The 1,153,433-nt window shown below is 43.1% G+C and overlaps 13 protein-coding genes, 1 long non-coding RNA gene, 3 other non-coding genes and 4 pseudogenes across 62 annotated transcripts; 7 read left to right on the top strand and 14 right to left on the bottom strand.

Moving 5' to 3' along the window:
* Positions 1-170,278: 170,278 nt before the first annotated feature.
* On the bottom strand, positions 170,279-171,335 carry LOC128931818 (modulator of apoptosis 1-like; annotated as a pseudogene).
* A 107,412-nt stretch (positions 171,336-278,747) lies between these two features.
* LOC118144904 (phosphoinositide 3-kinase regulatory subunit 6-like) lies at positions 278,748-312,074 on the top strand. The gene is given in 18 exon segments (XM_078345427.1): positions 278,748-278,823; positions 286,563-286,646; positions 287,588-287,679; positions 288,403-288,471; positions 289,305-289,434; positions 289,595-289,667; positions 290,770-290,953; positions 292,989-293,145; positions 296,285-296,371; positions 296,877-297,300; positions 297,674-297,760; positions 298,718-298,844; positions 307,405-307,485; positions 307,487-307,516; positions 307,847-307,937; positions 308,285-308,355; positions 309,011-309,101; positions 311,944-312,074. Coding segments are annotated over 18 exon segments (2,085 nt in total).
* A 14,149-nt stretch (positions 312,075-326,223) lies between these two features.
* LOC100402581 (major facilitator superfamily domain-containing protein 6-like) lies at positions 326,224-328,438 on the top strand. Its single transcript, XM_035291749.3, is given in 1 exon segment — positions 326,224-328,438. A coding segment is annotated over 1 exon segment (1,758 nt). The 5' UTR covers positions 326,224-326,480; the 3' UTR covers positions 328,239-328,438.
* A 70,389-nt stretch (positions 328,439-398,827) lies between these two features.
* On the top strand, positions 398,828-399,536 carry LOC100408948 (heat shock protein beta-1 pseudogene; annotated as a pseudogene).
* A 3,960-nt stretch (positions 399,537-403,496) lies between these two features.
* Positions 403,497-404,740, top strand: LOC100409305 (CCR4-NOT transcription complex subunit 7 pseudogene; annotated as a pseudogene).
* Positions 404,741-424,707: 19,967 nt separating this feature from the next.
* On the bottom strand, positions 424,708-508,861 carry IARS1 (isoleucyl-tRNA synthetase 1). 8 transcript variants are annotated; one of them, XM_078365977.1, is made up of 35 exons: positions 508,793-508,861; positions 506,338-506,385; positions 503,950-504,075; positions 502,296-502,452; positions 501,967-502,086; positions 499,964-500,046; positions 499,154-499,271; positions 496,904-497,051; positions 494,079-494,166; positions 493,743-493,803; positions 490,089-490,184; positions 486,896-487,018; positions 486,367-486,458; positions 484,443-484,541; positions 482,809-482,935; positions 479,915-479,988; positions 479,363-479,557; positions 476,977-477,063; positions 473,972-474,055; positions 472,693-472,837; positions 470,539-470,659; positions 467,010-467,101; positions 465,474-465,551; positions 464,403-464,524; positions 463,836-463,938; positions 463,505-463,588; positions 461,092-461,266; positions 458,732-458,844; positions 456,317-456,412; positions 449,781-449,957; positions 448,602-448,707; positions 437,607-437,732; positions 431,874-432,017; positions 431,046-431,198; positions 424,708-425,542 (listed from the first exon to the last, which is right to left on the bottom strand). In XM_078365977.1, the coding sequence occupies exons 2-35, from the start codon at positions 506,358-506,360 to the stop codon at positions 425,460-425,462; spliced, it is 3,819 nt and encodes a 1,272-aa protein (XP_078222103.1). In that variant the 5' UTR covers positions 506,361-506,385; positions 508,793-508,861; the 3' UTR covers positions 424,708-425,459. The 8 variants fall into 8 exon arrangements, with proteins under 8 accessions (XP_078222103.1, XP_078222106.1, XP_035157156.2 ...); XM_078365980.1 differs by having other exon boundaries at positions 508,811-508,861; XM_035301265.3 differs by lacking the exon at positions 490,089-490,184.
* Positions 504,423-504,529, bottom strand: LOC118148061 (U6 spliceosomal RNA). The gene has a single exon (XR_004734842.1). It is a non-coding gene; the product is annotated as a U6 spliceosomal RNA (small nuclear RNA).
* On the bottom strand, positions 507,660-507,792 carry LOC118148520 (small nucleolar RNA SNORA84). Its single transcript, XR_004735353.1, has one exon. It is a non-coding gene; the product is annotated as a small nucleolar RNA SNORA84 (small nucleolar RNA).
* Positions 508,862-510,458: 1,597 nt separating the features above from the next.
* Positions 510,459-538,210, bottom strand: NOL8 (nucleolar protein 8). Of its 14 annotated transcripts, none has more exons than XM_035301289.3 (17): positions 538,079-538,210; positions 536,879-537,064; positions 536,306-536,368; positions 534,549-534,627; positions 531,489-531,624; positions 530,861-530,929; positions 526,714-528,594; positions 524,476-524,589; positions 523,884-524,006; positions 523,520-523,610; positions 519,526-519,664; positions 517,935-518,012; positions 516,344-516,615; positions 514,429-514,555; positions 513,145-513,215; positions 512,324-512,406; positions 510,459-511,933 (listed from the first exon to the last, which is right to left on the bottom strand). In XM_035301289.3, the coding sequence occupies exons 2-17, from the start codon at positions 537,015-537,017 to the stop codon at positions 511,883-511,885; spliced, it is 3,516 nt and encodes a 1,171-aa protein (XP_035157180.1). In that variant the 5' UTR covers positions 537,018-537,064; positions 538,079-538,210; the 3' UTR covers positions 510,459-511,882. The 14 variants fall into 14 exon arrangements, with proteins under 14 accessions (XP_035157180.1, XP_078222120.1, XP_035157174.1 ...); XM_078365994.1 differs by having other exon boundaries at positions 512,324-512,403; XM_035301283.3 differs by having other exon boundaries at positions 538,167-538,210.
* A 562-nt stretch (positions 538,211-538,772) lies between these two features.
* CENPP (centromere protein P) lies at positions 538,773-825,849 on the top strand. Of its 4 annotated transcripts, none has more exons than XM_035301385.3 (8): positions 538,773-538,947; positions 544,725-544,906; positions 550,584-550,672; positions 560,673-560,761; positions 604,931-605,027; positions 823,863-823,942; positions 825,044-825,135; positions 825,535-825,849. In XM_035301385.3, the coding sequence occupies exons 1-8, from the start codon at positions 538,841-538,843 to the stop codon at positions 825,663-825,665; spliced, it is 867 nt and encodes a 288-aa protein (XP_035157276.1). In that variant the 5' UTR covers positions 538,773-538,840; the 3' UTR covers positions 825,666-825,849. The 4 variants fall into 4 exon arrangements, with proteins under 4 accessions (XP_035157276.1, XP_035157307.1, XP_035157285.1 ...); XM_035301404.3 differs by lacking the exon at positions 538,773-538,947 and adding an exon at positions 539,077-539,215; XM_035301416.3 differs by lacking the exon at positions 544,725-544,906.
* LOC100412056 (protein mago nashi homolog 2 pseudogene) lies at positions 573,460-573,882 on the bottom strand (annotated as a pseudogene).
* Positions 585,398-585,515, bottom strand: LOC118147970 (U5 spliceosomal RNA). The gene has a single exon (XR_004734700.1). It is a non-coding gene; the product is annotated as a U5 spliceosomal RNA (small nuclear RNA).
* OGN (osteoglycin) lies at positions 610,525-630,215 on the bottom strand. Its single transcript, XM_002742718.7, has 6 exons — positions 629,959-630,215; positions 627,822-627,915; positions 618,408-618,566; positions 614,896-615,098; positions 611,452-611,547; positions 610,525-611,037 (listed from the first exon to the last, which is right to left on the bottom strand). Exons 1-6 carry the CDS (start codon positions 630,130-630,132, stop codon positions 610,867-610,869), a joined length of 897 nt encoding a protein of 298 aa, XP_002742764.2. The 5' UTR covers positions 630,133-630,215; the 3' UTR covers positions 610,525-610,866.
* On the bottom strand, positions 638,684-649,574 carry OMD (osteomodulin). Of its 2 annotated transcripts, XM_054254371.2 has the most exons (4): positions 649,432-649,574; positions 648,320-648,417; positions 643,746-644,716; positions 638,684-642,845 (listed from the first exon to the last, which is right to left on the bottom strand). In XM_054254371.2, the coding sequence occupies exons 3-4, from the start codon at positions 644,692-644,694 to the stop codon at positions 642,508-642,510; spliced, it is 1,287 nt and encodes a 428-aa protein (XP_054110346.1). In that variant the 5' UTR covers positions 644,695-644,716; positions 648,320-648,417; positions 649,432-649,574; the 3' UTR covers positions 638,684-642,507. The 2 variants fall into 2 exon arrangements, with proteins under 2 accessions (XP_054110346.1, XP_002742767.1); XM_002742721.7 differs by lacking the exon at positions 648,320-648,417.
* On the bottom strand, positions 675,271-704,582 carry ASPN (asporin). The gene is made up of 8 exons (XM_002742719.7): positions 704,368-704,582; positions 696,373-696,649; positions 691,930-692,042; positions 687,314-687,527; positions 685,561-685,671; positions 680,560-680,653; positions 679,999-680,137; positions 675,271-676,879 (listed from the first exon to the last, which is right to left on the bottom strand). Exons 2-8 carry the CDS (start codon positions 696,623-696,625, stop codon positions 676,682-676,684), a joined length of 1,122 nt encoding a protein of 373 aa, XP_002742765.1. The 5' UTR covers positions 696,626-696,649; positions 704,368-704,582; the 3' UTR covers positions 675,271-676,681.
* On the bottom strand, positions 717,545-757,791 carry ECM2 (extracellular matrix protein 2). 11 transcript variants are annotated; one of them, XM_078366007.1, is made up of 12 exons: positions 757,734-757,791; positions 744,880-744,930; positions 743,745-744,059; positions 739,175-739,363; positions 736,118-736,687; positions 733,499-733,614; positions 731,341-731,476; positions 727,221-727,378; positions 724,564-724,703; positions 722,791-723,117; positions 720,659-720,810; positions 717,545-718,721 (listed from the first exon to the last, which is right to left on the bottom strand). In XM_078366007.1, the coding sequence occupies exons 3-11, from the start codon at positions 744,031-744,033 to the stop codon at positions 720,708-720,710; spliced, it is 2,028 nt and encodes a 675-aa protein (XP_078222133.1). In that variant the 5' UTR covers positions 744,034-744,059; positions 744,880-744,930; positions 757,734-757,791; the 3' UTR covers positions 717,545-718,721; positions 720,659-720,707. The 11 variants fall into 11 exon arrangements, with proteins under 11 accessions (XP_078222133.1, XP_078222134.1, XP_008991188.1 ...); XM_078366008.1 differs by having other exon boundaries at positions 736,118-736,621; XM_008992940.6 differs by lacking the exon at positions 720,659-720,810.
* LOC108591630 (small nuclear ribonucleoprotein G) lies at positions 762,443-762,947 on the bottom strand. The gene has a single exon (XM_035301433.3). The coding sequence runs from the start codon at positions 762,919-762,921 to the stop codon at positions 762,691-762,693; it is 231 nt and encodes a 76-aa protein (XP_035157324.1). The 5' UTR covers positions 762,922-762,947; the 3' UTR covers positions 762,443-762,690.
* A 1,456-nt stretch (positions 825,850-827,305) lies between the features above and the next one.
* On the bottom strand, positions 827,306-885,745 carry IPPK (inositol-pentakisphosphate 2-kinase). Of its 3 annotated transcripts, none has more exons than XR_013532729.1 (13): positions 885,521-885,745; positions 875,347-875,394; positions 873,197-873,292; positions 869,835-869,901; positions 867,376-867,497; positions 865,989-866,078; positions 858,003-858,061; positions 855,981-856,053; positions 853,270-853,549; positions 850,114-850,264; positions 849,336-849,438; positions 830,398-832,230; positions 827,306-828,772 (listed from the first exon to the last, which is right to left on the bottom strand). XR_013532729.1 is itself a non-coding variant. In XM_035301225.3 (13 exons), exons 1-13 carry the CDS (start codon positions 885,599-885,601, stop codon positions 828,547-828,549), a joined length of 1,476 nt encoding a protein of 491 aa, XP_035157116.1. In that variant the 5' UTR covers positions 885,602-885,745; the 3' UTR covers positions 827,306-828,546. The 3 variants fall into 3 exon arrangements, 2 of the variants coding, with proteins under 2 accessions (XP_035157116.1, XP_035157127.1); XM_035301225.3 differs by having other exon boundaries at positions 832,151-832,230; XM_035301236.3 differs by lacking the exon at positions 885,521-885,745 and adding an exon at positions 884,899-885,147 and having other exon boundaries at positions 832,151-832,230.
* Positions 885,746-953,252: 67,507 nt separating this feature from the next.
* On the bottom strand, positions 953,253-1,004,741 carry BICD2 (BICD cargo adaptor 2). 3 transcript variants are annotated; one of them, XM_035301210.3, is made up of 8 exons: positions 1,004,399-1,004,741; positions 971,149-971,361; positions 964,984-965,136; positions 962,650-963,105; positions 960,897-961,937; positions 960,167-960,318; positions 957,151-957,361; positions 953,253-955,803 (listed from the first exon to the last, which is right to left on the bottom strand). In XM_035301210.3, exons 1-8 carry the CDS (start codon positions 1,004,636-1,004,638, stop codon positions 955,762-955,764), a joined length of 2,508 nt encoding a protein of 835 aa, XP_035157101.1. In that variant the 5' UTR covers positions 1,004,639-1,004,741; the 3' UTR covers positions 953,253-955,761. The 3 variants fall into 3 exon arrangements, with proteins under 3 accessions (XP_035157101.1, XP_017827434.1, XP_035157097.1); XM_017971945.4 differs by having other exon boundaries at positions 953,253-955,341; XM_035301206.3 differs by lacking the exon at positions 953,253-955,803 and having other exon boundaries at positions 956,911-957,361.
* Positions 1,004,742-1,021,261: 16,520 nt separating this feature from the next.
* On the top strand, positions 1,021,262-1,025,243 carry LOC144579190 (uncharacterized). The gene is made up of 2 exons (XR_013526173.1): positions 1,021,262-1,021,510; positions 1,023,854-1,025,243. It is a non-coding gene; the product is annotated as an uncharacterized LOC144579190 (long non-coding RNA).
* A 47,520-nt stretch (positions 1,025,244-1,072,763) lies between these two features.
* Positions 1,072,764-1,152,633, top strand: FGD3 (FYVE, RhoGEF and PH domain containing 3). Of its 8 annotated transcripts, none has more exons than XM_078348512.1 (18): positions 1,072,764-1,072,968; positions 1,097,082-1,097,260; positions 1,098,257-1,098,758; positions 1,119,129-1,119,218; positions 1,120,227-1,120,363; positions 1,122,235-1,122,391; positions 1,126,817-1,126,955; positions 1,127,687-1,127,745; positions 1,129,415-1,129,561; positions 1,131,274-1,131,366; positions 1,133,718-1,133,797; positions 1,136,076-1,136,106; positions 1,136,550-1,136,657; positions 1,138,562-1,138,624; positions 1,144,862-1,144,984; positions 1,149,047-1,149,187; positions 1,150,975-1,151,112; positions 1,151,749-1,152,633. In XM_078348512.1, exons 3-18 carry the CDS (start codon positions 1,098,306-1,098,308, stop codon positions 1,151,998-1,152,000), a joined length of 2,211 nt encoding a protein of 736 aa, XP_078204638.1. In that variant the 5' UTR covers positions 1,072,764-1,072,968; positions 1,097,082-1,097,260; positions 1,098,257-1,098,305; the 3' UTR covers positions 1,152,001-1,152,633. The 8 variants fall into 8 exon arrangements, with proteins under 8 accessions (XP_078204638.1, XP_078204620.1, XP_035157054.1 ...); XM_078348494.1 differs by having other exon boundaries at positions 1,150,972-1,151,112; XM_078348505.1 differs by lacking the exon at positions 1,072,764-1,072,968 and adding an exon at positions 1,089,223-1,089,283 and having other exon boundaries at positions 1,150,972-1,151,112.
* The last annotated feature ends 800 nt before the right edge of the window (positions 1,152,634-1,153,433 follow it).

The following is a 1,153,433-nucleotide window of genomic DNA, read 5'->3' as shown; positions in this document are numbered from 1 at the left end:
AGTACATTTCAGGGAGAAACAGGGAAGAAGAGTCTGGGAACGCAATTCCAGGCAACTCTAGCCAAGGCATCTTCAGGCCATTCCAATCAAGGCAATTTCAGGCAAGGCTTTTCCAAGCAATTTCAATCAAGGCAATTTTGAACAAAAAGAAAAGAAAATTTCAGGTAGGGGGTTCCTTGGCAAGGCAATTCAAGGCAATTTTACACAAGGCCATTCCAGAAGAGGCTATTTCTTAGAATGTCAGGGAGGCTAATCCACGCTATGCAAACTTAGGCATTTCCAGGCAAGGCAATTCCAGGAAAGGAAAATTTCTGGAAATGGAACTAGAATAAAGGACATTTCAGGGAATAGCAGGCAATAATGGCTTAGGCGGATCAATTCCAGGCAACTCGAAACAAGGCAATTCGAGCCAGTACAACTTCAGGCAATTCCAAGCGAGGAAATTTCAGGCAAGGCTTTTCAAGGCCATTTTAATCAAGGCCATTTTAAACAAAGATACTTTAGGAAATACAAGGCAAGTCAATTCTAGGCAAGGCAATTTAAGGCAATTTCAGGCGATGAAATTTCAGAAAATTTTAGGCAAGGCAATTCCATGCAAGGCTACTTCAAACAATTCCAGGAATGAATATTCCTGGCAAGGCCAATCCAGGTAAATTCCGGCAAGGCAGTTTCAGGCAAGGGAATTCCAACAATTTCTAGGCAAGGCAATTTCAGGTAGAGCCATTCCAGGAAATTCCAGAAAAGGCCATTCCAGCGAGGAAATGATATAGAAGGTAATTCCAGGCAAGGCAATTCCGGGCACTACGAGGCAAAACAATTTCAGGTAAGAAAATGCCAGGCAACTCCAGGCAAGGTAATTTTAGGCAAGGCAATTCCATGCAATTCAAGTCAAAATAATTTTAGGTTAGGCTATTCCAGTAAACAGAAGGACAGGCAATTTTATGAAAGGCAATCCCTGGAAAGGAAAATTCAGAGAATTCCAGGAAAAGCAGATTCAGACAAGGCATTTCCAGGCATTTCTAAGCAAGGCACTTCCAGGTATGGCAATTCCAGGCAATTCCAGGAAAGGCAATTTCAGCAAGGCACTTATAAAAAGGGCAATTCCAAACAAGGCAATTTCAGGAAATCACATGCAATGCAATTACAGGAACAAGTATTTTAGGCAATCCAAGGCATAGCAATTTCACACATGGCAATTGAAGGCAATTCCAGCCAAGGCAATTTCAGGATATTCCAGGCAAGGAAATTTCAGGCAATTCCAGACAAAGAGATACGATATAAGAATATTTCAGACAATTCCAGGCCAGAAATTTTGAACAAGGCATTTCCAAGCAACTCCTGCCAAGGCAATTCCAGCCACTTCGAGCAGAGACAACTCCAGGCATGGAAGTTACGGGCAATTTCAGAGAACACAATTTCTGGCTAGGTCATTCCACGCATGTCCAAATAAAATAATTTCTGCAAAGTCAACAGCAGGCAATTCCAGGTAAGGCAAACCCAGGAAACACAATGTTAGGCAAAACAATTCCAGGCAATAACAGGAAATGGTATTCCGAAAAAGATAATTTTTAGGCGATTTCATTAAAGGCAGTTACAGAGAACGCAACTAAGGCAATTCCAGGCAAGGAATTTCGAGTCGAAAGACTTCCAGGAAATTCCAGGTAAAAAAATTCCAGGCAGGGCAATTCCAGGCAACTCCAGCCAAGGCAACTTCAGGCAATTCCAATCAAGGCAATTACAGGCAAGGCTTCTCCAGGAAATTTCAATCAAGGCAATTTTAAACAAGGAAACAAAAACATTCCAGGCAGGGCGATCTCAGGCTAGTCAATTCGAGGCAATTTCAGACGAGGCAATTCCAGAAGAGGCTATTTCATGGAACGTCAGGCAGGCAAATTCAAGCAATGCAACTTTAGGCATTTCCAGGCAAGGCGATTCCAGGCAAGGCATATCCAGGCAAAACAATTCCAGGCAAGGCAATTCCGGGATACTCCAGGCAAGGCAATTCAAGGCAAAGCAACTCCACACAATTTCAGGCAATGCAATACCAGGTAAGGAAATGTCAGGCAATTTTAAACAAGGCAATTTTAGGAAAGGCCATTGCAGTCAAGGAAATTCCAGGCAATATCAGGCAAGGCAATTCCTGATAAGGCACCTCAAGAAAATTCCCGGAAACGGAACTAGAATCAAGAACATTTCAGAAAATAACAGGCATGAAAAATTTAGGCAGGTCAATTCCAGGCAACTCCAACCAAGGCAATTCGAGGCAATTCAACATCAGGCAATTCCAAGGGAGAGAATTTCAGCAAGGCTTTTCAATGCCGCTTTAATCCAGGCAGTTTTAAACACGGAAACTTTAGTAAATACAAGGCAAGGCTATTCCAGGCAAAGAAATTTCAGGCGATTCCAGGCAAGGCAATTGCAGGCAAGGCAACTCTAGAAAATTATAAGCAAAGCAATTTCAAACAACTCCAGGCAAGACAAATCCTGGCAAGGCAAATCCAGGGAACTTCAGCCAATGCCTTTTCAGTAAGGGCAATTTAAGCAATTTCTACGCGAGGCAATTTCAGGTAGAGCAATTCCAGGCCATTCCAGGAAAGGCCATTCCAGCAAGGCAATAATATAGAAGGCAATTCCAGGCAAAGCACATCCAGGCAATACCAGGCAAAACCATTTCAGGTAAGAAAATTTCAGGCAACTCGAGGCAAGATAATTTTAGGCAAGGCAATTCCATGCAATTCAAGTCAAAACAATTTTAGGTAATGCAATTTCAGTCAACTCCAGGACAGGCAATTTCATGCAAATCAATTCCTGGCAAGGCAAATCCAGGGAATTCCAGGAAAAGCAGATTTAGACAAGGCATTTTCATGCATTTCTACGCAAGGCACTTCCAGGAATGGCAATTCAAGGCAATTCCAGGAAAGGCAATTTCAGGCAATTACATGCAATGCAATTCCAGGAACGGGTATAATAGGCAGTCCATGGCAAAGCAATTGCAGGCAATTTCAGCCAAGGCAATTCCACTATATTTTAGACAAGGCAATTTCCGGCTATTCCCAGCAAAGAGATTCGATATAAGGAAATTCCACATAATTCCAGGCAGGAAATTTTAGGCAAGGCATTTCCAAGCAACTCCAGCCATGGGAATTCCAGCCAGTACTAGGCAAGACAGTTCCAGGAAACGACGTTACGGGCAATTCCAGAGAATACAATCCCTGGCTAGGTCATTCCACGCCTGTACAAATAAAACAATTTCTGGAAACTCAACAGCAGGCAATTCCACGAAAGGCAAATCCAGGAAACACAATTTTGGGCAATACATTCCCGGCAATTAAAGGAAATGAAATTCAAAAAAAAAAATCATTAGCCAATTTCAGGAAAGGCAACTACAGACAGCGCAACTACAGGCACTTCCAGGCAAGTAAATTCGAGTCGAAAAACTTCCAAAAAATTCCCGGTAAGGACACATCAGGCAAAGTACTTGTAGGCAATTCCCGCCAAGGCAACTGCAGGCAATTCCAATCAAGGCAATTTCAGGCAAGGCTGTTCCGGGCAATTTCAATCAAGGCGCATTAAACAAGGACAAAAGAAAATTCCAGGCAGGCGATCTAAGGCTAGGCAATTAGAGGCAATTTCAGACAAGGCCATTCCAGAAGAGGCTATTTCATGGAATGTCAGGCAGGCAAATCCAGGCAATGCAAATTTAGGCATTTCAAGGCAAGACATATTCAGGCAAGGCATATTCAGGCGAAACAATTCTAGGCAAGGCAATTCCAGGATACTCCAGGCAAGGCAATTCAAGGCAAAGCAATTCCACACAATTACAGCCAATGCAATCCCAGGTAAGGACATTTCAGGAAATTCCAAACAAGGCAATTTGAGGCAATTCCAATAAAGGCCATTGCAGTAAAAGAAATGCCAGGCAATATCACGCAAGTCAATTCCAGATAAGGCCACTCCAGGACATTTCTGGAAATGGAACTAGAATCAAGAACATTTCAGGGAAAAACAGGCAAGAAGAGTGTAGGCAGGGCAATTCCAGGCAACTCTAGCCAAGGCATCTTCAGGCCATTCCAATCAAGGCAATTTCAGGCAAGGCTCTTCCAGGCAATTTCAATCAAGGCAATTTTGAACAAAGAAACAAGAAAACTCCAGGCAGGGCATTCCATGGAAAGGCAATTCAAGGCAATTTTAGACAAGGCAATTCCGGAAGAGGCTATTTCTTAGAATGTCAGGGAGGCTAATCCAGGCTATGCAACTTCAGGCATTTCCAGGCAAGGCAATTCCAGGAAAGGAATATCCAGTCAAAACAATTTCAGGCAAGGCAATTCCAGGATACTCCAGGCAAGGATATTGAAGGCAAAGCAACTCTACAAAATTACAGGCAATGCAATCCCAGGTATGGAAATTTCAGGCAATTCCAAACAAGGCAATTCCAGGCAATACCAGGAAAGGCCATTGCCATCAAGGAAATTTCAGGCAGTATCAGGAAAGGCAATTCCAGATAAGGCAACTTTAAGAAATTCCCGAAAATAGAACTAAAATCAAGAACATTTCAGGGAATAACAGGCCAAAAAATTTAGGCAGGGCCATTCCAGGCAACTTCAGCCTAGGCAATTTGAGCCAATACAACTTCAGGCAATTCCAAGCAAGGAAATTTCAGGCTAGGCTTTTCAAGGCCATTTTGATCCAGGCAATATTAAACAAGAAAACTTTAGGAAATACAAGGCAAGGCCATTCTAGGCAAGGCAATTTCAGGAAATTCCAGGCAAGGCAATTCCAGGAAATTATAGGCAAGACAATTCCAGGCAATGCAACTTCAAACAATTCCAGGCAAGACCATTCCAGGCAAGGCCATTTCAGGCAACTTCAGGCAAGGCAGTTTCAGGCAAGGCAATTTGAGCAATTTCTAGGCAAGGCACTTTCAGGTAGAGCAATTCCAGGCAATTCAAAGAAAGGCAATTCTAGGAAGGAAATTATATAGAAGGCTATTCCAGGCAAGGCAATTCCGGGTCACACAAGGCAAAACGATTTCAGGTAAGAAAATCTCAGGCAGGAGGGGACTCAAGATGGCGCTGTGAGAACAACCCAGGATTGGAGCCCGCGTTGAATTCGCAAACGGTGAGTCAGTGCTGCATTTCCAGACTGATCTTTGTTGCCCACAGAACGGGGAAACTCCCAAGTATAAAAAGGCACGGGACGCCAGGCAGTAGGTCTGCCTGGCGAAGCCAGCAGCCGGGGCGGCGGCGGCCTGCCCTACCCAGCAATCCCCACAGGGCGCGCTTGTCCGGGTGCCTTGTTGAACCGGCAATCTGAGACTTGAGAGGGCTTGAGACTGAACGAGACTTGCACGTTAGCCCAGCCCAGGGGATTGCAGGGACAGATCGGTTGGGATACCCAGTGGGACGAACAAAACCGCGATTTCAAACTATCCCGGGCAGACAGTCCGAGAGGCTCTGTGGGGGAGGGGCGTCCACCACTATGGAGGCAAACCGCCCCAACTGAGATACACGCCCCCTGCTGACGCAGCCTGCCATTGCTGAGGCAACACGCTACAACGAAGAGACTCCGCCGCAGGGCGTGGCGGAGACCACAGCACAGCCGGCAGGAACAGCGCGAATCACACAACAGCAGGGCGGAGCCTCGGCAGCCAAACAGTGGCTAGTCTGCCTTCGAGCTGGGCAGGACACCTGATCGGACATCCAAAAATTAAGCCCAAACCCCTCAACACAGAGCATTTGAGAAAAAAAAAAGGGTTGTTTAATGAGCTGTGTTGCAGCAGAATCAAACATAGCAGCCTAACAGCCCTGAATGAACAACAGAGTGCACAGCTCAGCAATTAAACCCCTATACAGTACAAACTGTCTCCTCAAGCAGCTCCCTGACCCCTCTATATCCAAAAGACTGTCATTAGGCTGGCATCATCCTGGGACAAAGAGAGCAGAAAAAGAAACTGGTAGCATCCCTCACTGTGCCACTGCTACTAGAGGTGCACCCCAGAGAAGCAGGGTCTGGAGCGGACCTCAACAGTCGTACAGCGAAGGGGCTAGACTGGTAGAAGGAAAACCAAGCAACAGAAATACTTCATCATCAACATTCTGGGTGTCCACTCAGAGACCCAAACGAAAAGTCAGCAACTACGCAGACGACCAGCGGACAAATCCACAAAGATGGGAAGAAACCAGCGCAAAAAGGAGGAAAACACCCGAAACCAGAACACATCGCCTCCTAGAAAGGACCAAAACTCCTCACCAGCAAGGGAACAAAGCTGGATGGAGAATGACTGTGAAGAAATGACGGAATTAGACTTCAGAAGGTGGATAATGAGAAACTTTTTTGAGCTAAAAGATCATGTATTAAATCAATGCAAAGAAACTAAGAACCTTGAAAAAAGATTTGAAAAAAGATTCGAGGAAATGATAACAAGAATGGATACCTTAGAGAGGAATATGAATGAATTAAAGGAGCTGAAAAACACAATACGAGAACTTCGCGAAGCAAACGCAAGTTTCAATAGCCGAATTGACCAAGCAGAAGAAAGAATATCTGAAGTCGAAGACCAACTCAATGAAATACAACGAGAAACCAAGATCAGAGAAAAAAGCGCAAAAAGGAATGAACGAAGTCTCCAAGAAATGTGGGACTATGTGAAAAGACCTAACCTACGTTTGATAGGTGTACCAGAAGGGGACGAAGAAAATGAATCCCAGCTGGAAAATACTCTTCAGGACATCATCCAGGAAAATTTCCCCCACCTAGCAAGACAGGCCAACACTCAATTGCAGGAAATACAGAGAACACCACAAAGATATTCCGCAAGAAGAGCAACCCCAAGGCACATAATCGTCAGATTCAACAGGGTTGAAATAAAGGAGAGAATACTAAGGGCAGCCAGAGAGAAAGGTCGGGTCACCCACAAAGGGAAGCCCATCAGACTCACAGCAGATCTCTCGGCAGAAACACTACAAGCCAGAAGAGAGTGGGGGCCAATATTCAACATCCTTAAAGAAAAGAACTTTCAACCCAGAATTTCATATCCAGCCAAACTGAGCTTCAGAAGTGAAGGAAGAATAAAATCCTTTGCGAACAAGCAAGTACTCAGAGATTTTGTCACCACCAGGCCTGCTTTACAAGAGCTCCTAAAAGAGGCACTACACATAGAAAGAATCAATCAGTACCAGCCATTCCAAAATCACACTGAATGCTAAAGAGCTTCAACATAATGAAGAATCTACCACAACTAACAGGCAAAACAGCCACTTAGCATCAAAATGGCAGTATCAAATTCACACATAACAATATTAACCCTAAATGTAAATGGACTAAATGCACCAATCAAAAGACACAGACTGGCAAATTGGATAAAAATCCAAAACCCATCAGTGTACTGTATCCAGGAAACCCATCTCACATGCAAGGATACACAAAGGCTAAAAATAAACGGATGGAGGAAGATTTACCAAGCTAATGGAAAGCAAAAAAAAGCAGGAGTTGCAATTCTCATCTCTGATAAAATAGACTTTAAAGCAACAAAGATCAAAAGAGACAAAGAAGGCCATTACATAATGGTAAAATGATCGATACAACAAGAAGAGCTAACGATCCTAAACATATATGGTCCCAACACAGGAACACCCAGATACATAAGGCAAGTTCTTAATGACTTACAGAAGGACTTAGACTCCCACACAATAATAGTGGGAGACTTTAACACTCCACTGTCAATACTAGACAGATCAACCAGACAGAAAATCAACAAGGATACCCAGGGCTTGAACTCAGACCTGGAGCAAGCAAACCTGGTGGACATTTACAGAACTCTCCACCCCAAATCCACAGAATACACATTCTTCTCAGCACCACATCACACCTACTCTAAAATTGACCACATAATTGGAAGTAAAGCAATGCTCAGCAAATGCAAAACAACTGAAATCATAACAAAAAGCCTCTCAGACCATAGTGCAATCAAGTTAGAACTCAGAATTCAGAAACCGACCCAGAACCGCACAGCTTCATGGAAACTGAACAACTGGCTCTTGAATGTTGACTGGGTAAACAACGAAATGAAGGCAGAAATAAAAAAGTTCTTCGAAACCAATGAGAATGAAGACACAACGTGCCAGAACCTCTGGGACACATTTAAAGCAGTCTCTAGAGGAAAGTATATAGCAATAAGTGCCCATATGAGGAGAATGGAGAGATCCAAAATTGACACCCTATCGTCAAAATTGAAAGAGCTAGAGGAGCAAGATCAAAAAAACTCAAAACCCAGCAGAAGACAAGAAATTACTAAGATCAGAGCTGAGCTGAAGGAGATTGAGACACGAAAAACCCTTCAAAAAATCAATAAATCCAAGAGCTGGTTTTTTGAAAAGATCAACAAAATAGACAGACCACTAGCCAGATTGATTAAAAATAAAAGAGAGAACAACCAAATAGATGCAATAAAAAATGATAAAGGGGAAATCACCACAGATTCCACAGAAATTCAAACCATCATCAGAGAATATTACAAACAACTCTATGCACATAAACTAGTAAACCTGGAAGAAATGGATAAATTCCTGGACTCCTGTGTCCTCCCAAGCCTAAACCAGGAGGAAGCTGAAACTATGAATAGACCAATAACAAGGTCTGAAGTTGAGGCAGCAATTAAGAGCCTACCTCACAAAAAAAGCCCAGGTCCACATGGGTTCACAGCCGAATTCTACCAGACACACAAGGAGGAGCTGGTACCATTCCTTCTAAAACTATTTCAAACAATCCAAAAAGAGGGAATCCTTCCCAAATCATTTTATGAGACCAACATCATCCTGATACCAAAACCCGGCAGAGACCCAACGAGAAAAGAAAACTTCAGGCCAATATCCATGATGAACATAGATGCAAAAATCTTCAATAAAATATTGGCAAGCCGATTGCAACAGCAAATCAAAAAACTTATTCATCATGATCAAGTAGGATTCATCCCAGGGATGCAAGGCTGGTTCAACATACGCAAGTCTATAAACGTAATTCACCACATAAACAGAACCAAAAACAAAAACCACATGATTATCTCAATTGACGCAGAGAAGGCATTTGACAAAATTCAACAGCCCTTTATGCTAAAAACCCTCAATAAACACGGTATCGATGGAACGTATCTCAAAGTAATAAAAGCTATTTATGACAAACCAACAGCCAATATCATACTGAATGGGCAAAAACTGGAAGCATTCCCTTTGAAATCTGGTACTAGACAAGGATGCCCTCTCTCACCACTCCTATTCAATATAGTACTGGAAGTTCTAGCCAGAGCAATCAGGCAAGAAAAAGAAATAAAGGGTATTCAAATAGGAAAGGTGGAAGCCAAATTGTCTCTATTTGCAGACGACATGATAGTATACCTAGAAGACCCCTGGAGACAACATCTGGAGACAACAGATGCTGGAGAGGATGTGGAGAAAAAGGAACACTTTTACACTGTTGGTGGGAGTGTAAATTAGTTCAACCATTGTGGAAGACAGTGTGGCGATTCCTCAAGGCCTTAGAAATAGAAATTCCATTTGACCCAGCAATCCCATTACTGGGTATATATCCAAAAGACTATAAATCGTTCTACTATAAGGACACATGTACACGAATGTTCATTGCAGCACTGTTTACAATAGCAAAGACCTGGAATCAACCCAAATGCCCATTGATAATAGACTGGATTGGAAAAATGTGGCACATATACACCATAGAATATTATGCAGCAACCAGAAATGATGAGTTCGTGTCGTTTGTAGGGACATGGATGAATCTGGAAAACATCATCCTCAGCAAACTGACACAAGAACAGAAAATGAAACACCGCATATTCTCACTCAAAGGTGGGTGATGAAAAATGAGAACACATGGACACAGAAAGGGGAGTACTAAACACTGGGGTCTATTGGGGGGAAAAGGGGAGGGCCAGTGGGAGGGGGAGGTGGGGAGGAATAGCCTGGGGAGAAATGCCAAATGTGGGTGAAGGGGAGAAGAAAAGCAAAGCACACTGCCATGTGTGTACATACGCAACTGTCTTGCATGCTCTGCTCATGTACCCCAAAACCTATAATCCAATAAAAAAAAAAAAAAAAAAAAAAAAAAGAAAATCTCAGGCAACTCGAGGCCAGGTAATTTTAGGCAAGGCAATTCCATGCAATTCAAGTCAAAATGATTTTAGGTAAAGCAATGCAAGTCAATTCCAGGACAGGCAATTTCATGCAAAGCAATTCCTGGCAGGACATATCCAGGGAATTCCAGGAAAAGCAGATTTACACAAGGCATTTCCCGGCATTTCTAAAAAAGGCACTTCCAGGTATGGCAATTCCACCAATTCCAGGAAAGGCAATTTCAGCAAGGCAATTATTAAGAAGGCAATTCCAGGCAAGGCAATTGCAGGCAATTACATGCAATGCAATTCCAGGCACGGGTATTTTAGGCAATCCAAGTAAAAACAATTCGAGGTATGGCAATTGCAGGCAATTCCAGCCCAGGCAATTCCAGGATATTCCAAGCAAAACAATTTCAGGCAATTGCAGGCAAAGCGATTCGATATAAAAAAATTCCAGACAATTCCAGGCAAATCATTTTAGGCAAGGCATTTCCAAGCAACTCGAGCCACGGCAATTCCCGAAGGTTTGAGGCAAGACAGTTCCAGGCAGGAGAGTTACAGGCAAATCCAGAGAACACAATTCCTGGCTTGGTCATTCCACGCATGTTCAAATCAACAAATTTCTGGAAAGTCAACAGCAGGCAATTCCAGGCTAGGCAAATCTGGGAAACACAATGTAAGGAAAAACAATTCCAGGCAATTACAGGAAATAAAATTCCAAAGAACAAATTATTAGGCAATTTCAGGAAAGGCAATTACAGACAACGCAACTACAGGCAATTGCAGTCAAGGAAATTCAACTCAAAAAGCTTCCAGAAAATTCCAAGTAAGGAAACGCCAGGCAGGGCAATTGTAACCTACTCCAGCCAAGGCAACTTCAGGCAGTTCCAATCAAGGCAATTTCAGGCAAGGCTCTTCAAGGCAATTTCAATCAACGCAATTTTAAACAAGGAAACAAGAGATTTTCAGGCTGGGCGATCCCAGGCAAGGCAATTCGAGGCAATGTCAGACAAGGCAATTCCAGAAGAGGCTATTTCATGGAATGTCAGGCAGGCAAATTCAGGCAATGCAACTTTAGGCATTTCCAGGCGAGGCAATTCCAGGCCAGGCATATCCAGGCAAAACAATTAAAGGATACTCCAGGCAAGGCAATTCAAGGCAAAGCAACTCCACACCATTACAGGCAATGCAATCCCAGGTAAGGAAATTTCAGGCAATTCCAGGAAAGGCGATTGCAGTCACGGAAATTCCAGGCAATATCAGGCAAGGCAATTCCAGATAAGGCAACTCCAGGAAATTTCTGGAAATGGAACTAGAATCAAGGACATTTCAGGGAATAACAGGCAAAACAAGTTTAGGCAGAGCAATTCCAGGCAACTCCAGCCAAGGCAATTCGAGACAATACGACCTCAGGCAATTCCAAGCGAGGAAATTTCAGGCAAGGCTTTTCAAGGCCATTTGAATCAAGACAATTGTAAACAAAGAAACTTTAGGAAATACAAGGCAAGTCAATTCTAGGCAAGGCAATTTAAGGCAATTCCAGGCGAAGAAACTTCAGAAAATTTTAGGCAAGGCAATCCCACGCAAGGCTATTTCAAACAATTCCAGGCAAGAATATTCCTGGCAAGGCAAATCAAGGTAAATTCCGGCAAGGCAGTTTCAGGCAAGGCAATTCCAACAATTTCTAGGCAAGGCAATTTCGGGTAGAACAATTCCCGGCAATTGCAAAAAAGGCCATTCCAGCAAGGCAATGATATAGAAGGTAATTCCAGGCAAGGCAATTCCGGCCAATACCAGGCAAAACAATTTCAGGTAAGAAAATTCCAGGCAACTCGAGGCAAGGTAATTTTAGGCAAGGCAATTCCATGCAATTCAAGTCAAAATAATTTTAGGTTAGGCAATTCCAGTCAACCCAAGGACAGGCAATTTTATGCAAGGCAATTCCTGGCAAGGCAAATTCAGAGAATTCCAGGAAAAGCAGATTCAGACAAGGCATTTCCAGGCATTTCTAAGCAAGGCACTTCCAGGTATGGCTATTCTAGGCAACTCCAGGAAAGGCAATTTCAGCAAGGCAATTAGAAAAAGGCAGTACCAGGCAAAGCAATTTCAGGCAATTACATGCAATGCAATTACAGGAACGAGTGTTTTAGGCAATCTAAGGCATAGCAATTCCACACATGGCAATTGAAGGCAATTCCAGCCAAGGCAATTTCAGAATATTCCAGGCAAGGAAATTTCAGGCAATTCCAGGCAAAGAGATTCGACGTAAGGAAATTCCAGACCATTTCAGGCCAGAAATTTTAGACAAGGCATTTCCAAGCAACTCCTGCCAAGGCAATTCTGGCCTCTTCGATGCAAGACAATTCCAGGCATGGAAGTTACGGGAAATTTCAGAGAACACAATTTCTGGCTAGGTCATTCCACGCATGTCCAAATAAAATAATTTCTGCAAAGTCAACAGCAGGCAATTCCAGGTAAGGCAAACCCAGGAAACACAATGTTAGGCAAAACAATTCCAGGCAATAACAGGAAATGATATTCCGAAAAAGATAATTTTTAGGCGATTTCATTAAAGGCAGTTACAGAGAACGCAACTAAGGCAATTCCAGGCAAGGAAATTCGAGTCGAAAGACGTCCAGGAAATTCCAGGTAAGGAAATTCCAGGCAGGGCAATTCCAGGCAACTCCAGCCAAGGCAACTTCAGGCAATTCCAATCAAGGCAATTACAGGCAAGGCTTCTCCAGGAAATTTCAATCAAGGCAATTTTAAACAAGGAAACAAAAACATTCCAGGCAGGGCGATCTCAGGCTAGTCAATTCGAGGCAATTTCAGACGAGGCAATTCCAGAAGAGGCTATTTCATGGAACGTCAGGCAGGCAAATTCAAGCAATGCAACTTTAGGCATTTCCAGGCAAGGCGATTCCAGGCAAGGCATATCCAGGCAAAACAATTCCAGGCAAGGCAATTCCGGGATACTCCAGGCAAGGCAATTCAAGGCAAAGCAACTCCACACAATTTCAGGCAATGCAATACCAGGTAAGGAAATGTCAGGCAATTTTAAACAAGGCAATTTTAGGAAAGGCCATTGCAGTCAAGGAAATTCCAGGCAATATCAGGCAAGGCAATTCCTGATAAGGCACCTCAAGAAAATTCCCGGAAACGGAACTAGAATCAAGAACATTTCAGAAAATAACAGGCATGAAAAATTTAGGCAGGTCAATTCCAGGCAACTCCAACCAAGGCAATTCGAGGCAATTCAACATCAGGCAATTCCAAGGGAGAGAATTTCAGCAAGGCTTTTCAATGCCGCTTTAATCCAGGCAGTTTTAAACACGGAAACTTTAGTAAATACAAGGCAAGGCTATTCCAGGCAAAGAAATTTCAGGCGATTCCAGGCAAGGCAATTGCAGGCAAGGCAACTCTAGAAAATTATAAGCAAAGCAATTTCAAACAACTCCAGGCAAGACAAATCCTGGCAAGGCAAATCCAGGGAACTTCAGCCAATGCCTTTTCAGTAAGGGCAATTTAAGCAATTTCTACGCGAGGCAATTTCAGGTAGAGCAATTCCAGGCCATTCCAGGAAAGGCCATTCCAGCAAGGCAATAATATAGAAGGCAATTCCAGGCAAAGCACATCCAGGCAATACCAGGCAAAACCATTTCAGGTAAGAAAATTTCAGGCAACTCGAGGCAAGATAATTTTAGGCAAGGCAATTCCATGCAATTCAAGTCAAAACAATTTTAGGTAATGCAATTTCAGTCAACTCCAGGACAGGCAATTTCATGCAAATCAATTCCTGGCAAGGCAAATCCAGGGAATTCCAGGAAAAGCAGATTTAGACAAGGCATTTTCATGCATTTCTACGCAAGGCACTTCCAGGAATGGCAATTCAAGGCAATTCCAGGAAAGGCAATTTCAGGCAATTACATGCAATGCAATTCCAGGAACGGGTATAATAGGCAGTCCATGGCAAAGCAATTGCAGGCAATTTCAGCCAAGGCAATTCCACTATATTTCAGACAAGGCAATTTCCGGCTATTCCCAGCAAAGAGATTTGATATAAGGAAATGCCACATAATTCCAGGCAGGAAATTTTAGGCAAGGCATTTCCAAGCAACTCCAGCCATGGGAATTCCAGCCAGTACGAGGCAAGACAATCCCAGGAAAGGACGTTACGGGCAATTCCAGAGAATACAATCCCTGGCTAGGTCATTCCACGCCTGTACAAATAAAAGAATTTCTGGAAACTCAACAGCAGGCAATTCCACGAAAGGCAAATCCAGGAAACACAATTTTGGGCAATACATTCCCGGCAATTAAAGGAAATGAAATTCCAAAAAAAGAAAATCATTAGCCAATTTCAGGAAAGGCAACTACAGACAGTGCAACTACAGGCACTTCCAGGCAAGTAAATTCGAGTCGAAAAACTTCCAAAAAATTCCCGGTAAGGACACATCAGGCAAAGTAATTGTAGGCAACTCCAGCCAAGGCAACTTCAGGCAATTCCAATCAAGGCCATTTCAGGCAAGGCTGTTCCGGGCAATTTCAATCAAGGCACTTTTAAAAAAGGACAAAAGAAAATTCCAGGCAGGCGATCTAAGGCTAGGCAATTAAGGCAATTTCAGACAAGGCCATTCCAGAAGAGGCTATTTCATGGAATGTCAGGCAGGCAAATCCAGGCAATGCAAATTTAGGCATTTCAAGGCAAGACATATTCAGGCAAGGCATATTCAGGCAAAACAATTCCAGGCAAGGCAATTCCAGGATACTCCAGGCAAGGCAATTCAAGGCAAAGCAATTCCACACAATTACAGCCAATGCAATCCCAGGTAAGGACATTTCAGGAAATTCCAAACAAGGCAATTTGAGGCAATTCCAATAAAGGCCATTGCAGTAAAAGAAATGCCAGGCAATATCACGCAAGTCAATTCCAGATAAGGCCACTCCAGGACATTTCTGGAAATGGAACTAGAATCAAGAACATTTCAGGGAAGAACAGGCAAGAAGAGTGTAGGCAGGGCAATTCCAGGAAACTCAAGCCAAGGCATCTTCAGGCCATTCCAATCAAGGCAATTTCAGGCAAGGCTTTTCCAGGCAATTTCAATCAAGGCAATTTTGAACAAGGAAACAAGAAAATTCCAGGCAGGGCGTTCCGTGGCAAGGCAATTCAAGGCCATTTTAGACAAGGCAATTCTGGAAGAGGCTATTTCTTAGAATGTCAGGGAGGCTAATCCAGGCTATGCAACTTTAGGCATTTCCAGGCAAGGCAATTCCAGGCGAGGAATATCCAGTCAAAACAATTTCAGGCAAGGCAATTCCAGGATACTCCAGGCAAGGATATTGAAGGCAAAGCAACTCTACAAAATTACAGGCAATGCAATCCCAGGTATGGAAATTTCGGGCAATTCCAAACAAGGCAATTCCAGGCAATACCAGGAAAGGCCATTGCCGTCAAGGAAATTTCAGGCAGTATCAGGAAAGGCAATTCCAGATAAGGCAACTTTAAGAAATTCCCGAAAATAGAACTAAAATCAAGAACATTTCAGGGAATAACAGGCCAAAAAATTTAGGCAGGGCAATTCCAGGAAACTTCAGCCTAGGCAATTTGAGCCAATACATCTTCAGGCAATTCCAAGCAAGGAAATTTCAGGCTAGGCTTTTCAAGGCCATTTTAATCCAGGCAATATTAAACAAGAAAACTTCAGGAAATACAAGGCAAGGCCATTCTAGGCAAGGCAATTTCAGGAAATTCCAGGCAAGGCAATTCCAGGAAATTATAGGCAAGACAATTCCAGGCAATGCAACTTCAAACAATTCCAGGCAAGACCATTCCAGGCAAGGCCATTTCAGGCAACTTCAGGCAAGGCAGTTTCAGGCAAGGCAATTTGAGCAATTTCTAGGCAAGGCACTTTCAGGTAGAGCAATTCCAGGCAATTCAAAGAAAGGCAATTCTAGGAAGGAAATTATATAGAAGGCAATTCCAGGCAAGGCAATTCCGGGTCACACAAGGCAAAACAATTTCAGGTAAGAAAATCTCAGGCAACTCGAGGCCAGGTAATTTTAGGCAAGGCAATTCCATGCAATTCAAGTCAAAATGATTTTAGGTAAAGCAATGCCAGTCAACTCCAGGACAGGAAATTTCATGCAAAGCAATTCCTGGCAGGACATATCCAGGGAATTCCAGGAAAAGCAGATTTACACAAGGCATTTCCCGGCATTTCTAAAAAAGGCACTTCCAGGTATGGCAATTCCACCAATTCCAGGAAAGGCAATTTCAGCAAGGCAATTATAAAGAAGGCAATTCCAGGCAAGGCAATTGCAGGCAATTACATGCAATGCAATTCCAGGCACGGGTATTTTAGGCAATCCAAGGAAAAACAATTCGAGACATGGCAATTGCAGGCAATTCCAGCCAACGGAATTCGAGGATATTCCAGCAAAGCAATTTCAGGCAATTCCAGGCAAAGCGATTCGATATAAAAAAATTCCAGACAATTCCAGGCAAGACATTCTAGGGAAGGCATTTCCAAGCAACTCCAGCCACGGCAATTCCCGCATAGGGCTTCTTTATATGCTGGAGCTGGAGCTTTGAAGATGAAAGCAGCAGTGTCCTGAGGATGCATCCCCACAGTTCCAGCTTCAACTCCAGCATATAAAGAAGCTTCAGTATATAAATTTCTGAGGTCTTCCTGAATTTTCCCCTTTAAATGGGGTACTGTGTTATTGTTTCATAGCCAACCTGCCATGAAGATAGCTGAAAAATAGAAGCAGGTTCAGAAGTGTGTAGCAAACAGAAATTGGGAGGGTGTGGAGGGATTAGAGAATAACAGAAAGATGAAGACCTGATGGGAATAATTTAATCATGGATGGGGGGATGGAAGAAAAATTGGGGGTAGGATGGGGAAAAGTAGGTTAAAAGTAGGGTGGTGGGAGGGTGGGGTGTAGTGGGAGTGGAGAGTAGCCCGCTGCAGAAGCACAGCATCATGGAAAAATTCTACTAGGACAGGGCACCTGTGGTTTTGCAGGTTTTAGACCCCACAGCTGCTCTATGGACTGGGCTAGTGTTGAGGGCCTGTAGCTTTTTCACATTGAGGTGCAAGCTGTTGGTGGGTCTATGAATCAGGGGTCTGGAGTGTGGTGGCTTCCTCTGTGGGGGCTCCAAGCCCATATTTTTCTTCTGTACTTCCCTAGGAGAGGTTTCCCATAAGGCTCTGCCTCTGCAGCAGGCTTCTGCCTGGAAACAGTGGGAGATGGGGTGAGGGTGGGGTGGATCCTTCACCCATGGTTAAGCACCATCTTCGTGAGATGCTGTCCTCCTGATAGTGAGTGCTTATGAGATCTGCTTGCATAACCGGCTGTGGCACCCTTCTCCTCTCTCAGTCTTGCTACTACTCCTGCCATATGAAACATCTCCTTTCCCCTTGACCTTCCAGTATGATTGGGAGGCTTCCTGATTTCTCCCCCAGAAGCCGCTATGCATTTATTACAGCTGGCAGAACCATGAGTGTATTCAACCTCTAATGATCATGCAGAAAATTAGTACTGTGAAGTGGAGCTATGAAATGCCTTCTAGGCCTTTTCCCCATTGTCTTGGCAACCAAAACTCAGCTTCTTTTCATGCAAATATCTGAAGCCTTCATGAATGTTCCCCCTGAAAATGAACTTTTCTTCTTTTACCTGTAACAAAGATAGCTGAAAATGTAGAAGCAGGTTCAGAAGTGGATAAAAGAGGTTGGGAGAGTTGGGAAATCTTAAAAGATGGCAAGATGAGGAAATATGTGGACCACTGTAGAGAATTGTTAAATATTGCTGACAAGGATAGACAGTGAGGGCCAGACTTAAAAGGTCTTAGATGAAAATGAAAAATTTCCTGTGAACAGGAGCCAAGGATACAATTGATTGGCCTTAGCAAAAAGTTTGGCTGCACCATTACCCTGCCCTGGAGATCAGTGAAACTATGAACTTGGGAGTGATGATTTAGGATGTATCTGCTGGAATGAACATCTAGGCAGAAGCATAGCTCTGGAGATGCCCTGTCTGCTTGGAACAGCCTGTATTTTTATGTATGACCTAAAAAATGAACTCAAGTTAAACTTCTATTTAAAAGAGAAGCAAAGCTTAAAAGTTTAGAAAATTTGCAGCCTGGTCAAGTGGTCAAAAAGAAAAACTTATTTTCATGAGAAAAATTGAAGAAAATGTAGTTTATTTGCATAAAAAGGAGCCCACCACTCCAAATAGCCAAGACAATGGGAAAAGGCCTTGAAGGCATTTAAGAGACTTTGCACCAGCCCTTGTAGTCACAGGCCCTGGGGTCTAAAAGAGAAGAATGGTTTCCTGGGCCAGCTCCATGGCCCTGCTGCTGAATGCATCCTCAGGACACTGCTGCCTGCATCACCACAGCTCCAGCTCCAGCTCCAGCCATAGCTGAAAGACACCCAGGTAAATCGTGGGTCACTGCTTCACAGGTGGCTCCAAGCCTTGATGGCTTCCACATAGCGTTAAGCCAGGGGGTGCACAGAGCAAGAGACTGGAGGCTTTTGGGAGCCTCCATCTAGACTCCAGAGGATATACAGAAAAATCTGGGTGTCCAGCTAAAAGCTTTTCCAAGAGGCAGAGCCTCATGGGAAACCTCTACTAGGCCAGCAAAAAGGGACATATAGGGTTGAAGCTATCATAAATGGAAAGACTTTTCTCCAAACCCCAGATCTATAGATCCACCAACAGCTTGCATTCTCAGTGAGGAAAAGCTACAGGCACTCAACACCAGCCCACTGCATGAGTGCACCCACGGGAGCTGAGCACTGCAACCCACAGGTGCAGATCTTCCCACGGCCTTGAGAGCCCAGCCATCACACCCCGGCACCATGGATGCAGGACAGGTATTCAAAACTGATAATTTTGTAGCTGTAGAATTGAATGACTGTTCTGCTGAGTTTTCAACTTTCATGTATCCTGTGAGTCCCAGTGTGTTTTGTTCTTCTTTCTGGCAAGTTTCTTTCTATTAACTGAGAATGCATACCCATTGCCTGTGCAATCATTGTACTTTAAAAGTAGTTAACTTCCTTTTAATTCTGAGACTTATGGGTAGAAGGGACTATAGCCTTGTGTCAGATGAAACTTTGGTCTTTGGATGTTTGAGTAAATGCTGGAATCAATTAAGATTTGAGGGACTGTAGGGAAGGAATCATTGTATTTTGCAATGTGAGAAAGACATGAGATTTGGGGGCCAGGAGCAGAATAATATGTTTTGGTTTTGTGTCTCTACCAAAACTCATGTGGAATTGTAATGGGAAATGTTAAAGATGGGGGCTGATGGAAGGTGATTTAATCGTGGTGGAGAGTGACTTTTTCCCAGCATCTTGTCTACTAGCACTGGGCTTCTTTTTTATGTGAATATCGAAGGCTTCTTGAAGTTTCCTCCTGAAAATTGAGTTTTTCTCTTTTACTACATTGCCAGGCTGTAACAAACAGCTGAAAATGTAACATCAGGTTCAGAAGTGGCTAGAAGCCAGAGGTTAGAGAGTTGGGAGGGCTTGGAAGAAGACAGGAACAAGTATGTACAATGTTCCAAACTTTCCCTTTTCATCCAAGGGGAATAGTTGTGATTAAAAGGCTGACAGAAGAATGGACAGTGAAGGCCAGGCTTAGGAGGTCCCAGATGAAAATGAGGAACTCACTAAAAACAGGAGCCAAGTTTACTTCTGTTGTGCTGTGGCAAAGAACAAGCTTGGAGTGTGGTCTTGCCCTGGAGATCTGTGAAACTTTAAACTTAAGGGTGATGATTTAGGATGTGTCTGGTGGAATGAACTTATAGGGAGTAAATCTCAAGAGGTGTCTCATCCGGGTCAAACAGCCTGTGGTCTTCTGTGTGACTGAGGAAATGAGCTTAAGTTGGAACTTTTATTTAAATGTCAAGCAGAGCTCAAAAGTTAGAAAAGTTTGCAGCCTAGCCAAGTGGTCAAAAAGACAAGCTGAATTTCAGGGGGAAAATTCATGAAGGCTCCAGAAATTTGCATTAAATAAAGCCCAGTGCTAATAGCCAAGACAATGGGGTAAAAAGCCTTGATGGCATTTAAGAGATGTTTCTAGCAGCCCTTGCTCTCACAGGCCCTGGGGCCTAGGAGAGAATAGTTTCTTGGGCCAGCCCCATGGCCTGCTGCTCTGTGCAGCCTAAGGACACTGCTGCCTGCATCCCTGCAGCTCCAGCTACTGCTCTGGCCTTGGCTCACAGATGCACAGGTACAGCTTGAGTCACTGCTTGAGAGGGTGCAAGCTATAAGCCTTGGTGGCTTTCACATAGTGGTAAGCCAGAGGGTGCACAGAGCACTTGTCCAGAAGTTTTAAATCCTTCATATCGATTTTGAAAATGCCTGGGTGTTCAGACAGAAGGCTGCCAAAAAGGCAGAGCCTTATGGGAAACCTCTACTGTGGCAGTGCAGAGGAAAAATATGGGGTTGGAGCCCTCACACTAGAGGCCGCCATTCTCCAGACCCCGAATTCATAGACTCACCAAGAGCTTTGTACCCTCAGGAGGTTAAAAACTACCAGCACTCAACATTATCACAGCCCATGAGAGCATCTGCCAGGGCTGAATGCTGCTAATTAACAGGTGTGGATCTGTCCAAGGCCTTGAAATCCCTGTGCTGACAGCTCTGTGCCCTGGATGTGGGACAAGGACTAAATAAGAATGACTTTGGAGTCATAGGTTTGAACAACTGGCCTGCTGTGTTTTGGACTTTCATGGGACCTTAAGTCCCAATTGTGTTTTTTTCTTTTCTCTGGCAAAAATCTTCCTTTTGGCTGGGAATTCTTATACTATGCCTGGGCAATCATTGTACCTTGGAAGTAGTTAAACTTGCTTTTATATTTCAGAGGCTCAGGGGCAGAAGGAACTTCAGCTTTGTCTCAGATATGACTTTGGGCTTGGGACACTTCAGTAAATGCTGGAATGAGTTAAGTCTCATTGGAGGACTGTAGAGAAGACATCATTGTATTTTGCAAAGTGAGAAGGATTTGGAATATGAGATTTGGGAAGGCAGGGACAGAGTAACAAGATTTGGCTGCATGTCTTTATAGAAACTCATGTGAAATTGTAATCAAAAAGGTAAAATATGGAGTCAGGTAGAAGGTGACTTAATCATGGGGGGCAGTGGGTGTTGGAAGGTGGGGGTTGTGGAAAATGGGGGATTATGGTGGAAGTGAAGGGTGGAAGGTGAATGTGAAGGAGGATCTTCACAAATGGTTAAACACCAACTTTTTAATGCTTCCCTCATGGTGGTGAGTTCTCATGATGATTTTGGAGCTGTGAGATTGAATGAATACTGTCCTGCAGTGTTTTAGATGTGCATTTGGCCTGTGGTCCCATTTGTTTTATTTTCCTGGGAAATCTCTCCCCTGTGGATTGAGAAAGCTTACCAATACCTGAACCTTCCATGTACCCTGAAAGAAAAGAAGTTCCTTTTAAATTCAGGAACTCATAGGCAAAAGGGACTGTATGCTTGACTTACAAAAGACATTGAACTTTTTACATTTGAGTTAATGCTGGAATGAGGTAATAATTTTGGCAACTTTTTAAAGGGCATAATTGTCATTCTTATATATTGATTTATGTGAATAACATCATTGATATATTGATAGGAATCACACTGAATTTGTCAATTACTTTGAATAATGTGGTCATTTCAACAATATTAATTCTTTCAATTCATGAGCATGGAATATCTCTCCATTTTTAAGTTTCAGTTACATTTATGTATGTTCTAATCTGTATTATTTCCTTCTACTAATTTGAGGTTTGGTTCCTTTTTTCTTTTCTAGTTCCTTGAGATGCAACATTAGTTTGTTTATTTGAAGTCTTTCTACTTTTTTTGATAGAAACTTCCTATTGTATAAATTTCCCTTTTAGTACTGCTTTTGCCATATCCCATAGATTTTGGTATTTGCTTCAAGAAATTTTTTAATTTTCTTTTTTTTTTTAATTTTTTATTGGATTTTAGGTTTTGGGGTACATGAGCAGAGCATATAAGACAGTTGCGTAGGAACACACATGGCAGTGTGCTTTTCTTTCCTTCTCCCCTTCACCCACATTTGGCATTTCTCCCCAGGCTATCCCTCCCCACCTCCCCCTCCCACTGGCCCTCCCATTTTCCCCCCAATAGACCCCAGTGTTTAGTACTCCCCTTTCTGTGTCCATGTGTTCTCATTTTTCATCACCCACCTATGAGTGAGAATATGCGGTGTTTCATTTTCTTAATTTCTTCATTGACCCATTGGTTGCTTAGGAGCATGTTGTTTAATTTCTATGTGTTTGTGTATTTTACAAGGTTCCTCTTGTTATTGATTTCTAGTTTTATTTTACTGTGGTTAGAAAAGATCCTTGACATAATTTCTATTTTTTAAAATTCATTTAGACTTGTTTTGTGGCCTAAGATATGATGTATTCTGGAGAATACTTAATGTGCTAATGAAAAGAATGTGTCTTCTGCAGTAATTGGCTGAAATGTTTTATAAATATCAGGCCTATTAGATATAGTGTGTAGTTTAACTCTGATTTGTTTGTTGTTGTTGATTTTCCATCTGGATCATCTGTCCATTACTGATGGTGGAATGTTAAAGTCTCCTACTAATATTGCATTGCAGTCTATCTCTCCCTTTAGATTTATTACGTGTGCTTTATATACATCAGAGCTTCAATTTTGGGTGCATAGATACTTGCAATTGTAATATCCTTTTCCTAAGTTGACCGCTTTATCATTATACAGTGATCTTTTTTGTCTCTTTTTAAAATCTTACATTTGTACTCTATTTTATCTGATAAAAGTATAGCTTCTCCTGCACTTTTTCGGCTTCCAGTTGCATGGAATATCTTTTTCCACACCCTCACTTTCAGGCTATGTGTGTTTTTATAGGTGAAATAAGTCTCCTGAAGGCAACATATAGTTGGGTGTTATTTCTTTATCCATTCAGCCACTCTGTGCCTTTTAATTGGAGAATTAAGACCATTTACATTCAGTAATATTATTGTTCAGTAAGGAGTTACTACTGGCATTTTGTTGCCTATTTTCTGGTTGTTTTGAGACTCCTCTCTTTATTTCTTACTGTCTACCTTTGTGGTTAAGTGATTTCTCTGGTAGTATGTTTTAATTTGTTGCTTTTAATTTTTAGTGAATCTATTATAGATTCACTATAGTACCATTGTTGTCATGAGGCCTACACAAAATTGTATATATATATATAACAAGTTATTTGAACAATACAACTTATATCACAAATAAAAGAATAGGCACAACTGAAAGCAAAACCCACAAAATTTCTACACTTTAACTCCACCTCCTCCTCATTTTGCTAAGGATGGGGGAAGTGAAGCCAGCTTGCTTCTATACCACCATGTTAAGACCAGAAATCATTATTCTTTAGTTACAGAGGAAACAAACTGGTTCATAAAGTTAGAGAGTCTTGCCAAGAGCCACTTCTTCCTCTGTGAAAGTGTTTTCAGCATTTCTTCCACACATCACCCACTTCAGTAGGATCCTGCACACAAACCACCTGCTCCCAATGCATGTGTCCATGTCTAGCATTATAAATATATAACCCATATATTGTCTGGATCAGCTGAGCTCATGTCCAATTCTGTCCCCAGAGATATTGCAGCTTCATGCTAGATGAAGATTGGTCCATGCAGTCACATGGTTTGTCCCTTAGTTGCTACTCTTATCACAACACTCAGTGCTTTCCATGACCTGATCCTGAATACCTTTCCATTCTCAGCCCCCTTCACTCTTGCATTTGCAATTATTATTGACATTGGCTTTGATGTAATCTAGAACACATATGAATTTCAGTCATGGCCCTGACACTTAAGTCACTCTGCCATTAAGCTTCAGTTTCTTCATCTGCAAAATAACAATAACCTTACCTACTTTGTAAGTTTCAGGGAGGATTAGTAAGCTAATAAATCTAAAACTCCTAACTCTCAGCTGGGCATGGTGGCTCACTCCTGTGATCACAGTAATTTGGGAGGCTGAGGCGGGTGGATGACCTGAGGTCAGGAGTTCAAGACCAGCCTGACCAACATGGAAAAACCCCATCTCTACTAAAAATACAAAATTAGCCAGGCATGGTGGTGCAAGCCTGTAATCCCAGCTACTTGGGAGGCTAAGGCAGGAGAATCGCTTGAACCCAAAAGGTAGAGGTTGTGGTGAGTCAATATCGTGCAATTGAACTCCAGCCTGGGCAACAAGAGTGAAACTCTTTCTCAAAAAAAAGAAAAAAATTTGCATTCAAAACTCCTAATTCTCAGTATCTGGCCCACAGGCTACGCTAAATAAATGGTTCTTAATATGTGTCACCTATCTCTGTATCATTGGCACCGGGGAGGTCATGAGACAGGCACTCAGTAAATGTGTGTAAGATGGAAATAGAAAAAAATCTTGCAAAAGGCTGGAAGAGTAAAATGTGGGAAATTACCCACCAAATGGAATCTATGACCAATGACTTTCTGTTTTGGTTCATTTTCTTTTTTTCCAGACTTTTGTTTGTCTTAAGAAAAGATGTAGGTTGATGGAGGAAACCCTAGGTAATGAGCAATTTAAGTACATATTTGTAACAAGGAATATCGAATATTTAACCCTCTAGAGTGAGTAACTGTAGCTGAGGGAGAGAGGAGTCATGAGGAGCTGAATTAGCTGGGGCTTCCTTTTATTGCTTTCATTCTTCCAGTCCAAATAAATGGCAATGTAAATGTAACATTGTCCCTAATAGCTTACCTCCTAGGATTAGGAATAAATTTATCTGTGGGGCCTAAGAATCTCAATGTACACATTGAGATAGGACTGCCTCATATTACATTACATGAAACTAATGGAGAAGGTAGGAGGTTTTTTTTTAATGTACATAAAGTATTTTTTTTATAATTTTTTATTGCATTTTAGGTTTTGGGGTACATGTGCAGAACATGCAAGACAGTTGCATAGGTACACATATGGCAGTGTGTTTTGCTCCCTTTCTCCCCTTCACCCACATTTGCAATTTCTCCCCAGGCTATCCCACACCAGCTCCCACCCACGCTGGCCCTTTCCTTTTCCCCCCAATAAACCCCATTGTTTAGTACTACACTCCCTGTGTCTATGTGTTCTCATTTTTCATCACCCGCCTATGAGTGAGAATATGTGGTATTTCATTTTCTGTTCATGTGTCAGTTTGCTGAAAATGATGTTCTCCAGATTCACCCATGTCCCTACAAACGACACAAACTCATCATTTCTGATTACTGCATAATATTCCATGGTGTATACGTGCCACATTTCCCCAATCTAGTCTATCATCAATGGGCATTTGGGTTGATTCCAGGTCTTTGCTATTGTAAACAGTGCTGCAATAAACATTCGTGTGCATGTGTCCTTATAGTAGAATGATTTATAGTCCTTTGGATATATACCCAGTAATGAGATTGCTGGGTCAAATGGAATTCCTATTTCTGAGGCCTTGAGGAATCGCCACACTGTCTTCCACAATGGTTGAACTAATTTACACTCCCACCAACAGTGTAAAAGTGTCCCTATTTCTCCACATCCTCTCCAGCACCTGTTGTCTCCAGATTTTTTAATGATCGCCATTCTAACTGGCGTGAGATGGTATCTCAATGTGGTTTTGATTTGCATCTCTCTAATGACCAGTGATGATGAGCATTTTTCTTATATGTTTGTTGGCCTCATGTATGTCTTCTTTTGAAAAGTATCTGTTCATATCCTTTGCCCATTTTTGAATGGGCTTGTTTGTTTTTTCCTGTAAATTTGTTTGAGTTCTTTGTAAATTCTGGATATCAGCCCTTTGTCAGATGGGTAAACTGCAAAAATTTTTTCCCATTCTGTTGGTTGCCGATTCACTCTAGTGACTGTTTCTTTTGCCATGCAGAAGCTGTGGAGTTTGATTAGGTCCCATTTGTCTATTTTTGTTTTTGTTGCCAATGCTTTTAGTGTTTTGGTCATGAAGTCCTTGCCTACTCCTATGTCCTAAATGGTTTTGCCTAGATTCTCTTCTAGGGTTTTTATGGTGCCAGGTCTTATATGGTCCCTTTGTGGGTGACCCGACCTTTTTCTCTGACTGCCCTTAGTATTTTCTCCTTCATTTCAACCCTGTTGAATCTGACGATTATGTGCCTTGGGGTTGCTCTTCCTGCGGAATATCTTTGTGGTGTTATCTGTATTTCCTGAACTTTAGTATTGGCCTGGATTGCTAGGTTGGTGATATTCTTCTGGATAATATACTGAAGAGTATTTTAATCCATCTGGAGTTAATTTTAGTGTAAGGTGTCAGGAAGGGGCCCAGTTTCTGCTTTCTGCATATGGTTAGCCATTATCCCAAAACCATTTATTAAACAGGGAGTCCTTTCCCATTGCTTGTTTTGTCAGGTTTATTAAATATTGTATGGTTGTAGATATGCTGTGTTGCCTCCGATTCCTCTGTTCTGTTCCATTGGTCTATATCTCTGTTTTGGTACCAGTACCATGCTGTTTTGATTACTGTAGCCTTGTAGTATTGTTTGAAATCCGGTAGTGTGATGCCCCCGCTGTGTTCTTTTTGCTTAGAATTCACCTGGCTATGCGGGCTCTTTTTTGGTTCCATATGAAGTTCATGGTGGTTTTTTCCAGTTCTGTGAAGAAAGTCAATGGTAGCTTGATGGGGATAGCATTAATTCTGTAAATTACTTTGGGCAGTATACCCATTTTCATGATATTGATTCTTCGTAACGATGAACATGGAATGTTTCTCCATTTGTTTGTGTCCTCTCTGATTTCGTTGAGCAGTGGTTTGCAGTTTTCCTTGAAGAGATCTCCTACGTTCCTTGTAAGTTTTATTCCTAGGTATTTTATTCTTTTTGTAGCAGTTGTTAATGGCAGTTCACCCTTGATTTGGCTCTCTTGAAGTCTGTTGTTGGTCTATAGAAATGCTTGTGATTTTTTGCACATTGATTTTATATCCTGAGACTTTGCTGAAGTTGCTTATCAGTTTCAGGAGTTTTTGGGCTGAGTCAATGGGGTCTTCTAGGTATACTATCATGTCGTCTGCAAATAGAGACAATTTGGCTTCCTCCTTTTCTATTTGAATACGCTTTATTTCTTTTTCTTGCCTGATTGCTCTGGGTAGAGCTTCCAGTATATATTGAATAGGAGTGGTGAAAGAGGGCATTCTTGTCTAGTGCCAGATTTCAAAGGGAATACTTCCAGTTTTTGCCCATTCAGTATGATATTGGCTGTTGGTTTGTCATAAATAGCTTTTATTACTTTGAGATACGTTTTGTCAATACCGAGTTCATTGAGGGTTTTTAGCATAAAGGGCAGTTGAATTTTGTCAAAGGCCTTCTCTGCGTCAATTGAGATAATCATGTGGTTTTTGTTTTTGGTTCTGTTTATGTGATACATTACGTTTCTAGACTTGTGTATGTTGAACCAGCCTTGCATCCCTGAGATGAATCCTACTTGATCATGGTGGATAAGCTTTTTGATGTACTGTTGCAATCGGCATGCTGGTATTTTATTGAAAATTTTGGTGTTTATGTTCATCATGGATATTGGCCTGAAGTTTTCTTTTCATGTTGGGTCTCTGCTGGGTTTTGGTAACAGCATGATGTTGGTCTCATAAAATGATATGGGAAGAATTCCCTCTTTTTGGATGATTTGGAATAGTTTCAGAAGGAATGGTACCAGCTCCTCTTTGTGTGTCTGGTAGAATTTGGCTGTGAACCTATCCGGACCTGGGCTTTTTTTGTGTGGTAGGCTCTTAATTGCTGCCTAGACTTCAGACCTTGTTATTGGTCTAGTCATAGTTTCAGCTTCCTCCTGGTTTAGGCTTAGGAGGACACAGGTGTCCAGGAATTTATGCATTTCTTCCAGGTTTACTAGTTTATGTTCATAGAGTTGTTTGTAATATTCTCCGATGATGGTTTGAATTTCTGTGGAATCTGTGGTGATTTCCCCTTTATCAATTTTTGTTGCATCTATTTGGTTGTTTCCTCTTTTCTTTTTTATAAGTCTGGCTAGTGGTCTGTCTATTTTGTTGATCCTTGCAAAAAACTGGTCTTGGATTTATTGATATTTTGAAGGGTTTTTTGTTTCCCTATCTCCTTCAGTTCTGCTCTGATGTTAGTTATTTCTTGCCTTCTGCTAGGTTTTGAGTTTTTTTTATCTTGCTCCTCTAGCTCTTTCAATTTTGATGATAAGGGGTTAATTTTGGATCTCTCCACTCTTCTCATATGGGCACTTATTGCTATGTATTTTCCTCTGGAGACTGCTTTAAATGAGTCCCAGAGATTTTGGTATGTTGTGTCTTTGTTCTCGTTGGTTTTGAAGAACTTCTTTATTTCTGCCTTCATTTCATTGTTTATCCAGTCAACATTCAAGATCCAGTTGTTCAGTTTCCATGAAGCTGTGCAATTCTGAGTTAGTTTTTGAATTCTGAGTTCTAATTTGATTGCATTATGGTCTGAAAGACTGTTTGTTATTATGTCAGATACTTTGCATTTGCTGAGGAGTGCTTTACTTCCCATTATCTGGTCAATTTTAGAGTAGGTGTGATGTGGTGCTGAGAAGAATGTATATTCTGTGGATTTCAGGTGGAGAGTTCTGTAAATGTCTATCAGGTTTGCTTGCTCTAGGTCTGATTTCAAGCCCTGAATTTTCTTGTTAATTTTCTGTCTGGTTGATCTGTTGAATATTGACAGTGGAGTGTTAAAGTCTGCCACTATTGTTGTGTGGGAGTCTAAGTCTCTTGGTAGATCATTAAGAACTTGCCATATATATCTTGGTGCTCCTGTATTGGGTCCCTATATATTTAGGATCGTTAGCTCTTCTTGTTGTATCAATTCTTTTACCATTCTGTAATGACCTTCTTTGTCTCTTTTGATCTTTGTTACTTTAAAGTTTATTATATCAGAGACAAGAATTGCAACTCCTGCTTTTTTTTTGCTCTCCATTTGCTTGGTAAATCTTCCTCCATCCCTTTATTTTGAGCCTTTGTGTATTTTTACGTGTGAGGTGGGTTTCCTAAATACAGCATACTGATGGGTTTTGGATTTTTATCCAATTTGCCAGTCTGTGTCTTTTGATTGGTGCATTTAGTCCATTTACATTTAGGGTTAATATTGTTATGTGTGAATTTGATACTGCCATTTTGATGCTAGCTGGCTGTTTTGCTCGTTAGTTGGTGCAGATTATTCTTTTTTTAAATGATCTTTAGCATTTGTTATGTTTTTGGAATGGCTGGTACTGGTTGTTCTTTTCTATGTGTAGTGCCTTCTTCAGGAGGTCTTGTAAAGCAGGCCTGGTGATGACAAAATCTCTGAGTACTTGCTTGTTTGCAAAGGATTTTATTTTTCCTTCACTAATGAAGCTAAGTTTGGCTGTATATGAAATTCTGGGTTGAAAGTTTTTTTCTCTAAGGATGTTGAATATTGGCCCCCACTCTCTCCTGGCTTTTAGAGTTTCTGCTGAGAGGCTGACGGGCTTCCCTTTGTGGGTGACCCGACCTTTTTCTCTGGCTGCTTTTAGTATTTTCTCCTTCATTTCAATTCTGTTGAATCTGAAGATTATGTGCCTTGGGGCTGCTCTTCTCGCTGAATATGTTTGTGGTGCTCTCTGTATTATATGGGCTTGAGTATTGGCCTGGATTTCTAGGTTTGGGAAATTTTCTTGGGTAATATCCTGAAGAGTATTTTCTAGCTTGAATTCATTCTCTTCATCACATTCTGGTTCACCTATCAAAAATAGGTTAGGTCTCTTCACATAATCTCACATATCTTGGAGACTTTGTTCATTCCTTTATGCGCTTTTTTCTCCAATCTTGGTTTCTCGTTTTATTTCATTGAATTGATCTTCGACTTCTGATATTCTTTCTTCTGCTTGGTCAATTCAGCTGTTGAAGCTTGTGCATGCTTCACGATGTTCTCATGTTGTTTTTTTCTGCTCCTTCAATTTGTTTATATTCTGCTCTATGTTTACCATTCTTGTTATCATTTCTTCGAATATTTTTTCAAGGTTCTTAGTTTCTTTGCATTGATTTAGAACATGTTCTTTTAGCTCATGGAAGTTTCTCATTATCCACCTTCTTAAGTCTGATTCTGTCATTTCATCACCCTCATTCTCCATCCAGCTTTGTTCTTTTGCTGGTGAGGAGTTTCAGTCCTTTGTAGGAGGCGAGGTGTTTTGGTTCCAGGTGTTTTTCTTTTTTTTTGTGCTGGTTTCTTCCCATCTTTGTGGGTTTATCCTCCTGTGGTCTGAGTAGTTGCTGACTTTTCAGTTGGTTCTCTGAGTGGATGCCCAGATTGTTGATGGTGAAGTATTTCTGTTGCTTAGTTTTTATTCTAACAGTCTAAACCCTTTTCTGTATGACTGCTGAGGTCCACTCCAGGCCCTGCTTGTCTGGGGTACACCTGTAGCAGCTGTGTAACAGTGAGGGATGCTACCAGTTTTTTCTTCTGCTATCTTTGTCCCAGAATGATGCCCACCAAATGTCAGTCTGATCAGTCCTTTTTGAGGTGACTCTTTGGATATTCAGGGGTCAGGGAGCTGCTTGAGGAGACAGTCTGTACTTTATAGGAGCTCGAGTGCTGAGCTGTGAGCTCCGTTGTTCATTGAGGACTCTTTGGCAGATACTTTTACGTCTGCTGCAGCAGAACTCATAAAACCCCTTTTTTCCTCAGATGCTCTGTCTCGGGGTGTTAGGGCTTTCTTTATGAGTATCCGTTACACTTTCTCGCCCAGCTAGGGGACAGTCTAGTCACTAGTTGCCTGCTGAGGCTCCGCCCAGTTGGCATTGGCTCCACCCTACTGTGGTGGGCTGTGCTGTGTTGCCTTGGGCTTTGCCTTGTTTCTGAGGGCTCTTCCTTGCTGTCCTGTGCTCCACCTCTGTTGCCTCTGTATTGGCAGAGTCTCTCTGTTATGGCGGGTCACCTCGGCAACTGCAGTCTGTGACAGCAATGAAAGTATGCTTCCGTAGGGACAGATTGCCTCAGCAATGGGGGACGCTTCTCCCCCACAGAGCTGCATCATCCCAGACTCAGTTGCATCCACAGTGAAACTCTCAACCCTGGGCATATGGAATTGCCACCCTGCTTCTCCCTGTGGGCGTGGGACCTGCCGAGCCTGGTCACCTGGCTCGCTGCCTCAGAGCCCTTCTTTTTACCTTTCCTAAGTTGAAAGGTTGACTCTCTTCCAGGTATTTCAGTCGCCTGCTGATTGGGGACCGGAATCCGTGCAATTTCTGGTGCAGCAACCCACTGCACTGGCTCAAATATTGCCTCCCGGGAATCTCCTGGTCTGGGTCACTATCCAAGTCCCATTCAATCAGATGGATATGCCAATCTGCCCTCCCAAATCTCAGATTGCTGGTTTAACAGGGCATCCAGACCAGTGTGCCTTGTGCGGAGTGCCACTGTGCTGCTGCGCCAGCTGCAATGGCAGTGCCAGCCAAAACAGCCGTGGTGGCGCTCCATGTCTCTCCTCCACCTGGGAATCCCTCCGTTCTGTGGGCAACAAAGATTCATCTGAAAATGCGGCTTGAACTCACTCTCTGAGCCTTCACTGAGTGCTGCAACCCCGAACTGCTGCAACCCCGACATCTTGAAGAGTTTCCAAGGTGTGATATTTCACATGCAAAGAAAATAATAAATAAGTTGCATCCTCCAGCATAAATGGGTTAAGGAAGTCTAATCCCTGGTTTCTGTGGGGGTTTTTTTGTTGTTAATTTAAAGGTGAATTTTTCCAGGTCAGGCACGGTGGCTCACGCCTGTAATCCCAGAACTTTGGGAAGCCAATGCAAGTGAATCACAAGGTCAGGAATTCGAGACCCGCCTGACAAGCATGTTAACCCTGTCTCTACTAAAAATGAAAAAATAAGCCGGGCTTGGTGGCTCCACCGGTTATCCAGCTACTGAGGAGGCTGGGGCAGGAGAATCGCTTTAACTTTGGAGGTGGAGGTTGCAGTAAGCTGAGATGGCGAGATGGTGCCACTCCAGCCTGGGTAACAAAGAGAGACTCCCTCTTCAAAAAAGGTTAATCTTTCCAACTAGATTTTCAAAGATGAGGATTTTTTTTTTATATTCTCGAGTTTATTCCCAGGGCTTGGAACTGAGCCTGACATATACTAGGCACTCAACAAATATTTGTTGGATGACTGTAATGAGTAACACCCACTTTTGCAGCTCTTTGTCTTCTGAGCCTAGGGCAGAGCTCATTGCTGAAGAGGGGAGATTGTCAAAATGTGGGAGTCTGCAGGTACTTTAAGACTTAAATGTTTAAAAAGTAGGTGCTAATTCTTTAACAAACTTACTTTTGTGAAATTAAAAGTGTAAAATGTGGTGGTGGAGGGTTGGAATATATGTAATTTGAGCCAATTAGTTCCAAATAAAAAAGTTTTACCGTCTATTACTACCATCTACAAATCTAATTCAGTAAAGATAATCAGTGTAAGGTGGCTGGAAGGAACCTTGAGGAGAAAGGCTTATTCAAGTATTTGCTCAGGACCACATCTAAAACTCTCGAAACGTTGAGATTCTGGTTTTTTTGTTGTGTTTTGTTTTTAAGCACCAGAGACCCAACTTGAAGAATTGGTTATAAAATAACTGGCTTGTACTCTTACACACATTAAAGCCATCAAAGACAAAGACTGAAGAAGAACTTTTGGCTATTAAAGGAGTTTTAAGAGACATGATTATGAACCAGAAAAAAAAAAACAATAAAAAATGTCTGATAGACTAAATAATAGTTTGATGTCCATGTTAATTTCCCATTTTTGTAATATTGCTGTGGTTGGGCAGGAGAGTGTATTTGTTTGGGGGAAGTATCTGCTGAAGTATTTAGGAGTAAAGAGAAATCATGTCTATAACTTACTCTCAATAGCTTCAGACAAAATATATAGAGGAAATGATAAAGCAAATGCAATAAAATGTTAACATTGGGAAATATGTATAAGGGAATTCTTTATGTTTCATAACTTTTCTGTAAGTCTAAAATTATTTCAAATTAAAAAAAAATTTAAGCATCAGAGGATCTTTTGCTCCTACCACCTTGCTGGTGGTTCACAAGGCTCTGTGTCATGACTTTTTTTTCTGTTAACTACTTGTACAGTAGAATTAACCCATTTTCTTTGCTTTTTCCTTAGTGAATGAAAGAAGGTGAAAGAAAAGGTCACCATTTTCTGTATAGTAATCCTTTCCTATACTTTAAGGTTGCTCTTAACTAACATTTCCAAGAGTAGTAACGCCAAACTCTTTAAATTTTTCATTGTGAATCTTACTTTCTTTATCTTTAATCATCTGCATTACCCTCCTTTGACCCTTTTTCTCATCACTTTTAGAGAGCAGCTCTTGAACTGGACAGAATACAAATGTGTCTGTTGGGGCTTGGCCTTTGACACAGTGGTACCTATATATCATAATCTTATTTTTTTTGAAATTCAATTATCTTTATTCTAAAGATATAGGTAAAAATGTGAAGCCAGGTGCAATGGCTCACTCCTGTAATCCCAGCACGTTGGGAGGCCTAGGCAGGCATATCACCTGAGGTGGAGAGTTGTAGACCAGCCTGGCCAACATGGTGAAACCTCATCTCTACTTAAAATACAGAAAAAATTAGCTAGGTGTGGTGGTGTGAACCTGTAGTCCCAGCTACTTGAGGAGGCTGAGGCAAGAGAATCATTTGAACCCAGGAGGCAAAGGTTTCAGTGAACCAAAATCAGGGCACTGCTCTCCAGTCTGGGTGACAGAGGGAGACTCCATCTCAAAAAAGTGAACAGATATATTGACATAAAATTCATAAAGCATGAATGTATTAAAAACCAGAAAGTTTGCCTTTGAAGATAAGAATTGAGGACCTATGTGTCAAGAATACTTTTCACCGTTTATACTATTGCAGTATTTGAATTTACTTCTTGTATATGTGTAACTTTTTTAAAAATGAGAAATACTATACAAGTGCAACTACTTTTACTATAAATCTTTATTTCCATAAAATTATAAGTAAGTGTGTGGTCAATAGATCCTATTATATAGCTATGATATCCCTTGAATTTCTTTACCTGGTAACAGTAGCTCATGTTTGTAAATCCTTTGGAATTCTTAAAATAATTTTACATACATTACTTAATTTATAAGATTCCTTTAGCTTTTCTGGTTTCCTTGTCTTAATATGTGATTATCATATTGAACTGCAGGGTTTTTTTCCCCATGATGTCACATATAAAAAATAGGAAACCAGTAGTTGTAATTTTCTTCAGCAGTTCTTAATGGAATTTACTTAATAGTTTAGCACTTCTCTTTCTTAAGGATTATACCAAGCCATAATGGAATTGTAAGACTCATGCTTTCAGAACAGAGCCTTCTATTACTCGTGTGTTTATCTTGCTTTATATGACCATGTAAAGTTCCACGATATATGTCATAATCTTATTACTTGCAATGCAGTTCCCCTTGTAAAACTACATAGCAGCACGACACACTGACTCCAGGTTCATTTGAGATCTCTAGATCTTTCTTAGTGTTATTAGTTGCACGTACTTAGTTGTTCTCTTGTACTTATAAGAAAATCTTGCAGGCTGGGTGTAGTGGCTCATACCTACAATCCCAGCACTTTGGGAGGCTAAGGTGGGCAGATTATTTGAGGTCAGGAGTTCGAGACCAGGCTGGCCAATATGGTGAAACCCCATCTCTACTGAAAACACAAAAATTAGCTGGAAGTGGTTGCAGATGCCTGTAATTCCAGCTACTCGGGAGGCTGAGGCATGATAATCACTTGAACCTGGGAGGCAGAGGTTGCAGTGAGCCGAGTTTGGGCCACAGCACTCTAGTCTGAGCAACAGAGTGAGACTTCATCTCACAAAAAAAATCTACAGTGAATCAAAGTGTGAGAAAATGTTCTCAAATTATATAGTGGTAATGCTTGCACAAATCTAGATGTACTAAAAACCACTGAATTTTATACTTTGAAAGGGTGAATATTATGGAATATAAATTATATTTCAATTTTTAAAAAGCAAATCAAAATAGAAACCAAGAGCCCCTGATATTTCTTAGTTATTCATACTAGATGCCTTTGTAAAACACACCACATTTTATACTGCCTGAACAAGTCCAGCCTCTGAAGTGGAGGGGAAGGGAAATTGATGGTCAAGATAAAGTGATTTTCCATTACTCTGTGCATTACACATTTAAACAAATTACTGGCCTGAACCTTTATTATAGCGATTATTACAGACCATGAAAAAAGTACGGGTTTAATAGTTGATCCTGCCATTTGCTATCTTGCAGCCTTGGGCATGTATCTTAACGTCACAAGGACTCAGTTTCCACTGTAAAGATGGAGATGTTGATGATGTACACTTCACAGGTTTTAAGGGGAGAGATTTTGTGTGGAAAATCTTCCCTAAGGAAAACAAACCTGAGAACCAGAAAGTTTGTTTACTACTGCAGAGGACTCTCCAAGTGAGGAACGGTCTTTTGAGACAACCACAAAGGCTGATGATTCTCTAGCCTTAGCGTAGACAAATGACGCCATTGAGGCATTTGAGCAGGACTTTACTGATTGCTATTTCAGAGGGAAATACACAGAAAAATACAGATAGGGAAATGCACCATTAATCTGCACAGCATACTTATAAGATCCACCTGATCTTTGGGGATCACAGAGCTGATCCCATTTAACTGGGCATCCAGGTAAAAGAGATGCCACCAAGAGAATTCCTCCCTCCTTAGTCCTGGCCTTTGTCATCAAGGTATCAGTTACTCCCACCCGCCCCCAGACCCTTACCCGGGAAAATGTCCCTGCCTCTTCCAAAACCCAGAGAGAGGAAAGCACAGTTGCATGCCTTATCTTTTAAGTCAAGGTGGGGTTGACAGGGGTGGATATTTAAAGAAGAAAATGACTTTAAGTCTGTACAAACTGTCAGACCTTGTGGGTATACTCGTTTATTTAACAAATACCTATTGGCACCATACTATGTGCCAGGAAAGGTTTTCAGCACTGGAAATACAAAATGGTCCTTGCCGTTAGTGAGTAGGGAGACAACTAGTCACAAAAACAAAGGTGTCTTTACAAATAGTGGTGAGCGTTCTAAAGATTCACCGTGCTCTGTGATTGCACAACAGAGGGACATAAACTCTACTAGAGAGGCAAGAAAGGGTTCACTGAGAAGTAACACTTGAGTTACAATCCACAAGTAGGGGTGAAATAACCAAAGAGGTAGGAACAGGTAGGGAAGAAGCAAAGAGCCTTCTTGGCAGCACTGTGTGCAAAGATCAGTGGTGGGAGGGCATGTGGCAGAAAACAAGGGAAAAGGCCCAGGGATGGAAGATGCTGGAGGAGGTGAGACCTTGGGAGTCGCTCTTGACTTCTCCCTGTGTCTCATTGGTCACCAAGTCCCAGAAAATTGTCCCAATGATACATATTTCCCAGAACGGTGGAATCTTTTACCTAAGCTGCTACAACTATCCTACACGGTATGCACTAATCTTTCCCAAGTGTACAGTGGTTCTTAGATTTTAATCTTTAATTTTACAAAGAGAAACTTTTTTTTAAATTACAATTTACTGTCCATTTCATAAAAGAAATGCTATTTTTAACACACACACACACACACACACACACACACACACACACACACGATTAATTTGAGGCCGGGCATGGTGGCTCACATCTGTAATCCCAGCACTTTGGAAGACTGAGGTGGGTGAATTCCTTGCGCTCGGGAGTTGGAGACCAGCCTGCAGAATATGGAGAATCCCCGTGAACAAATAATACAAAAATTGGCCAGGCGTGGTGGCTCACGCCTGTAATCCCAGCACTTTGGAAGGCTGAGGCAGGTGGATCACAAGTTCAGGAGATTGAGGTCATCCTGGCTAACATGGTGAAACCCCGTTTCCCTGAAAGATACAAAAAAATTAGTCAGGTGTGGTGGCAGGTGCCTGTAGTCCCAGCTACATGAGAGCCTGAGTCAGGCAGGCAGGAGAATCACTTGAACCCAGGAGGCAGAGGTTGCAGTGATCTGAGATCTCGCCACTGCACTCCAGCCTGGGTGACAGAGTGAGACTCTCTTAAAAAAAGAAAAAAAAGCCAGGTGTGGCAGCACATACCTGTAGTCCCAGCTACTAGGGAGGATGAGTTGAGGAGATCACTTGAACCCAGGAGGTGGAGGCTGCAGTCAGCTGTGATCATGCCACTGTAATCCAGCCTGGGCAGCAGAGTGAGAAGCTATCTCAACAAAAAAAAAAGAAAAAGAAAAAGAAAAAATATCATGTTAGGATTTTATCACCACTACCTTAATTTCCTGTGAAAATAACCAATGCATTAATTTTCCTACAGTTCATTTCTGTTTTTCAAATTATAAAAATCAAAATATGTCTATATAGTTCTACATGGTTTATAATGAAAATTGCAGTTTGCTACCTCTCCTTTCCCCAAACTGATTCTTGCTTCCCAGAGACAGTTATTACTCGCTTTCAGTTGTTATTCTTCTATTTACCTCCTCATTTGTAAATAATGCACTTACTATTAAATTTTTTTTTAGCTTGGTGCAGTGGCTAACACCTGTACTCCCAGCACTTTGGGAGGCTAAGGCAGGTGGATCAGTTGAGATCAGGAGTTCAAGACCAGCCTGGCCAACATGAAGAAACCCTGCCTCTGCTAAAAGTACAAAAAACTAGTCGGGTGTGGTGGCGGGTGCCTGTAATGCCAACTATGCAGGAGGCTGAGGCAGGAGAATTGCTTGAACCTGGGAGGCGAAGGTTGCAGTGAGACGAGATTGTGCCACTGCACTCCAGCCTGGGCAACAGAGTGAGACTTCATTTTAAAGAAAAGCAAATCTTTTTTAAAAATTTAAAAGCCTACTTTAACTTTGTTATCTCCTGTTCATATGAAGTTATGGCGCAAAATATACACCCTTGGCTGGGTACGATGGATCACATCTGTAATCCCAGCACTATGGGAGGCCGATAGGGATGGATCACGAGGTTAAGAGTTCAAGACCAGCGTAGCCAAAATGGTGAAAACCTGTCTCTACTAAAAAATACAAAAATTAGCTGGGAGGCTGAGGTGAACTGCTTGAACCTGGGAGATGGAAGTTGCAGTGAGCCTGGGTGACAGAGCAAGGCTCCGTCTCAAATATATATATATGTATTTCAAATATATAAAATATATAAATATGTGTGTGTATATATATACACATTATATGTATATATATATGGATATACATATATACATATACATATATATGTATATACATATATATACATACACATTATATGTATGTATATATATTATATATATATGTATATGTATATATATATACATATAATGTGCATATATATACATTATATATATAATATATATATACATATAATGTGTATATATATAATGCATATATATATAAAATGTATATATATAATTTTTTTTATTTTTATTTTTTATTGCATTTTAGGTTTTGGGGTACATGTGCAGAGCATGCAATACAGGTGCATAGGTATACACATGGCAGTGTGTTTTGTTTGCTTTCTCCCCTTCACCCACATTTGGCATTTCTCCCCAGGCTATCCCTCCCCACCTCCCCCTCCCACTGGCCCTCCCCTTTTCTGCACAACAGACCCCAGTGTTTAGTACTCCCCTCTCTGTGTCCATGTGTTCTCATTTTTCATCACCCGCCTATGAGTGAGAATATGCGGTCTTTCATTTTCTGTTCTTGTTTCAGTTTGCTGAGAATGATGTTCTCCAGATTCATCCATGTCCTTACAAACGACACGAACTAATCATTTCTGATTGCTGCATAATATTCCATGGTGTATATGTGCCACATTTTCCCAATCCAGTCTATCATCGATGGGCATTTGGGTTGATTCCAGGTCTTTGCTATTGTAAACAGTGCTGCAATGAACATTCGTGTGCATGTGTCCTATTAGTAGAACGATTTATAGTCCTTTGGGTATATACCCAGTAATGGGATTGCTGGGTCAAATAGGATTTCTATTTCTAAGGCCTTGAAGAATCACCACACTGTCTTCCACAATGGGTGGACTAATCTACACTCCCACCAACAGTGTAAGTGTTCCTTTTTCTCCACATCCTCTCCAACGTCTGTTGTCTTCAAATATTTTAATGATCTCCATTCTAACTGGCGTGAGATGGTATCTCAATGTGGTTTTGATTTGCATCTCACTGATGACCAGTGACGATGAGCATTCTTTCATATGATTGTTGGCCTCATGTATGTCTTCTTTCATAAAGTGTCTGTTCATATCCTTTGCCCACTTTTGAATGGGCTTGTTTGTTTATTTCCTGTAAATCTGTTTGAGTTCTTTGTAAATTCTGGATATCAGCCCTTTGTCAGATGGGTAAACTGCAAACATTTTTTCTCATTCTGTTGGTTGCCGATCCACTCTAGTGACTATTTCTTTTGCCGTGTAGAAGCTGTGGAGTTTCATTAGGTCCCATTTGCCTATTTTGGCTTTTGTTGCCAATGCTTTTGGTGTTTTGTTCATGAAGTCCTTGCCTACTCCTATGTCCTGAATAGTTTTGCCTAGATTTCGTTCTAGGGTTTTTATCGTGCCAGGTCTTATGTTTAAGTCTTTAATCCATCTGGAGTTAATTTTAGTGTAAGGTGTCAGGAAGGTGTCCAGTTTCTGCTTTCTGCACATGGCTACCCAGTTTTCCCAACACCATTTGTTAAAGAGGGAATCCTTTCCCCATTTCTTGTTTTTGTCAGGTTTATCAAAGATTGTATAGTTGTAGATAAGTTGTGTTGCCTCCGGTGCCTCTGTTTTGTTCCATTGGTCTATATCTCTGTTTTGGTACCAGTACCATGCTGTTTTGATCACTGTAGCCTTGTAGTATAGTTTGAAATCCGGTAGTGTGATGCCCCCGCTGTGTTCTTTTTGCTTAGAATTGATTTGGCTATGTGGGCTCTCTTTTGGTTCCATAAGAAGTTCTTGGTGGTTTTTTCCAGTTCTGTGAAAAAAGTCAATGGTAACTTGATGGGGATTGCGTTGATTCTGTAAATTACTTTGGGCAGTATAGCCATTTTCACGATATTAATTCTTCCTAACCATGAACATGGAATGTTTCTCCATCTGTTTGTGTCCTCTCTGATTTCGTTGAGCAGTGGCTTGCAGTTCTCCGTGAAGAGGTCTCTTATGTTCCTTGTGAGTTGTATTCCAAGGTATTTTATTCTTTTTGTAGCAATTGTGAATGGCAGTTCGTTCTTGATTTGGCTTTCGATAAGTCTGTTATTGGTGTAGATGAATGCTTGTGATTTTTGCACATTGATTTTTATCCTGAGACTTTGCTGAAGTTGCTTATCAGTTTCAGGAGTTTTTGGGCTCAGGCGATGGGGTCTTCTAGGTATACTATCATGTCATCTGCAAATACACACAATTTGGCTTCCACCTTTCCTATTTGAATACGCTTTATTTCTTTTTCTTGCCTGATTGCTCTGGCTAGAACTTCCAGTACTATATTGAATAGGAGTGGTGAGAGAGGGCATCCTTGTCTAGTGCCGGATTTCAAAGGGAATGCTTCCAGTTTTTGCCCATTTAGTATGATATTGGCTGTTGGTTTGTCATAAATAGCTTTTATTACTTTGAGATACCTTCCATCGATACTGAGTTTACTGAGGGTTTTTAGCATAAAGGGCTGTTGAATTTTGTCAAATGCCTTCTCTGCATCAATTGAGATAATCATGTGGTTTTTGTTTTTGGTTCTGTTTATGAGGTGGATTACATTTATAGACTTGCATATGTTGAACCAGCCTTGCATCCCCGGGATGAATCCTACTTGATCATGATGAATAAGTTATTTGATTTGCTGTTGCAATCGGCTTGCCAATATTTTATTGAAGATTTTTGCATCTATGTTCATCATGGATATTGGCCCGAAGTTTCCTTTTCTTGTTGGGTCTCTGCTGGGTTTTGGTATCAGGATGATGTTGGTCTCATAAAATGATTTTGGAAGGATTCCCTCTTTTTGGATTATTTGCAATAGGTTTAGAAGGAATGGTACCAGCTCCTCTTTGTGTGTCTGGTAGAATTCGGCTGTGAACCCGTCTGGACCTGGACTTTTTTTGTGTGGTAGACTCTTAATTGCTGCTTCGACTTCTGACCTTGTTATTAGTCTATTCATAGTTTCAGCTTCCTCCTGGTTTAGGCTTGGGAGGACACAGGAATCCAGGAATTTATCCATTTCTTCCAGGTTTACTGGTTTATGTGCAAAGTTGTTTGTAATATTCTCTGATGATGGTTTGAATTTCTGTGGAGTCTGTGGTGATTTGCCCTTAATCATTTTTTATTGCATGTTTTTGGTTGTTCTCTCTTTTATTTATAATCAGTCCGGCTAGTGGTCTGTCTATTTTGTTGATCTTTTCAAAAAACCGGCTCTTGGATTCATTGAGTTTTTGAAGGCATTTTCGTGTCTCAATCTTCTTCAGTTCAGCTCCGATCTTAGTTATTCCTTGTCTTCTGCTGGGTTTTGAGTTTTTTTGATCTTGCTCCTCTAGCTCTTTCAATTTTGACGATAGGGTGTCAATTTTGGATCTCTCCATTCTCCTCATATCGGCACTTATTGCTATATACTTTCCTCTAGAGACTACTTTAAATGTGTCCCAGAGATTCTGGCATGTTGTGTCCTCGTTCTCATTGGTTTTGAAGAACTTCTTTATTTCTGCCTTCATTTCATTGTTTACCCAGTCAACATTCAAGAGCCAGTTGTTCAGTTTCCATGAAGCTGTGCGGTTCTGGGTCGGTTTCTGAATTCTGAGTTCTAACTTGATTGCACTATGGTCTGAGAGGCTGTTTGTTATGATTTCAGTTGTTTTGCATTTGCCGAGCAGTGCTTTACTTCCAATTATGTGGTCAATTTTAGAGTAGGTGTGATGTGGTGCTGAGAAGAATGTATATTCTGTGGATTTGGTGTGGAGAGTTCTGTAAATGTCTATCAGGTTTGCTTGCTCTAGGTCTGAGTTCAAGCCCTGGATATCCTTGTTGATTTTCTGTCTGGTTGATCTGTCTAGTATTGACAGTGGAGTGTTAAAGTCTCCCACTATTAGTGTGTGGGAGTCTAAGTCCTTTTGTAAGTCATTAAGAACTTGCCTTATGTATCTGGATGCTCCTGTGTTGGGTCCATATATGTTTAGGATCGTTAGCTCTTCTTGTTGTATCGATCCTTTTACCATTATGTAATGGCCTTCTTTGTCTCTTTTGATCTTTGTTGCTTTAAAGTCTATTTTATCAGAGATGAGAATTGCAACTCCTGCTTTTTTTGCTTTCCATTAGCTTGGTAAATCTTCCTCCATCCCTTTATTTTGAGCCTTTGTGTATCCTTGCATGTGAGATGGGTTTCCTGTATACAGCACACTGATGGGTTTTGGATTTTTGTCCAATTTGCCAGTCTGTGTCTTTTGATTGGTGCATTTAGTCCATTTACATTTAGGGTTAATATTGTTATGTGTGAATTTGATACTGCCATTTTGATGCTAAGTGGCTGTTTTGCCTGTTAGTTGTTGTAGATTCTTCATTATGTTGAAGCTCTTTAGCATTCAGTGTGATTTTGGAATGGCTGGTACAGATTGATCCTTTCTATGTGTAGTGCCTCTTTTAGGAGCTCTTGTAAAGCAGGCCTGGTGGTGACAAAATCTCTGAGTACTTGCTTGTTCGCAAAGGATTTTATTCTTCCTTCACTTCTGAAGCTCAGTTTGGCTGGATATGAAATTCTGGGTTGAAAGTTCTTTTATTTAAGGATGTTGAATATTGGCCCCCACTCTCTTCTGGCTTGTAGTGCTTCTGCCGAGAGATCTGCTGTGAGTCTGATGGGCTTTTCTTTGTGGGTGACCGGACGTTTCTCTCTGGCTGCCCTTAGTATTTTCTCCTTCATTTCAACCTTGTTGAATCTGACGATTATGTGCCTTGGGGTTGCTCTTCTTGCAGAATATCTTTGTGGTGTTCTCTGTATTTCCTGCATTTGAGTGTTGACCTGTCTTGCTAGGTGGGGGAAATTTTGCTGGATGATATCCTGAAGAGTATTTTCCAGCTTGGATTCATTCTCTTCGTCCCCTTCTGGTACACCTCTGAAACGTAGGTTAGGTCTTTTCACATAGTCTCACATTTCTTGGAGACTTTGTTCATTCCTTTTTGCGCTTTTTTCTCTGATCTTGGTTTCTCATTTTACTTCATTGAGTTGATCTTCGACTTCAGATATTCTTTCTCCTACTTGGTCAATTCGGCTACTGAAACTTGTGCATGCTTCGCGAAGTTCTCGTATTGTGTTTTTCAGCTCCTTTAATTCATTCATATTCCTCTCTAAATTATCCATTTTTTTATCATTTTCTCTAATCTTGTTTCTTATCTTTTTTCAAGTTCCTTAGTTTCTTTGCATTGATTTAATCCATGTTCTTTTAGCTCAAAAAAGTTTCTCATTATCCACCTTCTGAAGTCGAATTCCATCATTTCATCACAGTCATTCTCCGTCCAGCTTTGTTCCCTTGCTGGTGAGGAGTTTTGGTCCTTTTGAGGAGGCGAGGTGTTCTGGTTTCGGGTGTTTTCCTCTTTTGCGCTGGTTTCTTCCCATATTTGTGGATTTATCCACTTTTCGTCTGCGTAGTTGCTTACTTTTCGATCGGGTCTCTTAGTGGACACCCAGATTGTTGGTGATGAAGTATTTCTGTTACTTAGTTTTTCTTTTACCAGTCTAACCCCTTCGCTGTATGACTGCTGAGGTCCACTTCAGGCCCTGCTTGTCTGGGGTGCACCTATAGCAGCTGTGGAACAGTGAGGGATGCTACCAGTTTCTTTTTCTGCTATCTTTGTCCCAGGATGATGCCTGCCAAATGTCAGTCTTTTGGATATAGAGGGGTCAGGGAGCTGCTTGAGGAGACAGTCTGTACTTTATATGAGCTCAATTGCTGAGCTGTGAGCTCTGTTGTTCATTCAGGGCTGTTAGGCTGCTATGTTTGATTCTGCGGCAACAAAGCTCATTAAAAAACCATTTTTTTCTCAAATGCTGTCTTGAGGGGTTGGGGCTTTGTTTTTGGATGTCTGCTGAGGTGTCCTGCCCAGCTAGGAGGCAGTCTAATCACTATTTGACTGCCGAGGCTCCACTCTGCTGTTGTGAGTTTCGCCCTGTTGCTGCAGGCTCTTGCTCTTCTGCTCCGGTCTCTGCCATGGGCTATGCCCTCGGCGGAATCTCTCTGTTGTAGTGGTTGCCTCGGCAACAGCAGGCTGCGTCAGCAGTGGGCGTGTGTCTCAGTCGGGGCGGGTTGCCTCGGTAATGGTGGATGCCCTCCCCCATGGAGCGTCTCACGGACCGTCTCTATGGCGCGCGTTTGGAATCGCCATTTTTCTGTCCCACTGCGCTATCCCAAACGCTGTGTCCCTGCAATCCCCTGGGCTTTCTCATTGCCCAAGTCCCTTTCAGTCTCAAGTTCAGTCCTCTCAAGTCTCAGGTTGCCATTTCAACAGGGCACCCGTACAAGCATGCCCTGTGGGGAGCACTGGGTAGGGCTGGCTGCCACCACCCCGGCTGCTGGCTTCTCCCGGCAGAGCTTCTGCCTGGTGTCCCGTGTCTCCTTTATACTTGGGAATTTCCCCGTTCTGTGGGCAACAATGATCAGTCTGAAAATGCAGCTCTGACTCACCTCTCCGCAGATTAACCTAGACCTTCAATCCTGAGTTTTTCTCACAGCGCCATCTTGAGTTCCTCCACCTGTATATATATTCTTTAGCTCAAATCTAAATCCATTTGTGAAGTTTTCCACGGAGAAGCCCTCAGTGATTACCACCTTAGATAGACTATATTACTTACAGTGAATGCTACTTTGCATTATTTCTTTCAAGTTGGCAATGATTTTCTTTTCTTAAAATTCTAGACTCCACCAATTAACAGTCATGTTTCTCATTGCCTGTTTCATGCTGATGATTAAATTCTTCTCTTTACATATCCAACATTAGAACTTGCTCCTGCTTAGAACTTAGTGGAAAGGGGGTTTGCTTGGGGTTTCCATCAATTCTGCTGACCTCAGAGGAAAGAGTAAACACTTCTGAAATCACAGAACTGCTCCCAGTAATAGCACATTTCCTTCTTGTCCAAATGTGTATCCTTACTTTAGCTAGTTGAGAAAGTATCTGATTTTAACCAGAATTCATTTCTGCAAATAATATTTTGAGTCAGGCCAACATTCTAGAGGGCAATATAAAAAGCAATTGTACTGATTCTCTCTGAGGAGTGGGCCCATGGAGTTGTTGGGAATCAGCAGAAAGGAGAAGGAGATTCTTACATACCAAAAAAATAAGATTGCTTTTATTTGTTGAGCTGACACTGTGTACCAAGCACCATTCTAAACCCTTAACTCATTTAATTCTCACAGCCAAATGAAGCAGAGGTAGCTTTCTTCCACACGTGCAATGGAGAAAATCAGAAGTTAAAAATAACTTGGTCAGGCTGGGCATGGTGGCTCATGCCTATCCTAGCACTTTGGGAGGCTGAGGTGGGTGGATCACCTGAGGTCAGGAGTTTGAGACCAGCCTGGCCGATATGATGGAACCCCTTCTCTACTAAAAATACAAAAATTAGTTGGGTGTGGTGGCACACACCTGTAGTCCCATCCAGTCAGGACGCTAAGGAAGGAGAATCACTTGAACCCAGGAGGTGGAGGTTGTAGTGAGCAGAGATCGTGCCACGGCACTCCAGCCTGTGTGACAGGAGCAAGACTCCATCTCAAAAATAAAAAATAAAAAACTAATAACTTGGTCAGCCTGGTCAACATAGTGACATTCAGTCGCTGCCAAAAATAAAAACACTTAGCAAGGCATGGTGATGCATGCTTGTAGTCCCAGCTATTCAGGAGGTTGAGATAGGAGGATCACTTGAGCCCAGGAACTTGAGGCTTCATTAAGCCATGATTACACCACTGCACTCCAGCCTGGGCAACAGGGGGTGAGGCCGTCACAGGATGAGGCCCCAACACAATGGAAAGAAAAATTGGCATAGATGCTAACAGAACTGTGATTCCTAGCTAAGGAGTCTGACTCCAAAGACTGCTTTTTAGCTAACATGTCATGCTGAATATGAACCCCTTATATACTTTGGAAAATATTACTTATAGGCTGGGTGCAGTGGCTCACACCTGTAATCCCAGCACTTTGGGAGGCTGAGAAGGGTGGATCATGAAGTCAGGAGTTCAAGGCCAGCCTGGCCAAGATAGTGAAACCATCTAAAAATACAAAAACAATACAAAAAAAAAGCTGGGCACGGTGGTGGGCACCCATAATCTCAGCTACTTGGGAGGCTGAGGCAGAGAATTGCTTGAACCCAGGAGACAGAGGTTGCAGTGAGTGGAGATAGCACCACTATACTCCAGCCCAGGTGACAGCACGAGATTCCATCTCAAAAAAGAGAAGAAAATCTTACTTAAAAATAAGACAGGGAGGACTCAAGATGGCGCTGTGAGAACAACCCAGGATTGGAGCTCTTCTCATTGAATCCGCAAACGGTGAGTCAGAGCGGCATTTCCAGACTGATCTTTTTTGCCCACAGAACGGGGAAACTCCCAAGTATAAAAAAGACACGGGACGCCAGGCAGGAGGTCTGCCTGGCGAAGCCAGCAGCCGGGACGGTGGCGGCCGGCCCTACCCAACCATCCCCACAGGGCGCGCTGGTCTGGGTGCCCTGTTGAACCGGCAACCTGAGACTTGAGAGGGCTGGACTTGAGAATGAACGAGACATGGACAGTAGGCCAGCCCAGGGGATTGCAGGGATTGGGATACTCAGTGGGACGAACAAAACCGCGATTTCAAACTATCCCGAGCAGACGGTCCGAGACACTCTGTGGGGGAGGGGCGTCAACCACTACCGAGGCAACCCGCCCCAACTGAGATACACGCCCACTGCTGACGCAGCCAGCCGTTGCCGAGGCAACCCGCCCCAACTGAGATACACACCCACTGCTGACGAAGCCAGCCGTTGCCGAGGCAACCCGCCCCAACTGAGATACACACCCACTGCTGACGAAGCCAGCCGTTGCCGAGGCAACCCGCCCCAACTGAGATACACACCCACTGTTGACGAAGCCAGCCGTTGCCGAGGCAACCCGTCACTACTGAGATACACGCCCACTGCTGATGCAGCCTGCCGTTACTGAGGCAACATGCTACAATGAAGAGACTCCGCCACAGGGCGTGGCGGACACCACAGCAGAGCCGGCAGGAACAGCACGAACCACACAACAGCAGGACAGAGCCTCGGCAGCCAAACAGTGGCTAGTCTGCCTTCTACCTGGGCAGGACACCTGATCGGACATCCAAAAATAAAGCCCAAACCCCTCAACACAGAGCATTTGAGAAAAAAAAAGGGTTTTTTAATGAGCTCTGTTGCAGCAGAATAAAACATAGCAGCCTAACAGCCCTGAATGAACAACAGAGTGCACAGCTCAGCAATTAAACCCCTATAAAGTACAAACTGTCTCCTCAAGCAGCTCCCTGAACCCTATATATCCAAAAGACTTACATTAGGCAGGCATCATCCTGAGACAAAGAGAGCAGAAAAAGAAACTGGTAGCATCCCTCGCTGTGCCACAGCTACTAGAGGTGCACCCCAGACAAGCAGGGTCTGGAGCGGACCTCAGCAGTCGTACAGCGAAGGGGCTAGACTGGTAGAAGGAAAACCAAGCAACAGAAATACTTCATCATCAACATTCTGGGTGTCCACTCAGAGACCCAAACGAAAAGTCAGCAACTACGCAGACGACCAGCGGACAAATCCACAAAGATGGGAAGAAACCAGCGCAAAAAGGAGGAAAACACCCGAAACCAGAACACCTCGCCTCCTAGAAAGGACCAAAACTCCTCACCAGCAAGGGAGCAAAGCTGGACGGAGAATGACTGTGACGAAATGACGGAATTAGACTTCAGAAGATGGATAATAAGAAACTTTTGTGAGCTAAAAGATCATGTATTAAATCAATGCAAAGAAACTAAGAACCTTGAAAAAAGATTTAAAAAAAGATTCGAGGAAATGATAACAAGAATGGATAACTTAGAGAGGAATATGAATGAATTAAAGGAGCTGAAAAACACAATACGAGAACTTCGCGGAGCAAACACAAGTTTCAATAGCCGAATTGACCAAGTAGAAGAAAGAATATCTGAAGTCGAAGACCAACTCAATGAAATAAAACGAGAAACCAAGATCAGAGAACAAAGCGTAAAAAGGAATGAACAAAGTCTCCAAGAAATGTGGGACTATGTGAAAAGACCTAACCTACGTTTCAGAGGTGTACCAGAAGGGGACGAAGAGAATGAATCCAAGCTGGGAAATACTCTTCAGGACATCATCCAGGAAAATTTCCCCCACCTAGCAAGACAGGCCAACACTCAATTGTAGGAAATACAGAGAACACCACAAAGATATTCTGCAAGAAGAGCAACCCCAAGGCACATAATCGTCAGATTCAACAGGGTTGAAATAAAGGAGAGAATACTAAGGGCAGCCAGAGAGAAAGGTCGGGTCACCCACAAAGGGAAGCCCATCAGACTCACAGCAGATCTCTCGGCAGAAACACTACAAGCCAGAAGAGAGTGGGGGCCAATATTCAACATCCTTAAAGAAAAGAACTTTCAACCCAGAATTTCATATCCAGCCAAACTGAGCTTCAGAAGTGAAGGAAAAATAAAATCCTTTGTGAACAAGCAAGTACTCAGAGATTTTGTCACCACCAGGCCTGCTTTACAAGAGCTCATAAAAGAGGCACAACACATAGAAAAGATCAACCAGTACCAGCCATTCCAAAATCACACTGAATGCTAAAGAGCTTCAACATAATGAAGAATCTACAACAACTAACAGGCAAAACAGCCACTTAGCATCAAAATGGCAGTATCAAATTCACACATAACAATATTAACCCTAAATGTAAATGGACTAAATGCACCAATCAAAAGACACAGACTGGCAAATTGGATAAAAATCCAAAACCCATCAGTGTGCTGTATCCAGGAAACCCATCTCACATGCAAGGATACACAAAGGCTAAAAATAAACGGATGGAGGAAGATTTACCAAGCTAATGGAAAGCAAAAAAAAAGCAGGAGTTGCAATTCTCATCTCTGATAAAATAGACTTTAAAGCAACAAAGATCAAAAGAGACAAAGAAGGCCATTGCATAATGGTAAAAGGATCGATACAACAAGAAGAGCTAACGATCCTAAACATATATGGACCCAACACAGGAGCACCCAGATACATAAGGCAAGTTCTTCATGACTTACAAAAGGACTTAGACTTCCACACAATAATAGTGGGAGACGTTAACACTCCACTGTCAATACTAGACAGATCAACCAGACAGAAAATCAACAAGGATACCCAGGGCTTGAACTCAGACCTGGAGCAAGCAAAACTGGTGGACATTTACAGAACTCTCCACCCCAAATCCACAGAATACACATTCTTCTCAGCACCACATCACACCTACTCTAAAATTGACCACATAATTGGAAGTAAAGCACTGCTCAACAAATGCAAAACAACTGAAATCATAACAGCCTCTCAGACCATAGGGAAATCAAGTTAGAACTCAGAATTCAGAAACCAACCCAGAACCGCACAGCTTCATGCAAACTGAACAACTGGCTCTTGAATGTTGACTGGGCAAACAACAAAATGAAGGCAGACATAAAGAAGTTCTTCAAAACCAATGAGAACGAAGACACAACGTGCCAGAACCTCTGGGACACATTTAAAGCAGTCTCTAGAGGAAAGTATATAGCAATAAATGCCCATATGAGGAGAATGGAGAGATCCAAAATTGACACCCTATCGTCAAAATTGAAACAGCTAGAGGAGCAAGATCAAAAAAACTCAAAACCCAGCAGAAGACAAGAAATTACTAAGATCAGAGCTGAGCTGAAGGAGATTGAGACACGAAAAACCCTTCAAAAAATCAATAAATCCAAGAGCTGGGTTTTTGAAAAGATCAACAAAATAGACAGACCACTAGCCAGATTGATTTAAAAGAAAAGAGAGAACAACCAAATAGATGCAATAAAAAATGATAAAGGGGAAATCACCACACATTCCACAGAAATTCAAACCATCATCAGAGAATATTACAAACAACTCTATGCGCATAAACTAGTAAACCTGGAAGAAATGGATAAATTCCTGGACTCCTGTGTCCTCCCAAGCCTAAACCAGGAGGAAGCTGAAACTATGAATAGACCAATAACAAGGTCTGAAGTTGAGGCAGCAATTAAGAGCCTACCACACAAAAAAAGCCCAGGTCCAGACGGGTTCACAGCCGAATTCTACCAGACACACAAAGAGGAGCTGGTACCATTCCTTCTAAAACTATTTCAAACAATCCAAAAAGAGGGAATCCTTACCAAATCATTTTATGAGACCAACATCATCCTGATACCAAAACCCGGCAGAGACCCAACGAGAAAAGAAAAGTTCAGGCCAATATCCATGATGAACATAGATGCAAAAATCTTCAATAAAATATTGGCAAGCCGATTGCAACAGCAAATCAAAAAACTTATTCATCATGATCAAGTAGGATTCATCCCGGGGATGCAAGGCTGGTTCAACATACGCAAGTCTATCAACATAATTCACCACACAAACAGAACCACAAACAAAAACCACATGATTATCTCAATTGACGCAGAGAAGGCATTTGACAAAATTCAACTGCCCTTTATGCTAAAACGCTCAATAAACTCGGTATCGATGGAACGTATCTCAAAGTAATAAAAGCTATTTATGACAAACCAACAGCCAATATCATACTGAATGGACAAAAACTGGAAGCATTCCCTTTGAAATCTGGCACTAGACAAGGATGCCCTCTCTCACTACTCCTATTCAATATAGTACTGGAAGTTCTAGCCAGAGCAATCAGGCAAGAAAAGGAAATAAAGCGTATTCAAATAGGAAAGGTGGAAGCCAAATTGTCTCTATTTGCAGACGACATAATAGTATACCTAGAAGACCCCATTGCCTCAGCCCAAAAACTCCTGAAACTGATAAGCAACTTCAGCAACGTCTCAGGATATAAAATCAATGTGCAAAAATCACAAACATTCGTCTACACCAATAACAGACTTAAAGAAATCCAAATCAAGAATGAACGGCCATTCGCAATTGCTACAAAAAGAATAAAATACCTTGGAATACAACTCACAAGGAACGTAAGAGACCTCTTCAAGGAGAACTACAAACCACTGCTCAACGAAATCAGAGAGGACACAAACAGATGGAGAAACATTCCATTTTTATAGTTAGGAAGAATTAATATCGTGACAATGGCTATACTGCCCAAAGTAATTTACAGAATCAACGCTATCCCCATCAAGCTACCATTGACTTTCTTCACAGAACTGGAAAAAAGCACCATGAACTTCATATGGAACCAAAAGAGAGCCCGCATAGCCAAGTCAATTCTAAGCAAAAAGAACACAGCGGGGGGCATCACACTACCGGATTTCAAACTATACTACAAGGCTACAGTAATCAAAACAGCATGGTACTGGTACCAAAACAGAGATATAGACCAATGGAACAAAACAGAGGCACCGGAGGCAACACAACATACATACAACTATACAATCTTTGATAAACCTGACAAAAACAAGCAATGGGGCAAGGATTCCATGTTTAACAAATGGTGTTGGGAAAACTGGCTAGCCATGTGCAGAAAGCAGAAACTGGACCCCTTCCTGACACATTACACTAAAATTGACTCCAGATGGATTAAAGACTTAAACATAAGACCTGGCACCATAAAAACCCTAGAAGGAAATCTAGGCAAAACTACCCAGGACATAGGAGTAGGCAAGGACTTCATGAGGAAAACACCAAAGCAGTGGCAACAAAAGCCAAAATCGACAAATGGGACCTAATGAAACTCCACAGCTTCTGCACGGCAAAAGAAACAGTCACTAGAGTGGATCGGCAACCAACAGAATGGGAAAAAATTTTCCCAGTCTACCCATCTGACAAAGGGCTGATATCCAGAATTTACAAAGAACTCAAACAGATTTACAGGAAAACAAACAAGCCCATTCAAAAGTGGGCAAAGGATATGAACAGATACTTTACGAAAGAATACATGTATGAGGCCAATAATCATATGAAAAAATGCTCATCGTCACTGGTCATCAGAGAGATGACCACATTGAGATACCATCTCACGCCAGTTAGAATGGCGATCATTAAAAAATCTGGAGACAACAGATGCTGGAGAGGATGTGGAGAAAAAGGAACACTTTTACATTGTTGGTGGGATTGTAAATTAGTTCAACCATTGTGGAAGACAGTGTGGCGATTCCTCAAGGCCTTAGAAATACAAATTCCATTTGACCCAGCAATCCCATTACTGGGTATATATCCAAAAGACTATAAATCGTTCTACTATAAGGACACATGTACACGAATGTTCATTGCAGCACTGTTTACAACAGCAAAGACCTGGAATCAACCCAAATGCCCATTGATAATAGAATGGAGTGGAAAAATATGGCACATATACACCATGGAATATTATGCAGCAATCAGAAATGATGAGTTTGTGTCATTTGTAGGGACATGGATGAATCTGGAGAACATCATCCTCAGCAATCTGACACAAGAACAGAAAATGAAACACTGCATATTCTCACTCATAGGTGGGTGATGAAAAAAGAGAACACATGGACACAGAAAGGGGAGTACTAAACACTGGGGTCTATTGGGGGGAAAAGGGGAGGGCCAGTGGGAGGGGGAGGTGGGGAGGGATAGCCTGGGGAGAAATGCCAAATGTGGGTGAAGGGGAGAAGAATAGCAAAGCACACTTCGCAACTGTATTGCATGCTCTGCCCATGTACCCCAAAACCTAAAATCCCATAAAAAAATTAAAAAAAAAAAACAAAGATAGCAGAAAAAAAAACTGGTAGCATCCTTCACTGTTCTGCAGCTGCTATAGGTGCACCCCAGACAAGCAGGGCCTGAAGTGGACCTCGGCAGTCATACAGTGGTGGGGCTAGACTGATAGAAGGAAAACCATGTAAAAGAAAAACTTCATCATAAACAGTCTGGGCATCCACTCAGAGACCCAATAGAAAAGTCAGCAACTACTCAGACCACGGGTGTATAAATCCACAAAGATGGGAAGAAACTAGCGCAGAAAGGAGGAAAACACACAAAACCAGAACACCTCACCAGCTAGAAAGGACCAAAACTCCTCACCAGTAAGGGAACAAAGCTGGATGGAGAATGACTGTGACGAAAAGATGTAATTAGACTTCAGAAAGTGGATAATGAGAAACTTTTGTGAGCTAAAAGAACATGTTTTAAATCAAAACGAAGAAACTAAGAACATGGAAAGAAGATTCGAGGAAATGATAACAAAAGTGGATAACTTAGAGAGGAATATGAATGAATTGAAGGAGCTGAAAAACACAATACGAGAACTTCACGAAGCATGCACAAGTTTCAACAGCCGAATTCACCAAGCACAAGAAAGAATATTAGAATTGGAAGATCAACTCAATGAAATAAAATGAGAAACCAAGATCAGAGAAAAAAGCGCAAAAAGGAATGAAGAAAGTCTCCAAGAAATGTGGGACTATGTGAAGAGACCTAATCTACGTTTGATAGGTGTACCAGAATGTGAGGAAGAGAATGAATCCAAGCTGGAAAATACTCTTCAGGATATTATCCAGGAAAATTACTGCAACCTAGGAAGGCAGGCCAATATTCAAGTTCAGGAAATACAGAGAACACCACAAAGATATACCGCAAGAAGAGCAACCCCAAGAAACATAATCACCAGATCACCAGGGTTGAAATGAAAGATAAAATAGTAAGGGCAACCAGAGAGAAGGGTTGGGTAACCCACAAAGAAAATCCCATCAGACTCACAGCAGATCTCGCAGCAGAAACTCTACAAGCCAGGAGAGAGTAGGGGCCAATATTCAACATCCTTAAAGAAAAGAACTTTCAACCCAAAATTTCATATCCAGCCAAACTGAGCTTCATAAGTGAAGGAAAAATAAAATCCTTTGAGAACAAGCAAGTACTAAGAAATTTTGTCACCACCAGCCTGCTTTACAAGAGCTCCTGAAAGAGGCACTACACATAGAAAGGAAAAACAAGAGATTTAAAGAAGATAACGCGGTGAGAACAACCCAGGATTGAAGCTCACGGTCAATGCGCAAAGAGGGTGAGTCACGGCCGCATTTCCAGATGAATCTTGGTTGCCCACAGAACGAAAAAATCCTAGGTATAGAGGAGACGCAGGACGCCAGGCAGAGGTTTTCGCTGGCACAGTCAGTGGCCGGTGTGGCGGCGGCTTACACTGTGGCGGCGCTTCACAGCGTTCTGCACAAAGCCCGCTCATCTGGGTGCCCTGTTAGGCCGGCAACCTGAGACTTGGGAGGGCTGAACTTGAGACTGAACGGGACTTGGACAGTGAGCCAGCCCAGGCAATTCCAGGGTAACAGCGTTTGGGGTAGCACAGTGGGACAAACAAACGGTGATTCCAAATGCTCCCCGTGGAGGGGTTCCCTAAGGCTGCAGCTCCGAGGGGGAGGGGATTCCGCCATTACTGAGGCAAACCGCCCCTACTAAGGTACACGCCCATTGCTGACACAGCTTGCCATTGCCGAGGCAACCCACTACAACAGAGAGACTCCACAGCAAGGCGTAGCCTGTGGCAGCAGGGCGGAAACTGCTGCAGAAGGGCAGAGCCTGTAGCAACAGGGAGAACCTCACACCAGCAGGCCGGAGCCTCGGCAGGCAAATAGTGACTAGACTGTCTCCTAGCTGGGCAGGACAGTGCAGTGGACACACAGAAGGAAAACCCCAACCTTCCCGAGACAGAGCATCTGAGGAAAAAATGGTTTTTTTTATGAGTTCTGTTGCAGCAGAATTAAACATAACAGCCTAACAGCCCTGAATGAACAACAGAGCTCACAGCTCAGCACTTGAGCTCCTATAAAGTACAGACTGTCTCCTCAAGGAGCCCCTGACCCCTCTATACCCAAAAGACTGACATTTGGCAGGAATCATTCTGGGACATAGATAGCAAAAAAAACTGGCAGCATCCCTTATGGTTCTTCAGCTGCTATAGGTGCACCCCAAACAAGCAGGGCCTAGAGTGGACCTCAGCAGTCGTACAGTGAAGAAGCTAGACTGGTAGAAGAAAAACCAAGTAACAGAAATACTTCATCATCAACAATCTGGGTGTCCACTCAGAAACCCAATCGAAAAGTCAGCCACTACCCAGACGGCAGGTGGATGAATCGACAAAGATGGAAAGAAACCAGCGCAAAAAGAAGGAAAACACCTGAAACCAGAACACCTCGCCTCCTAGAAAGGACCAAAACTCCTCACCAGTAAGGGAACAAAGCGGATGGAGAATGACTGTGACGAAATGACGGAATTATTCAGAAGGTGGATAATGAGAAACCTTTGTGAGCTAAAAGAACATGTTTTAGATCAATGCAAAAAAACAAAAAACCTTGAAAAAGATATGAAAAAAGATTCGAGAAAATGATAACAAGAATGGATAACTTAGAGAGAAATATGAATGAATTGAAGGAGCTGAAAAACAAAATACGAGAATTTCGCGAAGCATGCACAAGTTTCAGGAGCCGAATTGACCAAGCAGAAGAAAGAATATCTGAAGTCGAAGATCAACTCAATGAAATAGAACAAGAAACCAAGATCACAGAAAAAAGCGCAAAAAGAAATGAACAAAGTCTCCAAGAAATGTGGGACTATGTACAGAGACCTAACCTACGCTTGATAGGGGTTCAGAATGTGATGAAGAGAATGAATCCAAAATGGAAAATACTCTTCAGGACATCATCCAGGAAAATCTTCCCCACCTCGAAAGACAGGCCAACACTCAATTGCAGGAAATACAGAGAACACCACAAAGATATTCTGCAAGAAGAGCAACCCCAAGGCACATAATCGTCAGATTCAAGAAGGTGGAAATAAATAAAAAAAATTCTAAAAGCAGCCAGAGAGAAAGGTCGGGTTACCCACAAAAGGAAGCCAATCAGACTCACAGAAGATCTCTCGGCAGAAACACTAGAAGCCAGAAGAGAGTGGGGGCCAATATTCAACAACCTTTAAGAAAAGAACTTAAAATTTGGTATTTCAAATCCAGCCAAACTGAGCTTCACAAGAGAAAGAAAAATAAAATCCTTTGGGAACAGGCATGTAATCAGAGATTTTGTCACCACCAGGCCTGCTTTACAAGAGCTCCTGAAAGAGGCACTACACATAGAAAGGAACAACCAGTACCAGCCATTCCAAAATCACACTAAATGCTAAAGAGCATCAACATAATGAAGAATCTACACAACTAACGGGCAAAACAGCCAGCTAGCATCAACATGTCAGCATCAAATTCACACATAACAATATTAACCCTAAATGTAAATGGACTAAATGCACCAATCAAAAAACACAGACTGGCAAATTGGATAAAAATCCAAAACCCATCAGTGTGCTGTATCCAGGAAACCCATCTCACATGCAAAATTACACAAAGGCTCAAAATAAATGGATAGAGGAAGATTTACCAAGCAAATGGAGAGCAAAAAAAAGCAGGAGTTGCAATTCTCATCTCTGATAAAATAGACTTTAAAGCAACAAAGATCAAAAGAGACAAAGAAGGCCATTACATAATGGTAAAAGGACTGATAAAACAAGAAGAGCTAACGATCCTAAACATAAATGGACCCAATACAGCAGCATCCAGATACATAAGGCAAGTTCTTAATGACTTACAAAGAGACTTAGACTCCCACACAATAATAGCAGAAGACATTAACACTCCACTGTCAATATTAGACAGATCAACAAAACAGAAAATCAACAAGGATATCCAGGGCTTGAACTCAGACATGGAGCAAGGAAAACTAATAGATATTTACATAACTCTCCACCCGAAATTCACAGAATATACATTCTTCTCAGCACCACATCACACCTACTCTAAAACTGACCACATAATTGGAAGTAAAGCACTGCTCAGCAAATGCAAAACAACTGAAATCATAACAAACAGCCTCTCACACCATAGTGCAATCAAGTTAGAACTCAGAATTCAGAAACCAACCCAGAAACACACAGCTTCATGGAAACTGAACAACTGTCTCTTGAATGTTGGTTGGATAAACAATAAAATGAAGACAGAAATAAAAAAGTTATTCGAAACCAATGAGAACGAAAACAAAACATCCCAGAATCTCTATGACACATTTAAAGCAGTCTCCAGAGGAAAGTATATAGCAATAAGTGCCCACATGAGAAGAATGGAGAGATCCAAAATTCACACCCTATCGTCAAAATTGAAAGAGCTAGAGAAGCAACATCAAAAAAACTCAAAACCCAGCAGAAGACAAAAAATAACTAAGATCAGAGCTGAACTGAAAAAGATTCAGAAAAAAATAACCCTCCAAAAAATCAATAAATCCAAGAGATGGTTTTTTGAAAAGATCAACAAAATAGACAGACCGCTAGCCAGGTTGATTAAAAATAAAAGAGAAAACTGCGTTTTGATATGCCAGAGTGAGATGCAATTAAAAAATGATAAAGGGGAAATCACCACAGATTCCACAGAAATTCAAACCATCATCAGAGAATATTACAAACAACTATATGCGCATAAACCAGTAAACCTGGAAGAAATGGATAAATTCCTGGACTCCTGTGTCCTCCCAAGCCTAAACCAGGAGGAAGCTGAAACTATGAATAGACTAATGACAAGGTCAGAAGTCGAGGCAGCAATAAAGAGCCTACCACACAAAAAAAGCCCGGGTCCAGACAAATTCACAGCCGAATTCTACCAGACACACGAAAAGGAGCTGGCACCATTTCTACTGAAACTATTTCAAATTATCCAAAAAGAAGAAATCCTTCCCAAGTCATTCTATGAGACCATCACCCTGATACCAAAATCAGGCAAATACCCAACAAGCAAAGAAAACTTCAGGCCAATAGCCATGATGAACATAGATGCAAAAATCCTGAATATAATATTGGCAAGCCGATTGCAACAACAAATCATAAAACTTATTCATCATGATCAAGTAGGATTCATCCCGGGAATGCAAGGCTGGTTCAACATACGCAAGTCTATAAAGGTAATTCACCACATAAACAGAACCAAAAACAAAACCACATGATTATCTCAATTGATGCAGAGAAGGCATTTGACAAAATTCAACAGTGCTTTATGCTAAAAACTCTCAATAAACTCGGTATCAATGGAACGTATCTCAAAGTAATAAAAGCTATTTATGACAAACCAACAGCCAATATCATACTGAATGGACAAAAACTGGAAGCATTTTCTTTGAAATCCAGCCCTAGAAAAGAATGCCCTCTTTCACCACTCCTATTCAATATAGTACTGGAATTCTAACCAGAGCAATCAGGCAAGAAAAAGAAATAAAGGGTATTCAAATAGGAAAGGTGGAAGCCAAATTGTCTCTATTTGCAGACGACATGATAGTATACGTAAAAGACCCCATTGCCTCAGCCCAAAAATTTCTGAAAATGATAAGCAAATTCAGCAAAGTCTCAGGATATAAAATCAATGTGAAAAAATTACAAGCATTCCTCTACACCAATAACAGACTTAAAGAAAGCCAAATCAAGAGCGAACTGCCATTCACAATTGCTACAAAACAATAAAATACCTAGGAATACAACTCAAAAGGAATGTAAGGGACTTCTTCAAAAAGCTACAAACCACTGCTCAACGAACTCAAAGAGGACACAAACAGATGAAGAAACATTCCATGTTCATGGTTAGGAGAATTAATATCGTAAAAATGGCTATACAACCCAAAGTAATTTACAGAATCAATGCTATACCCATCAAGCTACCATGGACTTTCTTCAAAGAACTGGAAAAAACCACCATGAACTTCATATGGAACCAAAAGAGAGCCCTCATAGCCAAGTCAATTCTAAGCAAAAAGAACACAGCGGGGGGCATCACACTACCGGATTTCTAACTATACTACAAGGCTACAGTAATTAAAACAGCATGGTACTTGTACCAAAACAGATAGAGACCAATGAAAAAAAACAGAGGCATCGGAGGCAACACAACACATCTAAAATTATACAATCTTTGAGAAACCCAACAAAAACAAGCAATGGGAAAAGAATTCCCTCTTTAATAAATGGTGTTGGGAAAACTGGCTAGCCATGTGCAGAAAGCAGAAACTGGACCTCTTCCTGACACCTTACACTAAAATTAACTTCAGATGGATTAAACACTTAAACATAAGACCTGGCACCATAAAAACCCTAGAAGGAAATCTAGGGACAACCATCCAGGACATAGGAGTAGGCAAAAACTTCATGAACAAAACACCAAAAGCATTGGCAACAAATGCCAAAATAAACAAATGGGACCTAATGAAATGCCACAGCTTCTGCACAGCAAAAGAAACAGTCACTAGAGTGAATCGGCAACCAACAGAATGGGAAAACATTTTTGCAGTTTACCCATCTGACAAAGAGCTGATATCCAGAATATACAAAAAACTCAAATAGATTTACAGGAAAAAAATGAACAAGCCCATTCAAAAGTGGGCAAAGGATATGAACAGACACTTTACGAAAGAAGACATATATAATCATATGAAAAATGCTCATCATCACTGGTCATCAGAGAGATGCAAATCAAAACCACATTGAGATACCATCTCACACCAGTTAGAATGGCGATCATTCAAAAACCTGGAGACAACAGATGCTGGAGAGGACGTGGAGAAATAGGAACATTTTTACACTGTTGGTGGGAGTGTAAATTAGTTCATCCATTGTGAAAGACAGTGTGGCGATTCCTCAAGGCCTTAGAAATAGAAATTCCATTTGACCCAGAAATCCCATTACTGGGTATATATCCAAACGACAATAAATCTTTCTATTATAAGGACACATGAACACGAATGTTTATTGCAGCACTGTTTACAATAGCAAAGACCTGAAATCAACCAAAATGCCCATCAATGATAGACTGGATTGGGAAAATGTGGCACATATACGCTATGGAATATTATGCAGCAATCAGAAATGATGAGTTTGTGTCGTTTGTAGGGACATGGAGGAATCTGCAGAACATAATTCTTAGCAAACTGACACAAGAACAGAAAATGAAACACCGCATATTCTCACTCATAGGCGGGTGATGATAAATGAGAACACATGGACACACGGAGGGGAGTACTAAACACTGGGGTCTATTGAAAAAAAAGGAGAGGGCCAGTGGGAGGGGGAGGTGGGGACGAATAGCCTGGGGAGAAATGCCAAATGTGGGTGCAGCGAAGAAAAAAAGCAAAACACACTGCCATGTGAGAACCTATGCAACTGTCTTGCATGTTCTGCACATGTACTCCCAAACCTGAAATGCAAAAAAAATTAAAAAAAAAATAAAGAAAGGAACAACCAATACCATCCACTCCAAAATCACACTAAATGCTAAAGAGCATCAACATAATGAAGAATCTACATAAACTAACGGGTAAAACAGCCAGCTAGCATCAAAATGGCAGTATCAAATTCACACATAACAATACTAACCCTAAATGTAAATGGACTAAATGTACCAATCAAAAGACACAGACTGACAAATTGGATAAAAATCCAAAACCCATCAGTGTGCTGTATCCAGGAAACCCATCTCACATGTAAGGATACACAAAGGCTCAAAATAAAGGGATGGAGAAAGATTTACGAAGCAAATCGACAGCAAAAAGAAGCAGGAGTTGCAATTCTCATCTCTGATAAAATAGACTTTAAAGCAACAAAGATCAAGAGAGACAAAGAAGGCCATTACATAATGGTAGAAATATCGATACTACAAGAAGAGCTAACAATTCTGTATATAAATGGACCCAGTACAAGAGCACCCAGATACATAAGGCAAGTTCTTAATGACTTACAAAGAGACTTAGACTCCCACACAATAATACTGGGTGACTAACACTCCACTGTCAATATTAGACAGATCAACGAGACAGTAAATCAACAAGGATATCCAGTGCTTGAACTCAGACCTGGAGCAAGCAAACCTGATAGACATTTACAGAACTCTCCACCCCAAATCCAGAGAATATACATTCTTCTCAGCACCCCATCACACCTACTCTAAATTGACCACATAATTAAAAGTAAAGCACTCCTCAGCAAATGCAAAACAACTGAAATCATAACAAACAGTCTCTCAGACCATAGTGCCATCAACTTAGAACTCAGAATTCAGAAATCAATTCAGAACTACACAGCTTCATGGAAACTGAAAAACTGGCTTTTGAATGTTGACTGGATAAACAATGAAATGAAGGCAGAAATAAAGACGTTCTTCAAAACCAATGAAAACAAACACACAACATGCCAGAATCTCTGGGACACATTTAAGCAGTCTCTAGAGGAAAATATATACCAATAAGTGCCCATATGAGGATAATGGAGAGATCCAAAATTGACACCCTATCGTGAAAATTGAAAGAGCTAGAGGAGCAAGATCAAAAAAATCTCAAAAACTAGCAGAAGACAAGAAATAACTAAGATCAGAGAGGAATTGAAGGAGATGCAATAATATGTGATAAAGGGGAAATCACCAGAGATTCCACAGAAATTCAAACCATCATCAGAGAATATTACAAACAAATCCATGCACGTAAACTAGTAAACCTGGAAGAAATGGATAAATTCCTGGACTCCTGTGTCCTCCCAAGCCTAAACCAGGAGGAAGCTGAAACTATGAATAGACCAATAACAAGGTCAGAAGTTGAGCAGCAATTAAGAGCCTACCACACAAAAAAGCCTAGGTCCAGATGGGTTCACAGCTGAATTCTACCAGACACACAAGGAGGAGCTGGTACCATTCCTTCTGAAACTATTCCAAATAATCCAAAACGAGGGAATCCTTCCCAAATCATTTTATGAGACCAATATCATCCTGATACCAAAACCAGGCAGAGACCCAACAGGAAAAGGAAACTTCAGGACAATATCCATGATGAACATAGATGCAAAAATCTTCAATAAAATATTGGCAAGCCAATTGCAACAGCAAATCAATAAACTTATCCATCGTGATCAAGTAGGATTCATCCTGGGAATGCAAGGCTGGGTCAATATACGCAAGTCTGTAAACGTAATTCACCACATAAACGGAACCAAAAACAAAAACCACATGATTATCTCAATTGACGCAGAGAAGGCATTCGACAAAATTACACAGCCCTTTATGCTAAAAACCCTCAATAAACTCGGTATCAGTACAACGTATCTCAAAGTAATAAAAGCTATTTATGACAAACCAACAGCCAATATCGTACTGAATGGGCAAAAACTGGAAGCATTTTCTTTGAAATCCAGCCCTAGAAAAGGATGCCCTCAGGCGAGGACTCAAGATGGTGCTGTGAGAACAACCCAGGATTGGAGCTCTCGTTGAATCTGCAAACAGGTGAGTCGGAGCTGCATTTCCAGACTGATCTTTGTTGCCCACAGAACGGGGAAACTCCCAAGTATAAAAAACACATGGGACGCCAGGCAGTAGGTCTGCCTGGCGAAGCCAGCAGCCGGGGTGGCGGCGGCCGGCTCTACCCAGCAATCCCCACAGGGCGCGCTTGTCCAGGTGCCCTGTTGAACCGGCAACCTGAGACTTGAGAGGGCTGGACTTGAGACTGAACAAGACTTGGACAGTAGGCCAGCCCAGGGGATTGCAGGGACAGATCGTTTGGGATACCCAGTGGGACAAACAAAACCGCGATTTCAAACTATCCCGAGCAGACGGTCCGAGACGCTCTGTGGGGAGGGGCGTCCACCACTACCGAGGCAACCCGCCCCAACTGAGATACACGCCCACTGCTGACGCAGCCAGCCGTTGCCAAGGCAACCCATCCCTACGGAGATACACGCCCACTGCTGATGCAGCCTTCCATTGCCGAGGCAACCCGTCCCTACTGAGATACACGCCCACTGTTGACACAGCCTGCCCTTGCCGAGGCAACACGCTACAACGAAGAGACTCCACCACAGGGCGTGGAGGAGACCACATCAGAGCCTGCAGGAACAGGGCGAATCACACAACAGCAGGGCGGAGCCTCGGCAGCCAAACAGTGGCTAGTCTGCCTTCTAGCTGGGCAGGACACCTCAACGGACATCGAAAAATAAAGCCTGAATCCCCCAACACAGAACATTTGAGAAAAAACGGTTTTTTTTAATGAGCTCTGTTGCAGCAGAATCAAACATAGCAGCCTAACAGCCCTGAATGAACAACAGAGCTCACAGCTCAGCAATTGAGCTCCAAAAAAGTGCAGAATGTCTCCTCAAGCAGCTCCCTGAACGCTCTATATCCAAAAGACTGACACTTGGCAGGCATCATCCTGGGACAAAGATAGCAGAAAAAGAAAGGGGTAGCATCCCTCGCTGTGCCACAGCTGCTAGAGGTGCACCCGAGACAAGCAGGGCCTGGAGTGGACCTCAGCAGTCGTACAGTGAAGGGGCTAGGCTGGTAGAAGGAAAACCAAGTAACAGAAATACTTCATCATCAACAATCTGGGTGTCCACTCAGAGACCCAATCGAAAAGTCAGCAACTACGCAGACGACAAGCGGATAAACCCACAAAGATGGGAAGAAACCAGCGCAAAAAGGAGGAAAACACCTGAAACCAGAACACCTCGCCTCCTAGAAAGGACCAAAACTCTTCACCAGCAAGGGAGCAAAGTTGGACGGATAATGACTGTGACGAAATGACAAAATTGGACTTCAGAAGGTGGATAATGAGAAACTTTTGTGAGCTAAAAGAACCTGTATTGAATCAATGCAAAAAAACAAGGGAACTTAAAAAAAGATATGAGGAAATGATAACAAGAATGGATAACTTAGAGAGAAATATGAATGAATTAAAGGAGCTGAAAAACACAATACGAGAACTTCGCGAAGCATGCACAAGTTTCAATAGCCGAATTGACCAATCAGAAGAAAGAATATCGGAAGTCGAAGACCAACTCAATCAAATAAAATGAGAAACCAAGATTAGAGAAAAAAAGCACAAAAAGGACTGAACAACGTCTCCAGGAAATGTGGGACTATGGGAAAAGACCTAACCTACGTTTGATAGGTGTACCAGAAGGGGACGAAGAGAATGAATCCAAGCTGGAAAATACTCTTCAGGACATCATCCAGAAAAACTTCCCCCACCTAGCAAGACAGGCCAACACTCAAATGAAGGAAATACAGAGAACACCACAAAGATATTCTGCAAGAAGAGCAACCCCAAGGCACATAATCGTCAGATTCAACAAGGTTGAAATAAAGGAGAAAATACTAAGGGCAGCCAGAGAGAAAGGTCGAGTTACCCACAAAGGGAAGCCCATCAGACTCACAGCAGATCTCTCGGCAGAAACACTACAAGCCAGAAGAGAGTGGGGGCCAATATTCAACATTCTTATAAAAAACAACTTTCAACCCAGAATTTCATATCCAGCCAAACTGAGCTTCAGAAGTGAAGGAAAAATAAAATCCTTTGTGAACAAGAAAGTACTCAGAGATTTTGTCACCACCAGGCCTGCTTAATTGGAAGTAAAGCACTGCTCAGCAAATGCAAAACAACTGACATCATAACAAACAGGCTCTCAGACCATAGTGCAATCAAGTTAGAACTCAGAATTCAGAAACCGACCCAGAACCGCACAGCTTCATGGAAACTGAACAACTGGCTCTTGAATGTTGACTGGGTAAAAAATGAAATGATGTCAGAAATAAAGAGGTTCTTCGAAACCAATGAGAACGAAGACACAACGTGCCAGAACCTCTGGAACACATTTAAAGCAGTCTCTAGAGAAAAGTATATAGCAATAAGTGCCCATATGAGGAGAATGGAGAGATCCAAAATTGACACCCTATCATCAAAATTGAAAGCTAGAGGAGCAAGATCAAAAAAACTCAAAACCCAGAAGAAGACAAGAAATAACTAAGATCAGAGCTGTACTGAAGGAGATTGAGACACGAAAAACCCTTCAAAAAATCAATAAATCCAAGAGCTGGTTTTTTGAAAAGATCAACAAAATAGACAGACCACTAGCCAGATTGATTAAAAATAAAAGAGAGAACAACCAAATAGATGCAATAAAAAATGATAAAGGTGAAATCACCACAGATTCCACAGAAATTCAAACCATCATCAGAGAATATTACAAACAACTCTATGCGCATAAACTAGTAAACCTGGAAGAAATGGATAAATTCCTGGACTCCTGTGTCCTCCCAAGCCTAAACCAGGAGGAAGCCGAAACTATGAATAGACCAATAACAAGGGCAGAAGTCGAGGCAGCAATTAAGAGCCTACCACACAAAAAAAGCCCAGGTCCAGACGGGTTCACAGCCGAATTCTACCAGACACACAAAGAGGAGCTGGTACCATTCCTTCTAAAACTATTTCAAACAATCCAAAAAGAGGGAATACTTCCCAAATCATTTTACAAGACCAACATCATCCTGATACCAAAACCCGGCAGAGACCCAACAAGAAAAGGAAACTTCAGGCCAATATCCATGATAAACATAGATGCAAAAATCTTCAATAAAATTTTGGCAAGCCAAATGCAACAGCCAATCAATAAACTTATCCATCGTGATCAAGTAGGATTCATCCCGGGGATGCAAGGCTGGTTCAACATACACAAGTCTATCAACGTAATTCACCACATAAACAGAACCAAAAACAAAAACCACATGATTATCTCAATTGACGCAGAGAAGAAATTTGACAAAATTCAACAGCCCTTTATGCTAAAAACCCTCAATAAACTCGGTATCGATGGAACGTATCTCAAAGTAATAAAAGCTATTTATGACAAACCAACAGCCAATATCATAGTGAATGGGCAAAAACTGGAAGCATTCCCTTTGAAATCTGGCACTAGACAAGGATGCCGTCTTTCACCACTCATATTCAATATAGTTCTGGAAGTTCTAGCCAGAGCAATCAGGCAAGAAAAAGAAATAAAGGGTATTCAAATAGGAAAGGTGGAAGACAAATTGTCTCTATTTGAAGACGACATGATAGTATACCTAGAAGACCCCATCGCCTCAGCCCAAAAACTCCTGAAACTGATAAGCAACTTCAGCAAAATCTCAGGATATAAAATTAATGTGCAAAAATCACAAGCATTCGTCTACACCAATAACAGACTGAAAGAAAGCCAAATCAAGAATGAACTGCCATTCACAATTGCTACAAAAAGAATAAAATACCTTGGAATACAACTCACAAGGAATGTAAGGGACCTCTTCAAGAACTACAAATCACTGCTCAACGAAATCAGAGAGGACACAAACAGATGGAGAAACATTTCAATGTTCATGGTTAGGAAGAATTAATATCGTGAAAATGGCTATACTGCCCAAAGTAATTTACAGAATCAACGCTATCCCCATCAAGCTACCATTGACTTTCTTCACAGAACTGGAAAAAAGCACCATGAACTTCATATGGAACCAAAAGAGAGCCCGCATAGCCAAGTCAATTCTAAGCAAAAAGAACACAGTGGGGGGCATCACACTACCGGATTTCAAACTATACTACAAGGCTACAGTAATCAAAACAGCATGGTACTGGTACCAAAACAGAGATATAGACCAATGGAACAAAACAGAGGCACCGGAGGCAACACAACATATCTACAACTATACAATCTTTGATAAACCTGCCAAAACCAGCAAGGGGGAAAGGATTCCCTGTTTAACAAATGGTGTTGGGAAAACTGGCTAGCCATGTGCAGAAAGCAGAAACTGGACCCCTTCCTGACACCTTACACTAAAATTAACTTCAGATGGATTAAACACTTAAACATAAGACCTGGCACCATAAAAACCCTAGAAGGAAATCTAGGCAAAATCATCCAGGACATAGGAGTAGGGAAGGACTTCATGAACAAAACACCAAAAGCATTGGCAACAGAAGCCAAAATAGACAAATGGGACCTAATGAAACTGTACAGCTTCTGCACGGCAAAAGAAACAGTCACTAAAGTGAATCGGGAACCAACAGAATGGGAAAACATTTTTGCAGTTTACACATTTGACAAAGGGCTGATAACCAGAATTTACAAAGAACTCAAACAGACTTACAGGAAAAAACCAAACAAGCCCATTCAAAAATGAGCAAAGGATATGAACACTTTTCAGAAGAAGACATATATGAGGCCAACAATCATATGAAAAAATGCTCATCATTACTGGTATTTAGAGAGATGCAAATCAAAACCACATTGAGATACCATCTCACGCCAGTTAGAATGGCGATCATTAAAAAATATGGAGACAACAGATGCTGGAGAGGATGTGGAGAAAAAGGAACACTTTTACACTGTTGGTGGGAGTGTAAATTAGTTCAACAATTGTGGAATACAGTGTGGCGATTCCTCAAGGCCTTAGAAAAAGAAATTCCATTTGACCCAGCAATCCCATCACTGGGTATATATCCAAAGGACTATAAATCTTTCTACTATAAGGACACATGCACACGAATGTTCATCGTAGCACTGTTTACAATAGCAAAGACCTGGAACCAACCCAAATGCCTATTTATGATAGACTGGATTGGGAAAATGTGGCACATACACACCATGGAATATTATGCAGCAATCAGAAATGATGAGTTCATGTCTTTTGTAGGGACATGGATGAATCTGGAGAACATCATTCTTATGGAAACTGACACAAGAACAGAAAATGAAATACCGCATATTCTCACTCATAGGCGGGTGATGATAAATGAGAACACATAGACACAGGGAGGGGAGTACTAAACACTGGGGTCTATTGGGGATAACAAGGGAGGGCCAGCCGGGGGCGAGCTGGGGAGGGATAGCCTGGGGAGATATGCCAAATGTGGGTGAAGGGGAGAAAGGAAGCAAAACACACTGCCATGTGTGTACCTATGCAACTGTCTTGCATGTTCTGCACATGTTTCCCAAAACCTAAAATGCAATAAAATATTTTTATAAAATAAATAAATAAATAAAAATTAATATTATCCTGTGTTTCCTTGGCACATACCAAAGCATTTAGCAGTAGAGTTAATTTTGGAAAATATGTATTCCATGATAGGGTATTGCATTCGTATGTGCTATTTGACGTGATTACGATTGCCATTTCACTAGGGCAGATTTCCATTATTGGGGAAAAAAATCACTAATGTGCTCATGCCTACCCATTCAAAGGTTCTTAGGGTATGTATGTTTCATCACTTCTTGGGGGATGTAAAAGATTTGTGTGTGTGTGCACATATATGGGCTCTATTATCACTTTGTGACATTAGCCTGTTTTTCCTATAGGTTACAATTGGGGATAATATAGTGGTTAAGAACATAAGCACTGGAGGCAATTTATTTCACTCTTCAGCCTCAGTTTTCCCATCTTAAAATGGGTAAGACTATTGTATAAGAAATAATGAGATAGTGTATGCTGCCACTTAGCTGGTGGCTGGCCTGCCCCACACTTTGCAATGCTGACTGATCGTGTAGACCCCACCAGGTTTTCGGGTGTCTCAGAACAGGCAAAACAGCTGCCAAGGGACTTTGAAAAGTTCTTATTGATTCAAAACCTTATATAATCTATTTTACACATAGTTTATTTTTTTTGAGCTGGAGTTTCGCTCTTGTTCCCCAGGCTGGATTGCAATTGTGCAATCTCGGCTCAACGCGCCCTCCACCTCCTGGGTTCAGGCAATTCTTCTGCCACAGCCTCCTGAGTAGCTGGGATTACAGGCATGCGCCACCATGCCCAGCTAGTTTTTTGTATTTTTAGTAGAGAAAGTGTTTCACCATGTTGACCAGGATAGTCTTGATCTCTTGACCTCGTGATCCACCCACCTTGGCCTCCCAAAGTGCTGGGATTACAGGCTTGAGCCACCGCACCCGGCCCACATAGTTTTTTTTAACCTTACATGAAACTAGATAAAGACCTTTCAAAGCATCAGCCACTTGTTAATACAGGTAAACTTGAAGGTTAGGAGTTTATTTCTAACAGTGAAATGAGCTGGGCCTTTATAATTGTACAGACCTTCACTGCCCTGCTCTAAAGGTGAAGGGAAACTCTGACTCCTCCTTGATGCTTTTCTGCATATTAAAGGGATTTTAATGCATATATTTTATCAAGTATATTACTGGTTAAGCTGAGCCAGTAGTTGACCTTGTTAGCTGGAGGGGGAAGAAATTATCTCTGGCATCACATTGGAGTGTCATGAGCCAAATCAGCAAGGACACTGGCCTGTCATCTGCAGTGACTGAAGTGACTAGAAATACTACATATTCCTTTCCAGCCCTCATGCTGATATTAATTATGTGTGGTTCGTTTTAATTATAAAATACTTTGGCCCAGTGCACTGACTCACACTTGTAATCCAGCACTTCGGGCTGCCAATGTGGGTAGATCACCTGAGGTCAGGAGTTAGAGACCAGCCTGGCCAACATGGCAAAACCCTGTCTCTGCTAAAAATACAAGTATTAGCTGGGTATGGTGGCCGGTACCTATAATTCCAGCTACTCAGGAGAATCCCTTGAACCTGGGCAGAGGAAGTTGCAGTGAGCTATGATTACACCACTGCACTCGAGAGTAGGTGACAGAGCAAGACTCTGCCTCAAAAAAATAAAATAACATACTTTACTTTTAAAATATGAGTGTGTAAATTCCAAGGTAATCCTTTTGTTTTAAAAAAAAACTTCAAGTCCTGTTATCAAGGAGTCTCGTTTTCCTAATTTGTTTATCCCAAATAAATGTTTTTTTTCTAATGTAAAGTTTTTCATCTCCTTTGTTGAATGAGATCCTACCTATCTCTTATTTCTTCTAGGGTATAACTGACTTGCTAGGTTTGTTGGAAATCCTTCTGCATGACTCTTCAGTACAATAATATCTCCAAGGAGTAATATTTGTTAGATAGCGATCTTACTTTTTACCCTTTAAGAGTAAGAGTCTGGGTGCAGTGGTTCATGCCTGTAATCCCAACACTTTGAGAGGCTAAGGCAAGAGGATCCAAGACCAGCCTAGGCAACATAGGGAGACCTTGTCTCTACAAAAAAGAAATCTAAAACTTAGCTACGTATGGAAGCACATTCCTGTGGTCCCAGCTACTTGGGAGGCTGAAACGGGAGGATCACTTACGCCTAGGATGTCAAGGCTATAGTTAATCACACCACTGCATTTTCAAGCCTGAAAATCCTGCCTCAAAAGAATAAGCCATGAATTAAGGTTTAAAACTAAGGCTGTATTCAACCTGAGAAAGCTGGTTGGGAGAAGACAAAACTAGGGTTTTAGGTATGTGTGTATCTGTGTCTGTGAAATTTTTTTTGTTTTGTTTTGTTGTTTTGTTTTTGATACAATCTCACCCTGTTTCCCATGCTGGGGTACAGTGGCGTGATCTCAGCTCATTGCAACCACAGCCTCCTTGGTTCAGAGGATTCTCATGCCTCAGCCTCCCAGGTAGCTGGATGACAAGATGTGCATCACCATACCCAGCTAATTTTTTTCTTTTAGTAGAGACAAGGTTTCACCATGTCGACCAGGCTGGTCTTGAACTCCTTGCATCAAGTTATCAGCCCGCCTTGGCCTCCCAAAGTACCGGGATTACAGGTATGAGCCACCACAGCTGGCTGCTCTTTTTTTTTTTTAATTTTTATGTTATTCACTCCTCTCAGGTCATACCTAGGTTTTAGAATTTTTCCCCCCAGCATTTTTATTGCTGGTGTTAAATAGTTTTGGTTGTCTCAGCTTCTCGTTATATTTTCTTATGGTAACATTTTTTGTTTCTTTCAAAGCTCACTTTAAAATATATCAAATTATATGTAGAACTTACATTTCAAATTATGCAACCAGACCAGGCACGCTGGCTCAGGCCTATAATCCCAGAATTTTGTGAGGCTAAGGTGGGCAGGTCACTTGAGCCCAGAAGTTAGAGACCAGCCTGGCCATCATGACAAAACCCTGTCTCTACAAAAAAACACCAAAATTAGCCAGGCATGGTGGCATGCATCTGTAATTCCAGCTTCTGAGGAAGTTGAGGTAGAAAAATCATTTAAACCTGGGGAGCGGAGGTTACAGTGAGCAGAGATCACACTACTGCACTCCAGCGTGGGTGACAGAGTGAGACACTGTCTTAAAAAAAATTGTGCAACCAGCCGGGTTTGGTGGCACACTCTTGAAATCCCAGCTACTCCAGAGGCTGAAGCAGGAGTTTAGCTTGAACCCCAGGAGTTCTGACCTGTGGTGCAGTATGCCTATCTCCTATCCACAGTAACTTTATCATCAATATGACAACCTCTGGGAGTAGAATGGAGGGCTGCCTAAGGTGGGGTGAACTGTCCCAGAAACAGGGCAGGTTAAAACTCATGCACTCATTAATAGTGGGATTGTGCCTATGAATAGACACTGCTCTCCAGCCTAGGGATCATAACAGGACCCCAGTCGCAAAAAAAAAAAAAAAAAGAAAAAGGAACTTTTTTTTTTTGCGACAGAGTTTCGCTCTTGTTACCCAGGCTGGAGTGCAATGGTGCGATCTCGGCTCACTGCAACCTCTACCTTCTGGGTTCAGGCAATTCTCCTGCCTCAGCCTCCTGAGTAACCGGGATTACAGGCACGCACCACTATGCCTGGCTAATTCTTTGTATTTTTAGTAGAGACGGGGTTTCACCATGTTGACCAGGATAGTCTCGATCTGTTGACCTCGTGATCCACCCATTTTGGCCTCCCAAAGTGCTGGGATTACAGGCATGAGCCACCGTGCCCGGCCAAAAAAGGAACTTTTTAAGGGTAACGTCTCTTTCTATCACATAGTTTTAGAAAATGTAGTTCTTAGATGAAAGACTAATCAACGTTTTTCTCTTGCTGTGTTTCCTAAGCTATTCATTTGTTTGCTAACATAGCTGTTATATGTCTGACAACATGAAATTGTGTTACTATACAATACGTAAAAGTAAACAGTAGGAATGGAAGTAACAAATGTCTTGTGAGGGGTCTATGGCAGGGAAAAATGACTTTCAGATGAAACTTTGAATTGGAGTAATTATAAAATATTAAACTTGTCAGAGTGAATGTATTACCTTATTAAAAACTTAGTTTAAAAAGATATTATTTACAAGTAAAAATTCGGTGTTCCAAAACCAGATGTGTCCACTTTTAGGTAGCTGGTAAAGAGAACTTTTTAAAGTAGATAAGCTGCTATTGATAAAGTTAATAAAATTTCTCTCTGAATACTATCTTCAGCTAATGTAAGTGTGGGTTAAATCCTCAAGCTTGTCTTACTAGATAAACCTAATAAAATTTCTCTCTGAATTCTGTCTTCAGCTAATGTAAGTGTGGGTTAAATCCTCAAGCTTGTCTTACCAGATAAACTTAATGAAATTTCTCTCTGAATTCTGTCTTCAGCTAACGTAAGTGTGGGTTAAATCCTCAAGCCTCTCTCACCAGTGGTGGTCTTAAGGAAAGTGTCCCTCCTGTTGTTATATAGACCAAGTCTCTCTAGACTCCTCTAAGTTGCATGTAAAGTAGTACTTCCTCAATTGGCGCCTGAAATGATACTGCCTCTGCCTGTACCCTTCCTCATTGCCTTGAGGCATTTCTCATTTGTAAAGCTGGCTGAGCCTGTTTGTACTCTTGCGGCAGAATGAGTAAGTTGCACAAGGAGCCATAAATCAGGAGGCACAGACTCATCTTTCCGTCCCTCAAGATCAGACTGTGGAGCAAATTAATTCAATATATACTTATACATTGACGGGAAATAATGGGTTCTAAAACTTTTTCCTTATTCTTCTATTACTCCTTTTCAATAGTGCTAAGGATTATAGATTGAAGAAACTGGTCTATTGAGGTGCAGGGTGTGTGTGTGTGTGTGTGTGTATGTGTGTGTGTCTGTCTATCTGTCTCTCTCTGTGTCTCTGTCTCTCTCTGTGTCTCTGTAGATGGTTTGGGCATGCAGGAGGTTGGGTGACTTTTACAAGTTAACAGCTTAGCGCTGCTGATTCTGGTGTGTGACAGCTCAAACGGAGACATGTTGGGACGTGTTATATGACACCAAGGTAGCCAAATGTAAAGAACATATTAGTTAAAAAGTAGAGTTTATTAAAATGATTCTTCAGATGCAAATCTATTTTTAACCAGGCATGAATACTTTACATTTTTACTTTTGATCTCTATCTTCTTCAGTTGACTTTTATCTGTGAATTTTAAAGCTTCTCACAAAGTATTGCTCAATAGTTAAATCAGAGCTGTCATGTAATCCACCTCTATTACCTATCAGCCAGGTGACTGGGTGAGCTACTGAACATCACTAAATCTCAGTGATTTTTGTTTGTTTTTCTGAGATGGAGTCTTGCTCTGTCACCCAGGCTGGAGTGCAGTGGACACAGTCTCGGGTCACTGCAAACTCCGCCTCCCAGGTTAAAGTGATTCTTGTGCCTCAGCCTCCTTAGTAGCTGGGATTACAGGTGCCTGCCAGCACATTCGGCTAATTTTTGTATTTTTAATAGAAATGAGGTTTGACCATGTTGACTAGGCTGATCTGGAACTCCTGACTTCCAACTGATCCACCCATCTCAGCCTCCCAAAGTACTGGGATTACAAACCTGAGCCACTGTCCCCAGCTTCACTAAATCCTAGTTTCTACCACTGTTTGGTTTTGCTATAATCTATCTGGCAGGGTTATGATGAGAATTGGAAGAAATAAGCAGTGATTGGCAAAAAAATGGTGTCTAATAAATGCCACCATTAAAGTCAATAGATTCTTGGAAGCTATAGAGATGGTGATAGATGGAAAGAGAACAGAGGAAGATAGGGACCTACACCTGAGAAAGGTTAATACCATAAGGAAGATAGTGTAACATAGGAATAGTATCTAATGAATTCTTAAATTGATGGTTGTGACCTAGAACAGTTATGTTGGGTCAATTATGGCCTACTTTGGTTCAGAGATTAAGATGAGAGTGCTTTTCTTATGGGATGGTACCTGAACAATGTTGAAAAGGCTAGGTAATCCTGCCATTAATAGATGACAGGAATGCTTAATTTGAATGGAATGTACTTTTATACCCATATTCTTTCAAATTTGAATTTTTTCTATATTCTGAGATTGATTGCAGACATTCCTGTGGCATCCTTTGTATTTGGCCATCCTTTTGCAATCTCCATTCTTCTGTAATAGGTCAGAGGTTAATAACCTTCTGCTATAAAGGGCTAGAAAGTCAGTATTAGGTTTTGTGGGCCACATTAGGGCTCTCCTTGTTATAGTGTGCTTCACTTTATTGTGCTTCAGAGTTGTTGTATTTTGTCTTTTTTTTACTTTTATTTTTGAAACAAGATCTTGCTCTGTCACCCAGCCTGGAGTGAAGTGGTGTGCTCCTCAACCTCATGGATAGCTGCAATGACAGGCTGAATTTTTATTTTGTAGAGATGGGGACTCACTATGTTTCTCAGGCTGGTCTAAAACTCCTGGGGTCAACTGATCCTTTCACTTTGCCCTCCCAAAGTGTTGTGATTACAGGCATGAGCCACCGTGTCTGGACAGTTTTGTTATGTTTAAAAAAAAAAAGGTGAAACTCAAGATGGCGCTGTGAGAACAACCCAGGAATGAAGGTCTTGGTTAATCCGCAGAAAGGTGAGTCGGAGCTGCATTTTCAGACTGATCTTTGTTGCCCACAGAATGGGGAAATTCCGAAGTATAAAGGAGACGCGGGACACCAGGCAGAGGCTCTGCCTGGAGAAGCCGGCAGCTGGGGTGGCGGCGGCCGGCCCTACCCAGCGATCCCCACAGGGCGTGCTTGTACGGGTGCCCTGTTGAAACGGCAACCTGAGACTTGAGAGGGCTGAACTCGAGACTGAAGGGAACTTGGGCAGTGGGCCAGCCCAGGAGATTGTAAGGACACAGCGTGTGGGATACCGCAGTGGGACAGACAAAACAACAATTCCAAATGGTCTCACTGTGGAGACCGTCCCTGAGGCGCTCCGTGGGGGACGAACATCCACCATTACCGAGGCAACCCCCCCGATTGAGACACACGCCCACTGCTGACGCAGCCTGCAGTTGCCGAGGCAACCCGCCCCTACTGAGATACACGCCCACTGCTGACGCACCCTGCTGTTGCAGAGGCAACCGGCCACAACAGAGAGACTCCGCTGCAGGGCGGCAGAACAGCAAGAGCCTGTAGCAACAGGGCAAGCCTCACAACAGCAGGGCGGAGCCTCGGCAGTCAAATAGTGATTAGACTGCCTCCTAGCTTGGCAGGACACCTCAACAGACATCCAAAAGCAAAGCCCCAACCACCCAAGACAGAGCATTTGAGAAAAAAAGGGGTTTTTTAATGAGCTCTGTTGCAGCAGAATCAAACATAGTAGCCTAACAGCCCTGAATGAACAATAAAGCTCACAGCTCATCAATTGAGCTCCTATAAAGTACAGACTGTCTCCTCAAGCAGCTCCCTGACCACTCTATAGCCAAAAAACTGACGTTTGGCAGGCATCATCCTGGGACAAAGATAGCAGAAAAAGAAACTGGTAGCATCCCTCACTGTTCCGCAGCTGATATTGGTGTACCCCAGAGAAGCAGGGCCTGGAGTGGACCTCAGCAGTCGTACAGCAAAGGGGCTAGACTGGTAGAAAAAAAATCAAGTAACAGAAATACTTCATCACCAACAATCTGGGTGTCCACTAAGAGACCCAATCGAAAAGTCAGCAACTATGCAGACGACAAGTGGATAAATCCACAAATATGAAAAGAAATCATCGCAAAAAAAGAAAAAACACCCAAAACCAGAAGACCTCGCCTCTTAGAAAGGATCAAAACTCCTCACCAGCAAGGGAGCAAAGCTGGATGGAGAATGACAGTGATGAAATGACACAATTAGACTTCAGAACATGGATAATGAGAAACATCCATGAGCTAAAAGAACATGTTCTAAATCAATGCAAAGAAACTAAGAACCCTGGAAAAAGATTTCTGGAAATGATGACAAGAATGGATAACTTAGAGAGCAATATGAATGAACTAAAGGAGCTGAAAAACGAAATAGGAGACCTTAGCGAAGCATGCACAAGTTTCAATAACCGAATTGACCAAGCAGAAGGAAGAATATCTGAAGTCGAAGATCAACTTAATGAAATTAAACGAGAAACAAAGATTAGAGAAAAAAGCAAAAAAGGAATGAACAAAGTCTCCAAGAAATGTGGGATTATGTGAAAAGTCCTAACCTACGTTTGATAGGTGTACCAGAAGGGGACGAAGAGAATGAATCCAAGGTGGAAAATACTCTTCAGGACATCATCCAGGAAAATTACCCCCACCTAGCAAGACAGGTCAACACTCAAATGCAGGGAATACAGAGAACACCACAAAGATATTCCACAAGAAGAGCAACCCCAAAAAACATAATCGTCAGATTCAACAAGGTTGCAATGAAGGAGAAAATACTAAGGGTAGCCAGAGAGAAAGGTCGGGTTACCCACAAAGAAAAGCCCATCAGACTCACAGCAGATCTCTCGGCAGAAAAACTACAAGCCAGAAGAGAGTGGGGGCCAATATTCAACATGCTTAAAGAAAAGAACTTTCAACCCAGAATTTCATATCCAGCCTAACTGAGCTTCAGAAGGGAAGGAAAAATAAAATCCTTTGCGAACAAGCAAGTACTCAGAGATATTGTCACCACCAGGCCTGCTTTACAAGAGCTCCTGAAAGAGGCACTACACACAGAAACGAACAAACAGTACCAGCAATTCCAAAATCATACTGAATGCTAAAGAACATCAACACAATGAAGAACCTACAACAACTAAAGGGCAAAACAGCCACTTAGCATCAAAATGGCAGTATCAAATTCACACATAACAATATTAACCCTAAATGTAAATGGACTAAATGCACCAATCAAAAGACACAGACTGGCAAATCGGATAAAAATCCAAAACCCATCAGTGTGCTGTATTCACGAAACCCATCTCACATGCAAGGATACACAAAGACTCAAAATAAAGGGATGTAAGAAGATTTCCCAAGCAAATGGAGAGCAAAAAAAAGCAGGAGTTGCAATTCTCATCTCTGATAAAATAGACTTTAAAGCAACAAAGATCAAAAGAGACAAAGAAGGCCATTACATAATGGTAAAAGGATCGATACAACAAGAAGAGCTAACGATCTTAAACATATATGGACCCAATACAGGAGCACCCAGATCCATAAGGCAAGTTCTTAATGACTTACAAAGAGACTTAGACTCCCACACAATAATAGTGGGAGACTTTAACACTCCACTGTCAATATTAGACAGATCAACCAGACAGAAAATCAACAAGGATATCCAGGGCTTGAACTCAGACCTAGAGCAAGCAAACCTGATAGACATTTACAGAACTCTCCACCCCAAATCCACAGAATATACATTCTTCTCAGCACCACATCACACCTAATCTAAAATTGACCACATAATTGGAAGTAAAGCACTGCTCAGCAAATGCAAAAGAACTGACATCATAACAAACAGGCTCCCGGACCATAGTGCAATCAAGTTAGAACTCAGAATTCAGAAACCGACCCAGAACCGCACAGCTTCATGGAAACTGAACAACTGGCTCTTGAATGTTGACTGGGTAAACAATGAAATGAGGGCAGAAATAAAGAAGTTCTTCGAAACCAATGAGAACGAAGACACAACATGCCAGAATCTCTGGGACACATTTAAACCAGTCCCTAGAGGAAAGTATATAGCAATAAGTGCCCATATGAGGAGAATGGAGAGATCCAAAATTGACACCCTATCGTCAAAATTGAAAGAGCTAGAGGAGCAAGATCAAAAAACCTCAAAACCCAGCAGAAGACAAGAAATAACTAAGATCAGAGCTGAACGGAAGGAGATAGAGACACGAAAAACCCTTCAAAGAATCAATAAATCCAAGAGCTGGTTTTTTCAAAAGATCAACAAAATAGACTGACCACTAGCCAGTTTGATTAAAAATAAAAGAGAGATTGCAGCACTGTTTACAATAGCAAAGACCTGGAATCAACCAAAATGCCCATTGATAATAGACTGGATTGGAAAAATGTGGCACATATACACCATGGAATATTATGCAGCAATCAGAAATGATAAGTTTGTGTCGTTTGTAGGGACATGGATGAATCTGGAGAACGTCATCCTCAGCAAACTGACACAAGGAGAGAAAATGAAACACCGCATATTCTCACTCATAGGTGGGTAATGAAAAATGAGAACACATGGACACAGAAAGGGGAGTACTAAACACTGGGGTCTATTGGGGGGAAAAGGGGAGGGCCAGTGGGAGGTGTGGTGGGGAGGGATAGCCTGGGGAGAAATGCCAAATGTGGGTGAAGGGGAGAAGGAAAGAAAAGCACACTGCCATGTGTGTTCCTACGCAACTGTCTTACATGCTCTGCTCATGTACCCCAAAACCTAAAATCCAATAAAAAAATTAAAAAAAATAAAATAAAAGAGAGAACAACCAAATAAATGCAATAAAAAATGATAAAGGGGAAATCACCAGAGACTCCACAAAAATTCAAACCATCATCAGAGAATATTACAAACAACTCTATGCACATAAACTAGTAAACCTGGAAGAAATGGATAAATTCCTTGCCTCCTGTGTCCTCCCAAGCCTAAACCAGGAGGAAGCCGAAACTATGAATAGACCAATAACAAGGTCAGAAGTCAAGGCAGCAATTAAGAGTTTACCACAAAAAAAAAAGCCCCGATCCAGATGGGTTCACAGACGAATTCTACCAGACACACAAAGAGGAGCTGGTACCATTCCTTCTAAAACTATTTCAAACAATCCAAAAAGAGGGAATTCTTCCCAAATCATTTTATGAGACCAACATCATCCTGATACCAAAACCCGGCAGTGAACCAACAAGAAAAGAAAACTTCCAGCCAATATCCATGATGAACGTAGATGCAAAAATCTTCAATAAAATTTTGGCAAGCCGATTGCAACAGCAAATCAAAAACTTATTCATCACGATCAAGTAGGATTCATTCCGGGGATGCAAGGCGGGTTCAACATAGGCAAGTCTATAAACGTAATTCACCACATAAACTGAACCAAAAACGAAAACCACATGATTATCTCAATTGACGCAGAGAAGGCATTTGACAAAATACAACAGCCCTTTATGCTAAAAACCCTCAATAAACTCGGTATCGATGGAACGTATCTCAAAGTAATAAAAGCTATTTATGACAAACCGACAGCCAATATCATACTGAATGCGCAAAAACTGGAAGCATTCCCTTTGAAATCCGGCATTAGACAAGGATGCCCTCTCTCACCACTCCTATTCAATATAGTACTGGAAGTTCTAGCCTGAGCAATCAGGCAAGAAAAAGAAATAAAGGGTATCCAAATAGGAAAGGTGGAAGCCAAATTGTCTCTATTTGCAGACGACATGATAGTACACCTACAAGACCCCATCGACTCAGTCCAAAAACTCCTGAAACTGATAAGCAACTTCAGCAAAGTCTCAAGATATAAAATCAATGTGCAAAAATCACAAACATTCGTCTACACCAATAACAGACTTAAAGAAAGCCAAATCAAGAACAAACTGCCATTCACAATTGCTACAAAAAGAATAAAATACCTTGGAATACAACTCACAAGGAACATAAGAGACCTCTTCAAGGAGAACTACAAGCCACTGCTCAACGAAATCAGAGAGGACACAAACAGATGGAGAAACATTCCATGTTCATGGTTAGGAAGAATTAATATCGTGAAAATGGCTATACTGCCCAAAGTAATTTACGGAATCAATGCTATCCCCATCAAGCTACCACTGACTTTCTTCACAGAACTGGAAAAAGCCACCATGAACTTATATGGAACCAAAAGAGAGCCCGCATAGCCAAATCAATTCTAAGCAAAAAGAACACAGCGGGCGGCATCACAGTACCGGATTTCAAACTATACTACAAGGCTACAGTAATAAAAACAGCATGGTACTGGTATCAAAACAGAGATATAGACCAATGGAACAAAACAGTGGCAACAGAGGAAACACAGCGTATCTACAACTATACAACCTTTGATAAACCTGACAAAAACAAGCAATGGGGAAAGGATTTTCTATTTAACAAATGGTGTTGGGAAAACTGGCTAGCCATGTGCAGAAAGCAGAAACTGGACCCCTTCCTGACACCTTACACTAAAATTAACTCCAGATGGATTAAAGACTTAAACATAAGACCTGGCACAATAAAAACCCTAGAAGAAAATCTAGGCAAAACTATCCAGGATATAGGAGTAGGCAAGGACTTCATGAACAAAACACCAAAAGCATTGGGAACAAAAGCCAAAATAGACAAATGGGACCTAATGAAACTCCACAGCTTCTGCACGGCAAAAGAAACAGTCACTAGAGTGAATCAGCAACCAACAGAATGGGAAAAACTTTTGCAGTTTACCCATCTGACAAAGGGCTTATATCCAGAATTTACAAAGAACTCAAACAGATTTACAAAAACAAAACAAACAAGCCCATTCAAAAGTGGGCAAAGTATATGAACTGACACTTTACGAAAGAAGACATATATGAAGCCAACAGTCATATGAAAAAATGCTTATCGTCACTGGTCATTAGAGAGATGCAAATCAAAACCACATTGAGATACCATCTCACACCAGTTAGAATGGCGATTATTAAAAAATCTGGAGACAACAGATGCTGGAGAGGATGTGGAGAAAAAGGAACACTTTTACACTGTTGGTGGCAGTGTAAATTAGTCCAACCATTGTGGAAGACGGTGTGGCGATTCCTCAAGGCCTTAGAAATAGAAATTCCATTTGACCCAGCAATCCGATTACTGGGTATATACCCAAAGGACTATAAATCGTTCTACTATAAGGACACATGCACACGAATGCTTATTGCAGCACTGTTTACAGTAGCAAAGACCTGGAGTCAACCAAAATGCCCATTGATGATAGACTGGATTGGGAAAATGTGGCACATATACACCATGGAATATTATGCAGCAATCAAAAATGATGAGTTCATGTCGTTTGTAGGGACATGGATAGATCTGGAGAACATCATTCTCAGCAAACTGACACAAGAACAGAAAATGAAACACCGCATATTCTCACTCATAGGCGGGTAATGAAAAATGAGAACACATGGACACAGAGAGGGCAGTACTAAACACTGGGGTCTATTGGGGGGAAAAGGGGAGGGCCAGTGGGTGGGGAGGTGAGGAGGGATAGCCTGGGGAGAAACACCAAATGTGGGGGAAGGGGTGAAAGCAAACAGAACGCACTGCCATGTGTGTACCTATGCAACTGTATTGTATGCTCTGCACATGTACCCCAAAACATAGAATGCAATAAGAAAAAAGAAAAAAAAAGGGGTGTGGGGGGACTCAAGATGGCACTGTGAGAACAACCCAGAATTGAAGCTCTCAGTTAATCTGCGGAGAGGTGAGTCAGAGCTGCATTTTCAGACTGATCTTTGTTGCCCACAAGATGGGGAAATTCCCAAGTATAAAGGAGATGCGGGACACCAGGCAGAGGCTCTGCCTGGAGAAGCCGACAGCCGGGTTGGCGGCGGCTGGCCATACCCAGCGCTCTCCACAGGGCGCGCGTGTCCAGGTGCCCTGTTGAACTGGCAAACTGAGACTTGAGAGGGCTGAACTTGAGACTAAAACAGATAGGGACAGTGGGCCAGCCCAGGGGATTGCAGGGACACAGCGTTAGCGGTAGCGCCGTGGGACAGACAAAACGGCGATTCCAAACGCTCACCATGGATACGTTCCCTGAGATGCTCCATGGGGGAGGGACGTCCACCATTACCGAGGCAACCCGCCCCTACTGAGATACACGCCCACTGCTGATGCAGCCTGCCGTTGCTGAGGCAACCCACTACAACAGAGAGACTTCGCCGCAGGGCGTAGCCCATGGTGTAGACCGCAGCAGAAGAGCAAGAGCCTGCAGCAACAGGGCGAACCTCACAAGAGCAGGGTGGAGCCTCGGCAGTCAAAAAGTGATTAGACTGCCTCCTAGCTGGGCAGGACACCTCACGGACATCTAAAAACAAATCCCCAACCCCCTGAGACAAAGCATTTGAGAAAAAAAGGGTGTTTTAATGACCTCTGTTGCAGAAGCATCAAACATAGCAGCCTAACAGCCCTGAATGAACAACAGAGCTCACAGCTCAGCACTTGAGCTCCTATAAAGTACAGACTGTCTCCCCCAGCAGCTCCCTGACCCCGCTATATCCAAAAGGCTGACATTTGGCAGGCATCATTATGGGACAAAGATAGTAGAAAAAGAAACTGGTAGCATCCCTCACTGTTCTGCAGCTGCTATAGGTGCAACCCAGACAAGCAGGGCCTGGAGGGGACCTCAGCAGTCATACAGCGAAGGGGCTAGGCTGGTAGAAGGAAAACCAAGTAACAGAAATACTTCATCACCAACAATCCGGGTGTCCACTAAGAGACCCAATCGAAAAGTCAGCAACTACGCAGACGAGAAGTGGATAAATCCAGAAATATGGGAAGAAACCAGCGCAAAAAAAGAGAAAAACGCCTGAAACCAGGACACCTCGCCTCCTAGAAAGGACCAAAACTCCTCACCAGTAAGGGAAAAAAGCTGGACAGACAATGATTGTAACGAAAGGATGGAATTAGACTTCAGAAGGTGGATAATGAGAAACTTTTGTGAGCTAAAAGAACATGTATTAAATCCATGCAAAGAAACTAAGAACCTTGAAAAAAGATATGAAAAAAGATTTGAGGAAATGATAACAAGAATGTATAACTTAGAGAGGAATATGAATGAATTAAAGGAGGTAAAAAACACAATACAAGAACTTCGCGAAGCATGCACAAGTTTCAATAGCCGAATTGACCAAGCAGAAGAAAGAATATCTGAAGTCGAAGATCAACTCAACGAAATAAAAGGAGAAACCAAGATCAGAAAAAAAGCGCAAAAAGAAATGAACAAAGTCTCCAAGAAATGTGGGACTATGTGAAAAGACGCAACCTACGTTTGATAGGTATACCACAAGGGGACGAAGAGAATGAATCCAAGGTGGAAAATACTCTTCAGGACATCATCCAGGAAAATTTCCCCCACCTAGCAAGACAGGCCAACACTCAAATGCAGGAAATACAGTGAACACCACAAAGATATTTCGCAAGGAGGGCAGCCCCAAGGCACATAATCGTCACATTCAACAAGGTTGAAATGAAGGCGAAGATACTAAGGGCAGCCAGAGAGAAAGATCGGGTTACCCACACAGGGAAGCCCATCAGACTCACAGCAGATCTCTCGGCAGAAACACTACAAGCCAGAAGAGAGTGGGGGCCAATATTCAACATTCTTAAAGAAAAGAACTTTCAACCCAGAATTTCATATCCAGCCAAACTGAGCTTCAGAAGTGAAGGAAAAATAAAATCCTTTCCGAACAAGCAAGCACTCAGAGATTTTGTCACCACCAGGCCTGCTTTACAAGAGCTCCTAAAAGAGGCACTACACATAGAAAGGAACAACCAGTACCAGCCATTCCAAAATCACACTAAAAGTTAAAGAGCATCAACATAATGAAGATTCTACAACAACTAACAGGCAAAACAGCCACTTAGCATCAAAATGGCAGTATCAAATTCACACATAACAATATTAACCCTAAATGTAAATGGACTAAATGCACCAATCAAAAGACACAGACTGGCAAATTGGATAAAAATCCAAAACCCATCAGTGTGCTGTATCCAGGAAACCCATCTCACATGCAAGGATACACAAAGGCTCAAAATAAAGGGATGGAGGAAGATTTACCAAGCAAATGGAGAGCAAAAAAAAGCAGGAGTTGCAATTCTCATCTCTGATAAAATAGTCTTTAAAGCAACAAAGATCAAAAGAGACAAAGAAGGCCATTACATACTGGTAAAAGGATCGATAAAACAAGAAGATCTTACGATCCTAAACATATATGGACCCAATGCAGGAGCACCCAGATACAGAAGGCAAGTTCTTAATGACTTAGAAAGAGACTTAGACTCCCACACAATAATAGTGGGAGACTTTAACACTACACTGTCAATATTAGACAGATCACCCAGACAGAAAATCAACAAGCATATCCAGGGCTTGAACTCAGAACTGGAGCAAGCAAACCTGATAGACATTTACAGAACTCTCCACACCAAATCCACAGAATACACATTCTTCTCAGCACCACATCACACCTACTCTAAAATTGACCACATAATTGGAAGGAAAGCACTGCTCAACAAATGCAAAACAACTGAAATCATAACAAACAGCCTCTCAGACCATAGTGCAATCAAGTTAGAACTCAGAATTCAGAAACCAACCCAGAACCGCACAGCTTCATGGAAACTGATCAACTGGCTCTTGAATGTTGACTGGGTAAACAATGAAATGAAGGCAGAAATAAAGAAGTTCTTCGAAACCAATGAGAACGAAGACACAACATGCCAGAATCTCTGGGACACATTTAAAGCAGTCTCTATAGAAAAGTACATAGCAATAAGTGCCCATATGAGGAGAATGCAGAGATCCAAAATTGACACCCTATCATCAAAATTGAAAGCATTAGAGGAGCAAGATGAAAAAAACTCAAAACCTAGCAGAAGACAAGAAATAACTAAGATCAGAGCTGAGCTGAAGGAGACTGAGACACGAAAATTCCTTCAAAAAATCAATAAATCCAAGAGCTGGTTTTTTGAAAAGATCAACAAAATAGACAGACCACTAGCCAGATTGATTAAAAAGAAAAGAGAGAACAACCAAATAGATGCAGTAAAAAATGATAAAGGGGAAATCACCACAGACTCCACAGAAATTCAAACCATCATCAGAGAATATAACAAACAACTCTATGTACATAAACTAGTAAACCTGGAAGAAATGGATAAATTCCTGGACTCCTTTGCCCTCCCAAGCCTAAACCAGGAGGAAGCAGAAATTATGAATAGACCAATAACAAGGTCAGAAGTCGAGGCAGCAATTAAGAGTTTACCACACAAAAAAACCCAGGTCCACGTGGGTTCACTGCCGAATTCTACCAGACACACAAATAGGAGCTGGTACCAATTTTCTAAAACTATACCAAATAATCCAAAAAGAGGGAATCCTTCCCAAATCATTTTACAAAACCAACATCATCCTGATACCAAAACCCGGCAGAGACCCAACAAGAAAAGAAAACTTCAGGCCAATATCCATGATGAACATAGATGCAAAAATCTTCAATAAAATATTGGCAAGCTGATTGCAACAGCAAATCAAAAAACTTATTCATCATGATCAAGTAGGATTCATCCCGGGGATACAAGGCTGGTTCAACATACACAAGTCTATAAACATAATTCACCACATAAACAGAACCAAAAACAAAAACCACATGATTATCTCAATTGACGCAGAGAAGAAATTTGACAAAATTCAACAGCCCTTTATGCTAAAAACCCTCAATAAACTCGGTATCGATGGAAAGTATCTCAAAGTAATAAAAGCTATTTATGACAAACCAACAGCCAATATCATACTGAATGGGCAAAAACTGGAAGCATTCCCTTTGAAATCCGGCACTATACAAGGATGCCCTCTCTCACCACTCCTATTCAATATAGTACTGGAAGTTCTAACCAGAGCAATAAGGCAAGAAAAAGAAATAAAGGGTATTCAAATAGAAAAGGTGGAAGCCAAATTGTCTCTATTTGCAGAGGACATGATAGTATACCTAGAAGACCCCATCACCTGAGCCCAAAAACTCCTGAAACTGATAAGCAACTTCAGCAAAGTCTCAGGATATAAAATCAACGTGCAAAAATCACAAGCATTCGTCTACACCAATAACAGACTTAAAGAAAGCCAAATCAAGAACGAACTGCCATTTACAATTGCTGCAAAAAGAATAAAATATCTTGGAATACAACTCACAGGGAACATAAGAGACCTCTTCATGGAGAACTACAAACCACTGCTCAACGAAATCAGAGAGGACACAAACAGATGGAGAAATATTCCATGTTCATGGTTAGGAAGAATTAATATCGTGAAAATGGCTATACTGCCCAAAGTAATTTACAGAATCAACGCTATCCCCATCAAGCTACCACTGACTTTCTTCACAGAACTGGATAAAACCACCATGAACTTCATGTGGAACCAAAAGAGAGCCCGCATAGCCAAGTCAATTCTAAGCAAAAAGAACACAGCAAGCGGCATCACACTACCGGATTTCGAACTATACTACAAGGCTACAGTAATCAAAACAGCATGGTACTGGTACCAAAACAGAGATATAGACCAATGGAACAAAACAGAGGCACCGGAGGCAACACAACATATCTACAACCATACAATCTTTGATAAACCTGACAAAAACAAGCAATGAAGAAAGGATTTTCTATTTAAAAAATGGTGTTGGGAAAACTGGCTAGCCATGTGCAGAAAGCAGAAACTGGACCCCTTCCTGACACCTTACACTAAAATTAACTCCAGATGGATTAAAGACTTTAGCATAAGACCTGGCACGATAAAAACCCTAGAAGGAAATCTAGGCAAAACCATCCAGGACATAGGAGTAGGCAAAGACTTCATGAACAAAACACCAAAAGCATTGGCAACAAAAGCCAAAGTAGACAAATGGGACCTAATGAAACTCCATAGCTTCTGCACGGCAAAAGAAACAGTCACTAGAGTGGATCGGCAACCAACAGAATGGGAAAAACTTTTTGCAGTTTACCCATCTGACAAAGGGCTTATATCCAGAATTTACAAAGAACTCAAACAGATGGACAGGAAAAAACAAACAAGCCCATTCAAAAGTGGGCAAAGGATATGAACAGACACTTTATGAAAAAAGACATATATGAGGCCAACAATAAGATGAAAAAATGCTCACCGTCACTGGTCATCAGAGAGATGCTTATCAAAACCACATTGAGATACCATCTCACGCCAGTTAGAATGGTGATCATTAAAAAATCTGGAGACAACAGATGCTGGAGAGGATGTGGAGAAAAAGGAACACTTTTACACTGTTGGTGGGAGTGTAAATTAGTCTAACCATTGTGGAAGACGGTGTGGCGATTCCTCAAGGCCTTTGAAATAGAAATTCCATTTGACCCAATAATCTCATTACTGGGTATATACCCAAAGGACTATAAATCGTTCTACTATAAGGACACATGCACACGAATGTTTATTGCAGCACTGTTTACAATAGCAAAGACCTGGAATCAACCCAAATGCCCATTGATGATAGACTGGATTGGGAAAATGTGGCACATATACACCATGGAATATTATGCAGCAATCAGAAATGATTAGTTTGTGTCGTTTGTAGGGACATGGATGAATCTGGAGAACATCATTCTCAGCAAACTGACAGAAGAACAGAAAATGAAACACCTCATATTCTCACTCATAAGCCGGTGATGAATAATGAGAACACGTGGACACAGAGAGGGCAGTACTAAACACTGGGGTCTATTGGGGGGAAAAGGGGAGGGCCAGTGGGAGGGGGAGTTGGGGAGGGATAGCCTGGGGAGAAATGCCAAATGTGGGTGAGTGGGAGAAAGCTAACAAAACACACTGTCATGTGTGTACCTATGCAATTTTATTGCATGCTCTGCACATGTACCCCAAAACCTAAAATACAATTAAAAAAATGAAAGATGTGTAGCAACTCCACATTCAGCAAGTCTATTGACAGAATTTTTCCAACAGCATGTGTGCACTTCTTGTCTCTGTCACATTTCAAGCTTTTCATTATTATTCTGTTGTGGCGATCTGTAGTCAGTGATCTTTGTTATTGTTTTAATTGTTTTGGATCACCATAAACCAGGCCCATATGAGATGGCAAACTTCATTTGTCAATGTTATGTGTATTCTGGCTGCTCCAACATCTAGTGGTTACCCCATCTCTCTCCCTGTGTTTGGGACTCCATATTCCCTGAAATTAAGCCAATTAATAACTTTACAATAGCATCTAAGCATTCAAGTGAAAATAAGAGTTGTATATCTCTTACTTTAAATCAAATGCTACACATGACCGAGCTTACGAAGGCATGTCAAAAGCTAAGTTAGGCCAAAAGCCAGGCCTTTTGCACCAAATGATTTGCCAAGGAAAATTTCCTTTGCAATGATTTTCAAAGGAAAATTGCTTGAATATTCTAATGTGAATACATGAATGATAAGAAAGCAAAACATAGGGTGTTACCCGAGCAAAGATGAGAAGGCTGGGTAACACTTGTCATTTATACGAGAGTGGAAAGCAATGGAATATACTTATTGCTACAATATGGAGAAAGTTTGAGTGGTCTGGGTAGATCAAACCAGCTACAACATTGCCTTAAGCCAAAGCACAATTTAGAGCAAAGCCCTAAGTCTCTTCAGTTCTGTGAAGGCTGAGATAAGTGAGGAAGGTACAGAAGAAAAGCTAGCAGAGGTTGGTTCATGAGATTAAAGGAATGAAGTCATCTCTATGATATAATAATTCAAAGTGAAGCAGGAAGTGCTTATGGAGAAGTTGCGGTGAGCTATCCAGAAGATCTAGCTAACGGATGAAGGTGGCTACACTAAATAGATTTTCAGTGTACTGGAAACAGCCTTCTGTTAGAAGATGATGCCATCCTGAACTAATATAGCTAGAGAGGATAAATCAATGCTTGCTTCAAAGGCTGATTCTCTTGTTATAGGCTATTGTAGCTGGTGACTTTAAGTTGAAGCCACTGCTCATTAACCATTGTAAAAATCAGCGTTCTGAAGAATTATGCTAAATTTGCTGGGCTCAGTGGCTCATGCCTGTAATCACAGCATTTTGGAAGACCAACATGGGTAGATCGCTTGAGGTCAGGAGTTTGAGACCAGCCTGGCCAACATGGTGAAACCCCATCTCTATTTTTAAAAAAACCCAGAAACCAAAATTAGCTGGGTATGGTGGCACATGCCTATAATCCCACCTACTCAGGAGGCTGAGGCAGGAGTTTGCAGTAAGCTGAGATTGCGCCACTGCACTCCAGCCTGGGTGATAGAGTGATACTCTGTCTCAGAAAAAAAAAAAGAATTACACTAAGTAAACTCTGCCTGAGCCCTCAAACAGCATCACAGGCTATCAAGGAATCTTTCATGAAAGGAAAAGTCAGTTGATGTGGCAAACTTTGTTGTTGTCTTGTTTTCAGAAATTGACACAGCTACCCCAATGTTTATCAACCATCATCCTGATCCATCAGCAGCCATTAGCATCAAGTAAGATCCTCTACCAGCAAAAGGCTCAGATGATTAACATGTTTTAGCAAGAAAGCTTTTTTGGGGGGGAAACAGTATAGCTTTTGCATGGGCTGGAGTACAGTGACATGATCTTGGACTCATTGCAGCCTCTGGGTTCAAGAGATTCTCTTGCTTCAGCCTCTTGAGTAGCTGGGATTACAGGCATGCACAACCATGCCTGGCTTGTTTTTGTATTTTTAGTAGAGCCGGGGTTTTACCATATTGGCCAGGCTTGGTCTCAAACTCCTAGCCTCAAATGATCCTGCTGCCTTGGACTCCCAAAGTGCTGGGATTACAGGTGTGAGCCACTGCAACAAAGTATTTTTGAATTAAGGCATATACACTTTTTTTAAAATTTTTTATTGCATTTTAGGTTTGCGGGTACATGTGCAGAACATGCAAGACAGTTGCATAGGTACACACATGGCAGTGTGTTTTGCTTTCTTTCTCCCCTTCACCCACATTTGGCATTTCTCCCCAGGCTATCCCTCCCCACCTGCCCCTCCCACTGGCCCTCCCCATTTCCCCCCAATAGACCCCAGTGTTTAGTACTCTTCTCTCTGTGTCCATGCGTTCTCATTTTTCATCACCCACCTATGAGTGAGAATATGCGGTGTTTCGTTTTCTGTTCTTGTGTCAGTTTGCTGAGGCACTTTTTTTAAAGACATAATGCTGTTGAATACTTAACAGAGTCTACAGCTGTACCACCCTGAATGCTCCTGATCTTGTCTGAATACTTAATAGAATACAGTACAGTCTAAGCATAACTTTATATGTAGTGGGAAACCCCCAAAATTGTGTGACTTGCTTTATTGTGATATTCACTATAATGCCATGGTCTAGAACCAAGCCCACCATATTTTCAAGGTATGCCTCTATTTGATGAAAATACATTCTTATTTTAGAGAGATTCATAAAATTTCATGTGAATTCCTGGTTTCGCCCTCAAACCAAGTTTGAGCTGTGTTTCAAAGAGTATACTTTTGGTAAAGAACCACGTAGGTCTGTGTTGCCTTTGAGTGCTTGAATTGTTTCCAAAATTTGCTCTCTGGAACTAGCATTTGCTGTCATCAAAGGTGGGATATCCTGTAGGATTCCAAAAGTGTTCTAGAATGGAAGTTCTAAGCAAAAGTGGCATTGTGGTAGTAATGTCACATCAATAATCCGTGGTGTCCATTTCAAACATTAGGCCAAAAAAGTCATTTAATATCTTGTAGTGCTGATAATGTCATCATATTTTTAAGTTGGCATGGTCTTGCCTTGTGTGTGTTAAAAAGATTCAGAGGATGAAATATTCTAATTTGTTCCATACTTTATGAATTGAACGCAGATGCTCAGTATTTATGCATTTGCTGCCACTCGGTAAACAAAAGTTGTATTCCTGGTAATATCTCAAGACTGGATTGATTTGGCTCTTTTACCCAAAAGGGCAGTTGGAGACTAAGTTGAATGAAGCCCTGACTAATGGGAGGCAGCCATTCTGAGATTTCTAAAGGAAGCTTGACTAGATCCATTTTACCCCTTGGCTTGGCATAGGTTTAATTTTGTTTTAGAAGTAACCTGATTTTATCTTTCCAAAGTGTTTCCTTAACTTAATCTCACAAATTTAAATTTTGGGAAGAATAGTTCAGCCTCTCAATATGGAGCCTCTCAAGTTGAAGATATGGGTAATATAATTTTAGCAATGATTTCAGAGTCTTATAGTAAGTATTGCTTTTATATCAGTGCAGTCCTAGAATTTGCACTATTTGTCTCTTACCTATAGTCAAAGTTCCTTGTTCAGCTTTGTCTCCCTAATAGCTAAAACAATGACTTGTATGTTCTCATTTTTAGATCACAGGTTTTCAGATCCAGAGAGAGTGAATTACAAATTTGAAAGTGGGACTTGGTAAGTGCTCGAGTACTGTTTGTTTGAGCTTTTCAACTTGTTTTTGTTTCTATGTGTCACTTAATTTTTGTTATATTTTAGAAACTTTACTAATCTGTTTAGCCATCCTTTCTTGCTATTAGGTCACCTACAAAAGAAAGCTGTATTACTTCAAGCTTGGGTATTGGGATTAAAATCTAATGGCTTATTGGCATCTTTAGTCACACTGACCTCAAGCATATTATATGCTCACATCTGTGATAGTTAATTTGGTCTGCAAAACTATCCAGTCTTTTACTTGGAACACTTCCAAACAATAAATCAAAGGCTTTAATAGAGTTCACAGTTTTTACTGAGATAATTTTATGTATGTTCTATAAGTATATATTTATTTATTTATGAGACAGTCTTGTTCTGTTGCCCAGGCTGGAATGTCATGGTGTGATCTCAGCTCACTGCAACCTCTACCTCCCAGGTTCAAGCAATTCTTGTGCCTCAGCCTCCCCAGTAGCTGACAGATGTGGCACCACCACACCTGGCTAAGTTTTGTATTTTTAGTAGAAATAGGGTTTTGCCATGTTGACCAGGCTGGTCTCTAACTCCTAGCCTCATGTGATCTGCCTTTCTCATCCTCCCAAAGTGCTGGCATAACAGGTATGAGCCACTGTGCTTGGCTATGTAGGGTTCTACTTTAAAGTAAAGGCAGTAGTTGCGGAGATGTATGAAGGGGTATTCATTAGTGATCACAAGTAGAACTGTTGGTTTGTAAATCACTTAAATGAATTGAGTGTTTGCCTGGTGTCTGAAGTGAATAGAAACTTCTGACAGCTCTGCCCATAGAAAGAGACTTTGAGGCCTATTTAGTTATGAAGAGAGTGACTCATTAAGAAAATGTCCTAGGAGAACTGGAAATGTCGACGTGGGAGGGATAAGACATTAAAAGGTATCAAAATATATCATAGGTGATTTGCAAATGAGTTATTAAAGTATGGACACTACCAGGCATTTCTGGTTATTCTCTGGGATGGCCTCCTGGTTTGATCTGGGGGATATTTTAATGGCAGACATCCTACCATACACACACATTCCTGATGTGGGTTGTCGGCTTTATTCTGATCCTAAATTTGGCTTCTAAATGAGATTTAAACCCCACATGTATGCTGGCTAGATTTGAGAGTGAATTCAAACTTATCTTTTAGGGTTCTAGGAACTTTCAGGACATGAGGGAACACTTTCAGGACATTAGATGAGACTCCATCTCAAAAAAAAAAGCTGAAAAAATGTTGCCTGGACTGTAGTGCAGTGGTGCAATCTTGGCTCACTGCAGCCTCTACCTCCCAAGTTCAAGTGATTCTCCTGCCTCAGCCTCCCAAGTAGCTGGGATTACAAGTGTACACCACCATGGCCCAGCTAATTTTTGTGTTTTTAGTTGAAACAAGGTTTCACCCTGTTGGCCAGGTTGGTCTCAAACTCCTGACCTCAGGGGATCTGCCTTCCTCAGCCTCCCAAAGTGCTGGGATTACAGGTGTGAGTCACCGTGCCTTCCTCAGCTTTGAAAACAGATGGTTTGCTAAGTGAGCTAGCTGTTTTGGGCCTGCCCAGGCAACCATCTTTCTATAATGAACCACCTAAGCAGTACTTTGAGCTGTACTCACATAATTTTTGAGTTTATAAGGAAAATCAACTAGCATCGCTAGTGTGTCTGAACACCAAATAATACATCATGTGGAACTGGATGGTTGTCTTGCAGGGGGGTAATAGGTGCCTGACTTGCTAGCGTTTATCATGCAACCTGAAGTTTTGCTTCATCCACAGCAGCAAGATGGAATTTATTGATGATAACACCGTAGTGAAGGCAAGAGGTTTACCATGGCAATCTTCAGATCAAGATATTTCAAGATTCTTCAAAGGACTCAATATTGCCAAGTTGGTTTTCTTCAATCTCTATTTTACTTAACAATCCCAAAGGGATAATGGATTTTCTATCATTATTTTTCCTCACGGTATTTTTTTTTCTACCTGCCATCTGTTTTATTACTCTCAAAGGGGAGGTGCAGCACTTTGAATGCTCAGGGTCGATGGAACGGAGAAGCTCTGGTTAGGTTTGTAAATGAGGAGCACCGAGACCTGGCACCTAATTTCATTAAACATGAGCATAGGCATACATTTGAATTTATGAAGGATTGTTTTGTACATACCAAAGAATCTGGATTTACTACCAACAGATTGTAGATGATCAAAAAGAAGATAAAGAGAAATAAGAGTTTGTGCCATGCAGGGAGTATGCCATGTTCTTTGTGTTACGCCTCTAAATATCTGTAACCAGTTCACAATGACAGAAGTAGCATCTACTAGAAATTAAATCAATACATTACTTTTTCTTTTAATAACTGTTCCTACAAAAATATGTTTGCTGAATAAATTAGCAAGCTTATTAACATACATGATTTGCATTCAGTGGCAGAAGTTTATGGACCAAACCCTCAGCCCCACTGAACATATGAATAAATGCTCATCATCACTGGTCATTAGAGAGATGCAAATCAAAACCACATTGAGATACCATCTCATACCAGTTAGAATGGCTATCATTAAAAAATCTGGAGACAACAAATGCTGGGGAGGATGTGGAGAAATAACACTTTTACACTGTTGGTGGGAGTGTAAATTAGTTCAATTATTGTGGAAGACAGTGTGGCGATTCCTCAAGGCCTTAGAAATAGAAATTCCATTTGACCCAGCAATCCCATTACTGGATATATATCCAAAGGACCATAAATCGGTCTACTATAAAAACACATGCACACAAATGTTCATTGCAGCCCTGTTTACAATAGCAAAGACCTGGAATCAACCCAAATGCCCATCGGTGATAGACTGGACTGGGAAAATGTGGCATATATACACCATAGAATATTAGGCAGCAATCCAAAATGATGAGTTCATGTCATTTGTAGGGACATGGATGAATCTGGAGAACATCATTCTCAGCAAACTGACACAAGAACAGAAAATGAAATACCGTATATTCTCACTCATAGGCGGGTGATGAAAAACGAGAATACATGGACACAGGGAAGGGAGTACTACACACTGGGCTCTATTGAAAGGAATAGGGGAAGGACAGTGGTGGGGGGAGCTGGGGAGGGATAGCCTGGGGAGAAACACCAAATGTGGGTGAAGGGGAGGAAGGCAGCAAAACACACTGCCATGTGTGTACCTATGCAACTATCTTGCATGTTCTGCACATGTACCCGAAAACCTAAAATGCAATAAAAAAAAGAATGATTTGACAGTTAAGTATCCTTGGAAAAGTTCGGCTCTAGGTCTCAGGAAGTGATCAGGTTGGTCATGACATTCAGTGTGTAGGCATAATACAACTGCGTATTCATAATGTACATTAGATACTTTATGCACTCTGCAAATATTTTCTCATTTGATCATTAAATACATGCATGAGATACAAAATAGACTTGGATTTAATTGCTCCATTAAGGTCAAAGACCAAAAACTTCATTACAGTGCCAATGTAAGAGATTCCTCTTCCAATTAAAATAAACTTACCAAAGAGTATTGCTCCTGCCATAATGAGAAGCCACTGAATGAGCTTTAAAACAAAAACAAAAATATTCCTTTGTTTAAGCCATCAAAAAACTGTGGGCCTAAAGTTTCAATGGAGTAAATTTCAGAGCACAACAAGCCCTTCCTAGGTGGTCACAGATTAGCAGCAGAGCCCATTCCTGAGGACATTTGCTGAATCTGGGGCATTGGGTAGGCAGAACAAACCTACGATGTGCAGAAAAACAGCTGGAACATTGGGAATAAACAAAATATTTAATCTACAGGGAACTGAAACAGGGGCTGAAATCTAGAAATATCATGTGGTCTCCTGGCACTTACTTATTTTCACTTAAAAGACAAATGTCTCATGCTGTCACCCAGGCTATAGTGCAGCAGAGTGACCATGGCTTTTTGCAGCCTCAAACTCCTGGCTGCAGGGGATCCTCCTGCCTCAGCCTCTCCAGTAGATGAAACTATAGGCACACAACATCCTGTTTGGCTAAGTTATAATTTTTGTTGTAGACACAAAAACACACTGTGTTGCCAAGGCTGGTCTGGAACTCTCGGCCTCAAGTGTTCTTCCTGCCTTGGCACCCCCAAAGCACTGGGATTGCAGATGTAAGCCACCACACCTGGCCTCCCCTAGCATTTAGATACTAAACTCTGTATTAATTTTAGTATTTTCTACCAGTCCACCCATGGGGTTGTTTAGCATATCTTATTACCTCATATAGAAGACCATTCCTCCATCAAAGTATGCAAGATAAGAATTTAAAATTTAACTTTTGCCCTGCAATAATCTCTATGCTAAAGCTCATTGTTTGATTTTGACAGTCTCTGTTTTCATATCACAATTGCAGAAAATTAATCACATTCTTTGCTTCTGAGACATTATCATTATTTTTTCCTACAAGTTTCTTTCTGGTTTTACTCATTTAATTTTTAAAATTCCTTGTCATAGACAAGTACTCTAATGTGTTTGATGTAGGCTCTTTACTCTTAAACAAATATTACAAAATAAAACACTTGTTCTCTGAGTGTATGTGTATGTACATGACTGTATACATTTTTATTAAAGAGTATTGTGCTATAAATCTAACTTTATTGCTATTTGTTTTTCCACAAAGCATAACATTCTTTATATATTCCCACATGGCTGTAGGTTATTTCAGGTTTTTTATTCCCCTATGGCTGCTGCATAGTTTTCAAGAAAATGAACCACCCACATTTTTCCTATCCAATTTTGCAGTGGAATTCACACACATATCCCACCAACAAGAGATTCACGTTCATAAATAGCATCCTTAGGGAGACAATTTTTGGTCATGTATCACAATGTCAGGGGTTGTGTTAGTCCATTTGTATTGCTATGAAGAAACACTCAAGGCTGAGCAATTTATTTTAATTTAAAAAAAGGTTTATCTTGGCTCAGGCCTCTGCAGGCTGTACAGGAAGCATGGCAATGGTATCTGCTCTGGGTGAGGCCACAAGAAGCTTACAGTGATGGCAGAAGGTGAAGGGGAGCCAGTGTGTCACATGGTCAGAGAGGGAGTAGGAGAGAGAAGGGGTTGTCCTAGGCTGTTTAAAACAATCAGATCACTCATGAACTCATTGAGCAAGAATCCAGTTATCACCAAGAAAATGGTGCTAAGCCAAGCTTGTCCAGCCTGTAGCCTGCGGGCCAAATGCAGGCCAGAACAGCTTTGAATGTGGCCCAAGACTAATTTGCAAACTTTTTCAAAACATATTTGTGTGTGAATTTTTTAGCTCATCACATAGTGTTATGTGTGGCCAAAACACATAACATCACGTTTTGTTAGTATTTTATGTGTGGCCAAAACACATAACATCACGTACTGTTAGTATTTTATGTGTGGCCAAAACAATTCTTCTTCCAATATGGTCCAGGAAAGTCAAAAGATTGGAAATTCCTGTGCTAAACTATTCATAAGGGATCCACTCCATGATCCAACACTTCTCACTGGGCTCCTCTTCCAATGCTGGGGATCACATTTCAGCATGAGATTTGGAGTGGACACACATCCAAAATGTATCAGGGATATATACCCATTATTCTGATACGTTCTAGTGTATGCATAGTTTTAAATGGGTCCTGCCATGTTATTTTCCAAAAGGTTTGCAACCATTTGATTTTCCTTCCATTGCCCATAAAAATTGTTTCTCATCATATCCTTATCACACGTTATCTAAGATTCTTACATTTTCTAAGCAAGTGGTGAAAATACAGATCTCATTTTATTTGTGCACATTTGCATTTTTCAGATTGCTAATAATGTATTGGAATTTTTTGACCCATTTTTCTATTGAGTTCACTGTCCTCTTTGCTGATTTGAATATTAATAATATTCACTTTGCCCTATCTAGGCAGTGTCAACAGTTTCTATTACTCTGTCACATATCTGATAACTTTGTATGCCAGCCTTTGTTGAAACGAGTCTTCATGATTTTTATACTTCTTCTAGAGTTTATGTATTTAATTAAATTTTTTGGTTTAGTAATTCTTGTATTAAAGCATAACAACAGACCCAAATCTTTGTTTTATGGGTTCATTCAGAGTTAGAATTTGGATAACGTTTTGATGGATAAATTCTTTTATCATAAAAAATAATGGCTATTGTAATGCAATATGATTATTTCTGCTAAAGCTTATTGTTTTGTAGTCTACTTTGTTTATGTGGGCAGGAGGACAAGACCTTAATGGCCTTGACAAACTCAGCTTTCTCTACCTCGTAGTTCTTAGAATAATTGTAGAATGTTCCAAGAAGACAATATCCTGAGATGAAGAGAAAAACTGTCTGGAACAGTCTGTGCTCTGTTCCTGTTCCTCCTGTAACTGGATATTCCTGCAACTTTTAAACTCAGAGAGCCAAGTTGCACATGGGATATAAAACTTACAGTGGAGAACTTAGGGGATCCTCAGCTGCAGCATAAATAGTACAATGTGGGGCATGTACAGAGCAGACTCTTTCAACCCTTGACAACTTCTCTGACCTCAAACGTAAGGCTTGTCACACAAATTAGGCTTTTTCTGATTCTTCCTGCCCCTCTTTGAGTAATAAATTTGGTTTGTCTGACTTACTGTGTGAGCATTCTTCTGTTTCTGGAAGCTTTGTTTATAGAAAACCTCCTGCTAGATTTAGGAATCTTTGCAATGTGGAAGTGCCATAGAGGTAAATAAGAGGCGACTTAACTGAGTTGAAAATTAGCATGTATGACATGGGGCTACTGTAGCAAGGGGCAAAATGATTGTGCCAGAAAGGCTACATATGACCATTTCAGAGACATACTAGAAAAAGAAGGTTGCTGAAGCTCAGAGACAACTGAAGATCTTATTCAAGCCAACAGGAGGCCAATAAAGCAAGGGAATTCCCCTGTACTCTGATTCTCAGAGAAGAGCAATGCAATGGCTCCAGTGATCAGACCAGAGAGACCATCTGCCACAAGGAAAGCAGAGGTTTAGAGAACAGCATGAAGACGACAAAAGACTTCAGACTCACTTTCCCTTTTCCTTGAGGCCACAGAAAGCCCAAAGCATCTGAACATCTTCTTGGAGGCATTTACCTAAAAAAGAGCTATTGAAACTTGAAGAAAAATGTGAACCAAGAAAATACATTTAAAGATACATTATTGTCTCCAACTCTGGAGTCTAGTGAGATAAAGCATATCATTTATACAAAATACAAAATGCCAAAGTTATGTGTTTTTTATGTGAGCATAAATACTTTCAAATTTTACTCAATAAATGTGTTTGTTTTACTACTAGAAATAGTAACTTTCACTTGTCCTTGTTTTATTTCATAATTATCTCTATTTAAATTTTGTATCAGCCCACTACTGGGTATCTGCATAGAGGAAAAGAAGTCATATGAAAAAGACACTTGTGCACACACTTATAGCAGCACAATTTGCAGTTGTGAATATATGAAACCAGGTTAAATGCCTATCAGCCAATGAGTGGACAAAAAATGTGGTATCTATATACCATAGAGTACTACTCAGCCCTAAAAGAGAACCAAATAATGGCATTTGCAGTAACGTAGATGAAGTTAGAGATGAGTATTCTAAGTGAAGTAACTCAAGAATAACAAAACAAATATTGTTAAGTTCTCACTTATAAGTGGGAGCTAAGCTATGAGGGTGCAAAGACATAAGAATGACATAATAGAGTTTGGGGACTCAGAGGGAAAGTTGGGGGGTGAGTGATAAAAGACTACACATTGAGTAGAGTGTATACTGCTTGAGTCATGAGTACATCAAAATCTCAGAAATCACCACTAAAGAACTTTTCCATGTAACCAAAAACACCTGTTTCCCAAAAACCATTGAAATAAAATAGTATTAGGCTGGGCGCAGTGGCTCAAGCCTGTAATCCCAGCACTTTGGGAGGCCGAGGCGGGTAGATCACGAGGTCAAGAGATCGAGACCATCCTGGTCAACATGGTGAAACCCCGTCTCTACTAAAAATACAAAAAAATTAGCTGGGCATGGTGGCACGTGCCTGTAATCCCAGCTACTCAGGAGGCTGAGGCAGGAGAATTGCCTGAACCCAGAAGGCAGAGGTTGCGGTGAGCCGAGATGGTGCCATTGCACTCCAGCCTGGGTAAGAAGAGCAAAACTCCGTCATAAAAAAAAGAAAGAAAGAAAATAGTACATATGAAAACAATGAATGTGATGGTCTTCAGGTAAGACATTTACTGGGTTTCATATTGTAGAAAAACAGAGGTAAAATCAAACACATGGACAGGTAGTCAGAAAATTTACTAATTATACATGGTAAAATTAGTACATGGGCAAAGATTCATAAGTGGGGTCAGTTTGGAATAGCCTGCAGTGACGATGTATGTCTTCAGGCACGCATAACTCAAGTTAGGGAGAAAATGTATAATTTTACTCAACGTGAAAACATCTTCAGAAATAACTTAATCCATGCTGTGCAGATGCCATCCTGTACTGTACAGACAAAGAATAAGAATCATCAAAGTGGAAAGACTTCTGCCCCTGCTCCAAATTCTGGTTCACACAGGAGAAGTACTGCTGGAGAGAAAAGCCATACATGTCCCAAATGTGGGAAAGCCTTTACTTAGCAGTCGTTTCTTATGAGACATATGAAAATTCACACTGGAGAGAAACCTTATGAAAGTTTAAAAGTGGAAAAGGCTTCAGATGTTCCCTACACTTTAATAAACATTTAAGAAAGAACATTGTGGTGGAATCGGTGCCACGCCTTCTGCTGAATCTTCAAGATCTGCGGTCTGGGGTCTGGTTGAAAGATGGTGGCCCTCGCTACTCTGTTTAAGCATATTGATGAAAATCAGGATCGCTACATTAAGAAACTTGCAAAATGGGTGTCTATCCAGTGCGTGTCCGCGTGGCCCGAGAAGAGGCGAAATCAGGAAGATGATGGAGGCTGCCGCTGCAGACGTCAGGCAGTTGGGCGAACATCAGAAAACAAAAGCTCCATGATGGCTTGGAGATCCTGCTCCCTCTTATTCTGCTCGGCAGTCTGGGCTCCGACCCACAGAAGAAGATGGTGTGCATTTACAGGCACCTGGACGTGCAGACTGTGGCCCTGGAGGGCGGCTGGAACAGCGAGCCCTTCATTCTGGTGGAGCGACATGGGAAGCTGTATGGGAGAGGTTCAACGATGATAAGGGCCCCGTGGCCAGCTGGATGAATGCCCTGGAAGCATGTCAGAAAACAGACCAGGAGATTCCTGTCGACGTGCGGTTCATTTCCTGCATGAGTTCTGCTTTTCAGGCAGGCTATTTTGAGAGAGCAGCAAAAATGGCCCTATAAAGTTCCTATCAGTTATTTCCTTGCGAGTATTTAATCCAATAAAAAGAAAGCACTTTGATCCCAGTAGTTTCATCAAAGGTTCAGGGATGACTTCCATGAGACCAGCTTGCATCACATGCTCATTCCTGAATTAATTTCCCTGCTGAGCTGATTGCCCAGGATGGGTTAGCCCTTTCCAAATCACATGAGTTAGAGATGGAGGAGTGGTCCTCCCATGAAAAAAAAAAATGGAAGGATAGTGGCAAAGGAATATAGGTGGCATGGCTTCATCTCTATATAAAAAGTATGAGCTTATTTGTGTTCTATTATACACTCATTTACATAGTCACTGGGAAAAAGAAAAACCCACACGTGACTTCTACATGCCTCTATGCTTTGTTTTCAACAATGACCTGTGATAAATTTAATTATTAAAACAAAACTTTGAAAATAAATAATGATTTGGGACAATGGGAACACTTCTCTGATGCAACACAGGTGAGCTGTTCTTTTGTGCCACGAAGACACAATTCCCAGCAGCCCACCTGGGGTCTCCTAGAACAAGCATGTGGGCTGCCCACTGGCTGCAGTTCCACCGTTCCTTTCCTGGACCATTAGAGAGAAATAAGTTCTGAATTCAATTGAACTAAGTTCAAGTTCAGGTTCTGTGACTCATTGACTCTATAATTCTGGGGAAGTCACTTGCTCCCCTTGACTTCCATATCCTCCTTGATTAAATAGAGAGGTAGAGTTATTGTTAGGTTTTGAATGCAAGGTGAGGGGTAAAGAAAGACAGAGACAGTTGGTGGCTTCAACAGCAACACTTTTATTGCTAGCAAACCCTGCAGAGAAGGAAACTGGCTTAGTGCCAGCACCCACTGCTGCTCACAGGCTGGGGTAATTATGGGACTGGAGGGAGTGGTTTGGGTGGTACAGCTTGCTGCACATCAGGATATAGCAAGGATGTTCCTGCAGTCACATTTGCCCAGCAAAATGTGATAAGGATGTTTCTGCAGTCAGGTGGTTAGGAAGGCTGTTTCTCACAGCCCGAGTTCCCCTGGAATGTTTCACTCTGACCAGGGTCTACAATATGATTGGGGGTTTACAAATTGGTGCAGCTTAAACTAACAGTAACATCTCCGAGGCAGACAGTTCTTCAAAGTCAACTGCCCTTGAGCATCTACACTGTACCAGACACAGTGCTAGGACCCAGGCCACAGGAGGAACAGGATAGATGAGGCCCCTGCCATCCTGGTGCTCATGTCTGATGAAGGAAGCTAACAGGTCATAAGACCAGGTCAGATGATGGTGGTAATGCTAGAAAGAAACTGAGGGAGCTGTTCCAAAAACAGTGAGAGGCAGAGACCCCTCCAAGAGGTGACTTTTGAGCAGAAACATGAGAGATGTGGAGAGGGCATATAAAGAAGAACCTGCCCCTGAAGCCATTCCAGAAGTAAAGTCCTAGCACCAGGTGGGCAATAAAATGGCCTGGCCTGTGTGTTCTTTATGCTTCCTTCCACAGTGGTGCCCAAACAAACATGGGGCAATTCTGTGCAGGGTCCACGGAGGAAGCAGGAAGCAGGCACAATGCAGAGTCACGATGGGGATGAAATCAGGCCCAACAGTGAAGCTAGGAGCAGGAGCTGCTTACACTGACTGCAACACAGGTCAAGAAGCATAACCAGCCCTGGAAGACATGTCCAGCACCAGACAAGCTCGCCAGGCTGCCAGCATCTTAGTAGAGATTCCAGAAGATCAGATGACTTGTTTGGAGGCAGGGGAGAAAAAAACTTCAGAAAATTGCAGAGGACCCATGACACTTAGCATGAACTTCCCCGAATGGGACTTGTTTGGCACTTCTGGTTCTAAAGAGTTGTTCCCACCCCCCCCACCTGCCCACTGTCCAACCAGGAGAAATCTTCCCTAACACAGAAACAATTCCAGTGGAAGGAAAAGCATGCTTGTCATCCAAAATCAAGGGAGAACACCCACCAAACAAGGTGGAGCAAGCATCCACCATGGGGCCAGACAGCCCATGGTCAGAGTTGAACTCCACCACTGTTCAGCTGTGTGACTTTGGGCAAGTGACTTTCCCTCTCTGATCTTCACGTTCCTTTTTGGTAAAAACACCACAATGACAGGTCAATGGGGATTGGAGATGCAAACAGAAAATTGCGTCTTAGTTTGAGTTTCCTGGAAGTAGATGCTGAGGCAAAGATTAAAATACAAAAATTTTCTGTGGAGATGAGTGTCAGACAGTAATTCTACGGTCAGTTCTTCCTCAGGGTGCTGATCCCAGGAGACATCAGCAGACTGGGGGAGCTGAGACGGGAAACGAATGCCGCAGTTACAGGGATCTTTATCAGGAAACTTTCTGCTGTGGCAGCCAGGACTTAGCCCTGCTGGGTACTTCTGAGAGAAAGCATAGAACATGTGCCTCAGAGTCATCCCACCCAGATCAAGAGAGCTGGGGTATTTACCCACTGCTACCCACTAGTCACTCCTCAGGGCTCCTTCCAAGGGCCTGATTCCTTTAGAATGGCCTGGCTGCACTGCAAGGGTAGGACCTGGGGTGGAGACAAGGGGCCCTGACAGCACCCCCAGCAATGAACAGGAGCACCACCTGGTGTGGAGAAATTTAGTCACTCAGTGACTCCAACACACACACACACACACACACACACACACACACACACACTCATACCACACTGCAGCTCCAACACAGTGCATACATACATACACATACGTGCATACATGACTGTAACCCTCTTAGATCCTGGTGAATCCATTGAGTAGATGATAAGGTGGGAATCGGGGAATAAAAAAATTAAGGGGAGTGAAGGAAGTTCTTGGGAATAAAATGCAAATTTAGGCAGAAAATCAAGGGGGAAGACAAGTGGTCTGGACACCAAATGCCTGCTGGGTGGCACCTGCTCTACACACACTGTCGCCAATTCTTCAAGCAGCCTCATGGGATAGAAGAAATTCCCCTCAATTTACAGATGGCAGAAATGCAGTTCAGAAAAAAAAAACCTGATTTTACTAATGTCTCAGCAAGTTCATGGGTGATAGATATGGACTCCCAGATCTTTCTGTCCACAGAGCCTAAAAATTCTCCCTTGTTAGGTAGGCTGGATACCAGATAGTGCTTCTGGGCTCTGCTCCTTTTCCTGCTAGGAAATAATGGCAGAATTGACAAAAACGTTTTCCACCTTCACTAACTGGAGAGGCAATGAGAGGGGCTGGGGAACAGGCCATGAGGCCCTGCACCCACCACTCAATGTCTTCCGGATTGTGGGCCCTCGGAGCTCTTGCACCACATGCTGGCAGCACTCCTGGTGTCTCGGTGTCTTGTGAGGTTGTACAGGGCCCAGTAGAGGTCACTGGTTGTGCTATCATATCCTGAGGCAGCCAGACAGGTTTGGGTCTCTTGGCTGCTTCAGCACCAGAGGATGGACAGCGCCCATGCACGGAGGCCCTGGGAAAAATGGGAGGAGAAAAGGAAAGGGCGGAATGGAGTGATGTAGGGTCCATCCACTATATCCCTGGATGGAGAGACCCCTGTTCCAACAGTAGTCCCACACCAAGACCACCACCGACACTCATGAAGATGCCAGCCTCCATTTATATGTCCTTGTCTGACACCTTCTTCCCATTTTCATCCTGGAAGCAAGACCTCTGAACACACAAGCTCTGATGGCACCTGAGTGTAACCTGACAGAGTCCCTGAAGACCTTTCTCCCAAGCAGGATCCCTCCCTTGCCATCTCCAGACCTGCCCTATAAGATCCCCCCTGGTCTCCTGGCTCTTGTTCACTCCTTTCAGGCAGCCTTCTACAGTCATCTCTAAAATGTGTCTGACTGTCCCTCCTTTTTCCAGAACCTTCCATGGCTCCCTAGAGCCCTCCAGATCAAGTTCAAGTTCCTTGATAAGACACTTGATCTCAGGCTCCATCCTACCTCCTAAATTAAGTTCCTAGAGAAGCATGCTTTGCTCAGCATAAATGCATCAATGAAGTACGAAGGCTTGAACATGGCCTTGGCCTTGAGGAAGTATCAACAGCCTGGCTAGTGAGGGTGCAGTGCTGCTCCAGGATGATAGTATCTAAAGTTGTGCTCCAAGTCATAGGCCCTGCAGAAGCCTCGCCCCCAGGAGTGAGGTAGTAGAGGAAGTCCATGCACAGGCAGATCTGCTGGTGCTGACACACTATGAGGGCACTGACCTCCAAGGTGGCAGCAATATATTCACTGGAATTCCTGCAGGGAGTGGAAGCAGCTCCATAACACATAAGAAACCCTGAAAGCACTTCCCAACCAGAACCTCAGGACCATCTTACATCCAGAAATGGGCATCCTCTGAGCCAAATTATCTCTCTGCCCCCACTCTGAGCTGCCTCCTGGCCTTACATGCCCCAGCCTGGCCCAGGGCCCGGAGCCCAGCAGTTGTTTAGTCAATGGTGTTGACTGCTCCCTGGGCCAGGAGAGCCCTTGGTGGCTCTGAGACTCCTGCTGAAGAAGCACTCCCTCTGCCTTGAGACCTCCCAATTCCCATGGGAAGCCCCCATGGCTATGGATTGCCCCACCTGCCATGGGATCTGCCAGCCCCATGGCCTTACTTGTTGCCTTAGCCCTCCCAGACCATGACATGTTTCTCAGAATGTGGCTTATGTCCAGGGTCATCTGTGGGTGTTTTCTGGGGACCTCTTGCTGTTCTTTATGGTCTGTCTGTAGGGCAGAGCCAAGAGAAAAAACCAGCACACACAACCTCAGAAAAGACAAAAGATTCACTGCCACAAACTGCAACCACCAAATAGTCTGCAGTGCTTCTGGAAGAAAAGTAGATTTTATTCTGCAGAAAGCTCCTTGTTTGGCTTCTTTCCGAAACTGGGGGGAGGGTGGTACCAAGCCCAGCTTACCTGTAGTGGCTACATTACCATCTGTGCCTAGGATGTGCGGTGGGTCCCTGCTCCCACTGCAGGATTGAAGTTCCCTTCAGCTGGAGGCCTGGGCTCCTGACACCGCCTGGCCTGTTTGTCCTGCTCTGGATGAGCACGGAAAGGCTGTACCTGGTATTTCCTTAGGTCCTTGCTTTCCACATTCTAGACATCCAGCAGGAGTGACCATGCCGAGCCCCAAATCTGAAAGGGGACTCCCTTGTAAAGCAGCTGAGACATCTGCAGATGGAAGAGTGCTCAGTGACACAGGCCACAGGGATCCCCTGGGAGAATCAGTGTCAGAGGATTTTGGAGGTTTTTAGCCTTGGGCTCTGTGGTTCCTCAAAGAGGTTAGTTTTACCTACTACCAGGCCTCTCTTCCCATGATTCAAAGAGCAGATGAGAGATCAGTGTCAGGAACTCTGATCTGGACCTATTTTTTAATTTAGGTCACCAAGAGACAACCTCAACTCCTGAGCTAGAAGTGGTCCAGGCCCTGGCAAGAGATTTTCTTTAGCAATGTGATGCTTGCAGGGACAGGTAGAAAAGGTGGTGACCAGACCTGCTGTCCTCTGGGTAAGGACAGTATGCCACCCACCGTCTGAGAGGCAGGTGCTGTCAGGCCACAGCACTGAGTGCCTGTATCCCTGGCTCTGAAGACACTGGTCATGGAAGTCCCACCCTCTACACATTACCTTCTTGCTGCTCCTAGATTTCTTCTAGTCATTAAGCACTAGGAGCCATTTTTCTGTGCATTCAATTTGACATTTTTGCTCTCAGATAAAACATGATAAAGCTGAGTCACCAGGATTCCTGGAGGAGACCTTGGATGCTGGGTCTTGGGCTCCAGGGCCCTAATGAGACTGAGCCATAAGAAGCCAGGGAAGGACAAACACGGGCTGAGCCCCTCTGGCCAATGGTCAGTGTGGTTTGGCCTTATGGCTCCAAGACATGCCGTCCTCAGGCCACAGGAACCATGGGCTTTGTTCAGGTCCCAGCCTCCCAGTAGTGTACTGGCACTAGCAGGACACCCTGAGCCACAATTGCAGTTCTTGGTTTTGGTGTGGAAAACCCCCTCTAGGACAGAGTTCTGGGATTGGGTTTGGCAGAAACAAGGGGCCTCCCAGGGATGGTGTGTCACTCCTACTTGCCACCAAATATGCATACAGGCTGAAAGTCCAGTCCCGAGATGGGACAGTGCTGCCCAGGGTGGGTGGCCGGGGCCTGACAACAGTCCCCCAGGGAGTGACCACATCACCCAGCCAGGGTCTAGGAAGCCTGGGCTGAGACCTGCCCAGTGTAATGAGGGTGCACCTGGAGCCCACCCCACCTGGTGCCCCAAGAGCCTTCACAGGGTCTGACCTCCCAGCATGCACCTGCCTCTCCCTGCACCCCAGCTGCCCACGCTGCTTGTTCCCTGACTTCCTCCATTCTGTTCAGCCCATAGACTGTGACCATCTCTCCGGCCACTCTGGCTCTTTCTTCACCTCTGTCCTTTCAGAATCTTTGAGCAAGATCTCCCAAGTCCATCCAAATGCCTGCTTTGTCTAATTTTGACTGGGCTATTGGACACCACTGGGCCATCTCAGCTGTGCAAAGGGCCCTCCATAATGCACACTGCACCTGGCATCTCCCAGCATGCTCAGCAGCCCCCACTGACCAGGTCCTTGCTGACCAGGCCTCACCGAGCAGGACCTTCCTGACCAGTCCTCATTAACCAGATCCTTACTAATAAGGCCTCACTGATCAGGTTCCAGCAATCAAGGCCTTATTGTCTGGCCCCACAGATGAGGCCCCACTGACCAGGCCTCCAGGGAACAGGCTGCCACTGACAAGGCTCCTACTGACCAGGCCGGAGGTGACCAGATGCCCCTGACCTGGACCCTAGAGAGCAGGCCACACTAAACAGGCACCCACTGCTCAGATCCCCACTGACCAGGTCACCACCGATTAGACAAGTGACTCAAAATCCACCACTGACCAAGTCCTCCTTGATCAGGCAATATGATCATGACTGGTGGAACCCTATCAGTGAGGCCTTATCAGTAAGGACCTGCTCAGGGAGGCCTGGTCAACAGGGACCTGGTCAGTGAGGCCTGGTCAGCAGGGACCTGGTCAGTGAGACCTGGTCAGCACGGACCTGGTCAGTGGGGGCTGCTGAGCATGCTGGGAGATGCCAGGTGCAATGCACATTATGGAGGGCCCTGTGGACAGCTGGGATGGCCCAGTCAAAAGTGGACAAAGCAGGTATTTGGATGGACCTTGGAGATCTTGCTCAGAGATTCTGACAGGAATCATTCCCCCACTAATTAAGTTCCACTGCCCAGGATGCCCTGATCGGGTCCCACTGACAAGGACCTCACTGATGAGGACATGCCCACCAGGCTCTGCTGACTAGGTCCCATGTGACCAGGCCTCCAATGAGAAGCACCTTTTGACCTGGTCACTAGTGACCCAGCCTGTGCTGACGAGGCCACCACTATGCTCCATATGATCAGGTCTTCACAGACCAAGCCTCTGCAGCCCAGGTTTCTACTGACCAGACACCAAATAACTGGCTGTCACTAGGTCCCCACTCACCCAGACCTTCACTACTAGATCCCCCTAATGATACCCTCTCAAATCACACCCCTGCTGACCACACCCCCATTAAATAGGCCTCACTGACCAAGTCCCAACTGGCTAGGTCCACTGAGAAGGGCCACACTGATCAGGCCCCTGTGACCAAGCCCCCACTGGCAAGGCCAAAGTGACCAGGTACTCACTGGCCATGTATCAAGTGACTAACCCCACTGAGTAGGCTTTCACTGACTAGGCCCCTGCTCCACAGGAGCTCACTCATCAGGCCCCCACTGACCCAGGTTTTCATTAGCCAGGTCCCCAGTGACCAGGCTCCCACTGACCAGGTTGCCACTGACCAGAACCTTGCTGCTTAGGCGACAGCCAAACCATAGTATTCTGCCCCAACCCCTCAATCTCATATTCTTCTCACATTACAAAATACAATCGTGCCTTCCCAATAGTCTCCCAAAGTCTTAACTCATTCCAGCATTAACACAAAGGTCTCATATGAGACTAGGCTAGACTTCCACTCAGCTATGAGACTGTAAAATAAAAAATAAGTTGGTTACTCCCAAGATATAGTGAGGGTACAGGCCATGGTTAAACATTCCCAATCCAAAAGGAAAAAATTTCCTGAAATCGCATACACACACACACACACCCATTCAGCCTCCATGAAGGCTGAATCTTAGCAGGGCAGTCAAAATGTTGAAGCTCCAAAGTAATCTTGACTGCATCTCTCAAACTGAGGGCACACTGTTGTGAGCAGTGGGCTCCCAAGGGCTCTGCTCCTGTGGCTTAGCAGGGTTCCATCACCACATCCACTCTAACAGGATGAGAGGCATTAAGTGCCAGTGGCTTTTCCACTTTCAGGGTGCAGGTTGTCATGGAGCTACCATTCTGGGATCTGGAGGATGGTGGCCCCCTTCTCACAGAATCACTAGGTGGTGCCCCAGTGGAAATTCTGAGTGGGGTGTTCAACCCCACATGTTCCTTCTGCATGGCCCCAGCAGAGATTCATCATGACAGCCCACCCCTGCAGCAGGTTCTCCCCTGCACACTCAGTCTTTTGCATACATCCTCTGAAATTTAGGTGGAGGCTCTGGTGGAGACTCCAAGCCTTTCCTCCTGTACTGGGTACACCTGAAGGCTTAAAACTACATAGAGAGCACCAAGGCTTCTGGCTTTATACCTCTGAAGATGTAAGCTGAGCTGCACCTAGACCCCTTTCAGACATATCTAGAGCTGGAGAGAAAGCAGAAGAAATGCAAGAAGCAGTCTTCTGAGGCTGTGCAGGGATATGATGGCCTAAGCCTGGCCCATGAAACCATTTTTTCCTCCTAGGCCTCAGAACCTGCGATGAATGGAAATGCTTCAAAGCTCCCTGAAATGCCTTAGAGACCTTTCCCCACATTGTCTTGGCTACTACCACTTGGCTCCTTTTTACTTAAGCCAATTTCTGCAGTCTTCCAAAATTACTCCCCTAAAAATGGGCTTTCTGTTCCACCACATGGCCAGACTACATATATTCCAAACTTTTCATCTCTGCTTTTCCTTTAATTCTAAGTTCAAACTTTAGGTCATTTCTGTGCTAACTCATATGAAGACAGGCAATTAGAAGCAGACGCACTGCCTCTTTGATGCTTTACTGCTTATACATTGATGATGCTAGATACCCTAAATCATCACACTTAGGTTCAAAGGTTTAAAGATCCCTAGAAAATGGGCACCAAGCAGCCACATTATTGGCTAAGGCAAAAAAAAGTGACCTTTGTTTCAGTTCCCACTAACTTCCTCATTTCCCTTTAAGGCCACTTAACCTGGCCTTCACTGTCAGTACTTCTGTCAACATTTTTGTCACAACCACTTAAAAAATTTCCTCAAATATGTGTCAAACTTCCCCTTAAATTCCCCTCTCCTACTGAGCATGCCAAACTCTATCCTCTGCCCACTGCCCAGACCCAAACCTGTTCCCACATTGTCAAATGTCTTTAGCCAAATGCTCCATTTCTCAGCACCAATGTACACTGTTATCCTATGAAAACAAGTGTTAACTGCCTCACAATTATGTAGACTCTACACAAAGAATAGTAGGTTTTCCCTCTGAGAAGCCTCACAGAACTTCAACTCATAAGAGAGGGCAATAAAAGACTGAGACATCTCATATAACAAACACAGAAACAAAGCAAAAAAAGAAAGGCACGAAGCACTTATAAACAACCAGATCTCATGAAAATTCACCCACTTTCAGGAAAGACACATCAAGGAGATGTTGCTAAGCAGTTTATTAATAACATACCCACATGACTCAAGCAACACCTACCTGTCCACACTTGATCATTAAAAATGAAAATTTGACATCAGTTTTGGCAGGGACATGAAACAAACCATATGATTCTGCCCCAGTCCCCCTAAACCTTTGTGCTTCTCAAAATGCATAATTTGAGAAAAAAAGTCTGCAAATTTACCAAACTTTTAAGCTCTGCTTTTCTTTTAAATACAAGTTCCCACTTCAAATCATTTTTGGTCACCTATAAGAGAACAGGTTGTTTGATGCGGGCAGGACACCTCTTCAGTTTTGCTGCTTAGAAGCTCATTCCACCAGATATACCCTAAATCATCACCCTCAGGTTCAAAGTTTCATAGATTTGCAGGGCAGGTCCACCATGCAGCCACTTTGTTTGCTAAAGCCAAGCAAAAGTAACCTTGGCTCCTGTTCCCAGTAAGTTCCTGATTTCTATCTGAGACCTCAGCCTGACCTTCCTTTTTCATCCTTCTGTCAACCTTTTCATCATAGCTATTTTACAAGACTTTGCAATTGTCAAAACTCTCTTTTATATTTCTGTCTTTTTTTAAGCCTTCCAAACACTCAGACTCCATCACCCACTTCTAAACCTGATTCTACATTTTAAGGTATCTTTGCCAAAGCCAGGCAATGTGGTAAAAGAAAAAAGTCTGTATTCAGGGGGAAGATTCAAGAAGGCTACAGATATATGCACAGAACAAAACCTCAGTGCTAATATCCAAGACAATGGAAAAGGGGCTTTGAAGGCATTTTAGAGCTCTACTCCCCCGTATTAATTTTCTTTATGATCATAAAAAAAAAAGGTTTAATTGGTTTACAGTTCTGCATTCTGTAAAGGAGGCAGAGTGAGTTCTGTCTCTCAGAGGACTTGGGAAGCCTCCCAATTATATCAAGGAGCAAAGAGATGTCTCATATGGCCAAAGTAAGAGCAAGACAGAAAGAGGAAAGGGGGCCACACATTGTAGAAAACTAGATCTCATGAGAACTCAGTATCATGAGAACAGCATCAAGGAGATAGTACTAAGCATTCACGAATGACCCGTCTCCCACCCCTACCCCCTCAGAATAGACAATATCCCTCTCTCCAAATAAACCACAAAGGTCCCCGCTGCAAACTCTGAACACTGCCCCCACCTTTCACCCCTCAAACCAAGGCATCTATGATTAAATCACCTGCCTCCAGGCCCAATCACCAACATGAAATATTACAATTGACATCTGTTTTAGTAGGAAAACACACAAATTATATTATTCTGTTCCTGGTTCCCCAAAATTACACACTCTGAAGCAGTGAACCAAGTTGTATCTGTACACAGCAGTGACCAGAGGCTGCACACAGCAGTGAGGCCATGGGGTGGCCCAGGAAATCATTCTACTCTCCTAGGTTCCAGGGTCAATGACATCAAGGGCTGCTGCAAAGTTCCCTGAAATGGCTTGAAGGTCTTATCCTTTTTGTTGGGCTATTAGAACTGGGTTCCATTTTATGCAAATTTCTGAAGACATCTTGAATTTTCCTCCTGAAAATCAGATTTTCTATTGGAGCATTGGGCCAGCCAGGCTGCAAATTTTCCAAATTTTGGAGCTCCACTTCTCATTTAAATGTTTCAACTTGACGTGATTTCTTTGGTCACACACAAGAGTACAGGCTGTTCAATGTGGGTAAAATGCCTCTTGAGCTTTGCTGCTTAGAAGCTTGCTTTACCACATACTACTGGAATCATCACTCTCAAGTTCAAAGTTACACAAGTCTCCACAGCAGATGCACCATGCAGCCATGTTCTTTGTCATGGCAAAACAAAAGTAATCTTTCCCAGGAAGTTCTTCATTTTCATCTGAGACCTTCTAAGCCTGTCCTTCACTGTACATTCTTAAGTCTGTCAATTACAACTATTTACCATGTTTACAATGATCCAAACTTTCCCTCATTTTACTGTCTTCTAAGTCCTTTAAACTCTCTGACCTCTGGCCCTTACCAACTTCTGAACCTGCTTCTACATTTTCAGCTATCTTTGTCCCAGCCCAGCAATGTGACAAAAAAAAAATTGAAAAATCCACTTTTGGGGGAAAATTCAAGAAGGCTTCAGATATTTGCATATAGAAGAAGCCAGTTGCTAATAGTCAAGAAATGAGTAAAAAACCCTTGAGGACATTTTAGAGCTCCACTCTACAGTATCAATTTTCTGTAATATTATTCTAAAAACAGTTTAATTGGCTCATGGTTCTGCAGGCTGTAAAGGAAGCGTAATGGCTTCTGCTTCCCAGAGGAGTCAGGAAGCCTCCTAACCAAACAAGTAGGTGAAGCGGCAATGAAATGTTTTATGTGGCAAGAGTAGGAGCAAGACAGAGAGAAACAGGAGCCACGGGCTGTTATACAACAGATCTCATGAGAACTCACTGTCAAGAGATCAGCATCAAGACGATTAACCATTGGTGAAGGATCTGCCACCCATACTACTGCCCACTGTTTCCAGACAGAAGCCTCCTGCAGAGGCAGAGCCTCTTGGAAATCCTTTACTGTGCCAGTGCAGATGGAAAATATGAGCTTGGGGCTTCAACACAAGAAGGCACCATCCTCCAGACCCCAGATTAACAAACCACCGACAGCTGACATTCTCAGTGTGGAAAAGCTACAGGCACACAACATTAGCCCAGTCCATGAGAGCAGCCATGGGGGCTGAAGCCTGCAAAGCCACAGGTGCCCTGCCCTAGCAGAGGTTTTCCATGAGCCTCTGCCTTTGCAGAAGGCTACTCCTTCTTGCTACTACACACCACCCTCACACTTCCTCCTGCCAATGTGTTCCTCCCCACCATCGTCACCCCTTTTTTTCCCACCCCAAACCCTTCTCGTCCATGATTAAATAACCTTTCACGAGGCCCCATCTCCAATATTCAGTTTTACAATTCACATGAGTTTTAGTAGGGAAGCACAGCCAAGCCAGAGTATTCTGACCCTGGTTCCCCAGAATCACATGGCCTTCTCACAGAGCAAAATACAAGCATGCCTTTTCAAAAGTTGCCAAAAGTCTTAACTCATTCCAGCATTAAGTCAGATATAAAAAGTTCAACATCTCATCTGAGACAAGGCTACAGTCCCTTTTGCCGGTCAGTCCCTGATTTTAAAAGGGACTTCTTTTCTTTCTAGATGGGATGATGGTACAGGCATTGGGTATGCTTTGTCAATCCAAAGGGAAGAAACTTCCCAGAAAAATAACACAAATAGGACCACAGGCCCAGTGCAAGTCCAAAACCCAAGAGTCCAAAATCTGCTCAATCCCACACTTCCAAAATTATGAAGAGAACCCATTATCAAATCGACAGCAATAAGTAGATGGTGTTTAATCATTTGTGAAGTATCCACACTGCACCACCACCTTTTACCCCTCACCCCCACCATAATCCCCTATGCTCCCTCCCGCACCCACACACTTTCCAAAACCCACTCTCCACCAGGCTCCATCTTTAACATTCCTGATTACAATTTTACATGAATCTTGGTAGAGACACAGAGATAAATTTTATTATTCTGTCCATGGCTCCCCAATTCTCATGTCCTTCTCACATTGAAAAATACAAGGATGCCTTCCCTACAGTTCCCCAAAGTTATATATCATAGCAGCATTTATACAAATGCCCAAAGCTTAAGGTCTCATTTGACACAAGGGTACAGTCCCTTAGTCCCATGAGCTGCTGGCCAATGCCAACTCCTGAGGCTGCTAGCTTGTTTGCAGCCTGGCAATGTGGTCAAAGAAGAAAAGTGAATTTTCAGAGAAAAGTTTATGAAGGCTTCAGACACGTCAATAGACAGGAAATGAGGGTTGGTTGCCAGTACAATGAGGAAAATCTCTTAAAGACATTTCAAAGCTTCCCTTCGCAGAAACAATTTTTTAAAAAATTTTTATTGCATTTTAGGTTTTGGGGTACATGTGCAGAACATGCAAGACAGTTGCATAGGTACACACATGGCAGTGTGCTTTGCTTCCTTTCTCCCCTTCAACCACATTTGGCATTTCTGCCCAGGCTATCCCTCCCCAGCACTCCCCCACCGCTGGCCCTCCCCTTTTCCCCCCAATAGACCCCAGTGTTTAGTACTCCCCTCCCTGTGTCCCTGTGTTCCCATTTCTCATAACCCACCTATGAGTGACAATATGCGATATTTCATTTTCTGTCCTTGTGTCAGTTTGCTGAGGATGATGTTCTCCAGATTCATCCATGTTCCTACAAACGACACAAACTCATCATTTCTGATTGCTGCATAATATTCCATGGTGTATATGTGCCACGTTTTCCCAATCCAGTCTATCATCAATGGGCATTTGGGTTGGTTCCAGGTCTTTGCTATTGTAAACAGGACTGCAATGAACATTCGTGTGCATGTGTCCGTATAGTAGAACGGTTTATACTCCTTTGGATATATACGCAGTAATGGGATTGCAGGGTCAAATGGAATTCCTATTTCTAAGGCCTTGAGGAATCGCCACACTGTCTTCCACAATGGTTGAACTAATTTACACTCCCACCAACAGTGTAAAAGTGTTCCTTTTTCTCCACATCCTCTCCAGCATCTGTTGTCTCCAGATTTTTTAATGATCACCATTCTAACTGGCGTGAGATGATATCTCAATGTGGTTTTGATTTGCATCTCTCTGATGACCAGTGACGATGAGCATTTTTTCATATGATTGTTAGCCTCATACATGTCTTTTTTCATAAAGTGTCTGTTCATATCCTTTGCCCACTTTTGAATGGGCTTGTTTGTTTTTTTCCTGTAAATCTGTTTGAGTTCTTTGTAAATTCTGGATATCAGCCCTTTGTCAGATGGGTAAACTGCAAAAATGTTTTCCCATTCTGTTGGTTGCCGATTCACTCTAGTGACTGTTTCTTTTGCCGTGCAGAAGCTGTGGAGTTTCATTATGTCCTATTTGTCTATTTTGGCTTTTGCTGCCAATGCTTTTGATGTTTTGTTCATGAAGTCCTTGCCTACTCTTATGTCCTGGATGGTTTTGCCTAGATTTCCTTCCAGGGTTTTTATGGTGCCAGGTCTTATGTTTAAGTCTTTAATCCATCTGGAGTTAATTTTAGTGTAAGGTGTCAGGAAGGGGTCCAGTTTCTGCTTTGTGCACATGGCTAGCCAGTTTTCTCAGCACCATTTTTTAAACAGAAAATCCGTTCCCCATTGCTTGTTTTTGTCAGGTTTATCAAAGAGTGTATGGTTGTAGATATGTTGTGTTGCCTCCACTACCTCTGTTTTGTTCCATTGGTCTATATCTCTGTTTTGGTACCAGTACCATGCTGTTTTGATTACTGTAGCCTTGTAGTATAGTTTGAAATCCGGTAGTGTGATGCCCCCCGCTGTGTTCTTTTTGCTTAGAATTGACGTGGCTATGCGGGCTCTCTTTTGATTCCATATGAAGTTCATGGTGGTTTTTTCCAGTTCTGTGAAGAAAGTCAATGGTAGCTGGATGGGGATAGTGTTGAGTCTGTAAATTACTTTGGGTAGTATAGCCATTTTCACAATATTAATTCTTCCAAACCATGAATATGGCATGTTTCTTCATTTGTTTGTGTCATCTCTTATTTGGTCGAGCAGTGGTTTGTAGTTTTTCTTGAAGAGGTCCCTTACGTTCCTGGTGAGTTGTATTCCTAGGTATTTTATTCTTTTTGTAGCAATTGTGAATGCCAGTTCACCCTTGATTTGGCTCTCTTTAAGTCTGCTATTGGACGATAGAAAGGCTTGTAATTTTTTGCACATTGATTTTATATTCTGAGACTTTGCTAAAGTTGCTGATCTGTTTCGGGAGTTTTTGGGCTGAGGTGATGGGGTCTTCTAGGTATACTATCATGTCGTCTGCAAATAGAGACAATTTGACTTCCATCTTTTCTATTTGAATACCCTTTATTTGTATTTCTTGTGTGATTCCTCTGGCTAGAACTTCCAGTACTATATTGAATAAAAGTGGTGAAAGAGGGCATGCTTGTCTAGTGCCAGATTTCAAAGGGAATGCTTCCAGTTTTTGCCCATTCAGTATGACATTGGCTGCTGGTTTGTCGTAAATAGCTTTTATTACTTTGAGATATGTTCCATCCATACAGAGTTTATTGAGGGTTTTTAGCACAAAGGGCTGTTGAATTTTGTCAAATGCCTTCTCGGCGTCAATTGAAATAATCATGTGGTTTTGTTTTTGGTTCTGTTTATGTGGTGAATTACGTTTATAGACTTGCGTATGTTGAACCAGCCTTGCATCCCCTGGATAAATCCTACTTGATCATGATGGATAAGTTTTTTGATTTGCTGTTGCAATCGGCTTGCCAATAGTTTCTTGAAGATTTTTGCATCTATGTTTATCATGGATATTGACCTGACGTTTTTTTTCTTGTTGGGTCTTTGCCGGGTTTTGGTATCAGGATGATATTGGTCTCATCAAATGATTTGGGAAGGATTCCCTCTTTGTGGATCATTTAGAATAGTTTCCGAAGAAATGGTAATACTTACTCTTTGTGTGTCAGGTAGAATTCGGCTGTGAATCCATCTGGACCTGGGCTTTTTTTGTGTGGAATGCTCCTAATTGCTGCGGCGACTTCTGACCTTGTTATTGGTCTATTCATAGTTTCAGCTTCCTCCTGGTTTAGGCTTGGGAGGACACAGGAGTCCAGGAATTTATCCATTTCTTCCAGGTTTACTAGCTTATGTGCATAGAGTTGTTTGTAATATTCTCTGATGATGGTTTGGATTTCTGTGGAATCTGTGGTGATTTCACCTTTATCATTTTTTATTGCATCTATTTGGTTGTTCTCTCTTTTCTTGTTAATCAATCCGGCTAGTGGTCTGACTATTTTGTTGATCTTTTCAAAAAACCAGCTCTTGGATTTATTGATTTTTTGAAGGGTTTTTCGTGTCTCTATCTCCTTCAGTTCAGCTCTGATATTAGTTATTTCTTGTCTTCTACTTGGTTTTGAGGTTTTTTGATATTGCTTCTCTAGCTCTTTTAATTTTGATGATAGGGTGTCAATTTTGGATCTCTCCATTCTCCTCATATGGGCACTTATTGCTATATACTTTCCTCTAGAGACTGCTTTAAATGTGTCCGAGAGATTCTGGTATGTTGTGTCTTCGTTCTCATTGGTTTTGAAGAACTTCTTTATTTCTGCCCTCATTTCATTGTTCATCCAGTCAACATTCAAGAGCCAGTTGTTCAGTTTCCATGAAGCTGTGCGGTTCTGGGTCGGTTTCTGAATTCTGAGTTCTAACTTGATTGCACTATGGTCTGAGAGGCTGTTTGTTATGATTTCAGTTGTTTTGCATTTGTTGAGCAGTGCTTTACTTCCAATTATGTGGTCAATTTTAGAGTAGGTGTGATGTGGTGCTGAGAAGAATGTATATTCTGGGGATTTGGGGTGGAGAGTTCTGTAACTGTCTATCAGGATTGCTTGCTCCGGGTCTGAGTTCAAGCCCTGGATATCCTTGTTGATTTTCTGTCTGGGTGATCTGTCTAATATTGACAGTGGAGTGTTAAAGTCTCCCACTATTACTGTGTGGGAGTCTAAGTCTCTTTGTAAGTCATTAAGAACTCGCCTTATGTATCTGGGTGCTCCTGTATTGGGTCCATATATGTTTAGGATCGTTAGCTCTTCTTGTTGTATCGATCATTTTACCATTATGTAATGGCCTTCTTTGTCTCTTTTGATCTTTGTTGCTTTAAAGCCTATCATGTCAGACATGAGAATTGCAACTCCTGTTTTTTTTTTGCTCTCCATTTGCTTGGTAAATCTTCCTCCATCCCTTTATTTTGAGTCTTTGTGTGCCCTTGCATGTGAGAGGGGTTTCCTGGATACAGCACACCGATGGGTTTTGGCTTTTTATCCAATTTGCCAGTCTGTGTCTTTTGATTGGTGCATTTAGTCCATTTACATTTAGGGTTAATATTGTTATGTGTGAATTTGATACTGCCATTTTGATGCTAGCTGGCTGTTTTGCCCGTTAGTTGTTGTAGATTCTTCATTATGTTGATGCTCTTTAGCATTTAGTGTGATTTTGGAATGGCTGGTACTGGTTGTTCCTTTCTATGTGTAGTGCCTCTTTCAGGAGCTCTTGTAAAGCAGGCCTGGTGGTGACAAAATCTCTGAGTACTTGCTTGTTCACAAAGGATTTTATTTTTCCTTCACTTCTGAAGCTCAGTTTGGCTGGATATGAAATTCTGGGTTGAAAGTTCTTTTCTTTAAGGATGTTGAATATTGGCCCCTACTCTCTTCTGGCTTGTAGTGTTTCTGCCGAGAGATCTGCTGTGAATCTGATGGGCTTTGCTTTGTGGGTGACCTGACCTTTCTTTCTCACTTCCCTTAGTATTTTCTCCTTTATTTCAACCCTGGTCAATCTGACGATTTTGTGCCTTGGTGTTGCTCTTCTTGCAGAATATGTTTATGGTGTTCTCTGTATTTCCTGCATTTGAGTTTTGGCCTGTCTTGCTAGGTGGGGGAAATTTTCCTGGATAATGTCCTGAAGAGTATTTTCCAGCTTGGATTCATTCTCTTTGTCACATTCTGGTACATGTATCAAACATAGGTTAGGTCTCTTCACATAGTTTCACATTTCTTGGAGACTTTGTTCATTCCTTTTTGCACTTTTTTCTCTGATCTTTGTTTCTCATTTTATTTCATTGAGTTGATCTTCGACTTCTGATATTCTTTCTTGTGCTTGGTCAATTCGGCTGTTGAAACTTGTGCATGCTTTGAGAAGTTCTCGTATTGTGTTTTTCAGCTCTTTCAATTTATTCATTTTCCTCTCTAAGTTATTTATTCTTGTTATCATTTCCTCGAATGTTTTTTCAAATCTATTTTCAAGGTTCTTAGTTTCTTTGCATTGATTTAAAACATGTTCTTTTAGCTCACAAAAGTTTCTCATTATCCACCTACTGAAGTCTAATTCCGTCATTTCATCACACTCATTCTCTGTCCAGCTTTGTTCCCTTACTGGTGAGGAGTTTTGGTCCTTTCTAGGAGGCGAAGTGTTCTGGTTTCGGGTGTTTTTTTCCTTTTTGCGCTGGCTTCTTTCCATCTTTGTGGATTTATCCACCTGTCGTCTATGTAGTTGCTGACATTTTGATTGGGTCTCTGAGTGGATGCCCTGATTGTTGATGATGAAGTATTTCTTTTACTTGGTTTTTCTTCTACCTGTCTAGCCCCTCTCCTGTATGACTGCTGAGGTCCACTCCCGGCCCTGCTTGTCTGGGTTGCACCTATAGCAGCTGCAGAACAGTGAGGGATGCTACCAGTTTTTTTCTGCTATCTTTGTCCCAGAATGATGCCTGCCAAATGTCAGTCTTTTGGATATAGAGTGATCAGGGAGCTGCTTGAGGAGACAGTCTGTGCTTAATAGGAGCTCAAGTGCTGAGCTGTGAGCTCTGTTGTTCGTTCAGAGCTGTTAGGCTGCTACGTTTAATTCTGCTGCAGCAGAACTCATAAAAAACCCTTTTTTTCTCAGAGGCTCTGTCTCGGGGGGTCGGGGCTTTCTTTGTGAGTGTCTGTTGTGCTGTCCTGCCCAGCTAGGAGGCAGTCTAGTCACTATTTGCCTGCCAAGGCTCCACCCTGCTGGTGTGAGGTTCGCCCTGTTGCTGCAGGCTCTTCCCTGCTGCTGCGGTCCCTGCCCTGCTGCCAAGGGCTACGCCCTGCGGCGGAGTCTCTCCGTTGTAGCGGGTTGCCTTGGCAACCGCAGGCTGCGTCAGCAATGGGCGTGTACCTCAGTCGGGGCGGATTTCCTCGATAATAGCAGATGCCTCTCCCCCACGGAGATGCACCATCCTGGGTTCAGCTGTGCCTGCACCCAGAGCGTTTGGAATTGCCGTTTTGTTTTTCCTACTGTGCTACCCCAAACGCCATTTCTCTGCAATATCCTGGCCTGGCTCACTGCCCAAGTTTCATTCAGTCTCAAGTTCAGCCCTCTCAAGTCTCAGATTGCCAGTTCAACAGTGCACCCGGACCAGTGCGCTTTGTTCAGAGTGCTGTGTAGTGCCACTGCACTACAGCACCGGCCACCGGCTGCACCGGCTTCTGGCTGCACCAGCCAAAACCTCTGTTTGGCATTCTGCGCCTCTTTTATACCTGGGAATTTCCCCGTTCTGTGGGCAACAAAGATCCGTCTGGAAATTCGGCCCTGACTTACCCTCTCCACGCATTCACCAAGAGCTTCAATCCTGGGTTGTTCTCACCACGCCATCCTGAGTCCCTCTCTCCGCAGAAACAATTTTTCATATAATCATAAAGAAAAGAAGTGTAATTGGCTGAGGGTTTGACAGGCTGTAAAAGAAGCATAGAGGCTTCTGCTTCTGGGAGGACTCAGGAAGCCCCCAAACATATCAAAAGACCAAGCAGCAGAAGGATGTTTCATATGGCAGAAGTAGAAGCAAGACAGAAAGTAAAGAGGTGCCACACACTGGTACACAACCAGATCTCGTGAGAACTCCCTATCACAAGGTTAGTAACGAGAAAATGGTGCTTAACCACTGGTGAAAGGTCCACTCCCAACCATCCTTTTACCCACCACCATTTCTAGAGAGAAGCCTGTTGCAGAGGCAGAAACTTTTGGACAACCTCTAATAGGGCAATTCAGAAGGAATATATGGGCTTGGAGTCCCATGCAGGAGGTTACCATCATCCAGATCCCAGATTCATAGACCCACCAACAGCTTGAACTCTCAGTGTGGAAAAGTTATGGCACTCAACCCCAGCTCAGCCCAGGAGAGCAGCCATGAGGTATAAACCCTGGAAAGCCACAAGTGCACCAACCTAGTAGAGGTTGTCCATAACACTCTGCCTCTGCAGCAGGATAGTCCCCCTTCTTACAAACCACCACCCTCTCACTGCCCTAGCCGACCTACCTCTCTTCTCTCTCCGCATTCTTTTTTCCTCCCCGCCACCATCATCCCATTCATGATTAAATCACATCCCACCAGGCCCCACCTCCAACATTTGGGAAAACAATTCCACATGAGTTTTTACAGAAAAACACAGCCAAACCAATTTTCTGGACCTGGACACTCCCTGAATCTCATGTCCTTTTCAAAGAACAAAATACAAATAAGACTTTTCAAGAGTTTCCAAAAGTCAGCAGTAACTCAAATATAAAAAGTTCAACGAGACTTGGACAGTAGTCCAGCCCAGGGGATTGCAGGGACTGGGATACCCAGTGGGACGAACAAAACCGCGATTTCAAACTATCCCGAGCAGACGGTCCGAGACGCTCTGTGGGGGAGGGGCGTCCACCACTACCGAGGCAACCCGCCCCAACTGAGATACACGCCCACTGCTGACGCAGCCAGCCTTTGCCGAGGCAACCCGCCCCAACTGAGATACACGCCCATTGCTGACACAGCCAGCCATTGCCGAGGCAACCCGTCCCTACTGAGATACGCGCCCACTGCTGACGCAGCCTGCCATTGCTGAGGCAACACATTACAATGAAGAGACCCCGCTGCAGGGCGTGGCGGAGACCACAGCAGAGCTGGCAGGAACAGCGGGAATCACACAACAGCAGGGCAGAGCCTCGGCAGCCAATCTGTGGCTAGTCTGCCTTCTAGCTGGGCAGGACACCTGATCGGACATCCAAAAATAAAGCCCAAACCCTCAACACAGAGCATTTGAGAAAAAAAAAGGGTTTTTTAATGAGCTCTGTTGCAGCAGAATAAAACATAGCAGCCTAACAGCCCTGAATGAACAACAGAATGCACAGCTCAGCAATTAAACCCCTATAAAGTACAAACAGTCTCCTCAAGCAGCTCCCTGAACCCTCTATATCCAAAAGACTGACATTAGGCAGGCATCATCCTGGGAAAAAGAGAGTAGAAAAAGAAACTGGTAGCATCCCTCGCTGTGCCACAGGTACTAGAGGTGCACCCCAGACAAGCAGGGTCTGGAGCGGACATCAGCAGTCCTACAGCGAAGGGCCTAGACTGGTAGAAGGAAAACCAAGCAACAGAAATACATCATCAACATTCTGGGTGTCCACTCAGAGACCCAAACGAAAAGTCAGCAACTACGCAGACGACCAGCGGACAAATCCACAAAGATGGGAAGAAACCAGCGCAAAAAGGAGGAAAACACCCGAAACCAGAACACCTCGCCTCCTAGAAAGGAACAAAACTCCTCACCAGTAAGGGAACAAAGCTGGACGGAGAATGACTGTGACGAAATGACGGAATTAGACTTCAGAAGATGGATAATGAGAAACTTTTGTGAGCTAAAAGATCATGTATTAAATCAATGCAAAGAAACTAAGAACCTTGAAAAAAGATTTGAAAAAAGATTCGAGGAAATGATAACAAGAATGGATACCTTAGAGAGGAATATGAATGAATTAAAGGAGCTGAAAAGCACAATACGAGAAATTCGCGAAGCAAACACAAGTTTCAATAGCCGAATTGACCAAGCAGAAGAAAGAATATCTGAAGTTGAAGACCAACTCAATGAAATAAAACGAGAAACCAAGATCAGAGATAAAAGCGCAAAAAGGAATGAACAAAGTCTCCAAGAAATGTGGGACTATGTGAAAAGACCTAACCTACGTTTCAGAGGTGTACCACAAGGGGACGAAGAGAATGAATCCCAGCTGGAAAATACTCTTCAGGACATCATCCAGGAAAATTTCCCCCACCTAGCAAGACAAGCCAACACTCAATTGCAGGAAATACAGAGAACACCACAAAGATATTCCGCAAGAAGAGCAACCCCAAGGCACATAATCGTCAGATTCAACAGGATTGAAATGAAGGAGAGAATACTAAGGGCAGCCAGAGAGAAAGGTCGGGTCACCCACAAAGGGAAGCCCATCAGACTCACAGCAGATCTCTCGGCAGAAACACTACAAGCCAGAAGAGAGTGGGGGCCAATATTCAACATTCTTAAAGAAAAGAACTTTCAGCCCAGAATTTCACATCCAGCCAAACTGAGCTTCAGAAGTGAAGGAAGAATAAAATCCTTTGCGAACAAGCAAGTACTCAGAGATTTTGTCACCACCAGGCCTGCTTTACAAGAGCTCCTAAAAGAGGCACTACACATAGAAAGGATCAATCTGTACCAGCCATTCCAAAATCACACTGAATGCTAAAGAGCTTCAACATAATGAAGAATCTACAACAACTAACAGGCAAAACAGCCACTTAGAATCAAAATGGCAGTATCAAATTCACACATAACAATATTAACCCTAAATGTAAATGGACTAAATGCACCAATCAAAAGACACAGACTGGCAAATTGGACAAAAATCGAAAACCCATCAGTGTGCTGTATCCAGGAAACCCATCTCACATGCAAGGATACACAAAGGCTCAAAATAAAGGGATGGAGGAAGATTTACCAAGCTAATGGAAAGCAAAAAAAAGCAGGAGTTGCAATTCTCATCTCTGATAAAATAGACTTTAAAGCAACAAAGATCAAAAGAGACAAAGAAGGCCATTACATATTGGTAAAAGGATCGATACAACAAGAAGAGCTAACGATCCTAAACATATATGGACCCAACACAGGAGCACCCAGATACATAAGGCAAGTTCTTAATGACTTACAAAAGGACTTAGACTCCCACACACTAATAGTGGGAGACTTTAACACTCCACTGTCAATACTAGACAGATCAACCAGACAGAAAATCAACAAGGATATCCAGGGCTTGAACTCAGACCTGGAGCAAGCAAACCTGGTGGACATTTACAGAACTCTCCACCCCAAATCCACAGAATATACATTCTTCTCAGCACCACATCACACCTATTCTAAAATTGACCACATAATTGGAAGTAAAGCACTGCTCAACAAATGCAAAACAACTGAAATCATAACAAACAGCCTCTCAGACCATAGTGCAATCAAGTTAGAACTCAGAATTCAGAAACCGACCCAGAACCGCACAGCTTCATGGAAACTGAACAACTGGCTCTTGAATGTTGACTGGGTAAACAACGAAATGAAGGCAGAAATAAAGAAGTTATTCGAAACCAATGAGAACGAAGACACAACGTGCCAGAACCCCTGGGACACATTTAAAGCAGTCTCTAGAGGAAAGTATATAGCAATAAGTGCCCATATGAGGAGAATGGAGAGATGCGAAATTGACACCCTATCGTCAAAATTGAAAGAGCTAGAGGAGCAAGATCAAAAAAACTCAAAACCCAGCAGAAGACAAGAAATAACTAAGATCAGAGCTGAGCTGAAGGAGATTGAGACACGAAAAACCCTTCAAAAAATCAATAAATCCAAGAGCTGGTTTTTTGAAAAGATCAACAAAATAGACAGACCACTAGCCAGATTGATTAAAAATAAAAGAGAGAACAACCAAATAGATGCAATAAAAAATGATAAAGGGGAAATCATCACAGATTTCACAGAAATTCAAACCATCATCAGAGAATACTACAAACAACTATATGCGCATAAACTAGTAAACCTGGAAGAAATGGATAAATTCCTGGACTCCTGTGTCCTCCCAAGCCTAAACCAGGAGGAAGCTGAAACTATGAATAGACCAATAACAAGGTCTGAAGTTGAGGCAGCAATTAAGAGCCTACCTCACAAAAAAAAGCCCAGGTCCAGACGGGTTCGCAGCCGAATTCTACCAGACACACAAGGAGGAGCTGGTACCATTCCTTCTAAAACTATTTCAAACAATCCAAAAAGAGGGAATCCTTCCCAAATCATTTTATGAGACCAACATCATCCTGATACCAAAACCCAGCAGAGACCCAACGAGAAAATAAAACTTCAGGCCAATATCCATGATGAACATAGATGCAAAAATCTTCAATAAAATACTGGCAAGCCGATTGCAACAGCAAATCAAAAAACTTATTCATCATGATCAAGTAGGATTCATCCCGGGGATGCAAGGCTGGTTCAACATACACAAGTCTATAAACATAATTCACCACATAAACAGAACCAAAAACAAAAACCACATGGTTATCTCAATTGACGCAGAGAAGGCATTTGACAAAATTCAACAGCCCTTTATGCTAAAAACCCTCAATAAACTCGGTATCGATGGAACGTATCTCAAAGTAATAAAAGCTATTTATGACAAACCAACAGCCAATATCATACTGAATGGGCAAAAACTGGAAGCATTCCCTTTGAAATCTGGCACTAGACAAGGATGCCCTCTCTCACCACTCCTATTCAATATCGTACTGGAAGTTCTAGCCAGAGCAATCAGGCAAGAAAAAGAAATAAAGGGTATTCAAATAGGAAAGGTGGAAGCCAAATTGTCTCTATTTGCAGACGACATGATAGTATACCTAGAAGACCCCATCGCCTCAGCCCAAAAACTCCTGAAACTGATAAACAACTTCAGCAAAGTCTCAGGATATAAAATCAATGTGCAAAAATCACAAGCATTCGTCTACACCAATAACAGACTTAAAGAAAGCCAAATCAAGAGCGAACTGCCATTCGCAATTGCTACAAAAAGAATAAAATACCTTGGAATACAACTCACAAGGAACGTAAGGGACCTCTTCAAAAAGAACTACAAACCACTGCTCCACGAAATCAGAGAGGACACAAACAGATGGAGAAACATTCCATGTTCATGGTTAGGAAGAATTAATATCATGAAAATGGCTATACTGCCCAAAGTAATTTACAGAATCAACGCTATCCCCATCAAGCTACCATTGACTTTCTTCACAGAACTGGAAAAATCCACCATGAACTTCATATGGAACCAAAAGAGAGCCCGCATAGCCAAGTCAATTCTAAGCAAAAAGAACACAGCGGGGGGCATCACACTACCGGATTTTAAACTATACTACAAGGCTACAGTAATCAAAACAGCATGGTACTGGTACCAAAACAGAGATATAGACCAATGGAACAAAACAGAGGCACCGGAGGCAACACAACATACATACAACTGTACAGTCCTTGATAAACCTGACAAAAACAAGCAATGGGGAAAGGATTTTCTATTTAACAAATGGTGTTGGGAAAACTGGCTAGCCATGTGCAGAAAGCAGAAACTGGACCCCTTCCTGACACCTTACACTAAAATTAACTCCAGATGGATTAAAGACTTAAACGTAAGACCTGGCACCATAAAAACCCTAGAAGGAAATCTAGGCAAAACTATCCAGGACATAGGAGTAGGCAAGGACTTCATGAACAAAACACCAAGAGCATTGGCAACAAAAGACAAAATAGACAAATGGGACCTAATGAAACTCCACAGCTTCTGCACGGCAAAAGAAACAGTCACTAGAGTGGATCGGCAACCAACAGAATGGGAAAAAATTTTCGCAGTCTACCCATCTGACAAAGGGCTGATATCCAGAATTTACAAACAACTCAAGCAGATTTACAGGAAAAAAACAAACAAGCCCATTCAAAAGTGGGCAAAGGATATGAACAGATACTTTATGAAAGAAGAAATATATGACGCCAACAATCATTAAAAAAATGCTCGTCGTCACTGGTCATCAGAGAGATGCAAATCAAAACCACATTGAGATACCATCTCACGCCAGTTAGAATGGCGATCATTAAAAAATCTGGAGACAACAGATGCTGGAGAGGATGTGGAGAAAAAGGAACACTTTTACACTGTTGGTGGGAGTGGAAATTAGTTCAACCATTGTGGAAGACAGTGTGGCGATTCCTCAAGGCCTTAGAAATAGAAATTCCATTTGACCCAGCAATCCCATTACTGGGTATATATCCAAAAGACTATAAATCGTTCTACTATAAGGACACATGTACACGAATGTTCATTGCAGCACTGTTTACAATAGCAAAGACCTGGAATCAACCCAAATGCCCATTGATAATAGATTGGATTGGAAAAATGTGGCACATATACACCATGGAATATTATGCAGCAATCAGAAATGATGAGTTCGTGTCGTTTGTAGGGACATGGATGAATCTGGAGAACGTCATCCTCAGCAAACTGACACAAGAACAGAAAATGAAACACCGCATATTCTCACTCATAGGTGGGTGATGAAAAATGAGAACACATGGACACAGAAAGGGGAGTACTAAACACTGGGGTCTATTGGGGGGAAAAGGGGAGGGCCAGTGGGAGGGGGAGGTGGGGAGGGATAGCCTGGGGAGAAATGCCAAATGTGGGTGAAGGGGAGAAGAAAAGCAAAGCACACTGCCATGTGTGTACCTATGCAACTGTCTTGCATGCTCTGCTCATGTACCCCAAAACCTATAATCCAATAAAAAATTAAAAAGAAATAAAATTAAATTAGAAAAAAAAGAGAATATAAATCATAGTATAAGTAAAAAAAAAAGAAAAAAACGCTATTTGCATTGACTTGGCACATGTTTATGGCTCAATAAATAGAAGTTGTGATTAAAAAAAAAAAATTCAAAGTCTCAATCAACACGAGGATACACTCCCTCTGCCTTTGAGTTTCTGAATGTAAAAAGGAGTTTTTTACTTTTAAAATACAATGATCGTGCACCCATTGTGTAAGATTTCTCAGTTCAATGGTAAGAAATTTTTCAGGAATATAACATAATTGGGACACAGGCTTAATGCAAGGCCACAACCCAGCAGGACAATATTCATTCATGAGAACTCACTATCACACAGATAATATTAAGGACGTAGGGTTTAACCATTTGTGAGGAATCTGGCCCCACCCCCATCTTTTATTCCCAACCCCAGCATAAAGCCCTGAAACTCCCAAACCCTCAATTCCAACCCCCACTGTCCACCATGATTGAATTGCCTTCCACCAAGCCCCAACTTTGACATTCCCCATTAGAATTCCACATGAGTTCTGGTTGAAACACAGAGTCAAGTCATATTATTCTGCACCGTGCCCCCAAATCTCATGTTTCTCTCACACTGCAAAATACAATGATGCCTTCTCTACAGTCCCCCAATGTCTTAACTCATTCCAGCATTTACTCAAATGTACAAAGCCCAAAGCCTCATCTGAGGTATGGCTACAATCCATTCTGCCCCTGAATCTCGGAAATAAAAAGCAAGTTAACTACTTCCAAGGTACAGTGGTTGTACAGGCATTGGGTAAGTATTCCCAGCCAAAAGGAAGAAATTTGCCAGAAAGAAGCACAAAACACAGATGGGACTTACACACCCCATGCAAGTCAAAAACCCAGCAAGCCAGTCTTTCAATCCTACAGCTCCAAATCATCTTTTTTGAATCTACATCCCATATACAGAGAACAAGGGGGTGTGATGACTGGGGTCCCAAGGCCTTGGGCAGCTCTGCACCTGTGGCTTTGCACATTTTAGCCCCCACAGCTGTCCTCATGAGCTGAGCTGGTGTTGAGGGCCTATAGCTTTTCAACACTGAAAATGCAAGCTGTTGGTGGGTCTTTGAATCTGGAATCTGAATAACGATGCCTCCCTGTGTGGGGGCTCAAACACAATGTGTTCTTTCTGTACTGCCCCAGTAGAGGTTTCCCATGAAGCTCTGCCTCTTGGAAAAGCTTCTGTCTGGAAACCCAGGTTTTTCTGTACATACTCTGCAGTCTACACAAAGGCTCCCAAGACTCTAGTCTTGTGCTCTGTGCACCTGCTGGCTTTAAACTATGTGGAAATCACCAAGGTTTGAAGCTTGCCTCCTCTGAAGCAGTAATCCAAGCTGTACCTGTGCAACATTCAGCCATGGCTGGAGCTGGAGCTGTAGGGATGCAGGCATCAGTGCTCTGAGGCTGCACACAGCAGGGGGGCCATGGGGCTGGTCAAGAAAACCATTCTTCTGCCTTAGGCCTCAGGGCCTGCAACAGCAAGGGCTGCTGCCGAGGTCTCTGAGATGCCTTCAAGGCCTTTTTCCCATTGTCTTGGCTATTAGCACTGGGTTCCATTTTATGCAAATTTCTGAAACTATTTTAAAATTTCCCACTGAAAATCAGCTTTTCTCTTTGACCACTTGGCAAGGCTGCAAATTTTCCAAACTTTTAAGCATATATTTCTCCTTTAAGTATAAGTTTCAACTTAAAGTCATTTATTTGGTCACACCTATCAGGCATACAGGACACCTCTTGAGTTTTGCTGCTTAGTTAATTCCACCAGATACACCCTCAATTAACACCCTCAGGTTCAAAGTTTCACAAGTCTCCATGGCAGGGGCACCAAGCTGCTGCATTCTTCCCTAAGGCAAAATGAAAGTAATCTTGACTTCTGTTCCCAGTAAGTTTCTCATTTTCATCTGAGACCTTCTAAGTCTGGCCTTCCCTGTCCATCCTTCTGTCACCTGTTTTATTATAACTATTTAACAAGTCTCTACAACAGTCAAACTTTTCCCTCATTTTCCTGTCTTTTTCCAAGCCTTCCAAACTCTCTAACCTCTGGCCGATTCAACATTTCTGAATCTGCTTTGACTTTTTCTGAACCTGCTCTGACACTTTCAGCTATCTTTGTTGCAGTCTGGCAATGTGGAGAAAGAGTAAGAGTCCATTTTCAGTGGGAAAATTCACACAGGCTTCCGATATTTACATAAAAAGAAACTGTGTGATTATTACCAAGACAAGGAGGAAAAGGCCTTGAAGACATTTCATGACTCCACTTCACAGCACTAATTTTCCATATGGTCATTCAAAAAGAGGTTGAACCGGCTCATGGTTCTGTAGGCGCTAAAGGAATTATAGAGGCTTTTGCTTCTGAGAGGACTCAGGAAACCTCCCAGTCATACCAGAAGACCAAGCGGCAAAAAGATGCTTTATATGGCAGAATTAAGAGTAAGACAGAGAGAGAAAAGAGATGCCACACCCTGTAATACAACCAGATCTCATGAGAACTCCCTATTGCAAGGTAAGCAGCAAGAAGATGGTGCTTAACCATTGGTGAAATATCCACCCCCCTCCTCCCACCGCCCCCAACTGTTTCCAGGAAAAAGCCTGTTGCAGAAGCTGAGCCTCTTGAAAAACCTCTATTAGGGCAGTCCAGAAAAAAAATATGGGCTTGGAGCCCCCATGCATAGGCCACCATCCTCCAGATCACAGATTCATAGACTGACCAACAGCTTGTACTCTCAGTGTGGAAAGCTACAGGCAGGCAACACCAGCGCAGCCCATGAGAGCAGCCATGGGGACTAAGCCCTGGAAAGCCACAGGTGCACCGCCCTAATAGAGGTTTTCCATGAGGCTTTGCCTCTGCAGCAGGGTAGTCCCCCTTCCTACCATCCAGCACCCTCTCACCACCCTACAGCCAGCCTACTCCTCCTTACACTCCCCACATTTTTCCTTCCACTCCCACCACCATCCATTCAATGATTAAATCACCTCCCACCAGACCCCACCTCCAACCTTCAGGAATACAATTCCACATGAGTTTTCATTGGAAAACACAGCCAAATCGTATTATTCTGACCCTGACACCCCCACATCTCACGTTCTTCTCACAGGGCAAAATAAAAACAAGCCTTTTCAAAAATTTCCAAAAGTCTTAACTCACCCAGCAGAAACTGAAATGTAAAAGATTCAAAGTCTCATACAGGACAAGAATACAGTCCCTTTGGCCTGTGAGTCCCTAAGTTTAAACAGGAGTTCTTTTCTTTCAGGATACAGCAATGATATAGGCATTGGGTAAGCTTTCTCAATCCAAAGGGAAGATTTTTCCAAAAAAAAAAAACAAAATTGGTGTAATGGTTACTGCCAAGCTTAAAATGAGGAAACTGAAGCCAGTATAAGAACAATCAGATGCCAATTTATTTATCTCCTGTGTGAGGTTCCGTGGTCCTAAGGAAAGGGGGCCAGAGAAGTCGTGCTTGACTTCTCAGGGCAGGGGGTTTTATGGTGGTTAGAGAGGCGCTGGCCTAGGATGCATGGGGTGGGCTGCCATTGGGTAAGGCGTGGCGGGATTTCTTCAATTTTCCAAGGTTCAGCTGTATAGTTTAGTGCTGAGAGTGCACAGTTTAGTGCTGAGGTTCAAATGCATAGCTTGGTGCTGAGAGTGCATAGTCTAGTGCTGAATATGGACCTGGGGGCAGAATGCAGGAGTGGGTGAGGGAAACCCGCATGAAGGAGCCAGATGCTGAGTAATGTGTTCTGCCTGATAAACTGTTATCAGGCATAGAGAGGGGTGGGTGTTGTTCATCCAGCTCTTAGCAAGGCTATCGGACTTACAATTGGGACACAGACCCAATGCAAGTCCAAACCCCAGCAGGATGGTATTCATTTATTACGAGAACTCACTATCACAGAGACAGCATTAAGTTGATAGTGTGTAACCGCTTGAAAAGGATCTGTGCCCCAGCCCCATGTTTCACCACCACCTCCACCATGAACTCCATTTCTTGCCATACCCCCACTTCCAGGCCTCACTGTCTACCATGATTAAATCACCTTCCACCAAGCCCCAACTTTGACATTCCCCATTACAATTCCACATGAGTTTTGGTTGGGACACAAACCCAAATCATATTATTCTTCCCCTGGCCCCCCAAAGCTCTTGTCCCTCTCACACTGCAAAATACAATGATGCCTTCTCTACAGTCCCCCAGTGTCTTAACTCATTCCAGCATTTACTCAAATGTCCAAAGCCCAATGCCTCATCTGAGGTAAGGCTACAATCCATTCTGCCCCGGAATCTCTGAAATACAAAGCAAGTTAACTAATTCCAAGGTACAGTGATTGTACAGGCATTGGGTTGGCATTCCCAACCAAAAGGAAGAAATTTGCCAGAAAGAAGCACAAAACATAGATGGGACTTACATGCCCCATGCAAGTAAAAAACCCAGCAGGCCAGTTATTTAATTCTACAGCTCCAAATCCTCTTTTTTGAATCTGTGTCCCACACCCAGAGCACAAGTGAGTGTGATGGCTGGGGGTCCCAAGGCCTCGGGAAGCTCTGCAGAGTTTAACCCCCACAGCTGCTCTCATGGCTAGACTGGTGTTGAGTGCCTGTAGCTTCTCAACACTAAGGGTGAAAGCTGTTGGTGGTTCTATAAACCTGGGGTATGGATAAATCTGAAGCCTCCTGTATGGGGTTCCAACTCTATCTGTTTTTTTTTTTTGTACTGCCTGAGATTTACCATGAGGCTCTGCTCTTGGAAAAGCTTTTCCTGTACACTGAGGCTTTCCCATACATCCTCTGGAGTCTAGACAAAGGCTCAGAAGTCTCTAATTTAGTGCTCTATGCACCTGCTCCATAAGGCTTGGGGCACCCTCTGAAGCAGTGACCTTAGCTGTAACTGCACATTCTTTAGCCCCTGTAGCTGGAGCTGTAGGGATGAAGGCAGCAGTGTCCTGAGGCTTCACACAGAAGTGGGGCCATGGGGCTGGCCCAGGAAATCATTCTTTTCTCTTCAGTCCCAGGGCCAGTGACAGCAAGAGCTGCTACATAGGTGTCTAAAATGCCTTCATAATCTTTTTCCCTTTGTCTTGAATTACTAGCACCGGGCTCCGTATTATGCAAGTATCCGAAGCTTTCTTGAATTTTCCTTTGAAAATCAGCTTTTCTTTTTGAACACTTGGCCAGTTTGCAAATTTTCCAAAGGTTTACACTCTTCTTCTCATTTAAGTTTAAGTTCCAACTTGAGGTCATTTCTTTGGTCACACATAAGAGTAGGGGCTGTTCGACATAGGCCGGACAACTCTTGAGCTTTGCCACTGAGAAGTTTATTCAACCAGATGTATACTAAATCATCACTCTCAAGTTCAAAGCTTCACAGATCTTCAGAACAGGGTCATTGTGCAGCCAAGTTCTTTGCTACAGCAAAACAAAAGTAACTGGGCTCCTGTTCCCAGTAAGTTTCTCATTTTTACTGAGACATTCTAAGCCTGGCCTTCACTGACCATCCTTCTGTCAGCCTTTTAATCACAAGTATTTAACAAAGTCTCTACAATGTTTCAAACTTTCAATCATCTTCAAGTCTTCTTCCAGGTCCACTAAACTTTCTAACGTCTGGCCAATACCCAGGTCCGAACCTGCTTCTACATTTTCAGCTATCTTTGTCACAGCCTTGCAATGTGGTAAAAGAAGAAAAGTTTGCTTTCAGGGGGAAACTTCAAGAAGGCTTCAGATATTTGCATTAAAAATAGCACAGTGCTAATAGCCAAGAGATTGGCATAAAGGCCTTGAAGGCATTTCATAGTTTCACTTCACAGCATTAATTTTCTGTCTGTTCTGTATGTTCATAAAGAAAGAGGTTTAATTTGACTCACAGTTCTGCAGGCTGTAAAGGGAGCATTGTGAATTCTGCTTCTAAGGGGATTCAGGAAGTCTTCCAATCATTCCAGAAGGCCAAGTGATAATGCAATGTTTCATATGGCAGGAGCAAGACAGAGAGAGAAAAGAGCTGCCACACCCTGGTATACAACCAGATCTCATGAGAACTCACTCTCATGAGGACAGCATCAATAAGATGGTGCTTACCCATTGGTGAAAAATCCATTACCCCCACTGTTTCCAGGCAGAAGCCTGCCGCAGAGGCTGACCCTCTTGGAAAACCTGTACTAGGGTAGTGCTGAAGGAAAATAGGGGCTTGGTTCACCCACAGAGGACAGTACCATCCTCCAGACCCCAGATTTATAGACCCACCAACAGCTCCCACCCTCAGTATGGAAAAGCTGAATGACTCTTCAAGATGGCGGGGTAGGAGCAGCTCGGGGTTGCAGCAGCTCGGTGTTGTGGCTCTCAGTGAAGGCTCAGAGAATGAGTTCAAGCCACATTTTCAGATGGATCTTTGTTGCCCACAGAACGGGGGGATTCTCAAGTGGAGGAGAGACATGGAGTGCCACCATGGCTGTTTTGGCTGGCATTGCCATTGTGGCTGGCACAGCAGCACAGTGGAACTTTGCACAAGGCGCACTGGTCTGGATGCCCTGCTAAACCGGCAATCTGAGATTTGGGAGGGCATATTGGCATATCCATCTGATTGAACAGGACTTGGACAGTGACCCAGACCAGGAGATTCCTGGGAGGCAACATTTGAGCTGGCGTGGTGGGTTGCTGCATGGAAAATCACACGGATCTTGGTCCCCAATCAGCAGGCGACTGAAATACCTGGGAGAGAGTCAACCTTTCAACTTAAGAAAGGGAAAAAGAGGGGCTCTGAGGTAGCGAGCCAGGTGACCAGGCTCAGCAGGTCCCACCCCCACAGGGACAAGCAGGGTGGCGATTCCATATGCCCAGGGTTGAGAGTTTCACTGCGGACACAACTGAGCCTGGGATGGTGCAGTTCAGTGACGGAGCGGTGTCCCCCATTGCTGAGGCAATCTTCCCCTACGGAAGTATACTCCCATTGCTGTCGCAGCCTGCCATTGCTGAGACAACCCGCCATAACAGAGAGACTCTGCCAATACAGAGGCAACAGAGTGAAGCACACGACAGCAGCAACAGGGCGAAGCCCAAGGCAACAGAGCAGAGCCCGCCACAGTAGGGCAGAGCCAACGCCAACAAGGCGGAGCCTCGGCAGGCAAATAGTGACTAGACTGCCCCACAGCTGGGCAGGAAAGCGCAACAGATACTCATAAAGAAAGCCCTAACGCCCTGAGACAGAGCATCTGAGAAAAAAAAAAAGAATTTTACAAGTTCTGCTGCAGCAGACTTAAAAGTATCTGCCAAACAATCCTCAATGAACAACGGAGCTCACAGCTCAGCACTTGAGCTTTTATAAAGTACAGACCATCTTCTCAAGCAGCTCCCTGAACCCTGAATATCAAAAGAGTCAACTCAAAAAAGGCTGATCAGACTGACATTTGGTGGGCATCATTCTGGGACAAAGATAGCAGAAGAAGAAACTGGTAGCATCCCTCACTGTTCTGCAGCTGCTACAAGTGTACCCCAGACAAGCAGGGCCTAAAGTGGACCTCAGCAGTCGTAAAGCAGAGGGGTTAGACTGTTAGAAGAAAAACTAAGAAACAGAAATAATTCACCATCAACAACCTGGGCGTCCACTCAGAGAACCAACTGAAAAGTCGGCAACTACTCAGACCACAGGAGGATAAACCCACAAAGATGGGAAGAAACCAGCGCAATAAGGAGGAAAACACCTGAAACCAAAACACCTCACCTCCTACAAATAACCAAAACTTTTTGCCAGCAAGAGAACAAAGCTGGACGAAGAATGAGGGTGATGAAATGATGGAATCAGACTTCAGAAAGTGGATAATGAGAAACTTCCGTGAGCTAAAAGAACATGTTCTAAATCAATGCAAAGAAACTAAGAAACTTGAAAAAAGATTTGAAAAAGCATTCGAGGAAATGATAACAAGAATGGACAACTTAGAGAGGAATATAAACGAATTGAAGGAGCTGAAAAATACAACACGAGAACGTCTCAAAGCATGCACAAGCTTCAACAGCCGAATTGACCAAGCAGAAGAAAGAATATCAGAAGTCGAAGATCAACTCAATGAAATAAAATGAGAGACCAAGATTAGAGAAAAAAAGCGCAAAAAGGAATGAACAAGGTCTCCAAGAAATGTGGGATTATGTGAAGAGACCTAACCTACGTTTGAAAAGTGTACCAGAATGTGATGAAGAGAATGAATTCAAGCTGGAAAATACTCTTCAGGATATTATCCGGGAATATTCCCCCAACTTAGCAAGCCAGGCCAATACTCAAGTCCAGGAACTACAGAGAACACCACAAAGATATTCCGCCAGAAGAGCAACCCCAAGGCAAAAAATCATCAGATTCAACAGGGTTGAAATGAAAGAGAAAATACTAAGGGCAGCCAGAGAAAAAGAATGGGTCACCCACAACAGAAGCCCATCAGACTCACAGCAGATCTCTCAGCAGAAACTCTACAAGCCAGGAGACAGTGAGGGCAAATATTCAACATCCTTAAAGAAAAGAACTTTCAACCCAGAATTTCATATCCAGCCAAACTGAGCTTCATAAGTGAAGAAAAAATAAAATCCTTTGGAATGAGCAAGTACTCAGAGATTTTGTCGCCACCAGGCCTGCTTTACAAAAGCTCCTGAAAGAGGCACTACACAAAGAAAGAAACAACCAGAACCAGCCATTCCAAAAACATACCAAATGTTAAAGAGCATCAATAAAAAAAGTATAATCTGCACCAACTAACAGGCAAAACAGCCAACTAAGATCAAAACGGCAGTATCAAATTCAAACATAACAATATTAACCCTAAATGTAAATGGGCTAAATGCACCAATCAAAAGACACAAACTGGCAAATTGGATAAAAGACCAAAACATCGCTGGGCTGTATCCAGGAAACCCATCTCACACGCAAAAATACACAAAGGCTCAAAATAAAGGGATGGAGGAAGAATTACCAAGCAAATGGAGAGCAAATAAAAGCAGGAGTTGCAATTCTTGTCTCTGATAAAATAGACTTTAAAGCAAAAAAAATCAAAAGAGACAAAGAATGTCATTACATAATGATAAAAGGATCGATACAATGAGAAGAGATAATGATCCTAAATATATATGGACCCAATACAGAACCACCGAGATATATATGGCAAGTTCTTAACAATCTATAAAGAGACTTAGACTCCCACACAATAATAATGGGAAACTTCAACACTCCACTGTCAATATTCAACAGATCAACCAGACAGAAAATTAACAAGGATATCCAGGGCTTGAACTCAGACCTGGAACAAGCAAACCTGATAGACAGTTACAGAACTCTCCACCCCAAATCCACAGAATATACATACTTCTCAGCACCACATAACAGCTACTCTAAAATTGACCACATAATTGGAAGTAAAGCACTCCTCAGCTAATGCAAAGCACCTAACATAATAACAAACAGTTTCTCAGACCATAGTGCAATCAAGTTAGAACTCAGAATTCAGAAACTAACTCAAAACCACACAGCTTCATGGAAAAAGAACCACTGGCTCTTGAATGTTGACTGGATAAACAAACAAATGAAGGCAGAAATAAAGAAGTTCTTCAAAATCAATGAGAACGAAGACACATCCCAGAATCTCTGTGACACATTTAAGGCAGTCTCTAGAGGAAAATATACAGCTATAAGTGCCCACATAAGAAAAGTGAAGAGATCCAAAATTCACACCCTATTATCAAAATTGAAAGAGCTGGAGGAGCAAGATCAAAAAACTCAAAACCTAACAGAAGACAAGAAATAACTAAGATCAGAGCAGGACTGAAGAAGATATAGACACGAAAAACCCTTCAAAAAATCAATAAATCCAAGAGGCGGTTTTTTGAAAAGATCAACAAAATAGACCACTAGCCAGACTAATAAAAAATAAAAGAGAAAAAAATCAAATAGATGCAATAAAAAATGATACAGGAAATCACCACAGATTCCACAGAAATTCAAACCATTATCATAGAATATTACAAACAACTCTATGCCCATAAACTAGTAAACCTGGAAGAAATGGATAAATTCCTGGACACTTGTGTCCTCCCAAGCCTAAACCAGGAGTAATCTGAAACTATGAGTAGCCCAATAAGAAGGTCTGAAGATGAGGCAGCAATAATGGTGGCCTCCAGTGTGAGGGTTCCAACCCCATATTTTTGCTCTGCACTGACACAGTACAGGTTTTCCATGAGGCTCTGCCTCTTTGGCAGCCTACTGTCTGAACACCAAGGCATTTTCTTTTTTTTTTTTTAATGCATTTTAGGATTTGGGGTACGTGTGCAGAGCATGCAATACAGTTGCATAGGTACACACATGGCAGTGTGTTTGGTTTGCTTTCTCCCCTTCACCCACATTTGGTACTTCTCCCCTGGCAATCCCTCCACACCTCCCCTTCCCACTAGCCCTCCCCTTTTCCCCATGTAGACCCCAGTGTTTAGTACTCCCCTCTCTGTGTCCATGTGTTCTCATTTTTCATCACCCGCCTATGAGAATATGTGGTGTTTCATTTTCTGTTCTTGTGTCAGTTTGCTGAGGATGATGTTCTCCAGATTCATCCATGTCCCTACAAACGACACAAACTCATCATTTCTGATTGCTGCATAATATACCATGGTGTATATTTGCCACATTTTTCCAATCCAGTCTATCATCGATGGGCATTTGGGTTGATTCCAGGTCTTTGCTATTGTAAACAGTGCTGCAATGAACATTCGTGTGCATGTGTCCTTGTAGTAGAACGATTTATAGTCCCTTGGATATATACCCAGTAATGGGATTGCTGGGTCAAATGGAATTTCTATTTCTAAGGCCTTGAGGAATCGCCACACCATCTTCCACAATGGTTGGACTAATTTACACTCCCACCAACAGTGTAAAAGTGTTCCTTTTTCTCCACATCCTCTCCAGCATCTGTTGTCTCCAGATTTTTTTAATGATCGCCATTCTAACTGGCGTGAGATGGTATCTCAATGTGGTTTTGATTTGCATCTCTCTGATGAGCAGCGACGATGAGCATTTCTTCATATGATTGTTGGCTTCATATATGTCTTCTTTCGTAAAGTGTCTGTTCATATCCTTTGCCCACTTTTGAATGGGCTTGGTTGTTTTTTTCCTGTAAATCTGTTTGAGTTCTTTGTAAATTCTGGATATCAACCCTTTGTCAGATGTGTAAACTGCAAAATTTTTTCCCATTCTGTTGGTTGCTGATTCATTCTAGTGACTGTTTCTTTTGCCGTGCAAAAGCTGTGGAGTTTCATTAGGTCCCATTTGTCTATTTTGGCTTTTGTTGCCAATGCTTTTGGTGTTTTGTTCATGAAGTCCTTGCCTACTCCTATGTCCTGAATGGTTTTTGGGCTGAGGCGATGGGTTCTTCTAGGTATACTATCATGTCGTCTGCAAATAGAGACAATTTGGCTTCCACCTTTCCTATTTGAATACCCTTTATTTCTTTTTCTTGCCTAATTGCTCTGGCTAGAACGTCCAGTACTATATTGAATAGGAGTGATGAAAGAGGGCATCCTTGTCTAGTGCAGGATTTCAAAGGGAATGCTTCCAGTTTTTGCCCATTCAGTATGATATTGGCTGTTGGTTTGTCATAAATAGCTTTTATTACTTTGAGATACGTTCCATCCATACCGAGTTTATTGAGGGTTTTTAGCATAAAGAGCTGTTGAATTTTGTCAAATTTCTTCTCTGCATCAATTGAGATAATCATGTGGTTTTGGTTTTGGTTCTGTTTATGTGGTGAACTATGTTTATAGACTTGCATATGTTGAACCAGCCTTGCATCCCCGGGATGAATCCTACTTGATCATGATGGATAAGTTTTTTGATTTGCTGTTGCAATCGGCTTGCCAATATTTTACTGAAGAGTTTTGCATCTATATTCATCATGGATATTGGCCTGAAGTTTTCTTTTCTTGTTGGGTCTCTGCTGGGTTTTGGTATCAGGATGATGTTGGTCTCATAAAATGATTTGGGAAGGATTTCCTCTTTTTGGATTATCCGCAATAGTTTTAGAAGGAATGGTACCAGCTCCTCTTGGTGTGTCTGGTAGAATTCGGCTGTGAACCCGTCTGGACCTGGGCTTTTCTTGTGTGGTAGGCTCTTAATTGCTGTCTCGACTTCTGCCCTTGTTATTGGTCTATTCATAATTTCAGCTTCCTCCTGGTTTAGGCTTGGGAGGACACAGGGGTCCAGGAATTTGTCCATTTCTTCCAGGTTTACTAGTTTATGCGCATAGAGTTGTTTGTAATATTCTCTGATGATGGTTTGAATTTCTGTGGAATCTGTGGTGATTTCCCCTTTATCATTTTATATTGCATCTATTTGGTTGTTCTCTCTTTTATTTTTAATCAATCTGGTTAGCGGTCTGTCTATTTTGTTGATCTTTTCAAAAAACCAGCTCTTGGATTTATTGATTTTTTGGAGGGTTTTCCGTGTCTCAATCTTCTTCAGTTCAGCTCTGATCTTAGTTATTTTTTGTCTTCTGCTGGGTTTTGAGTTTCTTTGATCTTGCTGCTCTAGCTCTTTCAATTTTGACGATAGGGTGTCAATTTTGGATCTCTCCATTCTCCTCATATGGGCACTTATGGCTGTATACTTTCCTCTAGAGACTGCTTTAAATGTGTCCCAGAGATTCTGGCGTGTTGTGTCTTCATTCTCAATGGTTTCGAAGAACTTCTTTCTTTCTGTCTTCATTTCGTTGTTTATCCAGTCAACATTCAGAAGCCAATTGTTCAGTTTCCATGAAGCTGTGCGGTTCTGGGTCGGTTTCTGAATTCTGAGTTCTAACTTGATTGCACTATGGTCTGAGAGGCTGTTTGTTATGATTTCAGTTGTTTTGCATTTGCTGAGCAGTGCTTTAATTCCAATTATGTGGTCAATTTTAGAGTAGGTGTGATGCGGTGCTGAGAAGAATGTATATTCTGTGGATTTGGTGTGGAGAGTTCTGTAAACTCTCTATCAGGTTTGCTTGCTCCAGGTCTGAGTTCAAGCCCTGGATATCCTTGTTGATTTTCTGTCTGGTTGATCTGTCTAATATTGACAGTGGAGTGTTAAAGTCTCCCGCTGTTACTGTGTGGCAGCCTAAGTCTCTTTGTAAGTCGTTAAGAACTTGCCTTATGTATCTGGGTGCTCCTGTATTGGGTCCATATATGTTTAGGATCGTTAGCTCTTCTTGTTGTATGGATCATTTTACCACTATGTAATGGTCTTCTTTGTCTCTTTTGATCTTTGTTGCTTTAAAGTCTATTTTATCAGAGATGAGGATTGCAACTCCTGCTTTTTTTTGCTCTCCATTTGTTTGGGAAATCTTCCTCCATCCCTTTATTTTGAGCCTTTGTGTATCCTTGCATGTGAGATGGGATTTCTGGAAACAGCACACTGCTGGGTTTGGATTTTTATCAAATTTGCCAGTCTGTGTCTTTTGATTGGTGCATTTAGTCCATTTACATTTAGGGTTAGTATTGTTATGTGTGAATTTGTTGCTGCCATTTTGATACTAGCTGGCTGTTTTGCCCGTTGGTTGTTGTAGATTCTTCATTATGTTGATGCTCTTTAGCATTTAGTGTGATTTTGGAATGGCTGGTACTGGTTGTTCCTTTCTATGTGTAGTGCCTCTTTCAGGAGCTCTTGTAAAGCAGGCCTGGTGGTGACAAAATCTCTGAGTACTGGCTTGTTCGCAAAGGATTTTATTTTTCCTTCATTTCTGAAGCTCAGTTTGGCTGGATATGAAATTCTGGGTTGAAAGTTCTTTTCTTTAAGAATGTTGAATATTGGCCCCCACTCTCTTCTGGCTTGTAGTGTTTCTGCCCAGAGATCTACTGTGAGTCTGATGGGCTTCCCTTTGTGGGTGACCTGACCTTTCTCTCTGGCTGCCCTTACTATTTTCTCGTTTATTTCAACCTTGTTCAATCTGACGATTATGTGCCTCGGGGTTGCTCTTCTTGCAGAATATCTTTGTGGTGTTCTCTTTATTTCCTGCAATAGTGTGTTGGCCTGTCTTGCTAGGTGGGGGAAATTTTCCTGGATAATGTCCTGAAGAGTATTTTCCAGCTTTGATTCATTCTCTTCATCACATTCTGGTACTCCTATAAAACATAGGTTAGGCCTCTTCACATAGTCCCACATTTCTTGGAGATTTTGTTCATTCCTTTTTGCGCTTTTTTCTCTGATCTCGGTTTCTCATTTTATTTCATTACGTTGATCCTCGACTTCTGATATTCTTTCTTCTGCTTGGTCAATTCGGCTATTGAAAGTTGTGCATGTTTCGTGAAGTTCTCGTATTGTGTTTTTCAGCTCCTTTACTTCATTCATATTCCTCTCTAAGGTATCCATTCTTGTTATCATTTCCTCAGATCTTTTTTCGAGGTTCTTAGTTTCTTTGCGTTGATTTAAAACATGTTCTTTTAGCTCACCAAAGTTTCTCATTATCCACCTTCTGAAGTCTAATTCTGTCATTTCATCACAGTCATTCTCCGTCCAGCTTTGTTCCCTTGATGGTGAGGAGTTCTGCTCCTTTCTAGGTGGCGAGGTGTTCTGGTTTCGGGTGTTTTCCTCCTTTTTGCGCTGGTTTCTTCCCATCTTTGTGGATTTATCCATCTGTCGTCTGTGTAGTTGCTGACTTTTCGATTGGATCTCTAAGTGGACACCCAGATTGTTGATTATGGAGTATTTCTGTTACTTCGTTTTTCTTCTACCAGTCTAGCCCCTTCGCTGTACGACTGCTGAGGTCCACTCCAGGCCCTGCTTGTCTGGGGTGCACCTGTAGCGGCTGCGGAACAGCAAGGGATGCTACCAGTTGCTTTTTCAGCTATCTTTGTCCCAGGATGATGTCTGCCAAATGTCAGTCTTATGGATATAGAGGGGTCAGGGAGCTGCTTGAGGAGACAGTTTGTACTTTGTAGGAGCTCAAGTGCTGAGCTGTGAGCTCTGTTGTTCATTCAGGGCTGCTAGGCTGCTATGTTTAGTTCTGCTGCAACCTAACTCGTAAGAGAACCCCTTTTTTTCCTCAGATGCTCTGTCTGGGGAGGGGTTGGGGCTTTCCTTGTGAGTGTCCGCCTCACTGTCCTGCCCAGCTAGGAGGCAGTCTAGTCACTTTTTGCCTGCCGAGGATCCACCCAGCTGGTGTGAGGTTCACCCTTTTGCTGCAGGCTCTGCCCTTCTGCTGTGGTCTCTGCCCTGTTGCCATGGGCTATGCCCTGAGGCAGAGTCTCTCTGTTTTACCGGGTTACCTCGGCAATGGCAGGCTGCGTCAGCAATGGGCGTGTACCTCAGTAGGGGCTGTTTGTCTCGGTAATGGCTGACGCTTCTCCCCCACAGAGCTGCGCTTTAAAAAAACCTATTCACCGGGAGCGTTTGGAATCGCCATTTTGTTTGTCACACTGCGCTCCCCCAAACGCTGAGTCCCTGGGATTTCCTGGGCTGGGTCACAGTTCAAGACCCATTCAGTCTCAAGTTCAGCCCTCTCGGGTCTCAGTTTGCTGGTTCAACAGGGCTCTAGTCACTTTTTGCCTGCTGAAGCTCCGCCTTGCTGGTGTAAGGTTCGCCCTTTTGCTGCAGGCTCTGCCCTTCTGCTGTGGTCTCCACCCTGTTGCCATGGGCTATGCCCTGCGGCAGATTCTCTCTGTTGTACCGGGTTACCTCGGCAACGGCAGGCTGCGTCAGCAATGGGCGTGTACCTCAGTAGGGGCTGATTGCCTCGGTAATGGCTGATGCCCCTCCCCTGCGGAGCTGCGCTTTAAAAAACTTTTCACCAGGAGCGTTTGGAATCGCCGTTTTGTTTGTCGCACTGCGCTCCCCCAAACACTGAGTCCCTGGGATTTCCTGGGCTGGGTCACAGTTCCAGACCCGTTCAGTCTCAAGTTCAGCCCTCTTGGGTCTTAGTTTGCCGGTTCAACAGGGCACCCGTAACAGTGTGCTTTTGTATGGAGCACTGTGGAGCGCCTCTGTGCTCTGGTGCGGGCTGGAGCCGCACCGGCTGCCGGCTACGCCAGCAGAGACCTCTGCCTGGTGTCCCGCATCTCTTTTATACCTGGGAATTTCCCCGTTCTGTGGGCAACTAAGATCCGTCTGGAAATGCTTCCCCAACTCACCCTCTCCGTGCATCCAGTGAGAGCTTCAATCCTGGGTTGTTCTCACAGCGCCATCTTGAGTCCTCTCCACCAAGGCATTTTCAAAATCCATATGAAGGCTTTCAAACTTCTGGACAAGTGCTCTGTGCACCCTCTGGCTTACCACTATGTGAAAGCCATCAAGGCTTATAGCTGCACCCTCTCCAGCAGTGACCAGGCTGCAGTGTCCTGAGGCTGCACAGAGCAGCATGCCATGGGGCTGGCCCAAGAAAATATTCTCTCCTAGGCCCCAGGGCCTGTGAGAGCAAGGGCTGTTAGAAATGTCTCCAAAATGCCTTCAAGGCTTTTTCCCCCATTTTCTTGGCTATTAGCCATTTAATACAAATTTAATGCAAATTTTTGAAGCATTCATGAATTTCCCCCCTGAAATTCAGCTTTTCTTTTTGACCATTTGGCCAGGCTGCAAACTTTTCTAAATTTTGAGCTCTGCTTGACATTTAAATAAAAGTTCCAACTTAAGCTCATTTCCTCAGTCACACATAAGACCACAGGCTGTTTGACCCAGATGAGACACCTCTTGATATTTACTGCCTATAAGTTCATTCCACCAGACACATCCTAAATCATCACCCTCAAGTTTAAAGTTTCACAGATCTCCAGGGCAAGGTCACAATCCAAGTTTGTTCTTTTCCACAGCAAAACAAAAGTAACCTTGGCTCCTGTTCTTAGTGAGTTCCTCATTTTCATCTGGGACCTCCTAAGCCTGGCCTTCACTGTCCATCCTATGTCAGCCTTTTAATCACAACTATTTCCCTTGGATGAAGAGGGAAAGTTTGGAACATTGTGCATACTTGTTCCTGTCTTCTTCCAACCCCTCTGAACTCTCTAACCTCTGGCTTCTAGCCACTTCTGAAACCACTGTCATATTTTCAGCTGTTTGTCACAGCCTGGCAATGTAGTGATAGTGAAAGAGAAAAATTCAATCTTCAGGAGAAAACTTCAAGAAGCCTTCAATATTTACATAAAAAAGAAGCCCAGTGCTAGTAGACAGGATGCTGGGGAAAAGTCACTGAAGGCGTTACACAGCTTCACTTTAAAGAAGTAATTTTCTGTATGATCAGAATTATAGGGCTTTACTTGGATCACAGTTCTACATGCTGTAAAGGAAGCATAGTGGCTTTTGCTTCTGGGAGGACTCAGAATGCCTCCCAATCATACCAGAAAGACAAGTGGTAATTAAATGTTTTATGTGAAAAGAGCATGAAGCAAGACAGAGAGAAGAAGAGGTGCCACACCCTGTAATACAAACAGATCTCATGAGAACTCACTATCATGAGGACAGCAACAAGAAAATGGGGGTTGAATGTTGGTGAAGGTTTTAGCCCCAATCCTCATCCTCCACCCTACCCACGCCTTTTCCCTTATACCCCCACCTTCTTCCAGTTTATAATTAAATAATCTCCCACCATGTCCCACCTCCAACATTTGGGATTACAACTCCACATGAGTTTTGGTAGGAAAACACAGCAAAACCATGTTATTCTCACTTTTACCCCTGAAATGTCATGTCTTTCTCACAGAATAAAATACAATTATGCCTTTTCAAAGGTTTCCAAAACCTTTAACTCATTCCAGTGTTAACTCAAATGTAAAAAGTTCGAAGTCTCATCTGAGACAAGGCTAAAGTCTCCTGCGTATGAGTCCCTGAATTTAAAAGGGAGTTCTCTTTCAAGGTACAATGACGGTATAGGCATTGGGTAACCTTTCTCAGTCCCAAGAAAAGAAATTTCGCAGGAAAATAACAAAAATAGGACAACAGGCCCAAAGCAAGTCCAAACTCCAGCAGGCCAGTATTCATTCAATCTCACAGCTCCAAAATCATGAAGAGAACTCACTATCACAAGGGCAGCATTAGGGATATGGTGTTGAACCGATTGTGAAGTATCCACCCCTGACTCCTGCCCTTCACTCCCACCCCTCACTACAATTCCCTTAAATTCTCCCCATGACCGCCACCTTCCAATCTCCACTATCCACCACAATTAAATCACCTTCTATCAGCCCCCACCTTTAACGTTTCCCATTAAAATTCCACATGAGTTTTGGTAGGGACAAAAAACCAAAACATATTATTCTGCTCCTGGCCCCCAAATCTCATGTCTTTCTCACATTGCAAAATACAATGATTCCTTCCCTACAGTCCCTCAAATCTTAATTGATTCCAGCATTTACTCAAACATCCAAAGACCAAAGTTTCATCTGACACAAGGCTATAGTCCCTTCTACCCATAAGTCTCTGAATTAAAAGGAAGTTAACTACTTTTAAAGTACAATGATTGCAAAGGCAATGGGTATGCATTCTCAGTTAATAGAAAGAAGCTTGCCAGAAAGAAGAACAAAACACACTGGGACTCACAGGATACATGAAAGTCCAAAACCCAGCCAGACAGTCATTCAATCCTACAGCTCCAAAATTATCCTTTTTGAATCCCTGTCCTGCATCCATGGTGCCAGGGTGTGAGGGTTGGGCTCCCAAGGCCTCGGGCAGATCTGCACCTGTGGGTTGCAGTGTTCAGCTCCTGTGGGTGCACTCATGCAGTGGGCTGGTGTTGAGTACCTGTAGCTTTTCCTCTCTGAGAATGCTGTTGATGGATCGATGAATCTGGGGTTTGGAGAAATGTGCTTCCATTTATGAGGGCTTCAACCCTATATGTCCCTTTTTGCTGGCCTAGTAGAAGTTTCCCATGAGGCTCTGCTTCTTGGAAAAGCTTCTAGCTGGACACCCAGGTTTTTCTGTATATCCTCTGGAGTCTAGATGGAAGCTCCCAAAAGCCTCTAGTCTCTTGCTCTGTGCACCCACTGGCTTAACGCTATGTGGAAGCCATCAAGGCTTGGAGCCACCTGTGAAGCAGTGACCCACGATTTACCTGGGTGTCTTTCAGCTATGGCTGGAGCTGGAGCTGGAGCTGTGGTGATGCAGGCAGCAGTGTCCTGAGGATGCACTCAGCAGCAGGGTCATGGAGCTGGCCCAGGAAACCATTCTTCTCTCCTAGACCCCAGGGCCTGTGACTACAAGGGCTGCTGCAAAGTCTCTTGAATGTCTTCAAGGCCTTTTCCCATTGTCTTGGCTATTTGGAGTGGTGGGCTCCTTTTTATGCAAATACCCTACATTTTCTTGAATTTTTCTCAGGAAAATAAGTTTTTCTTTTTGACCACTTGACCAGGCTGCAAATTTTCCAAACTTTTGAGCTTTGCTTCTCTTTTAAATAAACGTTTTAACTTGAGGTTATTTTTTAGGTCATACGTAAGAATACAGGCTGTTCCACGCAGACAGGACATCTCTAGAGCTATGCTTCTGCCTAGATGTTCATTCCAGCAGATACATCCTAAATCATCACTCCCAAGTTCACAGTTTCACAAATCTCCAGGGCAGGGTTATGGTGCAGCCACGTTTTTTGCTAAGGCCAATCAGTTATATCCTTGGCTCCTGTTCACAGGAAATTTTTCATTTTCATCTAAGACCTTTTAAGTCTGGCCCTCACTGTCTATCCTCTGTCAGCAAGTATTTAACAATTCTCTACAGTGGTCAAAACATTTCCTCATCTTGCCATCTGTTAAGATTTACCAACTCTCCCAACCTCTTTTATTCACTTCTGAACCCTCTTCAACCTTTTCAGCTATCTTTGTTAGAGGGAAAAGAAGAAAAGTTCATTTTCAGGGGCGGCATTCATGAAGGCTTCAAATATTTTCATGAAAAGAAGCTGAGTGCTGGTTGCCAAGACAATGGGGAAAAGGCCTAGAAGGCATATCATAGCTTCACTTAATAGTACTAATTTTCTGCATGATCATAAGAGATTGAATAGCCTCATGGTTCTGCAAGCTGTCAAAAATGCATAGTGGCTTCTGATTTGGGGAGGAATCAGGAAGTCTCCCAATCATACCGGAAGGTCAAGGGGCAAGGAGATGTTTCATATGGCAAAACTACGAGCAAGTCCGAGAGAGGAAAGAGGTGCCACACCCTGTTATACAAGCATATCTCATGAGCACTCACTATCAGGACAGCATCTCAAGAAGATGGTGCTTAACCATGGGTGAAGAATCCACTTCAACCCTCACCCCACCTCCCACAGTTTCCAGGCAGAAGCCTGATTCAGAGGCAGAGCCTTATGGGAAACCTCTCCTAGTGCAGTACAGAAGGAAAATATGGGCTTGGAGCCCTCACACAGGAAGCCACCGCCCTCCAGACCTTTGATTCATAGACCTACCAACAGCTTGCACTTCAATGTGAAAAAGTTACAGGCAATCAACACTAGCCCAGTCCATGAGAGCAGCTATAAGGGCTAAAACCTGCAATACCACAGGCGTGCTGTCCTAGGAGAGGTTTTCCATGATGCTGTGCCTCTGCAGTGGGCTATTCCCCACTCCCATTACACCCCACCCTCCCATTACCCTACTTTTAACCTACTCCTCCCCACCCTATCCCCCATTTTTTTTCCACCTCCCCATTCATGATTAAATCATTCCAGAAAGTCTTCATCTTTCTGTTATTCTCTAATCCCCCCACACCCTCCCAATATCTGCTTGCTATCCAATTCTGAACCTGCTTCTACTTTTTCAGCTATCTTTATGGCTGATTGGCTATGTAGCAATAACACAGAACCCCATTTAAAAGGGAAAATTCAGGAAGACCTCAGGAATTTATATGCTGAAGCTTCTTTATATGCTAGAGTTGGAGTTGGAGCTGTGGGGATGCATCCTCAGGACACTGCTGCTTTCATCTTCACAGCTCCAGCTCCAGCATATAAAGAAGCCCTATGCTAATAGCCAAGACAAAGGAAAAAAGGCATTGAGGACTTTTCACAGCTCCACTCTGCAGTTCTAATTTCCTGTATTATTGTAAATAAAAGAGGTTTCATTGACTCAGGGTTATGCAGGTTGTGAAGAAAGCATAGTGTCTTCTGTTTTGGGGAGGAGTCAGGAAGCCTCCTCCTTATACCAGAGGGCCAAGGGAAAATGAATTATTTCCTAAGGCAGAAGTAGGAGCCAAACAGAGTGAGGAAAGAGTTTTCACAGCCTTATAAACAAGCAGATCTCCTGAGAACTCACTCACTCTCAGATAGCATCAAGCGGATGGTGCTTTGTTGTTCATGAAGGATCTACCTGCACCCTTTCAGGACTAAATTTTTTTCCACCCAGGCCCCACTCCTAACGTTAGGAAATGTAATTCCACATGAGTTTTGATAAAGACATAGAGACAAATGATGTTTTTTTCTCTCTCTGATCCCACGAATCTCATCTTTCTCACATTGCAAAAGACATTCATGTCTTGCCAGCGGCAGTCTTTCAAAGTCTAAACTCAGTTCAGCATTAACTCAAAGTTACAAAGTCCAAAGTCTCATGTGAGTCAAGGCTACAGTTTCTTTTGCCTATAAGCCTCTGAAATATAAAGCAAGTTCACTGCTTGTATTGTATAATAATGATACAGGCATTGTGTAATATTTGCGTATCCAAAAGAAAGACATTTTTCAGAATCTTTTTCATTTTTATCTGAGACCTCCTCAGCCTGGCCTTCACTGTTCATGTTTCTGTCAGCATTTTTTGTCACAACCATTTAACCAGTCTCTAAGATGGTCCAAAAATGTTCTCATCTATCTGTCTTCTTTTCAGCCCTCCAAACTCTTCCAACCTCTGCCCATTTCCTAATTCCAAAGCTGCTTTCACATTTTTTCAGTTATCTTTATAGCAATGCTCCAATCCTCATTTGCCATTTTCTGTATGATTGATTTTGAAAAAGAAGTTTAATTGGCTCCTGGTTCTACAGGGTGGGCAGGAAGCACAGTGGCTTCTGCCTCCAGGAGGCCTCATAAATCTTTCAATCATCCTGGAAGGCAAAGGGTGAATTGTCTCACACAGTAAGAGAAAAACATGAAGAGTAGGGAGGTGACATAGAGTTTTCAATGACAAGATCTCATGCAAAGTCACTCCTGATTGTGAGAACAGTAGCAAGGTGATGGTGCTAAACCATTCATGAGAAATCTGCCCTCATGATTCAATCACATCACACCAGGTTTCACCTTCAACATGAGATTTAGTGAAAACATATATTCACATTGCATCATCAATGTTTGAGTATAAGGATATCTACAGCAGGTTTTATCCAGCCAGCTTCTTTGAGACTCTTCATGGGGTTTGAGGCCTACAGCATAAACACTAAAATATTCATACTTCAAAAAGTAATAAAGTAAGTGGCATTATTATTCTTCCAGAAATTACAATGGTAATATAGGTGCTCATAGTATAACTTAGTTACTGTTTGCTACTTCCGTCACCATATTAATTATTTTCTACACAATTGTATACTCAGCTGGGTTTCCTTTGAGCACAAAACCACCTTGTAGTACCATGGATAGCTGGCACTAGCTCTTTAATAGTGTTATTTATTCTGCTGCAGAAAGTATTCTTGCACAGGAGAAAGTCCACAATCCAATACCTAGTCATTCAACCCTATCAATTCCCGGGTAACTTTTTGGGAAAAAAATAGTATCTTTTGTTGCAATAAATGCTATATCTGTGATTTCAAGTCTCTCAATAGAATTGGATTGAAGCAGTAAATTTCAGCCAACGTGGCCAAAGAAATCCTGTTTCTGTGATCCTGACGTCATCAGCCTCTGCACCTCTGTATTTCCTTCTGCCACATGTTGCCTGCTCTCTGTGACTTTGGTAAGAGCTTCCTGTGTTTGTGGATGATGTCCAGAATGTTGACCTGGTGTCCCTGAAAAGAACTAACAGATCCATGACTGGGTCCAAGTCCTGCCTGTGTTGACTGGTAAATTTATCATTGATGGTGATGAGGTCATCTTTAGTGAAGCGGATGGGCTTATCCAGCTCTAGGGCCTGGCTGAGGCTGAAGAACTAGCCACCTTCTGATGCTCTTTTGTAAAGCCTTCACCGTCATCTGTTTGCATGTCAACTCATTGGCTGTGAAGTTGAGCTGAGTGCCCTGTCGTCCATCTTCTTTGTGAAGCACTCAAAGTCATCAATCTTGCTCTCCCACTCCTAAAGATTGAGGGCCACCCTGAGGGTGGACTCAGGGTCAAGAAGAAGTTGGCACTCACCATCTCATCATTCTCAGCCTTCCTCTTGCCCTGTTTCTAGGCTGTATCTTCAGTGCTGCTGGGGCACATCAGGAAGCAATGAATAATGTGGAACTGTGCCTGCACCCAGAAGCTGGCCATGTGGTTCATCCACCAGACTGGGCCCTTTCTGCACTTGGACATAAAGTTCTCCTCAAGATGGCCTGTGGTACCCAAGAAGCCCACAGTGCTGTAAGAGCCCTTATGCATTGACTGGTGCCCCAAAGGCAGTGCATATCCTGCTTCTGAGCCTGCTGCTCATGCCCTCAATGTGGCTCCATTTATAGCACAGTTGTTGCACTCAGGTCAGTGAATGCCAGCCAAAACCGAGATGGCTCAAAGAGCAACCAACCACCTCTGCAAGGGTGTGCCAGGAGCAGGACTAGCCACCAACTTCACTCACTGCCAGTCAGGCTAAATCAGTTATTCTGCCATAGAGGTAGGGCCCCAGTGCCATTTCTTTTCCCTGGGCCTCTGCTCCTTTTTCCATGTTATGCTGGTCACTACCCACCAAGGGAGCTGAGATGCAGGCACCATGCAGGGCAGTTGTCACTGGACCTGAGACTTGGTTTTCAAGGAACTGGACTGGGCCTGGTGTCAGAGCCCTAATGAGGTTGTCCTGGGTGGTCCGGGGGTGTCCTAAGGAGATGCAGAATGGAATTGCTGCAAGGATGAATGAGATGAGTGTCAGCACAGAACAGGCACTTGATGAGTGCTCAGGGATTACCCTCAGTAGTTGCCCCGAGGACAAAACCGCCCACCTGGTAGTGACCGTTCCCAAGGTAGGGGGAAGGGAAAAGAGCAAGTCCCACTCTTCTGAGCCTGATCAGTCAGCTGTGCTGAGATTTGCTTCTCACCAAGAAAATGGCCCTGCGTGTAGACACTGACTGTGTGCCTCTAAATGCTCCACAACACAGAAGTGGTGGGGACTCAGTGACAGTGATATTATGGAGTGACACAACCCATCACAATGGGAGCCTGCTTGGGTCAATAAGGCCCACAGTCAGTGTCCTCTGTCCCTGAACTGACATGTGTGTGCATGCAATGTGTTTGTGCATGTGTGTTTGTCTGTGTATACATCTATGTGTGTTTGTGTTGCTTCTCTGACCAGGCCTAGCTGCTCCACTCATTGGTGCACCCAGGTTCTGAACATTGTCACCACTGAAGCCCAGGTCCAGCATTAGAGCCTCCACAGGTGCTCCCCAATCTCTGCCCTCCCCAACCAGGGTGGTCCTGGTCCTGGGAATGCAGACAGAGGAGGGGCACTGGGCAGAGCAGAGAGGGCTGGCGCCCACTTTAGGAGGAACCCAGGTTTTGTGTAATATTCTAGGTCTGCCAAGCAGGCTGGATTCAACACATCTTCTCACACTCTCTATCCAGCCACTCTCCAGGGTGCCCTGATTCATCCTCCTTACAGATGGAGGCAAGGAGGCTCCACAGACAAATCTCTTGCCTGAGGTCACACAGTGGCCAACTGGCCAGGTTCCTACTGACCAGGTGCCTCTGATCAGGTCCCCACTGACTCAGCTTCCAATGACTAGGTTGCCAGGTCCCCACTGATGGGGCCTTCACTGAGAAAGCCACCACTAACCCGGTCCCTGCTGATCAGGTTCCAGCTGACTAGGTTCTGATGACCAGGTAATCTCTTACCATGGCTCACTGACCAGACCCCTGAGCAGCGATGCTCAAAGTCTCATTCCAATGTCTTCCTCAACCCACAGACCCTCCCTCCCTGTATGTGTACCCAGAGGTCAAGGCCTGGGGGTTTTCTTAAGCTAAGGCCTCTCCTCCAAGATGCAGGGAGGAACAGTCAGCCTCAGGTTCCAGGTGCCCAGCTCCACACTCACCCCCATAGACCCTCTGGGCCCATCTCAAAGGAAACAGTGAGGTGGCTGGGCACTGCCTAGACACATTATCTAGGCTATTACTGAATGTCAGAGTGAGAGGAAGGGAGGGGCATTTGGCAGATGAGACACCCTGTGCTCCTGGGTCTCCCAGGGCCCTTCCTGGAGAGCCCCGATCTAGAGACAAAGCACAGAGGCTGCAGGGAGATGAATCCAGAACCTTCTAGGCTGAACCAGAAACCACATAAGAACTGCCCCCAGATAGCTAGAAGGCCCTTTGCTAGTTTCTTGGTACCTCAGTGGATGCAGCAACAGTTCTTCTGTTGGGAACAGTGAGCACGTGCTGGAAAGGGTTCGCCTGTGCTTCCTCGGTGGCTCCACCTCTTCTAAAAAAAATCACTCATTCCAGGGCTGGAGCAGAGAAAATACAAGATTGGCTTAGAACACCTTGCCCCAGAAAATTAAAAAGTGCTGACAGAGTAACGGGGATAGATCAAAAAACATAAAGTCAGCTTGAAATGTCTACCACTGGCCTAATCTTGGGGAATTGGAGGACCAGAATCATGAGCTTTCCTTTCTCCCTTATTTATTCATTTTATTTCTCGGTGTAGAACAAAGGAGAAATAAGAAAATAATTATCTGGCAACCATCACAGTAATAATTATTCAAACACAAGTCATCCATGAAATGCTAAATCTGGTGGATTTTGAGGAGTAACCAGATATTTACAGAGCCTCAAAGTATCACCACACAAAATACTGTTGAACTACAAAAAGGAAATCATAACATTCCCATGGACAAACCTGGCAGGTACTCCTTAATTCTCCTACTATATAGAGTAACAAAAAGTGTAAAAGGCAAATAAGCCTTCAATGACATTTACTAAAGTATCAAGGATGACTTGGTTATTTGGCTGTTTCAACAGTTGACATTTGGGTAATTTGAGTATGTCAAACTCAGTCATACTGGTTTTCATTTGCAGGGTCCACTTAAAACTTAAGGAGGCAGAAAAACATTATTTAAAATACTATGTAAATTTTCATCATACATGTGATATTAAAATATTCTACTTTAGCAAAGATTGTGATGTTATATATTTCATGAGAAAAAATTAAAATGTTATCTAAACATCCCAGTAATAAAGTTTTATGATCTGTTAAATCTTAAAATTTTTACTTACAGTTTTATGGTTTAGATACTGTCTTCATTAGATGTGGTTTACCAGTGGATAATAGAGAAGAAGGGAGATGGGAGCAAGTGTCCATCACAGCAGCAACTGGAAAAATAAATAAAGAATTATGTTCATTACCCAAAACATTTCAGTTAACTAAATGTAAGTTTAAAAACTAAAGAGTTGAGAACTTTGTCAGAGTTAATAAGAATGAGAAATGTGTATGTACAATTATAATACAAAATTACCATTAAATAATTTAAATATGGCATTAATTATGTTTGTGGTTCAATATCAGAGCTTCTTTATTCTTTATTCATGTACTCAGCAGTCACTTGTTAAGGTACTAAAACCAGCACTGAAATTACAAGATGAAGATGGTAATGGTCCACCTCTCAAAAAACCTATACTATAACCTAAAAAAAAAAAAAAAAAAAAAAACAGACAGGCAATGTCCATATAGAGTCATAGACACTATGACAGGTATACAACTAGGCACTACTGGAACACACAGAAGGGATATCTAGCCCAGTTTTGTGTCAATATCATAGGCTTTCTGGTGGAGGAGATATGTAGGTTGATACCTGAAGGACAAGGATAGAGGGAAGAAATGAAGGCAGAGAACTTGTGGTGAAGAAGAACCCTGCGGAATTCTACTCTATACAATTTGGTGCTAGAGCAAAAACCAGAGTGCAATAAGTGGCAAGACAGGGCTGAATAACTTCACAAAAATCTTGTTGACCTGGGTGTTTTTATTTTATGGTGAAAAATTTGGAACTTTTCCTGGAAACAAAAGTCAGCCAAGGACTTTTTAAATGTTTCCATAAGCAGTCAAAGAACTACTTATGAATGGTTATTGCTTAGCTAAGTATTTCTAAATGAGTCTGAGGTCTGTTGGCCTTCAGTCTCTACCAAAACCCTGAGCAGCTAATGATGCCTCTGCTTTCTGTGAATCATTTCAGTGTGCTGGTTGATGGTTCCATGAGGATGGCAAAAGTGAAGAAAGTATACAGTCAGTAAAAAAAAATGCATAGACTTCTTGGGAACTTTTAAAGCTGTGAAACATGATGAATTAATGGTGCATAAGTATCTGCTTCACGGTGAAAGTTTTTGTTTTCACGTCTTTCATTAAATGTAACAAAAAATACTTAACGTAGTATTGACCAACCCCAACAATGAAAAGAAATGCCATTTTCTATTTATGCTTTATGTCTGAAATAAACCTATATTTGACTAATAAATTTTGGCAGCATACTTCTCTTTATTTAACTATTTGTGGTATACAGTCCAGCTCCATCTAAAATAAGTAAAAAAAAAAAAGTTTAAGTTAAACAAGAGACATTATCATCAGAATAAGATATCACTTACAAAATGTGGCCTTTAATAATTATAATGGCTAGACATAACTTGAAGTTCGCTTAAATAGAAAAATAATCATATAAATAAAGTAAAATTTCTACTTATTTTCAGCTAAGATAACAGAAAATGTATCTGTGTAATGCTGTTTAAATTTATCTGAGAAAAATACAGTTAATATTGGTCTATTGCATACATGTAATTTTAGAAAGGTGGTGTTTTGTTAGCACAAAGGTTAAACAATTAAAGTTATATTTTGCAATGAATGCATTGCTTTAAAATTCTTAGTAAAATGCTGCCCTTTATAAAAGTTTAATACATTCTTTTACTTCAATAAATTTTTTCTTATATAGAAATTTCTGTTTTCTACTTATAGTAAACTTTTTTATAGTAAATGTTTCTGGTTACTTTTTTATTTCTCTCATTTGTATTCTAAATTAAGGTGTTACCTGTTTAGGTTTCTTCCAAATGTATATTGAGGGATGTTGAGGTTTGGAGTACAATTGAACCCATCACACAGGAAGCTAGTGTAAGATCCAAAAAGTAGTTTTTCAACCCTGGCTCACTCGGTCTCTCCCCGTTCTTATTTCCCAGTTTCTATTGTTTCCATGTTTATGACAATGTGCACCCAGTGTGTAGCTCCCACATATGAGTGAAACATCAAATATTTGGTTTCTGTTTCTGCATTAGTTTGCTTGGAATAGTGGCTTCCATCTATATCCATGTTCTGCAAAGGACATGATTTTGTTCTTTGTATGGCTACATGGTATTCCATGGTACATGAAATTTTCTAATCTACCTGAATTTTCAATCTACCTTAGATGTGCCTGGGTTGACTCCATGTTTTTGCTATTGTGAATAGTGCTGCAGTGAACATACATGTGCATTATCTCTTTGTTACAATAATTTATTTTCCTTTAGGTATACCCCTAGTATAGTAATGGTGTGGTTGCATCCAATGATCATTCTTAGTTCCTAATTTCCAAACTCATCTTCATAGTAGCTGAACTAATTTACATTGCCACCATAGTGTGTGTTTCCTTTTCTCCATAGCTTCCCCAGAATGTGTTTTTTGTTTTGTTTTGTTTTGTTTTTGACTTTTTAACAAAAGTCATTCTGACTGGTGTGAGATGGTTTCTCATTGATGTTTTATTCGGCATTTCTCTGATGATTAGCAATGGTAAGCATTTGTTAATATGTTTGTTGGCCACTTACATGTGTTCTTTTGAGAAGTGTCTGTTCATGTTATTTGCCCATTTTTAATGAAGTTATTTATTTTGTGCTTGTTGATTTGCTTAGGTTGCTTATGGATTCTGGATAATAGGCCTCTGTATGCATAGTTTGTGAGTATTTCTTTCTGTTACTTAGGCTGTCTGTTTAATCTTTTGACAGTTTCTCATGCTGTGCAGAAGCTCTTCAGCTTAATTAGATCACAGTTGTCAGTTTTTGTTATCTTTGCAATTGTGTTTGAGGACTTAGCCATAAATTAATTCAAAGTGTGATGTCCAGAATAGTGTTTCCTAGGTTTTATTCTAGGATTTTTGTAGTCATTGAATATACTGTTATGCAAGAAAAGCACAAAGCTTTTTTTTTTTTAAGATGGAGTTTCCCTTTGTCACACAGGTTGTAGTGCAGTGGTGTGATCTTGGTGGCTCACTGTAACCTCTGTCTCCTAGGGTTCAAGTGATTCTCCTGCTGCAGACTCCCAAGTAGCTGGCATTACAGGTGCCTGCCACCATGCCCAGATAATTTTTATATTTTCAGTAGAGATGAGGTTTCATCATGTTGGGAAACTGGTCTCAAACTCCTGACCTTAGGTGACCTGCCCACCTAGGCCTTACAAAATGCTGGGATTATAGGTGTGAACCCCTGTGCCTGGCCAAGCACAAAGCTTTTAACATAAAAATGGGAATGAACATTTTAGACTTTTATTTAATTTATAAAATGCACTTATTTTGGATTCTATAAAATAATAAACATCCATGGGTGGTTAAGTGTTTCAATGCCAATCATTCATGCGTGATAATAAGTGGAAAGAGGTGAGATCGTGCAATGAAACTTTAAAAGTGGTATGAGCTGGGTGCAGTGGTTCCCACCTGTAATCCCAGCACTTTGGGAGAACGAGGCTGGCAGATCACAGGGTCAGGAGTTCGAGACAAGCCTGGCTGATTTGGTAAAATTCCATCTCTAGTACAAATACAAAAATTAACCAGGCATGGTGGCAGGAACCTGTAGTCTCAGCTACTCAGGAGGCTGAGGTAGGAGAATCACTTGAACCCAGGAGGCAGAAGTTGCAAAGAGCTGTGATTGCACCATTGCACTCCAGCCTGGGGACAGAGTGAGGCTCTGTCTCAGAAAAGAAAAAAAAGCAGTATGAACCACAGCCAAACTGCAATCAACTAGAGAGTAAGCCAAAGCATTTCAAAGCATACCTTCAGTTATTAGGCAATAAAAGCCAAAGCATTTCAAAGCATACCTTCAGTTATTAGGCAATAACATGCAGTTTCTAAAATCAAACTTAAATGCAGCTTTTAAAGAAATTTTAAATGTGTCAGTTCAGTTACATTTATTGAATAATGTTAATAAATGTGTATCTCTTGAGAATGACAGCTCCAGGGTATTAAAACATGTAAAGTTCACATTTTCTTTCTGTTTCAACATGGCTAATTCACATGCATAAGTCAACAGAAAAACTCAGTATTTCACCAAACTAAAAATAAGAATTATATTAGAGAAATGAAACAAAAAAGAAAAGGTAATATAACTAACTTCAGTCAAGTCGTTCTTGCAGTTATTTGAAGTCTGTGGGTGTGAAGTAGGAATTCTTATGAGTGTTTCAGGAATATATTTTCTGTTGCATCCTATACTATTAAGATTTTCAACATAAGGTGACTCTGGGTCTGGCCTCATAGGGAGAGTGCTGAGACAAGATTTCGTCCTCTCTTTCTCCATAAAGAGCTTGGTGCTTAACACTGCCATCTTCTTCTATCTGAAAAGAAAGAAAAGACACATCCTTAGTATTTCCTTTTTTCTTTAATAATTTGGAATGACTTGCATTTCTTTTTAAAGTTACCCTGAGAGTAAACCAAATTACCTACTACATAGTGTTTTAACACCAAAAATGTGTGAGAGCATACCTGTTGTAAACAATTATAATGTGTAATAATTGTTCTAAAAGAGTACATGTGTTTCTAAGGTGATTTCTGCTGAACAAGCAGTGCAAACAAAGTAGACAGTGAAGATAAATGGCGGTCAGTGATGTTCAGCTCAACAGGTGAAACAGTTGCTGCCTTCTAAAATGGCTCTCCTTGTAAGATTCTAAAGATTCTATTAGAAATACTTGTATTTAAAAAGGAACTATCTGGGAAAGTGGATATGTTAATTTGCTTAACTATAAGAACCACTTCACTATAAATAATTATATCAAAACATCATGCTCTACTCCTCAAATAATGTGGATTAAGAAAACTAACACGAACAAACAAAATAGCTAGAAATACTTGTGTTTAGTATAACAGCTTCAGGTTTCACTCTTGTACGTTTCACCCATTATCTGGTAACAATTAATCATTTGGCACTGAGAAATATTTCAGAGCAACAACTCCTGGGGGAGAACTAGATGGCTGGATCGGTGATCAAAAAGAACGAAAGCATTTCTGAAGTCAATTAACCCCTAACACTGTGACCAAGGTCCTGTACCTTGGGGCTTGTTCTTTCTGCCTTCCACACACACCTTCAGGCTGAACAAGGTGTTATTTTTCAACCACTTTGTGAATTACACTTCTTTTCATTCCTATAATAATTATTCCCTATTTCACAAGAATGCTTTTCTGTAACATCTTGAAAATGTTACACAAATAGTCTGTCTTGAGGCACCCTCTAGTAATAATACTAGAGATCACAATCAAAAACAGTCCAGTGCCTCAGTGCCACTTTGGGTTTAGGTTACCATTTACCAAAAAGTAAGTTATGCTCATTAATATTTCTATTTAGAGAAATTCTGACAAGTAATTTTATAACAAGATCACTTTATAAATTACAAAGCTTCAAAAATACTTAGTGAAAAAAACTAATAGATCAGGTTAACTACATGAGACATTTCAGGGGAAAAAAGACATACAAAAACCAAAAAAGAAAGGAAAGAAAATATCCTTGACTAACATTTTAAAGGTAAGATTATTTACTAACATTATTTTCTGAAATTACATTATGCAATTAGCATTCATTTTCTGCTAATCTCCTGAAGTCACCTCACTAAAAAGTATGCTTTTAAAACAATGGGCTTAATTCATCTTCTGTGAGTGTATGTTTTGACTTACTTCATGTATTTCTTTGACATGGAATTGTTAGCTTTTAATGTTATTGCAAAGGCTTCCTTATATTCTTCTAATTCAGTTGTAACCTCTTCATAAGCAGTTTTTATTTTGGAGAGTTTACATTTCGCATCTTTAGTCTTGAGTTCCATCTCATTTTGTGAAGCTGTATTCTTCTTTTTAGCTGCTCTAATTGTTTTTTATAATCTGCTTGTTTCTAAAACAAATGAAAAGAATACATTTTAAAACAAGTATAATATAATTACCATACATTTGTTGCTTTTCAAGTCAGTGATTTAAAGAGCAATTTTGAAGATGTTAAAAATGAGACTGAAGCTTAAAATATTTATCAGCAATATCAACAAAGCTAATAACTGAATCCAGATAAGTATAATTTATAAAAACTTGAAATCCTTATTAGGTTAGTATTAATGTAATCTGGTCATATTGAAAGTAATAAAATTCGAGAGGGGACTCAAGATGGCGCTGTGAGAACAACCCAGGATTGGAGCCCGCGTTGAATTCGCAAACGGTGAGTCAGTGCTGCATTTCCAGACTGATCTTTGTTGCCCACAGAACGGGGAAACTCCCAAGTATAAAAAGACACGGGACGCCAGGCAGTAGGTCTGCCTGGCGAAGCCGGCAGCCGGGGCAGCGGCGGCCGGCCCTACCCAGCAATCCCCACAGGGCGCGCTTGTCCGGGTGCCTTGTTGAACCGGCAACCTGAGACTTGAGAGGGCTGGACTTGAGACTGAACGAGACTTGCACAGTAGCCCAGCCCAGGGGATTGCAGGGACAGATCGCTTGGGATACCCAGTGGGACGAACAAAACCGCAATTTCAAACTATCCCGGGCAGACGGTCCGAAAGGCTCTGTGGGGGAGGGGCGTCCACCACTACGGAGGCAACCTACGCCAACTGATATACACGCCCACTGCTGAGGCAGCCAGCCGTTGCCGAGGCAACCCGCCCCAACTGAGATACACGCCCACTGCTGACGCAGCCAGCCGTTGCCGAGGCAACCCGTCCCTACTGAGATACACGCCCACTGCTGACTCAGCCTGCCATTGCTGAGGCAACACGCTACAACGAAGAGACTCCACCGCAGGGCGTGGCGGAGACCACAGCAGAGCCAACAGGAACAGCGCGAATCACACAACAGCAGGGCGGAGCCTCGGCAGCCAAACAGTGGCTAGTCTGCCTTTGAGCTGGGCAGGACACCTGATCAGACATCCAAAAATTAAGCCCAAACCCCTCAACACAGAGCATTTGAGAAAAAAAAAAGTGTTGTTTAATGAGCTGTGTTGCAGCAGAATCAAACATAGCAGCCTAACAGCCCTGAATGAACAACAGAGTGCACAGCTCAGCAATTAAACCCCTATAAAGTACAAACTGTCTCCTCAAGCAGCTCCCTGACCCCTCTATATCCAAAAGACTGTCATTAGGCAGGCATCATCCTGGGACAAAGAGAGCAGAAAAAGAAACTGGTAGCATCCCTCGCTGTGCCACGGCTACTAGAGGTGCACCCCAGACAAGCAGGGTCTGGAGCGGACCTCAACAGTCGTACAGCGAAGGGGCTAGACTGGTAGAAGGAAAACCAAGCAACAGAAATACTTCATCATCAACATTCTGGGTGTCCACTCAGAGACCCAAACGAAAAGTCAGCAACTACGCAGATGACCAGCGGACAAATCCACAAAGATGGGAAGAAACCAGCGCAAAAAGGAGGAAAACACCCGAAACCAGAACACATCGCCTCCTAGAAAGGACCAAAACTCCTCACCAGCAAGGGAACAAAGCTGGACGGAGAATGACTGTGACGAAATGACGGAATTAGACTTCAGAAGATGGCTAATGAGAAACTTTTGTGAGCTTAAAGATCATGTATTAAATCAATGCAAAGAAACTAAGAACCTTGGAAAAAGATTTGAAAAAAGATTCGAGGAAATGATAACAAGAATGGATACCTTAGAGAGGAATATGAATGAATTAAAGGAGCTGAAAAACACAATACGAGAACTTCGCGAAGCAAACGCAAGTTTCAATAGCCGAATTGACCAAGCAGAAGAAAGAATATCTGAAGTCGAAGACCAACTCAATGAAATAAAACGAGAAACCAAGATCAGAGAAAAAAGCGCACAAAGGAATGAACAAAGTCTCCAAGAAATGTGGGACTATGTGAAAAGACCTAACCTACGTTTGATAGGTGTACCAGAAGGGGACGAAGAGAATGAATCCCAGCTGGAAAATACTCTTCAGGACATCATCCAGGAAAATTTCCCCCACCTAGCAAGACAAGCCAACACTCAATTGCAGGAAATACAGAGAACACCACAAAGATATTCCGCAAGAAGAGCAACCCCAAGGCACATAATCGTCAGGTTCAACAGGGTTGAAATAAAGGAGAGAATACTAAGGGCAGCCAGAGAGAAAGGTCGGGTCACCCACAAAGGGAAGCCCATCAGACTCACAGCAGATCTCTCGGCAGAAACACTACAAGCCAGAAGAGAGTGGGGGCCAATATTCAACATTCTTAAAGAAAACAACTTTCAACCCAGAATTTCATATCCAGCCAAACTGAGCTTCAGAAGTGAAGGAAGAATAAAACCCTTTGCGAACAAGCAAGTACTCAGAGATTTTGTCACCACCAGGCCTGCTTTACAAGAGCTCCTAAAAGAAGCACTACACATAGAAAGGATCAATCAGTACCAGCCATTCCAAAATCACACTGAATGCTAAAGAGCTTCAACATAATGAAGAATCTACAACAACTAACAGGCAAAACAGCCACTTAGAATCAAAATGGCAGTATCAAATTCACACATAACAATATTAACCGTAAATGTAAATGGACTAAATGCACCAATCAAAAGACACAGACTGGCAAATTGGATAAAAATCCAAAACCCATCAGTGTGCTGTATCCAGGAAACCCATCTCACATGCAAGGATACACAAAGGCTCAAAATAAAGGGATGGAGGAAGATTTACCAAGCTAATGGAAAGCAAAAAAAAGCAGGAGTTGCAATTCTCATCTCTGATAAAATAGACTTTAAAGCAACAAAGATCAAAAGAGACAAAGAAGGCCATTACATAATGGTAAAAGGATCGATACAACAAGAAGAGCTAACGATCCTAAACATATATGGACCCAACACAGGAGCACCCAGATACATAAGGCAAGTTCTTAATGACTTACAGAAGGACTTAGACTCCCACACAATAATAGTGGGAGACTTTAACACTCCACTGTCAATACTAGACAGATCAACCAGACAGAAAATCAACAAGGATACCCAGGGCTTGAACTCAGACCTGGAGCAAGCAAACCTGGTGGACATTTACAGAACTCTCCACCTCAGATCCACAGAATACACATTCTTCTCAGCACCACATCACACCTACTCTAAAATTGACCACATAATTGGAAGTAAAGCACTGCTCAACAAATGCAAAACAACTGAAATCATAACAAACAGCCTCTCAGACCATAGTGCAATCAAGTTAGAACTCAGAATTCAGAAACCGACCCAGAACCGCACAGCTTCATGGAAACTGAACAACTGGCTCTTGAATGTTGACTGGCTAAACAACGAAATGAAGGCAGAAATAAAGAAGTTCTTCGAAAACAATGAGAACGAAGACACAAGGTGCCAGAAACTCTGGGACACATTTAAAGCAGTCTCTAGAGGAAAGTATATAGCAATAAGTGCCCATATGAGGAGAATGGAGAGATGCGAAATTGACACCCTATCATCAAAATTAAAAGAGCTAGAGGAGCAAGATCAGAAAAACCCAAAACCCAGCAGAAGACAAGAAATTACTAAGAACAGAGCTGAGCTGAAGGAGATTGAGACACGAAAAACCCTTCAAAAATCAATAAATCCAAGAGCTGGTTTTTTGAAAAGATCAACAAAATAGACAGACCACTAGCCAGATTGATTAAAAATAAAAGAGAGAACAACCAAATAGATGCAATAAAAAATGATAAAGGGGAAATCACCACAGATTCCACAGAAATTCAAACCATCATCAGAGAATATTACAAACAACTCTATGCACATAAACTAGTAAACCTGGAAGAAGTGGATAAATTCCTGGACTCCTGTGTCCTCCCAAGCCTAAACCAGGAGGAAGCTGAAACTATGAATAGACCAATAACAAGGTCTGAAGTTGAGGCAGCAATTAAGAGCCTACCTCACAAAAAAAGCCCAGGTCCAGATGGGTTCACAGCCGAATTCTACCAGACACACAAGGAGGAGCTGGTACCATTCCTTCTAAAACTATTTCAAACAATCCAAAAAGAGGGAATACTTCCCAAATCATTTTATGAGACCAACATCATCCTGATACCAAAACCCGGCAGAGACCCAACGAGGAAAGAAAACTTCAGGCCAATATCCATGATGAACATAGATGCAAAAATCTTCAATGAAATATTGGCAAGCCGATTGCAACAGCAAATCAAAAAACTTATTCATCATGATCAAGTAGGATTCATCTCGGGGATGCAAGGCTGGTTCAACATACGCAAGTCTATCAACGTAATTCACCACATAAACAGAACGAAAAACAAAAACCACATGATTATCTCAATTGACGCAGAGAAGGCATTTGACAAAATTCAACAGCCCTTTATGCTAAAAACCCTCAATAAACTAGGTATCGATGGAACGTATCTCAAAGTAATAAAAGCTATTTATGACAAACCAACAGCGAATATCATACTGAATGGGCAAAAACTGGAAGCATTCCCTTTGAAATCTGGTACTAGACAAGGATGCCCTCTCTCACCACTCCTATTCAATATAGTACTGGAAGTTCTAGCCAGAGCAATCAGGCAAGAAAAAGAAATAAAGGGTATTCAAATAGGAAAGGTGGAAGCCAAATTGTCTCTATTTGCAGACGACATGATAGTATACCTAGAAGACCCCATCGCCTCAGCCCAAAAACTCCTGAAACTGATAAACAACTTCAGCAAAGTCTCAGGATATAAAATCAATGTGCAAAAATCACAAGCATTCGTCTACACCAATAACAGACTTAAAGAAAGCCAAATCAAGAGCGAACTGCCATTCGCAATTGCTACAAAAAGAATAAAATACCTTGGAATACAACTCACAAGGAACGTAAGGGACCTCTTCAAGGAGAACTACAAACCACTGCTCAACGAAATCAGAGAGGACACAAACAGATGGAGAAACATTCCATGTTCATGGTTAGGAAGAATTAATATTGTGAAAATGGCTATACTGCCCAAAGTAATTTACAGAATCAACGCTATCCCCATCAAGCTACCATTGACTTTCTTCACAGAACTGGAAAAAACCACCATGAACTTCATATGGAACCAAAAGAGAGCCTGCATAGCCAAGTCAATTCTAAGCAAAAAGAACACAGCGGGGGGCATCACACTACCGGATTTCAAACTATACTACAAGGCTACAGTAATCAAAACATCATGGTACTGGTACCAAAACAGAGATATAGACCAATGGAACAAAACAGAGGCACCGGAGGCAACACAACATACATACAACTATACAATCTTTGATAAACCTGACAAAAACAAGCAATGGGGCAAGGATTCCATGTTTAACAAATGGTGTTGGGAAAACTGGCTAGCCATGTGCAGAAAGCAGAAACTGGACCCCTTCCTGACACCTTACACTAAAATTAACTCCAGATGGATTAAAGACTTAAACATAAGACCTGGCACCATAAAAACCCTAGAAGGAAATCTAGGCAAAACTATCCAGGACATAGGAGTAGGCAAGGACTTCATGAACAAAACACCAAGAGCATTGGCAACAAAAGCCAAAATAGACAAATGGGACCTAATGAAACTCCACAGCTTCTGCACAGCAAAAGAAACAGTCACTAGACTGGATCGGCAACCAACAGAATGGGAAAAAATTTTCGCAGTCTACCCATCTGACAAAGGGCTGATATCCAGAATTTACAAACAACTCAAGCAGATTTACAGGAAAAAAAAAAACAAGCCCATTCAAAAGTGGACAAAGGATATGAACAGATACTTTACGAAAGAAGACATATATGAGGCCAACAATCATATGAAAAAATGCTCATCGTCACTGGTCATCAGAGAGATGCAAATCAAAACCACATTGAGATACCATCTCACGCCAGTTAGAGTGGCGATCATTAAAAAATCTGGAGACAACAGATGCTGGAGAGGATGTGGAGAAAAAGGAACACTTTTACACTGTTGGTGGGAGTGTAAATTAGTTCAACCATTGTGGAAGACAGTGTGGCGATTCCTCAAGGCCTTAGAAATAGAAATTCCATTTGACCCAGCAATCCCATTACTGGGTATATATCCAAAAGACGATAAATCGTTCTACTATAAGGACACATGTACACGAATATTCATTGCAGCACTGTTTACAATAGCAAAGACCTGGAATCAACCGAAATGCCCATTGATAATAGACTGGATTGGAAAAATGTGGCACATATACACCATGGAATATTATGCAGCAATCAGAAATGATGAGTTCGTGTCGTTTGTAGGGACATGGATGAATCTGGAGAACATCATCCTCAGCAAACTGACACAAGAACAGAAAATGAAACACCGCATATCCTCACTCATAGGTGGGTGATGAAAAATGAGAACACATGGACACAGAAAGGGGAGTACTAAACACTGCGGTCTATTGGGGGGAAAAGGGGAGGGCCAGTGGGAGGGGGAGGTGGGGAGGGATAGCCTGGGGAGAAATGCCAAATGTGGGTGAAGGGGAGAAGAAAAGCAAAGCACACTGCCATGTGTGTACCTACGCAACTGTCTTGCACGCTCTGCTCCTGTACCCCAAAACCCATAATCCAATAAAAAATTTCAAAAAAATATCTGGAGACAACAGATGCTGGAGAGGATGTGGAGAAAAAGGAACACTTTTACACTGTTTGTGGGAGTGTAAATTAGTTCAACCATTGTGGAAGACAGTGTGGCGATTCCTCAAGGCCTTAGAAATAGAAATTCCACTTGAGCCAGCAATCTCATTACTGGGTATATATCCAAAGGACTATAAATCGTTCTACTAATAGGACACATGCACACGAATGTTCATTGCAGCACTGTTTACAATAGCAAAGACCTGGAATCAACCCAAATGCCCATTGATGATAGACTGGATTGGGCAAATGTGGCACATATACACCATGGAATATTATGCAGCAATCAGAAATGATGAGTTCGTGTCGTTTTTAGGAACATGGATGAATCTGGAGAACATCATCGTCAGCAAACTGACACAAGAACAGAAAATGAAACACCACATATTCTCACTGTTAGGCGGGTGATGATAAATGAGAACACCTGGACACAGGGAGCGGAGTACTAAACACTGTGGTCCATTGGGGGAAAAGGAGAGGGCCAGTGGGAGGGGGAGGTGGGGACGGATAGCCTTGGGAGAAATGCCAAATGTGGGTGAAGGGGAGAAAGGAAGCAAAACACACTGCCATGTGTGTACCTATGCTACTGTCTTGCATGTTCTGCACATGTACCCCAAAATCTAAAATGCAATAAAAAGTTAAAAAAATTAAACAAACCAAAAAAAATAAAAATAAAAAAAATAAACCTGCATGTTTACAGTCAATTGATTTTATACAAGATTAACAAAAGAACAAAATGGGAGAAGAATAGTCTTTTCAACAAATGGTGCTAGGACGACTGGGCATCCATATGCAAAAAAAATAAATAAATAAATTTGGACGCTCACCAAATAACCATATTTAAAATTAACCTAAAATAAAACAGTTAACCATTACTGCTAAAACTAAAAGACCCTCAAAAGAAAACATTGACATAACTCTTTGTGACTGCATTTGGCAGTGATTTTTTAGCTATGACTTCACAGAAAAAATTGATTCAATGGACTTCAAAATTGAAAACTTCTGTGCCTGAGAAGACAGTATCAAGAAGGTTAAAAGGCAAGCCACTGAGTAGAAGAAAATACTCAAGAAGCCTATATCTGATAAAGGACTTATAGCTGCGATATACAAGGAACGTTTGCAATTTATAAATAACAAGATAACCCAATTTAAAAAATGGGCAAAGATTTTAAATAGATATTTCTGCACAGAAGATATAAATATGGATATAAGCACATTAATAGATGCTTAATGTAATTAGTCATTAGGAAAGTTTGAATTGAAACCACCATGTGGTATCACTTCATACCACAGAATGAAATATTTCTTCACCAATAAAGAGAAAATAAGTGTTAGCAAAAATGTGAAGACGTTAAAATCCTTATACAATGCTGGCGGCAATGTAAAGTGGTGCAGCCTCTTTGGAAAACAAACTGGCAGCTCCTCAAAACGTTAAGCATGAAGTTACCATGTGACCCAGAAATTCCAGTCCTAAGTATATACTCAAGAAAAATACTAAGTATATACACAAACACAAAAACTCATACATAAATATTTACAGCAGTATTATTAAGAGTCAAACACTGGAAAGAACTCAAAGGTCTGTCACCTGATGAATGGATAAATAAGATGTCTGATGTATCCATACAATGGAATATTACTCAGCAATAAGAAGAAATTAAGTACTGATACTGATAGGAGCAGGAGACAGCAAAATGCCTAGGCAGATATGGAAGGGTCCCCAGAGACTCTCCAACCAGCCCTGCAAGCATTTACACCAGATGTTTTGTGCAGATAAGGGAACATGCACAGTGTCTTGCCTGGACATTTCTGCAGCGGGCTGGAGGCCCACATACACTGGGGAAATGGAGTAGAGCCACCAGGAATTAACACCTTATGCAGGGGAGGAACCTGGCCTCTTCAGCTCATGTGTGGGGGCCCCGGTATTCAATTGTAAGGTGAAAACCTGTTTGCAAGACTCCTTTTTTGCTGTGAGCCTTTTACTTAATAAATTCTGTCTTCCTCACCCTTCAATGTGTCTCTGTGCCCAATTTTTCCTGATCATGAGAGAAGAACCCAGATTTAGCTAAACTAAGGAGCAAAAGCCCTGCATCAATACTTGCTGCAACACAGATACAGCATGAAAAACTATGCTAAGTGAAATATGCCAGTCACACTTGCTTTTTATTTCAGAGGCTTATAGGCAAATCTATACAAAGAAGGCAGGTGGTTCCCTAGGGCTGGGAGAGGAAGAAGAAACCAGTGAAGATGGCTAAATGATATGGGGGTCCTTTATAGGGTGACAAAAATGTTCTAAAATTGACTGTAATGATTATTGCATAACTCCCTGGAAATGCTAAAAGCCAATGAACTGTATATGTTAAATAAGTGAATTGCATGGTGTGTTTATTATCTCTCAATAAACCTCTTGGCTCGCAAAATTTATTTGGTACTAGTGATCTGGAGACATGTACTGCTTGGTTTCAGATCACTGGCCAGGGTTCAAGACTAAGAGAATCAACAGCATGTCCTTTTTATAGAAAAAATATGATATACATTTTAAAAACTATCCTTTTCATTAGTATCAAGTTGGGAAAATTAAAGGAAAAAAATCTTTCTTTCATTGCTGAAAGCACTGAGAGATTTATGTCGAGAAATAAGAGCTTGTTTTCTTTTGCCCCAATTTCTATATAAAGGGTCTGGAGAATCACACCCTTCAAACTATAAAATCAGATGGGTATTATTATTATTAGCATTCTTTTATTTTAGAAGTTCACACCTATAATTTCATAACAATTGTGAAAATGATACTCAGAACCAGATGTTTTGAAAACACATAGCAGAAATCTGTGGTTAAAGATGGTCACTGCAAACTTAAATCAGCATTCAATTCTGCCTTTTGTTTTTGTGCAGAATCAATATAATTCTGATTCAGACAGATAATAACTTACTATCTTAATTTTCACTCATAATCTTCACCATAAATCTAGGTAAGCACATACCTAAAAATTGTTAATGATCCAACATGGTGACAAGTGACATGGCACACTTAAACTTGGTACCAAACAAGCTGACAGTTCAATGAGATCTGATCAGCATATGCACCTGAACCTTGTCTGTTCCCTCAGAGCACTGAACACAGGTAGTTAAAGAACTTTTGTACAATAAGAAATTCACAGGGATGAGGCCAGGCACAGTGGCTCACACCTATAATTTCAGCATTTTTGGAGGCCGAGGCAGGTGGATCACTTAAGGTCAGGAGTTCGAAACCAGCCTGGCCAACATGGTGAAACCCCATTTCTACTGAAAATACAAAAATTAGCTGGGTGTGGCGGCACACACCTGTAGTCCCAGCTACTCAGGAGACTGGGGCAGGAGAATCACTTAAACCCGAGAAGTGGAGGGTGCAGTGGGTCAAGATCATGTCACTGCATTCCAGCCTGGGCAACAGAGCAAGACTCGGTCTCAACGACAACAAACAAGATATTCACAGGGATGAATTTCAATAGGTAAATGGCAGTGTAGAACTACATCCTTCCTAGTCAATGACACCTTTAGATCTTAAACAGGCACAGAAGTAACAAAGGGCTTATACTGACAACTGCACTAAAACAAGTAACTTGGCAGCACAAGGTAGGGATTTTATGTGTCACAAGAGTATAGACTGTTCTACTTTCATGCTCTGCTCATTGCTATATCCTTTTGTGATTCCCTGAGATTCAGGTGAAATGCCCATCTAATACTGCCTAAAGAAGGGCCTCCTCCTCCTCAGCTGCTTCATAATCCTTTGTTACTACCAATAACTGCAATGAACTAGGAGCTGGGCCATCCTTTGGCAGATTAAGCTCTGTGTACTGTTCTGTGGACTGTCCCAGCAATGACTTGGTCTAGACAGGCCTGATTCACAGCATCTCTCTCAATTGCTCCTTTCTGTATCAGCTTCTGCAACAAAGGCTCCGGTCTTAGTACGTAATCTGACAACTTTTATTCCTCCTTCTGGTAAGTGGTTAGAAATTTGTCATGCAACTCTCTAGGACTATATGTAACCCCAAATATCTGCTCAAAAGCCTGCAGGCATTTATCGACAGTAATTAAATGATTGTTTACCTTGAGAACACAAATAACATCAAGTGCTGGGCCTCGAAGGCTCTCTAGCATTCGCCTTCTCTTCTCTGCATCTGACACCTCCCTCATGTTTAACATCTGAGTAACATGAAACAGCCAGTGTTCAACTTCTTCTTCTTCCGGTTCTGGAGAATCACTGCCTGAGAACACACTCAGCTTTTTATAGTGGAAGTACGGCAGGGCAGGCTCAAGAGCCTCATTTAATGCCTGTGCCAACATAGGGGCCCACATTTCTGGGATCATGCCCTGCCCTAGGTCTAAGGAGCCATTTTCATATCTAAGAGCTCTGGTCAACTCACTCATTGTCATGCCCTCTCCCTCTAAAAATTTCTTTAATCTGCTTAGAAAATTATTATCTGGGTTGGGGGTCTTAAAGATTACTCTCCAGATACCCCCTTTTCCTGGTATCTCCTTAGGGACCAGTGCATGACTAGTCACCGCAGCAAGCACTACTAGGGCTACTTTGCAGTTCTCATCCCTCCTGAACATGCTTCCAAGCAGTCTGTACTCCCCTAGGCGAGCTACACTGGCCTGCAGAGCCTCCTCGATTTCTGCCACACTGCAGCTCTTGGAAAGGCCGGCAATCAACAGCGCTTTCAGAGAGCTCATGTCCATCCCCCTGCACCAGTCTTCTAAAAGCCTCAAAGTCATGGTGCCCGAAATAATAGACTTAAGTTATAAACATTCCAGATCACAGGCAGCCACCACAATTCAAAGTAATCCTCCGCGGAACCCCAGAGAAATCTCATCAACGTGGTGAGGTCCAGCAGTCGTGATCTAGTGCTCCGTGCTCGCGTCTGTGCACCCACGGGCAAGGTGCCTGGCCAGGCCCATAGAAGGCGCAAAAGGGCGGCCTGCCCTCAGCTCGGACGGACACTCAGGGACTAAAGCGATTAATGCCAGTCCTCCAAGTCCCTGCGATGCTCTCCGCAGCAAGGAGTGATGGGGCGATAACAGTCGGCAGTGGGCAACAGAGGGCAGAGATGAGAAGTGCTGAGTCGCCAGGCCCAGACAACCACCCATCTGAAGGGACACGCTGCCACCTGCAATGCCAGAGCCAAAAATCCAGCCCCAATTCCGGCCGATTTGTTCTCGCTCAGAGAAGCTGCGTGGTGGGCAGGGCCAGGTGAATATTATTAATTCTTATAATGTGACTTACTTTCTAACCTGATTCTGGTACAGCATCACAGATAGCAGAAACTGAAGGAAATCAAAGTATTTTACCCAAAAATGGCTGCCACAGGGCCAAGAGATAAAAATGGTTAACACAGGACCAAGAGGTAAAAATGGCCCTATGAAGCTGTCTTCTGTGGGGGAAATTGCATCTATAATAAGTCTTCATTAATGTAGCTAGATCTCTCCCTTTCTACATCATTCCAGATCTAGGGAAGATTGACTAAAATTCTTATGTATTTCACATCTGAAAAGATATTTTTACCCTCTATTTTCTCTGAGGGCTGCAAGCTATGAGGCTTCATCTACATAATAAGAACCTTGGCCTCCATAATCACCTTATCTTAAGGCATTCCTTTCTACTAGTTTCAAATTTTAAACAACAGCTTAACTTTCTTTACCAATTATCACCTAAAGAATCTCTAAAACCTACCTATGACTTGTTAACCTCTCCTTTTTGATGGTCCACTTTCAGGCCAAACCAATGAATGCCTTTCCTCATATTGATTTATGATTTTCCCTACAATTTCTGTCCACTGGAAATGCATAAAACCAAATTGTAATGTGACTGTCTCACAAAACATTCTCAGGATCTCTTGAGATTGTGTAACCCAGGGCCACAGTCACCACATTGGCTCAGAATAAAGCTTAAACATACTTTGGCAGAATTGGGGTTTTTCCATCATTAATATTTCCCCAAATTATGTGATTTTTAATTCTAAAAGTAATTTAAAATGATGTTGTGTTGGAACATAAGTTATTCTATATAAAGATACATGCATTTGTATGTTCATTGCAGCACTATTCGCAATAGTAAAGATGTGGAATCAATCCAGATGTCCATCAGTGATAAAATGATATAAAGAAAATGTTTCATATATACACCATAGAATACTATGGAGCCATGAAAATGAATGAGATCATGCTCTTTGCAGAGACATGGAGGAACCTGAAGCTGTTATCCTCAGAAAACTAACCCCAAAACAATAACTAAACACTGAATGTTCTCACTTATAAGTGGGAGCTGAACGATGAGAACACATGGACTTGGGGAAGGGAACAACAAACCCTGGGGCCTGTTGTGGTCAGGAGGGAGAGCATCAAGATCAATAGCAAATGCATGTGGGGCTTAATATCTAGGTGATGAATTGATAGATGCAGCAAACCATCATGGTAGATATTTACCTGTGTAACAAACCTGCACATCACACACATGTAATTCAGACCTTAAGATATAATAAAATTTCTTTAAGCATTACCTTCTGTTTTATCTTCTTAATCAGAATATCCATTTTCAGTTGATCTGTTTCTAAGTCTCCATGGAAACTGAAGTCTTCATTTCAAAATACATTTAACATATTTATTGTCATTTCTAGGACTTTCTTATATCTGGAGAAATGCACGGAACTAGGAAGTCAAGTATTTTTAAGAGTAAATATTTGAGAGCACCCCCGAAGATGGCGCTGTGAGAACAACCCAGGATTGAAGCTCTTGGTGAATGCGTGGAGAGGTGAGTCAGAGCTGCATTTCCAGACTGATCTTTGTTGCCCACAGAACGGGGAAATTCCCAGGTAAAAAGGAGATGCGAAACGCCAGGGAGAGGTTTTGTCTGGTGACAGCCTTGGTGGTGGAGTCTGGCCCTACACAGCGATCTGCACAGGGCGCGCTTGTCCGGGTGCCCTGTTGAACTGGCAACCTGAGACGCGAGAGGGCTGAACTTGAGACTGAACAGGACTTGGACAGTGGGACAGCCCAGGGGATTGCAGGGACACAGCGTTTGGGGTAGCACAGTGGGATGGACAAAACGGCAATTCCAAACACTCCTGGTAAAGCCGTTCCCTGAGACGCTCCGTGGGGGAGGGGCGTCCACAATTACCAAGGGAATCCGCCCCTACTGAGATACATGCCCACTGCTGACGCAACCTGCCGTTGCCGAGGCAACCCGATACAACAGAGAGATTCTGCCAAGGGGCGTAGCCTGTGGCAGCAGGGCAGAGACCGCAGCAAAAGAGCAGAGCTTGCAGCAACAGGGCAAACCTCACAAAAGCAGGGCGAAGCCTCGGCAAGCAAATACTGACTAGACTGCCTCCTAGCAGGGCAGGACACCTCAACAGACATCCAAAAATAAAGGCCCAACCCACCAAGACAGAGCATCTGAAAAAAAAGGGTTTTTTAAAGAGCTCTGTTGCAGCAGAATTAAACATAGCAGACTAACAGCCCTGAATGAACAGCAGAGCTCACAGCTCAGCAATTGAACTCCTAAAAAGTACAGACTGTCTCCTCAAACAGCTCCCTGACCCCTCTATATCCAAAAGACTGACATTTGGCAGGCATCATCCTAGGACAAAGATAGCAGAACAAGAAACTGGTAGCATCCCTCACTGTTCTGCAGCTGCTATAGGTGCACCCCAGACAAGCAGGACCTGGAGTGGACCTCAGCAGTCGTACACTGAAGGGGCTAGAGTGGTAGAAGGAAAACCAAGTAACAGAAGTACTTCATCACCAAAAATCTGGGTCTCCACTGAGAGACCCAATCGAAAAGTCAGCAACTACGCAGACAACAGGTGGATAAATCCACAAAGATGGGAAGAAACCAGCGAAAAAAGGAGAAAAACAACTGAAAACAGAACACCTAACCTCCAAGAAGGAACCAAAACTCCTCACCAGCAAGGGAACAAAGCTGGGCAGAGAATGACTGTGATGAAATGATGGAATTAGACTTCAGAAGGTGGATGATGAGAAACTTTTGTGAGCTAAAAGAACATGTTTTAAATCAATGCAAAGAAACTAAGAACCTTGAAAAAAGATATGAAAAAATATTCTAGGAAATGATAACAAGTATGGATAACTTAGAGAGGAATATGAATGAATTAAAGGAGCTGACCAACACAATACGAGAATTTCGCGAAGCATGCACAAGTTTCAATAGCCGAATTGGCCAAGCAGAAGAAAGAAGATCTGAAGTCAAAGATCAACTCAATGAAACAAAACGAGAAACAAAGATCAGAGAAAAAAAGTGCAAAAAGAAATGAACAAAGTCTCCAATAAATGTGAAACTATGTGAAAAGACCTAACCTACGTTTGATAGGTGTACCAGAAGGGGACGAAGAGAATGAATCCAAGCTGGAAAATACTCTCCAGGACATTATCCAGGAAAATTTTCCACACCTTGCAAGACAGGCCAACACTCAAATGCAGGAAACACAGAGAACACCACAAAAATATTCTGCAAGAAGACCAACCCCAAGGAACATAATCGTCAGATTCAACAAGGCTGAAATAAAGGAGAAAATTCTAAGGGCAGCCAGAGAGAAAGGTCGGGCCACCCACAAAGAAAAGCCCATCAGACTCACAGCAGATCTCTCGGCAGAAACACTACAAGCCAGAAGAGAGTGGGGGCCAATATTCAACATCCTTAAAGAAAAGAACTTTCAACCCAGAATTTCATATCCAGCCAAACTGAGCTTCAGAAGTGAAGGAAAAATAAAATCCTGTGCCAACAAGCAAATACTCAGAGACTTTGTCACCACAAGGCCTGCTTTACAAGAGGTCCTGAAAGAGGCACTACACACAGAAAGGAACAACCAGTACCAGCCATTCGAAAATCACACCAAATGCTACAGAGCATCAACATAATGAAGAATCTACAACAACTAACGGGCAAAACAGCCAGATACCATCAAAATGGCAGCATCCAATTCACACATAACAATATTAACCCTAAATGTAAATGGACTAAATGCACCAATCAAAAGACACAGACTGGCAAATTGGATAAAAATACAAAACCCATCAGTGTGCTGTGTCCAGAAAACCCATCTCAAGTGCAAGGATACACAAAGGCTCAAAATAAAGGGATGGAGAAAGATTTACCAAGCAAATGGAGAGCAAAAACAAAGCAAGAGCTGCAATTCTCATCTCTGATAAAACAGACTTGAAAGCAGCAAAGATCAAAAGAGACAAAGAAGGCCATTATATAATGGTAAAAGGATCGATACAACAAGAAGAACTAACGATCCTAAACATATATGGACCCAATGCAGGAGCACCCAGATATATAAGGCAAGTTCTTAACGATTTACAAAGAGACTTAGACTTCCACACAATAATAGTGGGAGACTTTAACACTCCACTGTCAATATTAGACAGATCAACCAGACAGAAAATTAACAAGGATATCCAGGGCTTGAACTCAGACTAGGAGCAAGCAAACCTGATAGACATTTACAAAACTCTCCACCCCAAATCCACAGAATATACATTCTTCTCAGCACCACATCACACCTACTCTAAAATTGACCACATAATTAGAAGTAAAGCACTGCTCAGCAAATGCAAAACAACTGAAATCACAACAAACAGCCTTTCAGACCATAGTGCAATCAAGTTAGAACTCAGAATTCAGAAACCAACCCAGAACCACACAGCTTCATGGAAACTGAACAACTGGCTTTGAATGTTGACTGGGTAAACAATGAAATGAAGGCAGAAATAAAGAAGTTTTTCGAAACCAATGAGAACGAAGACAAAAGATGCCAGAATCACTGGGACACATTTAAAGCAGTCTCTAGAGGAAAGCATATAGCAATTAGTGCACAAAAGAGGAGAATGGAGAAATCAAAAATTGACACCCTATCGTCAAAATTGAAAGAGCTAGAGAAGCAAGATCAAAAAACTCAAAACCCAGCAGAAGACAAGAAATAACTAAGATCAGAGTTGAACTGAAGGAGATTGAGACACGAAAAACCCTTCGAAAAGTCAATAAATCCAAGAGCTGGTTTTTTGAGAAGATCAACAAAATAGACCGACGACTAGCCAGATTGATTAAAAATAAAAGAGATAACAACCAAATAGATGCAATAAAAAATGATAAAGAGGAAATCACCACAGACTCGACAGAAATTCAAACCATCATCAGAGAATATTACAGAAAACTCTTTGCACATAAACTAGTAAACCTGGAAGAAATGGATAAATTCCTGGACTCCTGTGTCCTCCCAAGCCTAAACCAGGAGGAAGCTGAAACTATGAATAGACCAATAACAAGGTGAGAAGTCGAGGCAGCAATTAAGAGTCTACCACTCAAAAAAAGCCCAGGTCCAGAAGGATTCACAGCCGAATTCTACCAGGTACACAAAGTGGAGCTGGTACCATTCCTTTTGAAACCATTTCAAACAATCCAAAAAGAGGGCATCCTTCCAAAATCATTTTATGAGACCAACATCATTCTGATACCAAAACCCGGCAGAGACCCAACAAGAAAAGAAAACTTCAGGCCAATATGCATGATGAACATAAATGCAAAAACCTTCAATAAAATATTGGCAAGCCGATTGCAACAGCAAATCAAAAAACTTATTCATCATGATCAAGTAAGATTCATCCCGGGGATGCAAGGCTGGTTCAACATAGGCAAGTCTATCAATGTAATTCACCACATAAACAGAACCCAAAACAAAAACCACATGATTATCTCAATTGAGGCAGAGATGGCATTTGACAAAATTCAACAGCCCTTTATGCTGAAAACCCTCAATAAACTCCGTATCGATGGAACGTATCTCAAAGTAATAAAAGCTATTTATGACAAACCAACAGCCAATATCATACTGAATGGGCAAAAACTGGAAGCATTTCCTTTGAAATCTGGCACTAGACAAGATGCCCTCTTTCACCACTCCTATTCAATATAGTACCGGAAATTCTAGCCAGAGCAATCAGGCAAGAAAAAGAAATAAAGGGTATTCAAATAGGAAAGGTGGAAACCAAAATGTCTCTATTTGCAGACGACATGATAGTATATCTAGAAGACCCCAACGCCTCAGCCCAAAAACTCCTGAAACTGATAAGCAGCTTCAGCAAAGTCTCAGGATATAAAATCAATGTGAAAAAATCACAAGCATTCGTCTACACCAATAACAGACTTAAAGAAAGCCAAATCAAGAACGAACTGCCATTCACAATTGCTACAAAAAGAATAAAATACCTTGGAATACAACTCACAAGGGATGTAAGGGACCTCGTCAAGGAGAACTACAAACCACTGCTCAACGAAATCAGAGAGGACACAAACAGATGGAGAAACATTCCATGTTCATGGTTAGAAAGAATTAATATTGTGAAAATGGCTATACTGCCCAAAGTAATTTACAGAATCAACGCTATCCCCAACAAGCTACTATTGACTTTCTTCACAGAACTGGAAAAACCACCATGAACTTCATATGGAACCAAAAGAGAGCCCGCATAGCCAAGTTAATTCTAAGCAAAAAGAACACAGCGGGGGGCATCACACTACCAGATTTCAAACTATACTACAAGGCTACAGTAATCAAAACAGCATGGCACTGGTACCAAAACAGAGATATAGACCAATGGAATAAAACAGAGACACCGGAGGCAACACAACATATCTACAACTATACAGTATTTGATAAACCTGACAAAAACAAGCAATGGGAAAAGGATTCCCTGTTCAACAAATGTTGTTGGGAAAACTGGCTAGTCATGTGCAGAAAGCAGAAACTGGACCCCTTCCTGACACATTACACTAAAGTTAACTCCAGATGGATTAAAGACTTAAACATAAGACCTGGCACAATAAAAACCCTAGAAGGAAATCTAGGCAAAACTATCCAGGACATAGGAGTAGGCAAGGACTTCATGAACAAAACACCAAAAGCATTGGCAACAAAAGCCAAAATAGACAAATGGGACCTAATGAAACTCCACAGCTTCTGCACGGCAAAAGAAACAGTCACTAGACTGGATCGGCAACCAACAGAATGGGAAAAAATTTTTGCAGTTTACCCATCTGACAAAGGGCTGATATCCAGAATTTACAAAGAACTCAAACAGATTTACAGGAAAAAAACAAACAAGCCCATTCAAAAGTGGGCAAAGGATATGAACAGACACTTTATGAAAGAAGACATATATGAGGCCAACAATCATATGAAAAAATGCTCATCATCACTGGTCATCAGAGAGAAGCAAATTAAAACAACACTGAGATACCATCTCACGCCAGTTAGAATGGCGATCATTAAAAAATCTGGAGACAACAGATGCTGGAGAGGATGTGGAGAAAAAGGAACACTTTTACACTGTTTTTGGGAGTGTAAATTAGTTCAACCATTGTGGAAGACAGTGTGGCGATTCCTCAAGGCCTTAGAAATGGAAATTCCATTTGACCCAGCAATCCCATTACTGGGTATATATCCAAAAGACTATAAGTCATTCTTCTATAAGGACACATGTACACGAATGTTCATTGCAGCACTGTTTACAATAGCAAAGACCTGGAACCAACCCAAATGCCCATTGATAATAGACTGGATTGGGAAAATGTGGCACATATACACCATGGAATATTATGCAGCAATCAGAAATGATGAGTTCGTGTCGTTTGTAGGGACATGGATGAATCTGGAGAACGTCATCCTCAGCAAACTGACACAAGAACAGAAAATGAAACACCGCATATTCTCACTCATAGGTGGGTGATGAAAAATGAGAACACATGGACACAGAAAGGGGAGTACTAAACACTGGGGTCTATTGGGGGGAAAATGGGAGGGCCAGTGGGAGTGGGAGGAGGGGAGGGATAGCCTGGGGAGAAATGCCAAATGTGGGTGAAGGGGAGAAGCAAAGCAAAGCACACTGCCATGTGTGTACCTACGCAACTGTCTTGCATGCTCTGCTCATGTACCCCAAAACCTAAAATCCAATAAAAAATTTTTTTTAAAAATGTAAAAAAAAAAAAAGTTGAAAACTTTTCCTCAAAGATCAGGAACAAAACAATGAAGCCAACTAATGCCAGTTCTCAGTATTATACCCAGAAGTCATAGCCAGAGCAAGTAGGCCAGAAAAAGACATATGAGGCAGGTCGGGCTCAGTGGTTCATGCCTGTAATCCCAGCACTTTGGGAGGCCGAGGCAGGTGGATCACGAGGTCAAGAGATCAAGGCCATCCTGGTCAACATGGTGAAACCCGTCTCTACTAAAAATACAAAAAGATTAGGTGGGCATGGTGGCGCATGCCTGTAATCCCAGCTACTCGGTAGGCTGAGGCATGAGAATTGCCTAAACCCAGGAGGCGGAGGTTGCGGTGAGCCGAGATTGCGCCACTGCACTCCAGCCTGGGTAACAAGAACGAAACTCTGTCTCAAAAAAAAGACACATATGAGGTATGCAAATCAGAAATAAAAAAAGTAAAATTATCCATTTGCAGATAACATACTCTTATATATAGAAAACCCTAACAACTCCATCAAAAACTACTAAAACTAATAAATTCTGTAAGGTACAAGGTACAAAATCAACATACAAAAATGGGTTGTGTTTCTATATACACAATGAACTATCCACAAAGGAAATTAAGAAAACAATCCCATTTACAATTGCATCCAAACATAAAATACTAAGGAACAAATTTAACCAAGGAGGTAAAACTTCAGCAAATTAAAATCTATAAAACATTAATGGGAAAAAAAAACTAAAGTTACAAATAAATGAAAAAATATTCTGTGTGAAGCAATGCTGACCAGCTCTTATAATCGGCTGGCTGATTATTCTACTTCTAGCTTTTCCTTAAAAAAATTAAATTTCAGACACACATAGAAGAGAAAAAATTCTCCAAATTATCTGTGTCTACTTCTGAGTAAGAGTCACAAACTTTACAATTAGAACATATACATTAAGTTCCATTAAGCTTTTCCATTAGTATACATAGATTGTTTCATTTTTCATTAAACATAGGTATAGTTATTCCTAAAACAACAACTATATTAAATGCAATTTTAAATGGAAACACAGCAATATTTATGTTTTGGGTAGTCCTCTTCTAATTAATCAAATAGTGGTTAAATCTCCAATTGCATTGTGCCCAGGTCTTAACTTACAAAGGTGACTGAGGGATAACACGGAGAGTCTGATGCCATTAAGAGATTTTTAATATTCAGAGTTGCTGAAGAAACAAGATGCACATCATGCCACACAGGGCCTCATGGGAAAGACACTAAGGTTGTCAGGAGGCAGAAGACAAGAGCAAGAACGTTTAGGCCACTGCATTTATTTAGGGTTCTATAGGGGCAAGATTGGGATTGGCTAGCTTGAACAATTTTAGCAGGCGTTGGGCTAGTTGCCTGGCTCGTGCCTCTGGGATGATTCAAGCACAGGAATATTGCCTCTTGGTATATCTGGACCAGTTATGGGAGGTATGACTAATGGTTAAGTTTAACTGTTAAAGAGAGACAGCTCTTCTCTCCCTAGGAAATAACCTTTCAAAGAGAGTAAAAATCTTCATTACCATAGTTGACCTAAAAGCAGCCACCAATTAAGAAAGCGTTCAAGATCAACATTTACGTATCTCGATTCTATTCACTTTACTGAAGCCCTAACATCACATTGGACTAATCTATTAATAGAGGCAACAATGTTAGTATAACATTGTTATACTAAAGCATTCTCTCCTGCATAAGCTTATATCAGACTGGAATAACTACTGCCAGTTAACAGCCCAATTATAATAACTTATATTCTAAACACCTTATTAAACGGTTAACCTGACTCAGGCATGTCCTTAAGGAAAGATTTTAAAAGTAAAAGGAACTCGGCAAACCTTACCACCACCTGTTTACCAAATACATCACCTCAAGCATTGCCAGTATTAGAGGCACTGCCTGCCTAGTGACACGTTTAATGGTTGTGGTACCCTGACTGTGTAAAGGTGGCATAATCACTTGTTCCCCAAATAGGGACCTGTATGAATGGCCACACGAGGGTCTAACTGTCTCTTACTTTTCATCAGTGAAACCGATCTATCCCTTAAGAGGATGATATGAACAAATAAGATGAGAAGATCCTATGGAGCTTCAATTTCCCAATACAAATCATACTCTAAACACTTACAGGCATTAACTCATCATCCATGCATTAAAAATTTTGGTTGGGGTGACCTGGGTGTACGATATAACCTCCAAACAACATAAACTAAGACCACACTAGTCTAACTAAATTAACACACACTGGCCCAATAACTTGATCAATGGACCAAGTTACCCTGTGGATAACAGCAAAATCCTGTTCTAGAGTTCATATCGACAACATTACCACCTCAATGTTCGATCAGGATATCCCAATGGTGCAGCCACTATTAAAGGTTCATTTTTTCAATGATTTAAGTACCACATGATCTGAGTTCAGACCAGAGACATCCAGGTCGGTTTTTATCTATTCAATATTTCTCCCAGTACAAATGAACAAGAGAAATGGAGCCTACTTCACGAAGTGCCCTAACCCAACAGATGATATTATCTCATTCTAACAAAGAATTTTCCCTGCCTGAGAACAGGGCTCGTTAAGATGGCAGAGCCCGGTACCAACATAAGACTCAAAGCTTTATAATCAGAGGCTCAATTCTTCCTAACAGCATGTTCATGATTAACCTCCTCCTACTAATTATTCCTGCCTTAATCAGCATTTCTAACACTCAACGAACAAAAAATTCTAGGCTATATACAACTATGTAAAGGGCCCAACATCATAGGTCCCTATGCAATACTTCAACCATTCTCCAACACAATAAAACTTTTCATAAAAGAATCCTTATGACCCTCCACATCCAGTATAACACTTTACATAACCATTCCAACTGTAGCCCTTTCCATTGCCCTCCTCCTATGAGCTCCTCTCCCCATACCAGATCCCCCAATCAATTTCAACTTAGGCCTTCTATTTATATTAACCACATCAAGCCTGGCCATTTGTTCCATTCTATGATCCAGATGAGCACCCAATTCAAACTGTGCACCAATTTGTGCATTACCAACTGTAGCCTAATTTCACATTAAGTCACCCTCGCCATCATTCCATTATCAGTCCTACTAATCAGCAGCTCATTTAATTTATATACACTCATTACAACACAAGAACATTTCTGACTTCTACCACCATGACTCCTAGCCATAATGATTTATCTCCACATTAGCAGAAACCCACCGAGCTCCTTTCGACCTAACAGAAGGAGAATCAGAATTAGTCTCAGGTTTCAACACTGAATATGCCGCAGGTTCATTCACTCTCCTTTATAGCAGAATACATAAATATTATTATAATAAAAGCCTTAACTACAAATATTTTTCTAGGAGCACTCCACACCATAACTTCACCAGAACTTTACACAATAAATTCAATCACTGAAACCCTTCTCTTAACCACCCTATTTTTATGAATTCGAATGAATCCTCAATTCTCCTATGACCAACTAATACGTTTACTATGAAAAAAAAATTTTATCACTTACACTAGCACCATGCATATGATATATATCTCAATACCTATTCTAACGTCCAGCATCCCACCCCAAACACAAGAAATATGTCTGAAAAAAAAGAGCTACTTTGATAGAGTATATTATAGTTTTAAATCCTCTTATCTTTAAGGCTATAGAAATTGAATCCACACCGGAGAATTCAAAACTTTCCATGGTATGTATTAATGATACACTAAAGTAAGGTCAGCTAAACAAGCTATTGGGCCCATACCCCAAAAATTAACCCACTAGCTCAACTCACCATCTCCCTTATTATCTTTACAGGAACTTTCATTACAATATTATGCTCACACTGATTCCTCATCTGAGCAGGTTTAGAAATAAATTTATTAGTCATCATGCCAATCCTAATAAAAAACATAAGCCACCACTCCACAGAAGCAGCCACCAAATACTTCCTAACACAAGCAAGCAAATCCATAATTCTTATAATAGCTATTCTTTCTAACAACCTGCTTTCCAGACAATGAACCATTACTCCTCACATTAACCACCTTTCATCCATAATAATAATAGCTCCAGCAATAAAACAAGATAGCCCCCTTTCACTTTTGACTCCCAGAGGTAAGCCAAGAAACCCCCCTAATACCTGCCATACTTCTCCTCACATGACAAAAACTACCTCCCATCTCACATAACTTCAAATCTTTCCATCAATCAACACAAACAACCTCCTATTAATTTCAATTTTAACCATTATAATTGGCAGGTGAGGAGGACTTAATCAAACACCACTACATAAAATCATAGCCTATGCTTCAATTACCCATATAGGATAAATAATAACAATATTAACCTATGACCCAAACATCACCATCCTAAATTTACTTATCTACTATATTCTAACAACTTCTATATCCGTAATACTTAACTTAAACTTGAATACTAAAACTCTATCACTATCTCACACCTGAAATAAACTAACATGATTAATACCTATTATTCCACTAATTCTATTACCCCTAGGAGGCCTACCACCATTAATAGGATTCTCTCCTAAATGAGCAATCTAACCAGAGTTTACAGAAACAATAACCCAATTATTCCAATTACTATAGTGATAACTCTACTAAATTTATACTTTTACATATGCCTAATTTACTCTATTTCAATAACAATATTTCCTACATCCAACAACATAAAAATAGAATGACAATTTAAAAACATAAAACCCATACTCTTCCTTCCTCCATTTATTTTTTCCACTCTCCTTCTACATATAACCCTGTCAATATTAATCACAACCAAGAGTCTTCAAAGCCCTCAGGAAGTAAATTATACTTAATTTCTGTATCAATTCTATGGACTGCAAAACTTTACTCTGCATCAGTTGAACACAAATCAACTACTTTCATTAAACTAAGCCCTTCCTAGATTGATGGGACTTTAACCCACAAATATTTACCAATCTAATTCTGCCATAAAAAAAAAAGGCAGGAGAAGCCCCAGCAGGACTGAAGCTGCTCCTTTGAATTTGCAATTCAATATGATAGTATCTCCTCAGGACTGGTAAAAAGAGGCCTATTCCCCTGTCTTTAGATTTACAGTCTAAAGCTTCCTCAGCCATTTTTCCTTTTTCTACCTATGTTCCTCAACTGCTGATTATTTTCAACTAATCATAAAGATATCAGAACATTACATCTATTATTCAGTGCATGAGCAGGAATAGTAGGCACAGCCCTAAGCCTCCTAATTCCAGCAGAATTAGGCCAGCCAGCAACCCTACTAGGAGACGACCATATCTATAATGTTATTGTCACCACTCACACATTTATTATAATTTTCTTCATAGTTAATACCAATCACGATCAGAGGCTTCAGCAACTGACTTCTCCCGCTAATAATTGGTGCCCCTGATATAGCATTCCTTCAAATAAATAGGAAGCTTCTGACTTCTCCCCACAACCCTTCTACTCCTACTTGTGTCCTCAGTACTAGAAGCTGGTGCTGGAACCGGCTGAACAATCTATCCTCCCCTAGCAGGAAGCTTGGCACATGCAGGAGCCTCTGTAGATTTAACTATCTTCTCACTCCACCTAGGAGGTATTTGTTCTATCCTAGGAACCATAAATTTTATTACCATAATTATTAATATAAAACCTCCAGCCATGACCCAATACCAAACACCTCTTTTTGTCTGATCCATCCTTATTACATCAGTTCTTCTACTTCTTTCTATCCCTGTTCCAACCACTGATATTACTGTATTACTAACTAACTGTAACCTTAATACTACCTTTTTTGATTCTGCTGGCAGAGGTGACCCTATTCTATACCAACATTTATTTTGATTCTTTGGGCACCCCGAAGTCTAAATCCTTATCCTACCAGGTTTTGGAATGATTTCTCTTATCGTAACATACTACTCCAGCAAAAAAGAACCATTTGGGTATAGGTATAATATGAGCCATAATATCAGTTGGTTTCCTAGGCTTTATTGTATGGGATCACCACATATTTACAGTAGGAATCGATATTAGATACACAAGCATACTTTCCCTCCACCAATATAAGCATCATTATCCCTACCAGAGTAAAAGTCTTTAGCTGATTGGCCACATGACACAGCGGCAACATTAAATGACATCCCGCAATACTCTGAGCTCTAGGTTTTATCTGTCTCTTCACAGTAGGTGGCTTAACAGAATTGTATTAGCCAATTCATCATTAGACATTATTTTACATGCGACACATGATATATTAGCCCATTTCCACAGTGTCCTATCAATAGGGGCAGTGTTTGCCATTATAGCAGGCTTTGTCCACTGGTTCCCTCTATTTTCAGGCTACACACTTAACCAAACCTATGCTAAAAATTACTTCACCATTATATTTGTAGGTGTAAACTGAACTTTCTTCCCACAACATTTTCTCGGCCTATCTGGGATATCTCAATGATACTCCAATTACCCCAATGCATCACTGCATGAGATATTATTTTTTTTAAATTTATTATTGCATTTTAGGTTTGGGGATACATGTGCAGAACATGCAAGACAGTTGCATAGGTACACACATGGCAGGGTGTTTTGCTTCCTTCCTCCCCTTCACCCACATTTGGCATTTCTCCCGAGGCTATGCCTCCCAAACTCCCCCTCCCACTGGCCTCACCATGTCCCCCCAATAGACCCCAGTGTTTAGTACTCTTCCCTCTGTGTCCATGCGTTCTCATTTTTCATCACCCACCTATCAGTGAGAATCAGCGGTGTTTCGTTTTCTGTTCTTTGTCAGTTTGCTGAGGATGAGTTCTCCAGATTCATCCATGTCCCTACAAATGACACAAACTCATCATTTCTGATTGCTGCATAATATTCCATGGTGTATATGTGCAACATTTTTCCAATCCAGTCTATCATCAGTGGGCATTTGGGTTGATTCCAAGTCTTTGCTATTGTAAACAGTGCTGCAATGAACATTCGTGTACATGTGTCCTTATAGTAGAAAGACTTATAGACTTTTGATTATATACCCAGTAATGGGATTGCTGGGTCAAATGGAATTTCTATTTCTAAGGCCTTGAGGAATCGCCACACTGTCTTCCACAATGGTTGAACTAATTTACACTCCCACCAACAGTGTAAAAGTGTTCCTTTTTCTCCACATCCTCTCCAGCATCTGTTGTCTCCAGATTTTTTAATGATCGCCATTCTAACTGGTGTGAGATGGTATCTCAATGTGGTTTTGATTTGCATCTCTCTGATGACCAGTGACGATGAGCATTTTTTCATGATTGTTGGCCTCATATATGTCTTCTTTCATAAAGTGTCTGTTCATATCCTTTGCCCACTTTTGAATGGGCTTGTTTGTTTTTTTCCTGTAAATCAGTTTGAGTTCTTTGTAAATTCTGGATAGCAGCCCTTTGTCAGACGGGTAAACTGCAAAAATTTTTTCCCATTCTGTTGGTTGCCGATCCACTCTAGTGACTGTTTCTTTTGCCGTGCAGAAGCTGTGGAGTTTGATTAGGTCCCATTTGTCTATTTTGACTTTTGTTGCCAATGCTTTTGGTGTTTTGTTCAGGAAGTCCTTGCCTACTCCCATGTCCTGGATAGTTTTGCCTAGATTTCCTTCTAGGGTTTTTATCGTGCCAGGTCTTATGTTTAAGTCTTTAATCCATCTGGAGTTAATTTTAGTGTAATGTGTCAGGAAGGGGTCCAGTTTCTGCTTTCTGCACATGGCTAGCCAGTTTTCCAAACACCATTTGTTGAACAGGGAATTCTTTCCCCATTGCTTGTTTTTGACAGGTTTATCAAAGATTGTGTGGTTGTAGAAATGTTGTGTTGCCTCTATTGCCTCTGTTCTGTTCCATTGGTCTACATCTCTGTTTTGGTACCAGTACCATGCTGCTTTGATTACTGTAGCCTTGTAGTATAGTTTGAAATCCGGTAGTGTGATGCCCCCCGCTGTGTTCTTTTTGCTTAGAATTGACTTGGCTATGCGGGCTCTCTTTTGGTTCCATATGAAGTTCATGGTGGTTTTCTCCAGTTCTGTGAAAAAAGTCAATAGTAGCTTGATGGGGACAGCATTTATTCTGTAAATTACTTTGGGCAGTATAACCATTTTTATGATATTAATTCTTCCTAACCACGAACATGGAATGTTTCTCCATCTGTTTGTGTCCTCTCTGACTTCGTTGAGCAGTGGTTTGTAGTTGTCCTTGAAGAGGTCCCTTACATTCCTTATGAGTTGTATTCCAAGGTATTTTATTCTTTTTGTAGCAATTGTGAATGGCAGTTCGTTCTTGATTTGGCTTTCTTTAAGTCTGTTATTGGTGTAGATGAATGCTTGTGATTTTTGCACATTGATTTTATATCCTGAGACTTTGCTGAAGCTGCTTATCAGTTTCAGGAGGTTTTGGGCTGAGGCAATGGGGTCTTCCAGGTATACTATCATGTCGTCGGCAAATAGAGACAATTTGGCTTCCTCCTTTCCTATTTGAATACCCTTTATTTCTTTTTCTTGCCTGATTGCTATGGCTAGAACTTCCAGTACTATATTGAATAGGAGTGGTGAAAGAGGGCATCCTTGTCTAGTGCTGGATTTAAAAGGGAATGCTTCCAGTTTTTGCCCATTAAGTATGATATTGGCTGTTGGTTTGTCATAAATAGCTTTTATTACTTTGAGATACGTTCCATCGATCCCGAGTTTATTGAGGGTTTTTAGCATAAAGGGCTGTTGAATTCTGTCTAATGCCTTCTCTGCGTCAATTGAGATAATTATGTGGTTTTTGTTTATGGTTCTGTTTATGTGCTGAATTACGTTTATAGACATGCATATGTTGAACCAGCCTTGCATCCCCGGGATGAATCCTACTTGATCATGATGGATAACTTTCTTGATTTTCTGTTGCAATCGGCTTGCCAATATTTTATTGAAGATTTTTGCATCTATGTTCATCATGGATATTGGCCTGAAGTTTACTTTTCTTGTCGGGTCTCTGCCGGGATGTGGTATTAGGATGATATTGGTCTCATAGAATGTTTTGGGAAGGATTCCTTCTTTTTGGATTATTTTGGATAGTTTCAGAAGGAATGGTACCAGCTCCTCATTGTGTGCCGGTAGAATTCGGCTGTGAACCCATCTGGACCTGGGCTTTTTTTGTGAGGTAGGCTCTTAATTGCTGCCTCGACTTCTGACCTTGTTATTGGTCTATTCATAGTTTCAGCTTCCTCCTGGTTTAGGCTTGGGAGGACACAGGAGTCCAGGAATTTATCCATTTCTTCCAGGTTTGCTAGCTTATGTGCGTAGAGTTGTTTGTAATATTCTCTGATGATGGTTTGAATTTCTGTGGAGTCTGTGGTGATTTCCCCTTTATCATTTTTTATTGCATCTATTTGGTTGTTCTCTCTTTTCTTTTTAATCAATCTAGCTAGTGGTCTGTCTATTTTGTTGATCTTTTCCAAAAACCAGCTCTTGGATTTATTAAATTTTTGAAGGAATTTTCGTGTCTAAATCTCCTTCAGTTCCGATCTGATCTTAGTTATTTCTTGTCTTCTGCTGGGTTTTGAGATTTTTTGATCTTGCTTCTCTAGCTCTTTCAATTTTGACGATAGGGTGTCAATTTTGGATCTCTCCATTCTCCTCATATGGGCACTTATTGCTATATACTTTCCTCTAGAGACTGCTTTAAATGTGTCCCAGAGGTTCTGGCATGTTGTGTCTTCGTTCTCGTTGGTTCCGAAGAACTTCTTTATTTCTGCCTTGATTTTGTTGTTTATCCAGTCAACATTCAAGGGCCAGTTGTTCAGTTTCCATGAAGCTGTGCGGTTCTGGGTCGGTTTCTGAATTCTGAGTTCTAACTTGATTGCACTATGGTCTGAGAGGCTGTTTGTTATAATTTCAGTTGTTTTGCATTTGCTGAGCAGTGCTTTACTTCCAATTATGTTGTCAATTTTAGAGTAGGTGTGATGTGGTGCTGAGAAGAATGTATATTCTGTGGAATAGGGTTGGAGAGTTCTGTAGATGATTGTTAGGTTTGCTTGCTCCAGGTCTGAGTTCAAGCCCTGAATATCCTTGTTGATTTTCTGTCTGGTTGATCTGCCTAATATTGACAGTGGGGTGTTAAAGTCTCCCACTATAATTGTGTGGGAGTCTAAGTCTCTTTGTAACACTTTAAGAACTTGCCTTATGTATCTGGGTGCTCCTGTGTTGGGTCCATATATGTTTAGGATCGTTAGGTCTTCTTGTTGTATCGATTCTTTTACCATTATGTAATGGCCTTCTTTGTCTCTTTTGATCTTTGTTGCTTTAAAGTCTATTTTACCAGAGATGAGAATTGCAACTCCTGCTTTTTTTTGTTTGTTTGTTTGTTTCTTCTTCTTTTTTTTTTAATTTTTTATTGGATTATAGGTTTTGGGGTACATGAGCAGAGCATGCAAGACAGTTGCGTAGCTACACACATGGCAGTGTGCTTTGCTTTTCTTCTCCCCTTCACCCACATTTGGCATTTCTCCCCAGGCTATCCCTCCCCACCTCCCCCTCCCACTGGCCATCCCCTTTTCCCCCCAATAGACCCCAGTGTTTAGTACTCCCCTTTCTGTGTCCATGTGTTCTCATTTTCATCACCCACCTATGAGTGAGAATACGCGGTGTTTCATTTTCTGTTCTTGTGTCAGTTTGCTGAGGATGACGTTCTCCAGATTTATCCATGTCCCTACAAACGACACGAACTCATCATTTCTGATTGCTGCATAATATTCCATGGTGTATATGTGCCACATTTTTCCAATCCAGTCTATTATCAATGGGCATTTGGGTTGATTCCAGGTCTTTGCTATTGTAAACAGTGCTGCAATGAACATTCGTGTACCTGTGTCCTTATAGTAGAACGATTTATCGTCTTTTGGATATATACCCAGTAATGGGATTGCTGGGTCAAATGGAATTTCTATTTCTAAGGCCTTGAGGAATCGCCACACTGTCTTCCACAATGGTTGAACTAATTTACACTCCCACCAACAGTGTAAAAGTGTTCCTTTTTCTCCACATCCTCTCCAGCATCTGTTGTCTCCAGATTTTTTAATGATCGCCATTCTAACTGGCGTGAGATGGTATCTCAATGTGGTTTTGATTTGCATCTCTCTGATGACCAGTGACGATGAGCATTTTTTCATATGATTGTTGGCCTCATATATGTCTTCTTTCGTAAAGTATCTGTTCATATCCTTTGCCCACTTTTGAATGGGCTTGTTTGTTTTTTTCCTGTAAATCTGTTTGAGTTGTTTGTAAATTCTGGATATCAGCCCTTTGTCAGATGGGTAGACTGCGAAAATTTTTCCCATTCTGTTGGTTGCCGATCCAGTCTAGTGACTGTTTCTTTTGCCGTGTAGAAGCTGTGGAGTTTCATTAGGTCCCATTTGTCTATTTTGGCTTTTGTTGCCAATGCTTTTGGTGTTTTGTTCATGAAGTCCTTCCCTACTCCTATGTCCTGGATAGTTTTGCCTAGATTTCCTTCTAGGGTTTTTATGGTGCCAGGTCTTATGTTTAAGTCTTTAATCCATCTGGAGTTAATTTTAGTGTAATGTGTCAGGAAGGGGTCCAGGTACTGCTTTCAGCACATGGCTAGCCAGTTTTTCCAACACCATTTGTTAAACATGGAATCCTTGCCCCATTGCTTGTTTTTGTCAGGTTTATCAAAGATTGTATAGTTGTATGTATGTTGTGTTGCCTCCAGTGCCTCTGTTTTGTTCCATTGGTCTATATCTCTGTTTTGGTACCAGTACCATGCTGTTTTGATTACTTTAGCCTTGTAGTATAGTTTGAAATCCGGTAGTGTGATGCCCCCGGCTGTGTTCTTTTTGCTTAGAATTGACTTGGCTATGCGGGCTCTCTTTTGGTTCCATATGAAGTTCATGGTGGATTTTTCCAGTTCTGTGAAGAAAGTCAATGGTAGCTTGATGGGGATAGCGTTGATTCTGTAAATTACTTTAGGCAGTATAGCCATTTTCACGATATTAATCCTTCCTAACCATGAACATGGAATGTTTCTCCATCTGTTTGTGTCCTCTCTGATTTCGTTGAGCAGTGGTTTGTAGTTCTTTTTGAAGAGGTCTCTTACGTTCCTTGTGAGTTGTATTCCAAGGTATTTTATTCTTTTTGTAGCAATTGCGAATGGCAGTTCGCTCTTGATTTGGCTTTCTTTAAGTCTGTTATTGGTGTAGACGAATGCTTGTGATTTTTGCACATTGATTTTATATCCTGAGACTTTGCTGAAGTTGCTTATCAGTTTCAGGAGTTTTTGGGCTGAGGCGATGGGGTCTTCTAGGTATACTATCATGTCGTCTGCAAATAGAGACAATTTGGCTTCCACCTTTCCTATTTGAATACCCTTTATTTCTTTTTCTTGCCTGATTGCTCTGGCTAGAACTTCCAGTACTATATTGAATAAAAGTGGTGAGAGAGGGCATCCTTGTCTAGTGCCAGATTTAAAAGGGAATGCTTCCAGTTTTTGCCCATTCAGTATGATATTGGCTGTTGGTTTGTCATAAATAGCTTTTATTACTTTGAGATACGTTCCATCGATACCGAGTTTATTGAGTGTTTTTAGCATAAAGGGCTGCTGAATTTTGTCAAATGCCTTCTCTGCGTCAATTGAGATAATCATGTAGTTTTTGTTTTTGGTTCTATTTATGTGGTGAATTACGTTGATAGACTTGCGTATGTTGAACCAGCCTTGCATCCCCGGGATGAATCCTACTTGATCATGATGAATAAGTTTTTTGATTTGCTGTTGCAATCGGCTTGCCAATATTTTATTGAAGATTTTTGCATCTATGTTCATCATGGATATTGGCCTGAAGTTTTCTTTTCTCGTTGGGTCTCTGCCGGGTTTTGGTATCAGGATGATGTTGGTCTCATAAAATGATTTGGGAAGGATTCCCTCTTTTTGGATTGTTTGAAATAGTTTTAGAAGGAATGGTACCAGCTCCTCCTTGTGTGTCTGGTAGAATTCGGCTGTGAACCCATCTGGACCTGGGCTTTTTTTGTGAGGTAGGCTCTTAATTGCTGCCTCAACTTCAGACCTTGTTATTGGTCTATTCATAGTTTCAGCTTCCTCCTGGCTTAGGCTTGGGAGGACACAGGAGTCCAGGAATTTATCCGTTTCTTCCAGGTTTACTAGTTTATTTGCATAGAGTTGTTTGTAATATTCTCTGATGATGGTTTGAATTTCTGTGGAATCTGTGGTGATTTCCCCTTTATCATTTATTATTGCATCTATTTGGTTGTTCTCTCTTTTATTTTTAATCAATCTGGCTAGGGGTCTGTCTATTTTGTTGATCTTTTCAAAAAACCAGCTCTTGGATTTATTGATTTTTTGAAGGGTTTTTCGTGTCTCAATCTCCTTCAGCTCAGCTCTGATCTTAGTAATTTCTTGTCTTCTGCTGGGTTTTGAGTTTTTTTGATCTTGCTCCTCTAGCTCTTTCAATTTTGACGATAGGGTGTCAATTTTGGATCTCTCCATTCTCCTCATATGGGCACTTACTGCTATATACTTTCCTCTAGAGACTGCTTTAACTGTGTCCCAGAGGTTCTGGCACGTTGTGTCTTCGTTCTCATTGGTTTCGAAGAACTTCTTTATTTCTGCCTTCATTTCGTTGTTTACCCAGTCAACATTCAAGAGCCAGTTGTTCAGTTTCCATGAAGCTGTGCGGTTCTGGGTCGGTTTCTGAATTCTGAGTTCTAACTTGATTGCACTATGGTCTGAGAGGCTGTTTGTTATGATTTCAGTTGTTTTGCATTTGTTGAGCAGTGCTTTACTTCCAATTATGTGGTCAATTTTAGAGTAGGTGTGATGTGGTGCTGAGAAGAATGTATATTCTTTGGATTTGGGGTGGAGAGTTCTGTAAATGTCCACCAGGTTTGCTTGCTCCAGGTCTGAGTTCAAGCCCTGGGTATCCTTGTTGATTTTCTGTCTGGTTGATCTGTCTAGTATTGACAGTGGAGTGTTAAAGTCTCCCACTATTATTGTGTGGGAGTCTAAGTCCTTCTGTAAGTCATTAAGAACTTGCCTTATGTATGTGGGTGCTCCTGTGTTGGGTCCATATGTGTTTAGGATCGTTAGCTCTTCTTGTTGTATCGATCCTTTTACCATTATGTAATGGCCTTCTTTGTCTCTTTTGATCTTTGTTGCTTTAAAGTCTACTTTATCAGAGATGAGAATTGCAACTCCTGCTTTTTTTTGCTTTCCATTAGCTTGGTAAATCTTCCTCCATCCCTTTATTTTGAGCCTTTGTGTATCCTTGCATGTGAGATGGGTTTCCTGGATACAGCACACTGATGGGTTTTGGATTTTTATCCAATTTGCCAGTCTGTGTCTTTTGATTGGTGCATTTAGTCCATTTACATTTAGGGTTAATATTGTTATGTGTGAATTTGATACTGCCATTTTGATGCTAAGTGGCTGTTTTGCCCGTTAGTTGTTGTAGATTCTTCATTATGTTGAAGCTCTTTAGCATTCAGTGTGATTTTGGAATGGCTGGTACAGATTGATCCTTTCTATGTGTAGTGCCTCTTTTAGGAGCTCTTGTAAAGCAGGCCTGGTGGTGACGAAATCTCTGAGTACCTGCTTGTTCGCAAAGGATTTTATTCTTTCTTCACTTCTGAAGCTCAGTTTGGCTGGATATGAAATTCTGGGTTGAAAGGTCTTTTCTTTAAGAATGTTGAGGAGAGGGACTCAAGATGGCGCTGTGAGAACAACCCAGGATTAAAGCCCGCGTTGAATTCGCAAACGGTGAGTCAGTTCTGCATTTCCAGACTGATCTTTGTTGCCCTCAGAACGGGAGAACTCCCAAGTATAAAAAGACACGGGACGCCAGGCAGTAGGTCTTCCTGGCGAAGCCAACAGCTGGGGCGGCCTCGGCCGGCCCTACCCAGCAATCCCCACAGGGCGCGCTTGTCCGGGTGCCTTGTTGAACTGGCAACCTGAGACGTGAGAGGGCTGGACTTGAGACTGAACGAGACTTGCACAGTAGCCCAGCCCAGGGGATTGCAGGGACAGATTGTTTGGGATACCCAGTGCGACGAACAAAACCGCGATTTCAAATTATCCCGGGCAGACGGTCTGAGACGCTCTGTGGAAGAGGGGCGTCCACCACTACGGAGGCCACCTGCCCCAACTGATATACACGCCCACTGCTGAGGCACCCAGCCATTGCCGAGGCAACCCGCCCCAACTGAGATACACGCCCACTGCTGACGCAGCCAGCCGTTGCCGAGGCAACCCGTCCCTACTGAGATACACGCCCACTGCTGACGCAGCCTGCCATTGCTGAGGCAACACGCTACAACGCAGAGACTCCGCCGCAGAGCGTGGCGGAGACCACAGCAGAGCCGGCAGGAACAGCGTGAATCACACAACAGCAGGGCACAGCCTCGGCAGCCAAACAGTGGCTAGTCTGCCTTTGAGCTGGGCAGGACACCTGATCGGACATCCAAAAATAATGCCCAAACCCCTCAACACAGAGCATTTGCGGAAAAAAAAGGGTTGTTTAATGAGCTGTGTTGCAGCAGAATCAAACATAGCAGCCTAACAGCCCTGAATGAACAACAGAGTGCACAGCTCAGCAATTAAACCCCTATAAAGTACAAACTGTCTCCTCAAGCAGCTCCCTGACCCCTCTATATCCAAAAGACTGTCATTAGGCAGGCATCATCCTGGGACAAAGAGAGCAGAAAAAGAAACTGGTAGCATCCCTCACTGTGCCACGGCTACTAGAGGTGCACCCCAGACAAGCAGCGTCTGGAGCGGACCTCAACAGTCGTACAGCGAAGGGGCTAGACTGGTAGAAGGAAAACCAAGCAACAGAAATACTTCATCATCAACATTCTGGGTGTCCACTCAGAGACCCAAACGAAAAGTCAGCAACTACGCAGACGACCAGCGGACAAATCCACAAAGATGGGAAGAAACCAGCGCAAAAAGGAGGAAAACACCCGAAACCAGAACACATCGCCTCCTAGAAAGGACCAAAACTCCTCACCAGCTAGGGAACAAAGCTGGACGGAGAATGACTGTGACGAAATGACGGAATTAGACTTCAGAAGATGGATAATGAGAAACTTCTGTGAGCTAAAAGATCATGTATTAAATCAATGCAAAGAAACTAAGAACCTTGAAAAAAGATTTGAAAAAAGATTCGAGGAAATGATAACAAGAATGGATACCTTAGAGAGGAATATGAATGAATTAAAGGAGCTGAAAAACACAATACGAGAACTTCGCGAAGCAAACGCAAGTTTCAATAGCCGAATTGACCAAGCAGAAGAAAGAATATCTGAAGTCGAAGACCAACTCAATGAAATAAAATGAGAAACCAAGATCAGAGAAACAAGCGCAAAATGGAATGAACAAAGTCTCCAAGAAATGTGGGACTATGTGAAAAGACCTAACCTACGTTTCAGAGGTGTACCACAAGGGGACGAAGAGAATGAATCCCAGCTGGAAAATACTCTTCAGGACATCATCCAGGAAAATTTCCCCCACCTAGCAAGACAAGCCAACACTCAATTGCAGGAAATACAGAGAACACCACAAAGATATTCTGAAAGAAGAGCAACCCCAAGGCACATAATCGTCAGATTCAACAGGGTTGAAATAAAGGAGAGAATACTAAGGGCAGCGAGAGAGAAAGGTCGGGTCACCCACAAAGGGAAGCCCATCAGATTCACAGCAGATCTCTTGGCAGAAACACTACAAGCCAGAAGAGAATGGGGGCCAATATTCAACATTCTTAAAGAAAACAACTTTCAACCCAGAATTTCATATCCAGCCAAACTGAGCTTCAGAAGTGAAGGAAGAATAAAATCCTTTGCGAACAAGCAAGTACTCAGAGATTTTGTCACCACCAGGCCTGCTTTACAAGAGCTCCTAAAAGAGGCACTACACATAGAAAGGATCAATCAGTACCAGCCATTCCAAAATCACACTGAATGCTAAAGAGCTTCAACATAATGAAGAATCTACAACAACTAACAGGCAAAACAGCCACTTAGAATCAAAATGGCAGTATCAAATTCACACATAACAATATTAACCCTAAATGTAAATGGACTAAATGCACCAATCAAAAGACACAGACTGGCAAATTGGATAAAAATCCAAAACCCATCAGTGTGCTGTATCCAGGAAACCCATCTCACATGCAAGGATACACAAAGGCTCAAAATAAAGGGATGGAGGAAGATTTACCAAGCTAATGGAAAGCAAAAAAAAGCAGGAGTTGCAATTCTCATCTCTGATAAAGTAGACTTTAAAGCAACAAAGATCAAAAGAGACAAAGAAGGCCATTACATAATGGTAAAAGGATCGATACAACAAGAAGAGCTAACGATCCTAAACACATATGGACCCAACACAGGAGCACCCACATACATAAGGCAAGTTCTTAATGACTTACAGAAGGACTTAGACTCCCACACAATAATAGTGGGAGACTTTAACACTCCACTGTCAATACTAGACAGATCAACCAGACAGAAAATCAACAAGGATACCCAGGGCTTGAACTCAGACCTGGAGCAAGCAAACCTGGTGGACATTTACAGAACTCTCCACCCCAAATCCACAGAATATACATTCTTCTCAGCACCACATCACACCTACTCTAAAATTGACCACATAATTGGAAGTAAAGCACTGCTCAACAAATGCAAAACAACTGAAATCATAACAAACAGCCTCTCAGACCATAGTGCAATCAAGTTAGAACTCAGAATTCAGAAACCGACCCAGAACCGCACAGCTTCATGGAAACTGAACAACTGGCTCTTGAATGTTGACTGGGTAAACAACGAAATGAAGGCAGAAATAAAGAAGTTCTTCGAAACCAATGAGAACGAAGACACAACGTGCCAGAACCTCTGGGACACAGTTAAAGCAGTCTCTAGAGGAAAGTATATAGCAGTAAGTGCCCATATGAGGAGAATGGAGAGATCCAAAATTGACACCCTATCGTCAAAATTGAAAGAGCTAGAGGAGCAAGATCAAAAAAACTCAAAACCCAGCAGAAGACAAGAAATTACTAAGATCAGAGCTGAGCTGAAGGAGATTGAGACACGAAAAACCCTTCAAAAAATCAATAAATCCAAGAGCTGGTTTTTTGAAAAGATCAACAAAATAGACAGACCCCTAGCCAGATTGATTAAAAATAAAAGAGAGAACAACCAAATAGATGCAATAATAAATGATAAAGGGGAAATCACCACAGATTCCACAGAAATTCAAACCATCATCAGAGAATATTACAAACAACTCTATGCACATAAACTAGTAAACCTGGAAGAAACGGATAAATTCCTGGACTCCTGTGTCCTCCCAAGCCTAAGCCAGGAGGAAGCTGAAACTATGAATAGACCAATAACAAGGTCTGAAGTTGAGGCAGCAATTAAGAGCCTACCTCACAAAAAAAGCCCAGGTCCAGATGGGTTCACAGCCGAATTCTACCAGACACACAAGGAGGAGCTGGTACCATTCCTTCTAAAACTATTTCAAACAATCCAAAAAGAGGGAATCCTTCCCAAATCATTTTATGAGACCAACATCATCCTGATACCAAAACCCGGCAGAGACCCAACGAGAAAAGAAAACTTCAGGCCAATATCCATGATGAACATAGATGCAAAAATCTTCAATAAAATATTGGCAAACCGATTGCAACAGCAAATCAAAAAACTTATTCATCATGATCAAGTAGGATTCATCCCAGGGATGCAAGGCTGGTTCAACATACGCAAGTCTATCAACGTAATTCACCACATAAACAGAACCAAAAACAAAAACCACATGATTATCTCAATTGACGCAGAGAAGACATTTGACTAAATTCAACATCCCTTTATGCTAAAAACCCTCAATAAACTCGGTATCGATGGAACGTATCTCAAAGTAATAAAAGCTATTTATGACAAACCAACAGCCAATATCATACTGAATGGGCAAAACTGGAAGCATTCCCTTTGAAATCTGGTACTAGACAAGGATGCCCTCTCTCACCACTCCTATTCAATATAGTACTGGAAGTTCTAGCCAGAGCAATCAGGCAAGAAAAAGAAATAAAGGGTATTCAAATAGGAAAGGTGGAAGCCAAATTGTCTCTATTTGCAGACGACATGATAGTATACCTAGAAGACCCCATCGCCTCAGCCCAAAAACTCCTGAAATTGATAAACAACTTCAGCAAAGTCTCAGGATATAAAATCAATGTGCAAAAATCACAAGCATTCGTCTACACCAATAACAGACTTAAAGAAAGCCAAATCAAGAGCGAACTGCCATTCGCAATTGCTACAAAAAGAATAAAATACCTTGGAATACAACTCACAAGGAACGTAAGGGACCACTTCAAGGAGAACTACAAACCACTGCTCAACGAAATCAGAGAGGACACAAACAGATGGAGAAACATTCCATGTTCATGGTTAGGAAGAATTAATATCGTGAAAATGGCTATACTGCCCAAAGTAATTTACAGAATCAACGCTATCCCCATCAAGCTACCATTGACTTTCTTCACAGAACTGGAAAAAACCACCATGAACTTCATATGGAACCAAAAGAGAGCCCGCATAGCCAAGTCAATTCTAAGCAAAAAGAACACAGCGGGGGGCATCACACTACCGGATTTCAAACTATACTACAAGGATACAGTAATCAAAACAGCATGGTACTGGTACCAAAACAGAGATATAGACCAATGGAACAAAACAGAGGCACCGGAGGCAACACAACATACATACAACTATACAATCTTTGATAAACCTGACAAAAACAAGCAATGGGGCAAGGATTCCCTGTTTAACAAATGGTGTTGGGAAAACTGGCTAGCCATGTGCCGAAAGCAGAAACTGGACCCCTTCCTGACACCTTACACTAAAATTAACTCCAGATGGATTAAAGACTTAAACATAAGACCTGGCACCATAAAAACCCTAGAAGGAAATCTAGGCAAAACTATCCAGGACATAAGAGTAGGCAAGGACTTCATGAACAAAACACCAAGAGCATTGGCAACAAAAGCCAAAATAGACAAATGGGACCTAATGAAACTCCACAGCTTCTGCACGGCAAAAGAAACAGTCACTAGAGTGGATCGGCAACCAACAGAATGGGAAAAAATTTTCGCAGTCTACCCATCTGACAAAGGGCTGATATCCAGAATTTACAAACAACTCAAGCAGATTTACAGGAAAAAAACAAACAAGCCCATTCAAAAGTGGGCAAAGGATATGAACAGATACTTTACGAAAGAAGACATATATGAGGCCAACAATCATATGAAAAAATGCTCATCGTCACTGGTCATCAGAGAGATGCAAATCAAAACCACATTGAGATACCATCTCACGCCAGTTAGAATGGCGATCATCAAAAAATCTGGAGACAACAGATGCTGGAGAGGATGTGGAGAAAAAGGAACACTTTTACACTGTTGGTGGGAGTGTAAATTAGTTCAACCATTGTGGAAGACAGTGTGGCGATTCCTCAAGGCCTTAGAAATAGAAATTCCATTTGACCCAGCAATCCCATTACTGGGTATATATCCAAAAGACGATAAATCGTTCTACTATAAGGACACATGTACACGAATGTTCATTGCAGCACTGTTTACAATAGCAAAGACCTGGAATCAACCCAAATGCCCATTGATAATAGACTGGATTGGAAAAATGTGGCACATATACACCATGGAATATTATGCAGCAATCAGAAATGATGAGTTCGTGTCATTTGTAGGGACATGGATGAATCTGGAAAACATCATCCTCAGCAAACTGACACAAGAACAGAAAATGAAACACCGCATATTCTCACTCATAGGTGGGTGATGAAAAATGAGAACACATGGACACAGAAAGGGGAGTACTAAACACTGGGGTCTATTGGGGGGAAAAGGGGAGGGCCAGTGGGAGGGGGAGGTGGGGAGGGATAGCCTGGGGAGAAATGCCAAATGTGGGTGAAGGGGAGAAGAAAAGCAAAGCACACTGCCATGTGTGTACCTACGCAACTGTCTTGCATGCTCTGCTCATGTACCCCAAAACCTATAATCCAATAAAAAATTAAAAAAAAAAAAGAATGTTGAATATTGGCCCCCACTCTCTTCTGACTTGTAGTGTTTCTGCCGAGAGATTTGCTGTGAGTCTGATGGGCTTCCCTTTGTGGGTGACCCGACCTTTCTCTCTGGCTGCCCTTAGTATTCTCTCCTTTATTTCATCCCTGTTGAATCTGACGATTTTGTGCCTTGAGGTTGCTCTTCTTGCGGAATATCTTTGTGGTGTTCTCTGTATTTCCTGCAATTGAGTGTTGGTCTGTCTTGCTAGGTGGGGGAAGTTTTCCTGGATGATGTCCTGAAGAGTATTTTCCAGCTTGGATTCATTCTCTTCGTCCCCTTGTGGTACACCTCTGAAACGTAGGTTAGGTCTTTTCACATAGTCCAACATTTCTTGGAGACTTTGTTCATTCCTTTTTGCGCTTTTATCTCTGATCTTGGTTTCTCGTTTTATTTCATTGAGTTGGTCTTCGACTTCAGATATTCTTTCTTCTGCTTGGTCAATTCGGCTATTGAAACTTGTGTTTGCTTCGCGAAGTTCTCGTATTGTGTTTTTCAGCTCCGTTAATTCATTCATATTCCTCTCTAAGGTATCCATTCTTGTTATCATTTCCTCGAATCTTCTTTCAAATCTTTTTTTAAGGTTCTTAGTTTCTTTGCATTGATTTGATACATGATCTTTTAGCTCACAAAAGTTTCTCATTATCCATCTTCTGAAGTCTTATTCCATCATTTCGTCACAGTCATTCTCCGTCCAGCTTTGCTCCCTTGCTGGTGAGGAGTTTTGGTCCTTTCTAGGAGGCGAGGTGTTCTGGTTTTGGGTGTTTTCCTCCTCTTTACGCTGGTTTCTTCCCATCTTTGTGGATTTGTCCGCTGGTCGTCTGCGTAGTTGCTGACTTCTCGTTTGGGTCTCTGAGTGGACACCCAGAATGTTGATGATGAATTATTTCTGTTGCTTGGTTTTCCTTCTACCAGTCTAGCCCCTTCGCTGTACGACTGCTGAGGTCTGCTCCAGACCCTGCTTGTCTGGGGTGCACCTCTAGTAGCTGTGGCACAGCGAGGGATGCTACCAGTTTCTTTTTCTGCTCTCTTTGTCCCAGGATGATGCCTGCCTAATTACAGTCTTTTGGATATAGAGGGATCAGGGAGCTGCTTGAGGAGACAGTTTGTACTTTATAGGGGTTTAATTGCTGAGCTGTGCACTCTGTTGTTCATTCAGGGCTGTTAGGCTCCTATGTTTTATTCTGCTGCATCAGAGCTCAGTAAAAAACTCCTTTTTTTTCTCAAATGCTCTGTGTTGAGGGATTTGGGCTTTATTTTTCGATGTCCGATCAGGTATCCTGCCCAGCTAGAAGGCAGACTAGCCACTGTTTGGCTGTCGAGGCTCCGTTCTGCTGTTGTGTGATTCGCGCTGTTCCTGCCGGCTCTGCTGTGGTCTCCACCACGCCCTGCGGTGGAGTCTCTTCGTTGTAGCGTGTTGCCTCAGCAATGGCAGGCTGTGTCAGCAGTGGGCGTGTATCTCAGTAGGGACGGGTTGCCTTGGCAATGGCTGGCTGCGTCAGCAATGGGCGTGTATCTCAGTTGGGGTGGGTTGCCTCGGCAACGGCTGGCTGAGTCAGCAGTGGGCGTGTATCTCAGTTGGGGTGGGTTTCCTCGGCAACGGCTGGCTGCGTCAGCAGTGGGCGTGTATCTCAGTTTGGGCAGGTTGCCTCGGCAACGGCTGGCTGAGTCAGCAGTGGGCGTGTATCTCAGTTGGGGCGGGTTTTCTCGGCAACGGCTGGCTGCGTCAGCAGTGGGCGTGTATCTCAGTTGGGGCGGGTTGCCTCCGTAGTGGTGGACGCCCCTCCCCCACAGAGCGTCTCGGACCCTCTGCTTGGGATAGTTTGAAATCGCGGTTTTGTTCGTCCCACTGGGTATCCCAATCCCTGCAATCCCCTATGCTGGCCTACTGTCCAAGTCTCGTTCAGTCTCAAGACCAGCCCTCTCAAGTCTCAGGTTGCCGGTTCAACAGGGCACCCGGACAAGCGTGCCCTATGGGGATTGCTGGGTAGGGCCGGCCGCCACCGCCCCGGCTGCCGGCTTCGCCAGGCAGACCTACTGCCTGGCGTCCCGTGTCTTTTTTATACTTGGGAGTTTCCCCATTCTGTGGGCAACAAAGATCAGTCTGGAAATGCCGCTCTGACTCACCGTTTGCGGATTCAACGAGAAGAGCTCCAATCCTGAGTTGTTCTCACAGCGCCATCTTGAGTCCTCCCAACTCCTGCTTTTTTTTTTGCTCTCCATTTGCTTGGGAAATCTTCCTCCATCCCTTTATTTTGAGCCTTTGTGTATCCTTGCATGTGAGATGGGTTTTCTGGAAACAGCACACTGCTGGGTTTTGGCTTTTTATCCAATTTGCCAGTCTGTGTCTTTTGATTGGTGCATTTAGTCCATTTACATTTAGGGTTAGTATTGTTATGTGTGAATTTGTTGCTGCCATTTTGATGCTAGCTGGCTGTTTTGCCCGTTGGTTGTTGTAGATTCTTCATTATGTTGGTGCTCTTTAGCATTTAGTGTGATTTTGGAATGGCTGGTACTGGTTGTTCCTTTCTATGTGTAGTGCCTCTTTCAGGAGCTCTTGTAAAGCAGGCCTGGTGGTGACAAAATCTCTGAGTACTTGCTTGTTCACAAAGGATTTTATTTTTCCTTCACGTCTGAAGCTCAGTTTGGCTGGATATGAAATTCTGGGTTGAAAGTTGTTTTTTTTAAGAATGTTGAATATTGGCCCCCACTCTCTTCTGGCTTGTAGTGTTTCTGCCGAGAGATCTGCTGTGAGTCTGATGGGCTTCCCTTTGTGGGTGACCCGACCTTTCTCTCTGGCTGCCCTTAGTATTCTCTCCTTTATTTCAACCTTGTTGAATCTGACGATTATGTGCCTTGGGGTTGCTCTTCTTGTGGAATATCTTTGTGGTGTTCTCTGTATTTCCTGCATTTGAGTGTTGGTCTGTCTTGCTAGGTGGGGGAAATTTTCCTGGATAATATCCTGAAGAGTATTTTCCAGCTTTGATTCATTCTCTTCATCACATTCTGGTACACCTATCAAACATAGGTTAGGTCTCTTCACATAGTCCCACATTTCTTGGAGACTTTGTTCATTCCTTTTTGCACTTTTTTCTCTGATCTCGGTTTCTCGTTTTATTTTATTGAGTTGATCTTCCACTTCTGAAATTCTTTCCTCTGCCCTGTCAATTCAGCAATTGAAACTTGTGCATGCTTCACGAAGTTCTCATAGTGTGTTTTTCATCTCCTTTAATTTATTCATATTCCTCTCTACGTTATCCATTATTGTTATCATTTCCTCTAATCTTTTTTCAAGGTTCTTAGTTTCTTTGCATTGATTTGAAACATGTTCTTTTAGCTCACAAAAGTTTCTCATTATCCACCTTCTGAAGTCTAATTCCGTCATTTTGTCACAGTCATTCTCTGTCCAGCTTTGTTCCCTTGCTGGTGAGGAGTTTTGGTCCTTTCTAGGAGGCGAGGTGTTCTGGTTTCGGGTGTTTTCCTCCTTTTTACGCTGGTTTCTTCCCATCTTTATGGATTTATCCACCTGTCGTCTGTGTAGTTGCTGACTTTTCGATTGGGTCTCTGGCTGGACCCACAGGTTGTTGATGATGAAGTATTTCTGTTACTTGGTTTTCCTTCTACCAGTCTAGCCCCTTCGCTGTATGACTGCAGAGGTCCACTCCAGGCCCTGCTTGTCTGGGGTACACCTATAGCAGCTGCGGAACAGTAGGGATGCTGCCAGTTTCTTTTTCTGCTATCTTTGTCCCAGAATGATGCCTGCCAAATGTCAGTCTTTTGGACATAGAGGGGTCAGGGAGCTGCTTGAGGAGACAGTCTGTACTTTATAGAAGCTCAAGTGCTGAGCTGTGAGCTCTGATTTTCATTCTGGGCTGTTAGGCTGCTATGTTTAATTCTGCTGCAACAGAACTCAAAGAAAAGCCCTTTTTTTCCCAGCTGCTCTTGCTGAAGGGGTTGGGGCTTTATTTTTGAGTGTCTGCTGGGTTGTCCTGCCCAGTTAGGAGGCAGTCTTGTCCTGCCGAGGCTCTGCCCTGCTGGTGTGAGGTTCACCCTGTTTCTGCAGGCTCCACCCTGCAGCCGCGGGCTCCGCCCTGTGGCGGAGTCTCTCTGTTGTACCAGGTTGCCTCGGCAATGGCAGGCTGCGTCAGCAATGGGCGTGTACCTCAGTAGGGGCTGATTGCCTCGGTAATGGCGGACAACCCTCCCGCACGGAGCTGCGCCTTAAGGTAACCTCCTAACAGCGAGTGATTGGAATCCCATTTTGTTTGTCACACTGTGCTACCCCTAACGCTTTGTCCTGGGCTGGCTCACTGTTCAAGTCCCATTCAGTCTCAAGTTCAGCCCTTTCAGGTCTCAGGTTGCCAGTTCAACAGGGCACCCGGAACAGTGCGCTTTTGTGTTGACCTCTGTGGAGCGCCTCTGCACTCCAGCGTGGGCTGCAGCTGCACCGGCTGCTGGCTACACCAGTCAAGATGTCTGGCTGGCATCCCACGTTTGTTTTATATCTGGGAATTTTCGCGTTCTGTGGGCAACAAAGGTCCCTCTGGAAATGCGTCCCTGACTCACCTTCTCCGCGCATCCAGCGAGAGCCTCAATCCTGTGTTGTTTTCACAGCGCCATCTTGAGTCGTCTCCCGAGATATTATTTCATCTGCAAGCTCATTCAACTCATTAACTTCAGAAGTTCTGATAGCCTTTATAGTCTGAGAAGCCTTTCTCAGAATGAAAGTTTTTCCCATTGAACAATTAAAATAACTTAGAATGACTTTATAGCTGTCCCCCTTTTTATTACACATTCAAAGTATCAGCCTATGTAAAATCTTAAACGAAAAAGGAAGGATTCAAATCTCCAGAAACTGGTTTCAAGCCAATCCCATAAACCCCACAACTCTTTCAAGAATATACGAGTAAAATAATTACATAACTTTGTCCAAGTTAAATTATAGAGCAAACTCTGTATATCTAAATGGCCCACCCAGCCCAGCTAGGACTCCAAAATGCCACATCCTCTATTATAGAAGAACAAATCATTTTTCATTTGTGTGCATCCTGCCCTGATACACGGTTCTGGCCCTAACCCCATACATGGCCCTGTCTACTAGCCTGGCCCCAACCCTATTGCTGCTCCTGCCATGGCCCTTGCCCTGCTCTGGCTTTCTCTTGGTCCTGACATTGCCCTTCCCTGATCCTGGTCCCAGTCTTGTCCCTGCCCCTGCATTTCTCTGGCACTGGTCTGGACCCTGGTCCTGCATTGGACCTGCCCTGCCTTTGTTCTGCCTTTGCTCCGTGCTATCCTGCACTGGCTCTGCCCTGTGCCAGTGCTGACCTAGCCCTGCCTTGTCCTAGTACTCCCATTGCTGTCCCCAACCCTATACTGGCCCTGAACCCTCCTTGTCCAGGCCAAAGCACTGTATTGGATCAAACCCGACTCAGCCAAGGACATTCCCTGAGCCTGCCTCAGCCCTTGCACTTGGCTCAGTGTCACTCAGTCCTGGCACTACCTGGCCCTGTCTTGGTACTTGCCCTGCCATCTCTGGTCTGGTTCTGGTCCTGCCCTGCCCTGACACAACCCTGGTCCTGATCCTGCCATATTCCTGGCTCTGACCCTACTCCTGGCCCAGATCTTCCATGGCTCTTCCCTCCGTGTCCTGGTCTTTACCTCACCCTGCATTGGCCTTGAACTGGTCCTGAATTACCCTAGCTCTGTCTTGCCCTGGCGCTGCCCTGTACTGACACCTGACCTACAATGTCCATTACATGACCGTGGTCCTGCCCTGCCCTCCTCTGCCCTGGCCCTGCCATGTGCTGGGCCCAGTGCTTCCCTGGTCCTGTTCCTAGTCCTGCCCCTGCTATGCCTCTGCCCGGCTGTTGGCTATGCTCTGTGCTACCTTAGTCATGCTCTGCCCTAGTCCTACTCTGCCCTGGCCCAGCCTTTGACATTTCCTAGTCCTGGTTCTGTGCTGGCTGTGCCATTGCTGTGAACTCTCACTGGGCCCACCTTGGTCTGGTGCTACACTGGCTCTGGCAATGTCCTGGCCCTATATTGACACAGGACCCACCCTAGGCCTGCCTTTGCCCTGGCCCCTCTTGACCCTGCATTGTTACTGGACCTACATTGGCTATGGCACAGCACTCACCCTGCCCTGCCCATGTAACAGACCTGACCATGCTCTGCCCTAGCACTACCATGCCCTGGTTCTGCCCTGGACCTGTGTTATCCTAGTCCTGCCCCACCCCTGACCTTGTTCAGACCCTACCATGGCCTGCAATGTCCCTCCCTACCCTGGTCTTGCCCTGCCCTGGCACTCCCTTTTGTCTGCCCTGGCTCTAGTTCTGACCTATTCTTGCTCTTGACTTGGTCACTCCCTGGCCCTGCCTTTTCCCTGGCACTTCTCTGGACTTGCCCTTGTCCTGGCCTCTTTCTGGCCTTGCTTTATTGTGGGACCTTCAATGTCCCTGCATTGCCATCCCCTGGCCCTGTTCTTACTCTACACTGGCCCTGTTGTGCCTTGGCTATCAGCTACCCTACCCCTACCCTTCCCTGGTCCTGTACTCGTCATGCCATATCTCTGCCCTGATCCTGGGTCTGCTCCTGGAATTGGTCTTCTCACGTCCCTGGACTGTGACCTTACCCCTGGTTTTTCCCTGGCCATGATCCAGCCCCAGTCCTATCCTGTCTCTGGCCCTGCTCTTCATCAGCCCAGAATGGGCACTGCACTACCCATTACTCTGGCCCTGCCCTGCCCGGCTCTACACTCCCCATGTCAGGGTCTTTCCCTGGGCCTAGCCCTGACTTGGTCATGGCCCTTACCCTGCCACTCGTCTTGCCATATCCCTGACCCTTACTTGACCCTGGTTCTGCCCTGGCTCTGGCCCTGGCACTGCCTTTGCCCAGGCCCTACCCAGACCCCTAGCTACCCTTGATTTCCTGTGGCCCTCTGCTATGCTGTCCCTGCCATTCCCTTGCCCTGCCTCTGTTCTGGCCCTGCTCTGAGCATGCCCTTGGCATTTGGCCTGGCTCTGCATTTTCCTGCCCTGGCCCATCCTACTGTTACCTGCTCTATCCCAGCCCTTAACAAAGCCTTGACCCTGAAGCTTCTCTTGCCCTTCCCTTGCTCTTCCATGTCCTGGTCTTGCCGTCACCCTGTATTCCTGCACTGGCCCTCTCTGCCTTCACATGACCTTGTTCTTGTCTTCTCAATGGTCTTGCCCTGGCCCTGGCCCTAGTCTATCATCCTATATGTTGGCACCATACTGGACCCACCACAACCTGGCCTACTTCTTACCCTGGTCCCGTTCCTAGCCCTGCCATGGTTATGGCTCTTCCCTGCTTTTGGCCATGCCCTGCGCTATCCTAGCCCTGTACTGCACTGTCCCTGTCCCTAACGTGGTCTTCTCCTGCCCTGTCCCTACCTTTCCTTTGTTCTGGTTTTGGTTCTGCCCAGGCCCTGACATTGCTCTGGACCTTTTCTTGTCCTGCCTTCTCCATGGCCCTGCCCTCTCCATGGCCCTGCCCTCGCATTGGCTCTGTCCTTGGACCAGTCTTGGTCTCCCCTTTTCCCTGGCCCTTCTCTGGTCTTGTCCTTGCTTTGGACCCTTTCTGACCCTGCCTTGTTGTGGGACCTCCTCTGTCCATGACAAGGGCATGACCCCTGGCTGTGCACTGCTGGCCTAGCCCTGTGCTATTCTAGTCCTGTCTTGACCTTGATCTTTCCCTGTTCCTGCTCTTGCCCTTTTTCCCTGACCCTGCCTCTTGGCCCTCACTCTGTCCCTAGCCAAGAGCTGGCCCCAGCTCTGACCTTTGACTGCCACTGCCCTTGGTCCTGACCATGGTTCTTCCATGGATCTTCCCCTTCCCTGGTCCTGGCACAAGCCCTGGCACTGACCCTTCCTTGCTTAAGTCCTTACCCTGACTCTAGCCTGGCCCCGACACTGTCCTGGGTCTGATTTGCCTGGGCCCTACCCTGGTACACTTCTCTGGTCTTAGCCCTGACACTGCCATTGTCACTGTCCTGGTCCTAGCCCTCCTGTGGCGTAATTTGGTCTTGACATTTCCCTTTTCTGGTCCTGGTCCTGACCCTAGCCCTACCTCTGCCCCTGCCCCAGTGCTACTCTCACCCTGGTCTGGACCCTAGCCCTACACTGGAACTGCCCTGTCTTTTCCCTGTACTATCCTGGCCTGTCTCTGCTCTGTGCTGGCAATGACCTGGCCCTGTCATGACCTGGTTCTTCCATCGCATTGCCCAACCCTGCCCTGGGTTTGTTGTGGTCTTTCCATGTCTCTGACCCCTCCCTGATCCTGCCCTAACCCTGTCCTGGATCTAACCCTCACTTAGCCCTGGACCTTCCCTGGCCCTTCCTCAGCCTTTGCTCCATGTAACTCAGCCCTATTACAACGTGAAATGACTGTGGCACTTGTCCCACTTGTCCTGCCATAGCCCTGAACCTGAATTGGCCCTGTACTGGCCTCACCATACGGTCTCTATGACTTGGCTCTAAGCCATGCTCTACCCCTGCCTTTGCCCTACCCTAGCACAGCCCTGGATCTTGCACTTGTCCTGCCATATTTGAGGCCCTGTCCCTACCCTCGTCCTGGTACTGACATACCATGAACTTTCCCTTCTGAGCCCTAGCCTTGCCCTCACCCTGAATTGTTCTTGCACTATTCCTGCTCTACCCTGGCACTACCTTGGTTCAGGCCCTGCCTTCTCTGGGCCTGGACATGTCTGGTCTTGCCCTGTCCCTGCGCTGGGACTACTCTGTCCATCTCATGACCCTGTCACTGCTGTGCCCTCATCTGCTCTGGAGCTGCCATACCCTGGGCCCAGTGTTTGCCAAGCCCTGTTCCTAGTCCTGCCCCTGCTATGGTCCTGTCCTTCCTTCGGCCAGACCCTGTGCTATCTTAGACAGGCTCTGCTCTGACCCTACTCTGGCTGTACCCTGCCCTGGACAAGCCTTTACACTATACAGGTCCTGGTTCTGCCCTAGACCTGCCCTTACCCTGGACCCTCCTTAACACTGCCCTTGATGTGGCCCTATCCCTGAACCAACATGGCCCAGCTCTACACTGGCCATGGAAACATCCTGACCATGCACCAGGCATGCAAAGGCACTTGACCAACCCTATACCTGCCCTTTCTCTGACCCCTCCTTGGCCCTGCATTGTCCCAGGACCTGTCCTGGCTATATCACAGTGCTGACCCTGCTCTGTCCATGCAAAAGACCTAACCCTGCTCTGCCATATCCTGATTCTGCCTTGACCCTGCCCTTCTCCAGCAATCCCGTGGCTCTGTATCATCACTGTCCTATGTCGGCCCTTAACTTACCCTGACCCTACCCTGGACTTCCATGACCCTCCCTACTCTGGTCTTGGTCTGTCTTTTGGTCTTCCCTGGTGCTGTCCTTGCCTTGGACCCTACGTGGCCCTGCCTTTTCATTGGATTTTCTCTGGCTTTGCTCTTGCCCTGGCCCCTCTCTGGCCCTGCCTTGTTGTAAGCAATGTTCCGTTCATGTTCTGTCCCTGCTCTTCCCTGTCCATGCCTTGCCATCACCTGGTCCTGTCCTTGCTCTACACTGGCTGTGCTCTGCCATGGCCCTGACATTTCCCCAGCCCGAGCCCATGGCCCTGCCATGTGCCTGCCCTGGCTATGGTTCTACCCTGTTTCTGGTACCTCCCTGGCCTTGTTCCTGTCATATCCCTGGCCCTACCTGCACGTGACCAGGCCCTAACACTGTCTTTGCCCTGGCCTGGATGGGCTCTAACCTGCCCTACCTTGCCATCTTCCTGCCCTGGTCCAGCCTGGACCTTCCCTTCATCTTCACTGCACTGGCATTGCCCTCACCCTGCAATGACCCTGCACTGGCCCTTTCTGACTTGGCACAGCCTTGACACTAGCCCTGCCTTCCCCCTAGCCTTCAGCTGGCCTTGGCCCTGACCTGGACCTACCATGTACATAACATGCCCCTTGCCCTGTCCTGTCCTCCTCTGTCCTGGCCCTGAACTGGCCCCATCAGACCCTTGCCCAGTGCTTTCCCTGGCCCTGTTCCCAGGCTATGGCTCTGTCCTGATTTCGACCACACCCTGTGCTATGGTAGCTCTGTCCTGGCCCTAACCTACCATTGCCCTGCCTTTGCTTTGTCCTTGTTCTAGTTATGTTTTGCCTCACCCCTTACTCTGTACCTGGCCCTGGCCCTGCATTGGTCCAGAACTTGCCCTGGTCCTACACTATCCTAGTCCTTCCATGGCCCTGACCTCACCCTGAACCTAGACTTGACCCCACTCTGACGTGCTGTTCGGGCCCTAGCCTCCACCCTGGATCTGTTACTTTCCCAGCCCTAGCCCGGTTGCTGGTCTTGCTATGGCCCTGGTGCTGCTCTCTCTTTGCCTTGACCTTGTCCCTTCAGTGTACCAGCCCTGCCTTTGTCCTGTGCTATCCTGTCCTGGCTCTGCCTTGTCCCAGCACTGACCTGGCCCTGCCATGGGCTGACCCTTCCACTGCCCTGCCTGACCCTACCTTAGTTGTTCCCTGGCCCTGAATATCCTTGGTCCTTCCTTAGCTTTGTCTATGATGCGACCCTGCCTCACACCTAACACTTAGGATTGACTGTCACTCAACCCTGGAGCTACCTGGCCCTGCCCTGGCACTTGCTCTGCCCTCTCTGTGGCCTGGCTCTGGTTCTTCCCTGGCTATGGTCCTGCAATATTCCTGGGCTTGGCCCTAACCTTATACAGGCCCTGACCCATCATGGCCATGACCCCTTCGGTGCTCTGGCCTCCCATTCACGCTGCATTGGTCTTGTACTGGTCCTGTTCTAGCATGGCTCTGTCTTGACCCTGGCCCTGTCTTGTTCTTGAACTTGCCCTGGTTTTGCCCTGGGCTGACCCCAGGACTACTCTGCTCATGACCTGGTCCTTGTCCTGACCTCCTCTGCCTTGTCCCTGCCACACAGTATGCCCTCTGTTTGGCCTAACCCTGTTCCTCGTCCCGCCACTGCTATGGCCCTCCCCTGATTTTAGCCATACCCTATGCTATCTTAGTCCTGCTCTGGCCTAGCCCTATGCTGGTGATGTTTTGTCTTGGCCCTAACTTTGCCTTGTCCTGGTCCTTTCCTGGGCCTGCCCTTAGCCTGGAACCTTCCTGGCACTGCCCTTTGTCTGTCTCTATCCCTGACCCAGCCATGGCCTGGCTGATGGTGGCCCTGGCAATGCCCAGGCACCCACTGGCTGTGCCTTGGCACTGGACCCATCCTATACTTGCTTGGTCCTGGCCTCTCTTGGCCCAGGATTGTCCTTGGATCTGCCCTGGCTATGACATGGTGCTGACCATACCCTGTCCATTCCATGGATTTGAACCTGCTCTGCCTTGGTTTTGCCCTGGCAATACCCTGGCGCTACCCTTCCCTCAACTGTCTTAGCCCTATGTATCCTAGACCTCCTGCCTTGGAACTTACCTTTCTGTGACCTTACCCTGATCTTCCTTACCCTGGTCTTGCCTGGCTCTAGCCCTACCTTTATCCTGTGCTGGCTCTGGTTCTGACCTAGCCCTCCTCTTGCCTTGACTCCCGACCCTTCTCTGGCCTTGACCTTGTCCTGGCCCATTTCTGGCACCATCTTTTCATGGGCCCTGCTCTGTCCATATCATGACTCTAGGCTTCCATGTGCCTGACCTGCAATAACCTGGGCTTTCCTGGTACTGCTCTGGCACCAGCCCAACCCTATCTTGGCTCTGTGCTAATCTAGCCTTGCTCTGCCCTGACTTTGTGCTGGTACTGACCTTAACCTGTGAGTCCTTGTCCTGCATTGTCCCTGCCCGGGCCCTTATTCTTCCCTGCTTCTAACTTTTTCCTGGTCCTGTTCTTGGTCCTGTCATGACACTGGCTATGACTCTGCCTCCCGTTTCTCCCTAGCCATGACCAAGCTCAGGTACTGTCCAGGCTCCAGCCCAATCTCAGTCCTGGTTTGGCCCTGGTCGATACATGACTGGGCACTGCATCCTACTATCCAGTATCCTGGCCCTGACTTGACCGCAGCCCTTACTCTGCCACTTGTCTTGCCATGTTCCTGACCCTCTCTTGGCCCTGTACCTCCCCAGGCTCTGATCTTGCCCTGCTTCTGGCCCTGGCACTGCCATAACCCTGACGTTTCCATGGCCCTTTCCTGCCATGGCCTTTCCTTGGCCCTCTGCTATGCTGTACTTGTTCCTGCCATGAACCAGTTATGCTATTGACCTGTCTTAACCTGCATGGTTTGTGCCCTGTCCCTGACCCTCCTTAGCACCTTTTGGACCTGCCCTGACCCTATCTTGACTTTCACCCTGACTTGATCTGGTCCTCTCATATCCCTGGCCCTAGCCCACCCTTTTCCAGGCCATGACCCTGACCCTGCCCTGCCCTGGACCATGGCCCTGTCCTAAACCTTCCCTACCCTTTCATTCCCTGGTCTTGCTCTCACCCTGAAATGACCCTGCACTGGCACTCTCTGCCTTGGCACAGCCTTGGCCCTGCCCCTTCCTTCTTCTTTATCCTGGCCTTGCACTGTCAGCATCTGTTATGGGCCTGTAATGGCCCCAAAATACACTGGCCCTGTTTCTAGTGGTACCCCAACTATGACCCAGGCTCGCTTTTGCTATGCCTTGCACTATCCTAGCCCTTCCCTGTTTTGGACCTGGCCCTTGCCTGGCCTTGTGCTGCCCTTTCCCTGCTTTTGCTTTGTGCTGGTTCTGGTTCTGCTTTGATCTTGCCCTCCTCTGGACCCTCCATATTCCTGCCTTCTCCTTGGCTCTGCATTTGCTCTGGCCCTGGCCCTGGCCCTGGCCCTGGCCTAGACTTGAACACAGTGTCTTGGACCATGACCATGCATTGCTTTCTGTCTGGGTCTGACCCTGCACAATCATAGTTCTATCCTGGCCTTAACCTCACCCTAGTCCTGGTCTTGCCCCTTTGGTCTGGCCCTGCCTTACCTTGGCCCTCACTATGACCCTAGTACAGACCTTACCCAAGCCCTGACCTTGACAACTGGCCCCTGCTTCTAACCCTGGCCCTGTCATCGTCATGCCCCAGCCTTGTCCTAGACCTGGACATGGCACTAACCCTTCCCTGTCATCCTCTAACCTGGCCCTGTACTGCCCTGTTCAAGCCATGGACATGACCATGCCCTGGGTCTGCCCTGGTGATGCCGTACCTTTGCCCTTCACTGGCCCTGCCTTAACCCTGTGCTATCCCAATCCTGCCTTAGATTTGACCTTACTCTGGCCCTACTATGACCTTCTGTGGCCCTCCCTTCCCTTGTCTTGCTCTTGCCCCGACTCTGGTTCTCACATGGTCCTGTCCTTGCCTTGGCTCCTCCGTGACCCTGTCTTTTCCATGTCACTACAGTGGTCTTGCCCTTGTCCTGGCCCCTTTCTGGCTGTGCCTTGTTGTGGGCCCTGCCTGGTCCATGCTCTTAGCATGGTCTTCTGTGCCCCTACTCTTGCCATCGTCTGGCCCTGTCCTTGCTCTAAACTGGCCCTATCCTTCCTTTGCTCTGCACAACACTAGCCCTGCTCCTCCTTGTGCTGGTTCTGAACTTTCCCTGTCCCAAGCCCTAGCCCTGCCATGTTCCTGCCTGGTCCTATTCCTACCCCGTTTCTGGTTCAGTCCTGACCCGCATCTTGGTCCTGTCATGTCCCTGGCTGTGACCTTCCCTTGATTTTTTTCTGGCCATGACCCAGCCCTCATCCTGTTCTTGCTCTGGTTCTGACCCAGTCCTGGTTCTGCCCTGGCATAGTCCTGACTGGGAACTGCCATTTTCCTTGCCCTGCATTGCCAATACGAGGATCCTGACCTGGCCCTGGTTCTGTCATGGCCCCCACTTAGCCATGATCCTGATCCTATCCACTCCTCCAGCCATAGTCCTGACCTGGACATGGCCTTTGTTCTGCCCTGCCTCCGGTCTTGCAATGCTTCTGGCCTGGTCAGTGCTTACACCCTGGCCCTGTGCTGACCCCTTCGCTGCTCTGGTCTTTCCTTGGCCATCTGCTTCAATGGCCCTGATTCATCCTTGGACCTACTGTGAGCATGGCTTTGGCATTTGACCAGGCCCTGCCCCTGCCCTGTAACTGTCCCTGCAGTGCCCTTCCCTGCTCTGGTCACACCATCATCCTGTCTTTGCAATGTGCTACCCTACCCCTTCCCTGAACCTGCATTGGCCCTGACCTGCCCCTCTTCCTGACTCTGGTCCTACCATAGCCTTGGCCTGCCAACGGTCACGGTGCTGGTCCTGTTCTGGCCTTGAACTGGACTTGCACATGTCCAGGGTCTAATTTGTCACTGTCATGCCTTGTCCTGTCCTTGCCCTGACCCGGCCAAGGCCCTGCTTGTTCTGCCCTTTCCTGGCACTGCCATGGCCTAGTCATACCATTATCCTGTCTTATTTGCACTGGAGGTTCCCTGGTTCTGGTCTGCCCTAGACCCTTCCTGGATTTGCCCTGACTCTGACTTGGCTTTTGTCTTGCCCTCTCTATGGTCATGCTCTGGCTCTGCCCAGCACTGCCATGGCCCTGCCCTGGACCAGTGGGGCTTTAGCCCTACCCTTATCCAGGCCCTGAACCTGCTTTGGCCTGGACCCTGGCCCTGCACTGGCCCTTCTCTTGCTCTTCCACGTCCTGGTCTTGCCCTCTTCCTGCACTGACCCTTAATCAGCCCTCTCTGCATTGGCATGACCTTTTCCCTGGTCCTTCCTTCTCCCTGGCCTGGCCATGGTCTGACCTGTCATCCTCTAACCTGGCCCTGTACTGGCCACACCATACCCTAGCCCAGTGTTTGCCCTGGCCCTGATCCTAGGCCTTCCCCTGCTATGGCCCTACCCTACTTTTGACCAGGTCCTGTGCTACCTTAGTCCTACTCTGCCCTAACCCTACCCTATCCTGGCCCTCCTTTGGTTTCCCCAAGTCCTGGCTCTGCCCTTGCCCTGGACCCTGACTGGCCCTGACACATTCTGGCCCTGTCCTAGGCCCAACCTTGACCTGGCCCTAAACTGGCCCTGGCAAAGTACTCACACTACAATTGCTGTGCTTTGACTCTGGCCCCTCCTTGGCTCTGCATTTACCTGTCCTGCCCATAGCATGGTGCTGACACTGCCCATGCCATTGAATTGACCCTGACATGGCCCTGTCATTCTCTGGTTCTGCCCTGGCACTATCACTGCCTTGGTCTTGTGCTATTTTAGACCTATCTTGTCCCTGATCTTACGCTGGCCCTACCCTGGCTTGCTATGTCCCTCCCTACACTGGCCTTGCTCTGTCCTGGTCCTGCCTTTGTCCTCTCCTGACTCAGGTTCTGAACTGGAGGTTCCTGCCTTGGACCCTCCCTTGCTTTTTCTCTGGCCCTTCTCTGGTCTTGCCCTTTCCCTTGGCCTCCCTGTCCCTGCTTTGTCATGGTTCTTGTCTTTCCCTGACCCCTATCTGCCTGCCCTTTCCTTCTCCCTGTACTACAATGGCCTTAGCATACCCTACCCCTTCCTTGGACCTGGGCTGGCCATGCCTTCACTATGAACCTACCTTTGGTCCTGACCCTGGTCCTGACATGATCCCAGGGTTGCCAATGGTCATGGTCCTGGTGCTGTTCTGTGACCTGCACTTGGACATGTCATGGGCCTGATTGGTCCCATCCTTGCCTTGACCCTTCCCTGCCCTGTCTCCACCATGGCCTTGCCTGTTCTGCTCTCTCTCAGGACTGACCGGGCCCTGTCATGGCCCAGTAGTGTCATTGTCCTAGCCTATCCTACCCTGGCTGTGCCCTGGTCCTGGTCCCTCCCTGGATCTGTCCTAACCCTTTTTCTCTACCTTCTGTATGTTCTAGGTCTAAATCTGCCCTATCCCTGCCATATCACTGACTGTAACCTTGCTCTTATCCTGCCAAGGACCTGCCCTAACTCTGCCATGGCCCTGATTCTGCTCTGTACTGGTATAGACCTTGTCTTGAACCACCCTTCCCTGCCATACCCTGGCTTTGTCTTCACCCTGCCCTGGACCTACCCTTGGCCTAATCTTGCTTAGACACTGACCTGTCCCTACCTTGGTCCTTAATCTAGCTTTGACTAGGCCCTGTGCTGGACCTGACCCTAGCCCAGACCTGTCCCTGGTCCTATACTTTGTCTTGCAATAGACCTGAACCTGCCACAGTCCTGAACTGAACTTGGAGGTATCCTGACGTTGAATTGACCAGGCCAAGCATTGGCTTGTCCCTGTCCTGGCCCTACCATCATCTTTCCCTGTTCTTCCCTCTCTTGGAATTGACATGACACTGCAACATCCTAGTCGTATCAATGCCCTGACCTACAGTACCTTGGCGGTGCCCTGGCCCTGGTCCCACCCTCGATATTCACTGACCCTGCCTCAGCCCTGTCCCTACTTTAGCATTTGCCCTGCCTTCTCTATGAATCAGTTCTGGCCATGCCCTGCCATTACCCTACCTTGTCACAGACTTGTCCCTACCCCCACCCTGGTCCTGCTCCTGATCCTTATCCTACTCAGGCCCTGCCTTGGCATTGCCCCTCTGTTATGGCCCAGCCCTGGTACTAACTTAATCCTGGTCCTGGCCCTGCCCCGCTTGAGGCCTCACCCTGCTTCTTCCCTGGTCCTGGTCATGTCTGACCCTGAAATGCCTGGCATTACCCTGGCCTTGCACTGCTCTGGCCCTGACTCTGGCTCTGTTACTGTCCTAGCCACAGCCCAGTTGCTGATGACTCTATGACCCTGACCCTGTCCCTGGACCGTGGCCATCCCATGAACCTGCACTATCCTTGCCCTTGTCCTGTGCCTACCCTGGTCATTCTGTTTTTAGTCTGGTCTTGATACCACCCTGGTCCGGCCCCTTCCTTAGCCCTACCTTAGGTTTGACCCTATCCTGGCCATCACTCTAGATTTGGCTGGGCCCTGTCTTGGACCTGACCATAGCACAGACCCAGCATGTTGGGAGGCCAAGACAGGCAGATCACCTGAGGTCAGGAATTCAAGACCAGCCTGAACAACACGGTGAAACTCTATCTTTACCAAAAATATAAAATGTAGCTGGGCATGGTGGCAGGCATCTGTAATCCCAGCTACTCAGGAGGCTAGCACAAGAGAACTGCTTGAACCCGGGAGGCAGAGGTTGTAGTCAGCGAAGATTGTGCCATGGGACTCCAGCCAGGGTGACAAGAGCAAGACTCCATCTCAGAAACATAAAAAGATTAATGGGAAAAATAGTTCCAGGTTTCTAAAGTTGAGTGTTCTGAGCAGTAAGCTTTCATTCCTGAAAAATTTACTTACCAGAACATTCTTCAGTGATGTCCAAGAAGTGAGGTGGTCTGCTCTGCAGAGATGAGTCAGGAGTAGTCAAGAAGCAGGTGGCTTGCCAAATCTGCCACACCAGAAATGATGCTCAGCAGGGCTTAGCAACAGAAGTCTCCTCTCTGAACCCACAAGGTAAAGTCTAGGAGGAAACAAGAGGGGTGTTAGCCATGTTACAGAGGAACTGCTGAGGTTGGGAGACCCCACAGGAAGAAAAATGCCAGGAAGATAGAAGCTTCTGGCCACAGTGTTTCCACGTGGATTGTAATTAAAAAGTAGCTTTGGCAGCCATCCCAGAGCAAGCTCATAAGGAGAGATGGGGTCAAAGAGCTGCCTGGAAGTTCTAGAGTTAAGCCAGCCCTGAAGAAGCTGAAGTCCAGGGGGGCACCTGCATCTGCATGGCAGGAATCAAGTCCATCATTTATTCTCCTCTTCCCTCCAAACTGTCATTGTAAGATCCTGCTCTGCCACTTACTAGCTGTGTGACCTTAGGCAAGTTACTTTAAGTTTATGAACCTCAGTAAATGGCAGACAATATTGTTTATTGTTATCAAAAGTGGTAAAAATTTTATAGGGTCATGCAAAACCATTATCAGTTAGCACTGGGAAAGGCAAACATTCCTTCTGATGCATTAGATGGTAAATATTTAGACACTGTAAGCCAAGAAGCATTACATATATATATGCATATATAGTTCATACATAGCTACAGGCACTCAGACACTGGCCCTTTCACCAACGGCAATGGCTTTCTGGCCAAGACTGAATTGATCAGTGGTTCTTCTCATGCCACATTTTCATGTGAAGTGTCAAAGTCTGCTGCCTTCTCTGTCCTGTCACTACACAACATTGAGTGAGCCCACTCTGGCCCCACTCCTGAAACCTCATGACTGGGACCAGGAAGTGAGAGATCAGGAGCCTCTCTTGCCCTGAAGTTCTAGCTACAGCCCCAGCTCTAGGCTCACCCAGGGGCCCTGTGTTTGTGCATTCCCAAGCCAGGACAGGCTACACTCTGCCCCCCTTAGAACACCTGGGGATGCTGAAATGAACCAGATGAGTCAGTGGCCAGAGAGAAAGACAGCAGCTAGTGTGGCCACATACTGGGGCCTCCCCTGCAAACCTGGGCTGGTGTGGATAGAATGACAGAAAGATAAGAAACCTAAACAGAGGAGGACTCAAGATGGAGCTGTGAGAACAATCCAGGATAGAAGCTCTCACTGGATGCGTGGAGAGGGTGAGTCGGGGACGCATTTCCAGACGGATCTTAGTTGCCCACACAATGGGGAAATTCCCAGGTATAAAAAAGACGCGGGATGCCAGGCAGAGGTATCGGCTGGTGTAGCCGGCAGCCGGTGCAGCTCCGGCCCACGCCAGAGCACAGAGGCGCTCCACAGCGCTCCACACGAAAGCGCACTATTACAGGTGCCCTGTTGAACCAGCAAACTGAGACCTGAGAGGGCTGAACTTGAGACTGAATGGGACTTGGGCAGTGAGCCAGCCCAGGAAATCCCAGAAACAAAGCGTTTGGGATAGCACAGTGCAACAAACAAAACGGCGATTCCAAACACTCCCGGTGAGGAGGTTTTCTTAAAGTGCAGCTCCACGGAGAAGGGGAGACCGCCATTACCGAGGCAATCAGCCCCCACTGAGGTACACGCCCATTGCTGACATAGCCTGCTGTTGCCGAAGCAACCGGGTGTAACAGAGAGACTCTGCTGAAGGGCGTAGCCCCTGGCAACAGGGTGGAGACTTCAGCAGAAGGGCAGAACCTGCAGCAACAGGGAGAAATTCACACCACCAGGGCGGAGCCTCAGCAGGCAAATAGCGAATTGACTGCCTCCTAGCTGGGCAGGACAGCAAGGCAGACACTCACAAGGAAATCCTCAACCCCCCGCCCCAGACAGAGCATCTGAGAAAAATAGGGTTTTCTTCAGCCTAACAGCCCTGAATGAACAACAGAGCTCACAGCTCAGCACTTGAGCTTCTACAAAGTACAGACTGTCTCATCAAGCAGCTCCCTGACCCCTCTATATCCAAAAGACTGACATTTGGCAGCCATCATTCTGGGACAGAGATAGCAGAAAAAAAAACTGGTAGCATCCCTCGCATTTCCGCAGCTGCTATAGGTGCACAGCAGAAAAGCAGGGCCTGGAGTGGACCTCAGCAGTCATATAGTGAAGGGGCTAGACTGGTAGAAAAAAAAACAAGTAACAGAAATACTTCATCACGAAAAATCTGGGTGTCCACTCAGAGACCCAATCGAACAGTCAGAAACTACACAGACGACAAGTGGATAAATCCACTAAGATGGGAAGAAACCAGCTCAAAAAGAAGGAAAAGACCCGAAACCAGAACAACTCGCCTCCTAGAAAAAAACAAAACTCCACACCAGCAAGGGAACAAAGCTGGACAGAGAATGACTGTGACGAAATGACAAAATTAGACTTCAGAAGGTGGATAATGAGAAACTTTTGTGAGCTAAAAGAACATGTATTAAATCAATGCAAAGAAACTAAGAACCTTGAAAAAAGATATGAAAAAAGATTTGAGGAAATGATAACAAGAATGGATAACTTAGAGAGGAATATGAATGAATGAATAAAGCTGAAAAACACAATACGAGAACATCGCGAAGCATGCACAAGTTTCAATAGCTGAACTGACCAAGCAGAAGAAACTATATCTGAAGTCAAAGATCAATTCAATGAAATAAAACGAGAAACCGAGATCAGAAAAAAAAGCGCAAAAAGGAATGAACAAAGTCTCCAAGAAAGGTGAAATTATGTGAAAAGACCTAACCTACGTTTGATAGGTGTACCAGAAGGGGACGAAGAGAATGAATCCAAGCTGGAAAATACTCTTCAGGACATCATCCAGGAAAACTTCCCCCACCTAGCAAGACAGGCCAACACTCAAATGCAGGAAATACAGAGAACACCACAAAGATATTCTGCAAGAGAGCAACCCCAAGGCACATAATCGTCAGATTCAACAAGGTTTAAATAAAGGAGAAAATACTAAGAACAGCCAGAGAGAAAGATCGCATAACCCACAAAGGGAAGCCCATCAGACACACAGCAGATCTCTCCGCAGAAACACTACAAGCCAGAAGAGAGTGGGGGCCAATATTTAACATTCTTAAAGAAAAGAACTTTCGACCCAGAATTTCATATCCAGACAAACTGAGCTTCAGAAGTGAAGGAAAAATAAAATACTTTGTGAACAAGCAAGTACTCAGAGATTTTGTCACCACCAGGCCTGCTTTACAAGAGCTCCTGAAAGAGGCACTACACATAGAAAGGAACAACCAGCACCAGCCATTCAAAAATCACACTAAATGCTAAAGAGCATCAACATAATGAAGAATCTACAACAACTAATGGGCAAAACAGCCACTTAGCATCAAAATGGCAGTATCAAATTCACACATAACAATATTAACCCTAAATGTAAACGGACTAAATGCACCAATCAAAGGACACAGACTGGCAAATTGGATAAGAATCCAAAACCTATCAGTGTGATGATTCCAGAAAACTCATTTCACATGCAAGGATACACAAAGGCTCAAAACAAAGGGATGGAGGAAGATTTACCAAGCAAATGAAGAGCAAAAAAAAGCAGGAGTTGCAATTCTCATCGCTGATAAAATAGACTTTAAAGCAACAAAGATCAAAAGAGACAAAGAAGGCCATTACATAATGCTAAAAAAATCGATACAGCAAGAAGAGCTAACGATCCTAAACATATATGGGCCCAATGCAGGACCACCCAGATATATAAGGAAAGTTCTTAATGACTTACAAAGAGACATAGACTCCCACACAATAATAGTGGGAGACTTTAACACTCCACTCTCAATATTAGACACATCAACCAGACAGAAAATCAAAAAGGATATCCAGGGCTTGAACTCATACCTGGAGCAAGCAAACCTGATAGACATTTACAGAACTCTCCACACAAATCCACAGAATACACATTCTTCTCAGCACCACATCACACCTACTCTAAAATTGACCACATAATTGGAAGTAAAGCACTGCTCAGCAAATGCAAAACAACTGAAATTATAACAAACAGCCTCTCAGACCATAGTGAAATCAAGTTAGAACTCACAATTCAGAAACCAGCACAGAACCGCACAGCTTCATGGAAACTGAACAACTGGCTTTTGAATGTTGACTGGGTAAATAATGAAATGAAAGCAGAAATAAAGAAGTTCTTCGAAACCAATGAGAACGAAGACACAACATGCCAGAACCTCTGCGACACATTTAAAGCGTCTCTAGAGGAAAGTATAGAGCAATAAGTGCCATATGAGGAGAATGCAGAGATCCAAAATTGACACCCTATCGTCAAAATTGAAAGAGCTAGAGGAGCAAGATCAAAAACTCAAAACCCAGCAGAAGACAAGAAATAACTAAGATCAGAGCTGAACTGAAGGAGATTGAGACACGAAAAACCCTTCAAAAAATCAATAAATCCAAGAGTTGGTTTGTCGAAAAGATCAACAAAATAGACAGACCACTAGCCAGATTGATTAAAAATAAAAGAAATAAACACCAAACAGATGCAATAAAAAATGATGAAGGAAAAATCGAGACAGATTCCACAGAAATTCAAATCATCATCAGAGAATATTACAAACAACTCTATGCACATAAACTAGTAAACCTGGAAGAAACGGATAAATTCCTGGACTCCTGTGTCCTCCCAAGCCTAAACCAGAAGGAAGCTGAAACTATGAATAGACCAATAACAAGGTCAGAAGTCGAGGCAGCATTTAAGAGCCTACCACACAAAAACAGCCCAGCTCCAGACGGGTTCACAGCCCAATTCTACCAGACACACAAAGAGGAGCTGGTACCATTCCTTCTAAAACTATTCCAGATAATACGAAAAAAGGGAATCCTTCCCATATCATTTTATGAGACCAACATTATCCTGATACAAAAACCCGGCTGAGACCCAACAAGAAAAGAAAACTTCAGGCCAATATCCAAGATGAACATAGATGCAAAAATCTTCAATAAAATATTGGCAAGCTGATTGCAACAGCAAATCAAAAATCTTATTATCATGATCAAGTAGGATTCATCCCAGGGATGCAAGGCTGGTTCAACATATGCAAGTCTATAAACGTAATTCACTACCTAAACAGAACGAAAAACAAAAACCACATGATTATCTCAATTGACTCACAGAAGGCATTTGACAAAATTCAACAGCCCTTTATGCTAAAAACCCTCAATTAACTCGGTATCGATGGAAGGTATCTCAAAGTAATAAAAGATATTTATGACAAACCGACAGCCAATATCATACTGAATGGGCAAAAACTGGAAGCATTCCCTTTGAAATCCGGCACTAGACAAGGATGCCCTCTTTCACCACTCCTATTCAATATAGTACTGGAAGTTCTAGCCAGAGCAATCAGGCAAGAAAAAGAAATAAAGGGTATTCAAATAGGAAAGGTGGAAGCCAAATTGTCTCTATTTGCAGACGACATGATAGTATACCTAGAAGACCCCATCGACTCAGCCCAAAAACTCCTGAAACTGATAAGCAACTTCAGCAAAGTCTCAGGATATAAAATCAATGTGCAAAAATCACAAGCATTCGTCTACACCAATAACAGACTTAAAGAAAGCCAAATCAAGAATGAACGGCCATTCACAATTGCTACAAAAAGAATAAAATACCTTGGAATACAACTTACAAGGAACGTAAGGGACCTCTTCAAAAAGAACTACAAACCACTGCTCAACGAAATCAGAGAGGACACAAACAGATGGAGAAACATTCCATGTTCATGGTTAGGAAGAATTAATATCGTGAAAATGGCTATACTGCCCAAAGTAATTTACAGAATCAACGCTATCCCCATCAAGCTACCATTGACTTTCTTCACAGAACTGGGGAAAACCACCATGAACTTCATATGGAACCAAAACAGAGCCCGCATAGCCAAGTCAATTCTAAGCAAAAAGAACACAGCCAGAGCATCACACTACAGGATTTCGAACTATATTACAAGGCTACAGTAATAAAAACAGCATGGTACTGGTACCAAAACAGAGATTCAGACCAATGGAACAAAACAGAGGCAACGGAGGCAACACAACATATCTACAAGTATACAATCTTTGATAAAACTGACAAAAGCAATGGGGAAAAAATTTCCTGTTTAACAAATGGTGTTGGGAAAACTGGCTAGCCATGTGCCGAAAGAAGAAACTGGACCCCTTCCTGACACCTTACACTAAAATTAACTCCAGATGGATTAAAGACTTAAACATAGGACCTGGCACCATAAGAACCCTAGAAGGAAATCTAGGCAAAACTATCCAAGACATAGGAGTAGGCAAGGACTTCATGAACAAAACACCAAAAGCATTGGCAACAAAAGCCAAAATAGACAAATGGGACCTAATGAAAGTCCACAGCTTCTGCACGGCAAAAGAAACAGTCACTAGAGTGAATCAGCAACCAACAGAATAGAAAAAAATTTTTGCAGTTTACCCATCTGACAAAGGGCTGATATCCAGAATTTACAAAGAACTCAAGCAGATTTACAGAAAAAAACAAACAAGCCCATTCAAAAGTGGGCAAAGGATATGAACAGACACTTTACGAAAGAAGACATATATGAGGCCAACAATCATATGAAAAAATGCTCATCGTCACTGCTGATCAGAGAGATGCAAATCAAAACCACATTGAGATACCATCTCACGCCAGTTAGAATGGCGATCATTAAAAAATCTGGAGACAACAGATGCTGGAGAGGATGTGGAGAAAAAGGAACACTTTTACACTGCTGGTGGGAGTGTAAATTAGTTCAACCATTGTGGAAGACAGTGTGGCAATTCCTCAAGGCCTTAGAAATAGAAATTCCATTTGACCCAGCAATCCCATTACTGGGTATATATCCAAAGGACTATAAATCGTTCTACTATAAGGACACATGTACACGAATGTTCATTGCAGCACTGTTTACAATAGCAAAGACCTGGAATCAACCCAAATGCCCACTGATAATAGACTGGATTGGAAAAATGTGGCACAGATACACTATGGAATATTATGCAGCAATCAGAAATGATGAGTTCGTGTCGTTTGTAGGGACATGGATGAATCTGGAGAACATCATCCTCAGCAAACTGACCCAAAAACAGAAAATGAAACACCGCATATTCTCACTCATAGGTGGGTGATGAAAAATGAGAACACATGGACACAGAAAGGGGAGTACTAAACACTGGGGTCACTTGGGGGAAAAACAGAGGGCCAGCGGGAGGGGAAGCTGGGGAGAAATAGCCTGGGGAGAAATGCCAAAATGGGTGAAGGGGAGAAAGGAAGTAAAACACACTGCCATGTGTGTGCCTATGCAACTGTCTTGCATGTTCTGCACATGTACCCCGAAACCTAAAATACAATAAAAAAATTTTTTAAAAAGGAAGAAAGAGGGGACTCACGGGAAGATGGCACTGTGAGAACAACCCAGGATTGGAGCTCTCGTTGAATCCGCGGAGGGGTGAGTCGGAGCTGCATTTCCGGACTGATCTTTGTTGTCCACGGAACGGGGAAAATCCCAAGTATAGAGGAGACGGGGGACGCCAGGCAGTGCCTCTGCCTCGAGAGGCCGGCAGCCAGGGTGGCAGCGGCCAGCCACCACAGCGCTCCCCACAGGGCGTGCTTGTCTGGGTGCCCTGTTGAACCGGTGGCCTGAAACTTGAGAGGGCTGGATTTGAGACTGAACGAGATTTGGACAGGGGGCCAGCCCGGGGGATTGCAGGGACAGAGCGTTCGGGGTAGCCCAGTGGGACAAACAAAACCGCGATTTCAAATGATCCCCAAGCGGGCGGTCCGAGATGCTCTGTGGGGAAGGGGCGTCCACCATTACTGAGGCAACCCGCCCCAACTGAGATATACGCCCACTGCCGACGCAGCCAGCCGTTGCCGAGGCAACCCGTCCCTACTGAGATGCACGCCCACTGCTGACGCAGCCTGCCATTGCCAAGGCAACCCGCTACAACGAAGAGACTCCACTGCAGGGCGTAGCAGAGATTACAGCACCACAGCAGGGCCTGCAGCATCAGGGAGAAACACACAAAAGCAGGGCGGAGCCTCGGCAGCCAAACAGTGGCTAGTCTGCCTTCTAGCTGGGCAGAACACCACAGCAGACATTCAAAAAAAAGCCCGAACCCCCCAACACAGAGCATTTGAGAAAAAAAGGGGTTTTCTTAATGAGCTCTGTTGCAGCAGAATCAGACATAGCAGCCTAACAGCCCTGAATGAACAACAGAGCTCACAGCTCAGCAATTGAGCTGCTACAAAGTAAAGACTGTCTCCACAAGCAGCTCCCTGACCCCTCTAAATCTAAAAAACTGACATTGAGCAAGCATCATCCTGGGACAAAGATAGCAGAAAAAGAAACTGGTAGCATCCCTCACTGTGCCACTGCTGCTAGAGGTGAACCCCAGACAAGCAGGACCTGGAGTGGACCTCAGCAGTCATACAGCGAAGGGGCTAGACTGGTAGAAGGAAAACCAAGTAACAGAAATACTTCATCATCAACAATCTGGGTGTCAACTCAGAGACCCAATAAAAAGTCAGCAACTACGCAGACGACAAGTGGATAAATCCACAAAGATAGGAAGAAACCAGCAAAAAAAAAAAAGGAAAACACCCGAAACCAGAACACCTCGCCTCCTAGAAAGGACCAAAACTCCTCACCAGCAAGGGAACAAAGCTGGATGGAGAATGACTGTGATGAAATGATGGAATTAGACTTCAGAAGGTGGATAATGAGAAACATTTGTGAGCTAAAAGAACATGTATTAAATCAATGCAAAGAAACTAAGGAACTTGAAAAAAGATATGGGGAAATGATAACAAGAATGGATAACTTAGAGAGGAATATGAATGAATTAAAGGAGCTGAAAAACACAACACGAGAACTCCGCAAAGCATGCACAAGTTTCAATAGCCGAATTGACCAAGCAGAAGAAACTATATCTGAAGTCAAAGACCAACTCAATGAAATAAAATGGGAAACCAAGATTGAGAAAAAAGCACAAAAAGGAATGAACAAAGTCTCCAAGAAATGTGGGACTATGTGAAAAGACCTAACCTACGTTTGATAGGTGTACCAGAAGGGGACGAAGAGAATGAATCCAAGCTGGAAAATACTCTTCAGGACATCATCCAGGAGAACATCCCCCACCTAGCAAGACAGGCCAACACTCAAATGCAGGAAATACAGAGAACACCACAAAGATATTCCGCAAGAAGAGCAACCCCAAGGCACATAATCGTCACATTCAACAAGGTTGAAATGAAGGAGAAAATACTAAGGGCAGCCAGAGAGAAAGGTCGGGTCACCCACAAAGGAAAGCCCATCAGACTCACAGCAGATCTCTTGGCAGAAACACTACAAGCCAGAAGAGAGTGGGGGCCAATATTCAACATTCTTAAAGAAAAGAACTTTCAACCCAGAATTTCATATCCAGCCAAACTGAGCTTCAGAAGTGAAGGAAAAATAAAATCCTTTGCGAACAAGCAAGTACTCAGAGATTTTGTCACCACCAGGCCTGCTTTACAAGAGCTCCTAAAAGAGGCACTACACATAGAAAGGAACAACCAGTACGAGCCATTCCAAAATCACACTAAATGCTAAAGAGCATCAACATAATGAAGAATCTACAACAACTAACAGGCAAAACAGCCACTTAGCATCAAAATGGCAGTATCAAATTCACTCATAACAATATTAACCGTAAATGTAAATGGACTAAATGCACCAATCAAAAGACACAGACTGGCAAATTGGATAAAAATTCAAAACCCGTCAGTGTGCTGTATCCAGGAAACCCATCTCACATGCAAGGATACACAAAGGCTCAAAATAAAGGGATGGAGGAAGATTTACCAAGCAAATGAAGAGCAAAAAAAAGAGCAGGAGTTGCAATTCTCATCGCTGATAAAATAGACTTTAAAGCAACAAAGATCAAAAGAGACAAAGAAGGCCATTACATAATGGTAAAAGGATCGATACAACAAGAAGAGCTAACGATCCTAAACATATATGGACCCAATGCAGGAGCACCCAGATACATAAGGCAAGTTCTTAATGACTTACAAGGAGACTTAGACTCCCACACAGTAATAGTGGGAGCCTTTAACACTCCACTGTCAATATTAGGCACATCAACCAGACGGAAAATCAACAAGGATATCCAGGGCTTCAACTCAGACCTGGAGCAAGCAAACCTGATAGACATTTACAGAACTCTCCACACCAAATCCACAGAATATACATTCTTCTCAGCACCACATCACACCTACTCTAAAATTGACCACATAATTGGAAGTAAAGCACTGCTCAGCAAATGCAAAACAACTGAAATCATAACAAACAGCCTCTCAGACCATAGTGCAATCAAGTTAGAACTCAGAATTCAGAAACCGACCCAGAACCGCACAGCTTCATGGAAACTGAACAACTGGCTCTTGAATGTTGACTGGGTAAATAATGAAATGAAGACAGAAATAAAGAAGTTCCTTGAAACCAATGAGAATGAAGACACAACATGCCAGAACCTCTGGGACACATTTAAAGCAGTCTCTAGAGGAAAGTATATAGCAATAAGTGCCCATATGAGGAAAATGGAGAGATCCAAAATTGACACCCTATCGTCAAAATTGAAAAACCTAGAGGAGCAAGATCAAAATCTCAAAACCCAGCAGAAGAGAAGAAATAACTAAGATTAGAGCTGAACTGAAGGAGATTGAGACACAAAAAACCCTTAAAAAAATCAATAAATCCAAGAGCTGGTTTGTCGAAAAGATCAACAAAATAGACAGACCACTAGCCAGACTTATTAAAAAGAAAAGAGAGAACAACCAAATAGATGCAATAAAAAATGATAAAGGGGAAATCACCACAGATTCCACAGAAATTCAAACCATCATCAGAGAATATTACAAACAACTCTATGCACATAAACTAGTAAACCTGGAGGAAATGGATAAATTCCTGGACTCCTGTGTCTTCCCAAGCCTAAACCAGGAGGAAGCTGAAATTATGAATAGACCAATAACAAGGTCAAAAGTCGAGGCAGCAATTACGAGCCTACCACACAAAAAAAGCCCAGGTCCAGATGGGTTCACAGCCTAATTCTACCAGACACACAAAGAGAAGCTGGTACCATTCCTTCTAAAACTATTTCAAACAATCCAAAAAGAGGGAATCCTTCCCAAATCATTTACGAGACCAACATCATCCTGATACCAAAACCCAGCAGAGACCCAACCAGAAAAGAAATCTTCAGGCCGATATTCATGATGAGCATAGATGCAAAAATCTTCAAAAAAATATTGGCAAGCCGAATGCAACAGCAAATCAAAAAACTTATTCATCATGATCAAGTAGGATTCATCCCGGGGATGCAAGGCTGGTTCAACATAAGCAAGTCTATCAATGTAATTCACCACATAAACAGAACAAAAAACAAAAACCACATGATTATCTCAATCGATGCAGAGAAGGCATTTGACAAAATTCAACAGCCCTTTATGCTAAAAACCCTCAATAAACTCGGTATCGATGGAACGTATCTCAAAGTAATAAAAGCTATTTATGACAAATCAACAGCCAATATCATACTGAATGGGCAAAAACTGGAAGCATTCCCTTTGAAATCTGGCAGTAGACAAGGATGCCCTCTTTCACCACTCCTATTCAATATAGTACTGGAAGTTCTAGCCAGAGCAATCAGGCAAGAAAAAGAAATAAAGGGTATTCAAATAGGAAAGGTGGAAGCCAAATTGTCTCTCTTTGCAGATGACCTGATAGTATACCTAGAAGACCCCATCGCCTCAGCCCAAAAACTCCTGAAACTGATAAGCAACTTCAGCAAAGTCTCAGGATATAAAATTAATGTGCAAAAATCACAAGCATTCGTCTACACCAATAACAGACTTAAAGAAAGTCAAATCAAGAACGAACTGCCATTCACAATTGCTACAAAAAGAATAAAATACCTTGGAATACAACTCACAAGGAACGTAAGGGACCTCTTCAAGGATAACTACAAACCACTCCTCAACGAAATCAGAGAGGACACAAACAGATGGAGAAACATTCCATGTTCATGGTTAGGAAGAATTAATATCGTGAAAATGGCTATACTGCCCAAAGTAATTTACAGAATCAATGCTATCCCCATCAAGCTACCACTGACTTTCTTCACAGAACTGGAAAAAACCACCATGAACTTCATATGGAACCAAAAGAGAGCCCGCATAGCCAAGTCAATTCTAAGCAGAAGGAACACAGCGGGGGGCATCACACTACCGGATTTCAAACTATACTGCAAGGCTACAGTAATCAAAACAGCATGGTACTGGTACCAAAACAGAGATTCAGACCAATGGAACAAAACAGAGGCACCGGAGGCAACACAACATATCTACAGCTATACAATCTTTGATAAACCTGACAAAAACAAGCAAGGGGGAAAGGATTCCCTGTTTAACAAATGGTGTTGGGAAAACTGGCTAGCCATGTGCCGAAAGCAGAAACTGGACCCCTTCCTGACACCTCACACTAAAATTAACTCCAGATGGATTAAAGACTTAAACATACGACCTGGCATGATAAAAACCCTAGAAGGAAATCTAGGCAAAACTATCCAGGACATAGGAGTAGGCAAGGACTTCATGAACAAAACACCAAAAGCATTGGCAACAAAAGCCAAAATAGACAAATGGGACCTAATCAAACTCCACAGCTTCTGCACGGCAAAAGAAACAGTCACTAGAGTGGATCGGCAACCAACAGAATGGGAAAAAATTTTTGCAGTTTACCCATCTGACAAAGGGCTGATATCCAGAATTTACAAAGAACTCAAACTGATTTACAGGAAAAAAACAAACAAGCCCATTCAAAAGTGGGCAAAGGATATGAATAGACACTTTACGAAAGAAGACATATATGAGGCCAACAATCATATGAAAAAATGTTCATCGTCACTGGTCATCAGAGAGATGCAAATCAAAACCACATTGAGATACCATCTCACGCCAGTTAGAATGGCGATCATTAAAAAATCTGGAGACGACAGATACTGGAGAGGATGTGGAGAAAAAGGAACACTTTCACACTGTTGGTGGGAGTGTAAATTAGTTCAACCATTGTGGAAGACAGTGTGGCGATTCCTCAAGGCCTTAGAAATAGAAATTCCATTTGACCCAGCAATCCCATTACTGGGTATATATCCAAAAGACTATAAATCGTTCTACTATAAGGACACATGTACACAAATGTTCATTGCAGCACTGTTTACAGTACCAAAGACCTGGAATCAACCCAAATACCCATTGATAGTAGACTGGATTGGAAAAATGTGGCACATATACACCATGGAATATTATGCAGCAATCAGAAATGATGAGTTTGTGTCGTTTGTAGGGACATGGATGAATCTGGAGAATGTCATCCTCAGCAAACTGACACAAGAACAGAAAATGAAACACCGCATATTCTCACTCATAGGTGGGTGATGAAAAATGAGAACACATGGACACAGAAAGGGAAGTAGTAAACACTGGGGTCTATTATGGGGAAAAGGGGAGGGCCAGTGGGAGGGGGAGGTGGGGAGGGATGGCCTGGGGAGAAATACCAAATGTGGGTGAAGGGGAAAAGGAAAGCAAAGCACACTGCCATGTGTGTGCCTACGCAACTGTCTTGCATGCTCTGCTCATGTACCCCAAAACCTAAAATCCAATAAAAAAGTTAAAAAATATAAAGAAATAAAAAAATTTTTTAAAAGGAAGAAAGAAAATAACAAATTAGCAAGCGTGTCACCATCTAGTTGATTCACTTCTCCAAGCAACTCTACTGTCCCTGCACAGCAGTGCTCTCTCCTAATTGCTAAGGACAGCAGATGCTTTTTCATTCTCTTCACCTGTGTCCTTGCTACAGTCATTGACGTCGTTGGCCATCGTCTCCTCCTTTGCACTCTGTCTTCTGCCAGCCTCCCTGGCACTCCATTTTCCTCCTGCCTCTTAGCCTTGTTTCTTGTTTTTCTCAGATAAATAACGAGTGACAAGAGGTGAGCCAGGAGAAGAATTGGGAAGAGATTCCTACAGCCTGGATCTTTAAGAGACATCAGTACTTCTGGGAGGGGCTGGAGTGAGGGGATAAAGCATTATGTTGGAGATTAGGGAGTGACCAGATAAAAAAGGGTCTGGCAAGTCACACTAAGGAGTTTGGCCATTCTCCTTAAAGTAATAAAGAGCCATTGAAGGTTATAGCAGGAGTGTAACATGAACAGATTTGTGCTTCACTCTTAGAAAGAGATCTTTTGCTGTGGGGTGAAGGCAGGATTAGAGGGAGACCTCTGGCTATTGAAGCATTTCAGGAGGAAGACCACGGTAGTCAGAGGAAGAAGTGACAGCCTCAGGGATGGAAGAAAGTGGAGGATTCATGAGATATTGACAGGACTTGGTGCAGTTGAGATGTAACAGGTGAGGGAGAGGGAGGTGTTAGGATGACAGCGAGGTTGCTGATTCTGAGGCGAGAAACAGAGAAGTGGGCTTAAATGGGGGAATGATGAGCTTGGTTTGTACCTGTGGAAATGGAGGTGCTTGAGGGACATCTGGCTAGCCATGTTCAGGGGTGGGGGATGGTTGGTGAGTTTGAAGGTCAAGAGAGAGGTCAGGGCTCTCTGCATCAGTCCTTCCCCAATCAACACCAGAGGGGGTCTCTTGGCAGGTGAGACCTCAAAAACTGATCAAATACGATTAGAATAAAGGATCTCCAGTGACTGTGGGTGACCACAGATGCTTCTTTAGAAAGCAGTCTCACAGCAGGATGCATTCTGGGAGGAACTCTGAGGGCCACAGGGAAGGGGAAGGAAGAGGAGGGGACAGAGCTGTGAGACTCCGAGCTTTTCTCTGCAGATCTGAAGAGCGCAGTCAAAACCACAGACACCCGTGGAGGCTCCCCTAAGATATCTGGTTCTCTGGGACTGGGATCCTCGCACAGGACCACAGGGAGTTGACTGAAGGACTCGGGTAGCCCAGGAGCTGCCAACAAACCAAGGTAGGTGCTTGCTCAGATGGAGCTCCCCAGGGAGGCAGATCTGAGCAGAGCAGATGACAGGGTGGAAAGGAGGGAGCTGGAACGGGAAACCCTGAAGGGGCTGAATCACCCCTGCCTCTTTTTTACCCAAGTTCAGGGCTGCCAGGGCCAGCCTTTCTGAGAAGTGTTACCTCAGACACTGCCGGGTAACTCTGCCAAGTTAAGATTGTCCATTTTCACAGGATGAAAGGACATGGGACCCTGGGAGAAGGGCTCTCCTTTCTTCTGGAATCCTGTACATACCGTTAATAATAGGATTAATTATTCATGCCTGGTGCTGTGGACTACACCCATTTTCCCATTTGATTCTCACTGACATTTAGAGGTTGACTGGATAAAGGTTTTTTATAGGAGAGAAAACTGAGGCTTAAGGAGATGAAGCAACTTGTCAAAGCTTGCAGAGTGGGTTAGCAAGGAGCAGGACTCAACAGGAAATGTCTGGGTCCCAGTCTGTGCCCTTTCTGGGACATCATCTATCCATCACTCTCCTGGGGAATTTGGTGAAAGTCATGCTGATCTAGCTGATTTTCTCCCTATGCACAAATCGGGGATTTTCTATGTGCCAGAGTCTGACCGAGGCCTGGTCTCTGTCCTGAAGGAGCTGACTGCTGCCTGCCCTGAGGCTCTGGACACAGCTGCAAGTGACTGACCCAGAAAGTAACACATGCCACGGTCCTCAGTAAACTGGTGAACTGGATGGTGTGAGGTACATGCAGGGTGGGAGAGAGAGACTGCCAGGTGTGGGCTCAAGGAAGGTTCCATGGAAGGTGGCACCTGGCTAAGGTTCAAGGGAGGACCTGGTGTGCAGAGAGGACACAAGAGGCACCCCAGCGGTGGGGAGTAAATTGTGTAAACCCCCAGAGGCAGGAAAGCAGGTACAAAAGTCAGGTGTAGGGCAAAGTACAGCTAGAGGTGGTGTGTGACTGCTACCGGGGAGTGTGCAGAGCACTCGCAGGCGTGGACCTGTTCCATTTATTCATTTAGCTCTAAGTGGTTTTCAAATATCATGTCATTTAGTCTCATGACAAGCCTATGAGGTAGGCATTATTGTCAGGTCCCCTTTAGGAGACACAGAGGTTTTAAGCAGCAGCCCAAGTTGCCCTATGGACAGAGAGGATTGGAATGCCATCTGTCTGGCCACCGTGCCCCGCTGCCTCTCACTAGAACCTGCTGCTGGCTCCTACACTGTCTCCACGAGAGCACCTCCACTGACATGGTGGCTGCAGATGCCGGGGGCTGCAGTCGCTGCCATCTGGTCCCTTGCATTCAGGCCCCATCACATCCCACCAGGCTTCCATGACCTGGGAACAATGCTCCCCCAGCCCCACCCCACTGGCTCTTTCATACCCAGGTGTTTCCTTCCAGCCAGAAGCAGACACAGCTGAGGAAACCAGCCTGTCCCTGTCCAGGGGGGCCAGCCCAGACAGCAGGATCCTCACCTCCCGGCCCCTCAGGAATCTGAAAAATGGACCTCGTGGGAGCAAGGGCTAAGGATTGATGGGGATCCATCAGGACCCCTCAGGACCCAAAGCTCTGCCCTCTTCCTTACTTCCTGTGAGCGAGCTCACCACAGTGATCTGAGAAAAGGCCCACAGCTGTGCTGTCTGGCAAGCTGAGCTGCCCCTGGAGGCAGCTCTGGCAGGAAAAGAGAGGAGGCGACAGAAGCAGGAGACCCAGGCTCTGCAGGTCCCCTCTCTCTGTGCCACAGGAGCAGGTGGAGGACAGGAGGCAGGGCTGAGTGTGGCCATAGGACTTTTCTGCCCAGGTTAGTCCTGTAGGTGTGGTATAGGGAGGCCTGGGTGGTGGGTTCTTTTATCTGAACAGCTTGCCCCAGGAGCAAGCAATGGAGTGACAGGGTGACAGGGTGCCAGAGGACTATTAGATCTGGATTCTTCATGACAGAAACACTGACCCTAAGCCAGTCTTCTTCAGATCCTCCTCCATGCCCTCTTGCTTCAATATTCTCTAGCCAGGCAATCGCCCCCACTTTATGTCACCCTAATGACAGGGAGAAGCAGCTGTGAACAGGTGGCCCCATTCACTTCTTTCTGCCATGTACATAGAACACTTCTATGGTTCTGTGGTCGGTCCTTGGACTTGTTGTACCCCAAGGTAGTGATGTGTGTGCACCTGGCCTGAGACTTGTTCATTGCAGATGTTCTGTGTTTAAGAAGAATGCTCTCTGAATCCCAATTCACTCATCCCTTTGTTCATTCATCCATTCTTTGTCTCTGATCTCATTCCTCTGTCAAGAATTGTGAAGGACCTGAGTTGTAAGTTAGAAGTATCTGTTAGTTGTAAGTTAACTTATAACGAACAAGTTAGCCTACCACAGTTTCATGGTCACCAGCAGAAGATACGAGACTCCAGAGGCAGAGACAAATAATTCTATCACTCACAGCACAACTAGCATCATGAGCGTCATGTTTATAGGTTCCCCTTGCCCCCAAGTCCCAGGGGCAAAGCAAGGAAGCCAATCCAAGCAGACTCTGTGCATCGCACCCCATGAACCCTGAGCCTAGGACACCCCAAGTTTCATGACGAGCTGCAAACAACCTGCCCAACTTTTACCCTGAAAGGACACATTATCTCTATTGTATTGACAGCAAATAAATCTGCTTTTTGTCCTAGAAGGGACAGTATCTTCCAAGGCTATTTGCTGTACAAACATATTTGAAAAGATGATGTAGAAGAATTCTCACCAGGCATGCACAAACAGAAACTATGGAGAATTGTCTCCCAGCATCTTCCTAGTGTCCCCAATCATTACGCCCCAACCACGCTGACCCTTAAAAACACTGGGCACCCTTGCAACTCAAGACTTTGCTATTCTCTTTGCTTAGAGCAGTCTTCCTGTAGACACCACATAGCTTGCTGCCAGGGCCTCTTTCAGGTTCCTACTCAAATGGCACCTCCTCAGGAGATCTCCCTCATCATCCTTTTAAAAACCACACACAAGGCTGGGTGCAGTGTAATCGTAGCAATTTGGGAGGCCAAGGTGGGCAGATCACAAGGTCAGGCGATCAAGACCACCCTGGATAACACGGTGAAACCCTGTCTCTATGTAAAATACAAAAAATTAACTTGGCATGGTGGCATGCACCTGTAGTCCCAGCTACTCAGGGGGCTGAGGCAGGAGAATTGCTTGAACCCAGGAGGCAGAGGTTTCAGTGAGCCGAGACTGAGTCACTGCACTCCAGTCTGTGTGACAGAGTGAGACTCTGTCTCAAAAACAAAACAACACACACACACACACACATGGGAGTTTGGCAGCAATAGGGAGATGCTGGTCAAAGGGTAGTTTGAAGTTTCTGTTAGAAGGAATAACGTTTCTGAGATCCATTGCACAGCAGAGTCACTATAGTTAATAATGGTGTATATTTCACAATCACTAAGATTACTAAGAGAGTAAATATTTCAAATGTTTTCACCACGAAAATGATAGGTATTCAATGGATATGTTAATTAGCCTTATTTCATCACTCCACATTATATATGTCTATCATATCACTTTGTCCCCATAAATATGTGCAATTATAATTTATCAATTCATAATAAAATTTACAAGTTTGAATTTAAATCAATATTTAAATATCTACATAGCCATAAATCTATATCTATACACTGCACACCCCTCCCCAACTCTAGAACCCCTCCCTCCTCTTCCCAACTTTATTTTCATAGCACTTATCTTCATCTAATATACAATTTAATTATTTGCTTGATTTTCTGTCCCCTACACACCCATTAGAGTGCAAACTTTCTAAGAGCGGGCATTTTGTCTATTTTATCTTATTGCCATATCCCCAGGACCTGGAACAGTGTCTGACACATGGAAGTTTGCTCAGGAAGCAGGTGTGGTGGCTCATACCTGTAATCCCAGCACTTTGGGAGGCCTAGGTGAGCATATCACAAGGTCAAGAGATTGAGACCATCCTAGCCAACATGGCGAAACCCTACCTCTATTAAAACTACAAAAATAAGCTGGGCATGCTACTCGGGAGGCTGAGGCAGGAGAACCGCTTGAACCTGGGAGGTGGAGGTTGCAGTGAGCCGAGCTCATGCCACTGCATTCTAGCCTGGTGACAGCAAGATTCTGTCTCAAAAAAAAAAAAAACAAACAAATTTGCTCAGGAACTACGGAATAAGTGAAACAATGAGTGAGTGCTGGGGGAAGTTTAAGTGAGAGGCCACAGCGGAGGGGACCACAGGGCATCTCCCAGGTTGCTGGGATTTGTCCCATGGCCACTTTCCCACTGTGTATTTTAGCTGCCAGGAGTCTTGCTGACTGTGGGTGGAGGCTGGTGCATTGCTCTCCTGTAATAACGTATTCTTGCTCTATGGGGTGGGGGGCGGGTAGAGAGGAAATTCGAGATGAGCCCTGACGTGCTGCTTGATTGGTCAGTACCTTGCACATGGCCCTTCAGACACAAGAGCAACCAACATTGAAGCCTCAGCTGTCCATGATAGGGCCTGAGACAGCTCAGCCACCCACAGGTGACAGAGGGAGCTGCAAGGTCAGTGTGGCACAATGTCCTTGTCACCATTGTGTCTGTCTTCACATTTCCTATGAGACTGCTGTCTTCTTTGCAGTATTCTGACCATCAAGCTAATCTCTTTTTCCTGTGTCATTCATTGTGGCAACCATGCCCAACAGACTCGTTTCTTCCCTCTAGCCCAACAGTAGCTTTGAGACAGTGACCCTGTCTTGTATTCATATGAGCCCCTGGCATTCACTCATTCGAGCATATTTATCAAGGGCCTTCCATGTGGTATAAACAGTGTCAGGTAATGGGGACCCAACAGTGAGAAAAATGGAGCTCCTGGCCATGGGGAGCTTACATTTTAGTGGAGGCAGCCAGATGATAAACAAACACAATAGCATAGTCCCCTTACTGTAGGGGACACACTCTGAGACCCCCAGGGGATGCCTAAAGCCTCCACTACTACTGAATCTGACTGCTGTCAATCAGAACACATTTCTGCTCAGGTCTTGCACACAAAAATTTAATTGCTCTCTCCATCTTAATGAAGCACTTATCATATACTGTGGCCATAACTTTCCCATTTCAGATGACCTGGCAAAACTAGCCAACGTTTCTTTCACAAGTTCATGGCTAGAAGATTTGCTCTTACCATAGATCTTAGCAACTTCAGCATACAATTTTCTTTCCTTGTTAAGATGAGAACTTTCACCTTTTCACTGAAAGGAAGCACTTTACAGCTTCTCGTTGGCATATCTGAATTGCCAGCATCACTTCTCTTGCACCTTGGGGCCACTCGTAAGTAAAATAAGGATAACTTGGGCTCAAGCACTGGGATACCACTACAGTTCATTTGATAACCATGATGGCTAGCAATTGGCTTACAGTTGGGTAGCCCACACCGTGTACATCAGTTGAACAAAGGGATGATTCACATTTCGAGTGGGACAGAGCAGAATGGTGAGAGGCTTCATCATGCTACTCAGAACAGTATGCAATTTAAAATTTAGGAATCGTGTATTTCTAGAATTTTTCATTTAATATTTTTGGTTGACTTTGAGCAACTGAAATTACAGAAAGCGAAACTGCAGATAAGGGAGGATTACTACTGTGTAAGGCATCAGGTACTAGGGAGAAGTACAGAGATGTGCTGTGTTTGTTGAAAGACTTCTATGGGCACTGTGTGGCAACCCTAATGCCCAGCAAACTTCAGACATTCTGCAGTTAACTTTTCTCTTTGTGCACTATAACATGAACCACAATATAGAAGATGATTGCCAATGTGTCTGCTTTCACAAGCCCAATAGGTAGCATAAATGATGATGTGGACAGGCTGATAGTACTGGTGTGGTGTCCCTGGCACTGCCCCAAGGTTTTGTATTGTGGACTCAGTGGGGACACTGAGGCCCTGGGGAGCACGTAGCCCTTCTACAGGGGAGCTGCATATCAACTCCAGCTAATTGTTGCCATGCAGGATCGTGGGTCTGGCGTTGTTAGATCTTCCAGTTACTTCAATCAAAGCGGGAAGTCTAGATTTTTATATGAAATCTGACTTCTAAATGTTAACCACATATTCAAATTTCCAAAAACTGTGGCTTCTTTTGGGGAAGGAAATTGATGAGCCATAGCAGCGGTCCCCAACCTTTTTGGCATCAAGAACCAGTTTCATGGAAGGCAATTTTTCCATGCATGGAGTTTGGTGGTGGGAAGGGGTTTGGTGGATGGGGCTGGGGGTGGGGATGGATTCCCGATGAAACTGCTCCACCTCAGATCATCAGGTATTAGATTCTCTTAAGAAACAGGTATCCTAGATCCCTCGCATGTGCATGCACAGTTCACAGTAGGGTTTGTGCTCCTATGACAATCTTATGCCTTATGCACCTCCTGCCCCCCAATGCTGATCTGAGAGAAGGCGGAGCTCAGGCAGTCCTGCCGGCTCACCAGCCACTCACCTCCTGCTGTGTGCCCAGTTCCTAGCAGGCCATGGATCAGTACCGGTCCACAGCCTGGGGTTTGGGGACCCTTGGGCCAGAGGATAGGTAAGAAGGATGCTGGTTTTTCACTGTATAGCTATCTGTGCCTTTTAGAGTTTTATCATATGCATGGTTTTTTATGTGAAAAGTGAATTTTAAAAATATACCAGACAGAGCACAGTCTCTGAGATTCCCTTATATGAAACTGAAATGGTTAGTCTTCTTAAGCATTGTATTAGTCAGGGCACAACTGACAGGATAGAGAGACTAAAGGGAGGGGTGGGGGGAGAAAACAAAAGTGGGGAATGGCTCCCATGACTGTGGAGGCTGAGAAGTCCATAATCTGTGGTCTGTAAGCTGGAGGCCCAGGAAAGCCAATGGTGTAATTCCAGTGTGAGCCCAAAGGCCTGAGAACCAGGGACAATGATGGTGTCAGTCTCAATCCAAGTTCAAAGGCTGGAGAATCAGGAGCGCTGATTTTGTCCAAGGGCAGGATGGCTGCCCCAGCTCAAGCAGAGAGAGCACATTTGCCCTTCATCCTCCCTTTTGTCCTATTTAGGCACTCAGCAGATGGTGCAATGTCCACCCACATGGCTGAGGGCAGATCTTGACTCTCTCTCTCCAATCCGATGCTCATCTCTCCTGGAACACCCCCCAACCACAGATACCTCCAGAAATAATGCTTCATCAGCCATCTGGGCTTCCCTTGGCCTGGTCGAGTTGACATGTAAAATAAACCATCACAAACATGTTGCATGCTTGGGATGGTGAGGAGGTGACATTGGCAATGAGACCTGAATGTTGAGGAGGAGCCAGCTGTGGGGAAAGCTAGGGGAAGGATGTCCCAGGCAGGAGCATGCAAAGGTCCTGAGGTATGATCAAGTTTGGCAGGAAAAGATGCAGCTGGAGAGGTGTGCTGGGGCAAGACAAAGTGAGCTTGTTGGCAGCGTGGAGTTTATTAGATCAAGAAGCCATCGGAGAGCTTGAATCAGAGAATGAGTTTCAGTTCCTAACAGGCCATGGATCAGTACCATGTTCCAGGGATCTTGGGCAAGTACAGCCACCCTGTGGTCATTACAAGGTTACAGATTGGTAGCCCATGCAGCCCCTGGGGCAAGGATTGTGTCTTACTTATTCATCTCTAACCTCTCAGGCCTTATGCAATTTTTGCCCCATGGATTATGTTCTGAAGAGGGTCTTTGATTTATTCAGCAACCTCACACACCCAAATATTTCCAGGAACTCAGGAGACAGCCAGAGGGCCCTCTGGGCAGCCCAAATAGAAGATCCAAGTCTATGGATGGAAGTTCAGTGCTCTTTTCATTGATCAGTTCTCAGGCTTTGTTTTTTGCATTTTATGTACAAGACAATTGCATATGCTTAACTGGCATCCCAGCCTTCAGCAAATTGGGAGTTGGGTGGAGGAGCAGACACAGCTTAGGCAGGGCTGCAGCCAGTACAGAAGGCACCCTTTGAGCAGACAAATTACAGCAAGTTTCTCTCTGGATAAATTGCAAAACCACACCCTCCCTGCCCTGGTAAATTACAAAATGGTCAGCAGAGCAGTGGGTTGGACTGCACCTTCTATTCACCTACTAAGTGCAGGAAACAGTGAAGCCTTGCTGAAATGAGGAATCATACATGAGAAGTGAAACAGGAACAGCCACTTGGTGCAGGGTGGGGCTGCCCTCACCTACTGATAGCTCCTGCCATCATCACTGTTTTGTGGCATGGTACATACAATCAGCTTCCATCAAGATTAATTGAGAAAACAGCTGGGTGCAGTGGCTCACACCTGTAATCCCAGCACTTTAAGAGGCTGAAGTGAGTGGATCACCTGAAGTCAAGAGTTTGAGATCAGCCTGGCTAACATGGTGAAACCCTGTCTCTATGAAAAATACAAAAAATTAGCCTGGTGTGGTGGTGGGTACCTGTAATCCCAGATACTTGGGAGGCTAAGGCAGGAGAATTGCTTGAACCTGGGAGATGGAGGTTGCAGTGAGCCGAGATTGTGCCATTACACTCCAGCCTGGGCAACAAGAGCAAAACTCCGTCTCAAAAAAATAAAATAAAACAAGATTAATTGAGAAAATGTGCAGAGGCATGGTTTGGTGCTGGAAATGGCAAGCTTTATTTCCTAAAAAATTTGTCTCATTCCTGAAGCAAAGACATATGAGATGTTGATGCATTTTGAGAATGAGCTGCTTCCGTTTCCATTTCCTGCCTAAGTGCAAGCTTGTCCCCTGAGGGCTTTCCCCCCACACTGGTGTAATCAGCAGCCCCAAAGGACAGCAAATAGACCACAAAGGTCCCTGTGGGAGGAGCAAGGGAGCAGCACCTGCATTAATACGTGACAATGCTGAATAAACGTTTAATGAGTGAATCTGTGGGTGAATGAAGGAATGAACAAATGAATAGGCACCCTGACAGTTATTGGTGTAAGTTTCTTAGAATTTTACTTTCCATTAAAAATCAGCCCAGAAACACTCTTCATTTGCCACAAAAACTCCTGGGATCTACACTTTCTGTTTTAGTCTTTATCTGTAAGATTTCTTTTCTTTCAAGGCTGCCCCATGTTCAAGAGATGATGGTGGCTTGGACCTGGTGGGGTGGTTCAAGTGGAGGTTAGAATGATCATTCTCCACATCTACACAGGTCATAGAGGGGACTTGGGAACCCTAGCCTACTGCATCCCATCTGGAAGGCTCTTCTTGGCTTCCCTCCACCACTAGATTTGGGGTCAGGACCCGAATCTGCCCCATGCCCACCTGCCTGTCCACCACATGCCGTGGCTCTGCTCACACTGTCTTGCCATTTTCAGCTCCTCCCCCTTAGACTGGAAATGCCTCAGACTCAGCCAGAGTCTCATTTTCATAAAATAACATTTCAGGAAGTTTGAGTTTTCGTGTTTGAATTTTCATCATTCATTCCGATTTTGATGCCTAATTTTATTCATAATAACATGCCAGGGAGCATTTTTTAGGCAGAACAGCATGGATGGTTGACATGTTCTTCACTGTACAGGGGTTTTGGGTACCTGACCTCCATGCCCAGCCCTTTATCTACAGGGTGTTGTTCAATAGTCTGACATGCTACCCGGTGCTTCTGGGTGCATGATCTCACAAGGAGGTGGCTAAGGCTCAGAGAGACCAGAAATGGGCCACACAGGCCAATGGTGGGAGAGCCAGACTCGAACCCAATTATTCTGAGTCCAGTCAGTCATGCCCACCCCACAGGATGGATCAGCCTCTTAGTGCAGCAGTTCCTGGAGCCCAGGGAGAGGTGAATGGGGTGATTAATAGTTTTTTTTTTTAAGTTAAACCCACAGCACAATGTTCTTAAATTGACTGGGGAGCTCCCAAATGCTCATGTCATTATTATGTTTCTGAACATAATATGTTAGCTTTTTTGTTTATGTGTGCCATCTGTTACACCATAAAATACAAAGTCAATTGTACTTAATATTAAGACATCAGAAAATGTAGAAATGTATTGAAAGAAAAATTACCTGTGACCCCACCGTTTATGGGTAAGTAATAACACTTTTTTTGTAGTTTAGTCTGTATCCTTAAAAGGTAAGAGACTGACACACACACATAAGTACAGGTAAAACTGGGGGAATCTGAATAAAATGTATTGACATCAATATCCTAGGGTTTTTTGTTTTTGTTTTTGAGACTGAGTTTCACTCTTCTTGCCCAGGCTGGAGTGCAGTGGTGTGATCTCAGCTCACTGCAACCTCCGTCTCCCAGATTCAAGCAATTCTCTTGCCTCAGTGTCCTGAGTAGCTGGGATTACAAGCACCTGCCACCAAGCCTGGCTAATTTTTGTACTTTTAGTAGATAACTAAAAGTTGTTAGCCAGGCTGGTCTTGAACTCCTGACCTCAGGTGATTCACCTACCTCAGCCTCCCCAAGTGCTGGGATTACAGGCATGAACCACTTTGCCCAATCAATATCTTGGTTTTGATACAGTAATATTGTTTTGCAAGATGTTATCACTGGGGGGAAACTGGGTAAAGGGCACCTGAGAACTCCCTGTGTTATTTCTTGTCACTTCATGGGAATTTACAGTTATCTCAAAATTAGAAGTTTGACTTAAAAAAGAGATAAAGACTCCTTTTTTCAAACATAACTAACAATACTTTTTATTGTCTGCTCCAAAAATGTTTGTAGTGTTCAGATATCTAATTGCCTCTAATGTAACGAGGCAATTAGAATTATTTGCTATGGTTTGAGCTGGGATCCAAACAAGGTTGACATATTGTAATTGGTTGATAATGTTTCTTAAGGTCCCTTTAAGCTAGAGGCTCCCACTCCCTCCACTAACTTCCCCATCTCCCTTTACTACCACTGCCTCTGTCTTCCTTCTGCTTCACTCTTTTTTTTTGAGATGAATTTTCATTCTTGCTGCCCAGGCTGGAGTGCAGTGGCACGATCTCAGCTCCCTGCAACCTCCACCTCCCGGGTTCAGGCAATTTTCCTGCCTCAGCCTCCCGAGTAGCTGGGATTACAGGCATGCACCACCGTGCCAGACTAATTTTGTGTTTTTAGTAGAGACAGGGTTTCTCCATGTTGGTCAGGCTGGTCTCGAACTCCTGACCTCAGGTGGTCCATCTGCCTCGGCTTCCCAATGTGCTGGGATAACAGGAGTGAGTCACCTTGCCCAGCCTTGGCTTCACTCTTTAACATCTCAGAATCTGCATCTTGAAGATGGCATCCTGCTCATGCACCTCAACACATTCTGGATTTCTAATAAGTTGGTTATTGGATTAGAGGCTTTTAGAATATATAAAACACACACAGGGAAAAAAATTAAATGGTGAAACAAGAGTGGATACTGCAAAGCCAATCACCTTCCCACCCCTGTGCCTCAGGTGTCTTTCCAGAGGCAGCTTTGTCTTCGGTGTAAATGATCTGGTTTAATAAAGCTGAGAGCACCATAGAACATACTAAAGCAGTCTTTCAATTTTGGAAAGCCATTGCCCTCCCGCCTTTTTTAAGGGAGTAAATTCTAGAATTAGTACAACCTATGCAAGTATATAAGCAGGTAGTAGTGCCAGTTACAAATTAAGGTGTGGGCTGTTCCTTGAACACTTTACTTTTTTTATGTTTTAATTACATGTAGGAAGACCAGGAGCAGTGGCTCACGCCTGTAATCCTGGCATTTTGGGAGGCTGAGGCAGGTGGATTACCTGAGGTCAGGAGTTCAAGACCAGCTGGGTAACATGGTGAAAACCTGTCTCTATTAAAAATACAAAAATTAGCTGGGCATGGTGGGGGGCACCTGTAATCCTGGCTACTCAGGAGGCTGAGGCAGGAGAATTGCTTGAACCCAGGAGGCAGAGGTTGCAGTGAGCAGAGATCATGCCATAGCACTCAAGCCTGAGCAACAGAGAAAAAACTCCATCTTAAAATAATAATGATGATATAATTTGCATACAGGAAATTGACTATGTTTTGCTTTATAGTTCTGAGTTTTAACACGTGTAGATTTATGTGACCATCACCACGATCAGGACCCAGAGCTGTTTCATCACCCCAAAAAGTTCCTCTGTAGTCAACCCCTCTCCCTACCCTTCCCTATCATAACACTGACCTATTTTCTGATCCTGTATTTTTTTTTCTTTTCTAGAATGCCATATAAACGGAAGCATACAGCACACAGGCTTTAGAGCCTGGCTGCCTTTACTCAGCATAAAGTCTCTGAGATTCACAAATGTTGCTGCACATAGTTCTCTTTTAAATGCGGAGTATTCCACTGTGTGGGTGTATCACAGTTTGCTCAACTGCGCAACCACTGAAGGCATTTGGGTTGTTTCCAGTTTGGGGAAATTCTGAATAGAGCTGCTATACACATCCACGAGCAGGTGTTTGTGTAAACATAAGTTCTTATTCCTCTAGAGGAAATAGCTAGGCATGGGATTAGAGGATCATACTGTAAGTGATGCGTAACTTTATGAAAACAAACTGTTTTCTGGAATGGCTGTGCCATTTTGCATTCTCACCAATAACATATGAGAATTCCAGTTCCTCCATGTGCTCTGCAGCACTTCCGATTGCCCATTTTAAAATCTTAGTCATTCTAATAGGCATAGAGTGATATCTCATGGTTTTCATCTGCCTTTCCCAAACTGCTGATAGCATTGAGCATTTTTTCATGTGTTTATTTGCCACCCACATATCTTTTTTAGTAAAGTATTTATTTAGATCTTTTGCCCATTTGGGGAGTATTATTTGCTTTCTTACTGTTGAGTTTTGAGAGTTATTTATTTATCCTAGACATGTTGTCAGATGTGATTTGCAAATATTTTCTCTAAGTCTATACTTTGTTTTTGTTTTTTTATTTTCTTTTTTTCTTTTTTGAGATGGGGTCTCGCTCTGTCACCCGGGCTGGAGTACAGTGACACGATCTCGGCTCACTGCAACCTCTGCTGCCTGAGTTCAAGTAATTCTCCTGGTTCAGCCTCGTAAGTAGCTGGGATTACAGGCATGCGCCACCACACCTAGTGAATTTTTGTATTTTTATTAGAGTAGAGATGGGGTTTCACTATATTGGCCAGGTCTCGAACTCCTTCCTGATCTCAAGTGATCCACCCACCTTGGCCTCCCAAAATGCTGGGATTACAGGTGTGAGCCACTGCACCTGGCCTGTTTTTTCATTTTGTTAAAGGCATCTGTCATAAAACCAAAGTTTTACATTTTGATAAAGTCTAATTTGTCATTTTTTTCCTCTTATGGATCATGCTTTGGTATTATATCTAATAACTTTTTCCTTAACATAAGGTTGGAAGGGTTTTCTCCTGTGCTTTCTTCTAAAAGTTTATTGCTTTGCATTTTACATTTAAATCTATGTCCATTTTTAGTTCATTTCTGTGTAAGGTGTGGTGTTTACCTCAAGGTTTTGCTTCTTGTTTTGCATACTGATGATCAACTGTTCCATCACCATGTGTTGAAAAGACTCTTTTCTCTGTTGACTCACTTTTACAACTCTGTCAAAAATCAATTAGCCATATTAGTGTGGGCCTACTTCCAAACTCTCTGTTCTGTTCCATTGATTTATGTCTCTAGCCCTTCACTAATTACTTCATAGTAATTCTCAAAATAAGGAGTGTGAGTCCTCAGGCATTATTCATTTTAAAAATTGTTTGGCTATTTCAATTCCTCTGCCTTTCCCTACGAACTTTAGAATTGACTTATATATACCTACAAAAAAATAATACGGCTGGTGTTTTTATTGGAATTACCTTAAATATATAAATCACTTTGGAGAGAACTGACATTTTAACTACACTGGGTCTTCCAAACAATGAACACAGTTTCTCTCCATTTATATAGATCTTCTATGATTTACCTAATCAGCATTTTGTAGTTTTCATCATACAGATCCTGCACGTTTTGCTAAATTTATCTTTAAGTGTTTATTTTTAAGAAAATATTTAGAGCTGTTGTAATTGATATTGTATCTTCCAAATTCAGCAAAAATAGATGTACACAATTTTATAACTGCATAGTATTTTATTGCACAAATTAATTTATTTACTTGGTACTCTATAATTGTACCTTTATGTTTTTTCTGGTTTTTCTGTTTTTGTTTGTTTGTTTTTTGAGACGGAATCTCGCTCTGTCACCCAGGCTGGAGTGTAGTGACATGATCTTGGCTCACTGCAACTTCCACCTCCAAGCGATTCTCCTACCTCAGCCTCCAGAGTAGCTGGGATTGTAGGCACCCATCACCATGCCTAGCTAATTTTTGTATTTTTAGAAGAGACAGTGTTTTACCATATTGGTCAGGCTGGTCTCAAACTCCTGACCTCATGCGATCTGCCTGCCTCAGCCTCCAAAAGTGCTGGGATTACAGGTGTCAGCCACTGCACCTGGCCTTCTCTATTGTTAACAATGTTTTAATGAATACTGTTGTGCATATCTTTTATCCATTTGTCCAATAATTCCTTCGGATAGGTTTCTACAAGTGGAATTGCTTGGACAAAAGAGTATGAACATTTTGAATGTTGATACTTATTGTCCAGTGATCCCCGAGAAAAGCTACACTAATTTCTCTTCTCACCAATTATGTATGACTGGAAATTTCCTCATATCCTATCCTTGCCAATACTGAATGTCATTATCTTTTGGCATACTCTTTGCCACTCTCATTTTAATATTTATTTCTATGATTGTCAGTAGGCTGAAATTGTAATACATTATAATTACAATACATTGCTGAATTCAATTGATATCCAACTTTTTTTTTGAGACGGAGTCTCACTCTGTCACCCAGGCTGGAGTGCAGTGGCGTGATCTCAACTCACTGCAACCTCTGCCTCCCGGATTCAAGCGATTCTCCTGCTTCAGCCTCCCAAAATGCTGGGATTACAGGTATGAGCCACCACGCCCAGCCAGTTGATATCTATTTTTCAATATTATATCAATATTTATAGGTGAGCATGGCCTATTTTTCTATTTTTGTAAAATATAGATAATATAACATCTTAACCATTTTTAAGTATATAATTCAGTGGCATAAGTACATTCACAATGCTGTGTAACCATTACCGCTATCCATTTCCAGAACTTTCCTATCATTCCAAATAGAGACTCTGTACCCATTAAACAATAATTCTCCTTTCATCCCTTCCCCAGTCCCTGGTAACCTCTGTCATACTTGCTGTCTCTGTCTCTGTGAATTTGCCTATTCTAGGTATCTCACTTAAGTGGAATCACACAATATTTGTCCTTTTATGACTGACTTATTTCATGCAACGTAATGTTTTCAAGGTTCATCCAGGATGTAGCATATCTCTAAATGTGTTCCTTTTTAAGGCTGAATAACTTTCCACTATACGTATACAACATATTTTTTTATCCATTCATTGCTTCTCTGTTGATGTACATTTTAGTTGCTTCTACCATTTTGCTGTTTCGAATAATGCTTCTATTAATACTGGTGTGCAAGTGTCTGTTTGAGTTCCTGTTTTCAACTCTTTTGGGTAGTTACCTAGAAGTGAAATTGATAGATCATGTGATAATTCTTTGCTTGACTTTTTGAGGAACATGCCATACTATTTTCCACAGCAGCGATGACATTTTGAATTCCCACCCAGCAATGCACCACATCCTCCCAGAGCCTGCACCCCAGAGCAATGACTAGAAAGCAGGAGAACTCCAAACAAATCCAATTTCTCCACATCCTTGCCCATGTTTGTTGTTTTCTGGATTTATTTTCCCCCAACATATATAAAATGTTCATTCCAGTGGGTGTGAAGTGTATGATCTATTTTTTAACTATCTTTATTAGATTTTGGTATTAAGGTTAAGCTGAATTTGTCCAATAAACTGAGAATCTTTCCTTCTTTCTCCATGTTTTGGAGCAGATTAAATAACAGAGACATTTTCTTTGTAGGTTTGAAAAACTTAACAGAAAAACCATCTGAGCCAGACATCACTTTCTCAGAGCTAGTTCTTTGACAACTGCCTTTATTTCCTCACTGGTTACTAATATAAGCAGTTTTTCTAACTCTTCTAGAGCCCTTTGAGTCATTTTTATTTTCCTAGAAAACCATGTGTGACACAGGGGACTCAGGTTTTCTTTTCTTCTCTAAATAAATATATATGACATTTATCATTTCTAATATTGTCTCTTTGTCATCTCTTTTTAGATTAGCTTTCCAAATTATATGTTTGTTTGTTTGCTTGCTTTCTCTCCAAAAAACAAGCTCTTGGATTTGTTTGGAGTTTCTCAGCTTCATAGTCATTGGGTTTGTTGCTCTGGGGAGAAGACTCTGGGAGGAGCTTCCATTGGGGTCACAGTGGGACAGCCAGAGGTCATGCTTAAGGGCAGGGCTGTAGAGCCAGATGGTCTGAGATCAAGTCCTCATTCCTTACTCACCAGCTATTTGACTTTGAATAGTTATTTAACCTCTCTGTGTTTCAGTATCCCCATCTATAGAACTGGGGAGGGATGAGAGATAGAACCTGCCTCATAAACTTAATATCAATATTAAAACGTTGGTATTTTCTAAGCACTTAGAAAAGTGATGCCTGGCACATAGTAAGCATTATATAAGTTTCATTTCATTTACCTCCCTCCCTCTCTCTCTTTTTCTTTCTTTCTTTCTTTCTTTCTTTCATTTCTTTCTTCTTTTTATGATGGAGTCTTGCTCTGTTGCCCAGGCTGGAGTGCAATGGTGTGATCTCAGCTCACTGCAACCTCTGCCTCTCAGGTTCAGGTGATTCTTCTGCCTCAGCCTCCCAAGTAGCTGGGATTACAGGCATCTGCCACCGTACCCAGCTAATTTTTTGTATTTTCGGTTGAGACGGGGTTTCACCATGTTGTCCAGACTGGTCTTGAACTCCCAACTTCAATGATCCACCCTCCTCGGCCTCCCAAAGTGCCAGGATTACAGACATGAACCATTGCACCTGGCTATAAGTTTTCTTAAATACATGTAGACTTCTCCCCAGTGTGCTAGAAGCCTAGGTCCCCTAAGAGCTTTTCCACTGCTTTCTGCACCTTTCCACTGCTTTCACTAATTAACTGCCTCTTATTTTGCAGATCCACCTCTGTGCAGAAAAACAATGAATTTCTTTTCCATTCTGCTGCCTGAGACAACCACATCCTCTTCCCACACCCGACAGGCTCCCATGGAAAGCTCAGGTCAGTATGTTGAGGGAAAGGGGTCTAGTAAGCCTGCTACCGATTGGGGAAGGCTCTTCTTATCAGTGAGGATGCCTCCAGGGCCGGCAGGACACCCTACACATAGACAGGCTGCAAGACCCCCAATTCAGGGATCCTGTCTAAATGTGAGATCATCTTGAGAGTTGGACATCTACACACTTGTATGAGGTCCCAGCTGCTTTCTGGACACTGAGCTTGACAATGGGAATGATGATAAGGGTAGCCAAGATTTATTGTCAAATACTTGTGACTATTTAACAAAAGCCTATATAGCACTTACAATGGATTGAGGAGGGATAAAAGCTCTTGACAAATATTAACTCATTTAGTCTTTGTTAATCTCCTAAGATAGGTATTATTGCTCTCATTTTACAGAAGGGGTTTCCCTTCTGAGGCATGCCAAGGGCAGGTACTTTTGCCCCAGTCACATAGCTACTGAGTGGTCAAATCAGGAGTGAAACCCAGCAATCTAGCTCCCATGTCTGGGCTTAATGATTTCATGACAGATTGCCTCACACAAATGCCAGAAGGATTCTGTGAGGTAGGGCCAGCACTATGATTATCCTCGTTTTTCTGAAAGGGAAACTGAGGCTCAGAGAGGTTATATAATTTGCTCAAATCACACAGCTAGTAAGTGGTGAGGCCAGAACTGGAGCCTAGTCTGTCTGACTCCAAAGCCTGAACTCTTCACCCTATGTCAACTTGGGACAACAGGGAAAGATGACCAGCCCCCACCAAGATGTTCATCATCTAATGGTCACTGGGAAAGCCAAAGATCACACCTTAGGCCACCAAGCAGAGACACAAATTCCCCTAAAGATCCCTGCCCTGGGGAGGGGAAGGGCAACCCCTAGGCAGGGTCAGTGTCTCAGTTGTTAATATTCCTGTGACATAAATTCTTTTGACATCCATCCATCCATCCATCCTCAGAGAGCCTCATCCAATCAGAAGCAGCTCGATGGAGTCAGGCAACCTAGTGAATCCTGGTGTTACAATATTCTGGGTCATCTTTAACCAGCTGGGGTTTGTGGTTAGAGGCTTGCAATGGGGAAGCACCATGAAAATTGAAATACAGTCAGGCACTGCATATGCCAATGTTTTGGTCAATTACAAACCTTACAAACAGCAGAGGTCCCATAGGAGAGTACCATATTTTTACTGTAACTTTTCTATGTTTAATACATTTAGACACACAAGTACCACTGTGTTACAATTGCCTACAGTACTTAGTGCAGTAACATGCTGTGTCAGTTTGTAGCCTAGGTGTGTAGTAGGCTATGCTATCTAGGTTTCTGTAAGTGCACTCTATGATGGTCATACAATGACGAAATTGCCACAAGACATATTTCTCAGGACATATCCTTGTAGTTAATTGACACATGAAGGTATTTCAAAACCAACTTACTTTGCACTAATTTTATAATAGCAATACATGCCATACTGTCTTTTAGGAAAAGAGGTGTATCATATATAAGCAATAAAAACTGATGTGGCCTAGAATGGCGATCATTAAAAAATCTGGAGACAACAGATGCTGGAGAGGATGTGGAGAAATAGGAACACTTTTACACTGCTGGTGGGAGTGTAAATTAGTTCAACCATTGTGAAAGACAGTGTGGCGATTCCTCAAGGCCTTAGAAATAGAGATTCCATTTGACCCAGCAATCCCATTACTGGGTATATACCCAAAGGACTATAAATCATTCTACTATAAGGACACATGCACACGAATGTTCATTGCAGCACTGTTTACAATAGCAAAGACCTGGAATCAACCCAAATGCCCATCGATAATAGACTGGACTGGGAATATGTGGCACATATACACCATGGAATATTATGCAGCAATCAAAAATGATGAGTTCGTGTCCTTTGTAGGGACATGGATGAATCTGGAGAACATCATTCTCAGCAAACTGACACAAGAACAGAAAATGAAACACCGGATATTCTCACTCATAGGTGGGTGATGAACAATGAGAACACAAGGACACAGTGAAGGGAGTACTACACACTGGGGTCTATTGGGGGGAATAGGGGAGGGACAGCAGCGGGGGAGCTGGGGAGGGATAGCATGGGGAGAAATGCCAAATGTGGGTGAAGGGGCGGAAGGCAGCAAAACACACTGCCATGTGTGTACCTATGCAACTATCTTACATGTTCTGCACATGTACCCCAAAACCTAAAACGCAATAAAAAATAAAAAATAAATAAAAAACTGATGTGGCCATTTTAATTTTTTTTAAATGTGGCCAAGCATCAAAGGAAAAGCTGAAGCACCAGACACAAGAAAGGGCAGGGGATGGCAGCCTTGCCACCAGGACAGAGAAAGATAGACAATGTCCTTGGAAGGCACACCAGGTGTCCTTCCCTCCTGGGCATTCTCTGCACAAGGCTATCAGAGAAACAGAGACAGAGAATGTCAGTCCATGGGCAACTTGGTCCTGTGCCCACACCAAGGCTAAAGCAAAGTAGGGCACCTGGGTCACCGTCCCACCAAGACTGCAATGAGCTGGGAGGGACACTGGGCAGGTGAAACTACTGACTTCCCCCTCCAAAGATATGGCAGATGACTCCCAAATCCAATGAGTAAAAGGAAACATCCCCAAATTAGGATGATTGCCCTGGCAACTCAGAAGGGGAGCTCTCCCACCATGACCAGATAGCTTCCCACATTATGATTTTTTTTTTGAGACAGAGTGTTCACTCTTGTTGCCCAGGCTGGAGTGCAATGGCACTATCTCGGCTCACTGCAACCTCCACCTCCCAGGTTCAAGTGATCCTCCTGCGTCAGCCTCCTGAGTGGCTGGGATTACAGGCACTACCAGGCCCGGCTAATTTTTTGTATTTCTGGTAGAGGCAGGGTGTCACTATGTTGCCCAGGCTGGTCTCGATCTCCTGACCTCGTGATGCACCTGCCTTGGTTTCCAAAGTGCTGGGCTTATGATTGTTTTTAACACTCCCCACCTTCCCACAGCTCTTGGAGTTCTCCCATCCTACAGTTAAGAAAAGAGGTACCTGAGAAGTAAAATATTTATTTTGGGGTATACAGAAGAGCAATATTCCACAGGCACCAAGGCTATGGTTATTTTACCATGCCTGCAAAAAGGGGTAAGACTGCAAAGGTTTTCCAAACAATCTGAGCCTTTATACAGGATAGGGGTAAGGAGAATCAGGTGTAGGTTGGAAGAGGTGCATCTGTGTGCTAGGGGCCCTCTAGGTGTGACTTTCTATGGTTGGAGAGGCAATATGTGACAAAGGTAAGGGCTCTAGGTCTGGAATCTATCAATCAGGGAGAACAGTATTTGTCCTGCCAAACTCACAGGGTACTTGTCAGAATCAAGTGAGATAAGACATTGAAAAACACTTTGCATATCCATGAGTCAGCCAGAGAATAGTAGTTGCTTTAACAAATGGGCCCAAATGTCAGGATTAACACAACACATGCTTATTCTCCCTCTCCCCACAGTCCATTGTGGGCTTCAAGCAGGCACTGAGACTTATTCCCTCTTGTGGCACCATTACCTTCAACATGTGTCCCTCATGGTCACTGTGGAATGTGAAGAGGAGTATGGAGGACAGTGCAGGGAGCACCCACCTGCAAGTGACTTACATCACTTCCACCACATTTCATTGGCCAGAATGTAGTCACATGGTTTTTCTCTAATTGCAGGGGAGTTTGGGAAATGTAGTCTTGCTGTCTCTAGGTGACAAAAATGAACTTGGTTTGGTAAGCACATAGCATCACCTTGCCACATTTGTGGAAGACTCTCTGTGTGTACACTTTTCAAGTGCTGTTTAAATGTTAGGTATTCAAGGAGGTGAAAGATCTTTACAAGAAGAGCTACAAAACACTGCTAAAAAGAAATTATAGATGACATGAACAAATGGAAAACCATTCCAATGCTCATGAATTGGAAGAATCAATATTATTAAAATGTCCATACTGCCCATAGCAATCTACAGAGTCAATGCTATTTCTATCAAACTACCAATGTCATTTTTCACACTAGAAAAAAACTATTCTAAAATTCATATGGAACCAAAAAAAGGCCCAAATAGGCAAAACAATCCTAAGTAAAAAGAACCAAGCTTGAGGCATCACATTACCTAACTTCAAACTATACTACAAGGCCACAGTAACCAAAACAGCATGGCATGAGTATAAAAAGGCATATAAACAATGGAACAGAATAGAGAACCCAGAAATAAAGGTACATACCTACAGCCGTCTGATCTTTAACAAAGTTGGCAAAAATAAGCAATGGGGAAAGGACCCTCTATTCAATAAACAGTGCTGGGATGACTGGCTAGCCATATGCAGAAGAATGAAACTGAACCACTACCCTTCCCCATATACAATAATTAACTCAAGATAGATTAAATATTTAAATGTAAGACCTCAAACTATACGAATCCTAGGAAACACCATTCTAGACATCAACCTTGGGAAATAATTTATGACTAAGTCCTCAAAAGCAATTGCAACAAAAACAAAAATTGACAATTGACTATTACTAGTAATAATACTCCTCACAGTACCTACGTGATGTGATCATCCATACTACAAACCTCAGTATCAATTAGTATACCCAGGTAACAAACCTGTGTATGTAACTCCTGAACCTAAAAGTTAAAATTTATTTTAAATAAATAAATAATTAATATTAATAATAATAATACCTAATTAGTAATACCCCACATCCCTAAATGCAGAGGAGGATCATAATAATGGATGCCATTTATCTAATTGACTGTTCGGAGTCATCAAGGATGTTAGACCTGCATATCATATATGAACAATGCTGAGTCACTTGAGACACAAGAAATATCCCATTTCTTTCTTTCATTTAATCAAATGAAAACCAGCTTCAACCTCTCATTTTCCAAGGAGAAATTCTAGCATCATTCTCTTGGAGTGCTTCCCCTTCATGGGAGTTTGTGAGAAGCTTAGGGTTTATAAAATCTGTGTAGTGGGAAAAGGCTGTGGTCTCCAGTCCACGGTGGCTGCAGCCAACAGAACTGCTTGTCCAGGCTTGCAAGGTCCAGAGGGAGATAGAGCCTGCTTTGGGGGACATTCTCATGCTCTAGTGAAGATGGCCAGGCAGACCTTTGCTGTGACATCAGAGGCACGGGGTTCAGTGCTTAGCCGTCCTTATCTGATCTTTGCCACCACTGGTAAGCTCTGTCCCAGCAGGTCTGATTTTCCTCATTCCCTGGAACCCTATATAACCCTTGTGCCCTCACAGTTTTAGGGAATCCAGCCTCCACCCTTGGGCTGGACCACTCTCCTCTTTAAAACTATCAGCCTTCCTCTGCACCTTTTAGACAATCCGTCTTGATTGGCTCAATCAGCTTGCCATGAACCTCAAATTCAGGTGCTTCCAGGGGCCAGGAAGAGGATGTACATGAGAGAAACTGAGGCATGGGGAACTGCAAAGACCTAGGGAAACTGTGTGATTCCACCCTCTATGGTTGTCACATGTGAGAAGAATGCAGGCCCAGTGTTCAAGAGAACAGATTACCAGATTTTCAAGAGATGCCAGAAAACCAAACTGTTATGCAAAATCCCCCGACTTGTCAATGTTGGCAGCTAATTCATTGGTTTTTTTTTTAGGTTTTTATTTTTTTATTTTTTTAAATTTTTTATTGGATTTTAGGTTTTGGGGTACATGAGCAGAGCATGCAAGACAGTTGTGTAGGAACACACATGGCAGTGTGCTTTGCTTTCCTTCTCCCCTTCACCCACATTTGGCATTTCTCCCCAGGCTATCCCTCCCAACCTCCCCCTCCCACTGGCCCTCCTCTTTTCCCCCAATATACCCCAGTGTTTAGTACTCCCCTTTCTGTGTCCATGTGTTCTCATTTTTCATCACCCACCTATGAGTGAGAATATGCGGTGTTTCATTTTCTGTTCTTGTGTCAGTTTGCTGAGGATGACGTTCTCCAGATTCATCCATGTCCCTACAAACGACACGAACTCATCATTTCTGATTGCTGCATAATATTCCATGGTGTATATGTGCCACATTTTTCCAATCCAGTCTATTATCAATGGGCATTTGGGTTGATTCCAGGTCTTTGCTATTGTAAACAGGGCTGCAATGAACATTCGTGTACATGTGTCCTTATAGTAGAACGATTTATAGTCTTTTGGATATATACCCAGTAATGGGGTTGCTGGGTCAAATGGAATTTCTATTTCTAAGGCCTTGAGGAATCGCCACACTGTCTTCCACAATGGTTGAACTAATTTACACTCCCACCAACAGTGTAAAAGTGTTCCTTTTTCTCCACATCCTCTCCAGCATCTGTTGTCTCCAGATTTTTGAATGATTGCCATTCTAACTGGCGTGAGATGGTATCTCAATGTGGTTTTGATTTGCATCTCTCTGATGACCAGTGACGATGAGCATTTTTTCATATGATTGTTGGCCTCATATATGTCTTCTTTCGTAAAGTGTCTGTTCATATCCTTTGCCCACTTTTGAATGGGCTTGTTTGTTTTTTTCCTGTAAATCTGTTTGAGTTCTTTGTAAATTCTGGATATCAGCCCTTTGTCAGATGGGTAGACTGCAAAAATTTTTTCCCATTCTGTTGGTTGCTGATCCACTCTAGTGACTGTTTCTTTTGCCGTGTAGAAGCTGTGGAGTTTGATTAGGTCCCATTTGTCTATTTTGGCTTTTGTTGCCAATGCTTTTGGTGTTTTGTTCATAAAGTCCTTGCCTACTCCTATGTCCCGGATAGTTTTGCCTAGATTTCCTTCTAGGGTTTTTATGGTACCAGGTCTTATGTTTAAGTCTTTAATCCATCTGGAGTTAATTTTAGTGTAAGGTGTCAGGAAGGGGTCCAGTTTCTTCTTTCTGCACATGGCTAGCCAGTTTTCCAAACACGATGTGTTAAACAGGGAATCATTTCACCCTTGCTTGTTTTTGTCAGGTTTATCAAAGTTTGTATGGTTGTAGATATGTTGTGTTGCCTCCGGTGCCTCTGTTTTTTTCCATTGGTCTATATCTCTGTTTTGGTACCAGTACCATGCTGTTTTGATTACTGTAGCCTTGTAGTATAGTTTGAAATTCGGTAGTGTGATGCACCCCGCTGTGTTCTTTTTGCTTAGAATTGACTTGTCTATGCGGGCTCTCTTTTGGTTCCATATGAAGTTCATGGTGGTTTTTTCCAGTTCTGTGAAGAAAGTCAATGGTAGCTTGATGGGGATAGCGTTGATTCTGTAAATTACTTTGGGCAGTATAGCCATTTTCACGATATTAATTCTTCCTAACCATGAACATGGAATGTTTCTCCATCTGTTTGTGTCCTCTCTGATTTCGTTGAGCAGTGGTTTGTAGTTCTCCTTGAAGAGGTCCCTTACGTTCCTTGTGAGTTGTATTCCTAGGTATTTTATTCTTTTTGTAGCAATTGTGAATGACCATTCGTTCTTGATTTGGCTTTCTTTGAGTCTGTTATTGGTGTAGACGAATGCTTTGATTTTTGCACATTGATTTTATATCCTGAGATTTTGCTGAAGTTGCTTATCAGTTTCAGGAGTTTTTGGGCTGAGGCGATGGGGTCTTCTAGTTATACTATCATGTCGTCTGCAAATAGAGACAATGTGGCTTCCACCTTTCCTATTTGAATACCCTTTATTTCTTTTTCTTGCCTGATTGCTCTGGCTAGAACTTCCAGAACTATGTTGAATAACAGTGGTGAAAGAGGGCATCCTTGTGTAGTGCCAGATTTCAAAGGGAATGCTTCCAGTTTTTGCCCATTCAGTATGATATTGGCTGTTGGTTTGTCATAAATAGCTTTTATTACTTTGAGATACGTTACATCGATACCGAGTTTATTGAGGGTTTTTAGCACAAAGGGCTGTTGAATTTTGTCAAATGCCTTCACTGCGTCAATTGAGATAATCATGTGGTTTTTGTTTGGGGTTCTGTTTATATGGTGAATTACGTTGATAGACTTGCGTATGTTGAACCAGCCTTACATCCCCGGGATGAATCCTACTTGATCATGGTGAATAAGTTTTTTGATTTCCTGTTGCAATCGGCTTGCCAATATTTTATTGAAGACTTTTGCATCTATGTTCATCATGGATATTGGCCTGAAGTTTTCTTTTCTTGTTGGGTCTCTGCCTGGTTTTGGTATCAGGATGATGTTGGTCTCCTAAAAATATTTTGGAAGTATTCCCTCTTTTTGGATTGTTTGAAATAGTTTTAGAAGGAATGGTACCAGCTCCTCTTTGTGTGTCTGGTAGAATTTGGCTGTGAACCCGTCTGGATCTGGGCTTTTTTTGTGTGGTAGGCTCTTAATTGCTGCCTCGACTTCTGACCTTGTTATTGGTCTATTCATAGTTTCAGGTTCCTCCTGGTTTAGGCTTGAAAGGACACAGGAGTCCAGGAATTTATCCACTTCTTCCAGGTTTACTAGTTTATGTGCATAGAGTTGTTTGTAATATTCTCTGATGATGGTTTGAATTTCTGTGGAATCTGTGGTGATTTCCCCTTTATCATTTTTTATTGCATCTGTTTGGTTGTTGTTTCTTTTATTTTTAATCAATCTGGCTAGTGGTCTGTCTATTTTGTTGATCTTTTCAAAAAACCAGTTCTTTGATTTATTGATTTTTTGAAGGGTTTTTCGTATCTCAATCTCCTTCAGTTCAGCTCTGATCTTAGTTATTTCTTGTCTTCTGCTGGGTTTTGAGTTTTGTTGATCTTGCTCCTCTAGCTCTTTCAATTTTGACGATAGAGTTTCAATTTTGGATCTCTCCATTCTCCTCATATGGGCACTTATTGCTATATACTTTCCTCTAGAGACTGCTTTAAATGTGTCCCAGAGGTTCTGGCATTTTGTGTATTCGTTCTCATTGGTTTCGAAGAACTTGTTTATTTCCGCCTTCATTTCGTTGTTTACCCAGTCAACATTCAAGAGCCAGTTGTTCAGTTTCCATGAAGCTGTGCGGTTCTGGGTCGGTTTCTGAATTCTGAGTTCTAACTTGATTGCACTATGGTCTGAGAGGCTGTTTGTTATGATTTCAGTTGTTTTGCATTTGTTGAGCAGTGCTTTACTTCCAATTATGTGGTCAATTTTAGAGTAGGTGTGATGTGGTGCTGAGAAGAATGTGTATTTTGTGGATTTGGGGTGGAGAGTTCTGTAAATGTCCACCAGGTTTGCTTGCTCCAGGTCTGAGTTCAAGCCCTGGATATCCTTGTTGATTTTCTGTCTGGCTGATCTGTCTAATATTGACAGTGGAGTGTTAAAGTCTCCCACTATTAGTGTGTGGGAGTCTAAGTCTCTTTGTAAGTCATTAAGAACTTGCCTTATGTATCTGGGTGCTCCTGCATTGGGTCAATATATGTTTAGGATCGTTAGCTCTTTTTGTTGTATCGATCCTTTTACCATTATGTAATGGCCTTCTTTGTCTCTTTTGATCTTTGTTGCTTTAAAGTCTATTTTATCAGAGATGAGAATTGCTACTCCTGCGTTTTTTTTCTCTCCATTTGCTTGGGAAATCTTCCTCCATCCCTTTATTTTAAGCCTTTTTGTATCCTTGCATGTGAGATGGGTTTCCTGGATACAGCACACCGATGGGTTTTGGATTTTTATCCAATTTTTCAGTCTGTGTCTTTTGATTGGTGCATTTAGTCCATTTACATTTAGGGTTAATATTGTTATGTGTGAATTTGATACTGCCATTTTGATGCTAAGTGGCTGTTTTGCCTGTTAGTTGTTGTAGAATCTTCATTATGTTGATGCTCTGTAACTTTTAGTGTGATTTTGGAATGGCTCGTACTGATTGTTCCTTTCTATGTGTAGTGCCTCTTTTAGGAGCTCTTGTAAAGCTGGCCTGGTGGTGACAAAATCTCTGAGTACTTGCTTGTTCGCAAAGGATTTTATTTTTCCTTCACTTCTGAAGCTCAGTTTGGCTGGATATGAAATTCTGGGTTGAAAGTTCTTCTCTTTAAGAATGTTGAAAGGAGAGGGACTCAAGATGGCGCTGTGAGAACAACCCAGGATTGGAGCCCGCGTTGAATTCGCAAACGGTGAGTCAGTGCTGCATTTCCAGACTGATCTTTGTTGCCCACAGAACGGGGAAACTCCCAAGTATAAAAAGACACGGGACGCCAGGCAGTAGGTCTGCCTGGCGAAGCCGGCAGCCGGGGCGGCGGCGGCCGGCCCTACCCAGCAATCCCCACAGGGCGCGCTTGTCCGGGTGCCTTGTTGAACCAGCAGCCTGAGACTTGAGAGGCCTGGACTTGAGACTGAACGAGACTTGCACAGTAGCCCAGCCCAGGGGATTGCAGGGACAGATCGTTTGGGATACCCAGTGGGATGAACAAAACCGCGATTTCAAACTATCCCGGGCAGACGGTCCGAGACGCTCTGTGGGGGAAGGGCATCCACCACTACGAAGGCAACCTGCCCCAACTGATATACACGCCCACTGCTGAGGCAGCCAGCCGTTGCCGAGGCAACCCGCCCCAACTGAGATACACGCCCACTGCTGACGCAGCCAGCCGTTGCCGAGGCAACCCATCCCTACTGAGATACACACCCACTGCTGACGCAGCCTGCCGTTGCTGAGGCAACATGCTACAATGAAGAGACTCGGCCGCAGGGCGTGGCGGAGACCACAGCAGAGCCGGCAGGAACAGCGCGAATCACACAACAGCAGGGCAGAGCCTCGGCAGCCAAACAGTGGCTAGTCTGCCTTTGAGCTGGGCAGGACACCTGATCGGACATCCAAAAATAAAGCCCAAACCCCTCAACACAGAGCATTTGAGAAAAAAAAAGGGTTGTTTAATGAGCTGTGTTGCAGCAGAATCAAACATAGCAGCCTAACAGCCCTGAATGAACAACAGAGTGCACAGCTCAGCAATTAAACCCCTATAAAGTACAAACTGTCTCCTCAAGCAGCTCCCTGACCCCTCTATATCCAAAAGACTGTCATTAGGCAGGCATCATCCTGGGACAAAGAGAGCAGAAAAAAAAACTGGTAGCATCCCTCGCTGTGCCACGGCTACTAGAGGTGCACCCCAGACAAGCAGGGTCTGGAGCGGACCTCAACAGTCGTACAGCGAAAAGGCTAGACTGGTAGAAGGAAAACCAAGCAACAGAAATACTTCTTCATCAACATTCTAGGTGTCCACTCAGAGACCCAAACGAAAAGTCAGCAACTACGCAGACGACCAGCGGACAAATCCACAAAGATGGGAAGAAACCAGCGCAAAAAGGAGGAAAACACCCGAAACCAGAACACATCGCCTCCTAGAAAGGACCAAAACTCCTCACCAGCTAGGGAACAAAGCTGGACGGAGAATGACTGTGACGAAATGACGGAATTAGACTTCAGAAGATGGATAATGTGAAACTTTTGTGAGCTAAAAGATCATGTATTAAATCAATGCAAAGAAACTAAGAACCTCGAAAAAAGATTTGAAAAAAGATTCGAGGAAATGATAACAAGAATGGATAACTTAGAGAGGAATATGAATGAATTAAAGGAGCTGAAAAACACAATACGAGAACTTCGCAAAGCAAACGCAAGTTTCAATAGCCGAATTGACCAAGCAGAAGAAAGAATATCTGAAGTCGAAGACCAACTCAATGAAATAAAATGAGAAACCAAGATCAGAGAAAAAAGCGCAAAAAGGAATGAACGAAGTCTCCAAGACATGTGGGACTATGTGAAAAGACCTAACCTACGTTTGATAGGTGTACCAGAAGGGGACAAAGAGAATGAATCCCAGCTGGAAAATACTCTTCACGACATCATCCAGGAAAATTTCCCCCACCTAGCAAGACAAGCCAACACTCAACTGCAGGAAATACAGAGAACACCACAAAGATATTCTGCAAGAAGAGCAACCCCAAGGCACATAATCGTCAGATTCAACAGGGTTGAAATAAAGGAGAGAATACTAAGGGCAGCCAGAGAGAAAGGTCGGGTCACCCACAAAGGGAAGCCCATCAGACTCACAGCAGATCTCTCGGCAGAAACACTACAAGCCAGAAGAGAGTGGGGGCCAATATTCAACATTCTTAAAGAAAAGAACTTTCAACCCAGAATTTCATATCCAGCCAAACTGAGCTTCAGAAGTGAAGGCAGAATAAAATCCTTTGCGAACAAGCAAGTACTCAGAAATTTTGTCACCACCAGGCCTGCTTTACAAGAGCTCCTAAAAGAGGCACTACACATAGAAAGGATCAATCAGTAACAGCCATTCCAAAATCACACTGAATGCTAAAGAGCTTCACCATAATGAAGAATCTACAACAACTAACAGGCAAAACAGCCACTTAGAATCAAAATGGCAGTATCAAATTAACACATAAAAATATTAACCCTAAATGTAAATGGACTAAATGCACCAATCAAAAGACACAGACTGGCAAATTGGATAAAAATCCAAAACCCATCAGTGTGCTGTATCCAGGAAACCCATCTCACATGCAAGGATACACAAAGGCTCAAAATAAAGGGATGGAGAAAGATTTACCAAGCTAATGGAAAGCAAAAAAAAGCAGGAGTTGCAATTCTCATCTCTGATAAAATAGACTTTAAAGCAACAAAGATCAAAAGAGACAAAGAAGGCCATTACATAATGGTAAAAGAATCGATACAACAAGAAGAGCTAACGATCCTAAACATATATGGACTCAACACAGGAGCACCCAGATACATAAGGCAAGTTCTTAATGACTTACAGAAGGACTTAGACTCCCACACAATAATAGTGGGAGACTTTAACACTCCACTGTCAATACTAGACAGATCAACCAGACAGAAAATCAACAAGGATACCCAGGGCTTGAACTCAGACCTGGAGCAAGCAAACCTGGTGGACATTTACAGAACTCTCCACCCCAAATCCACAGAATACACATTCTTCTCAGCACCACATCACACCTACTCTAAAATTGACCACATAATTGGAAGTAAAGCACTGCTCAACAAATGCAAAACAACTGAAATCATAACAAACAGCCTCTCAGACCATAGTGCAATCAAGTTAGAACTCAGAATTCAGAAACCGACCCAGAACCGCACAGCTTCATGGAAACTGAACAACTGGCTCTTGAATGTTGACTGGGTAAACAACGAAATGAAGGCAGAAATAAAGAAGTTCTTCGAAACCAATGAGAATGAAGACACAACGTGCCAGAACCTCTGGGACCCATTTAAAGCAGTCTCTAGAGGAAAGTATATAGCAGTAAGTGCCCATATGAGGAGAATGGAGAGATCCAAAATTGACACCCTATCGTCAAAATTGAAAGAGCTAGAGGAGCAAGATCAACAAAACTCAAAACCCAGCAGAAGACAAGAAATTACTAAGATCAGAGCTGAGCTGAAGGAGATTGAGACACGAAAAACCCTTCAAAAAATCAATAAATCCAAGAGCTGGTTTTTTGAAAAGATCAACAAAATAGACAGACCACTAGCCAGACTTATTAAAAAGAAAAGAGAGAACAACCAAATAGATGCAATAAAAAATGATAAAGGGGAAATCACCACAGATTCCACAGAAATTCAAACCATCATCAGAGAATATTACAAACAACTCTATGCACATAAACTAGTAAACCTGGAAGAAATGGATAAATTCCTGGACTCCTGTGTCCTCCCAAGCCTAAACCAGGAGGAAGCTGAAACTATGAATAGACCAATAACAAGGTCTGAAGTTGAGGCAGCAATTAAGAGCCTACCTCACAAAAAAAGCCCAGGTCCAGATGGGTTCACAGCCGAATTCTACCAGACACACAAGGAGGAGCTGGTACCATTCCTTCTAAAACTATTTCAAACAATCCAAAAAGAGGGAATCCTTCCCAAATCATTTTATGAGACCAACATCATCCTGATACCAAAACCCGGCAGAGACCCAACGAGAAAAGAAAACTTCAGGCCAATATCCATGATGAACATAGATGCAAAAGTCTTCAATAAAATATTGGCAAGCCGATTGCAACAACAAATCAAAAAACTTATTCATCCTGATCAAGTAGGATTCATCCCAGGGATGCAAGGCTGGTTCAACATACGCAAGTCTATCAACGTAATTCACCACATAAACAGAACGAAAAACAAAAACCACATGATTATCTCAATTGACGCAGAGAAGGCATTTGACAAAATTCAACAGCCCTTTATGCTAAAAACCCTCAATAAACTCGGTATCGATGGAACGTATCTCAAAGTAATAAAAGCTATTTATGACAAACCAACAGCCAATATCATACTGAATGGGCAAAAACTGGAAGCATTCCCTTTGAAATCTGGTACTAGACAAGGATGCCCTCTCTCACCACTCCTATTCAATATAGTACTGGAAGTTCTAGCCAGAGCAATCAGGCAAGAAAAAGAAATAAAGGGTATTAAAATAGGAAAGGTGGAAGCCAAATTGTCTCTATTTGCAGACGACATGATAGTATACCTAGAAGACCCCATCGCCTCAGCCCAAAAACTCCTGAAACTGATAAACAACTTCAGCAAAGTCTCAGGATATAAAATCAATGTGCAAAAATCACAAGCATTCGTCTACACCAATAACAGACTTAAAGAAAGCCAAATCAAGAATGAACTGCCATTCACAATTGCTACAAAAAGAATAAAATACCTTGGAATACAACTCACAAGGAACGTAAGGGACCTCTTCAAGGAGAACTACAAACCACTGCTCAACGAAATCAGAGAGGACACAAACAGATGGAGAAACATTCCATGTTCATGGTTAGGAAGAATTAATATCGTGAAAATGGCTATACTGCCCAAAGTAATTTACAGAATCAACGCTATCCCCATCAAGATACCATTGACTTTCTTCACAGAACTGGAAAAAACCACCATGAACTTCGTATGGAACCAAAAGAGAGCCCGCATAGCCAAGTCAATTCTAAGCAAAAAGAACACAGCGGGGGGCATCACACTACCGGATTTCAAACTATACTACAAGGCTACAGTAATCAAAACATCATGGTACTGGTACCAAAACAGAGATATAGACCAATGGAACAAAACAGAGGCACCAGAGGCAACACAACATACATACAACTATACAATCTTTGATAAACCTGACAAAAACAAGCAATGGGGCAAGGATTCCATGTTTAACAAATGGTGTTGGGAAAACTGGCTAGCCATGTGCAGAAAGCAGAAACTGGACCCCTTCCTGACACCTTACACTACAATTAACTCCAGATGGATTAAAGACTTAAACATAAGACCTGGCACCATAAAAACCCTAGAAGGAAATCTAGGCAAAACTATCCAGGACATAGGAGTAGGCAAGGACTTCATGAACAAAACACCAAGAGCATTGGCAACAAAAGCCAAAATAGACAAATGGGACCTAATGAAACTCCACAGCTTCTGCACGGCAAAAGAAACAGTCACTAGAGTGGATCGGCAACCAACAGAATGGGAAAAAATTTTCGCAGTCTACCCATCTGACAAAGGGCTGATATCCAGAATTTACAAACAACTCAAGCAGATTTACAGGAAAAAAACAAACAAGCCCATTCAAAAGTGGGCAAAGGATATGAACAGATACTTTACGAAAGAAGACATATATGAGGCCAACAATCATATGAAAAAATGCTCATCGTCACTGGTCATCAGAGAGATGCAAATCAAAACCACATTGAGATACCATCTCACGCCAGTTAGAATGGCGATCATTAAAAAATCTGGAGACAACAGATGCTGGAGAGGATGTGGAGAAAAAGGAACACTTTTACACTGTTGGTGGGAGTGTAAATTAGTTCAACCATTGTGGAAGACAGTGTGGCGATTCCTCAAGGCCTTAGAAATAGAAATTCCATTTGACCTAGCAATCCCATTAGTGGGTATATATCCAAAAGACTATAAATCATTCTACTACAAGGACACATGTACACGAATGTTCATTGCAGCACTGTTTACAATAGCAAAGACCTGGAATCAACCCAAATGCCCATTGATAATAGACTGGATTGGAAAAATGTGGCACATATACACCATGGACTATTATGCAGCAATCAGAAATGATGAGTTCGTGTCGTTTGTATGGACATGGATGAATCTGGATAACATCATCCTCAGCAAACTGACACAAGAACAGAAAATGAAACACCGCATATTCTCACTCATAGGTGGGTGATGAAAAATGAGAACACATGGACACAGAAAGGGGAGTACTAAACACTGGGGTCTATTGGGGGGAAAAGGGGAGGGCCAGTGGGAGGGGGAGGTGGGGAGGGATAGCCTGGGGAGAAATGCCAAATGTGGGTGAAGGGGAGAAGAAAAGCAAAGCACACTGCCATGTGTGTACCTACGCAACTGTCTTGCATGCTCTGCTCATGTACCCCAAAACCTATAATCCAATAAAAAATTAAAAAAAAAAAAAAAAAAGAATGTTGAATATTGGCCCCCAATCTCTTCTGGCTTGTAGTGTTTCTGCTGAGAGATCTGCTGTGAGTCTGATGGGCTTCCCTTTGTGGTTAACTCGACCTTTCTCTCTGGCTGCCCTTAGTATTTTCTCCTTTATTTCAACCTTGTTGAATCTGACGATTATGTGCCTTGGGGTTGCTCTTCTTGCAGAATATCTTGTTGTGTTCTCTGTATTTCCTTCATTTGAGTGTTGGCCTGTCTTGCTAGGTGGGGGAAGTTTTCCTGGATGATGTCCTGAAGAGTATTTTCCCGCTTGGATTCATTCTCTTCGTCCTCTTCTGGTACACCTATCAAACGTAGGTTAGGTCTTTACACATAGTCCCACATTTCTTGGAGACTTTGTTCATTCCTTTTTGCGCTTTTTTCTCTAATCTTGGTTTCTCGTTTAATTTCATTGAGTTGATCTTTGACTTCAGATATTCTTTCTTCTGCTTGGTCAATTCGGCTATTGAAACTTGTGCATGCTTCGTGAAGTTCTCATATTGTGTTTTTCATCTCCTTTAATTCATTCATATTCCTCTCTAAGTTATCCATTCTTGTTATCATTTCCTCGTATCTTTTTTTAAGTTCCTTAGTTTCTTTGCATTGATTTAATCCAGGTTCTTTTAGCTCACAAAAGTTTCTCATTATCCACCTTCTGAAGTCTAATTCCATCATTTTGTCACAGTCATTCTCCGTCCAGCTTTGCTCCCTTGCTGGTGAGGAGTTTTGGTCCTTTCTAGGAGGCGAGGTGTTCTGGTTTCAGGTGTTTTCCTTCTTTTTTCGCTGGTTTCTTCCCATCTTTGTGGGTTTATCCGCTGGCGTCTGCGTAGTTGCTGACTTTTTGATTGGGTCTCTGAGTGGACACCCAGATTGTTGATGATGAAGTATTTCTGTTACTTGGTTTTCCTTCTACCAGCCTAGCCCCTTCACTGTACGACTGCTGAGGTCCACTCCAGGCCCTGCTTGTCTGGGGTGCACCTCTAGCAGCTGTGGCACAGTGAGGGATGCTACCCCTTTCTATTTCTGCTCTCTTTGTCCCAGGATGATGCCTGCCAAATGTCAGTCTTTTGGATATAGAGGGGTCAGGGAGCTGCTTGAGGAGACAGTCTGTACTTTTTTGGAGCTCAATTGCTGAGCTGTGAGCTCTGTTGTTCATTCAGGGCTGTTAGGCTGCTATGTTTGATTCTGCTGTAACAGAGCTCATTAAGAAAAACCCTTTTTTTCTCAAATGCTCTGTGTTGGGGGTTCGGGCTTTATTTTTCGATGTCCGATGAGGTGTCCTGCCCAGCTAGAAGGCAGACTGGCCGAGGCTCCGCCCTGCTGTTGTGTGATTGGCCCTGTTCCTGCAGTCTCTGCTGTGGTTTCCACCACACCCTGCGGCAGTGTCTTTTCGTTGTAGCGTGTTGCCTCAGCAACGGCAGGCTGCGTCAGCAGTGGGCATGTATCTCAGTAGGGACGGGTTGCCTCGGCAATGGCTGGCTGCGTCAGCAGTGGGCGTGTATCTCAGTTGGGGTGGGTTGCCTCGGTAGTGGTGGATGCCCCTCCCTTACAGAGCGTCTAGGACCGTCTGCTTGGGATAGTTTGAAATCGCGGTTTTGTTCGTCCCACTGGGTGTCCAAAACGATCTGTCCCTGCAATCCCCTGGGCTGGCCTACTGTCCAAGTCTCGTTCAGTCTCAAGTCCAGCCCTCTCAAGTCTCAGGTTGCTGGTTCAACAGGGCACCCAGACAAGCGTGCCCTGTGGGGATTGCTGGGTAGGGCCGGCTGCCACCGCCCAGGCTGCCGGCTTCGCCAGGCAGACCTACTGCCTGGCGTCCCGTGTCTTTTTATACTTGGGAGTTTCCTTGTTCTGTGGGCAACAAAGATCAGTCTGGAAATGCAGCTCTGACTCACGGTTTGCGGATTCAACGAGAGCTCCAATCCTGGGTTGTTCTCACAGCGCCATCTTGAGTCCTCCCCCCTGTTTTTTGTTTTTAAGACACACGATACAAGCCCAAACAAAATACACAGCAAGCCAGATGTGGACTCAAGCCTGAGAGTTTGTTTTAGCTACCCAGACATTCAAAAACAAAATTTATTTGAAGTGGTCTCCCAGGGCTACTGGCAACCTCCCTATTTTTCTGTGAAACATAAAAACCCAACTTCCCTTGCAAAGCAAGGGGACTTGGGGCTCAGAAGACAAAGGCTTGACAGTGCTTCTGATGAAGGGAAAGGGAGGAAATCACATTTGTCACAGTTTTCAGTCTTTCTGAGCAGTATATGGTGGAAGAGAGAAAAGAAAGAGAAGGAAGGAAGGGAAAGAGAGAGGGAGGAAGAAAAAGAAGACTTAGCACCAGCTAATTTTCTAATAACTCATTCTGCATTTACTCATTCAATCTTCATGCAAGGTGGAAATTCATAGATGGAGGAAAGACTGACCAACGTTCTTGCCAAGCTAAATGATTTCCTTGACAGTTTGGGGAGATGTTGCTCTGCCCAACAGAGGGATTGGATGCTTAGATGCAGCTGTGACACCCTGTCCACACTCAGCCTGGAGAAGATTCAGGATCAGGCCTTGCCAGGGACAAGTGTCCCACGGGGGACATGTGAGAGCCAGGAAAAAAGTGGGGGCTTCAGGGATATGGCCCCCATGGGCTTTGCATGGGTCTGAGGAAGGACCAGACCATGAACACCAACACATATGGTGGCTTGGCCTAAAGAAGTGTTCAAGCTGAGCTGAAGGAGATTGAGACACGAAAAACCCTTCAAAAAATCAATAAATCCAAGAGCTGGTTTTTTGAAAAGATCAACAAAATAGACAGACCACTAGCCAGATTGATTAAAAAGAAAAGAGAGAACAACCAAATAGATGCAATAAAAAATGATAAAGGGGAAATCACCACAGATTCCACAGAAATTCAAACCATCATCAGAGAATATTACAAACAACTCTATGCACATAAACTAGTAAACCTGGAAGAAATGGATAAATTCCTGGACTCCTGTGTCCTCCCAAGCCTAAACCAGGAGGAAGCTGAAACTATGAATAGACCAATAACAAGGTCTGAAGTTGAGGCAGCAATTAAGAGCCTACCTCATAAAAAAAGCCCAGGTCCAGATGGGTTCACAGCCGAATTCTACCAGACACACAAGGAGGAGCTGGTACCATTCCTTCTAAAACTATTTCAAACAATCCAAAAAGAGGGAATCCTTCCCAAATCATTTTATGAGACCAACATCATCCTGATACCAAAACCCGGCAGAGACCCAACGAGAAAAGAAAACTTCAGGCCAATATCCATGATGAACATAGATGCAAAAGTCTTCAATAAAATATTGGCAAGCCGATTGCAACAGGAAATCAAAAAACTTATTCATCATGATCAAGTAGGATTCATCCCAGGGATGCAAGGCTGGTTCAACATACGCAAGTCTATCAACGTAATTCACCACATAAACAGAACCAAAAACAAAAACCACATGATTATCTCAATTGACGCAGAGAAGGCATTTGACAAAATTCAACAGCCCTTTATGCTAAAAACCCTCAATAAACTCGGTATCGATGGAACGTATCTCAAAGTAATAAAAGCTATTTATGACAAACCAACAGCCAATATCATACTGAATGGGCAAAAACTGGAAGCATTCCCTTTGAAATCTGGCACTAGACAAGGATGCCCTCTCTCACCACTCCTATTCAATATAGTACTGGAAGTTCTAGCCAGAGCAATCAGGCAAGAAAAAGAAATAAAGGGTATTCAAATAGGAAAGGTGGAAGCCAAATTGTCTCTATTTGCAGACGACATGATAGTATACCTAGAAGACCCCATTGCCTCAGCCCAAAAACTCCTGAAACTGATAAACAACTTCAGCAAAGTCTCAGGATATAAAATCAATGTGCAAAAATCACAAGCATTCGTCTACACCAATAACAGACTTAAAGAAAGCCAAATCAAGAGCGAACTGCCATTCGCAATTGCTACAAAAAGAATAAAATACCTTGGAATACAACTCACAAGGAACGTAAGGGACCTCTTCAAGGAGAACTACAAACCACTGCTCAACGAAATCAGAGAGGACACAAACAGATGGAGAAACATTCCATGTTCATGGTTAGGAAGAATTAATATCGTAAAAATGGCTATACTGCCCAAAGTAATTTACAGAATCAACGCTATCCCCATCAAGCTACCATTGACTTTTTTCACAGAACTGGAAAAAACCACGATTAACTTCATATGGAACCAAAAGAGAGCCCGCATAGCCAAGTCAATTCTAAGCAAAAAGAACACAGCGGGGGGCATCACACTGCCGGATTTCAAACTATACTACAAGGCTACAGTAATCAAAACATCATGGTACTGGTACCAAAACAGAGATATAGACCAATGGAACAAAACAGAGGCACCGGAGGCAACACAACATACATACAACTATACAATCTTTGATAAACCTGACAAAAACAAGCAATGGGGCAAGGATTCCATGTTTAACAAATGGTGTTGGGAAAACTGGCTAGCCATGTGCAGAAAGCAGAAACTGGACCCCTTCCTGACACCTTACACTACAATTAACTCCAGATGGATTAAAGACTTAAACATAAGACCTGGCACCATAAAAACCCTAGAAGGAAATCTAGGCAAAACTATCCAGGACATAGGAGTAGGCAAGGACTTCATGAACAAAACACCAAGAGCATTGGCAACAAAAGCCAAAATAGACAAATGGGACCTAATGAAACTCCACAGCTTCTGCACGGCAAAAGAAACAGTCACTAGAGTGGATCGGCAACCAACAGAATGGGAAAAAATTTTCGCAGTCTACCCATCTGACAAAGGGCTGATATCCAGAATTTACAAACAACTCAAGCAGATTTACAGGAAAAAAACAAACAAGCCCATTCAAAAGTGGGCAAAGGATATGAACAGATACTTTACGAAAGAAGACATATATGAGGCCAACAATCATATGAAAAAATGCTCATCGTCACTGGTCATCAGAGAGATGCAAATCAAAACCACATTGAGATACCATCTCACGCCAGTTAGAATGGCGATCATTAAAAAATCTGGAGACAACAGATGCTGGAGAGGATGTGGAGAAAAAGGAACACTTTTACACTGTTGGTGGGAGTGTAAATTAGTTCAACCATTGTGGAAGACAGTGTGGCGATTCCTCAAGGCCTTAGAAATAGAAATTCCATTTGACCTAGCAATCCCATTAGTGGGTATATATCCAAAAGACTATAAATCATTCTACTACAAGGACACATGTACACGAATGTTCATTGCAGCACTGTTTACAATAGCAAAGACCTGGAATCAACCCAAATGCCCATTGATAATAGACTGGATTGGAAAAATGTGGCACATATACACCATGGACTATTATGCAGCAATCAGAAATGATGAGTTCGTGTCGTTTGTATGGACATGGATGAATCTGGATAACATCATCCTCAGCAAACTGACACAAGAACAGAAAATGAAACACCGCATATTCTCACTCATAGGTGGGTGATGAAAAATGAGAACACATGGACACAGAAAGGGGAGTACTAAACACTGGGGTCTATTGGGGGGAAAAGGGGAGGGCCAGTGGGAGGGGGAGGTGGGGAGGGATAGCCTGGGGAGAAATGCCAAATGTGGGTGAAGGGGAGAAGAAAAGCAAAGCACACTGCCATGTGTGTACCTACGCAACTGTCTTGCATGCTCTGCTCATGTACCCCAAAACCTATAATCCAATAAAAAATTAAAAAAAAAAAAAAAAAAGAATGTTGAATATTGGCCCCCAATCTCTTCTGGCTTGTAGTGTTTCTGCTGAGAGATCTGCTGTGAGTCTGATGGGCTTCCCTTTGTGGTTAACTCGACCTTTCTCTCTGGCTGCCCTTAGTATTTTCTCCTTTATTTCAACCTTGTTGAATCTGACGATTATGTGCCTTGGGGTTGCTCTTCTTGCAGAATATCTTGTTGTGTTCTCTGTATTTCCTTCATTTGAGTGTTGGCCTGTCTTGCTAGGTGGGGGAAGTTTTCCTGGATGATGTCCTGAAGAGTATTTTCCCGCTTGGATTCATTCTCTTCGTCCTCTTCTGGTACACCTATCAAACGTAGGTTAGGTCTTTACACATAGTCCCACATTTCTTGGAGACTTTGTTCATTCCTTTTTGCGCTTTTTTCTCTAATCTTGGTTTCTCGTTTAATTTCATTGAGTTGATCTTTGACTTCAGATATTCTTTCTTCTGCTTGGTCAATTCGGCTATTGAAACTTGTGCATGCTTCGTGAAGTTCTCATATTGTGTTTTTCATCTCCTTTAATTCATTCATATTCCTCTCTAAGTTATCCATTCTTGTTATCATTTCCTCGTATCTTTTTTTAAGTTCCTTAGTTTCTTTGCATTGATTTAATCCAGGTTCTTTTAGCTCACAAAAGTTTCTCATTATCCACCTTCTGAAGTCTAATTCCATCATTTTGTCACAGTCATTCTCCGTCCAGCTTTGCTCCCTTGCTGGTGAGGAGTTTTGGTCCTTTCTAGGAGGCGAGGTGTTCTGGTTTCAGGTGTTTTCCTTCTTTTTTCGCTGGTTTCTTCCCATCTTTGTGGGTTTATCCGCTGGCGTCTGCGTAGTTGCTGACTTTTTGATTGGGTCTCTGAGTGGACACCCAGATTGTTGATGATGAAGTATTTCTGTTACTTGGTTTTCCTTCTACCAGCCTAGCCCCTTCACTGTACGACTGCTGAGGTCCACTCCAGGCCCTGCTTGTCTGGGGTGCACCTCTAGCAGCTGTGGCACAGTGAGGGATGCTACCCCTTTCTATTTCTGCTCTCTTTGTCCCAGGATGATGCCTGCCAAATGTCAGTCTTTTGGATATAGAGGGGTCAGGGAGCTGCTTGAGGAGACAGTCTGTACTTTTTTGGAGCTCAATTGCTGAGCTGTGAGCTCTGTTGTTCATTCAGGGCTGTTAGGCTGCTATGTTTGATTCTGCTGTAACAGAGCTCATTAAGAAAAACCCTTTTTTTCTCAAATGCTCTGTGTTGGGGGTTCGGGCTTTATTTTTCGATGTCCGATGAGGTGTCCTGCCCAGCTAGAAGGCAGACTGGCCGAGGCTCCGCCCTGCTGTTGTGTGATTGGCCCTGTTCCTGCAGTCTCTGCTGTGGTTTCCACCACACCCTGCGGCAGTGTCTTTTCGTTGTAGCGTGTTGCCTCAGCAACGGCAGGCTGCGTCAGCAGTGGGCATGTATCTCAGTAGGGACGGGTTGCCTCGGCAATGGCTGGCTGCGTCAGCAGTGGGCGTGTATCTCAGTTGGGGTGGGTTGCCTCGGTAGTGGTGGATGCCCCTCCCTTACAGAGCGTCTAGGACCGTCTGCTTGGGATAGTTTGAAATCGCGGTTTTGTTCGTCCCACTGGGTGTCCAAAACGATCTGTCCCTGCAATCCCCTGGGCTGGCCTACTGTCCAAGTCTCATTCAGTCTCAAGTCCAGCCCTCTCAAGTCTCAGGTTGCTGGTTCAACAGGGCACCCAGACAAGCGTGCCCTGTGGGGATTGCTGGGTAGGGCCGGCTGCCACCGCCCAGGCTGCCGGCTTCGCCAGGCAGACCTACTGCCTGGCGTCCCGTGTCTTTTTATACTTGGGAGTTTCCTTGTTCTGTGGGCAACAAAGATCAGTCTGGAAATGCAGCTCTGACTCACGGTTTGCGGATTCAACGAGAGCTCCAATCCTGGGTTGTTCTCACAGCGCCATCTTGAGTCCTCCCCCCTGTTTTTTGTTTTTAAGACACACGATACAAGCCCAAACAAAATACACAGCAAGCCAGATGTGGACTCAAGCCTGAGAGTTTGTTTTAGCTACCCAGACATTCAAAAACAAAATTTATTTGAAGTGGTCTCCCAGGGCTACTGGCAACCTCCCTATTTTTCTGTGAAACATAAAAACCCAACTTCCCTTGCAAAGCAAGGGGACTTGGGGCTCAGAAGACAAAGGCTTGACAGTGCTTCTGATGAAGGGAAAGGGAGGAAATCACATTTGTCACAGTTTTCAGTCTTTCTGAGCAGTATATGGTGGAAGAGAGAAAAGAAAGAGAAGGAAGGAAGGGAAAGAGAGAGGGAGGAAGAAAAAGAAGACTTAGCACCAGCTAATTTTCTAATAACTCATTCTGCATTTACTCATTCAATCTTCATGCAAGGTGGAAATTCATAGATGGAGGAAAGACTGACCAACGTTCTTGCCAAGCTAAATGATTTCCTTGACAGTTTGGGGAGATGTTGCTCTGCCCAACAGAGGGATTGGATGCTTAGATGCAGCTGTGACACCCTGTCCACACTCAGCCTGGAGAAGATTCAGGATCAGGCCTTGCCAGGGACAAGTGTCCCACGGGGGACATGTGAGAGCCAGGAAAAAAGTGGGGGCTTCAGGGATATGGCCCCCATGGGCTTTGCATGGGTCTGAGGAAGGACCAGACCATGAACACCAACACATATGGTGGCTTGGCCTAAAGAAGTGTTCAAGCTGAGCTGAAGGAGATTGAGACACGAAAAACCCTTCAAAAAATCAATAAATCCAAGAGCTGGTTTTTTTTAAAAGATCAACAAAATAGACAGACCACTAGCCAGATTGATTAAAAAGAAAAGAGAGAACAACCAAATAGATGCAATAAAAAATGATAAAGGGGAAATCACCACAGATTCCACAGAAATTCAAACCATCATCAGAGAATATTACAAACAACTCTATGCACATAAACTAGTAAACCTGGAAGAAATGGATAAATTCCTGGACTCCTGTGTCCTCCCAAGCCTAAACCAGGAGGAAGCTGAAACTATGAATAGACCAATAACAAGGTCTGAAGTTGAGGCAGCAATTAAGAGCCTACCTCATAAAAAAAGCCCAGGTCCAGATGGGTTCACAGCCGAATTCTACCAGACACACAAGGAGGAGCTGGTACCATTCCTTCTAAAACTATTTCAAACAATCCAAAAAGAGGGAATCCTTCCCAAATCATTTTATGAGACCAACATCATCCTGATACCAAAACCCGGCAGAGACCCAACGAGAAAAGAAAACTTCAGGCCAATATCCATGATGAACATAGATGCAAAAGTCTTCAATAAAATATTGGCAAGCCGATTGCAACAGGAAATCAAAAAACTTATTCATCATGATCAAGTAGGATTCATCCCAGGGATGCAAGGCTGGTTCAACATACGCAAGTCTATCAACGTAATTCACCACATAAACAGAACCAAAAACAAAAACCACATGATTATCTCAATTGACGCAGAGAAGGCATTTGACAAAATTCAACAGCCCTTTATGCTAAAAACCCTCAATAAACTCGGTATCGATGGAACGTATCTCAAAGTAATAAAAGCTATTTATGACAAACCAACAGCCAATATCATACTGAATGGGCAAAAACTGGAAGCATTCCCTTTGAAATCTGGCACTAGACAAGGATGCCCTCTCTCACCACTCCTATTCAATATAGTACTGGAAGTTCTAGCCAGAGCAATCAGGCAAGAAAAAGAAATAAAGGGTATTCAAATAGGAAAGGTGGAAGCCAAATTGTCTCTATTTGCAGACGACATGATAGTATACCTAGAAGACCCCATTGCCTCAGCCCAAAAACTCCTGAAACTGATAAACAACTTCAGCAAAGTCTCAGGATATAAAATCAATGTGCAAAAATCACAAGCATTCGTCTACACCAATAACAGACTTAAAGAAAGCCAAATCAAGAGCGAACTGCCATTCGCAATTGCTACAAAAAGAATAAAATACCTTGGAATACAACTCACAAGGAACGTAAGGGACCTCTTCAAGGAGAACTACAAACCACTGCTCAACGAAATCAGAGAGGACACAAACAGATGGAGAAACATTCCATGTTCATGGTTAGGAAGAATTAATATCGTAAAAATGGCTATACTGCCCAAAGTAATTTACAGAATCAACGCTATCCCCATCAAGCTACCATTGACTTTTTTCACAGAACTGGAAAAAACCACGATTAACTTCATATGGAACCAAAAGAGAGCCCGCATAGCCAAGTCAATTCTAAGCAAAAAGAACACAGCGGGGGGCATCACACTGCCGGATTTCAAACTATACTACAAGGCTACAGTAATCAAAACATCATGGTACTGGTACCAAAACAGAGATATAGACCAATGGAACAAAACAGAGGCACCGGAGGCAACACAACATACATACAACTATACAATCTTTGATAAACCTGACAAAAACAAGCAATGGGGCAAGGATTCCATGTTTAACAAATGGTGTTGGGAAAACTGGCTAGCCATGTGCCGAAAGCAGAAACTGGACCCCTTCCTGACACCTTGCACTAAAATTAACTCCAGATGGATTAAAGACTTAAACATAAGACCTGGCACGATAAAAACCCTAGAAGGAAATCTAGGCAAAACTATCCAGGACATAGGAGTAGGCAAGAACTTCATGAACAAAACACCAAGAGCATTGGCAACAAAAGCCAAAATAGACAAATGGGACCTAATCAAACTCCGCAGCTTCTGCACGGCAAAAGAAACAGTCACTAGAGTGGATCGGCAACCAACAGAATGGGTTAAAATTTTCGCAGTCTACCCATCTGACAAAGGGCTGATATCCAGAATTTACAAACAACTCAAACAGATTTACAGGAAAAAAACAAACAAGCCCATTCAAAAGTGGGCAAAGGATATGAACAGATACTTTACGAAAGAAGACATATATGAGGCCAACAATCATATGAAAAAATGCTCATCGTCACTGGTCATCAGAGAGATGCAAATCAAAACCACATTGAGATACCATCTCACGCCAGTTAGAATGGCGATCATTAAAAAATCTGGAGACAACAGATGCTGGAGAGGATGTGGAGAAAAAGGAACACTTTTACACTTTTGGTGGGAGTGTAAATTAGTTCAACCATTGTGGAAGACAGTGTGGCGATTCCTCAAGGCCTTAGAAATAGAAATTCCATTTGACCCAGCAATCCCATTACTGGGTATATATCCAAAAGACTATAAATCCTTCTACTATAAGGACACATGTACACGAATGTTCATTGCAGCCCTGTTTACAATAGCAAAGACCTGGAATCAACCCAAATGCCCATTGATAATAGACTGGATTGGAAAAATATGGCACATATACACCATGGAATATTATGCAGCAATCAGAAATGATGAGTTCGTGTCGTTTGTAGGGACATGGATGAATCTGGAAAACATCATCCTCAGCAAACTGACACAAGAACAGAAAATGAAACACCGCATATTCTCACTCATAGGTGGGTGATGAAAAATGAGAACACATGGACACAGAAAGGGGAGTACTAAACACTGGGGTATATTGGGGGAAAAGGGGAGGGCCAGTGGGAGGGGGAGGTGGGGAGGGATAGCCTGGGGAGAAATGCCAAATGTGGGTGAAGGGGAGAAGAAAAGCAAAGCGCACTGCCATGTGTGTACCTACGCAACTGTCTTGCATGCTCTGCTCATGTACCCCAAAACCTATAATCCAATAAAAAATTAAAAAAAAAAAAAGAATTGTTCAACTCTTGGACTGCAATCTGCTGATTTTTATATTTGTTATTACCATTCTACTTACTTCCAAAAGAATCTGAGGCATTTCAGATATAGACTAAATAGAACACAAAGCAGGAGCACCAAAAAGGAGCCCAAAAGAGAGATCTCTGTCACTTGAGAGGAGCTAATTTTTGAGGCTGGGCCCCAAATATGACTGTAAGTTTTCTGATAGCCAAGTCAAAGAGGAACCCTTGCAGCACACGGTTTGTGTTGTCTGACAACTAGAGAATCCACAGTCACCTATAATGGCAAATTCTTAGTGGGAGCTAATTGCAAAGAGGAATTTATAGTGTTAGGAGTGTTTTCTATACTTCCCATCTGAGTCCGGGTCTGCCAAGAAACAGACACCAAGTTCAAGAATTTACCTGGGGAAACACTTATGTGATAGAAATGGAGAGGGATCTCGGGGAGCAGCTCTCAGACCCTGGTACAAATTTGACTCCAAATGAAGGAGAAAAGGAAGAAGGTCAGTGGAAATGCCTTGGACTGATAAGAGTCCAAGAAGAACTCAGCAGGGAAATTGGAGAAGCTTGAGTGTCTCTTGGGGAGGGCCCTGCTTTGAAACCCCTGCTGTTCTCTGTATTGGCTGGGAAGTGTGGCTCAGCAGAAAGTGACGGATTTCACAGCTGTCTTAGTCTGTTTCCGTTGCTATAATATAAAAAGAATACCTGCCAGGTGCAGTGGCTCACACCTGTAATCCCAGCACTTTGGGGGGCTGAGGCAGGCGGATCACCAGTCAGGAGTTTGGGACCAGCCTGGTCAACATAGTGAATCCCCACCTCTACAAAAATACAAAAAAAATTAGCCAGGCATTGTAGCAGGCACCTGTAGTCCCAGATACTTTGGAGGCTGAGGCAGGAGAATCATTTGAACCCAGAGGCAGAGGTTGCAGTGAGCAGGGACCATACCATTACACTCCAGCCTAGGTGATAAAATGAGACTCTGTCTCAAAAGAAAAAAAAACTTGCAGCTGGGTAATTTAAAAAGAAAAGAGGTTTATTTGGCTTGCTGTTCTATACAAGAAGCAGGGTTCCAGCATCTGCTTCTGATAAGGGGGCTCAGGAAGCTTCCACTCCTGGTGGAAGGGGAGCGAGTATGGGCAAATCACATGCTGAGAGAGGAAGCAAGGGGAAGGGGAAGGTGCCAGGCTCTTTTTAACAACCAGTTCTCAGGGTAATGAATAGAACAAGAATTCACTACTGCGAGGATGGCATTTATGAGGCATCCACCTCCATAACCCAAACACTTCCCTTTAGGCCCCACCTCCAACACTGGGGACCAAATTTCAACATGAGATTTGGAGGATCAAATATCCAAACCACAGCAACAGCACAGTGGCTGCAGACCTGGGTCCATTACAGCAGGAGATCAGCAAGGTACATTCTCACAGTTACCACAATTCCCAAATGTCAGGTGCTTATTCTTGTACCACTTTTCTGGTTTTTTTTTTCCATGGTAAAGAAAAATTTATTCTGACACTTATTAAAATGGTAAGGAAGACTTATCCAACACTATTGCCATAGGAAAGAGAGTCGTCTCAACCTGGAATAAGGAAAAGTAGCCCACGGGCAGAGTGAGGGGATCAGTGGATGGAAAATTCCTAAGAGGAGACATCAAGCGTTGGGATATTCTTACTAAATTGAGCTAACAGGATTCATGCTAGAGGAGAGTCAAGTTCTTTTTTTGTGTTTTGTTTTGTTTTGTTTTTGAGAGGGAGTCTCGTTCTGTTGCCAGACTAGAGTGCTGTAGCTCGATCTCGGCTCACTGCTGCCTCCACCTCCCGGGTTCAAGTGATTCTCCTGCCTCAGTCTCCCAAGTAGCCAGGACTACAAGTGAGTGCCACCACATCCAGCTAATTTTTGTATTTTTAGTAGAGTTGGGGTTTCACCATGTTGGCCAGGATGGTCTCCATCTCTTGACCTCATGATCCACCCACCTCAGCCTCTTAAAGTGCTGGGATTACAGGCATGAGCCACTATGCCAGGCTGATGTGGGTCAAATTCTTTTATATCAAAGGTGAGGGATAAAGGGCTTCAGCAGATATCAACAGTGATGGATTCCAACCTAAACTCATCTGGCAGGATTCTTGCTAAAACTGGGATAGGCAGGCCAAAGACAGGACAGGAGCCAAAGTTGAGGCCTAATCAAGAAGAGGGCTAAAAGGAGCCTGAGGAAGGTCTGGTCAAGGAGAGAGTCTTTGTTACCACTCATTCTGGTATGTAACTGATACATTTCTTTAAGTGGACTTTAAGATTTTAGATTTATACGTGAGTGGGAGACTACCAGAAAAGACAGCGTTCTGTAGGATTCAGAAAATAAATGAATAAAATAAGTTTTAGCTTCTTGCATGGATTGAGAAACTATTAAAAATAATGGCAGGGGGAGGAACTCAAGATGGCACTGTGACAACAACCCAGGATTTAAGCTCTCGGTTAATCCGCAGAGAGGTGAGTCAAAGCTGCATTTTCAGACTGATCTTTGCTGCCCACAAAATGGGGAAATTCCAAAGTATAAAGGAGACACGGGACACCAGGCAGAGGCTAGACTGGTAGAAGGAAAACAAAGTAACAGGAATACTTCATCACCAACAATCTGGGTGTCCACTAAGAGACCCAATCGAAAAGTCAGTAACTACACAGATGACAGGTGGATAAATCCACAAAGATGGGAAGAAACCAGCGCAAAAAGGAGGAAAATACCCGAAACCAGAGACCTCGCCTCCTAGAAAGGACCAAAACTCCTCACCAGCAAGGGAACAAAGCTGGACAAAGAATGACTGTGATGAAAGGACAGAATTAGACTTCAGAAAATGGATAATGAGAAACTTTTGTGAGCTAAAAGAACATGTATTAAATCAATGCAAAGAAACTAAGAACCTTGAAAAAAGATATAAAAAAAGATTTGAGGAAATGATAAAAAAAAAAAGAATAACTTAGAGAGGAATATGAATGAACTAAAGGAGCTGAAAAACACAATACGAGAACTTCGTGAAGCATGCACAAGTTTCAATAGCTGAATTGACCAAGCAGAAGAAAGAATATCTGAAGTCGAAGATCAACTCAATGAAATAAAACGAGAAACCAAGATCAGAGAAAAAAGTGCAAAAAGGAATGAACAAAGTCTCCAAGAAATGTGGGACTATGTGAAAAGACCTAACCTACGTTTGATAGGTGTACCAGAAGGGGACGAAGAGAACGAATCCAAGCTGGAAAATACTCTTCAGGACATCATCCAGGAAAATGTCCCCAACCTAGCGAGACAGGCCAACACTCAACTGCAGGAAATACAGAGAACACCACAAAGATATTCCACAAGAAGAGCAACCCCAAGGCACATAATCGTCAGATTCAACAAGGTTGAAATGAAGGAGAAAATACTAAGGGCAGCCAGAGAGAAAGGTCGGGTCACCCACAAAGGGAAGCCCATCAGACACACAGCAGATCTCTCGGCAGAAATACTACAAGCCAGAAGAGAGTGGGGGCCAATATTCAACATTCTTAAAGAAAAGAACTTTCAACACAGAATTTCATATCCAGCCAAACTGAACTTCAGAAGTGAAGGAAAAATAAAATCCTTTGCGAACAAGCAAGTACTCAGAGATTTTGTCACCACCAGGCCTGCTTTACAAGAGCTCCTAAAAGAGGCACTACACATAGAAAAGAACAACCAGTACCAGCCATTCCAAAATCACACTAAATGTTAAGAGCATCAACATAATGAAGAATCTACAAAAACTAACGGGCAAAACAGCCACTTAGCATCAAAATGGCAGTATCAAATTCACACATAACAATATTAACTCTAAATGTAAATAGACTAAATGCACCAATCAAAAGACACAGACTGGCAAATTGGATAAAAATCCAAAACCCATCAGTGTGCTGTATCCAGGAAACCCATCTCACATGCAAGGATACACAAAGACTCAAAATAAAGGGATGGAGGAAGATTTACCAAGCAAATGGAGAGCAAAAAAAAGCAGGAGGTGCAATTCTCATCTCTGATAAAATAGACTTTAAAGCAACAAAGATCAAAAGAGACAAAGAAGGCCATTACATAATGGTAAAAGGATCGATACAACAAGAAGAGCTAATGATCCTAAACATATATGGACCCAATACAGGAGCACCCAGATACATAAGGCAAGTTCTTAAAGACTTAGAAAGAGACTTAGATTCCCACACAATAATAGTGGGAGACTTTAACACTCCACTGTCAATATTAGACAGATCAGCCAGACAGAAAATCAACAAGGATATCCAGGGCTTGAACTCAGACCCGGAGCAAGCAAACCTGATAGACATTTACAGAACTCTCCACACCAAATCCACAGAATATACATTCTTCTCAGCACCACATCACACCTACTCTAAAATTGACCACATAATTGGAAGTAAAGCACTGCTCAGCAAATGCAAAACAACTGAAATCATAACAAGCAGCCTCTCAGACCATAGTGCGATCAAGTTAGAACTCAGAATTCAGAAACCGACCCAGAACCGCACAGCTTCATGGAAACTGAACAACTGGCTCTTGAATGTTGACTGGGTAAACAACGAAATGAAGGCAGAAATAAAGAAGTTCTTCGAAACCAATGAGAACGAAGACACAACATGCCAGAATCTCTGGGACACATTTAAAGCATTCTCTAGAGAAAAGTATATAGCAATAAGTGCCCATATGAGGAGAATGGAGAGATCCAAAATTGACACTCTATCATGAAAATTGAAAGAGCTAGGGGAGCAAGATCAAAAAAACTCAAAACCTAGCGGAAGACAAGAAATAACTAAGATCAGAGCAGAACTGAAGGAGATTGAGAAACGAAAACCCCTTCAAAAAATCAATAAATCCAAGAGCTGGTTTTTCAAAAAGATCAACAAAATAGACAGACCACTAGCCAGATTGATTAAAAAGAAAAGAGAGAACAACCAAATAGATGCAATAAAAAATGATAAAGGGGAAATCACCACAGACTCCACAGAAATCCAAATCATCATCAGAGAATATTACAAACAACTCTATGCACATAAACTAGTAAACCTGGAAGAAATGGATAAATTCCTGGACTCCTGTGTCCTCCCAAGCCTAAACCAGGAGGAAGCTGAAACTATGAATAGACCAATAACAAGGTCAGAAGTCGAGGCAGCAATTAAGAGCCTACCACACAAAAAAAGCCCAGGTCCAGATGGGTTCACAGCCGAATTCTACCAGACACACAAAGAGGAGCTGGTACCATTCCTTCTAAAATTATTCCAAATAATCCAAAAAGAGGGAATACTTCCCAAATCATTTTATGAGACCAATATCATCCTGATACCAAAACCCGGCAGAGACCCAACAAGAAAATAAAACTTCAGGCCAATATCCATGATGAACATAGATGCAAAAATGTTCAATAAAATATTGGCAAGCCGATTTCAAAAGCAAATCAAAAAACTTATTCATCACGATCAAGTAGGATTCATCCTGGGGATGCAAGGCTGGTTCAACATACGCAAGTCTATAAACATAATTCACCACATAAACAGAACCAGAAACAAAAACCACATGATTATCTCAATTGACACAGAGAAGGAATTTGACAAAATACAACAGCCCTTTATGTTAAAAACCCTCAATAAATTCGGTATTGATGGAACGTATCTCACAGTAATAAAAGCTATTTATGAAAACCAACAGCCAATATCATACTGAATGGGCAAAAACTGGAAGCATTCCCTTTTAAATCTGGCACTAGACAAGGATGCCCTCTTTCACTACTCCTATTCAATATAGTACTGGAAGTTCTAGCCAGAGCAATCAGGCAAGAAAAAGAAATAAAGGGTATTCAAATAGGAAAGGTGGAAGCCAAATTGTCTCTATTTGCAGATGACATGATAGTATACCTAGAAGACCCAATCGCCTCAGCCCAAAAACTCCTGAAACTGATAAGCAACTTCAGCAAAGTCTCAGGATATAAAATCAATGTGCAAAAATCACAAGCATTCGTCTACACCAATGACAGACTTAAACCCAAATCAAGAACAAATTGCCATTCACAATTGCTACCAAAAGAATAAAATACCTTGGAATACAACTCACAAGGAACGTAAGAGACCTCTTCAAGGAGAACCACAAGCCACTGCTCAACGAAATCAGAGAGGACACAAACAGATGGAGAAACATTCCATGTTCATGGTTAGGAAGAATTAATATCGTGAAAATGGCTATACTGCCCAAAGTAATTTACAGAATCAATGCTATCCCCATCAAGCTACCACTGACTTTCTTCACAGAACTGGAAAAAACCACCATGAACTTTATATGGAACCAAAAGAGAGCCCGCATAGCCAAATCAATTCTAAGCAAAAAGAACACAGCGGGGGGCATCACACTACCGGATTTCAAACTATGCTACAAGGCTACAGTAATCAAAACAGCATGGTACTGGTACCAAAACAGAGATATAGACCAATGGAACAAAACAGAGACACCGGAGGCAACACAACATATCTACAACTATACAATCTTTGATAAACCTGACAAAAACAAGCAATGGGGAAAGGATTCCCTGTTTAACAAATGGTGTTTGGAAAACTGGCTAGCCATGTGCAGAAAGCAGAAACTGGACCCCTTCCTGACACCTTACACTAAAATTAACTCCAGATGGATTAAAGACTTAACCATAAGACCTGGTACCATAAAAACCCTAGAAGTAAATCTAGGCAAAACTATCCAGGACATAGGAGTAGGCAAGGACTTCATGAACAAAACATCAAAAGCATTGGCAACAAAAGCCAAAATAGACAAATGGGACCTAATGAAACTCCACAGCTTCTGCACGGCAAAAGAAACAGTCACTAGAGTGGATCGGCAACCAACAGAATGGGAAAAAATTTTTGCAGTTTACCCATCTGACAAAGGGCTGATATCCAGAATTACAAAGAACTCAAACAGATTTACAGAAAAAAAACAAACAAGCCCATTCAAAAGTGGGCAAAGGATATGAACAGACACTTTACGAAAGAAGACATATCATATGAAAAATGCTCATTGTCACTGGTCATCTGAGAGATGCAAATCAAAACCACATTGAGATACCATCTCACGCCAGTTAGAATGGTGATCATTAAAAAATCTGGAGACAACAGATGCTGGAGAGGATGTGGAGAAAAAGGAACACTTTTACACTATTGGTGGGAGTGTAAATTAGTCCAACCATTGTGGAAGACAGTGTGGCGATTCCTCAAGGCCTTAGAAATAGAGATTCCATTTGACCCAGCAATCCCATTACTGGGTATATACCCAAAGGACTATAAATCATTCTACTATAAGGACACATGCACACGAATGTTCATTGCAGCACTGTTTACAATAGCAAAGGCCTGGAATCAACCCAAATGCCCATTGATGATAGACTGGATTGGGAAAATGTGGCACATATACACCATGGAATATTATGCAGCAATCAGAAATGATGAGTTTGTGTCATTTGTAGGGACATGGATGAATCTGGAGAACATCATCCTCAGCAAACTGACACAAGAACAGAAAATGAAACACCGCATATTCTCACTCATAGGCGGGTGATGAAAAATGAGAACACATGGACACAGAGAGGGGAGTACTAAACACTGGGGTATATTGGGGGGAAAAGGGGAGGGCCAGTGGGAGGGGGAGGTGGGGAGGGATAGCCTGGGGAGAAACGCCAAATGTGGGTGAAGGGGTGAAAGCAAACAGAACACACTGCCATGTGTGTACCTATGCAACTGTATTGCATGCTCTGCACATGTACCCCAAAACCTAAAATGCAATAAAAAATAAGAAAAAAATAATAATAAAAATAATGGCAAAAACTGCAATGACTTTTGCACCAACCTAATAGTTTATATATATATATATATGTATGTATGTATTTTCTAACATGCATTAAAATAAATGCATCATAACTCTTCAGATTCTAAGGTGTCTGTATACCACCTAAAATTGTCCTGCACAGCACCAATGGTACACACACTGCACTTGGGGAAATGCTGGTTTTACAAAGCACACAGAAACGTGGAAGGAAAGGCTGTATTCCAGCCCTGGCTGCAAACTCTAAGTCAATTACTTCAGGCACCTCTTGAGGCTCAGAGAAGTGGCTAAAGACATTCTCAGGAGGAATGGAGGTAGGACCAGGGTGAGGCTCAGTGGATTGAGTTTCCTCCCACCCCTACCACTACCCAGATGTGGAGCTGGACATTCAGAGGAACCTGCAGGCTGTGCTCCCTGGGCTAAGCACCCTGGCCCCTGCCCTGCAAAGCAACCAAGGTAAGAGCCAGCTAGCGGCAACAGCTGCTCCCCCTGACCTCCACCCCACCCCAGCCAGCTCCACACACACAACCAGGAAAGGGCCCCGGCCCGGAGCTCATGGGGCGAGGGTCTTCTAGCAAAACCTCTTTCCTGCTGGAACACCTAGAGCCTAAAGGACTGAGAAGACTTCTTTGCTCCCTAGTTCAGCCCTCCCAGCAACTGCCACAGAGCACACAGGATCTGCCACCCTCTTTTACCCCTTTTTGTTTGTTTATTTTGGGGATGGAGTCTCATTCTGTTGCCCAGGCTGGAGTGCAGTGGCTCAAACTTGGCTCACCGCAGACTCTGCCTCCCGAGTCCTAGTGATTCTCCTGCCTCAGCCTCTTGAGTAGCTGGGATTATGGGAGTGCACCATCACACCCGGCTAATTTTTGTATTTTTAGTACAGACTGTGCTTTGCCATGTTTGCCAGGCTGGTTTTGAACTCCTGACTTCAAGTGCTCTACCTGTCTCTGCCTCCCAAAGTGCTGGGATTATAGCCACCACGCCCCACCTGCCACCTTCTTTCTTAACTACCTTTCCTAGGTCCACTTCCAAACCTAATTCCCCTTGGCACTCCAGGCCTGCAGGACTTCCAGCATGTGGCTGGGGACACACCTGCAAGCACTGCTGCTCTGTGCCACATGACATCTTGCATGTCACCTGCCCCCACTTGCATCCCACCTGCCCTCATTTCTTCCCTGGGAGCTCACTGTCCAACAAGGGCTGCAGATCAGAACTCCCCCCATGGAAGGAGCCCATGCAGGCACACCTGGACCAAGTACTGGTGGTGGAGTCAGACCTGTGGCTGGTCAGAGCTGCAGCTGGGGCTCCAGGGCTCAGGGTCCCACTCAGAGGGGTCTCCTCTAAGAGCCCCCTGCCCACCTGGCCATGCTGGGCTCCCCTTTCTCCTGGCCCAGGCATGTGGAGGTGGTCCCTGCACAAGAAGGTCGAGCGAGATCCTAGTAAGAGCCCAGCACTGGTCCACATTCTGCTCAGAGAACTGGAGAAGGTGAGTTCCTAGACCTCCAGGAGGAAAACGGAGATGAAAGGAAGAGAGGGGCCAGTTGGGCAGGGACCCAGTCCTGGCAGCTCTGTGTCTCCCAAGCTTTGGTAGCCTGCATGATTTTTACCATGTGCATCTCCCTCCTGTACTTTTACATAAGCAATATTTTCTTTACATTGATTCCTACTGTTTTACTTGAATAAACATATTTCAAAAAGAAGCACCATAACACAACCACAAAAGGAAAACCTGTATCACTTGTCAGAAACAGAAGGTACCTATAAACATAAATATATGACTATTGACATTTCTCAAAATTATCCTCGGACCACATAGATTATCCTCCACACTACCCCATAAATATATGACTATTGACATTTCTCAAAATTATCCTCAGACCACATAGATTATCCTCCACACTACCCAATGTTCTGCTTGCAACTGTTTGGGAAACACTGCACTCCAAGCTGGGGCTTGTTTATTGCTTTGCTGTGGCTCCTTCCCTGATGGAATTTGGCCCATCCCCTGCAGACCTCTCTGAGGCCCCTCATGCTCCCACACCCTCCCTGAGGGGCTCCCACACCTGTCTGCCTTCCGCTCCCTGCTCTCTATCCAGAGCAGATGATGGCCCTTTGCTCTCCTCCTGCCCACCACCAGCCTAGACTACCTCCTGCTAGGAGTGGGGAGTCCCCCAGCCCAATACCTGTCATGTGATCTCCTGTTTTCCAGGTGGAAAGTGAGGGCCTCCAGCATGTCATCATTCCCTTGCTGCACACTGTAATGTACGTGCTTACCAAGGTGAGCTGGGGGCTGAGGTTAATGTGGTAGTGGTGACCTGCATGTGGCTGAGCCGGACACTGTCCTTTCTCCTTAGAGGGCAGGATGAGCCTAGAAAATCCCTTGGACTGCCTGCCTTAAAATGGCTTCTAAGCACTAGCCACCCCCTTTTCCTCCTATGTGGAGAGAGAACTTTGAAGAGTGGCCTTGAATGGCAGGATGAGGTCTTTGGGTTTGCTCATGTGTGCAATGCAACAGGAGACATTACTGATCCCTACACAGAGAAGAGACACGATACAGACGTGGTTAATGTCTCAGGACGAGTCATTGGGAGCTGGTTATTGTTGCAGGGGTGGGAGTGGTGGTGAAGGAAGGCAGGAAAGGCAAGTCTGGGGTTGCTGGAGGGTCCATGGTCAAGATGTGGCTTGGCTCCGGCAGAGGCAGAGGGCACACTGAGGTGGGGAGGGCGGACTCTAGGGTACTGCAGAGCATCTCAGGCCTGTGGGATGTAAGGATGAGCAAAGGAGGCTGAAGAAGTGCCTCCAAGGTTCTGAGCCTGGAGGACCACAATAATGTGCTTCTCTGATGGAGCAGTAGGGCGACGAGGGTGGGTGGATGGAGTTGATTTGCTTGCAGAACTTGTTGCAATGAATTTTTATCTTGGTAAGTTGGAACGCGGAGACAAAGGGATGTCTTACAGGTACTGGGGAAGAAGCTGGAAGGTGTGGGTTTGGGAGAGAGCTGTGAGCCCAGGTCTGGCTGTCAGGTCTGACCTTCTACCCCTTCTCCTAAGCCCTTCCCCAGAAACTCCCACATCACCCTTCACCTCTCCCTCCTTCCCCGCTCTCATTCAGGCCACAGGAATCACAGAGGAGCTCTCCCAGAGAACCTATGCCTTTTGAACAAGATTGCTGACCCTGCCCACCCCTTACTGCACAGTCGCCTTGGACTGCATGACAAGGCTGAAAACGGAGACGGCCGTCCCAGATAAGAGCCATTGGGCATGTTTGTCTCCAACACTGCCCAAGGTCTTACCTTTTTCTCCAGGATACCAGGGAGCTCAAAAGCCTCCACACCTTCTGTAAGAAGGGGGAGAATGGGAATAAGAGACTTGGAGGCTGGTTGACCAAAGTGGTCTGGTTTGCAGGGACACTGTACCAAAGGATGGTCATTGCCAAACAGAACTTGATGAATGAACCATATCCCTACCAGGAGAGGTGAGTGGCCCCAGAAAAACTGCTACCTTCAGCCTCCTAAAAGTTCCATGGCTTTAGTGACTCCTCCCTGGCAGGAGGACAAAGGGGGAGGCTGGATTAAGCAGAGCCCTAGCAGACCTTCCCAGCCATGACATTTGTCCAGCAGTGGAGTGCATTTGCAATTCAAGATTGGTGTGCCATATTGTATTCTGGACACCACTGACAGCAGGATAGGTCTTTCTTCTCAGGTTGGATTTGAAGCTACCCTGCTCACATGCAGAATGTGGACATGGCCTTGTGGCCAAACTGGAGCTCTGATCCACCTCCATCCTGCCCTTGGCAGGATCCAGCATCCTTCCAGCCAGGCAGCTGGAGGAGACTCCAGAATAGCCAGAGTGGAGGGGCTCAGGTGCAACTGCACAATGAAGCCTGAGGGCTTCCATGGGGGACGTCCAGCCCCTTAGATAAGACTCTGCACAGGAAGTGTCCCCTGATCCTGTTGGGGACAGGGGTGATGAAATTGGGAGTGGCACCTCCCTTTTCTTCAGGCACCTCCACTAACTTTGCTCTGAAAGGCACAGCTTGAGCTTGGGGTGTGAGGTGCTGTGTTCATGAAGGATGTATGGAAGCCCAGAGCACCCAGAGGACTTAGCATGGGAGAGGTGGGGAGACATCCTGGGAGAGAAGGAGGGAGTAGGGGAGATCAGTTCTCTGGTGTGATAAGGGTGATGAGAGAAGGTGGGATTCCCTCAGGGTTCAGAGGTCCAATTCTGGCAGGAAAGATTTAGGGTCCCTCCTAGAAGGTGACCTGGTCACTGGGCCAGGATGCTGAGAGGGGGAGCAGAATTGAGGCTAGAACTTTCTTAGACACGGGACTAGGCCTGCTTTCCTCTGAGGACAGTGGATTAGAGCTGCCCCCTCAAGAAGGGCTGTGCGTGCTCATTTGTCACAGTCCTTACCACTCCCCATTGTCATCCCCCCAGAGACTTCTGAATTGAAGACTCCTCTTTTTAGCAGAATTAAATTATTGGGGGTGCTTCACAGCTCTGAGCGTGCCCATCTGGTGACCCCTCTCCCATTAGTTACTATCAATCCCACTCCTCTCCTCTGCCTCTGCTCTCAGAGTGTTCCTCTTCGTGGATCCTGAGCTGGTGTCTGCCTCTGTGTGCAGTGCTCTGCTACTGGAGATGAAGGCAGCACAGGTGCAGCAGAGGCCAGAGGCCTGCATGTGGCACGTGGTCTCCCATGCCCTGCAGGTGGCTCTGGGGGAGGCCTGCCATGAAGGTGTTCTGCACAGGAAGCTGCAGGTAGTGGCCCTGCCTGTAGCCCCTTGTCAGGTCCAACCCTGATCCCTGCACACCCATACCAGTCACTCACCCTGCTCTTCCTCCTTCTCCTGTTTCACATCACATTTTTCCCCAAATCAAAAATTAATACATTTTGGCTGGGCACGGTGGGCTCACAGCTGTAATCCTAGCATTTTGCGAGGCCGAGTTGGGTGTATCACCTGAAGTCAGGAGTTTGACACCAGCCTGACCAACATGGTGAAACCTTGTCTCCACTAAAAATAGAAAAATTAGCTGGGTGTGGTGGCACACATCTATAATCATAGCTACTCAGGAGGCTGATGCAGGAGAATCTTTGAACCCTGGAGGTAGAGGTTGCAGTGAGCCAAGATCGTGCCACTGCACTCCAGCCTGAGCGATACAGCGAGACTACACTTCAAAATAATAATAAGAAGAAAAAGATATCAGGCAATGTCAGTATTCCTAGCAGCAGGGTGAATGAGTGTCTCAGTCCCAAAAGCAGGAATCTGTGTCACCACAACAGTGGCTACTACATCATCTCACTCGGAGTTAAAGCCAGTCACTGCAATGACCTATAAAAGCCTGGTGCAGTAGCCCATGCCTATAATCCCAGGCACTTGAGAGGGCAAGGTAGGAGGATTGCTTGAGGCCAGGAGTTTGAGACCAGCCTGGGCAACATAGCAAAACCCCATTTCTACACATGATAATAATTTTTAAAAAGCCAGGTGTAGTGACATGTGTTTGTAGTCCCAGCTACTCAGAAGGCAAGAGGATCACTTGAGCCAAGTTCAAGGCTGCAGTGAGCTTTGATTGTACTCTAGCCTGGGTGACAGAGAGGCACCCCATCTCTAAAAACCAAAATAAACTGTCTCCAAGAACCTCATCTTGAGGGCCTTGACCTGTCCCCACTTCGCTACATTTTCTCTCTGGCCTGTCTCCTAACTTTCCCTTTCATTTCCTCTGCTCCAGCTATACAAGCCTCCTCATTTTTCTCCCAACATGCGCAGGCCTGACACTTGCACCCAGGACCTTTGCGTGTGCTGCTCCCTGTGCTTGGAATGTTCTCTCGGATACCTGTGTGGCTCACTCTTTTGCTTCCTTTACGTCTTTCCTTAAAAGTCACTCAGGGAGGCTTCCCAGATGACAAAATCTAAATAATTTAGCCCCTCCCTCAAATTCCACATCCTCCTTCTCTGCTTTATTTTGTCTTTGGTGCTATTGTTGTTATTTATTATACCATAAATTTTTCTTATCTTGTTGATTGCCTGCTCTTTCTGCCATATACATACTGTAATAGGAGCTCCCATTTTTTTTCTCTGAGATGGAGTCTCACTCTCTCACCCAGGCTGGAGTGCGATGGAGTGATCTCAGCTCACTGCATCCTCCACCTCCTGTGTTCAAGCGATTCTCCTGCCTCAGCCTCCTGAGTAGCTGGGATTATAGGCACACCCCACCACACCCAGGTAATTTTTGTATTTTTAGCAGAGACAGGGTTTCACCATGTTGGTCAAGCTGGTCTTGAACTCCTGACCTCAAGTGATCTACCCTCCTTGGCCTCCCAAAGTGCTGGGATTACAGGCATGAGCCACCGTGCCTGGCCCCCAAATTTTTGTCCATTTTGTTTGCTGCTATATCCCAGCTCCTAGAACAAGCCTGGTGCAGTAAGCTGTACTAAGTTAAGTGCTGGAGATGCAGCTGTGAACAAAACAGCCAAAACTCCCTGCCTTCCTGAAGTTGAGTCTAGTGGTGATCCAAGTGCTGGGTGACACTTTCAGGTGGTGGGCATCAGCGGCCACCTCTACCCCTCTGGGTAACAGATGTCGCAGACCTGCAGTCTCCCCATAATAGGGAATGAGAGGCAGGCTTGGGGCCCTGGACGTGAGATCCAGAAGCCTTTGGGGGAAGCTCCTGCCGGTCCCCCAGGGAAAGCAGGGAGGTGTCACCTTGGGCTACCAGAGCCCTTCGGACTTGGCTTAGCAGCTGGGGTTTGTAGGCGCTGAGCCAAGGCCCAGGCTCTGACGCCCCTCCCCAACAGGCCAGCTCCCCCCATACCCTGGAGCACTATTTCCATGCCATGGTGGCTGCTGTGGAACAGATGGCCAGCGAGGCCAGCCGGAGCCTGACAGGACATGTGGAGAGGCTGGAGGAGATTTACTGCTCGCTGCTGGGGCCAACTGTGGGGCACTGCTGCGGTAAGCAATGGGATGATGGGGGACCCTGCCAAGGGCCCCACAGGGGTAGATCACTGCACCAAAGGGGGAACCAGAGAGCAGCGCTGGACCTGCCTCTGTCTGCGTGCTTGGCCAACTCCTAAGAGCCTGAGGACTGGGGACAGCCCAGGGATTTGACAGGACCAGGACTAAGAAGCCAGGTAATTAGGCTGGGTGCAGTGGCTCACGCCGGTAATCCCAACACTTTGGGAGGCTGAGGCAGGCAGATCACCTGAGGTCAGAAGTTCAAGACCAGCCTAACCAACTTGGTGGTTCAAGACCAGCCTAACTCCGTCTCTACTTAAAGTGAAAAAAAAATCAGCCAGGAGTGGTGGTGGGTGCCTGTAATCCCAGCTACTTTGGAGGCTGAGGCAGGAGCATCACTTGAACCTGGGAGGCAGAGGTTGCAGTGAGCCAAGATAGCACCTCTGCACTCTAGCCTGGGTGACAAAGTGAGACTCCATCTCAAACAAAAAAAAGGAAGGTGTGTAATTTAGTCATGATAACAGCTGACACCCCCAGAGCCCCTACTATATATACCCCAGCTGCTGTTCTAGTCAGTTTATATATATTTAAATATATTGCCCATACTGTATTAAATCAATGAAACCTCAAAGGCAACTTATGAGACAGAAACGATTATTATCCCCACCTTACAGCAGATGAAACTGAGTTACAAAGAGGTTAAATATCTTATCCAAGATCACCCAAGGCAGTAAGTGGCAAAGCCAGACTGTCTAGTTCACCACTCTGCTGTAGTAATCAAGAGTTGATCATACAAAGACCAAAGCATCTAAAAGAGCAGAGGAGTCAACATCGTTTATATCTGGTATCATAGATTTTTATTCCTCACACTTCCTATTTGCACATTTATAAGATATCGCCTTATCTTATGCAAGGTGATATCTTATAAATGTGCAAATAGGTAAGATAATGCCTACCCTGACACAAGCCCCATGTAGATGGGGACATCTGAAATAGACTAGAGAAACGTCCCAAATGTGTGTTTCCTGGCTGTTGTAGGGTGGTTCTGATTTGGGTCCTGTTTCATGGTCACCCAAAATATCACGGAATGTGTCAGCCTGCATGTCCCAGATATGTATGGTCACTGATCGTGCACCTGTAGTTGTGCCCAGGAGGTCAAGGCTGCAGTGAGCCATGATCACACCACTGCATAAGGCATGGGGTTAAGGACTGGGATCCACTGGAAGAGGTTAGTGGGCCAGGCCCTGGGTTTGAATTTGGCAGCCCAGGTTGGGTGGAGGCCACAGACGTTGGGTGAGGTGGGCAGGATAAAAACTGCCTAAAGACTCCATCTTCCCAGTTTTCCACTCTTTCGCTTTAACATTCTGCACTGCCTCCAATCCCACATGTAAAAGGCTGTTCCCCCCTTCTCTAGAAGCTGGGACACACTCTGGGGCCAATCTGCCTTTGCTCCTCTATGGCCCCTTGCTGACATTCACCAGTGATTGCCTGGATCAGGCAAGACCATCTGGGCTGCCCCCAAGCCACATCCAGGGACACCTGTCTCCTGCCTAACCTGCCCTGTGCATTTTTGTTTTGTTTTGTTTGTTTTGTTTTGAGATTGGGTCTCACTCTGTCATCCAGGCTGGAGTGCAGTGGCTCCATAATGGCTCACTGCAGCCTTGACCTCCTGGGCTCAAGCAATCCTCCCACCTCAGCTTTCTGAACAGCTAGGACCACAGGCACGTGCCACCACACCTGGCTAAGCCCTGTGCATCTTAATGACCAGGCAGCACCCCCATCAAGCCCATGGCTGTAGGGGGAAGTATGGAGCAGTGGTTATAAGCACAGTGTTGTGGGTAAGAGCAGAGACTCTGGAGCTGAGCTGCTCAAGTCTTCACTCTGCTGTTTACTATGTGATCTTGGGCCAGTTTTCAACCTCTTCATGTCCTGGCTCCTTCCCTGTAAACTGAGGAGAAAAATGTCACCTGTCACCAGGGCCATTGGCAAGATCCAGAGAAATGATTACAGTGTGTGCCAGGTGAGTAAAACGAGGCCTGGCAGGCAGTAGTAGGTGCTCAGTGAACACCAGCTGTTCTCCCCTAAGAAGCTTGCAGCCTCATGGAGAAACCACAGCAACATAGAAATGAAATGGGAATACAGAGCCAAATCCTAAGACCACATGTGAGGTCCAGTGTGCAGACAAAGTTTACTCAGAGGGAATGACCACCGTGGGCCTCTGGAGTGGTCAGAAAAGATTCTAGAAAGAGGAGCAGGAAGACAGGCTGGCCTTGGTCTCTCCCTTGGACTACCCAGGGTTCCTGCTGCCCCCAGACTTTGCTGATGAGATCTCTTTAGCATCACTGACAGCAGCAAATGTTAATTGAGTGTCTACTGCATACAAGATATTGGAAGCAGCCCTGAGAAGGGCTGAGGTCTTTTCTGCCTTGTCTGGATGCAGGCAAGGCATTTTAAGAACAGCAGGAGGCTGGTCATGGTAGCTCACACCTGTAATCCCAGCACTTTGGGAGGCAAAGGCAAGTGGATCACCTGAGGTGAGGAGTTTGAGACCAGCCTGGCCAACATGGCGAAACCTAGTCTCTACTAAAAAATGCAAAAATTAGCTGGGTTTGGTAGCAGGTGCCTGTAATCCCAGCTATTCTGGAGGCTGAACCCTCTGCCTCCCAGGTTCAGGAGAATTGATTAAACTCAGGAGGCAGAGGTTGCAGTGAGATGAGATTGCACCATTGCACTCCAGCCTGGGAGACAGAGCAAGACTCTGTCTCAAAAAAGAAGAAAAAAAGAAAACAATAGTGTGAAAGCCAGTCTGGTGGTTGCACAGGGCTGAAGGCATGGCCAGCATAGGAGAATAGGTTGGAAAAGGCCTTGTGAGCTGGTTTCTAAAGACCCCTAAGGGCTGAGTTAGGTTTGTAGGAAACATAGCTGCTAAGCATTGTTGGACAGGGAGGGAACACCTGCACTGTTGGGCCCTGGATAGGCAGGTGGTGGCAGAAATGGAAAGGCAGACCAGATGTGAAGGGGAGAGTCCCTGCCACCCTTCTAAGAACCTGCACAGGAGCTGGGCAGGGTAGGGAGGGCAGAGGAGGCTCCCACACCCCTCTCCTCCATGGCCTCCATAGCCTGCTCCTTTCTGCAGGTGACCCTGTCCAAGAGTGGCCACCAAGCATTCCCCTGCCCAGCCTTTCCATAACCTTCCACCTGTGGACTGGCAAGGAGCAGCTCTGTACGTACCCATGCAGCTGGCTGGAAACAGTGGTATACGTCTGTGTCCATGTGTATATATGCATGCATGTGTGTGTGTCTGTGTCTGTGTCTGTGTGTGCATGTGTGTCTGTCTATAGATGTGTGTATGCATCTATAAGTGTGTCTGTGTGTGATGTGTATTGTCTGTGTGTCTCTGTGTTCATGTGTGTGTCTGTGTGTGGGCATGTGTGTGTATGTCTGTGTCTGTAGATGTGTGTATGCATCTGTATGTCTTTGTGTGCATGTGTCTATGTGTGCATGTCTATGTGTGTGCATGCATGTGTCTATGTTTGCATGTGTGTCTGTGTCTGTAGATGTGTGTATGCATCTGTGTGTATGTGTGTGAGTGTGGATGTGTGTCCTCATGTATCTCTGTGTGTGTCTGTGTTTCTGTGTGTGTGTATCCTCTGAGGAGGACTGACTGAAATCAGAAATGTAAGCTGCCAGCCTCACATGTCTTCACCGCCCTTGTTCCACCATCCCAGGGAAGGAACTGGTTCTCTTTCTCCACCCAAGATCTCAGCTGCACCTCAGTACTGACTTGGAGATCTTGAATCTGCAGGGCCTCCGGCCAGACCAGGAGTTGGCCTGGGTGTCCGTGTTGTCCACCGACAGTGGCATCAAGTGGGACCTTCCCCTGGGTGCTGATGAGCTACCTGCACCCAGCAGCCCCGAGATGGAGCAAGCTGGGCTGCAGTGCAAAGGAGGCATTAAGAAGCATGTGTGGCCCCTGGACTTCTTGATGCCTGGAAGCTGGGATGGGCCCCCAGGTCTGCACCGGAGAACAGGCAGGCCCAGTGGGGATGGGGAAGTGCTTCCTGGTGTCTCTCAGCTGCACACAGTCTGGGTACTTGTGCTGGGAGATGACAGAATGCTGGGGCACCTGGCCTAGGCCTACCATAGACTCAGGTGGGGCCCTGAGGTGAGGGTAGGGGAGTGGGTGCTGGCCAGGGCACAGGTGGGCCTTGCATGGGCTGGTGAAGGATCACAGGGTGGCAAGAGAGGGACAGGAGGCACAGGCCAGGGTGGGACAGAGAAGGATGCCATGCAGTGCTGCACAGCCATCACAGAGCACCCAATCACTGCTTTACATTCATTAGCACCATGAACCCTCACCAGCCTTCGAGGAAGACATTACTGTACTCATTTTATAGATGAGAAAGCAGATGCTCAGAAAGATGACACAGATTGCCCAAGGTCAAGAGATAACACATAGCAGAGCCAAGTCTGTTAGAAGCCAAGCCCTGCCCCTAACCTCCTCTGCTTTGCTGCTCATTGCTAGGAAACAGGAGACCCAGAAGTTCTGCCTCACTCCCAAACTCAGCCTGCAGCTCTACTACATCCCAGTGCTGGCACCTGAGGTGACTGGACTGCGGGGAGGCAGTGGTGGGGCAGAGACAGGGCAGGCTGGGCAGGGACACAACTGCATCCTCCCATCCCCCATATCCCCACCTCAGGGACTAGAATCAGCATCCTTAGAATGTGGAGGCGGGAGAGGCCAGCCGGGCAACATGGTGAAACCCCGTCTCTATTAAAAATACACAAAATTAGCTGGTGTGTATTAGCTGGTGGGATTAGATGGTGGGCACCTGTAATCCCAGCTACTCGGGAGGCTGAGGCAGGAGAATTGCTTGAACCTGGAAGGTGGAGGTTGCAGTGAGTCAATATCACACCACTGCACTCCAGCCTGAGTGACAAGAGCAGAACTCCGTGTTAAAAAAAAAAAAAAGAAAGAAAGAAAAAAGAAGGTAGAGGTGGGAGAGGTGTCACCAGTCTTCTATTTCAGAGGCTGCAGATGGTGCTCTGGGGGCTGAATGCCCAGAGATTGGGTCTCTCTCTTGTTGGCAGCCTGCTTGCTGCTGCTATTTGTTTTGCTTTTGTATGTAATGGCATTAGTTGCAAACTTTTCAAACACAGGACTCTCTCTCTCCCTCTCTGTTTCTCTCTTTCTCTCTCCTTCTCTCCCCTCTCTCATATACACACATACATACATACCCCACACTTTCTGGTCCAACACAAAAGGAAATTTCAGGCAGTGAAGTCCATTAATCCAGTTGTGGGGACGCAGGTCTTACTTCCTACTGCACGTTGTCTCTCCCCGTTTAAGGTTGATCATTTTTCAATGTCCCTGGTGAGTGGACCTCAGCAAAAGATATTCTAGCTTCATCTGAGTTTATAAGACAGAACAACAATTCATCTTCACATGCAGAAATTGAGGCCCCAAGAGATTAAATGACTTGGCCATATTCACACAGCCTAGGCTGATGGCAGCTGGAAGGCAGAGCCGGAAGGGAGGGCCTGATATGTCTGCCCCATCTCCTTTCTCCCAGAAGCCTGCAGCATCCAGGCAGCCAGAGCTGGGAGAGCTGGCTGCGTTCCTGGGCCACGTAGATCCATGGTACCAGAGCACCGTCAATACACTGTGCCCCGCCATCCACAAGCTGGCTGAGATGGTAGGGGAGGGTGAGGTACCAGGGAGGGAAAGAGGGAGGGATATGGAGTCTGGGCAGAGGGGAGGATGGAAGAGCCCAGAGAGGGTGGGATGGGGGTGAGAGCAGGCTATCTTTTCGCTGCTGCACTTGACCCTTGACCTCAAGAGTCCAGTGAGATGAGGCAGGAAGGAAATGCGAGAGGGGCCCTAACCAGCTAGTGGCTTTGAACTGACTCATAAAACACTTACCAGATGCTTACTCTGGATTGGACCACTGTGGAAAAGACTAAGTAAAATATTCTTTAATAAGTGTGTAGGGCAATTATATTTCTTCTTGTACGAGCTTCCTGTGATCCTTTTTCTTTATCATTTTTTTATTTTACTTTAAGTTCTGGGGCACATGTGCAAAACGTGCAGGTTTGTTACCCAGGTATACATGTGCCATGGTACTTTGCTGCACCTATCAACCAGTTATCTAGGTTTTAAGCCCTGCATGCATTAGATATTTGTCCTAATGCTCTCCCTCCCCTTGCCCCTGACCCCTGACAGGCCCTGGTGTGTGATGTTCCCCTCCTTGTGTCCCTGTGTTCTCATTGTTCAACTCCTACTTATGAGTGAGAACATGCAACATTTGGTTTTCTGTTCCTGTGTTAGTTTGTGAGAATGATGGTTTCTGGCTTTGCCCATGTCCCTGCAAAGGACATGAACTTATTCTTTTTTATGGCTGCATGGTAGTTCATGGATCATATGTGCCACAATTTCTTTATCCAGTCTATCATTGATGGGCATTTGGGTTGGTCCCAAGTCTTCTTTATCATAAATAGTGCTGCAATAAACATACATGTGCATGTGTCTTTATAGAAGAATGGATCCTAATAGCTAATGTTTCCAGAGCACTTATGCTCTATTGGGCACTGTTCTAAACACTTACACACAGGGCAGCTTATTTAATTCCCACAGCAGCCCAGAGGCAGCTACCCCTGTTGGTAGGTACTATTGTCATGATAGCTCCATTTTACAGATCAAGCAGCTGAGACACAAAGAGATTAGGTATCCTGCCTGAAGTCACAAAATGAGTGCTAGAGCACCACTTGGAGCTAGGCACCTTGACTCCAGAGCACACTCTCCTAACCACAAACCCATACTGCCACACTCCCTCCGTGGCTGGCGGTGGGGTGGGAACTCATCTTTTGCCGATTTGAAAGGGCTTTTATATAGTAAGAGAATTTTACCATTTTTGTCGTCCATATGTTACAGATTTTTTTTCCCATGGTTGTAACTTACCTATCCATTTTCTGACTTGCAGAACTTTAACACTTGTATGCAGTCAGACATAGCACTTTCATTCTTTACAGTTTCTGCCTTTGGAGTGGTACTTTCAAAAGCTTAAATAGATATTCACTGATAATATACTCTAACACTTTCCACGTCTCAATTTTTACATTTAACTAATTGCCTATCTGCAATTAATTTTAGTGTTTAATGTGAAGTATGTCACTTTATCTTTTCCGAACAGATTTTGTCCACTTCTCACTAAATTTATAACTTACGTGTGATAGTGTTTCTTCCTATTGCAAATGGTATCATTATCCCATTATATTGGGTAGTACCTGCTGCTAATATAAAAGGAAGCTGTTGATTTATACGTATTTATTTTAGTTTTAAAAACTATGTAAAAATGTAACATAAATTTACCACTTTTCCATGTCTATTTTTTAACTTGCACTTTGAAAGTTATCAAAAGGTTAATTTGTACAGAATGCACTTTGTAAGTTAAAAAATAGACATGTAAAAGTGGTAAATTTATGTTACATTTTTACCGTACTTTTTTTTTAATTTTTTATTGCATTTTAGGCTTTGGGGTACATGTGCAGAGCATGCAAGACAGTTGCATAGGTACACACATGGCAGTGTGTTTTGCTTCCTTTCTCCCCTTCACCCACATTTGGCATTTCTCCCCAGGCTATCCCTCCCCAGCTCCCCCGCCTCTGCTAGCCCTCCCCTTTTCTGCCCAACAGACCCCAGTGTTTAACACTCCCCTCCCTGTGTCCATGTGTTCTCATTTTTGATCACCCGCCTATGAGTGAGAATATGCGGTATTTCATTTTCTGTTCTTGTGTCAGTTTGCTGAGAATGATGTTCTCCAGATTCACCCATGTCCCTACAAACGACACGAACTCATCATTTCTGATTGCTGCATAATATTCCATGGTGTATATCTGCCACATTTTCCCAATCCAGTCTGTCATCAATGGGCATTTGGGTTGATTCCAGGTCTTTGCTATTGTAAACAGTGCTAATGTAAACAGTGCTGCAATGAACATTGGTGTGCATCTGTCCTTATAGTAGAACGATTTATACTCCTTTGGATATATACCCAGTAATGGGATTGCTGGGTCAAATGGAATTTCTATTTCTAAGGCCTTGAGGAATCGCCACACTGTCTTCCACAATGGTTGAACTAATTTACACTCCCACCAACAGTGTAAAAGTGTTCCTTTTCCTCCACATCTTCTCCAGCATCTGTTGTCTCCAGATTTTTTTTTTTAATTTTTTATTGGATTATAGGTTTTGGGGTACATGAGCAGAGCATGCAAGACAGTTGCGTAGGTACACACATGGCAGTGTGCTTTGCTTTTCTTCTCCCCTTCACCCACATTTGGCATTTCTCCCCAGGCTATCCCTCCCCACCTCCCCCTCCCACTGGCCCTCCCCTTTTCCCCCCAATAGACCCCAGTGTTTAGTACTCCCCTTTCTGTGTCCATGTGTTCTCATTTTTCATCACCCACCTATGAGTGAGAATATGCGGTGTTTCATTTTCTGTTCTTGTGTCAGTTTGCTGAGGATGATGTTTTCCAGATTCATCCATGTCCCTACAAACGACACGAACTCATCATTTCTGATTGCTGCATAATATTCCATGGTGTATATGTGCCACATTTTTCCAATCCAGTCTATTATCAATGGGCATTTGGGTTGATTCCAGGTCTTTGCTATTGTAAACAGTGCTGCAATGAACATTCGTGTACATGTGTCCTTATAGTAGAACGATTTATAGTCTTTTGGATATATACCCAGTAATGGGATTGCTGGGTCAAATGGAATTTCTATTTCTAAGGCCTTGAGGAATCGCCACACTGTCTTCCACAATGGTTGAACTAATTTACACTCCCACCAACAGTGTAAAAGTGTTCCTTTTTCTCCACATCCTCTCCAGCATCTGTTGTCTCCAGATTTTTTAATGATTGCCATTCTAACTGGCGTGAGATGGTATCTCAATGTGGTTTTGATTTGCATCTCTCAGATGACCAGTGATGAGCATTTTTTCATATGATATGTCTTCTTTTGTAAATTGTCTGTTCATATCCTTTACCCATTTTTTCCTGTAAATCTGTTTGAGTTCTTTGTAAATTCTGGATAGCAGCCCTTTGTAACATGGGTAAACTGCAAAAATTTTTTCCCATTCTGTTGGTTGCCGATCCACTCTAGTGACTGTTTCTTTTGCCGTGCAGAAGCTGTGGAGTTTCATTAGGTTTCATTTGTCTATTTTAGCTTTTGTTGCCAATGCTTTTGGTGTTTTGTTCATGAAGTCCTTGCCTACTCCTATGTCCTGGATAGTTTTGCCTAGATTTCCTTCTAGGGTTTTTATGGTGCCAGGTCTTATGTTTAAGTCTTTAATCCATCTGGAGTTAATTTTAGTGTAAGGTGTCAGGAAGGGGTCCAGTTTCTGCTTTCTGCACATGGCTAGCCAGTTTTCCAAACACCATTTATTAAACAGGGAATCCTTTCCCCATTGCTTGTCTTTGTCAAGTTTATCAAAGACTGTATGGTTGTAGATATGTTGTGTTGCCTCTGGTGTCTCTGTTTTGTTCCATTGGTCTATATCTCTGTTTTGGTACCAGTACCCTGCTGTTTTGATTACTGTAGCCTTGTAGTATAGTTTGAAATCCGGTAGTGTGATGCCCCCCGCTGTGTTCTTTTTGCTTAGAATTGACTTGGCTATGCAGGCTCTCTTTTGGTTCCATATTAAGTTCATGTTGGGTTTTTCCACGTCTGTGAAGAAAGTCAATGGTAGCTTGATGGGGATAGCATTGATTCTGTAAATTACTTTGGGCAGTATAGCCATTTTCACGATATTAATTCTTCCTAACCATGAACATGGAATGTTTCTCCATCTGTTTGTGTCCTCTCTTATTTTGTTGAGCAGTGCTTTGTAGTTTTCCTTGAAGAGGTCCCTTACATTCCTTGTGAGTTGTATTCCTAGGTATTTTATTCTTTTTGTAGCAATTGTGAATGGCCGTTCGTTCTTGATTTGGCTTTCTTTAAGTCTGTTATTGGTGTAGACGAATGCTTGTGATTTTTGCACATTGATTTTATATCCTGAGACTTTGCTGAAGTTGCTTATCAGTTTCAGGAGTTTTTGGGCTGAGGTGATGGGGTCTTCTAGGTATACTATCATGTCGTCTGCAAATAGAGACAATTTGGCTTCCACCTTTCCTATTTGAATACCCTTTATTTCTTTTTCTTGCCTGATTGCTCTGGCTAGAACTTCCAGTACTATATTGAATAGGAGTGGTGAAAGAGGGCATCCTTGTCTAGTGCCGGATTTCAAAGGGAATGCTTCCAGTTTTTGCCCATTCAGTATGATATTGGCTGTTGGTTTGTCATAAATAGCTTTTATTACTTTGAGATACATTCCATCGATACCGAGTTTATTGAGGGTTTTCAGCATAAAAGGCTGTTGAATTTTGTTGAATGCCTTCTCTTCGTCAATTGAGATAATCATGTGGTTTTTGTTTTTGGTTCTGTTTATGTGGTGAATTGCGTTTATAGACTTCTGTATGTTGAACCAGCCTTGCATCCCCGGGATGAATCCTACTTGATCGTGATGGATAAGATTTTTGATGTGCTGTTGCAATCGGCTTGCCAATATTTTATTGAAGATTTTTGCATCTATGTTCATCATGGATATTGGCCTGAAGTTTTCTTTTCTTGTTGGGTCTCTGCCAGGTTTTGATATCAGGATGATATTGGTCTCATAAAATGATTTGGGAAGTATTCCCTCTTTTTGGATTATTTGGAAGTTTCAGAAGGAATGGTACCAGCTCCTCTTTGTGTGTCTGGTAGAATTCGGCTGTGAACCCATCTGGACATGGGCTTTTTTTGTGTGGTAGGCTCTTAATTGCTGCCTCGACTTCTGACCTTGTTATTGGTCTATTCATAGTTTCAGCTTCCTCCTGGTTTAGGCTTGGGAGGACACAGGAGTCCAGGAATTTATCCATTTCTTCCAGGTTTACTAGTTTATGTACATAGAGTTGTTTGTAATATTCTCTGATGATGGTTTGAATTTCTGTGGAATCTGTGGTGATTTCCCCTTCATCATTTTTTATTGCATCTATTTGGTTGTTCTCTCTTTTCTTTTTAATCAATCTGGCTAGTGGTCTATTTTGTTGATCTTTTCAGAAAACTAGCTCTTGGATTTATTGATTTTTTGAAGGGTTTTTCGTTTCTCTATCACATTCAGTTCAGCTCTGATCTTAGTTATTTCTTGTCTTCTGCTGGGTTTTGAGTTTTTTTGATCTTGCTCCTCTAGCTCTTTCAATTTTGACGATAGGGTGTCAATTTTGGATCTCTCCATTCTCCTCATATGGGCACTTATTGCTATATGTTTTCCTCTAGAGACTGCTTTAAATGTGTCCCAGAGATTCTGGCATGTTGTGTCTTCGTTCTCATTGGTTTCGAAGAACTTCTTTATTTCTGTCTTCATTTCATTGTTTACCCAGTCAACATTCAAGAGCCAGTTGTTCAGTTTCCATGAAGCTGTGCAGTTCTGGATTGGTTTCTGAATTCTGAGTTCTAACTTGATTGCACTATGGTCTGAGAAACTGTTTGTTATGATTTCCGTTGTTTTACATTTGCTGAGGAGTGCTTTACTTCCAATTATGTGGTCAATTTTAGAGTAGGTGTGATGTGGTGCTGAGAAGAATGTATATTCTGTGGATTTGCGGTGGAGAGTTCTGTAAATGTCTATCAGGTTTGCTTGCTCCAGGTCTGAGTTCAAGCCCTGGATATCCTTGTTGATTTTCTGTCTGGTTGATCTGTCTAATATTGAGAGTGGAGTGTTAAAGCCTCCCACTATTATTGTGTGGGAGTCTAAGTCTCTTTGTAAGTCATTAAGAACTTGCCTTATATATCTTGGTGCTCCTGTATTTGGCCCATATATGTTTAGGATCGTTAGCTCTTCTTGTTGTATCGATCCTTTTACCATTATGTAATGGTCTTCTTTGTCTCTTTTGATCTTTTTTGCTTTAAAGTCTATTTTATCAGAGATGAGAATTGCAACTCCTGCTTTTTTTTGCTCTCCATTTACTTGGTAAATCTTCCTCCATCCCTTTATTTTGAGTCTTTGTGTATTCTTGCATGTGAGATGGGTTTCCTGGATACAGCACACTGATGGGTTTTGGATTTTTATCCAATTTGCCAGTCTGTGTGTTTTGATTGGTGCATTTAGTCCCTTTGCATTTAGGGTTAATATTGTATGTGTGAATTTGATACTGCTGTTTTGATGCTAGCTGGCTGTTTTGCCCATTCGTTGTTGTCGATTTTTCATTATGTTGATGTTCCTTAGCATTTAGTGTGATTTTGGAATGGCTGGTACTGGTTGTTCCTTTCTATGTGTAGTGCCTCTTTAAGGAGCTCTTGTAAAGCAGGCCTGGTGGTGACAAACTCTCTGAGTACTTGCTTGTTTGCAAAGGATTTTATTTTTCCTTCACTTATGAAGCTCAGTTTGGCTGGATTTGAAATTCTGGGTTGAAAGCTCTTTTCCTTAAGGATGTTGAATATTGGCCCCCACTCTCTTCTGGCTTGTAGTGTTTCTGCCGAGAGATCTGCTGTGAGTCTGATGGGCTTTCCTTTGTGGGTGACCCGACCTTTCTCTCTGGCTGCCCTTACTATTTTCTCCTTCATTTCAACCTTTTTGAATCTGACAATTATGTGCCTTGGGGTTGCTCTTCTTGTGGAATATCTTTGTGGTGTTCTCTGTATTTCCTGCATTTGAGTGTTGGCCTGTCTTGCTAGGTGGGGTAAATTTTCCTGGATAATATCCTGGAGTATTTTCCAGCTTGAATTCATTCTCTTCATCACATTCTGGTACACCTATCAAACGTAGGTTTGGTCTCTTCACATAGTCCCACATTTCTTGGAGACTTTGTTCATTCCTTTTTGTGCTTTTTTCTCTGAATTTGGTTTCTCATTTTATTTCATTCAGTTGATCTTCGACTTCTGATATTCTTTCTTCTGCTTGGTCAATTCAGCTGTTGAAACTTGTGCATGCTTTTCGAAGTTCTCGTATTGTGTTTTTCAGCTCCTACCATAGTTTTTAAAACTAAAATAAATATGTATAAATCATACATATTTATGTATGATTTATGAATCAAATCTTCCTTTTATATTAGCAGCAGGTACTACCCAAGAGCTCTACATTTTGCTTTATCATTTGATTGATGTGGTTTATTCAAATAAGGATATTTAGGGGTACACATTTTCTGGATTATACCTGATCTGAAAATGTCTCTGCATACACACAAAAGACCATTTAGCTGGGTATTAGAATGCTTTTTCCTTGAAACTTGGAGGATATTACAGTAAAACATTTGATGCAGGCCCCATTTGTGCTCCTTTGCTGGTAGCTATTTTTCTCTTCCAGGACACTGTAAGATTCTGGTTTTCCTCTTCTTCTTGTAACTACCAATTTGAATGACCCTATGCTTACTCCAAAAGCAGTTTCCACATGAAGAGACCAGAAACATTGTGAACAATGACAGCATTATTAGAATAAATTCATAGCTTCTCAGTGTGACCCTTTCAAAAGGAACATATTTTAGTACACCAGATGTGAAAGTCAAAAGAGATCTCACAGGATCAAATATGAGTTGAATAAAATCAACTCTGAGCTTTCTTCCAACCCTGACATCATTATCACTTTCTGTGCAGAGATTCTGAAAACACAGTCACTATGCTTTATCATCATATGGGACTGGGGAAGGACTGGAAAACAAGATGCATAGGTCATTCCCAATAACACGCATACCTTAATTAACCTATTAACAGATGCAGAGACCTCCAGAGCTGAACAAGACATCAGATCATCTGGTCCAACCTCTCATTTTCTCTAGAAGGAAATTCAGGCCTCAGAGAGTTTGAATAACTTGCCCACGGCTGCCTGCCCAATGGCAAGTCGCCCATCCAAGCTTGGAACCCAGTCTTGGCTCTCTCTTATTAGGTTCACTCTCGAGCATCCTGTCTCCCCAGTCACTTAGCACAGTGCCTCACACATAGCAGTGCTCAGTATTCTCTGTAGAATTGAAATGAGTCAGATTCCCTAAGGAGGTGGGGCTCTGGAAAGGAATATTTTGATTGGGAGTGTAAATCGGGTGGTGGGAAAGGCTTGGAATGTGTTGAAAGACACACTGGGTTAGTGCATTCCAGAGATGTAGGGGCTTGGTGTTTCTTTTTGAAGAAAATGGCATCTCCCACAGTGGCCTGGGGGGAGACGGTGAAAACGTTACCTGCCTCCCTCACAGCCTCCTTCCCTGGACACATCCCGGATTGTGGACCACTTCATCCTAGATGTCCTCACCTACTATGTCCACATGGGCACCCAAACCCATTTACTTCCAGATCTATACAGTCAAGGTAAGCACCCCACTGGAGACTCCAAGTGTACTTGTCAGGCTGCTGGACCCCAGGACCCCACAGATTAAATACCCAGGCTCTGGGGAAACACTGGTCACCAGGCCACAAATTATGAACATACCCAGACATTCTTGGTTGTTAACATTATCTTCTTCATCTCTGAATGAACCATGTCATTATTAACTTCAAGACCTCAAATCCAAGAAATAGATCTTCTTTATGTGGAAGGGTTCTCCCTGGTCCCGGATCCCCAGAAATCAGAGAGAGAGAGAGAGAGTGAGAGAGAGATTTGGAAATCACACCAGGAAATATCACCCTCCCTCTCTCCAGATCTTCTTCAGTGACCTGAGCCAAGACCCTGCTGAGGACATTTTCCTCATTGAGCTCAAGGTGAAGATCCAAGATTCTAAATTCCCCAAAGGTAAACATCTGCTTCCCTTTTCCCAAAGGTCACAAAAGCCACCCCAACTCATCTTCTCCAAACTCTCATACTCCCGCCTCTCACCTGATGATGTCTGCACCCCCACAACCTCAGTGCTGCCCCTGCTCTGTTCCCTGCTTCTGCTGAATACCAGGGCTGCCCTTGATTCCCTCCAATGCCTCCCCAAGACTGAAAGGCAGCTTGGCTCCCTGACGCGTTGCCTTTCCATCCGGGGAGATGGATGGATGGGTAAACCCAGCAGCTCAGTTCCTGTTTTCAGAGAGGTGGGAAGTCAGGGTGAGAGGGCTGGGAATCTCCACACCAAGTCTCTTCTCATCTCCCTGCATATGGCTTTTCACCCAGGAGGAGAAGCGTGGCCAAGGGCCCAGGGGCAGAGCTCTCCCTGTGTTACCAGAAGGTCAGTGTGCATGGGCATAGTCAGCAGGTGGCTAAGACGTACAGCTGGAGAGAACAGGCCTCAGGGACAAACAGTGAAGCAGACAGAGCCAAAGGAGTCTTCTGCCCTTTTCTTGAAGCTGCCTGCAGAGTTCCCCAGCCTTCAGGGAGTTTTACAGGGATGAGTGGTATTAAGTTGGCCTTACATATAGACAAAGAGGTGATCTAATTTAAGGAACAAGGGGGCTGACCCCTTGCTGAAAAATATTTTCCTTGCTAGCTGACCAGACACTTGAACTGATTTCACTAGAGATTTATTCTTTGGGATCTGGAAAGCTGAATATACTCTCTAGGGCTAGCAGTGCTACAAGCCTTTATCTGCTGGCCCTTATGGGACCTCAGTGACATAGACAAAACAGGGCCTGGCACAGTGGCTCATGCCTGTAATCCCAGTGTTTTGGGAGGCTGAGGTGAAAGGATTCCTTGTGGTCAGGAGTTGAAGACTGGGGTGGGCAACATAATGAAACCCCTGGCTCAAAAACACAATAATAATAACAAAAAGACTCTCACAGTGGAGTTGGCAAACAGGGGAGAGAGGCAGAACTGTGGATGTGGGGATGCGTGGGGAAGGGGTATGTCCTGAAGACCCCACCTGTTCCTCAATACCCCTCCCCCAGGCCTTGCTCAGCCACTGGCCCCGAGAGGTCACTGTTTCCCTGTGGCCCACTGGGCTGGTCCTGAAGGCCATTCCAGCCAGCAACACAGAAGGTGAGGAACAGGGAATGCAGAGCAAAGAAAGAGAGAAGAGTTGAGAAGGGCGATGCTGGGGAGAGGACATAGTGACAGAAGGGGAAGCCCTCCTGGTCATGGAATTGGAGCTAGGTCCAGGGCTTGGTGACTGCCTTCAGGTTGCTTGCCATGGGGTCACCCAGACTCTAGCACTGGCCTCTGGACTGAGCCTCAGCAGCCCGGTGAGACAAAGCTGGAAGGTGGAGGGACTCCAGGGAGGAGTTGTAGTTGGCCTCCTGCCTCAGAATTGAGCCCATGGGGCTAATTGTATTCTGTTTGGAAATTCTGGACTTTGAATGTCATTCCAAAAGAAATAGAGACAATAGAAAATGCCAATTTATGTGCATATAGTAAATTATAAATATTAGTTCATATTATGAGCTCCCTGGTCTCCTGGAATAATGCAAAGGATGGCAATACAGGTCCCTAACATTGCAAACATGCACCAGGACCCAAACAGTGAAGCATGTGAACCCTAGGAGATAGATATTATTAGTCTCAGCAACTTTTTACTAGAGAGAAAACTGAAGGAAAGAGAATAATTCACCCAACATCACCTCTGTGAGGAAGACCCAAAACTGAAATTCAAACCCAGGTATTCTCATGCAAGAGTTTATGTTCCTTACCACTGCCCCCCAGAATTGCCAAATCTCAACAGGCTAGACTTGGGGATGTTATTGGGTGATGCTTGGAAAAGATCATTTCAGAGCAAACAAGAAAGTTCATCCGGGCAGAATTATATCTTGTTCACCATCTATTGCCTTTGTCCATGACATATCCTGGCATGTAGTAGATACTTTACCAATACTGTGTAATACATGAAATGCTATTTTACATTAAAAAATTTGTTTTAAAAATAAATGATCACATTTAGAATATTCCAGAAGAAATGTGGAATGAAAATACACATGAGCCAGGTTGGAATGCTTATGAGGAAGCCAACTCTGATCCCTCCTCTCCTATGCAACTGCGAGTATTTACTTAGTCTCTGAAGTCACTGTGGCTTTGCTAGCATTCCAATTATGACACCTTTCTGACAAAAATGCATTTGTGTTCATCATCACAATATTGATCAAGTATCTACTACATTCCAGGATATGTCATGGACAAAGGGAATAGATGGTGAACAAGATATAATTCTGCCCGGGTGAACTTTCTTGTTTGCTCTGAAATGATCTTCTCCAGGCATCACCCGGTAACATCCCCTAAATCTAGTCTGTTGAAATGTAGGCATCATAGTGTCACAATTTTCTCAGCAGCTAGCACAAAGAAGGAACTCAAGAAATTATATCACTTCCCCCTTTTTTTTTTTTGTGAGACAGAGTCTCACTCCATCACCCAGGCAGAAGTGCAGTGGTATGATCTTGGATCACTGCAACCTCTGCCTCCCAGGTTCGAGCAATTCTCCTATCTTAGCTTCCTGAGTAGCAGGGATTACAGGTGCATGCCACTATGCCTGGCTAATTTTTCTATTTTTAGTAGAGACAGAGTTTCACCATGTTGGTCAGGCTAGTCTCAAACCCCTGACCTTGTGATCCATCCACCTCGGCCTCCCAAAGTGCTGTGATTACAGGCATGAATCACTGTGCCTGGCCATCATTTCCTAGTAAAATTGCCTCCAGGCAAGTTGAATTTGTGGATGAAACATGAAACTCCATCACAGCAAGACACTCTTTACCCACAGTTCTTTAACACCATGAAGGAGACAGGTAATTGAGGCAGCAGCTCTTAACCTAGAGGTGGCTCAGGAGCAGGCAGTCAAGGGCACGGGTCCAGAGCCAGATGGGCAGGGCTCACACCCCAGCTTTGCCACTATCTGTGTGACCTTAGGTGTGTGACTTGTATCCACTCCACCTGCTTTGTTTCCCCCATTTCTAAAATGGAGATAATAAATAGCTAATTTGTATGCATACAGCAAATGATAATGGTTAGCTCTTATTGTTCAAATTGTATTCTTTCCATTTCTCTCACAGACTGTCCCCCCTCCCAGCCCTAGTCTAGACCCTATCAGAACCCATCTGATGATGCCAGCAGCCTCCATACAGCACAGACTTCTATGAACCCTCTATAGTTGGCAGGGAGGAACTAAGCCTGGCAGCAGGCACACAGTAATGATTTTTGACACATTATACATTATTAAGCAACCCTGTCTCTACTAGAAATACACAAAAGAAGATTAGGCAGGTGTGGCAGTGCACATCTGTAATCCCAGCCACTCAGGAGGCTGAGGCAGGAGAGTCGCTTGAACCTGGGAGGCAGAGGTTGCAGTGACCGAGATCATGCCACTGCACTCCAGCCTGGGTGACAGAGTGAGACTTTGTCCCAAAAATAAATAAATAAATAAACCTATAATTAAAAAAAAGAAAGTCAGAGAAACACTCAACCTGTTGGCACTAATGCCCTCCTCACCCACTTGGTGCCTCTGTCCTGCACAACCTCCCTAGCTAGGTGCTTTGTATATTGTTAGCATGCCCAAGAGCTACAGAAGTTCAAGAGAACTTCTAGAACTTTATTCCTTTTTAAAAGGGGTGCAGGAGGAAATAATGAAAGGGTACTGGGTGGTGATTTAGCTTGGCGATGGCTGGTGACCTGAGGATACAGAAACTTGTGGATTCTTCAGGGAAGGAAGATGGACGATTGAGAAGGAGGTCCAACTTGGCTAGGACCAAGCAGATCCGGGAAGTGGGAGCCCAGGGAGGAGTGAGAGGGCTCGGGGTGTCAAGATGGGTTCATGGAGATCTTGAGACCTAGAATCTTAAACTCCTCTACTTTCCATGAGGTCCATTTACAGCCGCCCCCTGCCCCCACCAATCTCATTCAGTTTCAGGATCTCCTCATTGCCGCCTGCCTGCTGCTCCTGTCACAGACCACACGTGTCTGAATGTTAGCGTGACAGAGGTCGTCAAGTCCTCCAACTTGGTGGAAAGGTCCTTCTCTGTAAGTACTAAGTAGACTGGGAAAGGGAGACAGCCAGCTGGAACAGTGGCAGGTGGCTGGGAGCCCAGAGGGGAGGGTATTCAAAGAAGGAACTGACTTCCCAGCCTTCTGAGCCTTTGCTATTGGATCGGACCTTCTTGTTGGAAGGAATCTGCTTTTCAAGCAGTCTGTTTGAAGTGCAGAGTGCCCACTGGTATAAGGAAAGCCCTTTAAAAGTCAAAGCCCTAATCTCCATCTGCTGACCATTTGAGGACCCAAGACATACCCAGATTACTGCAAAATGCACCTAGGTTCTGTTATCCTAGGTGCCACAGCACAGCCAGACTCCCAAACAACAACAGCCCAACCTTTGACCATTTCAAACCAGCTCTTTCAATACCCTTGCCCTTTGCCCTTTTTCCTTTGCCCATATCAATACTTTTTTTCTTCTTGAGATGGAGTTTCACTTTGTCACCCAGGCTGGAGTGCAGTGGTGCAATCTTGGCTCACTGCAACGACCACCTCACAGGTTCAAGCGATTCTCCTGCCTCAGCCTCTCGAGTAGCTGTGATTATAGGCGCACATCACCACACCTGGCTAATTTTTTGTAATTTTAGTAGTGACAGGGTTTCGCCATGTTGACCAAGCTGTTCTCAAACTTCTGAACTAAGGTGATTCACCTGCCTCAGCCTCCCAAAGCACTGGGATTACAGGTGTGAGCCACCATGCCCAGTCAGTACTTACTGATACAGACTATCCATTTTCTCTCTACCTATGGCCTCTCTGGACTTCACCTTCCCTCAGCTTGGCTTTGGCACCCCATGATTGTGCCTGAACCACGTTCTCACTGATGTCCTCCCCTCCATGCCTCATCCATCAGTCTGACACTCTGATTTAGGTCAAGCCACCTACTTAGTCTGTATGCCCAGGTGGCCAAGTGCTTCTGGAATAACCCCTGCATCCCCATTGATCAGATCTGCAGCAAACTCATGACCTCCCTCTCACCCAGATCCTTGGGATCACTCAGCCCTTTCCTCACCCATCCCCTCCTGGCTCTTCTCTATCTGTTTGCAGTTCTCTTTCCCCTAGCTTTGACCTCTTCCTCTCCACTGCTCCTTCTGCTTAGCCTATACCTACTCAGGTCTTTTCCATCATAAAAGAAAAAAAAAGGGCAAAAAATCCCAACTCTCTCATGACCCAACTACCTCTCTAGCTACCCACTGCATCCCCTTCCTTCCCTTCTCAGTCAAGCTCCTTGAAAGATACAGCTCGAAGAGTATCCAACTCCTTATCAATGACTTCTACCCATGACCATCTGCTTACACAGGTCCCACTGTGGCAAAGTCGCCTCCATGTTGCCAAAACCAGTGGTCACTTTTTGGCCCTTATATTTCTTTATTTCTTAAGATAATGCTTCATTTTGTTTGTTTTTTTAGACAAAATGTCACTTTTTTGCCAAGTTGGAGGGCAGTGGCACAATCTTGGCTCACTGCAACCTCCAACTCCCTGGTTCAAGCAGTTCTCCTGCCTCAGCCTCCCGAGTACCTGGGATTACAGGCACACACCACTACAACCAGTTAATTTTTTTTTTAGTAGAGATGGGGTTTCACCATGTTGGCCAGGATGATCTCCATCTGCTGACCTTGTGATCTGCCCACCTCAGCCTCCCTTACAGGCATGAGGCACCATGCCCGACCAAGACAATGTTTTAACCTATACACAAAAGTTTCATTATTTATTTTGGAAAATACGGAAAAGCACAAAAAAAATACATTCACTAGTATTCTCAATCCCTGAAGAGGATGACTATTAACATTTTCAAGTGTAAACACCAAACCTTTTTTTCTAGATATTTTAAGATAATTGATAGCTACACTACATACTGGTCTGTACCTTGGTGTTTTTGCTCAAAAATATATTAAAACCTTGTAAATAGATCTTGATGGGACCTTGCTTTGGTCATTAAATATGTTTTGTATCATTAAGTACATGTCAGTATTTATTATACAATAGTTGCCTATACCTGTATAATTATGTAAATAAATTATAAGAAGACATTTAAGTTAGTTCTCATTTTTCACCATTACAAGCATAATGTGAGAAATTTTGTTAGGGGTAAATATGTGCTAAAAATCAGGTTATGTCTTTTTAGAAAAGTGCCTAGAAGTGAAATCATTCAGTTGGGTTGCATCATTTTTATATATTTTGCCAAACTTCTCTCCAGAAATTCTACACCAAGTTCCAATCTGATTGTAGTGTTTGAGTGACAGTTTTGCAGTACAATTCACATATTGATTGATTTTTTTCATCTTCCCAAATTTGATTTTCCAACTTTTCATTATTTTGTTTCTTTTATTACCGTTAGTGAAGTTGAATACTTTCTTGTATTTCTATTTCTTCATTCACGTAATTCCTGTTTATATTCTCATCCCATACTAATATCCTGTTGTATAGTGTGAGGACATTAACCCCTTATTTGTCATACATTTTGGAAATACTTTTCCCTGTTTATCTTTTGATGCTTTTTTAACCTAAAAGAACTTTATATTGTGATGTAGCAAAATCTACCAATCATTTTTCTTTAATGATTACTGACTCTGATATGATTAAAATTACATATATCTAAAGACCATATCTCCCTGAATTTAAGGCATACCATAATTTTACATATTACTAAGAAAGAAACAATGCTTTCTAAACTATGGGCAATGCTTTCTTATCACATTGGATGCAAAATACACCCTAATTTTAGCGATGCTAAAATGTGTTTTAGAATCAAAATGTCGTGCCTGTTTAGTAGTAGTATGCTGTTCCTTCCTTGTGGTTTTATTCTTTTATTTCTTTACTCATTCTAAACATTTTTAATTTTATGTAGAAAATAAAAAGTTCCTCTTCAAAGTTTTCCTTCTTATTAAAGAATAATAGTACTAAATGTCAGAAATAATAGTTTACTAACTTTCTTACAACGACTTCTTGCTTTTTGCTAATAACTTTGTTATGCCCTATCCACGTAGTACGTTCTATGTCCTTGTACTTTAACCAAGATATCTGTACTGGATGTGTTAACAAGCATGTCCCAGCTTGCAGCCTATGCCCCTTTGACTTCCTCTTTTCCTTTGTTCTCCATTGCCTTTACCTATTTATAAAAGTTTTCAGTTGTTAACTAATCAGGTTCAGTTTAGATTGTGCTAGCTCCAACCAACAGAGATCAGACACAGCAGTAAGGACTGAACGTGTAAGGAATAAATATGCCTGCCTTTCCTTTGTTCATTGTATGCTTGTGGCAAGATGGCTAACAAGTGGTACCCTTTCTGCAGAAAGTAAAATTGCCTTGCTGAGAAAAGTTTTTGTCTGAATGCTAATTTTTCTTTGTGGTACTTAGGAACAAGGATTCTGTCTCTAACATTTTATAATCTGATCTATGTAATTACATTATCTGTAATTACTGGGAGTCTAATCCTTCTGTTTACTGGGTTCACTGAACCCCTGCCCATGGTAGCTTAATTCCGTATTTTTCAGTTATGAGTTCATATTTCTTGGGGATTTGTCTGTGGGAAAACTGGTTGGAAAAATTGTTCTTCTAGCGAAATTCTGAATTTGTTTTTGCTAACTGTCTCAGAGATGTTATCAGCTCAGGACCATATTTTGGCTGAGAAATTTCCAGAGCGTGAAGATAATGTACATTTATACCTCAAATTCACATCAGGATGGGCTTGTAGCTAAGAATTTCCAGGAAAGGCTTGCCTTCCTTACTCATAGCACAAGCCAAAGTGGGTCGGCTTTTCCTCTGTGGTCTTCCCTATTTCTGTTTTTGTTTTTTCATTTGTTTCTTTTGTTTTATTTTGCTTTCTAGTCTTTCACTCAGAATGTAGCCTTCAAGAATACCTGCTTCATTCAGGCACACAGCATTGTCTACCATCTCACATGGCTATTTAAACCCAAGTCCTTTGATTCCTGATTATTAACAAACGTTCCTAGGACAGCCAAAGCATCTGACTTAGTAATTTCAACTTCTTTGGAATTTATTGACATTTTATTCATTGCCTGGTACATGATCAACTTTTTAATATTCAGTGGCAACTAAAAATATATGTTTGCTTTCTATACATAAAATATATGAAATATGATCTTTAGTTATTAAATCAAAAATATTATATTACTATAATCTGCAAATTTAAAATATTTTTTTGTCTACTTTATCTGGTCAAAACTGAAAGAGGTTTGTGGAGTTCCTGCTATGGTTTTGATTTTGTCAATTCTATCTGGATTTCTTTGAATGTGAACTTTCTTCTAGTTTTGATGCTGCTGTTATATAATATGATGCCTTCTTATGCCTAGTCTTTGTATGAGACTGTTTTTTTTTTCCTCTCTCTCTCTCTGGAAACCTTAGATAGTTTATTTCAGAGAAGATATCACAGGAATACACCTTGGTGGGATCTTTTTTCATTCATCATTTTGGACCTTTGATGGACATTCTCACTCTGGAGACTTGTATCTTTCAGTTACCAGATGCTTTCTAATACAATCTTTAAAATAATTTCCTTCCCTTTATTTCTTTGGTTTCTCTTCCTACTATAATTAGTAGGATGCTTGACCTCCTAGATTAATGCTTTAAGTGTCTCATCTTTTCTTTCCCATGGTCCTTCTCTTTGTCATTTCTTCAACTTTGGGGGAGTTTTCTTCAAATTCATTTACTGGTTATTTAAACTATTTAGAAACTCTTTGCTTCTGGTTATTCATTTTTAATAGCATTCTAGCTTCATGGATGTATCTCTGAAGATATTATTTATTTCAAATTTTATTCTGCTCTCTGAATTGTGTCTGTTTTCTTGGAATTCTTGTTTTCTGTTTGCTTGTTGTAGTATCTCTTAATGTTAGGTCTCTCTTAGTATGTTCTCTCGACTCGGCATGGTGGCTCACACCTGTAATCCCAGCACTTTGGGAGGCCAAGGAGGGTGGATAATGAGGTCAGGAGTTTGAGACCAGCCTGGCCAACATGGTGAAGCCCTGTCTCTACAAAAATACAAAACTTAGCTGGGCATGGTGTTGGGTGCCTATAATCCCAGCTACTCGGGAGGCTGAGGCAGAAGAATCATTTGAACCCAGGAGGTGGAGGTTGTAGTGAGCCAAGATCACACCATTGCACTTCAGCCTGGGTGACAGGGCAAGACTTCATCTCAAAAAAAATGGCCTCTCTCTTAACTCAAGAGTGGGGCACTAAAAATCGGATTCAATGGTGGGCTTCTCAGTGTGCAGTCAGAAGGCCATGGTCCTTTCCATGGGGGGAACCCAGATGGCAGTATCTGCAAGTCTCTTTGCTAGAACAGTTTTGATTTTCCAGAAATGAGTACTTTGGGCTCCTGCCTCAGTGAGTAAAGGGGGACAGGAATGAGGAGTGGATAAGCCTGAATATGCTTGTCACTCTGGAGCTGAGCTGGGAAAGGGGACGGGTCTCACCATTCAGTCAGCAAACTTCCATGTAACCCATCTCTTTGGAATACAGGACTTCACTCCATCCTCCTCCATTTGTGGTGGTCTCCAAGCCCAGAGTCTCTCTGGTTCTGTTTCTATGGTTTCTGTGGCAAGGGTAGGGTTCATTGCTTCACTGAGTAGAAGATTAGCAATCCAGCTGCTCCTCAAGCCAGCTTTCACTCATTTCTCCTTTGTCAGGCTCCTACTGATCCCTACCATCTGTGGATCCTGGTACCTCCAGCTCATACACCTTACCAGAGTTTTGAATCTTTCCCAAAGCTTCCTTATGCTTGACCTTCCTCTTCCATGATAAGTAACCCAAGCCATTTCTCTATCCTTTCTCTGCACTTCATTATAGTCTAGCACTTGAGTTGTCTTCTAGTTCAATTAAAGGTGTACCTACTTGTTTTAAGGTGAATCACAAGGTGGGGGGGATGAGAAAATGCATACTCTGCCATTGTGAAACCAGAAGTTCTTGTATCTTTATTTATTTATTTATTTTATTTATTTTGAAATGGTGTCTTACCCTGCCACCAGGCTGGAGTACAGAGGCCCAATCTCGGCTCACTGCAACCTCCACCTCCCAGGTTCAAGTGGTTCTCCTGCCTCAGCCTCCTGAGTAGCTGGGCCTACAGGCATGTACCACCATGTGCCTGGCTAATTTTTGTATTTTTAGGAGAGATGAGGTTTTACCATGTTGGCCAGGATGGTCTTGATCTCTTGACCTCGTGATCTGCTCTCCTCAGCCTCCTAAAGTACAGGAATTACAGGAATGAGCCGCTGTGCCCAGCCATCTTTTTATTTTTAAGATATTTTTCTTTTATTTTAGATATGCCTCTTGTAAAGAGCATGTGATTGGATTTTGTTCTGACTCAGTCTGAAAGTCTTTGTGTTTCTTTTTAATATAGTAAAAAACACATAACATAAAATTTATCATCTTACCATGTTTTAAGTGTCCAGTTCAGTGGTGTTAAGTACATTCTCATTGTCGTGAAACATATTTGTTTTTGTTTTTGACAAATGATAATTTAATCCATTGACACTAACTTTATGTGCTATTTGGTATGACTCTGCTGTCATGTTGTGTTTTCTGATTTTTTAAGTGCTTTTTTGCCATATTTTTATGTTTCTTTTTGCTATATTGCTCAGGTTTTGTTTCCTCATTTCCTCCCTCTGATTATATGGAAGTTATATGTCCCTCCCTCCCTCCCTCCCTTCCTTCCTCCCTTCCTTCCTTCATCACATTCTTGCTCTGTCACCAGGCTGGAGTGCATGGAGACATCTCAGGTCATGGCAATCTCTGCTTCCCAGGTTCAAGCCATTCCCCAACCTCAGCCTCCAAAGTAGCTGGGATTACAGGCATGGGCCACCACACCCAGGTAATTTTCATATTTTTAGTAGAGACGGGGTTTCACCATGTTGGCCAGGATGGTCTTGATCGCCAGACCTCATGATACACCTGCATTGGCCTCCCAAAGTGTTGGGATTACAGGCATGACCCACTGCGCCTGGCCATAGGTACTCCTTTTCTGTGAGTGTTTACCTATAAATTAAAAATATTTTCACTTGGAGGACTCAAGATGGCGCTGTGAGAACAACCCAGGATTGGAGCTCTCATTGAATCTGCAAACAGGTGAGTTGGAGCTGCATTTCCAGACTGATCTTTGTTGCCCACAGAACGGGGAAACTCCCAAGTATAAAAAAGACACGGGACGCCAGGCAGTAGGTCTGCCTGGCGAAGCCGCAGCTGGGGTGGCGGCAGCCGGCCCTACCCAGCAATCCCAACAGGGCGCACTTGTCCAAGTGCCCTGTTGAACCGGCAACCTGAGACTTGAGAGGGCTGGACTTGAGACTGAACGAGACTTGGACAGTAGGCCAGCCCAGGGGATTGCAGGGACAGATCGTTTGGGATACCCAGTGGGACGAACAAAACGCAGTTTCAAACTATCCCGAGCAGACGGTACGAGACGCTCTGTGGGGGAGTGCGTCCACCACTACCAAGGCAACCCGCCCCAACTGAGATACACGCCCACTGCTGAAGCAGCCAGCCATTGCCGAGGCAACCCGTCCCTACTGAGATACATGCCCACAGCTGACACAGCCTTCCGTTGGCAAGGCAACCCGTCCCTACTGAGATACACACCCACTGCTGACGCAGCCTGCCATTGCCAAGACAACACACTACAACAAATATACTCCACCGCAGGGTGTGGCAGAGACCACAGCAGAGCCTGCAGGAACATGGCAAATCACACAACAGCAGGGCGGAGCCTCGGCAGCCAAACAGTGGCTAGTCTGCCTTCTAGCTGGGCAGGACACCTCAACGGACATCGAAAAATAAAGCCCGAACCCCCCAACACAGAGCATTTGAGAAAAAAAGCGTTTTTTTAATGAGCTCTGTTGCAACAGAATCAGACGTAGCAGCCTAACAGCCCTGAATGAACAACAGAGCTCACAGCTCAGCAATTGAGCTCCAAAAAAGTACAGACTGTCTCCTCAGGCAGCTCCCTGACCCCTCTATATACAAAAGACTGACATTTGGCAGGCATCATCCTGGGACAAAGATAGCAGAAAAAGAAACGGGGAGCATCCCTCACTGTGCCACAGCTACTAGAGGTGCACCCCAGACAAGCAGGGCCTGGAGTGGACCTCAGCAGTTGTACAGCGAAGGGGCTAGGCTGGTAGAAGGAAAACCAAGTAACATAAAAACTTCATCATCAACAATCTGGGTGTCCACTCAGAGACCCAATCAAAAAGTCAGCAACTACGCAGACGACAAGCAGATAAACCCAAAAAGATGGGAAGAAACCAGCGAAAAAAGAAGGAAAACACCCGAAACCAGAACACCTCGCCTCCTAGAAAGGACCAAAACTCCTCACCAGCAAGGGAGCAAAGCTGGACGGGAATGACTGTGACGAAATGACGGAATTAGACTTCAGAAGGTGGATAATGAGAAACTTTTGTGAGCTAAAAGAACATGTATTAAATCAATGCAAAGAAACTAAGAACCTTGAAAAAAGATTTGAAAAAAGATTCGAGGAAATGATAACAAGAATGGATAACTTAGAGAGGAATATGAATGAATTAAAGGAGCTGAAAAACACAATACGAGAACTTTGCGAAGCAAACACAAGTTTCAATAGCCGAATTGACCAAGCAGAAGAAACAATATCTGAAGTCGAAGACCAACTCAATGAAATAAAACGAGAAACCAAGATCAGAGAAAGAAGCGCAGAAAGGAATGAACAAAGTCTCCAAGAAATGTGGGACTATGTGAAAAGACCTAACCTACGTTTGACAGGTGTACCAGAAGGGGACGAAGAGAATGAATCCAAGCTGGAAAATACTCTTCAGGACATCATCCAGGAAAATTTCCCCCACCTAGCAAGACAGGCCAACACTCAATTGCAGGAAATACAGAGAACACCACAAAGATATTCCGCAAGAAGAGCAACCCCAAGGCACATAATCGTCAGATTCAACAGGGTTGAAATAAAGGAGAGAATACTAAGGGCAGCCAGAGAGAAAGGTCAGGTCACCAACAAAGGGAAGCCCATCAGACTCACAGCAGATCTCTCGGCAGAAACACTACAAGCCAGAAGAGAGTGGGGGCCAATATTCAACATTCTTAAAGAAAAGAACTTTCAACCCAGAATTTCATATCCAGCCAAACTGAGCTTCAGAAGTGAAGGAAAAATAAAATCCTTTGTGAACAAGCAAGTACTCAGAGATTTTCTCACCACCAGGCCTGCTTTACAAGAGCTCCTGAAAGAGGCACTACACATAGAAAGGATCAATCAGTACCAGCCATTCCAAAATCACACTTAATGCTAAAGAGCTTCAACATAATGAAGAATCTACAACAACTAACAGGCAAAACAGCCACTTCGCATCAAAATGGCAGTATCAAATTCACACATAACAATATTAACCCTAAATGTAAATGGACTAAATGCACCAATCAAAAGACACAGACTGGCAAATTGGATAAAAATCCAAAACCCATCAGTGTGCTGTATCCAGGAAACCCATCTCACATGCAAGGATACACAAAGGCTCAAAATAAAGGGATGGAGGAAGATTTACCAAGCTAATGGAAAGAAAAAAAAAGCAGGAGGTGCAATTCTCATCTCAGATAAAATAGACTAAAGCAACAAAGATCAAAAGAGACAAAGAGGGCCATTACATAATGGTAAAAGGATCGATACAACAAGAAGAGCTAACGATCCTGAACATATATGGACCCAATGAAGGAGCACCCAGATACATAAGGCAAGTTCTTAATGACTTACAGAAGGACTTAGACTCCCACACACTAATAGTGGGAGACTTTAACACTCCACTGTCAATACTAGACAGATCAACCAGACAGAAAATCAACAAGGATATCCAGGGCTTGAACTCAGACCTGGAGCAAGCAAACCTGATAGACATTTACAGAACTCTCCACACCAAATCCACAGAATACACATTCTTCTCAGCACCACATCACACCTACTCTAAAAATGACCACATAATTGGAAGTAAAGCACTGCTCAACAAATGCAAAACAACTGAAATCATAACAAACAGCCTCTCAGACCATAGTGCAATCAAGTTAGAACTCAGAATTCAGAAACCAACCCAGAACCGCACAGCTTCATGGAAACTGAACAACTGGCTCTTGAATGTTGACTGGGTAAACAACGAAATGAAGGCAGAAATAAAGAAGTTCTTCGAAACCAATGAGAACGAAGACACAACATGCCAGAACCTCTGGGACACATTTAAAGCAGTCTCTAGAGGAAAGTATATAGCAATAAGTGCCCATATGAGGAGAATGGAGAGATCCAAAATTGACACCCTATCATCAAAATTGAAAGAGCTAGAGGAGCAAGATCAACAAAACTCAAAACCCAGCAGAAGACAAGAAATAACTAAGATCAGAGCTGAGCTGAAGGAGATTGAGACACGAAAAACCCTTCAAAAAATCAATAAATCCAAGAGCTGGTTTTTTGAAAAGATCAACAAAATAGACAGACCACTAGCCAGATTGATTAAAAATAAAAGAGAGAACAACCAAATAGATGCAATAAAAAATGATAAAGGGGAAATCACCACAGATTCCACAGAAATTCAAACCATCATCAGAGAATATTACAAACAACTCTATGCGCATAAACTAGTAAACCTGGAAGAAATGGATAAATTCCTGGACTCCTGTGTCCTCCCAAGCCTAAACCAGGAGGAAGCTGAAACTATGAATAGACCAATAACAAGGTCTGAAGTGGAGGCAGCAATTAAGAGCCTACCACACAAAAAAAGCCCAGGTCCAGACAGGTTCACAGCCGAATTCTACCAGACACACAAGGAGGAGCTGGTACCATTCCTTCTAAAACTATTTCAAACAATCCAAAAAGAGGGAATCCTTCCCAAATCATTTTATGAGACCAACATCATCCTGATACCAAAACCCGGCAGAGACCCAACGAGAAAAGAAAACTTCAGACCAATATCCATGATGAACATAGATGCAAAAATTTTCAATAAAATATTGGCAAGCCGATTGCAACAGCAAATCAAAAAACTTATTCATCATGATCAAGTAGGATTCATCCCAGGTATGCAAGGCTTGTTCAACATACGCAAGTCTATCAACGTAATTCACCACATAAACAGAACCAAAAACAAAAACCACATGATTATCTCAATTGATGCAGAGAAGGCATTTGACAAAATTCAACAGCCCTTTATGCTAAAAACCCTCAATAAACTCTATTGATGGAACGTATCTCAAAGTAATAAAAGCTATTTATGACAAACCAACAGCCAATATCATACTGAATGGGCAGAAACTGGAAGCATTCCCTTTAAATTCTGGCACTAGACAAGGATGCCCTCTCTCACCACTCCTATTCAATATAGTACTGGAAGTTCTAGCCAGAGCAATCAGGCAAGAAAAAGAAATAAAGGGTATTCAAATAGGACAGGTGGAAGCCAAATTGTCTCTATTTGCAGACGACATGATAGTATACCTAGAAGACCCCGTTGCCTCAGCCCAGAAACTCCTGAAACTGATAAGCAACTTCAGCAAAGTCTCAGGATATAAAATCAATGTGCAAAAATCACAAGCATTCGTCTACACCAATAACAGACTTAAAGAAAACCAAATCAAGAGCGAACTGCCATTCGCAATTGCTACAAAAGGAATAAAATACCTTGGAATACAACTCACAAGGAACGTAAGGGACCTCTTCAAGGAGAACTACAAACCACTGCTCAACGAAATCAGAGAGGACACAAACAGATGGAGAAACATTCCATGTTCATGGTTAGGAAGAATTAATATCGTGAAAATGGCTATACTGCCCAAAGTAATTTACAGAATCAACGCTATCCCCATCAAGCTACCATTGACTTTCTTCACAGAACTGGAAAAAACCACCATGAACTTCATATGGAACCAAAAGAGAGCCCGCATAGCCAAGTCAATTCTAAGCAAAAAGAACACAGCTGGGGGCATCACATTACCGGATTTCAAACTATACTACAAGGCTACAGTAATCAAAACAGCATGGTACTGGTACCAAAACAGAGATATAGATCAATGGAACAAAACAGAGGCACCGGAGGCAACACAACATACATACAACTATACAATCTTTGATAAACCCGACAAAAACAAGTAATGGGGAAAGGATTCCATGTTTAACAAATGGTGTTGGGAAAACTGGCTAGCCATGTGCAGAAAGCAGAAACTGGACCCCTTCCTGACACCTTACACTAAAATTAACTCCAGATGGATTAAACACTTAAACATAAGACCTGGCATCATAAAAACCCTAGAAGGAAATCTAGGCAAAACCATCCAGGACATAGGAGTAGGCAAGGACTTCATGAACAAAACACCAAAAGCATTGGCAACAAAAGCCAAAATAGACAAATGGGACCTAATCAAACTCCACAGCTTCTGCACGGCAAAAGAAACTGTCACTAGAGTGGATCGGCAACCAACAGAATGGGAAAAAATTTTCGCAGTCTACCCATCTGACAAAGGGCTGATATCCAGAATTTACAAAGAACTCAAACAGATCTACAGGAAAAAAACAAACAAGCCCATTCAAAAGTGGGCAAAGGATATGAACAGATACTTTACGAAAGAAGACATATATGAGGCCAACAATCATATGAAAAAATGCTCATCGTCACTGGTCATCAGAGAGATGCAAATCAAAACCACATTGAGATACCATCTCACACCAGTTAGAATGGCGATCATTAAAAAATCTGGAGACAACAGATGTTGGAGAGGATGTCGAGAAAAAGGAACACTTTTACACTGTTGGTGGGAGTGTAAATTAGTTCAACCATTGTGGAAGACAGTGTGGCGATTCCTCAAGGCCTTAGAAATAGAAATTCCATTTGACCCAGCAATCCCATTACTGGGTATATATCCAAAGTACTATAAATCATTCTACTATAAGGACACATGCACACGAATGTTCATTGCAGCACTGTTCACAATAGCAAAGACCTGGAATCAACCCAAATGCCCATTGATAATAGACTGGATTGGAACAATGTGGCACATATACACCATGGAATATTATGCAGCAATCAGAAATGATGAGTTCGTGTCGTTTGTAGGGACATGGATGAATCTGGAGAACATCATCCTCAGCAAATTGACACAAGAACAGAAAATGAAACACCGCATATTCTCACTCATAGGTGGGTGATGAAAAATGAGAACACATGGACACAGAAAGGGGAGTACTAAACACTGGGGTCTATTGGGGGGAAAAGGGGAGGGCCATTGGGAGGGGGAGGTGGGAAGGGATAGCCTGGGGAGAAATGCCAAATGTGGGTGAAGGGGAGAAGAAAAGCAAAGCACACTGCCATGTGTGTACCTACGCAACTGTCTTGCATGCTCTGCTCATCTACCCCAAAACCTATAATCCAATAAAAAAAAAAAAATGATGAAGTGCTTGTCTTAGCTATCTCTGTCTCTTTGATGAAACGCTAGCTAACCACCTCAGCTGTGTGTACTCTCATACAGGGCACCTGAGCACCCTTAGATGTAGATTAAAACTAAGCAGCACATACATAGTGTTCTGGGGCTGCCATGTGCTGGCAGACCGGCTGCAAGGAGTGTCCCTGGATGACTGCCATCAGCTGTCAGCCCTCCTTAGGGATTTTCCCAGCTGGAGACAACCGTGTCACCCAAGGTCATGCCACTTCCGAGGGCAGCACGCATCCAGTGAAACCATTCTAGGCCCTGGGATCAAAAATACCTGCCTTCCTGGGGCTTGGATTCTGGTGAAGACAGACAATAAACAAGGTCAACACATAAACTAATAACCTGTAGTGCCTTGGACAGTGATTAAGTGCTAGAGAGAACACAAAGTAGGGAAGGGGAGTGGGATTCTTGGGGGCAGGGTGGGGACAGGGTTATGGGATTTGCGGTGTCAGCTGTTGGTTACTGATGGGGTAAAGACCTGAAGAAGATGAGGGAGAGAGCCTGGTGGATGCCATGCATTCCATTCTGGCTCCCCGCAGGCCGACTCTGACGGTTTTACTTGCCTAAAGCAGTACAGGTGTTTAGCCCAAGCTCCTAGGGTACGGTGGCCAGTGGCAGCCAGAAGAGCCTGGCTGCCGGGGCTCAGAGCGCTCCTTGCAGGCCCCGGGACGCGCCCCTTGCGCACCTGCGAACTTGCGGGCGGGTAGCCCGCGGTGGCGGCTCGCGGGACGCCGGCCCTACCCACACACCCCCGCCCCCACCGCTTCTCTCCCTCCGGGCGGGAGGACCTGAGGGCGTTGGCTGGGGGCGGGCGTTAATCTGGTGACCGTGGCACTGCCCCAGACCCGGGCCGCAGTCCCACTCGCTCGGAGCCCCGACCCCTGAGCCTCCTTCCCGGGAACAAGGGGCCGCGCCCGCCCTGCGTCCAGCTCCGCCCTCTGTCGGCCCAGGCCTGAAGGAGCCGGGCAGCCATGAGCGCCAACCCGCGATGGGACATCAGCAGGGCGCTGGGGGTGGCCAAGCTCTTTCACCTGCTGTGCGGGGTCCGGGAAGCCTGCGTGACCCCGTTCCTGACCCTCTACCTGAGGCAGCTGGGCTTGGCCGCGCCCTGGGTGGGCATCCTAATGGGAAGCAAGCACCTGATCGCTGCCTTCTGGGCTCCCGTCTGTGCCATCCTGGCCAAAAGCTACCGGAAACTGAGAACACTTCTGATAGGCTCCCTGCTGGGCTCGGTGGGGGCCAGCCTGCTGATGGTCCTGGTTCCACTGGCAGACAGAAATCGGGTGCACCTCCCTTGTAATGGAAGCAGCAGTGTGACTAGCACAGATGCACTACTGGGGGTCACACTACCTGTGAACATCACCTCGGCCCAAGAGCCTGCCTCTAGCCACCCAGCCAAGAGGACTGGAGAGGTGGAGGTACCTAGCTTCAGAAAGCCACCTGGTGAAAGTGACCAAGAAACTTTAGGTGTTCTTCACAGCTACTTAGCACTCTCTGTAGAAGGACCTAGGACCACATCCCAAGTTCTCCTCCATCCTGACACTTCAGGGCTGAAAGGTCATCCCTGAGAAGTTACTTTTGAGGTGGCCAGGACTGCCCTCCCCTTGCTTCCTGCAGGGAAAGGGCCTGGAAATCCAGCCAATTTATCAGGGACCCAGGGGAAACCCTGGGCTTTTGACTTGTCCTTGGAAGGGTTGCAGTGGACTTTCATCCTCTCCTTGGGGTCCATGACATTCTGGGAGCTGCTGACAGCACCTCTGCAGCAGGTGGCAGATGACAGCCTTTATGAGTACCTTGATTTTGTTGATGCCACTGACCGATACAGAAGCTTGTCGGTCTGGAGGTTGCTGGGCATGTTGGCAGGTGTGTGTGGCATCACAGCCTTGGTGAGGCAGCTGGACTGCTTCCTGATGACCAGTGGTCCCCGGGGTGTGGTCCACTTCTATGGCTACTCGGTGGTCAGCATCCTGACCTTATTGGTGAGCATTGCCTTTCCCATTCCCATCTATCGGCCATGGGAGCCCAGCTACAAAAGCTCCAAGATACTGTCTATTGTGGGGGACGACCCCTGCCTCATTCTCCTCGCCTCCACCATTGTTTTGATAGGAACCATCATCAGTACTGTCCAGAACTTTTTCTTCTGGCACATGAAGGACCATGGGAGCAGCGAGCTGGTCATGGGTTTCTCGGTTGCCCTCAGCTTGCTGGGGGAAATTCTGCTTCATCTGTTCGAAATGACATTGCTTAGGAAACTGTCCAGGGCAGGCCTGGTGGGGCTGGGGCTGGGCTGCCTCACTGGGCAGCTGCTCTACTTCTATTTCCTCTGGAGCTGGTGGTCTGTCCTCCCTGTCCAAATCTTGAGTGCCATTAGCAACAGAGCTCTGTGGTGGGCTGTGGAGGCCTCAGTAGAGGACCTGACCACTCCCCGCATGGAGAGGGCTCTGAGTGCCTTGTTCTGAGGCCACTTTTATGGGAGTGGCTGTAGCCTGGGCAGCTTCGTTGGGGGCTTCGTGGTGATGCACTTCAGCCTGGCTGTGCTCTACCAGGCCTGCTGTGTGGTCCTGTTGCTCTGGTTGGCCTTTTTCCTGTCCATACAGCGGAGGCTGCCCCAAGAGCAGAAAATCAAGTACTCAAAGCTGCTGTCTATGGAGGTGAGTGACACCAGTGACTCTGAGCAGGGGACAGAACGGGACTGGCTTGTGAAGGCCATGAGGGAAGAACCAGACTGAAAGGGCTGAGAAATCCAGAGTGTTATGATCTAGGAAGGAACAAGGGGACTGAATAAAGCTCAGCCTGCCAAGGACAGAAACCTGCCCTGGACTGCAGGGAGCCTTGGGGAAGAAAGGGGAGGGTGTCTATGCTGAAGGCCCAACAGGATTGTCTCATTGCATGATTTTCCTTACTTTTGTAGTAAAAGGAGATTTAAAGTTTTGCCATTCAATCTTTTTTTTTTAATAATGGAGGAAGAATACATTTGCTTTTAAAATCTTTCCCTTTGTAGTCACTATATTTTGAAGTGTAAGGTTTGCAAGAGTCCTGACTCAGGTGCTGTTGAATTCAGCAATGGTGGAAGGGATCAAACTGTCAGTGACAGGAAGACCATGGGGACCTGCAGGATTCAGTTGGCAGAGAGGGCAGCTGATGTGGGTGAATCACGGCATTCCCATGGGTCATAAATGCATTAGCCTGCTCCTAAAAAAGCCATACTGTGGCAGGTAAGAATGGTCATGAAAACAAACTCCTTTCTGTCCCCAGTGATATACAAGTGCCCACACTCACACTCAAGTACTTCCAACAGGAGAAAATAATGGAAAATATTTATGTGTCGGGGAGGAGGGAGTGGGAGGTTAATAGGTTTCATTCTTACCTTCACACAAATGTGTGTCCCACTTAGAATCATCGTCTACATTTACTTCAGAGCAAGGGCAATTTTATGTCTTTTGAACTCACTTTTGCTTGCTCCACCTCACAAGAGCACATGAATTTTTTTTTCTTTTTTCTTTCTTTCTTTGTTTTTTTTTAGAGACAGTCTTTCTCTGTTGCCCAGGCTGGAGTGCAGTGGTGCAATCTTGGCTCACTGCAACCTCTGCCTCCCGGGTTCAAGCAGTTCTCCACCTCAGCCTCCCAAGTAGCTGGGATTACAGGCGCCCACCACCACACCTGGCTAATTTTTGTATTTTTAGTAGAGATGGGGTTTCACCATGTTGACCAGGATGGTCTCCATCTCCTGACCTCGTGATCCACCCGCCTTGGCCTCCCAAAGTGCTGGGATTACAGGTATAAGCCACCACGCCTGGCCTAAGATTTTAACATCTGATTTTATTGAGGTGCAGACGTCTCCATAGGTAAGGGTGCTATAGGTTCTCCACACTGTAGAGGCACTTGGTGGGATTTTGGGAGTGACAGACTAGTGCTACTGCCTTCCCAAACTCCCCCAGGGAAGGGCCTGAAATAAAGGACCCTTTATTCCAAAGGCCAGTCCCCAAGGGCCCAATCGGCCTACCTAATCATCAGTTTAAAATAAGGTATTGAATTTAGAAGAAGTCTCACTGCACAAATGCAGAAAATGTCTCATAGCCAGAGAAGGTGAAACAGATATATGAATGTCCACAGGGTCAGACATGGTACTAGGATCTTTTTTTTTTTATTCTCCCTAAGAAGCTTTAGGGTACAAATAATCAACAAAAAACTACCTCCACCTTAAACAATTAGAGATTTGTCTCGTATATATAAGAAATTTGGGGTGGGCAGTGCAGAGGTGGTGCCTGCCACTGCTGGATGACACCACTGGGGATCTAGAATCTTTTCATCTTCTCATACTGTCATACTCAGCCTGTGGGCAACCCTCCCAGATTTGTACTCTCATAGGAACAAGATGGCTGCTGCTCCTCCACACCTTTCATCCATGTTCCAGGCAGTAAGAAAAGGGAAAGACAAGAGGGCAAAAAGAAACAGGAACAAGTGTCTATATCAAGAAAATAGGCTGCATGGTGGCTCATGCCTATAATCTCAGCACTTTGGGAGGCTGAGGCAGGAGGATTGCTTGAGCCCAGGAGTTGGAGACAAGCCTGGGAAACATGGTGAGGCCTTTTCTCTACAAAAAAAAAAAAATTAGCCAGGTGTGGTGGTATGCAACTGTAGTCTCAGCTACTCAGGAGGCTGAGGTAGGAGGATTGCTTAAGCCCAGAAGTTTAAGGCTACAGCAAGTCGTATTTATGCCAATGCACTCCAGCCTGGTTAACAGAGCAAGACCCTGTCTCCAAAACAAAAAAGATTAAAAAAAAAAAAAAAAAGGAAAGACAAGCCTCCCCAGAAAATCCTCAGCTGAGTGAACTGTATCCCATGGCCACCCTAGCCACAAGGAAGTCTGGGAGGAAGTATTTTAAGCTAGGCACAGTTGCACACCAAGCAAAATCAGGTATGCATTAGTAAAAGGAGGCTGGACATGGAATTGGCAACTAGCAACATCTGCAGCAGCCTCCACAATGGAACTCACAGCCAGGTCCAGCTTACTGCAAAGCCTGTGTTTCTTTCACCCCAGTAAGCCAGCTTCCCCAAAGAGATGACTTCAGCAATGTGACCCCCACAACTACTCTATGAACACATCAAATTTGTTTTCTGCATTTTACACATGAGAAAATGGAGTCTCAGAAGTCACACATTGGGTCACTGGCAGAAACACCACCAGAGTCCTGGATCTCCTTACTCCAAATCTGGGGCATTTTCTTCTGTGCCAATAGTTCCCCAGCCTGGCTGTCGATCCAAGTCTGAGGAGCAGATGCAAAAAGCCAGGTTCCTGGGTTCCATCAGAATCTCACAGATGGGCTCAGAAATCTGCATTTTTAGAGCAACCTCCAAGTGATTCTGATGTGGTTAACCAAGCACTGTCCACTCCATTGCCCTTTCCAGCTCTATCTATCGCAACACTTCTTGCCAAATGTTTCTATTTGCAGTGAAACAAATAACAACTACTGAGTGGTCACTTTAGGCCAGACACTGTTCTAAATAAAGTACACGGTGTACTCCTACTAGTTATCAAGCAGTCATAGAATGTAAACACTATTAGCATCTCCAGTTTACAGATGGCAGAACTGAAGATTCAGTAACTTGCCTGAGGTCATGCAGTTAGTAAGTGGCAGAGCTGGTATTCAGATCCAGGTGGCTCCTGGGTCTGAGAGTTATTAATCACTGTGCTCTATGGCTTTGAAATTGAGGGGAAAGGGGAGAAATTAAATATTAAGATTTACAGCAGCCATCACTTGAAACTGATTGGATAGCAATTTTACTATTTAGACAAAACACACAATAATACCAAAATACAAACACTTATATGTCCTCTTAAACAAAAGGATCAGAAACAGGAACTGGCTTAAGAAAAGAGTTAAGTAAGTATGATTTAGCCTCAAGAGGAGGAAGAAGGAAGAGAAAAAGAAGTGTGAGTTGGGGGGAGGGGTTGTAGAGAGGGAGAAGACGGAAGACTGAGGGAGGTGACGACTGATGGATCCAAAAGATTTTATGGGAAGGATGGGAGGCTGAGAAGTTTGTTTGGGCTATTTAATGTTTGACTACCTTCCATTCTTAAAGAGGCTGGGAGCCCAGGCGGGGTGGGGCGGGGCAGGGTGGGGCAGGGCAGCCCAGCCCAGCAAAGAAGTTCGCACTGGTATGGCCCCGCCCCGCCCTGCCTGCCGACCTAGTCCCAACCCCTCCCCGCTGGCCCCGCCCCAGCCGGCCTGGCCCACCCCCGCCCCGCCTCCCTGGAGTGTTTTGGCTCACTGCAACCTCTGCCTCCTGGGTTCAAGCGATTCTCCTGCCCCAGCCTCCCGAGTAGCTGGGACTACAGGCACCCACCACCACACCCAGCTAATTTTTGTATTTTAAGTAGAGACAGGGTTTCACCATACTGGCCAGGCTGATCTTGAACTCTTGACCATTCAATCCACCCATCTCACCCTCCCAAAGTACTGGGATTTCAGGTGTGAGCCACCATACCCAGCCATGTTTAACTTTTAAAGAACTGCTAATAGTTTCCCAAAGTGGTTGTGACATTTTATATTCCCACCAGCAGTGCATAGAAGTTTCAGCTTCTCTACACCTTCACAAACAGTAAAATCAATCTCTTTAATTTTAGCCATTCTAATAGGCATGTAGTAGTAGTTTCTTGGTATCCTTGGGGAATTGATTCCAAGACCCTACCCCCTCACAGATGTCAAAATCCAAGGAGGCTCAAGTCCCTTGTATATAATGGCATAGCATTTGCATATAACCTAAGCACATCATCCCATATACTTTAAATTATTTCTAGATTAGGCTATGTAAATAGTTGTTATTCCCTATTTTTGCATTTGTATTTTGTTGTTGTTGTTGTTGTTTGGATTATTTTTGATCCATGGTTGGTTGAATCAGCAGGTACAGAGGCCACAGATGCAGAAGGCAGACTGTATCTCATTGTGATTTAAATTCACTTGTCCCTAGTTACTAATGACATTGAGCATCCTTTCTCTGTACTGTGCTTTTGAAAATTAATCAGCATCATAGAAGTACACAAGAACAAAAACAACCTCGGTTTACTATAAGAGCACATTACCTATCAGAATAGTAAATGCTTCAAAGCAGTGGTCTTTGTTCCTCGAGTGCTTTAATGGGGAAAAAGAACAAAACAAAAAGACTTGATAACTTTGTGTCATGGATAGTTTTACATACTCACAAGCCTAAAGATATAGAATCAAGCCAGAGGATCTCTAGGCCATATCCCCACGCATACATTAGAATTAGAATTATTCTCAAAAAGTCTTTATTAGCATTGCTAATAAAAAATGTAAAAAAAAAAAAGAATTCTCAAACCTCAAAGCAATGCTTTTGGAGAAAGACCCTAAAGGTTTGAGCTTTTATTTTTCTTTTACATTTTTTGTTAGCAATGTTTTTGGAGAAAGACCCTTTGAGAAGGATTCTAATGCATGCATGGGAATATGGCCTTTGTAGGAAAATGCTGAGACCACTGACTACTTTCAAAGTTTATAAAAATTTGGAAGATGATGTGAGATGTCAGTCACCACCTGCAGAGGTCTGGCCTACAGACCCTGACTCAAAGACGGATGAATGAATACACTCTCATGCCATGACAGTGATACAAGTGGGCTAGGGATAGCCACTGGCTGCTTTCCGAAGGCAAAATGCAACCAATTGACCAAGACCCCATGTACATCCACATATTTATTCATAACAGAGGTTCTAAGTCAACACACTTGTGGATAATTAACATGGTTAAAAGACTGACAGTGGTTTTCCTAATGATATAAGCTTTAGGTTCCAGCCCAGAGTAAATACTATTAACAGGTAATTACCCTTTGATCTCCCCCTGAGAGGATTATCCAGCACAAAGTTTACATGAGTAAACAGAATAGAGACAAAAGGATGTGGGGTAGACAGACTTAACTGGGAAAGCCTCATTCCTATCTTCTCCCTAACTTAATGGACTGTTGAGAAATGTTAAGTTGTTTAAAAATGCTAAGTTTATGAATATTGAGAAATGCTGAGTGTATGATAGAATATATTGTTTGCTAAAAAGAACGATGGCGAGGAAAACCTAGCTGGCCCTCCCCCATCAAGTAGAAAACTACTTGGGCATTCCATAATGGCAGGACAATATATAAATATCATACACAGGTTGAAACAATTCTTTAAGCCATCTGATCCTGTCCCTGTGGTTCCCTCATGGAGAATACTTTTTAGTTTGTCTGTGATCAGTGGTAAGCAGGCACAAGCTGCCTACTTGGCATATTTTGTTATGAGAAAATACCAAACATCTGTTTGTTGATAATGATCACCTATTCAGAGAGAAAAATTGCATGGGTCAGAGTCTACTCAGGGACCTTCAGCCTGGAATGCTGTCAGTCCCTGAGACTCTTAGCTCCGAAGGCTGCTGGCCCCCCAGATAGACCCACTTTGCCATTCTATCTGGGTGTCTGCCTCTCAATTCCTTCAGCGCTGCCTTGGTGAAAGTCTTTACAGCTGAGCTGGCTCTCGGTAATCGACCAGCTGGTGTCTTCGGCCTACCCCAGTACAATCTTTTGGCCTTCCAAAAGGTTCGAGACTAATCTATAACTTTTCCTAATATGTCTTTAATATTTTGCCAGCCACCCCAAGTGAATACCAACAATGATCTTCAGTGAAAATTAATTATTTTAAACAAAGTCTGTCCCTGCCACTCCATTTGCCACATGGGTCTCCAGCATGCGGGGTGGAAACAGTAGTCTTTCTGACAAGTACATCATTATAGAAAGCCTTTCCTGACAAATACGTACTTTTTTATTTCTGCTAACGTTGGTTTACCATCCCCCCTCTGACCTTGTTTCAAAGAAGTGGCTTTTCACATTTTAGGACATATAGTTTCCTTTAATAATCTGATGAATGTCACAGGTGCTCTACCCTGAAATATGCATATCAAATTTTCCATGCTGGTCACATTTCATGGATAAAACAACACCCACAACAAAATATTCAATGGCCTCAGACTAATTAAACAGATTCACCTGCTTGAGGCAGATTTTCTGCCAAATACCTTCCCAATGGCCCAAATTAGGAAAGCTCCTTCCTAATTTTGTCTTCCCTTTACCCCATGACCAGTGACTTTGCTATCACAAGCTTCCCAAATTCTCTTCACTTTGCTGCTTCTCCTTGTTCAGCCCTGCAGGCTTCTGTCTTTATGCAGGTGGCACCCTGGGTGAGGTGTGCAGAGTCAGAGGCTGTGATAGAGGAAATTGGGCTCAGAGTGAAGGCCCTGAGGAGGTTCTTCAGAAAACACAAGAATGCCAGGGCTCAAGCTTTCTTCAAGTCACCCTTCCTTCCTTCCTAAGTATGTACTTAGCAAGACTGGGATCCTTCAGGGTACTGGGTGAGTCTTTAGGAATGCATCCATCACTTCCTCCTGCATAACATCACCAGACACCTCACACACCTTCCTGGGGTAACTAGTGTCACCTCCCAATGGCTTTATGCCATTTTTTACATTTTGTTCTCAGGGCTACAATCATTGTTTGGGGATGTGCATATGAACTACCCTGTCCAATCAGAGTAACACTCAGTGGACTCTCTCCCTTGGATATGGAGCCAATGTTAACCACCCTGTCTACTTGTGCAGAGGTGAAACCTTGAACTGCATTTTGCTTCTATGACAAAGCCTGCTTGGGAATGATATTGACAAAATCAGAAGGAAAGGCCTAACCACAAAAGTATGTCCACAAACAGAATGGGCCAGGACAAGGTAAATGTTAAGTGAGAAGTTCAAATAGTGAGCATTTCCCTCTGGGCAGGTGAGACAGCTGAGTGCAGGGACCTTCTGAAAAGACCCTCATGGAGTTTATGAAATAAGCCTGCATATGAAGGAAGGACTGGGTCACAAAGACTCAGACTTCAGGTTCTAACTTTCACTCTGTTACCTACTTTACCAATAGGTCAGTTAAGCTTTACAGAATCAAAAATAAACACAATTCTTAGCTCTCAGTCTAGTAGCTATTAACAATATTGAGTCTGACACTCTGAGATGTCTTGGTTCCAGCTAAGAAGAAAGTAAATATTGAATGAACCATTAACTATTATACTAGGGTTTACTTAAACCATTATTTCCCAAGTGAGTTTGTAAAACATGCAATCCTAGTGGGTGGAGGGTTGGGGAGAACATTACATAAGGATTCTTTCTGTGGCCAAGCAACTTTGAAAAATGACGTTAATTATTGTCATCTTTTAGAAACTTGCAATGCCTATTAGCAATTGAAGACTCTCAAAAGCCTGCAGTCAACAAACTTGTTTCTCTCTCTTTGACCTGTAATTCCTCTTATTTGGTGACACAGCAAATGTCTTCCCATGTAACTCTAATCACAATCTTTCACAACTAGTGTTCCCTAGGAGACCCTTTGAAAAATGCCATTTGTAGTTTCCTGGATGATCTTTTCAACTCAATAGAGTTGGTGCCAGGGACAAATCTGGGCTCCCACACCCAGACTCGCAGAAATATTGTACATCATGCCCATAGGAGCTGGACAAAGCTTATCTCATCAAGTCAGAGCATCACATTTATGAAGTAAGATAATAGTATGGCCTCATTTTGCAGGTGAGGTGACTAAAATTCAGAATGGTTAAAATTCAAAACTAGGTCTATCTGACCACAGAGTCCATCTTCCCAACTGCTATGTTCAACAAACTCAGGCAGGTCGAGAGGCTCTTCCTAGCAGGGTAGCAATGATCACAGGTAGGAGCATAGTAGAGATTAGACACCAGATTTATGTGTAGATTTCATAGGGGATTTATGGAAAACAAAGTTGGAAGGATGTGTTGGAACAGATTGTGAACCTCTTAAGCCTCAATCTAAGGGAAACAGAACTCACACTGGTTGAAATTTGCTTCTGCTCTCTATGCCTCATACCTGCATACAGCAGTACTCATAATTCCCACACTAATCTCAATTTACAGTACAGGAAAACAAGGTTCAGAAAAGTTAACTTGTCTGGACACTACAAATCCATGGTTCTTCCTCTGAAGACTATGGGGCCTCTAGAAGAGAAGATTTGACTAGCCTGTGGAGAGAACTGAAAGATTCTTATGAGACCAAGTTTTACTCTTGTTGCCCTGGCTGGAGTGCAAAGACACGATCTTGGCTCACTGTAACCTCCACCTCCCTGGTTCAAGTGATTCTCCTGACTCAGCCTCCTGAGTAGCTGGGATTATGGGCATGTGCCACCATGCCCAGCTAATTTTTTGTATTTTTAGTAGAGATGCAGTTTCTCCATGTTGGTCAGGCTGGTCTTGAACTCCTGACCTCAGGTGATCCGCCCACCTCAGCCTTTCAAAGTGCTGGGACTACAGGTGTGAGCCACCGCACCCTGGCCAAAAACTTAACTCTTGCCTGTTGCGAGGTGAATAATGAGTCTGAGTTGATGGAGATTTTGGGTGCTGAGACATTTGTTTTGAACAGGCCACTGCAATTTTCCAGGCAAGAAGCGGCTGCATCCCAAAAGATATGAGAAACAAGTGACAACATAATATATGCGATGGAATTTCAGAAGTGGCATCAACAATCCAGCCCTTGGCTGTTAATTGGATAATGGGACTGGGGATGAAGGAAGAAGGAGATCAAGGATGGTGGATGATTTTATAATTTTGAACCCATGTGATTGGGGGGAATTCCTCAGAAATTGCAGAGGCTGGGACCCCCAAAGTCATCCATCCAAAACCTGAAACTGAAGCCCAGATCATAAGAATTATAGACAACATGTCAAAAATTCCTCATCTGCTAGCTTCCTTCTACAATTGCTGACTGCCTGAGACCAGAAGCCCCGCCACTTGGTGATATGTGTGATGTGGGGCAAAGCAGAAGGCATACCTAGCATACAGTGGCTTTCCACAGCCGTGTTCATGATACATTTATCTTTTTGCAAACCTGGCTGTGAAATGGCTTGGAGACATGAGGCTATGCTGGACTGAGGTTCTTTTCAATCCTGGGAACCTGTGGTCTGCAATAGAAATGTGACTGGTGAGGTGTTGCTTTCGTTTGAATATGTGTCCCCACCAAAACTCATGTTGAAATGTAATCCTCAAGAACGATCCAAGATGGCTGATCACTAACAACTCAGGATTGCAGCTCCCAGTGAAAGCTCAGAGAATGAGAGGACGCCACACTTTCAGACAAATTTTTGTCGCTCACAGAGAAGAAGATTCCCAGTGGAGGAGCTGCATGGGTCAGCAGCATGACTCTTGTGGCCTGTGCAGCGGTTTTGCCAGCACCTCGGCGCAGCAGCTCTTGATGCAGAGTAAACGGGACTGGTTCCCCTCCTGACGGACGTTTGGAGCCCCAGGAAGGCAGAGTCACCTATTACGAACTCAAGAAGGAAGCCAGACTGGAGATTCCTGGGCAGAAAAGCACCATCAGTCTTAACGCTGCTGATTTGGCCGGTGCCATGGGTTGCTCATATTTTAGCCCTGGGAATTAACAACTTGGACGTCCACTCAGAGACCTAATTTGAAAGTTGGTAATTACAAAGATAACAGGTGGATAAATTTACAATGATGGGAAGAAACCAGCATAAAAAGGCTGAGAATACTCAAAATCAGAATGCCTCTCCCTCTAAAGAGGATCACAGGGAACAAGGCTTAATGGGGAATGAGCGCATCCCATTAACAGAATCAGCCTTCAGAAGATGGATAATAAGAAACTTCTGTGAGTTAAAAGAACATGTTGTAGCCCAATATAAAGAAATTAAGAACTTTGAAAAAAGGTTTGATGAAATCCTAATGAGAATAGACAACTTAGAGAGGAATATAAGTGAATTAACAGAACTGAAGATTACAATATGGGAACTCTGAGAAGTATGCACAGGTTTTTTTTTTTTCTCATATCTGATAAAATAGATCTTTTTTTTTTTTTTCTTTTCCTTGGGTCTTTTTTTTTTAAATTTTCTTATTGGATTATAGGTTTTGGGGTACATGAGCATAGCATGCAAGACAGTTGCGTAGGTACACACATGGCAGTGTGCTTTGCTTTTCTTCGCCCCTTCACCCACATTTGGCATTTCTCCCCAGGCTATCCCTCCCCACCTCCCCCTCCCACTGGCCCTCCCCTTTTCCCCCCAATAGACCCCAGTGTTTAGTACTCCCCTCCCTGTGTCCATGTGTTCTCATTTTTCATCACCCACCTATGAGTGAGAATATGCGGTGTTTCATTTTCTGTTCTTGTGTCAGTTTGCTGAGGATGATGTTTTCCAGATTCATCCATGTCCCTACAAACGACACGAACTCATCATTTCTGATTGCTGCATAATATTCCATGGTGTATATGTGCCACATTTTTCCAATCCAGTCTATTATCAATGGGCATTTGGGTTGATTCCAGGTCTTTGCTATTGTAAACAGTGCTGCAATGAACATTCGTGTACATGTGTCCTTATAGTAGAACGATTTATAGTCTTTTGGATATATACCCAGTAATGGGATTGCTGGGCCAAATGGAATTTCTATTTCTAAGGCCTTGAGGAATCGCCACACTGTCTTCCACAATGGTTGAACTAATTTACACTCCCGCCAACAGTGTAAAAGTGTTCCTTTTTCTCCACATCCTCTCCAGCATCTGTTGTCTCCAGATTTTTTAATGATCGCCATTCCAACCGGCGTGAGATGGTATCTCAATGTGGTTTTGATTTGCATCTCTCTGATGACCAGTGACGATGAGCATTTTTTCATATGATTGTTGGCCTCATATATGTCTTCTTTCGTAAAGTATCTGTTCATATCCTTTGCCCACTTTTGAATGGGCTTGTTTGTTTTTTTCCTGTAAATCTGTTTGAGTTGTTTGTAAATTCTGGATATCAGCCCTTTGTCAGATGGGTAGACTGCGAAAATTTTTTCCCATTCTGTTGGTTGCCGATCCACTCTAGTGACTGTTTCTTTTGCCGTGCAGAAGCTGTGGAGTTTCATTAGGTCCCATTTGTCTATTTTGGCTTTTGTTGCCAATGCTCTTGGTGTTTTGTTCATGAAGTCCTTGCCTACTCCCATGTCCTGGATAGTTCTGCCTAGATTTCCTTCTAGAATTTTTATGGTGCCAGGTCCTATGCTTAAGTCTTTAATCCATCTGGAGATAATTTTAGTGTAAGGTGTCAGGAAGGGGTCCAGTTTCTGCTCTCTGCACATGGCTAGCCAGTTTACCCAACACCATTTGTTAAACATGGAATCCTTTCCCCATTGCTTGTTTTTGTCAGGTTTATCAAAGATTGTATAGTTGTATGTATGTTGTGTTGCCTCCGGTGCCTCTGTTTTGTTCCATTGGTCTATATCTCTGTTTTGGTACCAGTACCATGCTGTTTTGATTACTGTAGCCTTGTAGTATAGTTTGAAATCCGGCAGTGTGATGCCCCCCGCTGTGTTCTTTTTGCTTAGAACTGACTTGGCTATGCGGGCTCTCTTTTGGTTCCATATGAAGTTCATGGTGGTTTTTTCCAGTTCTGTGAAGAAAGTCAATGGTAGCTTGATGGGGATAGCGTTGATTCTGTAAATTACTTTGGGCAGTATAGCCATTTTCACGATATTAATTCTTCCTAACCATGAACATGGAATGTTTCTCCATCTGTTTGTGTCCTCTCTGATTTCGTTGAGCAGTGGTTTGTAGTTCTCCTTGAAGAGGTCCCTTACGTTCCTTGTGAGATGTATTCCAAGGTATTTTATTCTTTTTGTAGCAATTGCGAATGGCAGTTCGCTCTTGATTTGGCTTTCTTTAAGTCTGTTATTGGTGTAGACGAATGCTTGTGATTTTTGCACATTGATTTTATATCCTGAGACTTTGCTGAAGTTGTTTATCAGTTTCAGGAGTTTTTGGGCTGAGGCGATGGGGTCTTCTAGGTATACTATCATGTCGTCTGCAAATAGAGACAATTTGGCTTCCACCTTTCCTATTTGAATACCCTTTATTTCTTTTTCTTGCCTGATTGCTCTGGCTAGAACTTCCAGTACGATATTGAATAGGAGTGGTGAGAGAGGGCATCCTTGTCTAGTACCAGATTTCAAAGGGAATGCTTCCAGTTTTTGCCCATTCAGTATGATATTGGCTGTTGGTTTGTCATAAATAGCTTTTATTACTTTGAGATACGTTCCATCGATACCGAGTTTATTGAGGGTTTTTAGCATAAAGGGCTGTTGAATTTTGTCAAATGCCTTCTCTGCGTCAATTGAGATAATCATGTGGTTTTTGTTTTTGGTTCTGTTTATGTGGTGAATTACGTTGATAGACTTGCGTATGTTGAAACAGCCTTGCATCCCCGGGATGAATCCTACTTGATCATGATGAATAAGTATTTTGATTTGCTGTTGCAATCGGCTTGCCAATATTTTATTGAAGATTTTTGCATCTATGTTCATCATGGATATTGGCCTGAAGTTTTCTTTTCTCGTTGGGTCTCTGCCGGGTTTTGGTATCAGGATGATGTTGGTCTCATAAAATGATTTGGGAAGGATTCCCTCTTTTTGGATTGTTTGAAATAGTTTTAGAAGGAATGGTACCAGCTCCTCCTTGTGTGTCTGGTAGGATTCGGCTGTGAACCCATCTGGACCTGGGCTTTTTTTTGTGAGGTAGGCTCTTAATTGCTGCCTCAACTTCAGACCTTGTTATTGGTCTATTCATAGTTTCAGCTTCCTCCTGGTTTAGGCTTGGGAGGACACAGGAGTCCAGGAATTTATCCATTTCTTCCAGGTTGACTAGTTTATGTGCATAGAGTTGTTTGTAATATTCTCTGAGGATGGTTTGAATTTCTGTGGAATCTGTGGTGATTTCCCCTTTATAATTTTTTATTGCATCTATTTGGTTGTTCTCTCTTTTATTTTTAATCAATCTGGCTAGTGGTCTGTCTAGTTTGTTGATCTTTTCAAAAAACCAGCTCTTGGATTTATTGATTTTTTGAAGGGTTTTTCGTGTCTCAATCTCCTTCAGCTCAGCTCTGATCTTAGTTATTTCTTGTCTTCTGCTGGGTTTTGAGTTTTTTTGATCTTGCTCCTCTAGCTCTTTCAATTTTGACGATAGGGTGTCAATTTTGGATCTCTCCATTCTCCTCATATGGGCACTTATTGCTATATACTTTCCTCTAGAGACTGCTTTAAATGTGTCCCAGAGGTTCTGGCACGTTGTGTCTTCATTCTCATTGGTTTCGAAGAACTTCTTTATTTCTGCCTTCATTTCGTTGTTTACCCAGTCAACATTCAAGAGCCAGTTGTTCAGTTTCCATGAAGCTGTGCGGTTCTGGGTCGGTTTCTGAATTCTGAGTTCTAACTTGATTGCACTATGGTCTGAGAGGCTGTTTGTTATGATTTCAGTTGTTTTGCATTTGTTGAGCAGTGCTTTACTTCCAATTATGTGGTCAATTTTAGAGTAGGTGTGATGTGGTGCTGAGAAGAATGTGTATTCTGTGTATTTGGGGTGGAGAGTTCTGTAAATGCCCACCAGGTTTGCTTGCTCCAGGTCTGAGTTCAAGCCCTGGATATCCTTGTTGATTTTCTGTCTGGTTGATCTGTCTAGTATTGACAGTGGAGTGTTAAAGTCTCCCACTATTATTGTGTGGGAGTCTAAGTCCTTCTGTAAGTCATTAAGAACTTGCCTTATGTATCTGGGTGCTCCTGTGTTGGGTCCATATATGTTTAGGATCGTTATCTCTTCTTGTTGTATCGATCCTTTTACCATTATGTAATGGCCTTCTTTGTCTCTTTTGATCTTTGTTGCTTTAAAGTCTATTTTATCAGAGATGAGAATTGCAACTCCTGCTTTTTTTTGCTTTCCATTAGCTTGGTAAATCTTCCTCCATCCCTTTATTTTGAGCCTTTGTGTATCCTTGCATGTGAGATGGGTTTCCTGGATACAGCACACTGATGGGTTTTGGATTTTTATCCAATTTGCCAGTCTGTGTCTTTTGATTGGTGCATTTAGTCCATTTACATTTAGGGTTAATATTGTTATGTGTGAATTTGATACTGCCATTTTGATTCTAAGTGGCTGTTTTGCCTGTTAGTTGTTGTAGATTCTTCATTATGTTGAAGCTCTTTAGCATTCAGTGTGATTTTGGAATGGCTGGTACTGATTGATCCTTTCTATGTGTAGTGCCTCTTTTAGGAGCTCTTGTAAAGCAGGCCTGGTGGTGACAAAATCTCTGAGTACTTGCTTGTTCGCAAAGGATTTTATTCTGCCTTCACTTCTGAAGCTCAGTTTGGCTGGATATGAAATTCTGGGTTGAAAGTTCTTTTCTTTAAGAATGTTGAATATTGGCCCCGACTCTCTTCTGGCTTGTAGTGTTTCTGCCGAGAGATCTGCTGTGAGTCTGATGGGCTTCCCTTTGTGGGTGACCCGACCTTTCTCTCTGGCTGCCCTTAGTATTCTCTCCTTTGTTTCAACCCTGTTGAATCTGACGATTATGTGCCTTGGGGTTGCTCTTCTTGCGGAATATCTTTGTGGTGTTCTCTGTATTTCCTGCAATTGAGTGTTGGCTTGTCTTGCTAGGTGGGGGAAATTTTCCTGGATGATGTCCTGAAGAGTATTTTCCAGCTGGGATTCATTCTCTTCGTCCCCTTCTGGTACACCTATCAAACGTAGGTTAGGTCTTTTCACATAGTCCCACATTTCTTGGAGACTTTGTTCATTCCATTTTGCGCTTGTTTCTCTGATCTTGGTTTCTCGTTTTATTTCATTGAGTTGGTCTTCGACTTCAGATATTCTTTCTTCTGCTTGGTCAATTCGGCTATTGAAACTTGCGCTTGCTTCGCGAAGTTCTCGTATTGTGTTTTCCAGCTCCTTTAATTCATTCATATTCCTCTCTAAGGTATCCATTCTTGTTATCATTTCCTCGAATCTTTTTTCAAATCTTTTTTCAAGGTTCTTAGTTTCTTTGCATTGATTTAATACATGATCTTTTAGCTCACAAAAGTTTCTCATTATCCATCTTCTGAAGTCTAGTTCCGTCATTTCGTCACAGTCATTCTCCGTCCAGCTTTGTTCCCTTGCTGGTGAGGAGTTTTGGTCCTTTCTAGGAGGCGATGTGTTCTGGTTTTGGGTGTTTTCCTCCTTTTTGCGCTGGTTTCTTCCCATCTTTGTGGATTTGTCCGCTGGTCGTCTGCGTAGTTGCTGACTTTTCGTTTGGGTCTCTGAGTGGACACCCAGAATGTTGATGATGAAGTATTTCTGTTGCTTGGTTTTCCTTCTACCAATCTAGCCCCTTCGCTGTACGACTGTTGAGGTCCGCTCCAGACCCTGCTTGTCTGGGGTGCACCTCTAGTAGCAGTGGCACAGCGAGAGATGCTACCAGTTTCTTTTTCTGCTCTCTTTGTCCCAGGATGATGCCTGCCTAATGACAGTCTTTTGGATATAGAGGGGTCAGGGAGCTGCTTGAGGAGACAGTTTGTACTTTATAGGGGTTTAATTGCTGAGCTGTGCACTCTGTTGTTCATTCAGGGCTGTTGGGCTGCTATGTTTGATTCTGCTGCAACACAGCTCATTAAACAACCCTTTTTTTTTTTCTCAAATGCTCTGTGTTGAGGGGTTTGGGCATTATTTTTGGATGTCCGATCAGGTGTCCTGCCCAGCTCAAGGCAGACTAGCCACTGTTTGGCTGCCGAGGCTCCGCCCTGCTGTTGTGTGATTCGCGCTGTTCCTGCTGGCTCTGCTGTGGTCTCCGCCACGCCCTGCGGCGGAGTCTCTTCGTTGTAGAGTGTTGCCTCAGCAACGGCAGGCTGCGTCAGCAGTGGGCATGTATCTCAGTAGGGACGGGTTGCCTCGGCAACGGCTGGCTGCGTCAGCAGTGGGCGTGTATCTCAGTTGGGGCGGGTTGCCTCGGCAACGGCTGGCTGCCTCAGCAGTGGGCGTGTATATCAGTTGGGGCAGGTTGCCTCCGTAGTGGTGGACGCCCCTCCCCCACAGAGCGTCTCGGACCATGTGCCCGGGATAGTTTGAAATCGCGGTTTTGTTCGTCCCACTGGGTATCCCAAACGATCTGTCCCTGCAATCCCCTGGGCTGGGCTACTGTGCAAGTCTCGTTCAGTCTCAAGTCCAGCCCTCTCAAGTCTCAGGTTGCCGGTTCAACAAGGCACCCGGACAAGCGCGCCCTGTGGGGATTGCTGGGTAGGGCCGGCCGCCGCCGCCCCGGCTGCCGGCTTCGCCAGGCAGACCTACTGCCTGGCGTCCCGTGTCTTTTTATACTTGGGAGTTTCCCCGTTCTGTGGGCAACAAAGATCAGTCTGGAAATGCAGCACTGAATCACCATTTGCGAATTCAACGCGGGCTCCAATCCTGGGTTGTTCTCACAGAGCCATCTTGAGTCCCTTCTTTTTTTTTTTTTAATTTTTTATTGGATTATAGGTTTTGGGGTACATGAGCAGAGCATGCAAGACGGTTGCATAGGTACACACATGGCAGTGTGCTTTCTTTTCTTCTCCCCTTCACCCACATTTGGCTTTTCTCCCCAGGCTATCCCTCCCCACCTCCCCCTCCCACTGGCCCTCCCCTTTTCCCCCCAATAGACCCCAGTGTTTAGTACACCCCTTTCTCTGTCCATGTGTTCTCATTTTTCATCACTCACCTATGAGTGAGAATATGCGGTGTTTCATTTTCTGTTCTTGTGTCAGTTTGCTGAGGATGATGTTGTCCAGATTCATCCATGTTCCTACAAACGACACGAACTCATCATTTCTGATTGCTGCATAATATTCCATGGTGTATATGTGCCACATTTTTCCAATCCAGTCTATTATCAATGGGCATTTGGGTTGATTCCAGGTCTTTGCTATTGTGAACAGTGCTGCAATGAACATTCGTGTACATGTGTCCTTATAGTAGAAGGATTTATAGACTTTTGGATATATACCCAGTAATGGGATTGCTGGGTCAAATGGAATTTCTATTTCTAAGGCCTTGAGGAATCGCCACACTGTCTTCCACAATGGTTGAACTAATTTACACTCCCACCAACAGTGTAAAAGTGTTCCTTTTTCTCCACATCCTCTCCAACATCTGTTGTCTCCAGAATTTTTAATGATCGCCATTCTAACTGGCGTGAGATGGTATCTCAATGTGGTTTTGATTTGCATCTCTCTGATGATCAGTGACGATGAGCATTTTTTCTTTTTTTTTTTTATGTTTTATTTTTATTTATTTTTATTTTTTATTTATTTATTTATTTTTTTTTTTTAATTTTTTATTCGATTATAGGTTTTGGGGTACATGAGCAGAGCATGCAAGACAGTTGCGTAGGTACACACATGGCAGTGTGCTTTGCTTTTCTTCTCCCTTCACCCACATTTGGCATTTCTCCCCAGGCTATCCCTCCCCACCTCCCCCTCCCACTGGCCCTCCCCTTTTCCCCCCAATAGACCCCAGTGTTTAGTACTCCCCTCCCTGTGTCCATGTGTTCTCATTTTTCATCACCCACCTATGAGTGAGAATATGCGGTGTTTCATTTTCTGTTCTTGTGTCAGATTGCTGAGGATGATGTCTTCCAGATTCATCCATGTCCCTACAAACGACAGGAACTCATCATTTCTGATTGCTGCATAATATTCCATGGTGTATATGTGCCACATTTTTCCAATCCAGTTCATTATCAATGGGCATTTGGGTTGATTCCAGGTCTTTGCTATTGTAAACAGTGCTGCAATGAACATTCGTGTACATGTGTCCTTATAGTAGAACGATTTATAGTCTTTTGGATATATACCCAGTAATGGGATTGCTGGGCCAAATGGAATTTCTATTTCTAAGGCCTTGAGGAATCGCCACACTGTCTTCCACAATGGTTGAACTAATTTACACTCCCACCAACAGTGTAAAAGTGTTCCTTTTTCTCCACATCCTCTCCAGCATCTGTTGTCTCCAGATTTTTTAATGATCGCCATTCTAACTGGCGTGAGATGGTATCTCAATGTGGTTTTGATTTGCATCTCTCTGATGACCAGTGACGATGAGCATTTTTTCATATGATTGTTGGCCTCATATATGTCTTCTTTCGTAAAGTATCTGTTCATATCCTTTGCCCACTTTTGAATGGGCTTGTTTGTTTTTTTCCTGTAGATCTGTTTGAGTTGTTTGTAAATTCTGGATATCTGCCCTTTGTCAGATGGGTAAACTGCAAAAATTTTTTCCCATTCTGTTGGTTGCCGATCCACTCTAGTGACTGTTTCTTTTGCCGTGCAGAAGCTGTTGAGGTTCATTAGGTCCCATTTGTCTATTTTGGCTTTTGTTGCCAATGCTTTTGGTGTTTTGTTCATGAAGTCCTTGCCTACTCCTATGTCCTGGATAGTTTTGCCTAGATTTCCTTCTAGGGTTTTTATGGTGCCAGGTCTTATGTTTAAGTCTTTAATCCATCTGGAGTTAATTTTAGTGTAAGGTGTCGGGAAGGGGTCCAGTTTCTGCTTTCTGCACATGGCTAGCCAGTTTTCCCAACACCATTTGTTAAACAGGGAATCCTTTCTTCATTGCTTGTTTTTGTCAGGTTTATCAACGATTGTATAGTTGTATTTATGTTGTGTTGCCTCCGGTGCCTCTGTTTTGTTCCATTGGTCTATATCTCTGTTTTGGTACCAGTACCATGCTGTTTTGATTACTGTAGCCTTGTAGTATAGTTTGAAATCCGGTAGTGTGATGCCCCCCGCTGTGTTCTTTTTGCTTAGAATTGACTTGGCTGTGTGGGCTCTCTTTTGGTTCCATATGAAGTTCATGGTGGTTTTTTCCAGTTCTGTGAAGAAAGTCAATGGTAGCTTGATGGGGATAGCGTTGATTCTGTAAATTACTTTTGGCAGTATAGCCATTTTCACGATATTAATTCTTCCTAACCATGAACATGGAATGTTTCTCCATCTGTTTGTGTCCTCTCTGATTTCGTTGAGCAGTGGTTTGTAGTTCTCCTTGAAGAGGTCTCTTACGTTCCTTGTGAGTTGTATTCCAAGGTATTTTATTCTTTTTGTAGCAATTGCGAATGGCAGTTCGCTCTTGATTTGGCTTTCTTTAAGTCTGTTATTGGTGTAGACGAATGCTTGTGATTTTTGCACATTGATTTTATATCCTGAGACTTTGCTGAAGTTGTTTATCAGTTTCAGGAGTTTTTGGGCTGAGGCAATGGGGTCTTCTAGGTATACTATCATGTCATCTGCAAATAGAGACAATTTGGCTTCCACCTTTCCTATTTGAATACCCTTTATTTCTTTTTCTTGCCTGATTGCTCTGGCTAGAACTTCCAGTACTATATTGAATAGGAGTGGTGAAAGAGGGCATCCTTGTCTAGTGCCAGATTTCAAAGGGAATGCTTCCAGTTTTTGCACATTCAGTATGATATTGGCTGTTGGTTTGTCATAAATAGCTTTTATTACTTTGAGATACGTTCCATCGATACCGAGTTTATTGAGGGTTTTTAGCATAAAGGGCTGTTGAATTTTGTCAAATGCCTTCTCTGCGTCAATTGAGATAATCATGTGGTTTTTGTTTTTGGTTCTGTTTATGTGGTGAATTACATTTATAGACTTGCCTATGTTGAACCAGCCTTGCATCCCCGGGATGAATCCTACTTGATCATGATGAATAAGTTTTTTGATTTGCTGTTGCAATCGGCTTGCCAATATTTTATTGAAGATTTTTGCATCTATGTTCATCATGGATATTGGCCTGAAGTTTTCTTTTCTCGTTGGGTCTCTGCCAGGTTTTGGTATCAGAATGATGTTGGTCTCATAAAATAATTTGGGAAGGATTCCCTCTGTTTGGATTGTTTGAAATAGTTTCAGAAGAAATGGTGCCAGCTCCTCCTTGTGTGTCTGGTAGAATTCGGCTGTGAACCCGTCTGGACCTGGGCTTTTTTTGTGTGGTAGGTTCTTAATTGCTGCCTCAACTTCAGACCTTGTTATTGGTCTATTCATAGTTTCAGCTTCCTCCTGGTTTAGGCTTGGGAGGACACAGGAATTCAGGAATTTGTCCATTTTTTCCAGGTTTACTAGTTTATGCGCATAGAGTTGTTTGTAATATTCTCTGATGATGGTTTGAATTTCTGTGGAATCTGTGGTGATTTTCCCTTTATCATTTTTTATTGCATCTATTTGGTAGTTCTCTCTTTTCTTTTTCATCAATCTGGCTAGTGGTCTGTCTATTTTGTTGATCTTTTCAAAAAACCAGCTCTTGGATTTATTGATTTTTTGAAGGGTTTTTCGTGTCTCAATCTCCTTCAGCTCAGCTCTGATCTTAGTTATTTCTTGTCTTCTGCTGGGTTTTGAGTTTTTTTGGTCTTGGTCCTCTAGCTCTTTCAATTTTGACGATAGGGTGTCAATTTTGAATCTCTCCATTCTCCTCATATGGGCACTTATTGCTATATACTTTCCTCTAGAGACTGCTTTAAATGTGTCCCAGAGGTTCTAGCACATTGTGTTTTTGTTCTCATTGGTTTTGAAGAACTTCTTTATTTCTGCCTTCATTTCATTGTTTACCCAGTCAACATTCAAGAGCCAGTTGTTCAGTTTCCTTGAAGCTGTGCGGTTCTGGGTCGGTTTCTGAATTCTGAGTTCTAACTTGATTGCACTATGGTCTGAGAGGCTGTTTGTTATAATTTCAGTTGTTTTGCATTTGTTGAGCAGTGCTTTACTTCCAATTATGTGGTCAATTTTAGAGTAGGTGTGATGTGGTGCTGAGAAGAATGTGTATTCTGTGGATTTGTGGTGGAGAGTTCTGAAAATGTCTATCAGGTTTGCTTGCTCCAGGTCTGAGTTCAAGCCCTGGATATCCTTGTTGATTTTCTGTCTGGTAGATCTGTCTAGTATTGACAGTGGAGTGTTGAAGTCTCCCACTGTTATTTTGTGAGAGTCTAAGTCCTTTTGTAAGTCCTTAAGAACTTGCCTTATGTATCTGGGTGCTCCTGCATTGGGTCCATATATGTTTAGGATCGTTAGCCCTTCTTGTTGTATCGATCCTTTTACCATTATGTAATGGCCTTCTTTGTCTCTTTTGATCTTTGTTGCTTTAAAGTCTATTCTATCGGAGATGAGAATTGCAACTCCTGCTTTTTTTTGCTCTCCATTTGCTTGGTAAATCTTCCTCCATCCCTTTATTTTGAGCCTTTGTGTATCCTTGCATGTGAGATGGGTTTCCTGTATACAGCACACTGATGGGTTTTGGCTTTTTATCTAATTTTCCAGTCTGTGTCTTTTGATTGGTGCATTTAGTCCATTTACATTTAGGGTTAATATTGTTATGTGTGAATTTGATACTGCCATTTTGATGCTAAGTGGCCTTTTTGCCTGTTAGTTGTTGTAGATTCTTCATTATGTTGATGCTCTTTAGCATTCAGTGTGATTTTGGAATGGCTGGTACTGGTTGATCCTTTCTATGTGTAGTGCCTCTTTTAGGAGCTCTTGTAAAGCAGGCCTGGTGGTGACAAAATCTCTGAGTACTTGCTTGTTCGCAAAGGATTTTATTTTTCCTTCACTTCTGAAGCTCAGTTTGGCTGGATATGAAATTCTGGGTTGAAAGTTCTTTTTTTTAAGGATGTTGAATATTGGCCCCCACTCTCTTCTGGCTTGTAGTGTTTCTGCCGAGAGATCTGCTGTGAGTCTGATGGGCTTCCCTTTGTGGGTGACCCGACCTTTTTCTCTGGCTGCCCTTAGTATTCTCTCCTTTATTTCAACCCTATTGAATCTGACGATTATGTGCCTTGGGGTTGCTCTTCTTGCGGAATATCTTTGTGGTGTTCTCTGAATTTCCTGCAATTGAGTGTTGGCCTGTCTTGCTAGGTGGGGGAAATTTTCCTGGATGATGTCCTGAAGGGTATTTTCCAGCTTGGATTCATTCTCTTCGTCCCCTTCTGGTACACCTATCAAACGTAGGTTAGATCTTTTTACATAGTCCCACATTTCTTAGAGACTTTGTTCATTCCTTTTTGCGTTTTTTTCTCTAATCTTTGTTTCTCATTTTATTTCATTGAGTTGGTCTTCGACTTCAGATATTCTTTCTACTGCTTGGTCAATTCGGCTATTGAAACTTGTGCATGCTTCGCGAAGTTCTCGTATTGTGTTTCTCAGCTCCTTTAATTCATTTATATTCCTCTCTAAGTTATCCATTCTTATCATTTCCTCAAATCTTTTTTCAAATGTTTTCTCAAGGTTCTTAGTTTCTTTGCATTGATTTAATACATGATCTTTTAGCTCACCAAAGTTTCTCATTATCCATCTTCTGAAGTCTAATTCGGTCATTTCGTCACAGTCATTCTCCGTCCAGCTTCGTTCCTTTGCTGGTGAGGAGTTTTGGTCCTTTCTAGGAGGCGAGGTGTTCTGGTTTCGGGGGGTGTTTTCCTCCTTTTTGCGCTGGTTTCTTCCCATCTTTGCGGATTTGTCCGCTGGTCGTCTGCGTAGTTGCTGACTTTTCGATTGGGTCTCTGAGTGGACACCCTGAATGTTGATGATGAAGTATTTCTGTTGCTTGGTTTTCCTTCTACCAGTCTAGCCCCTTCGCTGTACGAGTGCTGAGGTCCGCTCCAGACCCTGCTTGTCTGGGGTGCACCTCTAGCAGCTGTGGCACAGCGAGGGATGCTACCAGTTTCTTTTTCTGCTCTCTTTGTCCCAGGATGGTGCCTGCCTAATGTCAGTCTTTTAGATATAGAGGGGTCAGGGAGCTGCTTGAGGAGACAGTTTGTACTTTATAGGGGTTTAATTGCTGAGCTGTGAGCTGTGTTGTTCATTCAGGGCTGTTAGGCTGCTATGTTTGATTCTGCTGCAACAGAGCTCATTAAAAAAACCCTTTTTTTTCTCAAATGCTGTGTTGAGGTGTTTGGGCTTTATTTTTGGAAGTCCGTTGAGGTCCTGCCCAGCTAGGATGCAGACTAGCCACTGTTTGCCTGCCGAGGCTCCGCCCTGCTGTTGTGAGGCTCGCCCTGGCTCCGCTGTTCTGCTGTTCTCCGCCACGCCCTGCGGCGGAGTCTCTCTGTTGTAGCGGGTTGCCTCGGCGACGGCAGGCTGCTTCAGCAGTGGGCGTGTATCTCAGTAGGGACGGGTTGCCTCGGCAATGGCTGGCTGCGTCAGCAGTGGGCGTGTATCTCAGTAGGGACGGGTTGCCTCGGCAACGGCTGGCTGCGTCAGCAATGGGCATGTATCTCAATTGGGGCGGGTTACCTCGGTAATGGTGGCACCCCTCCCCCTCAGAGCATCTCGGGCCATCTGAACGGGGCTTGTTTGAAATCGCGGTTTTGTTCGTCCCATTGGGCCAATCCTAACGCTCTGTTCCTGCAATCCCCTGGGCTGGCCCACTGTTCAAGTCTAGCTCAGTCTCAAGTCCAGCCCTCTCACGTCTCCAGTTGCCGGTTCAACGGGGCACCCGGACAAGTGCGCCCTGTGGGGAGTGCTGGGTAAGGCTGGCCGCCGCCAACCTGGCTGCCGGCTTTGCCAGGCGTAATATCTGCCTGGCGTCCCGCGTCTCCTCTTCACTTGGGAATTTCCCCATTCCGTGAGCAACAAAGATCAGTCTGGAAATGCAGCTCAGACTCACCTCTCCGCAGACACAACGAGAACTCCAATCCTGGGTTGTTCTCACAGCGCCATCTTGAGTCCTCCCCCCATGCACAGGTTTAAACACTCGAATTGTTCAAGCAGAAGAAAGGATATCAGAGGTCGAAGTCCAACTTAATGAAATAAAACGAGAAGACAAGATTAGAGAAAAAAGAATAAAAAGGAATGAGCAAAGTCTCCAAGAAATGTGGGACTATGTGAAAAGACCAAATTTACGTTTGATAGGTGTACCTGAATGCAACAGAGAGGATGAATCCAAGCTGGAAAATATTCTTCAGGATATTATTCAGGAAAATTTTCCTAACCTAGCAAAGCAGGACAATATTCAATTCCAGGTAATACAGAGAACACCACAAAGATATTCCTCAAGAAGAGCAACCCCAAGGCACATAATCGTCAGATTCACCAGGGTTGAAATGAAGGAGAAAATACTAAGGGCAGCCAGAGAGAAAGGTCAGGTTACCCACAAAGGGAAGCCTATCAGATTTACAGCAGATCTCTCAGCAGAAACTCTACAAGCCAGAAGAGAGTGGGGGCCAATATTCAACATCCTTAAAGAACAGAACTTTCAGCCCAGAATTTTATATCCAGCCATACTAAGATTCATAACTGAAGGAAAAATAAAATATTTTATGAACAAGCAAGTACTCAGAGATTTTATTACCACCAGGCCTGCTTTACAAGAGCTTCTGAAAGAAGCATTACACATAGAAAGAAACAACCAGGATTAGCCTTTCTCAAAATATACCAAAAAGTAAAGAGCATCAACATAAAGAAGAATTTACATCAATGAATGGATAAAACAGCCAGTTAACATCAAATGACAGTAATCCTAAATTTACATTGACTGAATCCCCCAATCAAAAGGTACAGCCAAAACCCAACAGTATGCTACATCCAGACCCATTTCACATGCAAGGATACACAAAGACTCAAAACAAAGGGATGGAGAAAGATTTACCAACCAAATGGAGAGCATAAATAAATAAATAAATAAATAAATAAATAAATAAAAAGCAGGAGTTGCAATTCTCATATCTGATAAAATAGATTTTAAAGCAACAAAGATATAGTGGTGAAAGGATCAATGCAACAATAAGAGCTAATGATCCTAACAGCCAGATACATAGAGACTTAGACTCAATGAGACAGAAAATTAATAAGGATATCCAGGACTCTCAGATCCAGAACAAGTAAACTTAATAAATATTTATAGAGCTCTCCACTTTAAATACACAAAATATACATTCTTGTCAATACCACATCACACCTACTCATAGGTTTAAATGAAATAGTGATTGGCCATTATTAATACTCATTTTTTAGAATAAAGCAACATTTCCATTCTCTCTCCCTCTTTTTCTTCCTCTTTCTTCCTCTCCTTCACTCCTTTTTTTTCTTTCCTTTCCTCAAAAAAATAAAAATAAATAAATAAATAAACTAGTTGCATTCTTCCAGAGGCAGAGCCTGTCTCAAGATTCACCTCTGGAAGAAGCTACATGAAGGATGTCCAATCCTTTGGCTTATCTGGGCCACTCTGGAAGAAGGACTGTCTCAGATCACACATAAAATATACTAACAAGAGCTGATAAGCTAAAAAAAAATGTAATCCTCAGTGTGGCAGTATTGAGAGGTGGGACCTTGAAGAGGTGATTGGTTCATGATGATGCTGCCATCATGGATAAGTTAACAGGCTAATGAATTAATGGATTATTATAGGAGTGAGACAGGTGGTTTTACAAAGAGAGAGACCTGAGCTAGCATGCTCAGTCCCTTTGCCAAGTGACATCCCATAATGCTTTGGGACTCTGCAGAGAGTCCTCCCCAGGCTGAAGGCCCTCACCAAATGCATCCCCTTCACCTTGGACTTCTCAGCCTCCATAACTTAAATAAACAAATTCCTTTTCTTTCTAAATTACCCAGTTTCAGGTATTCTGTTATAAGCAACAGAAAGCGGACTAAGAGTTGTCATCTGCTACAGAAGTAAAACTTAAAATATGATCCCTGGGCAAGTCACTTATCCCACTGGGTCTCAGCTCCCATGTCTGAAAAATGAAGGCCTTGGTCTCTCTGACCTTCTAAATTTGTGCCTCTTGGCCTTGACATGATTCCCTTCTTTGAGCCAAGGTCACACCGGCCCTTCTCACTCTGCAGAACAGCATAGCATTCTGGAACCCAAGAGATGCTGGGACCTGGAATGAATGTTCATCTCCTTTCCCAAAACCTGGCAGTAAGTTCCTGGCCTACGTGCAGAGGGACCACGTTGAGCCCAAGGCACCAGCTCTATAGGCCAACCTATCTGCCTTCAAAGCCAGAATCCAGAGTGGTGGGATGAGCCAGAGGGCATGTGAGAAGTAAAAAAGTTCCTTTTAAAAGTCTCCTTTCTTGTTAAAGAATAAGTGTGCTAATAATTTTGTTCAGCCCTATCCTATGCAGCTGTCAGACATTCCATGCTTACAGGCACAGAGTACATTTCTACATCTTTGTACTTTAACCAATATGTCTGTGCTGGACGTGCTCACAGGCATGTCCCAGATCTCCAATGCTTTTACCTATTTAGAAAAGTTTTAAGTTGTTAGCCAATCCGGTTTTAGTTCAGATTGTTGATATCTGGCTCCAGCCAACGGAGATCAGACACACCAGTAAGAAAGACCCCAAATGCGTCAGGGATAAATCTGTGTGTTTTCCTTTGTTTATTGTATTCTTGTGGCACAATGGCTAGCAAGAGTACCCTTCCTGCCGTCCAGGAAGTAAAAATCGCGTTTCTGAAAGATCCTTTGTCTCAGTGCTAATTTTTCTTTGCGGCACCAAGCATCTATTTCCATATTCTATTTCCAACAGGGGCAATCCGTGGTGACTGGAACTTGTTGTCTGTGGCTGAGGGCTCCAACATGGGGGGCTATTGCAGAAGGAGGAAATCTGGGCAGGTACCTTCAGTGCAGGGGCACCTTCCTTCTTGGCACTCGCTGTTCCCTTCAGGTTTGTTCATGTCGACCCCCACAGGCTGCAGTTTTGGACATCGCCCTTTGCAAGGGGCGGAGAGCTATTTTTCTGCATCCACAAGGTGGTGGAATGGCTGTAAACGGGACTGAAGAGGGCTTCTGAAAGCAAACCAAGACAGGAAGGGAACGGATTCGACCAGGGGTTCCGAAGCTCTCCACCAGGGGCGCCAAACACATGGGAAAACCAGTGTCCATCTTCCTTGGGCAAACCCGGTCCTTGTGCCCTTCCAAAAGCAGCAGCTCAGGATGAGGTAAGCAACCTGGAGACATTTTCGTTCTTGGAGCTTGGAACTACAGAAAACCCCGAGGACCAGGTGCTGTTGCTGAGCTGGCTTTGTGAGAGACAGAAGGTGAGTCCTGGGTCTGGGTTAAGTGAAAGCCTGCAATGGCTTCCAGTGGAATTGGCAGATCAGCCCGGCCAGCCCAGAGCAGCCCCTGGAAGCCCTGCCTGAGAATATAAACTACCCTGATGTTACTTTCATCTTAATCAGTGTAAATATGAAGAAACAGGAGAAACCGTTGCATGTACTTCTTGAGTTTCCTCGGGCTGATGAGGGACCACCTCAGGTCACAGTCACAATAATAAATCCAATTTCACAGGCCCTCACCTCCTGCTCCTCAGCCCCTTCACCTTTCAAGCCTGGCTTCCCAGATCTCATCAGTTTATATCCCAGTACCTGCAGAGAGAGCCTCACAAGCATTTACAAATAAGTCCTATATCATCAGGCATTCATTGGATCTCCCTCACTGTGGTAAAGATGAGAAGATTTGTCCTTGGAAGCTTTCAAGAAAATCCCAACACCCTCCTCTATCCACATGTGACAATCTTCTTCTTTCAAGAAGCATATGGCCTCAAGAAACAATGCCTCTTCCTATAGTTCTTGGCAAATTACAGCAAAATCTGTGTCACCCAGAAAACAGATGACATTTCCCGGAAGGACAGAATATACCACGTGCTTTTGGCTTGTGACTAAAGCCTCTCTTCTCCGAGGTTGTACTAATTTGCTTTTTCTTATATTTTCTTTTCTTTTTTCCTTTTTTTTTTTTTTTTTTTTTGAGACGGAGTCTTGCTCTGTCACCCAGGCTGGAGTGCAGTGGTGGGATCTTGGTTCACTGCAATCTCTAGCTTCCTGGTTCAAGCAATTCCCCTGCCTCAGCCTCCCAAGTAGCTGGGATTACAGGTGCATGCCACCACAACCAGCTAATTTTTTTTGTATTATTTTTATTGCATTTTAGGTTTTGGGGTACATGTGCAGAACATGCAAGATAGTTGCATAGGTACACACATGGCAGTGTGATTCACTGCCTTCCTCCCCTCCACCCCCATCTGGCATTTCTCCCCATGCTATCCCTCCCCAGCTCCCCCCCACGCTGTCCCTCCCCTATTCCCCCCAATAGACCCCAGTGTGTAGTGCTCCCCTCCCTGTGTCCATGTGTTCTCATTGTTCATCACCCACCTATGAATGAGAATATGTGGTATTTCATTTTCTGTTTTTGTGACAGTTTTCTGAGAATGATGTTTTCCAGATTCATCCATGTCCCTACAAAGGGCATGAACTCATCGTTCTTTATTCCTGCATAATATTCCATGGTGTATAGGTGCCACATTTTCCCAGTCCAGTCTATCATTGATGGGCATTTGGGTTGGTTCCAGGTCTTTGTAAACAGTACTGCAATGAACATTCGTGTGCATGTGTCCTTATAGTAGAACGATTTATAGTCCTTTGGATATATACCCAGTAATGGGATTGCTGGGTCAAAGGGAATTTCTATTTCTAGGTCCTTGAGGAATCCCACACTGTCTTCCACAATGGTTGAACTAATTTACACTCCCACCAACAGAGTAAAAGTGTTCCTATTTCTCCACATCTTCTCCAGCATCTGTAGTCTTCAGATTTTTTAATGATCGCCATTCTAACTGGCATGAGATGGTATCTTAATGTAGTTTTGATTTGCATTTCTCTGATGACCAGTGATGATGAGTATTTTTTCATGTTTGCTGGCCTCTTCGATGTCTTCTTTTGTAAAGTGTCTGTTCATATCCTTTGCCAATTTTTGAATGGGCTTGTTTGTCTTTTCCTTGTCAATCTGTTTGAGTTCTTTGTAAATTCTGGATATCAGCCCTTCGTCAAATGGGTAAGCTGCAAAAATTTCTTCCCATTCTGTTGGTTGCCGATTCACTCTAGTGACTGTTTCTTTTGCTGTGCAGAAGCTGTGGAGTTTCATTAGGTCCCATTTGTCTATTTTGGCTTTTGTTGCCAATGCTTTTGGTGTTTTGTTCAAGAAGTCCTTGCCTACTCCTATGTCCTGAATGGTTTTGCCTAGATTTCCTTCTAGGGTTTTTATGGTGCCAGGTTTTATGTTTAAGTCTTTAATCCATCTGGAGTTAATTTTAGTGTAAGGTGTCAGGAAGGGGTCCAGTTTCTGCTTTCTGCACATGGCTGGCCAGTTTTCCCAACACCACTTATTAAACAGGGACTCCTTTCCCCACTGCTTGTTTTTGTCAGCTTTATCAAAGAGTGTATGGTTGTAGATATGTTGTGTTGTCTCCAATGCCTCTGTTCTGTTCCATTGGTCTATATCTCTGTTTTGGTACTAGTACCATGCTATTTTGATTACTGTAGCCTTGTAGTATAATTTGAAGTCAGGTAGTGTGATGCCTCCTGCTGTGTTCTTTTTGCTTAGAATTGACTTGGATATGCGGGCTCTCTTTTGGTTCCATATGAAGTTCCTGGTGGTTTTTTCCAGTTCTGTGAAGAAAGTCAATGATAGCTTGATGGGGATAGCATTGAGTCTGTAAATTACTTTGGGCAGTATGGTCATTTTCATGATATTGATTCTTCCTAATCATGAACATGGAATGTTTCTCCATCTGTTTGTGTCCTCTCTTATTTCGTTGAGGAGTGGTTTGTAGTTCTCCTTGAAGAGGTCCCTTACGTTCCTTGTAAGTTGTATTCCTAGATATTTTATTCTCTTTCTAGCAATGGTGAATGGCAGTTTGTTCTTGATTTGGCTCTCTTTAAGTCTGTTATTGGTGTAGAGGAATGCTTGTGATTTTTGCACATTGATTTCATATTCTGAGACTTTGCTGAAGTTGATTATCAGTTTCAGGAGTTTTGGGGCTGAGACGATGGTGTTTTCTAGATATACTATCAGGTCATCTGCAAATAGAGACAATTTGGCTTCCACCTTTCCTATTTGAATACCCTTTATTTCTTTTTCTTGCCTGATTGCTCTGGCTAGAACTTCCAGTACTATATTGAATAGGAGTGGTGAAAGAGGGCATCCTTGTCTAGTGCCAGATTTCAAAGGGAATGCTTCCCGTTTTTGCCCATTCAGTATGATATTGGCTGTTAGTTTGTCATAAGGAGCTTTTATTATTTTGAGATACGTTTCATCGATACCGAGTTTATTGAGGGTTTTTAGCATAAAGGGCTGTTGAATTTTGTCAAATGCCTTCTCTGCATCAATTGAGATAATCATGTGGTTTTTGTTTTTGGTTCTGTTTATGTGGTGAATTACGTTTATAGACTTGCGTATGTTGAACCAGCCTTGCATCCCCGGGATGAATCCTACTTGATCATGGTGGATAAGCTTTTTGATGTGCTGTTGCAGTCGGCTTGCCAGTATTTTATTGAAGATTTTTGCATCTATGTTCATCATGGATATTGGCCTGAAGTTTTCTTTTATTGTTGAGTCTCTGCTGGGTTTTGGTATCAGGATGATGTTGGTCTCATAAAATGATTTGGGAAGCATTCCCTCTTTTTTGAATTATTTGGAATCGTTTCAGAAGGAATGGTACCAGCTCCTTTTTGTGTGTCTGGTAGAATTCGGCTGTGAACCCATCTGGACCTGGGGTTTTTTGTGTGGTAGGCTCTTAATTGCTGCCTCAACTTCAGACCTTGTTATTGGTCTATTCATAGTTTTGGCTTCCTCCTGGTTTAGGCTTGGGAGGACACAAGTGTCCAGGAATTTATCCATTTCTTCCAGGTTTACTAGTTTATGTGCATAGAGTTGTTTGTAATATTCTCTGATGATGGTTTGAATTTCTGTGGAATCTGTGGTGATTTCCTTTATTGTTTTTTATTGCATCTATTTGGTTATTCTCTCTTTTCTTTTTTATCAGCCTGGATAGTGGTCTGTCTATGTTGTTGATCTTTTCATAAAACCAGCTCTTGGATTTATTGATTTTTTGAAGGGTTTTTGTGTCTCTATCTCCTTCAGTTCTGCTCTGATCTTAGTTATTTCTTGTTTTTCGCTAGGTTTTGAGTTTTTTTGATCTTGCTCCTCTAGCTCTTTCAATTTTGATGATAGGGTTTCAATTTTTGATGTCTCCAGTCTTCTCATGTGGGCACTTATTGCTATATATTTTCCTCTAGAGACTGCTTTAAATGTGTCCCAGAGATTCTGGCATGTTGTGTCTTCGTTCTCATTGGTTTCAAAGAACTTCTTTATTTCTGCCTTCATTTCATTGTTTACCCAGTCAACATTCAAGAGCCAGTTGTTCAGTTTCCATGAAGCTGTGCGATTCTGGGTTGGTTTCTGTATTCTGAGTTCTAACTTGATTGCACTATGGTCTGAGAGGCTGTTTGTTATGATTTCAGTTGTTTTGCATTTGCTGAGCAGTGCTTTACTTCCTATTATGTGGTCAATTTTAGAGTAGGCGTGATGTGGTGCTGAGAAGAATGTGTATTCTGTGGATTTGGGGTGGAGAGTTCTGTAAATGTCTATCAGGTTTGCTTGCTCCAGGTCTGAGTTCAAGCCCTGGATATCCTTGTTAATTTTCTGTCTGGTTGATCTGTCGAATATAGACAGTGGAGTGTTAAAGCCTCCCACTATTATTGTGTGGGAGTCTAAGTCTCTTTGTAAGTCATTAAGAACTTGCCTTATGTATCTGGGTGGTCCTGTATTGGGTCCATATATATTTAGGATTGCTAGCTCTTCTTGTTGTATCGATCCTCTTACCATTATGTAATGTCCTTCTTTGTCTCTTTTGATCTTTGTTGCTTTAAAGTCTATTTTATCAGAGATGAGAATCGCAATTCCTGCTTTTTTTTGCTCTCCATTTGCTTGGTAAATCTTCTTCCATCCCTTTATTTTGAGCCTTTGTGTATCTTTGCATGTGAGATGGGTTTTCTGGATACAGCACACCAATGGGTTTTGGCTTTTTATTCAATTTGCCAGTCTGTGTCTTTTGATTGGTGCATTTAGCCCATTTACATTTAGGGTTAATATTGTTATGTGTGAATTTGATACTGCCATTTTGATGCTAGCTGGCTGTTTTGCCCATTAGTTGATGCAGATTTTTCATTTTGTTGATGTTCTTTAGCATTTGGTATGTTTCTGGAATGGCTGGTACTAGTTGTTCCTCCTGGTTTCTATGTGTAGTGCCTCTTTCAGGAGCTCTTGTAAAGCAGGCCTGGTGGGGACAGAATCTCTAAGTACTTGCTTGTTCACAAAGGATTTTATTTTTCCTTCACTTATGAAGCTCAGTGTGGCTGGATATGAAATTCTGGGTTCAAAGTTCTTTTCTTTAAGGATGTTGAATATTGGCCCCCACTCTCTTCTGGCTTGTAGTATTTCTGCTGAGAGATCTGCTGTGAGTCTGATGGGCTTCCCTTTGTGGGTAACCTGACCTTTCTCTCTGGCTGCTCTTAGCATTTTCTCCTTCATTTGAACCCTGGTGAATCTGACGATTATGTGCCTTGGGGTTGCTCTCTTGCGGAATATCTTTGTGGTGTTCTCTGTATTTCCTGGACTTGAATCTTGGTCTGCCTTGCTAGGTGGGGGAAATTTTCCTGGATAATATCCTGAAGAGTATTTTTCAGCTTGGATTCATTCTCTTCGTCACATTCTGGTACACCTATCAAACGTAGATTAGGTCTCTTCACATAGTCCCACATTTCTTGGAGACTTTATCCGTTCATTTTTGTGCTTTTTTCTCTAATCTTGGCTTCTCATTTTATTTCATTGAGTTGATCTTCGACTTCTGATATCCTTTCTTCTGCTTGGTCAATTCGGCTGTTGAAATTTGTGCATGCTTCATGAAATTCTTTTGTTGTGTTTTTCAGCTCCTTTAATTCATTCATATTCCTCTCTAAGTTGTCCATTCTTGTTATCATTTCCTCAAATCTTTTTTCAAATCTTTTTTCAAGGTTCTTAGTTTCTTTGCATTGATTTAGAACATGTTCTTTTAGCTCACAGAAGTTTCTCATTATCCACCTTCTGAAGTCTGATTCCGTCATTTCGTCACACTCATTCTCCATCCAGCTTTGTTCCCTTGCTGGTGAGGAGTTTTGGTCCTTTGTAGGAGGTGAGTTGTTTGGTTTCAGGTGTTTTACTCCTTTTTGCGCTGGTTTCTTCCCATCTTTGTGGATTTATCCACCTGTTATCTGAGTAGTTGCTGACTTTTTGATTGGGTCTCTGAGTGGACACCCAGATTGTTGATGATGAAGTATTTCTGTTACTTAGTTTTCCTTCTAACAGTCTAGCCCCTCTGCTGTATGACTGCTGAGGTCCACTCCAGGCCCTGCTTGTCTGGGGTACACCTGTAGCAGCTGTGGAACAGTGAGGGCTGTTACCAGTTTCTTCTTCTGCTATCTTTGTCCCAGAATGATGCCCGCCGAATGTCAGTCTGATCAGTCCTTTTTGAGTTGAATCTTTGGGATCAAGCAGCTGCTTGAGGAGATGGTCTGTACTTTATAGGAGCTCAAGTGCTGAGCTGTGAACTCCATTGTTCATTCAGGGCTATTAGGCAGGTGCGTTTAAGTCTGCTGCAGCAGAACTTATAAAACCCCTTTTTTTTCCTCAGATTCTCTGTCTTCAAGAGTTAGGGCTTTCTTTATGAGTATCCGTTGCACTGTCCTGCCCAGCTAGGAGGCAGTCTAGTCACTATTTGCCTGCCGAGGCTCTGCCCTGCTACCACAGGGTTTGCCGTGTTGTCATGGGCTTTGCCCTGCTGCTGTGGGCTCTGCCCTGCTGCCATGGGCTCTGCCCTGCTGCCATGGGTTCTGCCCTGTTGCTGTGGGCTCCGCTCTTCTATTGTGGGCTCTGCCCTGTTGGCAGAGTCTCTCTGTTATGGCAGGTTGCCTCGGCAATGGCAGGCTGCATCAGCAATGGGAGTGTACCTCAGGAGGGGCAGAATGCCTCAGTAATGGCGGACGCCTCTCCCCCACCAAGCTGCACTCTCCTGGATTCAGCTGTGCCCGCAGTGAAACTCTCAACCCCAAGCATTTTGAATCACCGTTTTGTTTGTCCCTGTCGGAGTGGGACCTGCCGAGTCTGATCACCTGGCTGCCTGCCTCAGAGCCCTTTTTTTTTTTTTTTAAGTTGAATGGTTGACTCTCTCCCAGGTGTTTCAGTCACCTGCTGATAGGGCACTGGGATCTGTGTGATTTCCTGTGCAGCGACCCACTGCACCGGCTCAAATGTCACTTCCCGGGAATCTCCTGGTCTGGCTCACTGTCCAAGTCCTGTTTAATCAGATGGATATGCTAATCTGCCCTCCCAAATCTCAGATTGCCAGTTTAACAGGGCACCCAGACCAGTGCATTTTGTGCAGAGTGCCACTGTGCTGTGGCACCGGCTGAAATGGCCCTGCCAGCTGAAAGGGCTGTGCTGGCATCCCGTGTCTCTCCTACACCCGGGAATTTCACCATTCTGTGGGCAACAAAGATCCGTCTGGAAATGCGGCTTGGACTCACCCTCTGCACCTTCCCTGGGAGCTGCAGTCCTGAGTTGCTCCTGCCGCACCATCTTCTTTTTCCCCCAAGAATGTCTACTTTTACCACTTCTATTAACCCTCATACTGAAGGTCCCAGAAGTGAAAAAAGGAAGAAAAAGAAGTAAAAAGCATTCTTACTGGAAAGAAAAAAAACTGGTCTTTATTCATAATCATCAGAATTATTTACATGGAAGATCTTGAGGGACTACAAAAAAGCTACTTAAACAGCAACTTGGCAAAGTTCACAGGATAAACAAAAAATATAAAAAATCAATCGTATTTCTATAAATTGCAAGAAACAACTGGAAAATAAAATTTTTAAAATCCATGAATAATAACATGAACTACTTATGAGTAAATCTGATAAAACATGTGCAAGACCTGTACACTCACAACTACAAAACACTGCTAAAAGAAATTAAGGAAGATGAAAATAGATAGAGGGAGATTCCATGCTCACTGGTCAAGAGACCAAATATTATCACAATGTATTTTTCCCAAATTAATCTAAGGAGTATACAATTCCAGTCAAAATCCAAGCAGGCTTTCTACAGAAACTGACAAACTGATCTTAAGTATATGTGAAAATGCAAAGGATCTGGAACTGACACTACAATTTTGAAAATGAAGCAAAATTGTCATGCCACCTGACTTCAGGATTTACTACAGAGACAGTGTGGCACTGGGACCTATGAAGAATAAGCCATAATGGAACAGAACAGAACAGAATCCGGAAACAAAGGCACACAGATATGGTCAATTACTTTACAAACAGTACCAACATAATTTACTGCAGAAAGAATAGGCTTCTTGTTGTTTGTTTTAAAACAAATGGTGTTGGAACAACTGGACGTCCACAAGCAAAACAATGAACCTCAATCCTTCGTCCTTTCCATTAAAAATTAACTCAAAAATGGCAGATTTTTTTTTGAGGCTCACTCTGTTGCCCTGGCTGGAGTGCAGCAGCGCAATCTTGGCTCACTGCAACTTCCATCTCCCATGTTTAAGTGATTCTCCTGCCTCAGACTCCCAAGTAGCTGGGACTACAGAAATGCAAGAATGATTTAACATTCAGTATCTGGGAGTAAAGATGTGCACCACCACATCCGGCTAATTTTTGTATTTTTAGTAAAGCCAGGGTTTCACCATGTTGGCCAGGCCAGTCTCAAACTCCTGACCTCAGATGATCCACCCGCCTCAGCTCCCTAAAGTGTTGGGATTACAGGTATGAGCCACGATGTCCAGTCAAAATGGATTGCAGACCTAAACGCAAAAGCTACCATTACCATGTTTTCAGAAGAGAATATAGAAAGTCTTTATCACTATGGGTTAGACAAAGATTTCTTAAATAGGGCACAAAAACAAACCATTAAAACCATTAAAACAACTAAAACCAGAAAGTCTGCCCACTGACAGATATAACTAATAAAATAAAAGGGCAAGCCATAGACTGAGAGAAAATATTTGCAATACAAATATTTGAATCAAGAACATGTAAAGAACACTTATAACTTACATATAAGAAGACATAACCCAATTAAAAAGTAATCAAAGGATCTAAACAGACACTTCACAAAAGAATATACACAAATAGCTAATAAGCACATGAAAAGATGCTCAACCAAAACAGCACAGATATAGCACTACCACATTTCCACTAGAATAACTAAAATTAAAAAGACTGACAACAGCAAGTGTTGGCACAGATGTGAACCAACTGCAACTCTCATACGTTAGCAGTGGGAACATAAAATGATACAACTGCTTTGGAAAGCAGTTTGCCAGTTTTTACATCAAGTTAAACATCTACTTACCATGAAACCCTGTAATTCCACTTGTAGGTAGTTACACAGGACAAATAAAAACATATGTCCATGCTAAGATTTGCCTATGAATGCTCATAGCATTTCTCGTATCATCTTTTATTGTGGTAAAATACTCATGAGATAAAATTTACCATACTAAAGAGTATAATCCAGTAGCATTTAGTACATTCAAAATGTTATGTAACCATCACCACTATATCTCGTTCCAGGACCTCAGAAGGAACCCCCATGCATATTAAGTCTTCATTTTCCATTCCCCCACCTCCCCAGCCCCTGAAATGTGCTTTCTGTCTAGAAAGATTTGCCTATTCTGAACATTTCATATAAATGGAATAATATAATATATTATATTAACCACTAATATGTTTTCTGCCTGGAAAGATTTGCCTATCCTGAACATTTCATATAAATAGAATAACACAACACGCAGCTATTAATCTGTGCCTGTCTACCTTCACTTAGAATAATGTTTTTGAGTTTAATCCACATTGCAGTATGTATCAGTGCTTCATTCCTTTTTATGGCTGAATCATATGCCATGGATGAATACACCACATTTAGCTTACCCATTCAACCACTACTGGACGTCTGGGTTTTCTGTCTTTAGGCTAGTGGACAGCCACATTTAAGTTTCTATGAGTCCCTGCTTTCAATTCCTTTAGGTATACACCTAGCAGTGGGACTGCTAGGTCATATGGTAATTTTGTAACTTTTTGAGGAATCTCCAAATTTTTTCCAAAACAGCTACACCATTTTACATTTCTATCTGGAATCTTTGAGGGTTCTAATTTCTCCATCACCTCACCTACACTTGTTAACCGCCCCCTTTTTTAAATTAACACCATTCTAGTAGGGTTCGAGGTGGTACCTCACAGTGGCTTTGATTCACATTTCCCTAACAACTAATGATGTTAAGCACCTTCTCACAGGTTTATTGTCCATTTGTCTATCACTGTTGCTGATACAGTTACCCATGTTTTAACCAGCTGTCTTTGTTGTTGAGTTGTAGCTCATAGCACTTTTATTCACAATAACCCAGAAGAGGAAACAATCTAAACGTCCACCAACTATTCAGCAATAAAAAGACATGAAGTGCTGGCATGCACAGCAACATGTAAGAACCTCAAAAACATTGTGCAGAGTGAAAGGAGCTGGACACAAAGAATATGCAGATGGTCCGCCATTCACAATGGTCTCATTTATGATTTTTCAACTTTACAGTGGTGTGAGAGCCATTTGAATCCAGTAGAAACAGTACTGCAAGTATCCACACAACCATTCTGTTTTTCACTGTCAGTGCAGCCTTCAATAAATTATATAAGATATTGAACACTTTATTATAAAAAAGGCTTTGTGTTAGATGACCCTGCCCAACTGTAGGCTAATGTCAGTGTTCAGTGCACGCTGAAGATGGGCTAGCATAAGCTATGCTGTTGGACAGGTCAGGTAGGCTAATGTCAGTGTTTGGTCCATGCTGAAGGTGGGCTAGCCTAAGCTACGCTGTTGGACAGGTCAGGTAGGCTAATGTCGGTGTTCGGTGCACGCTGAAGGTGGGCTAGCCTAAGCTACGCTGTTGGACAGGTCAGGTAGGCTAATGTCGGTGTTCGGTGCACGCTGAAGGTGGGCTAGCCTAAGCTACGCTGTTGGACAGGTCAGGTAGGCTAATGTCAGTGTTCAGTGCATGCTGAAGATGGGCTAGCCTAAGCTATGCTGTTGGACAGGTCAGGTGTGTCAAACACATTTTTGACTTAGGAGGATATCTTCAACTTAATGACGGGTTTATTATTAGGATGTAATCCCATCATAAGTCTAGGAGCAACTGTCAAATATATCCTCCTACTTTGAAAGTACTGAAGAAATAAATCCAAGCTATAATAATGTAATCTGTGCAGGTCAGTGACTGCCAGGAAGAGGCGGTTGAAAAGGGGCAACAGGGAAATTTGGGGGGTTCTCAGGGCCTTTTGGTCTCTGTGGCAACTGCTCACCTCTGCTGCGATAGCATAAAAGCAGTCACAGATGATTCCAAAATAAATGGGCCCAGAGCACTTGATCTGCAGGGCCAAAGCTTAGCAAATCCTGGTCTATATCCTGATTATGGTGTCAGTTGCAGGCTACACACGTTTCAAAACTCAGTTAACTGTGCACTTCAAGGGAATATATTTTGTCATAAGTCATGCCAATAAAACTGAGTAAAACAACATAGCTTCTAGTGGGACTCCATGTGGAAAGCACCCCAAGCCTAAGGTGCATCCAACCTGGGGACCACCATTGTCTCCCCATGGGCCTGTCCCACCCACTCCCAAGTGCAGGTCTTCATCTTAGGGTAGCAATTCAGAAGCCCCTGGGAAGCCTGTTAAAACAAGATGGTGGGTCCCACCCCACAGTTCCAGATGCTAGGGAGACTCTGCATTTCCCAGGGGTGCAATGCCACTGGTGCAGGGACCACTCTCAGAGAAGCACTCTCCCATTCTTCCAGTATTCAATACACGTGGAAGTGAGAGTCAGTGTTGCAGGCAAAATGCAGGCCATCCCTACTTGGAGACGATGTCACTGCTCAGGAAGGTCATGAGGAAAATGCTCACAGTCCACCAGTGACAGGACAGCCTCATGCTTCTGTGCATCCTGGGCCAAGAGGAGGCACGGCACACACTGAGAGTCAACAGCAGCTCGTGGGGATCCTTCACCTATGGGGTGGTCCGAGCCAGCCTATGTCCCTCCTGCCCACCTTAGGGCTTCCTCCAGCTCTGCTCCATCCTTCCCCTCAGAATGCAAACCTTCCAAGCAGGCCTCCCTCAGCTCCATTTGCCCATGACCCCCTCCACTTCCCCACTCCCCTTCACGGCAGCAAAATTCTCAAAAAAGCTACAAGCTCCTGCTGTCCCAAACTCCCCTCCTTCCTTCTCTCAGAAACTCACCCTATATTTCAGCCCACCACCCTGGACCACCTGGATAAACCCCAGGTTGTCCTCGGTCCTCATTTTTGTGACCTCCGCTGTCACCCTCCCTCTCACACAGCTGCATGTGGCCTCCAGGACGCCCCCAGGTCCCTCTGGTTCTTCCCCTACCTGGCTGGCTGCACCTTCTTGGTTTCTTGTCCCAGGATCAGTCCTCGGACTTCTCTTCTCCATCTGCCGTGACTCTCTAGTGGTCTCATCCAAACTCCCAGCTTTCAAAATGTCACCTCTACAGCTACAATATATTGCCAAGATTAGCGTCCCAGCCCAGAGCTCTCCTCCAAACTCTAGACCCCTCTGTCCAACTTCCTCCTCACCTGCACTGGGACACTTCAGTAGGATTCTCATCTGTACTACCTTGAGAACCACACCATCCCTCTGAATCCTCACAACTGCTCCCATGAAGACCCCAGTCTCAGGGTGACGGCAACTTCACCCTTCCAATGCCCAATCCAGAACCCTTGGGTCATCCTGGACCCCTCTCTTGAGCCCTCATTGAACCCATCACAGTCCTGTTGGCAGAACGCCTGGAATCAGCCTGCCTCCCACCTTGAGCAGGCTGCCAAGCTCCTGCAAGGCCCACCCGCACCGCCCTCCTGCCATTGCTCATGTGTGCCGAAGTGTCCCCTCACCATTCCTTACCTCCCCCACATCTAGGGCTCAGCAGGGCACGGGGGCCATCAGATTTTAAATAACAACCCCCCCTCAACAAACCGCTAGCCCCTTGAGCGCCTAGACCTGGAACTATCTCTCCCCTCCCATAAGCCTCCCATCTCCCTCCACCTGACCGTATCCCCAGCAGCCCCCAGCCATCACTGGCATTCAATACATGTTTTCTGGGGAAGCAGTGAAACTTCCTGAAGTGGACAGGTTCAAGAGCTGGGAGGGCCCTGAAACATAAGCAGTTCCTTCACATCTGGAACCTAAGGCACAGTAGCGTCACCTGCCAGGGCCCAGAGGTGCCAGCACTGTGACTCCCCCCAGATGCCTCAGCTCTTTGTGGGCCCTCAGAAGGACGGGACTGTACAGGACAAGTGTGATTCAGGTGGGAGGAAAGAATGTGCATCCATCCATGGGGTGGTTCTGTGCAGGTGAGAAGGCAGGCGGCTCCCGGCAGCACGACGATGAACATGTGCCAGGACCCTCAGCCCGCAAGGATGGGCCAGGGCTCACAGCCCCGCCACAGCCCAGCTGTGGCACCCAGCTGTGCCCTCACAGCACATGGGACACGCCTGTCAGAAACAACAACAACAAACTAAAGCTCCCAAACTCCCAGTGAGAACCAAATGGACCAACTGCAGGCCTAACGGGAAACTTTCTGTCCTTCCAAACAAAATCAAAACACACATACAAATCAGAGGTCCCAACAAACACCCAAACTCTACATCAAGGCAGATCACGTGCTAGCTGCTCAAGCAATTCTAGTTTCTTGCAACAGACCAGGAAAATACAATAACTATCAGAATTCTAAGCAACTTGTACTTCCCACTTTGTAGACTTTTTTTTTTTTTCTGAGATGGAGTTTCGCTCTTGTTACCCAGGCTGGAGTGCAATGGGGCGATCTCGGCTCACCGCCACCTCCAACTCCTGGGTTCAGGCAATTCTCCTGCCTCAGCCTCCTGAGTAGCTGGGATTACAGGCACGCGCCATCATGCCCAGCTAATTTTTTATATTTTTAGTAGAGATGGGGTTTCACCATGTTGACCAGGATGATCTCGATCTGTTGACCTCGTGATCCACCCGCCTCGACCTCCCAAAGTGCTGGGATTACAGGCTTGAGCCACCACGCCCCACTTTGTAGACTTCTCTGCAGCACGCACCACTTGTATGTTTTTGCTATAGCTATAGGTTACTTAACATATCCTCCACTAAATGTAAAGAGAAAACAAAGGCACCGCAGAAAATGCCTGAACAAGCTCCAGGTCCAGGTTAGCCAATCGGCAATGGGGACCCACCAGGCGCCGGCTCCCGACTAGACTCAAACTTTGTTTCAGTAATGAGGGTAAGGCTGACCCTTCTGTCACTGGACCTTACTAATATTAATCGTCAGGGTCTTCATCTTGTCTCCCCTAATGCAGATAGTAGTAGTGTATTGGTTTCTATCCTTCATAGCCCACAAAGCACATACTCAGAGGGTTAACAACTACTGATTCACTGACTGCCTCATGGAAGCCAATTCATCTGTTCCTAAGATGTGTAGAAACATCAGTTCCCACAAATCAAATTCTATTTAAAATGCCAGAGGAAAGTATATGACCTAAGGAAGACCACTTTTTAAAAATTCATTTTGTAATTACAAAAAAATTCTTTTGTAACAGAAACAAACCATACATAAGTACGAGAGGAAAGTATAGGTTCCCTCTTCCTCTTCCCTCTCCTCCCCCAACACACTCCCACTGCACACTTACATGCACACACACACACTTACATGCACACACACACACACACACTCACATGCACACAAGCCCCACCCTTTGCTAACTATGGAGTGCCGCCTTCAGTCGGGGCTGTGTCCCTAGAGCCTGGAGCAGCATCTGGCACCCAGGTCCACACAGGCGGCTCCATGATGATCTGCTGAATAACAGGTGTGTGTCCTTCCAGATGGGCTTCCGTGCTAAGCGCCCACATCGGTGCATGAAAAGGACACATTCTCTACAGTCTACACTAAGGAACAATGTTTCCACCTAATATATTGGCACATTTTTTAAAGTAAACCTTTGAATAGTGTCATCATGAAGTAAAAGATCCAATGGCATGTTTTAAGAGGGGAATTGGAGATCTCTGATCATTATTAACTTTTTATGATGGGGAATTTTGAAAGTGCATGGAAGTAGCCAGAACAAAACGAAGAATCCAGGTACTCTCATCCAGACCCCAAACTGTCCACTCAGACAATCCCATCCCTCCTCATCCCCTCTGCTTCCCCACCCCACACTAATCTGAGGCAGATCCTAAACATCATTTCATCTACCAACACTCAGTATCTATGGCTAAAGGGTAAAGATTGTTCTAACATAATCACAATGCTGTAATTAAGGAATTCCTTAAAATTGTCATTCACTCCACAAATGTCCAGGAGACACATCAATAGCCTCATTTTCAAAGGAGTGATTCTTGGATCAAGTGCTGATCCAAGTGAAAGCTCTGGGTCAGGCTTTCATCAAAGCCAGAAATCTTGGGGTGCCACTTAGATGCAATACAGGACAGGGATGCAGTCATTGATTTCATGGGCAGCAGCTGAAACTTCTGGACCAAATAACAGGACTCTGCCTGCACCCCACAGAGTGGCACAATGATGATGCCCTGATTGTTGTTTTGACAGTTGGTGTCTGTATATATCATGTCTTAGTAGTCGTCAGCCAGGGTATTCCCTGCATACCCACCAGGGAAGCTGGGTTGGGAGGGTGAGGGATGCACTGGCCTGTTTCTGTGGGCAAAGACTGCCTTCCCAGAAGTCCAGACCTTCAGACTGAGAAAATTGTACCTGGTACACTCAGTAAGTCAAACAAAGAAATAAAAACAAATCACAGCAGCCCTGTGGTCCCAGGAGGGTGGGCTGCTTAGGAGTTGGTAGACAGAGGAACTCAGTGGCTGTATTTCAGAGTGCAGATAGGCAAAGGCCATCATGGGGAGGCAGAACCCCAGCTGCCACGCCAGCCCAAGCTCTTGCAGCACAGTGAAAGGGAGTCCATGGGAGGGGGCCCACCTTCTGACAGGCACACCCAGAGTCTGCTGAAAATGCAGCCTTGCACATACCCCTTCCTGAGCACCTGGGGTCCTGGGCAATGGCTTGTCCTGGGCTGAAATGTGGAGTGCAAGACCAGTGACCATGTTGCACTTGCTGCCCAGTGGATCTGGGGCCAGGGAGGTGTCCTTGGTGACATCATCCACTTGTGGACAGTCCTCCCCGTGTGGACCGCTGGAGGCAGATGCTCTCTAGAGCTGCCTTCCCCACACCAAGCAGTGTGTCTAGGCCAAAGCTTGGGAGTGCATGCTAATAGCTGGCTTTGAGGGAGGAGGGACCATGCGCTGCTGCCAGCACAGCAGCAAAATCAGTAATGCATTGCGAAGATCAATGGTTTTCTCTATCTTCTGTGCTTCTGGATTGAGCCTGTGCAGGCTTCTGCCTCTCGTGGTTCTATTTCTGGTGGGGAGGGAGCAATGGTTGGGTCTAGGAGGGTGGTTGCAGATTCTCCTCCTGACCCCCTAGAGCCAGAGCTCCGGGGGAGGACCCATGGAGATGACACTTGCTGTGAAATATAGAAATAAACCTGCCATTGGCCGACCATCGAACTTAGTTGCTGAGAGAAAGGCTGCTCTCTGTTGTTCCCAACAGGGGCAATGATTTCTTCCCCGAACTTGGACAATTCCAGGAAGAAGACTCACAGGTGAGAAGGGAAGAGGCAGAGGCACCTGGGGTGGGTCCTCTCTTCCCTGGGCCAGGGTCCGCCCTGGCTTGGCAGGTATAGCATCCACAGCCCTGTCTATGGCATCCCCATCGCTGTGACCATTGCCATACAGTGTCTAAGGCTGTCCTGGATGTCTCAGGTGTCACCCAAGAGCTGAGCTTGTAGAGCCAAGATTTCTGGCTTTGATGAAAGCCTGACCCAGAGCTTTCACTTGGATCAGCACTTGATCCAAGAATCACTCCTTTGAAAATGAGGCTATTGGTGTGTCTCCAGGGTAGGAGGCGACCCGGGAGGGGTCCGGGGGGATCCAGGAAGGAGTCCAGGGATCTGGGGAGTCCCGGAAAGGGGCTCCTGCAGGGGTTCAGGGAGGGCTCCAAGGGTCCGGGGAGGATGCTAGGGGCGTTGAGTGGGGGCACCGCGGAGTGTACAGGCCGTCCCCAGCGCACCTGCCGGGCCCCGCGCGCCCTGCCTCCAGCACAGCCCGGCCGCTTACCTGGAGCGCACGTCCTGCCCGGGGCTGCTCCAGGCCGGGCGAGCTAGGGCTCCAGGAATGGCGGCGGCGGAGGCGGCGGCGGGAGGCGGCTAGGCCGGGGAGGGGGCGGCGAGGAGGCCCGGCGGCAGCGTTGGTGGTGGGGATGCTGCGGCGCGCGAGGGCGCGGAGGCCGGCGCGGGAACAGAGGGCTCTGACTCTGAGGCTGTTTTCCTGCTGAGCACTAGCTCTGAGAGCTAGAGTTTACAAAGGAAGCCAGTCCCAGGTCCAGCAATCACAGAGTTCCCTTCAGGGGCCTCCTGTGGTTCCTGTGGTTTACTGCCCGGGCTCTGAGAATAGGGCTTGGGTGAAGCAAAGGCTAAGATGACAAAGCTGGTGTCAAGCAGGGTGGGGTGGAGCACACACCCCTCCTCCCTCTGCTGCGTGGCAGCCACTACCCTCCTTCTGAAGAGTCGGGACCTGGAATCTGATAGACTCCCTTGACTCAGAGCTCTGTAGTTTCCAAGGTAACCTTGGGCCTCATCCCTTCGTATCCGGAAACATGAGGACGGCGTGGTTTTCCTGGAGGGTTTGGGGAGCACAGAGAGAGAATGGCAGCTAAAGCCTGCGGCACTGTGTGCTCAGGTTTAGTGCAGGCGACTATTACAGGAAAAAAACTAGAGGAGATGCCTTTTCCAAGCTCTTTTCCAAATGTAGGGGTCCACAAATCCATGTTCCACACCTCATTTGGATTGAAACATAACGGGAACAGATTAGAACAGAACTGGGTTGACAGCATTCTATGCCCAAGGAGGGATGCACACTTGGGAGCTATACATGCCAGCATTGCCCAGATGGTGGGGACTCTCCTTATTCCTCACTAGTCAGACACATCTAGAATTCCGTGCCATTGCCTGGTGTCTAAGGCAGCCAGCAGTAGCCTGTGGGAGGGGAGTTGACGCACTGGTAGTCTTCAGCCTAGAAAATCAATGTGTGGAGCACAAGTCAGCAGAACCCCAATATCTGCAAAACTGTCCAGGGAGGAAGGATTATTCTGTGGTGTTATGAAGAGCAGAATGAGGACAGGTGGGTGGAAATTAGATCAGAAAGTGGATTTCTGCCCACCGTGGATGCTTTCTGACAGACCTCCCTGCAGAGGAGCCGGCTGCCCCTACAGGAGCGTGCCCTTCAGGGCCAGCGTCTAGACAGGCCTGGGGCCACCTTGGGAACACCTTGCAGGGAGGGGACCAAGAGGGGTGTGCTTCTCAACAACTGCTGAAGCCTCTCCTGGGTTTTAGACCCACATGCTCAGAAGCTGATAGAGGGCAGCCCAGGGCAAAGAAGAAACTTGGCATGGCTGTCCTGGAGCCCACACTTCTGGCGTGGTGACCTTCCAGAATCCTGTTGTCTCTAGCCTGTTTCCTAATGCGTACAGAAGGATGTGAGAGAATTCAGTAAAACTCTGAAAAGCTTTCTACAGTGCCCAGGCTACAAACCCAAGAGCTTCTTGGAGTAGTGCTTGTATAAAATTGTCCTCAAACACGTTTATTGCATTAATGAAGGAGACGGCACTCTTGGTTGTAAGCGATAGAACTTCAGCTTGTACTGTTGGCTCACTTGCATCTAAAGGTGCTTTGGGTACTGTTAAAACGAGGGACTTGCATGCCATCATTAGGTCTTCCTCTTCCCTCCTCCCTCTGACCCTCTTCCCTGTTCCCTTCTCTCAACATGATTGTTCATGTCTCCCAAAGTAACCAAGCTTGCCTTTTTACTGTTTTTTTTTTTTTTACACTTTCTCATAGATAAGCTTGCCCCTTGGGAGCTCCATGGAGGGTCCAGACTGCCCCCAGCGCACCTGCCTGGCCTGTTTTAAACATGCATATAAAAGTAGCAGCCCGGGTATGGTGGCTCATGCCTGTAATCCCAGCACTTTGGGAGGCAAGATGGGCAGATCACCTGAGGTCAGAAGTTCAAGACCAGCCTCGCCAACATAGCAAAACACTGTTTTGTTTTGTTTTTTTCACTACTTTAAGTACAAAATTAGCTGGGCCTGGTGGTGCACGCCTGTAATCATGCTACTCAGGAGGTTGAGGCAGGAGACTCGCTTTAACCTGGGAGGCAGAGGTAGCAGTGAGCCAAGATGGCACCACTGCACTCCAGCTTCTGCAACAGAGAGAAACTCCATCTCAAAAAATAAAAATAAAAGTAGCTAAATGAACTCCAATCTTGCCTTATCTCTCACCCTCTTACTTCCCCCCCATACTAATTTCAAGCATATCAAAGATCATGTTAACCAATCTATTTTCTAGTTTCCTCAGAAACACCAAGTGTGTGGATACTGAGGCCATGCTTTGGAAAGTTTCTCTGCATTCATTTCCCAGCCAGAACGTTGACACCATCTATATGCAGATGAGCATGGTAACTGGATAGATAATAGTTAAGTCTCATATGAGAAAGAAAGTCAAGTATGGCAGCACAAATAATACTCAGCTTCCAACACAGCCAGGTGGATATAAGTAGAGGCTTCTCTGCTTCTGCTTCTGCTTCTCAATGTGGTGGTGGTGGGGTGGGAACAGGCACATAGTGGGCTGAGAGTCATTTTCCAGATCACCCAGGGTGGAGCCTTAGGCAGTGCAGGAGATGTCTTCAGAAAGAGCCAGTCTCCTGCCTCTCACCTGTAGTGGTGGGTGGAGTGTCCAGGCTGAGCCTAGAGAGTCAGCACAGCAAGCAGAGAAATGGGGTCCTCTGAGGGGCTTTGGGAGGTTAGGTCTAGGACCTGCCAGCAGCTTCTGGAAAAGTCTTGAGATGTCCTTTGAATGTGACCATACTCTGCAGAGACGTGGTGGGCACACCTCCACTGTTACCATGTAGTGGCCTCTGAGACCATGCTGTGACCCCTACCCCATCTCTGTCCCTTCCCCCATCCCAGAAATTTCCTGGCCAGCCTCTCCAAAACAGAGAGTCCACACAAGTCTCTGTCAGGCCCCCTGGGTTGTTAGAACACGTCCTCCAGCTGGAAGAAAGAAGCTGAAAGAGATTTTGAAGGCTCTGAGACCCCCAGCTGCCTCCGATGAGTGCTAAGCAAACAGAAACAACATCTGCCCAGGTGTGTTCAAGCCAGAGGCAAATGAGTAATCACAGAGTGTTTATTTGGATATACAATTCCCTGCTATGATAAAAATCCAATGGTTTGATCAAGACAGAAGTTTATTTGCTTCTTTTTTTTTTTTTAAGACAAAGACTAGCACTGTCACCAGGCTGGAGTTCAGTAGCATGATCTCAGCTCACTGCAACCTCCACTTCCCGGGTTTAAGTGATTCTCCTGCCTCAGCCTCCCGAGTAGCTGGCATTACCAGCACATGCCACTACACTCGGCTAGTTTCTGTATGTTTTTAATAGAGACAGGGTTTCACCATGTTAGACAGGATGGTCTTGATCTCCTGACCTTGCAATCCACTCATCTTGGCCTCCCAAAGTGTTGGGATTACAGGTGTGAGCCACTGCGCCCCGCCCACTTCTGACATAACATTATCAGAGGTAGATGTGTGGACCAGGACTGGTGGGCAGCTTTGCTGTCACCCATTTGGATGTTACCATTCATCTAGCTGGAAAGACAAAGAGTATGATCAGTAGATTTCAGTGCAATACCAGGAAGTAGTACACATCACGTCTGTCACATACCATTGATCAGAACTTAGTCTGGGGCCCACATGTAGCTGCAAGGGGGAGTTGGAAACATAGCTGCTAGCTGAGTGACTATGTAACCAGCTAAAAGTCTATAATAATTAATATGTTAAGGTATGGAAAAATAGATATTCATGAACAACTAGGAGACTGCCATACTCATTGTAGTAATTAGTGCTATTATAAATTAAAGTGGAAAATTGCTCACCTACTACAATGTCTAAAATTGAAAATAGCATGTGATGGCCAGGATGTGGAGTGGCTAGAATTCTCATTCATCTTCACTGGAGTGTAAAATAGTATGGCCACTTTTTTATGGAAAATACAGAGCAGTACCACTAAATCTAAATACTCATATGCTCTGTAACCCAGCAATTCCTCTTCTGGAAAGAATGCACAAAGTTAAGTGCATATGTTTACCAGTACACATATATAAGAATACTCATCTAAAAACACCTCAAGTGTCCATCAGTGGTAGAAAGACATAAATGGTGTTATAGTCACCCTACGGAATACTACACAGTAATGAAAAGGGAAAGAACTTCGCATAGCAAAATGGGTGAGTCTCTTAGACAGAATCCTGAAAGAAGTCAGACATATGCAAAAGACCCCTACTATATACTTCTGTCCATAAGAAGCTCTAGAACAGGCAAATATAATAAAGGGATCGATGTCAGCATAGCAGTTACCCCCCGGGTAGGTTCTGATTAGAGAAGGCACAGTGGGAGGCTGAAAGTGCTGAGTGTCTGGAGCTGGGTGGTGGTTACCTGAGTGTATTCCTACATCAAAATTCATTGAACTCTGCACTTTAATGTTTAGAATTTATCCTCAATAGAAAATTACAAAAATGCAAAGAAGTAAAGGGAAGTATCTGTAATTAAAAATGATGGTGTGTTCAACTTTCAAGAGGGGCCCTGCTCCGGCTTGGGAGAGCCAACCCCAATCCCACTCTCTACACTGTGTATCAAATATAGCAAAAGTCCTGGTGGAGCATTCCTGAGGGGCAGATGCTGCCTGCAGGCTGAGTTCTGTCATTGACAACACCAGAGTTTGAGTTTCCTATAGAAATATGCAAGGCAGGCCACGCTGTCCTCATTTCACAGAGGAGGACAGGGGGCAGGTCAGTTAAGTTTATTCTTCACTGGCTTCTCCTTTCTGGGCACGATTTTGACCTCGTGTTTGGACTTTCCAATAGAGTCTCCACACACATTTTAATGCATGTTACAACTTCCAGCAGGCAGTTAAGAGGCCATTGATGCTGTGCACAGACTAGGCAGTGAGGCTGAGCAGGCAGAGAAGTGGCTCCCACCTGAGGAACTGCAGGCCAGCCCCTCGGAAGGGCAAGGGCAACTCACACTTGCTCCCCCACCCAGTTATTTGTTGTCAGGAAAGGTGCTGTGAACCTGGGCATGGGAGAACTCAATGGTCCTCATTCCATTTGATTCTTCGGGAATTTGGAGAGTACAAAGAACTGGATTTTTCAAAGAGAAACATTAAGACCCTCATTGCTATTCCTATGAACCCATGGTTTTCTCCTTTCTCTGCCTGTGACTGTCAGGTGACTGACAGCCATCTCCTCGTGGCACCGAGCTTTGCCTACTTGCTGTTCCCACAAGTCTCTGCATCGACCTTCTCCTTCACTTGGGACCCTTCATCATATTGGATTGGAGGCACTGACTGGACACAGAGTGCCCTCATGCTGTGTTTTTCCCTGGCACAGAGAAGGAAATTGTAGGCTTTGAATGAAGGCACCACCTGCCTGCAAACAACAATAGCCCCACCTGGTTAGCATTCAGTTTGGAAAAGCCATTGTAGGGAGCAGCCAAATGGAAAGACTCTGCTGTAAGAACTCTGGACTTGCCAGCAGAAATTAAAAGTACGTTCAAATCAGGCCATTGTCCAAGCATTATCAGACACTCAGAACTGCTGCTTTCCTGCCCATGCCTCCACAGCCAGACAGCCCTCTTCAAGGCCAGCATGTCATGCCTGCCTGGGAAACACTCAACTGTTAGCTTTATTCAACAGAACCTGAATCCTTTGGGAAGAGAGTATGTTTGCAAAGATTGAGTTGTAACCAAAATAAAGGTAGAATTTTCTATGATTGAGGCAAAATTTAAGAGTAAAAATAAGATATTAGAAAAATAGTAGATATTAGTGAAAACCTTAGTTTCAACAGAAAGCATTCTGCAAGGTGGACATTTATCAGTTTGTGTCACATATCCAAAGTAACCACATAAAACAGAAGTAAACAAAAGAAAATATGACAATCGTCTTCTTTCCCCACTTCTGGGATATTCAGTCCTAGTGTTTGATATGCTTTATTCCCAGCCGTGTGCCCCTCAAACACAAATATGCATGTACTCTCTTTTTTTCTTTTTGTTTTTTATTTTTTCTCCCCAGCCCCTCACTTGCATGTACTCTCTTAAAAGGTCTGGCAGCAATCACTCAGTCTGTCTCTCTTTCTCTCTCTGATATTTATTTTATTTATTTTATTTTTTTTTGTGTTCACTTTTTAAACTTTATTTACACATCGAATGTTATGCACATATTTTAGATGTTAATAACATTCAGGCTCTTATCCTTTCATCAGCCTCCATTTCATCAATTTAAGTGAAAAGTAAAGAAAATGGACCCAAGAACAGACCTCTGGGGCTGTCTCCACGCCCAGGAGCCGTAACTTCCCATCCACAATTCAAACATCTCAGGAAAGCTTTATGGTACTAGCTTCAGCTCCTGGCTTCATTTCCCCATCAGACACAGGCTTCTGAGGTGCAGCAAATGTCAAAACAGCTCTTCCCACCATCTCGCTGGTAACAGTCATAGCCATTGCTTTTTAAAAGGCTGGTCTTGAAACTTTTGTTTTGCACCATTCAACCAGCTGATTCACCTCCTAGGTAGACTGCTGTCTCGTGGTTAGCTATTAGGTCGTAGCTGATTTTCAGGCACCATCAAGGAGGTCCCCGTGTGGTCATGAAGAAGGCCTCCACATCTGAAAGTGAAAGTTTCCACCGGACACCAATGGGCATACCAACAGCTGTTCACATTTTTTCTTAATGGTTCTCTCATCAGCTTGGTTTTGTCAGTTCTGAACACAGGGTCTTGCTTTGCCATTTTCAAGGTCTCTTTCAAACCCTGGATCACAGCTGGTGCTTCAATCAGGAGTTCCCACCGTGAAGAAGCTAGCAGTTGATCCCCTACCAACTCAATGCCTAGTGAGACACCACCGCAACTCTCGTAATTCCCCTGGAGACTCTCCACCGCCATCACCATCACCATCCCTTCTCTATGTCTTTGCCCAGTAGTGGATATAAAGCTGCATTTCTTGGCAGAAAATGGCCACACAGAGGAAATGAACTTTAAGGGTTATGACACTTCTCCAGCCCCCACACTGCATGCCAAAAATGTTGCAGGACTTCTCCTTGGTTTAGCTAAAGATGGGGTTCTTGTCTGTCCCACTGCCATGAAAATTTAGGCATGCAGACAGCTTACAGGGTGAGTAAAGCAGGGTATTATTGGGCGAAAAGGGAAAAAAAGGGGGGTGGACGGAGAAACCGGGATCTTAGACAAGGCCAGAGTGCCCTCTGTTATTTATTTTAAAAGTGTGCACAATTTAAACTTTGATTTGCAATCTCAGGAACACCTTTTTGTATGGATCTATACAGCTCTACTTCATTCATTTAAAGACAATTCAAAGCTATTATCGAAGTAATACATGCACAAAGACAAATCCAACAGTCTAGAAGTACATTAAACATTTATTTCCCACCCTGTCTCCTATTCCAATCTTAGGAGAAAGCATTTTTTGATTCTGGTGATTACCTCTGTAACTCTAAAATAAGATACTCTGTTTCCTGATTTATCAGGAGTAAATATTAGCTAACAACTTATTAGGCTGAGAGATGGGGATTTGGCATTCACTTGGCCCCACATCTCCTGGTTTCTTTGTGAACCCAAAATATCTGAAACAGGTCTCAGTCAATTTAGAAAGTTTATTTTGCCAAGGTTAAGGATGTGCTCACGTGACACAGCCTTAGGAGGTTCTGACAACATGTGCCCAAGGTGGTTAAGCCATAGCTTGATTTCATACATTTTAGGGAGACATAATACCACAATCAATACATGTAAGATGTACATTGGTTCCATCTGGAAGGGCGGGACAACTTGAAGTGGGAGTAGGGGCTTCCAGGTCATGGGTAGATTTAAACATATTCTGATTGGCAATTGGATGAAAAAGTTATTTCAATAGAAAGAAATGTGTGGGTTAAGATAAGGGGTTGTAGAGACCAGGGTTCTTATTATACAGATGAGACCTTCAGGTAGCAGACTTCAGAAAAAACAGACTGTAAATGTTTCTTATCAGACTTAAGGTCTGTGTTGATGTTGATGCTGGAGGGGTATAATGAGGCACATCCAACCCCTGCTTCCTGTCATGGCCTGAACCAGTCTTTCGGGTTAAATTTTGGGGTGCCCTGGCAGAGGAGGAAGTTCATTCAGATGATTGCAGGGGGAGGGGTCTGTTGAGTTTTATTTTTGGTTTATACCTTCTAAATACTTGAAAATACTAATATACTTATCCTTTGCTATTCATGGGGGATGGGACTCCTGCGTATGACAAAAATCCACACACACTCAAGTCCAGAACTCAGCCCACAGAACTCACATGTAGAAAAAGTCGACCCCTCTCTGTATTATGGTTTTTCATTCAGTGAATACCATATTTTCCATCTGTGTTTGGTTGAAAAAACTCCATGTGTAGATGGGGCCACACAGTTCAAACCCTTGTTGTTCAAGGGTCAACTGTACTATTACTAGGTTTCCTGTTGGTCTCCTATATATTGTCAAACACTAAGCTTGAGGGTTGGTTTTTCCCACTCACTGTAGGCAGTTTTAGGCAGTTCCATTTGACTCCCCACTGTATTAGTGATCTCCAGAGAACAGAACAAACAGGTGATGTGTCTCTATATCAATCTATCAACCTAAGTACCTTCATATAGAGAGATTCATGGTAAGGGATTGGCTTCAGTAATTATAGAGGCAGAGAAGTCCCATAGTCTGCTTTCTGCAAGCTGGAGACCCAGAAAAGCAAGTGGTGTAATTCATTCTAATCTTAATACCTGAGAACCAGGGGATGCAATGTGGTAAATCCCAGTCCAAGGGCAAGAGAAGGCCAATGCCCCAACACAAGTAGGCAGGCAGGAAGGGGACGCATCCTCCCTTCTTCCTCTGTTTGGTCTATTCTGGCCCTTGATGGGTTGGAGGAGGCCCACGCACGTTGGGGAGGGGAATTGCATTACTGAGTCCACCAATTAATGATCCCAGTCTGCTCCAGAAGCTCCCTCACAGATACACCCGAGAGAATGTTCAATCTGGGCATCCCAAGGCCCACTCAAGTGAACACGTGGAGTTACCCTCACACTCCCTTAGTGAGAAGAGAAACACGTGCTTTGTGCATCCTGCCATTCGTTCCACTAGTATTCTACCTTCCTTTTTCCTTTATCCATCTGTCGTGGGATTCTTTTTTTTACAATTTTGAGTTTTCTATATTGTACTCCATATAGATTGATTTTAAATACAGAGCAACCCCAAAGAATATTTGCATGCTTATAATTTCATCACTAGCATTCCCTGTAGAATGAAAGATGTGACTGAACCAGGTCTTAGGGAAGAACCTGGCATTCTGAGTCACTGACTTGCTGCCCTTTAAGGAGAACGCTCCCTGTGCCAAAGACAAGCGGACTCTGCTCTTATCATTTATCAGTTCCCCCAAATCATGCCACCTCTTAGTTTGCTTTGCTGTTGGGCCACAGCTTTGCTGTTTTCGTGTTTGTTTTCTTGAGACTTCTAATGCATTTTCCTTAGCCCTCACCTTCACTGTAACACTGAGGTTTTCTGTCCTGTTAGTTTGATGCTGTTCATGGCTTGTAGCCCATTTCTTCTTGAAGATGTGCTTCTTGGAGCTGACTGCCTTCCTGCTCCATTCAGACAGCGGGGCGGGACCCTGAGGCCTGTTATCCTCCTATTTGCATCCCCACTTCCTCTTCTGCTTAGATGCCCTGTTCTCTACATCTACATCTTGCCCTTCCTAGATGACACCATCATTTTGATGGGGCACATCTCTCACTGGCCTCCAACAAGGTCCACGGTCCAAGTAGGACTCCAGGTTGGCTGTGCGGAAGGCATGGCTTCCCTTTCTGACAGTGCCACTGTTGAGAGGCCATGGCCATTCTGATTCTCAGACCTGTTTTTCTCTATGGAACTTTTGAAATCTTCTCTTCATCTCTGATGTACTAAAGTTTCATGATATACCTTGGTGTGGGTGTTTTTTAATCATTGTTTCTTTTCTCTAAGAAAACTTTAATAATTTTCTTTTTTCTGATTTTTTTTCTTTCTATACCTCCTGATATTCAGATGTTAGTCTTTGTGAATTGATGTTTTAATTTTCTTAACTTTTTTTCTTAGCTGCTATCTATCTTTTGTTTTGTTTTGTTTTAGACCGGGTCTCACTCTGTTGCCCAGGCTGGAGTAGTGGTGCAATCACATCTCACAGCAGCCTTGAGCTCTGAGGCTCAAGCAATCCTCCCACCTCAGCCTCCCAAGTAGCTGGGACTACAGATGGGTGCCACCTTGCCCAGTTAGTTTTTCAATTTTTGTAGAGATGGGGTCTTGCTATGTTGCCCAGGCTGGTATTGAACTCCTGGACTCAATACCATGGTGGTATTGAACTCTTGTCTTAGCTTCCCAAAGTGTTGGGAATGAGCCACAGCACCTGGCCTTTTTGGTAATCTTCTTCTACTTTTAGAATCCGACCACTTTCTCTGCTAATTCCATAACCTTTTTTATTTCTGCAATCTAAATCTCAATTTCCAAGAGCTCCTTTTTATTTTAAAAAGGTTACTTTTTGGTAGTATGCTGCTTTTATTTCATGGGAACAATGTTATCTGTTCTCACTGAGGATCTTAATTTTAATTTGGGGGGGAATGTTGAATTCTCTTCCAACTCCTCTGCTTCCTTTGAGTTCCTTCTCCTGGGTGGGTTGATGTGTCCATTTCTTGCTTCTGGTAGTGAGGCTTCTCCCATGGTGATCCTGGCTGCACACTCAAAAGCAAGTAGGAGCTGCTGATTATTGATCAGTTATTGAGAACTTCACTGCAGTGTTTGGGCAGGGAACGGATACTTCTTTGGCACCTGACCTTCTATATCAATAGAACTCTTCTCCTTGACTGTACATTTCCCTGGGAAAGAATCCTCCACTCTCCTGCCTAGAGATGGGTGAGGATCTGCCTGGCTGCCTTGTTCTCAGGCTGAATTAAGCATGGGGCTGTAAGGTTTCCTCGTCTACTGTGATAGATTTTCACTGCCAGGCCCCTGCCCTCCCCTGCTCCTGGCATCTCTGAGGACAGAAAGTAATGGTTTATACCTGGTTGGACACAATGGGAAATGGACAAAGAAGTCTCTTTGCTGCTTGGCTTTTCGCCCAGTTTTCTCCCTTTTGGTCACCACCTCATGTCAACCTTCAGAGACCTCCAGTTCCTGAGCCTTCCCTGAGTCCTGCACAAGACTGTCTGGCTTCTTGGCTCTTGCCCTCCAGGCTCTTAGCTCTCTCTAGTCTACTAAGTCAGAACCACACATCCATCTGCTCTTTAGCTTCCAAAATTGCACTGATGTCTTTCAACTACCGTCATCTCTTCTCTCATTCCTGAGTGCTCATTTCCCTCCCGACACATTTTACTGGGGAAATTCCCAAAATGAAATTTTGGTGCAACAATTGGATGGTGAATGCTTGGATACCCACCACTAATTCCCTGATTAGCAGGTGGCTACACTTGCTTTATCCCACATCTGTGCACCTGGGGATCCGTGCACCCAGCCATTAATCCACCTCATTTTAAGAACTACAGTCTGACTGCAGACATCAGGACACTTCTCCTTTAAGACTGAATACTTTAACTAGCATTGGTTCTCTTTGTGGTTTCTACGCCTTCCCTGATGCCTGAGAAAACTAGTTGGAATTATATGACATTCTCTTCTGTCCCTGCAGTTATTGAGAGTTCCTTCCTGGTCAGCTATTCCTGCCTCTTTGGTAAGTTCCTCTCTCTTATTGTGTTTTCCCAAGTGTCCAGTAATTCTTGGTTATCTGTTGATGTTTAACAATGAAGACCTGGGTTCGCTGGTTTAGGTGGCTGGCTTGGCCTATGCTATGATCTGAAAATGTCCCCCCAAATTCACATGTTGAAACTTTGCTGCCAGTGTTGTGGTATTAAAAGTGGGGCCTTTAGGAGATGATGAAGTCATCAGGGCGGAGCCTGCTTGAATGGGACTAGGGCCCTTCTAAAAGGGCTTGAGGGAGTGGGTTTGCCCTCTTCCATCTCTCTGCCATGTGAGGACAAGCACTCCTCCCTTTTGCCTTTGTGAGGATGCAGCAGTGATGCACCCTCTGGAAAGCAGAGAACGACCCTCACAGATGCCCAGTCTGCCAGCACCTCGATCTGGGATTTCCTGCCTCCAGAAGTTTGAGAAATAAATTTCTATTCTTTTTTTTTCTTTTTCTTTTTTTTTTTTTTGAGACAGAGTTTCGCTTTTGTTACCCAGACTGGAGTGCAATGGCACAATCTCAGCTCACCGCAACCTCGGCCTCCTGGGTTCAGGCAATTCTCCTGCCTCAGCCTCCTGAGTAGCTGGGATTACAGGCACATGCCACCATGCCCAGCTAGTTTTTTGTATTTTTAGTAGAGATGGCGTTTCACCATGTTGACCAGGATGGTATCGATCTCTGGACCTCGTGATCCACCCACCTCGGCCTCCCAAAGTGCTGGGATTACAGGCATGAGCCACCGCGCCCGGCCCAAATTTCTATTCTTTATACATTCCCCAGTCTCAGGTGTTTTGTTATGGCAGCAGAAATGGTCCAAGACAGCCTCCCTCAGCCTTTGGGCCTGTAGGTCTGTTCACCATAGGAAACAGCTCCTGAACCTAGTCGTCTGAGGGAGTGTGGCGCAGTTGACAGCTGTGAGTTGGGTGCGGGTGTGGGGGTGGGTTAGGGGTGATGGCTCTTGGGCTGGGCACCAGCATGTTGTGGAATAGAATGATTTGGTGGACTGCTGTGGTGTCAGCTTAGCGAAGCTTCCCCGCATTGTTCAGAGTTAACATGGACCATGCTATTTGGAAGGCAGAAGAGAAGCATAGAAATGTTTCTCTTACATTTGGAAGGCAGTTTCACAGTTTCTGTGTATTCTTCTTTAGACATAATATAGATGGTGTCATTGTGTTTATAATTAAGTTAAATATACCTAATCCTGCTTAATGACTGGAAGCATTTGCCTGCCAGGTGAAAATGGAGATCTATTTGTTTAGTTATAATAGTTACCACCCTCCATCATACTTTAAAAATAGGAGTCTTGGGCTCCAAGCTCATATGAGTCAAGAGATTTCTGTACATGGAGACATTCTCCCTTTGTGCCTTTGGGAGCATCTCAGCTCCTTCCTTCTCCCAGCTCAGCCCTGTCCAAGCTCAGTCCAGATCCTGGAGCCATGGGCACTGAAACAATGTCTTCCTAAGAGTCCAGAAGAGTTTAGGCAGCCTCAAACAGCCATTCATTTATGGGTTACCAGGATGATCATCTCACCACATACACCTAACGATGTCTAAAGACACATTGTCCCAACCTTGTGCTTACTGTGGGCCCTACACTGGGTTAAACACTGTATTTAAATATTAAAACTTTGTCATGCTGTGTTGAACAGAACTGAAAATGAATACAGCAAACCCCTCTCTGAAGGACAGAGATAACCAGCACTGAGCAGCCTCCTGCAGCCCCCACCAGCTCAGCCTCCGTGCTCACCATGACAGGCTACAGCACAAGGGTGGGAATTTCTCAGTCTTTTGCATTACTGTGTCATCATTGTAACCACACATGTATGTACCTTGAGGCATTTCCCTGCCTCATTTTACAGACTTTAATGTTACAAAATGGTAAATATACCCAGCTCAAGGATTTCTTGGGAACCAAAGGGTTGCAAAGTCTTTTTTTTTTTTTTTTTTTTTGAGACATAGTTTCACTCTTGTTGCCCAGGCTGGAGTGCAATGGCACAATCTCAGCTCACTGCAACCTCCACCTCCTGGGTTCAAGCGATTTTCCTGCCTCAGCCTCCTGAGTAGCTGGAATTACAGGTGCATGTTGCCATGCCTGGCTGATTTTTTTTATATATATTTTTTAGTAGAGACAGCGTATCACTATGTTGGCCAGGCTGGTCTTGAACTCCTGACCTCGTGATCTGCCCGCCTCGGCCTCCCAAAGTGTTCGGATTACAGGTGTGAGCCACCTCGCCCAGCTTAGTAAACAATCTTCCAGAAAGACAGCACAGCCTTGGAAATAGGTGTTTTCTCTATTTCAGAATCCTTTTTTCACGCCCTTTTATAGGCGTTTCTTTTTTCCTTCCTATTCTGTATTTAAACCTCTTTTGACCTATAGCAAATCTCACTGTGCCGGGCATAGGAATAGCAGGAGAGCAGGGGCTCTGGGTGGCCTGGCCTGGGGCTCCCACTCAGCTCTGGGTCTTCATCTCCACCCTCATCCCAGCCCTGGGGCTGCTCTCAGCTTCTCTGGACCAAATGCCCTAACAGGCTTTGACACTTTCAGGGATGAAGAATGGGATGAGGAGAGGAGAGAGAGGCTGTGGTAGTGGGATAAGTCACCCTGAGAAGGGCCAGGGAGTAAGCCCAGAGCAGACGGCGCCTGTAGGCATGGCCCCTCACCTAGAACTGTCTTCCCCACAGGAACCCTGAGCACTGGAAGAAAGCCCAGTCAATGAGGCGAAGCCTTGGTTAAGGAATAGTGTCCCTGGAGGTCCACTAGATGCATACTTGTTATCTGAGATATATTTTCCTTTCTATTTTTTTTAATTTTAATTTGTTATTTTTTAAAGTTTTAGTTTAAATTGACTTGTTTCTTTCCAATTTTTATTTTATTTTAGGGGATACATGTGCGGGTTTGTTACATGGGTAAATTACATGTCATGAGGGTTTGGTGTATGGATTATCTTGTCACCCAGATAATAAGCATGGTACCAGGTAGGTAGCTTTTCAGTCCTCACCCTCCTTCTACCCTCCACCTTTAAATAGGCCTCAGTGTCTATTGTTCCCTTCTTTGTGGCCATGTGTACTCAATGGTTAGTTTCTATTTATTTATTTATTTATTTATCGAGGCAGGGTCTGGCTCTGTTGCCCAGGATAAAGTGCAGTGGCATAATCTTGACTCTGCAACCTCCACCTCGCAGGTTCAAGCCATCCTCTCACTGCAGCCTCTTGAGTATCTAGAACTACAGGAGCAGGCCATCAAGCCTGGCTCATTTTTGTATTTTTTGTGGAGACAGCATTTTTCCATGTTGCCCAGGCTGGTCTTGAACTTGTGAGCTCAAGCAATCTGCCTACCTTGGCCTATCAAAATACTCGGATTACAGCTATGAGCTGATGTGCCTGCCCCCGCTTATAAGCGAGAACATGTGGTATTTGATTTTCTGTTTCTGTGTTAATTTGCTTGGGATGATGGCCTCCAGTTCTATCCATGTTGCTATGTAATATGATGTTTACAGCTGTGTAGTGTGATGTATATATACCACATTTGCTTTATCGAATCCAACTGATGAGCATTTAGGTTGATTCCAGGCCTTTGTTATTGTGAATAGTGCTGCAATGAACATAGATGCGCATGTGTCTTCATGGTAGAACCATTTATGGTTCTTTGAATATATACTCAGTGGCTGGGTGCGGTGGCTCACGCCTGTAATCCCAGCACTTTGGGAGTCCGAGGCGGGTGGATCACGAGGTCCAGAGATCGAGACCATCCTGGTCAACATGGTGAAACCCTGTCTCTACTAAAAATATTAAAAAATTAGCTGGGAATGGTGGCATGTGCCTGTAGTCCCAGCTACTTGGGAAACTGAGGCAGGAGAATTGCTTGAACCCAGGAGGTGGAGGTTGCGGTGAGCCAAGATTGTGCCATTGCACTCCAGCCTGGGTAACAAGAGTGAAACTCCGTCTCAGAAAAAAAAAAAAAAAGAATATATACTCAGTAATGGATTTGCTGGGTCAAGTGATAATTCTATTGCAGATTCTTTTTTTTTGTTTGTTTGTTTTTAATGGATTAGAGGTTTCAGTGGGACAGGAGAATCAGAAGGAATCAGGTGTTCAGAGGAATGTATTGAGTAGAGGTGAGGAACTAGGATGTTGAAAAGTAAAAAAAAGGAGAGAAGGAGAGGAAGAAAGAGAAAGAAAAAGAGGGAGAGAGAACAGGGATATTGCTTCATTCTAAAAATGGGTATTAATAATGGCCGATCAATATTTTGTGTATTTAAAATGGAGAACTCTATAAATATTTATTGAGTTTACTTGTTCCAGATCTGAGTTGAAGTCCTGGATATCCTTATTAATTTTCTGTCTCGTTGAGTCTACATCTTGTTGTGGGTCTTATGTATCTGGGTATCAAGATCTCTCATTGTTGCATTGATCCTTTTACCACTGTATCTTTGTTGCTTTGAAATCTATTTTATCAAATGTGAAAATTGCAACTCCTGCTTTTTGTTTATTTATTTATTTTTGCTCTCCATTTGGTTGGTAAAATTTTCTCCAACCCTTTGTTTTGAGTCTTTGTGTATCTTTGGATATACCGTTAGGTTTTGGCTGTATCTTTTGATTGGGGGATTTAGTTGATTTAAATTTAGGGTTACTGCCATTTGATGTTAACTGGCTATTTTATGTAAATTCTTCTTTATGTTGATGCTCTTTACTTTTTGGTATATTTTTAGAAAGGCTTATACTGGTTGTTCCTTTCTATGTATAATGCTTCTTTCAGAAGTTCTTGTAAAGCAGGTTCTATTGCAGATTCTTTGAGAATGCTCCAGACTGCTTTCCACAGTGGCTGGACTAATTTACAATCCTAATAGCAGTGTGTAAGCCTTTCCTTTTCTCCACAACCTCACCAGTATCTGTTATTTTCTGACTTTTTAATAATAATCATTCTGACTGGTGTGAGATGGTATCTCATTGTGGTTTTTGATTTGCATTTTCTTAATGATTAGTGATATTGAGCATCTTTTCATATTCTTGGGGGCCACATGTACGTCTTTAAGCCTTTTTCAGCCAGTCTTTTTTTTTTTTCTATAAACAAAAGCGTATGTGTGTTCTAACATCTAAAATAAGCAAAGTAGACCATCTCCATGAACAGAAGGTTGGAGGCCTGAAGTCTGTCTCTTTGTCCTGGGCAGGAACAGCAGCCTACACACCTCACAGGGCTGCTGTCTGTGGTCCCAGTGCACTTGATACCCCAGGGGCGGCTGCAGACAAATCACCATGTTAACAGACTGTGCTCAAGGTGCTGAAGCTTTCCTGCTGTCCATTAAGGGCCTTTAGCCTCCATGCCTGTTGTCAGGTGCCTGGGAAGGAAGCCTGAAGAGGGGCAGGGAGGGTTGGGGAGGTCAAGGACTGGCTCCATGCCACTCAGGTAAGGGCAAGCCACCTGCCACAGGCTTGGAGGAAGGAGAGATGGATGTATCCTGGATCTTCTGCCTCCTGGATACTAGCCCTTGGAATAGTGTATTTTTGCCATAGACAGCAGAAAATGCTACCTGTTTCTGACAGGCACATAGTTAATCTTTGCATATCTGCTGCTAGACCTTTGGAAAATAAGTGTGACTCTCAGTTTGAGAAGACTTCAAGAAAGCCTGGTGACCCCTGCCCAGAGGGTGACAGGTGAGGCCTAAGTACATCTGTCCCTAGCATGAGGCACAACCACTCTCTCAGCCCTGATTGTCCAGACATGAGGGGGGCGCCTGGAGCTGGGAGATGGCACAGCCTGGCACCTGAGTGAGACCTCTTACAGAGAAATCACTTCCTTTTTGTGCTTTGTTGAGTCTTGGTAAATCTTAACCCAAATCCTTTCTGGGGAGTGGGAAGGAAGGAGTCCCCACATTGTCAGATGCACAGAAATAACTGAAAGCCCTTGGTGTTAAATCCAGCCTTGAGTCTGGTTTTAGAAGGAGTTGGCCTTCTTGGAAACTATAGCCTCGGGGATGCAGAGAAACTAGGTCAGAACAGGAACTTGGGCAGATAGTGAGTTTTCTTCCCTTCACCAGACCTGGGAGGGCTCAACTGTGTGGTCTGCAGCTGGTCAAGAAGCAAAATCTAGAAGCCCCTGCCCTCCTAGACTGAAATCTTTACTTCTCACTAGCAAATGTTCCAGTCCTCACGCAGCCAGGGCATGTCCCAGGAAGCCCCCAGGGTGGCATGAGAAGCAAAAGGAGGTTTTCAGACTACTTTAACCAAGAGTACCAAGCCAACTAAGAGTACAACCAAATGGTGCCTGTGACTAAGGCCAGGTGGTAAAATGCTGGCAGCTCCCTCCTGCTGGGCTTGCTAAAACCCTTTCAGCTTTGGATTCTCGAGGATCTGAACAACCAAATAAGAAGCCTGAGCCTTCTCAGACCACCATGCTGTGGGAAGCCCAGGCTACAGCAAGAGGCTACATGGAGAGGTTCCATTCAACAACCCCTGGGCTACCAGCTGGCAGCCAGCATAAGTGTCCAGCCAGGTTGGTGAGTCACCTGATGGTTGGCTCAGTCAACCTTCCGATGACTCCAGCCCTGCTGATATCTGCCTATCACCACATGAGAGACCCCATACAGCAATTCACACACCTGAGTCCTCCCCACGTTCCTGACCCTACATTTGTGAAATGTCATATGATACAATGGTGTTGTCTTAAGCTACTAGCTTGGGGTAATTTGCAAAGCATGCATAAGGCTGTGCACATGCTCAGAGGTGTGTGCAGGCTCAGGAAAGACCTAATAAGGCCCTGAGCTGTCACCTCTGGCTGACCTTGAGGCCCTGTGCCAGCAGGAAGTGAAAGTCAAAGCAGAGTTGGCAATTAACTGGCTGGCGGAGTGTTGAAGGCATGCCAGACACACATACACAGAGCCCTGTGGCAAAGACCAGGGGACATACTGGATTTGGGCTGCATTAGTCAGGATTTTCCAGAGAAACAGAACCAATAGGATGGATGGATGGATGGATGGATAGATAGAAAGACAGACAGATAGATAGATGTAGAGGATTATTATGATGGATTGGTTCACCCGATTATGAGGCTAAAAAGTTTCATAATCTATTGTCTGCAAGCTGGAGAGCCAACCAGTGGTGTGCTTCCACGGCATCATTCAGTCCAAATCCAAAGGCCTGAGAACCCAGGGAGCTGGTGCTGTTAATTTTCCAAGCCCACAGTTTTAAGAACTGGGGGCCAGGAGCAGTGGCTCAAGCCTGTAATCCTAGCATTCTGGGAGGCCAAGGCGGGTGGATCACGAGGTCAAGAGATCAAGACCATGCTGGCCAACATGGTGAAAAACCGTCTCTATTAAAAATACAAAAAATTCGCTGGGTGTGGTGTGTGTGCACCTGTGGTTCCAGCTACCCGGGAGGCTGAGGCAGGAGAATTGCTTGAACCTGGGAGGCAGAGGTTGCAGTGAGCCGAGATCATGCCACTGCACTCTAGCCTGGTGCCTGGCGACAGAGCGAGCCTCTGTCTCAAAAAAAAAAAAAAAAGAACTAGGAGTGCTGATGTTTGAAGGCAGGAAAAGATGGATATCTTAGCTCATGCAGAGGGAGCAAATTTACCCTTCCTCACTTTTTTGTTCTATCTGGACAAAATTCACCGTCAGTGGATTAGATGGTGCCCACACACATTGATGAGGGCTTGTCTTAGTCTGTTTTGTGCTCTTATACAACAGACTACCTGCAACTAAGCAATTTATAAAGAACAGACATTTGTTTCCTACAGTTCTGGAGACTGGGAAGTTCAGGGCCAAGGGGCCCACCTGTGGTGAGGGTCTTCCTGTTGTGTCATCCCATGCCAGAGCGCAGAATGGCAAGAGCAGCCAAGAGAGAGAGGGGAGGGGGCTACACTCATCCTTTTATCAGGACTTCCTCCTATGGTAATCACGTTAATCTATCCCTGAGAACAGTCCTCATGGCCTAATCACCCTGTAAAGGTCCCACCTCTCAACACTGTTACCCTGGGCTTAAACATCCTACATATACTTTTGTGGGGACGCATTTAAACCACGGCAGAACTGAACTTCTTTACTCAGTCTATCTGAGATATCTGAGCAAATTTTTCCTGGAAATGTCCTCAGAGACACACCCAGAAACAGTGTTTTACCAGCTTTTTGGGCTAGTTTTACCAACTAGCCTGGTCAAGTTGTTACAGAAAACCATCATACAGGCATTTAAGGAAGTAAATCTCTGTCCAATTGTTCACTGACCATTGTGCTAACTGAGCAGAAACTTCAGTGGCCGCACATGACTAAGAGTGCAGGCTTCACATAATTAACTTGGAAAGATCTCTGAACAAATAACAACAACTACAAACCCTGGGGAGCTGGAGAATCTGATTTGCAAAGTTGCCACATTTTATGATTTAAAATGCCAGTTTTCAGCAAAAAAGTTAACAAATATGCAAAGAAGAAAGGATGACCGTTGTCAGACACAGGAATAAAGAAGAAAAGCAGACAGTAGAAACTGTTCCTGAGGAAGCCCAGGTATGGCCAAACTTCCTAGACAAACTTTTTAGGTCAGCTTAAACATGTTTACTGTAATCCCATCACTTTGGGAAGCTGAGGCAGGAGGATTGTTTAAGCCCAGGAGTTCAAGATCTGCCTAAGCAACATAGCAAGATTCCATCTCTACAAAATACAACAGACTACCTGCAACTAAGCAATTTATAATGAGCCAGGTGTGGTGTGTGCCTGTAGTCTCAGCTACTCGGGAGGCTGAGGCAGGAGAGTTGCTTGAAGCTGGGAGGGGGAGGTTGCAGTGAGCCGAGATCGCGCCACTGCACTCCAGCCTGGCTGACAGAGCAAAACTCCATCTCAAAATAAAAAAATAAAAAATAATAAAAAGTAAATTTTGTTTTAAAAAAGAAAGGACTCTTGGGCATGGCACGATTTTTTTGTAGATGGAGAGTGTTCTAGCTGGGGAGATATCTAGGAAATAGGACAGAGTCAGGAAACACTAGTCCAAGTAAGAGCTGAAGAACAAATCCCTTTCTTTTAAGGAAGGAATGGGGAATTTGAGCACTGGGATGAAGGAGGAATGGGGTGGCTGGCATGCTGGAATGAGCACTTAGACCTTAGTGCAAACTGGGGCCCTTGAACCAGTAATCCACTCTAAGGGAGCCTTACAAAAACAGAGGCTCTGTTATAGCAAAAGGGCATATGTTGGTAGGGAGAGGGAAAAAAAGGCATATTGATGATGGGAAGACTCTTTCTCTGAAAGAGCCGAAACGGCAGTGAGATGTTCAGAAAGAGACAGTGAGATATATGTTGTGTTACACTGATCAATTTTACTCCTGGGATGCAAGTGCAAGGACATCAGACCCATGATTGGGGATAGTCTGAGGTATAGAACACACTGCCTTTATAAGAAAAGTCACGTCGCTGCTCCCAGAGTTCCTGGAGCTCCACCCCTCGGCTTGGCGGCTGAAGATTGTTGCTGCCCAAGCATCTCAGAAGCCCCCTGGACCATCATGGACACCGAGCTTTGGGTAACTCTTAGAGTGGAGGGTAAGTCCATCCCCTTCTTAATCAGCATGGAGGCACCCACCCCACTGCCTTCTTTTCAAGGACCTGTCTCCTTGGCCTCTGTAACTGTTGTGGGAATTGATGGCAAGTCCTTCAGGCCTCTCAAAACTCCCCAAGTCTGGTGTCAATTAGGCCTGCACTCCTTTCCACATTCTTTCTTAATCATCCCCACTTGTCTAGTTCCCCTGTTAGGCTGAGATATCTGAGCAAAATCGTCTGCCTCCTTAACTGTTCTTGGGCCACAGCCACACCTCATTGCCGCCCTCCTCCCTGAACCCATACCTCCCTCAATAGCCTCCTTTATGTCCCCCTACCTTAACCCTAGGCTGTGGGACACCACCTCCCCATCAGTTGCTACAAGTCACTCACTCCTCATCATCCCCTTAAAACCTAACCCTTCTTACCCTGCCCAGCACCAGTAGCCCATCCCACAACAGGCTTTAAAAGGTGTAAATCATGTTATCCCATCTGTTGCAACTTGACCTTTTTTTTTTTTGAGACGGAGTTTCGCTCTTGTTACCCAGGCTGGAGTGCAATGGCGCCATCTCGGCTCACCGCAACCTCCGCCTCCTGGGTTCAGGCAATTCTCCTGCCTCAGCCTCCTGAGCAGCTGGGATTACAGGTATGCACCACCATGCCCAGCTAATTTTTTGTATTTTTAGTAGGGACGGGGTTTCACCATGTTAACCAGGATGGTCTCGATCTCTTGACCTCGTGATCCACCCGCCTCGGCCTCCCAAAGTGCTGGGATTACAGGCTTGAGCCACCATGCCCGGCCGCAACTTGACCTTTTAATTCATCCTCCTGCTTCTTCAGCAACTATACTCAAAAGGGTATCATGTATCCCCTTCCAATGCCCAAATTTCTTCCCTATTCTGGCTGTCCAAAAAACCAGACAAACTCTCCAGACTAGTCCAAGGCCTCTGCCTCCTCAGTCAGATCACACCTCTCATCCACCTGGTTGTACCAAACTCCATACCCTCCTGCCTTCCATAACCCCTTCCACAACTCACTCCTCTGTTCTTCACCTCAAAGATGCTTTTCTTAAGGCCCAAATTTCTTCCACATCTGTTATAATCTTTCACCAGCATACATGTGCTCTCCCTGCCAACCATATCCAGTTAATTTCCCAAACCCCAGCCCCATCCACAAAACAGCTTCTGTCCTTCCTAGGCATTGTAGGATACTTTTGCCTCTGGATACCAGGGTTTTGCCACCATAAGCAAGCCACTTTATAAACCTGTAAAAGGAAACTTGGCTAACCCTATAAACCAAAAATTCTTCCCCCATTCTTCCTGTAAAACCAACTCTTATTTCATCACCCTTCAGTAATACCCTTTTCAGCCTTAGCCCGCCTGCACCCAGGTGAATAAACAGCCATGTTGCTCACACAAAGGCTGTTTGGCGGGTTTCTTCATTCAAAGTGCTCATTTTAACAAAAACTTCAAATTTGCTTTCTGGTCTTACTTCAAAATTATTTGCATAATTTTTTTGTAGCCTAACCAGTTTGTTCATTATATTCTAAGTACAAGTCTCTATAAAAGCTTTTAAATTATGTTTATCAGTAGGATTCAATCAATCTAAAATCTCCTCTTTTCTGTCAATCCAAAGTCTGCCCTTCTGGCCTGGCATGATGGCTTACACTTGTAATCCCAGTACCTTGGGAGGCCAAGGCTGTTGGATCACTTGCGCCCAGGAGTTCAAGACCAGCCTGGGCAATAAAGCAAGACCTAGTCTCTACAAAAAATTAGGAGGGCCTGCTGGCCTACACCTGTTGACCCAGCTATGCAGGAAGCTGAGTGGGGAGGATCTCTTGAGCACAAGAGGTCAAGGCAGCAGTGAGCAGTGATCGCACCACTGTCCAGCCTAGGCAACAGAGCAAATTGTAAAAAAAAAAAATTTGGTCAGGCATGGTGGCTTATGCCTGTAATCCTAGCACTTTGAGAGGTGAAGGGTGGAGAATTGCTTGAGCCCAGGAGTTCAAGAACAACCTGGGCAAAGCAGTGAACCCACCCCCCCAGTCTCTTAAAATAATTTTTTTTAAAAAAAAATTCTATGCTTCTCTTAGAATCCAGCTCAAATCCTACCTCAGCTGAAATTCTTTCCTTCAGCCTGAAATGCTATCATGTCTGTTGTTACCTTAAACTGTTAAACAGTTGTATTTTTATTTAATTATGTTATTTTTAGTTTTTATTTTTACTTTTTTTTGAGATGGAGTCTTGCTCTCTTGCCTAGGCCGGAGTGCAGTGGTGCAATCTTGGCTCACTGCAACCTCCACCTCCTGGGGTCAAGCTATTCTCCTACCTCAGCCTCCTGAGTAGCTGGGATTACAGGCGCGAACCACCATGCTCAGCTAATTTTTATATTTTTAGTAGAGACAGGGTTTCACCATGCTTGCCAGGCAGGTCTTGAACTCCCGACCTCGTAATCTGCCTGCCTCAGCCTCCCAAAGTGCTAGGATTACAGGTGTGAGCCATGGCCCTGGCCTAAGCTGTGTCTTTATAGCATGAAAGAATAGTTACAATTTATTAAGCTCTTGAGACTTAGGAATTCTCAAAAAAAATTGATTAAGCTCAGGAACCTTATATCCATATCTCATTTAATTCTCACAACAGCCGGAAATATTAAACTGTGGTGTGCATGTTTTGTAAAACAGTGGTGATGCTGGAGTTTGATGTCAAGACTTGTTCTCAACCATTTATGTACCCATCTTCTTTGGGAGTCTATATTGGAGTCACTTGTCCTTCCTGCCTCCACCCTACATGCCCTTATAGTGGTGCTGTTATTTTTTCTGTTTGTCCCACGTCCCTTCATTGCCATCCATTTTCCCTGGGATACTGAACTTTCTCTTTAATATCTTTTTTTTGAGACAGAGTCTTGCTCTGTTGCCCAGGCTGGTGCGCAATGGTGCAATCTTGGCTCACTGTAACCTCTGCTTCTTGGGTTCAAGCCATTTTCTTGCTTCAGCCTCCCAAGTAGCTGGGACTACAGCCATGGAACACCACGCCTGGCTAATTTCTGTATTTTTAGTAGAGACGAGTTTCACCATATTGGCCAGGCTTGTCTCAAACTCCTGACCTCGAGTGATCCACCCGCCTTGGCCTTCCAAAGTGCTGGGATTATAGGCCTGAGCCACCACGCCCAGCCTTTAGTATCTTTTTATTTTTTTTAAGAGTCTTGCTCTGTCACTCACTGCAGCCTTGACTTCACTGGCTCAAGGGATCCTCTAGCTTTAGCTTCTCGAGTAGCTGGGACCACAGATATGACCTACCATGCCACACTAATTTTTAGAAAATTTTTGTAGAGAGGGGTTTTTGCCATGTTGCCCAAGCTGGTCTAAACCGGCCTCAAGCAATTCTGCTACTGCCTTGGCCTCCTAAAGAGCTGGGATTACAGGTGTGAGCCATGCATGCAGCCTGCCTTTGGTATCTTTAAATCCTTCCTGACTTAGTAAGTAGTCCAGTGCACCGTGATGTTTCACAATGACCAAATCACATAATAACGCATTTCTCAGACTTGTCCTCCTCATTAAGTGGCTCTTGGCTGTACATTAAAATGACTCTTGAAAAGTCCCAGCTTGTAATCCCAGCACTTTGGGAGGCTGAGGCGGGTGGATCACAAGGTCTAGAGATTGAGACCATCCTGGTCAACATGGTGAAACCCCGTCTCTACTAAGAATGCAAAAAATTAGCTGGGCATGGTGGCGTGCGCCTGTAATCCCAGCTATGTGGGAGGCTGAGGCAGGAGAATTGCCTGAACCCAGGAGGTGCAGGTTGCGGTGAGCCGAGATGGCGCCATTGCACTCCAGCCTGGGTAACAAGAGCAAAACTCCGTCTCAAAAAAAAAAAAAAAAAAAGTCCCAGCTAAGGCTGGGCACAGTGGCTCACACCTGTAATCCCAGCACTTTGGGAGGCCAAGGTGGTAGGTTACAAGGTCAGGAGATCAAGACCATCCTGGCCAACATGGCGAGACCCTGTTTCTACTAAAAATACAAAAAAATAGCCGGGCATGGTGGCCTGCACCTGTAGTCCCAGCTACTCAGGAGGCTGAGGCAGGAGAATCACTTGAACCCAGGAGGTGGAGGTTGCAGTGAGCTGAGATTGTGCCATTGCACTCCAACCTGGGCAATGAGAATGAAACTCCATCTCAAAAAATAAAATATAACTCCTCCTGAGGGTGTCTTCTGCGTCTGCTGGAATTCTCATCGTCTTCACTTTCTTACCTTTTGCTTTCTCCTAGTTCTGATTTAGTGAAGCCAGCACCCCAGCACTTCACTGAAAGGTCACCAGTCTCCATCTGTTCCATACAATGTCGAATTCTCAGTTCTTTTTTTTTTTTTGAAGACGGGGTTTCACCATGTTGGTCAGGCTGGTCTTGAACTCCCAACCTCAGGTGATCCGCCCACCTTGGCCTCCAGTGCTTGGATTACAGGTGTGAGCCACCACGCCCGGCCCTTTCCTTACTTTTAATCTGCTGGCAGCTTTCAATGCTCTCCTCTTGTGGCACTTCCTTTACCAGGTTTCCCAGTGGTTGTCCTTGTACCTTCTACTCCTGACCTCATCACGGTGCCGTTTCCCAGTGTTCAAGTCACAAACTGCTCTGTCGCTACTCTCTTCCCATTCATCTCATCCACCTCCACACTGACAACTCCCCAGTCTATGTTTCTAGTTCCAACCTATCCCCAGAGTTTCAGAATCTTACATTTAGCTGCCTACTTGACGTGGCAAAACTAATAGACCTTATTCCTTCCCTAACCCTACATACTATCATCGGAGTCAAAGGCATCACTATTTGCCCAGCTGTTCAGCTCGAAAGCCTTGGAGCTTTCTTTGAGTTCTCACTTCTCAATTCCCAAAATCCAATCCCTCAGCAATTCCTGTGGATTCTTCTTTAAAATACATCCAGGATTTAGGCTGGTTTGGTGGCTTACACCTGTAATCCCAGCACTTTGGGATGCCAAGGCAAGAGAATTACTTGAGCCCAGGAGTTCGAGACTGCAGTGAGCTATGATCATACCGCTGCCCTCCAGCCTGGGTGATAGAGCAAGAACCCTGTCTCTAAAAAAATTTAAAAATTAAAAAATGGTTTGGCACTTCTCCGAGCAGACGTCCCGAGCAGAGCCAGCCAGCATGACCGAGGGCCGCGTCCCCTTCTCGCTCCTGCGGAGTCCCAGCTGAGATCCCTTCTGCGACTGGTACCCGCACAGCCGTCTCTTCGACGAGGCCTTTGGGATGCCCCGGCTGCTGGAGGAGTGGTCGCAGTGGTTCGGCACCAGCAGCTGGCCGGGCTACGTGCGCCCCATGCCCCCCGCCGCGGTCGAGGGTCCCGCGGTGGCCGCGCCTTCCTACAGCCGCGCGCTCAGCCGGCAGCTCAGCAGCTGGGGCTCAGAGATCCGGCTCACGGCGGACCGCTGGCGCGTGTCCCTGGAAGTCAACCACTTCGCCCCCTAGGAGCTGACGGTCAAGACCAAGGATGGCGTGGTGGAGATCACCGGCAAGTACAAGGAGCGGCAGGATGAGCACGGATTCATCTCCCGCTGCTTCACCCAGAAATACATGCTGCCCCCTGGTGTGGACCCCACCCAGGTCTCCTCCTCCCTGTCCCCTGAAGGCACACTGACCGTGGAGGCCCCCATGCCCAAACCAGCCACACAGTCAAACGAGATCACCATCCCCGTCACCTTCGAGTCGCCAGCCCAGCTTGGGGGCCCAGAAGCTGCGAGATCCGACCAGTCTGCAGCCAAGTAAAAGCCTTAGCCCGGATGCCCACCCGTGCCGCTGCCACTGGCCATGCCCCCCACCCCCCGCCGCCCCCTGTGTGTTCTTTTGATACGTTTATCTGTTTTTCTCAAATAAAGTTTGAAGCAACCCAAACAAAAATTAAAAATTGAAACATACATCCCGGATCTCAACAACTTTCCCCATCCACTGCTGCCACCTAAATCCAGGCAAGCAATAGCTTTTCTGACTGTTCTTATTGCTTAAGCTCTTCCCCCGTCCAGTCTATTTTCCATACCCCTGCATACCAGTAACTTAAAATGTGAATTACAGGGCTGGCAGAGTGGCTCATGCTTGTAATTTCAGCAGTTTGGGAGGCCAAGGTGGGCAGATCACTTGAGATTCGGAGTTTAAGACCAGCCTGACCAATATGGTGAAATGATGTCTCTACTAAAATACAAAAATTAGCTAGGTGTGGTGGCAGTTGCCTCTAGTCCCAACTACTTAGGAGGCTGAGGCATGATAATAGCTTGAACCTGGGAGGCAAAGGGTGCAGTGAGCTGAGATCACACCATTGCACTCCAGCCTTGGCTACAAACCAAAACTCTGTCTCAAAAAAAAAAAAAAAAAGATTCAACTGAAAACTGAAACTGGGTAATTTATAAACAAAGAAGGTTTAATTGACTCACTGTTCCACCTAGCTGGGAGGCCTCAGGAAACTTACAATCATGGCAGAAGGGGAAACAGGCATGTCTTACATGGCAGCAGGAGAGACAGTGTGTAAGAGTGCAGGAAATACTACCATTTATAAAACCATCAGATATAGTGAGAATTCACTCACTATTACGAGAACAGCATGGGGGAAACTGCCCCATGATCCAATCACCTCCCACCAGGTCTCTCCCTCAACACATGGGGATTACAATTCAAGATGAGATTTTGTGGGGACACAAAGCCTGACCATATCATTTTCCATTTCACCTACTAGAAGGCAAGCTTTGTGGGAGCAAGGACATGTAGGCACCCAGTAAATATTTATTGGTTAGATTAATGAGTGAGTATCACTTTCTTTTCTGTCTCCACACACCGCAAGTGCTTGGTATGTGTTTGCCCAGTGGAGACCCCTGGAATCTGGCTTTGATTCTGAAAGGAGGGCGGGTCACCTTGCCTTGAGGGTGGAAGGTGTGTAAACTCAGTGAGATTCCCCAAGGGCTCTGCATACCCCTCTTGAGGTGTTGTGGGGTTGAGGCTTCAGGGGCTGGTCAGCAAGTCTTACTATGGAGGCCACAGCCATTTCTTGGCCTAACCCCACATTTTTGTCCTTTACTGCAGTCCTACATACATCCCAGCGTCCTCTACTGGCCCAGCTGTTGGGAGGCAGACCCAAGGAAGCTTCGCTGTGCAGAACTCATGGCAAGGAGAGGTCTAAGGTAGCTGTCACAGAGGCAAGGGGACCAAGTGCACAACCAAGACCACACAGCCAGCCCATGTGGTTCCAATGCACTGATCTGAACCTTCCTGACCTTGGACCTGCTGCCTCGCCTTAACCTAGAAATACTCCCTCAGAATGAACAGATTGGGCCTTCCATCCTCCAACCCAGCTTCAGATATTCTGGAAATCCCTGCTGTCAGGAGCAACTTCTGAACTGAGAGTTAAAATTGTTTCAAGATTTGTTTGTATCCAAGGAGAGTGACCTGTGGGTTCTGGCACCATACAAGATGACCCTCCAGGTGACCCCTCCTCTGGTGGTCTTGGCTCTCAGGCACATACAGCAATGCAGCCGAGTTGTAATGGGGAGACAGGAAAGATTGCTTTTTTCCATGGTGACTGTAGTTGCTCATTCAGTCACATGTCATTAAAAATATATTGAGCTTTCTGGGTGTGGTGGCTCACACCTGTAATCCAAGCACTTTGGAGGACAAGGCGGGCAGATCACCTGAGGTCGGGAGTTCAAGACCAGCCTGACCAACATGGTGAAACCCCGTCTTAAAAAAAATTAAAAATTAAAAACATTTTTTTTGAGACAGAGTTTCGCTGTTGTTACCCAGACTGGAGTGCAATGGCACAATCTTGGCTTACCGCAACCTCCACCTTCTGGGTTCAAGCAATTCTGCCTCAGCCTCCCAAGTAGCTGGGACTACAGGAGTGCACCACCATGCCCAGCTAATTTTTGTGTTTTTAGTAGATACAGGGTTTCACCTTGTTGACCAGGATAGTCTAGATCTCTTGACCTCGTGATCCACCAGCCTTGGCCTCCCAAAGTGCTGGGATTATAGGCATGAGCCACCGCGCCCGACCTAAAAATTAAAAATTTTTAAAAAAAAGAAAAAGAAAAAATATATTGAGCTCTTGGCTGGGTGCAGTGGCTCACACCTGTAATCCGAGCACCTTGGGAGGCCAAGGTGGTTAGATCACCTGAGGTCAGGAGTTTGAGACCAGCCCGGCTGACATGGCGAAACGCTGTCTCTGCTAAAAATACAAAAAATTAGCTGAGGGTGGTGGCTGGAGCCTGTAATCCCAGCTACTCAGAGGCTGAGGCAGGAGAATCGCTTGAACCTGGGAGGCTGAGGTGATGCCACTGTACTCTAACCTGGGCAACAAGAGCAAAACTTCATCTCAAAAAAAAATATATATATCACCTCCCTGGCTCTGGTGATCCTCCCGCCTCAGCTTCCCAAGTAGCTGGGACTATGGGAGTCTAACAGCATGCCCTGCTAATTTTTGTATTTTTTGTAGATACCAGGTTTCACCATGTTTCCCAGGTTGGAGAGTAAATCTTAAAAGTTTTCACCATACACACAAAAAATAACTATGTAAGGTGGTGGATATGTTAATTAGTTTGATCATGGTAATCATTTTACAATGTATACATATATCTAACATGTTGAATACTGTAAATATGTATACATTTTGTCAAGTATGCTTCAATAAAGCTAGAAAAATGCATTGACTATGTGTGGTGGGATAAAATTTTTTGAGACGTAACAATACTCCTTTCTTTGTGTAGGTTATCACCTTCTCCTCAATTCATCCTCCTTATCCCCATCACTAACTCTATTCAAGGTGCTGCCTTTTACTTTTCCCTTATTTGATTTATTTTTTTGAGATAGAGTCTCACTCTGTTGCCCAGGCTGGAGTGCAGTGGCATGATCTCAGCCTACTGCAACCTCTGCCTCTGGGGTTCAAGCAATTCTTCTGCCTCAGCCTCCCAAATAGCTGGGATTACAGGTGAGTACAACCATACCTGGCTAATTTTTGTATTTTTAGTAGAGATGGGGTTTCACTATGTTGGCCAGGCTCATCTTGAACTCCTGAGTTGAGGCTGAGACAGGAGAATTGCTTGAGTCAGGGAGGCAAAGGTTGCAGTGAGCCAAGATTGCACCCTTGCACTCCAGCCAGGGTGACAGAGGAAGACTCTGTCTCAAAAAGAGTCAAAAAACAAAACTGGCCAGGCGCTGTGGTTCACGCCTATAATCCCAGCACTTTGGGAGGCCGAGGCGGGTGGATCACAAGGTCAAGAGATCGAGACCATCCTGGTCAACAAGGTGAAACCCCGTCTCTACTAAAAATACAAAAATTAGCTGGGCATGGTGGCGCATGCCTGTAATTTCAACTACTCAGGAGGCTGAGGCAGGGGAATTGCTTGAACTCAGGAGGCGGAGGTTGCGGTGAGCCGAAATCGCACCATTGCACTCCAGCCTGGGTAACAACAGTGAAACTCCGTCTCAAAAAAACAAAACAAAACAAAACAAAATTTAGCTGGGTGTGGTGGTGGGCACCTGTAATCCCAGCTACCTGGGGGAAGGCAGTTGCTGAGGCAGGAGAATTGCTTGAACCCAGGAGGCAGAGGTTGCAGTGAGCCGAGATCCCACCGTTATGCTCCAACCAGAACAACAGAGCAAAAACTCCACCTCAAAAAGAAAGAAAGAGAAAGAAAGAAAGAAGGAAGGAAGGAAGGAAGGAAGGAAGGAAGGAAGGAAGGAAGGAAGGAAGGAAAGAAAGAAAGAAGGCAAAAAGCGATGGCGCAGCACGGTGCTGCGCAGCTCCGGCTCGCCTTTCCCCCTTGCTGGGCGAGAGGTGTCTACGGGGCACCCGCTGCCGCCGCCGCTACCACCACCGTCACCGCCACCAGGTGCTGTCTCTATGGCGAGGAGGAGGAGGAGGAGGAGCGCGAGCTCAGCGACACAAGTACATAAATAAAGAATATAATATTTTATGAAACAAATCTTCAATCAAGTATAACATTTTGATGCTTGGTATCTAGACTCCTTTGTGCCCTCACTATGCCAGCAGCAACTGTAGATCATAGCCAAAGAATTTGTGAAGTTTGGGCTTGCAACTTGGATGAAGAGATGAAGAAAATTCGTCAAGTTATCCGAAAATATAATTACGTTGCTATGGACACCCAATTTCCGGGTGTGGTTGCAAGACCCATTGGAGAATTCAGAAGCAATGCTGACTATCAGTACCAACTACTGCGGTGTAATGTAGACTTGTTAAAGATAATTCAGCTAGGATTGACATTTATGAATGAGCAAGGAGAATACCCTCCAGGAACTTCAACATCGCAGTTTAATTTTAAATTTAATTTTACAGAGGACATGTAGGCCCAGGACTCTATAGAGCTACTAACAACACCTGGTATCCTATAAAAAACATGAGGAAGAAGGAATTGAGACCCAGGACTTCGCAGAACTTCCCGTGACTTCAGGAGTGGTCCTCTGTGAAGGGGTCAGACGGTTGTCATTTCATAGCGGTTACGACTTTGGCTATTTAATCAAAATCCTGACCAACTCTAACTTGCCTGAAGAAGAACTTGACTTCTTTGAGATCCTTTGATTGTTTTTTCCTGTCATTTATGATGTGAAGTACCTCATGAAGAGCTGAAAAACTCTCAAAGGTGGATTACAGGAGGTGGCAGAACAGTTAGACCTGGAACGGATAGGACCACATCAGGCAGGATCTGATGCATTGCTCACAGGAATGGCCTTTTTCAAAATGAGAGAAATGTTCTTTGAAGATCATAATGATGATGCCAAATATTGTGGTCATTTGTACGGCCTTGGTTCTGGTTCATCCTATGAACAGAATGGCACAGGGAATGCATATGAGGAGGAAGCCAACAAGCAGTCATGACATGAAATAGTCCTTTTATTTTTATTTTGAGCTACACACATGCTTGTATATAGGTTTTATCTCTGGTTGAATCCCTTGAACAATAGACAGTACCTTTCCCCTGCCCCTTTCATGGCCCAGTTTATTGTCTACCTTTCAGTACTAAGTATGACCTTTCCTATCTCAGATCTTTATTTAAAAAATGCATTCAGTTTAAATTTGGCCTTAATATACTTGTTAGCAAGCGTGTGTGACAGAGAGTGGGGAAAGCTACATCACTGAATATTCTGATAAACTTTACCTACTTGAGTTGGGTTTATTTTTCCTTTTTCCTAAATTAACTAGCACTGACTATAATTTATTTCCCTGTTTCATGTCTCTCCCTTCCATTCTGCAGGAGTTTTAGCTATTTGAGATTGTGGACCATCAATTTTGCACTTCAGAGAGTGATTCTGACTCAACTTGCCAGCAGCCACACCTGGCTGCCAATGGCAGCTCGCCTCGTCCGTGACCAGTCCCTTCATAACCAATGAGACTACCTCCGCTTTGTTTCCCCCGCAGCCAATCAACTACCTCCACCCCCTACAACCCCACGTTCTAAGAAGAGAAGAGCGACTTCTCTGGCCCCTTTCCTGGACCATAGAACCTCGCCCAGGAGCTGACTAAATTGGCTGTTATTTTAAAAAAAAATTTTTTGTTTTTTCTTGATCTTAGCTGGAAAAATGACCATCTGCCAACTTTACACAGTATTTACTTGGTTTTGACCCACAGACTGTAGCACATTCATTGTGCTGTCAGGTCAGCAAAACTAAAAAAAAAAAAAAAAAAAAGATTAACTACTGAGGAGCTTAGTAACTGCTGTTTCTGTACATAGTGTTTAATCTTCCAAGCACATCTCGTGTCTGTCAGTTTCTAATTGGCATGTGTAGGCTGCTCTGTGACTGAAGAATTTTCAAACCAGCTTTACATCCTTCAGGAAGAATCCCTTGTGATTGGATGTTTAGTATCTGCCAGGAAATTGGTACTCAGGATGTTGAAGTTACAGTTATTTTATGATAGCACACTTCCCTCGATCTGCTTATTTTTATTCCGTCACTGTTTACCCTTATTTTTTTTTTATTTTGTAGCCATACTTATGATACTATTGATTTGTTGGTTACACAAATCAATTTTATTAAACTCCAAAGATAACAAGTCTTTAAGTACATTTTGTACCAAATTAAATTAGAAAACAAAAATCATGCTTGCTACAGAAGTAAATAATGGAGAGATTTGGTACAAAACAACAAAAAACAACAACACAATATATATTCTCATATCTATCTATCTATCTATCTATCTATCTATCTATATAGCTGATAAAATTACCTGAGGAGTGTAATGTTATTTTTTTGTGTATATCTTTGCAATCTATTTTATATATATTGACAAAAGAGACTGTGAAATATGTAGTCATGCAGAATATGTGACCAGACCAGAGCATGTGTAGCAAGACTTTTCAGTAATCATTACCTCTACCTTGAAATGATGGACTACAAGTTATAATGTGTGTTACCTACACTTACGATCAGTAATATTAGCAAATCTCCAAATGTTACATTGGTTTGTCTCCCTTGTACATTCTTTATTCATGATATTACAGTGCTGTAACTGGGTGGTCCTTTTTAAACAAAACATTATTTGCAAAACAGAGGGTATTATTTGTTTTTAAAGCTTTTGTAAATAAAGGCTTCAAAAATGTTTTCTTATAAAAAAAAAAGAAAGAAGAAAGTAAAAGAAAAACAAAGGAAAAGTAAGGCCGGGGGTGGAAGCTCACACCTGTTAATCTCAGCACTTTCGGAGGCTGAGACTGGCAGATCACTTTGAGGTCAGGAGTTTGAGATCAGCCTGACCAACAAGACGACACCCTGTCTCTACTAAAAATACAAAAATTAGTGGGATGTGGTGGTACACCTGTGATTCCAGCTACAAGGGAGGCTGAGGCATGAGAATTGCTTGAACCCAGGAAGTGGAGGTTGCAGTGAGCCAAGAAAAGACCAAGGAGAAATAATGGAAATAGAGACCTTGGTAGTACATGGAGGGACAAGCCTTGCTTTCTGGACAGTGTCCCCAGGAACAAAGCTGAAGCTTGGTGATTTCTTTACCCCAAGGAAGAACAGCCTGATTCCCACACTCTTAGATGTGGCACAGATCTCATGAGGCTTGAGAAAAAAAAACAAAACAAAAACACATAAATAAATAAATAAATGTGGCACAGAGGGGAAGAGAGAGAGATTCTGGGCTGGAGAGGTCCTACTGTCAGTATGAGAGAAATAGCAGGAACCACTGGCCTGGGCTAATGCCCAAAGGCCAGATGCACACCTCCAACATCTTTATACTAGAAAAGCCAGGCTGGGTGTGGTGGCTCATGCCTGTAATCCAAGCACTTTGGAGGCCAAGGCAGGCGGATCACCTGAGGTCGGTAGTTCAAAACCAGCCGGACCAACATGGTGAAACCCCATATTTATTTAAAAAAAAAAAAATAGAAAAGCCTGCAGAGCTTAGGTTTAATGTTGTCGGGGAGAACTATGGGGTGGACTCCAGAAAGCAGAGATTAAGTTTCTGCTCCTTGGGCAGAAGGGGAATTCCAGCTCAAACTGAAGCTGGGTTTTTTTGGTTGTCTTTTTTTTCTTTATTATTATTTTTTTCTTAACACCACCAGCCACTGAAGCTGGGTTTTTACCCATACAAGCCACATTTCACAAAGAAAGTTTATTGCGCTTTGGCAATAAACTGTCAGTCACACAGACACAGTCTCTGGCCTCTAGGGTTAAGAGTCTTGTTTGGAGGCTGAGAGCGGTGGCTCACACCTGTAATCCCAGCACTTTGGGAGGCTGAGGTGGGCGGATCATGAGGTGAAGAGATTGAGATCATCCTGGCTAACACGGTGAAACCCCATCTCTACTAAAAATACAAAAATTAAAGTCTTGGTGCGATGGCTCATGCCTGCAATCCCAGCACTTTGGGAGGCCAAGGAGGGCGGATCACAAGGTCAGGAGTTTGAGCCCCGCCTGGCCAATATGGTGAAACCCTGTCTCTACTAAAAATACAAAAAAATTGGCCAGATGTGGTGGTGCCTGCCTGTAATCCCAGCTACTTGGGAGGCTGAGGCAAAAGAATCATTTGAATCTGGGAGGTGGAGGCTGCAGTGAGGCAAGATCATGCCATGGCACCCCAGCCTGGGTGACAGAGCAAGACTCCATCTCAAAAAAAAAAATCTTGTTTGGGGGACCAATGTTGAACTAACTGGCCATGCACCATGCACCTTGCTGCTAAGTGGACCACTGGAGGGTGTATGTGAAGCTGTAGGATCACAGAGGTGAAGTATGCACTCTCCTAAGACCTACATCTCAGGCTTTGCAGATTCAGAAGATGCTGATTTTGGGGTGCTCACAGCAGTCATGACACTCCTAGAGCTTGTCAATTAAGTCACATGAGAATGACAGACCTTTCGGGGCTGGCTGCTGTCAACTCCCAGAAGGCTGCTTGCTGTAGAGAGCGCAGAGCAGGGCAAGGTGCAGGGATGTTGTCTCATCCTTCCCCTCAGGCCCTGAAAGGGCTCAGACCTGGGGAATTGTCCTTGTGGCACCCTGATGCTCAATCTCTCCTCCAGTAACAAGTCCTTTACCAAAGGGACTGAACCCACAGTGCTCCTTTCTTAAAGTTGATCCTTTTTTCCTCTGGGCTTCATGCAGTTCCCTTTCCTTCTCCACTTTTGTTACTAGCAATTTGCAGTTTCCTGGATTCTCACTTTATAGTTTCCTGCATTCTCTGATAACTGTGTTACTGGAAAGGGGTCCTGATGCAGACCCCAAGAGAGGATTCTTGGATCTCACGCAAGAAAGAATTCAGGGAGAGTCGACAGAGTAAGTGAAAGTGAGTTTATTAGGAAAGTAAAGGAATGAAAGAATGCCTACTCCACAGACAGAGCAGCCCTGAGGGTGGCTGGTTGCCCATTTTAATGGTTATTTCTTGATTATATGCTAAACAAGGGATATATTAATTCATTCCTCCTTTTTTAGACCATATGTGGTAACTTCCTGACATTGCAATGACATTTCTGACAGTTGGCACAGCAAAGTGTCATGGTGCTGGTAGGATTGTACCAGTCAGGACACCCAGAGTTCACTCTTATCACCATCTTGGTTTTGGTGGGTTTTAGCCCGCTTCTTGACTGCAACTTGTTTTATCAGCAAGGTCTTTAAGATCTGTGTCTTCCATTGACCTATCTCATTCTGTGACTTAGAAGGCCTTAACCTTCTGGGAATGCAACCCAGTAGGTTTCAGCTTTATTTAACCCAGCTCTATTCAAGATGGAGTTGCTCTAGTTCAAACGCCCTGACAATTATGCCTTCTTAGTTACGTGCTTTCTATTCTCTTGGTTAAGGTTTGTTCGTTTGTTTTTGAGACAGGTTCTCACTCTGTTGCGCAGGCTAAAGTGCAGTGGCGTGCTGTTGACTCACTGCAAGCTCCGCCTCCCGGGTTCAAGTTGTTCTCATGCCTCAGCCTCCGACTAGCTGGAATTACAGGCACCTACCCCCATGCCTGGCTAATTTTTGCAGTTTTAGTAGAGACAAGATTTCATCATGTTTGCTAGGCTGTTCTCAAACTCCTGGCCTCATGTGATCCACTTGCTTCGGGCTCTCAAAGTGCTGGTATTACAGGCATGAGCCACCCTGCCCTGCCTTGGTTAAGGTTTGAAGGTGTCACAGGGTAAACTCCAGAACTGGGATTCAGCCTGGGAGGTCCCGTGGCCTCTTGGCTTCACAAGAAGGAATTCACAGTCTGGCCAACATGGTGAAATATTGCCTTTACAAAAATATAAAAATTAGCTGGTGTGGTGGCACATGCCTGTAATCCCAGCTACTCTGGAGGCTGAGGCAGGAGAATCACTTGAACACAGGAGATGGGGTTACAATGAGCCAAGCTCACACCACTGCACTCCGGCCTGGGTGACAGAGTGAGACTATTTTTTAAAAAAATAAATAAATAGCCAGACACAATGGCTCACGACTGTAATCCCAGGCCGAGGCAGGTGGATCACGAGGTCAGGAGTTCAGGACCAGCCTGACCAACATGGTGAAACCCCGTTTCTACCAAAAATTCAAAAATTAGCCTGGCGAGGTGGCATGCCTATAATCTCAGCTACTCAAGAGAATTGCTTGAACCCGGAAGTACAGTGAGCCAAGATCACACCACTACACTTCCAGCCTGGGTGACAGAGTGAGACTCCATCTAAAAAATAAATAAACAAATAAATAAATAAAATAAATAAATAAATAACAAATAGGCTGGGTACAGTGCCTCACACCTGTAATCCTAGCACTTTGGGTGGTTGAGGTGGGCAAATCATCTGAGGTCAGGAGTTCGAGAGCAGCCTAACATGGTGAAACCCCATCTCTACTACAAACACAAAACTTAAGCAGGGGTGGTGGCATGAACCTATAATCCCAGCTATCTGGGGTGGTGGCACTGAGGCAGGAGAATCGCTTGAACCCAGGAGATGGAGGTTGCAGTAAGCCGAGATCATGCCACTGCACTCCAGCCTGGGCAATAGAGGAGACTCTGTCTCAACGACAACAACAACAACAACAAATAAATTGCAAAAATTTGTTGGGCGTGGTAGTGCACACCTGTAATCCCAGGTACTCAGGAGGCTGAAGCAGGAGAATAGCTTGAACCCTGGAGGTGGAGGTTGCAATGAGACAAGATTGTGCCGCTGCACTACACCCTGGGTGACAGAGTGAGACTCTGTCTCCAAGAAGAAAAAAAAGCCATCCTGGCTGAGTGCAGTGGCTGACACCTACTGACACCTATAATACCAAAATTTTGGGAGGCCAAGATGGGAGGATCACTTGAGCTCAGGAGTTTGAGAACAGCCTGAGCAGCCTAGCAAGACCCCTGTGTCTACGAAAACAAAAATTTTTAAAAATTAGCCAGGCGTGGACCAGGCGCGGTGGCTCATGCCTATAATCCCAGCACTTTGGGAGGCTGAGGCAGGTGGATCACAAGGTTAGGAGTTCAAGACCAGCTTGGCCAACATGGTAAAAACCCCATCTCTACTTTAAAAAAAAAATACAAAAATTACCTGGGTATGGTGGTGTGCACCTGTAATCCCAGCTGCTGGGAAGGCTGAGGCAGGAGAATTGCTTGAACCCGGGAGGCGGAGGTTGCAGTGAGCCAAGATTGCGCTCCTGTACTCTAGCCTGGGTGACAGAGGAAGACTCAGTTTCAAAAAAAAAAAATTAGCCAGGTGTGTTGGTGCAGGTGACTGTAGTCCCAGCTACAGGTGGGAGGCTGAGGTGGGAGGATAGCTTGAGTGCAGGAGGTCGAGACTGTAATGAATTGTGATCCTGCCACTGCACTCCAGACTGGGTGACTCAAAAAAGAAAGGAAAACAAAGAAGTAATCATGCCTGCTGAAAAAACTAAAAAGTGCATATAGGCCTTTCTTTTTTAAAATAATTCTGTTGTGAAAAGGTAATAACAAGTTTAGCATAGAGTTCAAAAGGTATGAAGACAAACTGCTGAAAAAGAGGTATCTTCCTTTCTTTTCTCTAGCCAACCAGTTGCCCTAGCCAGGGGCAATCTCAGCTACCAGGTTGTTTAATGTGTGCGTCCTTCAAGAAGTATTCATCTTATACATTTACAGACATGCATGTTTGTTTTCTCTTCACATAAATTGTAAAATACTATACATACTATTCTGTGATTTGATTTTCCCCTCCTCCATTTAATGAGAATCCCTAATACTTACATATACTTAGCATATGCCAGGCACTGGTCTAAGCAGTAACTTATTAGTAACCCTTTGGGGTAGATTATATTTCAGGAAACTCAGGCTAGGATTTTAGCCCAGGCACACCAGCACCAGATGCCTTTTTTTTTTTTTTCTTTGAGACAGAGTCTCATTCTATCACCCAGGCTGGAATGCAATGGTGTGGTCTTGGCTGACTACAACCTCTGCTTCCCAGGATCAAGCAATTTTCCTGCCTCAGACTCCTGAGTAGCTGGGACTACAGGTGTCCACCACCACGACTGGATAATTTTTGTAGTTTAAGCAGAGATGGGTTTTTACCATGTTGGACAGGCTGGTCTCTAACTCCTTACCTCGTGATCCACCCATTTTGGCCTCCCAAAGTGCTGGGATCACAGGAGTGAGCCACTGCGCCCAGCCTATCAGATGCCACTGTTAATTAGTATAGAAGGCCCTCATTTTCCACATCAGCTGCTTATACTTCCTTTGATTGGATGCACCACAGTTTAGTTAAAACTAGTCCCTTATTGGTGGACATTTTAATTGTTTTTATTTTATCCTGTACAAAAGGTAATGCTATAATAAATATTCTTGTAATTTATCATTATGTACATGGACAAGTATATTTGTACAAGAAATAATTGTAGGGGGGAGGACTCAACATGGCGCTGTGAGAACAACCCAGGATTGAAGCTCTCGTTGAATCCGCAAAGAGGTGAGTCGGAGCTGCATTTCCAGACTGATATTTGTTGCCCGCAGAACGGGGAAATTCCCAAGTATAAAAAAGACGCGGGACGCCAGGCAGTACCTCTGCCTGGCGAAGCCGGCAGCTGAGGAGGCGGCGACCGGCCCTACCCAGCGCTCCCCACAGGGCGTGCCTTTCCAGGTACCCTGATGAACCGGCAACTGGAGACGTGAGAGGGCTGGACTTGAGACTGAATGAGACTTGGAGAGTGGGCCAGCCCAGGGGATTGCAGGGACAGAGCGTTTGGGGTAGCCCAGTGGGACGGAAAAAATCGCAATTCCAAACGATCCCCGTGCAGACGGTCTGACATGCTCTGTGGGGGAGGGGCGTCCACCATTACCGAGGCAACCCACCCCAACTGAGATACACGCCCACTGCTGACGCAGCCAGCCATTGCAGAGGCAACCGGTCCCTACTGAGATACACGCCCACTGCTGATGCATCCTGCCGTTGCCGAGGCAACCCACTACAAAAGAGAGACTCCGCCGCAGGGCGTAGCCCCGTAGCCCGTGGCGGAGACCGCAGCAGAAGAGCAGAGCCTGCAGCAACAGGGCGAACCACAAAACAGCAAGGCGGAGCCTCGGCAGGCAAACAGTGACTAGACTGCCTCCTAGCTGGGCAGGACACTGCAACGGACATCCAAAAATAAAGCCCGAACCCCCCAACACAGAGCATTGAGAAAAAAAGGGTTTTTTAAATGAGCTCTGTTGCAGCAGAATCAAACATAGCACCCTAACAGCCCTGAATGAACAACAGAGCTCACAGCTCAGCAATTGAGCTCCTATAAAGTACAGACTGTCTCCCCAAGCAGCTCCCTGACCCCTCTATATCCGAAAGACTGACATTTGGCAGGCATCATCCTGGGACAAAGATAGCAGAAAAAGAAACTGGTAGCATCCCTCACTGTGCCAGAGCTGCTATAGGTGCACCCCAGACAAGCAGGGCCTGAAGTGGACCTCAGCAGTCATACAGCGAAGGGGCTAGACTGGTAGAAGGAAAACCAAGTAACAGAAATACTTCATCATCAACAATCTGGGTGTCCACTGAGAGACCCAATCGAAAAGTCAGCAACTATGCAGACGACAAGCGGATAAATCCACAAAGATGGGAAGAAACCAGCGAGAAAAAAAAGGAAAACACCCGAAACCAGAACACCTCGCCTCCTAGAAAGGACCAAAACTCCTCACCAGCAAGGGAACAATGCTGGACGGAGAATGACTGTGACAAAATGATGGAATTAGACTTCAGAAGGTGGATAATGAGAAACTTTTGTGAGCTAAAAGATCATGTATTAAATCAATGCAAAGAAACTAAGGAACTTGAAAAAAGATATGAAAAAAGATTTGAGGAAATGATAACAAGAATGCATAACTTAAAGAGGAATATGAATGAATTAAAGGAGCTGAAAAACACAATACGAGAACCTTGTGAAGCATGCACAAGTTTCAATAGCCGAATTGACCAAGCAGAAGAAACAATATCTGAAGTCGAAGACCAACTCAATGAAATAAAATGAGAAACCAAGATTAGAGAAAAAAAGCGCAAAAAGGAATGAACAAAGTCTCCAAGAAATGTGGGACTATGTGAATAGACCTAACCTACATTTGATAGGTGTACCAGAAGGGGACGAAGAGAATGAATCCAAGCTGGAAAATACTCTTCAGGACATCATCCAAGAAAACTTCCCCCACCTAGCAAGACAGGCCAACACTCAAATGCAGGAAATACAGAGAACACCACAAAGATATTCTGCAAGAGAGCAACCCCAAGGCACATAATCGTCAGATTCAACAGGGTTGAAATAAAGGAGAATATACTAAGGGCAGCCAGAGAGAAAGGTCGGGTCACCCACAAAGGGAAGCCCATGAGACACACAGCAGAACTCTTGGCAGAAACACTACAAGCCAGAAGAGAGTGGGGGCCAATATTCAACATTCTTAAAGAAAAGAACTTTCAACCCAGAATTTCATATCCAGCCAAACTGAGCTTCAGAAGTGAAGGAAAAATAAAATCCTTTGCGAACAAGCCAGTACTCAGAGATTTTGTCACCACCAGGCCTGCTTTACAAGAGCTCCTGAAAGAGGCACTACACATAGAAAATAACAACCAGTACCAGCCATTCCAAAATCACACTAAATGCTAAAGAGCATCAACATAATGAAGAATCTACAACAACTAACGGGCAAAACAGCCACTTAGCATCAAAATGGCAGTATCAAATTCACACATAACAATATTAACCCTAAATGTAAATGGACTAAATGCACCAATCAAAAGACACAGACTGGCAAATTGGATAAAAATCCAAAACCCGTCAGTGTGCTGTATCCAGGAAACCCATCTCACATGCAAGGATACACAAAGGCTCAAAATAAAGGGATGGAGGAAGATTTACCGAGCAAATGGAGAGCAAAAAAAAGCAGGAGTTGCAATTCTCATCTCTGATAAAATAGACTTTAAAGCAACAAAGATCAAAAGAGACAAAGAAGGCCATTACATAATGGTAAAAGGATCAGTACAACAAGAAGAGCTAATGATCCTGAACATATATGGACCCAATGCAGGAGCACCCAGATACATAAGGCAAATTCTTAATGACTTACAAAGAGACTTAGACTCCCACACAATAATAGTGGGAGACTTTAACACTCCACTGTCAATATTAGACAGATCAACCAGACAGAAAATCAACAAGGATATCCAAGGCTTGAACTCAGACCTGGAGCAAGCAAACCTGATAGACATTTACAGAACTCACCACCCCAAATCCACAGAATACACATTCTTCTCAGCACCACATCACACCTACTCTAAAATTGACCACATAATTGGAAGTAAAGCACTGCTCAACAAATGCAAAACAACTGAAATCATAACAAACAGCCTCTCAGACCATAGTGCAATCAAGTTAGAACTCAGAATTCAGAAACCAACCCAGAACTGCACAGCTTCATGGAAACTGAACAACTGGCTCTTGAATGTTGACTGGGTAAACAATGAAATGAAGACAGAAATAAAGAAGTTCTTTGAAACCAATGAGAACGAAGACACAACATGCCAGAACCTCTGGGAAACATTTAAAACAGTCTCTAGAGGAAAGTATATAGCAATAAGTGCCCATATGAGGAGAATGGAGAGATCCAAAATTGACACCCTATCGTCAAAATTGAATGAGCTAGAGGAGCAAGATCAAAAAAACTCAAAACCCAGCAGAAGACAAGAAATAACTAAGATCAGAGCTGAACTGAAGGAGATTGAGACACAAAAACCCTTCAAAAAATCAATAAATCTAAGAGCTGGTTTTTTGAAAAGATCCACGAAATAGACAGACCACTAGCCAGATTGATTAAAAATAAAAGAGAGAACAACCAAATAGATGCAATAAAAAATGATAAAGGGGAAATCACCACAGACTCCACAGAAATTCAAACCATCATCAGAGAATATTACAAACAACTCTATGCGCATAAACTAGTAAACCTGGAAGAAATGGATAAATTCCTGGATTCCTGTGTCCTCCCAAGCCTATACCAAGAGGAAGCTGAAACTATGAATAGACCAATAACAAGGTCAGAAGTCGAGGCAGCAATTAAGAGCCTACCACTCAAAAAAAGCCCAGGTCCAGATGGATTCACAGCCGAATTCTACCAGACACACAAAGAGGAGCTGGTACCATTCCTTCTAAAACTATTTCAAACAATCCAAAAAGAGGGAAGCCTTCCCAAATCATTTTACGAGACCAACATCATTCTGATACCAAAACCCGGCAGAGACCCAAGAAGAAAAGAAAACTTCAGGCCAATATCCATGATGAACATAGATGCAAAAATCTTCAATGAAATATTGGCAAGCTGACTGCAACAGCAAATCAAAAAACTTATTCATCATGATCAAGAAGGATTCATCCCAGGGATGCAAGGCTGGTTCAACATACGCAAGTCTATAAATGTAATTCACCACATAAACAGAACCAAAAACAAAAACCACATGATTATCTCAATTGATGCAGAGAAGGCATTTGACAAAATTCAACAGCCCTTTATGCTAAAAACCCTCAATAAACTCGGTATCGATGGTACGTATCTCAAAGTAATAAAAGCTATTTATGACAAACCAACAGCCAATATCATACTGAATGGGCAAAAACTGGAAACATTCCCTTTGAAATCTGGCAGTAGACAAGGATGCCCTCTTTCACCACTCCTATTTAATATAGTGCTGAAAGTTCTAGCCAGAGCAATCAGGCAAGAAAAAGAAATAAAGGGTATTCAAATAGGAAAGGTGGAAGCCAAATTGTCTCTATTTTCAGACGACATGATAGTATACCTAGAAGACCCCATCGCCTCAGCCCAAAAACTTCTGAAACTGATAAGCAACTTCAGCAAAGTCTCAGGATATAAAATCAATGTGCAAAAATCACAAGCATTCGTCTACACCAATAACAGACTTAAAGAAAGCCAAATCAAGAACGAACTGCCATTCACAGTTGCTACAAAAAGAATAAAATACCTTGGAATACAACTCACAAGGAACGTAAAGGACCTATTCAAGGAGAACTACAAACCACTGCTCAACGAAATCAGAGAGGACACAAACAGATGGAGAAACATTCCATGTTCATGGTTAGGAAGAATTAATATCGTGAAAATGGCTATACTGCCCAAAGTAATTTACAGAATCAACGCTATCCCCATCAAGCTACCATTGACTTTCTTCACAGAACTGGAAAAAACCACCATGAACTTCATATGGAACCAAAAGAGAGCCCGCATAGCCAAGTCAATTCTAAGCAAAAAGAACACAGCGGGGGGCATCACACTACCGGATTTCAAACTATACTACAAGGCTACAGTAATCAAAACAGCATGGTACTGGTACCAAAACAGAGATATAGACCAATGGAATAAAACAGAGACACCGGAGGCAACACAACATATCTACAACTATACAATCTTTGATAAACCTGACAAAAACAAGCAATGGGGAAAGGATTCCCTGTTTAACAAATGGTGTTGGGAAAACTGGCTAGCCATGTGCAGAAAGCAGAAACTGGACCCCTTCCCGACACCTTACACTAAAATTAACTCCAGATGGATTAAAGACTTAAACATAAGACCTGGTACCATAAAAACCCTAGAAGGAAATCTAGGCAAAACTATCCAGGACATAGGAGTAGGCAAGGACTTCATGAACAAAACACCAAAAGTATTGGCAACAAAAGCCAAAATAGACAAATGGGACCTAATCAAACTCCACAGCTTCTGCACAGCAAAAGAAAGAGTCACTAGAGTGAATGGGCAACCAACAGAATGGGAAAAAATTTTTGCAGTTTACCCATCTGACAAAGGGCTGATATCCAGAATTTACAAAGAACTCAAACAGATTTACAGGAAAAAAACAAACAAGCCCATTCAAAAGTGGGCAAAGGATATGAACAGACACTTTACGAAAGAAGACATATATGAGGCCAACAATCATACGAAAAAATGCTCATCGTCACTGGTCATCGGAGAGATGCAAATCAAAACCACACTGAGATACCATCTCACGCCAGTTAGAATGGCGATCATTAAAAAATCTGGAGACAACAGATGCTGGAGAGGATGTGGAGAAAAAGGAACACTTTTACACTGTTGGTGGGAGTGTAAATTAGTTCAACCATTGTGGAAGACAGTGTGGTGATTCCTCAAGGCCTTAGAAATAGAAATTCCATTTGACCCAGCAATCCCATTACTGGGTATATATCCAAAAGACTATAAATCGTTCTACTATAAGGACACATGTACACGAATGTTCATTGCAGCACTGTTTACAACAGCAAAGACCTGGAATCAACCCAAATGCCCATTGATAATAGACTGGATTGGAAAAATATGGCACATATACACCATGGAATATTATGCAGCAATCAGAAATGATGAGTTTGTGTCGTTTGTAGGGACATGGATGAATCTGGAGAACATCATCCTCAGCAAACTGACACAAGAACAGAAAATAAAACACTGCATATTCTCACTCATAGGTGGGTGATGAAAAATGAGAACACCTCGACTCAGAAAGGGGAGTACTAAACACTGGGGTCTATTGCGGGGGAAAGGGGAGGGCCAGTGGGAGGGGGAGGTGGGGAGGGATAGCCTGGGGAGAAATGCCAAATGTGGGTGAAGGGGAGAAGCAAAGAAAGCACACTGCCATGTGCGTACCTGTGCAACGGTCTTGCACGCTCTGCTCATGTACCCCAAAACCTAAAATCCAATAAAAAATAAAAAAAAAAAAAAGAATCATTTGGTTTTACTGTCTGTTCATATCTTTTCTCTATTATTATTCTTGGTTGTTAGTTTTTTTTATTGAGTTAGTTTTCCTTATTGATTTGGAGAAAGTATGTATTGAAGAAGCTAGCTCCTTGTCCATACACACAAGTGGTAAATCTTTCCCACTTTTTGTTTGCTTTTGAATTTATTTGTATTTTGACTACGTTGATGCCTTAACATTTTTGTGTAATTGTGATAGTTAATTTTAGATGTTGCCTTGACTGGATTGAGGAATACCTAGATAACTAGTAAAGCATTGTTTCTAGATGTATCTGTGAGGATATTTCCTCACAGTCAGTTAACTGAGAAGGGAAGATTCACTCTCAGTGTGAGTGGGCTAGGGACACAATAGAACAAAAAAGGAAAGGATTTCCTCTTCCTCCCTCTTCACTCCCCTGAACCCCTGAGCAGGAATATTCTCCTCCTCTTGCCCTAGGAAATCAGAATTTCAGGCTTTCCAGACTTGGAATTCCAGGGCTTACAATCATCCCCTCACCCCAATTGATCATCCCCCCCCGAAGTTGATGGTAGAATCGTACCATCAACTCTACAGGCTTTTGAACTTGGACTGACCCATAATACTGGCATTCTGAGGTCTCCAGATTGCAGATGGCCCGTTGTATCTCCCCTAATCACAGGAGCCAATTCTCCTAATTAATCCTCTCTCATATATTTGTATCTTTTAAGGCTCATGTCTATCTGGAGAACCCTAACACAATAGTCTATTATTTTTTTTGTAGAAAATTTTGTTTAAAAATACATGTATAGTTGGGTCCCGGCAGTGGCTGCAGTGCTCTCTTCTTCTTTTTGTTTTATTTTATGTTTTTTGAGATGGAGTTTCGCTCTTGTTACCCAGGCTGGAGTGCAATGGCGCGATCTTGGCTCACCACAACCTCCGCCTCGTGAATTCAAGCAATTCTCCTTCCTACCTCAGCCTCGCGAGTAGCTGGGACTACAGGAGAGCACCACTATGCCCAGCTAATTTTTGTATTTTTAGTAGAGACGGGGTTTCACCTTGTTGACCAGGATGGTCTCGATCTCTTGACCTCGTGATCCACCTGCCTCGACCTCCCAAAATGCTGCGATTATAGGCGTGAGCCACCGCGCCCGGCCCGAGTTTTGGATTTCTTTCTTCTTTTTTTTTTTTTGAGATGCAGTTTCACTCTTGTTACCCAGGCTGGAGTGCAATGGCGCGATCTCGGCTCACTGCAACTTCCACCTCCCAGGGTCAAGAAATTCTCCTGCCTCAGCCTCCCGAGTAGCTGGGATTACAGGCCTGTGTCACCATGCCTGGCAAATTTTTGTATTTTCAGTAGAGACAGAGTTTCACCATATTAGTCAGGATGGCCTCAATCTCCTGATTTTGCAATCCTCCCGACTCGGGCTCCCAAAGTGCTGGGATTACAGGCGTGAACCATCAAACCCAACCAAGTTTTGAATTTCTTTATGGTTCAACCTTGGTAGGTTGTATATGTCTAAAAATGTATCCATTTCTAATATGCTTTCCAATTTATTGGCATAGAGCTTCTTATAGCAGTCTCTAATGATCTTTGAATTCCTGGAGTATTCATTGAAATGTCTCTGTTTTCTCTCATTTTATTTGGATCTTCTCTCTTTTTTTTTCTTAATCTGGCTAAAGGTTTGTAGATTTTGTTTTCAAAAATCCAACTTTTCATTTTTGTGATCTTGTGTATTTTTTTGGTCTCAATTTTATTTCTGCTCTGATCTTTATTTCTTTTCTTCTACTAATTTTGGGTTTGGTTTGCTCTTTACTTTTCTAGTTATTTGACAGAGTCTCACTCTGTCACCCAGCCTGTAGTGGCACAATGTCAGCTTACTGCAACCTCTACCTCCCAGGTTCAAGTGATCTTCCCACCTCAGCCTCCCAAGTAGCTGAGACTACAGGTGGGCACCACCATGCCCGGCAGCTAATTTTTGTAGAGACGGGGTTTCACCATGTTGCCCAGGCTGGTCTCAAACTCCTGAGTTCAAGCAATTCAGCCCAACCATGGCCTCCCAGTGTTGGAATCACAGGCATGAGCCACCAGCCCCAGCCATGCTTTTCTTTAAGATGTTAGGTTAAGTTTTTCTCTTTTTTTGATGCAAGCATTTATTGCAATACTTTTTTCTTAGTACTTCTTTTGTTGTATACCATAGGTTTTGTTCCGTTGTGTTTTCATTTTCATTTGTTTCAAGAAATTTTGTAATTTTCTTCTTAATTTCTTCATTGACCCAATGGTTGTTCAGGGGAATGTTGTCAAATTTCCATGTGTTTCTATAGCTTTTCTTTTTTTTAGATGGGTCTCCCTCTGTTGCCCAGCCTGGAGTGCAGTGGGATGATCTTGGCCATGATCTAGCCACTGCACTCCAGCCTGGACCCTGTCTTAAAAAAAAAAAAAAAAAAAAAAAAGTTGGGCATGGTGATTCATGCCTGTAATCACAGCAATTTGGGAGGCCAAGGTGGGTGGATCATGAGGTCAGGAGTTCGAGACCAGCCTGGCCAACATGGTGAAACCCTGTCTCTACTAAAAACACAAAAATTAGCCCCCTGTGGTGGCACGTGTCTGTAATCCCAGCTACTCAGGAGGCTGAGGCAGGAGAATCACTTGAAACCGGAAGGCAGAGATTGCAGTGAGCCAAGACCGTGTCACTGCACTCCAGCCTGGGCAACAGTGCCATACTTCATCTCAAAAAAAAAAAAGGAACAGCAACACCAATTACTCTAGCTGGAGATCTTGGAAACGTCTCAAATCTTTTCTAGGGATGTGTCTTTTCTGGATTTGTCTGTGTAATTTTGTAAAGAGATTTGCCCCTGTTTCTTTTTAAGGACCTCATAATTTCTTCCTCCTCTTGTTATGTTTATGATACCAGACCCTACAGTGCTATAACAAGCCTACCGCTCTCACATTTGTTCCAGCCGCCCCTAGTCATCCAAAGTATGACAGTGTTCCTGTCAGTGCTCTAGTCACATGAACAGAAATCAGTCCCTCGGGCAGCACCACTGTAAGCCAGAACATTGGACATATATTCCACTCTACTCTTTCCTTCTTGAGAGAGAAGGCGCAAGTAGCTTTTTCCAGATTGTGCTGCACTGTGCTTGGTTCTGGGAGAACCTATGGTATGCAAATGTAATAGACTTTCTCACCTGCTTCAAATCAGCTCTTCTTGCTTTTACATTCATCTAGGGAACTGCGACTTTTTAACTGATTTCTGAAAAATCGCCAGAGGCAATTTGGTCCCTATATTGTTAAGTCAGTGTCTCTATGAGAGAATGAGGGCCTGGGGCTTACTATTTTTTTATGTTATTTTTGAGACGGAATCTTGTTCTGTTGCTCAGGCTGGAGTGCAGTGGCGTGACCGCAGCTCACTGCAACTTCCACCTCCCAGGCTCAAGCAATTCTCCTGCCTCAGCCTCCTGAGTAGCTGGGATTACAGGCACACACCCCCATACTGGGCTTATTTTTGTATTTTTAGTAGAGACCGGGTTTCACCATGTTGGGCAGGCTGGTCTCAAACTCCTGACTTCATGGTCTCCCCACCTTGGCCTTCCAAAGCATTGGGATTGCAGCCATGAGCCACCCATCATGCCCGGCAGGGCTTCGTATTAATATTTTCCCATCTTGCTGATGTCACTCACCACTGTTTTTCGATCACTTTACTTTCTGGTACTACAAGATGTTCCAGATTCATCTTGTACATTCCCAGCTCCAGCTCTAGAATCAGCCATTTTCTCCAGAGAAACCTAGTTCCATTCATGGGAGAATGGTTTTAGAAACCAAGATCTCAGTGGGGTTACTGTAGCTTGGTAGAATGCATTTCCCAGTAACTCACTGAGAAAGAGTACATGGGAGATAATTTTGAGACCTAACTCATGTCTGAAAATGTCTTTATTCTACCTTTATACTTGTTTGATAATTTGGTTGGGTAGAATTTTAGTTAGAAAACTTTCCCCAAAGAATTGGGGAGATTCTCTTCTTGCTGTGTTGCTGTTCAGAAATCAAATCCTTACTAAATTGTTCTGTGCTCGCAGAGGTTGAAAAGAAAAATCCTTAATTGCTAATCTTTTCTACATTCCTTTTGCTTTTTTCTTTCTAGAAACTTAGTCTTCTCTTTACGTTCTGAAATTTCTGTTATGTGCCTTGGGAATGAGTCTATTTTCATGCATTGTGCTAGATATTTGAAGATATCTTTCAATCTGGTTATGTCATTAAGTGCTGCAAAATTTGTTTAATTTTCTGATCTTATTTTTCTTCTTTCTGGAACTCCTACATTTTGGATATTGGAACTCCTGGAGTCTAACTTATGTACAGTATCTCTTTTTTCCCACCTTATATATTTATTGTTAATCTTTCTAGCATTTGGAAAATTTCAACACTTTTCCAATGATTGTTTTTTCATTTCTAGTCTGTCTTATATTAATAGGAACTTTTTTCTCCTCTGAGATTTTCATTTTTTGCAGCATCCTGCTATTTTATAGATGTAGTGTCTTACATCTCTAAGGATATTAACCCATTTGGCAAGGGTAATTGTCTTCTCACTGCATCAATTGATCCCTGAAAATTGCTTTTGTTTTGGTGTTGGACTAGAGGCTTTCATTAGATTCTAGGTGGGAGTCTCATGAATAAGAGATGGGGCCTAAAACACTGACCTGAGTATGGGTGGGACTTCTCATCTTTGAAGTTAATTGCTGGAATGAGCCCTTTTCCCCTGCAATACTTGGTGTCAATCTTTTATATTCCTTTTATATAGTGGACAGTATATATAAAGCTTGTTCCTAGCAAAGTACTGTGTAGAAAGGAATTTGGCCTTGCCCTTGGGATGTTATGCTACATAGGCATGCCTTTGTTTACCTGGGATCTTGGGATATAATGAATAGCCTTGACAATATGATTTATGGCTGGGGTGGGACAAATCTATACAGTCTTATGGTAGTGGGGTACAACACACCAGAAATACCAATAATGTAATTTAGGGTGGAGGTTTTGGGTCATGCACTATCAGCTGACCTGGAGACTGTGATTAACCACATGGACAATTAATCATGCATATGTAAAGCAGCCCCAATAAACACTGGGTTCCAAGGCTTGAATGAGCTTCCCTGGCTGGCAATACTCTGCACACTGTCACACATCAATGCCAGTAAAATAATGCTTTCTGAGCCCATGGAGACAGGACAAGAGCTGTGTTTGGTACTTCTGAGCTCTACCCTCTCCATCTCTTCCTCTGGCTGATTTTGATCTTTAACATTTCCCTGTAATAACTAACCATGAATACAATAGTTTTCTTTTGAGTTCGGTGAGTCCTTCCAGAAAATTATCTAACCTGAGGGTTGGTATTAGAAATCCTCCAGACTTGCAAGTACTCGTCTTCCATTCAGTCTGAGTTCTACCAGTTACTTTTTACCCTCCAGATGCCATCTGCGGGGGTGGGGTGGGGGGGGATAAAGAGAGCTGCTTAGCAATGTAGAAATGAGAGACACCATAAGCCTTCCCAGTATTCATGCCATCTTCCCTCTTTCTGTACCTTTTCTACCCTTCATCCCAGAGGTAACTGGTGCTGTGAATTCTGTGTTTATTAGTTTCTCCATTTAGAACTGGGGTTTCTTGGGTCTACCAAGTTAGTTAACACTGTTTATCTGCTTTCCAATTCCCCAAATTCTGGTTGTTTCCTCTATTTTCTCCAACCTGAGGGTTTCTGTGTGAATGCATCTTCTGTAGCAGCCATAAAGGTGTACCATTCAGATCTCCCTTCGAAAGAATCTGAGGTGAGGACTGTAACTGGTACTTTCAGATCCATCAAGGCATTTGTGCCTAGGCATGCTCCCCTCGGCCTCCTCCCAGACACTGACTTGAGCAAGTCAGAGGCACAAAGCCAGGTTATTTCTGCCCAACTCTGAACTCTACTAAAAGGAATCCTTGCCTGGGAACTCTCCATCGGCCTGACTAAGACTTCATCTCAGAGTTGCACTGCAGTTTGTTTTTGCTAATCAACCTTCGTTTTCCTTTTTACAGTGTCAGATCTATACCACAGTCTGAGGCTCTCTCAACCTACGCTTGGTACATCCGTTTGTCCTTCATTTACGTTTCCTCTAATAAATTCTTGCACATCTAATTTTATCATGTCATCTGCTTCTTTGAGGACTCAAATTATCATCCAGGATTTTGGAAAGGTTTTATCAGATGTTTAGTCCGCTGTCTTAATACAGAAACCACCATGAAGTTTTTATGTTCTTCAAGGATTACACATTTCAAGTTTCATTTAACTGGGGAAGAATGAATTACTTTCAACACATTTATATCTGAGTTTATTGTTCTGATTTACTGAAACTTAAAATATTCCATCAAATTATCCAGAAAAATCCAAGTGGCAGAAATATATAATATGTCCATTTCATCAGGCGGTCTCAAATAAATTTTAAAAGGCCAGAAAATGATATATATGCTATACCATTTAAATTGCTTCTACCTTCTTTACTTAGAACTCAAGTATAGGCCAGGCACGGTGGCTCACACCTATAATCCCAGCACTTTGGGAGGCTGAGGCGGGTGGATCACGAGGTCAAGAGATCGAGACCATCCTGGTCAACGAGGTGAAACCCCGTCTCTACTAAAAATACAAAAATTAGCTGGGCATGGTGGGGCGCGTGTGTAGTCCAAGCTACTTGGGAGGCTGAGGCAGGAGAATTGCTTGAACCCAGAAGGAGGAGGTTGCAGTGAGCCGAGATCGTGCCATTGCACTCCAGTCTAGGTAACAACAGCGAAACTCCATCTCAAAAAAAAAAAAAAAAAACCTTCTTTGTTTAACTGTGGTGGTGCTGCTCCCAACATGACTGCATAGGTGTCTAAGGTTAAGTGTGAAGATTACTGTGAGGTCTCAAGTTACTTGATTGATCAAGTCCATTTGAATTTCAATCAAGCAGCATATTTTACATGCACCTGAAGGAAATATCTTCAGTGTGTTCATGTGTGTGTCTATGTGCACATATGCATGGGGATGGGTGTAAGCAGGGCAAGGCTGACTGAACACTGCTAAGTGCATGCTAGAAGTCTGCTGTTGTTTGTAATACAGAAACATACACAGTCTTCATATTCAAAGTCTTCATGGGGATGTCTTCTGTAATTTCTAGAACAAAAAGAAAAAGTTGAAATAAAAATCAGTATTTTACCTATTGTGGGTGAATATTTTCTAAAATGTTAACTGCTTGTGTAGTAAGGAATTTGGCCCTATACTAAGAGTTCTGCCCTCTGTCCCAGCTCCTGAGAGGAATCTCTAAATCCTTGGAATTTCCTAGTAGAAGAGTCTTTGGTTCTCATGGTGGGCATGTTCACCAAACCTGACAGTTGTTGCTAATGAGATGATTCACGGTAGTGCTGGCCAAGACATAAAGACCAAGTATATGATTTAGAATGGGGACTTTGGGTCACATGGTATTAGCTGAGAAAGGCAGCAATCATACCTACAGAATGAAACCTCAATAGAAACTGGACAGCAAGGCTCAAGTGAGCTTCCCTGGCTGGTAATATAGTCCCTGTGTTGTCAGATATAAGGGATGGGAGGAGGAAACATTATCCATGACTCCAGGGAGAGATGATGACCTGGTGATCCTTGCTTGAATCCCTCCGTGATTCTAATCTATCTATCTATCTATCTATCTATCTATCTATCTATCTATGATCAATCCTACTGAATTGCCTAGTAAAGGCAATCAGATGACCAGTGCCTAAGGAATTCACTTATGGAGCATACATATATATGTAGATGTGCGCGCACACTCTCTCTCTCTCTCTCGTGCGCTCGCGCTCTCTCTCTCTCTCTCCCCCCGACCCCCCGCTCTCATTGGTTCTAATGTGTATCCTTTTCCTATAGTAAATGAAACCATGAGTTTACCACCTTTCAGTGAGTCTGAGTCCTCCTAGCAGGTTACTGAACCTGAGGGTGGTCTAGGAAAACCCCTGAAATTTGCAGTTGGTGCCAGCAGTGATGCGGGTCTTGTGTGGATTCTTTCCTGAGTTCACAGTAGAAGCCTAACTCCTTGCAGGTGGAGTTAGATTTTAGACAGACTCCTGGAGCCTTCTGGAGGACTATGCCATCACTTCACAGTCTGGCTAACTCTGGGTACTACACCAAGATGGTTATTTTTCCTCATAAACATATACTTCCTGTGTCTACAAAAAGGCCTAGAAGCTGAGCCAACTCAGTATCCCAGACATGTGATTTCAAAATATGATTCTCTACAATTTGAAGAACAGCTATTTTCTAGGTCTGGAGAAGTAAGAGTACATAATAAGCCGAGGACGTGTTGTTATGTGAGAAAGCAAGAATTTACCGAAGACAAAGGATCATGTCAAAGAACACAGGATTCAATATGATGAATGATGAAAACTCTTAGCATCCAAAAGTATAACACAAATGTAATTAATTAAAATGTATTGAATATACAACTCGAAAAGAAAAAAAAATTAAAGTTATCCATCTACTGTAGAACATTTTACTCCTGTCAGATCTGAATTTAAACAGATGAACTTTCTTTACATATAGCTAGTCAGGCAAAGAGCAGTGGCTCACACCTAAATCCCAGCACTTTGGGAGGCCAAGGCGGGCAGATCACTTAAGGTTGTGAGTTCAAGACCAGTCTGACCAAAATGAAGAAACCCCATCTCTACTAAAAATACAAAATTAGCCGGGTATGGTGGCATGTGCCTGTAATACCAGTACCCAGGAGGCTGAGACAGGAGAACTGCTTCAATTGAATTTTTTTTTTTTGAGACAGTCTCGCTGTTGTTACCCAGACTGGAGTGCAATGGCACGATCTCGGCTCACCGCAACCTCCGCCTCCTGGGTTCAAGCAATTCTCCTGCCTCCGCCTCCTGAGTAGCTGGGACTACAGGCACGCACCACCATGCCCAGCTACTTTTTGTATTTTTAGTAGAGACGGGGTTTCATCTTGTTGACCTGGACGGTCTCGATCACTTGACCTAGTGATCCACCTGCCTCGGCCTCCCAAAGTGCTGGGATTAAAGGCGTGAGCCACCTCGCCCGGACTGAATTGAATTGCTTTAATTGAACCCAGGAGGTGGAGGTCACGGTGACCTCAGATTATGTGATTGCACTGGGCAACAAGAACAAAACTCAGTCTCAAAAAAAAAAAAAACCTCTTATCATAGCAGGCAAACCCAGATGTGAAAATACTCTTAAAGCTACTTCCTTAATAGAAAATCACAAGACCTGGAGATGATGTTTAGGGTTTAGTGGAGCATGCAAGAAGACATCTACGAGTTTTTTTTTCTTGTGGGGAGACAGAATCTTGCCCTGTCACCCAGGCTGGAGTATAATGGCATGATCTCAGCTCACTGCAACCTCTGCCTCCTGGGTTCAAGTGATTCTTTTGCCCAGTCTCTCGAGTAACTGGGATTACAGGTGCCTGCCACCATGCTCGGCTAATTTTTGTATTTTTAGTAGAGACAGGTTTTTGCCAAGTTGTCCAGGCTGGTCAGGAACTCCTGACCTCAAGCGATCACCTGCCTCGGCCTCCCAAAGTGCTGGGATTACAGGCATGAGTCACTGTGCCCAGCCACATCTAGGAGTTTCTAAAATGGTCAATATTTTGTGGCCCTTCTAATTCACTAAGTTATTGATACTTTATGAAAGACAATTCTGAGAGAAAAAGCATAATGAAAAGGAAGCTACAGATAATAGATTAAAAAGACATTAAATTAGAAAAAGTCCCGACTATGCAATATTAGGTGAATCACTAAATCTTTAAAAGCTCTCAGCTGGGTGCCGTGGCTCATGCCTTTAATCCTAGCACTTTGGGAGGCTGAGGCGGGCCAATCACTTGAGGTTAGGAGTTCAAGACCAGCCAACATGGTGGAACCCTATCTCTAATAAAAATAAAAAAATTAGCTATGCGTGGTGGTGGGCACCTGTAATTCCAGTTACTCAGGAGGCTGAGACAGAAGAATCGCTTGAACCCAGGAGGTAGAGGTTGCAGTGAGCTGAGATCGTGCCACTACACTACAGCCTGGGCAACGAAGAGTGAAACTCTGTCTCAAAAAAGAAAAAAGCTCTCACCTACTAAACTTTCGCCTAGCTAACATCACAGAATAAAGAGAATGCAGGAAGGCACCATAGCTAAAACTAGTTACGTGAATGGCAGGTAGTATTATAAAAACATAATTCACAGACACGATTCTACCCTGACCAGCTTCAATCATGGCACCACATTCAATTGCACAGAACAAGCGAGAGATAAATGTCTTCTTCAGCTCCAATGCACAACTTGGTGACCAATGGATTTGAGGGAGAAGAAAAGAGTTAAGAATGTTGCTGAAGTTTTATATAAGCTTATCAAAATAGGAAGCTACATTTATAGATGGTCTTTACTACCATACCACAATGAAAGAGCCAAGTGTGTTGGAAGGAGAGTGAAAAAAGCCTTTGACAGAGTGAAAGAATCAGGGACAGAATCAGAAAGACAGAACAGGAAGGATCTTGTGTGGAAGTGAAGATTCTGAAGTGTAAGAGAATGGGAGCCTTGGGGGCTCTAAGCAGGGGAACAACATCAAGGCAGGAATGTACATGAAGTGTACAGTCTGCAGACTGGTGACTTTCATGGATGATGAGGCCCTAAACTAGATGGGAGGGAAAAAGAAAAATAAACCTAGGTAGGGAAGGAGAAACCTATGTAGAAATAAAGCTTTAGTGTTTAACATTATGACAGGAAATTTAAAAGTATAATATGCAACCAAATTAAAAAAAATAGCTGGACAGAAAGAAATTGGGAGAATTCCACAGAGGCCAAAAATAATGACTCCATGGGGTCTGGTGGCTTAATGCTTTTGGCTCTAAAGAGCTCTGAAAGCAGGGAAAGAAAAGCCTCTGGTCTATACAACCTGGAAGTCCAAAACTCTGCTGAAGAAACTGGAACTTCAAATAAGAAACCCGGAGCAAAAGGGTTAATTTGAGTAAGTTCCTTCACCACAGTGAAAAAAGTGAAGATAATGTAAGGGGTTAATAATGGCCTTCCAAAGATATGCCCAGATTCTAAATCCCCAGGAGCTGTGAATGTAACTTTATTTGGAAAAAGAGGAAACAGACAGAGGAGGAGGCAAAGTGATCACGGAGCCAGAGACTGAAGTGATGCGGCCACAAGTCAAGGGATGCCGGGCACCTCCAGCAGCTAAAAGAAGTAAACAAGGAATTCTCCCATAGAGCCTTCAGAGAGACTGCAGCCTTGCTGACACCCTAATTTCAGATGTCTGGCGTCCAGAGCTGTGAGAGAATAAACCTGTTGACTTGAATCACCCCATTTGTGAAAATTTGTTGCAGAAGTCACAGAAACCAATACAGAAAGAATCACCTCACTTAGCTTTGTTTTGGAGTAGGGATAGGCAGATTCTGTCACCATTACAACTCCTGGCCTTTGTGTATGACTGGGAAAGTCATAGCTTTTTTTTGAGACAGAGTTTCACCTGTCACCCAGGCTGGAGAGCAGTGGTGCAATCTCAGCTCACTGCAACCTCCGCCTCCAAGGTTCAATCAATTCTCCTGCCTCAGTCTTCCAAGTAGCTGGGATTTCACCATATAGGCCAGGCTGGTCTCCTAACCTCAGGTGATCGTCCCGTCTCAGCCTCCCAAAGTGCTGGGATTATAAGTGTGAGGCACCGCGTCTAACCAGTCACAGTTTTCTTAACTGTGGTCCAAAATAATTGAGTTTCAAGTGGATCTGGGTTTACAGTGTCTCCAAGGAACCAGACATATGCTGCTGCTTCTTTTTTTTTTTTTTTTTTTTTTTGAGATGGAGTTTCGCTCTTGTTAACCAGGCTGAAGTGCAAAGGCGCAATCTCGGCTCACCACAACCTCCACCTCCTGGGTTCAGGCAATTCTCCTGCCTCAGCCTCCTGAGTAGCTGGGATTACAGGCACGCACCACCATGCCCAGCTAATTTTTTGTATTCTTAGTAGAGACGGGGTTTCACCACGTTGACCAGGATGGTCTCGATCTCTTGATCTCATGATCCACCCGCCTCGGCCTCCCAAAGAGCTGGGATTACAGGCTTGAGCCACTGCGCCCAGCCGACATATGCTTCTTAAAACTGGGCTTCAACAGAAACATAGAAAACAAGCAGAGCAAATGGGCAATGTAACAGAAAGATGGAAACTCTAAGAATACAATGGACTGGGTGCAGTGGCTCACGCCTGTAATCCCAACACTTTGGGAGGCCAAGGTGGGTGGATCACCTGAGGTCAGGAGTTTGAGACCAGCCTGGGCAACATGGTGAAACCCTGTCTCTACTAAAAATACAAAAATGAGCTGAGCGTGGTGGTGGGTGCCTGTATTCCCAGCTACTCAGGAGGCTGTGGCAGGAGAATCACTTGAAGCCAGGAGGCAGTGGAGGTTGCAGTTAGCCGAGACTGTGCCACTGCACTCCAGCCTGGGAGACAGAACAAGATTCCACCTCAAAAAAAAAAAAGAAAAAAAGAAAATTATATTATGGTAAATTTCTGGGGAAGGAATAAAAAAAAGAATAACAGTACTATCTTACACATGTATGCTACAAATGGTTAATGGCATCAAAATCTACTTTCAACAAAAATAAAAAACCTATGGTCCATAATCCCCTTACCTTGCGTTTGGGTCTCATTCAGAAATAGCTTTAGCTTTCTGCTCCGAAGGCCAAACACCTTGGCTGCTTCATATAGAAGGCCTTTGTGGGTGAGTCCATTCTGCCCAAGTGGGTTTTCAAGGAGTAGAGTACCCACTGTCCCCATTAAACACTCTATGGAAGAAAGAATAAACTGGATTATATCTTGAGTTCACCGTCTATCTCCAACACAGGTGGCCACTGTGGACAGCTCTAACAGGCAGTGCTGAGACCCAGCAGTGGATCCAGAAGCATGAGTGTGACTGTGGGAGATGCAGTCCTTGCAGAAACAGCCTTGAAGATTTCATAGAGGTGAAGGGGAAGGGGAAAAAGAAAAAAAAAAAAAAAAAAAAAACCTTATATAAAAGCCCAGAAGCTTGGGGAACAGATACTTAGTACACAGTCAAGTGAAGACCCCCAAAGACTTCAGTGCAAATGTGCACAATGTAGATCCTAAATTATCAGGAAAAAAATCGCTAAAATCTAGTCTGTTGAATCAGGCATGGAGGTACACAAGTTTTCAGAACATTTTCCCCCAGAAAAAAGTAAAATTAGAAATTAAAATGTTTTGGCACTTAAACAATTTGGTTGTAATTTTTGCCTCACCAATTTTTTCATTTCCTAACCACGCCAGATAGTTGAGGGTGTTTAAGCAAACACACCAAAAGAAAAGTCTGTGGATGCTCCCTAAAGCCGCGAGGGAGCCCACACTTTAAAGCAATACTTGGAAGCCTACTAGAAACATACACGTATATACAGAACCTTAATGCCCAGCACCCCACACTCTGCCTGCTGTGAGGAGGCACATACCTTGTGGCTCTGCATTCAGGAGCTGCAGGTTGACATACTGACAAAGAAGAGTACTGGAACTGTTGATCGGAGAGGGAGCCAATCCTGCAGTCACACACAGTGTTTTTCCACTAAGACCCAGTAAGTCGGTTTGGTTTTGTATTTCTAAAAAATAACAATGACAACAATTCTTTCAGGGTTAATGAAAGTTCAAAACTGAAGTCATTTAATTTTTCCTATTTATCATGTATCGTTTTACAGCAATGCTTTCCACTTAATTTCTGTTTATCAAAAGATATTGCCTTTTCTATAAAACCAGCCGTTAATGACATGTACTGGTAGGAAATCTTAATGTTGCAGAATAAACATCATAATATTCATAATCTGAAATACAGGGCTAATTGTTTTTTCTATTTTAGTATTTTCTCTTTATAATACAGGTCTTCTTAAAATTTCCTCCTATATCAGAATCTCAAGCTTCACCATGAAAAGCTTATATTAAAAAATGATAATTAGCTGGGCGCGATGGCTCACGCCTATAATCCCAGCACTTCGGGAGGCCCAGGTGGGTGGATCACGAGGTCAAGAGATAGAGACCATCCTGGTCAACATGGTGAAACCCCGTCTCTACTAAAAATACAAAAAATTAGCTGGGCATGGTGGTGCGTGCCTGTAATCCCAGCTACTCAGGAAGCTGAGGCAGGAGAATTGCCTGAACCCAGGAGGCGGAGGTTACGGTGAGCCAAGATCGCGCCATTGCACTCCAGCCTAGGTAACAAGAGCGAAACTCCGTCTCAAAAAAAAAAAAAAGATAATTACAGTCAGATGTTATTTGACTCAGGAACAGAAGTGGAAACAAGCAAGATGCACAGAACACATGCAGTATAATCTCGTTTACAGAACACTACACATTGCTTGGGGATGCAGGTACATGTAGATGATTGGTAATGGCTGTGATATAGGACAGACTCCAACTACTGAGCGGAAATGGCAGGTATGAAAGTAGGCTGAGGCATTTGCTCAAGGAACGAGGAACTTGCTGCAGCAGTGGCTACATGCTCATGCTCAGCCTAGGCCCACATGGTCTCTTCTCTCAACCACAGGTGTGGCCTTGTAGGAAGTCTTCCAGGACTGGCTGACAGAGAAAGAAAACATTTTAGGGCTTGCTGTGTAGGGCTTTACTGCACAACACGCTGTGCCATCCAAAGCAGACAAATACAGTCTTACAGCCCTGTTCTGACTGTGGGTAGCCCTGAAGAATAGTGATGGATGGAAATCCTCCCAATGGGAACAACTTCATTCAGTGCAGTTGGCTGGTCATTTTTCTCAGAAGGAGAAATAGCTAGGAGTAGATCTACACTGATTTGTGGACACTGGTCAATAGCTGGACTAAACAAGAGCAGCCAGGGGTTCAAAGAACAGAATTAGAAAACCGGTGACATGGAAGTTAAGAGGTATGTGGACAGATCTCTAAAAATGGGCAGACTATGAATGAGCATCTAAAAATGAGTGGGGCTGGGCACCGTGGCTTACACCTTGAATCCCAGCACTCTGGGAGGCAGAAAGGGGAGGACTGCTTAAGGCCAGGAGATTGAGACCAGCCTGGGCAACACAGCAAGACCTCTTCTCTATAAAAAAGAAAAGAATTAGTCAGGTATAGTGGTGTGTATCTGTAGTCCTAGCTACTTTGGAGGCTGAGGCAGGAGGATTGATTGGGCCCAGAAGTTTGAGGTTACACTGGGCTATGATTGAGCCACTGTACTCCAGCTTGAGTGACAGAGTGAGACCCTGTCTCAAAAAAAAAAAAAAAAAAAAAAAAAAATCGGTGGACATGACCTATTCACTTGCTGGCTACTTCTGCCCTTGTCCAGTGGATTGATGAACAAAGGGGCCACGAGGTTGGGAGGAATAATAACCATGGGCTCAGCAACATTACTTCCGCTCCCCAAGGCTGATTTTGCTACAGCTGCTACTGCGTATTCCACTTACCAACAGCAGGAATCATTACTGAGCTTTCAATATAGTGTTACTGTCAGGAAAGAGGAGCCAGACCTCTGATGGCAGCTTGGTTGTACTGGACCGTTAACATCATGAGAAAAGGCAGTGCTTTGGTCTTAATGGAACACACACTCCCTTTGGACAAGAATTTGCCATTGTCACCCAGAACCCAAACCCACCATCCATGAACATAGAGAGAATGTTTCATTTGCTCAATTTGTTCCTTGAGCAAATGCCCCAGCCTAGCATTGCTTCTAACAAGAGAACTCATGTTTTAGCAAACAAGTGTGGCATTATGTATTAACATATATTAGTCAATTCTTATTTTTCCACTCTCTTACTTCCTTACCATATAACAAAATATTTTAACAGGTTAACCTTATATCTCAGTAAAGTTAAAGAATAGTAAAGGGAGGAGGTATGACTCAGCTAGAAGAAAAATCAAATTACCCAAAGAAGGAAAAGGTAACTTTCTATCTTGTTTTGGGTAACGAAGCCAGCATCTTTGAAGTTGTACAAGAAAGAGTTAAAAGCATGATTTTTAATGTATTAGGGTCTTTATTTGGAAGTTAAATATGGTTTAAAGAGGTATGTATAGATGTCAAGATCACAATGGGGTGAACTATGGTGGTTTCATCCTGTATCAATGCAGCTAAGCTATAACTACTTCTCAGGTTCTCTGTCTGGCCTGGTTCTGAGTAACAGCTTCATCACAGAGAAATCTGCATAGGATTTAGAAGGCAGAAGTTTATTAATAGTCATTATGCTCACAGGCTGATAGGGGGCCTGGCACCGCTTTCTCAGGTTGCTGTGGATCTGCAGACTTGTTGGGTTAAGTGGGACAGTGCACAGCCCACGTTCCTGCCTCTACTCTTTCAGCTTCCAGGCCAGGAATGTGTGCAACTCTCTGGCAAAGTGTACCAGCAGTTTCTTCTGTAAGACACCTGCCTGTCAGTGTCAGATGTGGTTAGACAGATTTGCACTCCAGCCTGTTTTTGCTTTTCACTACTTCTTATCCTACAGTGACTTTAGGGAGAGACCTAGCTTTCCTCTGACTTACCCACCACCTTGGTGGAACCCGGTTAGAGATTTTTCTCAGACTTCCACTTGCTCTCTTTTCAGTTTCTCCCACATTGTTTTGCGTCTCCTAGCCCAACTTTAATGGATACAATAGCAAACAGTTTCCAGTGACTCCAACAATTCATAAACCAGCAGTCAATGAGAGTTCCTATTATGTAATATCCCTGACAACATTTGATTCTGTCAGATTCTTCTCGTTTTTTGCCAATCTGGTGGCAGTTAATAGTACCTCACTGTGGTGCTACCTTGCAAGTTCCTGATTACCCTTCAGATGCACCAGTTGTTACTTAGTTGGCCATTTGCATTTCTTCTTTTAAGTTATTTAAAAGTTTCTGGGCCGGGTGTGATGGCTCATGCCTGTAATCCCAGCACGTTGGGAAGCTAAGGTGGGCGGATCACCTGAGGTCAGGAGATTGAGACCAGCCTGACCAATATGGAGAAACCTCGACTCTATTAAAAATACAAAATTAGCCAGGCATGGAGGTGCATATCTGTATCCCAGCTACTTGGGAGGCTGAGGCAGGAGAATCACTTGAACCTGGGAGGCGGAGGTTGCAGTGAGCCAAGATTGCATCACTGCACTCCAGCCTGGGCAACAGAGACTCTGTCTCAAAAATTTTTTCAAAAAGTTTCTGAAAATAAGCATTCAGATTTGTAAAGTATTAGTTTTCTGAGGCTGTCATAATAAAGTCCCACAAACAGGGGGTGTGAGGGGGTGGGAAGAGCCAGGGAATAAAAATAGAAATTTACTATCTTAAAGTTCTGGAGGTCAGAAGTCCGAAATCAAAGTGTTGTCAGATGTGCTCCCTCCGAAACCTGTAGGCAAATCTTTTTTTGCCTCTTTCTAGCTTCTGGAGGCTCCTGACAATCTTTGCTGTTTCTTGACCTGTAGCTGTGTATAACTCCAATCTCTGCCTTTGTCACCACAGGGCACTTTCTCTGTGTGTCTCCATGTCTTCATATAGCCACCTTCTTATAAAAACAATAGTTGTCCTGGATTAGGGCCCATGCTACTCCAATATGACCTCACCCTAATGAATTATATCTGCAATAATCCTATTTCCAAAGGCCACATTCAGAGGTACAAGGGGTTACAACCTATCTTTTTTATCAGAGTTCACAATTCCATATATAACAGTGGGAGAATCCATCTATAATTCTTCTTCTTCTTCTTCTTCTTTTTTTTGGTGTTCTTTCTCCTTTGTTTCTTTTTTTCTTTCTTTTTTTTTTTAATTTCATTTTAGGTTTGGGGTACATGTGAAGAAGATGCAAGATTGTTGCCTAGGTATACACATGGCAGTGTGATTTGCTGCCTTCCTCCCCATCCATCACCTATATCTGGCATTTCTCCCCATGCTATCGCTCCCCAGCTCTCCACTCCGCACTGTCCCTCCCCTATATATCTATAATTCTTTTTTTTTTTTTTTTTTTGAGACAGAGTTTTGCTGTTGTTACCCAGACTGGAGTGCAATGGCACGATCTTGGCCCACCGCAACCTCCGCCTCCTGGGTTCAAGCAATTCTCCTGCCTCAGCCTCCCGAGTAGCTGGGACTACAGGTGCGCACCACCACGCCCAGCTAATTTTCGTATCTTTAGTAGAGACGGGGTTTCACCTTGTTGACCAGGATGGTCTCGATCTATTGACCTCGTGATCCACCCGCCTCGGCCTCCCAAAGTGCTGGGATTATAGGCGTGAGCCACCGTGCCCGGCCTACATCTGTAATTCTTTAAAATATTTTTCAGGTTTGCTTTATTGAGAATCCAAAGATTCTGGATTTTAGTGAGATCCAGGCATTATGTTTAATAAAGTTAAAACAAAATTCCAGGTGGCTCACACCTGGAATCTCAGCACTTTGGGAGGCCAAAGCAGTGGGACTGCTTAAGGCCCTGGGTTCAAGACCAGACTTGGCAATATAGTGTGACTTGGTCTCTCCAAAAAAATATTAAATAAAATTGGCTGGGCGCGATGGCTCAAGCCTGTAATCCCAGCACTTTGGGAGGCCCAGGTGGGTGGATCATGAGGTCAAGAGATCGAGACCACCCTGGTCAACATGGTGAAACCCCGTCTCTACTAAAAATACAAAAAATTAGCTGGGCACGGTGGCATGTGCCTGTAATCCCAGCTACTCGGGAGGCTGAGGCAGGAGAATCGCCTGAACCCAGGAGGCGGAGGTTGCGGTGAGCCGAGATCGCACCATTACACTCCAGCCTGGGTAACAAGAACAAAACTCCGTCTCAAATAAATAAATAAATAAATAAAATTAGCCACGCATGGTGGTGGATGCCGGTAGTCTCAGTTACTTGGAAGGTCAAGGCAGGAGGATTACTTGAGCCCAGGAGGTTTGGGCTGCAGTGAGCTATGATTGCATCGCTGTCCTGCAGCATGGGTGACAGAGTGACACCCTGTCTCAAAAACAAAAACCTCACCAGGGAGGACTCTGAAGCCTGAAGTCCACCAGCTGGTAAACAGGTGAGGGGGAGGATTAGAGCCATCAAGTCCGGGATTTTCAGTCACATCACACTGTGAGGAAGCATGGACACTGCAGGCAGGCCCTGCTGAAGAGCTGGGCCCTAACTCAAGATTAGGAAAAATGCAAAAGGTGTGTAGTACAACTGACAGCAAATTAAGACCTTCGCCTCAAGTCAAAACACAGGCTCCTCTCACTTTCCACATACCTGTTTCATTATGGAAGACAGCCAGGTCTGTTTTTCTCACACCAAAAATGCTACTGACGACACTCTTCAGTTTTAAAAGGTCCAACCTATTATCACCTTTTGGATTTTCCAGAAGCAATACTCCGCCTAAAAAGTCACAAAAATAACACATCAGACAAGTAAAACTAAAAAGAAAATGTTAAATTTGGAGGAAAAAGGATACAAAGGGGTTAATGTCCTCATTTTTTTCTAAATATATACTATATATTTTTCCAAATATATACTATATATATCTATATATATATCTCTCTATCTCCACACTTGGTATGTTTTGACAATCCTTGGTCGATATGGTCTTGTCTTTTTCTAGGTACAAATCTTTGTATTTATGATTCTCATTTTTCTTTTTTGAGATGGAGTTTCACTCTCGTTACCCAGGCTGGAGTGCAATGGCACGATCTCGGCTCACCGCACCCTCCGTCTCCTGTGTTCAAGCAATTCTCCTTCCTCAGCCTCCCGAGTAGCTGGGACTACAGGCGCTCACCACCATGCCCAGCTAATTTTTGTATTTTTAATAGAGGCGGGGTTTCACCTTGTTGACCAGTAGGGTCTCGATCTCTTGACCTCATGATCTACCTGCCTCAGCCTCCCAAAATACTGGGATTATAGGTGTGAGCCACCGTGCCCGTCCCAATTCTCATTTTTCATTTTGTGCCCATTGTAAATCCCCATGGGTTAGGTTGGTTAAAAATACCATCTGGCCCCTGCTGTTGATTTATTCTGCACCTTAGATTCATGTACAGATATTTACTTTATTAATATGTTTGGACATTTTGAGTTAATTGTATAGCCAAATGCATGTAGAGAGATATCCTGGGGCCCTTTGCCCAATTTCCCCCAATAGCGACATTTTACAAAACTACAGTATATATCACAAACAGCACACTGACACTGATGCAATCCACCAATCCTATTCAGATCACCTCAGTTTTACTTTTACTCACTGGGGCATGTGTACATGTGGGTATGTTTAGTTCTATGCAATTTTATCACTCTTATAAAATCCTGTACCCATCACCATCATTAAGATACACAGCAGTTCTGTAGCCACAAGAATCTTTGTGCTGCCTTTTTTTTTTTTTTTTTGAGACAGAGTTTTGCTGTTGTTACCCATACTGGAGTGCAATGGCACGATCTCAGCTCACCGCAAACTCCGCCTTCTGGGTTCAAGCAATTCAGTTACTCAGCCTCCCGAGTAACTGGGACTACAGGCACACACCACCATGCCCAGCTAATTTTTGTATTTTTAGTAGAGACGGGGTTTCACCTTGTTGACCAGGATAATCTTGATCTCTTGACCTTGTGATCCACCCGCCTCGGCCTCCCAAAGTGCTGGGATTATAGGTGTGAGCCACCGCGCCCGGCCCTGTGCTGCCTTTTAATATCCACACCCAATGCCCTTTCAGGCCCATTCCCTCCTTAACCCCTGGCAAATAAGTCTCCATTTCTATAATTTTATCATTTAAAACATGTTATATAACTGCGATCATAAAGTATGGAATGTCTTGGGACTTTTTTCAGTTGGCATCAATTTCTTTTCTTTTTGAGATGGAGTTTAGCTCTGTAACTCACTGCAACCTCTGCCTCCCAGATTCAAGCAATTCTCATGTCTTGGCCTCCCATGTAGCTGGGATTACAGGTACCCACCAACACACCTGGCTAATTTTTGCATTTTTTCAGTAGAGATGGGGTTTCACCATTGTTGGCCAGGCTGATCGTCCTGACCTCAGCTGGCACCAATTTATACATATTAAAATAAGTTGCTGTGCTAATAGTTGTTCCTTTTTATTATTACTGTGTTATGTGCTATGATATGGCTATACCAGTTTGTTTGACCATTTACCTGCTGAAGAATATCTGGGTTGTCTACATTTTGGAGATAATATGAATACAAGTACTATATACATTCATGTGGCATGAACGTAAGTTTTCAGTAGTCTCTGGGATAAACACATAGGAGTGCAACTGTTGAGTCATTTAGAAAGCACATATTTAGTTTCCTGACAATGTCAAACTATTTTCCAGAGTGGCCACGCTGTTCTATATTCCTACCAGCAATGTATGAGAGGCAGCATTTGGTGCTGTCACTATTTTTAATTTTAGTCATTCTGAGGTGTCTAGTAAGACTACAATGTGATTTCAGCTTGCATTTTCCTAATGGCTAATGACATTAAATATTGTCATGTACATTTCTGTCATTTATATATTCCCTTTGGTAAATGTCTGTTCATATCTCTACCCTATTTTCTAATTTGATTTTTCTTCACTGTTGAGATTTAAAGATCTTTATATATTCTAGATACGCCCTTTGTCAATTATTTATAAAGATTTTCTCCCAGCCTATAGCTTGTTTTTCATCCTTTTACAGGATATTTAGAGCAAAACCTAAATTTTCATTTAGTTCCACATATCACTTCCCTTTTATGTTCAGTGCTTTTGTGTCAAGGCTTTAAAACTCTGTTTAATGTTGAAATGAAAAATCTTAAGACTTTTCCAAAAATACTAGTGTGTTTTATATTATAGTACCTGGTACATGGCTAGTTTTCTAATGAAAGCTATGAAGTCTGCTTGTCTGTGTTTATATATGCCTGTGCATGTAGGTATGTCACATATGTGTTAATTTTCTACTTCCAGATGGTACTGTCAAAAGTTAATTCATGAAATATTTCTATTTAATTGGTTTAAAGAAAAATAAGCACTTAACATAAATTAAGTATTCTCTCAGCAATATGGAAACTAACAGAAATTATTTTCAAGTTCACGTGACTTGGGTAAGAATATATAATGTAGATATATACAACTTTAAAATCCTACCAGGGTTTACTATCAAATAAGTTTATGTTACCTCCACTAGAAGTTTATGAACAAATGTGCATGTGGATGGCAGTATCCATTACTTTATGTTTATTGAGCACAACAATAAAACAAAAAATCTCAACTACTTTTTAGGATTCTTGTTTTTGTAAAGACTGCTGAACATACACATGCTGTAAAAGTAGCTAACAGAGAAATCACTTGATAGCTAGCTTTGTTTTGTGTTATGTCTACTTAAAAATTAGCTCCCCACTGGCAATTTACATCCTTGGTGTTTTGCTAATTTAGATGACTATTCATTGGATATGCAGGTATTATCCAAATAAGAGAAAATACTGAAGCGTTAATAGCTGAACATAAATTATGCTATGAGGAAGCATATGTTCCTACTAATTTGATTCATAGATTTGCCAATCTATAGAATGCTGATGTGACAGTTCAAACTAGAGAAAGAGAAATGACTCTATATGTGAGGAAAAAATATGGTTTTGGTAAGGTGAATCTATTACGTATGAAGGATGTATGTTCATTAAGAGAAAAAGACTAATTTTTGTCTTAAAGCAGAATGACTTGTTTCACAATAAGAGGAAGGAGGAATTTAATCCAAAACAGAATGGATATAAGAAAGCTATAGTAGGTTTGTGGAAGAGAAATCTTGGAAAAGGAATTTAATGAATTTCTAAGTTATCAAAATAATGAGCCTTAATATCAAAGGTCTTTGATATTTTTTACTAACTTCCCAAAATCAAACTCTAAATTTAAGTCTCCCTCGAGCTAACTTTGGGAGCTTCCAGAGGGCCCCTAAAATATCTCAAAACAATTTTCTTTCATCATGAAGAGAAACAATAAATAAGTTACACTTATTTGATTATGTTACATCTGCATGGGAAGAACTGCCAAATAAGAAATAATGCTTAACCTTCTTTGAGTTATATTTGTACAGATGTATTACTAATGTGTTCCAGAAACTGTGTGAAACTCCTAGAAATGATAGGTCTAATGTTATCAGTCACAATTCTAGTTACCTTAAAATGGTATACACCACAGAACTCAACTTCCTTGTCAATAGCAACACTACTATAGTGAACTCTCATCAGATATTTAACCATGGCCATTTAAAATCTTGTCATCCACAAATATTTGTTTTACTCTGATACTTTCCTGAAAGTCATTGTAAGCAACTACAAATCTGAAGTGTTTCATCTTTGAGGACACGCAATGGAAAGGACTCTGACAAGTACAGGTTTATGTTAAGATCACACCACTGGATTGGGTAAGAATTCCCAGAACTCTAGTGAAGTAATTAACTAATTCATAATGCTGTCACAATGGCAATGACATTTCAACCTGAGTTTTGGAGGGTATACTCAAACCACAACAGGATAGAAAAGACATTTTTACTGTATTGAATCTTCCAATCCATAAACACATCTCTCTACTTATTTAGATTTTGTCTGAATTTTTTCGTCACTGTTTTGTAGTTTTTGGTATACAAGTCCTAACATATTTTATTTAGTTTTCATTTTTTTTGGAGACAAGGTCTCACTCTCTGGCCCAGGCTGGAGTACAGTGGCATGATCATGGCTCACTGCCGCCTGTATCTCCCAGGCTCAAGTGATCTTCCCACCTCAGCATCCCAAGCAGCTGAGACTAAAGGTAACCACCACCACACTTGGCTGGTTTATTTCTTGTAGAGATGGGGTCTCACTTTGTTGCCCAGGCTAGTCTTGAACTCCTGGATTAAAGTAATCCTCCCGCCTAAACCTTCTAAAGTGCTGGGATTACAAGCATGAACCACCACACCTGGCCTGGCATATTTTTTTAAGTGACTATAAATGAAACCATATTTTAAATGTCACTGTCCACTTGTTCACTGCTAGTACGGATTGCTAGTATGAAATAAAAATCATTTTTGTATGTTTATCTTTTATCCTGTGACTCTAAGTTCTTTTGCTTTTTTATAAGCAGTATCATTTATATTCAATTACTTTGGAAACCCAATTAAAGGGTACAGAAAAAGGCCAAACATTTAAAAATAACAGATTTAAAGATGATTTGTAGTTTTCCCTCATAATATGAATGTTTTCAGTAGTACAGTAAATTGCAAAACATATCAAATCATATTAAGGCAGAGGACCAAGCTGTGGCTGCATTTAAAGGTATTCCTAGGAAAATAATCTAGGAGTTGGGAGCCCTTCTTCCCAAGTATCTGGTCAACTGACCCAGGAATGGGCAGTCCTGGAGTCACCAGATGGGAGAATAGGCCCTTACCTATCTTATCATCATGCTGCGGGCCCTCTGTGAATAGAATACTGACCTTGTTTACATTACTGACACACACTCGGTGACTATCTCACTGATTCCTTCTACAGGGCCACCTGAGACAGCCAGGATGTTGGCAGTGATGGACCAGCTCAATGCCATACAACATCACTGAAGTTGCACAGCAGTACAGGGAACCATGTACTGTCTGAGACATCATCACAGGTCTAAATAAATACACAATCACCATGGGAGCAGCTGGCATGGGAAGACCAATATGGTGATCCCAGGTTGCATCAGTTTCAAGAAAACAAAAAAAGTAAGCTCATATTGACTGAAACCTTTTTTTTTTTTGAGACAGAGTTTCATTCTTGTTGCTAGAGTACAGTGGCGTAATCTCGTCTCACTGCAACCTCCACCTCCCAGGTTCAAGTCATTCTCCCGCCTTAGCCACCCAAGTAGCTGCGATTGCAGGTGCCCACCACTATGCCTAATTTTTTGTATTTGTTAGTAGATGGGGATTCACCATGCTGGCCAGGCTAGGCTGGTCTCAAATTCCTGACCTCAAGTTTTCTGCCCGCCTCTGCTCCCAGAGTGCTGGGATTTCAGGCATGAGTCACTGTGCCTGGCCTATTTATTTGCGTGTCTGTATGTAGATTCCTTATGATTTCCCATTGGGGCAGCTTTATTCCTTTATCTGTATGCCTTTTATTTCCTTTTCTTGCCTTGGTCCACTGGCTAGAACTTCCAGTACAATGTCGAATATGAGTTGTGATTGCCTTGTTCCTGATTTTAGTAGAAAGAATTCAGGCTTTCCCCATTAGGTATAATGGTAGCTATAGGATTTCTGTAAAATGCTGATTTATCCAGTCTACAAAGGTCTCCTCTCTTCCCATTTTTGTGAGGATTTTCATCACAAATGGGTGTTGAATTTCATCAAATGCTTTTTCTGAATCAACTGCTGTAGTCATGCAATCTTTTAGTTTGATAAAATGATAATTACATTGATTTTTAAATATTGTATCAGCCTTGCATCCCTGGAATAAATCCCACTTGGTGTTGATGCATAATTCTTTGTACATATAGCTCAATTCTACCTAATAATTTATTGGTAAGAATTTTATATTTACGTTCACAAGGAATATCTGTTTTTTCTTTTTTGTTTTTGAGATGGAGTCTTCCTGTTGTTGACCTAGGTTGGAGTGCAATGGCACAATATTGGGCTCACTGCAACTTCTCACGCCTAGGTTCCAGCAATTCTCCCGCCTCAGCCTCCTGAGTAGCTGAGATTATAGGCGCCCCCCACCCAACATCCTGCTAATTTTTGTATTTTTAGTACAGATGAGGTTTCACCATGTTGGTCAGGCTGGTCTTGAACTCCTGACCTCAGGTGATCCACCTGCCTCAGCCTCCCAAAGTGCTGCGATCACAGGTGTGAGCCATGGTGCTTGACCTATCATTTTCTTAACACTGTCTTTATCTGGTTTTGATACTGGGGTAATAACCACATAAAATGAGTAACATGTTCCTTCCTCTTATATTTTCTGGATGAATCTATGTAGAACTGGTGTTAATTCTGGTAAGAATTCTCCAGTGAAACTGGGCATGGACATTAATTTAGAGATTTAAAATTATGAATTCAGTCTCCTTAATAATTACAGGGCCATTAAAATAATCTATTGCATATCATGTGAGTTGTAGTAGTTTGTGCTTTTTAAAAACAGGGTTCATTTCAGGCCAGGCACAGCGGCTCACACCTGTAATCCCAGCACCTTGGGAGGCGAAGAATGGCAGATCACTTGAGGCCAGGAGTTTGAGACGGGCGTGGCCAACAGGGTGAAACCCTATCTCTACAAAAAACACAAAAATTAACCAGGTATGGTGTCGCACACCTGTAATTCTAGCTACTTGGGAGGCTGATGCACGAGAATTGCTTGAACCCAGGAGGTGGAGGTTGCAGTGAGCTGAGATTGCACCACTCTGCACGCCAGCCTGGGAGACAAAGTGAGACCCTGTCTGAAAAAAAAAAAAAAATTGGGTCACTTCAAGTTGTCAGACTTACATATGCAGATTTATTCACAGTATTTGCATATCTCTTTGATTTCTGCAGTCTGTATTGATCATTTTTTTTATTCCTGATATGCAACTGTGTCTTCTTTCTCTTTATTAGTCTCACTACAGATTAATTTTGACGAATTTTTTGGTAAGAACCAGATTTTTGTATCATTTTCTCTTGTTTTCCTATTTTTTCTGTTGAGACGGAATTTTGCTCTTCTTACCCAGGCTGGAGTGCAATGGCGCAATCTCAGCTCACCGCAACCTCCACCTCCTGGGTTCAGGCAATTCTCCTGCCTTAGCCTCCTGTGTAGCTGGGATTACAGGCATGCGCCACCATGCCCAGCTAATTTTTTGTATTTTTAGTAGAGACAGGGTTTCACCATGTTGACCAGGATGGTCTCGCTCTCTCGACCTTGTGATCCAACCACCTCGGCCTCCCAAAGTGCTGGGATTACAGGCTTGAGCCACCGTGCCCGGCCCTCATTTTCCTATTTTCAATTGCACTGATTTATTCTCTTATTTTTATGTCTTTCCTTCTTACTTTGCATTTATTTTATTTTATTTTTTTCTGATCTAGTTTCTTGAGTTTAGACATTATGATTTAAAACCATATTTCTTACAGTTTTTAGTGCAACAGATTTCCCTCGTAGGACTGCTTTAGCCACATGCCACATACTTTGATGTCGTATCTTCCTTTTCACTCAGTTCTATGTTTTTTTCCTCTTGAGACTTCTTCCCTAATCACAGATAATGTATGTTGTTTATTCCTGAGAGTGTGGAGATTTTCCTTTTATTGTTCTACTACTAATTGTTTGATTCTACTGTTATCAGGGAGCACACTCTGATTTCAACTCTACTAACTGGTCGAGGTTTGTTTTATGGCCCAGGTTATACTGTATCTAAGTTCTGTGAGAGCTTGAAAATAATTTATATTCTGCTATTTTTGGGTGAGGTGTTCTAAGTGGTCTATCAATTACTGAAAAAGGTATGCTGAAGTCTCCAACTATAGTTGTGGATTTGTCTATTTCTTCTTTAATGTCTGTATCTTTTTATTTCATGTATTTTGTAGCTCCTTTGTTAGATGCATATAAGTTTAGGATCACTCTGTTTTCTTTGTGTATTGACATGTCTATCATTATTTAATGCCCCTGGTTATTTTCTCTGTTCTGAAGTCTGTTTCATCTAATACAAACATGACCAGCCCTGCTTCTTTTCATTAATGTTTGCATAGTATATATTTTTCTAACCTTTTACTTTCAACTCACTTGTATTATTATATTTGAAGTTTCTTACAGACAGCATATATTTGGCTAATGTGTTTTTAATAACTCTGCTCATCTTTTGTTTGTTCTGAAACAGTGTCTCGCACTCCGTCACCCAGGCTGGAGGGCAGTATTGCCTCACCACAACCTCAACCTCCTAGGTTCAGGTGGTTGTCCTCCCTCAGCCTCCCAAGTAGCTGGGTCTACAGGCACCTGACACCATGCCTGGCTAATCTTTTTATTTTTAGTAGAGGTGGGGTTTCATCATGTTGGCCAGGCTTGTCTTGAACTCCTGACCTCAGTTGATCTGCCCATCTTGGCCTCCCAAACTGCTGGAATTACAGGCATGAGCCACTGCATCTGGTGTATTTGTTCTGATTGTTCTCTCCTAGCTTCTTGTGGGTTGCTGATATAGTTTGGATGTTTGTCCCCTCCAAATCAATGTTGAAAAGTGGCGCTTAGTAGGAGGTGTTTGGGTCACTGGGGCAGATCCTTCATGAATGGCTTGGTGGCCTTGCTGCAGTAATGAGTTCTCACTCTGTTCATGTGATAGCTGGTTGTTTCAAAGAGCCTGGCTTCTATCTTGCTCCCTCTCTCATCATGTGATATACTTGCTCCCACTTCACCTTCTGTAAAGCAGAGTAAAAGCTTCTTGAGGTCCCTACCAGAAGCAGATGCTGGTGCCATGCTTCTTGTACATCCTGCAGAACTGTGAGCCAAATAAACTTTTCTTCTTTACAAACTATCCAGCCTCAGGTATTCCTTTATAGCAATGAAAAATGGACTAGCCCAGTTAAACATTTTAGAATTCAATTTTCCATTTTTCTAGGGTTTTATATGTATCCTGTGGTATAGTCTTTTCTTACTGGTAACTCCAAGTAGTACCTAATATAAACATAACTTCCTAAGGTTCATTGGTCTCAGTATTTTACCAGTTTGTGATAAATGTAGAAACCTGGTCTCCTTTGTAACTGTCTTAACTATTACTTGTTCAGTAAGTCCTTACTTAATGTTGCTGGTAGGTTCTTGGAAACATGACTTTAAGCAGAATGATGTACTGTATAATAAACCAACTTTACCACAGGAGTTACATTCCCATGGCACACAGTACATCCTCTCACTTAAAATTGCAGGACCCAAGAACCCACTGATGATGTTGAAGCCTCAGTGTACATACACAGAGAAACACATCAAAAAATGATACAGTGCTTGGTGCACCCATGAGAGGACTGAAAGTCTATTGAACTACCCTCTAATTTGATTTCCCATTATTCCTTCCTGGTGTGTCTAAATTCCCACTTTTATTATTTCCTTTCTGTGTTAAGAACTTCCTGTAGCTACTCTTTTAGGACTGGTCTGCTGGCAACAAATTCTTAGTTTTCTTTCATTTGAGAATGTCTTGATTTTCCCATCATCCTGAAAGATATGTCTGATTGATACAGAATTCTTGGTAGACAATACTTATCTTTCAGCACTTGAAAAATGCCACCTTTTCATTTTCTGGCCTCTGTAGTTCCTAATGATAAACCCAGTATCATTTGAATTGTTCTTCCCCTCTAAATTAGGTGTTATATCTCTTTCACTGCATATAAGACATTTTTTTTGTCTTCGGTTTTCAGAAGTTTGATTATGATGTATGTTGACATGGATTCTTTTGGGTTTACCCTGTTTGGGTTTCACGCATACCTTTACTGACACTGCAAAGGAGGTGCTGGTAGTATGTGGCCTCATTGCTGCCATGCATTTGTGAATGGGAGGGATGCCTTGTTACTGCCCAAAGGGGATAGAAATTCAGGCCTCCCATGTGGCCTCAACTGATACCACTGGGCAGAGGGGCTCATTACTGTTCCACTAGGATGACCCAGCTCCCTACTTGGTCTTCTCTGATACCCCTGTGACAGCGGAGAGGTCTTCAGCTTGTCAATAGTGAAGTCCAGGCTCCCTACTTGGCTTTTGCTGGTATGGGTGGTGGTGGGACCATAGTTTTTTCTATGGTGTCTGCCTAGAGTAGAGCAGTTATTGTCTAAAAATATTTCGGCTCACTGTGATCTCCACATCCCAGGTTCAAGCAATTCTCATGCCTCAGCCTCCCAGGTAGCTGAGATTACAGGTGCCCGGCACCACACCTGGTTACTTATTGTATTTTTAGTAGAGATGGGCTTTTACCATGTTGGTCAGGCTGGTCTCGAACTCCTGACCTCAAGTAATCTACCCGCCTTGGCCTCCCAAAATGCTGGGATTACAGGCATGAGTCACGGAACTTGGCCTTCATTTTTTTTTTTTAAATTGAGGCAGGGTCTTATCATGTTGGCCAGTTTAGTCTTGAACTCTTGGCCTCAAGTAATCCTCTCACCTCGGCTTCCAAAAGTGGTAGGATTACAGGAATGAGCCACTGCATCTCACCTAGTGAATTCATTTTGATGATAATTAAGAGGAAAAAGTTATCTATTAAATACTTTTTCCAATTCCCTTAAAAACATCCAAAATTTTTTTTGGTTGTTTTTTCACATCCACAGGTTTAACTAAGAAACAGTCATACAAAGCATGGATTTACACTTACCTTGTTCACTGCCATTTGCACAAATGTTAAGATTGACATAAGCACAAGCAGGACCAGGAAGGGAAGATCCTCTGGTAAGTGTAATTTCCAGTTCAGATCCCTTCAACTGAGCACAGGAGAACATATGGCTGAGTAACTGCGGCACCTGACTGCCATGTGCCACACCATCATGTAACACAGTGACTTCTCAATAACAACAAAGGCTGTATACAACTGAGAACAAATTCAATCTCATTATTCAAAGAGTCAAAAGCTACAATGTATATCCCATTTTTTCTCCTTTAATTCTGCTCTCTTAAAAATATATGCTCACTTAAAAAAAAAGTAAAAAAAGTAACACATTATACAAAACAGAAAATGAAACTACACTATAACTCGCCTCACTGAAAAGATAAACAGCCATGGTCAGCCCCTTCTTGTCTTGTCCTACTTGTCCCATAGAAAGAATGAGACAGGAGAAAATAATTAAATAAGTGACTGAGACATATTTTAAATGAACTACCTTTTTTTTTTTTTTTTTCCGGAGACAGGGTCTTGCTCTGTCATCTAGGCAGTGATGTGATCTTGGCTCATTGCAAACCCCACCTCCTGTGTTCAAATGATTCTCCTGCCTCAGCCTGCCCAGTAGCTGTGATTACAGGCATGAGCCACTGTGCCTGGCCTAAATGATCTACTTATAAGTTATAAGCCAGTATCTGCCCTACCTTAATATGTGACTTTCAGAAGTATATCTAAAATTCCTAGATATAACAATAGAAAATGCTATTGTGATTTTTCTTTTTTTGTATTTTAATTTTATGGAGAACCCACTACCAGAAGAATTAAATGTTTTTCAAGCCAACTGCTGTTTACTTTTAATGATAATTACCAGAATCCACACACTGACTTTGCCAGTTTTAGAAAAACAGGCCCACATAGCCATTTTATTTCTGGGCAAAGCTCATCTACTCTCCTGGCTACCTTCCTCAAGAGAAAAGTTGTGAGAACAGTTCTGCCTCCTATCCCCCCTCCATCTTGTCTCAGCTTCCACTCTCTAGCTCTATCCACTACTGTCCAGAGCAATACTTCAAGACTGAGTGCTGTGCCAACCTCTACTGGGGGAAAGAATATCAACATGTGAGTACATAAAATAAACCTAATCAGAAATATTTTAGCAGTTCAGCGGAGCTCAGTACTCACCTGTGTTTTTTCTTGAATAAGGATTTCATCTGGTGGAGGAACTGGATATGGTTTTAAGGGAGCCTTTATGGTGGCAAATATGAACTCTGTGTGGCTTTCAATAATGTTATTCAGATATCTTCCTTCAGACTTCGCGTTGTAATACACTGTGATTTCATCAGTTGGAACCAGATGGCACTGAAAGCACACACAGAAAATTTTAAAAGGAAAGTACATTCTACTAATCAGAACTTAAAGATGGTACCGTTAAATAAGGCTACAGATCCCATACTGAATCATCATGGAAGGGCAATCACCGGTCCCTCCCTGCTGGGTGATCTATGAGACTAACTGCACTGCAGTACAGGATTACCTTTGTGTCCTTTCCCCAACTCTTTGGGGATAGGGCATGTTTCTTTTCCTGCCACAATCAGTGCCTCATGAATGTTGAAACCAAGAAATAACTCAGAACACACTTAACACATTTCTGAACTGATTCCCAGTGGGACGGACAAAACCACGATTCCAAACGCTCCCCGTGCAGATGGTCCCTGAGACCCTCTGTGGGGGAGAGACGTCCACCATTACCGAGGCAACCCGCCCCTACTGAGATACACGCCCACTGCTGACGCAGCCTGCCATTGCCGAGGCAACGCGCTACAACAGAGAGACTCCGCCGCAGGGCGTAGCCCCGTAGCCCGTGGCGGAGACTGCAGCAGAAGAGCAGAGCCTGCAGCAACAGGGCGAACCACAAAACAGCAGGGCGGAGCCTCGGCAGGCAAACAGTGACTAGACTGCCTCCTAGCTGGGCAGGACACTGCAACGGACATCCAAAAATAAAGCCCGAACCCCCCAACACAGAGCATTTGAGAAAAAAAGGGTTTTTTTATGAGCTCTGTTGCAGCAGAATCAAACATAGCAGCCTAACAGCCCTGAATGAACAACAGAGCTCACAGCTCAGCAATTGAGCTCCTATAAAGTACAGACTCTCCTCAAGCAGCTCCCTGACCCCTCTTCATCCAAAAGACTGACATTTGGCAGGCATCATCCTGGGACAAAGATAGCAGAAAAAGAAACTGGTAGCATCCCTCACTGTGCCAGAGCTGCTATAGGTGCACCCCAGACAAGCAGGGCCTGAAGTGGACCTCAGCAGCCATACAGCGAAGGGGCTAGACCGGTAGAAGGAAAACCAAGTAACAGAAATACTTCATCATCAACAATCTGGGTGTCCCCTCAGAGACCCAATCGAAAAGTCAGCAACGACCCAGACGACAGGTGGATAAATCCACAAAGATGGGAAGAAACCAGTGCAAAAAGGAGGAAAACACCCGACACCAGAACACCTCGCCTCCTAGAAAGGACCAAAACTTCTCACCAGCAAGTTCCCTAGCTGTGACGAAATGACGGAATTAGACTTCAGAAGGTAGATAATGAGACACTTTTGTGAGCTAAAAGAACATGTATTAAATCAATGCAAAGAAACTAAGAACCTTGAAAAAAGATTTGAAAAAAGATTTGAGGAAATGATAACAAGAATGGATAACTTAGAGAGGAATATGAATGAATTAAAGGAGCTGAAAAACACAATACGAGAACTTCGCGAAGCATGCACAAGTTTCAATAGCCGAATTGACCAAGCAGAAGAAACAATATCTGAAGTCGAAGACCAACTCAATGAAATAAAATGAGAAACCAAGATTAGAGAAAAAAAGCGCAAAAAGGAATGAACAAAGTCTCCAAGAAATGTGGGACTATGTGAAAAGACCTAACCTACGTTTGATAGGTGTACCAGAAGGGGACGAAGAGAATGAATCCAAGCTGGAAAATACTCTTCAGGACATCATCCAGGAAAATTTCCCCCACCTAGCAAGACAGGCCAACACTCAAATGCAGGAAATACAGAGAACACCACAAAGATATTCCGCAAGAAGAGCAACCCCAAGGCACATAATCGTCAGATTCAACAAGGTTGAAATAAAGGAGAATATACTAAGGGCAGCCAGAGAGAAAGGTCGGGTCACCCACAAAGGGAAGTCCATCAGACTCACAGCAGATCTCTCGGCAGAAACACTACAAGCCAGAAGAGAGTGGGGACCAATATTCAACATTCTTAAAGAAAAGAACTTTCAACCCAGAATTTCATATCCAGCCAAAATGAGCTTCAGAAGTGAAGGAAAAATAAAATCCTTTGCAAACAAGCCAGTACTCAGAGATTTTGTCACCACCAGGCCTGCTTTACAAGAGCTCCTGAAAGAGGCACTACACATAGAAAATAACAACCAGTACCAGCCATTCCAAAATCACACTAAATGCTAAAGAGCATCAACATAATGAAGAATCTACAACAACTAACGGGCAAAACAGCCACTTAGCATCAAAATGGCAGTATCAAATTCACACATAACAATATTAACCCTAAATGTAAATGGACTAAATGCACCAATCAAAAGACACAGACTGGCACATTGGATAAAAATCCAAAACCCATCAGTGTGCTGTATCCAGGAAACCCATCTCACATGCAAGAATACACAAAGGCTCAAAATAAAGGGATGGAGGAAGATGTACCAAGCAAATGGAGAGCAAAAAAAAGCAGGAGTTGCAATTCTCATCTCTGATAAAATAGACTTTAAAGCAACAAAGATCAAAAGAGACAAAGAAGGCCATTACATAATGTTAAACGGATCGGTACAACAAGAAGAGCTAACGATCCTGAACATATATGGCCCTAATGCAGGAGTACCCAGATACATAAGGCAAGTTCTTAATGACTTACAAAGAGACTTAGACTCCCACACAATAATAGTGGGAGACTTTAACACTCCACTGTCAATATTAGACAGATCAACCAGACAGAAATCAACAAGGATATCCAGGGCTTGAACTAGGACATGGAGCAAGCAAACCTGATAGACATTTACAGAACTCTCCACCCCAAATCCACAGAATACACATTCTTCTCAGCACCACATCACACATACTCTAAAATTGACCACATAGTTGGAAGTAAAGCACTGCTCAGCAAATGCAAAACAACTGAAATCATAACAAACAGCCTCTCAGACCATAGTGCAATCAAGATAGAACTCAGAATTCAGAAACCAACCCAGAACCGCACAGCTTCATGGAAACTGAACAACTGGCTCTTGAATGTTGACTGGGTAAACAATGAAATGAAGACAGAAATAAAGAAGTTCTTCAAAACCAATGAGGACAAAGACACAACATGCCAGAATCTCTGGGACACATTTAAAGCAGTCTCTAGAGGAAAATATATAGCAATAAGTGCCCATATGAGGAGAATGGAGAGATCCAAAATTGACACCCTATCGTCAAAATTGAAAGAGCTAGAGGAGCAAGATCAAAAAAACTCAAAACCTAGCAGAAGACAAGAAATAACTAAGATCAGAGCTGAACTGAAGGAGATTGAGACATGAAAAACCCTTCAAAAAATCAATAAACCAAGAGCTGGTTTTTGGAAAAGATCAACGAAATAGACAGACCACTAGCCAGATTGATTAAAAATAAAGAGAGAACAACCAAATAGATGCAATAAAAAATGATAAAGGGGAAATCACCACAGATTCCACAGAAATTCAAACCATCATCAGAGAATATTACAAACAACTCTATGCACATAAACTAGTAAACCTGGAAGAAATGGATAAATTCCTGGACTCCTGTGTCCTCCCAAGCCTAAACCAGGAGGAAGCTGAAACTATGAATAGACCAATAACAAGGTCTGAAGTCGAGGCAGCAATTAAGAGCCTACCACACAAAAAAAGCCCAGGTCCAGACGGGTTCACAGCTGAATTCTACCAGACACACAAAGAGGAGCAGGTACCATTCCTTCTAAAACGATTCCAAATAATCCAAAAAGAGGGAAGCCTTCCCAAATCATTTTACAAGACCAACATCATCCTGATACCAAAACCCGGCAGAGACCCAACAAGAAAAGAAAACTTCAGGCCAATATCCATGATGAACATAGATGCAAAAATCTTCAATGAAATATTGGCAAGCCGACTGCAACAGCACATCAAAAAGCTTATCCACCATGATCAAGTAGGATTCATCCCGGGGATGCAAGGCTGGTTCAACATACGCAAGTCTATAAACGTAATTCACCACATAAACAGAACGAAAAACAAAAACCACATGATTATCTCAATTGATGCAGCCAATATCATACTGAATGGGCAAAAACTGGAAGCATTCCCTTTAAATTCTGGCACTAGACAACGATGCCCTCTCTCACCACTCCTATTCAATATAGTACTGGAAGTTCTAGCCAGAGCAATCAGGCAAGAAAAAGAAATAAAGGGTATTCAAATAGGAAAGGTGGAAGCCAAATTGTCTCTATTTGCAGACGACATGATAGTATACCTAGAAGACCCCGTTGCCTCAGCCCAAAAACTCCTGAAACTGATAAGCAACTTCAGCAAAGTCTCAGGATATAAAATCAATGTGCAAAAATCACAAGCATTCGTCTATACCAATAACAGACTTAAAGAAAGCCAAATCAAGAACGAACTGCCATTCACAATTGCTACAAAAAGAATAAAATACCTTGGAATACAACTTACAAGGAACGTAAGGGACCTCTTCAAGGAGAACTACAAACCACTGCTCAACGAAATCAGAGAGGACACAAACAGATGGAGAAACATTCCATGTTCATGGTTAGGAAGAATTAATATCGTGAAAATGGCTATACTGCCCAAAGTAATTTACAGAATCAACGCTATCCCCATCAAGCTACCATTGACTTTCTTCACAGAACTGGAAAAAACCACCATGAACTTCATATGGAACCAAAAGAGAGCCCGCATAGCCAAGTCAATTCTAAGTAAAAAGAACACAGCGGGGGGCATCACACTACCGGATTTCAAACTATACTACAAGGCTACAGTAATAAAAACAGCATGGTACTGGTACCAAAACAGAGATATAGACCAATGGAACAAAACAGAGGCACCGGAGGCAACACAACATATCTACAACTATACCATCTTTGATAAACCTGACAAAAACAAGCAATGGGGAAAGGATTCCCTGTTTAACAAATGATGTGGGGAAAACTGGCTAGCCATGTGCAGAAAGCAGAAACTGGACCCCTTCCTGACACCTTACACTAAAATTAACTCCAGATGGATTAAAGACTTAAACACAAGACCTGGCACCATAAAAACCCTAGAAGGAAATCTAGGCAAAACTATCCAGGACATAGGAGTAGGCAAGGACTTCATGACCAAAACACCAAAAGCATTGGCAACAAAAGCCAAAATAGACAAATGGGACCTAATCAAACTCCACAGCTTCTGCACAGCAAAAGAAACAGTCACTAAAGTGAATCGGCAACCAACAGAATGGGAAAAAATTTTTGCAGTTTACCCATCTGACAAAGGGCTGATATCCAGAATTTACAAAGAACTCAAACAGATTTATAGGAAAAAAACAAACAAGCCCATTCAAAAGTGGGGAAAGGATATGAACGGACACTTTACGAAAGAAGACATATATGAGGCCAACAATCATATGAAAAAATGCTCGTCACTGGTCATCAGAGAGATGCAAATCAAACACACATTGAGATACCATCTCACGCCAGTTAGAATGGCGATCATTAAAAAATCTGGAGACAACAGATGCTGGAGAGGATGTGGAGAAAAAGGAACACTTTTACACTGTTGGTGGGAGTGTAAATTAGTTCAACCATTGTGGAAGACAGTGTGGCGATTCCTCAAGGCCTTAGAAATAGAAATTCCATTTGACCCAGCAATCCCATTACTGGGTATATATCCAAAAGACTATAAATCGTTCTACTATAAGGACACATGTACACGAATGTTCATTGCAGCACTGTTTACAATAGCAAAGACCTGGAATCAACCCAAATGCCCATTGATAATAGACTGGATTGGAAAAATGTGGCACATATACACCATGGAATATTATGCAGCAATCAAAAATGGTGAGTTGCTGTCCTTTGTAGGGACATGGATGAATCTGGAGAACATCATCCTCAGCAAACTGACACAAGAACAGAAAATGAAACACCGCATATTCTCACTCATAGGCAGGTGATGAAAAATGAGAACACATGGACACAGGGAGGGGAGTACTAAACACTGGGGTCTACTGGGGGGAAAAGGGTAGGGCCAGTGGGAGGGGGAGGTGGGGAGGGATAACCTGGGGAGAAATGCCAAATGTGGGTGAAGGGGAGATAGGAAGCAAAACACACTGCCATGTGTGTACCTACGCAACTGTCTTGCATGCTCTGTTCATGTACCCCAAAACCTAAAATGCAATAAAAAATTAAAAAAAAAAAAAAGGATGGGAAAAAGCACAGGCTGACTGAAAGCTACAGCTTGGGAGTGAACATATGGGGAGGGGAAGAGGAGTGACTTTCCCGCAGAATACAATCCAAATAGACTGTAGATCAGTGACTGTCATGCACTGATCACTATGGTTTATATTACCTGCCTCTCCTATCTTCCCCCTACAACCAAAATAAAATGCCAAAACAGTAGCTCATTCTTAACTGACAAACTAACCTTTTTGCGAAGTTTCTGTATGCGATTGATGACTTCCCGAGCCATTCCTTCATCCACCATTGACTGGTCAGGAGTGACATCTAAGAGGACCAAAGCCTGTGGGAATGAACAGTGCAGACCATAGCATGACAATCAAATAAGGAGAAACACTTCTTCCCAACTCAGCAAAATGCCATTTAAAACTTAACCTGGAGACTCTTTAATGCAGCACTGTTTGTTCACACAAATCAGCAAAAGCAATAAAATTAATCTAGTTTATTATTCAGGTACTTCTTCATAACCCACCAGTCCTCTATCTCTGGAGAAAGGTGTGCAGCTTTTTGTTTCTTCTTGTTTTGTAGAGTGCTGCTCACAGAAGATGCCCTGAAGCCACCTCTTGAATCCCTCACATGACTCTGCTTTTCGGCCATCTAAGAAGTAATATTAACTCTTCTAATAAATAAGATCAATAATCATGAAGCCCTTGGAACAACACAGCTTTTCAGGCCACAACAGGTGGGTCAAAGGCCTCACAGCAGTCAACTCTGACTTTCTTATACCACGACCCCTATGATCTTCAGGTTTGTCAGAATGACTAAAGACTAATTCTACAACGAACCACAAAACATTCTGACTTAATTTAAACTGCCATATTTTTGCTAAGGTTAATGTTTCTATCTCATCTATTCTGAAGGTTGTTGATTATAATGCAGCAATATGACACCATCACTTCTGTTACACAGCACACTGCAGAGTAGAATACACTTTACAAAACTTGTAAATTAGGCATCATCTCATTTACCTTTGAGCAAAAAGAGAAGTTAAGAAATGAATCATGCATGCCACATCCACTCTAGTCCATGGATTCTAACTTAGGGCCAAAAAAAAAAAAAGAAATGACTCATGGCTGGGTGCAATGGCTGACACTTGTAATCCCAGCACTTTGGGAGGCCAAGGCGGGTGGGTCACAAGGTCAGAAGTTCAAAACTATCCTGGCCAAGATGGTGAAACCCCATCTATACTAATACAAAAATTAGCCAGCCACAGCAGCAGATGCCTGTAATCCCAGCTACTTGGAAGGCTGAGGCAGGAGAATTCCTTGAACCCAGGTGGCAGAGGTTGCAGTGAACCAAGATCGTGCCATTGCACTCCAGCCTGGGTGACAGAGTGGAACTCCGCCTCAAAAAAAGAAATGACTCACTTCACAAAGGCATCAGAGGTAATGAAGTGGATGATAAGATCAAAACTCCAGTAAGTGCAGGGCCACCAAGCCCACTACAATATCTAAGCCATGTCAAGAAACTCAGAAGCATCACGTGATGACAAGTTTGTAAGTGTGAACAACTTTTCAGGTCCCAAACGTTTGTTGTAACGAGGAAGACTGCCCACTGTCAGTGTTTACAAACCTCCTCCCCGCCTTCCCCCCACCTTCTTTCCAGGCTACGATACCTCTGACTCCTTGCCACTGTCTGCCCATGTGGAATTCTGTACACATCTAACTTAAGCGCCTGGATAAAGGACTGAGGAGGTGGACCTTCTTTCATGGAGGTCTACCTTCCTCTGCAAATGGTATGCTAAGCACAGATATCCCTAAAACCACACATGAGATCTTACAACTATGCCAACTGCAGATGTCTGGTTAGGACTGCAAAGAGTTAGTCCCTTCTCCAACATGGCAAAAAATACTGAAACCAGAATCAAAAACAGCCTGTACAGTTTCTTCAGTGTTTCCTGACCACTTTCACCTCTACGCCAATTTTTGGATAAGAGCCCTCTGTGTACTTATTTCTACCAGATAACTTATCAGGTAGAATACTAAGCAATGGCTTAATTTCATGTGTCCTTGACTAACACATTCCTTGAGGAGTTCATTTTTTTCTTTTTTTGAGATGGAGTCTCTCTCTGTTGCCCAGGCTAGAGTTCAGTGGTGCAATTTCGGCTCACTGCAACCTCCACATCCTGGGTTCAAGCGATCCTCCTGCCTCAGCCTCCAAACTAGCGGGGACTACAGGCACGTGTCACTACGCCTGGCTAATGTTTTGTATTTTTAGTACATACTGGGTTTCACCATCTTAGCCAGGCTGGTCTCAATCTTCTGACCTCATGATCTGCCTGCCTCAGCCTCTGAAAGTGCTGGAATTACAAGCGTGAGCTGCTGCACCCAGCCTGGAGGGTTCATTTGTGTGCAACCCCACACTTGGGACAATTACTCACATGAAGAAATTGCAAGATACTTATTTATATATTTATTAAACAAATGCATATGTTAAGGGCATAATGATATATTACTTTAACAAAGCCAATCTAAACCAAGTAACTGGTTTATTTCACCCTGAGACAAATTGTCAACATCATCAGGAAAGGCATAGGCAAATGCTTTCTCCTCTTATGCTCTCACCTCTTGGTAAAGAAATGTTTTAGGAAACAGAAAAATACCTGAGCATCTGAGTGTGCTTCAAATTGTGCAGTCCCACCTGTGGCCTGATCAAAGGTGTACATGAGGCGGATGTCTTCATCATGCAATTCGTGGCCTTCCACAACAATGGTCCCTATGGAGAAGCAGATACACTGTTAATCAGCTTCCCTTCTTCTTCAAGCTGTGCCACTACCCGTGTATTATGCCCTTCTTCATTAAAATTTCACAACAGCAAAGCCACAGAGGTTTCAAGAGAACATTTCCCTCTGACTCATGTCATGGTTGTAGCCAAAATATGACAAACTTTCTTTGGACTACACTACACTACCTTGAAGACAGTTAAGTTATCACCAATACCTATTTTGACATAAACTCTCAGGTCCACAGACATGACAAAGCTAAGGGAAGGCACCTAAAGGCAACAAATGTTCACCATAAACACAGAGCAGCAGGATGTAATGAAGGAAACACAGTCTTTAGAGAGAAAGTGAACTTAGGTCCACTATTAGCTGGTTCATGACATGCTGAGCAAGGTGTGGTGAGGCTAAAACAAGACAGGCAGTGTATGGTACTGAGCATCATGCCCGCTCAGGGGAGGCAGAAATGTGCAAAGCTGCTGACGACAACACCCCCCGGCAACAGGGAGGCCCACTGTTGTCATCGATAATGACTTTTTTGGGCTCTGAGCACTAGGGTGTTATGTTTATGTTTACTTAATCACTGTGTTCCAAAAAACGATTTTGTTTTCGTCAGTGCAGAACAGTTTACTCAGAAACTAAAATTTAGAAACTAGGCTTTCAATTTCAAATAAGGTTGATTTCAGAAATTTTTGATGCTGTGGCTATCTGGTGAAATAATTTAGATTTGTGACTTCAAGGTTTGTAATACTTTTCTATTTTAATATTTTGAGTTGATTAGTAATTAGTAAGTAATAACTTGAGTTTTAGCTGCTAATATCTTATGTTTTTATTAATTCTATCTAAATATTTGGGGAATCTTAGGTACATTTTCCCCAATTTCCTTAGCTGCTCATTTTATTTATGAATCCTTAAATCTCTCTTCTCATGATATCTCCTGGCTTATGATTTTCAACTTCAGAGGAAGCCCTAATAATAAATAGTTTGTGCCACAGGACAGCTAAAGGATGTGAGACAGCCACACTGAAACCACGTATGATTCTAATCACAGCAGAGCTGCAAATTTTTGGGCACCCTGAAATGCTCTGTAGAGGGGTGGCGAGATGGGGCTAATTTCCCTTTCCCAATCCCATCATTTGGTTAGGTACCCCGATACATGTTTTTATTATTACCCTGTATTTTCCCTTTATAGCATTTATCAAAACCATAATTATTTTCCCAAATCTTTAATGTCGGCAAGCACCATGAATAAGGACAAAAATTATCCTAGGCTGTAGGGATCCTCCCACCTCAGCCTCTCAGAATAACTGGAATAGCAGGTGCATATCACCACACCTGACTAACTGTCGTAATATGCACCTGTAGTAATCTCAAGTGGTCTGCCCACCTGGGCCTCCCAAAGTACTGGGATTACAGGTGTGAGGCACTGTACCTAGCTATTTTCTTTCTAAATTATAAAAATTATTTATGGCCAGGCACAGTGGCTCACACCTGTAATCCCAGCACTTTGGGAGGCCGAGGCGGGTGGATCATGAGGTCAAGAGTTTGAGACCAGCCTGGCCAACATAGCGAAACCCTGACTCTACTAAAAAAATACAAATAAATAAATAAGTAAAATGGCTGGGCAAGGTGGCAGGCGCCTGTAATCCCAGCTACTTGGGAGGCTCAGGTTGCAGTGAGCTGAGATCATGCCACTGCACTCCAGCCCTGGTGACAGTGCGAGACTCCATCTCAAAAATAATAATAATAATAAAAATAAAAAACATTTTTATGAACAGAAAAAAAGTTTTATTTAAGAAAATGATGGCCAGGTGTGGTGGCTCACACATGTAATCCCAGAACTTTGGGAGGGTAAGGTGGCAGATCACCTAAGGTCAGGAGTTCGAGACCAGCCTGGCAAAAATGGCAAAATCCTGTTTCTACTAAAAATACAAAAATTAGCCAGGTGTGGGGGTAGGCACCTGTAATCCCAGTTACTCTAGAGGCTGAGGCAGGAAAACTGCTTGAACCTGGGAGGCAGAGGTTGCAGTGAGCTGAGATTGTGCAACTGTACTCCAGGCCAGGTGACAGAGTGGGCTTCCATCTCGAAAAAGAAGAGAAAAGAAAAAAGAGAAAGGAAAAGAAAAAGAAAAAGAAAAAGAAAGAAAGGATGTGTGATATTAAAGTCAAACAGTAACCTAAATACAAAATAACCCTCAGCCTGAGGAGATGAAAGGTTCACCCTTCTCTGTGTAGATACCTACCAGTCTTTTGGAACTGCTCCAGCTCCTCACTGCTCAGCTGCTTGATGGACGTCATCACTGCCTTAAAGGCTCCCTTCAGACGCTTCCCCAGGACCATGTGATCTGGTTCTGCCCTTAGCCGAATGCCATACTTGTTTTTATCTGTAGACAGTGTAACTTTTCGAACATTTAATTCCTATAGTTAGTGCACAAGAGGAAACAAAAATGAAAACATATGTTCACACAAAAACATATGTCCACAGCAACATCAGCCAGAAAGTAAGAACAGCTCAAATGTCCATCAACAGTGAATGGATAAAATAATACTGCAGACACATGCAATGAAATATTTAGCAATATGAAGGACTGAAGCACTCACACATGCTAAAACATAAATTAATGTAAAACATTATGCTAGCTGAAATATGCCAGACATAAAAATTACAAATTGTACGATTCCACTAATATGAAATGTCCAGAGAAGGCAAACCCAGAGACAGCAAATAGGTTCGTAGATGCCGGGAAATGGTCGGGTATCAAGGGGAAAATGGTGTCTGAATGCTAATGAATACTGGGTTTCTTTCTGGGATAATGAAAATGTTCTAAAACTGTGGTGATGGTTGTACAATTCTATAAATATGCCTAAAAACCAGTGACTTGTATGGAAAGAAAAAAATGCTTCTTATGAAGATCTACCAAGACATGTTGAGCATAACAGAAAAAGGACTCTAGAACCAGAAATATAAATTTCATCCCTCAGAGGTAACCTTTGTGCAAGCAATTTCAGAGTACCACAAGGTTAACTATCAACCAAGCAGATGAATCAGTTAAACAGAACATTTCATGCTTCAGTCATGCTACTGAGGATTACTGATGCAGCAGGGATGGTGATGGCACAGTAGACGGGAAAATGAGATCTCATGAGAACAATAGTTTGAAGCAAATACTATGGAATGTTTAGTTTTGCCATTGTATTTAGCTAATTAATTTATCTCATTTTAAGTGACTGATGTAATTTATTTAAAATGTTTTCAGCTGGGCACAGTGGTGCACACCTGTAATCCTAGCACTTCAGGAGGCCAAGGTGGGAGGATTGCTTGAGCTCAGAAGTTAAGAGACTGGACTGGGTAACATGGTCAAACCACATCTGTACAAAAGCCTGTACTACTATGCCTAATCTTAGTTATCTGGGAGACAGGTGGGAGGATTGCCCGAGCCCAGGAGATGGAGGTTATAGTGAGCCAAGATTACATCACTGCACTCCAGCCTCGGTGACAGAACGAGATCCTGTCTCAAGAAAAACAAAAAAAAGTTCTATTTTATGCATAACCACAGGCACTAATTTCAGAATTTACAGTCTAATTTTCAGTTTCTAATATTTCTCTGGAATTCTCAAGCAACTGAAAACAATATAGAAATTAATATTTTCTACAATAACGATTTTAAATATTACCTGTGAAAAGAATAAACAATGAAATTTTAAAAAATATTTATTTTCTAGCACCACAAAGAAGTTGAGGTAAACATATTTATTTTTTAAAAAATCATGAAATAAAGAGGTTTAGAAAGCCAACTGACACTATAAACTTTGACCCCCAAACTCCACTTCTGGTATCTACCCAATATCCCTACAGTGATATATGCATATATGTACATACATAGCTTTTGTTTGTAATCAGAAACCTAAATTCAAACAACAGGAGAGTAATTATATAAATTATGAAGCAGCCAGGAAGTGAGACTCCAGGAGAGATGGATTGGAAAGAGGCTTACTATGCTAGTGCCTTGACTATTTATAACCAATGGGAGGGCACTCGTCACTTGAATAATTTAGAGGAACAAAGTTTCTTTGGCAGTTATTAAAAAGTACTTCAGAAGGCCAGGCGAAGTGGGGCTCATGCCTATAATCCCAGCACTTTGGGAAGCCAAGGCGAGCAAATCACTTGAGATCAGGAGTTTTAAGACCAGACTGGCTAACATGGTGAAAGTCCGCCTCTACTAAAAATACAAACATTAGCCGGGTGCAGTGGCAGTGCTTGTAGTTCCAGATACTCGGTAGGCTGAGGCAGGAGAATCGCTTGAACTTGGGAGGTGGAGGTTGTGGTAATTCATCACTGCACTCTAGCCTCGGTGACAGAGTGAGACTCTGTCACAAAAAAAAGAAAAGTACTTCAACACAGAAGAGAAGCAAATGAAGATGACAGGTGATAGGTAAAAAAATTCATTGATCTTGAAATATTTTTAAAAGAATTATAATAAATTTATGCTGATCCCAAGCAGAGTGTAAAATATGATGGATTGTTGAATTTTTTATGAATATACTAATAAAAATAAATTATACAGTCAATGTGTACTTTATTAAAGATTATTCATCGAAATAATGTTCTCAAGAAAAGTCTATTTGTACCCAAAACAGACAAGTCATCCATCTTACCTCAATGACATACTTCTCCAAAGACTTGATATCTTTAAGAGCTTCTGGATCTTGATGGATAACCACAATTTCTTTCAAAGGATACTAGGAGGAAAAGAGAGGGGAAAGGTCACTCAACAGCCAGTCCTGTAAACTGCAGAAAAATGAATATTAAATGTTTATTTGAACCTCAAGCTCTAGACTAGTCAGGCTGGACTAGTACTAAGTCATTCACACTCTCACTGCAGAAAAGAAAAAAGGCCATTTCTGGAAGCTCTCTATATTAAGAAAACATTCCAAAGACTTAAATGTTTAGGTCGGTGCCATGTAAAATAGAAGTAAAATTTCAAACCTTTATGGGAATAGTTTTGCGGTCTCTGATCACTCGTCCAAGTTCAATCACAGACTGCATCCGAGATATTGCACTCTCTATTTTCTTATCAATCAATTCTTCTCTGAGTGGTAAAGGTAGGAATATGAAAAAGATTAGATTTAAAAGGAAAATTCAAGACCTCAGGCATGCTTACTCGAGGAAGAGGGTTAGGCTACAGAAGTGTGGCCAGGCCCTCCTGATGAGGCACCGGGGGAAGGGCAGCACAGTGCCCGCCTGGGGGACAGAGAAGGAGGCAGCAGCCTGAGCCTGCCTCAGCACCCGGCACCTCCCCAAGGGGCCCCCATGGGGCATGCCCACACCCCACATGCTGCAGCTCTACAACAGGGTTCCATACCAATCATCCCTGCTACCATGTACCAATGTGGGCCCCACCATGCAACCTGAGGAGGGGTTCATGTCAGCTGGGGGCTAGGGTGGGAGGCAGGGCACAGAGGGAGCTGGAACAGAAAAATGCCTCCTGTTTCCCACATGCTTGAGCAACTCTCCCTCCTTGGCACAGGTGAGACATTACTATTTGATTCCTACCGAACACGGGGCAGCATGAGGTAGTGGATGCTGAGTGTGTCCTTGTCTTGAACAGAAACAGGGTCGATCAGCACCTTTAGATTCTGGTACATCAATTCAGTGAGAAAAGGTATGTAGGGAGCCTATATGAAGACACAGGACATCATGTCAGTCACATGCAGTTATCAACAACTGACCTCATTTATACTGAGAAACAACTAAACATGTTAGCAACACAGTAATATGCACTGAAATGGGCATGAGGTTACAAAACACGCCCTATGAATGAGAAATGGCCTCACAGGCCTGAAGCATAGCTGTAGGACTGTAGCCAGGAAAACCCAAAGCATTTCCAGAATTCTGAAGGATGTCTAAAATAGAAACAGGAGCACCTAATGATATATCAGCCAAGTCAATATGCACAGAGGACTGACTGTACCAAACCGCAGAAACCTCATCTGTAAACTGGGGAAAACAGCCCCTGCTTCATGGGATGAAGGTGATGAGATCAGGTATGGAGAGGATCAGGCACAGGACCTTGTACAAAACAGATTTTCCTTCAGTTAAGGAATAAATAGGAGCCTTGTAATATATGGAGTAGCAGAAACAGGATAAAAAGCAAGTTGGAGCCTTTCTACTTTATTATTATTTAACTAATATTTGAACTGATAGGAACATATATCAATTACTTGCATGTTTTCCTCTCAATGCTAAGTCAAAGTATGTTTTATGATATATTTGCTAGGACAGGTATTAGCTGAAGAACTTCCCCATTATTCACACTTATGCCTATCCACATTAAGAGGAGGTGTGTCTTACTGTAGATCCTCCTTCTCGAGCCAAGGGCCCTGACATACACTATACTACCAGAGATTGGAAGAAAAAAATCCAGTATTTCTTAGTCCTTACTTAACATGTATAAGCTAATAAGATTTCGGAAAAGAAACTATAGCTATAAGCTGTTATAAAACGTCTATTTCTGTTTTTTGGTGGAATAACAGACAATAGATATAAAAGGAGGACGCTGCAGCAAGTGGGAACCGAACGCAGCACACAGGGCAAAGGGTACTAGAAAGAAGCCAGCCATCTTACCATAAGTCTGCAAAGAGAAAGCAGAACACTAAACAAGGTTTCTAGGGCCGTGACACAATCTTCCACCCCGTTTTCACCCTAATGAATAAAAAGGAAACATAAAGTTAAACTTTAAACTGCTAAAATAAATGTTTAACATTTAAATAAAAAGTTGATTAAAAAGAGGCAACCCTCAAACAGCATGTAGCACAGACAGGACACGAGGCAGAGTAGGAAGAAAGGGCCATGACCACAGGCTGTCTAGGGTGGCCCTGCAAGGCAGTGCAGGAAGCTTGGCCAGGATGTGCAGCTGCTGTCCCTCTACCCCAACCTGAGGTGAGCTGATAGGAAAGTAAAGCCTAACTGTAGGACCAAAAGGCTGAGGGCAGAATGGATCTACCCACAACAGACAGAAACAGCTGCTAACTGAAAATTTTAAGTGCCTTTAAATAAGATATTTTATGTTAAAAAAGCATATACTGTGTATTAAAAAAAACTAATTCATTGTAGGAAAAATGAAGATAATGAAAAAATTTCAACCATGAATAACTTATCCAGAGATAACTACTGTACACATCTTAGCATATGTCCTGAATATGTGTGTGTGAGATACACCTGCACAAAAACGAAATTATAGTTGTGTTGCAGGGTTTTATTATTAATGTATTTTAAGCCATGACTGGCTGCGTGCGGCAGGTCACGCCTGCAATATCAGTGCTTTGAGATGCTAAGGAAGGTGGATCACATAAAGTCAGGAGTTCAAGGCCAGCCTCACCAAAATGGTGAAACCTGTCTCTACTAAAAATACAAAAATTAGCTGGGCGTGGTGGCACACATCTGTAATCTCAGCTCCTCAGGGGACTGAGGCAGGAGAATCACTTGAACCCGGGAGGTAGAGGTTGCAGTGAGTCGAGATCCTGTCATTGCACTCCAGCCCGGGTGACAAGAGTGAAACTCTGTCTGAAAAAATAAATTAATTAATAAATAAAAAGACACGACTAATGGGTGGTGGGAGCCTTTACTGGGCCTAAGGTAAAGAGACTTCACTCTCCCTGTTATACATCATTGTTATTTATGTACCTTGTTAAGTCCTGAGACCAGGACCTATGCTTTATTCATCCTAAACCCACAACAGCTACACAGGAGTTCTGTCCATAGCCAAATAACCAACTCCCTTGTGGTAAAAGGAAGGCGGTATTCCTCTCAATATTAAAGCCATACCTACCAATATTTTTATAAAATATTTGCATGACTTTATTTCAAATATTAAGAGGTCTGCTCAGTTTAGTCCTGTTGGTGCCCTGACATTCTCCCTCCAATATATTATATGTACGTAATTGTTGTGAAAAAAAATGCAAAATGACTTTTAGAACTTATAGATCCCTATGCCTCAAATGACAAATATAGTTAAAATGCAATGTAAAAGGAGAAGAAAAACATGGCTTCAAATACTGAGAGCATCTGAAAATGTTCCTTTCCCTTTGGGCTATTCCCAGATTTCTTCTACTCTCAAACTTCATGTGCTTTTTGCTTTTGGCAACAGCAATCTGCACTTACCTTTAATCTTCTGCGGTTCATTCGAACATACCAATTGGTGAGAGTATCTACAAACTTGACAAGGCGAGGCACCACAGTGTAAAGCCTATAAGCTAAAAGTAAGACAAGTCAATCAGGCAGCAAGTGAGTACCAGGCACCTGGGGTGGGGAGAGGGCTGATACAACAAAGAACGGGCCAGGCCGCCTCTTCTATCCAAGGGCCTCCACTTACTAAGATACAAAATGAAGCAATCATGTAACGACCATTTGCTGAGGATGTGCTACATGGCAGTCAAGGTATTTCGAGATGCACACAAAAAACCATCCTGAGCCACCTGAGAATTCCCACTGGTCAGTGAAAAAAGCCAAAAACTCCAACATGTGTGGATCAAAGTCCAAGGCTGCCCAATACACAAGTATAGGAAATACCATTTACAGGGAGCTGTGCAATTTGACAGCATAAAAAATGCCCAACTCCTTTCTATTGCAGTACATGGTACTGCAACTAAAAGACATACAAAAAGCTCAAATCAGATGCTAAAAGGCACAGCATAGGCCAGTGATTCTCAAACAAAAGCCATTTGCCCTGCGAGGAACATGTGTCAATGTTTTAAAAAACAGTTTGCTTGCCACAACTTGGTGGGTAGCATGGTGCTACTGGAATCTAATGGGTAGACCCCAGAGATGGTGTTCAATATCTTATCATGCACAGCATAGCCCCACCACAGAGGATGACCTGGCACTTGCTTTCTAAGTATTAAAACAGTCAAGTGAAAACAGCAAAAGAGGTAATGAAAGTCGTTGAGGAATTAGGAGGATTTGAAGGGTTCCCTGAAAAACTCAGAGGTCAGGCAGGAAAGAGTGTTTAGCCAGTCGTGTCTGAGGCAAGGCTTATTTTAAGGATTCTCACTCACCTCCCCTTTAAATTAATACTCTGTTGCATAAAAACAAACACCAAAAAACCAACACTTAGAAACAAACACAATTTATGATCATGAAAAGAATCCAGGGAGTTTTAATGAGGCTTCTGGTCTAAGCTAAAGAGATGAGAAGTTGCAACGGGCAGAGCTGCTCTCTGCTGCTGTTCACAAAGACCAGAACTCGGGTGCCAGTGGGCTGAGCCCCAGGCCAGAGTTGTGAGCTAATCACACTTTCCTCAACAGGTGATTTCAGTGACTGAGGTCTGTCTAAATGATTTCTAGGGTTCACACCACTTTTTACCTTCCAGGAACCTCAGGTTTTCTATATTCTGGTTTCAACTCTGTGGGAATAATAAACTCCACATGCAATGAATCAACTTAGAACACACGGGGGCAGCAGCAGCCACTACCCAGGCCACTGTGACCCTGTGAGCCAGGTCCTCTCACACCCACAGTGCTGCTGAGGGAATGGAGGGCATGAAGCTGACAGGCTGGCAGAGCTGGGACTTAAATATGACCCACACAACGTGGCTGCTGATCTTTAGTTTCCAGGCAGATGAGGCTCCAGTCAGGATGCACACTCTCCAGACCCACCTTCACCAGGTTGTGGCAGCTGCTCCAAGCAACAATCTCCACATTTCCCACCCACTCGTATCACTCAGGATGGAAAAGCAGACACAGCTGTGAGCAGTCTGGGCAGAATGTGCTGGACTCCTAGTGTTGCCCTCCTCAGGGCAGGAATCAGCCTCACACTCACTTCCATCTTCATCCATGTCCATCTGAGCAACAGCTGGACTGTCATGATCCTTCTACATGTTTAACAAGGTGGACAAATCCTTTAGGGTGACTGATTAACAATCTTTTTGTGCTACGTGGGGCAGTACTGCCTTTTCCAGGGAGTGGCATGTGCCAGTATATAGGCTAATGGTGAATCCCAGGTCTCTGGCAGCCGCTGCTATGCCCAGCAGCAGCAGGATCTGCAGGGTCCTGTGAGGATGGATTTGCCTTGCCCTCTTTCATCCTCACTGTGACCCAGGGCCTCTGCCTGCCCACTATAACTGATTGTCTGAGGTGTCCCAGATGTCTCACCTGGACCTATGGTTGTAACTATCTGAAACCCTGAGGAACTCAACAAAATGTAGTTTTGAATCTGTAAAATTACCTAACAAACTTACTGTTGTTAGTTAATAGAAATATAGCAAAATGTCCATTTCATTACTGCTCTTCTGACTTTTCTGATTTTCCTGGAAAAGATGTGGACTATTCAGTAATAAAAATAGACCTAAAAATAAGTTATAAATGTAATAACTTATTTTATTATAATAACAAGTATTTTTTATTGACTACCTATTATCTGCCAGCTACTTCATGTAAATCGTCTCTACTTAAGCCTTACAAACACTAATAGGCATTGTGCAGATAAAGACAAAGAAAGTGAAGATAGATTGAATGAGTAGTATCTGATGGCACAATGGGGTGATTACAGTCAACATTTAAAAACAACTAAAAGGGTATAATTTGGATGTTTGCAACACAAAGATACAATAAATGCTTGAGGTGACGGGTACCACATTTACCCTGATGTGATTATTACACATTGTATGCCTGTCTAAAAATATGTCATATACCCCATAAATATATACATCTGTGTACCCATTAAAAAAAAAAAAAAAGAAAGAAACTGATGGTCAGACTTCAGGCAACTCTCTGGATTGGGAACAAGTGGTAGAGCTGGGCTTTGAACCTACAGCTGTCAAGCTCCAAATCTCTTCTGTGGAGGGTTGAGCTCACCAAGACACCCATTAAAGACAGAATTCCCCAGGGTTGCTGCCTCTTCTTTTTTTTTTTTTTTTTTAAAGATGGAGTTTCATTCTTGTCACCCAGGCAGTGGTGCAATCTCGACTCACTGCACCCTCTGCCTCCCAGGTTCAAGCGATTCTCCTGACTCAGCCTTCTGAGTAGCTGGGATTACACGTGCCCACCTCCATGGAAAGCTAATTTTTTCTTTAATATATTTTTAGATGCCGGGAGTGGTGGCTCATGCCTGTAATCCCAGCACTTTGGGAGGCCAAGGCGGGTGGATCACGAGGTCAAGAGATCGAGACCATCCTGGTCAACATGGTGAAACCCCGTCTCTACTCAAAATACAAAAAATTAGCTGGGCATGGTGGTGCGTGCCTGTAGTCCCAGCTACTGGGGAGGCTGAGGCAAGAGAATTGCCTGAACCCAGGAGGGGGAGATTGTGGTGAGCCGAGATCATGCCATTGCATTCCAGCCTGGGTAACAACAAGAGCAAAACTCCGTCTCAAAAAAAAAAAAAAAACCGAGGTTTCACCAATGTTTGCCTAGTCTGGAACTCCTAACCTCAGATGATCTACCTGCCTCGGCCTTCCAAAATGCTGGGAATTATGGGTGTGAGCCACCACGCCAGGTCAGAATTCCCCAGGGCCTTGAAACAAAGACATCTCAACAATTAACAAGCCTTAACAAAACTACATGAGAGGTGAAAGGAAGTAATTATTTAATTTTCTTTATCTCTCACTATTTGCAGTATGTTTATAGACAGATACATACCAAAAGGGCAGTTACAAAGAGAGTAGTTCTGGGAGGACAGACCAAGAGAGACTCACCTGCCATTTCAGTCGCAAAGAAGTCAATGAGAGACTGCATGAAGGACAGGATCCACTGGTCTGTAACGTTGGGGCTTTTTCTAACTGTGTTCTCATTGTAGAGAAATTCTATTTCTTCTTCCTAGGAATGAACAATTAATAAAACACTTGCACACTGGGGGAAGCTACTACAGGGAAATAAACTTTTTAAATCACTTAAACAAAACCAAAACCAAAAATCCCAAAGCCCACTGGCAATATGAATTTCTGATTTTCAGCAGTATTTTCAAGATAAGCACCAATGTGAGACCTTAAGTCCTTCCTGTATTAATTATGTTTTTGAGTGAACTGAAAAGAGTTTAGAAAAACATTACTTCTCTGCACCGAAGAGTAATTATGAATTGAGAGATATTTTAAAACCTTGTCAGAAAGTGTAGGGTTTAGTTACTTTAAACCTCAGGAAGGAAGGACAGTAAAACTGTCTAGGACTGAATGATTGTCTGCAAACTGAAAATGAGTACTGGGAAGTAATTGCCATGTTAAAGCTGCTCATTTTACCCAGAATGTTCTATCTCACTCTTTTTGCTTTGCAAAATCATCCTTGATCTTAAGTCCCTGCTCCACACACAGAACTCATGTCCTGCTTTGTTTCTCTGGCAGCACCACAACCAGGCTGGCAGGGCAGTGATAATGTGACTCTTCCTCTAGGTTTAAGCATTTGATTGTGGCGTCTGCATCTTGCTGGTATGCTCAGATGGCCCCTTGCTGTGGAGAGCTTTGACCCAGCCTGCATTTCTGGGTCCCATTCCAGTGGAGGCCTGCAGCGTGCACCTGCGCAAAAATTGTTGGCCCTATTAGGCACAGTACCATATGCAGGAAAGGTAACAGGGCTGCAGAGAGGAAGAACGCTGGGAGCCTGGGGAGGACAACTACCTTTATCAATTCCTGCGGAAAGTCTACTCTGAGAGCCTCAGATGAACATGATGTGTCCTCATTAGCAGGACGACCAGAGCCCAAGGGGAGCAGAAGAGTGAGATGACAAGAGTTCATTTCTTCAACCAGCTTTTTGAACTGCTAAAGCAGGAATAACATCTCATGTTCATTCAACAGTAACTTACAAGCAATTTTACTTGTAAGCTGCTGGAGATAAGATGTGCAATACTGGATCCCTGACCCCCAATCAGGTCTTGAAAGTCCACACAGGAAGATGTGCAATGAAGGTGATGGACCCTGACAGTGGTCAGTTGTGGGGCATGGAAGGTGGCCCCAGAGCAAGGGCTTCTCAGGTGAGAGAGTAACTCCTGGGTGTGGAGGTAACTGCCCTTGAAGTACACTTTCACATATATCACAATTGTTATTTGTCATCCTAACAACCCACTGAAAACTCCATGAAGAATTACTATCACTCTTAGATTAGCCCAAATGCCACCCCACTGAGGGGCGCTCTCTGACCACCCACCTCAAGCACCCACCCATAGCTAGCTTCTGTGACTCTGTCTTCACTGGGTGTTCTCTCTAAAAGTAGCTGACTCTTTACTATCTCTCCCAATTCCCTCTCCACTGGTTCCATAGCCGGGAGGGGTGTCTCACTCAACATGGCATTTCTGGTACCAAGAACTGGCTGATTAGGCCGGGCGCAGTGGCTCATGCCTGTAATCCCAGCACTTTGGGAGGCCAAGGTGGGTGGATCAACTGAGGTCAGGAGTTTGAGACCAGCCTGGCCAACATGGTGAAACCCCATCTCCAATAAAAATAGAAAAAAATTAGCTGGGCATGGCGGTGGGCTCCTGTAATCCCAGCTACTGGGGAGGCTGTGGCAGAAGAATTGCTCGAACCCAGGAGGCAGAGGTTGAAGTGAGCCAAGATTGCACTTTTGCACTCCAGTCTGGGTGACAAGACTGAGAATCCTCCCCTCCCCCCACCCCCCCAAAAAAGAACTGGCTGACTAAACAACTATATAACACAACCCTTCTGCAGGTGAGGCCCCCATGGTCCTGGCACAGCCCAGACCCCAGATACCTTCCCCACCTGAGTATATGGCCTCCCAATGACTCTAAGTTACCAGCAACAGGCAGCAGAGAACAGCAGCCCTACAGTCACACACACAGCTCCACCACACAGCTTGGTGAAGGGAGCACTGTGGAGACGTGGCTGGCAGCCCCCTGCAGCCCATACCTTCTGAAGCCTCACAATGTTCTGGATGAAGAAGCGGTAGGCATTGTACCATGGGAGCAGTACGTCCTTAAGGACGTCCCGCACACCCTCCTCTTTAAAGCGGAGGTTTTCTGCTCTCACCACAGGGGAGTTAATCAGATACAATCTGGAAGAGGGAGAAAAATTAGACAAAAAAGATGCTTAGATAATAAACCAATTATTACTACTTGACATATTGAGAGAGCAAGATGAAAATCAGCCTACTTTCTATGAAAGGGGGAAACTATGAATACTCTTTGAGCGGTCAATTCAAAACTTACAAAACTCACTCTCGCTTTGTGTAAGAGACCTAGCAAATTATAAATAGCATATATCATCTGATAACAAAATATGGCACCAAAATGCATCTTATGCCAGTCTCAATGCAGGACCAATGTGGTACACTAGTACCAAGAGTAAGGCTGGCCTGGTCCTTGTTAAGAGCCACCATGGACACGACCTGCACATCTGCTGCTTGCAGTCAGAGGAACTCATAAGGAGCAGCCTTCACAGAACAGAGTCTTGACATTTGGTGGGCAGAGGTCAGGGATGCTGCTAAACATCCTACAAAAAATTACTACCACAAAGAATTACCCAGCCCAAATGGCCAGCCGTGCCAAGGGTGAGTCTAAGAGACAGCGGAGAGTTGCGGGGAGAGCCCCACACTAATGGCTCCTGGGCAACACAGGTACTATATGAAGGTGCTCTGTCACAGGCCTGGGCATTGGTCTCATGTCCAGGACAAAAAGATGCTGAACAAGATCTCTGGGTCCCTTTCAACTTGAACGTTGTGTGATTTTGTGATTCCAACTACCTCAAGCAGTGGCTCAAATTTCCCCAAAAGCTTTTCAATATTAGTTTTTTATTAGCTCTAGCATAGATGTATCTCATATCGCTCTCTAAGTACAAAATTAAAATAAATGATGAAAGAGAATTCGAATACCAACAGGACAGGGAACCTAGAAAGGAAGTAATGCAGAGGCAATCCGCATCTAGCCTGGGGAGGACTTGGACAGCTCAACAACACCCAACAGAGGTGCTCTTCCCCAAACAGACCTCTGGGTTTAAAAATGCCTTTATTATCTAGAAAACTATTTGGGGAGTTGAAGATCAACAAGTATACCAACATAACACCCAAATTATAACAGATAGGTTGTTAAAAACCTAACTATAAACCAAATCTAAGAATTCTGACTAATAGTATAGGAGACGCTTACATAAAAAACAATAAATACACACAAGGCAAAGTACCGGTTTGTACCTGAGCGCATCAGCACCATACTTCTGGATAATGGAAACTGGATCTGGATAATTCTTTTTCCGTTTGCTCATTTTTTGGCCATCACTTGTAAAACAAAAGAGAGATGCCAATTAAGTAAGTCAATATCACAGACGATCTTGATATAAGGATACAAAGCATTTGCAAATAGGAATACAAAAGAGGAAATGGGAAAGAGTAACTTAGAAGTTAGTGTTAATAGGCCAGTCACAGTGCCTCATTATATTAATCCTAGAACTTTGGGAGGGCAAGGCAGGTGGACCACCTAAGGTCAGGAGTTCAAGACCAGCCTGGCCAACACCATGAAACCCTGTCTCTTACTAAAAATATGAAAATTAGCCAGGCGTGGTGGTACACACCTGTGATCCCCACTACTGGGGAGGTTAAGGCAGGAGAATTGCCTGAGCCTGGGAGGCAGAAGTTGCAGTGAGCTGAGATTACACCACTACACTCTAGTCTGGGCAGCAGAGCAAGACTCCATCTCAAACAAGAAACGGAAAGTGTTAAGATACAACAGTAAGATATTTTAATATTTGCAAACTTCTTCTTGAATAGCATAGTGAGGAAGTTTCAGGGTAGACTGAAACAGGAAGCCGTGTCAGAATATGTCCCAGAGAAATGAAAATTTACATTATCATAAAAACCTTTAAAACAATTGTTCACAGCAGCTTTATTCACAATTGGCAAACATTAGAAGCAACCCAGATGTCCTTCAAGAGGTAGATGGTCAAACAAACCATGGCATACCCATAATACAGAATGCTACTTAACCATAGAAAGGAATGAACTATTGGTATGTGCAGCCATCTGAAATCTCAATGGAATTATGTGGATTGAAAAAAAGTCAGCTGGGTGCTGTGGCTCAAGCCTGTAATCCCAGCACTTTGGGAGGCTGAGGCAGATGGATAACCTGAGCTCAGGAGCTCAAAACCAGCCTGGCCAACATGGTAAAACCCTTTCTCTACCAAAAATACAAAATATGAGCTTGGAGGCGCATGCCTGTGGTCCCCGCTACTCAGGAGGTTGAGATGGGAGAATCGCTTGAGCCTAGGAGGTGGAGGTTGCGGTGAGCCGAGATTGAGCCACTGCACTCCAGCCTGGGTGACACAGTGAGATTTCGTCTCAAAAAAAACAGAAAAAGAAAAAAAGCCAATGCCCCCAAATTAGTTACTGTATGATTCTATTTATATAACATTCCTGAAATGACAAAATTATAGAGATGGAGAAAAACCCAGTGGTTGCCACGGATTAGGGATGACAGTGGGAAGGTCAGTGGCGAATGAATGTAGTTATTAAAGGGAAATGCAGGAGGGAGCCTTTGGCGTTGAAATCATCCAGTATCTTGACTGTGCTGGTGAATACAAAACCCTACACATATGATAGTTGTGTATAAGTAAATGCATATAAGGAAATAAATATCTATAAAACTAGGGAAATCTGAATAAGACTGGCGGGCACGGTGGCTCAAGCCTGTAATCACAGCACTTTGGGAGGCCGAGGCGGGTGGATCACGAGGTCAAGAGATCGAGACCATCCTGGTCAACATGGTGAAACCCCGTCTCTACTCAAAATACAAAAAATTAGCTGGGCATGGTGGCGCGTGCCTGTAATCCCAGCTACTCAGGAGGCTGAGGCAGGAGAATTTCTTGAACTCAGGAGGCGGGGGTTGCAGTGAGCCAAGATCGCGCCTTTGTACTCCAGCCTGGGTAACAAGAGCGAAACTCCGTCTCAAAAAAAAAAAAAGATTGGTGGACTGTATCAATATTCTGGTTGTGATACATACTGTGATTGTGCAAAATGTGACCACTGAGGGAAACTGAGCAAAGAATATAAGGGCTCTCTATTATTTTTCAAGATTGCATGCAAATCTACAATGATTTCATTACAATTTTCCTTTATTTTTTGAGATGGGGCCTCACTCTATCACCCAGATTAGAGTACAGTGATCTTTGCTCACTCCGACTTCTACCTCTCAGGTTCAAGAGATTCTTGTGCCTCAGCCTCCCAAGTAGCTGGGATTACAGGTGTGCACCACTGCACTTGCTATGTTTGTATTTTTAGTAGAGATGGGATTTCACCAAGGCCAGGCTGGTCTCAAATTCCTGAACTCAGGTGATCCACCTACCTCAGCCTCCCAAAGTGCTGGGATTACATGCATGAGCCACAGCACCAAGCTCTTAATACAATTCTCAATTTAAAAAAAAAAAGGCAGTACACATACCACAGAGGCAGACTGCCTGAGTTCAAACTTCCATTTATCACTCATTTGCTGTGTGATCTTTTCCTGTCCCTCAGATTCCTCAAAGGTCAAAATGGGGTAATTATAGGACCCATCTCAAATGGTTCCGAGGATTAAATGAGTTAAGACGTGAAAATGCACACAATGGGGCCTAGCAAAACAAAATATGCAAAAAATGTTAGGTGACATCCTCTTCCTCCTCACACAGCATATAAAGCAGGATTTGTGTGTGGGTAAATATTTCATTTAAATTTTTGTTTATGTTTACTTTTATCCTTAATGACTAGAGGTAATAAATGAAAAATGAGACTCCTTTAAAATATTAAAAAGCAGGAAGTAACACCCACTGGGAGGAAGTTTTAGATGAGGGGGAGAATGGGATCTGGTGGCAGAGCACCTGGGTTGAACGTGGTGTGGCTGTCACTAGCTTCGATCCTGGGCACCTGTGGTCTCTAGGACCCACAACTTCCTCATGTGTTAAAAAAAAGGACAACAAAATCTACATGAAAGGACTGATGTACAGATGAAATAAAATGTATAAGCAAAAGTACTTCATAAAATGCTAACTTTAGTAAATGCTATTTTATTACTAGTAATATCACTAAGTAGCATTATGTTACTAGTAGTAGCACAGTCTGAAAGTCCTCCCCTTCCTCCACCTCCATCAGGCTTAGCTCTCACGCACTTCTTCTTGAGAAACAGTGGAGACAAAGCTCCATCTATCACTACAACAAAGGAGTTGACCTACCTTGCCAGGACGAGCCCATTCACAATTACATTCTTGAAAGGCGGTTGTCCGAAGAGGGCTGTGGCCAGCACCAGCAGGGTATAAAACCTGAAAAAACCCCAACAGTCCAACAGTTCAATAAAAATAGAAATGAAGTCCAAGTATAAGAAAGAAACTATATTTATTCATTGAACTAAATTTCTTTTTCTTTTTTTTTTTTTTGAGACGGAGTTTTGCTCTTGTTACCCAGGCTGGAGTGCAATGGCACAATCTCGGCTTACCGCAACCTCCACCTCCTGGGTTCAGGCAATTCTCCTGCCTCAGCTTCCCGAGTAGCTGGGACTACAGGCGTGCACCACCATACCCAGCTAATTTTTTATATTTTTAGTAGAGATGGGGTTTCACCTTGTTGACCAGGATGGTCTCGATCTCTTGACCTCGTGATCCACCCACCTCGGCCTCCCAAAGTGCTGGGATTACAGGCTTGAGCCACTGCGCCCAGCCTGAACTAAATTTCTATTTTTGATAAATCATACTATTTGATAGTGACTTAAAGCAATGATTCTTAATCCTGGTTACCGGAAGAAAACAACAACAAAAAAAAAAACAGAGACACAGGACCTACCAGAGACCAGTCAAATTACAGTCTATGATAAAAAAAAAAAAAAAAACAAACATGAAATAAAGGTCCGGAGTGATTTACTGACCACTTCTCTGCTACCAGGTCTCCCAGGAAGCCAATGTGGAAAGCCACAAGGCAGCACTGGGTGGCCTTTTAGGACAACCCAGAAGTGCCTGGCTAAAAATGAGGGGTGGCCCAAGATCATATGGCACAGACAATCTGATGACAAAAGATGCAAAATGCACTCTCATCTAAAGTGATAAGGCAGACTAGAAAATGCTTTTATTCTGTAAAATGTTGTGTACCTCATTTATATGCTAGCTTGTTCCCCAAACGAACTCTATCATATCCCTGCTCTGTCCTGGGGGTGATGCTCTCCTGCTTCCCTGACCTAGTCCAGCACTCCTGGAACATCAAGCGACATGAGCTGAGGAGACCAGACCCCATGGTTAACATAAACACTTGTCCAGATATTGCCCACTCCAGTTCTAAAGGAATTGGGAGGAGCCCTGGTGCCCAGGAGAGGCAGCCCAGACCTCAGGGATGGAGAAGGAGGCAGGCAGCAAGAACCCGGGACCCATATGAGGACTGTTACCATCTAACAGACGTTGTTACTCCTCAAAGGAACAAGCTCACTGGTAAGGCATCCAGCCCTTTCTAAAATAGAATTTTTTTTCTGGGTAGCTGTTCCTATAGACAAAAAGGAATGGAATCTGAAAATAGCACATTCCAGAACATGAAGACTTGAATTCAATGATTACCCAAAGTTGTCAAAGGAGAAAATGATATCAACAATTCCTCAAACAAACCCCTGCAGAAACATTACTCTGAATGTATAATTAAAATCTGGGGTGGGTGAAGTGGCTCACATCTGTAATCCCAGTACTTTGGGAGGCCGAGGCAGGCAGGTCACTTGACGTCAGGAGTTCAAGACCAGCCTGGCCAACATGATGAAAACCCCATCTCTACTAAAAACACAAAAATTAGCTGGATATGGTGGTGGGTACCTGTAGACCCAGCTACTTGGGAGGGTGAGGCACAAGAATTATTTGAACCCAGGAGGCGGAGGTTGCAGTGAGCCGAGATCACACCACTGCATTTCAGTTTGGGCAGCAGAGCAAGACTCCATCTTAAAAAATAAAAATAAATTATGAGAAAACACTGAATATCTGTTAATAAAAATAAATAAATTTTAAAAAATAAAATAAAATAAAACCTGAGTCAGCAAAGCCCATCCATGGAAAGAAAGTAATTCACCTTTTTCCAATTAAGAAGAACTGCTTTACTAAAGCACCAGATAAATCAATGCTCAAATCCTCCCCCTATATTATTAAAAATCTGGATTTTTTTAGAATGTTGATTTATAAGGCTAGCCTCAATATCTAAGCAAATTTCCAACTATTCCTCAAATGTCTAGCAGCCAACCTACTGTCTTTTATGCAAATACTCATTATACATTTGATTAAATGATCTCAAGTGAGTAAGCTAAGAACATATATTGATTTTTATTATTTAAACTTCCAGTATAACATATAGATATATTCTAAAATGCCAGTGAGATAATTCAAATTGTAAGACTATAGCCCTACTATAGTGGGAGATTCCTATTCAAAAGGCACTTTAATGTCCATGCTTGGTGGTAGGTGACAGAGGGCAGGAATGAAGCTTGTCTTATTTGCCACAATCTCCCCAGCACCAAGTAGATAAATGGCAGGGACTTAGTAAAATATTCCCTAAATAAAATAAAATCAATAAAAAAAGTGATGAAAGAACAAGGGGGCATACCATCCTCTGGTTTGGTCGATGCCCTCAGCAATGAAGTCTGCAGGAAAAGCATCCTCAAACTCCCTCTTGTTTTCAAATGGATAATGAACCTGAGCATAGGGCATGCTGCCACTCTCAAACCAACAGTCAAACACTTCAGAGATGCGGTGCAAGGATCCCTTCCCACAGCGTGAAGGAATGGTCAGGTGGTCAACGCTGACAAACAGAAAAGTAGCCATTTCTATTAAATATAAGCATAACAGAACTTGAAGTTTAACTGCCAATAGGAAACACAAAACTCTGACAAGATATAATACACATTTGCAAACAGAAACATCAACAATTCTCAAAGGCTCTCCGAGAGCACCATGAATCCCTTCATCTGAAAGTTTATGCATCATTCACCTCACATTTCACAAGGACAGAGGCCACAATACCACAATATGACATGAGTCATCAACAAAGTACTTCAGCAAACTAGTCACTTCCATGTATAGCTCTGTAATCTGCTAGAGACCAGGTCTTAACAGGAGAATGATAAAACTGAAGTGTATCAAACACTTGGAAACTGACCTCTCTCTGTGGAGATCTGAGATCTTTGCTCCCGAGAGTTCTTCAAGTTCTGCCATTGACCCAATGCATACTACCTGTCAAAAACAAAGTTCAACAGCAGGAGCTCCTTAGAGTCAAGCAGAGCAGAGACTGAGTTCATTTACATAGTAAGCATGTTTAGTTTGAGAGAGAGACTGATGATTTTCTTTCCTTTTTTTTTTTTTGAGACGGAGTTTCACTGTTGCGCTCGTTACTCAGTCTGGAGTGCAATGGCACAATCTCGGCTCACCACAACCTCCGCCTTCTGGGTTCAAGCAATTCTCCTGCCTCAGCCTCCCGAGTAGCTGGGACTACAGGCACGCACCACCATGCCCAGCTAATTTTTGTATTTTTAGTTGAGACAGGGTTTCGCCTTGTTGACCAGGATGGTCTCAATCTCTTGACCTCATGATCCACCCACCTCGGCCTCCCAAAGTGCTGGGATTATAAGCGTGAGCCACCACGCCCAGCCTTCTTTCCTTTTTTTTAAGACAGGTTCTCACGCCCATTGCCCAGGTTGGAGTGCAGTGGCACAATCACAGCTTCCTGGGCTCAGGTGATCCTCTCACCTCAGCTCTCAAGTAGCTGGGTACCAACCAGCCCAGCTAATTTCTTTTGTATTTTTAGTAGAGACAGGGTTTCGCCACAATGCCTTGGTCTCAAACTCTTGGACTTGAGTGATTAGCCGGCCTCAGCCTCCCAAGTGTTGGGATTACAGGCATGAACCACTGCGCCAGGCCTAAGACTGATTTTTTCTTTAAAGGCACATTAAGCACATTAACACACCAATGGGGCTAAAGCATAGTATTTGCTAACGTGGCTTCTCTCATAAAAGACACAGCTTAGTCTCTGAAGAGGCCAGTGCTGACACTGCTCCTTTGTTTCCATGCCAATACCAGAGGGAGTCCCTACCTAGAGAAAATCTTAAACATTCATAGCCATACTCTCAACCGGTATTAAGCCTTTATTAAGCGCAGATCATCAAAGTAACCGGCATAAGTGAAACATCTTACATTATTGCTCTAAGCCATCTCAGTTTCTTCCTGGCACCTGAATGTCGCTCATTAATCTAGAATCTTCCCAAGAAAAAGCTAGAACTAAATTATGGTCATACAGTGCTTAATGACAAGAATACATTCTGAGAAATGCATAGTTAGGGTGATTTCGTTACACAAACATCACAGAACAACTTACACAAACCTAGATGGGATGGCCTAAAACATACCCTAGGCTCTACGGTGGAACCTATTACTTCTAGGCTACAAACCTGTACAGCAGGTGACTGTACAGAATTCTGCAGGCAACTGTAACACAATGGCAAATGCTATGTTTTTCATATGGTTTATCTGTCCCCAGTAAATCTCATGTTGAAATTTAATCCCCAGTGTGGTAGTATTGACAGATGGGGCCCAAGGGGAGGTGTCTGGGTCACAGGGTGGATCCCTTGTGAACAGACTATGCTCTCCTTCTGCAGAAGTTAGTTCTCACTCTATTAGTTCCTGTGAGAGCTGACAGTTAAAAAGAGCCTGCCCCCACCCCACCTCCCCTGCTTCTTCCCTTGCCATGTGATCTCTGCATACTCTGGCTCCTGTCCAGCCTTCCGTCATAAGTGGATGCAGCCTGAGGTCCTCCCCAGATGCACATGTCTAGTCTCAAACTTCCAGTCGTTCAGAATCATAAGCCAAATAGACTATTCTTTCTAAATTACCCAGCTTCAGATATTCCTTTGTAGCAACACTAAAACAGCAAGTATTTGAGTTTCCTTTTTTCATTTTTTAAATTTTTATTTTTTTAATTCGAGTATTTGAGTTTCTAAACATTATGAAACACAGAAAAGAAACAGTAACAATATGGTATCATAACCTTGTGAGACCACAGTGAGGGACGGGGCTAGCTGGGATACTCAGAATGGAGGGATCATCTGACAAGGGCCACACCAGTAAGAGCTGCTGTGGGTTCTCATCCAACGAGCTTCTGCTCCTAATGAACACTGGTAGCCTCTTTCTCTGCCCTTCCTACTCAGTCTTGAAATCTTCTGATTCAGCTACTTCACTGTTGCCTTTCAGGTCCCTATGGGAGATTCACCAAGGTCCCTAGGGTGCCACTGCTTGTCACTGCTACAATGCTGTCAGCATTGGACAGAAGGCCATACAGAGATCTATCTGTGTAGTAAATTCTTACCTAACATCATTGAGAGGTCTCAGTAGCAGGGTCTAACTGGCGTGTACCACCATGCGTGGCTAATTTAATAAACAGTTTTGTAGAGATGGCACCCCACTATGTTGCCTAGGCTGGTCTCAAATTTCTGGCCTCAAGTGATTCTCCTGCCTTGGCCTCCCTAAGTACTGAGATTACATGTGTGAGCCATCACACCTGGCCTAAAGTCACAGTTATCAAGAACCTCTGTATGACATTAAGTGAGGACATAGTATAGACACATACATCTATATATCCACACATACCCTCTTACTCACTTGATTCTAGAAGTTAAAGGTCTGCAATGCTTTGATAAATTTCTTTTCAAGTTTTCATTTTTCATTATCTATAAAGTCAGTTTAACCATAAGCTAATGATACAACTTAATGCAGGGGGAAGAAAAGACATCAGAGAAACACAAGAAAAAACGTTTGAAGTGTGGATTTCCCTGATAAAACTATATCCTTTTATTTTTTACAGAGGAAATTCTATAAATTGTATTTAATTCAAGGAAAAAGAAGTTAAAAACCCTAAAAATGATTATTGTATGTCATGATTCTAGGAAGGAATAGAGGAAAAAAGATGAAATAAGAGTGGCGAAGAAAAAAGAAACCCGATTCTTTTTCAGGAATAAAATGCTTTAGTAAAAATCAACACAAGGGAATACTGCCCTGCCTCACCTCCATAAAGTCATCGCTGACCCACAGTGGGATAGGGGTGCCCCAGTATCTGTTTCTGGAAATTGCCCAGTCACGTGCATCTTTCAGCCAATTTCCAAATCGTTTTTCTCGCACAAACTCTGGGACCCTGCAATAAACAGATCACGTAACCAGTCACATAAGAATATTAGTAATTACAAATTGTAAATTATATCCATGTAAGCCTTTGTGTAACACTTTGTGGAGCAAACACTCTGGAAATGTGGAGCTCACGTCAAAGAGTGCGTATTCTAAATGCACAGCATAGCACACGCAACAGTCTGTGCTGCGATCAATGACCTACATCCAATAGATAACCACTGCAGCACACAGGCCTCCCATGTCCTCCTCTTCAACTGTAGTATGGCTGCCACGTACCTCTAACCAGTCACCCTTACTCTAGCCAGCCTCACCCCATGCAACTCTAGTCTTTACATTATCCTTACCACAGCAATTTTACTGAACTCCTTAAGCAAAGGCTCCAAACAGGCCAGGCGATTGGTAGCCGTTCTAGTAGCCCCCCACTATAATCTCCTTTCTGATCATCCTTGGTGTTGAATTTCAGGCTCTAACAATGAGGCAAGTTCCCTAGAATCTTTCTCACTTAACTGCCTTTGCCCATGCCTGCCCTGTGTTATGCAGCCTTCCTCCCCTCTGCAACCATCCTCTTGCATCCCTCCCACTCCCAATGTTCTTTATTCCTTGAGGTTCAGCATTGCAGAAATCCTTTCCAAGCACAAGGCTCAGTCAGGGTAGGCTACCAAACTTTCCCTTCTTCTCTTGGGCACTACAGTTACTGCCCTGTACTTCAAGGATCAGTTTATATGCCTGCACCCCCTCGAGGTTATCTTATTAATATTCTATATCTAGTAATTAGGGGAACTAATTAGCATATTGGCTCTAAAAATGAAAAGCTGTCTTTTGATAAATCAGGATTACTCTGCTAAGAAATATTAGAAAGCTACAGTTTATAAGCATTTTCCTTATTGTCCTGAGATTCTCCCCATTCTCCTAAACACAAATACAGTTTTCTAATCTAGTTGGGTCTTTGTGAAATGAAGTGGTGATAACCTTTAAAACTCGTAGTGAAAAACATTATTCTGAAATACATAGGTTCAATCAAGCCTTGTTTCATTTTGTACCCATAGGCTGAAATGATACCTCTTGGGTTATCACCTGCAGGACACATATCAGCTGAGGAAAGCAAAGGTTTCTGCTTGGAGCTTACCCATAAAGCCAAGCACAAGGGACATTGTTCACTACAGGACCGACAACAGTTAAGTACACATGGCATTTGCAGGTATATCTGAAAATGATTATTACTGAAGGCTAGCACAGCCACATTTTTCCAAAGTCACTTCATTCCATAAATCAAATAAATGTGAGTTTCTCATTTCTAGAGTTTAAAAAGAAAAATACTCTCATATATACTTTATCACAAGAAAGATATTACTTCTGTTCTGTAACATTATTTGAATTACTTTGTGTTCCTAAACACACAGAATAAAAGATAGCTATTATAATACACAATAGAAAATGGATTTCAGGGAAGTGTAAAACACACTTAGCAACGACATGACAAAAGACACTATGAAGAAACACATTTTACTGCTCACCAGTAAGACAGGTCATTGTTCCTTAGGAGCTGGTCCACCATGTTCTCCACTCGCACAAACCAGCTGGGCACCGCTTTGTAAATGAGGGGAGTGTCTGATCTAGGGAAGCAAAACACAGACATAGCTGCTCAGGCTGGGACTAGCAGGCACCAGGGGAAGACCTACTTTTCATGTTTTATTGACAGCATCATCACCTACTTGGCCTTCTGCTAATATTTATTTTTGTTATAGATAAAAGCTTTTGATATAGATAACAAAAAGGATATTTTTGTTATAACTAAGTCTTCGAAATTGGTCATCTCTTTCCACAATAGTAAGAAAGGCGAAAACTAATATAAGAACACGACCAGAAAAAAAATATAGTTCTGCTGATGACAATTGTCTAAGAAACAATGTCAACTTCAACTTCAGCACAGAAGAGGCAATGTGAAAACCAAATATGATGCAACCGAACATTTCACGTTTCCCCACGCCTTTATAGCATGGGCTTACATTAAATGTTAAAATCACATTAAATTTTTCATTAAATTCCATGACAAAATTTTAGAGATGTTTCTCATCCTAAAAAAATGTGGCTACAACACAAAACAGATTTGTACAGATCTATTTTTCTCACACAGTTCCTTAGGAAGTAAGAATTTTAAGGCCGGGCATCGTGGCTCACGTCTGTATTCCCAGCACTTTGGGAGGCCGAGGCGGGTAGACCACGAGTTTAGGAGATTGAGACCATCTTGGCTAACACAGTGAAACCCTGTCTCTACTAAAAATACAAAAATAATTAGCCAGGGGTAGTGGCATGCATCTGTAGTCCCAGCTACTCAGGAGGCTGAGGCAAAAGAATAGCTTGAACCTGAGAAATGGAAGTTGCAGTGAGCCAAGATTGCATCACTAGACTCCAGTCTGGGTGACAGAGCAAGACTCTGTCTCAAAAAAAAAAAAAAAAAAAAAAAAAGGAAAGAATGAATTTTGGCCATTCAGAAAACTCTCCTAGACCAGGCATTGTGGCTGGCTCATGTCTATATGTCTATAATCTTAGCAATTTGGGAGGCCAAGGTGGGAGGATCATTTGAGCCCAGGAGTTTGAGATCAGCCTGGACAACATGGCAAAACCCCCTTTCTAAAAGAAATGCAAAAACTAGCCAGGTGTGATGGCACCACCTACATAGTCCCAGCTTCTCCAGAAGCTGAGGTGGGTGGATTGCTTAAGCTGGGGAGGTGAAGGGCGCAGTGAGCCATGAATGCAGCACTGCATTCCAGCATGGGCAACAGATTGAGATGCTATCTCAAAATAACAACAAAAAACCCAACTGTCCTAAAAATGAAGTAAGATGGCAGGTTCCCAAACCGACTCTAAATGATACAAATGAGATGAACACCATAAATATGGAACAGGCAAACATAGAAAGTGTAAGCACAGATTAGAAGCTCTAGCTACAACACAGTCTTTGTTTCTTCTTGTTGAGATTCACTCGGGGTGGATGGCAAAATATTATAGCAATATTAGGAAAGGTTGCTGTGCATGGTGGCTCACACCTGTAATCCCAGCACTTTGGGAGGCCAAGCTAGACAGATCACGAGGCCAGGAGATTGAGATCAGTCTGGCTAGCATGGTGAAACCCCGTCTGTACTAAAAATACAAAAAATTAGCCAGGCATGGTGGCACATGCCTGTAGTCCCAGCTACTTGGGAGGCTGAGGCAGGAGGATCGCTTGACCCTGGGAGGCAGAGGTTGCAGTGAGCCAAGATGGCGCCACTGAACTCCAACCTGGGTGGCTGGGTGAGACTGTCTCAAGAAAACGAAAGAAACAAACACACATGCAAAAAATATGAGCAAAGGTTATAGGTTTTAGATTAATCTATAACCTTTCCTAATATTTCTATGATATTCTGCCAGCCACCCCAAGTGAATCTCAACACTTCTGACCTCCAGCAAAAAGGGTAGCTGTGAGTGAAGGTGGTGGCAACCAGAAGTCGGCCTTGTTCCTTCAAAGTCCTGATGATACTTTTGTCAGCATCCTGTTAAAAAAAATTAAATTTAGCCATTAAAATATACTGTAATATTTAGGAACAATGTATTACTAGAAACTGATATTCTGTCATGAATAAAAGGCACAAATAACAAATATTAATTATTTTTAGTCTCTAACTTTAAGTCCAGTACATTCCACAACATTTAAGGTCATAAAGTTTTCTTTCTGAAATGATTACCCCAAGGTCACAAAGTTGTTTCATGAGGCATAAACTGGAGCAGTTTTTCTGATCTCTCCCTGTGAAATTACAGCATGCTTCCTCTAAAGATATGAGACCCTCTGAACGTAACTGATCACATCTTTACTGATTTTATGTGACAACAAAACTAAATAAAAACAACTTCCTAGAAGACTTACAATTATAAACCATAATACAGTAATCAAAAGTAAAAGACACCCTTCTATGCCACATGGATTACAGACCTTCACATACTGTCCTGCAAAATGTGTCACCTCTGCTGTGAAGCAGCCTGATGCATCCACAGGGCAAACGGGGAGTGAGTCTTTCCGAATAATGTTGAAGTCCATACAGACCCGATAGTCATCCTGAGAAAAGGCAAAAAGGAGAGAAGAATAAAACAATCTAAGTATGGGTGTGGGGAACAAACATGAGGTAATAGAGTCCCAAGATAATTGTTCTATATTATAACATATACATGTCATTAACTTTATCCTGTTAACTGAAGGTAACTCAAGACCATTAGGAGAATCAGAGCCTCACAGTTGGACAGGGATTAGATCACCCAGTCCAGTCTTCTCAAATATTATTTCCCAGACCTCTGTATGTACCTGAGTATCCACTAAATGAGAAGATAGATGACATACATGATTTTTTTTTAAGTGAAAGGAAGTTGATTAACAAAGTAAAGGAATGAAGAATGGCTACTCCATAGGAAGAGCAGCCACGCATGAATGTTTTAAAACTAAATCAAATTTGGTTTATAACAGTAGCACACACAAAAACCAAAATACACACAAGTATAAGGCATGGCCTGTTAGTATTACATGGTGCTTGATGTACATTTGGATTTGCACCCTCTCAAGGAAGACCCCAAAGGATGGCAACACTGACCTAAAAATCCAAAGTATTTACTTTTCAAATAAGCAAACTGGCATAGCTTATACCATGAAGCTTCAGGAATATATTTTGAAGACTGTTAACAATAGAGCAAATGCTTAGCAAAGTGCTATGTGAGACAGTATTCTAAGAACTTTACACATGCTCACTTACCCCTCAAAATGCTCTCAGACAAAGTGGCAGGAAAACAAAACAAAACACCTCCCAATGATCCTACAAAGAAGGCTTTCACCAGGTGCTCCCCTTATACAAATTAGCAGTCATTTCTACTTTACAGATAGGAAAGTCAAGGTACCAAGAAATAACTCAGCTATGAAGCAGCAACACTAGGCTCCAGAGCTTCACCGCTGTGCTTCGATGCCTAAATATAAAATTAAAGAGACTGCCTTATGTTAGTGAAACTACACTCTGGGTTGACTCCAAGACAAGCTGGAAAGTGGACATGTTTCCACCTAGATCTGTGTTCACCTCTCCCTGTGCTGAGGCTGACTGGTGTGGTGTCATGTGGGTGAACAGGAAAAGCCCCTCAGTGCAGCAATTTGAACTACTGAGTGTGGAGCAAGTAACACTACCCAGTGCATTAAGCTAAGAGCAGCTTTCCTAAATGCATACAGAACAAGTGATGTTCAACATGATGATGCACAAGTGCACAGACTCCACAGAGATCAAACACTACCTTGCCTAGCAAAAGAAGGACTCTCAGAAAATGTTTACCAAGGTGGGGCACGGTAGCTTACACCTGTAATCCCAGCACTTTGGGAGGCCAAGGTGTGTGGATCACCTGAGGTCAGGAGTTTGAGACCAGCCTGGCCAACACTGGTGAAATCCCATCTCTTCTGAAAGTACAAAAAATTAGCCAGGTGAGGTGGTGGGTACCCGTAACCCCAGCTACTTGGGAGGCTGAGGCAGGAGAATCGCTTGAAACAAGGAGGCAGAGATTGCAGCAAGCCAAGATCGTGCCATTGCACTCCAGCCTGGGCGACAGAGGAAGACTCTGTCTCAGATAAAAAAAAAAAAGAAAGAAAATGTTTACCAATTGGGGTTAAAGGCTATAGTTTAAAGAATAAATCTTCCATGACATTAACCTGCATGGCGTTCTCAATCTTCTGTAATGTTAATGTGCATGGCACTCAGAGTGACATGAGATATAATTCTAGAGTTAATGACAAATACCTACACTTAAAAAGAAAACCTAAACTACAATTCAAAACCAAGAAGTTACCTTTTTAATTATCTACTATCAGTGGGGTAACCATACTCGTTGACCCTAAAATAATTATAAACAGTATGTGACTAGTTCCTAAAACTCTTAAGTAGTATTATCAAGAATACTTCCTTCTACCAAAATTGAATACGAACCAGGTATTGGGTGATTATTAAGGAATTGCTGACTTTATTGGATATAAATAATAATGGCACAGTAGTGAAGATAAAAGTCCTTATTAGTCAGAGATGCAGCTAGAATTACTGATACATGAAAGACATGATGTTGAGGATTTGCTTCTGAATCCTCTAGTCAAAATAAAAGCTGTGGTACTATATGGAGGAAGAAAACAAGAGAGATTACCAAAATGTTGAGAACGCAGCTGGATGATGTGACAAAAAGAATTATATTTTCTTCTGTGTATGTTTCAAGATTTCCAGAATAAAACTTCAAGTGATGGTTACATTAAAAGCCCATATTTTACCACTACAAATCAATGTAAAAAAAGTACCTGTACCCCCTATATCTATAATAAATAAAATTAAATCCCAGAGATTAAACATAAAAGCAAAATGGTAAATAAAGACGGACTACTCTCACTGCCTTTTAGAACAAAGTCGCATTTCCAATGCCTCTCACCAACAAAATGATCAAGCCTAGAGGAATGTGTAGGTGCTACACCATGCTACAGAGGAGGCAAAGGAAACCCAGATAGGCCAAGTAACAGCCTGGAACTGCCCGTTAGTGGCAGCACCATGATTTAAGGTGAGAGGTGGTTTACTGCAAAGTATGTGCCTTTATGTCATTCTGTTTTTATTTATACACAAAGTACATGAAAGGGAAACTGTTTTTAGAAAAATTATTTGGGGCAAAATATAAAATTAACTGGAGTACGGTTTGGTGGGGGAGAAGTCAAATTCCCCCTTCTGATCATGTAGCATTTAATTAAGAACACAGCAGAGCTGATGGGAATGGTGTGTATTTTGGTGACTGAGGCACCTGCACATCTCTAGATGCCTGTCAAAACTCACAGACCTGTATACCAGAAAGAGTTTACTGCATGAACGAATAAATAAAGACACAGCAAGGCACTGTGGGCCTTTTAGAAAGATTAAACGCCTGGAAGTGGCCCTGAATTTGACCCACTCTTTCCAGAAATTAGCTTAGGATGAAAGGGAATTGGAGATGCAAATTTTATAAGCCATCTTGTGGGCAGTGAGTCAGAAAAGACGCCAACCTGGTGGCCCAACATGATGAGACACATGACTCAACATCTACAAAAAGTGGCCACCAACATACTTTTCAAATACATTTGCCAGATTTATACTACTCACAGCACCAAAGTAAGGAGCTTGGTGGACAACCCCTGTGCCTTCTTCTTCCTTCACATAGTTGTCTACGAGTACAGTGAAAGCGCCATTCTCTTTACACTGGAAAAAAAGGGCAGCAGGCTTCAGGGATGAAACATTACTATATTACAATGCTAACTTCGTAACAGTTTTTCTTAAGAACGTGAAACACTTTCAACATGTAAAATTATTTCCAGAAATATTAAAGAAAGAAAAATTGAAGTTGGGAAGAAACATGCTAATTCAATACGTTTTTCCCATAAATAAAAAGTTACTACTTAGAAATCAAATTATCTGGAGACTGGCAGATAAAAATTTCTAATTTCCTTGGTTACAAACTGATGGGTTTTTTGTTTTTTGTTTTATTTTTTCCTGAGAAGGAGTCTTGCTGTCACATAGGCTAGAGTGCAGTAGTATAATCTTGGCTGACTGCAAATTCCACCTCCCAGGTGCAAGCAGTTCTGCAGCCTCAGCCTCCTGAGTAGCTGGGATTACAGGTGCCCACCACCACGTTCAGCTAATTTTTTTTGTATTTTTAGCGAAGACGGGGTTTCACTATCTTGGCCAGGCTGCTCTTGAGCTCCTGACCTTGTAATCCACCTGCCTCGGCCTCCCAAAGTGCTGGGATTACAGGTGTGAGCCACGGCGTCCAGCCCAAACTGATGTTTTTCATTAGTTCTCCCTCCCCCCATTTTTGCTCCTAGTATGCAGTTTAGGATATTCACTTACTGGTACATTTTTAATCACTGTATATGTTTTGCTTCTCTTTTTCCTTTCAACTCAGCTCAAGTTATTATTATAAAGGCAAGTCTCGAAAGGAACAGGTGGGAGCCACAAGTAGTAAGTTCTATTTACAGGTACTCCACCACCTTAAGACTCAGGGGAAATGTGTTCAATTTTATTTTCTTTGCAACAGCAATATCATCACGTTAATACATATAATGCTAATAGACCTACTGTTTCTATTTTCATCTCTACATTTCTTTCCACAAACCATTGTTTCTGCCAAACTGGCCCTTCGATGTCCTTCCTTTTTGCATTGGTTAAAAAGTATTTTCACATTTAACTCCTAAAATCCTGGAAAAAGCTATTAGTATCCCATGTCTTAAAAACATTCTGACTGTAGTTGCATTTCACAGATAAGCAAATTCAGAACAAAGATTAGTCTTTATCCAAATCACACAACAGTGATGAAACCATAACCTGAATGAAACAAGTCTTCTGGTTGCAAATACAATGTTATTTCAACTTCATCACAGCACTCTGTCTCTTTGGAACTTAAAACTAAACTTGAAATATAACCATAAAATTTCATTGCTGTAACCCAAATCCCCTTGAAACATTTTAGAAGTTATGGTATGACAGGTGCTAAAATTTTGATAGTTTAAACAGAAAGAATACATGGGTCCTTAGAATTACATGGATACTTAATCACATGTTCTACACTTAGAACCAGTATAGACTAAGTCACTGCATCTCATCTCTCAGGGTCCACCTGGGGACTATCCAGGCCATGGCTGGGCTGCTTCCACCCAGGTCAGCAGATACCAACCACCAGGAGCGGCAGTGCTACTCCATAGACGATGTCTGCTGACACAGCTTCCTTTGGTATTGTAGAACAGGTATACGTCAGCGAACATCAGACAAATTCTGTCCTGGGTCAAACGACTTACAGTACTCGTCTAAAGTCACTGAAGGTCTCAAGTAGTTTAAGAAGTTTATTTAATGGGTAGGTGTTATTCAACTGGATATGTACCGAGTGCACATTCCAGACAGACCTCTATTTAACCTAAAGTTCCTATCTAGTCTGTCCAAGTCCATTTTTTCAGAGAGTTGAGCTTTCTTTGGGTTCTCAATAGGGTTTGTGATTCAGAAAGGTGAAGCGTCACTGATCCAGTGGAAGAGATTTTAGGTAATAAAAAAATACAACATAAAGTATGTTAAGATATATGATAGGAGAATAAAGTAAAGACATTTCTCCAAGGGAGAAACGAAAGATGCATTTCAGAAAACTTTCAGATGACATCTGAGTTCAGACTTGAAGGGTGAGTTAACTCAGCATATCTACACATGAAAAAAAGATAAAGACTTTTAAAATGGTAGGAAAAAAGGCAGGGAAGCAGGAAAGGAAAGAGCCAGTTTGACCGAATAAAGGATATATCTAAAGTAGCATGGAAGGATGTGGTCAGGAAACAAGTCTGCTACACAGCGACTGGGGAGGGCATGTCCCTAATACTGGGAAATAACTACTGCTTGTAGGAAGGAATGGGACGAAGGCAGAGCATATGGAAATCCACTGGGCAGTAACGTGGGAGGAAGAAGGCCATTATGCAGGAGGAAGAAGGCAAGAAGAAATGTAGAAAAACAAGCACAAAAGCGAAGAGGCAGGTAACAGACACACTGTGGATAGGGCCCAAACCAAATAACATCATGCAGACATGCAGGCACTTTTCATATTTCCCTAATTGCCTTTTGATTTTCTTTTAAGCCTGTTTGAATCATCATCTGAATGAAGCACACGTTATTGTGATAGGTTAACATGTCTGTTAAGTCTCCTTTAAAGTAAAAGTTTCCCCTCCTTTTCTCTTTTTGCTTGCTCTGTGTGTGTGTGTGTGTGTGTGTGAGGTCTCCTGAATCAACCAGACTGAGGGAGACTACAAGGAACAGAAACAGAGGGTTCAGCAAATGGTTTTTTTTTTTGGGATGGGATGTAAGTGATACGTCCAGTTGATTATTATTTCCACATAACCAATAAAGCCAGGCCTCCTTATTATCTCATTTCAAGACCTTTAAATAAGGATGGAGGAATTCCTGCTTGACAACACTCTTTTAGTGAGGGAGTGTGAGTGACAGGGTTTGCAACTGCAGCTGTGGATTCTCCGCTCTTGGAAAATAAAACCACATAAAACAACTTTGACTCTGAAGAAATTAAGGTGCTAAATGTATGAGCCCTGTCATGTACCTAGATTTAAAACCTGCCTCATTAACCTCCTCGATATAAAATTGTGTTTACTTTTACACACAATGTTTTATTCTGATGACTATCTTAAATTTGTCAAAAAAAAAAAAAAAAAAAAGCCGTAAATAAATGCCCTGGGTGATACGTAGACTACATGTAATACAAATATACACATAAAAATCCAATAAAATGTAAAGTGATTATTCATATAATTTGAGAAAAATATATATTAAAAAAATCATGGCCAGGTGCAGAGGCTCAAGCTTGTAATCCCAGGAGTTCAAGACCAACCTGGGCAACATAGTGAGATTCTGTCTCTACAAAAAATAAAAAACTTGGCCAGATGTGGTGGTGGTGTATGCTAGTAGTCCCAGCTACCTGGGACAGGGGGGCATCACTTTAGCCCAAGAGGTTGAGGCTGGAGTGAGCCATGATTGTGCCACTGTACTCAAGCCCAAGGGGGTGGAGGAGATCCTGTTTCAAAAAAAAAAAAATCCTCTAAAACAAGAAAGCAACAAAAAAGACTTAATTTGTTAGCACTAAAGCAGACTTTCTGGATTCAGGTACACTCATACAAGCAATATAACAGTAAGGTAATGTGAATTCCACTTATCACCTCATCCCAGCTATCAGATAATCAGATTGTGGAGAGCCCCCACAGTAGCAGTCCCTAAGCTTACCTTCACAAAATAGTCAAACAAGGGCCTGTACTTCTTGCCTTTAAGATAGGTACCAGGAAATCTAGAAAAGGAGAAAGGCAAACTCACAATTAAATTAGAATCAAATATGAGGCTACAGCCCCATCAAGCCAAGCCACCACTCGCCTCTGCTTTGCTGGCTCCTTAGCCATTAATGCTATAATGTGTGACTGTAAAGTACTTAGTATTAGTACTTAAAACTAAATTTGAATAATGCAGCTTTTGGATAATAAAGATTTTTTCTTTTTAAAACTAAAGGCACACCCAGACACATATACCCCACCCCCACCCCCACAGAGCAACTATTTGAATATTTACCTTTCAAGGATCTCATAGTCACTCTCCAATTTATAGAGGGCTGACAATCTGGCTTCCATTAAAATGAGCAATTTTCCTCTGGCAACATCTATGAGAACAAGGAAGAACATGGACATGGGTGATATTCTGAATTTGGCTGATTCTAAAGACATGCATCAAGCATACTTTTTTCCCGAGGAACCCCTATATCATGTGCCTCTAGTGTGCCCAACACTCACAGAGAAATACTGCAAACTAAGGTATACTGCTTTCCAAAAACATCAAATGCACTTAGGCAGTTGGTAGTTATTATTTATCACTCCAATATCCATTTTAAGTAAATTATTCTTTATTTTCTCCTTCATAAGGTAAATATATGAATGTTTAAAAATAACATTGACAAAGTAGCTCACAAAGTAAGTGCCATGTAATATCACCCCCTCTCAGACATTCTCATTTGGGCATCTATTGATCCAGATATTTTTCTATGTATATACTAACAAACACATATGCAAATATGTACATTCCTTTTATTTTTTAATTAAGGTAATATCCTATCTGGTTTTACAATGTTTCACTTAATATACTGTCAACATTCTTCCAAATATTAGCACATACAGACTTTTCTCCCTCTTTGAAAGAACTCCATGGGACTCCATTTTACATGATTATGAGTTATTTCTAACAAGCTGTCAGACATTTAAATTCCTTTCAAATTTTCACTACTATGAACACTGGGATAATAATGTCCTTGATGTATCTGTGTACCCCTATTATAAATGTTTCTAGAGGATACCTACGGCATCCTAGAAAAAGAAACGCTAAAGCAAATGTACAAACCATTAAAACTTAAGAGAAAATTTGGGCCAATTTAAATTCCCACTCGTAAGTTATGATATTACATATCTGAAATTTACTAGAGCCTATGTCATGTACTTAGTTCACTATAAGAAAAATGGGTATCTATGGGGCACTGCAAAAGCCAGGCCTCTCTGTGGCCAACAGTTCTTTCCAGTAGGTCAACTCTTGGTCCCCCAGGAAAGAATAAATAAAAAACTCCCTCTGTACCTGTTTTCTGACAATTAATATTTTCCCATTCCTTTCTCACTATTTTTCCTTGCCAGCACAATCTACTGTTCAATCAAGTCGACTGTTTTAATACAACTATTTAAAAAGATCATTGCGGACGGGCGCGGTGGCTCACACCTGTAATCCCAGCACTTTGGGAGGCCGAGGCGGGTGGATCACAAGGTCAAGAGATTGAGACCATCCTGGTCAACATGGTGAAACCCTGTCTCTACTAAAAAAACAAAAAATTAGCTGGGCATGGTGACGCGTGCCTGTAATCCCAGCTACTCGGGAGGCTGAGGCAGGAGAATTGCCTGAACCCAGGAGGCGGAGGTTGTGGTGAGCCAAGATCCCGCCATTGCACTTCAGCCTCGGTAACAAGAGCAAAACTCCGTCTCCAAAAAAAAAGATCATTGCAACCATTATTAAACAGCATTAAACACATCTACACTGTTGTGTAATCATTACTACTATCAATACCCAAACCTTTGCATTTTCCTATACTGAAACTCTGCACCCATCAAACAACTCCCCTTTCCTTTCCAGTCTCTGTCAACCACCATTCTACTACTTTTTGCTCTCTGAATTTCACTTCTTGATACCTCATATATGAATAATGTAGTATCTGCACTTTGGCGACTGGCTCATTTTAATTAGCATAATGTAATACGGGTTCATCCAAGGCATAGCCTATATCAGAATTTCCTTCCTTTTTTAGGCCAAGTAATATTCCATTGTATGTAAATACCCTATTTGGTTTATTCATTTATCCAACGATAGACACTTGGGTTCCTTCTATATTTTGACTATTGTGAATAATGCTACACGAATATGGGTGTAGAAGTATCTGTTCAAAACTGCTTTCAATTCTTTGGGGAAAACACCCAGAAATGAAATTGCTGGCCCACAGTGTAATTCTGTTCAGCTTTTTGAAGAAATGCCCCTATTTTCCACAGCAGCTGCACCACAGCTTTTTTATTGGCAATAAGATTTTCTTTTCTTCTCTTTTCGCCTCCACAAAACTATCCAAACCTGAAAGTATATTTGTGTTCACAAAGTACCAATCTTCTTTGCAAATCTCTATGGAAAGGCCCTCATTGAAACTGGTAACTCTCTACAAGGGAACGTTTGAAAGGCAAAAGTTCTCAAGTTCTGGTACCAATTACTAGTAATAATGTAATGCCACATATCTGAATCTTAGATTCTTCATCTGTCATAGGTGCATGGTGTAGAAAAATATATTATAAACTGGAAATTATAAGAACATTTTATGTTCTACTTTTTACATTTCTATATGATTTTAGATGTTGTGTTGGTTTTCAATTAGAAATGAAAACAGGCTGGGCGTGGTGGCTCACTCCTGTAATCCCAGCACTTTGGGGAGGCCAAGGCAGGCGGATCATGAAGTCAAGAGATCAAGCCCATCCTGGCCAACATGGTAAAACCCCATCTCTACTAAAAATACAAAAATTAGCTGGGTGCGGTGGTGGATGCCTATAGCTACTTGGGAGGCTGAGGCAGGAGAATCGCTTGAACCTGAAAGGCAGAGGTTGCAATGAGCCGAGTTCGCACCACTACACTCAAGCCTGGCGATAGAGTGAGACTGTCTCAAAAAAAAAAAAAACAGAAAAAAAGAAAAATAATTTTTCTAAGTAAGTCAGATTCTTTTCAAATAATTCTATTCTTCATGCAAAAAGAAAGGTAAGCCTTCATATTTTCCAAAATATAAAATTAACATATACATATTAATCATAAATAACCAGCATCCTCCCACTTACCTTTAATCTTCACGTATTGCATTTCTGGATTAACACAGACGGCAAGGTTACTAGGTAGAGTCCAGGGAGTGGTTGTCCAAGCAACTAAAGATACAGTTTCATCTTCTTCCAAAGGGAAAGTTACAAATACTGAAGGGTCTTGAACATCCTGAAATAAATTGAGGTAAAGTATTGTTTTACAAATCCACAATGACAGACACCTAAGAAAAAGGAACTGATCCTAAAGATAAATCTTCAGGATAAACTGAAGAATCACTTGTCAGACTTATAAAAATAAAATAGCAAGAAATTCCAAGTAAAAAATTTTTTAAATATTTTAAAAATTATTTTTAAAAGCATATTTAGTTGTCACAAATTAAATATTTTAAGACACCTGGTGACTGGTTTTTTTTTTTTTTTTTTGACATGGAGTCTTCCTCTATCACCTAGGCTAAAGGTGGTATCATCTTGGTTCACTGAAGCCTTCGCCTCCTGGGTTCAAGTGATTCCTGTGCCTCAGCCGCCCAAGTACCTGAAATTACAGGCACATGCCACCACACTTAGCTAATTTTTATATTTTTAGTAGGGATGGGGTTTTTCTATGTTAGTCAGGCTGGTCTCAAACTCCTGACCTCAGGTGATCCACCTGCCACAACCTCCCATAGTGCTGTGATTGCAGGCATGGGTCACCATGTCTGGCCTCTGGTAACTTTTTAAGTAATTTCTAAAGAGGAACATACAATGGAGGTTTCAGTATTATGATTATTTATTTTGTAAGTCCATGAAGAGTTAGGTCAAAAAGATCCTACTAAAGCAACACATACTTAAAATTGTAATAAACCCATATAAATTCAGCTCATTAAATAAAAAAACAAGATTGTCTCCAGCTCTCGGGCAATGTTTCAACATGAAAATATCAAAGATTTAAATATAAACAGCTCTAAAAAAATCAGTCCCCAACAAAAACCAACTGCAATTTAAATAAAGTGACACAAGAGCTGTTGGTCACACAAGAAAAAACCTGAAATAAGGGACACTACTATTTTTTTTTTCATTGTATTTTAGGTTTTGGGGTACATGTGAAGAACATGCAAGATTATTGCATAGGTTAACACATCGCAGTGTGATTTGCTGCCTTCCTCCCCTTCACCTATATCTGGCATTTCTCCCCATGCTCTCTCTCCCCAACTCCCCACCCCCCGCTGTCCCTCACCTATTTCCCCTGCAACAGACCCCAGTGTGTAGTGCTCCCCACTGTGTCCATGTGTTCTCATTGTTCAACACCCACCTATGAATGAGAACATGCAGTGTTTGATTTTCTGTTCTTGTGTCAGTTTGCTGAGAATGATGGCTTCCAGGTTCATCCATGTCCCTACAAAGGACACGAACTCATCGTTTTTGATGGCTGCATAATATTCCATGGTGTATATGTGCCACATTTTCCCTGTCCAGTCTATCATCAATGGGCATTTGGGTTGGTTCCAGGTCTTTGCTATTGTAAACTGTGCTGCAATGAACACTCGTGTGCATGGGGACACTACTATTGGCCTGTACCTCCTCAAATATGTCAGTATTACGAAGCATAAAGAGACTAAAGAGCTGTTTGAGACTAAAGGCTGGAGACATATCACTGCCGGAAGTACAAAATGTAGGTCTTTTTTGTTTTTCTTTTGTTTCTTTTCCTTTTTCTTTTTAAACTATAAAGGACACTGCTGAGACAAGCAGAACCTGAATAAGATCTATACATGAGGTAATAGAGTATCAATGTTAATTTTCTAACTTTAGTTATTTAAACCAATGTTATTGATTTTAGGAAATATGTAGTTTTCATAGGAAAAGGGCCATAATTCTTGCAAGTTACTTTCAAAGGGTACTGTACCCCACTTCTATAAAAAGAGAGACGGATAAAGCAAATGTGGCAAAAGGTTAACATTTAGGGAATCTAGTTGAAGGAGATAAAGAACTCTCTCCACTTTTCTGCAAGTTTGAAAATATGTCAAAATTAAATATTTTTTCTTGGTCAAAAAAAGCAAAACCTATTACATTAAGATACATCATAAATCCAATGTAGAAAACAAATCCTTCATCTTAACAGAGCTTTAGTATAGTAACTGGCAATATTTTCAGCACTCAGTAAAAAGTGGTCAAAGTGACTGACGGTGTGAGCGACATTCCACACCGGGTCTACTTGGGAATAACTACTGTGATCACAACCATTCAACTTCTACCTACAAAACTCAATGCTGAATAAAGTCTCTACATTTCACGTACCTTATAATTCTGGTGTGACTCAAAGTTGGAAAGTGGAGTGTTACATGCAGTAGAGAAGGGCATGACTTTCACACCTCTATAAACAAGGCCTTTATCATAGAGTTGTTTGAAGACCCACCTGATAAGAGATGGAGTTTCACAATTACATAACCAAAATTCTATTTCTTAAAATGGAAACATTTATGTCATTTTCTGTTTAGAGTGTCTGTCTGCCAAGTAAGGGAAAAAACAATGTCCTTCATTGGAAGACTAGCTGGTAAATTAATCAATATAGTAAGACATTAGGCAGACATTACAATGTTAATATCTACTAACATTGAATGATGTTTAAAACATGTTGATTAAGAAAAGCAACTGGCAGGCCAGGCGCAGCAGCTCACACCTGTAATTCCAGCACTCCTGGAGGCCAAGGCAGGTGGCTCACCTAGGTTAGGAGCTCAAGACCAGCCTGGCCAACATGGTGACACCCCATCTCTACTAAATATATAAAGATTTGCCGGGCGTGGGGGTGCCTATAATCCTAGCTACTCAGGAGATTGAGGGAGGAGATTCACTTGAACCCGGGAGGCGGAGGTTGCAGTGAGCCGTGATCATGCCATTGCACTCCAGTCTGGGCAACAGAGCCAGACTCTGTCTCAAAAAAATAAAAGAAAAGTCCTACATTCAACAACAAACCTATTCCCAAAGATTTCGGAGAAATAACGATGGACTCAAAAATAAACTGATTCATGCTAGTGTACTTTTCCAATAACCAATACAACAGAATATTCATAGAATATTTATCATATTTACAATTTTAAATAAACCTACCAGACACTTTCCATGAATTCTGGATAAAGAGTTTTGTAGTCATTGTCAAAGTCAATCCACCGGCCAAGTCTGGTAACGGTAGACTTTAAAATATTAATATAGAACAGTATTAGACAATATTTATAATTGTACATCAATGTGTACTTACCTCTACTGTCACCACATAACGGAAATTTCGGGAAAACAGAATAATCAACGGTATGAGTAAATATATATTGCAAACAACATTCTATGTAAGGTAAACAACCAGTTTTCTTGGCACTCATTCTACGTGCACAAAATGTTATTTGTAAGTATAAATATTCATTTATACGAGGCTACCAAAACCACCACTTGGCAAATACCACAGGCATAATTATTGCTGGCACAAATCATTCATGGATGTTAACATTAATGAGTGAATGTATGACAAGAAAAAGAATATTTGGGGCCAGGCGTGGTGGCTCATGCCTGTAATCCAAAGCACTTTGGAGGCCAAGGTGGGTGGATCACCTGAGGTGGGGAGTTCCACACCAGCATGGTGAAACCCCATCTTTAAAAAAAAAAAAAAAAAAAAAAAAGAATATTTGGAAAGAATCTCCCCATAAGATACTTATTAATTACAAAGGAAAAACTACAACTTTACAAAGCAGAAGGTTGATAGATAGCACCTCTATCAAGTGAACAAAGTTATCACCATCAATGGACATAGCAACAACACATGCCACCTGATACAATGCACTGAGAAGGGCATGGCATCACTTCTGTGGCATTCTCACCAAAAATGTATAACCTAAATTACATCAGGAAACCTCAGACATTGAGAGACATTCTATTTTTTTTTTTTTGAGACAGAGTTTCGCTCTTGTTACCCAGGCTGGAGTGCAATGGCGCAATCTCGGCTCACTGTGACCTCCACCTCCTGGGTTCAGGCAATTCTCCTGCCTCAGCCTCCTGAGTAGCTGGGATTACAGGCACGCGCCACCATGCCCAGCTAATTTTTTGTATTCTTAGTAGAGACGGGGTTTCACCATGTTGACCAGGATGGTCTCGATCTCATGACCTCGTGATCCACCCACCTCGGCCTCCCAAAGTGCTGGGATTACAGGTGTGAGCCACCACGCCCGGCGTGAGAGACATTCTATAAAATGCTGCTCTGCAATCTTCAGAAATGAGAAGGCCATGAAAGACAAAGAAGGACTGAATAAAATGTCCCATACTTAAGAAGACTAAGAAATCATGACAACTAAATGAAATATGTGATTGGTCCAAATAAAAATTAATGGGGCAATTGCTTTTGAAAATTTGATTAATATTGCCGGGTGTGGTGGCTCATGCCTGTAATCCCAGCTCTTTGGGAGGCTGAGGCAGGTGGATCACGAGGTCAAGAGATCGAGACCATCCTGGTCAACAAGGTGAAACCCCGTCTCTACTAAAAATACAAAAAATTAGCTGGGCATGGTGGCGCATGCCTGTAGTCCCAGCTACTCAGGAGGCTGAGGGAGGAGAATTGCCTGAACCCAGGAGGCAAAGGTTGAGGTGAGCCGAGATTGCGCCATTGCACTCCAGCCTGGGTAACAAGAGCGAAACTCTGTCTCAAAAAAAAAAAAAAAAAAAGGAAAAAAGAAAATTCGATTAATACTATGGTTATTGAAGATGTTAGCAGTTGGGAAAGAAGAATGAAAGATATAGGGGAATTAATTTTATTTTTGTAATTGTTTACTAATTTTATTTTGAAATTATTTCAAATAAAAAGTTAAAAAATTTTTAAAAGTATTTGAGAAAAAAAGAAGAGGCCCATATCCATGTTATGCTTATCAGAATTTTTCCCTATTGGTGATTAGTTAAGAAAGGTAGACCAAGTTCAGCACATGGAAGTCAGAAAATGGTTCAGTTTAAGCTAACAGTTTTTCTACAAAGAAAAAAATTAATAAATAAAAAAAGCACAAGGGACCATAAACCATCTCAATGCCCATTTAATAACTACAGTTTCTGTTCATTCTACTGACAATAACCCTACATACCTTCCACTCAGTAGAATATCTCATCACAATTGCTCGGCACTGACTGTTATACTCTGCAATCCCCATTTTGGCCACATCCTCTGGTCCTCTGATTCCTAGTGTCTTATCAATTTCATATTCCTGAAAATTTGTGATAACATTGTTACCATGTGCCTCATGAAACAACTGCAACTATGCAACTCTAGAAAATAAAACAAATCGAACTACAAATATAGAAATGAAGTAGAAGAAAAGGTCTACAGTCAACATTCGTATTTAACATATTATATGATGAAATCTAATGCTTATAAAAAAATCATAACATTATAAAGCTGGACACTCAAACATACCACAGGTAAGCCATGACAATCCCATCCAAATCTTCTGTCAACATGAAACCCACTCTGGTGAGCATATCTTGTAACTATATCTTTAATTGTCCCTGCAAGTATATGTCCATAATGAGGCAGTCCAGTTGCAAAAGGAGGACCATCATAGAAAGTAAATCTAAGAGGTAATAAAAATATATCAAGTCACTTAAAAAAAGCAAAAATTTAAAGCATTTTTCTATAGATAGCTTTTGTCATAGTGAAGTCTTTTTGGAAGGAGAAAACCAGCAAGATCAGAAAATTGGCAAATATAATTGATTAGATATTTACTGGTGGACCTGCCTTCAGAAAGGCTACAATTGTGGTAGAGCTGGCAGAGACCTCCATTTGATTAGCCATTTTTCATTTATTAGTTCCATGACGTAAGGCAAGTTATTTATTCTGATCTTGAGTTATCTCATCAGTAAAATAGAGCAATAAACCCCTATCTCATAAAGTTTTTTACCAGAGGAGAAATATAATGAAAACAGTGATTGGCCGGGCACGGTGGCTCACGCCTATAATCCCAGCACTTTGGGAGGCCAAGGGTGGATCACGAGGTCAAGAGATCGAGACCATCCTGGTCAACAAGGTGAAACCCCGTCTCTACTAATACAAAAATTAGCTGGGCATGGTGGTGAACGCCTGTAGTCCCAGCTACTCAGGAGGCTGAGGCAGGAGAATTGCTTGATCCCAGAAGGCGGAGGTTGCGGTGAGCCGAGATGGCGCCATTGCACTCCAGTCTGGGTAACGACAAAACTCCATCTCAAAAAAAAAAAGAAAACAGTGATTAAAGGGCTAGTCTTTTAGGTAAATGAGAACTAAAGGCAGAAGGCACTACAGTAGCCTTCTACAGGGTACTTACTCATTCAATGTATGTATCTACTACTGAATACCCACTATATAGAGGGCTGGAGGATTCTGGGAATACAAAGATGAAGAGAGTATCTACTTTAGGCCGCGAGTGGTAGATAACGCCTGTAATCCCAGCACTTTGAGAGGCCGAGGCAGATGGATCACTTGAGGTCAGGAATTCAAGACCAGCCTGGACAACATGGTGAAACTCTGTTTCTACTAAAAATACAATTGGCTGGGCATGGTGGCGGATACCTGTAATCTCAGCTACTTGGGAGGCTGAGGCAGGAGAACCACTTGCATCCAGAGGTGGAGGTTACAGTGAGTAGAGATCACACCACTGCACTCCAGCCTGGGCAGCAGAGCAAGACTCCATCTCAAAGAAAAAAAAAAAAGAGTATCTGTTTTAATGGGATTCAGTTTAAGAAATAACTTTTTTTTTTTTTTTTCAGATGGAGTCTTGCTCGTCACCAAGCTAAAGTGCAGTGGCGCAATCTCGGCTCACTGCAACCTCCGCCTCCTGGGTTCAAGCGTTTCTTCCGCCTCAGCCTCCCGAGTAGCTGGGACCACAGGCACGTGCCACCACGCCCGGCTAATTTTTTTGTATTTTTAGTAGAGACAGGGTTTCACCGTGTTGGTCAGGATGGTCTCAATCTCTTGACCTCGTGATCCACCCGCCTTGACCTCCGAAAGTGCTGGGATTACAGACGTGAGCCACTGTGCCCAGCCCAAGAAATAACTATTCTTAAGGACATTCCCTTTACCTAAGAAATTCACATACTTTGGTTTATGTTTCGATTGCTTTAAGCATTCCTGAAAACAATTAAATTTAGTCCAAAACTCCAAGATTTTTTCTTCTTCAGCAGGAAAATTTATGTTTTCTGGAACTTGTTGAACCATTTTGTTGCTGTAAAAGAAATCAAATTTGTTACTGTCAAAAGCGAAATCTAGGAATAACAGTGTACCATATTATTAACATGGGTGTATGTATATGACACTATCCATACTTTAAAAAAATTATAGCTTTATTGATGTACAATTTACATACTGTAATGTACAGTGTACAATTCAGTGGCTTTTTAGCATATTTACAAGGTAGTATAATTATTATCTAATTTCCTTTTTTGATGTTCATTATATTATTTATTGTAGTGAAAATGTGTCAAAAATTAATTGTCCAACAATAAGAGAACAGTTAAATACATGATACTTTTATATTTCAAAGAGAAGTTAACAAAATTGAAAAAATTCATCAAAAATATGGAACACTTCACAAATATGTGTGTCACCCTTGTGCCGGGGCCATGCTAATCTTCTCTGTATCATTCCAATTTTAGTATATGTGCTGCTGAAGCGAATACTACTACTATGTAATTTCAAAATGTTTTCAACCTCCCCTCCCCACCAAAGTGCTCCATGACCATTAGCAGTCACTCCCCATTCTTTCTTCTCCATAGCCAGTAGCAACAACTTATCTTCTTTCTGCTTCTATAGATTTACCTATCCTGGACATTTCATATAAATGGAAAAATTTACATAAATCATCTAAATGTGGCCTACTGTAACTGGTTCCCTTTCTCCAGCACATTTTCAAGGTTCATCCACAATGTAACATGTATTCATACTTTATTACTTTTGATAGCTTAGTAGTATACCATTTCATGAATATGCCACATTTTGTTTGTCTATTCATCATTTCTTGGACACCTGTATTGTTTCTACTTTTTGGTTATTGTGAATAATGCTGCTAGGAACACTCATGTACAAAATTTTGTGTGGATCTACATTTCATTTCTCTTGGGTATGTAACTAGGGGCAGAATTTCTGGGTCACATAATTCTGTATTTAACTTTTTGAGAAAATGCCAAAATGTTTTCCAAGGTGACTGTACTATTTTACATTCCCTCAGCAGTGAATAAGGATTCTAATGTCTTTATATGCTACCTAACACATCTTATTGTTCATCTTTGGATTACAGTCATCCTGGGAGATGTTAAATAGTATCTTGTAGTTTTGATTTGCATTTCCCTAAAGACTAATGATGCCGAGCATCTTTCCATGTGCTTATTGGCCATTTGCGTATCCACTTTGGATAGATATTTATTTATTTATCCTTAGCCTAGTTTCTAATTAGGCTTTTTTATGGTTGAGTTTTAAGGGTTATTTATCCATTCTGGATACAAATCCTTTAGCAGATATATGATTTGTAAAAAGCTTCTCTTGTTCTGTGGGCTGTCTTTTTATTTTAGTGATGGTATTTTTGAAACACAAAAATTTTTAATTTTAATGATGCCCAATTTGTCTATTTTTGGTTTTGTTGCTTAAGCTTTTGGTGTCATCTAATAAACCATTACCTAAACAAGGTTACAGACTTTTAGCTTACATTTAGACCAAGAATCATATTGAGTTATTTTTGTATATGGTGAGGGAAAGGTACTCGGTATGACTTAATATTCAGTAATGGTAGACAATATTTCCAAAAGCAAGAAAATCCTGGAAATTCTATCTGACGGTGCAAAAACTCATTAATAATCTGAAGTAAAAAATCTCAAAGTAACCTCTCTAAAAATCTCAATAAATCTCTTAAGAATTTTCTTACCCACACTCACATGACAGAAATCAGTTCTCTTGAAATAACTTCATCTTCTCTTTGAGGAAAACTGGTATAGTTTTAATCTCACATTCGAATATAGATTCCAATTTTCCATTTTACCCTTTTTATTTCTTATTCATGATTTTTATGAAGGATAAGTTTAGTCTCTAGTGAGAAGTCTTAAAGTGTCTTTTAAACGTTTTGCTAATAACCTCATTCAGAGACACTTGATATATCTGTGATTGAAGTATCTAGTGAGCTGACCTAAGCATCTAGAGAGCATCCTTGAGACCTTTCCTTCCCAAAATCTATTTTTCATTAACAATTCTAACAAGGTGGGTGCAAGATTTCCAAGTCAACAGTGGATTACAAGGGAATACAATTGCTAATAAGAGAACAACAGAGAAGATAAAAAAAAACCTTAAGTACTCAAGAACCACAACAGTCCAGGGTAATTAACTCTACAAAAAAAGACACATATATCAAACAGTTCTCAAAGCATCAAAAGCATCATAGTCTAAGCAAGTTATTGATTCAAGTTATCAAAAAAAAAAAAAAGGCTGTGACAAGTAGTACCTTTCATTTTCTTTCACCTTCATTAAATTTTCAGATGTGTGAGTGCTTCTGAGTTTAAGAAAAAACAGGATAAGAACAGTTGGGCTGTTTAATTAACTGAAATAGCTATTTCTGATCACAGTATACCATCAATAAGTATTAAACAGAAATTGCAAGGTTTTAGATGTTCAACTCTTATTACAACCTCTAGCCTTTCAAGGATCAAAAGAAGTGTTTGTGCAATTACTGATTTATTTAGGTACATTGGGTACCTTATCAGAGGCCAACTGAAACTTATGAGATTGTTATCTGAAGACTAACAGACCTTTAGATATCAACACATTCGTTCATCACTTCTAAGACCTTTGTCACTTCTTCAAGGCTGGTCCTACAATGGCCCACATCTATGGGAGCTTTTCTCTTTTAGACAGAGTCTTGCTCTGTTGCCCAAGCTGGAGTACAGTGGTGCAATTTCGGCTTGCTGCAACCACTGCCTCCTGGGTTCAAGCAATTTTCCTGCCTCAGCTTCCTGCCTCAGATTACAGGTGCACGCCACCATGCCCAGCTAATTTTTGTATTATTTTAGTAGAGACAGGGTTTCACCATGTTGACCAGGCTGGTCTGGAACTCCTGACCTTGCGATCTGCTTGCCTCGGCCTCAAAGGGCTGGGATTATGGGTGTGAGCCACTGTGCCCAGCCTATGGGAACTTATTACAGATGGAGACTTACCAGCCTTACCTCGCACCTAGGAGTCAGAACCTGCATTTTAACAAGATCCCTAGGGAATGAAAATTCACATCAAAGTTTGAACATCACCACTCTTGCACTGTTCTGACAACTATTCAGGAATGTCTATCTGAATTTTTGTTTTTGAGAAAATAATATTTAAGCTTTCTGAGAAGAAGGACATACTTTTTTTTTCCCCAGTGTCTCACTCTGTCACCCAGGCAGGAGTACAGTGGTACAATCACGGCTCACTGCAGCCTTGACCTCCCTGGGCTTGGGTGATCCTCCCAGCTTAGTCTCCCTAGTAGCTAAGACTTCAGGTGCGCACCACCTCACCCAGTTTTTTGTGTGTGTTTGTTCATTTTGTATTCTTTGTAGAGACAGGGTTTTGCCATGTTGCACAGCTGGTCTTCAGTTCCTGGGCTTAAGTGATCCTCTTGCCTCGGGCTTCCCAATGTGCTGGGGTTACAGGCATGAGGCACTGTGCCTGGCCAGCTCACTCAGTTTTTACAGTGTTTTTTAGGGAATCTCTGCTTTCCCTCCGAAATTAAAAATCACTGCACTATTATGCCAAGCATAAAGACTCAGTATAACAGGATTGACTATTCAGGAAGAACCATGTTCCAGTGACCGGGCTATGGCGGCTGCTGAGGAAAAGCAGCCTCCATGCATAAATCACAGGATTGCTATGGCCCATCGTATCCACTGGAGAGCTGCACATACACCACAGCATCCAGCAACCACAGGGCAGGGGACAGGGTAGGTTAACCTTGCCAGGTTGTGCAGAGGGATGCCATCCCCTTTGTTTTGTTCTTATAATCCAGGCCCTTCATTCTTCCCTGTTCCACAACTCCTTCAGGCCACCTTAACCTCAACTTCCCGTTCGGCAATTTCGAGACCACTCTCCTTAACATCCCCTTCAAATTATTCACATTCTCTTCATAATATTTCGCCTCGATATATTTCGGAAACGCAAACTAAAACCATTGTTTTGTTTAAAATTTCATAATCTTTCTTTCCACAGTTGCTCCCGTTTTTAACTCTACCGTATTAGCGGTTCCAATATTCTTCTCATTACCTAGGCAATGCATTTCTGAGTTATCCTGATACTAATCAGAAGACAGACACATCCAATTAATCATCGAGTCATATGGATTCTACCTAGAAGTCTATTTCTTTTCCATTCTCCTCTAAATCCATTTCTGTTTTCCCTTTTTATTCTCAGGGCTTCATAATTATGTCAAATGTAACCTCAAGGAGGGACCATTTCAAACCTTTCCTCAATTTAGTTATATCCTATGAACATGTGCTCCACAGGTATACTCACGCAAATGTACAAAATACGTATGCAGTGACATTCACTGAATAATTGTTTCTACAGGCAAATAACTGAAAACAATTTAAATATTCACAGTGAAAAGCAAATTACGGTACATCAATAAAATAATCATGCAGCCCTTAATGATAATAAACTAAGACATACAAAAATACGTATTACCTACACATAAAGTCACAGCCGTACCAACTGATACTATGTATAATGTATCCTTTTCAAAAGATTTTACTCATTTCAAACACCGCCTCATTAAAAAAAGGCGACCATAAACTCAGCCTGGAAATGAACGAGAGGAAAGACCTGAAGAAACACGTTCTTTTAAAAATTAAGTCTAGTGCTACTGTTTTGGGGTTGTAACGCGTGCGTGCCCCTCGCCTTTGAGGGCCGGATCCTGCAGGGAAGAATGGGCGTACCTGAGGGTCCCCGCGTACCTGGATAGCCGCGCGGGCCAGCAAGTCTAGCAGCAATTCTGCCGGCAAGAGAGCTATGAGCCGGCGCGCGGAGGTGATGCAACGCGCTGACAACGCGAGATCGAGGGAAGAAGCCTAGCTCCTCACCGGCCAATCAATACGCGCTGCCTGACACCTACCAACAAGCCAGGCGGCTATTCGTTGCACCGGACTTGACTACGCCCTCTCGTCCGGATGGTGCCGCAGTTGTACTTGCTGGTTTTGCGGCTCCACAAGGAATAGGAACCCTCGCTGAGCGCAGGGCTGGGCTGCCGTGTTCGTGCTGCTGGTATCTGTTCCATTATTGTAGACCGAGGTCGCACTCGGGTTGTGGGCAACTCTGAGTAGGTAAAGGCCCACAGGGAAGCAGCAGCTAGGTCGGGGCTCATGTTATCTTATTTACATTTGTCGGTATTTATCTGACTGGACTCTTCTTACCTGAAATTCATATCGACAGACAGCAACCTCGAGAGGTGACTTCAATAATTATGCTTTTGGGGCCTGAGCTGGTGACCCCAAAGTCGCTTCTCAGATCGTAAATGGCCATTTGAAGTGATAAAACAAAAGAGAAGAAAGAGCCTGACAACCAGATTTAAAAGTTTTATTGCAGGCCAGGCGCGGTGGCTCACACCTGTAATCTCAGCACTTTTGGGAGGCCGAGGCAGTGCAGTGGCACGGTCTCGGCTTACTGCAGCCTCAACACTCCCTGGGGTCAGATGATCCTTGCACCTCATCCGGGACCAACTGGCTAGAACTACAGGCTAGCACCACCACGCCCGGCTAATTTTTCTATTTTCTGTAGTAATGGAGTCTTGCTATGTTGCCTAGGCTGCTCTCAAACTCGTGGGCTCAAGCAATCTGCCTGCCTCAGCCTCCCTAAATGTGACTACAGGCATGAGCCACTGCGCCTGGCCTGCATATTTATTATCATTGCAGTAAGTCTGCATAAATACTAGATAAATTAAATTGCTGGAGGTAGAAACATGGAGACAAACGCTAGAGAAATTAAATTTAAGGTGGTTTTATCTGGGGAGCAGGAACTGAGGATAGGTAAGGCTGCTTGATGTTACTTATTTGTTGGCTTGTGGAGCATGTGCTGGATTCAAATTATGGCCACACATTCTGACACTCCCCCACTGAGAAGTGAGGATCTGTGTCCCCTCCCTTTCATTCTGTTTGGGCTGTCAGTTTAAACCTGTAGAATACAGTGAAGTGACTGAGCCAGTTTCTGGCCCAGGTCTTAAGAGACTGACAGCATCTGCTTCCTGCCTCTGAGAACACTTGCTCCTAGAGCTTTGTTGCTCTGCTGTAAGAAGCCCATGAACAGGCAGACTGGGCCATCTTAGAAGCAGATCCTGTAGCCTTGGCTGAACCACCCCAATGAAAGCACAGGGAGCACAGATGAACAGTCCCTAGTGAGTCTTGACCAAATTGCATTATTTGTGAGTAAAAAAAATGAATGTTACTGAGATAATTTGCTATGCAGCAATAGAAAATAAGGTATACATGTTATCTATATCAGGAGAAGGTGGAACGTGTAAATTATTTATCTTGCTGCGTAGTTGTCCCCACTCTCCTTGAAGTCTGAAGTTTTGGAAACCTAGGAATCCAGAATGACTCTTGAAGCGACTTAGTTCCTTGGACCTTTATTAAAAAAAACACATATACTGAGCACCCACTATGTACAGGACACAGTTGTAAGCACTGGGGACATAATGGTTAACATACCAGATGAAATCCCAACAGTTAAGAGTTTATGGCCAGGTGCAGTGTCTCAAAAAAAAAAAAAGAGTTTATATTCTGCAGAGGTAAATCAATAAATACTAATTTTAGGTACACACATCATGGCTCAATGATACCACCCTGGAACTATGTAATACTATTTTTTTTTTTTTTAAGGGAGTCTCACTCTGTTGCCTAGGCTGGAGTGCAGTGATGCAATCTTGGCTCACTGCAACCCCTGCCTCCTGGGTTCAAGGGATTCACCTCACAATTTATCCCCTACCAAGTCTCAATCTCCCTGTCTCAAGCTCCTGAGTAGCTGGGATTACAGGTGTGACCCATCATGCCCAGCTAATTTTTTTATTTTTAGTAGCGATGGGGTTTCACCATGTTGGCCAGGCTGCTCTTGAACTCCTGACCTCAAGTGATCCACCTACCTTAGCCTCCCAAAGCACTGGGATTACTGGCATGAGCCTCCGTGCCTAGCCTATGTAATATTATTTCATACAGAGCCCATTTTGATAGGAGACATATGTGTTGAATTCTAGGTAGGTTGGTTTATTTAATATAATATTAAATGTTTCCCTATTTGGGCTCAGGGAGAGTTCTGACTCCTAATTGTGACTACCCATCTTTCAGACACTTAGTATTTTTCATAAGCTTTTGGTCTAACTAGAATTTTGGGATGGCCTGCATCTAGCTGTTGTTCCCTAATTCCTAGAGGTCAATGACAAGATAACTCTGTATGTGGCTTCCTCTCCTGTTCCTTACAGAACTCTTACATGATGTAGGCCTGAATGTCCTATATTTCAGTTAGCTATTCACCAAAACACAAGTATAAAACTCAATGTTGACTTGTAATTAATCAGTTTAAACAAAAATGACAAAATGGAAGGTGTATTTGACATAATCAGAAATAAACATTTCAAATAGCCTATAATTCACACAAAGCCTAGGCTGGAAACTACAAGTGCTTTGACCCATTTATTTAAAAAGGCTTAACAAAAAAAAGGCTTCATGTAACCTTGATGAGAAGATAACCATTAATTACTCAGAATAGAGGGCAAAGAGATTATATACAGGAACTATTTTCAAGGTCTGTCTTGTGCTTCCTTTTTAAGAAGTTGAATTTAAGTTTTTGAAGTAATTACTTAAGAAGAAATTCAGAGGAGTTCCATAGAAAAAGATGATAACCAGAATGATATTCCATCGAGATTTTTAAACTTCCTTCACTCTGAAATTTCTTCTTTTGTCAGCTAAAACTATTTTCTGGGTCAGTTTTCTTAGGTGAGCCTTGTTCACATTCAGTATTAAAATCAATGCTGACATTTATTATTTTGGTTTCACTTTCCTTTTTGCATCTTTATGTTTCTTCCGACAATCCTAGAATATCCAAAAAAATAAAAGACTTTGTTAACAATAAACTTAAGTTGTTTTTAAGATGTTCAGCAGATACAAGTAAAACTTAGGTTATTCTCATTGTTAGGGTTGTGGAAATCTATTTTGAAAGTGCTCTCTTGAAATGAAGAAGGGATATTGGCATTTTTGGCATTATGTATTTATAATGGGAAGTACAATTCAGTCTTTAAAAATCTGATGCTTTCCTGTTACTTAATAGGCTTGGCTGGACTCTGGGACCAGTCATTCAGTTGAGCCAGTCTGCAGTCTCTCACCTGTACCATTCATGAGTTCCCTTCCAGCACTGTAATTCTAGATAGATAACAACATGTCTATTTTTTATGAAATAATCCATATAGAGAAACAATTACTCACCATACGAAGGTTGTTTGTTCTGACCTCCCAAGAGTTACTACTAATATAACTTCCTACTCCTCTCCAGAATAAGTCAGAACCTACTAGGGTAAAAACAAGAAACATGAAGCAGCAAACTACTTCTAAAATGGGTAATATTCTAAGTATTGGCATTATCAAAGTCTCCAATTCTAGTTAAGATCACTCTTTTCCCTAAAGTTTTAACTATTTTCAAAAATTAGTATTTTTTGGCTGGGCGTGGTGGCTCACGCCTATAATCCCAGCACTTTGGGAGGCCAAGGTGGGCGGATCACGAGGTCAAGAGATCGAGACCATCCTGGTCAACATGGTGAAACCCCGTCTCTACTAAAAATACAGAAAATTAGCTGGGCATGGTGGTGCGTGCCTGTAATCCCAGCTACTCAGGAGGCTAAGGCGGAAGAATTGCCTGAACCCAGGAGGCGGAGGTTGCGGTGAGCTGAGATCGTGCCATTGCACTCCAGCCTGGGTAACAAGAGCGAAACTCGGTCTCAAAAAAAAAAGAAATTAGTTCACCAATAGCCTGAGTTTTCAAATGGACTTTTATGGCACTAAAACCTTACGGGTTTTGTATGCCTAACATCTAAGCATTCCCTGGAACAATACAAGCCTTTGTTGATGAGAACGAGTGGGCAAAGAAAGTGGTGAGTGGGGAACTCTCAGTCCTTGACAGCATCGAAAGTTAACATTCATCAGTGTGAACAAACAGGGTTAAACCACATGACATTACCAAGGGTCAGAATTTCTCGATATGTATTACCTGTTATATGTTTGTAATTTGATGAAAAAAAAAATGGACTGACCTTGAAGTCTTTCATCATTCTTAGAGAAAAAGAAAAATCTAGTGGTCACTTTCTCAGTAAATGATGCTTCTCTGAAAAGAAAGAGGAAAAAGGGAAAGAGAGAGAGAGAAATAGGTATGGGTTGGCTTAATTTCAATATTTAAGAAGAAATATTTACATTCAAAACATAAATACACGGCCGGGCGCGGTGGCTCAAGCCTGTAATCCCAGCACTTTGTGAGGTCGAGGCGGGTGGATCACAAGGTCAAGAGATCAAGGCCATCCTGGTCAACATGGTGAAACCCCGTCTCTACTAAAAATACAAAAAATTAGCTGGGCATGGTGGCACGTGCCTGTAATCCCAGCTACTCAGGAGGCTGAGGCGGGAGAATTGCTTGAACCCAGGAGGTGGAGGTTGTGGTGAGCCGAGATTGCACCATTGCACTCCAGCCTGGGTAATGAGCAAAACTCCATCTCAAAAATAAATAAATAAATAAATAAATACACTATTTCTTAAATATATCTTTTTTCTATTCTCTCTAGAATTCAGGTGAATGGGACTCTAAAATACATCTGTTTGTATTTTGTCCTAAGTTAAAATACCCTCTCTCCAATATTCTTCTATCTAAAGCTTTGGTAATGAAGACTTGTTTAAGAAAGAACTTCCATCTTTCCTGTGTTGGTTGCTGATGCTCTCACTCCCACCATTGCCACCCCATCTGCCAGTGCCTCCTAGGGGTTGGCACCCAGTCAACTGCAGCATTCTGTTTCCAGACCAGTGACTTCACCCTTTTTCTATGCACTTCTTATCTTCCTTTTAGTGCTATCCAAATCTCAAGGAAAAGAAAACATACTCTCCATTGTAAGACTAGAAAATGCTTTAAAGAAGCTGAGATGGCCAGGTGTGGTGGCTCACACCTATAATCCTAGCATTTTGGGAGGCTGAGGCAGGCAGATAACTTGAAGTCAGGAGTCTGAAACCAGCCTGGCCAACATGGTGAAACCTCATCTCTACAAAAAATATAAACATTGGCCAGGCATGGTGGTGGACACCTGTAATCCAGGCTACTTGGGAGGCTGAGACAGGAGAATTGCTTGAACCTGGGAGGTGGAGGTTGCAGTGAGCCAAGATCATGCCACTGCACTCCAGCCTGGGCAACAGAGTGAGACCCTGACTGAAAAAAAAAAAAAAGCTGAGATAAGACAATTTAGTTGTCGTGAAGAGAAGCTAAAATATTTCTAAAGCATGTCTAATTCAGATTTTATAAATTATGAACTATGCCTGCAAAGAAACAAATTGCTTACCCAGGACTGGACTTTTTGTGATCTGTTTCTTTAGTAACATCTTCCTCTTCTGAACTGCTGTCTTGGAAACGAGGGTCTTCCTGCCAGACAATCTTTCCAGGTTTCACTGTTTCAACTCTGTAGGTCTCTGCATCAATTATGACATCAAAAGATGATGGTATTGTAACATTTCTGAACACATTCATTTGATTATTTTTACCATGTAGACATATCTAAAGTTCCAGTGTATTAATCATTAATTTAAAATAGGTAATATTAAAAAAATGGGTTAGTATCATCTTTTTAGATTTTTCAAATATTTTCAGAAGTTACGATAATTTTGGTGTCACTAGAATGATCTGATAAGGACAGCAGTAATATAAAAAAGGTATGAACACTCAAGTTTCTAATAAGCTATATAATTTTTTAAAATGACAGATAAAATAACCATGGCATCTGTACTAGCTTGAGAAGCCTCAAATATAACATGATACAGGGAAATCAGGTTTCCCTCTTGTCTATTTATAAATGAGAAAAGGAATATATCTTTACATATTTAATACCCAAAAATTTTTGCTAGAACTGCTGAAAAAAACTACTGCTTTAATATCAGGACAATCACCTCATAAATCTTCAACACTTCCCAAGTACTTTAAAAAACATCTTTCAAGTTGATGGCATCTTTAGGACTCATTTCAAGGTCAATTTCTCACCTTTTGCTCTCAAAGTTACAAAAATTAAAATCTACATCATGCCAACTCTACTAAATAGTTTATAAAGACAAGAAAATGAAGTTTTATTTACAATAATTTTTGAACAACTAGATTGTTGTACTTTCTTTTTTTTTTGAGATGGAGTTTCACTCTTGTTACCCAGGCTGGAGTGACACAATCTCGGCTCACCGCAACCTCTGCCTCCTGGATTCAGGCATTTCTCCTGCCTCAGCCTCCTGAGTAGCTGGAATTACAGGCACACACCACCATGCCCAGCTAATTTTTTGTATTTTTAGTAGAGACGGGGTTTCACCATGTTGACCAGGATGGTCTCGATCTCTTGACCTCGTGATCCACCCGCCTCGGCCTCCCAAAGTGCTGGGATTACAGGCGTGAGCCACCGTGCCCAGCCTGTACTTCCTTTTAAAGTACCACAGAGTTGGTATTATTTGCTAGTGAACCAAGATTGTGCCACTGCACTCCAGTCTGGGTGACAGTCCGTCTCAAAAAAAAATTTTATCTACTAAACACATGTATTTAAAGTAGAATCACTGTAGTTAGGTATGTGTGTATTCTTCTGTATAGGTATTACTTGCTATTACAGTGAACTTCCAGAAAGGTGCACATATATTTTGAATCCTGGGTGAGGAACAGGTCAGCTGTTTTTTAACCTGTGGCCCATGTTGGCCTTTAGAGGTAAACCTCTTGAAATGGAATGTAAAACTGTATGTACTAGTGTTTATACTTCTCTCTAGGTTCTGGCAAATTTTCAAAGATGAACTTTACAATAATTGGCATATTGATGACATGGCATATTTGTATAAAACCAGGAAGGTTACCTATTTCTTCTTTTAATCTTATTATATACAGCACTAGTTTTCCATAAGTCATTGCATCTTCTGCTTCATTTAAGATACAAAGCTGTTTAAATATATGATTTACTATACTTCTTCGTAACTTATTACTTAACAGAAGAGATGCTGTACATTATTCTCTGGCTTCCCTTCATATGGCAGCTAGTAGAGGTTTGCTCCCTTAAATGCAAACGTAGTTTTTTTCACAGCTTAGGACATCGTGTTTATGCTTCTGTGACACTAAATCTCGAATCACCTAGGTCGAAGAATGCTTTCTTCAGCTAACATTAAATCTGTTACACTTAATGCAGATTCAGTTGATTAAGTTCAAACTGATTAAAATAAAAAAGCAGATAAAAAAAAAAGTACCTTCCTTTATGTCTTTAGTGTCTGAATCAAAAAAGGAGAATGTGAATCCACTGGGCTGCTCAGCCCCACTAGTCAGAGCTGCAGGGTCCTGGATTTCCTCAGGTTTCTCTTTACCACAGTCCTCATTCGAGGGTGTGTCCTCTTCATTTTCACTGGTATATTTTGTAGTTTGGAATATTTCTTTCAGATCCATAGCAATGTTATAATACATTTCTTTAGATACCTCAGGTAGCTTCTCAGCTTCCTCCCTTTTCTTCTTTCGTTTTGCTTTACTGAAATGACATATGTAGAAATGTGCATCACAAAGAAGTAAGTTTTGGAAAATTTTCAGAAATCAGGAAAAGAAAAAATCTTGGACAACTTTAATTGTATCCCTTCAACAAGCAGGATATAAAACTCTACTAATAAATAGAGAAATACAATAAATAAAACTCTACATATAAAACTTTTTAAAAGAATCCTTTAATTTTGGAACAATTTTAGATTTACAGAAAGTTACAAAATGGTAGAGTTCCTAAATAGCCTTCACTTTGTGTTCCCTAATGTAATAGGTATGTATGTATGTAACTATGTAATTGTATATAACTATGATATGTGTCAAAATTAAATAACATTGATAGATCACTGCTAACTAAACTCAGACATTGTTTTGATTTCAACAGTTTCTCCACAAATTGTCTTTTTTGTTTCAAGATTGAATTCAAGATACCACATTGCCTTTTGTGATTTTCGTGGCTGTTAACAGTTGGAAAATGAAGCATTTAAACCAAGCTGTTACTGGTTACTCTATATATTTGCCATATTTATCCAACTGACTGCATATCTTTAAGAAACAGAAGCTCCTACCACACTCGATGGCTGAATGGTTGTCCCCCAAAAAGCTATGTCCATGTCCTAATTCCTGAAACCTGTGAATATTAACATTATTTAGATAAGGAGTCTTGCAGAGATATTCAGTTAAGGGTCCTGAGATGAAGAGACCATCCAGGATTATCCAAGTGGGTGCTGGATGCTATCACAAGTGTCCTTATAAGAGGCACAAAGAGGAGAGACATACAGAAAAGAGGAGACGGCCATGTGAAGATAGAGGCAGAAATGAGAGGAATGTGGTCTTAAGCCAAGGAACACCAAGGATTGGTGGCAGTCACTAGAAACTAAGAGAGGCATAACGAAATTAAGAGAGGCTTTGTTTCCCCAAACCTCTAGAGGAATACAGTCTGTTCACTGCCTTAATTTGGGACATCTAGGCTCCACAACTGCAAGGAAATACATTTTTGTGATTTTAAGTAACCAAGTTTATGGTAGTTACCGAGGTCACAAGAAACTAATAGGAATAGACAAACAGAAGGCATCATACTAGAGTAGGAGGACATATCATTTATAGTTTCCTCTGTCAAAAGGCAAGACTTCCTCCACCACATCAATAATTCCTCTCTTCCTCTACCTGCACTACCCCTATCCCCACCAATCTTAAACTAAATACAGTGTGACCGACCAATGAGCAGGATCTTGGTTCCTACCTACATTTTTAATTGTCTGAAATGAAATCAATTTACATGACTCAATTGCTAAAAGAAGTAGCTCTATTTACCTTTCTTTTGGTTTATCATCTCTTTTTCTTTCATAAGTGGCATGGTCTTGCTTCGTTGGATCATAATGTATGATGTCCCTATGTAAAAAGAGGGGAGGTTGGAAGAGATCAAACAGAACACTAATATGAAAAATAAGTAGCAGATTATAAATCAGCACTAGGAAGATTCTAATTTTGCAGCAAGAAGAAGCCATATGACATCAAAGAAGATAACTAGGATCTTACTAGAAATAATATATATATATAATTTTGGAGATGGAGTCTTGCTTTATTGCCCAGGGTGTAGCACAATGGTGATCTCAGTTCACTGCAACCTCTGCCTTCCGGGTACAAGTGATTCTCCTGCCTCAGCCTCCCAAGTAGCTGGGATTACAGGCATGTGCCACCATGCCCAGCTAGTTTCTGTATTTTTTTTATTGGAGTTTCACTCTTGTTGCCCAGGCCGGAATGCAATGGTGGGATCTCGGCTCACCGCAACCTCTGCCTACTGGGTTCAGGCAATTCTCCTGCCTCAGCCTCCCAAGTAGCTCGGATTACAGGCATGCACCACCATGCCCAGCTAATTTTTTGTATTTTTAGTAGAGATGCGGTTTCACCATGTTGACCAGGATGGTCTTGATCTCTTGATCTCGTGATCCACCCGCCTCGGCCTCCCAAAGTGCTGGGATTACATGCGTGAGCCACCACACCTGGCCAAAATAATACTTTAAACAGCCTACTTTTGAGATTTCCTGGATTTTTTTTAGCTTTTTGGGTTTTCTTTCTCTCTTTTTTTTTTTTTTTTTTTTGAGATGGAGTCTTGCTCTGTCAACCAGGCTGGAGCACAGCAGCACAGTCTCGGCTCACTTCAACTTCCGCTTCCAGGGTTGAAGCAATTCTTCTGCTTCAGCCTCCCAAGTAGCTGGGAATACAAGCGGGTGCCAAACGCCCACCTAATTTTTGTAGTTTTAGTAGAGACGGGGTTTCACCAGGTTGGCCAGGATGGTCCTGATTTCTTGACCTCGTGATACACCTGCCTTGGCCTCCCAAAGTGCTGCGACTACAGGGCGTGAGCAACTGCGCCTAGCTTTTTAGCTTTTTAAGTGATTTTAAACATACTAAAATACAGATAAAATGATACACTACCTGGGATTTGTACAAAGTATTTCATTGTGTAAACCAGGGGTTGGATAAAGGTATAGAAGAGAACGCTGGTCACATGTTGGTGACTAAAGGCTAGGTGATGGTGTATAAGGCTTTTATTACATTATTCTCTAAATTGCAAGCCTGAAAATTTCCATACATTTATATAGATTAATAGTTTTAGTTACATTTATATAGATTAATAGTTTTACAGTTACTATTTAAACTGTTTTCCAGTTGTTTCATTAATGGAAGTGACGCTGCTATGACATCTAAGTGTATAAATACAGAAACAATTTAAGATTAGATCTTTAAGTGAATACTGGGTAAGTATATTTTTAATGGTCTGATACATATCGTCAGCTGCTTTCCCCCAGGTCGTTAAAAGTGGCCTAGTTTTAAATTGAGTTCAAGAAGACATTTATGGCAAAGGATGATATGGTAGAATGGGACAGAACATAAAACATACTTAAATTTCTTAGCAGCTACCGATCCTTTGTTTGTAGAATTGCTTAAGTTGATTTGCAAAACACTTTGCACAACATTCAGGGCTTTCCTTTTTTCTTCAGCAAGCTCTTCTTCCTCAGCAGTTTTCTTTTCATTTACCTCTTTGAGGGAAAGGGATAATTAATAATCTCTTGGAAAACACAGACTGAAAATTCTCAATCCAGTATTTACTAAGTACCTAAACATGTACAAAGTCCATTAAGACAGGAAGAAGAAAAGTGTAACCTCATTTCACTAACCTCCATATCCCAAGATCCTCAGCCATAGCAAACTCAGAAAGTCTGCATGACCAGACAATGAAAAGTCCTACTTCTATTACTAATTATAAAACAATCTGAATTTAATGGCTTTCAGTAGCAATTCTAAAACTTTTAAGGTAAAGACTGACAAATGTAACAGAGCAAGATATTAATTATAGAACTACATTGATTTTTTTTAACATTGTAAACATGTAATCTAAAGTATATATAAATCTAAAAATGATAAAGACAGTCAAAAATGGTAATGGTATATCTGAAAATGGTATATCTGACATTTTTCAGATGGTATCATCTGAAAAATGGTATGTCTGACAATATAAGATATTAGTGGTTAGTTGTTTTAGTCTTTGATTCAATAACAAGTATTGTGGGGAAAAAACCATATCCCTTACACGTACAAAGGCATCATGGAACTTTACAGGCTACCATCCTCAACTACTACAAGCAGACAAAATATCAGAGAATAAAGTTAAATAGCTAGTTTGGATTACAGAAATACAAAAGTAGTATAAGCCTGTATGACTCAACTTACTGCAGGATATAAATAGCCAACAAACAGAAATAGAATAAAATGCTGATTTAAGTACTTTATAGGGATGCCCCCAAAGTTTCTAAGGGTTCAAAAGAAACAAGTTGGCCAGGTATGGTGGCTCACCCCTGTAATCCCAGCACTTTGGGAGGCCGAGGCGAGTGGATCACGAGGTCAAGAGATCAAGACCATCCTGGTCAACATGGTGAAACCCCGTCTCCACTAAAAATACAAAAAATTAGCTGAGCATGGTGGTGCCTGCCTGTAATCCCAGCTACTTCAGGAAGCTGAGGCAAGAGAATTGCCCGAATCCAGGAGGCGGAGGTTGCGGTGAGCCGAGATCGCGCCATTGCACTCCAGCCTGGGTAACAAGAGCGAAACTCCGTCTCAAAAAAAATAAATAAATAAACAAGTTGTTTATAGCTTTGAGATAATGTTTAACTGAATCAAAAGATGCTTTATAAACTAGGTAGAGTTATGAGGTAACAAAGACAAAGTTGAATCTCTAAGAGGTGGTAGGAAAGCATGCCAGGTGTTTGTTGGAAACAAAATGAACACATATATTGAAATAATAAAGTGCAAAAAGTTTATACTGCATTAGGTTGAAACATGAAACTGCTAATTTCAACAACTTTTGACAATCAAAAACATCAATTTAAATTTTAATCTAATAATAACCATTAGGGAAGTAGAATATAATGCTGAAAAGAGCTCAATGTGATATAGGCTGGCTGTGCTGCTTACTTGAGACAAAACACTGTGCCTCAAAATTTGGGAAGGGGTCGGGTGCAGTGGCTCCATTCTATAATCTCAGCACTTTGGGAAGCTGAGGCAGAAGGATCACTTGAGGCCAAGAGTTTGAGACCAGCCTGGGCAACATAGCGAGACCTTTCTGTATGAAAATACAAAAATTAGCTGGATATGGTGCCACGGGCCTGTAGTCCTAGCTACTAGAGAGACTGAAGCAGGAGGATCACTTGAAACCAGGAGTTTGAGGTTACAGTAAGCTATGACTGTGCCATTGCACTCCAGCCTGAGGAACACAATGAGAGCCTTTCTCAAAAAAATAAAAATAAAAATAAATAAAACATGTTGAGAAGGAAAGAAAACAACAGAGGTTCTAGGAATGAACATGACATCAGCACAGAGAGAAGGGTTTAGAAGAGCTGGTTTGGACTTGCTGAGTTTTAACATAAACTCAGGAAAGCCTGCAGAAAATATCCAACAGGCAATGAAGACCAGTTGGGAGCTCAGCAGAACAGCAAGGAAAAAAGAATACACAAATTTCAAAAATACTCATGTGCAAGTGAAAGCTAAAGCTACAGGGACTTACCCAAATTGGGAAGAACCCCTATTTGGAGGCAAAAGAAAAATTAGGAACCAAGCGTCAAGAAAATCAGGAAGTTATGATGTAATGGAAGCAAAGTGAACATTTCAAGAAAGGATGATCAACAGTGACATATGCTCTAGGTTAGCTGAAGAGGGTGTCATTGGAGACAATGCCACTGCACTTGAGAACAAGTTGTTTATGGCTTTGAGGGAACACATACCCAAAGAGTTGTAAGGAAACAGACGAAATTGGCAAAAGTTAAGAAAATAACCTCTCTATGCACCTTCTAAATGAAGGTTAATCTCCAGGTTCTATTTATTTTTGTGTTTTCAACATGGAGTTTTGAATTAGAAAGTCAAGTAAAATATAATGCTGCAAAGGGTTCAAGGTGATGGGAGCTGGCTGTGCTGCTTCTCGAAGAATAGACAAACATTGTGCTTTCAAAAGTTGGAAAGGGGGCCAGGTATAGTGGCTCATACCTATAATCTCAGCACTGAAACAGAGTTTGAGAGGACCATGGAGAATTCATTTTAAACCTCTTTGAATCTTGGTTTCCTGAAACAGTCTCAGTACTGTTAATAATGACCTCAAATAATTAAGAAGATCAAATCACAGACTGTTTCCAATAAAAAGCCAACTGCTACTGAATTAGCTGTAATTTACTTTTTCACTTCAAAGTTAGAACTAAAAGAGAGATGGAGTAGGGCCAGGCGCGGTGGCTGAAGCCTGTAATCCCAGCACTTTGGGAGGCCGAGGTGGGTGGATCACGAGGTCAAGAGATCGAGACCATCCTGGTCAACATGGTGAAACCCCGTCTCTACTAAAAATACAAAAAATTAGCTGGGCATGGTGGCGCGTGCCTGTAATCCCAGCTACTTGGGAGGCTGAGGCAGGAGAATTACCTGCAGTGACCCGAGATCCCACCATTGCACTCCAGCCTGGGTAACAAGAGCGAAACTCCGTCTCAAAAAAAAAAAAAAAGAGATGGAGTAGAAACTTGAAAACTGGCATGGTTAGAGGAAAGGCTTTTTTGGGACCCACAAGTCCCGATTATGTCTATATAAAGAGGAAGAAGCTAGAAGAGGAAGAGTGAAAATGCAAGTGATGAAAGGTAACAGGAAGTAGGAATGGCGAGGATTAAAAAGCAGATTAGATTAACTCAGGAAGGAGAAAAAAAACAAGAAGGTAAGGGCAGAGAAGTTCTGAGATTGGGAGAGGGAATTAGGGAGTTCATTTAAGCCAGCCACATAGGAGGTACGGCCTTTCTACAGTGTAAGAGGAGGTCTTGTAGATTAGAAAAGATTAGAACTACTGCTGTGAAAATCCTATAGTAAGTGAAAAGAAGTACAATTAGATGCTTCTGATAGTATCATTACTCTTAGATACATTCAAATAGGGATAAATTCAAGTAGAATGGCATTCAGTGATACACAGCTTTAAAAAATAATCTGCACCAGGTATGCACATTGGAGGATGATGAACACTCTTTGTTTTAGAAAGCCAGGAGTGACTTAATCGTTTTCCATGGCTTCATGCAGAACCTGCTGATCAACTGACATCGCCTGCCAGGTAGGAAACTCAACTTCTCATGCCAAGGATGGGATACAGGAAAATGGTACCTTTGGTGGATGCTATTTCATTCTTTCCTTTCTGGCAGCTCTAAGTAATTAAATTTTCCTAAATTACTATGTACAAACAAACTTAGTATAACTGTAAATTTGTTTATAAATTGCCTTAATCCAATGTCTTGGGACGCAGAGTTTTTTCATGTGTTAAACAAAGGAGGCACACTCGGTGATTTCTATGACATCAAGACTCTTGACAATGAAACATTTACCTTCCTGTTCCTCTTCACTGTCACTTTCTAGAAATCGAGAGTCCATGCGGAATCTGTCATCAGCACCAAAGTGAGACTGTAAATCCATGAGCTACACAGACAAAAAACATACACAATCAATAGCCACATTCCGAAGAAATTGCTTCTAATGAAGACTATCAATATACACCTCCCCACACACTGAAATTCACTACATTAAGATGTGTGCCTACCGCCATCTACCTATGAACCAATCAGAGAGGATCACAGAAGACTCCCTCCCCAAATAAGTGGGTTAAGGCCTGCCTGCCTTTACCCAGATTTAAGGACTATGTCAAAAAATAAGGACATGTTGCAAGTTTAATTCTTTTCAGTCTTCACTAACCTTCTGTCCAGCTCTGCCCTCAAACTGAGGTTTAATTTTGAACCTGTTACTGTCATCTTCAGAAACAGATTCCTCATCATCACTGCTATCAAACAGCTTCCCCGATGTTTTACCCATAGACTCCTGTGAAGAAACACAAACGTTTATTAATAGCTGAGGCAAGCAAGTAGCATTTCCTTCATAGTAATCTTCTCCCTCACATTGGAAGCCAATACCCCAACTCATCTACCAGGAATGAGTAAATGGCGGGTCAGGTGGAAATTCCTGACTCAGTGATATCTAACTGGCCTCTGGGATCACTCATCCAGAGGCTTTCCAATGAAGCCTGGATTTGGGGAAGTAGTTATTACATGCAAGAACAGTTTTTGTAGTATTTCACTAATATTGATGTCATGCTGCAGATTTTGTGGAGAATATAGGTTCATATGGGAGAAAATTTCCAAGACCCCTATAGTCTCAATGTGTGGTGACCTGGCAAGCCCTGGGTCTCATTGCAGCTCTTGGGAGGGTTTTATGTTGATATTGGTAGTTGTTTGTGGAGTGGATCTGCAAAAGTAGATGAATGCCCACAGGGACATCCTGAAGTTCTTACTTTCACCCACTCCTTTCCCGGATGGCTCTGCTCCTGAGTTGATGTCTCCTCTGTTTCACATTCACTGTCAGAACTGAAGATGATGTGCGTTGGCTTATCCTCTAGATGACTATCCTAGGGAGGCCATCAAAAGTACTGCATCTTAAAAAGATTTTATGACGAAGAATCCAAAAGCAATTGCAGCAAAATCCAAAATTGGTAAGTGGGATCTGATTAAGCTAAAGAGCTTCTGCACAGCAAAAGAAACTATCAACAAAGTAAACAGACAACCTACAGAACGGGAGAAAATATTTGCAAATTATGCATCTGACAAAGGTCTAATATCCAGAATCTATAAGGAACTGAAATCAACAAGCAAAAAAACAACCCCAGTAAAAATGGGCAAAGGACACAACAGATACTTCTCAAAAGACATACATGTGGCAAACAAGCTTAAGAAAAAATGCTCAACGTCACTGGTCATTGGAATACAAATCAAAACCACAATGAGATATCATCTCACACCAGTCAGAATAGCTATTACTAAAAAGTCAAAATATAAAAGATGTGCCCGGGCATGCTGGCTCACACCTATAATCCCATCACTTTGCGAGGCCGAGGCAGGTGGATCATCTGAGGTCAGGAGTTTGAGACCAGCCAGGCCAACATGGCGAAACCCCATCTCTACCACAAATATAAAAATTAGCTGGGTGTGGCACTGGGTGCCTGTAATCCCAGCTACTCAGGAGGCTGAGGCAGGAGAATTGCTTGAACCCGAGAAGAAGCGGTTGTGGTAAGCCGAAATCATGCCACTGCACTCCAGCCTGGGCGACAAGAGCAAAACTCTATCTTAAAAAAAAAAAGGAAAGAAAAGAAAAACCACCTATTGGGTACTTCGCTGATTATCTGGGTGATGAAATAAGCTGTACATTAAACCTCCGAGACACACAGTTTACCCATGTAACAAACCTGCACATGTACCCCCAGAACCTAAAATAAATATTGGAAGAAAAAAAAAACACTGCATCTTAAAACAACCCAATCTCAAGGTGAACATGTCTAAACCTATCTCCCCTTCCCCTGCCAAATCTAATTCCTGCCCGTTTTCCTTATCTAGTGAATGCTGTCACCATCTGCTTATTTGCTTAAGACAGAAATTTACAATTCCTTTCCATATCTAGTTATCACTAAGTGCTATGAATTAAACCTTCTTGGTATCAATTCAATCTATTCCTATTGACATTGTCATGGTTTTGGTTTTCCACCCCCCCAAAGATTCCCCTTGGTTCCAGTTAAAGCTGGACCCATTCGATTTGTTTTCATCATGGTCTGAAGGATCTTTCCCGAACAATCGTTGACAAACTTTTCTGTAAAAGGCCAGAGTAAATATTTTAGGCTTTGCAGGCCACATATGGTCTTTGTTCTGTATTCAAAAACTATTTTTAGCTTGAAGGCAGTACATAAATAGGCCATGGGCTGGATGGCCTTTCAGCTGTAGTTAAATTAATCTTCCCTTCTTTGATTAAAATTCTTCACTGTATTTTTACTTTATGAACAAAGTCAAGCCACTAGCCTCATTTCTTGCTATATCATGCTATAAAAATTTTAGTTACACTGAGTGAAAATATTCACCTTTGTATAAACTGTTCCTTTTTCCTAAAATGAATGCTTTTCCTCTCCCTTCCCACCCTTTCACCTGTGCCTGACCAGTTCCCACTTATCCTTTCCTACTATTCAGCTCAGACTATAGAAGCTCCCAGCTGACATGGTATGTCTCCTGCGTGCTGCCAGGGCAAAGGGACACACCCCACTCCTAGCCCCATGTAACTGAACTGTGACTGTTAGCATGCCATACCATGAGCCAAAAACTGCATAAAGGCAAGATCACCATCTTCATACTACAAAATCTGGCACTTATTATAAAAGTGTACTTAACAATTGTTAGAAGAATGAACAAAAGCCCATTATAGTAAATCTTGGCAAGACTTGGCAAGGTATAAATCACTTAACAAGTGATTTATAGGTAAATTCAGACACATTAGAATACATAACTATACCAGGTATAGCTTCTAAATGAAAGAAAATTATAAAGAAAATTTCAGATACACCAGATGAAAAAGCTAACTCAAGGACCAAAACATGAAACTGCTGAACACCAAGACAGACAATCAACTCTATAGGGGCATACCTAACTTCATGGGAAGGAAAAGCTGGACTTCATGAGTTCTTGTTAAATCCATACATTGAAAATACACTCACCAAATTTGCCAGAGCATTATGCACCAGCTTCTTTTGCACTTCTTTTGCTTTTTGCCTAGCTTCCAAGGCTGCCAAACGCTTCTCATTGTCTTCAGAATGCTTATCCTTAGCACTCAGATCTGATGAATTACTAGTAGAAAGTGAGAAATCAGTTTTAATTTCCTGAGTGCCCTTGGATGAGGCCTTGGGTGGTTTCTCAAGAGAGGTGAGGCTGCTTGAATCAGATCTCTCTTCCTCTAAAGCTTCTGTCTTTGTGTTACTATGACAGCTGTCTTTGTCAAAGCCCATGTTAGAAGTCTTTGCACTAAGACTTAAGGACTTCCTACCTTTTAATGGCAATAAACTAGAAATAGGATTCTTACTTCTCTTTTCAGAACCACTAGGGGACACTGTCTTGCGATTCTGGCTCTCAAAAGTAGTCTGTCTTTTTTGAGGCTGAATATTGTCTGGGCCATTTGCCTTCTTTGCATGTTGGCATGGAGTCAGTTCACCTGATAAGCCATTAACATGTGGGGGCCCATCTTCCATGGATATGATACTGGGATCCTCATGTTTCATGAACTTCTGATCTTTATTAATATTGTTAGAGGCAACATTGTCTTTTAAGGATTTTTTCATTGATTCCTTTTCATATAGACAGCCTACTCCCTTGAAAGCCTGGAATTTTGGCTTTAAGTTGTTTTCCTTTGGTTTCTGTTTGCCAGGAGTATTCTCCTCTCCTTCCAACAGGGAAGCCAAAATCTCCTCAGGATGAATACACTGTCGGCCTCTACGGAGGCCAGTGGGAGCCTTGGGGATCTTGGAGACTCTGTCAAACTTGCCTTGGGTGGTTTCTGGTCCATCACTCTCAGTATCTTCATTTGGAACCTTCAGATCACTGCCAGCCAATTGTTCTAAATCAGCTAAAGTGAGATTCACGCGAAGGCAGTTTTTCATCATTGCATTGTACTCCTTGTCTCCTTCAGAGTCAGCTAATTCTGATGCAGAATCAGCACCTTCACTGCTACTGGAGTGAGAGGGAGATTTACGATTAGGAAGCTTTAATCCATGACTGAGGGCTGACTCTACATTGCTTTTTCTTTTTTGTACTTTAATACAGTAACCAGAAAGCTCACAGTTTTCTCCATTTTTGAAATAAGTTTTCTTGTCTGTAGATTTTTCCATTTGTGAAAATTCTGTACTACTTTTGACCTTAGCAACATTTTTTTTCATCACAATGATTTCATCTGTATCTCCTGAGTCATACTCACAATCATCTCTCATATCATTATCACTAACATGGCAAGAGACATTATTTTTGATACCTAAACCTATTAAAGAATGCAGTTTGTGAACACTTGATTTGAAATCATCCCTTACCACTTCAAAAGGATCATTTTCAGATTCATTTATTGAGGGCTGTGTCGTTATCTGCAAGTTTTCCTCTTTTGCAATCATCATTCTTAATTCATCTTCTGAATCAGTATCATCATCAGAAATGCTATTTCTCTTCTTGGCAGTTTCCAAGCCAGAAGTCTTAAAAGGTAGATTTTTAAGTTTCTGGGTATCAGAAACAGGTATAGGAGATGATTTAGAAGGAGTAATGGAATCACAAGTTCTTTTTTGTGCAGCCTGTTGCTGTGTTAAGGGTAGTCTCTCTATTACCCACCTGGGTCTTGGACTCATGGTCAGAGACCCAGTGGAACTCTCATCCTTCTGCACTTTTATCATCTTCTTGGGAGGGCCATGAAAGTCAGAGAACTCTCCTCGCCGCTTCTTACTCATTGGGTCATTTCCTCCTTCCAATTCCCATGTCAGGCTGGATATAGGAATGGTGTTTGTAAAATCCTCCCCTATCTTCTTTAGGTTGTGACAGTATTTTGAGGGATCATATTTTATGATGTTATCCAAGTCAAGAAACAAAACTAAAGCACTTGGTTTTAGGAAAACCTATTTATTGAAACAAACGATATTGCTTAATCTCAAATAAGTCATTTACCTCTTCTTATTTTCAGTTCGTTGTAAAACAAAATAAGGAGTTAACTAGGTTACCTTTCAGGGTCTAAGAAACTGAGCTTTCTATGACATTTTCTGAGTAAAGTCTAGTACCACCACTATTAGTTGGCAGAAATTACTCGGACTGTAGATAGATATTATAGCAAACCTATTCAGATTATATTATAGGTACACAGGTCCCAGGGCTATTTTCTGTAAATCACTGAAATCCATCCATTGAGCTGATACAGTAAAGCAAAGTTCTGGGTTCAGGAGAACCCAGAGGACATGGCTACCTGTGTGTCCTTTTACTCTCAAACTCTTTTGGCCATTTCTGTCTTCTCAGTTCTGACTCATCCTAACTCTGATTCTCCTAGCTCAATGACATCCACTTCACATTGACTCACTCTCTGCAACACTTTCAGGTCTTTATTAGAAAGCTGGGCTGGGCACGGTGGCTCATCCCTGTAATCCCAGCACTTTCGGAGGCCAAGGTGGGCAGATTACATGGGTCCAGGAGTTCGAGACCAGCCTGGGCAACACGGCGAAACCCTGTCTTAAAAATTAAAAATTAAAAAAAAAATCTTAATCTTTACCAGGACAATTTTGTTGACATTATCCAGGAAAGATTCTAGTTAATATCAGTGTGTTGTAATGATGGCTATCATTTGCTTATTCCCTATAGCATATGAATGGGCAAGAATTAAGGTGTTTTAAGCGATTATTCTTTTTTGTTTTGAGATGGTCTCACTGCTGCCCAGGCTGGAGTGCGATGGCATGACTGTGGCTCAATACAGCTTAAACTTTCCAGGCTCAAGTGATCTTCCCAACTCAGTCTCCCCAGTAGCAGGGATCACAGGCACGTGCCACCATGCCTGGCTGATTTTTCTTTTATTAATATTTTTGTAGAGTTAGAGTCTCACTATGTTGCCTAGACTGGTCTCAAATACCTGGGCTCAAGGATCCTCCAGTAGCCTCCCAAAGTACTGGGATTACAGGTGTGAGCCTCTGCACCCCACCTTAAGCGATTACTCTTGAAAGTCCCTTTGTTCAGTAACTATGTCCAGTACAACTAGGGCCTGGATTCAGGTAGTAGCCTCAGTGGCACAGTGGCCTGACTATGAGGCCTGCTTTTCTAGTCCCAAAGGGGTAGTGGTTTCCCGCAGTTATCAATCAGTGGGCAATCTGACCATTGGCTTTTGGTCCTCTAGTACTTTTAAACTAATTGTATATAATACATTCCCTCTGTCTGAAACACCTGCTACTGCTTCCCTTACTGACTGACACCAGGGAAGAATACATCAAGACACACTGCTCAGAATTCCATACCAGGTCTTCAAGGTCTTAGATAATCTGACCTCATTGAATAGGCATTAGAATTTGCTCACACTGGGCTCCCAACTGTTTTTCAAACCACCATCCTCCTGCTTGTCCACATATTTTTATCTACTATTTCTTTTCTTTTCTCTTCTTTTTTTTTTTTTTTTTTGAGATGGAGTCTTGCTCTGTCACCCAGGCTGGAGTACAGTGGCATGGTGGCATGATCTCGGCTCACTGCAACCTCTTCCTCCCAGATTCAAGCGATTCTCCTGCGTTGGCCTTCTGAGTAACTGGGATTACAGGCGTATGCCACCACACCTGGCTAATTTTTGTATTTTAGTAGAGAGGGGGTTTTACCATGTTGGTCAGGCTGGTCTCGAACTCCGGACCTCATAATCCGCCTGCCTCGGACTCCCAAAGAGCTGGGATTATAGGTGTGAGCCTCCATGCCCGGCCTATCTACTATTTCTATTCCCAGGACTACTTCCCATCACTTTTCCATTAATTCAAAACCTACCTCAGTTCTTAAGCCTTTTTAAATGATGGGCTCTTGTTCTCTCACCCCTCTTTAGCTCCTTTAGCAATGGCTTCAAATCCATGTATGACAATATGAATAAATTAATAAACCAACCTGCTGCTTAGGCACTCAGAATTTGAATTACTTAATTATATAAAACCTATTTTTCTCATGATTCTCTAATTGTTTCATACATGTAGGTGAGTATCAAGAAACTGGGAATATGCAAACAAATACCTAAAGATTTATTGATAGAGACAGTGAAATGCTAAAGGTATTTTACAAGTATCCATCACTGGTAAATAATTACAGTGAGAGGCCAATCACAAAGGATATTTTATGTTTATGTTGATTTTTAAGGTGAAGAACAGGTAAGACTCTTCCAAATTTGCTCACAACCCAATTCTAAAAGAAAAAAAAAAGAATTTATTTACTATATGTGACACAAATGTAAAACATTTAATAACAACATCACGTAAATACAATTAAAAAATCAGTGGGGTATCATTACTCTTGGGTTAGTTTTCTGACAATGAAATAAGAGTTCCCAAACAGAAAAATTGTGAGAGGGAAGTAAAAAAAAAAAAAAAAGCATGAGGGTTGAGGGGGTGAGATTTGGAGAGGCTATCAATTCCAAGTAAACCATGTAGCAATGTAGGATGGTTTACAAAAAACACCAACTGCTAATTTAAATAGGCAAACTTGGGACCTGCCTGTATTCCTGGCTATCTATGTCCCTTGAAAGTCCACCTCGGCTTGGATTTTTATTTCTTTCTCTGTAAAATGGCAGAGAACTATGCTTACCCAAGAGCTGATGCACCTTGAAAATCATAAAATCCTATGTTAATTACCTCAAAAAAAGGCGAAAAAGAAACCGGTCTTAGATATGACACCCACGATCACATGATCTCAGGCATCAGTTCCCAAAACCATGTGATTGGCTCAGGCTACAGAGGAGACTCACCTTATGTCCTGGCACTTCTGTCCCTGGCACAGCTTTCATATGGAAATCCACTCCTCCTATCTTTTCTAACAAATTGGTATTACCAGTTGTTGATTTTTCTTTCTTAGCTTTTGCTTCTTCTCTCTCTTGGGCCAATCTGAATAAAAAAGAAAATACAATTTCTGAGGAGAAATTCATAATTAAAAAAAAAAGAAAATACAAACAAGAGTCAAAAAAACCATTTAAAATGACTATTTCACTTCAGTTGAGCCTAAGTGAGCACTAGAAACTAAACAGCTTTTGTAATCCCAGCACTTTGGGAGGCCGAGGCGGGTGGATCACGAGGTCAACAGATCAAGACCATCTTGGTCAACATGGTGAAACCCCGTCTCTACTAAAATTACAAAAAATTAGCTGGACACGGTGGTGCGTGCCTGTAATCCCAGCTGCTCAGGAGACTGAGGCAGGAGAATTGCCTGAACCCAGGAGGCGGAGATTGCGGTGAGCCGGGATCGCGCCATTGCACTCCAGCCTGGGTAAGAAGAGCGAAACTCCGTCTCAAAAAAAAAAAAAAGAAACTAAACAGCTTTGTAGTATTAAAAACTAAAATGAAACAAAAATGCTTTGTTAGTAGCATAATAGCATACATACTTATCTGAACATACAATATGTTTTTATTGTAGAACATTGGAAGGCAGACTGTGAAGAAAACAAAACATATTCCTTATCCCTCAACCTGTTGTTAGTATTTTGTCTACTTAGGTCATCTTTGTTTTATATGTAAATATAAATTTTATAACATTATCCAAATATCATAAGCACAGTTGGGTACACTTCATTTATCAACTTATCATTATATTCTTTAAAAACATCACTATGATTGCTGCACAACATGCCTTTTTATCAATCTATCATAGTTTTTTAACCAGTCCTCTACCACCAGCGACTGAGCAATACAGGGTTAGACAGCAGTGAGAAGCTGTGCTGTCAGGGCTGTCCCTCCAGAGCACAAGGGTTCTCTCTTCCTAGCCCAGTCACTACAGTCAGTCTCCTGAATCTCTGATGTGCAGGCTCACACCTGTGCTCTGCTCCAGCGGATGTCCCAGTTCCCCTAAATGGAAGACCAAGACCATAGATCACAAGTTCTCTCAATTTTCCCCTTTCACTTTATATACTTTCAGCATTTTATATTACATTCTCTCCCTTCACTCTTCCCCATGAGGAAGGTATCTTTCAGAGCCCAATTTGTTAGGTCTTGATTATCTGTACTCTCCTAATGAAGAGAATGCCACCTCTTCCGATTCAAATCATTGCCACCTTCTTCAGGCCTGGACAACTGCACTGAGCAGTCCGCTCTAGCCTCTTTGCCTCTGGTCTGTCTCCTTTATGTCCCACCTCCCAGAACAACCATCGCCCTATGCTTCTCAAGCATATCCATGCAGATATTCCAAGCAGCAGCACTGTGTGCTCAACTTGTGCAGCATGGGGCCCCAGTGCCTGCACACAGTAGGCTGGCAACTGCTGCTGAATGAAAGGTATATAACCACCCTGTTAACAGTCAGAGGCTCCAGCTGAAGTACAAAATTAAATTCTCAACTTTCCCGTAAGACCAGTCCCCCAAAACATGCCTCAAAGTAGGTTGCTTGCTGCTTGTTTTAGAATATATCTGTTCTTGTCACATCTCATTGGTCTGGAACATTCTTATCAACTCTCCTGGTCATTCTATCTGTATATTCTTAAATTGTTTCCTATTTTGAAAACCCCCAACTAACAATACCTTTTCTTCCTAAAAATACCTTTAGGATTTTAAAAGCTTTAATAGTTTTTATAAAACATTGTCTTGATATATATATATATATATATATATATACACACACACACATACGTATATATATATACATATATATACACACATACATACATATATATACACATACATACATACATATATATACACACATATATACATATATATATAGTTTAAGTTCTGAGGTACAAGTGCAGAATGTGCAGGTTTATTTCATAAGTATACATGTGCCATGGTGGTTTGCTGCACCCATCAATCTGTGATCTACATTAGATATTTCTCCTAAGGGTATCCCTCTCCTAGCTCCCCCCTCAACAGGCCAGTGTCTGATGTTCCCCTCCCCATGTCCATGTGGTCCTTACGTTGTCTTACTCTTTTTTTTTTTTTTTTTTTTTAATTTTTTATTGGATTATAGGTTTTGGGGTACATGAGCAGAGCATGCAAGACAGCTGCGTAGGTACACACGTGGCAGTGTGCTTTGCTTTTCTTCTCCCCTTCACCCACATTTGGCATTTCTCCCCAGGCTATCCCTCCCCACCTCCCCCTCCCACTGGCCCTCCCCTTTTCCCCCCAATAGACCCCAGTGTTTAGTACTCCCCTTTCTGTGGCCATGTGTTCTCATTTTTCATCACCCACCTATGAGTGAGAATATGCAGTGTACGTTGTCTTACTCTTAAATCACTTGCACAATCACTCTTATGCCTGCCATACAGTGATCTCCTATTTCCTTTATATTTTTGTATGACACTAGCATTAGTAGTCAAAATCAACATAAACAATTCAGTAGTCTATTAAAATTTAAATGTAGACAATGCTAAGATTCAGTAACTCCATTTTTTGATATAAACCCATGGAAACACCTGCATATACACAGGATACATGCTCCAAGATCATCTATGACCGTAAAAAAGTAGCAACAGTCATCAGTGGGAAGGGACCACTACACTGTGGTATAACCATTTTCTGAAATAGTACTAACAATTGTTATAAAGGGAGGAGATCTACATTGCCACAAAAGGGTGTGTTAACAAAGAGAAAATGAGTACATATATACTTTTATAGCTTATTATATACATATATAAATATACCAAATTATCCTTTTTGTTGGTATCTGGGGTAAAGGGGATTCAGAGTTGAAAGGGATTTCAGCTCTACTTGTAATATTTGAATTTGTTAAGAATACTATATTACTTGAAAATTTGAAATAAGTAAATATATAAAACCTCTTACAATATAAAAAAATAGTGTTTAAATCCAAGTGGTGCAAAACATACCTGTGCAAAAAGCTTTCTTTTGCTAGTTGAATTTGTAATGTTCCACCTTTCCATTTTGTTTTATTCAAAACAGACATACCTATAAAGTAAAGAATTCTTACTCAAGTACACAGCAATGCAAAAATGTATTTCAGCTTGTGCTTTTTCTAATTATTTAATATCAAGAAAAGCAGACTTGTTTATCACAAAGAGACCCAGGGGAAGTGGAAGAAAAGAAATGAGACCTGGAGAGAGGGAGCCTAGGCTCTTGTCTCATCTTGACAACTTACCAAAAGGGTCTTTACACTCCCTCTTTCACAGAGTTACTAGACTGAAATGAGGCAAATGTGTAAGAAGTAAAGCAAAATTTATTTGCAATTTGTTTATAAACAAATGTCAGAAACCCCTGAATAACTGACATTTAATGTATATTTTACTGTTATTTCCTATATTGTGATTATGAAACAATAATCTTTTCAGGTGAATCAGAGGACACTTTGGAACCCTACAGCACCTTATTTTATCACCTCATACTAATTATCACTGTAGAACTTGTAGATGAATTAACTGTGAGTAACTGAACTGTGTTTGAATTGCTATGCCCTAGAAATTGATTTCTCTGAATATCTGCTGTAAGCTTCCTTAATAATACCATTAACAGAATTTTGTAGGTGATAGGCATATACTAAGTACAAACATATCTTTTTTTTTTTTTTTTTGAGACAGAGTGTCCCTCTGTTGCCCAGGCTGGAGTGCAGTGGCACGATCTTGGCTCACTGCAACCTCTGCCTCCCAGGTTCAAGCAATTCTCCTGCCTCAGCCTCCCAAGTAGCTGGGATTACTTGTGCCTGTGACCACATCCAGTTAATTTTTGTATATTTAGTAAAGATAGGGCTTCACTATGTTGGCCAGGCTGGTCTCCAAATTCCTGACCTTGAGTGATCCACCTGCCTTAGCTTCCCAAAGTATTGCAAATGTGTCATTTAATTTAATTCTCACAGAATTATTATAAGGCAAACACTATCTTTTGTCATTCATCACATAAGCAATCTGGAGCTGAAAACTTTAAATAAATCGCCACAGGTTACAAAGCCTAGTTAATATATTCTTATCCACAACTTCACATTTGTCACATATATTCCTAAATGAAAAATAGAATAAAGCAATCTTTTTCCAAATGAAATTACAAAAGACTGATTGTCCTCTTCCTCTATTAGCATGTTCCCTTTACTTATTTTCTGTGTCTTTTTCACTTTTTGGCCTCCGAATAACTAGAATACGTTACTGTGGCAGTTTGGATTATCTCTTGTTCTTCATTGAAGGCCACTGTTTTGCCCTTGGCTTTACTAATCAACAAGAGATTTCACAATTTCAAGGATATGGTCCTACAAGGGTGTATTGTAAAGCCCCCTCCTTAAGAGTGTTTAGTGACACGGATTAGCTGTCAAAGAAATGATCAGACCGAGGGGGGATGTGGCACGACATTCAGTGGGATATATGTAACAGACGGTTTCCATGAAAGTTTGGTCCCTTATCCAAAACATTTGAGAATAGCAGTTTTAAATAAACCCATTAGCAATGTGCTACCATGTCTGCTGATGCTAAATGGGATGGACCTAAATCTGCTGATTTATAAGATATTGGAATTCTCTCGATCACAGCTGTCCCTCTGGATAACTTAAAAGTGCCTGTGGAGGTTTAGATTTACAACCAAGTTATTCCAAGTTACAAAGTGATACAAACTGGCAAATAGCATAGAAAATATATGATGGTCTTACATTTTTTCAGGTCTGCTTCTGCTACACTAATGTTGATATATGCAAAGACTTTCTGTGGGTTTCCTAAAAAAAAAAAAAAAAAAAAAAATTATTTGAATTCTTATCCAGAAAGCAATGTAAAAAAAGTTGTTTCCAAATTAAAAAAAAAAATAGTTCTTGAAAACTTATTCATTCAAAGATAAACCTTGTTTATGTTTTATTGGATACAAAAATAAACAGGATTATCAAAATATTCCCAAAGAAGTAGAAAATGTCCAGTAGTCAGTTAAGAAAACATTTTTATTGTATGCCAGTGATATTCTATTTAAAGGGACACTTAATCAATGTTAGTATGTTAGCTGTGAAAACTGAAAGTTAATATGTTTCTGAAATCAGATGTTTTAGAATTTAGAATTTTTTCTGATTTCAGAAACGAATTCTGGGCAAGTTCCACATCATACATTATAACCCCAAAACATCACTTCAAACTTTTGCTATTCAGAATTAACATTTATGTTGGGGTGGTTTTATTATCTAGTACTTAACCTGAGTTATGTCTGCCTTTAACTACCCAGGGAAGAACCATAAATTTACCTTGGTCATCTTTCCGTGTGATGATGTCCACATCCGAAACGTCTCCAAATCTGCTGAACTGATTTTGTAGGTCTGCCTCAGAAATGTCCTGGCTAAGGCCACCCACATAAAGGCGCTTCGTTTCTCTATTTACTTTCATGAAGGCTGGGCATATACTCAGTGTGTTTTAGTGCCAAAAGTAATTTTCTGTATATAAAGAAGAGTTCTTTCCCTTAGTTCTTCTCTAATCTAACAAAACAACTACTTCTCCTGAACCTTCTGTACCAAATCCATCTCCTGGATCTGTATTTCACTTCCTATTGTATTGCTTCCAAATTTTAGTCCCAGAGCTTTTGCCCAATCCCTGTATCCACATTCTTCATGAATGCACTTTGGAACAGCAAACCCCATACGTATATAGACACAGGTACAGACAGAGGTTTTTTTTCCCTCCAAACGGTCATAATATTACACTCTACCCTTCTTAATTTACATATTCTCGTTTTTAGATGTTTTTCCTTGACTCATTTATACATTCATTTATTGTCTTAAACAAAGGCTGACAGAAATAGGATGTGGCAGGTAACATACTAAAAGATAAAAACAGCTAGTCTACCTTTTCCTAATAGTCTCCGCCCCCAACCTAACCACCCCAGCCTTCTTCCTCTGAGAAAGTGAATAGAGAGTCTAGGAGCTCCTGGAACTCCTCATAGTCACAAACGAATTAAACAAATGGTGCAATATTATGTCACAAGAAAAGTGCTGCAAGGTGGGGTTTAGACACAAAGATTAACTGACACAGCGAATACAGACTTGTGTTTCTGCTATGTGCCTGCATGCACTGTATAAAGTAGTTTGCATGCTTCCCATTTTCCAGAAAAGCAGAAGAGGTTAAGTCACGTTCCCAATGCCATATCGAAATTAGTGAATCCAGGATTACAATGGCCTAACTTCAGAACTTGGAATTCTTAACACTATACTGTGAAGGTGGATCACAGAGGACTTGGGAAAACTTTTCCAGAGCTACTAGGGCTCTGGAAATAATATCAATCATTTCGTTTAGCCCCCGGCAGGCGCTCAGCTCTCACCCTGCCCCTGTCCAAGAGCTGACAGACTCTTCCCAAATGAGACTCCCAACCAGCGTCCACCACATGGCATGTATTATTCTAAGCAGAGCTCCGGCCTACCTATCCCAATAGTGTCCGCCCCCAACCCACCCACCTCAGCCTTCTTTCTCCGAGAAGACCCAGAGAAGAGAGAGGCTAGGGAACAGCCCTGTGATTTCTCAGGCCCCAAACCCACTCCTCACCACGTCTTCACCTACAGCCAGCGCCTCCGCGGCACCTAATTTCTGGTCACATGTCCCAACGGAGCATCTTCTCTTCCTTCCTACTCGATTTCCAAACCAGCCGCCTAACGTTCCGTTACCACAATTCAGTTCCCAAGAGCCCTTAATTTCCTTTGCCGTCCTCCCACCTTCCCTGACGCCTCCGTCACTTCCCCCTCAACGACCACAAAAAAGCCCAAACCAAAAATCCACTAGTTTATATTGAACACTATCGCTGTACCAATTCCTGGACTGGGTCGGCGGAAGTGAGGAAGAAGGTGAAAAAAAATAAAGAGGCACTCCCCTCCACGTGATCCCAGCTCTGCCTCTTCAATGACGCACGCGGCTGATCCCAAGGCTGCTGGCGTGGGTGGGCAGCGGAGCGCTTAGGCTTGGAGGAGCCAAGAACGCGCTCTCCCGAAAGCGTAGGCACTGCTTAGACGGCCAGAAAAAAGTGTGCAGGGACGTAGAGGACCCGGGCTCTCGTGCGAGAGCGGAGTTGGACGCGCAGGGCCGCGGGAGTCACGCGTGGCTCTCCCGCCTCCCCTCTGCGTGAGCTTTGGGATGGTCCGCGCCGGGAGCGCGCGGGAGACTTGAAGCGCAAGTGAAACGCGCGGGTCGGAGTGACAGCGGCTCAGCCCGGTCAACAACGCGCCATGGACGCCGAGCTGGCCGAGGTGCGCGCCTTGCAAGCTGAGATCGCGGCCCTGCGGCGAGCGTGTGAGGACCAGCCAGCGCCCTGGGAAGAGAAGTCCCGAGTCCAGTACGTGGCCCCGCAAGTCCCCCAGGGTCCGCCGGCCAGGGTTCCCAGGCCAGGCCGGTGAATCTCCACAGACATCCCGGGTCTCCTACTCCCAACCCCAGAATGTGGGCATGAACTGGCATTGATCCTGTCGTGACGATGGCCTGGAGTTGGGAGCAGCGCGTACGGCGTCCTGTTGTAAACGCATTGCAGAGTATTAACTCGTTTAATTGCAGTCGTCTGTGTGGACGACTGACAAGGAGAAAGTCTTGACTATGTCTCTAGCTAGGTAATCCCGCCTCCAGTATCCAGAGGTATCTCTAGTTGGGATTTAATAACTCCGTTTGGTTTCATGGCATTTGTTTTTATGGGTCAGCTAATGATGACAAGTGATACTTTTTGTTTACGATGATGCCATAAAAATTCCTTTAAAAATAACTTGGTAAAATAGTAAGTTGATACAAAGAAAAATAGCTGATATAGTCTGTAGGAGAATTTGACATTCCTCTGAGGTAGGTGCTATTGTTAGTCATGTTTTATAGTTGAAGAAACTGAGGCACAGAGAAGTTAGGTAGCTCGTCCAAGGTTCCAGAGAAAGGAATTGTCAGAGATGGATTGGGACCCAAAAATCGAACTCCAAAGTCCAGGCAGTTTTCGTTTATTGAAGGAGAGGGAGAGAAAAGCTCTGCAACCGAAATTATGTGTCATCATCTCAAACATGGAATTTACTCGAAATTAACTGTCTTCATGTTTTGAGTCAAGACTAATTTGACATTCATGCAGAGAGAATGAGATTTTCCTGAGCTAACTGGAGAAGAATTGATAGAAAATAGGGAGGAGGAGGAGAAGATCTACAGAAAATGTCGGCATTCCGTCATGAAAGTAGATAGAGGAAGCTGTGACTGGTAAAAGGGAGAGGAAACAGGTGAACAGGGCACACACCTCCACCTCCACAAATGAGAGTAAATGTATTAGAGACCCTTGCTGATTGAGGTGTGCTCCACAGATGGGGAGGCTTTAGCATCACCTGGTAGTTTATTAGAGCGACATCCTGTCCTGCTGAATCAGAGTCTGCATTTAAAAATGATACCGTGCCCTGACAGATTATTTGTTTGCACACTTTGAAGTTTAACAACGGGAGAAAAGTGGTTTCTTTACTGGTGATAAGATTTTGTTAGTCCATGTGGTAGAGTAGTGTAAACTGAAAGATCATGAGATCTGCAAATTTAAAGAGATTATTTCTTATAAAGGGTTACAGCCTGCAAAAAAAAGTGGCCATCCTGACAACCTGGGAAGCGTAGCCTCAGCCAAAGCAGAAAGGCAGGCACTTTGAAGGAGGTGGGGTTGGGGCAGGGATTTATGCTGGATGAGTGGGCTGAGTATACATATTCAACAGGTCATAGGAGGAGCTATGAATATTCATGAAGGGAGATGTGCTTGCGTGTACTGAATAAACATGCATGTTACATGCATCTCATGTTCATTTTGGGGAGCAGACTTAACATTTAAATGCATTACAGTTAGGCCCTGTACGTCGAAAGGTGAAGGAGGGAAGCAAAGGTACTTATGCACACAGCCTTTGTAAACGAGTTAGAGTCCATGGTTGGTGATCTTAGAAGAAGAAAATTTTGGAAGTCTCTTGTCCTATCAAAGCTGTGGAACAGAGGAGTCAGTTAGCATCTGGTTGTGGATGAACTGCAATTATTTTTATATTGCTTATCTGGAAGCCAGTGCTTATTTAGCCACTAGAGGAAAAAAAAAAACTGCTGTGGCAGTTAGAACATAGTTCAGTCTTATCAGTGGAGGGGGTGTGTGACTTAACCTGTGCCTGGCATGGCCTAGGTCTTGTTTATCATTTGGTGGCTTATAGCCACAGAGTCTGTTCTGCAACTCTTACTATCTCTATTTTAACATTAATGCTGGTCAGTCGTGTCTAAACCCCAAAGGAGAAGGGGTATAACGAGGTGTGTCTGACCTCCCATCCTATCTTGGTTGAGAACTGAGTTTTTAAAGTTTCTTTGGGGTTTGCCTTGGCCAAGAAGGAGTCGGTTTGGTTGACTGTGGGGATGGGGTAGGATTTTATTTATATAATCTGGGACTTCTCAGTGGTTATGTTGAAAAGAGTCCAGATTGTGGGAGACGTTAAATGTCAGTCCAGGGTGTTTGGATTTAACATGAGGTTTCTTTTCACCATAGCGGAGAAGGAAAATTGGGACCTATGTACTAAGCTATTTTTTAGAGTGATTATAAGTGGTTGGATGGACTGGAGGTAGGAAAATTGGAGATAAATTATTCAGCTATATCCATGTGTCCACACTGTGGAGCCAAGTTGCCTGCCTTCAAATCCTGTTTCTGCTGTTGGCTGAGTGATCTTGGTTAAATGAGCTTCCCTTTTCGATCTTCAGTTTCCTCCTTGGCAAAATTATACCCAAGTTTTTGGGTTGCTGTGAGGACTAATTGAGTTAATATATGTAGTTCATTTAGAAGAGTACTTGCCTTATAATAGTAACTAGCACTGATTAGTAGACTATTGACCTTGAAACTCAGGTATAAATTCTTTTTAAAGGAGAAAAGTTTCTTGTGAACTCCTAATTTTTACAAATTATTTTTATGCTACTAAGACAAACTTAGAAATAATAAAACCACAAAATGAATAAAATTCAAACAAACCCAAATTAACTCAAACTAACATCATTAGTTGAAATACACCGATATTTTGCGCAAGCTAAATAGCTGCTATGAATAAGAGTATGCAGTTTCTTTTTGTGGCAAAATAAAAATAAAATTTACTTTTTTTTTTTTTGAGATGGAGTCTTGCTCTGTGGCCCAGGCTAGAGTGCAGTGGTGTGATCTCTGCTTACTGCAACCTTTGCCTTCCAGGTTCAAGCAATTCTCTTACCTCAGCCTCCTGAGTAGCTGGGATTACAAGCACACACCACCAAACCCAGCTAATTTTTGTATTTTTAGTAGAGATAGGGTTTCATCATGTTGGTCAGGGTGGTCTTGAACTTCTGACCTCGTGATCCACCTGCCTCAGCCTCCCAAAATACTGGAATTACAGGTGTGAGCCACCGAGCCTGGCCTATTTTAATCATTTTTAAGTGTATAGCTCAGTGGCATTAAACACATGCACATTGTTGTGCAACCATCACCACTGCCCATCTTTAGAACTTTTTCATCATCCCAAACTGAAACACCATATGTATTAAACACTAAGTCCCTACTGGCCACTCTGACAACTGCAGGTTCTTTTTTGAGTTCTGCATATCTATCCTTTAATGATGATTTGGTTCTCTTACCACTTTGCTCTATTAGAAATACCCTGAAATTTTCATTCATAGCTTGCTGTGACATTTGGTGTTCACTTGACAAGAGCTCATCATTTATGTATGAAGATTGTTTCTGTTCTTTTTTCTCTTTTCTATTCCTTCCCTCCCTTCCTCCCTCTTTCCCTCCCTTCCTTCTCTTTCTCTCTCTCTCTTTCTTTTTTGAGACAGGGTCTCACTCTGTTGCCCAGGCTGAAATGCAGTGGCATGATCATGACTCACTGCAACCTCTGCCTCCCATGCTAAAGCAATCGTCCTGCCTCAGTGACCCTCCAACAGCCAAGTAGTTGGCCCTAAGAGATGGCACCTGCTACTATACCCGGCTAATTTTTTTTTTTTTTTTTTTTGGTAGACATGGGGTTTTGCCATGTTGTTCAGATTGGTCTCAAACTCCTGGGCTGCCTCAGCCTCCCAAAGTGCTGGGATTACAGGAGTGAGTTACTGTGCCCAGTCTGTTCTTTTTTCTTTGACTTCTACGTTTAAAGTAATTTGTGGGGGCATCAGTCTATGATGACAAATGCAAAAGAGGCTGTGGTAGTTTCATGATACAGAATACACTTACATTAACATTTTAAATTAGCATTAAAACAAAATTTGAAAAAATTTTACAGACTTTATTAAGTCTTGGATTCTCAGTGTGAAAAATATGGAGTTAGATTATTCCCTATAGACATGTTATAAGGTCCTAACAGCATAAGAGCATTGGCTAATGTAGTAGAATTAGAAAGAGGAAAGAAAGAATAGTTATGTGAGGGAGCAGAAAGGATGACAGTCTAAGTCCAGATGTCAGGCAAGCGAAGGAGCCAAGGATAACTTTGAAGTTATAGAGCCTGACATACCAAGGGAAAGATTTTATTATTAACAAATGTAGGGTGATTTTGAGGAAAAGGAGATTCCAAGAGAAACCATTTGGTGTGATATCAAGCAGCATGTACCTTGCAGGAAGAAGAAATATATGGTTAGAGGTATATTTTAAGAGTTACCCACATAGAGGGGCTAAGGCTAATCATTTAGTGTTCCTGCAGAATGAAAGAATACATATTTAGTACAGCAGAGGTAAGAGTGTTAGGGTTTTCCTCTAATGTTGGAGACAAGAAACCGACCCAAGATATCAAATGAGAATTGGGAAAACTGTGCCCAAAAATCCAAGGAAGGGATGTTTTAAGCTGGCAGGAAAAGTCAACAGTGTAGAATGTAGCAGAGTGTTTAAAGGAAATAATGGATGGCAAAAAATAAGATACCATCTAGTGCAATTATTAACTAAAATTTCTTTTTAAAAAAATTTTTTTAATTTTTCTTTTTTTTTTGAGACGAAGTCTTACTTTGTTGCCCAGGCTGGAGTGCAGTGGTGTGATCTCTGCTCACTGCAACCTCTGCCTCCCAGATTCAAGCAATTCTCCTGTTTCAACCTCCCAGGTAACTGGGATTACAGGCGCCTACCACAACATCAGGCTAATTTTTTGTATTTTTAGTAGAAACAGGGTTTCACCATGTTGGCCAGGCTGGTCTTGAACTCCTGACCTCAAGTGATCCACCTGCCTTGGCCTCCCAAAGTGCTGGGATTATAGGCAGGAGCCACTGTGCCCAGCCAACTAAAATTTCATTCTTTTTCTCAAGGAAAATAGATTTATATGTTTTCAATGAAGAATGTCTGGTTATAGTGCTGTTTAAAGAGATTTGTTATTTCTTTTTTCTGAGAAATCTCTTTCTTAGTATAAAGTGTTCTATGATATTTACTTTTAGAAAATAAAGTTAGCTAATTGATTTTATTTTTTTATTTCAAGACAGCTTTTAAAATAATTTGAGAGGTCTTGGTATATCAGACATTCAGGTTGGAATTTCATGGGTTAGAACTTGCATTGTAATTTTGCAAAGTACTCCTATTATAATTTAAAGGTGTTTCTAATATGTGGAAATTTTGAAGTATAGTTTGGTTATGTATGTTTTTTGTTGAATTTAAAGATTTTGGGCTAGGCTTGGTGGCTTACACCTGTAATCCAACACATTGGGAGGCTGACGGAGGAGGATTATCGAAGCCAGGCGTTCAATACCAGCCTGGATAATAAAGCAAGACCCTGTCTCTACAAAAAGGAAAAAAAATTAGCTAGGCACAGTGGCACACCTGTGGTCCCAGCTACTCGGGAGGATTCTTTGAGCCCAGGAGTTCAAGGCTGCAGTGCACTGTGTTGCACCACTATACTTCAGCCTGGGTGACAATGTGAGATCCCATCTCTTTAAAAAAAGAAAAAAATGATTGTGGTGGTTAAAAAAAAAAAAAGGAAAAAAAGAAAGATTGTGGCTTTCTCAAAGCCACAATAGTTTTGAGAAAATCCTTTTTTTTTTTTTTTTTTTAATGGGGGAAGGTGACTTAATGGGAAGAGAGTAAGAGGGACAAATTGAGAAAAATTGGGGTATTAGATATATGAAACATGTTAGTAATTGGAGTGATTATTTTTGATATTTGCTTTTTAGAAAATCTTTTCAAGCAATACACCAATTTAGTTCGAAAGGATGGAAGTCTTCAAAAGATCTGAAAAGTCAGCTTGGACATTTAGAATCAGAACTTTCATTTCTAAGTACGCTTACTGGCATCAATATAAGAAATTACTCCAAGCAGACCGAAGACCTAACAGGCACTGAGATGACAGAAAAGAGTAAGCATTTTTAAAAATCAATTTAAACATAGTGTTGAAGCTTACCTTATTATGCATAAGATATTGGTTGTCATAATATTGAATTAAAATTCTACAAGGTAAGTATTTGAAAGTATGGTTGTGGTAAACCTGTTTGCTCACATATCTTTTGAACATCACAGTGTTCAAAAGCTGCTTGGGCTGGGCCTCATGACTCATGCCTGTAATCTCAGCTTTTGGGAGACCAAGGTGGGCAGATCACCTGAGGTCAGAAGTTCGAGACCAGCCTGGCCAACATGGCAAAGCTCTGTCTCTACTAAAAATACGAAAATTAGCTGGATGTGGTGGTGGGCACCTGTAATCTGAACGACTTGGGTGGCTGACCCAGGAGAATTGGTTGAACCTGGGAGGTAGAAGTTGAAGTGAGCTGAGATTGTGCCATGGACGGCACTCCAGCCTAGGGCACAGAGCAAGACTCCGTCTCAAAAAAAAAAAAAAAAAAGCTGTCTGAGATAAATAGTAAAGAACAGGCACAATTTCTTTTCTTTCTTTGTTTTTAACCTCCTTCCTGATGGACAAGAAAAGACAGTTTCTATGAATTAAGTACCTTAATAGTCAAGTAAATAGTGATAAATGAATAATGATTATAAGAACAACAGCACCATTAATTTATATATCTTAGGAGTTGTTCAGCACTGACATTAAAGCTGCCAAGATAAATGTTTTAGCAGATGGACCTTTTGCCAGAAGGAAAATTTCTGGTCCCAATGACTAGTTTTATTGCCAAAGATCTGTGATGCACTAAGAGATAAGGGGAAGCTACTTCGGCTGTACAAGTGGATGTCAAGAACTTTGGTTGGTCAAGAATAACATTCCCCAAAGCAGAAATCATTTTTGCTGTGCTTCCTGACTTTTCCACTGAAAATAACCCTCATGACAGGGGAGAGGAAGAATAACCTTAGAGTGTCTTTGGCAGCCACTATAGGGTAATGGAATTATATATAGAAACAGAGTGATGAAATTTGGAGACTTAAATTACTTGAAGGAAAGAGATGGAATGCAGAGAGAATAGAGATTAGGATAGGCCAGGTATAAGACTTTTACTAGCTTAAAAGTCTCAACATGAAGATTAGGCCTAGAGTCTTGACAAAGCTAATGTGCTTTGAATGGGAGATTTCAGACAGGGACATCACAAGAATTAAAATGCTTTTTTTCTGTCTGTGAGTCATATGTGCTCATTTTAGAAAACTTAGAAAAATATAAAAATTATAAACAAGAAATATCATTTTAAAGCCAGAAATCTATGTGATTGTAGGAATTTCTTGAAATGAATTGTGAAGTAGTTTGGCAAGAGTAATGGTACTGGAAGAAAAATACTTTGTTTTTTATATTTTTGTTCCTTTTTCTTCACTTTTGTTTGTTTTTTGAGATGGAGTTTTGCTCTGCCAGGCTGGAGTGCAGTGGCATGATCTCAGCTCCCTGCCACCTCCACCTCTTGGGTTCAAGCGATTCTCCTGCCTCAGCCTCCTCAGTAGCTGGGATTACAGGCATGCGCCACCACGCCTGGGTAATTTTTATATTTTTAATAAAAATAGGGTTTCACCATGTTGGCCAGGCCGGTCTCGAACTCCTGACCTCAGGTGATCTGCCATCCTTGGCCTCCCAAAATGCTGGGATTACAGACGTGAGCCACTGTGCCCAGTCTAAGAAAAATATTTTGAACAGGAAAATAATAATAAAGACTGACAGTAGCAGTCATATGTAATGTAATCTATACATGAAAGGGTCCTGTCAGAATAAGCCATTTGACAATGCAGTGCTGGTGTCACTGGTTTTCAGATGTTTCTTGTTCTCTTTTTCACAAGAATTGTATAATTTCATAAAGAAATTAAACTTAAAAATGCTTGAAATCCTTGTCATCGAAGACTATTTTCTTATGTCACAATATCTGTTTGTTTTAACACAGAAAAAAAGTTACCAGGCAAAAGTGAATAGTTGTTCCAAACAGAAGTGATACAGCATTGTTCCAATGATATTTCTAATAATAATAATAATACTATATTTTGACATATTTTTAATCTATTAAACTGGGAACAATACAGTTTGATTTAGTGGATGTGTTTGGTGATACATGATGCCATCACATCTTTAATTAATCAAATAATGACTGTGTCTGGCCTGGATACTTGGCCAGGTGCTATTGGAAAGACAAAGAGCTATTTCAAGTCATTATCTTTTGCCATAGCTATTACTTGGGCAGACACAGTTTCTGTGGCATATTAATGAATATAGCCGAAGCTGGGTAATCAAATGATCTTGATTTCCATCATTCCAAAGTATTATTTATCATTATTTAGTCATAAATAATACTTTATTGCAGCTATGCTTTTATTTCTCCATACAATTTTAGATCTCTTTTTTTTTAGAATTTGCCTTAGTGTTTATCATGATTCTTTTAAATATTCTCCATTTTGATTCCAAAAGAGTCAGTTTACAAATTAAGTAATGGAGTTTGGAGTCCCAATTAAGTGTTACTGCAAAGTAATGAGAATAGTTTTTTAATTTATAATTTTTATTCTTGTCTTTTGATTAGCTTTAAATGCATATTGTTAAAAATATGTGAATGGGCTTGATACGTGGATTGATTGTTTTGAAGGACTAATCCTCTTCTGCTATCTGTAAACTTTGTTAAAAATACACCCTTACTCATTATTTTAAAATAAAAATCAGACCAGGTATGGTGGTTCATGCCTGTAATCCAACCCTTTGGGAGGCCCGGGTAGATGGATCACTTGAGGTCAGGAACAGCCTGGCTAACATGGTAAAACCTTGTCTCTACTAAAAATAAAAAAAGTAGCTGGGCGTGGTGGTGCGTACCTGTAGTCCCAGCTGCTTGGGAGGCTGTAGCAGGAGAATGGCTTGAAGCTGGGAGGTTGAGGTTACAGTGACCTGAGACTGTACCATTGGGCTGTAGCCTTGATGACAAAATGAGACCCTGTCTCAAAAAAATAAAATAAAATAATAATAAGCTGGGCGTGTTGGCTCACACCTGTGGTCCCAGCACTTTGGGAAGCAAAGGCAGGCGGATCACTTGAGATCAGGAGTTTGAGTCCAGCCTGGCCAATGTGGTAAAACCCTGTCCCTACCAAAAATACAAAAATTAGTGTGGTGGGGGACACCTGTATTCCCAGCTGCTCAGGAGGCTGAGGCAGGAAAATCGCTTGAACCCGGAAGGCAGAGGTTGCGGTGAGCAGAGATGGCGCCACAGCACTCCAGCCTGGGCGACAGAGCGAGACTCCATCTCAAAGATAAAATAAAAATCAGTGTGTTCAAGTTAAAAAATACTGAACTGAAAATTTTTCATGCTATATATTTGCATGCAATTTATATATGCATAGTGTTCATCCATAAAGAAAAAATAAAGCCCAGACATAAAGAAAAAATAAAGTCTGGACATTGAACAGAATAATAAGTCTCTCTGGGCCTGATTTCTTGTGTGCAAAATAAAGTGATTGCTCTATATTATTTCCAGGATTCCATTTGCATTTTTTCTTTACTGCATTTTTGGCACATTTATTTTTATGGACAAAGCCCAAGGTCATCTAGATTTTCTCCTATATTATCATCTAGGAGTTTTATAGTTTTGTATTTTATATTTAGATCTGTCATATATTTTGAGTTAATTTTTGCGAAAGTTATTAAGTCAGTGTCTAGATTCTTTTTTTGTTTGTTTGTTTTGATGGGGATGTTCAGTTGTTCCAGCCCCTTTTGTTGAAAAGACTGTCCTTCTCCATTGAATTGTCTTTGCTCCTTTGTCAAAGATCATTTGACTATATCTGTGTGACCCTGTTTCTGGACTTTTTCTTCTGTTCTGTTGACCTATTTGTCTACTCTTTCACTAATACCACACTGTCTTGATTACTGTAGCTTTATAGTAAGTCTCTAAATCAGATCATTTAAGTTCATAAATTTTATTTTTCTTGAAGATTGTTCTGGCTTTTCTGAGTTTTTGCTCTTCCACATAAATTTGATAATCACTTTGTCAATATCCAGAAACTAACTTGCTGGAATTTTGATTGCGTTGCATTGAATGTGTAGATCAAGTTGGGAAGAACTGATAACTTAACAATTGTGAGTCTTCCTTAGCCATTTATTTAAAAAATTCCACATCTAATCCATGATTAGGCATTGCACCTAGCTGTCATGTCTCTTTAGTCTCATTAACCTGGTCAGCATCCTCTGCCTTTTATGACATTGACATCTTCAAAGACCACTTGTATTATACATTCATTGTTCTTCAATCTCTTTTTATTTCTGATGGTTTCCTCTTAATGACATTCCTGTGCAATTTTGACAGGAAAACTATGAAAGTGATGTTTTGTTCTTATGGGTACATCTAATTAGGAGGCAAATAATGTCAGTTTGTTCCATTCTGTCCTTTTTTTCCTAACTACTTATTGAACAAATCTTTAACCAGCCTTCCTAATTTGAGCCCCAGATCCACCTCCCATAAAGGTACTTGATGCCGCTAATTCCTAATACTCTTCTGGTATTCTGCTATGTAAATGGGCTTGCTTCTGGGTTTCCCCATTTGCTGGCTTGAGTTTCCGTTTTTCTAGCTCTACCAGTTCACTTTTACTTGTCCATGTGCTATCTATAGTTCATCTGTCTGATTTCCAGCTTCCCAAATCAGATTTCTCTTATCTTTCCTGTTCCCTTTATCCTTATAGAATCATGCCCTTGTAAAAATAACGTCATTAGCAAAAGTAGATGACTACATAAAGTCAGGATAGTGCTTACTTACTTCTTGTGGGTAGGGAATACCCTGGGAAAGGACGTGAGGGAACCTTACAGGTTCTATAAAATTCCTGTATCATTACCTGAGTGGTAGTTACCTGGACAACCACATGTGTAAAAAAAAATATTGAGCTGTATACTTAAGAACAGGGCATTTTATGCATTCAAATGTATGCATGTCATATCTCAAAAATATCATTTATCACTGTCATTTTAATGAAGTTTTGAGAGATAGCAGAGGTAAACACATGGATTCAATTTACTGCCTTTAAGAACTAGATAGTGTTTAAAAAATAACCATTGAACAGTTAACATGATTCAAATTTATGTAGGGCTATACTAGCACATTTCTACTTTTTTTTTTTTTTTTGAGACAGAGTCTCATTTTGTTGCCAGGTGCCAGGCTGGAGTGCAGTGACGCAATCTCGGTTCACTGCAACCTCCTCCTCCCGGGTTCAAGCAATTCTCTTGCCTCAGCCTCCTGAGTAGCTGGGACTACAGGTGCATGCCACCATGCCCAGCTAATTTTTGTATTTTTAGTAGAGACGGGGTTTCACCATGTTGGCCAGTCTGGTCTCGATCTCTTGATCTCGTGATCTGCCCACCGTGGCCTCCCAAAAGTGCTGGAATTACAGGCATGAGCCACCGCGCCCGGCCGCATTTCTGCTGCTTACCATAATTTTTGGTATAGTTGAAAACTAGAATTAGAAGTTGTCATTAATTTTATTTTCCAAAGATAATCAATTTGGTGTACATCTTTCCAGAGTTTTTCAATGTAATTACTCATGCATACTTTCACACATATACCCAATGTATTATAGATATTCACACAAAATTAAATAATAGGCATTTGAAGAAAATGGTGATTTACAAACAAAATATTTGTTTTTCTGGTTTACAGGTATAAGAAAAGTTCTACAGAGACACCGATTATCAGGAAATTGCCACATGGTTACATTTCAACTTGAATTTCAGATTCTGGAAATTCAGGTAAGTTAAGGAGCATGTTGTGATAACAGAGATACTTCTGCTACGAGATAAACAATTCCCACAGCCTTCAACAGTGGTGGAGCTGAAGAGGAGTTCATGAGCCAGGGCCCCCTCATAGTACTTTTGTGCAAAGTGGTACATTTTCAAAATTTCAAGTATTAATAGCCCAGCAACTGCATACGGCAGGATTGTTATGAAAACCATAGGTGCTTTATTGAAGGACAGGTAGCAAGATGCTCCTGGGCTCCCAGTGCAATCCCATGAGGTTGTAGGAATAGTCCTGGGTAGTTAGGTGATATGCCAGCCATCTAACATCTGTTGCTGCTTAACCAATCTCCATAACATTTAGCATTTTAATCCACAATAGGCCAAACATGATGGCTTTCACCTGTAATCTCAGCATTTTGGGAGGCTAAAACAGGAGGATTGCTTGCGCCCAGGAGTTTGAGACCAGCCTGGGCAACGTAGTGACACCCTGTCTCTCCAAAAAGTAAAAAATTAGCCAGGCATGGTGGTACACACCTGTGCTCCCAGCTACTCGAGGCAGAGGTGGAAGGATTGCTTGAGCCTAGGAGGTCAAGGCTACAGTGAGCTGTGATTACACCACTGTACTCGAGCCTAGGTAACAGAGTGAGATCCTGTCACACACACAAAAAAATCACCAAAAATGTATCTGTGAGCGATTGGTTCCAGGACCCCCTACAATACCAAAATCCACGATACTCAAGTTCCTTATATAAAATGATGTAGTATTTGCCTATAATGTACACACATCCTTTTTTTTGAGACAGTTTCACTCTTGTTGCTCAGGTTGGAGTGCAGTGCGCAATCTCGGCTCACTGCAACCTCCGCCTCCAGGGTTCAGGCAATTCTCCTGCCTCAGCCTCCTGAGTAGCTGGGATTACAGGCACGCGCCACCATGGCCAGCTAATTTTTTGTATTTTTAGTAGAGACGGGGTTTCACCATGTTGACCAGGATGGTCTCGATCTCTTGACCTTGTGATCCGCCCACCTTGGCCTCCCAAAGTGCTGGGATTACAGGCGTGAGCCACCACGCCCGGCCACCATCCTTATTTATGCTTTAAATCATCTTTAGATTACTTCTAATACCCAATACAATGTAAATGCTATGAAATAGTTATTATAGTATATTGTTTAGGGAATAATGATGAGAAAAACAATTTGTACGTGTTCAGTACAGATGTAATCATCTACATCTATATTTTTTTGTTTTGTTTTTTTTTCCCAAATATTTTTGGTCTGCAGTTGGTCAGTCTATGGATGTAGAACCACAGATAGGGAGGAATGACTATATTTATTAATTATCTCACCTATTTTCTGTGGGTCAGGAATTTTGGATACCTTCAGTTGGGTGTCCTTGCTGAGGGCCTCTCATGAGGTTGTGGCCATCTGGGACCACAGCCACCTGAATGCTCCTCAGGGCTGGATGATCTTGCATGTTGTACTGGACTGCTGAGACATCACAGAGGGAGAAAGATCCCTTTGGCTAAGACCTTCACATAATATCAGGAAACAGGAAAGCAAAAGCAGACAGAATAATAAGTAGCCCCACTGGACAGGGTGCAGCAGAACAGGGCTCAGCCACCTTCAAAGGCTGACTCCAAGAAAAGCTGAAAGCCAGAGAAAACAATTGAAAGAGGAGAAAGCAGTTTCATCTAGTTGGTTTTGCCAGTTGGGCCAAAAGGGAATGTGTGCAAAGAGGAGGAACAGAACAGGGAAGGACAGTCATGTTACCTTGGCCTCAGCTCATCAGATAACTAAAGTGGTGTAGAGTAGTTGTTGTAACTGAGTCCTAAGGATAAGCTGCCTGCTATATTCAGGGTCATGTGCCAGGATTCCTTATCCTTGTTATCAGTGTCCTTAGCCACAAAAACAGTCCCAAGTTTCCCATTTTGTATAAGACAGGAGTTGGTCATGGAGTCAGGACTTTACCTTCTTCTGTGTCAGATATCCACTCCCTAACTAGTCCCAAGGATTTGGTACAGTTATCTGGGTTTGGAGGTTTTGCTTCTCTTGCAGTCCAAATCTCAGGCTGAGGATGGGCTGGTGGTTATATAGACCCCCTCATTTGATGGCAGAGCTCCCATCTTGTACTCATCTTAGAGTATCTCTTACACTGCCAAAGTGACCAAGAAAAGGTGCAATGTAGCATTGCCAAGGCCAGTTGAGCAGGATACAAAACACATTTCACCATGTTCATGTGTCAGGGGCATGGGTGGTAAGTGGCTCTAGTGAACTGATATTGTTCCCAGATGGGCACCAGGCCTTGGGGATGTACAAGATCACCAAGGTGATATCACATGACCACAAAGATCATTTGCTAAAGACTAAAGCAGAGAATGGACCAAAATGGACTGGTATCATTTAGGCTGGACAACCTGTGCCAGCACCCCAGCCTTTTCCTTTAGGTGGCGCAGGGATTCCTGGATGTTGTCCCATTGCAGAAGATTTTGTAGTCTGACCAACTATATTTTCTTTCTTTGTGGTTGATGTGAACTTGATCTGAGAGTGGTAATCTACTGAATGTACTTCTGTATGCCAGCATCCATTAATGGGCCAGCCCTGCAACCCATGGCAGGTTGGTAGAATCATAATCCAGTGGTCCAGTTCCATCTCTGCAAACATCTACACTCTAGCATATATGTCCAGGCAACTGCTCAGGGGAATCCTAGCAGCCTTGGGATCTTGCAGCTGAGTTCATCTCTATCACAGGTGCATTGTGGGTTATGTGGAGAGAAGCTCAGCTGTAGGCAAAATTAGTTTGTCCTTGGGAGGCTTGTCCACAAATGCAAGTGAAAAGGGAAAGATTATCCTCTGACGTTGAGGTGAATGAGCTGCTTAGTGGAGTTGTACCTTCCAGGATGAGTTGTACCCTAAGATTGATTGGTGTGTTCCTTAGTGGGGCTATGGCCTGAGAAGACTACAGTATCCAACATAGACTGCAGTATCTTCACTTCACTTTATTTAAGTTGCATACTTCAGTCACCTTAAACCTCTGATGGAAAGTATCAATTCGTAATTTAATGCCATCCTGAGTCAAATAAGGATGAGATCATGGTGTAGAAGACATTTTTGATAATGTAATATGCTCCTGAAGAATGACTGCTGCCTGATCAGAGTCATTCCCAGCATGAACTACCACATGGTTTGGCCTCCTGGGCCTGGGTAGCTGTCCCAGGGCAGCACAGACAGGATAGAAGCCAAGCAGTAGATGTCCTGCCACTTAGGTCCTGCTACCCCTGCTGCTGTCTGCTTCCCACCAGACAGTGTTGGCACTGACCCAGACCTCAACAGTATTTTAAGCAAATATTCTTATGCTCATGCCACCAAAGCATGATTGAAAATTTTGTGACTGTTTGGTAATAGCCTGAGATTATACTGTTAGCTCACATGCTGAATGAATTTGAATCATTTGAGCTGTGCCTGAAAGAAAACTTAAAAATAAAGGTACTAGAAGTATATTTCTCTATTACTTAAGTAAACTTGTATGTTTTCAAGGGCCAATATGGTGGGTTTATTATAATCAGATTCTACCGTCAACCACACATGGCTTCAAGTCATAGCTCAATGATCACATTACCATTTCAGGTATCAGGAAGAGGTTGGGCAAACAAAGGCTCACCTATTCTTTTAAAGGACACTTTCTGGAAGTTGTACACTCATCATTTTCACTTACAGTCCATTGACCAACAAATTGATGCAAAAGATGCTGGAAATTTAGTCTTCATTAGACTTGGCCATATGGCTAGTGAAAAACTGGAGGAAGAAAAAAGTATAAATAGAGGGGACTACTAGGAGTTTCTGTCCTACATGCTTTAGGGGATGCAGGAGGAAAAAAAATCTGAAGAGAGGAACTGTTGATATATTCTTTGAAAGATATAGAACCAGGCCGGACCCAGTGGCTCATGTCTGTAATCCCAGCACTTTGGGAGGCTGAGGCAGATGGATCAGGAGTTCAGGACCAGCCTGGCCAACATGGTGAAACCCCTTCTCTACTAAAAATACAAAAAATTAGCTGGGAGTGGTGGTGGGCATCTGTAATCCCAGCTGCTATGGACCCTGAGGCAGGAGAATTGCTTGAACCCCTCGAGACAGAGGTTGCAGTGAGCCCAGATTGCACCACTGTACTCCAGCCTGGGTGACAGAGTGAGACACTCTGTCTCACACACACACACACACAAAAGACATAGTAATTGCTGAATCTCTAAAGAGACATGAGTTGTCATTGTTCATGTTTAAAAGTATGTAGATGTTTTGGGACTGCTTGGTTTTGCTAACAATGTGCTACAGAGTGTGTTCTCCCTGGCTGTGTTAAGAATTCTTTCTCTCTAAGCCTTTTAGATTTTATGATGCTTCTTGAAGACCAGACTGGTAAATAAGGTGTTGGAAGAAATTACAGACACGTTTGGAATTAACATGGTTTTTGGAATCAGTTATATAGGAGAGCACCAAGAGTTCTTACTTGGGGAGGAAAAAACAAATAACTATCTTATTTTTCTTTATTGCTTACAATTCTGATGTAATAAGGTGATAAAAAATTTTTGAAATTTTTATTATTTAATGGCAAATTCTAGCATATTCTTTACCAACTTGTGTATGTAGAAACATACCTAGTAGAATTGCTAGTCAAAGGAAATATCCTTTTAAATTCTGATAGTGGCAAATTGCCTTCTAAAATAGTTTTACCATTTTACATACTGAGCACATACATGTTTACTGTTAAGGCTAATAGAAAAAAACAACACAGCAACCTTGTGTGTTCTAAAACATTTTAAAAAAATAAAATTTCCACTAGAGGGAGAGGTTTAGCTATCTGAAAATTAAAAAGTAATCTAAATAGTAAAATCCTCAATTTATAGAATATTGTTTTAATAAAGTTATATTAATAAAATATTTGAACTAAACATGACCTCAAATCATATTAATAGAATGTTAGAATAAAATGATAACTTATAGTTTGTCTAGGTCGACCCTATTATTTTATTGTATTTATTTATTTATTTATTTTGAGACAGAGTTTCGCTCTTGTTACCCTGGCTGGAGTGCAATGGCACGATCTCAGCTCACCACAACCTCCGCCTCCTGGGTTCAGGCAATTCTCGCCCCTCAGCCTCCTGAGTAGCTGGGATTACAGGCACACACCACCATGCCCAGCTAATTTTTTGTATTTTTAGTAGAGACGGGGTTTCACCATGTTGACCAGGATGGTCTCAATCTCTTGACCTCGTGATCCACCCGCCTCGGCCTCCCAAAGTGCTGGGATTACAGGCGTGAGCCACCACGCCCGGCCGAGCCTATTATTTTATTAGTAAATGGATCCACAGAATTTGGATGAGTACACATATTTGTGCAATTATTATTGTCCAACGTGGTTGGGACATAGAGCTCTGCTGTCCAGATTTGCTTTCTGGTGTTCTCAGCACTGTGTTTGTAAAGAGTTGTAAGACCATCAGAATTAACATTTATCAGCCTTCCAGAATCCAAGCAACATAATCAGTTAGATGGATAGGAGTTTGTGGGGAAAGTGGCAGGTTAAGTTTGTTTCTGTAACTTCTGTCCCAATGAAATGAACAAAATTATTCAAAAATAAGCAATATTTTTAAATAGAAGAAGATACAGCCTCTCTGATATTAATGATATTTGATTCTAAACACTGAAATCCAATACAAGGTAGTTCATGAGAGGTTTATAAGTTTTACAAAGTTAGGCTGCGTGTGGTGCTCACACCTGTAATCCCAGCACTGAGGGAAGTCAAGGCAGGAAGATAGCTTGAGAATTAGAATTAGAGGCCAGCCTGGGCAACATAGTGTGACCCTGTCTTTTTTTTTTAAATTAAAAATTAGCCAGGCCTGGTGGCTCACACATATAGTTCTAGCCACTTGGGAGGCTGAGGCAGGAGGAATGCTTGAGCCCACAAATTCAAGGTTACAATGAGCAGTGACTGAACCACTGCATTCTAGCCTGGGCAATAGAGCAAAACCCTGTCTCAAAAAAAAAAAAAGTACCAACTTAATGGCACCCTTTTCCTAAACACTTCTACCCATAATCCTTCAGTTGTAGAGGAGAATGAAAACCGTGGGCTTAAATGAAATGGACCATTGTAGAAAGGCATGTGCTGCTGAGACTCATGTAGGGGCTTGAGGTCAGATTGTTTATAAGGTCTCTTCTCTTATTTACCAACTGAGGAGAATTGACCTAGTTAGCAGTACCACAAGCAGGGGAGAGATGGAAAAACAATATTTTCAAGTCAGCTTTCAAGTTGTTAAACAAGATTCTATAAACCAACAAAAAAATTTTTTTTTAAAGAGGCCAATAAATCATAGACTTTGCATTGAAGGGTTACTTGCCTATTCTAATGGGTTAAAAAGCTGAAATCTAACATGTGTCTACACATACCTGACCGGAGACCAGATGTGCCCCTGAGATTTTTGTTTTCCTTTTCCTTTCTTTCCTTTTATTTTTCTCATAACAGTTCCATTGAGATATAATTCAAATATCATGTAACTTAACCAATTTAAAGTATATAGTTCGATAGTTCTTTTCAATTATAATTTATTCAGAATCCAAGCTTTGTTTCACAGGTTTATTATTGTTTATTATTGTTATTCTTTTTGAGACTGAGTCTTGCTTTGTTGCCCAGGCTGCAGTGCAGTGGTGCGATCTTCGTTCACTGCAACCTCTGCCTCCTGGGTTCAAGTGATTCTCCTGCCTTGGCCTCTGGATTAGCTGTGTTCCACCATGCCCAGCTAATTTCTGAATTTTTAGTAGAGACGGGGTTTCACCATGTTGGCCAGGCTGATCTCAAACTCCTTACCTCAAGTGATCCACTTGCCGCGGCCTCCCAAAGTGCTGGGATTACAGGTGTGAACCACTGCACCTGGCCTAAAGCTTTTAATATATTCAGAGTTTTGCAGTCATTGCCACAGTAAATTTTTTTTACCTCAAAAAGAAACCCCATGTTCTTTAACTGTCGTCCTTCAACTCCCCCTCTCCTTTTACCCAATTCCAAAGAACCAGTTTTCTCTGTACAGATTTGCTTGTTTTGGACATTTCATGTAAATAGAAGCATATAATATGTGGTGTGTGTTGTCTGGCTTCTTTCACTTAGCATAATGTTTTCAAGGCCCATCCATGCTGTAGCATTTATCATTGTAGAGATGGGGTCTCACCGTGTTGGCCAGGCTGGTCTTGAACTTCTGGTCTCAAGCAGTCCTTCTGCCACAGCCTCTCAAAGTGTTGGGATTAGAAACATGAGTCACTATGTTCAGCCTTATGTGCAAGTTTTTAAGTGGACTTAAGTTCCACTTAAGTGGAAATGTATAACCAGAAGTGGAATTATCAGGTCAATTGGAACAATTTGATGATGACTAATGATGTTGAGCATCTTTTCATGTGCTTATTGGCCATTCGTACATCATCTTTGGAGAGATCTGTTCAGATCTTTTGCCCAGTTTTAAATTGGTTTATCTTTTTAAAAAACTGAGTTGTAAGAGTGCTTCTGGAACTTATGTTTTGATTAGAAATGGTGGTAGATGCCCACAGAGAGCTTATTGAACTGCATTTATTCCTAGTAATTCCTACCCTTCCCTCAAGCAGATGAAAAACTAAGCAAAGATTTCAAACCATCAGTATTTCTTTCTCCAACAGTTCAGAATATTAAGGGACAGTCAGATAGTATCCAGATAAATGGGAGAGTCAAGGAGTTTCCACTCACTGTAGTCTTAGGAAATAGCAAAAATTGCTGAATTTACTGCTGTTCATAACAAATAGGAGCCATAGAGTTCAGGAATTCAGAGCACAAAGATGGAACAGAGTTCTTTCATCACCATATTGGGCAATGTGATTTAAAATCAGGGCAAAAATACTGACATAAAAAGAAAGGAAGTTAAGAAAATACAGACAAATTCACTTTAAATAGTTAAGCCAGGAAGTAAAAGAGCATGCTATATAAAAGCTGCTCTGACTCTCAAAGCATGAAGAAAATTGAATAAGAGAAAAAGAAAAGAAGAATAAAATGATTATAGTACTGAAAACTACATTATCAGTATAAGAGAATAGAATATGGAGGATATGCCTGAGAAAAATCACCTGTGAAAGCAATTGAAACAAACATAATAAATCTAGAAGACAGACAATGGAGAGCCAATATATGATTTTTCCAAAAACAGGAGTAGCAAAAAAAGTAAAGAGAAATTATAGCAAATACATAACAAGAAATTTTACTAAAGTAAAAGGAAAAACCTGAATCTGCAGATCAAAACAGTTTAATAGCCCCCATCATTGAGTATATAGTTGTTTTTGTTTTCTGTGATAAGTAGTACTGTTATGAATATATTTGTTCATAAGTCTTTGTCTTTGTTTCTCATTATAGTACTTAAGGACAGTTTCTTAGAAGTTAAATTAGTGGGACAGAAGATTAAGAATATTTTAAGTTATGCATTGTCAAAATAATATTTAAAAGGGTTATGCTAGGTTTCAGTATATTTCTAGGATTGACACATTTTTTAATAATTACTCATTTTATAGGTAAAAATGGCATCTTATTGTTTTAATTTACAATTATTACTCGCGAGATTGAACTTTTTATTTATTTATTTTTTTTTGGAGACAGAGTCTTGCTCTTTTGCCCAGGTTGGAGTGCGGTGGTATGATCTCAGGTCACTGCAACCACTGTCTCCTGGGTTCAAGCAATTCTCCTACCTCAGCCTCCAGAGTAGCTGGGATTACAGGTGCCCACCACCAAGCCCGGCTAATTTTTATTAATTTTTAGTAGAGACGGGATTTTATCACATCAGCCAGGCTGATCTCAAACTCCTGACCTCAGGTGATCCACCCACCTCAGCCTCCTAAAGTACTGGGATTACAGGTGTAAGCCACTGTGCCCAGATGAGATTGAACATTTTTGTACGTGTAAATTGTTTTTTACTTCTGAATTTTTAGTTAATATCCTTTGCCGTTTTTTTTCTTTTCAGCTTTTTAGTGTCCCTTTGTCATGTTTATGGTAAATATTTAGCTCAGTTTATTGCTTCTCTTTTATTATAAGGTCATTGTTTTTTTTTTTTTTTTTTTTTGAGTTGGAGTTTAACTCTTGTTACCCAGGCTGGAGTGCAATGACGCGATCTTGGCTCACCACAACCTCCGCCTCCTCGGTTCAAGCAATTGTCCTGCGTGCGCCACCATGCCCAGCTAATTTTTGTATTTTTTTAGTAGAGATGGGGTTTCACCTTGTTGACCAGGACGGTCTCCATCTCTTGACCTTGTGATCCACCCGCCTCAGCCTCCCAAAGTGCTGGGATTATAGGCGCAAGCCACTGCGCCCGGCCTTAGGTCATTTCTTTACTTAGATATATTGTGTTTTTATTTAATCATATTTGCTAATTTTTGTCTATTTAAAGTCTTTCCTCAAGGATAAATTAAAAGTTTAAATTTTCGGGCCGGGCGCGGTGGCTCACGCCTGTAATCCCAACACTTTGGGAGGCCAAGGTGGGTGGATCACAAGGTCAAGAGATCGAGACCGTCCTGGTCAACATGGTGAAACCCCGTCTCTCCTAAAATACAAAAATTAGCTGGGTATGGTGGCGTGCGCCTGTAGTCCCAGCTACTCGGGAGGCTGAAGCAGGAGAATTGCCTGAACCCAGGAGGCAGAGGTTGCAGTGAGCCGAGATCGCGCCATTGCACTCCAGCCTGGGTAACAAAAGCGAAATTCCGTCTCAAAAAAAAAAAAAAAATTTAAATTTTCTTCTTATATTTTATTGTTTCAGTGTTCCATTTACATAAGTAATTCGTCTGGAATTCCTTTTGGTTTTTGGTATAGAGTAAGGATCTGAATTCATTCTTTTAACAAATAACCAATGTTTTTGGTATTATTTCTTGATTACTCTTTTATTTGGTGATAGTTCATTTTGCATATTTCAAAAGTATTTTTATCTTTTTGAAGTTTGCCGTGCTTTGATACGTAAACTTTTTATCTTTGTTTTAGAATAAGGAGAGATTATCTTCTGCTGTTACTGACCTCAACATAATAATGGAGCCCACAGAATGTTCAGAATTAAGTGAATTTGTGTCTAGGTAAGCTATTTTACAAGTTTACTTTTTTAGACAAAAAAAGTAAATTTACACTTTACAGTTTTAAGTTTACCTTTTCCTTTTCTTAGTAAATAAATAGGTCTCTGAAAATATAACACCACTACTGTGGCTTTTATTTAAGCCCATATTCTCTATATCTATTATTCTTTCATTTAGTTTATTGAACATTCACTATGTGCTGGGTGTTAAAATTAGAATGTGAGCCAGAAAAGATCTAATCCTCAGTCCTCATGGAATTGACAGTCTAGTGGAGAAGTCAGATATTAATAAAATAATGGCAGAGGTAAATCTTAAATTATGACTATGTTAAATGCTACAAAGGAGAGTTACATACTGCTGTTGAAGTATATATAAGGAATTTTTGTTTTTTATTATTTTTGTATTTTATTTTTAAATTAGAGTTGGGATCTCACTATGTTGACCAGGCTGCTCAAGCAATCCTCCTGCCTTAGCCTCCCAAAATGTGTATCAGGAATTTGACTAGCAGAAAGAACATGAAATCATTTCCTGAAGGTTGAGCTGACATCTGAAAAATGAGTAGGTGTGAACTAACAAAGAGGAAATAGCTTTACTGTGCACTGTGCTAGCAGGGAGCATGACGTCTGTGAGCAGTTGACACAGGGCCAGAGTGACCGGTAGAGGCAAGAGCCTAGGAGAATGGTGTAAGTTGAGGCTAGTAAATTAGGTAAGATTCATACTACAGGGAATTTGGTATAAAGAGTTTTATCATAGTCCTAGGACCAAGTGACACATTAAAATGTTTTGATCAGGGCCTGAGGAAAACAGAAGTGTGGCATCCTAGAAAGAATTATTCTGGATGCTATGGAGAATTGGATTGAAGGGGTACAATCATTGATACAGGTGAGTCAATAATGAGTCTTTTAAAACAGTTCAGGCAAGAGAAGTTTGTAGTTTGGACTGAAATGATGGTACTTAGCTAGATGGATTTTGGGGATACTTAGGAAGCAAAAATGAGTGGGCAATGGGATTGCTTGAATAAAAGGAATTAGAGGTCATTCACAGGTGATAACTCTTCGATTATGGTGGGCCTGTTTGCTGATAAGGGAAGGTTGGAAGAGGACCATTGTAAGGTGAGATTATGACTATTTTGGACATATGAGACTTGAGTGCCTTTGAAAACTCTGAAATAAAAATGTGAAAGAGGCAGCACAGAAAAGGTGGGGTGAGAGATAGAACACTGAAATTATTTTCTGTTCAGTAGGAATTAAAGCCTTGAGCAGGAATGAGATTGCCTAGGAAGGAATATAGAGTGAAACTAGAAAAGGGCCTAAGGAAGCCCTTTTCTAAGCCTTGAGGAATTCTTAACTATACTGGCTGAATAGAAGGCAAGGATCCTGCAAAGGAATTACAAAAGGAACTGTTTGAGAGGTAGGCAGAACACCAAGAATGTGTTGTGTCATGGCAGAGATCACATACTTCCTTTTGTTCAGACCATGGTTTGGAAGTAGCATCTGCTATTTGGAAATTACAAAAGGAAGAATATTGAGATATCTTGTAATAATGAACATATTATAGTCACTTAATATTTAATCTCAGCCTTTTGGGTAATTTTTTTTAGACCGTGTTCCCATTTGTGGAGAGTTACTGGTATTTTAGAAAGAGTGTTGAACATAGGTCAGAAGACCTGGATTTTAGTCCAAATTCAATGACCTAGTGCAAATTAATTCTCCTTTTAAGTTTCTTTCTTCTTTATCTCTGCTGTTATGCAGTTTAAATATTATGTGCCTAAATATGAATTTATTTTTAGTTTTTCATTATAGATCTGTAGTTTTCAGACAGGATTGATATCTTTAATTTTGGAAAATTTTAGTCATTATTTTATTGACTCTTGCTTCTACCTTCATCATCCCTTATCACAGTCTACCTTCACTTTAAATAGTAAAAATTTCACATGTACTGTAAGAACAACAGTATACTTTCCATTTTTTCCTCAACCATTGTATTATTATTGTCATACAATTGTCATATACTTTTACATGTTCCTGATGCCTCAGGGCATTGTTACTATTTTTGTCTTAGACTCAGTTTTTTAAAGCAATTAGAAATAAGACAAAACTTGCTTTGTTTTGTTTTTTTGAGATGGAGTCTTACTTACTCTGTTGCCCAGGCTGGAGTACGGTGGCATGATCTTGGCTCACTGCAACCTCTGCTTCCCAGGTTCAAGCAATTCTACCTCAGCCTCCTGAGTAGCTGGAATCACAGGCATCCAGCTACCATGTCCAGCTAATTTTTTTTTTCTTGGTAGAGACAGGGTTTCACCATGTGGGCCAGGCTGGTCTTGAACTCCTGATCTCAAATGATCCACCAGCTACGGCCTCCCAAAGTCCTGAGATTCCAGGCATGAGCCATCGCACCTGACCAACAAAACATGTTTTGTATATTTATCTTCATTTTTTCATTTACAACATTCTTCATTTCTTTACGTTGATTCAGATTTCTAACTTATATGCTCCTTCTTCCATAAGAACTTCCTTTAGCTTTTTTTTTTTTTGAGATGGAGTTTTGTTCTTTTTGCCTGGGTTGGAGTGCAATGGCATAATCTCAGCTCACTGCAACCTTGCCTCCTGGGTTCAAGTGAATCTCCTGTCTCAGCCTCCCAAGGAGCTGGGACTATAGGTATACACCACCATGCCCGGCTAATTTTGTGTTTTCAGTAGAGGCAGGGTTTCACAATGCTGGTCAGGCTGGACTCAAACTCCTGACCTCAGGTGATCCACCCACCTCAACCTCCCAAAGTTCTGGGATTACAGGCATGAGCCACCACATCTGGCCCTTTAACATTTCTTACTGTGCTGGTCTGTTGACCATAATATCTATCCGCTTTTCTTTCTCTAGAAAAGTCTTAATTTTCCTTCATTTTTTGAAAGATATTTTTGCTGACCATAGAATTCTAAGTAGACAGGTTTTTTTAAAAATATATATCTTTAAACATATTCTTTCATGATCTGGATTGCATAGGTTGTGACAAAAAGTCTGCTATGATTGTTACCTTTATTTTTCTGTATTAGTGTGTGCTCCGGGCTGCCTTAAATCTTTCTCTTCATTTTGCTTTTCTGTAGTTTGTGCTATGTTTAGGGTATATTTGTGTGAAAATTATCAACCATATCTTTTAAAGTATTTATTTTGCCCTGTATCACTCTAATGACACATATGTTAGACTATCCGACATATTGTCCTAGCATTTGGATGCTCTGTTCTATTCCTTTCATACCTTTTTGTGTGTGTGTTTGAGTTTGGATAATTTCTATTAACCTATCTGCAACTTTCACAGATTCTTTCCTCTGTTGAAGTACTGTCTGCCTGTGGGCCCATTTAAAGGGTTGTTGGCCTCACTTGTAATGCGTTTTATTTCTTTTTATTTTCATATTCCCTTGTATGGATGTACTAGAGTTTTATTCAATTACCCATTGAAGAACATTTGGGTTATTTTCAGTTTTTGGTGAATATAGCGTATTATAGTAATACATACATTTACGTAGCGTATTATAGTGTATAATATATATAATGTAAAGATATCTTTATGTGTGTGTATGTATATATACATGTGCACATGCATTCATGCCTTTACAAACATTCATATGCTATAAATATGTATATTACACACACAAACATACATGTATATGCTAGAGATTTTTGTGTGAATGTAAGTTTTCTTTTCTCTAAGGTAAATAACCAGAAGTGGAATTGCTGAGTCATATACGAGTATGTTTAAATTCATAATAAACTGCCAAACTGTTTTCCAGAACAATCATACTATTTTGTATTCTCACCAGTAATGTGTGAGAATGACTTAATATTTTTGTGAATTAATTTCTGATGGTCACCTAATTTTAGATGTAATAGTCCCAGAAATTTATTGTTAGAATAAAATTTTTAAATTTTTAACCTAAATTTCTCTTTATGTTTGCTTTATACTTGAGAGGAGACATTTGGAATTATTTTTGTTTTTTTCTACTTTAGTTGAAATTGAAATGTGTTACTGCCAACATATTATGAAAGAAATTCATGACATCTGTTTTACATTTAGTGAAGTTTGGACTTTGCTTAGGAAAAATAGATAAATTACAATCATTATTACAGCTGTGAGAGCCAACACCCACACCGACACACAAAATTTCTTTCTATATGGAAAACTTACGTGCTATAGTACGGTATCCTTTATGAAGATGCAAATGGAAGAATGAAGGAATTGTTACTCTTTTAAAGTTCATTATAAAAGAACAGTCTTTTCCTCAGTGTGTGTTTAAACTTGAGTCATCATAGCTTTTAAGATTATTTTCATGGCTTACTCCCTCATCACATGATTAAGAGTTTATTTTTTGCTCCCTTGTTTGATGGAGAACGAAATATCATGTCACTTTGGCCTTTAAGCTCTAGTGAACAAACTTCTGCTCTTTATTGGCCCATATTCTTTGGAAAACAATTTTTTTCAGATGCTAAAATTTTTTTAAAATAGTTATTAGACTGACTTTTAATATATAATCTGCAGTGTTCCCCATAAAGTACATGCCTATGCAGCTTTGTGTTAATTCAGCTATTCTTTTTTGATCTTTGTTTGCTGTGAATCTATTTGGTTTTTTTGTTCTTCTACTGCCCTTTCTTGCCTTCTTTTAGATTATTTAACTTGTTTTCCTATGTTTTTATTGTGGCAGAATACTTATAAAATCTACTAACTCAACCATGTTGAAGAGTACAATTCAATGGTAGTAAACATTCATTATGTTGTACAACCATCACTACTAACCATCAACGTAACTCTTTTCTCTTTTAAAACAGAAACTTCAGCCGGGCATGGTGGTTCACGCCTGTAATCCCAGCACTTTGGGAGGCTGAGGCAGGCAGATCATCAGGTCAGGAGTTCGAAACCAGCCTGGCCAGCATGGTGAAACCCGGTCTCTACTAAAAATACAAAAATTAGCTTGGCATGGTGGCTTGTGCCTGTAGTCCCAGCTCCTCAGGAGGTTGAGGCAGGAGAATTGCTTGAACCAGGGAGGCAGAGGTTGTGGTGAGCCAAGACCATGCCACTGCACTTGAGCCTGGGTGACAGAGCAAGACTCTGTCTCAAAAAACTCAGAAACTTTGTACCCATAAACAGTAACTCTCCCTTCTTCCCGCTCCTCATCCTCTAGCAAGCAACATTTTACTTTTTGTCTGTATGATTTTGATTACCTCATGTAAGTGGAATCATATAATATTTGCCTTTTTAAATTTTAGGTGGAATCTCACTCTATTGCCCAGGCTGGAGTGCAGTGGCGTGATCTTGGCTCACTGTAACCTCTACCTCCCTCCCAATTCATAGTTGAGTTAAAGGGATTCTCCTGTCTCAGCCTCCCAAGAAGCTAGGATTACAGGCATGTGTCACCACGCCCAGCTAATTTCTGTATTTTTAGTAGAGATGGGGTTTTGCCATGTTGGCCAGGCTGGTCTTGAACTCCGGTCTTGATCTATCTGTCTTGGCCTCCCAAAGTGCTGGGATTACAGGCATGAGGCACTATGCCTGGCCAGTATATGCCTTAGTTTTTACTGACTTATTTCACTGAGTGTAATGTTGTCAAGGTTGATCCATGGAGTTTTAAGTCAGAATTTCTCTCTCTCTTTCTTTCTTTCTTTTTCTTTTTCCTTTCTCTCTCTCTCTTTTTTTCTTTCCTTTCCTTTTCTTTTTTCTGTACCACACAAGCTTTAATTGCATCATTTATGTAAGATAGTCCTGGCCAGGTGCAATGGCTCACACCTGCAATCTCAGCACATTGGAAGGCCAAGGTAGGCAGATCACCTGAGGTCAAAAGTTGGAGACAAGCCTAATTAACATGGAGAAACCCCATTTCTACTAAAAATACAAAAAATTAGCTGAGCGTGGTGGCAGGCACCTGTAACCTAGATACTCTGGAGGCTGAGGCAGGAGAATCCCTTGAACTCGTGAGGCAGAGGTTGCAGTAAGCCAAGATCATGCTACTGCACTCCTCTAGGTGACAGAGCAAGACACCATCTCAAAAATCAAAACCAAAACAAAACAACAAAAAAAAAACCATAAGATAGTTCTGTGAATCTGTCCCGCTGAGAGAAGACAGGGCCTTTTCTCTCGTGCCTATTGCTTAAATATAAATAATCACAATTACAAATCAAATTTACAAATGTTGACTAAATAATGACTTTGCTCCTATTTTAGTTATGATTATCAGCATAAAAAGCCTTTTTCCAATCCACACAGCTATAGCCTCCTCAGTGGTACTGCATCACCCTAGAAAATATGCCTTCAGGCTCCTTCCCATCCCCCAAGGCAGCAGCCAATCCTTGTTGCCTCCTTTTGGCCAAAGCAGCCCAGCTTTTAAAAGTCTTTGGTTCAGATGGCTAGATCTGAAAATACTTTCACATTGCGCTCCATCTGGCACTTAATTAAATTGACAGTGAACACTGGGTACTTAAGGCTGTGTTCCTGGGGGTCACCTTTAATTTAATTTGGTTAATACGGAATATTCTCGTATTTCTCTTCCTCAGTCTTTTGGCTTTAGTGCATGTATTAGGGCTTTCTAGAGAGACAGAATATATATATAATGGATGTATATATTTATATTTATATAAAATAATGGATATATATATTATATTTATATAAAATAATGGATATATATATTTAGGACTCCTATGTATATATGTCATATGTATGTTTATGTATAGAGCAATAATATATATACTCCTATATATAAATATATTATACATATAATAATAATAAATATATATACTCCTATGTATTACTATATAAACATATAGGAGTATATAATAATTACTACAGTAATATTACTATAATAATATATATACTATATATTTATGTACATTTCTATATATAAATATATATTATAAAAATATATAAGATAGCTATAATAATTATGTAAGAAACATATTTAATAAAATATATAAACACATATTGGACTTGCATATATAGGAGTATATATAGAAGCATGTATATATAGGACTCCTATATATAGCTATAAATTATAATTGTGTAAATGCATATATAATTTATTATATAAATAATATATAGGACTCTTACATATATGAGTCCTATATATACTTATAATAGTAAATTATAATTATTATATATTATTACATTAGTTATATATAGTATTTTATATATATATAGGAGTTTATTAAGTATTAACTCACATGATCAGGAGGTCCCACAATAGGCCATTTGCAGGCTGAGGAGCAAGGAGAGCCAGGCCGAGTTCCAAAACTGAAAATCTTGGAGTCCAATGTTTGAGGGCAGGTAGCATCCAGCACAGGAGAAAGATGTAGACTGGGAGGCTAGGCCAGTCTAACCTTTTCACATGTTTCTGCCTGCATTATATTCACTGGAGGCTGATTAGATGGTGCCCATCCAGATTGAGGGTGAATCTGTCTTCTCCAACTCACTGTCTCAGACGTTAAGCTCCTTTGGCGGCACCCTCACAGACACACCCAGGATTAATGCTTTGCATCCTTCAATCCAATCAAGCTGATACTCAGTATTAACCATCACAAGTCCACCTTGTTAACATAAACCCATACACATCTCCTAAGATCATACATAATCCTCAAAGACAACAATAATTGTAATTACACCTAACATAATATACTTATCCTTCATGCAACTGGAAACGCACTGATCTCCAACCCAAATACTATTACATAAAGTTAATTTGTAAATGCTGATATGAAGTCAATAAATCATTGGTCAGATGAGAAAGGGAAATGTAAATAAAATGAAGATATTTTCTTAGTACAAGTGTATATATGCACAAACGTTTTTTTTTTGAGACGGAGTTTCACTCTTGTTACCCAGGCTGGAGTGCAATGGCGCGATCTCGGCTCACCGCAACCTCCGCCTCCTGGGTTCAGGCAATTCTCCTGCCTCAGCCTCCTGAGTAGCTGGGATTACAGGCATGCACCACTATGCCCAGCTAATTTTTTGTATTTTTAGTAGAGACGGGGTTTCACCATGTTGACCAGATGGTCTCAATCTCTTGACCTTGTGATCCACCCACCTCGGTCTCCCAAAGTGCTGGGATTACAGGCTTGAGCCACCGCGCCCGGCCCCACAAACGTTTTTAACAAAAGAAGGAGGAAATACTCATGACAATTACAGTCCCAGTTTCTGCAGCTGATCATGTGGTTGTGGCTGGTATTGAAGACTACCTTCTTCTACTACCCATTCTGTATTCCTTTTGCCTTCAGCAAGCACCTCAGCAGGTTGTGTTTTTTTTTCCTGGTGGAGTGACCCAAACCTTCATTCCTGAAGGTCTGAGCCATTTGTAGTCCTGCCTGGATTGGGCTAATGTAGTTTCCCATTAACCTTAAACACAGGGCATGGTAATACTAAGAGATGTTCTAATGGATTTCTTGTATTCCATCCATAATCTTCCTTACCTCCATTGTGGAGTAGTAGACTGATTTCATCTTGATAATCTGGATGAGTCATCCCAGCTGACACTGTAACTCCCTTCTTAGCCTGTTGACTTAAAGGTAAGAGGAGCCCAAAGTGTCCAGGTGGCAATCTTAACTTCCAGTTTAATGGGATCATTGTTGTGGCTCCTGGTAGCAGTGTTCCTCCCTCTGGATCTAAGACACAAATGCTACTGCGTATGACCCACTTTATGGCTAGGTGGGTCAGAAAGCACCCCAGTTCATGATAGGCAGTTCAGGTTGCATGGTGACTTGATGACTCTTAGTCAAATGTTCAGTTTCCACCAAAGCCTAGTAACAGTCCAAGAGCCATCTCTCGAAAGGATAATAATTATCTGCAAAAGTTGGCCAATAATTCTAGTGTGTTTACTACTTCTTGCTCACTGGATCCAATTAGCATAATGTCGTCAATGTAATGGACCAGTGTGATATCTTATGGAAGTGAAAAGCAATCCAGGTCTCTCTGAATAAGATTATGACACAAAGCCAGAGAGTTGATGTACTCCTGAGGTAGGACAGTAAAGGTATATTGCTGGCCTTGTCAGCTGAAGGCAAATTGCTTCCAGTGGGCCTTATGAACAGGAATGGAGAAAAAGGCATTTGCCAAGTCAATAACTGCATACCAAGTACCAGGAGATGTGTTTATTTGCTCAAGCAATGAAACTACACCGGGTATGGCAGCTGCAATTGCAGTCACCACTTGGTTAAGCTTATGATAATCCACTGTCATTCTCCAAGATCCATAGTCTTCTGCACAGGCCAAATGGGAGAGTCGACCAGGGTTGTAGTGGGAATCACCACCCTGTGTCTTTCAAGTCCTTGATGGTTTCACTAATCACAATTTCTCCAGAGATGTGATATTGTTTTTGATTTACTATTTTTCTAGGTAGAGGCAGCTTTAATGGCTTCCATTTGGCCTTTCCCACCATAGTAGCCCTCACCCTACCAGTCAGGGAGCCAAGATGGGGGTTCTGTCAGCTGCTAAGTATGTTTATGCCAATTATGCATTCTGGCACTGGGGAAATGACCACAGGATGAGTCTGGGCACCCACTGGACCTACTGTAAGTTGGACCTGAGCTAAAACTCCATTAACCTGACCTCCATAAGCCCTTACTTTAATTGGAGGACCACAGTGACGTTTTGGGTCCTCTGTAATCAATGTCAACTCAGAGCCAGTGTCCAGTAGTTCCTGAAATGTCTGATCATTTTCCTTTCTCCAGTGCCCAGTTACCCTGGTAAAAGGATGGAGGTCCTGATTAGAAGTTGCAGGGTCCCATTGTTTTCCAATCAATGCCCTCACTTTAACTGTAGACACGTGGCGAAGCTGTGCATGCACCTTTCATTGCAGGACAGCCACTCACATGATATGAGCTTGTGTCTGTTTTTCCACAGGAGGTAAAGACTCTCACTCAGGGCAATCTTAGCAGATTTGAGGCTCCGTATCTGCTCCTGAAGCCAGGAGACAGAATCCCTGAGTTCATCATTTTCTTTCACTACTTTTTCCTCTGAACTTAGGAGCAACCAGTCAGCTTCATTATGTTTTGACACTTGGGTTGTTTCCATGTTCTAACCAGTATTAATAGTGCTGCTGTGAACATGAGTGTACAAGTATCTCTTTGAAACTCCACTTTCAAATCTTTTGAGCATATGCCTGTAAGTGAAATTGCTGAATCATATGGTCATTCTGTGTTAAATTTTTTGGAGAACTACCATGGTGTTTTCCACATCTGCTATCTGTTTTTTGCATCGAATGTTCCATATATATCTGTTAGATGTAATAGTTGATTTATTGTGTTGTTTAAGTCCTCTGGTTGTTCTATTCATTATTGAGATTAAGACATTGAAGTCTCCAATTGCTACTGTACAACTTTCTATTTCTTCCTTTAATTCAGTTAGTTTATGCTTCATGTATTTTGATGGTCTGTTTATTAAGTGTATAGATGCTTATAAGTGTTATATCTTTTCGATATATGGAAGCTTGTATTAATACAGACATATCTTGGATATATTGTGGGTTTGGTTCCAGACCACCATATATGGAAATATTGCAATAATGTGAATCACATGAATTTTTTTTTGGTTGAGCAGTGCATATAATAGTCATGTTTACATTATACTACAGTATATTAAGTGTACAATGTCATTATATCTGAAAAATGCCATTTTTTATATGGGAGTGGTTCATGGTACCCCAAAACAATTCCCATAATAACAGCAAAGATTATGGATCACAGATTACTATAACAGACAATAATAATGAAAAATTTTGAAATATTGGGAGAATTACCAAAATATGACAGACATGAAGTGAGCACATGTTGTTGGGAAAATGGCACGAATAGACTTGCTTGACATGGGATTTCCACAATCTACAGTTTTGAAAAATACAATATCTGCAAAGCATAATAAAGCAAAGCACAATAAAACAAGGTGTACCTGTATATAGTGTTCTTGTCTCTTGTAACCTTTTTTTGATTTAAAGTCTATTTAATTCGATGTTAGTATAGCTGCTCTTGCTGTCTTTTTTGGTTATTATGTGCATGTAATATCTTTTTCTGTCCTTTTACTTTCAACCTATTGGTCTTTAGATCTAAAATGAGACTCTTGTAGACAGCATGCAGTTGGATCATATATCTATCCAGTCTCTGCTTTTTGATTGGAGGGTTTAAGCCACTTACATTTTTATTTTGCTTTGCTATCTGTTTCCTGTGCTTTATGGTTTTTATTCCTTGTCTTCTTTACTGTCTTTTGTGTTTCATTGATTTTTGTTTGTGTTGAAATGTTTATGTTCCATTCTCATTTTCTTTTTGTGTATTCTAGAACTGATTTTTTGTTTTTCACAGGAATTATATTTAACATTCTAAGATTGTAACACTGTTTTATTTTATTTTTATTTTTTTAGACACAGGGTCTCACTGTGTTGCCCCAGTTGGAGTTCAGTGGTGCAATCATAGCTCACTGTAACCTCAAACTCTCAGGCTCAAGTGATCCTCCTGCATTATCCTCCTGACTAGCTAGGAATACAGGTGGTCACCACTGATCACAGCTAATTTTTAAAGTTTTCATAGAAATGGGGTCTCACTGTGTTGCCCAGGCTGGTCTTGAACTCCTGGACTCTTGCTATTCTCCTGCCTTGTCCTCCCAAAGTGCTGGGATTACAGGCGTGAGTCACCACACATGTTCCTGCAATTTCATTTTATGCCACTTTAACTTAAAAAAAATTTAGAAGACCTATGTTGCTTTACAGCTCTATCCCCAGCCTTTTCAATTATTGACATTACAAATTTATATGTTGTTCACCCCAAAATGTAAACTAATAATTCTTTAAAATGCATTGGTTTCTTAAATTACATAGAAAATATGTGGGGTCACAAATGAAAATTATAATAATAGCTTTTAGACTAATTTTTAAAAAACTTATTAGTCTATAAAATCATGTAGGAAACAGTCACATACTAATTATTGCAAAAATACTAGCTTTTATAATTTCACATGTATTTGCCTTTATTGAGTCTTTTTGTTGTTGTTGTTTAATTTCTTTTTTTTTTTTTTTTTGCCTTTTTCCATATGTTCTAAGAGTCTTTATTTTTTAACATGTCTTCAGGTTACTGTCTAGTGTACTTTCATTCTACAGAATTCCCTTGACCATTTTTTACAGAGAAAGTTTAATGATAACCAACTCCCTCAGCTTTTGTTTACCTGAGAATGTTGTAATTTCTCTCTCACTTTTTTTATTTTTTAATTTTTGTTTTATTTTAATTTTCTCCAGCTACATCCCTTTGATCATCTCCCTCACTTTTAAAGGACGGTTTTGCAGGATATAAAATTCTTGGTTGACTGATTTTTTTTCTTTTCTTTCTTTTTTTTCAGGATTTGGTATGTTTTATTAAGCAAATTTTTAGAAAAGATGGCTTTTATCTACAGAATTTAATAAAAAAGGCTTAATGGTTATCCTTGAGTCCATGTGGTTTGGGGACTGTCCAAACCACATGGACTCAAGGATAACCATTAAGCCTGTTAATGTATTTTCTTATTTTCAGTTTACATACAAAGTGTTTTTTTTTTTTTTTTTTGCTTCACATTTATAAAAACTCCAATATTGTAAATGACAAACCCTCCTGTCCCTTAATGAAATATACAAACATCTTGATAAACATGAAATTTAAATTGGTTTAATCTTGAAGTGTAATCCAATGAGACTGAAAACTAAACATTTCAAGTCTTATGTGATATAGAAAAATACTTGAAGACCTTCAGGATCCTTTGACTGATTTACATCAATAAGAGAACCTATTTTTAATGTGGCAAAAGATATGTGTTTATCTCCAATGACAATTTCAAGCTCCTGTCGGCCAACCCTGTCAGGGGGAGGCCACAAAGCCTCATCTTCTTTTATAATTTCACTGTCATCAATAATTCTTTTCAGTTCTTCCATTACAATCTTGTGCACATTAGCCTCTTTTCGGATGATGACATCCTTTTTGTAATTGCTGTTGTTGGCATATCTAAGCTTTACATCTGGCTGAAATTCGAACTCCAGAAACTCATGCCCAAACTTGCCCTTGTGCTCTACATAGTAGTGCAGGTAGAAATTGCCAGCCATAGACATTTTTGTTCCTGGTAAGCCTGCCAAAAACCCAGCCCTTTTTTCTTTTCTTTTATCACTTTGACTATAATCTGCTCACTGACTTCTGGCCTCCACACTCTGGTGAAAAATCTGCTGATCATTTTATTGAATATCCCTTGTATGTGACCAGTCACTTTTCTTTGCTGCTTTCAAGATATTCTCTCTTTCTTTGTCTTTTTACAGCTTGGTTATAATGTTTCTCTATGTGGATCTCTGAGTTCATCTTGGAGTTCTTTGAACTTCTTGGATTTTTTTTTTTTAAGATGGAGCTTTGCTCTTTGCTCAGGCTGGAGTGCAATGGGGCGATCTCAGCTCACTGCAACCTCTGTCTCCCGGATTCAAGCGATTCTCCTACCTCAGCCTCCCAAGTAGCTGAGATTACAGGCATGTGCCACCATGCCTGGCTAATTTTTTACATTTAGTAGATACAAGGTTTCACCATGTTGGTCAGACCAGTCTCGAGCTCCTGACCTCAGGTGATCCACCTACCTTGGCCTCCCAAAGTGCTGGGATTATGGGCATGCACCACTGCACCTGGTCACTTCTTGGATGTTTTATACTCATGTCTTTCATCAAATGTGGGATGTTTTAACACTTTATTCCTTCAAATATTCTCTCTACTTCTTTCTCTCTTTTGCTATTGACAGTGTCCCACAGTTTCCTTACATTTTTTTGTTGTTGTTGAAATGGAGTCTCCCTCTGTCACACGGGCTGGACTGCAGTGGCACAATCTTGGCTCAGTGCAACCTCCACCTCCAGGTTCAGGCAGTTCTCCTGCCTCAGCCTCCTGAATAGCTGGGATTACAGGCACCCACCACAATGCCCAGCTAATTTTTTTATTTTTAGTAGAGACAGGGTTTCACCATGTTGGCCAGGCTGGTCTTGAACTCTTGATCTCAAGTGATCCACTTGCCTTGGCCTCCCAAAGTGCTGGGATTACAGGCATGAGCCATCATGCTCAGTTAGTTTCATTACATTCTGTTCACTTTTCTCAATCATTTTTCTTTTTATTTCTCAGACTTGATAATTTCTATTGTCCTATATCCAAGTTTGCTGATTTTTCTCTCTGCCTACTCAAATCTGCCTTTGAATTCCTCTAGTGAATTTTTCACTTTAATTTTTGTACTTTTCACTTCTAGAATTCATTTTCGGTTTTCTTTTAGGCTTATTTCTTTTTATTAATATTTCTATTGTGTTCATGTGTCATTTTGTTGACTTTCTCCACATCTTTCTTTAGCATTTTTAAGATAATGTTTGGAAAGTCTGTATAGTACTTCTACCCTCAGATTTTATTTTCAAGGATAGTGTCTATTGATTATTTTTTATTTCACTAGGCCATTCTATTTTTCTTGTATGCTTTGTGCTCATTTGAACCTAATAATGTAGTAACCACCAAAGTCAGATTCTCCCTCTACCCCAGGGTTTGCAGGCTTTTTTGTTATTGTTTATTTATTTATTTATTCATATTTTTGTAGGCTATCTCTGTTCCAGGGATCAACTTGAGGTATAAACTTAAGGTCTTCTCAGTTTGTTTCTGGGTCTGAAGCTTTCTATGGATATATGCAGTCTCTTCCAGAATTTCCCCTTATATGCAGTTATTGGTCAATATCTAGTCTTGATTGTCTGGCTCTTAGAAAGGGGAAATGGAGAAAATAAAGGTGGGGATAAAAGGGGCTCTGGCTTTTTAAATCCCCTGGAAATCACTTCAACTGGAGGAAGCAGGGTTTTCAAAAGCATATGCATGTGTAACTACAGTGGCTGCCTGACTCTTTGTCTACGCTCTGTCATAAGCAGCAGCAATCAGTGATCAACACACAGATCCCTTATGGTTGGAAGACATAGTCCTGTTTTTTGCTCTCTCTGGCTTCCATAAGCTGTGTAAGCTGCTCTGGTTTTATACTCACATGACTGCCTGCCAGGGGATTGCAGGTGAAGGAATGGGTAGCTGCTGCTACATTAAGAGCTGAAATTTACTAAAATTAATCACAGTTTACCATCAAAGTCCTTCTCCAAGCCTTTCTCTGGATTTGCCAGCCTTCTTTAGACTCAGAGTTTCAAAATAGTTATATCAGAGAGATTCTGCCAGTGAAATTGTTATATAAGTGGAGAGATGGAATTTTGGTACTTCCTATTCTGTCATCGTCTCAAAACCCTCTCCTTTAAATATATTTTAATATTCCCTTTTAATTTATTTCATTCATGTTTTGTTATATTTGTGTTATTTTTTATTGTCTGTTCTATGGATTGTAACATACATAACCTAACTTTTTTTTTTTTTCCTGTGACTTGCCTTGGAAACATAACATAACTTTTAACAGTCTATTTTAGATTTGGTACTTTACACTGCAATTATAGTCTCATAGTCCTATAACCACATGGATCACTTCCCCTCCCTGCTATATGTGGTAGTTTTCTTGTGAATTGTATTCACATGTATGTGCTGAAAAACTCCCTTAGTCCAGTCTGGGCAACAAAGGAAGAAGACCCTATGTCTACAAAAACAATAACAAAATTAGCTTATTGTTGTGGGTGTACGTGTAATCTCAGATACTTGGGAGGCTGAGGTAGGAGAATTATTTGAGCCCAGGAGTTTGAGGGTACAATGAGCCATGATTGTGCTATTGCACTCTAACATGGGAGACTGAGCAAAACCCTGTCTCAAAAATAATAATAATAATAACCCCATTAGATAATGTTATAATTTTTTATTTCAATCGTCATACATACTTTAAACAACTTAAGAAAAGGCTAATAGTTTGCCATATATATCCAGATTTTTAATGTTTCTGTTGCTCTTCTTGATATGGAGCCTTTTTAGGACATGTAGCATATATCATGGCTCATTTCCCATAAGTACTGAAACGTACATTTTTATTTTATTTTACTTATTTTTTATTTTATTTTATTTTTTTGAGACAGAGTCTCACTCTGTCATCCAGGCTGGAGTGGAGTGGCGAGATCTTGGCTCACTGCAACCTCCGCTTCCCAGGTTCAAGTGATTCTCCAGCCTCAGCCTCCCTAGTTGCTGGGACTATAGGCATGTGCCACCATTCCTGGATACTTTTTGTAGTTTTAGTAGAGACAGGGTTTTGCCATGTTGGCCAGGCTGGTCTCAAACTCCTGACCTGAAGTGATCTGCCCACTTCAGCCTTCCAAAGTGTTGGGATTACAGGCATAAGCCACCAGCCTGGCCTTATTTTATTTATTTTGAGATGGAGTCTTGCTCTGTCACCCAGGCTGGAGTGCAGTGGTACAATCTCAGCTCACTTCAGCCTCTGCCCCCTGGGTTCAAGTGATTCTCCTGCCTCAACCTCCTGAGTAGCTGGGATTACAGGTGTGTACCACCACACCCAGCTAATTTTTTTGTATTTTTAGTAGAGATGGGGTTTCACGATGTTGACCAGGCTGACCTCGAACTCCTGACCTCAAGTGATCCACCCACCTTGGTTTCCCAAATTGCTGGGATTATAGACATGAGCCACTGCACCTGGCTCAAATGTGCATTTTTAAGTTTAGAGATATTCCCTTATATAATTATAGTGTGGTGATCGACTTCATAAATTAACATTGATATGATACTTTTATCTAATAGGCTTTTCATATGCCAGTTTTCTTAGTTGATCTCATAATAGATTGCATTTTCTTCCTCCCTGAATTACATAATCCATTCTAAAGTCAAATGTTGCATTTAGTTGTCATGTCTCTTTAGTTTCATTTAATCTGGAGTTACTCCCTAGCCTTTCTTGGCCAATTTTCACTGTGTCATCTTTTAAAAAGCTTTTCCTGCAACCAGCCTGAGCCTGAATTACATAATCCATTCTAAAGTCAAATGTTGCATTTAGTTGTCATGTCTCTTTAGTTTCATTTAATCTGGAGTTACTCCCTAGCCTTTCTTGGCCAATTTTCACTGTGTCATCTTTTAAAAAGCTTTTCCTGCAACCAGCCTGAGCAACAGAACAAGACTCCATCTCTGCAAAAAGTTTAAAAAAAAAAAGTTAGCCTGGCATAGTGGTGTATGCCTATACTTTCTAGCTACCTGGGGGACTGAGGCAAGAGGATCATTTGAGGCTGCAGTGAGCTGTGATCATGCTGCTGCATTCCAGCCTGGGCCATAGGGCAAGACTTATCTCTTACAAAAAAAAAAAAAGTTATTTCCACTTTTTTGTTTGTTTCATTTTTTTCTTTCTACTTTTTTTCCCAATAAAATGTTTTTTATTTTGTCTTTGATCTTCTATTGTGATCAGTTGATTCTATGCCTTCTTAGACAAATTCTGTATAGATATTTTGTCCTTCTCTTCATAGCTGTCCCCCATAGGTGATATTAAGTTTGTTCACTCAGTGAAACTGTTGTATTTCTCCACTATATGATAACTGTTTTTCCTTGCATCTAACACACAGTCTGTGGGGACACACTTGATGACTACACACTTATTACTCTTTATTAATATTTCTTCCTCTATTTAGCATCTACTAATGATTCTTGCCTTATCTACTCTCTACTATGATGTTTGTAAAATGATGATTTTTCAACTCTAGCACTTCCTCCACATTTCTCAGAAGGTATTTGGCATTATGCTTAAGAAACAGATCACCATTCTTTTTGTATGTATATGTATACATATTTATTATATGTATGGATTCATTCATTTTTTTTCCCAATGATTTATAATTTTTGACTCTTTTTATTTATTTTGGTGCTCAGAGTATCCCAGATATGATCAGAGGGAATCTCTTTAAGCTGGCTCCTGAATCCATGTGTTAATTCCTCATTATATTTTTGAGCACTTTGTTATATTCTGGCATTAGAAGATTTTCCAAGCTCACAATATACCTGTCCTCCTTAGGTGTAGATTCAGTAACTTACCTGAGGAACCATTTTCTTTTAGTGGGAAGTGGTATTAGAGACAGATCTGACACTAGGTCTGCTCATTGCTGTTGGAGTGTCTTTGCTTCTTCTTGGTTCTTTCAACAAACAGTATTAGAAAATATGTATTTCTACATATTTATACATTTATATATGTATTTATACATATTTATACACACCCACAAACCTGTATATAAGAAATCATGATTCATATAATATGCACGTGCATGTATAGTCATGTGCTGTGTAACTACTTTTTGATCAGTGACAGACTGCATATACAAAGGTGATCTCATGATTGCATTACTGTATTTTACTGTACCTTTTCTATGTTTAGATATGTTATATGCACAAATGCTCAACACTTTTACAGTTGGCTACGGTATTTAGTACAATAATACTGTATGGGTTTATAGCCTAGAAGCAATAGGCCACACCGTATAGCCTAGGTTTGCAGTAGGCTGTACCATTTAGGTCTGTGTAAGTACACTGTATAATGTTCCCACAGTGAAGAAATCATCTGACAATGCATTTCTCGGAATGTATCCCTGTCGTTAAGCTACACATGACTATAAATATTTACAAAATCATGAGTGTACACCATGACCTTCAGTTCTACTCCAATTTATCCCCAGTTTATAGTATGTATGTGTTTATATACATACTACCATTTCACATTTCTATGTTCTTTCTTCCATATTGAGAAACTTGACTCCTAGCAATATCAACAAATTCATTCATTTGCCCAGTCCTATTGGGTTTTTTTTTGTTTCTTTGTTTGTTTGTTTTGAGATGAGACCTTACTCTGTCACCCAGGTGGAGTGCAGTAGTGCAAACTCGGCTCACTGCCACCCCTGCCTCCCAGGCTCAAGTGATTCTCCCACCTCAGCCTCCTGAACAGCTGGAACCACAGGCACGCATCACCACGCCTGGCTAATTTTTTGTATTTTTGGTAGAGATGGGGCAACCAGATGTTACCCAGGCTGGTCTTGAACTCCTGTGCTCAGGTGATCTATCCACGTTGGCCTCTCAAAGTGCTGGGATTATAGGCATCAGCCACTGTACTCAGCCAGTTTTTTATTTTTTATTTTTATTTTTTGTAGCGAGGCCTGCTGTTTTTTTGTTTTTTTTTAATTAGAAAAAAAATTTTAAGAGATAGGGGTCTCTATGTGACCCAGGCTGGTCTAACACTCCTGGACTCAAGCAATCCTCCTGCCTTGGCCTCCCAAAGTGCTGGGATTACAGGTATGAGCTACTGTGCCTGGCCTGATAGTCTGCTTTTAATGGATTTTTTAAAGCTTTTTCTATGATTTTGGTCTTGAAAGTCTTTATTTCATCTTTGGTTTTGAAAGATATCATCCTGGATATAGAATCCTTGGTTGACTGTTTTGATTCTTTGGGTTTTTTTTCTCCTGAGTATTGTAGAGGTATTTTTCTGTTGTCTTATGGCTTAACAGTAAACTTGCTGTGATTCTTCTTTATATTCCCCTGTATGGATGGAACTGGTTGTTGCGTTGGATACACAACTCTATTCATTTGGCCAATATCATCAAACTAAATAACAATAAGAGTGAATTTTACTGTATCTAAAATTTTTTAAATAAATACATATATGTTAAAAGCATATTATGTACTTTGCATTATATTAGTCTCTAAGAATACAGTTGAACAAAAGTTTCAATTTTACAAAGCTTGCAACCTAGTATATGCACAGAATTTTCAATGATACATGGTAATTGATGATAGAGTACATGCGATGGGAATATAAGTACATAAAGTGTCTACTCTAGGGGAGAGTGAGGGATGGTATTAGCCCCAGGTCACCTAGGAGAGTGCCATGTACATGGTTGGTGTTCAAACAGTTGTTGAGTGAATCATCTAACAAACACTTGAAAATATAAGACTGAAGTTAAGCAGAGATTAGACAGACAAGTCAGTGGTATTCCTTCATTTATTCGGCAGTTATGTGTTGCCTATTCTACAGCGAAGTATTGTCATTTGTGCTTAATATGTAGCAATGAAAGAAAGAAAGACCTGAACCCTGGAATTCCACTGCACCTGGCCTATAACCACTCTTATCCTAGTGTAAATTATAAATTTGTGATAATAAGGATAACGTACCTTGATGTATTTTATTTCTTTTTTTTTTTTCTTAAATTAATGACTAATAGCATTGAATTAGAAAAGTTGTATAATCTCTGTGGAGTTCTTTATCTGCAAAATGAAAGAACTGGATAGAATTATTTCCAGGGTTCTGTCCCATTTTAAAAACTTATACATTTATTCATTAAGAAATAAAAAATATCTGAGAAATGATGGAATTTACGGAAATTGAAATGATAGAGCTGTAGAAGAACATCTACAACTTAGATCTCTCCCTTACAACATGGGATGATTGCCAGTACTTGGGGAATCTTTCTTGGCAAAACCAGATCTACAAAACACTATTTCTTTGGGCCACCTACTAGGCATGGAATTACTTCATTTTACAGATTGCTTATTGTTTGGTATTACTTGTGGCACAGATTCCTCCAGTAAGTATATATGCCCACCACCATTTACAGATTACTCAACTGATCTAGTTAGGAAGAGTCCTCAATAGGCCTGGCACGGTGGCTCATGCCTTAGTCCCAGCACTCTGGGAGGCCGAGGCAGCCGGATCACGAGGTCAGGAAATTGAGACCAACCTGGCCAACATGGTGAAACCCCATCTCTACTAAAAATACAAAAGTTACCTGGGTGTAGTGGTGCACACTTGTAATTCTAGCTGTTCAGGAGGCTGAGGCACAAGAATTGCTTGAACCCGGAAGACAGAGGTTGCAGTGAGCTGAGATCCCACCACTGCACTCCAGCCTGGTGACAGAGTGAGACTCCGTCTCAAAAAAAAAAAAAAGAAAACAAGAAAGGGTTCTCAATAATAATGATTTAAAAAAGAAAAAAAAGAAAATGGAAAAAGAAAGAAAGAAAAAAAGAATGAAAAAGAAAGAGGGAGAGAGAACGGGAGTCTTGCTTTATTACCCAGACTAGAATGCAGTCTAAAAATGGGTATTGAAAACATCTTTTATGCCAATAATTGTGCTTAACAATGGAGACAGGAAGGAATAAGGGAGGAAAATAACAAACAAGCAGCCGACCAGTATTTCATTTAAACCTGTGAAATGCTATGCAATTACTGAGGAGTGATTTCACCATGTTGACCAGGATGGTATCAATCTCTTGACCTAGTGATCCACCCGCCTCGTCCTCCCAAAGTGCTGGGTTTTGACTTTTTATCCAACCCGGGAAGTGGAGGTTGCAGTGAGCCAAGCTGGTGCCACTGCTCTCCAGCCTGGGCAACAAAGCAAGACTCCATCTCAAACAAAAAGAAAAAAAAGAAAAACTCACTCAAGGACAAATTGTTGATTATCTCTAGAGACTGGCTCGGACTGCATTGAACTGTGCGATTGCTTTAGACAATATGGCCATTTTAATAGTATTAATTCTTCCAAGCAATGAGCATGGGATGTGCATGAGATGACACATTTGTAACTGATGTATAGAAACACTACTGATTTTTGTACATTGATTTTGTCCTGCAACTTAACTGAATTCATTTATCAAATCTAATAATTTCTTGTTGGAAGTCTAAGTTTTTCTAGATATAAGATTATGTAGGCAAAGAGAGACAATTTCACCTTCCTCTCATCCAACTGGAAGGCCTTTTATTTCTTTCTTTTGCCAGATTGCTCTGGCTAAGACTTCGAGTCCTATGTTGAATAGGAGTGGTGGAAGTCTTGTTCTAGTTGTTCTAGTTGTTAGGGGAAAGCCTTTCAACTTTCCCCTGTTCAGTATGGTGTTAGCTGTGGGTTTTTTGTATGTAACCTGTGCTATTTTGAGGTATATGCCCTCTATACTTAGTTTGTTGAGTGTTTGAATCCTGGAAGGATGTTGAATTTTATCAAATGCTTTTTCTGCATCGATCGAGATTGTTTTTTTCTATATTTTGTTGATGTGCTATATTAAATTTATTGATTTCTATATGTCTAATCATCCTTGCATCCATGGTATAAATCACAACTGATCATGGTATATTATCTTTTAGATGTGCTATTGGATTTGGTTTGCTAGTTATTTTGTCGAAGATTTTTATTTTTTTTTAATTTTTAATTTTTTTTTTTAAATTTTTTATTTTTTAAGTCTACTCACAAGTTTCAGAGTTGAAGACTTTTGCATCTGTGTTCCTCAGAAATATGGGCCTGTAGTTTTCTTTTGTGTGTGTGTTTGTCCTTAACTGGTTTTAGTATCAGGGTAATGCTGGCTTCTTGCAGTGAGTTACAGAGAATTCTTTCCTCTTTGATGATTTAGGAAGAGTTTCAAGAGGATTAATATCAGTTCTTCTATGTATGTTTGATAGAATTCGGCTGTTACTCTGTCCAGTCCTGGTCGTTTCTATGTTAGGAGACTTTATATTGTTTTTGTTTGTTTGTTTGTTTGTTTTTGTTTTTGTTTTCTTGAGACAGAGTCTCACTCAGTCTCCCAGGCTGGAGTGCAGTAGTGTCATCTCGACTCACTGCAACCTCCATTTCCCAAGTTCAAGTAATTCTCCTGCCTCAGCCTCCAAAAGCTGGGATTATAGGCATGTACCACCAAGCCTGGCTAATTTTTCATATTTTTCGTAGAGATGAGGTTTCACCATGGTGGCCAGGCTGGTCTGATACTCCTGGCCTCAGGTGATCCGCCTGCCTCAGCCTCCCAAAGTGCTGGGATTACAGTTGTGAGCCACCATGCCAGACCTAGGAGACAAAAGTAGTGATTTCTCACTACTCATTATTGGTCTGTTCAAGTTTTCTGTTTATTTCTGATTCAGTCTTGTATGTTGTATGTTTCCATTTCCTCTAGGTTTTACAGTTTGTCATTATAAGTTGTTGATAATAGTTTCTCCTCTTTTTTATTTCTGTCCCCTCATTTTCATTTAATTTGTTTGGGTCTTCTTTTCTTGGTTAGTCTAGCTAGTGGTTTATCAATCTTGTTTATCTTTTCTTTTTTTTTTTTAATTGCATTTTAGGTTTAGGGGGTACATGTGAAGAGCATGCAAGATTGTTACATAGGTACACACATGGCAGTGTGATTTGCTGCCTTCCTCCCCATCACCTATATCTGACATTTCTCCCATGCTATCTCTCCCCAACTCCCCACCCCCCGCTGTCCCTCCACTATTTCTCCCCAACAGACCCCAGTGTGTGATGCTCCCCTTTCTGTGTCCATGTGTTCTCATTGTTCAACACCCACCTATGAGTGAGAACATGCAGTGTTTGATTTTCTGTTCTCACATCAGTTTGATGAGAATTATGGTTTCCAGGTTCATCCATGTCCCTACAAAGGACACTAACTCATCATTTTTGATGGCTGCATAGTATCCCATGGTATATATGTGCCACATTTTCCCTGTCCAGTCTATCATCGATGGGCATTTGGGGTGGTTCCAGGTCTTTGCTATTGTAAACTGTGCTGCAATGAACATTTGTGTGCATGCGTCCTTATAGTAGAACGATTTATAATCCTTTGGATATATACCCAGTAATGGGATTGCTGAGTCAAATCGAATTTCTGTTTCTAGGTCCTTGAGGAATCGCCAGACTCTCTTCCACAATGGTTGAACTAGTTTACACTCTGACCAACAATGTAAAAGTGTTCCTATTTCTCCACATCCTCTCCAGCATCTGTCTCCAGATTTTTTAATGATTGCCATTCTAACTGGTGTGAGATGGTATCTCAGTGTAGTTTTGATTTGCATTTCTCTAATGACCAGTGATGATGAGCATTTTTTCATATGTTTCTTGGTCTCATGTATGTCTTCTTTTGTAAAGTGTCTGTTCATATCCTTTGGCCACCTTTGAATGGGCTTATTTGTTTTTTTCTTGTAAATCTGTTTTAGTTCTTTGTAGATTCTGGATATTAGCCCTTTGTCTGATTGGTAGATTGCAAAAATTTCCTTTGACAAACCTGACAAAAACAAACAATGGGGAAAGGAGTCCCTGTTTAATGAATGGTGTTGGGAAAACTGGCTAGCAATGTGCAGAAAGCAGAAACTGGACCCCTTCCTGACACCTTATGCTAAAATTAACTCCAGATGGATTAAATACTTAAACATAAAACCTAACACCATAAAAACCCTAGAAGAAAACCTAGGCAAAACCATTCTGGACATAGGTGTAGGCAAGGACTTCATGACCAAAACACCAAAAGCATTGGCAACAAAAACCAAAATAGACAAATGGGACCTAATCAAACTCCACAGCTTCTGCACAGCAAAAGAAACAGTCATTAAAGTGAATCGGCAACCAACAGAATGTGAAAAAATTTTTGTTTATCTTTTCAAATAACCAACTTTTTGCTTTGTTGGTCCTTAGCATTATTTTTGTTTGTTTGTTGTACTGTGTATTTCATTTAGTTCTGCTTTGACCTTTTGTATTTCTTTTCTTCTGCTATTTTTCTTCTTGGTTTGTTCTTGCTCTGTTCCTTGAGGTGCATTGTTAGATTGTTAGTTTATAACTTTTTACCTTTTGGATGTCAGAATTATTGCTATAAATTTCCCTCTTAGCACCGTTTTTGCTATATCCCGCTGATTTTGATATGGTGTATTTCCATGTTTACTTATTTCAAGGAATATTTTGATTTTTTTTTCTTTAAGTCTTGCTAAAAAGCAAGGCCTCTTAAAAATTAGCTTAAAACTAAGAGTTTTTCCTCTTCACAGAAATCTTTAGTAAAAGGCGAAAGATTTATACGATCTGAAGGGAAACCAGAGTATGGGAATATTTTGATTTCTGTCTTAATTGTTTTGTTCACCCAGTGGTCATTCAGGAACATGGTGTTTAATTTCCATGTATTTGTATAGCTTCCAGAGTTCCTTTCAGTGTTGATTTCTAGTTGTATTATAGTGTGTTCTGAGAAGACACATGCTATGATTTTGATTTTTAAAAATGTTGAGACTTGTTTTGTGTCCTAACATGTGGTCTTTCCTGGCGAATGTTCCACATTCTGATGAAGAGAATGTATATTCTGCAATCATTGGGCAGAATGTTCTGTAAATGTCTTATAGGTCCAGTTGGTCCTAATTTAAATCTAATGTTTTTTGTTTGTTTGTTTGTTTGTTTTTCAGGTGATCTGTCTAATGCTGCAATTGGGGTGTTGATATCTCCCATTATTATTGTATTGCAATCTAGCTCTCTCTTTAGATTTGGTAATATTTGATTTATGAATCTGGATGCTCCTATATTGGGTGTATATACATTTAGAATTGGTACATATTTTTTCTGAATTGATTCATCTATCATTATATAATAACCTACCTGTGGGGTTTTTTTTTTTGAGATGGGATGTTGTTCTGTCGCCCAGGCTGGAGTGCAGTGGCACAATCTTGGCTCACTGCAACCTTCTGTCTCATGAGTTCAAGTGATTCTCCTGCCTCAGCCTCGTGAGTAGCTGGGACTACAGGTGTGCACCACCACACTGGGCTATTTTTTTTTTTTTAAGTAGAGAAGAGGTTTTACCCTATTGGCCAGGATGGTCTCAAACTCCTGACCTCTTGCCAAAGTGCTGAGATTAAAGGCAAGAGCCACTGCGCCTAGCCACGTTTTTTTTTTTTTTTTTTTTTTTTTTTTTTGACTAATTTTGACTTAAAGTTCATTTTAGCTGATAGGGCCACTACTTGCTTTTGGATTTTGTTTGCATAGAATGTCTTTTCCTGTTCCTTTATTTGCGGTATATATTTGTCTTTAGTGAGTTTCTTGTAAGCAGCATCTCGTTGAATAATATGTTTGAATCCATTCAACCTTTCTATATCTTTTAAGAAGAGACTTTTATCCGTTTATGTTCTGGGTTATTGATATGTGAGGCTTTGTTCCTGTCATACTGTTTTTTTCTGTTGTTTTATATATTCTTTGTTCCTTTTTCTCTTATAGTTTGTCATTGTGGTTTGGTAGATTTTTGTAGTGGTACTATTTGAGTTCTTTATTTTCCTGCTTTGTATGTTTGCTTTACAGTGAGTTTTATATTTTCATGTGATTTCATGATGGTAAATGTCATCCTTTCGCCTCCAAGTTTAGGATTTCCTTGAGCATTTCTTCTAGGGATTGTCTAGTAGTAACAAATTCTCTCAGCATTTGTGTTGGAGTAACTTTATTTCTCTTTCATTTATGCCTGAGAATTTATTTGACTGCATTAGTTTCCAGTTTTTTCCTTCACATACTTGGAATATATCATCCCATTCTCTTCTGGCCTGTGAGTTTTCTCCTGAGAAATCCACCGTTAGTTCGACTGGGATTTTTGTTTTGTTTTGTTTTTTGGTAGGTGACTAGACTCCTTTCTCTTGCTGTTTATATGATTTGCTCTTTAAATTTGACTTTAGACAGTCTGATTGTAATGTGCTGTGAGGAAGATCTTTTTGCATTGCATTTGCTATGAGGTCATTGAACATCCTGTTTCTGTATGTCTAAATCTCGTTAGACTTAGGAAGTTTTCATCTGTTATTTTATTAAATAGTTTTTCTAATTCTTTCTCTGTTTCTTTGCCCTTGAGTACACCACTGATTTGTAAATTTGGTCACTTCATGTTGTCCCAAATGTCTCAAAGTCTTTTTTGTTTTTTTATTTGGCCAAACACGGGGGCTCATGCCTATAATCCTAACACTTTGGGAGTCTGAGGTAGGAGGATCACTTGAGGCTAGGAGTTTGAGATCAACCTCTTCAACATAGTGAGACCCCATCTCTCTCTCTCTCTCTCTCTCTCTCTCTCTCTCTCTCTCTCCATATATATATATATATATATATATTTTTAGAGAGAGAATCCAGTCAGAAATATATATATTTTTATATATAAAGCTATTTATGTAAAATATATGTATGTATTTATATATATAAATATATTTATAATGGTCTTTTGGTTTTATAAATATATTTTAAAAACCTATATATATATATATATATATATATAAACGGTCTTTTGGTTATTTATTTATTTATTTACTTCTGACTGGATTATACCAAAAGACCTGTTTTCGGGTTTTGGGAGTCTTTCTTCTGTCTGATCTGGTTTATTTTTGAAGCTTTCAAATGTATTTTATATTTCCTTCAGTGATTTCTTTAGCTCCTGAATTTGTTTGGTTTTTTAAAAAATATCTCTTTGTTAAATTTCTCATTCATATCCTGAATTATTTTCCTGATTTCTTCGTATTGTTTTTCAGAATTCTCTTGTATCTCACTGAGGTTCTTTAACAATCAGTGTTTTGAGGCCAGGTGCAGTGGCTCATGCCTGTAATCCCAGCACTTTGGGAGGTCAAGGCAGGCGGATCACAAGGTCAAGAGATTGAGACCATCCTGGCCAACATGGTGAAACCCTTTCTGTACTAAAACTACAAAACTTAGCTGGGTGTGGTGGTGCACACCTGTAGTCCCAGCTATTCAGTAGGCTGAGGCAGGAGAATTGCTTGAACCCAGGAGGTGGAGGTTGCAGTGAACTGAGATCACGCCACTGCACTCCATCCTGGCGACAGAGCGAGACTCTGTCCAAAAACATAATAATAATGTTTTGAATTTTTTACCTGGGATTTCTGAAATTTCTTTTTGATTATCTATTGCTAGATAATTATTGTTTCTTTGTAGGTGTCATATTTTCTTGCTTTTTCATGTACCTGTTCCCTTATGTTGATGTCTGCACATAAGCTGTAGCAGGCACTTCTTTCTTTTTTTTGCATTTACTTTTGTAAGGGAGGACTTTTTCCTTAAAATGTATCTATGGTGTTGGTTAGGTCTACTCCCCGCTGCCGGATTGCTACTGGCTTGTTTTCCTATTCTAGCAGTGATAGCACAGGTTTCTATAATGTCCAGTCCTGATGTTGGGTTTTGTGACAGCAGTTTGCCAGAGGCTAAAAGTTTAAAAGTGTCATCTTGTAGCTTCTAAGGCCTTAAAAACAGTGCAGGACTCAGCATGAGCTCCTTCCCTGGAGTAGTTTCATCCTGGAAGGTTCTTATGTTAATTTCAGGGTTTGGGATGATTGAGAGGTTCTCCCATGGCCAGTATTGCATGATTCTGTGGTGGGGATTCTGGATGCTCTTGTTCTCCCCTTTTCTGCATTGTGAAGCCACTCCTCTATTTTTACTTGTTAATTGACACATTATAATTGTACATATTTATGGGATACAATTTGATGTTTGATACATGTATACATTGTGCAGTGATTAAATCCGGTTAGAGTGTATCCCTCACCTCATGTATTTATCATTTCTTTGTAGTGAAACATTCAAAGACTTTCTTCTAGCTGTTTTGTAGTATATATTCAGTTCTGGTGTTCTACTACACAGTAAGGTGATTCAGATCTTGTTATTGGTCTTTTCAGGGCTTCGACTTCTTCTGTGAAGTAGGGCTTCTACTACACAGTAAGGTGATTCACCTTACTGTGTAGTAGAACACCAGAACTTATTTCTTCTATCCAATTTTAACTTTGTACCTACTGACTAAAGTCTCTTCATCTCCTTCCTCCCCTCCAAAAAAAGTTGATCTCACAGAAGTAGAGAATAGAACAGTGGTTACCATATGAATTTTAGGATTCGCTTTTACATTTCTGTAAAAAATTATTGTTGGGATTTTGATAAAGATTGCATTGTATCTGTAGACTACTTTGGAATATATTCCCATCTTAACAATATTAAGTTTATGAACATACACAGATATCTTTCCAATTTATTTAGCTCTACTTTAATTTCTTTCAGCAGTGTTTTATAGTTTTCTACATACAAGTGTGTACCTCCATGGTAGGTTTTCTCCTATCTGTTTTATTCTTTTGTGGTATTATAAAAGAAGTTGTTTTAGTTTCACGTTGTTTATTGCTACTTTGTAAATAGGTAAGTGATTATTGTCTGATGTTCTGTCTTACAACTTTTCTGAACTTGTTTCTTAGTTTTAACAGGTTTTTTTGTAAGTTCTTTATGATTTTCTCTGTACAGTATCTTGGCATCTGTGAGTAGATATCATTTTCCTTCTACCTTTTCAATTTGGATATACTTTATTTGTTTTGCTTGCCTGATTTCTCTGACTAGAATTTTCAGTACATTGTTGAATAGAAAGGGCAAGAGTGAGCATTCTTGTCTTGTTCATAGGAGAAAAGCTGTCAGCCTTTCATTATTGAAAATAATTAATACCTTTGGATTTTTCATGATGTTAACTGTGAGCTTTTTATATATGCCCTGAATTAGAGCCTTCTTGTAATGCTATGAATACCTGATAATTTATAAAGAAAAGAGATTTAATTGGCTCACATTTCTGCAGGCTTTACAGGAAGCATGGTGCTAGCATCTGCTCAGCTTTTAGGAAGGCCTCAGAAAGCCTATAGCCATAGTGGAAGTTGGAGGGAGAGCAAGCATGTCACATGGTGAAAATGAGAGCAAGCAAGATATGGGCAGGGAAGGTGCCATACATTGTTAGTGGACCAGCTCTCGCAAGAATTCACTATCACAAAGACAGCATCAGGCCATGAGGGATCTACCCCCATAATCCAAACACCTCCCATCAGGCCCCTCCAGCACTGGGGATTACAACCCAAATCTCATGTTGAATTATAATCCCCAGTGCTATAACCTCCAGCACTGGGGATTACAATTCAACATGAGATTTGGGCTGAGACAAATATCCAAACTATTTCATGCCTCTTATCATTTTGAAGAAGTTATCTTTTATTCCTTATGTATGGAGAGTTTTTATCATGAAAAGGTATTGGATTTTGTCATGTGTGTTTTCTTCATTAATCAAAGAGATCATATGGTCTCTTTCCTTCATTGTATTAATATTGTTATTACATTGATTGATTTTCTTAAGTTGAACCACGATTGTATTCCTGGGATAAATCTTACTTTGTCATGATCTATAACCTTTTAAACATGTTCTTGAATTTATCTGCTGTCTTTTAAACACATTCTTGAATTTATGATGTATGATCTTTTAAATATGTTCTTATATATGACCTAATATATGGTCTGTCCCAGAGAAGGTATCATGTGCATTTGAGAACAGTATGTATTCTGTTGTTGTTGGATGGCATGTTTTATATATGTCTGTTAGGTCTAATGGCTTATATAGTGTTATTCAAGTCCTCTATTTGCTTATATGTGTTCTATTCATTATTAAAAGTGGGGCATTGAAGTGTTCAACTGTGCTATTGAACTGTCTGTTCCTTCCTTTAATTCTTTCAAATTATGCTTCATGTATTTTGATACCTGTTGCTAGGTGTGTTTATGTTTATAATTGTTATCTATTCTTGGTGAATTGATTTCTTTTATCAGTACATAATGTAATTATTTGCCTCTTATGAATGTTTTGATTTAAAGCCTTTTTTTGTCTGATGATAGGATAGACACCCTAGATCTCTTTTGGTTACTATATTTATGTAGAATATTTTTTCAGTTCTTTTATTTTTAACCTCTTTGTATATATGACTCTGAAGTGAGCTTCTTGCATACAACATATAGATTATTAAAAAAATTATTCTGCCAATCTCTGCCATTTGATGGTGAGTTTAATCCACTTACATTTAAACCAATTCCTGATAAGGAAGTATTTACTTCTGCTATTTTGCTATTTGCTATTTGCTGTGTGTGTGTGTGTGTGTGTGTGTGTGTGTGTGTGTGTGTGTATTTTGAGATGGAGTCTTGCTCTGTTGCCCAGGCTGGAGTGCAGTGTTGTCACCTTGGCTCACTGCAACCTCTGTCTCCCAAGTTCAAGTGATTCTCCTGTCTCAGCCTCCTGAGTAGCCAGGATTACAGGCATTTGCCACCATGCCCAGCATATTTTTTTAATTTTTAATTTTTAGTAGAGACAGGTTTCACCATTTTGGCCAGGCTGGTCTCAATCTCTTGACCTCAAGTGATCCGCCTGCCTTGACCTCCCAAAGTACTAGGATTACAGGCATGAGCCACAATGCTATTTGTTTTCTGTATATTTTTAAAATTTTATTCTTCCATTACTGCCTTCTTTTGTGTTTAATTGATTTTTGTAGCATAGCATTTTGATTCTCTTCTCCTTTCCTTATCTATGTATTCTTTAGTTATTTTCTTAGTGGCTACCTTGAGGATTACTGGTAATATCTTAAACTTATAACAACCTAGTTTAAATTAATACTAAACTAGATTGGTATTAATACCTTTAATAATATGCAAAAACTCTGCTTCTTATATCTGTATTTCTCCCCCTTACATTGTGATTATCACGGATTACATCTTTATACATTGTTTGGCCATTAACATAGATTTGCAATTTTTTTTCCTCCTGTTTTTTTTTTTTTTTTTGAGATGGAGTTTCGCTCTTGTTACCCAGGCTGGAGTGCAATGGCGCGATCTCAGCTCACTGCAACCTCCGCCTCCTGGGTTCAGGCAATTCTCCTGCCTCAACCTCCTGAGTAGCTGGGATTACAGGCATGCACCACTGTACCCAGCTAACTTTTTGTATTTTTAGTAGAGACGGGGTTTCACCATGTTGACCAGGATGGTCTCGATCTCTTGACCTCGTGATCCACCCGCCTTGGCCTCCCAAAGTGCTGTCATTACAGGCGTGAGCCCCCGCGCCCGGCCCTTCCTCCTGTTTTTAAACCAAGATTTACAATTTTTGTTTTATGCATTTGTCTTTATTTATTTTATTATTATTTTTTAAGATGGGGTTTCACCATGTTAGTCAGGCTGGTCTTGAACTCCTGACCTCAGGTGATCCTCCCGCCTTGGCCTCCTTAGTGCTTGGATTACAGGCATGAACCACCATGCCCGGCCACATTTGTCTTTAAATAATATGGGAAAAAGAAGGCTTATTAATTAAAATACAATGGTGCTTTCTTTGTTATTTACCTATGTAACCAGTGTTCATTATTTCTATGTATGGCTTTCAGTTACCGTCCAGTGTTTTTTCCTTTCAGCCTGAAGAATTCTCATTAGCATTTTTATAGGTCAAGTCTACAAGTAACAGACCTTAGCTTTCTTTAATTAGGGAATGTCTTAATTTCCATTTCACTTGTGAAAGATAGTTTTACTGGACATCAAATTTTTGGTTGGCAATTCTTTTCTTTCAGCTCTTTAAACGTCATTGCATTACCTTCTGGCCTCCATGGTTTCTGATAATAAATCAGATGTTAATCTTGTAATATTGAGTTTCAGGGGTTCAGGGTGCCCTCAGCTCCCCTGAGAGGACATTTCCAGGTTCTTGGTCTCCTGCCCTCTCAAGAATGAGAGAGGGGACTATGGCACAATGCGTAGTAGATGCCAGAATCAAAAGTGTTTGTAGAAAGTGATTTATTTAAAGAGAGAGAGAAAAATAGGACGAGAGAGAAAGAAACAGCTAACTCTCACACTGAGTGAGAGCATCCAGAAAGATGGAATCCAGGAGAGGAAAGCAGCTTCCACGACAGTGTTAGGGAATAGAGAGAGTTGGAGTTTAGGAGAAGACAGCCTTCCATGAGAAAGTGTGGAAGGGGACTCCAGAGGGAAAAACCAGTATAGAGAAAAACAGCTTTCATGAAGGGAGTGTTCGTTGAAGGGGATCCAAACGTGGAGTCCGAAGGGGTGTGGAAGAAGGGTACTTTTAACCTGAGAGGAACCCCCACCTTCTCTAAGACCACAGGCCAGTGAAAGGAGTTCCTTAGAACTTCTGCTGGAGTGATTGACTCTTAGTTTCTTCCTGAGCCCACAAAATTCAAACATAAACCGTTAAATCTCCTCGTGGGAGAGAGATGGGAGGGGGGCGTGGCACTAGGAAGTTCTTGCCCTTAAAAGTACGCCCCCTTGTGGACCTGGAAAGAGGACACATTCCCTCAATCTTACTGATGATTTCTGCCTGACAATGTATTTCTCTCTTGCCAGTCTCAGGATTCTCTCTCTTTGGAGCTCAACATATTTACTATAATGTGTTTTGATGTGAATCTCTTTGAGTTTATTTGCAGTTTATGCACTTCTTGGATCTGTATATTAACTTTTTATCCAGAGGAATTTGACCGTTATTTCTCAAGATATAATTTCAGTTCCCATTTTTCTCAGCTTTCCTTCTTTGACCTTCATTATATGTATGTTAGTACTTTTCTGGTTCTCACACAAGTCTCTTAGGCTCCATTTTTTATTTTTATTTTTTTCTTATCTTTCTTAGACTAGATAATTTCACTTGGCCTATATTCATTTTTCACTGATTCTTATGCACATTCAAATCTGCTGTTGAGTCCCTTTAGTGAATTTTTCATTTGTTGTACTTTTTAGTTCCAAAGTTTCTATTTCTTTTTTAAATAATTTCTCTCTTTATTGACATTCCCTGTTTGTTGCATGCCTTGTTCTCTTGGTTTTCTTGAGTTCTCTAAACACATTTAAGACAGGTGATTTGAAGTCATGGCCTAGTAATTTCACTAGTCATTCAACAAGGTAAGTTCCTGTTAACTCCTTTTTTTTTTTTCTATGACTGGGCCATATTTTCTTGCTTCTTTGCATGCTTAGTTTTTTGTTATTGTCATTAAATACTGTACATTTTGAGTATTATGATAGGCAAAAATGAAAAAAAAAGAAAAAATATATCATCTCCAGGTCTATGTATTTCATTTCCATATTGGGACACTACTTCAGTGCTTATCCAGGTCTTTTACAACCCTGCCTTAGTCTCATCCTTAGCCTAGAGATTAGCCAGAGGTTGAAGTTATGCTCCTCTCAGATCTCTTCTAAGCATGCATTCTGCCCTGAGCATTCATGTGGCTTCCTAGTTCCCTGATATACCCAAGCACTTTTTCCAAGACTTTATTCCCCAGAGATTCTCATTCCCCACCTTTTCTTCCCTTAGCTTTTGGCATATCTGTTGTTTGTCTCAAGTGTTCTTTTGCCCTTCACAGCAGCGACTTGTTAATTTGCCTTTTAGTATTTTTGAAAAACATCCCCTATGTAGTTAGGTGTTTATTGTGAAATGGGATTGTTGTCTGGGGTAATACCCAAGGTTTGTTGTCCCACGGCCACAGAAAACCAGGACATAAACACACCAGTACGAGGTTAAGAGTGGATATTTAATAGGCGGAAGAAGGAGAAATGCCGCTCTCTCCACAGAGAGGGGTCCCAAAGAAAGTGGACTGTGGCTTCCACAGTCAAATGCAGGTTTTACAGATGATTTTGAGGAGGCAGTGTCTGATTTACATAGGATACGAAAGATTGGTGGGACCAGGTGTCTCATTTGCATTGGATGTGGAGCTGACTGCCCCACCCTAATCTTTTATTATGCAGAAGGGTTCTCTACTGGGCCAGGCCAATAGCAAAAAAATATTATATATATATAAAACATATGTTACATGTGTATGTTACGTATATAATATATTTTTTGAGATGGAGTTTCACTCTTGTTGCCCAGGCCGGAGTGTAATGGCGCGATCTTGGCTCACTGCAACCTACGCCTCCAGGTTCAAGTGATTCTCCTGCCACAGCCTCCCAAGTAGCTGGGATTACAGGCATGCGCCACCACTCCTGACTAATTTTGTATTTTTAGTAGAAATGGGGTTTTCCATGTTGGTCAGGTTGGTCTCAAACTCCTGACCTCAGGTGATCTGCCTGCCTTGGCCTCCCAAAGTGCTGGATTATAGGCATGAGCCGCTGTGGTCAGCTATTGCCTGCTTTTTTACTGTACACGTGGTGACAAAGAAAAGGGAAGATGGAGGCTGGGCACAGTGGCTCACACCTGTAATCCCAGCATTTTGGGAGGCTGAGGTGGGTGGATCATTTGAGGTTAGGAGTTCAAGACCAGCCTGGCCAACATGGTGAAACCCATCTCTACTAAAAATACACAAAAATACACAAAAAAAATTAGCTAGGGATCATGGCATACTTTATCCTAGCTACTTTGGAGGCTGAGGCAGGAGAATCACTTGAACACAGGAAGCGGAGGTTGTGGTGAACCAAGATCGTGCCACTGCACTCCAGGCTGGGCAACAGAGTAAGACTTCATCTCAAAAAAAAAAAGGAGAAAGAAAGAAAAGAGGAGATGCATCCTTCATGTTTAACATACTTGGCTTCCAGGTGGTAGCCCTTTTTTCTTGGCACAGCTACTGGCATTTACCTGTGCAAGCTTCCATCTTTTGTTTGCAGCTCTATTTTTCAGGCTGCTCTCTGTTAGAAAATAAATTATTTTGGGGTGGCTCTTTATTGAAAGGGAAGCCTTGCTAAAGTCTTCTTTACCCTCACTATCTGCCTAAATAATTTTTTTCTTGCTCCTGTATCAATTGCAAGAAAGTTCTGACTTAGCTGAAACTAAGTGAGACCCCTTGAGTCCAAAGAATTCCTTGGAAATGAGGTCTCTTTTACTTGGAGACCACATCAAGACAAGAAAATTTCTTGGGAGCAAGATCCTTTCACTATTGTCAGGATTAGGTTCTTACGCTAGTAAAGTGGCATGCTATCTTTAAGAGTGTTACTGTGGCCAGGTAGGGAATGTGGCAGGGGTATGTTGAAATACTCCAAAACTCTCTTATCCTGTTTCAGTTGCCCTTTTCCTGGTTGTTTTCTCAGTCATAAGCTTTTTACTCTCTTCCCAAATTCCAATAAAAGTGATTCTGACAGCTATGCAGTAGTTTTCAGTGTTTCTGAGACAGGATGACCCCTACCCCTTCCTATTTTGCCATTTTTACTTTTGTTCTTATTGATGCATTTCTTTTCTTTTTTTTTCTGTATTTTTTTAAATTATTTTTTATCACATTTTTGGTTTTGGGGTACATGTGCAGAACATGCAAGACAGTTGCATAGGTACACACATGACAATGTGTTTTGCTACCTTTCTCCCCTTCACCCACATTTGGCATTTCTCCCCAGGCTATCCCTCCCCAGCTCCCCCCCCGGCCCTCCCCTTTTCCCCCCAGTAGACCCCAGTGTTTAGTACTCCCCTCCCTGTGTCCATGTGTTCTCATTTTTCATCATCCGCCTATGAGTGAGAATATGCGGTATTTCATTTTCTGTTCTTGGGTCAGTTTGCTGAGAATGATGTTCTCCAGATTCATCCATGTCCCTACAAACGACACGAACTCATCATTTCTGATTGCTGCATAATATTCCATGGTGTATATGTGCCACATTTTCCCAATCCAGTCTATCATCGATGGGCATTTGGGTTGGTCCAGGTCTTTGCTATTGTAAACAGTGCTGCAATGAACATTCGTGTGCATGTGTCCTTATAGTAGACCGATTTATAGTCCTTTAGATATATACCCAGTAATGGGATTGCTGGGTCAAATGGAATTTCTATTTCTAAGGCCTTGAGGAATCACCACACTGTCTTCCACAATGGTTGAACTAATTTACACTCCCACCAACAGTGTAAAAGTGTTCCTTTTTCTCCACATCCTCTCCAGCATCTGTTGTCTCCAGATTTTTTAATGATTGCCATTCTAACTCGCGTGAGATGGTATCTCAATGCGGTTTTGATTTGCATTTCTCTGATGACCAGTGATGATGTGCATTTTTTCATATGATTGTTGGCCTCATATATGTCTTCTTTCGTAAAGTGTCTGTTCATATCCTTTGCCCATTTATGAATGGGCTTGCTTGTTTTTCTCCTGTAAATCCGTTTGAGTTCTTTGTAAATTCTGGATATCAGCCCTTTGTCAGATGGGTAAACTGCAAAAATTGTTTCCCATTCTGTTGGTCGTCGATTCACTCTAGTGACTGTTTCTTTTGCTGTGCAGAAGCTGTGGAGTTTGATTAGGTCCCATTTGTCTATTTTGGCTTTTGTTGCCAATGCTTTTGGTGTTTTGTTCATGAAGTCCTTGCCTACTCCTATGTCCTGGATGGTTTTGGCTAGATTTCCTTCTAGGGTTTTTATGGTGCCAGGTCTTATGTTTAAGTCTTTAATCCATCTGGAGTTAATTTTAGTGTAAGGTGTCGGGAAGGGGTCCAGTTTCTGCTTTCTGCACATGGCTAGCCAGTTTTCCCAACACCATTTATTAAACAGGGAATCCTTTCCCCATTGCTTGTTTTTGTCAGGTTTATCAAAGATTGTATGGTTGTAGATATGTTGTGTTGTCTCCGATGCCTCTGCTTTGTTCCATTGGTCTATAACTCTGTTTTGGTACCAGTACCATGCTGTTTTGATTACTGTAGCCTTGTAGTATAGTTTGAAATCCGGTAGTGTGATGCCCCCTGGTGTGTTCTTTTTGCTTAGAATTGACTTGGCTATGCGGGCTCTCTTTTGGTTCCATATGAAGTTCATGATGGTTTTTTCCAGTTCTGTGAAGAAAGTCAATGGTAGCTTGATGGGGATAGCGTTGATTCTGTAAATTACTTTGGGCAGTATAGCCATTTTCACGATATTAATTCTTCCTAACCATGAACATGGAATGTTTCTCCATCTGTTTGTGTCCTCTCTTATTTCATTGAGCAGTGGTTTGTAGTTTTCCTTGAAGAGGTCCCTTACTTTCCTTGTGAGTTGTATTCCTAGGTATTTTATTCTTTTTGTAGCAATTGTGAATGGCAGTTCGTTCTTGATTTGGCTTTCTTTAAGTCTGTTATTGGTGTAGAGGAATGCTTGTGACTTTTGCACATTGATTTTATATCCTGAGACTTTGCTGAAGTTGCTTATCAGTTTCAGGAGTTTTTGGGCTGAGGTGACGGTGTCTTCTAGGTATACTATCATGTCATCTGCAAATAGAGACAATTTGGCTTCCACCTTTCCTATTTGAATACCCTTTATTTCTTTTTCTTGCCTGATTGCTCTGGCTAGAACTTCCAGTACTATATTGAATAGGGGTGGTGAAAGAGGGCATCCTTGTCTAGTGCCGGATTTCAAAGGGAATGCTTCCAGTTTTTGCCCATTCAGTATGATATTGGCTGTTCGTTTGTCGTAAATAGCTTTTATTACTTTGAGATACGTTCCATCGATACCGAGTTTATTGAGGGTTTTTAGCATAAAGGGCTGCTGAATTTTGTTAAATGCCTTCTCTGCGTCAATTGAGATAATCATGTGGTTTTTGTTTTTGGTTCTGTTTATGTGGTGAATTACATTGATAGACTTGTGTTTGTTGAACAAGCCTTGCATCTCCGGATTGAATCCTACTTGATCATGATGGATAAGTTTTTTGATTTGCTGTTGCAATTGCCTTGCCAATATTTCATTGAAGATTTTTGCATCTATGTTCATCATGGATATTGGCCTGAAGTTTTCTTTTCTTGTTGGGTCTCTGCCGGGTTTTGGTATCAGGATGATGTTGGTCTCATAAAATGATTTGGGAAGGATTCCCTCTTTTTGGATTATTTGGAATAGTTTCAGAAGGAATGGTACTAGCTCCTCTTTGTGTGTCTGGTAGAATTTGGCTGTGAACCCATCTGGACCTGGGCTTTTTTTGTGTGGTAGGCTCTTAATTGCTGCCTCGACTTCTGACCTTGTTATTGGTCTATTCATAGTTTCAGCTTCCTCCTGGTTTAGGCTTGGGAGGACACAGGAGTCCAGGAATTTATCCATTTCTTCCAGGTTTACTAGTTTATGTGCATAGAGTTGTTTTTAATATTCTCTGATGATGGTTTGAATTTCTGTGGAATCTGTGGTGATTTCCCCTTTATCATTTTTTATTGCATCTATTTGGTTGTTCTCTCTTTTCTTTTTAATCAATTTGGCTAGTGGTCTGTCTATTTTGTTGATCTTTTCAAAAACCAGCTCTTGGATTTATTGATTTTTTGAAGGGTTTTTCATGTCTCAATCTCCTTCAGTTCAGCTCTGATCTTAGTTATTTCTTGTCTTCTGCTAGGTTTTGAGTTTTTTTGATCTTGCTCCTCTAGCTCTTTCAATTTTGACGATAGGGTGTCAATTTTGGATCTCTCCATTCTCCTCATAAAGGCACTTATTGGTATATATTTTCCTCTAGAGACTGCTTTACATGTGTCCCAGAGGTTCTGGCATGTTGTGTCTTCGTTCTCACTGGTTTCGAAGAACTTCTTTATTTCTATCTTCATTTCATTGTTTATCCAGTCAACATTCAAGAGCCAGTTGTTCACTTTCCATGAAGGTGTGCAGTTCTGGGTTGGTTTCTGAATTCTGAGTTCTAACTTGATTGCACTATGGTCTGAGAGACTGTTTGTTATGATTTCAGTTGTTTTGCATTTGCTGAGGAGTGCTTTACTTCCAATTATGTAGTCAATTTTAGAGTAGGTGTGATATGGTGCTAAGAAGAATGTATAATCTGTGGATTTGGGGTGGAGAGTTTTTAGATGTGTATCAGGTTTGCTTGTTCCAGGTCTGAGTTCAAGCCCTGGATATCCTTGTTGATTTTCTGTCTGGTTGATCTGTCTAATATTGATAGTGGAGTGTTAAAGTCTCCCACTATTATTGTGTGGGAGTCTAAGTCTCTTTGTAAGTCATTAAGAACTTGCCTTATGTATCTGGGTGCTCCTGTATTGGGTCCATATATGTTTAGGATCGTTAGCTCTTCTTGTTGTATCGATCCTTTTACCATTATGTAATGGCCTTCTTTGTCTCTTTTGGTCTTTGTTGCTTTAAAGTCTATTTTATCAGAGATGAGAATTGCAACTCCTGCTTTTTTTTACTCTCCATTTGCTTTGTAAATCTTCCTCCATCCCTTTATTTTGAGCCTTTGTGTATCCTTGCATGTGAGATGGGTTTCCTGGATACAGCACACTGATGGGTTTTGGTTTTTTATCCAATTTGCGAGTCTATGTCTTCTAGACTAATTGGTGCATTTAGTCCATTTAAATTTAGGGTTAATATTGTTGTGTTTGCATTCGATACTGCCATTTTGAGGCTAGCTGGCTGTTTTGCCCGTTAGTTGATATAGATTCTTCATTATGTTGATGCTCTTTAGCATTTAGTGTGATTTTGGAATGGCTGGTACTGGTTGTTCCTTTCTATGTGTAGTGCCTCTTTCAGGAGCTCTTGTAAAGCAGGCCTGGTGGTGACAAACTCTGAATACTTGCTTGTTCACAAAGGATTTTATTTTTTTTTTTTCACTTATGCAGCTCAGTTTGGTTGGATATGAAATTCTTGGTTGAAAGTTCTTTTCTTTAAGGATGTTGAAAATTGGCCCCACTCTCTTCTGGCTTGTAGAGTTTCTGCCGAGAGATCTGCTGTGAGTCTGATGGGCTTCCCTTTGTGGGTGACCCGACCTTTCTCTCTGGCTGCCCTTTGTATTTTCTCCTTCATTTCAAACCTGGTGAATCTGACGATTATGTGCCTTGGGGTTGCTCTTCTTGCGGAATATGTTTGTGGTGTTCTCTGTATTTCCTGCATTTGAGTGTTGGCCTGTCTTGCTAGGTGGCGGAAATTTTCCTGGATAATATCCTGAAGAGTATTTTCCAGCTTGGATGTATTCTCTTTGTCACATTCTGGTATGCCTATCAAACGTAGGTTAGGTCTCTTCACATAGTCCCACATTTCTTGGAGACTTTGTTCATTCCTTTTTGTGCTTTTTTCTCTGATCTTGATTTCTCATTTTATTTCATTGAGTTGATCTTCGACTTCTGATATTCTTTCTTGTGCTTGGTCAATTTGGCTGTTGAAACTTGTGCATGCTTTGCAAAGTTCTCGTATTGTGTTTTTCAGCTCCTTCAATTCATTCGTATTCCTCTCTAAGTTATCCATTCTTGTTATCATTTCCTCGAATCTTTTTTCAAGGTTCTTAGTTTCTTTGCATTGATTTAAAACATGTTCTTTTAGCTCACAAATGTTTTTCATTATCCACTTTCTGAAGTCTAATTTCATCATGTTGTCACAGTCATTCTCCGTCCAACTTAGTTCCCTTGCTGGTGAGGAGTTTTGGTCCTTTGTAGGAGGCGAGGTGTTCTGGTTTCGGGTGTTTTCCTCCTTTTTGCGCTGGTTTCTTCCCATCTTTGTGGATTTATCCACCTGTCGTCTGAGTAGTTGCTGACTTTTCAATTGGGTCCCTGAGTGGACACCCAGATTGTTGATGATGAAGTATTTCTGTTACTTGGTTTTCCTTCTACCAGTCTAGCCCCTCCACTGTATGACTGCTGAGGTCCACTCCAGGCCCTGCTTGTCTGGGGTGCACCTATAGCAGCTGCGGAACAGTGAGGGATGCTACCAGTTTTTTTTTCTGGTATGTTTGTCCCAGAATGATGCCTGCCGAATGCCAGTCTTCTGGATATAGAGGGGTCAGGAAGCTGCTTGAGGAGACAGTCTGTACTTTATAGGAGCTCAAGTGCTGAGCTGTGAGCTCTGTTGTTCATTCAGGACTGTTAGGCTGCTATGTTTAATTCTGCTGCAGCAGAACTCATCAAAGAAAAACCCTTTTTTTCTCAGATGCTCTGCCTCGGGTGGTTGGGGTTTCTTTATGAGTGTCCGTTGCGCTGTCCTGCCCAGCTAGGAGGCAGTCTAGGCACTATTTGCCTGCTGCTGCGGTCTCCACCCTGCTGCCACGGGCTACGCCCTGGGTCAGAGTCTCTCTGTTGTGGCGGGTTGCCTTGGCAACGGCAGGCTGCGTCAGCAATGGGCGTGTACCTCAGTAGGGGCAGGTTGCCTCGGTAATGGCGGACACCCCTCCCCCACCTAGCTGTACCATCCTGGGTTCAGCTGTGCCCTCAGTGAGACTCTCCACCGGAGCTTTTGGAATCGTTGTTTTGTTTGTCCCACTGCGCTGGCCCAAATGCTGTTTCCCTGGAATCTCCTGTCCTGGCTCACTGTCCAAGTCCCATTCAATCAGATGGATATGCCAATCTGCCCTCTCAAGTCTCAGATTGCCGGTTCAACAGGGCACCTGGACCCATGCACTTTGTGCGGAGCACTGTGGAGTGCCACTGCACTGTAGCACCGGCCACTGGCTGCACCAGCCAAAACCTCTTCGCTGGTGCCCCGCGTCTCTTTTATACCTGGGAATTTTCCCGTTCTGTGGGCAACAAAGATCCGTCTGGAAATGCGGCCCGGACTCACCTTCCACGCGTTCACCGAGAGCTTCAATCCTGGGTTGTGTGCACCATCTTGAGTCCGTCCCTATTGATGCATTTCTAATTCAAAAGCGCACCCTAGCTCAGTTTATAGTCTGTAGTTCAGTATCTTATTGTGGTCTCCCCTACTCATGTACTACCCAAGGCCAGTGTGAATTTTGGAAATTATTACACACTATAATTCAGTTCTCAGTATTTTTTTCTGTGTTGATTCTAGTTCTTCTTATATCTGGGTTATTTAGAACTTCATAAACCGATGTAAAAGATTCTCTTCTGAAGACTCCTCCTCTCTGATTCTCCCTTATCTCTTCTTGGGATCACTTAAGTGCAGAGTGTGGAAAGTTAACAGAGCATCCCACTGTGTGTGCAGCTACCATGCTGGTTGAGAACAGGAATGGCATCCTTTCTTTGCTTATGTTTGCTTGGTGTCAGGTGAGGTCTCTGCTTTGCCTGCTTTTGCTTATTGTTGGCGGTGATAGTTGACAGGCTTCACACCTCAGCCTCTGTGGCTAAAGTGTCTGATTTGGAGCGAAAGGGGTATAGCTTCTCTTTGGCACTAGGGCTCCCTTCTGCCAGTCCTGTTTCTTCTCATCTTGCATGATCTTCATTGGCCTAGAGGGAATGGTTTTCCTGAGGCCTTTTGGGTTGTTGTTGTTAATGTACCGCATGCTGCTCCTTTGTGCAGACTGGGATATACAGGAGGCAAAAATAAATCCCAAGGAATTCATTTTCAGGTCCTCGCTTGATTCCTGAAGACTCTACCTGTTCTTTTTTCTTTCCACATTTCAGAGTTTCTGATGTTTGCTTTATGTGTTATGGCCATGGTTTTAAATTGTATTTAATGGAAGCATTGGGGTGGAATATGCTTATTTCTATCATGACTAGTACAAGAACTCAACTCCCACAATCATTTATCAAATGAATAATTAAATGATAGATGGTTCTTGCTTTCAAGTTACTTGTGTTTGTAGCTTACATTATTAAAATAGGTGTAATATTAAGAGAATTAAGACTCATTCCTGTGAGAGCTCTCAGGGAAAGGAATGCAATTATTTCTAGCTGTTAGGGAATGGTATATGTGGTGTGGTGGTGTGGTGATTGTTCTGACAATGGTTCTCTGTCACCAACTGGATGTCCTGCAGCTCAGTTCAATTCTCACACTAACACCCCACAGGTTATAGGCAGAGGTCTCCATCAAGAGTGTCTTCACTTCACACACCAGCTGCAAGTGTCAAGGTCCACCTGCAGTTATGACCAACTGGTTATAAATTCTGGAGTTCCCACAAATCTCTCAGGTTTAATAATTTGCTAGAACCACTCACAGAACTTACTGAAAACACTATACTTATAATTACCATTTTATTATGAAGGATAGAACCCAGACACAGCTAAATGGAAGTAATGCATAGATGAAGGTTTGGGTGCTGGGGAGACAGAGATTCCTTGTGAAATCCAGGCACGTTATCCTCCCAGTCAGTACCTCAGTGTATTCACCAACCAGGAAGCTCTGCTGTGTTCCTTGTTAGCCCTCTAATGTGTTTGGTTTTCCTGGTGAACAGCCCCCAGTCTGCAATATGTAGGAGCCACTGTGAGGCATCTCATTAGCATAACAAAGATACATCTGTCACTCAGGAAGTTCCAAAAGTTGTAAAGCACCCTGCCAGAAGACTTTTGTATTGTCTATTCTTCATTATTCTTTGTTATACTGTAGTCATCAAATAAGATTTCAGGGAACGTGGCATTTGAGTGATTTGAATGATAGATTTAAACATTTGAAAATGGGAAAGTGGGCCTGAGTGGTGGCTCACACCTATAATCCCAGTGGGTGGATCAGGAGGTCAAAAGATCGAGACCATCCTGGTCAACAAGGTGAAACCCCATCTCTACTAAAACTGCAAAAATTAGCTGGGCATGGTGTTGTGCGCCTGTAGTCCCAGCTACTCAGGAGGCTGAGGCAGGAGAATTGCTTGAACCCGGAAGGCGGAGGTTGAGGTGAGCCGAGATTGTGCCATTGCACTCCAGTCTGGGTAACAACAGCGAAACTCCGTCTCAAAAAAAAAAAAAAGAAAAAGAAAATGGGGAAGTGACATTCTAGGCTGAAAAGGTAGAAGTAGCAGTCACACTGGAGGAACACACAGGAATGCAGGAATTGATATGTAGAACTACGTCCAAGTAGTTTTTTGTTTTAGTATGGGATACATGAAAAGGAAAAATAAATAAAGCTAGATTTGTTCTATCATTTAATGATGTTTATTAATCAGAGAATCATTTATTCCTACAGAGCAGAAGAGAGAAAAGATCTGTTTATGTTTTTCCGAAGCCTGCATTTTTTTGTGGAGTGGTTTGAATATCGTAAGCACGCATTTAAACATTTCAAGGTAAAGTCTAAAGTCTTTGAATTTAAACATATATGGAAGATAAAGCTGATATTAATTGAGAATTCATCCATAACATTCTTTTCTTAAAAGCTTTCAAACAATTGAAAATATTGTCATTGACTTTTGGGATTTGCAATTATTTGGAATAAGTGGAGGAGGATTACTTCTGTATAGATAAGTGAATGGTTTATATGGTAGAATGTCCTGAAAGAAGTGTGGTTACATTCAAATTTATTTAAAATGCACGTTGTGAAAAATCATCCTTTTAAGAGTACTTGAAGTAAAACAACAAATGTTAATAAAGAATATCATCACAGCAGGCTTATCATGTAGTGGTAGACGGCTAACTGCTTGAGCCAGACTCTGTGTTTTCAGCTTCTCAATTGTACATTTTGAGTTTAAATATCAAAGGCTGATTCTTGTGAAATAATGCTTTCTAAAGTCTGATATGGGTACTTTATAATACTTCTTTTTATTTCCTTTCTTTGTTTTCGGGCATAACTGCAATTATGTTTGGTTGTACTGTCATACCTCAAGTCCTACTCATTTGGATAGCATCAAATTAGTGACAGCATTAATCCACACAGAAACCAGTTATGAAAGTCAACTTAAATACTATTTCAAGGTTCATATTCCTTCAAAAGCCTAACCAGGTCATGACTTTGTTTTTAGGATTTATACTAACTTTCCTTTATTTGGGGTTCTATTGTTTATTATTATTATTTATTCTATTTGGTTGAGCTAATAAAATCTGTCAGGTGTAGGATTTTTTCCAAAAAGAAACCTGGGCAGTTCTGTACTACAGTACCTTGAGGCAGTCTCATGATTTTGTTATATTTTATCATAGGTAGTCTTGTGCCAGAAAAATTAAATATTTCTGCTTCACAAGTGGTAAAATACAATAATGACTGTGGAGTGTGCTGGCAGTTATGATAATAAATGAATCACCTAATGTTGCCGTTTCCTTATGCATTTGAATGGGTGATGGAAAATGAGATCACTAGTCTCTATTTCCAAAGGTGATTTGACTCTAGGTGCCTTCCAGGCAGTTAGGAAAGTATAATTTGTGTATTTTTCCTATGGAGGGTAGAGAGCTTCTAGGGAGCTGGTCTTTGTTAGTTATAACATTACACCAGGATGGAAAAAACCAATCACATTGTTCTGTAATCATCACCACTATCCTTCTCCAGAAGTTTTTCATCATCTAAAACTGAAACATACCCATTAAACATTAACTCCTGATTCCTGCCTTCTCTTAGCGCTTGCTACCACTGTTCTGCTTTCTCTTTCTATGAATTTGACTATTCTAGGTGCCTCATATATGTAGAGTGTCCTTTTTGTCTGACTTATTTCACTTAGCATAATGTCCTCAAAATTTATCCATGTTGTAGCATGTGTCAGATTTCCCCTTTTTTTTTTTTTTTTTTGAGACAGGGTCTCACTCTGTTGCCCAGGCTGGAGTGCAATGGTTCAGTCACGGCTCATGGCAACTTTGTCCCTGGCTCAGGTGATCCTCCCACCTTAGCCTCCCAGGTAGCTGGGCCTACAGGCACACACTACCATGTCAGCTAAGTTTTGTATTTTTTGTAGAGATGCGGTTTTTGCCCTGTTGCCCAGGCTGGTCTTGAACTACTGGGCTCAAGCAATTCACCTACCTTGGCCTCTCAAGCCCCACTGCCCACCCCATGCCTTTTTTTGAGGCTGGATCATATTCCATTAAATGTATATACATTTTGTTTATCCATTCATTTGTTGGTGGACACTGGTTGTTTTTACTTTTGGCTATTTTGAATTATCCTGCTGTGAACATTAGTGTACTGTTACCTGTTTGCATCCCTCTCAATTCTTTTAAGTGTAATTGTATATCTGGAAATAGAGTTGCGGGGTCATATGGTAATTCTGTTTTTAATTATTTGAAGAACGTCATAGTCTTTTCCATAGTGCTTGTATCATTTTATGCCAGCAAAGCACAAGTACTTCAATTTCTCTACAACTACTTTAATAGTTGTTATTTTCTGCTTTTTGGGGGCGCGATGGGCTGTAGTCAACCTGATGTGTAGGAAGTGATATCTCACTGTGGTTTTGATTTGCACCTTCCTAATGATTAGTGATGTTAAACATATTTTTATGTGTTGCTTGGCCATTTGTATATCGTTGAGGAAATGTCTCTGTAAGTCCTTGGCCCATTTTTGAATTGGTTTGTTTTTTTGGTTGAATTGTAGAGTTTTTAAAATATATTCTGGATATTAACTTCTTATCAAATATGTGATTTCAAAATACTTCCTGTGGGTTGTCTTTTGACTCTTGATAGTGTCCTTTGATGAGCAGAAGTTTTTAACTTTTAAAATTTATTTTTCATTAATTTTTAATCAACAAAATAGTTATTTTACATATTCATGGGTACATAGTGATAATTCAATGTATATAATGTATAGTGATCAGATCAGGGTAATTAGCATTTCCATCAGCTCAAATATTTATCATTTCTTGATGTTGGGAACAATTAGGATTTTCTAGCTATTTGAAACTATATATTATCTTTAACTATGGTTGTCTTACAATGGTATAGAACTTATTCCTCCTATCTAGCTGTAATTTTGTTACCTTTAACAAATCTGTCTCAAAAATTTTAAATTTTGCTGGAGACCCGTTTATTTTTTTTTTTAACCTGTGTTTTTGGTGTCAATTCCAAGAAATTCCATGCCGAATTCAATTTCATAAAAGTTTTCCTCTAAGAGTTTTATAATTAGCTCTTAAGTTTATGTCTTTGAGTTCATTTTTTAATATTATATAAGGTAGGGGTCCAACTTTATCCTTTTGTATATGGATATCCAGCTTTCCCAGCACCACTGCTGAAGAGACGCGTTCTCCACTGAATGGTCTTTGTACTTTTGTTGGAAAGCATCTGATCCTATTTGCAAGGGTTTATTTCTGGGCTGTTTAATGTATTCTATTGGTCTCTATGTCTGTACTTAAACTAGTATCATACTGTTTTCCCCCTCCCCTCCTCTTTCCTCCTCTCCCCTCCCCTCCCTTCATTTTCTTTTCTTTTCTTTTCTTCTTGAGATGAAATCTTGTTCTGTTGTGCAAGCTAGAGTGCAGTGGTGCAATCTTGGCTCACTGCAACCTCTGCCTCCTGGCTGAGCGATTCTTCTGCCTGAGTGATTCTCCTGCCTCAGTCTCCCAGTAGCTGGGATTACAGGCGCCCGCCACCACATCCAGCTAATTTTTTTGAATTTTTGGTAGAGACGGGGTTTCACCATGTTGGCCAGGCTGGTCTTGAACTCCTGACCTCAAGTGATTTACCCGCCTCAGCCTCGCAAAGTGGTAGGATTATAGGCATGAGCCACTGCACTCAGCTACATACTGTTTTCATTACTGTATCTGTTGTAAATTTGAAGTTAGGAAATGTGAGTTTTCTATCTTTATTCTTCTTTTCAAGATTCTTCGGTGTATTTGGAGGTGTTTTGAAGTTCCATATGAATTTTAAGGTGAATTTTTTTATTTGTGTGAAAGCATTATTGAGATTTAGATGGCAGCTGTGTTCAGTCTGCATATTGTATTGGGTAGTATTGTTGTCTTAACAACATTAAAGCTTCCCATCCATAAACATAAGATATCTTTCCATTTATGTAGATCTTTAGTTTCTTTCAGCAATGTTAGTAAGAAGTAAATTATTTAAAAGTTTAAAACCTCTATTTCTTTAATTATTAGTGTTAAGAATGAAACATTATTAATATAATGGAGACAGCATATTTTTACATTCACTAATTATTTCCTCTGATATCTTTTGGATCTTTGTGGTATAATTTATATTGTTTATTTTGTTTGTGATTTAAGGTTGTGTCTGTGAAGGTGTAAGGTATGCATGTTTATATCCTCTTATCTAGAAATCCCCCCCAAAAAAAGAAATCCCCAAATTATTTCTTTAATTCTATAATTCATATCTTTTACCAATCCTCTTTCTCCCTTATCATCGTCTTATCTAAAACTACTGACTTTTGTATTTTTTCTTAATTTGAGAGTATTTTATGGTGTTTTCCTCCATAGGTTTTATCATAAAAAGAATATAGAAATACATTGTTTTTCTGAACACTAGAAAGATGACAGGCATTCAAGATTATGATAGTTTAAAGATTCAATTTTTCCAAATAAAACAGAACCTTTCTATTTAATGGATTTTATTTTGCAATATTTATTGTATATTCAATTCAAATGTGCTCACTATTGTGCTAGCACTTTGAAAGTATAAAGTATAAAGCTGCATTTAGTGCTTGTAGTGAGCTTTAAGTCACAGGAAAATGAGGCATGCACACAAAATAATGAGAAAACATTATAATAATTATGATCATTAGTTATCAAAATAAGTGAATGAGCTAATAATCATTGTTAGAATAGTAATTGTGGTCTTAGATCTCAGATGCTTTAATCAAAAATTTTATCTTGAGGTCAGCTTTGACAAACAAGGGGATAGTTGAAAAACATGTGACATCATTGTAGGTAGGGAAAAAAACAGAAGCAAATGCTTAAAAATGGGAATAAGTATGTATTCTGGGAATAGTGCACAGAGACAACTTGATTTCAATACATACTTCATGATGGAAATAACGTTTTTACTTTTATTTATTTAGTCCAGACTTACGTTTCTAAAACACTGATAATTTTGTTTAACTTCAATGCAAAGTGTAGACTAAGACTTTTAGTGAGGTACAAGCAAGAGGAAAGTTATTTTGGAAACTTTACTCTGGCAGCACTGAGTCATCAAAAACTATTATTCTTAGATTGAAGATTAGATTCTTGCAGTTAGCCATATCAGTTTATCATAAATAATCAGAAAGTGTTACTTAGAAGCTTTATTGTGAATATTCAGTTTGTTACAGTGAACATGGATGTGTATGGGTGGGAAAGTAGTGTGCACTAGCACCACAGAATATTCTGTTTTCATCTTATGTTTGAACTAATTTATTGATGAGATTCTCATTTCTAAATAAAAGGAAAATGTTTTGCAGTTATCTCATATTTGAAAGCCTTTACCATAGAGAACTTAATGGTTATGATGGACTTTTCATGTTTTCTATTTTTTTGGCTATAGCCACTATAAGCACACTGGTTTTGGCCTGCTTGACTTTAAAAGCTTTTTCTGGGTAGTCTTAGAATGTTAATCTTTAGATAAATAAAAATATTTTACTGAAGACATTAACTGTGTGAACAGAAAGTGAAATAACTTGAACATTTCTGTATTAGCTCTTTATCAGAGAATAACATTTATTTTATTTGGAAAGTTTGCCTACATATGAGACTATGCCCTATTTCTCAGACTAAGTGAAAATTTAATAAAATAGCTGCCTTGATAGGAAAACAAAGTTCTAACTTTATAAGGAATAATGTATGAATCATAAAAGAAGAATGGGTGATCATGGGAAACATTTAACTTTTCAAGGTTTTTGGAACATGTACCTTAAATGCTTTTGGGATCCAGTAAAGACCAGGAAAGACAAAGAGTTGAAAATTTATTGGATTTATACTCTTACATACATCATTAGTAACAGAATTAATGCATCTCAAATTTGGGCACTTATATAAAAACATGTTTTTTAAATGGTAGTCTGGTATAAACTAGGATTTTATAATGCTGTTTAAATATTTTCACATTACTTTGTTTTGACTATAGATATTCAATCTTACTTTTTACTTACTATGTGAGATTTTGAACATCCTTGCTTAAAATATCAAATTCCTTCAAAGTTAATATTAAACCAATACTTAGGTTCCTTTACACATTGTTGAGACAGACTATAAGTGTAGATGTACTTTAGTTTATATGTTGTACTGACAGAGGTTAAGAGTATGACCCTATAGGTAATCTTTTTAAGCAAATAAAACTGTTTGGATGCTTTCCCAGGATGACTGGATTGCCCTCCAGGCGTATCTCTTCAATGCGGTCCCGGATGTAACTGGTGTCATTAGCTTTGCAGAATGTGTCATCTGTAATTGAAGCTATGTTGTTAAACTGAAAAAAAAAAAAGAGGAAAAAATTGTTCAGAAATCTGAAATCACCCTTTCATATGCTATGTAATGGGAGAAGGAAACATAAACTAGAGGTCCGAGTGCCCCCTCACTTCACATCCTTGTGTCAGATTAGTTAGGAAATACCAAATATACACCTGGAGACAAATGCAATCAAGAACAGACTTCACACCTACTGTGCTGGTCCACTTGTTATGATCTGGACGGAATCTGGACTTTGGGACAGAAAAGTTCATCGGCCTAGCATTAATACTTTTGATGGGCAGGCATTTAAGCTATCATACTACTATAGTGATCTAACCAAAATGTGTATGTAAGTAAGTGAGATTCCCAGTCAGACATAAGATTTTGACCCAGAGGTAATTAGAGTCAGATATTGTGAAAGGAAACATCATACCTGAAGATGAATTACACGTAGACTTTCTGGCAAATTAAGAGGTACGGATTCCAGGGCATTGTGGTCCAAGTAGAGGAAGGTGAGGTTATTCAGTTTCTGTAAGGAAAATTTCATGTGAGTGCTATTGAGGTTCCATGCATTCTTTCACAGGATTCAAACATTATATATGTGCATATGAGTATGTGTCTGTATACCGACTTGCATATTGACATAAGTACATCAATAGTATCAATTATTCATATGGTAGTTTCTTCTTTGTTTTTTTTCTGGCTTCACAGTTTGGTCCTTTATGACAGCTAGTGGAATTCTGCTATATATCCCGCATTTCTGTCCATTCATCTATCTGATCTTTGAGTATCCTTGCTTAAAATATCAAATTTCTTCAAAGTTAATATTAAACCAATACTTAGGTTTCTTACACATTGTTGATACAGACTATAAGTGTATGTGTACTTTAGTTTATATGTTGTACTGATAGAGGTTAAGAGTATGACCCTATAGGTAATCTTTTTAAGCAAATAAAACTGTTTCTTCTAATGCCAGATTCTGGGGCCCTTTGAGTTTGTCTTGATAGGAGCTAATGAGATGAGTCTCTACATGGGACTGAATTTTGACCCTGGTACTGCCATAACCTCTCCTGTACCTCTGGAGCTTCCCATCTTAGCTCCACCAATTTCTAGCTAAGTGGTTACTCCTTAGAAATGTGTGTTTTCCAAAGCAGTTTATTAAACAGTTAGCTTGGTGTGTTTTTTTCCTAAGGGCTTCATGTTAGATTACTCTTCAGGATCAGTAACCCATTATTGTGTATAATTGTAGTTTCCCCTGCTAGCAAAATTAGCACAGGATGTGTATTGAAGACTAAGTACAATTTATCAGTTCTTTTCTATGCTGTTATTTTAATACTTTCTTCCACCATATGGGCATCAAGCTCTGGTCTTCCCAGTGAGTCTCATTTACATGGGTTAAAATAACCTAATTCTACTAGTGACTGTAGAGGCCTAAGACATTAAATAAAACTATAGGGCAGCTGAGTATTATTTTCTTTTCTTTTTTTTTTAGAGGCAGAGTCTCACTCTGTTGCCTAGGGTGGAGTACAGTGGAACAATCTCGGCTCACTGCAACCTCTGCCTCCCAGGTTCAAGCAATTCCCCTGCCTCAGCCTCCCGAGTAGCTGGGACTACAGGGGCACATCGCCACGCCTGGCTAATTTTTTGTATTTTCTTAGAGACAGGGTTTCACCATGTTGCTCAGGCTGGTCTCAAACTCCTGAGTTCAGGCAATTTGCCCGCTTTGGCCTCCCAAAGTGCTAGGATTACATGTATCAGTCACCGTGCCCGGCTGAGTTTATTATTTTCATACCAACTTGTCATAAATCCCTTCTATAATGTTTGTGTAAACCCCAAAATATGCAAACATTGTTTTTGTGAAACGTTGATCAGCTTTTTTTTTTCACTGGACTGAGTCTTTCTCTATCGCCCAGGCAGGAGTGCAGTGGTGCGATCTCAGCTCACTGCAACTTCTGGCTCCTGGGTTCTAGTGATTCTTGTGCCTCAGCCTCCCAAGTAGCTGGGATTACAGGCACCCACCACCATGCATGGCTAGTTTTTGTATTTTTAGTAGAGATGGGGTTTCACCATGTTGGCCAGGCTGGTCTCAAACTCCTAACCTCAAGTAATCTGCCCGCCTCAGCTTCCCAAAGTGTTGGGATTACAGGTGTGAGCCACTGAACCTGGACTGATTAGCTCTTATAGGTCTTTAACATGTCAATTATTCAAAGACTGAGCAATTCAAATTAATTTTTTCAAATTACAACTTTAAAAAAGCCGACATGGTGGCTCATGCTTGCAATCCCAGCACTTTGGGAGGCTAAGGTGGGCGGTTTACCTAAGGTCAGGAGTTTGAGACCAGCCTGGCCAACATGGTGAGACACTGTGTCTACTAAAAATACAAAAATTAGCCGGGCATGGTGGCATGTGCCTGTAGCCTCAGCTACTTGGGAGGCTGAGGAAAAAGAATCGCTCAAACCTGGGAGGCAGAGGTTGCAGTGAGCCAAGATCACACTACTGCACTCCAGCCTGGGCAAAAGAGTGAGACTCCATCTCAAAAAAAAAAAAAAAAGTGTGTCTGCTTTTAAAAAGTCCTCTAAGAGTCCCTTAACTTCTGAGTTCCTTACAAGAAACATCAGATGAACTCTGATGTAACTTTAAAATGTCCCTTGTAGGTGAAAAAAGATACCTTAATTGTAAAGAAAAATAAAAGGAAAAAATGGACTATTTCTTTACTTTCTAACAGACTGTTTATTTTTGGACAGATTCTACCTTTGTATGATTATCATAAACTTTATGATAATGAATATTTGCTAAGCTTTAGGTCCTATCTGAAGTCACCTTTAGAAGCAAGAAACCTTGCCTTTTGAATGAGGTTATGTCTGTTACCAGCAGTGGCATGATCATCTCCTCATTTTATCTGGGGAATGGTTACATCAGAGCTTTGGAAGTCCTGGGCTAAAGTGATTACTTTTGTAGAGCATGCATTTTGAGGCAAATAGTTTACCTAAATGGAAGTAGATTACCTTCCCTTTTTCCTACACAGTATTTGCTTGAATTGTTAAATTGAGAAATATATTTCTTACTTCATATAAAATTTTATTTTACATGCTATCATGAAATTCAAAGGAAAATCTCCCTATAGAATTTCACAGTCTAAAAGTTTTAAATATTAAAAGTCAAATTCAGTATTTACTTTTTGGACCTTTATTTTTGTCTGGTATTTATAATTTGCTAACATTGCAAGGAAAAAGTAACACAGGAAAGGTCCCATTTTGAGCTTTCGTAGACTATAAGTGCCACGAAGGGGTCAACCATGTTTGTCTAAATAAATATTTGCTGTAGGAACAAGTAGAAAAATGAGAAACAATATAGTCCCATGAAATAAGATAAAGGTTATGTATTTTAACTGAGATATAGGTATAAGCTAGGCCGAATGAGCCTTATAGGATGGTTACTTATTATGTAAATAATGTCTTCATTTATTAAATAGAAATAGTTTGCAAGTGTACCCAATTCTAGACCCAAATTTCTCTTTATTTTTTTCTGTTTTTGAGATGGAATTTCGCTCTTCTTGACCAGGCTGGAGTGCAATGGGGCGATGTTGGCTCACTACAACCTCCACTTCCTGGTTTCAAGCAATTCCCCTGCCTTAGCCTCTGAGTAACTGGGATTGCAGGCATGTGCCACCATGCCCAGCTAATTTTCTATTTCTGGTAGAGATGGGGTTTCTCCTGTTTGTCAGGCTGGTCTTGAACTTCCTACCTCAGGTGATCCGCCTGCCTTGGCCTCCCAAAGTGCCGGGATTACAGGCGTGAGCCACCGCATCTGGCCAGTTTCTCTTTTATCTATCATATTATCACTCGTACTAAGCTTAGTTTTACTATAAAATACTTACTTTGAATGCATTTGCTTTGATTCCTCTGCTCTTGATTTTGTTGTATTTTGCATTAAATAAAGTGAGCTTGGGAGGAAGAACTGGAAGTTTTAGTAGTTGATTTTCAGCAAGTGAAAGTTCTTCTAACAGAGAAAGTTTTGAGAAAGTACCATCTTCTATATCTTCTATCAAATTTCCCGTAAAATCAAGTCTTCTTAAGTTAGCTTGAGGGAAAAATATACAAAAAATAACTAAATAAGTAAAATTCTTATTGTATGGACTGAAGAAAAGCATTTTTTTTTAACAGATCACTCAAGTCTTTCATTGTTAGTGCTGGGTAGAGTATCTGCAATTCATAGCCCAGTAAAGTTTTGTCAAATAATCACTGAGCACCTCTTCATGCCTGAAACTCCTGCCCTTTCTGACTGGAGTCCTAGAATCTCAGGTTTGAAAGTGATCTTAAGGCTGGGCACAGTGGCTCATGCCTGTAATCCCAGCACTTTGGGAAGCCAAAGCAGGAGGATCACCTGAGGTCAGTTGTTCAAGACCAGCCTGGCCAACATGGTGAAACCCCATCTCTACTAAAAATACAAACATTAGCCGGGTGTGGTGGCGTGTGCCTGAGATCCCAGCTGCTTGGGAAGCTGAGGCAGGGAATGGCTTGAACCCAGAAGATGGAGGTTGCAGTGAGCCAAGATCGCGCCACTGTACTCCGGCCTGGGTGGCAGAGCAAGACTCCGTTTCAAAAAAAAGAAAAAGAAAGAAAGTGATCTTAAAGTTAATCAAGTCTTTTAATCTTTCTCTGTTCAAATTCCTCAGGATGGCCAGGCAGTTAGAAAGAAATTATTGTTTCAAATCATGGAAAGTAAGCATTACATTTTATTGGAATCATGTAATATTTTTAGATATTTTGCTGGCATGTTGCCTTGTAAATCTGAGTATGTTATCTTAATATCTCTATGCCTTATTACTTAACAACGACAAAGACAAAGATGTTCCCTGATTTGCTAAAGTGACACAGATTGAGAGAGAGAGAAATTCAGGTGTGTGTGTGTGTGTGTGTGTGTGTGTATACTGTGTGTGCATCACTCATATCTGGGATAATTAGGAAATACAATTGCTTCTTATTCACAGGAGTTATGTTCTAGAAAATTACCACAAGGGCTGAATTTGTGAATATTAAACCATTATTCCTAGGAGAAATATAGGGTTACGTCCCTGTGAGCCTCTGGACACACATTTCCATCAACTAATTAGTACATAACTTTATGTGTTTTTGCTTAAAGATAACTTGCTTAATATGTATTGTTGAATCATTAATATTACCCTATAACTCATACCTGAACAGACCTTATCTAACATATTTTCTCTGTAGGCATGTCACACCCTTTTTGTACTTAGGGATGTTAGACATCACTTCAGCATCATGTGTTGGGTCAGATGTGGTGGCTTATGCCTGTAATTTCAGCACTTTGAGAGGCCAAGGTGGGCAGATCACTTAAGGTCAGGAGGTCAAGACCAGCCTGGCCAACACAGCGCAATCCTGTCTATACTAAAATTACGGAAAAAAAAAAATTGCCGGTGTGGTGGTGCATGCCTGTAGTCCCAGCTACTTGGGAGGTTGAGGTATGAGAATCCCTTGAACCCAGGAGACAGAGGCTGCTGTGAGCCTAGATTGTGCCTCTGCACTCCAGACTGGTGACAAAACAAGACCTTGTCTCAAAAACAAACAAAAACCAAAATCAATAAACAGCAAAAGTATAAACAAAAAGCAAAAAATGTGAAAAACATGTCATTAAATAGGCTGTGAACCGGGCATTTATTTACAGTATGAGAACTGGAACCATAAGACAGTGTTACTGTGTTCAACATGGATTGGGAATGTGCATGTCAAGTAACTCAAATTTTTTTACCACTTTGAGCATGTCTGAGAATGACCATGAAAGTATCATGTGTATTAATTTTGGAGTTATAAATAAATTTTAGCATGTGGGTTAATTCACAAATATGGAATCCACAAATAACAAGGATCAGCTATACTTAAATCCACATTTGGATCTATCAGTGGCAGCATGGATCTGGTTATGGTTACTCTCATAAATGTGTAGTGGGGCCAGTATGCATTTCTTGGTGTGATTTTCTTCAGAACTCTTGACAGTATTAGGAGTCTAGAAAAGTGACAAGAAATTAATGATCTAGAACTGGGATTTGATACTGCATAAATGGAGGATTCTGGTATGCTTATGGCAACACTCCAGTTGAGTTAAGGTTTGCTAGAGGTTCAAGATTGATAATGACCTGATAAAGAATTAAATACCACTGTTCTCAACACTATTTCCATATTAGAATCATCCAAGGAGTTTGTTTGTTTTTAATGATGTTGCCTGGGCCCTAATCCACATCTGAATTACAACCCTTAGAAAGTAGGACCTGGTTTCAGTATTTAAAAAATACTTCCCTGCCTGGCACGGTGGCTCACACTTATAATCCCAGCAATTTGGGAGGCCAAGGCGGGCAGATCACAAGGTCAGGAGTTCAAGACCAGCCAACATGGTGAAACCCCGTCTCTACTAAAAATACAAATATTAGCCAGGCATGGTGGCAGGCACCTGTAATCCCAACTACTTGGGAGGCTGAGGCAAGAGAATGGCTTGAACCCAGGAGGCAGAGGTGGCAGTGAGCCAAGATCATGCCATTGCACTCCAGCCTGGGTGACAGTACAAGACTCTGTCTTGGAAAAAGAAAGAAAGAAAAAAAAAAAGCTTCCCAAAATGATATTTTAATATCCAGCCAGGTTTAAGAGCCATTAGTTAAAGTAAGAAAAAGCTGTGTGTGTGTGTGTGTGTGTGTGTGTGTGTGTGTGTGTGTGTGTGTGTTTTGTGAGACAGAGTCTTGCTCTGTCGCCAGGCTGGAGTGCAGTGGCACAATCTTGGGTCACTGCACCCTCTACCTCCTGGGTTCAAGCGATTCTTTTGCCTCAGCCTCCCAAGTAGCTGGGACCACAGGCACATATCACCACACCTGGCTAATTTTTGTATTTTTAGTAGAGACGGGGTTTCACCATGTTGGCCAGGATGGTCTAGATCTCTTGACCTCGTGATTGACCCACCTTGGCCTCCCAAAGTGCTGGGATTACAGGTGTGAGCCACTGCGCCCCACCAGTTTCTGTGTTTTTATAGTGCAGGTAGATAATAAAACATTGTGGTTGGAAAAGCATCCCAGTTATATTGGTGTTACTCAGTGTCTAAAGCAAGAGATCCTGAAGTATTGGAATGGACAAGATATAGTTGCTGTATGTTAGATGGGCTGTCAACATAGACACTGAAGTCACCAGTAAAGAAAGATCACAGGATCTGTCTGAATGGAAAGATGATTCACCAACAAATGAATGGACTTTTGTGAAACGTGTTAGATACTTATGTACTCCAAGTGACAAACCTATATGTGACAGGCAGCAACTATATAGAAACGTGTTTATATGAGTTAAATACTAATATGAGTTAATACTAATATCATATTTCAGCTTAACTTACGTATGTCTGCAAAATCTTTGGCAGTCAGCTTTTTAATTTTGTTGAATCGTGCGTAAAGGTAGGCTGATTCCTTTGGCAAGGGCGGTACAGCATCAATGTCAACTTCTTCACAGTATACAGAGCCACTTAAACAAACACACAGCAGACACGTGGGCATTTCTAAATTGGAAAATAAAATCATAAAAAGATAAACAATAGTTTGAAAATATTTGGCCTCTAGTAGTAAAATTATTGCTGTTATGAATGCTATTACTAATTTGAAGAGATGTTTTACAGAATCATAAGAAATCATACTCATATTAAATTTGATGTGTGAGAAACATATTTCAGATTGGTGAGAGTAGCTAGACTTTAGTAACCACTAGTTAAATAAACCAACCATTAACTTGAAAATTAGAGTAATTTTAGGTACTGTTTGGATCCCATAGCACCCCAACTCATCCATTGCATTTACTTGTCATGCCTCTTGGAACATTCCTTAGTCTTTGTTTTTTCCACCATAGAAACCATTGTCGAAGTAACCACTGAGCTAAAGTCGGCCCAGTCTTTGTTTTTTATACCTTTTCCTGTTTTTGAAGAGTGTAGGGCTTTTTTTTTTTCACTTTAGTTTATTTTTCAGGGCATTCATTTTGCAGAATGTCTTTCAGTTGGCAGAGATTTCTCATTTTTGGCAGGAGTACCATGGATCCTCAGTGCTGTGTATCCAAAAGCACGTGATATCTGTTTATGCTATTCCTAATAATATCTTTGGTCACTTGGTTCAAGTAGTATTCATCATGTTTCTCACTGAGTAAAGGTAATCTTTTTTACTTCATAACTAATAAGTAATTCTGGAGAAGTACTTTGAGAATCTAAATGTCTGATGTGACATTGTACTTTCACATACTAGTTTTAAGATCCATTGCCGGGCGCGGTGGCTCAAGCCTGTAATCCCAGCACTTTGGGAGGCCGAGGCGGGTGGATCACAAGGTCAAGAGATCAAGACCATCCTGGTCAACATGGTGAAACCCCGTCTCTACTAAAAAAAAATACAAAAAAATTAGCTGGGCATGGTGGTGCGTGCCTGTAATCCCAGCTACTCGGGAGGCTGAGGCAGGAGAATGGCCTGAACCCAGTAGGCAGAGGTTGCGGTGAGCCGAGATCACGCCATTGCACTCCAGCCTGGGTAACAAGAGCGAAACTCCATCTCAAAAAAAAAAAAATCCATTGATGATTCTTACCTGAATCGTTTGTGACTAACCAAATAGTGATTTTCTAATTCATTATTCCTTCTACATTTGTTAGTTGGTATTCTCTTCTTATTTTTTATGTCAATATGTACTTATTTTATATATTTTAATTTATTATTTAGTTGCTTATTTATTTTTGAGATAGAGTCTTGCTTTGTTGCCCAGGCTAGAGTTTAGTGGTGTGATCTTGGCTCACTGCAACCTCCACCTCCCTGGTTCAGGTGATTCTCCTGCCTCAGCCTTCCTAGTAGCTGGGATTACTGGCACATGCCACCATACCTGGCTAATTTTTTTTTTTTTTTAGTACAGACAGGGTTTCACCATGTTGGCCAGGCTGCCCTCGAACACCACCTCAAGTGATTTGCCTGCCTCAGTCTTCCAGAGTGCTGAGATTACAGACATGAGCCACTGCACCTGACCTATTTTGATATATTTTAAATATATCAAATAAACATGTCAATTTTTATTTTTTGAATTTTTTTTGTTGTTGTTGTTTGTTTTGGGATAGAATCTCGCTCTGTTGCTCAGGCTAGAGTGCAGTGGTGCAATCTTGGCTCACTTCAGTCTCTGCCTCCTAGGTTCAAGCAATTCTCCTGCTTCAGACTCCCAAGTAGCTGGGATTATAGGCATGTGCACCACACCCAGCTAATTTTTTTGCATTTTTAGTAGAGACTGGGTTTCACCGTGTTGGCCAGGCTGGTTTTGAACTCCTGACCTCAGGTGATCTGCCTACTTTGGCCTCCCAAAGTGCTAGGATTACAGGCATGAGCCACCATGCCCAGCCTATTTTTTGAAATTTTCATTGATATTTTTATATCAATATGAACTGTGTCTTGTGAATTATAACCCATGTTTAACAATCAAATTGTCACAAATTAGCCAGTGAGTGCCCTTTCAAGCTTTTTTTCCTGCTACAGCTTTTTGTGGTTAGTTGACATGCAATTAATTGCACATATTTAAATAATACAATTTATAAAGATTTTTACATAGGTATGCCCCCATGAAACCTTCACTACAATTGAATTAATTAACATACCTATCACTCCAAAAAGTTTCCTCCTGCCCTTTGGTAATCTCTCCCTTTCACTCTTGTCCTCAAGCAATGACTGACCTGCTTTTGGTAATATACATCAGTTTGCATTTAGGAGAATTTTATATTAAAAGAATTGTGTAGTATCTACTCTATTTTCTGGCTTCTTTCGCTCAGTATTACTATTTTGAGTTTCAATCTGTATCAGTAGTTCATTTTTCTTTATTACTCAGTAGTATTTCATTGTCTCATTGTATACAATTTACATGGTCATTTTGTATGGACATTAGGTTATTTCCAGGTTTCACTATTTCAAAGAAACTTATGTATAAGTTTCTGTGGACTTAATGCTTTCATTTCTCTTGGGTGAATACCTAAGGAATGGAATGGCTGGGTCTTATTATAAATGTATGTTTTATCTTTTGAAGAAAGTATCAAACAGTTTCCAAAGGACTGTGCCATTTCACAGTCCTAACAACAGCATATGAGAGTTCCAGCTGTTCCACATCCTTGCCAACATTTGGAATGGTCAGTCTGTTTAATTGTAGTGATTGAAATGTAGAGCATGTTACAGTATCTCATTGTGTTTTAATTTACATTCTCTGATAACTAATGATGTAGCATCTTTTTATGTGTTTGTTTGCCATTCATATATTTTCTTTGATGACTTGTCTTTTTTTTTCTCTTATCAATGTCTTTTGGAATTGAAACATTTTAAGTTTTAATGAAGAACAGTTGATTCCTTTATAATTCATGGTTTCTGTGTTGTATTTAAGAAATGTTTACTGGCTGGGCGCGGTGGCTCAAGCCTGTAATCCCAGCACTTTGGGAGGCCGAGGCGGGTGGATCACGAGGTCAACAGATCGAGACCATCTTCGTCAACTTGGTGAAACCCCGTCTCTACTAAAATTACAAAAAATTAGCTGGGCACGGTGGTGCGTGCCTGTAATCCCAGCTGCTCGGGAGGCTGAGGCAGGAGAATTGCCTGAACCCAGGAGGCGGAGATTGCGGTGAGCCGAGATTGCGCCATTGCACTCCAGCCTGGGTAACGAGCGAAACTCCGTCTCAAAAAAAAAAAAAAAAAGAAAGAAATGTTTACTAACCACTAAGATTTGACACTTTGCTTTCTTCTAGAAAGTTGTATACTTTAAGCTCTTTACCTTTAGGTATGGGGTATACTTTGGGCTAATTTTTTGTATGGTACCAGGAAGGGTTAAGATTTTTTTTGAAAAATTTTTACAGTTACCTGGTTCTTTCAGCACCATTTTTGAGAACGACTATCCTTTTCCATAGAATAGTGTTGTCACATTGTCAAGAACTAGTTGTTTACTTCATGTTAGCCTGTTTCTGGATGCTGTTTTGTTCTGTTGATCTACTCTAATATTTTTATGCCAATACTGCAGTGTCTTGATTCCTGTGCCTTTATAATAGTCTTCCTATTATAAATCCTACAACTTTGTTGTTCTTCGATGTTGTTTTTTCTAGGTCCTTTACATTTTTATATATATTTTAGAATCAGCTTGTTAATTAAATAAAAAAAACCTATTAGGATTTCGATTGGGATTGTGTTGGGGAAAACTGACATCTTAATGATATTGAGTCTTCCAGACCTTGAACATAATACGTTTCTCCTTATATGCTTATATGTAGATCTTCTTTAATTTCTCTTAGCAGCAGATTTTAGTGTATAAGTCTTACAGACTTTTTTTTTTTTTGCGACAGGATCTCACTTTGTCACCCAGGGTGGAGTACAGTGGCATGATCATGGTTCACTGCAACCTTGACCTCCCTGGCTCAAGCAATCCTCCTGCCTCAACCTCCCAAGTAGCTGGGACTACAGATTTGTGCCACCACGCCTGGCTCTTTGTTAGCTAAATTTTTTGTAGAGACATGGTATTACTATGTTGTCCAAGCTAGTCTCAAACTCTTGAAGTCAAGCAATCCTCTCACCTCAGCCTTCCCATATACATCTTTTGTATCTATTTCTTTCATATATTTTGATGGATTTAAACACATTTTGTCGGGAGGCTAGGTGCAGTGGCTCATGTACGTAATCCTGGCACTTTTGGAGGCTAAGGAAGGTGGGTCATTTGAGTATAGGAGTTTAAGACCAGCCTGCCCAACATGGTGAAACCTCATCTCTACAAAAAAAATACAAAAATTAGTGAGGTGTGGTGGCACATACCTATAATCCCAACTACTTAGGAGGCAGAGGCAGGAGGATTGCTGGTGCCCAGGAGGTCAAGACTGCAGTAAGCTGTGACCATACCACTGTACTCCAGCCTGGGTAACAGAGCAAGATCGTATCTCTCTCTGTCTCTCTCTCTCTCTCTCACACACACACACACGCACACACACTAAATAAAAATTTAAAAAATTAATGTCCCCATTATTCTTTGAGAACTTCCTTCTTTTTTCTTTTTCTTTTTTTTTTTTTTTTTTTTTTGAGACAGAGTCTCCCTTTGTCACCCAGGCTGGAGTGCAGTGACATGATGTCAGCTCACTGCAACCTCCGTCCCCGAGGTCCAAGCAATTCTCCTGCCTCAGCCTCCCAAGTAGCTGGGATTACAGGTGCCTGCCACTGTGTCCAGCTAATTTTTATATTTTTAGTAGAGACAGGGTTTCACCATGTTGGCCAGGCTGGTCTTAAACTCCTGACCTTGTGATCTACCCGCCTTGGCCTCCCAAAGTTCTGGGATTACAGGTGTGAGCCACTGCACCCGTCCAGAGAACTTCCTTATTTTCTAACATTGCAAGATGTCCCAAACAAACCTTGCATTTTTCCTGCTCCAACCCTGAAATCAGCTATCACTTAAGGAAGTATTGGGGTTTTTTGTGTTTGTTCATTTGTTTGATTTTGAGACAGAGTCTCACTCTTTTGCTCAGGCTGGAATGCAGTGGCGCAATCTCGTCCCACTGCTACTCTGCCTCCTGAGTTCAAGCAATTCTCCTGACTCAGCCTCCTGAGTAGCTGGGATTACAGACATGTGCCACCACGACAGGCTAATTTTGTGTGTGTGTTTTTAGCAGAGATGGGCTTTTGCCATGTTGGCCAGGCTTGTCTGAAACTCCTGACCTCAGGTGATCCACCCACCTTGGCCTCCCAAAGTGCTGAGATTACAGGCATGAGCAACCACACTCGGCCAGCATTGGTTTCTTTTAGTGGAGAATGGTATTAGAAACCAAGATGTAGCTGCTAGGGTGATCATTGCCATTGAGATTATGTTGTTTCCGGGCCCTTTCAGCAGAGAGAGCTAGGAAATAAATGTGTGTGTATATTTCTTTCTCTGTAGACAATACACATACATGCAATATATATATGGATATAAACATATATAATATACATGCATATATATATCCTATACTCATATGTATACATAAGAACACACAGAGATAAACAGAGATAAGCATGTCTATATTTCTGTATCTCTTTATATGTACAAACCGTGAGTTAATACTGGTATACTCTATTCCAAACCAACTCCACAGTGTTCTTTCTAGCCTTCCACATTTCCAGATTTGTAATGTTTCTCTTACAGTGTGGAACCTGGCTCTCATTATTTACAGTATATTTACTTAGTTCTGGCACACACATTAAATAGTTCCAGTATTGCTAAGTCATAACACTGTGCATAACAAACCTACTCACTGGAATTTAATATTTGTTTGCAGTTCTTTTTTGCCCTTAGCCCGAAGGTATGTTGCCAAAATACTATGTTTAACGGTTACTTAAATTAGATTTTATTCTTACATTAGGGTGTTATTAATTTGAAATACAATTAAGTTTATGTTTTTATGTTTGTATTCCAATTTGGGTTCTTTTTACTTTGTTCTTGTTGATTTCATTTATATATGTATTATTGGTTTTTTGACTACGAAACAGCATTGTTCTAAAAATTAAATGTACATTAAAAAGTGTATACTCAGAGAACTGCCATCCCCTTTCCCACAATTTCTTTTTATCCTGTATTTATTTTCATAGAAATAAGCAGATACATATATATTTTCTTATGTCCCTTTCTTTCTTACATGAAAGACAGCATATTATAGATACTCTTTTGCACTTTGCTTTTTTTCACATAGTATATCCTGGAAATCACTCCATTTTAGTTCTTAGAGATCTTCCTCATTCATTTTTACACCTGCATAGTGTTCTGTTCTGTTGGATCTACCCTTGTTTATTCAACTACTCTTCAGTGTTTGAGCAGTTAAATTATTTCTGATATTTTGCAATTGCAAGCAATGCTTTAGTGATTTTGCATTTGTATTTATTTTGGAGTATATCATAAAGATAAATTTCTCAAAGTTGGCTGGGTGTGGTGGCTCATGCCTGTAATCCCAGCACTTTGAGAAGCCAAGGCAGGGTGATCACTTGAGGTCAGGAGTTCAAGACCAGCCTGACCAACATGGTGAAACTCATCTCTACTAAAAAAACAGAAATTAGCCTGGCCTAGTGGTGCACACCTATAATTCCAGCTACTCAGGAGGCTGAGGCAGGAGAATCGCTTGAACCCAGATGGCAGAGGTTGCAGTGAGCTGAGATTGCATTGCTGCACACCAGGCTCAGCAACAGAGCTAGAGACTCTGTCTCCAAAAAAAAAAAAAAAAATTCTCAAATTTGATTCTTATGTCAAAAAGTAAATGCATTTTTGATTTTGCTGGGTATTGCCAAATTCCTGTCTAAAAGCATTGTGCTGATTTGCCCTTCCTGCTGCAGTGTATGACTGTCTTACCCCATAGCCTTGTTCATGGAAAATATTAATGTGTTGTCATACTTCAAGTTTTTTCAGTCATATAGGTTAGAAATGGTACCTCAATATATTTTTAATTTGTATGTCTCTGTATGAGATTGAACATTTATTTGAGTCAAATCATTTAAAACATCTTGTGAATTGTCATTTTTCTAATGGACTTTTGTTTAATCTCTTTTCCTTGATTTTTAAAAGTTCTTTATAAATTAGAGATACTAGCTCTTTATCTAGTTATTTATTTGTAGTATATGTTGCAAATATTCATCCCAGTTTTTTTTTGAGACGGAGTTTTGCTCTTGTTACCCAGGCTGGAATGCAATGGCATGATCTCGGCTCAAAGCAACCTCCGCCTCCTGGGTTCAGACAATTCTCCTGCCTCAGCCTCCTGAGTAGCTGGGATTACAGGCACGCGCCACCAGGCCCAACTAATTTTTTTCTGTATTTTTAGTAGCGATGGGGTTTCACCATGTTGACCAGGATGTTCTCGATCTCTTGACCTTGTTATCCACCCGCCTCGGCCTCCCAAAGTGCTGGAATTACAGGCATGAGCCACCGTGCTCGGCCCCTTCCCTGTTTTTAGTTGTGTAAGACTTTGTCACATGAATTTGTGGGGTCAAATTTATTCTTTTCTATTATTGCCTCTGGATTTTGAGGCACCCTGTACCCAGATTCTTTTCTAGTACTTGTATGGTTTTGTTTTATACATACAGATAGCTAATCTAAAATAATATAGGAGCTTATTTTTGTGTGTAAATGGCCATTTCTCCCAGCACCACTTTTTAAAAACCCCATCCTGCTTCAGTGATTTGAGTTGGTACCTTTATTATGTACTAAATTTTCATGTGTATTTTTGTCTGTTTTTGGACTTTCTATTCTATTTCATTGATCTTTTTGTCTATTCATATACTAGTATCGTACTTTTTAAAGTATAGAGTTTTTATAATATATTTTAATGTGTAGTGCATCTGATTCCTATATATATTTGTCATTGTTCATTGTTTCCCTTGCTATTTGTTACATGTTGTGTCATATGAATTCTAGAATACATTTCTCCAGCTTTATAAAAAAAAATTATTGGTGATTTTAGTTGGATTGTTTAAAATTAGAAATTTAGAAAGAACTGACATCTTTATGATTTTGAGTCATTCTATCCAAGAACAAGGGATGTCTTTAAATTTATTCAAATTTAATTTTACTTTCGTACTTCTCATTTTTTAAGCATTATTTTATGGTTCATTTTCATTTTATTGTAGCAATGTAGAAATCAGTTAGGCGTGGTGGCTCACACCTGTAATCTCAGCACTTTGGGAGGCTGAGCTGGGTGGATCACGAGGTCAAGAATTCAAGACCAGCCTGACCAATATGGTGAAATCCCATCTCTACTAAAAATACAAAATTAGCTGGGCATGGTGGTACACGCCTGTAATCCCAGCTACTCGGGAGGTTAAGGCAGAAGAATCACTTGAACCCGGAAGGTGGAGGTTGCAGTGAGCTGAGATTGCGCCACTGCACACCAGACAGAGTGAGACTCCATCTCAAAAAAAAAAAAAAGAAAGAAAGAAATGTGTGTTGGCCAGGTGTGGTGGCTCACACCTGTAATCACAGCACTTTGGGAGGCTGAGATGGGTGGATCATGAGGTCAGGAGTGCTAGACCATTCTGGCCAACTTGGGGAAACCGTGTGTCTACTAAAAATACAAAAGATTAGCCGGGCTTGGTAGTACATGCCTATAATCCCAGCTACTCAGGAGGCTGAGACAGGAGAATCGTTTTAACTCAGGAGGCGGAGGTTGCAGTGAGCTGAGATCATCCCTTTGCACTCCACTCTGGGTAACATAGTGAGACTGTTCCCCCCACCCCAAAAATAAAAATAATTAATATGTGGGTCTTTTTCATGTTTTCATGTAAAATAATGTTCTGTGATAGAGCAAGAGTGAACCAAGTACAGAGGTATTATTAAGCAGGACTTGTAATTTGTTATTTCATGACAAGTTTTCTAAAATTGAAATGTACATGATAGCTATTTATGTATATATCTGTTTCTGTTCTGTGAGTTTCTTAAAGGCAATAATTATATTTACCACATTCTGAGGCTCTACATTATATTTGGCAAATTATCAGTGTTTAAGTATTTCTTGAATTGATTTTATATGGACAGTAACCACAGTTTATGGAGGCTAGGCTTGCCCAAGCTTTGGTTATTCTCAAATGTTCTTGTTTCACATTTCTCACTCATGATGTGCGATGGCAAATGGTGTGCACTCCTAGTATACCCATCTGATTTTATCATTGGAAATAAAACTCCACTGTTTGTATTTACTATATTTTTGATTACCACAAGGAGTAAAGTCCATTATAGCTATTGTTAAAATATTCTTTTTGAAAAATATTTAGGTAATACTTACCATCATTTTCTTTCTTGGGAGGTAATGGTGTTATTGTCTCATCATTTTGTAATTGAAGACTTTTCTCATTGGGTATTCTCACAGTTTCTTTTTCCTATTGGAAAAATAAAAGTTTGTTACCTGCGTTAAGTCTATGTTTGACTGTAAAACTGAGGGATCACAGACACCACCTTCTCATTGTTACAATTAGTGGCATTTTATTTGTGCTTCATTAGGCTTTCATACCTATTTCCATTTTATTATTTATTAAATTACAATATAAATGTTTTTTAGCTTGACTTTATTTTAGACTATGAGCTCCTTGAGTAAAAGAATTGGGTGTTTTTATTTTATATCTTCAGTGGCTGAACTCAGTGCTTAATAAATATTGAATATGTTGAAATTCCAAATGAGAGCTAGGTGAGAATTCCCTCAATTGGAATGAAAGCTTTTGTGAGGTGAAACTATTCCTCAGAGGTCTTATCTGAACTGAGTTTCTCATTCAGATTCTGCCATTTTGAACAAGGCTAGATCTCCAGCCATGTCACAAGTGTAAACTCCTGATTAAGGTCTTTTGGTCTCTTCTTGTGGTTAACCTTTACTTAGCTATTCCTCCATTAAGCCCTGGCTCTTGGAACCCTTTTATTCCAGCCTACCTACCCTGCTTAGGCCACTAGTATAAGCCATTAATTCTGGGGAAATTGGAGTCAATATAATTTAATCTCTCTTTTTCTTGTTCTTGGTGGGTACATTTTCTGCCATTAGATTACAGTGTATTATGTAGTATCCTACTCTTTATGTCCTTTGTAAGCATGTTTCATTTTAGTCTCGGTCATGACTCACGACTCTGCCCTTCACCTTCATTCTCCCATCTGTGTGGTGGTTGAACTTCCTCCCTTTACTCTGTGTTTGCACATCAAGTCCTGTTGAATTCTACTCTACTCCACAAGTATCTTAGTCCCTGCATTTATGTTAAGATAAACTTCTAAAGCCCTGTAAAGAGAAGAAGCAGAGAGAAAAATCATCTCTAAACTCTTTAGGAACCAGGGAATCTTGAAAGTGTTTTTAATAGATTCAAGTCATCCAAGTGAACCACTAGCTTATGTTATGATGGGCCTTTTTTTATCTTTATTTGAAGCTATAATTAGTAATACCTATCCTTTGTGTTTTATTGATGGGCAAAAATAATGCTATCATATTAAAAGCATTACTTGAAAGAAACTGTGGTGTTAACATTTGCTCATTGTTTATCCCTGCAAAAAAGAAAAGAGAAAGTAGTAATTGTAACTGGTCAATCTTATAATCATTATCATCCAATTTAAAGTGGAGAAGAACTTCTGAAACAATATTGCTGAATTTCTCATTTTCCTCTGTGTGTGTGTGTGTGTGTGTGTGTGTGTGTGTGTCATACACAGTGGGCAACAGATACCGATGTGCTGTATTAAATTTTTCCTTACCCAGCATTCATTTCTGTGTGCCAAGAAAAACTACAATTAATTACTTTGCCCATAAAGGTAGGGAATGAATGATGTGGTATAATGTAATCCCCAGAGTGTTAACTCAATGACAGTTACAGTTTCTTGGTACAAATTGATAGAGGATCTAAACTGTTAAAATTGATTTAAAAATAAAGCCCTATACTGAGTAGGTTTTCGGTTTTGGGGACTGTATGTAGATGGCATATATAAAATAATGTGAGATGCTATTTATATGAAAATAACCAGTACTCTTCTATTTATATTCTTAAATTTTTTTCTGTAATAATAACCTTAAGCTGATAATTCATATTTATTTCTCCAAATATACATTTCCACTAATTTATTTTTGAGGCAGAACAACATTGCAAATATAGGGCATTGTGTAATATTACTTAATATATAAATTGCAACTAGTCAGGGATCATCTTAAAGTCTAGTTTTCCTTAAGTTTTATTTTTTCATTACTATAGATACTGTTTGGATACGACAGGTACTGTTTATTAGTTTGGAAAGCATGGATACTCTAAAAATATAATCTTAGGGACAATTATGAATTTGTTTGAATCATTTAAAGTGACTTTCCCTTCCCCTTACCTTATCAGACACATTCAGAAAAAACAAAAACATGCATTTAAATGGGCAGTATTTTAGTAACTAAATTTAGAGTAGAAATAAAGTACCTTGATATTTTTTCCATCCAGGTATTTATCCTCATAATCTTGGCTATATATGGATTCTTCAAAATTATCTGTTCCATAATCATAGATAATGCGTGAGTCCTGCTGAGTTGGTGGTGCTGGCTTTATCAGAGGCACAAACAGTAACAGGAGAAGTGTAGACTGCAGAGTCTTCATTTTAGCAAAAATCAAGGTGACTGGAAGTTAATAAACTAGTGGCCTGCTGACTGTGGGACAAAACTCTCTTTTTCCCTGGAAATAAAAATTCAGACCATCGAAGCAATATTTAAAAGCTTAGAGGATGTTTTGGCAGGGTGTGCGCAGTAAGGGCCAGAGAACAGTGTTTAACCCTTAGTGATCTTTAATTAGATGCTAGCAGTTTTTATGTATCAGTGAGCGTTATGAAAAATAGTTTCAGAAAATAGTTTTATTTCTTCTCTATCAGAAATTCAAGAAAGATTGATGATTTAAGTTTCTTAATAATTAAGTGCCTGGGACAGACATACAAATATTTAATTGAAATATTCTTAGGATACCTGTAGTATAAATAGTTAAAATGAAGTCCCAAGATCCTGTCTCATGTGAGTTAAAAATATCATATTTCAACTTAGCTACTTTATAAGAACTCTTGATTTGTACTGGTATGAACAGAAACAAGTTCCAAGAAAAGTTTTAAAACTTAAATCTTAAATTTAACATTATGAAAAGTAGTCATTAACACTTACCTTTAGGTGGTACAGAATATAGGAAAAGCCATATGTTTTTAATTTTCGTAGTTTTGTAATTTTAATAAGTGATCACAGTTTTTAGTTAATAATATTGTATTTTTAATTTAAACTATGAAAATTGAAAGAATAGTATTGCAGGCTGGAGGAAATACCAGACTTTAATCAAGGAACTCTGAGGAATGTAATAGAAAGGGTTCCTTTAGACTCATCAATGGATTTTATCTGGTGGGTACACATTTCAGACTTTTTCTTAAGTAACTTCAAGCAGAATCACTCACAGTTGCTGATGCTGCATTATAGATGCCAGTTTGTCAAAAATCCAGAGGTTGAAAATGAAGAATAAAATGGATTTGTGACTTTTGCAGCACCCTATTCTTGCCTGCGTGGATGTTAAAATTATGCAATGATATACATAAGTACTTGTTAAAAATTAATTGTTTGAGGTAACTGAAACAAACCGGAGATGGTCTTTACATTTATTAAGACTATTAGATGAGTCACACTTTAACAAACGATATTTAAAATAATATGTGAAAAGTAAGCCTACCGTTTTAGCTGTTTTGAAGTTTTTTGTGGTTTTCCTCAATAGATGTTCTTGTCTGTGCATTAGCCCCAAGTGGGAGGGTGAATGAGAAAAGCTATGGCTTGATTTCAAACTGCTGAATAAAATTTCAGGGCCCAGCAGCTTAAGGGCAGTTTCCATGTGGTAGAGATCTTTGCCAGCATTTTTTCTCTAGGGTGAAATGCAGTGTGTTGTACTGGAGAACTGTACTTAAGATATTTGTTATAACTGCCACACTCACTCTGCTTCGACTAATTGACTGTAAACTTGTGTCATTTTATTATTGTGTAATAAATACTCATGTTTTGATGAAATGAGTTTATGAAAATGATATAGTTATAAAGTCATGCTTTTCATTTTGGTGATTTCCCAGATTAAACATCTGCTTTTTGAATGAAATAGAACACCAAATAAAAACATAGTCCATGTTGTTAATTTTGTGAGAATTAAAAATACTGCCCTAGGACCATAATTAATATATAGCCAAGAAAATTCAAGTGTAAAAATTAGTTTTAGCACAAATTATTTTATAGTTTTGTCATTTGGGTTTTTTTCTCCCCATTATTTGAGTTACATATAAGAAAAACTCATGCATAAAAATTAGCTTTTTAAAAGTAAATTTGATTTATAGTTTTTAAGATTGATAGTAAAAGAGACTTTTCTTTGCTGAATAAAGGAAACTTTATAAAATTACTTTAATATTGGGCCGGGCGCGGTGGCTCAAGCCTGTAATGCCAGCACTTTGGGAGGCCAAGGCGGGTGGATCACGAGGTCAAGAGATCAAGACCATCCCGGTCAACATGGTGAAACCCCGTCTCTACTAAAAATACAAAAAATTAGCTGGGCATGGTGGCGCGTGCCTGTAATCCCAGCTACTCGGGAGGCTGAGGCAGGAGAATTGCCTAAACCCAGGAGGCGGAGGTTGCTGTGAGCCGAGATCATGCCATTACACTCCAGCCTGGATAACAAGAGTAAAACTACGTCTCAAAAAACAACAACAAAAAAAACTTTAATGTTAAAATTGAGTTTAAAAAGTTAAAGTGGCATTATAGATACCATACAAGCAACTTTAAAGATTTTTTTTTTTAAAGATTCACTTTTTAAAAATTTCTCTTTGGTGTTTTTAACAATCAAAGTAACATTTTCTCCTTTAAGGTAAAAATGTAACAAATATGGATACCTATTTTATTAAAATAAAAATGAAAGAATACCCATTTGTTTTCTTCTCTAGAAAATTGGTTTTAGAACCTTTCAAATCAAAGCTTAAATAAACTAAGACTTGAATACTGAAGTGTTTATTTGAATGTGAATTGTCTTAAATTTAGTTGTCGTATTGTCTAGCTCGAGTTGGTATAAATTGTCAGTTTTATGACTTCAAGCATAGGATAAAATGTTTTAAAGATTTTGAAATATATAATAATGAAACAACAGACATTGATTTGTTTTGTATTGTGTGGCAAGTTAACAAGATGTTGAGAAGTAAACTGGATAGATATCATATGTCCAAATAGAGAATCTTAGAGATTCATAGTTTCATTAATTGTACACTTTGATACTTTGTACTACAGAAAATTATTTTGTGGATAACAACTTTCCTTGAAAAATTATGACCAGTGAATACAATGTTATTAGCATTCACTCATTTAATAAAAGTTTATTGAGCACCAGTTCTATGCCAGAACTTCAGACCCATAAACTCAGTTAAACAAACTTCAGTTTCTTCCCTCAAGGAACATTTATTGCCTCTAACTTCAGTAAGAAAAGCAGCAAAGAAGCAAGTAGAATATAATGGTAGGGCTTGCTACACAGAAATGTACAGAGTTCTGTGATAACCTGGGAGAAGCCACAAGCTGACTTTTATAGAAAGGTTAAGGGAGGAGGGTAAGTGATGGGATAGGTGGGAAGGTTAGGTGATGGGGTAAGTGATGAGAGATGTTCTAGGCAAGGGAAGAATCATGTGAGCAGAAGGGATGGGGGTAGATCATTTAGAAAATTTATATATATATTTTGCATACTACTGGAGCTTTGAGGGAGAGAGAGAAGTCAGGGGAATGGACCGTATTAAGAGATGCGCCTAGAGAGCGGGAATAGAGGTTGGATTAAGGGGAGTATTTTATATCCTGCTAAAGTATTTGGACTTTAGTTTGTAGTCAGTGAGAGACCATGGAGAGATTTTTTTTAAGCCAGTGATGGCTTAAATATGATCCTGTTTGCATTTTAGAAGCATTCCTCTAATGTTGCATTGTTGAAGAATACCACTGTTCATCTATTATAGTGGTTATATATTACTATGTAAAAAACTACCACAAAGGAATGGCTTAGTTAAAATAACACACATTTATTATATCACAGTTTCTGTGGGTCAGGAATTCAGCATGGCTTTGCTTGATTGTCTGCTTCAGGATCTGCATTTGAAGTACATCTGGCATTGCAGCCTCACTTCAGTGGTTGAATAGGGAAGGATCCAGTTTTGAGCCCATGTGGTTGTTGGCGGCATTCAGTTCCTTGCAGAATGTGAGACTGTGGACCTAAGTTTCTTGCTAGCTGTTGACTGAAGGCTTCCCTCAGTTTCTTCCCATGTGACATCCTCCATAGGGCAGCTTACAACATTGTAGCCCGCTTCTTCACAGATGGAGAAGGAAATAGTCTCCAAATAATCCCAAGATGGGCATTACCTGCACTTCTGCTACCAACAACAAGTTCAGGGGATTCCCAAAACCACTCTTATTACATTTGATATTTCCCTAGGAGAATTCTCAGAACTCACTTAAGACCGTTATACTCATGGTTATGGTTTATATAGAGAAAGGATATCCCTAAAAATCAGCCAGGGAAGAGATGCATAGGGCAGAGTATAGAGGGCTCCAAACTTGAAGCTTCCATTGTTCTCTGGATGCATTGCTTTCCTGGCGTTGATATGTGGCAGTGTACATGGCTTATTGCCAACAAGGCAAGTTTATTAGCAGTGTTCAGAGTTCTTATTGCGGTTTTATTAATAGGTTTGATTGATTGATTGATTGATTGAATTCAGCCTCCTGGTCCACTGATAATGCATAACCCAAATCCCTTATCCTATATCACATGGTTAGTCTTTCTGGCATGGCCACCTCAACCTTAAGACTATCAGGTGTGGCTGATCTCACCCTAAACAAAAACACTCCTATCGAAAATAACATAGATCAACTCTTAGAAGCCAAGGCAAAACCCAGACTTCTCTTTAGGCAAAGCCAAAACCTTTACTACATAGTACTCAAAGAAAATGCTTGAAACAGATGGTTTTCTATTCCAGAAAGAAATGAATGCTGATAGAAAGCTATTTAGCTTTCACTCCACAGGAGTGAAAGATGAAATCTGCCTCATATTCAAGAGCAGGCATTGCATCCAAAGATGAAAAAGTCTTCTTTATGGAGTTCTTTTTTTGGAGACAGGGTCTTCTCTGTTGCCCAAGCTGGAGTGCAGTGACACAGTCATAACTCACTGCAGCCTCAACTTCATGGGCCCAAATGATCCTCCCATTTCAGCCTTCTGAGTAACTGGGACTTGATGCATGCACCACCATGCCTGGCTAATTAAAAAAGATTTTTTTTTTTTGGCTGGGCGCGGTGGCTCAAGCCTGTAATCCCAGTACTTTGGGAGGCCGAAGTGGGTGGATCATGAGGTCAAGGGATCGAGACCATCCTGGTCAACATGGTGAAACCCTGTCTCTACTAAAAATACAAAAAATGAGCTGGGCATGGTGGCGTGTGCCTGTAATCCCAGCTATTCAGGAGGCTGAGGCGGGAGAATTGCCTGAACCCAGGAAGCAGAGGTTGCAGTGAGCCGAGATCATGCCATTGCACTCCAGCCTGGGTAACAAGAGCGAAACTCCATCTCAAAAATAAATTTTTTTATAAGGGATCTCCTTATGTTACCCAGACTTGTCTGGAACTTTTGGCCTTAGTGATCTTCCCACCTTGGCTTCTGTGGAGTCCTTTTAGGTGACCCTATTGCATTATCTTTGGTGCCTTATAGGGGTTTTATTTCCTTGAAAGCGTATCATTGGTCTGTTGGCAATGAAAAAAATGTGTTGAATGGAATGGACTTTCGGAAACGAGTTTTCAGGGAAAAAGTCGTTTTGGGAAGTGGTTTAATTCTGATAGAGACCATATAACCTCCACATGGATTAGCTTTCAATAAATGCTACAAACTGGAACAGTCTTTTCCCTATTTTCATCTTCATTCTCTAACTTTGTAGGAAATCATTTGGTTAAGTAGTCAGAACACCCGAGTTCTAGTTTTGTTTTGTTTTTTTTTTTTTGGAACGGAGTTTCGCTCTTGTTACCCAGGCTGGAGTGCAATGGCGCGATCTCGGCTCACCGCAACCTCCGCCTCCTGGGTTCAGGCAATTCTCCTGCCTCAGCCTCCTGAGTAGCTGGGATTACAGGCACGCACCACCATGCCCAGCTAATTTTTTGTATTTTTAGTAGAGATGGGGTTTCACCATGTTGACCGGGATGGTCTCGATCTCTTGACCTCGTGATCCACCCACCTTGGCCTCCCAAAGTGCTGGGAATACAGGCGTGAGCCACCGCGCCCGGCCTAGTTTTGTTTTTTGTTTTGTTTTTTGAAACAGAGTCTTGCTCTGTCGCCAGGCTGGAGTACAATGGTGTGATCTCTGCTGATTGCAACCTCTGCTTCCTGGGTTCAAGTGATTTTCCTGTCTCAGCCTCTGGAGTAGTTGGGACTACAGGCGTGCGCCCACCATGCCCAGATAATTTTTGTATTTTTAGTAGAGACAGAGTTTCTCCATGTTGGAATGGCTGGTCTCGAACTTCCCACCTCAGGTGGTCTGCCTGCCTAGGCCTTCCAAAGTGCTGAGATTATAGGCGTGAGCCACTGTGCCCAGCCCAGCCGAGTTCTAGTTCTGATTCGTCATGAATCTTCCCCTGATTGTGGGCAAGTTCTTTAACATTTTAGGCCACAGTTTCTTTATCTATTGAACTAGAATCTGGTTACTACAGAGTTCTTCAGCCTCTGCACTACTGACATTTTGGGCTTGATAGTTCTCTTTTGTGGGGGCTAGCCTGTGTGCACTGTAGGATGTTTAGCAGCACTTCTGCCCTCTACACACTAGATGCTAGTAGTGGTACTCCACTGTGCAATGACCAAAAATGTCTCCAGACATTGCCAGTTGTCCACGGTGGGTGGGAGTTAGGGGAGCAAAATCATTCCTATTGAGAACTGCTGAGTTACTAGATACTCGTGCACCCTTTTTAATCCAGCAATCTTGATTTTGTGGAAAGTCTGTGGTTTGGCTCTCCATCTTAAATCTCATACTTATGCTTGAGGCCTAGTTCGAACAAGAAATATGAGAACCCATGTATTCTACTTCCTAAACTAAAGGGTCAAATTTATATGGAGAGGAATTATGACTCAATGTAAGGAAGAGCTCATGGTAAAATTGTATCTTATTTGTGAATTTACTTTTTCTCAGTAGTACATAAATCTCTGTATAGTGAATTCATAACCTAAACATGTAAAGTGATGCAAGATGTGTCCATGATGTTATGATATTTATAACTAGGCAGATTTATAACTTGGCATAGTTATATCTATTTAGGAAATTGGAACATATAAGAAACTTCAGATGTTTAGCTGTTATGATTTAATTTTGTTTCCAGCTGCTCTTATACTTTATTTCCAAGATGTAGAAGAAATAGACTTAGAATCAGGAAACCAGGTCTTTAGGTCTAGCCATCCTTGGGGACATATGAATTCTTAAAACAGAAAAATTATATAGAACAGACAAGGTTTATTTCTTCTATTTTCTTTTTTACCTCATGGAGCTGGTTAAGTGTGTTATATAACATGCATACATCTGTATTTTAGTTTAGTGGTCCCAAACTTGAGAAATAGGGTGAAAATGTGTAGTGTTTCAGGTAATACTTAAACACTGGCTAAACATTCTCAACCAGTATTATCATGAACAAATTTTTGAAGTATCCTTTTTAAAATTTCCTTTCTAAAAGTTAAATGTATGTTCATTATACATTTATATTTGTTAATTAACCTTGGGTTTATGGTACAATTTGGACTTATTTGTTAATAGTTACAGTTTAGCCTATTAGCTAACATAACTAAATACTTGGTGGTATAATGAAAAAAATAATAAATGAATTTTTACATTTTTCTTTCCTGCTATAAATATCAAATCATCTGGTTTAGTTTGTAGCTCTGATAGGTAACTGCAGTCTTAATGTACTACTTAAAGAAAATTCTTTATTCTTCATTGTCTCCCAGGGAAAGCACTGAAGTTTTTCTTTGTTTTGTTTTTAATGAGAAATACTTGGGCAGGTTTGAGTTAAGGCATTTTCAAGTACCAAAAAATGATTGTTAATCTGCCTCCCCATTGGATCTTGAGCTAGAGGACATGGGATGCATTTACTTATATGCACTTTTAGAGGGAGGAGCCCGCGCAGAGTTGAACTGTTCTTACTAATAAACAGAAAGAGTTTGACCACACTCTGGGTCAGAGAAGCTAGCATCCCAGTGCCTTGTGAGTGGATGGAGGGAACCCTGCCATCCTCACCCTGGTGGGCCATTCAGATAGTGCTTTGAAAAGCTGCACAGTCCAATAGTGATTGTAAAGTAGTTATGAGATATGTGATTTAAGCACCCTAGTGAAACCCTTAGTAGTCTCTCTTGTCTACTACTCTTTTGTATGAGTGGAATGTTTGAAGGAACCCAAAAAGATGCTGACTGTTTTGTGTGCCAGGAAAAATAGTGTGAGCACCTAGGAGTGTGCAGCATCCAGATCTGTGGGCTGCTGGGCCAGATGTGCTGCAGTGAGCCTTACTGTTCCTGCAACTCATGTGCACTTTATGTGCTTTATTATATCTATTATTTGTCTTTATCCTTATGACAACCTTATGGAAACCATCTTTTTTTGAAAACAAAGAAAGAGACACTTAGAGAAACTAAATAACTAATTGAGAGTCATCTAGCTTAGAAGTGTCATGTCAGGCTTTATACCCACATAGCTCTTATATCAGATTCCTTGTTTTGAATTGCTAAATTTGCTTTTATTTTTTGAAACAGGATCTCACTCTGACACTCAGACTGAAGTGCGGTGGCATGATCTCAGTTCACTGCAATGTCTACTTTCTAGGCTCAGATGATCCTCCCACCTCAGCCTTGCCTGGCTAATTTTTCTATTTTTAGTAGAGATGGAGTTTCACCATGCTGCTCTGACTGGTCTAGAACTCTTGAGCTTAAACAATCTGCCTGCCTCAGCCTCCCAAAGCGCTGGTATTATAGGCGTAAGCCACCATGCCAGCCAGAATTGCTAAATTTGAATTGCAATTTTTATTATTTGCTAAGGCTGTTCTTTGAGAATCAAATGTATTTTCTTTTATTCATTGAGGAGGAGATACAAATTGAAACTCCAGAGTTCTGAAAATGAAGGTTTTCAATTTTTTTAATTGTGCAAGAAGTAGAACAAGTAATTGATTACCATGTCTTTATGTTAACCCCACTCAGGAGCTTGTTCTCTCCACTTTTGCCAGTCAATTCCTGCTGCACATTTATTACTTTTTTCTGGGAGCCTTCAACTACTTCTCCAGGTCCTCGCCAGATGTGAAAGTTATGGTATCTGTGCTTATACAGTTTTTCATAGTTATTGCCACATTAACATTTTATTTCATCCTTGTGTTACAGTGAGTTGTTTGATCTTCTCTTTATTAAATTCTTCAAATAACTGCTTTATTGAGATAAGTCACATTCAATACAATTCATCCTTTTAAAGTATATAATTTATTTTGGGTTTTTTTTTTTTTAGAGATGGGGTCTCATTCTGTTGCCAGGCTGGAGTGCAGAGACGCGATCACGGCTCACTGCAACCTTGATCTCTGGGGCTTATGCAGTCTTTCTGCTTCAGCCTCTCAAATAGCTAAGACCGCAGGCACGTGCCACCATGCCTGGATAATTTTTAAATTTTTTGTAGAGACAGGGTCTCACTGTGTTGCCTAAGCCAGTCTCGAACTTCTGGCCTCAAACAATTCTCCCACCTTGGTCTCCCAAAGCACTAGGATTACAGATATGAGCCACTGCACCCAGACTGAAGTATACAATTTAATAGACGTTAGTGATTTTGGATTTGTACAACCATTACCACAGTCAATTTTGGGACATTTTCATTACCCCAAAAAAGAAACTGTATACCCATTAGCAGTTACTTCTCACTTTCCCCCATTCCGGTGATCCCCTGCTCTAGGCAACCAGTGACCTTTGTCTCCATAGATTTCCCAGTTCAAAGTTTATCCATGTTATAGCATATGTCAATGCTTTATTACTTTTTATTGCTGAATAATATTCCACTGTATGGATATACCACATTTTGTGGATCTATTGATGGACATTTGGGTGGTTTGTATCTTATGGATAATGCTGCTATGGACATTTGTATGCAAATTTTGGTGTGAACATGCATGTTCAGTTCTCTTGGGTATATAGTTAGGAATGGAATTGCTGGGTTATATGTAACTAACTTTTTTTTTTTGCTGGAGTGAGTGGTATGATCTCGGCTCACTACAACCTCAGCCTCCTGGGTTTAAGCAATTCTTTGCCTCATCCTCCCGAGTAGCTGGGATTACAGGCACGTGCCACCACATCCAGCTAATTTTTATATTTTTAGTAGACAGGGTTTCACCATCTCGGCCAGCCTGGTCTTGAATTCCTGACCTCCGTGATTCCTGGCCTCAGCCTCCCAAAGTGCCAGGATTACATGGCACCTGGCCATGTAACTAACTTTTTAAGGAACTTCCATACTACTTTCCACGGCAGCTGCAGCATTTACACTCCTTTTCAGTGGTGTATGAAAGCTCCAGTTTTTCCACTTTCTTGACAACACTTATTTGTCTCCTTTTGATTTCAGCCATCCTAATGAGCATGAAGTGGTATCTCATCATGATTTTTATTTACATTTCCCTAATGGCTCATAAATTTTAAATCGCTCTAGGTTAGAAATTGTCTTATCTTGGCGGGACATGGTGGTTCATACCTGTAATCCCAGCACTTTGGGAGGCCGAGGCTGGTGGATCATTAGGTCAAGAGATCCAGACCATCCTGGCCAACATGGTGAAACCCCGTCTCTACTAAAATACAAAAATTAGCTGGGCATAGTGGCATGTGCCTGGGTCCCAGCTACTTGGGAGGCTGAGGCAGGAGAATTGCCTGAACCCAGGAGGTGAGGTGCAGTGAGCCGAGATCGTGCCACTGCACTCCAGCCTGGCACCTGGCAACAGAGCGAGACATTGTCTCAAAAAAAAAAAAGGAAATTCTCTTATCTTTGTTATTTTCTAAAACACCCATAGTACTTTCCACGTATTAACTCGTGATGTTTGAATTTATACCCTGTTTTTAAAAATTGCAAGAAAAGGGAGGTCAGCCTTAAGATTTTTTGTTTCAACTCTGTTGAAAATGTGCTTTGCCCATATCATGGCATCATAGTTACACATTGTACTTTGTTTATTTATCCCTTATTATCAAGCCCTATATAAGAAAGGACTTGATGAACATTGATTAGATGAATGAATGGAGTTTTGTTTATTTTCATCCTGTATTCTTGAGGTTGTCCCTGGGAACAGGTGAGTGTTCTGGTTCTGATAATGCTGATAATCTCCTCAAAGATATAAAGGGCATTAAAGACTTTATTTAAACTGATATTTCCAGGGGGAAAAAAAAGACTTGCAAGCTGGAAAACTACTTCTGAAATATAGTTCGACTTGTCTGTTGGGTATTGTCAGAATTGTTATTATTTGTTTTGGGGTCCCTTGTATAGATAGCCCCAGATTGGTATTTTTCCCTTATCTGAAGAATTCAGTGAAACATTAACATGGTATGTCAAGAGAGTTTATCACAGCAGTTAGATAATCTGCATTGTGAGGCATACTTAAAATACTTAAACATGATACATTAATGAAAGAGTTATTTTTAAGGCTTTAAAGATGTCAAAACCTGTTATCTGGTCATTCAAATTTTAAAGGAACTGTATTTAATTTTAGCTTATGTAGATATTGGCTGATAAGCACACAGTGTTTTGTTTTTGTTTTTTCTTTTTTGAGATGGAGTCTCGCTCTGTCGCCCAGGCTGGAGTCAGTAGTGCATCTTGGTTCACTGCAACCTCTGCCTCCCAGGTTCAAGTGATTCTCCTGCATCAGCCTCCTGAGTAGCTGGGACTACAGGCACGTGCCACCATGCTGGGCTCTTTTTTGTATTTTTGGTAGAGGCGGGGTTTTACCATATTGGTCAGGCTGGTCTCAAACTCCTGATCTCATGATTTGCCCGTCTCAGCCTCCCAAAGTGTTGGGATTACAGTAGTGAGCCACTGGCACCTAGCCAAGTGTTTAGTAATATCATTAACTTTATTTTGCCAACTTTAACTTAACCTTGTGAACAAAGCAATTATTTCTTTGCAAATCATTTTGTAACAAATAAACCTTTCTGTGGTTGTATTTATTACAAAAACATTTATCTCAGTTAAAATGGAACACAATAACATTGTTTTGGACAGTTACTGAAATTTGCTAACATACAAATTGCAATGAGAGCGTTTGATGTTTTTTAGTTCTCCAAATACAGTATTTATAATTTTGTTGTTTTGGTACTCTGAGGAAAAAAGATTAGTTCATTTTGTGAATCTGTATGCTTTGGGTACTTAGTAGGATGGCCTCTTACAAATCAAAAATATTATTTTATGCACTACATGGTGGGCTAGGGGGATGGATGTCATAATGATGAGATCACAAATTCCAGTGTGAAAGCTTATCTGAAGCAGTCAAAGAAAATGGGCTATTCCTTAATTAAATGCTTGTTACATTAATATGCCCTCCTGTTGTTTGAATATTGTCCTCAGAGTGATCAAAAAGGTCATAACTTCTGGGTCTTTACTGCTAAATGCTACTTCCTTCCTCATTTTTAGAAAAATTACTGTTATTAGAAATAATACACTCACTTTTTTAAACATGTTATTTCTATATTTATAAAGAGCATAAGAAACAACATTTAGTTTATGATTCCCACTTGTCATTCTAATTTATATTTTTAAAGATTTGCATTATTTTGAGTAAGTTCTAATCCTATAAAATGATGCAGATGTCACCAACAACTTAAATTTAATTCTGACCTTATACTAATACATAATTCTAAATATATTACTTTGAGTAATACATGTTTACTTAGATTTACTATATTAAGTATAAGTTTTGTGAAGTCATAATTGTATACCTATATAGTTTCTCGCCATTCTTGAATTTCATAATAATGAGGGTAAAAGTGCCCTTCTGCTCCTTCTTGTTCTGGGCCCTCATGGGCATGGTCAGGATCATCGTGATCTTCACTGTCATCATCATCTTGAAATCTCCTGAAAACTTGTGTCTTCAGTTGTATTGTTTGACCATTAGTACTTCTTTGTTCACCATAATAAATAGTGTGTATATGAGGGAAGCAGAAGAAGATGTATGAGCTTATTGGTTCTTTTAGTTTATTTTGGTCCACACGAATGTATGTTAAATGGTGGTGATGTAGTGGGTCAATAGAAGGACACATCACTGTAAGATTCATCTCTGAAAGAAATAAATTAAAAATTAATCCTGCATTATAGTATAATCCATAATTATAGCCATAATTCTATGTTGGATTTTATGTTGTATGGAATATAATTCTGTTAATTAAAATAATTATAAATTGAAGTAGGTTTAGTTTGTTTTATATTAAATAACACAATGAAGAAAATTAAATTGTAAATGAGTTTTATATTACCAAAATATAAATGACTTCATTTTTTCTGATCAATAATTTCCTATAGAACAATTTCAAAAAAAATTATCTACAATTCCACTGCTTAGGATACTCATATTTCTTGATATGCTCTATTATCTCTCTCTCTATATATATATATATAATGTGTGTGTGTGTGTGTGTGTGTGTGTGTGTGTGTGTGTGTATGTATAATTTATTTTTTTTTTTTTAGACAGACTTTTGCTCTATCACCCAGGCTGGAATGCAGTGGCACGATCTCAGCTCACTGCAACCTCCGACATCTGGGTTCAATCAATTCTCATGTCTCAGCCTCCCAAGTAGCTGGGAGTACAGGCGTACACCACCATGCCTGGCTAATTTTTGTATTTTTAGTAGAGATGGGAGTTCACCATATTGACCAGGCTGGCCGTGAACTCTTGGCCTCAAGTGATCCATGCGCCTCAGTCTCCCAAAGTACTCTGATTACAGGCATAAGCCATTTCGCCCAGCCCATGTCTCAATATTTAAGACAATTAAATTTAATAGGAAGGACTATAAACTGAATAGCACACCTTTCTCTGAGGCAAATTTCTGCCATTCCCTTAGCCAACTTTAGAACAACCATTTTCAGCCATGTCTAAAGCATAGCTTATTAAAGATTTTTTTCTTTAAAAGGTCAGATTTCCATTCTTTCTCTCCTTAAAACACAATAAAAGTCTACATACTTTCTATTTCATTGTTTTGTAGGTATAGGTGTTCCAAATTTCTTGGAATATAAAATGCTTGCTTCAATTTGTTGTGTCCAACACTGAGTTCTACAAGATTGGGAAGATTAAAAATATTATATGGGATGTCTTGTAGTTTGTTGTGTGACATTCTTAGAGCATGAAGTTTTGGAAGTTTGTCGAAGTATTTTTCAGGTATAGAAGAAATTGAATTATTTTCTAAAGACAGATACATAAGTGAAGAAGGCAAACCAGGAGGCATTGATTCTAATCTGTTATTGCAGAGGTTGAGCTGCATTAGTTTTTCCATTTTGGCAAAGATTTTGTCTTTTAGCAGAGAATCATGAAGGTGATTATAGCAGAGATCAAGCATGGTCAAGTTTACTAGCCCATCCATGGCATTTGCCTGCAGTTTGGAGATTTCATTGTAACCAAGAAGGAGTCTTTCCAGAGATTTAGGAAGGGGAAATGGAAATTCTTCTAAATTGTTATGTTCTAGATGAAGTTGTAGTAGATTTGGAAGCTTAGCAAACACACCATAATCAATCTTTTGAGATTTAATTTTGTTGTAGCTGAGGTTAATTTCTTTAAGATGAGTTGCATTAATGAATGAGTTTGCAGTCACAGCTTCAATTTCATTGAACTGAAGGTAGAGTTGCTGAATGTGCATTGGAATATTTGGGATAGTCTTGAGTTTGCGATTTTCACAGTACATTGATGATGGAAAGTTAGTTGGACAGAAGCATTCAGTGACACAGCCTAAAGTATATCCATGAAAAGGGACTCCATATTCTACATTTTGATGAAATGGGAATCCTGTTTGGTAATCATCATCTGGCTCTTGGTCATAGTCTTCATCCCACTGATAAGTTTCATATTGGCAATGCACTTTGACTCCAAAAAAGAAGAAAAGAATATATATTGGACTTAAGAAGCTCATCATCATCATCTTCTTCTTCTTGTTTTTTGTCCTATTGCAAGGAGAAAAGGAAACATTGTGGAGAATAGTGTGTTAACTCAGAATACGCTTTGTATAAATTGACAGCTACCTATGTCTGTATATAAAAGAATATCCAGAAAGAATGGGCAGTGCTCAAACTAATTTCTTTTTTTTTTCTTGTGACAGTCTTCTCTGTTACCCAGACTGGAGTGCAGTGGCACAATCCCAACTCACTGCAGCTTCTGCCTCACGGGTTCAAGCAATTCTCATGCCTCAGCCACCCAAGTAGCTGGGACTATAGGCACATGCCAACACACCTGACTTATTTTTGTATTTTTTAGTAGAGATAGGGTTTCACTATGTTTCCCAGGCTGGTCTCAAACTCCTGACCTCAAGGCATCTACTCACCTCAGTCTCCCAAAGTGCTGGGATTACAGACATGAGCCACCGAGCTTGACCTCAAACCAAAATTAAATTAAATGTTTAAGTACCAGTGAGTTGAGATTTTATATGTATGTGTATATATATATACATACACATATATATATATATATATATATATATTTTTTTTTTTTTTTTTTTTGAGACAGTCTTGCTGTCACCCAGGCTGGAGTGCAGTGATGTAATCTTGGCTCACTGCAACCTCTTCCTCCTGGGTTCAAGCAATTCTTCTGCCTCAGCCTCCCAAATAGGTGGGACTACAGGTACGTGCCACCACACCCAGCTAATTTTTGTATTTTTAGTAGAGACAGGGTTTTGTCATGTTGGCCATGCTGGTCTTGAACTCCTGACCTCAGGTGATCCTCCCGCCTTGGCCTCCGGAAGTGCTGGGATTACAGGCGTGAGCCACCATGCCCAGCTGAGATTTTTTTTTTTAAGTCAGGTATTACACTGAACTAGAGTCAAAAGTGGTATAGTAGACTTTCTACTGAGTAACCATCTTTTTTTTTTTTTTTTGAGACGGAGTTTTGCTGTTGTTGCCCAGGCTGAAGTGCAATGGCACAATCTCAGCTCACTGCAACTTCCACCTCCTGGGTTCAAGCAATTCTCCTGAGTCAGCCTCCTAAGTAGCTGGGATTACAGGCACGTGCCATCACACCTGGCTAACTTTTTGTGTGTGTTTTTAGTAGAGATGGGGTTTTACCATGCTGCCCAGGCTGGTCTTGATCACCTAACCTCAGGTGATCCACCCACTTTGTCCTCCCAAAGTGCTGGGATTACAGGCATGAGCCACTGCGCCTGGCCTTTGTTTGTTTTTTTTGTTTTGTTTTGTTTTGAGAAAGAGTCTTACTCTTTCAGCCAGGGTGGACTGCAGTGGCACAATGTCAGCTCACTGCAACCTCTGCTTCCCGGATTCAAGCAATTCTCCTGCCTCAGCCTCCCCAGTAGCTGGGATTACAGGTGCACTCCACCACACCCAGCTAATTTTTGAATTTTTAGTAAAGACTGGGTTTTACCATGTTGGCCAGGCTGGTCTCAAACTCTTGACCTCATGAGCCACCCACCTTGGCCTCCCAAAGTGCTGAGATTACAGGTGTGAGTCACTGTAACCGGCCTCCTTGTGTCTTATATTTTGCCTACTTATGCCACCTGGTCATTGTTAGCATTGTATGAGCTATGCATGTAAAAATACTTTGCAAATTGAAAACTCTCTCCAGATGAAATGAATGTATCATTTAGGAAAAAGATTATTAAAAATCCTACCTCTTTTATTCTGAGACCTTTCTGTCTACTTTTCCCATCAAGGGTTTCAAGAAAGAATGAAATGACTTAGGCTGGGCACGGTGGCTCAAGCCTGTAATCCCATCACTTTGGGAGGCCGAGGCGGGTGGATCACAAGGTCAAGAGATCGAGACCATCCTGGTCAACATGGTGAAATCCCGTCTCTACTAAAAATACAAAAAAAAAAATTAGCTGGGCGTGGTGGCTTTCTGTGAGATCCATGGAAGATGTGGCATTTGACCTAGACTTTGAAGGAATGTTGAGATTCTCACAGAGGGAGGTGAGGAAGATCTCCAGATACAAGAGATGAGCAAAACATAGGAGCAACAAATGGTGATGTGTTTGGGAAATGTAGTTGGTTAACTGTTGACGAAGCAAAATAAGACTATTAAATCCAGCTCTGAAGGCCGGACGCAGTGGCTCATGCCTGTAATCCCAGCACTTTGGGAGGCTGAGGTAGGTGGATTACAAGGTCAGGAGTCTACCACCAGCCTTGCCAAGATGGCGAAACCCCGTCTCTACTAAAAATACAAAAATTAGGTGGGCACAGTGGCACGAGCCTATAATCCCAGCTACTTGGGAGGCTGGGGCAGGAGAATCGCTTGAACCCGGGGGGCAGAGGGTGCAATAAGCCAAGATCATGCCACTACATTCCAGCCTGGGCCACAGAGCCAAGACTCCATCTCAAAAAAAAAAAAAATCCGGATCTGAAGGGGCAACCTTTTTTTCTTTTTTTGAGACGGAGTCTCGCTCTGTCACCCAGGCTGGAGTTGAGTGGCATGATCTTGGCTCACTGCAACATCTACCTCCCGGGCTCAAGTGATTCTTGTGCCTCAGTCTCCTGAGTAGTTAGGATTACAGACGTGTACCACCGTGACTGGCTAAATTTTTTTGTATTTTTAGTAGAGATGGGGTTTCGCAATGTTGGCCAGGCTGGTTTCCAACTCCTGACCTCAGGTGATCTGCCCACCTCAGCCTCCCAAAGTGGTGAAATTACTGGTGTGAGCCACTGTGACTGGCTAATTGTTTTTGTATTTTTAGTAGGGACTGGGTTTTGCCATATTGGCCTGGCTTGTCTCAAATTCCTGACCTCAGGCAATCCACCCACCTCAGCTTCCCAAAGTGCTGAGATTACAGGTGTAAGCCACCACGCCTGGCCAAAAACTCAGCTTGAATTTTATCCTCGTGTTGACAGCATTAGCAATCATCAATTGGCAACCCTACATTTGACAGTTAGACTCTGTTGTTCAACAGGTATGAAAAATTGTACAGAAAAAAGAAGGCAGCCTAGAATCAAGACATCATGACTAGGGCATCTCTGAAAATAAAGAGGTTCTTAATGTTGTCTGCTTTTGGTCTGTTGTGAGTACCCAAGAAGAAAGTCTTTCCCTGAGGAACAATTTCTCTTCTAAACCTGAACTTACCTTAAACATCCTTGTCCTCCTCCCTCCACATTCCTAACCATGTAGTACAGTCTTGTTCTACTCCCTTTGACTAAGTGCAGTGTTCTCATCTGAAATCCATTCTGTTTTCATCTAATGCCCATTATTTTCTATGCCTCTTGCTCTTTCCCCATGATAATTTCCTCTGTTACAACAATCTCTTATTTTATCCACATTTTTCATTCCCCAACTAATCTCTTCTCAGTTATTTGCTAAGCATATTTTTGTTACCTCTTCTTTTCATACTCTACAATCTATGCCTTGTTCTGTATAGAATAACTCACAGCAATATTGTAATCATTGTCAATCATGTAATTTCCTGATATCTAATATTTTATAGAATGTAATACAATGCGGTGTTATAAGTTCTCAAAGATTTGTTGGATGAATAAGTTAATAAATTATAGATTAAGTCTTGTTAGCAGTGCTTCTCTCTACTAATGTTGATTATTTCTAGACATTTATTTTACCATGGTGATTTCTTCAAATGGACATATTCATGAGAGCTTGACTGTTCCTTTTTCTGTTGAATATTTCTCCATCACAGTACACTGCATTCCTCACTTTCCTAGTATATTGTGTAATAGGAAAATAACAAATGTGAAAAAGAATGTTTGGAGCAAAGTAAAATATATATATTACCAGTTTTCAATTTGAATTTTTTATATTATAGCAATACAAGCATCTGTGTCATAACATTTCTCTTGGAGTAAAGTACTTATGCATTCATCAAGAAAAGTTTTAATTGAAATTATTAATAAAAATGAGGTATAATTTACTTGTTCAGGAAAAGTTTAAAGTAAAAGATTCATAATATTTTATTACGTTAAAGGCATAATTGTTTTTATTGGTATGCCATAGAAACTAGCATATAAGAAACCAAATATTAGCATATAATTCAGATTTTTCCAAAAAAGTTCTAAATTTTAATTTGTAAAATTCTTTTGCTATGAAAAATACAACTGCCTCAATTATTTTTAGCCACAATACATTTAAATCTTAATTAACTAAAACCCAAAGTAACTAGATCCTTCAATAGACTGGCTAGAACATCTGTATCTTCCCTTTGAGAAAGAGATAAATGAAAAGAAAAACATTCTCTATCAGGGATTTAGTCAGTAGTGAAATTTGGAGAAAGTTTTGAGTGAAATTTGCACAAATGCCCATCAACCCCCCAACTGGAACCACTAGCATTGCTCAGATGTCTGCCTCAAAGGCATTAGCTGGTTCTTTTTTACTTAAAATTCAGAGAGAAAAAGAGAGCTAAGAAAGAGAAAGAGATTGATTCCTTTAACCTGAGAATCTCTCCTTTCATTTAAAGTTAAAATAAAAATCTAAACAAAGATTGTTTATTGGGTAAATCTTAAATGAGAAAGAGTTAAACTCATTATACTATTTCTTTACTTGAACATTTTGCCTAATCAAAAGTTTAATGTAACTTTTTTACCAGATTTTGCTTCCAAAAATTGTGCTTTCATAATAGATTCAGTCTATTTTAATATTAAACAAATCCAGTATACTTTTTCAATTTTAATAGTAGGAATACATTCTTTAAAAAATGAAAATTATTTTATCATCATACCTGTTGAATTTGCTTTAGTTTTCAGGGGTTGATGAATTTGTAAATCCTTTAAATGAATCAGAAATTCCTAAATTCTTTAACTGAGTCTCTTAAAAATCCACAGTAACTGTGTGTCCAGACAGGGCTGTCTCTTGAATTACTGTAGCAATTTAAGCAAATACAATCTTCTTGGAAAACACTTGGGTTGAATTAAAAGTATGTATTTCTTTTCATTACATGAAACTTTGTGGATTCAAATTAAGATGCTTGTGTTCTTGGTCAGATTTATGTGGCTTACTTCTTTCTTTTCCCCTTAATTTTGGTTTGGGGTGTGGCAAGAATTTCCTCTAATGTGAAAGGCAAACAAAACTAAATGAAACAGAATGTACTGATTACTGTTTTTATTTTCATTTTTATGCCAAAGAATTCTTCAAATTAAGGTCCACTGTGACAATGGAACTCCAGTGTCTCAGCAACTTAAAGTGGAACTCAAAATTTTTTTTTTTTTAGATAGAGTCTCTCTGTCACCCAGGCTGGAGTACAGTGGCTCAATCTTGGCTCACTGCAACCTCTACAACTCAGGTTGAAGTAATTCTCCTGCTTCAGCCTTCCCAGTAGCTAGGATTACAGGCATGAACCACCATACCTCACTAATTTTTTGTGTTTTTAGTGGAGACAGTGTTTCGCCATGTTGGCCAGGCTGGTCTCAAACTCCTGACTTCAGGTGATCCTCCTGCCTCAGCCTCCCAAAGTGCTGGGATTACAGGCATGAGCCAGCGTGCCCAGCCTGAAACTCAGAATTTCTTTAGTCCCTTGGTTGTTCAACACCTAGGTTCACATCAGTACTTCTCTTTGTTAAAATAAGGAATCGGGATTAGAAACATGTAACATTTCACCTTTAGTTTATTTTTAAAATGCACTCAATTATCATTGGTTACACAGATTAAATATATGACTTTTCTGTACAAAGGCTTACACCTTCATTTTTATCAGCTATCTCTTTTCTCCTCTTGCTTGCAAATGTACCCATTAGAATGACTTCTAATATCCTTTGAGATAAAAATTAATCAGTTGGTTGCACTCTAAAGGTGTATCTCCAATTTGCCTGTTTTAGTATTGTACAAAGTAATCATTTTTGTAATATTGAATAAAATGGAATCATAAGCTTATGTTGCTCAATAACTATTGCCTTTATTTTGTAAATTTAGAAAATTTCTTCATTTCATAGAGCTATCTCTCCCGAATAGTAACAGTTAACTGTTTTCAATGTTTAATTTTTACACTGTTTTCATATTCTAAACAGAGTTGACTGGGTCTTTTGGCAGTGGACTTGGAGTTCATTTTGGGGGGGAATTCTTTTAAGCTTTTACAAACCAGTAAGATAAAGTGAATCCTGGAGTTCATTTTTGTTTCTTCAAAAAAGTGTTTTCCACTAGCTTTTTACAAAGAACTCACAAGATTTATTTTGTTAAACCTTGCATTTAAGGAAAGTATACAGTGTTTCAAGTGATGCTTTGGCAGTTGTAAAAACGCAGTCTATTATTTGAGACATTGGTATGTAAAACGTGGCAGACCACATTTGAGCCAAGATTCCATCTTGTTACTGATCTTTTCCATATGTTTTCTGTTAGTGTCTCTGTTCTTAAAACTCAGGCTTCCACTAAGGAAAAGAGAGCAAATCTGTGTACTTTTTTCAAAAATTGCTTTATATGCCTTCAGAGTCCTTTTGGAAGATTAACTTAAAATCAACAGCCTAATGTTTATATAACTTCTCATTAACTCTGTGATTTGAATTTATGATATTGATTATGTTACTCATGTTTTATCAAATGAGAAAAACATTATCAATAAATAGAGCAGACAGAATCAAAAATTTCTAGAAAATTTAAACTGGTTGGCAATGTCTATCTAGGAGATAGGTATCAAGGGATGGGAATGGGGGGAGGGGGTGGTTACTTACAGTCAGGACTTAAAGGAAAAAATAGGGTATGTGAGTTTGTAATAGTTCACTGTTTTAGTTTGGTGGTTATAATCGTAGCAGTTGGGGAGATAAGGAGTTGAATTGATGAAAAGTTTAAATTATATGCTATGATTACAATTTGATTGAAATAGATTCAGTATCTCAAAGCTGAGTGACATAGGACTGGCTAGGAAAGGACCTCCTGAGACCTGCTTTATTAACATAGTAAGCATTTCAATTTTCTGGTCATTTGTTCCACTTTATTTATCGGGCACCTACTCTGTGCAAACTTTAGGTGCTTGGGACTCAACAGTGAAAGTCTCTGTTGTTATAGAGAAGGAAAACAGAAAACAAACTTAAATAAGCATAAAATGCAGAATATAAACAATGTAGAGTGCGATAGAAGAGAATAAAGCAAGGTAAAGGGATAAAATTGAATGAGGCATGGGGGTACAGGTCAGCAGTTAAGGCACTGATGTACATGGTGACTGGAATAGAACAATTAAGTTATTGTATGGCAGATGGTGAGAGACAGATGTCTCACTCTTGAAGTGGAAGTTACAGATAAGTGAAGCAAGGTGGTGACAGTGATCCATGTGGTAATAGATTAAAGTTGAAGACATCAGTATGACCTCATATTTAGCTTAATATAGATACAGCTGGTTAAAAGGGAAATGTAGTTATTTTATATATACATGGTACACACATAGACCTCCTTGCTCTGTTGGCTAAGAGGGCCTACAAGCAGGGGCACTGTAAGCAGCAACAAACACAGAACCCGATCTTGGTTTCTAATATCATTTTCCAATAAAAGGAACCAGGGCTGCTCCTTGAAAAAATGGCTGATTCCAGGAGGACTGGAGCAAGGAAAGTAGTAGATGGGCCTGGAGCATCTACTGTACTTTTTGTACAGTACCAGAAAAAGGAAATACTCAGCAAAAAAAGGGATCTGGGGAGTCTCTGTTCTTCCACTTCGTGTTGCTATGAACCTAAAACTGCTCTAAAAAATAATGTCTTAAATTTTTTTTTTTTTTTGAGACAGAGTCTCACTTTGTCACCCAGGCTGGAGTGCAGTGGCACCATCTCGGCTTACTGCAACCTCTGCCTCCTGGGTTCAAGTGATTCTCCTGCCTCAGCCTCCTGAGTAGCTGGGATTACAGGCATGAGCCGTCACACCCAGCTAATTTTTGTATTTAATAGAGACGGGGTTTCGCCATGTTGGACAGTCTGGTCTTGAACTCCCCACCACAGGTGATCCACCTGCCTCGGCCTCCCAAAGTGCTGGGATTACAGGCATGAACCACAGCGCCCAGCTATTAATCTTTATTTTATTTTATTTTAGACAGAGTTTCGCTCTTATTGCCCAGGCTGGAGTGCAATGGCATGATCTTGGCTTACCGCAACCTCCATCTCCTGGGTTCAAGTGATTCTCCTTCCTCAGCTTCCTGGGTTTGAGAAATTCTCCTGCTTCAGCCTCCTGAAGTAGCTGAGATTACAGGCATGCGCCACCATGCATGGCTAATTTTGTATTTTTAGTAGAGACAGGGTTTCTCCATGTTGGTCAGGCTGATCTGGAACTCCCGACCTCAGGTGACCTGCACACCTTGGCCTCCCAAAGTGCTGGGATTGCAGGCATGAGCCACCATGCCCAGCCTATTAATCTTTTAAAAAAGGCATGCATACACTATTTTAGATAGTTTAGATATTTAGAACTGAATATGGTGATGGGGCTAGCCAAGTTGGTATCAGAGTTGTGACAGGCCAGCTTGACTGATGCCTAGTGATCTAGGAGGAAGGAGTAGGTGGTACTCTCACAGATAGCCAGTATCTGAGTCAAGGCAGATGTGTGCTTGGAAGTAACGGCCTCTCAGCATTCTAAATGGAATCAGTTTTGAGACAGACATGACACTTAGCTGATGAACTACTTCTATCAGAAAGGCCACTTGGGCAGCCCCACAGGAATAGTCCAAACATTAAAGGCAGTCAGCCTCTTGCTCTGTCTGTCCCCAGGGGACTATGAGAAGCAGAGGCTCCTGAATTCATGGCTCATACTCACAAGCTTTCTTGGCTGTCATCATTCACATTTTCTGTAAATTGTGCCTCCATTCCAACCCTGACCACTGTCTTGTGTAAGCCAGAAGTTTGGGAGTCCTTTAAATTAGTACTTTCTCAAGTGCAGTAGGAGGCCCATCAGTATCAGAATTACCAGAGCTGCATATTAAAAATTCAGGTTCCAGCATCTTTATCCCCTAGTTCTACAAAATTGGAACCTCTGAGCATGGGCCCAGGAATGCCCATTTTAAACAAGTATCCTAGGTCCCACTAAATCTTGAGAATGAACCACTGATCTAAATACTTCTCCCTGACTTTCAAATTGAATCTCTTGCTGAATCTTTTGTGTTCTACACCCAGATATCTTTTTGGTCTGTCTGTGTCTCACACCATGACCGTCATCACCTCAAACTCGGGTGTTCTGTGTAGGGTCTCTTCTCCAAGCAATTTTCTTTTTGTTCTGCATAGAAATCAGACTGCACACTGTTTCTACTTAAACGTCCTTGTTTCTAATGAAGCATCATCCAATGCAATAAAAAAAATAAATTCCAGGATGGGCACAGTGGCTCACACCTATAATCCCAGCACTTTGGGAGGCCAAGGCAGGTGGATCACGAGGTCAAGAGATCAAGACCATCCTGGTGTGGTGGCGCACACCTGTAGCCCCGGCTACTTGGGAAGCTGAGGCAGGAAGATCACTTGAACCCGGGAGGCAGAGATTACAGTGGGCTGAGATAGCACCACTACACTCCAGCTTGGTGAGACTCCATCTCAAAAAATAAAAATAAACAAATTCCAAAAATTGATCTTCATGGTTAGGGATGATCTGACCTTGGCCTACCACTTACCCATTCTTGGAATGTTTGGTTTGTACCACTGCTGGTTTCTAGGCACATTGCCATGTTTCTGTCTCACTATGACCTTTGAATGAGCTTCTCTCTGTCTTGAGGATGGTAGGCCTCTGTACCTTTCAATCTTGTTGCTAACTAACTTATCTTTCAGACATCAGCTTATCCCAGTTGCATTTGTTAGGAGAAATCAGGGAACCAGAGAGACCAATGAGGTTATAGGAGGATTTATTTAAGGTATACACCAGCTCAGTGGATTCACATCCAAAGGTCTGAGCCCCAGACAGAGAAAGCAAGGGCTTTTTATGCATCTTAGGGTACGAAAAGAAGCCAGTTTACAGATGCAAGAACAAAAGCAGTTAATCAGTACAGTGACAGTTTTACACATGCCTGTTGGTATGTAGCCCAAGTGGCCTTACCAGTTCAGACCAGTCCTGCAGGGCTCCGCATTAATCTCTTTCTTTGATGTTTGCAGCACTATCCTGTTTGGACATTCCTCATGGCCTTTACCGTGTTATTTAGATACAAAACAGGGGAGCAATACGTGAGTAACAGTTATCTATAAATTCTTAGGTTTACTCATACTATGAGGGTACAGATCAGGGAGAACATTTATGTTTTACTCCAGATGGTGAGGGAGTATTGGGAAAGTTCTCAGAGCACATTCTTTTGAGCTCTGGCTTCCTTCCAGAGCCAAGTTTCCTTCCAGAGCCTGAGCTAATTGACTGTCTTAAATCTAACACAGAGAACGTGTCTGTCTCCTTTGTATGATTTTATTTTTTCTTTCCTTAATTTCTGCCTCTTTCCTCCATTTGATGCTCCTATGAGTTAAAACTCAATAGAAAGCATCATTATCATTTAGTTCTTCACAGTGGAGCAGGTCTTTTGTTGTCAGTAAAGACTGATACTTTGTTAGAGCCATCAGTCAGGTAGTGGTTGTTCTGTCTACTAAAACTTCTATAGTAGACTGAATGCTTTTTAATAATAAGGGGCAAGAGACAAGGGAGTATTAAGCAACTCCTTAATATAGCCAGCACCACTCCTATTAATGTTTTAAAACCAAATGATGAAAACCATCCTCCGAAAAGGGAATCTGGAGACCATCCCGGTTTCCAAGTTTGAACTGGAGACTTGTTACAAAGAACAAGTAGAAACAAGGAAGTTTAAGTAGAAACAGTGTGCAGTCTGATGTTTATGCAGAACAAGAAGAAACAAACTGAGCTAGCTTTTGCATCTTTGAGGCTATTTTGTCCTTTCCATTGTCATCAATTTCTAGGCAACAGTTAAGCTCAACTTTCCACACACTCCTCCGTCTTGGGCTAGAAGGTAGACTAGAGCTAGCCTATTCTAGTAAATAGCGTTTCTCGTCTTCGTGGATTGTTGGGCTAACAGATCTAAAATATTTGCTGTTTCATCAGTGATGATTTCAAGTACTGCTTGTAACTTAATGATGCGGTTAAGCATGTTAAATTGGGGTATGGTATCCCCATGATCCATCCTATGCCCAGCTGGCTGGCCCATAATATTGGGTTTTTCTCTCATTAGGCCAATTAGTGTCCTTCCCGTCTCCTATTTTTATGTCTCTTTTGATGTCTACATCTCTTTTGTCTCTTTGATTTCATCATAAATGGGGTACCGTAGAGTTTCCCTTTGTTGCAGTGGGAGCAGGAAAAAAGATAGTCTAACTGTCCCTAGTATGTCCTCTTTATATATAGTCCCGTGAGTATGCGGGATGGCAAAGGCATACTTAGAGTCAGCATAAATGTTGATTATTTTTCTTTTTCCTAGCAGTAAAGCTCTAGTCAGCTCTTTACAATTCAGCTCTATTAATTCTGCCTTCTGAGCTGAGGTCCCAGCAGGTAGAGGTGAAGCCTCTACCATAGAGTCCCATTTTACTACTGCATATCCAGCCCGCCACATCCTTTCTGTTATAAAACTGCTCCTATCTGTAAAGTACTCTTCGGCTGGGTTCCCCAAGGGCTCGTCTGTTAGGTCCTTTCGACTAGAGTAGACTTCATCTACTATATCCATGCAGTTATGTTGTGGAAGGGGGTCTTTTGGCTCTTCTATGGGTAGCAGAGTGGCTGGGTTTAGGGTATTGACAGTTTCTAAAATTATGTGAGGATTCTCACATAAGAGCCCTTGATACCTGATCATTCTCAGGTTAGACAACCAATGCCCTCTCTGGTCCATGAGACTAATAACTGTGTGTGGCACCCTAATGATCAGTTTCTGTCCCGAGGTCAATTTGTTGGCTTCTTGTGCTAGCAGGGCTGTGGCTGCTACTGCTTTAAAACAAGGGGGCCAACCTAGTGCCATGGGGTCCAGTTGCTTTGAAAGGTATGCTACCGGTTGATGCCATGATCCTAACATCTGGGTCATGACTCTTACTGCTATTCTTTTCTGCTCATGGGCATATAGGAAGAAAGGCTTAGTTTGGTCTGGTCGTCCTAATACTGGGGCCTGAATCAAGGTCTTTTTAATTTCTTTAAAGGCTGTCTCTTTATCAGCTCCCCATAGGAGGAGCTCCTTTCACCCCGCTTTGTGTCTTCATATAGGGGTTTTGCCATGAGTGAGAAATTTGGAATCCAGATGTGGCAGAAACCTGCTGCCCCTAGGAATTCCCTTATTTGATGCTGACTGGTTGGAGTGGGAAGTGTATGTACTTCCTGCTTTCTCTCACTGCCAAGCTCATGCCTCCCTTGGCTTACTAGGAAGCCTAGATATTTAACTTTTGGTAAACAGATCTGAGCGTTTTTCTTAGATACCTTGTATCTTGCTTTCCGCAAAAGACGGAGGAGATCCTCAGTGCCTTCTAGGCAGTCCTGCCAAGTAGGAGCTGCAAATAGAAGGACACCTATATACTGGAGCAGGATATAATAGTTATTTGGTAGGACAAAAGCTATGAGATCTGAGGCCAGTGCAAAAATTGTGGGTGAGTTTTTTGAAAACTTGAGGGAGTCTTGTCCAAGTATACTGGGTTTCTACCCAGTGAAATGCAAAGATGGGCTGACTTACAGTCGCCAGCAAGAGAAAAAAGAATGCGTCCTTTAGATCTAAGCAAGTAAACCAGGCAGCACTTGCTGGAATTAGTCCCATTAAAGTATATGGGTTAGACACACCAGGTGGATAGTCTCTGTGACTTGGTTTACAGCACTTAAATCTTGCACCGGCCTGTATTCACCAGATGGTTTTCTTACTGGCAGAAGAGGGGTATTCCGTGGTGACTTATATTTCTCTATAATGCCGTGCTTAAAGAGCTGGGTCTATGTGCTTTTCGATACCTCAGTAAATAATGAGTATTGGTGAACCTGCACTGGAGAGGCTCCGGGTTTTAGTTCTACTAATACTGGTGCCTGATTTACAGCTAACCCGGGTGGGTTATCTTCTGCCCACACTCTGGAAATTTTGATAGGCAATTCAAACATCTCAAGAATCCCTGGCTTACATGGGGGTCTATCTGTGTACAGTCTCCATTCCTTAGCCTCTGGGAGGATGAGGGTTAATAACATAGCCTTGGATTAACTTAGATCTAAAGTCATGTTTCCTTGTGGCCCAAAGGTAATTTGTGCCTGTAACTTTTGGAGTAAGTCTCTTCCTAGCAAGGAACCTAGGCAGTTTGGGATGTATAAGACTTCATGCTGGGGCCAGGTGTGGTGGCTCACACCCTTAATCCCAGCATTTTGGGAGGCCAAGGCAGGCAGATCACAATGTCAGGAGTTTGAGACCAGCCTGGCCAACATGGTGAAACCCCGTCTCTATTAAAACTACAGAATTAGCTGGGCATGGTGGTGTGTGCCTGAAATCCCAGCTACTTGGGAGGCTGACACAGGAGAATCACTTGAACCCAGGAGGCAGAGATTGCAGTGAGCCGAGATTGGCCATTGCATACCATCCTGGGAGACAGAGCGAGACTCCATATCAAAAAAAAAAATTAATGCTGAACTTCTTGTCCTCCAGTAACACACCTCTTTGTCCAGCAAAATGGCCTTTTCTCTGAAACTTCAGTTGCCCCAACAATAGTTGCATAGTTTTTGGACAATGGCCCAATGGGCTGAGTCACTACTGAGTGTTTTGTGCTGGTGTCTACCATGAAGTCCATCTGTTGCCCCCAGTTTCCACTGTGATCTTGGGCTCCTTGGGGCCTAAAGGGAGAGACCCCAGTCTGTCTCAGTCCTCATAGCTTTCTGCCTCTGCCCAGATGATCAAGCCAATATCCTGCTTTTCCATAGTGTGGCGATTTGCTGTCAGAGGCTGTGGCCAGACTTCCCAGCAACAGCTACTGCCCTCATCCTTCTCTGGGCATTCATTCATCCTTCCAATGTTCTTTCTTTGTGCACCATGCACACTGATCCTTCACAAACCTTGGCCGGCTCTCAAATCCTTGTCTGCCCTGACCTCCTCCATGACCACGACCATGTCCATGCCCATGTCCTCGCACTACACCAGTCTCTGTCTCAACAAGGGCAGCCACCAGAAATTCAGCCCATTTTGTAAGCCTCCATTTAACCTTTTTCTCTTCTTCTTGCTCTCGGTTGACATACACCATAGTATATTAGCTGGGTGGCATTCATGCCTTCTATCTTCTGTAGCTTTTGCTTAATGTCTCCCTGTGCCTGACTAACAAATAATGTATTTATCATAAGCTGATGCTCAGCAGCCTCTGGGTCAAATGGTGTACAAAGCCAGTATACCTTGCAAAGCCTTTCGTAGAACTGACTCAGGCTCTCATCAGCTTTCTGGAGCACTTCTGAAACCTTTCCTATATTCATTGCCTTTTTTCTGCCAGGCTCTATTCCATTTAGGAGTGCCTTCTTGTACCTCTGCAGGCGCTGCAGCTCTCCTGCCTCATTTGGGTCCCACTCAGGATCTGTTTCTGGAAATTGCTTCTTGGTGTACGCCTGATGTCATTTGTGCCTTCAGGCGCATTGCTCTCTAGCCATTGGAGGGCCACCTGAGTCCCTCTCCGATGCTTAGCTTAGCCAAGATTGAAGTCAGTATACAAAAATCAATTTTATTTCTATATACTAGAATGAATAATTGGAGATCAAAATATTTAGTTAACATCTAATAAGATTTGTGTAAGAATTGCATGCTGAAAACTGCAAAACATGAGGAAGAACTAAATAAATGTAAGTATTGGCAAAAGGATAGACTCATGAGCAGTGGAATAGAGAAAGTTCAGATATAGGCTTACGAATTTCTGATTAATTTATTTTTACCAGAGTTAAGTCAAGGGAGAAGGGATCATCTTTTTAACAAATATTGGGATAAAATCTCATTCAGAAAAGTAAAACTGAAAAAAAAAAAAAAGAAATTGCTAAATTTGGAGGAAAACATCCAGAGATATAAGATGATTTAAACCCTAGTTTTTAAAAGAGTATACTGGGCCGGGCACAGTGGCTCACGCCTGTAATCCTGGCACTTTGGGAAGCTGAGGCAGGCAGATCACCTTAGGTCAGGAGTTGAAGACCAGTCTGGCCAACATGGAGATACCCTGTCTCTACTAAAATTAGAAAAATTCGCCAGACATAGTAATGTGCACCTGTAATCCCAGCGACTCAGGAGGCTGAGGCAGGAGAATTGCTTGAACCTGGGAGATGGAGGTTGCAATGAGCCGAAATTGCAACACTGTACTCCAGCCTGGGCCACAGAGCGAGACTCTGTCTCAAAAATAAAATAAAATATCTGTACACTGTGTACAAACTTAGATGTGTTTTGGCAGTGCTTGGTAGACACAGTCCAGGAACGAAACTCTTTTCAGGCAATCTGTAGTCATCTTTTCAAGATTCAGATGTTTGTCTTTATGACCTTCATTTTTCATTTTGTTTTATTTATAAACCCCCAAGGTTCAGAGTGATTAAAAATATTGTCTGGCCATTTTATAAAACCATTCTCAAGTGGGCCTTTCTGTTGATTTCTCCTATTACCTTAGATTCTACTGTAATCATTTACTTTTCAATTAAAATTTTTATTTTGATATCATTATTGAGGCACATGCAGTTATAAGAAATAATACGGAAAGATCCCATGTACCCCTTACCCAGTTTCCCCTAGTGATAACATCTTCCAAAGCTATGGCACAGTATTACAATCAAGATATTGAGGTTGAAATAGTAGAATTACAGAACTTTTTTATCCCTACAAGAGTTTCACATGTTGCCCTTTTGTAGCTACATAAATTTCTTGCCCTTTCCCCTTCATCCCTAACTCCTGGCAACCACTAATCTCTTCTCAATTTTTACAGTTTTGTTATTTCATGAATGTTAAAGAAATGGAATCATACAGTATATAACCTTTTGGAAATGTCTCCTGTCACTAAACATAATTCTCTGGGGATTCATTTGAGGTGCTGCATGTATCACTGGTTTATTCCTTTTGATTACTGATACTCCATGAAATAGATGTATCAGAGTTGGTTTGGTTTAACTATTTGTCCACTGAAGACCATTTGGGCTGCCTCCAGTTTGAGCTAATACTAATAAAGTTGTTCTAAACATTCATGTACAGGTTTTGGTGTCTACATGAGTCTTCATTTCTCTGGGTTAGATGCCCAGAGTGTAATTGCTGGGTTGTATAGTAAGTTCATGTGTTTAGTTTTTAAAAACCTGCCGAACTATCTTCCACAAGAACTGTACCATTTTACATTCCCATGAACAATGTATGAGTGATTCACTTTCTCTACATCCTCACTAGCATTTGATATTGTAACATATTTTTATTTTAGCCATTCTGATAGGTGTATAGTAATATATTACTGTGGTTTTAATTTGCATTTCCTAAATAGCTAATGATGTTCAGAATTATATCATGTACTTATTTGCTCTCTGTGTATTCGCTTTAGTGAAATGTATGTTCATGTCCTTTGCCCATTTTCCCATTGAATTGTTTATTTGCTGTTGAGTTTTACGAGTTCTAGATACTAGAACTAGGAGTACTTTTGTTGGATATGTAGTTTGCAAAGATTTTCTCCATTCTGTTGCTTGCCTTTTTATCTTCTTGTCAGCATCTTTCACAGACCAAAAGTTTTAAATTTTGGTGAAGTTCAGTTTAATGAATTTTTTTCTTTTATGGATCATGCTTTTGGTGTCATACCTAAGAACTCTTTACAAAGCCTTAGGTCTCAAAGATTTTCATCTATGTTATTTTCTAAAAGTATAGCTTGACATTTTGCTTTTATGATTCATTTTGAGTTAATTTTTATATAAGGTTTGAGAGGTTTTTTTTGCCAATGGATATTCAATTGTTCTAGTACCATTTGTTTAAAAGACTGTCTTTCCTTCAGTAATTGCTTTGATGCCTATGTCAAAAATCAGTTGTCTGCACATAGACATATTTCTGGCTTTTCTTTTTCAGTTCTATTTATTTATTTATCTGTCTTCCTGACAACATCACCTCATCTTGATTATTGTAGTTATATCATAAGTCTTGAAATCAAGTAGGATGATTTTTCTCACTCTATTCTTTTTCAGAATTGTTTTGGCTATTCTAGTTCTACATAAATTTTAGAATGATCTTGTTTATATCTGTAAGAAATCCTGCTGGGATTTTGGTAGGATTACATCAAAACTATATCAATTTGCCCTTACTTAATTGAATTTTTGTCTTATTACACATTATAAGGGTTCTTTATATATTCTGATTATAAGTCCTTTATCAAATATATAGTTTGTAATATTTTTCTTCTAGTGTTCAATTAGTGTTTTTTCCTTCCTTCCTTCCTTCCTTCCTTCCTTCCTTCCTTCCTTCCTTCCTTCCTTCCTTCCTTCCTCTTTTCTCTCCTTTTCCCTTTTTTTTTTTTTTTTTTTTCAGCGACAGAGTCTAGCTTTGTTACCCAGGCTGTAGTGTAATAGTAGGTTCTTGGCTCAATGAAACTTCCACCTGCTGGGCTCAAGTAATCCTCCCACCTCAGCCTCAGCCTCCTGAGTAAGCTGAGACCACAGGCATGTGCCACCACACCTGGCTAATTTTTGTATTTTTTGTAGAGACAGAGTTTTGCCGTGTTGCCTAAACTGATCTCGAATTCCTGTGCTCAAGCAATCCACTCTGACTCCCAAAGTGTTGGGATTACAGGCATGAGCCATTGTGCCCAGCCTTTTCGTTTTCTTTTTTTCTTTTTTCTTTTTTCTTTTTTGTCTGTCGCCAGGTTGGAGTGCAGTGGTGCGATCTTGGCTCACTGCAACCTCCAACTCTCTGATTCAAGCTATTCCCCTGCCTGAGCCTCCAGAGGAGCTGGGATTACAGGTGCCTGCCACCACACCCAACTAATCTTTGTATTTTTTAGTAGAGACGAGGTTTCACCATGTTGACCAGTATGGTCTCGATCTCCTGACTTTATGATCCTCCCGCCTTGGCCTCCCAAAGTGCTGGGATTACAGGTGTGAGCCACCACACCCAGCCAGCCTTTTCATTTTCTTAATAGCCTTTTGACACATAAATATTAATTTTGTAAAGTCCAATTTATAAAGTATTTTGGGGAGACATGGTCACACTCTGTTGCCCAGGTTTGAGTGCACTGGCTCAATCACAACTTACTGCAACCTTAACCTCCCAGGCTCAAGCGATCCTCCCACCTCAGTCTCCAGTGATCCTCCCTCCTCAGCCTCTCAAATAGCTGAGACCACAGGCATATGCCTCCACACCTGGCTTATTTTTTTTTATTGTTTGCAGAGATGAGGTCTCCCTATGTTGCCAAGGCTAGTCGTGAACTCTTAGGCTCAAGTGATTCTCCCACGTCAGCTTCCCATAGTGCTAGGATTATAGGCATGAGCCACTGCGCTGGGACTAATTTATGAATTTTTACCTTTTATTATTCATGCTTTTGCTGTCAAGTCTAAGAACTATTTGCCTAAGGTCTTAAATATTTTTTCCTATTTCTTCCAGAATTTTATAAGTTTTATCTTTTATGTTTAGGTCTATGATATGTTTTGGTTTAATTTGTATGTGTGGTATGAGGTTAGAGTCTAAGTTCACTTTTTTGCATGTGAATAGCCAGTTGTATCAGCACTGTTGAAAAGACAATTATTTCCCCATTGTAATTTCTTAATTTCTTTGTCAAAAATTAGTTAACCATAAATGTTCAGCTTTGTTTCTGGATTCTCAGTTCTGTTCTATTGATCTATGTGTCTGTCTTATACCAATCTCATGCTCTCCTAATTAGGGTGGTTTTACAGTAAGTTTTGCCATTGGGAGTATACATCCTCTAATTTTGTTGTTCTTTTTCCAAATCGTTTTCACTTTTGTAAGTTCTTTGCATTTTCTTATAATTTTTGATATTGTTGTGTCTATGTCTACCATCATAAGATTTCACGATGATTGAGTACTTGATATTTAAATATTGCATTTAAACTGCTTCACTTGTGGCTGGGCGTGGTGGTTCACGCCTGGATTCCCAGCACTTTGGGAGACCAAGGCAGGTGGATCACTTGAAGCCGGGAGTTCAAGGCCAGCCTTGCCAACATGGTAAAACCCCATCCCTACTAAAAACACAAAAATTAACCAGGCATGGTGGCATGTGCCTATAATCCTAGCTGCTTGGGAGCCTGAGGCAGGAGAATCTCCTAACCTTGGAGGCAGAGGTTGCAGTGAGCTGAGACTGTGTTACTGCACTCCAGCCTACGCAGCAGAGCAAGACTCCATCTCAAAAAATAAAAATAAAAATAAATAAATAAACTGCTTCATTTGTTATTGCTACCTATGGCCTTAGTAAATGCTTGATGCTGTTCTTTTGTTCTTATTAAGATTTTCTAGTATGGTGAAGTGACTTAGATACTTGCATATAGGAAGCACAATTCTACTTGTCCTAGTTTTCAAATATTTCATTTTTTTGCCTTCCTAAGTATTTTTATTAGTCAGATTACATGTTATTATTTTTGCTTCTAATTAGATGTCATTGTCTAAATTTTAAAAATATAATAATAGTGTTTTAAGACAATTTTGAAGTAGACCTGGCTTTGATATCTTTGTTTTCAGACTTCTACGGCTTATTAGAATAAGACTGCCCTCCCATGGTGACAATTAGGTAATTTTTTTCAGTAAATTTAATGGGCTTATTTTTGGAAAAAATAATTCAAAATGTATATATTTTAAAAAATATGTGGGAAATAAGTGATAAGCTATTCTGTGTTTCCAAGTAAACAGAGATTGTAGAACCCCCCTCCCCACTCCAGCTCCCACTACCTATTAAATCACAGTGGCTGACCAGCATGGGAGGCCCTGGCCACAGCCTTTCATGAGTTGGTGGTCTTAAGTCACCTGTCTCTCTAGAGAATCAGTTTTATTATTTTAAAATGAAGGGGTTTCAATGAGGCTGCTCTACATTTAAACATGTGTGGCTCCTTTGGTTTTCTATGCCACCTTCTCTGTCTTCCTATTATTTTTATGGAGTATCACTTTATATCTAGTCCTCTTCCTCAATCCGATGTTAAAATTCTTGGAATGCCCTTGAGTCTTATTGGTCTGATCTCCTCTGTATTTTCTGTAGAATTATGTAATATTACTACAAGTACCATTTGGGTGAAAGGAAATTTTTTTGGTCTTCCAAGTATTGAAATGATTGTAAGTTTGGGTAAGAGTGGTGAATATAGAGACCCAGGAACCAGAATTTCTGTTACTTATGTTTACTCAGGTAAATAGTTACAGTGGCCTCCCCTTATCCACAGTTTTGCTCCCCCATTTGAGTTACCCATGGTCAACCATGGTCCAAAAATATTAAATGGAAAATTCCAGAAAGAAATAATTCTAAGTTTCAAATTGCATGATATTTTGAGTAGCATGATGAAGTCCTGTGCTCTATCTAGCCCAGGACATGAATCATCCTTTTGCTAAACATATCCACGCTATAAACACTCACCTCCCGGTAGTCACATAGGGTTATCCGATCACCTGTCATGGCATCCCAGTGCTTATATTCTAGTAACCTTTTTGTCAAAGAGAATCTATAATGGGGGTGCCCAGTCTTTTGGCTTTCCTGGACCACATTGGAAGAATAAGTATTGTCATGGGACACACATAAAACACACTAACACTAACGATAGCTGATGAGTTAAAATAAATAAATAATTCACCAAAAATCTCATAACATTTTAAGAAATTTTATGAGTTTGTATTGGGCCACATTCAAAGCCATTTTGGGCTGCATGTGGCCCCTGGCCATGGGTTCGAAAAGCTTAATCTATAAAGTGCTTCCCTTAAGTGAAAAGGTAAAAGTTCTCAATTTAATAAGGAAAGAAAAAGAATGGCATCGTGGGAGTGCTAAGATCTGTAGTAAGACCAGATCTCGCCACAACACTCCAGCCTGGCGTCAGAGTGAGACTCCATCTCAAAAAAAAAAAAAAATGTGTAAGACTTTTATCAGAATACTATAAAACAATGCCAAGAAGGGAATTAAAGAATAGCTAGCTCATTAATTGAAAGACTCTATTGCTAAGATGCCAATTCTCCAAAATGATCCAATCCAGAGATTCACTGCAATCTCAATAATAATCTCTGTGTGGTTTTTGTGTGATTTTACATGCTAATTCTGAAATTAATATGGAAATGCAAAGGACCTAGAATAACCAAGACAATCCTGAGATGAAACAACAAAGTTGGAGAGCACTTGGTATGTTTCAAAATGTTAACCTATAGATCCATGGGACAAAAATTCAGGCTTAGAAGTAGATGTCAAGCTCAGAAATAAGTAGACATATATGATTGCTTGATTTGTGATACATACACACTGCAGGTCAATGAGGATCAGTCAATAAATAAATTATAAACTTTTACAGCTGGTCCTTGGTCACTCAACTTTGAGATACTGAATCTATTTCAATCAAATTATAATCATAGCATACAATTTACATTTTATACTGAGAGTATGAAATGAGGTGTCCCATTATGGTGTTGATTTCTGTTTCCCTGATGATTAGTGATGCTATCTTTTCATGTGTTTATTTGGCCATTTCTTTGGAGAAATGTCAATTTATATCCTTCACCCATTTTTAAATTGGGGTTTTTAAATATTATTGAGTTTTAAGAATTTTATTTTAGATACAAGTTCCTTACCAATATATGATTTGCAAAATTCTTCTGTTCTATGGGGTGTTTTTTTTTTTTTTTCACTTTTTTGATCATATCCTTTGACAGAAAAAATGTTTTAATTTTGGTGATGTCCAGTTTATCTATGTCTTCTTTTTGCTTGTGATTTTGGTGTCACATCTAAGAAGTCATCGCCTAATCCAAACTCATGAGTATTTATGTCTGTTTTAAGAGTTTAATAGTTTTAGCTCTTTCACTTATATCTCTGTCCCATTTTAAGCTCAGCATGCGGTGTGTTGTGAACATATTGTTGTCCCAGCACCATTTGTTCATGTGCTCTGTTAAAGTAATGTTGAGGGTGGCTGTGGGTGAGTGTCTGCAGGCAAAGCAGCATGGGGGAGGTTGCAGTGGGGAGAGGGCATGTGCAGGCTGGTACATGTCAGCAGTGGCCTCTCTGCTGGAGCACTCTGCTAGTCAGGTGAGGTCTGCCACCACAGGAGCTGATACGGGCCCCCAGGAGGTACCTAGCAGCTGTACTGCCAGCAGGTGTGGCCAGGCTGGGGCCCTCAGAGATACCAACAAACTAGGCGTCACTCTGGTTGGACCAGCCCTGTCTCATGGAGTTAAGGTCCAGCAGTTCCGCTAGGGCTGATGTCTCCTCTGGGAGCAAGTGGAGCCTAGAGGGGTGAGTGTCCCTGTCCATGTTCCACTGCAGATGCTCCTGCACTAAACTCTCTGGGTTCCTCACCATATGGAGTTCTGTGCCTACCACTTCCCTAAGCAGCTTTCTTTGCCAACTTAAATGTGTGTGGTGGTCACAGTGTCTCATCCAGTGGACTTCCAGAGGCCTGTGGTGAAAGTGGGTTGCTCTTTGTCCTTTCAGTCACCCCTTCTTCAAGTGTCATTGGGGTCCAGCAATGAGACCTGGTGTGCAGTAGCCCCATGCAGGGTTCCCTGCTTCCTTCCCCTTGAGCCTACATCTGTGTCTTCCCTTATCTACTCTTAATGCCTTCCCTCTGAAGATCTGCTAGGAGTGTGCCAGTCTTCCTGATGTCCTGGTCCCTCTGTTGGAGATGTTCCCTCTGGCTACATCTAGTTATCCATCTTGGAGACTGACAAGAATGTTTTAAAATTGACTGTAGTGATGGTTGCACAACCCTGAGTATAAACATAAATGAATAGTGTACTTTAAAGGGTTGAATTATATGGTATATGAATTGTATCTCAATGAAGCTGCTATTGGCTGGGCGTGGTAGCTTACATCTGTAATCCCAACACTTTGGGAGGCTGACGTGGACCGATCACCTGAGGTCAGGAGTTCAAGACCAGCCTGACCAACATGGTGAAGCCCTGTCTCTACTAAAAATACAAAAATTAGCTAGGCATGATGGCAGGGTACCTGTAATCCCAGCTACTTGAGAAGCTGAGGCAGGAGAATTGCTTGAACCCTAGAAGTGGAGGTTGCAGTGACCTGAGCTGTACCACTACACTCCAGCCTGGGTGAAAGAACAAGACTCTGTCTCAAAAAAAAAGGCTACTATTAAGAAAATAATAGGGATGGAAGTATAAATGAAATTATTAGTTATAAATTAATAATTTTTGAAACTGAGTGAGAAGTGCACAGAAATATATTATTCCTTTTACTTTTGTTTCTGTCGTAAATTCTCCTTGGTAAGAACGTAAAAGAATAGGGTCAAGTGCAGCGGCTCACTCACACCTGTAGTTCCAGCACTTTGGGAGGTCAAGGCGGGCAGATCACGAGGTCAGGAGATTGAGATCATCCTGGCCAACACGGTGAAAGCCTGTCTCTTCTAAAAATACAAAAAGTTAGCCAGGAGTCGTGGCAGGTGCCTGTAATCCCAGCTACTCCAGAGGCTAAGGCAGGAGAATCACTTGAACTCAGGAGACGGAGGTCGCAGTGAGCCGTGATCACGCCACTGCACTCCAGCCTGGGTGACGGAGCAAGGCTCTGCCTAAAATAAAAAACAAAATGTAAAGAATACAAGTTGCTAACACTCTAGAAAAAAAAGAGTCTCTATCACTGGAAGTCTTAATACCAGAACATTATACAAATGATTGTGCCTTGACTATAAAGCCAATGACTGGCATGTGCTTTTGTGCCTTAGCCTGAGTTATCCCAGTGTTTCTGCCTCTTCATGCCCTTTAACATTTTATTCTTTTTCTATATTTGGGTTCATTTTGAAGCAGCTCTTTAATTTTTTATTATTTCTCCAAGAGAGATATAACCTGCTGGAAATGTTTTCCTTGTTACTGGTCAGAGATGATTGGGTGGGAAAATCAGTTCCAGAGTTCCTCAGAGCCTATGATAGAAACTATAATGAATGCCTCCAATAATAAATACTTAATAAAAGTGCATTGGAGAAAAATACCATTTGTCCTACCTCTGTATAATGTAGAATATAACACTACACCTCCAAATAATAACTGTAGTCTCTTGTAGAGCTACAAGGTAAGGTGAGCTACTAGAGTGAAAGAAGATATGTCAGATAAAAACGTATTGTATGGCCAGGTGTGGTGGCTCACGCCTGTAATCTCAGCACTTTGGGAGGCCTAAGCAGGCATATCACCTGAGATCTGGAGTTCGAGACCAGTCCAACCAACATGGAGAAACCCTATCTCAACTAAAAATACAAAATTAGATGGGCATGGTAGCACATGCCTGTAATCGCAGCTACACGGGAGGCTGAGGCTGAGGCAGGAGAATCGCTTGAACTGGGGAGGCGGAGGTAGTGGTGAGCCAAGATTCTGTCATTGCACTCCAGCCTGGGCAACAAGAGCGAAACTTCATATCACACACACACACACACACACACATGCACATACACACAGTGTTCCTAGGGTGTGAATAAATTTTTTTTCTTTTCCTTCGCTACTAAGCATCCTTCAGTGATTTCATTCAGAAATATATACTGAACCAAGGCAGCATGTTTTCTTTGGTGAGGGAGAGAGAGGATGCAAAGATGACTAACGCATAGTCCTTGCAACCAAGGTGTCTGATATCCTCTGGAGAATAGAAAAGACAAGACCAAGCTGGGCAATGGAGTGGGACTCTGTCTTTTCAGTAAAAGAAAAACAAAGAGAGAGAGAGAGAAAGAGGAAGGGGGAGAGAAAGCAAAAAAGGAAGGAAGAGAAGGGAAGGAGGGAAGGCTGGAGGAATAGTTAACTATGTATTCTTCTCAGCTCAGTAAATCAGCACTTTACCTAAGATAAACAGAGGACCTACCTGTGGGGATACCTGGCCTTCTAAATGTTTCTAAACAAAGGAGTGAGTTTCTTGCATGGCTCAGCTTTCAGCTTAACTTTTCTTCTTTAACATAGTGCAGTGGACTTCAAACCTTTTGGTCCCCAAACCAGGGACCAGTTTTGTGGAATACAATTTTTCCACAGATAGGTGTGAGAGGAGGGAATGGTCTCAGGGTGATTCAGTCGCATTACATTTATTATACACTTTATTTCTATTATTATTACATTGTAATACATAATGAAATAATTACATAAATCACCATAATGTAGAATCAGTAGGAACCCAGAGCTTGTTTTCTTGCAACTAAATGGTCCCATCTGGGGGTGATGAGAGACTGTGACAGATCATCAAACAGTAGATTCTCTTTTTTTTTGAGACGGAGTTTCGCTGTTGTTACCCAGACTGAAGTGCAATGGCACGATCTCGAGTCACCGCAACCTCCGCCTTCTGGGTTCAAGCAATTCTCCTGCCTCAGCCTCCCGAGTAGCTGGGACTACAGGCGCGCACCACCATGCCCAGCTAATTTTTGTATTTTTAGTAGAGACGTGGTTTCACCTTGTTGACCGGGATGGGCTCCTCTCTTGACCTCGTAATCCACCTGCCTCGGCCTCCCAAAGTGCTGGGATTACAGGCGCGAGCCAACGTGCCCGGCCAGACAGTAGATTCTCATAAGGAATGCACAACCTAGATCCCTCGCATGTGCAGTTCATTATAGAGTTTGTGCTCCAATGAGAATCTAATGCTGAGGGACTGTGTTAAAGAAACGTCTCTTCCCAGTTCCCTTAGGAGAGGGTTTCAAGTGCAGGAATTTTCCGGCTCCTCCCCTCAGGCGGCTGGAGCTCTTTGAGCACCTCCTCCACACCTTCCTCTGGAAACCAGAGGGGTTTCAAATGCAGGAATTTTCCTGGCTCCCCGCCTCAGGGTGCTGGGGCTCTTTGAGCACCTCCACGCAGACCAGGTAAAATTCTTTGTCTCATCTTACCTGGCTGAAAGCCAGGTAGGGCTCTTTGGTCCCAAATTCCTGCCAAAAGCTCTGGGAGGAGGGGCCTCTGTTACTCAGGGTTATAAAACAAGTAGCCAATCCGGTATCATAGTCAAAGATCAATCAATCCAGAGGAAGTTTGAAAGAACTCCTATCACTGGATGAGAACATGAATGGGGAGAGAATAACTCAAGGGTTAAAACTTCAACTGCTCCTACCTGAATGGATTTCCCTCTCTGGGTTCCCCTCCCACCACAACAGCGTGGGAGGGCCCCCCACCCCCGTCTGTCTCTCTGTTTGATAAATTACTGTTCCACAAAACTCTTTGGGTCCAGGATTTTATTTGGATGGAAAATTCACCACGCTTCCCGGGCCTCTTTCCCCATTCTTCGGGATTAGAGTGACCAAGAACGTACAAGCTGGATACTCCTCCAGTAACAGTGCCATTGCTGATCTGACAGGAAGTGGAGCTCAGGTAGTAACACAAGCAAAGGGGAGTGGCTATAAATACAGATGAAGCTTTGCTCACTTGCCCACTGCTCACCTCCTGCTCTGTGTTCCAGTTCATACTAGTTGTGGTCTGTGGCCCTAGGGTTGGGACCCCTAGCATAGTGAATTTAGGGCCCTGAGATTTTACTTTCCTTTCACGTATTTCAACAATAATGTGATTGTGATACAGTGACTGAGGATTAAAAGGAAGGAATGGATGTAAGAAGCATGAGAAAGTATGGCAGGACTTGGCACCTGGTTTTTTGTAGAGATGCCAGAAGGTTAGAAATCAGCTGAGCAACTCCTAGAAGTTTAGAACTGCACAGCTGGGAGGAAAAACAGAGTCAAGAGGGACCTTATGAGTTTGAAGGAAATTGTTTATGAAGTTCATTTTGATTGAGTTTTGTGGCACCAGATGTTTAAGTTTGCTACTTATCAAAAAGGTCAGCATTTGAGATGTGGGGGATTTTGAAGGACTCACCTTAAAGATGACTAAAATGAATGAAATTGTTAGGGAATAGAGAGAAGAGACCAAATGAAGAATATTGGGGAAGACTAGCCACTAAAGGACAACCAGAAAGGCATAATGTGAGTTAGCAAAGTTGCAACCACTTTTGGGTTTCTTCCTGCTTGCTGCACAAATGAAGACCACAGTATCGTAGTAAAGAAAGAATTTAACAGACACAGGCTTGTCATGCCACATGGGAGATGTAGTTAGTACTCAAATCATCTTGTGGGTTAGGGGTTTTCTTTTTTTGAGACAGAGTCTTGCTCTGGCACCCAGGAAGCTGGAGTGCAGTGGCACAATCTGTGCTCATTGCAACCTTCACCTCCCAGGTTCAAACAATTCTCCTGCCTTAGCCTCCCAAGTAGCTGGGATTACAGGTGTCCACAACCATGCCCAGCTAATTTTTTGTATTTTTGGTAGAGATGGGTTTCACCATTTTGGCCAGGCTGGTCTCAAACTCCTGAGGATTCAGGGTTTTTCAAAGGCCATTTTGGCGAAGTGGTTGGGGAGGCAAGGCTTGCTGCTGATTGGTTGGAGCAGAGATGAAATCATAGGGGGTGTAAACTATCCTCCGATGGGCTCAGTTGCTTCTGGATGGGACCACAGAAGTGGGTTTGGAAGATCTAGGTGAAGTCAGCAATGGAAAAAAAATCTGAAAACATATCTCAAAAAGCCAGTCTATAATAGTTATATTATTTGCAGGAATGGCTGACAATCTATGTCTATACCTTCGCAGAATCAGGCTCCTGTCTTCCCCCAGTTCAAGGCCTTTCATTAGCTTTACAAAAGCAGTTGAGTTTTGGGCAAGGCCTATTGTCATTTAAACTATAGCCTAAATGTCTTCCAAAGTTAGCTCAGCCCAATAGCCTGGTAATAATTAAAGGAAAGGAAAGATGGAGGATGTGTTAGCTCAGATGTTTTTTGCTGTCATAATTTTCTCATTGATATATTTGCAAAGTGAACAGAGATTTTCATGAAAAATAGTGTACCATCATAGTTAAAAGCATGGAGCTAGACTGCTATGTTCAAATCCCAGATCTGCCACAAGTGATTTAATTTCCTAGGCTCCTACACCTAAAAAAAACAGTTATAAGTAAAAGTACTTCATGGGGTTATTGTGAGGATTAAAAGTAAGGCATTTAGAAGAGTCTCTGAAATGTTCTTTGAACATCAGTAATATGGTTCAGATCCATATCCCAAATCTCATGTCAAATTTTAATCCCCAGTGTTGGAGGTATGGCCTGATGGGAGGTAGTTGGATCATGGGGACAGATTGTTCCCTTGGAGCAGTTTCCTGATAGTGAGTTCTCCTGCTGGTCATTTAAAAGTGTGTGGCACCTCCCCTTTCTCCAGCCATGTGAAATATTGCTCCCCCCTCCCCTTCTGCCATGACTGGAAGTTTCCTGAGGCTTCCCCAGAAGCAGACTCTGCCATGCTTCCTATACAGCCTGCAGAAATATGAGCCAATTAAACATCATTTCTTTATAAATTACCCAGTCTCAGGTATTTCTTTATAACAGTGCAAGAATGGACTGATACAATCAGCTATTGTTTAATGTTATTTGTTTAAGATAATTTTGGGAAAATAGATTCAGGAGAATTGTTAGGTCAGCTGCAACAGATTAAGGTCCATGTGAGTAGAAGCCTAATACAGACTGAGGTAAGGCAATTCTTTCAAAATGTGATGGAATTATGAACGAAAGAGAAATAGTATGGTAGCTTAAGAAGGGAAACAAAATTGAATTTTTTTAAATAAAGCTTTTGGAATGCTGGATGTGGCGGCTCATGCCTGTAATCCCAGCTACTCTGGAGTTTAAGGTAGGGAGATCATTTAAGCCCAAGAGTTTGAGACCAGCCTGGGCAATTTCTGGGGAGACCTCATCTCAGAAAAAAAAAAGATTTTGTTTTAGTGACTTCTGAATACCCCATAATACTTAAAGAAAATCATTTCAGTAATTTAGTCCTTAATAAACCCAGTAAATATTAAGTCACTTATTTTCAACCTTTAGTGGATTTTTCCAGTGGGTAGTATTTTGTATTCACCATAAAATGTGTTTGCAACAGTAAATGTTAATTGCAGTTTTGGTTGTTTATGATTTTTATTAGTGATTTGTTTCTTGCAAACTTAAAATCAAAAATGACTAACAGCTGTAAGATGGAAATACAAACATAAACCACAGTGAATTAATTGCAGGAATTTCAAAAATCATTTCCAGTATTTAAAATTTGGGGTTTTGTTTTTTCTTTTTATAAAAAGATGTACCTACTTTAAACTCCACTATTTAGATCATAGATAAATCTGTTTAGATAATCTAACCTTAGTATTTACCTTATGAGTTTAATGATGAATTTCAAGATGTTGGTATTTTTCAATGTCAATAAACATTTTTGACTTTTCCATATGTTCTTATAAGTGCCATGATATCACAATTTTATTTTTGTTAAATTGTAGAAAAATTTTGTTTATTAAAACAGTTGGAACTTTAGAATATTTTAGTTTTGAATGATTATTATTTTCTTTTATCTTTAAGGACTTCATGATCTTTGATTTTCCTTTGTAAATGTTTCTGGTTTACAAAGCATTGCATGTATATTTTTATCATTCAATCTTCATAGCACCCTTGTCAGTGTTGTCACCCCTCCCCTTTATAGGTGAGGAAGCAGGCTCAAAGAGGTGGTGACTTGCCCAAGACTATAAATGGAACTGGGTTTCCAAGTCAAAGTTCTAAGACCACTGATGGTTAACCCTTATTATTAAAATCATTCTGTCATCCTCTCTCTACTCATACTATGATCTTCCCTCTTTTTGTGCTCAAAAAAGTAGCAATTTTGCTTTAGGTTTCCAGATGTGTCATTTTAGAAATTGACTAACTTTCCCGTAAAGCCCTTGTTTGCAACCTGCTGAGATCTTCTACCTTCCACCACTCCTCAAAGGGACATTTGTCAGTTTCTGGAGAAACCGTTGACTGTCAAAACTGTAGGAGTGGAGGGGAGGCTGGGCATAGTGGCTCACGCCTGTAATCCTAATACTTTGGGAGGCTAAGCCTTGGAGGATTACTTGAAGCCAGGAGTTCAGTATTAGCCTGGGCAAAAAAGTGAGACCCTGTCTCTACAAAAAATTAGCTGAGCACAGTGGTATGTGTCTGCAGTCCCAGGTACGTGGAAACCTGAAGCAGGAGAATTGCTTCAGCCCAGGAGTCTGTGGCTACAGTAAGCTATGATCATGCTGCTGCATTGCAGCCTGGGCAACAGAGCAAGACCTTGTCTCTTCACAAAATAAAAAAGTAACAAAAACCTGTAGGGGGCAAGGGATGCAGGTGTTACTGACAACTAGTGTGTAGAGACCAGGGCGCTACTAAAAGATGTACAGGGCAGCCCCTACCACAAAGAATGACCTGGCCCACAATGCGAAGGGAGCCAAAGTTGAGTAATTCCACTGTGAAGAGTAAGACTTTATTTACCCATTCTTAACCTTGAAATCCAAACTCTCCATTTCTTCTTGTATATCTGTAACGTTATTCTTTCCCCCTTGCCCCCCAAATTATTTAAAATCTTGTTTTTGAGGTATTTTAATGTAAAGGTGATTATCTTTCATAGCCTAGGAATTACATGGTATATTTTGGTATTGTTGTTAAAAATTTACATTAATACTGCTTTAAAAATGTTATGGATAGAGTTTTCTGAAGAATAGTTTATGTGGCTGGCTGGGAGAAGAAAAATAAGATCAAAGCACAAATATTTCATTTCAAACCAACATTTTTAATGAAATTTTCCCTGTTTTCTAATTATACTTATGTTGAATGCCAATAAAAAAATACATAAAGAACTCTGAACTTTTATGTAGAGCTTTCAGTTTCTGTCTGTTTAATTTGATGCTCTGCTTATTCGGCTATACTAGATGTGTTTCTCAGAGTTATCCAGTCCATATGTATTTGAAGAGACAATTTGGTGTAGAATTGATAGTGTCAGGCTCTTTCAAGCAAGGTCTTCCAAAGGAATATCTCAAAAATATTCCTTAGAGTTGAGGTGGTAATGTTATATAGCCTAACAATTGACATGCTATTAAAAGCTTATAATAACTGGTCATTAAAATGCAAGTTACAGATTTTACATAAACACTACACATTTTTACAGAGGTTTTATAATCAGGTAATAATTAAAAAACAAAAAAAAAAAAAGCATATGCTATAGCCCACACCAGCCCTTAAGAGTAGCATCTGTCAAGTTGGTAATGAACATTTACTGAAGGCTTTAAGAAGTTACTTTTAAACATTAAAGACAGATTCTAAGACATGATAAGGTAATTTCAATAATATTATATCATACTTCAAGATGATTACAAATATTACAGTACTACCCAAGTTATTAAAGAAATAATAAGAATAGTATAATGTACTCTTCACATTACTGTCTTTATTTTTTTTGTTAATTTTGATTTTTATTTTTGAAAGGGAGTCTTGCTCTGTCACCCAGGCTGGAGTGCAGTGGCACAATCTTGGCTCACTGCAACCTCTGCCTCCTGGGTTCAAGTGATTGTCCTGCCTGAGCCTCCCAAGTAGCTGGGATTACTACCCGCCACCACACCCAGCTAATTTTTTTTGTATTTTTAGTAGAGATGGGGTTTCACCATGTTGACTATGATGGCATGATGGTCTTGATCTCTTGACCTCATGATCTGCCCGCCTCAGCCTCCCAAAGTGCTGGGATTACAGACATGAGCCACCATGTCCGGCTTCTGTCTTTATTAATTATGTTTTTCTAACAGCAAATGAAAGAGCACAAATTTTGCCAAGTCAGGCATTCCATTTACAGTACAGTTCTTTTTAAAATATGCTTGATAACAAAGTGTTAAATACTGAATGTCTTTTTAGTTATGAAGAAAAGAATGGTCAAGCATGAGATTTATGTAAGATCATTTGTACAAAAAAAAGAAACTGCAATAGATGCTTGTTTCTCTTAATCCTTTTGTATCAATAGTTTGGCAAAATTCTGTTGAAATTTCTTGTCATAAAGTAAGTCAGTGGACTTACCACATGAGAATAGATATTTGCTTGTATATATAATACTACCATTATTAATAGAGTTCAAGTATTCCAAATGTAAGGATTTTTGAATCTTATATTAAATGGGCATTACCAGTTACTGATTATTACATTCCAAAGTTCCCAAGTTGAACACTCATTCTGCTCAAAACACAGCGAAATGTTGCAGGTTGCATTTCCCAGTATTTCACTGGGTTGTTGAATAAACTTATTGCACTGTATAAAGATTTCTTCATCTTTGGCACTGTTGGACAGAAGTCATTTACTCCCACTCTTGAAATTGAATTAGAATGAAGGAAGATTATCTGTTGTAGTAGGAAAAAAGAAAAGGTTAAAAATACCCAGTAAATGTTAATGGAAGATACTCTGTAGTCGCCATTTGTTTGTGGGTTTATTCATCTGTTTATTTTACATTGGCTTGAATGTATTTTCAGGTAAAGTAGATGTACTCACTTATGCATGTTAAATATCTATTATAACAACTCAAGCTCATGTGTTGTACATGAAAGTGTTGGGGAAGGTCTTCTGCCAAAGCCCGGAGCATAATGCCTGGTCAGTTGGATCTCTCGGTTCCCCTCTCTCTCTCTCTCTCTCTCTTTCTCTCTCTCTCTCTCTCTCTCTCTCTCCCCCCTCCCTCCCTTCCTCTCGATAGATAGATAGATATAATGTTTACTTTTATATATACACATATATACATGTTTTTACATATACATATTTATGTGTATATATACATGTACATTAGTGCCATATTTATAATAATGCATATAAAACATTAGAAATGATCAGAACACTGAAATGTAATGCTCCAAGAGTTAGGCTCACAATATGATTGTGAGGAATTATTAGCCGGCATTTTCTGTGACCAAGGCAAAGAAGAGTAGAACTAAATTTTTGTAAGTTGTTGCTTTTTTTTTTTGAGACAGAGTTTCGCTCGTTACCCAGGCTGGAGTGCAATGGCGCGATCTCGGCTCACCGCAACCGCCGCCTCCTGGGTTCAGACAATTCTTCTGCCTCAGCCTCCCAAGTAGCTGAGACTACAGGCGTGTGTCACCATGCCCAGCTAATTGTTTGTATTTTTAGTAGAGATGGGGTTTCACCATGTTGACCAAGATGGTCTTGATCTCTTGACCTCATGATCCACCAGCCTTGGCCTCCCAAAGTGTTGGGATTATAGGCATGAGCCACTGCACCCAGCTGTAAGTTGTTTTATAGAAAGATCTATCAACATCTTATATGCATATTTGTAATACAGCATCAATAGTTGAAATCACTTAATTTTATGTACACCAATGGACAAGTCACAATTTTATAGGCTGTGTGCATGTCTTTTTAAATTAAATTCTTACTAAAAAAGTATGATAAATAGAGGGACTTTGCTTAATTCCCTTTAACAGCCCTTCTAATTCCTTCTTTGGCCTTTTTTGGTAACAGTGAGATTTCTGGGAAATAAAAGCAGTCTACTTAACTGACAGCATTTTGGCATGCTGAAGAGCAGAAGCCTTTAGCTGGCCAAAGTGGGATATTCTCTCTGGCTGTTGTTACTTCTAGATTCTGCCTTTGTATCTTAGTAAGACTGATATGAGTCCAATCAAGAAAATTCTAGGCATTGCTAAAACATTTAAGTTTGTGTTGAGTCCCCAGCTGCTCAATAGCAGTTCAAGGTATCGTTTGCCACAGCACCTATCTCACTGGGAATGAAAACCTGCTGGACATCAGTGTATTTACTTTGTGGACATTCATTGAACTGTATGCTTATGACTGTGTTCTTCTGTTTGTGTTATAATTCTCTTCATTTAATTAATGCTAGCAAGAGTAGAGGTAGATTTTAGAGAGACCAGAAGCTGGAAGCAGAGTTGTAGAGCAAATTAAGCAGAAATGACATCAGGGATGGGACAGCTTGAGAGAGGACAGACTCAAGTTGTATTCACTGGCTAAACAGACATTCAAATGCAGCATTTGGAAAAGTCAAAGCAAAAGTTGTCATCTTGAGATTAGCACCTGCCTATATTACATTCATTTTGATGGCTTGTATCTCAAAGAAGTACAGTGAACGAACCTTGTTTAAAGATCAGAAAGAAATATGGAAGAGGCAAAGTGGCTTGATGCCCAGTTTTGTTCTCAAGCTCCTTGGAAGATAAAAACTTTTGTTCTTGGAATCTTGGCGAATTGAAAATCTTTATTTGATTCGCCAAGGAATCTATGACCCCTCCCAGACAGTTAAGAGTTGTCAAATTAGGCCAGGCACGGTGGCTCAGGCCTGTAATCCCAGCGCTTTGGGAGGCTGAGGTGGACTGATCACCTGAGGTCGGGAGTTCAAGACCAGCCTAACCAATATGGAGAAACCTCATCTCTACTAACAATACAGAAAAAAAAACACTAGCCGGGTGTGGCGGTGCATGCCTGTAATCCCAAATACTCGGGAGTCTGAGGCAGGAGAATCGCTTGAACCCGGGAGGCAGAGGTTGCTGTGAGCCGAGATGGTGCCATTGCACTCCAGCCTGGGTAACAAGAGTGAAACTCTGTCTCAAAAAAAAAAAAAGAGTTGTCAAATTAGAAGGAAAATATTTCTGGCCGGGCGAGGTGGCTCATACCTGTAATCCTAGCACTTTGGGAGACCTAGGCGGGTGGGTCACCTGAGGTCAGGAGTTCAAGACCAGCCTGGCCAACATGGCGAAACCCCATCTCCACTAAAAATACAAAAATTAGCTAGGTGTGATGGCAGATGCCTGCAATCCCGGCTACTCGGGAGGCTGAGGCAGGAGAATCACTAGAACCCAGGAGGTGGAAGTTGCAGTGAGCCGAGATCGCGCCATTGCACTCCAACCCAAGGAAAAAGAGTGAAATTTTGTCTCAAATAAAAGAAAAAAAGGAAAAGATTTCTGATCATTAATAACAACAAATGACAAAATGGGAACTCATGATGCTCCAGATGGTGACTTTTAATTGTTTATATACTGTATTCTTGTTGGAATGCTTAAAAAATATATACATATCTATCCTAGCACCACACCGATAGCGAAAAAACTGGGAGCCTAATCCTCTTGGCTTTGCTTTGAGAAATGTTTCCAGAACAAAAGGATATATGACCCTGCTCGATGTCCTCCTAACTAGTCCTGCCTCTGCATAGCCACTACTACCCTAGAAATCTGAAATTACTGTGCCAGTGGCTTTGCCACAATGTCCTCAGCAGTTTCAACAGGAGAAACCAAAAGATGGAAATGGATCCTGAGCTTTCAGGTGACATCAATGTAGAAACCATTCTTCTAAAGCTCTCCTACTTCTTACAACTCCTCATGCAACCTGGAAAGTCGCTATGTTTGAATCACTGCTGCTTACTTTATCTTTGCTTTGAGATATGCTAAAGAGTGTTATAAAAACTAAAGAAAAGTGCTAATATCTCCTGAACACAAGTAGAATGTTTTACCTGGAGGTATTTCAACTCTGGTAATCCTGAAGGGATTTTTTTTAGTTTATTGTTTTCCAAATGTATTTCTCTCACACGTGGTATGTTAGCAAGACTCCCATTTTCAATATCTGTGATTTTGTTGTTTCCTAGGCCCAGCCTATAAATGATATAAAATGCATCAAATCTTATATAGATGGTTAAGTGTGATAAAGTTAGCTGAACACACCACAAACTAGTGAGAATATTAATGCCTGTCCTATTTTTATATATGTTCACACAAAGATATTTAGTAACCTATTAATAATCTATTTCAGTACATAACAACCATCTCCCAGTTTTGTCAGAAAATTCTTTAACCTAAATTTAACAAAGGAGAAATTTGAAAAGTCATTTTCTTCTTTTCACTTGGTTTACCCCTCCCATCAGTAGAGGCCATAATAATGGTGGTTCTTTCTAGTTTTCTTTTCACACTCTCCAGTTGTAATAGCAACTGGCTTAACAGACAGTGATATCTACTAGGGTCCCTATGCACATTCTCCAGGAGGTATCGTTCTAAGTTAAAATTTTGGGAACTTTTACCTTTGCAGTTCTTTGTATCGTTTAAAATCCTCAAGTTCCACTGTTGAAATTTTATTATAATCTAAATGAAGCTCCAGTAAAGTTGATGGTAAGCCTAATAAGAAGAGAAAGATATATGTTGTCAAGTATAACCAAGCCCCCCATTTGTTTACTTTTCAAGTTTCAGACTATGGATTTCAGCAACATTTTAGGTACCTACTTTTTTTTTTTGAGACAGAGTTTCACTCTTGTTGCCCAGGCTGGAGTGCAGTGGTATGATCTCAGCTCACTGCAACCTTTGTCTCCTTAGTTAAAGGGATTCTCCAGCCTCAGCCTCCTGAGTAGCTGGGATTACAGGTATGCACTACCATACTCGGCTAATTTTTTGTATTTTTAGTAGAGACAGGGTTTCACCGTGTTGGCCAGGCTGGTCTCAAACTCCTGACCTCAGGTGATCCACCTACTTTGGTCTCCCAAAGTTCTGGGATTACAGGCATGAGCCACCGTGCCCGGCCTGGTACCTACTTTTTATTAACTTCTTATTATAGGAAAATTGTAGCCATTCATAAAAATAGAAACTAGTATTATGAACCATCATGCTCAGCTTCAACAGTTATCTCCATTTTTCCTATCTTTCATCTACTCTATTATTTATTGACCTTTTATCTGTTTTTATTTTGCCTTTTTTTTTTGCTGGAGTAAAGTCTAATCGTATACAAATCATCATTTCATGTATAAATTCTTCAACTAGAAGTCTCTAACTGATAAGGTCATCTTTCTTTCTTTTTTTGGTTTTGTTTTATATGACCACTCTGTTAATATCACATCTAACAAAAATTAATTCTTTACTATCATCTAATATAATAAAGTTACCCCCGTTGTCTCAAATGTCATTTTACAGTTGATTTGTTCGAGTCAAGATTAAATGAAGTTTAAAGAATATATTTGATTCTCTCTCTTGAAATCTCTCTCTTTTTTTTTTTTTTTTTTTTTTTGAGACCAAGTCTCGCTCTGTCACCCATGCTGGAGTGCAGTGGCGTGATTGAGGCTCACCATAACCTCCCCCTCCTGGGTTCAAGTGATTCTCCTGCCTCAGTCTCCTGGGTATCTGGGATTCCAGGCATCTGCCACTGTGCCCAGCTAATTTTGGTCTTTTTAGTAGAGACAGAGTTTTACCATGTTGGTCAGGCTAGTCTCGAACTCCTGACCTCATGATCTGCTTACCTCGGCCTTCCAAATTTCTGGTATTACAAGCGTGAGGCCCTGGGCCCAGCCTGAAATCTCTCTTAATGTATAACATACTCCCTCCTTTTATCTTCCTCTTCTTTGATTTATTTCCATAATAATTTGTTTGAGACACTCATTTTGTGGATTTGGCTGACAGCTTCCATATGATATCATTTATCAGGATCCTTTAACTTCTTCCTATGACCTGGTAGTCTCATCCAAAGATGCATACAGATAGAAGTAATCAGCCTCCTAGGGGTCTTAGCATTCATGCATGATTGCTGCCTAGATCCAATCTCCCATTAGAAATTGTAAAATAATGACTTCCTGGTATCATTCTTTATGGATGTATTAGCTGGAATTCTTCTTTAAATAATTTTCTTTCATTATTTAGTTACTATGTAAGATTATTTTCATAGAAAAGGTAGCAAAACTTGATTCTTTCAAGTAATGAATTTGCACAGTGCCCAAAGGTGACCAGTTAAAGTTTTGTGTGTGTGTGTGTGTGTGTGTGTGTGTGTGTGTGTGTGTGTTTTAAACACCATTATAGGCTGGGCATGGTGGCTTACGCCTTTAATCCAAGCACTTTGGAGGCAAAGGTGGGCGGATCACCTGAGGTCGGGAGTTCAAGACCAGCCTGACCAACATGGTGAAACTGTCTTTATTTTATTAAAAGAAAGAAAAAAGTAAACACCATTATAAACACACAGATTTTTACTCTGTTTGATATGTTCAGGTCATTGCAGTACTTATTCTTTCTTTTTTTCTGTGGCATAGTCTGTCTGTCACCCAGGCTGGAGTGTAGAACTGCTGTCTTGGCTCACTGCAGCCTCGAGTTCAAGCGATTGTCTTGCCTCAGCCTCCCAAGTAATTGGGACTACAGGTGTGCACCACCATGCCCAGCTAATTTTTGCGTTTTTGGTAGAGATGGGGTTTCACCATGTTTGTCAGAGTGGTCTTGTGCTCCTGACCTCAAGCAATCTGCCTGCATTGGCCTCCCAAAATGCTGGGATTACAGATGTGAGCCACCATGCCTGGCTCTGTCCTTTCAATTAGCAGTAGTTTGTGTAAACTAAGAAGTGTATCTTCAGTACCCCCGCACATGGCAGGTGCCCAGTGAATTCCTTCTCTTCTCACGGGGACATATCCTGATCTCCACCCTCCCCAGATGAACTGAAGTTGGAATGAAAGGGACTGACCAGAACATTCCATCAAGCCTCATTTTGTTAGCCCTATATACAAAGTATTATTTGTCAACTAAACTATCTGGTTAGCTAGCTGGGAAATGGTTTCCTTTTTTCAACTCTCACTGAAATATTTCCTTTCTATATTAGTGATAAAGACTGATGAAAATAATTGAACTATCCTTATGAATAGCAATAATAATCTTCATGGCTGAATTTATTTTGATAACAGAATCTACTTTGAGTTTTGAAATAAACTAGTGAGCAGAAAAATAATTCTTCTAAACTGAGAAGGTTCTAATTTCTTGAATTGTGATTAATTGAGCTTAATTGTATTTATGGAATGATTATATGGACCCTCCAGTATGTAAGGTAAAGGTTCTGTCCTCAAAGACATTATATTCTAATTGAGCAGATCCATCATTTATACAAAAATCACTAGAAAAATAGCTGGTTTAATGTGCCACCTATTCTGGAGTAGGTTGTACAAGTCAGAAGGGAGAAATATCTGGGAGAGCACTTACAGAAGTTGAGTAAACTGTTGTGTCCCTTAGGAAATGAGGAAGGTGGGTAACCAGAGAGAATAGTGAAGTGCAGCCTCTAGGATAAACAAGCAGAGGTGTGAATTTGGCAGAAATTCAGTAACTGCTGACAAATGTTAGCACACTTTCGTACTGGAATTTTTTCCTGACAGAATTAAGCCACAGTTTTTTTTACCACACTGAGAATAAACACTAAGAATTAATGAACTTGTAATTTTCCTTGTTTTTCCTGTCATTTAGTAATTTATACCTGTCATTCTGTGAAGTACCTTCCCACCCTCTTCCCCACACAGTATCATTATGCAGGAGAACTTCCTGAATGAAAAGGAAAAAAGACATTTTCTTCCTCTCTGCATGATAACTTGTTGGGTCTGGTGAGGACCTTCAGGATATCTGTATCCTTTCATCTTGCCAGGTGCGGGGTGTGGCGGGGTGCGGGGGCAGGAAATACTGACTGGATTATGCCACACAGGCAGTCAGCTTTCACAGATTAGTGAATTCTGAATGTCAAAGGGATCTTAAGAAATAGTTATTTAAGTTGAGAGATTTGATTCCAATTTAAATTTCTAAAGATTTCTTTTGGCTTTGAAAGCATCTTGAAAACTTTCTGAGAAGCTAAACCTTCACTTTAAAGATACACTGTGAAATTTAAGGAGAATTTTGCAGTGTAGGAAAGACTTCTGGTATGAATATAAAGAATGGCCATGCCAGGAGGGAGCTGCTGCACCCTCCTTTAGTCCTGTTGGTCTCACCTCTCCTCCCTCTACCTTCTTCTCCTTGTCTTCACTCTCCTTTATTGAATGTCAGCTTCCAGCATATGAAAGGGATTTTATGTGTTTAACTTATTGGGTAGTATTTGCATTTTTTTGTTGTTTTTCTAAAATGGGAAGGTAAATGCAGCATTTTTTGTTTCTTGTAGAAAAACATTCACTTCCTTTAAAGCTAGACTAAGGTAGTTTTTTTTTTTTTTAATTTGTGTAGTTCTGAATTAAACTGTTGCCTTCCTGGATGGAAAAATTATCTTTCCCCTTTTACTTTAGATGATCTTTAGGTGACCTTAGTGAAAGGTCACCTCTTGATTAATAAAAACAGCTTTACTGTGTCTTTTAAATTATCTGTATATGTTTGTTTTGTTAATCTTCTGGATCAGGTGAGTAGATTAGAGAGGATTATGATGAAGTTGTAGCTTTAACTGGTGGATACTGAAAGACAGCTGTTGGAAAGTGAAAATATGTTTTCAATCATAGGGGTTATTTTTGACCCAGTTAGTCATCAAAGCAAAGAGAGCAGATGCCCTTGTTGGGAATAAGGAAAGCAAGACTTTGAGCATGAGTTCCAAGAAGGGCAATCCTATGCAGCTAATCATCAGACAGGGAGCTTGGAAGTAATGGGTTAGAACACTGGTCATCTGGCAGACTGAAGGAGCATTCTACTTGAGGTGCTAGCCTCAGGTCACACAAAGCCATGATAAAGAGCACAATGCTCATCTTGGTAATTATTATATCACAAGCGATCACTTCCTATGTGCTGGATGTTGTCCCCAAACCTTTCTATGTATTTGTCCATTAATCTTCACATTACACCTGGGAAGAAGCTGGGTACAAAATACCTTGTCTTAAATGGCATATCCATTCCTGCCAGCACCAGGGACTGCCCAGTCTGGCCACATAGGCTCCACCTCAAACTGTGGCTAAATGCCTGGAGACAGAGTCTCTTGTCCCATCTATCTTTCTTTGCTTTCTTCTGTACAGAATTTGCCACCTCTAACAGGTACTTCACAGAATGACATGTATAAATGAGTAAATGTCAAGAAAGAGAAGGAAAATTAAAAGTTCATTATTTCTTTGTGTTTATTTTTAGTGGAGTAAAAATAAGTGGATGGTTTAATTCTGTCAGGAAAAAAAGCACTACATATGGCATTTTCTGTGTGTGTGGGCTATATTGACCAGATTTACTGTTACAGGATTTCTAGTTGCAGTGTATACTTCACAGTTTACGATATTACATTTAATCGTTATTGAAAGGTGACAATTTAAAAATACCATATCTTAAATAAAGTAAGTACAAACCTTTAGGAACTGAGGTCAGTTTTGCTTCTGCAATTCTGATATGGAACACCGTCACCCCTTCAAATGCCCCTGGCTCTATCCCATTATTATCAAGAGGGTTTGCACTCATTTCTGTCGGGGGAGAATGACATGACTTAGCACACATAGGTTGTATATAAAGGAAACTCACAGTGCAGAAAGGTACATGCCAAGAATGAATACCCCAGGAAGCACGAGCTTCATCCTTTAGGCTCTTCTTTTTTGAGACAGAGTTTTGCTCTTGTTACCCAGACTGGAGTGCAATGGCACGATCTCGGCTCACCGCAACCTCCGCCTTCTGGGTTCAAGCAATCCTCCTGCCTCAGCCTCCCGAGTAGCTGGGACTACAGGCGCACACCACCATGCCCAGCTAATTTTTGTATTTTTAGTAGAGACGGAGTTTCACCATGTTGACCAGGATGGTCTCGATCTCTTGACCTCGTGATCCACCTGCCTCAGCCTCCCAAAGTACTGGGATTATAGGCATGAGCCACCATGCCCAGCTGACTTTAGGCTCATTTTTACTCAGTATATCTGCTTCTGTCTATCTGCTGTCCTTTCTGTCAGCATCAGAAAAATACTTCTTTGTATAATGTAAACTGCAATATATGAGAAGTTAACTATTATTTGCTTTGAATTACCAAATCAGTGACATTTTCACTCTCCTCCAACCATGAGCACAATTAAGATTTAGTTATAGTAGTATGGCATTAGAAAAAAAAATCATCCTTCATATACTCCAAAATGTTTATATTTTTCTGTGTACATTTTTTGTCTTAAACTTTTTAAAAATTATAAGTCAATTAGAAATTGTTATTTTGTTAGCAGAAATATAACTTCGAAGAAATGCCAGTAAGTGCAGTCAGACACTTGATTGAATTAAATGAATAAATGAATGAGAATCTTGGTTAAGAATTTTGAATGGAGAGTATAGGGAAATGGCATGGTTATATGATGGGTGTTAGAAATAAAATCAGGTAGAGTTTTAAATAGAAGATGAAAAACTCCTCACATCAATAATCTTAAAGCAGATAACCAAACATTAGGTACACATTCCAAATAATATCCAAACTAATTTTGTAAATTATATTTGAGTAGCTTATGTAACACATTAAAATACTACCTTTAAATTAAATAAGAATAATGTAGATTTTATTAATCAGGATCTGGTCAGAAACAGAAACCAAGCTAAGTGTTTCTAAGGAGATTTGTGTGTGTGTGTGTGTGTGATTGAGTCTCACTCTGTTGCCCAGGCTGGAGTGCAGTGGCACAATCTTGGCTCACTGCAGCCTCCGCCTCCTGAGTTCAAGCAATTCTCCTGCCTTACCGCCCCGAGTATCTGAGATTACAGGCACTCGTCACCAGGCCCAGCTACTTTTTGTATTTTTGGTAGAGACGGGGTTTTACCATGTTGGTCAGCCTGGTCTCAAACTCCTGACCTCTGGTGATCCATTCACCTTGGCCTCCCAAAGTGCTGGGGTTGCAGGCATGAGCTACCACGCCCAGCCTCAAAGGAGGTTCTTGAGGGAGAGAGAGACAGTATTACAAAGGTCATATTTTCTTTAAGTGCTGAAAATTTTGTTGGGCATTTTAATTGGTTTATAAATGGCTTATCTAGGCAAAGATTAATATATTCAAAAATTAATTTTGGAAATTATTCTTAATAATGATAAAGTGTTCTACATCTGCTTGCTTATTATAATTTCAAGATGTCCCATTCATTTGAAAAACTTACCTAAAACGTGTAAAGCATTCATTCCTTTGAATGTGTCCTTTTGTATTTTCTTAACTTTATTTTCATGAATTCTGAGTTCTGCTAATGATTTGGGAAGATTAAGTGGTATTTCACTTAGTTGATTGTGGGATAAATATAGCCTTCGCAACTTCTTTGTGGTTAGAAAGGCTTTGGGGTGAATCTTTGTTAGCTTGTTGTTGTTCAGGATCAGACCCTTGATCAAGCATAGAAAGTTACACAATATTAGGAAGTGAATTTGGTTTACCAGTATTCTACAGAGATTAGCCAATCATGGAAATCAGTACATTTTATATCGTTCATGTACTAGATCACCCATGTAAAAAATTTCCCAGCCCAATCTAAACTTAAAAAATTTTTTTACTGCTGACTTAGAAAAGTGCAGAGCTGTAAGAGTTGAGGTTGTGCCTTTGGTTTAGATAGAGGTGCCTCTTTTTTATCTTTATAAAAGATAATACATTCATATGGTTAAGGCTTTAACCTCTACTCAGCCTCCTATTTCCCTTCAGGGAAGTGACCAAGGATATTATCTTTATCTTATCTTAAAATCTACGCTGCAAAACTATGTTTAGTGCTCACCAAATATATTTTTGAATGATTTTCTTCTATTTTGAAAACCTTACTTCTTGCATATTTACTAGTGTTTAGCATTTGTCTCAGAACAGAGACCTGTAAGGAAAAAACTCCTACCATGTGCCCTCACCATTCTGGCATATTTTAGATGTTGGGGAGATAGTAATGGATCCTGAGGAATGGCTCAATCTCTTACCGGTTTTTTGGATATTTCTCAGGGCGATAAGACAGCATCTTCCAGTGGGGGTCTAATTACTCCAGAGAGCAAAAGAGCTTGTACTAGCGTGAGTGTGCTTTCTGCTGTCAAGTCCTTTGCGACCTGTCCAAGGGTGCATGACTACTTGGGTGACCAGCCATCTCAGTCTGCCCAGATCATGAGATTATGGGATGTGGAGATTTCAGCACCAAAACTGTGAATGTCCTAGACAACCTGGTACATGTTGGTAACTCTGATAACTATTTTCATTGCAAAATGAACATAGCTCAGTTCTTTACTCATTGCCAGATTGTTCAGAGATAATTTTCTGTGTTTACTAAGAATGATGACAGGCCACTGAGCGTCTTCAGGATGTTTTAGTCCCTCTTTACCAACTCAGGTCATCTGATTTTCTCAAGGAGCAGCTCTAGATTCATTCATTATATGATTTTATTCTCAAACTCATTTCACAGAAATCTCCCTTTGTTTCCATACTGGTTTCATATGCCTCACTGGCACTGCTCACATTGTTGTTGTTTTTCCATGGCAGAAATACACATTTTGGTTGCTCAGTAAACTCCTTTTTTCTGCACATTTCCTCATCTTACTCTTGGCCCTTGTACTTTCCTTTACCCACCCTCCAGAAATTCCAAATATAACACTATTGCTAAAAGCTTCACCAAGAAAGGATAAGTCTAGTCAAAGAGGTGAAACTACGTTTTGTTACCAACTGGTAAAATACCCTAGTTTCTGAGTGTGTGATGCCAACCAAAAGTGTCTTTTCTCTTCCTTTGGTTACACTGAAAAATGAGGTGAGGGGAATTTAAAAACTTGGTGGATCATCAAGATGATTTGTGAATTCTCTCTTAACTCCATGAGGTAAATTTTGCAGGAATTATTACCCTCTGTTAGTGATAAGAAAAGGCGTAAAGTGAAGAAAGGTGACTGTCCTACAGTCACCCAACAAGTGAGGGTTAGCCTGGCCTGACCCCAAAGTGAACCTGTGCATCAGTGAGATCCAGGCTTTTGTTAGTTTGTTTTTCCTGGTTAAAACATGCAGTTGTTGGAACTGCTTAAAAGGAAGGAAAAGTAATACAAAACTATGTAAGAGGTTTTATGCAGCACTATTAATAGCTGCCCTGCATGGTGAGCTGGCTGAGTGATCCAGTTAAACAGCACTCTCAATGCTGGCTTGGTCATCACAGAGCCCCCAATTCATAATTAACAAACAATGTAAGGACAGAAGATGAGAAGAGCATAGGCATTCAGTAATAGGACAGTGATTCATGACTAATGTATCTGATAATGGCTGAAGTGAGCTAGGAGATCTATGATTTTGCTCTCACTGTATTATCCTTTGTGTAAGAACCCGAGTGCCAAACAAGCAGCTAAAATGTAACTTTGTAGACTATCTAAAAAATAAGCTGATTATCTTAAAAGACAGGTACCGTATTAGGTGATATTATAATTACATAAATTTTTTTTAATATATGGTATACCCACAATTCAGTATAAAGCATGTACTTTAAAAAGTGATTTCTATTAATACACCGGGTCAGACTGCTAATAGTAGCTTAGCAGTATTACTACTTAACAGTTGGGGGCTTCCCCACCATTGCTCTATACCTGACATGCATTTCTCAACAAAAAAAAATCAAGTAGGTCTAAGAAAGCTCCTGATACCTTTTAGATTCTCTTTTCCCAGTGAATAATAGGAGTACATATGGACTAAGTCCCTGGAATGCTCCTAAAATGTGATAAAATAATGATATGACAAATTTAAACCATTTATGGCCCCAGTATTAAGTATGTCATTAGTTATTCTTGTGGTTATGTAAGCTGAAAAGGGATTGAAGAAGTGGTAAATGCATGAATAGGCTATATTTCCAACTTCTGAAGGTAGAATAATGGCCTTGCCATTCTCTAAAAGATTCTGTGGCCTAAAGTTAGTGGGGTGGACTCAGTGGATCCTCAGTGGAATCCATTGTGTTATTTCTGACTGTCTTAATGTTTCAGTGAGACCTAACTTATAAATATATGCTCTTCTAGTTCTTCTTTTAGATGTATATATATAAGGCTTCAAGCCTTACCATATCTGAACTGTCTGCACACTTTGAAAGTGAAAAGGGCAGACAAGGTGCTGGCTACCTGGCAGTGCAATGTGAGTGCTAGATTTTGCAGGGAGGCTTGATGTGATGATTGAGCCTCCCTCAGTCTGCCTCACTCTGGGATTGAGGACATGCATGCTGGGAGGAAGCATGACTGGGAGGAAGAGATGGGCCAGCAGAATCCACTGCACTGACCCTATGCTGACAGGGAGGCATGGTGACCTCACATCTCTCAGATACACGAATAGAGCCAGGCTTGTGTGGTAGCAAGGGGCCAGTATGGTTATGGTATTTTCTACCCTGTTATCTTAGTTTTTTATCTTACCTACAGATGACAGACTTTAAATTTGCTTTCTCCAGCACAGCCTGAGAGTGTAGGGAAATGGCCTGGACTAGCCAGGTGTGGCTTACCACCTCAGATGATACAGAACCAGAGCTCTTCCTCTTAACACTATGCCAGAATCAGCAAGGCAAGGAACTGTGCTGAGGGGAGGTAGTGGTACTTCCACAGCTGTGGCAGGTGGATATGAGGTTCTCTTACAAACCCAATTTCAGACTAAATCAGAAATTTTACTTGCAAAAATTTAGAGACTTCAAAATGATTTCTTGGTTTGCTTTTGTTTTTGAGACAGGGTCTCACTGTGTCACCCAGGCTGGAGTGCCGTGGCATAGTCACAGCTCATTGCAATCTCCACCTCTCAGCTGAGACTACATGCACCGCCACCATAAAAATCAGCTGATTTTTGTATTTTTTTGTAGAGGTGGAGTCTTGTTATGTTGCCCAGGCTGATCTCAAACTCCTAGGCTTAAGTGATCTGCCCGCCTCGGCCTCCCAAAGTGCTGGGATTATAGGTGTGAGCCACCGCACTCAGTCCAAAATGTTAAACATTGAAGTAGTAATCTTTTAAATTCTAGACTTTTTTTTTTTTCCTGAAATGGAGTTTCACTTAGGCACCCAGGCTGGAGTGCTGTGGCATGATCTCAGCTCACTGCAACCTCCGCCTCTTGGGTTCAAGTGATTCTCCTGCCTCAGCCTCCTGAGTAGCTGGGATTAGAGGCGCACACCACCATGTCTGCTAATTTTTCGTATTTGTAGTACAGACGTGGTTTCACCATGTTGGCCAGGCTAGTCTCTAACTCCTGGCCTTGAGTGATCTGCCCACTTTGGCCTAAGTGCTGGAATTACAGGCATGAGCCATTGCGCCCAGCCTAAATCCTAGAATATTAAAATGATACTAATATAATAAAGAAAAAAATTATTTTCCTTTTTAAAGATCCAATAAAGAAGCCATACATGTATATATTAATCAAATATATTCTGTGTTCTGCTATTAGAGATTTGTGGTGTTTTAAGATAACACATTTGGATAGAGATTTCTTACACTGTTTGCTAATGATTGCTGTAAATAATTGTTTTCTTGTTCATTTTAATATATAGTGACTGTTATTACCTGAAGAGATTGTAAGCTTATTTGAATACCATTAAACTCAGCCCACTGCCTTTTACCTGGCTATTATTTAATAAACATCCATTGAATTAAACTATTAATTGAATTAAATCTATAATTTTTAATTGACTAGAACCCTGCTGAATGCAGGGACTTTTGTCATTCTTTACATACGTAAAAGTAAGACTTGTTTATACTAACATAGTAAAATTATTATTGCAAAGATATAGAGTTTTCACTTAAATCTTTGAAAGTATGATGATATATTCTTACATAAAGTGAAGTGAGTCCTTTAAAATCATTTTCTTTGATTTCCTTAATTTTATTGTTTTGAAGATCAAGCATTCGAGTATCAAATGGAATGTTGGTTGGAACTGAGGTCAAACCTGAAAAAGAAACAAACATATTATATAGTAGAGAATCATGCTTATCATCACCTTACAGATGACTTAACAGTTATAACAGATGACAAAAACATTGTTTTGAGGGAAGACCTCAGGACCTTTTTTTTTTAGTAAGTTATTAATTTTTATAAGGTTTCTAGATTGATCTAGCTGTCACCACTCATCCCTCTAAGGTGGAATAAAAGGAGATAAATTGGAGCTGCCCTGGTGCCTGTGAGGAGGTGACCAACCACTGAGGTGCAGCTTCTGTTAATGTTCTTTTGGCTAAGGAATATGAACTTTCTTTGCTAATTTTGAGGGTGTTATAGTGCTAAATTGGAGCATATGGGTCTTGATCATTTTAGTAAGCCTTAGAAAGTTGTGTTTAGAAAATAGAAAAATTACATGTTTTTTGTGTATATTACCAAAAACTACCACCCATTTCCTTTAAGTAATTAACTCATCTAATTAGTTGTAAATTCTTGATTTCCAAATACTGGTTCATACATAATTCTTTTCTTCTTTTCTTGAGACAGTCTTGCTCTGTTACCCAGGCTGGAGTACAGCGGTGCCATTTCTACTCACTGCAACTTCTGCCTTCTAGGTTCTAGTGACTCTCCTGCCTTAGCGTCCCAAGTAGCTAGGATGTGTACCACCATGCCTAGCTAATTTTCGTATTTTTAATAGAGGCAGTGTTTTGCCATGTTGGCCAGGCTAGTCTCGAACACCTAGACTCAAGTGATCCGCCTGCTTCAGCCTAGATGTCAGTAGACTTGATAGAACTGTCTTCACTCCTGAATAGTAGTCATATATTTAATAGCCACAAATTGAAGAATTGAAAAACTAATATTTGAATATCAACATTCTATCCTACAGCCCTACATACTTTTCCTTTCTATACTTTAAAATTAGGCCAGGCACACTGGCTTATACCTGTAATCCCAGCACTTTGGGAGGCCAAGGTGGGTGGATCACCTGAGGTCAGGAGTTTGAGACCAGCCTGGCAGGAGTTTGAGACCAGCCTGGCCAACATGGTGAAACCCCATCTCTACTAAAAATACAAAAATTAGCTGGGCATGATGGCGCGTGCCTGTAGTCCCAGCTACTTGGGAAGCTGAGGCAGGAGAATTGCTTAAACTCAGGAGGCTGAGGTTGCAGTGAGCCAAGATAGTGCCACTGCACTCCACCCTGGTGACAGAGTGAGACTTTGTCTCTAAAAAAATTAAATTGAGACTCTCTTAAGAAATTTAACTATAGGAAGAAGAAAGGGGGTAACTTGATGAATTAGCAAGGTAGAAGGGCAGTTTTGTTTGTTAGAATAGATTTTTTTTTTTTTTCCGGAGACAGAGTCTTGCTCTGTCACCTAGGCTGGAGTGCAGTGGCATGGTCTCGGCTCACTACAACCTCTGCCTCCTGAGTTCAAGCAGTTCTCCTGCCTCAGCCTCCTGGAAGCTGGGACTACAGGCACATGCCCTCATGTCTGACTAATATTTTGTATTTTTAGTAGAGACAGGGTTTCACCATGTTGCCCAGGCTGGTCTCAAACTTCTAAACTCATGATTTGCCTGCCTTGGCCTCCCAAAGTGCTAGGATTACAGGTGTGAGCCATGGCACCTGGCCCCTAATTTTGCCATTTTTATGAACACAGGAGATTATTTTGGTTTTAGAAAATGAAGTGGAAGTCTTGTAGGAACCTGGAGGTTCTGCAGAAGGGATCCTCCTGGTAGCATAGATTTTGACAAACCTACTCTTGCCCTGCCCCTGATGAAACTGAAGCTCTGAAAAAAGTTTCATCTCCTGAGGGAGGAAGAGTGATAAGTGCCCAGACTCTTTTCATGGTCATGTTGTGGGGAGGTAGGGTGGGTGCAGCAGCATGCTGATGGCATGTCTGACTGTCACAGATATCCTTAGATGGATTTTGTTTCTAGAGTTTTTTCAAAGCTGAATGTTTGGGAGACTGTGATGGGACCACCAGCTGCCTGCCATGAAGTAGCTTGGGTTTCTCAGGTCTTTGGTGACAAGTGTGTACTGGAGCAGTTTTATGCAATGTCTCATCCAGGGTCTTCATGTTGGAAGCATATGACTGCTCTGCTGTGGCACATGTGGAGGCCAGCATGTGGGAGTGGTCTGCACTAAAGGTAAATGTGTCCTTATTCACCTTCTTACCCCCGAACCAACCCAGTTTACATCCAGTGAGGTCACAGTGGATACACATATTTTTATCTGGAATTTTGACTTACAAAGTGCTTTAACATGCACCCACTCTGCAAAGTGCTAGTAGGTAATGTTTTTTCTTGTCTGGGATGCAGTTTAGTACAATAGTACATTCTGATATTCCCCAACTAATCTCTTCTCTCATTCAGCATCTGTCTTAGCTTCTGCATTTCTCGTTCCTGCTGCTCTTTCCACAGTCATTCTGCATAAACAAGTTTTCTCAAACAGTGCTTGTATCTTAAACTCTTTCTTATGAGAATTTCACAGGTAAAGCTTAAGATTCATTTTTTTCCTAGCTCATCTCCTTCCTTCCTTCCTTCCTTCCTTCCTTCCTTCCTTCCTTCCTTCCTTCCTTCCTTCCTTCTTTCCTTCCTTCTTTCCTTCCTTCCTTCCTTCTTTCTTTTTTCTTTTATTCTTTTCTTTTCTTTCTTTTGAGATGAGGTTTCACCTTGTTGATCAGGCTGGTCTTGAACTCCTGACCTCAGGTGATCCACCCGCCTTGGCCTCCCAAAGTGCTGGCATTACAGGTGTGAGCTACCATGTCCAGCCTCCTAGCCCATCTATTTCATTAGACTTCCCTCGTAAGTCTAGCTTGTATCAGTCTCCTCTTTTTCTGAATGCTTTATGTTTATCTCTCATTTTGTCATATAATGACAAACTTCATTAAGGTCTCTAGAGTAGATTATTATAAGCTATGACTCTTGCCATGAATGCTATGGCAGTAGGAAGCAAGTCTAATGCTTTTCAAGACATCTGATCATACAGATGCATGAGGTGACCCTGATGGGCCATCAGCCCCTGAGTGGGAGTTGTGTGCAGATCTTGGTCTCCATAGTAGGACCTGGGACCAGTCTCAGCTGTCCCTTCTTGGAAAAAGCTGAGGGCAACAACTCTTGATATGCATTCCTATCATGTCCCCTTCCTGAGCAGGATATGGGTGTGCTCTTGAGTGCTCCTTCGTTAGAAGTATTAAAGAAATAAAATACTCAGCAAAGAATTATAAATTTGAGAGAGACCTTATCTACTTTTTTCTTAGGCAGTTTTAAACCCAAATTGTTAAAAGGCAAGTAAAGCATTATTTTAAAAGGTCTAGATCAGAGATTTCACAAGCTTTCTATAACTCATTTCATTGTTCTGGACACGCAGCTTATTTTGTTATCATGGAGTTTTACTGAAAAGTACAGTCTCAACCTGCTAACACTTGAGATAGAACTGTAAGTGGTGTCCATTCTCTCTGAAGGGAATTAAAATGAAGTGCTTTGATTTAACTTGGGAAGAGGAAATGTTCTGTGTACAACATTCCCATAGTATTCCTCTGATTTTCTGAATTTTAAAAATAAATTTAAGGGCCAGGCGTGGTGGTGCACACCTGTAATCCCAGCACTTTGAGAGGCGAGGCGGGCGGATCACAAGGTCAAGAGATGGAGACCATCCTGGCCAACACGGTGAAACCCTGCCTCTACTAAAAATGTAAAAATTCGCTGGGCATGGTGGCGTGCACCTTTAAGTCCCAGCTACTCAGGAGGCTGAGGCAGGAGAATCACTTGAACCTGGAAGGCCAAGGTTTCAGTGAGCTGAGATCGTACCACTGAACTCTAACCTGGCAACAGAGCAAGACTCCATCTCAAAATAAATAAGGCCTGGCACGGTGGCTCACGCCTGTAATCCCAACACTTTGGGAGGCTGAGGAGAGTGGATCACAAGGTCAGGAGTTGAATACCAGCCTGACCAATATGGTGAAACCTCGTCTCTTCTAAAAATACAAAAATTAGCTGGGCATGGTGGCAGGTGCATGTAATCCAAGCTGCTAGGGGTGCTGAGGCAGGCAAATTGCTTGAACCTGGGTGGCAGAGGTTGCAGTGAGCTGAGATTGTGCCACTACAACCCAGCCTGGGCAACAGAGCAAGACTCTGCCTCAAAATAAATACATAAATTAATTAATTAAATAATTTGGATGTACTTTGGGATTTCGTATACTTTCCACCTAAGAACTTAAATGAAAAAAATCTTGTAAAAGCAATGAGATTATTTTTGAAATTTCAGTGAAGCCTTTTTCTGTCTTTTAAATTGTCAGAATAGCATTATTGTTCTTCAAAACAAAATTGGCTTATGTTCTTACCTAGATCTGAACAATGTACAACTCGTGAATAGCACTGACATCCAAATGGACACATTGGAAACAGATCAAACGGAAAAAAGGGGATTCTTGGCTCTCTTGTTGGAAAAAGAGAGTTGTCCTCATCATGATCATCGTCATTATCTGTGTCTTCCATATCCTTCAGCATCATATTCTTTAATGCGATGTGTGATGGGCTAAAGAAGGGTTTGGCAGAGCACAAAGCCAGGAATAATAGGAGCACATATTCCTTCATGTTATCTTAGTGTAGAAGACGAGTCTAGAACCAAACAGACATTGGATATTAAGTTAAAGTTTAAATGGATATAGTTCCTCCATGTCTACATTTCTCAGTTCTGGGAAGAGTACAATGAAATGGTATTTTTATCCATTGCTAGCTAATGTGAGAGTAAATTTATAAAGATTTTTGGAAAACAATTCAGCAGTGTGCACTGGAAACTATAAAAATATCTCTGTTTTTCAGATAGTGATTCTACTTTTTGCAATCTAGTCTCAGGAAACATTTCTAAAGTGCACAAATATGTTCATCACAGAATTATAATAGCAAAAGTATTTCAGACAATCATAATTGTTAAAGGGGAATTATAAAATAAAATAGGGTATATTTATTCCATGAAATATTTTGGAACCCACAAAATGCTTGCAAAGACATTTTAAAATATGGGATATTATCTTTTGTGAAATTATAAAAAAAAAGGGAAATACACAAAATCCACACACAGGATACTTACAAACACTCAGAAACAAACAAAAGCAAACCTGGCAGGAATATACCTGATTCATGATAAACTCTGGGCACCAGAACCATAGATGACTTGTGTTTTTCGTTTTCCTTTAATTTTCATAATGAGCAATGAGTATTACCTTTGTAATGAAAAGCTAATAAACATTTTTAAAAAACAGAACAGATTATCTTACCTAAGTCTGCATTCCCAAAATCCTTCCATTGCATTAATGTCTTCATTGTCCCTGAAGGAGGAATGTCTTCATTGTCTCCTTAGACAACATCTGGAATTTTTTCTTACCTGATTTCTCTCCACCTTTCCCAACCTCACCCTCATAGTTGGTCACTTCTTCCACAATTGAGATCTTTTTCCTTCTAATCTGTTCCATTGTCTAATACTTAATCCAAACTGTCTGATGTTCAGACTGTTCGTTCTTACCCTTCTTTCCCCTGAGTTTGTTTGTTTGTTTGTTTGTTTTCAGATGCTTTTTTATTTTTCAGATGGAGTCTCACTCTGTTGCCCAGGCTGGAGTGCAGTGGCACTATTTCAGTTCACTGCAGCCTCCACTTCCCAGGTTCAAGCGATTCTTCTGCCTCAGCCTCCTGAGTAGCTGGTACTACAGGTGTTCGCCACCACGCCCAGCTAATTTTTTGTATTCTTAGTAGAGGCGGGGCTTTACCATGTTAGGTTAGCCAGGATGGTCTTGATCTCCTGACCTCGTGATCTGCCCGCCTAAGCCTCCCAAAGTCCTGGATTACAGGCGTGAGCCACTGAGCCCAGCCTTTTTCAGTTGCATTTTTAAAATGCACACAAAATGAAAATACACAAATGAGAATCCTCAGAGCATAGATTTATTGCCATATTTACATATCATAATTTTTAAATTGTCACCTGTGAAATGTGTATGTTCTTTGAAAATTTCAAAAATTAAAAACATTATGAAATAATTCAAAATAGATGCATTCCAGAGATGCTCATTGGTGAAACCGAGTCCGGGCAGGAGGTTTCACTCACCACCACAGCAGGGGGCTCTGCAGACCCTAATAGTTCCAGGCTACAGTCAACAGACCTGTCATTGCCTGAGTGCCAGAGAGCAGCTGAGCTGTAGAAGATTTGCCCAGCCTCAGGAAGACTTACCCCTCCAAATCCCAACTGGTTACAATTTCTCAGAACCAAAAAATCAGCTTTAACATCTCCACACAGGCTTGCTTTTTCCTGGATTTAAGAATCAAGAATGAGTTCATTAACTTAAGTAATATCTTCATTTATATATGATATATCTTTTTAAATGACCAGATGAGGGCTAGAATATCCTACTGTCATTAGTTATTAACCTGATAATTTCTCATATGCTTTAAAAACCTAAATGAGTGGCATGAAATTTGCCCACTGGGTAGCTGGATGGCACCAGTCAGGTATGTGTAATATTCCTGTGATAATCCACACTAAGCTATGCTAGGAAGGAGATTACAGGACAGATCTGAAAATGAAAATGGCAAGAGCTTTTTATATTTTAATAATCCTATTCTGAATCCCATTTCAAAACTAGCACTAGGCTCCCATCTGTACACTACTTTGTGGAGGTGTCAATTTAGATGTTATTCTAGACTCATCCTGATATTAAATAGGAGGAAATGAGACATAAAGAGCTTAAGTGACTTGCCGAAAGTCACCTACCAAATATAAATGGAGCCAGAGCTAGGGCTCATGTGTCCCAACTTCCTGTTCTGTGCTGCCTTCTGCTCCAGCTCATGTGGGGAGACTCAGTTGTCTTATCTAGAAATCTCATGGCTTCAAGGGCATACTCTGTCATTTCTTCTTATCCAACCAGTATACAAATTCCTGATCTTTATGTATCTGTACATAAGCACTTGTGTAGCTTGGATTGGAAGGGTAGAGAATAGAATGATTGGGTGGTCAGATTTGTGCAGTACAGGGTGAGAGATTGTGCTGGCAACACATGGTCCAGTGGCTTCTGTTGGAGAGCCCCAAGTGGAAATCACCAACTGTGGCCGTCTACTGTTCTGTGGCAGACATGGGGTGTCTCTGCAGAGAGGCAGGTTTATGTTTCGTTTTCCAGTCATCCTCCCATATGGGGTCTTGGTAAAGGTTTCTGGGGGCTTCCTTTTCAGTATCACTTTGTCCCTGGCACATTGTCTCTGTGCCTTGGCTATCTAAATTTGACTCACTCTGTGTTTTGACTTAAGGCTGTTGTGTGATTCCTGGCTCCTTAAGGTTTAGTGCCCAGCTTTGCCTCAACCTTCAAAATACTCATTCCCTAGGAAATTTCAACTCTTGGTCCTCAGCTAAATCAAAGCTGGCTCCTGATTCCAATTTATTCTGTAACATTCTTGCATCACAGCTCTGTCTTCTAGGTGCACAGCTGCCCTTGACCTTGTCTGACCCTGGCAACAAGAAGCTATAGAATTATAATGTCATTTCAGGTACTGTTTCTGGCTTTTTTTGAGGTTGCTGGAGTTATTCTGTGAGCATTTACCAAGCACCCACTGTACCCCAGGCAGTGTCACTTGTCAGAATGCTTAATCTCTTAAAGTAGAGCACACTTTCCTCCCCATCCTCTTCTCTCCCACACTTCCCTACTCAAAAATAAAAAACCCACAACTCCTAATCAACTACTGTCAGGTAAACATGAAATTGTAAACTTAACACTTGAGTGTCAGGTGCATTAATAGGAAAACTAAAAAATAAAATACCTAGGTTAGTAAATAGACAATGTCAATTGTATATACTGTGACTTATGGGGTAGGAATAGAGGTGTGGGACTTTAACACTAGATATGTGGTACCCAGAACTCTGAAAGTAAAATTCTTCACCATGTCTGTCTATTCATAACCCTCAGTTTACTGTTTGAGAAAAATAGATCTAAAGACATCTGTGAAAACATATATTTACATGAAAAAAAAGATGGAAATAGAATGTATAAACCTTGTAAGAGGGATAATGGGATTATAAGCAAAGCTTTGTTTTTCTTCCTATGCGTAGTTTTTTAATTATGTTGCTTTTAAAAATTTTTAAATGTCAGTCTGCAAACAGAATTTTCTTTGCTTGTTTCTACATGTACTGCTGTCTTTTCCTACCACTTTTTGTAGGAATTGTTATAATCAAAGGTTTCCCATACATACTATTCTCATCTATCTCTACCCAAAAGCCAAGCAATAGCACCTACTTGGCAAATTGTTTGGAGGTTCACAATTTCTTGAGGCTTAATCCTATTTGTTCTGGTCTTGGGGAAATGAAGATTTTGATAAAGTTATTTTTTACGTTGGTTGGGGTTTTTTTGTTTTTTTGTTTTTGTTTTTGTTTGTTTGAGGTGGAATCTCACTCTGTCGCCCAGGCTAGAGCACAGTTGAGTGATACTGACTCACTGCAACCTCCACATTCTGGGTTCAAGTGATCCTCCCACCTAAGCCTTCCAAGTAGCTGGGATTACAGGCATGTGCCATCACATCTGGCTAATTTTTTATATTTTTGTGCAGACAGGGTTTTACCATGTTTGCCAGGCAGGTCTTGAACTCCTGACCTTAAGCAATTCACCCATCTTGGTTGCCCAAAGTGCTGCGATTATAGGTGTGAGCCACAGCACCTGGCCTGATTGTTTTAAGTGTTTTCCCATAGAATCATTGAACTATGTGGACTTTAAGTTCCCAGTCTGGACCAGAAAAACCTATTTAACAGAAAATATATCCAAAATGTAGAAACCAAAAAACTATGGAACTTAAAAAAATATATGTAAAACACCAGGAATGTGTTAGAAATCCAAAGTAGGGTGCCAGGAACACATCGTGGTGTTCCTTGTGGCCTGGCAGCAGGAATGGGGACTGGCCTCAGCTCCTTTGCACACCACATGATGGTTTCCCAGATGCCTTCAGCCTCATGCCACTGTCAAGAGAGGCTTTCCCAGTACTGGGTTGAGGTTTGAGATGAGGAACAGGATCAGGTATGAGGAGCAGAACTGAGAGTTGAGAGATGAAGGAGAAGGTACACAGGGCAGGGAAGGCAGGGAGCAGAACATTGGTGGGCCTGCTTCTTTCTACATCCCCACCTCAGGGCTGCTGACCAGCCCCCGACTGGCATCAGGAGAAGCATCAGCCAGGGACGCTTTCTTTGTCTCTCTACTTTTTAGACTGATAAGTTACAGGAGACCCTCCCTGCCTTTAATCAAAACTGAGGTAACGTGAAACTATGAAATGGAGTCTTCTGCCTCCTAGTTTTAGGCAGTAGCATTATCTGTAGTCGTTGGGAAGCATTCCAGTTGTGAGCTGTGGAGGCAAGCACTTATATATGGTAATTGGACCCTTTCCTAGTGAGTAAGAGATGGAGCCCTGCGGAAGCTCCTTCTGGTGGTGAAGATTCTAGATCATTCTTGACCAGGGAGCATGTCCACCCTGGTTGTATAGCTCCAGGGAGAGGATACTACCTGAAGGCATCATCCGCAGTTGCTCATCCATTGCACTTAGGAAAGTCTTTATATGGAAATGAAAAATGCTTTCTGGAAAATTCATTTCTCTGTGCTAGTTCTGTCTTCTGTTAGTCTTATACAATTAAGCTAATCTTTTTGCATTCTCTTATCCAAGTTGCTTGCAAAGAAAAATGTTAAGCCAACCTTGATTCCATGAGGAATTCATTATTTACACTCTTCACCTGAGTCTCTTGCTGGGTCTCTTCCACCACTTTGTTAATAAGTACAAGTTAAGTATAGGTCCTAAACCTCCCCCTAGTCCAGTGTGCAACTATTTACCAATAGAAAAATAATGGAATGTGTAGGAGGGAACCCTAGATAGCAGTATTTTTTCTTATTCTCGAAGAATATAGAGAATATTATATCTCATTTAAAATGATACAACATTTGGTTGGTTGGTTTATTTTCAATTTATTAATGTGCTACAACCTTTGTTTCATTAGTTTTGGCAGTAGTTAGATTATGCTATTTTTAAAACCTCTAAAAATATTAAACCTCAGGAATACTCAGTATTTCCCTGATTTAGACCAGGTTTGCCAGTGTTTTCTACCCATGGAAAGCTTTGGATTTTGGTTTTCAAGTCTCTCTTAATCAGAATACTATTTGGAGTATTCTTCCAGTGCTACCGCTGTTACTAATAAATCATAGCAGCATAGACCTAAGAGAGGCCTTTGAGACTTTCCCCCTAGGGCCCTCTTTTACTGAGAAAAAGCTGAGGCAAGGAGTATCCAGAACTGGCTGGAGGAGGTGGAGCTGAGGGCTGGCCTCCTCACTGATTGTCCGTTGTGCTTTCCACTGGATTGCATGTCCTCCTAAATGGATTTTAATCTCATAGTTACTTCAGACAGTGAACAGACTTTTGCCTGGAAAAGCCTATGTAAGGAGTTTTGGCCAAGCTCTCAAAACAGTTCATAACAGAACTGGAAATATAGCTTAAGAAGCACATAAGCTCTCATTTTTCCACTTAACTGGTCTTAAACTTAGAATGAAAAGTTTGTGAGGGTAATGGTATTTCCTCTCAGACAGTATTATTAAGTAAATAAGTCACTTTACTTTTAAATCTCATGTTTAAAGGCCCGCTTGAACTTTTCCCCTTGGTTTAAGTATGCCTATCAGTTCACAGGTACCAGTAGCAAATTTCAGTATATAAATGTGATATAACATACCCCACATATCTCACAGAAGAAATCCAAACCAAATTCAGATATAATCAAGGCACAGCTTTGTAAGCTAACACATAAAAGTCCAAGCATGCATTTGGAAACTTTTCCACAGTACCATTTGTTCATGGATGCTGATATGTTTAAAGATAGCACTTTCTTTAAAAAGTTAATTCCTTAAAATTAACTAATTTTAGCTTAGAAGTAAAACTGTCATTCTGACTAAGCATTCTGGCTTTTTCCTTTTATACTAATGTTGCCCTTCATCAATTTTTCCATATCTCTAGCAACCAAGCTACTGTCTTAAAAAACAAAATCTCCTCCCTCTCCATTTTTGTGATGTTTCCCCCAGCACCTCAAGACTTGTGCTTGTAAAGTTAATCGTGTTTGTCTCAAACCTTGGATCAGTTATTGGAATATTTGTTTTTAATTGAGCAGTTAGTTGTAACAGAAGACTATATATCCTCTATTCTTTCTACTACTACACTGTACTCCTTAATGCCAAAAAAAAAAACTTAAAAACATCAGGATCCTTTTATGTGTGGGGGGTTTGTGATCTATCTATTTATCAATCTATCTTTCTTTCTTTCCTTCCTTCCTTCCTTTTTTCTTTCCTTCCTTCCTTCTTTCTTTTTTTTTTAACAACTTGGTGATTCTTGGAGGGATTAAAGAAAAAAACCTTCATTTTGAGGGAAATATAACCCCCTCAGGTTCTTTATGACTCAGTCTCTACACCATGTGGCCACTGTTTCTTGGCTGTCACAACTCTGAATAGATTAACATGAAAGAATGCTACACTCTATTTAGATTACTAAGGAGTAGAATATTGAATACATTGCTTAATTTTTTTAATCTACAATTTTAATCAGAAATTTACTTTGAGACAAAGGAAATCTTTGAAAGTGTTAAATTCTGACTGTACACGTGCTGTGAAAATTTCCTAATCTTTCATATTGAATATGGTGTTAGTTAAATTATTGCTGATAAGTATTCTTTCTTAGAATTGTATAGATTTCCATTTTAACTTTTCAGTGCCATTTCATTATAATAAGGAAGACATTTATCAAGGAAAAATATGAATATTCAAATGTATAAGTAAAAATGACATTTCATTAGTTCACACATTCAAAATACACATTAGAAAATATCATTTTAAATGCTGAAAAACATATTTACGATTTCATTTTTTTATTTCAGCAGAACTGCCAGAAGATATATTTACTGTTTCATTTAATATAGCTGTGATATCCCCAAACTTCATTAATTATTATAGCAATGTTATTTTCCTAGATGAACATAAAAGATATTTATTTAAATGATTCTTAAAATCAATCATGTTAACATTTATGGTGAAGCATAATGACAGGTTTTCACTTAGCTGAAAAAAAGTCACATAATTATAGTTAACATAAATTCATTATAGATAAAACTAGAACAATTTTAGGTACAAATTTAGGTTTGTATTTAAATGCTGATTTTTAAGAAATTATAGAAATAAGCTTTGGACTTTATCATATTATTTATAAGCATTTGTTTATAACATTAATGACTCCTTAGGATTGACTATAAAGTAATTATACATTGGTACATGTAAGATAGACATGAAACATACCTGTCAGAAGAGAGTAGTCCTCTTAAAAGTAGAAGTTATCCACCATGTACTAGTTATCTATAATGTAAATGTTCTCAGGAACTGTGTAAGAAGAAAAGATGAGGAGATATTACGTTTAAAAGAAAAAAACACCTTTCAACACAGTCCTGGTATAGCTGTACCCTGGGTGATACTAGAATAAACTGCTTCCACAGATTAGTCCATGTTAGTACTGTGGAGCGAGATTAAAACTTGTTACTGCTCATGTGTTTTCCATCACTGTTTGTATCGTAGCCAAGACTTCTAGCTAAACTCTAGACGTCTACTGGAAGATTCTGAAGAAAAAAAAAAGAAAGTTTAATAATGCATGGCAACTGGCCATTGAAAGTGCAGTCAGAATCATTCAAGAAATACCTAGTTTTAAAAATACTTTATAAGAATCTTAAGTGAATGAATATTTATAAATTACGATTTCAAAAATTACTCAATCTGGATAGACTAATAAAATATTTATCGATCTGAGTAAAGGATACCAACATTACTGAAGTATATACCCAGACTCCGGATGTACCTGACAAAGAACCATGCCTTTATTTTCTTCTAATGACTGTAGCTATTGCATTATGCATACTTCTTCAGACTTTTTTTTAAAGCTTTTAGCACTGCTATAGGCTTGTCAGGGAAACTACAGACCAGGCTCCATGAACTGCTCCCTGGACTCAACATATATGATACAATGCAGACACACATGCATGTCATGTAACACCCTCTTAGGATGCATACAACTTTCCTTTTTCAAGAAAATATTAGCCGTGGCCTCACTGACATTTAGGGAGACTTAGAGCAGAAAAGATGCTATTCGCTGAAAAGAATTATTAGTACCCCTTTTTCCACTCATCCCCAAAAGATGATTGGCCAATTCTACATCAACTAAAACCTTCAAGAAAGGACAGTTTTCTAACCCTAGTGGCAAAGCCTCACTGTTGTAAGTGACCCCAATGGATCTTCCCAACTCTTGTGTAGATTTGGAGACCACCAAAGAGCTCTTCCATTGGTTAGCAGAGTTGTTCTCTCCTGTCATCAAGAATTTGACCATGGTTTGTTCCCTTTCTCCAGAGAAATGGCACACATTGTTAAGCAAAGCAGCTATATAGTCCTAAAGAATACATTTGCCTCAGATGTGCATAGCAGCTGGCCATGTGTGTTCCGCCTCCCCTCACTTAAATAAAATACTCCTCCTTGGACCTCTAGGCTGACAGTCCCAGGCAGCTCAGTAGTCCCATTAGTGGCCATCAGTATAGTTCAGGCCTCATCCTATCCCTGCAGCACCTGAGGGAATGACAGCCCTCCTGTTTGGTTTAGAATGCTCATATTCTCATTTATTCAAGTATATTTTCATTGCAAATGTATTTGTTAATTGTATGAATTGGGAACATAATGAAAATATGAACTGGATTTTTAAAATCTTTGTATCCAGAGCATCTAGTGTTTGCCTAAATTCCTTCAGAACACAGTCATAAACAGGAAGCCCTTGGGTCAAATTCAGTTTGTCCTGCACAATGGTTTGTTTTTGAACTGTTTATTGAAGTGTATGTTACCAAAAAAAAAACCCCATATCATAATGGTACAACTCAATTAATTTTTACAAAATGACCCCAATTAAGGAATTCCAGCACTCCAAAATCCCTCCTCGTACTCCAAATCACAGCCTGAGGTCAGCACCATAGCTTATTTCCTGAACATTATGTAAATGGCATTCTGTGCATTCTGTTTTGTGTCTGGCTTTTTTCATTCAGTGACATGGTTTTGAGATCCATCCATGTCATTGTGGTACATGGTAGTTCATTCTCATTACTGTATAGTATTCTCATATATGAATAAGCCATGAATTGTTTATATATTCAACTAGGTTAAATACCTTTTGGAGAGCAATTATGAATGTTCCTCAATCTATCATTTGGGGGTCATATGTATGTATTTTTGTTAGATGAAACTGTTATATTTAAAAATCATAAGATTTCAACTTCTTTTAAAAAAAATCAGTCTTTGCCAGTCTGTGATTTCTAGTTTTACATGGCAACTGTTGTGTTTGGGACATATGTTTTTCAATTATCTGCTCACAAGATGTTGTCCACGTCACCTACCCAGGACACTCCTCAGTTGAGTTGCCTGCATGGCCTTTCTGGGTGCAGTTTGCTACCTATGTCTAGAGAGATGGGAAGCAGTTCCTATAAGATTATGTTTCTAGGCTGAGCGCGGTGGCTCAAGACTGTAATCCCAGCACTTTGGGAGGCCGAGGCGGGTGGATCACGAGGTCAAGAGATCAAGACCATCCTGGTCAACATGGTGAAACCCCGTCTCTACTAAAAATATAAAAAATTGGCTGGGCATGGTGGCACGTGCCTGTAATCCCAGCTACTCGGGAGGCTGAGGCGGGAGAATTGCCTGAATCCAGGAGGAAGAGGTTGCGGTGAGCCGAGATCGCGCCATTGCACTCCAGCCTGGGTAACAAGAGTGAAACTCTGTCTCAAAAAAAAAAAAAAAAGATTGTGTTTCTGAAGATATGTTACAGCTACTTTCCTTCTCCCCACTGTGAGACTTAAGCTAGTTTTCCTCTGATATTTTGCTTTGATCTTTGGTCAGAGGGCCTAGGGAAAGAAATAGGCCCTGGAATAAGATGCTGAGGTTAAGGGTAGTATATTTGGCTTATTCATTCTGTTCTGCAGATAATGTGATAGAGGTGCGGACCTCAGGCCCAACCCTCCACAGTCTTGGGGCTGTGGCATGGAAAGCTTTGCCTCATATTTGCCAGAGATGGTGCAGCAAGCATGAACACATCATCTTGGAAGAAACTGGAGTTTATCCCCACCCTTTTCCAGGTTATTATTCCAAACAAAACAGTACACCTCTTCTTCCCTTAAGTATTATGAGGAGAAAAATCTTCCATTGTTGTTTCTTAAAGGGATCCTATGGAGGGGACCTAGTTCTTTTCTCCATGCTTTTTTGTTGTTTGTTATTTTTATTGTTTGATTTTTGCCTTATTGAGCCTTGGTCTAAATATTGAAGAAATAGTTGCATTATAACAATATCTTTAAAAATCACAAATAATCTATACTATGTTGCAAACACAAATTACAAAACTGAAAAAGTAATATTCTCGGTACTGATAGTTTATGAATAAAAATATTGATTGCCATAAAAGGAACTTCAGTGCAAATTTATTTTCCTTTGGACTTATATAATTTTTTTTTGTTGTTGTTGTTAATCAATGAGCGCTTGTAACGTTGCTCAGGTTGGCCTTGAACTCATGGCCTCGCCTCCTCAAGTGCCAGGACAACTGGCTGGAGCAACCGCGTTCCCCATAGACTTATATAATTCTAACCATTGTGAAAATAAAAATAAATAGCCTAATCTAAGCCCTCATATAATTTCTTACAATCTTTCCAGAACTTCTCCTGGTCTAAATATGGACAGCAGTGGTCAAAGTCCAAACACAAATAAGAACAGGAGAGGACCTTGGAAACTGTCTCATGCAAATAAAAGATTAATTGACAGACTCTCACTCTGTCACCCAGGCTTAAGTGCAGTGGTACAATCATAGCTCAAACTCCTGGGCTCAAGCGATTCTCCTACCTCGACCTCCCAAAGTTCTGAGATTACAAGTGTGAACCACCTGCACGCAGCCCAGATGAAAAGGTTTGATAGGTGAGGCAGGAGTTATAGGTGCAGTGTGTGTCGGGGATACATTGTGGGGCACACACACACCTGCCAAAACATAGGCAGTTTGAATTTTCTGATGTTCTTTTGCCAGTCTTTGGTGTCCTTCACATTCTAAATGAATTGGAATAAATCGTACAATGTTCTCTTGCAGTAATAGCTACAAGGAAGGCTGTCCACCCATCAATTCATTCAACAAATAGTGTAAGTGCTATGGAGAGAAGCAGGATGGGGGTGGGGGCTGTAAGGGAGTTAGCTGTGCCATGCAAACACCCACTTTAAGAATATTCTAGGCCATTGAATTCTAGGACGTAAGTATGCATAATACAGGGTTTTTCATAGAGTAGATGCTTAGAAAAGCTTCTTTGAAGGGATAGATGATTAAGATTTCATGGGTTTTAATGTTCGAATGTCCCTCATGGTAGACTAGGCACTTTGATTTCTAATGAATTTATTTTATACTGTACATTGTGACCCATGGGCAGTATTCAGCCTGCAGATTTTTCAAAGTGTATAGTATTTTATAAAACCAGGAAATTTGATGTCAAAATCCAAATTTACCATGTGTTTTGAAAAATATGAGCTGGAAAAGCTAACCCTAACATCCTGTGTGGCAGCAATTTGCTGAGCATGTAGGCCCTTCATAGTTCTCTGCTGCCCTGACCTTCTCTTAGCCTCTCTTCACAGCCCTTCTGTGCAGGGACTGGCTTCTGCTATGTCATGTGGTTGAGCTCACTCTGTCATCATGCTTGAAGTTTCTAGTTCTGAAAAATGAATTGTTACAAATTGTCACTGAGCATTCATTCAGTTGAATTTATGAAAAATGAAGGACTTACACAATTTCATTTATTATATTTTATGTGTCGATTTTTTTTTTTTTTTTTTTTTGAGACAGAGTCTTGCTATGTAGCCCAGGCTAGAGTGCAGTGGCACAATCTTGGCTCATTGCAACCTCCACCTCCTGGCTAATTTTTGTATTTTTAGTAGAGATGGGGTTTCACCATGTTAGCCAGGCTGGTCTAAAACTCCTGACCTCAGGTGATCCACCTGCTGCAGCCTCTCAAAGTGCTAGGATTACAGACGTGAGACACCGTGCCCTACTGTGTCAAATATTTTTAACAAATGTCTGAAGTCAGTTTGCTTTGAGCAATCTGTACAAGTAATGGTTTTGTTCTAAATAAATTTCTTGCTTCTTTCCAATGAGCAGACCTGAGAGCAGTAAGCACATCTAGCTTCCAGATCTCTGTTTCTAAATACTGTTTCCCAATAAGGGAACCAGGACTCCTGGGAGAAATGGCCCATAACAAGTCTGGGCCAGAGAAATATAAGGTGTCTGAAAAAGCTTCTTGTACCAGTAAGTGTGAAAGTGTGGAGAGTTTACCAAGGACTCAGGAAAGGACCATAGAAACCACCACGAAGGGGCAGTTTGATGATCCAAAGAATAAATGACAGTGAATTATAACACATACGATACTAAATCCTTTTTATAATAACAGAAAAGTGAGTTAAAAGGATCAGAGTTTTTTCTTACAGAAGAATGTCAACTAATGAATGCAAAAGGAATAACAGAAAATCACCAGAGTGAAACCTCGAGTATAATAATTGATTTAAGAAAAGATAATCAAGGGAAGCTAAAACAATTAAGTTATCCTGGGCAACACAGTGAGATCCTGTCTCTACAAAAAATAAAATAGGCCAGAAGCAGTGGCACATGCCTATGGTCCCAGCTACTAGGGAGGCTGAGGTGGGAGAATCACTTGAGGCTGGGAGGTCGAGGCTGCAGTGAGCCATGGTCACACCATTGTACTCCAGCCTGGGTGACAAAGTGAGACCCTGTCTCAATAAATAAATAAATAAATCCGTTAGGTAAAAATTTACTGGATTGAAAGAAACTGTACTTTGAGTACCCATACAACTATTGTGTTTTTCACTTTCAGTACAGCATTCAGTAAATTACTTAAGCTAGTCAGTGCTTTGTTATAAAATCGGCTTTGCGTTAGATGATTTTGCTAACTGAAGAATAAGTATTCTGAGCAAATGTATGTAGCTTAGGCTGAGCTATGACATTAGATGAAGGTTAGGTGTATTAAATGCATTTTGACCTATAATATTTTCAACTTATGGTGGGTTTATCAGGATGTAATCCATCATAAGTAATGGGGCATCTGTGTTATTCATTAGTGAATATAGGTGAAGTGTATGTAGATGTTCACGGTGTACTTAAATTTTCTGTGGCTTGAAGATATTACCAAATAAAGAAGGAATAAATGCTAAATAATTGGAGCAAATAAAGCAGTTTACCTTAAATTAACTTTAACTCTCTGATTTATCCTTCACTCTAGTGAAATATTTATAGCAAAATTTATTTTAAGTTAATTAAAATGTTACCCTAGACAGGGATTCTTAACTTGGATATATTGGGTATATGAATACCTAGGTGGAAAGAATTTATGAGCCTTTTGATACATGTAAAGTGTTTTTATATATGTATTTTTCTGCACAGATGATCCATTATAGCTTTCACCATATTTTCAAAGGGGTCCATCCTTCAAATAGTTAAGAACTGCTGCCCTAGAATAGGTTTATAGTTTATAATGTATTCTTTATTCTGAATACAATACTAGTTAAATTACCTTTCCAAATGCTTCACATATAAATTTGATGTTTGTGAATGTAATTCCCAGTTTAGGCAAAACAAATGAACCTTCAGCAGATTCCAACGTATAAAAAGATTTGCTTATATTCGATGATAGTTTAATGTAAGTTTATTTGACCACAGAGATTCTGTTACTTAGAAACACACCAGGACATTTTAATAACATGATGTATTCCTTTTCTTTTCCAAACTAATACGTATTTAGTGTAATCACATGTTATTTTTAATACAGCCCTACTTTTCCCTTGTGTGGACTCACATTCCTCACATTTTATACAAAGGAAAAAATATGCTGGACTGTAAGTTTTGATTTTATCCATTTTCATATAGAAAAGGGAACATAACTTCACAGAAGAAATGATCATGCCTTTACGATTTAGATGTATGACCACTAAAGTTTACTTACTGAGTTAGAACATTTATTCCTTTGCAAATAACAGTATGTGACAGACTGAATTCCAGCAGGGCTTACAGTCTCAAATGTTCCTGTTCTGTTTCTGGCAGCTACTAGCAAAAGAAAAAAGAAATTGAAAAAAAAAAAAAGTTCCTGTTCAATTTGTAATAAAAGACATGTAATAAGCTGAAGCCTTATTTAAGACATGTAGAATCAAAACATGGACTAATTCAGGATTACACAGTTTGCAGTAGATTTTCCTCTGAAAACCTTTTACAAATGCTTCTGATTCTGTTGGACTAGGTTCAGTTGAGCTGATGGTCATTGGGTCAGAAATGAATAGGAAAGGGACAACTTGCCAGGGAAGCCTCTGCCCAAAGTTTGCTACATGGGCTACAGATTGAAAGGCCTGGGTTTGCCAGTGCAGACTGTCTTGCTATACCATTGGAGACTCATTCAGGGGTTATTTCTAAGGGAAAAAACCATTTATAGGAGAGGCTTATTGATCAGATACTTTGTAGTTTGGCTGACTGTTTTAAATACATTTTCCCCCCATTTTAGGTATTTTAAGTAATCACAGTGAATCACACTCACAGATTGAATCACAGATCAAACTTAATTTTTTTTCCTTTGGTCAGGATTTTTTTTAATCTTATGACAAGAAGTCATTTGCACTCTTTGAGTTCCAGTTTCCTCATCCTCTTGGGCCCCTCAGCCTGGAGATCCTGCTCAGATGTTCTTTTGTACCATGGTTCACTCTGTTCCGTGCCATGGACATGATCATATAGTAACACAGTAGAAAGGCAGTCGAACTCAGGTTTTGTTGTTAATCTCCCACCTTCTCCTCAGGAGACCCATGCTGTTGCCAAAGCTGCAGGGTCCCTGCTGGACCCACACTGATCCACAGAGCCCAAGGGGTTTACTTCTGGCCCTTTACAGAGCATGTATTCTGAGCCCTGCTGTAGTGTACTAGGCCCACTCCCTTTTCCACTATATTTCATACCTATCTAAGGAATTAATTATTTTTAAAAATTAATATTCACCATACTCAGAGGCCTGGAAGCCTTGAGCAAGTTAAGTAACTTCCTGCTGACCAGTTTCTTGTAGTCTGTCCTTGGAATCATTGACACTCACCTTTATTATGTCTACACTGTGCACAGCACCTCCACAGAATATCAGCTTGTTTAGTCTTCCCATCAGCCCTGGGAGGCAGATGTTTCCTGATTTTGTGCACTAAGAAACTAGAATTCTGAGTCTAAGTTACTTGACCAGGTCCATGGCTAGTACTGATTCTAGTTCAGAGCCAAGATACTTAATGTTTTTTTAAATACAAGAGATGAATCTCCATTTTTCACAGACTTTGGGGGTTTAAGGCCTGTAATGGTCATCTGATGTTAAGTTAGAGCTGGGCAGAAACTTCTTTTCATGGGTACTTTTAATATTTTTGAATTTTAAGTCTATCGAAGATCTGAATTTACGTTCAACCATGGACAGATAAATAGTTCAGTCATCTCTCAGTCTGTAAATATTTCTGCCATGAGGACATTTTCTACCCTTTTTCTAAATAAGGGAAAGAGGTGGAATCTGTATTATAAAGGGTTTTACTCCACCCTTTGAAGTTTCACTTCAATAGCAGAATTTGAGTATTTCATTCTTGTAAGTCAGCATCTTAGGAACATGGTAATTTATGGTATGTTTAAATGACGGCTTTGGAAGGCATAGTCAATGTTGCCATTATGCAGAGCAATCAGATTGATTACTAAGTATTACCAGTTGTCAAAGCATAACTTAATTGTTTAAAAAATATACTTAGCTTTCTGAGGTCCATGTCAGGAAATATTAATAAGAGAAATGATTCCCCATTAATTTTGTGACCCTGTATAAATCTTTTTCTGCTCAGTTTCTAAGTTTTTCTGTGAAAATCCTTAAATTTTGGATCTTCCTTTCATTTTTATTTAGGAATAATGTCAATTTTGGGTAATATCACCTCTTTGGGTAATATAACTCAAAAGTTGATCCAGTTTAGACTGAGAGATAAAGGAGATGGAACTCTTTATTCAAGAGCCATTTTAGCACCTACTTTGCACAGAATTCCGGGGTTTAAGAAATGAGTTGTCTATCTTCTGTTAAGTTTTAGTCTTTTTGGAGAAACAAACTCCTCAACCCAGCTACTGTGCAACACCCACATACGCAAAGAGGTAATGAATGCCTAACTAATAATTCCAGATAATCATCATGTAGGACCTAACTAATAACACTAAATAGATCATCACTACAGACGTACCTAATAATACCAGGTCTGTCCTGGGCAGAAGCACAGGTACCGAATGGCAGAGCTAGGCTTTTAGCTGCAGCTCATCCTGTGCTTAGAAGCTGGCTCTGAAAGGTGAAAGGCTCAAGTCAGATGGAGGCTGCAGTGAACTTGGCTTCTGTGTCCCTCCCTTGAAATTGAGGGTCAACACCCATCAGGGATTGGCTCAACTGCCCTTCTCTTGTCAGGCCCCTTCAGGTGTACGTTCTTGCCTGTGAATTCAGCTCTGACCCCATGCCTTCCCATTTTTACTATCCTCCTGTTGTCTTGCCTGACCCCATGGTGATACCCCAAGCTCGGCATTGTCTCACAGATGGCCTCTTTCTCTGAACTTCTCAGCAGCATTGTGAGATTCAGAGCAGTTTTCTCTTTGGTCACTTCTTTTCTGTCTGTCCCTTATCTGGCAAGATACCTATTCACTGAATTTCTTTTGGTGTCTCTCTCCTACCTGTGCTGTGAAGGCTTTCATTCACTCTATTTCTAGATTTTTGCAGTGGGTATTTCTTTTTCCTTAAACTGTTGCTTTCACAGAACACTTCCTGCTTCAGCATTTTTCAGTGGTATGTGCATTTCTCATTGTCTTGAATCTGGTCTAATTCCTGGCCTGAGCTCTCCTTTCCTGCCATGGGGAGCCCAGACATGAGCCCCTCCATCTCCTTCTCTCACTGATTCGCGTTTCTGTTTCAAGGCCCATTGATCTTTCTCCTCTGAACTATGCTTATGTGTTGTATGGTTTAATGTTAATTATGTTTTGTATTATATCACAGGCATCTTTCATTACTCCCCATTTAAATTAGTCAAATTAGAGAAACCATTTTTGCCTACAACATGTTAACACAAATATGCTACCAAAAATTTGGGGTTTTATTCTTTAGCAATATACCTGTAATTTGTGGCTTAAATTTTCATGTAGTCTAAAATAATCTTAAAACATTCTCAGAATTTGTTAACATTTCCAAGTCAATTTAAATATTTACGCTACATATTATAAAACAGTTACTGGAATAATTATGCGTAAATGGGAATAATCATCTTGTCTTGATGACCCCTCGAGTTGTCCAAGACAACTAGAGGATGCTGCATATTTCAACTGTACAACATTGTGGGTGGTGTTTTCTGTTTTAATAAAAGCAGTCATCTTAAGGAGTAATTAACTTGGACTTAGCAAGAATGGCTTCTAAGGAGATGTACTTGGAGCCATTTGTTTTTTTTTTTTTTTTTGGCAATCAGTTTGAGCTTATGAGGTTGCTCAGGTTAGCCTTGAACTGATGACCTCGCCTTCGCGAGCGCCATGACCTCCGGCGGGAGCCACTTTGGACCCCGGAGCCATTTGATGATGCCATTTCAAGGCAAGGTGATTTGAGTGTCTTCCTCCCCCCATTGGCAACACCTGCCATACCACATGCCCTGTGCCCTCCAGTTGAGCATCAGCCACCCAGGTTCGGACCTTTTTAGGCAGCCTGCCACTCTTGGGTCCCCTAGACTTTCCATCCAAACTCTAAGAGAGAGAGAGCTTGGTTCAGCAGGAGGAGAACCAACCTCAGAGTCAGAAAATGCAGGGGAAGTCCAGACTTAGTCACATATTCCCTGTCGTTCTCATGTGCCACCTGCCCTCACTGAACCCCAACATTGTCACCTGCCCTACAAGGAGGTTGGTGAACCTGCAGTACTGTGCTCTCTCCTACAGAAGCTTGTCAACTAGATATTTTAAGGCAGTCAGGGGCCCAGCAGTCTGCTCAGGGCTAATCTCACCCACTGCACTGGTGCTTAGAAGGAAAAACAGGTGGCCTCTTCCTCAGGCCAACCTTCTTCAGCTTGGATGCTCTGGGAACATAGGTGGAGCTAGGGAAAGGGAAGAGAAGGCTGCATATTCTTGTTGGATTTTAAAACCTAGTGTGTCATTTAGATAGTACCTAGTCTGTTGGTTGTAAGAAGAAAAGGGGGTGGGTGTCAACCCTTTCTGATGAGAGCAGAGCTGCTTTGTTTGAAGCAATTTAAATTCCTGTTAAATTGCCTGTTCACTTCCTTATCGGTGACATGAAACCCCTAATGAACCATGTCTGAAAACCACGGATCTGTTCCAAACATTATTTTATAATTGAATCAAGTGAATCCCAAAGAAGTAAAATGACTGCATGATTATTGAAGAACAAGATGGGCTCCCAAGTCTCTTGGTTCCTGGTGTAGTTATTTTCTTATACCAGGCTCTGTATGTCTTTCATTAATCATTTCTTTAGTGCTGCTTATAATATTCTTAGTGATAAGCCAAATCTCAAAATTATAGTGTTCCTTCTGTGTGTGTATATATATATATATATATATATATATATATAGACAAGACACACCATTAATATTTTTAGATCATGGCTAGGCCAGAACTTTTTTAGTTTATGTGTGTGTTAGTAATTATAGTGTAATTTTTGAAGCCAAACAGAACATCTGTTTTTTAGTGCCTTATACTGTGAAGAGTATTTGCTATAAAGACATTTGTCACTTTTTTATGGAATTAAAACTTCCCATACAGAACATCATGAAATTTCAAGACTGAACAAGTTACTAAGATGTATTTTAAAAATTATAAAATCAGTTGAAATAAGTACAGCTTCCAAATTAAGAATAAAGCTTCAATCAGTCATTCTGATTTTTTGTTGTTGTTGTTGTTGAGACCAAGCCTTACTCTGTTGCCCAGGCTGTGCAGTGGCATGTTAATCGGCTTACTGCAACCTCCACCTCCCAGGTTCAAGCAGTTCTTCAAGCCTCCTGAGTAGCTGGAATTACAGGTGCATGCCACCATGCCCGGCTAATTGTTTGTATTTTTAGTAGAGATGAGGTTTCACCATGTTGGCCAGGCTGGTCTCGAACTCCTGACCTCCCAAAGTGCTGGGATTACAGGTGTGAGCCACCACGCAGAGCCGGTCATTCTGATTTTCATCTTTCTTTGGGATTCTGTTACCAAGGCAGAGTTGGGAAAAGACAGGCACAGCAAGGCCACAGTGTGACTGCTTCACAGGCACGGGTCTGGAGCTGCGCTTACTCCAGGTTTTTGGGAGTGGCCCTAGTCTCCTGGCGACCCTCAGGTCCTAGTGTGCTCAGGCCCCAGTGTGCTTATTGCATTGTCACTTGTTTTTCTGATTGGCCAGCACTTGCCTACTTACTTAATCATCTGCTTGATTTCCTGCTTATTGCCCCTATCAGAGAGGAGAGGCCTCATCTGATCTGTTTGTCATTGTCTTTCTTTAGAACAGCATTTGAAACACAGCTGAAAAAAGTCAGTAAGAAATGAGTGAAAGAATGGTTCAGTATCTGTCTCTGTGTCATCCCAAGATGCTAATTCTGCTGACTCACATTATTCAATTTGAGTCCCCTTTAATACTAATTTTGTTTACAGCTTAGATTGCCTTAAACCATTTATGTCAATGCGTTTATATTCGTACATCAAGAATTGCACAAGGATTCCTGTTAAATTGATGTGTAACCTTACCTTCCTTTTTTTACCTCTTAAATTCAACTTGGCCAATTTAAAATTAGTAATGCTCCTTCATTCCTAAACTAATTACGAAGCTCAACTTTTGTTCCATAAAATTCCATTTTTGTTACTAACACACAACCTGTTACAAGTTGTTAACCCTTGAGTATAACAGTTATCTTCATATTATTATTGTTGTTCATGTTATAATCTCTGAATTTTGCATATGAAGGAAGGGTTTAGAAAGTAAGGCTTAGAAGTAATGTTATTCAAACTTTTCACACTCATTAAATTGAAAGTAACCCATGAAATTATCAAGTGTGGTTGGCTATGCTGGTTCCTCTCAGTTTTATATGAGATATTGGTAATAATAACTGCATTCATCATCCACACCATACTTTCCAAAATGCTTTACATTTTTTTCTGGTTCTTATAACAGCCTTGTGAAGTGGGGACGGAAGGTTCCTAGAGTGGTGAGAGAACTATTAAATGATTAAATAACTAAAGCTTAAAAAATTAGAGAAACGTATGCAATGGTGCCAAGACTGGCATGTAAGTTCCTAGCAAAGACGTAAAACAGAGTGACAAAAGACGTCAACATAGTTTCTATATGTGTCTTGTAAATTACTTTAGCAACACAAACATAAAAGATCATTATGTTATAAAAATTTAATATGTGGTTTTGGTAGGGCCAGTACATAATAAAGACATGACTTTATGTTCAATTGAACTGAATAAAATGATATATTTCAGTAAATTAAGGCAAAGGAGATAGATGCTATGACCAGTGGTGCAAAAATTTTCAAAAATTTATATATTAGATTTACCTTTACAAGGTTATAGTCAAGAATAATTAAGGTATATTTTAAGCAAACTCTACTGCTTTCCAAAGTTTTTTAATCTTGAGTGAAGAATAGTGAAGGTGATCTTAATATATTGTTTTAACTTTAAAAAATAATTTTAGAATTATAGAAAAGTTTCAAAAATAGTATAGAATTTATGTGCACCCTTATGCCAGCTTCCCATAATGTTAACAATGTACATAACCATAATACAATTTTAAAAAGCAGGAATTTAACATTATAATAGTGTTTTAATTTCACACAAGTAATTAATAGAAGAAATTAAAACTACCCCAATATTTAGTTATATTTATAACAGTAGCATAAGGTCTTATAGGAAATTAATAAATTATTGTTTTAACAGAATAATAAAAAACTATTCATAAATTCTGCCTGTTTTTTTTTCTTGCCATTATGCTTCTTAATCTTGAACCATAAGACAGATAATTTTTCAAGGGATTTACAGAGTTCTCAGCTAATACCAGTACTCAAGCTGATTATAAAGGATGTGTTTATTTTGTTCCAGACTCTTCTGGTCTAGCTCAATATGCATAATATCCTATTCTAGTGAGATGGCCTCTTTCTAGAGGTGGGAAACTGAGAGATTTTACCTTTACTATTAATAAAACTCTTAGAAGACTACACCTTTTAGGTATATTTTGCTTGTTCATCTGTGGGTTGGTGAATCAGGTTGACTAGCATATAATGATACTGAGTATAGCAGGAGGAGCATGTCTCTCTTATTAAAGACACAATAAGACAAATGCAGCTACTACAAATATATGAGTAAAGTTTATAGATGGCAAAGGAAAACTTGGAATCACTTGATGTTTTGCGGTTTAAGAACAATACTTGAATATGATCTTATGCATGAAAATGTGTACGATGGTATTTCTCTAATTTTGATATAATTGTTTTCAAGATGAAGATGTTCCAGATTTGAGTCATCATCCTCTTCAGCATTGCAAATTTGTTCTGGAAGAATATTCCTAAGGAAAAATAGACATGCAAGTCACACATGGTCCAAGTAATAATCTGCCTTCATTTAGGAGTTAAGTTTAACATTTGTTAAAAAAATTATTTTGTTCCTAAAATAAAGTTGGATCTTTATATTAGACACCAGAATAAATTCCAACTACGTCAAAGATCCAAATGTGAAAGATGAAGCCATTGAAGCACTAGAACGGACTGCGGTCACACCGTCTGACTCAGTAGATTCTTCCTATATGTGATTTGAAAACCAGAAGCACTGAAAAGAAAGATTTTAAATTTACTGCAAGTTTTTAAAAGAAAGCACAAAGTTAAACAACATGAAAAAGGAGAAAGTAACTTATGTTACAGATGAAAGGCAAATATACAAAGACTTCCTAAGAGTCTAGGAGGAAAATGGAAAATGCTCTATTACATTCATAAGAAAAATGCAAATCAAAACCTTACTGGCATACCACTTTTTACTTGTAAGATTTGCAAAAAAAAAAAAAATCCAGAAGCTCATTAACATATTCTAACTGTGAGCCTGGACTGATCAAATAACACCGAAGGGAATGCAAAATGGTGCACCCCCTCTGGAGAGGAATTTGACTATATCCAGCAAAATTATGTATGCACTTTACTCTGCACTCACTCAGCATTCCCACTCCTAGGATTTTATCCCAAAGTTAAACTGGAAAAAAAACAAAATGACATTTACACAAACTTATCTGTTGTGGCATTATTTTTAGTAGTAAGAGTGGAAACAGTCAAATGTCAATGAGGAACTGATTGAATAAAATATAGTATATCCACATAATATTCATTTATAAAAAGGAATTAAGAAATTTTCTACATACTGATGTGGAGTGATATACTGATACTTTTAAAAAGCAAAGAGTAGAAAAATATACATACCCCATACATACAGTTTGGTTTGTTTGACCCCTCCAAAGCTCATGTTGAAATCTGATCCCCAGTGTTGGAGGTGGGGCTTAATGGGAGGTGTTTCGGTCATGGGGGCAGACCACTCATGAATATCCTCTTTAGGATCAGGGGACTGAGTTCTTGTTCTATTAATTCTTAGAAGAACTGGTTGTTTAAAAAAAAAAAAAAAAAAAAAAAAAAGGCTGGCACCAGCCATGCATGGTAGCTCACGCCTGTAATCCCAGCACTTTGGGAGGCCGAGGTAGGAAGATCACGAGGTCAGGACCAGCACTTTGGGAGGTCGAGGCAGAAAGATCACGAGGTCAGGAGTTTCAGACCATCCTGACCAACATGGTGAAACCCCATCTCTATTAAAAACACAAAAATTAGCTGGGTGTGGTGGTGTGCACCTGTAATCTCAGCTACTCGGAGCTGAGGCAGGAGAATCGCTTGAACCCAGGAGGTGGAGGTTGCAGTGAGCGAAGATCGCACCACTACACTCCAGTCTAGGTGACAGCACAAGACCCCACCTCAAAAAAAAAAAAAAAAGGCTGCCAGGTGCGGTGGCTCACTGGCTCACACCTGTAATCCCAGCACTTTGGGAGGCCGAGGCAGGTGGATCACAAGGTCAGGAATTCGAGACCAGCCTGGCTAAGATGGCGAAATCCTGTCTCTACTAAAAATACAAAAATTAGCTGGGCACATTGGCAGGCACTTGTAATGTCAGCTACTCAGGAGGCTGAGGTAGGAGAATCGCTTGAACCCGGGAGGCAGAGGTTGCAGTGAGCCAAGATTGCGCCACTGCACTCTAGCCTGGGCAACAGGGCAAGACGTCATCTAAAAAAAAAAGCTTTTTTTTTTTAGCAATAATAGTGATGTCATTTCAGAACAATTTTTTACATATTGTAAGATTATCCAAGTTAGTATTGTTAGGAACCCAGATTTTCAGTGTAAGAGAAACAAGTTTTAATAAAAGAAATTAATTTTTGATGATGTTAACTTTGATTTCAGAATGTCAGTCTGAACTTACTTATTTTCTTTTTAAAATACAAAATTTCCTGGCAGTCCACTGAAAGACCTCAAAACAATAGCAACACAATTGAAAGGAGCACATCTGGTTCCCACTTGAGGCTTCTCAATACTATTCCCCGAAGAAAGGGACCAGGCTCTTTGGAGGAAGGTCTGCAGTAAGGAATGCAGAAAGTAAGCCTGAGGCTCACGTGTACCCAAAAACAAGTGAGCAGACACAAGAGCAAGTTTGAAGGGCGACCATCGTCCAGAATCAGGACACTTTAAGAATAATGACTGCAAGTGATTGAAACATACGGCTTATATGAAAGCCTAAGTATATATTGATACACCAGAAAAACAACCCTAAAACAAAATAAAGCAAAAACATTTAGGCTCCAACTTCTTACTCCTATTGGTGGTATAAAGGAAAAAACAGCTTTTTTCTTGCCTTTCAGAGTAACAAAGCAGCCTTAGTTGATGAGCAAAAATGTTTTTACAAAGGAATTCCAGCTAAAAAACATGAGAAGCATGACAAAAATGAAATTCATTATTCTGTTATCCCAATGAAATAATAATTCAAACAATGTTCATCTGTGAGTGAAACCATTGGTTCAATGATGGAGGAGTAAGTTTGTTTTAAGAGATACCAGACTGTGACCACCTCAACCCACTGATCAATTTTAGAATCACAAAAAGTGGGACAAACTTTAGACGCCTTCTGATGCAATGCACTATGAAGCATATGGCACAACCTATGAAGTATTTTTGCCAAAAAATTCTCAAACTTAATTTTACAAAGACTTCCCAAACCCCATCTCTTCCTCTAGTACTTTAAAAAACTCAAACTTTTCTGTTTTTGTTTTTGTTTTGTAGGCATTTCGTTTATTTGGACTTTTAGAGAAGAGTAAAGACTAAGAGGCATAATTCTCAGGGACAGAACAACAAGGTTATTGCCTCCCTCACTGCCAGTGATAAAGACCCTACTAACAAAGTGTTCTGGATTAATTCTCAAGACACTTATGCCATCCAGGCAGGAGTGATGTCTCAGTGTGTAAGCTCAACACACGCAGGAAAATGTGTTCCTAAAACTAGGGAAAGTGAGTTTCAATAAATTTATTCAGAAATTTGCCTTCAGAAAAATCTACATAGAAGCAATTTTAATTTTTTTTTTTTCTTGAGACGGAGTTTCGCTCTGTCACCCAGGCTGGAGGGCAATGGTGCAATTTCGGCTCACTGCAACCTCCCCCTCTTGGGTTCAAGCTATTCTCCTGCCTCAGCCTCCTGAGTAGCTGACATTACAGGGACCCACCACCACGCCCAGATAAGTTTTGTATATTTAGTAGAGACAGGGTTTCACCATGTTGACCAAGCTGGTCTTGAACTCCTGAGACCTCAGGTGATCCACCCGCCTTGGCATCCCAAAGTGCTGGTCTTACAGGTGTGAGCCACCTCGCCCAGCCCGAAGCAGTTTTAATTTTAACATATATTTAGGTTTTATGCTCTACAGATTAGTTTTATTTATTTACATATGGAGGTGGGAATAATAACATAATCTATTGCTTTGAAGAGTTATTTGAACCTGTCTCTAAAGCCTAAGTGTTATAAAAAGTTAATTAATTAATTAATTTTGAGACAGAATCTAACTCAGTCACCCAGTCTGTAATGCAGTGGCACGATCCCTGCTCACTACAACCTCTGCCTCCCAGGTTAAAGCGATTCTCCCACCTCAGCCTCCCAAGTAGCTGGGATTACAGGCATTTGCCACCATGCCTCTCTAATTTTTATATTTTTAGTAGAAACAGTGTTTCATCATGTTGGCCAGGCTAGTCTAGAACTCCTGACCTCAAGTGATCTGCCCACCTTGGCCTCCCAAAGTGCTGGAATTACAGGAGTGAGCCACCACACCTGGCCAAAAAAATGTTTCAACTGTGGAAATTTACAAACATGCAAAAGTAGGAAAATTTTATAATGAATCCTCACATGTCTGTCATCCACCTTCAGTGATTACTAAAATTTGCCAATCTTGTATATTCCAACCCCTTAGCACCGTTTTTTTTCTTAACATAAATCCCAGAAATCATGCCATGATTGTTTTATCATATATTTTGTCAATCAAAATTTAATCAGATGCTTGAAAAAGCCAGAATTTACCGTATCTTGTTGTTGTTCAGCCTCAGAAAATATAGTGCTTGCATTTCTTGTATCCCAGGTGGTATCGATTTTAGGTTATTGTAATCCAGAAATAATTCCCTCAGGGAATGATATGCTCCATAGAAGGACACACGGTCCATGCCATCATCATCAAGTTTGTTAAATGACAGGTACAAGTATTCCAGACCTGGTTCCATGTGGCCAAACACATAGCCAGGGATCCGTTCAATCTGGTTCCCAAGGAGCACAAGGTGCAGCAAGGACTTGGGTAGATAGGAGGGGACATGATAGAGCTTGTTGTAGGAGAGATCAATGGATTCTAGATTTCTGCAGCAAAGAAAAAGTAAACAGGGTAGGGACATCAGGATGGTGATTATCAGCTCTAAATTTTGACGAGGCCAGTCTTCATGCTGGTCCATTTTCCTGTAAGTACCATTTTGTAGTGATGATTCCAAATAGGAACTTTTCCAGTGTAGCCAGCCCTGGTTTCTTGCATCAAGGTGCATGTCCTTACTAGTGTGCCATACTGCCTCCCAGCTATGTGAGTCCATTCAAGGGGAGCATCAAAGTCCAGGAGGGAAAAACTAATATACCTGGGGGTAATACTAAGGCCTAAAGACTTAAATACCTGTAAGGTTGATCTGTTGAATCCAAAATGAAATCCCATGAGTCCCAACATACATCAAAATGCCTATCTGTAAAGTCTCTGGTTCCAGCAAGGAAGTTTGGTTTGTTTGGCTTGTTTTGGTTCCCCTTCCCCTACATTTTCATTCCACATTTGATTTGATGACCTGGCACACCTGGGACTTGAGGCAAGCCTGAGGGATCTAGAAAATGCTGTTAATCATCTACAAGATCTGGGAAATGTGATAAACTCACTGGCTTGTTTCAGGAACTCCACCTGAGTCTCCTAAGGTTTCTGCTCCATACCCTCTTTTCACTTGATGAAGACTTCTCTGCCCACAGTGGACTCAGTGCCACATGCTGCTGAGCCCAGTTGGTCTCTCCATCCTGCTTCGGAATGACACATGTTCCAGTCTGCGCTACTTAGGCACATAGTTCCCAGGACCCGCAATTCTAGATCCCAGTTGTCTGCTGGATTTGCTGCAGGGCTTGCTTCTAACTCCCTACCCCTTCACTGAGAACCACAGCCAGAGGCTGCTGATTCTTGTCCAGGAAGATGGAGTCTACTTTTGGCCTCTACTGTCAGGTCAAGCATCCTTCAATCTATTTTGTAAGACTTGAGGTGAAGAAATAGTTTGGAGAAAAGAAGGCTGTGTAGTGTAGGAGAACAGGCCTGGGCTCTAGAGCCTGGTGCTTTCATCTAATGATGAAGAAGAGAAGGAATATGGCATATTTATTTCTCACTGTGTGCAAGGGATTATCTCATTTCAACCTCCTGACAACCTGTGAAGTAGGCAGAGCTAAAGTGGCATTTGACCACTAGTGGGCAGACCTCAGATCAGACAGCTGGTACCCAGTTCTTGCTGGCTCAGCACTTGTCATATGGTAGGGTGTCCAGTATGCAGTATGGTGACAATGGCAGTAGTAACTGTAGTAATCCTAACACCAATCATACAATGCACAGGTTGGAAACTACATGAAGTAGCCCAGTTTGGGTATAAGGTAAGGGTTCACTAGGAAACAATTCTGTCTCCAAGCCCTTCAGTCATCACCTCCCTCACTTGTCCCATTCCCAGTTTTCATACTCTGTTTAATAATGGCAAGAGGAAGAAATTGTTCAATAAAATTTAAATTGTAGCATATACTTACTCTTGATTTATCCAGGCTAAAGGAGCAATCCTATTTTCTTCAATTTTGTTATAACGTAGTACAATGACATTGATCTTTCTGGTATGATTGAAACAAATTTCAGTTATTTCTTCAATTTGATTATTTTCTAGATATAATTCCTATAATTAAAAGACAAAACTATTACTTTTTGTGTGTTAGCTGATAAGTATGATCAATTGCATGGAGACTAAAATAATAACATAGACTATTGTCATTAGTATTATCTAAAGAGTCTTTTACTGCTCTTTCATGTGAACTCATATTGTTAAGTTGTCTTTTTATATTTTGAGACAGGGTCTCACTTTGTTGAACAGGCTGGTGTGCAGTGGCACAAACACGGCTCACTGCAGCCTCAACCTCCCAGACTCAAGTGATCCTATTGCCTCAGCCCTACAAATGACTGAGTCTGCAGGTATGCGGCACAAACCCTGGCTAATTTTTGTAGAGGCAGGCTATGTTGCTCAGGCTAGTCTCGAACTCTAAACTCAAGTGATCTACCTGCCTTATCTTGGTCTCCCAAAGTGCTGGAATTATAAGAAAGTTGTCAAATTTTATAACTAATTAGTAAAACAAAATACACTGTCTGTAATGGTTATAGAATCAAATGAATTTTATTTAAAATGTGTTAGCCATAATATGTTGCAAGAAATGGCATACCACAATATTTATATGAGGCTCTCTGCTTTACAATACTTATTCACAATTTTATCTCATTTGGGCTTAAAAACTCTGAAAAGTAGATAGAAATTATTATCTCTACTTAACTTTTTGCTTTTACCTGCATATGTATTTAGAGGGTGAGCTAGATCAGTAAAAAACTAAATAAATCCTGGCATACCTGTTTGTATGTTGAAAACTCTGTAGCTGTAGAAAAGAATGACGTGACACAGCCTAGAGGCTGTATGGTTAAGTGAGGCAGGTGTGCAGCAGTGACTTTAGAAGGATTTATAGTGTGTGCCAGGCATTTGTGCACTTGTCCGCCCAGTACTTTCCAGACTGGTAGGAGTAGATATTTTTGGAGAGAAAGAAGCCAGGATGGGCACATTGCCCTTTTGTATTATCCTTATCGTGTATGTATGTGTCCTTATTGTGAATGTATGTGTTTTAACATGTGTATGCATTATCTATTTATATTTCTATTTTTTTAAAAATTATTTATTTCTGGCCCTGCCCCCAAAAGAATCTGACTTAGCATGTCTGGGATAGGTCCAGGAATCTGTGTTTCTTAAGAACCCGGTTGATTCTAATGGAGAGCCAAGGTACTGATAAACGTCAGTGTTATATAACTGTCTCTTAATCTGAAAATTGGAAGAAGAGCAAGGGTGGTAGCCATGGTAGCTGCATAATATCACAATAGATGACCCTCTTTTCTGGCTTGTTGGGGCTGCAACTGGGGGATGCTCTGTCCTAACTTCTGGCTGAGATCATGCGGTATAGGACAAACGAGCTTAGTAAGAAAACCTGAGTTCCCATGGAGTCTGCCAGTATGTAGAGACTCTCTGGACCTCAGTGTTCTTTTATGGGAGTGGGGGGTTTGTAGAGACAGGGTCTCTCTGTGTTGCCCAGGCTGCAGTGTAATAGTACAATCCTAGTTTACCACAGCCTCAAACTCTTGGGCTCAAGTAATCCTCCATCTCAGCCTCCCAAGCAGCTACAATTACAGGTTGCACCACCATGCCTGGCTAATTTTTTTTTAAATATGCTTTTTAGAGACAAGGTCTCTAAAAAGACCTGTTGCCCAGGCTAGTCTCAAACTCCTGGCCTCAAGCCATCTTCCTGCCTCAGCCTTCCAGAGTGCTGGGATTACCGGCGTGAGCCATGTTAAAACACATACATACACAATAAGGATAATACAAAAAAGCAGTGTGCACCACTCCGAGCCTGAGCTTCCCATCCTGGCTTCTTTCTCTCCAAAGAAACCCACTCCTACCAGTCTGGAAAGCACCTCAGTGTTTTTAATGCAGGAAATGAGGGGTGTTGACATTCATCAGCCAAAGACCCCCAGGAGCACATCCTGTAGCAAAGAGATCACACACCTGGGGACCTATGGAGCATCTCTAGAGGATAATGAAGCAAGGCTGGGATTTGGGGCCTGGAGTTAGTCACAGGACAGTTTTGGTAGGAGTTGGGTTGAAACTTGTAAGCTACAGAGTTGCTAGAACAGTCAAAGGCCTTCTTTGTATAACACTTGTATTCATGCAGAGTTACTGTTAAGTCAGGGTGTCTGTGGTTTTGCCTGGAATTTGTGAGTGGACACTCTCTGTTATGGTAAATACCTGTTTGAGCTTCTGTGATAAGCATCACAGTTCTGGATTGAGATAGTTTACATTATGAGTAGTAAACTTATGGAAATTATGGTTTCACTTAAATTCTCAATTCCTCTCTCCCATTTCCCCCAAGAGCTGTCAGCAGTACCATTTTTCACTTTATCAGGTGTCTCCACTAGTAATTATAATTTCAATTCAGAATTTCGTATTGTTTGAAGAAAAAACAATGCTCAAATTATAGGACAGTCTGTATACAGCCCTGAAACTGGAGTTTAATTTACATCACAATAGTCTTAAAATATATTTGGTTGTAGTATACGATATTTAAAATACAATACATTTAAAACATCAGAAGAAAGATGTTCTTACCTCAATAGAAGCAGGAAGACCCTGCGGTATAATTCTAAATTTATTTTTTCCCAGACGCAAGTAGGATAGGCTCTTCAAAGGTTTGAAAGCTAAAGGATTGACATTGGCCTCACTGAGATTGTTTGCTTCCAATTCTAAGGTGACCAAGTGATTTAAGTCTATGAAAAATAGAAGTATTAGAATAGTAGGATAATTGAAAAAACATGCAATTTTTGAAACCTTTTGAAATGTCATGTGAAATGTCCAGTTTATTTGGAGGGCACATACAGTTTTTAAAAAATCTCTGTATCCTCCTATAAAGCCTTTTCCCAAGTAACTTCGCACATCCCAGGTGCTCAGTTCAACCAGGAATAAATGCATGGTCCAGTAGAGAGGCAGCCCTGAAAAATATCATTGAAATGCCAGGTGCTAACAATATGTGTAAGGAACAGAAGCAAAAGAGAAGAGGAAGACAGGAAAGAGAGGCAGAGGAGTTGCCATAGAAACTGTGATGGCTGAACAGGGATTTGGAATTCAGATAGGAAAGGAGTAGAAACTTGTGGATAGTCATTGGAAACATTGCAAAGATATAGATGTATGAAGTGGCAGCACAACAGGCAATGGAGCAGATGGAAGTTTAATGCAATGAGTGATTTCTTCCAGGACACAGAAAAGAACACTTTCCCTGGCACACCCTCAGTCTCTCAACAAGGGTGTTAGAAGTAAAGCAGAGCAGTGAATTCCCATCATAGTTATTCACTTGTTGGCACAGAGTGCAGCCAAATGGAAGCTTTGAAAAAATGGTGATCAAAAATTCTCCATGTATTCAGATAGAACTAACAAGAAAGGCCTTCATACAAATAAGTTTTTTCTACTTTGTTTCTACTGGCCTCAGGAGTGGTATTATCCAGGTCAAATGGAAGCTCCATGCTGCAAAATGGACAGCTCAACAATGATAATATCCAGAGGCATTTGAATCAGAGGTTCAGGGTGTGGCCAAGATTCCCAGATTAGGGGATGTTTTCTGTTCAACCCCCTTCATGTGCATTGCACCGAATGCCATGTGGGACTCAGTTCTGCTTTTAGGCAACAGCAAAGACAGTTGTATCAGGAATAGAAATAATAAATGCTAGAAGATTAGAAGAGAAAAAGCAATGTAGATGTGAGTGGTATGAAAATGCTAGGCTCCTTACAGATATAAAGATGTAGAAGTAGGAGGAACTTCCAGGCCGAAATAGCCAGCCGAGCACATGTAGGAGAAAGACCCATGTGGGTTTGCTCAGGGGAAGAGGAGACTAGCCCCAGAGTGGCTGTGCACAGTGGAGTGAAGGTTGGTGGTCAGAGAGAAGTGCACTGGGAGGGCCTTTGTACCCTAGACAACAATGTCTGGCTCTCATTCTCTAGGCAGCAAGATGGGGATGGCAGGACAAAGGCCACATTTTACAAAGGTTAATCTGGTTGTGGTGCTTAGTATTAGTGGAAGTGCTGAGTAACAGAATTAGCCAGGCCAGCCAGTAAACTGTGATAAGTGGTCATATTTCCTCATATTCTCCTTTATTTCCAAAACTAAAGGTACTGAGAATCTGACATCTTTCTCTAGTATGTAGGTGAAGTTTTTAAATGCAGTGGAAGTTTCCCATTGAAAAATAGATAATAGAAGTGAACTAATGGTCATCTCATGACTGAGAGAAAAAGAGAAAAACAGTGCAAATTCAGGACACTCTGTTTTCTTTTGCAGCTATTCTCTGGCATGTATAGGAAATCGGAGGTAACAGGAAATAGGATGAAGTTAGAGAAAGTTTCTTGTAGGTGAGACTTGAGGTAGATGTTGAAAGGATTCATGGACAGTGAACAGGAAGTCCTCCATGGTCGGTGGTACCATGACAGGTGGTGGACATGGCAGGTGCCTCGATGTTCCTGGCAGGCAGCATCACATGGTCATCCACTAGAGCAGCCTCCAGGGCTTCTAGCTGAGGTTGTTTCAGTCATTAGTGACAACAAAAATGCTTTTAAAGTATGCCTGGTTTTCCTCTGCTGTCCCTCCCTCCACCTTTCACATCTCTTTCTCAATTGTAAGTCCTTCCCTTTCTCCATAACACATGTGCACATCTCAGGTGGACTCTGCTTCTCCTGCAGGTAAACTCCCCACCCTTCAGCACAGTGTATGCAGCCCCTCGTGCTGCTCTTTGCCTGCCTTTCACACTTTACCATGCCTGCTTGCAGCGTCCACAGTGTCGAAAACTGTCTCATTTCTTTGCACTTTTGTGCTGTTTTCTCTCCCTGGAGTGCCCTCCTTCCACCTCTCTGGAGGTATAATCTGAAAGGTCATGAATAACGAGCCGCCCTGAGAGAGATGATAGGAGAGCAGTGGGCCACCTGCTTCCACATAGAAGCAGGGTGGCCTCACAGCACTCCTGGCAGCCAGCCTGACCATCCACAGCATCAGGACTGCCAGCCAGGGGGAGCCCAGCACCCAATGGGCTGGCACTGCAGTACCTCTTAGAACTCAGCCCACCCAGGGAGTACAAGAGGACTCTCTGGGCCAGAGGACAGAAAGTGCTGCTGGCATAAGGCTAAGGCTCCTTGGTGTTCAGACCATGGAGAAAGGCAGGCAGACAGCCTGTTCACTCTGGCTTCCCATCATCACTCTAGTAATCTAGAAGCATTTGTACTTCAGGGAGAAGAGTATTCTGGAAGGCAATTCCAAGGGTGTGTGAAAGCACCTTCACAATCAGGAGTGCATGTTTTATAACATCTCATTTTGATAACACAACTAAAAGTGTAACTGACTTATAGTTCATACACAGCCTGTTAGTATAGTTGTTCTAAATTGCTAACACCCTTTGGTCTTCCGCAGTTAAAAATTGAAGTTTCTATCTTTCCCATTTGGCAGTCTCCATCGAAATTTGTGTTTATTGATGTTTTTCTGTGTGTCCTGAAATCCATCTGGAAATTGAGTATTTCCATAACTATCTAATCCTCAGATTTGGCAATTCTCATTATTATTGTTCTTTTCTCAATACCAGAAGTGTTTTGTTCCTATGAAGTTTTTTGGGAGCTACAGGAAATGATTGAATTATTTTATTCCTTTAAAGGCTTTGTTTATCAGCATTTACATAATAAATATGTTTCAAATAAAGTAAACAGTGTTGAACACCATACCTCAAGAGCTATGCTAGACTGTTAGGAAGATAAAAGAAAATGTAGACAGTCTTTGTCTCAAAAAAGCACACACTATAATCAAAGGCATTAGCTAGAATTCATGAAAAGTAAAATGTAATGAAGCCTCTTCTGTACAGGATCACAATATGAAAACTCACCTATCTAGCACAGTCCAGAAACAAGCAGAAGAGGAGCCGGTTCCAGCAATATCAAGTGCACAGAACGTGGGGCACCCTCACTAAAGTCTGTCAGAAAGCTAGGCCATGGTGAGAGCTGCTCATCCACATGCCATGGGGTGTGAGTTAGCAGGACTTCAGTGACACACGAGTACCAGAAGTTCCAGCCCAAGCCCTCTCAGGCACAAAACTGGCAAAGCCAAAGTTAATACCATGAAGAGCATACACTTTCTTTGTCGGACAGCATCTCAGCCTCATATGCAGTGCCTATTTGTTCATATTTCATGCATAATTCCCATATGCTTAGTTTTGTTTTTAGGTTCCAACCCATGATAAATGAAAATAGCAAGGTGATTGGAGGCAGCAAGAATTGGTGGGGTGTATTGACTGTCAGAGTGATAAAGGAGATCCAATCAACAAACCATGGCACTGGTTAGTTGCTAACTAAGAACCAACAAAATTGTTGATCCAAAACGCAAAACACATGATGGTGTAGGGAATACTGAATGTAATTCTTCAGATATTTTGGATTTGTAGTAAAGTTATTGTCTTGTGAATAATGAGAACTGGAATCATTGAGAAACAGTGTTATTTATGGGTAAGGTACAAAGGCAGCAGGCAGTTTAAAATTCATTAAACGTTTTACCAGTCAGTAGTTAAAAGAAGTTTTATCAACTCATATGGTTAAGTGACTAAAAATATTTACTATTTATTCTCTTGGCAATACTGTAAATAAAATTTCTATAAGACTATATAAGAAAGGTTATAAGGAAGCATATCATTGAAAAACAAATATTAAATACCTGATAAACTTTCTTCATCAATAGCCTGAAGATTGTTCTCATTGATTTTAAGTTCTTCTAATGTAGAAGGTAATTCTGAAGGAATCTGTACCAAATTATTTCCATCCATATTCAAACGCATTAACTTCTTCAGAAGCTTAAAAAGCAAATCTCAAAGTTACCTTTTTATCTGGTCATGCTGTGCAGTCACATTTAACGTCATAGTCTTTTTGAAGCACTGACTAAAAGTCTCACAAACCTGTCCTTTCTTAGGCTTAAACAGTAATGTCCAGGCCACACAGCAAACCCTATATTCCCCCTCCAGGTTGATATTGATCCTAGTAATAGCATTGATTCTCAGGGATTTTCAGCAGACTACATTTGATGATTTTGTAGCCTATTCATCATGCTTACGTTGCATCTTTAGAAAGTGAGAGAAAGCTGCTATAACTACTGGATTGATCATTCTTGCTAGATCTTAGGTTTCCACCTTTACAGAAATAGATGGAAATTTCATGAAATCATGCAGTAATCTGAATCTGTCATAGATGCTAACAAGATAGCAATCAATCCTTTTAATATACTTGCAACTCAGTTTATTATCTATTCTGGAAAGGTCATAAAATAACACTAATTACTATGGAAATTTTTCAAAACTAAGGACTACAAATATCACAAGCTATTATTCCTATATGGCATCCAAACAGGTGACTGTCTGGAAAAATGTCTTTTCACATTTGTAGTTGTGTGTTCATTGGTCAAACCTAGCCCATACCACCAAAAGTGGGGAACTGTGGTTGGGTAGATTTTAATGAAGTCCCATGGAATGATTCACTTCTCCAGTGATCATATTCAAATTTCAACAGTTTTAGAATGGGACAGAGAATTCCAAAGCAAGAAAAGGAGGTAATCTCCTACAATGTTTTTCTCTTGGTCAAATATAAGAAAAGGACTCCCTAATGCTAGCCATTTTCTAGGAGAAGCTTGGATAACATGAAGTAGGTCTAGGATGTGAATGTGCAACCCTCTTATTGCCTGCCTGGATTCCAGATAAGAACCAGGAACTGAGAATATAAGAGGCCAGTGATTTGTCTGAAGAATGGGTGGAAGACCCAGAAGACTGCCCAAGGGAGTAACAGTTTCACTTAGTAGAATGTAGTGTGTTTTATTTTTGGCTTTTCAAACACACACTTTTATGACTTTTTGTTTACAAACATAAACCCCTTCTCTCTTGGCTTTTTGTTTCTCCTGAAATTCCTTGACTCCTCTCCTCTTTTCTCACCATGGGTTTTTGTTTGTTTGTTTGTTTGTTTGTTTGTTGTTTGTTTGTTTGAGACAGGGTCTTGCTCTATCACCCAGGCTGGAGTGCAGTGGTACGATCTCAGCTCACTGTTCAAAAGATTCTCCTGCCTTAGCCTCTCAGCCTCCCCAGTAGCTGGGATTACAGGCATGTACCCCCACGCCCGGCTAATTTTGTATTTTAGTAGAGACGGGATTTCTCCATGTTGGTCAGGCTGGTCTTGAACTCCCGATCTGAGGTGATCTATCTGCCTTGGCCTCCCAAAGTATTGGGATTACGGGCATGAGCCACCTCACTCAGCCCCCTTAAAAAAAATTAATACAATTTATATCTTTCAAGGGTTTATCCTATGCTGTTTCCTGTTCTCTCTTTCCCTCTTCTTTCCCAGGCTATCCCTAATTTTTATCTGAGCCTGTTTCTTTTTCCAGAACCTTTTCTGCCCAAGTATCCTCCATCAGGTTTTGTTCATTGCACAGAAAATAAGGAAACCGTGTCTTGCAGGCCTGAAAAATGTTCGTAGAGGTTCCAGATAGGCTTATGTTATTTCCAGAAAATACTTCATATGCTAAGAGACCAGATTTTAGCATGTGTTTAGTTACTTGGGGAGAAACTACTCCATATATTAAAATTGTTAGTTTTGTTACTGATGCTATTGTTGGTGCCCTTACAGCAAAGCTAAAAGTATATAAAACAATAAACTGTATGCAAAAGAAAACTTGAATGCAGTTTAGGGACATCAGAGAGGAAACTTTCTTAGAAGAAAACTACCAATTAGAAACATTTTTCTTTTCTTCCCTTTTCCATCTCCAACCAACGCAAGTCATAGTGAAGCCATTTGTCCAAATAGATTATTATGTACAAATCAGAGCATGTATTTACCTTGAATGCTTTTGAACCTATGCCTGAAGAAGTAATATTATTTTTGCTCAGATCAAGCCTTTCCAAATTTGGTAATCCATTAAATGCTTCATCTGGGATGGAGGCGATGGAATTGCCTAGGACACATAGCAGTTATGTTTTAGGCATGTGTGCATATACATACATGTACACACATGTATGGGTCTGTGTGTACATAGATGTCAAGAGAGAGCTTTATCTGGAGGAGAAAGCAATACTCAGAACAAGGACAGAATATATATTATACAAGCAAATGCATATTCATAAAAATAACAGGCTGGAACTAGATGGCTTAACATAGTTGACATTTTCTCTCTAAGGATTCATCAGGGTGTAAGTATTATCATGGTTTAGATGAAGATACTAACACAGCCAGAATGTGGTCTGCTGGAGAGTACTGGTAGCATTGTACATTTATAACAAAGATGTGGAAGGTTATAGAGAAGCTGATTTTTATTCTTTATATTTTCCCATAGCCATTTTCTTAGACTAGAAACATGCCACTGTTTTTGTCCATGAATGCTCATGCAAGTCACTCACCTCTTCTGAGCCTGTCTCCATATCTGTATAAGAAGCTTGGGGAGATCATCTCCCAACTTTCTCAGATCTAATTTTATGCCCTACAGCTTCAATCTAGAAAAGTTTTTACATGCTATAATTTTATGGGTTTTAACATTTAAGTTCAGTAGTCAATTTTTAAACCCAGTAAGTGAGCATAACAGTAGTACATACCATAAAAGCCACGTGGTGACCTTCTCATAAAACCAGAACAGTGTAGCTCAGTGTGGGTGATTTGTCTTTTCCAAGACTTTAGACTTTCACAAATTGGGTTTTCTTAGGGCAGAGCATATGTGGTGCACAGGCCACAGGAAGCAGGGGCTTTGCTGAGCATGAGAGGAATTCCTTAAGTTCATATGAAAGTGGATGAAATCCTTTGTCTTTATGGCTTTCTAGAGAAGCCATAGAAGCTTCTAGTATATTTGACACTGGCAATGTCCTGTCACAGATGGCCATTCCTGCACAAATGTGTTGACCTTTTCAGCTCTCCTCATCCCAGCATCTCCAGGGCCATCCCTGGCATGGTGGCCTCATTACTGAGATGAATGCTCCTGCCACTCATAGCACCCAAAGTGTCCCTACCAGCCAGCCTCTCACACCTGGTCCTGCTGTTCCTCCACTCAGGAGCCCTCCCAGGTGGTCCTATGGAAACATGGGCAAAAGGTCTAGACAACCACATTCCCACTAAATGTCTAAAACAAGGGGAAAAAACAACTGACAGTACCAAGTGCTGGCAGGCTTCAGAGAGGCAGGAGCTCCCCAGAGTGCAGGTGGGAAAGGAACTGCCACTTTAGAGAACTGTCGAGCAGTTTCTTATAAACTTAAATATGTATTTACTATATCACTCAGCAGTCCCACTCCTGGGCATTGCCCTAGAGAAGTGAAGACTTAGGTCTACACAAACATCTGTATGTGGATCTTTACAGCAACTTTATACATAATCGCCCCAAACTGGAAACAACTCAGTTGACCTTCAGCTGGTAGGAAACCATGGCTCGTCCACGTGATGGAACACTACTTGGCAGTAGAGAAGAATGAACTACTGATACACAAAACAAAATGAGTGGCTCTTAAAAACATTAGAAGCCAGACTGAAAGGGCTTTGTATTGTATGATTCCATTTATGTGACACTCTGGGAAAGGCAAAACTAGAGAGACAGAAAACAGATCAGTGTTCTGTGGTGGCTAGTGACTGGTGGAGGGGGAAACAAGGAATTTTGGGGAGTGATGGAATATTCTATATCTTAATTTTAATGGTGGTTACATGACTGTATGCATCTGTTAAAACTCAGAACTATATACTAAAAATAAGTTTTACTGTATATAAATTATACCTCCTTAAAGCTGACTTTTAACAGACATCAGTAGAAAATAGTCATTTGATTTGGAGTTTGCTTTATACCTAACTGCTATTCTGCAGTAAACAGCTATCTCTTTGTTTATTTATCTACTTGAAGATTATGAAATTACTCTATTCAGGATCAATTTTTAGGATGAAATTAAAATACAATCCTCATAGAGCAATGAGAAAATGAGAATTGTTCACTTTTTTTTTTTTTTTTAAACAAGACAAGGTCTTGCTATGTTGCCTACACTGGTCTCAAACTACTGGGCTGATGCCATTCCCCCACCTCAGCCTCCTGAGTAGCTGGGATTACAGATGTATACCACTGCACCTGGCTAAGAGTCATTTACTTTTGTTTTTTGAGATGGAGTCTTGCTCTACTGCCCAGACTGGAGTACAGTGACATGATCTCAGCTCACTGCAACCTCTACCTCCTGGGTTCAAATGATTCTCCTGCCTCAGCCTCCCAAGTAGCTGAGTTTACAGGCATGTGCCACCATGCCCAGCTAACTGTTGTATTTTTAGTAGAGATAGGGTTTCACCATGTTGCCCAGGCTGGTCTCAAACCCCTGACCTCAGGTGATCCTGCCACCTTGGCCTCTCAAAGTGCTAGGATTTCAGGCGTGAGCCACCGCACCTGGCTGCTAAGTCATTTACTTTTAAAGCACAAAATAAAAGCAGAAGTCAACATCTCTTACCAGAAAGCTCCAGATTTTTTATCTGTGGTGCTGTCAGCGGTGGTATCTGAGTGAGCATGGCATTGATGCAGCTGATGGTCCTATAGGACAGAGAGCACCCACTTGGCAGGCGCAGTGTGCCTCTGGGAGGAGCAGGAAGTGGGGATCGAGAAGGCATTCGGAACATATCTCCTCTTACTGGGTCCTCCTCATCCTCCTCGTCTTCCTCACCCTCCTCACCCTCCACCTCCTCCTCCTCCTCCTCCTCCTCCCTTCCTTGGCGTTGTTGCTGGTGTGCCAGCCTCCTCTCCTCTTCAGGCTTCTGCTTTCTGTCTCCTCTGCTGTCCCCCTTACTATGAAGTTGCCCCTGGTTTCTAGATCCAGGGGTCTGTCTCTTTTGCTCTGTATCTTCTTTCATTTCTTCATCCTCCTCAGATAGAAGTGCTTCTTTTCTTAATATTTGGTCCATTCCCACCTGATGAGGTGGCAGTTGCTTATGAAGTAAATTGGTAGGTTCTCTTTGTTCTGAAGAATCACCAGAAAATTCAGTTCTATCATTTAACAGTATACCACCGAGTGGAGAATAGGAGACTAATGACCACGCAAGAAGAAGGTAGCAGAGACAAGTTGATGATATTAATAGAAGGAAAAATCATAATGAAAATGAGATTAGTAAATATTATTCCCTCCAAGTATTTGAGTGCAATTTAAAGATGAAATGCACCTTGAAATTTTTGCTTAAAAAAGTTTTAATAGTCTTTATTTTAAAGTCTTTAAAAAAGTTTTAATAGTTTTTGTTTTATAAGATCTGTTACAGATTTTTTTTTCACTTGTAGGCCATAATAGTAATTTTTGTATTAAATAACTTCATACTTATTTTAGCTAAAATATCTTGCTACCTGGTGACTAAGGAGGGAATAATATTGCGACATGAGGCAAAATGGTAAGCACTCTTATTGTGAGATTGTGTTATAATCAGATGTGATACCTTTATAATAGATACTGTTCTGTTCACTGGGGCTATTGCTAATGAATGTAAAGAATTTACAGACTGCTTACCAGACATTTAAAAAGTGAAACAGGTGTATGTTTAACTTGCTTATAGCAGTGAAACCACCTGTCGTTTATAGACTGGTCGTTATTTTTTTCTATGGCACCTAACGCCGTCCTCTGAAATTCAGAATTATATAGAGAAAGTTTTCCTCCTTCTCTCTCCACACTGTATACTTAAATCATTTTTACTACCTGAGACTTACAAATGACATTCTGGACTTAAGTGATGTTGCTTTAACTTAGACATATGCACAGGAGTGCTGTTTATCCTTCCATAATGGTAGGAGTAGAATAGATGATAGTAGAAAGTTAATCTACATTTATATTTCGTTGTTATATCTTTAGCAGAAAGTGGGGAAGATATGACAAAGATTCAGATTCACTCTCTGAGTAAACAGTTCTAGGAAGAACCGAGTTCACAGTGCATACATTTTCTTTTCTTTTTTTTTCCCCCTCGAGACAGAGTCTTGCTTTGTTGCCCAGGCTGGATTGCAGTGGCATGATCTCAGCTCACTGCCACCTCCACCTCCCAGGTTCAAGTGATTCTCCTGCGTCGGCCTCCCGAGTAGCTGGGATTATAGGCGCCCACCACCACATCTGGCTAATTTTTGTATTTTTAGCAGAGACCGCATTTCACCATGTTGGCCAGGCTGGTGTCAAACACCTGACCTTGTGATCCTCCCACTTTGATATCCCAAAGTGCTGGGATTACAGGCTGAGCTACTGAGCCCAGCCAGAGCACATACGTTTTCTTTTATCAAGATTTATAAATTTACTTAATCATCTGCCTACTTTTATTTACTACTATGTATGAACTACTCCCAAAAAGAACTTGGGAAATATAATTATTTGGAGAAATTACTTGAGATATCAATTCAGTATATATTATAAAGTTTGTGAGTTATTTTTTTCACATCTCTAGCAAAACATGCAGAAGGAGAATAGGAAAAAGTTAGTAAAAGGAAACTAACGCTACCATATTGAAGCATTTAAAATCCTTCCTGTATATCCAAGTTTATTTTTCCAAAATAACTACATTTCGAGAATACTCCAAGTCCTTTGAAAGAATGTCTGAGAATTTGTGACTCTTACTTTGTAAACTTTGTATTTATTTTACTCCAAGGAGTCTTTTTTTAACACTAGTCAAATATTTGGTAATATTAAGCAAAACACAATTTCTAAACAGTCAAAAGTTTTTTTTGGCAGGAGACTTTTGTAGACACCTACCCTGTGATTATCTGTGTGCACAGGAACAATCTACCTCGGTATAGACAAGAGAAAATGTCCCTATCCCTTCCCATCCAATTATTTAACAAGTATTTATTTGCTTATTTTCATAACGTGTTGGTTAGGCTTTTCTTGGCGGAGACTGGGCCTCCCTCCAAAGGGTCTTCCATTCAGTCAGGTATGAGACTCATTGAAGAAGGGGTCTGTGGGCAGCCAGCAAAACCCATGCTGTGATCTCCTGCACACAGAAGTGCCACATGAGAAAATCATGCTTCAGGCCACACTTCTGCATTTTCCTGGGATTATCCAAGCAGTGATGTGGGTTCCTGTGCTGCCTTCAAATGGTTGAGTATAGCCAGAGGGTTGGGGCTTTGTTCTCTCTATATGCAAATCACTCTTCCTTTGTTTAACCTGACTTCAAGGTGATATAGCCCTGTTGCATTGGATTAAGTGAGATAACACATACAGACCAAAGCAGAGCCCTTGACTCAGAACTAGGATTTGTTAGTTGTAGAAATTCTGTTACCATATCTCTAAATCTGAGAGTCAAATGTGAAATGTAATCTCATCCAACCTTACTGAATCTGATAGAGCTAGAACTATAAAGCCACAGTCTATTATTTGTATCCCCTACCGTACACTTCCCCAGATATTTTCTATCTTAATCAGCATTTTGCCAATATTTTAAGTACTCAGATGACTAAAGTATCATCATTTTAAACTAAAATCAGTAACAAAAATAAATAGAAGTTAAAGATTAATTGCACACTGATATTTTGTTTAGCTAAATCTCTGTACCAGTAGCAGAGCAGACTGGGCAGCATCCCCCTTCAGGTATAACTGTTTGGGGGCATCTCTGGGGATGGCACATGGTTTCATCACAAAGCACTCTTCCATCTGAGCAGAGGCAGGTAGTACAGGGCTCAGGTGACCACACAGCTTTGTTGTACATGGTTATGCCCTTTACCAAACAGTGTCCCTTCTTTCCTAGAAGAAAATAAAAGCACAAATTTAAATTCCTTACGTGGTTACCAGCAAAACTGTGAATGGAAGTGAACAGAGTGTGAAATAAAACTGCTCTAATCACACAAGAGTAGACTTCTCTGTGCATCCATATATAGGGTAAAAATTTCTTATAGCCATGAGAAATGCTGAAATGCTTTTCTCAGGCTCTCCTTCACTTCCACTCTGAGAGTGAACGCCTCATGGTAACTTGGAGCTGAATTGTGCTTTCATTTTATATCCATCAAGACAGATTAAATTATATGACAGCAACAAACAATCCCCAAATCAGTTATTTTTTATTTATACTTTGTGTCTAATGTGGGTACACAGGGGCTCAGCTCATCATACTCACTCAGGATTCATCTATAAGCAGGCTGTCCTGATCACTGCAGTAATGGGAATGTGAGGTTGAAAATCACACATGAGCTCTAAAAGTGTCTAATTATACTGACCAAAGCAAATTGTATGGCTACTCCTAACTTCTCAAGCCACCTGGCAGTGGAGTTCCATCATGTGATCAGAGAGCTGATCACACAGCCCACCCTTGATATGCAAATGGGAACAGGTAAAACCAGACAGCATGCTTCTGTGATGCTTCTCAATGAGACATTGTAGCTATCTCTTTTATGGCTTATTAGGCTATTGAAATATAATTCACATACTCTAATGTTCACCCTTTTAAAGTGCTTAATAGCAGCTGGGTGCGGAAGCTCATGCCTGTAATCCCAGCACTTTGGGAGGCTGAGTCAGGTGGATCACTTGAGGCCAACAGTTTGAGACCAGCCTGGGCAACATGGTGAAACCCCATCTCCTCTAAAAATACAAGAATTAGCTGAGTGTTGTGGCACATGCCTGTAGTTCCAGCTACTCGGGAAACTGAGGCATGAGAATCACTTGAAGCTGGGAGGTAGAGGTTGCAGTGAGCCACGATCATTCCACTGCACTCTGGCCCGGGTGACGGAGCAAGACTGTCTCTAAATAAATAAACAAATAAAATGCACGATGCAGTGGTTTTAATACATTCATTTCCCTAACATACAAGATTGTAGATATGTAGAAAAGTGTATCAGCTAAGCAGGCCTTTAGAAAGCTGAGGAAAGCATTAGAGGGGATGTTTTCCTTTCACTGCTGGTGTCATTCCAGATAACTTTCTTCCATCTGAGCCACTGTCCCCAAGTTCCACCTCCAAATGAGCCTCTCACATTAGTCCCCTTCTTTCCCTGACCTCTAACTCAGCCCAATTCAGGCCCTACCCATCTCTCATTTAGATACTTGGAATAGGCTAATCTCACCTACCCAATTCCTCCACTGAACAAAAATACCATATGAGTTTCTTCCTGGTTATTAAAAGCACTACACCCTATAAAAATTTCCATGGTCTTTTTTTACAGAAATGGAAAAGCTGATCCTTAAATTCACGTGGAATTATAGGGGATTCGAAATAACCAAAACAGTTTTGAGAAAAAAGAACAAAGTTGGATCGCTCTTTGAGATTTCAAAAAGCTCAGTATAAAGATAGGATAATCAGCTTTTGTCAGTGTGTGATACTAGTATAAGGATAGATGTATAGACCAATGGAACACTGAAAGTCAGGCATACATCTATGAACAATTGATTTTCAAAAAGGGTGTCAAGACAATTCGGTAGAGGAAAGAACAATCTTCAACAACTGGTGCTGGGACAACGCCAGCAGGTGAATGAATGTGAGTCCCTACCTTTCACCAAATACAAAATTACCTCAAAATGGATCTAAGACTGAATATATCTTTATATTTAGACCTTCCCTCTAAATATAAGAGCTAAGACTATAAAACTCTTTGAAAAATCCACAGGGGCAAATCTTTATTACCTCCTATTTGGCAGTGGATTCTTAGATATGACACCTGAAGAAAAAGATAAAACAGACTTCATCAAAATTAAAAATTTTGTGCATCAAAGGATGTTGTTTAAGAAGGTTAAAGGACAGTGTACACAATGAGAGAGAATATGTGAAGGCATATATCCAATAAGGGCCTGATATCCAGAATATACGTAAAGAACTCTTAGAACTCACCTGTGGAAAGACAATGCAATTAAAAAATGGGCAAAACTTGCCCAATACAGTAGCTCTTGCCTGTAATCTCAGCACTTTGGGAGATCAAGGAGGGAAGATTTCTTGAGGCCAGGAATTTGAGACCAGCCTGGACAACATAATGGGACCCTGTCTCTACAAAAAAGTTAAAAAGTTAGCCACATGTGGTGGTGCATTCCTATAGTTTCAGCTACTTGGGAGGCTGAGGCAGAGGATCACAGAAGCTAAGACTTGCGGTGAGTTCAAGACTGCAGTTCAGGACTGCAGTGAGCTATGATTATACCACTGTACTCCAGCCTAGACAGCAGAGCAAGACCCCATCTCTTGAAACAAATAGGAATAGAGCATGAATAGCTACTTCTCCAAGGAAGATAGACAGAGAGACAACAAGCACATAAAAAGGTGCTTAACATCATTAGTTGTTGGGGAAATGCAAATCAAAAGCACAATGAGATACCACTATATACAAGAATGGCTATAATTAAAAATAAATAACAATTGTCAGCAGGAATGTAGAGAAACTAGAATCCTCTTCCATTACTGGTGGGAATATAACAGTGTAGCCATTTTCAAAAATATTTGGCAGTTAATCAATAAATTAAATATAGAATTACTGAATGGCCCAACAGTTGCACTAAGTATATACCCAAAAGAATTGAAAATAGGTGTTGAAATAAAACTTATATTAATGTTCATAGCTGTGCTATTCATGATACCCAAAAGGTGGAAGCAGCCCAAATGTTCATCAACTGATAAACAATATGGATAAACAAATATGGTATAGCCATACAATGGAATATTATTCAGCCACAAAAAGCAATGAGGTTCTGATACAGTGATACAGGCTAATCATGGGTGAACTTTAAAAACATTGTATGAAGTAAAGAAGTCAGATACACAAGGACACACATTATATGATTCCATTTACATGAAATTTCCAGAGCAAATTCATAGACACAGACAAAATAGATTGGTGGTTGCCAAGCCCTGTGAGTAGGGAGGAATGAGGAATTTAGTTACAGAGTTTCCTTTTGGTGGGATGAAAATGTTCAGAAACAAGATAGTGGTGATGGTTTTACAATATTGTGAATGTACTAAATGCTATTGAATTGTACACTTTAAAATGGGTGAAAGAGAATTTTGTGTGATACAATCAAAAAGTACTATAAAATCACTGGAAAACATTTTTGGACAATTTGGAAATGTTTAATATATATCTTCTACACTTTTATGCATACCACCCTTTAGTACATATGAAAACATTTTTTAAACAAGTTTGAGATCACGTTATGAATACTTCTTTCTTGGCCCTTTTATTTTCCATTATTATAGCTTAGCTGTCTTTCCACTTAACTAAAAAAAAATTGACCTCATCATTCTTTAGCAGTTATGGGTACACTATTATTACAAGTTTTTAAAGTTGATTCTCTTCCTTTCTTTTCCTAATCACATCGTAAGTGTGGACTAATTTGCTTATTTTCAGGATAATTGTATATTATTTCTGTTAACTTCATGGAAATAATCATGAAGTAGCACTTAGCTGTATTGAGACAATATATGCAATAGCCACAGAAAATTACATGGTTATGTTTTCTGGTATTTTTAAAAAGTTTTATTTAATGGTAACATGTCTGTAATTACTTTTTTCTTTTAAATTTGGGAAAATGTGAACCATTTAATACTAGTTTTTAAAAATGCTAGTTGAAATCTTTAGCAGAATTTTAGTCTTTTCAGGCTTTAAAAAGTCAGCCGCTTAACCTATAAAAATGAATTCAGTGACTTTAATTATATTCGTGGTTGAAAAATTTTGGTTGAAAATATATAATAGCTGTATGTTCACAGAATTATCTGAATAATTTATTTATGTATTCTAGGTTATCTAGTGTCATAAATGGAAAGACAGTTTATAAGTTTTTATATATATTATTTGTGTTAGCAATACAACTGTTTAAAATACATGCATAGTAAACATACTGGAAATAAATAAACCAAAATGATAACTATGATTTTGTAAATATAGTGGTAGAATAATTTTTGTCTAATAATTTTGCATTACAAATATGTTCCTTAAATTACTTTTTAAATTATTTAAAATTATTTAAAAATGTATGTTTGTAGAAACAAACCAAAAGGTAATACAATAACCTGGATTTTTCTTTGGAAAATTATCTTCATGGAGATGTTCTCTCTCTCTCTCTCTCTCTCTCTCTCTCTCCCCCACTCTCTTTCTCTTTCTGCACACCATCTCTCAACCTCTTCCCTCCTTCCCTCTTTCTCATACAGTTCTCTTACCTGGTAACACATTATAACTTGATTCTACTCCAGGAAAACTCGAAAAGGATTCAAACTTTTCCTCCATGCTATAATCAAAGTTAACAATAGGAAATCTTGCTACTGGTGTAAGAATTGTTGTTTGTGGAATTCCAAGCTGTCTGTTTGATCTGTGCTTGGGTGAGGTTGAGCTTTTCCTCAACCTTCTGTGATGTATCTTCCTTCTTTGCTTCCTAGGAATTTCTTCATTTTGTCCAAAGTCAGTTTGAAAAATGATAAGCAGAAAACAAAACAAAACTGCAAACTTCATGTTTGACTTTTTTCACCAGCCAATTTCTAGAATGAAACAATATTTCAAAGTTAGTGGTGACTGAATTTTTACCTCTGAAAATTAGCTTATATATTTGCTTGTATGCCTTAGTAGGCAAATCTTTCAGAACTTTCACTTATGATATATGGGCTATATGCTGTGGCATTACTGCCATATCATAATTTGGAATTCTTCTATCAAAATCAAAAACTTTTTTTTTTTTTTTAATAGAGATGGGTCTCACTCCATCGCCCAGGCCTGAGTGTAATGGTTCAGTTATAACTCACTGCAACCTCGAACTCCTGAGCTCATGCAGTCCTCCTGCCATTGGCCTCCCAAAGTGCTGGGATTATAGCATGAGTCACCCCACCTGGCCAGACCTTTTTTGTATCTTATCTTTATCTTTAGACCAGGAATTAGAAAACTTTTTCTATAAAGGGCCAGATAGTAAATATTTAAGGTGTCACAGGCTTCACGTCCTCCGTCCTAACTATTCAGCTCTGTCATTGTAGCATGAAAGCAGTCATAGACAATATGTAAACAAATGAGCATGGCTGTGTTCCAGGAAAACTCTCACTACCACTAAAGGTGGTGGATCAGACATGGTCCCCTCTCTGGGCCCTACTGTTCTGCAGGTTTTCAAAGATTACTTGGGAGATTGCTCTCCACCAGTTTGCTAAGATGTTCTGTGACTAATGTAATCCACAACCCATTTTCCCAGCCATTCTGTTTTGTGCTTTTATTCTGTAGCTTTATAATTGTCTAGGGGGAAGGGCATGATTGTACCATATAAAAATAACAGTCAACTAGCATCAATTATAATGAGGTAAGTGTCAGAAAACTAACCCTTTAATTAGCTGGTCTCAGAGGCAGTACAGGGTCTTGCACATGATAAAGCTGAAAAACATTTAAGAAATGAATATTTGGGCACTCTTGATACAGTAGTAGCATTATGGTCAGACAGACTGGTGCAATTCCTTTGAAATCTGGTAGTCAGGGACAAGAGAAGCCTCCACTAAGCTGCTGCAGCACCTGTCATCAAAAGATTCACTCAGCCAATCTTTCTTGGCCTTAAGTTAGTCCTACAAAGGAAGGTTGGCAGTTTTGACTGCCTCTCAGAATTCTACAGCTGAGAAACACACACATACACACACACACACAAACACACACACACACACACACACACACAGCCCTACCTACGCCCCTTGCAGCTTTCTTCCAGCTCTCTCCTCAGGTCCATTCACTGTCAGTATTCCCTGAGATGAAGAGCCCTCTTTACACAGCCAACATGGAGGAGAAACTAAAACCCCAGAAATCCTAACAATGCAAATCACAACAGATTTGCTGCTGTTATCTTTTTAATGGGAATTTAAAGTATGTGGTGATTCTAGAAGGTTAAAGTAACTAGCTTGCTCAATGATGAAATTTATTTCAGTTTTCATAGGCATGCCTTGGTCTTCTTTGCCAACCAGAACAAATCTGTGAAGGCAAGGAATGGTAAAACATTCAAGGTGATGTTACATACAGAGAGTAATACCCTAAGCTGCAAAGGAGAAGCATTGAAGGATTAAGGGATAGCAAGTGGCCATAGACTGACTGCTGACGCAGTCGTCTTGTTGGAACCTTAGAAAATACCTGAGAGGCCAGGCACTGTGCCTCACACCTGTAATCCCAGCACTATGGGAGGCTGAAAGCAAGGTTGGAGGATTGCTTGAGGCCAGGACTTTAAAAACAGAGTGAGGAACATAGCAAGACCTTGTCTCAACAAAAAAATAAAAAATTAGCTGGGCATGGTGGTGCATGCCTGTAGTCCTAGCTACTCAGGAGGCTGAGGCAGGAGCCTCACTTGAACTCAGAAGTTCAAGGTTTTAGTGAGCTATAATTGCAGCCTGGGTAACACAGCAAGACTTTCAAAACAAAAACCAAAAATCTGAGAGACCCTGCAAGCATTTGACTCAATCTTTCTGTCTGACCATTTAACCAAAGAAAGTACAATCATGTATCACATAATGACTTTTTTGTCAGTGACAGATTGCATAATACCATGATGGTCCCATAAGATTATAATGGAGCTGACAAACTCTTATTTCCTAGAGATGTCATAACGTCATAGCATAACGCATTACTCATGTGTTTGTGGTAGTGCTGGTGAAACAAACCTACTGCACTGCCAGTCGTATAAAAGTACAGCACGTAGAATTATATATAGTACATAATACTTCAATAACAGGTTTGAAGTACGTGTTACAGGTTACAGGTTTATGTATTTATTATACTATACTTTTTGTCATTATTTTAGAGTATACTCTTTCTACCTATTAAAAAAAGATAGCTAACTATACAGCAGCCTGAGGTGGGTCCTTGAGGAGGTATTTCAGAAGAAGGCATTGTTATCATGAGTATTATTTCCCATGAAGACCTTCTAGCGGGACAAGATGTGGAGGTAGAATACAGTGATATTGATGATCCTGACCCAGTGGAGGCCTAGGCCAATGCGTGTTTGTCTCAGTTTTTCACAAAAATGTTTGAAAAGTTAAAAAACAAATAGGAAAAAGCTTAGAGAATTAGGCTATAAAGAAAGAAAATATTTTTGTACAACTGTACAATGTATTTGTGTTTCAAGCCAAGTGTTACTAAGAAGGAAATTTTTGAAATTCTTGAAACACTTGAAAATGAAAACATAGCACACCAAAACCTATAGGATACAGCAAAAGCAGTATTAAGAGAGAAGTTTATAGTAATAAACACCTACATTAACAAGTCAAAATACTTCATATAAACAACCTAATAATGCATCTTAAAGAGCTAGAAAACCAAGAGCAAACCAAACCCAAAATTAGTGGAAAAAATGAAACGATAAAGATCAGAGCAGAAATTAAAATATATATATATATATAAAAGATGAATGAAATGAAAAGTTAGTTTTTTGAAAAGATTTAAAACACCAAGAAGACTTTAGACAAAGAAAAAAAAAAAAGAGGAATGTTATTACAAAAGTCAAGTTTTTTTAAAAAAGTAAAAAGTATATATAGTTGAATTACAATAAACTAAGGCTAATTCATTATTGAAGAAATAAAAAAATGCTTTTTTATAAATCTAGTGTAGTCTTACTACACTTCACACACACTAGTGTACAGTATTTATAAAATGTATAGTAATGTGTAGTAATGTCGTGGGCTTTCACACTCACTCACTGCCTCACTCAGAGCAACTTCCAGTCCTACAAGCTCCATTCATGGTAAGTACCCTATACAGTATACCATATTTTTATTCTTCTAGACTATATTCTTACCGTACCTTTCCTATATGTAGATATGTTTATTTTTTAATTTATTTAGAGACAAGTCTGAATCTGTCACCCAGGCTGGAGTGCAGTGGAGTCATCTCAGCGCACTGCAACTTCTACCTCGTGGGCTCAAGCCAACTTGGCACCTCTGCCTCCCAAGTAGCTAGGATTACAGGTGCATGCCACCATGCCCAGCTAATTCTTATATTTTTTATAGAGACAAGATCCCACTGTGTTGCCCAGGCTAGTCTCAAACTTCTGAGCTCAGGTGATTCACCCACCATAGCCTTCCATAGGATTACAGGCATGAGCCCCCATGCCTGGCTTTAGATATGTTTAGATACACAAATACCACTGTTTGCCAGTTGCCTATAATTTTCAGTACAGTCACATGCTGTACAGGTTTGTAGCCTAGGAGCAATAGGCTCTACCATATAGCCTAGGTGTATATAAGTTGTCCCATCTAGGTTTGTGTAAGTACACTTTATCATGTAACACAAAATCATCTAACATCACATTTCTCAGAATGCATCCCTCTTGCTAAGTGACATATGACTGAATCTATTGATATCCAGATGCTACTATCTTAGAAGTCTGCTTCACAACATATGACAGGCTGTGGGAAATTTAATGGTATCTAAATTGAAAACCATGAGCATGAGCTCAGGGTAATGCATGCCTCAAGCCACGGTGTCTGTCTATTCCCTAAATGTTTAGGAAATGCAGGATGATCAGTGCTACGTCTTGGCAAATATTGTGATTATTTCTTAGCAGAAACCTATGTTGGTAGTAGCAAACATATGGTTGCTACCCTGGGTTCTTGGCCTAGGTACAAATGTCACTAACTGACCTATTTTTGACATTCCGCAAACCGTATATCACCTGGAGGCCAAGAAAATGAGCATGGTTTTATGGAAATCACCTTACCTGTATTGCCATAACAATATTCCTACTAGTTTGACAACTAGTAACCAGAGTGGTTCTATGAAGTAGAATGATTCTCTAGGATGTGACCATTATGTAACTGAACAGACTTGTGGAGAGTCTGTGAAGTCACATCATGGTCACATCCTAGAGAATCATTCAGCCATTACACCAATATTATGACAAAGCTTATCAAATCTGACTCCTACCCAACATGGAGTAGCAGGAACCACATATACCTTCCCACCTGAAATAACTTAAAAATAGGACCATATATATGAAGCATTTTCCAAACATTAAACAAAGAACAGTTCAGGACAGTGATCCCTGTGGGAGATGCAACTCAAATACCCAAAGAGACCTGTGATTGACCTGCTTACTCCATAGAGGGGGTTTCCAGGCAGGGAAGGGAACCTAGGCAGAGTCCAGCAGTCTCCTTGAGTTGAAAAGACAGCTGGGAATCTGAAGACACCAAAAAGACTGGTGTTCTTAGAGCAGAGTACAGAGAGGTGAGAGCTAACCCAGAAAACCCCTTCCAGAGATGTGAAGTCTATTGAGCACTGGATAGCACATGTGTGTAAGTAAACTATTAATACTTCAGAATGGGAGGAAAAACTAACCTAAGAAACAAAGGAACAACAACAACAACAAAAATCTCTGGAACTTAAAAAACACCAGAAGAGTTTGTGTTCCACCAGTCAGACTGGAAAACCTTACAATTCACAGCACATCTGGTAGAGTACTCAGAAGAGCATTAACTCAGTAGAGGAAAATAATTAGCCCTAGGCTAAAGGCTGCTGTGATCCATTTAATAAAGCTTAAAAGCAAGCCTTTCTGGAAAAAAAAAAAACTGTGTACAGTAACTTGACAGTATCTCAGAAAACCCAACAAATGTTTTACGATCTAATGTAAATTTACCAGGCACACAAAGAAACAGGAAATATTGACCCATAATGAGAAAAATCAATTTATTGAAACCAATTCAGAAATGACATTGCTGATATACTAATTAAGTAGGTGTTTAAAAATTATTATACCTATATTTCTATATGTTCAAGAAGTTAGAGGAAAGATTAACCATGTAATGTCAAAACATAGAAGATATCTTTTAAAAACCCAAATCAAACATTTTTTTTTTTTTTGAGATGGAGTCTTGCTCTATGGCCCAGGCGGAAGTACAGTGGCATGATCTCGGCTCACTGCAACCTCCCCCTTCCGGGTTCAAGCAATTCTTCTGCCTCAGCCTCCCGAGTAGCTGGGACTACAGGCGCTCACCACCATGCCGGACTAATTTTTTGTATTTTAGTAGAGACGGAGTTTCACTGTGTTACCCAGGCAGTTTGTGAACTCCCGAGCTCAGGCAATTTGACTGCCTTGGCCTCGCAAGGTGTTGGAATTACAGGCATGAGCCCCTATGCCTGGCCCCAAATCAGACTTTAAAAATTGAAAACTGCAATGTGAGAGAGAAAAAATACATGACAAGGGATGGATAACAGACTAGACATTACCAAAAATAATTGGTGAACTTCTTTTCAAAAACTGCAAAAAGAAATAGACGAATCCACAATTATCATCCAAAATTTCAACAATTCTATCCCAAATATTCGTTTCAAAAATAGTAGATTGCAAATTAAAATGAGATTCCTCTAATTACATATTAAATGTCTAAAATCCAAAACACTGACAACACCCAGTACTGCTGAGTGTGGGAAGCAACTATAAGTCTCATTCAATATTGGTGGGAATGCAAATGGTACAGCCACATTAGAAGATATTTTGGCAGTTGCTTATAAAACTAAGCATACTCTTCCCATACAAGCCAGCAATCATGCCCCTTGGTATTTACCCAAATGAGATGAAAATCTGTGTCCACACAAAAACCTGCACAGAGATATGTATAGCAGCTTTATTCATAATTGCCAAACTTAGAAGCAACAAAGATGTTCTTCAATAGGTGATTGGATAAACAAACTATGGTACATTCAGAAAATGGAATATTATTCCATCGTCTGAATTAGTAGCACCAAAAAGAAATGAACAGTCAAGCCATGAAAAAACATGGAGAAACCTTAAATGCGTATAACATATAGCTAAATGAAAGAAGCCAACCTGAGATGGCATATGTATGATTTTGACTCTATGACATTCTAGAAAGAGCAAAACTATGCAAGCTATTAAAGAATAGTTGTTGCCAGGATTTGGGGTGGGAAGGGATGAACAGGTGGAACACAGAGGATTTTTAGGGCAGTGAAACTCTTCTGATACAGTACAGTCAGCCCTTTATATCACAGGTTATGCATCTGTGGATTCAACCGTGAGTGAAAAATGTAGGTAGGCCTATGTTGCATTTGTGCTGAACATATACAGACATTTTTTTCTTGTTATTTTTTCCTAAATAATAGAGTATAACAACTGTTTACATACCCTTTACAATGTATTAGGTGTAAGTAATCTAGAGATGCTTAAAATATACAGGAGGATATGTGTGTATTATATGCAAATACTAAATCATTTTATATAAGGGACTTCGGCAGCGTCAGATTTTGGTATCCTTGAGGGATCCTGGAACCAGTCCCCCAAGGATACCAAGGGATGACAGTACTATAAAGGTGGGTACATATCATTAAAAAATTGTCAAAACCCAGTAATACTGAGTAACAAGAGTGAATCCTAATGTGAACTATGGACCTTGGGTGATAATGATACGTCAGCATGGTGTGAGATTTTGATGCAGGGGAAGCATATATGAGAACTCTGCACTTTCTATTCAATTTGTTCTGAATCTAAAACTGCTCTGAAAAAAAAGTCTAAAAAGTAGTAGTCATTTTATGCCAAGAAAAAGTAATTTTTTAATTAGTAGAAAGAATATCAATAAGGATTTTAAAGACTTTAATACTATCAACCTATTTGTCCTAATTGTCCTAATAATTTGCCTTGTTTGTCCTAATAATTTGCCTTGTTTGTCCTAATGATTGTAGGTATGTACAAATTTCCAGTCATTATATCTTTCTCATACATATATCATAGGTAGATACTTTCAGTGTCACTGGGAGTGCTTTGCCATAAGATCTAGTTTGTCTAATATTAACGTAGTTGCTTTTTAATTTTTTTCTTTATTTGACTTTTTAAATTCAGAAGGGTTTTAGGAAGTTTGTTACCTGAGTATATTGTGTGATGCTGGAGTTTGGGTTATGAATGATCCCTTCACTCAGATACTGAGCATAGTACCCAACACTTAATTTTTTAACCCTTGTTCCTCTCCCTGCCTTCCTCTCATGTCTATTGTTGCCATCTTTATGTCTATGAGTACACAATGTTTCGCTCCTACTTATAAGTGAGAACATGTGGTCTTTGGTTTTCTGCTCCTTCGTGTAGTCACTTTCTTTTGGTTAATGTTCTTTTGGTAGATATATGTTTTGCTTTCAGCCTTTCTATATCTTTATATTTTCAGTATACTTTATATTAGTGGCATATCATAGAGTTTTTTAATGCGTTTAATAGTTTTTGTCTTTTAATTGAAATATTTAGGCTGTTTATATTTAATGTAAAATTTGATATGTTTGAGTTTAAATCTACTTTTCTATTTGCTTTTTATTTGTCCTACATGTTCTGTGTTCCTTTTTCTGTTTTCTTTTTAATTGGTTGCTTGGTTTTTATTATTTCATTAATAATTATATACTTGTTGCCATTTTCTTCTTTGTAGAGATTACCACATACATCCTTGACTTATCAAAGGCCTAATATAAATTAGTACCTTTACCCCTTCCTGGACAATATAAGAACCAGGATGAACTTCAACTCTGTTTACCTCATTTCAGTATATATTCTGTTTCAGTCCTGTGTTTTAATTATATATATTTTTTATTTTAAAAAAATAGATTATTTATTAAAATTGATTTAAAATCACATCTCCTTGAATTAATTTATACATATATTTTTAAACTCTCAAAAGATTATTATCATTTTGTCAAAATTCATTTAGATCAGACTTTTTCATCATCACTTTTAATGTTTTGGGCCAGATAATTCTGTTTTTTTATGGGGAGCAGCCCTGTATATTATAAGCTATTTATCAGCAATCTGTGGCCTCTACTCACTAGATGCCATTAGTACCTTCCTCCTAGCCGTGACAACCAAAAATGTTTCCAGGAATTACCAAATGTAACCTGCCCTTCAGTTGAGAACCACTTGTTTAGATTTACCTAAGTGGTTATCATTTTTGTTTCCTTCATTCCTGTTTCTCCATTCTTCTATTAGGATTATTTTCCTTTTGATTGAAGAACACCTTTCAATAATTCTTTTTTTGCAGGTGGGTTGATCATTTTTTTTGTTTACCTGAAAATGTTTATATATTACTTTCAATCTGAAATGATATATTTGTTAGATATATATTCTGGGTTGACAAGTGTTTTCTTTTAGCGTTTTAAAGATACAATTTATTTTTTCCCTACACTCTCATTTGCTTCCTAGCTTCCAATATTTTATTGTTGCCTTCTTCCCACCTACTTTTCTTCTTTATTTTTTTGAGATGGAGTCTCACTCTGTGGCCCAGGCTGGAGTGCAGTGGTGCCATCTCCACTCGAGGCTCCCAAGTAGCTGGGATTGCAGGTGCCTGCCACACCTGGCTAATTTTGTATTTTTAGTAGAGACAGGGTTTCACCATGTTAGCCAGACTGATCTCAAACTCCTGACCTCAGGTGATCCGCCTGCTTCCGCCTTTTTTTTGTTGTTGAGATGGGGTCTCATTATGTTGCCTAGGCTGGCCTTGAACTCCCTGGGCTAAAGTGATCCTCCTGGATCAGCATTTTGAGTGGCTGGGATTATAGGTGTGAACTACCATACCTGACTTGAAGATACAATTTTTGTCTTCTTTTTATTATTGTTTCTTTTGAGAAATCATCTCTCAATCTAATTATTTCTCCTTTAAAAGTAATTTTTTTTCCTTGCTGTTTTTTTCTTTTTAAAGACAGAGTCTTGCTCTGTCACCATGCACCAGGCTGGAATGCAATGGCACCATCTCGGCTCACTGCAACCTCTGCCTCCTGGGTTCAAGCAATTCTCCTGCCTCAGTTTCCCGAGTACTGGGACTACATGTGTGCGCCACCATGCCCAGCTAGTTTTTGTATATTTTTAGTAGAGACAGGGTTTCACCATGTTGGCCAGTATGGTCTTGATCTCTTGACCTCGTGATCCGCCTGCCTTGGCCTCTGAAAGTGCTACTTGCTGTTTTTAAGATGTTTTCATTGTCTTTGGTTTTCAGCTGTTTCACTCTGTGTACAAAGATATAATTTTCTTGTTTTTATCCTGTTTGGAATTCATGGCACTTCTTGAATTTTTTTTTTTTTTTTTTTGAGACGGAGTTTCGCTCTTGTTGCCCAGGCTGGAGTGCAATGGCGTGATCTCGGCTTACCGCAACCTCCGCCTCCTGGATTCAGGCAATTCTCCTGCCTCAGCCTTCTGAGTAGCTGGGATTACAGGCACACGCCACCATGCCCAGCTAATTTTTTGTATTTTTAGTAGAGACGGGGTTTCACCATGTTGACCAGGATGGTCTCGATCTCTTGACCTCATGATCCACCTGCCTCGGCCTCCCAAAGTGCTGGGATTACAGGCGTGAGCCACCGAGCCTGGCCGACTTCTTGAATTTCTGACCTGATGTCATTTGTCCCACTTGGAAACTTCTCAGCCCTTAACTATACAAATAGTACATTCTCTTCCCTTTTTTCATTCTTTGTATAACTACAGATACTTGCATATTAGCTTTCTCATTTTGTCGTTAATGTCACTTTCCCCTCATTTGTGTTTTTTGTTCTTCTATCACTTCTATGATTCATCCTGGTTATTCTCTGAACTGATCTTTTAGTTCATTAATACTCTCTTCACCTGTGGTTATCTGCTATTAAACTTATCCATTGACTTATTTGTTCTTTTATTGTATTTTTTTAGTTTTCAAGTTTTCAGTGTGTTCTGTTTCCAATTCCTTGTTGAAAATATTAATCTCATCTTTTATATTTTTGAACATATTAAAAAGATTTGTTTTAAAGTCTGTGTCTGGCCAGGCACGGTGGCTCTCACACCTATAATCCCAGCACTTTTGGAGGCTGAGGCAGGTGGATCACGAGGTCAAGAGATCGAGATCATCTTGGTCAACAAGGTGAAACCCCGTCTCTACTAAAAATACAAAAATTAGCTGGGCATGGTGGTACGCACCTGTAGTCCCAGCTACTCGGGAGGCTGAGGCAGAAGAATTGCTTGAACCTAGGAGGTGGAGGTTGTGGTGAGCCAAGATCGTGCCATTGCACTCCAGTCTGGGTAACAACAGTGAAACTCGGTCTCAAAAAAAAAATAAAAATAAAGTCAATGTCTGAAGACTAGGTTTTCTGGATCCTCTATGTGTCTATTTCTGTTGTCAGTTATTTCTTTAGGTTTTAGCCATGTTTTGTCTCTTCATATACCTGATGATTTTTGATGGAGTGCCAGATATCACATATGAAAATACTTGTGGATTTGCATCTGTTTCACACATAAGGTTAAGGACATTATGAATCAAAGATTGAGTGACTTGAGGCTGGACTTCATCATATCCAGTTAATAATTATGCTTTGGGTCCAACCCAAAGCCTGCTAACTTTACCCACTTCACTTTTCCTTACCACCCCCCCACTGCTTGCTTGGCTCCATTTTTTTTGTTTGTTTCTCTCTGTTGTCCTGAGACTATTTTAAAGCTCTGCTAATCTTCTCAACCACCTCTTCTGGAATCCAGATGCTTCTAGAAGAAAAACTGTTCTAAACCTCTCTGGGTTGGCCCTGTTGTTTTTCTTACCTTTTCTATTTATTCTCAGCAGGTCTAAATATCTGACTTGCCTTGTCTGCCATTATCAGAAGGAGAAGCTCCCTCAGATTCCTTTTATTTCTTGAATAAAAATATCCTCCTTTTCTCATAGAATGTTGTAAGTTGTAGTTTTGTGCTCTTAATAAAGATCTGAAAGTATCATTGTTTAATTGGAAACAGAATTATGGTTTCAAAATCATTCTAATCATTTTTCTTTAATACTTCACAGATGTTCGTCCATTATTTTCTTATATTTAGTGTTGCTGATGAGAAATTTGACTTGAATCTGATTCTTACCTTTTTGTAAGAAATCTTTTTTTCCTATAGAAATTTTTTTCAAATTTTCAACATATCTTTGATATTCAGAAGTTTTATATCAGTAAAGAATGTACCTTAGTATAGGTTGTTATTCTTTAATGTATCCTTTTTGGGATATTTTGGGGGGTGGGGTTGGTTGGTTTTTTTTGTTTTTTTTTTTGAGACAGGGCTTCACTCTTATTGCCCAGGTGGGAATGCAATGGCACGATCTTGGCTCACTGCAACCTCTGCCTCCTGGGTTCAAGCGATTCTCCTGCGTAAGCCTCCCAAGTAGCTGGAGTGATGGGTGCCCACCACCACAGCTGGCTAATTTTTGTATTTTTAGTAGAGACAGGGTTTCACCATGTTGACCAGGCTGGTCTTACACTCCTGACCTCAAGTGACCCACCCACTTTGGCCTCCCAAAGTGCTGGGATTACCGGTGTGAGCCATCACTCCTAGCCACCCAGATCTTTTAAACTAAAAACTTCTTTTTTTTCTATACGAGCTCTCTTTACTCTGTTTTCTTTCATGACTGTTCAAGGGTACATTTTCCCTCTTTAAATTTATTCCTATCTTTCCTTTGTGAAAGACTCCTCAGAGTGTCTGTCCCACCAGGAGCTCCCCTTTTTATTTCCCAGTGTAGCTGTATATTCATGTATTTATTTGTTTGTAATATAACTTGTATTATTTCAAGGGATTTAGTGAGAAGGGGAGAGGGTAAAATGTCTGCTCAGTTTGCCCTTTTGAATTTCAGTAGTTCTTTTTATAACTTCATCTGCCAGAATCATCTTCCTCTAGTCAGATTTCATTTGGTTCGTAGTCTGACTTGCCACATCACCTTTGTTCAACAAATGGCATTCTCCAAAGTATCTTCATGTCAGCATAGAAACCTTTCTTCTACACACACACACACACACACACACACACACACACACACACAGATTAATTGCTGCAGTCATTTGAAAACCATTACTATAGGTCATTGAAATGAAACTATATTTGAATAATCTTTTGCAATCTTTAGTTTTAGAAAAATTAACATGCAGCATGTAAAGAGGGAGCAAATCCATTAGCTGATTGGCACCTGAAATCATAAAAGTCAATTCAGAGAGCAAAGTAGTATGTTGGAAGGTAATAACAATAACAGCAGGGGAAAGCATTATGAAAACCTGAACTGAGAGACAAGGTGAAACTAGAATTTGCTGAGTTGCAGGGCAGGTGGGCTCCAAAGGATATTGTAAGTACTGTGCGATGCATGAAATGTATACATTGAAATTGTTTTGCTATAATAATCCTATGTGCAGACCTCCATCCTGCTGTGAGGAGTCAGGGCCTAGACCTCAGGGCTCTAGAGTTAAACTCTTATGAGGCTCTCAGGCATCCTGCTTTCCTGGGTCCTCCTGTAAGCACTCACTTAGGGGTCATTGCCTAATTGAGTGCTTAGGAGTATATGTGCCAGCTGTGGCTAGGCTGAGCATACCCCTCTCTCCCAGTACCCTCATGCTAGAAACCACTTCTCTTTCTTTTTTCTCCCCAGATACAGTCACTTTTACTTACCTAGAAATCTAAACAGATATGTACATAAATAAATTTACAGAGATATTTTAATTTTGACAAGATCAGTATTTGAACAGTCTCACTACAGTGTTTAAAATGGTCTCTCAGTTACTAATTTTACTATTAATGCTTAGGCCTTCATTATTTTTATTGATTTACAAAATTTTGCTTTGCACTTAATATTTGCTTTCATAAACAACTTTATAATTGAGTATATGTCTTCCTAGAGGTGAATTTTCTGGGATTCCAATCATAGTATCATTTTTATCAAGTAATTCTTTTTTCCTTCTAGCACTTACTGTGTTTATCCCAACATTAAATATTATTTATAAACCTTGATTAACTTATTTTTCTTCCTTTAAAAATTTTCAACAGTTGTCTTAAGTAAACTTTAAAAATATTAATTTATAATTTTAAACATCTACATGAAGCCATGAGATGTCTATTATCTCTTTTCACTTCATTCAACAGGTTTAAAATGAAAAATATTTTTAATTATTTATGTTCTTTTAGGACTTAAAAAATAACAATGAAATTTTCAAACCAATTTATACTTCTGTTGAACACATAATTCTACCTAAACATATAAAAATAATTTAATGCTAAGTCTACAAAGTTTGAAATACTTGGGAAGTGCATCCTGAAAAAAAAACAAACAGAATAATGCATACTTTGAACTTTAAAAATCTATTAGTAACAAGCTGATTTACTCAAGAGTTAAACATATTTGCGAAATAAAATACCCAAATATTAAAACCATTCCACATGCTAAGTAGAAACTTAAAATTTAAAACTTTTTTACCTGCAAATCTAAACTAAGTAGGCTTTGCTTGGTGTCATTTAAGTCTCCAGCTGAAAATGAAACAAAATCAGAGCTTACTTTAAAACAAAGAAAGGACAGAAGGGAATGTTGAAAAATGTTTGCTGACTTCTTAGTAAAATCTAAAAATAACTGCCTCCCTTGGGGATAAATGCCTTTCAGTTCTTTGTGCAGAAAATCAGCCAAGAAAGTAACCAGGGAAAATGGTTACCAAGGGAAATATATTTTTTTTTTAATCATAAGAAAAGTGGAAAACAGCAGTGGGTGTGGGGGAAGAGCATTTTGTTTGTAGACTGAAAAAGCAGAGTTGGAAGCATAAAACTGAGCTTGATTAAGAAATCTGTGGTTTTCATAGGCTATTTGCATTAAAAATGTTAAAGTTTATACTAGCCAGCATGATGTCACTTGAGCTTTATCAGACTGTAGGGATGCTATCCTTGTCGGCTAGAGGCTGTATATATCTGTATGTGGTCTCTTTTAAATTGGGTTAATAATATCTAACTCTCTCATCTGCCCACCCACCTCGATCTCACACACAATATTAACAAAACAACAAAAAAAACGGTTACATATTAATGTCAGTGGAAATTATGTAACTTCCTACCGTGAAATAATAAAAAGAAAATGTGAAAGGGAGCTGTGCGGCTCCTAATTACCTGTTACTCTGGCAAATTAGTTATGTACTTTGGCCTCAGTTTCTTCATCTGCAAATGAGAAGTTAGAGAGAGATCAGGATTCCAAGCACAATCCTGCTGCTTATGAGGGATCTTCAGTAAGTTACTTCATGTTTCTGATTAAAGTTTACTATTCTGTTAAACTAGGGTGATACCTTTCAAATTTTTCTGAAAATAAAAGTAATAACATATATGAAGGACCTAAGTCAATACATTTTCTAGACTAGGTAATTTTGGATCTATTTTTCAAATTCTTTTTTTTTTTTGAGACAGAGTTTTTGCTGTTTCCCAGGCTGGAGTGCAATAGGGCGATCTTGGCTCACTTTATCTCCTTGTTTCAAGTGATTCTCCTGCCTCAGCCTCCAGACTAGCTGGGATTACAGGGGCCTGCTTGTTTCAAGTGATTCTCCTGCCTTAGCCTCCCAGCTAGCTGGGATTATAGGGGCTTGCCACCACGCCAGACTAATTTTTGTATTTTTTTTTTCTTTTTAGTAGAGATGAGATTTCACCATGTTGACCAGGCTGATCTCAAACTCTTGACTTAAGGTGATCCACCCACCTCGGTCTCCCAAAGCACTGGGATTACACATTCGGCCTTAAATTCTTATGGCCTTATTTCAGGGGTTTAAATTATTTGGCAAACAGGAGCTAAATATTTGTTTAAATGACCTGGCTAGATTGAATCAGGATTTTGTAAAATGACCTAGATAGACTGAATCAAGATAAGGGACTAAATATATGAGCCACTCAACTTCCTAAAAATAAAGGAAATGATATTTATTTTTAAAAATGTAAAACTGGCCAGGCACAGTGTCTCACACCAGAAATCCCAGCATTTGGGATGCTGAGATAGGTGGATCACCTGAGGTCAGGAATTTAAGACCAGCCTGGCCAACATGGCCATCTCTACTAAAAATACAAAAATTAGCTGATCATAGTGGTGCATGCCTATAGTCCCAGTTCATCAGGAGGCTGAGGTAGGAGAATCACTTCAACCCAGGAGTTGGAGATTGCAGTGAGCCGAGATCACACTATTGCACTCCAGTCTGGACAACAGAGCAAGACTCTGTCTCAAAGAAAAGGCTGGGGGAGAAAAGAAGAGAAGATTCAAGGAATTTCAGAGAAACAAAGAGCCAAGAGACAAGGGGTTTATGTTTGTAAACAAAAACTCATAAATGTGTGTGTTTGAAAAACCAAAAATAAAACACACCACATTCCACTACGTGAAACTGTTACCCCCTTGGGCAGTCTTCTGGGTCTTGCACCCACTAATCAGACAAATCACTGGCTCCTTCTGAAGGAAGACACCACAGCTGAAAACATGTGGGAGACAATAGCCCTTTGGTTGTTCCAAGTTTGGAAGTCACAGATCCTGGGAACAGTAAGTTTGGTTGGGAAAGCATGCAAAAGTAGTAGGGAAGATGACCCCAATCCTACCATTGTTTCCATGATTCTAAATATCTAATATTAACAAAACACGTTAGAACCTGTTTGTCCACTTGGCCTAGAGTAGCTGGACAATGAGGTGGGTGGAGCCACGGTAGAATCCAAACTAGCTGATAATGTAACCCAGCTACAAGCACAAACTTGAGAATCTCCACCCTTATGTTCAGAGCTTTTAGTCAATGTTTTAATCCCATTTTCTTTTCTTTTTTTTCTGAGACAGAATCTTGATCTGTCGCCCATGCTGGAGTGCAGTGGCTCAATCTCAGCTCACTGCAACTTCCACCTCCCCGAGTTCAAATGATTCTTGCGCTTCAGTCTCCTGAATAGCCGGGATTATAAGCATGCACCACCATACCCAGCTACTTTTTGTATTGTTACCAGAGATGGGGTTTCACAATGTTGACCAGGCTAGTTTCGAATTCCTGACCTCAGGTGATCTGCCCATTTCAGCCTCCCAAAGTGCTGGGATTACAGGCATAAGCCTCTGTACCCAGCCAAATCGCATATTCTTAATTATGAGCAAATAGCTCAGGATCAACAAACATATGGGAAGATTCTAACATTAAAATTAGGAAACCCTCCCCTCCAAAACGCATATGCACATCAGAAAAGAAAAGAACTTTGGAGAATAAAAACTATAATAAGCGAAAGAAACTCACCAATCATATTAAGAAATAAAATTAAGGAAGTCTTCTAAAAAAATAAGGCTAAAAGGCAAAGAGGTAGATGGAAAACAGAACATGGATTTTCAACACGAAAGGGCTGAAATTAGACTGATATCAAGGCACTTAATTTGGAAAAGTAAGAATACTGGGGCCGGGCGTGGTGGCTCATGCCTGTAATCCAAGCCCTTTGGAGGCCAAAGCAGGTGGATCACCTGAGGTTGGGAGTTCAAGACCAGCCTGACCAACATGGTGAAACCCCGTCTTTAAAAAAAAAAAAAAAAAAAAGAATACTGGGAACAAAGAGAAGATCCTGTATACTTGCAGAGACAAAAATAAATGAGCGGATCTGGATTAAAATGACTTCAGACTGTTGACAGCAAATGTAGAAACAAGAATATAATGGATAAATGTCTCTAAAATTCTGAAAGAAATTAATTTTTCTCAAAGGATCATTACAGATAAGAAAAAAATGAGTACACCAATGGACAAATACCATTAAAGAGTCAGTGTAGAGAAGAGGAAATGTCAGTGGTTGATAAACAGAAGAAAGTAATTTCTCAACCTCAGTAATAAGAAAAATAAATCAAAACAGGAAGGTTATTTTTTCATTATCATAGTGAAATGTTGATGACAAAACTTTGGGGGTAGAAAAATTGCCCAAATAATAATGTCAGTGCTCAGTCAAGCTTGAAGACCACTACTAATCAAAAATCATGGCCTGATTTGAAATACATACACTGGTTTTATGGGGGGATAGTGTTGATGATATGCTGTGTTGGCCAGTGTGTAGGGAAAACAGAAGCTCTCTTATTCCTTGAGGACAGCTGAACAGTAGCTATACTGTCTGTCCCAGCATTTCACTTTTAGGAACCCATTGTAGAAACACCTCTTTCTATACAAAAGTATGCCTTCAAGGAAATACTCTGAAGAATTGTAACCATAGATTAAAAAAAAGTATTAACCCAGTTGTGTATTGATAGAGTACAATGTAGACTGACCATAAAGCTATTTGGAGAAACAGAAGTTAACTCCATTAATACCACTCTGCATAGTTGTCCACACTACACCAGGAATAAAGAGATTTTCAAAACTATATGTATTATGATATTACCTTCTTTTGAGGTATGTAATTTAGCATTTTACTACAGAACAAATTGGAAGGAATAAACAACAAAATATTAACAATTATGGGAAGACTTTTACTATGTAGTTTTATATTTTTATAGTGTTTTGAGCTTTATATAATCACATCAGAAAATAATAACTTTTAAAAAGAATACAATCAAAAAAAGAAGTAACTCTCAAAGTAACAACACTAAGGAATACCAGTAATTACCATAAGGAGATTAACATGGTTGCAGAAAACCAAATTTTATAATTTCTGAGGTTCCTGCTCTAAAATTTTGTTGTTTAATGGACTGTTACATGAGTCCTTTTGCAGAAACTATTTTAACCGCACTAACACATGGAAAATGCTGGTATTATGGTTTATCCTACCCCCTTTATTACTGCAGACATGAGTATGTCCTGAAACTTGGCTCTGACAACACTCTGCAGGAATGTGGTACTGGTCACCAAACAACATGAGCAGAGTGAGCATTACCCATGCCACAGGTCATCTGCCTATGAAGATTTAGACTCTAGTATGTTTCTTTCAGGTGACATTTGTTTTAAATAAAGTCACCTTTTCAGTATTTTCCCTGATGGTCTAGAGTACCAGTAAATTGTTTTTTCTTTTAAGGATCCAATTGCTTACCATATGACAACTTTGTAGATATTAATACCCAAATAAAGCTAAATTTTGGAAATTTTAATTGGGGCCATACTCAGAAATTAGTCTTACCTTGCTTCAGTTTGTTCCAGGACTGACACTCTCTTTTTTTTTTTTTTTTTTTTTTTTTTCACATTTAACAACATTCATCTACTTTAATGCATAAAACCCTTTTAAATCAGTGTCAACCAGGAAAATTCATGTCAGAAAAAATGGAATGAGAGCAAATATTCTATATTCAGAACATCTGAGAAACATTTCTGACTGTTACAAAAGTTTATTTAACAAAAAGTCTAATAGGAAAATGTACATGACCTAATTTTTACATCATAGTAAAACAGGCCCTATGGAGAGAGGACGTGGGTTTCTCCGCTGAACAGCCATTATACTCGTTCCAAGGCTTCTAACATGATGATACTATTTCCTCGTATTACCACCATTCCAATATTGTTCTGTTGTCCACTAGTCGCCATCTCCACACATTCATCTATCACAAGATTCATAAAGGGATCAAATCCCCGCAATATTCCTTGGACATGTCTGCCACCATTTAATTTCAATGATAACTTCTTGTCCATAAATTTTTTCAACTCGGGAGGGTGAGCTTTGCTCATGATGTCTACTCCGCGGGCACACAGAGGCCTTCGACACTCTCTTTCTTGGCCCATTATTCAAATGCCTTTTAAACTAAGTTGTGACAGTTGCTTCATTTACTTTAGCTGAAGTCATTTTCCCCATGGAATATTTGCGTTTAAGTGGAATAATGATGTATAAGTATGCCACAACTCATTCAATCATTCCCCTATTGATGCTCATTTGGTTCCCCTTTCCCTCCTCAAATAGAATGGGCTTTTTGAGTTTGGGTACACATTTCCAGGTTGCTTTCCAAAAAGATTGTAGTAAGTAACGTATACTCTCACCAGAAATATAATTTGCCCATTTCCACTTTATTAAAAAAAAAAAAAAGAATGAAAGAGAGAAAGAAAGAGGAGGGAGAGAGAATGGGAGTGTTGCTTTATTGCCCAGGCTAGAACGCAGTCTATAAATGGGTATTGAAAACCTCTTTTATGCCAATAATTGTGCTTAACAATGGAGACAGGAAGAAATAAGGGAGGAAAATAACAAACAAGCACCCAACCAATATTTCATTTAAACCTGTGAAATGTTATGCAATTACTGAGGAGTGATTTATTTCCAATTATGTAGTCACTTTTAGAGTAGGTATGATGTGGTACTGATAAGAATGTATGTTTTGTGTATTCGGGGTGGAGAGTTCTATAAATGTTTATTAAGTTTACTTGTTCCGGGTCTGAGTTCAAGTCCTGGATATCCTTGTTAGTTTTCTGTCTCATTGATCTGTCTAATATTGACAATGTGATGTCATTAAAGTCTCCCACTATTATTGTGTGGGAGTCTAAGTCTCTTTATAAGTCATTAAGAACTTCTCTTAAGTAACTGGGTGCTCCTGTATTGGGTGTGTATATATTTCAGATCGTTAGCTCTTCTTGTTGCATCGATTCTTTTACCATTATGTAATGTCCTTCTTTGCCTCTTTTGATATTTGTTGCTTTAAAGTCTATTTTATCAGAGGTGAGAATTGAAACTCCTGCTTATTTATTTATTTATTTGTTTATTTATTTTTGCTCTCCATTTGGTTGGTAAATCTTCCTTCATCCCTTTGTTTTGAGTGTTTGTGTATCCTTGCATGTGAGATGGGTCTGGATGCAGCATACCAATGGGTTTTGACTTTCCATCCAATCTGCTTGTCTGTGTCTTTTGATTGGGGGATTTTCTATTTAAATTTAGGATTAATAATAATATATATGAATTTAATACTGCCATTTGGTTCTAGCTGGCTGTTTTGCCCATTAGTTGATGTAAATTCTTCAATATGTTCATGCTCTTTACTTTTTGGTATATTTTTGGAAAGGCTGATACTGGTTGTTTTTTTCTGTGTAGTGCTTCTTTCAGAAGCTCTTGTAAAGCAGGCCTGGTGACAAAATCTCTAAGTACTTGCTTGTTCACAAAAGATTTTATTTTTCCTTCGCTTGTGAAGCTTAGTTTGGCTGAATATGAAATTCTGGGTTGAAAGTTCTTTTCTTTAAGGATGTTTAATATTGGCCCCCACTCTCTTCTGGCTTGTAGGGTTTTGCTGAGAGATCTGCCATGAGTTTGATAGGCTTCCCTTTGTGGGTAACCTGACCTTTCTCTCTGGCTGCCCTTAGCATTTTCTCCTTCATTTCAATCCTGGTGAATCTGACGATTATGTGCCTTGGGGTTGCTCTTCTTGAGGAATATCTTTGTGGTATTCTCTTTGTTACCTGGAGTTGAATATTGTCATGCCTAGCTAGGTTGGGAAAGTTTTCCTGAATGATATCCTGAAAAGTATTTTCCAGCTTGGATTCATTCTCTTCATGACATTCACGTACACCTACCAAATGTAGATTAGGTCTTTTCACATAGTCCCATATTTCTTGGAGACTTTGCTCATTCCTTTTTATCCTTTTTTCACTAATCTTGTCTTCTTGTTTTATTTCATTGAGTTGGTCTTCGACCTCTGATATCCTTTCTTCTGCTTGATCAATTCAACTGTTAAAACGTCTGCATACTTCACGAAGTTCTTGTGTTGTTTTTCAGCTCCATTAATTCACTTATATTCCTCTCTAAATTGTCTATTCTTGTTAGCATTTCGTCAAACCTTTTTTCAAGGTTCTTAGTTTCTTTGCATTGGGTTAGAACGTATTCTTTTAGCTCACTGAAGTTTCTTATTATCCACCTTCTGAAGCCTGATCCTGACAATTGATCACACTCGTTCTCCATCAGGCCTTGTTCCCTTGCTGATGAGGAGCTACGATTCCCTGAGGAGGAGAGGCATTCTGATTTCAGATGTTTTCAGCCGTTTTGTGCTAGTTTCTTCCCATGTTTCTGGTTTTATCCACCTGTCATCTTTGTAATTGCTGACTTTCAGATTGGGTCTCTGAGTGGACATCCAGATTGTTGGTGGTGATGTTATTTCTGTTTCTTTGTTTTCCTTTGGCGGATGTCCCTCCCCCACAGAGCTGGACCTTCCCAGGTTCAGCTGTGCTTGCTGTGAAACTCTCAACCGTCAGATTTTCCAATTGCTGTTTTTTTGTGGGGGTGGGACCAGCCAAACCTGATCACCTGGCTACCCACCTCGGAGCCCCCTTTTTTTCTTTTCCTAAGTGAACGGTCAGTTCTCTTCCAGGTGCCCCAGTCACCATGCAATTTCCCTTGTGGCGACTGCACCGGCTGAAACAGCGGTGCTGAGATTCATGGCGCTTTTCTGCCAGGGAATCTCCTGGTCTGGCTCCCAGCTTCAGTCCCCCTCCCAATCAGCTGAATGGGTGATTCTGCCTTCTCCGAGCTCCAAACGCTAACTAAAAGGGCATCCAGTCCCTCATACTCCACATTGAGAACCCCCACGCCGGGATGCTGGCAAAACAGCCGCGCCAGCCAGAAGAGTTGCGCTGGTGACCTGTGGGATTCCTCTGCTGGGAATCTCCTGGTCCATAAGCAATAAAAATTCATCTGGAAGTCTGGTGTCCACTCAGTCCCTGCACCTTCACTGGGAGCTGAAACTGTGAGCTGCTGCTAGATGGCCATCTTGAAACTCTCTTGGACTTTATTTTTTAAATAGTTTTCACATTTTTGAATGGGCAATAACATGTAAGTGGCATAAATTTTTAAAGTACACAGTTAAAATTTCAATTTTTTATATCCAATACTGATAGATTGGCACCAACCTTCTTATTGAAGTAATTAAGAGATGAGATCTTGGGAGGCCAAGGCAAGTGAATCACTTGAGGTCGGGAGTTTTGAGACCAGCCTGACCAACATGGAGAAACCCTGTCTCTACTAAAAATACAAAATTAGCCAGGCATGGTGGCGCATGCCTGTAATTCCACCTACTCAGGAGGCTGAGGCAGGAGAATCACTTGAACCCTGGAGGCGGAGGTTGTGGTGAGCCGAAATTGTGCCATTGCACTCCAGCCTGGGCAACAAGAGTGAAACTCAGTCTCAAAAAAAAGAAATGAGATCGCATATAATAACATCTTAAAGTCATTAATGAATTGAGAAGGTACTGAGGGATTGCTGGGCCTAGATCCGAAGATAACTGTGAGCAGCCTTTTGCCCCGCAAGTGTTTGCTAAAAATATTAAAGAGGAAAAATATCAATAAATAAAAAACACATGAAGGAGAAAAGATTGAGAAAGCCAAAAGTTGGGGATTTTTTCTTTCTTTCTTTCTTTTTTAAGAGATGGAGTTTTGCTCTTCTTGCCCAGGCTGGAGTGCAATGGCACGATCTTGGTTCACCACAACCTCCACCTCCTGGGTTCAAGCAATTCTCCTGCCTCAACCTCCCTAGTAGCTGGGATTACTGGCATGCCACCATGCCCGGCTAATTTTGTATTTCTAGTAGAGAGTTTCTCCATGTTCGTCAGGCTGGTCTCAAACTCCCAACCTCAGTTGATCCGCTCGCACCCACCTCCCAAAGTGGTGAGATTAAAGGCATGAGCCACTGCACCCAGCCAGATTTTTTCTTTTTTAAAAAATTTATTGGCTAGGAGCAGTGGCATACGCCTGTAATTTCAGCACTTTGGGAGTCCAAGGTGCACTCCTGAGGTCAGGAATTCAAGACCAACCTGCCAATATGGTGAAACCCCCATCTCTACTAAAAATACAAAAATTAGCCAGGCATGGTGGCAGGTGCCTGTAGTCCCAGCTACTCAGGAGGCTGAGGCAGAAAACTTGCTTGAACCCAGGAGGTGGAGGTTGCAGTGAGCCAAGATTATGCCACTGCACTCCAGCCTGGGTGACAGAGCAAGACTCCATCTTAAGAAAAAATTATCATCTTAAATACTTATCATTTATTCCTCCTGTCTAAAACATTGTACCCTTTGACTAATATCTCCCCATTCCTCCAGTCCCTAGCCTCTGGTAACCACTATTCTACTCTGTTTCTGAGTCAGATTTTTTTTTTTTTTTTTCAGACAGAGTCTCACTCTGTCACCCAGGCTGCAGAACAATGGGGCCATCTTGGCTCAGTGCAACCTCTGCCTCCCAGGTTTAAGGAATTTTCCTGCCTCAGCCTTCTGAGTAGCTGGGATTACAGGTGCCAGCCACCATGCCTGGCTAATTTGAGTCAGATATTTTTAAGATTCCATATATAAGTGAAATCATGCAGTATTTGTCTTTCTGTGCCTGGCTTATTTCACTTAACATAATATCCTTCAGGTTCATCCATGTTGTCAAAAATAACAGAATTTGCTTCCTTTTATATATACATTTTCTTTATTCATTTGCTGATGGACACTTAGGTTGATTCCATATCCTGGCTCTTGTGAATAATGCTGCAGTAAACATGAGAGTTCAGTTGTCTCTTCAATGTAGTGATTTTATTTCCTTTTTTTTTTTTTGGAAATGGAATCTTGCTCTGTTGTTCAGGCTAGAGTGCAGTGGCACAATCTTGGCTCACTACAACCTCTGTCTCCTGGGTTCAAGCAATTCTCCTGCCTCAGCCTCCCAAGTAGCTGGGACTACAGACACCCACCATGCCCGGCTAATTTTTGTATTTATAGTAAAGACTGGGTTTCACCATCTTGGCCAGACTGGTCTCAAACTCCTGACCTCATAATCCACCCACCTGGCCTCCCAAAGTGCTGGGATTACAGGCGTGAGCCACTGCACCGAGGCTCTGATTGTATTTCCTTTGGGATTAGTGGAATTACTAGATCATCTGGTAGTTCTATTTTTTTAATTTTTGAGAACTCTCCATACAGTTTTCTATAATATCTGTACTATTTACATTCTCACCAACAGTGTACAGAGGTTCTCTTCTCCACATCCTCACTAACACCTATTATTTTTTGTCTTTTTGATAATACTCATTTTAACAGTTATAAGGTAATACCTTATTGTGGTTTTCATTTTCATTTTCCTGAAGATTAGTTATATTGAGCATTTTTTCATGTACATCTCCCTTTCAAAAAGGAAGATGTATTCTCAGGTCTTTTGCCAATTTTTTGATTGGGTTGTTTCATTGCTATTGAGTTGAGTTTCTTATATATTTTGGATATTATCTCCTTATCAGATATATAGTTTGCAAATATTTTCTCCCATCTCATAGGTTGTCCCTTAACTCTGTTGATTGTTTCCTTTGTTGTGTAGTTGTTTCTTAATTTGATGTAATCCCATTTTTCTATTTTTAAATGCTTTTGTTAGCTGTGCTTTTGGGATTATACTCAAAAAATAATTTCCTAATCCAATACCATGGAGCATTTCCCCTATATTTTCTTCTAGTAGTTTTATTATTTATAGATCTTATATTTAATTCATTAATCTATTTTGAGTTTATTTTTGTTTATGGTGTCAGATAAGGATCTAACTTCATTGTTTTATATGTGCATATCCAGTTTTCTCACCACCATTTATTAAAGAAACTGTCCTTTCCCCATTGTGTCTCTTAGCACCTTTGTCAAAAACCGATTCGCTGTAAATGCATGGATTTGTTTCTTGGCTGTCTAGTCTGTTCCATTGGTGTCTGTTTTTATGCTAGTACTATGCTGTTTTGGTTACTATAGCTTTGTAGTATCTTTTGATGTCAGGTGGTATAATGCCTCCAACTTCATTTTGTTTAATCAAGATGGCATTGGTGCTGGCACAGTGGCTCACACCTGTAATCCAGGCACTTTGGGAGGCCAAGGCAGGTGGATCACTTGAGGTCAGGAGTTTAAAGCCAGCCAGGCCAACATGGTGAAACCCCATCTTTATTTTAAAAATGCAAAAATTAACTGGGTGTGGTGGCACACACCTTTAGTCTCAGCCTTGGGAGGTGAGGTGGGAGGATCACTTGAATCTGGGAGGTGGAGGTTGCAGTGAGCCTAGATCTCACCACTGCACCCCAGCCTGGGTGACAAGTGAAACCCTGTCTCAAAAAAAAAAACAACCAGACACAGAGTAAGCAAACAGAGCAACAATAAAAAAGCTAAAATAATATAACTTGATCAAGACAGTTGAAGGTGAGCAGAAAAAAAAACAAGAAAAAAGAGAGATTGCATTGGCTATTCAGGGTTTTTTGTGACTCCTTATGAATTTTATGTTTATTTTTCTGTTTCTGTTAAGAATTTCACTGGAAGAAAAATGTCATTGAAATTTTGATAGGAATTACAAAAAATCTGTAGAATGCTTTGGGTAGAATAGTCATTCTAACAATATTAATGCTTCTAATACATGAACAAGGTATATATTTTTATTTACTTATGTCTTCAGTTTCTTTCATCAGTGATTTATATAACTTTCAGTGTAGAGATCTATCACCTTTTTGATAATATTTATTCCCAAGTATTTTGTTATTATGTACCTATCATAAATTTTCTCGATTTTTAGTTAGCATATAGAAAAGCTACTGATTTTTGTATGTTGATTTTGTACCTTGCAAACTTGAATTTGTTTACCAGTTCTAACAGTTTGGTGGAGTGGTTAGAATTTTCTCTATATAAGGTGATGTCATCTGCAAACAGAAAAAATTTAACTTTATCCCTTCCATTTTGGGTATTTTTTCTTTCTTTCTCCTACCTAATTGCTCTGGCTAGAACTTCCACTTTTATATTGAACAGAAGTTGCACGAGTCAGCATTGTTGTCTTATTCCTGATCTTAGATGAAAAGCGAAAAGCTTTTCCTCATTAAGGATGATGATAACTGTGAGCTTGTCTTAAATGACCTTTGTTAGGCTGGGCACAGTGGCTGACACCTGTAATCCCTGAACTTTGAGAGGCTGAGGCAGGTGGATCACTTGAGGTCAAGAGTTCAAGGCTACTGTGACTAACATGACAGAACCCCATCTCTACTAAAAATATAAAAATTAGCTGGGCATGGTGGCACATGCCTATCATCCCAGCTATTCAGGAGGCCGAGGCACGAATGTCGCTTGAACCTTGGAGACAGAGGTTGCAGTGAGCTGAGAACAAACCAAGATCATTGCCTGGGGAACAGAGTGAGACTTTCGTCTCAAAAAAATAAATAAATGGCCTTTGTTATGTAGAGGTACATTCTTTCTATAGTTAATTTGTTGAGGTGTTTTTTTTTTTAATCATGAAAGGGTGTTGAATTTTGTCAAATACATTTTCTGCATTCCAAAGTTGTTTTTTAAAATACAAAACTAATAAAAGCTGTAGCAAGACTGATGCAAGAAAAAAGGGAGGAAGCATGGCTCACCAATGTGAGGACTAGAAAAATTGCTATCACTACAAATTCTTAAACCATTTAAAAGAAAGTAAGAACATATTCTGAAAAATTTTATGCCAGTAAATTGATATATTTAGATTACATGAATAATTGCTAGAAAAAAAAATACAACTTAACAAAATTGTCACAAGAAGAGTCAGAAAATCTAAATTCTCTATAACTATTGAGGACATTGAATCCATAATTTCAAACCTTCCCACAAAAAATACCACAGGTCTCTGTATTCTTCACAAGTGAATTCTACCAGTTTTTTAAGACAGCATAACTAACTGCAAACTGATGGGGACATTACAAGAAAGGAGAATTTTGCAGGTCAGTCTCTCTAATGAACATAGATTTTAAAATATGTAGATATTAGCAGACCAAATCCAGCAATTTATAAATAATATATATCATGACTAAACTGGGTTTATTCAAGAACTCGTGGCTTAATTTAAGGGTAAAAGTCAAAATACTTTGTGATCATCTTAACAGTTGCAAAAAAAAAAGTTTGATAAAATTCAACATCCATTAGTGTTTTAAAAAGAATAAAGAAAGAAAGCAGGGCCGGGCGCGATGGCTCAAGCCTGTAATCCCAGCACTTTGGGAGGCCGAGGCGGGTGGATCACGAGGTCAAGAGATCCAGACCATCCTGGTCAACAAGGTGAAACCCCGTCTCTACTAAAAATACAAAAAATTAGCTGGGCACGGTGGCGCATGCCTGTAATCCCAGCTACTCAGGAGGCTGAGGCAGGAGAATTGCCTGAACCCAGGAGGCGGAGGTTGCGGTGAGCCGAGATCGCGCCATTGCACTCCAGCCTGGGTAACAACAGCGAAACTCCGTCTCAAAAAAAAAAGAAAGCAACTGTTTACCATACCAGGAATAGAAGGGCATGTCTTTAGTCTGACAGATTATCTAAAAAAAACAACATTCTTCAACTACTAGCTGTATCTCCAAGAGAAGGGAAAACATATATATGTGCACATTTAGAAACAACCTAAATGTTTATGAACTGATGAATGAATAATCAAAATGCTGCATATTCATACAAGGGAATATTATTTAGTAATAAAAAGGACCGTCATAGTGACACATGCTGAATGTGTCACATGGATGAACCTCAAAAACATATGCAGTGAAAGAAGTCAGTCTCAAAAGACCACATATTGAATGATTTCATTCATATGAAATGTCCAAAGTAGACAAATCCATAGAGAGAGAAAGTAAATTAATGGTTTCCTGAAGTGAAGTGTGTAAGAGGATAGGAAATGACTGTTAATTGGTACAGGGTTTCTTTATGGATTGACTAAAATATTCTAAAAATAGCTAGTGGTGATGGCCCTAATGAGGAATATACTAAAAACCACTGAATTGCCTATTTTAAAGTGTGCATTTTATGGTGCGTAAATTATATCTCAAGAAAGCTGTTATTTTTTAAATGGTGAAATATTGACAGTTTTCCCTTTCTGGGAACAAAACAATGATGCCCATTGAAGGCCCTGGCTGGGAAAGCAAGAAAAATAGGAGAAACAGTTTTTCCTTCATTTCCTGATGGGAAAAAAGAAGTGAAGAAAGGGAAAACTGTTACTATTCCCAGATCATGTGGATGTGTATGTAAAAAATCTGAAAGAATTTTCAGATAAATTATTAAAATTATCTTTTGAGTTTTACAGACACACAATTAATATATAAAAATAAATAGTGTTTTGGCATCCCAGAGGCCCAGAATGCTGCTGCATGTGTGTCACTAGGAGGGTTCATGGTTCTCCTTTGCTCCTGTGTAATCCACCATGCCTATGGTTCTGCTTTGTGGGGTCTTTCACTGCTTTGGTATCATGAAAGCTCTCTTGCTGGTACTCTCTCTGCTCAATGGAGTTCTACTTCAAAGAAGATCAGACAGTAAATTAATGTGAAAATTGATGCCTGTCAAATTCATTAGGATTAAGACAAAAACTATTATTTCAGCTCAGCAAATGGAACCAAAGGATATCTGAAATATGAGAGTCCTAGTTAGAGGCCTGTCCCTTCATACTTGCCAGGAAAAAACATTTTATTACTGCATGTGATCACTGATGTTGGGCAAAACTTTTCCACAACACAAATATAGTGCAACAGCTATCAGATTGGAAATATATATTAATAAAAACAAGTTATACTGCCTAAAAATTTAAAAATAATTGTGTCTTTATACAGTAAGATAATGAAGTTAAGGAAAAGATGTGGTGTAAATATCAAGTGTATTTAAAATGTTTTAAGTGAAGAATAAAAGTAATAGAAAATAAGCAAGATATCCTCAGAGAAAATCATAAAATTTTCAGAGAAATTAAAGCTTAAATATGGGAATTGGAAGATACCATACTCAGGGAGTAGAACATTCAGTGTTGCAAAGATAGCATTTGTCCTTACACTGATCTTACAGTTGATGCAATTCAAATCAAAATCCTAGCAGGTCACTTTCTCTCTCTCTCTCTCTCTCTCTCTCTCTCTCTGTGTGTGTGTGTGTGTGTGTGTGTGTGTAGAACTTGACAAATTCTAAACTCTATAGGGAAATGTAAAGGCCAAAGAAAAGCCAAGGCATTTCTGAAGAAGAACAAGGTTATAGGACTTTCTGTCTCAAATATCAACACTGATTATAATAAGCTACAGTAAATAAAGCTATTTGGTAGTGATAGAATGATAAACAATAGATGGTGGCACAGATAAAGCAAAATCCTCATTCACATGTAGCTATTTGATTTGTGAGGGAATAACACTGCCAAGTAGTTGGGGTGGGGGGTGTCTTGTCTCATGTGGATGGTTTTAAGGAACTGTGGAGGGAGACAGAGAAGAGACCAAACAGACTACTCATAGGAAAACACGTTATGGACTTGTTCTGTCGAGCTCCATAGACCAGAACTAGAATCAATGGACAGAAACTATAAGCAGGATGATTTGGGCTTAAGTAGGAAAAGAGCAAACTTTCTTATAATCAAAAGTGTCTAGCTGAGCTACTTGATTAGGTGCCAGGGCCACAGGATGAGAATGATTTGAGTAAAAACTTGACAAGGCTGGGTGCGGTGGCTCATGCCTGTAATCCCAGCAGTTTGGGAGGCTGAGGCAGGTGGATCACCTGAGATTAGGAATTTGAGACTAGCCCGGCCAATGTGGTGAAGCCCTGTCTCTACTAAAAATACAAAAAGTAGTTGGGTGTGGTGGTGCATGCCTATAATCCCAGCTATTCGGGGGGCTGAGGCAGGAGAATCTCTTGAACCCAGGAGGCGCAGGTTGCACTGAGCCAAGATCGCGCCACTGCACTCCAGCCTGGATGACAGAACTGACTCTGTCTCAAAACAAAAAAAAACTAGGTGACATTCTATCGAGAATTTTGCCAAAAGAATTTCCCAGACACTTGACTAGATGATGTCATTTTATTGATAGGGTCTGTGCTTCCTTGATTCTGCCTCCCTAAAATAGTTTTGTTAGGCAGTGGAGAACATAGATGTACATTCTGTCTCTGAGCACTTCTCTTACTTCCTGAGCAAAGTTTGTTGAGAAGTCAGGCTTGGTAATAATGGCCAATGTGGAAAAAGGACAGTACAGTTAGAGGCTGGGTTGTAGGTCTGGTTCCTCCATCCATAGTTCCTCCAGGCCACTAGAGTCTGGAGCCTTCCCTTGAAGTCACAGGGGACTAAAACACTGAATCTCTGTACTCAACTTGATATCAGAGACAGGAGACATTGGTGGATTCCCCTGTGTATACGCTAGATGTGGAAACAAACTCATTTGAACACATGGTATCATTGGGCTTGGTGCGGTGGTTCACGCCTATAATTGCAGCATTTTGGGAGGCCGAGGCCAGCAGATCATGAGGTCAGGAAATCGAGACCATCCTGGCTAACATGGTGAAAACCCATCTCTACTAAAAATACAAAAAATTAATTGGGCGTGGTGGCAGGTGCCTGTAGTCCCAGCTACTCAGGAGGCTGAGGCAGGAGAATCGCTTGAACCCGAGAGACGACGGTTGAAGCGAGTTGAGAGTGCCCCACTGCACTCCAGCCAGCCTTGGTGACAGAACAAGACTCCATCCCCGCCCCTCAAAAAAATGGTGTCATTGGAGGATCCTCGGTGCTAAAGTCTTGGTAAGAGGGAATAATGAAATCATTCCATTTCTTTTGTTTTTGAGAATTGAATGAACTGTAAGATACGACATTTGGTATAACAAGTTATCTTGAGACCTGTTATTTTTTATTTAGACTTTCTTTGATTTCCTGTCCTGCTGTAGTAATATTCAGTCCAGGAGGCTGGAAGTATTTCTAGTTAGTTATGCATGTGAAGGGATGTAAAGATTGAGGCAAGAGTACAGATGAAAGTTCACATATGATATTCTTAATCTGTAAAAGTTATACCACAAGGCAGCAAGCAGTTAAATTAATTCTGTTTATTCTTATCTTGAAAAGTATTTTTCATAACAATCTGGAAAGCCAGGTTCCAATTTAGAATCCTGAACTCCTCAGAATCCACTTACACCAGAACATGGTGGTTTAGAAAGGAGCCAGTATACAGCCTGCCATGCTTTTCTACCCTATGCCATGACCTACCTGTTCCTCTAGGCTAATTCCCTAGCTCCATAGGAGCAGCTACCCTCTGGCCCTGGGGTTGCTTGCACTAGCAGTATGGTCTGTCTTCAGGGTGATAGAGCCAGGGAAGAGGAATGCATCAGCCTTGGAAACAAAGTTATTTGGGCAGGGAATTTCAGGCCACCAGATACTCAGAGCATTTCCTGGGGAGGTGGCTGCAAGAGAGCACATAGATATCTTGCCTAGTGACCAAGCAGGGCCCATGTCGAGGTTTAAGTGTGATGCTGGGATTAGAAGCCAGGAATTACCATGAGTGGAAGCCATGGTTTCAGGCAAGAAAATTTGGGTGAAAAATATATAGTACTGTTATATAGTAAGGAGTTAGGTGTAGAAGGCTTACTGTGATATAGCATACTTCCCCAAAATGATGTGTTATGCTTTTTGTTTTGTTTTGTTTCTTGAGACAGGATCTCATTCTGTCACCCAAGCTGGACTGTGGTGGCACAACCACAGCTTACTGTAGCCTCAACCTCCCAGGCTCAAGCGATCCTCCCACCTTAGCCTGCCAAATATCTGGGACTACAGGTGCAAACCACCACACCTGGCTAATTTATTTTATTTTTTTATAAGTTATTGGGGTACAGATGGTATTTGGTTACATGAGTAAGTTCTTTAGTGGTGGTTTGTAAGCTTTTGGTGCACCCATCACCCAAGCAGTATACACTGCACCCTATTTGTAGTCTTTTATCCCTCACCCCTTCCCAGTCTTCACCCCAAGTACCCAAAGTCCATTGTATCATTCTTATGCCTTTGCATCATCATAGCTTAGCTCCCACATATCAGTGAGAGTAATTTGACTTAGAATAATAGTCTACAATCTCATCCAGGTCAATGCAAATGCTGTTAATGAATTCCTTTTTATGGCTGCATAGTATTTCATTATATATATATCTCTCTCACCTGGCCTTCGGTTAACTAGTATTTTGTTAAGGATTTTAGCATCTATGTCCATCAAGTATATTGGTCTGTAGTTTTTTGTGCATGTTTTTTGTTTGTTTTTGGGTTGTGTCCTTTACTGGTTTTGATATTAAGGTGATGCTGGCTTCATAGGATGAGTTAGGGAAGGTTCCTTCTTTCTCGGTCTTGTGGAATGGTGTCAAAAGGATTGGTACAAATTCTTTTGAATGTCTGGTAGAATTCTGCTGTGAATCCCTCTTGTCTTGGACTTTTTTGTTATTGTTGGTAATTTTTAAATTACCATTTCAGTCTTGCTGCTTGTTATTGGTCTGTTCAGGGTATCTAGTTCTTCCTGATTTAAGCTATGAAGTTTGCACTTTCCCAGGAATTTCTTCATCTCTTCTAGGTTTTCTAGTGTATGTGTGTTAAGGTGTTCATAGTAACCTTGAGTGAACTTTTCTATTTTATTGATATTGGTTGTATATCTCCTGTTTTGTTTCTTAATGAAGTTATTTGGATTTTATCTCTTCTTTTCTTGGTTAATCTTGCTAATGACCTATCAATTTTATTTATTTTTTCAAATAACCAACTTTTTGTTTCATTTATCTTTTGTATTTTTTTGTTTGTTTAATCTGATCTTGGTTATTTTCTTTCTTCAGATCTTGGTTATTTTCTTTCTTCTGCTGGGTTTAAGTTTAGTTTGTTATTGTTTCTCTAGTTTCTTGAGGTATGACCTTAGATTGTCTGTTTTTGCTCTTTCAGACTTTTTGATGTAGGCATTTAGGGCTATGAACTTTTCTCTTAGCATTGCCTTTGCCATATCCCAGAGGTTTTGATAGGTTGTGTCATTATTGTCATTCAGTTTGAAGAATTTTTAAATTTCTGTCTTGATTTCATTTTTGACCCAGTGCTCATTCAAAAGCAGGTTATTTAATTTCCATGTGTTTCCATAGTTTTGAAGTTTCCTTTTAGAGTTGATTTCCAGTTTTATTCCACTGTAGTCTCAGAGAGTGCTTCATATAATTTCAATTTTCTTAAATTTATTGGGGGTCATTTTATGGCCTATCACATGGTCTATCTTGAAGAAAGTTCCATGTGCTCTTGAATAGAATGTGTATTCTGTGGTTGTTGGATGAAATGTTCTGTATATATCTGTTAATTCCATTTGTTCCAACATGTAGTTTAAATCTGTTGTTTCTTTGTTGACTCTGTCTTGATGGCCTGTCTAGTACTGGCAGTGGAGTACTGAAGGCTCCCATTATTACTGTGTTGCTGTCCATCACATTTCTTAAGTCTGTTAGTAATTGTTTTATAAATTTAGGTGTGCCAGTGTTAGGTGCATATATATTTAGGACTGTGATATTTTCCTGTTGGACACAGCCTTTTACCATTATATAATGTTCCTCTTTGTCTCTTTTAACCACTGTTGATTTAAAGTTTGTTTTGTCTGATATAAGAATAGATATCCCTGCTTGTTTTTGGTGTCCATTTGCACGAAATGCCTTTTTCTACCCCGTATGTGAGTCCTTATGTATTAAATGAGTCTCCTGAAGGCAGCAGATAGTTGGCTGGTGAGTTCTTATCTATTCTGCTGTTCTGTATATTTTAAGTGGAGCATTAGGCCATTTACACTCAATTCAGTACTAACATTGAGTGTAAATGGCCTAATGCTCAAGTGCACCTTGCAGTCATCATGCTCTTTGTTGCCTGAGTACTTTGTGGTGTTTTTTTATTTTGTTATTTGCTTTTGCTTTTTGGCTTGTATTTTTGTTTTATAGGTCCTGTGCGATTTATCCTTTAAAGAGATTCTGTTTTGATATGTTTCCAGGATTTGTTTCAAGATTTAGAGCTCCTTTTAATGGTTCATATAGGAGTGGCTTAGTAATAGCCAATTCTCTCAGCATTTGTTTGTTTGAAAACAACTATATCTTTCCTTCATATATGATGCTGAGTTTTGCTGAATACAAAATTCTTGGCCAATAATTGTTTGTTTCAGGAGTAGGGCCCCGATCCCTTCTTGCTTTTAGGGTTTCTGCTGAGAAATCTGCTGTTAATCTGATAGGTTTTCTTTTATAGGTTACCTGGTGCTTCTGTCTCATAGCTCTTAAGATTCTTTCCTTTGTCTTAACCTTGGATAACCTGATGACAGTGTGCGTAGGTGAAGATCTTTTTGTGATGAATTTCCCAGGTGTTCTTTGTGCTTTTTGTATTTGGATGTCTGGCTCTCTAGCTAGGCTGGGGATGTTTTCCTTGATTATTCCCCCAAATATGTTTTACAAGCTTTTATAATTCTCTTCTTCCTCAGGAACACCAATTATTCTTAGTCCTTTTACATAATCCCAGACTTCTTGGAGGCTTTGTTCATATTTTCTTATTCTTTTTTCTTTGTCTTTGTTGGACTGGGTTAATTCAAAGACCTTGTCTTCGAGCTCTGAATTTCTTTCTTCTACTTGTTCCTTTCTACTGTTGAGACTTTCCAGAGCATTTTGCATTTCTAAAAGTGTCTCTGAAGTTTCCTGAATTTTTGACTATTTTTTCTTTAAGCTATCTATTTCATTGAATATTTCTCCCTTTATTTCTTGTATCTTTTTTTTTTTTTTTTTTTTTTTTTTTGATTTCTTTACTTTGGGCTTCACTTTTCTCTGGTCCCTTCTGATTAGCTTAAAAACTAACCTCCTGAATTCTATTTCAGGTAAACCAGGGATTCCTTCTTGGTGTGAATCCATTGCTGGAAAACTAGTGTGATTTTTTGGGGGTGTGTTGAAGAGCCTTGTTTTGTCATATTACCAGTGTTGGTTTTCTGGTTCCTTCTCATTGGGGTAGGCTCTATCAGAGGAAAGGTCTAGGGCTGAAGGCTGTTGTTCAGATTCTTTTCTCCCATAGGGTGTTCCCATAACGGAGTACTCTCCCTTTTTTCCTATGGATGGGCCTTCCTGTGAGCCAAACTACAGTGATTATTGTCTTCTGGGTCTAGCCACCCAGTGAGTCTACCTGGCTCTGGGCTGGTAGTGGGAATTGTCTGCACAGAGTCTTGTGATGTGAACCATCTATGGGTCTCTCAGCCATGGATACCAGCGCCTGTTTTGGGTGGAGGTGGTGGAGGGTGCAAAGGACTCCATGAGGGTCCTTAGCTTTGGTGGTTTAATGCTCTATTTTTGTGGGGGTTGGCCTCCTGCCAGGAGGTGGTACTTCCCAGAAAGCATCAGCTGTAGTAGTGTAGAGAGGGACCTGCAGTGAGTGAGATCCTAGAACTCTCAAGATTATAGGACGTTTGTCTTCAGCTACCAGGGTGGATAGGAAAGGACCATCAGATAGGGACAGGACCAGGTATGTCTGAGCTCAGACTCTTCTGGGGCGAGTCTTGCTGCAGCTGCTGTAGGGGATGGAGAGAGATTTCCAGGTCACTGGAGTTGTGTACCTAGGAGGATTATGGCTTCCTGTGCTGAGTCATGCAGGTTCTCAGGGAAGTGGGGGAAAAACGGCAGTCACAGGTCTCACCCAGCTCCCACACAAACTGAAGTTCCAGTTTCCCACTGTGCTTCCGCCGCCCAACAGCCCCAAGTCTATTTCTAGGCAGAGGGTGAGAAGAGCTTGAAAAACTTGCCCGAGGCTGTCCACCTCCCAGCTGCCAAAGAAAAGGGCTTTAGTTATTCCCCGGCCTGTGAAGTCTCCACACCAGATTCGTGCCTTCCCGCCAAGTTCTGGCCAGGAGGTTTCTTGCCCCATTCAAATTGTTACAAAGTTCAGCTAGAGAATTCCTTCTCCTTGTGGAGTTTTCCCCCTGCTCCTCTGGCCACCCTCCCAATGGATCCCTATGGTGTCAGGCAGGAATGGGCTGCTTGGGGACCCAGTGAGCTCCCAGGACCTTTCTGCTGCTTCCTCTACCCCTGTATTTCACTCAGCTCTCTATCTTGACTCAGCTCCAGGTAAAGTCGGAATCTTCTCCTGCAAACAGACCTTCAGCTTCTCTAGTGGGGGTATGTGTTTGGGAGAGGAGGGTCTCCCTTTCCCTTTCCCACTTCTGCAGTTGGGCCACTCACAGTAGTTGGGGTGTCTCCTGGGTCCTGCAGGAGAAGTCCGCTTCCTTCAAAGGGTCTGTGGGTCCTCTCGAATTTCTGGTTTGTTCTTACAGTCAATCTGGAGCTAAAATTCACAATGCAAGCCTCTGCATGCTGCTTTATCTGGAGCTGCAATCTAGTCCTGCCTCCCATCTGCCATGATCCCTTCCATCTTCTTATTTTTTTTATTTTTTATTTTTTGTAGAGATGGGTTCAAGCTATCCTCCTGCTCACGCTCCCAAAGTTTTGAGATTACAGATATGAGCCACCATGCCTGCTGCATCCTGTTTTTAAATGTATTCTGCTGATGAAATAAGGGAAGCTCTACCATAAATGTAACACAAACAAGAAACCAGTCTGGGCCTGGTGCAATGGCTTAAGCCTGTAATCCTAGCACTTTGGAAGGCCAAAACACAAGGGTCACTTGAGCAACAAAGCAAGACCCCATCTCTGCAAAACATTTAGAAGTTGGCTGGGCAAGGTAGCATATATGTCTGTAGTCCCTGCTACTTGGGAGGCTGAGGTGGAAGGATCACTTGAGCCCAGGAGTTTGAGGCTGCAGTGAGCTATGATTATGCCATTGCACTCCAGCCTGGGTGACACAGCAAGACCCTGTCTCTAAAAGAAATGAAACAAAAAGAAAGAGAAGAAAATAAAGAAAAAAAAATCTGTCATAGTCTAGTTTGGAGGGAACAAAAAACAAACTAGATAAACATGTGAGTGGCCAGTAGGTTCTCATATCATGACTGAAGAGAGCATTATCATGAACTTGTCCATGACAGCAAAAGGTCATATGTTAATGTTAAAAGGTGAGAAATGTGGTCACCAGTACCTTGGTGTTGCATCATGAAGTTTGCCATTTAGTTTTGTGTATGAACCCATACATCCCCAGCTTCCATCCTTTTGGACATGATCCAAAGCTGATTGCAGTCTTAAGTAGGCTAAACTATCTAGCATTACATTACAGCCTAAGTGTTCAGTGATGGACAGTGACAATGTCCAAGTGGGGTCACAGTGGAGCCTATCTGACAGCACCCTTGAATCAGGAGCATGGCAGTTTGTGTAATCTTAATCTGTTCTTAGCCTACTTAAGCATCTATCAGCCAAAAATAATCTTCCTATATCTCGTTTGGCTGTCCTGAAACTGCCTTTATTCCTTCATCCCATTCTCTGCTCCATTTCTTTAAAAAGTAATCTACAGGAAATGCCTCCATGTATTCACCTTCCATTTATTTCTTATTCTACCACATTCTGCTCCTGCATTTATGGCTCTTAGAAAATTCCAGTCTCAAAAGTCCCAGTGGCACCAAACATATCTCCTAGCCTTCTTTTTTCTCGTCTCTTTTTTTTTTAATTGGTTACCCAACTCTTGGAAATCAATCTGCTCTTCTGCTTTTCTGACTTTTTTTCTCAATACCTTGTACTGGTTTCCCTCCACCACAACCTTTGTCCATGATGCTCCCAGGTTTCCTCTTGGCCCTCTTATCTTACCATTCTTGCTCTCCCTTACGATCTGTTTCATTTGTTAAATAAGCATAAATGAGCACCTCTATTATTCACATTGCTTTACTATATGCTAATGAGTTACATATCTGTTTTAAGTTCTGAGCTCTTTCCTGAGCTTCACACTCAGCTTAAATTGCCAGCTTCCATTTGGTCACCTTGCTTTGATTTCTCCCAAGCACTGACTGCCTCAGCACATCTACAAGAGCAAAACATACTATTGTCTCTGTTCCTCCCCCTGACCCTAAAACTTGTAATTCCTCCAGTATGAACTGCAGAAATGAAAGATTTACCTAACAATTGGTTTTAGGTCTGGATTTTAATATTTAGCTTTTTGTAAGTTTGGGCTTGGATGGATATAGTGAGTTTATACTATGTCCCTATAGCAGGAAATTGTTTTTGCTTATCTAAACCAACCTATTTTAACACTTGTAATATTCTGGCAAGAGTTCAGGAAGAGTTTAAATTATAGGACAAACTTTGTACAAAGAAAACCACATTTGGTATTTATAGTTTAATTTCCCTTTTTAAAAACTACATTAAGTCATTTTTTACCACAAGGGTATGCAGTCAAAACTAAAAATGCTATTTATGTTATTCAGCATTGAAGTTGTTTTGTGGAGTTTTAAGGTAACCTACGAGTAGACATTTTTGGTTTGCTCATTGGCAGAATTAGATTCTTACCTGTTCCTACATACAGTATACCTGACAGGTGATAAGAAGAGCCAGATGGGAGAGAAACAAAGAAGCCACCATGAATCAGCATCTACTGGCTGCCAGATGCCTGGTTCTTTGGTAGGCACTGTTCACGTGAAATCTCAAGAAATTCTTCAACCCACTGATGTGTGCTCTTATCCTCCAGTTTGCAGAGGAGGAAAACTAAAGTGTCACAGAAGCTAAATACCTTTCCAGGCTAACTGAAAAGTCACTGGTCAGTGCTTCTTTTCCCCACAATAGACACTCAAAGACACATATTCACATGCCTTTGAGATGAAAACTAGATGGCTCGAGTACCCAAATTTGCTGACAGATCACTGCAAAAGAGTCAGAACTAGAGTTCAGACCTGAGCTAGGCCACTTGCCTCACAGTGAGGATTGCATAAGTCACATTTCCCTTCTGGAACTCAGTGTTCTTATCTTTTTATTTATTTATTTTTTTTGGAGACGGAGTTTTTCTCTTGTCGCCCAGGCTGGAGTGTAATGGCGTGATCTTGGCTTGCTGCAACCTCCGCCTCCCGGGTTCAAGCAATTCTCCTGCCTCTGCCTCCCAAGTAACTGGGATTACAGGCACCCACCACCATGCCCAGCTAATTTTTATATTTTTAGTAGAGATGGGATTTCAGTGTTGGCCCAGGCTGGTCTTCAACTCCTGACCTCAGGTGATTGCCTGCCTCAGCCTCCCAAAGTGCTGGGATTACAGCCATGAGCCACCAGACCCCAAGGTTTTTATCTTTAAAATGAGATAAATTCGAGATTTTGTAGGTTGTTTCTCTTTCATACTGTAGGGTGTGGTGTTCTGGGCTTGGAAAACAGGCAGCCATAGCCACTGCTCCAGAACTGTTCTTTTCCCTACAGTTTTCCTTCCTGAAGGAAAGGAAAAAAACCCTGAAACCCATGCTTAACTTGAGGTTTGTTAGAAAATTACACATATGGTAGTTTTAACATTTTCTGGGAATGGGGATTCTTTTCCACTGATATACCGTCTGAAGGATATGGCTGTAAACCAGAGTGACCACAGTATTTACAAAAGTATTTATTGAAATAGATGACTTTGGCAACTTATGTAACCCATCACTCATGTGGGGAATAAAGAGAAGTTCACTTGAGGTTTAATAAATCAAAACATAGTGTTTGTCCACAGCTTCATTTTTTCCCCATTACTGGAAGATGATATCATAATTTTCATTTCCATTAGAATAGTGTCCAAGAGGATGAAAAATTAATATTAGCTGTTTTTATTGTGCTGTTTTTGTTTTTAAAGAAAATTTTAGTTTCAATTCTGCCAGATGTGTGAATGGGGTTTTCAAACTATACCCAAGGATTCATGGCATTTTTATTAAGAACTGTATTGTGGAAATGACTGACTTTTCTTTTATGTATACAAGGAGTATTCTTTTAAAGCCTCAAGCCCCCACTTTTTGATAACCTTCTCTTTCCCTCAATCCCTAACTTAAATATCATGTGTTCCAAGAAGCATTCTCCAGCTTCATGGTACTCCCATAGCACCCCACTTACTCTGCTATGCCAGGACTCATTTCTCTCTGCTTTATGTTATGAATGGCAGTTACCATCTGTTTTCCCCAACAGTACCTGAATTCCTTGAGGACTTACACATATGTGTATCAGTGTATCATTTTTATTGAGTGCATGCTGAGTATAATAATAAAACATAGCTCTTAACAGACTATTAGAGTTGACAGTCAATAGGAAGGGATCAAATTACTATCTCTATGTAAAACAGTGTGATCATTTCTGTGATTGCAGAAATGTGAAGTTATTTTGGAAATCTGCAGGAGATACACTTCTGGCATTGTTAAAGAATTAGAAAATGGTTTAGCAGCATTCAACACAGATGATCTTCCTTCAAACAATTATTTTGGTTTTTACTGAAAGAATTGGTAAGAGAGTGAGACTCCCACTCTCTTGCGTCTCCCTTCTTAATCTCTTTGGCTGGTTCCTCCTCCTCCTTCTCCCTCCTCCTCCCCTCTCCCCTCCTCTTCCTCACATGGGGTGGTGTGAACATGATTGTGAGGCTGAAGGGTTGAGTGCAGGAGGGGAATGGCCAGATCACAACAGGCTTTGGAAATGACAGTGAAGGTTTGGGACCCAAAGCCTATAGGAGAGGAACATAACCAGGTCTGCATGGTGAGTGGGAATTATTTATTTGTGTATTTATTCACTTAGTTACATACCAACAGGTCTGCATTTTAGAAATATCATTGATTGTAATATGGTATATGAAGTGAATGGAAGGATCAACTCTAGCGGCAGGGCACCACTTAAAGGTTACTATACTTGCCTGGGCACAGTGGCTTACTCCTGTAATCTCAGCACTTTGGCAGGCCAAGGCAGGCAAATCACTTGATGCTAGGAGTTCAAGACCAGTCTGACCCACATGGAACTACCCGGTCTCTACTAAAAGTACAAAAATTTAACTGGCTATGATGGTGCATGCCTGTAATCCCAGCTACTCGGGAGGCCGAGGCACAAGAATCTCTTCAGTCTGGAGGCAGAGGTTGCAGTGAGCCAAGATCACACCACTGTATTCCAGCCTGGGCAACAGTACAAGACTCTATCTCAAAAAAATTAAATAAATAAAGGTTACTGCAATAATCCAAGAGAAAGAGATTTCCTTACCAAGGTAGGGGGAATTCAAGATATCATTAGGAAGTAAAATCAACAGGACTTAAGATTTAGTTGGATGTAGGGAAAAGGAAGGAAGAGTAATCGAATATATGAAGCACAGGTTTTTGGCATGAGCAAAGACGGTAGGATAGCTATTTCCTCAGGTAAACACAGGTTTATAAAGAAAGATAATGTAATCTATTCTGTAGATCAAAAGAGAAATGTGAGCTGGATATATGAGATCTCTCGGAATGTGTATGACTGGTACTGAAGCCAAAAAACTGAATGAGATCAGTAAACAGACCATCTGGCAAGGTTTACAGAAATTACAGGAACTAAAAGAAGAGAACTGTAAAGCTCTCCAAAATAAGCAGTTTCACACATTGTTGATAGAAATGCAAACTGATAGACTCTTTATGTAGGTCATTTGATCAGCCTTTACTAAATGTTAAACCATTCTACTTCTAGGAGTCTGTACTACAAAAATTTTTGTACAAATGTACAAAAATCTCATATGTGGGTATTCACTTATAGTGTATAAAATAGTAAAAAAAAAAATTATAAATAACCCAAATGATTATCAATAAAAGATTGGTTAAATTACAGTATATTAGAGGATCTGGAAAGATGGCAGAGTAGGAAGTACCAGGAATCTATCTCCCTACCTCAACAACAGTTGCATTGGCAGAATCCATCTGATGTAACTCTTTTGGAATTCTGGAATCTATTCAAGGCTTGCAACTTCTACAGTAGGGTTGTTGAAAGTTTTGGCTTCCCTGCCTGGACTACATTGGAAGAAGAACTGTCTTGGGCCACACATAAAATATGCTAGCACTAATGATAGCTTATGAGCTTAAAAAAAACTCATTATGTTTTAAGAAAGTTTATGAATTTTGTGTTGGGCTGCATTCAAAGTCATCCTGGGTTGCATGTGGCCCATAGGCCATGGGTTAGACAAGCTCATTCTACAGGAAGACTGGGTCAGTAAATTGTGGTTAGTTCTGGTCAATTTCAGCTTTTAGCAAAGTAGTAGCTACCCCACCCCAAGGCAGGCAGCTGTGCACAGGTTCCTGGACAATTTTCGGGGGCTAGCACTATCCTTCAAATATTACAGATTTGTGCTCTGATTGCTGCTTCTGATCACAGAGATACAGACAAAGAGGTAGGTGACTACTGTTGCAACTTCCAGGGCATTTAAAGGGCTAACACGCCCCCACTTTCATTTTTTTCTCTTTCCCCTTTTGGGAGCCACATATTAAAGACTAGGAGGATTCAAAACAAGTGCATATACAGGGATAATTAAAAAGTGACCACACATGCTCAGGGAAAGGTATTGGTCAAATACACCTGAGAAAACTTTAAGTTTATATCTCAGGCTGATCCTTGGCAGAGAAACAATCTACAACAATAAGTAAAACAAAAATAATAAAAACAAAATCAGCAAACCCTAGGGAAGGAGGAGGGTCTGATTCTTAGTGTTACCATATTATTAGATTCAAATATCCAGTTTTCAACAATAAAATTATTTTATATATGTGCTGCCAAAGCGAGCACAACAATAAAATTATAAGACATACAAAGAAACATAAAAGTGTAGCCTTTCAAAGGAAAAAAATAAATCAACAGAAACTGTCCATGAAGAAGACCTGATAGCAGATCTACTAGATAGACTTTTTAAATACTGTCTAAAGTTGCTCATAGAACTAATGTAAGATCTGGAGAAAGTCAAGAAAATTATTTCTGAACAAAATGGAAATACTGACAAAGAGATGAAATCTAAAACAAAAAAAAAAAGTTTTGGAGCTGAAAACTATAATAACTAAAATGAAAAATTCACTAAAGGGATTCAGAAGCAGATTTCAGCAGAGAAATAATCAGCAAATTTGGAGATAGGGCAATGGAAATTATCAATTCTTAGGGAGAGAAAGAAAAAAGACTGCAAAAAATTGAATGTAAGAGCCTAAGAGACTTGTGGGACATGATGAAGAAGACCAACTTATGCATTGTGGGAGTCTCAGAAGAAAATGAGAAAGAGAAAGGGACAGAAAGAATATCTGAAGAATTAATTGCTGAAAACTTCCCAAATTTGTTGAACAACATGAATATAAACATCCAAGTTCAACAAACTTCAAGTAACAAGAATTCAAAGATACACCCATGCAAAACAAAGAGAAAGACTTAAAAGTAACAAGAGAGAAAGTCACACACATAAGACATCCTTAATAAGATTGTCAGTAGATTTCTTAGAAACTTTGGGGGGCAGAAGGCACTGGGATGACATTTTCAAACTGCTTAAAGAAAATGAAAAGAATACAGTATTCAGTAAAACTCTCTTTCAAATTGAGGGAGAAATTAAGACATTCTCAGATGAACAAAAGCTGAGGGAGTTTGTTACCACAGCATCTGTCCTGCAAGAAATATTTAAGGAAGTCCTTCAGGGTGAAATGAAAGGACCATAGATAGCAACTCAAAACAACATGAGGAAATAAAGATCTCAATAAGGCAAATATATGAGCAATTATAAAAGCTTGTATTATAATAACTGTGATTCCACTTTTTGTTTTCAACATGATTTTAAGAGACTAATACTTTTGTATTTTTTAAATTAACACATAACAATTGTTCATTATGGGGTACACAGTTATGTGAAAGAGAGATATATAATGTATAGTGATCAGATCAGAGTAATTAGCATATCCATTATCTCAAACATTTATCATTTCTTTGTGTTCAGAACATTCACTATGCTCCTTCTAGCTATTTGAAACTAAATATATTAACTATAATCATCCTACAGTAGTATAGAACACTAGAACTTATTACACTTTAAAAATATTAGTGTAAAAGCTAATGTTATTATAATTTTGGTTTGTAACTTTACACACTGCTTTCTACTTAATTGAAGAGATTAATGTATTTCAAAGAATTTTGGAAAAATTCAAAGCTTGTGTTTTGGGACTCACTATGTTAAAGATGTAATTTTGTGGCAGAGTTGTTAAAGTAACAGAGTTTAGGTGTGTTATGAAAGTTAAAGTGGTATAAATTCCATTTAGGACTGTCATAACTTTGGGATGTTAAATGTAATTCCCATGATAACCCACGAAGCAAATAGCTACAGAACATATATAAAAGGAATGAGAAAGGAGCTTAAATATCTCACTGCAAAAAGCCAAACAAACACAAAGGAAAAGGTAATACAGGAAATGGAGAAAATAGCTGTAGGGAATATGTAAAACAAATTGCAAAATGACAAAACTAAATTTTTCCCTTATCAGTAATTATTTTAAATGTAAGTAGATTAAGCTCTCCAGTCAAAAGACAAGATTAGCAGAATTTTTTAAATGATATAACTATGGCTGTCTACAAGAGGAAAGGAAGTCATTAAATTATGTTTGCAGATTATGTAATCTATATGTAGAAAACTAAGGATTCTACAAAAAACCATGAAAACTAATAAATTCAGCAAAGTAGCAGAATACAAAGTGAACACACAAAAATTGGTTAGAAAAACAAAAACAAAAATGGATTGGATTTCTTTACAGTAACAGAGAACAATCTGGAAAGGAATTTACAAAAACAATTTTGTTATAATAGCATAAAAAGGAAAGAAATACCTAGGAATTAACCAAGATGGTGAAAGATTTGTACAATGAAAACTTCAAAACATTGCTGAAAGAAAATAAAGAAGATACAAATCAGTGGAAACACATCCCAGATTAATGGGTTGGAAGACTCTATGTTAAGACATCAGTACTACTCAAAGTGATCTGCAGATTCAAATGAAATCTCTATCAAAATTCCAATGATGTTTTTTGCAGAAATAGAAAAACTCATTCTAAATTCACATGGAATCTCAAGGGACCCTGAATAGCCAAAACAATCTACTAAAAGAACAAAGCTGGAGAACTCACAGTTCTTGATTTCAAAACTTGCTACAAAGCTACAATAATCAAAACAAGGTAGGACTGATATAAAGACAGACATTGGCTAATGGAATAGAATACAGAGCCCAAAAGTGAAACCTCCTATACTTAGTCAAATGAAATTTTACTATGGTGCCAAGACCATTAAATGGGGAAATGACATTCATTTAACACATAGTGCCAGGAAATCTGAATATCCACATGCAAAAGTATGAAGTTGGAAACTTATCCAACACCATATACAAAAATTAACTCAAAATGGATCAAAGACCTATATAATTAGTCTTATATAATAGTCTTAGAAAACAGGAAAAGCTTCATTACATTGGATTTGGCAAGTGATTTCTTAGATATGACGGCAAAGGTGTAGTCCACATAAGGAAAAGAGACAGATTGGACTTCATGAAAATGTAAAAGTATTGTGTATTCACAGACACTATGAACAGTGAAAATGCAACTCACAAGTAGGACAAAATTTTGCAAATCATGTATCTGATGAGGGATAGAGAACTCCTAAAACTCAACACCAAAACAACTCAATTCAAAAATGGGTAAAGGACTTGAATAGACATTCTCTAAGAAGATATACATGAATGGCCAATACATACATGAAAAGATGCTCAACATCACTAAACATTAGGGAGATACAAATTAAAATACAATGAGATACCACCCCACACCCATCAGAGTGTCTCCTATCCAGGCCAGGTGTAGTGGCTCACTCCAGTAATGCCAACACTTTGGGAGGCTGAGGCAGGTAGATCACAAGGTCAAGAGTTCAAGACCAGCCTGACCAATATGGTGAACCCCATCTCTACTAGAAGTACAGAAATTAGCCAGGTGTGGTGGCACAAACCTGTAATCCCAGCTACTTGGGGTCGGGGGCTGAGACAGGAGCATTGCTTGAACTCGGGAGGCGAGGTTGCAGTGAGCCGAGATTGTGCCATTGCACTCCAGCCTGGGCAATAGAGTGAGACTCCATCTCAAAAAAAAAAAAAAAAAAAAAAAAAAGAACGTCTCCTGTCCAAAAAACAGAAAATGTCAAGCACTGGCAAGGAAGTAGAAAAATTAGAACCCTTGTGCACTGTTATAGTAGGAATGTGAAATGGTGCAGCTGCTGTGGACAATAGCATAGCAGTTCCTAAGAAAATTTAAAATAGAACTACCATATTATTCAGTGATTTCACTTCTGGTTACATACCAGAATAATTGAAAGCAGGGTCTTGAGATATTTCTACATCTATGTTCACAGCAACGTTATTCACTATAGCTTTGACATTGGAAGCAATCCAAGTGTTCATCAAAGGCTGAACGGGTCTGTCCATATAATGGAATATTATTCAGCTTAAAAGGGAAGGAAATTCTGATAGCTGCTACAAAATGGATGAAGTTTGTGGACATTATGCTAAGTGATATAGCCAGTCACAAAGAGACAAATACTGTATGATTTTACCTACAAGACGTACTTAGAGTAGTCTAAATCAGAGAGATTTAGGCTGTTTGCTAAAGGCAGAGGGAGGAAGAAATGGGGAGTTAGTGTCAAGTTTCAATTTACAAGAGGAAAGATGGAAATGGATGGTTGCACAACATTATGAATGTATTTAATACCACTGAACTGTGGACAGTGGTTTAAAAGTGGTTAAGATGATAAATTTAATGGTGTCTCTATTTTACAACAATATTTTTAAAAATCATAATGCATTATATACCTGTCTTTTCATGTGGAATATTTATTATAGGATATGTATATTGCTATCACATATCAATAAATAGGCATATAATGCATTAAGATTTAAATCATAAGTGTTTGTTATTTAAATCGTAATGCATTATGTGTCTATACATAATAGTTTAAATATGACTTAAATTATATTTTGGTAGTGCCTTAGCCTCTCCCAAAGTGTAGGGATTATTACAGGCATGAGCCTCCATGCCCGGCCAGGATATATCTTGGAAACAGTAAATAAGTAGTATGTACGGCAGGTAAAGACAGACAACTCAGTAGGAAAATAGGTAAGCAATTTGATCAGACCATTCACACCAAAAAACACCTCACAAAATTCAAATGGCCACTAAACAAATGTGAGTGTTAAATTCATTAATAAAATAAAGGGAAAGCAATTTTTAATGATTATGAGATTCTATAGCATACCTACCAGAATAGTGGGTGTTAAAAAGAATATTAAAAAGACTAACTCTGCCGATTACTAGGATATGGAACAACATGTATTCTCATATACTGCTGATGGAATTGTAAACTGACACAAATACTTTGATATTATCTGTAAAATTTGAAGATTCACATATACCTAGGTACGTATATGTCCAAAGAAACATGTACACATGTATATCAAGAAACACACACACGGGTTGCGTGTGGTCACTCACGCTTGTAATCCCAGCACTTTGGGAGGTTGAGGCATTTAGATCACTTGAGGCCAGGAGTTCAAGACTGGCCTGGCCAACATGGCAAAACCCTGTCTTTACTAAAAATACAAAATATTAGCCAGACATGGTGGCGGGCACCTGTAGTGCTCGGTACTTGGGAGTCTGTGATGTATTCTTATTATGAAATACCATTTAGAATTGAGAAGAACAACAGGATAGAGCTACATACAACATTATAGATGAATCTCCCAAGCAAAATACTGAGCAAATACAAGTCAAACAAAATATATGTTTTATGATTCTACATACATAAAGTTTAGAAATAAGCAAAAAAAAAAAAACCCTAAGCTTTCTTGTTTAGGGTTGCATGCTTAAGTAAGAAAAAAAATCTAAGGGTGAAGAAAAAGCAAGGAGGGTATTTGTATAAAAATCAAGATAGCTGGAGAGAACGATCCAAGATGGCCGATCGCTAACATCCCGGGATTGCAGCTCTCAGGGAAGGCGCGGAGAGCTAGAGGGCGCCACACTTTCAGACAAAGTCTGGTCGCTCACGGAGCAGAAGATCCCCCAGTGGTGGAAACACACGAGTCGCCAGCGCGACTCTCGTGGTCGGTGCAGTGGTTCTGCCGGCACCTCGACGCAGCAGCGCTCGGCGCAGAGTAAACGGGACAGGTTCCCCTTCTGACCGAGGTTTGGAGCCCCGGGAAGGCAGAGTCACCTACTACGGAAACAAGAAGGAAGCCCGACAGGAGAATCCTGGGCAGAAAAGCACCATCAGTTTTAAGGCTGCTGCTCTGGCCCTGGGAACTAACAACCTGGACGTCCACTCAAGAGACCTAATCTGAAAGTTGGTAATTTCAAAGATGACAGGAGGATAAATTTACAATGACGGGAAGAAACCAGCGTAAAAAAGCCGAGAATACTCAAAGTCAGAACGCCTCTCCCTCTAAAGATGATCGCAGTTCCACATCAACAATGGAACAAGGCTTGATGGAGAACGAGCGCCTCCTGATGACAGAATCACTCTTCAAGGAATGGATAATAACAAACTTCAGTGAGTTAAAAGAACATGTTGTAGCCCAACGTAAAGAAACTAGGAACTTTGAAAAAAGGTTTGTTGAAATCCTATTGAGAATAGACAACTTAGAGAGGAGTATGAGTGAATTAATGGAACTGAAGAATACAATACAGGAACTCCGAGAAGTATGCACAGGTTTAAACACTCGAATTGTTCAAGCAGAAGAAGGGATATCAGAGGTCAAAGTCCAACTTAATGAAATAAAACGTGAAGAAAAGATTAGAGAAAAAAGGATAAAAAGGAATGAGCAAAGTCTCCAAGAAATGTGGGACTATGTGAAAAGACCAAATTTACGTTTGATAGGTGTACCTGAATGCGACGGAGACAATGAATCCAAGCTGGAAAATACCCTTCAGGATATTATTCAGGAAAATTTTCCTAAACTAGCAAAGCAGGTCAACATTCAACCCCAGGTAATACAGAGAACACCAAAAGATATTCCTCAAGAAGAGCAACCCCAAGGCACATAATCGTTAGATTCACCAGGGTTGAAACGAAGGAGAGGATACTAAGGGCAGCCAGAGAGAAAGGTCAGATTACCCACAAAGGCAAGCCTATCAGACTTACAGCAGATCTCTCAGCAGAAACTCTACAGGCCAGAAGAGAGTGGGGGCCAATATTCAACATCCTCAAAGAACAGAACCTTCAGCCCAGAATTTCATATCCAGCCAAACTAAGCTTCACAACTGAAGGAAAAATAAAATCTTTTATGAACAAGCAAGAACTCAGAGATTTTATTACCACCAGGCCTGCTTTACAAGAGCTTCTGAAAGAAGCATTACACACAGAAAGAAACAACCAGTATTAGCCTGTCTAAAAATACACCAAAAAGTAAAGAGCACCAACATAAAGAAGAATTTACACCAACAAATGGATAAAACAGCCAGTCAACATCAAATGGCAGTAACCCTAAATTTAAATTGACTGAATTCCCAATCAAAAGACACAGCCAAAACCCAACGGCATGTTACATCCAGACCTGTTTCACATGCAAGGATACACAAAGACTCAAAACAAAGGGATGGAGAAAGATTTACCAACCAAATGGAGAACAAAAATAAATAATAAATAAATAAAAAGCAGGAGTTGCAATTCTTGTATCGGATAAAATAGATTTTAAAGCAACAAAGATATAGTGGTAAAAGGATCAATGCAACAACAAGAGCTAACGATCCTAACACCCAGATAGGAGACTTAGATTCAATGAGACAGAAAATTAATAAGGATATCAAGGACTTGAACTCAGATCCAGAACAAGTAAACTTAATAAATATTTATAGAGCTCTCCACTTCAAATACACAAAATATACATTCTTGTCAATACCACATCACACCTACCCATTAGTTTAAATGAAACATTGATTGGCCATTATTAATACCCAATTTTTTTCAAAATAAAGCAATATTTCCATTTACTCTCCCTCTTTCTCTTCCTCTTTCTTCCTCTCCTTTACTTATTTTTTTTTTCTTTCCTTCTCTCAAAAAAAAAAAAAAAAAAATCAAGATAGCTGGACATAGTTGTATGCCCCCTATAGTCCCAGCTACTCAGAAGCTGAGGTAGGAAGATGGAGTCCAGGAGTTCGAGCCTGGCCCAGGCAACATAACAAGACCCCATCTTATATAAATAAATAAATAAATATCAAGATATGTGTTACTTTGGAAGAAAGTGAAAGGTATATGATGGGGAAGAGAAAGGGACTTCTAGGGTGCTGGCAAGATTCTGTTAGGCCATATTACATTTTATGTTGTTTTTTTTTTCCTGCATTCTATAAGAAAGACATTATATTTTATGCATTATAAAAATCTGTGTTGAGAAACCAAATAAGATCCAAAAAAATATATAAAGAAACCCACACCTAAATGTAACATAATGGAACTTCAGTTACCAAAGATGAGACAAAGGTCTTTGAAGCATCCAGAAGGAATCCTTCAACAGCAGCAGTGGAAACCAGGAAGCAATAGACTGAAAGTTTCAGTATGCTCAGAGAAAATAATAGCAAACCTCCTATACCCGGCAAATACTCTCTTTCAGAATGAAAGTGAAATAAAGATAATGTTAGATAAATAGAAACTTAGAGAATTTCCCTCTAATAGACACACATTTTAGAACAAAAAGATCATCTTCAGGTAGAAGGAAAATGATCCAAGAAGGTAGGTTTGAGATACAAGAAGGAATAACAAGAAAAGAAAAATAATATGGTAAATATGTCAAACACTGCATAATATAGTCATAATGATGTAATGTGAGAGGTTTTTAAGCTAGAATTCAGAAATACACAATAATACAAGGTTGCTTAAAATTAAAATGTTCTGAATTCTTGTGTTCAAGAGGAGGACTGAGACATGGATTTAGACTTTGATGAGTATAGAATATAAAATGTCTAAGGTAACCATGTAATGAACAAAAATAAGGTATGTGATTTTTCAACTAATAAGGGAAAAACAGTTTTTTTCTTTTTCTTTTTTTTTTCTGAGACAGGATCTCCCTCTGTCACCCAGGCTGGAGTACAATGGCGTGATCTCAGCTCACTGAAGCCTCAACCTCCTGGGCACAAGTGATCCTCCTACCTCAGCCTCCAAAGTAGCTGGGACTACAGGCACACACCACCATGCCTGGCTTACTTTTTGTATTTTTTTTTATAGAGTCGGGGTTTTTCCATTATCCTACCAAAGATCTGGGATTACAGGCATGAGCCACTACGCCTGACCCAAAAACACATTTTTAAAATAGCTAATAAAGAAGGCAAATAAGAAAAAAATAATTTTAAAACAATTTAAAAAGTCAATTGTGGGACTTCCAGATACAACAGAATGAAGAGGTCAGTGATCCTCTTCCTAAGATAACAAGTGTAAAACTGAAAAATTCGTTAAAATAACTGCTTAGGGCCCTGGAGATCGACAAACAGTAAAGAAAAAATAATGTGAAGCCCAATTCTGCCCTCTCTTTTATTATCTATGTTCAAAAATGGTGTCCTTTCTGGAAAAAAAGATGCCCATCCCCATTTCATATTTTTCATTGTCACTATGTAATAGAATAAAAATGACTGTTGTAGTTGTTAAGACTCCTTGGTGGCAAGTAACAGAAACACACTTCAAATAAGCCCTAGTATACAAGGGGATGTATTGGAAGGGCACTGAAGAATATACTGCTCTAAAAGGGCATGAATAGTAGAGCAAATCCCTAGGTCCTGGGAAGAGGAGTGGGGATACCCTTGTGACTCACCCAGTCTTCAGATTCTCTATCTTGCTTTCTTTTTCTGAGGTCTTGTGTTCCCTTAGCCTTATCATTTTCTGTAAGTCTACTTCATTCTCCTCTCCCAAAAAGTGTTGTTCTGCAACGGCTTTTATTGTGTTCGACATGGCAAACACATGGCAAAATGATGTATATATACAGTTCAAGCACTTCCCAGACTGTTGGTCAGATTCTTGATGTGAAGTTTCTCCAAGACAGTCTGATTGGGTCAGCTTGGTTCATGTGTTCATCCTTGGTCTCATCAATTATGATCTGTGGGGTCAAGGTCAAGTTGTACAATCATGGCTGGGTGGTGGTGATATACAATAGTATAGAGCTAATTATATATTCAGCAGCAGAATCCTATAAAAAGCCTTTGTAACAAAGAGAAAAGTTAGTATTTTTAATATAACTTTATTCAATCAACATGCATTTATTTTTACTTCCTGAATAGAACATCTTTGTGTTGTTGGACTGCTTTACTGTGTAACCTAGTGCAAGCTTTGTACCTATTAATGTCAGTATTTATTGGTTTGATTATTTTCTCTTACTTTGATTCACTTATAGCGTATTTGTAAATGCTTACAGGAATCTTGTAGTTTTTAGTTCTATCTCATGAGTATCATTCTTAAAATAATATATGAGATTCAAAGACTATGGGTGCTTTATTTCATTCTTAACATTTTTTTCTAAATATATGCTTAAATTGCAGAGAATTTGGATTTTTTCCCTTCTTTTTTTTTTTGGAGGATAGATTAAAAACCATTAGTTATACTTAGGCAAAATCTTCAGTGGATCAGAGTTGTTTTGCTTTTAAATTTTTCAAGCAGGCTTTAGTGAAACAAACAATATTTTCACTATGAAATCATCAGCATGCTAGCTGGAAGAGCTATGCCATCATCTGTTTAGGATGGTATGCCATTTGGTATCTATAATTCAGAATAGCAAAGGTAAAGTTTAAATGTTTGCATATTGAAAATTTCTTCTTTATGTCTTTGGAGAAGAGTATTATCAATGGTTGGATATGTAGCAGTAACTAAGCTTTCTGTCTATGAGTTGACAGCTCTCCTTAGTTCAGTTTCTTGAACCATTACGAGCCCATGTAGGCATTATGCTCTCGGTCAAATATGATCAAAAGCTGAATGAAAACACTGGGACTAGTTCCACTTCTTCAGGATGTGTCAGTGACCTGACCACACCTCACCACAAACATCCCCCAGTCCCAGCCTGGTTCATTTCATGAGGCACCATTCAAATGATTCCCATCTGCAGCAATACAAATACTTTCCAAACAAGTCCCTGGTGGCAGTGACTCCCAGCATGCATTGGCTTTTTCCATTTGCTCTTTGCTTCCCCAAATCAGATGAGGGTCTTGCCTAAGTATGTGTTTCACATACTTTTGGCACAGAGTAGGTGTTCGATGTTTTATTTTATGTTTGTTTCTATGTTTGCTTTTTTTCTTTTTTGAGACAGGGTCTTACTCTATCACCCAGGCTAGAGTGTAGTGACACCATCCCAGCTCACTACAGCCTTGACTTCTTAGGCTCAAACAGTCCTCCCACCTCAGCCTTCAGAGTAGCTAGGACTACAGGTGCACATCACCATGCCTGGCTAATTTTGACATATATTTTTTTTTAGAGACAGGATCTCACTATATTGCCCAGGCTGGTCTTGCTCCTGGGCTCAAGCTACCCTCCCACCTCAGCCTCTGAAAGTGCTGGGATATGCCTGGCTCTAAGTTTGTTTTAACCAATTAGTCATATTGTTCATTCAACAGGCATTTATGCATGAGGAATTGGAGAGGTTGCTTCTGTCTTGGGCCAAGTGTCTTCCCTAAGCTCTAGAGTTTTTAGATTAAAAAATCTACATAAATTTTTCCCCATTTTTTTCTCGTTTAAATTTATTTCTCAATTATTCTTCCATAATTCCCAGTTTCACTAATTCCTTTTAAATTTTCTTTTTCATTTTTCCACCATCAAGGACTTAAATACATTTTCTTTAGCTTTTTTATTTGTAGGTCATGTACATTACACATTTATGAATTCAGCAAATGTTTATCAAGCCCCTACAATGTGCCTACGGTTTAAAGTGAATAAGATACTCTCTTAACAAATTGCATGTTATATAGTTGTTTCAGTGCTTCAGTATTTAGTTGAAGCAACAAATATATACAGCTAACTGTAATCACAATTGATTGCTATATTATACAGATTATATGGGGACATACTAGAGGAAGCAGGGAGATTTCCTGAAGAGATGGCATTTGAGTAGAATGGCAAGAATTTGCAGGTGATGCCTGAAGAAAAACTGCTCACTAGGACTGGGCTGTAATATTAGAAGCAAAGGCTGGCTGGGAACAGTGGCTCATGCCTTTAATCCCAGCAGTTTGGGAAGCCAAGGCGGGTGGATCACAAGGTCAGGACTTTGAGACCAGCCTGGCCAACGTGGTGAAACCCTGTCTCTAGTAAAAATAAAAAAAAATTAGCTGGGGGTGGTGGTATGTGTGCCTATAGTCTCGGCTATTTGGGAAGCTGAAGCAAGAGAATCACTTGAACCCAGGAGGTGGAGATTGCAGTGAGCTGAGGTCACGGCCACTGCACTCCAGCCTGGCAACAGCTACTTGGGAAACTGAGGCAGGAGAATTGCTTGAACCCAGGAGGCAGACATTGCAGTGAGCCAACATCCATCTCAAAACAAGAATAAAAAAGCAAAGGCTAGAAGGTAAGTTTGGAGAAATATTACAGAGGATCTTGAGTGCCACATTTTAGAAATAAAATCTTCATTCTAGGCTCTAAAAAAATCACTTTATGGCCAGGCACGATGGCTCATGCCTGTAATCCCTGCAGTTTGGGAAACCGAAGTGGGTAGATCACAAGGTCAAGAGATCGAGATCATCCTAATCAACATGGTCAAACCCCGTCTCTACTAAAAATATAAAAATTAGCTGGGTGTGGTGGCACTCACCTGTAATCCCAGCTGCTCAGGAGGCTGAGGCAGGAGAATTGCTTGAACCCAGGGGGTGGAGGTTGCAGTGAGCTGAGATCATGACATTGCACTCTACCCTGGGCAACAAGAGCAAAACTCTGTCTTAAAAAAAAAAAAGAAGTCACTTTATATTTTTGAGGGAGGATAGTGGCATGAAATCACTCACGTTTAAGGATAATTTTGGAGATTTGTAAATGATGGAGAATCAAAAGTCTGGCTCCATTTTTGATAGTTGACTATCCGTTCACCAGTTAATGAGAATTTGGGTGGTCAGAACTTGTTTGTCTATATTGAATAAAGCTGCTGTGAACCTTCACGTGTAAGTCTTTGTATGGACTTGTTTTCATTTCTCTTGATTAGATTCTTAGGAGTAGAATTACTGGTTGTATGGCAAGCTTACGTTTACAATTTTAGAAATTGCAAAACCAAGATGATGTCACAGGAAATGGGAGAGTAGGGCACTCAAGGAATCAGTACCTCCATTGAAACCATCATAAACTACCAAAAATTGACAGAATAAACTTTCAGAACGATTGCAATGACTGAGCAATTGCTTGGTGAAGAAAAGGCGTATGAATTCCAGTGAAAAATATTAATATTATGGTGTTTTTACTTGGCTATTATCTGTCCTTACCTAGCACAGTAGAGGAGGCACCAAGAGTAGGAGCCCATGTTCTTGGTGCACCTTGTTTGGTACCAACGGATGAATATACACATCCTTAAAAAACTTGTTTTTTACCAAGGGATGAATATAGATCTCCTTAAAAACTTGTTTTTTTTTTTTTTTACCAAGGGATGAATATAGACCTTCCTTAAAAAACTGCTTCATTCTGACCTGTCTGCTGGTTCCTGAAGGGACTGGTGCAGAGGCTGACCTTTGTTCTGACACCCTCCCATGAGCTAGAGTAGCTTTCTGGGAAGTGGCAGTGTCTGTAGAAAAAAAAAGTTTTTTTTTTGAGATGGAGTTTTGCTGTTGTCGCCCAGGTTGGAGTGCAATAGTGTGATCTCTGCTCACCCATTGCAGCCTGTACCTCCCAGGTTCAGGCAATTCTCCTGCCTCAGCCTCCCGAGTACCTGGGATTACAGGCATGCACCACCATGCCCGGCTAATTTTGTATTTTTAGTAGAGATGGGGTTTCACCATTTTGGCCAGGTTATTCTTGAACTCCTGACCTAAGGTGATCTGCCTGCCTCAGCCTGCCAAATTGCTGGGATTACAGACATGAGCCACCACACTTAGCCTGTAGAAAGATTTAAAGTCATGCACTACCCATGCCTGCCTGGGGCAAGGGATGAGGTGAACAGAGCCAGCAGCAGACAAATTAAAAAACCCCGGAAGGAGGAGGCTGGGGGAAGTTTCTTGGGGGACTGAGGGCTTGGAAGGACCATGCATATACCAGGGAAAAAAGAGTACAACATGCATGCCTAGAATTGAATGCATACTCAGAAAAGACCTAAGAGGAGGCTAGCTTTGCACCTCTGCTGGAGCAAGTAGGGTGTGAGAGCTAAGGCAGAGTTGTAGGGAGAGTGCCCCTCTCAGGGCCAAAATGGACAGACTGGGAGAAGCGAATTTTTTTTTTTTTCTTTTCTTTTGGTCTCCAGACATCTAAGGAAATCTCTATCAGGTCACTGGCTGACCAATGAGATATAGTAACAAAGACTTCGCTGACCACACACAAGCAGGAATACAGTCTGTGCAACTGGTTTGGAAAAGTTGCTAAACAGACAAATGCAACCCTCAGCAATCAACAACAGGAAACCCTGAGGACAGGGGAGAATTTTATTCCCAGAGTCACTGTGTTCTGTATTCAAAATACCTGGTATTCAACAACAAAAATACAGGACATAGAAAGAAACAGGAAAGAATGTCCCATTTGGTGGGGGACAGGGGAATGACAGAAATCATCTCTGAGGAAACCCAGTATTGGACTTACTAGACAAACAGTTTTAATTAACAACTGTCCTAAATGTGCTCAAAGAGTGGAAACAAAAAACAGGAAAAAAGTATGAACAAAATGAAATATCAGTAAGGAGATAGAAATTATAAAAAAGGGGACCAGTCAAATTGTGGTGTTTGCATACAATGGAATATTATTCAGGCATAAAAAGGAATGAAATACTGATGAACCTTGAAAATTGTTTGCTAAATAAGCCAGGCACAAAAGGTCACATATTGTATGATTCAGTTTTTATGAAGTATCCACAATAGGTAAATCAGTAGAAACAGAGAAGTTAGATATGTGGGTGGTGGTTGTTGGGGCCAAGGGAGGCAAGAATTGGGATTAACTGCTTAATGGGAACCACTTTTATTTTGGAGTGATCAGAATGTTTTGAAAATAGAGGTAGTGGTTGCACAACACTGAGAATGTAGTAAATTTCACCTAATTGATTACTTTAAAATGGTTACTTTCGGGATGGGTGCAGTGGCTCATGCCTGTAATCCCAGCATTTTGGGAGACCAAGGTGGGTGGATCGCTTGAGGTCAGGAGTTCAAGACCAGCCTGGCCAATGTGGTGAAACCCATCTCTACTAAAAATGCAAAAATTAGCTGGGCATGGTGAAGCCAGGCATAGTGGTAGGTGCCTGTGATCCCAGCTAGTTGGGAGGCTGAGGCAGGAGAATTACTTGAACCCAAGAGGCAGAGGTTGCAGTGAGCCAAGACTGCACCACTGCACTCCGGCCTCAGTGACAGAGTCTCAAAAAAGAAAATAAAAAATAAAATAGTTACTTTTATGTCATGTGAATTTCACCAAAGTATAAAAATAAGAAATTAAAGAGAGAGAGCAGCTGTGAGTTTTAAAAGGTTTTCCTCTCTTGTAATGTCTGCCTTCCCGTCACCTAACTTCCAAGGTATGGACTCGGGAAAGTGTATTTGAAGAGAGAATAGATCTGTAGAATGCTTAGTCAAAATCTTTCATGAACATATAAGAGAATCACTTCACACCAATTAAAATAGTTGTAATTAACAAGACAGACAATATCAAGTGCAAGTGACAATGTAAAGAAGGTGGAACCTCATGTACAGCTAACATATATGAGAATGTCCATGTAATTTCAAGAATGTAAAATGGTATGGTCATTTTATAAAATGTTACCTTGTCCAATATTCTCGTTTGTCCTATTTCAGAAAGATTCAAATGATGGGATTTTCTGTGAAAAGGGGGGCTGGGTTAGTTTGGGAAAAGGATCAGGTAACTGTAGGATGGGAATTTATGTCTTTGCAGCCATGCTTTCCTGGAAGAAGCTCCAATATTTGGTCCCAGGGTTAGGGATGTAGGAAGATAAGAGATAAAGACATTCACCTTACAAGAGATAGTAAATCCCTAGTGTGAGACTCCCATGAGGGGTGAATGTATGTGGAGTTATGAATAAATAAAATACCTACATTACTACAGGGAAATGAGATCCAAGATGGCTGATCGCTAACAGCTCGGGATTGTAGCTCCCAGTGAAAGTGCAGAGAACGAGAGGACGCCACACTTTCAGATGAACTTTCATTGCTTACGGACCAGAAGATTCCCAGTGGAAAGGCCCCATGGGTCACCAGCACGACTCTTGTGGCTGGCGTAGCAGCTGTTCTTGCAGAGTAAACGGGAGGAGATTCCCGGGCAGAAGAGCACCATCAGTCTTATCACTGCTGTTTTGGCCGGCACAGTGGGTGGCTCGGATTCCAGTGCTGGGAATCAATAAACTGAGCATCCACTCAGAAACCCAATTAGAAAGGTGGTAATCGCAAAGACAACAGATGGATAAATTTATAACAAAGGGAAGAAAACAGCCTAAAAAGGCTGAGAATACCCAAAATCAGAACCCCTCTCCCTCTACAGGGGATTAGAGTTCCTCATCAGCAACTGAACAAGCCCTGATGGAAAAGGACTGTGTGCCATTAACAGAAGTAGGCCTCAGAAGTTGGATGATAAGAAACTTCTGGGAGTTAAAAGAACTTGTTCTAACCCAATGTAAAGAAACTAAGAACTTTGAAAAAAGGTTTGACGAAATGCTAACAAGAATAGATGATATAGAGAGGAATATAAATGAACTAACAGAGTTGAAAAACACAACACAAAAACTTAGCGAAATATGCACAACTTTGAATAGCTGAATTGATCAAGCAGAAGAAAGGATATCAGAGGTTGAAGACCTACTTAATGAAATAAAACGAGAAGACAAGAATACAGAAAAAAGGATAAAAAGGAATGAGCAAAGTCCCCAAGAAATATGGGACTATGTGAAAAGACCTAATTTACGTTTGATAGGTGTACCTGAATACGACGGAGAGAATGAATCCAAGCTGGAAAATACTCTTCAGGGTATTATTCAGGAAAACTTTTTGAATCTAGCAAAGCAGGACAATATTCAACCCCGGGTAATACAGAGAACAGCACAAAGATATTCCTCAAGAAGAGCAACCCCAAGGCACATAATCATTAGATTTACCAGGGTTGAAATGAAGGAGAAAATACTAAGGGCAGCCAGAGAGAAAGGTCAGGTTACCCACAAAGGGAAGCCTATTAGACTTACAGCAGATCTCTCAGCAGAAACCCTACAAGCCAGAAGAGAGTGGGGGCCGATATTCAACATCCTTAAAGAACCGAACTTTCAGCCCAGAATTTCATATCCTACCAAACTAAGCTTCACAATGGAAGGAAAAATAAAATCTTTTATGAACAAGCAAGTACTCAGAGATTTTATTACCACCAGGCCAGCTTTACAAGAGCTTCTGAAAGAAGCATTATACATAGAAAGGAAAAACCAGTATTAGCCTTTCTAAAAATATGCCAAAAAGTAAAGAGCATCAACATAAAGAAGAATTTACATCAACGAATGGATAAAATAGCCAGTTAACATCAAATGGCAGTAACCCTAAATTTAAGTTGACTGAATCCCTCAATCAAAAGATACAGCCAAAACCTAATGGTATGCTACATCCAGACCCATTTCACATCCAAAGATACACAAAGACTTAAAACAAAGGGATGGAGAAAGATTTACCAACCAAATGAAGAGCAAAAATAAATAAATAAAAAGCAGGAGATGCAATTCTGGCATCTGATAAAATAGATTTCAAAGCAACAAAGATATAGTGGTAAAAGGATCAATGAAACAATAAGAGCTAATGATCCTAACACCCAGATACATAAGACTCATAAAGAGATTTAGACTCAACGAGACAGAAAATTAATAAGGATATCCAGGACTTGAACCAAGATCCGGAACAAGTAAACTCAATAAATATTTATATTGCTCTCCACTTTAAATACATAAAATATACATTCTCTACCTTAAATACACAAAATATTGATCGGCCATTATTAATACCCATTTTTAGAATACAGCTACATTCCTGTTCTCTCTCCCTCTTTTTCTTCCTCTTTCTTCCTCTCCTTCACTCCTTTTTTTAAAAAAAAAAATAAAAAAAAGAAGAAAAAATAAAATAAAATACCTACATTACTACAGAATTTAAGGGGACAATTATAGCATAATATGCAAATTTGTCATTTCAGAATTTTAAAGGACATTAAAAAAATTGAAGGTGCAATGGCTCACACCTGTAATCCCAACACATTGGGAGGCCAAGGCGGGCAGATCACCTGAGCCCAGGAGTTCGAGACCAGACTGAGAAATGTGGTGAAACCCCGTCTCTACCAAAAATACAACAAAAAATTAGTTGGTTATGGTGGTGCATGCCTGTAGTCCCAGGACTCTCCACTAGGGAAGCTGAGGTGGGAGAATTGTTTGAATCCGGGAGGTGGAGGTTACAGTGAGCCAAGATTGTACCATTGCACTCCAGACTGGGCAGCAGCAAGACCTTGTCTCAAAAAAGAAATATTTTTGAAAGAAGAAAGGAAACTACCAAATGATTTTATAAAATGACTGTACCATTTTATGATTTACCAAAAACTTGTGTGTAAGATAAGACTTGCAGGGGAGAAAATATCCAAACCATACTTATTGGAAGATATGCCCTTGTCTGTCAACCCTAACCCAGGAAAAGACATACTGACTTCTCAGAACAGCATTTTCCCATTATTGAAATTACACAGACATTCTCATACATGTTGACTGTACAAACAGTATGTGAAGTTCTCTTCTTTACATTCTTACCTGCACTTAGATTGCCTGTCTATTGATTATAGCTATTTTAATGGGTGTGAAGTGATTCTCTTATATGTTTATGGAAGATTTCAGCTAAGCATTCTACAGGTCTATTTTTTATTTAGAGCTATTTTATTTTGAGCTTTTAATGATAGGTGAAATTGTTGTTGAATGCTTTTTTAAACTACTTTATCGTACAAAGTCTAGTTGTAATTTAAATTGGAGATAATCATATGGTCACATTTCCTGACTCTATCCATTTTTATTCACCCTTTAATTTTGTTTTTGTTATGTTTAAAATATTGTATTCATCTGAAAAACTCAAACTACACAGTATCATCCCTGCTCCCCAACTCCCACCTCCCAAAAAGAGGCCTCGTTATTTCTTCTCCCCACTTTATGACAACATGATTATCACATTTACTTACAAAGGATGTGGAACAGAAAAGACCCAAAGAGTTTTTAAAAAACCAGGGCACTGGCAGCCACTGGTTGAGCAAATTTCTCTAATGATGTCAGTGGTGAGGCACAGTTCAACAAAGGCTTTCAGGGGCTTTAATTCTATTGACACAATAAATTCTTAACTACTTGTTCTAAGGGTTTTCATACTTGAACTTTAGTTTCTTTCAATGCATTCTCTTGCTTTATAAGACAGTATAAAACACATCTGGTTAGCATTCAGTACTTATGGCATTTGTAAATAAAAACTCCTCCGTTACAAATGTGTGAATAAATGCTATACTTAAAGATATTTGATTTTAAAAACAGTGTAGAATTCATGTTTTTCTGAGGCTGAAGTATGACTTTTAGGAAATTGGAATCTATCCTTTGGCTACTCTGTCTTTAAGAAAGAAGCTGAAGCTTGACTGTCTTGGCTCACACTCTCTGTTTCCATTTCCTCCTGTGGGCCAGGGCTGCATAATCAAAGTTAGACAGTTGTTATGCAAGCCTCCTGGTCTCTGGAGCCCTTGTCCCTGTCCAGCCCTTAAACACAACATCTCTCTGTTTCCAAATAAATCCACGAACTGTACAATCCCTTTGCATGTCTTTGGTCAGCCTTGGCTTCTGGAAATTATATTTCTTCAACTGTTATTTAAACGTGTAAGTTAGCTGACTTCTTCATAGAAGGAGATTTTGAAAGATAAATACAAAGCTCAGAAACATTAAAACAAATGTGTATAACTAACATCTGCATGTAACAAAGATTTCTCATCCGCAGCTTTTGGCCCATTTATTCAAACATGATGCAACTAATTATAGCGGAACGAAATCATGTGGACCATAGTTTCAGGATAGATAAGTATTAAGCAATTAAAGTTTTGAATAAATGAGCCAAGAGGAAGTGAATGTTAAATCTTTATACTTTCAGATAAGTTTAAACCTTTCCACTCACTGAAATACCAAGAGAATAGGAATGCACTGAAAACTGAATGTTCTGAAAACATTATTCAGAACACACTGAAAAATAATAAAAAATTGTGCTTAAGGTAAGACCTGCAGGGAAAAAAAATCCAAGCCATACTTATTGGAAGACATGACCTTGGGTTAGGTCAACCTTAACCCAAGAAAAGACATACTGACTTTCCAGAATGGCATTCCAGATGCCACAGTGTTAACAAAGACTTGCAGATTGCCCGTCTTAATCCATGAAGATCAGAAGAAATTGTAACAAACCCTCAGGAATCTGTCCACAATGTTTCATTTATGGATTACTGTTCTTTAGGTTACATATGACAGAGCTAGAAAAGATCCATAGAGAGGAAGTAAAGTCACCAAGATGGCTACAGAGCTTCCAGATAAGAAAAAGAAAAAGCATTCTTCAAAGCAGAAGGGTAACAGTAGAGAGGAGGCATCTTGGCACTCATCACAATATATAAATTATAAATTTAGTTTATTTTGTTATTAATTATCTGTCTTTTCCACCAAATTTATGCTTCATGAGTTCAGGAATACTGTCTTAGTTTTTAACTTTTTGTAAAATATAGACATACAGAAAAGGGCGTATATGGACACATATGCATCTATAAATGTATACCTTACACATTTAACATGGATATATTTACACATGATAAATATACAATTTGATAGTTTTTCACAAAGTGAATTTGTATGACCACCACTCAGATCAGGAAAGAGAGCATGAGAAGCCCCAGAGTACGAAGCCCCTTCACTCCTTTCCATTCATTCGCCTGCTCAGAGTGAGCACTCCTGGCTTCTGACAGCAGGGATCCGCTAGCCTGCTCTAGAACCTGATGTGGATGAAATCGGGCCATGTGTAGTGTTCTGTGCCAGCCTTCTTTTGCCATTGTTTTTGGTGAGGTTCATCCACATTGTGAGTAATTTTCAATCATTCATCTCATTGCTGTATAGTTTTCCATGCCACAATGTCTTTATCCGTCATACTGTTCCTGGGTATTTCTCAGCTCTGGCCATTATAACAGTAGCTATGAGCATGGGAACACCTATGCAGATTAATGTTGGATAGAATTGCTGAATCATGTCGTACACATATGCTTAGCCTTGGCACATGTTTTCCAACAATTTTCCAAAGCAGCTGTACCAGTTCACATTCTCACCAGCAGTGTATGAGGGTTCCATTTGCTCACACCTGTTTCAACACTGGTTTTGTTAGTCATGTTTAGCCAGTTAGGTGTGTGTGTTGTGGTATACCATTGTGGTTTTAGTTTGTATTCCCCTGATGATGCACAGTGTTTATTTTGTTCTTCCATATATACCCAGCATTTAACATCATGTCTTTGCTTATTAAGGCTCTTTCTAGACAAGTGAGAGAAGATGGGACAGAAACCCAACTTACGTTGGCTTAAATGAAAAGGAATGTTAGTCGCTCCTGTAGCTAGTAAAGAGTAGCTCAGACAACCAGAGCGGCTGTCTCCTAGGCTGGAGGCTCCTCTCCCACGGTGTAAGCCTCCCAGCAGCCCTGGCATCATGTCCCACAAGCATCCACCTCTCAATCCCAGGCAGCAGGAGAGCTGGCCCCAGGGAACAACATTCTGTGTAAGATGCTGAGAGTGCTATGATGAGGTGAACCAGCTCCTGGGCAAAGGTGGAAAGAATCTGTCACCTGAGGAAGGGAAATGAGAAGGCTCACTAGACAAAGAAAAACAGTCCACCATGGCATCAAACATAGGAGACATTTCATAACATTGTTTTGAATGAATGAGTCAGCCCAAGCTTATGTTATACAGCCATATACAGGGTGAACCACAAATATTTTTACTGAGATTTACTCTAGTCAAGTAAAGCCATTTTAGGACAGCAAAGGATTTTTCTTTCCTTTTGCCCTCATTTCCCCTAATTCAAGAGCTATTCTATGTTGAAATATGAATAGTTATAAGATATTTTGCCAATTCATGGCTGATCTATATAGAAATGAATAAATGAAAGATTGGTGTTTGCTACTCTCCTGTTACCTGTTTTGAGTTTTAAGTTAAGCCCATAATAAGCTGGTTCCCTCCTCCTGCCTGGGCCAACAATGAAAGCGAACAGTGATTAGAGTTTGGCAGAGCTGGTCTATGTGGTCTGTGGTGAGACTACAAGGCGAGTTTATTTTGGGACCCAAATAAAATAAATTTTTTTGGTAAAAAATGGGAGCCACTTATTAAAATAACCAAGCATAATACTTAAACTGATAGCAGTAGATAAAGGGAACCTGGTAGAGAAGTAAGAATATTGGTACACTTTGCTACCCTTCTCACAAATCTCAAACATAATGTGATATCCTGGATGGGAATCCTGGAAGAGAGGACATTAAGGTAAAACTGAGGAAATCTGCATGAAGTTTAGACTTTAGTTGTAGTAGTGATGCAGCAATCTTGTTCATTAATTGTAACAAATGTCCCACACTAATGTAAGATGCTAATAATAGAGGAATAACAGGGAAAACTGCATTCTAGTCAGCACTTCAGCAAGGTCACGAGGAACCTAAAATTTTCTTGAGAAAGGCATCTTGAGCAGGTGGCCCCACAAGCAGGTGGCTCAGCTGCTGCTTCCACTTCTGGCTCTGGGACACCGGTGCAGCATGGCATGTCTGAGCCTTGTTGTTTTTTTTTTTTTTTTTTTTTTAAATGGGCATAATTTTATATCTCTGACTCATAAAGGTGTTCTGTGATTGAATATTTAAAAGATCTTTCAATACTAGAACTACTATGCAAATGTAATAAATTATCATTGTCTTTCGGACTACTTTGCTGAGACTTTTCATCATCCCTCTGCCTAGTATTCATTTTATTTTATTTTTCCTTAACCATCAGCTCTTGATGTAATACAAAATTTCAACTTAAAATTTTATTTGTGGTCAGGCATGGTAGCTCACACCTGTAACCCCAGCACTTTGGGAGGCCAAGGGTGGAGGCATTGCTTGAGGCCATTCTGGACAACATAACAAGACCTCATCTCTACAAAATTTTCTTTTAACTTAAAAACATTTTTTTTAAGTTTTCATTTATGTAAGTATTTGTGTTCTATTTTTCTTTGTCCTTGATGTGAGAAGTTGTTCTTTCTTTCCTTCTTTCTTTCTTTCTTTTCTTTCTTTTCTTTCTTTCTTTCTTTTTGAGATGGGATCTTGCTCTGTTGCCCAGGCTGGAGTGCAGTGGCACCATCTCAGCTCACTGCAGCCTCCATCTCCTAAGTTCAAGCAATTCTCCTGACTCAGCCTCCCAAATAGCTGAAATTACAGGTGCACACCACCATGCCTGGCTAATTTTTGTATTTTTAGTAGAGACGGGGTTTCACCATGTTGGCCAGGCTGATGTCGAACTCCTGACCTCAGGCAATCTGCCACCTTAGCCTCCCAAAGTACTGGGATTACAGGCGTGAGCCACTGCATCCAGTCTATTTTCTCCCATTTAAAAAAATACTGAAAGCATGTAACATAAGACTCTGAAGTACAAGTTTGAACATACTACATTGGATTTATTTATAAAATACAGTGTAAATATTATTTAAACCTTTTTTTGTTTGTTTGTTTTTGTTTTTTTTGAGACGGAGTTTCACTCTTGTTACCCAGGCTGGAGTGCAATGGCGCAATCTCGGCTCACTGCAACCTCCGCCTCTTGGGTTCAGGCAATTATCCTGCCTCAGCCTCCTGAGTAGCTGGGATTACAGGCACACGCCACTATGCCCAGCTAATTTTTTGTATTTTTAGTACAGATGGGGTTTTACCATGTTGACCAGGATGGTCTCGATCTCTTGACCTCATGATCCACCCGCCTCAGCCTCCCAAAGTGCTGGGATCACAGGCTTGAGCCACCGTGCCTGGTCCTAAACCTTTTTTTTTTTTTTTTTTTTTTTTGAGACGGAGTCTCACTCTGTAGCCTAGGCTGGAGGGCAGTGGTGCAATCTCGACCCACTGCAACTTCTGCCTCCCAGGGCAAGTGATTCTCCCGCCTCAGCCTCCTGAGTAGCTCAGACTCACCATGCCTGGCTAATTTTTGTATTTTTAATAGAGACGAGGTTTCAGTTTGTTGGTCAGGCTGCTCTTGAACTCCTGACCTCATGATCTGCTCACCTCGGCCTCCCAAAGTGCTGAGATTACAGGTGTGAGCCACTGCTCCTGGCCATATTATTTAAACTTTAAATTCTATACCCAAACTATTCATCAAGTATGAGGGAAAATTAAGCACATTGTTAAACATGAAAGTCCTCAGAAAATGGCAGAGTGAAACATGCAGCATTTATCAGGAAGCCTGCCAAATATTTTCTCAAATGACAGTAAAAGGTGTTTTGTTTCTTTCTTTGTTTTGAGACAGTGTTGTTCTGTTGCCCATGGTGGAATGCAGTTGTGTGATTGTAGCTCACTGTAACCCAAAATTCCTGGGTTCAAGTGATCCTCTTACCTCAGCCTTCCAAACAGCTAGGGCTACAGGCACACACCACCATGCCTGATTTTTTTACAATTTTTTTGTAGAAATGGGGTCTCACTATATCGCCCAGACTGGTTAGTTTTTAAAAGACATAAATGCGCAGATAACGAAGAGGTAGGGCCAAGCCAAGCCCTGGAGTTCAAGTGCAGCCTAGGCAACATAGTAAGACACTGTGTCAAAAAATAAAAATAAGAAGAAAAATAGGTGGGAAGAAGGCAGCAATATAATATTGGAACCTAGAAAGTGTTGTATTTGATTAAAACCAGAGAAAGCCTTGAGGAAGGCTGATGTTCTTATAGAATTCCAATTTGCTCAGAAATGGGAGGCATCAAGTACATTGAAAAGTAGGAATGGGATGGAGAAAAATTAGTTGGAAGTCTGTACAGGAGGCAGAAAGGATCTCCCATACCCCGGCTTCTGTCCCTGCAATGACAGCAGCCATCTATTAATAAAAAATGACGGTAAGAGGCAGAGAGGTTCTGAACTCTGGGCCCCACTGTGGCTTTTTTTATAACCTTCCTCTATAATATTTCCTTTTAGTATTTTTAATAAAAAATTAGGCATACGATGTTTCCTTTATTAGATCAGGGCTCTTTAAGGTTGAGACTTGGCTACATTCATGTCTGGCACTGGGGTGGGAATAAGTGAGCAAACTTTTTAGGGGCAATTATGTTTCCCAATAAAAAGGTTTTTTTCTGCTACCATCAAAGTCAGTTGCCAGCACTGAATTATACTGCAACAAATTGATTGTGGTAAAACTTGACCTGTGCACTACTATATTTGAGCTTAGAGAGTTATCTAGTAGAATGTTTATGAGCTCAGGTTTTAGAATCTGTTTCCCTTAGGTTTTAATCAGTTTACTAGTTGTATAATTTTGAGCAAGTTATCTTAATTATTCTGAGCCTTGGTTTCTTTAAAATGAGCATCATACCAAAGATTTCATGTGACTGCTGTGAGGAATGAATGAGCTAGTGGAAGTGACTGCATAGGGCCTGCAAGAGTGAAGGGCTCCAAAATGGGGTGGGGACCAGAGTGGGAGGGATTCGCCTTGTGAAAAAGAACCTGAAGACCTTAAAAACTCCTACCAATCTCAAAATGTCCCTTATTCCATGAAAAAGTTTAAATGAGAGCATAATAACTTTAAATTATAGTTTAAATGCTTTTAGACAGCCTTACTTTGAGATTTATGAAATAATGGGAGTTTAAACCTTAATGATAAAATTTTCTGTGTGTATCTAGAATATTACTTTCATTATCTGTTAAAATTACATATGAATAATCACATAAAGATAAAATTGTGGAATTATCTCTAGAGAGTTTCTAGCATTTTATTACATTTATATGTGTGTGTATATTTAACTTCTTCATTACCTTTTCTGACTATTTTGGAATAAACGAGCTTGGCTCACTTTTTCACCTCAGTGGTATAGGAGGGAAGTTAATTCCTTTTCAAAGCATAAAATTACGATGATTAACTTCTGACGATAATCTTAAAAACAGAACTACTGCTAGGACTTGCATTCCCATCTGAAGTGATCTTTGTTTTCTCTAGTAATCTTAATGGGAAGTAGTTTTTAAGGGTACATTTGCCTTTAGAGTAATTGCAGGGTGCGTGTTTCTAAGGTGTATAAATTACCAACTTTGCTTGAATAATTTTCCCCTTTCCATTCTAAAATGGGAAAGTATAAAAGAATTATATTTGTAACTTTTATTCATTTTTAAGAATATTTAGTTCCATTTAGTTCTTTTAGTTCCATTTTCTAGACAAAGTGTTTATGGCCAAATGTTCACATCGTGATCTCTCCTAGCACCAATTCTGTTTTCCCAAAAGGTGCTAAGGGTTGTTTTCAAACTGGTTTGAGGTGGAGCTCTTTGGGTGTGTGTGTTTTGTGAGTCACAGGGCCCCTCTCTGTCTAGTCTGGCCAAGGGCAGGGGCTCGCTCTCACCCCAACTGCCATGGGTCCCTCTGGGAGAAGTGAAGAAGTGGGGAAGGCAGCCATGTGAGGACAAATTGGCCTCATCCCCACAACCCCAGCATGGTAGTCCCTGCTACTCTGAGCTGTTTGTAATAACCGTAGCAAAGGGACAGTGACTTCTAGTGAGAAAACCCTCCACAAAGTGTCTGCAGTAGTGGGAATCTAGAGGATGTGTCAGGAGGGAGAAATTAAATGGGGAAATAACATGTCTCAGTTTTCTTTGGGGACGTGATATGACCTGACATGGAGAGAGGCAGCACTGAGTCCCACTCACTCTGCGCTGTGTGCACAAGAGTCCATTTGGAACAAGGTCAGGAGGCAGGGCATCCCACTGGCCTGTCCACGTGGCCAGCTTGGAACACTGTTTCCTGTCTCCTGAGACAGAAATTGGTTTGAGTAGCAAAGATTACAAAGATTACAGATAAATGAAATTTAAATATTGAATTATAAATTATTCTAGTTTAACAAAATTAAAATGAACTATGATAAAACACGGCAAAAACTACAAGGTGGCCAGGTACAGTGGCTCACACCTGTAATCCCAGCACTTTGGGAGGCCGAGGCGGGTAGATCACTTGAGCTCAGGAGTTCGAGACCAGCCTGGCCAACATAGTGAAACCCCATTTCTACTAAAAACATCAAAGTTAGCTGGGCGTGGTGGTGCACACCAGTAATCCCAGCTACTTGGGAGGCTGAGGCACAAGAATCACTTGAACCTGGGAGGCGGAGGTTACCGTGAGCCAAGATCACACCCTGCACTCCAGCCTAGGGGATAGAGCAAGATTCTGTGTAAAAAAAAAAGAAAAAAAAATTACAAGGAAATAGAAATATGATTACGAATAAAGGGATTTCTGTTGGAATTTCCTCATCCCTAGAGGTTTGAAAACCATTTTACTATCCAGAAACACAGAAATGGCACCCAAACCAGGCCCTGAAAGGAGTTCAGGAAAGAAAAAGGGTAAAAAGAAAAAGAAAAAAGTCCATCTTAGTCTTAGGGGCCAAGGCCACACAGGACAGACCTCCCCCTCCAATGCCAGCCCCTGGCTAAATTCTCACTGTGGCATGTGCAGTGACTGGTCACTGGTCGTTTTTTAATCTGCATTCCTCCTGTGTCTCAGGGTCACTTCCCAAGAGAAAGCACTATTAAAAGTACAGTGTGGTTCCCACTAGACTTTTCTCCATGTAGGAGACATGCTCAGATTACTTTCCCTCTAGCCTGTGGCCTCCTCCAGCCTCTCTTTTGGTTTATCTGTGTCTCATGAATGTCCAAACTGCCTGGAGCTTCACAGGCTTCCCTAGGGGACCAGTGGGACCCACCTCTCCTGGTCTTTCAGGGTTCATGTCTTCTGCAAAGGGCCAAGGAGTAACTGTTTTAAGCTTTGCAGCCATGTAGTCTGCTAAGTCACTAGGCTCAGCACAGAAGCAGCCACAGACTGTATATACCTAAGTGAGTGTGGCTGTGTGCCAATCAAACTTTAGTATGAACACTGAAGTTTGCATTTCACATAATTTTCACATGTCACGAAATCTTTGGAGTTCTTTTTGACCATATTTAGCTCGAGGTTCCATACAGGAACAGAAGGGCATGGGATCTGGCTTGGGGCCTGCCATTTGTTGTCTCCTGCCCCTGCTCTCTTCCTGTCAATACAGGCCCATTATTCATGCTTGCATTTGCTGTTTATTAAAATTCCCCACCTCTTCGTTTTAAAAATGCTGTTGGGATATATTTCCTATAGAGTGGGTCTCTTTCGACTCTGGGTTTCCCTGATTCTTCCCAAGTCTGTACAAACAAGAAAAGTTGGGTGAAGGGAGGATAGAGGCTCTCGGCTTGTCTGTTCTTCAAAGGTCCGGAGATGAGGTAAGTGCTGAGGGCCAGGCCGCCCCACGGGGGCTGGGGCACATCGAGAATGTTTGGCAGAAGCCTCTGCGAGGGTTCTGGGGTGTCAGTCACTACCAGAAATACAGCACAAGTCATGCCTTGGCTGGGCCGGGTTGGCCGTCCCTTCTGGTGGGGGCTGTGTTTTTACTTCTGCGGCAAAGTGCTGCAATGACATTCCAACTCTCCCATGTTTATGACCCACCGTGGGTTTGGAACAGAGAGGCTTTTCTGGTTGTTTGTTTTACTAAGCAATATTTAGGACACATTTTTTTAACTCCCTATGGACAAGCAATCTTTTTAACAGAGCTCCTCAGCTGTTCCCAGTTATTTTCGTGGATGGTTCCTATGGTACAGGTCCCCTGAGGGGTCCTTTTGGACACCCATGTTCATCCACTGAGGGCGTCTGATCTCTGACTTTTACCCTCACATAGGGTCAGACAAGTGGGTCCAATGCCTCCTGAGGCAGCAAGCTGCTGTGCTCCCTTGTTTTTTACCAACCAGATGACTCTTGGGGGCAGACATGTATGTCGCCAGGTCTGTGTTTGTGTGTCCGAGCCTCAGGACCACGTCCAGGAAAATTAGGCTAATATGGTTTACAGGAGGCAATTCAGCAGCATACATACAAGCAGCAGTGATACAAGCAGACTGCGTTCCGTTCTGCTTGTATCACTACATGGACGTGTTTACTTCAAAAACACAAATCGAGTCTAGAAAAACTGGTTAAAAATCCACACAATGATAGTCTTCCCATCCTGTATGTAATCAGAAGATTTAAGTCAGGCACCTTTGTCCAGCTCTGTAGCCTGGGATTTCTGTTAACATTTCAGTTGGATGGTGTGTCATTGATGGACTCTTCTGCTAGTTGTGCCAATCAGGAAATTTCCAAAGGGGGCTTCTGGTGCTGCCAGTGGTCAGTTGTTACTTCAAATGATTGTGATGATACAAAGCATTTCTTCTCCAGAATTGCCCTCAAATAGCCAGTCCTTTCCGTGTTAGAGCTCTTGAGAACCTGAAAACCCCATCTCGCCTCCCCACAGGGGTACCAGCCTCATTTAAACACCACGCTGTAACCAAAAGGACAAAGGTGCCTGGCCTGGTATTAGGCCTGGGAAAGTCCGTGTCAGTTAGATGACTGCACTGTGTCAGTCCGTGTCACATTCCATGGCCCCCAGAGGAGCAGGCTGCAAGGGGACAGGAGGCACTCTTGGGAGACTGTAAATCAGCTGATCAAACAAACGGATACAATGAGGGTGAAGGAATGCAGTTTCTCCCCAGTAGCAGAGTGGCTGGACTGAGGTGTCTGGGAGAGCTCGTGCCTGTTTTTAATATGGGTGTGCACAGACGGATGGAAGCAGCTGCAGGTGGCTCATGCACATACACACACCAGCACGTCCTTCCTAGCTGTTTCCACTGACAGGCCCTAGAAGTAATGAAGCTCCAGGAGCAAATCAGGTCCTGTTTTGTAAATACTGTCAGCTCCTTTGATTCTAGAGCTGGGCAGGGAAGCACAAAATGAGACCAGAACAGCTGGTGATGGCAGAGAATAGGAAGACCTCAAAGAATGGCAGGGCTATGTTAGAAAAACCCAGGAGCAGTTTATAGGGGCTCATACTGGTCAGACCTGGGGCCTGGAGCATCACGACCCATAGTGATGTTAAACAGGTTACAGCCTGTGGAATAAATGTTTATCTCTACCGCTGCATTCAACAAGCCTTGATGCCACACCCCCAGAGCACATCCACTTCACCCCAGTGTCACTCAGCCATGGTCCCCTTGCTTTCTCCCTCATCTCTCCCACCTCCTCAGTCAACTCTCCACCCAGCAGTCAGCGTGATCCTTTCCAAATAATATCAGGCCAGGCTCCAGGGACCAGCCTGTGTGTTTTGGCCCTGCCCCACTCCCAACTTCATCCTTGCCCTTCTCCCAACTACAGTAAGAAATGACAGGACTGATGTGCATTCTGAAAGAATTACTGCTCCCAGTTTTGGGGCTAATTAATGAATATTTGCATGCAGTTTTTTGTATGGATATATGTTTTCCTTTTGTGTGGGTGTGTCTGTGTGTGTGTGTTAAAGGTTTTTTTTTTTTTAATTGTACTTTAGATTCTGGGGTACATGTACAGATCATGCAGGATTGTTTCATAGGTACATACATGGCAATGTGATTTGCTGCCTTCATCCCCCCGTCACCTATATCCGGCATTTCTCCCCATGTTATCCCTCCCCCCGAGAGACCCCAGTATGTGATGCTCCCCTCCCTGTGTCCATGTGTTCTCATTGTTCAACACCTGCCTATGAGTGAGAACATGTGGTGTTTTTCTGTTCTTGTGTCAGTTTGCTGAGAATGATGGTTTCCAGATTCATCCATGTCCCTACAAAGAACACAAACTCATCGTTTTTGATGGCTGCATAGTATTCCATGATGTATATGTGCCACATTTTCCCTGTCCAGTTTATCATTGATGGGCATTTGGGTTGGTTCCAAGTCTTTGCTATTGTAAACAGTACTGCAATGAACATTTGTGTGCATGTGTCCTTATAGTAGAACGATTTATAGTCCTTTGGATATATACCCAGTAATGGGATTGCTGAGTCAAATGAAATTCTATTTCTAGGTCATTGGGGAATTGACACACTGTCTCCCACAATGGTTGAACTAATTTACACTCCCACCAACAGTGTAAAAGTGTTCCTATTTCTCCACATCCTCTCCAGCATCTGTTGTCTCCAGACTATTTTTTTTTTTTTTGAGACAGAGTTTCGCTCTTGTTGCCCAGGCTGGAGTGCTGTGGTACAATCTCGACTCACTGCAACCTCTGCCTTCCGGGTTCAAGTGATTCTCCTGCCTCAGCCTCTGGAGTAGCTGGAGTTACAGGAATGCACCACCACACTCAGCTATTTTTTGTATTATTAGTAGAGATAAAGTTTTAGTATGTTGGCCAGGCTGGTCTTTTACTTCTGACCTCAGGTGATCCACCCACCTTGGCCTCCCAAAATGCTGGGATTACACAAAATGCTGGGATTACAGGTGTGAGCCACTGTGCCTGGACTGCTTTTTTACTTAAGAAATCTTTGGTTAACCCAGAAGTACACAGATTTACTCAGAAGTTTTATAATTTTAGACCTTATCTTTTTTTTTTTTTTTTTTTTTTGAGACAACAGAGTTTCACTCAGTCATTCAGACTGGAGTGCAGTGGTGTGATCCCAGCTCACTGCAGTCACCTCCAAGGCTCAAGCAATTCTCATGCCTCAGCCTCTCAAGTAGCTGGAATTACAGCACATGCCATCAAACCTGGCTAATTCTTATATTTTTTGTAGAGAAGTGGTTTCACCATGTTGGCCAAGCTGGTCTTGAACTCCGGGCCTCAAGTGATCCACCCACCTTTGACTGCACAAAGTGCTGGGATTACAGGTGTAAACCACTGTGCCCAGCCCCTTATATTTCTATGTATGATTCATTAAATTTTTGTATATGGTGTACAGTAAGCATTGAAGTCCTTTTTTTTCACATGTGGATATCCAGCTTGCCCAGTGCCAGTTACTGAGGAGTCTAGGGTAAGTTTTGCCAGCATTTTATGCCGCTGATGTCATCTCTCACCTAACTGGTGTCATCTGCCTATAAACCAGAGTATCTTTTTTTTTGAGTCTCACTCTGTCACCCAGGCTGGAGTGCAGTGGTGCAATCTTGGCTCACTGCAACGTCCGCCTCCTCCAGGTTCCAGCAGTTCTTCTGCCTCAGCCTCCCAAGTAGCCGGGACCACAGGCATGTGCCACCACGCCCGGTTAATTTTTTTTTTTTTTTTTTTTGCATTTTTTAGTAGAGATGGGGTTTTAGTATTATTTGTTGGCTTGTCTCAAACTCCTGACCTTGTCATCCACCTGCCTTGGCCTCCCAAAGTGCTGGGATTATAGGCATGAGCCACTGCACCTGGCCAAACCAGAGTATCTTTCAAAACAGAAAACGTTACTAAAATACAAATGAACTCAAGATGATTAAATGAGGGAAAGAAGAATCTTCTCAACAATTGGTTCTCAGACAACTGGATAGTCACAGACAAAAGAATGAAGAAGCTGGACCCCCTACTTCACATCATATATAAAAATTGACTCAAATTGGATCAAAGACCTAACTCAGTTAAAAATGTAAAACTAGAATTCAACATAAATGTAAATCTCTGTGACTGTGAATTAGGTCATAGTTTCTTAGCTATGACACCAAAAGCACAAGCAGAAAGCAAAAAGAATAAAACTTAAATTGGACTTCATCAAAATGAAAAACTTTGCACTTCAAGTGATACCATTAAAGAAGTAAAAAGACAACTTACAACGAGAGAACATTTTTCATCATATATTGGTAAGTGACTTGTTCTGCAATATATGAAGAGCTATTACAATTCGATAACTAAAAGATAACCCAATTTAAAAACAGGTGAAGGAGTTAAGTGTAGTGGCTCACATCTGTAATCCCAGCACTTTGAAGGCCAAGGCAGGCGGATCACTTGAGCCCAGGAGTTCAAGGCTAGCCTAGAAAACATGGCAAAACCCCATCTCGACAAAAAAATACAAAAATTAGCCAGATGCGGTGGCATGCGCCTGTAGTCCCAGCTACTTGGGAGGCTTAGGTGGGACAATTGCTTGAGCCTGGAAGATGGAGGTTGCATTGAGCCAAGACTGCACCACGACACTCCAGCTTGAGAGACAGAGTAAGACTCTGTAAAAAAAAAAAACTTTGGCAAAAGATCTGAATAGACATTTCTCCAAAAAAGGTATACAAATGGCCAATTAGCACATAAGAGAAAAGGAAATCGAAATCACAATGAGATACCAACTCACACCCAAAGTGTTGATGGGGCCATTGAGAAATCAGAACTCTCATATACTGCTGGTGAGATTATAAAAAGAGTGTAGCCACTGTGGGAAACAGTTTGGCAACTCCCCAGTGGATAGTTATTATATGACCCAGAAACCCCACTCCTAGATATATAACCAAGGGAAATGAAAACATGTATGTATGTCCAAAACTTATACAAAAATGTTCACAGCATTATTTCAAAAAGCCAAAAAGGGTGAAGCACAGTGGCTCACGCCTGTAATCCCAGCACTCTGGGAGGCTGAGGCAGTAGAATCGCTTGAGACTTGGAGTTTGAGACCAGCCTTGGGTAATACAATGAGACCCTTTCTCTACAAAAATCATAATAATAATGTTTTAAAAAATCAAATAGCCAAAAAGTAAAAACTGCCCAAATGTCTGTTAGTTGATCACTGGATATACGAAATGTTGTACATAGAAGACAACGTGTTATATAATTCCATTCATATGAAATGTCTTCAATAGAGAAGTTTTAGTTTTAGCCCTTACATTTCTATGATTCATTGGAGTAAATTTTTTGTATTTGGTGTGCAGTAATCATTTAAATTCATTTTTTTATCATGTGGATATCCAGTGGGCCCAGTGCCAGTTACTGAGGAGTCTAGGGTGAGTTTTGCCAGCATTTTATGCCACAGTGTGACCTCACTGATGTCATCTCTCTATAGACCAGAGTATCTTTCAAAACAGAAAATGTTACTAAAATACAAATGAAACCAAGACAGAAAGTAGCCTGTTGGTTGCTTATGGCTGCACTGGGAGCTGGGGGTGTTAGGGGACTAAGGGCAATAGCTAAAGGGCACAGAGTTTTTCAGGGGGTGATGAAATGTGCTGGAATTAGAAAGTGGTGATGGCTGCACCACCTTGTGGACATACTAGTACCCACTAAATTATATACTTTAAAGGAATTATGTCTCATATAATTTATATGAATTTTATCTCAATTATTTAAAAGTCATTGAATCAGCCAGACACAATTTTTGGGAAAAAGCAAAATGAGTTAACATATCTGTGGACACAAACGGATAGACTTAAACTCAGGATTCAACGTTTCTCATTTAAGTGAGAGACATACATTCCTCTTCAGTACTGCACTGAAACATAATACAAGGTTGATTTTCTGTAAAGCTCTGCTAAAAATTCTATTCCCTTTGGATCAGCATCCAGCAGCTGTTGCAACAGCACAGTGGGTTTCAGGTGTAAAACGGGCTGGATATCAAATTGCCAACATTCTCACAGCCGCCATGTTTCTATCATAAACACCAGGAGAGCTCCCAAATGCAGACTAACTGCATATGGCAAGCAGCTGAACAAACACCCACTTGAATCACTGCCTTAGCATTTCTAGCTTAGGACAAGTTTTCCTGTGGAAGGCTGGGGGCTGCAGAGGGGAAGCACCAGTGCCTGCCAACCAGTTAGTGTGCACAACGAGGTCCCCCAACAGCCGCCCCCATATCACCAGCTTCCTGACAATATCCACAGAAGCACAGGTGTCCCATTCATTTTCCTAATAAGCCAGAACTCTCAGGGGTGTGCAGGTCCCTCAGGTGCACTAGGAAGAGCCATGGATCCGGCCAGGTGTCTTCCTTCTCTGGGCCTCGGTTTGAAATGTGACACATCTAAGGAGCTTTCCAGATAAGGCTTAACAATTTTCAAATTCACTTTTCGTGTGTAACTATTTGTCATGGAAAGCATTAGAAAACATATGGGACATATCTCTTCCTTATCAGAGCATGTTTGTCTTATCTCTTTCTTGCTGATTTAGTCATCTTTTATCCATGTCAAATACAGGCATTTATTTATTATTATTATTTGTTTTTTTTTTTTGAGATGGTGTTTCACTCTTGTTACCCAGGCTGGAGTGCAATGGCGTGATCTCGGCTCACCGCAACCTCCGCCTCCCGGGTTCAGGTGATTCTCCTGCCTCAGCCTCCTGAGTAGCTGGGATTACACGCATGCGCCACCATGCCCAGCTAATTTTTTGTATTTTTAGTAGAGACGGGGTTTCACCATGTTGGTCAGGCTGATCTTGAACTCCTGACCTCAGATGATCCGCCCGCCTTGGCCTCCAACATGCTTGGATTCCAGGCATGAGCTACCACGCCTGGCCCAGTCATTTATTAACTCAACTGCTGTTGAGATGTGCTGACCTTAGGCCTAATGACCTCAAGCCCACTCTGTATTGAGTTGTACTGTATATAACTAACATAACCATGTTCACAGCTTTTCTGTCTTTTCTCCCCACCTGTACATGTCTGTCAATGAGACCCATCCTTTCTATTTCAAGTTACCAGTGACCGTTACCTTGGCTACATGAATGGAGCATTGTTAACTTCCATAAAAAGAACCTTTGCACACAGTCCCATGAAAATCCACCAGAAACATGCACTGAATGTCTGACCTCTTCCCAATGCCCGTGTTTCTACCTTTGACTGTATTTTAAAAACTAAAGGGAGTCAAATACACTTTAACTTTTTAGTGAAAGCATCCCATTTAAACCCCTTTTTGCTGACAAGGGGAGGCAAGGAGAGGCCCAGGAGGCAGAGAGGTGCTCCATCTGCTCCCTTGTGCTTGGAGGCTGAGCCTCAGGCCCCACGTTGGAGCTGGCCCAGGCCCCAGCCGTCCTGAGGAGTCCCAAGTGCTGCCGCTGAGCCAGCCTGGAAGCTGAGCTGCCACGTTCACAGGCTCTCTCTTATGGTCCTCATGCAGTTGTGATTAATTTGGAATAGACTGTGGTTTAAAAATCAACCAACACTTTCCACTTAAATCACTTAGGTATACATTTTCTTATGGAAACTGTTATGCTGAAGTTAGTAATTATGTAAGTAAGCTTCCACCAGGCCCCTCTCAGCCTCTGGCGGGGACAGCTGGTGTTGGGATGCATTCTCACTGCACTGGGTCCACATGCACAGGGTGAGGGCCTCCCACACCAGCAAGAGCTCAGTGATGCAGACGCTGCTTCCTTTAAAAGCTTTGTCATGCCATTGTCCCCACACAACCTCATTCAACAGAGCTGATCTGGTTCAATCTGGCAAGTCTCTGAGCAGCAGGAAGCCCCTGCCACTGCATTTCCAGCCTCCTCCCGTGTCTTGTGTCTTCTGTCTGTCAGGCTGGACGCTTCTCAGGGGAAACCTCCCTAAGGCCTGGGTAGACCACAGCACTTTTAATCACAGCAGTGCACCCCCAGGTTTCCTTTCCTGCATCAGTCGCTGTGAGAGGACAGAAAGGAAAGCACATCTGTCAGAGAGTGGCCCCAGGTACTCGACGTCTCAGGCGGCGACTACTGTGATTCTCCTGTCACCCCTGACCTGCAGTGTGCTCTCACAAGAGCAGACAAAAAGATATTTTGTGTATGTGTGTTTTTTGTTTTGTTTTTTGAGATAGTCTCACTCTGCAACCCAGGCTGGAGTGCAGTGGCACGACCTCAGCTCACTGCAACCTCCACCTTCTGGTTTCAAGCGATTTTCCTGCCTCAGCCTCCTGAGTAGCTGGGACTACAGGTGCCCGCCACCATGCCCAGCTAATTTTTGTATTTTTAGTAGAGACGGGGTTTCACCATGTTGGCCAGGATGGTCTTGATCTCTTGACCTTGTGATCTACCCACCTCAGCCTCCCAAAGTACTGGGATTACAGCTGTGAGCCACTGCGCCCGGCCCATAAAGACAAGTTTTTAAGAACTGAGAGGGTGTGCCACCATTACTCTTATCAGCTGTGAATATGTATCCTTTGTTCAGGTTCCAGTAAGCAAGCTCTATTGTGGTTTCATGATCTAAATTCCAAGGTCAGTTCTGGTATAGCCAGAGGCTACTGGGTCCTGCTATGAATAGAAACAAGCAGACAAGTCCAGAATTTTCACAGCCCATAGGGGAAAATAGACTCTTCCAGAACTGCAAACCTAGGTATCTATGAGATTCCACTTGATTTTCCTGCTTTCAGGTCTTTTGACCTTAAAATGCCTTCTCATCACAAAGATGATTTGGTGAAGCTGACTTTCACCTTTCCTTTAATGCAGTGGGAGCCGTGCCACCACTGGGCACAGTGAGGGTCCATGCCCAAGACAGTGTGTGGGCTAGGTGCCACTGGGGTGAGCCCTGAGGACCAACAGGTGAGGAGCGTCCAGGCCCAGCCACAGCCCTCAAGGGGCCTCAGTTCAAAGGGTTTTCAGTTCAGATGCTAAAACCCTGAGAAAACAGCTGCTTTCCAGCAAGGAGCCTGGCACATCTGCTTGGGGAATCCTCTGACCCATCCTCCCCAAACCGTCCAGGTTGTTGTGGACAAGGGTAGACCAAGGAACCATCTCAGATGGAAGGTGTGTGGGGACACCTGTGAAATGAAAATACAGCTGTAGAGTGGTTATGTACAATGTTCATGATAGGAGCTTGGAGGCTGTGTGGCTGTGTAGAGACCTACAGTGGGGCAGACATGTGATGGCGAGGGCAGGAGGGGCAGTCGGCGCCCGTGGATACTGCACGCACACTGGGACACTGATTTTCGCCAGACACCTGGAACAGCACCCCATTCCCCTCCCACAGCCCCTTGCCCCTCACCAATGGATCTGTCTGTAACCATTTCTTCTCCCCATGCAGGAAAAGTACCCAGATGCCGTGCACCTCTCGGAGGGGCCCTCCTCCCCCTTCATGGTGATCCGCAGTGCCAGCCAGCCAGGGTGAGTCTGCACAGGCCACAGGGCCTCCCATTTCCTGTTAAAACAAGGATTCTAAGTAGTAAACCACCTGACCGAGAACTAAAGGTCGTCGGTTGGAGGAATCAGTGGTTCCAGCAGATACACCCCAGTGTGGGGGTGTGGGGAGTTGGAGCTCTGGAGGATGTGCTGAGCCGCAGGGGGAAAATGCCAGTCCTGGGGCCTGCCAGTGATAGTTTCCCTATGGGATCACCTTAGAGAACCACAGAAGGGAAACTGGGAGAAAGTGGAGATGCTTGTGGAACTGCTGTTACTTCAGAAATAGGGGTGAATGAGTGGAAAGCCCTGAGGAGCCAAGCGATGAGAAGAAACAGGAGGACAGGCTCAGTGCCCCGACAGCACAGCCCAGCCCTCCACCAGTCCCAGGCACCGCCCTGGCCCATGCTGTGTTCTCCATTCTCTTCCCTTGGTGCGTGCATTTGTGGACATGTATCCATCTGGGTGTACTTTTATGACCTGTGGGTAAATGCCTCAGCTCACTGGTTTCTAAGCTTTAAAATTGTGTGGTTCTTATGCAGGCTTCTGAGACTTGCCTTTGTCACCCTTCACCTCCTCTCGGATGATGAGCAGCTGCAGCGGTTTTGCTGCTCATCCTCTGGGAGGGATTCATACACAGTGTCTCTCTGTGCTCTTCAGCTCTAGGGCATGTGGCTTCTTTGTTCTGGCTCACCCCCGACACACAGTACACAAGCTTCTCCTGGGTTCAGCTGCCTAGAAATGAAATTCCTGGGTCATAGGTGGATGCACGTTCAGCTTTCTGTGAATGCAGATTATTTCCAAAGTGGCTGGTCCATGTCTGCTCAAAACCAGTAATTTTGAAGTTTCTGTTGCTCCATGTTCTGTACTTCACTGGTATTGGCCTAATGTTTGCCAGTGCAGTGGGTACAGGGCAGCACCTTCCTGTGGTCCTGGGTCCATTTCCTTGTGCTACCGACCATGCCTCATCTTCGCTGTATGTCGGGGTTTCTAGGAGCAGGGGAGCGGAGACCAGGCGTGACTCATGGTTGCTAATCTTTTAGCCAGATTTCAAAAAGCACATAACGATGCGTTTTACCACTTTTTCAGGTTTGAATTAGTAATTGTTTGGAGGATACAAATAGATGAAGATGGGAAAGTTTTTCCAAAACTGGATCTTCTCACCAAAGTCCCACAGCGAGGTAGGGCCCTGGGTGTAGCTGCTTTAGGTGACTTCTCAACGTGCCCAGCAAAGCTGCCTATTTCCTCTGGGTTTCACAGGGCAAGAATCAAAAGTTGGAAATCTCATTAATGTACTTTGTCTATCAAGTTTTAAATATTTTAACCGTCAATCATCACTGAAAAAGAACATGAAAAGGGATTGCTCCCCGCAGGCCTGCAGGCTGAATGCACAAGGGAATATGCCTCAAGCCTTGGGTGATGTCCCACACTCTGTCCTCCTCGCCTGTCCCTAGCACGTCCCATTCCATGCAGGCAGTCGGGAGTGGAGTGGGTCCTTGGTGAGGTCCACACCAGCAGAAAACACAAAACCAAAGCCGCCACCTGGAAGTTTCTTAACCAGTTTAATGTTTTCTTTATAGCACTGGAGCTGGACAAGAACAGAGCCATAGAAACCGCTCCTCTCAGCTTCCGAACCCTGCTAGGAGTGCTTGGAATCGAAGCTGCTCTGGAAAGCCTTATAAAATCGCTTTGTGCAGAGCAGAACGGCTAATTCCGAAACAGTGAACGGGGAGGATTAAGATGCTGTGCGGAGGAGCGTGCGATTTTACTGAATATAAGCATTTGCTATTTTCCACTTAGAAACCACACCCTGAAGACCTGTCTTCTATGCAGTTAAAGTATATTCTATAGAAATTTTCATGACATGAAGAATAAATAGTTACTTAAGTATAAAATGCCAAATAAAAGTGACATGTGGCCGGGTGCGGTGGCTCATGCCTGTAATCACAGCACTTTGGGAGGCCGAGGCAGGTGATCACGAGGTCGAGATCAAGACCATCCTGGTCAACATGGTGAAACCCCATCTCTACTAAAAATACAAAAAATTAGCCAGGCATGGTGGCGCGTGCCTGTAATCCCAGCTACTCAGGAGGCTGAGGCAGGAGAACTGCCTGAACCCAGGAGGTGGAGGTTGCGGTGAGCCAAGATCACGCCATTGTGCTCCAGCCTGGGTGACAAGAGCGAAACTCCGTCTCAAAAAAAAAAAAAAAAGGTGACATGTACAATGTGTTTTATAAAAATAAGCTTAACATCTGAGAAAATGTACCGAGTGGTTGTGTGTCCTCAGACGTGTGGGGAGGACCCAGTCCCCCATCTCGGCCTCACACCAAGTCCACCATGACATGGCAGCCACACTGCTCAGCTAGGAGAAGCCACCCTTATCCTGGTTCCTGCATCCTGGCGGCTCTGGAGACAGATGCCTATGGCACCTCATTTTTAAACTTTCATTAGTAGCCCAGGGGAACCACGCCCATGCTCCTTGCTGCCCCCAGGTCCCAACAGTGGCATTGTGAGGCAGTCCCAGCAAGTTCTGATGTTTTTCTTGGTCTTCCACAGGAAAATGGAGCTGTCAGCTTCAAAACAAGAATGTCCTAAGACAGCAAAGACAGCACTGTTCCTGGGCCAGGGTGCAAGGAATGAGGTCCTTTATGACAGACCCTGTGCAGAGTCTAAGTGCTATATCAATAGTCCCAGATGTGCCGTAAGAACCGTGATCTCATCAGTCACCCATTAGCACTGTTAGGATCTGTGAACTAGAGTTGTCTCAAACCAATCAAGGCCGTCATGGAGCCTCAACTAAGCAGCAGCATCAGCTTCCAGGAGGGGCCAGAAATACGTCCACAGCAGTGGCGCCTGCAGCTCAGGGGATCCTCACAGCCTGGGCTTGTGGCAGCCAAGACCAGGCAGAATGGGGGTCTCCATCTGTTTTCTCTTCTTCAGTATTTTCATTGTGTCTAGTCCAGCCCTGTCTGGGCCCTGTGCTAGGCAGTAACTTTTGCAGCCCTGAAGGACCCAGAGAGCCCAGCCCACCTTCCCATTGGGGTAGGGTTCCCTCACATGTGCACTTGAACCCAAGACCCAGTGTCCTTCATACTCTGTGACAGTGGGCAGAATCATCCCAAACAAGGCTTCCCCAACCCCAGCCCAGCAAGAGTGAACTCCCTTGGGTCAAGACAGTATTCATGGCCACTTCCCTCCACACTCCCAGAGCCTGCTGGTCATCGCCATGAGCTTTGTCCACTTCACTTAGGTGTCCAGTTGTCTAAGTATCTTTCTGCACCTCTGAGTATAGAATAAAATTAGAAGTAAATATTAGGACGGAATTGAACAATAAATTCTAGAAGAGTTGCCTTGATTCAAACAAGTATAATTCTCAAGTTATCACAAAATTTCCCACAAAAATTTACAATCAGCAAAATAGTTTCCTTATTTCTCATGTATCATTTTCATATAATTCCATGGTTTCACTATTATATGTTACAATAAGCCTCCATCAGTCCCTCAAAACGATGATATAAATAGTCTGTACAACCTAGCATACAATAAAAAACTGAAGCCAAGATTCCCAACGTTTTTCATAGCAGCTGGGCACACTTTGGTGACCCCAACAAGAACCCTCTCGGCAGCAGCCAGGAGCTGTTCACCTTCCAAAAGCATGGCCTGTGGCAGCCGGACAGGGAGAGGCCACGGGGCCCAACAACACAATGCGTCTCAAGGCAAACCTGAGGGAGGAACTCAGTCCAGGAAGAAGAGAAAACTTGCTCCTCAATCACCCCAAACACCGGAGTGTCAGAAAAAGCACTGAGCTGTTGGGGCACACTGCCCAGCCCGGCCTCAGCAGCTCAGCCAGCCACAGCTCCACCTCCAGCTTCTACAGCAGCAATTTCCAGTAGGAGAGAACACATCTCCCCCTCACGTGAAAGATAAAATCATAAAGCAAAAAAAAAAAAAAAAAAAAAAAAAGGTCAATGCTCGCATGAGTGGTGTCCATCCTGACCTGAGTCTTGTGCTCCCTGCCACCCTGCGTGAAGCCATGGGCTTCAGCACCTCCACAGGGACCCTGAGTCTACACTGCTCACCTAAAAACCTGTGTTGTTATGTGTGATATGTGGCTTGCACTGAAAAAGTGACCATGTAACTCAACTGGGGAAAGTTCCAGTAGTATCCATGTTTTCTTAAAAGTCCAGACTGTAAAATGTATGTAATAATTCAAGTTTTCTATGTTAGGAGTCTGGTGGTAGAAGATCCAAAGCTTGGGTCTTAGAATAAGGCTTTTTGCATTAGAGAATCAGACATGAGCCCTGGTTGGGAAGGAAGAACTACCCAGAGGGTCTCCCCAGGGCCTAACGGACACTTCCATTTTAAGAATCTGAGCAGCTTCCTGGGACACAGCACTCATGTCCTACATTCCTTGTCCAGGAAGATGTTTCTAGTGCTCTTCAATTCCATTTCTCCAAGAGGCAGTCCCACCTCAACAGGGGTTAAAAGCAAAAACATTCACAACCAAAGGTCACCCAACACAACAGAAAACAGCTCTATCATTCAACCTTCACATTCTAAGTTCAAGTTTCAAAGACACTGCAGGGAAAGAGTTAGACCTTGTGGAGAACTAATGTGCAGTCTTCACTTTCCTTGAACCGAGTCGACATCATGGCGTTGTCTTTGGCACATACAGTCTTTGAATAATAGTTGACGATCTTGCCGTCCAGTTTATACTGATGGGGAATGCTCTCGTAGGGCTTGAGGTCAAGGTCCAGCACAGACACGGAGAAGGCAAACCTGGACCTTGATGAAGGGACGACAGGCCTTTGATCAGAGCTGCAAGTAAAAAAATACCATTTCAGGATGCACAAGCCTCCCAATTCACTTCCCTCCCTCCTGTTCTCTCTCCTTTCTTCTTTCAACTAGTATGTTTTTATTACGTTTTTTTCTTTGACTTCTGCAAAGTTAGATAAATCGAGACATGAATGTCCTCGCACTCCAGCTCATGAAAAGCACCCGTTCTGTGCCTCTGTGTGTGACAGCTGTCTGTGCTGGCTGTGTGTACCAGCACGCAAAGCTTCCTCAGGCCAGTGCACCCCATCATACCAGGCGAGAGAGGGTTAAAGGACAGAAAGATGGAAAAGCGATTACGTGGAACATGTGAGCGATGTTCCCCCAGCCCAGTGGTATAAACGAACACTGAAGTCACTTTATCATGAGCCAAGTATTACAAAACCCAAAAAAAAGTAAAAATTCGATCTGGCTGTTCCAGTGCCAAATGGATGAAATGTCGACAAGACTTCTCCTTCTGTGCCTCTCCTGTCTGCTGAGAAACGCAGGCTCCTTTGTGTGGTTCACATTGGAGAGATCTGGTTTCTCATTTTATTCTCAAATTTTATCTTTAGTCCTTTGTATGTTTCTCCTCAGGGCTTAGTTTTTGGTTTTAATAAACATCAGAATAGTCGTGTGCTTATAACAAGATGTGAGTAATTCTTTGCCCTGAAAAACACATCCAGGATCTCCGAGTCCTGAGCTCTGACTGCTGTGTGTCCCGCTTTGTCTCAGGGCACTCAGCACACAGCACTCATGTCACTGGCTCAGTAAGTGACCTAAGCTTAGTTTGGTCCAGGAGTATTCTGGGTTCTCGTGTCCCCCCGTTTACTATTCGAGATTCAGAAATCAACAAACCCAAGCCCAACTTCAAAAGCTCCCGCTGAGGAGAGGAAACACTGATGAACATGTCCCTGCTCTGACCCTGTTCAACACGGCCTTGGTGCCCTCTCCCGCCCTGTCCCAGAATCCTGTGTAGGAAAAATGAATCCCTGACTCAGTTGCTGGGGTCAGTAACTATTCTTGCCTGAATAGTAAACAGTAAATAACTCATATACAAATTAAGGTCTTGAGCCTCACTCCAGAAGCTGGAAGGCACCTATAGGTTGTCCAAAGGGGCTACATTTTACTGTGAGAACCACTGAAGCCCAGGGTGGCACTAAGTTCTAAGGCCTGAGACCCAAGTTCAGTGCAGCTGGGCTGGAAGAGTCACATCCCTGGCCCATGACTAGGGCTACATATTTTAAAGGACACCTTGATTTCTCAGAAGCAGCACCTGGCAAGACCATGGGTGTAAAGGCAGGCAGGATGTTCTAGGCAGCTCCCGGTGGGGGGGTGCGGGGTCTGACTACATGGGCCGATCACAAGCTCCATGGGAGCCAATGGCAGTGACCAGTGGGCACCAGCTCCTGACATGGAAATGCTCTTCCCCTCAGCAGCTCTGAGGCCGAGATTGGGCAAGAGGCTCTCACAGCCTTGGAGAACAAGGCTCAGGTGGCCTTCTAGCTGCAGGGGTGGGGGGCTGCCCTTGCCTGGAAGGCTGCTCCCCAGGACAATGACCCACTGGGGGTCGCCGGGGGAAAAGCAGCCTCCAAGGGTGCTGGGGACTGGGGTGGAGAAGTCAAGGCTACCTGTGCTGTGTTTCAGATGGGAGGTCGAGAGAAGCAGCAGGGTTTAGGCACGGGATGCCATGGCAGCTCTCTCCACAGTTCCAGATTCCCAAAGGGACAAACTTCTGCAGTAACAGGCAGGCAGATCCAATTTAGATATTTTGCTTTATGACAGGGCAGAAACAGTAGTGCAGAGCTGGAGAAGCCTTTACATTAAGGAGTGTAAGAAGTTTCAGTGTGGTCAATCTATCTGTGAGCTATAAATTAAAGTCTAGGGATCTAAATTTTAGTATCAGGTCTAGCAGGCATCTCAAGATGCCAAGATGACTCATGATAAGACCCGGCCTTAGCTTGTCCCTAGGCCTTTAGAGCGCCACAGTCGCTGGAACTTACGGGTGCAGCCACTGAGTGCACCTTCCTTGAAGCAGGCCCAGCCCCACCACGTCATGTTCTCATGTTGTCGGAGAAGCCTTCTGAGATCTTCTCCCTTTGTTGAGAAGGGCCTGGCTACAGTGCTTTGTGCATGATGGTTCCTGTGCCTTCACCCCAGGTCTGAGAAGCACTTGTGGCTCAGTGCCTTTGGGACCCGCCCTCCCCTCCCCTCCCAGTGTCGGTTTCTGTTGAGCAGTTGGGCAGGCTACAGTAAGGATCCGGGCCCTCAGCTCTCCCCACATGCTACGTTTCCATTTTGACATCACTGACGGCACTAAGAGATTAGCAGTGCTGGACGAGGTGGGTAGCACATCCGTCCTTCTGCAGCCTTTCACAGCCCACCTGAGCACCTGCATCCAAGCACATTTCCACCTCCCAGCTGCATCCTTGGTCAGGAGAGCTGGTGAACATTGGTGTCTTTGCGGATTTTTCTCATCAAACACCACCAGCTTCATCCAGCTGGGGAATTCCTCATAACTTAGTCCTGTGGATGTTTTCTTAGGGGATAACAGGAGTTTTCAACTAAATAGAACAACCTTTTTTCTCCTTCAGTTATGTCTTATAATGTTCCTCAATATTTCACACCGGAAAGTAGACAATTCTGTGCCTGCCAGGGAACAGAAATCATGGGAACTGTTACTTCAAAAGCACCAGGAAAATGAGTGGCTGGCAGCCAGCAACCAAGGTCATCTTGACCCAGGAACACATGTTAGAAGAATGTGGAACATTCCACAGATACCGGGTGCAGGGTTTGGCACCCCTGAAGATCAGTGTTGAAGACGCTGTCTGATTACTATGAAATTAGCAGATTCATCCCGAATTCCCAGAAACAGTGAGAAGGGACTGGACAAAAATAGTGACATTAGAGAGAGCGGCTGCACACAGGCTGGTTATTCAGAGGAGGAAGCAGAAGAATGAATGTGTGCCTTACAGGTGTTCAAATGACTGTGGTGGTGAAAAGCAGGCATGCCACGCTGCCCAGCAGGAGACCCAGGACCAGGGCCTGCAGGCACCCACACAGCTCAGGCCGTAGCAGCAGTGGCGGTGCTGGCTTTGAGGAAATGGAATGGGCAGCTCACAGTCCTTGTTGTTTCTGAGCTCTTCAAGTATTTTCTTAGAAAACAGTAACTTTCAATGTAATAACAATCCTTTTGAGTTATTCTCCATAAATCTGTCTTTTGACTGAATTATAAGCTTCTAGAGGGCAAGAGTTAATAGCCCCATGATGTCATGCAGGCCAAGGAGGTCAAGCTCCCGTCAAGGAGTCTCTAAATATGGGAAAACCAACTGTCCATAAGCCCCCATCAGGCCCACGCCATGGGCCGTGCAGTGAGCGCCTCACCTGGCATCCTGCAGACAGGGGGAGAGAGCGATCATGATGGAGCAGTCCTTGGCAGTCATGGCGACGCGGTACTGCTGCACCTGCAGGGGAGGGAGAGATCAGTTCCAGGTCTCACAGGAAGCCTCTACCCCGACGCAACCTTCCTTCCTAGCCACATGCAGAAACTGCTTCCTGCCTCAGAACCCAAGGGTGGGATTAGGAGCATGGGCCACAGTGAGCAGGGGTGTCAGGAGGTCTCCCTGTGAGAGCATCTGGGCCGGCTCTCAGCCCCACAGGGCTGTTCAGAGGCTGGCATCACCTCCTGACCTCTCAAGGCAAGCAGTGTGGGACTCTGACTCCAGACCCTGAAGCAGATGATCCATCTTCAGCAACGTCACCATGGTCAGCCTTTAGAAGGAAAAATAGTAAGCCGCCTGAGCCCCCAGATGTTGGCCACACTCAGAGTATCGAGCGAGCATCACTTGACACCTCCAAGAAGAGTGTATCGGGTGTTAGGCAAGGCATCGCTTAGAACGACAATCCCTCTGGAACGTCACACAGCCACCAGAGACAACTGCAGATGGCCACCCTTCTACAGGCTGTGCATGTGTTAACTCATTCCACCCTCACAGCAGCCCAGCAGGGCAGCACAGCTGGCATCCCACTCTACAGACAAGCAACAGACACAGGGATCATTTGTCTGCGGTGCCCTGCTCATCAATGAGAGAGCAGGGACTCAAACCCGGAGTGCTGGCTCTGACATCTGCACTCTTCAACACATGCTCCAAGCAATGTGGGTCTGTCCATACTGACCAGGGACAGCTCAACACACACCACAATGTCATCCACACAGACCAGGGACAGCTCAACACACACCACACTGTCATCCACACAGACCAGGGATGGCTCAATACACACCACACTGTCATCCACACAGACCAGGGACGGCTCAACACACACCACAGTCATCCACACGGACCAGGGACAGTTCAGCGCACACTACACTGTCATCCACACAGACCAGGGACGGTTCAACACACACCACACTGTCATCCATACGGACCAGGGATGGTTCAACACACCACACTGTCAGAGTCGACGTATATAAAGCCGTGCACGTGCTCACGTGTATGGCACAGGCAGGGAGGGAGGTGAAGGACAGCCACCACAATGCTCACAACTGTCTCCTCTACAGAGTAGAATGTGAGGTACTCTCTCCCCGTCCTTCTTTGGACTTTCATATATGGTTTGGATTTTTTTTATAGCTCTCACTTTCACAAATATAAACAGTTGTAAAAAAAAAAAAAAAGAATTGGGCCTAACACATCACTGGCCTTAATATTTGTACTAATGACAGACCATCTCCTGTCCCCCTTTTAACTGCTCCCCTCAACTGCATACAACCAGGAAGATCTGGTCTTAGAAAACAGCCAAGCTGCACCTTCCAAAGGGCAGGACTGGGTGTGAGGGAGGGGGGAGAACCTCAAAGCACAGATTTAGCTCAGGCCCCAGACTGTTCTTGGGACATGAGAAAACCTTTCATAGCAGAAGGAAATGAGCAGATCCTATCCTTACACGCTATTCAGTTAACTAGGAAATCAGCTATGTCCCAGAGTACCAAAAAAATCCCAGTCCAAAAGAATTACTAAATATTGAAAACATAAAATTAAAAAGTTTTAGCAGAGCCAAGTGTAGTGGCTCACACCTGTAATCCAGCACTTCAGGAGACCGAGGCAGGAGGATCGCTGGCACCCAGGAGTTCAAGACCTGCCTGAGCAACACAGTAAGACCCCATCTCAAATAAACAGGACAGAAATGAATGAATGCAAAGTTTTTACATGATACAGTCAAAATTCAAAGGCAAAAGATAAATGAATGACTAGGAGAAAATATTTGCAACATGTAACAGACTATAAATGTCAAGAATATGTAAAGTGTTAGTAATAAATATGAAAAAAATAAAACTATCCCCAAAAGTAGACCACAGAAATTTAAGATTATATATATATATATATATATATATATATATGAAAAATTCAACCTTACTACAAATCAAGGAAATGCAAATTATAACAACGAAGTATTTTCTAATCATCAGATGGGCAGAACTACACACACACACACACACACACACACACACACACGTCGGCCCTTGATGTCTGCAAATTCCAGATGCAGAATCTACAGATACGGAGGACTTAACTAGGGGACTTGAGCATCCTCATATTTTGGTGTGTGTGTGTATGTGTGATAAAATGAAGAGATCAGGCCTCCACTTCATGTAATGCTAGAATAAGTAGTTGAGGCCAACCCAACTGCTGAGGCCAACTAACAAAGCTAGACAAAAATATTTGCTTGAAGGCAGAGCTAACAAGCCAGGAAGAACTGCTAGAATAGGGAAGGACAAAGGCATCTAAGTCTGCTTTTCCAAGAGAGGGTAGTGATAATTCCACAGCTGTCTGAGAGGAACTTTTAACTAATCTTCAGGGCTATGGGAACAGTAACTATCATGACCCCCTTCTTTAGGTTAGTACCCAAAATACTGCCCTTTTTAAAGTAAAAAGGTACAGTGGCTCATGCCTGTAATCCCAATACTTTGGGAGCCCTAGGCAGGCAGATGGCTTGAGCTCAGGGGTTTGAGACCAGCCTGGGCAACATAGCAAAACCCTGTTTCTACAAAAAATACAAAAGGAGGCTGAGGTGGGAGGATCACTTGGGCCCAGGAGGTGAAGACTGCAGTGAGCCAAGATCACACCACCGCACTCCAGTCCGGGAGACAGGAGACCCTGTCTCAGACAAACAGAGTAGAGGGGAGCCAAAGTTGACAGGCCCTACCAGCAACTGCAGTTTCACTTTGAAGAGACCAAACCATCACAACTGGATTAAAATGACTCCAGCTGCTTGTGTTTCCCAGGCCTCTGACAGAAACAAACCTAAAATTCTCTCTGGAAGAAGGTATGATCCTAGGCCTCAAGTGACTTCTAAAATAATTGTTCAAATGCAATTTCGAGCACACAAGCAAAACTATGCAGACACAAGAAGACGATGACATGAATGAAACCAACAGAAGCAAACAGAGCCACAGTGGGGGAGAAGGTCTACGGGAGCTATGCATTCTACTTGACTTTGCTGAGAACCTAAAACTGCTCTAAAAAATAAAGTCTATGAAAAGAAAAAGGTGCCACTGGACAAAGAAAAATCCACAATAGTAGGAAAAAACTACAGCCGTGGATTCCAACTACTGGAGGTGCCGGACACATGCTGCATCAAAGAATAAAAGACTTAATTCTGCCAAGGCAAGAGATGAATTATAAAAAAAAAAAAAAAGAAAAATTTAAAAAATAAAGAACAGACAAAACTGAGAACTTCATGGAGAACCAGAAATGATAAAATGAATCATTTAGAGATTGTAGAACTCAAAAGATGCAGAAATGGATATGAAGAATTAAACAGATTAAACACCAGATGAGAAAAAACTGAAGACGTCCAGGTGGATGGGATGATTTCAACAAACACAACAATGATTGACAGAAGACCAGCTAGCATTTCTCCTCATGTGGTTCCCTTGTGGTGTTATTGCTAGGATCACAAGGAGGGAACAGTTACCCTTGCTATAGTTCCCGGTGGGGAACTGGCAAAACCAGCCTTTGGCATGAGCTGAGGAGGCAACTGACTACTATGGTCTGAAGAGTTCGAAGTGTCTTCCACTGCTTCTTCCAAAGCACCTGCGATTCCCACATTAGTCACTCTTTTTAAAATGCAAATGTTATTTAGGAAGCATCACACTACTACATTAACTAGTTTTCTAAACCGAGTTACCCTGAAGATATGGGTTGGATAAAGAGAGATGATAATTTGGGGTCAAGGAACAGACAGAGGTAAGAAAATGGAAAAGCTAAAAAGAATTCCTAAACTGGAAGACAGACCACAAGTACATATCCAGAGTGAAGCATGAAAAGGATGCAATCTAGAACATAGAGAGGAAAAGGTATAAGACATAGAAAATTAAGAGAAAGTGTCCAACATACTTGTAATTGGAATCCAAAAGGAAAGAGGAGCTGGCCAGGCGCGGTGGCTCACACCTGTAATCCCAGCACTTTGAGAGGCTGAGGCAGGCAGATCACCTGAGGTTGGGAGTTGGGAGACCAGCCTAACTTTGTCTCTACTAAAAATACAAAATTAGTTGGGCATCATGGTGCATGCCTGTAATCCCAGCTACTTGGGAGGCTGAGGCAGGAAAATTGCTTGAAGCCAGAAGGTAGAGGTTGTGGTGAGCCGAGATCATGCCATTGCACTCCAGCTGAGCAACAAGAAAGAAACTCCATCTCAACAACAAAATATAAAAAAATGTTAAAAAGGAAAAAGGCCATACACAGTGGCTCACACCTGTCCCAGCACTTTAGAAGGCTAAGGCAGGAGGACTTGAATTTGAGACCAGCCTGGGCAACATAGCAAGACTTCATCTCTTAAAAAATAAAATAAAAATTGTAAAAAGCTGGGCATGCTGGCATGATCCTATATTCCTAGCTTCTCAGGAGGCTAAGGCAGGAGGATCCCTTGAGCCCAGCAGTCTGAGGCTAGGATGAGCTATGATCACACCATTGCACTCCAGCCTGGGTGACAGAGTTAGACCCCATCTCTTACAAAAATAAAGTAAAGATAAGTAAACGGGAAATGGGCAAAAACAAAACAATAAATCAAGGCCAATATTTTCCTAAAATGAAAAAAAGGCATCAAGCCACAGATTCTAGAAAGCCTCCAAACATATCATTTATACATTTCATGAAACAAAAATTAAGAACTCATCACCACAGACCTATACTAACATTAAAGAATGCTCTTCAGACAAGAACAAAATGATCCCATAGATATACTCAGAGATACAGGGCAGCATGAAGGGCAATACGGGAAATAAATACATGGGTAAATGAATAATGACTGTAATAAAAAAAATAAGGTCTCCTTGACAGAATACACAACAACAATAACAGTGTAAGTCAGGAGCAGCAGTAAAACATACTCTAAGAATCTTGCATTGTGCAAGAAGTCAGTAAAAGTACTTAATGATATTAGACTCCAGGAAGTCAACTGCTTGCTGGCAATAACTAAAATAACCACTAGAAAAAACTGTAAAGGGCTCTACAACTTCCAAGCAGAGTGGGGACATAGAATGATAAAAAATAATAAGCCAAAAGATTGTGGGAGAAGAGAAATAGAAACCTAAAATAGGTAAGAAAAATTTTAAAGTTTAAGCCTTAGTGTAAGTAATAAAACAACAAAGAGCATCAGAATGAGTAAAAAAACAAACTCAATTATATGGCACATTTTACATACAAAAACACAGGTTAAAATGAAAGGACAGAAAAAGATACACAGTGCAAACATGAAACAAAAGAACCTAGAGATGTTACATTAATATCAATCAAAAGAAACAAGTAACAAGTATAAGCAAAGATAAAGGACACTTGAAAATGCTAAATGATGACATGGACATATTGTGCATGCTAAAAAAAAAATTTTTTTAATTTTAAGAAAAATGGTAAATGACACTCCAAATTGAAAATTGTAATTCACCAGGAGAATGTAACAGTTCTAACTCTGAGGAATCTAGAGTACAGCCTCAAGATAGCAGGAATAGGCAAATTCATAATTATTATGGAAAATTTCAAGCCATCCTTCTAACGGAACAAGCAGAGGATAAAATCATTAAGATTGTAGATCAGAACAAAACACTTAATTTAGCCTAATAGGCAGATTAGAATGCCACATCCAACATTTGAGAAGACACTACCTTTTCTTTTTCTTTCTTTCTTTCTTTCTTTTCTTTCTTTCTCTCTCTCTCTCTCTCCTCTCTCTCTCCTCTCTCCTCTCTCCTCTCTCCTCTCTCCTCTCTCCTCTCTCTCTCTCTCTTTCTTTTTTTGAGGAGTTTCACTCTTGTTGCCCAGGCTGGAGTGCAATGGTGCGATCTTGGCTCACTGCAACCTCTACCTCCCAGGTTCAAGCAATTCTCCTGCCTTAGCCTCCTGAATAGCTGGGATTACAGGCACCCACCACCACGCCTGGCTAATTTTTATATTTTTAGTAGAGATGGAGTTTCACCATGTTGGCCAGGCTGGTCTCGAACTCCTGACCTCAGGTGATCCACCCACCTTGGCCTCCCAAAGTGCTGGGATCACAGGCGTGAGCCACTACACCCGGCTGAGAAGATGCTACCTTTTCAAACACACACAGAAGCATTATTTTAAAAAATTAAGCCACAAAAAAATGTCAAAGGATCAAATGGCAATCTCAACAAATGCCACATGATCACTTAGACTATACTCTCACTCCAACGCAATTTTGCTAGTAATCAAAACAAAAAAGAACCCTCAGTGCTTGGTAATTAATTCCCTTCTAAATATTTCCATGGGTCACAGAAGAAATCTTCATAATCATCAGAGTACATTTTAATTGAATGATATTGAAAGTACAGCTTGTGGAATGTGACTAAAGCCATTTTGAGAGGAATATGAAGCTTTAAACACATTTTAGAAAAAAGAAAGTGCTGAAACTCAGATAAGCATTCCTATCAGGAAGAAGTTACAAAAAGAACAAATTAGCATAATAGAAAAAATGAAATGATCAAGAATTAAACAGAAAGCAATCATACAGCACAAATGGATCAAAAGTTAATTCTTATGAAACTAAACTCCTGGTGGGAATGATTAAGAGCCCCTTCAGGCTGCTATCACAAAATGCCAAAACTGGTAGCTTATAAACAACAGAAACTTAATTCTCACAGTTCTAGAGACTGGGATGTCCAAGACCAGGCACTAGCAGATCTGCTATCTGGTGAGAGCCCACTTCCTCATACACAGCCATCTTTTCACTGTAACATCACATGGTGAAAGGGGCTAGCTTGCTCTCTGGGGTTTCCTGCATAAGGGCATGAATTCAAATCATGAAGGCTCCACCCTCATGATCTAATCACCTCCCAAAGGCCCCACCTCCTAATACCATCACCTTGGGAGTTGGGATTTCAGCATATAAATGTGGGGGGCGGGAAGGCAAAACATTCAGACCATAGCAAAGAAGGAGAGAAATCAAACATCAGACAACTGAAATAAAAATCCTTAGGTCCTATAAAACCTGAAAAGATAATAAAAGAATATTACCCAGCAAATCATATGCCAAAATTTTGAAAGCACAGATAAAACAGAAAAAAATTTCTAGAAAAATACAATTTACTAAAATTTGATACTTTCTTTCAAACACAACTATGGGCCCTAGCTGGTTTCACCTGTGATTCTACAAGGCATTTAAGTCAGAAATAATACCATTCCTTTTTTTTTTTTTTCCCCTCTTTTTTTTTGAGACAGGGTCTTGTTCTGTTACCCAGGCTGGAGCACAGTGGTACCATTACAGCTTGATATAGCCACGACCTCCAGGGCTCAAGTGATCCTTCTATCTCAGGCTCCCAAGTAGGCGAGACTACAGGCATGCACCTCCACAGTCAGCTGATTTTTTATTATTTTTAGTAGAGACAAGGTCTCACTGTGTTGCCCAGTTAGTCTTGACTCCTGAGCTCAAGTGATCTTCCCACCTTGGTCTCCCAAAATGTTGGGATTACTGGCATGAGCCACCCAACCCAGCCATTGTTAATCCACCTCTTCCAGAGAACAGAAAAAGAGTAAACAAACGATCTTTAAGTGTTTTGTGGGCAGGCCTATAAAAAGAGAAAGCACGGTTCTTATCTCTCATAAACATGGGTCAAAATCCCTAAACAGAATATTAGCAAACTCAAAATCATATAGAAAAAGAGCACATCACAATACATTGTGCAATTAACCACATTAACAGAAAGTATTTTGAACAATCATATGATCATCTCAATAGAAACAGAAAAGGCACTGATAAAATTCAACGTCTGCTCCTGATTTTTAAAAATTGTCTTAATAAATCAGGAATAAAATTGAACTTCTTTAATCTGATGTCAGCCATTCAAGGGGGAAAAAAAACCCTACACTAAACAATCTCTTTGATGGTAAAATGCTTTCTCTTTGAGTTTTGACACAAGATTAAAATTCATACTATCACAAATTATCTATAGAAAGTGAAATAAAACAAAGAAGTGAAAAGTATAAGGATTGGGAAGAAAAGAGAAAACATCCAATTCACAGACTATGATTACATATAAAGAAAATCCAAAAGAAACCATAATCATTAGGATTAGTAGGAGAGCAAAGTTGATGTCTGCAAGAATACTTTTCTTTTGTTGGTTTATTTTTTGTTTTTTGGGGGGTTTTTTGAGACAGTTTTGCTCTGTCGCCCAGGCTGGAATACAGTGGCGCAATCTCAGTTCACTGCAACCTCCACCTCCCAGGTTCAAGCAATTCTCCTGTCTCAGCCTCCCAAGTAGCTGGGACGACAGTTGGTGGCCACTGCACCCAGCTAATTTTTGTATTTTTAGTAGAGATGGAGTTTCACCATCTTGGCCAGGCTGGTCTTGAACTCCTGATCTTGTGATCCACCTGCCTTGGCCTCCCAAAGTGCTGGGATTATAGAAGTGAGCCACAGCGCTCAGCCACAAACACTTTTTTTTAATTGCATTTTAGCTTTTGGGGTACATGTGAAGAACATGCAAGATTGTTGCATAGGTACACACATGGCAGCGTGATTTACTGCCTTCCTCCCCTTCACCTATATCTGGCATTTCTCCCCATGCTATCTCTCCCCAACTCCCCACCCCCCGTTGTCCCTCCCCTATTTCCCCCGAACAGACCCCAGTGTGTGATGCTCCCCTCCCTGTGTCCATGTGTTCTCACTGTACAACACCCGCCTGTGAGTGAAAATTGTAAAGTAAGATCTTAGCCAGGCATGGTGGCTCAGGCCTGTAATCCCAGCAGTTTAGGAGGCCAAGGCAGGCGGATCACAGATCAGGAATTTGAGAACAGCCTGGCCAACGTGGTAAAACCCCATCTCTACTAAAAATACAAAAATTAGCCAGTGTGGTGGCACATGCCTATAATCCCAGCTACTCAGGAAACTGAGGCAGGAGAATGGCTTGAACCCAGGAGGCGGAGGTTGCAGTGAGCCAAGATTGTGCCACTACACTCCAGCCTGGGCAACAGAGCAAGACTCGGCCTCAAAAAGAAAATTAATCAATTAATTAAAGTAAGATCTTTTTAAAGATGCTATTAACATCTAAAACCATCAAATATCTTGAAATAAATCTAATATGAGACCTCTCTGAAGAGAATCATAAAACGTTTTTATCAGAATATGTCCATGTTGGAAGACTCAGTACTGTACAGATTTCAACACCTGTCATTTTAATGCTACACCATGAAAATCCCAGGAGGTTTTTGTTTTTAATTTTTGTGGGACAGCACTTTTGTTTGTGCTTTTCCTGCAGAACTGAGCGAGGTGATTCTCGAGTTCATGTAGATATACAAAAGGCCAAGAACAGCGAAGACATGCTTGAAGAATACAGAAGGATTCGCTCTGCCAGATATCAAGGCTTGTTATGACTCTACAGTGTTCACTACCATTTCTATGATGCCAGGACAACTCCATTTGAAAAGAAAATAAAACCCTCCCTCCTGCCATTTCAAAAATCAGTTTCAGTCACCCAACAGAATGTGAAAGACAAAACAATAAAGTTTCTAAAGATACAGTAGGAAAATATCTTTAGGACCTTACGGTAGAGAAAGACTTCTTAAATGGGAAAAAGACTGGTAAATTACGCTACCTTAACATATGAAGTGTTCTTATAAGGACTCCATTAAGAGTGAAAAGACAAGCTACAGAGTGGGAAAGGATACCTGCTGGACACAGAACTGACAAAGGGCTTCTCTCCAGAATATACCAAGAATGCCTTCAAATCAGTAAGAAAAAGACAACTCTACCAAAAAATGAGCAAGAGACATAAATTGTGACTTAAATAGATCATAAAAGCAAAAATCCAATAAACATATAAGAAGGTGCTTAATCTCATCACAAGATACCACTACACACACACACATCAGAATGGCTGAAATTCAGAAGACCCACAACCCAGTGTTAGAGACCGTATGGAGCACAAGTGACTCCAGACCTGTTGCAGGGAACATGATCAGGTGAAACTGTTTTGCAGTATCTACTAAAACTAAGTATACTCATCCCTGTGGCCCAGAAATCCCATCCAAGAGAAATGTGTGCACAGTACACAAGATCTGTACAAGAATATTTATGGCAGCTTAATTCATAATAGCCCAAAACTGGGAACAACCCAAACGTCCATAAAATAGCAGAATATATAAATTGTAGTAAGCTAAGTCCTCACTTAATGTCATCACTAGGTTCTTGGGAAACTGACTTTACGCCAAACAATGTGTAACAAAACTAGATCACGCACAGTGGCTCATGCCTGAAATCCCAACACTTTGGGACACCAAGGTGGGAGGACTGCTTGAGCCCAGGAGATCAAGACCAGCCTGAGCAACATAGTAAAACTGCATCTCTACAAAACAAGAAATTATCCAGACGTGTCGGGTGCAGTGGCTCACACCTATAATCCCAGCCCTTTGGGAGACTGAAGGGGGCAGATCGCGGGGTTACGAGTTCGAGACCAGCCTGCCCAACACGGTGAAACCCCATCTCTGCTAAAAATACAAAAAATTAGCCAGGTTGGTGCTGGTGCCTGCAATTCCAGCTACTTGGGAGGCTGAGGCAGCAGAATTGCTTGAACCCAGGAGGCGGAGGTTGCAGTGAGCCAAGATCGAGCCACTGCACTCCAGCCTGGGCAACAGAGCAAGATTTTGCCTCAAAAAACAAAACAAAACAAAAATGGTGCTGAGACAATTGTATAAGTATATGCAAAAGAATGATGTTGGAGGCCGGGCGCGGTGGCTCACGCCTACAATCCCAGCAATTCGGGAGGCCGAGGCAGGTAGATCATGAGGTCAAGAGATCGAGACCATCCTGGTCAACAAGGTGAAACCCCGTCTCTACTAAAAATACAAAAATTAGCTGGGCGTGGCGGTGTGCGCCTGTAGTCCCAGCAACTTGGGAGGCTGAGGCAGGAGAATTGCTTGAACCCAGGAGGCAGAGGTTGCGGTGAGCCGAGATTGTGCCATTGCACTCCAGTCTGTGTTAACAACAGCGAAACTCCGTCTAAAAAAAAAGAATGATATTGGAGCTGGGCCGTTACAGTGCACGCCTCTAGTCCCAACTACTGGGGAGGTTGAGGCAAGAGGATTACTTGAGCCTAGGAGTTTGAAACTGCAGTGAGCTACAGTCAAACCACTGCCCATCAGCCTGTGTGACAGAGTAAGTCCCTGTCTCTGAAAAAAAAAGAATGATGTTGGACCTCTACCTGAAATCATATATAAAAATTAACTCAAAATGGATCAAACACCTAATTATAAGAGCTAAAACTATAAAACTCTTAAAAGGGAACACGGGATATCTTCATGATTTTAGATTTATTTAGCAATGAATTCTTAGATATGACACCAAAAGTAGGAACAACCTAAAATAAAACTAAACTGTACTTCATAAAAATTAAAAATGTTTGTGCATCTAAGACATTACCAAAAAAGTAAAAAGACAACTGACAGAATAGAAGAAAATATTTGCCCATCAGGTATTAGATAAGGGTCTAGTAGCCAGGATATGCAAAGAATTCTCAACAAGACAAATATCACTATTAAAAAGTAGGCAACTTGGTCAACATGGTGAAACCCTGTCTCTACTAAAAATACAAAAATTCAGCTGGGCATGGTGGCACGTGCCTGTAATCCCAGCTACTCAGGAGGCTGAGGCAGGAGAATTGCCTGAACCTAGGAGGCGGAGGATGCAGTGAGCCGAGATCGCGCCACTGCACTCCAGCCTGGGCAACAAGAGCAAAACTCCGTCTCAAAAAAAATGTAGGCAAAAGGGGCTGGGCATGGTGGTTCACACCGGAAATCCCAGCATTTTAGGAGGCCGAGGTGGGTGGATCACGTGAGCTCAGGAGTTCGAGACCAGCCTGAGCAACACGGTGAAATCTGCTGTCTAACAAAATACAAAAAATTAGTGGGGGTGGTGGTGCGCACTTATAGTCAGTCTCAGCTACTTAGGAGGCCAAAGTCATACCACTGAACTTTATCCTAGCAACAGAGAAAGAGAGACCCTCTTTCCAAAAAAAAAAAAAAAAAAAAAAAACTGGGCTAGGCGCAGTGGCTCACACCTGTAATTCCAGCATTTTGGGAGGCTGAGGTGGGCAGATCACTTGAGCTCAGGAGTTCGAGACCAGCCTGGCCAACATGGAAAAACCCTGCCTCTACTTAAAATACAAAAAAATTAGCCAGGCATTCTGATAGTTGCCTATAATCCCAGCTACTCAAGAGGCTGAGGCAAGAGTACTGCTTAAGTTCGGGAGTTAGAGGTTGCAGTTAGCCAAGATTGTACCACTGCACTCCAGCCTGGGCAACAGAGCGGGACTCCATCTCAAAAAAAAAAAAAGTGAGCAAAGGATCTGAATAGATATTTCTCCAAAAAAGATATATAAGTGGGCAAGAAGCCCATGAAAAGATGCTCTTATAGTCTTCAGGGAAATGCAAATCAAAACTACAAGATACCACTGCACACACTCGAGGACAGCTAAAATAAAAAAGGCAGGTAATAACACGTGTTGCTCAAGATGTGAAAAAAATAGAGACACCTTCAAACACTGCTGGTGGGAAGATCGAACTGTACAGCAATTTTGGGAAGTCTGCCCAGGTCCTCAGAAAGTTAAACATAAAAGTGCCACTGGACCCAGCAATTCGACTCCTAGGCATATTACCCCAGAAAAGTGAAAACACATGTCCATGCAAAAAAACCTCTACACAAGTATTTATAGCACCATTGAGCATAATAGCCAAAAAGTGGAAACAACCCACATGTCCATCAAAGGATGAACAGCCATGTTCTGTTCATGAAAGGAATGAAGTACTGATCCATGCTACAACATGGATGAACTTTGAAGACATGAGGCTAAGTGACAGAAGCCAACCACAAACAACCACGCATTAAATGATTCTGTTTACATGCAACATTTGGAACAGACAAGTCTGCAGAGATAGAAAGTAGATAGGTGGTTGCTTAGGGCTTGGGGTAATGAGGAGAAAATGGGGTGATGGCTAAAGGGTACAGGGTTTTTACTGAAGTGATGAAAATCTAAAAGTGACTGCGGGCATGGTTGCACGTATCTTTAAATACAGTAAAAACCATTGCATTGTACACTTTAAGCGGGTAAACTGAATGATATATAAATTACATCTCAATAAAGCTGTTACAGAAAAATAGGAAAAGATCTGAGCTACAAGAATGTTAGGCAGTGATAAGGGAAAACACATGAATAAATCTAAACAAACACCTGTGTAAAATAATACTTTGAATTATAACTAAAAAAATACCAAGACAAACAAAATACAAGACAATACTACACATAAGTTGGGAGAGACAACTGGAACTAAGTGTCTCAAGTCCTTATACTGTGTGGGGACTGAGAGTCTGAAATAACTGATTAACTTTAGAATTTAAATATTCAGGATCAAACTGGACGAGACACCACTAAAGGGAGAGAAACAGGAGGAAGTCCCAAACACATAGAGCAAAAAATGAAATAAAAAAATAATCACAAGTGCTCAGAGGTCAGAGGTCAGAAAACTATGGGCTGGGGACCAAATGTAGCCCACCACCTCCTGTTTTTGTTTTCCTGGAACTCAGCCTCTCTTATGATTTCTCCACAGCTCCTTTTAAGCTACAGTGGCAAGGCCGGGTACCTTCAACAAGGACCAGACTTTACAAATGTCTGCTGACCCCTGCTACCTGATACTACACAACAGACAAAAGCAAGAGTTACTGGGGGCTTCAGTTTCCTGAGCATTAAAATGAAGAAAATATTTGGTCTTTTCTTTGGAGGTACAGGGTTCAATTTTTTTTTTTTTTTGAGATGGAGTCTCGCTCTGTCACCCAGGCTGGAGTTTAGTGGCACAATCTTAGCTCACTGCAGCTTCTGCCTCCCAGATTCAAGCAATTCCCCTGCCTCAGCCTCCAGAGTAGCTGGAACTACACGCATGTACCACCACACCCAGCTAATGTTGTATTTTAGTGGAGACAGAGTTTTGTCATGTTGGCCAGGCTGGTCTCAAGCGATCAACCAGCCTCAGCCTCCCAAAGTGTTGGGATTATAGGCGTGAGCCACCATGCCCAGCCTTCAAGGTTCAATGAGAGAAACAATATGAGCGCAAGAACTTTTGTGTAGAAATGTCCTCAGCCAACTCCCTAGCTTCAGCTTCAACTACCAGAAGCTAATTTCCTACAAGAGAAAAAGAGCAGGCCCATTTAATGCAGCATGGAAAGACCTCAAGCCACATTTCTCTCAACATCTTGCAAAACTACAATATCACAGCAAGGTAAGTGATGCTGATACAATCCACACACTTATTCAGATATCTTGGGTTTTACATGTATGCAAGTGTGTGTGTGTGCGTGTGTGATCCCACATAGGTTGATGCGTTCACCACCATAGTCAAGATACAGAACAGTTTCATCACCACAGGGATTCCCAGGTTTGACCTTTTATAACCATTATCTACCTCCCTTGCTCTTCCCTGCCAACCCCTGACAAGCACTAATCTTTATCATTCAAGAATGTTATACACAGAGTCATTCAGTGTGACCTCTGGGGATTGGTTTTTGTCACCAACAAACCCCTTGGAGATCTGCCCAGGCTGCTATTTCTCAAGAGTCTGTTCCTTAAGACTTGATATGAATGCACACAGTCTGTGTGACCTGCTGGAGGTCACTGTGGAAAGACATGTAGGTGGTGTCCAGTGTTTAGCTCTTACAAAGAGAGCTGCTGTGAACATTTCTCTACAGGTTTTCGGTGTTAGTCTTCATTTCTCTGGCATAAATGCCCAGGAGCACGAGTGCAGGGTGGCTGCATGTTTAGTGTGAAGGAACCTTCCAAACTGTTTTCCAGAGTGACTGTGTCATTTTCCATTGCCATGGGCAACAGATGAGGGATCCAGCTTCTCTGCACCTGCAGCTGGCGTTGTTTCAATGTCTTTCTTTTAGCCATCCTGCTAGTTAAGTGATAGCTGCTTTAGCTGCTTACAAGACTACATTTACAGTTGAGGTTAAAAGATTAAAATAAAATGAAAAAGTAATCCATACTTATTTTGTAGAAAACTGAAAAATACAGAAACATATAAAAGGAAATAAAGTCCTGTTTCTTCTGTTAGGGAAAAAAACCCACCATGCTGCTGTTTATACCTAAATCAATGTATCCAAATTGCAGACAGCACGAGGCAGGCTTCACTGCTTTATTCTCACCCCAGGGCTCTACTTGGAACCCTCCTCACCAGGATGACAACTCTACCCTGGGCCTCTGCTAACATCCCTGTGGCCTTCGCGTTAGAGGCTCACCCGAGGCTCAGGCTCTACCAGACAGCCTCAGTCCTCCTTAAAACACTGACAGCTGCAGCCCCAACTAGAGAAAGCAGTGAGGGCTCCTTCCCAAGTATGAGCCACAGACACGTACTGGACAGGACAGGCTGGCCGAGGGCTCCAGGCAGTGAAGCACGCACACGTGGGGGGAGTGGCAGCTCACTCAAGAACAGGTTTCCTCACTGCTTGTTGTCCAGTAAAGGTTTTGTCAGCCTAGTAAAGCCTATGTTTAAGCCTCTCTCAGAACAACATCTTTTATTTTTTTGAGACATAATCTCACTGTGCCACCCAGTCCAGAGTACAGTAGCCAATCATAGCTCACTGCAACCTCCACCTCCTGGGTTCAAGCGATTCTCCTCCCTCAGCCTCCTGAGTAGCTGGGACTACAGGCGCATGCTACCACACCTGGCTAATTGTATTTTTAGTAGAGATGGGGTTTCACCATCTTAGCAAGGATGGTCTCGATCTCCTGACCTCGTGATCTGTCCACCTCAGCCTCCCAAAGTTCTGAGATTACAAGTCAGAGCCACCACGCCCAGCTTAGAATAACATTTTTAAATATTCAATATAAAATACAGATGGTAAAACTGTAAAAAAAAATTTTTTTTTGAGGCAGGGGCTTGCTCTGTTGCCCAGGCTGGAGCGCAGCGGTATGATCATAGTTCCCTGCAGCCCTGACTGCATCTCCTACTTCAGCCTCCCAAGAAGCTGGGACTATAGGCACACGCCACCAGGTCCAGCTATTTTTTCATTTTTCTTTTGTAGAGATGGATGTCGCACCATGTTGACCAGGCTGGCTTCCAACTTCTGGCTTTAAGCCATTCTCCCACCTCAGCCTCCCAAAGTGCTGAGCCAAAATATTTTTAAAAACAAACATCCCATAGTAATATGTAACATTTTATGTAGTAATGAATAAAACACACTCAAAGTGTCTGCCGCTACAGTGTAAGATGGAAAGTCTGCTTTTTTTCCTCTTAGTGGCAAAGTCCTGGGTGCCACTGACCCCACAGGCTCATTACCATGTTTGTAATGGAAAGAAATGCTAAACTCCAGGTAAAGCTTAGTAAAAATAAAGATGCCATTTTTTTCCTATCCAAGCTCATGGAGCCCTGAATTTCACAGACCCAGGAAATATAGGACAGGCCTCTTCCCTAAGAGACTCCTGAAGGCTGTCCCTTGGCCTTGGTTCTAAGGAAAGGAAGCTGCCTGCATATAGCCAGGGGCAAGGCAGAGGCACAGGTGGGGTCCTGGCACCCCAGCAAAGGCCTTGCAGAAAGGGACAGTTGGTAGAGAGCCTGTTCTGGGCTGCTGATTGGCTGTCCCCAGGCCCTGATCCCACCAGGGATGGGCCAGGGCAGAACTCAACCAAGGGAAATTCCCCTTAAAACCTAAATGTACTATCATCTGTACCAGTTCATCTGGGAGAAACTTCAGCCACTTTTTTTTAGATCCCAAGTTTTCTGTTTCAAACCTCAGGGGTAGGTAATGGAAAAAAAACAAAAAACAAATTAGTGCTAAGAATCTAAGGATCACAGACACCGCTCAACCCGGTTGTACAGAGGGTAGAGGCCTTTGATGTCCAGCAGGTCCATCATCTGCACCTGAAGGGTTTTGTACAGAAGATAGCCCTTCGGTAACCCCGAGCACTCTGGGGTGTTTTTTTCCTACCAAGAACATCAGGGGAAAACGAGAGCATGTTGATTATCAAAGATTGTGGAGGGAGACACAGGCCGGCGCAGACAGCATGTTTTTGGATGGGTCTGCCAACCTTCGTTAACGCGAAGGCCACTGTCCCGTCATCCTCAGTGGAAAGGTCAAGCAGCTTCTGGTAAAATGCTTCATCATAAGGCCCATCTATTTGTAAGGTTTTTCTGAAGAAGAAAGCACAATAAAAACAGGATGACAAAGCCACACAGAGGTTGTTTCTGAAACCGCTAACAGTCTACAAAGCCCAGTACCACTAAACATCACACAATTTATTTTGAAAAACAACTAATAGATATATCTCCCTCATGTTAAACAGGAAGGTTTTAAACAGAACGGAGCAAGGCCAGAACCAGGGAGCCCTGAAGCTGAGCCATCTCCTGTTCATCACAAGTAGCATCCTGCGCCAGAGACGCAAGTAAAGACCAGCGAGGAAGGAAGAGGATCCCTGCCCCAACTGGACACAGCATAGGTGTGGAGCCCAGTGACCCGCAGTGAAAGCCCAGGACTGAGGCTTGGCTGACACAGAAGGGCCTGCAGGAGGGCTGCTTGGCTGTGGAGCAACACTGCCCTCTGCAGGCTCAGCCCCAACTCAGGGATTGGAATTACCAGGGTCACAGATGTGCTTTCTTTTCTAGAAACCAGTAAGTGACCTTGTTCCTTCTTCACAAGGCACTAAATTACAGAGCCCGGCTTTGGTACCCAGGAGCGGAGGACTGAGGCAGGGAGTGGCCAGCGTGCTTCATCTCCTAGGAAGCTGTGCCCTGGGAGGCACGTTCTTACCCTGCCCCCCCCTACAGTCTCCTCTCAGAGCCACCAAGACAGGGACCGCCCGACCTCACCTCTCCTCGGGAAACTCTTCCAGGTATCGCTCAACCCGGTTGTACAGAGGGTAGAGGCCTTCGATGTCCAGCAGGTCCAACATCTGCACCTGGAGGGTTTTGTACAGAAGACAGCCCTTCGGTAACCCCGAGCGCTCTGGGGTGTTTTTTCCTACCGAGAACATCAGGGGAAAATGAGAGCATGTTGATTATCAAAGATTGTGGAGGGAGACACAGGCCGGCGCAGACCACAGGACTCACCCTGGTCTCAGCCATACGGGCATCACCGCAGGTGAGGGCTGGACCCTGTACCTGCGCTAAGGACAGAGATGATGCTCCTGCCTCACAGAGCTACTGGAGCTGGAGTGAGCCTGGACCACACCGGATGCACCAGGCCGAACACAAAGGAGAGAGCAAGAAACTCGCGCGTCTTGCCTCGTGCCTCTCCTTCGCCAACACAACTCTCAGAATGACCTTCAGATTCCATCACAACAGCCCTGGAAGTCACTTTATGATTTAAGTTTAGAGACATAATCCTCATTCTAAGGCAGGGGACAAAATTTATTTTCCTTCTTTTTTTTGAGACAGAGTTGCTCTGTGGCCCAGTCTGGAGTGCAGTGGCATGATCTCAGCTCACTGCAACCGCAAGGCAGAGAATTTCTAAGGATTCTGCTGATATCCTAAATCTGCAAGACCACTAAAGGGAGGACAATCCCAGGACACTGCAGAGTCCAGAGCCACAAGCCCACACTGAGAGGCAGGTAAGGCCTGGGCTGGCCACAGGCATGAGCTCAGAAGCAGCCACACAGAGCCACAGACAGTGGTCAAAGCCACTGACAAGGATCTGTTACATCATACGGACAGAGGCAGAAACAAAACTTCATTTGCCACTCACAGTTGTTTAGCACCTGTGCTGTACAGCGTGCCAGATAAGCTTGGAAGGTACCAAGTCCCAGACCATCTCCTCCCCTGAAGGGAGCAGCCATCTCCCACAAAGAACCACACTACAGACAAACACACAGTAATAAAGGTGTCCATACATGCTGTAGTCACCTGCAGACTTCACTAGGACCTAACATGAAAGTGCCAACGGGCAGGAAAACAGGAGTAAAAGTTCATTCACATTCCCAACTGGAAGGGATTTGTTAAAATTACAGCAGATCCATGCGTGGTCAATAAAAGTTGAATAAAATGCATGTCATCACCGGGCGCCGGGCCTTATGCCTACAATTCTCACACTCCAGGAGGCCAAGGCAGGCATATTGCTTAAGCCCAGCTTGGGCAACATGGAGAAACCCCATCTCTACCAAAAAAAAAAAAAAATTAGTTGGACATGGTAGTGATGCCTGTAGTTCCAGCTACTGGAGGCTGAGGCAGGAGGATCGCCTGAGCCCAGGAGGCAGAGGTTGCAGTGAGCCAGAATCACACCATTGGCACTCTAGCCTGGGCAACCGAATGAGACCTTGTCTTTAAACTAAACAAACATGTATATGTGTGATGGTATAGATACAGACTTATGGTAATTAAGTAAAAAAGGTCACGGCTGGGCACAGTGGCTTCACGCCTATTATCCCAGCACTTTGGGAGGCCAAGGCGGGTGGATCACAAGGTCAAGAGATCGAGACCATCCTAGTCAACAAGGTGAAACCCTGTCTCTACTAAAAATACAAAAATTAGCTGGGCATGGTGTCACGTGCCTGTAGTCCCAGCTACTCGGGAGGCCGACGCAGGAGAATTGCTTGAACCCAGGAGGCGGAGGTTGTGGTGAGCTGAGATCGCGCCATTGCACTCCAGCCTGGGTAACAAAGAGTGAAACTCCGTCTCAAAAAAAAAAAAACTAAAACTAAAACAAAAAGTCAGGTCACAAAATGACATGTAGAGTATGATCTTAATGTTTTAAACTGCACATCCCAGCAGCCAGGCCCGGCTCCACTCCCTCTTGTCTGTGTCCATGACCAAGAAGGTCTGCAGGAGCCCCAGGGTGCTGTGGTGCCACCTCTTAGTGCCCCCAGACTACCTCAGCAAGTGATGCCATCTGTCCCTCCAGACACAGTCTGCTTTCTTAAAAGCAGTTATATATCAAGATTATGGGCATACTTTTAACAAAATTTTCTGAAATGATCAGGAATCACTTTCATAACAAGAAAGAAAAAAAAAACAACCACAAAATTTACTTGTAATGAGAAAACATGGCGGCCAGACATGGCTGGCCAGACATGGCTCATGCCTGTAATCACAGCACTTTGGGAGTCCGAGGCGGGTGGATTGCTTGAGGTCAGGAGTTCAAGACCAGCCTGGCCAATATGGTGAAACTCTGTCTCTACTAAAAATACAAAAATTAGGTGTGACAGCGCGTGCCTGTACTCGGGAGGCTGAGGCAGGAGTATTGCTTCAACCTAGGAGACAGGTTGCATGAGCTGAGATCACATGACTGTACTCCAGCCTGGGTAATAGAGTAAGATCGTGTCTTGAAAAAACAAAAGAAAAAGTTGGCACAGGCAGAAGAAAAGAGGGCAGAGCCTAGGGTGTGGGCGGATTTCTGGCTGCGCACAAGCAGGACCATTGTCTTCAAACTGTCTCAGGCTCCCAGAGACCATGGGGTTTCTGTAGGCTGCCAAGAGTCACGAGCAGGCTCAGGTCATGAGATGTCAGGATACACAGCAGCGGCCAGGGCCCAGCCCCGCGCCCTCCTGTCTGCAAGGAAGGTGTCCTGCAGTCCACAGGCCCCACGGGTCTGTCTCTTTACTCCAGGCTTGTGAAGACACCCCACTATGGCAGGACACAGCCCTGAAGGGTTTCTGTGCCTCAATTCTCTCCGTCTAAGGAACATGTCAAGGAAAACCTGTCCCCAGGGTTGCAATGAGGATCCAACAGGATAACATGGTTGAAAACATTCGACAAACCAGAGAGGACCACAACATATGGATGATATTCTGGGGGGAAATCCTACAGCCCAAATGTGTCCTGCAATTTTTAGATGCAGCTTAAAAGCAAGAAAGGAAGTCTGCATCTGGGGGTGAGAGGCAGGTAGGCCCTGTGCTGGGAGCCCTGGCGGAAGCAGGTGGCATCCCCAGATCCCCCAGGAGGCTCTGCTGACCGCCTGGCCACCCATGGGGACTGCAGAGTCCCAAGGCCATTGCGGCCCCCACCGCCTACCTGGGGAAGGCTGGGACCTACCTTGGCAGCGCAGGCTCCTGCTGAAGGGGCTGGCTTCACAGACTCGCGGGCCCCGAGGCCCAAGCCCCAGTCTAAAGGTGCCTGCCCGGCCCTTGTCCGAGCTGCTCAGCAGCACCCGCGTGATCACGTGCACCAGCTCCCTGATCACAGCCCTTGTGCAGTGGGGCCCACTGGCCAGGCCGTTGGAAGGGAAGAAGAATGGCTTCAGGTGGTGTGCAAGCTCGCTCCAGTCAGCCACGGGGCTCCAGGCATCTTTGCAGCCATAAATCAGCTCACCATTCTTCAGGCAGGGAAAAGAGAGAAGGAAACATCAAACTACCAAGCTTGTAGGAAAAGACCTCAGTCCCCACCACCAGCAGGCCAGGCAGCGGGTGAAAGCCAACAGCCCTGATGCTGTCGAACCCATCTGTGGCCGCTGCATACTCCAGCTCCTCCAGGAAAACCCACCCTCAGGAGCCATGCTATCAACCAAGCAGCAAACCCTGAGACATGAAAAAGAAGAAAAGGTTTCAAAAACTAAAGAGCAGTGCCCTGGCCTGACCAACACCCCCCAGACAATGATATACAGTACATTCAGAAGCCAAGAGCAAATGCTCACCACAAGTGACAAACTCCCAAAGCCACCAGCCCAGTTACTCAAGAGCCTGAGGGCCTTGGCTTGGCTCTAAGCAGGCAAACGCAAGGATGGCAGTCAGCACCAGCACCGCAGATGAGTGTGTCCTGGGGTTCAGGCCATGCCCAGGGTGACCCCAGTGCTGGGTGGTACAGCTGAGCCAGAAGGTGGGAGAAGCTGCTGGCATCAACAATATGGAAACGTCCATGCTCAAGACTGTTCTACCTTTTTAAATCAAGCCCAGTAGAGAAATTCCTTACAACATCAACATTCAGATTCATACATACCCAGGGCACAGGCAGGGACATCCAGTGCCATGCCCAGCAGGGAGTCGACACCATGACTCATGGGGGTCTGGGTGGTACCCAGGGGAAAAGCCCCTGATAGCAGCCAACCCCAGGAAAGTAGCAATTCTTTGAATCTTATTTATTTATTTAATTTTTCATGTTTTTGAGACAAGGTCTCACTCTGTTGCCCAGGCTAGAGTGCAATGGAGCAATCAAGACTCACTACAGCCTTCAACTCCCAGGCTCAAGCAATCCTCCCACCTCCGGCTCCCAGGTAGCTGGGAACACAGGTGCACATACCACACCAAGCTAATTTTTTGATTTTTTGTAGAGACAGAGTTTTGCCATGTTGCCCAAGCTGATCTTGAACTTCTGGCTCAAGCAATCTATCTACCTCCGCCTCCCAAAGTGCTGGGATTACAGATGTGAGCCACTGTTCCTGGCCCACACCTGGAACTTCAGAGCTTTCAGTTTTCTGCCTTGCTGGGTTTGAATACTAAACCAGACCAGATCGGCAGGAGAGCTGATGGAATGCACAGTAGGCAATGTATCTTGGTGCTGCCCTGTTATCTTAAAATGTCATTCTGTATCCCTTCTCTGAATCCATCCCCTTTTCAACTCTTTTGAAACAATCCTAATCCTCGAGATTTTTTCCATGTTGATTTTAATGGAATCAACAGCCAGGCAGAGTTCCAGGCCCCAGAGACCTTAGGTGCAGGCCAAATGGGTCAAAAAAGGGTCCACTTGGGATAACATGCCAGTCTTATAACAGGCTTCAAACAAATCCCTGATGAAACAGAATATATCTTCAGGGTTTAAATACTGAGTTTATAAAAATAAATTATATAAATATGAAATAAAAACTGCCTGTGAAATATGTTATCATTTCCTGAATTTGGGAAGGTGGAGGCAGACAGCGAATGAAGCCAATTCACTGCCCAGCAGCCAGCACCATGGGGTTTCTAAGCAAGACCTGGAGAGGCAGGTCAAGAGCAGGCCCCATCTGCCCACTGCTGAGAGGCATCCAGCAGGACGCCAGCAGGACGGGCAGCAGGACGCCAGCCACATGGAGGAAATGAGGAGAGGGGCCAGGACTTCCAGTCGAGACCTTGTCGAGACCACGGCACACAGGAAGCTGAGAGGCTCGTGCTCAACAGCCCTGCCTTTTCTGAAGGATCCACCTGTCATGGCTGTCAGCTCCCCGGAACTCTGTCCCCAGGTGTCACTTCTGTGTGATGGATTATGAGGCTACAACTGGGACTGGGGTGATGACAAGGGGGAGCCCAGAGGATACATGTCCAACATGGGCCCAGCACCCCGACTGCCACCCAGTCCTACCCTGCCCTACATCTCATCCCCTTTTTTCCCCCCAGCCTCTCCTCCACAGACACTCCAATCCTGCCAGGCCCTAACCCCACCTGCTCCCCCTTGGACACCACTGCCAGTAGGCCAGGTGATGCCAGCCCAGATAGTGCCAGAGCCATCTTCACCAATGGTTCACCCGTCTGCTCATCACAACAGACCAAGGCCCACTCAGCAGTTGTTGGGGCTTTGGTCGAGCACCCCAGGGTCATGGAAAACCCACAGTCACTCAGATATTGTACTTGTGGAAGGAATAGTCATGGAAAACCCACAGTCACTCAGAAAAAAGTCAGGGAAAGACAGGTCTGGAACTAAAAGGGCATGAGGAGCCCAAAGGGGATGTCAGACACACACAACGTGCAGCCCAGCCCAACACCCTTGTCTGTAAAGTCACCGGAACCTTCGCCAGCCCTACCCCGAAACCACCATAGAATCAAAGCAGCTCTTACCTTAAATATCTTTAAGTTGTTCTGTGCCTCCTGTAGCAAACTCTTCAAAGCAAAGTGCATTCTCTGTTTGTTTCTAAAAGGGAAAAGTATTAACATGCTTTAAAAGCAGCTGGAACTGACCTGTCCCTGCACACACACCTGCTCGTGGCTAATGGTGGGTACTCCCAGGAGTCACTGGGAAACCCAGAGTCCAGCTGGGTCCAAATGGTGATATTCTCCCCTCACTACAGCCCTGCCATGGGCTCCCTCCCCAGAGGGTCACAGACACAGCTCCACAGCCTGGCATACACTCACTAGAGATGTGGGGGGTTGGCCCTGACCCCTGGGTCTGTGGGAGATGTGAGGGACCCAACTTAGGCACAGGAGTGGGAACCCAGCCAGGAGCATCACGGCCCAACCCAAGAGGGGTTAACAGCTGCTCTGCCTCCCCTGTTCCTCCTGCCGCAACTTCCAAAGGCTCAGGGGCAGCAGAAAGCCCGTGATGGGCCATGGAGCGGGTGCTGGGAACCAGGGAGAGGCTGGAGCCCCAGAGAGCCTCGCCCTCCAAGCAAAGAGCTATAAGGCTAGTCTCCTCCCCTACCTCCACACAGGAACCTCAGGGGGTCAAGCTGCCTGTGCAGGCACGAGAACTTGGCCCTGACAGTGAGGAGAGCCCACGAGCACGCACTCAGCAAGGCGCCTAGTATCCATGCACTCTCTAGCTGACTCCCGAAAGCCTGCATTCTATAACATTCCAGGGAGGGTTCCCTACTAATGTTCTGACAATTTAATAACTTATCAACAATTACTCTTTATTACGAATGCTTCACAATTTACAGCCTTTAGGTGCAAAGGGAAATCCACATGGGACGCACAGGTGAGCGCACTGCTAGCCTCGCTGAAGCCATGGAGCAAGCAGTGTTGGTGCCGCCTTCTGAATGAACATTCCCGACGTCTGTGAACTTTTTAACTTCCAAAGACAACTCTGTGTTTGATCTTTGTTCCAGGAAGTTTGCAAGAGCATCTAACCAAAAGCACTGACATGACGACCAGGTGCGCACTCAAGAGGCAGTGCTAAGCACTGACAAAGGCAGGGGCACGAAATGAATGGTCAGAGGGCAGGATGGGAGGAAAGAGTAAAGAAACTCACGCAGCTGAGTGAGAAAAACCGGACTCACCAGAACAGCTCTGCAGTAATGGGGGTCCCAGGGAGGGAAAGGAGATTGGAAAGAGGAGCTGTGCTGATCAAAAAGGACAGCAAAGGCTCACAAATCCACACCGCCCTGTGGCCAAGGACTCTCTCCTGGGCGTATAAGGTGGGGTGAAGGGCCGGGAGGTACTGCCCTGAATCCCAGGTGCTGCCAAGGTCCTATCTCCCTCCATCTGCTCCCACCCTAAGTCCTGACGACTCCCTCTGCTGCCCCTTGGCCTCAGGGCCTTGCCCACTGAACCCCAGGCCCCACTGCTGACTGACCCTCCCCAGCTCCCAGACACTACTGCCTTCCTAACCACAAAGACTCTGGGCTGCCCCAGGTGAGTAGTGTGTGGGGCACACAGCAAAGCTCTGAAGGCCGGGGGGTATGGAGGCAGTGCCAAGGTGGGGAGCAGAACTCAGGTGCCTGATCAGAGGCTGCAAGCAGGCCTTGCCCAGACAGAAATGGCCACCGCAGCAGCAGACGTTTTAATATCCGCAGAGGAGGGAGAGAACAAAGGCACAAACAACCAAACTATGAGGTCCCAGACTAGGAGGTCAAGGCTGAGCACCAGCTGATTTCTAATATAAGTAGAAGATAAATCTGGTCACAATTCGGATGAGGGAACAACCAGTACGTGAGCAAGCACCTAAGACTGAGCACAGAGACAGGAGTGGAGCACAAAGCCCCAGGTGTCTACAGCGCTGATGGCGAAGGGGAGCCCTGAAGACAGAATGGGGCCCTCCCCCACTTCCTACCTCACAGAGTACCCCCCACAGGCACTGAGTCCCCGCCCCACCCATCTCCAGGAAACGTGACACAAGGGGCCAAAGGAGAAGTGTTTTCTTACCCTGAGTAGAGATCAAGGGGACAGTATTTACTGATCTGCTTCCACTTCCCAGTTGCCACCTGTGAAAACACCAACAGGAGGGCATGAGGTAACTGGTGCTGGTGACTGCACTGTGCCAACTGAACACACAGAACAGCATCAATGATGAAGACAATGAAGACGGGCTGAAGCCTTGCCCTGGAAAAGGTGCCACCACCTTTGCAGGTGCACATCGCTGAGTGGGGGAGGGAGCCACTTGACTTCCATTCAGGGAAACCTTGGCCCCATCTGTGAGACGTGATGTGGCATGGCCTCCAAGCAAGCCCTTCACAGGAGCAGGGAAGAAAGCAGCAAACTCCTTCAAATTACATGGCAACATTCTGGTAATGTGAGTAACAAACCTTTAGAAGTTATATATCCACTAACCATTAACAAGAAATGTCATGTTGCCAGTGGGAAGATAATTGGCATAACATTTTGAAAGACAACTTGGTGGTATCCACCAAACTTTAAAATGTCTGTGTCCCCTGACTCAGCAAATCTACAAGGAACCTAGAAAAACTAGCACAGGGCAAAAAGGTACAGAGACAAGAATGTCCACTGCAGCCTTACTGATAACAGCAAAGCCTGAAACCAAGAGACACAGTCATCAGTAGGGAAATGACAAAATAAATCACAGCCCATCCACGAGTGGGGCCAGCATACAACAAGCAATTTATTGAATGAAGGAATGCATAAATGATATGCAGCCACAACCAGAAAGAGGCAGAGTTAAAAGTTACCAAGATTTATTCAAGGAAAAAAAGCAACTGACAGAACAACAGATACAGTGTAATGTCACTTTTGCTTAAAAAAAAAAAAAGCTCATGTACAAATAAACATGCATATATCCAAATATGCACTAAAAAAGCCCTAAACAATCACAAACAATCCTCAAGGATCAAATGAACAAAGCAGTTAGACCAAGTACATATGGCATGATCCCATTTTGTGTGTGTGTGTGTGTGTGTGTGTGTGTGTGTGTGTGTGCACGTACAGGAATGTAAACATTAGAACATGTGAAGAGAGATCACTTCATTTCCACTGAATTACACACAGATTTTTGTGGGCACAGGAAGAAGTCTGGAAAGATACACAAACATATCTGACAACATGAGTTACCTGGGAAGGCAGGTCATCCAATTCATGCCATGTCATATGTTACCGGTTATATGAGCAGGTAGTGCTTTATAGTACAAAGTATTTCTTAAAAATGTGTCACTTATGTTGAAAGTGAATTGTGACCATGAAAATCGTATCCTAAGGGGCATGGCTCACATACCATCTTTCTCCTAAAAGCTTAGCTAGTAATCACACCACAAGAAAAGAAGGGGTGATGTTGGTGAAATGGTGGCACAATGAGCTCCAGAAATTCTATCCTCCTAAAGGCAATCAGAAAACTGGTCAAAAAGTCACAATCAAAATTTTTGAAGTCTGGAAATTGAGCACAGACTTGAAACAATTCACGAAGCATTTATTCAAGAAAAACAGCTAAGTAAATCTAACCAAGATCAATAAGCTTGTTGGCACTTTAAATACCCTATTCCCAACCCCCTATCTCTATCTCCAAGGGAACCTTGAAAACCAGCAGCTGCAATCACAGTGAAAACCAACTGCCTGGCAGCCACAGACAGCACAGAAGAGGGCAGGGCATCTCCAAAGCCTCACTCTCAGACAGTCACTATTTGACCTATCTCTGGGTTCCCAGAAAGATCACACTTGCAAGGCTGTCTTCACTGACCTGGCTCAGAACTCACCCATGCAGGAGGCCTTTTCCCCAGGGGCATATGTCAACAACATTTAGAGGCAACTGTTTAACTTGATGGTTTCCTTGGAAGGTGAATAAAGAGCAAATGGTTAACAAAAGCTAAAAAGGAAAAGCTGAGTAACAAGATGTACAGAGGCTCTAAAAGCTCCAACATACACCTGGGAATCCAGAAACCGTTTACAAAGACTCAGAGAAGATCTGAGAAGGTCCTCAGCTCTTACCTGAGCTGATCTGAGGCTCCATGGAAGTAAAGGCTAAGGCAAAATTATCAACCACCCTAGTGAATATTGAGTGGGCCCCAACACACAAACAGAGCTCCTCAGCAAAGACTAGGAGACTTATTCATTCTGGCATGCCTGCCATTGAAGAAACTATCTATTGACCCACTAGCTGCCCACTAAGCTAACTGAGCAGACTTTAGAGGCCACATATGACAAAGAATACACACTTCACAAAATTAGCGCAGAAAAGTCCCTAAACAAACAGTAACAACTACAAAAAGCAGCAATTAAAAATCCTGCAGAGGGAACAGAATCTAACTGCAGAGGGGCCACATTATATTATTTCAAATGCCCACTTTCAAGCTATCATCATAAAACATGGAAAAAAACAACAAAGTATGGTCTATATACAAGGAAAAAAAGAATCTCTAGACTGCCCCTGAGGAAGCCCAGATACTGGACTTGCTAGACAAAGACTTCAACCAACCTAAATATGATTAGAGCTAAAGGAAACTAGGGACAAAGAACCAAAATGAACAAGGAGAATAATTTCTCAACAAATAGAGAATATCACTAAAGAGGTACAAATTACAAAAAGGAACCAAAAAGAAATTCTGGCCAGGCATGGTGGCTCATGCCTGTAATCCCAGCATTTTGGGAGGCTGAAGTAGGCAGACTGCCAGAGCTCAGGAATTTGAGACCAGCTGGGTGACATGGCAAAACCCCATTCCACAAAAATTTTAAAAACTAGCTGTGCATGGTGTCATGCACCTTAGTCCCAGCTACTTGGTGGAGGCTGAGGCAGGAAGATGGCTTGAGCTCAGGGGGATCAAGGCTACGGTGAGTCATGTTCATGTCACTGCAGTCCACTCTGGGTGACAGAGCAAGACACTGTTTAAAAAGAAAAAAAGGAAGAAAGAAATTCTTTAGTTGAAAAGTACAGTAACTAAAATGAAAAAGTAACTAGAGGGGCTCAAGGGCAGACTTGAGTAGGCAGAAGAGAAAACGGGTAAATTTTAGGATAGAGACCAAGAGATCTACACCTAGACACACCATAATCAAACTGTCACAGGACAAAGACAAGGAGAGAACCTTAAAAAGCAGCACAAGGGAAGTGACTCATCCCATATAAAGCACTGTCCCTAAGATTAACAGCTGATTCCTCATTAGAAATCATGGAGGCCAGGTGGAGGCAGGATCATGACATATCCTCAGTGCTAAAAGGAGGAGGCAGGATCATGACATATCCTCAGTGCCATCCAAGAATTCTAGATCTATCAAGACTATCCTTTGAAAATGAAAGAGAAATTAACACATTGCCAAATAAACCATAACTAAAAGAATTTGTTGCTAGCAAACCTACCCTACAAGAATTACTAGAGGGAATCCTTTGGGATGAAATAAAGGATACCAGACAGTAATTCAAATCCACAGGAAGAAATAAAGAGTATCAGTAAAGGTAACTACATAGGTAAACATAAAAGAAGGTATAAACACATTTTGTAACTCTTTTTCTATATAATTTAAGAGTCAACTGCATAAAGTCATAATTATAAATCTGTGTCGCCCAGAACATGATGTGGAAACATCTAATTTGTGTCCCAATAACAGCACAAAGGTGGAAGGAGGCAGCAAAACTTTAGAGGAGTAAAGCTCTCGTCTACGATTGAAATGGAGTTGGTATTAAGCTAAACTATACTCTTTAAGTTATTATGTGAAATTAATACTCACAACAACTAGATAGAAAGTCAACAAGGAAGAAGGCTTGAACAACACTAAAAACCAACTAGACCTAACCTATCTATAGAAAACTATATCCAGCAGCAGCAGGTTACACATTCTGCTCAAGCAAACATGGAACATTCTTGGGGAGGAGCCTTATGTTAAACCACAAAACAAGTCTCGATAAGTTTTAAGAGTGAAATCATGCAAACAATTTTCTCCAAACACAGTGGAATGAAATTAGAAAGCAATAACAAAAGGAAATTTGACTCCCAAATATGTAAAAAGTAAACATTTCTAATTATCATCGGGTCAAAGAAGAAATCAAAAGCGAAATCAGAGAATTAAGATAAACAAAAATGAAAACACAACATACCAAAATTTATGGGATTAAGAGAAAGCAGTTACTTACAGAAAGATTTATAGTTGCTTGAGACAGAGTCTTGTTCTGTCACCCAGGCTGCAATGCAGGGGTATGATCTTGGTTCAATGCAACTTCTACCTCTTGGATTCAAGGGTTTTTCATGCCTCAGCTTCCAAAGTAGCTGGGATTACAGGCACGAGCCATTATGCCCAGCTAATTTTTGTATTTTTAGTAGAGACAGGATTTCGCCATGTTGACCAGGCTGGTTTCAAACTCCTGTCTTCAAGTGATCCACCCACCTCAGCCTCCAAAAGTGCTGTGGTTACAGGCATGAGCCATCATGCCCAACCCTTAGCAATGAATTTAACAAAAGAAGTAAAAGACTTACACATGAAAAGATACAAAACACCATTGAAGGAAACAAAAAAATAAACAGAAAGAAATTCTATGTTCATACTATGTTCAAAATATTAATACTGTTAAGATGGCAATACTTCCCAAAATGATGTACAGATTCAACAGAATCCCTATCAAAATCTCAAATGATTTCTTAGTAGAAATGGACAAGCTAAAGGCATCCAAATTGGATAGGAAGAAGAAAAACCCTCTATTCACAAATGATATGATCCTATATACAGAAAAATCCAAAGAGCCCACAAGAAAGCTCCAAGAGCTAATTTAAAAATTAAACAAAGTCAGAGGATATATGATAAACACACAAAAATCAGTTGCTTCTATATATATTAGTAATGAAAAATCCGAAAGAAAATTAAGGAAGCAGCTTATTTACAATCACATTTACAATATTCCAAAAGAATAAAATACCTAGAATAAACTTAAAGTACTGAAAGACCTGTACACTGAAAACTACATTGCTGAAAAAAAAAAACTGAACACCTAAATAAATGGAAAGGCATCCCATGTTCATGGAGTATAAGACTTACTACTGTTCAGCACCTTGGGAGACCAAGGAGGGAGGATCTCGAGGTCAAGAGATCAAGACCATCCTGGCCAACATGGTGAAACCCCATCTCTACTAAAAATACAAAAATTTGCCAGGGATGGTGGCACACACCTGTAGTCCCAGCTACTCAGGAGGCGAGGCAGAAGAATTGCTTGAATCTGGGAGGCAGAGACTACAGTGAGCCGAGATCGTGCCACTGTACTCCAGCCTGGTGACAGAGTGAGACTCCACCTCAAAAAAAAAAAAAAAAAAAAGACACTATTGTTAAGACAGTAATACCACAAGTGATCTAGATTCATGTGATCTCTATCAAAATTCTGACAGCCTTTTTTTGCAGAAATAAAACCAATCTTCAAACTCATATGTAAGCATGAGTGGTCCCAAATAGCTAAAATAATCTTGAAAAAGCTGAAAAGGTGAAAGCATCATACTTCCCGATTCCGAAACATATTAGAATGCTTCCGTAATCAAAATTGTGTGGTACTGGCATAGAGACATACATATAGACCAGTGGACTAAAATAGACAACCCAGAAATGAATCCTCATATATATGTCCAAAAGGTCTCTAGCAAGGGTATCAGGACTATTATTTGGAGGAAGACAGTGTTTTCAACAAGTGTGGTGAAAACTGGATAACCAAACAAAAAAGAATAAAGTTGGACACATACCTAGCCCTACATACAAATATTAACTCAAGATGGCTCAGAGATCTAAATGTAAGATCTAAAACTCTTGGAAGAAAACATAGGGGAAAAGCTTCATGACATTAGATTTGGCAATGATTTCTTGGATATGACACCAAAAGCACAAGTAACAAAAGAAAAAATAGACAAACCGGACTTGATCAAAATTAAAAACGTTTGTGCATAAAGGACACTATCCACAGAGAAAAAAGGCAACAATATCTGCAAATCACACATCTCATAAGGCTTTACTATCCAGTATATATAGAGAACACTTACAACTCAGTAACCAAAAAAATCAATTTAAAAGTGGGCCAATGGCTGGGCATGTTGGCTCATGCATGTAATCCCAACACTTTGGGAGGCCAAGGTGAGCAGACAGCTTGAGCTCAGGAGTTCGAGACCAGTCTGGGCAAAGTGGCCAAACCCATCTCTATGAAAAATACAAAAATTAGCTGAGTGTGGTGGCATGCACTTGTAGTCCCACCTACTAAAGAGGGTGACGTGGTGGGAGCATCCATTAAGCCCAGGAGGCAGAGGCTGCAGTGAGCTGTGATCACACATCTAAACTCCAGCCTGGGTGACAGAAAAAGACCTCTCTCTCACCAAAAAAAAAGGGCAAAGAACTTGAATAGACATCTAAACTCCAGCCTGTGTGACAGAGAAAGACCTCTCTCTCACCAAAAAAAAGGGCAAAGAACTTGAATAGACATTTCTCCAAAGAAGATACAAAATGGACAATAAGCACATGAAAAGATACTCAATATCACATCATTTAAGGAAAAGTAAATCAAAACCACAATGAGATACCACCTCACAAACATCAGGATGGCAATAACCACAAGCATGTTGAGAAATTGGAACTGATATGGTTTGGATGTTTTGTCCCCTCCAAATCTCATGTTGAAATGTGACGGCCAGAATTGGAGGTGGGTCTAGTGGGAGGTGTTTGGGTCATGGGGACTGATCCTTCATGAATGGCTTGGTGCTGCTGTCCTCACAATAATCAGTGAGTTCTTACTCTATGAGTTCACAGAGATCTGGTTGTTTAAAAAAGCCTGGCACCTCCTCCCTCTCTCTCTTGCTCCTTCTCTTGCCATGTGATACTCTGGCTCCCCCTTTGCCTTCTGCCATGATTTTAAACTTCCTGAGGCCTCACCAGAAGCTGAGCAGATGCGGATGCCATGCTTACACAGCCTGCAGAACTGTGGGCCAAATAAACCTCTTTTCTTTGTAAATTACTCAGCCTCAGGTATTCCTTTATAGTAATACAAAATGGACTAACACAGGAACTGTTACACATTGCTGCTAGGAATGTAAAGTGGTCCAGCTGCTGTAGAAAACAGTGTGGAGGTTCCTCAAAGAGTTAAACATAGGATTACTCTAAGACTCAGCAATTCTATTCCTGGGAATCTACCTCGGAGAACTGAAACCAGGGAATCAAACAAGTACCTACACAAAGGTTCACAGCAGCACTATTCACAATAGCCAAAAGGCAGAAACAACCCACACACTGGAATTCCATTCAACAGATAAATAATGGATAAACAAAACATGGTACATTCGTGCAATGGAATATTATTCAGCCATAAAAGGAATGATGTGCTGACACATGTCACAACATGGATGAAGTTCAAAAACATCATGCCAAGTAAAAGAAGGCAGTCACAAAAAGTCACATACTGTGATAGTATTTATATGAAATGTCCAGAATAGGGAAATCCACAGACACAGAATGTAGACTGGTGGTTACCAAGACATGGCAGGAATGGGGAATGGAAAGTGACTGCTAACAGGGACAGGGGTTTGCTTTGAAGTGATAAAAATGTCAGCAACTAGACAGAAGTGGTGATTGTACAACCTTATGAAGAGACTAAAACCACTGAATTATATATTTTAAAGGACTGAATCTGGCGAACATGGGCTGGGCGCAGTGGCTTACACCAGGCACTCTGGGAGGCCAAGGCAGGGAGACTGCTTGAGTCCAGGACGTTGAGGCTGCAGTGGGTATAACTGCATCACTGCACTCAGCCTGACAGGGTGATATAGAACCTGTCTCTAAATTTAAAAAATAAAAAAGGTGAACATGAATCACTTGTAAAATAAAATGTCAACTAAAAGTATCCATATTTTCTTTTACTCTTCTGAAAACTGTGGGTGGCCATGCCTCAGCCCAGATTGCCAGTGTGCAGCTCTTCTGCATAGAGCCCAGAGTAACCCACAGCTGGGCATTGGCTCTCCTCACCTTGAGGTGCTGGTGCATGCAGTAACGACAGACCTTATGCTTCATCTCATGCGTGACATCACTCGAGAAAGGAATGAACCCACATTTTGGCTGTAAAATAAACAAATGAGGAGGAAAAATATTTAGGAAGAAATCATATACCTCTAAGTAGACACATCATTGACTACAAGATAATGAGTGCAGCAAGTGTTAGGAATAAACGGCCTCAGAAGCTGTTTTCATTTGCAGCTCCCAGCAAGAACAACACTTCCTGCACCAGATCACACAAACATCTCTGCTAGAGGACCCATGGCCAGAACTCCCACTGAGGAGGGTCAGTGGTGCCTCATGCTGGCTTAACATAAGTACAACACACAGTAGCTTCGTGCTTTCATTCAAGACTGTGACTGCAAGATTCTAGGAGTAGAGATGGACCCAGGACTGCCAACTCCAAGAAGCAGAACTATTGTTCCTGCTGACACTAGCATGTGGCCTGACAGGGGCCCATATGACAGTTACTAGGCTCCCAGAAGGTCAAGGAAGCCCCACTGCCCTCTAAAAGCTGCAGCCTCTGAGCATACACAATACACAGGCCTGCACTGAGCCTAGGGCACTGGAGATCGTGGCTGCAGAAGCAGAATGTCCACCCACAACCGAGGAGAACCATGAGGCATGAGCTCAGGCCAAGAGTGTAACCCAGAAATTGCTGCTTCAGAGTTGGAGGAGGGGAACAAAGGCCAGAACATTCGAGGCAGTTTCCTGAGGGACCCTGACAGACACCCCCGACCTGGGTAGCAGAGAGCTGAAGCAAGGGGGCCCCTGGCCCATCCGGCCCCCACTGCCTGGCACCAGAGAAATTCAGGACTCCTGGTGATGACATATCAATGCCTCTGAGGGTCACACTGGCCTTTGTGCCTCCAGGAAAATCCATCCCGAGCAGGACACGGAGAGCTCCCCAGTCTATAGGGAACCTGTGGATGGGACTCCTGCAGCACAACGAGCAGCAGCCAAGCACCAAGCAGGCAAGGCCAGCGGGGAGGGGCACAGAGGAAAGCCAGGGGACCCTGGCAGGCTGTGCCTTCTGAGCAAAATGCGGTGGGGGGCCCCAATACGTTTCCCTCTGGTGACCCTCAACCAGGGCTTGTTCCAGCCCAGACATGCAGGGTGGGTGGGGTCTCCTGTCATGAGCTACCAGGAATGAGCATAAACCTAGGGTCTGTGAGCCATGGCAGGAATCGCAGTGCAAGTGGGGGCTGTGGAAGGGAGAAGCAAGTGGAGTTTCCAGGAGCCAAGGGTGGGTACCAGTCACTTCAGTGGGAACTAGAACCAAAGGCACACAACTCTGGGACTCACTACCCAGAACTGACCTTTCCCCTTTCCCCACACCATCTCCCCCTCGACAGATCACCTTAATCTCTACACACAGAATTGGTCGGTGCTCTGCAAAGCGGTAGGTCTGAAGTCTGGTTAAATTGGGAAGGCACATAGCGTAACCACTGAGAGTGTCCAGGTCCTTGTCACAGCGAGACTCTGGAAAACAGAGCAAGGGTCACATGGAGCAGGGTCAGTGAGAGAGATGAGATTACCCCTGTCCAAGACAGGCCCCACCTTGCCCCTGATTCCTGGGTATCATCTCTGTGCCTGATGAAAACCTCATGTTTCCCTGGGGACTGTGGGACACATACAGTAACAACTTGGTTTATGGAAGGGGTAGCTTCAGGCCTTGTGGTATCAGCTCAAGCACTGGAGGGCCTGGAGACTATGGTCAGCCATGTCGATGTGCCTTAGCCCCAATGAAAACTCTGGACACCAAGACCTGGTGAGCTTCCTGGTGGGCACATTCCATGTGTGTGTCACACATGGTCGATAGGAGAGTGAATGCTGTTCACATAATTCCTAGGGAGAGAACACCCGGAAGTTCATGCCAGGTCTCTCCCAGACCCCGCCCCTGCACCTCTCCTCTTGGCTGCTTCCATCTTTATCTTTTTCCTGTAATAAACCATAAGAATGAGTAAAACAGTGAGTTCTGTTGGTCCTTCTAGCATATTATCAATCCTTAGGGTGGTCTTGGGGATGGTCCCCTAATTCCACAACACCCTTAGCCCAGGAACTTGAAGAGGAGGGGGCTGCAGGCCCTACCTTTTCTCACATCTAGACCCTTCCCAGTCCCCAGTGCACCAGTATTTTCCCAGCACCAAATCTGCTGGAAGCCATGGTGTGGACAGAGCCAAATAAGCCTGGGCCCCAGGCACCCCAGGGACAGGCTTTCCTCCTTTAACATAACGAGCCTTACTCCAAGACTGCTTCTTATCACTGTGGTTAGACCTCCCATGGTTGTTATGAAATGGCAGGCTGAGTATCAGAGCAGTCGCAGGCAGTACCCTAGAGCCGGCCTCAGACTGCCTTCACTGGGAGGGGGAACTGGAGCCCAGCCACTGTCCTGTGGCCTTCCCGCCTCCCCCACTTGTCCCACAGCATGAAGCCCACTCCTCCCTGACCCAGCCAGAGACTGTAGACCCAGAGAATGGTCTGCTTTCATTTTCCAAATCAAATCAGGAAAACATTGGATACTGGCCAATTCCACACCCTTGCTGCCTGGCTGTGCTCCAGGCAGAGACATTTCCACCCTCAACTCTTGAAATTTCTCTCTTTGATGACTGACTGAAAAAAAAGCTTTGACCGGGTTCCTGTCAGTAAGGCCACCAGCAAGTGCAGAAAAGGGAGTGGGTGGGGATGGAGGAGAAAGGGAGGAGTGAAGGGATGGGAGGGGATTGGGGAAGGACGGCATGGGGATGGGGAAGGTGATGCCACAGAAGGCCCCTGGTTTCCCTGTTCCTCAGAAGAACACGGACCCATGGACCTGCACTAGCCCCCAGGGCTGCAGAACCTCCTGGGCCAGGCCCTCCCTCCTGAAGCTCAGGTCACCCAGTTTCCCTTACCTCTCCCAGGGCCCCCCAGGGACCCTTCCCTTTCCTAAGTCTGCCCCAGACCCTCCACCTCCAGCTCCTCCTTCATGCTGTTTTCTGTTGTATTAACTGGCTCTTTTTTGTTTGAGACATAGTCTGACTATGTTTGCCTGGGGTTGGAGTGCAGTGGCGTTATCACTGCTAACTGTGGTATCCACCTCCCAAGTTTAAGTGATTCTCCTACCTCAGCCTCCTGAGTAGCTGGGATTACAGGTGCCCACCACCACACCCAGCTAATTTTTGTATTTTTTTTTTTAGTAGAGACAGGGTTTCACCATGTTGGTCAGGCTGGTCTTGAACTCCTGACACCTGGTGATCTGCCCACCTTAGCCTCCCAAAGTGGTGGGATTATAGGCAAGAGCCACTGTGCCCGTGTTAATTGGTTCTTCATCACATATTCTGTGCATACTCTGGTTTTCTGATACAGAGAATTGTATCCATGGTCTCTCAGGATTTCTACCCTGATAATGAAGTTTCTGGCAAGAGGATTACTGAAAACTGCATGTTTCAAACATATCATCTCAAACACTTTTTTTTTCTTTGAGATGGAATCTCACTCTGCAGCCAAGCTGAAGTGCAGTGGCAAGATCTCAGCTCACTGCAACCCCCACCTCCCCGGCTAAAGCAATTCTCCTATATCAGCCTCTCAAGTAGCTAAGACTACAGGCGTGCGCCACCACGCCCAGCTAATTTTTGTATTTTTAGTAGAGACAGGGTTTCACCATGTTGGACAGGATGGTCTCAATCTCTTGACCTCAAGATCTGATCTGCCCACCTCAGCCTCCCAAAGTGCTGGGATTACAGGCATGAGCCACCAAGCCCAGCCTCTCAAACACTTTTCAAATGAAATATTTTAAATCACAAACAATATTTATAAGTGAAACAAGTGAAACACCCTTACCTGGTCTTTCAGACTGTATCTTTAAACAAAGCTGTTTCACAAATTCTAAAGGTAGCTGCACAACTTCCTGTAAGAAAAGACATGAAATTCTCAGTGTGAACTGAACAATGACATAAGCACAATGCCACAGAACTGCATACCTACACACAGTTGAGTTGTAGGTTTTTATGTTATGCGTATTTTTTTTTTTAAGTTTACTGCTAAAAAAAAAAAATCAGTGTGTGGGTTTTGGGAATAAAAGCTGTTCTATTATTTTCAGGACGTGTCCAGGTTAAATAGAGACACCAATATTTCACTGCAATCAGGGTGGCCAGCTCTCAGAATGGCTGGGCCTACAGTGGTGACCAGCATCTAGGCCAGCGTCCCTTGCCAGAGAGCACCCGGCTGAGCCCGTTCTGGTCTTTATAGCATCCATGGACCCAGAGCAGTTCTTAGACCATGTGGAAGACCCTTGCTGACCACTCAGACAACTTGAGAACCTCATGCTCCCACCTGAGGAGCAGCTCGGCATCTGAGGGAATCACTCATCCCAGGAAGACGGCCTGTGCCTCCTCAGCCCTGGAGCACGCAGCATAACCAATGTCCAGCATTTTCTTCCACATGGCTTTTCTGTGCAGTTTCCCAAATGAAAGGTTTTTATTTAAGCCACGTTGCTCACCATCTTCACCATCCTATCATGTTTCCAGGGTGGCAGAATTGTGACTTCTGAAAAAGTTTCAAAGGGACACAGAAGATCTGCTAGGCTAAGAATGCTGGGATCCTGCCCACTGAGACCACACTTTCTCCACCCTACAGATCATCTCAAGGAAGTCCAAGTTCTTGCTCCACTTTAAAGAAAGCAGAAGCACAAAAGGCGCAGATGCTAATGCAGGATGCCTTGTATGTGAGAACTATAACCCAGAATCACAGGAGGCCCTCACTCTGCCTGGGCCCCCACCCCACAGCACATACGGCTGGGAGACATCATGGCCACGCAGGTCTCAGGTCCACATACCTGGCAACGACCTTCCACACCGCTGTCTGCCCACGCACGGCCTGAACTCACAGTCACCCAGGTGAAACACATACCTGGGTTTATTTTCAACAGCTGTGAATCATTGGTTTTATAATAAGCATATCTGTGTTTAAAGTCAAAATAAATGTTGGCCTGGTGCAGTGGCTCACACCTATAATCCCAGCACTTTGGGAGGCCAAGGCAGGCTGATCACTTGAGCCCAAGAGTTCAAGACCAGCCTGCCCAACATGGTGAAACCCTGTTTCAACAAACAAACAAATAAATAAATAAATAAAATTAGCTGGGTCTGATTGTGTGCACCTATAGTCACAGCTACTTAGGGAGGGGGTCTGAGGCAGGAGGATCACTTGAGTCTGACAGGTTGAGGCTACAGTGAGCCACGACTACACCACTGCACCCCAGCCTGTGTGACAGAGCGAGACCCTGTCTCAAAAAAAAAAAAAAAAAAAAAATGCTGACAGTAAGCATCCTCTTAAAAGTCCGACCACATTGCCGAGTGTGGACCATGCCACTGTCCAACCACTTGAGGATGGCACCAACCAGCTCCTGCATAAGGCATTTACCTAAGAGGACCAGACGGAAGCCCACAGAAGTCCCCTCCTGGAGCTGTCCCCTGGAATTCCCACAGAGCTGCCCGTAACCTGGGTGCTGAGATGTGGGATCCAGGCATCACCCTCCAAATGGCAAAGGGATGACTGCTCAGAAGGACAAACAGCCACATGCCTGGCTGTCCCTTCACTCCTCATGTGCCCAGCCTGAAAACTGGGCTATGGCACAGAACCATCAGCATGAGAGGTTCCAACGGAGCTGAGGCCAGTGCCAGAGAGTGTCTAGTCTCACCAGGATTTGGCCCACAGCAGCGAGGTGGGACTTCTGAGCTTTCAGACTCCTCCAGCAACAATGAAAGAATGAGGCAAGCAGCTTCTACCCCATCCCCATTTCCTAAACTCTCCAGTTCCCAAACCCAACACTGGAGATAGGCCTAAACCAGTGCCACCCTACTGAGCAGGGCCCAGAACCAGGGTGTGCCTGTCCCTGTCTCTTGGATCTTGTCCCCGGTTGGATCTTGCCCTAAAACAAACAGGAGGGAAACACTACACTTTGCCTAACTTGCCAACACATTTGTTCTTCCCTCACATGGCCCTGTGGGGCCCTGCAGACGCAGCCACCCTGAGGGGTACATAACCTGGAATGGGCTCTGTGTCCACCTTCCCACTGTGCCAGAGCCCAGCAGCTGTCCTTCTGGGACACGCTCACCTGCAGTGCAAGCAAGCTCTGCTTCACTTTATCGGTGTCTTAAGGTGGAGAAAATGCGCTCAAAGGTGGCCTTGTGGGTTGAGGCCAGTATGCTGTTGGTTCATTTACTGTGACCCTTCCCACTGAGGACAAACCCAGAGCCAGGGTGCTCACTGCCAGAAACACTCCCCCTCCTTTCCCCTCCCTCAGGGTGCTCACTGCCAGCGCTCACCCCACCAGGTCACCAGGTTGCCAATGCCCCTGGCAAACAAGGGCATCACCACCTGAGTCCTCCTGCCACAGGCATCCAGAGGATATCACCCCCAAGAATGTTCCTTCCTCAAGAAGAAAACTGGTCATGGCACAGAACCATCCAAGGGACATGCCCTGGGGAAAAACTCCACAAATCTTCCTAAAAGGGGAACTGTGACCTCCCAATATGCCCAACACCACGACAGCACAGTGAACAGGCTGGAGGCGAGCCATGCACCCGCAGCAGCCGCAGAAGCGTGGGACCCAGGGGCCTGTCCAGGCCTCAAAACTAAAGTTCTGCTCAGGGGACAGCCCAGGCAAGAGGAGAACCAGGGCTGGGATCCCTGGTCTGTTCCCACAGACCCCAGCACAGGCGGCAATGCCCAGGGACTCCCACGGCTTTTCTCTAAACTCCAGCTTTTAACATTGACCAGCCAAGGCCCTTCCTAGATGTGATGAGCCGCCCCAGGACAGCTCCAGCACGCCCTGCCATCCTCCCATGTAGGGCTTCCTGTGTTCAGTGGTGCCCAGGGGCAGAGAGGAAAGCCATTCCTTGGGACTCAGTGGTACTGGATGTTACTCTAGAGCCCTCACTGAGCAGGAGCCTCCATGAGGGTCAGTGGAGATGGGCCCTAAAGAGCAGGGACTCACGTAGGCCCTCTGAACCCCATGCTTCTCAGATAGGAAGAGAAACTGCAGTATCCGCTCTGCTGTTACCCAGCACAGCAAATGAGAAACACTTGGAGACTAGCTGGACAGGAGTTATCATTAAGCACAAAGTTCCACACCATCATTGGGAAGTTGGTGGTGGTAATGCAAAATGTGCCCAAGAATTCAGAGATGAATAAAAAGTACTTACCCCACAATGAACGTAGTTCTCCCCCAAAAACTCCTTCATGACATTTTTGCCAAAGTCCACTATGTTCTGCAGGTGCTGAAATATCTCTTCTGAAGTCTGTAAGAGACAAGCACAGGACAGCCTTCGTGATGGGACCTCCCAGCAGAGCCTGGCTTAAGGGGAGAGGTAAAAACCACCACAGATCCTGTGGGGGGTGCCACAGGCAGGGGGATGCGGCAGCCACAGACAGAACCCTGGTGACAACCCTCAGATCCAGAGGAAGGTCCCCAGTGCCCCTCCCCACCAGCGTCCCTTCCCCTACCATGCCACCCTCCCTGGCCCAGAGGCTTGGAAAGGTAGCAATCTGAGGACTGTGCTGCTGCCGCCTCCCATCTGCCCTTCTCCCAAAGCAACCCCTACACACACCTTCCAAGCAATGTAGCTTTGAAAACTTCTGACATTTCACATCCCAATCTCTAAAGAGAGTTTACTCTTTAGCCTCTAAATGTAGAATATTCTTTCCCCAGTCAGAGGTTCTTAAAGAGTCAGTAAGATGATAAAACTGTCTGAGACAAGAAATCATCCCCTCTTCCCTCAACCTGTCTCAAGGGTGAAAGGCCCAGAGGGCCCCTGATAGGCTGCTTCCGGAAGACATCCAGGAAGGCTGGCCTGGCAGTCTCACTACTGCCTGCAGGTACCTGCCTTTGTGGGCGCTCATCCAGGGCAGGCCCGGAGATGCCCAGCGCCTGGCTCATGCTCAAGAAGGTCCCAGGACTGAGCAGCTGCCCTGTATCCCCATAGCCTCTAAAGAACCTGGCTTCCATGCCCAACTGTGCCCTGCCAGGTATGGCAAGTGCAGGTGTCCTGTGCTCATGCAACGAGATCAGTCAGAACTAAGCCTGACAGAAAACTCCAGAACATACCCAGTGGCCCAGTACAGCTGCGGTCAGTTTCTGACAAAAAAGTCCCCACTGGCAGGGTGCGGTGGCTCACACCTATAATCCCAGCACTTTGAGAGATCGAGGCGAGCAGATCACCTGAGGTCAGGAGTTTGAAGCCAGCCTGGTCAACATTGTAAAACCCCATTTCCACTAAAAATACAAAAATTAGCTGGGCGTGGTGGTGGGTGCCTGTAATCCCAGCTACTCGGGAGGCTGAGGCAGGAGAATCACTTGAAGCTGGGACGCAGAGGTTGCAGTCAGCCAGGTGGGAGATTGCACCACTGCACTCCAGCCTGGGCAACAGAACGAGACTCTGTCTCAAAATAAAAATTTAAAAAGCCCCCCTGGTCAACAGAAAAGTGACCATGCAAGTCTCTACTGATCACACAGTGTGTCACTATGTCATTTACAGAGGAAATGTAGCTAACTGCTGCCTGGCAGACACTACCCCAGTCACTCCACACAGATCTGAAGAGGTCCACAGATGCCAGGACTTGGGGGAGTTAAAGTTAGGGTGGTTTGAGCTCTGCAGTCACTGAATGGGGCAAAGAAGGGAGAGAGAAGGCTGGAGGCAGCCGCATGGACTTTGTTTCCATGGTATGTGCTCCACAAACCAGAACCACCTAGGCCTGTTTCTCTTCAGCAGCTGAGGTGGAAACTGCAAGACAGTGGGGCCCTCCTATCCTCCTCTGCCTGCCCAGCTCGACCCCAAACCCACTGTGGCACCACTAACGGCAACACCCGAGCTCTCCCCCATGGCTCTCTCCTCCCTTAAGAGCTCTTGGGAGATGGCAGGTTGGAGTGTCTGAGATAGAGGTCATAGAAAGGGAGGCTGGGGGGTGGTGGTGGGTGGAGGTGACAGCTGCCGCATGGGCACATACAATTCCACAGATGGGGAAACTGAGGCAGCAAGTGCTAAGGAACTCGGCAAGGCAAAGCTTGCCTGGTCCTGGGGTCCTTGCCACAAGTAGGGCCGTCTGAACAGGACCTGCACGCCAGGCCAGGACAGCTCCTGGCTGAGCGCCACGTGGACTACCACAGTGACACATGGGTCAACGTGCTGGGCCCAGTCAGTTTTACATCAGGAATGATGGACATACCACTTTCTGCACTAAATGCTTGTATCATCTTTGAATTTTACAACTAGCATCAATATTTCTACATCAGAAAAAAAAATCAGTTTTCTTAAATAATTGTTGTAATGTCTGGGTGCAAATCTACCCATCTTACCTTCTTCCTATTTGGAGGGAACTTTAGAAAACGCAGTACGACACAGCGCTGTTGGAAAATAAAACAAAGTGTGATTAGTATTTGCTCAAAGCCAAGGCACAAGCTGTCAGTTTGGGGGTCCCATCCTCAGTGGACAAAGCCCACAATGAGGTACCAAGGCCAGGAGGCTGGAAAGTCCCCAGGGTAGGGAGGCTAGGGCTGGGACCCAGCAAGGGCACGCTGGGTAGCAGGACAACCAGGAACCTTCAGCCTCCAACCCACCAGCCCCTCCCAGGACTTTATCCTAAGGAAATAATTAAGGAAATAAATAAAATGGAAATAACCTAAATGCCCAACAACAATGAGATGGTTTAAACACAGTTGGACACATTTCAAACCAGTCAGTGATTTATAAAAGGATCAGTATTTACAGACACAGATTTGTGGTCATCACATATTGCTAAACGAAGAAAGTTACAGAACAGGGCTTATGGAATAAGCCTATTTTCCTAAAAAGAGAAACACACGTGCACACACACATATATGGGTATAATTCTACTTACATAAAGTTCAGAAAACAGGTAACGCTGACCCCTTGTGCCCACCCCTTGGACATGCATGAACAGTTGCTGATGAAGATTCTAGAAGGGACTGGTCAGAGGATTATGGGTCTACTTACTCTGTTATAATTAAGCTATACTCATGAGCTGAGTAGTTTTCTGTAGGTATGTTAAACTTCAAGTTTTTGAAATAAAAATTTTTTAATAAAATGAGTATGATTTGTCTACATCAAATCATCTGAAAGGACATTCAGCACAAGTGTAACAACATCTCCAAGTAGCAATGATTACAATCATTTTTTTAAAATTTATCTTTATTTTGAATATTCCAATTTTTTAAATGTTCAAAAAATACATTATAAGAACATATATTATACGTAGGAAGGAGAATGTGCCTGGGATGGGTTCTAGCTGAAGTGCAAGGGTGGGAGGTCCAACGTCCCAGGTAGTGCCCCTGCTGAGGCCACAGAGCAAAGCCTAGGCAGATGGGAGGAAGCAGGCTGCAATGAAGCCTTAGAAAAGGCCATTTTCTAGATCAAAGGATGCCTAAGGAACAAAAAAGGCCCTATGGAGACCAAGCCAGACTCCCCTGCCAGCTCCCCATGGCCCCACTTAGACAATGTACATTGTTTTTCTTAAATCCCAAGCATCCACCCCACCCCAGGGCCCCTTTTACTGAGCTCCAATTCCCAGCCAGTGCCATGCTCCCGGCTTGCTGTTCTGCAGACAGCTGTCCCTTCCTTGAGCCCCATGCTGAGACCTGAGGAAGCCAAGATCAATGGCATGCATGGTACCGCTGTCCCCTCCCAAGCTAAAGGCAGGTATCAACAATCAATCGTGGGAATTGACTGGCTAAGGATCATTTTAATGGAACTATAATTCCACCAAAATTTAAGGAAAGGCAGAAGTTGATCAACAGAAATCCTAATTCTAGTCGGCTCTCCAGAAGCTCGCTCCCCTGAAAGTGCATTTGATCCTCACCTGCACATGATGGTGTGTGCTATTCGAGTGTGCCTGAGCTGCCCTCCAACAATTAGGCACCAAATACAGAACAGCTCTCCACTGACGGCAGGCATTCAGCGACACTTTACGAGTGACGTTTAAGTGTGATTGAGGAAAATTAATAAGTTTACCAGAGTAATCCTGGTCATGCTTGAAAATTAACACAATACGAAAATATATTATATTAAATCCCTGACCAGTGTAGACTGACCCATGCTGCCATGGTGCAAGTTCTCCCCATCCCTCACATAGGGCAAACCCCGCCACCCACAGAGGCCAAGCTTACTCACCCGCCAGACTGCATGCACAGAGCTCTGTGGCATCTACAGGAAAGCAAGGCCTCTCTCGGTTTATCACGGAACTAACTCAAAAGCTGCACAACAGACTTTTGTAGCAAAGCAGTCCTGAGCAGGGTGATAACAGGCCAAGACACACGAGCTTTCTCATAGCAGCAATTCCCTGCTGTAGCCTCAGAGGAAGGAATTCACTGGGCCCATGAACAGAAATACTGACTAGAAGAACACAGGACCCCCTGACCTGGCAGCATTCACCTGCTAATACAGACTCAGCTTTCCAAAGTACCCTGCCACTGTGTTGCCAGGAAAGGCGGGAACAAGTAGTCTTTTCTGTTTATTTATAAATGGAAATTATAAATTTCCTATGCATTATGATTACACACAAACCTATTCACATAAAGTAGAAGTTAATTCAGAAAGCCATTATCTGGCTTACAAAGAAAAAATTTTTAAAAAAATAAGTTGTACAGGGCATTATGCAAAGAGAAAACATACACAGGTCGCAGGAGAAAAAGACATCAGAGCCTAAATGATTGCAGGACTTAGTCCTCAGTCCTTGTGGATAATGAAATAGCATTCTTCTTCCCTCTAGCACTTAATAATTATTACTGCAATAGCCAGCAGGTGCTAGCACCAGACTTCAGGCCCCCAGGCTACACTCCTAAACTTCATCATCTCTAGCCATCTCTCCCTCCAAGGTGGGCAACTGAGTCCCAGTCTACAGAATGAGGGAAGTGGTCTCAGAGAACCCAGGTCCAGCCCCACCTGCTGGCCCAGCCTCAGCCTGGAGAGAAGCCTTGATCAAGATCAAAGCCTTGATCAAGATCAAGGCCTTGACTGCAAAAGTCAAGGTCATGTGGGGTAGAGCCGAGTTCAGAGGAGGGCCTGGACACTGGGAGGTTCTCTGAGTCTTTCTGGTGGCCAGGCTCCTCACTGCTACTGAGTCGCTGGCAGGGGCTGGGGGCCCTGGCTACTCTGCTGCCCCTCAGGAGAGGGTAACACACAGGCCTTACAAGCCTAGGCAGAGAAGCCTGAAGCAGCCTTCCCTCTCGGCCCTCCCAGCCCCTTCCTCACATTTCCTCCATCACCACATCCAAACACAGTGGCTTGGCCTCCCTGCTGTCACTCACTGGAAATCTCCTGCTATGCCTTCCCATTATGGAGCCCAAGAGCCACTACCAACCAAGGAAACCTGAATACAGTAATTTGTCCATTTCAAGGGAAACTGCTTTCTCCACCCACCCATTTATCATCCAAAAACTGACACAAGAAACCCACCTACCCACACTCTCCCAGGGGATCTGTAGTATCAACCAGTTTTCATTAATACCAAAACTCAGACGCAGGCAGCTCACTGTACAACCCATGCCAACTGCCCCATGTGAGGGGCCTGATCAGACTGGGATGGCTGAAGTGAGTGGTCCCCAAGATGTGCCAGGCTGAGAGCTTCAGTAATGCACAGGCCACAGGGCCCCACTACCCTCCTGCAGGCAGCTGGCAGGAAACAGGTGAAAAATTAACACCGTAGCTGCTCTCATTAGCAGAAAGACACAATGAGTCCAAGGGGCACCCATGGCTGGGGAAGTGGCGTGAGTGCACTTTATGACGTTCTGTAACAACATGATCACCCAACAGTGCAGTTCTCAGAATGCATCCCTGGTGTTAAGCGATGCTTGACAATAAGCAGAAAAAAAAGACAAGAAGAAAGTGCACCCAAGGGTTAACAAAAGCTGTTCTCTTCATGGAGAAATACTGGGTGTTTTTCACTTCCTTCCTTCTGATATTCTATATTTTTAGAGGGAAAAAGCAATAATTGGTGTTAAATAAAAAATAGAAGGCCAGGTCAGATGCGGTGGCTCATGCCTGTAATCCCAGCACTTTGGGAGGCCGAGGCAGGTGGATCACGAGGTCAAGAGATTGAGACCATCCTGGTCAACATGGTGAAACCCCGTCTCTACTAAAAATACAAAAAATTAGCTGGGCATGGTGGCACATGCCTGTAATCCCAGCTACTCAGGAGACTGAGGCAGGAGAATTGCCTGAACCCAGGAGGCGGAAGTTGCGGTGAGCCGAGATCGCGCCATTGCACTCCAGCCTGGGTAACGAGAGCGAAACTCTGTCTTAAAAAAAAAAAAAAGAAGGCCACAAACTCCCCAATATATTAAAAGGGACACCTGCCAATGAAAAGCCTGAGGGGGCACCTTATGAGTGGAATTGAAGCTACTAACTACAAGAGCCTTTCAGGACAGATACCTAGAGACTTTCCTGCCATCCACAGGGGACTCACTCTGGAGGGGTATCACCCACAAAATCAGCTGTTCCAGAGACCCGTCAAAGGACAAGGACCAAGGTCAAGTCTCCCATCAGGCTAAGGAGATAACCTGAAGTTGAGATCAGACAACTTTTGTGGGCAGGGAAGACAGAAAAAGACAACAGCAGCAGGTGTCACCCCTCAGGATGCTGCCCCAGCCTTCTAGAAGCAACACTCAGCTCCGGCTCCCAAATTGTCAAAACAGACTCGTAGGAGGGGCCGTAGAGGATCCCAAATGTGCAGTCTAAAGAGGCTGCCCTCCCTGCAGACCCTCCTCACCTCACCCCACAGCTCCAGCTCTGTCCCAGCCAGAGAAGAAGGCTGCCCAGGGTCTCTCAGTCACCAGGGGCAGGAGGTGCCAAAGTTGCTCACCTTTGCAAACCCAACCAGAAAGGCATGTCCAGGATGCACAGGACTGTGGAGGGAACAAGAAGCAAGGCTTACAGTACTGGCTCCAAGAAGAGGCACTCCCAAGGGTGCAGGTTGGCTTCAGCAGGGAATGTATAGCCTCAGATAGAAACACAAAGCCCATTTGACACAGGATGAAGATGTGACATCACAAGATGCCTGTGGAGGATGGGAGCCCAGTACTCTGTAGGCAAAAGCAGGGAGGCCAGACTGGAGGCGGCCTCGGGGTAGGGCACAGTAGGTACTGGCCCCTTATCCAACCTGTGTGGGGCATGTCCTTCTCAAGCCTTGGCGACTCCATCCTGACCTCATGGTGTCCTCTGCAGGACTGAAGCAGGTGCAGGAGTGGGCCATGGGGGAGGTCACACAACACCCATACTACTACCAGAACATGGGAAGGCCCGTGGGGACAGGTACACCTCATGTGTGGGACTGACCCCTATAGGCACGAAAAGCCTGACAGCATGTAAAGGGGAAGCAGGGCTGCCTTGAGGCCCACAGTGAGGGCCACAGGGAAGTGTGAGCAAGTCCGGGCCCTCAGATCTCCCAACTGCTTGGCAATAAGGCAGAAGTGGCCGGGCCCAAGTTACAACCTTGCTCTCTGCAGACAGAAATAATGCTTTCCTCACCCTCCTGGATTGCAGTTCTCAAAAGACAGGAAGTCACTGAGGAGCTTTGCTCTGACTGAATTCTGACCAAGAAGGAGGCTCAGTCAGGAAAGGAAAGTGGATGTGTCACCTCAGAAGGTATAAAAGTAGGAAGTAAGCCCAGGCCAAACCGAGAAACCCCCAAGTGCCAGAGAGGAACCATCACAGGGCTGACAGTCACCAAAAAGCAGACCTCATCACACAACTGCAGATACAAAGAAAGGAATAAACAAAGAGGGAGCCACAAGCACAGCTCTCCAACAAGCTTGGATGAGACAAGGAGGAACCTCACCAGGATAGAAGCCACATCAACTGCATCAGCCTAGAACACCACCATTAAAAATCCCAAATGCAGAATACGTCACTGGTTTAAACAAAATGCTAGCTGTGATGGAAAACTAAGACTATTTCAACTAGGTCCAGCTAAAAACTTTAAAAGGGAGTGGCCCAGGCCTTGGGGCATATGCTATATAGTTGGAAAAAAGTGGAGATCATAAATGTATGTGCTTCCAGCATCCACAGTAGGAAGTATGACCCAATTAACAGTCCTGAAGGACTGGACAGTGGCTTTCCACCTAACCTGTTCTAAGTGATTCTGTAATGGATATCTTTGTGTACAAGATCTTTATTTATATTTCTAATTACCTCCTTGGAACAGACTACTAGAACAGAAATTAGTAAATCAAAGGGCATAAACTTTTCAGAAATTAATCTTTTTTCCCGAGTATCATACATAGCCATTGTAGGAAATTTAGAAAATATTTAAAAAACAAAAAAAAGGTAAGTGATTCATGATACTAACAGTTATAGCCACTTAGAACATTTTCATGTATTTTCTTTCAGTCATTTTATAATTACAATCACATTATCCATCTTCTTTTGTAACCTGCTTTTTCTTTTTCTTTTTTTTTTTTGAGACGGAGTTTCACTGTTGTTACCCAGACTGGAGTGCAATGGCGCGATCTTGGCTCACCGCAACCTCTGCCTCCTGAGTTCAAGCAATTCTCCTGCCTCAGCCTCCCGAGTAGCTGGGACTACAGGTGTGCGCCACCATGCCCAGCTAATTTTTGCATTTTTGGTAGAGACGGGGTTTCACGTAACCTGCTTTTTCTATGTAACATTGTAAACATTTCCTCATATGAAGTGGAATCTAGTATCATTTACTTAATCCATCCACTACAAAATAATCATCTAAATTATTAAAATTTTAAGACACAAAATAACGCTGTATGGCAAAAAAAAAAGGTATGATTTATGAACCAGAAATCTTAAAACACAAGATGAGAAGAGAAACAGTAAAAGGGTACCTGACTGCTTGAACTTCACACCTTCAATGCCTAGACAAAGACCCCAGGCACCAAACAGGTACCAAAGAGACACCAAAACTCCCCAGGCACCAAAACAATTTGCAGAAATGGTCTGAAGCTCTTAGACTCTCCGAAAGGTTACAAAACTGGAACAACTGGAAGTGAGCAGCTTTGTCCACACATGTGATCAATGTTCTTTGTTGGGAAGCTGACTAAATGGCGGTCTTTCATGTTACCTCTGTCAGTAAGAAGAAAAACATCATGACAGCTTAGTGTCATGACGGGAGTGGGCCACCTTCTGCCCCTGCTCCCAAAGGCTGAGGTGTTCCAGAAGGGGCTCAGTGCCCCAGGCAAGCACATGATCCAGATCTGGACACCTAGGAGATGGAATGACAAACCAAACCTAAAATGACCTTCACAGGACAGGGCACTGAGCCAAAACCAACCAGCTGAAGGTGAAGGAGGCAGGTGGAGGCGCCACACAGGAGAGAAATCCAGCAGCAATGCATAAAAGGGCAGCCTGCACACTTCACTAACTTCAGTGTGCAGTGAGGAAACTGCATCCAGATGGGAAGTGCCCCTGCCCAAGGAGCCCCCATGGGGTCAGTGTCTGGAGTTCCAGACACTCACCAGGGGACATGCCAGGCTGCTGAGAGCTTCTCAAGCATGCCACAGGGTCTGTGCCACACAAGGCAGAGAATACCGTGGTTACCTGCACCTGGGAAAGTTCAGGTGTACAACCATCCCAATCAGAGGCAGAGCGCAAACTGACGGGCAAAATGAGAATCGTCCTGGGCCATCTCTGAGAGGAAGGGCCTTGGGGAAGCTGACCACCTTCTGTCAGGAACACCTTTAAATGCCTGTCTGTGGTTGGCCTGCTGCTTACCTTCCTGCACACCCTGAGCACACACCTATTCCCAGGCCCCATTTCCTACAAGTCTTGTGCTCCCCAGAAAGCTCTCTCTCATCCCATGTTTGCATACCACAGAGAGAACATCACTCTGCCCCTTCTAGTGCTGATAGCCAATGACCATGAAGATCTCCTTACCTAGACCCTCGGCTCCTGCAGGATGGGCTCAGGCTGGCTGAAGATGCAGCATGTTCTCACAGTGGAGGGGATGGCAGTCAGCACAGGACTCATTATGGACCTTTCAATTGTGAGAGGAGCTGATGCCCTCTCAGAGAAAGCAACACTCTCCTTACCTGGAAAAACTTGGCAAAGGCCTCCCTCTCTCTTGGACTGAATGAGGTGGATCTAAGGAGTTGAGCAGAGTAGCAGGGTCCACCTCCCTTCCTCCCCATACCCGGCTGGAGGGAGGCCATGCACACGCTCAGCATCTCCCTCACCCATCTTCTATTCCACTGACACACACTGTCTGCTCAAACTCAACAGGTCCTAAAAAGCTGCCTTTCGGGAATTGCTCTCTCCTCCTAGCTCTACAGCCTAAGCAAACGCCACAGGGCAGAGCTGGTGGGCCAGGCTTGGTTCAGGTTACTATAACAGGCACAGGCTCCGCCTGACCTTAACTTTATGGGAAACATTTTCTCATGACACTATGTGCAGTGATAATCTTCAATTTCAAATGATAAGCTAAAAGCAACAACCAAGCAGAAATGAGCATGGTAAAGCAAATTTAGATTTAAAATAAAGAACAAAGCTGGGTACAGTGGCTTACACCTGTAATCCTAGCACTTTGGGAGGCCAAGGCAGGCAGATCATTTGAGGTCAGGAGTTTGAAATCAGCCTGGCCAACATGGTGAAACCCCACCTCTACTAAAAATACAAAAAAAATCAGCCAGGCATGGTGGTAGGCGCCTGTAATTCCAGCTACTTGGGAGGCTGAGGCAGGAAAATTGCTTGAAGTCAGGAGGCAGAGGTTGCAGTGAGCCAAGATTGGGCCACTGCACTCCAGCATGGGAGACAGAGCGAGACCCCATCTAAAAACAAAAACAAAACACATGAATAACATAGGACTAGCCTGGCAGCTGTAGATACATTTGAAAAGGTGAAAGAAAAAAGAAAGAATCATTACAATCAGAACTGTGCAACAGGGGAGAGGGCCAGCATGCCCTGGAGATGCCTGCTCAGGGAAGTGGGTGGACACATACTTGTCAGAGACATACAGAGGGATCCAAATGCCAGAGGCAACTGCCTCAAAGCCTCTGCTCTTTCAACATGGGTGTCCTTTTGCTCCAAGCCTGAAAATTGCTGCTACATCTGCCACTACTTTTGAAACTTAATATATCAGCCCTCACTAAAGAGCGCCTTGGGTTTACCTAAAATGCAGAGATACATATAATCTCACCAAGGAATTGGAAGATTAGCATTTGTTTTGGGAAAGGATTCAGGAGATTGGCACAGTAATCCAACAACAAAACGGACTCACGAGGAAACATCCCTCACTTTGCCCAGTCTTGGACTTAACAAGAGAAGGACAGCTTCAGCTTAGCCTGGTCCATTATATTCACCTAAAGATCTTGAGCAAAGCCTGTAGTCTCTGTTCTTTAGTTCCCAGTGCTGATGAGTAACAAAATCCAAAGGCAGAACCTCGGGGCTACCTGGATGTTTGCAGCTTACACTGCAGCTGATCAATGCACCCAGCATAGAAACAAGAGAAGTAAGGCAGTACTCCACCACCTACACCATCCCTGACAAGCTGTTGGACTGGGCCAGTGCCCTTAACCTCTCTTACTTTCACTTTATCTATGTATCCAAGGGGATGACAATTATCACTTGCTAAGCATAACTTGATGGGTTCTTGCTTAACTGATCTTTCCAACAATCCCACAAAGTGAGTTCTATTACTAGCTCCACTTTAAAACGTAGACACTGAGCCTCCACCATGCAGTGGTAGAACTGAGATTCCTGTGCCTTTAACACCCAGGCTCTAACTCCTCCCTATATGACACCTATCCCCCGCCCCCCTCACCCTCCTTCCCCACCCCCAACCGGTCACATTCCGGCGTGGTTGTACCAGGCAGCAAAAGGTCAGAGAGATATGGGCACTCACACAAACCCACATGCTTCACTCTTGGATTCACCTTTGCGAGTTCTTACTGAAGTTTCTGACACTTTCAACATCATTGAATTCAGGTTTCTTCAAATTCCAAAGGTTTGAGAAGGGGACCTGTGGACCACGTCCCCCTACTATTAACAGCAGCAAGAAAAGCAATTCCGTAGTCTCACGAGGCTGAACTCTTTTGGTGCTGAGAGTAACAGCACCACGGGCACTTTGCTTCTTCCTCCAGTGCTGCCCGAGCCCTCTGTCCCAGCTAAGCCTCCGCCCCACTGCGGCCTGGCAGTCCCGCGGGCACCCAGGCGGGAGGCGGCACCGCGTGAGGCTGCGCGCGGCACCGATGGGGCGCGGAGGGGGACGTGGAACTGACTGACGGAGAGGGGGAATACTGAGGGGACGAGAAACGGATGGGGAGAAGGAAGGACCTGGGGGAAAGAGATTGACCCAGTAGAGAGGGGATACTGGGGTGATGAGGAACTCACGGGGTTGGGGGGGATGCTGGAGGGTGGGAGAAAGAACGGCCGGGAAGGAGGAAGGTACTGGGGGGAACGTGGAACCGACCCTGCTGGGGAAAGGGATAATGGGGACGGGGTAATCCCGGCCGTCTGAGTGAGGTCCTGGACCTGCGCGGTACGTCCGCCACTCACCTGAGCGTGGGCCACCACCAAGCTCTTATTGCCTTCTCCGTGGTACCCCCATTCATTCTCGTCCATCTTCCCCTCTTCCATGCCCTGGCGCAGCCCTGGCGCCTCGCGGGCTGGGACGCGGGGACACGAGCTTGGGTCCGCCCGCCTTGCTGGGCACCAGCCGCTGCCGTCGGGGGAGGAGCGCCTGTCAGCTGCCGCCCCGGCTCGACCCCGACGCCCAGACTCACAGACTGTGGCCGCCGGAAGCCACGCCCCCGGCGCCCTCAGCGCCTGCCATGGCGGAGTTGGGCAACTTCCGGATTCGTGAACAGGTCCCTTCCATTGATCGCGGCGGTGGATAGGTTGGTGGCCATCTTAGGTACTGGTAGAGCGACTCATTTCCGGAGCGCGGTCTTGGGAACCGGAAGGGAAGCTTCCGGCCTGGGCGCCGGATGTGTAGCAGGCGGGAGGAGCCGGCGGCAGTTAGACGCCGGGTTGACCTGGAGTGTCCGGCTAGCTAGGGTGCCTGGGTCTTGTAACCAGTTAGCCGCGGGACAGGCTCTTGACATTTCTGAGCTTCAACTTTTGCTTCTGTAGAACAGGATGTGACTCATCGTACATTTCATGGGGATACCTAACGCAGTCATTTTGGTGGTCCTGTGAGGTAGAAAAACATTGTCCAGCTTTCCACGCGAGGAAACGTGGCTTGGCTACACGACTGGATTCCCCAGTCCCGCTTTTGCCGAAGACTTCGAGGGACGCATTTGGAGCGCGAGGCTCCAGCTTGGCGGTGAGGCGGCGGGCTGACTACCTTCCTTCTCCGAAGTTCATTGATTCGGCGTCAAGAAAGGCATAGCCTCATAGAGCTACAGCATTTCCCAAATTCTTAGTCTCATAAAAATGATTGAGGGCCCCAAGCTGTTACTAATGTGGATTATAGCTGTCGATGTTACCATATTAAAAGTTAAAATGCTTTAAAGTTTTTTTGTTGCTGTTTAAAAGTAAATGGCCAGGTGCGGTGGCTTACGCCTGTAATCCCAGGACTTTGGGAGGCCGAGGCGGGCGGATCATCTGAGGTTGGGGGTTCAATACCAGCCTAGCCAACATGGTGAAACCATGTCTCTACTAAAATTACAAAAATTAGCCAGGTGTGGTGGTGAACCCCTGTAATCCCAGCTAGTCGGGAAGCTGAGGCAAGAGAATCATCACTTGAACGCACGAGGTGGAGGTTGCGGTGAGCCAAGGTCGCGCCATTGCACTACAGTCTGTGTGACAGACTCTGTCTAAAAAGGAAATATATATTCCCCGCCCACAACCAAAATAAAGGAATAGTATTGTTTTACACTTTTGCAAACCTTTTTAAAATCTAATAGATTCTCACATGTGCTTCAGCATTTGGTCTGCTGCAATATATTGCATTGGTTGACATATACATGGTGAAGCATCTGCAGTTATGTTGTTCACAAAGAAAGGACCTGCAGACCCAACTGAGAACGGTTGAGCACCTTGCCAGGCCTTGGGAATTGTAGTGAAATCAGGACAGTGAATCAGGAAAATGAGCTGAAGGCTTTGAGTGAACATCTCTTTTTCCTGTTTTAGGCCTCAAAAGAGAGGCTGGGGTCAGGCATGGTGACTCACACCTGTAATTCTAGCATTCTAGGAGGCTCAGGTGGGCGGATTGCTTGAGCTTAAGAATTCCAAACCAGCCTGGGCAACGTGATGAAACTCCATCTCTACAAAATATTAGCTGGGCATGGCAGCTGTGCCTGTAGCCCCAGCTACTTGTGGGGCTGAGGCAGGAGGATCGCTTGCGTCCGGGAAATGTGCCCAGGAGGTTGAGGCTGCAGTGAGCCCTAATCAAGCCACTGCACTCTAACCTGGGTGACAAAGTAAGATCCTGTCTCAAAAAAAAAGTGGGGGAGGCCGGGTGTGGTGGCTTTACACCTGTAACTCCAACACCTGAGACCAGCCTGGCCAATATGATGAAACCCCATCTCTACTAAAAATACAAAAATTAGCTGGGTGTGGTGGCACGTGCCTGTAGTCCCTGATACTTAGAAGGCTGAGGCTGAAGAATGTAACTTGGGAGGCAGCAGCTGCAGTCAGCCAGTATTGTGCCACTGCTCTTCATCCAGAGTGAGACTGTCAAAAAAACAAAAGGGAAAGAAAAAAGGAGAGGAGGGGGAAGCTGGATGGGATGTTGCTCAGTACCCTCCACAGTGATGTTTGAGAAATAGGGGCAGAAACAGCCACTCCTGGAGGTAAGTAGCCCCCGAAAGAGCAAGAAAGGACCTTAGGGCTCACAAAATTCAGTCCTTCCCATGCCCCTACAAGGCCAGGGGAGCTTAAACATGACTGCAGTTAAGTTTCTCAGCACCCTGCAAAAAGGAGAGTTGGGTAAGATTAAATAGTATTCTAAGCATCAAAATATTTCCTTGAGTAAGCCTCTGAGGTGCTGGAAATGTTCTGTATCTTGATTTTTTCCCCCATGGAGGAGTATTATATCCCTGATATGTTTTAAATTGCCATTATAGGCCGGGCTTGGTGGCTCACACCTATAATCCCAGGCTTTGGGAGGCTGAGGCGGGTGGATCACGAGGTCAAGATATCGAGACCATCCTGGTCAATAAGGTGAAACCCCGTCTCTACTAAAAATACAAAAATTAGCTGGGCACGGTGGTGCGCACCTGTAGTCCCAGCTACTCAGGAGGCTGAGGCAGGAGAATTGCTTGAACCCAGAAGGCGGAGGTTGTGGTGAGCCAAGATCGTGCCATTGCACTCTAGTCTGGGTAACAACAGCCAGACTCCATTTCAAAAAAAAAAAAAAAAAAATTGCCATTATATAGTGATGACAAAAAGCAGGTCCAGGCTGGGGATGGTGGCTCACACCTGTAATCCCAACAGTTTGGGAGACCCAAGTGAGTGGATCACTTTGAGCTCAGGAGTTTAAGACTAGCCTGGCCAACATGGTGAAACCCCATCTCTATTAAAAATACCAAAAATTAGCCAGGCATGGTGGCATGTAGCTGTAATCCCAGCTACTCAGGAAGCTGGGACAGGAAAATTGCTTGAACCCAGGAGGCAGAGGTTTCGGTAAGCCCATCACGCCATCGTACTCCAGCCTGGGCAACAAGAGTGAAACTCCATCTTGGAAAAAAAAAAAAAGAAGGATAGAGGAAGGGAGGAAAGAAGGAAGGATGGAGAAGAGGACAGAAAAGTGGAATGAAAATGTCTTCCAACCATATTGAAAAGCTATCCAGAAACAGCATTGGTAGAAAAGCATTGGTAATTGCGGAGTACCATGTAATGAGTTCTTTACTCTTGCTATTTTTATGTGTGTTTGGAATTTTCCTTACTATAAAAGTATGTGATACCATGTGTTATCCAATATGGCATGGCATGATGAGAATGACACTTCACCTCTGTGGCGTTTCCCTTCAACCCATAAGCCCTTTCTAATCATTCGAGAATATTAAACACAAACTGAGGGACAGTTCACACTAACCGGGACTTCAAAACTGCCATGGTCATGGAAGACAAGGATAAACTGAGGAAGTGTCACAGATCAAGGAACCCTAAGGAGATATGACAATTCAATGCAATGTGGGATCTTGGATTCCATGGACATTGGTAGGAAAATGGTAAAATCCAAATAAAACCTGAAGTTCAGTTAATAGTAGCGTTCTAATGTTTTGTTTGGGCATATGTGCCAGTTATGTGTGTTCACTTTGGGAGAAGCTGGTGAGGAGCACATAGGAATTTGGTACTACCTTTACATTTCTGTAAATCTAAAGTAATTCCAAAATAAAAAGTTCATTTACAGAAAAAGAAGACACTTATTGTTCAGCTCCTTTCATAATTAATTAAAATTCAAATAATGAACTGTCAGCCAGGCACGGTGGCTCACACCTATAATCCCAACATTTTGGGAGGCCAAGGCAGGAGGATCACTTGAGGTCAGAGTTTGAGACCAGCCTGGCCAACGTGGTGAAACTCTTGTCTCTATTAAAAACACAAAAACTAGCCAGGTGTGGCAGGTGCCTGTTATCCCTGCTTCTTGGGAGACTGAGGCAGGAGAATCGCTTGAACCTGGGAGGCAGAGGTTGCAGTGAGCCGAGATCACACCACTGCACTCCAGCCTGGGTGATAGCAAGACTCCATCTCGAAAAATAACAATAAATAATGAAGTGTCTCATACATCAGAGTGGTGAAACAGTCTTAGGCAGTGTTTGCCATGGGTGATGGGGAGGGAACAGACAGCATACATAAGCACTGCCTGTGAGGGTGAGGAAGCATTGTAGTGTTAAAGTTCAGTTTGGCCATATTATTAAAATTAATGCTGCTAATCTCACTTGACTTATCATTTCCACAGCTAGAAATTTAATCATATGGAACTCTCCCTTAAATGCTCAGAGATATGGACAGGGTGTTCATACAGACGGGGAGTAATGACGGGACTTGGTTTTCAACTTGGGACACTTAAGGATGGCCTCCACAACCTGTGTTCTAACAAGTTCCCAGATTAATCTCAGAAGCACTAAATTGTGACATACTCAGAAAAACCATAAAGCCACTAAAAATGTATGTTAGGCCTGTTTGGTATTGACTTGAAAGTTGTTTAAGGCCTATGTATAAATGAGAGTGCATATAAATGAAAAAGAAATAGAGATTACTATTCCTTTTGGAAAGAGTAGAGTAGGAAGAACTAGGGGAGGAAATTCACTTTCGTCTTACATTTACATATTGTTGACTATTTCACAGAGAATATATTTACGTACCACTCCTCTAATATAATTTCACAAAATGAATAAATCCTCACACATTTCTTAAATAAGGTAGATCTAGCTCTATGTTTTGATATGCAAGATGGTCATGATATATTGTTAAATACAGGAACAAATGTATGTGTTTGAGAAAGAAAACAAGGAATATGTGTCTTACTGTTAACTGAGATTTTCTTTTTTTTTTTGAGATGGAGTTTCGCTGTTGTTACCCAGGCTGGAGTGCAATGGCACGATCTCGGTTCACCGCAACCTCCACCTCCTGGGTTCAAGCAATTCTCCTGCCTCAACCTCCCAAGTAGCTGGGACTACAGGCACACACCACCTGCCCAGCTTTGTTAACTGAGATTTTCTTTGGCTATAGGGCTACAGGTGATGTACATTGATGATGCTATATGATTCCGTAACATTTGAATTTTGCATAAAAGATGTGACTTACCTTTCTAATTAGAAACAACAAGAATGAAATCCTGATGCAGCAGCCTCAGGATACCCTGCCAGTTGGAACTGAGTGGCTTTCCTGAAGGTGGATTCAGTTATTTGGGTCACCTGAACCTGCCTAGGGTAACACCCTGCTGTCCTGAGGCAACCCCACTGACTCTGAGGGATCCTCCCAGTGTGGTGAGTCAGAGGCCTCAGCACACAGCTCCTTCCCACACAGAAATACAAAGATGGGCATGCTGTTACCTGGATTAGCAGTCACTTTCCTGAGGGCTTGTCAGAGTGTCAGCTCCCCATCCTCTGCCTTAGTATATTTTGTGCTGTTATGACAGAATACCAAAGACTGGCTAATTTATAATGACCAGAAACTACTTACAGTTCTGGAGGCCGGGAAGTCCAATATCAAGATGTCAGCATCTGGCAAGGACCTTGCTGTGTCATCGCATGGGAGGCATCACATGGCAGAAGGATAAAGAGTAAGAAAGGACCAAACTTGCCCTTTGAGTTTTTTATTTCATTTTATGTTTTGTAGTCCAGAGGTCTTTTATTTTTGTAACACCTACTATGCTGTAAATTCAGGGGAATAGGTGCCAGCAGCTCAGGCTCCTTTCCACTGGCTCTTGCAAAGTGTACTGCTCTGAGTAGAGCAGGCTGGCACGTCAGTTGAACCCAGGTACTTTCTATTTGGCTTTCTTCTTTTTCTGGTCATTTTCCTTCACCATCTTGGCTACCTTGGCTCTTAGAGATCTTAATGTGCTCAACACGTGCATTAATTCTCTTGGCAAGAATCTTGCCCTTGTTTACTACAATGCCAACAGCATGCCGAGTAACACTGGGGACTGCTCCAGGTTTTCCACAGAAACATTTGTGGGCATTCCTTTTTGAACAGTACCTATTCTTTTGATGTCTACAGTTTCACCTTTCTTATAGATTTGCATGCATGTGGACAAAGAAATAACTCCCTGTTTTCTAGAAGGCTTAGGTAACATATATTGGGGGCCTTTCCTCTCCCTTTATATTCATCATTTTGGCAAATTACTGGAAGACGGTGCTTCCAGCCAAATAGCCAAACTTGCCCATTTAAATGGCATTAATCCCACCCATAAGGACAGAGCCCTCATGGCCTAATTACCTTTTATTTTTTTTTAATATGGTGTCTTGCTCTGTTGCCCAGGCGGGAATATCATGGCGCTATCTCAGCTCATTGCAACCTCCACCCCATGAGTTCAAGCGATTCTCCTGCCTCAACCTCCCAAGTAGCTGGGACTGCAGGCGTGCACCACCACACCTGGCTAATTTTTGTATTTTTAGTAGTGATGATGTTTCACCATGTTTCCCAGGCTGGTCTTGAACTTCTGGGCTCAAGTGATCCCCCGCCTCAGCCTCCAAAAGTGCTGGGATTACAGGGGTGAGCCACCATGCCTGGCCCCTAATTACCTCTTAAACATCCCACCTTTTGGCTGGGCACAGTGGCTCATTTCTGTAATCCCAGAACTCTGGGAGGCCAAGGCGGGGAGATCACCTGAGGTCAGGAGTTCAAGACCAGCCTGGCCAACTCGGTGAAACCCCATATTTACTAAAAATACAAAAATTAGCTGGTTGTGGGATTACACACCTGTAATCCCAGCTATTCAGTAGGCTGAGGCAGGAGACTTGCTCCAACCCAGGAGGCAGAGGTTGCAGAGCCAAGATTGTGCCATTGCACTCCAGCTGTCTCAAAAAAAAAAAAAAAAAAACCAACTCGCTGTACTCTATAACCCATTAAAAGTAATATATGTACATATGTGCATATGAAATTCAAAAAGGTTATATTTATAATATACAAATATAACGTTATATTTATCTACCATTTACATAATGGTATATAAATGGTTATATTCCTCAAAAAATAGCAAGTGACAGAAAAGCGTGAAGAGGGAGAGTTAATGAGGTAGGGACACTATCAGCAAGACAAAGGCCAGGAGAAGGCATCTGTTCTGGGTAGAACTTTGAGGGTCAGAGATGGAGACCATGCTTGTGGGGGACAGAGCAGCCCTGCAGGCTGGGGCGGGGTGTTAGGCCTGGAGAGAGCCCTTGGACCTTGTGACATATTTCCCTGGTTTGGTTAAGGGAGAGGAGAGAAGGGACACAGCCATTTGCTGGACACCCTTCTCTTCGCATTCCCTGGACAGAGCCCTCTGTAGGCAGGCAACTCTGTAGCTGAGAGAAGGCTCAAGAAACATTACAGCAAGCCTGGAGTTTAACAGGCTTAGAATTGGCTGCAGGGCACCACTGACGATGCTGGAGTGGGACCCACTGAAGCAGTGAGGATGCACTCCCACCCCAGGTTTCAGGGAATAACAGGCAGAGGCTTAGAGTAACACAGGGCCACAGACCTTGGCTATGGATGGAGGGTGGAGGAAGGGTTGGTACAGAGTGAAGATCTAAAGTGTTGGAAGAGAGGAGGCCAAGAGAGGCCGCATGGAGGCACCAGGGAGCTTGCAGGGGAACCCCACTGAAGAAGCAGGTGCAGGCCAGCCAGTTGCTGGGGTGGAGGGAGGAACCCTTGGGAACCTTCCAGAGGACTGGTGGGAACAGCGATGGCAGGTCCCAGGCAGACAGAAACTTCCTTGAGTCACAGGGTTATGCAAGTGCTGTAGGCAGCAGTGACAAAGAGCTGGATTAAGTTATAGGCAGGCATGGCCCTCTCTGTGCCCAAGAGACAGACTGTGCAGGAATGTGTCACCATCCATGCATATGAAGCCAATGCCTGCACCCCAATGCCTCTGGCACTCTGGTGTGGTTTCCAGGCACTGAGTGGGTTGCAGGGGGACCTGCCAGGAAAGGGCTGGGAGGCGCTCAAGAGTCGAGAATGGGACAAGGGCCAGCCTACCCCAGGTGCCAAAAACTAGGGGTTGACTCTGAGGCAGGAACCATGGGGGCCCATGAGCAAGCAGGGCTGAAGGAAACTAGAACTGACAGACCTCCCTTGGGTCCCCACTTGGCTCCGGGAAGATGCTTCTGCTTGCAAGACCAAGAAGCAGAGTCCCCCAGGGATGGAAGTTAGAGGAGGTGGCAGGCAGCACTGGGCAGAGGGAAGTAAGGGAGTGCCTGGCTTAGGGCTCCCTAGGGAAGGCTGTCTGCCCAGGGCATCCTCATGAAGATGCCTGGGACCCAGCCCATCACTTAGCCTTGCTTCTCCTCCGTCTAACAAGCTCTCACTCCAGGGGAAGGATGTCGTTCCCCAGCCCAGCGGACAACCCCAGTGCATTCTGTCTTTGGCCTCTTTCAAGGGGACCCACCTCAAATTAGCACTATGCAGACCTAGCCAAACTTCTTATAATCAGCCCCAACATGCAGAAATGACTCTCAGCCCTCAGGAATGTGAAACTGCTTCACCACATCAGCAGCCAGTCAATTGTATTATCAAAACAATTAGAAAACAGCTAAACCTAGCAGGCTACAGAGTCCCTGGATTTGCTGATTGAAGGCTTGGTTCCACAGCTCTCTGATGTTCCAAGCATAAACACTTGACAATAACCATTGCTGGAGAGCCCATGACATAACAGAGTGTAGTCTTACCTAGTGCGATCCTTCCAGGGACAGTTTGGCAATATCTATTAAAATATAAAGTGTGCAAAAGCCCTTTCATAGAAATTTATCCTAGATAGGCCTTTGTATCAGGATTAATGCAGCTCCTTCCTCTATGCCAGGGTTTCTCAATCTAAGCACTACTGACATTTGGACCAGAGAATTCAGGGTTGTGGAAGGCATTGTTCTGGGCAGTGTAGGATGGTGTGATGGTGAATGTCATGTGTTAACCTGACTGGCTGTGTCTGTGAGGGTGTTTCTGGATGAGGTTAACATTTGAATTGGCAGACTGCTTGTTTTAGTCATTTGAGCTGCTATAATAAAATACTACAGACTGAGTGGTCTATAAACTACAGAAATGTGTTTTCAAAGTCCTGGAGGCTGGAAAGTCCAAGATCAAGGAGCCAGTAGCTTTGGTGTGTGAAGAGGGCCCCTTCCTCATAGACAGCACCTTCTCACTGTGTTCCCACATGGTGGAACGGGCAGGTGGTGGAGGGGGAAAGGCGGCTCTCTGAGACCTCCTTTATAAGGGCACTGATCCCATTCCCGAGGCTCCTCCCCCATGACCTAATCATCTCCCTAATGCCTGATCTCCTAATACCATCACCTTGGGGGTTAGCCTTCAACACTGAATATTTGGGGGACACAGACATTCAGACCACAGCACTGAGTGAAGCCGACAGTCCTCTGCAAGGTGGGCAGCCATCATCTCTCTGTTCAGAGGCCCAAATGGAACAAAAATGCAGCTCCTCCCCTGAGTAAGAAGAAACTCCTCCTGCCTGAGGCCTTCAAACTGAGACATCAGCTTTGCCCTGTTTTTGGACTCAAACTGAAGCATCTCCTCCTCCTGGGTCTCAAGCCTGCCAGCCTCTGGCCTGGAACACACATCAGTGTCTCTGGGTCTCCAAGCTGCCTCCATAGTTGCATGAGCCATGTCCTTATAAAAGATCTCTTTCTCTCTACATATGCGTAGTACCAGTTCTGTTTCTCTGGTAACCCCAACTAACACAGATGGTGAGCAGCATTCCTGGTATTCACTCACTACATGCCAGTAGCCACCCCCAGCCCCCAGTTGCAACAACCAAAAATGTCTCCAGACTGTCCCGGATGGCACCTGGGGGAAAATTTCCTGGGGGGTGAGGGCCACCACTATATACATTCCCGGGAAAAAAGATGTAACTCCCTTCTTCAGGGCCCGCATAGCGAAATCCTGCATCTTACCCTGAGTGAGGAAGATTGGGAGTTCCAATGGACGTGGGGGCCAAATGGACAGAAGGCAGATAAGAAGTGACTCAGAGAAAAGGCCAGCCGCAGCATGGCAGGACTAGGACACTTCTGACACCCAGAGTTGTGGGGCTAAACGATACCCACTGCACCTATAGAGAGCTATGCCAAGGCAGCCATCAAAAGGCACCCACTGTAGAACTTCCTATGAGCAAAACTGGAAACCACGTCTGTGGCTGTCAGCAGGGACCGGTCACCTACAGGGCAGGTATGTGTCGGGGAGACACTCTGCAGGCATTCATAGAAAGGAGGGAGAACCTCCACGGCAGTGAGCAAAACCTCCAGGTGCAAGACAACATGTAGAGCATGATGCCTTCTGACCCGGTAGCAGTGGCTCATGCCTGTAATCCCAACATTTTGGGAGGCTGAGGTGGGCAGACGACTTGAGGTCAGGAGTTTGAGACCAGCCTGGCCAACATGGTGAAACCTTGTCACTACTAAAAATACAAAATTAGCCGGGCGTGGTGGTACACCCTTGTAATCCCAGCTACTCAGGAGGCTGAAGCAGGAGAATCACTTGAACCTGGTAGGCAGAGGTTGCAATGAGCAGAGATTGTGCCACTGCACTGCAGCCTGGGTGACAGAGTGAGACTCTGTCTCAAAAAAAAAAAAAAAAATCAATAAATAAAAGTACGGCGCCTTTTGGTTGCATTTTATGGAAAAGATATGTAGAAAAAATATTGCAAAGTTAACACAAGAAGCTATTGACAGGCTTTTTTCAGCGAGGAGATGGACAGTGTATGTGTAACATGTTTAACTATTCTCTTGTATTCCTTTTCACTTTTTGAAGTTAAGGTTGTGATCTTAGCAGTGGCATTATACACTATTTCTTCCTTATGCTTTTCTATGTTAAAACTCAACAAACAAAACTAACAGTTCCAGAATTTTTAAAAATTAGTTTATCTTTTTCAGACAAAATCGATCTGTCACCCAGGATGGAGTACAGTGGCATGAGCTCAGCTCACTGCAACCTCTGCCTCCTGGGTTCAAGTGATTCTCCTGCCTCAGCCTCCTGAATAGCTGGGATTACAGGCACCAACTACCTCACGCAGCTATTTTTTTTTTTTTTTGTATTTTTAGTAGAGACGGGGTTTTACCATGTTAGCCAGGCTGGTCTCAAACTCCTGACCTCAAGTGATCCACCCACCTTGGCTTCCCAAAGTGTTCAGATTACAGGCATGAGCCACCATCCCCAGCCTAGCAAGCTGACTTTATACAATGATGCAAAGGATAAAGTATGGGAGACACACTTGGAGAATAAACCTGGAGACATGCACTACCTGATTTCAAAACACACCACAAAACTTCAGTAATCAAGATAGTATCATTTGTGGGTTGGGTGCGGTGACTTATGCCTATAATTCCAGTGTTCTGGGAGTCTGAGGCAGGAGGGTCACTTGAGCTCAGGAGTTCAAGACTAGACTGAGCAACATCGTGAGACCCTATCTCGAAATAAAAAATATCAGTCAGGCGTATGCCTGTGGTTCCAGCTACTCAGGAGGCTGAGTTGTGAGGATCTCTTGAACCCAGGAGTTAGAGGCTGCAGTGAGCTATAATCATGCCACTGCACTCCAGTCTGGGTGACAGAGCAAGACCCTGCCTCAAAAAAAAATTCTCTTCAACAAAACCTACCATTAAGAAATGAAAAGGGCCAGGCGCAGTGGCTCACGCCTATAATCCCAGCACTTTTGGAGGCCGAGGTGGGTAGATCACGAGGTCAAGAGATCGAGACCCTCCTGGTCAACAAGGTGAAACCCCGTCTCTACTAAAAATACAAAAATTAGCTGGGCATGGTGGTGTGCGCCTGTAGTCCCAGCTACTCGGGAGGCTAAGGCAGGAGGATTGCTTGAACCCAGAAGGTGGAAGTTGCGGTGAGCCAAGATCGTGCCATTGCACTCCAGTCTGGGTAACAATAGCGAAACTCCGTCTCAAAAAAAAAAAAAAAAAAAAAAAGAAATGAAAACACAAGGTACAGACTTGGAGAAAATAACTCAAAATGATATTCTGATGGCTTTGTATCTTAGCAGTGGCATTATGCACTATTTCTGTGACCTTCCTGCCTCAGACTCCCAACAGACTGGAACTACAGGCGTAAGTCACTGCACCCGGCAAACAAATGATACTATCTTGATTACTGAAGTTTTGTGGTGTGTTTTGAAATCAGGCAGTGCATGTCTGCAGGTTTGTTCTCCAAGTGTGCCTCCCATGCTTTATCCTTTGCATCATTGTATAAATTCAAATCCAGAGAAAAACAAACTCTCACAATAATAAGACAAGCAACACACAGACTTTTTCCCATTGAAGGCAAAAGGCCCGCCACTTCACAACTACAAATTACAAATGTCAGATAACAATTAAAATGTGCTACACCTTCAGTTAGCAGAGAAATGCAAATCAAAACCCCAAGAGAGAATACTACACACCCACCAGAGAAGCAAAAAATTAAAAAGACCAATGACTGGGCGCCGGTGGCTCATGCCTGTAATCCTAGCACTGTGTGAGGCCAAAGCAGGTGGATCACCTGAGGTCAGGTGTTGGAGACCAGCCTGGCCAACAATGTGAAACCCCTCCTCTACTAAAAATATAAAAATTATCAGGGTATTATGGCCCATGCCTGTAATCCCAGCTACTCAGGAGGCTGAACCAGGAGAATCACTTGAACCTGGGAGGTTGCAGTAAACCAAGATGGTGCCACTGCACTCCAGCCTGGGCAACAGGGCAAGACTCCATTAAAAAAATAAAATAAAATAAAAGACCAATCACGCCAATGGCTGGAGAAGATACAAAGCCACCAGAGGCCTCACACAGTGGTGGTGGAAGTGGATGCTGTGCAGCCAAGGGTGGAGAATCACTGGGCAGTTTCAGACAAAGCTGGACATACACTTAACTCACAACTCTGCAGTTCAGCTCCACGCCTAGGTATTCACCCAAGGGAAATGAAACCTATGTCCCAACAAATATCTGTAACTGAATGTTCACAATGTTTTTGTTTTTGATAGTCCCCAACTGGAAACTATTTAAATGTCCATCAGTGGATGAATGGATAAAGTATGTAAGATCCTGCTCTGCAATAGTGAGGCACAGACTACTGGTGTGTACGACACCCATGAATCTCAGAAACATCTGAGCAAAAGAAATGGCAAAAGTCATCCCCCACAGAAGGCAGATCAGTGGTTGCCTGGGACCAGGGGTAGGGACTGACCTTAGAGGGCACCGGTGGGCTTTGTGGAGTTACAGACATGTTCTACACCTTTATTGAGGTATTGGTTCCACTTATCAAAAGAGATCAAACTGAACTTACATGGGTGCATTTTCTTGTATGTATATCTCAATAAAGTTAACTTTAAAAATCTAGGTTCAGCTGGGTGTGGTGGCTCATGCCTATATAATCCTAGCACTTTGGGAGGCCAAGGCAGGAGGATCACCTGAGGCTGGGAGTTTGAGACCAGCCTAGGCAATATAGCAGGACCCCATCTCTAAACAAACAAAAAAAAATTTTTTTTGAGGCAGGGTCTCACTCTCTTGCCCAGGCTGGAGTGCAGTGGTGCAATCTTGGCTCACTGCAGCCTCAGCCTCCTGGGCTCAAGTAATCCTCCCACTTCAGCCTCCCTAGTAGCTGGAACTACAGGCATGTGCCACCACACCTGGCTAATTTTTGTATTTTTTTGTAGAGACAGGGTTTGTTTTTCTTTAAAGATGAGGTTTCACCATATTGGTCAGGCTGGTCTCGAACTCCTGACCTCAGGCAATCCGCCCGCCTCAGCCTCCCAAAGTGCTAGGATTACAGGTGTGAGCCACCGCACCCGGCTTTTTTTTTTTTTTTTTTTGAGACGGGGTTTTACCACGTTGCCCAGGCTGGTCTTGAACTCCTGGCCTCAAGCGATCTGCCCTCCTTGGCCTCCCAAAATATTGGGATTACAGGCGTGAGCCACTGCACCCAGCCACAATTTTTTTTGTTTTTAATTAGCCAGGTGCAGTGGCATAAGCCTAGAGTCCCAGCTAGGTGGGAGGCTGGGGTGAGAGGATCACTTGGGCCCAGGAGATCAAGACTGCAGTGAGATATGATTGCACTACTGCACTCCAGCCTGGGCAACAAAGTAAGACTGCATCAAGCAAATAAAACAAAGAAACAAAAAGACAAAACCATGCTGGTAAGTATTTAAAAATCTATAAAGACCACTGTTAGTTGGGGATGATGTGAAGCAAAGGGGCAGTGAGAAGTGGTACAGCCACTATGAAAGGACATATTCTCCATAAAGGGGAACTGCCCACTCCCACTCCTGGGGCACCTGCTGCATGTGGATGCCTAGGGCCAGAGCGCGGTGCTCATGGCAGCCTTGTTTGTGACAGCAAAGCCCAGAAATGATTCAGACAATCATTAACAGGGACACACTCAAACAAAGGAATACTATACAGCTGTATAGTACTGAACATGGACAACTGCTTCAGATGCTCATGTGAAACAAACTCACCAATATAATGCTGAATTTAAAAATCAAATTGCAATAGAGTACACTGAGATTGATATCATTGATACAAAGTTCAAAACCTATAAAACTAAACAAGATTGTTTGGGGATTACACATTGGTGGTAATCAATCCAAGCTGAAGAAAGAGGCATGCACAGTGCACACAGGAGAGGTTGGGAGGTGGTGGGCGGTAGGACTACTCCTTCTTAAGCTGGATGGTGGGTGTTTGCTTCACTATGCCATAGCTCTTACCTGTGTTATTGTGTATTTATGTATTACCAACAAAGGGGAAAGTGGAGGACTCAGATGACCCCCACTTTTTTTTTAAGAGAGTCTCACTCTGTCACCCAGGCTGGAGTACAGTGGCATGATCTTGGCTCACTGCAACCTCTGACTCCTAGGTTCAAGTGATTCTCCTGCCCCAACTTCCCCAGTAGCTGGGATTAGAGGTGCCTGCTACCATGCCTGGCTAATTTTTGTATTTTTAGTAGAGATGGGGTTTCACCATACTGGCCAGGCTGGTCTTGAACTCCTGACTTCAGGTAATCTACCCGCCTCGGCCTCCCTGAATGCTGCGATTACAGGCGTGAGCCACTGTGCCGAGCCTTCAGATGACCCCTTAAGCTCATGACACTGGCAGTGCCCTGAGCCATAGCACACACGGGAAGCAGGAGCTTACAGCAGCTCTCTTCACCCCAGGGATGCTTCTCAGGGGTCTGGTTTGCATGTGGACCCCAGCTGTCTCTCATTACCTTCAGGATGTCTTGAAATTAGCTCAGATGTCCCATTGCAAAATTCATTTTAATTCACTTCATTTCAGCTCCGTTGTAGGAGGCTGCCCTGAAAGCAAACAGCCAAAGCCCTCCCAACAAATGCACACACAGATGCACCCCTGAAAGAAGTGGAAAGTGGGAGTCCAATGTTCAAATGAGCTGCAAGTCCCAGCTACCATATAAAATAACCAGGGGCCACCCAAACAGCCACCACAGAAACTCCCACTGAAGCATCAGGGGAAATCACAGGGTCATGCGTGCTCAGGCTATGGATCTGCAGCCTGGGCCTCAGGAGGGCTCCTGAGCAGGAAACTGGGGATGGACGCCTGATGGATGAGGGAGGAAAGTTAGGGCATAGAGCTTCTCCTTTCACAGTGCTGCGCTTAAGTCAGTGGAAATGCATTTCTGGACCTCAATTTATGCCTCAATAAAAGTTTAATTTATTGTCTAGTAATTTTTTTTCCAAGTCAACCTTGACCTTGACTCCTCAAGTCAACCTTGGCCTTGAGGAGCTGCCCACTTGGCCAGGGCACCAGCCAGTTTCCCTCCTGAGCAATTGACTTTGGACAAGGCTGACTCAGGGCCCAGGGCATACTCCTACCCTGATCCAGGCCAGGAGACCAGAGGGTTCTCTGGTGCAGACGCAGCCCCTCGAGCCTCATCCAGGCCCCTGCAATTGCACCTGCTGTCCTGGGGTGGATGCTGTGAGAGTCTAGCAGCCCTGCTGACAAGGCAGCTCAGAGCCCAGGATCCAATAGGCACAGGAGGTGGTCTGTGGTAAAAATGGTGGTCTTTGAGGTTGGGCAGTAGTCTGTGGGAAGGGTGAGACAGTCTCTGGTGAAAGTGATGGCCTGTGGTAAGGGTGGTGATCTGTGGTGAGGGTGATGGCCCGCGGTGAGGGAGAGACGGTCTCTGGTGAAAGTGATGGCCTGTGGTGAGAGTGATGGCCTGCAGTGAGGGTGATGGCCTGTGGTGAGGGAGAGATGGTCTCTGGTGAAAGTGATGGCCTGTGGTGAGGGTGATGGCCTGTGGTGAGGGTGATGGCCTGTGGTGAGGGAGAGATGGTCTCTGGTGAAAGTGATGGCCTGTGGTGAGAGTGATGGCCTGTGGTGAGGGTGATGGCCTGTGGTGAGGGAGAGATGGTCTCTGGTGAAAGTGATGGCATGTGGTGAGGGTGATGGTCTGTGGTGAGGGTGATGGCCTGCGGTGAGGGAGAGATGGTCTCTGGTGAAAGTGATGGCATGTGGTGAGGGTGGTGATCTGTGGTGAGGGTGATGGCCTGTGGTGAGGGAGAGATGGTCTCTGGTGAAAGTGATGGCATGTGGTGAGAGTGATGGCCTGTGGTGAGGGTGATGGCCTGTGGTGAGGGAGAGATGGTCTCTGGTGAAAGTGATGGCATGTGGTGAGGGTGATGGTCTGTGGTGAGGGAGAGATGGTCTCTGGTGAAAGTGATGGCATGTGGTGAGGGTGATGGTCTGTGGTGAGGGAGAGATGGTCTCTGGTGAAAGTGATGGCCTGTGGTGAGGGTGATGGCCTGTGGTGAGAGTGATGGCCTGTGGTGAGGGAGAGATGGTCTCTGGTGAAAGTGATGGCCTGTGGTGAGAGTGATGGCCTGTGGTGAGGGTGATGGCCTGTGGTGAGGGAGAGATGGTCTCTGGTGAAAGTGATGGCATGTGGTGAGGGTGGTGATCTGTGGTGAGGGTGATGGCCTGCGGTGAGGGAGAGATGGTCTCTGGTGAAAGTGATGGCATGTGGTGAGAGTGATGGCCTGTGGTGAGGGTGATGGCCTGTGGTGAGGGAGAGATGGTCTCTGGTGAAAGTGATGGCATGTGGTGAGGGTGATGGTCTGTGGTGAGGGAGAGATGGTCTCTGGTGAAAGTGATGGTATGTGGTGAGGGTGATGGCCTGTGGTGAGGGTGATGGCCTGTGGTGAGGGAGAGATGGTCTCTGGTGAAAGTGATGGCATGTGGTGAGGGTGATGGTCTGTGCTGAGGGAGAGATGGTCTCTGGTGAAAGTGATGGCATGTGGTGAGGGTGATGGTCTGTGGTGAGGGAGAGATGGTCTCTGGTGAAAGTGATGGTATGTGGTGAGGGTGATGGCCTGTGGTGAGGGTGATGGCCTGTGGTGAGGGAGAGATGGTCTCTGGTGAAAGTGATGGCATGTGGTGAGGGTGATGGTCTGTGGTGAGGGAGAGATGGTCTCTGGTGAAAGTGATGGTATGTGGTGAGGGTGATGGCCTGTGGTGAGGGTGATGGCCTGTGGTGAGGGAGAGATGGTCTCTGGTGAAAGTGATGGCATGTGGTGAGGGTGATGGTCTGTGGTGAGGGAGAGATGGTCTCTGGTGAAAGTGATGGCATGTGGTGAGGGTGATGGTCTGTGGTGAGGGAGAGATGGTCTCTGGTGAAAGTGATGGCATGTGGTGAGGGTGACGGTCTGTGGTGAGGGTGATGGCCTGCGGTGAGGGAGAGATGGTCTCTGGTGAAAGTGATGGCATGTGGTGAGGGTGGTGATCTGTGGTGAGGGTGATGGCCTGTGGTGAGGGAGAGATGGTCTCTGGTGAAAGTGATGGCATGTGGTGAGGGTGGTGATCTGTGGTGAGGGTGATGGCCTGCAGTGAGGGAGAGATGGTCTCTGGTGAAAGTGATGGCATGTGGTGAGAGTGATGGCCTGTGGTGAGGGTGACGACCTGTGGTGAGGGAGAGATGGTCTCTGGTGAAAGTGATGGCATGTGGTGAGGGTGATGGTCTGTGGTGAGGGTGATGGTCTGTGGTCAGGGTGGTGGTCTGTGGTCAGGGTGGTGGTCCGTGATGAGGGTGACGGTCCGTGGTCAGGGTGGGGGTCCGTGGTGAGGGTGATGGTCTGTGGTGAGGGTGATGGTCTATGGTGAGGGTGGTGGTCTGTGGTGTGGGTGGTAGTCTTCTGGGAATGGGTGGTAGTCTGGTGAGGGTGGTAGTCTTTAGGTTGTGGGTGATGGTCTATGATACTGGTGATGGTGTGTGGTGTGGGTGGTGGTCTGAGGTTGGGTGGTGGTTTCTGGGGTGTGGGTGATGGTCTGTGGTGAGGGTGATGGTCTGTGGTGAGGGTGGTGTGGTTTTTGAGGTATGGGTGGTGGTCTGTGGTGAGGATGGTGTAGTTTTTGGGGTATGGGTGGTGGGCTTTGTGGTATGGGTGGTGCTCTGTGGTGAAGGGGGTGTTCTGTGTTGAGGGTGGTGGTCTGGGGTATGTGTGGTTGTCTGTGGTGAAGATGATGGTCTCTGGTAAGGGTGGTAGTCTGTTGTGTGAGTGGTGGTCTTTGTGGTATGGGTGGTGGTCTGTGGTGAAGATGATGGTCTGTAGTGACGGTGGTGGTCTGGGGGATGTGTGGTGATCTTTGGTGAAGATGATGGTCTGCGGTGTGGATGGTGGTCATTGAGTATGGGTGGTGGTCTGTGGTGAAGATGATGATCTCTGGTGAGGGTGATGGTCTCTGGTAAGGGTGGTGGTCTGTGGTGAGGGTGGTCATCTAGGGTGTGTGTGTTGGTCTGTGATGTGGGGGGTGGTTTGGTGTGGGTCATTGGGGAAGTCACAGAGGTACTTGGTGTTAAACTCTGTCCAGTGCTGCTTTTCCCTATGTCTGACAACACCCGGGCCTTTCCATCTGGAAATATGCCCCCTGTCCACTCTGAGCTCAGATCTCTTGGTGACGCTGACTTCATCCCTGTGGAGAACCAGGGGTGTGTGACCTGTGTGCCAGGGCAACCACGGAATCCCCTTGTTACAGCCACTAGTTTATGGATGGACATATGCCTTCAGTCAGGCTGACTGGCATTTCCACTGTCTCTCAATTCTGGGCCTTTCATGTCAACTACCTAGAAACTGAGAAAAAGTGTGCCCTCAAGCAGCAGTGGGCTTTCCCGTGAGGTGGACCCTACCAATTTGTACTGGGACATTATGATTCTTTTTTTATTATTATTATTTTTTGTAGAGACGGAGTCTCACTATGTTCCCCAGGCTGATCTTTAACTCCTCAAGTATCCTCCCCTACCTTGGCTCCTAAAGTGCTGGGATTGCAGGCATGAGCCACCGCACCCAGCTGACATTGATTCTTGAACTGTTGCCTGTGGTACACTGGGACACAGTCCGCATGCTGCTGATTAGGGCACCTGGAGAAAACTGTGCGGGGGAGTGTGAGCTCTTCCAGGGGGTGGCTGCAGAATGGTCCTAAGGAAAGCGGTGCTCTCCTGCCTGTCCCAAAGTGGACAGGAAGTGAGCCCTTCTGCCCTTGACCTACACTCCCAGGTGGCGGAGGAGCCCATCATCTGGAGGCTGCAGAGGGAACACGGTGCTTACATTGCCAGCATCTCTTGCCCCTGAACCCACTGCAGAGTAGTCACGGAATCTGAGTGGCATGATCCCCCCTCAGCGCTGGGGGACCCTCATTAGCCTCAGTCAAATCGGGCTCCTCCCTCCTCCCACCATGGGTTGCTCTGCACACAGCATTCCTCTTCCTGGTAGACAGGAGACCCAAGAAGTTTGATGAGTGAGGCCTGAATTTCGTTTTATGGGCATAGAGAAAGAAGTGTCTGTCTTCCTGGATGATGTGACGTGGCAATGGGAGGCCTGGAGCCCATCTGCAACTCATCCATCCTCTTCCGATGAAGCTACAAGTGGAGGAGAGTGGAGAGCTGCAGCACAACAGGGCCAGAGCCCTGAACAAGCTGCACCTGGGAGGCCGATTGTTTCCTGAATGTCCAGATACATGCGCCCGTGCATTTTCCCAGCATTTAGGCTGATTGTCAGTCACTTGCAACCAAAAGCATCCTCATGGACATAGCAGGAAAAGTTGACGTCTCAATTTCAAGGTGAAGTTAGTGATATCTGAGGCAGGGTGGGAGGAACCAGTACTGCTATTAGAATTGAAGCAAAAGGGCAGCCTGATGCCCCAGTCTCCCCCTAGACCATCTCCTTGTTGAGGAAAATAACAATAACCTTGATTGTGAGGAGCATGACAATGCCACTTGGGAGCAACATGCCGATTAGTGGCGCCTCGCCTCACACTGTTTCAGAGGCCAAGAGGGAGGCTATAAACTGAGGGCTGGGGTTAGTGTCAGAGTATCAGGGCCTGCTGCTGGGAGGTGGAGGAGATTCTCAGGCCTAATCCTACAAGCAAACTTCTTGGCTTTGGTTATCAGTTCTCAGAATTCAACGAATTCAGATAGTTTAAATGCCTTACTTCTGAGGTTCATACATATAGCATTAAAAAAAAAAGCTATTTCATCACATGGACACACCACATTGTCTTCATGCATCCATCCGTGGATGGACCACTGGGTTTTTCCATTTTTTGGCTATTATGAATAATGGTGGTTATTTTGTGGCTATTATCAACATTCATGTACACGCTTTTAAAAAAACTTTTTTTTCAATTTTTAATTTTATGGGTACATAGCAGTTGTATATGTTTATGAAGTACATGAGATACTTTGATACAGGAATGCAATGTGTAATAATCACATCAGGGTAAATGGGGTATCCATCACCTCAAGCATTTATCATTTCTTTGTGTTAATGTTTGTGTACAAACATTCCAATTATACTTAGGGTTTGTTTGTTTTGACACTGAATCTCGATTTTGTCACCCAGGCTGGAGTGCAAAGGCATGATCTCAACTCACTGCAATCTCTGCCTCCTGGGTACAAGCAATTCTCCTTCCTCAGCCCTCTGAGTACCTGGGGCTACAGGATTTGCCACCATGCCTGGCTAATTTTTTTGTCTTTTTAGTAGATACAGGGTTTCACCATGTTGGCCAAGAGGCTGGTCCCGAACTCCTGACCTCAGGTAATCTGCCTGCCTCAGACTCACGAAGTGCTGGGATTACAGGCATGAGCCACCCCACCCAGTCTATACTTAGTTATTTTAAAATGTGTAATAAATTATTGTTGACTGTAGTCACCTTGTTTTGCCATCAAAATCTATGTCTTATTCTTTCTGTTTTTTGTACCCATTAATTATCCCCACCCTCCACCCTCCACCACCTTTCCCAGACTCTGGTAACCATCCTTCTATTTTCTATCTCCAAGAGTTTCAGCTCAATTGTTTTGATTTTAGATCCCACACATAAGTGAGAATATTTGTCTTTCTGTGCCTGTCTTATTTAACTTAACTGGTTCCATCCATGTTGTTGCAAATGATGGGATCTTATTCTTTTCTATAGCTGAATAACATTCTATTATATATAAGAACCACATTTTCTTTGTCTATTGATCTTTGATGCCCCTGTAGGTTACTTCCAAATCTTGGCTATGGTGAACAGTGCTGCAATAAACATGGGTGTGCAGATATCTCTTCCATATACTGATTTCCTCTCTTTGGGGTATATACCCAGCAGTGGGATTGCTGGATTACATGGTAGTTCTATTTTTAGTTTTTTGAGGAACTTCCATGTTGTTCTCCATAATGGATGTCATGTGGGGATGTACATTTCCAATTCTTTTGGGTAGGAGTAGAATTTCTGGGTCTCATGGGGAGTTAAGTTTGTTCCTTTCAGAAACTGCTAACTGTTCTGTAAAGGGGCTATACAGTTTTACATTCTGACCAGTGACTTATGAGGGTTCCATTTGCCGATGTCTTTGCCAGCACATGGTCGTTGATCTTTAATTTTAGCCATGGTGTGTGTACAGTGGTATTGTATTGTGGCCTTATTTTGCTTTTCCTATGACTAATGATGTTGAGCATGTTTTCAGGTGCTTATTAGCCATTCATGGTTTTTTTTTTTTTGAGACAGAGTCTCACTCTGTCACCGAGGCTGGAGTGCAGTGGTGCAATCTCGGCTCACTACAGTCTCCACCTCCCAGGTTCAAGTGATTCCTCTGCCTCAGCCTCCTGCATAGCTGGGACTACAGGCACGCACCAACATCCCTGGCTAATTTTTTGTATTTAGTAGAGATGGGGTTTCACCATGTTGGCCAGGATGGTCTCCATCTCCTGAACTCGTGATCCACCCGCCTCAGCCTCCTAAAATGCTGGGATTACAGGCGTGAGCCACCGTGCCATTCATGTTTTAAAAATTTCTTTATATACTTCAAAATATCCACATTTCTTTGAGTACTTTCATTTCTAGTCATGTCTTTGCCTGTGCGCTGTACACAGAAACACTCCAGACTGATTGCTCTATTGTTCATTGAGAGCAATGACTACAAAAAACTGAGACCCAAGCAAGCATTGTTCTTCCGGTCCAGTAAGAAGACCCACCAACTGTATATAGACTTTAGGTGGAAGGGACCTCCTCCCTTGGCATCTGAAACAAGCTGCACTCCTGCACTTCCCGAGTTTCTAAATAGAAACTAAGTATGGGGCCTTACTTTTATTATTTATTTATTTTTGAGACAGAATCTTGCTCTCTTGCCAGGCTGGAGTGCAGTGGTGTGATCTCGGCTCACTGCAACCTCTGCCTCCCTGGTTCAAGTGATTCTCCTGCCTCAGCCTCTGGAGTAGCTGGGACTACAGGCACGCACCACCACACCCAGCTAATTTTTGTATTTTTAGTAGAAACAGGGTTTCACCATGTTGGCCAGGATGGTCTCAAACTCCTGACCTCGTGATCCACCTGCCTTGGCCTCCAAAAGTGCTGGGATTACAGGTGTGAGCCACCACGCCCGGCCTATTTTTTATTTTTTTTGAGACAGTCTCACTCTGTCACCCAGGCTGGAGTGCAATGGATGGATCTCAGCTCACTGCAATCTCTGCCTCTTGGATTCAAGTGATTCTCCTGCCTCAGCCTCTTGATTAGCTGAGACTAAAAGCACCTGCCACCAAGCCCAGCTAATTTTTGTATTTTTAGTAGAAATGGGGTTTCACCATTCTGGCCAGGCTGGTCTCAAACTCCTGACGTCAGGTGATCTGCCCACCTTGGCCTCCCAAAGTGCTGGGATTACAGGCATGAACCACTCCACCCGGCCCTATGATATGGGGCATTTTGCATGGCCACACACCTCTCAGCCTTCTCTGGAATTCCAAGACTGCTGGAAAGCTAGCAGAGTTCCTAGCCTAAGGCCAGATCCAGCCATTCATGTTTTCTTTGCTGAAATGTCTTAGTTAAGTCTTTTCCCCAGTTTTAAATGGGTTGTTCACGAAAGACTCAATATACAAATGCACAATGACCAGACTATCTATAAAAGTAGAACTCTGACCCACAACCTGCAGCCATCTGCCCAGGAAACCAACCCCCTTATCTACAATAACCAGCCCAGCAGGCCAGCCTGCTACAAGTCAGACTTGCAAGAAGCCAGACTGCTAACTGTAGTGTCAATCCAGGAAGCTAAATGTTAACTTTTGTCACAATTGGCCCCAAATGGCCAGGACTTGATGAGTAACTGATTATTTCTCTAATGTCTGTTCCTGCTTAAAATGTAGGACCAACCAGGAAAAGCTAAACATGCACCCTCATCCAAACCCATAAGAAGCCCTGCATCTAGTCAGCCATTTCCAGTTTCCCCAGGCCAACAGCCCCCATCAGGGCTCACTTAGAGTCTTTGCTTTTCTCTACTTACAGCTTTCCTGCTCCTGCAACTGCTTTAGAGTCTCTGCCAGACAAAATGACGCTGGCTGACTCCCTTGCTATATAGCAACTTCTGAGTAAATAGCCTTTGCTTTTCTCATTTTGTTGGTCTTCACATATTTCAATATTTGTCTTCTTCTTATTGAGTTACAAGAGGTTTTTGTTTTTTGTTTTGTTTTGTTATGGTTGAGGCAGAATCTCATTCTGTCTCCCAGGCTGAAGTGCAGTGGCGCAGTCTCGGCTCACTGCAACTTCTACCTCCCAAGTTCAAGCAATTCTCCTGCCTCAGCCTCCCAAGTAGCTGGGACTACAGGCATGCACAACCATGCCTGGCTAATATTTGTATTTTTAGCAGACTGGATTTCACCATGTTGCCCAGGCTGGTCTCAAATTCCTAGACTCAAGTCATCTGCCCACCTCGGCCTCCCAAAGTGCTGGGACTTTGGGAGCCACTGTACCCAGCATGAGAGCTCTTTATACATTTTAGACATAGGTCATTTATCAGATATGCAATTTGCAAATATTTTTCCCAGTAACTGGTTTGTCTTCATCTCCTTGATTGCTTCTTTTGAATCACAGCATTCTTAATTTTCATGAAGCCAATTTTTCAGTTTTCCTCTATGGGTTGTCTTTTTGGTATCATATCTTAAAAATCTTTACCTAATCCAAGGTTGTGAAGATTTTCTCCTAGGTTTTCTTCTGGAACTTTAATAGTTTTAGCTCTTATAATACATTTAATTTAATTCAATTGTGTTATGAGAGCATATTTTGTGTGATCTCTGTTCTTTTAAATGTGGGAGGGTAACCTCAAACTGTGGTCTATCTTGATGAATGTTTGATATAGCTTGAGATAAAAGTGTATTTTGCTGTTGTTAGATGAAGTGTTCTATAAATGTTGAATTAAATTCAGTTGACTGTTGGTGCCATTCAGTCCAACTGTATCCAGGATAGTAAATTTATGAGTCAACTTGGCTGGGTCACAGTGCCCAGATATGTGATCAAACATTATTCTGGATGTTTCTTTGAAGGTGTTTTGGATGAGATTAATGGTTTTTGTTTTGTTTTTTGAAACAGTCTCATTCTGTTGCCCAGGCTGGAGTGCAGTGGTGCAATCTCGGCTCACTGCAACCTCTGCCTCCCAAGTTCAAGTGATTCTCCTATCTCAGCCTCCCAAGTAACACCATAAGGGGCTAATCTTTGTATTTTTAGTAGAGATGGGGTTTTACCATGTTCTTGAACTCCTGACCTCAAGTGATCCAGGCATGTTGGCCTCCTAAAGTGCTGGGATTACAGATGTGAAGCAGCATGCCCAGCCAGATTAGTGTTTAAATCGGTGGACTTCGAGTAAAGATTGCCCTCCAAGGAGTAGGTGGGCTTCATCCAATCAGTTGAAGGCACGAGTAGAACAAAAAGACTAACCTCCCCAGAATAAGAGTGAATTCTATAGCAGATAGCCTTCAGACTTGAACTGTAACATTGCATCATCCACTGGTCTCCAGCCTGCTGACCCACTGTGCAGATTTTAGATTTTGGACTTGCCAGCTTCCATATCTCTCATATATATATATATATATGTGTGTGTGTGTGTGTGTGTGTGTCTCGTATATATGTGTGTATATATGTATATACACACACATATATTTGTGTCTCATATATATGTGTGTATATGTGTATACACACACACACACACACACACACACACACACACACACACAATTGATTTTGTTTCTCTGGAGAACCCTGATTATACAATGTCCTTACTGACTTTGGCCTGCTAGATCTGTCAATTGCTTCCAATTACGATGAGAGGAGTGGTAAAGTTTCCAACCACAATAGTTGATTCATCTACTTTTCCTTGCAGTTTTACCAGTTTTTGCCTCACATTGTTTGGTGCTCTGTTGATAAACACATACACATTAAGGATTGTTACGTCTTCCTGGAGAATTGATCCCTTTATCATTATGTAATGCCCCTCTTTATTCCTGATAATTTTCCTTGCTCTGAAGTCTGCTGTATCTGAAGTTAATATAGCTATTCCTGCTTTCTCTTGACTAGTGTTAGCATGGTATAGTTTTCTCCATCCCTTTATTCTTTTTCCCTTCCACTTTACTATATGTGATAAAATAGACATAACAAAACATTATCTTTTTTTTTTTGAGACAGTCTCACTCTGTCACCAGGTTGGAGTGCAATGGTGCAATCTCAGCTTACAGTAACCTCCACCTCCCAGGTTCAAGTGATTCTCCTCTCTCAGCTTCCCGAGTAGCTGGAATTACAGGCGCGTGCCACCACATCTAGCTAATTTTTGTATTTATTTATTTTTTTTTTGAGACTTCGTAATAGAGCCTGAGCCTTGCAGTTCTTTCCATTGTAACCCCTAATCCCTTGGGTTTTTTTGTTTGTTTTTCGCTCTGTCACCCAGGCTGGAGTGCAGTGGTGCAATCTTGGCTCACTGCAACCTCCACCTCCTGGGTTCAAGCCTCAGCTTCCTGTGTAGCTGGGACTACAGGCACATACCACCACATCTAGCTAATTTTTGTATTTTTAGTAGAGATAGGGTTTTGCCATGTTGGCCAGGCTGGTTTTAAACTCCTGACCTTGTGAACTGCCCGCCTCAGTCTCCCAAAGTGCTAGGATTACAGGTGTGAGCCATCATGCCTGGCCATCCTTTGTTATTATTAAACAGGAGCCCAATTAATGCGGTGGTAAAGTGTCAGGGAATGGTAAGTGTTCTATAATCCCATAGTTATGTCAGTCTTTTAGTGGGTCTGGGCTCCCTGGGATGTTACACTCACAAGTGCTTTTGGCTTTTTCCCTTCCTTAGATGAGACAGGAAGGCTACATAAAGGGGATATCAGCCATTTCAATCTTTCTAAGTAAGTGAGGCTCTAGTAAAAGTTTCCCTTGAGAACAGGACTTTGTTAGAGAGAACAGAGAGCTCTGGGCATATTGCAACATGGCTACTTTCCTCTTGCCTGTCAGTAGCAGAACAAGTTTGGTATACATACAGCTTTGGTACACATGTAATAATTACTCCATAGAATGAGTTAAAAAGTGTTCCTTTTTAGGGAAGAAAAACGTAAAAAAAAAAGAGAATTTGTGTTAATTATTCTTTAAGTGTTTTGTAGGCTTCAATAAGAAAGTCCTGTAGTTTGAGATGTTTTTAGCTTGGAGGTTTGAAATTGCTGATTTAATATTTTTATATGTTATAGGTCTGTTCATATTTTCTGTTTCATCTTGGGTCAGTTTTGATAATTTGTGAGTGTCTAGGAAGTTGTCTAGTTCATCTAGGTTATCTAATTTGTTGGTGTTCATAGTTTTTTCTCTTACATTTCATTTCTGTAAGTTTGATAGTAACGTCTCCACTTCTATTGCTGATTCTAGTTATTCACATTTCTTCTTTTTTTTTCTTTGTCAGTCAAGCTAAAGATTTGCAGATTGTTTTTTTGTTTTTTTCTTTTGAGACAGAGTCTCACTCTGTTGCCCAGTCTGGAGTGCAATGGCGTGATCTCGGCCTACTGCAACTTCTGCCTCCCAGGTTCAAATGATTCATGTGTGTTGTGAGTAGCTGGGGTTATAGGCACCCACCACCATACTGGCTATTTTTTTGTATTTTTTACAGAGATAGGGTTTCACCATGTTGACCAGGCTGGTCTCAAACTCCTGACCTCAGGTATCTACCTGCCTTGACCTCTCAAAGTGTTGGGATTACAGGCATGAGCCACCGTGCCCAGCTTGAACCATAATTATTCTTGCTGCACTTAATAAAAATAATCAGGCCAAGTATAATAAAGCAAATCAGTCTCACCATGATTTGTCTTTGGTAAAAATGGGAGACAGGCGAGAGAAAAAAATTATGTTTCAAGAACTATGGCACACATATTAGATTCCAGTTTCATCGGTTTTTTTAAAGTTTTTTCCTCCATCTTAGACTGACTGCTTGTTCCTGTGAACCAACCAGTGATCTCTGGCTGTAGCTCAAAAGAAACAATAGGGATGGGTAATATAAAAAACTGGATTAATATTCTAAATCTGGGTAGATATTGGAATTGGCTAGCAACCCCATATCTACTTGGTTTCAACAATTACCCAGTTCATGGAAAGCCTTCTAATTTAGTTTACTTGGGATAATTTTACTTATTTTGCTTTACCATGGTGGGATATATTTGCTACTGTATTCTTTGTGTAAGAATGCAAGATAAACTAATGAATGTTTTCTGAAATTGAACACTTATTAATCTTCCAGATATCACCTTTTGTTGGAACTTGGAGTTATTAATGGTTCTCACCACACTTGGCGCTTTCTGACAGAGCTTCTCTCTACCCTGAATACAAGAGATCCTGATAGTTAGGCAAGAATATCATCGTCCCTATTCAGCCTGAAGAAGTTACAGACAATGGATCTTTGTCACTCTACAACCCTTAGTGCTAGAGTTTTCTTATACAAGCAAAGGGGGAAATGTCAGAGTCATCTGAACCAGAGCAACTCTATCTTGAGTAGGGGCTGGATAAAATAAGGCTGAGACCTGCTGGGCTGCATTCCCAGTTAGTTAGGCATTTTAAGTCACAGGATGATATAGGAGATTGTCACAAGACACAGGTCATAAAGACTTTGCTGTTAAAACAGCGTGCAGTAAAGAAGCCAGCTAAAACCCACCAAAACCAAGATGGTGACGAGAGTGACCGATAGTCATCCACACAGTAGACGCTTGTTGTAATGCATTAGCATACTAAAAGATACTCCCACCAGCACCATGATGGTTTACAGATGCCATGGCAACCGTCAAGAAGTTACCCAATATGGTCTAAAAAGGGGAGAAACCCAGTTCTGGAAATGGTTCACCCCTTTCCCAGAAAACTTATGAATAATCCACCCCTTGTTTAGCATATAAGCAAGAAATAACCATACAAATGGGCAACCAGAAGCCCTCAGGGATGCTTTGTCTCAGGCTGCTCCATGCAGCCACTCTTTCATTCCTTTACTTTCCTAATAAACTCGCTTTCACTTTACAAATAAATAAACAAGTAAATAAATAGAGAAAATTGGGTTGTCCTTTGCCTGCTAAGTCATAGGAGTTCTTCATATATTCTGGACTCTACTCAGATAAATTGATGTACTTTGATGTACAAAAGTTATTAATTTGATGAACTACAATCTATCCTTTTCTTTTGTTACTTGTCTTTTGGTGTCATATCTAAGAAACTTGTGCCTAATCCAAGATCATAAAGATTTACATCTTCCTTTCTACGTGTTTTATAGTTTTAGCTTTTACATTTAGGTTTTTCATCCATTTTGAGTAGTGTGAGGAAGGGATTCCAACTTCATTCTTTTGCATGTGGATATCCAGTTGTCTCAGCACCATTTGGTGAAGTCACTATCCTTCTCCCATTGGATGGCTCACACCCTTGTTGAAAATCAATTGGTTATAGATATATAGGTTTATTTCTGAACTCACAATTTTATTGCTTTGATCTATATCTGTCTTTATGCCAGTACCACACTGTCTTGATTACTGTAGCTTTGTAGTAAGTTTTGAAATTGGGAAGTCTGAAGTCTCCAACTATGTTCTCTTTCAAGATTATTTTGGCTTCTAATTCATAGGGATAAGATGCCTTTGCATTTATTTAAATCCTCTTTATTTCAACAATGTTTTGCAGTTTCCAGTATACAACTTTTGCACTTACTTGGTTAAGTATATTGCTACGTATTTTTTTCTTGTGGTAAAATATATAATATGGTTTGGCTGTGTCCCCACGAAAATCTCATCTTGAATTCCCACCTGTTGTGAGAAGGACCCAGTGGGAGTAACTGAATCATGGGGGCAGGTCTTCCCAGTGCTGTTCTCATGATAAGTGAATAAGTCTCCTGAGATCTGATTGTTTTGTTAGGGGCAGTTTACCTGCACAAGCTCTCTTTGCCTTCCACCATCCATGTAAGATGTGACTTGCTCCTCCTTGCCTTGTGGCCTCCCCAGCCATGTGGAACTATAAGTCCATTAAACCTCTTTTTCTTCCCAGTCTCAGGTATGTCTTTATCAGTAATATGAAAAAGGACTAATACATAACATACATTTTCCATTTTAATCTTTTGTAAGTTTTCACTGGCATTAGATACATTTTACATTGTTATGCAACAACTACCACTATCCATCTCTGGAGTTTTTCCATTATCCCAAACTGAGGACTCTGTGCCCATTAAACAGTAACTCCCTATTTTCCCCTCTCTCTAGTTCCTGGTAACCAGTATTTTACCTTCTGTTTCTATGAATTTGACAGTGCCTTTTCACTCTCTTGACAGTGTCTTTTGATGCACAAAATAGGTGGAAGGGTTTTTTTTGTTTGTTTTTGTTTTGTGTTTTTTTAGAGACAGAGTCTTAATCTGTCACCCAGGCTGGATGGAATACAGTGGTACAATCATAGCTTGCTGCAGCCTCAAACTCCTGGGCTCAAGTGATCTTCCCATCTTAGCTTCAAGTAGCTAAGACTACGGGAATGTGTCAACATGCTCAGCTAATTAAAAAAAATGTTTTGCAGAGACAGGGTCTCACTATGTTGCCCAGGCTGGTCTTGAACTCTCAGCCTCAAGTAATCCTCCTGCCTCAGCCCACTGAACTACTGGGATTACAGGTGTGAGCCACCATGCTTGGCCTACAAAAGTTTTAAATTTTGATGAAGTCCAATTTTTCTTTTGTTGCCTGTGCTTCTGGTGTTATATCCAGGAAATCTTTGCCAAATCTAATGTCACAAAAAATTTCCCTTGTTTTCTTCTAAGAGTTTTATAGTTTTATCTCTTACACTTACATCTTTGATTTACTTTGAGTTAACTTTTGTATATGGTGTTAGGAAGGTGTCCAACTTCATTGTTTTGCATGCGGATATCATTTTCCACAATATATGTTGAAAAGACTGTCCATTCACCATTACATGGCCATGACATCCTTGTTGAAAATCATTCTGTTATGAGAAAAACGTGGAACTGTAACGTCTCCGTCAAACAGGAGCTGAAGGACCAAAAAATAACTTGGACCAGTCCAGCTGGATGAGTTGATGAGTTTATTAGGACTTACATACATACTTCTTGTCATACTTCTGGATGACAAGACAGCTCTAAGATCTGCACTACCTTCCATATTTTAACTGTTTTAACCTACTTTATTTTTGCTCTTGGCCTTCTGTGCTTGAGTAATGAGACTGTTTTTGTTTTGATAGGTTTTCAGATACTCTTTGGGATGTTTGGGTTTTCAGGGACACCTCCTCCTCAACTGGGTACCATGGTCTTAGCTCACCACCCAGCCTTCGGGGTTTGGGCAGCAGACATACACCCTTAAGTAATCTGGTGGGGGGCTTGACACACTCCTATTTTATTTCATTGTTGTACATGTCTATCTTTATGCCAATATTACACTTCTGAAAAATGTTATTGAGACTGAGCGCGGTGGCTAATGCCTGTAATCTGAGCACTTTGGGAGGCCAAGGGGGGTGGATCACCTGAGGTCAGGAGTTCAAGACCAGTGTGGCCAACATGGTGAAACCCTGTATCTACTAAAAATACAAATTAGCCGGGCATGGTGGTGGGTACCTGTAATCCCAGCTACTTGGGAGGCTGAAGCAGGAGGATCATTTGGACCTAGGAGGCAGAGGGTTGCAGTGAGCCTAGATCATGCCATTGCACTCCAGCCTGGGTGACAGAGCAAGACTTTGTCTCAAAAAAAAATTATTGATATGTAATATTTGTACACTTGTATGGCATACATGTGATATTTTGTTACATGCATAAAATGACCAACTCAGGATATTTAGGGTTCCTATAACATCAAGTATTTATCATTTCTATGTATTAGGACTATTTCAAGACTTCTCTTCTTGCTATTATGAAATACACAATACATTGCTGTTAATTATATTAACCTTGCTCTGCTCTCAAATATTAGAACTTATTCCTTCCATCTAAGTCTATGTTTGTATGCATTAACCAACCTCTCTTCATTCCCCACTGCACTCACCCTTCCCAGCCTCTGGAAACTACCATTCTACTATCTACTTCCATGAGATCAACATTTTTAGCTCCCACATATGAGTGAAAACATGTCATATTTGTCTGTCTGTGCCTGGCTTATTTCACTTAACATAATGACCTCCAATTCTATCCATGTCACTGCAAATGACAAGATTTTTCATTCTATTTTATGACTAAGTAGTATTCCATTATGTATATATACCACATTTTCTTTTATCTATTCATCTATTAATGGGTATTTAGGTTGATTCCATATCTTTGCTATTGTGAATATTGTTGCAATAAACATAGGGGTGCAGGTATCCCTTTGATATATTGATTTCTTTTCTTTTGGATAAATACCAGTAGTGAGATTACAGGATCATTTTACTTTCAGTTTTTTAAAGAAATTTCCATACTGCTTTCCATAATAGGTATGTTGATTAACATTCCAACCAATAGTCTATAAGAGATCTCTTTTCTCTGCCTCCTTACCAGAAAGAGGATATCTCATTAAGGTTTTGATTTGCATTTCCATGATGATTAGTGATGTTGAGCATTTTTTCATATATCTGTTGGTCATTTGTATGTCTTCTTTTGAGAAGTGTGTATTCATGCCCTTTGTCTATTTTTTTTTAAATTGGATTATTTGAATTGTTTTCTGTTGAGTTGTTTGAATATTCTGGATATTATTCTCTTGTTGGATTAATACTTTACAAATATTTTCTCCTGTTCAACAGGTTGTCTCTTCACTCTGGTGACTGCTTCCTTTGCTGTGCAGAATTTTTAGTTTAATACAGTCCCATTTGTCTGTTTTGGTGTTTATTAATAAAATCTGGCTAGACCAATGTCCTATAGTGTTTACCCTACCTTTTCTTCAAGTAGTTTTTATAGTTTTGAGTCTTACATGTAAGCCTTTAATCCATTTTGAGTTTTTCTTTTATATAGTGAAAGATAGGGGTCTAGTTTCATTCTGTATATGGACATTCTGTTTTTCCAGCACCATTTATTGAAGAAGGTGTCCCCTCCCCAATGTATGTTCTTGGTTCCCTTATCAAGAATCAGTGGGCTATAAATACATGCATTTATTTCTGAGTTCTCTATTCTGTTCATTTGATCTGTGTGTCTGTTTTTAGTACCAATACCATGCTGTTTGGATTATTATAGTCTTGTAACGTACTTTTAAGTCAGGTTGTGTGATGCCTTCAGTTTTGTTCTTTTTGCTTTAACAGCCAAATAATTACTTTGGCTATTCAGGCTCTTTTTTGATTCCATATAAATTTTAGAATTTTTTTCTATTTCTGTGAAAAATGACATTGATATTTTCATAAGGATTGTTTGGTTTTGACATGAGGGTAATGTTGGCTTTGTAGAATGAGTTAGAGAGAATTCCTTCCTGTTTAATATTTTGGAGTAGTTTGTGGAGAATTGATATTGGTTCTTATTTGAAACTTCGGTAGAATTTGGCAATGATATATAATATTTGTGTTATATATCCGGATGTTCCAGTGTTGGGTGCATTTATATTTAGACTTGCTATATTTTCTTGCTGAATTGATCTTATTATCATTGTATAATGACCTTTTTCTCTCTTGACTGTCTTTGACTTAAAGACTATTTTAGCTGATGTAAGTAGAGCTACTTCTGTTCATTTCTGGTTTCCATTTGTGTGGAATATTTTTTTCCATTCCTACTTTTCACTTATATGTGTCTTTCTGTTTTTTTGTTTGGAAAACTACTTTTTTAAAAGTTAATAATGTATTTTCATTTGTTTCTTCAGGTTTTTATAATTCTGTGTGTAGTAATTATTTACACATACTCCAGAGGAGTGTTATTACCATTTACATTGGCCAAATTCTGTATTAAATATTTTATGTGCATAATTTTATTTATTCCTCACACAACCCTATGAGGAAACGACTGTATTGCTCCTACTTGACAGACTAAAACATCCTCATACATAAGGCTCATAGAACTACTTCAGTTAGAACATGTAGAGTGGTAGAGCTTAAACTCAAGCTCAGACCTGTCTGACTCCAAAACCTATGTTCTTATTCAACAGTACCAGAGATTTACCCATATCAACCTAAAAAGCTTAACAAGGAAAACTAATAACACATTTAGTACAAAAAAAATTTCTTAAAAGCAATACATTAAATACTTTCCATATTTCATCTGGCAAATATTGAGAGCATCCATATTCTAAGCACTGAAAACATATTAAACAATTTAAACCTAATTAATAATATTATTCTAGAAACTAGCAAGTCTCCTTCATTGAGTAATGTCAAAGTTATGTAATTTCATTCGCAGTCAAATATGTAACAAAGGATAGAGACAAAACAGTGTCTTACTATGCTCCAGTACAGCTAGATCCACCTCACCATCTCTCAACCAATTCTATGTTCTCTTCATGTATCACTGATTTCTACTCCCCACTTGAAATGTTCTACCACCTCCATCTGTGCTTACTAAAATCCAACCTGTTCTATAAAGCCTCTATTAACTAGGCCAGTCATTCTCTTATTTAGGTCATTTATCATCCACAGCAGTGGCTTCAAACATAGCTAATGAAAATCATCTGAGGGCTTTTAAAATTAGAATTACCTAAATTAGAGGAGTCATACTTTGAAGAAGACTGGAAACAATCTAAATGTATATCCAAAGGGAACTGATTGAGTCTGTATAGTATATCATATGAATATATTAAAAAATCTCCATGTTATATTAAGTGAAAAACCAAGATACATAACAATGTGTATGAAATCCTACTTGTTGAACATAGACAGATGGATAGTAATACAAGCTTCTGCATGTATAGTCTATATACAGAATTAAAAAGTGGCTACCTTTGAGAAGGAGCACCAAAAACCAGGCTGCAAGAAAACTTTCCGTGTCATTACATTTTTATCATTTTTAAATTTTGAATTGTATATGTGGATAATATATATATTTTTTGAGATATGATCTCACTTTGTTGGGCAGGCTGTAGTGCAGTGACACAATCACAGCTCATTGCAGCCTTGACTGCCTGGGCTCAAGTGATTCCCCTCACCTCAGTCTCCTGAATAGTCAGAACCACAGGCACCTACCACTATGCCTAGCTAATTTTTAAATTTTTTGTAGAGACAGGGTCTTGCCATATTGCCCAGGCTGGTCTCAAACTCCTGGCCTCACGCATCCTCCCACCTCAGCCTCCCAAAGTCCCAGGATTACAGGCATGCACCATCATGCCCAGCCATATATCTTTTTAATTATTAAAAAAGAACCAAACATGTAGATGCCCAAGACTCAACTCAGCTCTACTGATCACAGTTTTTAAGGTTTGGGACTAGGCTTTTGAAATGTTAAATGACCCAGATGATTGTAATAACCAGTCAGGCTTAGTATCCCCCATTTCTACCATTCACATGATACTTAATGCCTCCTATTAAAATGAAATGAACATTTTACACTTTGTTTTTCCTATAGTTCCCACTCAGAGAAGATGCCTAATAAATATCTTTTATAAGAGTGATGCAGAAGTAAATTCCATTTTTCTATTATATTTCCCTATTAGATAAGGGCTTTGTATGCTCTCTGTAATAAAACACGGCTTCTTTGAAATTTGATAGCCACACACTTTATTTTCCTCTAGATGCTGCCTTTACTCACTCATGTAGACTATAAAGTCTGAGTGTGGAATAAAGACCCTTTCAGTATGGAAGGGTCTTTATTATTATTTTTTTTTCAGACAGAGTCTTTGCTCTGTTGCTCAGGCTGAAGTACAGTAGCATGATCTTAGCTCACCATAACCTCTGCCTCTTGTGTTCAAGAGAGTCTCGTGCCTCAGCCTCCCAAGTAAGCAGGGATTACAGGCGTGTGCCACCATGCCTGGCTAATTTTTTCATTTTTAGTAGAGACGTTTAGTAGAGATGGGGTTTCACCGTGTTGGCCAGGTGGGTCTCAAACTCCTGGCCTCAAGTGATCCGCCCACCTCAGCCTCCCAAAGTGCTGAGATGATAGGCATGAGCCACCACACCTGACATGAAAAGGTCTTTAGATAAACACTATTAACATAACAGCATTATGGAGTAATTAAAAATTACCACTTTTAATACATGAAAGGCCAATGTAAAAAAGTGCCAACAATATTCTCATCAACTTTTTTTTTTTTTTTTTTGAGATAGTCTTGCTTGTCAGCCAGGCTGAAGTTAACTTCTCTTTTTTTAAAGGCCATATGATAACTAGACTATAAAAGGCAACTGATGTGAAGCCCTAACCTAAGCCCCTAAGAACGAGTCAGACTTTATAGTCTACATGAGTGAGTAAAGGCAGCATCTAGATGAAAATAAAGTGTGTGGCTATCAAATTTCAAAGGAGCTCTGTTTTATTACAGAGAGCATACAAAGCCCTTACCTAATAGGGAAAAGTACAGTTCCCCTTCACAGTACAGGGTGACAGATGAGCCTCTTCCACAGTTCTCAGCTTTCTCTTCTATCAGTACTTTCCATGTTGGTTCGTAGAGATAGCAAATGCATTTATTAAGGTTATGCAGGTCATAAATAAACATTCTATTTCCAAGCATTTTTTTTTCTTTTGACTACAATGTTACAATTCATTCCCCTTCCAAGCCTGAAGTCATCTGGGGTCCCTGCTCAAGTTATTTGGTGTGCGTTTCAGTTTCCCAGGATCCCAGTGTTGTCATATACTCCAAACATGGCTCTCTTGTTGTTCCAACCATCAACCGCTTAGAGGGGTTGGGAGGGAGCCTTACACGAGTCAATCCAGGAACTCCCAGAGAGAAGCTTCTGTATGCCAGAAGCACCCAGCCCCTCAGGTGCCTACCTGCCCTGCATTAGAGGCTCCCTGCCATTGTCTCTCTCTCTCTCAGCAGCACACCAAACAAGCCCGAGAATGAGGACCAGACATGGCCTTCAAGGAGATGACAACAGGCACTGTCCCCACTGGCCTCACACAGGTACCAATGTGGAGGCTGCCATCTTGGACCTTCTATGTGTGTCTTTACAGGTGAAGTAAATTTCTATAAACAGCATATAGTTAGGTGATGTTTCTTTATTGATTCAGCATATCTATATCATCTAAGAAGAAAATTTAATCCATTTACATTCACAATTATTATTGATATCTAAGTACTTATTCCTGTTACTTTATTCAGTGTTTTCTGGTTGTTTTATAGCTTTTGTTTCTTTCTTCTTTCTGTTTGTCACTGCTGTTTGGTGAGCTTCTGCAGTGTTAACATTTGAGTCCTCTTTCTTCCTCATTTGTGTCTGCTCTGTGAGTCAGCTTTACACTTTCATGTGTTTTCATAATGACAGTTTTTATTCTTTTGCTTCCAGGCATAGTTCTTTAAACATTTCTCATAGTGCCCATCTAGTGATCACAAATTACCTGTTTTTGTTTGTCTGGGATAGACTTTATTTATTCTTCATTTCTGAAGGACAGTTTTGCTGGGTATATCCTTGGCTGACAGATTTTTTTTTCTTTTAGCTTGTTGAATATATCATCTAATTCTCTCCTGGGTTATAAGGTTTCTGCTGAGAAATTCACTGTTTGTCCGATGAGGGTTTCCTTATATGTAACCAGATGCTTTTCTCTTGCTGATTTTTATAATTCTCTTTGGCCTTGACTTTTGACAGTTTGACTACAATGTGCTGGGGAGACTAGACATGGAAAGTTTTCAGTTGTTATTTCACTATATAGGTTTTCTATGCCTTTGAGCTTTTTTTCATATTTTAGAACTCCCCAAAATAAAATATGTGGTTGCCTTGTGGTGACCCATGTGTTTAGGCTTTGTTCATTTGTTTTCCTCTTGCTCTGACTCAGTTATTTCAAAAGACCTACCTAACTTCACATTCTGAAATTTTATCCTCTGCTAAATCTAATCAATTGTTGAAGTTCCCAAATGGATTTTTAATTTGATTCATTATGGTACATATCACTTTGGTCAATTTCTCACTCATATCCTGAATTTTTTTTCTGATTGCTTCATATTGTTTATCTGCATTCTCTTGTGTCTCACTGAGCTTTTTTTAAAAAATTGTTATTTATTTATTTATTTATTTTAAGACAGTCTCACTCTGTTGCCCAGGCTGGAATGCAATGCAATAGCACAATCTCAGCTCACTGCAACCTCGGCCTCCTGGGCTCAAGCGATTCTCCTGCCTCAGCCTTCCAAGTAGCTGGGATTACAGGTGTGTGCCACCACACCTGAGTAATTTTTGTATTTTTAGTAGAAACGAGATTTTGTCATGTTGGCCAGGCTGGTCTTGAACTCCTGATCTCAGATGATCTGCCTGCCTCAGCCTCCCAGAGTGTTGGGAATACAGGCGTGAGCCACCACGTCTGGCTCACTGAGCTTCTTTAACGTAATTATTTGGAATTTATTTTGTTAGTTAATACATTTCATGTTCATTGGAATCTGTTGCTGGAGAATTATTGTGTTCTTTTGGAGGTATCATCTTTTCATATTTCATGTATCTTTTGTTGGTATCTGTGTATCTGGTGTAATCGTTGCTTCTTCAAATTTTTTGGATTGGCTTCATTGGGAAGACTTTCTGTTGAAGATATATCTATTGTACTGATTGACTCGGGCACTTTTTTATTCTAGGCATGTGCAGCACTGTATCCTCTGTATGATTTCTTTGGCTGTAAATAGCAACAGTGGTGTCTGTGATTTCCTCAGTGGCTTAGGCTATAGTTGGTAGTGGGAGCTGTAGTGAGGTTTTGCTGGGGATAGGGATGCCAAGGGGCCAGTCCTTGGGCTTTCAGGTGGTATGAACAGACACCGGCACTAGCAGGTTCAAACAGGCTAATTCTTGGGCCTCTAGGAGCTTGCTTGACTGCTGGAAGTGGCAGTGGTAGGATGGGTGGGTGGGCAGGTCCTTGGGTTTCTGGACAGCATGTGTAGTTGTGATGGCCCTAGAGGTAGCAGAACAACCTTTCGGCTCCCAGGAGGCATGTGCTTGTGTTAATGGTGGCTGCAGTGGGCTGAACAGGCCAGGCCCCAGGCCTCCAGATGGCACATAAGGATAGGGGCCAGCTGTAATAGTAGTGACTGGCTGGGTGGGCTTGTCCTTAGGTCCCTGGTGGCATGCTCCAGCCCTGGGGGTGGTGGTGTCAGGCTGGGCAGTTCTGTCGTCAGGCCCCCGAGTGGTTCACATGAGTTCAGGTGGTAGTAGGCAGGGTGGGGAGGGGTGGATCCTTAAGCTCCCAAGGGGACTTCTCAGTGGCAGCAGGAGTGGTGGCACTGAGCAGGGAGAGTCTGTCCTCAGGGTGCATACAACTGCGCTTTGGTGCTGTTGCTAAATGGGGGCCAGAGGCTGCAGGTAGGGAAAGCTTGTCCTCAGAGTGCTACAGATCTGCTGCTGGTGGGAATGTGGTTGCTATCAGTGACAGTGGCCCTAGAAAGCATGTTTCAGGCTCTGGGGAATGCATGCTTTGGCTCCCTTTGTCTCAAAGCAGCCTCCCCAGTGTGCTGCACTGCCCATTCCCCAGGATGCAAGACTGCATGTGCTACATTGCTGGGACCCCTGCTGCTCGCTAGGTCCAACTGATGTTATGCTGCTGAAGTCCTCAGGTTGGTATGCTCAGGGCCTATATTAGTCTTAGTCATGAGCGCCAAGGGGCTCTCCCATGGCTAGGGCTGCAGGAGTCTGTGGCAGAAATGCAGACCACTGGGGATCTATAATTTACCTTTCTTTGCATGGGGAAGCTCTCTGGGCTTCCTGCTGATCCTGGCTGCCTTGCTGGCTGTCCTTACGTGACCTGTTTATTGTCATTTCTCTATTAAATTTCAGTGTTCTGGCTTAGATGCTCTATTTGGTGTGGTTATCTACTTGCTACTTTGGTTCTTCTTCACTGAGGTGAGTCCCAGATACCACTAGCTGGCTATCTTGAAGCCCTTCCTGTTTTTTGTTTTGTTTTGGGATGGAGTCTTGCTCTGTTGCCCAGGCTAGAGTGCAGTGGCATGATCTTGGCTCACTGCAACCTCTGTCTCCTGGGTTCAAGCAGTTCTCCCCGCCTCAGACTCCTGAGTACCTGGGATTACAGGCACCTGACACCACACTGGGATAATTTTTGTACTTTTTAGTAGAGACAGGGTTTTGCCATTTTGGCCAGGCTGGACTTGGACTCCTGACCTCAGGTGATCCACCAGCCTCAGCCTCCCAAAGTTCTGGGATTACAGGCATGAGTCACTGCACTCAGCCCCCTCCTGTTTGGAATACTATAGCTTTGATGTAAGTTTTGACATATTATGTATTTTATTATTTTTGATGCTATTATAAATAAAATTGTCTTAATTTCATTTTTAGATCGTTCATCTTGAGTGTATAGAAATACAACTTATTTTTGTATATTGACATTGTATCCTGCTATTCTGCTGAACTTGTATACTGACTCGTGTGTGTGTGTGTGCAAGCACGAATTCTTTGGAGTTTTCTTTTTTTTTTTTTTTTTAATTTTTTATTGGATTTTAGGTTTTGGGGTACATGAGCAGAGCATGCAAGACAGTTGCGTAGGAACACACATGGCAGTGTGCTTTTCTTTCCTTCTCCCCTTCACCCACATTTGGCATTTCTCCCCAGGCTATCCCTCCCCACCTCCCCCTCCCACTGGCCCTCCCCTTTTCCCCCCAATAGACCCCAGTGTTTAGTACTCCCCTTTCTGTGTCCATGTGTTCTCATTTTTCATCACCCACCTATGAGTGAGAATATGCGGTGTTTCATTTTCTGTTCTTGTGTCAGTTTGCTGAGGATGATGTTCTCCAGATTCAGCCATGTCCCTACAAACGACACAAACTCATCATTTCTGATTGCTGCATAATATTCCATGGCGTATATGTGCCACATTTTTCCAATCCAGTCTATTATCAATGGGCATTTTGGTTGATTCCAGGTCTTTCCTATTGTAAACAGTGCTGCAATGAACATTCGTGTACATGTGTCCTTATAGTAGAACGATTTATAGTCTTTTGGATATATACCCAGTAATGGGATTGCTGGGTCAAATGGAATTTCTATTTCTAAGGCCTTGAGGAATCGCCACATTGTCTTCCACAATGGTTGAACTAATTTACACTCCCACCAACAGTGTGAAAGTGTTCCTTTTTCTCCACATCCTCTCCAGCATCTGTTGTCTCCAGATTTTTGAATGATCACCATTCTAACTGGCGTGAGATGGTATCTCAATGTGGTTTTGATTTGCATCTCTCTGATGACCAGTGACGATGAGCATTTTTTCATATGATTGTTGGCCTCATATATGTCTTCTTTCGTAAAGTGTCTGTTCATATCCTTTGCCCACTTTTGAATGGGCTTGTTTGTTTTTTTCCTGTAAATCCGTTTGAGTTCTTTGTAAATTCTGGATATCAGCCCTTTGTCAGATGGGTAAACTGCAAACATTTTTTCCCATTCTGTTGGTTGCCGATCCAGTCTAGTGACTGTTTCTTTTGCCGTGCAGAAGCTGTGGAGTTTGATTAGGTCCCATTTGTCTATTTTGGCTTTTGTTGCCAATGCTTTTGGTGTTTTGTTCATGAAGTCCTTGCCTACTCCTATGTCCTGGATAGTTTTGCCTAGATTTCCTTCTAGGGTTTTTATGGTGCCAGGTCTTATGTTTAAGTCTTTAATCCATCTGGAGTTAATTTTAGTGTAAGGTGTCAGGAAGGGGTCCAGTTTCTGCTTTCTGCACATGGCTAGCCAGTTTTCCCAACACCATTTGTTAAACAGGGAATCCTTTCCCCATTGCTTGTTTTTGTCAGGTTTATCAAAGATTGTATAGTTGTAGATATGTTGTGTTGCCTCCGGTGCCTCTGTTCTGTTCCATTGGTCTATATCTCTGTTTTGGTACCAGTACCATGCTGTTTTGATTACTGTAGCCTTGTAGTATAGTTTGAAATCCGGTAGTGTGATGCCCCCCGCTGTGTTCTTTTTGCTTAGAATTGACTTGGCTATGCGGCCTCTCTTTTGATTCCATATGAAGTTCGTGGTGGTTTTTTCCAGTTCTGTGAAGAAAGTCAATGGTAGCTTGATGGGGATAGCGTTGATTCTGTAAATTACTTTGGGCAGTATAGCCATTTTCACGATGTTAATTCTTCCTAACCATGAACATGGAATGTTTCTCCATCTGTTTGTGTCCTCTCTGATTTCGTTGAGCAGTGGTTTGTAGTTCTCCTTGAAGAGGTCCCTTACGTTCCTTGTGAGTTGTATTCCAAGGTATTTTATTCTTTTTGTGGCAATTGTGAATGGCAGTTTGTTCTTGATTTGGCTTTCTTTAAGTCTGTTATTGGTGTAGACGAATGCTTGTGGTTTTTGCACATTGATTTTATATCCTGAGACTTTGCTGAAGTTGCTTATCAGTTTCAGGAGTTTTTGGGCTGAGGTGATGGGGTCTTCTAGGTATACTATCATGTCATCTGCAAATAGAGACAATTTGGCTTCCACCTTTCCTATTTGAATACCCTTTATTTATTTTTCTTGCCTGATTGCTCTAGCTAGAACTTCCAGAACTATATTGAGTAGGAGTGGTGAAAGAGGGCATCCTTGTCTAGTGCCAGATTTCAAAGGGAATGCTTCCAGTTTTTGCCCATTCAGTATGATATTGGCTGTTGGTTTGTCATAAATAGCTTTTATTACTTTGAGATACGTTCCATCGATACCGAGTTTATTGAGGGTTTTTAGCATAAAGGGCTGTTGAATTTTGTCAAATGCCTTCTCTGCATCAATTGAGATAATCATGTGGTTTTTGTTTTTGGTTCTGTTTATGTGGTGAATTATGTTTATAGACTTGCGTATGTTGAACCAGCCTTGCATCCCCGGGATGAATCCTACTTGATTACGGTGAATAAGTTTTTTGATTTGCTGTTGCATTTGGCTTGCCAATATTTTATTGAAGATTTTTGCATCTATGTTCATCATGGATATTGGCCTGAAGTTTTCTTTTCTTGTTGGGTCTCTGCTGATTTTGGTATCAGAATGATGTTGGTCTCGTAAAATGATTTGGGAAGTATTCCCTCTTTTTGGATTGTTTGAAATAGTTTTAGAAGGAATGGTACCAGCTCCTCTTTGTGTGTCTGGTAGAATTCGGCTGTGAACCCGTCTGGACCTGGGCTTTTCTTGTGTGGTAGGCTTTTAATTGCTGCCTCAACTTCTGACCTTGTTTTTGGTCTATTCATAGTTTCAGCTTCCTCCTGGTTTAGGCTTGGGAGGATGCAGGAGTCCAGGAATTTATCCATTTCTTCCAGGTTTACTAGTTTATGTGCATAGAGTTGTTTGTAATATTCTCTGATGATGGTTTGAATTTCTGTGGAATCTGTGGTGATTTCCCCTTTATCATTTTTTATTGCATCTATTTGGTTGTTCTCTCTTTTCTTTTTAATCAATCTGGCTAGTGGTCTATGTTGTTGATCTTCTCAGAAAACTAGCTCTTGGATTTATTGATTTTCTGAAGGGTTTTCGTGTCTCAGTCTCCTTCAGTTCAGCTCTGATCTTAGTTATTTCTTGTCTTCTGCTGGGTTTTGAGTTTTTTTGATCTTGCTCCTCTAGCTCTTTCAATTTTGACGATAGGGTGTCAATTTTGGATCTCTCCATTCTCCTCATATGGGCACTTATTGCTACATACTTTCCTCTAGAGACTGCTTTAAATGTGTCCCAGAGGTTCTGGCATGTTGTGTCTTCGTTCTCATTGGTTTCGAAGAACTTCTTTATTTCTGACTTCATTTCATTGTTTACCCAGTCAACATTCAAGAGCGATAGGGTGTCAATTTTGGATCTCTCCATTCTCCTCATATGGGCACTTATTGCTATATACTTTCCTCTAGAGACTGCTTTAAATGTGTCCCAGAGGTTCTGGCATGTTGTGTCTTCATTCTCATTGGTTTCGAAGAACTTCTTTATTTCTGACTTCATTTCATTGTTTACCCGGTCAACATTCAAGAGCCAGTTGTTCAGTTTCCATGAAGCTGTGCGGTTCTGGGTTGGTTTCTGTATTGAGTTCTAACCTGATCGCACTATGGTCTGAGAGGCTGTTTGTTATGATTTCAGTTGTTTTGCATTTGTTGAGCAGTGCTTTACTTCCAATTATGTGGTCAATTTTAGAGTAGGTGTGATGTGGTGCTGAGAAGAATGTATGTTCTGTGGATTTGGCGTGGAGAGTTCTGTAAATGTCTATCAGGTTTGCTTGCTCCAGGTCTGAGTTCAAGCCCTGGATATCCTTGTTGATTTTGTGTCTGGTTGATCTGTCTAATATTGACAGTGGAGTATTAAAGTCTCCCACTATTATTGTGTGGGAGTCTAAGTCTCTTTGTAAGTCATTAAGAACTTGCCTTATGTATCTGGGTGCTCCTGCATTGGGTCCATATATGTTTAGGATCGTTAGCTCTTCTTGTTTTATCGATCCTTTTACCATTATGTAATGGCCTTCTTTGTCTCTTTTGATCTTTGTTGCTTTGAAGTCTATTTTATCAGAGATGAGAATTGCAACTCCTGCTTTTTTTTGCTCTCCATTTGCTTGGTAAATCTTCCTCCATCCCTTTATTTTGAGCCTTTGTGTATCCTTGCATGTGAGATGGGTTTCCTGGATACAGCACACTGATGGGTTTTGGATTTTTATCCAATTTGCCAGTCTGTGTCTTTTGATTGGTGCATTTAGTCCATTTACATTTAGGGTTAATATTGTTATGTGTGAATTTGATACTGCCATTTTGATGCTAAGTGGCTGTTTTGCCTGTTAGTTGTTGTAGATTCTTCATTATGTTGATGCTCTTTAGCATTCAGTGTGATTTTGGAATGGCTGGTACTGGTTGTTCCTTTCTATGTGTAGTGCCTCTTTTAGGAGCTCTTGTAAAGCAGGCCTGGTGGTGATAGAATCTCTGAGTACTTGCTTGTTCGCAAAGGATTTTATTTTTCCTTCACTTCTGAAGCTCAGTTTGGCTGGATATGAAATTCTGGGTTGAAAGTTCTTTTCTTTAAGAATGTTGACTATTGGCCCCCACTCCCTTCTGGCTTGTAGTGTTTCTGCTGAGAGATCTGCTGTGAGTCTGATGGGCTTCCCTTTGTGGGTAACTCGACCTTTCTCTCTGGCTGCCCTTACTATTTTCTCCTTTATTTCAACCTTGTTGAATCTGACGATTATGTGCCTTGGGGTTGCTCTTCTTGCAGAATATCTTTGTGGTGTTCTCTGTATTTCCTGCATTTGAGTGTTGGCCTGTCTTGCTAGGTGGGGGAAGTTTTCCTGGATGATGTCCTGAAGAGTATTTTCCAGCTTGGATTCATTCTCTTCGTCCCCTTCTGGTACACCTATCAAACGTAGGTTAGGTCTTTTCACATAGTCCCACATTTCTTGGAGACTTTGTTCATTCCTTTCTGCGCTTTTTTCTCTGATCTTGGTTTCTCGTTTTATTTCATTGAGTTGATCTTCGACTTCAGATATTCTTTCTTCTGCTTGGTCAATTCGGCTGTTGAAACTTGTGCCTGCTTCGCGAAGTTCTCGTATTGTGTTTTTCAGCTCCTTTAATTCATTCATATTCTTCTCTAAGTTATCCATTCTTGTTATCATTTCCTCAAATCTTTTTTTATATATTTTTTCAAGGTTCTTAGTTTCTTTGCATTGATTTAATACATGTTCTTTTAGCTCACAAAAGTTTCTCATTATCCACCTTCTAAAGTCTAATTCCGTCATTTCATCACAGTCATTCTCCGTCCAGCTTTGTTCCCTTGCTGGTGAGGAGTTTTGGTCCTTTCTAGGAGGTGAGGTGTTCTGGTTTCGGGTGTTTTCCTCCTTTTTTCGCTGGTTTCTTCCCACCTTAGTGGGTTTATCCGCTTATCATCTGCGTAGTTGCTGACTTTTCCATTGGGTCTCTGAGTGGACACCCAGATTGTTGATGATGAAGTATTTCTGTTACTTGCTTTTCCTTCTACCAGCCTAGCCCCTTCGCTGTATGACTGCTGAGGTCCACTCCAGGCCCTACTTGTCTGGGGTGCACCTCTAGCAGCTGTGGCACAGTGAGGGATGCTACCCGTTTCTTTTTTCTGCTATCTTTGTCCCAGGATGATGCCTGCCAAATGTCAGTCTTTTGGACATAGAGGGGTCAGGGAGCTGCTTGGGGAGACAGTCTGTTCTTTTTAGGAGCTCAATTTCTGAGCTGTGAGCTCTGTTTTTCATTCAGGGCTGTTAGGCTGCTATGTTTGATTCTGCTGCAACAGAGCTCATTAAAAAAACCCTTTTTTTCTCAAATGCTCTGTGTTGGGGGGTTTGGGCTTTATTTTTCGATGTCTGTTGAGGTGTCCTGCCCAGCTAGGAGGCAGACTAGCCACTGTTTGCCTGCCGAGTCTCCACCCTGCTGTTGTGTGATTTGCCCTGTTCCTGCAGGCTCTGCTGTGGTCTCCGCCACGCCCTGCGGCGGAGTCTTTTCGTTGTAGCGTGTTGCCTCTGCAACGGCAGGCTGCGTCAGCAGTGGGCGTGTATCTCAGTAGGGACGGGTTGCCTTGACAACGGCTGGCTGCGTCAGCAGAGGGCGTGTATCTCAGTTGGGGCAGGTTGCCTCGGTAGTGGTGGACGCCCGTCCCCCACAGAGCGTCTCGGACCGTCTGCTCGGGATAGTTTGAAATTGCGGTTTTGTTTGTCCCACTGGGTACCCCGAATGCTCTGTCCCTGCAATCCCCTGGGCTGGTCTACTGTCCAAGTCTCATTCAGTCTCAAGTCCAGCCCTCTCAAGTCTCAGGTTGCCGGTTCAACAGGGCACCTGGACAAGCGCGCCCTGTGGGGATTGCTAGGTAGGGCCGGCTGCCGCCGCCCCGGCTGCCAGCTTCACCAGGCAGACTTACTGCCTGGCGTCCCGTGTCTTTTTTATACTTGGGAGTTTCCCCGTTCTGTGGGCAACAAAGATCAGTCTGGAAATGCAACTCCGACTCACCTCTTTACGGATTCAACGAGAGCTCCAATCCTGGGTTGTTCTCACAGCGCCATCTTGAGTCCTCTCCTTTTTTTTTTTTTGAGATGGAGTTTCGCTCTTGTTACCCAGGCTGGAGTGCAATGCCGTCATCTTGGCTCACCGCAACATCCGCCTCCTGGGTTCAGGCAATTCTCCTGCTTCAGCCTCCTACTCAGGAGATTAGAGGCACACACCAGATAATTTTTTTTTTGTATTTTTAGTAGAGATGGGGTTTCACCATGTTGACCAGGATGGTCTTGATCTCTTGACCTCATGATCCACCCACCTGGGGTTTTCTTTTTTATATAAAATCATGTCATCTACGAATAAAGATAGCTTTATTTCACCTTTCCCAATCTGGGTGACTTATTTCATTTTCTTGTTTAAATGCCCTGGCTAGAACTTCCAGAACAATACTGAATAGAGGGATAAAAGTGAACATCTTTGTCTTGCTCTTGATTGTAAGCTTTCAGTTTTCCACCATTAAGTATATAATGTTAGCTGTGAGGTTTTCAATGATGTCCTTTATCAGACTGAGAAAATTCCCTTCTATTCCTAATATGTTGAGTGTTTTCTTATCATGAAAGGCTACTGGATTATGTCAAGCGTTTTTTGCTTCTATTGAGACGGTCATGTTTTCTTCTTTAATTTTATTAATATGATGTGTTACATCATTTTCATATGTTGAACTACCCTTCTATTCCTAAAATAAATCTCCTTTTGTCATAGTATAAAATCCCTTTACTGGCCAGGCATAGTGGCTCACGCCTGTAATCCAAGCACTTTGGAGGCCAAGGCGGGTGGATCACCTGAGGTCGGGAGTTCAAGATCAGCCTGACCAACATGGTGAAACCCCGTCTTTATATACATATATATATATATATATATATATATATATATATATATATATATGTATATATATATATATGATCCCTTTACTATGCTGCTGGATTTGGAATGCCAATTTTCTTCAAACTTTTATTTTAGGTTCAGGGGATACATGTGCAGGTTTGTTACATGGGTAAAGTGTTTGTTACTGATGTTTGGTGTACAAATGATTTTGTCACACAGGTAGTGCGCACTGTAACCAATAGGTAGTTTTTCAATCCTAACACTCCTCTCACCCTCCACCCTCAAGTAAGCCCCAGTGTCTACTGTTCCCCTCTTGGTGTCCATGTGTACTCAGTATTTATCTGCCACTTGTAAGTGATAACATATGGTGGTTGGTTTTGTGTTCCTGCATTAATTCGCTTCATTCTTGTTGCAATGGCCTTCAGCTTCATTGTTATTGCTGCAAAGGACATAATTTCATTCTTTCTTATAACCACATAGTATATATGTACCATATTTTTCTTATCCAGTCCAGAATTGATGGGCATCTAGGTGGACTCCATGTCTTTGCTATTGTGAAAACGCTTCAGTGAACATATCCATGCATCTGTCTTTACAGCAGAACAATTTATATTCCTTTGGATATATATCCAGTAATGGAATCACTGGGTTGAATGGTAGTTTTAAATTCTTTGAAAAATCTCCAAACTGTTCTCCACTGAACTAACTTATATTCCCATCAGCAGTGTATAGTCATTCCTTTTCTCTGTAACTTTGCCAACATCTGTATTTATTGACTCTTTTTTTTTCTTTTTTGAGACAGAGTTTCACTCTTGTTGCCCAGGCTGGAGTGCAATGGTGCATTCTTGGCTCACTGAAACCTCTGTCTCCTGGGTTTAAGTGATTCTCCTGCCTCAGCCTTCTGAGTAGCTGGGATTACAGGCATGTGCCACCATGCCCAACTAATTTTGTATGTTTAGTAGAGATGGGGCTTCTCCATGTTGGTCAGGCTACTCTGGAACTCCCGACCTCAGGTGATCTGCCCACCTGAGCCTCCCAAACTGCTGGGATGACAGGTGTGAGTCACTGTGCCCAACCTTAGTTATTGACTTTTTAATGTAGTCATTCTGACTGATGTGAGATGGTATTTCATTGCGGCTTTGATTTGCATTTCTCTAATGATTAGTGATGCTGAGCACTTTTTCATATGCTTGTTGGCAAAGTGTATGCCTTCTTTTGAAAACTGTCTATTCATGTCCTTTGCCCATTTTGTAATGGAGTTATTTGTTTGTTGCTTGTTGATCTGTTTAACATATAAGGTCCAGAATCCTTATAGATTCTGAGTATTAGATCTTTGTCAAATGCATAGGTTCTAAATATTTTCGCTCATTCTGTAAGGTTGTCTGCTTATGCTGTTATTTCTTTTGCTATGCAGAGGCTCTTTAATTAGGTCCCACTTGTCAATTTTTGTTTTTATTGCAACTGCTTTTGGAGTCTTTGTCATGAAATCTTTGCCAAGGCCTATGTCCAGAATACTATTTCCAAGGTTTTCTTCTAGGGTTTTTATAGTTTTAGATTATAATATTTAAGTCTTTAATTCATGAAGTTTTTTAAATATGATGAAAAGAAGGGGCCTAGTTTCAATCTTCTGCATATGCCTAGCCAGTTATCCCAGCACCATTTACTGAATAGGAAGTCCTTTCCCTATTGCTTGTTATTGTCAATTTTGTCACAGATCAGATGGTTTTAAGTGTGTGGTTTTACTTCTGGGTTCTCTAACCTGCTCCACTGGTCTATGTGTCTGTTTTTTTTAATTGCATTTTAGGTTTTGGGGTACATGTGAAGAACATGCAAGACTGTTGCATAGGTACACACATAGCAGTGATTTGCTGTCTTCCACCCCTTCATCTATATCTGGCATTTCTCCCCCAATTCCCCACCCCCTGCTGTCCCTCCCCTTTTCCCCCCTACAGACCCCAGTGTGTGATGCTCCCCTGCCTGTGTCCATGTGTTTTCATTGTTCAACACCTGCCTATGAGTGAGAACATGCGGTGTTTGATTTTCTGTTCTTGTGTCAATTTGCTGAGAATGAGTGTTTCCAGGTTCAACCATGTCCCTACAAAGGACACGAACTCATTCTTGATGGCTGCATAATATTCCATGGTGTATATGTGCCACATTCTCTCTGTCCAGTCTATCATTGATGGGCATTTGGGTTGGTTCCAGGTCTTTGCTATTGTAAACTGTGCTGCAGTGAACATTTGTGTGCATGTGTCCTTATAGTAGAATGATTTATAATCCTTTGGATATATACCCAGTAATGGGATTGCTGGGTCAAATAGAATTTCTATTTCTAGGTTCTTGAGGAATCGCCACACTGTCTTCCACAATGGTTGAATTAATTTACACTCCCACCAACAGTGTAAAAGTTGTCCAGCATCTGTTGTCTCCAGATTTTTTAATGATCGCCATTCTAACTGGCATGAGATGGTATCTCAATGTAGTTTTGATTTGCATTTCTCTAATGACCAGTGATGATGAGCATTTTTTCATGTTTGTTGGCCTCATGTATGTCTTCTTTTGTAAAGTGTCTGTTCATATCCTTCGCCCACTTTTGAATAGGCTTGTTTTTTTTCTTGTAAATCTGTTTTAGTTATTTATAAATTCTGGATATCAGCCCTTTGTCAGATAGGTAGACTTCAACATTTTTTTCCCATTCTGTTGGTTGCTGATTCACTCTAATGAGTCTTTCTTTTGCCGTGCAGAAGCTGTGGAGTTTGATTAGGTCCCATTTGTCTATTTTGGCTTTTGTTGCCAATGCTTTGGTGTTTTGGTCATGAAGTCCTTGCCTATGCCTATGTCCTGAATGGTTTTGCCTAGATTTTCTTCTAGGGTTTTTACGGTGTTAGGTCTTATGTTTAAGTCTTTAATCCATCTGGAGTTATTTTTAGTGTAAGGTGTCAGGAAGGGGTCCAGTTTCTGCTTTCTGCACATGGCTAGCCAGTTTTCCCAACACCATTTATTAAACAGGGAATCCTTTCCCCATTGCTTGTTTTTGTCAGGTTTGTCAAAGATCAGATGGTTGTAGTTTTATTTTATTTTTTTTAACCAGTATTATGTTGTTTTGGTTACTGTAGCCTTGTAGCATAGTTTGAAGTCAGGCAGTATGATGCCTTGGGTTTTGTTCTTTTTGCTTAGGATTACTTTGGCTATTCGAGGTCTTTTTTGGTTTCATATAAATTTTAGAATAGTTTTTTCCAATTCTGTGAAAAATGGTGTTTGATAAGAATAGCATTGAATCTACTATAAATTGCTTTTGGCAGTATGGCCATTTCAACAATACTGACTCTTCCTATCCATGAGCATGGAATGTTTTTCTATTTGTTTGTGTCATCTCTGATTTCTTTCAGCAGTGTTTTATACTTCTTGTTGTAGTGATCTCTTATCTCCCTGGTTAGCTGTATTTCTAGGTATTTTATTATTTTCTCTTTTTTCTTTTGAGATGGAGTCCTGCTCTGTCACCCAGTCTGGAGTGCAATGGCGTGATCTCAGCTCACTGTAACCTCTATCTCTCAGGTTCCAGCAATTCTCCTGCCTCAGCCTCCTGAGTAGCTGGGATTACAGGTGCCCCCCCACCACGCCCAGCTAATTTTTCAAATATTTAGTAGAGACAGGGTTTCACTATGGTTGGCCAGGCTGGTCTCAAACTTCTGACCTCAGGTGATCCACCTGCCTCAGCCTCCAAAAGTGCTGGGATTATAGGTGTGAGACACTGTGCCCAGCTGGTATTTTATTCTTTTTCTGTCAATTATAAATGGGATTGTGTTCTTAATTTGGCCTTCAGTTTTCATCTTATTGGTGTATGGAAATGCTACTGGGTTTTGTACATTGATTTTCGTATCCTGAAACTTTACTGAAGTTGTTTATCAGCTCTAGGGGCCGTTGGGCATAAACAATAGGATTTTCTAGGTATAGAATCATACCATCTGTGAAGAGAGATAGTTTGACTTCCTCTCTTCCTACTTGGATGCCTTCTATTTCTTTCTGTTGCCTGATTGCTCTGGCTAGGACTTCGAGCACTATGCTGATAGGAGTGGTGAGAGTGGCCATCTTTGTCTTCTTCTGGTTCTCAAGGGGAATGCTTCCAGCTTTTGCCTGTTCAGTATGATGTTGGCTGTGTGTCTGTCATAGATGGCTCTTATTATTTTGAGGTATGTTTCTTCAATACTTAGTTTGTGGAGGGCTTTGAAGACAAAGGGATGTTAAATTTTGTGAAAAGCCTTTCCTACATCTATTGAGATGATAATGTGATTTTTATTTTCAGTTGTTTAGGTACGGAATCACATTTATTTCATTGTGTATGTTGAACCAACCTTGCATGCCAGGAATAAAGCTTACTTGATCATGGTAGAGCTCTTCAACGTGCTGCTGGATTCAATGCGCTAGTGTTTGCCGAGGATGTTTGTATCTAATTTTACCAGGGGTATTAGCTTAAAGTTTTATTTTTTCATTGGGTCTCAGCCAGGTTTTGTTATCAGAATGATTCCAGCCTCATAGAATAAATTAGAGACGAGTTCCTTCTCCTCAATTTTCAGAACTGTTTCAGTAGGATGGGTACCAGCTCTTCTTTACATGTCTGGTAGAATTCTGGTTGAATCCATCTGGTCCAGGGCTTTTTCTGGTTGGTAGGTTTTGTTTTTCATTTTTGTTACTATTGATTCAACTTTGGAACTTGTTATTGGTCTGTTCAAGTATTCAATTTCCTTCAATATTTGTAGGTTGAACGTTTACAGGAATTCATCCATTTCTTCTAGGTTTTCTAGTTTGTGTGCATAATAGAGATGTTCATAATAGCTTCTGAGGGTGTCTTGCATCACAGTGAGGCCAGTGGCAATGTCACCGTTGTCATTTCTGATGGTGTTTCTTTGGATCTTCTCTCTTTTTTCTTTATTAGTCTAGCTAGAGGTCTAGGAGTCCCATTTATTCTTTCAAAGAACCAACTTTTGGTTTCATTGATCTTTTTATGAATTTTCATGTCAACTTTGTTCAGTTCAGCTCTAATTTTCGTTATTTCTTTTCTTCTGCTGGCTTTAGGGTTGGTTTGCTCTTGTTTTTCTAGTTCCTCTAAGGGCAATGTTAGGTTGTTAATTTGAGATCTTTTTGATGTGGGTGCTCGCAGCTATAAACTTTCCTCTTACCACTGCTTTAGCTGATATTCTGGTATGTTTTGCATTCTTGTTTTCAATAGTTTCAAAGAGTTTCTTGATTTCTGTCTTAATTTCATTTTTATCCAAAGTCATTTAGGAGCCAGTGGTTTAATTGCCATGTAATTGTATAGTTTTGAGAGATTTTTGTTATTAATTTCTGTTTTTATTGTGCTGTGGTTGAGAGTGTAGTTGGTATGATTTAATTTCAGGTTGTTTTTTTCTTTAACTTGTTGAGAATTGCTTTATGGCTGAGGGTGTAGTCAATCTTACAGTATGTGCCATATATAGATAAAAACAGAAAAATGTATATTCTGTTGTTGGGTGGAGCATTCTGTAGATGTCTGTTAGGTCCATTTGGTGAAGTGTTGAGTTTACGTCCCAAGTATCTTTATTAGTTTTCTGTCTCAATGTTCTGTCCAACACTGTCAGTAGGGTGTTGAGGTCTCCTTTTATTGTGTGGTTATTTAACTCTCTTAGGTCTCTAAATAACTTGTTTACAAATCTGGGTGCTCCAGTTTGGGGTGCATATATATTTAGGATAGTTAACTCTTCTTGTTGAACTCTATCATTATGGAGTGTCCTTCTTTGTCCTTTATGAGCATTGCTGGTTTAAAGTATGTTTTGTCTGAAATAAGAATAGCAACTCTTGTTCTTCTCTGTTCTCTCTTTTCTTGATAGATCTTTCTCCATTGCTTTACTTTGAGCTTATGGGTATCATTGCATATAAAATGGGTCTCTCTCTTTTTAAATTCTTTCACTATGTTGCCTAGGCTGGTCTTCAACTCCTGGACTCAAGTGATCCTCTTGCTTTGTCCTCCTAAAGTGCTGGGATTACAGATGTGAGCCACCACTCCTGGCCAAGAGATGGGTCTCTTGAAGAGAGCATACAGTTGGGGTCTTGCTTCTTTATCCAACTTGTCACTCTGTACATTTTAAGTGGGGAATTTACCTCATTTACATCCAAGGTTAATATTGGTATGCGAGGATTTGATCTAGTCATGTTGTTAGCTGATTGTTACACAGACTTGATTGTACAGTTGCTTTATAGTGTCAGTGGGCTATGTGTTTTTGTGGTGGCAGGCAACAGTCCTTTGTTTTGTTTCCCATGTTTAGCACTCTCTTAAGGATGGTAGTCTGGTAATAATGAATTTCCTTAGTGTTTGCTCGTGTAAAGAGGATTTTATTTATTTTTTGCTTATGAAGCTTAGTTTGGCTGGATATGACATTCTTGGTTGGAATTTTGTATCTTTTAGGATGCTGAATATACTTCCCCAATATCTTCTTGTTTGTAAGTTTTCTGCTGAAGTCTACTGTTAGCCTGATGGGGTTCCCCTTGTATGTGACCTGCCCCTTCTCTCTAGCTGCCTTTAACATTTCTCCTTTCATGTTGACCTCAGAGAATCTACTAATTATGTGTCTTGGGGATGGTTGTCTGATATAGTATCTTTTTTTTGAGACAGTCTCACTCTGTTGCCCAGGCTGGAGTGTGGTGTCACAATCTTGGCTAACTGCAACCTCTGCCTTCCTGGTTCAAGCAATTCTCCTGCCTCAGCCTCCCAAGCAGCTGGGACTACAGGCACATGCCATCATCCCTGGCTAATTTTTTGTACTTTTAGTAGAGATGGGGTTTCACTGTGTTAGCCAGGATGGTCTCAATCTCCTGATCTCATGATCTGCCTGCCTTGGCCTCCCAAAGCGCTGGGATTACAGGCGTGAGCCACCACATCTGGTCAATAAAGTATCTTCCTAGGGTGCTCCAAACTTTCTGAATTTGCATGCCAATCTCTCTACTGAGGTTGAGGAAATTTTCATGCCAATATCCTCAAACATGTTTTCCAAGTTGTTTGCTCGCTGCTGGATGCCAATGGATTATAGGTTTGGTCTCTTTACATAATCTCGTATTTCTCAGAGGTTTTGCTCATGAAAAATTTTTCTTCAGTTTTGTCTGAGTTGATTTGAAGAACTGATCTTTGAGCTCTGCGATTCTTTCCTCGGGTTGGTTTATTCTGCTGTTAATACTTCTTATTGTAATGTGAACTTCTTATAGCGAGTTTTTCAGCTCTAGAAGATAAGTTTCATTCTTAAAATGTCTATTTCATCTTTCAGCTCTTGTATAATTTTATTGGATTCCTTAGATTCCTTGGATTGGCTTTCAACTTCCACCTGAACCTCAATGATCTTTGTTGCCATCCAGATTCTGAATTCTATGTCATTTCAGCTACTTCAGTCTGATTAAAGACCACTGCTGGGGAGCTAATATGGTTGTCTGGAGTTGACAAAACATTCTGGCTATTAGAGTTGCCAGAGTTCTTTCACTGGTTCTTTCTTATCTGTGTGGGGTGATGTTCATTTCATGTTTGAAACTGTTGTCCTTTAAATGGGGCTTTTTGCTTTTATATTCTTTGATGCTTTGGAGGGTTTAACTATAGTATAAGTTGGGTTCAGTCAATTGGCTGTTTCTTGATGATTTCATGGGGCCAAGGCTCAGCTTTGCACTCACAGGCTGAGTGCTCTAAATCTGGGGGGCTGGGACTAGGCCTGCAGCCTTTTTCTCTGGCCCTGCTAGTTTAAGCAGCTGCTGCACTGGTGGGGCTGAGGTGTTCCCAGTCTCCTGGCAAAAACACCCTTATTGAGGGGTGCTGGCAAAAATGATTCCATGAAGCACTGACAGGGTGATGGGGGTCCCCATGTGTGCACACCAGAGGCAGGGCAGTGGTGGGTCTCACATGCACCAGTGGCAGGTCACTCGTGTGGCATGCAAATTTCTTTTCAGGATTTTTCCATTTATAGCTGACTCATGAACAATGCAGAAATTAGGGATGCCAACCCCTGCCACTACAATGAAGTTAAAAATCCACATACAACTTTTGATTCCCTGAAATCTTAGCTGGAAGCCTTAATGCTAATATAAACAGTTAACACATATTTTCTGTTATAAGTGTCATATGCTGTATTCTTACAATAATCTAGAGAAAAGAAAACATCAAGGTTATAAAGAGAAAATACATTTACAGTAATGTATAATATTTATCAATACCATAAGTTTACAATGTCTATTTATAAGATGAAGCATTATGGTGAGCAACTGCAGCTGCAGACCTCAATCTATGGTACACATCAAGCAATTCAACTTCTTCTTGTAATGTCATGACTTTTCTCTGCTTCCTGGGAGAACTTTCAGCATCACTAGTGGCATTTCCTATGGGTCTAAAGGTGTCATTCAAGGTTATGGTATTGGATCAAACGACAAAAAATATTTGAGAACTGTGAAAGACCACTTTTTTCTCTGATACTTTACTGGAGAGATGAACTACTCACACAGAGGTGATTAGCATCAGATGGCATTTTAAGCAGACAAAACACACAAGTTCACTGCAATAGAAAGAGGAGGCGGCTGTGAAATTATTACAATAGTACAGTATGTACTACAGTTAATCTTATGCCATTATGATTTAACACTGCATCTTTGTTTATATTTTTCTTGACTGTGAGTGACACCATGTACAGTCCTGTGTGCATATGTTTCGGTAAAGTTTATGTTTCTGTGTATCTTATGGTATTCAATTATAAAATAAACTAGTATCAGCATATATTTTAGGCATTTATGACTTATCTTTTACTTACGTTTTTCAATATTTCTAAACTACATGGTCTGCCTATAAGATTTTGCAAATTGTCACAAATCACCAAAACAATTTCTAATATATTTATTGAAAAAAATCCATCTATTGTAGGCAGGCTCAGTGGCTCATGCCTGTAATCCCAGCACTTTGGGAGCCTGAGGCAGGCAGATCACTTAAGCTTAGGAGTTCAAGACCAGCTGGGGCAACACAGCAAAACCCCCATCTCTACAACAAATACAGAAATCAGCTGGGCATGGTGATGTGGTGGGCCTGTAGTCCCAGTACTCAGGAGGCTGAGGCAGGAGGATGGCTTGAGCCCAGGAGGTGAAGGTTACAGTGAGCCAAGATTGTGCCACTATACTATAGCCTGGGCGAGAGAGCCAACCCTGTCTAACAAAAAAAAAAAAAAAAGAAAAGAAAAAAGCCAGGCACAGTGACTCACGTCTGTAGTCTCAGCACTTTGGGAGGCTGAGGCAGGTGGATCACTTGAGGCCAGTTTGAGGCAAGCCTGGGCAACATGGTGAAACCCTGTCTCTACAAAAAATACAAAAATTAGCCAGGCGTGGTGGTATACACCTATGGTCCCATTTATTTAGGAGGCTGAGGTGTGAGAATCACTTGAGCCTGGGAGGCAGAAGCCACAGTGAACTGTGATTATACCACTGCACTACAGCCTGAATGAGTGAAGCCCTGTCTTGAAAAAAAAGAAAAACAGTCACTGCCATTCCCCAGGTCATGTACATTTTTTGTATTATTTTCTAAGCGTGGTATAGTTCTGCACTTTACAATTAGGTCTGTGATCCATGTTGAATAATTTTATTGTGAAGAAGATGAGGTCTTTGCCTAAATCATTTTTTGTACGTGGAAGACCAGTGTTCCAGCACCGCTTGTTAAATAGATTGTCTTTTCTCTGCTGTACTTCCTTTGCTCCTTTCTCAAAGATCAGTTGACTATATAGTTTAGTGGGTCTATTTCTAGGCTCTCTATTTTGTTTGTCTATTCTTTTGCCAATACCACAGTGACCACACTGTCTTGATTACTGTAGTTTTATAGTCTTTAAGACATGTAGTATCGGGCCTTTAGTTTTGTTCCTCTCCTTCAATATTGAGTTGGCTATTCTCTCCATAGGAACTTTATAATTAGTGTGCCAACATCAACAAAATAACTTGTTGTGATTTTGATTAGGATTATACTGATTCTATAAATCAAGTTAAAGACTGACATTTTGGCCGGGTGCAGTGGCTCACACCTGTAATCCCAGCACTTTGGGAGGCTGAGGCAGGCAGATCAGGAGAACTGTGAAAGACCATTTTTTTCTCTGATACTTTACTGGAGAGATGAACTGCTCACACAGAGGTGATTAGCATCAGATAGCATTTTAAGCAGACAAAACACACAAATTCACTGCAACAGAAAGAGGAGGTGGCTGTGAAATTATTACAGTAGTACAGTATGTACTACAGTTAATCTTATGCCATTATGATTTAACACTGCATCTTTGTTCATATTTTTCTTGACTGTGAATGACACCATGTACTGATCAAGGGATCAACACCATACTGGCCAACATGGTGAAACCCCATCTCTACTAAATTACAAAAATTAGCTGGGTGTGGTAGCATGCACCTGCACCTGTAGTTTCAGCTACTTGGGAGGCTGAGGCAGAAGAATCGCTTGAATCCAGGAGGCAGAGGTTGCTGTGAGCTGAGACAGTGCCACTGCACTCCAGCCTGGCAATGGAGTGAGACTCCATTAAAAAAAAAGATTGACATTTTAACAATACTGAGCATTCCTACCTATGAATATAAAATCTCTGTATTTTTTTCTGATCTCTTTAATCAGTTTTCTAGTTTTCCTCATATAGATTTTTTTTGTTAGATTTATACCTAATTATTTTATTTGGGGGGAACAGTAATGTAAATCGTGTTATGTTTTTTATTTCAAATTCTACTTGTACATTGCTGGTAAATAGAAAAGCAATTGACTTCTGTATATTAACCTTGTATCCTACCATCTGCCTATAATTGCTTAGTAGTTCCAGGAGGTTTCTGATGTTGATTTTTTCAGATTTTCTGTATAAACAACTATGTCATCTGCAAAGACAGTTTTATTTCTTCCTTTCCAATCTGGATACCATTAATTTATTTATTGTTTATTTATTTTATTTGTTGAGACAGGGTCTCACTATCACCCAGGCTAAAGCGCACTGGTGGGACTACAAGCATGTGCCACCATATTCAGCTAATTTTTGTATTTTTGTAGAGACAGGGTTTCACTATGTTGCCCAGGCTGGTCTCAATCTCCTGGGTTCAAGCAATCTGCCCAAACTACTGTGATTACAGGCACAAGCCATCATGCCCAGCCCCTCTCCCCCTTTTTTGAGTCTTGCTGCATTAGCTAGAACTTCCAGTACAATACTGAAAAGAATGGTGAGGGGACATCCTTGCCTTTGTTCCTGATCTTAGTGGGAAAACTTGAGGTCTCTCACCCTTATGATGGTAGTTGTATTTTGCAGATGTTCTTTTTATAAAATTGAAGAAGTTCCCCTCTATTCCCAGTTTGCAGAGTTTTTCTTTTTAATCATAAATGGGGTTGGATTTTGTCAAATGCTTTTTCTCCATCTATTGATGGGACCGGGTAATTTTTCTTCTTTAGCTTGTTTATGTGATGGATTACACGAACTGATTTTCCAATTTTGATACAGCTTTGCATACCTGAGATAAATTCCCCTTGGTCATAGAACATAATTCTTTTCACATATTTTTGGATTTGATTTGCTAATATTTTGTTGAGGACTTTTGTTCATTAGAAATATTGGTTTGTCATTTTCTTTTCTGTTAATGTCTTTGGTTTTGATAACAGGACCATGCTGGCTCCATAGGAAGTGTTAGGAAGTTTCTCTTCTATCTTCTGGAAGAGATTGTAGAAGAGTAGTATAATTTGTTCTTTAAATGTGTGGTAGAGGCCAGGTGCAGTGGCTCATGCCTATCATCCCTGTACTTTGGGAGGCCGAGACGAGTGGATCACTTTAAGTCAGGCGTTTGAGACTAGCCTGGCCAACATGGTGAAACCCCACCTCTACTAAAAATACAAAAATTAGCCTGGCATGGTGGTGCACACCTGTAATCCCAGCTACTTGGGAGGCTGAGGCAGGAGAATCACTTGAACCCAGGAGGTGGAGTTTGCAGTGAGCTGAGATTGCACCCCACTACATGCCAGCCTGGATATAAAGAGCAAAATTCAGTCTCAAAGCAAGAAAATGTGTGGTAGAATTCACTAGTAAACCCATGTGGGCCTTGCACTTAATGTTCTGAAAGTTATTTATTCCTGATTTAATTATTTTATTTTATTTATTTATTTTGAGATGGAGTTTTGCTCTTGTTGCGCAGTCTGGAGTGCAATGGCAGGATCTCGGCTCACTGCAGCCTCCACCTCTTGGGTTCAAGCAATTCTCCTGCCTCAGCCTCCCAACTAGCTGGGATTACAGGCATGCGCCACCATGCCCAGCTAATTTTGTATTTTTAGTAGAAATGAGGTTTCTCCATGTTGGTCAGGCTGGTCTTGAACTGCCGACCTCAGGTGATCCACCCACCTCAGCCTCCCAAAGTGTTGGGATTACAGGCGTGAGCCACCGTGCCTGGCTTTTTTTTTTTTTTAAAGATATCTAGGCCCATTATCTATTTCTTCTTGTGTTCTGGCAGATTTAGTCTTTCAAAAAACTGGGTCTATTTCATGTAGGTTATTGAATTTGTGGGCAGACTTGTCTTTAGTATTCTTTTATTTTCTTTATTATCCTTTTGATGTCCATGTGATCTGTAGCCCTGTCCCCTTGTTCGTTTCTGACATTAGTAGTCTGCCTTTTTTCTCAATTAGCTTGAATAGAAGTTTTCCATTAAAAAAAATCTTTTCAAGGACTCAACTTTGGGGTTCATTGATTTTCTCTTTGATTTCCTGTTTCCAATTTAATTGATTTCTGCTCTTTCTATTTCTTTTATTCTGCTTACCTTAGATCTAAATTGTTCTTTTCCTACATTCCTAAAGTTGGTGCATATTCATTTTACATCTTTTTTCTTTTCTAATATGTGCAACCTAATAGTATAGATTTCCCTGAATGTACTGCTTTAGCTGTACTCTAAAATTACAAGTTGTACTTTCATCTTTAGTTAAAAGTATTTTAAAATTTGTCTTCAGATTTCTTCTGTGATCACATACTATTGAGAGTTGTGTTGTTTCACCTCCAAGTATTGGAGGACTTTCCGCTATCTTTCTGTTGATTTCTAGTTTAATTCCCCTGTGAGTCTGGGAGCAGACATTTCATGATTTCTATCCTTTCCAATTTATGAAGGTGTGTCTTATGGCCCACATATAGTGTATCTTAGTGAATGTCCCATATGAGCTTGACAGGTGTATTCTGCTTCTGTTGGATCAAGCAGTCTGTCAAGAAAATTATATCAAGTTGGCTGATGGAAATGCTGAGCTCAACTACTGATTTTTTGCTTGCTGGATCTGTTCATTTCTGATAGAGTGGTGTTGAGGATTCCAACTTTAACAGTGGATTTGTCTGTTTTTCCTTGCAGTCCTAAGAGTTTTTACCTTGTGTATTTTGGCATTGTACAGTTAGGTGCATACACATAAAGGACTGTTGCCTATTTGAAGAACTGATCCCGTTCACATTACGTAATGCCCCTCTTTACCGCGAATAACTTTCCTTGCTCTAAGTCTGCTCTGTCTAAAATAATATAGTTACTCCCACTTTCTTTGATTAGCATTAGCATGGTATACCTTTTCCCATTCCTTAACTTTTAATTGATAAGTATCTTTATATATATTTAAAGTTTCTTGTAGACAACTGCTGTGGTTTGAATGTGGTCTGTTCCTGCCAAAACTCGTGTTGAAATTTGATACCCAACATCACAGTGTTGGGAAGTACAGCCTAGTGTGAGGTAGGTATTTGGGTCATAGGAGTAGATCCTTCATAATTAGATTAACACCCTTCTCTGGGTGTGTTCTTGCTTGTATGGGAATAGATTCGTTTCCTTGAGAGTGGGTTGCTGAAGACTCTGGCTTCCTTAGTTTCTCTCTCTTGCTTCTCCTCCTGACATGTGACCTCTTTGTACATGTCCACTTTCTGCCATGAGTTGAAGCAGTCTGAGTTCCCCAACAGATATGGCTGACCAATCTTGAACCCTCCAGTCATCATAATCATGGGCTAAATACCTGAATATGAGAATACTGAGTACCAGACTACTGAAGCCCAGGCTCAGGCATTTTGTTATAACAACACAAAATTAACTAAGACAACAACATAGAGTTGAGTCTTGCTTTTTATCCCATTTTGACAATCTTTTTCTTTTTCTTTTTTTGAGACAGACTCTCACTCTGTTGCCTAGGCTGGAGTGTACTGACACAATCTCGCTCACTACAAACTCTGCCTCCCAGGTTCAAGTGGGAAGACAGGGTTTTACCATGTTGCCAGCCTGGTCAGGTACTCCTGACCTCAAATGATCCACCCATCTCAGCCTCCCAAAGTGCTGGGATTACAGGCATGAGCCACCGCTCCAGGCTGACGATCTTTTGTATCCGTTTCTTTCTCTAAGGTCATTATTGCCCCCAATCTCATTCTTGATTTTAGTATTTACACCGTTGATGTTTAAAGTGATCACTGATATATTTGAATTAATTTCTGCCATTTGTTACCGTTTTCTGTCGTTGCCCTTATTCTTTGTTTCTACTTTTATTTTCCACTTTTTCACCTTTTGTGGTTTTAATTGGGCATTTCGTATGTGTCTTAGTCCATTTGAGCATAAAAACAAAATAGACTGGCTTATAAACACCAGAAGTTTGTTTTTAGCATTTCTAGAGGATGCGAAATCCAAAATCAAAGTGCCTGCAGACCTGGCCCACTTCTTGGTGCATAGAAAATCATCTTTCCACTACAACTTCAGATGGTGGAAGGGAAGAGCTAGTTCTCTAGGTTGTTTTTTGTTTGTTTGTTTTAAAATAAGGGCACTTTTCTTATTATGACAGCTCTGACCTCATAACCTAATCACCACCTAAAGGCTCCACTTTGTAATCCCAGCACTTCTGGGGTTAGAATATTAACATAGGATTTTTTTTTTTGGTGCCACCACGCTCAGCTAATTTTTTATATTTTTAGTGGAGATGGGGTTTCACCGTGTTAACTAGTATGGTCTCAACCTCCTGACCTTGTGATCCACCCACCTTGGCCTCCCAAAGTGCTGGGATTACAAGTGTGAGTCACCATACCCAGTCTCAACATATGAATTTTGAGGAAACACATTTAGACTCCTAGCATTCCACTCGTGCTTCCCCCAAATTCATGTCTATGTCACAAGCAAAACACATTAATTCCATCCCAATAGCCCCCAACGTCTTAAAACATTCCAGCACCAACTCCAAAATCTCAAGTTCAGAGTTTCATCTAAATCAGACATAGGTGAGACTGAAAGTATGATTCATTCTGAGGCAAACTGCTCTCTAGCCGTGAACAACCATGTTCTGTGCTTCCAAAATACAATGGTGGGATGGGCATAGAATACACATTTGCATTTTAAAAGGGAGAAACAGGAAAGAATAAAACAGTGACTGGTCCCAAGTCTGAAACCCAACAGAGGAAACAACATGAAATCTTAAGGCTTGAGAATAATCACTGGCTCAATGTTCTGCCCTCCAGGCTCACTAGGGTGATAGTGTCACCTTCAGGACACAAAGTGGTAGCAGCCCTGCCCTGTGGCTGTGGGTGGCCCTGCCCCTGAGGCAGCCATGTACCTGGGCCTTGCTCCTGCCTCCACAGTAGCTCCGTGCCTGGATCATGCATCCAAGGCTCCCCTTGGAAGCCACCAGTGGAAACCACCACTAGTGGCTCTACTGGTCTGCAGTCATGGGGGCAATCCTGCCCCTATGGCTCCACAGGACATGGGCCTAGTGGGGGCCCTCTGTAGTGGCCCTTCCCCTGCAGTGGTTCTCTGCCTCAGCCCCATGCCTCTCTTGGGGCATCCTTTTAATTCTGGGGGAAGGCAGCCATGCCCCCACATCTTTGCACTCAGGGTCTGTGATGGGATGGGTAGCTCTGATGAACTCAGAAATGCCTTTGGGGTCATTCTTCCATTGCCTTGGAAAATAGGTCCTGGATTCTGTTTATAGATGGCAGACCAATCTTTCTCTTAATAACACTTGGCCTTCACTGAGATTGGTCCATACTAATCACTTAACCAAAGAGTTACTTGGCCAGATCTTTTCCTCCTGAACAAGGGTTTTCATTCTTCCAATATGCATAGGTTGAGTTTTCCAAATTTTTGAGTTCTGCTTCCCTTTTGATCATCAATTCTAAATTATCTTTCTTCCCCCATTTTACTACAAACAATTCAAAGGAACCAGGCTGCCCTTCAACACTTTGTTCAGAAATAGCTCCAGCTAAAGATTCAATCACTCACAGAGCTACCTGCTGCAAAACACTAGAACACAAACACAATTCAGGGAAGTTCTCTGCTGCTTCATAACAAAGATGGCCTTTCTTACTGTTTCCAATAACAGGTTCTTCACTTCTGACAGTTCTCTGTATCTGTGAGTCTTCCCAATTTTTGGTGCGGTGATTTGGTCTATGAGCTTACTTCTCTGAAGGATTTTCAAAAAGTTGCTTTTTCTGTTTGTTTAGCTTTTCCCTTGTTGTTAGGATGAAGTGATGAATTCTGAGCACCTTACATACCAGGCTAGAAACTGAAATTCCTGTTGGAAGACTTCTGATGACCAAGTCAGTCTTTTGTTATATGCCTATCACTTATTTCCTTTCGAGTCAGTTTTGGGAGTCTGTGTGATTCTAGTTATTTGCCATTTCATCAAGTTTATGTATGATTTTTAGCATTGTTCTATTTTCTCATAACCCTTTTTCTTTCTGTAAGGTCATTATTGTGTCCACTCTCATTCCTGATTTAATAATTTGATCATCTGTTTTTTTTGAACAGTCAAGATAAAAGTTTGCCATTGGCTGTTTATCTTTTTAAGGAAACAACTTGTGGATTTGTTGGTTTTCTCTTTCTATTCATTTATATCCACTCAAATCTTTACTAGTTCCTACCCTCTGCTTGCTTTGAGTTTAGATGATCCAATGTTGTTGCTATGTAACTGTTCATTGTACTCTTGTACTCCTTAATATTTCCGTAAAATCAGTAGTAATGTCACAATTTCATTTTTTATTTTAGTAACTTTTTTCTTGGTCTACCTAAAAGGTTTGTCATTTTTACTTATCTTTTCAAAGAAATAACTCGTGGTTTTGTTGATTTTTGCCATTTCCTCCCCATTCCATATTTCATTTATTGCTGCTGTAATCTTTACTATTTCCTTCTGACTGTTTGCTTTGGGCTTAGTGTCTCTTTTTCTAGTTTCTAAGGTTGGGAGGTTAGGTTATTGATTTCAGATCTCTTTTCCTTTTGTATTGTATCTTTTTTGACTCATTGTTTATTAGGAGGTATGTTGTTTTCTTTCCACATATTCGTAAATTTTCCAAATTTCATTGTTATTTCTAACTTTATTTCACTGTCACAGAGAATATAACTTGTATTACTCCAATCTTCTTACACTTATTGAGACTTCTTTTGTGCCTTAAAATAGGTTCTAGATTGGAGAATGTTATATATGCATTTAGTATGTATTGTTTGGAATGCTCTGTAGATGTCTATTAGGTCTAGCTGTTTTATAGTCCTGTTCAAGTATTCTGTTTCCTTTCTGATCTTGTCTCATTTTTCTAGCTATTATTAAAAGTGGGGTACTGAAATTCCCACCCACCATTGTTTAGCTATTTCTCCCTTTAATTTTGGGAAGTTTTGCTTCATATATTTTGGGGTTCCTGGTTGGTGCATACATATTAATGGTGGTTGTATCTTCCTGGTAAACTGACACTCATCATTATATGATGTCCTTCTTTGCCTTTCATGAAAATTTTTTGCCTTAAAGTCTATCTGGTCCAACATTAGCATAGCCACCTGTGCTCTCCTTTGGGATATCTTTTCCAACCTTTACTCTTGTTTGTGTCTTTGAATCTAAAACGAGACACCTCTAAACACATAGTTGGATCATGGTGTGCTAAATCAATGCAGTGTGTTATGAAAATCAATCAAAGCTCCAAGTGTCTATTGTATACTTCCATTTATAAGTACAGAAAGAGGCAAAAGTGACCTGCATTGACAGAGTCAGTGAGTTAGCTCTGGGAGAAGTGGATGCAGAAAACATCAGGACTTCTGCGGGCTGTCCTCATTCGCCTCTCCTCTGAATGCTGGCTACACGGTGTGACAGTATTCAGTTTGCAAAAATCCAGTCAGCCAGTGGACACTTTTATTTGTATATGTATGTGTGCTATATTTCACAAAAACTGAAGAAACAAACCTGATGTGGGATGTCTGTTCTCCTGAGAGGTTCTGTGGGAAGAAGGCAGGCGAGTGACTCACCAGGAGTAGCAGATACCCTATTAACTTGTGCTGATGAAGGATAAATACTCCCCAAAAAGTATACCTAAGGGCAGCAGTGGGGGTGGGGAACTTTGGAGTTACTAGTTACATAGCTGTGTTCACTGTGTGCAAATTTGGCCTGTATCTAGGATGTGCACAGTTTCCTGGATGCAAATGACACTCTGCTAATAAGATGACTTAAAATTATATTCCCCATAGGACAAAGACCTAGATCCATGATCTTGTGTCCAAAGCATTGGTGATGATGAGGACAGTAAGAACCATATTAGCACCAATCATCAATTGAGTACCTGGAGCATGCTGGTACCAAGGGCTTGGTGAAGCTTCATAACCACCTATAGAAGAGGCACTGTTGTCCCCAGATAGGGAAGCTGAGGCTCAGAGAGCTAAGGTAGCCAGCTACCAAATGGTGGTGATTCAATCATCAGCCCAGTTCTCAAGCCCATGCTGCTGTTTCCAGCTCTAGTAATCAGCCAGGAAGCAGGGGTGAAACTACTGCAGGGAGACAGAAAGATGCAGAGGAAATGGAGACCACTCTCTCCCAGAGGGAAGGCTGAGTAGAAGGCCTTTCGGCATGGACTGTCCCCTTCTGCAAGCTCCTGAGACCCCACCCACTCAGGAAGCTGTCACTCCATCCTTGAAACTGAAGACTGTATTCACGGACCCAGAAGATGAGGGTAGGAGGCGAGAGCAGACTCGGTTTCTGGATGCCCGTGTCAATGAAATACACCACCAGGCAGAAGTGAGCCAGGCCATGCACAGGTGTGGGAGTGGAAGGCACAGACACTGTCCCTGGAAAGGGGCCTGCCTAGCAGGGCCCTGACACCTTACCACCTCCCTCCTCAAGGGTCTTCTAGATTAGTTGAGGGCTCTCTTCTCAAACTTTTCCAGGAGTTGGACAACTGCCTCTTTTACTGCATGAGAAAGAACGGTTTAAACAGAAAGACATCCTAACAGCTGCTACTAAAGCAGAATAGTATCATTAAAGGCTGGAGGTTCTGCAGTGACAGTGAAACTAGGAAAGGTGGCATGGCAGTGGGACTCTCAGATGGCAGGGTCCTGGGGAAGTGAGACCCTAGCCTCGGATGGCTTTCCAGAGGGAAGCCCTACATAATGAAGCCACACAGGCCTGACTGCGGCTATCAGATGCGGGGGTGGCAGGAGCATGTCCTGGTACTTACTGTCCCCTTCACTAGACACTGTCCTACTTTTCTCACACCCACAAGCAATCATATGAATGTGCCCAGTGTATATCTGGACATATTCCTAAAGAAAAATGTGATTCCTGGGTTCAGAAAGCAAGAGTTTGGACCACAAAGGATTCTATGTCATCTGAATCCCTACCTCCTTATCAGGATAGCACAGGCTAATCCTAGTTTTAGTCTATATATACATAGTGTGTTCTTATTACCACGCTGCTGGGTCTTCACACCTGATGCTGCAGGGGGTCCTAGGGGAGCCTCCTCAGAAGACCTTCGAGGAAGACAGAGGCGTAAGGCGTCAGGGCTCTGGGGGATAGGCCCCTTTCCCTTTCCAGGGGGACACTCTCTGTGCCCTCCACTTCCACACATGTGTGTGGCCTGGCTCATTTCTGCCTAGTGGTGTATTTGATTGGCACAGGCACCCAGACACTAAGTCTACCCTTTTCCTACCTTCATCTGCTGGGTCCTTCTCCTGAAGGTGAGCCCCCAGGCTGCTTCCAGCTCCCACCACCAGTGTTACCTGATAGACTGGCTTTGTTGTTGTTGTTTGAGGCAGTGGAATTATTGTGCCTTGCTTAAACCACAGTTATCTGGAGCAGGGAGTCAGAACAACCACAGTGAACAAACATGTGCTTTGTCTTTTTATTATTCTTTATTGGTCCTACCAATGTGACTCTTTACCCAGGCCCACTGTTCCTATGCGCACTGGCTTTGTCGACATTCACATCATATGTCTGTCCTGAAAATCTCAATTAATTTCTCCCTCTTATTCTTTTCCATGCTGTTCCTCATTTTCTCAGAAACTAAAGGCATTTGATTATTACTATTTTTTTGTTTGGGTCTGTATAAAGGTTCCTTGGCAGGAGAACATGCATATGACTTTAAAATAAAGACCAACATTCTGACACTAAGGTAATGCACAGAAAAAATACAGTACTCAGACATCATTGCAAATAAATACCCCATACAGATGAAGTTATCTCAAATGTAACAATATTTCTTCTGAATCAACACTGTAACGGAAGGTAAAAATAGGAGTCCCTACAACTAGGAATAAGAAATGCTTATTCCAGGAAACAGAATTCTTTTATTTTTCTCATTTATATTATTATAATTTTTCCTTTTTTGGAGGAGGAAGGACAGTTTTTCTTCCTCCAAGAGTACCAATTTGACCATTCCCACAACCTCACTCAGCAAACAAAACAGGATGTAGACCTGGTTTGCTAAGGAGTTTTAATGAGTTCTGTTTCCTGAAATTAACAGTGATTAGTTACACCAAGCAAGAGAAGATACAATGTCTCGCTTTCACATTTGCAAAGAATACTATGGCTAACCCTTGTCCCCTGCTGCGCATGCCAACAGAGCGTAGGCCCTCCTGACACCCTCAGCTCTTCACAAACGTGGCGTTCATACAGCTTGCTCAGCTTGTCCCAAAAGGTCCATTTGGTTCCCAAAGCACACTCAACGTTTTGTGTTTGCTTTCATTTTCTAAGCCCCTGAATTTGCAAGTAAAGAATCACTGACTAACAGAATTTTGCACAATGACTGTTTTCTTTCCCTCAATGAAGATGCCCAGGTCCGGGTGTGAGGAGCGCCTGCCTCACCTGCTGTCCACGCTGGCCTTCAGCGTGCCCACTAGCTCTTCCCTGCTCGCTTTCAAGAATGATCTGCGCTGGGACACCTCCCTTAACTGATGAAGGCACTACTGGCAATGATTACTAACAAAAAGGTGTTGAAAGAGAACACCCTAAAAATCGACGACTGTAGAATTTTCTAAGTGTACCACAATTTGGCACAACAACCAGAGTAACAAAACAATTCCAATTTGGAATTTTATTGGTACAGTTGTATAAAATTCTGTTAATCAGTCATGCTTCACAATGTCCTAAAACCCAGAAAATTCTGGAATTTGTAGGTAATACTACTCATTCAATAATTTATCTTTTTTTTTCAAGTGCCTATTACTGTTTTACAGAGCAAAGGTCAAGTTTTCTTCTTGTTACATTGAACTATTCCTAAGAATAATAATAATACAATATGAAAAACCCCAGAATCTGAATACCCTGGATTTCTTAATGAACATGGCATTTAAAATCTGTAATTTCAAACATGAACCACAATGCCGTATGATCTAAAGGCTGCTGAACCAAAGCGTGGATGCACTTTGCAGAGCTCCTCGCTGGGTCAAAGCCCCCATCTCCGAGTCTAAAGCTACACGCTACGGAGCACACAGCTCTGCCTCGTGCTGACACCAGCCCAACACGGTAGGAGCTGAGGCAGACAGCTATAGGACCACAAGCATAGACCACGGCACCTGTGACCGTCTCTACGCGAGGAATTAAGGAAGCAAATATAATATCAAAAGTGCACAGGTTGATCGGATTAAAAAAAGAACATGTGTAACAAGGAGCCCGCGTGGTGGGTGTTTCCAGCAGGCTCCTGGCAAGCCTGGCAGCCGGGGAAGAAGGGTCTTCGGCCCATACAGAGGCCTTTCCACGCAGCAGCTCGCGGCATGCTCAACATTAAAGCTTTTTTTACTCCCATTAAAAACTCGGGGAATGCTATTTTGAAAAGAATTGCAGTGGCATATCCAAAAAGTTTCTAAGTGGGCTTTTAGGTTGCCCTTCCTTCCTCCTTGTGGGTCACGAGAGGGAAGGGGAGGGGGCTGCAGTGTGACAGGGCCGGGTGGCCAAGTCCTCCTGGCAGCTACTCTACAGCTGAAAACAGGAAAAAAGATAGCGTTAGAAAGCGGTCAACTGTCGCTTCCTGTTTATCTGACAACCAAAGCTCTCCACGTGCTGGGAGGCCATGAGCACGTTAGTTGGCAGAAAAGAAGACCTGCATGTGTTAGGGGGCACCCAGTGGCTTGAGAGTCCGCAAAGCCCCTTAGGAGTATGGAGAGAAGCTGTGTGCCAGGCTCGCAAGGAGAGGGCAAAGCGCGTGCAGGGTGGGCATGCTGGCAGCCATCCCACTGCCAGTCCTGCTGGGGAAAGGGGATCTGGGCCCAGGATGAACACGCAGGGGACATACATGGACCTGTCCTGGAGTCTGGAGGGAACCAAGACATATTCGGCACCAAAGGGAAGACCACGCAAGGCAGACAGCTGTGGGAGGGGGCAACATGGTCTCTCACCAGGTTACTCGAATGCCCATTCCGCGTGAGAGACAAGGCAAGCAGCCTGTAGGAGAGAAGACTGCAGCCTCAGGTCCAGCTGGCCCCACAGGGTGATCAGGAGAAAAATACTGAGAAAAGTTCTGCTTCACAATGTGGGAAGGCAGGCGGCCTAATGCCAAAGCTCTGGCGTGGATGGAACCTCTGGAAATGGGAGAGCCCTATGGCTACCTTTCTTCTTTCTCTGTTGCCATTCCCCAAATTGCACTAAATAAAGATACCTACTATCTCCTACCTGTGAATCCTAACAACTGGCCCTGGCCCCATGCAAAGCTTTCCCAGCACAGGGCTGGGCTCTGGCTACAACTCTGGGTGTCCAATCCAGCCAAGTCCCCAGTGGCTCAGACTTCAGGCTAGGGTTTTCAAAGCCCCATGTCTTTAAGACTAAACCCCCTAGGGAAGGCCTGACAACTGGCTGCAGTGGTCAACCCAAGTACAAAAGAACGGGCTCTGCACTGAGGATCAAGGTCTGGCCAGGCACTTGGAAAGCTTTTCTCATGAAAAAAGAATACTTGCGGCCTTGGGCCCTGCTATCTGTCACCTCACAGGCCACTAGACAAGCATGCTGATCTCAGAAATGAGAAACCAAGCTCTGGATTCCTGGGTTATGGTCAGCTGTGTCTGTGCCATGTGAGTCTGGCCAGCAGAATACAGAGGCTCAGGGCCGCTCTTCTCGGGGCTTGGGGAAGACATTCTGCACTTCTGTCCTGAATATGATTTGCAGTGAGGTACTGCATAAATCACAATGTAATCCTTTCCATGAAACAATGCCAAGTGCAGAGCCATCCTCTGAGGTCACACCTATGATTCAGGCTAGAACCTCCTAAAACTGCTTTCTAGAGCTGACATTAGATACATGCGAGGAACATGCAAGTTTCAACTCAGGTTCTGCCCCTTTTGAGTGCCGAGGGAGCAGGACCAGGATTCCTTCCCTTGGGTTTCCCTAAGAGTGCCCAGGGCTTAGAAGATGCTTTCATCACACATCTGCTCCAAAAATGTGTAGCTCCATCCCCACTTCTGACCCCCACCTAAGAGAGCAGCTGAGGACTGGGTGCTCCTGAGAGTGCTTCAAGGAGAAGCGACACAAAGCTCTCACAAGTGTCCTGCTGATGCACATGCCCCATGGCATCTAGGCTAGAATCCTGCCCTCTGTGCATTAGTCACGTTAAGATTGACCTAGCGCCGCCGTCCCACTGCTGCTGGGTTAGTTGAGGTGAAGCAGATGTTAGCTGCAGCGTGCGGCGCCCCACAGCCCCTAATCACAGTAAATGCTGTGCTTCTCGCTGCAGAACACCTGATTGGCCAGCCCAGTGCCCTCGGCCCTGTCGCTGGCACAGGCACAGGTGTGACTTACGCTCGGGGTGGCTGGCTTGGCCTTCGGAGCAGCTTTGGTACGGCCACGCCGGGTCTGCTCATGGTCCAACTCAAGCAGCTCCAACCGCTGGGTCAGGGCCAGCTTCTGCTGGATGGCCATGCGCAGCAGCGAGTTCAGTGTCTTCTTCTCGTCCTCCGCGGCCGCCAGCTGCCGCTGCATCTCATCCAGCTGTGTGATGTACTCGTCACACCTGTGGGTTCCGAAAGCATGACTGAGGGACAGGCAGAGCCTGAACAGGGGAGGGCTGCGCAGCCCTCTGACAGCCCTGCATCAGAGCCATCCCTCAGTGTGGCCTCTGGGCTGGAGGGCGGGGCTGGGGGAGAATCATTCTGGCTTCTTTTAGCATAAGCTTTGCTCGGACAAGTCCCTGATAAGGGTGAGAGGGAGGCTTGGGCCCAGGCAAGGCAGCCCTATGATATTGGTTTGAGTTTTATAGTTTTTTGGAGGAGGGGCTGTTTTGCTCATTCAGCTGCACGTAGCTCTTACAAAGAGCTTATGCCCCTTAGTAATTGGGCTTCTTCTAGGAGGAGGGGCTCTCCCCACTTCAAAGCCTTGAGGTGGCCTGGGGCATCAAGACATGGAGAAGCCATGGCTTCTAGGGTGTGGATGTAAACCTAAGCAGGACTGGGCTTGTTCCCAAAGTTGATGCTTTGTCAGTCTGTGCTGAGCACTGAGTGGAGCCAAGGAACCACGTGTGTGGACACGTCAACAGCGTCATCCCAAAACCCGGGTGCAGAGTTGTAGGAGGGTGTGGTCTGTCCCTGGACACCCTTCTTCCACATGTCCCATATGGGTGGGGCTTGGTAGGGACACAGAGACACAGGTCGGGTTAAGCCCAGAGGCTCCCAGGGCGGGGGAGCTATTCAGGTACTGAGTGCAACCCCACCCTGCCCACATGTGCCCCACTCTGCCTGTCCCCATCCGCCAGGAGCCAGCCCTGGGATAGCACCCTCTCCAAGGACTCTGCTGCCCACTATTTTGGGGACATATATTGAGCTGTGATCCTTGCAGTTTCAAAATCTTGGCTCCATCTGAAAAGTTAGGTTTTACAATAAAATGAATTTTAAAAGGTAGAGTTTACATGCCAGATGCTAAGAAACTGTGAAATTTTTTCCCAAACCCAAGGAAATCAGGACGCTTCCAGAGAAACCCTGGAACTTTTCCTTGTCTGTACCCCGACCTGGCAGGGCCTACAGGGATGCTGAGAAACTGGGAGTGCCTGGCACCAAGTTTGAGAGAAGCAGCCCCTATGTGCAGTTCCCACCCTGTCCAGCTCAGAGCCTCAGCTTGCTCACCCATAAAAAGGAAACATCTAGGTTATCTGCTGGGCCCATGGTGGGTCTGGCTGTCTGTGCCCCATGCAGGGCTAGCACCATGGTGCCATCCCAACATGACCCAGCAGGTGGCGCTACCCATCTTTGGAAGGTGAAAGACAGGTACCTATCAGAGGGCACCTGGGAAGATGCTGGAACCAGGACCTGCCCCACAGAGGCCACTAAACACCTAGGGAGCCTCCATTCCCAGCCTTGGGGTCTGACTCCCACCCAGGGAGGGGTGTACACCCACCCCTTGAGGTGGCCTGGCGCATCAAGACATGGAGAAGCCACGGCTTCCAGGGTGTGGATGTAAACCTAAGCAGGACTGGGCTTGTTCCCAAAGTCGATGCTTTGTCAGTCTGTGCTGAGCACTGAGTGGAGCCAAGGAACCACGTGTGTGGACACATCAACAGCCTCATCCCAAAACCAGTGGGCAGAGCTGTAGGAGGTCCTGGGGCAGGTCCTGGTTCCAGCATCTTCCCAGGTGCCCCCGACAGGGTCCTCTTTCACCTTCCGAAGATGGATAGCGCCGCCTGCTGGATCATGCTGGGATGGCTCTGGGACAGTAACCCCAGAGCCCATTACTAAGAGCCACCCACAGAGGAGGAAAAAAAAGCTGGCCTCCTCCCAGCCCCAAGGCCCTCTCCCCACCCTCCCTGGATTGGCAGGTGGAGGATGGGAGGTGAGTACCCAGTGGTCACAATGACAGAGAGGCACAGGTCTGTGCACAGAGGTGGGACCCCAACAGTGGACCCCAACAGTGACCTGCTCCAGCCAGGAGGCTAACTAGGCTTCTTCTAGGAGGGGCTCTCCCCACTTCAAGGCCTTGAGGTAGCCTGGGGCATCAAGACATGGAGAAGCCACGTCTCCTAGGGTGTGGATGTAAACCTAAGCAGGACTGGGCTTATTCCCAAGGTCGATGCTTTGTCAGACTGTGCTGAGCACTGAGCGGAGCCAAGAAACCATGTGTTCTGAATCTACAAACCTTAACACACACCTGTGCCTTATGGCCAAGTTCTTGGGAGCAAATACCTCATGACAGAAAAGGCCAGGACTCCTCTGTCACCTGGTGGCCTCAAGTAAGTCCCTGTAAATGTTGGATCTAAGGGGTGGGGGCCCAAGCACTCCTAGCAGCCTCTGAAACTCTGCCACTCTGGCCCATCCACTCCAAGATCTGCTTTCCTCAGCCCTTCTGCCCTCAGTCTCCATATACGCAGAGCAGAGACAAGCCTGGGCCTGCTGGGGTTTCATTCACAGCAAAACGGAACTGGCCCCAAAGAACCAGGTTCCTGGGGGCTGGGCTGGGTGCGACAGGAACAGAAAAAGGATCACACATGCTCTGCTATCCACCTGCCAGGCATGTTCCACGCTCCAGTACCTGCTTGTGTAACCTTGGGGAAAGCTGAGGTGCAGAAGCTGGAGGCCCCCAACCCCATGTGGCCCCCATATCGTCTCACCCTTTCTTGTTACTAAGTTGAGCACCAGTGTGCTAGAGATATGCTAGCAGCCATGCTTCCCCAATCTCGTACCATGCTGGCTCCAATGGAGCTGGGCGCAGCCAACTGAGTAGGCAAGACTGCAGGCCTCCGGGTGAGGCAGTGAGAGGCTGCGGGTGCCAGGGGCAAGTGCAGAGGACAGCTGGCCTCATGGAAGGGGAGGGCCAACAGCAGCATGGTTACCTGGTGGCAAACATGGCGCGCAGCGAGGAGAAGGTGGCCGCGTCCTCCTTGAGGGCCTTGAGCTCGTTGCGCAGCTTCATCATGGTCTCTGTAACCATGGCCTTCTCATTTTCATACTTGCTCTTTAGGTTGGCAAGGGCCACCTCGGCCGTCTGAGGGACAGACATGTAGGGCAGGCAAGTGAAAGGCGGGAAGTCAGCCTAGAGGTGCTCTGGGCGCAGGATGGGGAGCCCTGGTCTGAAGTGGTGGCGGTGCCCGGGAAGAAAGTTCCTGGGAGGCCCCTCCCTCTGACAAACCCTGGGGATAGACTCCAGCAGCTGTGCCATGGGGAGTCCTACTGCTCATTCTGACTGGCAGAGGAGGGACTGCCCCCAAACCTGCCCAAGGGACCCCTACAAAGCCCCACAATCACTCTCCAAATGTAGCTCTCACATGTTTTCCCTCTAGCCTCAGGAAGCACTATGAGGCAGTCACAGTGAGTGAATGGCAGCAGCATTTCTCACTGGCTGAGCAGCTTTGCCAAGGGGCCCTTGCTCCCCACCTGCTTGCTCCACTCTCCCAGGTGGGGACCCTGTGCAGGGGAGGGCCAGTGGCCGAGCTGATATAGAGCGGGCTGTGCCTGATGGTGACACAAGCCTGGGGGGGCTGTGTTGGGGGAGGAAGGAGGCCAAGGGGAAATACCCTTAGGCCAGCAATGGCTGACAAGTGCCCCTGCCACCTGGCGCCTCACCTGCTTGTTGGCCTTGAGCACGGTGCGCAGCGTGGTGATCTGCTCTCGCTTAGTGCTGAGCAGTGACTTCAGCTTGAGGATCTCCTCCATGAGTGCCTCCTTGTCTTTGTCCACAGCGGGGCCCAGCTCCTGTGAGGCAATGCGCTGGCGTGACAGCTCTGTGGTGCGGTCCACGGCTGCCTGCAGGTGCTTGATCTGGTCACGGATGATAGCGATCAGGTTGTAGATATTCATGGGTTCCCGACGTGGGTCACTCAGGGGTGATGGCAGTGAGGAGCCAGGCGAGGGGCTGCTATCCCCGGTCCCACCATCTGCTCGGCCAGTCTCAAGAGCCAGCAGCCCCTTGGGTAAGAGGATGGGTGAGCGGCGGCCACGCCCTTCAGGGCTGGTGCGGCCCCCAGGGCTGGTGCCTGCCCCACCCTGGCCCTCGCGGTAGTAGTCCAGCATGACACGGTTGGGTGTCTCATTGTTACACATGCACACGTGATGGTAGAGATTGGCCAGCTCCTCACTGAAGGTCACCAGTTCATCCTGGGCCACACTCAGGCTGCCCTGCGTCTCGCCGGCAACATCGCTCACCTTCTTCAACTCCTTCTCCAGTCGTGCCAGCAGCTCACGGTCCTGGTGGCTGGCCTTCTCTAGCAGGGAGACCTTCTCTGTGAGCGCCTGGCCCTCAGCCTCGTAGCGGCCCTTCTCCTCAGCATGCTGGGCCTCACGAGCCTCGTGTGTGCTGCGCAGTGCCTTGAGTTGCTCGCGGAGCTCACCAGCCTCAGCCACAGCTACATTGTACTTGCAGGCCAGGATCTCGGGCCCATTGATGTCCACCTCATAGTAGTCGCCGTCCTCATGACTGTCACGGTCCTTCTCATTGTCCAGGGCCGTCTGCCGCTCCTTCCCGGCCTGCAGGCGCCGCAGGGCACTCAGGTTCTCTGTGAGACGGGTCACCTTCTCCTGCTGCTCTGACAGGGATCCCCGCGTGTGCTCCAACTGCTTCTGCGTGTCCTGCAGTGTCGCCAGCAGGCCCGCCTTTTCCCGCTCCATCTGCAAAGGCACAGGCAGCATGACACAATGTCAGTGGCTATGGAACCCGAGAGCTTAGAGGACCCCCCAGGATAGCCCAGCGACATCCTACCCCATGTCAGGGCAGGCTATGAGCCCCAGGTTCCTTGGCCATGCTGTCAGTGAGGTGGACAGAGACACATAGGGTGAGGAAAGGATGGAATTCACACTGGGCTCTCAGAACACTGCCCACCAGTAATGGTGGTCACCCTCAATGCAGGCTCTTTCCCCACCAGTGCTACAGGCGAGCTGGGCTCAGAAGGTGGAGCTTGGGGCTGGCTGGGTGGGTAGTGGGGAATATTAGCACCCTAGCCCTCTGCTCCAGAAGACAGGACTCGGTTGCCTTGGATCAACAGGGATCCATGTCCCAGGAGGTGAGCCCATGCACGACCCTGGCAGGCCCCTCTGACTCCTGGCCTGCGTGCGGGGATCACATGTGGGGCCTGTGTATCATCACTTCACCCTGGCACCACATAGGTAACAGGGAAACAACGTGGATGCCGCAGTGCCAGGAATGCACTTCTCTGGGACTCTGTGTGCTCCTGGAGTTCCATTTACAGTAATGATGCAGAAGTTAAAACCAATGTAAGGAAAACAGAAGCTAACATCAGCAGAGTATCAGGTAAGAACTGCTCAGGGAGCCCTGCAGAGTTAGAGTGGGGACAGCATGCTGAAAGCCCCACTGCCTGCTCACCTGCATCAGCTGCTGCTTCAGCTTCTGGATCTCGGAGATGTTGAGCTCGCTGAGCAGGTCAGAGACGAGGCTGGGGGAGGGTGGTACAAGGCCCTCCTTCTTGGGCGTGGAGGTCTTGTTGTCCAGGGGCAATTTGGCCAGGCTGCCATGCTCAAGGCCGTTGACCAGGGCCTCAGCATCATTGTTGGGCTCAGCAGCGTCGTCACTGAACTTGAGGCCATCCAGCGAGACATGCAGGTGGCTGGTGTAGAAGGAGTCGTTGATGCTCATGTAGTGTGACAGCTCCTTGCGCAGACTGTTCTTCTGCTCGCGCTCCGTCTTCAGCGTCTCCAGCGCCTCCTCCAGCTGCCGCTCCGAGATCTCCTTGAGGCGGATGGCATCCTCCAGCTGGCTGTTGAGGTACTCAGTCTCCTCCTCCAGACGTTTGATCTCATGCTTGAGGCCCTCAAACTCCACCTGGGAAGAGAAGTCAAAACTTATGTCAAGGCAATGTGGAAGCTCCTTTTAGGCCCCATGAATGAAGAAAACACACCAGCACACCAACTCCTGCCACCATGACACAAGGTGAAGTGCCATCCTGGGAAGGGAGGTAGCCTGTCCAGGCCAAGGCCGCTTGCTCTGCTCAGAGATGTGGAGGCTAAGAGGGTTTTCCAGCATTAGATGCAAATGCACAGAAACGCTCAGCCTAGCCCACCTACCACTGGGACCAGCAGACATGGGGAGGGGAATACAAATGTCTGAGGTAGCCCCAAGCCGAGACTCTAAGTGAGGAGATGCACCAAGAACACACCTCCACCCATAGAAAGCTGCCAACCTTCTATTAGATCATTCACAAATATTACCATGTGCATGCTGATTTAAAATGCTATAAAGTTACTTAACATTAACAGTTAACCAAATATCTTAAGATATATAAAAAATACATTTCAATGTGTGCTATGATCATGACTTCTAGACATATTTCAAAATGAAGGAACAGAAATTCCCCTGAAGGCAGAACATCTCAGCCACTAAACCTCCACATGCACATGGCACCCAGACCCAGAGGAGCTCGAAGGTAGATGGGAAAAGCTACATCAAAGTCTTATCTACATGAAATTGTATTCACAGGCAGACAAGGAAAACACAGATAGAAACTGACACCTGGTGTGGAGGCTCAGAGTTTGCGGGCAATTTTTAAAACTATTTATTATTTTTCTGTAATATTTGGGCAAAAAGTAAAAACCAAACCAGTAACAGGAAGTGCTGCGCACATCTCTGTGGGTCTTGGGTCAGAAGGGGCACCCATTACCATATCCAAGGTGTGCTCACAGAGGGAAGGCGTGCACCCTCCAGTCTCAGCACCATGGGGAGGTAAGGAATCCCAGAGAGGGAGGGAGAGTCAGACTCCACTAAGCACCAACCCCGAGGACAGGGTCACCTCAAGCCTCAGTTTCCCTTCTCCTAAAGCCACTGTGCACTGGGCTCTGCCGTCAGCAGCACCAATGACCAAATGGTGCTTACGATGTAAACAATGGCTAAGACTGTTAATGTGCACAAGCTGTCACAGAGGGATCAGTCTGGGAGCTCTGCATAAACCCATGAGCTTCCTCCTCTGGGCATAAATACCACATTCCCTGACAGTGAGACACAGAGGATTTTGGTGGTAGATTTGAGGAAAGCAAGGAAGATATCTATGGCATTTTGGGAGAAGGTTTGGGGTTTCCTGAGAGAGAAGACTTCCATTCCCCACCATGCAGGAATGTGCTCTTGGAGAGAGAAGAGTAGGTTCAGGCCTTGAGTGGCAGCAGAGCCCACGGTAATTTAGTCACACCACAGAGAGAAGGGACCCTCCCCATTTATCTCTGTCACAGGCAGACCCTGCTCTTCTCTGTCAGACAGGGGTCTCTCTGAGACCCCAGCAGAGACAGAGGGGTTCCTGTTCATCCCTGTCACGGACAGAGAGGACCTTCCTCATCCCCATCACAGGCAGAGGCATAGGGATATTGTAGGCCTCATGGTCAGCACTTGATGGGGGAAAGAGTCTGAAAGTCTAGTTTGGGGTTTTCTGCTGAAACCTCTTCATCACCTCTCAGATTTTTGTTTTCATTTTGTTGGCTGGGATACCTCAGCTTGGCCAATGTCAGCAAACACTGTAGCCAGAGTTTCATCTTTTGGAGGGTCTGGGCCCCTTTGAGTATATCCCCTGCCTCCACAGTGGTAAAGCTGACCCTGGGCCTCGGGTGTGTAGAATGAGACAGGAACTCCTTCTGAACAGGGAGAGGGGCTAAGCAAGAGGGCCTTAAGGCCCAGTTAACCCATGTGTCACCCCCACCCCACAGACCCAAGACTTGCCTGGTTCTGTCTGAGCACAGACACTTGCTTCTGCAGGCTGATGTTCTCCTCCTCCAGCTCCGAGTAGTCCTGCAGCAGGCGAGCTTCCCGGAATTTGTACTCCTTGATGTCATCCCGCAGGCGGCCACGCTGGATCTCCACATTCTGGTTGATCTGCAGGCAGAAAGGGAAAGGCAGGTGTGAGCAGCCTCCACAGGGCACGAGGGGGACTCAGTGCAACCAGGCATGGGCCAGCCACAGAGCCAGAACTCAAGAGCCCCGGCTTGCAGGTGCCAGTGTGGGTGCCTGGAGAACAGAAGGAGCCCAGCACAGTGTGCTCAAGTGCACGGCAAACTGCAGAGGTTCCAGAGTAAGATCCCCTCAGCCCTTCACAGCTGGAACCCCTGACAAGTGACTCTGCGTGCTCCAACCCTTGGTTTCTTCATCTTCAAATTAAAAGTTCCTGCCTTCTATTAGTGGACATGTAAACAGTAGTGGGCAGGTGGGCATGTGAATGGTATAGTGCTGTGGCAAACAGCCTGCAGATGCTGAAACTGTTAAACACAGTGTCTACCCCAGAGAAATGCACACATGCCTACACAGAAACCAGTCCATGGATGTTCACAGCAGCAGCGCTCACAAAAGCCAGAAGGTGGAAGCAGCCGAAGGTCCATGGACTGATGAATAAATAAACAAAATGTGGTCTCTCCATACAATGGAATGCTGTTCAGCCACAAGGAATGATGTACTGACACATGCTACATGAGTGACCCATGAAAACATTCTCCTGAGTCAAAGAAGGCCTGTCAGTAGAGGCCATGCATTGTATAATTCCATTTCCATGAGATGTCCAGAACAGGCAAATTCATAGAGACAGAAACTGGGTTAATGGCGGTCAGGTGCTGGAGTAGGGATGGGGAGTGACTGAAATTGGTGTTCTTTTTGGAGCGATGAACTGTTCTAAAATTGTGGACTGATGCACATATATGTGACGATAATAAACACTGAGTTGTATACCTAATGTGGGTGAACTCTATGAGATGTGAATAATCTCAATAAAGCTGTTAAATATTAGTTCGGGCTCTAAGTTGCCCATAAGGAGCCAAGAGATGTCATGGGAGAGGCTAGTGCAGGGCTGGGGAGAACAGGATGCAATCAAGACAGAATTCCTAACTTGCTGCCATGTGCCAGGGACTTGGGCCCCTCAGCCACAGGTTCCCTAGCAACATTCAGGGATGTTTCCTCTTTGTGGTGGGAGCCAGCCTGTACATTATACAATGTTTAGCAGCTCCCTGACCTCTGCCCATCAGACACAGCTGCTTTCTCTATTGTGACAACTGAAAAATCTCTGCAGACACTGCCAATGTGCCCCAGGGGCAAAATCATCCCCTTGACAAACTCACTATCTCCCCACCCCCCCGTACTGTACTCTGCTACCCCAGCTGCTCCACTGAGTATCTGCAAAGGCCTGACTCCCCAGGCCACCACTGCCCCTGCTCCGAAGCCCTCTTGGACTCTTGGCCAGAAGCCCTGTCCATTTTGTGGGCCCCATAGCTTTGTCCACCTCTCACACTGTCCTTTTGGCTTATGCTAGGGTTTCTCCTGGTCATATTTGTGTGCTCACCTGAATAGAACATGCTTTATAGACAAGATCAGAAGATCCCATGCAAGTACACACAAAACAGTCATATTGGGTTAGCAAAATAAAATAGGACATCTCTCCCAAAACAAAGGAAGAAAGGAAGGCAACAGAGACGAGAAGAAAGTCAATGATATACAGCAAGTACTACTGACAAATGCTTATTATTTACAATGAAGATTACATTTAAAACCTACAGTAAATGGACACAGACATATAACCCTCTCATTATAAGTGACTCAAGGAACTGACAGAAAGCTGACAACAAAAGAAAGAGAGATATCATACAGGGAGGAATAGAAGGCCTGATAAAGCCTTGTACCAAAGGAGAAAGCAAGTGAGGTGCATGCTGGGATACAGGGGGAGAAAGCAGCATCAGCACAGCCACCACCAGGGCCAGGTCCCACAGTGGCTACACGGGGAGTGGATGGGGAGTGGGCAGGCTCTCCAGCCTCTCTCCTGCTAGTGAGAGTGCAGCACGCCCGAGCATGCTTAGGGGAGCTGCACAAGCCAAGTCACACCCAATCTCTCTGCACACCAGCTGGGGACCTGGGCACCACTCTGCCAGAAAGGTTTCCCTAATTCCTGCTCTTTTCTTGCTAACTCACAAGCATGTGGCCTGCAGCAGGTGTGCAAACACATGCCACCTGACTCAATGTAGCCACCCAGCCAGCTCCTCAGGCGGAGTGGAAGCTGAGGGGACGGTCTGAGTCCCACCAATTCTTCCAGGCCTGCCAGTCAAAATTAACAAACCTAGAAGGCACTCCAGGCAGTGGGAACAGAAGTGCCAGAAGCTTCCATGTGCCCAGGCAGAGAGATAGTGACATGCCCAACTAAAGACTGAAGCAGAGAGCTTGGCTGGATGCTTCATAGCACTAGGGTCCCCCAGAGGCACACACGAGACTTCTGTTCCTTCGGTAGTGCCCATCTGATTCCTCAAGGCCCTACACCAACCTGGCCCAGGCAAGGTGAACTAGGAGTTCTGTCCTTGCACCACTGCCAAACACAGAACACAGAGGCACACCTAGGTCAAATGCTGGCCTGGCCATACCATATCATGGGTGACGATGGCACCATCTCTGCTGACACTGCAGGACACAAACACTGTGCTTCCATGTCCACACCACTGGGCATAGGCAGCCAGGCTCATCTGGCATTCCACCTAGCACCTCCATCCTGCACATGCCCAATTGCCAAGGGCTCAAACAGGCTGACTGGTTGCCATGGGGTTTAGTTTTCACTCAAGTAAGCCCCTTCTCCCAGTGAGCCTGTCTGATGTCAGCTCAACGGAACACAAAGGACAAGCTCTGCTGTGTGGCCAGGCAGCCCAAATGAAGGAGGTGAGAGCACAGGCCCATAGCTGACCACTAGAATCCCATCTCAGCTCCCCTTCTATGGGATATCCACACCTCAGATTGCTCATCAGCAACCAGGGTGTGACAACTGCCTGCCTCAAGGAGCCACTGTGTAAGGGGTCAGCTGCTGTCTCTACTGTTTCCACCAGACAACCCCAATCCCAGGACACTCTCAACTCTGCCTTGACAGCCTAGGGCAGCCCCTTCACTCTACTCCTTCTTGGGGCAAACATGAAGACAGACCTTGGTGTGTGCATGAGACCTAGCTCTGACTCCAGCCCTCCTGTGACTCTCTGGGCCTCTGATTCCCCATCTGGGAAATGAAACCACATCCCCACCAAAGCCCCATCCAGGCCAGTCCTCAGAAGCTCATCCACCTGCCAGGGGCCCAGACAGGAAAGACACTCTCAGTAGCAGGAGAGAAGCTGGAGAGCTTACCCATATGTAGGGCCCACACATACACAGAAGTTAAAGTCAGGATCTGAGAAACACCTCAACCCCTACCAGCCAGGACACCTTAGGTACATGATAGAACCTTGCAAACCTCTATTTCTTCACATCTGACAAGATATCAGTAAGATCACCAGAAGGACCAGGTCTGAGGCAGTCAGAAATGTCCAACACATGGCAAGTATGTTTGTTACTGTAAAGCTTCACAGGTCCTCACAGTGCGTTGGGTGCAGAGGGGGGACAGACACCTTAACCAGTCGTCACAGGGAAGGAAAATCGGGAAGGGGCTGTTGAGGGTAACAGGGTGGTGGGTCAAAGGATACAATGAAGCCTGTGGTATTGGCAAACGTAACCTTTCTGACCCATGAAGTGTGAGCCTTGGGCAGTGATTGGACACAGCCATGCTGGGGGCCACAGTGGAGCCTGGCACAGTGGCTCAGACCAGCAGAACAGCAAGCAGCAGGAGACAAGAGCTGTGAATAGCTGGGACTGTTGGTGGTGAGACAAGGTCAGTCTAGAGATGCTCCGCTCCAACCAGGTACCCAAGGCAAAGACTTGGGATGGTTCCTATGGCTCTGCAGCAACCTAGGGCAGGGACACAGGCATGGGGGACACAGAGGCCCAGGGACCAAGGTGGGGACCCTCAGGAGAGAGGGGGAAGGCCGAGGGGTGTGCAGGGAGTGTCAGGATTTCCTCTTGAAACACAAACAGGAACCGTAGAAGTCCTCTCTCTCTTCCCCCACGAGACCTGTGCATCTTTAACTTGCTGTGCTCATTTCCAGCCACCAGCCCTACCTGAAGCCAGCAGGGTCACCCAGCCCTCTTTGGCCTCTGCCACCAGAGATAAGCTGCTTGGAAGAGAGAAGGGGCAGAATGTGCTGGGCTGGGGAGACAGCACCTGTACATGCTTTTCAGGAACAGAGGGGCCAGAAAGATGGCAGCTAGGGCAGCCAAGGATACAACTCTCCATTCACACAGCCCTTTCTCCCACTGACCACGGTGCTCCTTGTGGGAGGAAATGAAATCATGTACTGCCGTTCCAGGATCTGAGACTTCCCACCCTGAGTCCAAGCCAAGCTCCTCCCCAGGCCGCTAGGTCCTCGGCAATCTCTGACCCCTCATTCCGGCTGCTGCTGGCCCTGAGGGCAGCATCCTTCAGTACTGGCAAGCTGAGCCAACAGCAGCAGCCCTGATCGCTGCATACTCTCAGGGCCTATGCCCTGCTGACCTCCTCGTAGGATTATCTGCTGCAGAGGGTGGGGTGCCCGTGCCCGGAATGAGGGCCCACAAATGCTCCAACAATGTAGGGTGAAGAAGCTGTGGGACATCCTCTACAAGGGGCTTCAGAGACTACTGGTTTACAAATGGGGAAACTGAGGCCAGGACTAAAGATAGGGCCTTGCCCAGGCCCCAAGGCTCAGTGAAAGGCAAAGCCAGCATCAGCCTATTCCCAACCAAACCATGCTCCACTCCTCCAGCCATTCCCAATGAGAACCTGGGGCAGATCCTCAAGGCCATGGCCAGGAGGACTGCAGCTCACCTGCCGTCTTCCAGTTCCACCTGCAGTCCCCAGGGACCATCCTACCTCTGTCTTGGTGATGGGGCCTCATCCTTCCTCAGAGGGCACTGGCCTCTCTTGCCCCCACGACAGGCGTCTCAGCCCCACTTCTGTCCCTACAGCCCACCACACACAGGCACGGGGGGTATGGTTCTCCCCAACATCTGCCACATGCCTTCTAGGAAAATAAGACTTTGCTCACACTGTGTCCTCAAGTTCCACACACACCAAGGCCCAGCGGAGCTCAATTAAAACATGCCAGTCACAGAGGAAAGACACTCAGGTGCTCGTTCAGCCTCCCTTGAGCTCCTGTTCAAGCCAGTGAGGCTCTCCCCCCACCTGCCCCAGTGGATGGAAACTCCCAGCTCTCCTCCTGCTGCTGCTGCTGCTGCTGCTAGGCTCAAACTTCACAGTCTCCACCTTCCCAAATCCTGCTTTGGCCACATGCTTTCCCTGGGCTCCCCAATCCTTCATGACTCCACGGCCTGAGCATGTGGGGTCCTGTGGCCTTCAGTCCCTTTCAGGGAACAGGAGCCACGGTGGTTCCTCTGGCTTCACGCTCACAAGCTCATGGGTGGACACCACAGTCCCATTTCCACATGCGGAGCCCGTGCACTATCATGGCATGGTGGCCATGGTTACCTAGGACTCCAACAGGCTCTAGTGCCAGGGACCACCCACCCAGACCCTCCCTGTGGGCATTTGTCTGTGCATAAGGGAGGGGTGTGGCAGCTAGAGCTACTGGCAGTGGTCTCCACCCCTAATTCTCAGACACACACATCCCACCTCAAGTCTCCATGGAATATTTGGGGTTTGGGTTCTTATTCACAGTTGGGCACAGCGCAGGTCCTGAGTGACACAAAACATTCCCAGGGTAGGGAGGAGTCCAATGATGAGGAGTGCCCCATGGGACTCAGCCCTTAGCCCCTAGAAGGGGCTAACTGCACCCCTCCCTAACTGACCACCTCTCTGCTCTGGACTTGCTCACAGGACTCGCTTCATTAGTGAGACAGAAGCAAGCCAGATGCAGCGTGAGTGGTGAAGGATGAAACCAGGAAAACAAAACAGACCAGCTGGCTGCAGCTTCCCCAGAGGCCGGCCCAGCCCAGCCACCCGCCAGGCACACGTGCTATGTGACACTGGTGGCACCGTTGCAGCCATAAACTAGGCCCTCACCCCCTCACCTCCTTCAGCTCCTGGGCCACCGAGGCCAGGCGCTCATTCTCCGACTGTGTGTTGGTGAGGACATTGCGCAACTGTTTCAGCTCCGTCTGCAGCTCTAGCACCTTCCGCACGTAGTACTGTTCCTTGGAGGCCGACTCTTGGATCAGGCTCTCCTCCCGGCTCTCTCCATCAGCAGCCACCTTCTTGTGGTTCGTGTGTGCCTGTCCAAAGGCCTGCATCAGGAGACAAGACACTTGTGAGGTGGGCCTCCCAGGGTCACTGAAGGATAGAGACCCAGCTCATAGGTGACATTCATGCTGCAGAATAAAAGCAACAACAACAGGGAGTTTGGGCCTGAAGGGAGGCCCCCTGACCTGGGAGATGTGTCTGTGGCGTGCACTGTGGTGTGCACATATGCAAATGCATCAAGCTGCACCCATGGTTCATCTGCTTCACCAAAATAAGAGCAAGCCTGGTCTCTGAGGAGCAATGTGCGCAGTGGCAAGACAAGTGCTGGAGTCATGGAGCCAGAGTGGGAACGTGTGACAGCAGCTGAGGAGGGAGGGAGCTCCCACAGAGCCCCCACCTCCTCCCCACTCCAGATGGCCCACTGGCCACCACATACGAAAGGCAGAGGGAGTCTAACCATCCTGCTGCCTGACGCTGGCTCATCCTTCACTCCTGGGAGAGACCTGGGCTAGGTGATCAGAGCCCCAGGCCCAAGGAGGACAGTGATGGTAAGAACTAGACTGAGAGGCCAGCACAGTGTACGACCCACTCTGTCTAGTTCCTGACCCAAAGGATCAACATACCAGCATGTTCCAGAGGGGTGAGGAACAAAGCGGGAGCTGCATGTAACAAAAGGAGTGCAGCTCCCTGAGGCTCAGGGAAGAGACCCTCTGGGTGAGACTGACCAGAAAAGGGTGCTCGCCTAGCCTATGACGCCCACTTACCCACACACCCGAGAGTCGGAAGCTGTGCCGTGTCCATACCCAAAAACCCAGGCCAGCCCAGCCTCCTGTCGTGTATACCCCAGGCGAGTGGCCCAGCCTCCAAGTAGGTACCATCCCTTTCCTTCCCTCCCCACTGCCCACCACCCTTGCAAAGCTGGCATGGCAGGATGGGCTTTCAGAGTAGAGGAAAGAGGCCCCCCAGTGTGTCACCCCCAGCAGCCCGTCTCTATGGCCACTCCACCACAGAGCTCTTGGGGGAGATCTTATCTTTTCACAGCACTCCTGGCTCATGGCAGAAAACGAGATCAAGAGAGAGGTGACTAAAAACGGATGACTTTTTTTTTTTCCTAAGAGAGAAAAAGGAGCATTTTCCACTCATTTATTATTTAATATTAAATCTACAAATTCTATCCAAGAAAATAGGGAAAATGTATAAAACCATGAATAAGGATGTTACTGAGAATGACAGTTTCTAATTTCAAGAAATCAAAACAAAAATTACTCATTTTCTCCTGACAGGAGACTGGCAAAAGAAACCAGGGTCTAGTCTGAGCACAGAGTCTCATGGGACCAACAGGGCAATCAAGGGGAAGACAGACTGATCTTACAGCACTGTGAAGACCACAGGATCCTGCCTGGAAGAGTGTTGTGTGTGTGTGACTCATGGTGTTGTGGGGGACATCCCTAAACAAGGCTAAAAGGACAACAAGGCCCAGCAGGGGAACTTCTGCCGGCACTGGGACTGCACATGGGGACCCAGGACTGACATGGACACTCTGCTGCAGATGCACAGACATCCATGGCACCCACATTCCTCAGGGAGCTGAGTCTTGCTCAACACAGCACTCACTCTGGAATACGACAGTTTTTCTTCAAGGTCATCAGGTCAGCTCTGTGATTTCTGCTCTGTTCTTCCTTATCCTAGTCCCAAGGAAGGACCAAATCACAAATCACAATGTCTACACAGCACCTGATCCATCCTGGCTAGCCACCCCAGGCTACAAGAAGGGAAACCAGATATGGAGCTGGCCCAACCGAGGGTCAGCTCAATGTCTGTGTGTGTGTGTGTGCGCGCACGCGCACGCAAAATAATGACAGTGAACCCCTACTTCACCCAAGTGGCAGCCAGGACCCAAGTCCCTCACTGGGTGAGGGGGACTGCAGGCTGCAGAGAGCATGGGCAGCGCCAGACCATCTGGGCCTCCTGATGTGCAGATGGGACCTGACTGAAGGGTCGAGCACACATGCTGCTCAGAACATGCCCAGAAGCCTGGAGCTAGGGATGCAGACATCACCTCAGAAGGTTTCTCCAGGTGTGACAGCTAAATGCCATAAGATGACATTCAGGTCCAGGCCTCCTGGCCTGAGCCCTGGATCTTTTCCTCTGGATCTTTTCTTAGCCTGGGGCCCACAAGGACTCCTGGGCAGCTTTTCAAACACAGTGAGATAGAGATTTCCACCTACAGCCAAGACAAGTTGCAGAAATTAGATCTTGTATGAAAAACTTATTTAAAAAAAAAAAACCCAGACAATGATATGAATGATTAATAAGCAGTGGTTTTCACATCATGGGCACTAAATAGTGAGAGACAGGATGAGGGGAGTTCCAGGAGCCCCCTCCACCAAAGGAATTTCCCAGCCACGGGAAAATGGGAGACTGAGGCAAGGTGTAGCAGACCCTGTAAAGGAGGGGCTGGAAGATAGCAGCAGGACAGCCAAGGTAGGCAGACCTGCACATAGAGGGCCAGAATCTCCACTCAGGCCCAGGCAGCACAGAGCTGAGGAAACCACTGAAGGACCAATGAGAAGGGCAGAGAAAGCAATTCCCACCATACAGACCAGCCAAAAACAGTACCTGCTCCCACCAGCCAGAAGAAAGCCCTCCTGATGCACAGGCAGTTGGGGAGCACTCCCAGGGCCTGGCAAAATTAGGCTGGATTAAATCTGCTCTGGTACCACAGGGCAAAGCCTGAAAGGACCAATCTGCTTCCAAGTCACTTAACTACATCCCAGAACAAAGCTCAAAAACACGTGAAGGAATACAAAAACATTCATCTTCCGGCAGGTAAGGTCCACTGCCCAGCATCCTGTCACTAACCACTGAGCAGGCAAAGGCATACAAATCAGGAAGATAGAAAAACATCCAGGTTGAACTTCTAGAAATGAAAAGTACAGTGGGCGGGATTAACAACAGATAAAACAATACAGAAGAAAAGATTAGTCATCTTAGAAAACCACAGCAAACTATCCAAAATGAAACACACAGAAAAAAAGCTAAAAGATAAAAGCAAAACTTGAACAGAGAATTGGTGAAGTATGAGACAATTTCAAGAAGCCTCATCTAAGGAGTAATTGGAGTCCCCAAAAAAGAAAAAGGGATAAATAGAAAAAATATTTGAAGAAAGCATAGCTGGAAATATTCCAGATTTGATGAAAATTATAAACCCAAAGGTATCAGCAGCTTGTCAACCCCTAGCATAAGAAATATGAAGAAAACTACACCAAGGCATAACATAAAATTGTTTAAAACCAATGATACAATAAAAATATTAAAATCAGCCAGAAGAAAAAGGAAACATGATTCAAGTGGAGCAAAGATAAAAGATGACCGCTGATTTCTCTGACAAGCCAGGAGAGAGCAAAAAACTTAACTAGAAAGCTATACTCACTTAAAACTGTTCACGAATAGAGATGAAATACTTTAGACATACAAAAGCTGAAAGAATTTATCAACAGGAGACCTGCATTGGTACTGAAAGTTATGTTAAATAAAATCCTTCAGGCAGAAGAAAATAATACCATATGGAAGAAATAAATGCTTATTAAATGGGCAAATATAAAATACTTATTTTTCTTATTTAAATCTCTTTAAAAGATAATTAACTTGAAATTCAATGCAATCCCTATCAAAATTTCAAAATCCTTTCTAGCAGATATGGAAAAGCCAATTTGCAAATTCTTACGATATTGCAAAGGGCCTAGAAGAGCTAAAACAAGACTGAAAGAAAATAACAAAGTGAGAAAACTCACCATTTCAAAACTTAATACAAAGCTACAGCGATCAAAACAATGTGGTACTAGCGTAAAGTTAGACACAGAGATCAATGGGATAGAATAGAGTCCAGAAATAAACCCTCATATATATGATCAATAGATTTTTGACAGGGGTACAAAAGTAATTCAATGATAAAGAACAATTTTTTAACAAATGATGACGGGGCAAGGTGATGTATATATATATATGCCATATATACATACACACACACACATATATATACATGCGAAATAATGCCACTGAACTCCTCACATTATACACAAAAATTAACTCGAAATGAACCAAATATCTAAATTTAAGAACTAAAACTACAAAACTTTCAGAAGATAATACAGGAATTAATTTTCATTACCTGGGATTTGGTCATGCATTCTTAGATATGACACCAAAAACAGTAACTTGAACTTCATCAATATTAAAAACCTCATACATCAAAGGACATAATAAAGTGAAAAAGACAACCTACACCATAAAAGAAATATTTTCAGATTATATATCTGATAAGGATATGGTATGCAGATCATATAAAGAACTCTTACAACTCAATAAAAAGACAAACAACTGGCCATGTGGTGGCTCACACCTATAATCCCTGCACTTTTGGAGGCTGAGTTGGGTAAATCACCTGAGGTGATCCAGCCTGGCCAACATGATAAAACCCTGTCTGTACCAAAAATACAAAAAAATCAGCCGGGTGTGGTGGCACGTGACTATAATCCCAGTTACTCAGGAGGCTGAGGCAGGAGAATCACTTGAACCCAGGAGGCAGTGGTTGCAGTGACTGGAGATCATGCCACTGCACTCCAGCCTGGGCAACAAAGCAAGACTGTCAGTCAGTTGGTAGACATTTGGGTTATTTCCACTTTCTGGCCATTATGAATAATGGTACTATAAACATTAGTGTATAAGTTTTTGTGTGGATATATGTTTTCATCTCTTGTGTATATACTTAGGAGTGGAATCGCAGGATCATGTAGTAATGAAATGTCCAAAACAGGCAAATCTATAGAGACAGAAAACAGATTAGTGGTTACCAGTGGGTAGGGCTGGAGTTGGGAGGTTAGAGGAGGTAACAACTAGGGGTGTGGAGTTATCTTTTTGAGATAATGAAAATGTTTTAAAATTAGTTATGGGGATAGATGCAAAACTCTGTGAATACACTAAAAGCCATTGAATGGTATATTTTAAATGGGTAAATTATATGGTTTGTGTATTATATAAACAAAACTGCTAAATGAAAGCTGTTCAAAAAAGTTTAAAGGATGCAAAATCATAAACCATGCATTAATCAAAAGTAAGTTAGAGTGGCTCAATTAATATCAGATAAAGTAGATGTCACACCAAAGAATAGTACTAGGGATAAAGTGTGTCTTTTCAGAATAAGGAGGGGTCAATTCACGATGAGGTCATAATCCTAAACATTTCACACCTAATAACAAAGCTTCAAACTACATGAAACAAAATCTGATAGAACTGCAAGGAGAAACAGATAAAGCTAAAATTATAGTTAGGAAATTCCAATAGCCCTCTCTCAATAATTCACAGAACAAGCAGATAGAAAATTAGTAAGGATGTAAGACATGAAAAACACTATTAACAACCCAGTTGGCTTTTATAGACCCCTCCAGTCCAACAACAGTATTCTCATTCTTTCTACATGTGCATGAAATATCTGCCCAGATAGATCATATTCTAGGCCACTAAACAAGTCTCAAATTTAAAATGAATTCAAATTCAAAATGACTACAATGCAATTAAATGAGAAATCAATTAACATAAAGATCTCTGGAAAATCCCCAAATATTTGGCAACTAAATAACACACTTCTAAGTGAATAACACAATTCTTGTACCATATGTCAAAGAAGAAATCAAAAAGGAAACTAGAAAGTAAAACTAGACCAGGTACTATGGGCCCAAGATAGTGTCTGATGAGAGTGATGCTAAGGAGAGTTCAGCTATCCCTCATCAGAACTACCTCCCTCTTCACATGGACTTGTGTATTCACTCAGTTCCTCAACAACATCAGTGGCAGATTAGGACACAGACTGTCACTGGATGCCTAAAACCCCGTGGCCTCTCACATTCTGGTGCAAGAGTGCAACTGGTACAATCACTTAGGAAAGAAAATAGTATCAATTACAGCTAACCATGTGCCTGCCTGTTCTCAATACTTCCACTGCTAGGCATATACTGGGGAGCTGGGGGGGAACACTTACATGGGTGCATGAAAAGACATGTTTACAGGAGCATTATACATAAAAACCCAAACCAAAGTTCCCAAGTATCTGGCGTCAGGAGAAGGATAAACAGTGACCATGTAACCATTTACATAATACTACACAGAAATGAAAAATGAATGAACTACTGCTATACAGACAACAGAGATGAATCTAACAATGTTGGGTGAAAAAAGCCAGACACAAAAAAGTACATGCTGTGTGATTCTGTTTATATATAAAGTTCCACTAATAAGTGAAGCTAATCTATGCTTTAGAAGTTAATATAGTTGGCAGCTGGGCACAGTGGCTCACTCCTATAATCCCAGCAGTTTGGAAGGCTGAGGAGAGCAGAACACTTGAGGCCAGGAGTTCAAGACCAACATGGTGAAACTCCGTCTCTACTAAAAATACAAAAATTGGTGCTAGGCGTGGTGGCTCACACATGTAATCCTAGCACTTTGAGAGGCTGAGGAGGGTGGATCACCTGAGGTCAAGAGTTTGAGACCAGCCTGACCAACATGGTGAAACCCCGTCCCTACTAAAAATACAAAAAATTAGCTGGGCAGGGAGGCATGTGCCTGTAATCTCTTCTACTTGAGAGGCTGAGGCAGGAGAATCACTTGAACTGGGAAGGCGGAGGTTGCAGTGAGCTGTGATCATGATGCTATACTCCAGCCCAGGCAACAGCTTGAGATTTCATCTCAAATAACAAACAAAAAATATGAAAATCAGGCCAGGTGCAGTGGCTCATGACTGTAATCCCAGCACTTTGGGAGGCTGAGGCAGGTGGATCATGAAGTCAGGAGATCGAGACTATCCTGGCTAACACAGTGAAATGCCGTCTCTACTAAAAATATAAAAAATTAGCTGGGCATGGTGGCATGCACTTGTAGTCCCATACTCGGGGAGGCTGAGGCAGGAGAACTGCTTGAACTGGGGAGGCAGAGGTTGCAGTGAGCCCTGATGGCACCACTGCACTCAGCCTAGTGACAGGGCAAGACTTCTTTAAAAAAAAAAAAAATTAACCAGGTGTGGTGGCATGCATCTATAATCCCAAGCTACTCAGGAGGCTGATACACAAGAATCCTTTGAACCAGGGAAGCGGAGGTTGCAGCGAGTTGTGATTGTACCCCCCGTACTCCAGCCTAGGTGAAAGAGCTAGACCCTGTCTCCAAAAAAAAAAAAAAAAAAAATCCACCTCCCCAGGACACCTGGAGTTACTCCTTCCTCCCACTCCTATAGGCTATTTGCCCCCTCTTGTCCCCTCAGGAGGAAGCACTAAGAGTTCACCATCTGATTCAGGGGTCGACAGCTGTGGGCTTGTCCTTGCAGCTTCCCCTGCCTTACTGTGGGCTTCCCACTTTCCTGGTGCCCTGCAGGGTATGATCCCCTGCCCACCCACAGGACGGCTCTCTGCCACCCAACCATCAGGATCCAGCCTGAAAGGGGATCCCAGACATGCCCTCCACCCCACTCCTGCACAGAAACTTCTCCAGCTGCTCTGGGAAACAAAGGGGACACATAGGTGGAAGGCCCAAGCTCCTACCCTCCTGGACTATAAGACTACCCTCATCTGGGCAATGAAGAGGAAGCAGCACCTTGGTGATGTCCCCCTAGAGGCTGCCCTGGCTGTGGGCAAACACTGTGCTTGACCCAGCCTCCTAGCTTACTCTCTACCTGCTGCCTAGGCCCAGCAAGATCTAACACGCTGGTGAGCCCAGCCGTGATGTCACCACCAGCCAGGCGCCTTGGAGAGGACCCTTGCCTTTGGCCAGCACACAATCCCAAGAATGCTGGCTTCAGGTTTGTCCACACCCAGGTGAAGACAGCACAATCATCTGTGCCTACGGGGAGCCAGGACCAGACACCATTAGGAAGGTCAGGTCCTGCTCAGTGGCATGGCCTCAGGACAGGCTGCAGGACAAAGGCTCGGTCTATCAAAAGTTGGGGTAGGCGGGGTAAGCTCTGGCCGAGAGAGAGAAATCACAGGGGCCCAGGGAAAGGATTTCAAAACCTTGTTCTGGAAAGGCTGGCCTAATCTGAGGGAGCAGCACAAGCAATGACATGGGGACAGGAGGTCCCAAGGACTCTCTGTGAAGCATCAGGAGCCACCCTGAGGGCAACGGGGAGTTTGAAGACAATGGAGAGGGCTTGGGGAGAGGAAAAGCAGCTACAACCAGACCCCACGGCTGCATCAAGCAGAGGAAGAAATGGGGAGCTGAGGAGAAGCAGGGGCAGGGAGGGACAGACCTGGGGGGGCGGTTCTGTGAATCAGAGTACCTCATCTCTATTACCTCCCTGTCCTCATCCACGGAGCATGGCAGAAACAGTAGTGGCCTGCTGTTCACAGGCACACAGCAAACTGGGTCTGGAGTCACTGGGACCTTGCTCACTCAGGCCCTAAGTCTCACTCCAAGAGTGTCATGGGGACAAGAGGCTGCCAGTCCCTGTCAGGGCAGTACAGGTTCTGGGTGGTCACTCATCCTTCACCCTAAGGGCTCAAGTGAACTGCCCAGACTTCATCCTTAAAGGACAGTAGCACCCATTAACTGTGGAACTAATCATGTGACTTTGTCAGAGGCGTGTGAACCAGAGCAACTCCATCTTGAATAAGCGCTGGGTAAAATGAGGCTGAGACCTACTGGGCTACATTACAAGAGGATAGGCATTCTTCGTCACAGGATGGGATAGCAGGTCGGCACAAGCTACAGGTCATAAAGACATACAGCAGGTTGTAGTAATTACTAGAAGCCAGCCAAAACTCACCAAAACCAAGATGGTGAGGAGAGTGATCTCTGGTTGTCCTCCCTGCTTGTTATATGCTGATTATAATATATTAGCAGGTTAAAAGACACTCCCATAGGGCCATGAGTTTACAGATGCCATGGCCCTGTAATGGCCCGACAGTTTACAGATGCCATGGCCTGAGGTACCCACTGTACAATGTCTGAAGTTAACTATATGGTCTAAAAAATGGGAGGGACCCTCAGCTCTGGGAATTGTGCGCCCCTTTCCTGGAAAACTCATGAATAATCCACTCCTTGTTTAGCATATAATCAAGAAATAACCATAAGTATCCTTCCAGCAGCCCATGCCGCTGCTCTGCCTATGTAGTAGCCACTCTATTCCTTTACTTTCTTAATAAACTTGCTTTTGCTTTACTGTATGGACTCACCTTGAGTTCTTTCTTGTGTGAGATCAAAGAACTCTCTTGGGATCTGGATGGGGACTAGTTTCCAGTAATATCTTCAGCTGCCTTGAACTGAACACACCTTGTGTGTTAAACTGTTTTAGCAACTCAATGACCAGAGCCCTGCACATGCTCTCCCTTTACACAAAGAGAAACTGAGGCACAACAGAGCTCAATGCTTGCAAAGAGTACACAGTCCAGCTGTAGTGTAGGATGGTACAAGCTGGGAGACAGAAGGCTGACAGGACAGGCCTCAGGACTGAAAACAGGGCAGTAAGGATCATGTCCAACAGATGAGTCCAGGAGACAGAGAAGGCAGGCCAGGTCCCAGGGGCACCTGTGAGCACAAGCCCATTTGTGCCCACCACCCCCATCTCAGGGAAGCACATCCAACATCCCCTGCTAGCACCTCTGAAATAAGCTGCAGCAGTAGGGTTATGTGACTGTGGTGGGCGCCAATCACCATGTGCCTTGATTTCCTCATGTGAAACCTGGGTTAATAATGTCACCAATCCAAGCTTGGTGCTGTGAGGATTCAGTCAGTTAATATAATTCACTTACTAGAACCTATGTGGCCTCCTACTCCACCCACCCCTTGAGAATGGGAGCTTTACAATACAGGTTCAGGGAGTTAGGCCTTGTTCTCCTCTCCAGGGCTCCCACTGCTTTTCAGATGCCCGAGAAGGAACCAACTCCTCCAGAGTCAGCATATCTCTGACTCAGGATGTGGCTGAGGCTATTGTCACTGGACCAGTGTTAACATGCTGAGATCCTGACAACCCCAGAGTAGGGGCAGCACATGAGAGGCTGGGTGGCTTTATACCAGATGCTTAGGCCCCCATCACCCCCCAACAGAGGCTGAGATCCAGAAACAGAAGCAGGATGATGAACGAAGAGTAAAAGATTATGACCAACAATAGGCTACCTTTGCTAACACCTGGTCTAGGCAGCGGTTTTCATCCTTTCATGATGCCAGTACCAGCAAAGCTCCTTGTTATCATCTGGGTACCCCCACCACCTTAGAAGAACTCTTCAAGTGTTACTTTCTGTGAAAGTAAAACTATAATTATATGCTGGAAGGGTTGCAACCCTGACCTGTGCCTAGGGCAGAGGAGCAAATAGTGGTAGGTGATCAGAGCCTGGGAGGATTCGGAAGTGCTCCAGAAAGAAGAAACAGCGAAGTAAGAGGTAGGACAAGGTGGGGCTAGAAGGAGAACTAGGTCCTCATACCAGAGCTTCTGAACCCCTGGACAAGAATCTCTTTCCCTCCCTCCTCAGCCACCTAGGCCTCCAGACTTGCTGAGGCACCCACTGCCCTGCCCTCTTCCCAGCAGCACAGCAGGAGAGCCAATGGGTATGTGCACACCTGAAACCAGGCTGCCTGGATGTCCTGGCTCTGCCACCTGGTCAGCTGTGACAGTGAGCCCCTCCCTCATTATGCCTGTCAACAGGGCTACAGGGCCAAGTTCCCATTGTTGGGGGTGTGTAAGCCCACCCTGATGCCAAGGCAGCATAGGCATCAGGTCAGGGTCACCCACAATCAGGCCATTTATGAGAAGTGACAGGGCTTGAAGAGCAGCCCCAGGCCAGTACCTGCCCCCTCCCACCTGCCACAAGGTTGGTCCCTGCTGGTACCTCCCAAGGCCAGGTGCTGGCTCCAGAGTGGCCTCACTGTCCTTCTGCATGTGGAAGATGCCCTTACTCTGTAGTCAGCCAGCGGGGCTGCCTGGCCTTGTGGCAACTACCTAATTACAGTTTCCTCAGCTACAAAGAAAAGTCATCCCCACTCCCTCTCGCCTCTTAAGAGAGAATGTGGGTATCTCCAGAACAAGAACTGGCCATCAGCCCTAGCTGGCAGAGGTTGCCCCTTCAGTCTCTGGACAAACCTATACAGGGCATGGAAACAAGTCTGCACAAGAGACTGAGAACCCACCCCACTTGCCAACCTTCCACTGGGGTCTAGCTCCCTGGAGAAGCCCTATACCACCAGGGCAGGGAAACAGGCTTCCAGGCAGGGCTGTCCCAGGGAATTCTCTTTGATCCTAAACCAGTTTGGCCATCTGATACAACAGGTACAACCCTTGCCAAGCCAGGAGAGCCAGCCTCAGCATTCTAATGAGGCAGGACTTGTTCCCAGATGCAGTTTCCACAACAAGACTGGGAGCCTCAATTTCTTCGTCTGCTAGGTTGATCCAGCACCATCCACTCATAGCCAGCTGGTCCCACACCTGTCCCTGAAGGACCACGATGCCTGCACCAGGGTGGGCCCAGCCTCCTGGGAATGGCCAGGCCTGGGCATCCCAGGAATCCCACTAGTCCTAGCCTGGCTGCCTAGCTGGGCCCTCCCACCACCTGCTAAGGTAGACACACTGCTGGGCTCCTTTTCAGGGCTGGTCCAAGCAGGGAGAAGGTCTGATCCTCATCCAGTGGATGGGTGGTGGATGCCCTCTGCTCAGCACCCATCTTCCTACCCAGGCTTGTTGAAAAATCCCAGGACTGGCTTCACCATCCCTCAATGTTTACCAACAGCTCTTACTGCTTTCTGCATGTCTGATATCTGGTAGGTATCAGTGATATCAGGACAACAGACTGTCAGGCCTCCCAAGACCCAAGTCTGGGGGCCTTGTAGCCCAGTCAGCTGAGATCACAAAGCCTCCCATCCTGGGGAACCACAGGATGATCAGACTCACTTGATCATAGATCGTCAGTATCCCAGCCTCTCTATTTCCCACAAACACAGTGAGGAGCCCCTGAAGCGTTGGTAGACTCTTTTCTGTTTTGAAGTGGTATTCCTATCAGAAGTTTGCACTTGGCAGGCGGGGAGGCACAGCTTTTGGAGCAAGGCCTGTCTGCCCCATGACCATGATTTTACTCCTTGTTAGGGGGAAGAGGCAAAGAAATCTGCAGAGTCAGAAAACAGCAGTTCAAGTCTACCACCCACCTCCTTCACAATCAGGTGGTCAGTAAATACTGATGGAATGATGAACCTGTCCCCCAAAAAACTGCCACATACAAACCACGGGGCTTCAACAATTGATAGAGTCAAAGGGAAATCAGGTGTTTCCAAGGCCTTAAAAGGAGCTGGGATGGTCTGCAGGACATGAGAGGACCTGGAGGCCTCACATGCTTGTGTCTATACAACTTGCTCTACTCTTGGCAGCTCCATATGTGCTGTTCAGAGTCCTGTCCTGCATAACCAGGACTCCACAGGAGACCAAGTGGCATCAAACCTTATTTCATTCACGAGGGTGCCCAGTCCTATTAAGCTGACATAAATACAAACTCAACAATATTATAACGAGATAAAGAATTTATAGCAACAAGAGATTTAACTCACTCATAGGTTAATCAAACCTATTATGATGCAAACAGTCTAGCAGAAAATACATGAAAGTGTCAACTAGGCAGAAGGAGAGATCGGGGGCTCTGCAACATCCAGAAAATCAGGACTGACACAGACATGAAGGCTCCATAGCAGGACTCAGAGCATAAGGAAATATCACAAGAGGATGCAGAATGACATGGGAGCAATCTAAAAAGGAAGAAATTCCATTTATGTGTTTGTGTACCACAGAAGAACAAAGTAAAGACAGTATTTCACACAAGTTTTCTGTAAATCTGAAACTGTTCTAAAGAATATATGCTGCAAATGTGTTAGCATACAGTCAAACTTGAAAATTGAAAAATGATGTCTTAAATGTATCTATATTAGAGAAGGTGTACAGAACAAAACAACAGGAAACCAAATAAACAAAAAATAGAAACAAATCATATCAAACTTCAGGATCACAGCCAAAGCAGTAGTGTGCTGGAGTTGTGGGAGATTGCACTAAAAATAAATAATGATAAAAAGAAACAGTCTCTCTAGACTGGGATTGCAGAAACTGAAGAAAGTAACAAGCAAAAGTCTTCACAAAGGGAAAGTGACACAACAAAAACCCAGAAACAAAAGAAAAAACAAAGCAACCGTGTTTATATACTTTTTAAACGTATTCAGGTTGGTAATATGCAAAGTACATGCCCTTAACCCAGGGAACTGAACACTTTACAGTCCCCACAAGCAACATGTGGACTGAGCTACCACATGGCTGGTTCCACCCCACAGCCACTGGCAAGATTAGCATTGGCACCAGCAGGCCTGCCTCACAGCAGAGCTGCCACAGGGAGTGCACGCTCAGGAGGGAATCTGGGTGCTGTGTAGGTCTTAAGCTCAGGTCTCGGCCTAAAGTGTCCCTGCCCACACCCATATCCACTCGAACAAATAATGAGAAAGGAAAACAGAAAAGATATGTGGTGTTCACAATGTATCTGTTGAACATCTCCCCTTGAGTTTTCTGAGTTTGTAATGTCCTCTCTAAGGGAGAAGAAAGGACATTACAAATTCAACAGGAATGTTCAACAGATATGCCATGAACTCATTTGCTGATTTCAATAGATCTTCCCTTCCAAAGGGTAAAGACTCATGGACCAACCCCATGCCCAACATGCATGCAAAAACCTGACAAAATCTCAGCAAACAGAAGCAACAATTTACCTTAAGAGTTATTTACTGTGATCAGAAGACCTTGCCCAGAAATGTAAAACCAGGGTAAACCAAATCAATTTTAAAAATCTATATTCAGCATCTGCTATGAAAGACAGGCCAACAATGATGTAAGTAAACCATATAGACTGCCTGAAGGCAAACTACCAATATTTCTGTCACAGACAAACTAATGTTTTAAAAGGAATTAAAAATGTAATTTATGCTAAGATGCTTTCACCATAGTTTAGCCTAAACTCTTCTCAACTGAAGCACTTGAAATTTTCTTTTTTTCTTACTCAATGTCATAAAAAGAGCATCAGTAGAGTAAATTTACCTGGATAGATTTAAAACAAAAGCAAACATAAAAAATAATGGACTGCATTAATAATAATGGAGAAGCATTGCTAAATGAAGATGCATTTGAATTACCCACCCTCCCCTTAAAAGGACGAGGCAGGACTACACTCTCACCACACTTAAAAGACATCAGAAGAAAAAAAACAGCACAGGACTAAATTCCTGTTTTTTGCAGGTGATGATTTTGTCTAGAAAATACACTAAAAGCCTGGTGCAGTGGCTCATGCCTATAATCCCAGCACTTTGGGAGACCAAGGCAGGTGGATCTCCTGAGGTCAGGAGTTTGAGACCAGCCTGACCAACATGGAGAAACCCCGTCTCTACTAAAACTACAAAATTAGCCAGGCATGGTGGTGCAGGCCTGTAATCCTCAGCTACTCGAGAGGCTGAGGCAGGAGAATTGCTTGAACCCAGGAGGCCGAGGTTGCAGTCAGTCGAGATAATGCCATAGCACTACAGCCTGGGCAACAAGAGTGAAACTCCACCTCAAAAAAAAAAAGAAAAAGAAAAGAAAATGCCCTAAGAAACACCCCCAAAAAGTCAGAGATATCAAACACACCAAGATCCCCAAAAAATCCTCCCAAATTAAACTGTTGAGTTGGAACACACAAAAAAAAGCAATTACATTTATAATCTTGACCTAAAAAATTGACCCACATATATTAATTCAACTAAAAACATAAGATTTATTCAAAGAAAATTATAAAAATACTAATGAGAAAGACGAAATGTAAGTTGGAAGGTAAGAGTCCTCGAGCTGTCATGTAGATTCATGTGATATGGGTACCACTGCTACAGACCTGGAAGGAAGCTGCCTCAAATCTGCTGGGGATTACTTCAGAATAATAGTGAAATTTATCTCAAAGATTTAGCAAGTAAAAAGACTCTCCCACTTATCTCCATTAAAAAATGTTAAAAAGACACAATCCACATATCATAATACCCATCCTTTTAAAATATACCATTCAGTTGTCTTTAGTGCATTCACAGAATTGGGTTAACATCACCATTAACTCCACATTTCCATCACCCCCCAAAGAAATCCTGTCCCCATTAGTAGTCACTCTCAGCTCTCCCCACTGCCATCCTGAAAACCAATTTATTTTCCATCTCTATGAATGTGTCTATTCTGGACATTTCATATTCTATTCTGGACATGTATTCTGTACATGTCTATTCTGGACATTTTAGTCTTCTATGACTAGCCTCTTCATTTGGTATAATGTTTTCAAGGTTCACCCATGTTGTAGTATATATGAGAATTCCCTTCCCTTTCATGGCCAAATAACATTCCATTGCATGAACAGATTACACTTGTTATATCCAGTCATCATCTGATGGACACTTAGGTTGTTTCCACTTTTAGGTTATTATGAGTGGAACTGCTAGGCCATGTGGTATCTCCAACTTTCTTTGAGGAACTGCCAAATTTTTCATAATGGCTATCCCATTTTATGTTCCCACGAGCAACATAGGAGGGTTCCAATCTTGCCACATCCTCTCCAGGACTTGTTATTGTCTATTCTTTGGTTACAGACATCTCAGTGGGTATGGTATGAGGTCTCTTCCCATTTTCTCTTCTCTTCTTTTTCTCCTCTTCTCTTCTCTTTCCCTTCCCTCCCTCCCTCCCTCTCTCTCTTTCTCTCTTTCTTTTCCTTTCCTCCCTCCCTCCCTCCCTTTCTCTCTTTCTTTCTGTCACCCAGGCTGGAGTGTAGTGATGAGATCATAGCTCCCTGCAACCTTGACATCCTGGGCTCAAGCAATCCTCCTGTCTCAGCCTCCTGAGTGGCTGGGACTACAGGCACATGCCACCATGACAACTGTTTTGTTTTTTTTTTTTTTGGACATGGGGTCTCACTGTGTTGCCCAAGCTAGTCTTGAACTCCTGGGCTCAAGTGATCCTCCCACTTTGGCCTCAAAAGTGCTGGGATTATAGGCACAAAACACTGCTCAGCCTCCTTCCATTTTATAAAAAAAAAGTATTAGTAACCACAATAGCCACCACTCTGTAAGTCTTCTTAGGTGTATGATTTCACTTAACACCTATCTCAAAGTTCTAAGGAGAATCCACGTTCCCTCTAAGGAGGAAGAAACTAAGGCTCCAAGAGGCTAAGGATGTGACAGGGCAGAGCTGGAAGAGAGCCACTTCTGCCCGCTCCATGCTGGCTCCTTCTGCTGCATCACTGGGCCAAAACTACTGCCTGATGGCAAAGGGCTCCATATCCTGCATATATAAAGATCTCCTAAACATACATAAGAAAAAGGCAGGGCCGCATGCGGTGGCTCACACCTGTAGTCCCAACTACTTGGGAGGCTGAGGTAGGAGAATCGCCTGAACCCAGGAGGCAGAGGTTGTAGTGAGCTGAGATCGTGCCATTGCACTCCAACATGGGCAACAGAGTGAGATTGTTTCAATAAAAAAAAAAAAAAGAAGAAAAGGAAAGAAAAGAAAAGAAAAAGGCAGACACCCAGTAAGAATACTGGGAGAAGGTCTTGAAAAAGCTCTTTACAAAAGAGGCTCTCCAAATGGCCAGTAAACTTACAGCAGCTACAAACACCAGCAACAGGGGACACTGGGATGGGGGATGGGAGGGCTCCAGGGCCAGGAATGAGGTATAGTCGGGAGATAGATGTGAGATGAGCTGGAACTGGTGCCTATTGCTCAGCCCAGTAATGACCCAGATCCGAGACAGGGTAGAGGCAGTGTGGCAAGGGGAGAGGGGGATCCACCTAACCAATGGTGGGGACAGGAGGTTGGCGGGGGGGTGGAGAATCCCTGTCCTGAGGCATCTTCACTGGGTCTTCTCTGTCCAGATGCTCCCTCTCCACCCCCAGGTCTTCCCAGCCTTGGGGGGCCGTCAGCACCCCTCCAGCTCTGATGTGGGCCCAGAGGGAGGAAGACAAAGGACACCACAGCTGTTAACAGAAAAGCAAGAGGACTCTGGGAACCCAGGGGGGGAAGGGCAATAACCCCAAGGCATCACTGCACTTCACAGTTTGCACCAACAAAAGCTCATTAGCTTCTCTCACAGGAGGTATTAGACCCTCTCACAGGTGAGAAACTGAACTCTGAGAACACACATCTCCATAAACGTTTCCTCAAGAGGGTCTAACAGAAAAAGCATGAAAGAGGAGGCTGATGATTCCAAAGTGGCTGGGCCCACAGTGTTCAATTGTCTGACCAGTGCCCCAACCTGCCTGCTCCTCAGAATCACCTGGAGAACTGGAAACTCCCACTCCCAGATGCATGAACATCTGGGACTCAGCCCTTCCTGCTCTTGTTCTGGAACCTAGAAAGCTTGGGCTCACTGCGGGGATTGCCTAACAATTTGAGATTTGGCTGAAGCCAGTCATGGTGGTCTCCGGGCCCTACTTCTCACAATTTATGGAGATCCCTCCTGACACCTGGTCCCTCCCTCCCTAGAAGCAGGTTACCTGAGATGGCAAAGCACGAGTGAAAGGACTGGCCTTCCTGCTGATATGTGAACAGAGTGGGGAGAGGGGCTTGCTATAGGTACCACCCAAGAAAGATGAAAGCATTGGCTGGGCGGTGGCTCACATCTGTAATCCCTGCACTTTAGGAGGCCGCGAAGGGCGGATCACTTGAGGTCAGAAGTTCAAGACCAGCATGGCCAACATGGCGAAATCCCATCTCTATTAAAAAATACAAAAAGTAGCCGGGTGTGGTGGCAGATGCCTGTAATCTCAGCTGCTCGGAAAGCTGAGGGAGGGAGAATTGCTTTAACCCGGGAGACAGAAGCTGCAGTGAGCCAAGACTGCACCATTGCACTCCAACCTGGGTGACAAGAGTGAGACTCTGTCAAAAACAAAAAAAGATGGAAGCACATGCCACATGTCCCTACCAAGTATGGTGCATTCATAATGCCCAGCACCCAACAACAGGTGGATGGCAGTAACTCTGGTACAGAGTGGACACTGCTCTCAGCAGCAAGAAACATCACTCACTTGTGATGGCTCTTAGAGATGACAGACCCAAAAGACTACACACCAAGTATGAAGAAACCTAATCGCTGTAGGAGGAAGGCAGTGCACTGCTGGGTGAACAGGAAGGTTCTGGCACTTCAGGGTAACCTTCACTATGGGGCAGCCACAGGAAAGCACACAACTGCACAACTGCGTGTTGACTTACAGGCAAATCATACCTCAATTTAAAAATGAGAGCTGGCCGGGTGTGGTGGCTCACGCCTGTAATCCCAACACTTTCAGAGGCCGATGAAGTGGGTGGATTGTCTGAGGTCAGGAGTTTGAGACCAGCCTGGCCAACATGGCAAAACCCTGTCTCTACTAAAAATACAAAAAATTAGCTTGACATGGTGGCTGGTGCCTGTAATCCCAGCTACTTGGGAGTTTGAGGCAGGGAGAATCGCTTGAACCCAGGAGGCAGAGGTTACAGTGAGCTGAGATCGCGCCACTGCACTCCAGCCTGGGCAACAGAGCGAGACTCCATCACAAACAAACCAAAAAAAAAATGAGAGCTGCACTAAACAATCAGCAGCCAGAGCTGCCCCAGAAACGTCTGCCTGTCGCGGTCAAAGGTCACCCTTAAAAATGTAGCCTGAACTGAAATGGGGCTCAGATCTGTCTCAAATTGAACCATGCCAACATGGAAGGTGGGTGGCAGGGGTCTCCCAGCAGCTTCTAGGGAAAGGCCACCAAACTGGTGGTCTGCCAAGCTCCCACACAAAGACAGACCTTCTGGATGACTTCCCTGGTGGGTCCCCATCAGGCCAAATCTCAGAGCCAGTATGTTGCCAGGGGCCAAGAGGGTGAATGGACTTGTCCACCATATGCCCCACCAAGAACAGTGGCCGCAGACCTGACTCCCTCTTATGTGATGACCCTTGGCATCTCGGCCTAGTGTGGGTGGCTAGGCAGCTCTGTGGAGAAGCACTTTGCCCAGGCCCCTGGCTACACTGGGAAGTGAGTCTGCATGCTGGTATGCTTTCTTCCAAAGTCCCTGCCAGGCTTCTGGGTGAAGTCCTGATCTCCATCTCTTTCATGGCCACAACATGTGGGCAACAGCTCCAGGGGTATGGCTCAGGACAGTGGGGTCAACAGGGAGTCAGTAGGGAGGGCCAGACCCACTGGGCAGAATGGAAAAGTCCAGCAGCTATCCCAGGACAGCAGAATTCCCTCAAGTCCAACACCACCCTCACTTCAGCCAGCACCCCCCATCACTTTAGCTCACAGATGCTGAGAAAAGGCTCAGGCAAAGGCACACATAGCGTAAGTGGGGCAAGGCTTCTCACACAGGAAGGGTTAAGGCCTATTCCTGTGGGCAGGTGGACGCCTAGCACACATCTGCACCTCCTTGGCGTGTGCAGGAATGGAGTGGGGAGCCCACGCCCAACAAATGACAAGGCTCAGGAAGCATCCATGGCATGAATGGAGGACAGATAGGCAGACCTATAGATGAATTTGGGAGGTGACAGGCCCTACACCTGAAGTAGGTAGATAGCACGGCAGATCCAGGGAATAGCCAGATGCTAAGGTGCTGAGAGTGCAGAGTGGGGCTGGATGAGGCTGAGTAAGGCTAGGACTGAAGGGAGTTCCAGGGTTACAGGATGGGCAGGCCTTGCAGGTTCTTTTGGGGAATCTCCTCTTTTATCATTCTCTCTCCAGCCAGTGGAGGGGACACACCCCAGTGACTCAGCAGCAGGAATAGCTCCCAGGCTTGCCTCTTTCCTCGGTCTTCCCTCAGCTCATGCACACTCCAAAGAGGGACAGGGAGGCATCCCAGGTTCTCTATTTGGGAGGCTGGACCTCCCTCCAGGGCTGAATCACACATGACATTCAGAGCAGGAGAATTCAGACTCTTGAGTGTAAACTGCAATGACAGGATGGCACTCCCACACTCATCTTTCCCCTGGGATCATTCCAGAAGTATAAACACTCCTGAGACTGATTTAATAGGCCTGAGTGTGGCCCCTGCACTTTAAAATTTTTGAAGGTCCCCCAGTGACCCCGGGATGCAAGCAGACTGGCCAACTTCACATTCTTCTACTTGAACCCAAGTCAGCTAAGAAGGCAGAAATAGACCTGTTGACTACCTGGGCCCCTCACAGACCCAATGACCTACCCAGTGAGACCCCGTACCTCATCATCCCCTCAGCCAGCTCTCCCCATCCACCCCCAGCTGGGTGGGGATGCTCCAGGAAACCCCACCACCACCACCACACCAACTCCCTCCTCTTTTTGTCCAGAAGGTATTCCCTAAGCAGATACAGAAAACAAAGGATGTGGGGTCCAAAGCCCCCAGGAGCGGACAGAGGTGGGTATGAATCATGTGTCTTCACAGCAGCCTGCAAAGTAAAAACTCACTCCTTTTCACGGGTGAACAAACTGAGGCTCAACAAGGTGAGATGATTCATCTGAGTGGCACCATAAGGCTTCTCACTCCAAAAACCATTTTTCTTCTTTGCAGCAGGGTGGTTCCCAGAGGAGAAGGTACAGGGAGGGGCAAGGGGTAACAGGAGAGGGGAAAGGAGGTGAAGTTGTCCCTGAGGAACCCAGACAGCCTCACCTGTTTCAACAGGTAAACAGGGGGGTGGCCCAGGAGCACTCAAGCAGGAGCCTGGGAAGGCTGCACGAGTTCCTGCAAAGAGAGGGTGGGGACTTCCTGGAAAGTGGGGTCCAGACCAGGAAACAGTGCCCACCTACCTCTGTCAGCCTATATCCATCAGGTTGCGCACTGCAGGACCAGCCCAGGCCAAGCCCCTCTGCAGGCCTATCTGTCCCTCACATCACAGGAGGCTAAGGGGCACTGGCCCACCATTCCTACCTTGTGGCTTTGGGAGTACATTTCTTCAAGAACACTTAAACTTATGGATGTGGGAATCGCTGGGACTGAGGCCTGAGAGGCACCCACACAGGGAACAATGTAGGGCTGTGGTACTTGTCACCAGCCTCTGCCCACCCATGGCCCCTCCTCTTGAGGCCCACATCAATCAGAAGCAGCCATCCCATCGCCAATCACGAACCCCAGCTGCCCTGGGCAACGTCCAAACGCTAAGCTGCTTTTAGAAAACTGGGAATTCATCCCTGGGCAGAAGGGATTTAACCAGAATTGGGTGCCATTTAGAGAAGATTATACCCTAATTGCCCCAGTGTCAGCAGACAGGCTTCTGGCCAGCTGCTCCCAGGGCTGGCAAACATCCCCACAGACCCTGGCTCCCCCGCCCAAGGACACAGAAGCCAGTTCTGGGGCCTGGGGACCAGCCCTCATCTTCCATGGCAGCTGGCTGCCCTGACACAAATCTCCATTCAACAGCTTGTAGTCAGGGCAGGAGAGGACAGCTTGGGGGCCCTGCCAGGCAGCTGTCCAGACCTCATCTGTTCTAAGCAAGGGGAGGATGGCACAGTGGGCAGTGGGCACAGCGGCCGGGCCCAGGCTGGGCTGGAAATGACAGGAGAGCATGGCCGCAGCCCAGGTTTTCTCCTCACTTCATCTCTAACCCTCAACACACTTCTTCACCTTATTAGCACTGTTTTAGAAAGAGACACCAGCAGGGTTCACAGTCAGCAAATAGCAGGAGAATCTTATGCCATCTCCTCGCAATCCCCAGAGTTCCTCCCACTACAGGACATACTACGACAGTGGAGCTTGAGGAGAGGGAACTCTTGTTCATTGTTGGTGAAAATACAAAACGACATTGGCATTTGGAAGAGACTGGCAGTTTCTCACAAAGCTAAACACAGTCTTATCATACAATCCAGCAATCGCACTCTTAGGTATCGACCCAAATGATCTGAAAACTTAGGTCTACACTAGAACTTATACATGAATGTTTAAAACAGTTTTATTCATAATTGCCAAAAAGTAGAAGCAACTAAAATGTCTTTCAAAGGTGAACAGATAAATTGTGGTTCACCATATATTACTGTGACAGAAAAAAAGAGTAATTAAGCCATGAAAAGACATGGATAAATCTTAAGTGCATAATGCTAAGTGAAAGAAGCCACTTTGAAAAGGGATACATATTGTATGATTCCAATTATGTGACATTCTGGAAAAGGCAAAACCATAATGATGGCAAAAAGATCAGTGGCTGCCAGAGGTTGATGGGGGGTGGGATTTGAATAGGTGAAGCACAGGGATTTTTTTTTTTTTTACCGCAATAAAGCTATTATGATCCTGTAATGGTAGATAAATGCCACTGCATTTATAAAAACCCAGATAACTTCACAAAACGAAGAGTGAACCTTAATATTAATATGGAAATTGTTTTAAAAAAGGGATCCTAGGATGGAATGTAGAATGTCACAAAACAATCTATTACAAATGTATGAAACAACCTCACTGAAGGGGATGGGGGAATGAAGTACTAACTTAAGTAACCTTGTTTTTTTTTTGAGACAGAGTCTTACTCTGTCACCCAGGCTGAAGTGCAGTGATGTGATCTCAACTCACTGCAACCTCTGCCTCCTGAGTTTAAACGATTCTCCTGCCTTAGCTTCCCAAGTAGCAGAGACTGCAGGCACCTGGGACCACGCTCAGCTAATTTTTGTATTTTTAATAGAGACGGGTTTTTGCCATGTTGGCCTGGCTGGTCTCAAACTCCTGACCTCAGGCGATCAGTTCTCTTCGGCCTCCTAAAGTGCTGGGATTACAGGTGTAAGCCACTGGTGCCCAGTCCTAACTTTAAGTAACTTTGGAAATAAGTAGAGTCTATAAGACTAAAGGCAAAAGGAACTACACAAAAGCATTGTATACTAGTTGATAAACTGTTTCCCATGGAGACCCAGTTTAACAATTCTGTTACTGCTGTACATGTGAACTAGAATGAAACAATTAAGTTACTGTATGGTGGATGGTGGAAGCCCAGTGCCTCACTGTTGGAGTAAGTTAAAGATAAGCAAGGGAAGGTGGTAAGAACAATCTATGTAGTAATGTATTAGAATTCATTACATCAGTATGAACTCACAGTTAGCTACAGACACACATATTTACTGACATGTGTATATACATGGGTTAGTATACACTAACTGCATCTTCTTTTTTTTTTTTTTTTTTGAGATGGAATTTCGCTCCTGTCCCCCAAGCTGGAGTAGTGCAACGACGCAATCTTGGCTCATTGCAACCTCTGCCTCCTGGGTTCAAGCAATCTCCTGTCTCAGCCTCCCGAGTGGGATTACAGGCGCCCGTCACCACGCCTAGCTAATTTTTGTTGGCCAGACTGGTCTCAAACTCCTGATCTCAGGTGATCCACGCCTCAGCCTCCCAAAGTGCTGGGATTATAGGCATGAGCCACCACGCCTGGCGCTAACTGCATTTTCAAAAACAATCTTGTTCTGTAGACAGGCCTTGAATCAAAGATACCCTAACAGCAAGCAATAAGGCACACCTAGCAATCAGATCTTGGTAAAAAAAAAAAAGAGTCACCATGATGTGGTATATTAATGGGGGAATAAGAGCCATTTGAAAGAGCTCTCAAGAGCCAAAGCTGGAACAATTTGAGCAACAAAATGAGGCAATGTTGGATTATAACCCAAAGTATAAATTAACTTTCATGGGCTGGGCACAGTGGCTCATGCCTGCAAATCCCAGCAGTTTGGAAGGTGGTCAAGGTAGAAGTACGTGAGCCCAGGAGTTGAAGACAAGCCTGGGCAATGTAGTGAGACCATTAACTACTTAAAAATAAAAATAAAAAATTAGCTGGGGGTCGTGGCACATGCTGACAGTCTTGGCTATTTGGGAGACTGAGGTAGAAAGATCACTTGAGCCCAGGAGGTCAAAGTTGCAGTGAGTTATGATCACACCACTGCACTCCAGCCTGGCTGACAGAGTGAGACCCTGTCTCAAAAACAATAAAATAAACTTTCATGAGTCTATGTTGATAAAATAAACAAGAGTGGGAGGGAGGAAAAAGTCTCCCATGCAGAAAAATTGCAAATAATTTATGTAGATACCACCCTGCCCTCAAAGAGGTAGAGCAAACTCCCCACTCAAGTGTGGGCTATGCACAGTAATTTCCTTCCCGAGAGTACAGTATGGACAGGAAGGGAAAGAATAACTTTAGAGTGGCAGTCAGGTGATCAAGGTCAACAGCAGCAGTGATAGGTCATGTTCACAATATGCACTCTTGACATTTGATGAGAAGGACATTTACTTGTGTGATCTTACTCCCCCAAACCCATATTCCCAATCTAACCATGAGAAAAACATCAGACAAATTCCAATTGAAGAACATTCTACTAAACACCTGACCAATCTTCCTGAAAACTGTCAAGGTCGTCAAAAACAAGGAAAGTGTGAGAAACTGTCACAGCCAACTGGAGCCTAAGGAGAGATGACAACTAAATGTAATGTGATAGCCTAGACAATACTTGGGACAGAAAAAGGACATCAGGTAAAAACTAAGGGAATCTGAAAAAAGTATTAATAATAATGTTCGATATTGGTTCATCCATCGTACAAATATGCCACAATAATGTACAATGTTATAATAATAATGAGGCAGTTGGGTGTGGGTATACAGAAACATGATAATATTTTTGAAATTTTTCTATAAATCTAAACATTTTCTAAAGTAGTTCATTTTTTTAAATTAATGATAAAAAGCCAGCACAATTTTATACATGTTAAATGGGTTAAAGACACATAAGAGCTACAATACACATGACACTTTATCTTAAGATGCCCTGAGGTGGCCGGGCGCGGTGGCTCATGCCTGTAATCCCAGCACTTTGGGAGGCCAAGGCAGATGGATCACGAGGTCAAAAGATAGAGACCATCCTGGTCAACATGGTGGAACCCCGTCTCTACTAAAAATACGAAAAAAAATTAGCTGGGCATGGTGGCACGTGCCTGTAATCCCAGCTACTCAGGAGGCTGGGGCAGGAGAATTGCCTGAACCCAGGAGGCCTGAACCCAGGGGGTCGCGGTGAGTCGAGATCTCGCCATTGCACTCCAGCCTGGGTAAACAAGAGCGAAACTCCGTCTCAAGAAAAAAAAAAAAAAAAAAAAAGATGCCCTGAGGTTTGCTAGCGGGTGTGGTGTCAAGGCTGGCAGCTCATGAGTTACTTGAGGCAGTAGAAGGCGGGTTTTCTGAAATGGAATGGGAACCTGTGGATGCATGTATCCTAAATATCCTCAAATGGCTCAGGTAGGCCAGGTGCAGGGCTCTGTGTACATTAGTGTTTTTGAGGAGGAAACTACACATAGCCAAATACAAAATTATCATTGTGTTCAAATTGTTCCCTCATATATCAATCACTCTGGAACAAATTTACATTTTCTGAAGACATGCTATAGCAGAACTGTGTTTCACAGAAGAAATAAAATTGGCCTGATCGAAGTAGTACAAAATGAACTACTTTGTTTGTTGCACTGAACAAAGAAGTGCAACTTAAACCACAATGAGATGCCATTATCTTAGGTCACATTTTAGGACACCCAAGGAATCTCCTGGGTTCATGGACATGCTTATCATCAACCAGCCCTACACCCCTGCATGTGTGAGGGTGATACTGAGGGAACATGGGTGTGAGAAGGAAGAGCAGAGCAAAGCAGTTGGGGAGCCCAGGCAGCACATGCCTGCAGAGCAGCTGCGTCCTGGGCCTGGGCCCATTGCGGCCCATTGCGATGCTGTCACTAGAGGGAGAAGATGGTCCACCTGCAAGGGCATCAGGGATGCACTGGCCTAAAACAAGGAAACTGAGGCCCAGAGAGGGGAGGGACTGGCTTCAGGTTACAGAAGTCAAGCCAAGAATGGCAGAGTCCACAGCCATGCTAGTGAGAGTATGAGTGGTTCTCACTATGACCTCAGCACCCCCAATGGTAGGACAGCAACAACACTAGTTCCTCCCTTTTGGTTTAGAAGCGCTTGGAATCTACACTCACTAGATGACAACATCACCTCAGGTAGGCAGAGCTCCATGGTAAAGGATGGGGCGAAAGATGAACCAGAATAGGTGATGACAATGCAGCAATGCAAGACCCAAGCCACGATGCATCAGCTGAAGGAGGCACCCTGGCTAATATTTCAAACAGGAAAAGAGAAGGAAAGACATGAGTAACGTGTCTGGCAGGGGCAGATAAAGTGGGAATCTCCACCTCCCGGTGCCCTCCACAACATGGGAATAGAGTAGCCAGGGCTAGTGCCAGGCAGTGTGAAAGGGGAGAGGACAGGTCACACACGGAGCTGCCTTTAAAATGACAAGGCCTTCAACCAAATGCAACCTGCAGATCCTGCTTGGTTCCTGAAGCAAACAAAGCAAAAGGCAATTTATGAGCCAAATTAGGGAAATCCAAACACTGACTGGACAACAGATGACACTGAAGAATTTTTGTTAGCTTCTTAGGTATGAAAATTCAACAATGGTTAAGTTTTACGAGAAAAGATTCTATTTTCTTAGCAAAAAAACTGATACACTTTCAGAAACAGCTACACAAGATGAACTGCAGTGAAGAAACAAGACTGGCCACAGCTGCAAACTGCAGGCTCAGGGCAGGAGCACACGTGGACTCATGCTGTTATTCTCTCCACCTGTGGTTATGCCTAAACCAACAAAGAAGGTGGTTTTTAAAAATGGGTAAAGTGGCTGGGCACGGTGTCTTCTGCCTGTAATCCCAGCACTTTGGGAGGTTGAGACAGGCAGATCATCTGAGGTCAGGAGTTTGAGACCAGCCTGGTCAACATGGAAAAACCCCAACTCTAAAAAAAAATACAAAAATGTGGCTGGGCGTGGTGGCTCACACCTGTAATCTCAGAACTTTGGGAGGCTGAGGCAGGCATATCATGAGGTCAAGAGATCGAGACCATTTTGGCCAACATGGTGAAACCCTGTCTCTACTAAAAATACAAAAATTAGCTGGGTGTGGTGGTGCACAACTGTAGTCCCAGATACTTGGGAAGCTGAGGCAGAAGAATCACTTGAACCTGGAAAGCAGAGGTTGCAGTAAGCTGAGACCGCACCATTGTACTCCAGCCTGGCAACAGAGCGAGACTCCAACTGGAAAAAAAAAAAAAATAGCTGGGCATGGTGGTGCACACCTGTTATCCCAGCAACTCAGGAGACTGAGGCAGGAGAATTGCTTGAACCTTGGAAGCAGAGGTTATACTGAGCTGAGACGGAGCTACTGTATTCCAGCCTGGGTGACAGAGTGAGATTGTCTCAAAAAAAAAAAACTATAGACCAGGTGTGTGGCTCACACCTGTAATCCCAACACTTTGGGAGGCCAAGGCGGGAGGACTGCTCGCACCCAGGAGTTCAAGACCAGCCTGGGCAACATAGTGAGACCTTGTCTCTATTAAATAATAATAAAAAATTAAAAAGCCAACTATAAAAAGCAAACCATGACAATTATTTCATATAATAACACAACAGTATGAGTTAGAAGTGCCACACAACGGCTGGATCCACAGAAACCTTCCTGTCTTTATCCACTTGAATTAAACCTGGTTTTCTGTAACTCAGAGTAACAACAAACTATCTTTAATTAAAAAAAAAAAACTATTACAGATGCACAAAGCCTTTCCCATTTGATGGTGTCTTGTACACATCACACACTCACAACGGAAGAAGAGCCGGCAGGAAGAAACACCCAGTGCTCCCCACATTTGTCCTGCGCCATCTACATAGGTCCTATTGACACTGTTCTCTCTACTTTCTGCTGTTCTTAAAGTGAATGTATGATTTTTTAAAACACAGTAGCTTCTAAAAAAGAATCTGGACCCCCAGTGGCCTCCTCAACACCACCACCATCCACCTAAGCCAGGATGGCCTGCACGGCTCTGAGGATGGCAAGGGGCACTTGCCTGCCGCTCGGTCCCCATCTCTTCATCCACCTCCCACAGCAGAGTAGAGCCCAGCTTGGGACAGCCATACTGGGCCCTGTCCTGCTCCAGAGGTTGGCTCTAGGGACCACACTCTGAACACTGGGTCTAGCGCCAATTCTTTACCTGTAGAAGCCTGCACAGTCCTGGCCAGTCCTGCCCACCAGCCGCCACCACCTCAAACAGCTGGTATACTGTCTAAGAAGAAACCAAATCTTTCTTACCCCCGATGTGTTTTAACAGTTTCATCTGATCCACATTAGTGGAAAAGCAGGTCTGGCTTATTGGGGGATGCCCAAAACTGACAAAGAAGAAACTGATCAGCTGGGCACAGTGGCTCACGCCTGTAATCACAGCACTTTGGGAGGCCGAGGCGGGCGGATCACGAGATTAAGAGATTGAGACCATCCTGGTCAACATGGTGAAACCCCGTCTCTACTAAAAATACAAAAATTAGCTGGGCATGGTGGCGCACGCCTGTAGTCCTAGCTACTCAGGAGGCTGAGGCAGGAGAATTGCTTGAACCCGGGAGGCGGAGGTTGCAGTGAGCCAAGATTGCGCCACTGAAAAAAAGAAACAACTGATCTTCCTCAAGGAGACACAGAGGAGACCTAGCAGAAATCCTATATGGACCTGGGCCAGATGCTCAGACCCAAGGGCACAGGGACACCCCTCCCCAACCTTGAGGGCTCACGAAGCACTGGGCCACAGTAATAGACATCATTAATCTGTCATGGCCCAAACAGGAAGTGGCTCATCCAGGGCCACAAGCTCCTGGGAGACCAGGCAGGGCCCAGACTCCCCCTGTGGAGTCAGCATGGAACTCACAGGGCCAGACATCATATACAGTTGGTCCTACTCAGGCAGTTCCAGGCATCCCTGGGGGCCCAGAGGCTACCAGCACTGGGCCTGACCTTCCTCCAACCCACCTGCTAAGCCTCAAAGCATGCTTGCTTGGCGTCCCCAAAGATGAGCTGCTCCATCACAGCTGTGCCTGCCTTGAATCCTGTGGAGAGTGGCCAGGTCCACGCCTCCACACGCTGGCAGGGCTGGCCTGAAGCACACCATCCACATGCCTGGGGTTGGGTAGATTCCCTGGCTAGGTCCCAGGACGACTGAGATATACAAGTGCCCAGTCACCAGGCCCTGCAGGAGGAAATAGCACGAGGGCTTGATGTGGGAGTTTCAGACATTTTTAAAAGTGTGAGTCCCAAAAGATTCCTTCATGACCCCCTGCCCCATATTCTAAAAGTGGGAAAGAGAGGCCCAGGAGGAGAAAGAACTGCCCAACAATTAGTGACACAGTGGGGCCGCATGGTCAGCATCTTTGGATGCCTATAGCTGCCTCTCCCCAACTGTCAGACCCATCCATGCTTCAAGGACTCACAGGGCCCCAGCTCCCACCTCAAGCCAGGCTTCTTCATACCAACAGCAGACCACTACCACCACTCAGCCTCCTGAAAGCCCTTGGGTCTCCCAGAGCCTCCCTGCTCCCAACAGCCTTCTGTTAAGAAATGGACACAAGGATGTTCTCAGGGGTTATCTGAGGAGCAGGAGAATCCCACACTTGCTTTAACCAAGACCAGGACTTTTCCTGCTCTAGAAGCAAATAACCAAGGAGGCTGGACCTCAGCCTCCCACCTGGTAACGCTGCAGAGGAACCTCCTGGAGGGTCCTCTACCAATCCCCCTGTTGCCCACTTCCTGCAGCTGCCCAGATGCTGGGAACAGAGGCTCAGGCAAGTGAGAAGATAGCAGGCAGAGGAACTTTCCAGGTAGAGGCATCCAAGCTTGAAGGGCAGGTGGGACTTCTAAGTCGAAGGGCGAATGTGAGCACAGGAGAGGCAGGGCAGTCTCAAACCAGGTCATAGGGGCCTGAGGTGGTAATGCAAGCCACTTGAGACCAAGCAGAGAATGGGGAGAGGCTACAGGTGCAGCAGCAAGGAGATAGAGACCTGAGTGAGTCATGAGATTCAGACCACAGAAGACCTAGGAAGCACTTGCTGCATATTGGGTGCTGTACCCAGTCCAACACCCAATTCCACCCACACGTACCTCTCAGACAAAGACAATGATGCTCCAGAGCTTGGCACTATGGCACCTAGGTGGCACACCAAGGCAGTGAGGGTGTTCAGATCTGCTCTCTGAACCTTAGCTCAGGTGGAGTCAAGACTCTTTCCAGACCTCCCCCATCACCGTCCCCTGACCATGAGGACTGCATGGGCACCTAGCCTCGTCCCACCTACCTACAGTCCCTGCCTGTGCCCTGGAGGCAGAAGCTGCCACACCAGCACTCTCCTTAAAGCTGTAGCTGAGAACAGAGAGAGAAGTGTCCCAGGGCCATGCAGGACTAGGAACACTGGGTCACTGACCAAAGCCCATCTAATTCTCTTGCCCACCATTCCAGGGAGAGGAAAGAAAAGGGCACAATGGGAACTGGACACACTTGGCCCTTACTGAGTCAGGTTCATGAAATCGTGATTAGGCAAAAATCAACCAGGGGGCACCCTCCTCACGCGTGGCCTCAGCCAGCACTGTGCCATGTCAGCAGGACTGGTACTGTCTCCCACTCCCCACCACAGGACCCTCCCCAGCTCTGTTCATAAACCCACACACTGGGACCAGCAGGCCAGCTTCCTTCTCTCAACGATCCTATTATCTACAAAGGTGGGGCAGGAGTCCAAGCAACTCCATTTGTAGCACAATTTGTTAGTAACTACTTTAGCTCAGGAAATGATGTTTTTTAAAGAATTAAGGTGGTACACCTCTCTGCAGGAGAAAGAAAAAACCCTACATTATTGTCTCCTTAAATCTTGTGGTTTCATTTTTTTCTTAATAAAGAGTTAATATTTTCTGCCAGGCGTGGTGGCTCACGCCTGTAATCCAAGCACTTTGGAGGCCAAGGCAGGCGGATCACCTGAGGTCAGAAGTTCAAGACCAGCCTGACCAACATGGCAAAAACCCCCTCTTAAAAAACAAACAATAACAACAAAAAAACCAGTTAATATTTTCAACTATAATACTGGCCATAATTAAATAGATTAGCAAGACCCTGTGTTGGCATGGGTGCGAGGAACAGGCATATTGTTGATGGGGGCTGAACTGGTAGTACAAATTTTTGGACAACATCTACTGAAATTGAAACGCTGATTCACATTCCTCTAGACTCTGCTAGGGACTCTGAGCAGCAACATTCCTATCCCATTTTACAAAGGAGAACTAGGTTCTGAACAGAGCAATAATTTATCCAAGGCCATGTGGCCAGTACATGGGGAAGCCAGGTAGTGACAAAAACAAGCAAGCCTAAAGATCACCCACAGAAACAGATACACCCTCTTCCCGATTCTGCTAGGGACTCGCCCTCCAGTTACATGCCACGAAAACGCCAAGATTCTTCACTGGGCCAAAACATTTGTGTCAGAATTGCAAAGAGCTGACAAACGAAGGGCACACAAGTGGGGACAAGTTAGGTCAGCGACAATCCCTTCTCACAGAGAACACTGCCAAACTCAAGCTGTGAACAGAGATAGGGACTTTAAAAGGCTGCCCAGGAGCGGCTCATAATGCACTCAGTAGTAGGATGAGGGCTGCTTCTCTGTGTGCAGAGGGAAATGTGCTCTAACAGATAGTGCTACCTGATGGAGAGGGTGAGCCCCACTACAGGAGACCACTCTCACTCCATATTCTCACAGTCCCCTGGCCTCCCGGTCACATGACCCACCCTAAGATAGGGACTCTTGCAGGAAGGGCAAGATCTCACCCCTCTTGTAGCTCCAGAGCCACCGGAGCCTGGATTGCAGAAGGCGTCAGTACCTGTTGACAGACAACAGACTCGAGTGCTGAGGGTCATGGAGGACCGCGCTCCTGCTTGCCCAGGCTCAGACTACTACTGGCTGAGCACCTGCCCAGACACTGACTTAAGCACCTGCTTGGACTCATTCTCTCCTCTGCACAGATGGGGGTTGTACTGGTCTCCCCAGACAATGGGGAGGCAAGGAAGGTTGCAAATGGTTTAGGCACCTATCTGGGCTGACTCGGAGCAGAGATGCCAGGTGATAAGCCTGGAGACCAAGAGCCAAGGGCTCACCAGGACAGTCAAGAGGGGAAGGGGGCACACTGTCAGGTTATGCTCTTGACCGCACACCAGTCCTTTCCAAATACATGACCCTCATAACAATCCTTTCTGGGCAGGCAGTACTGCACTCCCATTTTGCAGATGGGGAAGCTAAGGCTCAGGGAGGGCTTCTACCCAAAGCCACGACTTGCAAGGGGCAGAAACTGGATCCAAACCCTGGTGTATCCTCCCAGAAAGCAACTCCTGCCAACAGCGCTATGGAATCAGGGAAGGAGAGAAGAGAAGCTGGGAAGGACTGTCCAGACTGGCGGTCTAACCTGGGAATGACGCAGACCACTGAGGTCTCCGTCCAAGGGGAACACAAACCGACACAGCGAGGGAAAGGACCCAAGACGGGGGGAGGTGCGGGGGGCTGGACAGGAAGTGGGCCAGGGAAGTCATGCTAGCTGGTGGGAGCACAATCCCGGCAATGAGGACAGAGCGTTGGGCCTGGGACCGGGGTACTGGGGGATCCATGCCAGGGGCAACCGCCATGTGCAACCCCGAGCCCCCACTCACTCAGGCCGCTGTCCACATCTCCCCACCTTGGAGGCGCTCATGAAAAAAGCAGAAACGTTCCGAAAGTAGCTGTGCCCAGAGAGGGGAAGTGATTTGCCTGAAGATGACAGAGCCGCGGCCACCCAGACCCAGGCCCATCCTCGGTCTCTCCTAGAGGGTCACCAGCATCGGTAGCCTCAGCTCTCGGCTCAGCCACTGCCCTTCCAACCTCACGCCACACTCAGACACACCCGGAACAGCGACCACCGCGGAGCATCAGCCCTTACGAAGCTCCGCCCCGCCCGGGATGCCTATGTCCGCACGGAAGCAGGCGGGCAGCCGCTGGAGGCGGCACGGCGCCCGGACCCCTGCAGCAGCGGCGTCGGCAACGGCCAGGGCACCGGTCTGCTAGCCAAGGCCGGACCCACTCCCACCTGCTCCCGGGGTCCCCCGCTCTGGGCGCGCGCCCGCCAGCTCGGCTTGCCAAGCTGACCTTGGCCGCCCCCGTGCCAGGGACGACGCCCACAGGCCCCGACGCCCACAGGGCGGCTCCGCTCACCTCCTTGAGCTGCTCCATCTCGCCGCGGATAGCCTCATAGTCCACCTCCAGCTCCTCAAACTGCAGCTTGAGCTGGTGCTTCTCCTCGAGCACCGCCAGCCCGTACTCGGCCGCCTGGATCTTCTCACGCGTGGTTTCTGCCAGCTCGTGGGATAGCCGCTTCACCTCCGCGCGCAGCCACTCCGGCTGCGCCTCCATCACCAGCCGCGCGTACTCCTCTTCCTCCGACGGCGCCGACATGGTGGCCGAGGGCCGAGCCGGCTCCCACCGAGGCTCTCGCAGGCCGGGCCCTCCTCAGCCGCCGCCGCTGCCGCCGCCGCCGCCGCCGCCGCCCTGCCCCGACGGCCGCCCGCCCGCGCCGCCGCACGGCTCCTCCTCTCCGGCGCGCGGGGCCCGCTGGGGGATGGAGTCCAGCCCGCGCTCGGACTACGAGATCCATCGTGCCCGGCGCCCGTCCGGCTCCCGGCTATGAGTGGTCGGCGACCTGTGAGGGGCGGGCCCTCGGGCCCCGCCACTGACGCCGCCGCCCAGGGAACTGTGGGGATAGTAGTCCCGCTCGCGCACCGACTACAAGGCCCGTCCAACCCCGCGCCCACCCATCGCCGGCCGTGATTGGCCCGCGCCGCCAGCGTCAGAGCCGGATGCACCGGCGCCTTGCAGTGCACTGGACGGCAGCCAAGTAGGCGCGGCCCCGCAGCCTTCCCCGCACTCAGAATTGGCGGTACCGCTTGCCCGCCGCACCTCGCTCCCCGCTTGTGTCTCCTGCAGCCGGCAGCCACGTGGGTGGCAAGGCGGCTGTCAGGAGGACCCCCCAGGCGGAGGCGGGTGCGGGCGCAGGACTGAGCTCCCAACAGTGGGACGCACAACGCGCACAGAGCCCTGGAGACCGCGAGCGAGAAGCGCGTCTGAGCGCGCGGTTGAATGGCTGCTGCTGGAAACCCGGGGACTGTGACGCATGCTCTCTGCAGGCGTCGTGGGGCGGGAGGAGGACTGGCCAGCAGGGGGCGCCCGGGGGCCAGCGGGAACCTCAGCGCCGCCCCTCAGTCCTTCAAGCTCTATTTCTTGGGAATAAAGACATTTCCATTAATATAGGGTCTTAAACGTGGTAAATGTAATTGCTGTCCCCGAATCTATTTTTAGGCCTGTTTGAAAGCCAGTCGTACCCCTCGCCTTGGCCTGTGTAACACTTCTCCATGTATGGTGGTGTGTAAGATAGCCTGTTTATTCCTTATCTCATTGACCTAAAGCGAAGCACACCCCACAGCTGTCTACCGCCATAGCACCTAGTGGCCAGTATCAGAGTACTGCAAATGAGTTCATGCTTCCCTCGTGTTTTCTTTGGCCAGTCCACAGTCCCCAAGGGAAATCCTAAAGGATGAGCCCCTTGGACCCTAGCAGGGGCATAGTCCCTTCCTTCCCACTATCTCTCGTTGCCCCTCCCCTCCTGCCTGTAACCTCCAATAGGTACCCCTAACCTCTCCAGGACCTAAGAATAAGAAATTTCTTCTGTTTTATACCTTTTAATTTTACTTTCTCATTGTATTCCACCTGACCCCTACACCCAGTCAGTTCTAGAGAGTGGCAATCTTGGCTTATGGCCACTCTTCCTCAAGACCAAATTAGAAAGAAGCTGTAACAGCGGTAATCACAGCACACAGGGTACTGACGCTGTCTAATGCACAGTCCACACTCCAATTGCACGAGGACCCGACACCATACTGGAGAGTTTCAGTGTTGTTTTTCTGGTCCAGGATCCAGTTGCATTGAGTCATCAGGTTTCCTAAGTCTCCTTTAATCTGACCTTTCTGATAAGTGCAGTGCACACTCCCCAGTGCGCACGCTCATAGGGAGATGTGGTTATGTGTTTCTGGCAGGACTGTCACTGAGATGTTGCTGAGTTTTCTGAGCACCAGTTGGGAGGCACATGATGTCGATTTGCATCTCTCTGATTGATGCTGGGTTTTTCTTTATTTAAATTTATTTATTTTGTTTGTTTGTTTTGAGACGGAGTTTCACTCTTGTTGCCCAGGCTGGAGTGCAGTGGTGTGACGTCTGCTCACTGCAACCTCCACCTCCCGGTTCAAGCGATTCTCCTGCCTCAGCCTCCCGAATAGCTAGGATTACAGGCATGTGCCACCATGCCCGGCTATTTTTTTTTTTTTTTTTTTTTAAGTAGAGACTGGGTTTCTCCATGTTGGTCAGGCTGGTCGATGCCGGGTTTTTCTTTTATAATTAGTGTCATGAGTGAAGACTTTGCAACCATAGAAATAGCCTATCACTCCTCAAACCTTGACCCACTAGTTTTGGCATTCATGACTACTTCTTGCCTGAAATAATTATTACCATACTTGCTGCTTTTCTATTTCCATTAGGCCTTCTCCATTTATGATTTGCCTTTGTACTGTGAGGCAGCTATCCCTTCTTATTCATTCCCGTCTCATTCATTAGCAGTATGGATGCGCGGAGTCTGGTTTTACTCTGCAGGTTACAATCCGTTACTTTCCTTACTTGCTTTGATGCTCAAATGGTAGCTGATTTGGCCCATGGGAGCTCCTCCAAGCTGGCTCCATGTCTTCAAAACATCGTAATTTGTTATTACTGTTACTACTTCCTTGATGTCTGATGCAAATTGTTCCAAGATCATTTTGTGCTCTCCATGTCCCAGACCTGAAATCAGCCATTCCCCTAGGAACCCTGATTCTTTGCAGTGTTTTGTTTGTCTGAGGAGAATGTGTCATATTTTGGCTTGTGAAATTAACTAATTTTAAGGAGTTCAGCTGTGGTACAAATAGGATGACCAACCAGCCTGGTTTGCCTGGTACTGTCTTGGGCTGGGCAAATTCTTAACTGTGAGTGGGAGAGCTCTTAGTGTAAAGAAGGAACAAGCCTTATTTTAGTGTGCACTTAGCAAAGGAGGGACTGATGCTCAACAGTGACTTGCCCAGGGTCACACAGCCTCAGGACAACACCTGCACCTGATCCAGGCTTACTTGACTCAAACCTCCCCAGCCCTACCCACACCTTCCTGTGGGGCAAGTCTGAGGAGGGAGGGAGAAAGACCATGGGGGGCCTGCAAAAACTGACCACAGCACTTTGAACTTGGAGACAGGTGGTGGAAGTGAGGCCAGGGGAGGCTTCAGGCACATTCTGTTACAGGTGGGGACTCTCCTAGGTGCTGGGGGCAGAGGGTCTGTCACTATCCTTGTGGGCTTCCTTCCTGGCAGAAGGGACAGTTCTGGATGGGAGCCTCGCTGTGTCAGCATGGGGTGGATCAGGAAAGGCTTCCCTGAGAAGACACCTGAAGGAGACTCAGGATGCGCAGGAATTGGCCTGCCCAAGGCTGCAGAAATAGGAGGCTTGCAAGGACAAGAGAAGTAGGGTGATCCTGGCAGCAGATAATGAGCCACCCCTTACTGAGCTCTGCATGTGTTCCCAGCATTGCCAGGTATGTGACATACATCTTCTCGTTCAATCCTCATAACACCCTGAGGGGTAGAAATGACACCACCTGTTTTACAAATGCAGAAACAGGCCCAGGGCAAAATCCTTAGTATCACCTTTGACTTCCCACCCCCCAGCCATTGGATTAGTCAGCAAAGACTACCCTGCTTCAAAACGAGCCTGGCAGGAGAGCCTCTTGCCTTCCCCACTACCCATCAACTCTGCCTGTGAAGGAGGATATTTCCCTGACCCATTCACAGGACCCATGAAGGACCAAGACAGGGGTGCCTCACTTACTCAGCCTCACTTACTCAGCTCTCTACTCCTCACAGGAGGGAGTGCACCAGCAAATGAGGGTGGGAACTGGAGAAAATGAGCACTGGTGGGATCAAACTCCACTCACTCAGACCCACTGTGTTCCCTCCCTTGCAGGAGGGAGCACACAGGTGAGTGGGTGCAGGAGCCAGAGTGAGCGATCACCAGCAGGCCTCATCACAAGATCCAGGCAGGGGTGCCTGTGACTCCCGAAGTCCCAGTGAGCGTGTTACATTACTCTTTCAGCTTTGCCTTCCGCAAATGACTTAAGTGTTAACAGCTCAGCGGGCTCTTTTGTTCCTGCATTCCTAGCTCCCAAGCTCTTGTCCAGTGTCCAGGAGAAATGAGGTCACATGAACAAATTGAAGGATGGTAAATACAGGGGATTGTATTGGACAATGAAAGTGGCTCTCAGCGGGAAGGGGAACTGGAAAAGGGAAGGGCAGGTAATCTCCTCAAGTCTGTCTGTCTCTGGCTGGACTCTTTTCCACAGTCAAACCACCAAGCTGTTGCTCTGAAGGCAAGCCACTTCTCTTCAACATCCAGCTATAGCTGCTTCTCCTCTCTGCCAGCTGTGCCTGGGGTCTTTTTTTTTTTTTTGAGACAAAGTCTCACTCTGTTGCCCAGGCTGGAGTGCAGTGACATAATCTTGGCTCACTGCAACCTCCGCCTCAAGCCTGGGGTCTTTATAGGCACAGGATGGGGCATGGTGGGGCCATGGGTGGTTTAGGAAAAGGTGCCTTTTGAGTGGGAAAACAGGGATATAAGTTCTCACTTTGGGCTGTGGTTTCAGGCTTTTTGGCTTGACAGTGGCGCTTCCCCAGGGACCCACCCTTTTTGCCTGGAATTTCTCTATCCTGTCCCTCTCATCTGGACCATTACCATTACCCCCTCATTGCCTCCTTGCCCCAGCCTTCACCTAGGCTTCTCTCGCAGCAGGGCAGCCAAGAGTTTCCTTAGACCCAAGTCAGATCTCATTCCCACTCTGCTCAAAACCCTCCCAGAGTCAAAGCCAAATCATCACAGCTCCCTCCAAGGCCCTGCATGCTCAAGTGCGACCTTCCCTGACTTCTTCCTTCCCTGCTCCTCTTGTGTAGCTCTTGTAAACCAAAAAGTATCTGAGACAAGTCGTAATCAATTCAGAAAGTTTATTTTGCCAAGGTTGAGGATGCATCCATGACGCAGCCTCAGGAGGTCCTAATGACATGTACGATGTACAGCTTGCTTTTATGCATTTTGGGGAGGCATAATATCAGAGACATTTGAACCAAAGCAACTCCGTCTCAAACAGAGGCTGAATAAAGTAAGGCTGTGACCTTCTGGATTCTCAGGAGGTTAGGCATTCTAAGCCACAGGATGAGATAGGAGTTTGGCACAAGATACAGGTCATAAAGACCTTGCTGATAAAACAGTTTGCAGTAAAGAAGCCGGTCAAACCCACCAAAACCAAGATGGTGATAAAAGTGACCTTTGGTCAACTTCACTGCTCATTACGTACCAGTTATAATGCATTCGCATGCTAAAAGACACTTCCATCAGCACCATGACACTTTACAAATGCCATGGCAATATCAGGAAGTCACCCTATGTGGTCTAACAAGGGGATGAACCCTAGTTCTGAAAAGTGCCCACCACTTTTCCAGAAAACTCATGAATCTTCCACCCCTTGTTTAGCCTATCATCAAGAAATAACTAAAGTGCCCTTAGTCAAGCAGCCCATGCCGCTGCTCTGCCTGTGCGGTAGCCACTCCTTTACTTTCTTAATACACTTGCTTTCACTTTACTCTGTGGACTTACTCAGAATTCCTTCTTGCATGAGGTTCGGGAACCATCTCTTGGGGTTTGCATCGGAACCCCTTTCCCGTCACAGTAATACGTCAATCAATACATGTAAGATTTACATTGGTTCCATCTAGAAGGATGGGACAACTTGAAGTGTGCAGGGGGTGGGGGACTTCCAGGTCATAGGTAGATTTAAACATACTATGACTGCAATTGGTTGAAAGAGTTATTAGTATAAAGGAATATCTGGGTTATGATAAGGGCATGAGCTGGGCATGGTGGCTCATGCCTGTAATCCAAGCACTTTGGAGGCCAAGGCGGGCAGATCACCTGAGGTTGGGAGTTCAAGACCAGCCTGACCAACATGGTGAAACCCCATCTTGGGGGAAAAAAAATTAAAAAAAGAAAAAAGATAAAGGGTTGTAAAGGCTGAGGTTTTATCATGCAGACAAAGCCTTTAAATACCAGGCTTTAGAGATACTGTAAATATTTCTTTTTCTTTTTTTTTTTTTTGAGATGAAGTCTTGCTCTGTTACGCAGGCTAGAGTGCAGTGGCACGATCTTGGCTCACTGCAACTTCCGCCTCCTGGGTTCAAGAGATTCTCCTGCCTCAGCTACCAAGTAGCTGGGATTACAGGTGCCTGCTACTGCACCAGGCTAATTTTTGTATTTTTTGGTAGAGACGGGGTTTCACCATCTTGGCCAGGCTGGTCTTGAACTCCTGACCTCATGATCCACCTGCCTCAGCTCCTAAAGTGCTGGGATTACAGGTGTGAGCCACTGCGCTTGTAAATATTTCTTATCAGATTTAAGGTTTGTGTTGTTGGTATTGCTGAGTACCATGAGGCATGTCCAACCTCCACTTCCTGTCATGGCCTGAACAGGTTGGTCTTTCATATTAAATTCTAGAGTGCGCTGGTTGAGGAGGAAGTCCATTCAGATGGTTGCAGGGCCTTCACATTTCATTTTTGGTTACAGACTCATGGCTGTTGACTCCCTTTCCCAGCTCTATTTCCCTCCCTCCGTTGCATACTGTATGTTGTGCATATTCACCTTTGTGCTTTTGTGTCCTTCTAGAATGTCAGCTCCAGGCGGGCAGGAGATTTGATGAGGCCTAGTGAGTCTTCAGGCCCATATCAGGGATGCCAGCCAAGGTCCCTCAGGAGTCAGGCTCTCAGTGGGAAGGGGAACTGGAAAAGGGACACACCACTTCCTGGACACAAGCCCCCTCCAGCAGGAAGGCAGGATGCATAGGAGAACAGAGGCTGCCTTGGCAGAGGTGAGAGGAAGAGGGACTTCAGGGATGTCAGGGAACAACCAGTGGCTCCCTATAGGAGAACTGGACTGCTTAGCCAAGGGCCCGGCAACAACGGGAAGTGATGTTTTCCCAACCAAGATATAAATAAACAAAGGCTCCTCAGGACCCAGGCAAAGGCTGGCAGTGTCCTCACACAGACACACCCAGGCTCAAACCTAACCTGGTGTGTGGTCACTTTGGCAGCTCAGCCTCCTCTTCCTCACTGCTCCCTGAAGAGCTCTGCCTACCCATGTAAGCACCTTCTCCTCCTGGTCTCCTCTCTGCCCCTCACTGGCTGAGGAGCAAAGCCATCTCCCCAGCAGGTGATGGCCTGCCAGGTGTATGTGGCTTGGACCACCTGCATGGTGAGTCATATGGCAGCCCCCACACTTTCATGCTGTATGATGGACGTCCAAGGATCTTTGGCCCAGGTCAGGTGTGGTGGCTCGTGCCTGTAACCCCAGAACTTTGAGAGGCCGAGGCAGGTGAATCACCTGAGGTCAGGAGTTCAAGGTACCTGTAGTCCCAGCTACTTGGGAGGCGGAGGCAAGAGAATTGCTTGAACCCAGGAGGTGGAGGTTGCAATGAGCCGAGATCGCGCCACTGCACTCCACCCTGGCGCCTGGTGACAGAGCGAGACTCTGTCTCAAAAAAAAAAAAAAGAAGAAACACAAATGGCAGATAAGCTCCTGAAAAGATGCTTAATATCAGTCGATCATTAGGGAAATGTAATGATTCTGAACCATACACATCAAAACCACAATGGGATACCACCTCACTCCCACTGGTACAGTTATTTTTAAAATGGAATTCACAAGTACTGTAGAGAATGTCGAGAAATTGGAACGCTTGTGCCTTGTTGGTGGCAATGTAAAATGGTACAGCTGCTATATTTAAAAAAAAACAACATGGTGATTCTGCAAAAAGCCAAACAAAATTGCCAAACAAAATTACCATATGACCCAGCAATTCCACTTCTAGGTACATCCTCGAAAGAAGTGAAAGCAGAGGCTCAAGCAGATACTTGTATGCCATTTTCACAACAGCATTCAAAACAGTCAAAGGGGTAGAAACAACCAGCATATACCAACAGATAAATGGATAAAGAAAATGTGCTGCATTCGTACAATGGAACAGTATTCAGCCACAAATGGAATGAATTTCTGATACAACATAGCTGAGCCTTGAAAACACTATGCTAGGCCAGGCGCAGTGGCTCACACCGGTAATCCCAGCACTTTGGGAGGCTGAGGCGGGTGGATCACAAGGTCAAGAGATCGAGTCCATCCTGGCCAACATGGTGAAGCCCTGTCTCTACTATATACAAAAAAAATTAGCTGGGCATGGTGGTACATGCCTGTAATCCCAGCTACTCAGGAGGCTGAGATAGGAGAATCATTTGAACCCAGGAGGCGGAGGTTGTGGTGAGCCGAGAACGCGCCATTGCACTCCAGCCTGGGCCACAAGAGCGAAACTCCATCTCAATAAAAAAAGAAAAGAAAAGAAAACACTATGCTAAGATGTAACCATCGCTTTTCCCGAACCTATCTGCTGTCTGCACTGAGCTCACTGCAGCCCCACACAGCATGGAGCTCCCTGGAGAGCTGTGAGGCGCCAGCAGCTCTTTCTCATCTCTCCATGCAAGTGTACACGCACACACACACAAATGCACACTCACACACACACTCCATCTGGGCCCTCTTCCCTGAATTTACCCCTGGGCCACACTCATCCATGATTCCACATCTTTGTGTCTCTGGGGGCTTCTCTCTGGAGCGTATTTTCCATGACTGGCAAACATCTGCTCTTTCAAGACACAGCCCACTGTCACCCTCTCTGTACCATCTTCTGAGTCCTCCAGATGGTGTGCTGCCCCTCCCAGGTTCTGGAGTGCATCAGAGTCAGCTGCTCAAGTCTGTTCCATCTGCAACATGAACCCCTGAGGGCTGTTCTGTGTTGCGCTGCCCCCAGAAAAGGCTGGTGGGCAGGGAACTGGGATCTGGAGTCATATGGACCAGGTTCAGATCTCCACTCACCACAGCCTCCACCTCCTGGGTTCAAGCAATTCTCCTGCCTCAGCCTCCCCAGGAGCTGAGAGCACAGGCATTCGCCACTAAGTCCGTCAAATTTTTGTATTTTTAGTAGATACAGGGTTTCTCCATGTTGGTCAGGCTGGTCTCGAACTCCCAACCTCAGGTGATCCACCTGCCTCAGCCTCCTAAAGTGCTGGAATTACAGACTTGAGCCACCGCTCCCAGCCAGATTAATGTTTTTAAATCAAATTCCTGGTCAGGCTCGGTGACTCACGCCTGTAATGCCAGCACTTTGGGAGGCCGAGGTGGGCAGATCACCAGGTCAGGAGATCGAGACCATCTGGGCTAACATGGTGAAACACCGTCTCTACTAAAAATACAAAAAAAACCTAGCCAGGCATAGTGGCATGCAACTGTAGTCCCAGCTACTCGGGAGGCTGAGGCAGGAGAGTCATTTGATCCTGGGAGGTGGAGGTGGCAGTGAGCTGAGATTGCGCCATTGCACTCTAGCCTGAGAGACAGTGAGACTCCGTCTCAAAAAAAAAAAAAAATTCCTAAGTTTGGCCCATTATATCTGCAAATACTGTTCTGTCCCCTTTTCTTTCTTTCTCTGCTCCTCTGAGATTTCCATTATATTTAAGGTGGTACACTTGACATTGTCTCACAGGGGTGGGATGTGATGCTGTTTTTATTTTCTCTTCAATCTTGTTTTCTCTTTGTTTCAGATTAAACAAGTTTTATTGATCTATCCTTAAGTTTGCTGTTTGTTTATTCCACCTTCTTAATTCTGCTTTCATGCTGTCTTAGTCCTTTTGGTGTTGCTGTAACAGAACCTGAGGCTAGGTAATTTATAAACCAAAAGGTTTATTTGGTTTACCTCTGGTGGCTGGGAACTCAGCTCATGGGAGGAAATAGAAGGGGAGGCAGGCATGTGCAGAGACCAAACACAGGAAGGAAAACCCATTTCCAAGGTAACTAATCCAGTCCTGCAAGAGAGGACACCCTTCCTCGAATGGCAGTAATCTATTCATTCTGTCCCCACGACCCAAATATCTCTCACTAGGCCCAATCTGCCAACACTGCCACACTAGGAATTGCGATGAGAGTCTTGGTGGGTATAATCCACATCCAAACTACAGTAGATACCTTTAGAACCCTTTAGAAAATGCTTCATTTCAGTTATTGTACTTTTCAATTCCTGAATTGGAATTTCTATTTGTTTTTTCATAATCTCTGTCTTTACTGGGGTTTTTTATTTGTTGATTCATTGCTGTAATCCATTCTTTTGGTTATTTAAATATGAGTTTATTTTTCTTTTTTTTTGAGATGGAGTTTTGCTCTTGTTACCCAGGCTGGAGTGCAATGGCGCTATCTCGGCTCACTGCAACCTCCACCTTCTGGGTTCAAGCAATTCTCCTGCCTCAGCCTCCCGAGTAGGTGGGACTACAGGCGCGCACCATGCCCAGCTAATTTTTGTATTTTTAGTAGAGTCGGGGTTTCACCTTGTTGACCAGGGTGGTCTCGATCTCTTGACCTCGTGATTCACCCGCCTCAGCCTCCCAAGGTGCTGGGATTATAGGCGTGAGCCACCGCACCTGGCCAAATATGAGTTTCTTTAGCTTTTTTAACTTATTTGTAATAGTTGCTTTGCTTTGAAGCCTCTGTCTGGTGAATCCACTATCTGGGGACAATCAGACACAATTTCTGTTGCATTTTTTTTCTGAAGATGTGTCCTTGTACATCATGTAATGTTTTGTTGAATACTTGACATTTGAGACAATGTATTGAAGCAACTCTGGATTCCAATTCCCCCTTTTGTGTACTATTGTTTTTGTTTTGTTTGTGAACTCTGTCTCCTCAGCAATGTGTGGCTGCTTTCTCCTTATTTTTGTGTTTAAGCCCTGCTTCCTAGGTTTTGCTACCATGACTTCATACATCAACTTTCAGCTGGAGGTTAGTCAGACTACGCTCACAGCCAATTAGGCTTCTACAGTGAGATGAATCTGCAGTTTGGCAAAGGAGCACCTGCTAACCACAAGCTGCGTTCAAGTCCACACTAGCTAGTAGATTCCACTAGGATCTCTCGTGTCTTCTCTGCATATATAGTCATATTCACTTGGCCAGAGATGCATGAGTGGCTTCAGCTCAATCCAGTCTTTGTCACACATGTGCTTATCTTCTGCTCAATGAGGGATATGTGAGAGTTTATCAAGCCCCTATTGCTGTCTCATCACCTGGGCCTCCCTAGTAAAACCTCATCTATCCTTTGGGTCCATTTCTTGTTCAAAAGAAGTCTGAGTTTAGGCCAGGTGCGACAGCTCACACCTGTAATCCCAGCACTTTGGGAGGCTTAGGTGAGCAGATCAGTTGAGGTCAGGAGTTGAGACCAGCCTGGCCAACATGGAGAAAACCTTGTTTCTACTAAAAATACACAAATTAGCCAGGTATAGTGGTGCATCCCTGTAATCTCAGCTACTCGAAAGGCTGAGGCAGAATTGCTTGAACTGGGAGGTGGAGGTTGTAGTAACCGGAGATGGTGCCTCTGTACTCCAGCCTGGGCAACAGAGACTCCGTCTCAAAAACAAACAAAAGAAAGGGTTTGACTTCAGGTTAGCAGGGCTGCTGGACATCCCTGATCACTTGTCAGCGAGATCCAATTTAACTGACAATATTTCAATCAAGTGACATCCCTCTGGCAGTGTAATCAAAGTAATAGTTTCTTTCTGTGCCTCCACATCCATTAGATTACACAGTGTTGGGAAGTTATGACAATTTCCCCAGGTAGGAATATCACAGACTTTTGCTATCTGCACCCACATTTAAGCAATTTTTCCCTCCTTTTCTTTTCTTTTCTTTTCTTTTGGACAGAGTTTTACTCTGTTGCCCAGGCTAGAATACAGTGGTGCGATATTGACTCACTGCAACCTCCACCTCCTGGGCTCAAGTGATCCTCCAGCCTCAGTCTCCCAAGTAGCTGGAACTACAGGTGCACACCACCACACCCGGTTAATTTTTGTATTTTTTGTAGAGAAAAGGTTTCACCATGTTGCTCAAGCTGGTCTCCAACTCCTGAGCTCAAGCAATCTGCCCACTCAGCCTCCTAAAGTGTTGAGATTACAGGCAAGAGCCACTGTGTCTGGCCTAAGCAATTGTCACGAATGAACACTTCTCACTTTTATGCACATTTGGCAAATTTCCAGAGCACTGAAACTTTTTATTTAACTGCCTTGATGGTTTTCTACAGATCACAGGTGCTTTGAGGAGAGAAGATTTTCGGATCTGTTAACTTCATCATGTCAAAACTCCAAATAGTATTTTTATTGCAAGATTTCTCTTCCACAGTTGCAGTGCTAGACATTGTCTGTTTTCTTTTCTTTTCTTTTCTTTGAGATGAAATCTTGCTCTGTTGCCCAGACTGGAGTGCAGTGGTGTGATCTTGGCTCACTGCAACCTCTGCCTCCTTGGTTCAAGCCATTCTCCTGCCTCAGCCTCCCTAGTAGCTAGGATTACAGGCACGTGCCACCACACCCAGCAACTTTTTGTATTTTTAGTAGAGACAAGGTTTTCCATGTTGGCCAGGCTGGTCTTAAACTCCTGACTGACCTCAGCATGCCATGAACGAAGAGACCCCCCCAAACAGGTTTTGTATGAGCAACAGGGCTATTTACCCACCTGGGTGTGGGTGAGCTGAGTCTGAAAAGAGAATCAGTGGAGGGCGGTGGGATAGGAGTTGGTTTTATACGTTTGGAGTAGGCAGTGGAAAGTTACAGAAGTAATACTGCCCTGAAGGGCAGTTTTTGCAAGCTGGGTGGGGGTCCTAAGGTCTTGAGGTCGGTTACAAAGTCCAGTTGTTTATCAGCTGAGGCAGGAATAAGGAACAATAGAAGAATGTCTCCAAATTAATTTGGTGCTGCAGGGGTTGATAATTCTTCCCCTTTTTGTAGTTTTCTGGTTACTTCAGATTTTCTAGTTCCAGGAACTCATCTGGAGTATACATGCAGGTCACAGAAGTTACCATGCCATCCATGGTGCAGTCAGTTGGCCTAAAAGACCTTACACTCAGGTGATCTGCCCACCTCGGCCTCCTAAAGTGCTGGGATTACAGGTGTGAGCCACTGAACTCGGCCGACATTGTTTATTTTCATTCACAATCCATTTCTACACTTATTTCCTTACTCCCTGTATTGCAAGGGCTGGATTAAAAGCTACATTTCCTGGGCCATGCAATCTGGGCTCACAGCAACCTCTACTTCCTAGGCTTAAGTGATCCTCCCACCTCAGCCTCCTGAGTAGCTGAGACTACAGGGGCATGCCACCACGCCTGGCTAATTTTTGTATTTTTTTGTAGAGACAGGGTTTCAACATGTTGCCCAGACTCCTGGGCTCAAGGGATCCTCCCACCTTGGTCTCCCAAAGTGCTAGGACTATAAGCATGAACTACCCCCTGCCCACCAGCCCAGCCAATTAAACTTCATTCAAATTTTTTTAAAAACCCTTTGTGTTTTAAAAGAAACCTTGAAGCCAGCACAGTGGCTCATGCCTGTAATCCTAACACTTTGGGAGGCTAAGGCAGGTGAGTCACCTGAGGTCAAGAGTTTGAGACCAGCTTAGTGGTCTCAATATCACATGAATATCACATGAAAATCACATGAAATGCTTATTAACTACAGAATGGATAAACAAAATGTGGTATGTATGTACATATATAGGAGTACTTTGACAAAAATAGAATTAAATACTGATTATTCCACAATATGTTTACCTAAAAACATTATGATGTGGAAGGAGAAAAGACCATCTCTCTCATAATTCTATTTATATGAAATTCCCAGAAAAGTCAACATTTTAAAGACAGTGGTGGCCGGGCGTGGTGGCTCACGCCTGTAATCCTAGCACTTTGGGAGGCCTAGGTGGGTGGATCACCTGAGGTCAGGAGTTCAAAACCAGCCTGACCATAATGGTGAAACCCCATCTTAAAAAAAAAAAAGACAGTGGTTGCTTAGGGCTGAGGATGGGAGTGAGAACTTACAGCAAACAGGGCTTAAACTAATTTTTGGAGGTAATGAAAATGTTTTAAAACAGAAAATTGCACAACTCTATAAACTAATGAAAAGTCATTGAAATGCATGCTTGCAATGAGAGAATCTCATTGTAAATTTTGCCTAACAAATTTCCACTTGGAAAAATGGAAGAAACACACCCTAATACCCACAGGTCTTCCTGGCTGGGCAGTAGCATGGCTTTCTACTTTCTTTATCTGATAAATCTGGCTGCCTATAATAGATTTCAAAAAAGGACATGAAGCTTCACGCCTCTCTTCATGCCTTTGCAAAGTGATTTTGCAGCTCCTCCCTGTAAAAGCTAGAGTCTGTTGCTTCACTCCTTGAATCTGGACTGTATTCTTTATTTACTTTCAGCAACAGGGTGTGGCAAAAGTGATGTCGTGTTAGTTTTAAGCCTGGGCCTCAGGAGACTTTAAATCCTCCTACTCTCTTACAGAAACTGTCCCAGCTATTATGAACACAAGCCTGGGTTAGCCTGTTAGATGATGATAAGCACATGGTACAACACCCACAACACCCCAGTAGATTGACAGCCATGAGGTTATCCTGGAACATCCAGCTGACGCAGGTGCATGACCATGTGCAGCTGAAGTCAGCCCAGCCCAGTCCAGATTAATAGAATTATGCAGTCAGTCTATGGACACATGGCTAAAAACACTCTTGTTGGCTGAGTGGTGTCTCACACCTGTAATCCCAATACTTTGGGAGGCCGAGGTGAGTGGATCACCTGAGGTTAGAGTTCGAGACCAGCCTGGGCCAACATGGTGAAACCCCATCTCTAAAAAATAAAAAAAATAAAAATACGTATATATATATAAACCACTCTTGTTATTTTATTTATTTATTTATTTATTGAGACAGAGTTTCGCTCATTACCCACTCTGGAGTGCAATGGCGTGATCTCGGCTCACTGCAACCTGGGTTCAGGCAATTCTCCTGCCTCAGCCTCCAGGAGTAGCTGGGATTACAGGCACACACCACCATGCCCAGCTAATTTTTTGTATTTTTAGTAGAGACGGGGTTTCACCTTGTTGACCAGGATGGTCTCGATCTCTTGACCTTGTGATCCACCCGCCTCGGCCTCCCAAAGTGCTGGGATTACAGGCGTGAGCCACCGCGCCCGGCCGTTATTCTAATGCATTAGTTTTGAGGTGATTGGTTATGCAGCCATAGCTAACTAATAATATACTGACCCTGGTTTGCTCATTGGGAGGCTCTTCTCTGTCCATTGATCTCTAGGTCATGTCTGAGTTGGACAATGAGTAGGATGACTCCTCCAGGGACAGGCCTTCCTACTAGTCTGCTCTTGGTGTTGGTTTCAGTGTCATAGGATTGCCTGATTGTAGGATTTGGCAAACCATAGCTCATGGATAACATCCAGGTTTTTTTAAATGAAGTTTTATCAAAATATGGGTGGATCACTTGAGGTCAGGAGTTCGAGACCAGCCAGGCCAACATGGTGAAATCCATCTCTACTAAAAATACAAAAATTAGCCAGGTGCGGTGGCACATGCCTGTAGTCTCAGCTACCCAGGAAGCTGAAACAGGAGAATCGCTTAAACCCAGAAGGCAGAGGTTTCAGTGAGCCAAGGTCCCACCACTGTACTCCAGCTTGGGTGGCAGAGTGAGACTCCATGAAAAAAAAAAAGAACAAAAAGAAATACAGTTGCTGTGGTTTGCATGTTTGTCTCACCCCAAATTCATATGTTGAAATTTAATCCCCCACATGATAGTATTAAAAGATGGGGCATTAGGTCATGAGGACTCTACCCTCATAAATGACATTAATGCCCTTATAAAGGAGGCTTGAGGAAGCTCTTTTGCCTTTCTGCCAAGTGAGGATGCATAGAAAGTGCCATCTATGAGTAACAGGCCCTCAACAGACACTGAATCTGCTTGTACCTTGATCTTGGACTTTCCAGCCTCCTGAACTGTGTGCAATAAATTTCTGTTGTTTATAAATTACTTCTTCTAAGGTGTTCTGTTAGAGCAGTGTACTGAGACAACAGTCATGCTTATTGTTTCTTTTGTCTATGGCTGCTTTCCTCCTGAGAGAGTTCAGTGGTTGTGACAGACAATGCATAGCCTGCAAAGCTTAAAATATTTACTATCTGGCTCTTTACAGAAAAAGTTTGCTGACCCTTGCCCTGTAGGATAATGATCACAGGAATTTCTCTCAAAATAAAAAAAGTTCCTTTCAAACCTATAAATCATATAATCTGAATTTGTTGAAGAGCTAACAACCTAAGTCAAAAAAGCTGACTGAGACCGGGCACAGTGGCTCATGCCTATAATCCCAGCACTTTGGGAGGCTGAGGTGGACAGATCATGAGGTCAGGAGTTCAAGACCAGCCTGGGCAATATGGAGAAACCCCATCTCTACTAAAAATACAAAATTTAGGCCAGTCACAGTGGCTCACGCCTGTAATCCCAGCACTTTGGGAGGCCGAAGAGGGTGAATCATGAGGTCAGGAGTTCAAGACCAGCCTGGCCAACATGGCGAAACCCCGTCTCTACTAAAAATACAAAAATTAGCTAGATGTGGTGACGCATGCCTGTTATCCCAGCTACTCCGGAGGCTGAGGCAAGAGAATCACTCAAACCCAGGAGGTAGAGGTTGCAGTGAGCTGAGATGACACCACTGCACTCCAGCCTGGGCAACAGGGCAAGACTCAGTCTCAAAAAAAAAAAAAAAAAAAAAGGCTTACTGTTTGGAAAACTCTGCCCCTACCGCAAAATCTCTCTCTCTTTCCCTCCCCCACAAAGAGGCTCCCTTATCTCTCACTTTACATACCGGCCCTAGCCCTCCCGCCGCCCAGCTTCCCGCCCAGCAGTTCAAACTGACCAACAGTTGCCCACCACCTCGGCTTTTGGCTTCCCCACCCCCCAGCCCTTCAGCCCCCTATAAAACAACCCTGCCCCTCTGAGCGGCGCGGCCATTCTCCTCTTCCTCCCGGCTGGTCCGCCCGGAGGCTCTTTCCTCTCAATAAAGCCTGAACTTAAGGAATTTCCTCTAGCCTGCGGTCCGGTTTTTTCCGAACGAGCTCAGTCTTCCTGCAGAGGGTAGGTCGGACAAATGGTGCCGGAAACCCGGGACAGGAGCTGGGGCCGTTGGCCCGGCCACGGCCCCCCTCCCCGACCTACCCAACACTGGCCCTGCCACCTCCACGTTCCGATTAAGGTAAGCCAAGTTTTTCTTGCTTTGCCTTCCCCCGCTTCCTGTCTCCTCTTCCTACGGCATGGTGCAGTTGCTCCCTCTCCGGCGTTCGGCACGGACTCCTTGCCTAGTCTCGGCCGAGCCAAGGTAGTCTTCCATTCCGGCTCCAGGAGCCTTCCGAGGGACAGCCGCCAGACGGGGGATGCCCCTCTGACCGCTTCCCTTTCCGTACTTAATTATACTCCAGGGAATTTGCAACGAACGGGGATGCCTTTTCGTTGCATCTGCCCATCCGCGCCGGAGAGACTGTAGCTGCGCCTGCCATGGGAAATTCGGAGTCCAAAATACCTCTGAGCACCCCCCTCGGGTGCTTGCTGCGAAATTTTACCAAATTGGGATATTCCCAAACCCTCAGAAAGAAAAAGCTTATCTTCCTGTCTCAGGTGGCTTGGCCCCAATACAAACTCGGTAACCAGTCACATTGGCCCCCGACTGGCACTTTTGATTTCAACACCCTCCGAGATCTCGACGATTTTTGTTGCCGCATGGGCAAGGACAATGAAATTCCTTACGTCCAGGCTTTTTGGGACCTCAGTACCCACCCCGACCTATGTTCTTCCTGCTCCACCTACCAAATCCTCTTATCTCGAACCCCCCGTAAATCTTCCTCCACTACCTCTCCCCCTCCCTACTCCTCACCGGAGGATCTGCCTGAACATCTGTCCTCTCCTGCCAATCTCAGCAACCACTCGCCATCAACGGCACGCCCTTCCCCCACTCCCTCTGCACCTCCTACCTCAGAGGCCATGCCTCGCTCTCCCTCTACTCCCTCCGAGCCCCCTCCCTCAGAGGCCGCACTTCCTCTTGCCTCTCTGGTGGCGGCCCACACCCGCTCCCACCAGCCAGCTATCCTGGCCCCACTCCGAGAAGTAGCAGGCGCAGAAGGTTTAATCAGGGTCCATGTTCCTTTCTCACTCCAAGACCTGTCCCAAATTGAGAAACGTTTAGGATCCTTCTCAGCCAACCCGTCCACCTATATTAAAGAATTCCAATACCTCACTCAAACATAAGAAGCCCTAGTCCGGTACACTCGACTAGATCCAGCCTCCCAAAATGGGGCCACTGTATTAGCCTCCCATTTTATCTCCCAATCAGCACCCGACATAAGAAAGAAACTAAAGAAAGCAGAAGAGGGGCCAGAGACTCCCATCCAAGACCTGGTAAAAATGGCCTTTAAAGTATTCAATGCCAGGGAAGATGCGGCTGAGGCTGCCCGCCAAACTCGCATGAAGCAGAAGGCTGCCCTCCAGACCCAAGCCCTAGTGGCGGCTCTAAGGCTGGCAGGGAACCAGAAGCCCAAGGCTGAAACCCATGCCCCTCCAGGGGCATGTTTCAAATGTGGAAAGGAAGGACACTGGTCCCGAGCCTGTCCACAACCACGGCCACCAACTAAGCCTTGCCCTATCTGTCGGCTCCCGGGACACTGGAAGTCAGACTGCCCCAGCTTCCCCAGGGTGCCGGTTCCTCAAAACAGACACACTGGTGTTACACAGCCGGCAGTCACCCTCAGTATGGAGGAGCCTGCTTGCCAGGAGCCGACCTCCGAGGGAGCTCCGTTCCCCAGTCTACTAGGGCTGCTAGATGACTAGCGGGGCCCTGGCTTTCCGACTCCGGTTACCCTCGCCGAGCCTAGGGTCACAAGACATGGGGGCTACCTACTCCGCACTTCCTTCTTATTCTGGCCATCTCACCCCTTCCCAGGTCTTAGTCATGGGAATCGATGGGACCCCGAGTATCCCCTATCAAACCCCACCACTCATGTGCTCATATAACTCCACTCCCTTCACCCACTCCTTTTTAGTAATCCCCACCTGCCCAGTTCCCCTTCTGGGGTGAGACATCCTTTCAAAGCTGAAGGCCGTCATAACCTTCCCCACCGCCAGCCCACACAGCCTTTTTCTCCTAGCCCTCAATACTCTGCCTCAGAACTCCAGACCCTCCAGTCTACCCCCGGGGTACAGTTCAAGGATGACTGGGCCTTCAAGCATAACCTCCTCATCCTCCCTGAAAAGCAAAGGTACCAGATAATCCAAGACATCCATAATTCACTCCACATTGGGCCTAAAGCCTTATACCAGTTCCTCCACCCACTTTTTCACCCCCACCGCCTCCACAATACCGTACAGGAAGTCCAGTCCTCATGTACTGTCTGCGTGAAAACTAATTCCCAGAGTTCCTGTCATCCCCGGCGCCAGCTTCATCAGCTACGCGGGTTCCTACCTGGCCAAGACTGGCAAATTGATTTCACCTATATGCCAAAGCACAAACAGTACCGGTATCTGCTAACCATTGTTGACACTTTTTCAGGCTGGATTGAAGCTTACCCCACAGCCTCTGAGTCTGCCGGGACAGTAGCCACTCATCTCATTCAAGACATCATCCCACGCTTTGGACTCCCAGCTACCATACAGTCAGACAACGGCCTAGCCTTTATCTCCAAAGTCACTAATGCCGTTTCTACCTCTCTAGGAATTCAGTAGAAGCTACATGCTGCCTACCATCCCCAGTCCTCTGGTAAGGTAGAACGGGCCAATGGCCTAATAAAGGAGCATCTGACCAAGCTCATGCTTGAGCTCCGCCAATCCTGGGTAACCTTACTTCCTATCGCCCTCACCAGAGTAAGAGCAAGCCCCCGGGGCCCATCACAGCTTAGCCCATTTGAGCTGCTGTATGGTTGCCCCTTCCTGCTTTCAACTCCCCCACCGCCAGAGACTACTCCTCTAGACAGCTACCTCCCCTACTTTACTCAGGATTAGGAGGAGGGGCACTAGTCCACTCTCACCTGGCCATAGCCCGACTGACCTCACAACTCCAAGCGGCTATTGATGACTCTACTGAGTCTTTAGCATCACTCCAACGACAGATCACCTCAGTTGCCCAAGTTGCCTTGCAGAACCGAAGAGCCCTGGACCTGCTCACTGCTGAACGAGGAGGGACCTGTATCTTCCTACAGGAAGAGTGCTGTTACTACATCAATGAATCCGGCCTAGTAGAAACCCGAATCGAGAGCCTCCAGAAACTCAAAACTAACCTGCAGAGTCAGAAGTTCTCGGCTGAAGCCACGGCGTGGTGGTCTTCCTCTATGTATACCCTCTTGTCCCCATTGCTTGGGCCCCTAGTAGCTGTTTGCCTAATCTTACTTATTGCTCCTTGCTTTCTACAGTTCCTATAGCGGCGCTTTCAAGAACTGACTCGAGTCACCATCCACCAGATGCTGCTCCAACCCTACCCTGAATGAGTGCAAGAAACAGACCTCTCCCCGAACATCCAGGCTCGTTAAGAAAAGAGACCTCTTTAGAACCCCCATCGACCCTTGTCAGCAGGAAGTAGCTAGAGAGACAACCGACGCCCCTGACCCCCTCTTTTTCTTTTCTTTAAGGAGTCGGGAATGTTTGGAAAACTCTGCCCCTACCGCAAAATCTCTCTCTCTTTCCCTCCCCCACAAAGAGGCTCCCTTATCTCTCACTTTACATACCGGCCCTAGCCCTCCCGCCGCCCAGCTTCCCGCCCAGCAGTTCAAACTGACCAACAGTTGCCCACCACCTCGGCTTTTGGCTTCCCCACCCCCCAGCCCTTCAGCCCCCTATAAAACAACCCTGCCCCTCTGAGCGGCGCGGCCATTCTCCTCTTCCTCCCGGCTGGTCCGCCCGGAGGCTCTTTCCTCTCAATAAAGCCTGAACTTAAGGAATTTCCTCTAGCCTGCGGTCCGGTTTTTTCCGAACGAGCTCAGTCTTCCTGCAGAGGGTAGGTCGGACACTTACTGAGTCTTAGATTATGACGCTAGGAACCTAACAATCTCCTCTATCCTAGCAACAGGATACTCTGACTTTAGCTGTTGCTTTAATAGTCTTGGCTTAGCGTTTCTCTGAAATAGTGGCCTTGCAAAGAAGGCACCAACTAGTCAGCATTGCTCCCAAACTGCATCCTCACACTCCTCACAATCAAGGTTATTGTCCTCTTTCTCAACAAGTAGGTACTTTAGGAGTCTAGAGGATGAGGCTTCCTTCTTGTCCCAATTTTAAACTGCAGTACTTGTTTCTACCACACTGCCCTAGATATTGCTATCACCTTGAGGTGGAGACATCAACTTTTTCAACTATCCCAATTAGAGTGCTTCTAGCTCAGTGCTAAATGACTCTCCCAGTGGCAGCATTTGTGGAATATTTCAACATCAGGGCTACCTGAGCTGATGGCTAATAGTTGGGGTAAACAATAGACTAACCATCAAGGTTAAAATGAAAAGTTGAGGAATGTGGTGTCCATGGGACCTTGAAAAGCACCAACATATTCCTGAAGATTTGGGAGGCCATGTGCATGCCCAGGGCTATATGCAGCCATGTGCATGCTCAGGGAAGATATGAGAAGGTCTCACTTCTGATTGAATATGAGGGTAGGCACAAGCAGGAAGTGAAGGCTAAGGCGGAGCTTAAACTGACTGGCTGAATGGCGAAGGTATTTCCCGATGCACATATAGAGCCCCCTGGCAAAGACTTGGAGACTTACTGGTTCCAGGCATTTGCAGAACGATCTGTCAAATCATTACTTGACCCCTATGATGGTTAGTTTTGTGTGTCTACTTGGCTAGGTTATAGTACCCAGTTACTCAATCAAACACTAATCTAGGTATTGTTGTGAAGGTACTTTGTAGTTATGGTTAATACCTACAACCAGTTGACATTAAGTAAAGGAGATTATTCGCCATATTGTGGGTGAGTGTCATCTAACCAACTGAAAGGCCTTAAAACAAAATTTGTTTCCCTGAAGAAGAAATTCTGCCGTAAGACCACAGCATTAACTCTCACCCAAGATTTTCCAGCCTGCCCTATAAAATTCAGCATAAGTCAGTAGCAAAAGCCAATTCTGTGAAGTAAATATTTTTATCTATCTTTTTATCTATTTACCTATCTATCTGTCTGTCTACCATCTACTTATTTACCTATCTTATCTAGCCTACTGCTTCTGTTTCTCTGGAGAATCTGGACTGATAGAGATTTCGGTACCAAGAGTATATCTAGAGGTATCTAGAGGAACAGAATTTTATGGATGACCTACCTTCCTTCCTTCCTTTCCTTTTTTTTTTTTTTTTTTTTTTTTAGATAGTCTCACTTTGTGCAGTGGCATGATCTTGGCTCACTGCAACCTCGGCCTCCCAGGTTCAAGTGATTCTCCTGTCCTAGGCTTCCAAGTAGCTGGGACTATAAGTGCATGCTACCATGCCTGGCTAATTTTTGTATTTTTAGTAGAGATGGGGGGAGGGTTTCATCATGTTGACCAGGCTGGTCTTGAACTCCTGACCTCAAGTGATTAACCTGCCTTGGCCTCCCAAAGTGCTGGGATTACAGGCATGAGCCACTGTGCCTGGCCTTAAGGATGAGCTTTCTTAATTAGCTCTAGGGTTTCTGGAATTGGCTCTCAATCTGATTATATTGAAGACACTGAAGACACTATTTCTGGCAGTAAAGGCAACAAGGATAATTCATGGCATGATCTGGCAATACATCTATAACAAATATCATCCTTTGATACTCCTAATAAAATACTTATAGGAGGTAAGGTTTTGGGTGACCATTATGTGATGTCTTGGAACATTTTAGTCAAACTAACTGCTGTGATTTTATGTGTCCCCTAATGTTCATAATTGGAAACTTGATCCCCAATCTGGCAGTGTTAGGAGTTGGGGTCTACCAAGAGGTGATTAGGCCATGAGGGCAGAGGGAATGAATTAATGCTATTATCCTAGGAGTGGATATGTTATAAAAGAGGGAGTTCAGCTGCCATTTATGCTCTCTCTTCTTCTTCTGCTTTCTGCCATGAGAAGATGATGCAGCCACTAGATCTTGAACTTCCCAACTTCAGAACCATGAGCCAACACATTTCTGTTATTATAAATTACTCAGTCTCAAGTATTATGTTATGGCAGCACAAAATGGACAAAAACACTAGCAAATATAATGGCATTGGCTGGTTGCTCCTAACTGCATGGGAAAAGTGGGGGGGAAGAAAAGGAGCCTAGGGATTTGAATTCCCAGGTCAAGCTCTGTATACATGACCTAAAAGCTTCAATGTCTGCTCTGGCAAAAACCATCCTACAATCAGCTGAGTTACAAAGCACACTGATTTCCCAGTCCTCCATGGTGCCTGATGCTAAAGTGAACACATTGATTGGGAAGGATTGGGGTCCTGAAAATTGAAATGGTGCTCTGGTTTCGATGTTTGTCCCTTCCAAATCTCATGATAAAATTTGATCAAAATGTTGGAAGTGGGGCCTAATGAGAGGTGTTTGGGTCATGGGGGTGAATGCCTCATGAATAGAGTAATGCCCTCCCTTGTGGGTGAATGAGTTTCACTCTATTAGTTCCTGCAAGAGCTGGTTGTTAAAAAGAGACTGGCACCTCTTTCTCCTCTGTTTCCTTTTCTTTTGCCATGTGCTCTCTGCACTCATAGGCTTCCCTTTGCCTTCTGCTGTGAGTGGAAGCAGCCTGAGACCCATCGGCAGAAGATGATGCCAAATCTTAAACTTTCCAACCATCAGAACTATGATCCAAGTAAACCTTTTTTCTTCATAAATTACCTAGCTTCAAGTATCACTTTATAGCAACACTAAATGCTCTAAGACAGATGGAGATATATGGGGAGATCTGGATGAAGCTGGGGACATTAAATTTCTAAATTTGGATGTGTTTTCTTTGCCAGTAGAAGCTGTTCCACCCACATCTGAGGAGATTAATTCTGCTTTGTTTGAGAAAACTGTAATGGCTCCCTAAGAAAATCGCTTTACAAAACACTGCTAATTTGCCTCAGAACCCACTCGTCACCTGTCTTTGCATCTATACCTACAACTAGAGTCAACTGTAAGCAGGCCTTGAAAGATGAGGCATAAAGTATGACCCACAAGGAGGTGCGTTACACACCAAATGAACTGCGTGATTTTTCCAGAATATACACACAGAAATATGGAGACTATGTGTGGGAATGATTATCAAGGGTATGAGATAATGGAGGAAGGAATATAAAGTTGGATGGGGAGAATGTATTGCCACAAAACAGAGATTCTGGATCAGTGTTGTGGCTCAGATGGATGGAAAGAGCTCCAACAGTTTGGCTGGTTAGCTGGCTGAAATATGAACCAAAAGGTAGCCTGTGCTAAATGAAGTTGAAGTGTCAGAACTGCCTTGGTATATTCTAGTAGAAGGTATCCAGAGGCTTAGGGAGACTGGAATGGTAGAGTGGATTTATTTATTGTATTTTATTTTTTTTATTTTTTGAGATGGAGTCTTGCTCTGTCACATAGGCTGGAGGGCAATGGCACCATCTCAGCTCACTGCAACCTCCGCCTCCTGGGTTCAAGCAATTCTCCTGCCTCAGCCTCCTGAGTAGCTGGGATTACAAGTGCTCACTATCACACCCGGCGAATTTTTGTATTTTTAGTAGAGACGGAGTTTCACCACGTTGGTCATGGCTAGTCTCGAACTCCTGACCTCGTGATCTGTCTGCCTCAGCCTCCCAACGTGGGGGAGGCATGAGACACCATGCCTGGCCGGTAGAGTGGATTTTTTATGTACGGCTGGCTTCTCCACCCCTGGTGGGTTTAGAGAACATACCTTTCACCATGATTGTGAGAAATAAATTTGTGAGGAGTCCCAGCATCTTTGAAAAACAATGTGGTTGCTTTTATCTGTAGGTAAAAATTGCAGTGGGAAGTGCTGCCACTGAGTTGGGAAACCTGAATCCACTTAGGTGATTGGATCCCAGGGTGGCAGAAGCCAAGGGGAGGCACTTAATTGCCAAAGGCAAGGTGGGTGGGGTTGCTATAATGAACAGCAGAATCAAAGCAGCAATCAGAGTAGTCTGACTCACTCAGACTTATGATGTTGGCTAGTGGATCATGGTGTTAGAAGTGAAACAGACAGGAAGTCTACTACCTTCTTATTCGATCTGTGTAAGCAAAAGAGTTCTAGGTCAGGTAAACAGAAGTCTAACTTGAATTACCAGAGCAGAGACGCATGGTCCATCAACTAATTCCCAGACTTGAGCCAGTTTACAGACTCTGAACCCTTTGAACGAAGGAGAATCCAGGTTACCTTGAGGAAGGACTCCACTACATTGTCAAAAATTTAAATGGTTTATTTTTCTTCCAGCCTTTTGTCAGGGTGACTGCATTATGGCAAAGGAAATAATCAGACTTTTGTGGATTGCTGGGCACTAGCTCTGAAGTGACATGAATTCCAGGAGACCTAAAATGTCACTGTCACCCATTAGTCCGAGTAGAGTTTTGTAGAGGTTAGGTGATTAATGGAATTTTAGCTCAGGTCCTTCTTATAGTGTGTCCAGTGGGTTGCTGAACTCATCCTTTGGTTTATTTCTCTGGTTCTAGAATGCATAACATTGGAACAGACGTACACAGCACCTGGAAGAATTCCCATATTGATTCACTGACCTGTGGAGTGGGGCCACTATGGTGGGAAAGGCCAGGCGGAAGCCACTAGAATTATCTCTAACTAGGAAAACAGTAAGCCAAAAGTAGTACTGTATCCCTGGAGGGATTGCAGAGATTAGTGCCTCCACCAAGGACTTGAAAGATGCAGGGGTGGTCATTCCCATATCATCCCCCATTCAAATCACTTCTTTGGCCAGTGTAGAAGACAGATGGGGCTTGGAGAATGACAGTGGATTATCTTAGGTTTAACTGGTTGTTAATTCTAATTGCAGTTGTTGTTCCAGATGTGTTTTTGTTGCTTGAGCAAATTAACACATCCATTGGCACTTGGTAGGCAGCTATTGATCAGTCAAATGTGTGGGGTTTTTTCCCTCAATAGCTGCTCACAAAGACCACCAGAAGCAGTTTGTTTTCAGCTGGCAGGGCCAGAAACACACCTTCACTATGCTACCTCAGGGCATATCACCTCTCCAGCTCTATGTCCTTCTTGCTCCTGGTGACACCTGCCTAGGTCTAAGAGGTCTTGTGCAGAAAGTCTCTCATGGTCATTGCTGGGACAGCTTTTCCATGCTCTGCAGTCCATCACATGGCCATGTCTTCCACCCTAAGAGATCTTGGTACATTGTGGGCAGAGCTCTGCTGACAGTCATGCTGATGACCAAATGGTACTTATGGCTTAGGACAATTGTTGTTGTTACCAAAACACATCTAGGTCCTGCTGCTCACCACACAGGAAGGCAACCGCTGAGATGACGAGTATTGCCAAGGAAGAAGGCTTTAATTGAGTCCTGCAGTAGAGTTGATGGGAGCTCAGTCTCAAATCCATCTTTCTGACTGACTAAAACCAGGGATTTGTATAGCAGGCAAGAAATGTATCAATGTGTAAGAAAACAGGAACTTGGGAAAGGCAAAGAAGCAATCATGGTGAATGAGGCCTCCCTCATCTGGTGTCCCCTCATACTCCCAGGCTGGAGTACAATGGCATGTTCTTGGCTCACTGTGACCTCTACCTCCCAGGCTCAAGCAATTCTCCTGCCTCAGCTCCTGAGTAGCTGGGACTATGGGCGCGCACACCACCACCTGGTTAATTTTGTGTAAGTGTGTGTGTATTTTTAGTAGCGGTGGGGTTTCACCATGTTGGTGAGGCTATTTTTGAACTCCTCAAGTGATCTGCCTGCCTTGGCTTCTTAAAGTGTTGGGATTACAAGTGTGAGCCACCGTGCCCAGCCTATGACCATTTAACAAGCACAAACTAACAGCAAGCAGGGGATGGGATGTCAGGGGCTTTCTAATTTACTTCTATGTAATTCTATTGTGATTAGAGAATACATTTTGTATGATTTAAATTATTTTACATTTATTAAGACTTGTTTTATGGTCCAGAATATGGTCTATCTTGGTAAATGTTCCATAGTCACTTAAAAATAATGCATTCTAGCCAGGTACAGTGGCTCACATCTGTAATCCCAGCACTTTGGGAAGCCAAGGCTGACAGATCACTTGAGGTCATGAGTTCGAGATAAGCCTGGCCAACATGGTGAAACCCTGTCAGTACTGAAAAATTCAAAAATTAGCCAGGCATGGTGGGGCATGCTTGTAGTCCCAATTACTTGGGAGGGTGAGGGAGGAGAATTGCTTGAGCCTGGGAGGCAGAGGTTGCAGTGAGCCAAGAACGTGCCATGGCACCCCAGTCCAGCCAGGGTGCCTTGAGTGAAACTCTGTTTCAAAAACAGAAAAATGCATTCCTACTGCTGTTGCATGGAGTATTTCATTAATATTAATTAGATCAAGTTAATTGATGATATTATTCATCTTCTACATCCTTGCTGATTTTTTTCTACTTATTCTTTTGATTGTTGAGAGAGGAATGCTGGAATCTTGTGGGTTTTTCTATTTCTCCTTGCAGAGTTCAATCTGATATCATTTTCTTTTGCTTGAAGAACTTTAAAAAAAAATTCCTATGTACAAGTTTGCTGGTGATGAATTTTTTTGACTTTCACTATGTGTGAAACTCTTTTTTTTTTTGAGACAGAGTTTAGCTCTTGTTATGCAGGCTGGAGTGCAATGGTGAGATCTCGGCTCACAGCAACCTCCGCCTCCTGGGTTCAAGCAATTCTCCTGCCTCAGCCTCCTGAGTAGCTGGGATTACAGGCATGCACCACCATGCCCAGTTAATTTTTTGTATTTTTAGTAGAGACGAGGTTTCACCATGTTGACCAGGATGGTCTTGATCTCTTGACCTCGTGATCCACCCGACTCGGCCTCCCAAAGTGCTGGGATTACAGGCTTGAGCTGCCGCGCCCGGCCTGAAAGTCTTTATTTTTCCTTTTTTTGAGGGGTGGGTCTCCCTCTAGCCCAGGCTAGAGTGCAGTGGCTCCATTTTCACTCACTGCAACATCAACCTCCTCAGGTTTAGGTGATCCTCCTACCTCAGTCTCTTGAGTAGCCATGACCACAAGTGTGTGACACCATGCCTGACCATTTTTTGTATTTTTTGTAGAAACAAGGTTTTGCCATGTTGCCTATGCTGGTCTGGAACTCCCAGGCTCAAGTGATCCGCCTGCCTTGTGGCCTTCCAAAGTGCCATGATTACAGATGTGAGCCACCACACCTAGACCATTTTGCCTTATTTTAAATAACATTGGCTGGGCATGGTGGCTCATGCCTGTAATCCCAGCACTTTGGAAGATTGAGGTGGACAGATCACCTGAGGTTGGGAGTTCGAGACCAGCCTTGCCATCATGGAGAAACCCCGTTTCTACTAAAAATACAAAATTAGCTGGGCATGGTGGCTCATGCCTATAATCCCAGCTACTCAAGAGGCTGAGGCAGGAGAATCACTTGAACTGCGAAGTTGTGGTGAGCCGAGATCACACCATTGCACTCTAGCCTGGGCAACAAGAATGAAACTCCATCTCAAAAATAAATAAATACATGAAATTTTTGTTGGTTATTGAAGGTTGATTGAAGGTGGATAGCCCACCCTTAGCTCCTAGTACTTCAGAGATGTTGCTGCACTGTCTTCTGTCTTGCATTGTTTCTGAAGAGAAATTTGTCATTTTTCTTGTTTTTGTTGTTCTGTATGTACTACCTTTTTCCACTGGCTGATTTTTTTTTTTTTTTTTTAGACAGAGTCTTGCTCTGTCACCCAGGCTGGAGTGCAGTGGTGCAATCATGGTGTTTGATGCTGTTTTCTTCTATTTTATGTTGCACTTGAAGTTGATTGAGCTTCTTGGATCTCTGGGTATAAAGCAGGGTTTCTCAACCTCAGCGCTATGGGGCCTGGGGGAGGCTGTCCTGTGGGCTACAGAAAAGTTTAATTGCATTCCTGGTCCCTGCCTACTAAAAGGCAAGTAATATTCCCCAGTTGTGACAACCAAAAATGACTCCAGACATTGCCAAATGTTCTCATGGGGGAAATAACCCCAGTCGAGAACCACTGGTTTAGAGTTTTGTAGATCAGGTATTGAAAATTTGGGGCTATTTCTTCAATAACGTTCCTGTTCTTTATTCTCTCTTGCAGGAACTCTAACTACATGTTTAATAGTTTGACAGAATTTGTCCAATGACTCGCTGATGCTCCATTAATTTTCTTAAGTCTTTTTCGTGTTTCATTTTAGACAGTTTCTATTACTATTTCTTCATGTTCACCATTTTCTTCTGCATTACTTAATCTTCTGTTAATCCTATCTACTGTAATTTTCAACTCAGACATTGTGTTTTCACCTCAAATAGTTTGATGTGGGTCTTTTAAAAATTTTCCAATATTCCTGCTAACGTGTTTATTTCTGTTGAACAGATGGAATATGGCTATGATAATTACTTCAGTGTCTTTATCTCCTAGTTCCAATATCTGTGTCATTTCTGGGTCTATTCATATTAATAGGTGTTTCTTCTCATTATGAGTCATACTTTCCTATTCCTTTGCAAGCCAAACATTGTGGATTTTACCTTGTTGGAGCTGGCTTTTTTTTGAAATCCTCTGAATATTATTGAATAGTGTTCAAGGATGCAGTTAAATTACTTGGAAATTCCAAAGTGTTATGTTCATAAGCTCTGTCATGTGAGATTTGAGCAACTCTCTTCAGGGACTAATTTCTCCGCTTCCAGGTATCCTATCTGACGTCCATGAAGTAAGGGGTTTTCTTCTCTGGCTGGTAGGAACAGCAGGAACTATTCCTGTCCCGTGGATCTTTCCCTCTTTCCCCCCGCCTGCCCCCCGAACCCCTTGTCACCCAGGCTGGAGCCAGTGGTGCAATATCGGCTCACAGCAACCTACACCTCCCAGGCTCAAGCCATCCTCCCACCTCAGCCTCCTGAGTAACTGGGATTACAAGCACCCACCACCATACCTAGCTAATTTTTTTAAATTTTATTTTTAGCAGAGACTGGGTTTTGCCACATTGGCTGGGTTGGTCTCGAACTCCTGACCTCAGGTGATCCACCCACCTTGGCCTCCCAAAGTGCTGGGATTACAGGCATGAGCCACTGTGCCTAGAGTCTGGGCTCCTTTCTGATGGTTCTTTCCCCAGCCTCAGGTGGTTTTCCGCATGCTGAGTACACTGCTCAGCACTCAGCTGAGGACTCAAAAGGGACTTTCTGGAATCATTCAGAGCCTTCTGCACAACTTTCTCTTCTTAGGTACCCTGCCCTGGGAACTCTATTTGGCCTCCCCAGGCTCCCAGCTTCCTGTTCTCAATGCCAGCAGACCACCAGTTCCCCTAGAATCTCTTTCTGGACCTGCACCCTGGATGCTGTCTCCAGGCCAAGAGCTGGGGGCAGTTGCAGGTCTTCTCCCAGGAGTCACCGTTCACCACCCACCAGGGGCCAATGTCAAAAAACAATTGTTTTATAGGCTTCATCTGTTTCGTTTATTTTTTACAGGCTGGAAGGCACATCTGGTCCCTATTATTCCATATTGAAAGCAGAAATCACTTTTTTTTTTTTTAATTGAGACAGAGCTTGCTCTGTCGCCAGGCTATAGTGCAATGATGTGATCTCCGCTCACTGCAACCTCGGCCTCCCAGGTTCAAGCAATTCTCTGCCTCAGCCTCCTGAGTAGCTTGAATTACAGGCACCTGCCACCACGCCCAGCTTTTTTTTTTTTTTGTATTTTTATTAGAGACCAGATTCACCATCTTGGCCAGGCTGGTCTTGAACTACTGACCTCATAATCCACTTGCCTCGACCTCCCAAAGTGCTGGGATTACAGGTGTGAGCCACCGCACCTGGCCAGAATCATTATTTAAATACTTAATTTTCATGCTAACTTTAATTTATATATCTTTTTAAAAATGTTTTCTGTTTCTATCTTAAAAGTGTCTATAGATGGCAAGGCATGGTGGATCACACCTGTAATCCCAGCACTTTGAGAGGCGGAGGTGGGCAGACCACTTGAGGTCAGGAGTTCGAGACTGGCCTGGCCAACATGATGAAACCCTGTCTCTACTAAAAATACAAAAATTAGCTGAGCCTGATGTCACACACCTGTTATCCCAGTTACTCAGGAGGCTGAGGCAGGAGAATCACTTGAACCCAGGAGGTGGAGGTTGCAGTCAGCTGAGACCACACCACTGCACTCCAGCCTGGGCAGCAGAGTGAGACTCAGTATTAAAAAAAAAAATGTCTATAGAGATCTAACTCTGAGCACAGTTTTTTGAGCACAAACATTATTTACAGTTTAAAAAATCTGGCAGCTTTAACATTTTTGTTTACATGCTTAAAAACAGCAAGAAGGGAGTATCCCTAATTAGGATTTGATGTACCTTAATATAGGAAATAAATTGTGAGTATTCATGGGTTGTACAGTTATCTTTCTACGGATTTTTTTTTTCAAGACAGGGTTTCACCATGTTGGTCAGGCTGATCTTGAACTCCTGACCTCAGGTGATCCGCCCACCTTGGCCTCCAAAGTACTTGGATTACAGACATGAGCCACCACACCCGGCCATCTTTCTACAGATTAATATGTCCCATTTTCAACACATAATATTTATAAAAGAATTAAAGGCCAGGTGCGGTGGCTCATGCCTGTAATCCTAACACTTTGGGAGGCAGAGGAGGGCAGCTCATGAGGTCAAGCGATCAAGACCATCCTGGCCAACTTGATGAAACCCTCTCTACTAAAAATACAAAAATTAGCTGGGGATGGTGGCATGTGCCTGTAGTCCCAGCTACTTGGGAGACTGAGGCAAAAGAATCGCTTGAGCCTGGGAGACAGAGGTTGCAGTGAGCCACGGCACTCCAGTGTGGGCAACAGAGCAAAACTCCAGTCTCAAAAAAAAAAATTACAAATGCATTCTGTAACAGTACACATCTGCTTCCTGAGATGCATACTTTTAACTGATTTCTGATTTTTAATATTTCCATAATTAAAGATGTTTCATGTAATGCACATATGGCTGACCTCACAGAAGTGGCTCAAACATTACTAATGGCTTTGAAGTGGATCATGAGTGGGGGAAAAGTAAGACTTCATGCTGTATTATTTTAAAACTCTATACAGTATGCTTGCTTTTCAGCTAAAATAAAATGTAACATTTTTGTGTGGGTTTTAATATGTGTAGCTGAAATATGATCTATTTTTGAAGACCACAGACATTTATAAAGAAAAACTAAAAGGAGCAGTTTAGGATGGTCTCTCTTCCAATGACAAGATTTTAAAATCATTTTTAGATTTTATGAGTTATCTTTCCTGTCTAGATTTTGAAATCAGAGAGAAAGTGAAGCTTTTAGATGAAAAGGGGCTGTCAAGTAGGCCACTTGATGAATACTGAAAACAATGAAAAGGTACCATGTGGGCTAACACAACATTCAGTTCAGATACTGAATGTATTGTTTAACAGGAACTTTTTATTTTTTTGAGACGGAGTCTTGTCTGTCGCTCAGGCTGGAGTGCAGTGGCATGATCTCGGCTGACTGCAACCTCTACTTCCCAGGTTCAAGCAATTCTCCTGCCTCGACCTCCCCAGTAGCTGGGATTATAGGCACCAGCCACCAAGCGCAGCTAATTTTTGTATTATTTTTAGTAGTGATGGGGTTTCACCATGTTGTTCGCGCTGGTCTTGAACTCCTGACCCCAAATGATCCACCCACCTCAGCCTCCCAAAGTGCTGGGATTACAAGTGTGAGCGACCGTAACAGGAATTTATAACAGAACTTACGAGAAAGGCAGTCTCTAAGTTGAGAGCTTGCCTAGTCTTTTTAGCACGACTGCATGGCCTGAATGTTTTAAGTAGAAACAGAAGGATCCCTCACCATCGCTACCTGTCATTCCATCTCCCAAAATTCAGATGTAAGACAACTTTAAGAGTTTAGGTTTTTCCTATTAAGTAATGAAGTATGCTGTTTTTTTTTTTTAATTTGAGACAGAATCTCACTTTGTCACCAGGCTGGAGTGCAGTGGCGCTGCCGTGGCTCACTGCAACCTCCATCTCCCAGTTTCAAGTCATTCTCCTGCCTCAGCCTCCCAAGTAGCTGGGATTACAATGCACGCCACCACACCCAGCTAATTGTTGTATTTTTTGTAGAGACGGGGTTTCACCATGTTGGCCAGGATGGTCTTGATCTCTTGACCTCATGATCCACCCGCCTCAGCCTCCCAAAGTGCTGGGATTACAGGCATGAGCCACTGCGTCTGGCCTGAAGTATACTGTGGACTGAACTTTACATACCCAGTGGCAGATGCAAACGCTCAAGATACTATAAAAGTACTGAACAGAAGACACTGTATCAACGTGTCACCAAGTTAAAGTCATCTTAGAATTTAGGTTTCATACTGAACTTTGCTTTCTTTCCCTCTCAGTCACAGCCAATCGAATTTGGTCTCTGGAGTCAACCCAAACCTAGGTCAGATGGTGTAAATATGTGTCATCAGTTGAGGCTGCCATAACAAAATGCCATATGCTGTGCTTAAATGAAAGAAATTTATTCCCTTGCAGTTCTGGAGAAGAGAAGTTCAAGATCAAGGTGCCAGCAAGGTGGGGTTCTGGCAAGGGTTCTCTGCTTGGCTTGTAATGGCGGTTTTCTTGCTGTGTCCTCACAAGGAGAGAGAGCTCGGGCATGAGCATGCTAGCTCTCAGATGTGTGGCTCTTCTTATAAGGACACTAATCCCGTCTTTTTAAATATATATATTATTTATTTATTTAATGAGACAGAGTCTCACTCTGTCTCCCAGGCTGAAGTGCAGTAGCATGACCATAGCTCATTGCAACCTACGCCTCCTGGGTTCAAGCAATTCTTGTGCCTCAGCCTCCCAAGTAGCTGGAATTACAGGTGTGCACCACCACGCCTGGCTAATTTTTGTGTTTTTAGTAAAGACAGGATTTCACCATGTTGGCCAGCTGGTCTCAAACTCCTGGCCTCAAATGATCCACCCGCCTTGGCCTCCCAAAATGCTGGGATTACAGATGTGAGCCTCCACACCTGACCTAATCCCATCATCATTAAGGCACTACTCTCATGATCTCAGTGGTTGATGGGTTGATGGGATTAAGGTGAAAATATGGAAGAAAATCAGAATATTTGAATGGACTTTATGTGAAGTGGTTGCATCTCCTTTACCTGACCTGAATGTATTAATAGGAAGGGTATTACATCTGACTGGGGAACACGTTGTACCTAGTATTGTGAAGCAGAAGGCACGGACATTTGCTCTTTGGTCAATATTAATTGGACACAGTAAATGGGAACCCATGGGCCTGAGCCCAGACAGGCTGTTAATTTGAAAAAAGTATAAAATACTTGGTGGGAAAGGAAGCAAAACACACTGCCATGTGTGTACCTATGCAACTGTCTTGCATGTTCTGCACATGTACCCCCAAACCTAAAATGCAATAAAAAATTAAAAAAAAAAATACTTGGTGGGCAAAGAGATTTTCACTTTAATGACCTGTTGGAGGCTGGAAGACTGGTACCACGTTCTCTGTGCAATAGTATTGTACATGAGTGCCACCCAGTGGTGAGCACTGGCATGTTGGACCAGGAAATCCCTAGACCTCTTAGTAGCTTGCAATTGGGCATTAATTGAAACTGCCCCTAAGATTGAAGGACACACTCTAATCTCAAAGCCTGAAATACGTATGTTGTCTTGGGGGATGGCAGAGATACAGTTCAACAAGGAAGGCAGTGCCCAGGAGAGTTCCATAATAAAATGGAAATGGTTTCTACAGGAGCGATACTGAGGGAATGCAAGGAGGGCTTTTCCCCTGGGGCCAGTTTTGGAACCAGCTGAGGATCTGCCAGGCCTATGGCATCATGGATGGTGCCCCATAAACAGCTCTCAGTTGACAACAAAGAGCTATTTGGTTTGTGGCTGGCAGTTTCAAGGTGGATGGACAACATCCAGATCTGAAGGCCACCACATCATGAGTGATAATGGGAAAACTCATATTGAAAAGTCAAGAACCAATCAGCCCAGTGAGATGAATTGCATGCTGTGTTTCTTGCTATGACAAAAAAATGCAACAATCATAAGAGCCCGCGTTTAGGTTTTTACTGACTCGTGGGCTGTGGCCAATGGCTTGGCCATGTGACCAGGCAGAGGGGCAATGGCAAACTGGGCTGTGAAAGGGATACCCACATGGAGCACAGAACTGCAGGGGCACATTAAGGGGCACATTAAAGTAGGTCATGCCGATGCCCACCTGAAGAACCTCTCCCAGGATCACTGATCGGAGCCGGTAGGTGGATATTCTGGTGAGGCCACCTGGGCTCAACAAAGGAGTGGACATAGAGGAGCTGCAGCAGCACAGGGATGGGCTGCTCAGAAACACATCCCTCCTGCCCCCTCAGAGGCACCAAATGCCAAGAAAAACTGCCCTGACAATAAGAAGATGGAGCCGCAGGTGGCTATGTGGCAGATTCCCCAGGGGGAGAATCTGCCACCTGCAGCTGGCAGCCGGACTGTACAGAACCCCTGCTGGAAACCCTGGTGGGAGTTTAGGAATGGGTTCTGGCAGGAATAGGCACTCACTGTGGACTGAACTTTACATACCCAGTGGCAGATGCAAATGCTCAAGATACTATAAAAGTACTGAACAGAAGACACTGTATCAACGTGTCACCAAGTTACATTCCCTCAGACCAAGGAACACACTTTACAACCCATATCGGGCAAGGAGACATCCCATCAAATGGACATATTATGTTGCACATTATCCTGAGAGTAGTTTGTCAGAGAATTGAAATAGGCAATGGAAATACTTGTTATCTTACATGGGGAGAGAGAAAAGCGTGAAGGCTTATGCACCTCCATGCATGTGTGCTCACACTTAACATGAGGGCGTCAAGGAGTGTCCCCACTAGATAGATCCCTCCACTCTTGGGGTGATCTGGGGAAGACAGCCGGGAAGGATGCCAGTATGACTATGCAGTTCTTTCCTATGGCACCTTGACTTTCTTGTTTCCCACCTGATGAAAAAAGTCTGAGATCAGGCCCACAGCTGCAGGTGTGGGAAGCAGGAATAATTCTTAAGTGAGAAAAAGTTGCTGTATCTTTTAACACTTGTGTCAGAAATCCTGAAGGTCTGATGGGATGGCTGCACCTCCACTGCATCTGGCAAAACGGAGGTGGACAGTGAGCGCAGCTGTATCTCCTGATGGTCAGGGCAGCCTCCCAGTTTTGTCTCTATGCAGCCCAGCCTTATGTGACTGGAAATGGCCCTGGGGGAGGCACTTGCTGGACTAGTATTGCTGCTGGCCATCTGGACCTACACAGTGATGAACCTAACATCCCTTCATCCTTTCTAAAGGTGTAAAAGTGTGGGTGAAAGCAATGACAAATGGCGAGAAGTAGCGGAGGGCAAAGGAATGAATAGATGAGTTATGCAATGGGAGAAACACAATACCTTGGTACCTCGAGCTACGTTCAGAGCAAGGAACAGATATTGTCTCTTAGCACAGTTCTAGCAGATGCCTGAAAGGGTAAACTTGTATGTTTGTGAAAACCATACCTGCTTTAGGAATCTGACAGGGTCGAATGGCAGCCCGCAAGCCTGGCGACATCACTGTCAGAGTCACTGCAGTCACACAATGATGACCAAGTGGAACTCTAGCATCTTTCAACCCTGACTTCTCAGGGTACGCCTACAACAAAGGATATCATCTGGGAAGGGTTTTTTGGGGCGTCATGCTGTGTGGAGTAGGATTGCTGGTTGACTGACTCCTGTGTAACTATCACTCAGGTGATCAGGGGCTTACAAAGGTCCCCCCTGGTTATCTTGGATGACAGAGAGTGGTGGCCTGCCCAACATGCCAGTGTGCTGTGCACGGACACAAACCACCCTTTTCCGTGAATGGAAAGCTCTTACACAAACCAGGAAAAGCCACTGGAATTCTGATGGAACTAAAGCAGTAGGCATCATGTGGTGGGTCCAGATTCCCCAGGGAGCAGCCTCTCCATGCACAAGGGAGACGATGGGAACCTCTATGACAGATTCAGACTAAATGACAATGAGGTGTGACCACCACTTATATAATGCAAGTATAGGGAAACCCAATACTTTTGGGTAACAAAACACGTATCCTAACTGCATTTGGCCATCAAGACACAGTAGCAACAGCCTTCATGGTGGCCTGAACACTGGCCCACCAGACAGAAAAGGCCCTTAGGGCAGATGGGTACTGGCTAAGCTTCCTGAGATGAGCCGAATTTGCTTTTTTTTTGAGAGGGAGTCTTGTTCTTGTTGTCCAGGCTGGAGTGCAGTGGTATGATCTTAGCTCACTGCAACCTCTGCCTCCCGTTGCCAAGAGATTCTCCTGCCTCAGCCTCCGGAGTAGCTGGGATTACAAGTGCCCGTCACCATGCCTGGCTACTTTTTGCATTTAGTAGAGACAGGGTTTCACCATGTTGGTCAGGCTGGTCTCCAATTCCTGACCTCAAATGATCCACCTGCCTTGGGCCTCCCAAAGTGCTGGGATTACAGCTGTGAGCCACTAGGTTTGGCCTGAATTTGCTTTTGATGAAGAGCAACACTCAGCGGGGAAAGATTTATTTTAAAAAATCAGCAGATTAGAGGGAGCAAGGGGTGGGAGTCAGCCTGGAAGACGATGAGGCTTCGGTAAAGTGGGTTGGCTAATGTGGGGTAAAGCTAGCACCCAGTGTTGGAAAAGGGGGTGTCCCTAGATCCAAAGGGTTCCTTGACTATTTTGTTACAGATGGAGGCATGGGGCAGTGGCCCACTGTCCCGGTTGCTGAGGCTCAAGGGGCCCAGCTATGGGAATCGTATGGCCCTGCAAACCTATGGAGGTTCTCTGAGAGCTCTTGCAACTTGGACCCATGCACTCTGCTCTGGATAACCCACATCTTGTGGTACAATCAGCAGGAAAAGGAACTAGTCTGAATACCACCCACATCCCTGAAGGAGAGAGGATGTGAGCCCTGCTATATAATGGAAGCCAGTCTTTCAGTACAAGCCTGTGAACTGAGACAAGGTGACTGGCTTTGTCCCCAAGTGACTTTGAAACCCAGAAATAACCAAGCCATGGCCAATTGTAATGCTGCCTGGTATATTAATATCTGGCATGTGAACATGGGTGGATGCTGTTGGAAAGGCATAGCAAATAGCACTTAGATTATGACTGATTTATTCCGTGATGAAGCTACATTTTGCAATGACCATACTGAAGTCTGATGCAACACTGGCACTGTTGGTAAGATTCAATTATCCTACGTAAATAAGTTATATGATAATCTGATGTTGATGACGAAATGTATTAGGAAATTGAGTCAAAGCCTCTTGAGGATGTAATACTACTGGAAAATGACTGGTTTCTGGAATAACTGGATTTAGTTAACCATCAGCTAATTTCTGTGCTAAAGGTCTGTAGGAGATTATCATAAGGTCCAAATAGCAGTAGGGCAAGGGGGAACTAAATAACCACATTAGTACAGAAATTTGAAAATGTATGTAATGGCTTTATAGGACGGATTCCTTGTTTCTTTCAATCTATTACCCCATCCTGGCTCAACCACATTTCAGGCACATTCACAATAATACTATTGCTGTCTGCAATACAAATTCTATACTAAATGTAGATGCTTAAACAGATATGATTATCTTGCAGTAAGAGTTTAGCCTAAGTATCACGAGGTGGCCTGTGTAGAAGAGAACTGATTTAGGAGGCTTGGTGGGGCTCAAACTTGCACATTCAGCCCGGGCACCATGGCTCACACCTGTAGTCCCAACACTTTGGGAGGCCAAGGTGGGTGGATCACCTGAGGCCAGGAGTTCAAGACCAACCTGGCCAACATGGCAAAACCCCATCTCTACTATAAATACAAAAAATTAGCCGAGCATGGTGGTGGTACATGCCTGTAATCCCAGCCACTCTGGATGCTGAGGCAGGAGAATTCTTGAACCCGGGAAGTGGAGGCTGCAGTGAGCTGGATTGCACCATTGCCCTCCAGTCTGACCAACAAGAGGGAAACTCCATCTCAAAAAAAAACCAACAAAAACACAAAACTTTCACATTCCAAAGAAGGGAATGGCCTGGACTGGCTTCTGATTTTGTGTCTTGCAACTCTGCTGAATTCATTTATTAGTTCTAACAGTTTCTTTGTGGAATCTTTAAGTACCAAGACCGGCTCAGCCATAGAGACCCCCATCCAGGTGGTGCTGAACGCATTAAGAAGCAGATACCCAGATAAAACAGCGAAGTGGGACCATCGGGGGCCAACAGCCTTCCGAGCTGAGAGCCTCGGAGGCTGACAGCATTCCAGGCTGAAGGCCTCGAGCGACTCTGACCCACGCATTTCTTCTCTCTTAACAGGTGATTATTATCAACAAACAAATGTTCTGTGTTTTCTCATAGAACCAAGATAAACCAGGTAGGCAGCTGGTTCCTGCTTACCACTGATCAAGTACAAACCAGAAAGTATTCTCCACGAGGGAGCCCCGGAGGGTCACAGATCCCGTGCATAAAGTATTGTTTTTAACCAGTGTATTTTATTTTATATATATATATATATATATATATATATATATATATATATATATACTTTTTTGCTACTTTGGAATGCCCCAAGTAGTTTTCCACTTGGGGGGGCATGACTAGGTTTTCCTTGCTGCTGTTCGTAGCAAACAGTGTATTTTATCAGACACTCAGCATTTCTCAACATTAAGATCATGTTATCTATGAATAGACATAATTTTACTTCTTTTTTCCAATTTTGATGTCTTTTATTTTCCTTTCTCGCCTAGTTGCTCTGGGCAGAACTTCCAGTATTGTGTTGAAAAGAAACGGCAAAAGGGCAAAGGGCATCCTTGTCTTGTTTCTGATCTTAGCATAAAAACTTTAAGTCTTTTGTCACTTTGTATAATGTTTGCTGCGTTTTTTTGTTTGTTTGTTTTTTTGAGACAGAGTCCCGCTCTTGTTGCCTAGGGTGGAGTGCAATGGCACCATCTCGGCTCACTGTAACCTTTGCGTCCCAGGTTCAAGCGATTCTCCTGCCTCAGCCTCCTGAGTAACTGGGATTACAGGTGCCCGCCACCACACCCAGCTAATTTTTTATTTTATTTTATTTTATTTTGAGACAGAGTTTCGCTCTTGTTACCCAGGCTGGAGTGCAATGGCGTGATCTCGGCTCATGGCAACCTCTGCCTCCTGGGTTCAGGCTATTCTCCTGCCTCAGCCTCCTGAGTAGCTGGGATTACAGGCACGCACCACCATGCCCAGCTAATTTTTTGTATGTTTAGTAGAGACGGGGTTTCACCATGTTGACCGGGATGGTCACGATCTCTTGACCTCGAGATCCACCCGCCTTGGCCTCCCAAAGTGCTGGGATTACAGGCGTGAGCCACCGCACCTGGCCTGCTCCAGGTTTTAATAGATGTTCTTTATCAGTTCCCCTCTATTCCTAATTTACTGAGTGTTTTTTGTTTTGTATTTGAGTCAGAGTCTTGCTCTGTCACCCAGGCTGGAGTGCAATGGCACAATCTTGGCTTACTGCAGCCTCTGCCTCCTGGATTCAAGGGGTTCTCCTGCCTCAGCCTCCCAAGTAGCTGGGTTACAGGTACACACCATCATGCCTAGCTAATTTTTGTATTTTTAGTAGAGATAGGGTCTCACCATATTGGCCAGGCTGGTCTCGAACACCTGGCCTCAACAGATACATTCGGCTTGGCCTCCCAAAGTGTTAGGATTACAGATATGAGCCACTGCGCCTGGCCAGGTATTTCTTTATAGCAATGCAAGAATGGATTGATACAATCTCCTTACTAGCTGTAGGTCTAATCAGATTTCCTGTTTCTTCTTGAGCTTGTTTTTGTAGTTGGTGTCTTTCTAGGCATTTATCCATTTCACCTAAGTTATCCACTTTGTTGGTATAAAATTGTTCATAGTACTCTCTTATAATCCTTTTATTTCTGTAAAATCAATAGTGATGTCCCCACTTTTATTTCTAATTTTAGTAATTCAAGGCTTCTTTTTGTTTTCTTTGTCCGTCTAGCTAGTGTTTTATCCCTTTTGTTGATATTTCAAAGAACCAACTTTTGATTTTGTTGATTTTTCTATACTGTTTTTCTATTCTCTATTTGATTTGTCTTCACTCTTATCTTTATTATTTCCTATCTTCTGCTAGCTTTGGATTTAGTCTGTCCTTTTTCTAGTTTCCCTAAGGTAAACAGTTCACTTTTAAAGTTTGAGATCCTCCTTCTTTGTTGATGTCTGCATTTGACAGCTGCCCGTTTCCCTCTCAGCACTGCTTTCACTTCATCCCATAAGTTTTTTTTATATGTGTGGGTTTTGTTTTCATTTGTCTTACGGTATTTTCTGACTTCCCTTGTGATTTCTTCTTTGACCCACTGTTTAGACTGGGTGAGGTGTCTCATGCCTGTAATCTCAGCACGTTGGGAGGCCACGGTGGGTGGATCACTTGAGGTCAGGAGTTCAAGACCAGCCTGAACAATATGGTGAAACCCTGTCTCTACTAAAAATACAAAATTAGCTGGGTTTGGTGGCAGCACCTGTAATCCCAGCTACTTGGGAGGCTGACACAGGGAAACAGCTTGAACCCAGGAGGCAGAGCTTGCAGTGAGCTGAGATCCTGCCGTTGCACTCCAGCCTGGATAACAAGAGTGAAACTCCATCTCAAAAAAAGAAAAAAAAAAAACAAAAAAAAGGAAGAAAGCAAAGAAGAGTATATTGTTTAAATTTTCACATAGTTCTGAAATTTTCAATTTCTTTGTTACTGATTTTTAGTTTCATTCCATTGCAAACAGAAAATACTTTTCTGTATATTCTGTAATCAAATATACTTTGATTTCAAACCTTTGTCTTTCTTTTAGTTTTTTTTTTTTTTTGAGACAGTCTCATTCTCTCACCCAGGCTGGAGTGCAGTGGCATGATCTCAGCTCACTGTAACCTCAGCCTCCTGAGTTGGAGTGATTCTCCTGCCTCAACCTCCTGAGTATCTGGGATTACATGCATATACCACCACGCCTGGCTAATTTTTTCTTTTGTATTTTTAGTAGAGATGGGGGTTTCATGATATTGGTCAGGCTGGTCTTGAACTGTTGACCTCAAATGATCTGCCCACCTCGGCCTCCCACAGTGCTGGGATTACAGGTGTGAACCATCATGCCTGGTCCAAACTTTCAAAATATGTTAAGATTTGTTTTTCACTCCTTGGCTAATATTAATCTGTATCCTTTAGCTCTAATAAAACAGTAACCAGGTGTATAACAGCTTTTCTGGATTCTCTGAGTCATTCTAGTGAATCATTGAACCTTAGTGTGCTCATGGGGAATCTCCAGATACAAAGACCTAGAAAGCAAATTGTTTGTTACATAGAAGTGGTGAGAGTGGGCATCCTTGTCTTGTTCCAGCTCTGTACACCAGTACAACTACTAAGGAAAACAGTTTGAAGATTCCTTAAAGAACTAAAAGTAGAACTACCATTTGATCCAGCAATCCCACTACTGGGTATCTTCTCAGAGGAAAGGAAGTCATTATATAAAAAAGATACTTGTATACAGAAGTTTATAGCAGCACAAGTTACAATTGCAAAAATGTGGAACCAACCCAAATGCCCATCAGTCAATGAGTGGATAAAGAAACTGTGGTATATTTATGATGGAATACTACTCACCCATAAAAAGGAATGCATTAATGGCATTCCCAGCAACCTGAATTGTATTGGAGACTATTATTCTAAGCAAAGTAACTCAGCAATAGAAAACCAAGCATCGTATGTTCTCATTCATAAGTAGGAGCTAAGCTATGAGGGTGCAAAGGTATAAGAGTGACACAGTGGACTTGGAGACTCAAGGAGAAAGAAGGGGTGAGGGATAAAAGACTACAAATTGGGCTCAATTTGTGTATCTTACTCGGGTGATGGGTGCACCAAAATCTCACAAATCACCATTAAGGAACTTATATAATCAAATACCACCTGTTCCCCAAAACCTATGGAAATACAAAATCTATTTAAAAAGAAAGAAAACTGTTGGCCAGGTGCAGTGGCTCATGCCTGTAATCCCAACACTTTGGGAGGCTGAGGCAGGAGGATCATGAGGTCAGGAGATGGAGACCAGCCTGACCAACATGGTGAAACTCCGTCTCTACTAGAAATACAAAAATTAGCCAGGTGTGGTGGTACGTGCCTGTAATTCCAGCTGCTCAGGAGGCTGAGACAGGAGAATCACTTGAACTTAGAAGGCAGAAGTTGCAGTAAGCGAGATTGCACTGCCACACTTCAGCCTGGGCAACACAGTGAGACTCTGTCTCAAGAAAAAAAAAAAAGAAAGAAAACTGTTTAACAGAAAACACGAACAAATACTTGAACAAATGGAAAAACTACGAAGTTATCGGGCAGGAAGTCTCAAAATAATGAAAATTCCAAATCTCTCTTAGTTATTTCCTGGATTAAAATCAACCCTCATAAACATGTCATTAGGAATTTTTTAAACTGGCCTACTCTATTTATTTATTTATTTATTTATTTATTTTTAGGGAAAAAGAGAAAAAGAAGAGGAAAAAAAGAAAAAGAGGGAAAAAGGAATATTACTTCATTCCTAAAATGGGTTTCAATAACGGCCGATCAATATTTGAGTGTTTAAAGTGGTTAATGCATATTTTATGTGTTTAAAATGGAGACCTCTATTGTGTTTATTTGTTCTGGCTCTGAGTTCAAGTCCTGGATATCATTATCAATTTGTTGTCTCGTTGAATCTAAATCTCATTATGTGTCTTATGTATCTGGGTGTTAAGATCTCTTATTGTTACATTACTCCTTTTACCCTTGCATCCTTATAGCTTTGAAATCTATTTTATTAAGTGTGAGAATTGCAATTCCTGCTTTTTATTTATTTATTTTTGCTCTCCATTTGGTTGGTGAGTTTTTTTCCATCCCCTTGTTTTGAGTCTTTGTATATCTTTAGATATATCGTTAGATTTTGTGGATAATGTATATTTTGTGTGTTTAAAATGGAGAGCTCTATTGAGTTTATTTGTTCTGGATCTTAGTTCCAGTACCGGATATCGTTATCAATTTTCTGTCTCGTTGAATCTAAATCTCATTATGGGTCTTATGTATCTGGGTTTTAAGATCTCTTATTATTACATTAATCCTTTTACCCTTGTATCCTTGTAGCTTTGAAATCTATTTTGTCAAATGTGAAAATTGCAACTCCTTCTTTTTATTTATTTATTTTTGCTCTCCATTTGGTTGGTACGTTTTTTTTTTTCCAACCCTTTATTTTGAGTCTATGTATATCTTTGGATATACCGTTAGATTTTGTCTGTATCTTTTGATTGGGAGATTTGGTCGATTTAAATTTAGGATTACTGCCATTTGATATTAACTGGCTATTTTGTCCTTTCGTTGATAAAAATTCTTCTTTATGTTAATGCTCTTTACTTTTTGGTGTATTTTTAGAAAGGGTCATACTGGTTGTTCCTTTCTGTGTATAATGCTTCTTTTAGAAGTGCTTATAAAGCAGGCCTGGTGGTAATAAAATCTCTGAGTACTTGCTTGTTCCTAAAAGATTTTATTTTTCCTTCAAATAAAGGAAGTAAAGCTTAAATTGGCAGGATATGAAATTCTGGGCTGAAAGTTCTGTTGATTAAGTATATTGAATATTGGCCCCCAATCTCTTCTAGCTTGTAGGGTTTCTGTTGAGAGATATGCTGTAAGTCTAATAGGCTTCCCTTATGGGTAACTTGATCTTTCTCTCTGGCTGCCCTTAATATTTTCTCCTTCGTTTCGATCTTGGTGAATCTAACGATTATGTGTCTTGGGGTTGGTCTTCTTGAGGAATATCTTTGTGGTGTTCTCTGTATTGCCTGGGGTTGAATAGTGTCCTGCTTTGCTAAATTAGGAAAATTTTCCTGGATAATGTCCTGGAGAGTATTTTCCAGCTTGACTTCATTCTCTCCGTCACATTCAGGTACACCAATCAAGCGTATATTAGGTCTTTTCACATAGTCCCATATTGCTTGGAGACTTTGCTCATTCCTTTTTATCCTTTTTTCTCTATTCTTGTCTTGTTGTTTTGTTTCATTAAATTGGTCTTCGACCTCTGATACCCTTTCTTTTGCTTGATCCATTCGGCTGTTTAAGCTTGTATATATTTCACTAAGTTCTCGTGTTGTATTTTTCAACTCCATAAGTTCATTTGTATTCCTCTCTATATTGTCTATTCTTTTCAACATTTCATCTAACCTTTTTTCCAAGTTCTTAGTTTCTTTACATTGGGTTAGAACAAGTTCCTTTAGCTCCCAGAAGTTTCTTATCATCCACCTTTTAAAGCCTACTTCAGATAATGGAACACAGTCCTTTTCCATCAGGGCTTGTTCCGTTGCTGATGAGTCTTTTTCCATCAGGGCTTGTTCGGTTGCTGATGAGTCCTTTTCCAACAGGGTTTGTTCCGTTGCTGATGGGTTCTGATTTTGAGTATACTCGGCCTTCTTAGGCTGTTTTTTTCCCTTCATTGTAGATGAACCGCCTTTCTAATTAGGTTTCTGAGTCGACGTCCGACTTATTGATTCCCAGTGCTGGGATCTGAGCAACCCACTGTGGCAGCCTAAATAGCAGCGATAAGACTGATGGTGCTCTTCTGCCCAGGTATCTCTGGTCTGGCTTTCCTCTTGAGTCCGCAACGAGCGGCTCTGACTTCCAGGAGCTCCAAACTCCAGTCAGTAGGGGAAGCAGTCCCGTTGGCTCTGCATGAAGAGCTGCTACACCGAGACGCCGGCAAAACCGCTGCGGCGGCCACAAGAGTCGCGCTGGCGACCCGTGGGGCTCCTCCACTGGGAATCGGCTAATCGGTGAGTGACGAAAATTCGTCTAAAGATGTGGCGTTGTCTCGTTCTCTGAGCTTTCACTGGGAGCTACAATCCTGAGCTGTTAGTGGTCGGCCATCTTGGATCTAGGCTCCTAAACTGGCCTAATTTATATTGGGAGTTTGAGGAGGGAAAGTAAGATCCTCAGGAAATTTTTGAAAACAAACAGCAAGTGGGGATCTAAGATATTAAGGCCTAGTGCAATGCTTACATTAACAATGTGAAATTTATATGCAAAGAGACACCCAAATGGAACAGAATAGAAAGTCCAAAAATTCCCAAGTACATACAGAATTTAAAGTATGATAAAGATGGTACTTCAAATATATATGTTGCTGGGAAAATTGAGTATCTGTTTTGCCAAAAAAAAGGAGGGAGGGAGGAAGGAAGTAAAAGAAAGAAAAAAAAAAGAAAAGAAAGGAAGGAATGAAAGAAAAGAAAGAAAAAAGAAAGGAAGGAAGAATGAATCAGGTCAGATATGGTGGCTCATGGGCAGATCACCTGAGGTCAGGAGTTCAAGACCAGCCTGGCCAACATGGTGAAACACCATCTTTATTAAAAATACAAAAATTAGCCAGGCGTGGTGGTGTGCACCCGTAATTGCAGCTACTCAGGAGGCTGAAGCATGATAAATACTTGAACCTGGGGGGCAGAGGTTGCAGTGAGCCGAGATTGTGCCACTGCACCCCAGCCTGGGGGATAGAGTGAGATTCTGTCTCCAAAAAAAAAGAAAAGAAGCAAATCTATATTTCATACTATATACAGATAATCACACAGATTCAATGTAAAAATTGCTAGAATATGACTTGACAAAAGACTTTTCTAACTATGGCAAAAACAAACAAACCAACAAACAAACAAACCCCAGAAACTCTGAAAAGAAAAGCTTAATACATTTGGCTACATTAAAATGAAAAACCTCTACTTGGTAAAATCTCACTGGCAAAGTCAAAAGAGAAATGACCAACCAGAAAAACGTGCAACTCATTTTACAATTAAGGGTATACCCTTAATATATAGAGTTCTATATCAATCAAGAGTAACGCCCAATAGAAACTGAGCAAAGGATATAATGTCCTCAAAGCTCGAGTGGCTGGCTTCTGATTGCACTCCTGCCACTTGCTTCAGGCAGCCATGGGTCCAAGGAGGATGAGAGGTTTATGAGACAAACCAGAACCTGTTACACAGCTGGGAGTCAATCCTGGGTGTCTTGCAGCTCCAAGAGCTACTTGGCTGAGCACAGACTACGTCTCCCAAGCCACAGTTGATCAGTCCTCAGTCCTGTGAGTGAGAAGTGGTATGGTAATCAGCATTATCACAGCAATAGCCAATTAATGCACCTGTGAAATAACAGATTACAAGAATATTAATTGCAGGGGTTTTTTTTGTTTTGTTTTGTAAAAACAATATGTGGAAAAACTGAACATCCCCCAAGAGGTGGTCATAAATTATGACTGGTCCATACAGTGGATTTCTATGCAAGGAAAAAGAATACTTTAAATACACAAAAATATACACTTTAAATACACAAAATATACACTTCACTTTAAATACACAAAATATACATTCTTGTCAGTACCACATCACACCTACTCATAGGTTTAAATGAAATACTGATTGGCCATTATTAAGCACAATTATTGGCATAGAAGAGGTTTTCAATACCCATTTTTAGAATAAAGCAACATTCCTGTTCTCTCTCCCTCTTTTTCTTCCTCTTTCTTCCTCACCTTTATTCCTTTTTTTCTTTCTTTCCTTCTCTCCTTTCTTTAAAAAAATAAAAATAAAAATAAATAAATAAATAAAAAAAATAATAAAGACATTCTGTTTACTGATAGGGAAAGTGTTCTGAGATAGCTTCCAAGTGAAAAGGAAAACTGCGGAGTAGAGTGTAGGTGTGCTGCCACTTGTGTTTTAAAAGAAGGAAAAGGGAGGCAATTGAATTTATACTGACTTATGTGTATTCCTTGAAAAATGGTCTCTGGAAAAAGTGACAACTGTGCTTGTTGATGGAGGAATCAGAACTGGGCAAATGGATAGGGGTGGAGATTAAAACTACAGTTATTTATAAGTAAAGTTTAAGAAAATTAATCTACTAGTTGATAAACTTACTTTTCTTTTCTTTTTTTCCCAATATGGAGTCTTGCTCTGCTGCCCAGGCTAGAGTGCAGTGGTATGATCTCAGCTTACTGCAACTTCCACCTCCCGGGTTCTAGCAATTCTCCTGCCTCAGCCTCCTGAGTATATGAGATTACAGATGCATGCCACCACGCCCAACTGATTTTTATATTTTTAGTAGAGACCAGGTTTCACCATCTTGGCCAGGCTGGTCTTGAACTCCTGACCTCAGGTGATCCACCCAGCTCAGCTTCCCAAAGTGTTGGGATTACAGGCGTGAGCCACCGTGTCTGCCCAACTTACTTTTCAGTAAGGTAGGAGAAAAAAATCAAAAGGACAGGAAGAACATTTATCATTAACAGTATACTTTTCCCCCATTTTAAAAATTGCGGTGAAATACTCATAACATACAACGTACCATTTTAATCATGTTTTTTAGAGATGCAGTCTCTTTATGTTGCCCAGGCTGAACTTGCCCTCCTGACCTCAAGAGATCCTCATGTTTCAGCCTCCTGAGTGGCTGAAACTATAGGCAAGTGCCACCACGCCCAGCTATTTCAATCATTTTTACCTGTATAGGTCAGTAGTATCAAGGACATTCAAATTGTTGTGCGACCATCAGCACCATCTGTCTTCAGAACTCTTTCCATTTTGCAAAACTGAAACTCTGTCCCCATTCAACGCTAATTCCCTATTAACCCCACCCCCAAGTGCCTGGAAACCACCATTCTACTTTGTCTGAATTTGACTCCTCTAAGTACATCAGATAAATGGAATCATACAGTATTTGTCCTTTTGTGACTGGCTTATTTAACTTAGCATATATTTTGTGCTAAGATTCACTCATCTTGTAGCATGTGTCAGAATTTCCTTCCTTTTTAAGGTTGAATGATATTCCATTCTACAGATAGACCACATTTGGTTTATTCATTCATTCATTGATGGGCACTGGAGTGGCCTGGAAGCAATGATATGGGAAGGGGACCCAATTTAGGCTTAAGTTAGGGGGCTATGATGTCTTTGCAATACAGATGATGAAACTGAGGCAGGAGGAAAATGAGCCCCTTGGCCAAGTCTCAGTGTTTAGGAAGTGCAGGATAAACGCTGGTCTCAAGGCAGCAGCTGGGTTCACTGGGCGCAGTTCTGTCCCAGCCAATGAACTGGAAAATATAAGGTAGATACCCAAAACCCAACCAGGTGAATTTGGAAGGGCTGTGTGGAACATCAACATCAGAACCCCGGCTGGGCGCTATGGCTCATGCCTGTAATCCCAGCACTTTGGGAGGCCAAGGCAGGTGGATCACCTGAGGTCAGGAGTTCAAGACCAGACTGACCAATATGGTGAAACCCCGTCTCTACTAAAAATGGAAAAATTAGCCAGGCATGGTGGCGGGCGCCTATAGTTCCAGCTACTCGGGAGTTTGAGGCAGGAGAATCACTTGAATCTGGGGGCGGAGGTTTCAATTAGCCGAGATGGCGCCACTAGACTCTGTCTCAAAAAAAACAAAACAAAACAAAAACCAACATCAGAACCCTGTGGGACAGCTGGTCCTTACTGTCCATCATGGTCCCGAAGCTGCCCACCTCCATTCTTACATCTTGCTATTCCCCAGGTCCCTGCTCTGACCCCAGATTCATTCTCAGGAAGCACTCTCACTACCAATTCCAACTCTGTTCCCACAAGAGACATTGCTAATTGATCCCTGCACAGTTAATTGATTCCCACAACAGACATTGCTAATTGATCCCTGTACAGCCATCAAGGCAGCCAGTGTTGGTCAAGCTCATATTTAAAATGATCTGCAGTCTGGCTAATCATGGTGTCCACCTGTATGTACTGTCTTTGCACATTCTGTTCCCACATCTAAAATGCTTGTCCCAGCATCCCCCTAGCTGATTCCTATTCATTCTCCTCTTTTAAGACTTATGAGCCTCTCTCTAGGAAGCCTTTGCTGCCCCATCCAAATTTAGTGCTCACTGGACTCTAGGGCTCACCCTCACTTCCCCAGTGACCTTCTTCCCACTGTTTTACAATAGTTGGTTCACATTATCACCCGCTTTGTTAGATCAAGTTACTTGGGAGCTGGGACCCCTTCCCTTTCCCCATTCCATAGTCAGGGTGGCTTCATGGGCCTGTGACCTGTGCAGTCCCAGGACCTCAGGCTTAGAAGGGCCTTTCACTTGGCTTCATGCTGTGCTGTCACCATCTCATGACTCTTAATACTTTGGGGTGATGGGCATGCACTGGGGGCGCCCAGTGGTTCCACCACCAGCTGCCTTTCTGCCTCCTTAGGACAATTTTTTGGTGGCTCCATCCTCTTCTCCTTGGTGCCAGGTAATGCCCAGGCTCCCATCCTTGCCTGCAAACCCTGCCTGCCTCTGCCTGGGGCAGCAACTGGTTCATGGTGAGCCAAAAAGGCTGGGTGCAGGTGCCAGAGGGTCAAGTCAGGTATGCATGCCCTGTGACATCTGAGGGCAGAGATGGAACACCAGAGCCACCCAGACTCTGAATTTTGGGTGTTGCTTGTGTGCCACATGTTGGAGTGATGGCTGTGGGAAGGGGGAAGGCCAGCTTGACTTCCTCAGAGCCCACCTGGCTGGCAGGGGGGTGCCCAGCTGCCATGGAACCCAAGTCACAGGGCGGCCAAGTGTCCTGGCCATGAGGGTAGACTCCCCAGGAGTACCCCACGCCCAGGAGCTGGGAGACCCACTTCTCTTCCTTCCAACCTTCCAGAGTTCAGCTTGCATTTGTCTCTTCTGTCTGGCTTGAGGCATTCTACATGAAAAAGGTGCTACAAAATACAAATTGTAGAACTTTGATGACTCTGCATGTGAGTTAGTTGTTTTATGTTTGCATTTAAAACCAGCACTGCGCAATGTAAAGATGCACAGGAAAAGCCATGCTAATGATTTAGAATTCAAAGGTTTCTGTATTTCAAATGAAGTTAAATAGCAAACGTAAACACCATGAAAAGTCAAGAGAGAGGGCACAGAAGAGAGAAGGCTTTATATGGCCTTCTTCTCCTACTTTTTAAACACTGGACCGGGTGGAATTTTAATTTTTTCACTGGGCTCCACAAATCGCATAACCAGCTTTTCCGCTGCCCTCAGTGTCTGGTGAAGAGCAGACTGAGCCTCCCAAAGTGCTGAGATTGCAGGTGTGACCCACCAAGCCTGGCTAGGTTTTCTTTTAAGAATTAAGTGGTTACAAAGTTGCAATTCCTGCAATCCACCCTATAGGAATAGAGGTTGTATATTCCTATCCCTCCCCACCTGTCTTTCCCCAGAGAAAACTACCATCATGAATTTGCCTTTTCTTGCCTTCTCTGCAGTCCATGCTGCCTTCCTTTTCTAGCATGTGCTCCTAATGTGTTCATTTCCTAATGTGTTCATTTCCAAATTCACAGGAATGCAGTCTCACTGTATTTAATGTTTTGAACTTGGTTCACTCCCCAGTGTTATATTAATTAATTCATCCCTACTGACATGTGTAGATGTAATTTATTCATTTTTATTGTTATATTGTATATCATTGAATTAATATACCACAATGTATTAATTTCTTCCCTAGATTATGGACATGTCACCACTCACAATTAAATACACTATTTCTGTGAATATTCTTGTGCCAGTGGCCTTGTGAGAGGGTGCTGGCTGTTCCTGCTATTTTCCTGCTTTTTACTAGATATAGCAGTATCACAAACATTTCCTAAAAATTAAAAATAGCAAGAAGCTATTTAAAAATCTTTATGCCAACAAGTTTGTGAACATAGAGGAAACAGACAAACACCTAGAAAAATATAACTTACTATAATGACTTGGGAAGAAATATTCCTGAATATTCTGGTAACCACTAAAGAAATAAAATCAGTAATTAAAAAGATTCCCACTCTGAAAAAAACAAATCCTGGCATAGTTTTACAGAAAGTGCCATTGGGCTGGGAAGGAACACATAATCCCAATATCTCATAGACTTTCCAAAGTACGGAAAAGGAAGAAATGCTACCAATTCATTTTATGATGCTAATGTAAGCTGGATACCAAATCTTGACAAGGATTATGTGGGAAAGGCAAGTTATAGACCAGTCTTCTCATGAACAAGGTTACAACACTCCTCAACAGAACAGTAAAAACCAAATCCAGCCTTGCATAAGAAAGATAAGGCACTGCGTCAAGTGGAGCTCATCTCCACAGCTCTGCAAGTCCACATCCTGTTCTAGGCCTGGCTTTCATTGCACATGGATGTATTCCATAGTATCCTGGTCTGTTCTATCTGTTATTTGCCTATATCTGTGCCAACTCATCCCATCATTTATAATACATCTTGGAATGTCATAATGAGTGTTTCACCATGTATTTGTTTCCCATGGCTGCTGCAACAAATTACCACAGACTTGGGTGCCTTAAAACAACAGGAATGAATTCCATCACAGTTCTGGAGGCTGGAAGTCAGACAAGGAGTGGGCTGCAGGCAGGGGCTCACGCCTGTAATCACAGCACTTTGGGAGGCTGAGGTAGGAGGATCACTTGAGCCCAGGAGTTCAACTAGCTTGGGCAACATGGTGAAACGTCATCTCTACAAAAATTAAAAAATAAAATAAAAAATAAAGAAAAGAAATCACAGAGTTGGCTTGGGCCACGCTCCCTCTAAGGTGCTCAGGAAGGAGCTGTTCCAGGCCTCTCTCCAGCTCTTGGTGGCTGCAGGTGTCCTTGGCTTATGGCCGCATCCCTCCAATCTCTGCCCCCACCTTCACGTGGCTGCCCTCTCTATTTCTCTGCCTCTCTCTCTCTTTTCTCTTAAAAGGAAACTGTCATTGGATTTTGGGCCAATCCTAATCCAAGATGATCTCATCTTGAGATCCTTAACTGAATTACATCTGGAAAAACCCCTGCTTCCAAATAAGGTCATATTCACAGGCACCAAGAGTTAGGACATGACCATATCTTGTGGAAGTCACAGTTCAACACAGCACCCACCATGGCCTTCTTTTTCTAACTTGTCTTAGTTCTTAGACTTTTAGTATGTTAGATGAAATTTTTTTTTTTTTTTGAGACGGAGTTTTGCTCTTGTTACCCAGGCTGGAGTGCAATGGCGCAATCTCGGCTCACCGCAACCTCCGCCTCCTGGATTCAGGCAATTCTCCTGCCTCAGCCTCCCGAGTAGCTGGGATTACAGGCACGCACCACCATGCCCGGCTAATTTTTGTATTTTTAGTAGAGACGGGGTTTCACCATGTTGACCGGGATGGTCTCGATCTCTTGACCTCGTGATCCGCCCGCCTCGGCCTCCCAAAGTGCTGGGATTACAGGCTTGAGCCACTGCGCCCGGCCAGATGAAATTTTTAATCAATTTCTTTAGCGGCAAGAAAAATCTTTTATTAGTTTTTGATGGCTGCCATTACCACAAATTTATGGTTTAAAACGACACAAATGTGTTTTCTTATAGTTTCACAGAAGTGAAGTACATGTCTCACTAGGCTAAAATCAAGGTGTCACAGTGCTGTGCTCCCTTCTGGAGGCTCTAGGGCAGACTGTTTCCTTGCTCACTCAGTTGTCGGCAGAATTCATTCCTTGCAGTTGTAGAATTGAGGTTTCTATTTCCTTGCTGGCTGTCAGCTAAGGCTGTGTCCAGAGCTCCAAGACTGCAGTTCTTGGCTTGTAGCCCTTCCCTGGTCTTCAGAAGCATCCAGGGAGGCGTTGTTCTCTAGGCCTCCAATCTCTCCTACTGCTTCTGTTGCTGCATCTCTCTCTGATCTCTTGTTTTCTTTTCTTTTTATTTTTTTTGAGAGATGGGTCTTGCGCTGTCACTCAGGCAGGAATGCAGTGGTGTGATCTCGGCTCACCACAACCTCTGCCTCCTGGGTTGAAGCGATTCTCCTGCTTCAGCTTCCCAAGTAGCTGGGATTACAGGCATGCACCACCACACCCAGCTAATTTTTGTATTTTCAGTGAAGACAAGGTTTTGCCATGTTGGCCAGGCTGGTCTTGAACTCCTGACCTCAAGCTATCCACCTGCCTTGGCCTCCCAAAGTGCTGGGATTACAGGCACAAGCCACCATGCCTGTCCTCTTGTTTTCTTTTAAATATTTTAGATTCTGATAGTATCCAGCAAAACTCCAAAGCAAAACTTCATGTGGAAACAGAAAAAGCTCCTAGGATTTCAAGGAAATTATTTGCAGTGATGCCTTTCAGGGAGAAGCCGCTCTTGGCTTCTCAGTGTCCATGTCATCCTGAGAAAGGACCATTAATGGCATTAGCAGGTTTAAAAGAGAAATACCTAAATGCCAGGTCATATCTGTGCCTATGCCGTGCCTTAGCACTCTGAGGGAAGTTAGCTTTTCATTTCAGGAGCCACTGTTCATCTTCAAGAATTGAAACAGAAGAGCTATTTCCTACTACAGAAAAGCTTAGTGTTTTTACAATCGAGGAGCAGAATAGAATTGCCAAGGGCGCTGGTGGCCTTGGAAACTTCAGTGGCTGCTGGACCCTATGCTTTCCTTGGCATCTTGCTCACCTCCTTCTTCCTGTCTGTCCCTCTCACCTTCATGGTTTTGTATTAAGCAGTACTGCATCCCCCTAGTTTGCTAATGAATGGCCACTGGACAGGAGCCTTGGAGAAATAAGATTGACCTTTCCCTGCAGTTTGAAGAGGCACCTAGGGGAGAGGCCAGAGGATCGCAACTGGAGAAGTTATGCTGCCCTCAGGATCCTGGTGGGAGGGTCCTTCTCTGTGGCTACCCTTGCGAAGAACCATTTCTATGAGAAGCTGCTCTAAGGACACAGAGCCCAAGTCCCTGCCCGAGCATGGTCACCCTTTGTATTCATTTATTCATTCATTCTACAAACTGTTGGTTCCTGCTCTGTGCCTGGCACCATCCAGCACTCAGAACGTATCGGTGAGGAAGATGGCTTTGTGCTCAGGTCATTCTTGTTCTCCTGGAATGGAGCGATGGTCACCCTAGTTTGGGGAGGACCCACTGCTGGCTGGGTCTTCCTTATGGCAGCCCTGTGAGAGCAAGATTACATTATGAGGCTCATTCTGCAGATGCAGAGCTGGTGGCCCAGAGTGAAGGGGCCTAAGGCCACGTGGTGGTCAGAGGCAGGACCCGGAGGGTATGCAGCTTGTGTCTTCTGCTTCCCTGAGTGGCCTGATATGCGAAGCTGAACCCCAACTCCATCTCTGATGCAGAAGGGAGTGAAGTTTCTTAAATCCTAGAGCTACCAACCCTGTGGGCACCATCCAGTCACTCAACAGACGCTCTGTTGCCCTCAAGCCACATTACAGGGGAGAAGCATGGCTAAGTGGAAAGAGTGTGAATTACACATCTCATCCAGCCTTCATCACTTACGAGAATTTTTATTTTATTTTATTTTTTTTAGATAGGGTCTCGCTTGTTGTCCAGGCTGGAGTGCAGTGGCTCAATCATGGCTCGTTGCAACCTCTGCCTCCCAGGCCCAAGCAATCCTCCTGCCTCAGCCCCCTGAGTAGCTGGGACTACAGGCATGCACCATCATGCCCGGCTAATTTTTGTATGTTTTAACAACTTTTGTAGAGATGGGGTTTCACCATATTGCCTAGACAGGTCTCGAACTCCTGGATGGTCTCGATTTCTTGACCTCGTGATCCACCCACCTCGGCCTCCCAGAGTGCTGGGATTATAGGCGTGAGCCACAGCGCCAGGCTGAGTTATTTAAACCTTAGTTTCTTCCTCTGTAAATTGGGGGATCCAAGGATTTTCTGAAGCTCCATAGAAATGACACTTGTAACTTGCCTGGTGTGTATATGCCATAGCAAACATCAGCACTATGACTGGAATATTTTTGTCTCCTCCAACACTCACTACATTTCATGTGGAAATGTAATCCCCAGTGTGGCAGTATTGAGAGGGCCTTTAAGAGATGAATGGGTTAATCCATTAATGGGTTATTGTGGGAGTGGGACTGGTGGTTTTATAAGAAGAGAAAGAGAGGCCTGAGTAAGTACATTAGCACGCTTTGTGCCCTCACCATGTGATGGTCTCGGTCACCTTGGCCACTCTGCAGAGTCCCCACCAGTAAGAAAACTCTCACCAGATGTGGCCCCTTTTCCTTGGACTTCTCAGCCTCTATAATTGTCAGAAATCGATCTTTTTAGTACATTACCCAATTCCAGACTTTCTGTTATAAGCAACAGGAAACAGACTAAGTCAGCACCTTCCCTTTTCTGAAGGTGTATGCTGCCTTGTCAGTCACTGACTGAGGTCTGAGGAAGGGGAACCCCGATGGCCAGGGTGAGCTGGTAGCAGTCAGTGCTGTCTGCAGCTGAAGAGTAGGGGTGGGGGCACTGGCTGATACAGGGAATCTGTGTGGGTCTCTGATTTAAACAATCTAGGCCTCAAGTCCCGAAGACCTCTCAGTTTGTATTTTCCTGTCCAGAGAAGTGGTCACCATCCAATGGTGTATAATAAATCTAGTGATGTGTAACACATGACCTCCAAACTTAGTGGCTTGAAACAACAATAAACATTTATCATCCCCCCACGTTTCTAAGGATGAAAAATTCAGAAGCAACTTAGCAGGATGGCTGCAGCTCAGGGTCTGTCATGAGATTGCAATCAGATGATGGCTAGGGCTGTGGACTCATCTAAAGGCTTGACTGTCGCTGATGATACACTTCCAAGGTGACTAACTCATTCATGGCAATTTAGTGCCAGCTATTGGCCCAGTTCCTCCCCACAAGGGCCTCTCCACAGGGCCCCTTGAGCATCCGGGGCTGGTTCGCCTAAGTGAGTGATCCAGGAGACAGCCAGCCAGACAGAAGGTATGTTTTTATGACCTAAACTCAATAGTTGTATCACATCACACCTACACATTTGTTTGGTTACAAGTGAATCACTAAGCCCAGCACACCTTCAGTGGGAGGTGAACCAACCTCCACCTTTTGGAGAGAAGAACCTCAAAGAATCTGTGGTCATATTTTAAAGCCACTACACATGGTTTCTCTTTGTTGCTCATTTCCAAGCCAGTTTCTTCCCCAGAGCCCCCAGCTCCACCACAGCTCCAGGGCTGGAATTCCCTTTCAGCAGGAACGTGGCCAAAGGGTGTGAATGTCCATCAGCTGTTTCCCTTCTGTCAATGTTTCCAACTTGCTAATAACGTAGGATGTGTTTAGACTACTGAACGCGTCCTAAGACCATTCCTCCTGAGGTTTCTAAAAGCAGGGCAATCTAAATCAGTGACATCATGGGAGAAATCATTGCTTCGCTTTTGTGAAGCAATCCAGGGTTCTGCCAGGCAGGGCCTCTGAGGTCACCTCAATTGTTTTTAGCCTGCATGTTTATTCATTGACTTCTAGCTTTTAACTAATCTCACACAGGTTAGACTGAAACACCTCAACCACAAATGCTGAAGGGGGTTTTGACTGTAAAGGATCTTCAAGGTTAGATTTGATTTAAGGAGTAAAACTCACTAACCAGCAGCTGTCTGTGGAGCTTCGGTGCCTCAGGCACAGGAACACACAGGCTGCAGCCTCCGTCCTGGGCACCTGGCATGGGGTGCACTCAGCAGAGTCACTGCAGTTACCCATTTGGGGGTTGCTGTGGACTCTCCAAACCGGGTACAGAACAGTGGCTCAGGGTGTTTGGTGAACCGGTGCTTCCCCCAGGATGGGGCTCCTCCACCTGAAAAAGGACTGTCCATGATGAAATCTAAGGAGGCCAAGAGAGTGTTGTTTCTTATGCACTGTCTGTGTACCAGGTGATTTACAAGGGGTCACACAGGGAATTCTCAACAGCAATCAGGACAGGTTTGGAGGCATATGGTTCCCGCTTCAAGGGGCAACACAGAAGCGGGGTGAGGTGGGAGGCTGTGTGGTCAGGTGGCCCACACATGGGGTCCCTCAGGCAAGACGGCGGGGCCCGCCATGTGGGTTACTCACTAGCCAGACACAGGGGCTTTCCATGTGCTGGCTTGTCTAAGCCTCCCAGCAGTCCAAGGGGTGGGGTCGCACAGAGGAGATCCTGTGGCCCAGAGAGGGACTCACCTGCCCTGGTCACACAGCGAGGGGCAGAGTGGGTTTGGGAATTCTGGCTGCCCGGCTCTGGTGCTCCTGGAGAGCCAGGGGTGCCCCAACTCGCCCTTGGAGCTGGCTTTTTCCTCTCCTCCTGACTCAGAGTCAAAAACTGGAGAATTTTATTTCTGGCTCCTCCGTGGGGCCTGAGTGTCAGGGAGGAAGAGCAGACCCGCTTTTTTGAAGTCCCGTCCCTCCCTCTCCTCTGGACTCACAGTTGCATTTCTGGCCTGGAAGACTCGGGCTTGCTGTGAAGAAATTGTCCACACCCCAGTGTGCCTGGCCGATCTCACTGGGGCCATGCGGTTTCTCCTTGAGTGCTCACGGCAACTCCCAGAGGCAGGGCAGGGGTGCGTCTGTTTTACACATGGGAAACTGAGGCTTTGATCAGGCTACCAAGATTTTTGTTGCAGGCTGGAGGCTCAGACTCAGTGGCAAGTTTCCACAGGGGCTCTGTGGGTAGAGCTGGATACTGGTAAGTAAAGTGGGTGGGGCTCACATTCACTGTCACATATGCCCCCAGTAACACACGGACAGCAAAGGTCTCAGGACACCTTCCTGGGGGTCTAGACCTTGCCTCAGAATCCTTCTTAACACTAACTTCCAGCCACAAGCTCTTTGTAACATCTCTTCCTTGACCTCATGGCCTCCCTGGGACCTGTGGCTATGTCCCTGCCCACATGGCTCTAGCCCTCCTCCTTTCCCTGCCCTCCAGAGGGGCTCCTATGCCTGCCCATCTTCAGCCCATCCACTTCCTCCCTCTCACCCTCCCTCCAACCTCCTCCAGCAGGGTAAATCTCAGAAGAAGGGCAGAACATTTCCCCACTATACTCAGCCCCTTTCCTGTCCCCCGCCGCTATCTGCATGAACTTCAATCTCCTTGGCTGGGCCCCACCTTGCCTTGTGTTCCATCAGGAACCTCATGAGTTCCCCCAGCTCTAGTCCTGGGCCACTTCTGCAGCCTTTGCTCTTGTCCCCGTGACCTATGGTGGCCTATCCTGATATCTGCTGGTTACTCCCTTGTCTCTTGAGTCTCCCCTGTAGCCCAGCCCCCAGCCTGGCAGCCAGACAGTCTTTGAAACCTGTAGTCATCTGAACCCTGCTGCTTAAAACCTACAACTCCCAGAATAGAACCCAGGCCTCTTCCTGGTCTGATGAGGACCCCAGAGCTGGCCTCAGCACCCTGCTTTGGTGTCATCTCCCACCAACCTGGCTCCTGCCTCAGGGCCTTAGCACTTGCTCTTCCCTCCTTCCTGTATCTTTTTTTTTTTTTTTTTTTTTGAGATAGTCTTGCTCTGTCTCCCAGGCTGGAGTGCAGTGGCGCAATCTCAGCTCACTGCAAATTCTGCTTCCCAGGTTCAAGTGTTTCTCCTGCCTCAGCCTCCTGAGTAGCTGGGATTACAGTGGCTGCCATCACGCCCAGCTGATTTTTGTATTTTTAGTAGAGACAGGGTTTCAACATGTTGGTCGGGCTGGTCTTGACCTCCTGACCTCAGGTGATCTGCCTGCCTTGGCCTCCCAAAGTGCTGGGATTACAGGTCTGAGCCACTGTGCCTGGCTGGCAATGAGGATCTTAAAGACATTCCTTCCTGTCCTCTGGTCCGGTTAACACCCCGCCTTCCACTCCCCTGCAGTTTCTCAACAGAATCATTCAACAGCTCGTTATAGTCAATGGGGAATGCACAAGTGAATGTATTTGTATGTGTGAGTCAGGCCATCCACTGGGGGAATAATCAACCGCCTCCCACCACACACCACACACACTTCCTTTGCATTTCTGTGCAGAAGGGTCATTTGCATTATCATTAGCTTTCTCATCTTTCTCAGTTTTCTGTGGTCTTTCACAAGGTTCCCCCCTCCCCGCCCCCGCTCGTTAAAAAGATTCTGAAGCCTGGGTGTAGTGACTAATGCCTGTAATCCCAGCATTTTGGGAGGCTGAGGTCAGGAGTTCGAGACCAGCCTGGCCAAAATGGTGAAACCCGTCCCTAATAAAAATACAAAAATTAGCTGAGCATGGTGGTGTGCCCCTGTAGTTCCAGGTACTCATTCAGGAGGCTGAGGTGGGGGGATCATTTGAGCCTGGGAGGTCGAGAGGCTGAGGCTGCAAGTAAGACTCCATCTAAAAAAAAAAATAGATTCTAAAGACAAATTGTGTGTGTGTGGCGGGGGGGGCAGGTAGAGGCAGCATCTTTGAGGACAAGCCTCTGAGAAAGGTATGAAGGTGTAATCCTCAGTCTTACTTTAATTAGAATAGCTTTTCTCTTAAAGGCTAGACTGAATTCTTTGTTGCTAGAACTTATAGAAAATTGCAAAACCAGTGCCAGGGGTTCCCTGTGGGTATTTCTTCACCCAGCTTAACCTAACACAAACTTTTTTTTTTCTTTTAATGGAGTTTTGTTCTTGTTGCCCAGGCTGGAGTGCAATGGCATGATCTCAGCTCACCACAAGCTCCGCCTCTTGGGTTCAAGCAATTCTCCTGCCTTGGTCGTGTAATCTGGGATTACAGGCACATGCCACCATGCCCAGCTAATTTTGAATTCTTGATAGAGTCAGGGTTTCTCCATGTTGGTCAGGGTGGTCTTGAACTCCCCACCTCAGGTGTTCCACCTGCCTCGACCTCCTAAAGTGCTAGGATTATAGGTGTGAGCCACTGCACCTAGCCCCTAACGTGAATTTTTACGGAAACCAATACAAAGATCAAAAGGACATTTACATTAGTACAAAGTTATCAACTAACTCCAGACCTTTCTTGAATTTCACCAAACTGTGCACTAAATGCTCTTTTCCTGTCTAGGCTCCCACTCTGCAGTGTGTTGTTATTTCTTCCAGGCTGTCCCCAGTTTGTAACAGTGCCTTGGCCTTTCTTTGTCGATGGTCATTTGGATTAAGGGGTCCTGAGCAGCTGTCTTTGTAGAGCGCCCCTTGGTTTGGGCTTGCCCTGTGTCTTCTCATGACTGAAGTAAGCTATGTCTCTTTGGTAGGCGTACTACAGCAGACTCTTGGGTGAAGGTTGGAGCGTGGAGTTCACACAGGGGACTGTGGTAGGGACCTTCACTCTGGCCAGTACCTGAAGGTGGACATTAGAGCATCCCCCAGGACAAGGAGGGGTGAGGTCCAGGGAGTCCCCAGGGTCAAAGAGGGAGTGGTTGTGGAGATCCACTGTGGGGTCAGGCAGTGTTGGACTGCAGAGGTGGAGCAGACAGCTGGAGGATGTTGGGACCAGCTGTGTTAAAGAAAAAATATTCCTGGGGCTAACAAAAGCCCCATAAGGTCAAGTTTATTGAAAAAATATTCCTGGGCTAACAAAAGCCCTGTGAAGCCAACTTTATTCAGACCCATTGAGATACGTACAGGGACTCACAGTGGGAGAGAGATATTGGGCTCAGCTCCAAACACAGCATGGACAACTGAGGATTGAGAGCCAAGGGCAGGGTGGGGGTCACAGGATGGAGATGACAAAGGGAAAACAGCAAGGGAAGGGCCATTCTAGCTCAAGCCACCTAACAGAATTGTTGCTGAAGCTGGCCACAGTGACTAGACAGCACTTGGGGGGTGGCAGGGGTTGGGGAGTTTGGCCAGTTAGTGAGGGGTACCAGATGACTGAGGGTGGGGTGTTCTGGCTAAATTGACTTAGTAGAATCCTTGCTAAAATTGGATGATGCAGGCTGGGCACAATGGCTCATGCCTGTAATCCCAGAAGTTTGGGAGGCTGAGGAGGGCGGATCACCTGAGGTCAGGAGTTCGAGACCAGCCTGGCCAACATGGTGAAACCCCATCTCCACTAAAAACAGAAAAATTAGCCAGGCACGGTGGTGAGTGCCTGTAATCCCAGCTACTCAGGAGGCTGAGGCAGGAGAATTGCTTCAACCCAGGAGGTGGAGGTTGCAGTGAGCCAAGATTGTACCACTGCATTCCAGCCAGGGCTACAAAATTTGACTCCATATCAAAAAAAAAAAAAAAAATTGGACAATGCAGAGATGAACATAGGAACCCACACATCAGGGCTTGGTTGAGAGTTCAGAGGAGCCTGAAGTGAGTCTGATTAAAGAGAGAACCTTGTCAGCTGCCCTCATGGCTTGGGTGCTGGACTCTTCTCTCCCACAAAGTCCAGATGTCAAAGCTAAGAGGACACTAGGCCGGGGACTTGACTGGGCTGCTGTGTCCCCGGAGGCCGAGTGGAAAAAGTGTAGAAGTTGAGGTTTTATAACATGCCGTTTACCAAGGCGGCACTGGGAAGGGTCTTAAACACCACATTTCCAGAACACTGACAGCCTGATGCTGCCCTTACCATCATTCTGCCGTGGCCTGGACACAGACCAGCAGCTATGGGCAGGGAGCCCACCTCAGCCGGGTGGAAACACTGTGTGTTTCCCTGTGTTTAGATCCCGTGGGTTTGCACAGCTGGTATTGATAGGATTGGGGATCTGAGATGCGTCATCCTGAAGAGCTGGAGCCTTGGGCGGAGCTGGAAAGTAGAGCTGCAGGAAAAGGGTAGGGAGGCAGGGAAGCCCCAGCAGGGAGGGCCCTGGAGGCAAGGAGACGTCAGTTCATCATTTTGCAAGTGAAGTCCCCCTGAGGGAGTCTCTAGAGCAATGCAGGTGTCAGTAAAGCATCTTTCCCACATTCTGGATGCTTGGTAGGTCTTACCTTCCCTGGTGTCCCTTACCCGGCTGTGGTGGCCACCCGCACTCCGTCCTGCCAGCATCCTCAGGTCTGAGTGCTGTGTTCCAGGAGCCATCACCACTCAAGATGAAAGCTGCCATGCTCTCTAGATGCAGTCCAGAAGGCAGGACGGGGCAACCTGGGCTAGAGGGGGTGCTCCTTGAGGTCACCTGGAGAAGAGCTTTCTCCTTCAGGGACCCTGGCGTCCCCAGGGGCTGACAGGGTATACCGATTCAGCTCCAGAGCCTACCAGGGCTGGGGCCAGGGTCAGAGAGCACAGGACCCAGGAAGGAGAATCTTGGAGCTGCCGTGTCCGGGGACACTCACTGAGCACCCTCACCCAGAGCTGCTGTTCCCAAAGGATTTTACACACTTTGCTGACGGGGATGAGTCAAGTGGGGACAGGCAGTCTCTATGACCCAAACAGAGGGTCAGGCGCCCCCCGATGACCAGCTGTGGGGCCTTGGCTGAGCCATGCTCTACTCTGAATCTCAGTTTCCTTCTCTGTGGAACAGAATTAATGATGCAACACCCAGGAGCAAATCATATCCTTGTGTGAGGGCCTGACACACACACAGTGTTTAGAACTATGTATTCATCATATATTCCACATACACATGGATATCCAGGTATTTTGCAAAAAGTTCTCATTTAATTCCAATATACTATATAATACTTTACTCCTTCCTTTTGACCAGTTGGTACGGAAAGCAAGTTCTGTTTTGCAGAGGGCTTTCACCTCGGGCCACTGCTCAGTGTGTCATGTGTCTGGTTAGGCTCTTCACCTCAGAGGAAGGCTGCAGTTCCTGGGCTACTGGGCCCCGGCAGGTCTGACACAGCCTGTGCCCTGTGACCACGTGCCCAGATGCTGAAGCTTGTTCCTGGCTCAGCAGTCTGGAAAGAGTACCACCACCTGTTCTTTCTTCTCCAGAATCAGACCGGAGGGTGGGGGCCAGCGGAAGCAGGTGTGAGACCGTCCGCTGGGGCAACAGGAAGCTGCCATTGATGCTTCTCCTATGATATGTCACAAGCTCATGGCTGAAAGTTGCAAAGAGAAGAGAGTGTGTCCAGCCATCTGGGATGAGGCACTGGCACCTTTGTGTTCCTAGGTAGCAAAGGAGGACTGTGTTACTGGTGTGGGCAGCCACTTGGATATTAAAAAACCCAGTAAATACAGCTTGGATTTGAAGTGTTTCTTATTTAAAAACCAATAAATAAAGCTTGCATTTGAAGTGTTTCTGTTTCTGCATTTTTCTAGGTGCCAGGGGGAAACCCACACTACTCACACCTCAAGTGAAGACACCTTTTCTTTGGTGAAGATTTTTTTTTTTCGAGATGGAGTCTCGCTCTGTTGCCCAGGCTGGAGTGTAATGGCCCGATCTCAGCTCACTGCAAATTCTGTCTCCCAGGTTCAAGTAATTCTCCTGCCTCAGCCTCCCCAATAGCTGAGATGACATGTGTGAGCCACCACACCTAGCTAATTTTTGTAGTTTTAGTAGAGACAGGCTTTCACCATGTTGGCCAGACTGGTCTCGAACTCCTGACCTCAAGTGATCTGCCCACCTCAGCCTCCCAAAGTGCTGGGATTACAGTCGTGAACCACCACACCTGGCCTTGCTGAGGCTTTTGAATGCTAAAGTTGCCATGGGCTCAGGCCATTTAGAAGTGAGTTCCATGGTAACACATGGCTGACACCTTCTGAGGCAGGGCAGGGGGCCACCCTGCAGGGCAGGACTTGGGGTTGACCCGAGACATGCACAGTTCTCACTCCCCTCAGTGTTTTAGGAGTCATGAAATAGCAATTCTCTGAGAGGTGTGTGAGTTTTGCGTGAAAAGACCCAGATTTGGATAATTAAATGAAACTGCCTAGGGAAAGTACCTGGAGTATAATGGATGCTTGAAAAGAAAGGAAATTCATTTTTTCCCCTGGTTTTTGTTTATTATACATTTTTCATCACAACGAAAGAAAAAAAAAAGATGATTTGCCCAGAGTCCCACCACGTGCTCTGTCCCTTCCACGTGTGCAGAAATAGTTTTGACCAGGTGGTAATTGCAGCTTTCATGATTCTGCCTTCATTCTCCGCAGTGTTTTCCCATGTTGCCACATAACACTCTTGATTATTTTAACAGCCATATGATATTTTGTGCATCAGCTCTTCAGGAGCACAAGAGCAGTTAGTGAGACAAAGGCATTTTTCCTAGACCACGAGTCTATATTTTTATTTGTGGGATTTTTCCCGGCACAGCGAAGGCCAGATCAGGACATCTAGAATGAGGAACCTGGAGCTGTCTTCATGGGTGCGGACAAGAACCACAGCATTTCCCCAGTCCTGAGAGCCATCCCTGGGCGTGGCCTCTTGCACCAGACACTGTGTGGGAAGTCACCTACCATGCAGGCACATAGTGACCAATTGGCAGCCCCATGAGGCTGACCCTGTGGGAGCGGGGTGCAGGCTGCCTGCCATACTGCTGGTTTTTTTTTTTTGAGACAAGGTCTTACTCTGTCACCTAGGCTGGAGTGCAGTGGCACGATCTCGGCTCACTACAACCTCTGCCTCCCGTGTCCAAGTGATTCTCCTGCCTCAGCCTCCCGAGTAGCTGGGATCACAGGCTCATGTCACCAGGCCTGGCTAAGTTTCTGTATTTTTAGTAGAGGCAGGGTTTCTCAGTGTTAGCCAGGATGGTCTCAATCTCCTGACCTCATAATCCACCCGCCTCGGCCTCCCAAAGTGCTGGGATTACTGGCGTGAGCCACCATGCCCAGCCCATACTGCTGGTTCTTGCCCAAAACAAGTCTCAAGAGCACACCAGAGACTTGGACCCACAGGAGATCCTCAGCTTGACAGACCTGTGCTCCGGGTGTGTAAGAACAAGAGGTCTAGGCCAGATGCCATGGCTCACACCTGTAATCTCAGCCTGGCCAACATGGTGAAACCCTGTCTCTACTAAAAATACAAAAATTAGTCGGGTGTGGTGGTGCACACTTGTAATCCCAGCTACTCTGGAGGTTGAGGCAGGAGAATCATTTGAACCCGGGAGGCAGTTTGCAGTGAGCTGAGATCTCACCACTGCACTCCAGCCTGGACGACAGAATGAGACTCCATGTCAAGGGGAAAAAACAAAAACAAAAGAACAAAGGGTCTGGAGGGTCTTTGGTCCATATGCTCTGGGTGGTTTGTGGTGTCCTGAGTTTGCAGGAATTTCTCTGTCCCTCTGTGAGATGGGCGTGTGGGAGTGTAAAAATCAGCCACTGTTCACCATGCATTGGGAGCATCCCAGGCAGGGAGAGGTTTGTGGGTCAGGGCTTGGGGAGAGAGAGGTGCCCATCAAAGAAGGGGAAAAGCGATCAATTGCTGGTTTCTATCCATGTCTACCTCCTGTCAGGAGCTACAAGGGCAGAGAGTAGAGAAGCACCAGCAAAGAACTGGCTGGGACCCAGGAAGGACAGGGTGGGAAGAATCCCATGGCCATAGGAGAACATTTATTAAAAGCAAAAAGGTTGCAATATGTTGCAGGATGAGAAAAACACACCTAAAACAACAGGCATGGAAGAGTCTGATTACAAAATAAAAAGCACATGTAAGTCCTGGAGTAGTAGAATGGTACCAGCTGGCGCGAACAGAGCATCGAGCGGGAGCTGGGCCGTACGTGCGTTTGTGTCCCATGAAATCCTCTAGCAATGCAGAAGTAGGCCCCGCTAGAAGATCTCCACTTTACAGCTGAGGGTCACGAGGCCCCTCGCTCAAGGATTACAGGCACCCACCACCATACCCGGCTAATTTTTTTATTTTTTATTTTAGAAACAAGGTTTCACCCTGCTGGTCAGACTGGTCTTGATCTCCTGACCTCAAATGATCCACAAGCTTCAGCCTCCCAAAATGCTGGGATTGCAGGTGTGAGCCATTGCTCCAGGTCTTCATTGCATTTCTTTTTAATTTCATAAGTAACATAAAATGCATTACCATTACATATGTATATATTCTTATATATGCATATATTTTATGTATGTATATATGTAACTATATATATATTCACATACATAGATACACAGAGTAAGAGCAAAGATTTGAGTTTCTCACCTCCTCCACTTCTATCAATTCCCTCTCAGAGGGAACCGTAGGGATGTTTGTGCCTCTTTGGGCGTTTCCCCAGAGTCCAGATGCTTGGTGAAGTGGTGGGAGTGAGGATGAATGGACGCAGGGACACTATGAGGCTCCAGGCTCGGAGACTAGGTGGGATAGCGCTGGCCTCCTCTGAGAGCTGCGGCTTCACGCCCTCCTCCTGACTGGCTGCCCCTGCGCTCAAGGTAGGAGTCTCCCCAGGGCCCATTCGCCTTTCTCACTTATCACAAGTGTGCCCCAAGGGCTCCTTGCCTTCTACAGGTAAAGGCAGGACATTTATCTCCCCTGTATCTCTGTTCCTTTGGCTGAACATGCCACGACAATAGTTCAGTACTTTAACCTTACAGGCTTGTGACAAGAATTAGACAAGTAGCCCAGGCACGGTTGCTCACGCCTGTAATCCCAGCACTTTGGGAGGTCGAGGCAGGCAGATCACTTGAGGTCAGGAGTTCGAGATCAGCCTGGCCAACATGGTGAAACCCTATCTCTACTAAAAATATCAAAATTAACTGGGCATGGTGGCGCACACCTGTAATCCCAGTTATTCAGGAGTCTGAGGCAGGAGAATTGCTTGAGCCTGGGAGGGAGAGGTTGCAGTAAGCCAAGATTGTACCACTGCACTCCAGCCTGGGTGGCAGAGTGAGACTCAGACTCAAAAAAAAAAAAAAAAAAGAATTAGGTAGACCCACGTTAAGTACTCAATGCCTGCCTTGTGGAGAGGACGAGGGATCCCCATCACACACCACACACATACACACACCCCACATACATCATACACACACCACACACCCCCCACAACACACAACACACTACACATTGCATACACACACTCATATCACACACATCACACAACATACTACATACACCACAAACACACAACACATACATACCACACCACACACAAACCACAAAACATACCATACTCACACATCACATCCCACACAACACACATATACCACAAAGCACATTACACACACCACACACATCAGATACACTTCACACAGCCTACTGCACATGCACACACCACATATACATGCCACACACACCGCACACACACACACACACACAGCACACATGCACGTGGAGCCTCTGCACAAAGACCTCTTTAACCAAGTGCGTATTTCCCACTCCACTCTCTCTAAGCATGGAGGAAAGTGCTCACACCTAAAAAGGGTTTCCTTGTGGTGAAGGAGCAAAGAAAGTTCCTGCTGCCCCAGGACTCTCTAGAAAGTCTGGCAGAGGTAATGGCTCTGGGCAGAGGTGTCAGAAAAAACAAACAGCATTTCCCTCTGGCCTGCGGGACCCTCTCGGAGCCCGCAGCCCCCGCTCCGCCCGCAGCCCCCAGCCCTCGTTGCCATGGAGAGCGGCCTGCGCACACAGGCCGGCGCCCCTCATCCTCCTGCTGGCTCTCCGCGGGCGGCTTTGTCAGGGCTCAGCGCGTCCCTGCAGCTGCTGGGAGAGGAGGAGACTGGGCGGCTGCCTGTGGGTGCCGCGGATCGTCGGGGCGGGCCAGGGAGGCGGGACCCTCCGCAGAACCCCAGGGCTTCATTCTTGGGCTAATTGGCTCGGGAAGCACAACCAGGTCCTCCAGATCGCCAAGGAGACCCCAGCCTCCTGTGGCGCGCTGTGACCGTCCGCCCCGGGGCTCCTCTGGAAGTGGCTCGGCAAGCACAGAGTTTGCCAGTGTGGGGCTGGGGGAGCCTCTGCGTTCCTGTTTGCTTTGTAAATGATTTTCATCCCCAGAGGAAGGCGGTGAGTAGGTTACATTGGAAAAGGTGGAGATTTTCGCTTGTTTCAGGTGGCTTTGAGATACTATGTGGGGTCATTTTTCTGGGTGTCCGGGACTGAGCAGGGCTTCTTCAGGGGGCGGGCTGGCGGGACCCTTCCGCAGGAGGAGATGTCTGTCTGGTGTGTGGTTTTATGAGGTGTTTCTTTTCATTTTTTTTCTTTGAAACGGGAGTCTTGCTCTGTCGCCCAGGCTGGAGTGCAGTGGCGGGATCTCAGCTCACTGCAACCCCCGCCTCCCGGGTTCAAGTGATTCTTCTGCCTCAGCCTCCCGAGTAGCTGGGATTACAGGCGTGCGCCACCACACCTGGCTAACTTCTGTATTTTTTAATAGAGACGGGGTTTCACCACATTGGCCAGGCTGCTCTTGAACTCCTGACCTCATTATCTGCCTGCCTCAGCCTCCCAAAGTGTTGGGATTACAGGCTGAGCCACTGCTCCCGGCCGGATGAGAGGTTTTAATTAGCTCTCTGCCCCCTCCTGAGCACAGCCCAGTCGAGTCTGAACTGAAGAAGACCACCTTGGCAGTCCTCAAGGTGGGTCCTGGGGCCCCTGGCTCTGGAACTGGTTTCTCCAGGATACCTACTGAATAAGGACTTTAGGCTGGACTGTGACGAGATCTGTTTTATATCTGGATTTCTCCATCCTTGCCCATTCTTCCCATTTCTTTTCAAATGAATGGGAAAGGAAAATAGTCTGTTTGAAAAAAGGAACACATGCCATCCTGGGTGGTTCCCATGGCAACAGGACCCCTTGTCAGATGCCAGGATTGTCTTTTCTTTTTGTTGCTTTACTCTTGCCACTCGGCATTTCCCCTAAGTGTCACCTCTTGTAAGGGAGAAAATAAAACCAGGGTGAAACAGGGTGCCTTGGTGATGCTAGGCGGAAGTTTGACGTTCATTAAGACAACTGAGTCTTCCAATAGACAGGAGCAGAAAGAGGCAGCAAGGCCGGCTGTGCCCCTTTTGTGGTTCGTGCCTCTGGTCTTTGGGGATCCAGGTCGTCCTGGCTCTTTGACTGCGTGTTTCCTATGCTCTGTGTCCGTGAATCAGGACAGTTAGAATGTTGTCATTTTTGGGGATGGCTGGGAAATACAGGTATCATTGCCTAAAATCAGTTTGAAGTGTAAACGATGAGTGTGTGTTTTGCATCTATGTACGTGTGTGCACAGGATTTAATGTTGTGAACTATTAGGATGACAGCAAACCCCGGCCTCAGTGAGGCTGACCCTCTTTTTCATATTGTGTGGAAAAGTTAAACATTTCTCAGCAGCAGAGAAACCTGGCTATGTTCTGGCTGCTGCCCATGGCTCTTCTTCCCAGGCCCTTGTGTTGGGGCAGCGGGTGGTCAGCTGAAGGCCAGCTGGCTTTGGACACAACGCCTCCTCTGTGTTGTACCCAGGGTCCCAACTCACTCACTGAGAGTCAGTGGCTCACACCATCTGTTCTGGGGTTGGGCTGTGTCCCAAGTGCCCCTCCTCATCCTCAGACCTCAGGACTCAGTAGGCAGAGGTTGGGCTGGGGCTGGAGGCCTCAGTTTCCTTATCTGCAAAGTGAGGGTTATGACAGCTCATCCCTTGGGCCTTTAGGTGGGCTCCTAGAGGACTGCAGGCTTCTCCAAGCCCATCATCGTCCTGGCTTTGCTCTGGTAACCACAGACAGGGGGTCACACAGGGCACATCCTTTTGTCACCATGGAGCATACATGCTGAGGGACCCCTGGAAAGGGGAACAAGTGTGGAAGGAAATCTGGCCCCATCCTGTGGATCAGTGCCTCGGTTTTCCCATCTGTAAATGGGGTCATGTGTCACCCATTGGCGGCTTGCTGTTGGGTGAAAGATCCGAGGACTGCATTTGCGCTGTATGTAATCTGTACAGAAATCTCTCATCCTCCACAGCGTCTGGCAAGCGCCTGCCGGTCCACTCCGGCTATGGGGGAGATGAGGGCCCATTTCCCCATCATTCCTGTGCACTCCTTCCCAAGCTCATGAGCACCAGTGCTGACTCAGTTCTGCAGCGTCAGGTCAGCCTTGGGTGTCCGCATTCACCACGACATCCCAAGGAAGGGGTGCCCAGAGAGCTGTGTGTGGGATCCTCAGGGACAGGATGGGTTTGAGGGGTAGGCATGGCTCCACAGTCTCAGGTTGCCCATGGCCACCAGGCAGCGGCTCTTGGCCCTGAGTATATCTGTGTGGCCCAAGAAGAGGTGAGGTGCTTGTGTGTGCAGAATGGAGAAAGACTCAGGCTTTCTCCATAGCACCTCTGTCCGAGTGCTGGTGAGGGGTGGAGCTTCCTCCTCTCACCACAACCCACTAAGGAGCCTAGCAGGGAGCTATCCTGCTGCCCAAGGAGCTCTGTGCCCACCGGCAGGGACTCAACTACCAACCAACTAACCAACAGCTGACCAGCTAACCAACCAACGAATTCATCAGCTCCCTTCCTCCTTTCTGTTTTCTCCTTTTCCTCCTACCCCCTTTTCCTCGCTCCCTTCCTCCCTCCTTTCTTTCCTTCCTCTTTTTTTTTTTCTTTTTCTCCTCCCTTCCTCTGTTCACCTGTCATTCCAGGAAGGATCTGATTCAGCATAGAGGGCGAAGGATAAGAAGAAGTAGATGAATAAAAAGTAAAAGCAGGTTGGATTTGCCAGACAGAACTTGTCATGGGGATGGTAAAGTCCCAGGATGCTGGGAGGCTCTGGCCCCATGCAGCTTGGCGGTCCCTGCTCACAGAAGCCGGGACTCTTCCGTGCGGATTCTGGACTTGGACCAACACTCCCGGGTTCCTGACTGAGGGTGGGGAAAGAAGAGGGCAGGAGGGGTTAATTCAAGGCTGGCAAATGTAGCTCAAGTCCCTTTTATCCCCTGATAGGGTCCTCATGAGCTGTGGAGGCTGTGGTGGTCTGTGGCTACAGCACCTGGTGACATTTGGTCTAAATAATTAAATCTAGGGCTGGGCGAGGTGGCTCATGCCTGTAATCCCAGCATTTTGGGAGGCCAATGCGGGCAGATCACGAGGTCGGGAGATCAAGATCATCCTGGCCAACTTGGTGAAACCCCGTCTCTACTAAAATACAAAAAGAATTAGCCGGGCATGGTGGCACGTGCTTGTAGTCCCAGCTATACAGGAGGCTGAGGCAGGGGAATCGCTTGAACCAGGCGATGGAGGATGCAGTGAGCCGAGATCATGCCACTACGCTACGGCCTAGGTGGCAGAACAAGACTCTGTCTCAAAAAAAAAAAAAAAAGAGAATTAAATCCAGATGCAAATGAGTCCACCTTGGAGGGATCTGTGGATGACAGCCCCTAAGTGACCTGGGGTTGGCTAGGGACAGAGTGCTGCCCTCTCTGCCTGGGCAGCTGGAAATGGAGCAAGGGCCCTTGTTGTGCCACATCCCCTGAGTGCTGACGAAGAGAAGGGCAGCAGATGCAGCCCCGTTCAGCGCTGGAGATTCACTTCTCCCTGAGATCTGGCTGCCCCCGACCTGCCTGGGCCCTGAGGAGAATGAGGAGAGGCGAGGGTGCCTAGGAGAAAGGCCGTAGAGGTGGAGGGAGCCCTGCAGGCTGAGGGTTGTGGCCAGGGGCTGCCGAGACCCCAGGCTGCTCTGGGGTTCCGCTCTAGGTCTTGTGTGTTCGTGAGGGAATTCCAACAGGCCTTTTAGAAATTCAGCCGTGGGGTTTTTAGAAGGAAAATGGTATATAGCATACTAATATGCACTTGTTGAATAAATGCATGAAGAAGGCCTTTTATTTTTCTGATAACTGATATCCAGTAATTCTAAGTGTTCCTGCTTGTCTTCTCTGGGTAAATTATTTTGCTTCTCAGAATATGCCAGCTAGACACAACCCATTAGGTAGAATTTTTTGTTGACATTGTAACTTCCTAAAATAAAGTCATGTAGCCGAGCAGGATGGCTCATGTCTGTAATCCCAGCACTTTGAGAGGCCGAGGTGGGTGGATGGTTTGAGCCCAGGAATTCGAGACCAGCCTGGGCAACATGGCGAAACCCTTCTCTACGAAAAATACAAAAATAAGCCAGGTGTGGTGGCATGTGCCTGTAGTCCCAGCTACTCGGGAAACTGAGGTGGGAGGATAGCTTGAGCCGAGTTTGAGGCTGCAGTGAGCCGTGATTGTGCCACTGCACTCCAGCCTGGGTGACGAGTGAGACCCTGTCTCAAACAAATTAATTAATTAAAGTTGTGTAGATTTTGCCATATGTGGGGTTGTGTCTGATCACTCTTACGTTCTTGGTCCTTGAAACACCAGTGCCCGAAGGATTCATATAGCTGCAGAGGTGGTAAACTGAATGAATAAACCTGCTGGCCTTTGACCATGCAAAGTAGATGCAGAGTAGGCTTGGGGGGATCCCAGTCAGTAGATCCTGACTTTACAGCTGCAGAGAGGATGCTCTTGTCCCCCAGTTCCAGGGCAGACAAAATCTGAGGGTCTAGGATCTTCAGTGGGAAAAGGGCCATCTGGCACTTTGACCCTCTCCCTGATCTTCTTTTTAAACAAGTTCCAGAAAAATTTGTCTGCAAAACAAACTGTGCTGCATAAGGAATAATTCATTGCCATAATTCAGCTCATATGTGGCGGCAAAGTGGGTGACCAGACCACAACTCTGTTTATTTTCAAGTATGCAAAGGAGATATACACATATCGTTGTTGAAAATCAAAATGTTTTAAAGCTGAAGCCCCCTCACCCCCGATCCATCCTCTACCCTCCAATCCTATGGCCCTCCTTAACTTGTGAAGGTTGAGCAAGTGTGGCTCAAACCTCTCCCTCCTCCTCTCTCTTCCTCCCTCCCTCCCTTCTTTCTCTTTGTCCTTCTTTGTTTCTTTCCTTCCCTTTTCCCTTCCTTCCTTCCTTCCTTCTTTCCTTTTTTTTCTCCCTTAAGATAGTGTTGCTGGGATCACCCTTAGGTGCCTCTAATTCTAACCTTTCTGGTTACTTCCTCCCCCAGGTCCCCTAGCTCAGCGTCTGCCCTTAAAGGAAACCTAAATAAACATGTGCTGTTGAAGTCTGAATAGTCTTTGGTTGATCAGGAGCTTAGACTAAAGGACTGGATAGTAAAGGGTGGATCCAAGTGATTGTGAGAATTCCATCTGGCAGAATGTGGTGTCTGGATTGGACATGGGGCGCAGAGGAAGGGAGCCCGCACCTCCCAGGGCCTATGAGGGCTTCTGGTTGACGCTGTGCAGCTGCCCCATAACAATGCTGGAATTATCCTTTATTCAGGGCCTGTTTGCGTGGGGGCGTGGCCACCCCTTTATTGCCTTATTTTTTAATGTATATCATTCTCTATTTACACATTGATAATTTTTTTCTACAGAGTAAAAGAAGAAATGCACCAGACGCAGCACTTTCGTGTAAGCGTAGGCACATCAGGGCTCTTTGTTAAGGAGAAGAAACAATCGCTTCCACTTGAGGCTCTGATGGTATCCTAGCCAACTGCCAGAGCCACTCTGTAATTACGCCTCCCAAGTGGAAAGCTCTCAAAATGCCACTTGGTCTAAGAGTCTGAAGCTGGGATTGCCTCTCCACTTTGGCTAAGATGACTAAAGCATCACATATTTTTAAAGCAACTTTAAAGAAAAGAGGTACAGTGAGTGATGACTAGCCAGCTCCTTGCTGCTCCCGCAGTAGCATTTTACACGCATTTTCCCAGAGAGCCCCCAGGGACTTGGTGTCCAGGGCTATTTTCCCCATGTTGGGGTGAAGGGGTTCACGCAATGTCACCTGCACATAGGCCTCACAGTTCCAGCTCTGGGCTTGTCCACCCTGCCAGCTGCCTGCCCAGGAGGAAGGCAGGTCAAGTTAAGGGCAATGCCAAGGTTTAGGAAATACTATCTGTCTTTGGACCAAATGTAATTTCAGTTTAAAGCAACCTAGAAAAGGTTTTGCAAAAAGTGTGTTTTCAGAAAGCAGAATTACACTCAGCATCCCTTCTTTTTTGGTTTCTCAACCATATCTTTCCTTACAGAGATTTAGGACAGCTAAGTAGAAATTAAATTTTCCATACGTAAACAGGCATGGAGACAGCTGGCTTTCGTTGGGCGAGAGTTCCCGGCTGGGAATCTCCAATGAACAGCTTCCACTCTCTTATTTTTAAACAGGTTGGCTTTCCTCCCAATTGCAAATATCATAAATGTTCTTTGTAGAAATTTATATGTTACTGAGAAGCATCAAGAAGCAAATGAAAATTCCTGGAAGCTCACCACTCAGAGACAGCCACTGGAGTCGGGGTTCCATACACCTCTCTCTGGTGAGCTTCCATTTCCTTGGGTCTTGTCTATTGTTAGGTCACATGTTCAGTAGGATTTGTCTTGGAGCCTGAACACTGACAAAGGTACACCACCCCCTGCCCCGTGCAAAGCCCCATGGGAATGTCTACTCTGGTCCCACCCACTTCCTGACCGGGCTAGTGTGGTATTTTTGTGGCTTTCCCCTGTCTCATCAAAAGAATGAGAGTAACTCAACATAGACACTTTGTCCAATCCTTGGGTCTGAAGGGTTCTGGGAAGGATCCAGGACCTGTGGTTCTCGGTTCCCAAAAGCAGGCAGGTGATTGGAGAAGCAGCCGGGCTCTGAGCCCTGGGCCCATGTGGCCCAAATGACTGGCCGTGACTCTAATAAATGAACAGAAGGGCAGGGGCCAGGGTCACCTTGCATAGGAGGAGCGGCAGCCAGGAGGGTCTCTGCAGGCCAGAGCCGCTCCTTCCTCAGGGGCCATCTCCTGAGCCTGCTGAGTATTCTCGTATTCTATGCACTGCTCAGCAAATGGTTGTGGACCGACTGACTGATGGCATTTTGGTCTCTCTGAACATTAGTGTTCTGGTCACTGAATAGGAAGGACTCTTACTTCCAAGCTTGTTACTCCCCTGAGCTCCTGGCTCTCTGGTTCTCCTTTGTCCTGCACCTTGGGCTAAGATGCAACCAAGACGGCTAGTGTCCTAGAGACCATTCCCAAGGCTGGGAATGAGGCTGAGAGGCTGCAAGGGCTGGGTTCCAGTCCGGCCAACTCTGAGATGACGCTGAGGATTCCAGCTTTACTGTGAGTCACTCATCGGCTCACTGCTTCTCCTAAGAGCCAAGGGTTGCCACTAGCTGGTTTTTGAATTAAACTTTTTGTTTTGAAATGACTGTACAGACACATGCAGTTAGAAGAGATAAAGCAGAGATGCTGTGGGCCTTTACCCAGGCTTCCCCAGTGGTAACGGCTTGCAAAATGGTATAGGACCATATCGCAGCTCAGACATTGACACTGGTGCAGTCAAGACACGGAGCAGCCCCCGCACAGGGAGACTCCTGTACCCCCCTTCCTGTCCACATCTGCTCCCTGCCTGCCCCTGACAGCAGCCAGTCTGTTCTGTTTCTACAGTTTTTTCATTTTGAGAATTTTATGTAAATGGAATCACGTACACGTAACATTTTGAAATTATCTTTTTTTTCCACCAGCGTAATTCCATGGAATTCGTCTGAGGGAATTCATCCAGGGGAGTCATGACACATCCAGGCTGTTCTGTGTGTCAATAGTGTTTCCTTGTTACTGTTGAGTGCTGTTGTGTGACATGGATGTACCTCAGTTAATGTGTAAATGGCAACATAGTTTTCATTTCCATGTCTGCATGTTCATTGCCAGTATACACAAATTCAGGTGATTTTTGTAACTTGATTTTGTATCCCTGACCTTGCTGAACTCACATGCTAGGGAGTTTTTTCTTTTCTTTTCTTTTCTTTTTTAGACAGAGTTTTGCTCTTGTTGCCCAGGCTGGAGTACAATGGCACAATCTCGGCTCACTGCAACCTCCGCCTCCCAGGTTCAAGTGATTCTCCTGCCTGAGCCTCCCAAGTAGCTAGGATTACAGGCACCCACCACCACACCCAGCTAATTTTTTTTTTTTGTTTGTTTGTTTGTATTTTTAGTAGAGACAGGGTTTCACTGTGTTGGCCAGGCTGGTCTCGAACTCCTGACCTCAGGTGATGCGCCCATCTCAGCCTCCCAAAGTGCTAGATTACAGGCATGAGCCACCGTGCCTCTCTCTTTTTTTTTTTTTGGTTTGTTTGTTTCTTGGCATTTTCTTTGTAGACAATCATGTCATCTGCAAACATGGACAATTTTATTTCTTTCTTTTTGCTCGGCATGCATTTTAGCTCCTGTTCTTGCTTTATTGCACTGGCTAGAACCTTCTCCTTCTCCGCTATGCTGAATGAGAGTGGTGAGGGCAGGCAACCTTGTCTTGTTCTCACTTTGGGGGATTATTATGGGCTGAACTGTGTCCCTACAAAATACACATTGAAGCTCTAATCCTCAGTATCTCCGAATGTGACTGGGTTGGAGATGGGACCTTTAAAGAGGTGACTCAGTTTAAACGAGGCGCTGAGAGTAGGTGCTGATCTGTCATGACTGGCGTCCAATAAGAAGTAGTGAGGACTCATAGAGGGACAACCAGGTGAGGACACGGGGAGATGATGGCTGTCTACAAGCCAGGAGAGAGGCCGCTGGAGACCAACCCTGCCGACACCTTGATCTCAGAGTTCCAGCCTCCAGGAAAGCAAATTTTTGACCTTTCAGCCACCTAGATAATAAGACTTTGTTATAGCAACCATGATAAACTAAGACACTGTCCTCCAGAGTGCCACAGGGCACTCTGTTCTGAATTCAGAAACTAGTTCTCCCCGTCCTTGAACTTCATCTAACAGTCTTTTGTGTCTGGCTTCTTTTGAGATCCATCCATATAGTCTTGCTCTGTCTCCTAGGCTGGAGTGCAGTGGTGAAATCATAGCTCACTGCAACCTCGACCTCCTGGGTGCAAGCAATCTCCTGCCTCAGCCTCCAAGTAGCTGGAACTACAGGCACATACCACCACACCGAGCTCTACATCGTTGTTATATCAGTGACTTATTCCTTTTTATTGCTGAATCTTATTCTATCCATATTATGGCTCCACCACACTTACTTATGATGCATTCCCCAGTTGTTGGACATTTGAGTTGTTTCCAGCTTTGAGTTATGAATACAGCTGCCATGTACATTTGTGTACAGGTCTTTGTGTGAACAGATGTTTTCTTTTCTCTTGGGTAGATACAGAGGAGTGCAATTGCTGCATCATTGGGAAGGTGTATGTTTAACTTTGTAAGAAAATGCCAAACAGTTTTCCAAAGTGGTTGTATAATTTTCTGCTTCCACCGGCATGAGAATTTCACACTGAGAGTTATGTTGGCTCCACAGCCTTGCCAGCACGTGGCATTATCAGTCTTTTTCCCTGTAGCCATTCTGATGGGGCTGTAATATACCTCAGTGTGGTTTTGAGTTTCCCTCATGGAAGGCAGTATTGCCCACCAGCTCATACACTTATTTTCTATTTAGGTAACTTAAGTCAAATGCCTGTTCCAGTTTTTTTCTCATTTTAAAAATGGAATCATTTGTCTTTTTTAATTAATTTATAGGAATCTTTATGTATTCTGGACACAAATCTGTTGTCAGATATATGTATTGCAAATGTTTTCTCTCAGTCTGAGGTTTGCCTTTGAAATTTTTTGTTTTTTTATTTTTAATTTTTTTTTAGATGAAGTCTTGCTCTGTTGCCCAGGCTGAAGTGCATTAGCGTGATCTTTGCTCACTGCAACTTCCATCTCCCAGGTTCAAGTGATTCTCCTGCCTCAGTCTCCAGAGTAGCTGGGATTACAGGTGTGCACCACTATGCCTGGCTAATTTTTGTATGTTTGTAGAGAGAGGGTTTCACCATGTTGGCCAGCCTGGTCTCAAACTCTTGACCTCAGGTGATCTGCCCACCTAAGCCTCCCAAAGTGGTGGGATTACAGGTGTGAGCCACTGCACCCCACCACCTTTGAAATGTTTTAAAAGACTTTATTTATTTATTTATTTATTTATTTATTTATTTATTTATTTATTTATATATTTTGAGACAGGGTCTCATTCTGTTACCCAGGCTGGAGTGCAGTGGCATGATCTTGGCTCACTGCAACCTCCGCCTCCCAGGTGCAAGCTATTCTCCTGCCTCAGCCTCCCGAGTAGGTGGGATTACACCACCACGCCCACCTAATTTTTGTATTTTTAGTAGAGACAGGGTTTCACTGTGTTGGCCAGACTGGTCTCAAACTCCTGACCTCAGGTAATCCTCCCACCTTGGCCTCCTAAAGTGCTGGGATTACAGGCGTGAGCCACTGCGCCCAACCTTAAAGATGTAATTTTTTAATAGCAGTTTTGCATTCACAGTAAAATTGAGAGGAAGGTACGGAGATTTTCCATCTATTCCCTGACCCCACACATTCAGAGACACCCTTTTTTATCAACATCCTTCACAGAGAGACATTTGTTACAATTGATGAACCTGCACTGACACATCATTATCACCCAGAATCCGCATGTGGCTGGCCTTTTCATGTTCCAATGGTGCCTTTTGATAAGCAGAAGTTTTCTATGTTGATGAAGCATGTTTTCATGTTGAAGAAGTTGTTTACCAAGTTTTTTTGGGTGTGTAGCTTGGTGCCTTTTAGACTCTAATAAATCATTGCCAACCTCGAATTCATGAATATTTTCACCTATGTGTTTTTAGAAGCTTTACAGTTTTAGCATTCGCAGTTAAGGCTTTGATTCTGGTTATTTTCCGTATATAGTGTAAGCAGTCAAGGTTCATTTTTTGGTACGGCTGTCTAAACATTCCATTACTATTTGTTGAAAGGATGTATCTTTCCCCATTGATAGTATACTGGCACCTTCATTGAAAATTAAACAAATGAATGAAAATCGAAAATCTATTAGTTCTGTTGATTTATTTCTCTAACCTTATGTTGATACCACATTGTCTTGCTTTTGAAATTTATTTTATTTGTTTAATTATAACTATAAGTTGATAAAATATAATTACTATAGTAAGTTTTGAAATAGGGTAATTAGTTGAACTCGTTCTCTGTTTCTGAACCTTCAGCACATCTCTGACATTGGGCAAGACTCAGTGGCTCATGTGTATAAATCCTAGCACTCTGCAGGGCTGAGGTGGGAGGGTTGCCTGAGCCCAGGAGTTCAAGATCAGCCTGGGAAACATAGCCAGACTCCATCTCTGCAAATAATAAAAACTTAGTCAGGAATAGTTGCACACACCTGTGGTCTCAGATACTCAGGAAGCTGAGGTGGGAGGATCCCTTGAGCACAGGAGGTCGAGGCTACATGAGTCATGATTTCTCCTGTGCACTTCAGCCTGGGCAACAGAGGGAAATCCTGTCTAAAAAAAAAACAAAAAACTGCCCTGATAAGGCTGTACAAAATGTCTTTGCTCATTGGTGTGGGTGTTTTGGAAGGTTGATGGCTAAGGCGAGTGTCCCTTATGCCCCCATGTTTCCAAGACCACCTGTCCCGGTGTCTGCTGTACCCCATGCTCTCATTTCTCTATGTCCATGTGGCTCCACATTCCTCATGCCTGCGTGTTCTCGTTCCCCATGTCCCCATAGCCTCCACATCTCCATATTGATGATGTTCCCATGTCCCTCATGTCCCAAAGTCCCTGTGTTCCCATGTCTCCATATACCCATGTCTCCATATTCTTCATGTCTCCATGTCCCATTTTCCCATGTCATGTCCCCATGTCCTCATGTCCTCATATCTCCATGTCCTCTATGTCCTCATGTTCTTGTGCCTTCAGGTTCCCAGGTTCCCCATGTTCACTTATCATCATGTCCCCATGTCTCCATGACCTCCGCTCCCTATGTTCTCATGTCCTCAAATGCCCATATCCTCATGTCCTCTATGTCCTGTCATCATGTCACCATGTCTGCATGTCTCTATATCCCTTATGTCCCCAAGTCCCCCATCCCCATGTCCTCATTCCCTCATGCCTCCTATCCCCACATCCTCATGTCTCCCATAAACTAGCCTAGAGCAGGGTTGACTTATGCTGTGTGATTGGTAAATATAAGCTGCTTTCCTCCTTAAACTTTCCATTCATGGCCAGGTGCGGTGGCTCACGCCTATAATCTCAGCACTTTGGAAAGCTAAGGCAGGTGGATCATGAGGTCAAGAGATAGAGACCATCCTGGCCAACATGGTGAAACCCTGTCTCTAATAAAAATACAAAAATTAGCTGGATGTGGTGGGGCCCGCCCCATACTTGGGAGACCCCACCACATACTTGGGAGGCTGAGGCAGGAGAATCGCTTGAACCCAGGGGGTGGAGGCTGCGGTGAGCTGAGACTGTGCCACTATACTTCAGCCTGGTGACAGGGCAAGACTCCGTCTCAAAAACAAAAAACAAAAAAAACCTTCCATTCAAAGTGTACAGAATAACCATGAGTAACATGGCTTCTCTGAAAAAATGCAGCCCAAGTGTAACTATTAGATGTCAGGTGGACACTTTGCCCCACAGAGGATAAGATAAACTGGTTGCAATCTTGGAAAGGAATGGGGTATAACGGTTAGGGCCAGCTGGCTGCTGTAACAGTCCCAGGCTTAGTCATAGTCCGGTGCTGGCAATGGGAGAGTTGTGAGGGCTCTGTTCCATGAAGTCAGAGGGGGAACACTCACCCACCAGGAGAGAGATCCAGGGAGAGCACTCACTCATCAGGGGAAAGCCCCTCGGTCAGCTGAGAGAAATTCGGCCAGGGTATGCGGAACAGGGTAGGGTCCCTGGGCCACCCTCCTGGTGAGTGGGTGCTCCTGCTGGTTAACAGTTTTCTGCCCATAGGCTCTCTCAATCCTGGCCTCTGCAGTCCTACACAGGCCCCTCTGTGTCCTAGACTTCAGAGCTCCTCTGCCCCACATGGCCAGCTTTCCTGGAAGACAGGGCTGGGGGTCCCTGGGACAAAGGAGGAGTCCTGGGGAAACCCCTTTCTCATCAATGGTGTCTACCCCTCATGAAGTGAGCCACCTGGGGGAGGATGAGCAGCACCCCTGAGGGACAGGCTGAGGGACACTGGAGGCAGAGGGGCACTGGACTCTGCAGAGCCTATGACTCCATGAAGTTATTCAGGTTCCTTGATATTGAACAGCAGCAGTGGATCATCACTGTGGCCCCAGGAGCCCTCCATGGTCACTAGGAGCCCTCCAGGGTAGAGGACTCATTTGAGCCATTGGGACATGAGTGAAATAATTGGTCAGAGAAATTGGAATATGTGCTGATACTTACTGGTGGCTGCTTCTCCACTGTGGGCTGATCCCACCCCCCTCCAACAGGTCGCCTCTGCCCTTTTTCCAGATGAAAAAATACTACATCACTGGCTGGGCGCAGTGGCTTACACATGTAATCCCAGCACTTTGGGAGGCCGAGGAGGGTGGTTCACAAGATCAAGAGATCGAAACCATCCCGGCCAACATGGTAAAATCCTGTCTCTACTAAAAATACAAAAATTAGCTGGGTGTAGTGGCACATGCCTGTAATCTCAGCTACTTGGGAGGCTGAGGCAGGAGAATTGCTGGAACCTGGGAGGAAGAGGTTGCAGTGAGTTGAGATTGCACCACTGTACTCCAGCCTGGCAACAGAGCAAGACTCTGTCTCAAAAAAAAAAATGAAAGAAAGAAAAGAAAAGAAAAGACTGCATCACTTTAAAACAACAGCAAGCACTTCACTCTTTAGTTTTGGTGGGCCAGGGATTGGGGTGTGGCTTGGCTATGGCTTGGGGATCTCTCATGAGGCTGCAGATGGTGGCTAGGCTGCATTGTCATCTGAAGGCCTAACTGAAACTGAGGATTATTTCCAAGGTGACTCATTCACACATGGCAAGTTGTTGCTGGTTGTTGGCTGGAGTGTCAGTTCCTCTCCATGTGGGCCTTTTATAGGGCTGCTTGAGTATCCTCACAACATGGCTCCCCCAGAGCAAGTTATTCAGGAAGGAAAGGCAAAAGCTACAGTGTTATGTATGGCCTGGTCTTGGAAGTCACCTTTATCATTTCTGCATGTCCTATTGTACATTAGTGTCCATAGGTCAGCTTTATTCACAGTAGGAGAGGCAGATACCAGAAGGTGATGATCACTGGGCCATTGGAGGGCTGGCTGCCACAAACATGTTCCTTTTTGAATGATGTCACTCCCCAGTGGAGGCACCACTTCCTCCCATTCACCCCCACCAGGGGTGACAGGACATTTGGCCTCAGTTCTACTTTTAAGCCACAAACCCCTCCCCACCCTCTTCTAGTCCCTCACCTGCCACAACCCCTCAGCTTTCAGGTCATCACAGCCAGCCTGCTACTGTGCTGCTAGAATTTATCTTGACCTTAGGACGACAGTTATGTATTCCTGGTGGACCTGGGTTTGTGTCCCTGGTCCGAATGGGACCCCACTGCTGGCCTCCTGTCACAGGGGACATCTGTAGAGGGGAAGCTGAACCAGGTGGTAGTGGCAGGCCCTACTGTCCTTCCTGGCCTAGGCTGGAAGCATCTAGATGGTCCAGGGCTGCCTCCTCAGGGGGCCCTGGTCCCTCAGGGAGCCAAGACCCAGGGGATTGGCTGGCAACGGGGATTCAGATGTCAGTGGCTCGGATCCCTTGAGTACCTACTATGGGCCAAGTCCTCGTTTCTCACAAAAACTTCCCCACATGCATCCCACATTTTCTCCATTTCATGGAGGAAGAATGGAGGCTTCAAGAAGTTCATCAACAGCCAGGTGCGGTGTCTGTAATCCCAGCGCTTTGGGAGGCCAAGGCAGACAAATTACCTGAGGTCAGGAGTTGAGACCAGCCTGGCCAATATGGTGAAACTTTATCTCCATTAAAAATACAAAAAATTAGCCAGGCATTGTGGTGGGCACCTGTAATCCCTGCTATTCAGAGGGTTGAGGCAGGAGAACCGCTTGAACCCAGAAGGGGAAGGTTGAAGTGAGCTGAGATTGTACCACTGCATTCCAGCCTGGGCAACAGAGTGAGATTCTGTCTCAAAAAAAAAAAGTTCAGCAATGTGGCTGAGGTTACACACCCATGGGTTGGAGCCCAGGTGACCCTGGCCTCCCCATCCCTGTCACAGCTAACTGTAGGTCCGCATCCTCACACAGGCAGGGATCAGTGGGGTCAGATGGAACCTGGGGACAAACTCCACATCACCTCAACCTGTAGCTTTTGGGAGGGGGGCACACCACTGTGACTGTGTCCTGAGCCTCAGTTTCCCTGTTGTCGGATGGGGGTAACCATACAGCCCCTCACAGGGGCATGAAGCCACCCAATGAGCAACCATCCATGGGGCACCTGTGGCAGTGCCTGGCACAGGGAAGCTGAGGCCCAGAGAAATTGCTTTTACTTATCATTTTATTTTTATTTTTAATTTTTTTTTGAGACAGAGTCTCGCTCTGTCCCCCAGGCTGGAGTTCAGTGGCACAATCTCAATTCACTGCAACCTCTACCTACAGGGTTCAAGTGGTCCTCCCACCTCAGCCTCCCGAGTAGCTGGGATTACAGGCATGCACCACATGCCCAGCTAATTTTTGTATTTTTAGTAGAGACAGGGTTTCACCATGTTGTCCAGGCTGGTCTCAAACTCCTGACCTCAAGTAATCCTCCCGTATTGGCCTCCCAAAGTGCTGGGATTTCGGGCATGAGCTGAGAAATTGCTTTAAAAAAATGAATTTAAGGCTGGATTAACAAGCATATTAAAATTGAGTCAGACTTTGCACTCTAAGCCCTTCGGGGCCCAATGTTATTATTTATTGATTCTCTCCCTAAAACAATGAGGGCACTCTCCTGGTGGGGGTGTTCAGCGGGGCAGGTGCTAGGCCTGCTGGAGCAGCCCTTGTGGGTCAGGTCTCCCAGGAAGCACCTTGAAATATCTGTTTGCAGGGGGCCTCCTCACTCTCTAACTTGTGGCCATTTCATTGTTCCCAACAAGAGGGTCTCAGGAAGCCTCTGATGGTGTTTCTGGGCTCTTTCTGGGTTTGTCTGCTCTAGGGCCGGCCCCCTCACTCCCGGCTGGGCCCCTCCTCTCTGACGATCCGTGGCAGATCTACTCAGAAAAGTCCACCCCGCAGAAGCAGGAGGATGACTGCTGCGGGTCCTCTGTGTGCAGCCCTGTTAACCTTTAAACCAGCACAGCCGCTGCGGCTGTGAGCCGAGTGCCTGGTCGGTGGAGAGCCGTGGATTGCATGTTTATTTGCTGTTGCCCCCACCACCCTGCAAGTCCCACCTTTGAGAACCAGTAAGCCGAGCTCTTCTTACCCCAGCGTGATGATGCGGAAATGCAAATACACCATCATGTTGTGACCTATATTGCGAAAATTAGAAAAGGGAAGTTGTGTTTTGCTATTGCACGAAGTTCAGCCCGGAGGAGAAACTCACTTGCCTTCGGAAGACGGGTGAGTGGGGTTGGGTCCTGAGGTCTTGGCAGAGCTCCGAGATCCTAACTGGTTTTGTGGGACTTTGGGGTGGTGGGAGCATTCTGGGCAGGAGCCATTTGAGGGAGACAGATGTTTTCAAGGCAGGAAGTAGTGGCACGGAATGGTGTCTTGTTTTTGTTCTGTCATCTTTCTCTGGGTTCCTGTAGCGCGATGTGTAAAAATTCAGAGTTATTGTGGGCCTTGAATGGCAAGTGTGAGAAGCCTTTGTGAACTGCCGAGTGCTGGCACAGTGTTGCCTATCATCTGGGGTTGGCTCAGGCTCTTATGAGGCGGATGGTGCCTACCTGTGCCCCCATTGAAGCCTGGCAGGGACCAGGCCCGAGGCTAACCAGATGCAGGGAGCCTTTTCCCATCGGCTGGCAGTGCACCAGCCAGGGCATCGAGACCACAGCCACCCCCTCTCATGTCACCAGGCCTGGGGGGCCAGGGGCAGTGCGAGCCTTCCTCTGCCTGAGCAGAGGTGAGTGATCCTAGACGTGTCCTGGGGGCTAGGCCTTCCCACACAGTGTGGCTCCAGAAGCTTCCTCTGCTCTGCAGTTTAGACAGCAGATGTGGGACTGTGTAGTATGGGGCTATGAGGAAGGAAGGCCGCGCCCACCAAAGGCTCCTCAGCACTCCGTGCTGTGCCTGGCAGTGTGGGGCAGGGGCGGGGCCGCCTGAAGATGCACATGGACTGATGGCAGGGTCTCAGTGGCAGTGGCAGCACAACCGATGCCACTGTGATTGTGCCCACTGTGCAGGGGGGCAACAAGGCCCGAGGGGCAGGGGCAGGTTTGGGTGGCACAGTAAGGCCACACTCATCTGTGAAGGGGGACTGAGGCGTGCCAGGCTCACTGTGGTTCAGGGCTGGACACGCTCTACAGGTGCCGCTGCCATTCAGACTGGCGCTTGCCAATGCCCAGGGTGGATGCTGGTCAGCCATTCTTGCAGGGGAGGAAACTGAGGCACAGAGCCGGCTTGCCCTGGGCCCCCCAGCCTGCAGAGTGTCTGACTGAGCCCCAGCACAAACCTTCACAACTTGCTCAGAGGCCCCAGAGCTGGGTGGGGCTGGCCGGTTGAGTGTGAAAGGGAGGAAGTGGTTTGTCCCCAACTGGGCTGTTACCAGAGGCCAGAGGCGGCCCTGATTCCACTCCTCAGTGGGCTGAGGTCAGTGTTTACATGAGAACCAGACCACCCAGTGTGCAAAGCCCCTCGGAGCTATACCAGGCAGAATGCCCTGCACACAGAGGCCTGCTGCCGTGTTCTCCAGAGGTTAGAGCTGAAATGACATTTTCCTGAGGATCCTCACTGCTGTCTGAGGATGGGCCTAACCATCCTGTTCTGCGACCCTCAAGGACTCCCGGCTTAGACCCTGGGCTAGAACAGTGACCTGGGAGTCACAGTTGCATTGCTGGGAGCTCCTGATACATCCTTCCCACCTGCACTAATGGGTCTCTCAGGAGCCCAGTTTACAGAAAAGGAAACTGAAGCCCCTCAGTAAGGGCAGTGCTGGGCAAGTGTGAAACCTAAGCAAAGATGGGACTGAGCTTGTGGAGCAAGGAGGCTTGGAGACGAGAGTGTGCTGAAAACAATGAACAAGGACAGGAGGAAGAACAGCACCGGGTACAGTGGTGCCTGCCTGTCCCTGGGCGGGATGACCATCAGCCCTGGGGACTGAGCCAGTCTGGGAGAAAGCAGGAGGTGAGGGGACCTTCATTCATCCCTGACTTTTCTACCCATGTGCTGCCTCACCTGTTCTGCAGATACTTTGGGTCCTGGTAGGTGACAAGGGGCCCATTGTCCAAGGAGGGAATCAGGGATGTGAGTTTGCCACGGTTGGGTCTGGCTGACTGCAAGAACAGTGCCGGGCAGGCCCTGTGTGAAATGGGGGCCTCCACGTCTGGGTCTGGGGACAAGCTGCCTGCTACCTGGTGACATGAAGCTATGCCCATGGTGCCTCCGTCCCCACATGTGAGATGAACAAGTGGGCTTCCTCACTCCCTCCTTCTGAGCTTGCCACCTGCTGGTGAGTGTCCTGGTCTCAGGAATGTAGCCCACAGGTAAATGGTTGCTGCATTTCCCGGAAGGCAAGTATTGAACCCCTAACAATAATCCCAGGCCTCCGGGATGGGGTCTCCCGCTCTGTGACGACAAGGCATGCTGTCCCTCGCCCCACCTCCCAGGTGGGGGTACCGCAGACTCAGACTTGGAAGGCGCACCTGTGGGCCCTGCCTGGGACCCACCCCACCTGGAGATCTGTGCGAGGCTCCTGCCCAGGGTGCCCAGTCTTCTGAGGAGCAGCAGTGGCTGTGCAAGGGGACCGAGGAAGGAGAACAAGAGTGTGTGAATGGGGGCAGAGCTATGAGGCTTCAGAAAGGGACAATGACAATCCTGCCTCCCCTGGACATCCCCCAGCTGGGCTGGGAGGTTGACAAGGAGGCTGGTGTGGGGTAGGGCCTTGCTCTTCGCACCTTGTCATTTTGGTGTGAATTCAAAAAACTTCTCATGAGAATCTTCTGAAATGCATACCTTTAAAAAAAGTTTTCTTTTTAATGTTGATAAAATACACATAACCTAAAACATAGCACCTCCATCTGTGGAGGAACACGGGGCGGGGGCCAGAGCACTTTTCCCCCCTGCTCACTGGCTGCTGTAATGGAGACACAAACAGTCCTAGGATGCCCTGGATTCTGGGGCATTCTAAATTTCTTCATGTTTGTGGATTTCTTCGGGGTGGGTGGTGGCAGCCCTGAGTGTCTGGGACCTGTTGCCTTGCTGAGTCCACAGTGGGCACAGCTCACCTGGGTCAGCAGCTCCAGCCTTGCTCACCTCAGGCAGCTCACGGCTTCCTAAAGGGAGAGCTGGGGTGGCTGGGTACAGAGAACTGACCTTGGCTCCCTCAGTGCCTCTGTGGAAATATAGGCATAGTCCTGGGCGGATCAGAGTGACCCAAGCCCAAGGGCTTCCAGTGCCTGCGTGCCAGGGCCAGCCTCTCTGAGACTCGGCATCTTCATATGAAGGACAGAAATGTCTCCTGTGAATGTGAGAAAGGGCTCGGCACTGACCCTCTGGGTGTACATGGGTGTGATCACATTATATGTGTGTATGTGTTGTCAACCTAGATAATCAAGAGAATCAGAATGTAGTTAAAAGAGAGTTTATTGAAGCACAAAGTTGAGGAATGCAGCCAGGGAGACACTTCCGACTTGCCTTGGGGAGTGTCTGGAGAACAAAAGAGAGGCTCGAGTGTTTAATGAAAAGAAAGGATGAATCAGGAGACGGGGTGGTATCCGTTGTTCATTGGGAACTCTCTTTGGTTCACAGAAATAATACTGGTTAGTGATTGGCCAGCCACTGTTGAACTACAGGGCATGTGGCATTTTAGGGCTACTTGGCATCTGTTAGTCTAGAGCCTGCATAGCAAGTGGTTTCAGGAGGGATCTATTTTGCTCGATGGGGAGTAGGATGTGACTGTGTTGTATTCCAGTGCTCTCAATGCCTGATTATATAAAGGGGCTGGCATTCCTCAGATAAAGGTCTTTTTATTTTTCAGCATACGTGTGCACACATGTGTATGTATGTGCACATGTGCTTTTGTATATGCATGTGTGCAGCTGCGCCTTGAACTCCAGGCAGTGGCCACACCAGCCCAGGAGGGTTGCTGCTGGCAAAGCCTTTGGCCGCAGAGGGGCTCTGTCCAGCTACAGGTTCCAAGGCGGCTCATCCCTCGCCTGCCCCTCTATCCAGCTGTCTTTGTTTTTCTATTCTCATTACCTCTTTTATTTTAAAGCAACACATACTCTGTAAAAAGTCACTGCAACAGAATAGAAGGAAGTGAAGTAACAATTAGGGGCTCCTCAACCCAGACTCCCCCTGTCAAGGACCCCCTAAAAATCTCACTTTTAACTTGATTACTTTATAAAGACCCTGTCTCCAAATACACCTGCATTCCAAGGTACTGGGGGCTAGGACTTCAGTGTGTGAATGGGGGTTACCAACAGGATCCATAACACAGGTGTTTGCAATGCAGAGTTGCAAACGCGAAGCTGGAGGTGAGTGTCCTTCATTTGGTTTGGTTCATCTGCTCTTGCACAAAAGCCCTTCGAGATAAGATGGGAGTGATTTGAGGGCCTCAAATGAGCACAGCACACCCTCCTCCTCTGGACAGGATATCGGGGGCCCAAGCTGCTCGAGCCTCCCAGGCTACAACCACACACCTCCTCACCTTGCCTCATGATCCATCCTCCCTTCTGTGGTAAGGAAACCGATGCTCAGGAATGAAACTCATCAAGTTTGTACAGTTCAAAGGCAATAAAAGTGAGATTTTTCTTTTTTTCTTGAGACAGAGTCTGGCTCTGTCCCCCAGGCTGGAGTGCAATGGGAAGATCTCTGCTCGCTGTAACCTCCGCCTCCCAGGTTCAAGCGATTCTCTTGCCTCAGCCTTTCAAGTAGCTGGGATTACAGGAGCCCACCACTACACCTGGCTAGGGTGGGATTTTTCTTGATCAGCCCCTGAGGTATCCTTGGCGTTACATACCATTGATGTATGAGTTTTAAGTGGACAGTTGGATAAACTTTGACATAGGGGTATGCCAGTGAATTCACCACAATCAAGGTAATGAGCGTGTGCAGCATCCCTCAAAGCTCTTATGCTCCTTTGTAAGTACCTCTCTGCCCCCCAGCCCCCTTCACCCACTCCCACACCACTTCCCCCACGCCAGCTCCACAGCCCTTCCCCTCCTTTCTAGGCACCCAACCTATCTGCTTCCTAGCACCATAGGCTACTTGGCACTTCCTAGAATTCTGTAATAATAAGAAAATGCTGTAGGTCTTCTTTGCCTCCTTTTGCTCAGCATAATTATTTCTAGATTCATCTATATTCTATTCCCTTTTTAAAAATGGTCTGAAAGATCTGACTGGACCCAGTGGCTCACACCTGTAATCCCAGCACTTTGGGAGGCTGAGGTGGGAGGATCACTCAAGGTCAGGAGCTTGAGACCAGCCTGGCCAACGTGGTGAAAAACTATCTCTGCTGAAAAAAAAATACAAAAATTAGCCAGATGTGGTGGGCACCTGCAATCCCAGCTACTCGGGAGGCTAAGGTGGGAGACTTGCTTGAACTTAGGAGGCAGAAAAAAAGTCTGAAAGATCTGTGTAGGATTAGCATCATTATTTCCTGAAATGTTTGTGGAATTCACCAGTGAAGATCTCTGTGCTTCAAGTTTTCTATGTGGGAAAAGTTTTAACTATAAGCATTTCTTGTGCTTGTTTTACATTGAGCTTCTTAGATGTATAGATTTTTAGTTTCCATCAAATCTAGAAAACTTGTTATTATTTCCTCAAATATTTTTTCTGTCCACCCCTTTTTGAGACTCCAAATACACATGTATTATATTCCTTGAAGTTTGCCCACGTTTCACTCTTGCTCTGTTTTCTCTGCATGTGTGGGTTTGATTTTGGGCAGCTTCTGTTCCTGTCTATTCAAATTCACTAATATTTCTTCTACAGTGTCTAATTGGCTGTTAATTCCTTCCAGTGTGTTTTTGGTCTCACACTTTGTAGTTTTCATTTCTGGAAGTTTAATGTGGGCCTTCTTATATCCTCCATGCCTCTACTGGACTTTAGAACAGAGTAGAACGTAGGCATGATAGCAGTTTTAATGTCCCTTTCTGCTAATTCCAATATCTATGTTAGTTTTGGGTCAGTTTATGTTGAATTTTTTCTCTTCATTATAGGTTATATCATCCCTTTTATGCATGCTCCACCATGCCTGGCTAATTTTTGTATTTTTAGTAGAGATGGGGTTTCTTCATGTTGGCCAGGCTGATCTTGAACTCCTGACCTCAAGTGATCCAACTGCCTTGGCCTCCCAAAATGCTGAGATTATAGGCATGAGCCACTGCACCTGGCCTATGCCTGGTAATTTCTTATTGGATCCCAGACTTTGTGAATTTTACCCTGCCATGCAGTAGATATTTTTGTAGTTCTAGAAATACTTTTTAAAAAAATCTTTGTTCAGGGATCCAGTTTTGTAAACACATGGCCTTTCTGTTAAGGGTTGTTAACATTTGCTAGGTGGGGCCAGAGCAGTGATGACTGCAGGGCTAATTTATCCATCATTCCTGAATCGAGACCTTCTGAGTATTCAATGCAATGCCCTGTAAACTGCGGGGCTTTTCAGGCTGGCTGGTGGGCAGAGGCATGTCCCTGCCCCGTGAAAGCTCCCTGTGGTCCTCGCAGGTGGTTCTTTTTTTGGCCTCGTGTGCTTTGCCCTGGCACACATGCCGAATGGTCGTCAAGGGGCCCCTCTGAGATCTACGGGTTCTCTCTCTCTGTGCAGCTCTCTCCTCTTCGGGGCTCCATCCTGTGGACTCTGGCCACCTTAGTCTTCCCAGTTCTGTCTTCTTAACTCAGAGAATCCACTGGGCTCCATGGAGCTCCCCTTCCCTGATCCATGGTCGGGAAATAGTTTCTGGGCAGTGAGCTGGGGCAGCAGGAGGGCTCACCTCATTCATTCCTGTCTCTCAGGGACCATGGTGCTTTACTGCTTAGTGTAGAGTCTTGCAAACTGTTGTTTTGTAGGTTTTGTCTATTTTTATTGCTGTTCCAGGTAAGGGTAAATCTGATTTCTATTACTCCATCCTGACCAGAAGTATAATTCTCCTGAGATGGGGTTGAACCAGGATCTGTCTTGCCAGACAGCTACCTTTGAACACACCAAGGCTGAGCAGAGCTCACATTCCATCCAGTGTATTTTTATTGCTGTGCCATATTTGACCTCTGGAAACCTGAGTTTATCTCTTGTGCTATGAGAAGAATGCAGCAAAACATGTATTTTCTGTTTAGAAATCTTAATATTGCCCCCCATTGAACTTGTTAGGAATGTGACAGTAGCCAATCAAATGCCCACCTGAGCGATTCTGGAGTCATTTAAAGAAATGTCCATTCAAAAGCCCCAAGAGAGCAAACACTCAGGAGCCTGTGCAGGGTGGGGGTGCTTCACCCGTGGAGCCTGTTGGGGGACGCTGCTGGGGCCCAGCCTATGCTACAACCTGCTCGGAGGCACACCTGCCTGCTCTAGGCAGCCAGGGCAGGCTCTGGGACAGCTGCCTCACTGTGTGCCTGTAACTTTGTGAAGCCTGTTTCTTCACTGCTTCTTTTTTATTCCACTTAGCAAGTGAGGCAGGAGCATGTAAAGCTGCTGGCAGAGGAATATCTGAGTGTGAGAGAGAGTGTGTGTGTGTGTGTGTGTGTGTGAGCGTGCGAGCATGTGCGTGTGAGTGAGCTTGTGTGTGTGTGTGGTGAGTGTGCATATGCGTGTGTGTGAGTGTGAGCCAGCACATCAAAGTGAGTGTTTGAGGAAGCCTCTCTGTGTATGCCTGGGGGAGGGTGTGAGGTATGGGCTGGGGAGGGGTCTGGCGATGCCTACCAGCGCACCTCACATTGGGCAGTGCTTGCATGTTCAAGGTGACCCTTCCCCTGGGCTACAGGATGCTGGGTGGCCAGGGACAAGCTCAGCCTGGTCCCAGAGTTTCCAGCCAAACAGGACACTGCCCACCCCACAGTGCATGGCTGCTGGTGCAGGCCCCACCCTTTTCTGGAGGCTTTGTGTGCCAGCCCGGGGTTGAGGATATGTCTCTGCAGATGCCCATGTCCCATTCCTAGGGTCTGCATGCTGGGCAGTGGCACGGAGCTTCACTCATCCACACCTCCCCAGAGCTGGGGCCTCTGGCTGCTCCAAATGCCAGTTGGAGAAGGTGGTTTTCTTCTCTTCTAGTGTCTTTTCAGTACCTCCTAAATGGCTCCACTTTGAACCTGCTGGGCAAGAAAGAGATTTTCAAGGAAACCCTCTACTCTGTGCCAACCCCTGCAGGCCAACCCCAGACCCCAGTGTGGACCCAGGTGCCTGTGCCCACCAACCCTCAGCACCCTCCTCAGAGAGGCTGGCAGCATCAGGTATGGGGATAAGTGACTGCCACTTGCAGCTGCAGTCCTCGGCTCCTTGGCAGCTGCGTCTTGGGTTCAAGAGGACAATTTGAAGGAATGGCAGTCTCCCTCTAGACCATCTCACTTTGCTCCTCCTCAGAGGTGCCTGGTGAATTTTCTGTGCACTTAGAATTGACCCCTGAATTTGGTCCATGAGAGGTGTGGTGGGCCAGTGTGATGTGTCTCCAGTGCACAGGAGGGAGGAGTCTGGGGGCAAAGACCTTGGTCCACATCCTCTGGCAGGACCTGCTTCCTTGCCCTGCCCTCCCCCAAGCCTGTTTCTTCACTGCTTCTTTTTTATTGCGCTTAGCAAGTGTGGCAGGAGCATGTAAAAGTGCTGGAAGAGGAATATCTGAGTGTGAGAGAGTGTGTGTGTATGTGAGCATGCGTGCATGTGCGTGAGTGAGCGTGTGTGTGTGAGTGTGCATGTGCGTGTGTGTGAGTGTGAGCCAGCACTATCTCCCCAAGGGAGATAGTAAAGACAGCTGGGACCTAGGATCCCTGGGGGCTGTTTTCTGACCTGTCCAGCAGGCAGCGGTTGGGAGGAAGTGGAGGAGGAGGACCCTGGCCTCACGTCCTGGGAGTATCCGAGGATTGGAAAGCACCACAGATGAGCTATAATCAGAAGCCACTGTGTTCCTGCTGGTTGTTGTCACTACTTTGGGCATATATCTTGAATATAGTTTGAATTTATTGAACAGCAGATAGCGTCACACCACAGGGTTACCTTTTTATGCAGAAGAAACTTAATTTTAAAACAAACCATTTTCCATTTTCTGTTCTCTAAAAGCCTGTCTGTACAAGACCCACCTGAAGCTGAGCAGGGCATTCACACTTCACACACAGCCCCCAGCCCACCTGCTCGAGGTTTTGGGGTAGAGGGCGGAGGCACAGCCTGGGGGCTGCATTTGGGAGGGCCAGTCCTTGGCTGGCTAGCACTGACTCAGGCTTGTTTCTCCCCTGCAGGAAGCCCCTGGCCAGCCTCCAACTGAGCCCAGTAAGCTCGGCTTTAAGGATGGAGTCAAGTGGGGTGTCCTCAACCCCTCCAGGACCCATTACTGCCCTAGGGGTGCCAGATGCTGGGCCTGGCAGTTCCTCCCTAGGGAAGCTCCAAGCGCTCCCTGTTGGGCCCAGGGCTCACTACGGGGGCCCTGGCAGCCCGGCTGCAGCAGGGGACGGCTCTCTAGACACGGCCCCCATGGGAGAGCAGAGTGGTAGTTTGAAGATCCCCAACCGGGACAGCGGGATCGACAGTCCATCCTCCAGTGTAGCTGGAGAGAACTTCCCCTGTGAGGAGGGCTCAGAGGCTGGCCCAAGCCCCACTGCGCGGGGGGCGCACCCAGAGATGGCCCTGCACAGCCAGGTCCCGAAGGTTACCCTCCAGGACGAGGCTGACAGCAATGTGGGTGAGGACCCTGACCCTGAGACCACTCCCCAGAAGGCTGACGAGGACACCGGCCTGGCCCAGGTAGGCCTCCCCTTCTCTGTCTCAGGCTGCAGGCCTTTCCTCGGGAGGGGTTTGGGGTTTTCAGTGGGCGTCACCCCACACCTTGTTTCCAGGAATGTGACGCACAGGCTGGCGCTGTGTGCAAGGGGAGGTCTTGTGATGCAGTCTCCCGAGAAAATCTCATGGGAAGAATCCATGCAGGCCATACCTGACAACTTGAGCAGTGACCTCAGTCCTGAGCCTCAGTTCCCACAACTGTGCAGTGGGCACCTCCCAACTCTGGGAAGGTGTGATGATCAGTCCTACTGCTGGTGCTGCCAAAGCCATCCTTTGCACAGGGCTCACTGCTGACTTCATAAAACTCCTGGGAGGAGACTGTGAGTGGGGAAACTTTTTCTCAATGGGAAACTGAGGCAAAGAGAGCATGGCATCTGCCTGGGGTCACCCACAGGGCGTGGCATAAGCTAAGTCCTCTGTGATCTTCAGGACAGGGTAAGGCAGGACCTGTGAGGCCTGCAGTGCAGTGTAGAGACCAGAGCGGACCGTTCCCACAACACTGTGGAGCTGCTTGGAGGGAGTTCATTTGATTTTTCATTAGCATTTGTGGGGCTTTTAGCTAGGTGTTGGGATGCGGAGAGGCAGCAGATGGCCTCAGGCTCAGAGAAACTGTGGGACTGGGGGGCACAGCATGAGTAAGCTGCCAAATGACCCGGTCCTGGGAGCATTTTCCGGGTCAGGCTTGCTGGCTCCTGGGTGGGGATATTGCTGGCTGACCCAGGGATCATCAGGAGACAGGCTGGCAGGTGAAGGGCAGCCTGGTGCCTGGACCACTGTGGGCTGGCTTTGCAAAGACGAGGCCAGGGCTGTGTTGAGCGCAAGCTTTATCATCACTTGGTGTAGGAAGGAGCAGGAGGCAACTGCCATTGACATGATGGTTTGTCATCCTCAGTTTCCAAGAGTAAGGGGCACATCACACACACTTTGGAGCCACGGGGACGCCCAGGGTTGGTCAGGAGGCAGAGGGTTCAAGGGGGAACTGTGGGCCCGAGATGATAATGTGGTTTCTGCAGGAAGGAACGGGCAAGGCAGGGTAAGCAGGCTGAGGATTGGCTGGTGTGAATCATTTCAGTGGGTTCTGGGGCACAGGGACTGTCCCTGGCTGTCTGGTACCTGCCCTGGGGTCAGGAGGGCAGGGGGATATGGCCCAGAGTGTGAGGATCCCATAGAGGGGTGGTGGGTGTGGCTTTGGGTGGGTTGGTCTGCATTGGAAAGGTGAGTTTGCAGGGCAGTCCAGGCCGTCATTCTCTCTAGGAGGGGCAGTCCCTCCAGGGTCAGAAAGGCCAGATGTCAGCGCATCAGAACACAGACAACAGAAGACCTGGTGAGTCCTGGCCGCACCACCTGCAGCTCCAGGGGTATCCCGAGCTGTCTGCCCAGCCTCCTGAGTGCCAGGGACGAGGCAGACCCCAGGCCCAGCCCCTCAGGTTCTGGGTGTGCACAGGGCCGGAGGCTTGTGTGGGAAGGCCAAGGTCCTGCTGTCTGGAATAAGAAGTTTCTGACGCTTGCTCTGGTACTTCTGTCACTGACAGGAATGAGTTTGTCTCCTCCCTCACACACCAGCCTGTCCTCTGGGCGAGGCACCATGCAGGAGCCTTGGGGCCTGGAACCTCCTCCACCCTACCCGGAGGAAGAACAGGGGTTCATCGTAGGGGGAGATGTAAGGGAACACACGCCAAGCCAGTGGGCCGGGCTCTGCACCATTAGGAATTAGCCAAAAGCAAGCTGAAACGAAATACAGGAAAGGCATTGGGGAAAGGTTAAGGATGTTTCAGCAGCACACTTCTTGGCCCCGAAATCACCCAGCTCTCAGGGGCACGTGGGGTTGCCTGGGTCAGGCATGAACCTACCATTCATATGGAGACAGCAGGAGTGCTGGGCCTGGAGCCACATGACGGGGCAGGTGGAGCTGGGCTGGCACCCCTAAACGAACAGGGGTTTGACCCCTTCCAACTCTCCCAGGAGCACTGCCTCTGGAGGGCTCTCTGCATCCCACCCTGGTCTTCATGTTTTTAAAGGGAGCATCTTTCAAGGTTAGGTAAAATAATGGAGGATTAATTAGACTTAACCATTTAGTACCTTGCATTCCTATCCTTGGTACACGGTAGGGGAAGGCCTCACAAGTGCTGGGGACACCACTAGCTTGTGTGTCTTTTCAGGGCTGTGCATGGGGAAACTGAAGAGTGAGGGCTTTTTTACACATACAGAAACTGAGGCACAGAGGGGTTGAGTTATGAGCATGGAATCAAGACGTTCCAGGCTCAGCCCTGATCTCTCCCTGGTTCTCCTCTAGGCTTGTTCCTGTGAAGGAGCCCCCTGGGAACACCACTTTGCTCCCCAGAACCTGGGAGGTCCCCATGCCCTGCTACAGTGTTCCCCCACCCCCTTCCCTTCCTGCTCTGAGCTGGACCCCTCAGGAACTGTGCGCTCCTTTCTATTCCCCTAGCCCCACCCCACCTGGTGCCCCCAATCCTCCACAGCATCCCCTCCCCGACGCAGCTATCAGAAACCTCCTCTCTTCTTCCCATTGCTTGGGCACTGAGGCCTGACCTGAACACCCCAGGCTGGCACAGATGCCTCCCCAACCTCATCTCACCACTGGCCGCAGAAAGGGCCTTTTTCTCTGCTAGTGACTCCGATCTGTGCCACCTGCCTAGGGGCCTGCAGGAAATCTGCCTGTGGGATTCTGGGCTGCCCTGTCTGTGGGTGCCACCTTGGCTAATTGCTTTGTGCAGTTTCCCCACTAACCTGCAGCTGCTGAAAGGGACTCTCATGGCCTCTGCCCTGAGGTGTGGGTCACAAGGACTCAGGACCCAGTCTGTAAACAAACATGAGTAAGCCAACCCCAGACTGTTGAATAAGGTGAAAAACGCAAATCCAAGACAAAAGCACTTTTTTACAAATAGGTCTGAGCAGGGTTCAGTATTGGAGGTCTGGCCCCAGGTGTGGGGGAACATGGCTCCATCTGGTAACCGGCTGCCTCGGGCTGCAAGCTTCTCATGCCTTCTCTGTGGAAGGCGTTTGGCAGACCAAGGGCGAGGAGGCCACTCAGCAAGCAAGGACAAGGGGCAGGAGCACCCAGAGGACAGACTGCAGAGGGGCCACAGCCAGCAGGCAGCGGAGCCCCTGCACACCACCCTGGCATACACTACTTCTCTTTCTTTCCTCTTTCCTTTTCCCATGCTTTAGCTTAAGTGGCCTGGTCTGCTAAAAATATAACACAGGAGGCTGTACGGGGAAGCTGAGGCTTCAGGACAGATTGTCATTTAACCCTGTAAATTAAAAATAAAGTCCTAAGCCCCCCACCAACTGAACAAACCCCGTCGTGGCCAAGGTGACCCCAGAAAAACCTTAAAAACTTGAGTTTCCAGCTGTGATGGGATGGGAGGTGAGTTTTACTCCCTCCTTTTTGCAGTTTACACACAACTGACCAGGATTAATGTTAAAATAGAGATCAGAAGCCTAACAGAACAGATTCTTTGTGGCGATAAGATACCAAATTATAAACAGGACCAGGCAGTGTACACACTCTACACTTAAAGAAGAAACTATATTCTAATAGCCACGAGGTTTCTCTTTTTCTTTAGCAGCTAAACAAGCAATAAGCAATATTAAAACAATTGTAGCTCCACCAGATGCTGACTGGCTGACTGATCCCCCCACCCCATCCCCCACCCACCCCTGTTCCACCAGCCATAACTGCAGCCTTGATTGGACAAGAGACTGATTCAGTAACTGTCTCCCAATAAGAAGACCACTGACTATGTTTGGACTGGCTCTGGCCAGTTTGCAGAGGCTGCATATTTGCGTGCACTTGTGTCCTGGAAAGACCTTTTGGCATATAGAGCCTGATTGTAATACACTTGAATGTTAAGGGTCCACCCCAAGGTGAACATGAGTTGCATGTTACATGCATGCTGGTTCAATACACATGCATCAGGACTATCCTCATAAATATCCATAGCTCCTTCTGCAACCTGTTGAATATGTATAGTTGGCCAACCTGTTCAGCTCTCCTCCTTAAAAGTGCTGTCTTGGCTGGCCACCTTGGAGCCGTAATCCTTTATAAAGATAAATATATAGATTTTTTAAGGCCAGGCACAGTGGCTCATGCCTGTAATCACAGAACTTTGGGAAGCCGAGGCGGGCAGACCACTTGAGGCCAGGAGTTCAAGACCAGCCTAGCCAACATGGTAAAACCTCATCTCTACTAAAAATACAAAAAGTAGCTGAGCATGTTGGCACACACCTGTAGTCCCAGCTAGTTGAGAAGCAGAGGCAGAAGAATCACTTAAACCCGGGAGGTGGGGGTTGCAGTGAGCCGAGATCACACCACTGCACTCCAGCCTGGGCAACAGGGTGAGCAAGTCTCCATCTCAAAAAATCTGTAGATGTTTTTTCTCTTTGTCTAAATGTATAGATTTTTTTTCTAAATGTGATTTTTTGTTTTTTTGAGACGAAGTCTGGCTCTGGTCGCCCAGGCTGGCCAGGCTGGTCTTGAACTCCTGACCTCAGGTAATCTGTCCACCTCAGCCTCCCAAAGTGCTGGGATTACAGGCGTGAGCCACCGCGCCTGGCCTAGTCTTTCACCATTGTGTATGATGTTAGCCGTGAGCTTCTCATATATGGACTTTGTTAGAGTGAGGTAATTTCATTCTGTTCCTTTCATTCTGCTGAGTGCTTTATCATGAAAGGATGTTGAATCTTTTCAAATGCTTTTTCTGCATCAATTGAGATGATCATGTGGCTTTTGTCCTCATTCTGTTGATGTGATGTATCACATTAATTGATTTTTGTTATGTTGAACCATAGTTGCATTCCAGGAATAAACTTGGTCGTGGTGATTAATCCTTTTAATGTACTGTTGAACTTCATTTCCTAGTGTTTTGCCGAGGACTTTTGCATCAATATTCATCAGGGATACTGGCCGGTAGTTCTCTTTTCCTGTATTGTCTTTGTATGGCCTTGGTATCAGGGTAATGATGGTCTCATTGAATGAGCTTGGAAGTAGGCCCTCCTCTTCAATTTTTTTGGAAGAATTTAAGGATGATTGGTTTTATTTCTTTTTAAAGTGTTCGTAGAATTCATCAGTGAAGCCATCTGGTCCTGGACTTTTGTTTGTTTGGAGGTCCTTTATTACTAATTCAATCTGCATACTCATTACTGCTCTTTCAGATTTTCTATTTCTTCATGATTCGGTCTTCCTAGGTTGCGTGTTTCTAGGAATTTATCCGTCACTGTTCATAGTATTCTCTTATAGTCCTTTTTTTTCCTGTGGCATCTCTTGTAATATTCCCTCTTTCATTTGAGTTGTATCTTTGCTCTCTCTCTTTTTTTATTATTTTGAGACAGTCTATTTAAAAATCACAACATTTAGAAAAAATCTATACATTTAGACAATAGAATAGTTTGTTTGTTTGTTTGTTTTAGTTAGAGTCTCACTCACTCTGCTGCCCAGGGTAGAGTATAGTGGTGCGATCTCAGCTCACTGCAACCTCCACCTCCCAGGTTCAAGCCATTCTTCTGCCCCAGCCTCCTGAGTAGCTGAGATTACAGGCGTGTGCCACCATGCCCAGCTAATTTTTGTATTTTCAGTAGAGATGAAGTTTCACCATTTTGGCCATCCCAAACTCCTGGCCTCAAGTGATCCACCTGCCTTGGCCTCCCAAGTGCTGGGATTACCCATGCCCGGCCTCTTTTTTCTTAGTTAACCTAGTTAAATGTTTGTCAATATTTTTTGCTCTTTTCAAAAAACCAACTTTTCACATTGTGAATTTTCCTATTGTCTTTTTGTTCTCTGTATCTATATAGATATCTCTATATGTCTGAACTTTATTGCTTCCTTCCCCCTGCTAGCTTCGGTTTCAGTTTTCTCTTTGCTCTTGAGTGTCTTGACAGGCAGAGTTAGATTGCTGATTCAAGATTTTCTTTTTTAAAAAATGTACGTATTTATAGCTGTAAAATTCCCTCTTAGCACTGCTTTTACTGCATTCCATAAGTATGTTGTGATTTCATGTTTTTCTTTTATCCATTGGCTGTTTAAGAATGTATTGTTTAGGCCGGTGCAGTGGCTCAGTCCTGTAATTTCAGCACTTTGGGAGGCCGAGGTGGGTGGATCAACTGAGGTCAGGCATTTGAGACTAGCCTGGCCAACATGGTGAAACCCCATCTCTACTAAAAATACGAAAGTTAGCCAGGCGTGGTAGTGGACACCTGTAATCTCTGCTACTCTGGAGAGTGAGGCAGAAGAATTGTTTGAACTAGGGAGGTGGAGGTTGCAGCGAGCCAAGATCACGTCACTGCGCTCCAGCCTGGGTGACAGAGCAAGACTCCATCTCAAAAAAAAAAAAAAAAAGAGAATGTTTTGTTTAATTTGCACGTCTGTAGATTTTCATTGTGTTCTTGATTTCCAGTTTCATTTCATTCTAATTGAAAAAGTTGGTTTGTATAATTTCAGTCTTTGTGTGTTTGTTGAGACTGGTTTTATGCCTAATACATGGTCTGTCCTGGAGAATGTTTCACGTACACTTGAGAAGAACTTTTATTATGCTGTTTTTGGGCAGCGTGTTCTGTAATTGTCTGGTTCAACTGCCTGTAGAGTTGTTCAAGTCCTCTATTTCCCGATTGATCTTCTGTCTGTTTCTTCTATTGGTTTATTGAAAGTGAGATATTAAAGTCTCCTAATATTATTTTGCTGCTCTCTATTTCTTCCTTCAATTCTGCCAAAGTTTCCTTCGTATATTTAGGAGTTCTCAGGTTTGGTGCATAAATATTTATCATTGTTACATCTTTTTGGTGACAATATTTTTATCACTATACAATGTGTTTCTTTGCTTCTTGTAACAGTTATTTTTTTCCCACTTGTGAGCAGTGATTCCTTTTTTCTAAGTGACAGAGGCTAACTGTACATATTCCTGAGTTACATAGTGATGTTTTGATACATATAATATGTAGTGATTAGCTCATGGCAATTAACATAGCCATTATTTCAAACATTTATTATAATTTCTTTCTGTTGGGAACATTCAATACCCTCCTTCTAGCTGCTGAAACTGTATACTATACTATTGTTAACTATAGTCATCCTACAGTGGCACAGAATACTGGAACTTACTCCTTTTATCTAGCTGCAGTTTTATATCCTTTAACAATCTCTTCCTATGCCTCTCTTCCTCCTACCCTTCCTTGTCTCTAGTATTCTCTGCTGTACTGTTTACTTCTGTGAGATCAACTTTTTTTAGCTTCCACATATGAGTGAGAACTTGTGATGTTTAACTTTCTGTTCCTGGCTTATTCTGCTTAACTAAATGTCCTCTAGTGCCATCCATGTTGCCACAAATGACAGGATTTCATATTTTATGACTCAGTAGTATGACATTGTCTATCTATACCACATTTTCCTTATCCATTCAACTGTTGTTGGATACCCAGGTTGATTTCATATCTTGGCTACTGTGAATAGTGGTGCAATAAACATGGAGGTGCAGCTGTCTCTTCAAAATACTGAGTTCCTTTCCTTTGGATAAATGTCCAGTAGTGGGATTGCTAGATCATATGGTAGTTCTATGTTTTTTCTTTCATTTTAAAATTTTTATTATTTTTTTAATGTATCTATTCTTTTTTTTTTTTGGAGACAGAGTCTCACTCTATCATCCAGTCTGGAGTGTAGTGGTGTGATCTTGGCTCACCACAACCTCTGCCTCATGGGTTCAAGCGATTCTCTTGCCTCAGCCTCCTGAGTAGCTGCCCAGGCTGGTCTCGAACTCCTGACCTCAGGTGATCTGCCCACCATGGTCTCCCAAAGTGCTGGGATTACAGGCATGAGCCACAGCTCTGGGACTTTTTTTTTTTTTTTTTTAAGAGTCTGTTACCCAGGCTAGAGTGCAGTGGCAAGATCACAGCTCACTGCAGCCTTGAACTCCTGGGCTCAAGCAGTCCTCCCACCTCAGCTTCCCAAGTAGCTGGGACTACAGGCATGCAACACCATGCCTAGCTAATTTTTAAAAGTTTTTTTGTAGAGATAGTGTCTTACTGTATTGCCCAGGGTGGTCTCAAACTTCTGGACTCAAGTGATCCTCCTGCCTTGGCATCTCCAAGTGCTGGGGTTACAGGTGTGCATCACCATGCCCAGCTTGCAGTTTTCTGAGGAACCTCCATACTATTCCCCATAGTGGCTATACTAGTTTACATTCCCACCAAGAGTGTATGAGAGGTACCTTTTCTCCACATCCATGCCAGCCTTTGTTATTTTTTGTCTTTTGGATAATAGCCATCCTAACTGGGGTGAGATGCTTTCACTGTGGTTTTGATTTGCATTTCCCTTATGATTAGTGACTTTTTTCAACATTTAAAAATATATTTGCTGGCCATTTGTACATTTGCTTTTGAGAAATGTCTGTTCAGATTATGTGCTCATTTTTAAAATGAATTGTTTGGGTTTTTCTGCCAATGAGATGTTTTAGTTCTTGGTATATTCTGGATATTAATTTCCTGTCAGATGAACAGTTTGCAAATATTTTCTCCCATTCAGTAGGCTGACTTTTCATTCTGCTGATTGTTTCCTTTCCTGTGCAGAGGATTTATAGTTTGATATAATGTAGTTTGTCTGTTTTTGCTTTCGTTGCCTATGCTTTCAAAGCCTTATTCATAAAATATTTTCCCAGACTAATGTCCTAAAGCATTTCTCCTTCCTGCCTTCCTTTCTTTTCTTTCTTTCTTTCTTTTTTTTTTTTTTTTGAGAGTCTCACTCTGTTGCCCAGGCTGGAGTGCAGGATCTGGGCTCACTGCAACTCCCGCCTCCCAGGTTTAAGTGATTCTCCTGCCTCAGCCCCCCAAGTAGCTGGGATTACAGACAAGTGCCACCACGCCTGGCTAGTTTCTATGTTTTCTTTTAGTAGCCTTCAGGTCTTAAGTTTAGGTCTTTGATCCATCTTGAGTTGATTTTTGTATAGGGTATAAACCAAAAATAAACTTGTTTTTGGCGGGGGTGGGGGACGGAGTCTCTCTGTCGCCCAGGCTGTAGTGCAGTGGCGAGATCTTGGCTCACTGCAAACTCCGCCTCCAGGGTTCAAGCGATTCTCCTGCCTTAGCCTCCCCAGCAGCTCAAATTACATATATATTTTAGTAGAGACAGGGTTTCACGGTGTTAGCCAGGATGATCTCGATTTCCTGACCTCATGATCTGCCTGCCTCTGCCTCCCAAAGTGCTGGGATTACAGGCCTGATCCACCATGCCCGGACAAAAAATAAGCTTTTAAGGTCCACCAACCATCTGAATGAACCCCTTTTCTCTGCCAAGGGTATTCAAGAGTTAACCTGAAAAATGGGTTCAGGTCCTGAGGGAAGGGAGTCTAACATCCCTCATTATGTTCTCCTCCCTTTTGGAATTCAGTAAAAGGCAAACAGCATTTAACATCAACACAGACCTTAAGTTTGATAAGAAACATTTACAATCTATTGTTTCAAGCCTGCTGCCTGCTGTCTGGAGGCTTAATCTGCATGATAAAACTTTGGTCTCCCCAGCCTTTTCATTGCAACCCAGATGTTCCTTTCTATTGATAACTCTTTCAACCAATTGCCAATTAGAAAAATTTTAAATCTACCTATAACCTGGAAGCCCCCCTACCGCAGCTTCAAGTTGTCCCCCCTTTCTGGATTGAACCAAGGTATATCTTAAATGTATTTGATTGATGCCTCATGTCTCTCTAAAATGTATAAAATGTAGCTGTGCCCCAAACATCTTGGGCACATGTTCTCAGTCTCCTGGGGGCTGTGTCCAGGCCATGGTCACTTATATTTGACTCTGAATAAATCTCTTCAAATATTTTCAAGAGTTTGACTCATTTTGTTAACAAGTATGAGAAGTGGGGGTCTTGTTTCATTCTTCAGCATGTAGATATACCATTTTCCCAGCACTATTTATTGAAGAGACTGTCCTTTTTCCAATTAGTTTTCTGGGCACCTTTGTCAAAATCAGTTGGCTATAGATAAACAGATTAATTTCTGTGTTCTCTATTCTGTTTCATTGGTCTGCGTGTCTATTTTTATGCCAGTACCATGCTGATTTTGTTATCATAGTTTTGTAGTATATTTTGAAGTCAGGTCATGTGATGCTTCCAGCTTTGTTCTTTTGCTCTGGATTGTTTTGTTGACAGGGGTTCCATTGAATCTGTAAGTTGCTTGGTAGTATTTCCATTTTAACAATATTAATTCTTCTGATCAACAAGCATGGAATGTCACGCATTTGTTTATTTCTGTGGATGCTAAAGCAAATCCATCTTGGATGCTAATGCTAGTGGTGGCAAATCCATACAGATCTGTAGCAACCTCAGTTCTTGCCTCCTCAGAAGAAACAGTTTGAACAAGGGGCATAAGGCAGAGTGAGAGACTGAGGCAAGTTAGAGCAGGAGTGAAAGTTGTTTTTTTTAAACAGTCTTGCTCTGTCACCCAGGCTGGAGTGCTGTGGTGCAATCTTGGCTCACTGCAACCTCTGCCCCCTGGGTTCAAGCAATTCCCTTGCCTCAGCCTCCCATGCAGCTGGGATTTACAGATGGTTACCACCATGCCCAGCTGATTTTTGTATTTTTAGTAGAGATGGGGTTTCACCATCTTGGCCAGGCTGGTCTTGAACTCCTGACCTTGTGATTCACCTACCTTGGCCTTCCAGAGTGCTGGGATTACAGGCACGAGCCACCACACCCGGCCGTGAAAGTTTATTAAAAAGCTTTAGAGCAGGAATGAAAGGAAGTAAAGTACACTTGGAAGAGGGCCAAGCAGGCAACTTGAGAGATCAAGTACAGTGTTTGACCTTTGACTTGGGATTTTATATGTTGGCATGCTTCTGGGGGTTGCATTCGTTTTCCTCTGATTCTTCCCATGGGTGAGCTGTCTGCATGCACAGTGGACTGCCAGCACTTTGGAGGGGCCACATGTGCAGTGTGTTTACTGAAGTTATACACATGCTCACTTGAAGCATTCTTCCCTTACCAGTTGAGTGATCCTATAAAGTCGTATACCACCATGTTGCCTCTTAGTGAATATACTTGAGCCCACTCACCAAGTTCCTGAGATCTCATCAAGAAGCTGCTGGTCACCAGTTTCAGATTTTTCTATGTATTGGGAGACTGTGTTTCCCTGAAGCTGGCTGCAACCAACTATTATTTCAGAGAGCCAGTTTAGCAACTGCCTGACCATCACCTGATGGTTGCCTAACATTCCTGATTGTCAGGGAGGGACCCTCTCCTCCCCTATTCACGTCTGTCTGACTAGCTACTGTAGCATTGCATGGTGGCTCATGCCTGCAATCCCAGCACTTTGGGTGACCAAGGCAGTCAGATCACTTGGAGTCAGGAGTAGCTGGGACTACAGGTGCGTGCCACCACACCTGACTAATTTTTTTGTATTTTTAGTAGAGACGTAGTTTCATTGTGTTAGCCAGGGTAATTGCAATCTCCTGACCTCGTGATCCACCCACCTCAGCCTCCCAAAGTGCTGGGATTGCAAGCTTGAGCCGCCAGGCCTGGCTGTCTTTTCGCTTAAAACACTGTTGATCCTTTGTTTTTCAGAGCCAAGAAAACAGCCAGCCTGGCCAACATGGCAAAACCTCATCTCTACTAAATACAAAAAAAAAAATTAGCCAAGCGTGGTGGCATCTGACTGTAGCCCCAGCTACTAGAGAGGCTGAGGCACAAGAATTGCTGAACCCAGGTAGCAGAGATTGCAGTGAGCTGAGATCATACCACTGCACTCCAGTGACAGAGCAAGACTTTGTCTCAATTAAAAAAAAAAGAGTACTCAGTTGTTAAAACTGTAAATAGCTTACAAGAAAATTTTTCTTGGCTCTGAAAAACAAAGGATCAACAATGTTTTAAGCGAAAAGACAGCCAGGCCTGGCGGCTCATGCTTGTAATCCCAGCACTTTGGGAGGCTGAGGTGGGTGGATCACGAGGTCAGGAGATTGCAATTACCCTGGCTAACACAATGAAACTACGTCTCTACTAAAAATACAAAAAAATTAGTCAGGTGTGGTGGCACGCACCTGTAGTCCCAGCTACTCTGGAGGCTGAGGCAGGAGAATCACTGAAACTTGGGAGGCAGAGGTTGTACTGAGCGGAGATCATACCACTGCATTTCAGCTTGGGTGACAGAGCGAGACTAAGTCTCAAAAAGAAAAAAAGGTCATAGAAGTATTATGTGTCTTCTATTAATACTGTTCATGCAGTTAGCCCCTGTTCTGCTTGATGTTTATGAACCAGGAAAAATTAGGCATGAAGACACATTGAAGGGTAAGGAGGGCAGATGCATTAGGCAAGAAGAAAGCTCTTAGCAAAGAAAGAGGGGGTCCTGCCAACAGGCTCCCACCTCGCAGATTGAATGCCAGTCCACTACACACTAATTGAAGAGATCAGTCTCCTCCCCTGCGTAAGGCATGAATTCCTGGTAGCGCTATCCCATTCCCTCAGTGCCTATGGGCCTCCAATCCATTGCAGGCATACCCAGGCAAGACCCTGCGCGGGTTTCCTTACCTACAGAAAAACATCTGCCATTATCACCTGATGATGGTCACCCAATATTCGTGATAGAGCAGGGCTGCTCCTGCCCTGCTCATGTCTGCCTGGCTACCTACTTTACACTAATCTGCCATGTTGACTTCTGATTAACCATGGTTCCAGCAGTGCCTCTAAGATTTCTACCTTATCTACTGTTCCTTGTATAAGAGCAAGTACTTACTGTAAATCTTACCCTTAGGCCATGACAGCTCTGTTGTTATCAAAAACACATACCATAAATCCTGCCCTTAGGCTATGATACATACAGCATTCTTGCCTTTTTCTGAAGGGGTAACTTCGATGTCCTTCACATTCCTTCTGAAGCACTGTATACCCTTTCCCTATGGCATATAAGTCCTGGGTTTGGGGGTTGACAGCGTGAAGATCTACCTGTTTTGTGGCCATCCATGACCATGCTCCTGTCTGTCAGTTCCCCAATAAATCACCCTCTGCTGAGAAACTATATTAGTCTTCCTCGTTCTTTGGTTCCTCAACTCCTTCTGCATTTGGGGGACTCTTTGCATGCACAGCCCCTTCATGAAACAGCCCTTTCATGAAACAGTCCACTTCAATGTCTCTCATCAGTGTTTTTGTTTTTTGGGGTTTTTTTTGAGACAGAGTCTTGCTCTGTTGCCCAGGCTGGAGTGCAATGGCACAGTCTAGGCTCACTGCAATCTCTACCTCCCGAGTTCAAGCAATTCTCCTGCCTCAGCCTCCCAAGTAGCTGGAACTACAGGCACGTGCTATCACACCTGGCTAATTTTTGTATTTTTAGTAGAGACAGGGTTTCACCATGATGGCCAGGCTGATCTCAAACCCCTGACCTTGTGATCCACCTGCCTCAGCCTCCTGAAGTGCTGGGATTACAGGCGTTAGTCACCACACCCAGCCTCATTTGTGTTTTTTAGTTGTCTTTGGTAAACCAAAAAGTATCTGAAACTGGTCTCAATCAGTTTAGAAGTTTATTTTGCCAAGTTGAGGTCATGCCTGGAAAAAATAAACATGGAATCAAAGAAAAACAGTTTGTGGCCTGTGTTTTCTCCAGAGGCCTTTGAAGGTTTAAGTATTTAAAGGGAAAAAGTGGGCTAGAGGGGAGAAAGGGAAGGTATGTTAATCTACATGTTGCAAGAGAAAAGGAGCTGGTAGGCAAATAGTCAGTTATGTATTCATCAGTAAATCTTCACTTTACATAAACTGAGGCAAATGTAGGGCAGCCACCTGTGGAGATATTTAACCTTTCATCTATACCTGTCTGGTTAGGAGCAAAAGGAAAGGCAATTTCTTGCATGACTCAGCTTTCAGCTGAATTTTTTTCTTTTGGCGTCATGAATTGAAGTCTTGAGTTTTCATTTTCCTTTTGCACCTTGTTGAGATTTTGTGCCTTCTTCATTAAATTTATTCCTAGGTATTTATTTTGCAGTTATTGTACGTGAGATTGCCTTCTTGATTTATTTTTCAGCTAGTTTGTTGTGTATAGAAACACTACTGATGCTCATATATTGCTTTTGTGTTCTTCACCCACTGGCCATTCAGGAGCATGTTATTTAATTTCCATATATTTGCAGAGCTTTGAATGTGTCTCTTCTTATTGATGTCTAGTTTTATTCCATTGTGGTCAGATAAAATACCTAATATAATTTTGATTAAAAAAAATCTGAGACTTGTTTTGTGCCCTAATATATTGTCAATCCTAGAGAATGTTCCATATGTTCAGGAGAAGAATGTGTGTTCTGCAGCTGTTGGGTGAAATGTTCTGTAAATGTCTGTTAGGTTTATTTGGTGTATGGTGCAAATAAATCTGATGTGCCTTTGATTTTCTGTCTAGATGATCTGTCTAATGCTGAGAGTGGGGTGTGGATGTCTCCAAGTATTATTTTGTTGGAGGTATACCTTTCCCTGTATAGCTAATAATATTTGCTTTCTATATCTAGGTGCTGCAGTATTTGGTGCATGTATATTTACAATTACAATTATTATATTCTTCTCCTGAATTGATCCCTTTATTATGTAATGTCTTTCTCTGTTTCTTCTTATAGTTTTTGACTTGAAGTCTACTTTATCTGATATAAATATAGATACTTCTGCTTGTTTTGGGTTTCTGTTTTCGTGGACTATGTTTTTTCATCCTTAACTTTCAGTTTATGTAAGACTTTACAGGTAAGGGGAGTTTCTTATAGACAGCATATAGCTATTTATGTAGCTTTTCATCCTTAACTTAAAAAAATTTTTTTTCATCCTTAACTTTGAGTTTATGTATGTCTTACATGTAAGGGGAATTTCTTGTAGACAGCATATAGTTGGGTCTTGGTTGTTTTAATCCATTCAGCCAGTTTATTTTTTAAATGGGGGAATTTAATCTATTTACATTCAAGATTATTATTGATTGGTGAGAACTTACTCCTGTTATTATACTGATTGCATTCTGGTTGTTTTTTAACACCCTTTGTTACTTACCTCCTCTCAATATTTATTTTTGCAGTTGAGTGGTTTTCTGCAGTGATAAGATTTGATTCTTTTTTCCTTTGTATATAAGCTTTACCAGTGAGTTTTATAGTTTTACATGTTTTCATGATGGTGTTTATTGTCTTTTCACTTCCAGATATAAGACTATCTTGAGCATTTCTTATAAGACTGATCTAGTGGTGATGAATTCTCTTATTTTTTTGCTTGTCAGTTAAAGATTTTATTTCTCCTTCCTTTCTGAAGAATAGCTGGGAGGATTCTTGAGCTCCTCCTGGGTGGCATTGGCAGACTGTTCTTTTAGCTGAAAGTGTGGCACTAAGAGTTGGTTTCCCTGCTATGTAGGACTAGTCACTGCTAATCCTGGGCCCAAGCTCTATACAGCTGCGGTTGTGGCATTCAAACACATGTGGTCTTGGTGGAATGGAGATGGAGCCCCACGGCTGGAGAGGTACAGTAGCTACTTCCGGGAGCACTCTGGAGGTGGTTGCACTCTGGTGCAATCGGGAGCACTCTGGGAGCACTCTGGTCTCAGGATGATGCCATGCCACAGCAGCTTGGTTCACAGGGGTGGTTGGGGGATGGGGAGTGCACACTTTGTGATCCTAACAGGGGCAATGTGGCCGTATGGATTCTCACAACTCTCCAAACTGGGCTTGGGCCTTGCAAGGACTGTGGGATTCTCTTGTGTTGTACTTTTTCACTGCAAAGGGAAGTCCTTCCTGACTCTGGATAGATCCTATCTGGGTGGAGGGAGATGGGACTGCTGGAGGCTGGGTGTCTCCACACTGCTCTCCTGGGCTTTCAATCATCACAGATGCATCTCTACTCCACCACTCATTCCAGCAGCAGTCAAATCTTAGTCCATTGTGCCTTAGTCCTTTCTTGGGGTGAGGGGAGGAATGCCAGGTGTTTCTAGTCAGCCATCTTACTGATATCACTCTCCTTTTTTTTTTTGGAGACAAGGTCTCACTATGTTGCCCAGGATAGCCTCGAACTCCTGGGCTTGAGTGACTCACTTCAACCTCCTGAGTAGGTGGACTATAAGTGTACATCATTGCATCCAGCCTTGTAATCGTTTTTGCTATAAAGTCTATTTTATCTAAGTATGGCCTCTCCTGCTCTCTTTTGGTTACCATTTGCATGAAATATCTTTTTCCATCCTGTCACTTTCAGCCTATGTGTGTCCTTATATCTAAAGTGAGTCTCTTGTCAACAGCATATAGTTGGAGACTATTGTTTACTTATTTATTTATAACTACACTCAAGTCCCAGGAGGCTGTTATTTTTAATCCATTCAGCCAATGTGTCTTTTGATTGGGAAGTTTAATCCATTTACAATTAAAGTAGTTACTGATACGAAAGCACCTACTACTGCCATTTGGTTGTTTTTTGTATGTCTTATAGGTTGTATATGTCCTTCCTTTACTCTCTTACTGCCTTTGTGTTTCATTGATTTTTTTTTTTGTAGTGATATGCTTTTATTTCCTTCTCATTTTCTTTTTTTTTTTTTTGAGACGGAGTCTTGCTCTGTCACCAGGCTGGAGTGCAGCGGTGCAATCTCGGCTCACTGCAACCTCTGCCTCCTGGGTAAAGCGATTCTTCCACCTCAGCCTCCCAAGTAGCTGGGATCACAGGTGTGTGCCACCATGCCTGGCTAAATTTTTTGTATTTTTAGTGGAGATGGGGTTTCACCATGTTGGTCAGGATAGTCTTGATCTCTTGACCTTGTGATCCACCTGCATTGGCCTCCCAAAGTGCTGGGATTACTGGCATGAGCCACTGCGCCCAGCTCCTTTTTATCTAGAAATATTTTATTTGTGGCTACCATTGCAGTTACATAAAGCATTTTAAAGTTATAGCATTCTATTTTAAGCTATGACAACTTCAATCACATGCAAAAACTCCACCTCTAGTTCCACCTCCCTCTCCCTGCTTATTGATGTCATGAATTAATCTTTATTTATTGTATACAAATTCATATAGATTTAAATGCTTAAATGTTTTTGTAATTTAAATTCTATTCACTAAAAGGATAATAGTACAAATTTGTATGTATCCATGTGTTCACCTTTACTGAAGAACCTTGCATTATCATGCAGCTTTGTGTTGCTTTCTATATCCTTTCGTTTCAATGTAAAGGCACTCCTTTAATCTTTTTTATTTTAGAGCAGATTTAATGGTAATGAACCCCTTCAGCTTTTGTTTTTCTGGCAAAGTGTTTATTTCTCCATTTTGGAAGGACAGTTTTGTCAAATACAATATTCTTTGTTGACAGGTTTTTTTCTTTCAGCACTTTTAATGTATCCTCCCTCTGCCTTCTGGTTTGCAAAGTTACCACTGACAAATCCTCTGATAATCTTTTTTTTTTTTTTTTTTTTTGAGACGAAGTTTCACTCTTGTTACCCAGGCTAGAGTGCAATGGCGCGATCTCGGCTCACTGCAACCTCCACCTTCTGGGTTCAAGCAATTCTCCTGCCTCAGCCTCCTGAGTAGCTGGGACTACAGGCACACACCACCATGCCCAGCTAATTTTTGTATTTTTGATAGAGACGGGGTTTCACCTTATTGACCAGGATGGTCTCAATATCTTGACCTTGTGATTCACCCACCTCGGCCTCCCAGAGTGCTGGGTTTATAGGCGTGAGCCACCGCACCCGGCCAATCCTCTGATAATCTTACGGACTCCTTACATGAGAAAAATTGCTTTTCTCTTGCTGCTTTCAAGATTTTCTTTGTATTTGACTTCAGACAGTTATATAATTATAATGTGTCTTTTGATTTACCCTAGTTGGAGGTCTTTGAGATTCTTGAAGTTTTAAAGCCATTGCTTTCCTCAAACTTGGAAACTTTCAGCCATTATTTCTGTAAATAAAGTCTCTGCCCCTTTTTCTCTCTTCTCCTTTGGAACTTACGTGTGCATATATTGATCTACTTGATAGTGGCCCATACGTCCCTTAGGCTGTCCTTGCCCTTCTTCTTTTTCTCTTATCTGACTCTATGATTTCAAATGACTTCTCTTCAAGTTTGCAGACTTTTTCTTTTTTCTTTTGAGACAGAGTCTTACACTCTGTTGCCAGGAGCCAGGCTGGAGTGTAGTGGCGCAATCTCGGCTCACTGCAACCTCTGCTTCCTGGGTTCAAGCAATTCTCTTGCCTCAGCCTCCTGACTAGCTGGGACTACAGGCGCACGTCACCACGCCCAGCTAATTTTTGTATTTTTAGTAGAGATGGGGTTTCACCATGTTGGCCAGGATGGTCTTGATCTCTTGACCTCGTGATCCACCTGCCTCGGCCTCCCAAAGTGCTGGGATTACAGGCATGAGCCACCGCGCCCAGCCCCAAGTTTGTGGACTTTTTCTTCTGCCTGATCAAGTCTGCTGTCAAAACCCTCTTAAAAATTTCTTGGTTCAATTAATGTGTATTTCAGCTCCAGAATGTCTGGTTTGTACCTTTTAATAGTTTCTATCTCTTTGTCAATATCCTCACTTTGTTCATGTATCATTTCCTAATTTTTTCTTAGTCATCTATCTGTATTCTCTTTTACCTCATTGAACATCTTTATGACAACTATTTAAATGTTTTTTTCTCAAGCAGCTTGTAGATCTGTGTTTCCTTGGGATCAGTTTTGGAGTTTTTTATTTTGTTTCTTTGATTAAGCTATATTTTTCTGTTTCTTTATAGTTAATTTTGTTTCAGCTAGAAGGTCAGAGGCCCCAGTACCTTCTAGGCCTGTCTACCGTGGTACTGCAGTGATTATTTCTATCTTAGCTCCTTTACAGCTTGGTCTGGAGAGCTGCCTTAAACTCTTCAATGAATCTATTCAAACGACTGCCTCTGTTACCTTGACTTGTCTCAGATTCCGTTGACCCGAGATGGGTCCTGGCACTAGGAATAGACTGTCTCCATTATTTTGACTTGCACCAGGATAGAGAGAAGCTTATGCAAGGCTCCTACTGATTATATGTTTCATTTCTAGCTTTGATGTCTGGGCATCGATTGCCGTAGGTTTAACTGTTTGCTCAATGTTAAGGCAGTGCTGTGGAAATCTCCCTGTGTATCTGGAGTCTTATGCAGGTCTGTCTCCGTGACTGTCATGCAGGCCTGTCTGTGTGATTGTTAGGAGAACTGGCCTGCCACAATAGGGCTTTTAGGAGGTGATTAAGTCATGAAGTCAGAGCCATCATGAATAGCATTAGGACCTTTATAAAAGAGGAAGTTCATGGGTTTGTTCTCCTCTGCTCTTCCACCATGTGAGGACACAGCCTTCATCTCCCTTTTTCTCTTCCACTGCTTCCACTATTTGAGGGTATAGTGTTCAGGCCACCGTCTTGCAAGCAGGTCCACCCTCGGTACTGTGAGAAATAAACTTCTTTTGTTTACAAATTACCCAGTCTCAGGCGTTTTCAGGGAAAACTTCCATAGTGATGATTTTCAGCGATGATTCGCTCTTGCTCTGTGCCCTGTCCTGCACTGAGTCTTTCATAGGTGTCATTCCACTCCATCCTCATCACCTCCCTGTGATGTAGCTACTAGGTGGTGATGCTGATGTTTTGCATTTGGGGTCACTGAAGCTCAGAGGTTTGTTAGCCTGCCTAATGTCAAAAAACAGGAAGAGGCCAGGCACGGTGGCTCACACCTGTAATCCCAGCACTCTGGGAGGCTGAGGCAGGCAGATAGGTTGAGTCCAGGAGTTCAAGACCAGCCTGGCCAACGTGGCGAAACCTCATACCTACCAAAAGAAAACAGAAAAAAACTAGCTGGACATGGTGGTGCACATTTAGAGTAGCCCACGTGGACTGAGACAAGCCTGCCAAATGTCACCAATTTCCCTACACCTTTTGCTGAAATCTTTTCTTGGTTTTATAATGGCTTGGGTGCTGTAGCTTCTTCTAGAAGACCTGTCTGGAATTCTCATACAGGTCTTCCGGCCCATGTATTGTTGTTAACCTTATGTTTCTGTGGGGAAGGAAGGCCAAGAGCTGCTTACTCCACCATCTTGCTGACATCACTGTCCAATATATTTTGACATGGTCACTGCAACTGTTCTGCAGTTGAAGGCCGAGGAGGGTGGAGTCATCTTTGAGCTAGAGAGGCTTTTGGGGGAGTGCCAGAAACTACAGTGCTTTTCCCAAAATCTTCCATGGAAATACCATCTATGAGAACAGAGTATCACATCCCCTGTATCACACAGGCCCCCTCCTACCCCCGTGGCCTCTTCCCGCCTTGTGGCCCCTGGTCATCCTGCATGCAGAGACAGCCCCTATTAGGTACCAATTCCCCAAGGCTCATCTTCCCCAGGTGAGCTGCATCTCTTCTCTCCGCAGCACTCTGGCCCCAAGAAGCTTCTCCACATTGCCCAGGAGCTCCTGCACACCGAGGAGACCTATGTGAAGCGGCTACACCTGCTGGACCAGGTAGCCCATAGGGCTTGAGGGCCCACCTTAGTCCACTCCCAGAGTTTCAGTGTGCAGTGTCAGTATCTCTCAGTATTGGTTGGGCATTACAGGTGCAGTATGAATGACTTAAATACTAGAACTCAGACAAATTTAAGTCTGGTCTAGAAACTTCTTTGTTTTTGAGATAGAGTTTCACTCTGTCACCCAGGCTGGAGTGCTGTGGCACAATCTTGGCTCACTGCAACCTCTTGGCTCAAGCGATTCTCCTGTCTCAGCCTCCTGAGTAGCTGGGACTACAGGCACACGCCACCACACCTGGCTAATTTTTGTATTTTTAGTAGAGGCGGGATTTCACCCATCAGGCTGGTCTTAAACTCCTGACCTCAGGTGATCCACCTGCCTCGGCCTCCTAAAGTCCTGGCATTACAGGTGTGAGTAACCAGGCCTGCCCTAGAAGCTTATTTTTTGTTTTCAGTGCTTGTAGCTCTGAGGAAAAGGCTTTGCCCAGTCACCTGTGGGACAGTTCTTCTTGGCAGCTGCATTATCTGAGGATGTAAATAGCTTCTGGATGTTTTTCTGCATAAATAGTTGGAACAGGGGTTACCACTCCTCCCTACCCACATGACAACGTGGGGCTTATGAGCACAGGAAATAAAGCACCCATGGAAGCCGGCGTTTTGACAGACGGTGCTGCCACTGTTTTTATCTCACAAGCTAGAAAAGGAAATCTGAACCTTCCATTTCACATGAGAGGTGGCTGAGGAAAGAGGTCTTTCCCTGTCCTCAGGGGACTGTCCCTGCCTCACCCACAATCCTAAATCGTAAGTGAGCTTGCATTAAGACCATGAAGTTGTCCGAACCAATTCGATGAAAAGGGAGGATAATGATTCTGAAGTTCATTAAGAGAACACAAGGTGGCAGCAGCGGCCCTTCCCAAGCGCCCACACACACCTGTGGCCGAAGCGGGGCGGCAACTGTGCTCGTGGAAGAGGCTCAGCGGCCACGCTTGGGCTTCTCTGTGCTCAGGTTTTCTGCACCAGGCTGACGGATGCGGGGATCCCTCCAGAAGTCATCACGGGGATCTTCTCTAACATCTCCTCCATCCACCGCTTTCACGGGCAGTTCCTGCTGCCGGAGCTGCAGACGCGGATCACCGAGGAGTGGTGAGTACCGGCTGCAGATGCCCGTGGGGCCCCTCAGGTGGTCTCTAGACCTGGGGTCATTTGCCTGAGAGCCAGGCAAGTGCTGGGGGGCTGTCTCATGGTGGCTGGGCGCCTCCGTTCTCTAAACGGTCCTGGGTCCGATCCGGACTCCGCCCCTCCTGATTGGTGACCTTGACCGGCTGCAGCATCTCCAAGGCTTAGTTCCTGAGAAAGTGGATGATGCGGAATGAAGGGCTTTCAACGCCCCACTCGGGCTCTGAGGTTCTGAAATCAAGTTTGACATACATTTGGAAACACCACACAGTGGATAGTGCTAGCTGGTTTTCTTTTCCCTTCCAGTGCATTAGACTCCACCTTCGTTTAAAAAATGCTATTTTTTTGAGCCCGGGTGTGGTGGCTCATGCCTGTAATCCCAGCAATTTGGGGGCTGAGGCGGGCGGATCATGAGGTCAGAGTTTGAGAACAGCCTGGCCAACATAGTGAAATCCCGTCTCTACTAAAAATGCAAAAAAATTTAGCTGGGTATGGTGGCAAGTGCCTGTAGTCCCAGCTATTCTGAAGGCTGAGGCGGGAGAATCGCTTGAACCCGGGAGGCAGAGGTTGCAGTGAGCTGAGATGGCGCCACTGCCCTCCAGCCTGGGTGTCAGAGTGAGACTGTCTCAAAAGAAAAAAAAGCTATTTTCCCCCCTCAACAGTGGACCTCAGATCCTCCTTCTGCTGTCCCTGTGGACTGTCCCACTGTCCCACTGCTGCTTCTGTTCATTAGCAGAGGGACAACTCAGTGCAAGTCACAATTCATGAAACGTCCCCCGGACTTGCCAGCTGCCCACTTTGAGTGTTGGGTTTCTCCTCATTTGGGGCTGCTGCTGCTGTTTGACTTAGGGTCTCTGCTGCCTGCCCCCTTCACAGGCCTGGCTTCCCGCTGCATCAGGAGCCTGTTCCTTCTTTGTCCCACAAGCCCCTTCTCCAAGCTGCAGCCCAGGAGACCACAGAAGCTTGACTGGGATAGGACACCGGGGGAGTCTTTTCACCTGTTCTCAAGGAGGGGCTGTGTCAATTTATAAATCTTAGAAGGACGCGGTCCAGCTGCTGCGCGGGTTGTGTTGTGTTCCTGAGGCAGTCGGGACTGGATGTGGCCCTCTGGGTGACAAAATCAGTGCTTGGTAGAGACAGGTTTTCTCTGGCAAGGCCCTGGAGACTGCCAACTCATGAGTGCACATATGACCTTCTCTGCTGCTTTTGTAACAGCACAGGGGTCCAATGACTTACCCACCCTCCCTGTTGAGGGCCTTTACATTAAATATATGCGTGCACAGCCACAGTCACGCCTTAGTGATGGCTTTGTACCTGTGGCTTTTTTCTTTTTGAAACAGTTCCAAGATGAAAGGCGATTAGTATATTTTTCTATTTCTTGAAAATTATTTGCAAATCTCTGTCCAAAGCAGCAGTTTTCATTCTCAGTGCTACAAAGAGCTACTTTCCCTAGGACTTTGCCAGCATTAGATAGAACCATTGTTTCTAACCTTTGCCCATTTAAAAGGAGCATATTGGGATTTTGTTGGTTCTCTCTGATAACTGTGGCGTATCATTCAAGCGGTTCAGCAACTACTGCTGTCTCCTGTTTGGGGTACTGGTTCTAAGCTTGCCCTTTTAACTGTTTTACAGGCACCTTTTATTTAATTGCCCAGTTAACTACTTTCTACTCTACATGATATGGGGAGGAAGCTAAGGCTCAGAGAGGGTGACCAGTTTGCTCACCATCACACAGAGCTGGCCGCCACCCCACATTCCCCTGGTGGCATTCATGTCCACTAACCTTGGAGACCCCACTGAACCCAGCTATTTCTCTGACAATTCACTTCTCTGCAAAGGGACACGAACCCACGGCTCGGGGACATCCTACAGAAGCTGGCCCCATTCCTGAAGATGTATGGGGAGTACGTCAAGAACTTTGACCGGGCCGTGGGGCTGGTGAGCACATGGACCCAGCGCTCCCCACTATTTAAAGACGTCATCCACGGCATCCAGGTAAGGTAGGCAGCGGGAGTGTGGACACGGATATTCTCAAGATGCACAGAGCCAGGTGTTTTATTTTTTAAAAACATTTTTTTTAATCTCCAAAAAGTAATATATGACATTACTGAAATTTTGGAACATGGAGAAAATTGATGAAATGATGGGATGTGTCCAGATGCTCTACTGATGCTCTGATCCTTACAAGAACCCCCAGAGACAAATCAGCATTCCCATGGGAACATTGTGGCTCAAGAGGCTGTGCAAGCTATAGCATCATGCGCGGTTATCTGATGGAACCTGGATTCAAAGGACAGTCCCTGCTTCCACAGTTGCCCTTGATCTCTAGTGCAGGCATTTTTGTTTAACTGTTACATTGCTTTTTTCCTTTTCTCTTCTGCTAACAGCCTCCTCACAGCCCTGGCTGTTCTTGTCTCCTGTAGGGTTGGTCTTTTTCTTCTTGATTCACAAGGTATTTTTTTGTTGTTGTTGTTTGTTTTTGAGACAGAGTCTCGCTCTTTTGTCAGGCACCAGGCTGGAGTGTAGTGGCTCCATCTTGGCTCACTGCAACCCCACCTCCCAGCTTCAAGCAATTCTCCTGCCTCAGCCTCCCGAGTAGCTGGGACTACAGGTGTGTGCCACCACCCCCAGCTAATTTTTGTATTTTAGTAGAGATGGAGTTTCACTATGTTGGCTGGGATGGTCTCGAGCTCTTGACCTCGGATTCACAAGGTTTTTATATGCTAGGAACATCAGCTGCTTTCTGTTATGCATGTCACAGATTAGTTCCCTCCATTGATCTTTTATTTTTTATCTTTATGGTGTTGTTTGCCTTACAGAATTTTTTTATTTTTAAGTAGCTCCATTCACCACTTTTTAAAATGTAAAGCTTATTTATAAATGTATTTCCCAGCACCCAAGACTATATAAGCCTGTCTCTACTAAAAATACAAAAATTAGCTGGGCTTGGCATGCCTATAGTCCCAGCTATTCCGAAGGCTGAGACAGGTGATTCTCTTGAACTGGGAGGCAGAGGTTGCTGTGAGCTGAGATCAAGCCACTGCACACTGTCTCAAAAAAAAAAAAAAAAAGAAAAGAAAAGAAAGAAACAAACAAACAAAAAGAAAATAAGACAAAATCAGGATTAATTTGGTTTTCTTCCTGGGTTGCCAATCGAGCTGGCAACTCCCATCTAGGCTTCAGAATGAAGAAAAGGAAGGGGCTACTCTGGGGGAGTTGCTCTTCCTCTGTATAGACACTGAGACAGTGAAATATTCACATGGCCATGTGGCGTAATGAAACACGTGTGTTGTCGAGCTTGAATGAGCCCTTCCAGGGTGCAGCGAAACAGGTGCTCTCCCGGCACAGGCTGTGGTTCTCTGTCCATCCCTGGCAGACCTCATTCTTGGGTCCAGTAGACCCTTAGGAGGCTAGCTAGATGCTTTCCAGACTGGGATGCAGACACTTGTCTGCAGCAGCTACTGAAGCACTGCTGTATCCTGGATGATGTCTGCCTGGGTCACTTGAGGCAGACATGGCCCCAGTTGCGGGCCAGCCACTGGTCTTGCATCCCCTCACCCTAGGCAGACTGGGCATAGGGCCAGGCAGTCTGTGGGGAGGGCCCTCCGCCTGGACTCAGTACAGTCCAGCCATTCCCTGAAGGTAACTTCGTTCCTGGGGATCCCAGGCCATATCTGCAGACATTGGAGGTACACCCAGCATTTGGTGGGTGGGGTTCAGGGATGCCGCAAAACACGCTGCAGTGTACAGGATGGCCCACCAAAGAGAATTCTCTGACCTGAATGTCCATAGCGACCAGGCTGAAAAGCCCTGGCATGGACAAAACAGGATCGCGTGACAGTCAAGTTTCCCATGGCCTTTTGCAGGTTTCCTTCCTTTAATCGTGAGCATTTTTTTTTTTTTTTTTTTTTGGCTCTTGCCAAAAAAGCATTTTCGTTGCACTCCAGGCTGGAGTGCAATGGCGAGATCTTGGCTCATGGCAACCTCTGCCTCCCAGGTTCAATTGCTTCTCCTGCCTCAGCCTCCCGTGTAGCTGGGATTACAGACATGTGCCACCACGCCAAGCTAATTTTGTATGTTTAGTAGAGATGGGTTTTCCCAATGTTGGTCAGACTGGTCTCAAACTCCTGACCTCAGGTGATCTGCCTTGGCGTCCCAAAGTGCTGGGATTACAGGCGTGAGCCACCACACCGAACCAATCCAAAGCATATTTTAAACTTTAAACTTTTATTTTGAAATAACTTTAAACTTTTACGGGAAAGTTGCAAACATGACAAATTGTTAAACATCCTTAACATTTTGTCTTGCTTACTTTATTCGCTCTCAACTCACAGATGATGATGACTTTTGAGCGTTTTGAGACTAAGTTGCAGGCACCGTAACCCTTTATCACTGAATGTGAACATGGTGTATCTCTTGTGTAATCCCCCGCATAGTGATCAAAATCAGGGATTTCATTTTGATGTCCTGGTGCGGCCTACTCCGAAGCCCATACTCGGATGTCACCATAATGTTCTTGTTTTCTGGTCCATAACCCAGCCCAGGGCCACACACTGTACTCATTATTGCATTTGTCCCCTTGGGTTTGGAAGAGGTCTCTGTCCTTATCTTTTTGAGGGGTGCAGACTAGTTACTTGTAGACTGCCTGCTTGGGTTTTTCTGTTGTTTGTCCTCGGTTTGATTGAGGCTGTGCCTTTCCCTGGAGTGAGGAAGGTGTGTACTCTTCTCCCACAACCTGCCAGGTGGAACAGTCTCTGTGTCCAGTCCTGGGGATATTCACTTGATTAAGGACATGTCTGCCAGGACTCTTCAGGGGAAGCTGGGTTTTTTCCCCCCTTTTAATAAATTTCTTGACCAGGCATTGCTCATGCCTGTAATCCTAGCACTTTCGGAGGCCAAGGTGGGCAGGTCATCTGAGGTCAGAAGTTCGAGACCAGCCTGGGCAACACAGTGAAACCCCGTCTCTACTAAAAATACAAAAATTAGCTGGGTGTGGAGGCACACACCTGTAATCTCAGCTACTCAAGGCTAAGATAAGAAAATTGCTGGAGCCTGGAAGGCAGAGGCTATAGTGAGCCAGGATCACTCCACTGCACTCCAGCCTGGGCAACAGAGCGAGACTCCATGAAAAAAAAAATACAAAAGTTTCTTGTAGGAAGGTGCTTGGAGATTATGTCAATATCCTGTTCTTCATCCTCCCTTGATGTCTTGCCAGAAACAGTTGTCTTTATGAAGGTTGTCCACTTGGGTTTCTCTCATCCTGTTATGTCCCAGGCTTTTTTGAGCTCATCCGAGCTGGAAGTCATTCTGTTCTGGGCTCTGAGCCGGGTGAGGGTGGCTGAGGCCCTGGAGTTGCTGGCAGGTGGGTGGGGAACCTGGTGGACAGGATGACAGAGGCAGCAGGCCCTCACAGGCTCCCCAGTGGGCATCATCAGGGGAGGCAGAGGCTGAGTGATCCGGGCAGCAGGACCTGAGTGGGGAGCACAGAGGTGACAGGGTGGCAGCATTCAGCGTACATATCTGGGTTCAGATGCCAGATGGAGACACAGCAGTGAGGAGGTGCTGCAGGGGAAACTGGCTCCCTCTCACTGCAGGGAGCCAGGGAGCAGTGCTGGGCAGGGGGTGGGGCTCGAGGGTCTCAGCAACCCATGAGAACACTGGTATGTTTACACAGACAGCCATCTGCAGAAGGACTCCCCGAGTGGCTTCTAGGCATGAAGACAGGCCCTGGCCCAATTCCCTGGGGAGAGAGTTGGACAAAGCTCTGCCTGATGTCCCAGCAGAGGGGTGGGGGAAGCCCTGCTTAGGCCCACGGGTGGGTGGGAGTGGGGAGAACCCACTCTTGAGGGGAGATGTCCTGTCCAGGCATTTGTTTTCTCCACTGAGGATGTTTCTAAGAGAGCCAGCTCAGCTGGACGTGGTGGCTCATGCCTGTAATCCCAGCACTTTGGGAGGCTGAGTCGGGTGGGTCACTTGAAGTCAGGAGTTTGAGACCAGCCTGACCAACATGGAGAAACCCTGTTTCTACTTAAAATGCAAAATTAGCCAGGCGTGATGGCACGCCTGGAGTCCCAGCTACTCGGGGGCTGAGGCAGGAGAATGGCTTGAACCCGAGAGGTGGAGGTTGCGGTGAGCCGAGATCACACCATTGCACTCTAGCCTGGGCAGCAAGAGTGAAATTCCATCTCAAAAAAAAAAAAAAGAGAGCCATCTCTGGGCCAAGAGCCAGCCTGCCTGGGATTCCAGGCCTTGTTCCTCTCCTCAGTTTCCACAGTTGTAAAGTGTGGTCTGTGTCAGCCATGTCTTGAAGGGCAGTCAGCTCTGGGCAGCCTCCTGGGGCAGTGGTGGCCAGAAGCTGGGGCGGGGCTGGCATCTGCACTCGTGTCCTTGGGGTGCCTCATGCTCCTTGTATCCCCACAGAAGCAGGAGGTGTGCGGGAACCTGACGCTGCAGCATCACATGCTGGAACCCGTTCAGAGGGTCCCCCGCTACGAGCTGCTGCTCAAGGACTATCTGAAGAGGCTCCCACAGGATGCCCCAGACCTGAAGGACGCAGAGAGTGAGCTGGGGCCAAGGGCTCCCAGGAGGGTGCAGGGGTACCTGCCGGGAACTGTGGGGTTGGGAAGAGAGGGAGAGAGTGAGTCATGGGGTTGTGGGGGTAGGGGAGAGAGAAACAGATAGAGGGGAGGGAGAGAGATGGAGACAGCAAGAGAGATAGGGAGATGTGGGATAAAGAGGGAGAGGGAGGGAGAAACAGAGGGAAGGAGAGCACAAGAGATGTACAGAGACAGAGAAAGGAAGGAGAGAGAGAATGAGCGAGCCCCTAACAGCCCTGGAAGGGACTTAGTGTCTTTGAGGGCAGAGAATCTCCCCTGCTTGAAGTGTGCGGGTGGACGTTGGTCTAGGGAAGGTGCTGCTAAATGCTGGTCTTTTCCAGAGCTTAGGCCCCAGGAATGGGCCTCATGGGGCAGGCACGGGCTGCTCCTAGTCCGAGGGCAGCGACCAGTGTGGCTGGCAGGGAGCCTGGGCAGGCCTCTGTACATGGAGCATCAGAGCCCCCTGTCTGGTGTTGGCCCCAGAAGACGGGATGTGTTTGCAGGGGCAGGGGCAAGGTCAGGGGTAGGGTCACCCCCTTCCTCTGGGCCAGGCCTCTAGAGTGGCCCAGGCACCCAGGGAAAAGACCAAGAGCAGAGTCAGATCCTTTCTCTGGAGGCAGCTCTCCTGGAGCCCCTCAGGCAAGCAAAAAACGGAGCCACCCTGGCCCCAGGCTGACCCATCTTCTTCCTGCAGGGTCTCTAGAGCTCATCTCCACGGCCGCCAACCACTCCAATGCCGCCATTCGGAAAGTTGTGAGTGTGGGGGGTGGACTGGTGGGGTGCTGCAGCAAGTGTGAGGGCCAGGGGCCCTTGTGCACCAGCCCTTCCACCCCCATCCCCAGGGGCTCCACGAATGACTCCTTTACACCTCCCCCCATTTACATCCCCAAGGGGTCAGCTGGATAGCCCTGCCCCTTGCTATAATAGATCTGTGTCCTTGGTGAGTTCTTTAGCGCTCTATGCCTGAGTTTCCCCATCTATAAAATGGGAGCACCGACACAGCCTGTCTCATTGGGTATCTGTGGAGATTAAAGGAATCACTACATAGAATGCTCAGAATAGGACCTGGTGCAGGAAGTGTTACTGTCATTCATTCACTCACTAAGCTGCGTTAGTCCCTTCATGGACTGGCTCTGTGCTCACCCAGCACCCCAGGACATGATAGATGTGCACCCGGCCCTTCTAGTGTACACCAGGTACTTGTCCAGCCCTCCCACTACCAGCTAGGTGCATGCAATTTTCCACTACTAGACATCAGCTGCACACCAGCTACCCTGTACACACCCAGGCACCTGGTACATACCAGCTGCACACCTAGCCCCTAGTAGTGGGCAGGTGCACACCCAGCTCCCCTGTGTATATTCCAGGTACTTGCCCATTCCCCCAATTCCCAAAAGGCCCTCACCCCTGCGGTAGTCTGCTCCTCCAAGCTCTCTGCTGCCGGCTCCTCTAGTGGCTCCCACACCCAGTGCCATTTGCACCTCCCTGCATTGGTGCCCGAGACAGAAGGGTTAGCCAAACCTGCCCGCCTCCTGGGTGTGCAGGCTGAGATCACTCAGGTTCAAGGACGGGGCTGCTAAGGCACAGCAGGTCCAGACTTGGACACGTGGCTGTTGCTGCGGTTGCTGCAGGCTCAGCTCTGCCTTCCGCTGCACTGGCTTCTGGCTCAGAGCTGGGCCATGAGTTTTGACCCTGTCCCATTGCACCTCTGGTTGTTCAGTAGCCACATGACCACCCCACCAGTCACCATGGCCAGGGGAAGGTGACATGGATTGTCCAAGTCTGAGTCTTAGACACTCAACCGACCTCTCTGTGCCTCAGTTTCCTTGTCTGAAGATAACAATGGCACCCACTTCACTAGGTGAGTTAAAACATGTATCGAGGCCAGGTGTGGTGGCTCACACCTGTAATCCCAGCACTTTGGGAGGCCGAGGTGGGTGGATCACAAGGTCAGGCGTTTGAGAACAGCCTGGCCAACATTGTGAAACTGTGTCTCTACTAAAAATACAAAAACTTAGCTGGGCATGGTGGCAGGCGCCTGTAATCCCGGCTACTCAGGAGGCTGAGGCAGGAGAATTGCTTGAACCTGGGAGGCGGAGGTTGCAGTGAGCTGAGATCGTACCACTGCACTCCAGCTGTGGTGAGAGTGTGAGACTCCATCTCAAAACAAACAAACAAAAACATGTATTGTAGGTAGAACAGCACCTGGCTCACAGCAATGAAGTTAGCTCTGCTACTGTTTATCATTATTACCATGTTCTGGATGGCAAACTCCAGTCCATCATTCAATACTCAAGTCAAGCATTGCTCTTTTGTTTTCCCTCCCAACCTTGACCAGTGACTCATTGCAAGGAAGGGTGCAATTCTGGGTCTCCAGTCACCCTCACACACCTTTGGTGTCTGAGCCCCATGTCTCTTGCAGGAGAAAATGCACAAGCTCTTAGAGGTGTACGAGCAGCTGGGTGGCGAAGAGGACATCGTCAACCCGGCCAATGAGCTGATCAAGGAGGGCCAAATCCAGAAGCTGTCAGCCAAGAACGGCACCGCCCAGGACCGCCACCTCTTCCTGGTGAGCCCAGCCCCTGCCAGCCCAGCCGCAGAGCCTTCCTTGCTAGTTGCCTCACACCCAGGGTGGTACCAGCAGGGCTCTGGCTGTCCAAAGACACGGCTCTTCTGTGGCATCTTCTGCTGGGACTCTGGCTCCCTCAGCATCCCTCTGCCCGTCACGGGGAGCCTCACTCCTCCACATCCAGGCACCAAACTTTTGCCCACGGCTCTTCCCCACTTGCTGCAGATATCTCATGTTTTAATCCCTCTTTCCTCCCTGGAAATGAGCAGACTCTGGTTTGTGGCAACCAGGCAGAGCACAGAGAACTGTAGCAGCAAATCATGGTTTCAACTATTGAAAACCCTGGCTGGGAGAGATGGGGAAGGTGGGAAGGAAATATAATTCAAGACCCACCCCGGGTGCCACGGCTCAGTAGACCCACCCCGGGTGCCACGGCTCAGTAGACCCACCCCAGGTGCCACGGCTCAGTAGACCCACCCCGGGTACCACGGCTAAGAAGACCCACCATGACTCCTCCATTTTCCTCTAGCTTCTAATTCTTCTTGAATAAACAATTATTTCTTTGAAAGTTTTTTTTTAAGTTTTTAAAAATTACGTTAACTAAAACTGATTTTTGCTGTATAATTCTAAGTTTTGAAGAATACAGTTATGATCACAATCAAGTTACAGAACAATTTTTTTTTTTATACAGAGTCTTGTTCAGTCGCTCAGGCTGGAGTGCAATGGCATGATCTTGGCTCACTGCAACCTCCATCTCCCCAGTTCAAGCGATTCTCTTGCCTCAGCCTCATGAGCAGCTGGGATTACAGGAACACACCACCACGCCTGGCTAATTTTTGTATTTTTAGTAGAGATGGGATTTCACCATGTTGGTCAGGCTGGTCTCTAACTCCTGACCTCAGGTGATCCACCCGCCTCAGCTTCCCAAAGTGCTGGGATTACAGGTGTGAGCCGCCACGCCTGGCCAAGTTACAGAACAATTTGATCACTGCCCACGCCCGCTGCTCCCATTCCCTCGTTCCACCCTTTTGTGGGCAAGCGCTCCCCTGCCCTGGCAACCAGGGATCTCTTCTCTGTTTCTAGAATTTTGCCTTTCCTGACTGTCACATCAATGCCACGAGATGAGTCTCCTTTAGCTCAGCATGTGAGTTTGAGAAATTCATCCATGTTGGTGAATCTATCAGTAGCTCATTCAAAAGTTTTGGTTTGGCTGGGTGCAGTGGCTCATGCCTGTAATCCCAGCACTTTGAGAAGCCGAGGTGGGTGGATCACCTGTGATCAGGAATTTGAGACTGGCCTGGCCAACATGGGGAAAACCTGTCTCTACTAAAAATACAAAAATTCGCCGGGCGTGGTGGCACGCTCCTGTAGTCCCAGCTACATGGGAGGCTGAGGCAGGAGAATCGCTTGAACCAGGGAGGTGGAGGTTGCAGTGAGCTGAGATCGCATCATTGCACTCCAGCCTGGGCAACCAAGAGAGACTCTATCTCAAAAAAAAAAAAAAATGCACAAAAATAAAGCTAATGACTAGAGTCTCCTCACTCAAAGATTTAACCCTAGTTAAAATTCCTGCGCATATCTTTTAAAAAATATTTTTCACTTTATAACATATTTTCAGAAAAAGAAAAGGATCCAATGTGGGAAGCTCACTGGGGCCCTGGGGGTGGCCTGCAGGCAGCTCCCATTCCTCACCTGTGCCATCCCTCTTGCAGTTCAACAGCATGATCCTTTACTGCGTGCCCAAGCTGCGGCTCATGGGCCAGAAGTTCAGCGTCCGGGAGAAGATGGACATCTCAGGCCTCCAGGTGGGTGAGCTCCTCCCTGTCAAACATGTCCCCCTGGAAGGGACACTGAGCGGGGCTGGGGACATCAGGCTCTGGCTACCGAGGCACTTATCTCTGTGCAGCCCAGCACCCCTGCCTGCTTCTCCATGCCACGGACCCTATCTGTGACCAAGGCATTGTCTCGGTCCTGGCACCCCAGGCTGGAAGGGCAGGATTCCAGCCTTCTCTGCTTGGCCCACCTGCCATGTTGCTGCCAACTCCCCTCTCTGCAGAGCCTTGGAGGATGCAGGGAGCAGTAAGGATGGCACCCGGACCTGGACTGAACCATGTCACCTAGTGAGGCTAGGACTTGGGACCCTATTTACAAACCCAAAGATGAAGCTCAGGGTTGCAGGGAGAAATCCAGCTGGGGCGAGGGCCTGCTTCTCTTGCCTGGTTCCTGGGTCCCGAGCTCTTTCCTGTCCTCCTGCACCAGAGCCTGGGGGAGAGTTCCAGGCAGCTCTGTGGCATGGTCCAGAATGACCAATGACCTTTTTCTTTGCTGTCAGCCTGTTCCAAGGGCCTATTCCATGCCTCCTTGCAGTGGGAGTTGGGGGGCTGGAATAGGTCCCCATCCCCTGTAGGGAGGGCTTTGAATTAACAGGTACTCCAGAAATATTTGCTAAATCAAAATATGTAATCACTTGCTTAATGCCACCAAAAATCCCTTCCTACCTTGACATTCTCTGAATTCAGGTTAAGAAATACCATTAAAATTAATGACTGGTGGGGAGTGGTGGCTCATGTAATCGCTTGAACCAGGGAGTCGGAGGTTGCAGTGAGTCGAGATCTCAACACTACACTCCAGCATGGTAACAGAGAGAGACCTCATCTCAAAAGAAAAAAAAGTAATGACTAACTAGGCTGGGCCTGGCAGCTTACACCTGTAATCCCAGCACTTTGGGAGGCCGAGGTGGGCGGTTCACCTGAGGTCAGGAGTTCAAGACCAGCCTGGCCAACATGGTGAAACCCTGTCTCTACTAAAATACAAAGATTAGCCGGGCGAGGTGGTGTGTGCCTGTAATCCCAGTTCTTCCAGAGGCTGAGGCAGGAGAATCCCTTGAACCCAGGAAGTGGAGGTTGCCGTGAGCCAAGATCACGCCATTGCACTCCAACCTGGGTTACTCCGTCTCAAAAAAAAAAAATGACTGACTAGAGAAAATACCTTTTTTTAAAGGTTGTCTTATTATTATTTTTTAATTATTATTTTTGAGACAGGGTCTTGCCCTGTCAGCCAACCAGGAATGCAGTGAGTGGCACAAACATAGCTCACCACGGCCTCAACCTCCTGGGCTCAAGCAATCCTCCCACCTCAGCCTCCCAGGTAGCTGGGACAAGAGGTATGTGCCACCATGCCTGGCTAATTTTTTATTTTCTATAGAAACATGGTCTCAATATGTTGCCCAGGCTGGTCTCGAACTCCTGGACTCAAGCTATCCTCCCGCCTCAGCCTCCCAAAGTGCTGGGATTATAGGCATGAGCCACCACAACTACATGGCTGGCTTTTTATAATAGTGAAAGAAACCATTGTCCTCCTAGTGTTTATTTAAAAAATCAGTCATATTTTAATTGGTTTGATATGTTAACACAGAAGTTCTCACCCTGTGTTTAGGGAAAGTCGGGATTCTGGGCATAGCCCAGGGTCTGTATTTCCCTAAAGCCTGACTGGCTGGCGGTCAGGTGGTTCCTGGGGGTTTGGCCTGGGGACCACCAGGAGCCGCCACATGTGCCGTGGTCTCTGTGGTCTCATCCTGATGGGAGAGGATGGAATCTGAGGCTGCGGTTCTATGAAGTGACCCCATTTTCATTTATTCTGGGCATACATTGTTCTATTTACATCTCTAATCTCAGGCCCCACCTGCTCAAGGGCTCAGATATCTGCAGGGTGGCTAAGACCATCCTCGCTCTTCTCGTCAGATCCCTTTCCCTCCTAAGGGGACATGGCTGCTCTGGGGGGCAGTGCCCAGTGGTGCCTGTGGGGAATGGCTTGTCTTCAAGTGGGATGTGTGGGAGTGACATGGGGAGAAGGCCTGATGGGCTGGGTGTTGAAAAGTGGGTTTGGTCAACAGAATTCCAAGCACAGAAGATGAGCAGTCCCAGGTGTGTCAGAGCAGGACGGGAGGCCCCCTGTCCCCAGTGGACCAGCTCGTGCAGCAGCCACAGTGAACTGAGCCTCTGCGCCCCTCTCCCATAGCAGAACTATGGGGCCACAGGCTCACCTCTGCTACCTCCTTGGGGAAATACTTCTAAGTCGGAGAACATGAGGCTAGAGTTAAGGACCTGCTAAAATGACCATCTTGGTTTTGCTTTGTTCTTTGTCCCTTCCCCTTCAGGTGCAGGATACCAACAAGCCAAATACAGCACATACATTCATCATAACGGGAAAAAAAAGGTCCCTGGAGCTGCAGACACGGTACCGCACGGGCTGTTTCTAGGGAATGTCTTTAACCTCATGTCTTCTTGTAAACTGAATAACCTTGCATTATATTTTTACTTATGCATGGGTTAAAGTGTAACAGTACTGTTACCAAAACACTAGGGTTCCATCTAGGTCCTGCTGCTCACTGCACAGAAAGCCAATCACCAAGATGGTTATTACCAAGGAACAAGCTTTAATCAGGTGCTGGGGCCAAGGAGATGGGAACTCAATCTCAAATCCATCTCCCTGACCAACTAAAACTAGGAGCTTAAGCAGCAGGGGAAAAATCTAACAATGTATAAGGAAAGGAACTAAGTAGAGCAGGAGGAAGCAATTAGGAAGAATGGGTCTGGGCAGCTTATTGTCTGGATGTGGTGACCTAGTGAGTTTCAGTTACTTAATGGGTTTCTTTTGAGAAGCATGAAGGTATTTTCTGAGGAAGAAGCTCAGATAAAACAGTTTCAAGCTTTAAGATCAGAGGGTCAATTTCTTTTTTTTTTTTTTTTTTGAGACAGAGTTTCGCTTTTGTTACCCAGACTGGAGTGCAATGGTGGGATCTCAGCTCACTGCAACCTCTGCCTCCTGGGTTCAAGCAGTTCTCCTGCTTCAGCCTCCCGAGTAGCTGGGACTACAGGCACGTGCCACCATGCCCAGCTAATTTTTGTATTTTTAGTAGAGATGGGGTTTCACCTTGTTGACCAGGAAAGTCTCGATCTCTTGACCTCGTGATCCACCCGCCTCGGCCTCCCAAAGTGCTGGGGTTATAGGCGTGAGCCACAGCGCCCGGCCCAGAGGGTCAGTTTCTATGTTTATTGGAAAAACTATCTATGGGACTATTCGGGCGGTTTCAGTGCCAAAGGAAGTTGATGAAAATTCAGCCTCTGCCCACCTTGTGTTCAGCATGCCCAGCACATTCTTAGTCCTCTCTTGAGTATCCTTTAGTATGCTGTTTTCTTTTTTTTTTGAGACAGAATTTCACTCTTGTTGCCCAGGCTGGAGTGCAATGGTGCAATCTCGGCTCACTGCAACCTTGGCCTCCCAGGTTCAAGCGATTCTCCTGCCTCATCCTCCGGGGTAGCTGGGGTTACAGGCGCGTGCCACCATACCGGGCTAATTTTTTGTTTGGTGAAAACCCAACAGGGTTTCACCATGTTGGCCAATCTGGTCTCAAACTCCTGACCTCAGGTGATCCACCTGCCTGGGCCTCCCAAAGTGCTGGGATTACAGGCATGAGCCACCACGCCCAGCCCCTGCTAAGATTTTCTATGCACAAGCACATATATCTGTGTTTTAAATCATAGATGGCTGTTTGCTTTGTAACGTGCCCTGCATCTTACTTTCCTTCAACTAATTTGTCAAGAATCATCCCATATCTGAACACCATTCCTAAAACAATATAATTTTCTTTTCTTTTGTTTTCTTTGTTTCTTTTTTTTGTTTTTGAGACAGAATCTCTCCCTGTTACCAGGCTGGAGTGGAGTGGTGCAATTTCAGCTCACTGCAACCTCCACCTCCCAGGTTCCAGTAATTCTCCTGCCTCAGCCTCCCAAGTAGCTGGGACTACAGGTGTGCAACACTATACCCAGCTAATTTTTTGTATTTTTAGTAGAGATGGGGTTTCACCATGTTGGCCACGACGGTCTCGAATTCCTGACCTTGTGTGATCCTCCCACCTCGGCCTCCCAAAGTGTTGGGATTATAGGTGTGAGCCACCGCACCAGGCCAGCAACGTAATTTTCCATTATGATCGTTAACTAGTTCCTGCTGACAAGGACCTGTGCTACCTGCAACCTCACCATCACAAATGGTGCTGCAAGCAGTGTCGTTCTTCTTAGGCATTTCTGAGTATGTGTAATTATAGCTTTGAGATAGATTGCTGATGTAGAATTGCTGGTCACAGGGTAGTGCATCTGTTTGAAATACTGGTGGCTGTTACCACACTACCCTTTAAGGTGGTGTCAGGCCGTGCTCTGACTGGCCATACATGGGAGTTATGGTCTCCCACACCCCACCAACAGTGGGATCTTCATAATGACCCATTTATGGTCCAAGGAGGCATTGATGTACAGCCACTGCAGAGAACTCTGTGTGGCTCACCTGACTCCACCAGGCCACGAGTGTTTTGGAGCCCTTGGGGTCAATCTTCCAATCCTTGAGCTGTGTTGACAAGCCAGTGTGTGGCTCAGGGGTGTGCTGCAGGGCTGAGAAAGGGCTGCTCATTTAGAGTCAGCATCCACGACTGGATTAATACAAGACTGTTTTGGTTTTATAGGACAGAGGAAGAGAAGAAAGAATGGATTCAGGTGAAGCTTCTAAAGTTCAAGTGACAAAGTGATTGAGCAGTAAGGCCATTCATTTTGGGGCAGAGGATGGGGGCCCTGGCCTCTGGGACTGACGGCCCTGTGCCCCATCCTGCAGGGATGCCATGACCACACTGTGCCTTCATGAGCACCTTAAGATTCCACAAGCCTTTCAACCCATTCATTTGTTTGAGGCCCCCAAAGAAACATGAATGGGCCTGGTGGAGTCACAGGCCAGGTTCTTTGTTCGGGGTGGATCTCCTCAATCTGGACATCTCCAAGGGGAGCCCACATCATTGGTAGGGGGAAGGGAGATGGCCAGTGGCCTGGGCATTGTTCTGGGAACGATAGGGCCCATCCTTGGGACAGAGGCAGGCGTGTCCCTCCTGCAGGCAGCGTCCTCCTACACCCCTTGATGGTCCTTGCTGTTGTGTTGCTGTGTCTAGATCATCCAGGCCACCATCGAGAAGCACAAGCAGAACAGTGAGACCTTCAAGGCTTTCGGTGGTATCTTCAGCCAGGATGAGGACCCCAGCCTCTCTCCAGATGCACCTGTGAGTCAGTGGCCTGGGGCGCAGAGGGACCATCAGGGGACCGGTTGCCTTCTGGGAGCAGAAGGCATTGCCATCTCGGGGGGGCAGCTTGGTCCCCAGGCTTTCCTCCTGCTGCACCAGGGACCAGGACAGCGGGCACTCCCTTGAGTTAAAAGAAAAAACTTGACAAATTAAATTTAACAATTTAATTGAGCGAACAACTATTTGTGGATGAAACAGCACCCCCACTCCCTCTGCTTCCCAATAACCCCTGAATTCAGAATAGGTCCAGAGAGCCCCCTGTGCTGTTTCCTGGTCAGAGAAGATTCACGGATAGTAAAGGGAAACTGAGGCACAGAAACAGCTGGATTGGTTACAGCTCTGTGTTTGCTGTATTTGAACATGGTTTAAACAGTCAGCTACTTTTCCATGGCAGCTTCAGGCTGAACTTAATTTCACCCCTACCCATCCTCCACTAAGGGCCCACTGCAGCCTGCTGCGCCCCAGGCCCATGGTCAGTGCCCAGGTGGGTGGGTGGGAAAGCAGGACGTGGGCATGGAGGAAGCGCTGCTGCATGACCTGTTTGGTTGTCTAGTGCCTTCTGCACAGCCTCCTGCACACCAAGGGCTGTTACATCATCCCCATGGAAACTGAGTCTCGGAGAAGCTCGGTGACATGCCCAGGCCATGGGTGGTGGAACCAGCATCACAGGGCCGTGGTATACTGCCTGCACACCACTCTGTCTGGCCCAGCATGGCCCATGACTGCAGACCCCTTTCTGTGGTTGTGTTTTCTCCCCAGTGCCCCCATGCCCTGGGAGATGGTGGGCTCAGAGCCCATTGGGGGAAGTAGTGGGAGCATCTCACTCCCCATCCTGAGGCCGAGCTGCCCCAAGGGGGATTTCATGTGGAGACTTGAGCTGGGCAAGAGGCAGGACTACAGGGTCCTTGGCAAGAGGCCTGGACAGGGAGTCAGGGCTGCAGCCTCTCAGCCAAGCCCCTCTTCCCTGGCACTTCCCTGGAGTCAGGGAGAGAGGATTGGGTGAGGAGCCCAATCTCTGCCCACTGCAAGGAAGACCCTGGAGCTGCTGGCTCCGGAGAAGGCATAGGTACTGGGGATGCAGCAAGGATGCATCCAGGGAGGCACCCAGGAGAGACGGTGCCCTGAGCCCTGTGCCAGGCCCTCCACTCCAGCCTTCACAGGGGCACCAGGCATGACTCAGAGTGAGGGTGCCCCAACTCTCACTGCCTGGCCCTGACCCTGCAGGCCTGAATCCCAACTCCAGGCTGGCTCTGCCCTCCCCACTGGCTCCAGGAGTCTGCCTGGCACAGCTCACCTCCCCCATATCCACTTCATATTTGCATCAAGTCCACTAGGTTTTTCCCTGCTTTCTGCACCTACTTTGTAAGAACTTTGCACCATCCGGTAAGGAAGATCCTGGGACTGCCTTGAGTGGAGGTGACCTGGGAACATAAGACACTGAGCCTGGCTGTCCTCAAAGCTGGCCACGCCCTTTCTGTTCAGAGGCTGAGCCCAGAGCCTCATTCTGCTGAGAAAGTGGGGAGCTGCAGAGCGTCCCCATAACGAGCTGTGGAGGATGAGAAAGAGCACAGAGGGACCCTCCTCACCCACTGGGTGACTTGGTGTGAGTTAGAGCTCCTGATCAGGGCAGGCCATAGGGAGACGTCACCCACTAGCCACCTACTGCACTGGGAGATGCCCCTTCTAGGAGAGGCCTCCTGCTCAGGCAGCCCCAGGGAGGGAGCAGCTTCCCCAGAGGCATAGCCAAACCTAGGCCTGGGAATTCCTGCTCCTGAGCCTGCCCTCAACACATGGAGGTGCTGGGGCTTCAGGAACAGCACCCCCACTGTATAGGGCCACATGGCCCTGGAATCGCCTCTTACTCAATCTCTGTTTCCTTCCAGATCACAAACACCAGCCCTGTGGAGCCTGTGGTGACCACTGAAGGCTGTGGGGCTGCAGCAGGGGTAAGTGACCCATGCTCAGCAGTCAGCAGGGGTGAAAGGCAGAGTGTGTGGGGGGGGGGACGGTCAGACAAGGGTGACCTGTAGGGAAGATGGAGAGGGAGCGTCAGACTGGGTCCTCCTGGAGGCCGAGGGCTGAGGGGCCAGCCTGCCCTGCTTACTGTGATGGGGGCCTGGATGTGCAGAGGCGAAGCTGTGTCTGAGACCAGGTGCTGGTGACTGCATGGTCACTGCAGCGGACTCTGTGAGGCAGGCACATGGGAGGCCTGTCAGTGTGGGGATGTCCATTACCTGGTAGGACGTGGTCATACAGCTGTGCACACGTGAGAATCCTCTGAGCTCCAAGTGAACATTTATGCTCTTAACATGTGTGAATCATCCCATAAAGCATGTGTTAACAGTGCAAGGACCTTAGGAGGCTCGGTAATGCAGAAGACCACCTAGTCCTTCACCCCAAGCTGTAGCCAGGGAGGCCTGGCTCTCCCTGCCTCGCCCCATCTGTGTTCTCATGTGCCTTACGGCAGCCAGTGCCCAAAGGTGCTGCTCCAGGCCAGGCAGGCTGTGTCCATGCGCCCGTCTGCCAGGAACGTGCTATGAGAACTGGGATGAGGCCCGCCTCTCTCCGTTTAATCTGGGAAGTTAAAGAGGATGAGTGCCGAGAGCATCTGTACCTGGAGCCACCATCATTGGCACCCAGGCTGCCAACGCTGATAGCGACGTCACCCTGGAGCACCCCAGTGTGGCTGCTGCACCCAAATGTGGGAGGGCGGTTCTCCAGGTGCCTCGCCTCACCTCACACATTCTGTGCAGGCTCAGGAATGATGTGGCCCCAGGTGGCTGCCCCAGCCCCACCCCATACGGGTCTGTCCAGGTGGGCTGGCCAATGGCCGGCCCCTCCTGTGACCTAAGCTTTACCAGGCCCACCCATCGTGATCTGGGCTGGCCATGCATTGGGAAACCAGGAAGAAACTGAGGAGGCCTTGGGATGGATGTAGTGTCAGGGGCAGGATGGAGTGCGGAGGCGTGGGGGGACTTCCAAATACATCGCAACAGGCGAGAGGAGAGACCCCAGATTTGTGAAACACAGCAACCTGGCCTCTGCAGAGCAGATATCTGAAGGGACCTCTTAAGACCCTGAAGGGACATCTTATTATTATTTGAGATGAAATTTCACTCTTGTTGCTCAGGTTGGAGTACAATAGCACGATCTTGGCTCACCACAACTTCTACCTCCTAGGTTCAAGTGATTCTCCTACCTCAGCCTCCCAAGTATCTGGGATTATAGACATATGCTACCATGCCTGGCTAATTTTTTTTGTATTTTTAGTAGAAAGGAGGTTTCTCCATGTTGGTCAGGCTGGTCTTGAACTCCTGACCTCAGATGATCTGCCCACCTCAGCCTCCCAAAGTGCTGGGATTACAAGCATGAGCCAACACGCCCAGCCAGGACATCTTATTAACACTGAAATGAGAAATCTGACACGGGGCAGGCATCCTGGGGGAAGTGGTCCCCTGGCTGCCTTGGAGAGAATCTCCTCTCCCTCATCTCTCTGTCTGACCTCACCTGGCTTTCTGGTCATCCTCCCCTGAGATGCCCTGGGCTCCCCTTGCCCTGCCAGGCCCCAGGGCCTTGATACCTGCTATTTTCTCTGTCCAAGTCTATGAAGCCCCGTAGCCTGCCTCAGGGGCCGCTGATAAAAATGTCTCAATGACGGGAATCCGCCCATCAGCAACTTTTTGTATTGCCAAACTGTAAGTGTGAGGCTGGCTGTGCCCCAGACCCACAGAGCTCTTCAGTCCCCTTTCTGGAGCATTTAGGAAAGTTAGGAAAAGCAATGTGTACTCAGCGTATGAGTGCAGCCACAGAAGTATGAGCTGCCCACAGCAGGCACAATCGAAGGGCCCCAGTGCGGACGGCACAGCCCATACCTGTGTGTGAGGCACTGCCTGATCAGCCCTGCATCCCATTGCCAGGGAAGGCGTACCCAACAGTTTCCATGGTGACACCCTGGCACGGAGTGCTGCCTCCCACCCGCACAGCTCACGTAAGGAGTGAACTGGGCTGGCCTCTGCCCGGTGACCCTCCATGTCCAGCCCTGGGCCCTGGGCCAGGCCTATGGAGGCATCCATGATCACAGTCCCGCTGCACATGCATGTTGTCCCAGATATTTCAGGGGCTTAGGTAGGAGGATCGCTTGAGCCTAGGAGGTTGAAGTTGTAGTGAGTTGTGACCCCACCACTGCACTCTAGCAACACAGCAAGATCCCAACTCAAAAACTAATAATAATAAAAAAAGAAAAAGGCGAACTGAACTGGTTGAGGGTGAGGGAGCAAGAAAGGGGTGGCTCAGATTGGGCATAAGCATTGGAGGCTGGGATGGGCTGAACTGTGTCCTCCTCCAAATTCACATGTTGAAAATTTAATACCCAAAATCTCTGAATATGACTGTATTTGGAGACAGGGCGTGTAAAGAGACATTAATTTAAAATGAGGTCTTAGGCTGGGCCGATTCACTCTTACTGGTGTCTTTATAAGAGGAGATGAGGACACGGAGACATACAGGGAAGACCATGTGTGGACACAGGGAGGCAACTGCCATCTCCAAGCCAAGGAGAGGCTTCAGGAAAAACCAACCCTCCCCACACCCTGATCTCAAACTTCAACCTCCAGGTAATATTTTGTCCTGGCAGCCCCAACAAACTGATACCAGTGCCCCTGTGCAAATTCTGTCTGGCACTTCCAGCTGTGTGGCTTGGTCTGTGGTCTCCCTTCAGTGGCCCACCTGCAGGTCCCACCAGCACCTGGCCTGCTTGGCACAGGAGCCCAAGGGCAGGGCTGGCTCCTTTGAGGGTGACAGGGATGTTCACTTGCTGTGCCACAGCCTCCAGCACCTCTGTTGAATGGGCCTTGCTCCAAAGACACAGGTGTGAGGCAGCCTGGGCTCCCTCTGCAGTTTCTCTCATGTTTAAGACCACAGCGGGGTCTCCAAGCACACCAGGTGGGGAATGGGCATCACAGACCTCACAGCAAAAAACTGTTCTCCTGGTGAGCACCCAGAGAGGCTGGAGAGTGGGAGAGTGGATGGAATGGTGGTCCCGATGTGCACCTCAGCCCAGAACTGCCTGCTCTTGGGGACCTCAGAAGGCGGACCCCTGCCACGGCACCCAGGGGTGGCACTGAATGGCAGCTGAGAATAGCACAGGACGTGCCCAGGGATCGGGGGCAGCTGGGGCTGGAGGAGCAATGAACAACCATGCGGGAGGGCAGGTTGCCTTGGGGCTGGGTGCACAGCCAGAGCTTGGCCTCTGAGGACCAAGGGGGATGACGTCCCAGTGAAGGGACAGAGGACAATTCTGGAGCAGCGAGTGTGGCCCATGGCTGAGGCAGCGCTGGGAGTCCCACTGGCTTCCTTTATCTGGCAAATCTTCCCAGCTACAGAGCTGAGCTGAGCACTCGGGGTGAGTCCTGGCTCTGCACCAGCTCCCCTGGAGCTGAGGCCCGCGGCCCATGGAGGTCAACCCTCCAGCTCCCATCATCAAGGTGCGGCTGAATTTGTAGGCATGACCCAGTGGCTGAGGGGCAAGAGGCCCACCTGAGTAGCCAGGGATGGTTTCTTGGCCATGGCCGTGCACACACCCCTGTGTGGACGAAGCTACCATGCAGGTTGACCCAAAGAAGGGAGCTCAGGTTTTTGTTGTGGATGTCGTGATATCAGAAAAGCTGGGCCCAAGTCTCTCCAGGAAGATGGAGAACTGTGGCTTTCTCAGTTTCTGACCAAGGAACTTAATCCTCCTAAGTGCCCAAAACACACCAGCGTTGACCCAGAGAGTGGTCTCCACCAAGGGCCAATGGAGCTGTCCCCTCCAGGAACTGGGGGCAAAGCTGAGTCACACAGAATTAGAGTCCAGTCAGTGGTTCTGATGAAACCAAGTCAGTTTCATCAGATGCTAGAAATGACCCAGCAGGAGGCGCTGGCTGTGGGGTGCAGGCACTACCTGGGGCTGTTCCAACAGGAGGACAGTGGCTGGGCTGATGCCTCTGCTCCTTGCTGACCGCCCTGCCCTGGAGCCCTGAGGGTGGACACAGGGCAGGGCCTCATCCCAGGAGGGGCAGCTCCAACATTGTGGGGAGGGGCAGTGCCTAAGAGGCCCTGGCACTGCCCCGTCAAGGGTGCCCTTAGATGCCTCGCTGGTACCATGGAGGGGTCCATGTGTCACCCGTGGTGGGTCTGAGGCCCTAAGAGACCTTTTGGACTCTGACATTTCGTGTTTCTGTTAAGAACAACTCAATGCTTGAATTCTGCAAGGCCCCTTGCAAAACTTCCTGGCTTGGGTGTAGCTTCTCTTTGTAAAGGGGCTTACAGGAAATAGACTGAAGAAACTGGGGCTCAGGAAGTAAGTTTAAGTTTGATATACTGTAGCCAAATGCTGGGATGACAGGGGTGAGCTACCGTGCCTGGGCACTGGAGAGGTTGAGATAAACATTTCTAGCAGCACCTCCAGCTCTGACACCCTGGGGAACTCATACTTACCTTTGCCTTTTTCTAAAGTCTTCTTCTTTTTTTTGAGACGGAGTTTCGCTCTTTTTACCCAGGCTGGAGTGCAATGGCGCCATCTCGGCTCACCGCAACCTCCGCCTCCTGGGTTCAGGCAATTCTTCTGCCTCAGCCTCCTGAGTAGCTGGGATTATAGGCATGCGCCACCGTGCCCAGCTAATTTTTTGTATTTTTAGTAGAGACGGGGTTTCACCATGGTCTCGATCTCTTGACCTCGTGATCCACCTGCCTCGGCCTCCCAAAGTGCTGGGATTACAGGCTTGAGCCACCGCACCCAGCCCTCTAAAGTCTTCTTAATGGGATTTTCTGTGTCCATGACAAAGTGTCTCAAGGGAGGCGCTTCCTCCCCAGAGAGGAAATGCTGGATGCCAGCCAAGCTTCAAAAGCCCAAGAAGTCATTTCATCAAATGATGGGGCCTTTCCAGGGGTTATAGGCCATTGTAACATGAAAGGGTAATTAGCAGCTTGCCAAATGCAGTCAGGGTTTTCGGTCCGTGATGAGGCTTAGGGCCCAGGAAGGAGTCACTCATCCCTTTTTATAGGTAAGGAAACTGCGGCTCAGGGAGGAGAGGTGATGACCATCCAGGGTCTCATGACTGACAGCAGGCAGGAGCCTGGGGTTTGTCCACCTTGCACTGTTCATAATCAGACAGGGAAGCCAAGGCTGGGCTGGGCAGCCCCAGGCTATACCTGCTCCTACCTCCACACCCCCCTCCTCTGTACGTAGTTCAGGCAGCAACAGGAGACGCAGGGGAGTACAACCCTTGCTCCTGGTCTCTGCTCTTCATGGCTTCCTCACATGTCCTCCCGGATTTACTTATTTATTGTTTTTTGAGGTAGAGCCTTGCTCTGTCACCCAGGCTGGAGTGCAGTGGCGTGATCTCAACTCACTGCATCACTGCAACCTCTGCCTCCTGGATTGAAGCGATTCTTCTGCCTCAGCCTCATGAGGAGCTGGAATTACAGGCACCTGCCACCACACCTGGCTATTTTTTGTGTATATATATATATATATATATATATATTTTTTTTTTTTTTTTTTAGTAGAGATGGGGTTTCACCATGTTGGCCAGGCTGGTCTACTCCTGACCTCAAGTGATCCACCTGCCTCAGCCTCCCGGAGTGCCAGGATTGCAGGCATAAGCCACTGCACCTGGCCTCCCCCAACATGTTGCCATGCTGTCTGCACATGCAGGCATGTGGGTGCACACCTGTATTCATCCATGTGATGTGCCGAGAGGGTATGCGCCCCCAGTGCCCAGCACAGAGCAGGTGTGTGGCCACATGGTCCGGGTCGTAGGCAGGGATGCCCCCTCCCCAGGGCTGAAGGCCGTGGCTATGCTGCCTCCTGCCCGTCCTAGTAAGCACTGTGTTCCTCCAGCTGTCGCTCCTTTCAGTAGTTTTTCAGATGCACCAGAAACAGTTATTGGTCAAGTTGTTCCAGACATGAAGATCTTGATCGACTTACAATCTTTACTTGGTGCAGTGGGCATGGGCAGCCGCTGGGGGCTGAGGTGGGGAAGAGACGCGGTGGACTTGGCTCTTCACTTCATCCCCTTCTGCATGTTTCACTTTTTGCCTAGAGCCTGTGTTGCTTTTACAGCCACAAGAGCCCCTCCATCACCATATGGGGCAGGGTGCCCACATGACTCGGAAGCTGATGGCACCTATTTGCCTCCTTGTAGCTCGAGCCCAGAAAACTATCCTGTAAGACCAGACGTGACAAGGAGAAGCAGGGCTGTAAGAGCTGCGGTGAGACCTTCAACTCCATCACCAAGAGGAAGCATCACTGCAAGCTGTGTGGGGCGGTGAGTACTGGGAGAGAGGAACAGGGACAGGGGGCCACCCTGCTCTGACAGAGCAGCTGAGTCCTCACCAGCAGCACACCAGCCCTGCAGAAGGGCTTCCAGATCCTGGCTTATGGACACAGATGCCCTTGAGTGAAAAAATTGTCCTGTCCAAAGTAGAATCTAATCACTTTTCTCTGGTCAGCTCTGGTGCTTAACAAATACTCACTGTCATTGAAAAAGTGCTAGATTTGGAACCACAGAACCCCTAGCTGGGTGACCTTGAGAACAAGGAGATGATACTCCTCATTCCTTGCAAGGAGTATTGGAGGCGGGTGAAGTGTGGCTGTGCTGGGAGCTTCTACTGCTGGCCTTTGCCCCAGCACTCCAGTGGTGCTGAAGGCCTGCTGAAGGCAGTGCCTCCGACTTGTGCCCCAAGTGCATACATCTCTATTCCCCTCACTCCAAAGCCCTTCCTCCTGAGAATGGAGAAAATTCAATGCTTAATATTGAATGTAAAAGTATCCCTGAGGAAGGAACTGATAATTTAAGTATCTTTACGTTGAGATTAAAGTTGAATCTGTGTTAGCAAATGGATCTCAGCACAGAATGCTTTGGAGGTATTTTTCCAAAGGGTGCCAGCAACTTGTGCCTGGAGTGGTTAGTGTTACTTGTCACACCTTTGTGACATGGCAGGGAGCAGCAAGGGGAGAGGAATAAGTGGATGAGTCTTGGAAGGATGGATGATGGATGGATGGATGGGTGGGTAGAAGGATAGATGAGTGGAGAGGTGGGTGATTGGACAGGTAGACGGATGCACGGATGGATGGATGGATGGGGAGACGGATGGATGGATGGATAGGGAGATGGATGGATGGATAGGGAGATGGATGGATGGATAGGGAGATGGATAGATGGATGGATGGGGAGTGGATGAATGGATGAGGAGATGAATGGATGGATGGATGGGGAGTGGATGAATGGATGAGGAGATGGATGGATGGATGGGGAGATGGATGGATGAATGGGGAGATGGATGGATGGATGGATGGGTGGGGAGTGGATGAATGGATGAGGAGATGGATGGATGGATGGGGAGATGGATGGATGAATGGGGAGATGGATGGATGGATGGATGAGGAGATGGATAGATGTATGGATGGTGGGGGGTGGATGAATGGATGAGATGGATGGATGGACAGATGGATGGATGGATGGGGAGATGGATGGATGGATGGGGAAATGGATGGATGGATGGATGGGGAGATGGATGGATGAGGAGATGGATGGATGGATGGATGAGGAGATGGATGGATGGGGAGATGGATAGATGGTGGATGGGTGGATGGGTGGGGAATGGATGAGGAGATAGATGGATGGATGGATGAGTGAATGGATGAGGAGATGGATAGTTGGATGAGGAGATGGATGGTTGGATGGGGAGATGGATGGATGAATGGATGAGGAAATGGATGGATGGATGAGGAGATGGATGGATGGATGGATGGAGGGGAGTGGATGAATGGATGAGGATATGGATGGATGGTCAAATGGATGGATGGATGGGAGATGAATGGATGGATGAATGGATGGATGAGGATATGGATGGATGGATGGTGGGGAGTGGATGAATGGATAAGGAGATGGATGGATGGATGGATGGTTGAAATGGATGGAGGGATGAATGGGGAGATGGATGGATGGATGGATGGGGAGATGGATGGATGGTGGGGAGTGGATGAATGGATGAGGAGATGGATGGATGAGGAGATGGATGGACAGATGGATGGATGGATGAAGAGATGGATGGATGGGGAGATGGATGGATGGATGGTGGGTAGTGGATGAATGGATGAGGAGGTGGATGGATGGATGGATGGATGGTGGGTAGTAGATGAATGGATGAGGAGATGGATGGATGGATGAGGAGATGGATGGATGATGAGATGGATGGATAAGTGGGTAGTTAAATGGCATATGGAAGTATGATTGGAAGTGGATATATAGGAAGTATAGAGGGATGACTGCAGAGTAGATGGATGGATGAATAGATGAATAGTTTGATGGCATACAGAAGTATGGATGGATGAGTGGATGAAGGATAAATAGTAGAGGATGGATAGATGAATGGGTGGATGGATGGATAAATAGATAACTGGATAATGAATGGGTGGATGGATGGATGGGTAGGTGGATGGATGAATGGATGATGGATGGATGAATGGATGGGCAGGCAAGTGGAAAATGTGATCTGTACCTGTTAAAGAATTCTCGGCCAGGTGCAGTGGCTCACGCCTGTAACCCCAGCACTTTGGGTGGCTGAGGCAGGTGGATCATGAGGTCAGGAATTCAAGACCAACCTGGTCAACATGGTGAAACTCCATCTCTACTAAAAATACAAAAAATTAGCTGGGTGTGGTGGTGCATGCCTGTGATCCCAGCTACTCTGGAGGCTGAGGCAGGAGAATTGCTTGAACACAGCAGGTGGAGATTTCAGTGAGCCAAGATTGTGCCATTGCACTTCAGCCTGGTGACAGATCAAGACTCTGTGCCCCCCCACCCAAAAAAAAAAAAGAATTCTCATTTTGGGGCCCATACTGTGCTTTAGAATTGAGGGATTTAACTCAGACCTGATGGGAATCTGTTGCTTTAAGAGCCATCCTCAGAATACATGTCCAGGCCCCTGCTCCAGGCTCCAGGCTTCATTACTACTCAGGATCAGAAGCTGTGGCTTCTGTTAACCTTCCTTGGGGTGAATGTCCTCATGTCCAACCTGGACTTCCCCACACAGCAGAGGTGGTGTGGCACCCTCAGTGACGTCACTGCATCTCTCTGTCAGCCTGCTGGTGCTTAGCTTGGTTTTCATTGCCTTGGTTTGCCCAGTATTCCTGCTTCCTCACAGAAGTGATAGAGAAAAGAAAAATTCCAAAAATAAAATTCCCATAAAAGTAGGACTCCAGAAGAGGGTGCCTTCCGTCTACTTAAAGAGAGCACTCTCCCCTTTGCTGTGGCTCCTGAGGCCTTCAATATGAGCTTCAGTGTTTGAGCACCATGGTCCCTTAGCAGCCAGTGCCCGCAGGGTTATGTTCAAGCTAGAATGTCCCAAGGTTTGAACAAAGACCTCCAAGTCCTCTGCAACCTTCAGTATGTGAGGCAGGAGGGAACAGAGGAAGCAGATGCACAAGTGGGTGTGGGTGGCCCTGAGAGAGCAGGAGCCTCTGTGTGCCAGGAGAAGGGTCCAGAAGAGGGATGGAGACCGAAGCAGAGAGAGGAACACCAATGGGATGCAATTGGAGGGGCCAGAGGAAGGGGCCATGGGGGTCTGCTGGGAGTGTCCAAGGTAGGAAGTGCTCTGGAAAAGTCACGGAGGAGCACTTCTTCACTAAATTCCCATGCTCCCTGTGCATCTCAATCACATTCCACTGTACAGATAGACCATGACGACTTCCTCATCCATTCATCTGCAGATGGACACGGGTTGCCTCCAGCTTTGGGCTGTTGTGAATAATGCTGCTATGGACATGAATGTACAAACCCCCTTCAGAGTCTCCTTTCAGTTGTTTTGGGTACATACCCAGAGTGGAACTGTTGCATCATATGGTAACGCTGTGTTTAAACATTTTGAGGAACTGCCATACTGCTTCCAGCAGAGGCTGCACCAGCTGCTTCCCACCAACAGTGCAAGGATTCCAGCTTCTCCACATCTGTGCCAACACTGCTTTCTTCTCGTTGTTGTTTGTTTGGAAAATAGCCATGCTCAGGGGTGACAGGTGGTTTCTGGTTAAGATTTGCATTTCCCTGATGACCTGTGATGGGGCGTCTTCCCGTGTGCTTGGTGGCTCTTCCCATTCTTTCTCTCGTGCACACAGACTCCTGGCCTCTGGACCCTCTAGGCCAGGAGGGCGAGTACCAGATGCCCAGCAGGGCCAGCCTTACTCTCTGCCCTCAGACAGGGAGAAGCCCATTCCCCTCCAGGCACTGTGTTAAGTCTTCTCCTACCACCCACACCACCTCTCCTCTGGCCTTTTCCTGGATAGTCCTCTGTCCAGGGCGCTGGGGTCACAGGTGCTGTCTGTCTGGCAGGTCATCTGTGGGAAATGCTCTGAGTTCAAGGCTGAGAACAGCCGGCAGAGCCGTGTCTGCAGAGACTGTTTCCTGACGCAGCCAGTGGCACCTGAGAGCCCCAGCCCCGAGGCTCTGGCTGAGCCCAAGCAGAGCACAGAGGTGAGTGCTCCCAGCTCCTGCTTCCCTCCTGGCGGTGCAGCAGAGCCTCCAGACACCTGCTTCTATGCCCCAGCAGCTCCAGCTACCTCTGCTTCCAGAGTGTCCCTGGGACCAGGACAGATGTGGGTGTGTCTCAGTGGGCCCCCCAGGCTGGGAACAGTGCAGAGTGGCCACAGGTGAACTCCAAAGATACCGTGTGTGCCCACTGGCTTCCCAGGACCAGCCATTTGCACCCAGGAGTTAGATGGGAACAAGTGTCATTCCTGGTCACCTGGTTGGAGGGCATGGATTAGAGCTGTCCTCAAGTCCAGGCTTTGAGGCCCACCTGAGGGGAAACTCTGCCCTTGTCTCGACCTAACTCACCTCCAGCTTCAAAGGGTGAGCAGGGCCCTGGAGGCACGAGCCCCTCCTCTTCCTCCCTCCTTTTCTCCCTCCTCCTCCTCCCTCCTCCTCCCCTTCTCCTCCTCCTCCTCCCTCCTCTTCCCTTCTCCTCCTCCTCCCTCTTCCCCCTCTTGCTCCTCCTTCCCCTCCCCATTTTTTCCTCATCCCCTTCTTTCTCCTCCTTCCCCTCCCTCCTCCTCCCCATGGTCTTCTTGCCCACACTCCTCCCACTTCTCTTCTTTTCCTCCTCCACTCCTCTTTCTGAGGGTTGCTGCTGCCTTTTCTGCCTTCCTTCCTTCCTCAAGAACACAGTCTATTTTGGCGGGTTGCAGGAAAACTGAAAAAGAAAATGGGAGTTTCCAGAAAAGCGCCTCACCCTTTCTCTCCACTCTGCGGGTTCACAGCACCAGTGTCTACCATTGATTTCCTGAGTCAGTGTGTTTTCAGGGTCCCAGCTGCTCTGACTTACAGCTGTGGTTGGAGCCCTGACCTGGGTCCTTGGTCTAAGAAATCAAGGATGTAAGTCAATTACAATTGACCGCTGAATGATCTCGATGATGGAAGGACCTTGCACTGCCACGGGGCTCCCTCATGCCCGAAATGTAAATACCGATGTGTGTTCTGAGAGCCCCAGGTCCTTGCTGCACGTGCCTCCAGAGCCGGGCAAGGTGGACTCTGGCCTCGAAGGGGCCCAGGTCTGAGGGGTCCAGCTCCGGCAGGGGGTGTCAAAGCCACGTCCAAATGGTTCAGGAGCCTCAGCTGTGCAATAGCTTCAACAGCAGCACAAGAGAGGAAGGGCCTGCGTGTGTGGTGTGTGGGGTGTGTGTGTGGTGTGTGTGTGTGAGGGTATGTGGTGTGTGTATGGGGTGTGTGTGTGTGTGTGTGGTGTGTGTGTGTGGGGGGTGTATGTGTGTGTGCGGTGTGTGTGTATGTGGTGTGTGTATGGTGTGTGTGGTGTGTGTATGTGGGAGGTGTATGTGTGTGTGTGGTATGTGTGGGGGTGTGTGTGTGTGTATGGTGTGCATGGACGTGCACGTATATGGTGTGTGTAGACCGAAATGCTTCAAGTCCCTGTCGCATGACCCACCCTCAGGTCCTTGCTGTTGGGTTTTCCCGTGGTTTTGATGGTGTCCTGACCCAGCATGTGAACACCCTCCCGTAGAGGGCCCAGCCTGCAAACCCCACCTGATACCATACACACCTACGTCCCCCGGGCTTTGTGACCCTTGGAAGCCGGGCAAGCCTGGTCCCAGTCCCTGTGCAGGTCTCAGCCGTTTCTCCACAGCCAGCTCCTCCCAAGCAGTGGTCCTGGCCCTGCCCCAGCCTCCTCAGAGCAGGGCGTGACCACTACAGGCCAGACTCTGTCTAACCTGTGTGTCTGTGCCCCTAACCTGTGTCCCCAGAAGATGCCCACTGCAGACCCCCAGCCCAGCCTGCTCTGCGGCCCCCTGCAGCTGTCAGAGAGTGGTGAAGCCTGGAGTGAGGTGTGGGCCGCCATCCCCACATCCAGTCCCCAGGTGCTGCACCTGCAGGGAGACAGCCAGGTATGTTTCCCCACCCCCTAGGCCCTCAGGCCTGCTGCCCAGAGCCTCAGGCCTGAGGTACCCCAGCTAGCAGGCCTGCACCACCAGCTGGAGCCTACCTGCTTGAGCAGTGTTACCTTGGGCCTCAGTTTCCCCAGCAGCCCAGGGGCCCCTCTGCTTTCCAATCACAGGAGACAGAACCTACTGACACTTGGGTGGACCCCAGAGCCAGCCAGGGTGCAAGGAGGGGCAGGCCAAGGGGGCACAGAGGGTGGCCAAGAGCCACAGAACCTGTCAGGTGAGACTCAGGAACCCACACAGCCCTGGCCTGGCCCCTTGGAGCCCCAGTTGCTGCTCTGTCGCAGGAGCTGGCCTGTCCTGCTTCACCTCCCCAGGGGCCAGACAGCCCAAGGAGCTCTGGGGGTCTGGTGAGGCAGGCAAGGCACCCCCCTCCCCATATCCTCCCTCAGAGAGAACCAGTGGGCCCCCCACCAACCATTCTCCTATTAACAAAGGGCAGTGCAGGCACAGCCACCAGGCCCCTAAGGCTCAGCACCTGCCTTGCACTGCAAAGGTCTGGGAGTGGCTTCCTGGGAGGGGCCTGAGTCACTGGGATGAGCCCGAGGCCCCCGCTGACTGACTGCTTCTCTGCTGCAGGACGGCCAGCTGCCCCTCACCATCCCTCTCCCTGGCTGCAAACTGAGTGTTCCGGACCCTGAGAAGTGGCTGGACTCGGGCCATGTGTGGAAGCTGCAGCGAGGCAAGCAATCTTGGTACCTGAGTGCCCCCTCTGCAGAGCTGCAGCAGCGGTGGCTGGAGACGCTGAGCACTGCTGCCCATGGGGACGTGGCCCAGGACAGCCCGGGGGCCCTGCAGCTTCAGGTCCCTATGGGCACAGCTGCTCCGTGAGCTGAGCTTCCCACTGCCCTGCGCACCACCACATTGGGCCTGTGCTGTCCTGGGAGGTGGCATCGGAGGTCACATGAAGAGCACCCTGAACTGCTGAGGGTGGGCCAACAGCCCAGAGCTCAGGACACTTGGCTTTGGAGGGAAGGAAACTGAGGACCAGAGAGGGACAGCCACTGGCCAAGGGTCACCCAGCAAGTCTTGGCTAAGAGCCTGGCCTCCAGCCCTAGCAGTGTGGCCTCGAGCAGGGACTGACAGCCAAATAATGGGCCGTGTGGTGATGCTGGCCCTGAAGGCAGAAGGCGGCAGCATGGGCACTGCCAGGGACCACCACATACTGCCATTGTGCAGTGGGGTCCACCCCTGGCTCTGCCCAGCCTGTCTACACCGTGTGAGCTGAATCGTGACTCGCTTCCCACCTCCCTTCTCTGCCCTCTCCTGAGGTTCTGCCTGCAGCCCCCGGGAGGTGGACCTGCCCTGTCCTAGCTGGACTCATGGTTCCTGAATAATCAAGCTCAGAAACTCTGCTGGGACTTGCCCCAGCCACTGGGTGGCAGGTGCATGAGATTTATGGCTGTTCCTGATGCTGGTGGCACATCTGCATAAATAAACGCTGGCCGCCAGCAGTGGGCACAACCTCGGTGTTCTCTCCCCAGCCTCTCAGCGGGATCCCCCTGCAAGGTGGGCTGGCTGATAAAGGGTTGGGGACAAGGGTGATGGAATCACACTGGGCACACACCTCGCCTGGAGAGCAGTTCTGCTTCTGTTGTCCTGCCTGGAGACGGGCAGGTGGCAGGTGAAGACGGCCAGGTGCAGAGATGGGGAGGGTGGGTGCAGGGCATTCAGCATGGTGCCAGTGGGGGCCTTGCACAGGCCACTGGGGCGGGGGTGCTGTTTGCACTGGGAGAGAATGGGGGAATTTAGGGACCAGTGATGGGGGTGCTCATTGCACGACCCCCAACCCTCTAATATCCATGTGGAGACACCTGGGAAGACGTGGGGCACCTACCTGGGGGGGGTGAGAGGGCAGGAGTGGAAGCCAGAATAGGAGACTTGTCACAGGTTGGGGGGCACACTGGTAGGGGGGACACAGGTGATGGGAGAGACAGCTGAGATGGGGGCGCAGATAAGGGGGGACACCTGAGATGGGGGCATGGGTGAGTGAGGGACAGCTGAGATGGGGGCACAGGTGAGGGCGACATGAGATGGGGGCACAGGTGGGTGGGGGACAGCTGAGATGGGGCACAGGTGAGTGGGGGACAGCTGAGATGGGGGCATAGTTAAGGAGGGAAGCTGAGATGGGGCACAGGTGAGTGGGGGGGCAGCTGAGATGGGGCACAGGTGAGTGGGGGACAGCTGAGATGGGGGCACAGGTGAGTGGGGGACAGCTGAGATGGGGGCAAAGGTGAGGAGGCACAGCCGAGACAGGGCACGGG

The sequence above is a fragment of the Callithrix jacchus genome, chromosome 1 (assembly GCF_049354715.1).
Source record: "Callithrix jacchus isolate 240 chromosome 1, calJac240_pri, whole genome shotgun sequence".
In the NCBI taxonomy this organism is placed as follows: Eukaryota; Metazoa; Chordata; class Mammalia; order Primates; family Cebidae; genus Callithrix; species Callithrix jacchus.
The sequence above is the reverse complement of the archived record's forward strand: the minus strand, read 5'-3'. Positions and strand labels throughout refer to the sequence as shown.

What these genes read in the sequence shown, in the direction of transcription:
- ASPN (XM_002742719.7), bottom strand. Translation starts at nt 696,625, where the DNA reads ATGAAGGAATATGTGCTCCTATTATTCCTGGCTTTGTGCTCTGCCAAA. An exon ending in TGTACATTGTTCAGATCTAG is followed by an intron (nt 692,043 to 696,372) that starts GTAAGAACATAA and finishes TTTCTTTTTCAG; the next exon opens with GTTTGACCTCAGTTCCAACC. An exon ending in ACTGACCTCAGTTCCTAAAG is followed by an intron (nt 680,654 to 685,560) that starts GTTTGTACTTAC and finishes TCTTCTTATTAG; the next exon opens with GCTTACCATCAACTTTACTG.
- ECM2 (XM_008992940.6), bottom strand. Translation starts at nt 744,033, where the DNA reads ATGAAGTTTGCAGTTTTGTTTTGTTTTCTGCTTATCATTTTTCAAACT. An exon ending in AAAAAATCTGGAGCTTTCTG is followed by an intron (nt 733,615 to 736,117) that starts GTAAGAGATGTT and finishes TATGTGTCCTAG; the next exon opens with GCAATTCCATCGCCTCCATC. An exon ending in TTAGCCTGGATAAATCAAGA is followed by an intron (nt 723,118 to 724,563) that starts GTAAGTATATGC and finishes TCTTTGCTGCAG; the next exon opens with AAATCTAGAATCCATTGATC.
- CENPP (XM_035301385.3), top strand. Translation starts at nt 538,841, where the DNA reads ATGGACGCCGAGCTGGCCGAGGTGCGCGCCTTGCAAGCTGAGATCGCG. An exon ending in TTCAGATTCTGGAAATTCAG is followed by an intron (nt 550,673 to 560,672) that starts GTAAGTTAAGGA and finishes TCTTTGTTTTAG; the next exon opens with AATAAGGAGAGATTATCTTC. An exon ending in ACGCATTTAAACATTTCAAG is followed by an intron (nt 605,028 to 823,862) that starts GTAAAGTCTAAA and finishes CTCCCCATGCAG; the next exon opens with GAAAAGTACCCAGATGCCGT.
- FGD3 (XM_035301160.3), top strand. Translation starts at nt 1,072,943, where the DNA reads ATGATTTTCATCCCCAGAGGAAGGCG. An exon ending in AGACCTGAAGGACGCAGAGA is followed by an intron (nt 1,126,956 to 1,127,686) that starts GTGAGCTGGGGC and finishes TTCTTCCTGCAG; the next exon opens with GGTCTCTAGAGCTCATCTCC. An exon ending in TCCCTGGAGCTGCAGACACG is followed by an intron (nt 1,133,798 to 1,136,075) that starts GTACCGCACGGG and finishes TTGGTTTTATAG; the next exon opens with GACAGAGGAAGAGAAGAAAG.
- LOC108591630 (XM_035301433.3), bottom strand. Translation starts at nt 762,921, where the DNA reads ATGAGCAAAGCTCACCCTCCCGAGTTGAAAAAATTTATGGACAAGAAG.
- IARS1 (XM_078365977.1), bottom strand. Translation starts at nt 506,360, where the DNA reads ATGAAGGTGAAAGAAAATGAAAG. An exon ending in GATATTCTACTGAGTGGAAG is followed by an intron (nt 500,047 to 501,966) that starts GTATGTAGGGTT and finishes AATATTTTAAAG; the next exon opens with TCTACCGTTACCAGACTTGG. An exon ending in GCAATACGTGAAGATTAAAG is followed by an intron (nt 494,167 to 496,903) that starts GTAAGTGGGAGG and finishes TTGTTCTCATAG; the next exon opens with ATGTTGCCAGAGGAAAATTG.
- NOL8 (XM_035301289.3), bottom strand. Translation starts at nt 537,017, where the DNA reads ATGAAAGTAAATAGAGAAACGAAGCGCCTTTATGTGGGTGGCCTTAGC. An exon ending in AAAATCAACATAAACATAAA is followed by an intron (nt 528,595 to 530,860) that starts ATATCCTTTGTG and finishes GACTTGGATAAC; the next exon opens with ATCATAAAATATGATCCCTC. An exon ending in CACTAAAGACATAAAGGAAG is followed by an intron (nt 514,556 to 516,343) that starts GTACTTTTTTTT and finishes TAATTGATGCAG; the next exon opens with AGACCTACAGAGTTGAAACA.
- BICD2 (XM_035301206.3), bottom strand. Translation starts at nt 1,004,638, where the DNA reads ATGTCGGCGCCGTCGGAGGAAGAGGAGTACGCGCGGCTGGTGATGGAG. An exon ending in TGGCCCAGGAGCTGAAGGAG is followed by an intron (nt 965,137 to 971,148) that starts GTGAGGGGGTGA and finishes TTCTGCCTGCAG; the next exon opens with ATCAACCAGAATGTGGAGAT. An exon ending in TGCTCAAGGCCAACAAGCAG is followed by an intron (nt 960,319 to 960,896) that starts GTGAGGCGCCAG and finishes TCTGTCCCTCAG; the next exon opens with ACGGCCGAGGTGGCCCTTGC.
- IPPK (XM_035301225.3), bottom strand. Translation starts at nt 885,601, where the DNA reads ATGGAAGAGGGGAAGATGGACGAGAATGAATGGGGGTACCACGGAGAA. An exon ending in TCCCTCCAAATAGGAAGAAG is followed by an intron (nt 873,293 to 875,346) that starts GTAAGATGGGTA and finishes TGTCTCTTACAG; the next exon opens with ACTTCAGAAGAGATATTTCA. An exon ending in GCATGCACCAGCACCTCAAG is followed by an intron (nt 858,062 to 865,988) that starts GTGAGGAGAGCC and finishes GTGTTTTCACAG; the next exon opens with GTGGCAACTGGGAAGTGGAA.
- OGN (XM_002742718.7), bottom strand. Translation starts at nt 630,132, where the DNA reads ATGAAGACTCTGCAGTCTACACTTCTCCTGTTACTGTTTGTGCCTCTG. An exon ending in TCCCAAGAAAGAAAATGATG is followed by an intron (nt 618,567 to 627,821) that starts GTAAGTATTACC and finishes TTTCCAATTTAG; the next exon opens with AAATGCCCACGTGTCTGCTG. An exon ending in TACGTGTAATTCATCTTCAG is followed by an intron (nt 611,038 to 611,451) that starts GTATGATGTTTC and finishes TTTTTTTTTCAG; the next exon opens with TTTAACAACATAGCTTCAAT.
- OMD (XM_054254371.2), bottom strand. Translation starts at nt 644,694, where the DNA reads ATGATGATGATGAGCTTCTTAAGTCCAATATATATTCTTTTCTTCTTT. An exon ending in ACAAAACAATGAAATAGAAA is followed by an intron (nt 642,846 to 643,745) that starts GTATGTAGACTT and finishes TATTTCTTTCAG; the next exon opens with AGATGAATCTTACAGTGATG.